The sequence below is a fragment of the Triturus cristatus genome, chromosome 8 (assembly GCF_964204655.1).
Source record: "Triturus cristatus chromosome 8, aTriCri1.1, whole genome shotgun sequence".
Classification (NCBI taxonomy): Eukaryota; Metazoa; Chordata; class Amphibia; order Caudata; family Salamandridae; genus Triturus; species Triturus cristatus.
Genome location: NC_140591.1, coordinates 577,902,747 through 579,056,179, shown reverse-complemented (window position 1 = coordinate 579,056,179; position 1,153,433 = coordinate 577,902,747). Strand labels below are relative to the sequence as shown.

Below are 1,153,433 nucleotides of genomic sequence, written 5' to 3'. Positions count from 1 at the left end.
TATACATCACACCACTCAACAGACCACACATGTCTAACTTACCTTACACCTACCTATACTTACTATATGCTGTGGAATTGTATTTTGCTGTTACCTGTAAAAGATATGGTTAATATTAGCACAAGCTCTTTATTATCGGAAATATTTGAGGAGTTCTGAAAAGAACCTTGTTTTTTCCTTTCTTTTTCTCATTTTTTAATTGTTTTTCTATCCAAACAGGTCACTGGGACCAGCACAAATAAACTGAGGTTGGGAGGAGGGAGGAGGTAAAGGAATCAAGAGGGAAAAAACTAGGGATGTTGGGGAGGACATTAGTGAGCGATAACTAACTGGGGATAAATGTTGACGTCCCTCTCTACGGCAACTATCACGTCTGACACAGCAGGCAGTAGATGATTGGACTGCCAGACGGGTCAAGAATATCCTGTACAGATATACAGATATATGTGTGTGTGTGTATATATATCATCATGTGATCACAGGAAATTACATAAATGCAGAGACGAGAGTAGTGCCCCCTACCGTGAGAAAGGCCGAGCTGGCCGAAACACGTCGATGTGACAGACTGGCTCTGTATCAGGTATAAAACATCATATTGCAAGATTTTAAAGTGCGGCGCCTTTTGTGTTGAAAATTGTATTGGCTATTGGTTCGGCCCAATGCCTGCACCCGCTGCTGCGCGCTCCGATTTGATCCACATTGAGGCAAATCTATATCTATATATATATATTCACAGAAAAAAACATAGGTTTCAGGGGTGTTATAGTTAGCTGGCCATTTCACTCGTACCAAACCATAGAAATTCCTCTGTTATAGTTAGTTCTGCTAACTATAACTCGCGCACCTGCAATGCACTTCTGATGATGTCACATATTGCATCATTCATGACATGGTCAGTGACATCACTGATGACATCACTGATGACACCTCAAAGACATTACTGATGACATCACTGATGACATCAACCAGTGAATGTGGTTTAGTTTGAAATTTAAATATGTATTATATATATACCAATCTGTATTGAAGATTGAGTGGATATATAACTGTTTGGATAGAGGATTTAGTAGCTGTCTGACTGTCTGTTTAAGTGAGTAATTAAAAGTGTCTCACTTAATATATGGATTAGTAACTAAACAATGTGAATGTGTGCATCACTGTCTCTGTTGTTGTATAACATGCTGCATCAGTTGCTCACTAACTACATGAGTGTGTATATTAGTTATTGATTAGTGGGGTGAGTATTTGTATGGGACACTGAGTTTGTGTGTTTGAATGGGGTATGTTTATAGATGTGTGAATGGTTGATTGACTAGGTGTATAGGTTTAAGAGTGCATGTGGAAAAAGTTGTTTGGGTGACTGAGTGTATTTATTTGTGTGTTGGTGAGCTAATATATGTTTTAGTTGTACATCTTCAACAAAGCAAAAAAATAAAAGGCATTGTATGTGAGAGTTGGTGTATATAAATAAGTAAGTGATTGTCAGAGTAACTATATGAATGAGTGTACAATTGTAATAGTGATTTCTTAACAAATCAACTATGAGTTACTATGTGTTTGAATAAATGAGGTGTTGTTGGATAGTTGTGTAAGTGAGTAAATGTAAGTGTGATTAATTTTTTTCATGAGTGAGTAGGATGACTGCATAACTGACTAAGATGACTGCTGATGTGTCAATGTCTATATATGTGTATAAGTGCATTTGATAGTGTTCTATTAATTAGTGACTACAAGTATAAATGATTCTGTTGTTGAATGGGTAGTTGTGTGTGTAGACTTAGGAATCAGTGAGTGGGTATGTAGTAACTGGTATTGGTGTGTCAATGGATTCAAATATGGTACTCTGTATTTTACAGTGAGTGATGAAAGGTTATACTAGTGTATGATGAGGTGTATCACATTTTCACGTGGATGATGTCATCATTGATGTCATCAGTAATGTCATTTGAGATGTCATCAGTGATGTCACAGACCATGTCATGAACGATGCAATATGTGACATCATCAGCAGTGCATTGCGGGCGCGCGAGTTGTAGTTAGCAGAACTAACTATAACGGAGGAATTTCTATGGTTTTGTACGAGTGAAATGGCCAGCAAACAATAACACCCCTGAAACCTATGTTTTTTCCTGTGAATTTCCAAGGTTTTTTAAATGCTAATTTCTAACTATAACGTCTCTGAAACCTATGGTTTTTTCAGTGAATTTCAAAGCTTTTTGAAATTCTAATTTCTAACTATAACGTCTCTGAAACCTATGGTTTTTTTCAGTGAATTTCAAAGGTTTTTTAAATGATAATTTTGATAATAGTTATACCTATTTTTTTGTACTGATTTTCTACCATTTTTTAACTGTTTATTTATAAAGATGTTATCCATTAAATAAAATTATGTATTTTTTTGAAAATTGCACACATTTTTTTTAAAAATTCAAACTGAAATATTGATTCGGTTTTTTTCCATTTTTTATTTTAATATATTTATATTATTTTCTTTTTTTTTTTAAATTTCCAATTTTTTTTCGGAGTAGCACACTCAAAGCGTACACATCACTGTCGGTGCGCGGATTTTAGCCGCCATTTTAGAAAAGTCGTGAAGGATCCACGTACGGTGTGCAACGGCTGCGTGTTTTTCAGTTACATCATATACATTTAATATTACGTGATGTGCGCGATTGGTATGCGACCAGTCCGTGACTCCTGCTCCCGCATATTTGTGACACATGCGCATTACAGTACGAGATGCTTGCGCGGTGGCGGGTACCGCGTGACATCATATACGTGCTGGGGTGCGCTGGGTGCGCGACTCCCGCAAAAAATATTTATGTTCCAAAATTATATGTATGTGTCTTTAATATACATATTAGGGCAAGAGATATTCATAAAAATAATATATTTGTACTCATAATAAACTTATATTATTTTTAAATATAGTTTCGCGAAGTGGGGTGCATGCATCGTGAGTGCAGAGAACCAGGTCAGCAGAGCTGCTGTAGAGCCAGAGAAACCAGGTCAGCAGAGCCGTTGTGGAGCCAGAGAACCAGGTCAGCAGACCTGCTCTAGAGCCTAAGAAGCAGGTCAGCAGAGCTGCTCTAGAACCAGAGACCCAGATCAGCAGAGCTGCTCTAGAGCCAGAGACCCAGGTCAGCAGAGCTGCTCTAGAGGCCGAGAACAAGATCAGCAGAGCTGCTGTAGAGCCAGAGAAACCAGGTCAGCAGAGTTGCTTTAGAGGGAGAGAACCAGGTCAGCAGAACTGCTTTAAGCCAGAGAACCAGGTCAGCAGAGCTGTTCTAGAGCCAGAGAACCAAGTCAGCAGAGCTGCTTTAGAGCCATAGAACCAGGCCAGCAGAGCTGGTCTAGAGGCAGAGAACCAGGTCAGCAGAACTGCTGTAGAGCCAGAGAACCAGGTCAGCAGAGCTCTTTAGAGGGAGAGAACCAGGTCAGCAGAGCTGCTTTAGAGCCAGAGAAACCAGGTCAGCAGAGCCGTTGTAGAGCCAGAGAACCAGGTCAGCAGAGCTGCTCTAGAGCCTCAGAAGCAGGTCAGCAGAGCTGCTCTAGAACCAGAGACCCAGATCAGCAGAGCTGCTCTAGAGCCAGAGACCCAGGTCAGCAGAGCTGCTCTAGAGGCCGAGAACCAGGTCAGCAGAGCTGCTGTAGAGCCAGAGAAACCAGGTCAGCAGAGCTGCTTTAGAGGGAGAGAACCAGGTCAGCAGAACTGCTTTAAGCCAGAGAACCAGGTCAGCAGAGCTGTTCTAGAGCCAGAGAACCAAGTCAGCAGAGCTGATTTAGAGCCATAGAACCAGGCCAGCAGAGCTGCTCTAGAGGCAGAGAACCAGGTCAGCAGAACTGCTTTGGAGCCAGAGAACCAGGTCAGCAGAGCTCTTTAGAGGGAGAGAACCAGGTCAGCAGAGCTGCTTTAGAGCCAGAGAACCAGGTCAGCAGAGCTGCTTTAGAGGGAGAGAACCAGGTCAGTAGAGCTGCTTTAAAGCAAGAGAACCAGGTCAGCAGAGCTGCTTTAGAGGGAGAGAACCAGGTCAGCAGACCTGCCAAGGTACCAGGTCAGCAGAGCTGCACTAGAGCCAGAGAACCAGGTCAGCAGAACTGCTTTAGAGCCATAAACCGGGTCAGCAGAGCTGCTTTAGAGCCAGAGAAACCAGGTCAGCAGAGCCGTTGTAGAGCCAGAGAACCAGGTCAGCAGAGATGCTCTAGAGCCTAAGAAGCAGGCCAGCAGAGCTGCTCTAGAACCAGAGACCCAGATCAGCAGAGCTGCTCTAGAGCCAGAGACCCAGGTCAGCAGAGCTGCTCTAGAGGCCAAGAACCAGGTCAGCAGAGCTGCTGTAGAGCTAGACAAACCAGGTCAGCAGAGCTGCTTTAGAGGGAGAGAACCAGGTCAGCAGAGTTGCTTTAGAGCCAGAGAACCAGGTCAGCAGAGCTGCTTTAGAGCCAGAGAACCAGGTCAGCAGAGCTGCTTTAGAGCCAGAGAACCAGGTCAGCAGAGCTGCTCTAGAGCCAGAGAACCAAGTCAGCAGAGCTGCTTTAGAGCCATAGAACCAGGTAAGCAGACCTGCTTTAGGGCCAGAGAACCAGGTCAGCAGAGCTGCTCTAGACCCTAAGAACCAGGTCAGCAGAGCTGCTTTAGAGCCAGAGAACCAGGTCAGCAGAGCTGCTGTAGAGCCAGAGAAACCAGGTCAGTAGAACTGCTTTAGAGGGAGAGAACCAGGTCAGCAGAGCTGCTCTAGAGGGAGAGAACCAGGTCAGCAGAACTGCTCTAGAGCCAGAGAACCATGTCAGCAAAACTGCTTTAGAGCCATAGAACTGGGTCAGCAGAGCTGCTTTAGAGCCAGAGAACCAGGTCAGCAGAGCTGTTGTAGAGCCAGAGAACCAGATCAGCAGAGCTGCTCTGTAGCCTAAAAACTAGGTCAGCAGAGCTGCTCTAGAGCCGGAGAACCAGGTCAGCGGACCTGCTGTAGAGCCAGAGACATCAGGTCAGCAGAGCTGCTTTAGAGCCAGAGAATCAGGTCAGCAGAGCTGCTCTAGCTGACACTGACTGACTGACACTGACTGATTGACACTGACTGACACTGATTGACTGACACTGACACTGACTGACACTGACACTGACTGACACTGATTGACTGACACTGACTGACTGACAATGACTGACATTGATTGACTGACACTGATTGACTGACACTGACTTACTGACTGACACTGACTGACACTGATTGACGGACACTGACTGACTGACACTGACACTGACTGACTGACACTTACTGACTGACACTGACTGACACTGACTGACTACTCTCTACTACTCTACTACTCACTCTCTACTACTCTCTCGCTACTACTCACTCTCTACTACTCACTCTCTACTACTCTCTACTACTCACTCTCTACTACTCTACTACTCTCTACTACTCACTCTCTACTACTCACTCTCTACTACTCTCTACTACTCACTCTCTACTACTCACTCTCAACTACCCTCTCTCTACTACTCACTCTCTACTACTCTTTCTCTACTAATCACTCTACTACTCTCTACTACTCTCTCTCTACTACTCACTCTCTGCTACTCACTCGCTACTACTCTCTACAACTCACTCTCTACTAGTCACTCTCTACTACTCTCTACTACTCACTCTCTACTACTCACTCTCTACTACTCTCTACTATTCACTCCACTACTATCTACTACTCTCTACCACTCACTCTCTACTACTCTACTACTCACTCTCTACTGCTCTCTACTACTCTCTCTCTACTACTCTCTCTCTACTAATTACTATCTACTACTCACTCTTTACTACTCACTCTCTACTACTCTCTCTCTACCTCTCTCTACTACTGACTCTCCACTACTCACTCCCTACTACTCGCTCTCTACTACTCTCCACTACTCACTCTCTACTACTCACTCTCTAATACTCTACTACTCTCTCTACTACTAACTCTCTAATACTCTCTACTACTCTACTACTCTCTACTACTCTCTTTACTACTCACTCTCTACTACTCTCTACTACTCACTCTACTACTCTCTACCACTCACTCTCTACTACTCTACTACTCACTCTCTACTACTCACTCTACTACTCTCTACTACTCTCTACCACTCACTCTCTACTACTCACTCTCTACTACTCACTCTCTACTACTCTCTACTACTCACTCTCTACTACTCTACTACTTCCTACTACTCACTCTCTACTACTCACTCTCTACTACTCTCTACTACTCAATCTCTCCTACTCAATCTCAACTACTCTTTCTCTAGTACTCACTCACTACTACTCTCTACTACTCACTCTCTACTCTCTACTACTCACTCTCTGCTACTCTCTCTACTACTCTCTACTACGCTCTACTACTCTCTACTACTCACTCTCTATTCTCTACTCTCTACTCTCTATTTCTCACCCTCTACTCTACTACTCGCTCTCTACTACACACTCTCTACTCACTCTCTACTTCTCACTCTCTACTACTCTACTACTTCCTACTACTCACTCTCTACTACTCACTCTCTACTACTCTCTACTACTCACTCTCTCCTACTCACTCTCAACTACTCTTTCTCTAGTACTCACTCACTACTACTCTCTACTACTCACTCTCTACTCTCTACTACTCACTCTCTGCTACTCTCTCTACTACTCTCTACTACGCTCTACTACTCTCTACTACTCACTCTCTATTCTCTACTCTCTACTCTCTATTTCTCACCCTCTACTCTCTACCTCTCTACCTCTGTCTACCTTTCTCTCTACTACTCTCTACCTCTCTACCTCTACCTCTCTACCTCTACCTCTCTACCTCTACACCTCTACCTCTCTACCTCTCTCTACATGCACACATATGCACATATATATATACATATATATGCTTATGCATTTATATATATGCACGTGTATATATATTCTACTGGCGGTCGCCAGTAGATAGTTATAGTTAGGACCTATTTTCCATAGGAAATCCGCAACATTCTATTTGGAATAACTTTGGCGCCGGTTGACGAATCCTCGCAAAATTTTCCAAACTTTTGGCCAGTTTTGCGGTGATCCATCAAGCGGGGGCCGAGAAAAAAGGGAGTCCCAAAACGCGTTTTACCCATGCAATTTCCCATAGGATCTGTTGTCGCAGCTACAGCCCGAACCACTGAACGGAATGACACCAAATTTGGCAAAGAGGTAGTCCTCAGTTCGGACTCGTGCCTTTTGCATATATGGTGTGAATCTGTTCAGTAGTTCCTGAGAAAATTAGGGTAAAAAAGTTAGTGATATCTATGGCCGGGGAGGATCCGTGGACCCTATCCGCACCGTAAGTGCACCCTCCCCGAACCGAGTGCGCACCCTCCTGATCGCCGCTGAATGCTAATTGGCTGTCGAGTGTCTCTCTACATTCGAAACCAAGAAGTTTGGCGGCCATTTTCTGCCTCGGTAGAAGCGAGGCTGAAGATGCAAGGGGAATAAGTGTGTAAAACATATGAAGGGGGCAGAGTGGAAATACTCTGACGCTCTAGAGGTGCTTAGGGGGTCCCAGAAGGACCCCCTGGGGCCCGCCTTTTTTTTTTTTAAACGGCGAAATGCGCGCAGGGTGCGCGCATCCTAACGCGTTGGGTGCACGGATTCTCTCACGTTGGGTGCGCGGATCCAAAAACATGGAAAAAATATATATAAAATAAAGTTAAAAAATATTTTGAAAAATATAAAAAAATATGTTTGAAAAACCCATTAAGTTCAACTAATATTAAAGAATTAATTGAAAAAATACATTTAAAAATGGTGATAAAAAATTATTTAAAAAAAAATGTAATTAATGAAATGACACACTGAATTTGAAAAATATAGAAATCCAATCAAAATCATTAATCTTCAGAGAAAATTCAATGAAAAAAACCATAGGTTTCAGGCCTGATATAGCTAGGAATTAGCATTTAAAAAACCTTTGAAATTCACTGAAAAAACCATAGGTTTCATGCACGTTATAGTTAGGAATTGGCATTTAAAAACCTTTGAAATTCACTGAAAAAACCATAGGTTTCAGGCACTTTATAGTTAGGAATTGGCATTTAAAAAACCTTAGAAATTCACTGAAAAAAACCATAGGCACTGCGGGGGCGCGAGTTATAGTTAGCTGAACTAACTATAACAGGGGAATTTCTAGGGTTTTGTACGAGGGAAATGTCCAGCTAACTATAACACCCCTGAAACCTATGGTTTTTTCAGTGAATATATATATATACATACATATATAAACATATATATAATATGCATATGTATATAAATACAAATATAAATGCATGCATACATATACATACACATATATGCATACATATGCATGTTATGTACATGAAAGTTTGAAAAACACTAATAAAAGCAAAGCTAAAAAGCCACCTAATTACAAACAGAATTGCTTTAACTTAAACGAGGGCGAGACCTATTGCATTTTCAATGCTTGTTTATTTGGTTCCATCAAGAAGGCATTCAGATGTCTCATACATTTGCCATAAATTCTGAATGTTAGCACTCTAGTTGCTCATTAGATCACTGTAGTAAAGCTACTGCTCACCAGGGAAGTCTGCTGCTGGTATTCAAAGTGCATGTTTCAGTCTGCATGTCAGAATTTTGTAATGAAATAGAAGAGGATTTGAGAAGTCAATGTGCCCTAATTTTTCTTTCTGCAGCACTAATCATAATTTCTATGGCAAAATGAACCCCCTCATTTTGTTCCTTTGCAAATTAATTATTTTAAATGTTACCACTTTATTCCAATCAAGATGGCTTCAGGTGTGCCATACTTTTGTCATAAGTAATACTGTTAGCGCTCTAGTTGTTCTTTAGAACATTCTGGGACATTCTATCATTGGGCTATACTTGGGCTACATCTGGGTGATATCTGTGCTACATTTGGGCTCTTTTGTCTCTGGTGGCCATCTTGGGAGACTTATTTGTTATGAAGTTTCTTAATTTCCTCATTTACTACAGTCTCCTCAGTAGGAATACTTTCAGTTTTTTACTTTGATTCCATCAAGAAGGCATTCAGATGTGTCACACATTTGCCATACATTCAGAATGTTAGCACTCTAGTTGCTCATTAGATCACTGTAGTAAAGCTACTGCTCACCAGGGAATTCTGCTGCTGGTATTGAAAGTACATGTTTCAGTCTGCATGTCAGAATTGTATAATGAAATAGAAGAGGATTTGAGAAGTCACTCCAAATGTGCCCTCATTTTTCTTTCTGCAGCACTAATCATACTTTCTATGGCACAATGAACTCCCTCATTTTGTTCCTTTTTAAATTAAATGTTTTAAGAGTTACCACTTTATTCCAATCAAGATGGCTTCAGGTGTGCTATACGTTGTCATAAGTAAGAATGTTAGCGCTCTAGTTGTTCTTTAGAACACTCTGGGAAGCTGCAGTAGAACACAAAGGAATCAACTGACAGTCTCTGCCCTTGTTGGATGTACATGTTTTACTGAGAATGTCAGACTTCATTCTCACATGACTGAGAAAGATAATGTGAATTTACAGAAAATATGCTCTCAGTTTAGCTCACCTTCCAAACCTCTGTGGGAAAAGCATGAGAAAATACTTTTCTCTCAAACATGATTCATGATATCCCAGCAGAAGGCTTTTTCACATGGTAAAATCACCTTAGAACACACCACAATTCCTAAAATGAGTATGGTACCATCAACAAATGATTTACAATGTAACTAAAGTCTTAAAACCTTCTATTAACTGCAATGCTTTTTTATGAGGTGCTATCATGTATATTGGTCCCAAGATGGCTGCCAACACTTCTTGGATGAAGTGCTGGCAGCCAATCAGATCTCACAATGAGATGTGTGGTTAGGCTCCGCCCAGATATATCTATGATTGTGCTTTTGATTTTCTCAGGAACTACTGAACAGATTTACACCATGTAACCAAAAGGAACGAGTGTTACCCAAGGGCTACCTTTTTTCCAAATTTGGTGTAATTCCGTTCAGCAGTTCGGGCTGTAGCTGCGATTAAAGGTTCCTATGGAAAATTGCATGGGGAAAACAAGTTTTGGGACCCCCTTATTTCTCAGCCCCCACTCGACAAATCACCCCGAGACTTTCAGGATAGCAGCGGACTGGAGCACGCCACCAGTTTTGAAAAGTTTGCGAAGATACGTCAACCGGCGCCAAAATTATTCCAAATAGAATGTTGCAGATTCCCTATGGATAATAGGTCCTAACTATAACTACCTACTGGCGACCGCCAGTAGGTAATACATATATATCTATATTACCTACTGGCGGTCGCCAGCAGGAGTTATAGTTACAACCTAGTTTCCATAGGAAAAGCATTTTTTGATTTGCTAATAACTTTGGCGTCGTTTGATGAATCTTTCTGAAATTCTCAAAAAAAAGTCTATTCAGGTTAGCTCCTATCCGGAACGTTTGGGGGTGATTCGTCAAGCGGGGGCCGAGAAAAAAGGGGGGTCCCAAAACTCGTTTTCTCCATGTTCATTTCCATAGGAAATTTTGCGACGAGCTACAGCCCGAACTGCTGAACAGAATTAACCCAAATTTGGCAGAAAGGCAGAGCTTGGTTCAGAAAGCGACCTTTTTTTAAATGGTGTAAATCCGCTCAGTAGTTTTTGAGAAATTCAAAGAATAAGAGTCAAAAAATCAATTTCCCATAGGAAACTTTGAGCAAGGCTACAGCCGAAACTACTTAACGGAATTACTCCAAATTTGGCAGAAAGGTAGTGCTTGGGTCAGAAAGCGACCTTTTTAAAAAATTGAGTAAATCCGTTCAGTAGTTGCTGAGAAATTAGAAAAATAAAAGTTTTGACATCTGCGAGGAGCCTAAGTCGCGTGCGCCAGCTTCACTGTGATTGGCTGCTAGTAGTCCAAACCAGGAAGTGTTGGCAGACATCTTGTGGCTCGGTAGAAGCAAGTCACCTGAAAACTGAGAAACAAAGGTATAAAACAAGAGAAGGGGGCAGGGTAGAAAAACCCTGACCCCCTAGGCCTGCTCAGGGGGTCCCAGAAGGACCCCCAGGGCCCAAAAAATCATTTAAAAAAAAAAATAAATCTGCAAAAATTTGCGCTGGGGTAGCGGGTTCTCACGTTTCATTTTAATGAGGCCCTTGGGTGGGTTAGGTTCCGGGGTTATTTCTTAAAAAATAATAGCAGGGGCTCACAGGAGTTGCGGTGGTGCGCTGGGGTCCGCGCAGCCCCGGGGCTTCACTCATGTTGGGTGAGGGGTTGCGCGGCCCCCCATCTGGAGCCTTCAATGTGCTTGTAACTTTGGCGTCGTTTGATGAATCTTTATGAAAATATCCAAACGTTTCTCTTTTTTTGATTGGCTCTTCTATTGAAAGTTTGGGGGTGAATGGTGTAGGAGGGGCTGAGAAAAAAGAGGGTCCTATAACGTGTTTTCTCCATGCAATTTCCATATGAAACTTTACAGAAGACTACAGGTGAAACTGCTGAACGGAATTACGCTAAATTTGGCAGGGAGAAAGGTGATGGTCCAGAGAGCACACTTTTAATCCGTTCAGTAGTTTTTGAGAAATATCAAATTTTACAGATATTGATATTTGAGAATTCTGGAATGTGATTGGCTGAGGGGTTATAAGAGCTCGCATCTCTCCGTGTCTCGGGTTCGTAGTTTTACCTCTGCGAGGCAACACTGGCATCTGTGTGAGATATGCCTTTCACGCTGCCTCTCTTCACATCACTAGGTCGCAGCTATGCCTTTAGAAGCTCGTCCGTCGGCTCGCAGCTCTGTGAGTCAGTCTGTCAATACGATCCCCTACACTACCCAAAGACTACTGCACCATCGTAAACTCTAAAACACCACCCCCAGCACGATCCCCTGCACTACCCAAACACCACTACACTATCCTAAACCCTAAATCTATCCCCAGCACAACCCCCTACCCAAACACAACTGCACTACCCTAAACCCTAAAATACTACCCAAGCACAACCCCCTACACTACCCAAACACCACTGCATTGTCGTAAACCCTAAAACACTACCCCTAGCAGGACCCCCTACACTACGCAAACACCACTGCAGTACCCTAAATCCTAAAACACTATCCCCAGCACGACCTCTACACTACCCAAACACCACTAGACTACACTAAACTCTAAAACACTACTCCCAACATGACCCCCTACACTACACAAACACCACTGCACTACCCTAAACCCTAAAACACTACCCCCAGCATGACCCCCTACACTACCCAAACACCACTGTTCTACACTAAACCCTAAAAGACTACCCCAGCAAGACCCCCTACACTACACAAACACCACAGCACAACCCTAAACCCCAAACAGTACTCTCAGCACGACCTCTTACACTACCCAAACACCACTGCATTACCTTAAACCCTAAAACCCTACCTCCAGCACAAACCCCATACAGTACACAAACACCACTGTACAACCCTAAAGCATAAAACAGTACCAGTCCGTCAGTTCACAGGTCTGCGTCTGCGAGCCGTCCTGTCCCTAGCTGTACATGTGCGAGCCAGTCCGTTAGGTGATAGGTGTGTCTCTGCTAGCAGGGCCGTTGACCCGTTGGTATCCCTTTGCCAGTTAGACCTGAGCTCTCCCTCTGCAAGCCAGCACACTGGTGTGCGTTTGCGAGCTGACGGCCCGTAGCTCTCCCTGTGCGAGCCGAGCCGACGGGCCGCAGCTCTCCCTCTGCGAGCCTGCCCGACAGCCCGCAGGTCTTCCTGTGCTAGCCGGATCGCAGCTGTCACTCTGCGAACCGATATTGGGAATATAAGGCGGCTCTAAAAAGAGCCCTTGTGTTTATTATTTGGAGCTACATATAAGTGCAGTTGCACCGCTTCAGGTTATTCAGTAAAACTCAATTTCCCTGATCTGTGATGTTTACTCCATCACTTCTGTAGATATCAGCCATATCAAAACGTATGTTGTTGTTGTAGATCAACCCCATTCTATGGTCTCTGAGGTATGCAGACACAGCTTTGTTGACATTCTTCCTAGATTTTTCAATCTGAGGACAAATTTGGTTTGACCATTTCTACTTCTGTCTTTGGCATATATTGGAATATACAAAGACAGTTTGAGGCAAAAGCAACATCAATTGTCGAAAGGTGTCTTTCATTAGCATTACAAAACCTACACCGGTAAATGTGCCTGGGTCATTTCCACCACAGTGCACAATCATGAGGTCAGGGTGTTGGAGATGCAAAGAGGTTTTAACCAAAGGCAACAATTGGTGCCACTTCAATCTTCTCTGTCCAAATCATTTAATGTCCACATTTTGTAATCCTAGATCTAAGTCAATACGTCTCTGTTCTGCATACCTCTTGCACCAGAAAACATAGCTATGTCCCACGATCCACACTAGCATTTTGAAGGTATGGCTGGGGAGTATGGATAGATGTCTGTAGCTCATGCAGTCTGTTCGTAGAATAAGAGATATGTTTAAAGGTGGGGAACTACTTTTTTTTCTCATTCAAAACGATAACTGATTGGGAGATGAAAAGCATTGTTTTTTAAAAGTAGGGTGCTTATTCGTTTTGTCGAAAAGCATCTTTGTGATTGGTTAAGAAAATCAGTTTAAACGTGGAGTACATATCATAGGGCAAAATTTGGTCAACTCACACACTTGCTACTTGCATTTGGAAGGCACTGTTCAAACTTAAAACATTCGTGAACTTTTAACCTGCACGTGCCGTTAAATGTTCGAGAGCATGTTGCAAAAAAATATCGTTAGGTTTAAAAAAATTGATGAACTTTTAACCTGCACGTTTTGTAGAATGTTCTAGAAAGTGTGTTGATAGAATAAGTTGCACTTCTGACTTCAATGTGTCCTTGAATATTAAAAAACTGTTGATATGGAAAATTCAAAAATAACCAATAGAGAGAAGTTATGCAATCTAAAAGAATCAAGGAACTGTTCTAATTTGTTCTTTATATGTATTTATGTGTGGAGTAACAAAATTACAGACACAACAGCACCAGGAAGAGGAACAGGGAGTGGGGGGATGGGGGTGATGGGCACAATGGCACACATGCACAATTAAGTACAGCACAACTACAGACAAACCATGGCTAAAATGAAACACACCAACAAGGAGCACAAGTCACACAACCCGCCAACATCACACCACTGAACAAGCACAGAAGGGAAAACCACACTGCCTGAAAGGGAGAAGGGTGAACAAAACCTCACATGAAGGGACATCTCACACACAATGCAGCAACCACATTGGAAGCAGAGCACACCAACATCCAACACAATGCTGTCCAAACACAAACATTTGCACAATCGAACACAGGACACAAATGCACTCGCCTGTGGCGGATAAATGTCCAAAAGCGTCAGTACGAAACAGGCACATGAGAACTGGGCAGTGTATCCCGTCAAAATCCAGCACCTGACCCAATCAATATAAATATAATGAGATTTCTTCATTGATTTTGTGTGTACACTGTAAATGCACCCACTACCACAGTGCAATTCAATACAGGATTTTAGTATTTAGAATAAATCGCAAAGGTGCACCTCGTGTGTTTTTGAACGGGAACGCCTACTCTGCATCTCATTATCAGCACTTTAATGCAACTTAAGTTGAGATAAATCTAACACACTATTCAGAAGCTGGTGCAAACTGCAGACATCACCAGTATTCCCGTGATAACTGCCCCAAAATTTAACACCATGGTGGACACCACCAAATAACAGTAATAAGAACGAGAAAGAGTCACACAGCACTTAAGTAAAACGTTATTGAAATTTTATTTTTCCGTTTACGTACATATAGAGAATAAACTAAATGTAACAAACTCAACACAAAACAAGAAGGCGGAAGACTTCTGTCGGGTCCATCAATGTGGACGACACTGCCTGGAAAATAAAGCACACAATAAGGACATGTGTAATGCACATATCAAAGGAGTGAGACACAGAGAAAGAGAGAAGGAAAAAAAAGCCAGAGAGGAAAAGAGAGGGAAGGAAAGAAAGGGAGTGAGAATAGGAGAAGGGAGAGAGAGTGAGAGAGATAGAAGGAAAGGAAGGAAGAGAGTGAGAGAGAGAGTGAAGAGAGGGAAGTGAGAGAGAGAGACACTGCCACCCCTGCGCATCCATGACCAAATAATTACCTGCTGCCACCGGAGTGTCTACCAGTGGGCACTCCACGTGCCCGTGAAAGCTCCAGGGCCCGGTCCTGCCACCATGGCTTGGTGCACATTATGCAGACCCGCTCCGCGGCCCAGCAGATCCAACACATGTTGCTGAGTCCTGAGTCATCAATGGCGGAGACCACATCAGCTTTTGGTGCCGCTAACCCTGTGCAACGCAAGTCAGCGCCACGTGGTGGTGGGCCGCTGACGGCCATACAACTTAGGGTTCGACTAACCCTGTGCAACTCAAGTCCACACCACGTGGTGGTAGGCTCCTGACGGCCACATCATCTTCAGGTGGCACTAATCCTGTGCAACTCAAGTCCACGCCACGTGGTAGTAGGCCCCTGATGGCCATACAGCTCAGGGTGCGACTAATCCTCTGCGCAACTTTTCATGGAGTCTTTATGATTGAGAACAGTGGAGCATCTGCGATCCATTAACCACCGGCAATAAAGGATGTGACGTTGTTGATTGATTATATTTGCTTGGTCACATGGCCTGTGACGCATGTGCCGGATGGGTGTGGTGTGTATGCAAACCTGCCCTCAGGGAGTGGCCATGACATGTTGACAACTAGACCACTGATCTGCACACCAACAGCGAGTACGCCTGTGACAGGTAGCTATGTGGGGGGTTGAAAACATATTTTCTCAATGGATTTTCTATAGGAAACTTTAGACAAGGCTACAGGTCAAACTGCTGAACGGAATTACACCAAATTTGGTAGGGAGAAAGGTCTTGATCCAGAAAGCGTGCTTTCTCGCATCGAGCGAAAATATAAAAGAAAGGTCTCGGCTTGTGTTTAACAGGGTTAGTGGCACCACGTGTCACGGCTTGGGTTGAACATGGTTAGTGGCACCACGTGTCCAAAATTCGAACTGCGAGCTCTGCTGTTCGCAGTGTAGACTGTTATTGAGTGTTCGTTTGCACTTGAAGATGAATTAGGTGATTGTACTAAAGCTATAACTGATAGATAAAAAGTTCTTGAAGCAAGGATACTAAAAGGATATTATGTAGGTTTTAGGCCTGTGATAGTTACTTGCCTATGGACTCTGTAATTAATGAATCAAGATTTAATTTTAATTATGAGCCCTACTAACCACAGTGTAGGCGTATCGTGAAAAGATGAAATATGCATAGAATACACTGTCGAAGTGTAAGAGCCTGTGATGCTGCTTGGTGTGGATGGGCCGCACTGGGAGCAATGTCTCTTGCATACAACATCATCTGCAATCGCGACTGTATCTGAATTATAAGCCCTGCTGATCACAGTGTAGGCCAGAGGTAGCAGTGAGCAAGGGCCCACAGCCACATGCATAGGTTGGTGGCCCCACCAGCCTGCGTAGTTTAGGTTCAGTGGCACAAAGTGTCGCCGGCCTTCCATATGCAAATACGCATCACTAATCGAAGGGAGTCTGGTGCTGTGGTCGCTGCCGCGAAGTTGGGGTCACTGCCATTCAGGACTCAGGACACAGTTCCACATGTGGGATCGGCTTGTGTTGAACAGGGTTAGTGGCACCACGTGTTGCTGGCCTTGCATATGGAAATATTCCTAACTAATCAAAGGGAGTCTGGTGCTGTGGTCGCTGCCACGAACTTGGGGTCACTGTCATTCAGGACTCAGGACACAGTTCCACATGTGGGATCGGCTTGTGTTGTACAGGGTTAGTGGCACCACATGTTGCTGGCCTTGCATATGGAAATATTCCCAACTAATCAAAGGGAGTCTGGTGCTGTGGTCGCTGCCACGAACTTGGGGTCACTGCCATTCAGGACTCAGGACACAGTTCGACATGTGGGATCGGATTGTGTTGAACAAGGTTAGTGGCACCATGTGTCGCGGCTTCTGTTCAACAGGGTTAGTGGCACCACATGTCGTGGCTTCTGTTCAACAGGGTTAGTTGCACCACATGTCGCCGGCGTGTGTTGAACAGGGTTAGTGTCACCATGTGTTGTGGCTTGCGTTGAATTCTGCCTCAATAAGGCCACGTGGCGGTGACTTGTGGTGCAGTGAGTTAGAAGTACCTTTGGCGCTGAGCGTGTACGTACCCTGTGATGATGCATGGTCCGGGGGGCCGCACTCGGACCAATGTCTTTTGTCTATTGAATTCTGCCTCAATTCGATTTTCGAATGATAGTATGCCTCACTGCTGACATAAAACTGTTCACTTTTCCTTGCGATGACTTATGGTGCACTGAGTTAGTAGTACCTTTGGCACTCAGCGGGTACATACCCTGCGATGACGCGTGGTCCGGGTGGCCGCACTCGGACCCATGTCTTTTGTCTATTGAATTCTGCCTCAGTAAGGCCACGTGGCGTTGACTTGTGGTGCACTGAGTTAGTGACACCTGAAGCACTCAGCGTGTCTGCACCCTGCGATGGTGCGTGGTCCAAGAGGGCTGCACTGGGAGCAATGTATCTTGCATACTGGACTGCGTCATCTGCAACCGCTACTCCATGTGAATTGTGATGCCTGCTGTCCGCAGTATATATTGAAGGCAGTAGTCTGTACAGACATAAGTCTGCGATGTTGTGCCACTGGGTTCCCAGGGGGCCTGTATCGAGGCCATGGCGGCAGCCTCGTGGCAGGGTGAGGCCTGCTGCTCTGGCACAGTCGTTGGTCTTAACAGTTCACAAGTAAATCACGCCCAGAGCCCCGGCCTATTTATTCACACTCCTACACTGAAGTGCCGTACGTCGGAGCAGCCCACTCCGGTTACGCTAATGCTTACAAGGGGGGATGGCACAGCTACATGACTGAGATCTTCCCTAGTTTGACGTAACGTTTTTGGGTCTACTGTCCACAACACTACAAGCACCAGTAGTATTTGTGCAGATGGAGAGGTGTGTGTTCTTCATACTGAGATGTGTCCAGCACATCACCGCTACACTTTGCATTGTGTGCATTGTTATTCATGGGTGAATTGCTTCCTTCACATATAGTTTGTTCACACCTGTCCCAATATTCAGCTATTGTGTGGCTGAGGGGCCATGCCATTTTCGGAAAGTTTGCTGTCTTGTTCTGCGCTGCGTCAGTGGTAGTGGGGCGTCCTAGGGGTGGTGGTGGGTGTTGTGACGTTCTTGGGTGTCGGAGCTGCTTGATCAGTAGGTCTATGACTTATGTTGGTCTTCAGATGTGGCTCTGGGTTGGGCTCCCTTTCATACTGTATGTACTTGTTTAATATTTAAAAAACAAGAAGACATTATATAGTTTAAATAACAAATAAATAAATTACAGAAACAATTTTTACGATATTAAAGTTACAAAATATCACATTTAGTTTTTCAAAATTACTGAGAAAAACATAGGTTGTATGAACATTATAATTAGAAATTAGTATTTAAGTAACCTTTGAAATTCACAAAAAATATATGTCTCAGGAACATTAAAGTTAGAAATTGGTATTTAAAAAAAACATTCAAATTTACTGAAAAAACAATTGCCACATTTCCCAACATTGAAGTATTATATGGCTGAAGGAACATGCCATTTTTGGAGGGTTCGCAGTCCTGTTCTGCCCTGCCTTGGTGGTAGTAGGTAGAGGGGTGGTACGGGAGGGAGGTCCTGAGGGTTGTGGCAGTGGGTGTTGTGTCCTTCTTGGGTGTCGGAAAAAACTATAGGTTAAATGAACATTATAATTAGAAGTTAGCATAAAAAAAAAACATTGAAATTCACTGAAAAAACCATAGGTTTCAGGCATGTTATAGTTAGAAATTAGCATTTAAAAAACATTAGAAATTCACTGAAAAAACCATAGATTTCAGGCACATTATAGTTACAAATTAGCATTTAAAATACCTCAGAAATTCAGTGAAAAAACCATAGGTTTCAGGGACGTTATAGTTAGTTGGACATTTCACTCATACAAAACCATAGAAATTCCACCATTATAGTTAGTTCAGCTAACTGTAACTCAGGCCCCCGCAATGCACTGCTGATAACGTCACATATTACATCATTCATGACATGGTCAGTGACATCTCTGATGACATCACTGATGACATCTCAAATGACATCACTGATGACATCACGGATGACATCATCCATCTGAGAATCTGATGCACCTCCTCACACACTAATATAACCTTTGATACACTTACTGTAAAATACAGACTACCATTTTCGATACCATTGAGACACTAATACCAGTTACTACAGTTACTACAGTTACTACATACCCACTCAGCGATTCCTAGGTCTACACCCACATCTACCCATTCATCCATACAATCGCTCATACATGCAGTCACTGATCAATAGAACACTATCAAATGCACTCATACACCTATATAGACATTGACACACCAGCACTCATCCTAGTCAGTTATCTACTCATCCTAGTCACTTATGCAAAGAATCAATCACAGTTCCATTTACTCACCTACACAATTATACACACACCACCTCATTTATTCATATAGATAGAAACGCATACTTAGTCTCTTATATAATCACTAATACAAGTATACACTCATACATACAGCCACTCTCACAATCACTGACTCTCACGTATAGTCATTTCTATACACCAACTCTCACATACACTGCATTTTATATAAGTACTTAGCTGGACATGTGCACTGAGACATCGATTCACTCACCAAGACGCCCAAACACACACTTACCCACCCATACAACTGTTTCCATATGCACTCTTAAACTCATACACCTGTCAATCAACCACTCACACATCTATGCACAGTCACACCTCCCCACCCAACCACACATACACTCAGTCTCCTACACAAATACGCAGGCAACTAATCAATAACCCATATAGACATTCATGAAGCTACTGACCAACCGATGCAGTAGCTTACACAACAACAGAGTGATACAGACATTCTCACACGTTAGACACTAACCCATGTATTCAGTAAGACACATTTAATCATTCACTTAAACAGTCAGTCACACATCTACTAAATCCTTCATCCAGATACTTATACATCCATTTATTCTTCAATACAGCTTGGTATATATATATATATAATACATATTTACATTTTTTTAAAAACCACAATCACTGGATGATGTCATCCGTGATGTCATCAGTGATGTCATTTGAGATGTCATCAGTGATGTCACTGACCATGTCATGAATGATGTAATATGTGACGTCATCAGTAGTGCATTGCAGGGGCACGAGTTATAGTTAGCTGAACTAACTATAACGGTGGAATTTCTATGGTTTTGTATAAGTGAAATATCCAACTAACTATAACATCCCTGAAACCTATGGTTTTTTCAGTGAATTTCTAAGGTATTTTAAATGCTAATTTCTAACTATAACATGCCTGAAACCTATGGTTTTTCAGTGAATATATATATAATCCATTCAGTAGTTCCTGAGAAAAACATACATAAAAAAATAGTAGTATCTGGTGACCACTGTGGATCCGCGAACCCTCCCGATCACGAGCTAACTTATGATTGCCAACACTCCAAACCAAAAAGGGTTGGCAGCCATCTTGTGACTCACTTCAACTGAGTCACAAGAAAAAAGGTTAAAAAATGCAGAAAATGGGGCAGGGTAGAAACCCCCTGACCCCCTAGGCCCCCCAAAAAGTGTTTAAAAAAAAAAGTCGGTGGATTCACGTCGGATAAGCAAATTACAAATAAGCGAAATGCAGGCTCCCGCGCTTTGTTTGTTTTAAGCCCCGGTGGGCCAGGTCCCGGAGGCAATATATAATTATGTTGCTGGGACCCGTGGAGGCCCCCTCAGCCTCCCGGGGGACCGCCACCTCCCTGGGGCTTTTTTAATTATGCATGGGGGCATGCAGCCCTAGGGACCGCCACCTCCCTGGGGCTTTTACTTATTTGTTGGAGGGCCTCGTGGGACCCCCAAGCATCAGGGACCACCACCTCCCCGGGGCACACATTATGCAAAAACAGGGATCCATTGCAGACCCCCAGCCCAGGGGACCACCACCTCCCCGGGGCTATGTACCTGTTGGGAGGGGGTCCACATGGCCTCCACCAGAAGCCCTTCTTGGCCCTGGGGACCGCTCTAGTAATGTCCCGGGGTACCCACCCCCGAAACATTGCAGTTTGCAATGACAGGGCAAGAGCACTGCTCCTGCCATTTCAAACACCTGCTTTGCTGCATGGAAGCGAGAGCAGAAAAACTGTGCTCAGTTCCATGAAGTGAAGCAGATTGCTTTTGGACAAGGGAAGCTGCATGTCAGCAGCTCCCCTTGTCCAAAAGCAATGCCGGGTCCTGCACAAGGCAGGGAGCAGGCAGGGACCACGGATGCGTTGGGACTCCCTCTACAGTCCCCAACATGAGGCCAGGCCCCAGGGAATGAGGTTCCCAGGGCCAAATGTGGCCCAGGGAAGGGAGGCCACACGGCCTCCTCCTATAAAAAAATTATTTTTGGGGGGGGCCATAAATGGCCCTCCTCCTTTAAAAGGAATGAAAAAATACAAATAAAAAAAAAGTAGCCGTACCCAGGGGCGTGGGGTCCCCAGAGCCGAAATCGTCCATGAGAGGGGGGATGCGCGGCCCATTTACCATTTAAAAAAAAAAGAAAAAAAAGGCTCAGGCCATGGGGGATGGGGTGCCTAGGGTCCAAAAAATATTAGAAGAAGGGGGGCCAAACAGCACCCTCGTAAAAAAAAAAAGAGAAGCTGGCATCTCACCAGAGGCCCCGCCCCCTCCCTGCACCACTCTGCAAATGCACCTTCTGGCACGTTCTGGGTTGGGTATTAAGTCCCCTTGAATCCAAGGGTCCTTAGGGGCCAACTAGCCCACCACGTGCCTCCAGCAAACCCCACACAGTGGGATTGCTGAGAGGTGGTCCGAGGCCATGCCCCTTTTTACACACTCTGCAAACACGCCTCTTGGCACACTACTGGTGGGGTGATGAGGTCCTCTTGTGTCCTGACGACCTCAGGACTAAAGTGGACGTCATCTCCCAAGCAGCAGTGCACCAAGAGGCACGTTTGCAGAGTGGTGTAAAAAGGGGACATGGCCTCGGACCACTCTCAGCAATCCAGCAGTGTGGGGCTTACTAGAGATAAAAGGAGGGCTAGTTGGCCCCCAGGGACCTTAGGAGGCAAGAGGACTTAATCCCCCAACCAAGAGCACTCCAGGAGGCGTGCTTGCAGAGTGGTGGAGAAAGGGGTGTGGCCTGTGTCTACCTCTCAGCAATCCCACTGTATGGGGCTTACTGGAGTTAACAGGTAGGCTTGTTGGCCCCTAAGGACCCCCAGCAGCGAAGGGGATTTCAATCCCCATCCAAGAGCGCACCAGGGAGTGCGTTTGCAGACTGGCGGACAAAGGCAGCGTGGCCTGCTATGAGAACTTACTAATGCTGAGGTGTGTGCTCCTTGGGGGCCAACAACCCCTCCTGTTACCTCCAGTAAGTCCCACACAGTGGGCTTGTTAAGAGGTCTTCGGAGGCCACGCTCTCGTTTCTCCACTACTCTGCAAACGCACCTCCTGGCACACTTCTAGTTGGGCGATGAAGTCCACTTTACTCCTGAGGGAGTTTGGGGGTCAAGAAGCCCTCCCGGTACCTCCTGTAAGTCCTATGCAGCGGAAGTCCTGAGCACTGGTCCGAGACCCAGCCCCCTTTCTCCACCACTCTGCACACACCTACCAGTTAAAGAAGCATTTGCAATGTAATAGGTCTCGCATTTGCAAGAGTTAGATCTAATGGCGTAAATGTAAAAGTTTTTTACTAATGTTTTTTGGGATGGAGTGTATGTAGCCTGTGTGTAGTGGAATTATATGGTATGTTGTGCAGTAAAATTATGTGGATAGAAATATGCAGTATTTAGTGTATAGGAATTATGTTGAGTGGGATTATGTGTTATGGAGATTAAATGTGTGGTATGGTAGTCTGTGTTGTGGAGTGGTAACCTCAGGTTTAGTCTTCCTCATTTTCATAGAAGCTAAACTATAAACTCAATGAGAAAAAAAGAAGGAACCACTGAGGAGCACTTCTGGACCTAGTCAGAGGTATGAGCAGGGCCACTGGAATTATATGACTGTTTAGCGGCACTGACTTTCGCACAATTATACATTTTCCGCATTTGACAAATAATCCATCATCTGCTGCATAATCTGCAGATTTTAACAAAAAGAACCTTGCTTGTAGCTCAAACGACTCAAACGTTACCAAAAATGCAGTGACAAGTGTTACAGCGTGGTGGAAGGCCCTTTACAAACCTAGAATAGTCACCTGTTACTTATTGCTAAATGTGGATTTTAAATTGGTACTTATGGTGTGCAAACAACTCTTGCTTTTTTCTGCTTCTCTCTTGCCTCTTTCTACATTTCTGTTACTTCTTTCTGCACCTTTCTTTCTATTTCTGTACTTCTCTGCATAGCTCTTCTACTTTCTGCACCTCTCTTGCCTCTTTCTGTACCTCTGTTACCTCTTTCTGCACCTCACTTGCTTCTTTCTGCACCCTCTTGCCTCTTTCTGTACCCTTCTTCTATCTTTCTGCACCCCTGTTCCCTCTTTCTGCACCTCTCCTGCCTGTTTGTGCACATCTCTTGACTCTTTCTGCACCTCTTTTGCTCCTTTCTGTACTTCTCTTGCTTCTTTCTGCACCCTTCTTGCCTCTTTCTGCACCTCTGTTGCTTCTTTCTGCACTTCTCTTGCTTCTTTCTGAACGTCTCTTTATCTTTCTGCACCTCTGTTCACTCTTTCTGCACCTCTCCTGCCTGTTTGTGCAACTCTCTTGTCTCTTTCTCCACTCCTCATGCTTCTTTCTGCACCTCTGTTGCTTCTTTCTGCACGTCTCTTGCCTTTTTCTACACCCTGCCTGCCTCTTTCTATACCTCTGTTACTTCTGTTACCACATCTCTTCCACTTTCTGCAACTCTCTTGCCTCTTTCTGTACCTCACTTGCTTTTTTCTGTACCCCTCTTGCCTCTTCTGCACCCTTCTTCCCTCTTTCTGCATCCCTGTTCCCTCTTTCTGCACCTCTCCTGCCTGTTTGTGCACCTCTCTTGACTCTTTCTGCACCCATTTTGCTTCTTTCTGCACTTCTCTTGCCTCTTTCTGAACACTTTTTGCCTCTTTCTGCACCCTTCTTCCCTCTTTCTGTACCTCTCTTGCCTCTTTCTGCACCTCGTTCCCTCTTTTTGCACCTCTCCTGCCTCTTTCTTCATCTCTCTTGCCTCTTTCTGTACTTCTCTAGCCTCTTTCTGCACATCTCTTGCCTCTTTCTGCACCCCTCTTGCTTCATTCTGCACCTCTCTTGCTTCTTTCAGCACCCTTCTTCCTTCTTTCTGCACCTCTAGCGCCACTTTCTGCACCCCTGTTCCCTCTTTCTGCTCCTCTCCTGCCAGTTTCTGCAACTCTCTTGCCTTTTTCTGCACTCCTCATACTTCTTTCTGCACCTCTCTGGCCTCTTTCTGCACCTCTTCTGCTTCTTTCAGAACCCTTCTTCCCCTCTTTGTGTACCTTTATTGCTGCGTTCTATACACCCTGCCTCTTTCTGCACCTTTGTTCCTTCTTTCTGTATCCCTTCTGCCTCTATCTGTACCCCTCTTCCCACTTTCTGCACCCTTCTAGCCTCTTTCTGCAGCTCTGTTGCTTCTTTCTGCACTTCTCTTGCTTCTTTCGGCACCTCTCTGGCTTCCTACCTCATCCCTTGTGTCTCTTTCTGCACCCCTCTTCCCTCTTTCTCCACCTCTGTTCCTTCTTTCTGCACTTCTCTTGCTTCTTTCTGCACCTTTCTTGCTTCTTTCTACAGCCATAGTGCCTCTTTATGTACCCCACTTCCCTCTTTTTCCACCCCTCATCCCTCTTTCTGCACCTCTGTTGCTTCTTTCTGCACTTCTGTTGCTTCTTTCTGCACCTATTTTGCTTCTTTCCGCAGCCCTCGTGCCTCTTTCTGCACCCCTCGTCCCTCTTTTCTGCACTCCTCTTGCTTCTTTCTGGACAGCTCTTCCTTCTTTCTGCACTTCTTTTGTTTCTTTCTATACATTACTTGCTTCTTTCTGCACCCCTCTTGCCTCTTTCTCCACCCCTTTTTGACCTTTTATCATCTATGTTGCTTCTTTCTGCACTTCTCTTGCCTCTTTCTCCAATCCGCTTCCATCTTTCTGATCCTCTGTTGTATATTTCTGCACTTTCCTTGCCTCTTTCTGCACCTCTGTTGGTTCTTTCTGAACCCGCCCTGCCTCTTTCTGCACCCCTGTTCCCACTTTCTGCACATCTTTTTCCTGTTTCTGCAACTCGCTTGCTTCTTTCTGAACTTCTCTTGCCTCTTTCTGTTCTCAAATGGAAGCTGTCAGGTTTAAAGGTCTGCGTGCTCTCATGACTGAGGTTCTATCTGTACTTGTACATGTATTTCTTACATGCATTATCCATCTGAAAATGGTAGCGTAAAAGTGGGTAACTTCTCCTACAGGTGGTCAAATCTTCTCAGTTCTGCTCTGTCATTCGGGTTACACAGGCAGACATGTCTTATGTACATAGGTGTTATAGAGCCCCTCAAATATACTATTGAATACCCATGTGTCCTGTATTTTGAGCAGAAAGATATGAATACACCTTTTTGTATACAAATTTACAGAGTATGCTGTTTGAAACACAGGTATTTAAGTATTTGTATGCTTATTTTCTTTAAACATGTCACTAGGTAAAAGCACAGGCACGCGCATGAATACCTTCTCAAACCTGGTGAGATTTACAACAGTGATATGGTTAGAACCATCAATCAATCAATCAATCAAAAGTAATGTTTATTTAGACATTTGGTCCTTAAACATAGAATAGTAAAAACATTTAGTCAGAATTGCTGTTTAACATTTGGTAGGCCTAACATTCTGAGCAGTCGATTAATAGTGAACCTTCAAGAGAAAAGTGAGTTTTAAGACATTTTGGGAGGAAGATTAGTTATTAGGCTAATTTGTATGAGTCTGTAGAAAGGCACAATCGAAGTAGGCCTCTTTCTGCAACTCTGTTGCTTCTTTCTGCACGTCTCTCGCTTCTTTCTGCACCTCTCTGGCTTCCTTCTGCATCCCTCGTGTCTCTTTCTGCACCCCTCTTCCCTCTTTCTGCACCTCTCCTGCCTGTTTGTGCACCTCTCTTGACTCTTTCTGCACCTATTTTGCTTCTTTCTGCACTTCTCTTGCCTCTTTCTGCACACTTTTTGCCTCTTTCTGCACCTCTCTTGCCTCTTTCTGTACCCCTGTTCCCTCTTACTGCACCTCTCCTGCCTGTTTCTGCATCTCTCTTCCCTCTTTCCGAACTTTTCTAGCCTCTTTCTGCACATCTGTTGCTTTTTTCTGCACATCTCTTGCCTCTTTCTGCATCCCTCTTGCTTCTTTCTGCACCTCTCTTGCTTCTTTCAGCACCCTTCTTCCCTATTCCTGCATCTCTCGTGCCTCTTTCTGCACCCCTGTTCCCTCTTTTTGCGCCTCTCCTGCCTGTTTCTGCAACTCTCTTGCCTCTTTCTGCACTCCTCATACTTCTTTCTGTACCTCTCTAGCCTCTTTCTGCACCTTTTCTGCTTCTTTCAGCACCCTTCTTCCCCTCTTTGTGTACCGTTCTTTCCTCTTTCTGTACCTCTTTTCTCACTTTCTATACCCCCTTCCTGTTTCTGCACCTTTGTTCCTTCTTTCTGCACTTCCTTTGATTCTTTCTGCACCGCTCTTGCTTCTTTCTGTATCCCTTCCGCCTCTTTCTGCACCCCTCTTCCCACTTTCTGCACCCCTCTAGCCTCTTTCCGAAGCTCTGTTGCTTCTTTCTGCACTTCTCTTGCTTCTTTCTGTACCTCTCTGGCTTCCTTCTGAATCCCTTGTGTCTCTTTCTGCACCCCTCTTCCCTCTTTCTGTACCTTTCTTGCTTCTTTCTGCAGCCACAGTGCCTCTTTCTGTACCCCTCTTCCCTTTTTCCCCACCCCTCATTCCTCTTTCTGCTTCTCTCTTGAATCTTTCTGCATTTCTGTTGCTTCTTTCTGCACCTTTCTTTCTTTTTCTGTACTTCTCTTGCCTCTCTCTGCATATCTCTTCTACTTTCTGCACCTCTCTTGACTCTTTCTGCACCTCTGTTACCTCTTTCTGCACCACACTTGCTTCTTTCTGCAACCCTCTTGCCTCTTTTTGCACCCTTCTTCCATCTTTCTGCACCCCTGTTCCCTCTTCCTGTACCTATCCTGCCTGTTTGTGCACCTCTCTTGACTCTTTCTGCACCTCTTTTGCTTCTTTCAGTACTTCTCTTGCCTCTTCCTACTTTCTGCACCCCTCTATCTTCTTTATGCAGCTCTGTTGCTTCTTTCTGCACTTCTCTTGCTTCTTTCTACACCTCTCTGGCTTCCTACCTCGGCCCTCTTCCCACTTTATGCACCCCTCTAACTCTTTCTGCAGCTCTGTTGCTTCTTTCTGTACTTCTCTTGCTTCTTTCTGCACCTCTCTGGCTTCCTACCTCATCCCTCGTGTCTCTTTCTGTACCCCTCTTCCCTCTTTCTCCACCTCTGTTGCTTCTTTCTGCACTTCTCTTGCTTCTTTTTGCACCTTTCTTGCTTCTTTCTGCAGCCATAGTGCCTCTTTCTGTACCCCTCTTTCCCCACCCCTCTTTCTGCACCTCTGTTGCTTCTTTCTGCACTCCTGTTGCTTCTTCCTGCACCCCTCTTGCCTCTTCCTCCACCCCTTTTCGACCTTTTATCATCTATGTTGCTTCTTTCTGCACTTCTCTTGCCTCTTTCTCCAATCCTCATGCATCTTTCTGTTCCTTTGTTGCTTATTTCTGCACTTCCCTTGCTGCTTTCTGCACCTCTGTTGGTTCTTTCTGCACCTGCCCTGCCTCTTTCTGCACCCCGTTCCCTCTTTCTGCACAAATGTTTCCTGTTTCTGCAACTCGCTTGCTTCTTGCTGAACTTCTCTCGCCTCTTTCTGTTCTCAAATGGAAACTGTCAGGTTTAAAGGTCTGCGTGCTTTCGTGACTGAGGTCTATCTGTACTTGTACATGTATTTCTTGCATGCGTTATCACTCTGAAAATGGTAGCTTAAAAGCGGGTAACTTCTCCTACAGGTGGTCAAATCTCAGTTCTGCTCTGTCATTCGGTTGCACAGGCAGACATGTCTTATGTACATAGGTGTTATAGAGCCCCTCAAATATACTATTGAATACCCATGTGCCCTGTATTTTGAGCAGAAAGAAATGCATGCACCTTTTTGTATACAAATTTACAGAGTATGCTGTTTGAAACACAGGTATTTAAGTATTGGTATGCTTATTTTCTTTGAACATGTCACTAGGTAAAAGCACAGACACACGCATGCATAGCTTCTCAAACCTGGTGAGATTTACAACAGTGATATGGTTAGAACCATCAATCAATCAATCAAAAATATTGTTTATTTAGACATTCGGTCCTTAAACATAGAATAGTAAAAACATTTAGTCAGAATTGCTGTTTAACATTTGGTAGGCCTAACATTCTGAGCAGTCGATTAATAGTGAACCTTCAAGAGAAAAGTGAGTTTTAAGACATCTTGGGAGGAAGATTAGTCATTAGGCTAATTTGTATGAGTCTGTAGAAAGGAACAATCGAAGTAGGCCTCTTTCTGCAACTCTGTTGCTTCTTTCTGCACTTCTATTGCTTCTTTCTGTACCTTTCTTCCTCTTTCTGCATTTCTCTTGCTCCTTTCTGCACCTTTCTTCCTCTTTCTGCACTTCTCATGCTTCTTTCTGTGCATTTCTTCCTCTTTGTGCACATGTCTTACCTATTTATTCATAGTTAGAAATTAGCATTAAAAAAACCTCAGACATTCACTAAAAAAACACAGGTTTCAGAGACGTTATATTTAGAAATTAGCATTAAAAACACCTTTGAAATTCTCTGCAAAAACCACAGGTTTCAGGGACGTTATAGTTAGTAATTAACATTTTAAAAACCTTAAAAATTCACTGAAAAAAACACAGGTTTCAGAGATGTTATAGTTAGGAATTAGCATTTAAAAAACCATATATATATTCACTGAAAAAAACACAGATTTTAGGAACGTTATAGTTAGGCTGACATTTCACTCATATAAAACCAGAGAAATTCAGCTGTTATAGTTAGCTGTGCAAACTATAACTCGTGCGCCCGCAATGCACTGCTGATGACGTCACATATTACATCACTCATGACATGGTCAGTGACATCACTCATGACATCACTGATGACATCTCAAATGACATCACTGATGACATCATCCAGTGAATGTCTGTTTTTCTGAAAATTAAATATGTTTTATATATGTATATCTCAAGGTCGATGGAAGAATAAATGGGTATATAAGTGTCTAAATGGATGATTTGTTTTTGAAAAATTGATTGTGTAACTGACTGATTAAGTGTATCATAGTGAATACATGGCTTAGTGAGTAATGTTTAAATATGTAAATATCTGTATCAGTCTCTCACTTTGTGTATAAGTGGCTGCATGGGTTGGTGAGTAGCTACATGGGTATCTATATAGGTTATTAGTTGTTTTTTTGAGTATCAGTCTGAGTGTCTGCATGGTTCGGTGGGGGTATTACGTAGTGCATAGGTGCATGAATGAGTGACTCACTGTTTGTATGTGTTGAAGACAGCATGTGTGCAGGACTGTATGGGTGGATGAGTGTGTGTATGGGTGTGTTAGTGAGTGAATGACTGTCTCAATAGTGTCTTTATGAGTAACTACATATGTTTTAAACTAATATATGTGACTATTGGTGTATATAAGTGAGTATATGTGAGAGTGAGAGATTGAAAGAGTTCCTGTATGAATAAGTATGTGTTTCTATAAGTGATTGTTTAAAAGACTAAGTATGTGTAAGTTTCCGTAGAAGTAAGTGTGGTGGTGTGTGTATAACTGTATATGCAAGTAAATGTATGTTTGATTCTTTATTAGCATGAGTGACTATGTGTGTGAGTAACTCTATGGATGAGTGGCATTGTGTAACAGGATGTATAGGTGTATGAGTACATATGATGAGTGAGTACATGTATGAGTGACTGTATAGGACTGTTGGTGAATGAGTGGATGTGTATGTGGATCTTAGAATTACTGAAGAGGTTGTTGTAACTGGTATTGGTATGTCCATTGTTTTGAAAATTTTAGTCTCTATTTTTGAATGTGTGTATCAACGGTTATATTAGGGTGAGAGGAGGTCTGCCACTCTATCACAAGGATGATGTCATCAGTGATGTCATCAGTGATGTCATTTGAGATGTCATCAGTGATGTCATGAGTGATGTCACTGACCATGTCATGAGTGATGTAATATGTGACGTCATCAGCAGTGCATTGCAGGCGCGCGAGTTATAGTTAGCTGAACTAACTATAACGGGGGAATTTCAATGGTTTTGTACAAGTGAAAAGTCCAGCTAACTATAACACCCCTGAAACCTATGGTTTTTTCAGTGAATTTCTGAGGTTTTTTAAATGCTAATTCCTAACTATAACGTGCCTGAAACCTATGGTTTTTTCTGTGAATTTCAAAGGTTTTTTAAATGCTAATTTCTAACTATGCCTACAGAGATAGGACATGTGAAGAAAGAAGAAAAAATGCACAGAAAGAAAAAAAAGAAGTGCAGAAAGAAGCAACCGAACTCCTCAAAGACAAAGAAAAGTGCAGGAAGAAGGATAACGTGCAGAAAGAACAAAAAGAAGAGCAGAAAGAATCCTTGTTGCAACTTTTTCAGACGGATACTGGTGGTAACTGAGTCTGACTAACCAGTCCTAGAGCGAGTGCTATGTTAAAAGACACTTAGAATACAGTGAAAACACCTACATACACTAGGGAACATTATGCATTGGGGTCCCCCTGTGATTAGCATGACCTCCTCTGTAAGCCCCTAGTATATAATAGGGCAGGGGGATTAAAACTACCTCTTAAAACAGGCCACAGGGCGTTTTTGCACACGTTAACTCAGGCCCCGTCCCCTCCCTTCACCACTGTGTAAACACGCCCTGTGTCCGTTTTTAGTTGGGAGATTAAGTTCCTTTGAATCCTGAGGGTCGCTAGGGTCCAACTAGCCCACTAGGTACCTCCAGTAAGTGCCACAGAGCTGCATTGCAGAGAGGTGTAAAAAGTGGCACAGCCTGGACCACCTCTCTGCAATGCAGCTCAGTGGTGCTTACTGGAAGCACTTGGTGGGCTAGTTAGCCCCCAGGGGCCCTCAGTATTGAAGGGAAATTATATCTCCAATTTAAAACGTGCCATAGTGCGTGTTTGCACACGTCACCTCAGGCCCCGTCCCCTCCCTTCACCACTGTGTAAACGCGCCCTGTGGCTGTTCTAAGTTGAGAGATTGAAGTCCCATTGAATCCTAAGGGTCCCTAGGGTCAAACTAGACCACTAGGTACCTCCAGTAAGCGCCACAGAGCTGCGTTGCAGAGAGGTGTAAAAAGGGGCTTGGCCTCAGAACACCTGTCTGCAGCGCAGCTCCCTGGCGCATACTGGAGATGCCTTTTGGGCTAGTTGGCCCTCAGGGACCCTCAGTATTGAAGAGGAATTAATTCCCCAACTTACAACTCGCCAGGGGGCGCGTTTGCAGAGTGCTGCAAGGAGGGGGCATGGCCTCCGGCAAGATGCCAGTCTTTTATTTATTTTAATTTTTTAAGAAGGGGGGCTGTGTGGTTCCCCTTCTTATTCTAATTTATGGGCCCTGATGACGCCATCCCCCAGGGCCTGTCTCCTAATTATATTTTTTTGACCCCTATCCCCAGGGCCGGCCACTGTTTTTTATTATTTTTAAAAAATATATATTTATAGATACACCTAGGACATGCTGGACAAACCGTACGTACCTATCACCATGACAATTTGAGTGATATTCATTAAAAGGCGACTATGCATAAAATGAATCCACGTGGAATGTATTTACACCACTAGTGAAGCTCTGACATGTCTGATGCCCTACCGTGCCTAATCCCGGTAGACACCCTTGTCGTTTATTTATACAAACATGGGTAGCTATTGACGGGCACATTTAATACACATGCACACCAAGCCATTCGACAAAAATTCGACCAAAACTATGTAAGAAACCCCCCTCATGGTTAATAAAACACACATCCACTGCCGGATGTGTAATACTTTTTATTTTACTCTCTGGAAAGTGGACGAACATCACTTGAGAGTCACAGCGCGCTCCTAGCAGAGCCCAATGATGTGTTACACCCACCATTGCATGCCGAGTGCCACACACCTCTGTGTTGTATTCCACCAGCTAGTGCATATGCTATGACACTCTGTAGCCCATGTGCACTGTAACACCACCCCGTGAATATGTCATGCCACACTTGTCTTCGCACGGGTTATATTGCCCCATCTAACGTGCCTTCCTCGATGCCTATGTTATAACGCACAGTGCTATGCCATACATATTACAATCTGGGATCCATATCTTTGTCACAGTGCATATGCAACGTTACACTCCCCAGCACATATTTTATATTACAACTTTAGAGACTAGTTAGGTTACACAACACTGCCCTGTGGATATTACACTCCAAGGCGCACATCGTATAGCACGCGCTAGTGCCTGTGCTATCTCGCGCTCTCCAATGAATCTGTCATTGCGCACAATGTATTGCATATTATATTTCACGCCCGGTTCATCTTATATCACACTTTTTGGTGCATAGTTTATACCATACACTATATCTAGTTTTCATTTTCAATCGTGCTCTCAGGACTACGTTCTATATCACACTGTGTTCACCTACCCTTTTCACGGGCATTACATTTTGCGATAGGGGATGGAGGGTCAGGGGGTGTTTCTGCCAAGTGAGCCCGGAGTCACAGTCACAAACGTCCTCTTCTTCCTGAATAAAAGTGAGATTATGCTGCATACTTGTTCATATTTTAAGTAGTTTGCACAGACACACGTTTTAAAAACAAAAAAGTTCCTAATACCCGCCTTCTCTGAACAGTTAGCTTGCTGCCCCATCCCCCTCCTCCCTATCCTCTGTTGTGTGAATCCATGGACTAGCCTCCTCCCTCCTGCCATGCATGGTCTGATGTGCTGCCACTGCCCTCAATTTAGTATGATGTACCAGTCCCCTCCTCCTGCCCTCCATTGCCCAATTCTATGCCCCATCATTGACCTCCTGCTTAAACTCTGTGCTTAGCTTGCTGCCCCTATTCTCCTTCCCCCTGCCCTCCAATGTCTTTGTGCATGCCCCTGCTCCATCCTTTTTGCCCACCATGTTCCATGGACCTGCCACTCCTATCTATCAACTCTGAGTGTTCTGTTGAGCTGCCACTCCCCTCCCACCTGCCTAGCATTGTCAGATGACTGTAACCTGTCCCTGCCACCTCCACCCTGCCTGTCCACATGCCATGCCCCTATCCTCTTCCTCCTGTCCTACATGGTCCATTGTACTGCCACACCCTTCTGCCCTCCCTGGTCTGTTGTGCTGCAACTGCTCCTCCTGCCTGCCCCGTGCGGTCTGTTGTGAGGCCCCTTCCCCTGAACTTTCTTGTCTGTGCACAGGTCCTGACCCTCCCTTCTATCCTCCATCGTCCTTTGTGCATGCCCCTGCACCCTCCTTCTTGCCCATCATAGCCATTGTGCTGCCACTAACCCTCCCACTTGCCATGCATGGTCTTCTGTGCTGCCATGGCCCCTCCCACCTTCCCTGTGTGGTGAGTTAGCTGCCCCTGACCCCCTCCCACCTTCCCTCCATGGTCTGTGTGTATGCCATCACAGTCTCACTGTTGCTCTTCATGGTGTGTCTTGCTTCTAGTGCCCATCCTGCCTGACCTCCATGGCTATCTTTCTGCTTCTGCCCTGCCCCCTTGCCCCCAGCCCTCTGTTTACATGTGCAGACCCCTACTCCCTCCCTCCTGGCTTGTCTGTTCCATTGTAATGCCCCTGATCCATCCCTCCTGCCCTTTATGGTCTGTTATGCTGCAGCTTTCTCTCCTGTCTGTCCATTATGGTCAGCTAGCTACCATTGCCTCTTGCCCCTCTGTTCTCTGTTGTCCATGTGCATGGTCCTGTCCCCTCCCTCTTGCTTTCTATGGATTGTTGTGCTGCACTCCCGTCCCGCATGCCCTGTGTGGTGTATTGTGCTGCTGCAAACCCTGATGCCTGCCCTGCAGGGTCAGTTTGGTGCACCTCTCCATGTCCCTCCTGTCCTCTGTTATCGAAGTCCATGTCCCTACCCCATTTCCTTCCATGATCCAATGTACCATACTTGCGAACATTATGAACTTGGTAAGAGGGAGATTTTGAAAAAAAACTGGGGTATTGATTTTCCCCTTTGAGTTACATTGAAAAAGAGGAGATTGTAGACAGGAGACAGATCAAATAAAGCACATTTGAGCTTAAAAACATTGGACGTTTCCTGGCTGAATCGGGTCTGTTGGCATGTATGGTGGTACTACCATTGCCTCTTCCTTCTGCCCACAATGGTCTATTACATTGCCACAGCCTCTCTTGCAAGTCCTGTATTGTTGGTTTGGTGCCCCTGCCCTCCTTTCCACTGCCCTCCATAGTCTGTTGTGCTGCCACGGCCCTTCCTGCCTGCTCAGTGTGGTTAAATTGTTGCCTTTGCACCCTCCTACCTGCCTTCAATTTTCAGAGTCCGTGCCCCTGACCTCTGCCTCTCAACAGTATCCTAATGAACAACTAGATTGCTAACATTCTATATTTATTACAAAAGTGTGGAACGCCTGACGTCATCTTGATGTAATCAAAACTGTAATACCTAGAGCATTTCCTTTAGAAATTACATATATGAGAGGGTCTTATTGGCATCAAAATTATGGTTAGTGCTCTAAAAGACTAAAATAAGGACATATTTTCTGAGTTTTCAAATAGCGACAAAGCACTTTTAAATTATTTGTTATCTTTATGTTTTTTTATCCAGTTGACCACTTGATTAAATGTTGCACTTAGGGGAGAGGATGTGGTGTTACTTCCAGAACTGCAGACTTTGCAACTGGGGAACCAGGTTGGAGTTTCTGCTTCAGCTCGACATTCAGTGATTCTGGTCAAATCACTTAGTCTCCCCATGTCTACAACCAAAATGAATTTGTTCTTGTGTGATGTAACCAATGCTCATGTAAAGCACTCCAATACCTGACAAGTCTGCACTATATAACACTGCAAAAACACAAAATAATAAGTGTTTTGCACACTTCTGTCATTGTGCTATACTTGGGCTACATCTGGGTGATATTTGTGCTACATTTGGGCTCTTTTGTCTCCGGTGGCCATCTTGGGAGATTTATTTGTTATGAAGTTTCCTAATTTCCTCATGTACTGCAGTCTCCTCAGTAGGAAATGCTTTCAGTTTTTTACTTTGATTCCATCATGAAGGTATTTAGATATGTCACACATTTGCCATAAATTCTGAAAGTTAGCACTCTAGTTGCTCATTAGTTCACCATGGAAGTCTGCTCCTGGTATTAAAAGTGCATGTTTCAGTCTGCATGTCAGAATTTTTTAATGAAATAGAAGAGGATTTGAGAAGTCACTCAAAATGTGCCCTCATTTTCTTTCTTCACCATTAATCATAATTTCTATGGCAAAATGAACCCCCTCATTGTGTTCCTTTTTAAATTAAATGTTTTAAGTGTTACTAGTTTATTCCAATCAAGATGGCTTCAGGTGTGCCATACTTTTGTCATAATGAAGACAGTAAGCGCTCTAGTTGTTTTTAAGAACACTCTGGGACATTCTGTCATTGGGCTATACTTGGGCTATATCTGGGTTATATATGGGCTAGATTTGGGCTCTTTTGTCTGTGGTGGCCATCTTGGGAGACTTATTTGTTATGAAGTTTCCTAATTTCCTCATTTACTGCAGTCTCCTCAGTAGGAAATACTTTCAGTTTTTTACTTTGATTCCATCAAGAAGGCATTCAGATGTGTCACACATTTGCCATAAATTCAGAATGTTAGCACTCTTTGTGCTCATTAGATCACTGTAGTAAAGCTACTGCTCACCAGGGAAAACTGCTGCTGGTATTGAAAGTGCATGTTTCAGTATGCATGTCAGAATTTTTTAATGAAATAAAAGAGGATTTCAAAAGTCAAAATGTGCCCTAGTTTTTCTTTCTGCAGCATCAATCATACTTGTTATGGAAATATGAACCCCCTCATTTTGTTCCTTTTTAAATTAAATGTTTTAAGAGTTACCACTTTAATCCAAGCAAGATGGCTTCAGGTGTGCCATACGTTTATCATAAGTAGGACTGTTAGCGCTCTAGTTGTTCTTTGGAACACTCTGGGAAGCTGCAGTAGAACACAAAGGAATCAACTGACAGTCTCTGCCCTTGTTGGATGTACATTTTTTACATTCTCAGTAAAACATGTACATCCAACAAAGGCAGAGACTGTCAGTTGATTCCTTTGTGTTCTACTGCAGCTTCCCAGAGTGTTCCAAAGAACAACTAGAGCGCTAACAGTCCTACTTATGATAAACGTATTGCACACCTGAAGCCATCTTGATTGGAATAAAGTGGTAACTCTTAAAACATTTTATTTAAAAAGGAATAAAGTGAGGGGGTTCATTTTGCCATAGAAAGTATGATTAGTGCTGCAGAAAGAAAAATTATGGCACATTTTGAGTGACTTCTCAAATCCTGTTCTATTTCATTAAAATATTCTGACATGCAGACTGAAACATGCACTTTCAATACCAGGAGTAGACTTCCCTGGTGAGCAGTAGCTTTACAAAAGGGGGTGGTGATGGACGGAGCATCAGAACCAATCAAACACTCACACCCAGTCAACAGATCTGGGTTTGATCCATCACCGTTCTTTAGCCCACTCTGCCACCCCAGTTCAGACATGGCCATATGCAAATCAGTCTGACCCTGTGCCACATGGGAACAGTCCAGCCCGAACTGCCAATGAGGTACAGGGTCAGACTGATTTGCATATGGCCATGTCTGAACTGGGGTGGCAGAGTGGGCTAAAGAACGGTGATGGATTAATCCCAGATCAGTTGACTGGGGGTGAGTGCTTGCAATGTTCAACACTCCATCCATCATTTCCTTTGGTTTTGCTTTGTTCGCCATAAGTTGGCAGGGTATTCTCAGACGTGAGTCCCTTGCTCACTTTTTCACTGGATTCAAGCAAGCCTGGCTGAAAACGGCTAAAATGCCAGAAACCGGTCCTAGGAAGCTTGTTTCCGGTCCAGGGAAGACATGGCTTGGCAGTTCGGGCTGGACTGTTCCCATGAGGCACAGGGTCAGACTGATTTGCATATGGCCATGTCTGAACTGGGGTGGCAGAGTGGGCTAAAGAACGGTGATGGATTAAACCCAGATCAGTTGACTGGGGGTGAGTGCTTGCAATGTTCAACACTCCGTCCATCATTTCCTTTGGTTTTGCTTTGTTCTCCATAAGTTGGCAGGGTATGCTCAGACGTGAGTCCCCTGCTCACTTTGCCACTGGATTCAAGCAAGCCTGGCTGAAGATGGCTGAAATGCCAGAAACCGGTCCTAGGAAGCTTGTTTCCGGTCCAGGGAAGACCTGGCTTGGCAGTTCGAGCTGGACTGTTCCCATGAGGCACAGGGTCAGACTGATTTGCATATGGCCATGTCTGAACTGGGGTGGCAGAGTGGGCTAAAGAACGATGATGGATTAAACCCAGATCAGTTGACTGGGGGTGAGTGCTTGCAATGTTCAACACTCCGTCCATCATTTCCTTTGGTTTTGCTTTGTTCGCCATAAGTTTGCAGGGTATGCTCAGACGTGAGTCCCTTGTTCACTTTGCCACTGGATTCAAGCAAGCCTGGCTGAAGACGGCTGAAATGCCAGAAACCGGTCCTAGGAAGCTTGTTTCCGGTCCAGGGAAGACATGGCTTGGCAGTTCGGGCTGGACTGTTCCCATGAGGCACAGGGTCAGACTGATTTGCATATGGCCATGTCTGAACTGGAGTGGCAGAGTGGGCTAAAGAACGGTGATGGATTAAACCCAGATTAGTTGACTGGGGGTGAGTGCTTGCAATGTTCAACACTCCGTCGATTATTTCCTTTGGTTTTGCTTTGTTCGCCATAAGTTGGCAGGGTATGCTCAGACGTGAGTCCCTTGCTCACTTTGCCACTGGATTCAAGCAAGCCTGGCTGAAGACGGCTGAAATGCCGGAAACTGGTCCTAGGAAGCTTGTTTCCGGTCCAGGGAAGACATGGCTTGGCAGTTCGGGCTGGACTGTTCCCATGAGGCACAGGCTCAGACTGATTTGCATATGGCCATGTCTGAACTCGGGTGGCAGAGTGGGCTAAAGAACGGTGATGGATTAAACCCAGATCAGTTGACTGGGGGTGAGTGCTTGCAATGTTCAACACTCCGTCCATCATTTCCTTTGGTTTTGCTTTGTTCGCCATAAGTTGGCAGGGTATGCTCAGACGTGAGTCCCTTGCTCACTTTGCCACTGGATTCAAGCAAGCCTGGCTGAAGACTGCGGAAATCCCAGAAACTGGTCCTAGGAAGCTTGTTTCCGGTCCAGGGAAGACATGGCTTGGCAGTTCGGGCTGGACTGTTCCCATGAGGCACAGGGTCAGACTGATTTGCATATGGCCATGTCTGAACTGGAGTGGCAGAGTGGGCTAAAGAACGGTGATGGATTAAACCCAGATTAGTTGACTGGGGGTGAGTGCTTGCAATGTTCAGCACTCCGTCGATCATTTCCTTTGGTTTTGCTTTGTTCGCCATAAGTTGGCAGGGTATGCTCAGACGTGAGTCCCTTGCTCACTTTGCCCCTGGATTCAAGCAAGCCTGGCTGAAGATGGATGAAATGCCAGAAACCGGTCCTAGGAAGCTTGTTTCCGGTCCAGGGAAGACATGGCTTGGCAGTTCGGGCTGGACTGTTCCCATGAGGCACAGGGTCAGACTGATTTGCATATGGCCATGTCTGAACTGGGGTGGCAGAGTGGGCTAAAGAACGGTGATGGATTAAACCCAGATCAGTTGACAGGGGGTGAGGGCTTGCAATGTTCAACACTCCGTCCATCATTTCCTTTGGTTTTGCTTTGTTCGCCATAAGTTGGCAGGGTATGCTCAGACGTGAGTCCCTAGCTCACTTTGCCACTGGATTCAAGCAAGCCTGGCTGAAGACGGCTGAAATGCCAGAAACCGGTCCTAGGAAGCTTGTTTCCGGTCCAGGGAAGACATGGCTTGGCAGTTCGGGCTGTGGTTTGAAAAAATTAAGGGGTGCCCCTGAGATTAATTCCTAAATCAGGGTGCTATTAACATTCAATTGTAAGACAATTTAGGAATAATATTTAAAAATACAAGAACCTACAAAACGGACAATTTGTGACAATATATTGCTGGGAACTACAGAAAGATTGTCAAATACATTTTATTTGTGTCATATTATTTGTACATTATACATAAATTACAAGTCATATTCGCATGCTTCGGATATTTTCAAACTCAAAACAAAGAATAGGACATTTGTTTCTTGTTCCTTATGAAGTGAGTAAGAAATTTCGACATAACATAAGGATTCAAATCTCTTTTGTTGCATAGATTACATACAGAAAAACAAATTGCACTTCTGAATAGTCATGGCAGAATCGATGGTATATCCTACGCGCGTTTCGGCTGTGAAGCCTTCATCAGGATGCCATGTGCCTGTGCTTTCATTATCCTCAAAGAAATGGCACTATCCCCAAATAGAAGAAGAAGTACTGACGGTCTGTCACAGGATGGGGATGCAAGAAAGGTGGAACGGGATGACCTTATGAACGTTGTATGGTGTTACGTGCAGCCATGTGTGTAAACATCAAGGGCTGGAAGGTAATCTTAAATCACAAGGGCTAAACAGAGGCCTGGAATGCAGGGCAGTTCCTATCATTTACAATATGGTATCGACGTGCTACAGATATATTTAGTAGTGCTATGATGTTAAGCGGGCTGCAAGAACGAATGGGTCCTCAACATGCCGGTAAGGTCTGTTTTTGTGAGGCCCAAAGTCTTTCTCTGTGTACTGGCACGTCTCGTACTCATCGACCGCGAAGCTGGCTGGGTGAAGTGACCACCATCCATCATTTCCTTTGGTTTTGCTTTGTTCTCCATAAGTTGGCAGGGTATGCTCAGACGTGAGTCCCCTGCTCACTTTGCCACTGGATTCAAGCAAGCCTGGCTGAAGATGGCTGAAATGCCAGAAACCGGTCCTAGGAAGCTTGTTTACGGTCCAGGGAAGACATGGCTTGGCAGTTCGGGCTGGACTGTTCCCATGAGGCACAGGGTCAGACTGATTTGCATATGGCCATGTCTGAACTGGGGTGGCAGAGTGGGCTAAAGAACGGTGATGGATTAAACCCAGATCAGTTGACAGGGGGTGAGGGCTTGCAATGTTCAACACTCCGTCCATCATTTCCTTTGGTTTTGCTTTGTTCGCCATAAGTTGGCAGGGTATGCTCAGACGTGAGTCCCTAGCTCACTTTGCCACTGGATTCAAGCAAGCCTGGCTGAAGACGGCTGAAATGCCAGAAACCGGTCCTAGGAAGCTTGTTTCCGGTCCAGGGAAGACATGGCTTGGCAGTTCGGGCTGTGGTTTGAAAAAATTAAGGGGTGCCCCTGAGATTAATTCCTAAATCAGGGTGCTATTAACATTCAATTGTAAGACAATTTAGGAATAATATTTAAAAATACAAGAACCTACAAAACGGACAATTTGTGACAATATATTGCTGGGAACTACAGAAAGATTGTCAAATACATTTTATTTGTGTCATATTATTTGTACATTATACATAAATTACAAGTCATATTCGCATGCTTCGGATATTTTCAAACTCAAAACAAAGAATAGGACATTTGTTTCTTGTTCCTTATGAAGTGAGTAAGAAATTTCGACATAACATAAGGATTCAAATCTCTTTTGTTGCATAGATTACATACAGAAAAACTAATTGCACTTCTGAATAGTCATGGCAGAATCGATGGTATATCCTACGCGCGTTTCGGCTGTGAAGCCTTCATCAGGATGCCATGTGCCTGTGCTTTCATTATCCTCAAAGAAATGGCACTATCCCCAAATAGAAGAAGAAGTACTGACGGTCTGTCGCAGGATGGGGATGCAAGAAAGGTGGAACGGGATGACCTTATGAACGTTGTATGGTGTTACGTGCAGCCATGTGTGTAAACATCAAGGGCTGGAAGGTAATCTTAAATCACAAGGGCTAAACAGAGGCCTGGGATGCAGGGCAGTTCCTATCATTTACAATATGGTATCGACGTGCTACAGATATATTTAGTAGTGCTATGATGTTAAGCGGGCTGCAAGAACGAATGGGTCCTCAACATGCCGGTAAGGTCTGTTTTTGTGAGGCCCAAAGTCTTTCTCTGTGTACTGGCACGTCTCGTACTTATCGACCGCGAAGCTGGCTGGGTGAAGTGACCACCATCCATCATTTCCTTTGGTTTTGCTTTGTTCTCCATAAGTTGGCAGGGTATGCTCAGACGTGAGTCCCCTGCTCACTTTGCCACTGGATTCAAGCAAGCCTGGCTGAAGATGGCTGAAATGCCAGAAACCGGTCCTAGGAAGCTTGTTTCCGGTCCAGGGAAGACATGGCTTGGCAGTTCGGGCTGGACTGTTCCCATGAGGCACAGGGTCAGACTGATTTGCATATGGCCATGTCTGAACTGGGGTGACAGAGTGGGCTAAAGAACGGTGATGGATTAAACCCAGATCAGTTGACTGGGGGTGAGTGCTTGCAATGTTCAACACTCTGTCCATCATTTCCTTTGGTTTTGCTTTGTTCGCCATAAATTGGCAGGGTATGCTCAGACGTGAGTCCCTTGCTCACTTTGCCACTGGATTCAAGCAAGCCTGGCTGAAGACGGCTGAAATGCCAGAAACCGGTCCTAGGAAGCTTGTTTCCGGTCCAGGGAAGACATGGCTTGGCAGTTCGGGCTGGACTGTTCCCATGATTTGGATATGGCCATGTCTGAACTGGGGTGGCAGAGTGGGCTAAAGAACGGTGATGGATTAAACCCTGATCAGTTGACTGGGGGTGAGTGCTTGCAATGTTCAACACTCCGTCCATCATTTCCTTTGGTTTTGAGCAGTAGCTTTACTACAGTGATCTAATGAGCAACTAGAGTGCTAACATTCTGAATTTATGGCAAATGTGTGACACATCTGAATGCCTTCTTGATGGAATCAAAGTAAAAAACTGAAAGTATTTCCTACTGAGGAGACTGCAGTAAATGAGTAAATTAGGAAACTTCATAACAAATAAGTCTCCCAAGATGGCCACCAGAGACAAAAGAGCCCAACTGTAGCCCAAATATCACCCAGATGTAGTCCAAGTATAGCCCAATGACAGAATGTCCCAGAGTGTTCCTAAGAACAACTAGAGCGCTTACTGTCTTACTTATGACAAAAGTATGGCACACCTGAAGCCATCTTGATTGGAATAAACTGGTAACACTTAAAACATTTAATTTAAAAAGGAACACAATGAGGGGGTTCATGTTGCCATAGAAATTATGATTAGTGCTGAAGAAAGAAAAATTAGGGCACATTTTTAGTGACTTCTCAAATCCTCTTCTATTTCATTAAAGAATTCTGACATGCAGACTGAAACATGCACTTTGAATACCAGAAGCAGACTTCCGTGGTGAGCAGTAGCTTTACTACAGTGATCTAATGAGCAACTAGAGCGCTACCATTCAGAATTTATGGCAAATGTGTGACATATCTGAATACCTTCTTGATGGAATCAAAGTAAAAAACTGAAAGCATTTCCTACTGAGGAGACTGCAAGAAATGAGGAAATTGGGAAACTTCATAACAAATAAATCTCCCAAGATGGCCACCAGAGACAAAAGAGCCCAAATGTAGCCCAAATATCACCCGGATGTAGCCCAAGTATAGCCCAATAACAGAAGCGTGCAAAACACATATTTTTTGTGTTTTTACAGTTTTATATAGTGCAGACTTGTCAGGTATTGGAGTGCTTTACATGAGCATTAGTTACATCACACAAGAACAAATTCATTTTGGTTGTAGACATGGGGAGATTAAGTGATTTGACCAGAATCACAGAATGTCGAGCTGAAGCAGAAACTCCAACCTAGTTCCCCATTTGCAAAGTCTGCAGCTCTGGAAGTAACACCACATCCTCTACCCTAAGTACAACATTTAATCAAGTGGTCAACTGGATAAAAAAACATAAAGATAACAAATAATTTAAAAGTGCTTTGTCGCTATTTGAAAACTCAGAAAAAATGTCCTCATTTTAGTTTTTTAGAGCACTAACCATAATTTTGATGCAAATTAGACACTCTCATATATGTAATTTCTAAATGAAATGCTCTAGGTATTACAGTTTTGATTACATCAAGATGATGTCAGGCGTTCCACACTTTTGTAATAAATATAGAATGTTAGCAATCTAGTTGTTCATTAGGATACTGTTGAGAGGCAGAGGCCAGGGGCACGGACTCTGTAAATTGACCACACTGGGCAGGCAGGAACGGCAGTGGCAGCACAACAGAGTATGGAGGGCAGTGGAAATGGGGACAGGGGCAACAAACCAACAATTCAGGACTGGCAAGAGAGGCTGTGGCAATATAATAGACCATTGTGGGCAGAAGGAAGAGGCAGTGGTAGTACAATCATACATGCCAACAGAAATTCCCCTGTTATAGTTAGTTGAGCTAACTATAACTTGCGCCCCCGCAATGCACTGCTGATGACGTCACATATTACATCTTTCATGACATGGTCAGTGACATCACTGTTGACATCACTGATGACATCTCAAATGACATCACTGATGACATCACTGATGACATCATCCAGTGACAATGTGATTCTATAAAATGTAATATGTTATATATATATATACCAAGGTGTATTGAGGAATGAATGGGTGTATAAGAGTCAGGATGGATGATTAAGTAGGTGTGTAACTGACTGTGTAAGTGAGTGATTAATTGTGTCTTACTTAATGCATGTGTTAGCGACTGATACAGACATTCACACAGTTTAGGTTATCAGTTGGTGTGTAAGCGATTGCATGCTTTGGTTAGCAGTTAATGAGGATATATATGCCTACTGATTGGTTGTCTGAGTATCTGTATGGGTGCCTGAATGTCTATGTGGATGGGTGGGTGGTGTGACTCTGTGCATTTATGTGTGAGTGGATAATTCACTGGGTATATGTGTTCAAGTCTATATCTATGAAGGGCTGTGTGGCTCGGTGAGTGTGTATATGAGTGTTTTGGTGAGTGAATGGATGCCTCAGTGGTACATGTGCGAGTAACTGCATATGTGAAAGGCAGTATATATTAGTGTTGGAGTGTATAAATGACTATATGTGAGGCTGAGTGATTGTGAGAGTGCCTGTATGGATCAGTTTGTGCTTGTATTAGTTATTGTATTAGAGTGGAAGTATGTGTTAGTATATGTTTAAATAAGTGAGGTGGTATATGCGTAACTGTACAGGTGAGTAAATAAAACTGTGATTGATTATTTCCATTACTGACTACATGTGTGAATAACTATCATTGAGAGGCGGTGTGTGAGTGTCTGTATAGATCTGTGACTGGATATGATAATGCTGTATTGATGGCTGACTGTATGTTTGAGTTACTGTATGGATGAATGAACAGATGTGTGTGTAGACCTAGGAATTAGTGAGTGGATGTGTACTAACTGGTATTGGTGTGTTCATGGTTTTAAAAATTAGTCTCTATTTTAGAGTGGGTGTATCAACTATTACATTAGGGTCTGATGAGGTGCATCAGATTTTCACGTGGATGATGTCATCAGTGATGTTATCAGTGATGTCATTTGAGATGCCATTAGTGATGTCATCAGTGATGTCACTGACCATGTTATGAATGATGTAACATGAGACTTCATCAGCAGTGCATTGCGGGGGCGCGAGTTATAGTTAGCTCAACTAACTATAACAGGGGAATTTCTATGGTTTTCTATGAGTGAAATGTCCAACTAACTATAACGTCCCTGAAACCTATGTTTTTTTCAGTAAATTTCTAAGGTTTTTTAAATGCTAATTCCTAACTATAACGTCTGTAAAACCTATGGTTATTTCAGTGAATTTCGAAGGTTTTTTAAATGTTAATATCATATTTTAAAAATGTATAAAACCTATACTTTTTCTAAGTTTTTTAGATAATATTTTCGAACTCTATAAACCTTTTGTTAACTTTAAAAATTATGTAATGTTATATGTTTAAAAAAAAAAAATCTATATAGTTTTCTTTTTTCTGAGAAAACTAGAGTCCCGTAGCGGTAGTCTACCAAGCTCCATCAGCACATGAATCCTATCCGCCATATTGAAATGATGCGCATTTCGTATCTGACGAATTCGTGGCACCACATCCCGCGCAAGAACATGTGCGTATGCGGTCATGTCAGCTGCTACTTTGATATGCGACGGGTACGCAATACCAAGCTGAGCATTACGTCATGTACGTATGGGGTCGTGCCCGCTTCGCGTTGCGTATGCGACGACTGCACGCTGCCAGGCCCTGTGTTATGTCATAGACGTAAGGTGCCTCGCCGGGTACGCCATTTCCTCATTTTTAGGTCTCGCCTGATCCAGCGCATGCGCTGGTCTGGCGAGACTTATTGAGAGGGCTCCAAAAAGTGCTACCAGGCCAGCCTAGACCTACAGTGCATGTGCGCGGGCGCGCGCGCCATGCTTTTCCGCGATTACTTTCACTTTCGCGGCCGCTTGTTTATCTTTGTCACAACATTATACCATATGCCCATTGCCATCTCTCCCTTCATCCCTCTCACACAAACACACACACACGCATGCGTGCGCACATACACATACACAAACACAAACATACAGAGGCACATGTGCACACATACAACTTTGCATGTTCACTCTTACATTTAGAGAGTTGCTGGAATCACAATGAAGAACTTGCCGTCCCGAGGTTGCAGATGGCAAATGCTGACGCCCCGTCTACAAGCCCAAGTGTTGCAAAATGATTGCATGTTTTTATGTGTTAATTTCGCTCTGTCCGGTTGCAAGTGTTTCCGCATGCGGTTTAATCACATGCATAAATACCGATCAGTGAAACTGCATATGATATATTTGCATGCTATAACACACCTAAAACTACTGAGCATCAACTAGCTTGTTTATCTTTGTGTCCCTATTTCTTGCCCGTGGGCCAGGAAGGATTCCTCCTTGTCAGCTCGTTGTGAAGCTTGACACCCCTTCTGTATCACAGTGCAGGCCCAGCTTGTCTTTAGTGATTCTTTCAAGAGAGACGCTCACAATATGATCCCAAAAACATCTTCTTAATGACTATGCACAAGTACATTATTAGAAGAAAATGTTAATGTTTTTTTTTACTATTAATAGAAATAAAAAGACCAATTTAAACAATATTTTGTCTGGTACCTACTTTTTTCGAGACAAAATCAATTGACACATTTTCCACCCAGGGACGACTATCTCTAAACATACATATTTGTGATTCTTAATATTTTTTATTCTTCTGCTGTATATTTGACAATTATTTGCATAGTAAGAAAGCATACATGTGCGGTCAATGAACACCTAAATATATAAATCGTAATGAATCACGCAAGAGCGGGTTCTTCTCTGCCTCTGTAGTTTTTAGGTTCCTATCATGCAAGCGCTCTCTCGCCACCCTGCATAAAGTAGGGGAGCCAAAAATACCATTCAGAGCTGACTCGCAAGAAACATGCATTATGGGCAGGTACAACTTGATAATATAGAGGCAGGCGTAACAGATCAACCACATTAAAACATCAGCTACTTCGACCCTCAGCTCAATCACTTTCTGAAAAAAAATTTGCAAACTGGATTATATTTGACAATCTAGAAACAGGAGCCTTCCTGAAATATCATTACTGCGGCTAATTCCAACTCGCAGTTTCAAAAATATAATCCATACCAACCTCTAAACACTGTAGTGCAGTCCTGCAACAAATACACACTGAAGCGCTCTGACGCAATAAGTAGTGAGTGATGGCAAGTTGCAAATTTTATTGCAAATACATTATTAAATAATAGTACCATGGTACAATGACAACCAGTCTACATTGATCACATTTCACTTGGGAGATGGGAAGAACTTGGCAGTCTGGCATCAGCTCTCCTTCCAACTCGCTCAGACGTCTGCAGATACCGGCCTTGGTGAGGCTGCAGTCAGGGCCATTAGACAGGGATGCTTCTCACTGTGAGCTCTTGACGTTAGGGCTCTCACTAGCAACATATTTGCCAATATCGGGCAGATAGGCATTTGCTTGAATGATCATCCCACATTGGTAAGACTGATCTTTTCAACTGTTTGTTTTCACGCCACATCATTCTGCGTGTTGTGTTCTAGCAACATGGTCTTGCTGACATGGAGGGTTCTAACAGCCCTGCTTAGGGAGTTTGAGATAACCCAAGCCACACACATGAGTGTGGGTGTAGCTAACTCCTAGACAGTGTTTTGCATGTCAGACCTAGACCCAATTTTACAACAAGCATTGGCATAGCCAATAGGTCTCTCCTTTGGGACCTTATAAGTGGTTAGCCATGCAACAGTTGCATAACTAAATACTTATAAGGTCCCAAAAGCGAGACCTATTGGCTATGCCAATGCTTGTTTTTGTATGTCTCAGAACTGTATCTACATAACTTTAAAGTGTATATGAAAGCAAGCGATAATGTAAAATATTTTAAACATTTGTATATTTCTAACTGCAATAAACTTACATTATGGTAATATTTTCTCAAAATCGCATCGGGTGCGGCCTCCGTGGACTCTCGCTGCGCGATTCCCATTTGACCTTAAAGAAAAGCATTTGATTGGTTCATAACATTTCCCATTGTAACAGTTGGAGGACCCCACCCATTTTTGCCATTCTCTCTACAGCGTTTGATGAGAGACTCCTCTTCTACTTACAGAGCTTTTTTGAAAACTTTTTGCTATGTACACATATCTGACAATACACTCAATATGCAACCATCATCTTCATCAATATTCATGCTCTGTAAAGTAGCCTTCTACCTGTGATAGCCATGCATCTAAAAGCTACATAACAGAACTTTTCCACACTGCCAGAGGTAACATGGTTGCATATGCTGTCCACAGCACAATGTAATGTGGTACGGCCCAGGGGCAGTATCATGCATAGATAATGAACACATGCACACAGATAGGTAGTGGAAGTGGGTATGGGCATGTGCGCTCGACTCCTTTTTATTACCAGGGTCACATATCCAGTGACGTCTGTGCTGGATGCGTGTGCTGTGAGTGTAAACCAGCCCTCAGGGAATGGTTACTGCTAGCATCAACTACAAGAGTAATCATCGGATCACACACAGAGATTCAATAATAAAAGGGTCAATAGTTTGTGCTGCAGTAAGGTAGGGACCGTAGATGTAAAATAATACAGAAAAGATTCTATCGTAAAAGAACCATAACTTGTGGTATACTGAGATACATACAGTCAGTAGATCTGAAATAATACACAAAAAGATTGTGTCATAAAGGGTCCAGCAATTCTAGTGCACTCAGATAGCCACATCAAAAGCATTCAGCATGTGCACAGCCAGCGATGAAGCGTGCTGCGAGCGGGCCGTACTAGCAGCAATGTCTGTTGCCATCAACACTGCATCATCTGCAATAGCGACTCGATCTCAATTGTGAACACTGCTCTCTGCAGTGTAGGCCAGAGAGAGCGGTCACCAAAGACCCACAGCTATGTAAGGTGGATTTGAGCTACACAGTTTGTCATAGGTGAAGCAAGAAACAGCATGTGCGAAACCTGCGATAACGCGTTTTCATGGTGCGGACAGAGCGCACTGCAGCAATGTCTTTTCCTACAGGACTGCGTCATCTACAATACCGACTTGATCTGAATTGTGAACACTGCTGTTTGCAGTGTAAATTGAAGGTATTAGTCACACAGACATCCATTAATACTTGTTCTCACTTCCTCTTCCCAAAATACAACATAAATTACAGAATTGCGATTTCTACTGTCCAGTGTAAAATATTCAGTGTTCCTTTGAACTTGCAAGATGAATTTCACCATTGTACTAAACATATAACTCATCTAAAAAAAATTCTTCAAGCAAATATACTAAAATAATATTCTGTATATTTCAAGATGTTGTAGTTAGTTGCTACTGAATTCTGTAATTAAACAATCACAACTCGATCTGAATTGTGAGCCCTGCTGACTGCAGTGTAAGCCAGAGGCAGTAGTCATTAACACCTCACAGCCACGTGCCATTGGGTTCAGATGCACGGAGTTGGTTGCACCTGGTCGGAGGGGATACACAGAAATCATCTCAGACTTTAACTTCTGACATCCTCAATCATATAATCAAGACCCCGTTTAACTGTTCGGACCTTCTGTACCGCAGTGTAGTCTTCCGACTACAGTCAACCAAGCCCAATAATCATGTGCAGAAGTTAACTACGGAAGCACAGACACTGACTGATGCACCTCAACGGAAACAGTTCTGTGAAAAGCAAGCAGCAGTTAATATCGGACACCGTCCATTGTGGGATCAAGGCACCGTTCCACTGTTAGGACCTAGAGTTGATTGCACCTGTTTGAAGGGAGTACCTTCATCTCCACTCTCAGATGCAGTTCTAACATCGTCCATTGTGGGATCAAGACACCGTTCCACTGTTGGGACCTAAAGTTGGTAGCGCCTGGTCAAAGGGAGTACCTTTATCTCCACTCTCAGATGCAGTTCTTACATCGTCCATTGTGGGATCAAGACCTCGTTTCACTGTTCGTACCTGCTGTTCCACGTTGTACTCCAGCCACTACAGTCAGCCAAGCCAAATAATCATGTGCAGCAATTAGCTACAGAAGCACAGAGTCTGATGCACTTCAACTGAGGGAGTTCTCTGAAAACTCAGCAGCAGGGAATATCGGATATCGTCCATTTTGGGATCAAGACACCGTTCCACTGTTGGGACCTAGAGTTGCTTGCATCTGGTCAAAGGGAGTACCTTCATCCCACCCTTAGATCCGGTTCTAACAGCATCCATTGTGGGTCAAGACACCGTTCCACTGTTGGGACCTAGAATTGGTTACATCTGGTTGAAGGGAAGACCTTCATCTGCACTCTGAGATGCAGTTCTAACATAGGCCACTGTGGGATCAAGACACCGTTTCACTGTTGGGACCTAGAGTTAGTAGCACCTGCTCGAAGCGAGTACCTTCATCTCCACTCTCAGATGCAGTTCTAACATCGTCAATTGTGGGATCAAGACCCCGTTTCACTGTTCGGACCTGTTATAGCACGGTGTACTCCAGCCACTGCAGTCAGCCAAGCCCAATAATCATGTGCAGCAAGTACCCACGGAAGCACAGAGGCTGATGCACGTGAACAGAAGGAGTTCTGTGAAAACCCACTAGCAAGTAATATCGGACATCGTCCATTCTGGAATCAATACACCGTTCTATTATTGTGACCTAGAGTTGGTTGCACCTGCTCCAAGAGAGTACCTTCATCTCCACTCTCAGATGCAGTGCTAACATCGTCCATTGTGGGATCAAGACACCGTTCCACTGTTGGTACCTCTTCGACTACTGTGTTAGTAGTATACAGAGCACTCCACGCAGCTGGGCCTCAAACTGAACGCTGTGTGCCTGTGTCGCGGTAGCCAGCGTTGATCTGAGGAACCTTTCGATCTCGCCCCAGGAGCTTCCGCCGGCATGTGGTAGGCCCTCTTTCACATAATGCGGTAGCGAAAGGTGAAATGTGGGGCATATGTGCATCGCAGCGGCCACGACTGTTTCTGAGTACCAGCAGGCTGAGAGCATCATTCACGTAGCCACCTTCCCTCAGGTGGTCAACTTCGTGGCGGTGTAAGCTGCGCAGACCTGGCAGACACATTTGCCATTCCGGAAGAGAACCACACCCAGAGAAACGTGCCTTTCATTCATACCCCTACACTAGCCTTGCGTACGCCGAGCCAGCCCACTACGCTAAAGATTTGGGGGGGGGAGAATGGGCACGTACACACTATTGTTTTCGAAATCTTCCCTACTGACTGTACTATTATGGTTCCGTCCACTATCTACTTCACTCAATAGACCATCAGTGTATGTTCACATGTACATGTGTGTGCTCTGCATTCTCAAGTCTGTCCGGCACATCCCCTCAACACTTTGCAATGTATATTTTTATCATCGAGAATCACTTGCCACCTTCAAACATACTTTGCTCCCATCTCTCCCCGCATTCTGCATTGTGTAACAGAGGTGCTATGCCATGTTTGCTTTGTGTACATGGCTAGCCACGGTTCCCACAGTACGTAGTGTTGTGTGTGATAGGTGTTCATGTTGTTTAACATGTTGTATGTGATTATATTATATAAGGTAGCGTGTTTATTCACGAGCAGTGTTTTTTCCTATTTACATAGCGCTGTCTTATAGAGCATACAGAAGTTTTTCTCACAGGTGCAAACTGTGACCACAATGGCAGTCATTCATTACTATGCAAGAATTTCCAACTACACGACACTTCTAAGCTTACAGACCCAATCTTGCCTGCTTTCTTGAAAGCACGCCAACTCCCACAATCACACCAACATTCACACAGCTTTCTAATGGCAGTTATCTGCTTCTCAATAACATGCACTCCTACGGAATGTGAGGTGGCAAACCGTATGTCCTTACTGTTTCAAACCGAGTAACTTCCTGTAGCAATGTCCAAACTAAAGAGCTTTTCTTCACAACAGAAGTGTCCCTCACGTCTGCCAAAGGAAATTTATCGTCTGCAGATAGCACGAACTTCCCGTAAAATACAGTCCCTTTTAAATTCGAACCTCCCATTACACTTTGTGAATTGTTACCTAATTTTCAACACGTCTCACACTCAAGGTCTGGCACACTTTTTTAATACGGTCTCCTCTGGCCTTCTCACAGCCTTTAAAACTGTTTTTCGTATAATACCACACTTCATTTATTCGATCATCTCTGGAATAACAGGAACAGTGCCCAAAATTCTCGCTCTTTGCAGCCATTCTTCTACTATTTTTGCTTGTAAAAAATGACTGCGCTCCCTGTGGTAACAAGTATCTCCGACAGAATACGCCTCTACGCGAAGCTACATCAATACCGTGAACAAATGGAACAACTTTTTGGCTGCCTGCCTCTATCTATTATCGGAGCCAGCTACAACATGACATTTATTTACACATATACAATCTGCCTGCAACCATCTTTCTATTGCAAAACTTGCCCATTCGACTGGCGAATGGATGTATGCCTTGCCAACATCCCAACAATCGCTCCCAATATCCAGCAGGTAATGGAGTATCTTGGAATCCATGAACTCGATTGTTTAGGCAGTAGAGCAATGGCGGATGCAACGCAGAAAGGTATTGTGGCGGAATGGGATTTCTGCGCAACCGCGAACGATCTACTGCAACGTACGACCTATGACAACATCGCAGATTGCCTGCCAATTCAAATTGCCGCTCCAACATTCGATTAACATTACTGTCCCTTCGTAGATATGAATTGGATCGCTTCCCTTTTCTCACACAATGGCAACAAAGACCTCTTGGAACATTACGCATCTCAAGCCGCTGAAGAACTTCCGGACTGCAATCTCCAAGACTTGTAAGAAATTCACGTTCTTCTTGGATTGATTTTTACTAACTTTTTTTTACTTTCAATTTTTTTAATACACTTCAATTGAACTATTTTCATATAATAATTTTCTAAGTCTGCTCAGGCATTTGAACTCTGTTTTCATTACTGTCCCTTACGTCACCAGTCTAATAAGGGATGGGTGATGTATGGCCTATCCAAATACGCTATTTACTTCCTAAATTAGTCTAAACCCGACATCCAATTTGAAATCATCTCTATTCTTTGCGCACACGTCTCTCTGCCTGCCTGTTATCCACGAAGCCCTTTCACACAAATTTACTCATCCTCAGCCTCTACTCACGGACTGGCGATCAACATAAAAAAACACGACATTGTTTAGGAACTGGTTGGCACAGTGTGCTAATCGTATCCTACCTTTATTTTCATTATAGAATTGAGTCATTCATGTCTAATAGCTATTGTTTATTTCACATGGAACGGTTACATGTAATGTGGAATTCACTAATGCAGCAGCTTCAGATTTGAATATAACAGAATCGTTTAGAGTTTGCCTCAGCTCGGTGCCTTAGCTCTTTGCACAATAATTGTTTTTTGAAAGAGCTGAAGACAATAATGTATGGTTTGACGAGAATGGTACCTAATGTGCTACAATTTTGTGTTCCTCCTCAAAGTTCCGATGTGACTAGAACTATTACCAATTCTGAGAAGCACCAGATTGACTCTACCGTACAAGAGATTGCTGACTGTTCTACTGTTGATAATTTTGTGTTACAACAAAGCAGTACCAGGGTACCGAAGAAGTTTGATGATTACACTTTGCATTTTTTTTTGTTTATTTTCTTAAAGGATACATGTGCTAATCGAATCCTACCTTTATTCTCATTATAGAATTTCAAGTCATTCAAGTGTAATTGGTATTGTTTATGTCACATGGAACTGTAACATGTAATGTGGAATTCACTGATGCAGGAGCTTATGTTTGAATACCTCAGAAGCGGTTGGAATTTGCCTCAACTGAATGCTTTACCTCTTGCACCAGTGGATCCATTTATGGCACTTAAATAAAGACACTCTTTATATAACTTTCAGACTCCATCGCTCTATTATACACACCCACTTTCTTAGACACATCTGATTTCACCATTGCTCTTCTGTGGAATTGCAACATTCTGCATTATATTCTTCACGATTATTTCATTATTCCTGCTTCCTAAAACAATGCATTCGAGTCTTCAAAAAGTAGAGGTGAGTAGTTTGCTTCCCACTCCCTGTATCGTATAAACGCATACTAACACTACTTACACAGATATGCTAAAGCAGCCAGTATCCTACAACGCACACACACACATCACTTTACAGCAATCAGCTCACAGCTTACGCTCACGGTTTCATCCCCGAGTCTTCAGACCAGTACCAGTGAGTAGTTTGCTTCCCACTCCCGCTATACTCTAAACGCCTACAAACACCACCTGCACAGCTATCCTACAGTGGCCAGTGTGCTACAGCGCCCAGACCACATAAGTTTACACCACTCAGCTCACGGTTTAGGTGCACGCTTTCATCCCCGAGTGTACCGGCACCTCACCTCAGAACCCTCTCACTCTCAGCAAAACAGCACTTTCACACTGGTAGGACTAAATACTTCGCTTCACACTCCCTGTATAGCACACCCTAAACACCCCACAGACGTTACAGTGCTCCTACCCTCCCCTTTCCTACTTTTTTCGCCCTTACTCGTTTCAACAGAATCACAAAATGGTGGCGAAAACTTCCTAGTTGTAACCGCTCGCACTGCTCACAGCCAATAAGCAGCAAGCTCGTGCTCGTAACGCCTCAGCCAATCAGATGGCAGAATTCCCAAATATCAATATCTGTAAATTTTGATATTTCTCCAAAATTACTGAACGGATTTACACCAAATAAACAAAAGTGTGCTTTCTAGACCAAGACCCTTCTCCCTTGCCAAATTTGGGGCAATTCCGTTCACCTATTCAACCTGTAGACTTGTCTAAAGTTTCCTATGGAAATTAACATGGAGAAAACATGTTTTGGGAACCCCCTTTTTTCTCGGCCCCCCCTTGATGAATCACCCCCAAACTTCCCAAATAGGAGTTGATATGAACAAAGAATTAGTTTGGAAAATGTCATGAGGATTCATCAAACGACACCAAAGTTAGAAGCAAAACAAAAAATGTTCTTCCTATGGAAACTTGGTTCTAACTATAACTACCTACTGGCGACCGCCAGTAGGTAATATATATATATATATATATATGTATATATATTTATATATATGGACGAATCCGCAGCTTCTCAGCCTTTGTCAGCTACACACGGACACGGACCACAGATTTGGTGCCAATTATTTCGTGTTTATTTCTTTGATGCCGCCATAACGCGTTTCAACTCCTTCGAGTCTTGATCACATGGTAACATTTTTTTACACAGCATACGTATTTTTAAAGTGACAGTGTGCTTAGTGATAGGTTCATAAATTGCACGTGGTAATAGACAATAAAGGAAACGTTCCCCTTAAAAAATCAATAGAATATTTGTGATGATCGCATTAAACACAGTTATGAATTCATGCCTAAATGCAGTTAATCAAAACTGTCATAATCATATATTAAAATAATTAAATATTTATCTATATGGAACTGATGTTGCTAACCATCAAATGTCGCAATTATTTGACTATATTTTAACTCCTGTCGTCATAGTGCGAAATGCTACTTATTTAAGCATCGTACTGATTTAAATTAATTCATTTAAATTTATTCATCGCTTAAATGCGGTGGAGTGCAGAGCATTCTTTATTTATAATGTTGTATTCCTCTACATTGCTCATGCGAGCAAAATGTGAATTGGTACCAGAGATTATTTAGGGGGGAATAAATACCGATATTTCATGATGTGCAAATTTGTGCTAAATCTGTGCAAAGTGCAAGTGCTAATATTAAAACTTAAATTGAAATTAATATAATTTCCTAAAATATCCTTCAGTAGATGCATATGTTGCTCTTAGTTTCATTTTTAGTTTTGTTTTTTTGTAAAAAACTATTTTGAATTGTTACATTGTAACGATACCTATATCTGTCACATTTGTTGTAGTTTTTGTTAGTCAGGAGTATATGCGCCAACATTGTATGGTTAAGTATCAGTAAGAAATTTAAATCATTGATGGCTCGATTGGGTTCTTTATATGGAGCATAGATCTCAGATATGTGGTGCAAAATAATGCTTGAATATATAAATACATAAATAAATCGATTAAATATATAAATATATAAATATATCTACACATAAAAGAGATATAAACTTCCCCATAAAAACTCTTGTATTTAAAATTTCCACAATGTATTGTTGATATAAAACATAAACATAAAACCATGCAAGTTTGTGTAAACAGTTTTTTTATATGCAAGTGTATAGATCTTCCGTAATGTTAAGACCACCTGGGGTCTTAGTGTCCATTTCCAGAATATATTGTGTTTCTAATTTTCTCAGCTTTGCTTCCCTGTCTCCTCCACGGTTGCTTGGAGGTACTGAGTCTATTAAATAAAATTTTAGATCTTGACTTCTGGAATTGTGATACTCTCGGAAATGTCTAGCTACAGGGTATGTATTGTCATGATTGTTGATAGCTCTAATATGCTGTAAAATCCGTTTGTGAGCTTGTAGCTTCGTGCTACCAATGTATTGTAGCTCACAAGGACATGTCAGAACATATATAACATACTCTGTCTTGCATGTAAGTAGTTTTTTTATTTTGATTTCCTCCTTGCTAAATGGTGTTGTATATGACATCTTGTTTACACCCAATTGGCATGCCTTGCATGTTTTGCATTTATAGAATCCATTATGGGAATTGCAAGTTTCAATTACTTCGGGGATTGTTGATACTAGTTTATCCCTCATTGATGTTGCTCTTTTATATGTGATGGACAATTTTCTCGGTAGAGACTGTCCCAATATAGGGTCACTCAAAATCAAGGGCCAGTTGCTCGTAATGATCTTACACAATTCTTTATGTTGTTTGTTGTAATCTATAATTATCCGAAATTCCTTTTTAGTGTCATCCTCGGTATAATCAGTTAATGATGACTGTTGTCCCTTTGACTTAGGTTTGATTAGATCAAAACGAACCTTGTTCATAGATTTGTCAATGGCCCCTTCTATTGTTTTACGTGAGTAACCTCTGGCTAGGAATCTATTTCGTGCTTGGTCTTGTGCTTGTTTGAGTGCACTCTCGTTACTGTTAATTCTCCTTAATCTCAGCATTTCCCCATAGGGGATGCTGTTGATCAGATGTCGGGGATGTGCACTAGAGCTATGCAATATTGAATTTCCCGCTGTCTTCTTGCGATATAGTTTTGTTTGGATAGTATTCTTGTCAATGTAGACATTGGTATCAAGAAAATTAACAGATGTATTGTTAATAATACCTGTGAATTGTAAATTAAGATTATTGTTATTAATCAAGTTTATAAAGTTCTGTGCCTCCTGTTCTGTACCCCTGCATATGATAAAAAGGTCGTCAATAAAACGTAGCCAAATAATGATGTTCTTTTTTATGATCTCGTTAAATTCTTTAACTAGAACCAGCTCCTCCCACCTGCCCATGAGTAAACACGCGTAGCTGGGGGAGAAGCTGGCTCCCATGGCTACTCCTGTTGTTTGTTGAAAATGCAAGTTGTTAAACATAAAAACATTGTTTGTCAAGCAAAATTCGACAATGTCTATAAGCATTTTGCTATGATCTGTTAATTCAGATGTATCGGATTTTAAATAATATCGGAGTGCTTCTAGTCCATCGTTATGTTTAATACTCGTATAGAGTGATGTGACATCTAGTGCCAACATCAAATAGTCCTCCTGCCACTTCACATCTTTCAGTTTGTATAAGAAGTCGCTTGTGTCCCGTACATATGAGGCTAAACCTAGCACGTGGCTTTGTAGGTAAAAGTCCACATATTGTGAGGTATGTTCCAACAAACCCCCACGAGCCGATATGATTGGTCTGCCAGGTGGTTTGTTCATGTCCTTGTGTATTTTAGGAATAAAATACATTGATGGTGTAACTGGAAAGTCATTCTTCAGAAAATTATATTCCTCTTTGGTTATTAGTTCCTTGGTTTTCCAGGATAATAGTTTTGCATAATACTGTTGATATGTTCTTTTTAAGTCTATTCCATTCACCCTCGTATAGCAATCAACATTGTTAAGTTGTGATAACGCTTCTTTCAAATAATCTGTCTTACTCCAAATGACGATGTTGCCCCCCTTGTCCGAATTTCTAATGACTATGGAGGAGTCATTATTAAGTTTTGACATGAGTTTATGATATTCTATGAATCTTTTGAAGTATTTCGTCTTTTCATTTGATGTCTTATGATGTAATTTTTTATTGGTGCCAGTTAGATGTTCATGGAAGACATCAATAGAATCTCTTTGACTAATCGGTGTGAATGTTGATTTAGCTTCGAATGGTGATGGGATTGGTGCTCTCTCTGGCTTGCTGTTTCCATCATTCCCAATTATTACATTGTGGTCCATTACCGTATTGTTTTCCGACCACAATATATTTAAAGTATCCAATAGTGATGCTTCCTGATTGGTTGTATTCTGTCTTGTACTTGTTTCATCCGCTATAACTGGATTTCCTATGTTGGCATTATCATTTGTTTTTTCTTTTTCTTTTTCATTGGCTTTTATCAAGAAATGTTTTTTCAATTTCAATTTTCTTATGCATCTGTAAATGTCCATCCTAGTTCTTGAGTAATTAAAATTACTTTCCGGACAGAATGATAGACCCAGAACTAAAATTTGTGCTTCCGCTTTGGATAGGTTGATGTTTGCCAAATTGATGATGGTTTGACCTATTTCCTTCTCTGTTGTTACTTTCGCATCCATCTTCCTCTGGCTTGTCTCCTGGGATTTGATGCTCCGAAGTCGCGCTTTGCGCCTCTGCCTGCGTTTGTAATTTCTTGATTTCCGGTAGGTTGGATTCTTGGACGTAGTGTTTGTCGTCTGTCCATGCATAAAAAATTGATTTCATCACCTGGTTCAGGTATTGGATCAGATGTACATGCTGTTTTATTTCTTAATTCAGAGTCAGAACCACTGTCGATGGCAGAGCTTAGATCCGAATTAGATGTTGAAACTGTTTGTTTGTCACCCATTGATGTATTTTGTATTTGGCCATTCTTTGCATTTGATTTCGTACGTCGTATTGTATCATATTTCCTTGAAAAGGTAAAAATCTGTCCCAATTCGTAATCATTTTTGTCTCTTATAAACTTATAGGCATTTCTGTCTTTTCTTTTGTCTTCTTCTTTTTTAAGACGTGCCATCATTTCCTTGCGTAACTTTTCCATTTGCAATTGGTTTGTCTCCGTCTTTTATTTATATATATATTCACATAGATCTATCTCTGCAAAACCCATCATATTGTAATGAAGCGAAACCGGCACTCCGTGGGTTTAAATACCTGGCTTTATCGCACAAGTGAAATAAACCACGCATTCTGGCCGATACTCACGCCCTTGTTCAGGATGACAAGCCAATTTTTTCATCACAGTTAAATACACCTCTTCCCCTTACAACATAATCATAGAAAGAAGACATCATTTTTTCTTTCTCTTTCACATAGCTCTATTAGTACCACAAATTAGGCAGCCATCTTGTAGCGTACATGGCTTGTCTCTAACAGTACCTATTGAGGTTGCTTGGGCACAATACAATTTATATTTGGGAAGTCCCTGTCATGGTATTCCAGAATGTATTCTGTATTTATTAATTGGACTATTCCATTTAACCTCATGTGCCCTAAAGTGTAGTGCGTACATGTTTATTTCATAGCTGCTCCGTTTTGTCGTTGCCTCATATTCTAGTGCTATTTCTACTAAACGATTTTTTTCTCTCATTTTTATTTCTATAAATTGCTAGTACTGAATGATGCTTAGAAAGTGCTTTTCCACATCCTCTAAAGTGCATGATTGTTTTCACTGTTTATACTGCAAAACACGACAAAATCCACCTTGCTCCTTTTCTGGGATATGTTACACTTTTTTTATATTATTTCAATAAATAGTTAAAAAACAATGATCATAATAAAGTGCTTAAGTGTTAAAAACGAAAGTGCAAATGCTTTTTCCTTTCCTTAGTTGTCCTCTTTTTATACATTTTGTTTTAATTTTTCTATTTCTTTGTAATACTTCATGTGTTGGCTTTCACTTGAAACATGTGCTGTTTCTATGATTTAATACAGGCATGTAAACAATTCCTCATCCATATTAAAACCATTAGGTTCCCTGCTGTCTAATTCTAGGATGTAGTATGTTTCTGATTTTCTCAATTTGCTCTCCCTATCTCCACCTCTTCTCTTCCTTGCCACTTGCGCTATACAACTATATATCATATATGAAGGATCGCTTTGATATTCCTTCTCAAAATGCCTTTCTACCAGGTAAGTCTGATTTTTGTTAATAATGGCCTGTCTATGCTGCAGTATTATTTTATGAGCTGGTAGTGTGGTGCTTTCCACATACATTTTCTGACAAGGATATTTTAGAATGTACACCACAAAACTTGCTTTACACGATAAGAAACCTTGTATTTTCACAGTTTAGTTAAAAACTGTTTGGAGAATTGAAATATTTTCCCAATGTTTACATGTCTTACATTTAAAACATTTACAAAATCCTTCTTTTTGTTTTACTCAAGTTTGTTGATTTACCTCTCCCAGATAGTCACGTTTAACAAGGTAATCCCGTAATTATTTGGATTTCCCATATGTTACTTCTGGGTTTCTTTTCGCTTCTTGTCCTAGTACCGGGTCCTCTCTTATAAAGTACCAGTGCTTTTTTAAGATCTGCCTTACTTTTTTATGGTTCGTGCTGTTAAGTTGTTATAAATCTGTGTGTACTCTTGTGTCCCTGATTTGTCTTCTTCAATGTTGTTTTTGAAGGTTGAAACAGTACTCTCTCTCAATTGTCTAGCCTTTGTTATATTTCATATCGGTACCCTAATATAGGTTTAGAGAACATCGTACGCTTTCCCTACATCATCTCCCCTTCATTTCATATGAACGAGCCTTATAAGGACATAACTCCAAATAAGGATAGAATGCCTTATAGGAATGAACGCCTTATAAGGACTGACACCTTTTAAGGACTACACCTTTCACCTAGTTCTATGACGAGGGTGGGTTCTGTCCAAACGATATTGCTAAGACATCATCCTTAGCAACTATGAATAACTTATGAGTACACTCTCCAGGGGGGCATACTTAACCTCTCCTATCTATGCACAAAGGTTTAATCTCCAACGTCATCCTCATACTGAACAATGGGTAGCATACGCACATAGACTGTATAAATACAACACCTCTTGCTATCAGTAGGCAGGAGGGAACCGAGACTTCAAGGCGATACACTGACCAGAGATGCTGCGGCTCCGGCATGCCATCACTCCAGCTGAAAGTGGTCTAACTATCCCTGACGGGGTGTCCAACTCAAGTCCAGGATGAAGTCCCCTCACTATTCAGGTATGGATTTTCGACTAAATCCTAGCGGGATTCTTGGCTCTTAGACAGTTAGGTCTTAGATATTAGCCTATTAGGCTTAGTAGCTCTTTCACACCTACTTACATGCTAGGTACACTCAGGTACATCTAGACAGGCATCTTAGGAGTACGCACTTTATTTTATAAATTAATTTTATATTCCTGCATGTGTTCATGACTATTGCAAAATGGTAGAACAGTACTATTCCTTTTTATTCACTGTACTGCTGGTTCTATATCTCTGCTACTGTGTTACAGTTGTAGCAGCACATTTGTTTTACATGAGAAGAACGACGGTACAAGAATTTCTTATTGTAAACACGCCCGACTGTTTCTTCTGTGTATCTCTCTGAGAGCAAAACAAGCAAGCACGAGAGGCTGGTTGAAAAGTAGTATATTGTTTCCACGAGTCTGAGGATATTGTGTTCTGAGGTTGAAAAAACTAATCTCTCTGATAACAGGAGATTCTAGTAGCACTACGAGCTAGCTAATGCGAAAACAGGCTAACATACTCGGCGGGGGTGTACGGAGTCAGTCTGCAACCAGACCCACAGTTTATGTTATCCGCAAATGCGTAGGTCCTGCATGAAGGGTACTCTTGGAACTACTGTTTCTAAAGTTGAGGCAGGATAGCCCCTCTGGATAAAGCAATATTTCATTTCTTCCTCAACTATAGCATATTCATGCATGGTGCTGCAAGATCTCTTCACTCTGTAAAACTCTCCAAAGGGGATACTTTCAATGAGGGGTGTTAGGTGAGAGCTACCTGTATGTAAAATTGTGTTTCACGCTGTGACTTTCCTAAATATTGTACTCTCCAGTTTATCTCCCTCCACCCACACTCTGATGTCCAAGAACTCAATTGATGATCTACTTTTATGTCCCACAAAATTTAGGGTAAAATCATTGGTATTCAATTCATAGCACAATGACGTCATCAATGAATCTTGACCACATTAAAATCCTTTCGGACCAATGTTCCAAATGTGGGCTTCCGAGCACCTGCTCCTCCCACCAGCCAAGATGTAAATTGGCATAACTGGGGGCTAGGCAGGTGCCCATCGCCGTTCATTGTTTTTGCTGGAATATTTCATTTCCAAATAGAAAGATATTTTTGGTCAAGCACCATTCCATCATTTCCAATATCGTTTGGTGATGGGTAATACATCTCATAGGTTTCATTCCAAGAAAATGTTCTGTTGCTCTCAACCCATCTCTATGTCTAATACTGGTACAGAGAGTGGATATGTTCAACGTTACAAGTACCATATCCTGTTCCCATTTAACATTGTATAGTTTTTTTAAAGAAATATGCTGAATCTCTTAAATATGACGGCAGTGTCTTTACCAACGGATTCAAAAAGAAGTCAATATAGTTTGATACGTTCTCAAAAAGACTGGCGGATTACGCAAGTTTTTATGAACCTTGGGGATCATATCAAAAACAGGTGTAATTGAATGTTCTTGTTTTAAAAAATGAAATTCATCCCAAGTTAATAGTTCTTCTTCCCTTCAAGAGTATAATCTCTCAGTAAATTTCTATGTTACTCTCTCATACTCCATCATGGTGACTCTTTTGTAGCAGTTCTTGTTATTCAGTTGGATTAATGCGTCATTTTTATATAAGTCCTTTCCCCACAGGACTACATTTCCTCACATGTCGGATTGTTTTACAATTACTCCTGGATTATTTCTTATTTTCTCAATTGTGCAGAAAATATTTTGATCGTTCAAATTTTTATAATTCCTTCGAGTTGATCCATCTTTATAAAGTTGTCTCAAATCATGAGTGACATTATCAGCGAAGGTATCCAAGTTATGTCTTGTCATTTGTGGTATGAATCTGGACCGGGACGAAATGTTGTAAAGTCACCTGCTTGTAACATTAGGTCTGTTATTTCCGATTGATGGTCATTGGATGTCAATTTTTCATTTCCATCTTCTTTTTCATTTTGCAGCAACCACATATTTTCAAGGATAGGTAGATCAGATGCTGTCAAGTTATTCGATATTAGTGGAGGCTATACACTTTCTATATTCTGATTACCAGTCTTTCCTTCGTCTTATATAATTTTGTTAATTTCAGTCATCGTATGAATCGTATGATCCATCCTGCTGTTAGCATAGTTGAAATCTGTTTTGTGGCAATATGATAGACCTAATTTAAAGGTTTCTTTATCCTCACTCGTTAGTTCCATCGGACTCAAGTTGATGATCGTATTGCCACACATTGATCTTTGATCTATTTTTAGTGTTGGAGCTCATTGATCTCCCTGGTTTGCTTTCTAGTGTTTCTTCTATATCCCTGGCCTCCTCTCCTCAGTTTCCTTTTCCTCTGGGTTTTCCTCTTCCCCTAGGGGGCGGTAGTCTGTTCTTTGGTCCAACTATAAAAAACGCGGTCATCAGCAACTGTGAGCTCCATTGTCCCTGACCTTTTACCTGCATTTTCCTCCTGTTCCACTTCCGAGCGGGTATCAGGGCTCACTTCGCTTTGCAAATCCTATTGTCGGATCACATTGCCACTTTGTAATTTTTGTCTTCTCGTGGAATCAAAACTCTTTGCGAAAGTGTATATTTGCCCATTCTCATAGTCCAGTCCATCTCTTAAAAATGTAGTTGCTTTTCTATCTTTCATCCTTTTTTCATATTTCTCCAAACGATTTTTCACATCGGTTTTGAATGTATTGATTCTGATTTGATCAAGTTCTTTATCTAGTATTTGTAAAGTTGCCTTTCTTTTCTCAAGTAACTCAGTTCTTTCAATTACCACATATTTCATTAGAATCTTTATCATGTTTGTTGAGCTTTCCGCATTGTTATCAGCCCATTCCTTTAGGAGCCCTGGGTTCTTATTCTCATAGGTTGGAGTTATCATTATCCATAGGCCTCATGGAATACGCCCCACCAAGATGTACTGTTTTAAAGAAGCAACCTATCTATATATATATTCACTTAAAAAACCATAGGTTTCACCCATGTTATAGTTAGGTGGATATTTCACTCGTAAAAAACCAATGAAATTCCCCCGTTATAGTTAGTTCAGATAACTATAACTCGTGCGCCCGCAATCCACTGCTGATGATGTCACATATTACATCACTCATGACATGGTCAGTGGCATCACTCATGACATCACTGATGACATCATCCTTGTGATAGAGTGGCGGCCGCGCGAGTTATAGTTATCTGAACTAACTATAACGGGGAAATTTCATCGGTTTTTTACGAGTGAAATATCCACCTAACTATAACATGTGTGAAACCTATGGTTTTTTAAGTGAATTTGCAAGGTTTTTTAAATGCTAATTCCTAACTATAACGTGTGTGAAACCTATGGTTTTTTCAGTGAATTTGTACGTTTTTTTAAATGCTAAGTTATGTATGTATTTTTATTTTTTATATATATTTATTTTACAATAAACTACGTATTAAAAAAAAATTTAAATTTTTTGGGGGGTTTTTTCACCGTGCGCGCACACCCGCGATTTTTAAAAAAAACATTTAAATGTTTTTTTCTGCCTTCGGGGTCCTTCAGGGACCCCCTGACAAAGGCTAGGGGGTCAGGAACTCTCTACCCTGCCCCCTTTTCACGTTCGTCACCTTCCTTTTCACTCTCGCACTGAAAACAAATCAAAATGGCGGCCGACACTTCCTGATTTCGACCGATTCGAACGTTGACTAACATGTAACCACCAATCAGAATTACGCTCGCGCACGTTAGGGTGCTCGCACGGTGCGCAGCTATAGATATGTATGTGCTTTTAACTGCAATTTTCTCAGGAACTACTGAACAGATTGACTCCATATATGCAAAAGGCACATCCCTGAGCTGAGGACTACCTCTCTGCCAAATTTCAAGTAATTCTGTTCAGCCGTTCGGGCTGTACCTTGGACTAAAGGTCCCTATGGAAAATTGCATGGGGAAAACGCATTTTGGGACCCCCCTTTTTTCTCAGGCCCCGCTTGACGAATCCCCCGAGACTTTCAGGGTAGGAGCGGAGCGGAGAGCCCCACCTATTTTGAAAGTTTCGCGAGGATTCGTCAACCGGCGCCAAAGTTATTTCAAATAGAATGTTGCGGGTTTCCTATGGAAACACGGTCCTAACTATAACTATCTACTGGCGACCGCCAGTAGATTATATATATATATATATAGATAAATAGATAGATAGATAGATAGATAGATAGATAGATAGATAGATAGATAGATAGATAGATAGATAGATAGATAGATAGATAGATAGATAGATAGATAGATAGATAGATAGATAGATAGATAGATATTACCTACTGGCGGTTGCTAGTAGGTAGTTATAGTTAGGACCTAGTTTCCATAGGAAAAGCGTTTTTTGTTTTCCCAATAACTTTGGCGCCGGTTGACGAATCTTCGCAAAATATTCAAAACTAGTGATCAGCTCCGGTCAGCTCCTGTCTTGAAAGGTTCAGGGTGATTCGTCAAGCGGGGGCCGAGAAAAAACGGAGGACCCAAACGTGTTTCCCCATGTTATTTTCCATAGGAAACTTTAGACAAAGCTACAGCCCGAACTGCTGAACGGAATTACACCAAATTTGGCAAAAAGGTAGGTCTTGGTTCAGAAAGATCCCTTTTTGTTAAATGGTGTAAATCCATTCAGTAGTTCCTGAGAAATTAGGAGAAGAAGAAGTTTCGAAATCTGGGCCAGTGGTGGGTTCACAAACCCTCCCGGGCACGAGCTTAACTCTGATTGGCTTCCAACACTCCAAACAAGGAAGTGTTGGTAGCCATCTTGTGACTCAGTAGAACCGAGTCACAAGAAAATCGTGACACAAATTTAAAAAATAAGATAAGGGGGCAGGGTAGAAACACCCTGCCCCCCTAAGCCTGCTCAGTGGATCCCAAAAGGACCCCCAGGGCCCAAAAAAACATTTTTTTATAATTTCGGCAAAATTCGCGCTGGAGTAGCGAAGCACGCTGAAATTATAAAAAATATGAAGAGTGGGCTCCCGCGCTTCATTTTAATGAGGCCTCCGGGTGGGCCAGGTCCCGGGGGCTTTCACAAAAAATAATACCGGGGCCCATGGGGGCCCCTGCAGCCCCGGGGACCACCACCTCCTTGGGGCTATGGTCATTATGTGTGGGGGGCACGTGGCCCCACCGCAGCCCCGGGGACCGCCACCTCCCTGGGACTTCTTTATTAAAGAATGAGTGGGGGGTCCAACCCCCCACACTGCCCATGGGACCGGCACCTCCCTAGGGCATTGGTAATTGGATGCGGGGGGCTTGAGGCTCCCCGCAGCCCTGGGGACCACCACCTCCCTGGGGCTTCTTATAAATAACTATGGGGGCCTCATGGGCCCCCCAAGCCCCAGGGATCACCACCTCCCCGGGGCTTCTTTAAATAACATGGGGGCCTCATGGGCCCCCCAAGCCCCGGGGATCACCATCTCCCCGGGGCTTTGAAACTGAAGGGAGGGGTGCTGCGTGGCCCCCCTCCAGGAGCCCTCGATGGCCCTGGGGACCGCCACCCCCTAGGCCGGCTCCTGCAGTGTCCCGGGGTGCCCACCCCTGGGACACTGCTGTTTGCAATGACAGTGCGGCTCCCGCGCTGGCATAGCAAACACTGGTTTGGATTTTGGAAGCGAGAGCAGGAAGCCTGCTCTTGCTTCCAAAATTCAAACCAGATTGCTTTTCCACAAGGGGAGCTGCATGTCAGCAGCTCCCCGTGTGAAAAAGCAATACCGGCTCCCGCAGGAGGCGGGGAGCTGGCGGTACAGTGGGGGAATTGGGGCTCCCCCCACGGTCCCCAAAGGAGAGGCAAGCCCCCGGGGGATGGGATCCCCTCAAATTTTAAAATACAAAAAATAAAATAAAGAGGCACAGCCCCGCGGGGATGGGGTCCCCATGCCAATAGAGGCCTAAGGAAGGGAGCCACACAGCCCCCTGCTTTTAAAAATGAAAATACAAAAATTAAAATGTTTCCATGCCCCGTGGGGAAGGGGTCCCCGGGGCCAAAATTGGCCTCAGGAGGGGAACGGCCCCCTCCCCGTTTTTTTTATGTAAAAAAAAAGAGCAGGCCCTGGGGATGGAGTCCCCAGGGCCCCAATTAATAAAAAAAAGAAGGGGGCCCACACAGCCCCATTTGTAAAATATATATTTTTTTAAAAGCCGGCATCACGGTGTAGGCTCCGCCCCCTCCCTGCAGTACTCAGCAAATGTGCCCCCTGGCATGTTGTAAGTTGGGGACTTGATTCCCCTTGAATACTGAGGGTCCCTGGTGGCCAACTAGCCCACCAGGTACCTCCAGAATGCACCACAGAGCTGCATTGCAGATAGGTGTTCAGAGGCCATGCCCCTTTTAACACCTCTCTGCAACGCAGCTCTGTGGCGCTTACTGGAGGTACCTGGTGGGCTAGTTGGCCCCCAGGGACCCTCAGGACTCAAGGGGAATTAATCCCCCAATGTATAATGCACCAGGAGGTGCGTTTGCACAGTGGTGCAGGGAGGGGGTGGGGCCTGACATAGCAAGTGTGCAAACGCACCATCTGACACATTGAAAATTGGGGGATTAAGTCCCCTTCAATCCTGAGGGTCCCTGGGGGCCAACTAGCCCACCGGGTACTTCCAGTAAGCGCCACAGAGTGGCTTGCAGAGAGGTGGTACAAGGCCACGCCCCTTAATACACCTCTCTGCAATGCTCTGTGGCGCTTACTGGAGATACCTGTAGGCTAGTTAGACCCCAGGGACCCTCAGGATTCAAGGGGACTTAATCCCCAAATTTAAAGCATGCCACGGGGTGCATTTGCACAGTGGTGAAGGCAGGGGGCGGAGCCTGATGTGACAAGTGTCCAAATGTGCCCCGTGGCGCGTTTTAAGTTGGGGGATTAAGTCCCCTTGAATCCTGAGGGTCCTACAGGTCCAACTAGCCAACCAGGTATCTCCAGTAAGCGCCACAGAGCTGCTCTGCAGAGAGGTGTAAAAAGGGGCGTGGCCTCAGACCACCTTTCTGCAACGCAGCTCTGTGGCACTTACTGGAGGTGGGCTAGTTGCTCCCCAGGGACCCTCAGGAATCAAGGGGACTTAATCCCCCAACTTACAACGTGCTATGGGGCACGTTGGCGCAGTGGTGCAGGGAGGGGGCAGGGCCTGATATAAGAAGTTAGCAATCCTGCTCTGTGGGACTTACTAATGGTAATAAAAGGGACTGTTGGCCCCCAAGGTTGATGTTGGAGGCTAACTACTCCTCCTGTTACCTCCAGTAAATCCCACACAGTGGGATTGCTAAGAGGTGTTTGAAGGCCACGCTCACCTTTCTCCACCACTCTGCAAACGTGACTGCTATGTTATAGTTAGAAATTAGCATTTAAAAAACCTTTGAAATTCACTGAAAAAACCATAGGTTTAAGGGACGTTATAGTTAGAAATTAGCACTTAAAGAACCATTGAAATTTACTGAAGAAAACATAGGTTTCAGGCACTTTATAGTTAGAAATTAGCATTTAAAAACCTAGGAAATTCACAGAAAACAAACGTACGTTTCAGGTACGTTATAGTTAGTTGGACATTTCACTCATACAAAACCAGAGAAATTCCGCTGTTATAGTTAGTTTAGCTAACTATAACTCACACCCCCGCAATGCACTGCTGATGATGTCACATATTACGTCATTCATGAGATGGTCAGTAACATAACTGATGACATCACTGATGATATCTCAAAGACATCACTGATGACATCATAGGATAGGATAGGATAGGATATGTGTTTATAGAGCGCTCGTGTGCCGTGGCGTCTTGGCGCTAAGGTGAGTATCTGTGTTAAAGCCCACAGCAGTCGCCTATGTTGTAGCAAACAGCCAGGACTTCAAAGCTCTCCTGAAAACCAGTCTGTTAGGTTGGAGACGCATGGCTGTAGGCAATGAGTTCCGTAACTTTGCTGCACAATGGGAGAAAGCTCTACCACCCCATCTTGCCTTCCTAATCCTGTCCAGATGGAGAAAACCGAGAGTACTAGATCATAATGATCGAGCGGGGATATAAGGTTTAAACAATATCTGCATGGCGTTAGCTCCTCCTCCATAGAGAGCTTTATGGACCAAGCATAAGGCCTTGAATTACACTCTACGCTGAATTGGAAGCCAGTGCAGGGTTCGGATTCCAGCTGAGGTAGGTTTACCCCTTGGTATATATACGAGTAGTCTAGCAGCAGCATTTTGTAATGATTGAAGCCTGCTCATTTGGGACTTATTTATTCCCAGTAGTAGGCCATTGCAGTAGTCTATCTTGGAAAGCAAAAGGGCTACTTCCACTGACTTCTGCAGTTCCTTCCCAATAAAGGGAAAGATCTTCTTCAAAGTTTTAATTAAAAAGAAACAAGAAGAGGTGAGACTATTTACTTGGGCAGAAAAAGATCATTTGCAATCAAAGATGACTCCCAGATTTCTGATCTTAGGTGCAGGGGTGGGACATTCCAAAGCAGTCATTGGCCACCAGGATGCGTCCCATCGAGGTTGCCCCTGACCAAATTCATCTACGTGAAAATCTGATGATTCTTCTCACACTCTAATATAACCTTTGATACACCCACTGTAAAATACAGACTACCATTTTCGAAACCATCGACAAACCAATACCAGTTACTACATATGCACTCACTGATTCCTAGGTCTACACACACATCCACTCATACACTCACTCATATATGCAGTCACTCCTCAATACAACACTATCATATGCACTCATACACCTATACAGACACTTACACATCACCACTCATCCATGGAGTTACTCACACACCTAGTCAGTCATGCAAAGAATCAATCACACTCCCATTTACTCACCTATACAGCTATACACACACCACCTTACTTATTCATACAGATACTAATGCATACTTACTCTCTCATATAATCACTGATACAAGTACACACTTATCTACACAGCCACTCTCACAATCACTGACTCTTATGTATAGTCATTTATATACTCCAAATCACACACACTGCCTTTTACATATGTAGTTACTTGGAAATGTACCACTGAGACAGCTATTCACTCACTCATCCACCCATACAGCTGTTTCCACATGCACTCTTGAACCCATAAACCCAGTAAATCAACCACTCACACATCTATGCACAGAGTCACACACCTTCCACCCACCCACACACACACTCAGTCTCCCATACAAATTCTCAGGCAACCAAGTAATAACCTATATAGACACTCATGTAGCTTCTGACCAACCCATGCAGCAGCTTACACAACAACAGACAGACTGATACAGACATTCACACAGTTTAGTCACTAACCCATGCATTCAGTAAGACACATGTAATCACTCACTTATACAGTCAGTCACGCATCAACTAAATCCTACATCCAGACACTTATACACCCACTCATTCTTCAATACACCTTGGCATATATATAAAACATTTAAACTTTAAACAAAAACACAGTCACTGGATGATGTCATCAGTGATGTCACTGACCATGTCATGAATGATGTAATATGTGACATCATCAGCAGTACATTGCAGGGGCACGAGTTATAGTTAGCTCAACTAACTATAAAACCAAAGTTCTCTGGTTTTGTACGAGTGAAATGTCCAACAAACTATAACATCCCTGAAACCTGTGTTTTTTTCAGTGAATTTCTAAGGTTTTTTATATGCTAATTTCTAATTATAACGTCCCCTTGAATGGGTAAAACATTTGTATTATCTTGGCATAGGATTGAATGAGTCACTCAGTTAGGAACATCAGTTAAGTAAGAGCTACCTAGTCCTATGTCAAAGATCTAAATTTATATTAAGATTTCACAAACAATCATACACCCAGTCCCTATCCCCAGCACTAGAAATCTACTGTGCAAAAGCTCTAAGTGGAGCCCTGCACAGAGCAGAGATCTGGGGCTACACTACCCTTAATAAATTAGCAATTTGTGATAATATCTTTGTTAGGTCTCTCATTTCGGTACCTATTACAACTCAACAAGAAAATGGGGTAGTAATGTATCAGAGGATGCACATCATAGCAATTATTGACATCAAATTGGGTGTGTAGTGATACTTGCTGGAAAGACAGTGAGATCGGTAACAAATTGGATAAGTGGTGCCGCTCGGGATTAGAAAGCACCCTACTACCTGAGTGCTGAATTATACGTGTCATGCAATGCAATCCCCGTAATTAACAGATTTTATACATAAATTAATCCCGGCACTCTGAAGTCATCTAATACTCTTGATGGTTATTGGCCAAGAAAGAGAAGGACACAATGACAATAATGGAAAACTGGCTGCGGAACATATTAGGTCCTCACGAGAGTATATGTCAGAAAGTGATTTAATACACAATTTTTACAGAAAGGAAAAATACATTCATGAACAAAAAATCATCTGAACTCCCTAGTGTATTTAGTTCTAGTTATTATTTCATGAGAGGGAGAGTTCAGTTTTCTGAGTCTTGATACAGATGGATGACAGCCGACACGTGTTTCGTCACGTATAGTGACTTCCTCAGGGCTGTGAAGAAAATGTCAAGATCTTAGTTTAAACCAGACACCGTCAGTGTGTCAATTTATACATTTGGTGATTTGGTTCAATCTGTTATTATCAGTTCCATTGTGAAAAATACACAAAATATGGGAGTTTATAAGATAAGAAGAATGGGAGAAGAGAAAGAAAGAAAAACGTGGGTTGGTTTTGGATAGTGCTAATATGGAAATGAAACCAGAAAGTGAAGTGACCAGTAAGATGATTAGATTAAAGGATGGATTGTCCCCATCACCACATCCAGTGTGAAGAAAATAGGACATTGATTCCCAAACAGGAATGTGAGTACTAACCTATAGACAGAGTCTTTGGACGCTTTATAAGACAAACATAAATTGAACTTCTGTTGACGTGTTATAATCAGTGTAGATAATTTCAAGCAAGGATTCTGACGTACAATATGGTTCTGTTAAGAATATATAATGGAGAGCAGAGGTTTAGGAAATAGACAATAAACAGCAACATACTAATAGATGTGCTCAAAGACAAATTATAAATTAAGCCATTTGAAAGGAAAGAGATTATAAATACCCAGGGATTTTAGAACCTGGATTAGGTTTCGAAGGGACAATTCTTGTCAAGGAAAATTCTTCTGAAAATTGTATAGTTGTCTGTAGGCAGTAACAGATCTTCCCCAGTGATTTCTACTAATAGTAACAAACAGAAAAAGGTGATATTGGTTCAATTTTATCAGAAAAACTATAAAGTTAGGGCAATGTCAGGTTCGAAAAGGTCTCAAATACTATACCTATTATTACAGAGAAAGTATACCACAAGTAAAAACTTTTTCACACTTCTGATTCATGTGACCTTGGACGAAAGTTGTTCGACACTCAATGAGAGTTATTGACGGGTTACAGCTTGTTTGGAAAAGAACGAGTCTCCACCAAGGTTTCTGGAGATGATATAGAACAACAGTAAGTAGGTGTATACGAAAGAAGGGACACTTTTTACTCTAGAAATAAGGGATCTTATATACAATACCCAAAATTTCAGGGATGCTGCACCGTGATATAAAATTGATTTTTGAGACAAAGTTGGTGGGACAGTCTTCAAGTAGTCGTCTATATGGTGATTTCTAAATAAAGAAGATAAAGATTGAAGAAATAAGTTCCTCTGAGGATAAATTATATGTTAAAAGGACCTAATATAAGAGGTCTCCTTACTTCGTAAGTTGTTTGTTGGCTTCAACGTATTAAGTGAAGTGCACAAACCGGCTCTGGTAAGCCCTATAGAAAGCAGTGCAAAACGAAATGCATTGTTTGAAATTTTGAAGATAAATCATTAAAAGATACAGCAAACCCCACTTGATAGTATTTAAAAAAATATCTGATGCTGACATTAATTATGAAAATCTGTTCATAAAGGTGGCACAGCCATAAAATAAGCTAAGTATATAAGTTGGTTTAAAAACAATAAACTTGCTAGCTCGTAACCTTCTCATGGTCGCCCAATTATTTGACATTAATTATGAAATTCTGTTCATAAAGGTGGCACAGCCATAAAATAAGCTAAGTCTATAAGTTGGTTTAAAAACAATAAGCTTGCTAGCTCATAACCTTCTCATGTTCGCCCAATTGCAAAAATCATTGTATGCAAGAAAAACGAGAGAAATGCAAAACGGTAAATTATTAGACCGTAAAATTGGGAATAGTTGCTAAATCAACAGCAAGTAACCATTGCATTACGAACAACACGTAATTCAGTCATAAAACGATGCGTTTCCCATTACAAAAATTGGTAACTGGGATACTGAAACATAATTGTTGCTGCTCGTCTGTATTAGTATTATAATATATAGTCAAGAAGAATAATGGTTCTTATATCAACAATATAACTAGTAAGAGACAATGATTATCGAAGTACACCCGAAATGAGAGATATAGCTCATGGCCATCTGCCTAAAAGAATAATGTTCCTTGAGGTAGTATCCAAGATGTGCTTACCTACTAGTGTAGTAGTAGTTATCCGGAAATTGACCCCCGTCCCTTCGTATCGGCAATGGACGTAAGGTCAAACAAGTAGCAGCCTCTTATATTATGGAAACCGAATTTGGCGCGAAAATTGTATACTTCAAACCACGTAAGGGAAGGAAAGAGACGGTCCATGATTGGCCATCTAAAGTTAAGATGTCAAAATGGAAGCGGCCATCTTGGAGCAGTCCAAGTTGTTTATAGAAAAAAGAGGTTTGTAGTACTGAAACAATCCATGATTGGCCTTCGTAACATACGTGGTTCTGGATTGGTTACATCCCTTATGATTGGAGGGAGAGAAGAAGGTAGCCATCTTGGAACAGTACATGTTCCTACGTGTTTCAAGTATGGGTACGTGGTTTAGGACAGTGGCACATATATTTTGGAAATTCTAATACCTGAAATTCACATAGAACGAATTTCCGCATCGTACTTCATGTTGTGATTCAATGTGTATTTTGAAAGATATTTCGTGTATATCTAATGCGGAATGTAATAAACTGTATTTGCGGCGAACACGAGTGTAAACTCTTTTTCATCTTTACCGAGTAAGATATTCTGCATATATAGTGAGAACAAATAGTGATAGAAATCGGAATTTCGAAGAGAAAAGGTGGAATACATACCCTTAATCATTATTACCACATTAAGGTGTATAGTATATGTAGTGAGGCCAAATTGTGATAAAAATGAAAATATCGGAGAGAAGAAATTGCAAGTTAAGTAAAAAGTGAAACACAGGAAAAGATAATACTACATGTCCAGTTCCACTAGGGCCCATGCATGGGCATACTGTTACATAAACGTATTCTTTGAAGAACATTAATATCAGTGACACAGTTCATTGAGCTGATCAAAGCATTATGAGACACAGAGTATTAACTAGATATAGTTAATTTTCACGTTAGCACAGACATGGAGGAGATAATAGCCATATACATTTCACAGTTTACATGTTTGGACATATTTTGACAACATTCTGTAGTTTCAGTCAGTTTAGACTATTTATAGCGAGTCATGCCTCTCTCAGTTGGTGTTTACTCTAAGAAAACATGCATCTCCTTGTCAAAATTAATGCCCATTTCTACCGCTCGTAGTTTGATAATCCACAGGGCCTCTGTTTTCCTCAGGTTAAGAGTCCTGTCACCACCCCTTAGGCCTAAGGTGGTGTGAGATATTCCATGGAACCTGATTTTATTCAGTTCTACTAGAGTGTGATGGGAATTGAAATGGACCGCTAGTGGATAGCTAGTCAGGTTACTGCGTATTGCTCTGAAATGTTCTTGTATTCTAATCTTAAGAGGGCGGATTGTGCTGCCCACATATATTAGTCCACAGCAGCAGATAATGCAGTATCTACCTTCGCTTGACTCTGATTGTGTCCTAATCGTGGGGTGATTCCCAAATCAGCACTGTTAAGTTATCCGCCCCATACTAACTCACAGCTACATCGAGGATGTTTACAAACTGACGCGATAGGTATCGCGACGAGTTAAAACAGTTTGGCTTTCCTCTTGTTAGAGACAGGTCTAAATCACATCTTAGTGGGCCAGAGACATCACGAATCAAGTGTGCCTTACTAAATAGTGACCGGCTAGGCTTTTAGTCGGATTCGTTTGAGACTGTCTCTGAGACCGAAATACTGCAATATTCCTCTGCATATAGCTATACCATGCCGACGTACTAACCCCTAGTAATTATCTTAGGGGTCTTGCTGAACAAGATGCGAGTGCGCCATCTTTCAAAGTTAATCGGCTCTTCTCTTTTTTAACTTAAGAACTGCAATATAATACCGACTATTGCGGTACACACACTACATTCTTGGTGATTTATTCCTACTGGACACATGCTTGTAATTATGTCTCTAAACCGCTTTTTTAACATTTTGAACACTACCTTTGGGTTTGTTGAATAATTCGCCCTAATTTGATTCATACTTACAGGGCGGGGTCTCAATTACCTGAGTTGTTACCGGGTGAGGTGAGGTCTGACGCTCACACAAGTAAGGTGAGTTGGCGTTCTCTCTCATAGATGACATATTGGTTGTTACTGTCATGAGAACCAATTTCTAACTTTGTATGTAATGAGGAATATTGAAATAGAACACCACCTATCGTTTGTATTTTCTTTCAACAGGAGTGAAACACACCCTACTTGCCGTGAGGTCGATAGGTACCAGGTTGTATTATTGGACAACTTGTCACTTTTTCTTGTTTTTTCTTTTTCACTTGCAGTAGCAATTATGTATTGGTCCTGAAGAAAGCCGGGAACACATTCCCTTCTGGCTGAAACTAGTCGACCCCTATATGACGCAACCTATTTGCTAAAAGTTGCCGCTACATGTCTTTTTAATAGGATTGGAACAGAGATATTTAATAAACATAGTTTTCCCTGTCCAACTCCCTTTTTAAAGTTTCCACTTGCACTGCACTTACTACACACAGTACCCTTCAACAGGAATACATATGGCCACTCTTGGTCGATTTCTCTCTTGAACTTGTACTCTGCTCTGATCTTGCCTACTACATCTGCCTCTTGGCCTGGAGGAGTAGTGACAAGAAGGAAGGATTACCAAGTGATGACACTGGCCTCCCTTGGCAGTTGATGGGAATCCGCATCTAGAGTTCAATGTTCCATCTCTATTAACCACACTCAGAATAGTTGATTATATCAACTTTCTATATTTTATCTGTTCTTCATATTCATTTCCTCATTTTGCACGACCACCAGTTCACCATTGTTTTTCATTATGGATAACCCCCCAACTCATTGACTATCGTAACTCCTTACGGGAGGTACTGATGATCAATGGTACAAAAAAACGACCCTAATTTAAACATATTGCAGATTGGTGTAAATTGATGAATATGTCAGACAGGGCCACAAGAGATGATTTACTGAGATTAAAGGTGAGGTATTGGGAGATCATTATGCTCATAAATTAACTAACGGTCAGTTAACATCCAAATCTTTAGCTATAAAATCATGTTCACAATTTGAACCCTTTCTGGATCAAATTTTGCCCCCTCTTGCTAAAAGTTTATATGTTAGATTCAGATGTGGCAATTTGCTCATAAAAGTTCCTGGAAAGGAGGCGGTTGGTCTATTATTAGATTCTTGTCCTGCTTGTATCGAAGCAAAAGAAACTGAAGAACATGTTTTGTTATTTTGCCAGAAATATCGACAGATACGCAGGAGGTGGATAAGACCAATTTGCCTAAACCTAGGAGCAAGGCAATACCAGATTGCGTATAGAATTTTAAAAGTGGACGTATCTGGGCCAATAGTTTTTGCTGTTAGCCGTTTTTTATTTGCCTTCTGGATAATTCGACAGAAGCTTTTACCATAGGTTGCATTGTAATATTAACTGTCCCAATTGTATAATGTTGGAAAATGTAATCTATACACTGTGTATTGTATGAAAGCTTCTCTTCTTTTTAATGTATTCTTAATCAGCGTGGCTGCCAGCGGGAAGGCCGTAATAAACCTGTTTGTATGCATTATGATGTGAACTCTGGTCGACCATTCCTATTGCCCTTTCTTAATTGTGATTTGGAATGCACTCATTTTTATATTTTGTAGATTGTAAATATACAAATGGTTTTATTTTTTGTATACTTGGATGGTTTGGAACAAATAACCGAATAAAGTTATTTGATGATGATGATGATGATGATGCAATATGTGACGTCATCAGCAGTGCATTGCGGGGGTGCGAGTTATAGTTAGCTGAACTAACTATAACGGCGGAAGTTCTCTGGTTTTGTACAAGTGAAATGTCCAACTAACCATACCGTCCTATAACTATAACGTCCTATAACGTCCCTGAAACTTTTGTTTTTTTCAGTGAATTTCTAAGGTTTTTTAAATGCTAATTTCTAACTATGACGTGCCTGAAACCTATGTTTTTTTCAGTGAATATATAGTTAACTGTCCCTGAGGAGTTTCATTTTTTGCAATTGGACCAGCAGACGGGCCACCGGATAACGAGGGGTCGATGAAGAGGCCGAGGCAGGGGTCGAGGAAAAGAACACGAGGAGAGTCTACTCAAGGATCGATGTGCTCCAATACCAAGAGAACAATGAACAAGTAACCCCAAATACAACCATAATTAACTTGAGTGATATCACATTGACAACTGAGGATGAAAAGGTACCGGAATTAGGTCTCTCATATTGTGATGCTAATGACTTCAATTCTGGCAGAATGGACCTATACAAATTTATACGTAAACTCAAGTTAATGAAAATACACAATGGTCTAAATATCCATCTGCGATCGCCATCAGAAATTATTGTCCAAAATGAAACGACTACCTTGACTGTAACAGATGCACCGGTCCTTGAAGATCTTTGGTCACTATACAATACAAATGAGGGAGATATGGTCAATAATGAACACATTGAGATTACTGATCAGGAATTTAATCTCCAGAATTTACACCTGACCACAGAAGATCATACACCGTTTCGTCCAAGATCACGTTTTGTTCTGCACTTGGCACGTGACAATTTAGATGTCTTTTCAGACAATGTAATACAGGATTCAAAAAACCTGCAGCACAAAGTTGTACAAGAAAAGAAAAAACTAAATCCCCAACAAAAACAAATCCAAAGGACGATAAGGAAACTCCAAAATGAGGATGAAATACTGATAAAACCCTCAGACAAAGGAGGAAATGTTGCTCTTTGGGGACGAGAAGCACATGAAAAAGAAGCACTAAGTCAACTGGAAAATAGAGAGTGCTACACACAGATTGAAATAAAGGATTATGAATCGGTATAAGAAATCTTTTTTGTTAGACTGGAACAATGGCAACAAGAGGGACTGCTAACCAGGGATGAACATATGTTTGTGAGGCAAAGCAATCCAGTGATACCAGTCTTTTATATGGTACCGAAGGTACATAAAAATATTAACTTCCCACCAGGCAGACCGATCATATCCTCATGGGGGGGTTTATTTGAAAATGTGTCAAAATACATTGATTACTATCTTAACCCAATTGTCAAATCTCTAACATCTCATATAAAACACTCCACTGATTTTTTAAGGCGCATTTATGACATACTTTGGGAGGAGACAATGGTTCTGTTGACATTGGACATTGCAACACTCTACACGAGTATAAGACACATTGATGGACTCAAAGCCACGGAATTCTTCCTAAATAGAAGACCATTAAGATTCCTAAAACATAACAGAATGTTGTTGGAAATGATGGAGTGGTGTCTCACAAAAAATATTTTTGGGTTTGGAAAAGATTTGTTCCAACAAGAACAGGGCACAGCCATGGGCACCTGCTTCGCCCCCAGTTATGCCAATATTCATCTTGGCTGGTGGGAGGAGCAGGTGCTCAGAGGCCCTGAACTAGAAAAATGGACCAACAATATTTTATTGTGGGTTAGATTCATAGACGATGTTTTCGTACTGTGGCAGGGTGCGGAAACAGAAATAATTGATTTCGTCATGGACCTTAACTCAAATAATTTAAACCTGAACTTTGTAGAACACCATAGTAAAACCAGCATCGATTTCCTTGACTTAAGAGTGAGAGTAGAGGGGGACAAGTTGGAAACAACTGTTTTCTGAAAACCTACAGCTGGGAATATAATCCTACATGCGAGAAATACCCATCCTGCACCCCTTATTAGAAGCATACCATTTGGAGAATTTCATAGAGCACGGAGGGCATGCAGTAGTGAGGCAGAATATGAGAAAATAGAACAGGAAATGACTAATTGCTTCCTACAAAGAGGATATTCACTAGAAATGGTAAAGGGAGCTGCTATGAAAGCAAGGAAACTAGATAGGGGAAAAGCACTATTTGAGCCATCCAGAACAGAATTAAAAAAAGAAAAAACAAGGTAATCAAGAAGCTCAGAGATTTGTCACAACTTTTAATACTAGACACAGGGATGTGAGAGCCATTTTAAACAAGCACTGGCATCCCTTGAAAGGGGATCCAGAGATAGGCCCAAAAATAAAAAAACTTCCAGAAATATCATACAAAAGATCAAAATCATTGAAGGATTGTCTAGTTGAAAGTGAATATAAAGAAAAAAAAGGAGCCCCGACATGGCTCCAAAGACAAATCGGTTTTAAAAAGTGTCTTAAATGTAAGGCGTGTCATTGTGGAAGAAATCTAATGAGCTTTGCAATGCGTTTTAACAGAACCATTAATATCAGGGGCTACTTGACATGTAGATCCAGCTTTTTTGGTCTACATGCTAAGATGCCCCTGTGAAAAGGTATATATAGGAAGTACCACCTTACCTGCATATAAAAGAATATTACAGCACTGGAGAGCAATTGTTAACAAGGACAGAACATATCCGGTTGCTAGGCATTGTGAGAAACTTCATCACAGTGACCCAGTTCTCCTACAGTACAGCTGTATTGCAGAAATCCTGTAAAGAAAAAGAGAAGGGAACAGGGAAAAAGAACTCCAGAGATTAGAGACATATTTCATCCTGGAATTGGACAGTAAAGAACCAAATGGTTTGAATGTAGATTAAGATTTATTCACATGCCTAGACTAAAAAAGAGTTGCCGAACCAATATACTCAGAAGACCAATTTCTTTTAAAAAGTATTTGTATTGTTGTAAAACAGCAAAGCATCGGATTTTAAGTACCGAAAGGCAGCAAATATGTTTTTATTCTAGGAATTTTTAAGAATTGGGGAAATGCATCAGAATTGGGAATTGAATTGAATTTGAAAATAGGCATATGAATTTTATAATATGTTGTTTTTAGATTATTTATCGCATTTGTACTTTGTACATGAAGTATGGGAAGGGCCAATAGGGTATAGAATACTGAGGCACCAGTATTAACACCCTAAAAAGCACTTGCACTTTATAAAGGGAATCATTTTGCACATGGTCTGTAATAATGTTGTAGATATATATGAATTTTAATATGTATACACTGTTTACCATGAAAAACCCTGAAGAATAACAGAATTATTTGTCAAATTATTTAAAAGTACAAGCACTTGCACTTTAATGAAAAAGAAATTACTTTCACATATGATAAATCTCAATGAAAGAAAACAATTCCTAGCTTAAGTTTCATCCGGAGAATCATCTTTGTATGAGGCAACTATAAAACATGGAAGGCGAGTCTTAAAAAATATGCATATGGCAATGAACTATTCACAACAAAGGTGCCGATTCCGATCCTGTAAAACCCGGGTACGAACCGTCGTACAGAGCGTTTTGTCCGTCCGACTCGTACCCGGGAAAACCACCATACAAACCCGCAAGTACGATTCGTACAGAAATACCATTTCCGTATGATTCATACAAAATACCGACCGGCTAAAATATACCCACAATTCCGATCCGGGACACCGCGTACGTGACGTCCGGACGGAGTCAGTCAGCGTTTTACGAACCAGCAAGTACGATTCGTGCCTACGTCACTCCGCACGTACCATTTTTTACGGGAGCCAAAAACTGCCGGGAAATTGAGGACGACGCGAGGAAGGAGCACCTGTACGCGACGGACAGCCATCCTACGTGTCATCCCGGGCCTCATAGCCTACGACCTGGTGCACAGGAACCGACGCAGATGCCGCAGAAGGTCAGAACAACACCCAGGGGCAAAGGTGGGTGGCAGGGGCAGGAAACATAAACCCCACCCAAGGAAAAATGTATACATGCCCTGTACATAACGTACCTCCAGGGACTGGTCACTCGGGGGGGGCGTGTCCACCAAGGCCTGCGTCCCGCCACAACGGAAGTGGACGTGGACGCGTCCCGTCACCACAACAATTGTGGTATGCACCGTACCCACGCCTGAAGAGCGTGGGTACGGGTCGTACCACGCCTACCCCTACGTCACCCCAACATTGGGGGTACGGCCCGTACCCAGGCCTGAAGAGCGTGGGTACGGGTCGTACCACGCCTACCCCTACGTCACCCCAACATTGGGGGTACGGCCTGTACCCAGGCCTGAACAGCGTGGGTACGGTCGTACCACGCCTACCCATACGTTACCCCAACAATGGTGGTACGGCCCGTACCCAGGCCTGAAGAGCGTGGGTATGGGTCGCACCACGCCTACCCCTACGTCACCCCAACAATGGTGGTACGGCCCGTACCCAGGCCTGAAGAGCGTGGGTACGGGTCGCACCACGCGTACCCCTACGTCACCCCAACAATGGTGGTACGGCCCGTACCCACGCTCTTCAGGCCTGGGTACGGGCCGTACCACCATTGTTGGGGTGACGTAGGGGTACGTGTGGTGCGACCCGTACCCACGCTCTTCAGGCCTGGGTACGAGGCGTACCCCTACGGCACCCCAACAATGGTGGTACGGCCGGCACCCAGGCCTGAAGAGCGTGGGTACGGGTCGCACCAAGCATACCCCTACGTCACACCAACAATGGTGGTACGGCCCGTACCCACCTGGGTACGGGCCGTACCACCATTGTTGGTGTGACGTAGGGGTACGCATGGTGCGACCCGTACCCATGCTCTTCAGGCCTGGGTACGGACCACACCCCTACGGCACCCGAACAATGGTGGTACGGCCCATACCCAGACATGAAGAGCGTGGGTACGGGCCGTACCACCATTGTTGGGGTGACGTAGGGGTACGCGTGGTGCGACCCGTACCCACGCTCTTCAGGCCTGGGTACGCGCCGTACCACCATTGTTGGGGTGACGTAGGGGTAGGCGTGGTACGACCCGTACCCCTACGGCACCCCAACAATGGTGGTACGGCCCGTACCCAGGGCTTCAGAGCGTGTGGGCGGGTGGGTGGGTGTCGTGCTACGATCCACATCAGTGGACAGAGACATAAGGGTGTGTGCCTATAACTCCCAGCAGTGCCCAGACATATGAGGGGTGGGTGCAGAGGAACCCCAGCAGTGCCCAGACATATGAGGGGTGGGTGCCTTTCACTCCCAGCAGTGCCCAGACATATGAGGGGTGGGTGCCTATCACTCCCAGCAGTGCCCAGACATATGAGGGGTGGGTGCCTATCACTGCCAGCATTGCCCTGACATATGAGGGGTGGGTGCAGAGGACCCCCAGCAGTGCCCAGACATATGAGGGGTGGGTGCCTATCACTCCCAGCAGTGCCCAGACATATGAGGGGTGGGTGCCTATCACTCCCAGCAGTGCCCAGACATATGAGGGGTGTGTGCCTATCACTCCCAGCAGTGCCCAGACATATAAAGGGTGGGTGCCTATCACTCCCAGCAGTGCCCAGACATATGAGGGGTGGGTGCAGAGGACCCCCAGCAGTGCCCAGACATATGAGGGGTAGGTGCCTATCACTCCCAGCAGTGACCAGACATATGAGGGGTGGGTGCCTATCACTCACAGCAGTGCCCAGACATATGAGGGGTGGGTGCCTATCACTCCCAGCAGTGCCCAGACATATGAGGGGTGGGTGCCTATCACTCCCAGCAGTGCCCACACATATGAGGGGTGGGTGCCTATCACTCCCAGCAGTGCCCAGACATATGAGGGGTGGGTGCAGAGGACCCCCAGCAGTGCCCAGACATATGAGGGGTGGGTGCCTATCACTCCCAGCAGTGCCCAGACATATGAGGGGTGGGTGCAGAGGACTCCCAGCAGTGCCCAGACATATGAGGGATTGGTGCAGAGGACCCCCAGCAGTGCCCAGGCATATGAGGGGTGGGTGCCTAACACTCCCAGCAGTGCCCAGACATATGAGGGGTGGGTGCCTATCACTCCCAGCAGTGCCCAGACATATGAGGGGTGGGTGCCTATCACTCACAGCAGTGCCCAGACATATGAGGGGTGGGTGCCTATCACTCACAGCAGTGCCCAGACATATGAGGGGTGGGTGCAGAGGACTCCCAGCAGTGCCCAGACATATGAGGGGTGGGTGCAGAGGACTCCCAGCAGTGCCAAGACATATGAGGGGTGGGTGCCTATCACTCCCAGCAGTGCCCAGACATATGAGGGGTGGGTGCCTATCACTCACAGCAGTGCCCAGACATATGAGGGGTGGGTGCCTATCACTCACAGCAGTGCCCAGACATATGAGGGGTGGGTGCAGAGGACTCCCAGCAGTGCCCAGACATATGAGGGGTGGGTGCAGAGGACTCCCGGCAGTGCCAAGACATATGAGGGGTGGGTGCCTATCACTCCCAGCAGTGCCCAGACATATGAGGGGTGGGTGCCTATCACTCCCAGCAGTGCCCAGACATATGAGGGGTGGGTGCAGAGGACCCCCAGCAGTGCCCAGACATAGGAGGGGTGGGTGCCCATCACTCCCAGCAGTGCCCAGACATATGAGGGGTGGGTGCCTATCACTCCCAGCAGTGCCCAGACAAATGAGGGGTGGGTGCAGAGGCCTCCCAGCAGTGGACAGAGACATGGGGGTGTGTACATCATCCTCCCATTAGCAAAACTCCGTGAGTGCATGAAGACATCCACAATGTGCGACTATGTTGATAGTGCCATGACAACACATCACTGACAGCAGTGTCCCACTCCCATGAGGATGGATGTCCTTCCCCCACTGCATGACACACCACATGTGGGTGTGATGACAAATTACACATGCATACCCACCCCTGGCGGTGGCAGCACAATACACACACTGAGATCATGCAACAAGACTGTATCCTCATGTGAAACCCCACTAAACTAAGAGAGCCTAAGGGAACACACACTGTCACCCACATTCCAGGACTGATAGGAATGTACAGGTGCTGGGGCAGCCAACAAGTTGTTGCCTCCCATGGGAGGAAAAGGGTGGAGTACCCACAGATACAATGCCCACAATTGTCAGTCAGGTGCCCAAATACCCTGCAGAACAAGTAACACATGTGTGCTAGGCTGGGAGTACACACATGCATAGTGCGGAAAAGGGACCATGTCCAAGGATGGCACAGACGATGCAGGCGTAGACATTGCTGAGCAAGCATGGGCAAAGTTGAAGGGATCCCTCACACAGCAAGGAACTGTAGACACAGGTCAGCACAACAATTGGGAAACACCCTGCAGGGAAGAAGTCAGGTACCACAGAGGAAGGAACACTCCTTGGGACAATGTCACCATACAGTAAGAGCTTACATGACCAAAGATTATTTGCAGAGACCTTGTGATGGCACGCAGATACCAGGGTCCTCCCCATGAGCAGCACACTACAACATTTCCCAGACACCTAACACATTATCACCACCCCAACTCAGGGAGCAGCAGCACCAACAGCAATACCAGAAAAGCATTTGTGTGCAAATGAAAAACAAAATGCTTTATTCAGCATAAAAAAAGATTGGATTTGAAATGTACACTATATACAAGGCCCATAGGCCAGTCCATATGCGAATTCCAGGGGGGGGGCACATTGGGACGCGTCTCCCCTAGCTTGCCTGCACAGTTCACAGTTCCTTTCCATCCACAGGGGGGGCATCATGTGGGGGGGAAGGACCAGGCACCGCAGGGACAGGAGGGGCAAGGGTAGGTGTTGTGGGTGCAGGGACGGACGACTCCACCACAGGGGGTGGGGCAGCGCCAAAGGTGGTGGTTAGGATGGCGCTGAACACGGTTGCAAGGTCTGCCAGCGTCTCCCCTGCACCCGAAGGAACCACAGGCCCCAAGGAGGGGGGGGTCGGAGGGATGGGTTGCAGCGCTACTGGGGGAGGGTGTGGACAGGGGGGGACTCAACTCCCCTGCCTGGGGACTTCCTCGACCGCTTGCGGGGTGGTGTCACACTGGGGCTGAGGGACAGACTGGCCATGAAGGACTCTTTGTCCGACTGTTGGGCAGGGGAGCTAAGGGGAGTGGTTTTGGAGGAAGTGGGTCGTGAGGACTGAGGACTCCCACTGTGGCTGCGTGGCTGACGTTTGCCCCCCGACCCAGTGGGTGTGTCTACTTCCCCCTGTGTGTGCGTGACTGGAGGTGTGCGCTTGGCCTTCCCTGTTGGTGTGCTTCCTGTGTCTGGTGGGGTGCGTGCATGGGGATGTCTGGGTGTGCTTGGGACAGGCATGGGAGTGGGAAGTGTGGATGGTGCAGGGGTAGGGGGGGACAGAGCGCTGCAGGAGACCCACTGCTGCCGTCAGTGACGAGTCCATGGACCTCAGCAACATCCGTTGGTCAGACATCGCTGCTGACATGCCCTCCATGTACGACACCATCTGTGTCAGCAGTCTGGTGTGGCCATGGAGGACATTAAGCAGCGATGTCTGACCAACCTGCAACTGCCGCAGGATGTCCACAGACTCGGCATTGACGGCAGCAGGGGAGACAGGGGCAGGGGGTGCGGTGCCTGGCACGAAGGAGACATGTGGTCACCTAGCACGGACAGAAGGGACCCGAGCAAGTGGGAGGGCAGTGATGGGAATGGAGGGGGTGGCGAGAGATGTGCTGCTGCTTTCAGATGTGGGAGCAGCCTCCGCCCCCTCTGGGAGCTCAGCCTCGGACCCGTCAGCGTCATAGTCGGTGTTGGGACTGGACAGGTCCTCCGCCTGACTCCCCTCGCCCTCCGTGCCACTTGCTGCGCCAGACTCCCCAGCACTGGTGGCACCGGTGCTGGATCCCTCCTCCACGTCCGTGCCGGTGTCTCCCTCGGTGTCCCCCGACGATGCTGTGGGCAAGGTGACGAGACAGGAAATAATCAGACACCTGTATACATATGACACATGAGTCCAAACTACATAGGTCACAGTGCATAGCATGAAAAGCATCATGAGTAACATCTACAATACTACGCACATATGTAGGCCATGCACTACACAGTTGGTTGAGCCACCATGCCACTTTGAAACAATGGAGAGCATGACACAACAGCAAAGAACTTGATATCGAATTATACAGAGAAGCTAGTGTCTGTGGACAGTCGAGCACAGCATGTGGACCACACACCATTGCCAAAAATGGATGAGCAGGAACCATGTCTTTTAACTTTTGACACATGCTGCAAAGCACAAACATTAAACCCTGCACAACATGACTGGGTCAATACTTGTTGAGTGTCTGTTCCAACTATCATCATACACAGGCCAGACCTGGCAAGGAGACATAAGCTTTGGACATGTAGGCCTTGCCTGCACAAACCCCCCCCTTCCTGAGACAATGTGATTGAGACAGAGGAAGGACTTACACCTCTTAATCAGGGATCACATTAATGAGCTCCATTAAAGCCTAATTGCACTCTAACTACCCCTCGTGGGGCTGACCACACATATTATTGACAAACAACCATCATCAGATAGTTGTACACAGACACACAGGCACTGGCCAGTGTGAGGATGCACAAGCCACATTGGGTCACCCTGTACAGTGTACACATGTAGCACACTTTACGTAAATACAAATGAGGCCAGGGTACAATGACACAGAGGCCAACCTATGCTGAAGACACTGAGAATGTCCACAGTGTTGGATGACACACATGATTCCTAGGAAAAGGTGTCTCAGGGGACTGTAGTGGCCACACTGCTCCATGGTCCTGGATAGATCTGACTGCAACAGGAGCAACCGTCCCCGCACTATGCATATCTCCCCCTCATGCACATCATGTCTGAGGCCACAACATCGGTCATGCATGCTGCAAGGCAGTTCATTTTAAGCCTCACACTCCTATGTTGAAACTCTGCATCAGTGCCAACAATCATGGACCCCCAAATGACTGAACTGGACAGGGCACAGGCAAGGTCCCAACACACGTCACAGACCACCCCCACACATGATGCTGCAAGCATTGGGCACTTGGATTAACTGCCAGCCTAGATTACCTTGTGCAAGAGTGACTACACACAGACCAGGGAACACATGTCAAGGAGGGAAAGGGAGGAAGAACAGGACCGGTTGACTTTGGGGAACAGGATATGCACTGCACATATAAACCCTGGCAGTGTATCCAGGTGACCGAGCACTTCCAAAAGCTGGTGACAAACAACAAACACACATGTACCTACCCCCTTCCTGCTGCTGCTTCTCCTGTAGCCGCCTATCCATGTCAGGGAAGACCACCGCCAGGACATGCATCATTTGGTGGGTCAGGCGCCGGCGCCCGCGGTTCTTGCCCTCTGGTGAGTCCCCCAGCAGGACCCGGGTGATCCTCCTGGTCCAGCACCGGATATCCTGCCAGCGTTTCCTCACCTGGGCCAGGCGCCGACTGCAACCCTCCACCGACCTCACGGCCCTGACGGCCCACTTCCAAATCTCCCCCTTGGCGTAGGTGGCTACCTGTGAGGATGAAAAAGTGAGACAACATCAATACACCTGCTCCATGTCACAGAGACACACATTAGAACAATTGGGCTTGTTTGAACAGGGCATAGTATGCAGCAAACTCATTGCACCTTTGTCATAGGGACATTATCCTCTGGGGAAGGCCAAATGCAATACGTGGCATTTAAAGTACACAAGTGGCATGAGGGGTGCGAGAGAATCAATGATCATGGCTCACACTGTGCATCACAAGCAACACCAGGATAATGGACAGCACCTCAAAGCAGTCACATGCCCCAGGCCACTGACGCAACCTCAGCGGAGTACACAGACACACACAGGCACAGGACAATCACCTGCCATTGGCAACTGCGGGTACAAACATCACTCTGCACATGTGCCACTTGACTGGGGGGAGTCACAGGTGTGGGCCTAGCTCAGCACGTCAGACACACAGCACGGCTCCCTGCTAACATCAGATGGGTAGGGCATATGCATCCTCCATGCAGCTGGGGTGCAACACTCCACATAGACACTCACCCACATGACAGGGGACTTACACACACACCAATGTCCAGGGGCCGTACACATCATTTGGACACTATCACCACAGGTACACTCAACTCACACACATCTGTGGGTACAGTCACCTGTCACACTGGGGGGACCACAGAATCACATCAGGACTATGGAAACAACATTCCCAAGGGGATTAGCCAGGCTGAATGTGGCATGCACCATGCAGTGATTGTCACAGTAAGCACAATGCAAGTGAGGAGTGCAGATATGAACCACATCAGGCTCTGCATGGGAGACATAAGGCATTCCCCCCCCTGGGACCCACCATGAACAACATTGCATGTCTGTCACACCTGGACACAATGCCAGAAGTGACAAACACAAAAAAGGGGCACAGTCACAGCTAGTGGAGTCAGCACTCACCTACTCCCCTGGTCTCCCATATAGGCAGGGGTACTGTGGGAGGATGATGTTCAGCAACGCCTCATTCTCCTCTTGGGTGAAAGGCTGGGCCCTCTCCACAGACCTGGACATGGTGCCAGAGGAATCACGAGCAGCAGCAGTGGTGTGGAATGAAAGGTTGTGCAGGCAATTGCTCTCTCATGGGTCCTGGCTGCCTTATATCTCCCTTGCCGGGCTGTTTCATTTACAGGAGTACAGAGTGATTGGTCAATCTCATTTGCATCCTACGTTTACTCCAATCCCTTTAAACCTACCCCAGTGAGGAACTTTGCATGGTTCAAAATTTGAGCATGATATCAAGTCAACAACCACTTTGCAACATAGTATATTGTCTCCAACCGACTTTTACTGGCCACCTGATGCAAAATTTTGAACTGGAAACTCGGTCTCCATGACAACCAGCATGCATTTAGGCCCTTATACTTGTCCCTCATGTGTCCCCTATGTAATTTCCCTATCCACACACAGGTACGGTGCGTTCCACACGTACCCCTAGGGCACCACTACTCCAGTGATACGGTCCGTACCTGCGTGTGTAGGGCCTGTATCACTTTGGTAGTGTTGCCATAGGCGTACGCCATAGAGATAGGGCTCGTACCCGCGTATGTGCGGCCCGTATCTCTATGGCGTACGCCTACGGCAATACTACCAGAGTGCTACGGGCCCTACACACGCAGGTATGGCCCGTAGCACTATGGTAGTGTTGGCGTAGGCGTACGCCATAGAGATAGGGCTCGTACCCGCGTATGAATGGCCCGTATCTCTATGGCGTACACCTACGGCAACACTACCCTAGTGCTACGGGCCCTACACACGTGGGTACGGCCCGTAGCACTATGGTAGTGTTGGCGTAGGCGTACGCCATAGAGATAGGGCTCGTACCCGCGTATGTACGGCCCATATCTCTATGGCGTACGCCTACGGCAACACTACCATAGTGCTACGGGCCCTACACACGCGAGTACGGCCCGTAGCACTATGGTAGTGTTGGCGTAGGCGTACGCCATAGAGATAGGGCTCATACCCGTGTATGTACAGCCCGTATCTCTATGGCGTACGCCTACGGCAACACTACCCTAGTGCTACGGGCCCTACACACGCGGGTACGGCCCGTAGCACTATGGTAGTGTTGGCGTAGGCGTACACCATAGAGATAGGGCTCGTACCCACGTATGTACGGCCCATATCTCTATGGCGTACGCCTACGGCAACACTACCCTAGTGCTACGGGCCCTACACATGCGGGTACGGCCCGTAGCACTGGGGTAGTGTTGGTGTAGGCATACGCCATAGAGATACGGGCCGTACATACGTGGGTACAAGCCCTATCTCTATGGCGTACGCCTACGCCAACACTACCCTAGTGCTACGGGACCTACACACGCGGGTACGACCCATAGCATTGGGGTAGTGTTGCCGTAGGCATACGCCATAGTGCCACGGGCCGTACATTCGCGGGTACGAGCACTATCACTATGGCGTACGCCTACGCCAACACTATCATTGGGATAGGACCTGGGTGTACACGTACGTGTGTACGGTCCTTGCACACATGCGTACTCCTACCCAAACCCCATATTGTGATACGTCAGTACACACGCCCTCAGAACGTGTGTATGGTGCGTTTCACAGCTTACACTGGTGACAGGAGGTGCACAGGAAAGGAATGGAGGTGTATGGCTCGCACAAGGATGGACATCAAGTCATTGTCAGTGCAGTGCATCATGTGTAGGGCCTAGGTGTGTCAGGCAGTGAGCTGGCACATGTCTCCTCATGTTTTAACCCAATAGTTGTGTGATGACCTGTGTACACATGTCATGTGTGATGGGGCACCATGTGGCGCACTTCCCCTTCACACCTTTTACATGTGTGCATGTAGTTCAAACTTGTCAAGCACTGCATCACTGGCATGGCACAGTCCCCAACACCCGCAAATGTCCCCTGATGCCAGGTACACGGATGATGACACCTGAAATCTCACTACCAGCGTGCCACGATGTGACTATGTCATGTGTGTGTCATGTGTTCCCATGATCTTGCTGTTGGTGTTCCATCAACGGCATCTGCTGTAGCTGCATCCAACATGTGTCTGTGTGTAGATGCCCATGTCACACTATTACGCACACCAGGACACATGTGGAATAACATGTGACGTGTGTCTGTATGCATCTAACAGGGACTTGCAAGCTTAGGACATATCTGCGTAGTCTCAATGTATGTATGATCATATTTGACATGTACCCCTTCATGGCAAGGTGTGTGGTCTGTCCTTTTTCCATGACATATGACCTGTGCGTCTAGCTTTCCGGCAGCTGTCTGTATGAGATGACATCCTTCAAATGCACATATGTGGATGTATGTCACTCCTGTAATTTGTCTGGCTGTTCACTCACACTGGCCCAAAGCTACTTTCATGGCATGTCATGTAGACATTGACAATCCATGTTTGTAGCTGGCTCTTGGTAGGAGTATCACCTGGCTGGCATACGTGTGCAGGATGTATGGCACAGACCAGACTCTGTATGTGGCATATGTGTATTAGCTGTTGAACATGTGCTCAGTTCATTGACATTGGTGTAGTAATGTACTCAATCTTCGTTATTCCTTCCAATTTTCTGCAGGGCACCGCCTCTCCCCCGACCAATGCCAGACTTGGCTGCCATGAGGGAACGTGACTGCATACGCCGCTACCGATTCCCCCAACGGTTAATTATGGACCTGACAAACATGCTGGCACCACACCTCCAACCGCGACACAGTCATCCGACTGCGCTGACCCCCAAGATGAAGGTGATGTCAGCCCTACATTTCTTTGCCACCGGTACGTTTCAATTGACCATAGCTGATGTGGGTGGCATGTCTCAGACCATGTTCAGCCGTGTCCTGCATGATGTTTTAGAAGCCATGTTGGAGCACCTGGATGAATTCATCCATTTTCCAACTCGTGAGCAGTTGACAGGTATCAAGGGTGAGTTCTATGCCCTGAGAGGGATGCCCCATGTAATTGGGTCCATTGATGGGACACATGTGGCTTTGGTACCACCACAGGCACAGGAGGTAGCCTTCCGTAACCGTAAACATTACCACTCCATTAATGCCCTTGTGGTGTGTCTTGCTAACATGGTGATTTCCCACGTCTGTGCACGTTTTCCAGGGTCAGCACACGATGCCTACATCATGAGGCGTAGCAGGGTGCCAGAAATGATGCTGCAGCTGCACAACGAACAAGCATGTCTTGTTGGTGAGTAGACTCTGTTTGTCCAGTATTCAGCATTATCTTAGTATGTGACAGCATCTCCTGAACCACTTCTTTACATGATGTATCCATGTAGGGGACTCTGGCTATCCAAATATGCCATGGCTGGTGACACCTCTCCGCAACCCGAGAACAGCTGCAGATCACCGTTACAACAACGCCCATGGACAGACCAGGCGAGTGATTGAGAGGACGTTTGGCCTCCTGAAGAGCCGATTCCGGTGCCTCCACAAGACCGGCGGGTCCCTCCCATATGCACCGGTGAAGGTCTGCAAAATCTTCCTCGTGTGCTGCACGCTGCACAACATGGCAGTGGAGAAAGCTGTGCCACTCATCCTGGATCCCGATGAGCAGGAACATCCACCCGTGGAGGATGACGGCCTTGGTCACGAGGCAAGTGAGGAGGAGGAGGAGGAGGAGGACATCCGGAGTCAGCTCATATTCAACTTCTTCTCATAATGGTGAGTCCCTGGGTCTGAGTGTGCACGCTTTGAGCCTTGTGTGGCATGTGTTGCAATGTGTGTGTCCAGCTGACTGTATGCTAAGTGACTTTGGGGTGTGTGCTGATGTGTCACTCGAGTGCTGATGTCATTCCACACATTTTAGCTGACACACTCAATTGACAACTGGCATGGTGTCAACCTTATTCATGTAGAGTACATGACCATGCATGCGGATGACTATGTTTTTCCTGACTTATTGTGTGTCTCTCATCCCCAGGTATTTGCGCATGCTGTCTGCTCGTGGCATCGTTGTGCTCCTGCTATTCCTCATGAGTAATGCAACGTGTGCTGAATCAGCGTTACATGCACAGACATGGTGAAAATTCTCCTTTGGGTAAGGATTGCAGCAAGGCTTTTTGGGTGTGGTAGTTGTTTGTAATGTGTGGGCACTGCTCCTGTGCAGGTTATGTTACTATGCATACATGTCGACTCACCATGGGGCACATGACATGTGGCATGGCTCACATGAATTAATAGTCACACTTCGTGACAGTCATCTGTTATGGGATTGTGGTTTGTGATGAAGGCATCAATGTGTGTACAACTTCCCTCTGAAACATACGGGAGGCTACGGGTGGACATATTGCGGGACATCCCCATATGATGCTCAATGGGGAATTGCAGCCTCTCCGTGTGCAGCAGGGGCTGTTTGGCTCAACCCCTTCACTTGTGTGCCAGTACAATGGATTTACAGCATCTGTGGTTCAAAGGGGGTGTCCGGTGTAGGTCCCACATGTTAATCCAATAGACCTGTGAGTCTATTAATGTTAATGCTTTTGCATAGGTGTGAGCATGAGTAATAAAGGTGTTCCTCAGCCTCCAAGGTGCCTCATCTCTGTCAATGCAGGTCTCTTGCCACTGTGCATGTGGCATCTCTGGCATGGTTGTCAAGGATTGTGCATATGAGTCTATGTGTAGATAAGCAACCTGCATGCTGTTCTTCATGTATTTGATTCTCTATTGTGTATGATGTCCATGGCTGTGTATGTGTTTTGGCATGTTAGTCCCCCCCATGGGCCGTCAACACCTTCTGGGGTGTGTTTCCTGTGTGCAGCTCGGCCTTCAGTTTCATGATCCGGTGTCAGTCATCTTTGGTGATTGTGCATCCTTTGTCTCTGTGTGTGCCATTGCAAACCGGTAACTCCTTCCTTGACATACACCTGTTGCAGTAGTCCTTTCTGACATCCTAGTCTTTGTGTGGATATTGTGGCATAATTCCCAGGACATGCCGCCTGCTGTTGCAGCCACTGCAGCAAGGGCACACGTAGTTTCCAGATTTGGCAACACACACACATCAAAGGTGCTCCTCCCTTCCTCCCTCAACACATTAATTTGGCTGTCTTCGGCTTGTCTGTGCCACAGTTGCGGCCACGCGGTACCAAAGGCTGGACCGTCTGCACATGCAACGTGCACATTGCACGACCCTCAGGTCCTTGCATGACCCACATCACACTACAGTGTGATGTTGCAGCCACCCTCCAAGCAAGGTCCATCCACACATCTCCCGCCTGCTCTCAGGCATGCACTGAGCGCACACACAACCCCTTTGCATGATGAGTGTGCAACTCCGACTGCCTACACAACGCTGCCACGCCTTCCAGGACCTGTCACACCCACCAGGTCATGTCCCTCCTACTCCCCACCGGATCTGTACCCCTGCAAGGCCATGGGAGTGGGAGGCTTCTGCATGTAGTATGCTTTTGTTGTGAGGCATATGGCACAGAGGTATCATCTTTCAGCGTGTCAATCTACAATGTGTCCAGGACCCCCCTATCCACCATCACATGCGCACACGCCCTCATCATCAACTTGTATGCCATTGACAGCCAGTCGCTCCTCACCCTCACCAAGGACGCAGACATTTCCAGTTCCAATATTCAAGATTGCATGGGATCCATAGATGAATGGCAGAACAGCAGCCACCTGAGGCTGGACTTGTACAGGACTGAGGTCAACATCTGAGGATTGTCCCCTTACAGCTGGCTCAACTGCTTGTGTCCCACCCACAGAAGCCCCGCACAGGCACCCAGTGTCCACGCACACAAGATGTTGTGCATCATGGATTGCTTGCTCTAATTTGCCATGGTAATCACCAACATCTGTACCTCACACTGCAACACCCTCAGCATTATGCACATGATCCCCAGATAGATCCACTCCAAGGTAAGACGGACCATCCCCCAGGTCCACGACAACATCCGTGTCAAATACTGCCCTGCCCTCTACGGAGCAGCCACATCCAAAATCCAGGGACACTTGTCCACATCCAGGCTGCATCTGCACACCTCAGCGTCAACATCCCGCGCCCCAGCCACATCACCGTCCAGCAGAGATAGCTGCATTGGATCACTGTGTGCTGCAGGATGACCTTCAGACTCCTCACCCACACTCAGGAGGCAGGCCACAACCCTGACCCAAAACCAACCTTGTACCACTGTCATCCGAGACCCCGTAGTGCCATCTCCGTGCATCCAACCTTGACCTGGCCACCATTCTTCTGATCCACCGCACTCCTGCATGCAGGACATAGTTCTGCCACCTGGGAACACATACCTGGGACTCCCTCCCCGGGAACCTCCAAATGAGGCATGACCACTACGCCTTAATGTTACTCTTCCAAATAGGTGTGTCCTCACAGTTTCCCTAGCACCCCCTCAGCAGCTTGAGGCCATCACAGGTGAGTATTGTGCTCCATGTCTGCATTGAATGATACATTGTGACCCATGTGTATCCTGTACCAGACTCCGTTCCCAGGGGATGGATGTGTGGAGTTAGTTAAACACTCAGGCATAGTTTGACATTTACACACACATATGTTGGTGAATAATGCCAAATGACAGCAACATCTCATGACAAACTTAAGTATTTATTTTTGGTGGGGTAAGTCTTTTGGTGGATGAAGTAAGGTGCTCTACCGGGTGCATAGAATCCAAAGTTCACAGGGGGAGATGGCATCCTTGTCAGTTGGAGTCATCAGAGTCCAGACCACAGTGTTGGTCATCATTGGTCAGACTGTGACCAGCAAGTCCATGTGGCAGAGAAGGTCATTGGGTGAGGTGGTGCTGTTGCGCCAGAGGGCCAGGTGCCAGGCCAGGTGACCTGGGAGATGTGGATGGTCCGCTGACTCTCACGGTCTTTTCCGTGGACGACCAACCTTCCTCCGGGGACCCTCAGATGCAGGCCTTGACGATGTCTGTGATTCTCCGTCAGAGGAATCCTCCTCCTCCTCCTCCCTCCCTGTGGCTGGTGCTGGTCTTCGCCTGGTGTCACAGGGAGGGTTGCCCATGTTGTCGGCAATCCGACGGAGTGAACGGCTCATGTCCGTTTGCACCGCCAGGAGCTCAGCCAGTCTTGCCTCCATCCGTCCTTGGTGTTGTTGTTGACTGGCATGTTGCTCGGCCTGCAGGTTCTTCATCTCGTTGATGGTCGCCACCACCTGGCTGATTCCCCTGGTGTCACGCCGGTATGTGTCCAGGATGTGGCGCATGTGTGCTATGCCGGTTCCCTCAGCTGGCTGGTCAGGCTCTCGCCTCCGCCTGCCTCCACTCCCACCACCCCAGCCCACACGAGCCGGGCCTGCCGTTGTGGGCACATCGGGTCTACGGGACCCCTGAGGGATGGCATTAGCGTGGTCGTCTGCCTCCTCTTGGGTGCCCAGAGAACCTTGTCCCTCCTGGTCAGACTGGCTGTGTTGTTCGGTGCGAGCAGGGCTCCTGGGTGTCTCCTGGGATGTGGCAGGAATGGGGGTAGTGGTTGGCACAGATGTACCTGACGCAGGTGCTGCAGGGGCTTGGGCACCAGAGGGGCCAGGTTGGTCGGGGTCATCCACAGAGTGGTGAGAGTCGTCGCTGCCGGTGGGGTCATCTTCACACTGAGCCTGGGACTGTGATAGTTCCCCGCCATTGTTGCGGGGAGGTCGATGACGTTGTCCTGTGTGTGAGAGAGAGACAATGTTAATGCTGTTTCATGCCACATCCATGTTTCATACATATTCAAGTAGTCACAGTTCCTCCAGGTGGTTGGATGTGCCTAGCATTCCTCTCAATGTACACTTGGGGATGGGTATGTTGCGGGGGACAGATTGGTATGTGCTCCTGAGTGTTTGCCAGTAGATTTTTTGCTGGGATGCTTATTTGGCTATGGATTGGTCTTGTTGTGTCACATGTCCATTGTGAGAGTGGGTAAATCCGTTGCCTGCCCCGAGGGTGTGTGCTTGTGCGAGGGGGGTGTGTGTGACCAGGCCTGCTGTTGTGTGTAGTGTGATTTGTCATTGGGTCTCCCAGGTGATGTGTCTGTCCCCTCATGGTGCATGCTGGTATGACAGTGTGTGTGAGTTCCTGTGCTGGGTATGTGAGCTAGTGGAGTTGTTGTTTGAGTGTACAGTGGTCACAGGAGGGCCTTGTGCTGCCTACAGCAGGGCCAAGTGTCAGCTACCTTCTCATTACTTTGCCAGTCCCTGTGCATTGGGCATGGTGCATGGGTATGTACCTAGGCCATATGAGCTGTGGGCATTGGTGTCTGGTTCTGAGTTGCACAATGTGTTGTGTGAGCCCCACCCTCCCAGCATCCCGGACATCCAGTCTTGGGTTTGTGGTTGGTGTGGCCTGGGACATGGCATTGCCTTTATTTGTGAATGGGGCATGGAGACGTTAGTGGCATGAGCGTGGTTTTTAGGGTGTGGTTGTGTGCGGTGAGGGCTTGGGGGTAGGTGAGTGCATTTGTTGTAGTTGGGGTGTGGATGCCATTCCGCCCATGTTACGTGAGTTGTTTGTGTACTCACCAGGCTCTGCGACTCCTTTGACTCCGTGTACTCCCATCGGCGGAAGCGTGGCCATCACCTTCTCCTCCCAGGGATGGTAATGTACGGTTCTGCGGGGCAGCCCGCCTCCAGTGATGTTACTCTGGGCGTATTCCTCGTTCATTTTCCTCTTGACTGCCCTGCGCAGATCGTACCACCTGGCTTGGCATTCATGCCTGGTCCTTCGGATGGACGCAGCAGCATTCACCTTATCGACGATCCTCTGCCACAGGCTGGTTTTTTGGGCTATGCTGGTCTGTCTGACCAATGTTCCAAACAGCTGTGGCTCGACTCTGATGACTTCATTGACAAGGATCTCCAGCTCCGCCGTAGTGAACTTTGGATTCTTGTCAGTGGGCATGGTGTGGGGTGTGGGTGTGGATGGTTGTGGGTGGGTGTGAATGTGAGGGTGTGTGTGTGAAGGTGAAGAGGGGGTGTTTGTGAAGGAGGTTGTGTGAAGGTGTGTAAGTGAAGGTGTAGTTTAGGTGTGAGTAAGGTGCAGTTGTTTGTCTGTGGTGTCTGTGAGCAGTGGGTCTGTTGCAATGGCTCATGGGTTGTGTGTGTGGGCCCTTTTTATTGGTCCAATTTTTGGGTGTGGCTGTGTTTGAATTTGTGGTGGGTGTGTTATAAGAGGTGTTTGTGATTTGGTCCTCTGTTTGGCTGTTTGGATGTGGCAGGTCAGTCATAGAGATGTATTTTGTCATGTTGACGTGTTTTGTGGTGTTGTGCCGTTTTACCACGCTGTAACCTGCATTCAAATGAATAAGCTCGACCTACCTGTGTGTGCTCTTCTGTTGGGGGTAACCTCTTTTTGTGGATTTGCACGGCTAGCCCAGCCGTGGAAGAGCCCCGCTGCATGTATGCGGACCTGTGGTGGCATCAACCGGAGAACACCAGTAACAGGACAGGTGCTGATAATGGAGGTCATAAATTGACAACGGAGTAAAAGCTGGACTTTACATCGACCCACTGAGGTTTTTTATTGCTTTTCCCCTGTGGGAGTCCGTGACACCTCACTTGAGGAACACTTTTGCGCACTACAGAAACCAGAAGGCCTGGGGAGGCTACGCCCATGCCATGCCATGTACATCCTAAACTATGCCTGTGACAAAGGGCTGGAGCCTGAAAAGCGTTGGCTTGAGGACAAGGATGTTAAAGCTGCCCTTTTACCGCGCTGTAACCTTCATTAAAATGAATACGCTCGACCAACCTGTGTGGGCTCTTCTGTTGGGGGTAACCTCTTTTTGTGGATAGATATATACATATATATATATTACAGTGTAGATTTCAAATGTGATTTATTATCACAATTTCTACATACAATATATTATTTTTACACATAAAAAACAATGACATTCAATCCAAGGTTAAGGTTTAATTATAGTTAGGAGTTAAGAGGACATTATTTTTTATCTTCCATACAAACAACAAATACACTACACGTACATTTGAAATTTGTCAGTTATACCATTTACAATTTCTCCAACTCCTTCACATTATTATAACTAACAAACCCATACACTCTGTTTTCTACTGACTATCCACTCAACTATAATTATTACTCAAACCTTTACTACACACTAATTATACCCTGTTATATTACATCCCTTGTACCATTTGAAAACATAGCATTTAAAAACCATTCTAATAACTTGTGGCATCACATCATGTGTGAAAAGATACTGTATGGTAGAGTTGTGAGTTATAGGTATAGTTTTGTGGTTAGTGAATAGAAAACAGTGTGTAAGAGGTGTATTAGTTATAATAATGTGAAGTGTTGTTCAGTTGGGCGAAGTGGCGTAAAATGGAGTAGCGTAGAGTGGAGTGGCGTAGAGTGGAGAGGGATACAATGGAATACCATACAGTTTGTTGGTGTACACTGAAGTGGTGTACCGTGGAGTGAGAGAGAAGAATAGCGTGGAGTTGAGTGGCTTAGAGTATAGTTGTGTACAGTGGAATAGCATATAGTGGAGTGGCGTAAAGTGGAGTGGAGTACAGTGGCATAGTGTATAGAGGAGTGGTGTAAAGTGTAGTAGCATACAGAGGAATGTTGTATAGTGTAGAGTGGACTAGTGTACAGCAGAATAGCGTTTTTCCAGTGCAGAAGACTGTTGTGGCGGGGAGTGGAGTGTGGTAGATCGTACTAGCATACAGTGGAGTAGCATACAGTGCAGTGGCATAGAGTGGAGTAGCGCACAGTGGAGTGACATACAGTTTAGTGGCATACAGTAGAATAACATAGAGTGGAGTGGTGTAGAGTGGAATATCATATAGCAAAGTGGAGTAGAGTGAATTTTCGTAAAGTGGAATAATGTAGAGTGAGAAGAGTGGAGTTGTTGTGTACAGTGGAATAATGTAGAATGGAGTAGCATAGGATAGAGCACACAGTAATGGGGTGTAGACTGGAGTTGCATAGAGTGTAGTGGCTTAGAGTGGGTCGGCATAGAATGGAGTGGTGTTGAGTGGAGGATAGTGGACTGGTGTAGATTGGAGTAAGAGTGGAGTGAGGTGAGGTGCAGTATAGAGGCTTACAGTTGAATAGCTTAGAGGTGTGTGATGTACAAAGGATTAGCGAACAGTAGAGTGACGTAGGGTGGAGAGGAATAGAGTAGAGAAGCATACAGTACAGTAGAGCTGTGTACAGTGGAATAGAATAGAGTGGATTAGTGTACAGTGTAGTGGAGCACAGTGGAGTGGGGTATTTTGGAGTGTCATACAGTGGAGCGGCATACAGTGGAATAGCCAATAGGGGAGTAATGTGCACTGCAGTGGTGTAGAGTGGAGTGTGTTAGAAGGGACTGGTGTCAAGTGGAATAGCATAGAGTGGAGTGGCATAAAGTAGAGTGGCGTCAAGTAGAGTGGTGTGCAGTGGACTGGCATAGGGTGGAGTGAGGTACACTGTAGTGGCATACAGCCAAATAACATAAAGTAAAGTGGAGTGGCATAGAGTAAGTGAGAGTGGAGTGAGGTGCAGTGTAGTAGCATACAGTCGAGTGGTGTACAATGAAATATCATACAGTAGAGTGGGACGAGTGGAGAGCAATGGAGTAGAGTGGCAGAGAGTGGAATTACAGAGTGGATTGACATACAGTGGAGTAGTGTACAGTGGAGTGGCACAAAGTGGAGTGAGGTACTGAATAGTGGCATACATTGGAATAGTGCAGACTATAGTGGTATACAGTGGAGTGGCATAGAGTGGATTGTTGTAGAGTGGAATACTGTAGAGTAGAGTTTTATAGATTGGAATGGGTTAAAGTGTAGCTGGGTAGACTGTGGAGGCGTATAGTGTATTAGAGTACTGTGGAGCAGGATAGAGTGTAGTGTTGTAGATTGTAGTGGCATACAGTGGAATAGCATAGAGCGAAGTGGTGTATAGTGTAGTGGGGTAGTGGTGTACATTGGAGTGGCATACAGTAGAGTAGCATAGAGTGGAATGGTGTATAGTGGAATAATGTTGAGCCTACTGACGTAAAGTGTAGACATAGAGTGGAATGGCATTTAGTGGAATAGCGTAGAGTTGATTGGTGCACAGTAGAGTGTCGTACAGTGAGCGAGCATAGGGTATAGTAGCATAGAGTGTAGTGGCACGGAGTGGAGTGTTATAGAATGGAGGCATATACACTGTAATAGCGTACAGTGGATTGTCGTAGAGTGGAGTGGCATACAGTGGAGGGCTGTAGAGAGGAGAGGCATACAGTGGAACAGCATGAATTTCAGTGGTGTACTCTGAAATGGCACACAGTAGAGTGGCATAGATTAGAATAGCACAGAGTGATGTGTTGAAGAGTAGAGTTGCATACTGTTGAAAAGCATACAGTTCAGTTGTTAGAGTGGAGGGGCCTACAGTGTAATGGCGTAGACTGGAGTGTCCTAGATTGGAGTAGCAGAGAGTGTGAGAGCATATAGTGGAGTGGTGTAGAGGGGAGTGGCGTACAGTGGAGTGGAGTAGAGTAGCATACATTGGATTACCATAGAGTAGTGTGCAGTGGAGTGACATAGAGTGTACTGCTATAGAGTGGAATGGCATAGAGTGCAGCAGAGTGGCATAGAGTGGAATGTGGTACTTGAAAAAGATGCAGTGTGAAAGTGTGTGAACAGATGTAAATGTAATGTGGCAGGAATATACATCATGAGGGGTAAATGGAACTTTTTGGTAGTATGAGTGAATAATAGTGTTAAAGGTATACACTTTAAAAAACATAGTCATATATTGTGCCCTGGTATACCGAACTAAGTTTGTGGTATACCATGGTATATGCGGATTAGAAGGTAGTGATTGGCTAATGGCTGTGTTTACTAAATCTAAAAGGCAGCAATTTATTTTTTAGCACAGTTTGGCTTTGTTCTGCATTTCACTCCATTCTATTTTAGGCTCTTAGACATAGGTAAGTAGTAGGTTTTAATGTGGTTCCCTACTTATCGCCATTGTATTAACGTGGTGATAGATAGAGCAATTTATTCTTAATTCTCAAAATATTTTTACAACTGTTTATAAAAAATTAAGTAGCAAATGTATTAATAGGTATTACCGCGGTATGCTGTATACTTTTTTGTGCAGTATTAAATTTGAAAAATACAGCATGGCACAGTATATTTGTAAGTACGGTGTATTTTAAAATTGTTATAATATTTTTTTAAGTTATCATACTTACCTCAGTTTTTCCAAGGCAGTACCACAATACTCAGTACATTTGTTTGTAAATATATAGAAACATATCAATATTTTTCCATACCCTTTAGATAGGGCAAATATATCAAAGCTAATACTTACATATATCTAAAAACGTAATGTAGAACACAGCCAAAGTTTACCTTAAAACAACATGGCTGCCTTTAACTTTTGTAAAGGCAGCCAAGAGCCAATCACACAATGACTTTTCCTCACTATGTACCACAGCACTTATGTGAAATTCAGTGAAATACCATGAAATACCGCAAAATGTCATGAAAGTACCTGGACGACAAATACCACTAAGTTAAAATGACTTACAACTTACAAACTACTCACCCTACTTCTCTGTACTACCCTAAAGGATCATATGCCCACCATAATGTAAAATCCCACCAAATTTCATGGAAATTCAGGCAGCCGTTTGCATGTTATGCGAGATACGAATGTCTATGGAAAATGCATTGGTGGAAAAACTTGGTTTGGGACTCCCCCTCCCTTTATCTTTGTATACCCTTGACCACTCACCATGAAACTTCTGCCATTGTAGAAAAAGCTATAGGTCTGGAAAGACTAATATGGTACAGTTAGGTGTGGTAATAATACCTTAATTTGAATAAAAAAACTTAAAAACTAATTAATAAAACCAAAGGTTAAAGGGATGTTATAGTAAGGTGAAAATGACAATTAAAAACATGCTGCTTTAAACAAAGAAAACCCCTCAAATTTACAAGTTATATTATCTCAAGTAACTCTAACTTGAGCAATAAAGTAACTAGAACTGACGCCCAGGAGGAGGAGGGACAAGTATCTTACAGCACTAAAAGGTGGAATTGGACCTGCGGGCATGGTATTCATTTGAAGACTGTGTTGGTGTTGGGGACTCCCTCACTCATAAACCCTCTCTGCAGCAGATGTCCATGAGGAGCAGGGGCCAGTATCTTACAGCACCAAAAGGCACAAGTGGACCCCGTGCACAGGGTGCATTTGAGGACTGTGTTGGTGTTGAGGACTCCTTCCTCCATAAGCCCTCTCTGCAGCATATGCCCAGGAGGAGGAGGGGCTGTATCTTACAGTGCCAAAAAGTGCAAGTTGACCTGGGAGCATGGGACACATTTGAGGAGTATGTTGGTGTTGAGAACTCAATCCCCTATTAGCCCTTTCTGTTTCATTTGCCCAGGAGGAGGAGGGGCTAGTATCTTACAGTGTGAAAAGGTGTGAGTGGGCCCACGGGCGCAGAAAATGTGTGGGAGGCACTCATGCAAAGACCTGGCCAAAAGTGGGCTCATCTGCATCATTTTGTGGCTGTGCAAGGCTGGGCCCACTCTCTTTGGCCTTTGAGAGGGTGTCGACCTGAAACCTGGAAGTAAGACTGAATTTAATCTAATTTTCACTCCTACTAATAATTTGTTTGACCATCTAGTGCATTGTGCCTCTGGCTTGTGAGATGGAGAAGAGGAAAGCTACGCTTCGTAAAACCCCCTGGCCCCAAATTGTGCAACCAGTTATAATTTATTTTCCAGGGCTTTGGGGGGGTCATCACTAAAGAGATAGATTTGGTAGAGAGATGCCCATACTTGGACATAGCTGAGCCCCCCTGATCTTCTATTCCAAGCTGCTCCTGACCTAGCCTAGGCAAAGCACACAGCTTTGCTAGTTCCCTTGGCTGCAGAAGAACCACAACCTACTGAGTCATGTTTGGGCCCAATGGGATAGGAGTTGTCCTATGGCCAGAGTCCTGTACCTAAGCATAAGCAAAAGTTGAAAAATGCGACTACCACCAGAAAAGTTGATGCAAATGGCCTGGAACCTGGTCCCTCCATGGTTCAGATGGAGGACCCCTTGAGTGTGACTGTTTAGGCCCCACTGTTGACTGAGTTTGCCAACACCCTGAAAAGCTGCTTGGCACCTTTGGTTTACAGACTCAATACAATCAAAAACCGAAAGTAACACATTCTCTAACTCTGGTTTAATTCAGGCAGATTCCTTGGTGCCTGAGGCCTTCCCCAATGTACCCCTGTTAGCCCCTTTTACATCTTCTTGTACTGTAGTCAGGGTTTCTCCGGGCTCCTCTGTACCTGTTACAAAATTAGTTCCAGAAGACTCCTTTGAGAGGCCCTTGAGTCACATCGCTATAAGTGAGCCCCCACATGGACAGAGGTGTAATCAAGACTGCAATTTGTCATGGTTTGCCTGTTCTGCCCCTGCCATCCCTCCTAGGTCGCGTGGGTGTATGCCTGTGTTCCGAGATGGAACAACCCCTCACTTCCGGTCTTGGCCGCTAGCGGTCTAGTCTCTCGTGGGACCACCGCAAACGTCATCAGCGCTTCCGGGGGAATCCGCGTATCAGAAGCGGCTATTGCCCCGGCCCGGCGCTTCGGATTCTGATGCTGGTGCCGATTCCGTTTGGAGTGTTACTGCCGCTGCCCCTGCCTGAATACTCGTGTGGAGACGTCGCCTGCTCCCCTGAAGCCCTATTCGGGCAATCATTGTGCAGGACAGCCACGCCATGCTGGAGAGTATTCTTTGGTGGTTGCCTTTTACCCGCCTCGCTGTGCTAGGGGTGCATAGCTGTCTTCAAGCTCCCCAAACAGTGCTGAAACGCCGGAAGGTACTTTGCCCAGTCCCCGCGCTGGGGTAAGGTATGTCTCATTGCTCTTCCTGCATTGTACTTGCCAGTACTGTATCATAGCACAGGAGCGCTTCTTCTTGGTTTTTGCCGTACTTTGTCATAGCGCAGGAGCGCTTCTTCTTGGTTTTTGCCGTACTTTGTCATAGTGCAGGAGCGCTTCATCTTGGTTTTTGCCGTACTTTGTCATAGCGCAGGAGCGCTTCTTCTTGGTTGTTGCCGTACTTTGTCATAGCGCAGGAGCGCTTCTTCTTGGTTTTTGCCGTACTTTGTCATAGCGCAGGTGCGCTTCCTTCTTGGTTTCTGCACGTCTTCTAGATAGCGCAGGAGCACTCCCTCTGGCCAGGCATCTCCTCACTTCCTGGTTAGCGACCTTCCTCTTGAGGTACTCCTCATTTCCCACATGAATGCATGTTGTTGAATGGGCATCAGCGTATTATTGTTGTGGTAACCAGTGTGCCCTTGTCTTCCTGAACAGCTGGTGTCCATCCACTCTGAGGGACGTCCCACCTTTTTCATCCTTGGGTCATCTGGTCCTTAATTGGCTGCCGTCCCTTCTTCCATCTTACTCCTAGTTTGTCACCGTTACAGAGTAGGGTGAGGTGGGCGTAGGGGTAGTGGCTCCTGTCGTCTCTGTGAGATCTCTCTACAGGTACAGGTACCTTGTGAGGAACCCGACACAATTTCCCTGATGCAAATCTGACCCTACCTTCTGGCCACAAGAAAGCTTTTTCATAAGTCAATTTACTACTGGAGTGTTCCTGTTTTGTGGAAGTCTTGGGGATTGTTCCTAAATTGGATAATCCTCATTTAGAGACTTTTGAGCAACATAAAAATAAAGTATCTCATTGGTTAGCTGGCCATTCTAATTTCTCCTTGAAGGACTACCGTAATATCACAATGGTGCGGCATGTGGATTTGACCTTTAGATTAATCTGTCTCCAGAGACTGTTATTATAAATTTCAGATACCCATTTCTTATAAAAACATATCTTGTGTCATCAGCAACAGCCAGCTAATGATACCATTAATTTATTGCCAGTACTTTTTTTTACAGGGACCTGAAGGCCAGCATGAATTACTCACATTTACAACACCCCTAAACTGTACCCCAGAGGGGTAACTTTAGTATCCCCTGCCACAACAGGTTCTCACCCTTAGAAGATATTAATAAGCCGGCCTGACAATTTTTGGGAGCAGCTGTCATGGCTGTCCCCACAAAGAGCCAGGTTCCTCTCCAGGACCCAGTGAAGTTTGATTTATTGGTTAATTATGGATCCCTTGAGATATCTGAAATTCCTAGTTTATCTGGGCTTAAGTGGGAGCCCCAGAGGGAAATCCTTTAATGTCAGATAAAACGTTACCTGCTCCCTCGGTATGGGTTCACTCTTATGGGAGAATTGAGTTGATCTGTTGGATTGTGTCTGGGATAACCTCTAAATTGGGTGCTGTAGACTGGTTTAAATATATGACTGACTTTGTTTTGATTATCCTGCAAGAGACCTTGTGCCTGGATTTCCCCATCTGGGTTGGTTTCCAGACCTTCATTGTGCCTGCTCAGAGGTCTCGGGGGGGGGGGCTAGTGGGGCCTGGCAATCTTGGGCTACATGACATGTAAACTTTATCCAGTTCATGTCATACATCCAGGAATACAGATATTGTGAATGGTTTTCCCTTGTCTGTTTATCTTTTGTCTTATTAACTTTTATAACTCTGTGGGACTGAATGATTCCTCCTGTAATCTAAAGGATTTGTTTCTTGCAGTGCAATGTTTAAGGGAAAGATTTTTCAAGTTTTGCTGAATGTTTCTATATTAATAGGGGGAGATTTTAATGCCAAATTAGGTTTGAACGCCACTGTGCTCGATCCTTTTCAGGGGCAATGGGAGACTTGTACTCTGGGGAACATGGACCATAGGGGTGGAAAGCTGTTAAAATGTTTACTCAAAGTTGATTTGTATAACGGAATGGAGCTTCTAGGAAATATCAATTACTCCACCTCCACCTATACCACCTATACAGCGAGGGGGTCAGGCTCTATTATTGACTATGTTTTTATTTCACCATCAATTGGTAACACTATTGAATTGATCGCTGTCCTGGCTAGAGCATTTAGTGACCATAGCCCTATTGAGGCCATTTTAGTGTTTCCTGCTTATGTCAAACAGGGGGTTTGACATAACCAGGAAAGACTAAAATCCTGTGTCATGAGTACAAACAGCCACAGGGCTGAACTTAACAGGGGGTTAAGCCCAGCCCTGTGGCTGTCCATACTCATGACATAGGATTGCAGCTCGGGTGGCGGGGCATTGATTATTCTCAATTTCTTGCTGTGCTGATTAAAACAAATCTATCAAAAATACTGGAGCCTTTATTGGGGGAAACTCAGTCCAGTGAGGCCATACTCATGGCCTTTGAATCTTTAACTAAACAGATCAAAAAAGCCTTCTTGGCCAAGTGAAGACTAAAGATAATGCCAAACCAGGCTTGTTTGACAGTGATTGCAGGTTAGCAAATAAACATTTTAGAGATGCGATAACGTCTATCCTTAGGGATAAGGCAAAATTGGTGGCATGCCTTGCTGCATTAGGAATAGAAAGCGAACCATTAAGCAAGAAACTTGGAATGGCAGCCATCCAACTTAAATACACTGCAGATTTTTGGAAAATTATTAATAGGCTCAAGACCACTGAAGCCCTGACTACTGGCTTGGGGTTCAATAATAATGTAGAGAAATTTGTTGCCATTTCAGAGCTATTTATTCTTTTACGGCCACTAGGGACTCAAAGGCAGTGGACTGTTCTTCTTTTTCCTCCCATTCCATAACATTTGGCTTATTCAAAGTGAGGGAATCAATCATTGAAAGTCCATCAAGGAAAGCACCAAGCCGGATAGTGTCCCGATGGACCTATATAAGGAAATTGTGGAGTTCTGAGCCCCAATTATCACAAGCGACCTTAATAATGCAACTCTACATGGCTTTCCCCATTCTTGGCTTAGCACAGTGATCATCCCAGTATATGAAAAAGGCGCAAGAGAAGTTCTATGGTGCTATAGACCAATCTCACTTCTAGACTCATTGGTCAAGATAATTGGGTGTATAGCTCTTAGAAGAAATGAAGAGTGGATGAATGCCAACCAAGTGACCTCACCGGTACAAATCAGGTTCAGTGCAGGTTTGGGCACAATTGAGCAATGTCTCAATCTCCACTTGTCAAGGGAGTTCTGCTGTTTCTCTCCTTCATGAACATAAGCATCTCATTTGATAGAGTGAATTGCACTAAACTCTGGGATATTCTTTCTGATTATGGGCTTGTTGAGGATTTGCTTACTTTCCTTTGGGACTTGCACTGTGGGGTAGATGCATCCGTTAGATATAGGCCAAGTGGGGAATGTATGGTTTAGCATGAGAAGTTTATCAGGGCTGTGTCCTGGCCCTCATTTGTTCTTGCTGTATATTATTGGGCGGAACACATGTTTAGCCAGTGAAGGGAAGGACTTAACATGATTATGGCCACACCTATTCCTGCCCTACTCCATGCAGATGATATAGTGTTAATGTCTTGCACGTCAAATGGGCTGAGGATTTTAATCAACAACTTTATCACCTTTATGGATGGTTTAGACCTGGACATTACCACCTCCAAAGCTAAGTATATGGTCTGTGGCTCCAGGTCCAAGAAGGAAGGTTATTTCCTGATGATTAAAAGTAGGTGTATTGAAAGGGTCCCAGATCTCCCCTATCTGGGGATTGTTTTTGACTATAAAACCTCAAGGCTGCCTTTTTTAGCAAACCGCTGTCTCCAATTCAATCGATCAGTGGGACCGTTGTTTGATTTTACCAAGAGAGTGGGTAGCAAACCAGTCCTGCCCCTTTTGCATGTTTTTCAGCGTAAATGTCTACCAATTTTATTGTATGGTGCAGGTATGTGGGTTTATAGAAAGGTTGCCTCTATTCAGGCAGAGGAGAACTGTTTTTTGTCATCGTCTCCTGGGCATACCACCCTCGACCCTGCATTATTTTCTTCATGAGGAGCTAGGCATTACCTATGTGTCAGATCTGATCAGGGTGGTACCACGTGTTCTTTGTATTACAGTCTGGGCAAATAAGTCTACCTCCCTGAATACAATGATTATACTTGATTGTCTGGGTTGTGAAAAGGGTCTTACTCTTCCCTAGATGGATTATGTAAAGTCTATGTCTAAGGTTATTGGCTGAGAGGGCAAGTTTACATCTCCTTCTTCCCTCACCAAAGTTGATATCCTAAAGGTTAAACAAACTTTATTAAAGATTTGTCACACTTCCAGACAGCAGGATCAGTTAAGTGAACCCAGCCTGCGAGAGTATGCAATTATTCAAATGACACCTAATCTCAAGTAATATCTGAGCTGGGTCCTAAGGCCTTGGGAGAGATCACTTTTAACCAAATTGCATTTAGGGACCATAAGATCTGTACTTTGGTTTCCCTTGCGTCAATATGACAGAGGCTCTGTTTTAGTCTGTCCCTGTGAACAGTCTGCTGTTCTGAGCCTGCTGTGCAATCCCTCGAACACTTTGTCTTTTTTGTAAATTCTAGGCGCTGCTTACAAGAACGTTTTTTAAACTAGTTTCAAATATGTATGGATTCAGACAATGCAAGCCTGCTATTGTAATTTTTACGTTCATTGCCCAATATTTAGGTCTGCTTTAATATTGGTAGTTTTTTTAATCAGTTGGTTTTCAATCAAAACTACTATCCATTTGACTGGTTGTTTATAATCATGTTTTTATTATTGTGTTGGAGTGTATATGGCTGTGTTGCTTTTATGATTGTTTTTAATAATCGAATAAAGATCTGTTGAGGATGATGATTACCTAAATATGTGATTATTTTATTTCATATTTGTGGAATGTACCTTTATTCACAATATAGTATGTTCATTGCTATACTATATTTTCCTCCTCAATACACCCATATATCTCTTTCCATTTATGTGGTCATACTCTGCAAACAATTTGCCATTATGTTTGTGTGTTGTGTTGCTGCATCTTAATTATACTTCATCTACCGCATGTTATCAGTATCTTTGCATGGTTCTGCAAAAAAATCCAGAGAAGTTGTTTTTCCAAATATATTATAATCTGTAAAGGTTTATCAAAACAGGTTATTTTATATCATTAGTCAATCTTAAGTACAGTCCACAACTACTTCAACAGTGTTAGTGGTCGATGACTATATCTCCCATAATGTATCATTATAGATAATGTTTACGTATGCATTTTTACACTTTCATCATACAATATGTTACAATGATAACAGATCTAGACAAGTGTGATAGCCATTTATAAATCTATGTACCAGTTTTACAAATTCTCCATACAGAAAGCTGTCTTACTTTAGCCTGTTGCCTGACACACTTAATCATGAATATGTGTACTCTGTTCGCCATGGGATCTCTAGGTTAATAAACGTACTGCTGCATTCTCATGTTGTCTGTAGCATTTCCAAGTCATGCTTTATGTCATACAGATAGTATATTCATTACAATGTGCTGTCCTATGGCAGAATTATAATGAGAAAGGTGACTGTCAAAGGAACCTTAAAATGCTCAGCACTGTCACTTTTGTATGAAGATATAGAAGTGAGACATCATATCAATAATTTTTTGATATGTATGTAATGTGTGTGTATTTGTGCCTCATCTCAGTCACACTAAAGAAGGGTAAATGTGAGGGCTGAAGTATTATAAGTTTTTAACTTTCCCTTTGGACACACCGAAAAGAGCATTTAATTAATACTAAGAATTAGAGATTAACCTTTGGATAAATCAGCTAAAATTGAAAAGGAGATATTGAAATGTTATACAATCATTTTAGATACAGATGTATTACTAAACAGTGTTGTCTTTTACATTGTAGGACCACCATCAGCTAGGGCTGATATTCAGGAAACGTAAGCAAATACCCCAACCACCACTGCTACTCCTGATGAAGCCTTAAGTGGAGACACACCTCCTGTTGGTCGGGATCCTGATGAGAGGCATCCTGCTTCATCAGATGTGTCTTGTTTGGCTTGTTTTACTCAGGCTAATATTCCTATAACTAGTAATGCAGTGCTTGTCCTGCCCCAACAGCCTATAGATGTCACTACTCCCTGTTGCCCAACATCTATCGCAATCCCTGTAGTGTGCAGCCCAGTCATAGCTCCTGTATTGCCAAAACCTGCAACATTTGCCGTTGAGCCAAGAGCCACTGTTATGGGGGCTCAATGTTCAAATACCACAGGGTAGTGGGTGTAGATTAAGCAAGGATTGGGACAGCTGAATGAGACCACTTATGCCCATAGTTATGGTGAAATTATGGGTCACAACATCATTGGAGCAGCCTCCAGATATGAAGGCCAAATGGGCCAGGCCATGGGGCTCCTCAAAGAAAACAATCAGCTCCTGAGGGAACAAAACCTGTGGCAGAGGGGGTGCAATGACCTAATGGACAGGCAGATTCCTGTTTTGTGTTCCCTTCTGGGGTGGTGCAGGATGGCTTTAAGGACATATGTAGGGCAATTAGAGAGTCATCTACTTCTTTCTGAAGCCCGTTTACATCAGCCAACACTCCACCAGGCTCCCCCATAGAAAGAGAGACCATGAAATGCTTGGAGTCACCTGTCATCACCTCAGACTCTGCAACTGTGGATACATCATTCCCCCTGAAGAGGGGTCGTTCAGCTGGACTAATGGGAGAGGATTCCACCAAGACCACCCCAAGATGGGCAAGACCTAATTTACGCTTGGGACAATTTTTAAAAAACATTTGCCTTGGGATGAATATATATATTGTGGATATGGAATCCAAACAACTGTGTATTTGCCCTGATAATTTATGTCCATTATACTTGTTAATCTGTGTTTGAAATTAAATGTGTAACTTCATTTTCTTTTGTTCTTCTGTAAAGTTCATTATAAAGTTATTAAAACATATGGTTTTAAGATTAAGATCTATTGTTCAATACATTTAAAAGTTTATTTATTGCTTTTGCTGGGTTGGGAGTAACAGGTTGAAGTAACAAATTAGTTGTGATAAATGTTATAAAGTCATCTCCACATTACCAACACTGACAGACAACACAGATATTTTATTTTATACCCCTATATGTTAGTTAACAGAAACTGTAACCTACACTTCTTCTTATGTGCCACATGTAGCATTTCAAAAAGGCAATGTATATGACATTTTACATCAAAACCAATGAGATGGGAGGAGAACAGTTATGTGCTGAAAGGCCCTCAGTTTCCCATACATAGACCAAAAGTGGAGGGTATCTCCGAAAACAAGCAGTCACTATGTCCTGCTCCTTAGTGCTCACCAGTCAAACTATATGTGTTCTAATAGAACCCTCACCCACATGGAGAGGTGTGGCTCACTGGTTAGAGGCGGCAGACCCGTAAGCAGAGAATTGGCCAGAGACCAGGGTTCAATTCCCGACGCGGCAGGGTCGTGGACCAGGGTCAAAACGGACTCGATAATTCTCCCCTCGGTACCTACTCTAACCAGGAACACACTCGGCAACTCTGGGCATTAAGCTTGCCTTATCTCTACAACGGCCCCCCACAGACGCTGGGGATGCCTGGTTTCACCTTGGAGATACCCAGAAAGGGACCATCTCACAGGGATTGCCAGGACGGGTTCCCCAGCGGTCTATAGCGCCGGGACACCTCCTCGTGAGGTAGCTGTTCGCGCTCTACAAATATCAGTATTATTATCATGGGGTATGCTTTATAATCAGGTACTTACCTGGTGAGGTAATCACTACCAGGTGGGCTCAACCTCAACCTCCCAATGGGAGGGAGCACTTTGGTATTCTAAAATGCTCCAGTGTTTGTTTATGGTGGGTTTGATCGTGTAGGATGATGAGTTGTATGTACTTACAAAAATCAGTGATTTGGGCTCTGGTTTGGTCGTGGTCTTGAGTAAGGAGTCTCTACGGATGTTTCACGCTCTTTTTAGTGCTTTTGAAATAATAAATTTTGGGTATTTTTGCCCTTTCAGTTTTTTAGATAGGTTGTTAGCTTCTTTGTTAAAGTAAAAGATTAGGGCAGTAACGTCTGATGTGTAAGAATTGTACTACTGGTAGGTTTACTCTCAGTGCTCGCGGGTGAGCACTGTTGAAGTGTAACAAGCTGTTACGATCTGTTGGTTTTGTGTACAGTGAAGTGGTCAGTTTTCCATCTCATGCGATGATGTTTACATCAAGGAAGGATGCCTGTATGTTGTTATAGGACATAGTGAAGCATAGTTATGGGTTCATTTTATTGCGCCAAGTGTTGAACGTATCACTTGTAATGTCGTTATCACGCCAGATCACCAGAATGTCATTGATATGCCTGCAAAGGCATATATGATCTTTAAAAGTGTTGCTGTTCCAGATGTTCTGTTCTTCAAACCAGCTCATGTACTGACAGGCTATACTTGGGGCAAATGTACTGCCTATAGAGGTCCAGTGATATTGTAGATAAATCTGTTTTTCAGAGCTGAAAATGTTCTCCATCAGTGCCAGTTTTGCTAGCTCCATAATCCAACTGATAGGGGCTCTCCATCGCCAGTCTTGTTCCTGTAAGAGGTTGTTGATGACTCGTAGACTTTCTTCCTGTGGGATACTTGTATATAATTCTTCCACATCAAGGCATAGTAATGTTTCCTTTGCGGGGTCATACTCTGTGTCTTGTAGAATTGTCGGCAGGTGTTTGGTGTCTTTTATGTAGTATCTAGCCTGTGTTACCAATGGTCTAAGGAACCAGTCTGTAAATTGAGTTAGTGGCTCCAATATAGAACCAATGTCGGAACCTTCGGGTCTTCCAGGTGGTGAGTGGTGACATCCTTCCAGTGTGAATGTGTTGGATAGTGTGAAACCGTGGTGTTCTAGGTTCAGTTGTGATAAGGAAGTCTCTTTCTTTTATAGTTATTCAGCCTTTTTCACTTGCCTCCTCCACCAGGCAAGAAATTTTCTTTTGGTTTCGGCTGGTGGGATCAACTTGAAGAGTGGTGAAGTGTCTGTTGTCCTGTAGTGAGGATAGAAACGCTTGTCTATAGTCTTCTTTGTTCTGTATGACAATTGCACCTCCCTTGTCAGCTGGTTTTATCACTAGGTGGTCTTTCTTGCTGAGGGCCTTTACTGCTCTAGTTTTTTTATTTGAGAGGTTCCGTTGTGTCGTATTTTTAGGTTGGTATGTCTCTACAACTTTTATTACTGCTTCTTCAAATGCCCATGGTTCTGGGGTTATTGTGGAGGGTTGGGGATTAAAACAGGATTTTTTCTTCAGCTTGGAGTAACCCTCTACTACATCCATAGGAGGACTGTTGTCGAAGAAGACTTTGATATGTATTTTTCAGAAGAAATCAGCCAGTTCGCATCTCATTTTGAATTTTATCCAGGTCTGTGGTAGGGACAAAACCTAGTCCTTTATTCAGGACTGGTATTTTTTCTTTTGTTAAGGTTTAATTAGAGAGGTTGACGACCATGTTCCTTGGTTGCTCAGGCCTGGTTGTTATACGTCCCGGGTCCGACTCCCTGTATTGGCTCCTTCCATCTCTTTGTTCCTCCATTGAACACATCTTCCTCCTCTTCATCCTCTTCTCCCTCTTTTGCCACCACCCTCTAAAAAATATTGGTTGGGGTGAAAGAATTGTATTTGTCGTGGCGGTGAAGGGCCTGGAAAAAGTTGGGGGCCGTAGTCTCCTGGCCAGAATATCATTTGTGGTTTGTGATAGGTGGTGTGGGGAAAACTTACTCTTTGTTTTCTGTGTCACCTGCTTCTATTCTTATTATAGTTTGCGTTATCACTTTACCATTCATCTATTTCAGGATATGTTGATCCAGATTCACTTCTCCCTGTTGAATCTGCATCGGACTAGTTTTTCTTGATATAATCATCCCTAATGTTGGGGTAAACACGCTCCTGCAAGAACTTTTTTAGGTCTTTCTGAAGTTTAGTGATTTTGCTCTGTAATAGGAAATCTTTATGTTCTGAGATATCTTTGTTGTTTTCATCCAAATTCTTTTTGTAAATGGTGATTCTGATTTGGCTATTTAGCGCCTCTTCACTTGTCTTAATTTTGATAAGCATGGCATCAGATAAGCATTTTGCAGTATTGATGATAAGTATTAGTCAATCTCGTGTGCATCACCATGTATTGAAGGACCATTCTTTTCTGAATAAGGGGTCTTCAAGGAAGATCCGTGGTTCATTGGTCACATGAGTCCTGTGGGGGCAGCGTTGCCTCATAGGTTCTCAGTCATGATTACCCCATGAAGGAGGGTTTTCATTTGTTCCCTTTATACTTCCTTGACCTCATCCCAGTTCTGGGTTTGGGCCAGACTTTGGGTGATATTGGTGTCTGGGAGGAGGGAGGGAGCACCAAGGATCAGTGATGCCATCTCATCTGTATAAGAAAGGCCTAGTTGTTCTGTCATTGTTAAAAATTAAAATTTACACAGTTGGTACACAGGTAGACTGAGATTTAAGGGGAGAGGTAGAGAGCGGAGGTTCATGACATAGTTTGTCAGATATAACAACACCCTACAGCTGTGTGCTGCTCTAGTATCCTTATCAAGTGTTAAGGGGTGGTAAGATCAACATCCCTTAGAGGGAAGAGAGGTCCTCTAATATGAGGACGAAGGGATATGTGCTCCCTGTAGTATACTATTAAATAAAAAGTATCTCATCTAGGGCAAGACTGACTCCTTTGGAAAATTAAGGTGATGGACCACTGGCAATGCGTGTGAAGACACACCCACAATTATAGGTGGGTAGGGAAAGTGACTCTTTTCTTTATATAACCCTCACCCTCTCGAGTAGTGGCATGCTTCATCATTGGGTTCACCCTGACTCCTACAGGCCAGGGTGGGCTCAAAGAAATGCCAGGGAGCACTTATGAAGATAGAGTGTATGGGGGCATCACTTTAAAGATAAAATCCGTCACCCACTCTAAAGATATCCTTTATTAGCCGAGTGAGAGGGAAGAGAAAAAATATATCTGTAAGTGTGTGAGGATGTGATGGTCATATGACCCTAAAATACCAACATGTTTCAGCCCTGTTCACTGTCCTATATGAGGTCCTGGGATTGCGTCAGGGTGGGTAGCGAAGAGGTCACTCCCCCAATGACGTGACTACCCTGTGGTTATGATAGATAGCATGCAATTAGCATGCAAAATATATAATGATGTCCTTGCGGCTGTTAGGAATTACCTGTAACAAAAAAAAGTACAATGTACATACCATCATGTACAGATAAAGATATAGCCATACTGGTTACAGAAACCTGGAATGGTGGTTCATACCAAAATAGTCCCAGACAGTGCAGTCAATATTTTAAGTCACAAGGGCATGTATGTAGAGAGATGTGCCCTACTTGGTGATCTCAGTTGTACATACATTCATCATTGGTTTTTACAGCCACTTCTGTTGTGGTGCTGCTGTTTGCCGTTAAGTATACAGCTTAGTGCAGTCATATGTTTAGAGTGATTTGACTGCTTCATCATACTACCAGACCCCAGCCTTCAATGCAATCCAATGATGGATGTATGCATGCATGTCCATACAACAGAGATCACCAAGTAGGGCACATCTCTCTACATACAGTGTTGAATAACAGATGTTTATTGACACACAACTCAATGGTACTCATTTTATCGACCTCAGAAGGATGAAAGGCTGTGCGGACCTGCTGGGATTTGAACCTGTAACCATGAGGTTGAATACAGACCCCTACAGTGGATGCATTAGTCCACTAAGCCACCAGAACCGGCATTTGCAATTGATATTAATGCTTGTATGACAAAAAATTGTATTCGGATGTAGTAAACAATAATTTAACATTTAAAGTATACAGGACAAAATTATACATGTATTACAAATTACACCTAGTAAGTGATTACAGAATTTGATATGGCAAGACTAGGAAAATTTAACAGACTCTGTGACTTTTCAGAATGGATAAATTAAATGCAAACAAAAAATAAAACACACCTCCTATTACAGCGGTGATATGGTGGCTCGCCATCCTATGGAACAGCAGTTAAGCAACACCTTGCAACAACAGATTCATGGCAAAAAAGTTGAGTTGGAAAGGTCTTTAGGGTCTCTTAACCCCTTTTATAGGTTTGAATCCGCCAGGTCAGGTGTGGAGTTTTAACTGCCATGCTTATGCCAATGGTAAGAAACTACCTAAATGGACAAGCAGAGTTATGACTTAAATGCCTCCATCAGACGATTTTCAGCTATTAGTATTCAAAAAGGTGAAGAAGAGCCAGGGATCCTGGATCTGGATAGAATCGCCTGCATAGGTTAATAGTTGTTAGAGGAGCTTGGCTCGAGGCACTGGACCTTTCCAGCCTCGTATCCGTGACTATACAGTGAGGGTTTGAGCATATGCTCCTCTTTCAGTAATAAAAATGATTTCAAACATACAGAAGGTTTCCTTTTTAATTCTGATGTTTTTAAGAAAAGCGAATGTTGTGTGTTGTGTGTAGTCTTTAAAGGGTTCTTTATTAGTTACATTCTTGCTATTTCAGAAAAGAGTTTTTTGTTTGTTCCTCAGGAGGTGCAACAGCCGACACGTGTTTCGCCCTTGGTGGTCGATGAGACCAGGGCTTTCTCAAGGCTTAGTTATTATTCTGAAGAACAGAGAACAATTCCCTTACAATACAATACAAAGGTCTTCAAAGCACAATACAATAAACGCTGAAATTATAACAGCAGGATGTCTGTCCAGGGTCAATCCCTTGTACCGATCATCATGGCAAGCTATCCATGATGATCGGTACAAGGGATCCATGAAAAGCTGCAGCTCATGGGTTTATTATTACTTTTGATGCTAATATCAAGAAAATGAATTGAGAAATAGTCCAAAGGGATTTTAGACAACAATAAGAAACCTTAACATTTATTTTATTCTTCTAAGTCCAAAACATCCCTGGACTGATTAGTAGCAGTTACGCTTCATTCTAATGACATCTCCACTAACAATGTCTCTGTTTTTCTACTTTAAGGTAGTACTTGATAATACAGGGTAAATATAAGTAGGGAAAATTGTTAGCGAACAATCTTAAAGTTAGAAAAGAACATACTAATGCTGAAACACTAAGAAATAGAGCTGGTCCTCAGATTTCAAAGACTCCCGTATTTTGATTGATTTTTGGATTTACTGGAATAAAAATGGCTTTAGAAGAGGCCATTAATGTTGTTTCTTCTTCCCAAACATATGTTTTTTTCTCTTCCTCACAATCTGCATATGGATCTTTCTAAGAACCACTGATTTCCCAAAGCTGCTTGTGACCCTACACTTTGTAAGAACTACAAACCTATATATTTGGTGAATGCTGATTATAAGGATATTTGCTAAGATTTTGGCACTTTGCCTAGAACAACAACTTCCTAAATTTATAGAACTTAAATAATCTGGTTTCATGAAGGGCAAGTTGTTTCCAGGCAATACCATGTCATTTTTCATTAGCTGCTATTATCAGTGATGCTGAAAAGGTTTTTCATACAACGGTTTGTACTTTGATTTTCAAATCACTAGAATGGTATGGCTTTGAACCTAAGATAATAATATAATATCTTTACTATTTACCTCTACAAATGCTTTTATTTTTATTAATGGTATTTCCTCCAACACTTTCCCTTTTCTGAGTGGCAAAAGAACCATATCCATTCTCTCCTCTTTTATTTATTTTGGCATTAGATCCTTTTCATATTAAAGTGAGAAATAATCCAGCTGTATTGGTTTTGAGCATTGGCAACATCAATTAAGGATGTCTGTTTATTTAGGTAATATTGTGCTATATATTTCTGAATTTGAGATTTCCTTCCCAGCTTTCGTTAAAGGGGCTACACGTTTTTCAACTTCTTTGGGTTGTAAACCTAACTTGGATGCATATAAACCTCTTCCATTAAATAAATATTTTTAAAAGAAATGTTTGATTCTTCAGGTTTTCTTCAGAATTCCACAAAAATTAAATATCTTGGAATATGGTTTACTGGTTAAATTCCGGATCCAGGTAAAATGTATTGAAATTACATTTTATAGCAAACTGAATCTATGATAGCTAAATGTCATATTTCTTTATCAGTGGGGTCATCCATTAAAATGATATTAGCCCCAGCCATCTTATATAACAATTCCTTGATGACAGATTTTATTATAAAAAAGATTATGTGTTCTTCATCTAATTTTTATGGAACAAAAAAAACGAAATTGTCACTTTATGAATTAAAGTCAAGAAAGCAAGATAGAGAAGTCAATTTCCCAAATTAGCAATTATATCATAGAGCCTTTTGTTTAGGACCATTGACATATCGGTGTTTAGAAATTAATCAATCAAACAACTTTTGTGGGTTGACATTGAGAAATCTTTCGTAAGCCCAATTTTTAAAAGAAAATATATTTTTTTAAATAAAGGCTCTCTATTTTGATCTTCATATTTTCAAGAACGGTAACAAAATATTTTTATTTTCTGCCACAACACATCAAAACGTCTTTATCAAATCTTCTCTTTGGCATAACAGTTTATTGAAATAAATAAGATATCAATTGTTTGGAAATCCTAGAGAAATGAAGGAATAGTTTCAGAGAATTGCTTTTTTTTAAAGAAACTAGCATTTTTTCTTTTTATGAAATTTACAATAATTTCAATTATCACAAGTCCTTTAAGAAAAGGTATGACTACCTGCACCACATTTATGTCTAGTATCAGCGAGTGGATGAGGGTAACTCCTGGCGCCTCCCTTATTAGTCAAAAGTATTTTCTGAAGTTTGCCTTAGTCTTTGAACTTCACAACAATACTAATTTACTTTACATATGCTTGAACCCGAAAGCCTCAATTTTGTATAAATGTCTTGTCAGAAACGTGGCAATTAGATCGAAATCAAAAATAGAATGGACCTTAAGGTATGTCGCCACATGAGTCTTTGGGTAAAAACTGACTTAACTAAATAAATCCTCATGTACTACTAAAATTTCACAAACTTCCTTCTTTAAAATCAAACAAAATGTATTCTTATATATCATAGATTGTTATTAACCTCATTTTCATTAAAGAAAAATAGTTGGTAATGTTAAAAACAACTGCTGGTCATGTGATTATACTGGCAGTGACCTTATGCATATACTCTTCTCTTACCCAGCTCTTCTTGTTTTTTGACTATGTAAGAAATTAGATTATTAGTTTGGGTGGGTGACTGCCCACCTTAAGTAATAATCGTATCTCTTGTCAGGGTGAACCATTAAAGTCACTAAATTAACCGGAGCTCAGTTGCCTGGTAGCTATGGTGCAGAGCAGACAGGTTTAGCTTAAGGCAATGATTACAATATTTATGCAGTATCACAACAGTAATGAAGTCAAAACACCAAGCAATACAAATTCCACACTGAAGTAGAAAAATATAGTAAAATTAAATATATAAAATTGTACTAAAACTGTAAGGGGATTTGAAGATCTGTTTGTTAAAGATTTAAGAAAAAATAGCGCTAAAAAGCACACAGTGGTAGTCAATGGTTGCAGGAGACTGAGACCCGTACATGGAGTACCTTACACATTTTTGAAAGAGAGGTTTTGCCCTCTCAAAAAGGGTTATTTTAACACGTTGCACTGCAAGCTTTTCACTGTTAGCAGTCAGGCTGCACAGGTTAGACCTTTGCTCTTCCACTGTAGTGGAAGGCCCAATAGATGCTGCAGTCCACAAGCAGCATTTAACTTCCAGGCCCTCGGTGCATTTTCTACATCATGTATTAGGGACTTGTTGGCAGAATCACTGAAATTAGTGACTAAATGTGACTTGTCAACCTCTGGAATTATGCGATTTTAGACCCGCTGTGTTATCTGCATAATTATGGATTTGCCACATAATCCTATGTCTGCTGCATACCTTAAAGATTTTAACAAAAAAAAAATAGCTTCTAGCACAAACAGATCACAAGTTGCAAAAAAAAGCAGCAACACTAGTTGCTGTGCAGTTGAATGCTTTTCACAAAGGTTGACTAGTCTACTTTTAGTTGTTAATGTGATTGCTTGTTAAACTGGTACAAGTGAGGTGAAACCTTTGCCCATTCAGTGGTAACATGAGTAAAAATAGCAAAATAATGGCGTAATACTATCAAAAAATGTGCTACATTACGCCACAATATTTCTATAGTCAATCCTTCCAATTAATTTGCTCCACCCCTCCCATATAATTTCAGGGTCCCAGTTTATAGGCAAGTTACATGCCCCTATTTGGAATAAGCAATTTCTACCATATTCAAAGGGGAAGCACAGGCACTATGTTCCTGTTTAGCAAGAGTAACATGCATGACGTTTTTAGCCAGGAAAGCAAAAACAGCAAAACATTCTGAGAGGACATCACACAAATAATGGTCATTTTTCACAGGAAACATGTATGGAAAGAGATTATTAATACAGTCCATGCCACTATTCCTTTCAGACTTACTAATGTATTCCTTAGCAGTTTAGCTGAAGATTGGTCAAAATATTCTGTGAACAATAAAATGATTTTATGTAATAAAGTCAACTGTAAAATGTTGACTGTATTAAAATTGAGTTGAGACTGACAAGGTAATAATGTCATGTCGTTCATTATAACATAGGATCATTCCAAAAAATGCAGCATGTTAAACATCATCTATATTAAGCACATTTTTACATTTATTTAACTGTACCCTGATGACCTTTGAGTACTCCTTAACGCTTCCCATTTGTGAACCCTTAAAATCCAGAACTACCTCTTAATGCTACCTTTCCCTGAACCCTAAAGGACCCTTAGTTACCCTTAAAGCCACTCCTTCCTGAGCTTTAAATGCCCCCCAACTACCCAATAAGACCACCAATCTTAGAATTCAAGCAAGAAAGATATCAAGTAAAAATGACTAATGCCAAAACAAAATTAGAATAAAAAATGTCTTTCTAAATTAATAAGCAGCACTTTTATATGTGCAATGCGGCATTGCAAAATGCATAGTGACCAGCTCTGTTTAAATAACAACAAGAATGAATGCATCCCTAAATCTTGACATTTATGCCCTCCTTTCCCAGTGCCATTAAGGTCCAATACCAGCTTGAGTCGACCTCTGTCAATCTCCTAAACATGTTCTGGCCAGTTCCTCTCCCTCCACTGGGTTTGTAGCCTGCTTGACTAGAGAGACAAAAGGGAGGCAGATCTAGGTGTGTGCTTCATCTGCCAGTTACAGGGAAGTAATCAGTTGAAGCTCAGGAAAGTGTTTGGCACAGCCCACAGACCATCCTGTCAAGGGAGGCAACCCCCTTTCCACACACTGAATAATTTGTCCAAAGTCTAGAAGCAATACACATTTTACCATAGGGCAGCCATCAGGGATCGGTTGACAGATAGACCTTGGAAGAAAACCCATTTAGTTTTGGCCTGGAAAAGATAACCTTCCAAAAGCGCCAATTTCAAAATAGTAATCCCAAATCTGACTTGACCATTAAGTTGAAGTTTAAATTACTATTAAATAAGTCATTCAAAACTTTTTCTAGCTATTCCCAAACTGAATTTAGCAGTTACTAAATGTAATAGTGTAAACCATTATTCACGTATGGAAGAACCAGACTTGTCACAGTTAAAAATGACTTCGGTTTTTTTTACTACAAGGTAATGTAAAACAACAAATATACACGTCCTCCTTTAAAACACCATACACCCTCCCCCCATGGACCTTTAAGCCCTACTTTAGGGTTCACTTACAAGTATTAAAAAGGAAGTGTTGGGTCTGGCAAAGGGTTTATTTTGTCAAGTTGAAGTGGCACTTCAAATGTGCATACCTGGGCTGCAGTAGCCAGCCTGGAGACATGTTTTACAGTGCTACTTCAGTGGGTGGCACAAAGTTTGCAGCCCACTCATAGCATTTAATTTGGAGCCATGAGGTTTAGGTATTACCATTTACTAGGGATTTACAAACATATTAAATGTGTCAATCAAGCGTATATCAATTTTAATATGCTAAAAAGGGAGAACACAAGTACTCTACCACTGTTCGTTTCTAAAACATCTACTTGCAAATGGTTTTTATTGGACAGACACATGAGAAATGAAACTTATTACAATGGACAGTTCTTCACATTCATAATAATGAATATAGCAATGGAGGTTTAGCACATTTACCTTCAAACTGATTCAAACAAATTCCCTTGGCTAAGGATGCTAGAGAAATGATACTTTTGCACATACATAGACAGACTGAAGCTGCAGCTAAATGTTGATTATTTTTCTGACAAGCAAATTAAAAGAAATGCTTGTGCACAACATTTAAGCATGCACTTTCAGTAATGTAGCTCAGTGGACAACTTACAAAGAGTGGAATTGAGAATCTGAAATAGGGTGTTTCTAAATTGCAAGAAATTGATTATTAGTCCAGAGGATGTGAGTCTTACCAAAGAAACAAGTTCCAAAATCTGGTAAGGTCAAAGACATATTTCTGTAATTTAAAGCTGGGTTTATCCATGGCACAGAGCAGAGAGGTTTAACTTGGGAAAATTTGCAAATTATTTAGCAACACTAAAATAATCAAAAAGATAAACACAATACAATAAAAATCCCACAAGCAATTAAAAAATAGTAAAAGTTAAAAGGTATGAGTCAAAAAGCACCAGGAAAAAGTAAAGCACCAATCATACATTACTGTTCGTGGTAAACCGGGACCCAGGCACTATTTCAGGCTGACTGTGATGGAGTGCAGGTTGGATACAACAACCGGCTCCTACCAGTGAAAGCTTTTATATTCTGACTTAGGGGTGATTTAAAATTTGACAAAACGGTTACACCATCGCAACAGCAATGGAGTGCCTTCTCCACCAAACTCAAGCCGGACTTATTTAAAGTATGTCGACGATGGAGCTGTTGGACCAGGCCCTTTTTGTAGGGCAAACCCCAGCTTTTAACTTCAGTTGTTTAACCTGTTGTTGTTGGCATTAGGACTCCCTGCACATTTGCCCTTCTAACCAGTCGTAAAGTGGTTGTGCTCTCTCACTATAACATGGTACAGGTGGCATATGTGTGATTGGTACATTTAATTTACTTGTAAGTCCATGGTAAATGGAATTACATGTACCCAGGGCCTGTAAACTAAATGATAATAGTGAGCAGCAACACTCATTGTGCCACAAAATAAAGTAGCCTTTTTAAAACATGTCTCTGGCCTGCCACGTCAGCCTGCAGTGCAGTTTTAAACTGTCATTTCGACATGGAAAAATAAACCTTTTGCCAGGCCTAAATGTTCCTTTTTAATACGTATACTTTACCCATAAGATAGGCCCTAAAGGCTCAGATGGCAGGGGACACTGTATTTAAAAAGTGGGGCTGTGTACTTATAGATTACATGTCCTGGCGGAGAAAACCTCCCCAAAACCTCCAAAAGTCGTTTTTCACTGTTGTAAGACCGATCTCTCACCTTGAATAACACTGGGTTGTCTTATCACAAAATAGTGATAACGTTGGATTGGAAGCAGAAATAGATATACTGTTTATGCTCAAATGAATTGTAACTTAAAATCTTTTTTTATGAAGATGTCAGATTTTAAGTTGCAATTTTAAATAATTTCACTTTTAGAAGGTTGCCATGTGTCTGCCTAAACCAAATAACAGTGAGACAAAGGTGCCTATGTGTGAGGGTCTTCCTGACAAGACACAAAGGTGCCTGACACCAGGCTTGCCCTTGCCTTCATCACCCTATCCAGTTTGGAGCCAGGACCAGGGGGAGACGTGACCCCTACCAACTTTGGGGGTAGGCAAGGGAATTCTTCTGAACAAGAGCTGGCGCCAGGTATAAAAATAGGACCTTCAGAACCTCTCATCAGAGCACCTGGACCTGAGGTGGATCCAGAAGAAGGACTGTCCTCTTTCCAGAAGGACTGCCCTGCTGCTGAAATGACTTGCTTGCTGTCTGATGAAGAAAGATTGGACCTTGCCTTTATCCCAGACTATCCAGATTTACTCCAAGGGTCACTTGGCTGGCCTCTTTGTGAGCTACAGAGACACAGAGGCCTCCCTGCAACTGTCTAGCTGATCAGCACCAACTGGACCTGCCTGGGTTCTGCTGCTGGCCTCTGCTGGAGTGAGTCCTGAGCCCCAAGAGGTGTCCTCCAGGTCCTGGAAACATGGCTGATATCAGTTTGAACTCATCCTGAAGAAAAGTTAAAATCCCGAAGTTTGGGTTTCTCACGACTGCGATGTGACCTCTTTGTGTCGAGAAATGACTGTCCGCGATGACTGTCAACGCGAAGCTCCAGTGGACCTGCACTTCACCCCGGCAGCGACCATCCATGATGATCAACTACTATGAAGCTCCAGAAATGATCGGCTCTTCGCACTACAGCAATGACCATCCGTAATGCTCGATCTGCTCCCGGCATGGAAAGCCTACTCATCAAGCCCCATCCAAAGAATGTGGAACTCTTCTCTCCCGACTTGAGTAGGTAACTCTTCAGTGGGTTCCGTGCTCACCATGCCATTGGAGTCAAGCTAGTCTGGCTGATGAGGGGTGATACCCCGAAACCAGTTACAGGATGCTTGTTTCTGGCCCAGGGAGGACCTGGTCTGGCAGTTCAGGCTGGACTGTTCCCATGGTGAGCAGGGTCAAGACTAGTTTGCATATGGCTTTGACCAAACTGGAATGGCATGGTGAGCAAACAAAACAATGGATTTAGGCCCAGATCTCTATACTGGTGGTGAATGTTTGACTTTGCTCAGCATTCCTTCAATCAATTGTTCTTTTTGCATTTGTCACCCCAAGTGGGACGGGTTGGCCAGACTTACGTCCAGTGCGCACCATGCCACTGAGGTCAAGCTAGCCTGGCTGATAAGGGGTGATACCTTGAAACCGGTCCAAGGATGCTTTTTTCCGGTCCAGGGAAATTCTGGCCTGGCAGTTCGGGCTGGACTCTTCCCATGAGAAGCAGGGTCAAGACTCATTTGCATATGGCTGGGCCCAAACTGGAATGCAGTGTTGAGCAAAATAATGATGGATTTAGGCCCACATCTCTGTACTAAAGGTGAATGTTTGATATTGTTCATCATTCCATCCATCTATTGTTCTTTTTGCTTTTTATCACCCGAGTGGGATGGGTATGCCCAGACGTAGGTCCTGTGCTCACTATGCTACTGGAGTCAAGCTAGCTTGGCTGATGAGAAGTAATACCCCAAAACTGGTCCCAGGATGCTTCTTTCAGGTCCCGAGAGGACCTGGCATGGCAGTTCGGGCTTGACTGTTCCCATGAGGAGCAAGGTAAAGACTGATTTGCATATGGCTGGGTCCAAATTTGAATGGCAAGGTGAGCAAAGAAACAATGGATTTAGGCCCAGATCTCTGTACTGGCGGTGAATGTTTGACATTGTTCAGTAATCTCTCCATCAATTATTCTTTTTACTTTTAGAAAGTTTGCAGCTTTTGACAGTGTCCTGGACCACATATAAGTGAATGGCTCTCCTGTGGGATGTGTACTCTTTCCAGACATTGGAACAAAGAGTGCTTAGCTGTGAGCATATAGAATTTCCTGAAAGGATGGCTAGAGGAAGAGATGTTCGCAGCCCTGATTACATTGCAAAGGGCCGTGCCTGCAGCACAGATAAAAGACACTTATATTAGCTTCCTCTTGCCTTTGTCACCCTAGACAGTTTCAAGCCAGGGCCAATTGAAAAACTGACCGGCACCAATTTGGGGGATATGCTAGAGAATTCTCCACAAAAAGGCTGGCACCATGTATAAAAATGGAACCTTTGGAATCTTTCATCAGAACACTCCTGGACCTGTGGCAGATTCAGGAGAAGGGATGCCCTGCTGTCTGAAGAAGGAAGATTGACCTGCTTGCCTTGAACCCAGGGTTTTCCAGAGTGAATCCAAGGGCCAGTTGGCTGATCTCCTGATTGAGCAACAGGGACATAACAAGCTTTCAGAGGCCTCCCAACAACTGTCCATCTGACCAGCAACAACTGGACCTGCCTGGACTTGCCTGAGCCCTGATGTTGGTGTCTGGTGGAGTGAGTCCTGACCTTTAAGAGGTGCCCCCAGGTCCTGAACCCTTGACTGGCATCAGAGTGTACTCTTCTCACCAAAACTCGACCACCCCAAATTACTGCCAATGTGAAGCTCTAGCAATGACCGGCTCTTTGCACTCCAACAGTGACCATCCGCAACACTAGCTTTGCTTCTTGTGTTGACAACAAACTCCTCGTAGTCCCTGCCAACATGACTGCCATTCTTTGGGTGGACTTGAGAAGGCAACTCTTGTGCGGGACAAACCTAGTGCCTGGATCTTGCCCATACTCCTTCACAGTTAACCTGAACTTGTGGTTATCCCACTGTGACAATGTGACCAGATAATCCTGAGTGGCACTTGCGCTTTTTGGCACTAGTTTCACTTAAAACTTTCAAAATGTATTACTAGGGATCTACTGATTGGATTTTTGTTATTATGGCTTCATTTTATAAATTTTTTTATTTTACTCCATTATTCTAAATTGGTTTGTGATTTTTCTTGTGCTGTGTTTTCATGTTATTACTGTTTGAGTGCTGCATAAATACTTTACACATTGCCTCTAAATGAAGCCTGACTGCTGTTGTGCCAATCTACCAGAGAGGTAAGCACAAGTTTGTTTAGTAACTTTTGTTGTTTACCCAGACAATGCTTGTGTTTATTATTTGAGTGGGGCTTCCACCCCTCTCAACTAATAACCCAGTGTCCAACAGACTGCATTCCCAACAAGAGGTTTGTTTAAATGTGCAGCCACATCTTTAGTGAAAGACTAAAGTGCTTCTGAGAGCTTTAGCCAGCTCCCATATTAGGGTCTTGTGCTTATTCTTTGATTATTGCAAACACAAGGAGATGATGGACGGAGTGCTGAAACTTTTGAGACACTCACCCCTAGTCACAGATCAAGGTCGAATCATTCTTTAGCTCAATTCGCCACCTCAGTTCAGACCCAGCTATATGCAAATCAGTCTTGACCCTGTGCCTCATGGGAACAGTCCAGCCCGAACTACCAAGCCAGGTCTTCCCTGAACTGGAAACAAGCATCCTGGGACCGGTTTCTGGGTAACACCCTTCATCAGCCAGGTCAGCTTGAATCCAGTGGCAAAGTGAGCAAGGGACCCACGTCTGGGCATACCCTACCAACTTAGGGCGAACAAAGCAAACACAAGGAGATGATGGACGGAGTGCTGAAATTTTTCAGACACTCACCCCCAGTCACTGATCTGGGTTGAATCCATCATCATTCTTTAGCTCAATTCGCCACCTCAGTTCAGACCCAGCTATATGCAAATCAGTCTGGACCCTGTGCCTCATGGGAACAGTCCAGCCCAAACTGCCAAACCAGGTCTTCCCTGCACTGGAAACAAGCATCCTGGGGCCAGTTTCTGGGTAACACCCTTCATCAGCCAGGTTAGCTTGAATCCAGTGGCAAAGTAGGCAAGGGACCCATGTCTGGGCATACCCTGCCAACTTAGGGCGAACAAAGCAAACACAAGGAGATGATGGACGGAGCGCGGAAACTTTTCAGACACTCACCCCCAGTCACAGATCTGGGTTGAATCCATCATCATTCTTTAGCTCAATTCGCCACCTCAGTTCAGACCCAGCTATATGCAAATCAGTCTTGACCCTGTGCCTCATGGGAACAGTCCAGCCCGAACTGCCAAGCCAGGTCTTCCCTGAACTGGAAACATGCATCCTGGGACTGGTTTCTGGGTAACACCCTTCATCAGCCAGGTTAGCGTGAATCCAGTGGCAAAGTGAGCAAGGGACCCACATCTGGGTATACCCTGCCAATTTAGGGTGAACAAAGTAAACACAAGGAGACATGGGTCCCTTCCTCACTTTACCATCTCTTGAAGGGAGAGTGGGCAGATATAATTAAGAAGCAAAAATGGGTACTTATGTTTGCACTGAACAGGAGTGTTATATTAAGGGGTGGCCATCTTATTCAAAAAATCAGTTAAAGTAAGGATAGAGCCAGTAAAATCTGATACAAAAGGAGATGGGTCATCCCAAAAGTTAGAACATATAATAAAGTATATATTGATCTAGGATACTGCGGCCCAAATGTGGATGCTACTGCTCGCCTACAAATCCTGTATAGGCTCTTACTTGAATTCTCAGCCCCAGTAATATTGGGTGGCAATTTTAGCTTAATTATAAACCCTAGAGAGGATAGAATACCCATAAGAAAGACACTAAATCTTCCCAGAATGATGGAAAGGTTAAAACATTATTTCAAGGACTTGGGGTTAGATGCCTGGAAATTGAAGGGAGATAATAAAAACAAATTCATTTTTCAAAACAAAAAACATGAACATGCCTCCAGGATAGATTTATTTCTGGTAGACAAGGGCCTGGTCAACATCACGAAGGTGAAACATCTGCAAGCTCACCTGCCCTATCACTCTGTGGTCCAAATAGAGGTATCGATTGACAAAGCTCCCTCTAGCTCAAGATGGACATTGGATCGTACTATATTAGCAGATCCACAAAATAGGGAGAAGCTGAAAACTGAATCAGAAAATTTCTTCTTGCTAAACAGAAACTAGACCTCTCTCCAGGTGGCATGGGATGCCTATAAAGCTGTTATCAGGGGAAAATTATTACGTTTAGCAGCTTTCAAGCATAAGCACATGAGGAATAGAATCAACCAAGTAGAGAGTGAAATACAAAGCCTAGGCAAGGCACTACTAGGGGGTGTGATCCTGCAAGAAGTGAACAAAATAGAGAAGGAATTAGAGGAGAAGACGGAGGCCCTCTCTGAAATTTGCGATTCTATAGTTCGGAACAAATGAGAAGCAATAAGACTATCCCATTATGAGTACGGTGAGGGCTGCGTTAAAATGCTTGCCTGGAAAATCAAGATGGGACAAACCCAAAATAAGATTCCAATTATTCAGGTAGAGAACTGGACAGACCCCACCTCAGAAGACTTCAAGAGTGAGTTAACCTGCAAATTTGTTTTCGAAACTCTCTATTCAGAAGATAGAAGACTATCTATGGATCAAATAAATAGCTACTTAAAGAAGATAACACTTCCAACCCTGACCCAAGAGCAAAGTGAGGTCATAAATGCTGAAATTACAGCGGACGAGGTGTCAAGTACAATAGATAAACTAAAAAAAGGTAAAGCCATGGGTCCTGATGCAATATCGAACAAGATATATAGTATATTAAAAGAAACCCTGGTTCTGCCTCTGACATTTGTTATTAAATGGCATTTTTCAAGAAGGGCAAGAACTACCGGTCTCATGGAATGAAGCCACTATTAGTATATTATTGAAGCCAGGGAAAGACCTGAAACGATGCAAGTCCTACAGACCGATATCGCTTTTATATAGCGATTATAAAATCTACACTCAAATTCTGGCAAAGAGTTTGGGACAAGTATCTGATCAACTGATACACCAAGACCAAAAAGGTTTTATTAAGGGAAGGCAGATCCAAGAACTGGCATATGAACTGATCAGTGCAGTTGACGTATCAACCCAAGAGAAGGTTCCTCTCTCAATGATCACTTTCGACGCAGCTAAGCCCTTTGATAGGGTTAGTTGGACGTTCCTACACACTGTAATGGAAAAATATAATCTAGGAAGAGTATTCCAAGGGGCTGTAAAAACCTTGTATGAAAACCCAACAGCCAAGGTTTTAGTAAATGGTAACCTAACAGAGAAAATATGTATCAATAGAGGTACCAGACAAGGATATCCTCTTTCCCCCTTGCTGTTTAATCTTTACATTGAACCGTTAGCCAGTGCCTTCAGGGCTAATCAAGAGCTAACCCCTTTCAAATACCAAGGGTGGGAAAAGAAAGTGGCATTATATGATGATGACCTGATGAGTTTCACTAACAATTTACTAATTCACTACCAGTAATAGAGAATGCCATAGGTCAATTCAGGAAAATGTCAGGCTATTCAGTTAACCAATCCAAAACAGAAATAATGGAATGGAACTATAAAGGTCATAACCCTTTGGTAAAAGAAAGAATACAATATCTAGGTGTGGAAATATTGAAGGATATTGATAAAATAGCCCAAACTAACTGCACAAAAATATTATCAGAAGTTAGGAGTATGTTCAAAGTGTGGGGGGCCTCCCTTTGTCTTTTATGGGGCGCTCCAACATATTAAAAATGACAATCCTCCCGAAGTTCACGTACATCTTTAACACTATCCCTCTAGAGTTTAAAAAAAATGGTTTACTAAGCCCCAAAGGAACTGGGCAGTTTTATATGGGCCTCAAAAGGAGAATCATAGCCGGGAAGAAGCTTCAGACCAAAAAAGAGCAGGTGCGGATAGCGAGTCCAGACCTATTCGAATACTATAGAGCCTTCCAACTTAAAAACATGAGAGTATTGCTAAAAGAGTACCACACCTGCCCTATATACCAACAAGCAATGACACACGCAGAAGGTAGCTATTTTGTATACAAATTCGGACACCCAAAGTTTTTCAAAAATATAAAATAAAAGGTATTATGATCAGCTGCTAAGTTATGGTATCAAATTAGAAGAACACAGAAAATTTCATATTAGAGTGACTTTGCCCCAATATGGACCTCCCCAGGAACCCGGAGTGTTTGAAAGACATGCTTGCTATCCCTCTGGAAAAAGAAGGTATAACCAAGTGGGGGCAACTCTTAGAAGGAAATGTGTTAATTGGATGGAGTCAACTTTTAACCATGACTAAAGGCTCACTAGCAAAATAAAAATATTATCAATTAGCAAGATGGACAAAATCCCTTGGGGGGAACAAAATAGGTAACAGAGATCTGGAACGGAAAATACAAGGAAATGGAGTTCTGAAAAAAGAAGTATCAGTTTGGAACTGGTCATTGATAGCAGCCGGAGAAGTTTTCACTCTACCTATGGAGATCTGGGGGAAGGAGCTGCCGTCACTGGATGCACAAGGAACATGGCAAGTTTCTATGTCTATGTGTTGGTATACTATCAAATCTGCCTATCTCAGAAAAAAACATCTGTTCACCATACACAGAGCGTATTGGACGCCAAAGAGATTGTCCAAACTTAATAAGCAGAACACAAAAAGCTATCCTAAGTGTGGTGAAGAGATGGCGGACGACATGCAAATGCTTTGGCAGTGCCGCCCGCTTCAGAATTTCTGGAACGAAGTGGGTAAGATCCTCACTGATAATGGGCCAAGAAATAGAGGTAAGCATAGATTTAGCTATATTTGGGGTTAAATTATATAACGAAGGTTACACTAGATTAAGAAAGAAACAGAAAAATCTTATCTTTGTATTCATTTTATTGGCCAGACAAGAAATATGTACTAAATGGATACTTCCTAATCCACCAACTCAGTGGGAATGGCTAACCTCAATACGGATAAATAAGCTAGACTGGAGTGGGAGGCAAAGTAGAAGAACACATTTCTGGGACATCTGGGAGCAGAAACAGATATCATAGGTAGGCCTGGGCGGTGAACTTCACTCTGTTCGTAGACTTTGCAGAGTTTTCTGCACTCGAGAAGTGCAGAAAACTCCGCTTCACGATGTGCAGCAGTGTTTTTTCCCGGCTCGCGATCGCGAATGGTAAGTTTGCGAACAGTAAATTTGCGAGCGCAAGCTGCCGCTCAGGTGGAATTTCTACCCGAGCGGCAGGAATACCAGCACAAACTGCAGTTTGCACTGCACTCTGCCATTTGCGAAATTCGCTGAGTTTTTTTGTAGCTTTGCGGTGTTCTGCGTAGATAAACTCCACAAACTACGCCCAGGCCTGCTCATAGGGTTGAATTATTGAAGGAACTCTGGTTGTCCAATGAGTATGCAATACAGCAAAAATATTGCAAGCAAGGCTCTTGCATTGTTGGTCACAGAGAGCGATTTCCCTGAAACGAATGGAACAGAAATAAAAGGGGTTCCCGTTAGAGGATGTAGATCACTAGACCTCCCTGTGAAAACAGTGGGCTGATCGGAGATTGAATAGATAGCAATCGGTCCCGATGCCTCCTACTTTAATTTTTATTGCACAATAAGGACAAAAAAAAAGACTTGTTCAAAGTCACCAGAAAACTTAAGCTGAAGAAGTGCTATAAATTAAAACATGCTGGTAGGCCGCAGAAAGATACCTGCATACCAGCTTAGTTAACTATTAGCGATACTGAACTATTGCACACCCTAAGAGTTCTTCATGATATGTTAGCAAATGTAGATCCCATTCTAAACCTTGACAATTTGAATATTTTGTTGGATTATAATTGTCCCAGTGGGTTTAGACCTAAGTCTGTTTTTATTCCTACACTACCTTATGAATCATTTGCCGTATTTGGGAAGAGCATACTGAAGAGATATACTAAGTCACAGGGCACATATAACGTATCTAGAGAACATTAAAATGCTTTGAAACATTTACAAGCCAACACCAATATTGTCATTAAATAATCTGACAAGGGGGGTAACGTAGTTATCCTGTCTAAAGAAAAATACCTTAAAGAAGGTTATAGACAGGTTAATGAAAGATCCTGTTACTAATTGACAAGTAAAAATAAGGTAAATCTGACAAATCAGACATACTATGAAAAACTAGTGGAGTGACAAGCAATGGGTCTTATAGAGTGGGAAGAGTACCAGTACTCAAAATGCACTAATCCTAGAACCTCAATTATATATTTCCTACTTAAATTACAGAAAGATCCTCCCCCGTAGGCCTATAGTTTCAGGATGCTTGTTAGAGAACATTTCACAACATGTGGACTTTTTTCTCAAACCCTTCGCTCATACATGAAAGACTCAGGAGATTTCCTAAGAATCAGTGTGGGTATAAGGTTTGAGGAAAACTACTTTTTGATGACTCTGGATGTATACAGTCCCTACACGTGCATTCTACACGCGCTAGGCATAAAAGCATGTCGTCATTTCTTGAGAGCTCACACTTTGCTGTACCTCTTTCATAATGAGATGTCGCTAGACATTGTTTGGTACTGCCTAAATAACAGCTTATTTTTATTTGATTACAATTTGTACCTACTGACCCAGGGCACTGTGATGGGTACCTGCTTCACCACCAGCTATGCAAGTCTTTACGTGGGTTGGTGGGAGGAACAGGTAGTTCACAGCATCCATCAACTTGATAACCACGCAGTGCTCTGGGTCAGATACATAGATAACATATTTCTCATATGGAGAAGTTCAAAGGAACAGACAGTTGACTTTGTTGGAACTTTGAATGATAATACCTTAAAACTATCATTTAACAGCCACGTTAGTAAATGTCCTATAGCATTTTTGGACTTACAAGTGGAAGTTCAAGGAGAAACCCTTTCAACAAAACTTTATTGTAAGAAAGCTGCTTGGATCAGCCTTCTACACGCATGTAGTCATCATCCAAGAAACCTGATACAGAGTATGCCCTATGGAAAACTTTTAGGGGGTAAGAGAAATTGCAGTACCAAACAAGCCTTTGAAGAAGAAAAAGTTATCAAGACTCAATGGTTCTTGGAAAGAGGATACACCCCAAATACCATTCAGAAAGCATTCATGAGGGTAGAGGGGATAAAAAGAGAGGATACCCTGACCAGAGGCCAAGTTTCAGAATACACAATCAGGCTTATCACCATTATAATAATAAAGTGCACAAAATCAAACAAATGTTCAAGAAACATTGGCACATTTTCCAAACTGATGAAATCATGGCAAAATATTTGGAGATTCGGCCCAAATTGACTTTCAGGAAATGTAAATCACTGGGGGACAATCTTTGTAAAAGTATGATTACAATAAAAGAACCACTGAGAAGTAATCAACCAAGCGGGTTCTTGAAATGCACAAGGTGCAAAGCTTGCAAACACAGTACTAACACCAAACAGATAATATTTCCTGATACTAAAAAGACTTTGTTATAGGAAAACATCTCACATGCAACTCATACTTTTGCGTATATAGTCTAAAATGTCGTTGCAGTAGACCTTATATTGGCAATACCATCCATAAAGCAAAGGAGAGAGTGCCAGAACACATTAGGGTGGTCACCAACAAAGATAGACATTATGCGGTCCTAAGGCACTTTAAGGAATTTCATTCCAGTGACACCACACAGTTCAAATCAAATCAAATATCTTTATTCGGATATTTACAAATAACCATAAAAGATGCACATCATCAAGTCAACATACTTTTGTTAAAAACCACAATCAAATATACATAATACCCTAAAATCATCAATACATAAAATCCCAAAATGCGAGATCATTAAAAGCAGGACAATTAAGTGCTAAGGTTCATTTGTCGGCAGCCTTCTTGTGCCTATTAATGATTGTCTATGGCAGAGAGGATACTTTATAATCATAATAACAAGGGAGCAATCCTAGTAGTTAGTCCTCTCCTCTGGTATTTCTTAATCTAACTGCCAGTTACAGATGATGGTTATGGACAGAATAGCACCTAATATCAGAGGAGGCAACAGAATTCTGAATCTAAGATGCTTAAAATTATGATATATACTTGAATACTGTTAGAAATGGGATCTCTGGTTGGCTAAGGCTTACTCCAAAGCCAGGCAGAGACCACCACTCTAGTCAGGGCAAGGGAGTTATACGCCAAAGATAACCCCTGCTCATCCCGTTGGTAGCTTAGCATGAGCAGTCAGGCTTATCCCGGAGGCAATGTGTAAAGCGTTTGCGCAACACGCACACAGCAAGAACATACTAGGCACACCACGAAAGGAACTCCACACAAGGTTATATCAAAAATAGCCTTTGTATTATCATAAAACACATTAGAATAGTAATCATACAATATACACTGTGCCAACTGGCACTGGGCACTATTTACAGGGGATTATATACACATGACAGGGCCACTTGGACCACTGTCAGAATCATCACTTAGTAAAGATAGTAAATGTAGAACATAGAATAAACATAGAACACAACCAGTAATTACTTGCAAACACTGGCACTCAGCATCATCCTGTACACAAACCACATTATGCACAGTATCACATTAGGCACGAATTACATCCAGCACCAATCTCACCAGCATAAACACATTATGCAATCATCTCATAAGTTTAAACGCATTAGACCCTAACCTCCTAAACATCACTCAACTTAGGGGTATAACACAGTAGGAAATAATCTCACTGGCATAAACACATTATGCACATAATCTCATCCCCAAACCCATTTAGAGGCATGAATCACAGTAAAGCATCACATTTCCTGATATCACATTGTTAGGTGCTTTACCGGGGTAGCATCGTGCAAAGCATGTTGATTGTGTAATTCACGTTTGCTCATAATATCATTATGATGTTTCCCTCTGATATTGGGTATTCAGATTCCTCGTGCTCATATCACAGCTTATTATTGTTAACAACTGTAAATACCTATTGGTATAACTGTACTGTTAGTCTGTATTTTGTAGGTAGCAGTGCTTTTCTATTCACACGTTGTGTCACTTGGATCCACGTGTTTTTAGACTCTATACATCTTTTTCAACTGTCAATGTATCCACGTGCCTTGGTTAATAGAGGGGCACAAGTGCAGCACGAGTACTGAAACGTGCTTCAGCAACGTTATGTTCAGCAGCTATAAAAACCCCACCCGTCTGTTGAACAACGCTTCGCTTCACAGCCTTACCGCTAGTGTTCCGGACCCGGTTTTGGATCAGCTTTTCCCTTACCTGTTCTCCTCGACGCACTGTCACCCGCAAGACCTGCTGGCTTCATCGTTCCCTCCTCCGCTCTGCTGGCTCCGCTCTAGCGTCGGACCATCCCTTCCTTCTTCCTCTTCTGGCGTCTTGGTCAGCTGCTTCCGGACGTCACCTGCAAAAACAAACAAAGAAGTTAATGGCAATCGAATCCAGTCTCCGGGAACCTGCCCGTAACCGGTAATATTTCCTTGTCAGCATAAACATCGGTAAGACGTTTTCTTGTTGCTTAAAAGACACGGTCAGAACAATTACGAGCGTCTCATGAACAGAAGAGACTTTGGCAAAATTGTTGGTGGAAAGACGATATCCCCGGAGTTATTAAACAGGGAAAATCTTTTTACTAGTTTATTTTTTCAGCGCTTACGACGGACTGGTTATTTAAACGCTTCCAAGAATACTTGTCAATGTGATTGTGCAAAGACGCTAACATTATTCGATACCTTATTTAAATGTCGTTTTAAGAGTTATTTATGTACTAAAAGCGCTGGAGCTTGCATAAGCGCTTTAGGTAGAGCTTGTTTTTTCTTTTCTCTTTTATATGTCATTTGTACAGAATCCCTAGAGACGAATGAGCCAGAAGGACCAAGGTACGAATCAACAAAATTTAATTTAATTAAGAAGACTAACCACATTAACAGAGTATTAGAAGGAGGGTACATGTATATTTGCATTTAAGATGTGTTGAATTGGTTTTTGGTGTTTCTTTGTTTCTCAAAGGTCATCCAACCTACATTGAGATACATTATAGTCGCGAAGTGTATACAAGGGGTTTCAGGACTGGGGTAGGTAGCTAATAGACCAAACCCATAACAGTTTTTTAGAAGTCATAAGATATTTAGTTGTGTAATAAGTTGACTTATCTATTAACAGATGTCATTACGAATATGGTTTGAAAGGTTCCAAGAATTCAGCTGAGCCCCGAAACACTTCCAGCAGAGGGACAGACAACTTCACGACTTCCACCACTCGGAAGATCGCGAGTCCAGTGTTTTTCTTGTTCTCTCTTCCCAACTCCCCTTTCCCCCCCCGGAACAAGTCAGGTTGGCCGGAGTTATCTTTTTCTTGCCAAACTGCTTGGTTCAGGGAGGAATTGGGAACGAGCAACATCAAGCAGGAGACAACCGGAACACTGGTGAGTGACTTCGTAACAGAAAGCGAAGCCTAAAACTTTCCCTTGTCTCCTCTTGATTCTGCACTACAGCATAATGAATCCAACACAAACGTCCCACCTAGTTCGAAAATTAAGCAAGGAAATGCAGGAGTTACGATTAGAGAATCAAGCCCTGAGACAAGAACTAGAAAAAACTAGGTCAGGATTTCCTAGCTGGAGCGATCCATCTGGGTCAGACACAAAACCAGTGCTCACACCTTCTAAGTTTGGCCCGACTACTTTTTCCCAGTCCACATCTGGAGTAAATATGGAGCATACTTTCATCCAAGCTTCTGATAATGAGCTGTTAAATTTGCGTCAAGGGTCCAAAGATTTGAATACCTATGTGACAACCTTCAATAGGCTGTTAGCTGAAACGCACTGGCCAGAGGAAAAAAAAGTATCCTTGTTCTATAGAGGTCTTAGAGTTGATCGAAAAGATTCGTTATCACACATTGTTAATTTACCGGAAGATTATGATGCGTTTTTGGATCTGGTGGTTAAGTTGGATCACAGATTGGAGGAGCGAAGAAATGAGAGACCTAAAGGTGACATTAGAAATCTACATTTTAAGACAGAAAAGAAGTTAATAGAAGATAAGACTTCACAGGTGGAACCTATGCAAATCGGTGGTTTGAAAAGACCGCTTTCCCCAGAAGAAAAGGAACGTAGGCGCAAAGGCAACTTGTGTCTTTATTGTGGCAAAGCAGGCCACTTTGCTAAAGAATGCCCAGCAAAAACTAACAAAAAGAAATTAATAGCTATTATTAACGAGTTGACTCAGGAGTCGGAAAACTAGTCCTCTCGGGGAAAACGAGGTCGTTTCTTCGAGATGTTTGGATAGACAGATCTCCCAGTACGCTACCAATGTGATTAACCGCACCCCTAAACACTTTACCGTGAGAATGACTTTTATCATAACCACTCAACAAAGACATAGTATTCCTGTTCTCTTAGATTCAGGGGCCACAGGCAACTTTTTTGATCTAGAATTAGCTCGTAAATTACAAATAACACAAGTACCCAAAAAAGAGCCAGAACCTGTCCAAGCTGTGGACGGTTCGGTGTTATCATCTGGTCTAATCAGATTCCACACATCTTCCTTAACCATTGTGGCCGAGAATGGACATACTGAAGATATAATGTTTGATTTAATTGATACGCCAACCTTTGGCGTTATTCTAGGAGTTCCTTGGTTGGAACTCCATAATCCAGAAATTGATTGGGTCAAACAGACCGTGACTTTGGATTCAACTTATTGTCGAACTCACTGTTATCAGGAGACTAAAGACCCAATAATGCCTCTTCTTTGTGCTGCACTACAAGAAGACTCATTTGATATTCCAGAAGTTTACCAAGATTATTCTGATGTGTTTGATCCTATTAAAGCAACTAAATTACCGCCACACAGAATTTATGATTGCAGGATTGACTTGATTCCTGGCGTAGCTTTGCCCTGTAGCAGAATCTACGCCCTGACTGAACCAGAAAACCAATATCTCAGGTCCTATTTGGATGAACTTCTAGAAATAGGCTTTATCCGACATTCCACATCCCCAGTTTCATCGCCTCTCTTCTTCGTGGCAAATAAATCTGGCGATTTAAGGGCTTGTATTGCCTACCGCGCGATAAACAAGGCAACGATTAAAAACAGATACCCTTTGCCTTTAATTCCAGTCTTATTAAATCAGGTGAAAGGCTCTAGTATTTACACCAAATTGGATTTATGGGGAGCCTATCATCTTGTTCGTATAAAAGAAGGCGATGAATGGAAAACAGCCTTCTGCACAAAATATGGCCTATTCGAGTATACAGTAATGCCTTTTGGGCTTTGTAATGCCCCAGCTGCGTTCCAGTACTTTATCAACAAAGTCTTACATGACCTCCTGGACGTATGCGTAATTGTATACATTGATGACATCTTAATTTATTCCAAGAACCCAGAGGAGCATACTGATCATGTTCGTTCAGTTTTGCAGAGATTGAGAAACAATTCTTTATTCGTGAAATTAGAAAAATGTGTATTCAATACGACAAAAGTAGAGTTTCTAGGCTATTGGCTCTCACCAGAAGGAATAATCATGGATCCAAAAAAGGTGGAAGCCATTCTGAATTGGCCCATCCCAACATTAATAAAAGACACACAAAGGATATTGGGATTTGCCAAATTTTACAGGCGCTTCATATCTAAATTCTCAGAGATAGTAACACCAATCACTCAATTGCTTAAAAAGGGAAGAAAGTTTTTATGGACTCCTGAAGCAGAACAAGCTTTTGAGAAATTAAAAAAAGCCTTCACGTCAGCCCCCATCCTGATTCATCCAGACCCAGATAAGCCATTTTTTGTCGAGGCTGATGCTTCTCAAACAGCTTTGGGAGGCGTACTAATGCAAAAAGATTCTGGAACTGGGCATTTCCATCCAATAGCCTTTTATTCACGTAAGCTTTTAGCTGCGGAGCAGAACTACACTATTGCTGAACGTGAGTTACTAGCAATAAAGGCAGTATTCCAGGAATGGAGACATCATTTGCTAGGCGTTAAACACACTATCACCATATTTTCTGATCAGAAGAACTTACAATTCTTTTCAACTGTAAAAGCACTCACTCCCAGACTGATGAGTTGGTTACAATTTTTTAGTGAGTTTGACTTTCTCATAACGTATCGTCCAGGACCGAAACAACTTTTATCAGATACCTTGTCTCGGTTAGTGTGTGACAAAACTAATGAGTCAGTCGCCAATGCACAAAGCATAATCCCCGTAGAAAAAATCGCAGCTGTCACCCACTCAGATTTGTTTCTAGATCAGGTTAAAGCAGGAGTTAAAAGTTTGGATCAACATCAGTGGCAATCCCAGAGAAACAATACCATCCAAGAGGGATTGTTCTTTCATAAAAGAAAATTATATGTTCCTGATGAGAAATTACGTTTACAGGTGTTAAACTGGAACCATGATTCAGGCACGGCTGGCCACCCAGGAATTCATAAAACTCTAGAGTTATATCAGCGCTATTTTTGGTGGGATACCATTAAAAAAGACGTACAACGTTACGTCAAGGCTTGTCCGATATGTGCACAACAAAAATCTCTTCATTCACTACCTATGGGTTTTTACAACCAATGCCTATTCCCCCCCTTCCCTGGCACACCATTAGTCTAGATTTTATCACAGACTTACCTGAATCTCATGGGTTTACCACAATCTTAGTTGTCGTAGATTTGTTATCCAAAATGGGACATTTTATTCCTTTGAGCAAAATACCTTCGGCAAGTGAATTTAGTGACATATTCTTGAACAATATTGTAAAACTTCATGGACTCCCGAGTAAAATAATCTCGGATAGGGGCCCCCAATTCGCCTCAAAGTTTTGGAACCAACTTAGCAAACAGTTAGGAATTGAGATAGCGTTATCCTCAGCTTTCCATGCTCAGACCGATGGTCAGACCGAAAGGTTAAATCAACATCTAGAACAAACCTTGCGATGTCTGACCTCAACAGTATCATCTCAATGGAGTGAAGTGTTACCGCTAGCAGAATTCTCATATAAAAACAGTTATCATGCTGCTTTAGGGTGTTCCCCTTTTTATTTCCTAACTGGTTTACATCCGCGTTCTATTCCAGTCTCCCTTCCAAAGAATAAACACATGATGCCAGCCGTCACAGAACGATTGAATAAATTACTAGATTTCCAGGATCAAGTCAAAAAGAAATTGACAACAAACAAACACAAGATTAAAGCATTAATTGACAAACACAGATTACCTGCACCACCCTATAAAATAGGGGACCTAGTTTGGTTATCAACCAGAAACATTCAAATCGAAGGTTCCAAAAAACTCAAACCACGATATATAGGGCCATTCCCCATTATCAAAATTTTGAACCCGGTTTCAATTAAGTTAGATCTACCACAACATTACGCTATTCACCCAGTTTTTCACGTGTCCCTACTCAAGCCACACAACCCATTGACACGACCCGATAATCCACCTCCACCAGTAGTTGTAGGCGATCATTTGGAATATGAGGTGAACCGCATCTTGGATGCAAAACACATACGTGGGCGTCTTCATTACTTAATTGATTGGAAAGGCTATGATGTATCAGAAAGATCTTGGGAACCTGAAACCAATGTACATGCCCCAAGATTAGTCAAATCCTTTCATGTTCAACATCCTGAAAAACCCCGCCCAATACGACAGCCTTTGGGGGGAGGAACTGTTAGGTGCTTTACCGGGGTAGCATCGTGCAAAGCATGTTGATTGTGTAATTCACGTTTGCTCATACTATCATTATGATGTTTCCCTCTGATATTGGGTATTCAGATTCCTCGTGCTCATATCACAGCTTATTATTGTTAACAACTGTAAATACCTATTGGTATAACTGTACTGTTAGTCTGTATTTTGTAGGTAGCAGTGCTTTTCTATTCACATGTTGTGTCACTTGGATCCACGTGTTTTTAGACTCTATACATCTTTTTCAACTGTCAATGCATCCACGTGCCTTGGTTAATAGAGGGGCACAAGTGCAGCACGAGTACTGAAACGTGCTTCAGCAACGTTATGTTCAGTAGCTATAAAAACCCCACCCGTCTGTTGAACAATGCTTTGCTTCACAGCGTTACCGCTAGTGTTTCGGACTCGGTTTTGGATCAGCTTTCCCCTTACCTGTTCTCCTCGACGCCGTGTCACCCGCAAGACCTACCGGCTTCATCGGTCCCTCTTCCGCTCTGCTGGCTCCGCTCCAGCATCGGACTATCCCTCGCCTTCTTCCTGTTCCGGCGTCTTGGTCAGCTGCTTCCGGACGTCACCTGCAAAAACAAACAAAGAAGTTAATGGCAATCGAATCCAGTCTCCGGGAACCTGCCCATAACCGTAATATTTCCTTGTCAGCATAAACATCGGTAAGACGTTTTCTTGTTACTTAAAAGATAAGGTCAGAACAATTACGAGCGTCTCATGAACAGAAGAGACTTTGGCAAAATTGTTGGTGGAAAGACGATATCCCCGGAGTTATTAAGCAGGGTAAATCTTTTCACTAGTTTATTTTTTCAGCGCTTACGATGGACTGGTTATTTAAGCGCTTCCAAGAATACTTGTTGATGTGATTGTGCAAAGACGCTGGGCCCGATTCACAGAACAAACTTAAGACAAAATCCTAAACTTAGTACCATTTTGGTATTCACAGAATGCACTTACTACCTCTGGTATTCACAGAATGAACTTACTACTTTTGTGATTCACAGAATAAACTTACTACTTTTGCTATTCACAGAATGGATTTACGACTCCTAACTTTACGTCCGCACTCGGGCCGGAAATTCCGGGCCGATCCGCCACTGGCCGGAATCCCCACCTCTGGGCCGGAAGCTCCGCCTCTGGCCCGGAAGCCCCGCCTCCGGGCCGGAAGCTCCACCTCCGGGCCGGAAGCTCCGCCTCCGGGCCAGAATTTCCGGCCCGAGTGCGGACGTAAAGTTAGGAGTCGTAAATCCATTCTGTGAATAGCAAAAGTAGTAAGTTTATTCTGTGAATCGCAAAAGTAGTAAGTTCATTCTGTGAATACCAGAAGTAGTAAGTGCATTCTGTGAATACCAAAATGGTACTAAGTTTAGGATTTTGTCTTAAGTTTGTTCTGTGAATCGGGCCCCTTAACATTATTCGATACCTCATTTAAATGTCGTTTTAAGAGTTATTTATGTACTAAAAGCTGGAGCTTGCATAAGCGCTTTAGGTAGAGCTTGTTTTTTCTTTTCTCTTTTATATGTCATTTGTACCTAATCCCTAGAGACGAATGAGCCAGAAGGACCAAGGTACGAATCAACAAAAGTTTATTTAATTAAGAAGACTAACCACATTAACAGAGTATTAGAAGGGGGGTATATGTACATTTGCGTTTAACATGTGTTGAATTGGTTTTTGGTGTTTCTTTGTTTCTCAAAGGTCATCCAACCTACACTGAGATACATTATAGTCGCAAAGTGTATGCAAGGGGTTTCAGGACTGGGGTAGGTAGCTAATAGACCAAACCCATAACAGTTTTTTAGAAGTCATAAGATATTTAGTTGTATAATAAGTTGACTTATCTCTTAACAGATGTCATTACGAATATGGTTTGAAAGGTTCCAAGAATTCAGCTGAGCCCCGAAACACTTCCAGCAGAGAGACAGACAACTTCACGACTTCCACCACTCGGAAGATCGCGAGTCCAGTGTTTTTCTTGTTCTCTCTTCCCAACTCCCCTTTCCCCCCCCCGAACAAGTCAGGTTGGCCGGAGTTATCTTTTTCTTGTCAAACTGCTTGGTTCAGGGAGGGAGGAATTGGGAACGAGCAACATCAAGCAGGAGACAACCGGAACACTGGTGAGTGACTTTGTAACACATAAATCACTGATCCCCCTGGCCAACTGGCCTTCGCAAAGGGGCTCAAATGCCCCGTGTCCAGAATGTCAGGGCTGCTGCCAATGCAGCATAGTTCGCACGTGCGCCATTGCGCTGGGGCCGAGGAGTGCACCTCACTCCTATCTCTCATCATGCCCCCAAAGAACTGACAGCCTAAACGTAACAGCTGCCTGCTAATTGCCGGACAGCTGTGATGTAAGGAAGGCCTGGCACTCACTGTGCCTCTCCAGTCCCACTTGGACTCTATCACAAACTGTGGCCAACTGAGCACGGGCCCCGCAGGGCCCTCAGGACCCCCCCTTGGGCCTGAAAATTACTGTGCCCCTCGTTGGAGCCACACGGGCTCTGGAAACAATTTGGCCCCCAAGTCCCACTCAGGGACTGCTAAAAATAAAATGGTCCTCTCGTTGCAGCTGCCCACTACCAGGTGGGGGAGCTGTAAAACTAGCACGGGCAGTACGACCACCAGGGGCGAGCATCGACAGTGTGCCCCAACACCACCCCCACCAAGTTAGAACTGAGCCCCACTCACCGGGCTCTCTGGAGGACTCCTCGTGCTGCTCCAACGTGTGGGGACACTCTCCTGTTGTCTTCACAGGCACACGCAAGGCTCTGGGGACAGTCTCCTGTTGCTGCTTCTGGGCATCTACGGACAGCACACTTCGCCACACTTCACCCGGTCCCCTCTTCTGGGACCGGGACTTGGCCATAGAGCCTGCATGGCTCTCCAATGCGATCGGCAGGGGGAAAGGCCCTGGCAATGTGCTGCATTGGGTCCCTCTGCGCCGGGACTACTCCAGGCTTCTCGCCGGCGTCTGCTCTTCACCCGGGCCCCGTCCTGGGGTCCAGGACTTCCCTGGACAGCCCACGAGGCTCGGCACGTCTTCCCCCAAGGCAGGGGGGAGCGGAAATGGAGCGCGCCAGGCACGAACCGGCTTCCTCACCAGGCCCTACCCACAGGCAGGTACGGGCGCCTGTCTTCCAGTTCTGGTGTACTCGGCGACGGCTCACGTTTTCTTCCCGGGCCACGGCGGTGATGCGGGGTGGGCACCCGCTCTTAATTGAAACACGAAGCGGGGTGGGCACCCGCCATCAGGCACAATAATGCGGGGTGGGCACCTGCTGGAGCGGGTTATGCAAAATTTTGTATACCCACCCCATTTTGCATGTCGTTTTATTAATTAGATTAATTAATTAAATATAATCGTATTAATGGTTTGGAGTGATGTGGAAATAACTAATCAACCTTATTAATGGTCGAAATACACGTGGGATTTGCATCTGCATGGCCTAATTAATGACGTGAACTAAATTTTGTACGCATACTAATGATAGATAATTAGAACATTGCATGATATATGTTGCTTTAGTAATGTAATTGTGATTCGTGCTTTATTTAGTAAGTATAAACCGCATTGAGTATTGCTTTTGGCTAGATAAATACACACACATATGGGTATTAGCGAGGGAATAACATTTGATTAGTCATTTCTATGTATTAATTACGTTTCTGTGTTTCTTTGCTTAAGTTGTCCATTTTGGCCTGCCGAAAGATGGCTGACTTTGGTGCCTAACCCGACTGCCAACGCTGAACAAGGCTTGAGTGAAGTGCGCCTGCGCTGATAACAGATACACCGTGGCCTGGACCTGACCCCAGATGAACATGTACCCTTCAAGGTTGCTCTGGGATGCAAGCCAGCTTTTCTGAATGAACAATAATAATGCTACTAAAAACCGGATAATTCAAGTCCAATGACATCAGAGACTTTAGTTGATGAGAATCCTGTCAGACGATTCCAATGGACCAATCAGAACATTTGAAGACCCGTTTTTGATACAAATTGTCAATGATTTGTACTATAAATTATGGTAGAATAGAGAGGTGGGCGCGGGTTCGTTTCTGGCCTTTCTCGATTTCCTGACGTTATGCTGACGGAGAGGACGGTGACACTGCAGGACAGCTGTTAGCCTGAATCTTTAATGGACTGAATAAATGCCCAGATTCCTGATGAACTTAATCTGCTAAATTGATGGGCATAGATTTGAGAGACTGCCAGATATGACATAGAGGACGACTTTAGCCAGAATAGGTAAATATGAATGGCAACTTGATCAAATGAATGATTTAATCTGCAATATTAATATAAAATTTGGATTTGAATATCTACAGAAATGAGTCGAGTTGTTTATTCATTGAAGTGTGTTAATGTAAAGATTAATTAGAGTATTAGTATTTCACTTAAGCCGCAACTAGCAGATCCTTCCCGGTTATGAGGGAAATACCAGATGTGTAATCTAGGGCCTAATGAGAATGAGAAGGGTTTGTAGGTTTAGTACTCATTAGGGTAAAGTGGTATCTTCCTCCCTCATTAAGCAGCGCTTGGAAGGATAATCGCCTCTTGCACGGACTAATGGTAAGTGTGTGTTGGTGTTATGGGCCCCACCAGCAAATGTAGGGATAGTATGTGTGTGTGAGATCTTTTGGTCCGTGGCAGCAGGGAGGGATTTTGCTGCAAACATTTTTTCTGGTAGCAGAATGATGGTTTGTTATTGTTTGGTTTAGTGATCATTGCTTGTATATTGCTTATTGATTTTGGTCATTGATTGGTATTGATTTATGTACTAACACTCTATGTGGAGTTGCGTCGAGTTATATGTTGTTTGCACGGCTTCTGGGATGTAGGAAGTCGGAAGTTTGTAACGGTTCCGTAGAAGGGCAGAGGTAAGCGCTGCTCTCTGGAAAGACGGAATTGTTGTTGCCCTGTAGGTACACAGGGGAAACGTGTGACAATTGAAGTTGCACGGCGCATTGTCTGGGTTCGATTCGGTGACATCGCCGTGTGTTGCCATTAGAGACGTTTTCTGTGTGAGAGAAGTGTGTATGATAGCGAAGGTTTGGGAAAAAGGGGGTGGTGATGGACAGAGTTTCTGAATGATGCAGAATACTCTTACCAAGTCAAGAGATCATGGTTTTAATCCATCACCGTTTTTTAGCTCACTGCACCATCCCAGCTCAGAACCTGGCAACATGCAAATTAGTCTGTACCTGTCCCAGTGCATGATGGGAACAGGGCAAACCAAACTACCAAGCCAATTCTTATACTGGGAAGGAAACAAGCTTCCGGGGACCGGTTTCTGGCATCACAGCCTTCGTCGGCCCGGCTTGCCTGATTCCTGATGGTGCAATGAGCAAGGGACTCACGTCTGAGCATACCCTCCCACACTGAGTGTGGTTAAAAACGATTTGGGAAAAAGGGGGTGGTGATGGACAGAGTTTCTGAATGATGCAGAATACTCTTACCAAGTCAAGAGATCATGGTTTTAATCCATCACCGTTTTTTAGCTCACTGCACCATCCCAGCTCAGAACCTGGCTACATGCAAATTAGTCTGTACCTGTCCCAGTGCATGATGGGAACAGGGCAAACCAAACTACCAAGCCAATTCTTATACTGGGAAGGAAACAAGCTTCCGGGGACCGGTTTCTGGCATCACAGCCTTCGTCGGCCCGGCTTGCCTGAATCCTGATGGTGCAATGAGCAAGGGACTCACGTCTGAGCATACCCTCCCACACTGAGTGTGGTTAAAAACGATTTGGGAAAAAGGGGGTGGTGATGGACAGAGTTTCTGAATGATGCAGAATACTCTTACCAAGTCAAGAGATCATGGTTTTAATCCATCACCGTTTTTTAGCTCACTGCACCATCCCAGCTCAGAACCTGGCTACATGCAAATTAGTCTGTACCTGTCCCAGTGCATGATGGGAACAGGGCAAACCAAACTACCAAGCCAATTCTTATACTGGGAAGGAAACAAGCATCCGGGGACCGGTTTCTGGCATCACAGCCTTCGTTGGCCCGGCTTGCCTGAATCCTGATGGTGCAATGAGCAAGGGACTCACGTCTGAGCATACCCTCCCACACTGAGTGTGGTTAAATGATAGCGAAGGTTACCTGTGAAGTTCTGGTCTTAGGTACCAGGGATCCAACTGGCATTCCGATAACGCTTATCACTGGAAAGGTAATAGATACTTTCTGAGCTTGTTAGAAGGACAAAGGAGAGGTAAGCGCTGCTTTGTTAACGTATGTCATAATTCTGTAGTAGGACAGACTGTTCGCTGTTCTCGGGAAAGACAGGATTCTGTGTGAATGTACTACATTTTCTTGTATGAACGAGTGTGAATGCAAAGGCATTTGAGTTGATTGCGAAACTCTAGGTTTATTTCTCAGGAGCATTGGGTCTCTAACTATGTGTCTTAAATACTAGAGAAACAATTAGCTAATGCTTGTTAGAAGGGTGAAGTAGAGGGATAAGCTACTTTATCAACGGAAGTAATGATTCTGTAGTAGGGCAGAGGTAAGCGCTGCTCTCGGGAAAGACGGAATTCTCGTGAGAAAGGTCTTTTTGCTGTTCTTTGGTTAGCGAAGCGGACAATGGAGATGTTTCTATGTTGTTACTAACAGAAGTGTAGAAATTGAAACAAAAACTTACTGAGCGGATTTGTAAAGGAGGGGTAGACAGACGCAGGAGCAGGAGCTGCCGCAGCGGCTACTGATGTCAGAACGACCGTGCTGATTGGACAGTCGGTCGAACTGTGAAATGCCCCGGATTGGTGCTTTAGTGTACGCCGCGCTAGGATTGGAGAAGAAACAGGGTGACGTAGACGCTCCTTATTGGTGCGTTAGTGTGAGTCGCGCTAGGATTCGAGGACTGTGACAGTGACGTGGACGCTCTGAATAGGTGCGTTAGTGTGAAGTCGCGCTGTGATTGGATAGATTAGCGGTACAGTTATTAAGAGGGACTAGCGTTGTGCGAAAGACAAGAAAATGTATTACGACTCACCAGAAAAAGAGAAGAAGACCTGGTTAGGGAGAATTAAGAAGTGGTTTAAGAAAGACAAACCAGTTAAGACTAGGGAAGGACAGTTACTTCCTCCACCGAAAACCCCTGAATCCTTTATGATTACGAAATATGGGTATCATACTTGTATTTGGTTTGATAACTGGGTGAGATACACCAAGGACGACGGAGTATTAGCTTTCCCCGAGCATGGTTCATTTAATTTGGCTGTTTTAAGAAACTTGAGGGAAATAATGATGAATTTGGAACCAAGACCTGACCGACACAGTTTGAGGCTTTGACAGAATGGGAAGACGAAATGCATGAACGAGAAAGAAACAGAAGTGGTAGAGGATAAAGAAACAGAAGTGGTAGAGGATATAGGTACTGGTTTGGAAGACCATACGGACACGAAACGCATAGCGATCGCATAGCGATCGAATGAAAAGATGGCGAGATGCGAGCATGACTGAGGGTGTGTTCCCTGTAAGAACTGTAGGAGAGAATAAAGGTCGAAAGTGTGCAGAAAAGAGGCATAATTTGGAGTCAAGAGGGTATGGAGCAAATGAGTCTGAGGATGATGTTCTTGATGATATGTTTTATAAAAATCCACCACCGTATAGATCAGAACCAGAAATGTTAAGTCCAAGTGCCCCAATGAGAGAAACCATGCGAATTATAAAATCGGAACCAGAATCCCTAAGTTTGAGTAAAAACAGTGATACTAGGGAAGTAGAAAAGAGATCAGAGGGAAGAACAGATGGGGAAAATTCTGTAGAATTAGCAAAACCAACCCTGGAATTAACTGAGAAAATAAGAGAATTGACCAAGAATCTAGAAGCAGTAACTGTTGCAGTAACGATAGGTCCAGTAATGCCTATTTTTGAAAAACAGAAGGACAGTGAGCATTGTTTGACAGTCCCTTACAGAAATAGTAACCCTGTAGAACAACCAAGAGTGAGTCAGAATGAGAATCTATGGAGGCAAACTATGAGTGTAATTGAACCGAATTTTACAAATAATCCATTTGTAGATCAGAATTGTGCAGAAAGACGTATGACAATGATAGAGACAGTGTCAGAAACACAAAATGATTTTGGACACGGAAGTGTAGAAAAACCAGTAGGACCATCAACAGATGAGCTAAGTGAATGGTTGAGAAGCTTGCAGAGGAAAGACAAAGAATCCCAATCAATTGATGTGGCCAAGTTACGAATGGTATTGGAAGAGTTAATCGTAGGGACTATCCCGACAGAAAAATTGAAAAACCTATCAGGATGAAGAATTATTATTTCTGTGTAAAAGTGCAACCTGGAGAGCGAAAAACTTGCATGAAAGATTAGAAGAAGTAGCAAATGAAATGGGTATTGACATTGAAAAGGTAAAAGCCTTACAAAAACCTTATCGAGTAGAATTTACTGAAAAAGACATTGAGAACATGAACACCACAGGACGAATAGGACAAATTAAGGACATAATCATTTTGCTGAGAAAATAGGGAGACGTGGATAAATGGAGAAGCAGGTGGTATAGAAAACGCGATGATGCCTCAGTTAAGACATTTTCAGCCTTTCCTGTAAGAGAAAAGGAGAAGGTAGTGACAGAGTGCCCTATGAGAGAGATTCCAGGAGGAGGATATGTACATGTTCCATGGACAAGATAGGATATTTTGTCATTTACGAATGACTTCCCTCGACTACGCGAAAAGCCCGTTGAGTGGTACAGACAGGTAGACAGATTTGTAAAATTGTCTAAAGTACTATGGATTGATTTGAATAGTCTGTTTGACATAATAGTACCAGCAGACCTATGGTCAGAGTGTAAGTTGATGATAAATTGGCCAACCAAGGAATATCCAAGGGATCCTAAAACAGGAGCACTGGACCCCGAGGTAATGAAGAAGTATGAGCAGGTTATGGTATTTTTGAAAAATAAAGTGCCCCCTAAAGAAACAGACTGGGTAAAAATTGATCGAACACACCAGGAAAGTAAAGAGTCAGTACATGCGTACTATGAGAGGCTAATACAAGCTTTTAAGCAGTTTAGCAGAGATGAGAATCTGAGTGAAAAGGATTTGAGCCATTTTGTATACAGATTTGTATATGGTTTACGACCTGAAATTGGTGATATGATTAAACAGCATACGGTAGATTGGCAAAACAAGAAAATAGATGAAGTATTGAGACATGCTAAATACTTCAGTGATGAAATTGAAGCAAAACAGCGGAAGTTAAAGGAGAAGGCAATGTGGGCACAGGTAAAGGTGGCAGAGAGACAGGAAGCACAATTGGTGGAACAAGCAGGGACCAAGCCAAAATGTAATAATGGGAAGTACAAAGGGAACATTGAAGAAGCTAAGAAGAAATTTCCGTGTCATAATTGTGGCAGGATAGGGCATTGGAAATCCGAGTGTAAGTTTCCTCTTAGTACTAATAATGAAAATTCATCATTGAACCCACAGGTGCAGCATGAGGTGAGTGGTCAACTGCAGCAACAGCATCAAGTTGTTCCCCCACAGAATCAGGTGCCAAAACCGCCTTTTCCACAGAGCAGAAACACACAGAAGTATAGTAGTGAATCGGGATTCTGCAATGAAGAACAGGTAAATAAGCTGCCACGCGCTAGCGCTGTCTCGCAGTACTGGCTGCAACGTGATGAGAGTGATGCAGAAGAGAGCTATTGACGGTGCCGAAGGGAGGAAGAAGAGTGCGTACTTGGCGCAACTCTAGAAGTAGACCAGACAGGACCTTTTGTAGATGGGAGGGTTAATGATGAAAATATTACGTTCCTAGTAGATACTGGTGCTACTCGATCAACTGTTAGATCAGCTGATGTTAAGAATCTTCCTCTCTCGGATGAAACGATCCAAGTAGTTGGTGTGTCCAACAGGCAAATTAAGACTAATCTTACTGAACCAGTGAAAGACATGCGAAGGGAAATTTTCCGAAATGCACCGCTTTGTGGTGTGTGACACCAGTCCTGTGAATTTATTAGGTAGGGACTTGTTGTGCAAAATGAATTGCACTATATTTTGTACTCCGGATGGAATAGCTTTTGAATCACCAGATGATGATGTATTGTATAAGATGACCTTAGCTAACAGAGAAAGTGAAGTTACTGAAACATATGCTGTGTTCAACCCTGATGAATTACCAAAAGAACTGAGAAACTCTGTAAAGGCAGAGGTTTGGGATTTCACTGGAGAAGATGTAGGATTCATGAGAAATGTAGATCCAGTTAAAATAACGGTAAAAGAAGGAGTAACGTATCCAAATGTTCCACAGTACAGATTGACACCTGAAATAATCGAAGGTGTAACACCTATAATAGAGAAAATGATCAGACAAGGAATCTTGAGAGAAATAATGAGTAGTCCATGTAATTCACCGATAATGGGACTGAAAACGCCTAATGGGAAATTCAGGATAGTGCAAGATTTGAGAAAGGTAAACAAAATTGTGGTATCATGTTGTCCCATTGTACCAAATCCATTAGTGATTTTATATCAGATTCCCCATGATACAGAATGGTACACAGTAATTGATCTGTGTCATGCTTTCTTTTCCATCCCATTGCACCATGACAGTCAGCAAATTTTTGCATTTCATTTTGGTGAGCGTATTTTGGCATGGTGCCGAATCCCACAGGGGTATACAGAGAGCCCCTCAATATTCAATAAGTTGTTAAAGAGGTCTTTGGAGAGTATAGAAATGCCAGAAAATTCTGTACTGGTACAATATATTGACGACCTTTTGGTGGCATCAAAAACACGTGAAGCCTGTGAGGTAGATACAATAGCCTTACTGAATCATTTGGCAGATGGAGGACTTAAAGTGTCACCCGCAAAACTACAGTTTTGCAAGAAGGAAGTGCAGTATCTGGGACACAACATTGAGAAAGGACTAAGGAAAATAACAATAGACAGAATCAGAATAATAAAAGGAATGAGAGCTCCCATGACACAAAGAGAAGTAAGAATGTTTTTGGGAATGGTAGGGTATTGCCGTCAGTGGATAGGGATCTTCACCTTGATTGCAAAGCCTTTGGTGCGATTGACGAGAAGTGATGTAAAAGATCCCCTTGAATTAAGCAGAGAAGAATTGGCAGCATTTAGACAATTGAGAGATGGTTTGTGTGAAGCACCTGCATTAGGCATGCCTGACTATGAGAAAGAATTTGAGTTGTATTGCAGTGAGAGAAATGGATGTGCACTTTCGGTGTTGCCCCAGAAACATGGTAAATTGAGAAGACCAATTGCATATTTTTCATCAATGCTAGATCCAGTAGCTGTAGGTTTACCTGGATGTTTGAAAGCGGTGGCTGCAACATGTCGAAGTTTGGAGCAGAGTGAAGGAATTGTGATGGGATATCCTTTGAAAGTGTTTGTACCTCATGATGTAGCGATTCTGTTGACAAGGAGTCGTACTCAGTATATGACACACAGTCGGCTGACTAAGTATGAGAAGGTCATATTAGGTGCAACTAATGTGAGTCTTGCCAGATGTGTGAATGTGTATCCTGCAACTTTGTTGCCTGATAATGAGATTGTGGAGGTAAGAGATGAAGTTGATCATGATTGCCTGGATGTACTTGATTTTTGTACCAAACCACGACCAGACATAAAGGATGTACCTTTGCCAGAAAGTGATTTTGTGATGTTCGTTGATGGGTCATGTTTGAGAACAGATGAAGGAGTGCTGAGTGCAGCGTATGCAGTATGCACAGTCGCAGCAGTAATTGAAGCATCATATCTGAAAGGAGTGAGATCTGCCCAGGTAGCTGAACTTGTGGCTTTGACCAGAGCATGCAAGATTGGGAAGAGTTTGAGAGTGACTGTGATAACTGACAGCCAGTATGGCTTTGGAGTCGTCCATGACTTTGGCCAACTATGGCTACAAAGAGGTTTCCTGACCTCGAGTGGAACTCCCATTAAGAATGCAGAAGTGGTTGGAAAATTGCTTGAGGCGATACAGCTGCCTAAACAATTGGCTGTTGTAAAATGTGCTGCACATAGTCAAGGTGGTGATTACATTGCCACTGGGAACAGGTACGCCAACGACATGGCACAGTAGTGTGCACGAAATCAGAATTCGGTCAATCGGGCTAAGGAAAGAGAAATGTCTTCTTGCTCATTGATGTTCACTAACATTGTGGGAACTTGGGAAGAGGTAAAACAATTGCAGGATGAGGCAGGAGATGAGGAAATGAGACAGTGGGTAAAAGCAGAATGTGCCCCAAGGGAAAAGGATCATGTGTGGGTCTATAGAGATGGAAGACCAGTTATGCTGATAGCATGATGTCTACCATGGCACGGATGTATCATGGCCAGGGACACATAGGGAGAGACGCCATAATCAGGTCTTTTAAGCAGACCTGGTGCAATGGAAAATTCAGACTTGTGGCAGAGAGTCTATGTCAGAGATGCTTAATATGTCAGCAGTACAATCCTGGCAGGAAGACAGTAGTGAGTCTGGGAACAATAGGTTGAGAAGGAGGGCCTTTCACCAGAATGCAGGTAGATTTCATTGAGATGCCTCCCTGTAACAGATTGAGGTATGTTTTGGTAGTGGTCTGCCTATTCTCCAGGTGGATGGAAGCATTCCCAACAAGAAGAAATGATGGGTTGACAGTAGCCAAGCTACTACTGAGAGAATTCATCCCCAGGTTCGGGTTCCCAGTGACAATTGAGTCAGACCGAGGAGGACATTTTCATAATGAAATTGTAGGATTAATTTGTGAAGCATTGAATGTACAGCAAAAACTACATTGTGCCTACCGACCAGAGGCTTCTGGTGTGGTCGAACAGATGAATGGTACTATCAAAAATAGAATAGGGAAAATGTGTTTAGCCACAGGTATGAAATGGCCTGATGTCTTGCCTCTAGTACTCATGACAATCAGGGCCATTCCAGACAGAACTACAGGATTGAGTCCTCATGAAATAATTATGGGACGTGCAATGAGACATGTGTTTATTAGGGGTGGGCGGAATTTGCGGAATTAACCTTCGCAAATTATCGCGAGAATGTTTAAAATTATCGCAAACAAGCAGAAATATCGCAAAGATGCGGAAGTTTTTTTCCGGCATGTTCGCGAGATTTTCTGCATGGTTGCGGGTCGCCAACTTACCCATGTGGTTGCTTGCGGGCGCGGCCATCTTGTTTTGAGTTGTTCTCGCGGTGCATGATCGCGAGAAGAAAGACGTGATCGCGCGACGCATGACGTCACTGCGGGCGCGAACTGTCGCGAGACAGCGCAAATGGCTAAAAACAATACAACATCTCATGGAGAACGCGACCGGATCAAGAAAACTTGTCGGCGAACGCAGGGATTCAGGTAAGGCGATCGCGCGCGCGCGAGAATGTATCATTTTACAGCGCGAGCAAGAAACAAATTATCGCCAAGCTGCGGAAACCGGAATTTTTGACATTTTCGCGCTCTCCGCGGAACGCAAAAATGTCAAATTATCGCAATTTCCGCGAACGGAACGAAATTTTTGCCCAGGCCTAGTGTTTATACCAGTCAACAAGCTGATGACAATTTCTGATGGCATGGTGTTGGAATAGTGTAAAGGCCTGGCTGACGCAGTTCATTCTGTGTTTCATCAGGTTGGACCATATGCCACCACACAAGCCCATGATCTGAGCCCAGGTGATTGGGTAAGGATAAAAGTCCACAGCAGAAGAAATTGTCTGGTTCCAAGGTGGGGAAAACCACGACAAGTCATTTTGACCACGACCACAGCTGTGAAGTGTGCTGGACTGAAAAACTGGATCCATGCCAGTCATACATTGAGAATTCCAAATCCGGTGGCACAGCACAGGAAAAGAATACTTTGATGAATCAGAATCAAGCACTGAATCAGATGACGAAGGGCCAAAGACACGAGGAAACTCTGAAAGGGGGGAAACAGAACAAAGTTCAGCTTTAGTCCCCAGAAGTGTCGCTCTGAGAAGAAGATTGCAGATTTCCGAATCTAGCGATTCTGGAAACGAGCAAGAAGAGCAGGGTTCCAAGAAGGAACACAGGAAGAAACGAGGAAAAAGTACTGAAGACGCAACAAAAGTAATTCGTGAAAAGGAAGTACCAGATGAGAGACTGAGATAAATTCCACCTGAAGTAACCAATCTAAGTGAACAAGGGACAGGTACAGAGAGAGAGGGACAGATTTCTGCGGAAGACCCCCGAGGAGGTGTAGGGAACTGCAACATCGAGTTAGGTGAAGGGACAAGTAGCCAGCAGGAAGATTGCGTGCCGGAGACCCGAGGAGGGACAGAAGTAGGGGAAGTAAAACAAGTGGTGGAAGAAGAAGTTGCTGAAAAGACAAAGCAAGTTGAGACCGAGTCTGAAGAGAGTGAAGATGAAATACCTGAAGGTCAAGTTCTAAGAAAGAGAGCATGGAGGAATGAAAGGAATGACAAAGGAAGTAAAGTAAAAAGAGTTGCAAGAGATGATGTTTGGCCCAATAAAATAAGGAAGCTGAGATATCGTTTGACAAGAGTGAATTCACCAAGAGCTGAACAGGTGAATGAAGTGACAAGTCAAGAGAAATCAAAAGAAGACGAATTAACTGAAGACAAAGAGAGTAGAAGAACATGGAAACCTAACCAGAAGTATAAGTCACCAGAATGGACGTACGTGGCTCTGCCTGAACAGGGAGAAGCGGCAGATAGTCAAGGAAATCCAGAGGAGACTGTACTGAAAGTGGTTGAGGATGAAATAGAATCGTAAATCCTGAGAGTTCTCTTGTCCGACATTGGAGAAGAAGAAACGGAAGTTCAGGAAAATCCATATTTGGAAGCCGAGAGGAGAGTGAAGAACGATGAGATGCCCAACTGAATAAGTTAAGAAAACTATTGATGAAGAAAACAAGATATTGAATTAAAGTAGTGACTGATAGAACTAAATAGGTGTTAGAACCTTAGGTTAGAAAAACTAGTTGTGAAGTAAAAGAGGCTAAGTCAAAAGACACGGTCCATTTTAACAAGATGGCTAACATAGAAAGTAGTAAAGGTAGATGTAAATTCATGAAAAGATGGTGTAAAATGGGTTGTTGTTGTACAGGATTATTAATGCTTTTATGGAGCATCCTTGCTCTTGTCATTTCTTTTAAGGCTACTATAGATACATTAGAAGGGCATAGTGAGAACAAAACTAATATAGGGAAAATTCCAAAGGTAGTTTCAACTAGAATAGATAATAATTATTTGCATAAAGACAGGTCAATAACAGATTTTTCTAATAATGTGTTTTCAAAATTATTGTATGAATATGTAAAGACAATGGACGTACGGAACACCTACGTATGTATGCAGTTACCTGCATCTGTTTCTGAGGGAGTGACATATCATCACCTTCCAGCAACGTATGGTATAACATGTGGTGTAATAGCTAGTTTATTTTATGAAACAGGGAAATTAGAATATTATTTTTCAGATGTAGATAACAGTTTTGCGCAAGTGCCTTCTTATAATAAATTGAACGAAGTAAAACCTGCTAAGGTATTAGGTGAATTCTTTTTAGAAACTAAGGAACTAACATTAGAGTATATTTTTAGAAACAATTTAACATGTAGTTTGAAGAAGGAGGAAAAGACATTCCTAGACATGGTTGAGGAAAGGAGATTGAAAATGCAAAGAAAAGCAGCAGAAGGGAAAGTGGAGAAAACAATCTGGGATATAGAGAAAGAAAAACATTTGAAAGGAGAAGCTAGTCCAACTATAGCTTTAGATTGGCCTCAGAAAGGGAAATTTTGCATTAGAAGGAATCAGACTACGTATGATAATTTTTTTCTAGGTAATAGTGAGTGCCATGATACATATCGAATCATGGGTGGATGGGGATTCAAAGGTGGAAGAGATCCAGTCTTTCCTGGATTATATTTTATTTGTGGGAACAGGGCATATTATCGTTTGCCAGACCATTGGTATGGCACATGTTACGTAGGCCTGGTCTTTCCAAAAATCTTTCATATGGATAGAGGAGAAGATGGTGTACATAGCTTAAGTAATCATTTAGCTAGGTCCAAGAGAGAATCTTGGTCAGAAATTGTAGGTGATATTTTTCAGGCATTGATACCAGCAGTGGGAATAACTCTGAATGCAAACAAAATTAGAAAATTATCAACAGTAGTGGATTGCTTGTCAACAAGCACCGCTGGAGGATTTTTATTGGTTAATACTGAAATGGTTGCTATGCATGCTATGGTAATGCAAAATTGACTTGCCCTTGATATTTGTTGGCAAAAGAGGGAGGAGTCTGTGGAATGCTGAAAGTTCAACATTGTTGTACTTACATTCCTGACGAAAGCAAAGATCTAAAAACGTATATTAAGAATATTACTGAATTGCATGATGAACTTGCACCACTGGAGGTTGAAAGTGTTTGGGATAGAATTGGAAAGAAAATAGCTGCTATTAAGAATTTCTTAGTAAAAATAGCTAGTACACTTATAGGTAAAATATTGTTTCCATTAACATGTGTAATCTGCATAGTTTTAATGATAAGATTATGTTGTATGTGCTGTAGAAACAAGAAAAATAAGAAAAGAATAAAAAGAGAATTTTTTTTTTTAAAAAAGATAAGAAACAAGAAAGAAAAATTGAAGAAATAGAATTGGAGGAGTGGAAGGAGAGTATGTATGAATCAGTAAAAAGAGAAGACGTAGGTGAAACTGAATTATGATTAAGAGCAAGAAAACATTTTAAAGATTCCGCAAAGACAGAACAAAATTTTGGGTGGTGTGGTGATAAAATCACCAAAGGGGGGATTGCTGGAGCGGGTTATGCAAAATTTTGTATACCCACCCCATTTTGCATGTCGTTTTATTATTTAGATTAATTAATTAAATATAATCGTATTAATGGTTTGGAGTGATGTGGAAATAACTAATCAACCTTATTAATGGTCGAAATACACGTGGGATTTGCATCTGCATGGCCTAATTAATGACGTGAACTACATTTTGTACGCATACTAATGATAGATAATTAGAACATTGCATGATATATGTTGATTTAGTGATGTAATTGTGATTCGTGCTTTATTTAGTAAGTATAAACCGCATTGAGTGTTGCTTTTGGCTAGATAAATACACACACATATGGGTATTAGCGAGGGAATAACATTGTATTAGTCATTTCTATGTATTAATTACGTTTCTGTGTTTCTTTGCTTAAGTTGTCCATTTTGGCCTGCCGAACGATGGCTGACTTTGGTGCCTAACCCGACTGCCTACGCTGAACAAGGCTTGGGTGAAGTGCGCCTGCGCTGATAACAGATACACAGTGGCCTGGACCTGACCCCAGATGAACATGTACCCTTCAAGGTTGCTCTGGGATGCAAGCCAGCTTTTCTGAATAAACAATAATAATGCTACTAAAAACTGGATAATTCAAGTCCAATGACATCAGAGACTTTAGTTGATGAGAATCCTGTCAGACGATTCCAATGGACCAATCAGAACATTTGAAGACCCGTTTTTGATACAAATTGTCAATGATTTTTACTATAAATTATGGTAGAATAGAGAAGTGGGCGCGGATTCGTTTCTGGCCTTTCTCAATTTCCTGACGTTGTGCTGACGGAGAGGACAGTGACACTGCAGGACAGCTGTTAGCCTGAATCCTTAATGGACTGAATGAAGGCCCAGATTCCTGATGAACTTAATCTGCTAAATTGATGGGCATAGATTTGCGAGACTGCCAGATTTAACATAGAGGACGACTTTAGCCAGAATAGGTAAATATGAATGGCAACTTGATCAAATGAATGATTTAATCTGCAATATTAATATAAAATTTGGATTTGAATATCTACAGAAATGAGTCGAGTTGTTTATTCATTGAAATGTGTTAATGTAAAGGTTAATTAGAGTATTAGTATTTCACTTAAGCCGCAACTAGCAGATCCATCCCGGTTATGAGGGAAATACCAGATGTGTAATCTAGAGCCTAATGAGAATGAGAAGGGTTTGTAGGTTTAGTACTTATTAGGGTAAAGTGGTATCTTCCTCCCTCATTAATCAGCGCTTGGAAGGATAATCGCCTCTTGCACGGACTAATGCTAAGTGTGTGTTGGTGTTATGGGCCCCACCAGCAAATGTATGGATAGTATGTGTGTGTGAGATCTTTTGGTCCGTGGCAGCAGGGAGGGATTTTGCTTTCCGCGCTGCAACACACCCGCCATCCAAATAAGCACAAAGCGGGGTGGGTTCCCGCTCTGGAGGCATAAAGCAGGGTGGGCACCCGCTCGATCAATAAAAGGACCGCGGGGTGGGCACCCGCTTCAAAGAAGGCACCAATGCAGGGTGGGCACCCGCTCCTTGCCGCAACTGAGGTGAATCCCCATGCCGGGGATTCCCTCTCTCCCTCCAGCACAGTGCTGCAGACCCACGCAGCGCTCTTCATCAGAATAACAAAAGTAAAAGCGCTCTTCAGGGGCTAGGAGTCACAGCTCCTTAGCAAAAAGTCCATGAGAGTTCCAGGGGCATAGCTGGGCCAGGTAGGCCAGCACACAGGGACCTGCAGCAGGGAGGCAGCCCCCATGGTGGTTCCTCCTGGGCCCCCAGCAGCAGCAAGCCCCCTCCATCAGGAACAGCACCCCAGAACTGAACAACATCATGGGGTCACAGCCCCTACTTTTATACACCCTTTCTCCTTTGTCTGCAGTGCAGGGCATGGGGGAACCAGATGCAACTGGTTCAAGGGGATTTGGAGCACTTTGTTTTCGAAGCTCCTCTTCCCCTTTGGCAGGTGGGGGCTCGTCATCAGACACACCACAGAGGGCGGAGCCAGCATTCACTAGGGCAGGCACCATCCTATTCAGAGTCAGGGGATTACCCCTCCCACTACTCTAGCCCTGGTGTCCCATTCAGCCAAGCGCTGACTCACCCTGCCCCTCCTGGAGCCACCCATACCTCTCAGCTCCTGTCACTCACAAGCCAGACATGCAATTCACATCAGGCAGGCAGACACATAGCACACAGAAATGCCAACTTCTAGAAGTGGCATTTCTAAAATAACCACAATAAATCTGCGCACACCATTGCGCAGCATTTATTCACAGAATTTCATACATACCAGACTTGACCACACTGCTCCTCTCATAGCAGGAATTACCACTGACACACACTGATCAGGGAATCCCCAATGCATAACTATGGGAGGGCAGGCCAACCTTACAAATGTAACACAGAGAGCGCACGCACTTTACACTGGACCACAGTGCTAAAGTGCCCAGAGGCCTAAAACCACCAACACCATGTCAGAGCTAAGGCAAAAAGTTTAGGGGTGAACCTGCCAAAAAGGGCCAAGTCCAACAAATACAATACCAAAATTCCAGATGGTTTGAATTACAATGAGGAATTGGCTGTACATTTGGGATAAATATCTTGGTTGCAAGCACTGCGATAATGATTCCTTGATATCCACATATACATTATATGAGCTTGGTTGTTGTTGAAGTGAAGTCCATACACCTCGGTTTCAATGGGATTTAAATGTTTTACTCAGGTGCACAAGAATGTTCCTTTGCAACTTGATAATGGGGAAGTTAAGTCTAAAACAATTATTTTGATGTATGTAGAGTGCCAGTTCTTTGACAAGTATTCTTTGGGAAATCAGCAAGTTTGAAAACGTGATAACTTTTTTGTAATGTTATGAAATTTGTAGGACACTCTTTGTAACTTTATGACTTACGGACTGGTTTATAGTATACTTTTTGAACACATATAAATGAGACGTTTGATCGGCCCACTTGGGCACAATTATGAACATGATGAGAATACATTTCACAATATTCCATCAGGAATAATGTGTAAGTTGATCTTGACTCATATTGTTATATCAATTCCTGTTGAGTGACAGCATTTGCCCTCTTGGGCACAGTCATGCACTTTATCATTATAATTTCCAAATGCACTATTACTGCAATGCACTTTATTGTTATCGGTAAATTTGCACCTCGATGTGTGTAAAAATGCAATTCCCTTTTGTGAAAATAACAATTTATTTTTACATGTTTTTTAAAAGACAAATGCTAAGTCTGTAACGAACACTTGTTTGTAACAATAATTAATAAGAAAGTATGTACAATGTACTTTGAAACCATTCTGATAAGGCAACATTGTAAACTTGACTTTCACTTGTATCAATTTCGGCACAGTCCGTCATCTCTGTTTGATTGCACTGTCACTTTCAGTCACGTGTAGAAGTGTTCACTGTAAACTTGACCCGTGAGAAGGAGAGCAGTCTCTGAAATGCGCTGGGTTGTATGCTGCCGTCTAAATGAATAATCGAGCACTTTCTTGCATAGTGCTCGTGCCAGTGTGTTCTTTTATTGCAGAACGCTGTTTGCTTGTACACACGAGCCTCCGCCTGAACAGTTTGACAGTGCCAACGCCAAAGAATGAGTTGACTTGATACCATACACGTGGCAGTGAAACCCAAAAACGATGGGGCGACGCCTCACAGTGTTTCTTAAGCGTTTTGTTTTAAAAGCCCAAAACATTTTGATGATTCAACATTTTTTGTTTTGTTCGCATATCAACAGCTCCGACTGATTATATTGAAACAAATGCTTTCAGTATTATTTTGTTCACAGAAGCGCAAACAGTGCACAAAATGTGTGCTATGGATAAGGTCATTCATTTTTCACAAGGATTTCCTTTTTAAGTATGTCTAATATTATCACGGTGCACATTGAGAACAAAAAGCTATTCTTTAACTGTGGATGGGAGCAGGTCTGTTGCCATGATGGAATATGTTGTTTAGTTCTATGATGCCGGGGGTATTTAAATGTTTAAACAAGATGGTGGTTCATTGATTGCCAAGGGCTATTCGTAGCCGAAAGGCATCTCTTTCTTTGTGCTGCCGGGTCGAGGGAGATATGAGACATTACACTGGTCGTCATCCTGATCCTCGTGTGCGTGTTCGCTTCTTCGATGCTGGAGAAGGGACTGTGGTTTGATATATATAAATATATATATATATATTTGTATGAGTGTATATATATATATATATATATATATATATGTATAATTCACTGAAAAATCAAAGATTAAAGGAACGTTATAGGTGGGTGAGTTTGTCAGAGACAACATTAGCATTTTGAACAAAAGAAAAAACAGCAGCATCAACCAGTGATAGTTAGCAGCATGTGGAGAACCCCCTTCCTGCTCCCCACGCTTACCTGGGAAATCCATCGCTTATTGATCCTCCAGGTGCAGGAACTGCCAGCAGATCTTGAAGAATCAAAAACAAGGAAAGGACATTAGTATGGAGGGTGGACTGGGAAAGAAAAACACGCCAACAACTTTACGTTGGACTTCTCCTTACAGGTGCAGGGGGCGGAGTCATGCCATCAAAAGAGAAGACAGACCTGTATGAGGGCGTTCAGCAGTGTTTGGAAAGGCACTTCAGGGAGAAGGAGGATGCCGACCAAGTATGCAGAGAGAATACCAAGGAAGGAAAGGAACAAAGCAGGAATCCATGGATTGCAGCACTGGACTGCAGGAGACAAGGAAGAGTGAAGCTGATCTCCTTGAGGATCCCCAGGGGATGTGGACCGAGGAGTGGTGGACGCCACCATAAGATGCCTGCAAGCCAGCCACAAGAGTTGTGGCAGTGCGGTGAGTGGCCTGTTTATGGGGAAGCTGTAACCACTGGAGGGAAGTGCGTTCACCAGCTTGTTTGAATGGGTGGAGGGGAGCACTGGTGTCACCTTCTATGGCGCTTTATTGAGTAGGAAAGTTTTTTATGTGCTCCTGCATACAGTTTCCTAATAAACAGCTCAGGGACCTGTTTTATGTCTATATTTGTATTTTGACCAATGTGCCTACCTTATTTTTTACTGGAGTTACCTCAGATAGTGGGTGTTTGACCTAAAACTGGTGAAGGGGGTGAGGGTTATACACTAATTAACTACTAGGAGGTTATGCAAGGCATATTACTAAATAAGGAAAGTGGGAACTTGTATTGTTCCTGGTCGCAAAATGAACCCGAGACCTCTGGAAGTGGCCGGTTAGACACCCCTTTTCCCGGCTAGGGGCGTCTAAAAGCATGGGTCAGTCCATGGTGTCACAGGTGTACTGGTGAAGGAAAACCAACTGGGCATTGGGACATAGCATGTACTGCCTCCTTTTCCTGTTTCTCTGAGGGTAATGACAGCGACCACTTCCTCGGAAGACCTATGGAGAAGGAGAGAAAACAAAAAACAACTATGTTATCACTTGTTACCAGATAAAAGGAACAACAGCCATTCAGACATATACTATTTTGTTGTTTGATACCAATAAAATATCAAGATTAGTAAATTAAATTAGCCTCCAAAGCCATATATCCACTCATCCACTCATCCCTCCTACACAGCAGAAACTATAACTTGCGCCCATGAGAAAAGCAGCAGAATAAACTGAAGATTGTGACCACTGTGAGCTGCCACTCCCTAATAAGAGTTAGTGTCCTGTTTATACATGAGACTAATACCAGCAAATAAGATTAATTTTTCTCAGTCAAACATAGGTACCGCAGTGCCATTTTTAGGTACAGCGACACCTAAAAAATTTTTTTATTAAATCCTTCAAGCCACCTATCTTATTTGAGCCTGAGAGGAAACCTCTAATCTCAAACTTTTAATAAAACTACCCGTTCGTAGTGAACACAACTTTTTTTAAAGATCCATATCCAGAAGGACTATTGTGGGACCCTCTAATAAGTGTGATAGGTCCCATGGGAGCACTGCGACGTCTATGACAGGTAAAAGAAAATTACAATGAAAGCAGCCATTTGATTGTCCACTGACGATACACATCTTTAAAAAAAAAGCCTGCACTCTTTAGAACAATCTCAAGCATCATTGCTAATCACCATTACAGTACTTGTGTTTACCATAGAAAGTTTGCAGTAAATACATTCTTAAGCCATCATGGCCTCCAGCAGAATTGAAGATGCCTATGCAAGTTACACATTTGAAGATTATGGCTTCATTGTTCTGCCAAGCACTTCTACAGGACCACAAGAAGCATTCAGAAAAGGAATAACTGGTGTGGCAGTTGTGTAACCTTCCAGTTGGAGAAAAAAAAATTGTGTGCAGGAGGTGACATGCACGTTGTGCCAAGAGGTGCCCCACAGAGAAAAGACAGGCCAGTGCTTAATGGGAACCACTTCAGTGTGGAAGAACCTGAGGGCTGTACACCCCAACAGTATAGCAAGTGCAGAGTTACAAAAGAAGTGAGGACTAGAAAGAGAATCAACTGCTCTGGAGGAGGATCTGCAACAAGAAGAGGAAGAAAATGGTGACAACGTGCATCCTTTTGGGATGTATTGCAGGTTCTGTCATAAAGTTGAGACCTGCGGTGGAGTTAACAGAAGAACATATTTAGGCTATCCTGTTATCAGTGTTTACTTTTTGTGGATTTCAGTGGTGGTTTCTTAAAAACGTTTGAATCATCGCTTATCTGTGCTCGTTCAGCTGCCTAACCACCTAAATTGACAAACATTGTGTTTTTCCAGTATTTACAAAATATGTTTTTTTTAAAGTGATTATCATAAAGCACATATTTAATTTAGAGGAGAAGTAATGCAGGCTCTCTAGTGCCTTCCCATTGGCAGTGTGTACAACGGACTTATGTTAAATTGTTTTAAGCATAGAAAGTCTATCATTGCACTCCCACCCACACTCATATCTCATTACCCTCTCTCACATTTCATTACCAATAACACTCACTGTGAGAAATTGGTTTGTTGGTTGAGTGGAGTGTTAACCCTATTCGAGTAACAGCCACAATCTCAATCAGGGAGATCCACAAACATCACTAAATTAACCTGTTCAGTGCTCAACTCTCTGGTAGCTTGTCACAAAAGCAGTCAGGCTTAACTAAGAGGCAATGTGTAAAATATTTATGCAGCACACAAACAGTGAAAACTCCACACAAGAAAAATCATACACCAATTTACAAAACTCCAATCAGTAGAACCGGAGTTATGAATTTGCAAACTTTACAGTGAAAACTAGCACATAAAAGATCAATGCAGGCATCTAGTTGCCCACGACTGGATTAATTTTGAAAAATATGGCTGACCACAATGGAGCACGATTCAGATATAAGAAGTGCATTGGCCCAGTAGGTGCTTACCTTTGGACTTAGATGAAAATTCCGTAAAAATATTTTAAGAAGGTAGATGTTCAGTGGGGCAAGGCTGCAGACAGTGTCCCAGGAAGAAGTCCCAGCAAAGATTTCCACATTGGACTTAGACTCTTTTTTTAGAAGTTGAAAATCTCCATTGGAACGAAGCTGGAGGCTGTAGCAGACGAAGGCTCAATGAGTACGGATACCCCTTTGAATGACCACTGAACAGATTGCTGCTTCGGAGAAGAGAAGAATGTAGCAGGAGCTGCAGCAAAGTTAGGCCACCCTGCAATACACCTTGGCCGGATAGAGGAGCAGCTTGTCCTGGTCACTTCTCTATTCTCAAAGTCGTTTTTAGCAAACATAATTCCCAAGTTTGGGATTTTAGCAATCTGGTTACTTTTAGCACCACTTACATCAATCCAGGAGTGGAGAGGTACCACTTGGAGGGTTGGGTCTCACTCAGACTGGGTCCAAGATGGTTGGAGCCTTTTCTGTCCCTAAGACTGTGATGGGGAAGTGACACAACTAGCCTTTAAAATCTCTATGGTAGTCCTGAGCTCAAGAAGGGAAACAAGGCTCAAGAAGCAAGGCAGACCTCTGAGGGTGCAAGGCAGGCTTCTATTAGCAAAGCAGTCCTTCTAGGTGCAGCAAATCAGTCTTCTGAAGAGCACAGCAGGCCACAGCAACAGGCAGTCCTCCAAGAGTCCTTCCGCAGTTCCAGAAAGAAAAACTGGTGAGTGGGTCTGAGGGTCCAATAGTTATACCTGGTACCTTCCTTGAAGTAGGAGGAGTTTCTAGAGAAACAGTGGGGTCACGTCCTTTGTGTGAAGGCATGACACAGCCTATTGATTTGCAAGTTGAGCTCTGCCCAGCTCCACCTTGCCCATCCTGCCAGTGATGGCCCATCCAGGGACACCTCATCCCTCTATTGTGTGACTGTCTGGGAGGAATAAACAAAGTCTAACTGCCAACTACATTCAGTCATGTGACCCAGGAACAGGCTGCAGTACAAAATAGCTAGGGCAAGAAAATGTTGACTTTCTAAATGTGGAATTATCAAAAACACAATTTAAAATCCAAAATGACCATTAAAGAGGATTAAAATTACAATTTCGTATCCACCAAACATGAAATCTTTGCCTGTTCCCAATCAAAATTGAGCACTTATTACATGTAATAAGGCAACCCACTGTTATGCTATAGGAGAGGCAGGCCTTACAGTAGTAAAATATGTGGGAGTTTTTCACTACCAAGACATGTACAACCTAAAATTGCGTTTCCAGCTTTTTAATTACACTGCACCCTTCCCTTTAGGCTACCTAGGGCCTACCTTAGGGATGATTTATATGTGATAAAAGGGGAATTTAAGGCTTGATAAGGGGTTTATTTTGCTAAGTCAAATTGGAAGTTTAAATTTAAGCTGCACTGTCAGACCTGGGACATATTTTAAGGCAATGCTTCAGTGGGTGACAAAATAAGTGCTGCAGCCCCTCTAGTAGCATTTAATTCACAAGCCCTGGGTATTTGGTATCCACTTTACTAGGGACTTATAAGTACATTAAAAATGCCGATCAGGTGTAAGCCAAGTTGCCTATATTTTAGCAAGTAAACACAGGCACTGTAGCACTGATTAGCATGGTAAAGTGCACAGAGTCCTAATGCCAACAATAATGAATTCAGCAAAAATAGGAGGGTAAAGGCAAAAATGTTTCGGGGAAGACCACCCTAAGCCTGGCAGGTCTAAAACTATCTCTGTCAGGACTCTGTCTGGTTTAAAGAAGTTAAAAAGTAAGAGTGCTATATTCAAGAATTTTAATAAACACATTCTTGGAACTAGTTGGAGGTTATTCATGTACTCCCTTCTTATGTGCTTGGGTTCGGCCTAAGTAACGGAGCTACACATTTTGCTTGCCTTGTTCTAATTTTGCACAATAACATTTCTGCTGTGAACTTTTGCACATATTTGCGTGTGTGACAATGTTGAATTATTTTCCCTGAGACTACTTTATTTACACAGCTAGCTTTGCATAACATTATCACGATGCCTTGAACACCATGTACAAGGCTTCTTGATGCATTATGTAAAAATGTTTTCTATCTTCATTCATGGGGCAACAGGGCTATCTACATATCCATAACATTGCTAATCTATACACAAGTCACAAAGATGCTTTCTAGCTGACACCAAGGGTCCCTGCAAGCTGCAGCGGTCTGACATCTCCTTGAGGGGTGTCCAGTTTGTGACCAAGGCGGGGTCCTACATTCTCTCCCACCAGGTAATGGGTTTCGATAGTTCCTTGGGGGATTCTTGGCTTTACACCTACACACACTCTAGGTACATGCATTGTAGGGTTCGCATAGTAGGAGTATGCCTGATACTACCTTGTATCGTATGCCTGCATATATACACTGTTTTAGCACCATTCTTGAACTGTAGCTTCTATTTGCTCTGTTGGTACTTTTAATCACTTTCATCTGCTTCTGGCTATTGATTATAACAGCACATGGATTCCATACAAGAATAACATTGTTCAATAAATATATTGAAAATGTCCCACTGTGTATTCTCTTTATATTTCTCTGAGCACAAGGAGCACGAGTAACTGAGTGACAGGTTCTGATCTGTTACCACGATCCCCGAGGATTCAGGGTTGCCAGAAACTATTCAATCCCTGGTAAGGTTAGGGGGACTTATGGTGGCACTGTGAGCTAGCTGGTCTCTAGGCCTGCGTATCCTGCGAGGATGCTCGGATTCAGTCTAGGCACCTAATGCAAAGTTTGTTTTCCAACAACTGCGCAGTTCCTACAGATTAGTAGGAACTACACAACACCCAACCAGGGTTCCTCGTAGGGTGCGCGCATGTACGCATGTGCAGCGTAACAACCCTGAGTGTGCAAACCCAATTGCGAAGTGCGCACACTTCACACATCACTGAGACACATTTTGCAGCTCTTGTTTTTAAAAAAAAAGCAGCGTGTGGAAAAAAGATCACTTGCTTGAAGGAGCAGAGGCTGCGATCTTGGGCCAAGCAACAGACCACCGTAGAGGAGAGGAGCACAAGCATTGTGTCGCTTACACTGCAGTGTATCCGATTGCCGTAGGTCACAAGATGTGCAGCACGTGGCTTTCTCACATGCCATTTGCTGCACCATTTTTGGAGAGAGGCTTCAGAGCTTCACAGGCAGCGGTGGCTCTCAGGGCATGACCCGTGCCTTGCAGATTAATGTATTTTTAAAGGTCATGAACTAATTAGCATTGTTCGGCATTTAAAGGCATGACGCGCGGCATACTGATGTTTTGTTTTAAGTCAGTCCCAGCTAAAGGTGTGTTCAAACAAGAAGTGCAACGTTTTATACACATCCTTTATTTAGCTAGAGAAGTAATTTCTGACCCTGCTTTAAGCATGCTCAGTCATACTTGCCCACAGTGTTACAGCATCATTATTAGTCATTTTCCCTGCCTACACCTGGGCTCTGCAATTGCAACACTGCTCACATGTGAAGCATGATTGCAGGCAGCCACACAAGAATGCAAGGAGACTATGATTGGTAAACCAATCACATCATCATGTTAATACTTTATAAATCTGTAGTGTATTCCTCATTTCTAGGTGAGTCTATCATGCAGACCGATTATAGGATTCATTTGCTACCTTGCTCACACCAACAAGCAAGGGTACAGCCTCAACACAGTCTTCTAAAACACACACTACATACGTCACAGCAACTTTCTAACCTCACAGTGAGGGCTCTCAGCACAGCTCCCAATCAGCAGATCCCAAAGTCTCAACAACCTCCTCCCACCACATAAAGTATGAAGCCTATTGCAGCTTTGCGATGCACCGAGGATCTCGCCTCACAGAAAGGACTGGCCTGTTTTCAGCCCAGGTGCTATTTGCTCGTTGTGGTGAGTGATTACCGTCGGAGTTGCAGAAAGAGACTCGGTGCTCTTTCCATCCCATCATACCATTTATCACATATTTTTTAAGAGTTAGTAGTTGAACTGTGGTTATTGCAGATGGATATAGACATCTTTTCCTCAATAAATCCTGCTGCATCTTGCACTGCAAGGTATTAGGTCACCTTTCTGTGCATTTAATAGCCCCTCCTGGAGGGCACACATTTTTTGCCACTCTGGAAACACTACAGTGGTCAGGCTTCAGTAGTGAAGAGTGCTGCAGCAATCAACCAAAAAGCAGATAACCCACTGAGCAGCCGGGAATGACTTGATATACCTCTTGTCAGGAGTAAGTACTGTGTCCAGACCAGGTTATCCTTTCATTCCAGTTCTTTTTTGCTTTCCCCATTAGAATGTAAGAGGCGAAGAATGTAACATAAAACAAGACTTAGGGCCAGATGTATTAACATTAGGAATACTGATTTCCTAATTGCGATTCTCTCCCAATCCCAATTTGAAAATCGGTATTCCTAATGTATGAAACTCTTTTGAGTTTCATTAGCGATTGAGAGTGGATCACAAATAAACCTATCATATGCATATCAATGAGGTGGGTCACAATTTGTGACCCATTAGGAATCACAACCATCACAGGGAAGGTGGCCTGTTGAGGTCCGCAGACCACCGTGCCAGTGATTGCTTGTGACTCAACCAATTATTATTATTTTTAAATGAAGCCCATTTTCATTAAAAGGAAAACGGGAAGCGTTTAAAAAGAAAAAATGAAACTAAAGCAGTTGCATTTTTTAAGAGTAGTCACTGGGGTCCACGGGACCACTGCATGCTTTTAAAAAATAATTGTTTTCCATTCTCAAAGGGGAAGGGGTCCCCTGTTGAACCATTCCAGTTTGTGAATGGGTTACCACCTCCTTCATGGAGTCGGCAAATTGTGAATGTTTTGCCACCTTAATTTGGTCGAAAAACATTCATACATCCCATTCAGATTCGACATTGGAAGGGACTGTCTAAATACGCTCCTTCCAAATACCGAATCGCAAACACAAATTGCGAATCGGTAACGCGTTACCAAATCGTAATTTATGTTTTGTTCATATGTAAAACCCTTTTTCTGGTCAAAAATGCCCCAATCAGCTTCGTACATGTGGCTCCTAATTATTTACTCGCCCAGAAAAACAGCTTGCCAATAGGGCACTAAACAAATGGTGCAGCACCAGTTTTGGACATGTGGAGCAAAAGCAGTGGCATGAGCCCGACACTTATGCTTTTTCTTTTCCAAATGAATCACTGCAAGCAATCATTTATTTGTGCTCCTCATGATTGAATATATCTCTTTCAGCTTGTAGACGTAGACTTGGAGATAATGTTCTGTTCGAAGTCCATGCTCTGGGCACTGTTTGTGTTTTACAAGCAGACAGCAGATGTTCCTGCATGAAGGGCATTTGCTGTTCTTGGTCCAGTCATTACACAGTCCTGCCGGTGAAACTACAAATATGGAGATCATCTTGTTCACTCTTCATGCTTCGGTGCACTTTAGAATTGGTGCAGAAGGTGCAGTGGCATGGGGCCTAGTGCCATGAGGGCCCAATTGAACCCTGTAAATGACTGTATATTAGCAGAACAACAACAGTCAAATTGGTAACTTTCTTTGCTTGCACCTGCATTCAATGCATCTTTGGTATGCTGCTTGGCTATTACCACTATGCACTCTGCATCCTGGTCTTTCCAAAAATGTGCATCGACCAGAGCTAAGTGTTACTGCTAGCAGTGATGGAGGGTTGTATTTTTTGGAAGAGGAGTCGTTTGGCTCAGGGCCGTGCACAGATAAAATGATAATCATTACAAGTCACTGCAGTGCCAGTGTCTGAGCAGAAGCGAACCCTTCATCTACCTCTTTTTGGTTATTGCAGAATTTCTTTCTACCAAAAATGTCTCTCATGTGTTTCATTTAACAACACAGTTTGCTTCCTAAATGTAACAGTAATATTAAGTTTTAGTTGGTTGAACAGTATATACGATTATAACTACAAGTGCTTTCGAAATACAAAACAGACACACACACACTCACTCATCAACTGTTTTAAAAATATTCAAGCCCTATATCCATTACACTCTACTCCACGTGTTGTTTAGGATTCCCCAGCATGGGTAGAGGATGCATTTACAAAAGGAAGTGAAAAGTATGCATTGCATTTTTAAAAGGCATACTAACACTATCAGTCTTCGAGCCTTTGGCCTGCATGCTGTAGATGCCAGCAGTGGATATGTTAACCATCTGTGCTACCTCACATGTTACTAAGAAACAAGAATAAGGGTGTATGTGTGTAAATTCTAACTGAGGATCAACAAACTTTTTTGTTTAGAGGAACACCTAAACCTTTTGGGTTAGAGGCTAAAAACACTGTATTTCTTTAACACATTGCAGTGTGCATTTTGTGTTCATTGTGTTGTGTCTCACCATAGGAACAGCTGCGATTCATATGCTGCCGAATGTCTCCTGTCACTCAACTACCAGTCCATCTAAAACAAAATACACTGAGGTACATGGATGATTCACATATTATGTCATCCTGCATTTCCTAAGAGGATTTGTTTTTCCAAATGTTGTATAGTCGTTTTTATGCAATACATTTGAGGCAGAATGCAGTGACAGTTTCTCATAGTGCCTGTCAGTGGGTCCTATAAATGTTCAGACTAAATGCACCTCCAAACTTTGTCCTCTCTAGAGACCACAGAGAGTAATGGTCACTTGTGCAAATTGTAACTGTGGGAAAGTGTTTGGAGAAGTTATACAACAGTGCCAAAAGTTAACAAAACGCAGTGCTTACAGCAAGCGGGTGGTGTGTGTGTGTGACGATGTTGAACCAAAGGAGATGAAAGGAAGTATGTGCAAGAGAGGAATAGGATGGTGCTGAACAGGAAAGAGATGATGTTTCAGATATGCATATGGAGGATTCCAAAAAGATATGGGGAGAAAAGGGGCCTAGATGTCAAACAGAGTGAGAGACTGATATTTCATGTAAATGGCCGAACTTTTCAGTTCTCGTTATCAGAACAAAATTTTCATTTATCATCTTTTTGATACAGGTAGCAAGCATTGACAAAGCCAATAAGTCTTGCTTGTTTTAGGGATAGGTCTGTTGTTATGTCTGGATGTAGTAACAGAAAACTCAGAAGAGCCCAAATACTGGTTAGGTTGGGTGCCCAGTGAAGAACAGGGTCTTGTTCACACTTGTTCACATGTTTTCAGCCATACCTCTTTGAAAGGATTCTTATTTACACTTCTTTGGCTATGTACCTTTTTAGAGATACCTCACCAATTTCAGTCCATTTGAAGTACTGGCACTGCAGAGAAAGGTATCTGCATGTTGTCTGCAGCCTCACTGAAGGTAGTGCTGCCTAAACGCATGAACATGCGGGGCAGTCCCCCCATCACCCCAGCATAAGGGCCCCGTGCAGGCCAGACTTTAACACTAATTTTCCTTAAAACACTTTTATTCCTGTGAGTGGTTGTGTAGGCAGAGCCCAGTGCACTACTTTGCCTGCTGACCTCTAATGCTGTTAAGATGACCCTGACTGAAGTACCAAGATCAAAGTTTTCAGCTCCTCCACACGTACAATCAAACACTCTTTACATACTGATGGTGGAAAAGTAGAATGAACAGTACTCCAATTGAGAATGTACAGTAAAATCTTATAATGGTACAACCTTTGGATTCCTGTCTTTTTCTGAATCTGGAGTGTACGTGCCTGTGTGAACAATTCATATATTTGCATATATGTCTACACTGCAAACTTGTATCAAGACCCCGTTATGTAGAGCTGTATGTGTGGATGTTAGAAATGGGGGTCTCTAGTTGGCAATGGCTGGCCACTGTCCAAGTAGGGACCCTTCTTCCTAATTATGTTACAAAAAGAGGGGGGGACCGGGAGCGTAATTGGAGATAGGTCCAGTACCCGTGCTCCCTCAGAATCACGTGTATATATTGAGAGGGTAGCTGTTCCTAAAGAGGGTTGTGTGTACTTTCGAAGTGTAGACAGATCGGGTAGAAAATGGGGAATTTCTCCTTTTGAATATAGTGCCCTCACACACCCTTTCGAGTGTCTTGCTTCATCATGGGGCGTTGCTCCTCGTGGGGGTGGCGCTGCAGTCCCCCACGGGCCCCGCAAGAGGGCTCTTTGTCGGAGATCTTTTGTTCGGAGACGCCGCAGTTGTGCATGGGGGTGTGTGGGCCTATCTAAAAGGTGGTGAGTGGTGTGTTTAAAAATTACTGGATAAAGTATTAGACCTTTATTCGCAACTCTACCTAGTAAAAGTTTAAAATGGTGATCCTGGAGCTCCTCTTGGAAAAGAAATAAAGAGGGCAGATGTGATGATTACTGCTGCTCTCAGGAAAGTGCATGTGAGTCCTAATAAAAATTGGTCAACATGTTTCGCGCTTCAAGGTGGGTCCTTAAGGGATCCCGATGCGCTTCGTCAGGACCGAACTATAAATGAGTGAAACAATAGTGAATGAAGGGGAACAGGTTTCAAAAGAAGGTTCTGTGTTGTAAACCTGTGATACCTCAATAATAGGTAAATGCAGCGTCCACGCGCTGGTAGGTACTCCTTCTTGTATGGATAACCTTTACCCAACCTGGATAGGGTAGAAATACACAAAGAAAGACACACAAATGGATAGGGGAGAGAGAAAAGTAAAACACAGCATCTGGTAAACAGGATCTATTGTGATCGCTATGTTACCCAGCACGAGCAGTAAAGTTAAAAACCATGCTTCACAATGATTGCATGCACATACAGATAATTAGTGTTGGAGCCGTATTCGACATCATGCTCGGGACCGCTATGGTGGGGTGCGAGTAATATTGGGTCTATTAACAATACTCGAGTGCCACCAATGAGTATTCGACAACCTGTGTAAAAATACTAATGACGGTCATGACGTGAGCTTGGAATGCTATTGTTTGTGAGGTTCTTTTCCAAGTACAGAGCTACATGATTAAGCCTACCCTGAAAGTATAGGGAATGGGCTCCATCAGCAGCGCGGAGTAGGCAAAAAGAGAAACTGGATAAAGGAAACAAAAATTATCAAGGATGTCGGTAAACTGTCATCAGAAACAGAGCGCATAAGCTCACCTCATTGGATTCAAGTGGATACTCACGGGTGCTCTTTTGCCAAGGGTGAAGTAACCTACCCCTCCTCCGGACAACGCTCGGATGGACAAAGGAAGATTCGAGCCCCGTTTATAAGTATGTTACTTCGTGATTGCTAGTTCCGGGTAGGGGCGGTCCCGGGACGCTGAATGATGACGTCATGACGTAGCGTCATGCGTAGTCAAGGTGATTCTGGGTTCCGCCGGACCTTATTGGTCGTTATGTGATTCGTCAGTCCTGGAAACCATGGGGATTGTTCATGACGTAGTATTACTGAACATTCGGTTGTTATGGAGACCGGGGGTGTGTCTGGCAGGGAGATGTGCCAGCTTTATTGAAAGGAAATGTGATTGCACACGTAGTGGGACATCAAAAAGTTCCCGGCATGTGAGAGAGACTAAATAGAATCTAAATTGTGTCTTTTAAAGGGAGTTTGTTATTACGCCATGTGGACTACAAAAAGGAGTAGTGTGGAATACTCTCGTATGAACCATGTTCGTGATGTTGGGGATCATAAAGGGTTTATCATCTTTTGTTTTTGAACAAGGCATGGGAGTGTTCAAACATTGTTTGTGTCATTGAGGATCGTGATTATCTCTACAATTTGAGCAATATATCAAGGTATGAATCCTTATAAGATGTGCGAAATGGAATGAAGGTGTCATATTAGCTCAACCCATGGAATTTCATCATTCAAGCCCCTAGTGTCACATCCCAATCTGTGGACCCATCGTTGCTCCTGTCTGAACAGAGTATGTTTTGTCCAGTTAGGATTGGAGACAATGATGGTCCATCTTAAGCTGTTCGCTGTGTGTCCTTGTTCTGCGAAATGTGTCAATAATTTCGTGTTTGTTTTGCCTCGTCTTATGGTACTTTTGTGCTCCCCTATACGAATCTTCGCTGCTCTTGTGGTCATACCCACATATCTCATGTTGCAAGGGCAGACGATGGTATAGACACAGTTGGTCGTGTTGCAATTCGTGTGTCTTGTTTGGCGCCAGGGTGTCTCGAGGCCCAAGTCGATTTCTTTTGAAACCATGGTCTCAGCACACGTGGAACAAGAGCCACACGGATAATGGCCTACTACTGGTGGTAAAGACCAGAGTGTTGATTGTGGTGTAGTTTGTGGTTTTGGCCTAGTGTGTACCAGGTGGTCTCTCAAATTCTGCGTTCGTCTAAATGCGAACAAAGGTGGTGGGCCAGGGTCAAATGATCCTGAATTCAATATAGACCAATGTTTTCTGATGGCCTTTCGTACATTGTTGGAACTAGGAGTGAAGGTTGTTACACAAGTAATAGTGTCCAATGCAGGTTTTTCTTTTATTTCAAGAAGAGATTCCCTAGGGCTGTTCCTGGCTTTCTTCTGAGCTTGGCGGATGATGTTTTTAGGGTAATGTCGTTGAGCCAGATTGTTACTGAGAAGCTCAGACTGTATCTCAAATTCCTTTTTGGTGTCACAATTCCTCCGCAGGCGTAGGAATTGGCCAACTGGAAGGTTATTTCTGAGTGCTCTTGGGTGGTGGCTGTCATAGATCAGGAGATTGTTCCTGTCTGTCGGCTTCTTGTAGTTGGTTGTATGTAGGCAACCATTCTCCAATGATATAAGGAGATCCAGAAAGGGAATTTTTTGGCGTGATCTTGTGCTGGTGAATTTCAAATAAGGGTTGAGAGTGTTAACCCAATTGCAGAATTCCATGCACTGTTCTTCAGTCCCTCGCCAGAATAAGATGACATCGTCAATGTAACGACGCCATAAAAGAATGTGTTCCTTAAAGGGGTTGTTATCTCCTAGAATGTGTTGTTCCTCAAAATGAGCCATGTAAAGGCATGCCAGACTCGGCGCGAATGTGCTTCCCATGCTCGTGCCTTGTATCTGGTGGAATAGTTGGGATTTAAAGGCAAAGAAATTTTCTTTCAGAGCGAGGGAAGCACAGTCGCAGATAAATGGAATGGGGGTAATGTAAGGCCAAGGGTTGATGTTTCTGAGGGTGTCCTCTAATACTTCCAATGTGGCATCCTGTGGTATGTTCGTATAGAGAGCTTCCACGTCCATTGTCACTAGGAAGTCTATTTTGTCTGCATCTGGAAAGAGATCGATGAGATTGAGGACCTCTGTGGTGTCCCTCAGGTAGGTGGGGGTCATGTAGCTCTGTACTTGGAAAAGAACCTCACAAACAATAGCATTCCAAGCTCACGTCATGACCGTCATTAGTATTTTTACACAGGTTGTCGAATACTCATTGGTGGCACTCGAGTATTGTTAATAGACCCAATATTACTCGCACCCCACCATAGCGGTCCCGAGCATGATGTCGAATACGGCTCCAACACTAATTATCTGTATGTGCATGCAATCATTGTGAAGCATGGTTTTTAACTTTACTGCTCGTGCTGGGTAACATAGCGATCACAATAGATCCTGTTTACCAGATGCTGTGTTTTACTTTTCTCTCTCCCCTATCCATTTGTGTGTCTTTCTTTGTGTATTTCTACCCTATCCAGTTTGGGTAAAGGTTATCCATACAAGAAGGAGTACCTACCAGCGCGTGGACGCTGCATTTACCTATTATTGAGGTATCACAGGTTTACAACACAGAACCTTCTTTTGAAACCTGTTCCCCTTCATTCACTATTGTTTCACTCATTTATAGTTCGGTCCTGACGAAGCGCATCGGGATCCCTTAAGGACCCACCTTGAAGCGCGAAACATGTTGACCAATTTTTATTAGGACTCACATGCACTTTCCTGAGAGCAGCAGTAATCATCACATCTGCCCTCTTTATTTCTTTTCCAAGAGGAGCTCCAGGATCACCATTTTAAACTTTTACTAGGTAGAGTTGCGAATAAAGGTCTAATACTTTATCCAGTAATTTTTAAACACACCACTCACCACCTTTTAGATAGGCCCACACACCCCCATGCACAACTGCGGCGTCTCCGAACAAAAGATCTCCGACAAAGAGCCCTCTTGCGGGGCCCGTGGGGGACTGCAGCGCCACCCCCACGAGGAGCAACGCCCCATGATGAAGCAAGACACTCGAAAGGGTGTGTGAGGGCACTATATTCAAAAGGAGAAATTCCCCATTTTCTACCCGATCTGTCTACACTTCGAAAGTACACACAACCCTCTTTAGGAACAGCTACCCTCTCAATATATACACCCTTCTTCCTAAGTCAGAGTAAGCGGGCTACACCCTTTGATAACCCCTGCTCAACCCTGTGGTAACGTAGCACGAGCAGTTAGGCTTATCTCAGAGGCTGTGTGTGAAGCATTTATGACCATACACAGTAACACAGTGAAGAACACTACAAAGGGACACCACACAATTTAGTTATAAAAAAGAAGTATCTTTTTATATAGACTTAACACAAGACCAATAACTGTAAAAAGCCACAGTACTAGAAAATAGGGTTACTCTTAAAATGCTGCAAAAATAGTTCAAAGAGGAGTCCAGTTCAAGGCAGTGGTCTCTGCGACCCTTTTACTCACAAACTAACTGGATTTTGTAGCAATGCAACCAAAATGTCGCTAAGGAGTTGTACTGATGATTTTCCTCATGTGTGACCAGCGATGTGTTGAATCCTTGCCGCAAGGGAGGATGATGCGCTGATCTGTGTGCAGGACAAAGCGACAAACTTCTACACGCTAAGCCGGCGATGCGATGAAATCCTTGCCGCGAAGGGAGGATAATGCGGCGAGTCTGTTGCATGTGCGATCTTGTTGTGATGAAAAGAAATGGTGCCCCGCGAGGGAGTGACGAACCTGATGCGATGCGATGAAAATGGCGAACGCTCGGCGTCCGTGCTGTGATGTTGTGAAGCGATGAACTCGATGTGATGATCTTTGGTTAGCGATTACTTGGTGGCCCGCAAACATGCGATACGATAATCTTCGGGTTAGCGAGCATTTGGCAGCCGGCAAACGTGTGATGCGATGATCTCCGGTAGCGAGCACTCAGCGGCAGCAGCACGATGGTTTTCATTACGCTCTTCAGCTGCGGTGGCTCGCTAACGGGCGTTAGCGATGATTTTCAGCACTCTCTTCTCCACAGTAGAACTAGAGGCCCTGGAACTCACAGGAGCCTCACCTGCAGATAGAAATCCTCGATCAGAGGAAACAGGAGGCTGGTGGTGGAGTCTGATGTGCCTGAGACTCCTGCAGGATGCTAGCTCTCTTCTAGCCCTTGGGTGATTGCTGTACCAAGATAAACTAAAAGTTCCTTCAAAGTCCTTTTCCTCTTCTTCCAAGTCCAGTAGTATCCACTGCAGGCCAGTCCAAGAAACAGCACACAAGCACAAGGACATAATTATCTCCTGCAGATTCCTTCAGTTACACGGACAGAGGTTCCTCTTGTTGTCCAGGAGCAATACAAATTGTAGGGGTTTCAGCACAGATATTTATACCCCAAAAGTCTTTGTTCTCAGAAGCTACAAGTCACTGAACCCAGCCAGAACCAGTTCTGCCCAGCCCTGGAGCACTTTGTTTACCAGGCTGCATCCTTCCTTTCAGAAAGAGGGGTCTGCCATGAGACGCACTGTGGGAGGTGGAGCCAGCATTCACCTTGCCAGGCACAGCCCTATTCAGGTCCAGGAGCTACCCCTCCCCATACTCCAATGCAGATCTCTCTATTGAACCCAGGTCTGACTCAGCCTGCCCTGTCCCTCCAAAACCAGACAGCCAATACACATAACAGCAGAGCACACTGGAAGGCTTAGGCAAGAAAATACCTACTTTCTAAAACACAGAATATAAAAATAAACTTCACTAAAATATGTATTTTAATATTCTGAGCCCAGGCATACTAAATTCGTTTTTCTACCATGTTCTGTGGGTCAGTTAGGACTATAGGATGTAATAGCCAAACTCCCATTCTGGCCTATGGAGAACAGGTAGCCTTACAGTAGTGAAAAACGAAATTGGGTGTAATTCACTATCAGGACATGCTGCACATATCAGAGCATGTCCTTCCTTACACATACACCATAGGGGTGGCTTACATGATGCCAAGGGAAGGTTCAGGGGCTGGGAAGTGGGTGCACTTCACAGCCAGGATGGCAGTTCTAGACTGCACGCAGACACTGCAGTGGCAGGTCTGAGACACACTTTACAAGCTGCTTCTGTGGGTGGCGCAAACCAGCGCTGCAGGCCCACCAGCAGCATTTGGTTTACCATTCCTGGGCACACACAGGCCACGCTACTAGGGACTAACAGGCAAACCAAATAAGCCAATCATGGATATACCAATTCACATGTCATCTTTTCACAGGGAGCATTCACGCTGTGGCACAGCACCCAGAGCATCTATTACCAGCAAAAACAGATTAGACAACAGCGAAAAATGGAAGGGAGACCCACGCCAAAGGTGTCAGGTCTAACAGTGGACATGCACCCTTTTCACTCTTGTCGTAAACAAATGTTTAGAATGGTATTTGCCACTGATTTTTGTTACTGCGCTCGCATGCATGGCCTGTTTTTTGGTGCACACAGCATTAGAGGGAACATTGCTTCCTACTGATTATTATAACATTTTAGGGATTTACGATGGATTTTTGCATGAGCAAATGGGTTTCAGATCCGTTTGCGCATGCAAAAACCCTGTGAGCCAAGTACTAACCCTATTTTGCGAATCGCAAATAATTTGTGACTCCCAAAATAGTGTTTAGCGACTCGCTATTAGGAAAGGGCAAAAGGGACTGACAGCTTTCTGCTCTTCCCAATTCCCAAGGCTATCATATTCAAAGTGGAACCTATCACTCTGAGACTGGTTGCATTTGATGAATGAGGAAGTGTTATTAACAAGTCTATGATTTTTTACCTCAATAGCATCTACAAAGCATTGATGCACATCCTTGGGATTTGGAAGGAAAGAGGAGAACTCCTTCCATATCAACACTTAATTCTGCATTGAAAAGGAGCTACAATCAGTGCTTAATTTGAGCCGGTGGTTTCCGTTGCTCGGTACTGGCAGTTTATTGTCAACAGCAGCTCTTATAACAGTCTGCCACAAGGTGGCACTGTCTGTCTAATTTAACAGGTGACCACAATACAAGTTAAATATTCATTCAATATACATTAAAAATTACTATTTCTTGCCGCCCAAGCCATTCTTATAGCTTTGGGTGCCTGAAATAGTCCGAATTGTCACACTTGTAGGAACGTGATGGGTGGTAGTTGTGTTGTTACTATCACTGGTAGCATGGCAGGGAGAATATGTTTGGTGAAAACTGCAGAGGCCTCCTGAGGAGAGTCCTGGCACTTACCTTCTTTACAAATTAAGCACTGGCTGCAATGTGGACATTGCTAATTACATATTAATTTGGGAAATTGCCTATTAGCACATTTTGATTCCACTTTTTGTCCTTTCCAAACCTGCACTCATGTCTCCATGCACCAATGAATTAGCCTGCATCAACTGGTTTGTAGATGCAGTAGAACACATCCACTTTGGTGAAACTTGCAAAGATATATAATTAGATTAATTGCTTGATTGTTTCATTGGAATGATTGGGTAGGTAGATGGATGAATAGGTGAACTGGTGAATGGAGGTGTAATGATGAGTAAAGCAATGGATGGTAAAGTGGGATTTGCCCATTCACAAATGGGTGGCTGGGCAAGACGTTACAATAGTGAGTCTTTGGATGGGGGAGTAAAAGGACTGTAAACAGAGTTGCTAACTTGGTGGGTGAATGGATGGTTGTGTCAGAAGGTAGATAATAGAGACAAATGGATAGGTATGGAGGGACAGGTAACATGTATTGTGTATAACTGATGTGTTATGTGAATATGTAAGTTTATTGTTGGGCTGGTATGTGTGTATATGTTTGGATTTGTTTCCTGGTATGAGTTTTGGCAGAAGGATTAAAGGGTGAATACATGATCTGGAGAATGATCAGGTGTGGATATGTAATTAGGTGTATATGAACTGAGTCAATAGGAAGCAGAACCCAGCAAGACACACAATTAATGGTCACTGTGCCGTTCTTCAGCCTACATTTTATATTTCCTTTGCTAGCCTTGACCTGGAAGTTCATCAATTAGAGAAGCAATACCACCTTGCATAGATGCTAAAATATTTGGCTACATATAAGAATCCAAAAACTACAACCTTTCCACTGTAGATGAACTTATTCCCTGTAGATGCTCCTTTGAGGGCTTCAACTCTGATGATGACGATGACCCTCAGAGGTCTCTGGTGTTTTGGTGAGTACCTGAACCAGTGCTGGCAGATTCTAGGTGAGCAAAGGAATACATGAGTAGTTTGATGAATAGGTGACTGGGTGGGAGAATTGGCATATATATGGGTGAATATGTAGATTAATGTATAAGTAGATAGAAAAATGGGTTGGTGACAGACTGACTCGGCTGTTCAAAGAAGAGATGACTGTTGATAAATGCATGTATCATACTGCTTCCACTTGAAGCAGTGTGTTCAAAATAAAAAGAGTTCCCGTAGAGCTAAACGTTGTGCTCTGCCATTAAAGATGATAAGGATGCACACAAATGCTAAATCTTATAGTGAATTCCTCACATAAAGCTCCCTAATCTTTAAACATTATATCAAGTCACACATGCCTGACAAAGCATTTTTTCAGACATCAGAAATGAATGTAGGAACTTTGCAGCATGGATCTGTTTACAAAGATCAACCTTACATAATAGGAGTCCTATCTGTATGCAATGGAGTAAACGCTGAGAACAGTAGAAAGATCAAATTACATGAGAGTTAGGGATGGCTGAGGAATTTACCACAACCTGTAATCACAATTACCCGCAGGTGAGGTATTTACCAAGAGCAAAAGATAGCTTCAATTCAATATTTTTCACTTGATAATGAGAAATAACCTGTGGAATGTGTATTCAATTTACTTATTTCTGCATATTTTGTCTTTTTTTCAGTCTATTCGCAGGAGAATTCAGTGAAGTGCAATCATTTTCTCACAATAAAAATTTGGATCCAAGCACAAACTGCTGTTTACACAAGAATGGTAATTGGTTCACCAGGTCATGATCAGGGCTTTTGTGGCGAGAGTCATCCATTTCAAATAGCCTATAAGACAATTGTCTTTAAACATTGCATACAAGTTATTACTTTATTAGTCAACCAGATGATCAGTTTTACAGTATAATTTACAATATAGGGCATAAAACTGTCTAAGTCCAAAATTATATCTAAGAAACACTTTGTACATTGAGGGTGATAACTGAACCCCTTTTTAATGTACAATATTTTAGTAAAAGAGGGTGGAGATATATCGCCATGCTGATGAAAACAAAGAACAATCTGTTAATAAGATGTCACTCAAAAATTTACAGTGTGCTGAAACATGCAGTACTGTTCATTTGCTAAATGCCTGTCCCATAAAACCAGGGATTTTCCATTTATTATTAACTTTTACACTAAATCTTTGAATCTCTTGCTAAAACCTTTTGTCATAGAGACTTTCTAGATAAGGAAACACCTCATCACCTCCCAACAAATTCCTTGCAAACTGGAGGATATCTTACTAGGGTGGTAATCCCTATTCTTTAAGAACTAATTTCTTAAAGTTGAGTAACATAGTTAGCCAGTTTTTAATGACCAATGATGTATCATTTGTTACAATCCATGTGCAGAGGTTATAAATACCCTATATGTTAAACTAAATGCTTGTATCCCTTACTTGGATATGCCATGGCTTGTCACAGATGCTCGCCCCCACTCCATCCCTGCTCCTGAGAACTTTTGGCCACCCCTTCTATCCCTGACAGAAATGACATGAACCACAATTTTCCCACTTGTTCACCCATAACTTCTGATTTTAACTACTGAACCCCAGACACAATGCTTTTGACTTTTTTTATAGCAAAAAGTAATAATACCTAAAAGCACATCATCATGAAATACCCACACATACTGAAACCAATAAATAATATTCTATTCATTGTCAACTGATAGATAGTGGTAATGCTAATGTAAGGTATAATATGACTTTTTAAATCAATTATGGCATTTGTAATTGCATCTTTCACATCAAGGGAAGGTCATGAGCATTACATTTGGTAAGCAAGTTAAGGTTTACTTGGCTGTCACGTGAGTTGTTAATTGGAAAGCTATCCATAATGTGTGAATTTTGTCATTGCTTGCCCCTACTGCTATCCACCTCTGGTCATTAATTTCTGGCACTTTCATTTCTTCAAACAATATAACTAATAGACCTGATTGTGTTGGACACACAACAACTTTTTTGGGATCCTGAAGGCAGAGTATTCCTATCTCTGCTCAGACGCTGGCTTCTAACAAATGCCAAAAGTGACCAATCCTGAGTGTCCAACATTTTTAATATTTATCAGTCCTCCCCACTTGTACCCCATCTCAATCGTGTGTACAAAAAAAGAAAATATGTGTGAAGGTCAGAAAGTACCTCACGTAAGCGTCACCAAGGGAGCTGCTGGCAGGTACTCACCAGTTTGCTCACGTTTTTCTTCATTGGTAACTTTCATGACCATGAAAAAATGAATACAGTGTCATGCTTGTTGTAAGAGGTGAAAAAATCGAAAAAAAGAAAATAATATCAAAAGAATGATATGTGATAAAGTGCACAAGAAGTGCTTGTGTAGATCTATCCCAACTAGACCCCGTTGTGAGAGGAAGGATAACCTCCTTCCTTCAAACTAAAAATGAGTTATGACTCACTTGCAAAAGATCCTAATTTAATTAGATGCTCTGAGCCCACTCAAGATTAAAAACGAACAGCATGTTTCAAACCACTTTAGGATAGGCCATCATGTTTCATTCACAAAGTACCTCGCTGCAATTTCATCAGGGCTCAGGGCCAGTCTTCACCTCACTGGTATTCCAATTTAAGCCAAGGGTGACAGGTGGTTGCCCTGAGAGTTCATACCGGCATCCCACGTTTTAGGGAGTGTCCTCCATTTGTAAGTTACACACCCCTGTAGACGCATGCAGTTTCTGCCCGTCAACCGCATTTGGACATGAGTCCGATTGTACTTCACTCCCTTGCAGGGTTTGAGAATCCCACAGTCTACAAAAGCCATACCCTGGTGGTGGCTGGTTGGTCGGCTTTTCTCAGTTTTTAGGTCTTGCCTGGCGAACGCAGCGCGAAGCGCTGCTGTCGCCAGCGAGATCTATTGTTGCTGACTTGCCTCGGAAGTGGGACAGGAGATGGGCACGCGCAGGGCTCTTGGCGGATTGGAGCCCGTGTACGTGCACACACAGCCATGCGGTGTGCACATCTCCTGTCCCCCTTCCGTCCTCAGCAGCCTCATACACTTTCACTTTCCATTACCCACATCGGCTCCACGGAGACAGCTTGCGATCGTTTAGCATCGGGAATTCTGGGACGATGGACTATGTTAATGAAGCATTCAGATATACGCGACCTAGTAGTCGCAGAGATTCACAGGTTTGCCTCACAGCTCGGGCGGCCTGCAGTCTAGAACTGTCCAGGTGTGGACCACAAGCTTCCTCCCGGTACTCCTGGCCACTGGCATGAATCGCCCCCACTTCCCCCTAAGGATCTCCGTTTAACTTACCGAACCCGCACGCTGCCGCCACGTTGAACACACTTCGGTCTACAGTACCCTGCACGTGGACCCGCCTCCAGTGACGTCACTGGCTACCTGCAACCGTAGCACTGCCTCTACAAAAACGTCATCAAACATAGCATGATTACATATATGCCGCGAACTCGGTAATTTCACCGCTTCCAAACGCTGCGGCTGGAGAAAGAGAGGGAAGTTGGAAGCAGTTTTCACCCCGAGTAAGGGTTCAGCAAAGAGAAAAGGAAGTTATGATCACGAGTTAGCACAGTGCCCCTCCTGCACCAAGACTGCTTCAGGGAGCGGCAGCAGGAGCTCAATCGGACCAGAACATCTATCAGCCTTGTTATAAAGTTTGAAGTTGAGCGTGGCACCCCCTCAGGGACACTGCGTTCTGTTTATTATTATTTTTTTTACAATATTTCAAAGCACGGCGCCCCGCTTCGGGGAAACCGCACTCAGTTTATTTTTTTTATTTTTTTAACTTTAATTCGGAGCCCGGCGCCCGCTTCAGGGACACCGCGCTCTTTCTTTTTTACAAGGCTGAGGTTAAAAACTGGCAATTGCAAGACCTATAGCATTGTGAATGCTTGTATTGGACTGTGGCGTGAGCTTTTTGATCAGTTCTCTGTGTCACGTGGCAAGCATGCTTATTCTGTTTTTAGATGAGATTCTAAAGATCAGGCTTTTTTACGCTCGAGGCAACGGCAGTTCTGGAATCGTGAAATGAGGGACACCGACTGGGTGGAAAAAAATAGCGTTGCTTCTAAATCACTGCTGTCAGCGTTTGCATAATGAAGCAGAAATAGAGAGAGGTGCAGAGTACCACGCCAGACACCGCTGCTTCATTCCTGGCTATATTGTTTTATATTGAGTACACTATCTTAGTTGTTAAAGGTGTTTTGCTACGTATTCGTGCCCCCCCCGGTGCTTGGTGTCGAGGTCGGAGGGCCGCTTCATTTCTTGAACGTCAGCACGATGGCCCCTTTTACTGACGGACCTTTCAGCTGTTGGGGGTGGATATGTGTTTTCCCTCTTCAGCTCTTTTGTTTTTGTGTGGCACCTGAACGTACTTGGTGCTTTTAACAACCGCTCCCTTTCCCTTCATCTAAAAGGCCCGCGTCGATGGCAGGACCAGAGGTCCTGGTTGAAACTCCAGCTTTCCCATCTCTACGGAGGCCCCCCGAGCAACCTCCAAATTATGGAAACCTGCAACTGTCTGTGGTTTCTTTGTCTACAGTGAGCTCACCTCTATCCCTCGACAGACACTCGGGTCCTGTCCAGTTAAGTCAAAGAGCGTAGTTGTAATAGTGGAGCGTAGTTGTAACAGTCTCCAGCTGCCCCGACATTAATTGCCTCAGTCCTCATGTGAGTCTTAAGTTGACCGCCCGCTCCACTGCCGTCATTCTACTTTAAGCAGCAATTTAGAAGACACAGCAGTTTGACCATACAAGGGCTATGTTTTTCATACCTAGCAGCAGCTGACATACAAACAAACATGACTAATTGTATGTTGGAGTTCCAAGTCAAGGCCGTGTTCCGTTGATGTAAACAAAACAAGCATTTGCAATGCAATAGGGTTTGTATTTGCAAGAATTTAAGCTATTGGCATCGTAAATAACAATGCCTTTTACTATGTGTTGTTTTCTAAAAAACAGATAAATTAAAGGCATTGTTATTTACAATGCCAATACCTCAAACTCTCGTAAATGCGAGACCTATTGCATTGCAAATGCTTGTTATAAGAGGTAGCTTATGCTTGGGCTCTGTTCTTCACCTGTGTTTCTCTACTTGTGCTATCCACTTGTCTTCATGTGTCTTAAGTGGAGATTATCTTCAAGCCAGAAATTTAGAAAATCTTCCCGGAAGTTTTCTGAAGTTTTTGATTGCTGCTCGTATAGAAAATATTCCAAGACATTCCTTGCATCCTTGGAATTATTCAACCAATTCCAGTGCTCTCTAGAAGCCTCAGGTTAGTGATAGGTGGGTAAACTTAGATAATACTTGTTTGGATTTTAGGTCTTCGGTTGGGCCCCTATACTGTCCCCTTCACCTACACTCTCTTGGGTCTCCACAGTGTTATATGTAGATCATGTGATAACCTTTGTTTTGGATCAGTGTTTGAAGTTGTGAAGCATGAACAGCAGCTATAGGATACCATAACAAGACCTGTATCAAGATGATTCTTTTCACTCAAATATATTAAAGTTACTTTCCCATTGAAATGCTGAATTGGCATAGTGCATCAGTTATCAGAGTAAATCTGGTGTATGTCTCAATACTTGTAAACTATTACTATTCACATGAATCCATGTAAATGAAAAAACTGCATGTATTGTAAGTTGATTTAAGAGCAAAGAGTCATATCAGCCTTGTGTTCTGTTTAGTATTAAAGAGCTATCACTCATGAGAGCCTGCAGAAAATTCAAGAGAACTTCCAACTAACAAGACAAGCTATGTAACTACAAACTGGGAACATCTCTTGTGTGAGTTCTTTCATATCCCCCGTTCCCCTTCTTTGCTGTCAACACCAAGTGCAGTTTGAGAAGTGTTCAGCACTTGCAAAGGGGAAGGAGACTGGTCAGTTCCACGTTGTTCCTACAGCAACATTTATATCTTCATGTAAATGGTAACTTGAGTCTGGCAGGACCTTTTGAAAACGTCTCCAGAACATAAAGAAACGTTTTCACAATTCATTAATCCCAATGAGTGCAGAAATGTTAACAGTTACTTTTGGGTTCAGATCTTGCATATTGATGTCATAATATTGATGTACATAGTATCAACGTCATAATATTGTGGATACTAAACTATCAAGGAGTGGCATGATGAGATTAAGTGGAGAGTTGAGAGTGAGTAGATTTTCTTTTTAAATCAATAACATTGATAGTGTGCTCTGTAATATAATTTATAAGGTGTTTTATTACGTTCTTAAAATGCTGCTTACATTGCTATTATTTGATATTTTTTGTGCTTTGTTTTATAGGGTTTTTGGTGAGTAGTACATTATAGAGATTGCCTTTAAATTGTTCGTTACCTCCTTTTTTAAATATAATGTACTTTTTCCCAGTTATAAATGAAGTTCAAAATATTTTTGGGTTGCTGGGTTTTATACGGGTCTTGGGTGCCTATGGTTTTAAATTTGTATATATATGTTTTTTTGTTACATTTCTTTATATTTTTTATATTTTTTATGGAGATTCTGGGTAGATAATAGTTTACAAATGAAACAATTGAAAATGTATTTGTATGTATTTTGATTTGGTATAATGTTTTAAATATTTATTAATTAATATTTACATTTTTATTTGTATATCTTAATTTTATGTTTATTTTTGGGGGGGTTGGTCCTTTTTAGTTAACATTACATATTAAGATGTGTTATTTATTTGTAACCTTTTTGTATTTTTTATTATTTGCAAATGGAGGTTTTTTAAGTATTTGGTCATTTGCATTTTTGGAGGGCAAATCTATTTGATTAAACGACTGAAGAAGAACATTTTGAAAACTAACCTACTGCTAGAGAAGTGCATCATTTTATCTATATAGTATTTGTGGGATTGATTTTCACTTTGTGTTATGTTAAAACTTTTGAAGTTGTGTATGTTTTGATGAGATTGCATTTTAGGTTTGATCTATTTGTGTTGTATTTTAGTAGTTTTATGTTTGTTTGTGTGATGTTTATTTTTAGACATTTGCTTACTTGTATTGTTTTCTGTTTTTGAATTTAGGGAAAGATTAGGATGGATATTCATAAGGTTATTGCTTTTGTATATATTATGTTTTTGCTTTAAGTTTATTTAACCCCTTCCCCGCTCATGATGGAACCGCTCCGTCATGAGCCACGGTTGCCGTGTGCTCATGACGGAATGGTTCCGTCATGCCACGACCGTTGGCAGCCGCTCTGCCCACGCGGCGCTGTTTCCCCGCCTGTGCGGGGGGACAACGCAACTGGGCGGAGTCATGACGGAACCGTTCCGTCATGAGCACAGCTCAACCGTGGCTCATGACGGAGCGGCTCCGTCATGAGCACAGCGCCACCGCGCTGCCCCCCCGCACCCCCCAGCGCCACGGCAGAATTCCCGCCACGGCGAAGGGGTTAAATGTGTTATATTGATTGTATGTAAATATGTGCATATACTCAGTAATTATTAAAAATGCTTGTTTTGTAAATTTAGATGGTGTATTTTTAGATATTGTTTTTTTATTCATATTTTATTGTTGGTTTCAAAAATATATATATTTTATTAGCCAATGAGTTTAGGTAGTCTTGGGGTGCCACTTCTTCCTTTAGTCTTGCTTTCTTCCTTAATTCTTGCTTAATATTTAATGCGGGCATTGGATCTGTTCCTCCCAGAGTTCTAATATCCGCGGAGTGGCTATCTTGGCAAACCTCACATAGGGGGGATAAGACACAAACTTGTCTCCGTAGGTGGGCACTGATTGAGCTTAAGATAGGGTTGACAGTTTGTACCATATACAGCTCAAATCGGGATGATCCCAAGGTGTTGGAGGATCTTGAAGTTGAGCTTGCCTCTGGGCCTCATCTGTTGATTATATGCGAAGATGTGAATATACACCAAGCAGTTGGGAGTACACAGTCCCCAAGATACCAGGGGAAAAAACCTCGAGCACACAGGGTCCTGGCCTCTCTTGTGGCCAGTCATGGTCTGACGGATATTTGGAACATTAAATACCCTAGTGACCCAGGCTATACATATTACTCATGCCCAAATAAGTAATATGTTCGCCTTGACTATTTTCCAATATCAGCAGACCTGCTTCACAAAACCATGATTAGGAGCCTCCAAAGATAAGCTACTGGTAAACACAACCTTTGTCAAACACATAAAGAACTGGGCACAGGGGTATTTTGGCACCAGTAGGTTTAGTGCACCGCGGAACACAGTTTGGGATGCCTTCAAGGCTAGTTTGAGGAGTGAGATTATAAGATTTGTGGCTCACACTAAAAGGCAGCGCCATGTTGCGAACGAGAGGCTGCTGAGGGAATTAGCCGAGACAGAACTTAAACATGTTATTGCACTGGGTGTCAGGGCTCAGGCGACCTGTGTGATTGTGAACGACTACATGTCCCAGAATGCTTAGCTAGGAATAGGGTTGTGTGCTGTCCCATGCTGCCTTGGGACTGGTCAGGTGATTGGGAGGTTCTTAAGCCTTCCACGATCTCTCGCACACCGCTTGGCTTCAACTCTGGAACCTGCCCGGTGCCGTTTGTTGCACTTTCCCTTGCCTCCTGTATCCTTGAAAGATTTCCTTTTGCCCAGGATTTGTACTCCGTCTGGATTTACGAGGGTCCTGATACTCGACATTCTGCACTCTCAGAAAATCCCGGTGTGTCTAGATCAGCTTCGCCGCACCTGTTTTCATTTAGCAGCTAGAGGACGCTCTGCTGTGAACGCCAACAGTTTTTTAGGTCAGTGGCGTTTTTTCTTACCAGACGCATATGTTCCTGATGCCGCTTTTCAGTGCACGGACGCGTTGACTTTCTCCCTGCAGTGTTTCCTTTATATTCGACTCCCTCCATAAAGAAATAGAAGACGCCAGGAACAGCGGATTGTTTTTGTTTCCTCTGAGCACTTATTTTTATAACTCCTACCTATTTTGTTCTGAAACAGGAGAAGACGTGATGAAAGTTACACGTATCATTTCCTGCTCCTGGAATATTCGTGTTGATCGGGTTTGCAGCGAACAGACTTTTAGCCTCCTGCTAAGAAGAAAGCATCCCCCCCACCACCCTCCTGAACTTCTACACAGTAGACACAGAGTCCTCATCTGCCTTACTGTTTTACAACTTATCATTTTTTGGAAGAATATTTACAGCGCCTGGGTGCTGCAAGCAGGAGCAGAATCTCCCACGCTCTGGATTTCTAACTGTTGGTCTGCTCATTGGGTAAGCAGCCATCATCGTTATATTTTCTTTTGTGGAGAGACCTGTATATACTCCAGGATGGTCTGAAGGAATCACTGTCGATTGCCAGAGGTAAGGTATGGGATAGTACACAAACTAATGTATGAGAAGTATCGCTAGACAGTTAGTACATGCATCCTCGACCTCGTTTATATGCATAAAGTCCTGTCTTTGTTTTGTCTTTGTATCTAGATATCGTCCCTTGGTGTACAACAAGCCAGCGCTTTTGGAGACATTGGATATTGTTATCGAGTATCCTGCTGTGTCTCTTCACTTTTTGGGGATAGTAGTCTTCCTCTCGTGTATTTGGGTGTAGCACTGAGGAGACTGTATCCTTAAAGAGGGGAGGGATATATTCTTCGCTCCTGGGGAACTGGATTCTTTGGTGGGAGACGCCAGGCTCGAACCCGACAGAAAGCCAAGCCCACGAATATTGTTCCCCCTGAGCGAAGACGGTAGAACGGCTTCCCGTTACAACCAGAGTGGATGAAGCCATGTCTGCCGAGGCTACAGCAACCACCATCAGAGAGTTAGCTGCTGCTGTAGTCGATTTGCAATCCGAGCTTAAATCGGTGAAGGCCGAAAACCAACGCCTTCTCTCTGAGATAAGTGTATGAAGACACTAAAACAAGTGGAGGTTAGAAGTGCAGACACAAACCCTACACATAAACGAACATATATACAACCCGCACACTTCCAAGTCCAGTCCACATCATTACCCTTAGACACCACACCTTCACCCTTGAATGTCACAGTTGTCACGCCACCTCAAACCCCTCTTGCCATGCCTGAGAGATTTCGTGGAGACTCCAATAAATACGGGGTATTCATGAATCAATGCCATTTACAATTCCTCTGCAGAGCAGCCTCTTTTCCTGACGACGCAGCAAAGGTTGCTTTTATAATTTCCTTTCTAAGTGGTAATGCAGCATTGTGGGCAGTGCCTTTGGTAGAAAATGATGACCCTATTCTTTACAATTTGGCTCTTTTTAAAGACAGGATGAGGAGTTTTTTTGCTCGTCAATCTTATATGCAGGCCAGTGACAATGAATTATTGAATCTGAAACAAGGGTCTAAGGACTTGTTGACTTATATTACCACTTTTAATCGTTTGGTCACTGAAACTCATTGGCCTGAAGATAAGAGGACTTCATTGTTTTATAGAGGTCTTAAAGATGAACTGAAAGACATTCTGTCGCAAATTGTAGACCCGCCCGAAGACTGCGGTGCCTTCATGGATCTAGTGGTTAAGTTAGACCATCGCCTAACAGAGAGAAAGGGAGAAAAGACAAAAGGGGATTATTCCCGGTTGTTTCTGGCAAAGAGTGACAAGAAAGAAGTCAGGGACACCAGTGAGCCGATGCAGATAGGAGGGATCAAAGGACCCCTGACTCCCAATGAAAAAGAAAGACGTAGGAAAGCAAATCTATGTCTCTACTGTAGAAAAGGAGGGCACTTCGTAAGAGAATGTCCAGTTAAACCTAAGACTTCTTTGAAAACCACTACTGGTAGAACAAGTATGGCAGTGCAGTCGGAAAACTAGTGAGCTTGGGGAGCATCGAGGTCGCTCTTCCAAGTCTTATTGTGTCTCAGAACTCTAAAGACCTAGCCCATACATTGGATTCGGTACCAAGACATTTTTCCATCAATGTGGTGTTCCTTTTGCCTTCTCAGCTAAGACATACCATGGCCATTTTGCTGGATTCTGGAGCAACTGGAAACTTTTTGGATATAGCCATTGCCAGAGCCTTAGGAATAGAATTTGTTCCTAAAAAGCATCCCGAAAAAGTTCGAGCAGTATACGGGTCTGAGTTGTCATCTGACCTGATAACATACCAAACCCCTGACCTTATCATGCTGTGTGATAACGGTCAAACAGAAGTCATAGTATTTGATCTGATTGATACTCCAACGTTTGGAGCCATTCTCGGAGTTCCTTGGCTCCAGCGACATAACCCCCAAATAGATTGGGTCTCTAGAAAGGTTACACTACGGTCTCCTTATTGCATAAATCATTGTTATCGGGAAGTCACTCCTGTGCATTTGCCCGTATGTTGTGCTCTTGCTATGATTGACAACTCCCCTTTACCAGAGACATACCATCAGTTTACAGACGTCTTTGATGAAGTCAAAGCGGTGGCTCTACCACCCCATAGATCCTACGGCTGCAGGATTGACTTGGTACCTGGCTCAGATCTACCGGTCAGTAGAGTTTATTCTCTTACTGAACCAGAGACCAAGTATTTGTCTGAATATCTACAAGATATGTTAAAGAAGGGGTTTATACGACACTCCACCACTCCTGTTTCCTCTCCTATATTTTTCATCCCTAAGAGGGAAGGAGGACTTAGGGCTTGCCTGGATTATCGTGCCCTTAACAAGGTAACCATTAAAAACAAATACCCTCTTCCTCTCATCTCCAACCTCTTGGATCAGGTTAGAAAGGCCACCATTTTTACTACACTTGATCTGAGGGGGGCGTATCATTTGATCCGAGTCAGAGAGGGTGATGAGTGGAAGACGGCATTCTGCACGAAATTCGGGCTCTATGAGTATTGCGTTATGCCGTTCGGTTTATGTAACGCTCCGGCGGCTTTTCAGTTTTTCATAAACGAAGTCTTGAGAGAATATTTGGATCTTTTCGTCATTGTCTATATAGACGATATTTTGATATACTCACAAACTGAGGAAGAACATGTGAAACATGTGAGTATGATTCTAAGTAGGTTGCAAGAGAAGCACCTGTTTGCCAAACTGGACAAGTGTCTCTTCCATACCCGCAGAGTGGCTTTTCTGGGGTTTGTCATCTCCCCAGAGGGAATACACATGGATCCTGCCAAAGTGTCTGCCATTACCAACTGGGTGAGTCCTACCACGGTAAAAGAGGTTCAATCCTTTCTAGGATTCGCTAACTTCTATAGACGGTTCATAAGTCATTTTTCCGAACTCATCACTCCCATCACCAAACTGCTCAAGAAAGGAGCAGAGTTCGTATGGACCCCAGCCGCTGAGAAAGCTTTTCAAGACTTAAAAGACAGTTTTACCTCTGCACCCATTATTCAGCATGCAGATGAGACACAGCCCTACTACGTAGAAGCTGACGCCTCCCAATATGCAGTAGGGGGGGTTTTATCTCAAAGGGACTCTACTACCGGAACTCTCCACCCCGTAGCCTACTTCTCTAAAACATTGTCACAGGCAGAACAAAATTACACCATAGGGGAAAGAGAATTATTGGCGATTAAACAAGCTTTTCAGGAATGGCGCCATTACCTGTTAGGGTCACCTCATGTAATCACTATCTATTCCGACCATCGGAATTTACAATATTTCAGGACAGCTCGAGCACTCACTCCTAGGCAGATGAGATGGGTATCCTTTTTTAGCGAGTATGATTTTGTGATTCAATTCCGTCCAGGAGTGAAACAAGGAAAAGCGGATGCCCTGTCTCGCTTAGGCAAGGAACATAGGACTTCTGTGGAGACCCCTGTTCCTATCATCCCTGAACACAAGATCGTGGCTATAGGAGACAGTAGTAGCTTAAAACCAGATAACTTTCTCCCTCACCTAGAACAAGCCCTCACCTTAATGAATCAGGAAGAATGGCTAACAGACCCCCAGAACACGATAGCCCACAACCTTTTTTACCATGAAAACCGATTATTCCTTCCCACCAAGGACACCCAAGTATTGATAATGAAATGGTGTCATGCCGTACCAATGGCGGGACATCCGGGAATAACCAAAACACTACAGACGTGTCAGCGATGGTTCTGGTGGAACGGCATGTCACACGATATTGCTGAATATGTCAAGGCGTGTCCGACCTGTGCTCGACAGAAATCCCTACACTGCGCTCCAGCCGAACTTTTGCACCCGTTGCCTGTACCCACTATCCCGTGGTCTTCCATTAGTATGGATTTCATAACAGACCTCCCGCAAACTAGAGGTTACACCACTATCTTAGTGGTGGTAGATATGTTGTCAAAGATGGCTCATTTCATCCCGCTTAAAAGACTGCCCACTGCCATGGAACTCACAAACACATTCATACAACATATTGTCCGTCTGCATGGAGTGCCTTCTGTGATTATATCCAATAGAGACCCCCCAGTTTATATCCAAATTTTGGCAGGGATTATGTAAGGTCCTCCACATAGACCACCGTCTCTCTACAGCCTATCATCCACAAACACATGGACAAACAGAAAGAACGAATCAAACGCTTGAACAGTTTTTGAGATGTTTGCTCAGTACCGTATTAGGAGATTGGGTTCAAGCTTTACCCCTGGCCGAGTTTGCTTACAACAACACCACACACTCAGCCTCCTAGATTTCACCTTTTTTCTTTACAATGCGATACCACCCCAAATTCCTTCCTTTGAATCTGCCCTCTTCTGTGACACACACACCTGCCGTTGCTGATCACCATACTCTTCTCCAGTCTATTTGGGAACAAGCCAGACTTGAATTACTTGAGGCTAAAGAAAACATGAAATTTCAAGCTGATAAACACAGACGCCCTGCTCCCGATTATAAAGTAGGAGATCAGGTTTGGTTAGCATCCCGCAATCTCAAGTTAAACGGACCACGTAAACTACAACCCAGATACCTAGGCCCGTATAAAATCACTCAGGTAGTTAATCCCGTAGCCATTAAGTTACAACTTCCACCAGAAATGCAGATACATCCTGTTTTTCATACTTCTCTCTTAAAACCATACGATTCTCCCTCATGTCCTGAACCCCCACCACCTCCTATTACGGTTGAAGGAGAGCTAGAATACGAAGTGAAACGTATCATTGATTCTAGGAGACATAGAGGCAGGTTGCAGTATTTGATAGACTAGGTGGGATACACTCCAGAAGACAGAACTTGGGAACCAGCCGAAAACGTACATGACCCTGAGTTAGTTAGACGCTTTCATGCTCTACATCCCTCCAAACCCAGACCTGTGAGGCGGCCGTTAGGGGGGAGAACTGTCAGGGCTCAGGCGACCTGTGTGATTGTGAACGACTACATGTCCCAGAACGCTTAGCTAGGAATAGGGTTGTGTGCTGTCCCATGCTGCCTTGGGACTGGTCAGGTGATTGGGAGGTTCTTAAGCCTTCCACGATCTCTCGCACATTGCTTGGCTTCAACTCTGGAACCTGCCCGGTGCCGTTTGTTGCACTTTCCCTTGCCTCCTGTATCCTTGAAAGATTTCCTTTTGCCCAAGATTTGTACTCCGTCTGGATTTACGAGGGTCCTGATACTCGACATTCTGCACTCTCAGAAAATCCCGGTGTGTCTAGATCAGCTTCGCCGCACCTGTTTTCATTTAGCAGCTAGAGGACGCTCTGCTGTGAACGCCAACAGTTTTTTAGGTCAGTGGCGTTTTTTCTTACCAGACGCATATGTTCATGACTCCGCTTTTCAGTGCACGGACGTGTTGACTTTCTCCCCGCGGTGTTTCCTTTATATTCGACTCCCTCCATAAAGAAATAGACGACTCCAGGAACAGCGGATTGTTTTTGTTTCCTCTGAGCACTTATTTTTATAACTCCTACCTATTTTGTTCTGAAACACGAGAAGACGTGAAAGAGTTACACGTATCATTTCCTGCTCCTGGAATATCCGTGTTGATCGGGTTTGCAGCGAACAGACTTTCAGCCTCCTGCTAAGAAGAAAGCATCCCCCCCACCACCCTCCTGAACTTCTACACAGTAGACACAGAATCCTCATCTGCCTTACTGTTTTACCCCTTATCATTTTTTGGAAGACTATTTACAGCGCCTGGGTGCTGCAAGCAGGAGCAGAATCCCCCACGCTCTGGATTTCTAACTGTTGGTCTGCTCATTGGGTAAGCAGCCATCATCGTTATATTTTCTTTTGTGGAGAGACCTGTATATACTCCAGGATGGTCTGAAGGAATCACTGTCGATTGCCAGAGGTAAGGTATGGGATAGTACACAACCTAATGTATGAGAAGTATCGCTAGACAGTTAGTACATGCATCCTCGACCTCGTTTATATGCATAAAGTCCTGTCTTTGTTTTGTCTTTGTATCTAGATATCGTCCCTGTCTTTGTTTTGTCTTTGTATTTAGATATCGTCCCTTGGCGTACAACAAGCCAGCGCTTTTGGAGACATTGGATATTGTTATCGAGTATCCTGCTGGGTCTCTTCACTTTTTGGGGATAGTAGTCTTCCTCTCGTGTATTTGGGTGTAGCACTGAGGAGACTGTATCCTTAAAGAGGGGAGGGATATATTCTTCGCTCCTGGGGAACTGGATTCTTTGGTGGGAGACGCCAGGCTCGAACCCGACACTGGGTCAAGAAGTAGCGCAAACACAGTATAATATTGCAGCTTTAAAAACAGATCTAAATAGCTGGTATATCCAGAGAGCGGCAGAAGAATTTCAGGCACACAAGCACGAGATGTAGGAGTATGGAGAATCTTAAGGGAGAAGGCTTGCGCTGCGCACATGGCAGAAAACCACAGGGAATAGGATAACTGGATTTAAGAAGGATGGTATAATCTGTTCTGAGGTCAATGACATACTCCGCGTGTTTCAAGAGTTTTATCAGACAATATATAAGGAAGAGGATTATGAACCTCTTGATGTTTCTATAGCAGTGCCCCAGTCGGAACTTGGGGCCATTCTAGACCAATCTGCTAGGAACGAACTAGATGCGAATATTACTTTTGAAGAGGTTTTAACAGCTTTACAATAGCTACCCTCGGGGAAAGCAGCTGGCCCCGATAAAATACCCCTTGAGTTTTACAAGATTTTTCAACAAGAACTAACCCCTCTCTTATTCGACTTGTTTCTGGAGATACAGCACAGTGGGCTTCCACCGCAATCTTGGCAAGGCATTGATACCATTATTTTCCCCAAGAAGGAAAAGCCTCTGGACAACCCGGCCTTGTATTGACCAATATCATTGATAAATGTTGACGTCAAGATGTATTCTAAAATATTGGCAGGTCGATTGGGGAGGGTCATAGCCCACCTGGTGTCACCCTGGCAGCATGGCTTTATACCCGGTAGAGGAGCAACCGATCATATAAGGTGGACAATAGTATTGTTTGATATTACAGCTGAAACAGGGGGATTAATGGCGGTCCTCGATGACGAGAGGTCCTTTGATCGGGTTGCCTGGAGCAGAAGGCACAGTATTACAAGACTATATTTAACTTATACTTTACCCCAGCTATGTTGTTTAAGTGAGGTAAGAGATCAGATGATAAGTGCCCCTGGTGCGGGGACGGTCGCCCACTTTGGTTCACATGTGTTATGACTGTGACAGGCAACTCCCTTTGAGGAATGGGCTTGAGCAGTTCTGGGAAGGACTGTTAGGGAGAAGGATCAGTCTTAGCCCTTCCAAGATGGTCTTAGGTCATGACCGCAACAGCGGCTTGGATACTGCCCAGACGTACTTTGTTTTTGTGTCTGTTGCTGTCGCCAGATTGCTAATCTCTGCCAGATGGAAGGACTCTGTGCCTCCCTCGTTCCAGAACTGGCTAGCCTGCTTGCTGGGTATTTTTTATCAAGAGATAGCACTTTATGAATGTAAGGGCAGACTGCCGGGGCAGCAGGGGAAGAAAATCTGGTCCCCTATCCTGACATAGGAAAAACAGCAGAGGGTGTACAACTAATTCACTTGTGTTCTGCATTATGATGTCTTTCCTGCTTTAACAAACCTAATAACAACTGAAGAAATTGCTGCTAGTATACGCAAATATGGATGAAAAGTCAAGCTGTTTCTATCTTCTTTCAAACTGTGTGTAATTTGGCCTTTTTCTTCTTTTGTGTAAGTATGATATATATCAATGATGGCTTTTTACATTGTATTACTAATTAAAAGTTTTTCTCTGGGTAGAGTTAAAAAAGAAAAATATTAAAAAAAGAAGCTAATAGATATCAACAGGAGCAAAGAGACACCAACAAGAGCAAAGAGACACCAACAGGAGCGAGGAGACACCAACTGAAGCGAAGAGTCTTGCAACGCAAGACAAATGTGAATTCCAGCCCCTTATATACCCAAGGGCAGGAAGTGACGCAACAGGAAAAGGAGAATCACTATCTTGGTTTGGGAAGAAAAAAGGAAAAAAGGTTAGAAAACCTCCATCTTGGAATAGTGAAGGACAAACAATACCCAAGGCATTCTGGGAACCAGACAGAGGAATTATGGGAGGAAGAAACATGAAAAAATGGCCCCTAACCATGACTGCAGGCAACTCATTGTAAGGTCCCTCCGAGATTCAGGTAAGTCTAAGTCATCAGGGATTCCCAGGCTGACTTTAAAAATACTTTTGGAGGACTAAAGTCCTCAGGAGGGCAATGCTGCATTTTGTGGCAAAGATTGGATCCGCGAGGCTGAATAGCCTTTGGACAAAGTCTCGATAAAGTTGTTGATTTTTGGTGGGAAAGATCTGAGAAAGAGAAATTGGAAATACACGCCCGGGAAAGGTACCTCACTGGCAGTATACTCTCAGCATCTTCTCCAGGTAAAGATTTTTACCTTCAGACTTAGAAACATTTTGGGAAGTCAAACTTCTTTCAGTGGGACAAACCAGCAAGGTGAATCCAACTGGCTGTGTGATGATGGTCACTGCTACTCAGCGATGGACAGGTGATAGTCTCTAGTTCTTTTTAGAAACAGTTCAGACTAATGTGCAAAGTCTCTAGTTTTGCAGATGTGTGGGAGAGAGTCCAAATTTCACCACTCAAGGGTGTAGGTCCTTTTGGTCACCACTTGGGGTTAGGATTCATCTCCCAGAAGCCATCACCAGGATCCTGGGCAAATCCATTTTAAACTGGTCCACTGGGCTCAGCGGCATCTTGTAGCTTTTGTGTTCCTGGAACTTCACAGAAGGCTAGTAAATTAGCCCTTGATGACCACTCTTCAGTCCTGGACACAAGTGGGAGCAGTGCAGCTCTTAGTGTCTCTCTGCCTTACAGGAGGTGAAGTTCAGGGTTCAGCAAGGGCAGTCTTTCTTCTTCTTCCCCAGATCCAGAAGTATTTTTAAGAAAATATCCAGGGGTGCTGCTTTTATGACTAGCACTAGCTTGTGGGAGGGGTGGCTCCCTAACCAATAGGGAAAAACATCAGGGGTAGTTATCTACTCTAGCATATTTTTCTGGGGTTTGGTTCTAAATAATTCCACAGTACATGGCAGAATCTTTGTTCCCTTGGTCAGAGCTCTTTGCATTGGCATTGCTACTTTGGTGATGGCACAATAGCTGCTGCAGTCTAATATTGACATTTAACTTACTGGCCCCAGGAACATAGAGTACAGCATACCAGGGAATTATAGCTAAATTAAATATGCCAATCAGATATTAGACAATTCCACGTGTTATTCAGTGTCAGCGCACATACACTGGTTGCTGGACAGCAGAACCCCAGTATTAAAAACAAATCCATAAACCAGCAGCATCAGTCTAAAATTTGAGGATGATCATGCATAAAAGGAAGTATTTTAATACATAGCCCACTCCAGATGAAAGGTACGTAGCAATTAACAATTCCCTTGGTAGTTCTCATCATTTAAGTGGAAGAACCTGGAAAGGCCATCTTCAATGGCATGGTAAGTCCCAGGTCTGTGTTCTACTATAAAGTCTATTCCCTGTAGGCTTATGGAACACCTCAACAGTTTAGGGTTTCCCCCTCTCATTTGCATTAGTCATCTGAGAGACCTGTGGTCATTTTGAAGCTTGAAGTGAGTCCCAAACAGGTAGGGTCTCATCTTCTTCACGTACCAAACCATTGAGACTTCCCTCTCAATGGCACCCCAACGCTGCCCCCTGAGGAGGAGGGACCTGATAAAAAAAGGCAAATGGTTGATCCTTTAACTGTGACAACAACACTGCCCTAATCCCATGTTCAGAAGCATCTGTCTGTACAATAAATTCTCTGCTGAAGTCACTGTCCTTGAGCACAGATGCTGGGCACATTGCCTCTTACAGTGTGTCCAAAGCCTTCTGACTCTTTTCCATCCATTGAACTTTCTTGAGCTTTTTCTTTGAAGTGGGTTCTGTCAGGGGGGCTGCAATAGTGCCATACCCCTTCACGAATATCCTATAATACCCTGTCAGGCCCAGGAAGGCCCTGGCCTTGGTTGGTATTTTGATATGCTCCCAAGCCATGGTGATTTGGATCTAGGCTGAGAGGCTATAAATGCGCCCACCTACAAGGTGACCCAGGTACATGATAGATTCCAGCCCTATATGGCATTTGCTTGTCTTGACAATCACAGCTGTACTTCACCATGTTAGGAGGTAAGGCGGCCATGGCTTCAACATTCAACCCATCCACTGAGACTGAGGTGGCTTCTGTCCAACCCATGGTTTCCCCTGGGCAAACTTTCACCCCAATTCCTACTCTTGCAATCCCTTGGGACTGCCAATCTGTGTGGGACCTCTTAGAAAATACTGAGTCTCCCTTCATATTTCCTGGCATGGGAGAGCCCAGGTACACCCCAGCATTCACAGGATCAAAATGTTTCTTCCTTTTATACCCTTCCACGTAGGTTTGCAAAAGGCCCAAGACTCCCTCTCTTGAGTAGACGTTTGGGGTACTTGTGAAAAATCATTCTTTTTTTGCTTGTTGCTCCAGTGCTTCAGGGCCTGGTGCTCTTCCTTGAGGTTGGTAAGATGATTCTGCCAGGTGGAGCTAAATGCAGCTATGACATTTAGCTATGGTTCAATGAAGGGTTCCATCCCAAACAGTACCCCATTCACCAGTCTCTGCTACACTTTCTCCTGAGAGGGGGGCTGAATCCCATTTCTTGGGATCACCCCCTTGGTCTTTTTAGCACCTGAGTGTACACCCACATGCCAGCTGCCTTACAAATCTCCTTGGGGTCAGAAAACGTGTAATCCACGAAATGTTGATGTATCTCTGAGTGACAATTACTCAAGATGTGCTCCTTCACGATCAGATTATATATCCCATCACACATAGTGACTGTATCACCTTTTACCCATCCCCCTAGTGCTTTTATTGAAATATCTACAAAGTCAACCCAGAATTTTTTTGTGTCTTTGTGTGTGTCTCAGAACTTCTGGTACTCTTCGGTGTGATTCCATACTTCCCTCATATGAGTGTAGGAGTCATTTAACCCCTCTTTTTGAATCAGAAGTGTATCCCTCCCCAGTGTTGTTACTAATTCTCAAAGTAAGGCTTCTCAGTGCTGTTGGCCCATGTAGTGAATTCTCAATGCTCTTTCATAGAAGGCAAACCATTTGTCAATGTCTCCTGCCACCACAAATCTCGACACAATACCCTTGGGCAAGCGAGGTGAGTGTGGTACTCGGTAGACACCTTATCTTTGCTGCCACCATCTTGTTTGAAACTCAAGAGTTTTAAACTGATCTTCTTGACCTCAAAGGCCAGTTTCTTTTCTTCCAGCACGTTTCTTCCCTTCCAGTGCTATAACTGCCAGCTTGGCCTGAGCTCCCTTTCTGATGGCCTGCTACTGAACTCCAACTGGTAATGGCCAGTTCAAAAGGGCTTGTGCTGGCAGAGCCGATTTAACTTTCAGCCGTGGATTGGGCAACAAAATAATCCATGTTGGGACAGGTTGGCCCATTCTCCTTCATCTTCTGGAATTACATCTTCTTCAAAGGGGATCTGTGCTGGTTGGGCTTCCCTCCAGGCCCTGATGGCCTTCTCAAAATTTACTTTCCTGGTCTTGTGGCCCAGCTTCAATTTCCTTTCCATGTATAGGGCCTTCATCTCCACCACTGTGGGATTTGTCAGGGTAGCCAGATCCAACTCCATGTTCCTTAATCTTTTTTAAAGTGCTTTCATTTAAAAAAAAAAATGATTGAGAAAAATAAAAAATGACCCGATCGAAGACCTGATGCAAATAAAAATAAATAACTTCAGTTTCAGTTCAATTCAAGGATTTTTAATTTCTAACTGGATAGCTGAGTGGTACTGCTAAACAGAAGTTATGGATCCCACCGCTGAACACCAATGAGAGAAAGTGTATTATTAGTTGGGGTCGATGGTTGTCCACCGCAAGTAGTAATGTCATTATTCTTGTTAGGACCAGTAAAGGTTTCAGTAATTTAACCCTCAATGCAACACTTGGTAGCTCTGGCACAGATATACAAAGCATTTCGAACTATCAAAACATTTGAAAAGTCAAAATAACAACAAATTAAAAATTATACACCAATTTAAAAAGTAGAGCGTAATTAATTAATAAAATGACACCAAATTAACAAACATCCAAATAAAACCGAATTATGATTTTTGAGAGTTTAAAATAAAATAACACTGGCACAGGTACTGTAGCCAGGTTAGCAGAGTCCTGGGGCACAACAGCAAAAAACCAGCAACACTGGTCAAAAAAATAGGGGTGATCATGCAAAAATAGGCATTTTCATACTAAGGGTTACTGGATATATGCAGTTCTGTTACTTTATCCATGTAAATATGTACTTTCTGTACTTGATACATATTCTGCCATTTACTGAATAATTAGCAGATTTAACACAAAATAGGATTTTATTTAGCTCTGCTTGGGGTACAGTGCTGCACCTTATGATCCGCAAAATTTAACTAGTCAAATTTTAGATGTTGAATACTCTACTCGTGCTTACAGTATAAAGGTGCAGGATTTCAGCTGGATTTTGGGAACATTGCTATTTGAAAGATAAGGTAAGGGCTTTTGTCTGCCCGAACTGCCAGGCCAGGTCCTCCCTGGACTGTAAAAAAGAGTCCTAGGACCGGTTTCGGGTTTGGACTGTTCCCATGAGGCACAGGGTCAAGACTGATTTCCAAATGGCTGGGTTCAAACTGGAACGGCATGGTGAGCAAAAAAACAATGGATTTAGGCCCAGATCTCTGTACTGGGGTGAATGTATGACATTGTTCTGCATTCTGTCCATCAACTGTTGTTTTTGCATTTGTCACCCGAGAGGGAAGGGTAAGCCCAGACATGGGTCCCGTGCTCTCCATGCCACTGAAATCAAGCTTTCCTGGCTGAAGAGGGGTGAGACCCCGAAACCGGTCCTAGGATGCTTGTTTCCAGTCCAGGGAGGACCTGGCTTCGCAGTTCGCGCTGGACTGTTCCCATGAAGCACAGGGTCAAGACTGATTTGTATATTGCTGGGTTCAAACTGGAACGGCATGGTGAGCAAAAAAACAATGGATTTATCCCCAGATCTCTGTACTGGGGTGAATGTATGACATTGTTATGCATTCTGTCCATCAACTGTTGTTTTTGCATTTGTCACCCGAGAGGAAAGGGTAAGCCCAGACATGGGTCCCGTGCTCTCCATGCCACTGGAATCAAGCAATCCTGGCTGAAGAGGGGTGAAAGCCCGAAACCGGTCCTAGGATGCTTGTTTCCAGTCCAGGGAGGACCTGGCTTGGCAGTTCGGGCTGGACTGTTCCCATGAGGCACAGGGTCAAGACTGATTTGCATATGGCTGGGTTCAAACTGGAACGGAATTGTGAGCAAAAAAACGATGGATTTAGGCCCAGATCTCTGTACTGGGGTGAATGTATGACATTGTTCTGCATTCTGTCCATCAACTGTTGCTTTTTCATTTGTCACCCGAGAGGGAAGGGTAAGCTCAGACGTGGGTCCCGTGCTCTCCATGCCACTGGAATCAAGCTATCCTGGCTGAAGAGGGGTAAAACCCCAAAACTGGTCCTAGGATGCTTGTTTCCAGTCCAGGGAGGACCTGGCTTGGCAGTTCGTGCTGGACTGTTCCCACGAGGCACAGGGTCAAGACTGATTTGCATATGGCTTGGTTCAAACTGGAACAGCATGGTGAGCAAAAAAACGATGGATTTAGGCCCAGATCTCTGTACTGGGGTGAATGTATGACATTGTTCTGCATTCTGTCCATCAACTGTTGTTTTTGCCCCTGTATTGGAACCATTTCGGCCCGAGGTTTGTTGGGCAGCTAAAGGAGGAGCTAAGGTGATCCCTGGCCCACTGGTGAGTTGACCCTCCCTGGGTGGCCTTGGATGGAAGTGGGTGGGCCCCTGATCTCTGCCGGGGAACTACACACACCCATGCTCTTATGTGGCACCCTACAGCGTCGTGGCCTGGCAGCAGATGGGGAGACTGAAGGAGCCAATGGAACACCCCATGGTGGCAATTGAAGGTACCCATTAGAATGAGGGGGGACAGTGTGCTGCCTACCAAGCAACGGTTATAATGCCACACTTGTGCCCTAATGCTTTCGAATGGGATGTCCTGGGCCTGACTGATTGACCACTTCTCCTTGCTGTGGTGCCCTAACCCATCAAATCTGGACACTTGACTGCTGCAAGTCTTGCCCCACAGTTCAATACCATGTGTGAGAGTTCGCACCATAGCACTATTGGAAGTTCTACTGCCTAAGGCTAAAGGTACTTTTGCTGGCTGTTGGAAATAGTAGGGTGCCCCAAAGTGGCGGGATAGTGGAGGGGACACCCCTATAGCCCCCCCAAGAAGACAAACCTGTCTCACTGCAGCCTCTTTGCCTATTTAGACAGGCCCCATCCTGTGACCCAATCTATTGGACAGACTGGCCATAGCCTGGACATGGTACTGATCAAAACAGACTTGCTAGATAGCATCTGCACTTTTAAGACTAAGCTAGGAGAAGAGCTGAAACAGAACTTTACAAAGGGTCTAGCGGACCTATGGAATTACCTATGCGTGATAATATTTGATCTATCTTAAACAGATATGAACTCTGTAGACCAGCGTGTTTTGGCATTTGAGAGCTGAATGGGGACCGTCATGGTGAGCCTTGCAGACACAGAAGAGAGATGTTCTGAATTTTAGGGGCAGTTCAGGGGGACCATTGACAAACTAGAGAATCTTGAGGACCGCTTGAGGAGAGAGAACATGCACCTCCAAGGACTAAGTGAGGAAATTCTAGAATCAAATTCTCTCGACTTTACTGGGTGAGGACCATACAGTGGTGTTCCTTGATAGATTTCATATGCGGGCCCCAACAGCAATTCCAACAAAGGCCACAAGATGTACTTGCAAATTTCATTAGTTCTCAGAAAAGGGGGCAGTTGTACATCAGGTCAGAAAGATAGGGGAGGTGAGCTTCCATAACTACACATGAAGAATTTACCAGGAGGTTTCCAAGCTAACATTTAACCGAAGCCTCAAGTGGATAATGTCCACTACAGATGGACCTGCTCCTTTGGCCTCTCCTTTGAGATTGAGGGCAGACGCCATACCGTCGCAGAAGTGCGCAGAGCTGCATAACTACTGGGTGTCCAGCTGAAGGATGGCCAAGGAGGTTAGCATGCTGGGAGCCCAGGGACGGAGGGCTCACAAAGGAATCTGGAGAACACGGCACCCACAATGTCACCATGGCCGGGGCAGAGACAATTATCCAGACAAAGACCAGGACCATCCCTAAATTGTACCTTGCCTGGACTTCATGAATATGGAGAAACTGAGAAACCCACTATGGCTGCCATGTAAGGGGAATGGATCGGCCTACGGGTATCAAGGATTGATCCTGAATGTAAGGCTTTCCAGGCCCTTGGTCCCGGGGGCATGGCTGGGGGACATACACTCTTCCCCTCGGGTTTACGGATGCCACAAGGAGACATAGGGAGACCTCGTAGATGGGCGAACCTCATACATGTTTGGATACAAGCTGACTCCTACAACACTGATCAGCACCTATCTGAGATGTCAGGTGGCCTTTGGGGAGCAGTAGGGAGACCCCATTAACCCCCTCAGGTGGATAGTTGCTGAGGAAGAAAGTTTCCTGGCCTCTACCGGCACCACCATGGAGATTGACCAAGTCCCCTGATCTTACCTCTGGGAAGGCAATGATCCATATCACTCACTCCTCAGGGTTTCTTGTTTTTTCTTGTAATTATGGGTTGGTTTTCAATCTGGGAGAGAGAAGTTAGAGGGAATTTGTCAGTGTCCACAGACCTGCAGTCGTTTATTCCAACTCAAGTCTGTGCAACAGTAGGGAAGGTGTTGGATTTTAAATCCAACACCTTCTGTCCCCTACAGCAACTTGTTCCTACTTGCGGAGTAATGGCATGTGTTGTAACAACGTGGTTGTTGTAACAACTGCGTTGTAATTGCATGTGGTGTTCCGGGTTCGGGGTAAACTATGTTTACCGAACAGCATAGTGAATTATAGATTTGTAGCACAGGCAACACCTGATCAAATTGTATTTCTTTTAAAGGGCTAATAATGTAGGAAATCTGTGACCACGTTTGGACATTTTTGAAGAAAGGTATCTCTCTTATTGAAAGCCAAACAAAATTTGTGATTGAATATTCTTCCATTGTATATCTAATGTGAGAACTGGGAAAGATTGTGAGCATATGATCCATCATGGGCCCTGTTTTGTCAATAGAAACAACAATGTCTATAATGAAAAGCTAAGGGTACTATATGAAGTTTGTTGGGACAGAAAAGTTATGTTGTCTGGATCTCTAATTCTGATTTTGTTTTCATAAGTGTTATATGTCCTTTCTCTACCTTAGGTTGTTACAGCCTTAAGCTGTAGCTCTGTTCACTCTGTTCCATTCTTAGTGACATCAAGTAGAATGTCAAGAGGTTGCCTAGTTGCCTAGTCGTTAGTTCCTGTAAAGATTTGAAGAGGTTTGGTGGAGCAGTTGAAGTCTGATGTGGATCTGCATAGATTTACCTTTGCTGTGTAGCTATTCTACAATAAAGCTGGAGTGAATTCATTAATGAGTTACAGCATCTTCACTACAATAAGTAAATAGGGATCATGCATGTACACCATGACTTAGGCCTGCCGCATGGATTGTGGTCCAGTTCGACCAGGAGGGGAACCCAAAGAGCCACCTTCATAGTGTTGGAAGGTTACTTCTTCACCAGGAGTTAAGCAGCATGAGCACGGGGGTGGCAGCATACAGTATAGTGATCAGTAGAAGGGAGCAGGTCCTTTTTAACCTGTGTCACTTGAGTGAGGCCAACAGGCTGGTTCATGTTTTAAAGTTCCGCTGTTGTGTGCTTAACTGACCCTTGGCCTACTTCAGTTTGATGTAAAATGCTGTGGAGTGCAGGAGTGGTGGCTCTGCACTTGTTGTATGTGTGCCTGAGAAGGGTACAGTACAGGGATAAGGCAGTGATGTGCAGTGTGTGTATGTTGAGTACATGTAATGGGTGTGCGTGTAACTGCAAGGATTGCAGTACATGAAAGATGCAGTGCATGTACTTGGTGTATGTGTACCTGCAAGGAGTACAGTACATGATATGTGTAGCTTTGTGCAGAGCACCCATGGCGAATGTAAAACTGGCTGTGTATGCACCTGCTAGTGGCACAATACAGAGAGGCTACAGTACTGAGCAGTGCCCACAGAGTAAATGTGTATACTGCATGTAAGTGTGCCTATGGTGACACAATACATGGAGGACCCTGGGTGATTTTTTGGGAGGCCCAGACCTGCCTGGTGAGGACATGAGGAGGTAGAGGAATCTCCCAGACAGATGTGTGTATTGCTGCATTCCTGTGAGAGGGTGGGACACACTGGAGGAGGGAGAGTGAGGTTCCCCCTGTATACTTCAATGGGAGCTCTTTGATTTAGTGAGAGATTACAAGGATGAAGCCTGGACACATCTCACATCTCAGGAAGGAGATGGGGCTGGTAACGGAATCATAAAGAGTGGGGCTGGGAGCCAGAGATTAACCTTCTGATGCATATATCACTGTAGCTGATATCCAGGTGTGACCTCTAGTCACTACCATGGCCTGGGTTGTGGGACTATCAACTTTGGAGTCTCCACTGATGTGACAGATGGCTTTTCAAGAGGAAGAGGTAGAGAAGAGGTATGCATTTTAAAAGAAACAGAATCACAACATAAAACTTCAAAGACCCAAACCCCAAATGATGTTTGGTGTCTGGAAATGGACTATAAGAAGAGCTCAAGACCCCAGTAATTGTCCTATGCCAAGTGGGCAGATGGGCTGTGCAAGGAGGGGAAGCTCTACAAGGCTTCTGCCTGTGCTCAGGACTGAGGACCAAAACCTACTAGTCTCCTTGCTGAGTGAAGGGTCATCACCCAGGGAAACCAACACCACTTGTTCTGGAGCCTGGAGCACCAGTGCCTGCCTACTTGTCAAGACCAATGTGCCCTGTGAGGAAGAGGAGAGTGTTGCATGTTGGAGGAAGCGAGGTCCAGTTGGGAGCTCTGTTGAGTGGACTACTGGTGCAAGGTGTGAGGAGACGGATGCTCCACTGAGCATGTCATTGCACGTGTACAGGACTGAGTCAGCGCCCCCCCCCTATGCCAGGAGTGGGCCACCCTGAAGATAGCTGTGTAAACATATTGCTGTGCGGTAAGGGCAGAAGACTGTGTGGCACTGTTGCAGTGGCCTGGTGAGTCAGGAGGGGCCATCATGAAAAACACTGCCCTGGGATCTGGGCCGAAGCCTGTGCACCAGTGTAGCGGGGACCCCTAATGCTAGTAAGGACCACTGTGGTAAAGACTGCCGTGCAGTAAAGGCTGAAGCCTTTCATGGCAGTGGTGCACCAACCTCATCTGCCAGGATTAATTGTGCCATGCGAATCTGGCAGGAGCCTGTGAAATATAAGCAGCGGTGACCCATAGGTTACCAGGTGAAATGAGACCTGTAACTGACTCAACCCATGGACCAAGTGAGGACCGACCCCGTGGACCAAGTCTGGATACCATGGGAGCATCATCGCCTCAGCCAAATTGAGATCAGGAGGATCGGAATTCATCCCCCCCCCCTCCTTGGGAACATGGAAACATCCCCGGCAGGAGTAGCATGGAAACAAGACTAATCATTGCTGAACCATGACCACGAGGGTTAAGGAGAGAGCCTGTGCTTTCCTAGTGCTTTGGCTAAGTCCACATGCAGCTAGCTCACATGAACAGGACTGGAGCTGGTGAGAGAGCCCACGGACGGGGCACTCTTTCATATGCTTCACTCTTCCTCCCTGCCGGAGCAAGTTAGACTTGATACTGGCCTACCGGGCCCTGGGAAACTTGGTGCTAAAAGAACTGCGTGCTAAGACACATTTGACTGTATTAAAAAAATCTGAGTGGAGCAGTGAGATAAGGCCTGCTAGTGAGCATTCCCTGGATGCTGCCACCAGTAGGGGGAATAAACCCAATTACATAGTAAAGATTAGGTGGGACAAGAACTTGCCAATGAAACACTAGAGCCCCAAACTCAAGGGGAAAATATGTTGTCCGTGAATGTTATAACCTTCCTTTCAATGAATAGAGTTAGAAATGAAATACTTATTTTGGTCCTAAAAGTAGCATTTGGCTGGACATTGATTTATTGCTGATGATGCATGTTTTTTGAGTTATGAGTCCTGTTCACTAAATTGCATTCACACACACCCCCAAGGGAAATTTAGAGCACTCATTCATGGTTACCACTGAAAGTCAAGTGCAGAAGGGGTACTTGGCTCAGTTGCTCAGGATCCATAGTAGGTTGGTCCCCAAGACATCAGGAATAAAATGCCTTAAGCCCCACGGATGGGCCCAGTAACCGCTGCATGCCCTGTGGCCCTCTGAAAGGGGTTTTAACAGAGCTGTTTTTCACTTTTATTATAGAGCTCTCTCTATGGGGTTTCAGCAGTGGCAGCTCCTCGAGGGAGTGTTGCAAGGTGGTGGGGTGGGGCGGGGGAGGGGCAGGGTGGGGGATAGTAAACTCCGGCATACGGCCGAACGGAGTTAGGTAAATAAATAAATAAATAAAACTAATTACATTGCGCTCACTGCATTGCATTGTTTGTTTTATTTATTTATTTACTTACCTAACTCCGTTCGGCTGTATGCCGGAGTTTACTACTCCCCACCCTGCCCCTCCCATGCCCCGCCTCACCGCCCCGCAGCACTCCCTCGAGGAGCCGCCAACAGGTTTCAGTTACAGAATATTTGCATCTGTATTTAGTTCTACAGTAATATTTTCATCCTCTTGTGAAACTGTAATGGGGGCTGTTTCTTAGAGAATTGTAGTTTTTATTTTGAACAGCAGTAATAATCTAGAGGTGCATACCTGCAGAAGTATTACAAGGGTGTTTACACATAGAGACACTTTCATTGATTTTACCAGAAATGTTACAGTAGTTTTACTATCGTACAGAGTTTTCTACCTGCATTGTGTAAAGTCAGGATCACAGGAACTATTTGATTTTGTGGCTGTAGTAGTTTCTACTTAAATATAGATTTACTATATTTGCCACATAGAGCCAGATGTACTAACTGTTTTTGTTTTCGCAAATACTCTGATTCAATGTTTGCAACCTATAATGTGCAATGTACTGGCCAGTTTTCATCTCCACCTGGAAGCAAATCAGCTGTTTTTTAGGCCTTTCTTTCCCTGGGGTCCCAGGGAGGCTGGAACCCCAGTACACACCAGGGAATTATGGGCAATTTTTTTATGAGGAGCGGCCTCTTGGGCAAGGGTCGCTGCTCTGAAAGTGGCATTATTTCTTTAGTTTTCACCCTCCTTGGGATGAGATCAGATCTTTTTGTAGGCCATTCTGCGTCCCCGAGGACGGAAACCAACTAGGGCCACTCCCCGAAAGAGGAATTTTTGATTTTGTTTCCACATTCCCTGGGCTGAGATAGTATGTGTTTTTAGGGTGATCTGCCTAGCTACCCTGGAGGGTCAAAAACCACTAGACACCAGGGCATTTTTTGTCACATGATTTTATGGGGAGCAGCCCCTTGGGGAAGGTTTGCTCTCATAAAGAAGGCATTTTTTTCTTTTATGTCTACTATTCCCGGGGTGAGATAGGCTGTTTTTTAGGCCACTCTGACCCTAAGGGAGGTAGAAACCAGGTTACACCAGGGATTTGTGCCCATATGTTTTATGAGGGAGAGGCCCCTTAGGCAAGGGTTGCTCCACGAAAGAGGAATTTAACCTTTGTTTCCATATTCCCTGGGGTGAGTCAGACGTTTTTAGGGGGGTTGAAACGGACAAGGCACCAAGAAGTGTTTGGCCATATTAATTTATGGGGAGCGTAACCTTGCTCCCCATAAAAGGGTTGAGCAAGTAGTAAGTTCAGAACTACACCTAGTCAACCACTGGTACTTGAATAACAGGTGAGGGGCTCCCCTAACACCAAAGGGACAGGGCACCAAAATGACAACCAGTCAAAATAGAAAGTTTCCCTCACAGAAATATGAGGAAAATGTGTTTTCAGCCAAAGTTTGTTTGCAAGGACTTCTTGGTAATGAAACCTCACGAGACCCATGCAAGTCACAACACCCTGGACTCCCCCAGGTGTTTACTTTTCTGAAATGGTAGGTTTCATTGGATGTCGGCTCAGCTAGGACCCAAAATCCATAGCTACGCAGACTGCAAAAAAGGGGGAGGTTTTCAGTGGAAAAATGTGTTCTGTCCATTTTGTGTTTTAGGCCCTTTCCTGTTGCAGGTACTAGACCCACCCACAGAAGTGTGGTACCATTTTTCTCAGGAGATGTGAGGAAAAGCTGGGTGGTAGGAAATATGTTGCTCCCCATAGATTCCAGATCTTTCCCTCTCAGAAATGTGAGGAAAATGTGTGTGTTTTAACAACTTATGTAAGAACAACTCATGCCATGCCAAAAAAAGGTAAATGTTGTGTTTCATGTACTTTCTTGACAGAGGTGCTAGTCCCACCCAACAGAAATGAAGTAGTGTTTTTATTTGGAGACCTGGGGGAACACTGGATGGAAGGAAAGATGTGGCTCTCCACTGATTCCCTAACTTTCCCTCGCAGAAATGTGATGAAAATGGGTGTTTTTGGGAAAGAATACCTAGTGAGAACCACACACGTTATACCACTTTGAACACCTCTGGGTGTCTAGTTTTCAGAAATGTCTGGGTATGGTAGTGGCAACTGAGCTAGGGCCCAAAATCCACAACTTCTTACTGTGTAAAAAAAAAATGTGTGGACTCTGCTGGGTTAAATATGATATCTCTACATTACGATTTAGAATGTTTTGTGTCACAAACTCTGGGCCCAGCCACACACAATGGGGTACCTTTTTTTATTGGGAAGCAGGTGGAATCAAAGACAACTGGTCATTAGCAATTAGATTGATTTCTCTGCATGTGTGGCCACAAAATGTAAGCAAGTGTGCAAAAAGGAAGGCATTTTGCAAAATGGCTTCTAAATCACATGATAGTGTAGGAAGCCACAAATTCAGAGGTATACAAAAAAACACTGTTCCTAAACTCAGTATCATGTTTACATTTCAGAAATACATAGATGTCCTGCATACTTATGTCAATCAATCAAAATTCATTTTGGGCTCTATTTGGCCAATAAACGTTTGCACATATCCAAACACATTTCCGTATAAAATCAGAAATAAATACGTACATTTTTTAAATACAGGCTTTAAAAAGAAAAACATAATAAACATCTAATAATTACTGTGTATCCTAAATAGAGTTAAAATATAATTTAAGACAGTGTATATGGTATCTAGATTTTCTAGGGATAATAAATAGGCCAAAGTTATCTCATGGGGCCTACTTTCCTGTACTAATAGTTACGGATGAAGAAATTGCCTTCTCTGGGAAGTATAGAGTTTACAGAATATAATTAAGTGCTTGGTGCTTTGATGTGAAAGGCCATCACAGGGGCAGGGAGGTGAATAAGGAAATCGACGTGCCTTGAGTTAGAAAGGCTGCCAGAAAGTGTATTGTTTTGAAATGAAACCTGGCCAGTAAAAATATTTGACTCTCATTTAGACTTAGCTGCAAATAAAGTACAGGTTGTGCATGGGGTTGACAGTATAATTCCATCATCCCAGAAACCTTTTCTCCAAAACGAGACACGTGGGAGCGTTGATAAAAAAAAGTGCATAATTCTATTAGGAGGGACATGTGTAAGGGTATATGGGTTGGAGAAATACTCCGGAGTGCCCATCCTTTCTAAGTTATATTTAATAAATCTAAGCCAAGGTACATCTAGGGAATTATCTAAATTCATGCAGTCTATCAGTACTACTCTGTAAAAATGGGTTTACGGGTTGTTCCAAATTCTTACCCATAACAACAAGGGTTGTAATTTTATATGTGCTTCTAGTAAACCCAACCCAGCTTCCTCATGACAAAAAGATACAGAGGTACTCTGAGGGACTGCCAGCAATCTCCCTATAAATGTGTTTTCTATTACTTGCAACAGATTACAAAAAATATATCCCCAGTCACCTGCACTAAAAGAAACAACAGACATGCATTTAAAAACATAGAGCAATTATTTGACTGGCTTGTGTACTAATATTTTAGAAAATCAAAAAACAGCATCAATCGACCTTTGAAATTGCATTGCTCTAACATCCAGTAAAAACTTCCAATTCAAATCTACATCAAAAGGCATGCCCAGATACAAAAAATGGGGGGTTTCCTAATTTCTTCTCCGCCCAGCAAACTTTCCTCGTCTTAGCTTTTTTTGGGCTATTTGGTATGATTAGTTTTAAGTCCCAAATCAATCATAAATTAATTAAGGGCATCAAGCAAGGTTTGGGGGCCATCTGCTGTTCTCGCTATTAGAACAGCATTGTCTGCGATTAGCAGGACTGGGATTTGACATGAATTGGCCCTTAGGATGTCCTTACCAGCCTTACACAGAAGCTCCCCCAGCCTTTTAATAAAAAGTAAAAAGAGGAATTGTGCCAACACACATCCTTGTCTGACTCCAACACTGGAGGGAAATTTTTCTGCTAGGTCACCATCCCTACTTTAACTGACTCTTGCTGAGATTTGTTTGTGAAGCCTAGTGGGCAATGTGATGATCGTTCCTGCAATCCCTAGCTGTGCTGTAAATTTCCATAATTTTGAGCGGTCCACCATATTAATGGCACATGTTAAATCCATAAAGGCTAGCTGGGTACAGCCTTTTTGTGCCTTAGTATAATTTGTAACTATTAAAGTAAGATTGAGGGACTGTTCTACTGTTCCTAGACCTGGGCGAAACCCAAATTGGAAATCCATCAACGCTTGAGTCTCTGACGCCCAGAGTTCTAGTTTGGCCAGAATAACTCAGCCCAGTATTTTTACCATTCTGTCAAGCAGGGAAATAGGTCGGAAACAATGGGGTTGTCTCTTATTCCCCTATTTTAAAAATTGGCACTATAATGGCTTCCTGACAAGTCTTGACTAAGGGTCCCACTATTACACTTCTTATAATATTGGTTATTAGTGGGGCACAGAATTGTGCAAGGTGTTTATAGAGATCTTTTGGAATTCTATCAGGCCCGGGGCTTTCCTTGAGGGACTACTCTCTATAGCTAAGACGACATCCGCTACATCGACTGATTTACTCAGGGCCAAAGCTGCATTCATATCAAAAGGGGTTTCTGAGACCAAATTGAGTGTCTGAGGGCTATACCCAAATATTTTTGAAAAATAGTTCACGCAGTCCTCTGCTGATACCACTGTCTCTAATTTAGACGTGTAGTCCCCCAGCAAAGATGTAGAATTCACGATCTGCCAGAGGGCTCAAGGATCTTTCCCTATACGTGTGATTTTTAGGTTTTCCCAGGCCTTCTGCCTAAGTTCCAATTTCATTTTTCTAGTTATTTCTTTATAGTGTTTCCTACCCTTTGCTACTCCCTCTTTAGCCCTCGGGTGTGAGCTTAAAGCATATTTCAGCGATCTGCTGTCTGCAGGGGAAGCACTATCAAACCATTTGGGGGTATTGGAAGTTCTCCTAGCACTTTTTGTTAATTTGGCTACCATATGTTTATTTAGAGCAGTAAAAGTCTGTATAATCTCCACCGGGTTAGCATCCTCTTATAGCGCTACCTCAGTTTGTGCCCACTTATTTACTATAAGGTCTCTTAAGAGGGCCTCCTTATCAATTTTCTCCCACTTAATGTTACACCCCTATTCTTATTATACTGTACCCTATATTGTGGTTCTTTGCCTGATTGTCTCCCTAAAGTTATATTTAGGGTCAGTGATAGGAGATTATGACCACTTCAACAATTCACCAACACTTTACACCATTTTAAAAATGGCACCAGTTCTTTGGTGATTAGCATATGATCAATTATCGAATTTGTGACTGCCCCACATACGTTGGAGTTTGCATATCACTGGTCATATCATACTCTCATAAACATACCAGATTCTTAGCCATGACAGCTCTGTTCAGCGAATCCCCATAAGCGGTATGCTTAAAATGTGTGAGGGTCTGATCCCCCTCATCACCAATGCCACATGAGGCCGACACATTGTGCTCACATACTCGTATATTAAAATATAATACCCAAATATTTTGAAGTTCCTTTACATGATTATGTTGGGCCTTGCATAAAGCATCCTCCAGTCCATCTATAACCTTGGTTACAGTAGATTCTCAGATATTATAATAAAAATGAATCAGCAAAAAATCAAAAGACTTTTGAAGAATTATTAGCAACAAATGATAATAAGGTGTTAAAGTAAGTTCTTTAATAGTGTTGTCCTCTAATGCTCCTGAGATGATAGTTGCCAGGCCTCCTTTTGCCCAGCCTAACTTTGAGGGAACAGCTGGGACATACCCATACAGGGGACATACCCATCAATGTGGGGCGAATCCGTAAGCCAGGTCTCTCGGCAGCAAATCATTGCATGTTCCTCTGCCAACATTATCCAATTTGGATTTTCTAACTTGGAACGCAGTCCCTCCACTTTCCATGAAATAACACTTAGAGTCTTTGCCTGAGTAGATCCAGAATTAGTGACAGATTAAATAGATACAGATTTTGAGTAAGATTTTTGAATGGAAGTTATACTTTCTTTCAACTGTGGCTGTCAGTCTATGTTTTCCAATGATGACAAAACCTCAAATCTGTTGGAAGTAGGCAGACTATTTAATTGACAATGGGGCACAACTTCATCTTTCATAGGACCTGATTGCACGGTCCCATCTTGAGAGACTAGAGGCTGGAGAGCTCTTGGAAGGTAGAAGAAGCCTAAAGGTTGGGTGTTGATGCCCTCTGAAGAAGTAGATATATTATGGAGGCATCTCAACAAAGCACCAACTAGGCCCGCTTTCTTAAAATTGATAATTATATAGTCTCATTGGGATACTTTTGGAAATGGACTAACCGATGAAGCTCTTCTTGTGGTAATAATTTAATTTGACAAATCACTTGGCCAGCCAGAATTTTTTCTCAACCAGACTTTGTTTAATAGGGATGCATGTGGCTCATTTTGGGCTTGCCCTAGTTTGGGGACATTCTCCAAGACAATTATGTAGGGTGTGCACTCCAGGGGGATATGGGGTTGGATACCTTTTGCCTCTAGTCAGTTAAAGCTATGACCTGCCTGTGTGTCCCTGTGAACAGTGTCCCATGATTCAGGCGCTGCCTGATTAATCTGATTTATCATGGGCTGTGGAGTGCCTACAGATACTCTCTCTAGTTGAAGGACATGCAAACATCTCCCTTCTGCTTCATGTGAATTGGACTGTGTTAGATTTGAGATCCTCCCTTTTGCACTCTGGTCACTTTGTTTCCCCAAAAAGGCCACTTTATTCATTGACTTCTCCTAGATTGAAGGAATACTATCAATATTTTCCTTCAAAGTGACTATTTTTGCAATTAACTCAGAGCAAGAATGTGCTATAGTTTTAAGGTGATTCTCCAAATAGTTCAATCTGCCCAGATAACTTGAAGCAGACTTTTTAAGCCACAATCCTCTGAGGAGATCTTCTTAGTGTGCTTTTTCCCCACACTGATCTATGCCTTTGGGCCTTGTTTTTGCACAAATTGAAGATTGGATTTAGATTGGATGGGCTTCATGTGTACATCTTTAAACATCTCGTGTCTGCTTTTCTTACAGGGAGGGCTCTCTGCCTGAGATATAACTTCAAGTATTGTCAAAACTTGAGGGTCCTTTACAGCATACGAGTTAGGGGAGAAAGAGATAGAAATAGGATACTAGTTAAGTGCTCATGAGAAGAGTGACTAGTAGACTGTATCTGCATTGGTTCTGCTATGTTCATGTTAATAGACTTAGATCCAGAAAGAGAAGATTTTTTTAAAGCTGAAACCATCCTTGCTTCAACCCTATCAATCTCAGTCTCAATAGAACCCATAACAGATTAGAGGTAACTTTTGATAGAGTTAGGTGGAGCCTCTCTTTCTTTTTGTATCCGTAATTTGTTGGGTCCCTTTTTGTTTCCCCATCCTAGAAATAGGCAATAAAAAGTAACTTTTGTGCGAGTTACCTGTGCGTTGGGGCTGATTTCCTTATATCCTATTGTGTTTCTTCTAGTCCATAATTCACACTGCTGGATATGAAACCAAAGACAAGAGGCAGGGCCCAGTCCAGCCTCATCTGCCGTGGACGGGTGCAGATGGGCCCGCTCTTGACCTGGTCTTCGCCAGGGCTACGCCTGAGCATGGCCCGCATGTGTCTTATGCTGCGAGAGCCATAAGCTGTTAACGTAATGTGCCTCTGGGTGCGAGCTGATGGAGTAGGTGGCCTTCCTGCTGTGGTTGCAGCTGGAGCCTGGTGTTTGCCCCCACACTCCTGCTCTGTGATCTTCCCGCGCTGCGTGGGAGCCCTGAGCTGTTTAAGTGAAGTGCCTCCAGACGCGAGCTGATGGCGTCAGCAGCCTCCCTGCTGCTGTTGCTGCTGGGGCTTGGAGTCTATCCCCACACTCCTGCTCAGTGATATCCCCGCACTTTGGGAGTCCCAAACTGTTTAAGTAAAGTGTTCCCAGATGCGAGCTGATGGCATCGGCAGCCTCCCTGCCATGGTTGCCACTGGGACTTGAATTCTGACTCAAACTCCGTGATCTTCCCACACTGCGGGAGCCCTGAGTTGTTTAAGTAAAGAGCCTCTGGGCACAAGCTGGTGGTGTCGGAGACCTCCCTGCCATGGTTGCTGCTGGGGCTTGGAGCTTCCTCTACACTCCTGTTCGGTGAACTTCCCCATCACTAATGTTTTATTCTTTATATTCCACCATATACTTGACTGTATAGTTTGTTACACAATGAAAAATCATTGTAAGGTGCAGCTCAGTTATCTGCTCTGGGTTGCACATGTTTTTGTGCAGCCTACAACCCCTATATATTGCCACAACCAGAAGAGTCTGTTGGTTGTAATGGTATACTGTTTTTATAAAACGGCTATTCTGGCAAGGAGCTACAGATGAAAATGGCAGTTTTTTCATACTAATTCTCATTATTACTGTATTTTAACAGTTAGTTTCTTTCGGAAACCCATGGGAGATCTACTCTAATAACCACTTTCTGAATCCAGAATTCAGTCTACTTTTCAAAAATATATAGCTTGTTAAGATCGGCCATGGGTTTCACATCTGTTTCCACCACTAACCGCAAGTAGTTTTCAATACAGTTGTGCTTGTTCCTGAAAACTGAAAAGTTGGTGGTCCAAGCAAACAAACTTTCAACTGATGCCATTTTTAGAAGAATTTTTTTTTTCTTGCAAAATAAAACCAAATATAGCTATGGTTTGGCTATTTACCTTTCTATGGCTGACATCCAGGTGTGAACTCTGGTAACTCCCAATAATAGTGTTGTGAACAATCAGCTTCGGAGTCATACCTGACATCTTTCATGAAGGAAAATGAAAAGAAGTGCCCACTTCAAAAGTAGGAGAACCCCAACACAAAACTTCAAAGACTCGACCCTAAAGCACATTTGGTGTCTGGAAAAGGACTATAAGAAGGGGAAGCTGAGTCCCCAAAAATGTGTCATATGCCAAGCATCCAGATGGCCTTGTGAGAAGGGGAAGCTCTGCAATATTTCTGCCTGTGACTAAGACTGGGGGGAAAGCCTGCTAGTCTCCCTGCTGGTTGAAGGGACATTTTTTTATTTTTTATTTTACGGAGTTTTATATAGCGCAAACTTGACCCAAAGGTATTGGTATCAGAGCGCTTTACATAGCACCAGTTGCGTTACATGAGGACATGTTAATTTTAATTTTTTTGTTAGGCACAGGGAGATTAAGTGATTTGACCAGATGTTCAGCATCATTGCTGAGACTCGAACCCGGTTTCCCAGATTCAAGGTTGACCGCCCTAGCCGTTAGGCCAACTCCTTTCCCCACCCAGGGAAACCAAGACCCCCTGCCCTGGAGCACCAGCACCTGCCTGCTTGCCAAGAATTGTGTGCCCTGTGAAGAAAAGGATAGCATTGGAGGGAGCAAGGTCCTGTGAGGACTCCCTGTGTGAGGTGTGAGGATTCGGCTGAGCACCCATCAGGCCATCACCCTGTGCAAGATTATTTTTGTGATCCCTGAATGCCAGGAGAGGGCCGCCTTAGACAGGGTCAAGTGTTAAGTGCCATGCAGGTCTTGCTACGCGCATACTGTAACACTGTGGTGACTCTCTATGCCAGAGCAGGCCACCGGTTTAGTTACCACTTCAAGGAGGGCCTAGACATCTGACTGTCTGGGCCAGGGCAAGTATGCTGGGAGAGACAGCACTCGGATACTCCATACCGCAGCAAACCTGTATGCTAGCAAAGGCTGCCGGTACCAATGTTACCAAAGGATTTGGGCTGCTGCCTGAAGGAGTGACTGAGGCTAAAATCTGCAGGTTGTACTTGTGTTGTGAGGAAACTGAACCCGACTCACCATTAAGGGCTGCTGAAGACACTGTGGATGGTGTCACACCCTCCCTGCCTCAAGTCAGGAGCTGAAGAGAAGATTCCTTCCCTCCTTTGAGCACAGTCAACTTGCGGCATCTTCGCAGGCAGAGAGGTACTCTGATATCTTGGAGACCTGCAGCAGCGGATACTCAGGAGAGAGAGCCTGTGCTGCTGGTTGCTGCTATGTGGGCCACAAAGCAGCCTGACTTCTCCAAACATAGCAGAAATCGCAGGTGCACATTTGAAGGTGCCCACTGTATCGCTGAACTCCTCTGTGCTGCAAGAGGGGATATGAAGTGAACTGGGCCAGATGGGCATGGGGAAGTCACTGCTAACTGTGCTGCACAGCCGCAAAAACTTTTGACTAAGTTCCTAAAGAGTCAAAAGTTAGAACTCTGGAGTATGGCCTACTAGTTTTCATTCCCTGATGTGGTAACCAGTGAAAGGGGAATAGCCCTGAACATGTTACACTAAGAAGGGGGGACAGGGATTCACCTGACAGCTACTAGAGCCCAGACCTCAACGGTTATTGTGTTGTTGCATTTAAATGTTGTATTTCTATGGATGCTGAGAGTTAGAAATAAAATGCTACTTTTCCTGATAAAAGCAAGCATTTGGCTGAGCATAGATTTATCGTTCGCACTGTTTGCACTTTGAGTTATTAGTCATGTTCACTGACCTGTAACTACATCCCCTAAAGGGAGCGTTGACTGCTCGACTACAGCTAGCACTTTGAGTCAAGTGCAGAAGGGGCACTTTGCCCAGTTGAGCAAGACCCATGGTAGCTCAGGCACCAGGACATCAGGAGTAAAAAGCGTGAACCACCCCGGATGGGCCCAGTAGCCTCTGCATGCCTCATGGCCTTCTGAAAGGGGTTCTGACAACTGTTTTGAATCTTCTCTATCGACATATTACCTCATAGTTCTTGAGATCAATACCAACCCGACTCTGCAATTAAGTGCCACTATAGTTCAGATAATCTAGGTGATAGTATGCACCAAAGTGTTTTGGGTGTCTCTTCCAAATACTGAGATGGTATCAGATATTATTTATTTTAGAATATTCACAGCCATGGTGGTCTTCTGACACTTTCAGGTCACCATCCCTTTGATTGTGGCCAACCAAATCAGTCACAATAGGCAACGTACCAAATTAATATTGATTAGGTAGGCTGGATTATAACTCATTCTGATTCAGAATTTTGAAAAACAACCTATTACTACATAGCCTAGTTTGCAAAATTCCACACAGTTCACAGAAATAGCGCAACCAGTTTCTGTGACCAATACAAAGATACATCTGGTCCACAATGCGCTATTTGCTACATAACTTGCAGCATCAACAAACAATTGTTTCAAACATAAAATGGTCAATAGTTACTTTAAACCCTGCCACATGTGGCAAACCACTGGCAAAGGTTAAGTCATTTGGCTTGTACATTCTCAAGTAAAACTGTATTTGTTGGACAACATAAACGTTGGACTAGTGCAAGACTGATTCCAAACACCCCTCAGGATATATTGGATTATAGGCCTTACTAGCTCACAATGCACCATCTGCACCCCCAACTCTAAAAAGGTAACAAATGTGGGTGCAGCCTCAGAACATGACAACCCTGATCCTCCAAGGAAATTGTGGTAACAGATCTAGAACGCTTTTGCTATTTATGCATCGGACGGGGTTCTCGTGGACGAGGTCTTGGGACCGATAGAGTTCAGAATGCTGCGGTCTCACAGGGTCCCTCTGAAAACAATTACTTTGATGACCCTCGCAATGGACAGTATTATCATGATGATTATGATATGGATGAGGTGACAGGGATGTCTTACAGCTAGGATAGCCAGGGACAGAGTGAGGGACCAGTTCTGATACCTGTAGCTCAGCGTGGTCCTTATGTCACTGCGGATTTGCAAGGCTTAACTAAGGAATTTTTGGTGGACACAGGTGCGACGAAGAGTTCTGTTTCTCGACATCTGGTCCCTGTCTGACCATAATAATGTTTTGGGAGGTTGTTCCGGTGTAACGGTTGTAAGCCCCATTTCATGACCCCTAGCATTGACTGTTGGACATTTTACTGTAGATTACCCGTTTTTATTGACATCCAATTGTGGTGAAAATTCTACGGGTTTGAACTTGTTGACGAAACTGTGTGCTACCATTTACTGTTCCCTTGCAGGTGTTTATATGACAATGGGCCCAAATGTGGGTACTAAACAGTGTCTGTCTCACCCTATTCCCGCTGAATTCGCTAACGTACAACCCACATAATGGACGACAGGTGATACAGATGTAGGACTATTGCATATACCACCGGTCTCGATACAGGTTAAAGACAATGCTATTTTGCCTCATATTCCTCAGTATAAAATACTCCAGGTAGGAGAACGGGCCCTTGTGCAGATTATCCAGGATTTTATACAAAAGGGGGTAGTTGAAGAGACGTCTGCCAACATTTGTAATAGTCCCATTCTTCCGATTCTTAAACGGACACCTTCAGGTTTCTCTTATGATCATGAGGATGTTTACCATTTTGTGATTGATTTGCATGAAGTTAATAAAATTGTGGTTCCCCAGTTTCCTGTGGTTCCTGATATCACCATGATTTTGACAATGATTCTTTCTACTGCTAAATTCTTTTCTGTTATTGATTTGAAAAATGCATTTTTAGTATTCCTATTAATCCAGATAGTAGATATTTGTTTGGGTTCATTAAAGCTGGTAGGAGCTTTAGGTTCTGTCGAACTCCTCGGGCTATTCAGAGAGTCTGAGTATTTATAGTCAAGCATTGAAAGGTCAATTGGATTCCCTTTCGCTTCCCTCAGGTAATGTATTAGTGCAGTATGTGGATGATCTCCTCATAGTCTCTTATAAGGAACAGGGTTGTGGACATAGTATTGTTAAATTATTGTTGCATTTGGCCCATCATGAACATAAGGTTTCCCTTTCTAAATTTCAGTATTGTCGACAGGAGGTCCCCTTTTTGGGTCACCTGTTGTCGAAGGAGGGTAACAAAAAGATGTGTGTGCTTTTATAGCTATCACTTCCTACTGTTGCCAGTGGATACCTAACTACTCCCTACTAATTAAACCTTTGCTTATATTAACAACAAAAGAAGTGCATGAGCCTTTGCCTTTGACACCCGAATGTCAGCAGTTTTTTGAGCAATTGAAAACTGCGCTTTGTTCGCCTCCTGTGTTTGGTACTCCTAATTATGGCAAGCCATTAGTGCTTTACGTCCACGAGTTAGCTGGTTGCGCGCTTTCTGTCCTAGCACAAAAATGTGGGGCTAAGCAACGACTGTGTGCGTCTTTCTCTGCTGTGCTTGATCCAGTTGCGAGAGACCTCCAGAGTTGTCTGAGAGCGGTCATGGCTGTGGCCAGTTTAATCAGACAATCGGCTGGACTCATGCTTGATACTGACCTCACAGTCACTGTGCCCCATGCTGTGGACACAGCACCTCACCAGTGCACGTCTTACTGACTATGAATTGGCATTGTTTGCTAAACACATCACGATCAAAAGATGTGCCACTCTGAATCCAGCCATGTGACTACCCCTCCCTTCCGAGAGTGATGAAGTTGATAAACATGACTGCATCTTTCGAACAGAAGAAGAAATGAAAGGACATGTGTACTTGACTGATGTTCCCTAATCTGACCCACAAGGGGAACTCTCTGTTGATGGCTCTTGTTTTAAGTTATCAGATGGTACCACCACTGCAGCCTACGCTATGGTAGTAGAGACATCACGGGTCCCTTATCAGTCGGCTCAAGCTGCTGAGTTAGCTGCCCTTATTCGAGCTTGTGACTTGAGTGAGGAGCTGGTTGTCAACACCTATACTGACAGCCAGTATGCCTTCAGGGTCCCGCATAATTTTGGGCGACTCCGGGCTGAGAGAGGGTTCCTTACTTCCCAAGGCACACAAATTTAACATGGACAACTCATATTGAGGCTTTTGTCTGCTATGACTCTCCCCAGGATATTGGCCATAGTTAAGTGTAGTGCCCACAGAAAGGTCACTGGTGATGTGGGTAGGGGAAATTCTTTTGCTGATCAGACAGCTAAGGAAACAACCCGGACAAAGATAACAAGAATGTTTGTAGCAGGTCCAGCTAGGTGGGTTCCTGAGGTTTCATGTTTGAAGATACCTCTGAAAGTGTAAAGGAGATACAAAGTGAAGCTACGATAGAAGAATTAGCGGTGTGGCAGGAAAGCACAGCACAGTTGAATGAGAAATCATGTTGGATTGATAAATCAGGAAAACAGAGATGGATGTTGCCAGATGCATATGTTCTTCCTGCGGTTACTATGGCCCACGGTCCAGCTGATATTAATGCTAAAGGCATTTGTAAATTGCTGGATCCTGTATGGCAGAATGATAACATCTCTAAGACATCTGCACACTTAGTAAAGTACTGCATGGTATGCATGATGCATAATCCTGGGAAGGGTACTCCCACACCACCGGGTAATTTTGCACCACCTACTTTTCCTTTTGAAGTCCTTCAAATGGACTACATTGAATTAGAGAGATACAATAATCTTAAGTATGTTTTGGTGGTTGTATGTGCATTCAGTAAATGGGTTGAGGCTTATCACACTAAAGATAATACAGCCATTACGACTGCAAAGGTAATCCTGGAGGAGTTCTTTCCTCATTTCGGATTGCCCCGAGTTATCTGGAGTGACAACGAAAGTCATTTTAATGCAAAAATTATTCAATTGATTTGTGAGGGTCTTCAAGTTAAGCAGAGATTCAATGCTGCCAATCATCCACAGTCAGCAGGTTTTGTTAAAAAGTACAACAGTGCTCTCAAACTGAAACTGGCAAAAATACAGGAGACGACATGGTTAAAGTAGCCAGATGCTTTAGCATTGGCTCTTTTGTCAAACGAGAACAACAGCTCATTCTAGAACAGGATTATCACCCTATGAGGTCTTGTTTGGACGCCCGACGAATATCTGGGGCATCCTCGCAGGTTTTCGGTTATTGAGTACTCTGTGTTGATCGATTATCTTGGCCAGTTTACCGAAGGTTTACGTTCCATTCACCAACAGGTGCATGAGTCCCTGCCATCCACACCAGAGGGACCTGGCCATGATAGCCAGTCCAGCGATTATGAATTATTAAAGAATTTTCAGAGGAAGAAAAGTCTGCACCCATGCTGGAAGGGGCCTGAACAGGTCCTGCTGGTGACCCGGACTGCTGTAAAGGTTGCTGGCCATAAGATCTGGGTGCATGCCACCCATTGTCGGAGGGTTCCTCTACCTCTGCCCTACGATCAGTGGGTCAAGAATGGCATCGGAGACTCCGAGTGCAAGACAGTGCCTCAGTTTATCCCATTTAGCGTTACCCAACTAACGTGCATGCTGACGGATAAGGAAAATCAAAGTGGGTTGAATGAGTCTGATCCCCCTGAAATATGAGCTATCCATGAGCCTCTGTTCCCGAATCCTATGGTACCTGGGGCTGCCAAGTATAATTTGCGCCCTTGGCTGAAGGAAATTGCATCGAAGCAGAAAAGAGATTAGGGATGGACTGCACAAGATAGTATGTGCTGAGAACTGGGTGCATGCCACCCATTGTCAAAGGGTTCCTCTACCTCTGCCCTACGATCAGTGGGTCAAGAATGGCATCGGAGACTCCGAGTGTGAGCCTGTGCCTTAGTTTGTCCCATTTAGCGATATCCAACTAACGTGGATGCAGAAGGATAAAGAAAATCAAAGTGGGTTGAATGAGGCTGTTCCCTCTGAAATATGAGCTATCCATGAGCCTCTGTTCCCTGATCCTACGGTACCTGGGGCTGCCAGGTATAATTTGCGCCCTTGGCTGAAGGAAATTGCATCGAAGGAGAAAAGCGTTTAGGGAAGGACTACACAAGATAGGCTGTGCTGAGTTATAGTACCAACAGAGATTTATTGAGCTTGGTGAAGGGTTTCTACTTACTTTAGTTTTGTTGTTTGAATATTGAACATTAGATTGGAAAGACCAAAGTATACCGTGGAGGTATACCATCTTAATCTACGTGGGATACATCAAACAAGTTTAGGACTGAGCAAGCTCCACTGCCAGTGCTCAAGAGCGCCAACGTATTGATGAACAATAGGAACCTGTATCATTGAGGCTCTGACGGACACGGTGAACTTATATATTTCTTTTGCATTTTGCCCTCATTCGTTGTGCATCCCTTTGGAATGATGGTTGCTGAGGATGAGCAGCCAGTGATTCTGATTGCTCAATATGGTATGGCGTGGACCCGCAAACGCAAAATAACATGTGCTGTTCTTGTGGTTTTGTTATTAACGCTATTGTGTGGGGTATCATGGGTTTTGGAACAAGATCAAGGTGTTCCCTCACGTAATGAGGGTAAGATCATATCCCCAATAAGAATGAAAAGGACAGGCCAGAGTAACGTGTTTCTAGACACACACAAGAGGTTCTTTGGAGAAGGGACAGCTTGTTATCCTACTGAATCTGTTACCAGTTTATGGACTGCATATCCATTGTCACTTGTAAATTACACATATCCTCCACAATTTACAGAAGTAAAGGGAGTTTTGGGTTTCGGCTATCCAGGTCCTTGTTTATACTATAGAAAGCCACTGAGAATGGGTTATCCAGGTTGTGATAACAACACATACTGTGATAATTTCTACATGGAAGAACAGAATGTCACGATGGTGGGTTGGCATTACAAAGAATTGATAGTCACCCGGGAGGCTGGTTATTATCCTGCTTGTTGTCCTTGTACTGACACTTCATTGTATATCAATTGTTTCGGAATAGTATTTTACAAAAATACAATGCATTCGGTCAACGACAAAGATCCGAGTACCTTTGGAATGAATACTAGATATGCTGCAGTAGATTATGAAGAACCGATTTATGCACACCCGGGATTTTACTATTTGTCCAATGGTACTTATTCGAATGTTCATTATGGTACCGACGATGTCGCTCTTGGGAATATGTTGTCTTTAGGCGTGCCCTGTAAATATGCTAAGCCTAATGTCCGTTGGGTTAAAAGGACTTTGAGCAAAGAATTTTGTGAGGGAGTGAACGATATAGAGGTAAATAATTATAGTAATGGGATTACTTTGGGATACATCCTTTCTTCCATTTTCACTTTGGGTGGTACCTCCATAGCCCGGGGTGAGAAAGCCAGAGAATATTTTGAGTGCAAGTTACAAATTCTATCTGATACTACCGTGGCAGCTTTACGCGACATCACCACTCAGTTGGAAAGTATGCAAATATATTCTGAACAGACTAGATATGCAGTGGATTTCATTCTAGCCCAGAGTGGTGGTGTATGTGCAGTAGTGGGAGACCAGTGTGTCATTGGGATCAAAAATATGGTAAAGAATATTACCAAACAAATATTAGACCTCCTCCAGAATGTCTTGGGCATGGAAAGTGAGAATTTGAGTTGGTCTCTTTTTGGTGGCTGGGGTTGGATTCTTGAAAAGGTGATTTACTTGATCGTGATATTGGTACTTTGCTTTGACCTTATTCAGTGCCTCCCCTTCTGTTGCTCTTATTGCACCACCTTTCTCACTCCTAAGAGGAAAATATCAATTCATGATACCAACGCTGCAATTATGGTACAGAAAGAGATAGACGATCTCATGCAGATAGATAAGGGCATTTTCGAGACTTCTTCCCTCCTTACAGTCTCCCTTCCCGATAATGAGAATATGTAATGTTCATAAGGAGTTATACTTATAGTCTCTTTTTTTCCTGATTTTATATTTTTCTTGTTGCCGTTACAAAATGTTTAAGCTCATGCTAAAAGGAGGGTCTGTTAGAATAGTAATGTTTCTGCTTACTCTTAATCCTATGTAAGTTAGCGTTCGCGGCACCATTTTCTATTCAGACGCCATTTTGAATCATGATCAAAACTAATCCTTTGCTATTACTGAGAAAAGGCCTATGTTAGGTTTCATTTCTCCAAGGTTGGGTTTTGCTTCACTAATGAATAGACTGTTCTTATTAGCACATACCTTTCTCACCAGATAGAGGCCTTCTCCCACTTGTCTGGTAACGGGCCCAACTGGAACAACCTTGGAATTTGCAACTTTGTGTAAGATATGAGCTCTGAGATTGTTTTTCTTCCTGTATTTCATTGTTTAGCAGCACCTGCCTGGAAAATTCCACTGTGGGCGTGTTCTAGCCCAGTTACTAAATGTACATAATATATCTTTATGCTTGTCGATTTCAGCCTCTCTGCAGCACTCCTAGTGACTGGGCAGACTGGGCTCCGCTCTCAGTGTATTTAATAAACAGTTATTGGTTTGTATTCTCTACTGTCTGACCGACTCTTCATTTGGTATGGAAGGGTGAGAGGTGGTCATTAGTGGCCCAAGTGACCTGAATCGGGCCACTTCCATCAGCGACGAGGGCTCAGTGATTGTCAGTGTCTGAGATTAATTCAAGCATTCCACCCATCACCTTGTTGTATTTACCATTGCTGCCCTAAGTGCTCCAGGTATGACCAGACCTGGGTCTCGGGCTCACTGTGCCACTGAAACCAAGCTATATCTAGCTGAAGAGCCGTAACTAGGATGAAACCAGTCATAGGTTGCTTGTGTTCTGGTTCAGGGAGGACCTGCCTGGCAGTTTACACTGGACTGTTCTCATAAGTAGCGGGGTAAAGGCTGCTTTGCAAACCTCCAAACTGAGGTGGCATGGTGGGCAAAAAATATTGGATTGGGATGCGGCCTGGACGTACTTCAAAACATTCGATGTCTCCCCAGCTCCTGACCATAGCTGATTGCGAAGAGCATAGTCCTGAATCTGTAAGTATTTAAAGAAAGAATGTCGGGGGAGACCAAAACATGTTTGAAGAATAGAGAAGGTACGGAACCCGGTCACATCGAAAAGCTGACCCATGTTTTTTAAACCTTGTTTATGCCAAGGTTTAGCCTTAGTATCATGAAATATGAAAGGACAATTAGGATTGCCATACAGGGACGTGAATGAATGTACAAATGAAACAGCAAATTTGACCAGCGTTTCCCCCCAATTAAATAAAAATCCTTGAGGATCTTAAACCGGACCCATTGAAAGTAATTTCGATTGGATCATCTACTGAGAAACAGCTTAAATTCCGTTCCAAGAGCCATTTGATACCCCAGTACGGAAGAATATGTATCATGGTCTGTTAGCAGATTACGAATATGATGGCAAAAGGCAGCACAAAAATACATCTTAAAATCGAGGAGTTGAAATCCGCCTTAGTTAGGCATGAGTTTCAAATAACAGATTGCCTGTCCAGCTCTCTTGCAGCCCCAAATAAAACTGCCCCCTTGAGGTGCCTGAAAAATGAATCAGGGACCCAGAGGGGAATCACCCAAAATATATATAGAAATTTGGGGAGAATGTTCATCTTATCTATGTTGCGGTGGCTTAATAACTAAATAGGAAGATGATTCCAGGATCGCAGCTTTACACTAACTGCTGTAAGGTGGACTTGTAATTCAGATCAATAATACAATCCAATGTAGTGCAGATCTGAGCCTCAAGATAGGTAGCAACTGAATTGGTTCCAAGAATTGGAATCTCTACATGATGGCTAAGCAGAACCTGAGTTTTGGAGAAATTGAGCTTGTAGCCGGACGCTACCTCAAACCTTCCCACCTCAATCATTATTAGGTCAATATCTACCTGTGGACTAAATTAATAGATTGCAACACCATCTGAGTCAGCATTGATTTTCAGTTATATCCCTTTAGATACTATTGGCTGAATAAAAGGATTGACAAGTAGCCAGAGATATGGTTCGATATACAGGGCAAACAGTAGGGTGGATAACAGATAGCCCTGGTGTGTACCCCTACAGATATTGAATGGGTGAGATAGAGCCTTCTAGGATTAACCTAGGTGTGGGACTCCTATATAAGGACCTAAACCTGGAGAGGACCCTACTGCCAATGCCGAAAGCTGTCAGGACTGATCATAAAAAGAGCCATACAACCAGGTCAAAGGTGTTTAGTGATATCATACCCACATTACTACCCGTAGTGCTGGCCACATCGAAAACAGCCAAAGCAGTGTTTGTATGACTGGTAGTGTCCCTGCCAGAAACAAATTTAGGCAGCTGGCAGGAGACAATATACTGGACCAGAGGAGTCAGTCTGGAAGGAAGGACTTTAGCAAATATTTAGGCATCTAAATTGCTCAGAAAAATGGTCCAGTCGGATCCCCTCTCATCTGAGGGTTTATCCTTTTGAAGAAAAATAAAAATGTAAGCGGTCTTCCAGTAGTCTAGAGCATCACCTCCATTATCAACATGCATAATCAGAGTCATATATAAAGGGTAAAGTGTTTTACTATATACCGTGCAGAAGATAGTATCATACCCGGCTGCCTTTCCTGAAGGCAAGATGTTAATTGCTAATTAGAGTTTGATAAAAGCTATTTCTCCCTCAGGTATTACCTCTGATCTTGCTCCACTCAAGGCAAATCTGTCCTCTGTTCATATTTGCCAATCAAATGTTTATTAACTAGAGCAGCGGAAGCATGCAAATCTCTATAGAAGACAGTGAATAGCTAACCTATTACCAATGAATCGGAGTGCAAAACACTATATTTATCTTTAACTCGCTTAATGATATTCCTATGCCTTTTTTTGGCCATCCGGTAAGATGGAACCCATCCAATATTTCCCTCATATTCGTATTGGATAGCCTGATTGTTATAGTATTCGGCAGCCACCCTTTGCTGAATGTTCTGATCAAGTAATGAGTGTAAATGGACCAATTTGAGATAAATTGAGTGTTCACCCGGATTCTTCTCCCCAACAGCTTGGGCATGTTGAAATTTCGTCATCAATAATTGTGTACAGAGCTTAGCGACCAGATGCTTACCCATCATACTTAACTCCAAGAAAAACTGAAGGGTAACCTCCCAGATAAAAGGTTTTATAGAATCACATACAACATGGTGAAAAGCAGAATCCTGATTTGCCGCCACAAAATCCTTCAACTGATCAGACATACGAGTTATATAAGTGAAGTTGGATGAAAGTGCACATTGGAAAGTAAAACAGGATTCCTCTTTACTGATAGCCAGTAGCGCCATCGTTACCAGGACTGGGTTATAATCTGAAATTTTTGGGGGACAAACCTCCATTTTGGAGGATTAAGCCAGCTGTGGGGCTATAAAAACCATGTCAATTCTGGAATATTGTTTATGAGGGGCAGACAACTATATAAAGCCTGTTTTTTCTGGGTCAAGGGTCATCTATAGATCCACCAAGCCATGAACCCAAAGTTTCTTAAGAATTGAAGCCCTAGTTTTAGCCATACAGTGGTAGGCCTCATAGTTAGTAGTATCAAAAGTATTATTAATTATACAGTTAAAATCACAAAGCAGTACGATATCCCCAAATCAGTCCTGTAAATTCAGACTCAACTGATCAAAAAGCCCAGGGTCATCCACATAAGGTCCATATACTGCACAGATATGTTTTTTCCGAACACCAGCAGTTGGGCTATCGCCCACAACCTCGAGTATCAGAGGAAGCTTTTAGCACAGTGCAATCCAGATGTTTAGAACATAGAATGGAATCACCATGAATATGTACTATTTCACATGTGCTAGTGACAATTTTATACCCAAACTGCCTCAGGAGAGAGTGATCTTTATATGCAAGGTGAGTCTCAGTTAAACTTACTATATGGGGTTTGTCGGCGACAATTTCTGGTGCATCAAGAGTCAATTAAGGCCAGCTACATTCCATCACATTACCCTAAATTATGTAATGATACATAATTATCAACAACAGCCATGATTTCTGTTGATTTCCAATAATATTCAAAAAATACATTCATCTCTATAGAAAGAAAACAGCAGCTAATTGTTTCCAACACCCCGAGAGCAACCTACCCTGAAACAAGTGACTTAGCTTACCAGCAGCACCAACAATGCCTACACCACCCTCCCCTCAACTGTGAAGGAAAAAACACTCCACCCTTAGGGTCTGTCAGATGACAGCCCATAGTGTGCTCAACAGCCCTCCCCACCCCACCCACACCCTGCCAGCTCGAGCAAAAAAAGAAGAAAACCACAGAAATTTCAACTGGGAAGTATTATCGCATGCAACCAAAGTGATAATGATTTAATGGGAAGAAGACAAACCAGCACGTTCCAATTAGACAAATACCGCAAAGGTACAGAGCAATTCCATAAGTAATCTCCATAATCCAAAATACGTAATCCACTTACCCTGCCACTTTCTAAGAACCCTAGAGGTCTCGGTTTCAGTGTGACAAAAAAGTGTTTGACCGTCTCTCGTAATCTTAAACCTTGATGGCTCCTGGAGAAAAACCTGAGCCCCCACAACTCTGAGGGGTTCAATCAATTGTCTAAGCTTCCACCGGTGATCAATTGTTTATTTACATAGATCCGACCTCACAAAGAAAGACAGAGAGTCAGCCGATAATGGGGACAATGGATGAGCTTTCAGATAGCTTGTCTAAGTAAAAGGTTGCCAATTAATATCAGGCTAGGCCGAGGTGGGACTTTGTCACTTTTGGAGCTGTCCACGTCTCAGTGGGAGTTGATGGGTACATTGAATCTGTGAGTCCATATCCCAGTCCGACAATCCAGGAAAAGCTCTGGAGAACAGTTGCATGACAAACTGCCGCAGGTCATCCCTCTCCTCTCCTTCCAGAATCCCAAAGACCCTAAGGTTGTTGCGCCGATAGCGGTTTTTCAGGTCTTCCACTTTACATTGTTCCAGAGTAAGCAGACCCTCATGTTCTCTGACAGTCTTAGCGGAGGCCGATCCGACCTTTTCCATATCAGCCCCTCTGTGTTGCAGGTCTGAGACCTGGGAAGTATCTGTTGAAACCTTTCCTGCAATGACAGCTAGTGATTGTTGCAGCTGTAGATTATCTGCTTGTGCCTGAGCATAATGATGTAGCACCTTGAAACACTGAGTCTGCAGCAGTTGTAGTATTGTTGAAAGTGTAGACTCTGGAGAAGAGTGGCTACGGGACCAGTGTTTACTGAGTCTGCATCACCACACCTTGAGACAGGGTAGCTGCTGGACCTCGGCTGGCTATGAGAGGCTTGAAGCTGTTAATTGACCATTCAGGTAAGGTATAAACAGATGATTGCCCCCCCTCAGGTCTACTCAGAACCTTCAGATGAGCTTTTTGTACAAGGATGGGTGAGCTAGACTGATCGGATGGAGGTATGTCCAAGACACTTGGTTAGAGCTCAGGTTACTGCTGATAGTTGGGTTAAATCAGTTATGTTATGTTATGTTTTGTTACCAGCACTTTTATAGCGCACAGCTGCCCCAGCTAAGGGGCGTCCCGGCGCTTGGAAAAGGAAGTCCCAAACACAACAGAACCAGAGAGGAGGAAACTCGCGCAGATGAGAACACTAACATGAGGAGGGAAACAGATACGTCTTGATGGCCCTCCTAAACTTCAAGAGTTCATCAATTCCACGCATACAAGGCGGAAGAGAGTTCCACAGCTTTGCAGCCAGGACCCGAAAGGACCTTCCACCAACCCTACAAAGCCTGAACCGCGGGACCACCACCAGGTTTTGACCTAGAGATCTGAGAGTATGTGCAGGCACATAAGGGAACAAAAAAGTAGAAAGGATCTGGGGAGAGGACTTCCTAAGGATCTTATGAGAGAGGCACAAGGTCTAAAACTGTATCCTCTGTACCATAGGCAACCAGTGCAAAGCACGGATGGTGCTTTCCGCAGAGCAGGACCTTGGTAGACCTATCAAGGCTCTTGCAGCGGCATTCTGAACACGTTGCATCCGTGCTATTTCAGCCTGATTAGCCCCCAACAGGAGTGAACTGGCATAATCCAGCCACGATAATATGGATGCCTGGATAACCAGCTGTCTGGTGGAGGCGTCGAAGAACCTCAGGAGTGGACGCAACCCTCGCAGAATGCCAAAGCAGGTGGCCGCCACTTTTTTTGTATGGACACTAAAACTCAAGGCAGAGTCTAGCCACACTCCCAGGTTCTTTACTTCTGACACTGGCACAGGAGTCGCACCCAATTCCGGAGGCCACCACCTATCACCCCACAGATCCATCCGCTTGCCCACGATCATGACCTCAGTTTTTTTAGCATTCAATTGAAGACAATTGACATTCATCCATCTTGCCACTGCCAATAGTCCATCCCGGAATCTGGGTGCATCCAGGTCGGAGTCCCCACTTAGGACGACCGCCAGCTGCGTGTCGTCTGCATAGGAGACCATGGTCCTACCCCAGTGCTTGACGACATCCGCTAGCGGCCTCACATATAGATTAAACAATGTGGGGCTCAACGACGAACCCTGAGGCACACCCATCTCCAGCGAATAGGACTTAGATTCAAAAGGCGGCGAGGCTACCTTAAAGGTCCGACCAGTGAGAAAGGAACAGAACCAATCGAGAACAGAGCCCAGTTAGAATATCACCAGCATTGGTGCCCATTACTGTAGCCATCAAGCTCTTTTTCGAGTTAGGGATGACCCATTGCCGTAGATTATTGACTTTAGAAGGAGCCTCAGCCGAGTCACACTCCCTTCCTTTCAGAAGCTTCATCTTCTGGTTGAGAGTGGATTTGCCATTATTCGTGCTTGTTAGAGTGCCACTACCTTTTCCCTTGATCCTATTCTGAGAGCAATCCAATACGGTGTTGGGGGGGGTAGGGCTGGCCCTTATATTTGATAGTGCACTTTCCAACAAGCGGAGTTTTTATTATATAGTTTTTATTAGCATTTCAGGGACAAAGAAACATACATTGACATCTGGGAACCATTGTGCTGAATCTCAGCTTATTAGTACATTTACAAAATATATCGCCTCCCCCCAGCTCAGGTCTCCACAAATGAGGAAGAAGTAATTAAGTACAGCATTGCATTAGGGTAACTAATAGTAGGCCAGGTAGACCATAATCACACAAGATCTGAATGGGGTTATCAGAGTCGGTCTCTCTGCACCGATAAGTCTCCGTATCATCTATATCAAGTTTACACTGCCCCCTGATCTATGGGGGTAACTCATCTGGTGGCTGCACTCATTTTCTGAGCTTTGCCACCCAAGCCTGCATGTCATCCTCCAGCTTTTCATCCCTGTGCATCTTTTTCATGTGATTCCCCTCAGCGTTTATCTATTCAGCCATATCTCTCAACCAATCATCAACCATCGGGTGTCTCTGGGATAGCCACCCTATCATAATCCTGTGTTTGGCCATAAGCAACCCCAGAATAAGGAACTTCCTGCTCATCTTTTTCTTTTTACAGAATGGGATGTGCCCCAAACATGCACTGGGCTTCTCCCTGGACATCCCCCACCCAGTCACCGAGTTGCGCCTCAGTATGACGGATCACCAGAATCCGTCTATGCCAGGGCAACTCCATAACATATGCATGAAATCAGCCGACTGCCTCCTGCATCTGGGGCAGCCCGCCAACCGATCCGGGTTCATGACCTGCAGCCTACAAGAAGCTAAATATACCTGATGGATCACGTAAAACTAAAGTAATTTGAACAGCACATTGGTGGATGTGGTTTTAACCCCCACGTCGATTGTCTGCCAAGCACTCGCGGTCATTGAGGAGTTTTATCTGATGGATTGGCAGGATTACCTTTTCTGCGTATTTGGGGAGCACATGCCTCCCTTATGCCATTATTATTAGAGGAGGAAGCAGAACTGAACAAATCCAACAGACTAGAACCCTTAGGATCCCTTTCCACCACCAGGCTCATCGGATCTCTCTGGGTCAGACGCCAGGAGCTTGCAAACGGTCTGCCCCGTCATTGACTGGCTCTCTCCGGTTACTCAGGCCAGCAGGCTGCATTGCGCTATTTCAAACCGCCCCCTGCAGACACCTCGAGGAGCTGGTCCTAAATGGCTTGACTGAGGATATTATGGTATAACATGATGGTCGTTGGAGTCGAATGCTCCAGGGGGAGATACAGTAACTGCCAGCTACAAACATGAGGATCAGGGGCAGCTCCTCCATTATGGCGGGTGAGCGTCGCCTCACTAGGTGGCAGCAGAGTTAAACACTTGAAAAATAAAATGATAATAAGCCAATTTTATTATCATTTTATTTTTCTTCTTACCTGAGGCTGCCAGTGAGTGTGTCTTAAGGCAGGCAGAGTCATGCGCTCTATGTGCAACAGCAGTGGGGAGGAGGGGTGATGGGCACTACTAAGTGCGTATTAAGGTTTGGCTAGTCATCTTAGGCCTGCCAAAATGGTATGCGCACTTAGCATTTCAACACCCAGCTGTATTGTACAGCCAGGTGGAGAAAAGCTACAGGCTCCCAGTCTGTCTGAGTGTCGAATCAGGGCGCTCAGATAAATCCCAGCACTTCTCTCATGCTGGGATTAATATTTTCAGCATGAGAGAAGCGTCAGGTATTGGCATCTGGGAGCCTGAGCAGTGTGACCAGCCCGGGACCGGACCAGGATCAGGATCGATAGAGGAGCAATGCGGTGACTGCAGCGGCAGATAAGTTCTGCATTTGTTTTTGTCTGTGCTTATTTTTTACCCCCCCTTCCCAGTTGCTTTGCCAATTCAGATCCCGAGCAGCCGCCACTAACGAGGATCAGCCATATTTGGTGCAGGAGGTATCAGCAATCCTTCAGCTATTGCTGGGCTAGTGGTGGGTGACGGGCGGTGAGGAGAGAGAGGAGCACACGCAAGGCCGCATCAACCATCATCCATCTCCCCTCCACCTTGAAGGACGGGTTCCGGGCTCACTGTACCACTGGAATCAAGCTATACCAGGCTAAAGAGTCCTACACTAGGGTGAAAACGGTCCTAAGTTACTTGTGTTCTGCTTCAGGGAGGACCTGGCCTGGCAGTTCTGGCTGGACTGTTTTCATAAGGACTGATTTGCATTTGGCTGGGTCCAAACTGAGGTGGCATGGCGAACAAAAAACGATGGATTGGGATGCGGCCCTGAGCCCCTGAGCGATTCCTAGTGGCTGAGATTAATTCAAGCATTCCATCCATCACCTTGTTGCCTTTGCAGGAGAGGTTCAGGGCAGGTCTAACAAAAGTGTGTCTAATTCTTGCATTGACATTCAAAGGGCCACATTAGTGGAGATTTGCAGAGCAGCCACTTAGGCTTTCCCTTCTACATGGGTTACCAGGGACATCTTAAGGATTTTAGGGGCCTTGGGCTAAACTGATTTTGGGGGCCCCTGTTCGGAACAGTTTTGAATGTACAATCGGGTTCAGTTCTTTCATGGCCTCTCTTGGCAAGGTCACTGGCACTGCACAGGTGAACAGGTACACTTATCCAAATTCTAAATGTGTTTACATCTAATATTCAGGGATAATGATGTGTTTTCAATATTGTAACACAGCAGCAGCTCACTGACATTACTGCAAATACTCTCTCTGACACCCTCCCATTTCTCATAAGTGAGGTCCTGTTTTGATCTAAAATAAACTTTCTTTTATGGCTGTTGCATGAAACATAAACACAATATTTGCCTCCAACAGATTCTCACACATAATCCACATGAAAAATAAATTAAAGGAAACCAGTACTTAAAACAATTCCTTTAAGAAATATTCAAGGTCATCGGGGCAAGACTCTCAGCAGAATAGAGCTGGCTCTATGGGGGTGGGGCCTAAAATGTTGGGGCCCTGGGCCAGATCCCACTTTAAAACGTCTCTGTGCGTAACTCATTACAGATCATTTTGATATTTTTTATTTATTTCACAATTACTTAAAATCATTGCAATCATATTTGGTTAAAATCAATCTTAAAATGCATGGTTTCCAACATTGTGTAAAACCATGAGTCAAATTAAGAGTCTGTTATTCTTAAGTTAAAAAAACTGATGCACCAATTAATCAACTTCAAAAAGGGGAAGATAGGGGAACCATGGACAACATGGCTTTTCAAGCTGTCATATATTTCCTAAAGCATGCGGCTAATTGCACTGAGTCGCCTTTCAAGCACTCTACCAGGGCTTCTTGGCATGTCTGCACGTTTAAAATGCACCAGATTGGCCAAAGCCACTAAGTTCTCAATGGGCACAGTTTCTCATCAATATGTGACGTTACAACACGGTTGTTAGACCGCGATACGTTACATCGCAGTTATTACAATGCAAGTCGTTACGACTTGCGCTGGAGGGTGCTGGACTTAGGAATAGTATGATTTACTATTCCAACTCCAGCCTACGTAACAGGGAAGTTGCTGGAATAGTAAATCATACTATTCCTTAGTGTATAGCGCCATCCAGCTCAAGTCGTGGTTACGACTAGCGTTGTAATGACCGCGATGTAAACATACCGTGGTGTAATGACCGCGTTGTAAAGGTCGTTCGCCGTTTCTCACAAATACACAGTATATGGACTAGTGTTTCATCATTTCCCCCACCTAGTCGGCACTGAGGGGCTGATACTTCCTTGTACCTTTGGCCATACTTATATGCCAGTAGTGGAATTAGAACAAACCGTAGTCTCATTAGCTGACGCTTCATTATTAGATTTAAGGGAGAGGACAGGTACTATGGCAAGTCGTGCTGCAGGCCTCCGCCGTTACAGAACTCAGTGTGATTCTGAGGGTTTGGAGGATTTTGGAAGCAGAGTACTGCCAGCAACAGTGACGTCTTAAACTGTTGCTGATTAATTTGCTGATGTTTTTCTTTCTTGAGGCATTAATTCTGATTGCTTGGCTTTCGGTGACCCAAAACAATGAATTGCTTGGATATACCTCTTAATTAATGCCCCGATTACTTACTGGTAATCTTCATTACTCCGAGTATAGTCTTCCTCGCCACATGAGCTTCAGCTCCACACCAGAACCCTCCAAAGCAAAAGTAGCCTCCCATCCCCTCCCAATATGGTCAACCCAGGTCACCCTTGACCTCTATAAGAGGTGGGCCGGCCCAACCCTTCAGCCTGAACTACCAAGCAAACAACACGAAGCCGATAGCCAGACAGGGAGGGAGGGATGGGAACTCATAAGCGAGGAAGACTATACTCAGAGTAATGAAGATTGCCGGTAAGTAACTGGGGCATTACCTCCTCATTAGTCTTCCTCGCCACATGACTAACAAAGTGAGCAAATACCCTAGCCAAGAGACTTCAATTTACACAAGAAAAACACCATAATGCGGAGTAGAAAAGCAACACAGTGTTTATTTGCGTACAAAAAGAAACAGGAGGGAAAAAAACGAATTACAAAAAGGGGCCAATCCCCCAGAACAGCCCCCGGAAAATCCTCGGGAGGGGAACCACCCAGGAAAACCAGATAATGCTCCATAAACATGTGCGGGGATGACCAAGTTGCCGCCCTGCAGATCTCCTCAGTGGACACACCCTTAAAAGAGGCCCAGGACACAGAGACACTCCGAGTGGAACGACCCTGCACCCCCACCGGAAGGTCCAAACCCTGGGAACCGTAGGCAAGCAGGATAGCCTGCTTAAGCCAATGACTCAAGGTGGAGACCATGGGCTTGTGACCAGAATGAACGGTACCAAAGGTCACCAACAAACTATCACACTGAGAAAAGGAGGACGTGCGTTCAAGGTAGATCACAACCGCACGCTGGATATCCAGCAAGGACAGGGAAGCCTCCATCCCAGGAGGAATGGAAGGCAAGGACACCTCACGAAAGCGGTTCACAAGGTAGGGAACCTTGAGCAGAAAACGAGGGTCATGACGCAGAACCAGCCGGTCCGGCAAAACCCGCAAGAAGGGGGAGGACCGAAGAAAAGACCCCAGCTCGCCCAGCACAGTGAGCCCGGGACCCACGTCTGGGCATACCGGGTGCACTTAGGTGAGGAAGCAAAAGACACACAATTGATGGACGGAATGCAGACCAAATCAAAACATTCACCCCCAGTCAAGAGGTCTGGGTTAAATCCATCATTCAATGGATTTAGGCCCAGATCTCTGTACTGGGGTGAATATATGACATTGTTCTGCATTCTGTCCATCAACTCTTGTTTTTGCATTTGTCACCCCGAGTGGGACGGGTATGCCCAGACGTGGTCCCGTGCTCTCCATGCCACTGGAATCAAGCTATTCTGGCTGAAGAGGGGTGAAACCCTGAACCGGTCCTAGGATGCTTGTTTCCAGTCCAGGGAGGACCTGGCTTGGCAGTTCGGGCTGGACTGTTCCCATGAGGCACAGGGTCAAGACTGATTTGCATATGGCTGGGTTCAAACTGGAATGGCATGGTGAGCAAAAAAACGATGGATTTAGGCCCAGATGTCTGTACTGGGGTGAATGTATGACATTGTTCTGCATTCTGTCCATCAACTGTTGCTTTTGCATTTGTCACCCCGAGTAGGACGGGTATGCCCAGACGTGGGTCCCATGCTCTCCATGCCACTGGAATCAAGCTATCCTGGCTGAAGATGGGTGAAACCCCAAAACCGGTCCTAGGATGCTTGTTTCCAGTCCAGGGAGGACCTGGCTTGGCAGTTCGGGCTGGACTGTTCCCATGAGTCACAGGGTCAAGACTGATTTGCATATGGCTGGGTTCAAACTGGAATGGCATGGTGAGCACAAAATCGATGGATTTAGGCCCAGATATCTGTACTGGGGTGAATGTATGACATTGTTCTGCATTCTGTCCATCAACTGTTGTTTTTGCATTTGTCACCCCGAGTGGAACGGGTATGCCCAGACATGGGTCCCATGCTCTCCATGCCACTGGAATCAAGCTATCCTGGCTGAAGAGGGGTGAAACCTCGAAACCTGTCCTAGGATGCTTGTTTCCAGTCCAGGGAGGACCTGGCTCAGCAGTTGGGCTGGACTGTTCCCATGATGCACAGGGTTAAGACTGGTTTGCATATGGCTGGGTTCAAAGTGGAATGGCATGGTGAGCAAAAAAACGATGGATTTAGGCCCAGATCTCTGTACTAGGGTGAATGTATGACATTGTTCTGCATTCTGTCCATCAACTGTTGTTTTTGCATTTGTCACCATAAGTGGGACGGGTATGCCCAGACGTGGGTCCTGTGCTCTCCATGCCACTGGAATCAAGCTAGCCTGGCTGAAGAGGGGTGAAACCCCGAAACCAGTCCTAGGATGCTTATTTCCAGTCCAGGGAGGACCTGGCTTGGCAGTTCGGGCTGGACTGTTCCCATGAGGCACAGGGTCAAGACTGATTTGCATATGGCTGGGTTCAAACTGTAATGGCATGGTGAGCAAAAAAACGATGGATTTAGGCCCAGATGTCTGTACTGGGGTGAATGTATGACATTGTTCTGCATTCTGTCCATCAACTGTTGCTTTTGCATTTGTCACCCCGAGTGGGACGGGTATGCCCAGACGTGGGTCCCATGCTCTCCATGCCACTGGAATCAAGCTATCCTGGCTGAAGAGGGGTGAAACCCCGAAACCGGTCCTAGGATACTTGTTTCCAGTCCAGGGAGGACCTGGCTTGGCAGTTCGGGCTGGACTGTTCCCATGAGTCACAGGGTCAAGACTGATTTGCATATGGCTGGGTTCAAACTGGAATGGCATGGTGAGCACAACAACGATGGATTTAGGCCCAGATATCTGTACTGGGGTTAATGTATGACATTGTTCTGCATTCTGTTCATCAACTGTTGTTTTTGCATTTGTCACCCCGAGTGGGACGGGTATGCCCAGACATGGGTCCCATGCTCTCCATGCCACTGGAATCAAGCTATCCTGGCTGAAGAGGGGTGAAACCTCGAAACCTGTCCTAGGATGCTTGTTTCCAGTCCAGGGAGGACCTGGCTCAGCAGTTGGGCTGGACTGTTCCCATGATGCACAGGGTTAAGACTGGTTTGCATATGGCTGGGTTCAAAGTGGAATGGCATGGTGAGCAAAAAAACGATGGATTCTGTACTGGGGTGAATGTATGACATTGTTCTGCATTCTGTCCATCAACTGTTGTTTTTGCATTTGTCACCACGAGTGGGACGGGTATGCCCAGACGTGGGTCCTGTGCTCTCCATGCCACTGGAATCAAGCTATCCTGGCTGAAGAGGGGTGAAACCCCGAAACCAGTCCTAGGATGCTTGTTTCCAGTCCAGGGAGGACCTGGCTTGGCAGTTTGGGCTGGACTGTTCCCATGAGGCACAGGGTCAAGACTGATTTGCATATGGCTGGGTTCAAACTGGAATGGTATGGTGAGCAAAAAAACGATGGATTTAGGCCCAGATTTCTTTACTGGGGTGAATGTATGACATTGTTCTGCATTCTGTCCATCAACTTTTGTTTTTGCATTTGGCACAACAGAAGCAGGTAAACACTGGGGACACAGGGAGAAACAAGGCACGAAGCCTGAGGTCGACTGCTGAGGCTCCCGCAAGGGGCAGGCGGCCGATGCAAAGCAAGGCAGGCGAGAGAGCGCGGTCCCCCAGGGGGAAAAAGGTGCAGTGAGCGCAGGCCTCACAACCGGCAATGAACTTATTCCAGCGTGGAGACTAGCAAACACGGCCGTGGAGAGAGCACGGAGAGGTCAGCCTCGGCCCCCCCAACCGCACCCCCGTTGACCCATGGCACTCTAAAGCGGAGCCTAACCAGCTCAAAGAGACTGGGGGAATGAAGGGGGAGAAAATCCAGATCCTAGGGTCCGCTAGAGCAGGACCGCCAATCCGTGACCCAAGTACCTGCTACAACAGGCACCCTTACCTGACAGCGCCTCTGGAGAGAATTGCGCAGAACCAAAAAAACTGTCTCAAGGGTTGGGCCGGCCTCTTATAGAGGTTCAGGGTGACCTCAAATTATCCTCAATGTAGGCACGAATCCTGCTACCTTGATGGCGCTGCACCCATCCACAGGCCCATTTCCATGTCCGTTGCAGCACCGGACCATCACCCAAGTTCCCTGAAGGCACTAACCCTGCCCTCCTTCTACCATTGTGTTCATCAACTATTCCACTCTACGGATCCCCTGTGGAGGCTGCTCCCCTAAGGAAGCATCCATCCTTCTACAAATTCCATTGGAGGGCTTATTGTTCTCAGGCATGTATTAATGTTGTCCTGGTGATGATCTCAGTATTTTCACAAAGAGATCGAAACTTAGTTGTCTTGTTTGACACCGTAAATACAATCTAATCCGATATTTAGGTGTAACGGTTGTGTTTTCGTTTTATTTTGCTTGTGTCATAGTTCATCCTGCGTACAAGCCCGTTTGCCCTGCCTGAATGTTTGTTTTTGTTTCCTTATGTCTACTGTAATGTGTATGACGCAGGACTGTGTCCCACTTTATTTTTGGTTTCCCCAGATTTTGTAATCTATAATCATTAAATTTCACTGTCCGGCTGGACAGTAATAATATAGCACTGACTCAAGTCTATATTGATTGTTTATGTGTATTAGATTTCAATCAAGGGCCACTGTTCTTGTAAATCATTGACATCCATGGTCGTTGGTTATCACATTGGGTCCCCTTGTTTCGTTTTAAATATGCATCTTAAACAGTGGCAATCATTAGCTGGGTAAATTTGTGGGGTGGGGGGCGGGGGGTAGAGGATTAAAATAAAAATGTTACCTGAATCCTGACATCCGCTGCCTCACTGCCACCTCAGCTGCCTACGTGACGATTCTCACACAGGCTCCCAGAGTGCCCTGTTCAAATCCAGACGCTACACTCTTGCTGGTATTTCCCAGCATGAGAGAAGCGTATGGATTGGGTGTAGTGGACTGGTTCCACACTACAGCAGGGACTGGGAACCTGTGCTCCTGAGCCCTGTGGATATCTCCAAGCAATAGCTTGAATATATACAAGCGTGCATGTCTTTTTGGCCACCCGTGCCCTGAGCCCACCACTCATCCTGCTGCCGGAAGCCCCAACCTCAAGTCTCAGCAGCAGCTCTGGTGAAAAATATAATGATATGGTGTAAAATATAATGATAATAAAGCAGTTAATTAAATTGCTTTATCATCATTTTATTTTATGTGAGTCTGCTGGTTCCAGCAGTGAGGAGACACTCCTCCGCCATAGCGGAGCAGCCGCCTCTGATCTTAAATGTGTGGACTTGCTGAGGCGCTGTAGAAGCGTGATTGAGAGGTGAATCCACACAGCTAGCCGCCCACTTTGTGAAATTCATGAAAACTGCAGTTGCACTACTGGCCTCTCGGCTGCTCCCCGAGTCCGCCTTGTGCCGAATTTCATACCCTCACAGTGCTTAACTTGACAGTGCGCACTACTGGCTTCTCGGCTGCTCCCCGAGTCCGCCTTGTGCCGAATTTCATACCCTCACAGTGCTTAACTTGACAGTGCTCTTAAAGGCTCTCTAACTAATCTCCCCCCAATTTGGCCTCTAACAATAACTGAATTGGGGCAATGGGGAGCCTTTTCTAGTTTATGGAGGAATAGCCCACTTACTATTAAAAGTTCTCTCAATGCATTTTGATCTTAACGCATCACTCCTTTTATTATGATCTTTGCCAAAGTTTTACATATATGTATTTATTTTTGTATTTATTGGTATTGTTTCCCTCCATTTCAGGGGTCCCATATTTTAAGTATTTAAACTAATCATGCAGTAAAGTGTTCTGTCTGTCTACGAATAATTCCATTACTCTGAGTCTTTTCTTCCTCACTCAAGTCATTAAGACCAGCTCGCGCTATCAGGGTAAGCATGTTCAGGTTAGGTTTAGTCCAGTGGACAAGATAGGATTTCTGGGAAGGAAGAGGGGCCTTTTATACTATGATGTACTCCTATTTTAACTTGAAAAACAGCGAAAAGACTATAATAGTCCGCAGAAGGAAATGAGTTCCTCATAAACAAGATTGGAACGAAATCTTAAAGAATCAGAATAATGGAATTACAAGTAAGTAATTACAACAGTAATTAATTTTACTGGTAGTGACCCTGTAGTGGTTCCTATCAGTAGTTTCACTGTAGCAGTGTCTATCTATTGAACTTTGTAGATATTACGGTCTGTCCTGACCATGTAATAAATTCTACCCACTGTTGCCATGTTATTTCACTTTTGCTGGACAATAGTAGTTTCTTACACTAATAACACTGTTGTGCTGTCTACCTGTTGCTCCACTCTTGTGGCTTGTATATGGAAGCTTCTGCAAGTAGTGACTATTTATTGATTTCTGCCTATGGTGTCACACTAGTGACTTCCATCTAGGCAGCACTGTTGTAGGGCATGCTTATCTTCTGAAGCACGGTAAGGGTTTGTTGCACTGCAGTAGGTCGAACTTCTAATGATATAAAAGCGGATTCTACCTGTTGTGTTACCACAGTGTTTTCTTCTGCCGATATACTTGTAGTGTCCCTATGTTGTAGGACGGCAGAGGGTTCTCCCTCACAGTTTGTGTCTATGGAAAAATGTTAACGAAATCTGTAGTTACGGTGCATTCTTTTCTAAGATGCCTTACCACTTTACTTCTTTCCACCTTCAATTAAATGCTATCTTAAGTGGCAATGCAATATCTTTTCAAGTAGTACACCAGTGGATTGCAAGAAAGTTCTCTTTGAAATATACTGATTATGAGAAGTAGAAACACAAGTGACTGTGGTCCCTTGTGGTGTATCACAGAGACTTTTTAAGGCATGGGCAAAGTGGGCAATTGCCCAGCAACCCCCTTCCGAGGGGCCCCTGGCAAAGTGAACTTTTTCTTTTGCTCCCTTCTGTATGTCTACCTTCAACATATAAATTAATATTGTTAGGCAACATAGGGCTTGAATTAACAGAAAGCGGCCAATATATTAAAACATTATGTCAAACAAGGGCCCCCAAAATATTTCTTGCCAGGGCCCCTCAAATCCTTAAGATGACACTGGTGTATCACACTGTCCTTTATTCACACAGTACTAATTTCACAGTACTGATTGCACAGTACAGATTTCACAGTACTGATTTCTAGGTGTAGTGACATGGTGCGAGCTATTGGCTTGTTTACAGCCTTTTCTCCTTGTGGAGTGTCTGTTATAATCATATATAAAGACGATAGAGCATATGTCATTCCCATTTCACTTGTTGTTAAAAGAGACTTTATTTGGTCACCAGTTGCCATCTTCTTAGACATCTCTGCACAGAACTCTACTTTTCAGCATCCTTTAATGGAATAAGTTCCTAAACCTCCATGAATTTTTGTTTCTCACTTACTTATTGTAAGCTTGTAATCTTGCTTGTTGATACGTTAATATTGACTATATAGTCCTGCAACTACGTCTTAATCTCCTAATCTCTTCTTCTTCACTGACCACTCTCATCACAGTCCTTCTTAGTTTTATTTCGTTTTTTCTTCTACCTTTACCTTTATTTAATTGTTACCTGTACGCAATTTATTCAGCTAATTTGATATGTTATACTTATTTGCATTGTTAGTTTCAATATCTTTTTGTTTAAGATATATACACCATGATTAATTAGTGCTTGTGGCAACTTAGTTTAATAAATTATTCTGTAGAGTAAAAAACAATAGTAATGTTGCTTCTATAAGTAGTTGCCACGACAGTGACTTCCAGCTGTAGCTATAGCTTTATTACCGGTGTGACAACTGTGTTCAGGCAGAATGAACTGCGCTGAGTGTGGGAGGTTATATATTTAGTTGCTATGCTTCTACTTGCCCTGCAGTGGCTTCTGTCTGGAGAATGCTCGCCTCCTGGGATCAGTTGGGAGTACAGTGGCTTTCACCTGCAGCAGTAGTGAAAACTGTGTTCAGACAGAATGTTCTGCGATTACGTGTGGTAGATTACATCTTTAGTTCGTTATGCCTCACTTGCGTTGCAGTGGGGAAGTTTCTTCCTGAAACAGCACTACCGTGGCTTCCACCTGTAGCGGTGTCTTCGGGAACTGTAGAGGCGTGTTTCAGCACGGTGCCCTCTAGTTGCACTGTGGCTGTGTGTTGATCCTGCAGCCACCACGCCCCCTCCTCTGGTCTCGGGCTGTGTGTGCCCCCTGCTCCGGCCGACTGTGCTGCTATTAGAATAAAGCTGTCTGCGCTGATGAGCTCTCCAGGCTCAGCCTCTGCCTCCAGACACGGATCTCTCTTGAAACTCGTGTGTGCGAGCTCCGCCCCTCTCTTTCTCCTCACCGTGTGACAACAACAACTCGCCCAGAGCGCAGGCAGCGGCAGCCAGCACTCCCGGCTCCCGCATCCCCACGGTGTCAGTGCACCCTTCGCCCTCAGCGCCCCCCAAGACCCATGTGCTGCCCGAGGAGAGGGCACCCCAGCCCAGCGCGCCGCCCCTCGGCACCTGCCGCAACTTCTCTCTAGCCAGGACAGCGGAGCCGCCCCGGACCCTACCGGACGCGCTCCCGGGCACTTTCTGTGGCACTCCGAGCTCCCGGTCGTCCTGGACGAGGGAGGGGGCGCCGGCACCACTCCGCTGCCAGCACCTCCACAAAGGGCTAAACTTTTTGCTGGCGGAGCGGGGCTGGGTACCATCATGGCCGTGCAGGCTGCTCTGATTCCCCAGTCCCAGCTGGTGCCCCTGCAGCCCGCAGCCGCGGCGCTCTCTGTGTGCTCCTCCAGCTCTTCGTCCTCGTCCTCCTCGTCCACCGCCTCGTCCTCTTCCTCGCCCTCCCCGTGCCTGGCCGCTCCGGCCGCAGCCGTGGCCCCTCCGACCACCTCCAGTGCAGGACTCTTCCGGCCGGAGCCCCTGCTGCCAGCGGCGTCCAGCGCCCCCACCCCCGGCAGCGGCAGTGCGGGGAGCGGCATTAGCACCAGCGGAGGCGGCAGCAGCCCCAACCTCCTCCCAGGCAGCGGTGGCATCAGCGGCGGCGCCTGCACCCCCGGGCTGGCCGTGGCCATCAGTACCACCTCTGCGGCCGGTGGCGGCGCCGCCCCTCCCGGGAAGCCGGTGTACTCTACCCCCTCGCCGGTGGAGAACACGCCGCAGAACAACGAGTGCCGCATGGTGGAGCTGCGCGGAGCCAAGGTGGCCTCGTTCACAGTGGAGGGCTGCGAGCTGATCTGCCTCCCGCAGGCCTTCGACCTCTTCCTCAAGCACCTCGTGGGCGGCCTGCACACCGTCTACACCAAGCTCAAGCGCCTGGAGATCACCCCTGTGGTGTGCAACGTGGAGCAGGTGCGCATCCTGCGCGGGCTGGGGGCCATCCAGCCCGGCGTCAACCGCTGCAAGCTCATCTCCCGCCGCGACTTCGAGACGCTCTACAACGACTGCACCAACGCCAGGTAAGGAGGCGCCTCCGCCCAGAGCCTGCTAACCACCCATGGCGTTCAGCACCACACATACCCTTCAGTAGCACACCCAGCAATGCCCTGCAACCCCACAGTAACTATCATTACTTGAAGTGCGCAAGACCATTTCAAAGTCTGCAAAACCACCACAACCCCCCAAACCCCTGGTGCCTCTCAATAACCTCAGCAACTCCATCCCCTGGAACCACACCATAACCTGCACTTCCTCCCTGTGCACCACCACAAAACCACCCTTAAGCTTTTAGCGCCACCTCATAGCCCGCGCAACCACTCCATGGCCTCCAGCGCAAACCTATACCCAGCAGTGCTATATCTCACTAGCAGGGCCGCAGCAGAATGTTTGTGGCACCGACGTCACCCTACGGCGCTGCAAAGCCATATTAAGGGCACATGTGCGCTACACAGTTTATTATAATACAACAGGGAAGCCACAGCACTCTCTTGTGCTGGGACCCCTTAGTCTTTACCTCCACACAAAGCCTTTAACAAAGTCATAGAGCCCGTAACGCCACCTCCGTGCCACCCAGACCCTGCAGAGATGTCCCAGACAGATGTCCCAACGCCTATGCGTCAGCATCACGCAGAACCTTCAACTCCACCTCAAACCTCACAACCACGTGCCAGAGCCGAAGTACAACCACCGAGCTTACAATACTATTCTAGAGCCATCGGCCTTTCCCTAGCGTTCACAACTATATTCCAGAGCCGGAGTGCCACCTCAGAACTCACAACCACATTCCAGTGCCTTCAGCTCCACTTCAAAGTTCACAGCCTTATTCCAGAGCAGACGTGCCACCACAGAGCTCACAACCTTATTCCAGAGCCGAAGTGTCACCTCAAAGCACACGACCATATTCCAGAGCATTCAGCACCACATCAGAGATCACAACTTTATTCCAGAGCCGACAGCTTCTGCCAAGCTCATCACAGCCTTATTTCAGAGCCGTAAGCACCACCACCGAGGTTGCAACCTCATTCCAGAGCGAAGTACACCACCAAGCTCACAACTTCTCACAACCTAGTCTTCAGCACCACCTCAGAACTTATTCCGGGCCGAAGTACAGCCGCCCAGCCTTCTGCATTCACCCAGCCAACCCTGTCATAAAGGTTCACCGTTTACCTCAGCCTTTCAACTTGAGCGCGCACGCATCCCATCTTGATGTCGCAGCTCAACTTACAATTTAATACAAAAAAGTCCAACCTGCTCCCGACATTTCACGCAACCTTCCCATCCTGCAAGTAGCTACGCGTGACCCACGTGCTTACCTCTCACTAAGTTAAGGTGACCAGGGATCCCGGATTTGCCGGGATAGTCCCGGTCGTCATCAGCTGTCCTTGCCGATTTAGGCAAATGTGGCTCATTCCCCGGTTTTCAGAGAAGATCGACTTGAGAGAGTGTGTGGCACGTTCTGAGTCCCTCTGCTGAGAAGCATTCATTGAATCATCGCACTAAACTCCACCAGTGTCGACAACAACTGTCCGCAACTCCTCTCATAAATCCTCATGCACATCGCAAAAGTACCTTAAAACTCATGCTCACATCGAAGTGCTCTGAAAATCCCCACTCTCAGCTGAAAACGTACCCTGCAGTCAAACATCTCTAACGCAGCCACCCTAGGAAGAAACTTTCCCGCAGCCCGGCCCGAGGACACTCACATACGAAACCACAACACTCAACTCCCGCGTATACCCCTCCCCCCAAAGCTGAACACACCGTCGCAGACATTTAACTGTCTCCATCCAGTCTCGTGGCACCGCTTTGTGATATTATGTTGTGTGTCTTGTGCAGCGTTAAATGAGGCGATATGAGTGCACCTGTGAACAGAAACTTAGGCCCACACTTCTTGGGGCATGATTAAAAGTTTGCACCTGTGGTCTGACTCGTGAGGTTATGTGTGGTCATTTTCACGTATATACAGGATACCCTTCAGTCTGCAACCGTGGACCGTATACACTATACAGCGTAAAGATAAACACGCACACCTGGCAGCAGGCTCTCTGCCCGGGGATCACGTCGTGTGTGTTTGTGCGGGGAGTGTGTTGGGGGGGAGAGGGGGGGGGGGGGGTTAGCTTCTCTAGCCTCCCCAGAATTCGGCAGCAAATTGCTCAGCAGTGAACAGGCGCGTTAAACTGTTAAACGGAGGCTGGGGAGTTGGGAGATGTGTCTGGAGGGAAATCTGATTAAACCCTGAGCAGGGTGAGCGCAGGGTAGCGACGCTGGGCAGAGCGGAGCACCGGAGCTAAGAGGCGGGAGTGGTGGGGGGAGTGCTGACGGAGTGTGGAGCCCTCATACGGGGCAGGCAGCTCTGCCTCTCCCGGGGAATGCTGGAGTGTGGCCGGATCAGAGAGGGGCCAGTGTGGACAATGCACCCCATCCTATCTGAGATGGTGTACTTTCAGGGGGGAACTGATAAGCCGTTAGACTGGGAGCCCTCATACAGTGGGTCTGGATTCATGGCCTCTGAGTGAAGTGGGTTTAAACCGTGCAGCACAGACATCCCCTAAACTCTGGGGGACTTTGATCAAACCAAGGGGAGGGGGTCTGGGAGTTCAGTGCCTTCCCTGACGCCATCCGAATCTTCGAACGAGGCACGTTGGGAGATCACGGAGCTGCGAGTTCCCTTCGTGCAGGGAGGGCGCAGTTAGTATGTGAAAGACATCGTGCGAAAGGTGCAGGAAACACCCGGTCATGTAGGCATTTACAGGCTATCGCTGCATTTGCCTACTTAGTAGTTAGTAGCAGCCAGCAGTAGATAGCACAACTCAACCGCACTCACTACATTAATATGTTCTTAGAAAGTAGTCACGGGGTGTTGTGTGTGTGGTGTCACGTGGATGACAACACAGCTGGCCTGAGGGTATATGAGTGCAAACTGATTCCCGTTCCTCGCAGGTTGCCCGAGTGAGCGCTGCGGGCTCTTCCCAGCCCCTCCCCCCGCCTCCGGGCTGTGTGGAGACGTCCTCCAGAGAGGGTCTGCTAGCTTTAGATTAGGCGCCCAACCTGTATATGAAGACGTCTCTCTCGGTAGCCAGCATGGCTGCAGCCGGCAGCGCGTGCTGTGCAGTGCACTGACATCGAGGACACACTCCAGGGAGTGCTGGAGCCTCCGAGACGCCGCTGCACAGCTGAGGGTTTCCGTTCCTCGAGGGCGTCATTCCCCTCGGGGTGTTGTGACGATGTTTCCTGGCTCCTCCTGTGGGAGTGAGTCGATACAGGTGTAGGGTGCGTGAAGTACAGGGCTCCCCAGTCTCTTGTGGAAGGGTAGGTGGAAACAGGAGCACAGGCGTGCTCCTCTCGTCCAAACGAGGTTTAGTTTAAGGAAAGGGGGTTTCTTCAACCCCCTGAGGCCCCTAACTTAAAGGCCATTATCGGAGTGCACTGAACAGTTACCTTTGTGCGACAAAGTCACAAACACGCGAGGTGCGTCCAAAGACCAACATGGTGTGCAAGTTTGGATGCGAGGAACACCCCAGGCGACATCAAATGCTGGAAACGAAAGCACCACACGCGTTAATGCTTTAAACACACAGGCTACCTCCGGAGATTGGTGTTCAGCATTTAAAATAATCCCAGGGTGTATCAAATCGAACATACCACGCAGTTTGAAGCAGTCACCACTGGCTACTGCATTTGTGTTAGAAAATGTCTCGTGTAGAATCGTCTCTGAAGTACACGTGCACCAGTGACCCGGAAGGAACGACAGAGCGTCTTCAGATGTAACCTTTCCTTCTGAGAGATCAGTTCCATGGCCCACTCGGCCTCCATGGTGGGCGACAATCAGTGTCTTCTGAGATGTGACCCGCTCCCATTAGGAGCCAGCGGACACACAGTCCCTTCCTTGGTGGGGTGAACGTCCGTGCCCTCTGACAGGTCCGTCACTGGGCCCCGAGACACACATCCTCACGGTGGGCAAGTGTCCAGTCCTCTGAGAGGCCAGTCTCCCTCCCACACGTCTCATCACCTTGTGGGGGCAAGTGCCCCCCCTTCTGAGGGGTCATCTCCATAGAGACACGAAATACACGCACACGCAGCGCCCCACTGTGAGTAAATACGAACCACCTTGTTACTGGATTGCTATGGACGAGCACAACTTCGAACCTAGTTTCTCACTTTTATTTGTTGCTTTTGAAACTTTGTCTCGCATATTCCCAACAAAAAGTTCTATCCCATTTCAGCACCACTGCAGGTAGTTTCGAGGGGGTACATTCGTAAAAAATACAACTGGTGGGATCCCCACTCCTGTTCATGGCACACTGTTCGTCAAGCTTTACAAGGTCCATAATGTACCCTTGATTTGAGCAGGCCTCAGAATGCAGACATTCTAGGAGTGTGACACGCCATCGTTCATTCTTTCCCACACGTGCAACAGGCACTGACCCTTCAGTGTTGGAATGCCCCTCCCCCACCCCTCCCAGACACTCAGGGGTTAAAAGACGCATAGCTTTAGATAATGGACAGTGACAAATGGCGGCTCTTTCTCAGATTGCAGGCAGAGTGCGGTCACCGGTGCAACCTTTGATGCTATTGTAGAGGACACGTGACCTCGCCAGTGGGAAACACTGAATATTCACACAATTATCATATCTACAGTTGTTGTTTCCGCTACAGGGTAAACCCACTGTTTGCCTGGCCTGAGTAAACCAAACTAGATTTGTTCACATAATTAATTGTACAAGAATTCAAGAGTTATGTGATCGTATGCTGTAAGGCCGTGGCACCTCCCTGCCACTGGTTCACCAGTGATGGGGCTTGTGACCCCAGTCTTACAAAACAGAAAACCCCAAAAACCTGCAAATTTCACGAAACAAACTGTGATATTCCATATTTTCCATGAAGGGAGAAACCAGAAGTAAAATAGCCCGGATAGGTTAGGTGCTTGGGCAACCAGATCATAGAGTAAATAACATAGGGCAGCCCAACAACAAAAAACACATGCCACAACAAAACCTTACACACAACTTAACACAAGGTAACATAACATTTTTTATTATATTCCATAACTGAACAGGAACAAGCTATGGAGTTTCATGTTAAACTAATGGCTCAGCTTTGTGTTTTCCTCTGTTGTGCACTCTTGTTTTGGAATGTGTTTTTCAAACATTTGCAGACACATTTCCCATGTATGACATTAAACACAGACAGGCAGACAGGTGTTTGAAACCGGGAAGCCGGCGATCTCCGGACAGTTCGTGTTTTACATTTTTCATGAATACACCAAGTCAGTTTACGTTAAACCCACCTACTCTCTGCGCTGGTAAAAGTAAAACGCTGTTTTTCATCGCAGAACACGAAGAGATCCAAGGAAGGCTTTCAGTCCTGGCTGGAGTACACCAGAAGTCACATTCATGCCTGACACCCCCTGTTGGTTAAACTCATCATTTGCATTTGACACGCTCCGCTGGCTGCTGGTGAAATGCACTTTGAATAATTCACCAGTGGAGAGAAAACATATGATGTCTCCTCTCTGTGTCGTTTTATATTTAATGCGTTTGGCCGAGGGTTGAATCTGCTCCTAGCTGCTGTGTTTACAACAGTGCTTGCTTGCTTTGTGTCAGTGGATGTAAAACCGTGCCCTGCACGGCAACTCTTTCTAAAGACCCTTCAACACCCACCTGGTGCCAGCTAACGCCAGGCGGCCTTTCGGTACTTAGTTTACACTGCACTTAGTTTAATGGGCATTCCTGCAAGATAGGGCCTTCGGGTGTGGCTGACTTTCACTGTTTTTGTCCTAAACACACAAGCCATATAACTCAGACAGACATACGTATACAGACACACACACAGACATAACACACAGGCACACTATACCTGCATAAACACGTATACAGACACGCCTGCACAAATACACATATGCAGATTCCTATACAAAAACACACTGCAGGGACTAATCACACACACACATACACACAAACATAATACTCGAAATTGCAAAACTGGACTTTGAAATTGCCAGTACTGTTTGACTCCTCTGCAGAGTTTTAATGCGGACCGTAGAACAAAAATGCTAACTTTTTATTGTTTTTATTGTTTTTTTCCTGATTGTTGCCAGTTCCAAAATGAACACCGCCAATAGTTACTATTTCTGCATCGCGTGTTACGGTACAACTAGTCTGCGTGAAACCAATTTAAAGTTGCTTCAAGTAGTGAGAGTACACATTCATTGAACTTTCCTAGCTGGAAGGGCAGGCGGTTGTTGCCACCACAGCTTTGCGTTTAATTACGTGGTGGAAGTCTTGTTTGAGCCGGGACCATAGTTTGCTTGTGTCTAGAGAGTGAGGCGGGTCATTACTGTTTGGTGTGCCCACCGAGGTGGTTGTTTTCTTTTAAGTTACATAGTACTTTACTGTATGACTATTGCACTACAAAATGAAGGGGGCGGGTGGGGGAGGGGAGGGGGGGGGGGGGGGCTGTGTTGGTTCGCCCGCTATTAAAGTAGAACAATAAAGGCTGCAGTGTTGGGCAACTTCACCCAATCTGTGGGATTTTCGGCCGAAGACATCTTTTGTAGCTGTTTATCTAGAGCGCCCTAAAAGCATTAGTCGCATCACCGAGCCCATTTCTCTTCGCTGCATCCCACCTCATGGTGACGACCGCTCCCCCGAGCACAGTCACTTTGGACCTCAGCCGCCCCTGGGGTGTGCCGGGGCGCCAGGCTGCACACGGTGCATGGATGCCTGTACGTTTAGAAGAGAAGTCTACATTCCCAGACTGCGACCCCTTGAAAAGAATGGCGCAGCTCGTGGCGTCCTTATAGTCCGTGCTGCGTATTCAAAACGCTGCTGTCCAGGAAATAGTGCTGTCTGAGGAGCGTGCACCAGACTGTGCGTGCTGTAGACAAGGACTCGTGCAAAACACGGGCTGACCTCATTTACACGATTAGACCTGAAAGAGCTTCTTTTAAACATGCTTTTTTCTGGTGTGAAACTCGCATGGCCATATTCAGTCATTGTAACGCTTGTGGTAAACTGTCCAACATGTATAGCTCATAGATGCGAGTGAAACACTTAAATATTCATGGTAAAAGGAAATGGCCTTCGAGAGTGAGGCTATTCTCTGTTTGTAAGACCGACCTATATGGCCCAGTTGTTCCTTCGCATTAAGACCGCTGAGATTCATGCATTCATAATCCTTGACGGCCAGCCTAGAATTAATTAGGACATGACATCTTATTTTGATCGCTATCCTACTTACAGCGTTTGTTGAATGAGAACGCGTGCTTAAGTAAGAGAAACTGAAGGGCCTGTGGAATATTAACTTAACTTCAAATTGTATCTAGTGCCTTATAACTGCACTTTTGCAGTGTCTAAGCGCTGTAAATTGCAGGAGCTATAATTGTTCGGTTACATGACACTCAATTCATTTACTTTGGAAATGTGAAAGGCTGTATTGACCTTGACGAAATTCGAAAGCATAACTATAGCTAAACGTATATTTATTTCAGCAGCGAACGTTCAGCTCGCTGAGCCATCGCGCCGACTTCCAAACACACATCAGTTTCAGAGCAGACTAACAAAATATAACTGATACTTCCCTTTCTAAGAAAGTTATTGCTTCCCAAAATCGTGTAAAACTAAAATGTTAGTACATTTGCTCAAAAACGTGAACAGCCCAATTAGTAACAGCTAAAGCAGCTAAAACAATCAACATTTTCAAAATGGTTGGCAGTTATTAAAATGGATGACTTATTATTTGTCCTGGCAAGCCGGCTAATATTTCCTATCTTTTTTCTCGATGTTTGTGTCTGACTCAATTGTCATTTGATACATGCTCGCATTTTTATCCTGATATTCGTATGCACATTTATTTCTGTGAGCCTTTTCTCAAAGTGACTGGGTGAAAGGCAGACACCCTCCGGGAGTAGCCATGCAAGCGTGCGATGGACCCATTCCTCAGGAGATTTCCCACAGCGCCCATGAATGCAGTACTACACGTGCCCTCGGGCAGGGGGCCCTTCTGCGAGGCCTGTCGACCCCCCCAGCTCCCCCCTCCCACAAGCCACTCACTGACACCAGCCAGGAGCGCCTCCCCAGCCTCAGAAACTGGGGGCTTGGCGTGCCTTTGAGAGCACCTTGCCGTGGTCCCGTTTAATTAAAATCAATCACTTTTACAGCCCTCTGCCTGGCGCCTGGGACAGCGTCACACTCTCCATAAAAGTGCAACTGCGGCAGGATCACAGGCAGAGGTCTTCTTTTCATGTACGGGGTCTGCCAAGGGGCTGTGCGCAAAGCCGGTGCCATTACCGGGCGCTAAAACGGAGCGGAGCGGGATAACGCCAACTCTGTGTAAGACGCGCTCTGTTATATAGAGCCTTTCTTGCATGTATGGCGGTAAAGCGTTGAAGAGTGCTCACTATTTACCCAGCGCTACTTTAAACTGAGCCCCTTATCCGTGCGTGGCGGTAAAGCATAGTTTCAAACCGAGACCCTTGGCTACCTATGGCGGTAACAGGTGACTTGGAACGGCATTTAAGACGCGTTAGTTTACACCGAGCCTTTGGCGCAGGTATTGTTACCTGGTTGATGCGCGCTTCATATTTAAGACACACTGGGGCTTATTTACAAGCCCCTTGCGCCGCTGGTACGTCACTGTTTCCCATATTCAAAGTGACGCACCGGCAGCGCAAGGGGCTTGTAAATGAGCCCCACTGTCTTAAACCGAACCTTTCATACATATTGTCTTACTCGCTGATGTGCACACTTTAAGGCGCGCTGTTTTACGCCACCCTCTGTGACATGTATGGCGGTAATAAATCAGTGGTTTTTTTGCGCTATTTAAGAAGCTTTCGTCTAAACTGCGCCTCAGCGGTTCTTAAGGTACCATTATGGGAGAGAGGCGCAGCGTCTGGGGCAGGTGTGTGCCATGTCTGCAGAGGGCACACACCTTGAGGCGCACGCCTCGGCGCTATGCGTTCTGCTGTACTTGCCTCGCGATGATCAAAGACAGACACCCGTGTCCTCTGCCTTCATCCGCCTTTGCGGCTAATTGTTCCCAGGCCCCCATCTCCTCCGCGCGCCCAGTTGAACTTGCAGCCGGGGACTGCCTATCAGGCTTCAAATTGCCGAAAGCCCCCCAGGGGCCGAAATTTGACCGCTTTTATGAAACCAGAGAATTGCATTTATGTCTTTCGGCCCCTTGGGAAGGGCAGGCGCTGATCCCAGCTCAGCCCCTATTACTGGAGACATGGAGGTCGCGTTTAGCCGTCTTCATCCGCACGTGGATGTTAAGTGACAATGCCACGCAGATTTTTTATTGAAAATATGGCACCCACCTCGAATTATTAAATTTTGGGAAATTACAACATGAACTTTCCCCACCTTTACCTTTGTTCCAGATTTTGAGAAACGTAGGACAACTTTTTGTTGGTCAGGGTTCCGAACATATAAATGTGCTTATTCGTCTAACTACAGCTCCCTGGATAATGGCAAACAAAATTTTAAGGGACGTAGAGATGGTAATGTATAATAACTGTGTTTGGATACCCAGCATTAACTGCAGGTTGCCTCTGAATCAAGTTGCACACATAATGTGAGGTGGAAAGAGGCACTTTCTGCCACAGCCCCACAAGTGCCGGATTCCACTACTTTCAGCCTGATAGAACACAAAACGGCGGCAGAATATTCAACTATATTCTCTTGAGAGCCCTGCATTTGGCTACAGACCAGAACCCCACCCGCCCCATCTTTACAGTGTGCATTTTATCCCTGGGTGTTTCCACAGATTGTTTTTTTATTTTAGTCTTTTCCGCTTCTTGAGTCTCAGTTTTCATTGGAACAATATACATGAAAAAAGAGAACATTTACACACGAGGCCTTGGGCGGAATTGTTAACAATCTTTGAGGCTGTTGGGGACTTTCATTTTACAAAGATGGCATAAAATGAAAATTAAAAAGATAGTTTCTGTACATTATATTTGTCAAAGCGTGAGAAGTGTTCACAAGGAGACATGCTGAGTCTATAAAATACCTGTACATACATATTCTCTGAATGCAGCAAGGCTAAAGCGAAGTTGTGGTTAGCTTTGGCTATGAAACCTTACCATATGTTAAACAAAACCTGAGACATTCACTTAAAAAAACACACAGTTAAATACTGTTGTGGTAGTTATGCTTACAGATCTAAACTGAAAAACTGCTGAAATTCTTAAGTTAAGAGTAGCTTTGCGATCCATACCTCACACCACTGCCTTTCAAATCATAAAGCACATAACATTAAATACTCATGATCTCACGACCTGCGGCAGAACCAATTATCAATGTAAACATATCAAATTTCCACTAATTCTATGCAAGAGTCGACTATAATTGTAGTGATATTTATTGGTTTGAGTATGTGTTGTTATTTAATTACATTGTGTTTTAAAAGTTTTCTATAGCGCAAACAAATCCCATGAGGGTAGCAGAGCGCTTTACAGGTGAACGAAAAAGAGAGGAGACTGGATAAGAAACAACAGGGTGGTCAGAAGTGCCAGGGCAGGGACAACTCTACGTCGGCATGGCATACGTACATAATCAAAACAATCATAAAGGATGAAGCAGAAACAAAGCATGTTACTAGGTCCTAAACGAGTAATTGAGGGAAAAACTGAAGCATAAGAAGAGTACAAAAGTGAGTCCAATCAATACAATAAAAGACAGGTAGAGAAAGGTTAACATTTGTTAATCCAAAACTTTCTTTTTGAAATTACCAGTAGAAGGGATCGTCCTGATTTCCGGAGGCAAGGAGTTCTAAATTCTAGGGGTGATACCTGAGAAGGCTCGATCATACGTTTTTGATTTGCGGAATTTCTGCGGCTTCAGCAGAAGGGTGCTGGCACTTCTGGAGGACCTGGAGCCACCAGATAGTACAAGTTTCTGTGCGAGGTATAGTGGGGTGTTGTAGTGTAAGGCTTTATGAGTCATGCAAGCAATTTGTAGTTGTATCCTTGCTTCGTAGGGGAGCCAATTGTTGCGATGTCATGCACATTCGGTTGGCATTTGGCCCTGTATAGTGGAGTCTAGCTGCAGGCCCTGGCTTTCAGCAAAGCTCTGCACCCTGCCCACCGCTGGTGCACAATCCCAACTGCCCACAGCCTTTAAATTGCCAAACAACACTAACCTTACTTTCTTTCCGGGCATGTGCACCCCAGTGCAAGTTCACAAACCCATATAGTCTCGTGGCTGTTTGTTGGACCCCCTGTTGGTTTTGCACACCCCATACATGTTACAAAATTCTGCAGGAGGTCCAACAAGGATCTAAGTCATTGACGTGGATTCACGAACTGTGAGCCAGGGATCGAAAACATTTGGAGGCTCGCTGGTTGTCTCTTATCTTTTCATATTTTTTATCTGAGGTGGTCCATCTGGTGCCCCCACCTGACCAACAGTGTCAATGAATAATACCCCTTATGTCATCTTCATTGTTTTTCAGGACATGTGGACCAAATTGGAGGATTATTTTTTGAATGTGGGTCCACAAATGATCAATTATTTCAAGTAACTCTGTAACTTTTCAAACCTTTCTCATCCACTTCTATACATCTTTCTTACTCTAATTTTTCAAAAAATCCCTTATAAATTTATACCAAACCAAGCAAATGCACTCCCCTGAGTAAATTTCTACTTTCATGCTAAGTTTCAGTGTAATTCCATTGAGCCACTCTTTCTGTAGTAGAGAGCACAGATCCATATGCAAGTTGCTATGGAAAACTTCCCTTTTTTAGCTCCTCTGTAAAGCTCTGCTAGAAACTTACCATGACCAACCCCATGTCAATTAACTTTTTTGGGGATAGTCTTCCAGATTCATTGAATGTCATCAATGTTTTTAAGAAAACAAGAAACAGCTTTTCATTGAAATCTCTGACCTAACCATGCCAGTTATTACCATGTTTATGTTCCGTACACAATTATATACCCATTAATTCATATGCAAGTATAGTATATTCATTCATAAAACATAAACAAAAATCAAGAAATACACAGACATAAACATACTCACACACACAGATATGCCAGTACCCAATCTCAATACTTTATTTCCAAGAGTTACATTCTTACAGAAATATTGCACATTACCCAATTCATAAATAGAGAATCCCAAATATCCTAAAAATGTATAACACACATTTAGATCAATTTCAACCAAACACATAACTTTGGCAAGCGGTCTAAACACTTAAAATTCCAGACGTTAAAAGACCGCAAATGGTTGACAACAGATGCCAGTAGTTGTTCATGAACACAGGATTAAAAAACCTACAAAGGTGAAAAACATATTGCACACCTTTACCTAAAGAAACCACCATTTGCTTAACCTTCCTAGCAGGACATAACATCCTGATGTATTCGATACAGTCGAAACATACGCCTATGCATAGACCTAATACATTACATTTATAAAATGCTAGGCAAGAATTTAAGGAGCCAACCAATCACCCCCTTAAAACAAACTATATGTATAATTCAATCTGCATAGGAAGGAATCATTTTTGCCTACACTAAGCTGCCCCCTGGCAACCATAGCTTCTGCAGGCAGGGGCTGACATCAGTGTTGGTGTGATGGGCGTGTTCGTGTATTGAGACTTGTGCAAGAAGGGTGTGGGGGGGGAGGGGGGTGGAGGTGGGGGTAAGGACAGAATAACGGTTGGGCGAACAAGACATCCACGCTGTTTGTTTTCCGACAAAGTTGTTTGTGATTTCAGGCCCCTCTGGGAAATCTGCTGATCAGATCCGCATCTGTTCCTGTCAAAGTGGGTGCTAAGATACCGGTCACCCAGCAACCGCGTCCAGGAGGGAATTGGGCCGATAATAACTTCAAAAAGGGATGACAGATGCTAGATTAGGATGAAAGACAAAACGCATGAAAAATGAGCTTGTTAGAAGCGGGAGTTTGCTCAAGCACCTTCATGCAAATTAAATGAACGCGGCAGATTTGCATAGAGCAATTTCTAGCGTTTCTGTTGACCGAGAGGGTATAAATGATACAAATTAAACCAGAAATGCGATTCTTTTTTTCCGCGCTAATTAACATACAAAGCAGCGTCTTTAAAAAAAACGTGACATTAGCCAACTGGGTGTTTAGCTGACTGAAACCCATGCCCCCAACCCATGTGAAAAGGGCAGCTTAAGACCCCCCCTTTCACCCACTGTCTCCCCCTGGTAAAATAAACAGGGAACTTCAGACAAGTGAAAATATGTCACAGCGAATATTTCTACATTTTTTTTTTTTTTTAGTTTAGGGGGTAACAGAATAATGCCTTTAATTCATTCCTTGCTTTATACATTTTTGTCTGGTTGATTTAATTTGAAATCTGCTGAGAAGGCTGAAGCTGAAATGCCAAGTGTTGTCAGTGCCTGGTTAAATAAAGTTACCACACGCTATTAAAGACGCATTTCTCAATCGTCGAAACCAAGGAGAGCTCTGGTATGACAGTTTAATACCATTACATTCATTTTAGGCTAATTTCATTCTCTTTAGTCCTTTTATGATGAGGATATGCACACAATCAGTGTTTTGAAGGCACGATAAAAAATACCGATTGGGGAAAGGCTCTTGTCTTGGCTTAGCAGTGTCTAATGTGGTCACGTAGAGAAATTGATTTTCTTCAGAAATTAATTAATTTTTCATATCGCCCTGAGCTGCAGTTAAAAAGAGTGCACACTTGCCTGTTTTCTTCCCCAGAAATATTGCCTAATCATATTAATACCATTGCCCCAAGGATGAAAAGATAATTGTACAAATGCATTTGGAAATATGTATCACTGAGTATTTATGATTAAATTATGCAAATGACCCGGCTCTCATCCTTCCCAGCCCTAGATTGTCTAATTAGGATTGATATGCTGAATAGATGTTTCAGAATTTGAATACAAGCATGTCCAAAGAGCAGAAAATTGGAAATGACAAGGCTGAAATCCCAAGAAAAGTGTATTTTCCTTTTATACTTTGCTAATTTGGTGTTTGCATTTGCAAGATTTCCTTTGGCTACGTTTGTGATTAATTCTCTCAGCCAAGCAAGTATGTAAATAAATGGCATTATTGTTGTTTTTATTTGTTTGAGCGTCTTGTCATCCACTTAGATACGTTCGGATACACCTTATCGCTTGTATAAAACATTCTTCTTTTAATCGCAGTATTACCGTGGCGAGCCGTGCATACATAGCCTTTGATTAGGATATCCGCTGTTGTTCCACATCTCCTTGTGCAGATGACAGAAAGTTAAACTGCAACCATCTCCTGCAGGCAATATTCAAAATCAGCCACCGAAGACATGTTTGTGACATGCTTTCCTGTAGATTACATTTCCTAGAGCATATCTTTGTTAATTTATTTTCAAAAGCGGTATGCATAAATTCTGAGTGGTGCATGATTGATGACCGGCGATGTTTGTGTGTGGGTATTGTTGCTGATAGTGTGCATTGTATATGGGATGTGCACTTACCTGCGCAGTTTTGCGCTACAAATTCAGCAATTTTCATGTATGATGGAAGTGACTCTAGAAAGCCATGGTCAATGAGTGGGTTTGTTACGAGATACCAAGGACGTATTCAGAATGGCACAGTGGCATGGCATGTTCTTTCTGGTGATCATTATGGATGGACTCATGGCAGTTAGATGAAGATCAAATAAGGGTTGCCAACTCACGCGGAGCCGTTTAAGGCCACCTTCATCCAGTTCTATTTTTTATCAACTGGAACAGCAGCTGGAACTTACTGACCCATTCATTTTATAGGAAAGTAAAACTGCAAGTCCCAGAATCCAATGCGCTATTCACGGTTAGCTAACAGTGGACGTAATGACATAGGGACAGTTGGACACTCTGTGTATAAGAGGTTCAAGTCATCATAAGGTAGGCTGGCCTAGTGTGATAGACGACCTTGACCATAATGTTATGGGGCAGTTGGACATTCTACAATTTAGAGGTTCCAGTCATTGTAAGGCCGCCCAATCTAGTGTGATAGACGACCATGATGCTAATGACGCGAGGCAGTTGGATGCTCTACAAGCTAGAGGTTCATCGTACGGCAGTCTAGTCTAGACGACTGTGACTCTAATGACGTGGGGCACTTGGAGACTTTACAAGCTAGAAGTTCCAGTCATCATAAGGCAGTCTAGTCCAGTGTAATAGATGGCCAGGACTTTAATGACATGAGGCAGTTTCACACTGTACAAGTAAGGGTTTCAAGTCATCGTAAAGCAGTGTAGTCAAGACGACTGTGACTCTAATGACGTGGAGCAGTTGGACACTCTACAAGTTGAAAGTTCCAGTCATCATAAGGCAGTCTAGTCTAGTCTGATAGATGGTCATGACTTTAATGACATAAGGCAGTTGCACAGTGTACAAGTAAGGGTTTCAAGTCATCGTAAAGCAGTGTAGTCTGAATGACAGTGACTAATGACGTGGGGCAGTTGGACACTCTGCAAGTTAGAAGTTCCAGTCATCATAAGCCATGGCCATGGCCACCTATCACACTAGACTAGACTGTCTAGTGTGATAGGTGGCCATGACTTTAATGATATGAAGCAGATGCACACTGTACAGGTTAGGGGTTCTAGTCATCATAAGGCCGGCAAGTCTAGTGTGAATGGTGACCATGACTCCAATGACATTGGGCAGTTTCACACTGTACAAGTTAGGCGTTCAAGTCATCATAAAGCTGGTCAGTCTAGTGTGAATGGTGACCATGACTCCAATTTCATGGGGCAGTTGCAAACTGTACAGGTTAGGGGTTCAAGTCATCATAAGGCTGGCAAGTCTAGTGTGATTGGCTATCATGACTCCAATGACATGGGGCAGTTGCAAACTGTACAGGTTAGGGGTTCTAGTCATCATAAGGCCGGCAAGTCTAGTGTGATTGACGACCATTACTCCAATGACATTGGGCAGTTTCACACTGTACAAGTTAGGCGTTCAAGTCATCATAAAGCTGGTCAGTCTAGTGTGAATGGTGACCATGACTCCAATTTCATGGGGCAGTTGCAAACTGTACAGGTTAGGGGTTCAAGTCATCATAAGGCCGGCAAGTCTAGTGTGATTGGCGACCATGACTCCAATGAAATGGGGAACTTTCACACTGTACATGTTAGGGGTTCAAGTCATCATAAGGCAGGTTAGTCTATTGGGATTGGCGACCATGACTCCAATGACATGGGGTAGTTGGCCACTCTACGTGTTACAGGTTCCGCTCATAACAGGAAGGCTATTATAATATGACAAATTAACATTTAAGAGATGACTGTCTTGAGTACATAGAGCAGTGGTGGAGAATGGAACACGGTGGAAGAAAAAGCCGTTCGTGACAAACTGAAGTGGCGTATACGGAATCGACATATGAAGACTGCTTGCCGTGTATCACAGCAAAGAAGTTTATGCAAAACAGATGAGGCATGCCTCAGAGTTTCAAATGGCTGCCAATGTAAATTCTAGTTTATTAGGTTTTTGAAGCACATCAATAAGGTTTTATGGTTGCTTATGCAAGTCTTGGAAGGCGGCTTAAAGTAGGAAGCCGTGGACAGTGCTTAGTGTGGAGCTGTCAGTACTTCAGCAATTGTTAGCAGTGGGTAGTCACTCCCTCTGAACTCTGTGGCTCCTGCTTCCCAGCTGCAGGATGATGGATTGCCTGGTTTAATCCATAGCAGCTTTTGTCTAGCTGTCGCTGTGTAGACAGACACCGCTATCGATGAATTCAACAGTGATTAGAGTACGCCGTCCCAGTCCCAGATCCTCTGAAAGTCAGGCGTCTGCCAAGAGCTCCTTGCTTTAGTAACAAGTAAAAAGGTGCTTGCCGTTTTTATCGCACTCATAAGTTACCCTGACGAATATTTAATTTTTATTTTTTTATGGGTTTTATGAATCTCGACAAACAACATTACAGCACCTTGAAAGCAGAAATTTCCATTTATTTATTATATGTTCCACCAGAAAAGACTTTATTTAGTAAAAGAGAACACAGCCTACAGCAGCATCTTTTTTTTTTTTTTACATTTAAGAGGGCACGGGGCTTCCTGAAAATTGTGTTTTCTTTCCAAGACATTTGAAGAGTATACATTTGATGTTTTTACCCAACCACAGTCTGCACATTCTCGCTGTGATGTTGTTTCGTGTTTACCGCTTCAACAGTAGCTTTTGAAAACGTTACTAAATACATACCTTTCCTTGTTTGGATGCTAGCTACAAGCCCAAACTTTCATGAGTCTTTCACACGGTGCCAGGTGTTTCTTAGAAGTCATGCTCACGATGTTGGTATTGATTCTATATTTAATTTAATATATTATAGTAGAAGTGGTGGCCAATGGACAATCATGGCAAATATAGAGGTGTATTTTTTTCAGTTTCATTGCAGACATATTACTAAAACAAAAGACGAATGAGGTAATTGATTAAATTGACAAGAGGCAATGTGACCCTTGTGACATCACTGTTGATACATATATAGAGAGAGCCCACGTTTGAGTAGCGTGTGTGAGAGACAGAGTGTGTGTGTTTGTGTGTGTGAGAGAGAGAGAAGTGGTGAGAACTATGTGGACTCCTCCCACCACCAAATAGTAACATCCAATCAGGTTTTCTAGGACACCCAGAATAAATATTTATGAAAGCAATTTACAGATAATGCATTTCATGGGGGGTTAATAGCAGTGGATCGACCACTCCAGCCCTGAGAGCCACAGCTATAGAGAAAAAATCGTTTATGGAATCACCTAGGTAAAGGAGTGAGTTGATTCTTTTTGAAGAACCGTGCACTTGAATATTTTAGTATAGAGGTATTGTTAAATTAAGAGATTTGTTAGCATACCTGAGCAGTTTGGCCTAGCTTCATTGGAATGTTTATTATGTGGGCTTCAATAAAGACAGAAACTTTTCAATGAATTTTAGTACTGTAAGATTCCAAGTACTATGCATTGTGGTCACAGTGTCACGTAAAACACAAATGTTCCTAATGTCTAGCAGCCAATATCTTTTGAGGTTAGGTGTGAGAAAAGACACTGCTTATGCACTTTGTTACTCATGGCGCATTGCCATTAGAATTCACAACTAATCTGAATGTCCCAAACAATTCACTTGGGCATGCCAGTTTCATCAGAATAATGATATTTAAAATCATTTTAGTGTTGCTTTTGACCATGGCCATTAACTAATGAAGCAGGGTATTCTTTCAATTCCGGGATACTGACGCGACTCTTTTGTCTGTTTGTGTTAGCATACAACAATTGGGCACTAACTGGAAAAGGTGTACAAAAATAAATGCTATGCAAGCTTGTGGGTGAGAGAAATGTTAATAAAACTGTGGCACTATTGGGTAAATGTAATATTCCGAAAAGATACATAAATGGAATATGTTTATTATCAAGGAAATTATATAAATCTACTTTAAAGAGAACATTTAAAGTGCAGATGACACACTGATCTTTCAAAATTCAGACTGAAATTACATTTACTAGAAAATAAGTTAGTTGATTTGGTTTTAAGTTTTCTACTCAAGCTCAAAAGAGGACGTAAGCATGTGCAAAACTTGACTGAGGAGATCATGTACGTCCTTGACTTTATCAATATGCCCAAAAACAAATATCATATCACCTAAAACGTTATCTATGGCTTCACTGATGACGGAACATAGCATGGCAGGTGTATTTCCATATGTTTGAAAAATTACTTATAAATCGACTAATAATAATAAATATTTTGCCACAATGTAATGAGTTTTAAGCAATGGTTTCTTAAAAACGTTTTCTCAGAGTATCCGTAGGTATTCCACGAAGTAAGAGTAAGGAAAAAGAGTTAAAAAAAGAGTTAAAATGGAGACACCAGGAGGAAGTTAAAAAACAACAGGCCACATGGCGGCAAGAAGGCAAACAACAAATCCACCTTGATTATGCTCTCGGGAACACATCAGAACATTCTATATTAACAATATATTCCCCTAAGGGTGCTTATTAGATACCGCACAGATCCCACAGTATTCAGAGAGTCCTGAAATTAGCCGATTAACTCTCCACAATATATTTCTTAGATTTCATTAATTTCACATTTATTATTTGTTAACCCCTCATATGCTCAGAAGAGCATCTTGGACTTAAGAAGAACCATAAGAAAGCAAGCACAAAGACAGAAAAAGCTAAGATCAGCAGAACATCTGAGTTTTTAGTACATGCACACAGACAGAATTATATTGCATTATAGCATTTATATAGTTATTCATGCCTCTATTGAGGCCACAAAGGACTCCGATGTGCATCAGGTTCTTGAGTACATGTTTGATCAGATGTTGGATGTAGATTCACCTACGTGGACAGTGTTACATGAGAATTGAAGACATACTTCTAACATGGACCAATGAACATTGCTGCACATAAGCAAGAAGTTTTGTGGCCAATGCGAGAGTTGACCCAGTCGCCCGTACATACCATCATCAAAGTCACCAGTATCATAAAGTTGAGACCATCATGGTACACATAGAATGTGGATATGTGTAATCCACCATGAAGCATGTTATATGGAACACACCCAGAAGGAACAAATATTTGATGCCTGGATGCACTGTTGAACAAACAGGATATATACTGCATGGGATCCACCACGCACGACCCCTGAAGGGCACTGCTAAACGACCAATGTACATACCAAGCTGAATCCACCCAGAAGCAAGATAGCATGGCTCCTAGAGTCTCTGTTAAGCAAAAAAGGTATATAAGATAACAGCGCATGGGTCTAGGTAAGCATTCTGCAGCACTGTTGACCCAAAAACTCTGGCCTTTGGCCCACCGTGGACTTTTTGTTTTGGAAAAACTGAAGTACTGCTATTGCTGCGAGGCCATTCACGTTGTTTCAGCTTAGCCTACCTCTTGCTAGGGCATGTGGTTCCATCCTGCTGACTCGCAAGTTTGTTGAGATATCACACAGAATGTGTTCACTTATGGTATTTTAAGGTTGAAGGTCCTACTAGGCACTTCTGGAAAGAAACTGGATGGTGTAGCAGCAGAACGATGGATTCCATAGAGGTATTTTTGTCTAGTGATTTAGGTGTACTAGATTAAGCTACATTACATTTCACTTTAACTCACATCAAGTTCCAAAGGTCTGAGCGAGCATGACTGTACATCAATGTTCCCTGTCAATTTTCTGGCATTTCAAACAAGATACAATAATATACTATCTGACGGGAAGCATAATATTCAACACTTTCGAGGCACTTTTCTTCATATATGTTTAAGCAGTTTAGACCATGCCCATCATGCAAATCAACATTGGTCTCGAAAAATATTTGGGCATTGTCACAAAGTTTAAAGATTTTTGTGAGAAGTGCACATTAGACAGGGGAGTCACATTTTGAGAACTTTAAAGTATTAGCTCCTCAATGGTATTGCAACATTTATTGAACGTTCTTGGTGGCAAAGGTAAACCCCCAAACCACACTGTGCCTGTGGTCTTCTCTTTGAAGGCAGAGGAATGGAAAAGCTTCTATATGAGGGAGAGAGAAGTAACTGCTCAATCAACTACAATAATCCATATTCCCTCTGTCAGGGGGTAAAAATAATGTCTATTAAAATTTAAGAGCCTCCGTAAAAAAAAGAGTAATTTCCATGTCTGACAAAACCCCCACAACCCTAATTTATAAGAGAAGAATGTGTTCTTAAAGCAGTGACACAATTCAGCCATCTCCTATTAGAGAACTTATCCTTGGCCATTGGATACATGGCATACAGAATTTATGTAACAATAGGAAGTCTGATCTATAAACTTGTGAAAATGCAGTGGAAATAATGGATCTCACCTATTTGCTCAGGCAAGTTAAAAAAGCTACAAGCTACAAGGGTGAGGTATTTTCTAGGCAGAACAAACCTGACAAATGGACAACCACAATGACAAGACTTAGCTGGCCATGTCAAATATATTCCCTGCTGGAATTTAATGCACCAAAGACAACTTGTTCTAGAGAGGAAGGATACAGGAAAACGGAAGAAGGAAACAATCTCCAATTTATTGGCATATGCTACCTTGGACACAATGGATGCACCCAACCAAAGGACAACCCATTATTTGAAACACAAAGCATGGATCCCGACTCTCCTATGCATTTCACTGATGCCGCTGTTGCCAGAAACAGCATTTTTAAGTATGGATACTTCAAAGACATGTTCATCAGAGATTCTGACATAGGTTTCTATAAAGCACTTAGTACTAAGAGAAGTAGGGCAGTAAATTAATGGAAATGCAGATGGTGGGTGATAGGGAACGTTAGAAGAGGACGGATGAAAATGACTACAGTGAATGTACCTAACATGTCTCCATGAAGCATGAGTAGCAAACATGTTGGTGCTTCCTTTGCTTCTTTGTGGTGCATCAAATGAACTTTCAAATTTACCACCATGCCCTCCGCTCCCAGATTGTGCCCCAATGCATTTTAAGGTGTGGCAAGTTACATATTGTTCAGTTCAGTGAGAAAGCATTTTTGGAAGATTTTGCAGACTCTGGACATGATTCTCATTTGAACCTAGGAAGTTGTGTGATGCAGCTAGTTATCAAAGGAGGGTGTACCTTACGCCTTCGTTGTGTAGAATTCCCAATAATGGTGCAATATGTTTTATTTAATTTATCAGTGATATTCTTGCTCTGTTTTGCCCTCACCAAATCACAAAGAACTGTGCCAAAACTGAAGAAGACAGACTGGGTGACATGTGCTATGTAGGTGAACAAGCCTATGTTTTTTTCTACACTGTTCAGGTTTATCATAGGGTTGTTTCAAATAACCACTCAGTTTTTATTGCCCAAACTCCATATCTGCCTTTACCTTTCCTTTTATTAGTCTTTGTATTTTGGTTACATGGTCTGTGGTATTCCTGAGTCCAGGAGTAGCAATGCATTCTAATGCATATTTCTGTTCCACGGTTTTATGATCCAATTTTTTAAAAATTATCTGATATGTTGAAGGGACAATATTTCTTGTAAGCAGACAATGGAAACTTTGACATAGAACTGTTTCGAACTTCTGTTGATCATACTCCTTTGGAGGGTCCAGAAAATAGGGGTCCATACTTGGAATAGTGAAGGGAGTGGTCTGGCAGGGATTTTAATTGCTTACCACATTTTAAAAGCGCCCCATCTCCTGACTGGGTGTTCAAATATCAATTTTGAAAGCCTTTCCTCAGTCTGAGGTGTATAGAAATTTTATCTGACACTGCTAAATGCAGTCCAATGTAAGCCTTTCATCATTAGGTCCAACTGGCTCTTTTCTGTGGAGTCGCACCTCGTCATAATCTTATAATTCTCCTTTAGTTATGAAAGAATGTTATGCCTAATTCAAACATTCACCCTCGTACGCATAAGCTTGAAGATATCTCCTTTTTATTTCCTGAAGGAGAAGATGATGAAGAGAAACCGATGGTTTTGTAATACTATTTATGTGAATGACTCCTGGTCTTGTTCTCTGCAGAAACCTCAATAAGAAGGCCTCTCTAGGTCTGTTTTAATATGTCTCTTCAATGGCACTGAAAACCCCTCTCTCCACTTTATATACTAGAATAAGTGTGGAGTCTTTCTCTTTAGTTGCTGTCTGGGTAGTAAGAATTTACCTCATCTAAGAAGGCATCTCTGTGCTTTGTTTTAAATACATGTTTGTGATCCTTCTTGCATGTTTCCAGTACCAGAATACAGATCCAAAAAGTAACATTACCTTTTTATCACTAGCAAGGGAGGCAGCCAATGCCTTACATTAGAGTGATTGAGTGATTTTCTCTTTGTCAGGCTATGAAACCTCTTTTGGTATGTGCAAATATGTACACCAACATTACAAAATTGTCTCCCAGAAATGTAGACTTTTCTCCAAGACTTCATTCACTACTGGCAGCCTTGATGTCTCTAAGTTTCAGTGTGGAAGGCTCCTGTTTGGCTGTGCTCATAGCTATATGCTGGTGGAAAACCCCAAAAGTCTAGCCTTTCTTTTCCCTTCATATAGTATGACTTTTCTCTGAGGCACTGCTCACCAGTGGCCGCCTCCAAAATTCTAAGTGTTTACGTGTCTCTCTACTGCTCGACTGTGCCTTAGGTGGGCTTTTGAGGCACCCAGGAGCCTTTGTGATCTATGGCCTTCTATTACAGCATGCTGGTAAGAGAATATTGTCTCACCTGACTTCCTCCAGAGGGACTCCTAATCACACTCTTAACTCTTGAAAGACTCTTAGCAGAGGCTAAGAAGGGTCAAATATCTGATACAGCAATCTTCCATGTGTTCATATTGTCAACAGAGATACATGATAGTTGGAATTAGGTCGACCTCAGCTCATGTGCAGGCCCAAGCTCCTTAAACAACATATCTAAGAAATGAATGGCTACCCTTGGAAGGCCAATGCATGAAATAACTTGTTTTCCCTCTGGAGGAAGGGAAAAAAACAGGAGGGTTAATATGTTTGAAGCTGTTTTATCACCTCTCTGGGTTCAAATAGGGGTGGAACATCTAAGGGCAAAAGTTAATTTAGAATTGAGTGACAATGTGTTTTTTCTTTGGGACGTGTGGCTCACCCGAATTAAGTAGGAATGGGAAGGACCTGAGCACACAGGAGGAAATGAATAAAATGGACAATACAAGTGTACAACTAGCCTTTATAATAAATGAAAAATGTGGAATTGTGCAAATTGAATACTCTGGGGATTTGAAACCTATCGCTTTTTAACCATTTTCACTGTAATGGAATATGTTAGGGGTGCCTTTTTTGAACCACACATAAGGTGTTTTTGAGTGCATTACTTTGACAAATTATGCTTGCTTTAAAATAAATATTTGGCCTCATCTAGTTTTATTTTGTTGTCCAGTCTGGAACACCCCCCAACTTACTTCTTTTGTAAAATGGGAGTGGGTTTTATATGTGCATGTTTGCAAGTTGTTTACTCCCTCTCTGCTTTTAATCCAGCCCACTCCACTGTGAGTTGGGTAGGCATTGATAATGTAGACTAGTAATGGGGTGAACAGATTTTTCATCATTCATAGTGCAACTTTTTAACAACACTCACATAAACGGTTTAACGCCAGGGGTCCCAGGGAAAAATTTAAAGACCACACAGGGTTTATTCCCCAACGTTAAGATCAAAAACAGTACGAATCCCTGAGGTCTAATAATACAAAAAACTAATTAAGTAATAAGGTGAAGTGTAGGAACAGACTAAGCCCGATAGATACTTCTAGGGGCAATCCCTTTATAGGACGTAATCCCTCACTCACCATAGGTGACATGCTTCATCATTTGGGATTCTCCTCCCAGAGGAAAAACCTAGTTCCTCTGGGGGCTACAACCCCCTCTCTGAGAGGGAGGAGCTCTGGGATGTTTTGAAATACAATGGAGGATAAACTGAATCCACAAATGATGAGCTAGTAATGTAAGTGAGGGGTTAACAAACCGGGCGTACCTCAAAAGTCGTGATCTGCTTCGCCCAAGGATGTTACCAGCATCCTTAGTGTGGTTAATAAATGAATGTAACATTTCCTGTGTGCTTGCGCATGCCTACTTTGTATTCAGTTAGGTTATGATTACAGATACCATGCTTTTTTTTCGAAATTTCTTTCAAACAGAAACGAGCTTGAGTTCATTAGTGCGTTGGTTACTGGGTGGTAAAACATTAATGAAACAGATAGCTAGTTTTCTGCTGCTGACGTGATGGGTGGCATTTGTTGCACTGCATCTCGCATTGGCAAGATTGGCAAGATTAATCATTCGTAGGTGCCACAAGAGCTGTGCTAAGGGATGCCCATGTTATTTCCACTCCCTTACATGCTCTATTGACATAACACATGTGTTCTCTGTAAGGTTATCGGAAAAACAATATTTGCCCTCTTGATTACATATCGAATCAAACATTTGATAATGTTTTCCTGGCAACATATGGGCTTCAGTATTGTTATACTATTAAGAGCCGCATTTTAATTGCACAGGGCAGTGCAAGTGCACTTAGTTGCCATGTGCATTTCAACTCTTGCCAGTAAAGTGCGGTGTAAGCACAACAGTCCCTGCCTGGCCTGTTGTCCAAGAGAACTTGAGTTTGAAATGAATTCCACTGAAAAAACTTCGGTTTCCACTTCTGTCTTGCTTAGGCACGTTTTCGTTGCAGTTCGTGCTGGACACACCTCGCTGCAGTTTGTTGTGTCTTCTTTCATGGGTCTGATGGCAGGCATCCGACTCTTAGGTTACCCATTGTTTTTGTTTGGTAAAGCAGAGGCGGCCTACTTGTAGCAGGGAGCCAACATGTCGCAGACGGGCTATACCAATCTCCCCGTCTCCCAGGGGGTTGTGGAGTCAAACATGAAAGGCGACACTTCACGCATCAATTGCTTTTTCAGAAGGCTTAATGTTAAAAATTCACGGAAGAAAAACAAACGCTGCATTTATTACTGGTAGGAATGTTTGCGTTAAGATCTATAATTTACATTCCTTATCAACAGAGGATGCTCTAAACTGACCCGAAAAATCTAAATTCAGTTCGAGTTTTCTTATTTATTTTGCAAGTTTGGTGACGCCCTGAAATAAACAGGATTTGTTGATATTTATTGAAGCCCCATTTGGCTGTCTCTGCTCTTTGCCCAGCACAACTATACTAATTGTATTTACTTGGAAAGTACAAAAGGCTGAGGCAGGACCACTGAGGGCCTTATATAAAATTTGGCGAGCAGGATAATCTGTCCAAAGGTGTCAGATATCCTGTCTGCCGCATTACAAGAGCCATAGGCTTTAGTGCACTAGTAATAGGGTGGGCGGGATATCCACCACGTTTGTGATGGACTATCCCATCCCCCAAACTCTAAATAAGGGCCTGAGTGCTGAACATGTGACCATATGGTTATATGCATCTATGTATATGCGCGCAGGCTTATTCACCCATTGTGCTACCTTAAAGCAATAATATAAGGTTTATATGCTATCAACACATTGAGCCGTTTTAGGAGTACTCAGACAGACAAATCCGGAGCTTAACAAGTTGCTGTAAATCAAAGGAGCAAAAAAAAAAAAAATGCTGATGGTTAACAATACAAGTCTTAAGTGGGTGTTTATTCACTCACTTGAGGCATGTCCGATTTAACTACGTTTACCTCCTAAATTCTATAGGTTTTGCATCTTTAAATTTGTACTGCATGGAAGATGTAAATTTCAAACTCACTCTAAAAAAAAAATTATTCTAAAGTTTATCCCAAGGGAGCCTCAGAGATAAAAAAAAAATAAAAAATGATACTGTTCCTGATGAAAGATATGGATGTATATGGATGTTAGATTCTCACTTAGCTGCAGACTGTAACATCAAAGAGAATGAGTCTCATTTCACTCAAGAGTGATGCGAAATAGGATTCTTGCATAGATTAAAACACGTGTTTCACAATTAAACTTTACTTTACACCTTAAATGGTAGGGAAGAGAGCGCATGTGGTATCTCTGGCGCTTGTATGACGTTACAACGCATGCCGTTACAACGCATACCTTTACCCAGACTTGCTCTCAGGGGTGCGCTGGTAGTTGGAATAGTATAATTTACTATTCCAACTCCAGTGTGTGCAACAGTATGGAAGGTGGTGGAGATAACTCCAACACCTTCTACCCCCTGCAACAAGCCTTTTGCGTTGTAACGGCATGCGTTGTAATGGCATGCGTTGTAACGCTTCCATTGTGAAGGCTGTTTCCCATCTCTGGCATCTTTGCTCATTTACTTAAATGTTCCAACAGCGAATAGTAAGTTTGGCTAAATGTGAATGATATCTTATGAGTGATACATGCCATATGACTTGGATGTTCAGCTTCTAGAGTGACATCATTACATCATGATGCATTGAGAGATATCAAATCGCAGCTAATTCTTATTCACAATGGGCTAAGAGATGTGCCTCTAATCATGGTGATTTGTCTGATTATTCTAAATCCAGTGTATAATGTGTGCCCAAATACACCTTCCATAGTGAAATGTGTGAACACTTGCTGTTAGTAGGGCTCCTGTGTGTTACCTTGCTCTCCATTTCTAATGTTAGGGCAGAGCACTTTAGAACCAGACCGGAGGCAGCAATGAGTGTGCTTATGTTTGCAAACGTTCTTGTTTTGGTATCTATCATAGCGTTCTTGCCAAACATAGGTTGCAATTAGCACTGAATTGTGTATATGGATCCCGGATTTATGGCATTTATTTTTTTAATATTTACGTCTGTATTTATCCATATTTGTTTTTTGGCCATTGTATCAGTATTTATCCATATTTGGTGTTTTGCTTATAAATGAAGTTGTAAAACTGTACATTTCCATATTTATTCAACTGAAAGACATACACTCATACTTTAATGTCTGTCGTGTTTTAGCTATTTAAGCTGCCAAATATTACATAACAAAACATTATAATTATTATTATGGAAGTTTATAAAGCGCATGGTTACACACCTCGACGTGTCCCCGCGCTGAGAAGAAAAGAGAGGCGGATAGAGCAGGAGGTCACATCAGTGCAGAGCGGAAGAGGTGAGTTTTTAGTGCTTTACGGAATTTAGTCTCTGAGGGTTCGAGGCGCAGCTCCGATGGGAGCAAGTTCCAATTCTTGGCCGCAAGAAATCTGAAAGATCTCCCACCCATTCGAGCTTTCCGAATTTTGGGGACAGCTACTAGTCCAGTGCCCGAGGACCTGAGCATCCGCTCAGGTCTATAGGGGGTAATGAGATTGTAAAGGGGTGTAGGCACCCTGCTCATTATGATGCGATGACACATGCAGAGTGCCTTGAAGATAATCCTCTCCCTGACCGGCAGCCAGTGAAGGGACTTCAAGGCAGCTTTAGATGGCGTTCTTCTAGGAAGCCTCAGTACCAACCGGGCTGTGGCATTTTGGAGTACTTGGAGACGATTCAGGCTTTTTACTGTAGCGCCCAGATACAGAAGATTAGAGTAATCGAGTCTGGATGTGACCAAGGCATGAACAAGGGTCTGCCTGGCATTGACTGGAAGAAGATCAAGAGTCTTCCTTAGGCTCTTAAGCATGCCAAAGCATATTCCAACCACCCGATTAATCTGGGCAGTGAATGAGAGGTCAGTATCAAACAACACTCCCAGATTTTTTGCCTGCTGACAAGGCACTGGAGTGGATCCCAGACACGCTGGCCACCAAGCCGATGACCACACATTCGGTACACCTCCCACCACGAGCACTTCAGTTTTGGACCCATTCAGCTTCAGGCAGTTATTAGACATCCAGGATGCAAGCTCCTGCATGCAGGCACTGAAGCTGGATGCTGCAACATCAGGTGCTCGTGACAGCGAGATGACCAGCTGTGTATCATCGGCGTATGACACTAGTTGAAGATCGTGACTTTCCACAATAATGGCAACAGGGGAGACATAAAGGTTAAACAGGGTGGGGCTCAGGGCAGAGCCTTGGGGAACCCCTTGCTCAAGAGAGACCATACGAGAGTAATGTTCTCCCTGTCTAACCTGAAAGCCCCTGTCCGTAAGGAAAGATAGGATCCACCTGAGTGCTGAGCCCATAACTCCTCCTTTATTAAGACACTGTAGCAAGGTGAAATGTGCTACAGTGTCGAAAGCTGCACTAAGGTCCAGTAAAATGAGGGCCATAGTGTGCCCCTCATCGACCCCTTTCCTAATGGTCTCAGTGGCCAAGAGTAGTGCAGACTCCGTGGAATGGCGGGCACGAAAGCCAAACTGAGTATTGTGAAGCAGGTTGGCTTTTTCCACAAAGGCCATAAGTTGGAGATTAGCCACCTTTTCTGCCACTTTAGCCATGTAGGGGAGGAGTGAGATGGGTCGGAGATTGTCCATTCTGTCCCAGCTAAGGTTTGTTTTTTTTGGAGCGGGAGTACTACAGCCTGTTTCCAGCTTTGAGGTACAATACCGGAGCTGAAGGAGAGATCCAGAACATCTCTAATATAAGGTTCAAGGATCTCAATACTCTCTGCCAGAAGCTTGGGGGATGCAGGGTCTCGTGGGGATCCTGACTTGATCGAACGGCAGATCCGCTGGAGTTCGTCCGGGGAAGGAGCAAGGAAGTTAGTCAGGCTGTTCGTACCCATATCGGCTGATAGGCTCTCATTAAATGCTGTTCCCTTTTCCTTCCCTCCCGAGAAAGTGGAATAGATCGTAGCCACTTTATCCGAGAAGAAGGCAGCGATGCGGTTGCAAGATTCTTCTGAGACCAGGGATGGATCAGCCGAAGAACCACAAAGGGCAATTTCCTTATAGATACATCCACTGGTAAATACCAAAAATGTGCATTGACACATGCCATTTTTTAAAGAAATTTCATCCTGTTTTTTAATTTCCCATGCTGTCCATTTGCTCAGCTGGTGGGGTATAATTCATGAAAGACGGCACGGAGAGTCACTTAAAAGCAGCACAATTTTCTGTATTTATCCACTTTTAAAAATAAATGCAGACAGAAAACACATTGTTTTTTTTCCTGTATTTATCCGAAATAATCCGTAAAAACGGAAAACAGGGAGCCTTAATTGTGTGCGACCAGGTTCTGAAACAGATGTTCAGTAAGTGGTAAGTGTCTTCTCACTCAGTAGCCTAAATTGCTATGCATCTAACATGAATGTCCCAAAACAGTTCTGCCACTGTTTCATCAGCCTTATATTAGCTGGACACGATATTGTCTGATATTGGTGGACACATACCTAGCAAGGGCCATTGCCTCTCAAAAAGAGGCCAAAAAGGGATCGATTTGAACCCACCAAGGCTTAAAAATCACACCTCGGTTTATCGAAGAAGGACTCTGACCAACATACACTAACTTTTTGCTGGTTGTTTGATGACCACCCGCTCTTTAGACTTCTTTTTGTTCCATACACAAAGCTGTCAGATGCTACCATACAGTGATTTCTAGGGCTTTTCAGTGTTTTTACAAAAGCCCAAAATATATAAAATGGTTGCATGTAAGAGGCACTCTGACTATATTTAAATACTATTTTTAACTTATTAATCAGTGTTGGACAGAAGACTTTTATTAATTGGTTGCTGTACTGTGACCCCAGAATGCCAGTAAGTTTTAGTTAGCTCAGAATGTGAAGTGAGTGCATGTATCATACCATTCATTGCATGATTCACTGTTATGAACAACTGACCTACTTCCCCATTGCAGAACGCAAATTATCTGTACATTTTCCGCATTTCCGAGACTGGCCCTTTGAAAACTGTCAAAGGAGCCATATTTCCTTTATATACTCACTTCATAAAAGTCCTGCATATTTTATCTGCACTTCATAATAATTAGAAAGAAATGCAACATATCACAGATATTGCAATGAAACCTGAAAGTCTTTCGTTCTGTTTTACGGCAGAGTAGGAACTTGCAAACATTTCATATCACTTTAATTAAGTCACATCAAAAGATATAAAACTCTCTGAGTGCCGAGACAGAGTTATATTCTAAGAGACTTTTGCCTGGGGCATAATCCATTAGCAAATACGGCCCATAGAACTCTAAAAGCAGAAATGGACTATGTAATATAAATATTCATATTAGATTATCAAATGGCATTCCTTGTGAGCTGCCACAGCAAGTCTTCTCTCCACTTTTATGGGTTTTGGACATTTGCAACTATTAATTTAGCAAACCTGCACCCTGGACTGAAATGTACCTTCTGATTAATCACAATAGACACGTTACTTTTTAGAAACCTCAAAATATGCTCCTTTTAATAATTCACATATAAACTGTAACCCGAAATATGATCTTTGCATGCATAATGCATAATTCTTGGAAAAGAAAGCTAACAAACCCCATTGTTATAGCTAATCGGTTATTGAGCCATTAATATCATGGAATTGTCTTGTGAGTGTTGTCTCACAGGAAATTGTGGCACTGTAACCAGGCTTATGCATAGTAAAGGTGCTGGTGTGTGGTAAGACCATATGCGTGGTAAAGCTGCCAGCGGGGTTAGGGCTATCAGCGCTGTTAGAGGAAACTGAGAGACCCTTATGCTTCCTCTTTACGACCTGCTTTGTACCTGAAGAGATGCCACGTTGTCGTTGTGAGTGGGGTTCTGGCTTGGGGCAGAGGGAGGCAGTATTAGGGCTTTAGGGTCCGGGGGCACGATTTTAGTGCTTTAGGGTATTTCAAAAAAGAGCTAAGGGGGGGGTCGTACAGGGGTCCTGTTTTAGGCTTCAGGGCAGGGGACGGGTATTTTTAAAAAGGGCTGCGGACAGGGGAGGGGGTCGCTCAGGGGTACTGTTTTTAGGCTTCGGACAGGGGACAGGTATTATTTAGAAAGGCTGGGGGAGTCACGGTAGTGTCTGGTTTTAGGGCTCCGGGCAGGGGTCGGGTGTTTGTAAAAAGGGCTGTGGGCCTGGGGGGATCGCAACGGGGACCAGTTTTAGCGTTCAGGGCGGGGTCAGGAAAACATTTACCAAGCATATACCTTTAATATTCGTATTTTACAACAAAATTTGTTGTAAAAACATGGGTGGTAAGGAATTTACATAGTTAAAAAAAAACATGATAAAGGTTATGCATTGTAAAGGCATTCACGTTGTTACTCATGCGTGGTAAAGGCATGCGTTGCTATGGAATGCGTTGTTCTGTTGTACAACCCTAGAAGTTCTTGTACTCTCCTTGAACAGCTAAATTGCACTGTGTACAGTTGAGCCAAGGCTCAGCAGGATATGTTGTATATAGCGAACCCTGGCCCCACGTTACACTGCCTTTTTAGATGGATAATTTATTTATGCATCTTAAATCCAGCCAATGTTAAATGTAGTAGACATTGTTTTATTGCATTATTGGGGGTGAAGGATTGCATATAATGCTCTGTATGAAATGCCCTGGTTCACCGCATGTAATATTTGTCTTGTGACTTTTCGCTTTCATGACACCTATGGCTATTGCTCAGGATGTTCTGTATATGCTTTTTACTGTACTTTTATGATCCTTGGTTGATCAAAATAAAGTCTATGACTTACTATGTATCTGCGGATCTCTACCAACTTCCCGAGCCCTTGGCCACTGCTACTAGCTCATTTACAATTCTTAAACCAGCTCAAATGTCTTAATTATTTGTCTCCAAGAACAAATCGTGCAGTATAACAGTAAATATCCTGATTAATGTCCAGTGAATTTTCTGACATCTGTGTCCAAACCACAGATTATTTTGCGGAAACGCTAAACAGGGATTATGCTGCCATTTCCACTAAGGCTTCAGTTGCGGCATTCATGCACAACCACTGTATGCGAGTCCCACATATGTTTATAGCTGTTGCAACGCGGAATTCAGCAGAACTGTGGCCATGCAATGAAGGCAGAACAACATTTGTGAAATTGAAAATTTCCAGGTGTCAGTGAAGCGAATTGATAGAGAAATGTCACCCAAACATTGTCTCTTGAATAGCTATCTCCCCCAAAATGTTTTGTGCCTGAAGGGATGGGCGCAGTTTTGGTTTGAGCTTGACCACGAGGCTCGGGCTTTCTTTACCCTAAATTCTTACGTGAAGTCTTCTCTTGCTGTCAATTAGTATATTCGGATATTTTGACTTTTTAAAGAGCCTCTCTCTGTCAGTTCTCTTTTCTTTAAATTTCCTGAGTTAGACCTGCCCAGACCCATCAAACAACAAGAGTATGGAATGTATAGCATCACTGACCCCCAAATGTTGCTTCTTGTCATGTACTGTGTATGTAAGCCAAACTTCTAATATGTTGTGCAAGTCACACAATGAAATACTATGACTATTTTAAAAATCAAACACAGCAGACCTATTGCATGGCTTTCCGTGACAACTCATTGTGGCTGAGCAGCTAGACTAACCGTATTTTTTTCCAAATACCATATAAATTGTATAAGTTCTGATTCAGAATTTCAGGCTGCTCCCAAAAGTTTCATTTAAAACACTGAGAAGGCATCATCCCTAGGGGTCTGGAATTAGACTTGGGGCCTGATTTAGTGGATGGGACACTCCGTCACCATATGATCTTATGGGATTTATATTTCGGCGGACGAGATATCCATCTCGGTTGTCACGGAGTAGTCCATCCGCCAAAACCTAAATCAGGTCCTTTGTGTTTAATGAGCAGAATTTTGGGCGGGATTGTAAAGATGGTGTTGCTAAATTTTTCTCTCCATTTAATTCCATTACTGGCAGAACATGAAGATTTTTGAATGTTCGGATGTTATGATCCTCTCTATTGAGGCACATTTTCATTGTGGCCTATACGCTCTGCACTGTTTGTGTTTGTCTTGAATTACTGGAGACCATGAGTAGGAAAGATAGCAAAGATTCTATTTAAGAAGCAGTGAGTCACCATCGCGCTTAGCTCCTAACCGGTTATTCAATTACATTTGTTCTTCGGGTACATTTCTTCAGTAAGGCTGTCGCTGGCGGCTGTATTAAGAATATATTTGACTAACTTAATTCAGATAAATTCTTTATAAAGTTGTACACAAAGTGGCATGCACTGAGTTTGTTATTTATTTCTGTCCAACTACTGATTTGCATCAAGAATAAAGTAAAATGTTGTCAATGTTTTTTCAGATATAGCAGAATTTTACCAAGCTCAATCAAATGCAGACATGAAAGGGCTGATGGGGAAAGCAAGGGTTTAATGAGAGATAAATTAGGATGCTTTACTTTAGGACCCTGATCGGAAGAGGAGCGGATTGGTCAGAGGTATTTACCTGACCCGTAAAAACCAATGCCGCAGGGTGAGGTATTTCAAATTCAGAAATAGGGGGTAGCATGCCAGAATTCTGTGCCTGCATGTCTAATTAATTACAAAGCATTTTTCCCCAGTAAATTTTAGTAGGTTTCATCTGCTAACATTGACCTAGAGAAAATTTGTGGGTGTGAATTTTATCACACCCGATAATTATCAAGTGCAGTAAACTTCAGATTACTTGGAATACAAATTACTTTGAAATCCAATTCCTTTGCCAACAGGGATCGGAATGGTAAGGCTCTCTTGTCATCAGGGCCTAGATAGGAAAACAGGCTGACTGGATTTTTCTAACCTTTTTACATATTACAAATGCATTACACTAGTGATATGAAAAATAGGAATGTAACTTAGCTCATGCAATCTGTGGATTGTGATTCGGGTTCTAAAGTTGATATATGCCTTTTCCTGCTGAATTACCAGTGACCATGTAGGAAAGTAAAACTCATTGCCCATTCATCTTCTGTTTGGTAATTGTGACTCATTGTGACAGCATACTCAGGCAGTTGAAGTTTATTTAATCTAATAAGATATTTCATGTGAAGCTTATTATTTCCAGACAGTACAATATGTGTCTGTCTCACTTGGTAGGAATCCGCTTGCACTATGAAAGGGAAGAACGATATTACTACCTCATGAAAAGACCAACCTGGAGAATTGTGGGTTTATGTCTCTTTAAACCTGCCAAGAAGTCAGGCTTCTAATTGTGACTCGATTAAGATGTTTTCCTCACATTCAAACCATAGCCAAAGCTCACAGAGTTCACTGGCTCTAAATGGAACTGATCACTCCAATGTGTCAATAGGGAAGATTAAGGCGCTCATTATGAAAAACCCTGTAAATGGACTAGACTTTTCCCCATGCTGGAATTACCGATACCGATGATAGAAGTTATTTGGGGCGGGTGTGAGGGAAGGGAAACTGGGCTATTAAAAGTTGGACTCTGAGCTTCCACCAAAACTGAGAAATTACAAGGAGATTTTGTAATTCTGTGTGCAGTTTCCTCGGTAATTCCTCATTTTCCTTGAACTTTCTCCACACAGAGAATGTGCCTGTTTCCAGCACCCAAAATCTAATGGTAAAAGAAAATAGATCCGTGGTGTTCCTCTGGGTCTCGTAAGTCCGACGGTTCCTGCTTCTGCTGCTACTAGTCCCATTGGTATTAAAAGGCCACTCATATTGAGATGCTCAGAGGTCATCCCTATAATAATGTACAGTGGAGTCAGACTTCTGTGCCCTAAAGTGAGATTCTCACATTCCAGTCTCTGAGACTAGGAAACATTAAGAGTTGTCGAGGAGACAAATATGAAGAAACTGGCTGTGCAGCCGCATTCCGCTTTGCCTGGAACATGCCCACAGGTTTAGGTTGGAGGGACAGGTTACATACTTTATAGTAGTCCACTTGGCCAGATGTTGAATGCAGCTCTGGCCACAGTCCAGTTGTCATTAATATCTTTCAGAAGGGCACACACAGTGGTCAAGCAAGAATTAATCTTCTGTCGTGCATCTACTTATGGAGTTGTGACAAACCCGGGTTCCAAAATAGAGACACTTGTGCTGTGGTTTTGCCTCTATAAACGAATGGCTCAGAATGAATTCTTCAATTTGACGATGAAAAAGCAAGACATCTTCCCATTTAATATAAAACCGTCGCCTCTCATATATGCTTCAAGGTTTGACTGTCTGGTACCCAATCAACGGAAGACCTGAGTCAAGATATGGTATTATAGGTTTCACTGATAGGTCAATATACATTCACATGTAGTGAAGAATCAGAGGCCTGTAACGAATATTGGACAGTAAAGGGCAACCCGTTAAGGCCCTGGGCTTTAATGTCCACTCAACTGTGGTGCTAACGCTGAGACACCCTGGCATGTGAGTTTCTCTGTATATTTATACTCGACAAATCAATACTTTGGGGTACTTGAAATGAGAGGCTCTTCTTGCTTTTGATGCCACGTGGATTGCCTCATGCATTTCGGGGCACGTTTACAGATTCAAAGTAGCATTGTAACATCCAAACACTTGTCTACTCATTTAACTGCATTCATCCACATGCTCAGCATGCTGTCTCCATGCATGCAAACTTTATGTTATATGCACATTTGTATTGCAGTTTAACAAGGCGAGGGACAAAACCTATGTGCTTTTAGCTTGAGAGACACTAGCAATGAAAAAAACACTTACATTATGGTGAAAATGCTTTTTATACACTGTTTTAAACATGTTTTAAATATGATCTTTCCAGACAGTAATAGTTTAATGCACTTCAAGTTTTCCAAATACCTAGGTGCTTCTGCTTGGAATAGGGTAAATATTTTGATTCTGATGAGCAGACAGACTGGAGCCCGACATCCCTAACTTGAAGTTGACATGCTTGAAAAAGTTTAGTAAGTCATGTGAACTGTAAAATTCTGCTTTGAGTTTTAGTCTTCTGTCTGGCCTACATATCAGCAATGACTGGTGTAAATTCCTAAAGTAGTTTTTTGATGCAGCAAATACACGTAAAATATCCTAGGCATAATGAATTGAGTGGAGTGCATATTATTTGGGTCCTATATTTTGAATAAACAAAAGACATTTCTTGGTTTTCATTTGGTGAACCTCATTTTGGCAAAGTTGGCTATAATGTTCACAGTTGCTACAAGTATACATTTCAACCATTAAAAACACTTTTTATTATACTCTAGTGCCTATGGGCCTCGTGTAGCTTGGGGCCGTAATGGAGAATCTGCCCAAAAAATGACTGATCCTAGTTGGTAACTCTGGCATTTAGTTGCTCAAATTAGAGGCCCACACAAAATGCAAGACCTGCCATTGGAGATACCACCTGCTCTTCCACATCAACAAACCAAAAGTGCTTGCCTGGTACTTAAACACTCTTGGTATTACCTATCCCACTGCTAAGGTTAGGACTAACAATTTCTTAAAACAGCTTGGGCTGTCATCCTGAAATGCATATATCTAAAACCAATGTATACTGTCAAATTCTGAAATCATACCATCATGTGACATGGTACTGTAAATTTGGGGAACAATCTTGAATGATATTATGTATACATTGTGTATGGTCTACACGTCTCCCTTACACCACCACAGTCCTGCCTCATGGTATTTTAAAGTTTTTCTTCATGTTTTTTAATGTTGTCCACGAGATTGCTTGAGCTATTTTGTCAGCGTATGTTTTCCTTAAAATTCATAATTAAAAAGTACGCATACAGGTGCTTTCTGTCAGCCCTCTTCATCCATTGGTCTTTCCAGGTGTCGTTCATATTTTGTTTCTTCCCCCATACAGCAAGCATACAGTATGAAGCAACTGGTGAGAAGGCAACATGCTGTTTTTTTCTTTTTTCTTCACACTGAGCAAAGGCATCTTTCAAGTGCACCTCCATCCCAAAAAATCTACTGAGTACCAGGGGCTGGAGGGACAATTTCTGATTTAATTTCTGTTTTGATTTCAAGTTTTTTTTAATTTTCGTGCTGGGTCATTCTTTTACTTATATTTACAAACATATTCACAGCACCTTTAGACAGTAGTATTATTATTTTGATTACGTTTGCACTTTGAATACCCATGGTATAAGATTGAGAAAAAAAATACAGGCTTGACAGAGGAGACCTATTGGCTTTGCCAATGCTTATTTTTAGGGATTTGTAGAGTGTCAATTGATTCACAGAGAGGCGGCCATGAGATGTGGACACTTGCCCTCTCACAGATCATTGTAAGACCAATGAACGTAATTCTCTCAGGATATGAGCGGAGTTTTGAATCCAGTGCTCCAGCAGTGAGCGACAAAGGCACTGAATGAAGGGCCAATGTCTGCCCTTCAGTGGGAGCTGTATTCATCAGTTTAATCCACTTCACTAGAAACATATGCAAAGACAAGCTTAACGCTGCAGCGCCACACATGGTTCCCGTAAAGATTTGAGCATTGAACTTACCAGTGTTATTGCAAATGACTGTATAGCCAAAGAATTCACTGGACACAAAGCCTAATTAGTTTTCACATTTCTAGTTTCAAGTGAATTCATTATTTATTTAATGCTCAGATGTTAACTGGTCTGCTTTCATTCGCGTATTTGAAGCCGTATACTATCCCATCCAATGGCATAACCACAGAACATCAACATATGTATTCATTGCGCAGCTATTTCACTGTTTACTAAAGTGGACTAAATGCGTGGATCTTAATTGGATTCGCAGCAGCCATGTTGTAGTTAATCTGTCGGCCATCTTTGTTTTGCTTGTGACGCGAAGTTTGCTACATGTCCCCGATTTACCATATATAATTCAAAAGTGAGTTGTGTGACTGCAGTTTACAGTTGTGTGCTTGAAATGTGCCCCTCAAGTTCCTAAGGGGCGTACTCCATTCATTTGCTATTTCCTTGTCTCCCCTTTGTCAAGCTTCAGACTAATGAGGGCGTCTGAGAATGGTCCTTCAGTGTCTCCACACCAAGCATGTAAATGCTTTTCAATAGCAATAACACAAGAAATGTGGGCAGAGATAATGCTCAGCCTGAGAAATGCTTGTGCGCTGACAGCTATCCAACTGTGTTGTCACAGCAGGCAGACATCAGTTGAAGAAACAGATAGTGACCTGAAAAAGGGAGCCTGGTCAGCAGCGTGGACAGGGTTTCACAAGATTATAAATCACCCTGGGGTCGCTCCTTTCCCACCATACACAGAGCATGGCCGTTATATTATTGTAATTTAAAAAGAGATGAGAGCTCTGGCGCACATATGAAAATCAAATCCCCGATTACAGTTGTAAAACTGTACCATGTCTCTCACTCTTGAAGTCTGGCTTAGTAGGGGTTAGGCACATTTAGGATTGGATTACACAATATGGTTCTTTGTTAGCCCCCTGTTGAACCCCAAAGCGCTTACATTCGGCTCAACACTTCGGGATAAGACTTCAATGCACTTCAAGTGGAAGGAGGGGCCAACTATTTTGGAATGGACTGCAGCAGGCCTTGCAAACATTTTTGTAATATTCTTTAGTCAATCATTCTTGTTATTGTGGAATGAGTTATATGCCTTCCACTCTGCCACCTGCTTGAATTCCCAATCATTGTTTTTTCTCGCCACTCTTCCACTTTGTTAGCGGAAGTTGAAATGCCTGTTGTCCTGTTTTTTAGTTTTGGTATGTATTCTGGATGTGTCCAGCTATGGATGTGCACAACCTGTTTGTTTACTATCTGCCAAGTGTATGAAGCATATGTCATACTTTAGCTATTTTCAGGTCTGATTTTTTCATAAAATTGCTTGACTACAGTAGCTATCAATTTGTCTGTTAATAGTGAGAAGTGTGGAAAAAAGCTCAGCCTGCAGGATACATTTAAAACTATAAACAACAGTTTGAATGTTAGCACTGCTGCTGCCAATGGAGACATCTCTAGTCTGGATAAATGAAAACGCGGGCAAAGCTACCAGGCACTAGTCAGTAAGCGCTATGCTGCTCTCTCTACACACCTAGGAGTAGCTACTCTTTCAAACAGCATTGTGGAAACAGGCAATTCAGATGATGTCAGCATGTGCACTACTTGTATATAACACTCTCATCAAGTGGTGGTATCTCTAGATTGTAAGGTGAAAAGGCACAACAATAAGAGTATACTCTACAACAGTTAAACTACAGAAAAACACGTCCTATCATACTGCACACACAACAAATCTGTCTGCATCCCATTGATAGCTGTAGTTTCCACCCGTTTCTTCATTTTCAGTGAAATCACCAGGTAGAAGGAAGCATACTTGGCTTCTGTCACCTCTGGGTTTTGCTCCCATGTCCTGATTCTTACTTCAAATTACTGTAAGGGGTTTTCTTTCTTTGTAAAATAGAACTATCTATGGCATTTGGCATGTCCCCAGTCTTCTGGGATTGTAGAGCATTCCTCTCCTGTGATAGACTAAACCATTTCTCAAAGGGCAACCACACCGCAGGGAATTTGGGAACAATGAGATACATGAGGCCATTTTGGAATTTGACATCTCTCAGTCTTTGACATTGTTCCCCTTGCAATTAAATAGCTTCATACAGCTGTAGGGACACACACTACAATACATGTGATGTTCTATCCACAACCATCATTGTGTTCATGACACAGTTGTGCACATGAGTCTTGACTAACCAATTTGTCTGCTGTGAATCTGACTGAAGACATCATCAGGACCAAAGACTGCACTGCCTGAGACTATTGATATGAAATCAGAAACAATAGCTATCTTCCTTACTAGTCAAGGGGTGATCCTTGATAATATTCCATAGAATGGAAATGCCATTGGCCATAGAAAAGACTTAGCGCAGAGCCATCGCTTCCGCCTTATATACACACTACCCTCAACCAAACAGACCAGCCAGTCACCTCCTGTGACATCTTTCTGAGAATGCACATTGCCATCCACAGAGACATGCAGTTTATGGGCCAGGCTTTATTCTAATGCAGGGATGCCATAACATGAAAAAACAGTTTTCTTGATGACATCCTTTTGTAATACCTAGACTCATCATTGGACCTACATGTGGTTAGAAGTGTCAGCGTTCTCCATGGTGAAAACAGAATAAGGAGTGTAGGAGTACGTACTATGCATGTTCATCTTTTTTCTTTGGAAAGAGTGTGAGGATTTAAGATTTTGCTAAAAATTAGATATTGTTGGCAGTTCTACCCACGCAAGGGCTTCTATAAATAGTGAAATCTGACATTGGACAAGAAATAGAAGATGTTAATGCCTTGACATTAAGGGGGCTGCTCCAGTGCCCAAAGAGTTAGCTAAATTGATGTAAGTTGTAAAGTATATGAGCAGTGACATTCTGAAATAGTTTGACTTTCAATAGGAGTTTTTAAGAGTCCCAAATTTGGGAGAGTGTACGGGATAATTACGAACAAGGTCCTTGGTTTGAGTGGGCGTGATCCTTAACCTACTTAGCCAGTTTATTCTGCGTGTTAAGTCATGGTTATATTCTGTTCCTTAAATGTAAGCTTCATTTGGATACAGGTGTATTCAGGAGATGTATTAATTTTAGTTTTTGATGTACTTAGACAATTAATGTGGAAGTTTATAATCAGGGAGACAATGTGCATAGAGGCTTGGGGTCACATCTCATTATTAATAAGATAATCATATAATGTATTTATAGTATCTTTTAAAATGCATATTTACTGTGGGAAGATACTCTAAATTTCCATAAGTCATCTTCCAGCAGTTCTACCTGTCTTCTTTTTGCACTGTAACCAATTACTGAATTACCAATTAGTTATTTTCGTGTTTCTCAAGGTGGTGATTTGGAATAGCACTCGTTACAATGCTTGCATTTACAGCGCATGCCATTACAACTCAAGTTGTTACAACGACTTGCTGTGGGGGGGGCGCTGGAGTTAGGAATAGTATAATTTACTATTCCAACGCCAGTGTGTACAACAGTAGGGAAGGTGTTGGATTGAAAAACCAACAAATCCAACACCTTCTGTCCCCTACAGCAAGTCGTTGTAACGACTTGCGTTGTAATGGCATGTGATGTAACAACACGTCGTTGTAACGACTTGCGTTGTAATTGCATGCATTGTAAAAAAATGCATTGTAAACGTTGTTTACCGGTGTTTTGCTCTTTGAAACCGTCTTATCTAAAAATCCGCACTTTATTTATTTTACTGAACCTAGCCAGAGAATTCCATTCTTGGAGGCTTTTCTCGTGCTTTCATAGCCATTCATTGAATAGGTGCTTTCTCTAAAAGCCATTGTCACTTCCCGGATTTGTCTAATTCAGTTTACAACCAGGCAGTCACCACATGCTTTCTAAGCTCACTTTCTTGCTGGCCTGGTACCCACATCACACAAATTAAAGGCATACAACTGATAACATCCATTACCAATTGTGACTAGTGCTATTTGGTAATGATCCTGAAATCAGCAAAGCAAGCCGATCAAACAAATGGGCAACTAGTTCTTGAAAGGCAAATCTGAACTGGTTTTAATTAAGTTAGAAACAGAAGTGTATTCTATGTTACATGTGTAATAAACCTTGCAGATATAATGGTATGTTATTGAAGCTTGACAAATTACATATTGGCACTTTAATTCTGCATTGACAAGAAAGAGATATAACCTTTCAGCTGAAAAAAAGCCTTGATGACTCTTTTAAAATCTTTAGGACTCCGAATGTGACTGATTTGAAAGGGTATATTTCTTCCACAACTGAGTGAGCACCACTGAAAAATACCTGCCACCACATCGAGTCCACTTAGAAGGTGGGAAAGATAATTGATGGTGAGGGATACATGTTGGATATTTGGTCTGAATACAATTAGGACTATGTCAATAAAGGATCTGTGGGCAAAGTAAAGGACTTAAAGTGGACCCACTGCATTACAGGAAGCCAATATATCATCTACAAGCATCAGAAACCTAGTCAAATGTCTGAATATAGTGCATCATCAGATTGGCCGCCATCTTTTGAGCTCATTGCAGTTTCTATCTTGGGCAGTTGGGAAGCATAGATAACCAATGTGGGCATACTCAATCCTTGATGGAATCTCAGCTCTTTCTGCTGGTGATCTCTTGTGTTGGTGGACAGAAGGAAGACGTTTTGCTAATTAGCCTAACCTGAAGGTAGCATGAGCACACAACTGCATTATCTTGCTAATACTCAAATTCTTATCTGGGTAACTTTGAGAGCTGGTAAGGAGAGGACTCCCATCTCTGCTTCCAGGGATCAGTTCTGTTTATTACATTCACACACGTGCACCAGTTACAATGTTATAGGCAGTGGTAGCTACAGCATATCCATAATAGAATGACATGGACCCATTCAATGAGGTTGAAGAGGCCTTTAAGTACAGTGGCACCACATAATGCATTTACTGACATCATATTTTAAAACCCATTTTAGTCAAGGGCAATATTCTGTGCTTTACAATCTAGCTCAAAAGATGCTCAAATTATTTTACTCAAGTAAATATCTTTGCAAGGGCATAGACAATAAACAAGGCTTCAAAATGCTTCTTACTTTATGGAAAGGAACAATATTCATCAATCAAGGACTATTCCTCTTTTCAAGATGGCAGAAAAATATTTTATGAATACAGAGGCCCAATCAATCAATCAATCAAGGTACTTGTAAAGCGTGCTACACACCTGTGAGGGTCTCAAGGTGCTATGGGGGGGGGGGGAGGGGGGGGGTGCCGCTACTGCTCGAAGAGCCAGGTCTTGAGGAGCCTTCTGAAGGTGAGTAGGTCTTGGGTCTGCCGTAGGTGGGTCGGCATGGTGTTCCAGGTCTTGGTGGCGAGGTAAGAGAAGGATCTGCTGCCGGAGGTCTTTCGTTGGATGCAGGGGACAGTGGCGAGGGCGAGGTTCGCGGAGCAGAGCTGGCGGGTAGGGGTGTAGAAGTTGAGTCTGCTGTTCAGGTAGGCTGGTCCGGCGTCGTGGAGTGCTTTGTGTGCGTGGGTGAGGAGCTTGAAAGTGATCCTCTTGTCAACGGGGAGCCAGTGCAGGTCTCTCAGGTGGGGGGTGATGTGGCTGCGCGGGGCACATTGAGGATCAGTCGGGCGGAGGCGTTTTGGATGCGTTGTAGTTGACGCATGTGTTTGGCTGGGATTCCTGAGTAGAGTGCGTTGCCGTAGTCTAGCCTGCTGCTGACGAGGGCCTGCGTCACCGTTTTTCTTGTTTTGGTTGGGATCCACTTGTAGATCCTGCGGAGCATGCGGAGGGTGTTGTAGTAGGAGGAGGAGACGGCGTTGACCTGCTTCGCCATGGCGAGGGAGGAGTCGAGGACGAATCCTAGGTTGCGTGCATGGTCGGTGGGTGTCGGCGCTGTCCCCAGCGTGGTCGGCCACCACGAGTCGTCCCAGGCTGACGGAGTGGGTCCGAGGATGAGGACCTCTATTTTGTCTGAGTTCAGTTTCAGATGGCTGCTCCTCATCCAGTCAGCGACGGCCTTCATGCCTTCGTGAAGGTTGGTTTTGGTGGTGTACGGCTCCTTGGTGAGGGAGAGGATGAGCTGGGTGTCGTCGGCGTAGGAGATGATGTTAAGGTCGTGCTGGCGGGCCACTTGTGCGAGGGGGGCCATGTAGACATTGAACAACGTCGGGCTGAGGGATCAACCCTGGGGAACGCCGCAGATGATGTCGGTGGCTTCGGAACGGAAGGGTGGGAGGCGGACTCTCTGGGTTCTGCCGGAGAGGAAGGACGTGGTCCAGTCGAGGGCCTTCTCTTGGATTCCGGCTTCTTGGAGGCAGGTTTTTAGAGTGTGGTGGCAGACCTTGTCGAAGGCGGCTGACAGGTCCAGGAGGATGAGGGCTGATGTTTCGTCGTTGTCGAGTTGGCGCCTGATGTCATCTGTCGCAGCGATGAGGGCTGTCTCGGTGCTGTGGTTTTGTCTGAATCCGGATTGGGACGGGTCCAAGATGTTGTTGTCTTCGAGGTGGCGGGCCAGCTGCGTGTTGACGATTTTCCAGATGACCTTCGCCGGGAACGGGAGCAGGGAGATGGGCCGGAAGTTCTTGAGGTCCTTGGGGTCCGCCTTGGGCTTCTTGAGGAGGGCGTTGATTTCGGCATGCTTCCAGCTTTCCGGGAATGTCGCTGTTTCAAAGGAGATGTTGATGACCTTCCGTAGTTGGGGTGCAATGGCTGCGTCAGCTTTGTTAAACACGTGGTATGGGCATGGGTCTGACGGTGATCCTGAGTGGATGGAGTTCATGACCTTGCATGTCCCGTCGTCATTGACGTTGAGCCAGGAGGTCAGGCGGTTGGTGCGGGTGGTGTTCGTAGGGTTGGGGTCTGGCGTTGTCGGGGCGGTTGTGTTGTTGAAGCTGTTGTGGATGTCAGTGATCTTACAGTGGAAGAAGGTGGCCAGTGAGTTGCACAGTTCTTGTGAGGGCGGGATGTCGTTGGCATTGGCGCTGGGGTTGGAGAGTTCCTTCACGATGCTGAAGAGCTCTTTGCTGTTGTGTGCATTGTTATCCAGGCGGTCTTTGAAGGAAGATCTCTTGGTTTGTCTAATGAGGTGGTTATGTCTGCGGGTGGCGTCCTTGTGGGCTGCGCGGCTGTCTGGTGTGCGTTCGTGGAGCCATTTCTTCTCCAGTTTCCGGCAGTCGCGTTTGGAGGTCAGGAACTCGTTGGTGAACCAGGTGGCTTTCTTGCTGGTGTGGTTGATGAAGGGTTTCTTGATCGGTGCGAGGGTGTTGGCACAGCCTTCGATCCACTGCCTGAGGTTGCAGGTGGCGGCGTCTGTTTCGGTGGGGTCGGTTGGTGGGTTCTGGGCGAGGGTGGTGGTCAGCTAATCTTCGGTGATTTTGCTCCAGCAGCGACGGGGCAGTTGTTAGGTGCGGTGGTGCATGGTTGGTTTCTTGAAGGTGAAATGGATGCAGCTGTGGCCGGTCCAGTGGAGTTCGGTGGTGTGGTTGAAGGCGACATGGATGCTTTTGGAGAAGATGGGGTCCAGCGTGTGGCCGGTGGCGTGGGTGCGGTGATGAGTTGTCTGAGGCCGAGGTTGGCGATCAGGGTGGCTGAGTTGGCATTGTTGTTGTTCTCGAGGTGGAAGTTCAAGCCCCCGAGGAGGATGTAGTCTGTGGAGGCGAATGCGTGGGTGATGGCGAGGTCGGCGATGGAGTCGTTGAACGGTGCCCGGGGTCCAGGGGGTCTGTAGACAAGTGTTCCTCTGAGCTTGGTGTTGGGGTCGGTGTGGATCCGGAAGTGCAGGTGTTCGGTGGTCTTGAGGGTGTCGTCCACGTGGGTGGAGACCTTGAGGGTGGACTTGTGGATGATGGCTATTCCTCCTCCAATTCTGTTGGCGCGGTCCCTGTGTGTGATCCTGTAGCCGTCCGGGATGGCTATGGTGATGTCGGGTGCCGAGGAGTCGTTCCACCAAGTCTCGGTCAGGAAGGCAACGTCTGGGGCAGATGTGTCGAGCAGATCCCAGAGCTCGACGGCGTGTTTGCGTGCGGAACGGGTGTTGAGGAGTATGCAGCAGAGGTGGTTGGGTCCAGTCCTTGGAGGTTTGGTGGCTCTGTCGCAGGTGAAGCTGCAGGTGCGGCAGGAGAAGGGTCCGTGGGTCCGTTTCGGGGTGGCCTGGAATGCAGATGTGGTATCGGCCGGCGTTGAGTGCGTGGAGGGTGCTGGCATCGTAGCGGAGTCTAGCGTTGTGGTGTTTGCGGGGTCCAGGGGTCCTGGCGCTGGTCGCGGTCCAGGCTCGGACGGGTAAAGACGGGCGCGCCCCGGGCGCGCCTCCGGCGCGCCAGCGGCGTGGCCGTGTAGCGGCCTCCATATAAGGTGGAGAGGGAGGGAGGAGCAGCTGGGAGGTGGGAGTGGGGCGGTGGTTGGGCATGGGAAACAGAAAGCAAAAGGGGGGTGGGGCTGTAGGGGAGCAGCGGCGGGAGAGTCGGGGTACAGAGGCAAGAGGGGGAGACAATGAACCAGGCAGTGCACAGCGGAAATTAGTCAGAAAAATCAAAATACAAGCAATGGAATACAGGGAAGAAGAACTGCAAAGTTAACACAGTGGGCACAATAGAGGCGGCGAACTTACGTTAACAGGAGTCGGCAGTGGGGATGGCACGGGCACAACTGGTGGAGCTGTGCGGCATGAGGAGCGACCTGGCTCGCAGAACGGTCAAGGGTCGCTCTCACCGCCACGCAGCGGCCTCCATATAAGGCGGAGAGGGAGGGAGGAGCAGCTGGGAGGCGGGAGCGGGGCGGTTGTTGGGTGTGGGAAACAGAAAGCAAAAGGGGGGCGGGGCTGCAGGGGAGCAGCGGCGGGAGAGACGGGGTACAGAGGCAAGAGGGGGAGACAATGAACCAGGCGGCGCACAGCAGAAATGAGTCAGAAAAATCAAAATACAAGCAATGGAATACAGGGAAGAAGAACGGCACAGTTACCACAGTGGGCATAATAGAGGCGGCAAACTTACGCTAACAGGAGGCGGCAGTGGGGAAGGCACGGGCACTACTGGTGGAGCTGTGCGGCGTGAGGAGCCCACCATCTTTGGGAGACTCCCAGAGTCTCCCTGGCTTACCTGCACATTTTCTTTTACATATCTTTTTTATGCCAATCAGTTTGGTGTAGACCTCAAGGTCTCAGAGCATTTCACAGCTCTGCAGGGTACCAAATTATTATATTGGTAAGATTCATTTAAGACATTATTTTCTTTTTTGTGGCTAGGTATGTCTAGGAGAGAAGAAAACATGTTAAAAATATTTGAACCATTGGTATTTATCTGGTGACGCCACAATTTGCATACACTTTTGAGAAATGCAACACCTGTTTTTATTTCATTTGTGCCAAATGGAGAATGGTATCGATCATGTGCAAATCAGACTCTTTGACTTTTTAAATATTCTGTACACTGAAATTGTTAATACTCCAAAATAGTAGTCACACTAGCCAGTCCCCAGAACCTCCATGAGCTACAAACATTTAATTGTAGTTTTACATCCCGGATTTGTGAGTTCTTGGACCGGATTACAAAACATTTTTGATTTTTACTATTTCTTATGCTATAAATGGCTTTTACCACTGTATTATGAAAACCAGATTCCTGGGGTGGTAATGTGTGACAACTAAGTTTGTGTACATTTGTTGTGTGGTATGTTGTTGTGGTGGTGATGTGTTCTGTTCTTTTGTGCTACAATATTGCAATGTCATGTGCTGTATTATGACTGTAGTGTTGCGTTCTGTTTTAACACTTTTGTTCTGATGTGCCATATCATGTTTAAATTATGCTTTTACATTGCTTTGTGAGTGTTATTTTCAATTGTTTACTTTAGACATGCCAAAAAGGCTACTAAATTTCCAAGCAAAAGCAGCCATGCCTGAAAGTTCCTGTGACAAGCAACAATTTACCACTGTCTATGGTGGTAAAATAGTGCTGCTTCAGCTCTTCAACTATTTAAGACACTAGTCAGCAACCATACAACAAGCAATACAACAACATATTTACAACACAACAGGACACATCACAATGAAACAAAATGTGACACAACTACTACATTACAGCACAACAAAATCATATTGCAATAATGAAGCACAAAAACAAAGCAGCATAAAAAAGAACACATCACAACCACATCAAAATACTGCACAGTGAATATGTACAAATGTTTTTGTCACACATTCCCACTTCTAGAATTTTGTTTTCATAATGTGCTGGTAAAAGATGTTTGGGGTAAGCACTGCCTTAACTTACCACCAAGAGCACGTAATAAGGCCAGTCAAAAATGTTTTGAGATCAGACATTGGGCTTAACTTAACACCCTCAGACCTCACTTTGTGTGATATAGCCCCTTGTTTCTTGGGGTATGCTTAGAAATCCACATGAAGTAAGAAAACAAATTTAACAGGAAAGTCACGCCTACCCCTCGGGATAAATAGTATCCACTAGGATCCTCTTGACACTGCTTGCAGTGATCGGGAACGGTTCTGCGTGCATGGTAATCACACAAAACTGATTTGTGTCCGCTTAGTCAATGCACCGTTCAAGGTTTGCTAGATGCCAGGTCTCTGAATTTAAATTAGTACCGCAGTTTAATGCCATGAAAGCTGTTTAAGCATGCATAAAGGAAACTACAAGAGTGCAAATGCCTGAGTATATTTTTTATGTTACAGGCATAAAGTAAGCTGGTTAAGGCAGAGAAACAAACACATTTGATTTATTACCTGTGACATTAGCATGTTTTGTACTGCTCTACTGGAAACAAAATGAAAAACTGGATGCACCTGAGGACAGTGATATAAACACTACTTTGATTATGTGAAACAAACCATTAGGCTTTAATGAAAGAACCATTACTATAGCAGACCTTGCAGAAGGAGAAAGACAGAGGTTGGAGATAATGGATGAGCAGGCTGCAAATTGCTTGTTTCGAATTTAAAGAAGCCACATGCTTAGTTGAAATCCATAGGGCTTTGCATTAAAATGTCTAAAACCAGCGAAGGAAATGTAGTGCTGATTACCAAATGAAACTAAAATAACAGGGCTCCTGCGTGAAATGTTTGCTAGTGATATAGAGCTAGCAAAAACCAGAATGTAAAACTGAAAGAAATGCTTTCTTAAGATGTCATTTAGAGCAGTAGTTCTTAACCTGTGGTCCTGGGATACATGGGGGTCCGCAAATCCTGTTCAGGGGGTCTGCAACTGATTAGAAAATTAAATAATCATAACAGATTTATGAAGTGTATATAAATGAAGAAGAACATTTTAAAGTTCAGTATTTGAAAACGTTCTGTAATGTGAAATAATTTGAAATTGGAGGATAAGAACTAAGTCAGTAGCCTTATATTTATTCGTGGAAGCAATACAAGTGCATCATTCAGAATATAGTAAGGACGATGAGTGGCCTAAATTGAATTTAGATATGGTCCAAACATCCCATTAAAATTAAAATTCAGATTAAAAAAAAATATTTGTTTTTGAATTAAATAAAATATATAATTATTTATCTATTTGTTTGATAAATGCTTGTTTCTGTATTTTTTGTGCATTGGTTTGTGGTTCAAATCATCAGAAATGCTTATGCCGCTGTCTCCAGCTTCCACTAATGACTCAGCGAGGGTCCACATATTCCGATAATGTTTCTGTGAAGGTTCTAGGTTCCAGTAATGATTTAGTGGGGGTGCACAGAAGCTTAAAGGTTTAGAAACACTGATTTAAAGTATGTTAATAGTTAATATTCTAATCACTACATATAGTTTAATTAATAAGCATTCACCACATACGCAATTTCTTAATCTTTCATGGAAAACTGACTATCTTTTTGTCATCTTAGCAGCTCCCCCTTATATGTATTGAATAGTTCACTTGTCCATAGATCATTACTTTATTTCCATTAATATTACTCATATACTGTTTTTCAATAAAAAGGCTAGGACAACGTAGGCTTTTCAAATTGGAGATGCCAGATTTTCAAAAACAACAGTTGATGGACAGAATACAGAACAATGTCATACATTCACCCCAGTACATAAATCTGGGCCGAAATCCATCGTTTTTTTGCTCCCATGCCATTCCAGTTTGAACCCAGTCATATGCAAATCAGTCTTGACCCTGTGCCTCATGGGAACAGTCCAGCCCGAACTGCCAAGCCAGGTCCTCCCTGGACTGGAAACAAGCATCCTAGGACCGGTTTCGGGGTTTCACCCCTCTTCAGCCAGGATAGCTTGATTCCAGTGGCATGGAGAGCATGGGACCTACGTCTAGGCATACCCGTCCTACTCAGGGTGACAAATGCAAAAACAACAGTTGATGAACAGAATGAAGAACAATGTCATACATTCACCCCAGTACAGAGATCTGGGCCTAAATCCATCGTTTTTTTGCTCACCATGGCATTCCAGTTTGAACCCTGCCATATGCAAATCAGTCTTGACCCTGTGCCTCATGGGAACAGTCCAGCGTGAACTACCAAGCCAGGTCCTCCCTGGACTCGAAACAAGCATCCTAGGACCGGTTTCGGGGTTTCACCCCTCTTCAGCCAGGATAGCTTGATTCCAGTGGCATGGAGAGCACGGGACCTACGTCTAGGCATACCCGTCCCACTCGGGGTGACAAATGCAAAAACAACAGTTGATGGACAGAATGCAGAACAATGTCATACATTCACCCCAGTACAGAGATCGGGGCCTAAGTCCATTGTTTCTTTGCTCACCATGCCATTCCAGTTTGAACCCAGCCATATGCAAATCAGTCTTGACCCTGTGCCTCATGGGAACAGTCCAGCCCGAACTGCCAAGCCAGGTCCTCCCTGGACTGGAAACAGGCATCCAGTGATGCCAGATTTTCACCAGAATCAAGAATATAGAGCATATGTTACCAGGGTACATGAGATTACTCAAGCTCCCTGAGTACAGGTTACTGAATATACTGCTTTTATGTCATCCCCAAAAATTCAATAGTAGTAAAGGGATGTGCAAAATCCGAAATCTGTCCCATTTTTAAATCACGATAACCATTGAAATTGCACTTAGACCAGTTGTTTTTGTACAGGCAATATTCTCCAAGTAAGGCCTGGAGGAACTGCATGGTCAAAGTAGAGCACAAAGGAAAATACATGTGTCAATATTGGTTGTAGAGATATTTCCCTATGGTTCAAAATAAGGCAGTATAAAGAGTTCCGATTCCATGTTGTACAAACTCTCATACCATTACTAATCTACAGATATTTTATTGACTGATTATACTTTATGCTGCTCTTGTACTTCCTTGCACCATCCTCACATACTTTTCATGAGATGGAAGTGGGGAATCACTAACAAGGTTTTGGTTAACAGCCATGGCAAATATATATCCTTACTCAGTGAAGCTACTACGCAAGTGTAAACCAAGTGCCCCATTATTTGGAGGGGCAATGTTCTATTCAGATATGTCAAGTCTGATCGTCTGAGATAGCACACAGTTTCTCCAGATTTTAAAGGCTGCTCAGAAGAAGCAGCTTTTTCATTTCACAAAATAATCTCTTTTACTGTTTAAGTACTGTCTGACCAGAGTCCACCCCCTAAATGTAGACATAATAATATGTGCTGGGCTACAGACTGTGTGGTCTTGGGACTGATGCCTTTGTAATGTTTGGGAAGCAGAAAATGTCAAAGAGGATGCACTCCTTCCCTTTACTTAGTAGATGCTGGTTTAATTTACTCGAATCAAAAGTGCGTGCGATCAGTAACTGTGAAACGCCTCCAGTCACAGTAAATACAAAAGTGAACTTGAACAGGAACATTATCATTATGCTCCAAACTGTCGCACTGCGGATATGGGGAAGTCCCTCCAGTTTATCATTTCATCGAAGTAATCAATATTTCACACATTGTACCAAATTTTTTATATATACTTCTTGCTTCAAGACTTGTGAACTTTACTTTGAATCACTGCGAAGACAGCATGATTGTATCCAAACGCTTTATTCAATAACTTCTCATGCGTTGTGTGCCCATCCAGGCCTTGTACAACAACACGCTTCGGTTGAAGCCAATCATTACGTGGAAAAGACATGTGTATTTTTTATCCAATGCATTTCGAGCCTTTGAGGCTGTTCGTCAGGGATCTACACAATAAAAGTAAAGAAAAAACCACTAAGCCAACATATCATAAGACAGCCACTCTATCATAAACAATGTAATTAAACGCCCAAGTTGTCCACCCTCATCCCAAACTAAACCAAAATTCTAAACGGGTACACACTCATTTCCCCCACAGTAAAAAATGTAAATGAACATGATCCTACACCAAAATTATCAGAGCTACAGGTATAACCATAGTGCATTACATACTCTCAAACCCCTTCGTTCCTCCCAGCAGTGTTTTAAAGCAGTATTTTCAAAAACATCCCTCCACCCGTATCCTTGAACTATAATGCTCGGTTAACGTTACCTAAACCAACCGCCTCATGCTTTTCGTTGTGTTCGTGTCAACCCTTCATTAACGTACGCGATACTCATTAAATACCCTCTCGTGAACTAAAAAATTACCAACACCTGTTGAGTCAAAATATCACGTGACCTCTATCCCTGTGACTATGTTGTATTTCAAATAGAAACTCTGTATGAAAAAACTCAAACTCCCACATTGCCTTACGCAACGATACCAGCAGACATCAAAACACTCGTGTATTACCCCAATGCTGAAATGAAAATAACACTTGCTCACTGGAAATTAAATTCAACATATCACCTCTCTACAACGTGAATGCATCAAAAATAAAAATAATCAGTTTAGTAATGATTAATCGAAAATCCAAACATGACAGTCACATAATCAATTAGTTGTGGTTTCTTTCTTATGTTGAAACATAACTTTAAGTGTCTCGATTCCAGTTGGTCGCTGTCTCCGAAGTGACGATTTTTACATGTACTCTCAGTACATGTAAAAATCGTCACTTCGGAGACAGCGACCAACTGGAATCGAGACACTTAAAGTTATGTTTCAACATAAGAAAGAAACCACAACTAATTGATTATGTGACTGTCATGTTTGGATTTTCGATTAATCATTACTAAACTGATTATTTTTATTTTTGATGCATTCACGTTGTAGAGAGGTGATATGTTGAATTTAATTTCCAGTGAGCAAGTGTTATTTTCATTTCAGCATTGGGGTAATACACGAGTGTTTTGATGTCTGCTGGTATCGTTGCGAAAGGCAATGTGGGAGTTTGAGTTTTTTCATACAGAGTTTCTATTTGAAATACAACATAGTCACAGGGATAGAGGTCACGTGATATTTTGACTCAACAGGTGTTGGTAATTTTTTAGTTCACGAGAGGGTATTTAATGAGTATCGCGTACGTTAATGAAGGGTTGACACGAACACAACGAAAAGCATGAGGCGGTTGGTTTAGGTAACGTTAACCGAGCATTATAGTTCAAGGATACGGGTGGAGGGAAGTTTTTGAAAATACTGCTTTAAAACACTGCTGGGAGGAACGAAGGGGTTTGAGAGTATGTAATGCACTATGGTTATACCTGTAGCTTTGATAATTTTGGTGTAGGATCATGTTCATTTACATTTTTTACTGTGGGGGAAATGAGTGTGTACCCGTTTAGAATTTTGGTTTAGTTTTGGATGAGGGTGGACAACTTGGGCGTTTAATTACATTGTTTATGATAGAGTGGCTGTCTTATGATATGTTGGCTTAGTGGTTTTTTCTTTACTTTTATTGTGTAGATCCCTGACGAAGAGCCTCAAAGGCTCGAAATGCATTGGATAAAAAATACACATGTCTTTTCCACGTAATGATTGGCTTCAACCGAAGCGTGTTGTTGTACGAGGCCTGGATGGGCACACAACGCATGAGAAGTTATTGAATAAAGCGTTTGGATACAATCATGCTGTCTTCGCAGTGATTCAAAGTAAAGTTCACAAGTCTTGAAGCAAGAAGTATATATAAAAAATTTGGTACAATGTGTGAAATATTGATTACTTCGATGAAATGATAAACTGGAGGGACTTCCCCATATCCGCAGTGCGACAGTTTGGAGCATAGTGATAATGTTCCTGTTCAAGTTCACTTTTGTATTTACTGTGACTGGAGGCGTTTCACAGTTACTGATCGCACGCACTTTTGATTCGAGTAAATTAAACCAGCATCTACTAAGTAAAGGGAAGGAGTGCATCCTCTTTGACATTTTCTGCTTAGCAATTACTTTCGCCTCTATGAGGCATGCACCCCAGTTAATGAAACCTTGGATTACGGAACACAGAGTACATGTAAAAATCGTCACTTCGGAGACAGCGACCAACTGGAATCAAGACACTTAAAGTTATGTTTCAACATAAGAAAGAAACCACAACTAATTGATTATGTGACTGTCATGTTTGGATTTTCGATTAATCATTACTAAACTGATTATTTTTATTTTTGATGCATTCACGTTGTAGAGAGGTGATATGTTGAATTTAATTTCCAGTGAGCAAGTGTTATTTTCATTTCAGCATTGGGGTAATACACGAGTGTTTTGATGTCTGCTGGTATCGTTGCGAAAGGCAATGTGGGAGTTTGAGTTTTTTCATACAGAGTTTCTATTTGAAATACAACATAGTCACAGGGATAGAGGTCACGTGATATTTTGACTCAACAGGTGTTGGTAATTTTTTAGTTCACGAGAGGGTATTTAATGAGTATCGCGTACGTTAATGAAGGGTTGACACGAACACAACGAAAAGCATGAGGCGGTTGGTTTAGGTAACGTTAACTGAGCATTATAATTCAAGGATACGGGTGGAGGGAAGTTTTTGAAAATACTGCTTTAAAACACTGCTGGGAGGAACGAAGGGGTTTGAGAGTATGTAATGCACTATGGTTATACCTGTAGCTCTGATAATTTTGGTGTAGGATCATGTTCATTTACATTTTTTACTGTGGGGGAAATGAGTGTGTACCCGTTTAGAATTTTGGTTTAGTTTGGGATGAGGGTGGACAACTTGGGCGTTTAATTACATTGTTTATGATAGAGTGGCTGTCTTATGATATGTTGGCTTAGTGGTTTTATCTTTACTTTTATTGTGTAGATCCCTGACGAAGAGCCTCAAAGGCTCGAAATGCATTGGATAAAAAATACACATGTCTTTTCCACGTAACGATTGGCTTCAACCGAAGCGTGTTGTTGTACGAGGCCTGGATGGGCACACAACGCATGAGAAGTTATTGAATAAAGCGTTTGGATACAATCATGCTGTCTTCGCAGTGATTCAAAGTAAAGTTCACAAGTCTTGAAGCAAGAAGTATATATAAAAAATTTGGTACAATGTGTGAAATATTGATTACTTCGATGAAATGATAAACTGGAGGGACTTCCCCATATCCGCAGTGCGACAGTTTGGAGCATAATGATAATGTTCCTGTTCAAGTTCACTTTTGTAATGTTTGGGGTCATCTATGACTGTAACAACAAATGTCAACAACTTATCTGCAAATGATAGAAGGCTAGAGACCAGAGATTTTCTTTCATTAGAAAGTGTGGCCAGGCCACAAGTCACACTCATAACTACAAGAAGAGCAGGGAGATTCATGGCAGGACACAGGATCTCACTGAGTCTGACCTTCCTCCCTACCAACCACACTGAGAAGTAATAGGGCCTGATTATGAGTTTGGCAGTGTAGGAGCGGGCCGCCATGCCAGCACACCACTCTCACACTGCTGGCCGCTCACCGGATTAGTAGTTTTCTCCTTGTCTGGGGGGCAGTGCTTTAGTGGTCCAAGGCTAGAAAGGCACCGCAATGGGAATGCCAAATCCCGTCCCTTCACAGCATGGACTGTGAAGTCCATGCCTTGCAGGAACAGGTGGTGCAGGCATACAGGGGGGCACAACATGTGCCCCCTTGCATGTATCCCCTGAGGCAACAGGGGGCCTTGTAGGGCCTCCTTTGTTTCCTCACTGTTTTCATGGTGGGCTCACTGCCATGAAAACTGTGGTGGTGAGAAAACTCCTAATATGCTCGCCAGTGCTGCAGCAGTCCCAACAGCATATTAGGGCCTCACACGCCTGAGCCACTGCCGCAGGATCCATGATCCCCGGCAGTTGCTGCAGGCCTGTGGAGGTGGGACCACCTCACTTGTAATGCGGCAGTCGGATCTCCAGTGTGGCATGCCACGCCACCACGAATTTGGCGGTCTGATAGACCGCCATACTCGTAATCAGCTCCATTGAGTTATGAGCTATCCTCCCCCCAGTCTGGCAAGTGCTGCTTGTTTCAGGTAATACCAATGTGGCGTAAAAAAACTGATAATACATTTTATTGGCCATGGAAGCTTTAGCAAAACCTCACAGTATGCATGCAACACTGCCAATAGCAATTACTCTACTACTAACCGGAAAAACTTTGTGAGTAATGCTTGCATCTATAGGCTTAACTCACTGAGACAGGAGTTTTCCTCCTGAAAATACATTATTAAATCAAACCAAAGCCTGTAGTAAGACACATTTATTTATTGAAATTGTTTGCAGATTGAGCCCCAATTCACTCTCTTTTGAATCATGTCTTACTTTTTGTCCAAGAGTGAAGTGTAACGTCATGCGTCATGCATACATGATAATGTAGGTTGCTAGCTCTCAAGACCATCTAAGTAATTTCCTAAGTCCTGTGTTTCCCCTTCTTTGTATAATAGGACCAATATTTTCCTCACATTGGCTAGTAATTTCATATACTTTAAAAGAATGCATTTGAAGTCATTTTCCAGCAATCGTGTTTATGTTACTGCCAGAAAAAGAGTATATGTTTTGACTGAGGTGCATGACAAAAGAAGGCATGCAAACAAGTTAAATCCATGTTCAATTTAGTTTTTCATGCCATTAATTTTGGACAAACTGCTGCAGTTCTTACCATCGAATCACATAATAGACATGCTCATAGTGATGTCTATCATGTAATGTCACCTATATTTTAGATCGAAGATATAGTCATTGTGCAGTTAATGAAAAAATCCTGTAATTATTCAATATCATAGTTGCGCTAGCAGTCTGTTTTATTGTTTCTTTAGTTTTACATATGTATGGGCGCCGCTGTTTGAATAGCTGCTGCCATTTGTCAGTCCCAAGGTTGCCCGTGAACTTTTCTACTGTGAAACAGTTGTTCCCAAATTGCGGTGAAGATGGAAGTTTGTTGTCAATTGCACAATGGCAATTTTAAAATATACCCACCAAGATGGTCAGGTGCTTTGTATTAGATGTTTGTGAAGCACTAATAATGTGCCTAAGTTTTTCTCAGAAGATCATTACGCACAGATTAATAAAGTACCTTGCATTATCCTGAGTTCATGATATTATTTCTAAAGAAAAAAAACACCTTATTGATTGCATAACAATCAAAGGTTATACAGTTGAAATGTAAACCATACAGTTGCATTCTTTAGCTCAATGTATTCTGAAAATGCAAAATAGCTTAAAGGGAAATTGCTTATAAATATAAAGAGACCAAAGTTTGGCACACGCTTTGATAATGTGACTCATATCCTAAAAAACAACACCCCAATATACAATACTGTAACATTTCAGCAACTAGAAAAATTCTTTAACCACAGTTTCTGACCAATGATAGGAACATTTTGAATAAATGAAAATATCTCTAGTTCTTAAAGCAAGTCTAGATTCTGGGTGATTTTAACAAAGGCTTATGGTAGGCATCCACAGGGGTGGATTGGAAAGTCTTGAGGTATCCAGCAGAATCTGTTAAGCACCAAGCCAGACGTCCCTCTAGCAGCCATGCTTCCTGTGAACACGAGGGGCCTCATTTGGATGTTGGTTAGAAAGCCTCTGACTACAGGTCGGACGTTTTCCGACCGACATCTCTGGTTTGCCTTCCGACCGCCTAATAACAATGTAGGTGGTCAGAAGTCAAAACACCCAGTCATTCTGGCTGGCTTCTGACAGGCTCAAGGAGGCCGTCAGCCAGCCGGGAACTGCAACATAATCCCTACGGATGGCGTTTCCTCCGTTGGGATTATGATGTTGGTTTCGGACAGGCTTTTCATGTCGGGCTTTCTGACATGAAAAGCCTGTCCAAAAGCGACTTTGGGGGCCTCTAGCAGAGCCCACTTTTCCCTGTAGCCTCCGGTTGGGGGCCAAGCATCACTGCACAGTGTGGCAGGCACCATGAGGTATCTGCCATACGGTGCAGGGATTTACACAAACTCCCATTTCTCTATGGGAGCTTGTGCTGCAGGTGGAAACCGCCCGCAGCATAAGCTCCCAAAGAGTAAAGGAAGTTTGGGACCACATCATATGCAGTCGCATCCTAATACGGTGGTTGGAACGGCCGACCTACAGTCGGTCAGATCCTACACCGAAACAGTGTCAGGCGGACTTATCGTAATTAGGTCCTAGATGTGTGAATGTGGCTGTGAGAGGCCAGCAGTTGTTTACGCAATAAATGGAAGGCCAGAGCTCATAGATATATCGATCAGAGAGCAAAACCAGAAACTTACCAAACCATCTCATGAAAATAAAGTTGTACTAGTGTGACAGATGATTTTGTGCAAGCAGAGAAACTGGTTGTTAAGTATAAACCTAGGATGTCCAAACAATATAGTTTGTTGTGCCCTGAAACATGGCCAAATTTATCATAGCAGCACTACTGTAATTGAAAGACCTCCAAAAAAAGATAATGTGTGACAACATACTGTTCTAAGACAAATCCGATTAAAAATCCGATAACTCTGAGACACCACATTTTGAATTCAGTGTGAGGCAAATTGTTATAAAGAGGGATTCTTAAATTAAAAGAAATATAAACTTTAGAGACATCTTACTCAAACATCTATAAAGATGATCAAAGAACACTTTGGGACTTGCCAGAAATGACTGACTACCATATGTGCGCTACTTACAATGTATGTCAAAGCAACGTAGAAGAGGGAACATTTACATATCAATGGCATAGGTTAATTCACAAAACATTTGCAAATGGTAGAATGAGCAATGTGATGTGTCCCATCTAATTTCCATGTGAAATTCTTTAAATAGGTGAACCCCTTAGAGAGCTCCATGTTCTGATTAATGAACAATAACTATCTATCCTAACACAGAAAGGCAATGCACCTATATTTTATCATTTCATGGAAAAAGTACACTGTCCAGATGACATTAAGTGGTGGGTCCATGAGAAAAGTATAACTAACAGAAGAGGTGAAAATACTGATGGAAAACATCTTCCTAGAGAACATATTAGAGGTTAACTTTAATGGTTTAAATAAAACACAAGAATAATTTTAATAACCGTGAGTAAATGAGTTATAAATTAGAAATAACTATCACTTTGTATCTGATTTTTTAACTTTAAAATCATAGAGTGTAGAGATCTGGATGACACTGTAATTATATAAGAATTATAATAATTGTGTACTGTAAAAGCACTCTTTTTCCTCTTGGGTGGTGACCATCTATATTTGTAGGAAATTATCCATTATATATATATATATTGATAAGGCGTCACATATTGTAAGCTGTCTAGTGCCCCAGATATATTGGACACCCTTATCAAATGCAGCACTTTTTAAAAATATGTTATACATCGTTTTTAAATATATCCTACATCAAAAAATGTCTTAAGAGTTGTTACACTACATTCTTCTGTTGTAGAAATATAAATATTAGGCTTCTTTCACAATATGGAAATAGGGATGTATATCATTGATTGTATCCCTTAAAAGATGACCACAGGATGTCTGACGTATATAAGATGAAAAACAAACTATAGGGCAATTAATAGATAAAACACTTTTCATTCTTGGTTATACTACTAAGATTGCTGCCATGGAACAACTGTATTCTGCTTATTAGAAAGTTGACATCTCTTGAATGCAACCAATTACATAGTGACCAAAAGAAACAAAAGAAAATGTTTCAGTTTAGTAGTTGATAAGATTAGAGAAAAAATATGACAATAAAGAATAAATTACAATAGGAACAGATAACAGGAGGTATGGGTTTTGAAGAGCATTCAAGCTTTAGGGTTATTTCTGGATTGAATAAGTAGTTCTTTAAAGATGTACCTCATGCACTGACAGCCTGTGATATGTATATCAGGACGGCAACACGTTACAAGTGGAATGGGACCTGCCATTTTAGTTTAAATAGTAAGGCGTTCTGTACACCAAAATGATAGTAGTATGAGAGACACACAATAAATAGTTGTATTGTCAGATAAGCATCTGAAACTCTGCATTGTATCTGATTTTTGGAGGATATTTTGTTAAGAACAGTACTTTATCCTCCTTTATTTATACAGATGTCTGGACAATTGCAAAAAATCAAATAGGTGATATATAATTGAACATATTTGAAGCTATACAGGGAAAGCATCTAGAGGTGTGTTCTGACTTGAATTTGTAATATTATTTATGTGATATCTTGAAACAAAATGGACTTCTTTCATGTATGCTTATGTCCAGGAAAAAAAGAGGTGAAGATAAGGCCTAAAAGTAGCACCGGCCAATGAAATAATGTTCTTTTTAAGTGGTTGAAATAAATGAAAAAAGTAAAAAGGTGTTAAAAAGTGAATTAAAATATGTTGTTACACCCAAGTGACATCATTTGCACTTTGATCACTGATATGAAACTGTATCATTTGTAGTGGTGGCCAAAATAGTTTACATAGCACAAACCAATTAGTGGATGGGATCCAGTCACATTGAAAGGTATGTTCTTGCCCAACTATTGATAGACCACTTATTCAGAATTTAGGGGCATTAAATATGATGACAGTTTACAAAAAGGTGTACTCAGATCAGAGTTCTGGATTATCAACTACTTAAAATGACTATATGATATCAAATACTGATATGAGCTTTATAGAATTTAAAGACGTTGTGGAATTTATTTTGTATTTTTTAACTGACCAAGAAGCCAGAAAATTAATTATTAGAGAGAGTTACCTTTTGAAAAAGTGTAGAACTGTACATAGTTTATAAATATTTATTGAGGTAGAATTGTGATAACGGGTTACAGATTGCTCTTTAAACATTTAAAAGTACACAGTAAAAGATTGTTATTCAATGCTTAAACTTTGTAGAACTGCTCCCTTTAGCATATACAATAAATCTATAATAAATTTCAAAAAGAATTATGTAATTATGTAGTGCCCTGAGGATGTCTAAGCAAAAGAATTGATGATAACCAAAAATGGTGGCAACAAATATAATGCCTATACTGTAAACATGTTGAATATCACATAGAATAATAAACACGGAGCAAGGAGATACATATATTTAATTGAACAAATTCTGGGAAGCAAAGGAATAGAAAAGGATACAATAGAATTTTTAATATTCTTTTTAATAAAATATGGAATGAAGAAGACTTCTGTATACATTTTGTACATTGAAAATGTTCAAACAGAAGTGTTTGTGAGATAATTCAACGATTTATGTGACATATTCTTATGGAAAACTTGAGGGTTATTGTTGGTATTTAGACAAAGTATTTTGTCCTATAACTCACATAAGGTTTCTATTGGGGCATGTTCCAATGTTTATTGGTACCAAGCTTGCAGAGAAAAGACCATAAACAAGCAGGGGACTGCCTGCAAGCTTGTATGGCAGCCAGGCCTATCTTCCAATCCAGACTGAGTTAACTGTTAGTCCTTCGCTGGCCACAGAGATTTTCTGCTCATCTTTAGGCTGATGTATACGCTATGTTGTGAAACAGAGGATTGGGTGTTTCATTTTGAGTGATGCCACTGACTTTTAATGTATCTCACCAGTGTCTATGTGACCTTGTAGCTTCATGTCTAGTTTACCTTAAATAGTAAATCTATTCCTACCTATGTATACTTACATTCACATTATTTTGTTTGTCAATATTTTGACTACAATATTTTTGGAGGATAATATTTCTATCCTGGACGACACCCGATCATTTGCTACCCAAGCTACTGGCTAGTAATTGTCACCAGTGCTCTGTCCTAACACCATCTTAACCAGTTCGGTCTCTCGTTCTGTGTTGATACTGTTGATACTGATGGGATTTTCAAGAAATGGGTTTCATCTGTGTGCATAAGTGCCCTTTCAAGATATACTCTTGCTGAAATTCATACAAAATAGTATGATTTTCAGATATAAGTGCGGTTCCATTTAGGGCTTCATTTAAAACCCATGCCACAATACTCTGACCAATTAATATTAATTAATTATATGGAGTATTTGATTTCATGTAAAAAAGCAGACTGAATGAATATCGTGAAGGTTTTAGAAAACTCAACTTTGTCGTTTATAAATAAGTAATCAAAGGAATGAAGTTAAGAACCCAACTGTCCCCTTAGTTTTAGAATTGAGGATTTTATCATGCATAGCGCAAACATTGAGTTGATGAAGGACTGAATTGTGCTACATGTTTGCCACAGGGAAAGTGTCCCATTGGCAGACTTTTGCAATCAATTTCTTGGACACAATTTTGTTCTATATGGACACATTGTATCCATTGGTGACCAGTGTGGCTGCTGGTTGAGCCCCCCAGATCCCTCATGTGATGCCAAACAATCCATTGAGCTTGTCTGGCCATTCCCAAGTGTTATGGACTTGTTTGCCCTCGTTGTGGGTGAACTTCTAAGGTTAATATGGGCAAAATGCAAATTGGAATTATGAGCCATGCAGCATTACCATATGCAGCCTTACTGCATGTGGTAACAATGTATGTGATACTTATAACAAATTGCCAAGTCAACTCTTTTAAACTTGCCCCTGGTAAAAGGGCCAGAATTCGGGAAATTGATGCAGAAATTGATGCAATAACACCAATTTTATCATATTGATTACATTCCTGATGTGAAACTTATAGTGGCCCTTGAAACTTGCAGTAATAACTCTCAAAATCAATAATATCTGGTAGGTATCACCACACCTTTTTTCAGGCCACTCATAATGAAGGCCTGCCTTTATGTCCAGATTAGACCACCAATCGGCATCATCATGTCCAGAACTGTTATGTGGCTTGAATGGGGCAATAGGAGGCTGGTCCCGCCTCTTCCTTTACATATGCGTTCCCTACCAGGGTCGTGAAGTCATATCCGTTTCGCATAATGTCCTCTGTAGGGGTGGGTGGTGAACATAAGCTAGAATTAAGTGAGGCAAGGTGGAAAACATGGTTTTGGGCACTAAAACACTCTTTCACCACTTTGACCAGACCTTGAGCATCTTTTTTGATTCTTCCTGTTCACCTGCATGTCATGGCTGCTGTGGGCCTATTTGACTACAAATCTCATCCTGTATCGACGGATTTGTTACCATCTGAAGTCAGCAATCTTCACAGTTTGTTTGCTGCCCAAATCTTTCCTTTCATCCCACTTATGCGCATGCCCAGCTGAACTAGCTTACCTGTATAACTTAGGTTTCCCTTGAGCCTCATAATAATTGGCTTTAGTGGTGTCAGAAGGTTTAAAATGAGGCACTTATATTCAGGCTATTTCTGTGGACCCTTGCACAGGCATGCACCTAATATAAGAAATCTGTGGGGTTTTGGCTCTGCTTAGCAAAGCTTCTGCAGTTGATACAGCCTCCTCTCTGTGCCATCTGTTCAGATTGTTTTTTTTATACTCTCTGGCCTATAGAATTACATGCGTGCTTTTTAAGATGGAGTCATCATATCAAAATGCTTTGTAGTTTTAATTTCGACTCGTAACATCATGTTTATTGTCTTGTTCCTTAATAAATATAGCTGCTAGACGAAAAAATAGTAACGTTTTTAAGAATTTACCGTGTTATTTTTTCATATGACTCCATATGCAACTGTACAATTATTTCCAGTGCCATGTGTGTTCATTCATCCACCCAAAAGAAGTAGGAAATGTGCAAGTTAGCCTTTTTAACTAGGAGTAAAGTTTTTCATGGCCTGTTTTTTTTTCTCTGACTATCACATCTTAAATGACAGGTTAATTTGAGAATCATCTTTGATTGAGCTTATGGCACATTTTACATGCTTTACATAACTAAAATAGAGCTGTCTTGTAAAATCTGTATATTAAGAGACAGAACGCTAATCAAGGAAAGCTTTCTTCCATAAGTGGATTTTTATATGCATTGCTACATTCTCAGACGTGCAGTACTTAATGTGACATCCGGAAGCTCTGCAAATCAGAGGGGCTGGCAAAGTGCAAATCAAAAGCAGAACGATCATTCTATCTTTGCTACCACTTTGATTTCTTTCACATAAGTAGATTTTCCTGTTTATCGTGAGCACATTTTTCACGCATTTTGAAGTATGCAATTTTTATGTTTTAAATATAACCTGAAAGCTCAATATAGACTAGTTAATAACAGTGAAAGGGATAACTTCCAGTTCAGTTTGAAGTTGGCCTGAAGAAGAAAAGCATTGTATTTTTTGTGTTGACAACTTAATTTCGATACAAGTTTAACAATAAAAAAGGCAGACAATAGTAAGTAACTGGTACTAATGAATGCACAGTTTCATAATAGCAAATCGGGACTGTCTGTACCTAATCTCATTTTTCTTTAAAAAAAAATATTTTTATTGAAATCCATATATTAGTACCGAATCTCATATTTGATAATTCACGTTCAACTCAGGAATCCTACCCTACCTCTTTAATTGCCATATTGTGATTATTTGTCTGCCCCCCCTGACTTCATTGGTCCATTTCTCAACAATCATGAGGAAATGTTTGACAGCCTATTACCCAAAATCCCAACATTATTCTAGGTGTATTTTAACTTCATCTGAAAAATATTAACTCTGTCAACCCTTTTCACTTTGCTCAATGTATCTCCTACCATTCATTTGTGGACACCTTCGCTCTAATGACCCACCAACTGACCCACACTGGTGGTAAAACCAATTGACCTTATTCTCCTCTCCAAACCTCTGACACACACTGCAGAGCATTATCCCCTGCATACTGTCACCCAAATCACCCTATCTCATCTACTGTGACCCTTTTCCTCTCTTCATTCCCCAGAGACAAAAACGCAGTCTATTTCTTCAAATGGTCATAAACAAAAGACACTGAAAACATTGATGACTACTAGCTGGTCTTAAAGCAGTTCACATCCACACTAAACACTACTAGTTCTGCATACTTTCAAGATCTAATAATGTACAGATGATTACACCCAAAGTGACAGGCACACACTTTTATCAGATTCTCTCCTCGCCTCACACCTCTCTCAGGCCCCTCTCTTATCAGACCTTTATGCTGTATTTGCCCTACAAAAACGTGAACATTAGATCCAACCTCGCTTAGCAGCCCTAGCACCAGAGTACTACCACCCACCTCCGAATACTGTTAATGTTACTAATGAATACCAATTGCTCTTGTGCAACATGTGACAATTGCAGCCTCAAATCACCAAACCTCTAACACTCTCATTAATCACTCTAGCGTGTCTTGCATCACTTTTTAACTATTGTTTGATTTGAGGCACTAACACTCAGTTCTTGCATTCATCTGTTGTCTTAACCATACACAAGAAGCCCACTGTTGATCCAAATCCATCCAACTTTGTGAACTGTCACCCTCTCACCAACTCATCTTCTCAAAACCTTGGAACACCTTATCTTTAATTACTTTACCACATTTCTTACTTCCCATAATCTCTATAATGACTTCGATTTCGTCTTTAGAACTTTACACTTCACTGAAACTGCACATTGTCACATGTCCATCTCTATCCCATCGGCGGACCATAAAACATCTGTTATCCATTTTAAGACTATTTGATCATCTGGACATATTCGATGATGTCAAACATACTACTCTCCCTTCACTTTCCTTCTATTTGTCTGACTGGTCCTTTTCTCTCTCTTGGTGTTCATCACTCTTTAGCTGCACTCTACTGTCAGGTGGTGCTCGTGAAGATTTGGTCAAGAGTCCTTTACTTCTCTCTCTTTTTGATACATCCCTATGAGATATCATCTTGTCATTCAGCTTATCCTAACTACTTGTGGCTGAAACCCTTAATTTTTCTAACGTGCACAAATATAACTGTTACCACCCAAACTGTATATGCCATTTTGTAACATGGTTCAGTTGCTAAGTACTGCATTTCTTTTTGAAATGTATGTTTCTTGCTCAGTAAATTAATAGATTCCATTCAGAAAGTCCTGAGGCACTTGAGTGATACAGTTGCTTTTTTAGATCTCACTGGACCTCTCAGAGAAGAACAGAAGACACTTATCCGAACCACAGAATTGAAAAATTAGATTTCACAAAAGGCAAATCATTACTTTGTAAAACAGAAATCTTTCCTTAGAAGATTTCATCTCATCATTCCGCTTCACATATCATTTACATGGTAATGATAATATCACTGTCTTCTCTTTCCCATCTTTCACTCATGACCTCCATTCCAAAATCTGAAACTAAAGAAATGCAGTGGTGGGAACAATTTTCAGAGTGAGAGTGCTGCCATCAATGTTACTTCACACAATTTACAGGGATTGTGAAAACTCCAAGCTTCAAACAAAGAGCAAATGTAGCAAATGAGCCACACTCATTCTGCAAGAGAGTGGTACTGGTGTAGTATGAAGAATGTACTGCATTTTGGAGCACACTGTTGCAAATATATTACCAATGCATGGTGTGGTAGTGAACTGTTGATTTAAGGCAACACATTTTCCATTGAAATGGCTACTGCAGAGATATGCAGTTATACAGATAAAAATATACAACGCACATCAATAATATTTGGAATTAAGATTCCAGCAAAAATGTATCATTTGTGCAAGACCAAAAAAAGTGCCTTGAATTGTTTTTAGCCTATTAAAATCTTTGTTGACATCACAATTCAGAATTACCAAACAAAATATGAATCATGTGTGATATATTTTGAAATACTTGTACAAGAAATGTACAGGTATCTAAATGTTGTGGTGTCTTAGAATTTAATTGAAGTTCTACAGTCTTTTCCTTCACATTTCCTGCACCATAGCGAGTTTGTCACTTAGTTCACATTACAAATTCCTCTCACTTTGAAGTCCAAGAAAGAAACAACAATTAAACACCAATCTCCATGTTAAAAGAATAAGAGGCCATTTGTTAGAAGATATAGCCATGCATTTGACCTCTGTCTTTGAACACTCAACAAATGTGACCAGATGAAAACAAAATGTTAAGATTCCATCTTTGCTTATTCACCTTCTGAACTCCAGCATGGTCAATTTGGGGGTACTGCAGCACCCAGCAGCACCCCTACTTATAGTGCCTATGAGGAAAGGGATAGCTATTAATTAGCAGAAAGCTATGCACTCCCTTCTGCTAAACACTTTCAAGAAAGACATTTTTGACGTCTTTGCTAACAAACCTATTCTGTCTCCAAAAGATTCTAATCAATGCGCCTTCAGCCCAAAACCTGGGCGTGTATCTCTACCCATCTCTAATTCTAGAATACGACACCCTCAGTGTAATATATGGATTCAGTAATTCATAAAAAATACAGTAACTTCTCCTATTCCCCATCATGCACCTATCAAATCCATTTTACCTCTATTTTGATAAATATTAATGGGTTCTTCAAATCAGTTTGAAGACATTTAAAGTCTGTGTATGATCACCTGTGACTTCAGTTATAAAATCTTGCCAATATGTAGTAACATGTCCTGCATTGTTTTTAGAATGGGTAGTAAGAATTACGATTGAACTTGTGTCATGAATTCTGTTTCCATTAACATTGATCTTAAGGTATCAGTCCGACCTTCACTTGTTGGCAAATAACAATATTGCTAAGGCATTGTTCATCAGACCTGGTAACAAGCAGGATAGTGCATACATTGAGGCCATATCAATCGAGTTTATTTGAGAGCCCACTGTCCTGTAAGTTAAATAGAAGAACACTGCCGTTTTCTGTGTTGAACTAAAACAGATTGAGCAGTTATCTATGTTGCGCTAAAAAACACAAAAGTTGAAAATGTGAGACTTTACAGAAAAAACTCAGTATTTAACAGAATGCTCTCTTAGAAGACCATTCTAAGTTTATAGAAAGCCATCTCATTTTCAGGCGATTCACTGATAAAAAGAAGATGGAGCAACAGCAGGCATAACTAAGCACATTTGAGGTTCTTATGTTTTGCAACGGGCAAACCAAAATAATGAAGCCACAAAATTAAAATTTCTTTGAACTTAATGAGCAAGTAAGTGTAACATTTTGATTGTGATTCTGAAAGTTATAGATAAGATTACAATGTGCTTTATAATGCATTAAAGCTAAAACAATATTTGATATTTTAATTAGATTTCAAGAAACGTATTGGTCCTTGGACCACATCTGTATGTACATATTCACAGTGAGTTCAGCATTAACAATGTTACACATCATTAGATTTCTAAAAAGTTGTATGTCTCAGCTCTCTTTTTATGTCTGGTATTAGCCGAGACCTTTTGATTTTTCCTAAATTGTATGTATTGTATACAAACTATAGGGTCTTCCAGCCAGCCCTCATCCACTGGTGTGGTAATTGTGTCATTCACATTTTTCATCCACCCACTACAGCATACAGTGTGGGGCAATGGGCCAACCCACTTAAGCCATTGGTTAACTTCAATGATTCTTAACTGGGGTGGCGAAGTGAGCTAAATAACGATGATGGATTCAACCCAGATATGTATCTGAAAAGTTTCAGCGCTCCGTCCATCATCTCCTTGTGTTTGCTAACTTCAATGAGTGACGTCAATCTACCCTTTCACAAGGAGCACATCCACGCACGAAGCATCTTACTTCAGTACCAGTGGCTTCTATGTCAAAGTGTGTCTTTTGCGACCAAAATATATTTATGCTTTTAGCCAATGTTTTGTGTTGGGTTAACGAGAGCCTGGCAGCTTCCCCAACTATAAAGTTTTGCAAAAAAATGATGAAACAATCACTGAAAAAGCCAAAGGGCTGGAAGCAAACTCCAGTCCTGTTGGTTCTCCCATTGTTTGCTTTAGATTGTTTTAGCATGATGCCTTCATATTTTTACAGACTGTGTCTATATCTAAAACTTAAAAAGCAAAAATGATGTTTCTTATGGGAGAGGGTAAAGACAGACATTAAGTCGATTGTACACTTTCGTTAAGTGCAAGCCTTTCCTCGCGACAACTATTGTACATGTTAAAGAGCCCCCGGTTAATCAAACAGAATTTCAAGAGCTATATAAAAAGTAGTTGGGCACAATCACTATCACAAATAAGTCTGTTTTTTTAAGTAGATGTGCGCCTCGTGCCTGGAGTTAATTTCAAGCCATTCATAAACGTACACACTGCTAAAAAGCAGACGATATGAACGGATTAACATGCTTTAATCAGACAGAAAAAAAGGCTCTGGCCACTTGATTAGGGCTGATTTTCACCATCTGCTTATACTTACCAAAGATCCAGCCCTGACTGAGCAGTCATTTGTGCACTTCCTAGAAATTGAAATCTCTCAGCAAGCAAATTAACAAGAGCAGGGATTCAGCAGTAATGGCCTTCTCTGCTTTTGTTTCCCTGTGACAGATGGACAGGGTGCTCTCAAATTGAATTCAGCTTTAATTGCATTGTGCCATTTAAAATTTTATCTGCTCCACAGATTTTGTTTACAGGTTTGGGGGATCTCGAACCATTCAGAAGGTTTCTTTGTGCTGGGGAAGAGGAAAAATAATCTCAGTGCAGTTCAGTTGGTTATTTCTGCTGTGTGACTAGAAAAGCACAGAAATAAACATGCAGTCTTTAAAAAGCTTGAAGCTAAACACTCTGAAACGCACACATTTGCTTTGTCCGGGTATCCGTTGACTTTACTGTGGCATTCGTGAACAGAAATCAGACCAAACGACTTAAACTTATTTGAACTACTTCGTGCTTTCAGTTGTCTCTTTGGAAAACATGGTGGTGTCTAAGTTTATATGTTGATCCTCCAACTGGATATCAGATAAACAAGAAAATGCATTTTATGTGTCCATGGAGAGAAACAGTTTGCTTGTCTCACAAATAATGTAGCAGAGAATGACAGATCAACAGTGAAGGCAGATGTATACACTGGTCCGGGTTATTTTACCAAGCATTGACAAGACAATGTGTGCATTGCCTTTAAATGGCTCCTCTCTGCCCTATATCTTAATTGTCATTATGACATTAAACCAGCTGCTACTGTCAGTATACAAGTGCATTCCACACTTAACTGTGTCCCTTTCTGTTATTGCCTTTATTCAGTTTGGTGCTAAACCACGGGTCTCGGTTTGGTACTTTCTTAATAATAATACTGATTTTGTTTCTTTTTAAAACGGTCTCGTTTTATGTCTGTATAGACTGCCAAATAAAGATTGTTATTATTATAGTACTTTCTTACTTTATCGTAGGGTTGCAGTTCTTTCTTATTTTGAAAATGAACGCCATGCACATAAAATAAGTGAGAGAGGATTTCAGATAGTGTATTTTAGACACTGTGATTGAAGCAGCAATTACTATTCTCTGTAGAGGTCCACACATAAAAACACACATGGCATTGAACTCTGGAATAGTATTAGTGTTAGAACAATCATAATGCATACATATCTTGATCAAAATATGTGCCTAAGTGGGCTCCTTTTAAACTCTACTTCCTGGAGCCAAAAAAACACTTCAGCATGTCTCACTTTTCTACAATGTCACCTGTCTGCTGTCACTTGTTCTATTGCCTCACTTCTGTAGTCCAAAATAAACGTGTTCCACATAAATAGCCCCAATGCAGAATTACTAAAAGATTCAACATCTAAGCAAACGTCTAAAGCATGTCTGCCCGTAGCAATAGGTTTTTGAAGTTTTATGCAGAAGTGACAGATCTCACAGAACGACAGAAAAATATTATAGGAAAAAAATGTTTTTAATGTAAAGATATTAGAAATTTCCCCAGGGACAGGACTAAAATTGAGAATTCGAAAAGGGGTAATTGTAGGTGTAGGTTGAGTCCTGATGTCCCAGATCGTTATGTCAGTTCTCTGTCTTTAAACAACTACTACTTCCTGAAAGGAGTCTTTTCTGGCAGATCGAGATTATCAAATATTTACAAAACACCTATGTTGGAAGCCTGATGCAATGTCTCAAATTTCTGTTAAAAATGTGGTTGTGTTGAAGTCTATCAGTTGTATTGCTTGGATTAGGAAGTGTAAGTGATGGGTCTATTAGGGTATCCCTGGTCCTCATTAAAGAAAAAGTACTGCCAAGGTGGTCAGTAAATGCCCTTGCATGGTAGAAGTTCTACAGTGGTGATGAGTAATAATGAATAATAATCTTAAGCCCAGTTGGTCAGTAAAAAGAAAAGAGGGTACCTTTTTACTTCTCTTCCACAATTTCTCGCAAGCCTTTTCACAGAACCCAAGGTGATAATTTCACTTCACAGTGAAGTGTAGCACTGTTAAGTGCTCCCCAGGAAGAGGCCTCTTAGGCCTCATCCCAGTTAAGATGAAGTCTACGCCAGCTCTGTGTCCGACATACTCATCTGACAGGTTGATGTAGTAGGGGCCATTGTAGTGGCGTAATGGAACTTGAGGGGGCCCACCTGCAAAGTACATGAAGGGGGCTCCCTCCGACCACACACAGGAGCTCTGCTGACACTGGTACTTGGATGAAGGGGCCCCTGGAGCTCGGTGCCCCCCGCACCGTGGGGGCTGCAAGGCCTTTTTTACGCTCCTGGGCCATTGGAGGTTAGCAATCTGCTTTCCTGTCCTATTTAGAGTGGGCAGCCGGATAGCTTTTTTTGCTGTCTGTCACCACCATATACAGAGGAACAAGAAAAAATAAAAATAAAGACCCCCACCACAGAACAAAGGTTCCATGGTGGGGGGGGGCATTAGTTTTACAGTTTTCATTAACAAACCCTTGCAATGGGAGTTTGTTTTTGAAAAATGTAAACATTTGTAAACGTTTGACAGAGGGCCATCATAGTTTACAGTTACTGTCAATGTTAATAGCTGTTTGCGGGGCTTGCCATTGAGTCTAGATTTGGCAGGTAGAAGTCCCTTAGAATCGCGTGGTCAATGTCCTATACCATCCTGATAGAGTCCACTCTATCCGCCAAACAAAAATCTACCCTAACGTTTGTTTTTCTTAAACTTCTTAACTACTTAAGTATTTATAATTCTTTTACACAAACAGCCTAACAGTATCGTCTAGCATATCACTAAATGATTTCAACGAATAATTTACCGTTTGGAAGAACAGCTTTTTCCACCAAACTGTCATGAAATAAAAAATGCAATATTAAAAAATTGATAAAGAGTAACCTATTTGATATGGTTCTATAGTGCCATCTTGAAGTTTTGCTCATATTTATAATCCACTTGGCCTTTGGCGTGATTGTTTATGCCAGTTTGGAGCCATATTACATGGCTCCATGCAATGTATCCAATTCATGGCTGCAACACAAACCTGAAAAACAGTGCTCTTGTCCTGCTGTGGCTCTCCACAGAACTCCAATGCTCAGACCCTTAGTTCATGTGCTCACATATGACAACACAGGTATATGGTAATGTTCTACATATAAATGTTGATCTTATGGCCTTCCTTATAAAGGGGTAGCATTCACTGAAAGGTACAACTGCTGTTCTTGCTCAAGTAGACTGGGTATTGTGGCACAGTGGACTAATGCTTCCACTGTAGGGGCCTGTGTTTGACCTCATGGCCACAGGTTCGTATCCTGGCGGTTCCATTCAGCCTTTCATCCTTTTGAGGTCGATAAAATGAGTGATTTCGGTAACTATAAACATCTGCTGTTCAGCGCCAAGATACCCATCTGGGTGAACTTGCACTTTACAAATACACGCACATGTTTCTGGTATTATTCCAAAAATATTGAAAAAGATTATTGCCAAGTATGACAATTCTGCTCCCTTGATGTATTTTGGCCTATGGATGATGAAAAAAAGCAGAATGATTCTATAATTAAATACCGCAAGCAGGATGCACATCTTTCTAGTGTAGTACATAAGTATAACGATGGTGAGTCCTAGAATTGTTTAATCATATTAGAAGCTTAAATAGCTTAACTTAACATACAGCTTCAGGTACCAACCATGTAATGGTACAGGTTAACTCCTTCCACCATGGGCAATGTAGTAGTTGTAATTACAGGGCTTTCAAGCTAAATGTAGGTCTACTGCATAAAGATGTTTAGTGTCTTATTGAGTAACATTAAGCGTTGACTTTGTTACAATGCCATCTTTGCATCTCATCTTCCTTCCTTAAAAGTAGCATGTATTTTATTATTCTATTTTTTTTATTTTAATCCTCTTTTTGGGGGCACCCACTTTAGTTCACTGACAACTTGAGAAGTAGAGTGCCTTGAGTTTGCATTCAGGACAAGTTAATGTAACACATTTTCAGTGGATCTATGAGCTAATGGAGGAATGTAAAATAAAGAGTTATAATTATACATAATGGTTATAAAGAATGTGTTGTGATGAAAAATGGGTTGTAAATTGCATTAACAACTATGCCGACGATACTCAACTCCTGTTCACTTGTGACAAAGGTGCGAGTTTTCGTGGAATGGAGATTAATAAATGTTTAACGGAGGTCTTTTCTTGGATGCGTCTCAACCAACTTAAGTGCAATCCAGAAAAATCCGAAATCAATTTTTTCGGTTGCCCCACATGTGCTGACTGGAATTTATGGTGGCCTGCGACATGTCCCCTGCTTCGGCCCCAGTCAGCACGGTTAAAAACTTGGGAGTCAAGTTGGACACTAGTCCAGCAATGAAGTCCCAAATCCAAGCGGTTGGTGGTACTTGCTTCGGCTTGTTAAGGATGATAAAAATTGTTCTCCCCCTTCTCCCGGTGGAATTCTGTAAGATCGTAGTACAAGCCTTAATCACATCAAGGTTGGACTACGTAAATATCCTGTATCTGGGACTGCCAGAGTATTTGCTCAATCGGCTGTAGGTTGTCCAAAATGCTGCAGCCAGAGCTATGCTTATGGTGAGCCCCAGAACACGCACGTCGCCCCACCTGAAGGCGCTGCACTGGCTCCCAGTGAGAAGGAGGATCCAGTTTAAGGCCTTAGTGCTCGCTCATCATGCATTCCATGATACTGGTGCGGATTACTTGAGAAGTAGGATCCAACGTTATCAGCCTCAGTGGGTCTTACGATCTTCTAGACAATCCCTCATGGTGATTCCCAAGACGGTTGTTTCAGGTTCAAGCCGCTCGCCTGTGGAACGAATTGCCCCTTTGTCTCAGATTGACTCAGGACTTGTTGTTTTTTAGGAAACAACTCGAAACTTGGTTGTTCCAACAGTAACATTATGGGTGTCGGGGTGTGGCTCTTTCTTTTCGGGTTTTGAGATTAGCACCGGGACACTCTTTGTGAGTATCCGCACACCTTATAAATACCCCATTTCATTTCATTTCATTTCATTTCATTTCATAAGAACATTAGGAAGAATACCATAATGAAGAAAACTCATGATAGGCAACCTACCTCTACTTACATTTACTTCTTCCTTACACGCATTCCAATCGCTAATCCTAAACCAACCCTAACCCTCTCACTAACTAGAACCCTTGCAGTACCTTTAAACCTCACCATAACTCTTAACATAACACAGCAGAAGCCCTCACCTGAAGATAATGCAATACATTACTCTCACCTTAGGGCTAATTCAAACCCCCATCCCAACCGTATCCCTTACACTAAACAGAACCCACACACTAATATTCTGCCTAACCATAACTTATCCTGGCTGATGACGGCTGATAGCCAGAAACCGGTCCTAGGATGCTTGATTCCGGTCCAGGGAAGACCTGGCTTGGCAGTTCGGGCTGGACTGTTCCCATGAGGCACAGGGTCAAGACTGATTTGCATATGGCCATGTCTGAACTGGGGTGGCGCAGTGGGCAAAAGAACGATGGATTTAACCCAGATCTCTTGACTAGGGGAGAATGTCTGCATTGTCAGCATTCCGTCCATCATTTGTTTGTTGTAACGCTTTTCGCCCTAAGTGGGATGGGTATGCCCAGACGTGGGTCCCGTGCTCACTACGCCACTGGAGTCAAGCTATCCTGGCTGATGACGGCTGATAGCCAGAAACTGGTCCTAGGATGCTTGATTCCGGTCCAGGGAAGACATGGCTTGGCAGTTCGGGCTGGACTGTTCCCATGAGGCACAGGGTCAAGACTGATTTGCATATGGCCATGTCTGAACTGGGGTGGCGCAGTGGGCAAAAGAACAATGGATTTAACCCAGATCTCTTGACTGGGGGAGAATGTCTGCATTGTCAGCATTCCGTCCATCATTTGTTTGTTGTAACGCTAACCATAACTTATAGCATAAACCCAACTGCAGCTCTCACCCAAACATAATACAACCCATTACTCTCCCCCTTATGCTAATTCAAATCCTCAAACCAACCTTAACCCTATTTCTAACTCAAGTCTTCAGCCTAACCCTATTTCAAAGTAGCAATTCTTCAACTTCATTTTTCTTAATTTATATTATCACTCAGTGCCAAATTGAAATACATTCATATTTAGCTGTTTCCGTGTTCATCACCTGAAAAGTGGGCACATTAACAATGTGGGTGAGCTCATTATACTTGGAACTATCACCCAAACATAATGCAATCTCTTACTCTCACAATTTGGCTAATTTACATCCTCAATAAAACCCTAACCTTCACACTAAACTGAGCCTGTACACTAACCTTAAACCTAACTTTAAAAGTGGGCACATTTGCAATGTCGCTGAGCTCAAAGAGTGTGCTACATGATAGTGCTCCACATGTCACCCAGGAACAGCACTCTTGCCAATCTGCTAAAATGCTTTCTGACAGTCACTCTTGATGGTAGCATTTTCAATCTTAATCCAGCCCTGATCCTTGCCTGCTATACTCACACAATATATTTCTTCTGCATGCACTTGTGTGCCCATGAGTGACTAGTTTAAGGGCCTTATTATGAGTTTGCGGTCCCGTGGACTGCCGTAACAGCAGTGGTGGTCCGAGTGTGGTGAGCTCAGCGGTCCAACTGCTATATTATGAGTTGGGAGGATCGGCTTTGTGAATACCGCTGCTGAATCATTGAGACCACCAGCAGACTGATGGGTTCGTGGTCAGGGAAAGGCAGCCGCTATAGGGCGGTACAAGGGAGCTGCCCCAGCATCCATATCATGAGTTTCCTGTTCCACGAGCAGTACGACCACCTGCTTCAAGGCGGCAGTGATAAAGGACTTGGGGTGCGTACTCACCTCTTTCTTCATCCAGGCAGATTCCAACATGGATCCCTTTTGCCAGGTCCCCCCTTCACAGCAGGATCTTCATGCCGAGGATTATGACCCTGTTTGCGGCGATCTACAGGTGAGCCCTTTTTGAACCATATTCCCATTGCCAGGACTGCCCACATATGAGCTGAATCCGCTGAACCCCGATAATGGGTATATGGTATTTTCCCACATATATCATGTGCGTGCGTCTGACACATTTGCAGTCAAAATGCACACACAGGCATTGATATATTTGTAAAAAATACTCACCACTGGTACAAGATCCCCACCTCCACACCGCTGGCCCCATGATCAACTCGCAATACGTCTGTCTTTGGACCACCAGCGCTGTGAGCTGCAGATGGGGGTGGACACGGTTCTACAGCAGTTGGGCCGCCAAACTCGTAATAAGGACCATAGTCTTCTACTGTTGTTAGTGCACCTTCTAAGTTTATGTTTATCCTCATTACTTTATGCTATGAAGAAGAGTCCTAAACCACGTTTGTGGAGACAACAGAATTAAATATATTTTTCAAAGATATCTTTATTTGGCCAGGCAAGGCCATAAAAGATATAACAGACGTAGCTATAACATGCAACTAGTGCCATAAAAGCCAAACAGACGCAGTTACTTAGAAAACGGATCATACACAACATAAAATACAATTTCAATATAAGCAGCGATATCAATATCTTCTATTGAAATGGCCTTGCCAACCGAAAAATAAATAAATCAAAGGGAAACAAATAAAGATGGGTGGTACTGGGGAACTTATATCTAAAAATGCTATCAGGCATAAAACAGCAATCATTAAATTAGCACCATAAAATTAAGGAGATTTGTATATAAAATCAGCCTTTTGCCTTTAGAACACAGCATAACTTGGTACGTCTTTCCTCTTCCCATAAAATAAATGGTGTCTCAATACATCTGCATGCACATGCACAGCTCTTTGTGTGCTTCTAACGTAAAATGTTGTCTTACATTAAATTATGGTAGTGTACAAATCCAAGAAAATTTCCATGTATATAAAATATCAGTAAAAAATAAATCAGACCATATGTTACTGATTGTAAAAATATTTTTGTCCCTCCACATTCTCTTCCGAAAGTTCAGTGGATTAAATGCTTGACCAAAGGCTTGCAGAACACAAGTTAGAAACTCAACAGGTCCACCTAGTTGATCGTTTAAATCTTTGTTGTATAATTCGGTTAAAACCAATTACAATAACATTAAGTATGTTAAAACATTTTTTTTAAACATAGCTTTTTGTGCAGTTCCCTGGAAACATTGTTGCTTAGTTTCTGCAATTGTTATGACATTGTTCTTAAGAAAAGCAGGAAGTACTTCTTGCGCTGCTCCAGTAGATTGGAACGCAAGCAAAGAATGTGTTTAATAGTTTCATCATAATGGTAGCATAGACAGCAAAGCTTATCTTTGGTCTCAGATGATGACCACAGTCCTTCAAACTGATGTAAAGCCTGTGAATGAATTGCACAATCCATATCAATAATATTGTTTCTGTGCAAGTTGATTGTAAGTAATTCAACATTTTATAATATGGCAATCTGTTAGATCCAAAGCACATTGAGCAGCCAAAACAGTTTTCATGATTGTGAATCTTCACTGTATCTTGACTATATTTGATAATATGGTCATTGATAGTAATTTGTATTTATTTGGAAGTATGTTATATCTATGGATGTTTAAAGGATGCAACATTTAGATGGATATCAATTCCCTTTTTATTAAGCTTTTTAATGTATCTTCATTGGAATTTATAGTGTCACAAATGCAGTTGAAGTTATTAACATTATTTGAAGCCATCAAGGTTGAAAGATCCATTTCTAGTCTTAGATGGCAGTGGGAGGTGGAGGTTTTTAAGCTAAGTATGCTATGAATAGATTCTATAAACACTTTTTCTAGTTTTCTGGTGGCTTGTCTTTCAAAATTAGGGCTCCATTGAGTATCAAGGGTAAGAGTTCAGATTTAGCAACAGTAATCTTTGGTCCCCACATCCGTTTGAGCTTTGTTTAGAGCAATGGGCAATGTTTGTATTCCATGTTAACTTCTTTTGAATCTCTACGTGAATCTCTAAGTATGTTGTTTGTCCTGGTCAATTCTATGGTTTTCTAAGACGTTTGTAAATCTTGATTTATAACATTCAAAGAACATCATTTTTGACTTTTACAATTTATTTTTAGGTTGTGTAAATTATTGTGTCCTTGGAGTCCATTTAAAGGTGTCTGTAACCCGAGCTGTGTAGAGGATATAATTACTAGGCCATATGCATAGGCAAGGTGGTTAGTTTTGGATAATCACCTTTAAATTAACTAAGTATTCTTGTAAATTAGCAATTTAAAGTGAAAAAAGAAGGGGTGCCAGTGTGCATCCTTGTTGAAGTCCATTTCCTGTAGCAATTATCGTGTCAAATCACAGTCTTGAGAAAGTTTTTCTTTCACCCATGTATCAGTGAGGAGTACAGTGAGTAAATGTAATAATGTTTGATCTATTCCCCAAGCTCAGAGTTCTCCAAAGTCGGTCGGAGGGCTGTATCCATGGCAGATTATTAGCATATCCCCCTTTAGGTAAATGTAGTTATCTTAAAAATCTGGCATGGATCCAGCCCTCCAGTACCGACTTTGGAGAACCTGCCCAAGCTGATAGTTTGGCCCAAAGGCTATTTTTTCTACCTTGTCAAAAGATTTCGAGAAGATTATGTAGCATACAGTACAGTTTTGTTTTTAGTGAACACCTGAGTTCTTTTTTTTTTTGTTAAGTTTTATATAGCACAAACTAGACCCGAAGATATTGGCTATCAGAGCGCTTTACATGAGTACCAGTTTTGTTACAGAAGGACACATTCATTGTTAGGCACAGGGAGATTAAGTGATTTGCCCAGAATCACAGGATGTTGAGTGTCGTTGCTGAGACTCGAACCTGGTTCCCCAGCTTCGCGTTCGACCACTCTAAACCTAAGGCTACCTCCTCTCCCCAGTTCTGAATCCTGTTTGATGATATCTAATATACTGATTCTCCATTGCTGAGTTAGTTAAACAAGTTAAGAGTTGTTTGGCAAAAATTCTCCTGTCGGTGTCCAGCAATGCTATTAAACAGTAAGTACGTATAATACCTATCAATCAAATGCCTACCTGTAGTATGTCTTTGTTGTGCATTTCCTACACACTTTTAAATATTATGGGGCTGATTCCGATGCATCCCGTAAAGGCTCCAACCGCAGCCGCATCGTAATGGGCCGATCTGTGTACTTTCCGACCACCTCAGTATGATGGAGGCAGTTGGAAAGTGAACCGTCCGGTCAATCCGGCTGGCTTTCGGCAGGCTCGGAGAGCCCGTCTACCAGTTGGAAGCCGGCTAGTGATCTCAAGGGCAGGCCTTTCTGCCCTTGAGATTACGATGCACGGTTTCCGACATGGTTTCCATGACAGCCTGTCTTACATGGTAACCATGTCGGAAAGCGTGTTTGGAGGCGGAGGGGGCACCCCTGTTGATCCCTGCAGGCACCTTGTGGCGCCTGCCATGGGGTGCAGGGATGAACTGCACGTCTCTTACCTCAATGGAAGCTTGTGTTATGGCCGATTTATGACCGTAACACGAGCTCCCATTGAGGAAAGGGAGCATGCGACCGAAAAGTGGTCAGTCGCATTGCTATGACCCAGTGTCGTCGGTCCCAGGACCGAGTCAATGTTGGGCGGAAGCAATTCCACCCGACATCAAAATAGCCCCCTATATGTTTTTTTGCCTTGCCCATGCACTGATTTTCACCATAAAAAGAAGCATTAAATGCCCTGTAGCCGTGTACTTTTTTGCCCTGTGTAACAAATTATGCCATATAGGCTTACATGCAGTTAGTAAAGATGTCAAAATCTGTGGTTGTGATTCGAGATGCCTAGTGTGTTTCTTCTGAATGTTTTGCATGCAGAGGATCAGCCCAGTTCGTGATTGCTGGCATGTGATATCTTGCCTGTGGTTTATAGACGAGTACAGTAATGTCATTGCCCCATGTGGCAAATGGTGCAAGCTATTGTAAAACTGTTTGTCTGTGTGATTAAGACATTGCAGCAGTGCGCAACACCAGCCAATTACATTTTTTAATTCAATTATATATGAAAAAAACAGAATAGCTTAATAGGAATTCTTGTCATAGGGAATATGTAAATTGAAGAGCTATGAAAATTTCATGCCTTGGCAGGCTGATTTGTTCCTATTTTCAACTTGTTAAGATTGCTGAATTCTTTTAAGCGCAATAAAAAAATACATGGCTGGGGTGGGTAATTACCTGGTTCTTCATCAGAATAATTACATACAGTTTGCCTTTGTGATACACTCTGCTGTGTATAGATGCGAGGAAAAAAAGAGCACTTCGGGGCCTACATATTTTTTTTCTCTTTTAGACAGTGTAAATAAAGCTGAATCCTCAACTTTCAAATTAAAACTGATAACCTTGGGCAATCGAGGCTCCCACAAAGAGAAGGGGGAACAAACTTTAGCTTGTGTTAAAAAAGGGTCGGTCTGTGGAATGCTTCTGGGACCAAAAAGATCAATTAAGTGTGTATAAACAAACAGTTGGAAAAAAAGCTACTAAAACAACAGAGGAGAATGTTCTCTATTGGGCTCCAGGGGCCTGGGGGAGCGAAGTTTCATTAACTGTATCTGAAGTCCTATGGCCTTCTATAAACAGGCATTAATTAAAGAATGTAAAAAATAAAGTTTCAGACCTTGCAATATGTTAATGATCATATGATTCAGGGCCGGGAAGGAGAAGTGCACCAGAGGTCATAAAATAAGCATGAAGCATTTAATATGAGTGCTTGGCAGGGATTTCTGCAAATTAGTTGGTTATTTGCTGGTCCAAAGCAAATTAAGGTGATTTTGCTTCACTTGCTAATTTTTTATGTGCATGCTTGGCAAAATGTTTTTCACAAATGGATGAAGGTTATTGTTAATGGCATAATGAGAAATATTAACATATTTAAATAAAAGGGAAAATGCTAACATGCAGCTCAAGACGAACTGGTGTACTTTTTTTCCTGATGGGTAATTATAAGCAAAGCGCAATGTTATGCACACACTACATTTTATTTTCGTTTGAAATAGGGCAGGTACATATTAAAACTTAAGATATGCCAGTTTAATTTTGCAATAGTATGGCAAACCTCACATTTCACATGTTTGTATGTTCATATTGTCAGTTAGGCACAATCTCAGAGCTGGTATGAATTGCTGACCAGAAGTAAAAGAAGGTTAAGCAACTTATCTGGAAGTCACCTTTGATACATGTGCAGTAGAAAATACAAGCTGTCACCCTCCTTAGCAGACCCCATTTGCTGTGTTGTTTTATTATTCAGAAGTTTGTGGTCAAGCACACCACAAACTTGGGGCACAGATCAACATCAAATTTTAGCATGCAGATACAGGTTGGGCCGAGGAAGTGGCCTTTTTTCTCTGATGTAAATAATGGCTTTAAAAATCCTTAAAATATACAGCTATATACTGTCTGATCCAGTCCACGAATCCTGGACCAGTATTTGAGGTGACAAATCTTAATGGTTGAAGTTAACTTAATATTTTGAGATCAGTAACATGATGGTTAAGAAAGATGTAGAAACCAATCTGTACATTATGTTCTTCAAAACAGAACGGCATGTGATGTAAGGCCCAAACTTGACATTCCAAACATAATGTTTCGCTAGAGCACAATAATAAATGATCATGTGTTCTGGCAATGCCATGAGTGCCCTATTTATTTTATGAAGGGCGGTGCTCTAATTGGATCACAAAGATCGTTGACACCATGTGATAAATCTGTTTGAAAATCTCCTAAACGACCTACAGGCACCCACCAAATATTGATCCTGTAAAGGCTTGTTAATTTTTTTCAAGATATTGGAAAATTATAGAGGAATCCCAAAAGTAGATTTTTCCATTCGAATTCGTCCAGGTAATTTTACTTAAGTGTACAGCAAAACCGTTGGACAACTCTACACCAAACTGGTATCAGAACTCAACTTTCGGTCTAATATCTGAAATTGTCTTGCTGCAAATCTATTCAGCAGTTGTTTGAGAAAAATTTAAAATAAAAAAGATGAAGGAAAAGCTTGACAGGTGGGTTAGTTTAGTGATCACTGAGCTGATATGTAAATGAATATTCAAATCTGATTATCTAAAACGCCTCTTTCACATCCACTAGTTGCCACAGTTCAAGCATAGTAAAAGATTGAAATATAATATGCACATTTTTACTCTTCAAATTAAAATTAAACAAATTGTATTAATTCACTTGCCATGCATACCAAAACACGTGTGATAAGAAAGGCAATAAAAGGCGAGTCAATAAAACTGATGGGGGTCTCAAACCTGGTACACAGACAGAGAAACCACAACATCCCATGGCATGTCCAGATATGTTTTTGCCGCCCCCTCCTTTTCATGTCATGTTATGTCCATTTTATGCCGATATAAATGCACGTCTTGGCTCTTTCACCGACACAGACATTAGGTGTGGGTGAGTGGAGCAACTTTCAACTGTTCCATACTACAGAAAGGGAAAAACGCAAAATTGGACTTTCTTGTCTGACAACACATGCAAATACGCCCATGAGACTGCTCTGCCCTCTCTGGAACAAAAGAAACACTTTAGGATGGCTTGCCACCTCCCACAGTAGTGAAACAAATTAAAATATATTAAAACAATTGCTCTGTTCCACAATTGTGTACCGGCAGTGGACAAGTGGCCTTTATTAGATATGTATCCTTTGCGGGGACATCTTTCTTCATGTGGAAAGTGGCACTCTGCCTTTTAAAGGGATGTCTAAGAGAATATGCATTGCCTGTGCAGGAAATTGCTGTAAGCCTATATTTTCTACGTTCATGGATGACATTAAAAATGGCAGCAGCGGAGACACTACTGACAACATTAAATACCACACCAACATTCAAATTGTCAGTCACGTAGTTGCTGTTCTAAATGGTTGCTGTTTTCCACATATTTTCTAGCAGTGAACATATAGCCCTGGATCCTTGCTTCACTCTTTTAGCCTTCTAACCACATCATGGCCAAAGACTTATGTGGAAGTTGACTTAAAGAGGTACTCTCGGTACACTCAATCCTCACTGGACATGGCATCTGGTAGATTCTTGAAACATGGGACCAGGCATAGCTAAAACATCCAAAGAAAAACTTTGTTAAAGTAAGTTATTTTTTACATTACAATACAAGATATTAATCAATGGAATAAAATGCCTACAAATATCCTTGATGAAATTTCACTAAAGTGGCATTATAGCTATTATCCAACACTAAACAAAAAACTACTGAAATCCACTGGTTTCGGTGTGCTACCCAAACATACTTCCCATCTTCACTTCTCAAAAAGAATTCATACATGATTTCAGAAGTGTTACTTCAAAGCAATTCGGTGATGGCATCACTAATGGCACCCTATTTATGAAGTTCTACATTTGAACGTTGTCTGTGGAGTGTTCATTGCAGTGTAATAATAATACTGTCTTTTTAGACTTATAAGTTGTGGTTACTACCCCATTTACTCTAGTTGCCTATGCTTTTGATATTCTGATACTCTGAGACACAGGCTGTGTTTGTCAGTGAGAAGCGCTAGCTCTGTCAGTGTCAGACACAGGTATTGCTTATTAGTGACGGAGCCTGGAATCCTGTGTTAACGACAGCCACTGACACCGACTTAGTAAGATCCTCTTTGTATGTAGAGGCCAAAAATTCCTTTGTGCTGGGACATGGTACTGGTGCTATGTGTTCATAACAGATTGTGAGTGTATTTTCACTGACACCAATTAACTTCTCTGCTTGCTAAACTGTAGACTTAGGGCATCCTTGTAGATCAGCCACCCTCTTCAACTTCAATCAATCAATCAACCAATCAATCAATCAGGGTTTGTAGAGTGCACTACTCACCCATTAAGGTCTCAAGGCACTGGGGAGGGGAGGTGGTGTATGCAACTCCATTAGGGTCATTCGAAGAGCCAGGTCTTGAGGTATTTCCTGAATTGGTGCTGTGTCAGGCTTCACCATAGGTGAAGTGGGAGGTCATTCCTGGTCTTGGCTGCGAGGTAGGAGAAGGACCTTCCACCCGCTCTGTTCCTGTAGAAGCGTGGGACGGTGGCTAGGGCGAGGTCGGCTGCGCGGAGGTTTCTCTTGGGGGTATGCTCTACAAGTTCAATGTAGGTTTGCAAAATGCTATCTTCGGATATCCTAGTTTGATGTACAGCCTGTTTATCCTAGATATCTGCATAAAGGTGTTTATGAGACATGATCTTTATTTGCTTCAAGGAGAGTGATGTTTAAGCTGAAATTCGGTCTTCGAAACCAATCGCAATAGCTTGGGTGCATCCCCTCGATCATTTTGTTCTGCTTTATTGAAAATGGGTCAAATAATTTTGACCACATAATCGCGATTTGTTTTATTAAATGGATGCAGGGCACTCAGAGAATTAGGTTAACAGATTTTGGCTACTAAATAAATTAACAAATAAACGAATAAATGAATAAATAAATACATGTACCCTTACAAGCTGCTTGTGGAAGCAGGTAATGCAGCCGGAAGCTGGCCTGACATTGTTCTGGTGCAGCAATTTTAGATGGACAAATTGCAGTTAAGAAATTTCATGACTCGGTAAAATGAGCAATGATGACATCTGTGGATGCTGGTCTGTTCATATCTTTGCAGAGCCTTTAGGGAAATAAATATCTCTGAACATTCGGTGAAGTGAAGCCCACTCAATAAATCAACCTGACACAATAACACTTCTGGCACAGGAGCCCTACTTCTCCTCAACACCACCTACCCCTCTGCGTTCCTGTGGTACCAAATGGTGCCTCCCCATAGGCCTTTAAATCAAATCAGCAAACACAAATACACTGACAATTTATAAGGAATTGGTTTTGTTCTACAGAACTTTACTTATTAGATTAACTGAAACGGCAACGCATTTTGATCCTTAAAGTACTTTTCAGGTTTAGACATCTTGTCAGGGTAAAACAAGCGCTGAAACACATTTTGAAAGAGGGGAAAATTAACAAGCAAAGCTATTTTTTTAAACTGGAACAGCGTATTCGCTGTGAGTTTTTATTAAATCAGACAAAATGCAAATAGTGCAAGTAGAGCAACATTTTGTTAACGAAATGGTGGGTTTACTTATACTTTTGGATGTATATATTATTCGTAATTTGACAGGCAAGTTCTGTGGTATTATAGTGTTTAGCTTGATACAATTAATTGGATGTTATTTTGATATGTCTTACTCAGCAACTTGGAAGTCTTAAACAGAATAGATGAACATTTTAATAAAGCATAGCACACTTTTGGTAACATATTAGATAACACATCCTTTGTTTCGTCCAGAATATTTGCCTCTAAACACGTTTAAAAACGCTCTTCATAGGGAGTGCTTTTTTTTTACTGGGCATTCCAATGAATGTTTTCCCTTTTTAGGTCTCACCTAGGCAGCGAATGACTGCTGTATCTACTCTGTGGAGCCAGTGCATGACCATTGCTGCCCATTGCTTTTAATTGGTTCTTTACAGTGCCTCTCGTAAATGCATGTATTTTACCGGTCACTTAGTTGTATTTGTCCCTCCTTTCGTTGCTTGGTTTCCTTACATGGGACTGCCCCTGTTAGATGTACGCTTACTCTATATGTTTATCGGCGCTCAGGATCTTAATGGCAACAGAGACACTCCCATCAAAATAGAACGTAAGTTGGGCATCCAGCCGCTACCGCGCTCCCTCATCACCACAGCACTCCAGGTTTGTGGTAATTTGGATTTACTGTCTCGCATTGCTAAGACTTGTTTTGGTTGTCTTAGGTGTGGCAAGGGTATGTAGGATCTAACATTGAAAGCATCTGGGTAGAAACACAGAATGCTGTGTTCTGGTTTAGATTGCAATGGTTTTAAACAGTCTTCAGAGATTGGGAAACGGAAGGTTTACAGTAGAATGTGTTTAATGTAAATAAGCAGGGGCTCCAAACAAGGACCAACTTGAGTTGAAAGGTAGCACCTTGGCTCGTCTCACTATCGCATCATCTACCTTCATCAGTTCATCTATGTTTCCCCGATGCCTTACCAACATTTTTCTAACAACAGCTTTACTGTCTCTTCGCAATCTCAGCCTTCAGTTCCAGAGACAAACGCTCTAACAGACTTCTGTCTCAGGAAGGGCAGGGTAGAGCGAGGTCGTGTAGTGAGCTACACTGTGCATGCGCCGAACGACAGCCTTATTTCCCATCATGTGACATTGCTGAGCTGCTTCCTGGGTTGGGAAGTGATCACAGCAGACCTGTTGCATTACATCAGTAGACTGGAGAGATGAGGATGTGATCCCTTTCCAGTAGATGCCATGTGCTCCTCCTGCTCTTCCTCATACACGTGCATAAATTTCTGTATCCACCACTCCCCTGCAGCACAGAAGTACCTGCACAATGTTCATCATAGTTAGGCAATGCGTCCACTCTGCAAGATACCCTAGTGGCCCAGGTCTGTATAACACTGTCATTGTTTTTAAATTGCATGTATATAGTGTTTTGTTAGCACTTTATACATCTTATAAATTGAGGTGAAGGAGAGGCAGAGGATCTGTTTTGGACACCGCATCTTATTTATGCTAAACAACCCCACTTCTCAGCTCCAGTCTTTAATTTGTTTCAGCCAGCCATGCTTTTTGTGAGTTTTATCACTATTTATATTTGGTGTCAGGTTTGTGGGTCTGTGTTTGAGTATACACACAGCCCCATTTGGCACACTCTCTCAAGGATGCCTCCTTACCCCCATATCCAAATGCCTCTACCACCAGGGTCGCATCAGTGATCAGCAAAAACTCTTGGCCAACCTTTGAAATTTGGCATGAAGGCAACAACCCAAGGGACGGGAAGCAGGAGACATCACTGTGATAAATAGAGGAAGGTGGTAGGTGTAAGGACTAGTGTCAGGCAGAGGCTGTGAGACGTCCCTCTGCATTTCGCATTTATTTTGCAATAACTGTGTCATGATGTAAGCATGCTGGAAACCCCTCCTGCTACCGAGTATCATAAACATAATGTAATATCGTCAAGTAAGTGTAAATTTACTATTAACTTTGCCTTAATAGCTAGGTGGCAAGATCATAATCATATTATAGCAGTAGCCCAATATTTCTACCACAATATTATGGTATAACAATGTTCTTGGGGGGAAGTTGGGTTGTGGGTGCAGAAGGGTGGGCTGTAGGTGGGTAGTCTGATATTTGAAGGCATTTATTTTCACTGAAAGGCCCACAACAGATCTCACTGGTACATGGTGCATCACCCTACACTCGGCAGTTGTGGGGTGGGCTAATGTAAACCATCCATCCCTGTATCTTCAGAAGTGTCATTGCCTTCATCCACCCACACCCCAATGACCCTGAGAACAAAAGTGTGGTGCTGCAATGTATATCTTTATCTTATTGGTGTGTTACACTCATTTTCCAGAAAGTGTTATTGGCTATGAAAATATAAAGAAAAAAATATACCACGATGTCTCAGCAAAATCTTCTAAAACTTGTGCTTATTTTAAAAAGACCAGCTATGAATGGTTCATCCTTGTTCAATGTCAAAAGAAGCACTCCATCTATAGGTCATCACATTTACTGTCTGATGGCTACACCTAAGCAGTGACATTTAGTGCTTAGTAGTCATGTCTGGGTTACTATCTCTTCGAGTGTAGCTTAGGCATAACTCACAGAAACACTCAGCATTTCATACCCATTTCTCACTGTCTCTTACTTATAAGCTATAGAAAAGTGACGATAACAGAGCTGTCTGTCAACATTTAATCTATGGTTTGTGTGACGGGAGCACAGCCCACATCACCATCGCTTAAAGGCTCTGGTATAAGCAATCGCTGCACATCTGTCACCATCACCTATGGTCCATATTTGGCATGATGGGAACACTCCGCTTTCAGTCACCCTCTCCTCTAATCTATGATTGTCATAACAGAAACGTCCAGATTTCCGTCATCATCTCTACTACCGTATGGCAGACTTCCTCAGAATACTCCCCAGAATCCAGTTTAGATGTGATTGGAACTCTCAGCTCTTCATCGCCATTACTTCTGGTGTAGAGTAGCTGTGACAAAACACTCAGGGCTCTAGCACCACTTTTGTCCTATAGCAGACATTATGGGAACTCTCCAGTCTCCACAACTATTGCTTCTAGCCTGTCATGTGAAGCATTTGGCCTTTTGTTACAAATTCTGAAGGTCAATGGCACACATGAAAGGGAATCCTCAACCATTCCTAATAGTCCTTGGGTAGGACGTAATGAGATCTTTCAGCCCTTCTTCAGAGTTCCTTTTTTATGTACACTATACATATAATGGGAGCTCTTCCTTGCTGTCCCATCTATTATCCAATTTAGACGTGACTTTAAATCTTGTCATATGATGGAGGCTGCCACTTCCATGTCTGCAAACTTCCCTTGGCTGACTGCACCACTTCAAGCTACCTGACACTGCTCCCAAAGATGTCTAGCTTTCACCTGTTCTCCACTTCTGCAAGTTTCCCTTGGCTGTCCCTACACCACTTCAAGCTACCTGAGGGGCTTGATATACCCTTACACATATTCAGGAATTAATCTGTAATTTAACTATCCAGGATAATGTGCTGCTTGGGTAGACACTTAAAAGGTCCCAAAGGCAAGACCTGTGCCAATGCTTGTTATTAGTAATTATCTTATCGTGCAAGTGCCTGAAATTCGAAGTGACACAACTGAAAATGGCTAAGTTGTTTTGAGGCTAAAATTCAGCTTTCTGAACATGCAACACAATAATGTGGTATTTTCTTGAATGCTATTTAAAAAGATTGAAGATTTTTGATGGTAATCAATTAATTATTCAATTAGTAAATGTGTTGAGCACTTCTTATCACCCTTGTGGGTATCCAGGTGCTGGCAGTTGATTAGCTGAATAGCTAGTTCTTCAGGGACTTTTGGAACTCTGGAAGAGATTGGGAGGATGTTGATTAAAGTGTAGCTCATTCCATGTCTTTGCTGCCTGGTAGGAGAAGGGGCAACCTCCATATATGCTACGTCGGATGCAGTGAGTTAGAGTTAGATAAAGGGACGCAAAGCGGAGGTGTCTGGTGGCTGATGGAAGTTCAGGCGGTGGCTCAAGTAGGCAGGTCCCCAGTTGTACATTCAGTATGATGTTGAACTGACCCATCTTTGCTTATAACTCAACTGTGGTAAATGTAACGGGCAGTGCCTATGATCTGATCTAAAACTAAATCTGTAAAATTTATGAAACAATAAATAAAAGAATGAAAGAATGGAGAGCAACTGGACGAGCTTCAAAAACATTTCTGGAAGTAAAAAGGGAGCAGCAAATTAAATCAAATGTAAGATTATGAACATGTACCTTGATGGTAAACACAAGACACAAAAAATATTGAAATATAAACCAATGTCTCACACCACCACTGAAATCCTAGGATAGACATCTGAGAGTCCTTAAAAGAAACATCTGGTAAGCTTACCTAAAAAAATAATGTTAGAGAGATTATGTTACAGAACTGATTGGCAAGCAAGACTCGAACACTTCACAGAATACCTTTAATTTGGATAACTAAGCCTTTTCCCTCACTATACTGGTATCAAGACCTTAATAAGAGGTTCTCATACTTCGGCAATCTAATGTTTTGAGGGTGGAATGGGTAAATGTAATATTGGACCGATTTACATTAGGCTTAGTAAACTGTCCTATGCTGAATACCCTAAATTCAAAAAGTCAACTTTTTAAAAATGTCCTCACAGCTGTATTTGGAAGTTTCTCCGGGATCCGTGGACTTAAAGTCCCAGTATTTGCAGGACTTTCCTCTGGCTCCTGCTCCTTGGACAGCACGAAAGCCTCACTGCCATCGGTTACACTATCAGGCTGTGTCTGCTGCCTGTCATGTGCCAGATGTCCAGGAGATCTTCCAGGTTGAGAAGGTTCCTGCTGAGAAGAGCATGTTCTTGAAGATCTAGTCTCTTCTGCCCTGGCCATATTCCAACCTCCAATAGATGATGTCTCAGGCATTTTGGGTGTCTCATTACTCAGTGTGGACTCCTGCTGAATTGTGGTCCTAACACTAGGAAATGTCACTCCTTGACACTGGCTCGTATAAATGAGCATTCAGGTTGAGCAACATGTGCAGAAATAAATTGTCATGTAAACATTACACTCTTTTGCATTCTTTCTATCCATTTTAGGAGTTTTTTACACAATAGTTTATGTCCTAAATGAGATATGTGTGGCACAAATTGGCCCTCAAAGATGTTAGCAGGTTTAAGAAGCTACTAATGGTTCTACACTATTTTCCAGCTGCAGTGCTTAGGAAGGCCTGACTATGCTGTAAAATTGCTAGGTGTTTCATATTGTCTTCTCCTCTTGATATCTGGAATGGTCTCATACTTGTTGTACTGCCAGCCTCCTCAATTCCAGTGTCAAGTCAGAGATGTTCTGGTCCCCATCTACTCAGACATAGAGATATGATAGACAAAGCCACACTTGCAGTATGGAGGTGGCTCATGACAATTAAGTTCACAGTGTTCAGCTAGGATTGATCATCCCCAGCATTTCAGAAGAGGTGCATTTTTGAAGAACCCACACTGTGTGAGATTCTCTGGTCTGGAACTATGATCAAAACAATTCAGTAGAAAATGGCAACTAAGATCGGGTTGTAAGTATTTACAATTCCCCTAAGCCAATTAGGACTAATTACTGTCACCTAAAACTTATATATTGGCATCAGCAGCTCTTAAAGGCCACAGTAGAGTGCTATGCATGTGATGTGACCTTGTGTAGCATGTAGGGGTATAGAAAACTAAACATAGCTTATCCACCTGCAAACATACATGTACTTACAGGTAAGGAGCATGATACATTAACTGCTTTGCATAAGTCCTTGACTTCAACTTGAAAATCCACAAACCACTAAGAGCCAGATTTTGAGTTTGGTGGACTGAATACTCCCCCAGAAACGTGACAGATACCCCGTCTTTACAAGTGCATTATATCCTGCATTTCTCATTAGTGCATTATATCCTATGGAACTTGTAATAAGGTGCACCCAACATCTGTCATGATTGTGACAGAATGACCCACCCACTGACTGTAAATCAGGCCCTAAGTTTGAAAACATTCACTTGATAAAGACAATGCCTACTCAAACTCTCTTTTGCAATGGAAACATTGGAACCATTTTCAAAAACCATCAATCCCAAAACAATCAAAAGCACTCAGATGCCAAACTATTGACTTGCTGTGCTCTGTGAAATGCCAAATAACTACAACAATTCTAACAAGACATCTAGTAAAAACATATGTGGTTGTATTGTTTCTAAATCATCCAATGAAGGGGGCTGGTCCTGGAGAATCAACTATATCTCTCTGCTAGTTTCGGGGGCTGGTATTGTTACCCTTTTCAGTTGACCGCCGGCAAGTGAAACTGGAGTACTACATACACATATTGCTAACATTGTAGTTGTAACAAGCAGCTTCATTTATTATCCCTTCACACTGTACAAAAGGCTGCTCCAAATCCTATTTCCTCTTATCACTATTTGTTCAGTTGTTTTTAATATCACAGACTGAAAGAATTTCAATAGCTGTTTCACCATGAAGTCATTTGTTATCCTTCAGCTGGCCTTCGCATGCTGAATTTTAAAACAGGCTCCACTATTTGCATCCTCCATCTGGAGCCCTACATAAACTATCCACGATATTCCTGGTAAGTAAGAAAAAATATCTTATTTATCGTCCCTGTGAATAAATAAGGGAATGTCACATTTTATGGACTAATAAATTTGTATGCTGGCACTGTCATTGAATGTCTCATGACTTGCAATGTCATAGACCATGAGAAAACATTTTTTTAGTTTTAGATCTTTATAAGTCAAATAAAGGCTCGAAAACAGGCTCGGGATTTGATTACATTGTTTATGTATGTCCAGCAGCCTCATTCAGTTGCAATTTGCGAAAGGAAATGCATTCTACATGTTTCCCAGGCTTATCACAAATGCATTCACTCACACATACTTACCAATGTGAACCTCAACTGAAACAAGCCAGAGAGGCTGTGTTGTCATTTAAATCACAAATCTCCTCATTGGGCTTTTGAGTGCATGCTAGACCATAATACAGCCAACATTTTGTTTTATTCAACAACTGTGTTCTCCACATGTTTTTATCTCACAAAAATTTAGTGTTTTACATTCTTTCCTATTATTTTAACAAAGGGTCCGTTTGTTAATGTCACTCACAATTGTATAATGGGGTTTATCGAGTTCGAGTTTATAGCAGTTTGATAGTTAACCAGTGCTGTGTCTTAATCTGCTTGTGGACCTTTTGGGTGTGTATGCAATTACCCAATTATAGTTATTCAACACATGCATACACTCTCAACACACAGAAACACACATAACGATACGTATTCCTTTCATAACTTCAAACATACAGTGCCTAGAATGCTTTCCACATGATGAGGCACAAACTTACGGATGTATGATGCTACATCGCAAGCGGTAAGATATCATACTTTTACATCGGTGTCTTTACATCGCATGCGCATTCACAACACACGCTTTCACCACGCAAACCATTTCTTCGTATACGTATCCAAATGCATGCAAAACACATTCACAACGCACACAAACACCCCGCATGCTTTAAAATCGTGATTTGTTTCCTGAATACCCCCTACATAACACACACTACCCTAAAGCCTAAAACAGTACCCTACAGTTCCCTAAACCCTAAGCCCTAAGACAGTATGCCTAGCACACTGCCCTACATAACACACACTACCCTAAAGCCTAAAAAAGTAGCCTAAATTTCCCTAAACCCTAAGCCCTAAGCCCTAAACCCTAAGACAGTACGCCTAGCACACTGCCCTACATAACACACACTACCCTAAAGCCTAAAAAAGTAGCCTACACTTCCCTAAACCCTAAGCCCTAAACCCTAATATACTACGCCTAACACACTGCCCTACAGTACAACCACCAGACACTGCCCTAAACCCTAAACACTACACTGTAAGCACAATCTCCAGACAATGCCCTAAACCGTAAAGACTACACTCTAAGCATAATCCCCCTTACCTCTTTCTCCTTGCGTTGTCCCGGTGCTCCTCCGCCTCTGTCCCGGTGCTCGTCCGTGCTGTCCTCCTCGAGTATGCTTTTTAAATGCGCATGCGATGTAATGGTACGCGGGGTAGTGGTCCACGTCGTAACGCCGCTTGCGTTGTAACGCATGCAACGTAAACGCATGCAACGTAACGCATGCGTTATAATGGATGTTCCCCCAAACTTACAGATGTAGACGCAATGTCATGAATTATCGAAATGTGAATTTGTAAACCGTTTTCATAATTCATATTTCTTCAAACAACTCATTGTGTAGTTCTACCTACTTGTTCTTGTCGTTTCAGTCCATCTTCAGGTGGCTTTAAGAGCACACTCTCAGCCTCTTCACATTACAGGCAGGATTGGGACAGAAGTTTAGTAGATTTCTCAGTGTATCTAGAAATCAAATAGGTTTTTAGTTTCATACTAAATATAGCATATGTGTTTCATCTCTAATTGGAGGAGGGAGTGACTTCCACTGACTAGTACCTTGAAAACAAAAACGTATATGATTCCAAGATAGTTTCTGAGGGTAATTATTTTCTCAGTTGGCAAATAAATGAAATTGCTTCAACTTCAGGGAAACATGGTCAAATGTGCTAGATCAAAAATAGTTCTGGCCTTATCTGGATGTCTGAGGGAGGTCATGCTAGACAGAATTGCAGAACACTAAATGAAGTGAGAGAAAATAATGTACATCATTCATTAATGAGGAAGTTTTGCTGAACATATTATGTTTCCTGATATTGATGATGTCACTTACAAACAGAGAGAGATGTGTACTGCCAACATCCAGTTTACAGCATATACAAGTGATCATGTACACAAATCGTTTATCAGGATGTGCAGTGTATTGCATAAGTGATTACTCACTGACAACAACATACATTGCCGTAGATTGCCTCATCATCTTGTCAGTGGACCATATGCTGTCCATTCAAAGTGTATACTCTGATGACACAAGTGCTGAAGTAAGTTCCTTTTTATATGACATGAGTTTTGTTTTTTAAGTGTTAAACCTGATCTTCGTGATGGTTTGTTTCAATGAATTACACATGCTGAATTTGGGGGAAAGTCATCCTCGGTTGAGTAGTGCTTAAAAAAGGTGGAATTAAAAAGTAAAACAAGTAAGGAAGTTTAAAAAAAAAATGAAATCCCTTCGTTTCTGAAACATGTATGAGTTGTAACCTCATTTAGTCTGGAAGCCCAATCCACTCCGCTATTGAATTTACTTTAAGTTCTAATTTTGCGTAAAACATCATGTAAAGTGCCACACACAACCCAGTGTTGCTTCTGGTGCTACCTGTAAAAACAATATCTAAGTAAGATAAATAAATAATTAAAGCTAGACCTAATTGTTCATGTTTACCCTTGGACCTTTGCCCAAGAGCCATAATTCCCTGATTTGTATTAACATATTTAAATGTACATATTTTTGTTACTTATGCCAACTAGAATTTCTACCCTTTTGGAGTGGTAATAAGTAATTGATAGCAAGGGCACAAGTAGTAGCCTTCCAGTGTTCCAAAAAGGATCCCTTCTCAAAGAGAGGGGGTACTGAGGGGTCTGGGAGCCTAATTGAGGGGTCCAAAAGCCCGTGCTCCTAAATAGTATCCAAATTTCAACAAAGGGCTAATGTTCCTGTGAGGAATAGAAAGAGAGGCACTATATGGCCAGGGTGGAGAAGGCCTTGGGTCAGAGTACTGGACAGAGACAGTCAGCTGGACTGTTCATAGTGCCCTCACACATCCCCTAGAGGATGTCATGCTTCATCATAGGGCGGTGCTCCTCGTCGGCCCGGTGCTGCAATGCCCTACGGGTTCTCCGAAGGGTCACTTTAGCAGAGATCTTCTAAGAGGATGCCGTATGATGAGTGCGGATGAGGTGATTCGTGAAGTGGTGGAGTGTGAACTAAAGGATTGAAACTAGTAAGGGAGATCATACACTATGTTTTAGTGGGGGCCACCCTGGAGATATAGTGCTCTCTTTCTGTTCCTCACAGGAACATTAGCCCTTTGTTGAAATTTAGTAGCAATCTTGTGCCATTACCTGCTCTGTCTATCACCTTTTCTGTTTACAGTCTGCTGACCGCAAAGTTATAGTGAAAAATGCCATAACAGCTCTGACAGTTATTTCTATAAACATATTATGCAGATGTAAACACTAGATGGGTGTATCTTCCATTGTTACATATTTTGGGATAAGGTGCATTTAATGATAAACAGCACTGGAAGGTAATCCGATCAACTTTACTTCACATCCGTTCATACCCCATTCATCTAAATACATTTTCTTTTCCACACTGCTTACCGAACATAAATAAGCTTCCAAATATTTATTTTCTTTCATCAGGGCACTTACATTAAGAATCATCTAAGTCTGGACATATTTACAGGCGCTGAATTGGTTCTCGGAACATTGATTTTCCTGTGTGGTTAAGAAATAAGCATTCCTGCCTGACTAAAATGAAATATTTGGGCATAAACATTTTAAATCAATATTTGAAATGTTTTCTGCAATTGAGGTCTGTAGCAATTACAGCTCAGTAAGGGATGGTTTATTTTCAAAATAAATTATGTAAAATATAAATTATATATATGCATATTTAACCATTATTGATATTGAATTTCTTATTCATAACATGGTACACTGATTGTTTTTATAAGCAAATGTACATTCGGTTTTATGGCTTTACGCAGGTTTTTTTTTTCATGTAATGAGTTATATTGACATCCCAGAACCCATGCTATAAAAGATCGGATTTCCAAGTAACTACCGTAGTACCAAATAGTTTATAATTCATCCCAACCAAGCCCGTATTTTACATAGCCCTTTCACAATCAAACACATTTTGAATGCTTTTCAGTGGTAAAAGGCATTTGTGACCAGAGACTGATAAATCTGAAATGGTTAAATTTGAATGTCATGGCCTCATTTTTCCTTCCTGTCCCTTTCAGCCACTTCAGTACAATATAGTCTCCAATGCTGCATATGCCGACATTATTCTATTTATACATTAAGCCTGCATCACATCTTTCACCCTTGTCAGGTAGTAAATATATATATTCTTTACTTAATTTTGTATATATGTCTCCCCAATACCTTTTCTGATGAAGCGCTTTTATCATGGGCTTAATTAACTCTGTTGTACATTGGGCGAGTGATCAATATGCCTTGTTCTGTCCTGAATGTTTGGGGCCATCCAGGAGGGTTAGCATGTGTTGGTGGTGTGCGAGAGTTAATTGCTTCATACGATGACATAAGTCACATTACCTACCCGTAATGTTGGCATATAGGGAGGCTTAGACGTGTACTGAAGTATGACAAGATGTTCAACACTATACTTGCCTATATAGCATATTGGAATGTAAACTACTGATGTCAGTAGATACCAAAGTGATCAGGGCATCATAGGTTTATGTATAAATTAATTTCTTCAAAGCACTACAAGATGGTGGCAGAGGACATCATTTTTTATAAAGGGTACATTCAGAGAGCTACCTATCACTTTATACAGAAAGTGTATTGAATACAATAAGCTATAAGGGCCCAGAACCGATCCGTGCTGGAGCAGGGGAAGGGCGACCCTGAATTGGTGCACAGTAGGAGTTGCCCAGTCAAAGATTTCCCTCAGGGGAGGCTGAACAGCAGCTGCCCTGTTGCTGTATACTGTGAGTGAAGTGGATGGGGGTGAGAGGAGCAGTGCAGGCTGCTCTGAAAAATCTTGTTTTTATGGATCTGAAAATGCCAACCATCCTTTCAATCACTTTTCAATCTGCTGTAATCTCTTTTTAATGTAAGCACATTGGAGCTTTCCCCTTTGTTAAACCACCCTCGAATTGTTTACTTTGATCCGCTGTGAGAAAATCTGGACGTGTGTTGGCCTAAATGCCGGCAAAGCACCAACAAGATTTGAGGCCTTGTACTTCACGTCCAAGAAAAGGCCCTTGTGAGAAGACACAGGTTTTTGTTAAGTTCTTTATGTCCCTGGTGGGAGCCTTAATTGCATTTCGCTCTCTGGCAGTGTCTGGCTGAAAAGTGTCTGCCTTCCCTGCTGATGCTTGAGTCTTCAAGCTCTTCTACTCTGTGGCAGAGAAAATTCCTCAGCCAGGGAAGAAAAGCTTCAGATAAAAAAGTATTCAGATAGCCTATTCTCAATTTCCCATGCCTAGTAAACAGACCAAACGAAGTTGCAGACCAAGTCAGTCAGCGAAAGTTTCACTAACCGGGAGTCCTCCAACCCACAGCATGCAAAATGTACAGTGCAACATCTAACTCTTTTGGCATGGACTTTAACTGGGTGAAAGGTTATAACATGGAAATGCATATTGCATAAGTTTGCAAAATAACTGTTTTTTTTACCCACTCGTGGAACGTACAGTTACATCTTTTGTGTGATAAGAATAAAAATAATTGTTCTCTTTAATTTCTTCCCTAAATGTTTACCTTGCTATTCTAGTTAAGAATGTTTAGTTGTTTATGCCAAATGACTCTGTGCAAGCTCAATGCAGTACACTTGGTGACACTGAAAATGACATTAACATTGTATGTGGTTGTTAGGTAATCAGCCGTGGCCGGCATGGCTCGCAGGTGAGGGGGGCCAGGGGTCGCACGGGGATGGGGGTTAATTTAATAAAAAAAAATTGTTTTTTAATTAACCTTACCTTTCCGCCAGCCGTGTCCCGTGTCTTCTCTGCTCCTGCTCTCCTGCCTCTGGCAGGAACAGAAGGCAGGCAGTCAGGCTCCCTCCCCAAAGCCAATCACAATGCTGCAAGCAGCGTTGTGATTGGTCGGGACGCCGCCCAGCCAGGTACTTATCGGGAGGCCGTATTCTCCATGCAGGCTGCATTGCAGCCTTCATGGAGAAGGCAGAGTGTGCATGACTGATTTGGGTGGCCCCAGAGGGCCGACCAAACAGCTTTTGCCCACTGGGCAAACCACTCCTCCCCTGCCCTGCTCACAGATGCATTCCTGCCCACCTGTCCGCCCGCCCACAAGCAAACATAAAATGGTTATTGTTACTGGGAAAGTTATTACCATTTTATGTTTCTGCTTCTCGCACTGCGAGGAAGCAGTGGGGCGATGCTTCTCCGCCCTAGTGGAGGAGCCGCTCCTGTCCTAAGGTAATGGCTATGCGTTTGCGAACAAACGATCCCCTTGTTTTTTTATTCTTCAATTAAAAGCTTATAGCAGTGTTCAGAAGGGGATCCTGATAAATACACGAAAATACCTCACAGTTAGCACAAGATCAATTGAATTATTTTATGTGATGCAACAGAGAAAGTAGGAACCGTATATTTATAGGCACTTGTGCTCTTTCCTTGAAGTTTCTTAATTATTGCATGCATTTTGTTAACATTTTTATAACCACATGCAATCACAGTGCATCTCTGTTAAAATGAAAGTTTAAATACTGTTTATTGTCGACAATACAAGTAAATTAGATCAAGTGGTAACATTTGTACTCTGCACCCAACACTAATTCCATTGGCACCTTTGTGGTGGACATATTGTGTCGTATTCAGCTTTCTTCTCAGCTACCCTTGTCCTTGCTGTTAAATAAGGACATCATATAAACTATATCCAGCGTGGTTACTAGCCTACAAGATGGTTCAGTGAACTGATTGTTTTTTGCCAAAATCTGTGTGTTTTTCAGGCCATGAGTATGATTACAGGAAACCCATTTTTGAGTATCATTAAATTGGGAAATAGACACACTGGTTGTTAACTGCACTTAGCAATTGCATTAATGTAGTATGAAATAATACATACAAATTAAGTTAGTATTAATACGTGCTAATTTAGTTAGTGTTACTAATTATATGACACAAGAAATGTACAGAAAAAGGGAATCAATTAAAATGCTGCAGAAAAAATATTTTCAATTCTTTTGGCATTTAAAAATCATTTGTTTGCACTAATGGCACTAATGTGAATGCATATTCAACAAAGACCAAATTATAACCTCTGTAATCGAGATATACACAATTGAACGATGCATTTTAGAATTGATAAGTGTTTTTGTGTCTGAGTTTTAATTAATTGTGTTTCAAAGCAGGTCTACATTAAAAAATTTCACGTGCATTTATATTTCACGTTTGCAATCCTAATGAGCACACCAAAAACAATAGCATTGATCTATTTGCCTCTCTTAGTATTGATTCTGGAATGGTATCTTCACTTCCATGATGTTCTTTCTGTTGGCACACACTTTTTACGAGTCGAAGCTTTGAGTTTTCCCTTAAAAACTCCACAGAGCAGTAGAATGGTACCCACATCGCTCCTGTGAAGTCCCTGATGTCTTATTGCACATCTTGGGCCCAACCAGTGGGGTAGCAAGGGGGAGCGGTCTGCCCCGGGTGACAAATGAACCCCCCTTCTTTCCTGCAGCCATCTCGGCAAGCGCAGGGACCGTTGCCGCCCTCTGCCCCTCCCGCCCCCGCTCTGCCGTTGTCACCGGGCGGCAAACAACGGGACTGCCATGTGAAGCAAAAGGTCTAGCTACACCACTGGGCAACTCTGTGAGTTTTGTCATTTTAGCAAATTGGGTGACACAAAACTCTGTCTTTATCTTAGTGGGGTATACTTTGTCACGTTTTTGAGGGTTGTTCTAAGTAATTTCCATCTTTCATTCTGTATTCTGAAACATTAAACATTTCCTCAGAGTCTCATATTTTTTGAAACTTTGCTATACTTGCTTTTACAAATGCCATTGATCTTAGGCTTTCTGTGATGCTAGCATGTGGACATTTTTTTTTCTATTTTTATCTTAGGAAATGTGCATGGGCTAGGGTACCTCTACTTTCCCATGATCTGACGTCAACCACTTCTGTGCACTGCCACGAGGCAGACTATGTGATAAGAAAAAGCTATTGAACCTTTTTCATGGTCAGAGAGCATTAAAGAGGAAGACCTGTTTGGAAAGGAATGGTCCCTGTGATGTAGAGGGGCAAATTAAGCAAAAGGATTGAATTAATGGAAGGTTTCTGACATTCAAACTGTGTGACATCCAATTCTTATGCAAGGCAAATGGAGGGAAACTATCTCTCACCTTCAAGCATCTTTGTAGCTTGATGATAAAACATAGGTCTGGAGTGCGTTGACATTAAAGACAGGTGCAAGCCATCATCAGGATTATGATAGATGAAATAGAAAAATGGGAAGTAAACATGACAGGGTAAAATGTTTAGTGTTTTTCACAGTGAACATTAAAGTGAAGTGTATTAGTGGGTAACTTTAACTACAAAGGCTCTTTTGTAAGAATGTCTTTGCGCTTTGACATCAAATGCTTATGAGGAAATACATTTCATCATTACATCAAAACATTAAACATTAGTAATTGCAGATAAATACATTACAAATTAAAAGAATATTGCTTTCAAGATTAGTTGCTTTGTGTCCTAGCCTTTGGCATGTTGGACCGATCTTTGCTTGATGATAATAAAGCAATAAAATAATGTTTTCACAGCTGCTTTTCTGTGATTGTACATATATCTTTGATGTATTGCAATATAACAGACTTTGAACCCAGGAAGAGATCAAATAAAGACTTGTTCTGCTTTTTGAAGTTTACAAATACATATTAGTGTTGTGACCTGTAGTGCATAATATTCTTATTATCCCACTAGTTAACTAATAGCTGTAGATGATATGAGATAATTTTAGGTGTACTAAATTGAATTGACTGGGGCCATTAAGATGTCTGTTGCCAGCTATAAGCACGCTAAACGTTTTACAATTGGTACTTATTTGTTCTGATTTCCTTTTTGAATCATAGCAAGTGTAGAGTGACTATTTTGAAAGTTTTAGCTTTTTACTAAATTTAAAGTCTTTCAAGTAAAACAGCCTTAAGATCACTAGTTGTGTTCCTATGACTATATAATCCATGTTTATCCCTTGACACAAATCCTATTTAAATGAGAATCAAATCTTCAATACTATATTCAACGATCATGAAATGCTTGTTTACCAGAAAAACTGGTGCAGCCCCACATCAGCTAACTTTGAAATTAATGCATTTAAAGGAATAGAAGAGACTAAAGAAAGTCTGGTGTCTATTGGACTCTAGAAAAAACAGTGGCGTGGTCACAGATCTGCTGAAAATTGATGTTCTGTGTAGGCATTTACAAGGTAAAGGCAGGGCTGTCAATAGAGGCAGCTGATGGGGCGTTATACTACAGGCAAGTACTTTTTGAGGGCCCAACTATCCTGCAGCAACATCTACTCATAGAGTTGTAAAACAAGGCTGACATTTTTTTGTCACATTCACAGGAAACCTTAGATGTCTTTTGGGAACAGATCAATTGTAACCCATATACACTTAGAGAGAGCTTTGTGTCTGCCATTTGATCATGAGTCAATGACATTATTATCTTTTGCCCTTCCCTGCTGCAGAATCAATGACTTCTTCCTTATTATTGAGGTTGGCCCACCCAAGAGCATTTCAGTCTCTCCACGTTTTGCTTAAACCAGCTGCATCCAACCACTGCTTTCAGACATTGCATTACAGTACATGAGGGACTATTTTCTCTCCCCTCTCTATGTCTTGCACCTCTCCTTTTCACCCTAGCATTTTTTATTATGGACTATTACTTCACCGACACTATACTCTGGCCACCTCACATCATCTATTCATTGTTTCAAACCATTCCAAGATGGCCTTTTGTGTGTGTGTAAATGCATTCACATGTGCACACCTAACATACCCATATTGGATGGGTTCATATCAAGATAATTGATGTGCATGTGTGCACATGAATGGTGACTAATTAGGAAATATTTTTACTAAAGTAAAAGAGAAGCCATTCCTAGATGGTCAAAGTGCATGTGTCTTCCTTTAAGAACAATCATTGCAAAACGGATGCAGTGTATGCAAGCAGAAGCACTGTGGACATCTTGGAATGATGCTATGGAGTAACTATTTGGATGCCACACCATATTACCCAGTGTTGTTAAAATGTTGGCTTAAATCAATGTTTTGCCCAGATCATAAACCAAAAAATAGTGACACAACAAATAGCTGATTTTCGTATTACATCAATGAAATTCTTTCATTCTTTTTGTCCCACGGAGCAGTCAATGGCTTTGTGATGAATTCCAGATGTCACTCCACCAAAATCTTCTAATTCACCCTCTATGAATATTATGACGCTACCTTCAATTGACAACACTGATTACTAGCATGACAAAATATGAACTTATATGTTGATTTTGTATACATGCCAGGATTAAACCCAAGATTCTGATCTGCGTGTTCACATCTCTTTGTCAAAAAAATCCTCTATCTGCATGATGAAAATCTCCATATGCATTCCATGTAGACTCCTGAGATCTGATCTTCACATCCTCCTAGCCAACAGTCGCCAAACATGCACAGACCATTGTGAATGGAGGTTGCTGTCATTGTCTTCAAATTATAGAATCAACTCTTTTTGCAAACTTGTTCTATCCTTAGGCTGATCTCTTTCAGAAGCATGATCAAGGGCCTACAAGTCAAATGACTGTTCTCCTCTGGAAATGATATCCGTCTTGTTTTACTTCAGAACGCCAGTTTGTCCTTTGGAACATTGCATGAGGCTTACAGGGGAAAGGCATTATCACAAAACAAGCTATCCATGCCTTTCTCGTATTAGTCTGTAGAATGAGCAGACTGAAAGAGTCTGATATTTTTTGGGTTCAAACAGAGTTAAAAAGGAAAACCGGCTATAATATGCTTCCTTCACATCTATAAAGTGACTGACAGATGACTGTGAATTATTTACCGTTAGGCTGAGTTTGTCTCTTCATAATGTCATGCTGTGTTTTGGGCAGATGAGGTAAATAGGCCTCAATGGTATTGTTCTGGCTAACAGTTTTCCGCCTGTTCTTAGAATGCAAAATTATTATTGCATTATAAGTCCTTGCTCCGTTGAGAACCACAGTGACTATTTGGTTGTAAGATCTGACTAATTGGAAATCCTTATGAATAATTAGGATATCTGTTATAGGAAAGCTGAGTGAATGATTTCTACAGACTGAACGTTATATATAGAACTACTGCAAGTAGTAGCACCTCTTTTAAGACCTGGGTTGGTAGTTCCCAAGATGTTCTTTCAGCCCATGAACTTCATACAATTTCTTCATGCAATTTTCTCTTCGTGTTCAATTCACTACATGACAAAACCTGCATGATGTCTTAATTAGTTTTCTTAGACTGCTTCATGCTTTAATTTTTGCTCATAAAATACCTTATATGACGTCTTTCCAAGGCGACTAGAATGCTCTGATGCATGGGAACGGCAACACCTTGCTTGTCTGATCTCTCAGGTTAATATGTAAATATTGTTAATGATGTAGAGCATCTTGAGGATTCTAGGGTGCATAGAGTTTTACTAAGTGACTTTTGTTTATTTTTTGCACAAATTCTCAGTGATGTCTAACCATGAGAGCATCTAAGTATGTAATTGGCATCGCTACAATTGTGACATATGTGCCAACACATGCTTCCTCCTGTTCTGAAGACATACAGCCTTGACTATTTTCCACGTATTCAATAATAAGTGTTTTACTTTAATTTATGAGTACAAACAAAATCCCGTTGTCTGTGAATTGTCATTCTTCATAAATATGTTATGCTGTGCATAACATTTTAAAGAAAAGGTGAACCTAAAGTTATCACTGACACATTACCAGGAAAAATTGACACATTTCAACACATGCATGTTTAACCAAAACTATTTAGAGCAAACTTTTTCCTTTAGGATTTAAATGTTTGAAAGGATAATCTGAGTAGGAACATCAGGCAAAGAGGGGTAGTTTAACTTTTTAATTCTTATGATGAAGGTGTGTGCAAGAGATGTCATTTGATATTTTTACATTATGCCCTACATTTGTCAGCTAAAACCAGGATATTGCCTCAATGAGAAAAAGCATGTTCTGCACTTGTCAAAAGGCAGTAAGTAATGATTAAAATAGCAGTGTGAAATGCAGGGAGATTAAAGTGATGCTAATGATAAGTGAGAGAAGAAAAGGGCAAGCTATATTTTAATCCCTGGGAGAATGGTTAATGACTTCTATTGCCTGAGATTAAACTAAACCTGTCTCATCAGCTTTTTCTGCCTGTTGAAAAAAGCTCTCTGCACTTTAATTTATTAAAGTCTTTTAAGGAAGCACATTGATCCACCGGGGTTAAACTTTCAAATATTGTGCAAAATATACAGCAAAATGTTTTAACAAAAGTGTGAGCTTGTTGCTTGAGGCATACATGTAGGTTTAGGAATAAATGTCAGGCAGAGTTTACTTGATGTAATCACAACATATTAATTGGTTGAACTGGAAAGTTGATTTTTTCCACAGTATTCTAGACTTTATACGTGGCAGAAAAATAATCATGGACACATATCAACATATTTGAATGTTTTAAATTACAATATCAAATCTACACTGTCAGTTATGGACTAATAGCGCAACTGTTGATAGTCAAGGAAGATTGTGTTATGACAAAGGTATGTGTACTTTGCGGTACAAAGCGATGTTAACTACAAAAATAAATGAAAGCGCTTTTAATGACTTGTTTATTAGATCTGAATAAACACAACAGAGTAAGACACGCCTTGAAACATAGTGGCACTATAATTAATTATGTGAATTTATTTAATCCCTCCATGACCATTTCAAGGACAAGTACAAATGTGAAAGCGATATCACTATTCAGCCTGTTATGATTATCACATTGTTTCTTTATTATTGGAGTCCAGCTCTTTTTAATTTCCCTGGTGATTCTGATGCATTGTTCAGACTACAGCTTTTGCTGTGTCTACATATTTGATTATCAAATGTAAAGTTGACTTAGTAAATAATAAGGGCTCCTTCAGTGCAAACTAGTTAAAAAACTTAATTGAGTATCATCATATAACTAGAATGTATCCTAATTAATAAAGGCAAGTGTACTTTATAGTATTAGTGAAATGATTAGCTGAAATACATTTTAGGCATAAAAGATGCATTATGAAGTCCCTCTACTGTAACTGGTAAATGAACGAAGACACACTAGTGTTCCATGCCAAGACAACTATTTCAATGACCTTCTGCGTTGGCGAAAATTAGCCACCGGCGTCAAGGCTTGTGTAGGCCAGGGTGGCAGATTAGATTGTTTCTTGACTGGAGCCCAGCAGTGTGTTTGTGGGGGGGCGGGGTAGCAGGGTGGGATTAATTTAAAGACCTAAAGTAAAATCTTAGCAAGCAGGTGATGGACTATATGTGGGGAAGGCACTTGAATTCCGGTTATGTAAGGCCAGTTGGCATGGCATAAATAGAAGGTTGCCTAGGAGCAATGAGGTAGACTTTCCTTGAAAAGAAAGATTTTCAGGTTCTTTCTAAATTGTATGAGGGAAACAACAGATGGGAGGTGAGCAGGGCCCTACATATCTTTGTCTTGGATCATAAATTGAGAAGCCATGTTTATGGGTTATATGTTTGAGATTTTTTTTCCATCCCAAGTCTGACAAAGCTTTGCATTCTGTTGTTTGCTAGACCAAGGGCCTGATTGTGATGCAGTTAGGAAGGCCTCCTAATGGCATTTGCTCCGTCCAAATCGGATTGGGAACGTGTCTTTCCAACCGAGGACCCGATTACGATGCGGTTAGGAAAGTATTCCCGCCTAGGGCCCGATTACGATGCAGTTAGGGACATAGGCTCCCATTGAAGTCAATGGGAGTCCAACCAAATCGGATCTGGAAGCATCCGGCTGCATCGTACTCGGTCGGTTGGACTCTTCCGATCTGATTCGGTTGGAAACCATTCCCAAACCCATTCGGTCGGAAAGCATTCCAAACTGCATCAGAATCGGGCCCCTAGTGTTTGGCATCACAGCTATATAAGTGATGCAGCAGACCATGTGTTCGTGGCACAGGCAGTTTGCTAACCTTGTAAAAGGGTTTCAAATGGTTTCTTTGTAGAGAAAATGTCAGCTGTCATTTTATTTAATTTTTTTTTTCAACTCATATTTTTAGTGCGACAACAGCTGTAGATTATACTCTTTGATACTACCAGTAAAATGAAAAAAGGTCTACAGTGAAAATGAAATACATGTATCAGAATAAAGAAAGTAAAAATGAATGTGAATGCTGCAAAGGTTGTATTTTCTTTAAGAGCAAGCACAAATGTGTTTTATGTGTTGATGTTTTCAAGGTAATCTTCCCTGTTAACAAAACCTGTTGCTATATTTAAATTAAAGTCTAAAAAGCAGTAATGTAAAACATTATTATTGAAAGATTCTTTAATCTGAGTCGTGGTGATGAAGTTCAAGCATGTGTAATAAATTGTACTGATTTTGTTGTGATTGAATCATTGCAGGGTGTCTGATGAGTACATCGTTGCGCGTGGAATGTAACGTGAATTCCATTCCAGTGACTGCACTCTATCTGAAAGATCCTTGTAGCTAAGGAATGTGTTCTCTTAAACTGTGGTTATATCAGCCTTCAGACATTCTCTGGAAGCACTTTGTATTTTGTTTCCATACAGTTGTCACCCATTAGCTAGTTAACATATATCAGTAATTTCCATTTCTGTACACATTTATTTTCTAAAAGAAAGTATTTAACATTCAGAATCTAAGTCTATACTAAGCTGTATCTAGCACACTGTGTCCAAATGTTGTGTGTGTGTCTGTCTCTGGTGTTAGGGTTGTATCAATACTCAATTAGATACAGCATTCTTCAAATTTGCAATTTAGTTTTAGTTGTATTTTTGGGCTACTTCTAAGTTATATTTTATGCAATGGAAACTTCAGCCTTTTTGTTTTTTTTAGTTGGTTTGCTTTGCTTATTCCTCTTACGTTACTTTGTATGGCCTCCTGGTGCTTGTATTTAAAAAAGTAAATCTTGCTCTTAGCTGCCATCATGCTCTTCATGTGATACTTCTGGTATATTGGGTACAACCTATTTCTATGGATATCACTCCTGAAAGGAAATGCCAATAGTGGACTCAAACAAATATAGTGTCGATGCGGTCAGACCAAAGCAAATAAAACTGCCCTACGGATGAAAATGCATGATTTTCACGTGTACTCACTCTTCCTCTGAAATTCCCAAATAGGTATATAAAGGCAGTGCCTAGGAGTGGTTGTGTAGAAAGAAATTCAAGACTTAAACACAGAACTAAATAATGTACAATTTCTCTTAAATTATTTGTCTTGCTCATTTTATAAGCATCTCAAACAGAAATAATATGATGAGTTTACACAACAAATTAATTATTTTCTGTGTCTAGTAATAATGAGGCTGCAGTGAGGGGCGTGTATAGTTAGAAAGTGCAAGATGATTCATCCATCGTAATATTGTCCTTAGAGTGATCAATAAGGAATGACCTCAACCCCATAGAGGAGAGGTGTTTTGCAAGTCTTTGCTGAGATGTCATTTGAGGGCCTCTGTGAACATGTTCGGGAATGAGGAATATAGCAGCCTAAAGGAAATGGTGGTCCAAATAATGAACAGGGATATTTTTGGTGAACTAATGTGCCACAATGTCAATCCGTACTGTAGATTATTTCCTTGGAGTTGTCATGATTTCATGTACGAACAACCCTATCAGGCTAGGATCTACCACTAGTCAAGTATAAAGAAAACAACCCATTGGGTATTCTATTAAAGACACTTTTACAACATTGCTGCTATAGAACCTCTTGATGTTCTGCCGATTATTGCAGTTTTAATATTATCTTTCAATTTTTTTCTCTCCAGAATATTAACTACCACTATATTGTGAAAATAAGGGTATGTATAGATAAGAATAGGTTTAGTGTTGGAGTAAGGCTTTACTACAGGAGGTCAAGTTGATCATTCTCAACATTCTATAATGATCTGTATTTTGGTTGCACACATAGGAAACCCAATCAGATCTACGTTTCATTCCTTGCCCATGTGAAACAGTGTGGTTTTAGATCATATAGCCCACTCTATTTGTTGTTTTCCCTATTTCATCTTTATAGGTGGGTCCCTTACATTGTGCAAAACTGCTGTCTTTGATTTATCTCTTCCCACTGTGCTCTGTAACTACATATATTTTCTCATCTGTTCAGGTCTTTTCAGAAAAATTATACTGGACCAATGGTTTTGCTTCCATCAACCACCTAAGGTCTTATAATATCTTACTGTAAACCATTAATGCACCAGGAAGGGTATTTCTTTGGTTAATTGGGCATCGTTCAACTCCCTCTTCACATGCATTCTTCTGCAGCCCAACGGATCTAGTTACTTATTTGTGTTGTGAATTCCTAAGAGCATTCTCCTTTGACCACATTTTAGCCTTATCAGTTCTGCCTGTTACCGCAATAAGTTGGGTCTCTTTGAGTCATGGAATTGTCATTATTCTCTTTCTCTAGCCCTTTTGAATTACTTCTGTTGGTCAGGTCTGTTTGCTTGATCTCGTGTCCATTTCTTCATATCTCTCACTATGAATCCTTCCACTCCATTAACCCTTTGTTTTATGCTTTCCATTTCTGCTACATCTTTGAGTGGCATAAAAGCCTCTTTGATCAACTTTTTTTAAATGTGTAAATGTAACCCTCCTGCAGTATCTTTCTTATTCAAATATTTAAACATGCACATGCACCTTAGAAAACATTTTTGTAATAGGCCCAGGCTAAGATAGACCCCTAATTTTTAAAAGATCAATCCTTGAAGGTGTGAACCTTTGCATTAACACATGCTATTCTACTGCATTCTCTTTAAAAAGCATGCCAGTCTTCACCAGATCCCAGGTGTACTCCTTTCAAAATATTTGTTTTATGGTCCTGTGAGTCATTACAAAGTACAAATGCAGGTTATATGAGACTCACTGAGGAATAATAATTAGTAAAGCTAAAAGGCCTGGCCTTGGCATGGTGTGATGCATTGGTTAGTAAAAGAAACATGCCTTCACTTAAACATGGCCACCTTCGGTTTGCAATAAAAATGTTAAATTTGAAAATCATTTACTGGTGCAGTTCTTATACTAAGGAGGACTTTAAACTACAATCCTTCCAGTTGTGTCATGCGTTTTGTTATTATAAGGGAGTAGTCACCATCCCTTACCCCTTGTCACTGAGACTAAATGGAGGGTTCTGGCCTTTTCTCTGTCATGATTTAAAGGAAGTAGCTAGATTAAATTTGAACTTGTCATCTGAATTACTGAGATAGAACTAACTTGTGTGCATGATGTAGACCATGTGAAAAGGCTATTATAAGGTATCCCGTTCACTAGACCTTAGCCTTTCAGGTAAATATGGCAGTTTCAGCTTTGGTCCAAAATAGTATGTTGAAATAAATGTTCATGTTTAATTTTGGCGATATAAATACTGTTTATGTTATATCTTGTTATTTTTCTTTCTTTCTTTGTTTTCTTTGACTCAATATGTGGAAGACCATAATACCCACTTTCTTGTCTTTTGTCACTTTTATATATCCACCCCTTTTTCATTGTTTTTGTATTTTAAAAATGTTCACTGCCACACTTTTTGTCTGCTTATATGATAATTTGTTGTACTATTTCCCTCCCTATCTTGGTGGAGATTTAAAATCCTTTTATGTGTTTTTTTCCTTTTTCTTCTTTGTAGTTACAGTCTCTGACCTTTACTTATCACCCCATTCCAATCTGTTCCACTTTACATGTTTGCTCTTTTTCTCATCTGGATCCTCCTTCTTTCGTCCATCTTTACTATGAGTAGAAATCAACAACATACCCTAGCTGACAATAGAATAGCAGAGGAGGGTTTGTACAACTTTTCTTTTACTTTTGTCTGATTTTTTAAGCTTCCTTATTTAACTTTTTGTGTTTATTTATTTACACTAGGAATTGATGCATTGTAAATCATTTTAGTGCAAGTTTTTTTTAAAGTCATTTTTAAGGAAAAAGAACCTGTGTTTCTGTCAATATGGCATAGACAGGGTCCAGGCAGCACTTATAAACAAACTGGGAATGGTAACCCAGGGGCATTATGTGGCCCCTGCACTGACGGGGGGGCAACCATTCAGGGGGCCTCAAACCCTTCTGGGTGTCCCCATTCAGCCCAAGGACAATCAATATCTGTGGGATATGGATAATCAGGGACCCCTCATCATATTCTGCAGGGGGGGGCCAGTATTGTGCGTCATGCCACTATGTTAGCCCTACGTAAAATAATAATGAAACCCATATTTAGATAAAATAAGGCTGACGTTTTCTCTGCTTAGGAAAACCTTGTACTTTAGATTGTTATTTGAAGTAAGTATGTAACACAGCCACTTCTATTCATAGATTAATGTGTTTAAAAGCCTTTCAGTTAAAAAAATAGCTCTCGAGTGGCTGCAGCATGAATGGTTTACTAGTGAGTATGAATGGTTTAATAGTGCACTGCATGAGTGAGAAAATAGAAGCAACATCGACACATCTACTATTTGAAGCCAAATGTAACCAGTATAGCTGCAATTTACAGTATAAGTATATTTAGATTATGACATGTCATAAGCACTGCCTCTGCACACTTAATGTACTAAATGGCATGGCTCCAATCTGTGTTGTGTATACTTGGTGTAAAGTGCTTTAGAAAACAGCAACCTTAAAGGAAAGTGTTTTGTCTAAAGGTAATTAAATGTATTAAAAATTGCACAGAATATTAACCATAAACAACTGCAAGTCACTGCACACAGGGTATACAGACACACAAGAAATCAGACTAGGCAGACTGAAGGAATCACTTGCTGGAGACCCTTCATATATTTTTCTGAGAGCATTACCTGCAAATGTGTTTCTGTTGTGACCTTTTCATAAATTTTGCAATCTTCAATCTATTTGAATTTTCAAAGAAATATTTCAATACCTCCATCTCGTGAATGGCAAATATAAGCTTTAATGGATCATGTTGTCTGCTTTCACCTTTTTTCTTCTTAATGCAAACAAACAATGGCAATTTTTGCTTTGAGCTAATACACACCGCACTCTGAATACTAAGTCATTATGTATTTACAAATGGGAAGGATCCTTTGGTCCTTTTCATGCAGCAGGTCGTCATAGTAACTAATTAACTTTCATTTCTGTGTCAGGCTCAAGTCGCATAATGCAGATGTAAATTGCCACTCAGGAGGTATAGCAAAGAACCTATGAGCAAAAAGATGCTTCAAAGACTTCTAAAGTTGAATAGGTATTTGCAGTGTAGGGAACAAGAAATGGTAACATTCATCACTGAATATCTCAATAACATTTGTTAACAAAAAGCATAAAGCAGTCCTTATTAGGCTACTCATGAAAATGATCAAAGAAAGTATGCATTTATATAAATTACCAAGAAAACAACATGTGCTTAAACTGACAGCTTTAGTCATAGCCCTATACTAATGCATTAAGGTTATGTATATTCCCTTTTCTCAGTAATTTACCTGTATTTGTGTACTTTAAAACCTTTTTCAATAAACAGCAATGAGTTACAAATTCTAAATTACAAAATACATTGTTCGAAATATTGTCAAAGACATGTTTTTGCCTCATTCGTTTGAAGGTATGCAAATATACCATTAGTGACAACAAATTATTTTAAAATCTTATTCACCCAGATTTTTCTGAAACAGCCCTGACTTGTGTTTTTTCAGTTAATTTTAGAATATTTCTAGACTGATAATACAAGCCTTGGACGTCTCCATCCCTTTGATGCACTTGAACGATATTATCAAAGTCACGTTTGTCTGTGTTGCTCAAGGTCTTCTTTAAATTTGCCCCCCTAAGTGTCTTAGTTCCAATTTTATCTGCACCCTTGAATGCATCCCTAACTCTGTCTGTATGAAAAGTGATAGGGTCAGCATTGCCCAAAAAACTCAGTAGTACACCAACATCTTGGAACATATCAGTTGTTGCATACCAATGAGTGAACACTTTGCTGACAGAGTTAGTGTGAATAATAATATCTTTCTGGGACAAAATCTACATTAAAGGCGCTAAATTAATTTTAGAGATATCTGTAGTACTTCATCAGGCATTAACATTTCATCTCTTGAAGCCAGCACTATGGTTGGGAGCCAATATTTTTTTAAATCATGAATATTTATGTTGGACTCCTAAAAATATTTTTCGTACCTTGACAGATGACAGAACATGTGCCCTGCCAGCATGAAACTACTTTCCCTATTGTTTGACTTGACAAAATGCACAACATAGCTGGCAGTGAATATGTGTTCTCTCGTATTGCATAAGTTGAGTAAACATGTTGATGCGTGTGTACAACACAATTATGTAGGAAGATGTGATATGTGAGTGCTGAACTCCAAAATGTCAATAAGGGCAAAATGCTTGGTTCATTGAGTGTTGAGCATGCATGACTTAGGTGTCCGAAATATGTCTCAATTGTCTGGAATTGACAAGTCTTGATTCACAGAATTATGATCTGTAGACACTTGTGTTCAAAGATGGGACATGTAATGCAAAGGAGTACACAGGTGGCTGCATTTTCTGCAGCTATACATTTAGTTAAGGTTAGGAAAATGGGAGTTCCTAAAAGAGGGTATTGAGAACACCCACAGAGTTGGAACTTTTAGTGTATTCACAAAATTCATTCTGCACTTCACAAGAGCACTTCAGGTTAAGAGGTGGCAGGTTAAGTAAAATCGTAGTGGTTTGGACACACAAGAGCACACTCGTTTCCACCCATCCATAAGTACACACCGACACAAATACTCACATCCATCTATTCACAATCACAATTGCATGCACATACACATAGACTCCCATTCATGTACAAGGATACACAGGCACACATACTTGCAACCACTCTTTCGCAAGCAGATTCACACACAGTTACACATGCCATTCATAAGCAGATGTGTACCAATACACATACACACATGCATCCAAACATTCCAAAAAGCACTTACCTTGTAGGCCGCTGTGAGCCACGTCGGTGATGGCAAGAGCGTGTGGCAGGAGCGAGAGGCACAATGGGAGGAAAGGAAAAAACAGAAGATCCTGCCAACCTCCTCTCATTTGCTAACTTGTCAAAGGTCAGCCAATGCGAGAAGGCCCTTCCCTAAAATGTCGCAGGGTGGGGTGGGTCATTGCGACTTACTGATCCCACCTCACTCTGTGATGATTTGGAAAACGTGGTATGAGGCATCACTGATAGTCAGTTCTGGGCTCTACAGAGCTTCACCAAGACTCTGTCAGTGACACTTTCCCATGTCATCAGGGAGAGGGTTCTTACAGCACTCTGCCTGGCTGATAATGCCACTGCCCTTATGGCTGTAATAATTTTAGCCCAGAAAACCTTGTCTCAGGCTGCTAAGTGTCTGTGCATTAGCACATACAAGGTGACTGGCTGTCTGTCCTGACATGAGTGTCTGTGAGGATGACATTTGCTCATCCTCACAGATACTCGTCATCCTTTGGAAATGGGGTAGAGCCCCAATGCCCACACTGATGGGCTACCACTGTTAAAGTTACTCCCAAAAAAGGCTGAATTAATGTACAATTGGGTTGGAAACCTTTCTCAAACTGCCTGCTATTGTATGCAAGTGGCATTGGAAGGAATTTTGCCACAGAAAACAATGTTTTCAATATGTAGTAAAAATGGCGAAAACTAAGATGCAATTGGACGTTCTCCCTTTCTTTAACCCTGTTGTTGGTCTCTGCAGACAGTGAGGATGAGCTAGGCCAATTAGGATTTTGTCTTTAAAACTACAGTGTTCATAGAGTCCTGATTTTGTGAATTCCAAACAACATTTACATCTACACAATTTGGATGTGTCTTTCTATGATAAACAGATTTACAAGTTTGTTTAAGGATCTGTTCCAAATCATATCGACAAAACAAAAACTACTTTAACTGGAGTGAGACTATTTGGCACCATCTATATAATTAAATATACATTATGACAATTCACGGAAGGCAAATTGCACCTTTCTATCAAGTATTAATTTTTTCATAGACAAAGAATCTGTAAACACCTCCTATAAATCGGTGCATAGGTAGCAAATGTGTTGAGCCACTGGGAGATTATTATGCTATTATTCATTTCTGTTGGAATTCATTGTGGTGAGTAAGAAAATTATTTATGGATTACAAAGATGCAACATTTCACATTTTCATCCCTAATAAATTCTCTAAACTCCTGCTAAGCATCTCAGCCATAAATAATGGTGATGCTTCTTTTACTGAAAATAGTTTTTTCCCCTTCGCCAACATCTAGTGTATTATCTTTCAAAATAATTGCTGCCTAAATGTTTAATTCTTGTATAGTTCACTATTTGATCCATAACATAATGGTTTACACCAGTTGCTTCTATTGTTAATTGGATAAACATAATACAAATGATGCATGGCTTTGCTCATAGAAATATATTAATATTTCAGTAAATTTATCACAGGTCAGGCGCATTATTTAGCTTTAATTTTCCCTCCCGGAAGCAGATCTTGTGCTCCCAAGTTCTTTAATAAAAAAGCATACATGTATAGCCCTCCCATGACAAATGGGAGAAATGGATTCTTGGGATAAGTGCCTACATAATATCAGGAGAGCAAATCTCCGTTGCGTAAAACACTGAGAGTTGTGTATGAATTGAATTAAATCAAGTTAGGATATAAAACTGAAAGGCGCAATATAAAAATATCTTGTAGTGGGCATGGAGGAAGAACAATTTGAGCTGCTGACTCTGGAGTATTCTGAGTCATTCAGTTTCTAAGTCATTCTGGACAAATATATCCTCACACATTTCCCTGACCTTGCTTTACAAAGGTCAATGACTCCATTTCTGTTGCACATGTGAGAATGTGTCTTTACTTACTAATGGTTGGGTGCTCATAGAGTGACCCAACTTGATACCCCAAATCACAATCATGTGGATTCATAGTACGACTGAGCCCTGTTAGTGGCATTTCTGGTGCAATGCTCAATTGTCACCACAATCCAAATATGTTAAGAGTGTTTCAAGTGTGTTACACATATGATAACATGCTGCAAATAATATTGTGGTCTCTGAATATTTTCAGCAAAGAGGCCACGCAACAATCATCGTAAGTTTTTTAAACGTGAATGGAACAAAGTTATGAATATTGCACAGCATTTACAATGTGTGAATATCGCCAACAATAATAAAGTAGCTTTTTCTTTCAAAGTGTGGGTAGTATTAGCACTATGTATCATGAGAAGGACAACAGATGGATTGTGGTTAAATGAAAGCTTTAAGCAGCTACTTAACTTTATCTTTAATATAGATGTTCAGTACAGTGAGATACTAAAATAAATATTATCATGTATTTGCTATTCATAGGCTAAAGTGAAAATTGTTTTGTGAACAGTTTTTTTACCCTTGAACGTTATGACCACATGAACAAAACTAACAGTATATATTTACACAAGCCTTAATGAGTAAAATCACATGTATGGTACCTTCTGTCTAGATTTTTATGAAAGACTGGTAATGTATTAAACTACCTTTGGTGAGTCTTGCAGTTTCTATCACTGATTTCTGGTCAAAATAGATAAATTCATAAATAAATATTCCATCAATAACTACTACATTGTTCCTAAAATATTACAAAGAGAGATCTCATTTTAATTTATCATGATGCATAGAAATGTTTCCATCTTGTGGCAAAATGAAGACAGTTAGCCTTGATACTTGCTTTGCAAATTGAGAATTCAATGAGTTTGCTGACACATTTCCTCTGGGGTCCAACATGTGTTGACTCCTTGGAAGTATTTTTGCAAGTTGCAAAGCCTTGGTCTACTTTGAAGGAATGCAGTAGGACTGTCACAAACAGATGACTCAATACAGTTGCCCTCTGACCTAACATTAAATGCAGCCAAGAATAGGATGTGCAGAGAATTGCAACTATAAATGATGTTGTTATCCGTGTCAGCCCTCTGGCCATTAGCCATTGGCCTTATTTGTTGGAAAAGTGATTCTGGGCTCATCTCTGCATTGGATTCTTGTTATGATTTAACCCCTTGAGTGCCCCGCCCTTTCCCCGCCCTGTGCCGGGCGTTTCATTAGCGGGCGGGTTTTATGACGAGCTGGACTCATCATGGGCACAGCGCAACCGCGGCCCATGACGAGTCCAGCTCGTCATGGGCACTCAAGAGGTTAAGAGAGCTCTTCTCCCACTCTGCAAAGGCCACAGACATTGCTGGTGCTTTTATATGGAGCCTTATATTTAATATGCATTGTATCTCTTTGAGAAATGATAAATTCAGTGCTAAATGCATTAGAGCCTTTCACGACAATGATTCTTTATTTGTGTGATTAATAAAAACCAATACAAAAGAACGATCAATATAAAAGGGATAGTTAAAATTGAATAACATAATGATATATATACACGTCTTATTCCTAAAACCACCATTTGGTGTTTTGTTTTATAAAATGCAATAAATATTAATCCTTTAGATGTGCCGGGCAAACTTTCAGTGGGAGCCAGACTGCATAGGACCTTCATCCAGATGGTTTCCATGCGATGGCGAGGTTGACCTGTCCATTAGGGCTTGACGGGCGTGATAGATGAACTTAGCAAAATTGGCCATGTGCTTCACTGTGTCCAGCAAGTATAACTGAAGGGCGGCCTCCTTTGCCGCCCGCGTGGCCAGTTGGAGGAGAATGGGCCTTAGGTGGATCTGGCGGACTGGCAACAGGGCAGGACAGCATAGTAAGATGTGAAGCACTGATTCAAGCTTGTAATAGCAGAGACGACAGTCCGTAATCGCTGGTCTTACTTTCACTGAAGGATACAGATATTTTAGAGGGAGCACGTGTAGTCTGGCTTCAAGAATCCTTTGTAGGGCTTGCCTCCCCACCGGCTGTGTGAGATGTGGTTTGAGGCCATACGATGTATGAGGGGAACTTTGGATCTCATGGAAGCCTCTAGCTGTCAGGGCTTCGATGTCCAATATACGAGAGCGTGATCTTACTTGCTTTTTTGTTGATGTTTAAATAGTGGTATACTTAATTATATTAGGATCCCAGTTCTCTAAAGCTAGATTCAAAACATCTTTGGCTGAGGCAAGACCAGTTGACCACGCGTTGCCCGGATTTTGGAATATTTTGTTTATAACAGACTTCATTGAGTTCTCTGGAGCCACAGTGGATAAATAAAAGTATTTTGCCAGACTTGCCAGTTCTTCCAAAGATTGTCAATTAAGGTTGAATTCCAGGCGAATTAAAGTGTTCCTTGTGCATGCTGGAAGACAGAATAACTTTTTGTAAGCTGCACAGTGGATCTTTTCAAGGTCTTGCGCAAATTTGCCTGGGAACACCTGTATCGCATAATTAAGGGAAGGTAATAATTTTGCCCTCAGGACTCGTTGGATGGCCGTAGTTGTTGGACTTTCTAAAGTGGCATTAAGTTTACAGATGGCATAGGTAATCATTTTTCCTTTCTGCTGGAGCTTGTGGCGATGGGCCTGTGGCCGGCCAGTCTCACTGAACCAGACTACGAGATAATTGTACGATTGTGTACTGTTCAATATTAGCGGACCCAAACTCCATTTCATAAGCTTCTTTTTCGGATGGCGTTCAAAGATCACTATCTTCGATTTCGTTGGGTTTGCAACCAGCTTATTTCTAGCGTTATACTTTGAGAGTGCTGTTAAGGCTTTTTGAAGACCGACTTTGGTATGGTCCAAAAGGACCAGGTCGTCTGCATATTGTATCAGCTGGATCCTAATTCTCCCAATCCTAGGAGTCGCTAAAGTTGCTCCGTGCAGTGCGCTACCCAAATCTGCTGTGTATAGATTAAAGAGCAATGGGGCAAGGACACAGCCCTGCTTTAACCCGTGATCTGTGATGATTTTTGCTGTAGCAGATTCGCACGAGAGTTTAACTTTTACCCAAGTGTGCATATACAACGATCTTATGGCTTGTAACAGTTTCGGGCAGATGTTCCAGCAGGCCAATTTCTTCCATAGGATGTTGCGATCTACCCCATCAAATGCTGCTGTATAATCAATAAAACAAGCAAAAAGTGGCTGATTGCCACGAGCCATTGTTTGATGTACTAAGTATGAGAGGCAATGATATTGTCTAAGGTGGAGCCTCCTGAACGGAATCCAGTCTGATAGAAAGGGAGTAGATCTTCCTTGCTAACCCAGTCTGCTAGTTCCGTCAGGAGAGTGCTTGCATAAGCCTTGCCCTCAATGTCCAATAAGGTAATCATGCGGTAGTTCCTAGGGTCCGTGCTTGGCCCATTTTTGTAACTTGGATGTAATAGTGATCCCCTCCAGGAGTCTGGGACCTCGTCCAAAAACCTGCACTCAGCATACAACTGTCCCAAATTCTCAGCCCAGAAATTGATGTCCTCTCTGAAGAGGGAGCCAGGCAGGCCATTAGGTCTAGGAGCTCCATTGTGGCGTATTTGTTTCAGAATATTTCGTATTGCCGGTTTTTCTGAGGGGGTGGCAACGGCCAAAGGATCCATAGAATCAGTTGTTGTTTTACTTCGATGTGCCTCGAAGGTTGTTATTTCTATTGGTTTTATCTTCGAGTCATCAGTGTAGAGCCTTTCACGATTGAATCTCTTAATCATTATGTAAGCAAACTAGTAGGTATAATCCAGCTGATTCCTGGTGCCATACCCTCCTCTTTCCTCCTCAGTCTCTATCAGAGCCTAGGTCATGTGCTGCTGGTTTTCAATCACCATAATGTCAACTGATGGGTATGTAGGCTAATTTGAGTCAAAAATTCAAGAGACCTTTTTCCTGACCTGATTCCAGATTCTTAAGCTCATCTGAAGCTGAGCGGCCAGTAGTTAGAAGTGCTAAGATGTGTAACTTCCTTGAGGCCTTTTGATTAAGCAGTCAACCCTCTACCTGATTTTTATTTGCCCTTGACAGAAAGACGCTGAGTTTAGTGAGGTACTAGATAGACTAGCAGTCTCTGCATGTTCTTTTCCTGCCTTTCCTGAGTTTTGGAGCCCATGCTTGTTTTTCAGAGGCACATTATTCACTGTTTAGATGTACTGTAAAAAGAGGAAAGGGAAAGCAAAGGTCTACCAAACACATCTGAACTCCACAAACAAGTGTATGAGGAATGCAAAGTTTAATCTGGTGGTTTGAGCTGGGTTAAATTAAGTGTTCCTATAATTTTGCTTTCCTACTCCATGTCCCAACATCCCTCTTGACCCAAAGGGAAAGGGAATATCTCACTATTGCTTTTAGAAGGTTATGATTTCTACATTTTCTTCTTCATTTCCATAAGAGTCTGAAATATGATATGAACTTGAAGTTTACATGCTGAAATTGTGCCTTGAGGGGCCCCATCTCTGCAAATAAAAAGAGTTACTTGTATTTTTCAAACAAGAGAACCTCAATATAATCTCTGCTGTCAATTTGAGAGGTGTGCATTAAAACCTTTCTCGGGTCAGGCCTAATAGCCTTCCTCTGATAACTCTAAAAAGAGCAGATGATGGACAGGATGTTGAACAAATCACACATTCACCCTCAGTAACGGATATGGGTTAAAGCCATCAGTTTTTTGCTCGCCATGCAATTACAGTTTGTTCCCAGCCATATGCAAATCAATCTTGACCCTGCTCCCATGAGAACAGACCAGCCCGAACTGCGAGGCCAGGTCCTGCCTGGACCAGAAACAAGCATCCTTGGACTGGGTTCAGGGTGCACCCCTCATCAGCCATGCTAGCATAAATCTGGTGGCATAGCGAGCACAGGGTCCACGTTTGGTCATACCCTTACCACTTTGGGTGACAAATGCAAAAATAACAGATGATGGACGGAATGCTGAACAAATTAAACATTCACCCCCAGTCACAGATCTGAGTTAAATCCATTGCTTTTTGCCATTTCCTAAATCCAATTGGAACATTTCCCAACCTACAAATATTCATAAAGTTACCCTAGATAACTCCCCTTTCATGATGGGAAGGGGAATGGAGCACTCACATTTGGATGGGGTGTAATGGATTGTCTTTCTCCTTGGGGAAAAATGTTTTCCTCACAGAGGAAAAGAAACAATTGTGTGATTCCATGGGGGTTCCTATCCCTCTGTACTGAATACTACCCCATCAGAATGCCCCACAGGGTGAGTAATAACCCTTGGTAGCTGTTGTGTGACATCATAGGTGGCTTTTGTAGAAATTGCTTCAGCGCGGGGACACACTAGGTAGTATAACCCGGCGATTTAGAAACTCATTTATTATTATTGCTTACCAAATATACCTCTGGGCATGTTTGTAAATAGGAAAAATATAAAAGTAGGATCAGACAGAGATCCATTTCTCCACCACTACTTACATTTTTTTATGAATAGGGCCCAAAGTTTCTTTTTCTAATCACAAAATGAACCAAACTACAATCCCATACTCACAGTGGTTTGTGCTATACAAATACCAAAGCACCCTCTTCCTACTGCATCCCAGATACCCTACTTATACCAACTTATCGTCTCCTCAATATATCTCTTCCCCTCTACAAATATCATCTCACCATCTTCGCACTCTGTCCCTCTTCCTCTCCAGCATTGTCAATTTCCAGCAATATACGGCTAAGTTGATGTTAGGCATTAGGAGGTTTATCTGTTAGAGCAAGACTTTTATTATTAAGTTTTTGTTCACAACCAAGATTTCACTGAGTCTATTTTCTATGACCACATCATGCACATAGTTTGGCTTTTCTTTTCTGGCAACCTGAAAATGTTGGGGAGGATGAAGGGTATAGTGAGGACAGAGTGATCTGGTATTTCTATATTGTAAAGCACAACTGGTCTGGGCTTGTGGTGCTACGGTACTGGTGATAGTATTTGCATCCTGAAGCCAGCATGTGTGTTTAGATAGCTGTTTAAGTGGAGGGTGCCCTATGTTGGATGAGTAGGTTATAGTATTGTGAGGGCAAGGGATGTGCTCCCAGTTGTGCAGTAGATGCCTAATACTGAGACTGTACAAAAATGTTTCAGATATGTTTTTTACATTATTATAGATTATACAAGTTTCTTACAAAGTCTCGTGACATGGAGCCCAAGTGCAATCTTCAGCTTACAATCCATGAATTGCAAACAACTCAACCAGAAGGGCTGGCCTATTGTTTGCAGTGGAATTATTTACTTATGTACTTGCATATATAACAGTTATGGCCCACAATAAGACAAAAAAGATAATACACAGTGGTCAGGAACAAATTGTAACTTGTGCCACCTAAATTTATACAAGACATATCTGCTGTGAGGGTTGTACATCACTGCACTTTACAGCCAAACAAACAGCCATCCCCAAATGACCAGACATGGAATCACTGAAGAGATCTGTCACACATTGCTGGGCAATTCGAAGGACTCTGATATAGTCCAATACTGCAGGTCCCAAACATCTGTACAATCTGACCGCCTCTTTACATCTCACAAAGACACTTAGATATGGGATGATAATAAAAATTCCCAACCCAACAGATCTCTCCACTTTTCTCTCCCTCCAACCATGCCACTCAGCACTACATCTAGACACAAACTCTCAGATTGGACAACCCAGTGCTGTAACCAGTTAATAGGAATATATCATAATAAATAACATACAGGGAGCAGCAGAGCTGTTAAAGCAACCAGCATACTGAAAACCATAAAACTGTGTGTTTGTATCTCACACTTAATCATAATATGATAACCGGACCTCGTGGTCATCACACATGACATTGAAACACTTCTCACATAGGCTCAAAACAAAGACAACATTCTTCCAACCACACACCCTATGTGGTGTAGTGTGCTACTCATGTAGGCAAGCACTTCAGTGCCCCACATAGGGATAGTAAACGCTATATAAATTTTGCAATGCAATACAATAGTTCCAAGGCCACTTTTGAGATTAAAGAAATCCCCTCTATAGTGGATATTTTTATTAAAATCTCAATAGGTGAAGAAAGCAAAGTTTCAAGAGCTTCCTGGAATGGAGAGATCTCGATATGGGAGAAAGATCAAGAGATGGAGATTAGATGAGCTAAATTATGAAGGAGTGGCCGAGAAATTAACAGTTTACTCTCCATCCAAAATGCCTCTTCCATGTGGGCCCCAACTGCGCTCTTGTTTTGCCACTTGTTTGAACAGAATGTTGGGTGATGAGTGTAGAGCTGTAAAAAAGCATAATCGGTTATAAGAACAATGCCGTGCATGCCATATTAACATTATTATTCTATGGTGATCTATGGCAACACAATAAAGGGTGTGATAATTTTACATCATGAGAGATATCTGAAAAGTGTCAAATCTACCATCGATAACCACAGTGCAAATGAATGTCACCCGCGCCTTGGTAAGCATCAACATACAGTACTGTGCTCACTATATGATGCTAATGTGTAAACACTATCAAGAGACGGAAACATTAGTAAAACAAGCATTGGCATAGCCAATAGGTCTCGCCTTTGGGACCTTATAAGTGTTTAGCTATGCAACAGTTGCATAACTAAATACTTATAAGGACTCAAAAGCGAGACCTATTGGCTATGCCAAGCGGCCGTGAAAGTGATCACGATCACGAGCAAACATCAAAGCGGCCATGTGGCCGCCAAAGTGAAAGTAATCGCGGTAAAGCGCGGCGCACGCGCCCGCGCACATGCACTGTGGCTCTAGGCTGGCCTGGTAGCACTTTTTGGAGCCCTCTCAATAAGTCTCGCCAGACCAGCGCATGCGCTGGGTCAGGCGAGACCTAAACAGTACATTTTTAGCTTTCTGCCCTAAATTAAAAGCGATGTGGACGGAAATAGACAAAGTATTGCTGTTTTATTTAACAAAAAATGCTGCCATTTTCGTAAGTTTTGTCCCAAAAAAATTGGCATGAAATTTTGCAATGATTGAACGCAAAATCACTCTGTCGGGCTGTTGGTTACAACCACAAACTTGGTCTCAGGCTGCGATCTACGTTTTTTTGCCCCAATGGTCTGCTGCAGAGAAAAATCCAATTTTACTCCGTCTAACAAATGAAGTTAGGAACTTCCCAACTCTCTGAAATAATGTTTTGCAGGGTTGGGGGCGTCGAGAAACTCCTCACCGCCAGACGTCCTGCAGAATAGCTCACTCTTCCGTGGATCAGTTAAATGAAGGCTGAATGTCATGCACTGTGGTAGCTATGAACTGCTCCGATAGCGGCCAGAGATGAGTCCTGGGCGTGCAGAGTGCATGGAAAGGACTTCGATGGAATGTCAAGCATGAATGGCATTGGGAAAAGCAAACAAGTGAAATGCAAAATCCTTCCATTCATGTAATCCACCAAAAAAGGAAATGTCAGTTTCAATTAAGGACATGTTCACTGCTATGGAACTGTAACAGCGCGCTAAAAGACGCACCTTCAAAGAAATAATGAAAAAAACTACCAAAGTAACTCTTACTTGCCGGAATACGAACATATCAATTTAATTTTTAAAAGGCAGGAAGCTGGGCGAAATAAATTGAAGAAAAAAAAAAGCTTAGCGTAGAGCAGTTGCTCCAAGTAGCTAATTGTGCTGCATATTTTCGCAGCATTAACGAGCCCGTGCCCTTTGCTGTAATGATGCTAACACATTGTTGCATTGCCACTTTAAGTCGTTGCTTCATTAGATTGGGTGACTGTTTATTTGAAATTCTAATGAAATATTTACTTTATAGAGCGATAAGTATTAGCTGTGATAATTGGAGCAGGCTGATCGGTGGCTTTCAGAGGAATGCCGCCCCCACCCCCTTGTTTGACTACAGCGCTCAGGGAGAATGAACGGGTAAGTGAGCGCGGCGCTGCCTGTCACTTTCGCTCTCCGTGTTGCTTTTTCTTCTGCAGATAAGTGGGCCGAATGCTGAACAAATACTGGAAATCAGTAGCCACTGAGAATCATTCGCCTCTCGCTTTCCCATGGACTCGCGATAGGCGCCCGGTCAAAGCGCTTCCCCCCTCTTCACGCAAAGCTAGAGTTCTGTCACCACCAGCAAATCCAATTGAAATGTCCCCGGGACTTAGAGCAGATCGCCGGTTGTCAGAATCAGCAATCGGAATGAAAGGCCAGAAAGGGAGGAAATTGGCATCTGCTGCGACCACGGCGGCCCGTGATAGGCTGCGCCATTGTGCCCGGTAGACACTCGCGCCTTTTCAGATACAATAGCAAAAATTAATGCAAATGATTGAATGGAATGAATGCATTTTGATGCAGATTCGAGGGTCTCGCGCAAGCTGCTTCATAGAAGGCCGCTTCAGGCAAATGCGTAGTCTGCCCAGACTCATTTTTTCCCCAATTTCTTGTCACTAGTGGCTCAGAATGCTCCTTTGTTCAATAAGTAAACTCTTTCTCAACTACTGACATTGCTCATTTATGTGAATTTCAATTTTTTTTTCCTGTGACAAAATATCCCTTTGTGAGCTGGGAAAACGTTAATTGCAGGAGGACAAGGGGACCAAGCCGAAAGGGGGAATGTAATCATTAAGTGTAATGTTTCTGTTCTACACGCCTCGTTATAGAATGCACACAGGGCAATAAATGTATGTTTCACAAACAAATCTTTTGACAAGAACAGCAAAGGCGCCTCCAGCTATCTTGCTGCAAAGCATTTTCCTTTACTTTTATAATCAGTTATTACAGGCACGCATTTGTTTCTACAACAGTTTGTGCTTGTCCGTTTATAAAACATGTGAATAGTACAAACGATGTGTGTGAAAACGTTATTTTCTTTGTTGCGATTTCCCTTGTTAATTTTTTTCCTTATATCATGAATAATTGCTGCTCATGTTAAAAACAGTTCCACTTCAATATACTTCCCTTAGAATGAAAACGTACACATATAGACGCAAACGACACGGCTCTATCAACTGCACACAGGGCCGGCTTTAGAGCTGGTGGCGCCTGGCGCGACAATCACTTGTGGCGCCCCCACGTCCCTCGACCGCCTCCTCGGGTTCTCTCACTACCACCTGCAAAAGTTCCCCTCATCTATCGTATCATAGGATATTGTTGAGCACAGTGCCCCCCTGAGGTCACAGCGCCCCCCTGAGGTCAAGGCGCTGACCACCCTTCACAGGTCAGCGCCCAGTGCAGCCGCACCAGTCGCACTGCCCTAAAGCCGTCCCTGACGGCATATGGGCTGCTGCAGACGGAAATGGCTGAAAGAACAGGCAGAGTTGCCTTCTACATGAATTCCGAAGTTCCTTGGAGCTAATTCAGCAAATGCGCAAAAGACAGAGCCATTTATTGGACAAGCATGGGCAACGCTCCCTGCTGTGGGGCATATTATCAAGCACGGCGTTAAAATTATCGCCGCTTTAGTGGAAGAAAACTGCAGCTAAAGCGGCGATAATGGGCTTGAGAATATACCGGTGAGAATTCCAATAGAAGCCCATGTTGCCACCAGAACATTGGCTTCTATGGAATTCACAAGAGAATATCATCAAGCCCATTATCGCCGCTTTAGCAGCAGTTTTCTGCAGCTAAAGCGGCGATAATTTGAACGTTGTTTCTTGATAATGTGCCCCTGTGTCTCTGCAAACTTGTGCCAAATATCGCGAAAGAACACGGTCCCCTGTGGTTTAATAAATGTTCTTTTGGAAGATGCTGGGACAGAGGATATTCCTAAATAATATTCCATGCTGATAGTACGCATTTAACAACCAGATGGCATATCTGCCTCCTAAAACAAGGCAACAGATTTAGGGGCACATTATCAAGCACGGAGTTAAAATTATCGCCGCTTTAGCGGCAGAAAACTGCCGCTAAAGTGGCGATAATGGGCTTGATAATATGCCGCAGAGAATTCCAATAGAAGCCCATGTTGACACCAGAACATGGGCTTCTATGCGAATTTTCAAGGGCATATTATCAAGCCCATTATCGCCGCTTTAGCGGCAGTTTTCTGCCGCTAAAGCGGCGATAATTTTAACGCCGTTTCTTGATAATATGCCCCTTAGATGTTTACCCCTGGAGTTAACTTTCAAATACACAAAGCGTAGAAAGGCACAAAAATGTCAAACTCCTCAAACAAGGCCCTCTTCACTTCTTCAAGAAAGAGCGTGGGTTTGTTTAATGAGTTCACCTTGTGTAAATGAAAGATGACATCTCCTAGATTGAAGTAATCATATGTAAAGGTCATCAAGTGCTAGCGAAACTTGGAACTGTTGAGCTGTTAAACCCGGGAGTCGAACAGTCAAAAATAATAACAACAGAAAAGGTAACAGATTCAGCATTGTCCAAAAGTTCCAGGCCAGTGACTAATGCGCGAGATAATGGACTTGGGAAATGAGTAAACACTCCCTGCTCTCTGCTTTGTGCTCGAATGATTTGATGGCAAGGGCACTACAAGGTGAGAGCATAAACAGGACTGAGGCGAAGAAAGACAGCCTGCCAGCAGCGCCAGGCAACCGACGGTTCGCCGGATTGGACAAAAAGCAGTGGGGTGGATCAACATCACTTTCCCAAAACTATATTATATCACAAACATTTCACTTCACACACGTGAAAATTATCTTTAACTGTATGTGTTGCTTGAGTGTTCACTCAATATCTTACTAATATTAATATCTTACTCAAAGGAAGAAATATCACCAGTCCCATCATGACTAAAATACTTAATATACTTAATCTCTCCCTGGAGAGAGGGGAAGTGCCTCCGGTATAGAAACATACTATGCTGAAGCCATTTCTAAAAAAATCACTTTGGATTCCGCCATACCTGAAAGTTATACACCAGTATCTCTTTTTTCATGTCTTAGAAAAGTGGTAGAAAAATTTGTGAATAAAAAGCTTTCCACATTTTTAGAGGAACAGAGAGTTTTACATCCTACGCAAACAGGCTTTTGAGTAGGAAGCAGCACGGAAACAACATTGTTATCCATGACTGAGGAACTCAAAGGAATCCTAGACACCTTCGGAACAGTAGCAGTTATACTTTTAGATTTAAGTGCGGCATTTGATACAGTATCCCACCCGATCCTCATCAAAAGACTGGAGCAAGTAAGAATGAATGGCTCAGCCCTAAAATGTCTCATCTCCTTTTTGGAAAAAAGAAGCTTCCAAGTGAGTGAGGCATCCTTTCGTTTGGATATACTATCCCTGGAATATAGGGTACCCCAGGGATCCTTGCTTAGCCCCACTCTGTTTAATGTTTATGTGCAGCCCCTAGCAGACATTGTAATGGAACATGGTTTCTCCACAGTATCATATGCTGATGATACTCAAATCATCGTCTCTTTAATATCAGTTACTGTAATACTTTCTTCCAAACTTAGACCTGCCTAAGAGATGTTACTGACTGAATGACCAACAATAACTTAAAACTTGATGGAGACAAAACCGAAGTTTAGGCAGTTGGGAATACTCCCACTCTGAGGTCTGAACTTCACTGGCCCAACTATTTAGGTGAACTTCCTCCACCTAAAACTGAAAATAAAAGTCTGGATTTTTGGATAGCCACTCATTTCACCATGGAAGACCAAGTAAGAAAAATCACCACCTCCTGTTTTGGCTTGCTTTGGGCCCTAAGGAAAATCTTGAGATGGCTCCCTCCCACCACTCGAAGAATCATGGTCCAAGGTCCTATCCTGTCCCGACTCGACTATGGCAACTCAGTCTACTTCGGAAATCCTTAGTACGTTGTCAAACGCTTTCAGATAGTTCAGAACGCTGCAGCGTGTGTTCTGCCCAAAATCCAAAAGCATAATTCGGTCTCATCCTTCCTCGTCAATTTACATTGGCTGCCCATATGTAAAAGAATCAAATTCAAGTCCCTCTGTCTGGCCCACAAAATTATGCTCAACAAAAGTCTCCCTCTAATTCAGAAAATGTTAACCCTTTGGAGCCCCAAAAGAGCACTGCGTTCCGTAGATCAGAGGCCCTTCCTGGTTCCTCAAGTTAAGAAAATGAGAAGTGGTGGATGTTCTTTCACTTTTCTGGCAGCTAAACTCTGGAACTCTCTCCCTTTATCTTTAAGACCGACCAATGATGAAATTAAATTCAGGAAGCTTCCCGAAACGTATCTCTTTGAGTGATCTACCTTCCGTGCTAGCATTGAGAAGGACATGACTTCAGCACTGGGAAGCCTGTTGTGTAGCTATGCACTTTATAAATGCCTAGCATAGCACATACCTTTCGTTATGAATCATGCTTAGGCTACCTGTCTTAATTTTCCTGTCTGCATGCTTGGATATCACTTACATTAATGGCGTATGCCTATATTCACAACGCTACATCTGAGTAGTAATTGCAGTGTGTAAAAAGACAAGCAGTATAGGCTGACTGGAATCTGTTAATAAGAACATGTGGAGGCTTGTGATTACATGTATGAATATGTTACTCTTCTCTCTTAGACTTCTATATAAATAGAGGGGTGACTGGTATTAATAGGCAAAATGGGGGTTGTCCTACTAACCTAAGGGGAGAGGAAACATGAGGAAAAGAAACACTGAGTAGCTGAAATAAATTGTTAAATTACTATTTGCTGCTCGGTGGCAGAATAGGCTGAGAATCTGTTTTTTTAATTGGATCCGAGGGGTTGGAATTTGGACGTGTCCTGCTGCGCATATGCTGGTCTGGGTAAGGTGTTCTTTGCCCTCAATGCAGAAGCCAGAGCAGTGACGTCATAGTGGACGGTGTGTATACATTTAAAAAGCATGCACTTAGGGTTGCTTCTGGGTGCTTATACAATGGCCCTGGGAGGTGCTTACTAATTTTCATTCATTTAAGTGGCTGGAGGTGGGGCAGGCTGATAGGAACAATGATAGAAGCGGGTGGCAGCAGTTTTCTCCTTATCAGTAGAAAGATGGATGTAGGGGGAGTACAGCTGCTCTTCCAGTAAGCTCCAGTACCAGCATGTGTGTTTTCATGTGTTTTACTGGTTTTTGGAATGGAATACTTATGAAGCTGCTACTTCACAGTGCTCCAGCCACATGGTAAATAAGCATATGCCCTAATAACAGTACCACACACTACTTGTTTCCCTGCCTAATTCCAACGCTACAGAGGGAGGTGGAAGTGAGCATCTGAGCAGATAGAAGACGAGAGAAGTTGATGAGTATGCACATGGCTCCTAAGAAACAAAGTGTAGTGTGTAAGGTGTCAGAAGAGAGTAAGGGTAGCACATGGGTGGCAAGAGAATGTTTCCATGGCTCTTGCATAGCAGAAGTGCATATGTATGACCCCTAGAAAGCAAGAGTGTAGGGTAATTAAGTGTCAGACGTGTGGGGTTGTTGGCCAGGTGTGTGGCAAGAGTGGCAGAGGAGCACATGCCTCTTAGGAAGAAACAACATAGGGGACAAAGTTGTCCTAGGTGTATGCATGTTTGCATGTGGTACACACATGCCAAGAGAGTGTTGTGATGGCACATGGGTAGTAGACGTGTGTGTGTGTGGTGGGGACACATAAGACCCAGAATTCATTGCAGAGTTCAAATGCAGAAGGAGTGTTTGCATATATCACATGTAGGATGTATTCAAGGGATGAGAATCTACTGTAGTAGTCTGTGCGCTCCTCTTTACTATCCCATCAGATTCTCTTGTGGGTGCCTCTGCCTTACGTGTTCTCATGTGATCCCTGTATGGGTTTCTGTGCCTCCTTTGCTGAATTACCCACCCTACATATCTCCTCTCCACACCCATACCCCACTCCCCCACAGGCCTTTTTAAGTTTGGTCTCACTTGCTGCGCTTGCTCGTGAATTATACTTGGGTACATCATTTCTGCCTCACCACTTTTAAAATCCACCAGCCACCACTATATATGCATGGCTAAAACACATCAATGGACACTATCTGGAGCACATCAAAGAGCCTAACAAATGATGCAAAACTCCATCTTAATACTTACACACACTTCTAACCAAGCATACATACTCTTGACTGAAAAAAAGGGGAAAACAGAATGTGTTGCAGGTACCTTACAGAACTTTGTGGAAAAATACCATTGAGGACTTGGCCTCCCGGTCACTTGGCAAACACGGATTGTTCAGGTCTACATGAACATTCTCTTGCAAAGAACACCTGGTCAATGCATGTATTCCTGCTAGTAATAAAGTTTGCTTGTGCCATAGTATATGACCAATGTCTTCATCTTACTCAGGTACCCTGCTGGGAATAAATTGCGAGGAAGTCTATGGGAGACTGTAGGGACCAAGAGGCTGTCTGAGTGAACCCAAAAAAGAAGGATGTCTTTTGGACCCCTCGCTCAATGTCCTGCTATTTCAAGTGTGGGCATAAAATGCCTGCCACTGACTAGTCTGTTGGTGGTCTGAGCTCCCCTGACATTGCATAGGTGGAATGTGCAAAAGGCGTATGTTATTTCTGCACTTCCATGGTGGAACCCCCTCCCCCGAGAAATGGACTCTCTCATTAGAGTGGACGAATGGCCAAAGAACCATTATGGCTTCAATATTAGAGAATGGTATATGTGGACCATTCTAAAATACCAAATTGTGCCTCCTTTAGCACAAAAGCCCAGTACTCTCACTTTCCATTGTATTGGCCCTGAGTATTTTTTTTAATCTGTGGTGGTATCAAGCGCAGATTAGGTTTCACCATTATTAACATATATCTGTGTTCTGTTTTTTACCCCAGTGGTTATGTCGATTTTTGGCTATACCCTTAATATAGCTCATATGTGTGTATGCCCATTTTTACACTAGCATTTCGATGTTCAGCAGCGTGTGTTTTGATCTCCAACCTCAGCAGGCACGGTGCCCCAGTTGACTGCTACAGCAGCATGATTGCCTTAGTGAAAATATAATCACTGTCAGCTTTATGCTTGGGGATTTGTTGAACAAAAAGAACCCCAGAGTACCTGATGGCAATCTCTTTGAACGCCTATAGTACACATGACACTGACTTTACAGTGCTGTATGTTTATCAATCGCTTATGAAAAATTGTCATTTTCATGTCACATATGATGCATGGCCCTTTTAATAGCATTTAATAAAACCAGAGGCATTCATCATGAGCCTGCCCTATTACTAGTGGCAGCCGTGGGGCCTGCAATGCAATCGTGGGTGAGTGTTAGAGTGTTTCATTTCATCCTTATGAATCTATTTATCTTTAGAGGAAATAGAGTCTGCCATATTTCCATGCACATATTGATGCAAAGCCTGAAAGATTGACATTTATATGCACCTACAATATCACAGCATGAATATCTCACACACCTGAACAAAGAAACTTTGCAGGTAGACTAATTACTAGGGGACAGGGCACTCATAGGTTGTTATTGACTGGGGGTGGAGTCAAATGGCCTGAGGCAAAGCTAAGAGAACACTTTGATCTCAATCAAAAAGTAACTAAGTTTATCCCCTCCTATCAACCGCTTGGATAATACTGGTAGGGAAAAAGGCGCTTGATCTTTGAAGTATAATTCACGAAATTTCACGTAAGATGTTCATTTTTTTCATGGTACTATTTGGGTGGAAGTTTACATGAAGAATGGCTGTGAGCGTTATTGTAGATTTGGTGATAAGTCTTTATTACTTTATCCTAAATCAAGGTGAGCATCTTGTATTTACACACAATGGATTTGATGGTTATTTATCTGGGTCAATAGAAAGTAGGAGCATGTGAAAGAACAAGGAAATCTTGATAGCACCATGTGGATTATTTACTGGTGGTGCTACAATAATGCTAGTAATTATAGTGAATTTTAATGGAATTTCACCACTTCCGATTGTTGACTCTCTCCCATGGTCAAGCGCTCTGTCTTTGAGAGAAACTAATTTATCAAATTATTGTTTTCGTGGAAATTAGGCTACATTTTCTGTCAATTCAAATATTTCTGAAAAACTGTTTAAGAGAAAAGCATTTGACATTTCGAGCTAAGCATACATTTCTTACATCATCAGTTTGACGTTTGACTCAACAATGTATCTTCATGTCAGAATTCTTATGAAGAAATAGGGTGCCAGAATTCTGCATCAATGACAGACATGAGACACCACTGGATGCCATGTTACTGGATTATGAGGTATAGATCTCATACTTAATGAAACACATGCAAATGCAAATGTTGTAAATTATCTCACAGATTACATTACATATCACATTACCTTTACCATTTTACCGAGGCAACAATGAACGTATTATCATATCAAAACATTTCTCTTTTGGGTATTGTTATTTATTGGAATATATATTGTGACGTAAAGAGCATTGCAGTTAGGGTGCGAGATATAGTTTGCATGATTATTGCGGTTTATGGATTGTGTGAACGTTAATGCATTTGCGATTTTATTTCATAACTATACTTGCACTGTAACTGTTTTTTTTTTTTTTGAGTTTCTCTTTTTTTTTAAACATCAGCAATAAGGTCACTTTAACCTTTGTTTTCACCAATGATTTTTTTTGTATCATATACTGCATTCAAATGTTACCTGTGCCAAATCCTTAGCAAGGGCCCGTCTTTGGTTGTGCACAACCTTTAACTGTGTGCATGAGGGCTTGATCGCAAGGCTTCTGTCCGACTGCCAACAACCCACAAGCATCCAACACCAACAGCACAGAGCCTTTGGCTTTGAGTTTGCAGGGGTTTGCCGCAGATCCTCGCCTCCATCTAAACACTGGGCCCAACCCACTGCAGACTGCCTACCCCACTGCTCACAGCTTTCGGCCATGTGAAGCAGGGATGACCGCAGGGACTTGACCGAGCACATGGCCACCAGCTGTACACACTGGGGGGTTACAGCAGGGCCTGTCCAACACCTGCTGCACAAAGGGTTTGACCCTACGTCTGCCCTTGCATCAAACTATATGTGTTACGGCCAATGCCTACTGCACATGGCCTTCGATTATGCTCTGCGTGTTGTTGGTTATAGTGTCTGGACTGCGACCAGACCATGCTCCCACCCCTCTGCATGGGACCAACCTCGACCTGTGACTGTTGGTTAAGCATACTGTTAGGGCTCCAATTACTTTATTTTTTTCATATTAATACAGGATTTGTGGATCCTTGAATCCACAAAAATCAGAGGTCCAACAATGCCCGAAGTTCACAAATCTGCGAATTCTATGATAAAAACATATTGGATATTTATTTAAATACCAGTGAGGGTCCAATTGGGACCCCTCAAAGGGGACTGGGGTCAGGATAGGTTCACCCTGTCCCGTTATGCCCTTTTTCTTTTTCCCAACACCATGGTTATTAAACCCTCTTGGGTAATGGCCACCACAATAGAAAGATTTTTTTTGATGGCCGCCCACAGAACCCAGTGGATTTGCAAAGGTGGAGCATGCAACATATACAATCCCTTTTAAAGGGGTTGATTTCTCCGTTAAGTGTGAGTACAGCTATGTTAGAAGCTATACTTATACATACCTTTCTGAAACGAGGACAGGATGTGAAGAGAATTTAAGGTAGGTCTGTTCTACCAATGACCACACTGTTATCATTATAAAACTTTAAGCCACATGCATGAGTTGTCTGCGGGTCAGTCTTTGCAAGCCATTTTTGGGCTCACAGAATGAGATTTGCCTGCCGCCACCCCTACTTCCACGTGTACTCACTACGGCCTAACTGTGGTGACTATAGAACATGGTGTTGATAAGCTCTTGGAGTCGGCAGATGTAGGGAGTTTATAATATCTTACACTACGCTTTGATCTTCAATGTGCTATTCGAGCCATTTTTACTCACGAAGCAGACATAAAACATGTGGACAAACTGCCTTAGTTAGCATGCACTGCTTCCAGTGTCTCCAATTCTTTTCTGTTTATGGGCATTGACGAAAGAGATTTAGCTGACAGTCTGTGATGAATGAACCTTTTTCTCCCAACTTGTTATATGTTTCATATTGTGTAGCTCACTGACACCACCACAAGATAATCAAATACAAAAACAATCCTAGAACAGAGTACTTTCAACACAAAGAGATATGTGCTATACACACTCATATTTCATGTACATTTCTTTTCAAGAAATTATCTTATTTCCATCGAGGTGAGATATACGCTTTTATATTGACAATAATTTATAATGTGCTAAATATCCCACACCTGCATTTTTAAGCACTGTGAAAGAAAGCTGTTATAATGATATAAATTAGAGCACTCGATTTACGGACCACAGAAGGATGAAAAGCTAAGTCTGCCTTGCTGGGATTCAAACTAATGACCTTAAGAACATCACATTTGTCAGCAGTGAGTGCTTAGCTCACTGAGTCATCCTCCCGGCATTGTGGGCTGTGTTATCAAATATGGACTACTTATAGGACCCACAAAGAGATCTCTTAAAAGCTGTCGGGATTTGTCTGTCATTTTAATCATTTTCCAAAGCGCCTTCTTGTGACTAAGAGATACTTCATAGCACTTATATCACTTCACAACAGCTGTGCAAACCACATTATGCCAGGATTGAATGATCCCCCCAAACCAATGATGTAGGACATTAATACTGTAACGATAGGCCATCTGAAGTAATACATGACCTTTCTGTGGCCAAGTGTCTTGCCTAAACAGCCTATCCTGAATCTTTGCAGTGCAGTGGTTGCCCGATCCCTGCCTGTGCATTCTTTCAACTTCCTACCAACTGAGCAATTGGAACACATTTCTTAATGCCTGCCACAGGGCCCTGCACATGACTTGTGTTTGTTTCGAGCCTATCAGTGTACACCCAAAGAGCCCCGCAGTTAATTTCCATAAAACAGTGATATCTCGCAATGTCATCTATTTATAAGAGGTGCTTTGAGAACATTCCAATGGGCTGCTTCCTAAGTCAGCACGACTATAATTCTAAACATATTCAAACAGGGTCATAAAACTGTGCAATGAGGGGTGACGCTTTCATAAATCCATTTCCAGTAGTCATGAGTGACCCGCGCGTAATCAGATACCCTTGTGTTTTATTGAACTGTTTGATTCTGGGTTTCCTGCTGAAGACACGTTTTATTGCTGTGCTGCCCAAGTCAAGACCCCAAACATGACATCCTTCCTGGAGCCGGTCCAACCTCCATCTTGGCAATAAATGCGTGGAATGTTCCAATGGAAAGCTCGTGACACTGGATACTGTTTATCACGGATCCTGTGATGGTGGTCCGTGTTATTGGTTTCCTGTAACCATAAGCCAGCTGTGCAGTGAAAACACTCAGTTCTTCTTTGCCTCTTCTGCGGGTCACAATTTCAGAAGTCGTGAAATTATAATGCGTGGCCGTTTCACAAAACCATTTCCGCACATAAATCAAATCTTGGAATGCTAGTTGTCATTTTGTTATTCGCTATCCAATAGTCCTTGGGGGGCTCTATGCTGGGAATATCAAACCCTAAGTATCGATGGAACAGGACATCTCTAGCACAATGTCGAGGGACAAAATATTTAGCCTGGGTAAAATGTAAATTACGCTGGAGGGTTATGCTTGTTACGCGAAATTCCACAATGACTCAACCTAGCTCAATTATGCACTATTACCTGTAGAAGCTTCCTACGAATGGGGCAATTGGTGGTAAGTTGTGCTAAAATTGTACTGTGTATGCACAGGTGGAACAGACTTAGAGCAGCTGTTGTTCGCAGTGCACTTGTTTAAATGCATCCTTGTGGCAAAAATTTACGTGAGGATGCATTTTCTGCTCCAATATAATGTAAAATGATGGATTTGCATTTCAGGTTATTAAGCGTATTTTCTTGTAATTTTGCTGTAATTCGATGTAATTACACAAAAGCATATTATATGAACTTTGCAAGCGAAAGGTAAATTTCAATACATTTTCTATAGCTAACTTCACATATACGTACCTTGGTGGTGTGTATAGAATGTAAAAAAAAAAAACTATATATATATATATATATATATATATATATATATGGGAAAGGATTTTCCTGTATTATACCTCCAGGGAGTTTCTCACCAGATTATTAGAGGTTCACAGAAAGGCAGCACATCAATAGGCGAGTCCACGTCATTACTGAGGTTTGCTCAATTTCATTTTATTTTCTTCTTTTTCTTAAGAGTACAAAGCAAAGTGCATCGTGCATCAGGTGCAAAAAAGGAACGACCTACGCGTTTCGGCCAAGGGCCTTCGTCCGGGTCAGGTGATATCCAGTGAAGGGTGTTTAAATAGGGGTTGGTCAGACCCGCCCCCAGTTAACAACACACCCAATTTTTTTTGTGTAAGAAAGTAAAGGTGCAAAATAACAGAATAGTGATAAACATATTTGTGCAAACAAAACGTTCTTAAGGTGTGACATAAATGCAAACAAATGTATGTAAACAAGTAAAGTACTTAGTTGGCATTGCATAGCATGTCAAATATGTATAAGTATGTATACTTTTTTCATTACAATGTAAAGTACGACAAGAATGAAAAAAGAAAAATGAGACATATAACCATGTGAAGTACTTCATTCCCATTGCATTGTATGTCAAATTTATAAATGTTTTGTATTGCAACGTAAAATCAGGAGAGGGTTAAAAATTAGAAGAGGAGGGGGAAAGGAGGGGGGGGGAAGGCAAGAGAAGAAAAAGCAGCACATGATTTTGCAAACATTTACAGGATTGCAAGTATTATATATGTGTAGATATGTAGACTAAGGATATTTGTACGATCAATCGTAATGGAGAAGTGGGCGTGCCCTCAATACCATCAGGTATGGCTTTTAAAACCTGATGTATTCATTTGATGGTTCAACCAGATATGGGGTTTTGACAAAGGTTATGATGGATGTAACATATTAATTCTGGGAGACACAATAGTTGTTATTAGGAGTATATGTATATATATATAGTAATGTTCCACAGCATATTATATTGCATATTTGTCACATTCATATGCGGCTGCTGCTGTCGGAAATTGCGTATTTGTGGCCCACTGGGGTGTCAATGAACCATGAAATTATGGTTTGAAAAGTTGCATCAAATCGCTATCGTCTATGTTACCTGAAAGTGGTGATTCTGTTTGTTATTTAAATCAGGTAACACTATAGCACAACGCAAAATATGTATTTATGTTTGCAAAAAATATGCATCCCTTTTCACCAATTGTATTAATACTTTTGTGTATAAAGTTTCATTGAAAAAACAGAGCCACTTCGTGTACAACGAAATACCGCTAAGTATGTTTTCACTGTTTACCATTCTAAAAAACCACGTGATTTATTTAAAACACTTCCTGTTTTTTTACACTTTACTCGTGAGCAAGGGATTGCTATCCCGAAACGCGTAGAGTTGGTCGCCTGTTCGATGCTCAAATAAAGGACTGTTTTTGAAGCTAAGAGTTGTCCGTGGCTGCTGTGTGTTTCAAGTACCAAGAAATTACAGCGTTGAGTCTTAATAACTGAGGATTGCCACCTCGCTATGGACCACCATTACAAGTGAGTGAGGGGGAGGCTGATGACAGCGTTTACGCTGTGTTTGCGGATTGATATATATATATATATATATCTATGGTATGTAAATATGGAGTAACAAATAGCAAATCCTTAATTTCACCTGCCCTCTTCCATTCTGATAATGTATCCTATGATAGTGTAGTAAGGATATTGTATCTAGTTGATATTTGGAATTCAATATTCCATACTACAGTCCTTTTGGTTAGACAGAATTTAAATAGTGGTTGTTTTTATTTATACACATTTGTAAAAATACAGTGCCCACCAAAATGTTCTAGCCTGGATCTCATCTTAATAATCTTTTTGTCATTGACAAATCTCCAAATCCTAAATAAACATCATCCTGCTCATCGTTTGGCCAATGAGTATTGTATCCAATTTGATTTTACTGTTTTGGCTGTATTCATTTAAAACCATGATGCCATAGGGCTATTACTGCATTCATTTTGAGCTATATAGCTAATCGTTTCTTTATTAACGATTCCATTAATGTGCCACTTCTTATGGTGTTCTTACTGACCTCTAGCTGATAGCCTCTTCTCTGTGTGCACCTTTTAGAGTTGGACTAAAGCTGTCTTGCTTCAATATTCTGGAATATGATTTGTCAATATTAATTGATTGAAAAATGTTGTTGCCAATATTGCTGCCTCTTGTGAAAGGGCCTTTAACACCAGTTCCTCAAATAGATCTAATAAAGACCCATTAGCCTTATTCATTTTAGGTTTTGCAAGTTCAGCAGCACTTTCGTTTCCAAGAGTGTTTGCATTCAGCCCTGCTGCTTTTCATCTCTTACAGCTGTGCTCTCAGAAACGTATTCAGAAACGTATTTAATGTTGTGGATAGAGAAAAAGCATTGTTTCAATTGCGTACTCACTGTAACACCAGCTCTGTTTATAAGAACAAGATCCAAAATTGCATATAGAGCACCATGAAACCAAAATAAAAAGGTCTTCAAAAATAAAGAATTGCAGAAGAATTTTTTAATAAATATACAAGTTTGTTACACATATATCACTGGCCTACATGAATAATTCCCTGATGTTCCCCAGAATCTGTCAGCATTGAAGGCAATTTGTGTGCTCATGACCTATACTAATATCTTCATTAAGTCACTATTGTCATATCTCTTTGACAATCAGAGTAGCTTTTGCTTTTTAAAATCATATTCGTGCACTCTTGTTTAATAGCACTATAGCTTCATAATTGCTATTGTGTATCTCAAACAATATTGTCTTCACACTTTGTCCATATTTGTATGTCTTATCAACAAGACATTTGTTCGCCAAATATGTCCTCTTTTCTCAATGAGAAGTCTGACTCGTTGTACTTTTCCATCTATTTAGACCTCAAACCTAAATATGATGTGATTTGGAATCAAAGATTGCATCACAAGTAATTTTCCTCTGAATGGGTCTGATTGATTGCTTATTTCTTCCTAACTGGACCTGCACCTTTGGTTCCATGCTTTTCAGGAATCTCAGCTACAGAGCAGGTTGGAGAGAGGAGAAAGTTATTTAACAGCAGCCAGAGGTGGTGCATGAGTTCATTCTCAACAGTTGAGCATACTCACCTGCATTGTCATGGGCTAGATGTTTGTACCATCCAATCTTTATAGACAAACAAGCCGAAAACTGATTTATGACAAGTACCCGGAGCACATAATAGTTAGGGCAATCATAGAATTACACTGAGGTTTTTAGGTTTCTGTTTACAAGCTTTCTGGTTTTGATGGGTCAGATTTATTGAGACAACTTCGGATTAAGTAGTAATGCGAGTACATTGTTCTAACATTATTCTTTGAGAGTACTCCTGTAAACTACGTTTTTTCTGTTTGCCCAATAATGAATGTGGTTATTCCCCAATATACCCGAACTAACATACCATTCAAAACTACTATTCATATTCTGAATCAAAATGCAATGTACTCTTTAAGGAGGAGCCATTTAAACAAGTGAATTGTAATATAGTTGGTAGCACAATATAAATTTGGATCCACAATTTTGGAGCAGTTAACATTTCCCATCACTGTGTAGTATTTGAACATGCTAACATAAGACATGCAATGTATACAATGGTTAATTCAAAGTTTATATTAGAAGACAAGGCTGGGGTCTAGTTATAGTCCTCAGCATTACACCAGGAAACAAAATAGGTAGATAGTGACTATTAGACCTGGCATCCTTGGAGTGGTTTACCCTGACTTTTTGCATTTGTCTTCAGACCTCCTGTTTTTGCTGGCTTTAGGACTCTTGGCATTTTACCACTGCTAACCAGTTCCTAAGTGCATGTGCTCTCTGCTTTAAACATGGTAACATTGACTTATCCACAATTGGCATATTTAATTTACTTATCAGTCCCTAGTAAAGTGCACTACAAGTGCCCAGGACCTGTAAATTAAATGCTATTAGTGGGCCTGCAGCAGCACTGATTGTGCCACCCACTTCAGTAGCCCTTTAAACATGTTTCAAGCCTGCTGCTCAATAGCCTGTGTGTGGAGTTTTAAACTGCCATTTCAACCTGGCAAGTTAACCCTCTTGCTGCACCTTCCTTTTTAATGCATGTTAGTCACCCCTAAGGTAAGCTCTAGACAGCCCAAGGGCAGGGTGCAATGCATTTAAAAGGGAGGAAATGTATTGTTAAGTTTTACATGTCCTACTAGTGAAAAAACTCTGAATTTAGTTTTTCACTACCGCAAGACCTATCTTTCCGGTAAATAGCCGCATTACCTTATTACATCTTATAAGTGTAATTTCCAATTGGGAAGATATGGGACCCAATTTTGGTGTCTTTTGAATCAGAATTTAAACTTCCAACTTATGGTGTCTTTAGATTTTACATTGTAAATCTCAAAATGCCACTATTAGAAAGTGGGCATTTTCTTACTTTAACCACTTGGGGCCTTCTGCCTCTCTCTGAATACACGTCTAGGGCTGGTGTCAGCTGGCTTAGTGCATTCCCTCTAGACAGCCACACACAAAGGAAGGTTAGGTGTGACTGATGGGCCATCCACATCCTAATGGGCCATCTTGGGCAGCTTGGGAGGGAGGAGCTGACACTCACACCTGAATAGGCTGTGTCCTGTCCTTGCCATTGTGCAACATTCCGTCAATCATCTTGTGTGTTTTGCTGTTCACCCTATGTGGGAAGGGTATGCCCAGACGTGGGTCCCGTGCTCACTACGCCACTGGAGTCAAGCTATCCTGGCTGAAGAGGGGTGAAACCCCGAAACCAGTCCCAGGATGCTTGATTCCGGTCCAGGGAAGACATGGCTTGGCAGTTCGGGCTGGACTGTTCCCATGAGGCACAGGGCCAAGACTGATTTGCATATGGCCATGTCTGAACTGGGGTGGCGTGGTGAGCAAAATAACGATGGATTAAACCCAGATCTGTGACTAGGGGTGAATGTTTTGCCATTGTGCAACATTCCGTCCATTATCTTGTGTGTTTTACCACACAAAGAACTGCATACTCCCCTATAGTGAGTCTGGAGCCAGGGCAGGGACTCTGTGTACTTCAAATGCCTCTCTTTGAAGTCTCCCCCACTTCAAAGGCACAACTGGGTGTAAGTACTGGACCTCAGGAACCACCAACTCAGTAAACTTCTTGACCTGTGGATACTCTGCCAAAAATAAAGATTGCTGTGTTGCTGTAGGGACCACCACTCTACTGGACTGCTACTCTGCTGGACTTATGCTCTGCTGTGCTGATCTGCTGCTGGCTGCCCTTTTGCCTGGGAGTTAGAAGGACTGGATCTGCATCTCTCGAACCCAGAACCAAAGCGACTCAAAAGGCTTGTCTGCCTGCCTCCTGTTTTGAAGTCTCAGGGATGCCAAAGACTTCCAACCATCCACCTACAGCATCTCAACTCTGCCATCTGAGAGTCTTGCCCTGCCAAGTGGTGTCAATCCAGTCTTGGGCCCTTGGAAGTGGGCACAAAATGTTGATTCGGTGAAAATCCACTCATTGCCATCATTGCGCAGCTGACGCCAACACATCGCCGTCGCCTCAAGGACCAAAGACATTGCATCACCGACTGCGTGGTGCAACGCCTCCAGTTCCCAAAACATCCTCGACTTGCGTGGCTCGACGACGATGCATTGCTTACATCTTGTGGTTTGATGACTATGCATCTCCAACTTTCTTGGCTTGTATCCGATGCATCTCTTAAATCCAAAGAGTTCGACTCAACGCATTGCCTCCTCCACTCCACATTTCGGGCCCTCGCCGACAACGCAACATGGTACTTTGCAGTGGGACAAGGTTGGTCCCTGTTTGTGACCCATGCTCCATTGTGGTCGGCCTGAACTTTTGGATTTGACACGGTCTAGCGTGACCAGATAGCTTCGGTTTGCGCTTTACGCTTTTAAGAGCTATATTTCAGTTTATTCTTTAAAAATTCATAACTCCGGTTATACTTATTTGATTTTATTCGTTTTGGTCTTGTTTTGCTCATTACATTTAGCCCTATTTTTCTAACTAGATGTGGTATCCTTTTCTGTGGTGTCTTCGCTGTTTTACTGTTTGAAGTGTTGCACAAATACTTTACACATTGCTTCTTAAGTTAAGCCTGACTGCTATGTGCCAAACTACCAGAGGGCAAGCACAGGTTAATTAAGGATGTGTATTTGACTTACCCTGACTAGAATTGGGGTTCCTGCTTGGACAGGGTGCATACCTCTTCCAACCGGAAATCCAGTTTCTAACAGTGGCCCACTTTTACTTCTCTGTTAACATTATCTAGCAGCTTCAATATCCATGTAATGTAATGTTTGTATATTTAAAGTGACAGACAGTGAGTAGTCTGCAATAGATAAGAATTTTTACGTGGGCCTGGCAGAGAATCAGCGCATTGCAGTATTTGTTCAAGAGGTAGGAGCTTTTCTTTCTAGATAACCTACATGTGAACATATTATTGGAAGGGTCTGTTCCCCTGTCACTTGTTCTTATTGATACATATGCCAGAAAAAGTCTACTTCCTGTTATTTCTAAATCAGTGCGTGAGTTTTCCTGTTATATGTGGTATGAAATTAAACTGCGAGGTAGCAGATTAGGTGCTAATCTGAAACCTTGTTGAGTGTCCTGGTTCTGAATCCTTGTAATATACTCTGTATGACATATTTGCCTGCTTGCACCTTTAAGAAAAAGTTATGAAAGTAGTGTATTTCAAGACATGGGGCCATGTCATGATAGACATTTCTGCCCCAATACTGGGCAGCCCACTGGTTTTATGTGCCTCCCAGGCGTAAAGTGAATTAATTTAACCCATTTCATTTCTCAGAGTTAGTGCTTTTGTTTCAGACAGCACAGCTCAGAAACAGGAAGAGGCAAGCTTTGCTCACTGTTTTCTGCAGGATAAAAGGTGGCTCAGTTCATGGAAGAGATTGTCTAACCATTTTGTATCTCTAGACTGTATTTTAGAGCCATGGAGTGTATTGTTTGCCAATATTTAATGGGCTGGGGGTATAAACACTGACCATTATATGTTGGAACTTATGCCCAGGAGACTCAGTACTGCAAGGAGTAGAGGGAAGAGATCACTGGAGCAATGGTTACAAACAATGTGGATATATTTCCTTGCTGGTTCTTCAATTGTAAAATTGTTACATCACACACTATCACACCCCATGCAATCAAACATCATCACACACACAACCAACCATAAGTGCACCTTAGGATGGAAGCTGCACATGGGCGACCTGGTTTGTGAGAGTAGAATACGGGCAATGCCACTGCCTGTCCTTCTTTGTGTCTCATTGCAGCTTGCATCTCTGCACATATTGGATCTGCTATTAGACAGCAGGCTGTGTGTGCTGCTGCTTTTTGTGCGCTAACTGATCTATATATGTGAAGGAAATATGCACGGCTGCCACACATTGCTTGCTTGTTCTTTGTGTTTGGGAAACCTGCACTGCTGTTTTCCATGTTGCACCTGTGTTGTGCCATAGTGACACTTGGTAAAAAAACTTTCTACAGTACCAAAGCATCAGTGGCTCTTTCCTTAGGGCGCAGGGGCTGCCCCCTCTGTGTTTCCTACCTCTATTTTGCTTGCAGATACTGTAGTACCTGTAAAACAGATGCCTATAGACTGCCTGCTGCAGCTGTGTGTCTGCTAGAGTGATCGTCGCTCTCAGTGTGTGTCAGGCGGCAGTCACAGGCCCAGTGTCAGGCAGGCAGATTCTATGTGCTGGTGCACTTGCGCCAGCCTCTTGCGCCAACATTTTCTGGGCTGATAATCTCTCGTCCCTGGGCCCTGACTTTCCATGGTGAAGGGCTTCCCCAGATGACGTTGTACGTAAAGTCAGGCCCAGGCGTTTCAGACTTCATCCCTGAAGGTCCGAGGCTGCATGCCAATAAGGGAAGTCACACCCCACTCTCTCCCATCACGCGTGGCATGGACTCAGTAACCCCACCCAGCAGCGCTGAACAGCTCGTGCCCCAAAGAGCAGCGTTTCTCTTCTGGGCTGGGTCCATCACTGTTGAACTAAGTCAATAATATACAATGAACTGAAAACAGTGTCTGCCCTGGCACTTTCTGCGTTGTTCTTTCATGTTCACAAACATCATGAATTCGATGTCCCATCAAGCACCAGGTTCGGTGAGTAGTTTGCGTTAGAACAGTATGCGAGCTACGCAAAGACAGTTCAGTCTGACTAATACTCTCTGAAACATTTACTTTTAGTACGCATTACATGTGTGTAGCGATTAGATCTGTACTTTATTGCAGTCTCGTCTCTGATCCCTGCAGAAAGCACTCAACCCCCTGAGTTGGCTTATGGTATGGTAGAATCTCACTGCAGCCCCACCTCCTGGATATGCACACATATGCAGCCATAAGGCGCTACTTGATGGAACACTTGTGAGTATTGAGAAGTCTTTCAGACACACAGGGTTGTAACTGAAAGTAATCAACTCATCGTACTAAAACTAAGCATTTTATATTTAGATCCACTTAATATAAAGTGCTTGTTATTAATCTGTGAAATGCTTCCAACTTGAAATAGGCTTTTAAATGCGCATACATACTCATCTTGACAATGCTGAGCATGCTTATTAGCCCAGCAAACCTGCCCTGAACATTTCGAGAAAAAGGAGACTGTGTATTTTTTATTTGAACAAAAAAAAAACCTTCACCGTAAAGTAAGAATTTAGCTAATTTGCCCGAAAAGTCGCCCAAGTCTAGACTCACAGATATACGCACAGAGTTATATACACCAACATGCGGAAACGCAGAAACACCCACATATGTAGAACCAGATATAAACAGATACACAGGCACAAAACCACAGACACAATCAACCAACACACACATACATAGCCACATGCAAACACATTCTCACAAAGATACATAAATAAACACACATGCGCAAACAAACACACATACACTAACCAACACAAAAAGGTAGACTCACAGTAACTCTACCAAAATGCTTGTAAAACTATTACTTTTTGGTGCAGAGCTTGAGCTAGAAAATATATCATTAATCTCTATTTAAAAAAAACAAATTCTTAGGGCGAGACACCGCCTCCCAATTGAGACACCCAGGTTTGCTTACACAGGCCAAGTTTGGATTCAGTCTTGTGCCTCACCACTTTCAAAGTACACCAGCCACCACTGTACCGAAGGCTAAATAATTGCCATTGTAAATATTTGTGTAAAAAAAAAAGGGGAAGGATTTTTACCATTCTGCCCTAAAATTTCCCATCAGTTAAGTCTAATGGCTTCATTTTACTATATGTCAGCTGAGTTTTTAGGATAGTTCTAAATTTGTGCTTCGTGCAACCATCATCAACAAATCTGTTCTGTGACCATCAAGTCAGGTTTACCAGAACTTCATAGTGAATAATTATAACTCTGTGTTGGATTGCATCATAAGTTTGGATAGGGCAAAACCATTTTATTGTTTTTCTGTTTTGTAATATGGAATGGACCAACCACTTTTTACATCACTAGTATTAAAGAAAGTTGAATGCACCAGCGCAGAGTACTCAAATATATTCTGGAACCATTCCAAAACATGTATAACGTATGCGTTTTCATGTAAATCATTTTATATGGTTCATTGAAATTTTTAACAAAAATAAAATTCCATAATTAGTCAAAAACATTAACTGACTTTGTTTTAAATATAGCGTCATCTTTCATTAGAGAACTTCTTATTCTGTAAAGATAGCAACAAAAATGTGAAATCAATTAGTGCTACTTTTATCCTGGTGCAAATTACATTTGATACATTGGCCAAATGGATTTACCCTCATGTTTGCACTAGTGAAATATTTCTATAACACTGGATTTGGTGTTTAGACCCAAACTTCTATCCCTCTAAGACTGGCGGAAGGAGGTGGATTGAAATCGGTGACAGTAACGCCATTGATGTACCATGCTGTGGAACTGAAAGAATGCAGTAGCAAGGGCTTATTAAAAGGTACTTTCTTATGAAACCCCAGCCTGCTTTGCGTTAGCAGTCACCATTCTTTGTTCACAGCTACTCAACTAAGTGACAGGAAGAGGAAGTGAAGTACGTGTGCACTGGCACATGCATAATTACAACCGTGAACTGTACTGTCAGAAAACCACTCAACAAGTCGAATATGCTTTACATGTTTCGTCTCCAGTCCATTTCAGATTTGTAATTGCATTTGTCATTTTAATATTTCTGCCTCAGCTCAACAATGGGAAATAAAACGCAAGCCACACAGTACGCTGCGTGCCAGGATTATTGTGTTGTTTGTGAACCACTTGACCGTTAATAGTACATTTATGAAATCACCAGGGTTCCTTGTTCTCGTGCAGCTCTGGTCTGTGGCTGGATGTGTCTAACCGCTGGTTTTATGATATAATAAGTCATATTCTGCACGGGGTTCTTACCTGAATGTGTACTGTCAGCCTGACAAGTGCATGTGAAACAAAAACACAAGTCAAAGCAAATCAAGTATCAGCTATTTGATGCTGCTCTCTTGTTCAGAACTAGATTTTCATTCACACTGTGAATAGAACGCTCAATTACAGCAGGATGTTGTTACTGACAGTTGTAGCTGCTTGTAGGATGCAACATTTGATGCACATGCTTTGTGATGTGATATAAAGTGGTGCTCCGTGACTAGGTACAGTCAGTGTGTGTGTGTGTGTGTGTGTGTGTGTGTGTGTGTGTGGGAAGAGGATGGGTGCAGACAGCATGGCATTAACATTAAATAATTCATTATTATATTTTTTGGTGGCCTTGTTCGAATTAGAAAGTGTGTGATAGAAAGTGGTGCTCAGTGACTAGGCAGTCAGTGTGTGTGTGTGTGTGTGTGTGTGTGTGTGTGTAGGAAGAGGATGGGTGTAGACAGCATGGCATTAACATTAAATAATTCATTATCATATTTTTTAGTGGCCTTGTTCGAATTAGAAAGTGCGTGATATAAAGTGGTGCTCAGTAACTAGGTACAGTCAGTGTGTGTGTGTGTGTGTGTGTTTGTGTAGGAAGAGGATGGGTGTAGACAGCATGGCATTAACATTAAATAGTTCATTATCATATTTTTTGGTGGCCTTGTTCGAATTAGAAAGTGTGTGATATAAAGTGGTGCTCAGTGACTAGGCAGTCAGTGTGTGTGGGTGTGTGGGTGTGTGGGTGTGCGTGTGTGTGTATAGGAAGAGGATGGGTGTAGACAGCATGGCATTAACATTAAATAATTCATTATCATAATGTTTGGTGCCCTTGTTCGAAATAGAAAGTGTATGTGTGTTTGTGTGTGCGCGCGCATGAATGTGTGTCTAGACTTACGAGTTGAGAGGCACAGTGACACACATACAGAAAAGTCTACATACAGATTGCTTAAAGCGATTACATCGTCAAACAGATGTTAGAGCAAAGATTAGCCTTCTTTGCATGTACTGGTGTGCAAAGCTTTTAAGGCATCTGTGAGTTATTGCTTCGGTTCAGCCTGAGTGCAGCAAGAAGAAATGTACCTCATCTGTAATACACTGTGTAGACTAATATCAGCTCCTTTTTCTCATATTGCAGTGAGATATTGATCTGTTAAAATGGTGCCATATTGGAGCTGTCTGTTGTGGTATTCATCATGCTGTCACATCCCCAGTGCTTCGGAGTTATTGGAAAGTGAAATCGAGAGCGCTCTGACATTGCATGTTGCAAAGGATTTACAAGAAAGTTTAGGGAAGAAATTTATTGGAGGTGGTATTTTCATGTTTCACCTAAGACAGATTAATTTTTGGGAAGGTGAAATACTTCACAGTTGGAATTGAATGGTTGTTTCCTCGCTTCCTTAGGAGACTCTACAGGCTTGGCTTTTGAGGCTTTCCTAATGGGGTTTTGCTCCCCTGGGAAAACGGGCCTGAATAATGAAGAAGTTGATTACAAAAGTTACTACTTACTAGGGATTTGCTAAACTCATTTTTACCAGCATCCAAGTATTCAAAATTCATACTTTTTACTGTGTTTGCCGCAACTGTTAAGGCACAAATTTTTCATTTTTTTTCTCCCTCTTGGAACTATTTTTCCAGGCAGTGGAACGCCTTTTTCTGAACCCCTCAATAAGCGGAGATGTTTTGCTAGTTTAACATCAATTTTTCACTCTACAATTAAGCGCACAAAGTGAGAGTGAATAGCCATTGGGGATTTTTTAAAGTATCCAGAAAGTACTGTTTAACACATTCCCAATGACTACATTTGCTCCTTCTCTGTGGATTGGCATTACCACGTCTAATCTTAAACATCTCTGGGAAACAGACCATACTTACGAGGTTTCCAGGCATGAATTCAACCAAAGAGTGTTAATGTCTATCTGCATTTTTCACCTTTCGAGTTGGTAAGGGGATGTGGTCCGTCGGCAGCGCTGCCGACTTTGGTGCCGGAAACCAGGGTTCGAGCCTCGAGGTCGCGTCCACATCCTGTGATTCTGGGCAAATCACTTAACCTCTTCACTGCGGCGCAAATTCCGCCGCAGTGCTGGACATTCCAATCACGGGCGTGGTCACGACGTCTCCCGGCCGTCGTCCGCACACGCCCATCGTGACTCATGACGGCCGGGAGACGTCATGAGCATGGAAGAGGTTAATCTCCCCGTGCCTGCATGTGTAATGTAAATACGGTGCTATATAAAGCACTCCAATACCTTCGGGTCGAGTTCGGGCAATATCAAAGATGCAAAAAAAAAAAAAAGTAGGTACGAAATGGAGGCAATTTGGCAGTAAAACGTAACTGCTACATGCTTCCATCTGATAGCTGTGAGGGCACAGTGTTTAATTAGCAAAAGAATGAGTGTTGGTGCCCAAAACTCTGCTCAGAATCCTGGCGTTTGGTGCAATTAAATGTTGATGTACCGAAAACCAGGGCTATGTAGTCTTACATCCACCTCATTCCTCTTTAATTCACTACCTGACACTCGCTGCCCCTTTATCTCACACTTTTAATTTTCTTCTTTTCCCGTTTGTGACAGCTTTTCCATCTCTCTCTTCTGCTGTCTTTCCATTGTGTATGTTGTTCCCAATATTGCTCTCTGTAAATGTTGGATGCGGAAAAATAAGTGCAGGCCTCCAAAAAAGAGTGCCGGTGGTCCCACCAGCCTAAATTCCACACTCGGAGGGCAACAGTGAATTGTTGGCATCACACACTTATGTCCGTCAATGTTACACGTTTAAAGAAATGTAATAAACTATGCCGTCAGTCTTCACAGGGCACATCTAGATTTTTAATTAAAAGTCTATAATCTTCCCTGCATCGAAATGTGAGGACTGCTGAGCAAACTTTCTCATAATTTTGTTCCGCAGGAGACTGGCTCCAGCAGAAAATGTCGACTGGGGGGCATTTTCTCTTCAAATCAGCCCCCTTGGTGGCAATTTATGTGACGTTTGAATTTAATGCATGTCCTAGCTTTCAATTTTCTTGCAAGATCTGAAAGTATGTGTGATTACATTTTGCTTAATTTCATTTACTTTTCACAAAACTTTGTGAAATAAAATGTCACAATTTCGTACACCCCTGTCTAATAGGGAAGCTTGCATTTGCCTGTAGTAAATATAAACATCTGTCTTCTTGCCTGATGTAAATTTTTTCTTGGTGAGTCGGAAAGTGCCTGACATAAAATACCAGACAGCAATAGCAACTCATAACCATATTATTTGCCATTGTACACTAGTACGATTTTAAGTCTGTGAGGCTCAATTCAATATATAGGGTTATTGGACATTTTTTCTTTTGAAATGAAACCGCTACGCTATCCCAGAACACATTAATCAGATTTGGAGAGATATGCTAACAAAGACATTTTTGTTTGGCTAGTTTTATGCGTGTGTTTGTCTTTGTCCAATACCTACATTTATAGATTCTTATTGCAGCACTATTCAGTTCCTAATGTTCAGCAAAATATTTGTACACAAATGTTGTTGGTCTGTGTTGAGACGAAAAAGTCCTCCACATGGTAATGGACATGCACCCCTGCGCTGTGTGCCCCAACTGTACTGATGTCTAGCCTAAAGCTCACTCATTTTTGTTGTCCTATGTAAACATGGATCATGTGCATGCTTTATGACATAGGCCTGAGTCACGGAGAGTGATCTTGTTGGACTGGGAGTGGTGCCCCAAGCGCTAGCCTCAGTAGTGAACGGCTACTTCCTTTATCAGGAGTTAAGCAGCATGAGCGAAGTGGTGGCAGCTTACTGTGTAGTGATCAGTAGGAACGAACAGGTCATTTTTAACTGTTTAACAGGAGTGAGGCCTACAAGCTCACTTGTTTAAAGATTCACCACTGTGTGCTTACCTCACCCTTAGCCTGCATTGGTTTGATGTGGAGTGCTGCGCAGCACATGAGTGGTGTACCCACGATGGGTGTTTTTTTTTTAATGCCAGGGAAGGGTACAATAAAGGGATAATGCAGTACTTTTCAGTGTGTGCATGTTAAGTGCATGTGCTCTGTGTATGTGTGCCTGTTAGTGGGTACAATACATGAAGGATGTAGTGCTGTGTAGTACATGTATGTCAAATGCATCTTCTGGGTGCATGTGTGCCTGTGAGTGGTACAGTACATGAAGGATAGAGTGCTCTGCAGTACTTGTAGTTTGAATACATTTGTGGGTGTATGTGTGCTTGTAAAGGGTACAATAAATGGAGGACTCTGGGTTCCATTTTGGGATACTCAGGGTTGCCTTGTGAAACATAAGGAGAGATGGTAGAGGAGCCGGTGTGCAGTGAGAGGTTGACGACTCCATATGCTACGAGGGGCCACCATGGACAGACTACTGTGCAAAGTGGGCCATAGCCCTTGTCCGGTGGACAGCTGGTGACCCCAGGTGAGAGGAGGGGTTGCCGTGAAGGAATCTGCTCTACCGATTGAGTCGAAGCCCATGTGCAATAGAGCTACAATGACCCCATTTGAGAGAGAGTGTAACCGGGACCAGCAAGAAATGTGACCTGATTGGGTTCCTTGCTAGAGGAGTGATGCTGCCACTCAGACCACTAAGATCCTACACCAGGATGCATAATCAACATCAGGACCTACGTATTACTTTTCCCCCTGCTGTGGGATGGACAAAAGACTTACCTTGTCAGGTGGAGTCTCAAATAACCTGCGGTTACAGAAGTTGCTTAACCATGTATGAATAACTCGAGGACTACTGTGCGTAGCCTGCCTGGGTCACTTGCAGTGAACTCGCCTGAACGAGCTGCTGCTGCTCCAGAACCCACAGAGGGGGCTCACTGAGGAACGCTGGTCGCTCCAACCCTGTAGGTGTGGGTAAGGCTGATTTTGGGCCAGTTAGCCCTGTGAGAACTTGTTTGCTAGATAGCGCTTAGCGCTGGAATCCATTTGACTTTATTAGAGAGTCGGAGTGGACTCCTGAGACTCGGACTACTAATGGCGTTTAGCCTGGATGTTGCCTATAGTGAATGGAGAATAATCACTATTGCTAGAGGAATGAGGATAGTGGAACACAGGGCACTGCTCACAAAATACTAGAGCCCCAACCACAGGGAGACTGATTGTCGTATTTACCTTTGTGTTAGTAGTGGTAAAATGAAATATTTCTCTTTTTTCATAGAAGTGAATATTTGACTGGACAATAATTTATTACTGCTGCTGCGTGTATTTTGAGTTTTGAGCCTGTGTTCATCCTATGTATCTACACCCCCCTCACCCAGAGGAACCTTGACTGCTAGTAACAAACTAACCCTGAGAGTCAATTGCTGAAGAGATACTCGGTCCAGTTGCTCAAACTCCATAGTAGGTCAGGCCCTGGAACATAAGGAGCAAAAGGCCACAGCCCCCATTGCTAGACCGAAACTTTCCTGCTTGCCCGTTGCCCTCTGAAACAGTTTCTGACACTGTGAGGCAAAGCTAGCACTATTAATAAGAAAAACATATTTGATGCTACAATTTTCTCACTCTTATGTCATGCAGTTTATTACATTTGAGTCATAACTATATTTCATATTAGAAAGGCCAGTGTGGTAATCTTGGCAGGCCTGGTATTCACCAGAATGGGGTGTAAGGGAAAGAAAGAGCTCTCTATGAACACTTCCGATTTGATCTGTGCACACAACAAACCCTTGTCTTCCCAAGGCTTTTAGGGTGGTGCTAATGTTGTGTTGCCAAATAAGGCAGTGCAATGTTATTATAGTAAACAGCACTTATGCACAGCTGGCAAAACTGATCAGGGCCACATTAGAGTGAACCTGAGCAGATGACTGAAGCAGCAAAAACAAAAATTGAATATGCAAACACTTCTTTTATCAAAAGCTCTAGGGACCAGACACCATTATTTCTTGCTTGGTACTGAAAAGCATCAGATTTGTAACCTTCCTCCTCGCAGAAGATTTGTGCTGTGATATAAACATCTGCCTGCCACTTATTAACCTGGTTTGTCACAAAACAAGCCTCTTGACTCCCCCCGACTGTTTCTTTGAGGATTTCAACTTGAAAAAAGTTAGAATGCCATTTAACATACATGTAACCTTTTACTTGGAATTTTTTTTAAAACGTAGATTTTTCCAGTTTATAGAAATCATCAGTGACTTTAACTTGTAATGGCTATGTGCTTGCCAGGGAGAGTGAAGTGATGGATAATTATTCAGTTACATATGTGTGCTCTTTTGACACAGTTGTTTTGAGCACCAAAGAAAATCTCAAATGTATACTGTAAAAGTGAAATGTTTTTTCATTTAAATGGATACTGTGAAAGTGAAATCGTTTTTTTCATTTATGCACTCCATTTTCAGACACTTAAGGCCTTATTACAAGTACGGCGGTCTAGGACCGCCGTACTCAAGGTGGCGGTCCGACCACCGCCACCCCTACGGATGTGCTAGCTCTATTAGGGGTGTGGTGGCCACCAGGATCGAGGATCCCGTGGCGGTGCAGATTCAAGGCCGAATTGGCATTGATGCCAATGCCGGACCCGCAGAGCTTATTACGACCTGCCTTTCCACCAAGCATTTCATGGCGGGCTCAAATTTCATGGTGGTGAGCCCGCCATGAAATGCTTGGCAGAATGGTGGGGAAAGGGGCCCCCAACAGGGCCCCAGGCAAATCTGCCCAGGGGTGTGGGAGCAAGGGGCACAAGATGTGACTCCCACAAGTTCATGCTCCTGCATGCACTGTGTGGCATGCATGACATGGAGCATGCCTCACAGGGCACAAGATGTGGCAGTGGTCCCACAGCAGCGGCATCACTGCTGACTGTAATCCTCAGCCAAAGCATGCCGCCCCCATGGAACTGCTGCTGCACCACCCACCCACCCTGGGTTCTACTCAGAATCCCTCATGCAGGTGCACCATGGGCTTGGCGGTCCTCCTGTGGGCGCATCAGTGGCAGTCCTACAGCAGGACAGCCAAACTCATAATCAGGCTCTTAGTTTCAAGTTTAATGAAGGCTTTTTATATTATTTGAATGGTCTACTTCAGTGTCGCTTATCAGACGCCAAACTCAACCTTCAGTAATTGGGTTTAGAATAATGTAATAGAAATACAATTAAGTACGGAAATTTTGAGCTGTCTTTTTCAATTTCTAGGAAAGCATTACATCTATCATGTCTATTTTTCCGTCTATTGAGCTATCTAAACATTGTCAAACACTCTTTCTGCTTGCTGACCTTTTTGTCCATATAGTAAATGCAGTCTTCCATCCACCTGCCAATGCATCCAGTTGTCCCCAGTTTAGTAACCAACAAGCTTGGTTTCTAATCCGAGGACAAAGCCATGCAGAACATCTATAAGTTATACCACAAAGTCCAGCTTGGCTGCTTTGCTATTTCCAATCATTGCCCAGGAAAGGTACAGACCTGCCAACTCGCACTATGCCACCGTGTGTCACACAATATTGTCTCCCCTCATATGGTCACCCGGTTAGTAGCCAACATCAACATTGGGAGGAAAACAACTTGAAACCACTGCACAATAGTGGCTTTTCAGCTGATTTGGAGGCTCTGAGTCAGTAGCGGCCGGCATGGCTCATAGGTGGGGGGACAGGCACAGGGGGGGTCACGCGGGGAGAAAGGTTTGTGAAGTGGCCATCATAATTAAAAAAAAATAAAACTAAAAACCTAACTTTCCGCCAGTTCTTGCGTCTTCACTACTCCTGCTCTCCAGGCTCCAACAGGAACAGGAATCCGGCAGACAGGCTCCCTCCCCTAAGCCAATCACAATGCTTCATGCAGCATTGTGATTGGTCTGGAGTGCCGTGACACGGCGCTCAGCCAGGGGCTAGAGCGGTGTGCATGTTCTCCATGCAGGCTGCAATGCAACATGCATGGAGAAGGGCAAAGTGCACATGATTGTTTTGGGCGGCCCGAGGGGGCCAACCAAACAGTCTTTGCACACTCAGGAGTGGGCAAACCACTCCTCCCGTGCCCTACTCAGAGAGTAGAGCAGCTCCAGCAAAGCAAAGATAAAATGGTAATAACTAAAAGTTGTTACCAGTTTATGTTTTGGCTTCTAGCACTGCAAGAAAGCAGTGGGACGATGCTCCTCAACCATAGTGGAGGAGCCGCCCCTGCTCTGAGTAGATAATGACAATTAAGGAGTTTCAAAACACCAGAGGACATCGGCGGCAGTTTCCTCTGCAAGCTTTTGTTCTCTTATTTTTTATTTGTCTTTTGGAGTATGGGGCAATCAAGGGTGAAGGGGGCAGAAGTGGGTCTTACAGAAGAAGTTCTCGACATGAGGGCCACCCCTTTCCTGGCAATGCCTCCTCTTCACACGGTGAAATGTTTCATCCAGTTGGCAGGTTCTGACAAGCCAATTTACCGTCACTATAAAATTATAAATCATTATCATATAGATTGTTATTTCCTATTGGTGTCAAGTTTCAAAGAAAATAAAATAATTAACTATTATTTTGCCTGGGAACTTGTTATTTCAGAATAATTTCACATTTAGCTGCTCAGGGCATTCCTGGGAAAATTTCCCTAGAATTAAAAAGAAGCACATTATAAGATATTTAGAATCACTATGAAGTAATTTCCTGGGCTGGATTTCCAGTGAAGCACATGATAAGCACTTCTCCAGTTATAACACAGCTATTAAAGTAATCTTCTTCTAAACTAAAAGCTTCCTTAATGCCTGCAAACTGCGCTTAATTTGTGCCAATGGCACCAGCGCTTATTGAAAGATTTATAAAAGGGACACTAACACCACAATGCACATGTTTCATAGTGTACTGCTGATATAAATAACACTCCCCAGTGTATGTAGATACCGGGCAGTACATTTACAAACGCCATTTGTGAAATACTATGTTGATATTGATTTTTGGGTTGCTATGGGGGGTTTGATTTGACAGTATGGGTGAACACAAGTGACAGATTTGGTTGCCTTAGAACCTATGGTGATGAATTTATAGAAAACGGACTCCTGTCCGTGTAGAGGATTTTAGTTTCGTTAGTGTAAATGATCACATTTCTCTGTCATAATGAGAATAAATTGAATTCTCGAGCTGAGAGTTGAATTGGCATATTCATATAGTTGCTCATGAAATCATGAACGTCTGCTGGTAGCAGAGGATTCCTCAATGTGAGCAAGCGGTATCACCTCAGACAACAGATAAAGATTTCAAATATTGATGCCTTTTTTTATTTTTTTGCCACTGTCAACACTAGCATGTGCAGCAAACACTTTTGCATGAATCCTCTGTTCGATAGTACCTCAGATGGACTAATTCCTGTGGACTTTTTCTGAAGTATTTTTTATGAATTATCCCGTTGCATCCTTTGTGTTGCTTTTAGCAACGTTCAGAGATCATGTAAATATGTTCAATTGTATTTATTGCTTAAATTACATGATGGCTTTAGATCCCTTTGAACTCCTTGAGACTATGGCATTTGTTTTTCATTCTCAACAGAAAATATGCATACACAATTTCCTGAAAATCCTCCGAGTACCACCATACTTAAGACTGTATTAATACCAAACTCCATATGATGCAACCAACCTAAAAAAAAAGTATATCTAAGGTTTTCCCCAAAGCTGATAATGAGAACAATTCCCTTAAATAGTTTTTATGGTTCAAATCTTTACTGCAAATGTACTTGAAACTTGATGAAGACACACAGTTTGTATGTGTTGTGGTGAGAATATCATAAAATATTCAAATAATTCTGGGTCTGGCTCAACCATTAAGAGGAGTTTTTTCTTTGTACCTGTAACTCATGAATCTGCTCAGAAAAATTAGTGCCATTACTTTTTGGGACTCCATACACTGAGGCTCTACCATCTCAGACAGGCCTACAACCAAATCACTATCCCTCTCATACCCACTGAGTTTTTAACCTGTGTCAGATTGTCTTGACCAATTTTCTGAATAAATGTTGTCAGTCACTTTTCAGTTACTCATAATGAACATTATTTGCACAATGTTAAATGTTGTGGTAGCATCCAGTCTGTGACACTCCCTCCCCGAAATAACTTAATAATGGCTTCAAGTCCTATTGCCAGTTTCACATTCAATTATTGTTATTTATTGTTATGTTCCTACTTTGGTAATGTGCAATTCTGATGAGTTTTTTTTAAATAACATGTGCAGTGTCTTCATATGCAGTAGGTTAATTTTGCAAGGCAGGATGTTAGTGTTGTGATGTATTGTGCAAGTTGAAATATTTTACAATAGGAAATGAAAGTGTTGCAAAGTGTACTTACAGTTTCACTAGCATAATAGTAAAGTAGTTTACTTGAGACTAATGTGAAAACTTATCTTAGATCATGCAAGTTGTGTGGTTTCTCTAAGGCTCCATTGAGGTATTTATCTAAACTTTTCTTTATAAGAGTAGAAAGTTATAAAATGTTACGGTTTGAATATATAGATTATGTGGCTCAGTGCATCAATCTTCTTTGAAAAGTAATGTTAAGTTTTTGATTATAAATATTATTTTTCCTTTACAATATTATCCTTTTTTACTTTTCTGCAACTTAAAAAAACGTACTATTATTGTGAGCTCTGCAGACCAGTTGGTGAGATTTAGTACAAAAGCTGTGAGCATGGGACAGATGATAGTACAGACTTAAGGGACTGAGCATCTAAATCTGCCGTATGAAATAACACATTTACCTCCAATTCAAGCTCATGGAATGCAGTTGTCTTGAAGGATCTCATGCTTGTCTTCATTTTTGGAAGAAATATTGATCCAAATGGCAGTCAGAGTTAACCACTGTCATGCTTTCTGATTTTGTCTACATATTGGCCTTTTTTACTTTCTGTATTAAACACAGTTGAAAGAAACTTAATTTTAACATTGAGAACAAAAGGTGTGTCTAATTGGCCAAGATTGGGGAGCATCTCAATAAGGTGTACCGCACTGTAAGGTAGATGACCTAATATTGAGAACAAGGATGGAAGAGGATTTTGTGCAACATTCATTTATCTATGTTTTAGTATCAGTATCAGATTAGTAAATAAAAAATAGACATTTGATTAAGCCTTGAGGAATAATTAATTGAAGGGTCCCATATATACATATTCAAGATGGAGGAGACCTGCATGTCTACAGAAAGTTGTTTTAGCAACATGCCCTATTTAGTAGATACACTAACCTGATAGATGGTGATTTTTATAATTTTCATTTGGCACACAATATCGCATGGCTATCATGTTAAGAAAAAACACTGAGCCGGACTTTCATCTGTAACAAAGGATAACAAAATGGGAGTGTAATTGCACAATTGTGTAGCTATAATGGCCTCAGAACCATTTTGAATTCTTAACACCCAAGTGTCTTAAAAATGGGTGCTACATGTTACGTTGCCAGTCGGCAACACTAAATGAACAGATTAACTAGCTTATGGATTGTTAGCATTATGTCCAATATGAATAACCATCCACTGAAAATGGTGTACACTTTTGCTCTAGATAGCTTGGACATGTGGCAGCCAAGTTTAAATTGCTACGCTGATTTCTTATCTGGAAGAGGCTTTGTTTTTAGGCAGCCTGCTGTTTCTAGAAAATGTTTCATCAAAATGTTCCAATCTTTTATCGAGTAAGATTCAGCACCCATTTCTGGCTGCACTTTGCAGTCTATCAGGGAAATGCATTTGATCATTTCTACATTTAGATTGACTGCACTGGCTGCTAGACCTGTTTGTTTATGGCTCTAAGCTTTTGAATGCTCTCCCATTTGTTCTTAAAATAGAGACCCTGCTTCTCGACTACCCTAATAGGTTGAAGGTTTGCTTATTCAATAGGGTGCTAATTTTCTAGCTGATTGTCTATTTTTTCCTCCCATTGGTCCTGTACTATAACCCCAACTAAACACTAGAAAGAATAACTGGAATTACACCTCAGGTTTAGATGTAGTAGACAGGGTCTTAATTGCTTTTCATAACTTATGATGGCCAGTTTTAAAAGCCGTCCTGGAGAACTCTAGTTTCTCAATATAATTGCAGCTTTTGAGCTGTTGAACAAATTATAAACCTAGTTTCTGCTGTCCACTGGTCCATGTAAACATATGAAATTAGAATATTTGCCTAAACTCGCCTCCTGATGGGAGAGCTTTGTCTGCTTGGGTATTAGTTCACAAAACTAACTTGTAAGCCGGACACATGTAGAAAATCAATGGTGAATAAGAGAGGAGGCTGGAGAAACACTGGGGTTGGTAAGTTGTCTTTAATGCAAAAAAGGAGTGCAAAACCTAAGGTGGTAATTAGCTTTTGCTACTGGGATTGTGTACAAAAGATTTGAAAAATTCTGTTATCGAAAGAGTGATAATTCTTGATCCCTTTCCAGTGTACATACAAAAGCCAAAAAATGTAAAACATGACAGATCAGATAGTGAACTAAAGACATCCTGTATTACTACACAATTTCCACCCAGGCCTTGAACACATTAATCATCAGAAGCAATAAAACCTTCATATTTCAAGGAAACTTTGACACATTTTTCATCTAGTTTGTGTAATTTAAGAAACTATTTAGTTTCTTTAAACATCAAGTCATATCAAAAGCAATGTGTATCATAAATATTGTGCTGTCCAGTGAATCTATTAATTGCAGAAGCTCTCTAAGTTCATTAAGTCAAAGTGGAAACCCATACATGATTCAAACTTTTGGAGGGATAGTTTGTATTTTGTTGTTTTTCGAAATTAAAAATGTCAAGAACTTTCAAAGTTCATGAAGAGATATCTGGCTGGGCTTTGCTCTTCCAGGCATGTGGAAAATGCAAACATGCCATCAATATGGCTACAAAATCAACCAGATTGTGTAAATTCCTGCCAAATTTCACCAAAATGAATCCAGTTCATAATTAATGTTAATTCTCATGACACCTGAGATTTAAACTAATATGTCTTCCCAATAAGGTACAACTATCTGGCATTTTGCAAACATATGTATCTTGTCTGCTTCTTGTGAATTGCCTCTAGAACAATATGTGTTTATATACCACTTGCTCGGCTTAGCAGGTGTTTTTTAAAAATCAAAAAGATCTGGTGCTGCTGAAAGCAGTATATAGCTATTTTACAAGCCTTCATACTCATACTAATAGATTCTGAGATTGTTTCTTGCATAATCTCAGTTACCAGCCACTTTAACCATTTCTGTGCCCAGAGTGGTATTTGATCTTGCACTTATATAGATAAGAAAGTAATATGCCACTCTTTGTGGATCATGTTTCAGCATGGGGGTGCATAACTTAGGCATGTAATCAGGTATAATTTCCTTACTTGTATTAACCAGCAAAGGTCTGATCTGTAAGTATTGTAAGACTTCTTTAGATGTAAAAGTGAACTCTTCTACAATATTGTGAAAAGTTTTAAGTACACAGTTAGAAAATAGATGATTTGTTGCACAAGGAGGTTTGGTGTACATCAACATGGCCCTTTAAAAGCCTCCTAAGAGTAGTATATCCATACATGCAACTACACAAAAATGTTTGAATATGTCCTACCATGCATTATCCAAATCTCGAACACCCTTACAGTTGACTTGTTTGGGGAGCTGTTTGGGGACAGAAAATCGTAACAGAAGTAGATTAGGTGGCACCTGCGCTATTACCTCTATTAAAATGGTACCTGAAGCTTATCCTTATAAAAGTTTTATGAGTTGTGTACATACTGCTTCCCAGTAATACAATTGAAAGTTAGATATGGCCCAACTCCCTCGGCTAACTAGTAACTGAAGAAAGATAATAGCACTTTGAGGTTTCCGGTGTGCTCATATAAAAGCAGTCATCAGACCAACTATGTATTGAAGAAAATAAAATAAAATAGAAGATATTTCTAGTGTTTAATGCTAAAAGTAACAGGGGTGTTGTTGGCCCAAACTATTGATATTGCTTCCAAATTGGTGTATGCCATGGCGTCTCTCCTTGGAACAAATTCATGCTGCAAGGTGAAAACAAGCATGTTGTGTTTTTTATTTACTCTAGCTGCAATATTTCTGGCAGTTATTTTGTAATCTGAACAACACAATGTTATTGCACAATATGATCCTATGAGCTCAGGGGGTTAATCTTTTTCGGAAAAAATGTGATAATATGAGCATGGTTCCATGAATCTGGTAGAGATCCTCCCTCCCAGATTTCTTTAACTGGGCTTGGTATCTGTTAGTATATATATATTCCACTTCAAACCACCAAGATGCACTGCACTCGTGGGCGGGTTCTTCAGTTCGTGAGGGTGGACTCACGATACCAGTTGATCCAAGTCTTCCCAAAAAGAAGTTAGCACTCACTGGGAGGAATACAAATTACCTGTTTATTTTTCACAAGTAGCACAAATGCGTTTTGACAGATGCCCTTTTCAACGTTCAGTGAGTAGACTGTCGTGCATGTTAATATAAACATTGTCTATTGGTATTCCGTTCTGACGTGGCAGTTCATAGAAAGAAGACAACGTGTTTATGACAATCTTTATTACTTTTTAGGAGCCGCCATCTTAAAGTGACTGGTGATTACAGTGAAATATTTCTCATTAATGATTGAAAATCTGAAACCAGTTCATCAATCAACATAAATATTTCTGTGAATATTTCAATTCCTCGATTGTGTGATCTGATTATATCTAAGTCCTCAACGGACGAGATACTTAAACTGGTGGTTCTATATTTGATTCAGTTATATTATGGTTAAATTCATCATGTTATCTATCACCATAGAACAGATGGTAAGCAGTCTGAGAGTGTAGTTATAATTGATCACAGCAGGTGCTTAAAATCATTGTCTAGATAGCACAAATTGCAGTTCATAAGAATGCAAAGAATACATAATAATGGCTAATTCGATGGAAAATTTACACTCTCATCCATCTAATCCAGTTATAGCTTTAGAGTTTGTCCACTTTAGTACTTCCAAATATTGAGCCCTGAATGAGCAAGATCAAAACCGAGAACTGATCACCCTACCATAACATTTAGAAAGCCAACAAAACCCTAGACTGCCAGTGGGTAAAGCTTTGATCCCATATGGTTCTTAAAACAAATGACCAGGAGCCAAGATAAATCCCCAGGTACATACATCACCCCACGCAGGTTGAAGCATGACTTGTCTGGAGAAAAATATCACTCTTGGCATCATACCCTAAATATTAGCAAAGCACCTGGAAGTTTCCAGTATATATAAAATTGTGTATGTGCTTCAAATTCAATTAGGATATATGTGGAAATGTTTACAATGATAATTTATCACAGTAAATACATTTTTAGTTGAAACAGTAAATACATTTTTAGTTGAAATATATATCCACCTTTCCTTTAGTTACGAACTACATTTTATAATACCTTCCAAGGAGAAGTGTAGATTAATGCAAATATTGAACAACTGGGCCATTTTAGACAAAGTGCCTGATCCCATATGGTTCTTAAAACAAATGACCAGGAGCCAAGATAAATCCCCAGGTACATACATCACCCCACGCAGGTTGAAGCATGACTTGTCTGGAGAAAAATATCACTCTTGGCATCATACCCTAAATATTGGCAAAGCACCTGGAAGTTTCCAGTATATATAAAATTGTGCAAGTGCTTCAAATTCAATTAGGATATATGTGGAAATGTTTACAATGATAATTGATCACAGTAAATACATTTTTAGTTGAAACAGTAAATACATTTTTAGTTGAAATATATATCCACCTTTCCTTTAGTTACGAACTACATTTTATAATACCTTCCAAGGAGAAGTGTAGATTAATGCAAATATTGAACAACTGGGCCATTTTAGACAAAGTGCCATAGGGACCCACCAGGCATGTTTGCCTACTTTTATGTGCCTGTAGGGCACTTCTGTATGAACAGAAGAGGCTTTAGATCCAGCGTGGCACCTTACGCAGTATGACATCAGGTTTAAATTTGTCCCTGTGCAACGTCAAGGGGGTGTTCCCCCATTTGCATCTAAAGTGGCCCCATGCAAAGGAGAGAATCCTTTTCCCTTTTCATCTTCGCATTTGCAGAGGTGTGCACAGAGACAATGAGACCATCAGGAAACACACTGACTGTATGCCATACAAAGGTGTTACACAATCACTATGCCCCTCAAAGGCACCTTTTGGGACATATAACCCATCAACAGGGGATGCCGTTCCCTTTCTTCAAAGAGAAGTCAATCTGCCTCAAGTGAAAGACGGAGCAATGGCTTCAAGCGGCAGCCTTTGTCTTTCACAAATGTGCTCTCCTAAGTTCAGTTGTAAACTTCCAGAGTTCACTCTTGCACCTAGGACAGCACTATCATTTGAGTATTTTGGGACCCAGGCGTATTTGACTCATCTGTAGTCAAACTGTTTCATCGGATCAATTCTTATCACTGGGAAATATCTATGATATTTGGCCTTCCAATCCTGAATCTGCATTGCCACACCAAGCTCATTTTGTCATTTTCTGATTTTAAATTGAGTATTTTGATATTTAAATGTAGTCTGACTTGAACGAGTTTTCAAAGTAATTTCATCTGCAGGTGAAGAAATGCAATCAAAATCACCTCTAATTAGGTTACAAAACGTTCCATGTTGATTATATTACTCTTCTGTAGGTATGTTATAATTTCACAATGTTGGATCAGTTGTGAGCTACAACTTCCCCCTAGTGTCAACATAAACTCAGAGAAAATTATGCTCAGAAGAGAAGTTAAAACAACTGATATTGTGGTTTCTTGAGTAAATGGAATTAATTTTGCATGTGTTTAATATACCCTCTGGGGAATTAGTGATGTTCGAATAAATCACGAAAGCATTTATGAGTCACTTCCTGCACTTCAGAGAATATGTTAAACTTTATATTTGCTTGTATCCAGAATTAAATTAGGCTGACTGTGCTGGGTGATTCAGTTGTTTAACAGATTTTATGTCAATAGTCTAACATGTGTTTCTTTTTGAGGAAATTGATTTATTTATGCATAGTGGATGGTTCTTTCACCAGTCCTCAATTCTTATCTAAGATTATGGTTGGCCGAATTTGTAATTACGCCTAACAGGGCTGTACATTTGGAGCATTTCACTTTACATGTAAAAATGTGAACATTTCCTGAGTTTCCCCTAGTGAGGTAGCTAAACTTTGTTATGCCTCTACAATGAAATATCTGTCCAGCCGTGACCAGGCATCAAGGTTCTGTTTTGGTCAGGCCGAGTTCCCTCTCTTTTCCCAAATTCCAGGGGACTTCCAAAGTCCCTCATCTTCATATATCTCAGACCTCTTCGGATTTTGGAAGTCCCTTATGAGATTCTGGGATAGTGAATTGGAAATGTAGCATGGTGCAGGGACAACACATCCGCTGTTTTTCTGGCCATCTACAGAAGTGGAACAACTCCCACTGCAGCTCATGGCCCTCTTTTTCACAATTTTTTCCAGCTTCTCAATTAGCAAATCTGGCAAAGTTTTAAAAAAAAACACTGTGCAAGGCTGTCAGATATCATTTATCTGTACTAATTACGATAATGTAGGTGACATGTTTAGATAAACATGAGTCACAAAACACACGAGGAGGGGATTTATCCATTGTCAAACAGAACTCTTCCAGCCACAATTGAGAGTAGAATGTTGATTTTCTCGCTTGTTTCATTTTGTTTATTTGTCGCACGGCCCTATTTCCAGAAGGAGTCAGATAATCCTATTCAGTCAAATATGAACAACAAGCTGTTGCAAATGCTCCTTTTTTGTTGGGGTAGAATGTAACAGTTAGTAGTTTCTGGCATATTAATTTCATTTCTCATCATAGGATCAGATCAGATTATAAACTAAACGTTGACACCGCCTGCTCCATTATGCTGGTTTTCAACAATTGCAATTATAATACATAACGTTGAAGCCATTAGTATAATGTGAACTCCATGTTTCTTACCACCCCAGGAATTTAGAGTCGCACAATGAAGAACTGAGAAGCATGATCGTGTTTGTCCTTTCATCATTAGCACTATTGTTTCCACTGATAAATCAATTTGTTTTTAAAATGTAATATTAATTTTAGCAATGGAGGGCTCTTCTTGTGGTGTCACAATTTTGATCCGAATTTTAATCATATGGTTTCAGTTTGATGTGACTGCTGCAGTGAGCTGTAGCATTTTCATATAGAAATATGTAAAATTTGTTAAATTACGTTATTTTTTCAAAATGTCGAGAATAAGTCTAATGTATATTTTAATAATTATGCTGCTTCATTTGTTGATAATTACTGTGCATGGGATGAAGGGCAGTATTAGTTTTTAAGGTAGGTTAGGGCTGACACCTAACTCCATGCTGTCAGGACACGCTGTTTTCAGTCCAGGTCGTCTTTTTGTCAACATACTGTGTTCCTGGAATTGTTGTTATGGGTTGCTTCAGAAGTCTTTTCTCAACTTTACAAAATCACATAGATGTATGTCTCAGTTTACAGATGGGCAACCACATACCCTTCTTGAATATTTGTTATTTTTCTAATTTTCACACATTTTCACCTTTGTTTTGCACACACATTGGCACAAGTGGCATATTTGTTTTGTGGTGGGATCTTGAACTACTGAACTCAAAATGCATACTATGAGCAAGGGATATTAAGATCCAAAGATTTAGATATCCCTTTTCTATCTGTATGATAGTCTGCAGTTACTATCAGATGCTGTACAGGGTTGTTCTAGTCTTTAAGCTTTACTCTCCTTCATTCTTTTATGTCTGCGACAAAAAGTAATCTAATGAGACTAATCTATGATCTATTTGCCAACGCTTGGCTGGGGAACACATTTAGGACAAAGGCTAGGCTTCACAAAGCCCATTATGTAACTTTTCCAGCAGCCAGCATGTTTGTGGGCATTAATGGGGTTTTCAATGTACCAAGGAATGCACCCCGAAGCAGTATTGAAGATTGTGTGCACTGTCCCAATTGTGACCTGCGGGCATCCCTTAACTCGGTGTGCCTGGCTCATACCACTTGCAGAAAATGTGCTTTTCTTACTGCACACACAAACTCACCTCTACATTTAGATCAGAGCATTAGGGAAAGGACATTCACCCAATTGTGGACCACCCTATGTTTCAAGTCAAGTGTAGCACGGATGTCCCCACTAGCAGTTGCAGTGTGTGATTGCACCTATGTTTAGGGGGTATCCTCTGATTCATGTGAAACCATGGCCCCCATCCAAGGGCTATTTCGGGGAGTGCACAGACTGTGCATCACCTTAAATGTGGCACACACTTAGTACACAGCTTATTTACTGCTGTAGCAAGGTTTAGGGACATTTCCCAACGCAAATGTGGGAATGATGGCTTGTGATTGCACCAGCACACATTTTACACCCACATGGCCATATTGCGAAAGGGGCCAAGTGAGCATCTGCGACCCTTTCCTTCATAGCAAAGTTCCCCTGGGGTGCAGAAAGCAGATGCAAATGCCCATTGTGCCCAGGGGCTCTTTGTGTAATACAGAAACCCATGTGCACATTTGGCCCATGGCTTACATGTCTTTGTTTTTTTATTATAATCTGTTAGTGACCACAGCTTCATAGAGCGCAGCACTTGCCAATTTGAAACTGTCTATCACCATCAAACTTTATTACTTTCCTGCCGTATATATTGATGCATTACAATACTAAAGTATTGTGTGGAAAACTGTAAAAGCACAGTAAACTGGCTACATTTATGCCAACATTTGTTCCAGTGCTCTGGGGGTAAGAATTATAGCTTATTTCAAATGGTAGACCTGCTCGTCAGCTAAAACAATGAGCTTACCACCATGCGGTGATACATGACACTATACCCTGCATGCTTGTAGATTCATTATATAGTCACTATATATGCTGTACAGTCGGTTTTCCTAAGGAGCTGGCTTCTACTGTATGCAGCGGGCATGGGCAGACCTTTGGAAGGCCTCATACCCCTTGTATGTACGTGTAGAGATCAAGAACTTCCTCAGTCTGAAAATGTGTAGTATATGCAATATGGTGCGGAACCTTGCCATGCAATACAAAGGCCCCCCACATAGAAAGTCCATAAATGATGTTGAGGCCTTTGTATGATTGTGATACTTCTACGATGAACATGACCCCAAAAATGGAAAGGAATCAATGGTTTCCCCACGCAGAACTACAAAATGTTAACCTGTTGCCTAGTCCGCTGTTACTACCCTTCACTCAGTACTGCTAGTAATGTCAGTGGTGGAAATCTACATTTCAGCAACACTTCTTCATACAGCATGTTGGTGAGCGAGTTCCTCACCTTGCAAAAATCTTTTACGCTAGTATCTAGTTCCCTAGAAACACACACTCATCAGTATGAGGTCTGCAATTGTGCCAGTATTTGCTTGTGTTTTGTCCATTGTTATGAAATTATACAAGGGGGGTTCTTAGCTATGAGAAAATGGTATGTGCAATTGAACAGTTCCAGTGTTGCAGCAGTATGTTTGCACGGCAAGTCTTTCACTTTCTTGCTTTTATAGTTGATATTTTTAGTACATTTTTGATGTTTTGCATTGGTACAAATCATGGCATGTGTGTGTGTTATGTGTGTGTGAAGAAATAAGTTTGCCGATTTCGAAGTGTGTACATATTTTATTTTCACATGTGCTAATAATTTGTTGCAACAGCAGACACTACTTAGAACTCGTAAAATCAAATAATCCACAGGTCACACTTCAAAGCAGATGATCGAATTAGATCCACATGGGTCCTAAATAAATCAAAACAAGGAACTAAAAGAAATCTGACAGGTATAAAAACATACAACCGTCTTGCTCTTATCGAAAGTGAATGGGAGGGCATCATTCTTAACTTGATGGAATGTTAAGTGAGTAAGGAAAAATGGAACCAGTACACATATTTGAAGAAAGAAAAAAAAAATTACCGCTAGTCGGTGATTTTGTCATCATGAGAATCTTTAAAATGACGAGCTTGGCCTTTTGCTTCACCTGGGCATTTCAGCCCCTCGTGTAGGTCTGCACTTGATTGGAAAAGACCTCTAAACAGTTTTCTATGACTTAAATAATCACCGAGACATGAGATAGGATTAGAAGACATGAGCATTTTGTGATGAAGACAGGAGAAATAATTGAAACTTGCAGAAAGGCTGTTGTTGAATCTTGTAAGGAATGGCTAGAAAATTAGATTAATCAAGGAACAGACATTCAGAAGAAAGTTTGTGTGAATGCCTGACAGTCTTGCTCTTTCCTCATTTCAAATGTTGGCAGAGTAGCAGGCAGCTCCAAGGGAAATGTGCTCCTTTCATACTTGAGTAATTGATGAATTGTATGCAATATGCAAATGAGAATCCATAAATCTTATGAATGACAGCTTAATTTATGTGAGCCTTAATGAATGCAGGATTAGATTTTAATTAAATATCCTCAAAGGCACCCTGAGTAGTAGTTTTTGAGGCCTTGTTTTCTGGAGACTTATTTGACATGCAGTCCATTTTATGAAAGCGGAAAAACGTGCAAATATGCAGTGGACATAGTTAAATGTCTTGAAAATTACAGCTTTTTGTTATTTATTTTATGGATTTTTAGAGTTTGTAACACATTGTAGCTATCAGTGTTTGTATTAAAACGTTCAAGGACATACATTGATTTCTACAAACGGTAGCTTGTTTTGTGACATTTATTTAGATGCATGTTAATTTACTTTTGCTATGATTAACATGATTATAAGAAAACTAGAAGAAAATATAAAAATATCAAAATGCTGTAGTGCTGACGCCTTGATTATTTTAATGTGTACTAAATCTAATTTTCCATATTATGTTTGTCAATAATTTTTGAGTCTAAATGCACATTTCAGCAAATCAGTAGGAAGATTGTCAAATTCTGAGCTATGCTAGTGATACAAAACATTTTCCACAATGTTTTTGGATTCGTAAAGAATATGTGGATGTTGTATATCAACTTACTTGTTTCTATGGCATGCTCAAATTAGCATGTCACCAATGAAAAGATATACTGCAAGAAGGTTTTTCTGCTCAGCTGTCTTCTTTGTATAAGATCTGTTATTTGGGGACAATGAATCAGACAGAGTGACGCTGATCACATGTAGGAGTGATTAAGTAGGATTGTTGAGCACTTTTTATTAATTTATTCATGCATGTATTACCTGGGCAAATGATAACTCTGGCATGTTATATGATTTTATTGATGATATTTTTATTCATTTAAAGCACAACAGTGCATGCAGTAAAACTGATGCACCTTTTCAGGCATATGCATCTCAAACAGAATCTTAATGTCTAGCTAAATACAGCTTTAGTAATTACTAAAATATTGGTAAATGCACCCTCTGTCGGCCTTCAATTTACAGTATCACTTGTATAGTGTAAATGAAACTGCTAGAGGTTTACTTTAAACACTTACTTGTTTGTGGTAACACTATGGGCCCCTATTACGAGTTTGGGGGTGCAGGATCGAGACTGCCCCACTGCCGCACCACCAAACTTGTGGTTGAACTGCCTACCAGATTAGTAGTTTTCTCCTGTCTGGTGGGTGGTTCTTTAGCGTTTCCATAGCGTTGCCTCAGAAATAGGCACTAGAATGGAGTTGTCAATATCCATACCTGCACAGCATAGACTGATGCAGTCCATGCCGTGCAGGTACTGGGGTACATGCACACAGGGGGACACAACATGTGCCCCCCTGCATGCACCCCATGGTGCAGAGGCACAAGGGGGCCCTGCAGGGTCCCCTTTGTTTCCTCACTGCCACACTTTTCATGGAAGTCGCACTGCCATAAAAAGTGTGGCAGTGATGAAACTGATAATATTTTTGACAAAGCCGCAGTGGCCCACCAAGCATATTGCAGCTTCAAGACCTCTGCACCACCGCCAGGGATCTCTAATCCCTGGCAGATTGCGGTGGTCCCAGGGAGGCCCGACTGCCCTGGTCGTACTTTGACAGTCGGAAAACCGCCACTGCTGCGTACTTGCTAGTCTGGTGGTCCATGAACCGCAGGCTTGTAATGAGGCCCTAAATCAGCAGATCCAGTGTAGCATGCAACACAATACTCAGGCAGTATTTGATTCATATAATGGTCTTTGCTGGGAAAACATTCTTCCAAACACTGTGTTCTTGAAAGTGTGAGAATCTTACTTATTGGAAACTATAGATGTATTTTGCCAGTTTCGGCTGTATACCCTTCAACAATTGTTTAACAGATATCATTACCCCCAGGAACTTCTGGTAAACAAGGTAGCTTTGCCTTAATCTTTTCTCAATCATTCCTTACTGTTGTTGGAATGAGGACACTGGACCAGTTGGTGAATATTGACTATGGCTTCTCATCTTTTAAGGTGATTTGTAGGTTCCAATAGTGAAAATATATGGTCAGTTAGTCTTTCAGAGGCTGTCACATAACGAAGAGCTTTTTAAAATAAGTCAGTTTATTAATGGGAAAAAGGCTGTTTCCCTGATACATATACAACAAGCAACAAACTTCAACATCATCTTCATGTCAATCTTCATCCATACATTAATAGGGTAGCGAAGAGCATTATTCTTTATCTGTCACTTCTAAGGGCAATAGTCCCATCCCTCACAACTTACCAATGAGAAGAGTCCTGATGCATGTGAACTATTGTAATTTGGTCTACTATGGTCTTCCTAAAAATGTAACCCCCAGACTACAAAGAACAAACAATAAAGCAGCCGATATGCAGGATCTTGCAATATCTATCCAGATCTGAATATGCTCCACAGGCTGGTGGTGGAATACAGAATAAAATATAAAACTCTCAGCATCATGAACAAAGTGTGCAAGGGCAAAAGTACTAGCTATCTTCAAATTCTGGCATATAAATGTACCCCAGCCAAAGGCTTATGAGTGATCTCCTCCTAGATGTTCAACAACAATGTTCATCATCTTAAGCATGGAGGCAGATAGTTGGGGGTCTAAGATATGAGAGTCTGCAACACTGTTGGCACCAAACTACCTTGAATTGAAAACTGAGCAGGTACGTCTAACCTTCGAATAGTCAGCTAGCTCAACAAAGTCACTGCTGAACAATGTCAGACCCCAAACCTTTTCTGTAATCCAGCTGGACACTGGCCCTGCCCCATGTCTTTTAAATTTTTACCTGTTATCACTGATTATTTACACTGATTTAAAGTATCTCTGACAAAGAATACATCCCTCATACTCTTGCTGTCTTCTTGTGCTGATAAGGGAACATTTACCAAGTGCTCTGTCCTTACATTTGATATATTCATATAATATATTTTGCGCCAACTTGAAATTTGATCTACATCTGGGTTTGTCAGACCTAGAAAAAGAGAGATTTGTATATTTTTCTTATTGAATTAAAGTTTGTTACACACCAGCCTATATTGCATTTTGGCCAAATATTTAACGCAACAAATGCTCGGGCTTTAAAAGCACAACATTCATGCTGCAATATACTAATGATATTGACCATAAACATTTCCATTCAAGATCTCGCTATATTATTTTCGTTTTCACAAAACAGTGTTTGCCATTGTATTCTAGTTTGACAGAATGTCTTCCAAATATTTGTAATAGTGCGCAGAACTGAATGACCCATACTTTCTGGATATAACTGCGAGTAATTGCCGTGCAGATTTTAACAAGCAAGACTTAAAAGAGCCTTTTTGTTAAGGGCATTATTGCCCAATAGTTCGCATTACTCTGAGAAGTGCTAGGATCTTCCAGATCAGCTTCACACACACAAACACACACACACACACTGACCACACTGACCTCTCTGAGCTTCTGTCTGAAATGTACTGGTCCCTCTTTTTTACAGAAACGTTCCCAATTCCGGGGTTCTATAGGCAAGGAAGAACACTCATACAAACAGCTGGATTCTGGGTGGATTTGGTACATGTATGCTTTTTGTTTTTCAGTGTGAAAGTTTGTTGTGGCATTCTGCTGCTCCAAAGGTGTTACTCCAAACGAAAACCTATTAGTGGGAGAGCTTGTAATAAAACCAGTATGATATACTATACTATGCTGTGAAGGAAGGTGGCAAAGGAAAGTTGATTTATTGTGCATGAACAGCCCAGTAGAAAGCATTCGCCTTGAACTCAAGGAAAGGGGCTGTATGTGTTGCTCAGTTCCTATTGAAGATATTCTGAAATCATTTAGTTGTTGCATTCAACAGGGGAGCAAAAAGTTTGAAATTATTTGTGGAACAAAAATCTTAAAACAGTTGTATACATTTTATTGAGCATCACCATTTAGATATCCCCTGTTGTTGGAATTTAAAAAAATATATATTTTGGTGTGCTCTGCCTTTACTTACCTTTTTAAAAAGGGTATACATTATAGAGTGTTTGCTTCTATATTCTTCGTTAGCCAGGTACCCCCAGAGGACATGCCATATCGTATTTCTTCTTCTTAATACAGGACTGTTAGGTTCAAATATTTCGCATCAGTAACTATCTGATAACAAGTACGTGTGTATAAATGGCGGCACATTCTGCCAGGCGTGAGGAAGACTGATTGATAAAGCCTTCCCAATGCATGAAAAGGAGCCTCTAGATAAAGGCAGCTTTGTTAAACCTGATAAAAGTACATGGAATATAACTGCCTGCCATTATGTGTCACCTTATTACTTTTATGTTGATCTAGATCTTTTAAATGGATCGGAAGACAGTGGAAAATGTAATTGCATATAGACATATGTATAATGTACCTTTAGTGGAATGGAAATCTTTTCATCAAGGACAAGTTAACAGGCAGACGGATCATGTGCCATTAGAATAGAGACACTATCTAGGGCATAACACTTAAGACATTGCACAGAACTATTTCAGAGGAATTTAAATTGAGTATGTGTCCATCTCTTTCTCCGAAAATAGTTGTATTTCAAATGAAGAAAACAAAAGAGGCAGTTTGAATAATCTATTCAGATTCATTATTAACTTGTATTTTATTTTTGTCATGTATTCAGCAGCGGATCAAAAATATGTTCACATTTTGCTCAAAAAGCACGTGATATAGTGAAATTTGGCTGCGAAATATTGCACATATAACCTGCAAACAGACTGATGAAATAAAAATACAGCTGCTCCTTATTAGTGCGTGGAGTCTGCAGTGGTACACTATCACCCATTGAGTCAACGGTGGCAGGGTGGGTAGAAGATGCCTGGGATACCCAATCTTAATGCCCGAGTGGTGCCGTGTAGTTGGCTGCCTTAGCTGGACTGTTGGATGTGGTGAAATTTTCCACATGGACAGCTGTGCATGGGATGGTCAAATGTGTGATAATATTGTTTGATGTCTCCATAAGACTCTGCTGCCCTCAGAATGTCCTCATTGAATGAGGCAAGTATTAGCACATCACAACCCCTCTCGGTACCATTATATGACTGCAGAGATATGTGCTCCTTAGTCATGTTTTTCTGTGCTTACCAGAGAACCTTAATTCCTGGCCAATAGCCATTACTTCCTCTGTGCGAAAACTTGCAATTTTTGCCTTGGTGGTGTGGGTTATCAAATACAGTGAGGAGTCAGTGTGTATTCTTTGCCAGCCAAAATTTTAAAATATTTTATGCATTTTATTCGTATATTATGTTAAATATTTTTCAGTTATTTCATTGTTAGAAATGTATGTAATATGATTTGCCTATAAATTCCTTGAAAGTCAGCAGCAGCCTTCTCTAAAGTTCATAAAAACAGTCTTTCCTGCCTTTTTTCCTGCAATGAACATGTTTAATGTCCATATTAACATCATCTTGTTGCCTTCAATAGGAATCTTCTTGAATACAATATAAACAATCTTCTTTCGTCAAGTCCCTCACGCCACCAGGCACTCAGAAGACCAAAGGCACAACACCACTTGTCCCACTGGAAGCAACACTGACATAAGGTCACCCACCAAAATCAGTCAGCAAAGCCATGCCATTGTAGGCTGCACCAATCCCAGAGTACATCCAAATCCCACACCCAGTTACAGTCCAAGTTCATCTATCATATTACCCAGCCTTTCCTAAACGTGGATGTCTGTTGAGAGGATCTCCTAACCCAAAATTAGACCCTGTCCACCATGTCTACCAGGCTTACTCATAAACATGCTTTTGCAGCAATCATCTACCTTATGAGAATTTACCCATTCATCCCATGATTAATGGTCAGGTCAGGCTGTTCTCTCACCACCTATGCACGATCCCTGTACAGGCTATCATGCTTAACTGAGGTTTCCTTCATCACAAGATCTTCCTCTCAAGGCAAATGACAAAACAAACCAAGTAATAATGAAAGAATTTACTACATGGCCATTCTATCAAATAGAGTTGGTTACTTTGACCACTGGAACTCAGTCTCCGAACTCGTGTCTTATAAATACAAAATATTAGAACTCCAAATCTGCCACAACAATGATTAACAGCAGACACAGTGAAGATCTTCAGATCATGAGACACAGGAAAGTGAAAATATTCTCTTCAAACGTGTATATCTTCTGTAGTCTCTTATCTGAATCTCATAGTGGACAAATGGAAAATAACATCCAGAGTAAACCAAATATAAGAGGCTGAACTATGAATGATCTGTATAATGTCATCATTGATGTCATTTGAGATGTCATCAGTGATGTCATAAACGATGTCATGGAACATGTCATCACTTTTGTAGTATGTGGGGTCATAAGCAGTGCACGAAAGGGGGTGCAAGTTATAATAAGCTCTGCTAATAATAACTGGTTAATTTATGTGTTTTTTAAGGTAAAAACGTTAATGTTGTCTCTGACAAATACACCTAATTATAACATTACTTTAACCTTTGATTTTTTTCAGTGAATATACATATTTTACCTATTTGCGGCCGCCAGTGGGTAGTTATAGTTAGGACCTAGCTCATATGGACAAAGCATTATTTTTGCCAATAACTTTGGTGCCATTTGATGAATCTTCACGAAATTTTCAAAACTAGTGTACAATTCACTTCAGCTGCTGTCTGGAAAGTTTTGGGGTGACTCATCGAGCAGGGGCCAAGAATTGGGGGGTTCCAAAACAGATTTTCCTGCCCCTTGCTTGACTCTTCCAGCAGTTGCCAGGAGTACGTATGCTGCACAGCTAAGGAAACAGTTTTTGTTACCTTCACACCGGATCCAGTTGTGTTGCTGCTTGCAATGCATCTGCTGCCTGGCCAACATTTGCAGCATGGACCAGCTTGCCAGTGCCATAGCAGCCTCTCCATGTAGTATTTGCCATCACAGAATTGCCTTCTGCTGGCACAGACAGAACTTCAGTGCTGCCCATTTGAGGCCCCTTCTTGCTACAGCAGCTGACATCATAAAATAGGCCACACGCTGCTCTCCACCTGCATGGTACCGTTTGCAGCACCAGTGACCAGGATACTTACGGGTTCTCCAGCCGGACTCAGAATCAGCAGATCAGCAGTCCACAGTATTGTACAAATGAGTGAGCAAGGGTCATCTGCTGCACTGCAAGTAAGCTGTATACATTTAAAAGGAGAAAGGACCCTTTTCTCATAAGCAGCTGGTGAACCAATAAGTTATTAGGGAGCACCTGCCTGAGCAGAGGAAAGGGGTCGGGCTTGGCTCTAAAAGGCCCGGACAAGCCAAGAGCCATGAAAATATCTGGCATGTATATTATGAAGCAATGTAAAAATATGAGAAGATCTCTTCAAGATTCAAAAGCATTTTCAAAAAGCATTTCACCATAAAATATCAGATTATATCACTGCATTTAGAACAACTGATGGTTTTAAATCCATCCAAACGACAATTGCATTAGTGAACACTAAGCATTAAATCAGTTGCCATTTGTGCCCTATATATGCCTTAGTTTCTTCTTATACGAGCAACATCACAGCCTAAGAAATCAAACACAATATATTTGCACAAGATGTTGTGCATATCCTAATCTCACATATTTGAAGGTGGTCTGATATGGGACAATGAATGAAAATTGGGCAAGGATACATAAAAATATTTGCCTATTACCACACAAATTGTCAAGCAAGGAAGCCATGATTGGTCTCGTGTTTTATAGTTTCTCAATGTGCAATTTAAATTAGCGACTAGATGGCCATCTCTTTCTCTCCTGTTTTACATCAAAGATAAATGGCCTGACTTAAATTCTTATTAATTCCGGGTAGCGGAAGCGTTTCCCTTGTACCTTAAAATATCAGATTTAAATCATTGCAATGAGAAGCACTTATTAAAACTGATAGTCTTTAAATTTTAACTTTGAAAAAAGCCAAGATGACAATGCCATTAGTGAACACTAAAAGGCTAGTCAGTTATCACGTGTGCCCAATATTATTATAGGTAGAGAAACATTATGGCTTATTAAATTAAACACAATAGGTTTCTGTGCTAGGCACATCATAAACTCACATATTTGAAGGTGTTCTCATATGCTATAATGAAGAAAACGGCATCAGGGGGAAATAAACTATTTGCCTAGCATCACACAATTTGCTCAAACAGGGAAACCTGGATTGATCCCATGTTTTATAGTTTCATACTGTGCAATTCCTTCTGTTAGAGAAGAATCCCTTCCTCTTATCTGCCTGTTTTAGATCAATGGTTAATGCTTTGTTGATAATTCCTAATTCTGGAAAGCAAAAGTTTCCCCTTAAAATATATGATTATATTCCTGCATTGAGAGGCATTTATTAAAACTGATACCTTTTAAATTTCAGCTTATTAACATTCCTGCCCCTCTCAAAGACAACAGTGGCTTTAGTTAACAATAAGAGGCAAGTCAGTTATGATGTGTGTCCTTTGATCTTATTATATGTGGAGTAACATTATAGCCCATTAAGTCAAACACAATAGGTTTTTGTACAGCGTGCATCTTGAGCTCACCTAGTTTAAAGTATTTTCATATGTGATGATGAAAATAAAGATATTACAAAAAGACAAGGAAACCCAAATACAATTGGTCAGGGACCATTGGGTAATTGAAACCGGGAAGCAAAATACCGGTTAAGGGAGTTCCAGTGTGAACTCAGCTTGAGACCGCAAAAGCGGCTTGCTTCATATGGAATATGTTCACACTGGAACTCCCTTAACCAGTCTTTTGCTTCCCGGTGCGAACTCCCTCGCACCAATACCAAGATCATCACTTCTAAAGGTCCCACGCCGGTGGTCTTCTCTCTTGATTCCCAAGACAGTCTGTCATTTTGCCCAGGCAATTAAAGTCATATGTAAACAGGCATGCATATTATAATGTCCTAAAGAGGATCCCAGCATTTTATTAAGAGATCGAAACGCTATCGACACCTTGTACACCATAAACACTTTTTGAAAATGTTCACATTTTTGGTGTAATGGTGTCTCTTGTATACTCTGTTCTATAAGAAATATGTTCAAAACAAACAATTTCCCTTGCCTGAACTCCTTACTTTATGTTGCACGTCTTTCTTGCTAAAGTTGGAGGCAGACTTGTGTCCCACTTAAACTGCTCTGTGTTTACTTTCTGTAAATATTGAATTGATTGAATATTAAATATCTGTCCGGCTGGACAGATGTCTACAATATAACACGGATTGGGTCTATATTTATCGACTATAACTTATGTCTGTCTGGGGACCACTGTCTTTAGAAATGGATAAAAATAAAGGTGGCATGTTGAAACAAATCTTTGCCTAGGATCACACAGTTTGGTCAAGAAAGGAAGCTGGGATCTACCCATATATTATAGTTTCACACAGTGCAATTTAATCTCTAGTTAGAATTGTATTTATCCTTTATACTTTAATTTTTGGTGCCTGGACTTAGAACGTGGGAGACAGGCAGAAGCCACATTAAAAGTCACCTCGTTTTGAGCTCAAGGGTCCAAGAGGAACTCGAGGTGAGCTACAGCACGCATCTGGTTGAACTTCCAGTGGCTCGCACACACCTACTTTCTCAGTGTAGGTGTCCTGCAGTGGCAGGTAGTGTCACAGCTAGCCAAGTTCAGTTCCACCATGGCTTACTCTGCTGTTTGTTAAATTAGCACCATCTTCACAAAGTGATCAGAAGCCATTATGTATTGTGTAGAGCTATACAAGTGAGATATTTGCTGGATTCAGTGCTTAATTTGGAAAAGAATAAGTACGTGGGCTAGATGTTTTGCTCAGAAGCCCACAAGTATGAGGAGTTCATCTGGCATACTCTTGTTTTAGACTCTTTCAGTGAGACTTAGGCTACATTGTATTTCTGATCATTGTAGGGTGGCCAGGCTTTCAAAACCAAAAACTAGGACAGTCAGTAAATGTTAGCACAGAAATACAAAGATGAGTCACTGCTGTAGCACAATGGTATCACATTGCTCCAGAGATATTGCTGTTGTTTTTGTGGTGATCTCACACAAAAAATGAAATAGAAATGTTGAGCTCCACTTTAAAATTGCTCACTTCAGTGCAGACATTTGTGGTTCTAAGTTAATCTGGACTGGGGATCTGCTAAGCCTGGAATAGTATGTTACCTGATTTGGCTTGGTGTTTGCTCACATTCCACCATTTTCACCTCCAATCTCACACTTGATAAGCATAGCATGAAGCAAAAACATTGTTGCAATTGGATTTCCTAAAAAGACAAAATATTTGACATGCTTGCCTTTTACTCCTTTTTTTGCAGCAGTGGTAAGAAAAGGCAAACGCTTTGCATGTAGCCTAGCTGTTATATTTGCCTGGTCCATGTGTGACTAGATGGTCCACATGAGTGTTTTTCTTTTCATTGAGGGACTTGTATTCCTTGTTTTATCTTTTGGATAAGCAAGACTAGGAGTCACGGTATACAAAGAAAAAACCTAGGTGGGAGCAGCTACTCACACATGGATCTAGGAAACTTGGAAGGGCTGTGTTAGTGGGATAGTCATCTTTGTATCAATTTGAACATGCAATTGGGTTTGATTCAAGAAATGTGATTCTTGTGCTCATGCAGTCTAACAAACGAGAAGTATTTCATTTAGTAAACCATATCAGGACAGAAGGACAGATGTAATTTAAAAAAGGCACTATCCAAGCAAGTCCTTAACATCTGGTCACCCTAAATGGCATCTCTGTTTGACATAGTGTACCATGAGGACTGCTTTAAAGAGCCGTCTGATCCTTCACTGGGCATAATCATTTCTTTTTGATTGGTTGTTTTACATACCTCTAACATGTCACTTTGCAGCTGCTTCAGAGCTCTAGGAGATACAGCAAGCAAACGGAAATGCCAAAACTAAGTAGTGTCCACACAATTGCAGTGGGCAGAGGTAACCTCGAGCATCCACACGTATGCTATCTCACTAGCGGTCCATAGTCCATTCTGTGTCACCATCCTCCAGGCATCAGAACTTCCTTTGTCTACGACTTAAGCTCATGGCTTTAATCTAGTATTAATTCCTCAAACTTCTCAGTACTGGGTGATTTTAATTTCCACCTTAAGAATAAAAGAGGAGAAAGACACTGTTTCTATGATTGGCGCAATGGCTAGCCTAGGACTACATCAGATGGTTAACCCTCCCACTCATACTGCTGGCCACATGCTGGATGACATTTTCACTAGTAATTATTTTCTTCATGTAACTGATTCCCTACCATTATTGTGGTCAGATCACAAAGCCATCATATTTAAGGTTAGCATCCCTTACCGATCATCTAGATGCGGTGTCAACCCTCAGGGTAGCAGAGGTCATGCTTGGCACAAAATTCCGGTAACCCAGATAAGACAGCATTAAGATTTAATACCTGTGTGGGCCAGATTGAAAACTGGATGAAAGTTACCTGTTTAAAGCTTAATCCTGGGGAAACAGAGGTCCTTCTGCTAGGATATGGCATCTCTTTTTGGTCACAAAGTTGGTGGCTGCAGGACATGGGCCCACTACCCCGGCCTGTAAGAAAAATCAGGAATTTGGGGATTGTCTGTGACAATAAATAAAAGTTTGAAGTTCAGGCTAAAGCACTTGTTTCTTCTGTCTGAGAATAATTAGGAAGATTTGCCTTCTTATTCCATTGGATCTTCAGAAAACGATTGCGATTGCATTGGCCTTAAACAAATTATATTATGGCAATGCCCTTTTTCTGAATATTAAAAAATAGACTCCTACATAAACTTCAGATGCTACATAATGCGTCGGCCCGGCTTCTTTTGGGAATTCCTAAATATCAATTTGTATCTCGAGCTCTGGTCAAGCTGCATTGGCTTCCAGTGGAAAAGAGAATTGAATTTAAAGCATTATGTTTATCTTTTAAGGCTTTACATAATGTAGACTCGGATTATTTATGGAACAGACTTACCTGGTATACTCCATCAAGGAAACTTAGATCATCTGCAGCTAAGTTGTTTGTATTGCCAAGGAGTAAACAAGCCTCATGGGGAAGTAGAAGCTTCATTCTGAGAACGGCAAAACTGTGGAGCTCTCTCCCCATGACTCTGAAGAACAATCGGGATCTCCTGTCTTTCAGAAAATCACTTAACAACTGGCTTTTCTGTAACTAGGCTCAGCAACAGCTCCTCCAAAAGACAGCTTCAGCGCCAAGATGTCTCAGGGCATTTGAATGCTCTACAAAACTAAAATAAAATCAAAATCACAATTAAGTATCCATCCATGTAACTTTCATTCACCATACACAATGAATTCCCAATGGTCTGTATTCACCATCTGTCCATTAATCGCTCCAGACACCATTAAAGGGCCTTGAAACAATACTTCAGATGATCCCCAAACATAAGACAGTAGAGGTGATTTCCAGAAATTTACAAAAACTCCACATGTACCCCTATAACTTGAAAGACCACTCCAGATGAGAACTGCAAAAACAAAATGGTGCTATGATCGCCATACTAAATATGGTAGATTTGGCCCTAAATCACTTGAAAAATACCCTCCTGATTGGGCTTTAAGCACTGAGTACTCAATTCAGATTGCAGTGCATGCATTGGTTGAGGCTAGTAGGAGATTATTTCAAACATCTCTCTATGTATCTTTTGTCTATATTAATACACCAAGACTGCTGTCCCTGCATGTCTGGGGTCAGAGGGACAATTATGCCCAGAACATGGTTGCTGAGGCAGATAGTGATTTTTTTATACTTAAAGGCGCATTTACTAAACTTTCACACAACACAGGGCAGCAAGCAAAGTTCCTGAGTTGCTTTGCATGAAAGTAGGAGAGCAATAATGCTTTATATTTTCAAAGATATGGAGCATTCCTGCTCTCCCCTTTAGCTGGCACACTGTTTGCAGCCTAGGGTTAAATGTGTAATATAGTCCAATATTGGGATTGAGGTTGCACGGCTTGTAAATGTCCCCAGAACCCTGCTATGGCAATAAAGGACTATATTACACATGTAACCATTCATGTATTTTGGGTAGTTTGTTTGAAAAATCTGTTCGATTCAACTGGCATTGATTGGAATTAAAATGTTTGGGTTTACAGCTCATGAATGATAGGGCCTGTTGGTTTTCCAACTATATGTCTGCAGCCTTTAACACATAATTATAGCTTTACCATGTGTTGGAAATGGCCCTTTTTGCAGGGTTGTCCCCAAACATTTTGCTTCTTCCTCCTATTTTTTCCTGACCTGTGTTTGTTGGCTATAGGACTCTGGGCACTTTACCACTGCTGATCAGTGCTCAAGTGCATATGCTTCCTTTGTAAATTATTATTGCGATTGGTTCTCCCTGATTGGCATATTTGTTTTACCAGCAGGTCCCCAGTAAAGTGCACTGAGTGTGCCACGGCTGGTAAATCAAATGCTACTAGTGGGCTTGCAGCACTGTTTGTGCCACCCACCTGAGTAGCCCTGAAAAGATGTCTCAGGCCTGCCACCGTGCTGCCTGTGTGCAGTTTGTTAACTGCCATGTTGACTTTCCAGGTCCTAACCTTCCCTTTTCATACATATAGGGCACCCCTATGGTAGGCCGAAGGAACCCCCAGGCAGGGTGCAGTGTAAATGAAAGGTAGGACATGTACTGGTGTGTGTAACATGTCCTGATAGTGAAATACTACCAATTTCGTTTTTCACTACTGAAAGGCTATCTTGCCCCATAGGACAGAATGGGGAATGCTTTGTAACATTTTACAAGCATATCTTCCCATATGGATAAGATAGAAAAATTGAGTTTGGTATCCCTGAACTCTGGATTTAATAACACATCTTTTAGTAAAGATGTTTTTTAAATTGTGTGTTTGAAAATACCACTTTTAGAAAGTGGCTATTTTCTTGTTCAACCATCCTGTGTGCCTCTGCCTGTTTGTGGATTGACTGTCTGGCTTTGGAGTGACAGGGGCTGGGGAGGTGCAGTGGCTCCAGGAGTCTGGATGAGTCAGCACTAGGATGAATAGGCCTGATCTGCATTTGGAGTGGTGGGAGGAGTAGCACCGGTACCTGAATAGGGCTTTGTCTGCCTTCCACAATGCTGGCTCAGCCCCCCTGTGGTGTGTCTAGAGCCAAGGCTCACACTGACAATGGATGTTGTTGTGCACTTGCAGAGTGCCCCCCAAAACTGGTTTGAACTGGACTCAGAGCCCCTTGCACATAGAGAACAAACACATTTTAGGTTATAAGCATCAGACCCAAGACCCCAGACTTTTAGATCATTCCTGTAATTCAAGAGGAACTTTTGCCAAGGAGAAGAGCTGGAGAGACTGAGGAGAAGTACTGCCCTTGCTGTGTGTCTGGTTTGGTCTGCAGTTGCTGTTTCTGCCAAGGAAAGGAGAAAGACTTTGCTGTGTGCTGTGTACCCTGCTTGAAAGAGATCTCCAAGGGCCTGAAGTGAGCTGGCCTCCTGTTCTAAAGTCTCAGGGACACAAAGACTTCACCCCCAGCTCCCCTGAACTCTGCTGCTGTGAGTTCTGACCTGCCAAGAGGTGCCTGTGCCAGTTCTGGGTCTCTGGTGGTTGTTGCTGCTGTTTGGGAGCTGTAAGCAAGAAGAAACTCAAAGAACTACTGTAATCAATGCATCGAGGGATCGTGGCTCAAGAGGACCGATGCAGCACCGCTCGATGCCACCGCATTGATCGCCGATGCATCCCAGATTTCCATGCATTGTACCTGTGCGGCAAGTTCTTCCGACTCCCCACACAGACCGGATTTGGCACAACCCTTCCTCTGCATGCAGTGGGACTGTCGCATCGCCTCTCCAAGGTCTCAGGAGTGTCGCATCTCTTTGTTTTCCAATGCTCTGGCTGTTTGGCTTGTGAACTCTGACGCATCTACAGGTACTTTGGTGAAAAGTCATGCATCCATAATTTTCTATAATACAAGTTCTTGAATCCTTTTGAAAGTCATATTTTTAACTGTGTCTGTTGGATTCTTGTTGTTTTGGTCTTGTTTAGTTTAGATAAAGATATTTAATTTTTCTAAACTGGCGTTGTGTCCTTTTGTGGAGTTTTCACTGTGTTACCATGTGTGTTGGTACAAATACTCTACACATTGCCTTTGGGATAAACCTGTCTGCACGTGCTAAGTTACCAAGGGGGTTAGCACGGGTTATCTAAAGTGCGTATCCCCCTTACCCTGACTAGAAGCAAGGGTCCCTATTTGGACAAAGGTACCTACCTCTGCCAACTAGAGACCCCCATTTCTAACACCATGTTTCCCAGATAATTTGCTACACAAGTTCGCTTGATTTGCAGATTTCACAAAAGTTATTTGAAGCTCAAATGGATGAAAATAATACTGCCAAAATGTGCAGTACACTTTGCCTTTTTTAGCTATACAATCTAGATAGCATTGCCTTGTAATTCTAGTGGCTATGACAGTGGTAAAGCTCTGGTGAGTTTTTTGGGGTCTGTTTTTATGACTATAAAACCAGTATTTCACAAGGAACTGTGAAATAATTCTCATATTTTATGGTACCCTGTGTGAAATATGTGTTTTATACCACTGGAAGACAGGGAGAAACAGAGGAGAGAGGCACAGAGAGACAGAATGTGAGAGAGGTAGGGTAAGAATGTGATAGAGGAGAGGAGGAGCCTAGCGCGCAACCAAGATGGCCGCGTAGGTGCGAGGCTCCCGAGGACCTCCGTGACCTCCTATCACTATCCTGAACATATCCTGTCCCAGATGAGGGGACTGTGTTGGTGAGCCCGAGCTGAGGTGGCGCCCGTTTTCCGCTTCCAAATCGGACCTCGGACACCGACTTTAACACCGATTGAGGTTTGCGGCCTACTCCTAGCCAAACCCCGGATTTGCGTTGTGGGGCGATCCAGTGACGAAGTGAATAACAGCGGCGGGCAGGGCTTGGTGGCTCACGGAACCCGCACTTTCACTTTCGCTTTCGTACCCTCCTTGCTGTCTATGCGAGGTTGGGTCACGGGGCTTTGTGTGTTGGTGTGGCCTCGCTGGGGGACCCTGCCCGCCCGCCGGCTGTGATCCGCCCCGCAGATCTGGGGTGGTACCCCCCCGGAGCCCGTGGACCGGCTTGCCCGCCCTTCACGACGTGGCTGGTGAGATTGGGAGACTGGGACCATGGCCACGAAACAAGATGGCGATCGGGCAAAGGTAAAATCGACCCGGCGTGGCGCAGCCCATCAGTCCAACAGCATGGATCGCTATACCCTCCAGAAGGGATCTCCTGGGGTGCCACGCAAGTCCCCTGAGGGCCCTACTGATGCCCCCGATCTGCCCACGGATCTGACTCTGCGGGATGTCATGGGCGCCATCGCCAAAATGAAGGCCTCTGTGGGACAGCGTTTTGACACACTGGCGCAGAAGATCGACTCGGTCCTCGTAGATGTTGGCCTGATAAGGGCCGATCTCTCCAAGACCAACGACCGAGTCGATTCTTTGGCCCACACCGCATCGGGCCTTACGACAGATGTGGCGGCCCTGCAAACGGAGGTGCGCCGGCTTGCTCGGGCGAGTGCGCTGATGGATCGTCGCCTGGAGGACTCCGAGAGTCGGGCCCGGCGTAACAACATCCGTATCATCGGGGTGCCTGAGGGACGTGAGGAAGCGGCGGCGGACCTTTTCGTGGAAGACCTGATCGTTACCCATCTCCAGCCACGGGGGCTGAGTAAATTCTTTGCCGTGGAGAGGGCCCACAGGGTTCCCGGGGGAAGGCCTAAGGTCGGAGCCGCTCCGAGACCTCTCATCGCCCAGATTTTTAATGTTCGGGACAGAGACGCTATCCTGCAATCCTCCAGACTACAGGGACCGATTAGACTTGATAATATGGACATTAATTTTTATCCTGATTTCACCCCTGCGGTCCAGAAGCAGAGACTGAGCTTCCTTGGTGTCAAGCGCCGTCTTCGGGACCTAAACATCAAGTACGCCATGGTCTTCCCAGCTAAGCTGCGAGTGGAGGTGGAAGGTCGCACACACTTTTTTGATCGTCCCGAAGCGGCCGGGGACTGGCTGGATACTCTGTCTGGAGATCGGGATCGGGTTGGCGGGGGGGGAGCGGCCGGGGGAGAGGGCTCGCCGGATCAAGACTGAGGGACTAATATTAGGCCTCGCTCGGGACAAAAATGATGCCACTTTTGACTATACGTCGGATTGCTTAAATTCCCCTCCTATGGAGGTTGTGTGGGGTCTCTTGGGGGTTCTCCCTCCTCCTCTGGGGGTTTAGTTAGTTTAACTATCTATGGGGCGACAGGCACACTGCACATTGGGGGGGCTGTCTGGGCTCATGCAGGGGTGCAGGGAGGGGGGAGTTTTGTTGGGGTGGGTGGGCAGGGATGGGGCGTTGTTTGTTATTATCACAAGGCAACCCTTTTTCTGTGTAGGCTCTACTGTGCTCTCGGGGGGACGAATGATGGTTTTTGTGTATGATGGGGGGTAGGGAATTAACTTTGTTGTCATGGAACGTCAATGGACTGGGGGACAGGATCAAACGAGGTGTGGTCCTACAGTATCTGAAGCGACTCTCGCCTGATGTGGTCTTCCTGCAGGAGACACACCTTATTGGCAATTCCTTCTGCGCCATGAATCGGCGTGGCTACCGCCTCGTGTCCCACTCGGGCTTCACGTCAGGCTCGAGGGGTGTGGGTATCATGGTAAAGAACTCGCTCCCGTTAGAAATTGATGAGGTGCGCCACGATGACAGGGGACGTTACACTGTCTTGGTGGGGAGAATGGAGGGCAAAGTGGTTGTCTTTGTGTCAGTGTACGTCCCACCGGGGTTGCAGTCGACCACCTTTGCAGATCTGGGGCGCCTCCTCCTTGGCCTTCCGGGGGGCTTCTGGTGGTGGGGGGGGACTTCAACGCGGTGGTTTCTGGGACTGTGGATCGTCAACCCCCTAGGGACCTCCCCCGGGCACAGGCGTGGCTATCCGGCCTCTTGGATACACTGGGATTGGTGGACTGCTGGCGCTTAAAACATCCCACGCAGTTGCAATACACTTTCCACTCGGGGGCCCATGGTAGTCTCTCATGGCTTGATTATGTCCTTGTCCCGGCGGCCCATGTTGGGAGGGTGGGGGAGGTGCGCCATTTGGCACGGGGTATCTCGGACCACTCCCCGCTATTGTTGCATGTTGATGTTTTTCCGAGGGCTGAGAGCAGGGTGATCCCAATCAATTCCTGGTACCTGCGCGACCCCACCATTCGCGCTGACTTGATTAAATCCCTCCAGCGCTATTTTGAGGAGAATGTGGGGTCAGTGCCTTCAGCTATCTCCCTGTGGGAGGCCTTCAAAACAGTACTTAGAGGGGAGGCCCTATCCCTTATTTCCCACGCCCGGAGGCGTGAGCGGGAGGAGGTGACCCGGGTGGAGGCTGAAATAGCGGAGCTGGAGGGTGATCTAGAAGATGGGGTGACGGACGATGCTCTACATGTCCTCCAGCTCAAGCAGGCGGCTTATAGGGCCCTCGTTACGGAGGCGGCCAGGGGCCTTAGTAGAGAGCAACAGGGGCGGCTGTATGATGTGGGTAATAAGGCTGGTAAACTGATAGCGTGGTTGGATAAAAAGGATAGAGTGAATCGTGTGGTCCCGCTGATTGAGAAAACGAGTGGTGTGTGTGTAACTGAGCCAGAAGAAATTGTCTCCTGTTTCGCAGAGTATTTCCGCGAGGTGTATTCCCCGGTCTCTTCTTGCTCGGAAGAGGATTCCCGTGCCCTGCTCAGAGATATCGCGCTGCCTTCCCTGTCCGGGGAGGACAGGGTGTCGCTGGACGCCGCTCCCACCTCCGACGAAATCGCCCTCGCCATACGCTCGGTCACTTCTGGCAAGGCCATGGGCCCGAATGGTATCCCTATCGAGCTGTATAAGCTGCGACCGGATACATTGGTGCCTCACCTCCGCGCAATGTTCCTCGCGGCCCACTCGTTGGGCTCCCTCCCGCTTGACCAGCGTCTGGCTACAATCGTGGTGATCCACAAGGAAGGGAGACCTCGGGATCGGGTTACTTCTTATCGGCCTATCTCACTACTGAATGCGGAGCCCAAAATTCTCGCTAAGGTACTCGCCAATCGGCTGGTCGGTGTGGTGGGAGATCTGGTTCATCAGGACCAGTCTGGCTTCATTCCCCATCGCAATACAGCCCTTAATCTGCGGCGTTTGCATGGGGTGCTTGCGCGCGTCCCATTCATACGAGAACCGGCCATTTTGGCGTCCTTAGACGCCACCATGGCGTTTGACACGCTTGAGTGGCCATACATCTGGGCGATGCTTGCTAAGTTCGGGTTTGGCCCAGGATTCATCAGTTGGGTCAAATTGTTGTATGCGGGCCCACTGGCACAGGTGGTCGTGAACGGAAGAGTATCGGCCCCGTTTGAGCTGGGCCGGGGCACGCGGCAGGGCTGTCCCCTGTCGCCGCTTCTTTTTGCGCTTGCCTTGGAGCCCCTGGCGGAGTGGCTGCGGTGGGAGCCTTCCATCCGTGGTCTCCGTTGGACCCCCGAGTATGAGGACCGCGTATCCCTATACGCTGATGACATCCTTCTGTACCTAGCCTCCCCACGCAAATCACTTATAGTCCTAGTTGATGTTTTACACTCGTTTGGTCGTAACTCCGGTCTCGTCATCAATTGGGCTAAATCGTGTGTGTATGTTCTCTCTGGGGAGGCTCCTATTCTCCCGCGGGGCTGTCCGATCCAGATCGCCCCGCAGGGATTTCGGTACCTGGGTGTCTTCATTACTCTGGACCCGGAGGCCCGGTATGAACGTAATTTGCTTCCCCCCCTCCAGCGTTTGCGGGTAGATGTCGCACGCTGGCGGCGCCTGCCGCTTTCGCCGCTCGGCCGGGCGGCACTGTTCAAAATGATGTCTCTGCCGCGTTTTCTGTACGCTCTGCAGAACACTATGGACTTGGTCCCGGCGCGCTACTTCCGTGAGGTGGAGAGTCTGCAGCGCCGCCTGTTCTGGGACGGGAGGCCGCGTATTGCTCTGGCTAAGCTGACGCTCCCATGGTTTGACGGGGGGATTGCCCTCCCGGATATTAAACGGTACTATTGGGCCTCCCTGCTCGCTGCCATTAACCATGGCCTCTACGGGCCCGCCTTAAACCCGGCATTTGAAATGGACAAGATGCTCCTGCCAGGTGGCGATTACAATCGAGCGCTCTACTCTAGCGCGCCCGACGCTCGTCTGACGGGCCCCACGCGTGTCATGGTGCAAGTCTGGCACGCGGCCAATGCAGCTATGGGGTGGAAGGACCGTTTGACCCGGGCGTCACCGCTATACGCGTCTGAGCGGTTGGGTTCCCTGTGGACCTCTAAGGGCTTCGAGAAGTGGGACATAGTAGGTATCAGTAAAGTGGGGGATCTTTGGACGAGGGGAGGATTTAAAACGTTCGATATGCTGCAGACGGAATTCCAGTTGCAGGGCAGTGAATACTTCCGGTATTTGCAGGTCCGTCATGCGCTGGGCTCCGTCTTCACGGACGTTGCCTCCATCCCGGAATATTCCCCCCTGGAAGATAGAGTGCTGGATGGGCACGTCCCGGACAGCACGATCTCACTTATATACAAAAAGCTGATAAACGACCGCTCGGGCCTGTTGACTCCCCTTCGTGCGGCTTGGGTTGCCGACGGGCTGGAGTTGGACGACGAGGACTGGACCTCCGCGGTGGCCTCCCCGAAGGAGGTGGCCATACCGGCTCGCCTTCGCTTCGTCCAGCTCAAGATACTCCACCGGGTCTACATGACGGGGCCAAAGCTTCTGCGTATGGGCTATGCCGGAGATGGGTTATGTAAGCGTGGGTGTGGTGCTTTGGGGACCTTTATGCATATTTTGTGGGAGTGCCCGGAGGTAGAGGGGTTCTGGAGTGGTGTACATGAGGTGCTGCGTCTGGTTACGCATGTGGCGCTGTTGCCTGAAGCGAGGAGATGCCTGTTGAATGTGTGGGAACCGACTGATTACTCAGCGCCGCAGACGTGGTGGGTGACTCTGGGATATATGGTAGCCAAGCGTGATATTGCTCAACTGTGGGGATCCCAGAGGCCCCCGACGGTCTCGGCCTGGAAAGAACACATGGACTGGTGCATGTTTCGCGAAAAAGTGGTGTATGTGGCGAGGGGTAAGCCTGGGACATGGGTGCAAGTATGGGGCCCCTGGAACGCCTACCGAGGGGGTATCTGCGCGCCACCGCTGCTGCCTGATCCCTCGCCAGCCCCATCCCCTTAGCCGACCCATTCCCCCGCTGCCGGGCATTGGGTTCCCCCAGTCCTCGCTTTGCTCTCTTCCCCCTCTTCAAACTTCTGTGTACAGTTGGGATCCCCCCTCTTGGGGAGCACGTGCTGCTATTTTTGCTTGTGGGTTGCCTTGTGGGTGTGATTTTAATTTTTGTTGTTCTTAATTTAAAATGAAACCGCATAATGGGGCCTGGATGAAGTGGTTTTTGACATTGTTATCTACTGAGAAATGCTCCTCCTGTAATACCACGTGTTCCATGAATATATGCCGTATGTTCCTACCATTGCTAGCGGCCGGCCGGAAGGTTGTGGGCCCATACTTGTATACTTTTAAGACCTGTAATAAACGGTTTCAAAAAAAAAAAAAAAAAAAAAAAAAAGAATGTGATAGAGGCAGCAACAGAATTTGAGAGCGGGAGAGACATAAACATAAACATAAAGAATGGTCAGGAAGAGCTAACATCAGTGAGAGGGCAAGGAAGGAAGAGACATTAGTATCTGTTTCTATTTTTTTTCTAGTTATCCAACTATCTATTATCTATTTACCTATCACTATCTGTTACTATACATCTGCATATCTGTTTTTCTCTATATATGTTTCTGTGTTAGGACATTATCTATGTCTAGCTAGCTGTCTGTCTATTCATCACTAACTATCTCTGTATATCAACCTGTCTTCATCTAGCTTCCAGTTTATCTATACATACATACATACATACATGCATACTACATGCTTGGGAGATTTGATTGCACAAACTTCCTTTGCAACCCCTGGCCTCAAAGGAGGCAAAGGTTTTTCTAACTCTGAGGTCAGGGATCGCAAAGAAAGTGCCAAGCAACCTATGACTACTCCCAAATGGCATCCATGTTTAAGCACTGTTTCACAATTATATTTTAAAGAAGCATATAGTGTAAACCACTGATTGGATTTTTGTTGTATTGGTCTTGTTTATTCAGAATACTTCTTAGACTGAGCAGCACAATGGCTTAAATGCTTGAATTTTAAACTGCACATTATACTCACATTTTGTTTATACTATCTATCTCTTTCAGACAGTGTCTTGTGGCCTCATTATGAGTGGCTCCTGATAAAATCGGAGTGAGAATTTTTTGGGTGCAATAAATATCATCTGATTACGACTTTTTGGAAATAGCATATGGATTTTGGCATTTAACATACTAAAATCTGTATTTCCTGGTAAACCCAGATCACATTTACTTTGATAAATTCTGACAGGTTTGACATACTAAATAACAGCTGTTAGGCCCATATTGCAAATACTCTGGCTGTTTTTAATGAAGTCCTAAATGGAAGATACAGTCACCCACTGCATGTCATCTCACCGCTGCCATGACCATAAGTTCTCCAGTCATTGCAGGGCATTTTTGATGCCATAATGCCATGTGTAAGGCAACACACTGTAATGCTGTGTCAGCCCTTAGCGTTTGCAGTTTGTAACGCCTGCCATTTTTTCATCTCAAATAAAGCTTCACTTTCACAAAGTATTGTTTTCTATCTTGAATATATTTACATACGTAAATAGTAATAATTTAAAGTAAATACATTTTTATCTGTGAGAAAATATTCAAAAGCTTAAAATTATTTTTCCAAAGTTAGGCTATACCTAGAAAAACGACATTTTGTAAAAATCAAGTTTGTTAAAAGTAACCAATTTGAGAAGGTGAAGAAGTTGATGCTGCAATAACCTCGCCCGTGCCCAACTCTTAATTTATCTAAACAATAGATAAAACATAAGACAAGTATAATGGAATTATGACACTGAGGAAGTTAAAAAAGTTTATGAAAAATGTACCACCTATTAATATAGAAATGTGCCTTGACATATAAAAGACATTAGAAATATGTGCTTTTATTAAAAGTGCAAACATGACAATGCTCCTTATTTTGGCAGAAAACTCTAATTTCTATCGTTCTCACACTGCTAGGCCTCATTATTCTTTTTTTCTTCTCTATGCCTTTAAGGCTATAAATGCTTTTGCAAAAGTTGAATTAATTTTATAACTGAATTGTATAAATTTGCCTCATTATGGAAAGTGCTTTTTTCCTGAAATTTGTATTTCTCTTTTCCGCATACCATATGATTTTACTGTATTTAGATTGTTTCCTCTGCCAGGTATTCATAATGAACACAGGTATTAATGAAAGAAAATGCATGCTGCAGCTGAAATTGTGTGATCTAACTAGGACATATCAGATTTAAGTGTTTCATTTTATAGAGCAGCTCATTGTTACACAATGGGACACTAAGCAGCTAATAGAGTAGGCTTGCAAAAAGGTTCTCATGAGAACCTTCGTAGATGTATCTTTTTCCAATAAGCTATAGCCACATCTGAGTGACTTCTTATCGACATGGACGCTTACCGTGGGAATTGAGTATGAAGACGACGGACCATCGGATGATCTTCCTCCATTGGAAATTGATGACATATTTGCCTGTTTTTGCAACATGTTTAGTGGCTTTTCTATATAGTATGTATTCCTAGATAGAGAGTCAAGTCATTGTGTGCATTCCTTCCCTGCCATGCCCCTTAGCACTTTATGGTGCTAGTTCGAAAAAATTCATATGGTTTTGCTAAATGTGATTTTCTTCAATTATCCTTGCTATAAGTGAGGAGACTTTCTATCCCTATGTCAATCCTAGCTACTGTTGTGGTTATTTCCTTCTACCTGTCTTAGAGGTTGCTACTGCAGCTTTTTGGAGAACTCGACTGAGTCCCAGGAACTTCCTTTTATAGGGTGCTCTACCTTTCTTGGTTATCTGACTTTGCTCCAGAATTTACATGCTCTTTTCCAAAGGGAACTCTTTATACATTCTTGTTAGGTTAGGAAGGACATTTAGTTTAAAATAGAGACTAAGGGCCTCATTTACAATATTTTGATGCATGGCAGCACAGCAAGCCTTCCTGCTGCTCTGCCGTGTGTCAAAATAAAAGGGCAGGAATGTGCCGTATCTACAATATACGGCGCATTCCTGTCCTCCTCCTTGCGCCGGCGTACAAACAACAGCCATGCACCAGTGCAGACACCCTTGCGTCATTTTGAAAGGGTGCCATTGCTGAGGTGATGATTGTTTTTGTGCAGGAAGGGACACCTTCCTGCACACAAACGGTTATTTAAAGAATTTTCATCTTTTTTGTGCATGCTGCAGAATATGCCACACATAGAAAGAGGAAAAACGAGGAGAAATAATAGTATTTCTTCTCGTTGTGCCTCCTTACTCCTCCCCTGGGGAGGTGTGGGATTCTGACCCATTCCCATGTTTACAAAATGCTGTAAATCTGGGAATGCATCAAGTTCCATGCATGTTGCGTGGGACCACCCACAGCAACACCCATAGAAGGTCCCTTTCATGCAGATTTATGCGTGAAAGGGAAACATATTTACAAGGTTATGAAAAGTCATGCAGTCTTTACCTGCCCTTGTAAATATGGGGAAGCCCATTGCGCTGCCGGTGCGTCAATAAAAGTGACGCACTAGTGGCACAATGAGCTTGTAAATAAGCCTCTAAATTCTGAATAGAACATACTGTTATTTTCTATGCTTACTTATTTTCGATAATTTCTTAATTGGATCTATTTGCCAAATCTGAACAAAAACAACAAAATACCGACTAATCTCTTAAAGAATAAAGAAACTTTCCAAACTTCACCAAACCTCTCTTTATTGACTGAACATCAAATGCAAATAATGATGCCTCTTTTGTGTGATGCTTCATTCTAATACAGGGGCAAAGATTCATCCACTTAGGAAGGCACAGAAATTCCAGGTTCTCTATGTTTTAAGGTGATGTTACATGTGGAAATTTTTATACATTTCTGCACTCACAAATCAAATGAAATATATTTGCCTTTTTCTTGGAAGAGTGGAATTGTTTCTGGGCACAGGCTGACTAGAATACATGACCCCTTCATGACCCTTGCTCAGCGAATCTTGGAAACTGTATTCTGGAAACATGACGTGTATCTGCTTTGCTTCGTTTCTTTGTACAGGTCTTGGCAATATATGAGAGACCTTGTTTTCATTTCTGGTCACCACCTCGGCAAACTAATCAATGAGGCATGAACTGCTATCTTCAGCGCGAGAAATGAAAAATAAACCAGAGATAATCCCCTCAGTTAAAAGGTTATTCTCTGCGATAAAAGCTATTTTGTTAATTTATTTACTTACTGCTGTGGTGAGATAAAGAGAGGGAACAATTAGAGAATTCCAGTAGAAAGGATTTGAAAGGGCAGTGACGACTTAATATTTTATGCTGTTTGACTGACAATGTAGTTTAGTGCAATTTAGAAGTACTCCAGCGTTCTGAAAAGAGAGGTATTCCATTTCGCATTAGTGCTACCAGTTAAACAATAGAGGATTAAAAAGAGCACGCTCCCAAAATTGGTTTTTGTCTAATTAAAATTTCACCTCTTCATCATAATTAATTTGCTCCTCTCTGAGCACTGCATGAAAGTACTGACGCACACAAGGCCTACCCATCTAACACGGAGACCTTCTTGAGAGGAATGCACAACGATGTCGCGTGCATACAAAATACTTTCATCTATTTTGTATTTTTCATGTATCACTCTGCCACACGCATCACGCCAAATATTTCCCCTTGCTGGTTTACGTCGTATTACTGTCATGTTTTAATTTCCGGCTCTGAAATAAAAGACGTGTTTCTTCGGCCGCCTACGTTACAAACACGCTCGCCTGCTTCCTTCGATCACAGGCGCGAGCTCCCGCTAATTTAATGGCGTGACTCATTCAAAAGAGCAAATCCAACATCCTCGAAATAGCCACACAGCAAAGATGAAATCATCTGTCTGCAAATGCGATAGGGGGTTACCAGGGAGCTTTTTTTTTGGGTGACACATTATGTATAATTGAGCGCGCAAAATAGTATTTAGACCCCACAAAGAGCGAAATTAATTTAATCATGAGCGGCATATTTGGATTATTGAATAAGCGCGCGATTATAACATCCTAAACAAACATTAAACAGTCATTCTTTTTTTTTTGCTGTTAGTGTGGGAGTGCCAAGTTACTATTGCAGAGGAGTGTATACAGTGTGCCTGAGCAGGAGTGAGGCTGATGGTATCAGGTTTCAGCATGTAATGTTAGGTCAACATGGACAGAGGCCATTGAAGCTGAAGGTTCAGGGAAAGTTCAATCCTATTGTTTTCCCATGGTTGCAAAACAGCAAAAAAAAAGAAAGACATTCTGTATTTATAACATACTGCTGGTTTGGGCCCTGGAGGTGTGCTATTTATTCTGAGTTTTGTTATTGAATGGAGCTTATACGTGCATGCGAACCATGTGCTTATCTGGAGGGTAAACAAAATAAGATCCAGAGATCCCTTTTAAAGTGAACCACAGATGTTCCCATTTGACTGCTGATGTCATTAAGTTAAATGTTTATCTTCATTCTATTTGATCTGCTAAGCTTTCTGGGTTTACATTCGCCAGCAAGTTGACAGAACAATTACAACTTCATAAACACAGTTATACGACCTATGTGTGTTTGCCATATATTACAGTTAACGAACCCACAAAAGGCATGGTGCGCGGCTTCTTTTTTCTACCTATTAGTTCTGTTTCTTCTGGAGCGAGAAAGGAAACAGAATGTCTTTTTTAAAGTTTGTAAACTATAATCCTTATAGTATGTGTCTGCTTTATACTGGATTTTTAACTTAAATTCTTTACTTCCTAAACTGGATTTTTTGTGTGTTTTCTCTAGAAACCTCGCCATGAAATTGATGTTTAAATACTTTCTTCATTTCAATTGTACTGTAGCCTGTTATACTTAGTGCCCATGTTCTCCTGGAAGGAGAAGACACTACCAGGGCCGGCTCTCAATCTGATTGACTGGGACAGCGTCCTGGCGGAAAGAACATTTGGTGTTTGTTGTAGGGGCGGGTGTTGCGGTGTGACGGTAGGCGGTGTGAGGAAGATGGAAGGAGGGCATTGGTTGATGGGGTGCCAACAATTATGCTGAGGTACATTAAGGGCTGATTACAAACTCTTTAACAAGACCCGATTGAGCCTAAGTGGAATGGTCAAGCTGCTGTGTTCATGATATTAAGTCAGTCAGCTTCCTGCTGGGCCCCTCAGAATATTTGCCTGTGTCGCCTATGCCCAACACTACTTCTGGCCCATCAGCATCAATGCTCCATACTAAGTAATGCAAAAATCAGGCGGTGAATACTGTAGCGTGAGTGGACAATGGTGGTGTCAGAGGTAGAGATCCTATTGTCTGATAGGTGCTAACACAGCCTCCAAGTTGTGATTGGAAGCTGCCTGGAGAGTGACCGCTGTACCTTGGTGGAGGAAGACCTGCCACAATGTCAGAATCAAGGTCTCAGTGTTTAACTCTCTGAGCATTATCTCTGTCCTCCCATTTTTTGTGTAAAGTACATTTTATTGAAGAGTTATCTTGGATATTTCTTTCAATGTTCAAAAATGTATAACATTTGCTACAATCAACATTTATTAAAAGTAAGCTTCATAAAGAAGAGGAAGGCAGAGAAATACAATGAACAATCATTTGTTTAATAGTTAGAATTTTTGTTGTTGATATTTTCACCTTCACAAGTCACGGTCTAAAACAAGCATTGGCAAACCAGCAGGTGTGGCCTCAACATCCTTGAGTCATGGTTCATTATTACAAACATCTGTCATAAAAAGAAAGATAGAAATAAGAAAAACACAACAGTGCTTAAACATGATGCCTTTATGCTTGCAATAAAAATATAAAATGGTAAAGAAAAATGTATATAATTTTAATGCAAGAGTGAGCAATCTTCATAACAGGCAGATGTACTTAAAACTGATACATAATCACTTTTAATTTTGCTGCACATCAAAGGAAAAAATATTCTCATTGAACAAAATAAAAGGTACTTTTAAGTTTGATATACTGTAGCCCAAAGACACAGTTTAGGCAACAAGAATGACTAGAAACTATTAAAACAAGATAATGAATTTGTAAGGAGAAACATGCAAGTAAAGTATTGAGCCACCAGCAGCCAGTCTTTAAATTGCACTCCTTTTTAGGAGATTTGCACATGTGATCAGAAACAAAATGCCATTACATGCAGTGTAAGATAGCTAATGGCCAAAGTAGGCTAGCCAATTGCCCTATGCGGTATTGTGTGGTGGAAGGAAGCTAGATTTGAATGGCATCTGAACTGACTAATGGATAAAAAGACTGATGCATAGCCCATCAATCTATTTATGTGCATATATTTATGTATACATTATTTTAATTGCAAGAGTATGACAATACATCTTCAGCTGTCTCTAATCAGACCTCTATATCGATATTCCACTTACTGTAAAAAATAACACTGCAGTTGGCATCCTTAGAAGTTCCTGCAAAGTTTCATATATTGCATATTTAAGGAATGACCCGTGTTAGTCTAAAATAGCGAACGATATGTCAGATTTTCAGGATAACCAATGAGAATTGTAAACGATTCCAATTTTATATAATTGTATCCTTATTTAATTCATGTAGAAATACTGGAACCCTGGCATGGCTCTGGTTCATCCTGGACTAACAATGGCACCAGTGTCCTTGTCTGTCTACTGACCTTGAACATCTTGTTATTAATCAAAATACACAATTAATATAAATACTGTATAATGATATGTTAAAATGTCACTAGATCTGTCTAAATATAATATAAAATAACAGTTTATAGTATGCTGGTTTGTATTACCATTTTGTTGGTGCTTTGTTGGTCTATCAATACCTTTTGAAAAAAATATTATCAATTTAAATGGTATCACTTGGAAGAACTATATCTATCACAAAACCATTATCAAAGCAGTACGCAAATTCTTACAAAGAATGGTATGGTGCAAACTCAAAGACTGTTCCAAGGAGAGGTGTATTTTGAAGTTTTGATTTTTATTAGACAATTTACAAAAGGCTGAAGTGCAGTGCTAAAAATTATACAGAAGGAAAAGCAGAAGTCAAGTTCAGGTCTGCGGGAAAAATGAAACAAAAAACAAAGCTATCACTGGATGATCTGCCTAAAAATCTGAGAATTGAACTTGAACATTCCAAAACACCATTATTTCATTGAGTGTCTACCAGATGCCAATTTTTTACAGTACAACAAGCATAGACTACTGTTGCATGTCAATAGAAAACAACGTGTTTGTGCCAAAACCTCTTGGCAAGTGCAAGTCATTATTGGATTTGTCCAGAATATGGTGGTCTGAAATCCAAAGGAGTAATTTGCAACTCATTTTAGGTGTAGGAATTACGGATTTATGAGAATTCTTACTTTTCTTGAGAAGTCATGCAATTACTTTCCAAATATGACAGAGACAATGATGCGTTTGAAGGTGTATGTGAAGATGGACATAGTGAGCTATAGTAAAAACAATGTAGAAAGGAAACATCAAACAAACCGGTGAGCCGCTGAGATTTTAAAATATGTACAATTAACATATAAAGAATCAAAGAACTCAATTAATACATTTTGCAACTCATACGTTGAAAATATTTCTACCACAGGGCCTTAATTAGCAATTGGTACCAAATTATAAGACAAAAACTGCAGCACATTTACAGCTTAAGCTGCACTTGACGTACTGAATTTGTATTGTGATGAAAAGTGGGACATAACAAGTGGTAACACAATTACCACCTACTTTTGCATTTTCCTAGTGTAGTTAACACCAGCCCTTTGATCATGTGAATGGCTCACTGCTCACTTTTTGTGTGGTGTTAGTCTGCTCTACTGCATCATGAATGGGGTAAAGTTGGCCAAAACAGCATTTTTCCAGCTAAACCTAAGAGATGCACAGACAGTGCTACATTAACATATATTTACTACTGGAATCTTCTCTAAATGAGTAACTAACTCTCCTTCAAGAAAAATCTTCCAAAGTCTTTTAGAGCCAACACACAGAAGAAGATATCAAATAGAACAAGAAGGACTTAAAAAGAAATCTTAGTTTCTAAGAATTGGGACAGGTAAATTGGACATAAGCTTCTCTAGGGTCACGTATTGTTCACATGACAGGCCTCTGATTCAGGCTGCCAACCAAATGAAAGAGACAGGTAATTACATTGAACCATGGCCTTGACCAGAAGGTAATTGATGCTTTTGGGTCATATTATAGTTGTACCACCATATTTTATGGCAATGCAAATTGCAACGTGAACATCTGTTTTTCCTCACCCTACCCCATTCATAAAGTCACAATGTAAAGGATCTCATATATGTGTCAAAAACTAATTTGCCAACTTTCATGGTTTTTTTAAGTGTCTTTGCTATTTTCTGCATCAATTTGACATGTTTTTTGCATTTGAAGTACTGGGTCCCATGCAGCTTGACCATGTGCTAAATATGTCCTCGAAAAAAAACGATTTTTTATCAATAGACAACAACGTATTACCCTTTAATTGTGTCTACCTTTGTCTAAACTAGTGCCAGAAGAGAATAATGTTTCCACAAATGTAGAATTACAAGTCCTAACACTGGCAGTTATTCAAGTCACATAGGGTTTTGGTTGGTGTCCTGTAATCTTTGATGTACAATTCTCCTCATCACAAATATAACTGTTTGTCACAGCTCAAATAAAGTTGTCCTGTCATGCTTCTCCAATACTTTTTTTCCGGTGGATACAAAGACAATAACAAATTTTGTCCATGTGGCATAAACATCACATCCATACCAAAAAGCTCACCTTTGCAGGAAACATGGCATTGCTGGTCACTGAACAATGACAAATCTATATCAAATTGCTTTTAATACACATATGTTTTATATTTAATACATTTCTTTCAAATGTATATAGTTATATATTGAACACAGTCACAATATGACAACTATACTTCAGATTAAAAGCTTGATTTCTCCTTCCTGATTTCCTTAAATATTTTCTCAAAAAAGAAGTTAGTTAACAGTCAGGACCATTATTCCAAGTTCTTTTATCGCGAGCACGAACTATATAACGCTGACCATCATTTAAGTGAGAGTTGTCATAAGAAGTGTTCCATTTAGTAATGTTTTCCAACTTAAATTCTTCCACCCACAGCATGTTTGAGGCTGATAGTGCCTCACTCAAATCACCAAAATCCAAAATAATGATCAAGTTACTCTAAGCCACATGACTGCATTGACGTCCTGCACTCATTACTTTCCAACTGCTCATCACCTCACTAAGGAATTTACATATATGGCCGACAGTGTATCAGGACAGACTCATTCCACTGAGATTACAACTCGGGCGTTATGAAACACCTAAATAAGTACGTATAAATACAGCCATCAGACAACCTAACACCTTTACCCTTTTTTATAAATAGCTTACTTCTGCAAATCTTCAGCACAATAGCACCCATCTAACATGTCCCTGACACTTTAACAAACCCCAGAACCTGAAGAAATGCACAGTCAACAAACGTCCTGTCAGAAAGCAACTCAAGGCCTAACTTTTCTCGCACTACTTCCTGTCCAATGGTACTTTGATGTTCTATCCCGAAATTAATTGGCTGTACTAAAGGAAATTTAGTTTCATATAAATGCACCAAACTGCATGACGGGTCTGTTTATGTCCAGTTGCTTCTGTCGTAGTGAATATAATTACATCCATTTTTGTATCTGATTCATAAACTGTTTGTTTTTCCATATTAATCTATTTAATACATGCCAAGATCTTGATTGCTAACTTTGGAAGGAGAACATTTTCTGCTCAACTGTGGGAAGAAAATATATTTGACGTAACTGCAGAACTAGTTTATTGTTTTTTAGTACCACTGTAAATGTAATATGCTGTATCTTGTACAGCTTGTTGAGCTGCTGTATCTTGAAATCGGTATAATCTGTTGATTACATCTGTGCTTGGGAACATACTGTACCTTAAAGTAATTGAGTGAAAACATGACTCGTTAGAAGGTAATCATACAAAGATTTTTCTTGACAAATGAATTCAAAATAAGGGAACCTGCATACCCATGCATACTGATTATCTTTTTTTGAACTATTCGATTTTACATTTATTGTAATAAATGTCAATAAGTACAAACTATTACCCGCTTATGTTTGTCTCGGCATTTATGCTGTTCGTAAAAAGCACAGTGATCTCCACCATAGCAGGGACTTTAACTGCGACCAAAAGCAGTAACTATATCAGCATCTATAACTGCAACTACAGGAGGAACTACAGCAGTGAAATCCACTTTCACCACTGCAGGGACCACACAATTAACAACAGCTTTTACGTGTCTAAGCATGTTAACATCAAGTTATATATGTATTTTGTATGGTTGTTAACCTAAAGCTCAAGAATTGATGTGATTATACACAAGCAGTCTATGATTTCACTTACATGCTGGTACCTGTAGAAATGTTAAAACAAGAAGTAATGAGAAGACAGCGACATGTTGACTGAAGTCTGCATGTTGCATAATCAAAAAGTCAAATTCTTATTGATGATTGGTGAGGGACATATAATATTGGTACAACAGCAGCCAAAACAGCTGCCGAAGCAGCTGCTGCGATATAAGCAACGGTAGCTCTCAAAATAGCAATAACAGCAGCTGCAAACACAGCAGCTACCATAGCTATAATGGCAGCTGGGATAGAAACAGTGACCACATCTGAAACCATAGCTGGGGACTGAGCAGTGACCACAGTTGTAACCAAAGCAGGAACCACAACTGTGACCACTCCTGTTTCCATAGCCTGATTCCATAGCAGGGAAATCAGCAGCAATTACAAGTGTTGCCACCACAGAGACAGCACAAGCAACTACTGTTAAACCCTCAGCAATAACAACAGTTGTCACTACAGCAACAACCACAGCAGACACAGAAACATGAACCACGGGTGCCAGAGGGGCAACCACTTTTTTAACCATAAAAGCAACCCTCAAAAACAATAAAATCTGCCACCACAGCAGCTATAACACAAGCTGTTTCAGGTGCCATGACAGCAGCACCCACAGCTTCTGTAACATCAGCGACCAGAGCAGCAACAACAGCTTCTACCATGGCAGGGACAAAACAAAAGCAAAACCAGTATCTAGCACAGCAGACACAACAATGGCTACAGTTGTAACCACAGAGCAACACTGCAGAATATGACCAGGCTATTTGTGCCTGACCCATGTTCAAGTGCATCCTGTGCCTTTTGTGTCTGTGCCTGCTTTATAGTCTCCTAAATTTCGGTTCCACACAGGGTGATTGACATGGAAATGGCTGAAATAGTCTTTGTTGTTTTACGGTTCATGCTTGTGCTTGGCCATTAAAGTCATACCTTTTGGCTTGGACAATACTTGGTCATTTAGCACAGGTGCAGCGCAAAGTTGCCCACTCTTTACAGCTCATAAATTCTGTCATGAAATGTCAACAGATACGTGACATGAAAATGCACTTAGCACATGTGTCTTATGGTATTCACTGACTAATGAAAATGTTGCCTTAAACATTACTATCAAAGAGTGCATTTATTGTAGAATTTGAACATTTACTCACATGTGTGTTTAACCATGCTAATTAAGTTGAGTCAATGAGGTGCTAATGAGTTCTAGAACCATCCTCTCTTAGTAGATAGTGTACTCATTAAGAAGGTAAAATTCGACTTTCATAAGCGTGTGCTATAACGCATGATTAACACATATTGACTTGAAAATTAGATTAAAACCACCCTCATAGATGTAGAATGTGAATTTACCTAAAACGACACAGTTTATATGTGTGCACTAATGTTACACGTATATGCATTTAAATATAGTTCTTAGCCATACTTACAATTGATCAAATTCAACATTTCCTGTATGTCACATGTACTATGCATATTTATATAATGCATCAGAAACGTATATTCTTTTGTGTTTAAATGTGCACTAGCATATTAAATGTGCCTAATTGAAATTAATGTTTAACTTGTCCTAACAGTTTAGCCTTGTATTTCACCATGCTGCATTTAATAAAATACTGGTTTCTGTTTTCTGCTAACTTGACATTTCTTGCAGGTATTTACAGGCATTGTCAGTTTAGAATAGATACATTACTGTACTAGAGATAGGGGAAAGAGTCTGAGAAGAAGACCTTGATAAAGGAACATGGGGAACCAGAGCGTTAACTGAAGAAGCTGTTGAGCAAATATTGCAATCCAGGTGTGTGTGAAAAAGAGATGTTGTTCCCATGTCTAGTGTGAGATAGCAGGTCAGTGTTGCAGTCTGCAACCTGAGAACTGTTGAGGACAATTGAACACTTTGGTGTGATCAAGGGGGTGTTCTCCAAAGACTTTGTGAGGTATAATATAGTGTTCACCCCATTAGAATTCAGATCCCTTCAGACTGCTTTCCGATTTCCTTCCCGACTTCTTTCTGATTTCATGCAGAATCCATCTTCCTGAACCCTTCTGCAGACCCTATGCAGGTTTCTGTTGCAGATTCCTTGCAGGCACTTTTACTTGATTCCCCACCACCTGAAAGGATTTCATGAGGTTTAGACCTCAAATGCTTCCTTTTGATTCTTGCTTAAGTGTGGCTTAGGCTGACACTTATTCCTGACCCATAGAAGACTCTTGACCAAGCTTCTGAGATTCTAACACTTTCCTACTTGATTACCTATTGACTTGTCCTAATTTCCTTCATGGAAATCCCCTGATTGGTGAGTTTCTTTATTTCCTAACCATCCTCTGTACTTTGGAGATTTAGATTACTAACATATAGGCAAGCGAGTCTTAGACTATTTTCTGAGCACCAAATATTGATGCTGCTCTTTTGCATTGCAATCACCAAGCAGCTTGATTGTTTGATACTAGTCTGCCTCAATGTTTTTAGGAGGTTAGGACTAGCTGCTGTTACTTTGTACCTTTACAGCATCTTTTTAAGAGTGGTGTATTTTAACTTGATAGTTAATTTGCAATAAATCTTCTTAAACTTGGCTACCGATTCCTGGTCCTGATTGGGTAGCCAAATGGGTTGCACTGTTAATTGAAATTTGATTGAATGTCAATTGCTAACTCCCATCACCTCTCAGTTGGATCTAAAAGGTCCATCCGAGTAACAGTGGTAAGCAAGTGGGCCCAGAAAACGCTGTATTCACACCTCCCCTAAGTAGACAGTACTGATTCTCAGACTAGAAGACGTTCACAGGGAACATGCTCCAATGTATTCATTGCAGTAAACAGCATCAGGGAAGTCAAAGCGTGGCTGCCTAAGACTGCTGCTTTTTTTACCAATGGTAGCTGTGCCTTGCCAAAGGACAATTGTCTTTATAACCAATGGCCATTTAAGGGACACTAGTTGACATAAAGTCGAAATACCTGAAGTGAAGCATAGAAAAAGGTGTGCAATTCCCTGTATGCTTTTATCTGTACTTGAGCTGTTGTATACAACATCCCGCCTTCTCATTATTATTCATGAGGATGGCCATGTGTGAATATGTTTACATGGGTCTGTTGATTTTCAGTGGATTGGCATATCGAATAGAGTACAAGGACTAGACTGGTTGCTATGCACCTCTGTGACCAGGTTCTTTCATACATCCCTGGCAATTAAGTGATTAATATAAGCATTAACTCAGCAAATCACAGCGTAGCACTGCATCATGACCTGGTTGGGTAATACATGTACTGCAATCAGATCAGTCAGTAGATATATTTACTTACTAGGTAGGCGTGCATCCCATTGTTTGTGCAGCAATGTGTTGCATTCAGGATTGTTCTTTTTCTTGTACTGAATGTTGTCCTTTGAGGCTGGGTAAAGGGTTCAGGGACAATGAATTGCACTGGACATGCCTTTTAAATCAAATTTGATGAAATTTAGTGCATATGCCACAAACTGATGAGTCACAGCATACAGTGGTCGAAGTGCATTAAAAATGCTTTGGAAATGTGATGCTTTGTGTGCAGTAGGGGGGGGGTTGAGTGAGTGTGGGAGTGTGACCAAAGACGTGGCTAAAACTACAAAATATTCTGTAACTTTTTTCGGTCTTTCAACTTTAGGCAAATACATATGAAATAACACATACCATAAATGAAAATTAAATGCACGTGATTTTAATCAGTGGGAAATGTACTATTGTACATTATGAAACCTCTGTTAGTTAATGCACTGTATCAAAGAGCCACGGCATTGAATATTGGTTGATGGAGAGGAGAATAGTGATTTGTGTATGTTTAGTGCTGCATGGTCCCAGTCTGCCACAGAAACTGCTGTGAACATGTAAGTCATTATTTTAAACTTGCATTACACACAGTATAAGATAGGCTGCTATAAAATGCGCAAAAAAGTGTCAGATAAAAAAAGTCCTTCCAAAATATAGATTTTAGTAATACTCAGAATGTACGTAGTGCACATGTTTTTATAACTGTCTGTCAAAAGCACACACTTCACAGCCTAGCTGGTAGCTCCCATACAATATGTCTCAAAAATGAATAAAAATGTGTGCCATTATACTTCAGGTGATTCCCTCAATTAAAGCCTATACCAGCTTCCAAGAACCCTTTATATTTGCAGATTGACCAGTTGCACACATTTACATTTTGTTCAGGGAAGCAGGCACCTTGGCAAGAATGCCTGTTAAGCTGTCTGAGCCTTCCTCGGTTTCACAGCAGGGGAGACTCCCTGCCTTACACTTCAGTTGATGCATTTCAACTGCCGGAATTAAACGCCCTGGAACAGTTGTCTTTCTACATAAAGGACGGGGACCCGTTGTTCTAAAATAAAAAAAGTTATGGCACGTCATGGCCCTCAGATCCCCCTCCTTTTGACCACTGACACCATACCATAAGCAAGGACCTAAGCCTACAAGAACCTACAACCCACTGTCCATGCTTGTTCTTCGGCTTATGCACCTGCATTATGACCCCTGCAGTGCTTAGTTCATTACTGAAAATCACAGCCCCGGCTACCTTGTTCCCCATGCTGACTTGGAACTTACAAGTTTTGGATAAGGTTCTTTATAAATGGCAGTTGTGAATTCAATGTTCCTTGTGTACTTTTGTTCGAAATGGAGTCTTTAGCTGGCAGAGGTATACACCCTGTCCATGTAGGGACCACAATCCTAGTCAGGGTAAGTCACAACACAATACTTAACAAAAAGCACCACCACGGCTGACCACTGGTTCTGCACCTCAATCTTGAAGTATACAAAAAATATAGAAGTCCTGTGCACAATTCTTCCAAAAGTCCGCCGCAGAAGGACTTCACTGATTCACAGATGAAAAGACTTTTTTAACGAAAGAGGAAGGTGCACCAGTAAGGAGTCCAAACATAATAGAAAGTCCTTTTACGTTTCTTTAATTCTTGTATGTATTCTTAAAAACAGACATCAGCCAACGCGTTTCGTTCTAAAAGACAAGAACTTCTTCAGGGCTGAAACAAGTAACAAACAAATATACAAACATAACTACATTTATATAAAACATATATAGTCATACAAAATATTGCAAACAACAATAAAACACATAGGACCATACGAAACGACTTTGATATATACACAAATATTAATACAATACATATATATATATACAAATATACAACAGACCATTGTACTGTAAAAACATGGAGATACATTCAAATATCGTGAATAGTATAAAATCCAATAGAAACCATAAATTCAAAAAATGAAGTACATTGTAAATACTACTAAACCATTTAGGACACTCATATATTTATATTTTTCAAGAGTATATATAGTGAAATTGATTACCCATAGAGTTAATTGGTGTGCGGCCTATCGAATATGCCCCAGAAGTAAGATTTAAATGGGGAGTAAAGGGATCTCACCTCTACTATGACGATGTGGGATACCTGCGAATATCAATCTGGTTCCACACGATCAATAGATCAGTATTGTCACACGATTCAGTATAGAATTCAATGATGTGTATTCAAACGAGTAATAAGGATATCTTTCATAGGTCTGACATATAATAAACGAAAAAAGGGAAAAAGAAAAGTTTCTAATGGAAAACATAAACGGCGACCGTCAGTATGAGATACGAATATGTTCTAGCGCATTGGAATGTTCATCCAATACTAGGATTTATGCCACTTGGCGTCTTGACTATAAGGACATATTCGTATCTCATACTGACGGTCTGACTTAGATTTTTTTCAACTGAACTTCTAAAATGATTTAGGTGAGATATTATTTGATACTATGGTTCAGTATGACCACAATTCGTTTAAATTAACTCGACATCTCTTTCAAAATACACATGTCTTTGGAATGCTTTATATAAATTGAGTCGCCGTTTATGTTTCATTGTTTTAACGTATGTTAGTCTTGTTGCTCATTATTTTTTGTTGTTCATTGATAATTATTTTGTTGAATATCTTTAAGCAAACTTTATTGTTTTTGTCTATTTTTCGTACTTACGTTTTTTCCATTAGAAACTTTTCTTTTTCCCTTTTTTTCGTTTATTATATGTCAGACCTATGAAAGATATCCTTATTACTCGTTTGAATACACATCATTGAATTCTATACTGAATCGTGTGACAATACTGATCTATTGATCGTGTGGAACCAGATTGATATTCGCAGGTATCCCACATCGTCATAGTAGAGGTGAGATCCCTTTACTCCCCATTTAAATCTTACTTCTGGGGCATATTCGATAGGCCGCACACCAATTAACTCTATGGGTAATCAATTTCACTATATATACTCTTGAAAAATATAAATATATGAGTGTCCTAAATGGTTTAGTAGTATTTACAATGTACTTCATTTTTTGAATTTATGGTTTCTATTGGATTTTATACTATTCACGATATTTGAATGTATCTCCATGTTTTTACAGTACAATGGTCTGTTGTATATTTGTATATATATATATGTATTGTATTAATATTTGTGTATATATCAAAGTCGTTTCGTATGGTCCTATGTGTTTTATTGTTGTTTGCAATATTTTGTATGACTATATATGTTTTATATAAATGTAGTTATGTTTGTATATTTGTTTGTTACTTGTTTCAGCCCTGAAGAAGTTCTTGTCTTTTAGAACGAAACGCGTTGGCTGATGTCTGTTTTTAAGAATACATACAAGAATTAAAGAAACGTAAAAGGACTTTCTATTATGTTTGGACTCCTTACTGGTGCACCTTCCTCTTTCGTTAAATAAGTCACAACACAATCCTAAATTATCCTGTGCTCACCCTCTGGTAGCTTGGTGCAAAGCAGGCAGGTTTAACTTAGACGGCAATGTGTAAAGTATTTGTGCAATAATTGATAAAACACAGTAAATACACCACAAAAAGACTCCACAGCAGGAAAGGCTAAAAATGTTACTTCAGGTCGTGAGGGACCAGTGCAAATTCAAAGGGCAGGCCAACCCCAATGGAGCGTGGGCCGGCTACAGTGACCCACTTTGGCCCGCTGAACACAGTACCTTGGATCCTGGGGTGCAGTTTGGAGGCTGAGTCTTTGCGCCGTCCTGCGTCAGTACCGAGAGGCTGTGTGGGGAGACTTTGTGAGCCTTCGCGTTGTCTGGCAACGGATCCAAGAGCTGTCAGCTGTGGAGAGAGGCTTTGTGTTGCTTTGCAACAGATTTTATAGAAACTCAGATGCAGAAGCCACGTTTGTGGCCCAGAACTTGGAGGAGGCACCTCAGGCAAGGGTAGGACTCACAAAAGGCTGAGTCAAGCAGCACCAGCAGAACTGCAGGAAGTCTTATTTGTTCCTGAGACTTCTGAAACAGGCGGCAAGCTAACAAGCCCTTAGAGATCACTTTGGAGGGAAGTCAGAGTCCAGCTCTCCTTTCAGCAGAGTCAGGGAGCAGCAGGGCAACAAGCAGCAAAGCAGTCCTTCCAGAAAAGAAGTCCAGTTGAGCGCTTTGAGCAGGACCGCAGTTCTTCTAACAGAGATACTGTGTAGGTTCAGAAGTGTCTGATTTGGAAGACTCAGAGACCCAGTACTTATACCCAAATGTGCCTTTGATGTGGGGGAGACTTCAAAGAGTGGTTTTGAAGCACATGAGCACCCCTTTCAAGCCAATCCTTCCTGCCAGGTTATCTATGGGGATCACCAGTTATTTGTATGGGGCCAGGTCATTACTCCTTGATGTCCCTGTGTGAGCCCCCTTTCCTGCCCTCTGCCCAGGCCGGCCATTGGAATGCAGATTTATGCAGAGGGGTGTTCAGCCACCCCTGGCCTTCCTGGGCTGGACTGTCGGTGAGGAATGCACAAATGGAATCTGTCACCCTGTCCAAATGGGTATTGGAGACAGGTAGGAGGTCACATAGAGCAAAGTTAAGAGCAGAAAAATGGCCACTGTCTGAAAGTGGCATTTTTACACTAGTAGTGTTAAATCCACCCTTACTAGCACAGTGCATTTGTCAGTACTATTCCACCCATACCACTTAGAAGCATGTAAGGGAATTCCCAATGCTAGTTTATGACAGAAGTAGGCCTCACCATAATGAAAAACCAAATAGACTGTTTTTCATTACCAGGACATTTAAAGCATACAGGCACATATCCTTTTGTTTGCTTATTTAGCACCCTGCCCTCTGGGTTGCCAAGGGCCATCCTTAGTCGTGACTTATATGTAATTAAAGGGGAAGTTTAAGGCTTGGCAAGTAGTTTTATCTACCAAGTCATAGTGACAGCAAACTGCACGTGCAGGACCTGACATGGCAGGCTTGAGACATTGTTAGGGGGCTACTTAGGTGGGCGACATAACAGTGCTGCGGGACCACTAGTAGCATTTAATTTATAGGGCCTGGACACCTGTAGTGCATGTTACTAGGGACTTATAAGTAAATTAAATATGACAATTGGGTACGATCCAATGTTACCATGATTTAAGGGAGAGAGCAGAATCACTTTAGCAATGATAAGCAGTGCTAAAGTGCGCAGAGTCCTAGAACCAGGAAAATGGGTACAGAAAATAGAGGGAGGCAGTCGAAAAAAGTTGGGGGAAGATTCTCCCAAGGCTGTCAAGTTCAACAGCCGTAAATTGGTTATTACACGCTCAAAGCCCAGGTTCGAAGGGGGCCCCACACCATTCTCCTCAAAGAGGACCCCCTTGGGCTGGCCATCTGCAAACAAATAAAACACTCAGATGAAGCAAGGCAGGTAGAGATTGGTGTAATGAAGTCCCCTCACCTTGCAGGGGGGCCCATTGAGGTTTTGTTACGCCACTGTCAAAGCCTGCTTCTTCACATAGTGCAGGCTTTTCTGTCACAAATTCTTCTCACTCATTTGGTGGTAAGTTTATAAATAACATGTTCGCAAGATATTATATCTTGACAATTGATTAAGAACGTATTTTGAAAAGCACATCACCATAACACGGCCTTTATGCTGCTAAGCAAAATTGTCCGCTCTTTTGCTTTAAAACCTTATTTTACACGATGCCACTTTATTAAAGAAAAGGATTAATGAAATGCAATTTAATTTTTGAGGAGAATCCACCTAAAGACTAATGTCATTTTACAAAAGGAATTTGAAAAATATACAAGTGATTACGTGAGTTCAAATTGTAAATGACTGTCTCCTTCTACAGGAGGGCTCAAAAGTCTGTTTAGTGGACGAAATAGTTATTGGAGATATAGGAGGACGCGCATGAAAAAGATTATTGCAATATATCTTCCCCTCTTGCAGTTTGTCTGTCCCTGGGAAGCGATGCATACCTTATGATAAGTGTACTTATAGAGAACAAGGTTAGCTGCAGGGATATATCAGCTGCAAAACTGTGGAAAGTGGTACAAGAGGAAGGAAGCAATGCACTGGGGAGGCAAGTAGAACTTTACTCACAGGTGAAGGTGCCTTTCTTCCTAGTGCTTGTAAGGGGAATGCAATACCTTTTGTTACTTACAGGTGGGGTGTTTCTCCAAGAGTTGCGTTTTCAGTTTCTCCCTCTGTAACTGAGCAGCAGCTGGTACACATGTGTGTCACCATCTGGCCGGCATCATCAGGGTAGGTGGGGCCTACACTGTGCCTGACCCTCAGGACGTCTGCCATGCTCCCCATCTTCCCTCTCACTGAAGCTTGGCTGGGAAGCTTTGGGCAAAGTGTTTGATCTGCCTTTGAATTATGGTAAGGTAAAAAAATAGAAAATAAAGAAAAGGAAGATTAATGTTGCCACAAACACGCGACCTCTGAGCATTCACCCTAGCAGATCAAGCCATGTTTTACATTTTTCCTGCTTCAAGGAATTTGTTTGAGTTCTCTGCGGCTTCCCCTGGCACTTTACCCCTTCTCGGATTAGTGAGGTCACCACTTCAGTTTTGGCGATTGCCACTGGTAAGGCTAGTAACATGTTTACATTTTCAACTTTCCCATCTTTTTATACTATCTCATAGATAAGGCTAAATTATGCATTCCTATTTATATATTGAAAATAACTATTGATTCGAGTTTTGTGTCATTCAGGTCTAGGATTTTTCCCCTTCTTCTGCAAGATTGCGACACACAATCTTACCTACAGACTTTCTTTACAAGTGTACAACCGGCTTACGCTTTAAAAGCATTTTCTTCTTTAAAGTACCACCATGTGTTTCTTTTCCAAAGCGTTTGAAGACAAAATTATATAGGGCATAATTCACAAAGGTAAATTTAAATATTTGAGTAAGTTTACTCTTAGTTACAAAACTGCAATTTAATACAGTAAGATTAGGACTGTGAAGGCTCCACACTGGGGGCAGAGAACGCTGAACATAAACAGATAGTGCAACAGTGTGATTTGTCGTATTTTACAAGGTGTGGAATACAGGAGAGGGAAAATGCACAACTCTTTAGTATGAATGCTTCATACTGGAAGAGGTTTGTTCTGATCTGCTCGTCTGTTAATGTTCCGATAGAGACCCCCCATGCTTGCGTGATTACTGAGTTGTCCTGATCAAAAGAGACGGCTATGTATACAGAGTGCTCTGTGGGTCTCTTTTCATGAAGTAGGCAAACCTTTTACCCTCACTTGGGGAGACCAGCAATCATTGTATTATTCTGGCAGCCTGGTGGTTAGTTCCCACTTTACAAAACACAATTCAGACTGGGAGGGTTTCTGTTATTGATATATATTATCCTCCGGTATGTATACAAATGACAGTACAAATAGTATTAATCCCCCCAAATAAATAAGTGAAGATGACGCAGTGCTTAAGTGTGTGCACAAATACATAAGATATATACAAAAGACACCATCTATGCTCTCTGGTTCATAGGCAAGTTCTTTCAACATACATGAAAAGAGACCCACCGTGGACTCTGTATATATAGCTAAATCTGACCCTGAGCCTCGTAGGCATAGAGGGTTGTCCTTGAGACACAATACATACTGATCAAAAGAGGGGCAGTCAAAGATTGGGCACTCAGTGTGTGACGTTAGCCTTCCAGACATATAGTAGCACTTTGGCGTAAACGTTTAGTGATGGCTAGCACTCTCCAGGTCCATGGCTAATCATGGAACTCTTCAGACTGCCATATGAAATCTCACCTCCCTCTCAATGTACCAATAGACCAAAGGAGCAGTCAGAAAAGAAAACGACCCCTTACTTTAAACCAAATCTCTGATTGCACAAAGAAAGTGAAGCAAGTCAGCCTGAACCTCCTCAGAATAGCTCCCTTGTCGCTTCCACCCAAGCATCTGTTCATTCATGCTTTCACCCTTCCATCTTTCCACTGATAACCACCATCTCACCTTTACATTCTGTCATCCACTGATTCTTTCATTCTTTTGTCCCCCATTCAGTCTTTCACAGTTGGCCATTTCATCCATCCATCCGTTCACAATTCCATCATCTATGCATGCATCCATCCATACATCAATCAACCCATACATTCATTCTTTGTCTTCTCTATGCATCAATAAAGCCTTTCATCCATCAATTGATCCTTTTGTCCATCCATAAACTCAGATTTCCATTTACTCTGCCATACGTTCAACCATCTGTCCGTCCATCCATCCATCCATCCTCTCAAGATTTCCATTGACTCTGCCATCTTTGATTCTGTCCATCCACTTTTCCATTCACTCATCATGTTTCCCACCCCTTCACTTAAATCCTTTCACCCAGTCACCATTCATCCACCCCATTACCCTTCCTACCTTTCTTTCACCCTTTCTAACTTTCACCATTCCTTCCTTTCATCCTTCCAAAATGATTTACTTTTTCTATCACCCTATCCTTCATTCTTCCTTATAGCATTAATTATGATCACCCAGAAAATGCACCTCATCTCTCTATAGCCCCTTTGTGACAAAAATGTAATGTTTTTATAGGGCGACTTGTAGGTTACTCACACTCAGTTGTGTGATCGGCATGGTACACGTTATTTGTAGCAGGCACATTAACCCTCTGCGCTGTGTGGGTGGCCGGAGTGCCCATGTGAGTGCACGATGAGCAATGTGACAGTGTGAGAGGAGTGACTGCAGGATGAGTTAGGTGACAATATGAATTTGGGTGCCGATGTAAGTGCAGAGTGGGACAAATGTACAGATGGCTGGTTTTGCAGCAGTGCTGCAATAGTGGCCCCCTGTACGAAAAGCAGCTTCAGTGTTTTCCACGCGACCCCCCCAGCCCCCACCCCCCTTCTCTGCGGCCGGTCTGATTCAATCAGTTTGCGTTACCAGTCTGGCCCTGTTCAGGGCTCAAGGGTGCAGGAAATAAATATTGTGCTCATCCTGCAACAAAATTCCAGTCTTGTGATTAGGGTTTCCAGCTCATTATATTGATGTCTCAGACATTACAAAAATAAGCAGTCACCTAAAGCCTATTTTTAGTACTTATCTGTGCATAATTGGAACAGCAAATATAAGTAGAAAGCATTTTTAATTGTGTTCTAGGGCAGCATGAATGAGCCATGACTGATAAGTAAAGGGAACAAAGACAGAAAAGTCACATTATGAATTAATACATATGATTTTATTTCTCATCCTATTTAGTGTCAAGACGAAGCCTTTGCAGGCTCTTTAAACAACAAATGGCTGTTATTTTCTTTTTGATTTTGGCAACCCGACTTTATATTTCTTTTTATGAAATACATTCTCACACTATGGCAGTAAAAGTAAAATCCAAATGTAAGAAATAGGCAGAGTAGGGGCCCAGGGGATACTGGAACAAGGAAAAAAAAAACGAAGTCTCGGTAACCAGTGTACAAAGGTATATAAATATGCAATGGCGCAGATTCCTCGGTTCAACCGCCAAAGGCTTGGTGGGAGCTCTTGTGCCAGTAGCGTCCAGTGGAGGGAGTTCGGTGAGGCAGAGAGGCGGGGTGGGGGAGGGGCAAGGTGGGGAAATGTAAACACCGGAATATGGATGAACGGAGGTAAGTACACATTTAAATAAATAAAACGAATTCCTTTGCGCGCGCTGCATCGCAAAGGAATTCGTTTTATTTATTTAAATGTGTACTTACCTCCGTTCATCCATATGCCGGTGTTTACATTTCCCCGCCCCGCCTCTCTGCCCCACCGAACTCCCTCCACGGACCGCTACTGTCTTGTGCCCGGATAGCGGCGCAGGCATGGAATGCATTGCCACGGCTTTGCGCAGCGTCAAAGATCCTGTGATTTTTAAGAAAAAGCTGAAAACCTTTCTCTTCTAGCTCTGCTTTTCGACTCAGACTCCTTTTCAGGTTTGCGCCGGGACACTCCTTGGAGTATTTGTGCGCGCTACAAGTTTATATAACATATAACATAACATAACATAAAGACCTGTGAAAAACTCGGGCATGCTGGAGATAAGGCTCCAGACACTGCCCAGCCGAGCCCACAGCTGCAGCCTGGGCTGAGACAGACGGGGAGGTTGGGCGTTGAAGCCCCTTCAGCCCAATGGGCATTGCGCGCCTGATGGCTTGCCACATCATCCACAGTGTTTCTGTATTTTCTTACATTTCAGTGAGATAAACAAATTAGGCTCGCAGACCAGGATCTGTGGCCAGGAACCCTCCTTGTCTTGCATGTCGCGGCCATCTTTTGATGGCCAAAATCTCTATGCATCACTTTTCCCGCAGTGCAATATAAGCTGAACAGGCATGTGGGAGAAGCCATATTTTTCCCTCCAGTAAAAGAGGGGTTAAATGATAACTTGACTTATCTTTTCAATGATAAAAAAAAATGCAAGACCTTTTCACACATTAGATATGTATTGTCATTTATCATCGAGGTATCAAGCTAGCAGTGCGAAGTAATAAAACATATCATCGGAAAATGTGCTACGGGTCTGAATCACTCTTTCATTCCACCTCCCAGCTAACTGTAGTATTAAATCAAACAAGCAGAACATTTCCTCAGGCAGCCATTGCCTTTTAATTTCCTGAAGAACCTTAAAATATCATTCATTACAAGTACTACACATATTTGGTTTTTAAAAGTCTCATAAATCAATAGCAGCCTGACTGTAATAATTATTACAAGTTAGTGCATAATTTTCATGCTGAAGGCTGCATGCAGAACTTTAGCATATGCAAACGAGGCAATTCAAACTGTGTATAGATATTAATATGAAGAAGCAGGTAACGAGGTGCAGCCTATGAATTATGCATCAAGTGCCGTTGATCTTCAATGAGGAAAATGAATTCAGCATGTAATCTAATTAGTGATGGAAGTCTATTACATCTAACTGCAAATGCAACCGTCCTTGAAACAAATTTATTTACAGTCCGTGTTATCACTCGAAATAACTTTGAAATAATGTACAAGACAACAGCCTGGTTGTGAGGAAAATGTTTCAAATGATTTATTTGTTTCAGTTCTAGACCTGGAAGGCCTCCTAAAAGAACTCAGAGTGTGACGTCTCCAGAGAACTCTCACATCATGCCACACACAGTCCCTGGACTAATGTCTCCCGGAATGATCCCGCCGACAGGTAAGACAACCCGTTTATGTAGCTATGCCCATATTCCACCCACCCCTTTGCACACTAAACTCGAGTCTCACTTTTACTTCGGGCCGCGTCATGATGGCCTTTGATGGTGCGTTGCAGAGGGGAGCACATGTTTTTTAGGTCTCGCCTGACCCAGCGCATGCGCTGGTCTGACGAGACTTATTGAGAGGGCTCCAAAAAGTGCTACCAGGCCAGCCTAGAGCTACAGTACATGTGCGCGGGCGCGCGTGCTTCGCTTTACCGCAATTACTTTCACTTTCGCGGCCACTTTGATGTTTGATCTCGATCACTTTCGCGGCCGCAAGGCCGCTTGGCATAGCCAATAGGTCTCGCTTTTGGGACCTTATAAGTATTTAGTTATGCAAGTGTTGCATGGCTAAACACTTATAAGGTCCCAAAGGCGAGACCTATTGGCTATGCCAATGCTTGTAATGCTCTTGCAGTGTGTAAACTGAATTCATGTAACACAATATTTCTCTGAGTTAGTGCAAGTACGAGAAACGTCCAAAAATTGTGGCAAAACATGCTAATATTCAACACAATTTGCCTAGCAATTTTACATTTTTCATAATATATGTAGATCCTTTCCTTCACTGCCTCATTCTACTGCCTTCAGTTTTCCCACTCAATGTTATATAGGTAGATTTTCAATCATTCATTATGATGTGAATCTACTTGGAAGAAATAGTGTTGAGAAAACATAAGTTACACTCATCTGAAAAGTTTATGCCAGAGTCATCAGAGTTAAACACATCTTACTGACTTATACAACAGTGCTAGCACTCAGACCGCAAAGAACTTCCTGATTGAGACTTTGGACAAGATGAACCAATCTAAAATGATTAGGCCACAGACCGCATAAAATATCATAGCAAATGTTTATCAATATACCTATAGCAGTATGTACATTGAAACTCCAAGTAACCATCAGCAGCAACAAGCATCCTGAACTGAGCATGGATTATCAATCAAATATCAGCTCTATATATGATGGAAATGCAATCATTTTACCCACTAAAGGCAGTTTAAAAGTTTCTGACAAGTCATCAAACACAAACTTTGCATTTGAAGAAATACATTATAATCCTCCAATCAAAATCTTGCCGTTTTCATGAATTAATGCTCATCTAATAAATACACATTTGGTCCCACAACGTTATCATATTCTCTTGGCTTTATACTACTGCACATACATATACTGGGGATGTCCATAATATGCCAGTGAATTCCATCTCCTTTATGCCTGTGATGGCAGTGAATATGTCAAGAATGGCAATTATATATTAAAGATTGACAGCATTATATCAAACATATCGACCAACATTCCAGAGGTGCCCACGTTAATGCTAGAATTGCCATTAGGGCCAGAAATATACCTAAACTTCCCAAAATAGGGGGAGGAGCCAAGATGGCGACCGGAGCAGACGCTTGAGCGCCCGGCTCCGTCGGCCCGTGGCCTCGGACTACTATCCTGACGCCCATCCTCGCCGATTCTCGAGGTGCAACGTGTGCGAAGACGCGCTGACCGCGCTGCCGCTTTCCCGGAGTCTCAGCCCGCCCGGATGCCCGAGTTCTGGGTGCTTTTGTCCTCTGCACTGAACCCCTGCGCCATTATGGCCTTTGCCGGCCCCCTGGAAGCTCCGCAGTTACCGGACCAGCTAGCGCTAACCTGAGCCCCGCGGTCCCGATCTCACCTCGTACCACGGATCGTTGCCGGATGAGTCCGGGGAGGGACGGCCGGACACCTTCTGCACCCTGTGCCTGACGGGCTGGAGCTGTGGGGTGGGCCCCGGTGCGGCGGGTCTCCTGCCCCGCTCTGAGGACCGCGCTGTGGGAGGCTGCTGACCCCCTTCACCTATTGCCTAGCCGGCGGCAAAGAGAACCTGCGAGTAGAGAAGCGACTGTCGGCCTTCCCTGTTGCGGTGTAGACCTGAGGGGAATTGACTCCTTGCCACGACCCCCCCCCCCTGGCCATTGCAACGTACAGCGGCAAAACATGGCGTTGAGTGCCTGCTCGCGGCTGGGGGGTGATACTCCGGTCTCGCCCGCTGCCCACTTCGCCCTCCCTCTTCCGGACACCAGCTCCACAGTGCCGTCCCGGATTGCTGCCGATGTGGGGGCCCAGCTTCCGCTGACATGCGGCTCCGTTTTGGCTGTCCTGCGGGACTTTCAACTACAGATGTGCGCTGGCCTGCAGGCGCTGAGTGAGCGGTTTGACCCCATACTGTCAGCTGCGGGTCGTGAGCGCTCTGTTTGTCATCCACAGGGCGTGGGTCTCCCGGTGCTTTTGTCCTCTTGCGGGGACGCAACGGCGGTGTATGATTGTGCAACACTGGTGCCTTCATCCGGCGTTCCCGGCACCCGGGGTCCACCGCTCTCCACCTCAACTGCGGATACTTTGTCCCCCTGGTCATGGCTGCCTGCTTCATTGTTGCCTGCCTCACCGGGTCCGCAAGAGTATCCTGCTGAGCGACACCTAACGGCTCAGAGGAACCGTCCGCTGTGGCCTACTGCTTCTTTTTTGTGGAACTCCTGTACTTTACTTGCCAGGTTTGGATTTTATGTGGTGCTAAGAGGGACCTCAATAGATGGTCGGCGGCCATTTCGTGATCCTACTTCACCATCTTCTCACAAGCGGCCATCTTGTCTTTGTCTGCTCGGGCCACGGGGCCTTCATGTAGGGGCTGGTTTAATCCCAAGCCCGCGATCGGGCCAGGGCTAGACTGACTTCTATCGCCATGGTTCATGGGCGGGCTGGCCTGGGACTGGAACTGTATGTATGTTTTGTGCGCACTCGTCGCGACTTGTATTCCTTCGCTTAAATTGTGGTGACAGGGTATCTTCGCATGCAATTTTTTGGCGTAGTGGGCTCTCAGTGTGTGGAGGCCATAACTGGCTGATGGTTTGGGGCGCTCTGGTGTCCCGTGGGCTCCTCCTCACCTTCTTTTCTGTTTTCTTCATTTCTTTACTCTATTCCTACTTTCTCTCTTGTCTATATTTCGGGTTCATTGGGCGACAGGCACTATGCTGGGGGGGGGGGGGCAGGCCGTAGCCTCCGCATTGGTGTTGGGTGGGGGGATTATACTCTGTTCTTAATTAGTTCTATGGGCCTTTTTTCTTTTATGTCTCTGCGCTCTACTTGCTTCGATTCGGGGTCCGGGTGTGGGGTAGATCGAGTGGGGGCGGCTCTGGAGGGGTGCGTACTTGCTCATGTGACTATCCTGTTATATCTCTGCACCGCCTCACTGCTCGAGATTTTACTTCCATTGTTGTTTTTACTGATGTTGCTGCTCTCCCGTGTGGTGAAGCTATCTTGCGGACTCGAATCTCCTTTGTTCTTATCCTTCACTTACTTTTTTTTCCCTGATAAAATTACCTTAAAAACCTAAAATTAACCTTCACCTCTCCTTCCCCGGGTGTCAAGATATCTCCAGTATGTAACTCATAATTCGGTGTTAATCTTGACCGTTGACGCACGGGGGCTGTAATGTGGGTATCAGTGCTTCACTGTATCGTGGCCGGCCTGACGGTTGTAGGCCCGTATTTGTTCTTTTAAGATGCACGAATAAAGGTTTTTAAAAAAAAAAAAACTTCCCAAAATAAGTCAGTATTGACTACAGGTATTTTAAGGCCACCATAATGGTGGTGGTTAGCTATATCTTGCCTAGAATGACAATAATGCAATATTATTGTTCTATATTGTACCATGGTTATAACCACTAAAGCACAAATGTTCAAAATCTGACAATAAATGATTCCATAGTGTGAAGGGTGGGATTCATTAAAATAGACACATACATAGCCAGCCAAGAACCCTTTTGCTAGTGGTGGCCCCTTAAAGCCAAAATACCCACAATCCACCAAAAACTCTTCTGTTGTGATAGAGGTTGCTCCATTATGTCGGAAATTCCCACATGGTGCCAGTGGGGGACCTCTTGCGCCAGAAATGCCACATCTGACAAGAATTTCTGCCATTACTTTATTGAGGGTCGCCATTAAGCTTAATGTGACTGAGAGTGCCTCAGTGAGATGGGGGACCTGATATTTTGGGAACCACACCACACACACACACACACACACCCCCCCACACACACACACACACACACACATATGTGCTCAAGGCAGGGACCTGCCGAAACGTGTCATGGCGGAGAAGGTTTGTTGTGAATAATCTTAAAATTGCACTGAAATTGGGTCCTCTCTCGTTTTTGTTCCCGTGGAGAGGAATTGTGGAGAACGAGGTCTTTATACTGGAAAAATTGTCCTTTCTCAATGTCTCACAAGTTACGTTTGAAAAGCTAACGAACCCACCGTCAGTGTGGCGATTGGCATATGATTAAGAGTCGTTAGACTCGAAACGCGTAATGCCTGTTTGGTTTATTCTTGGAATAAAGAACTATTTACAAGCACTGTTGGTGTGGCCCGTTTGACGCTGCTGGAAGGAGCGCGCCTTTTTTTGTGGATATATATATATATATATATATATATATATTTAGGCATACATTCATAGGTAGAACAGATGCACGCACACTAGTTCACATTTACACATGTACACTCGTTCCTGTGCAACAGCTTTACCTGCTTGCTCTTCCCTCTTTTTCACCATTCAAACTTTGCACTGTGCTCCCAGACCACAAACAAGAGCAGAGGCTCTGACACCAAATATGCACCACTATAATTGCAAGCAAAGCACAAGTTCATACATTTAGGTGTGCGTGTCAGCATTGAGTTTGCAGTATATGGCCAATCATCACACACCTTCTTCTTACATACACTGTGGTGTCAGGCACTAGATGTGATCACAGGACTCCACAAGCTGCATCCTTGGCTTTTGAAGTGCACGTAGAAAAATATATGTCAGAGGGCCACGGACTACTGTGCTGGCCTTGGATATCTCACAAACCATAGAGTGCTCCCACCTCCTCTCCATGCTTTAACAGTCCATATTTTGTTTACCACTTAGCTCGAATCAAATGTTGTGTTCATTGTGGCTGCTGCCTGTCAAATAAAATAAAATACAATCTTTTTATTACTGTATTTTACGCAATACAACAAAAAGAGGACAGTAAGTACAAATAAATATGTATATTTTAAAACATTTAGTGTCATAAAAATGGGAATTTTATTTAATTTTTATTGTTTTGTATAGCAATATCTTGTGAACCTTTGCTTCACAGTATTTGAGAGTATTGCAAATTGAATTCATACCATGAGGATAATAATACACAATGTTGCTTATTTAGTTTTTTAATGATTCTTACCTCTGTATTTTGGTACTAATTATGTTACTATAAAAAGACCAATTGTTCTAAAGTCTTTGAGTCCTGCTTCAGGAAATGTAAAATCCTAACACTGCTCTTGATGATCCAATGTGTCATGAAACTAGGAATCTCATATTGCCACTTAATTCACAATGCAGATTATCTATCTATCTATCTATCTATCTATCTATCTATCTATCTATCTATCTATCTATCTATCTATCTATCTATCTATCTATCTATCTATCTATCTATCTATCTATCTATCTATCTATCTATCTATCTATCTATCTATCTATCCAATATATTAGGCAAAATGTGAAAGAAGGAGTAATAGCAAGTATCCGAGAAGTCATTTTAAATTGCATTATGACTCCGCTATCCCATTGCTATTTATTCATCTCAGTAGATGTAATTCTCTGCAGCACAACCATGTTCTAACCTGGCCTCTGCACTGTTTAGCAGTTAGAATAAGCTATGCTTATTTTTACCTTATTTTGAATCCTGTACGTCCTTCGGATTACTTAAGAGTCCCTCTTCTTTTTCTCAGAAAGAGTAATGTGAGTTTTTTCATTTATTGAAAAGTGCCGCAGCACAAGCCAGAGTAGAAAAAGGCCTTTTTCAAACAACCATGCACCATGTGCCTGGCACCATGTGGGCACAGGGTGCATGGATGTTTTTTTGGGGGGCAACACATGTGCCCCCTGCCTTTCCATGGCGGTGGGACCACCATGAAAAGGTAGTCTTAAAGGTTTTTCCTAATCCCTATGGCGGTGCCTGCCAAGCAGTGTCCTCATGGTAGGGATAGGAGTCCGACCGCAGTCCCAATGGGAGCCTTGCGCCTGTTGGAGGCAGCGGTCTTTACTCCAAAATCATCACTCCAACTGCCGGTATTGTAATCTGGCGGTCAGACAGAAGGCCTAGATGTCCGGTGGACTGCCATTGACAGCCTGTTGGTGGCGGTCCACCCAACACCAAAATACGGGCCTAAATACACATTGATCTATGGAGGTGTGACCAATAGTGCACCTTTGTTATTAAGTAAGGAGATTTGTGTTTTTCTGTAAAATACTTTAACTGTTGTTAGGTGTACAGCCACAGTCCTTACAGGGTGTACCACAAAAGTCCCTAAATTAACCTGAGCTTACTCCTGGGTAGCTTGGCACAAAAAGTAGTCAGATTCAGCTTAAGGGTAATGTGTAAAGTATTTAGGCAGCACACAAACAACAATAAAGTGAAAACACAATAGAAGAAAAATTGCAAATCAATTTAGAAAAGTAGAGCTAATTTTAATAAATCATTTGACGACAAAAATCCAATTAGTAGAACCATAGGTATTGAATTTTAGAGTTTTTAGTGAAAATAGCACCAAAAGGTGTAAAACGCCAACTGGGGTATCTAGTTGCACCAGACTTGGACAAAGTGACCAGTTTAGGCAGACTATGATGAAGTACGGATTGGCTACTGGGGCCCGCTGAACAAAGTACCTTAAATCCTGGCTTGCAGAGCATTGCGAAGACCCACGTCAAAAATGCATTGCACAACTGAAGTGATGCATCTGTTCCAAAGTGCAGCAAGACTGCGATACAATGGCCTGTGTCATTGTCGAGGATCACATCGACAGAGCTTGTGATGAGAAGTCCGGCGTCGGGGATGCAGCACTCAGTTGGGCAGTGCATCGGTTTTGAAGAGCTGTGAGGCTAAGATGCGGAGTTCGGCATCATCATCAAGGATGAAATCAATGAGGGATGCAAGGGCCTGGGCCAAGGATGCGCCACGCAGTCAGGGCAATACAGCAGGTCATTGAGATGGGTCCAATCCACACAGCAGCGGCTATGCATTGGCTCCTGTGCCATGCAGCAGAGGAGATGATGGGTCAATCCACTGAATCCACAGAGATTGGCAGAGCAACTTAAGCCCACTTCCAAAGATCCAGAACTGGGGTAGCACCACTTGCAGGGTAGACCCACAGATAGCAGTGTCCAGGTGCAGATGCAAGGTTGTTGGAAACCTGTTATGTCCATGTGTGTTCAGATCGGAGGGCAGCCAAGTAGCCCTTGGAGTCACTCTGGGTTCTGGGCGCAACAGATGCAGGTCCAGTCCTTCTCACCCAGGCAAGAGGGCAGCAGGCAGCAGGTCAGTGCAGCTGGACAGCAGTTCCTTCACAGCTGCAGTCCAGCAGAGTGGCAGTCCTTGGAGCATCACTGCAGTCCATCTTCCTGGCAGAGTATCCATAGGTCCAGAAGTGTACTGAAACATTGGTGTCTGAGGTCCTTCTTTTTTCCCTGGTGCCCTGGTTCTGGAAGGTGAGAGAAGCTTCTAGACAGTGGGTTTGAAGTGCATGGAATTCTCTATCTCCCCTGCAAGGCTCCAAGCTGTCTGAAGTGACAATGCAGGGTTGTTAGACCCTTTGTCTGAAGACAGAGTACAGGCTATTCAATTGTAATTGGGGCTGTGCTCAGCTACTTCTACCCATCCTTCCAACAGATGACCCATTCAGGCACACATAATCTCTTTACTGTGTGACTGTCTGGGTGGAATTCACAAAGTCTAACAGTCATCTACACCCAGTCATGTGACCCAAGACAGGCTATAGGCACAAATGGGCTAAGGGTTGGAAAATGCCTACTTTCTAAAAGTAGCATTTTCAAAATTATAATGAAAAATCCGACTTTACAATTAAAGAGGGTTTATCGTTACAATCTCATAGACACCAAACATGACATAGCCACAGCTCTCATTTGGAAATTACAGCTTATTACATGTATTTAGGAATCTCCAATGATATCCTATGCTATGGGAGGGGCAGGTCTTACATTAGTGAAAAATAAATGTAGGGGTTTTTCACTACCAGGATATGTAAATCTTAAAAGTACATCTACAACCTTCTAAATACACATAACCCTACTATGGGCTATCTAGGGCCTTCATTAGGGGAGACTTATATGTAATAAAAAGAGAGTTCAAGGCTTGGCAAGGGGGTTTAGATACCAAATCGACATAGCAGTTTAAAACTTCATTCAGGGAGCAGGGACAGGATTGGGACATATTTAAAGGGCTACATAAGTGGGTGGCACAATCAGTGCTGCAGTCCCACTAATAGCCTTTAATTTACAGGCCCTGGGTGTATGGTATACCATTCTACAAGGGACTTGCAAGTAAATTAGATATGCCAATTGGGTATAAGCCAATCGCACCATGTTTTAGAGAGAGAGCACAAGCATGTTATTCCTGTTTAGCAGAAGTAAAGTGTACAGAGTCCTAAGGCCAATAAAAGCAAATTCAGCAAAAATAGGAGGGGGAAGGCAGAAAGTTAAATGTGGAGTGATCAGTCCCCCATCCTATCCTGGAATGGGAATTACTTTTGTTCTTGACAATGTAACATTAAGACAACTTCTAATGTGGGATAGGCTCAGATCAGAATTTGTGAAAGCCCACCAATGTATGTGTATGTGGGTATTCGCATACTGGAATTCTAACTGTGCCTTGTAAGGTCATTCCCACTCTATTGTAAATGTCTCTGCACTTGTGGCTGAGAAATACATAGTACTAAATCCATTTATTCCTGTCAGGAATTGTTTTGTTAATTCCTGAAAGCTGTAAATGAGTTGTTTTTAGCTGTAAACCTATGCTTATGCCCCAAAAGTCCTTTGTGAATTTAACCAACTGTGTTTTGTTGCTTCTATTGCATCCTCAACCTGGTAATGCTAATTTGCATTAAATAATTGCATTCTTCTTTGGTCTGTTTTCCTCTTATTCTACCTGTCCTCGATGTCTTTATCTATCGCTTTCTCTCTCCTTTTCTCTCTCTTTCCCTTGCTTTCACAAGTCCATGTAATAATGAAGCTTCGTATCACAGTCCTACCTTCTATGGCAGTGAAGCACATTAATATTCAAATTGCATATTTTCTCTTTTCAAAAGTATGATTTCTCAATCGTAGATGATGGTTTTGTAGCACCAGAAATAGTCAGTTGTCGTCTTAAGGAAGCATAATTGTCCAAAAACCAAGAAGAAAATTAAAATCATTTGTTTTTTTGAAGCAGATTATACCCAATTTCAAAATTGGGTGAACTCACGTGCTTCTTCACATTTTCTATCCTTAACTCTTTGGGCACACTTCTGTTTTTGTTAAGTGTTCCCATGTGGATGGAATACGTTGGCGAGAAACTCTTTCATTTATTTGTCAGATGGTGAAAAAAGGAAATGTCTATTGTTGCCCCAATATGCAGTGATTTGTAACCTGAGTTACTAAATGTGTTCAGGGAAATTTTTCGACAGGAACGCATTTTTTTTTAGTCATTATGTCATTAGCGGAAAGAAAATAAGAAAAACATGTTCAGTACCATACTGTGTCACACACAAGGCAGATAAAAAAAGCAATATAAATTTGTTATTTTTACGGGCAATTGATTACTTTGATATACATTTTTATGACGTTAGATCAAAATTCGTAATTTTTTAATCATTTAGGAAGCGTTGTGCAGAACAATGAATGCGATTTAGAGTATAACTGTGTTTTGATATATTTTGATAAGCTTGCAGGCTTGCGGTTGATATACTTGAAACAACTGTAATGGTTTCATTTCATTTCCTCGACGCTATGTACAGATTTTGACCTAATTGCATCTTAGATTCCACATTTAAATTTCAAAGGCATAGTTGCTTTACTTTCTTTCTTGGTTTTTCAGCCTGAGATAAAAAGAATTACTTCTCCAAATGTCACACATGGCTGTAATTTAAGAGTTTGTTTTACCTCATTGTCCGTAACAGTTGAAAGAAACCTTCACTTGAAGTTTATTAAATAGGCCAATGCCAGAGGCAATAAAGGTTCATTTATTACGAGGTTTCTAGGCTGTTTTTCTTCCTTGATTTTTTTGACTAAACTCATAGTGGAATATAATACTTCACGAAACAAAACCTTTGACCTTCTCTGAAGTTAAGTCTCCTTTGATTAGATAAAGTAACAATTTATGGTCCGCCGTGAGTTTCCGCATCAGATGAATAATGTAACAGACTGAATGCTGACTGAGAATGAATTGCTTTTAAAAGATGACTTTTGTAAAAAAAAAGGTGCCTCAAGTTAATTGCATTGTATGCGCAAGTTTCGAGGGGCTGCTATGCAAGCCATTAGATATATTGTTCAACTCAAAGACACATACATTTATGAGTGCATACAGAAGTATATATTAATGGTAACATTCACGCTGTAAGTAAATACAAATGCAGTCTTAAATTTAAAAACACGTTTTCCCTGCACAGCTCTCTACAGCATAGCTATGAATGTATTTCTTATTTCTTTACACAATATAAGCATTAAGAAGTAAAGTTCTTGGACAATCTACTTTGTTTACCACATTCATAGAAAGTGACGCAGTTTTTCAATTATTCTCCCCTATGTAATTTTAAGATGAAGTATACAAAATAACAACGTGTCACAGTACACACCCTATTCCACAAATCATACAACTGTTGACAGAAAATGTAACTCACAAAGTCAACGTTGTAAAGCTATTTTCATTGATTTCATAAGCTTATTTTTTTTTTTAATTGCAAAGTCAATATACTAAAGAGCGAGGATTTACATTAAAATCTTGCTCTCGAAAAGATTCTGAGCCAATAATTATTATTTTGACTCTTATTTATGGTGTGAAATTATACTTTTATAAGCGTTTTTTTAGAGTGTGTTTATTTAAATGCCTATGGCCGATTCCTTAAAAGTGATGTGTAGCATGAAGGGAAATGTCACCTTCTATCAATTGTTTTGGGTTTGCCATTATTTTAATTGTTTTGGAACATTGTTTTATGTAATGATATTTTTAACGTTCACCCCTACAATGATTGGTTTCAAGGTGCTTGCTATAAGTCCAGGGAGGAGGGGCTGGCATAACAGCTTGTGGAACAAGCATGTCTTCAGTAGCTGCAAACAAGAAGAGCATTTCTATTTTTAATTTACACTGGAAGGAGAATTCAGAGTTTTTGAAGGACAAGCAAAAAGGATTTTCCTGTAGTTCTCAATTTACGGAAATAAAAGAGCTTCTTGAAGGTTGGCCGCTTTCAAATACCAAATTAACACCAGTCACAATGTCAAATTAGGAGTCAGTAAAACCTAACCAACTACTCAAATGGGTTTAGTACATATTGAAAGCCTTTTCTGAGGTCGCAAACTCTGACTCGGAGTGTTTGCTACCATACAAATATTTGCACGCTGACCACTGGTTCGCAAACCATGTCTAGCAGATAGTCACAATCACTATGTGATTTGTGAACTGCCTTATACAAATTTGTAAATTTCCACTTCTTTTAGCCAAGGTTTGTGAAAAGATTTTGACTACCCAAAATGCCACTAGTCAATTTTGGGAACCAAAGCCTTAGTTTATGTTCCTTACAATATTTCCTGATTTGCTTTTGTTACCATTTTGAGTCAGGAACTTATCTCCCACCGTCAATAGGTAACAAGCACTTTGTAAACCAGGTAATGGTTGGTGAAGAGAAAAATCGAACAATGAAATGCAGCTCTTTAGCAATAAGATCGGTATTCTTACCTTGTTTTGGGCAAGTCAGTGCTGCAGTTTGGGTTGTGGCAGAGTGCGAACTTGAACAGATCTCGCTTTTATTTGTGTTTGTTTATCACCAGCCTTTTGCTGATCAAAATATTTTGCGGTAATATGATAATAAAAGTTGGTCGTTACCACATGTTCCAAAATGTATTATTCATGGGAAGGAAAGTACACTGAATTGTAGCCCTTTAGAACATGAGATGAGTTTTTTTCACGGATAAGCATTTTGAAATCATTAGTAAATGTTAAACACTTGAATCATACAATGTGACACAGGCAATACAAAACCATATATTAAAGGAACCCTTGGTGGGAGGGGAGCAGCTGTACTGATCATGTTGTACCTGTCAGCAGCCTTCAATACTGTACCCCACACACTGCTGCTTGACCACCTCCAGGCCATTGGAGTGACAGGCCATGCATTGGACTGGCTAACGTCATTTTTAGCCGATTGAAGCCAGCAAGTTTGGATTCCTCCCTGCTCGACCAGTCAAGGCGAGGTGGACACAGGTGTTCCCCTACACTCTTCAATTTATATCTCATGACCCTGGCATTTCTAGCAGAAGAACTGGGAGTGAAGGTGTTATCCTATGTGGATGACACATAATTGCTTTTCTTCTGGAACAAGGGATCTGAGCGGAAAGGCACACAGATTAAAAACTGCCTAACTACAGTCTTTCCCTTGCTAGCCAAAGCTCAACTTAAATGCAATTAGGAAAAAACTGAAATTCTCTTCTTTGTGACATTCGCAGCAAACTTCTGGCTAACTATTTAACCAGACGATGCCTCCGCTCCACGTCTCCAGAAAGGCTCTGTAAAAAAACGGGGAATAACCTTTGACAATAGATTATCTTTCTGTCCTCAAGTCAAAAGGTTGGTATGTTTCGGAATTATGAGGTCCCTTAAGAAATGTCTGCCCTCACTATCCTTCACAGCAAGGAAAACAGTCATCCAGGCATTAGTAACATCTAGAATAGACTATGACAATTCACTATATCTGGGCATACCGAAGTTCTCAATGGATAAATTGCAAGTGATCCAGAACGTGGCAGCTCACCTTCTGCTAAACATGCTTACGAGGCAGCACATCACTTCACATTTGCGGGGGCTCCAATGGTTGCCCATCAGGGAGAGGGTAAAATTTAAGTCTGTGATATTGGTACATGATGCCTTGTATCAGACAGGCCCGGTTTACCATAGAGTTAGGTTTAGCGTCTACAACTCCACTAGACATTTACGATCTACCAACAAATTCCTGGCAGGGATCCTAAAGTTTCAGTGTCATAGATCAGAGGGTAGGTCATAACCATTCCTGGGCGCATCAGCATGGAATCACCTCCCATTAGTGCTACGCTCCACAAGTAATCCAGTACTGTTTAGGAAGAAATTGAAAACCTAGTTCTTTGTGCAAGTCTAATTCCCTCCTTGTTGACCACACTACGTCAGCAGCCAGACACTCCTTGGAGTAGCTGTGCACATTATAAATCGCATATCATATCATATCTTTTATGAAATATAATCCTTCAATGATATCTCAGATTCCTACTGAAAATCTGAAAGCCTTTAACTTGTGGTTTCATGGGCTATATTGCCATTAGAATATTACCAAGTAAAAACAACCGAACTGACTCATCTTTTGAATGGTTTTTGAAGTGATAGGAATCATGTATTCTTTCTTTTCCCTTTTCTGGTATGCTTTTGTGTTGGAACTAAACTTTTAACTCCCAGATAAAGTCCTATTCACACTATCCTTCATTATTTCTCTTCTGCCACTGCTGATGCTGCTCTGCATATATTATGCAACACGGTCGGCTCCAAACACCAAATTAATTTTGCACTTTTGTTGTTGTGCCAGTGCCCACCTATTTTACATAGGGCAAACACACCTTAACATTTTCCCTCTCCACAGGCACGAATATCTGACCTGCTTGGACTTGCATTGAAAATACTTTGTCCACCAGTGTTATGTTCTGATGCTTTTGCTACTCAGAATTTTGCAGTCTTTTGAATGGACTAAGTGAGTTGTACATTTATATTTAATTCACCTCTGAGATTTGTCCTCATGTGCTCAATAAGGTGAGGAATGTGCAACTGAATGAAAGTAGCACTTTCGGTTGTCACTTTGAATGTTTATTTCTTTGGACATATTGCAAAGTGTAGCCTGCAAGTTTAACAATTTAGAGAAGTTATAGTTTTCATGGTGTCTTTTCAAATCACAGGAATTCAAAAGGCTTCAAATCCTTTTTAGAGTACAAAACAATTTAAAGAGTTGACAGAACATTGACTCTAAATGTGAAATGTAATAATGATGAAGCAATTACATTTTTCACTTTGCTGCGCAGGCTAGCATAATTGCACTCTACTGATTACTTAACTCACCTGGATTTGTCATTAGACAAGTACAGTTAAGAAGTGATATGTCAATTTAAGAGTTTGGAACGAAATGAGAGTGACATTTTGCAAATACACCTTTCAAAGAAAGTTTTGAACACACTTGATATTAACTACTGCCATTCTTATTGTTTGACCTATCTTTAGATCTGATGGAAAGGCACATGTACATATTTTTCACTGTTGTTATGCCTTAAATGTAAACAAAATAAGTGTGAATAAGCTTAAATCTAGAAATTGTAGTTGGATTGATAGTTTGAACTGCCATATTAATATCCTGTAAGCTTGATTAAAGCACACAAGACATTTCAAAGGGAAAGGAATGCTCTTGGATTGTACTGTTACACTTATTGCATACATCAATATTCACAATAATGAAAGAGCACATTGGACATAATAGACAACCCACTCTCGTGCACACAAAATAGTACCATATCAATACAGTTGGCAAAGGAATTCCATACCAACACTCTCTACACTATAGTAGCCCCGTAGATTCAACATTGACATGTCAAGGCTACTATCACACTCACATACAAAATACAGCACCAAGACATATTGCTGACAATAGTATGCCTTTTTATAACAAAACCTAACACAGGGAGCTCAGCAATGGACAACTGTTCACTTGTACTATTTTAGCTGGCCCTCTGTGTATTTAAGCAGAAGTTATGCAGATACCTTTTCTCCCATGAACTATATGACCTTCCTGTCACTTTATCAATGCCGCTCATTGCCAGAACCATGACACTGTCCTGTGAACAGAATTTAAGTTTGTAGTATTTGGAGGCTGAACAGGCAAACTATGTATCAGGTGAACACTTAGCACATGTGTGCTTTGGGTATCTGGAATGGCGTATTATCTATAAATACACACACACACACAACGCGCACACACACACACACACGTGATCCAATCAAGATGTTATTTATAGTAACTGTACTAACACAAATTGACACATTTAGTACTACAGTGAAACTGTCAAATTTGAATTTATTAATATAGTATAGAAAAAATTTACATAACTAAAAAATGTCTTACTACCAAACAGAATGCATGTACCAATACATAGGGAAACAACTCGCCAAATAATCAAAGGTTTTCTTGATTGGGATTTTACCCTATTGCACAAATGTACCCTTTGCAAATGGATTTAATACCTTTTGTTAAAAGAAAAGTACACATGAGAATTTGAAAAAATAACATGGCATGAACGATATATAACATTCCATTTATTATCATGGTTAGGGACATCATGACTCACTTAGTGATGTTATGTCTGATGTCATAAGCAGCGGATGGCTGGAGCACAAGTTATAGTTAGTGCAGGAAACTAAAACTGGTAAATTACAGTATCTTTTGTTTAATTTGTAAAATAGTATTTTAAGGTCTAATTATAACATAACTTTAAACTTTAACCTTTGGTTTTTTTCAGAGAATTTCTAAGCTTTTTTAATGTAAGATGAAATCTTCTTATATTACCTGACTATAATGTCACTTTAAACTTTGCTTTTATTTCAGTGAATATCGTGAATTTTTTTATCTTTATAATATCCCTCCCTGATCATAGCTTTTAACCATGTGCAGTGGGAGGGTAGGATTCATAGGTCATGCTCTATGAAGAACCCCCCCCCACAGACTGCCAAACGTAAGTTAACAGCTCCCCCTCGGATACTCACTTCACATTTTTCATTCTCTTTGTTTTTATTTTCGCCGTGCCGCAGTACTCCTGCAACACCATTGGACAAGTGGCACACCAATGTACCGCGAGAAAGTTCAAGCTTCTCTTTTGAATGCTTCTACAGTTCTACAGTATTCCCTCAGGATTACATGCTGGGTCTCATTTGGCACCACATGGGAGGCCTGACATGGTCAATTGGGAGTACTGTGGGATCCGCAGTATGCAAAAAAATAGTTATTTTATTTTAACCCTGTGAGGCACAAAGGTCAGGAGGCCAGAGTACTCCTACTCTGCCCCTTTACTTTATTGTTTGTAATATATTTTCTTTTAAAACTCAAGAAACAACGAAAGAGATTAGAGTCCTAAAATGACGGCTACAATATTTCTTTTGATTTTGTGGCTAGCCAATCAGACCGCTCGGTACCGCTGTACTGTTACCAGTTCCTCAGTACCGAAGGGGTCAACAGGAAGAAATGCACACTGAGCCAATCAGACCACTCTATATTTTTTTCAGTGTGGTATCAACCATCCCATTTTAACTATATTTTGAAGCTTAATTTCTTGAAAACGGCTGAACAGATTTACACTGTGGGACAGGGCAATGTGATTGGTGGCCACAACATGAACAACAATTTAGCAGACTCTATTTTAGGACTTGGGAACTTGTTCTTTGAGTCCTGAAAGTATTTTTAAGAGCATATAGAAGGCGTAGCGTAGGAATACCCTGAGCCCCTAACCCTTGTGTTGGAGTCTCAGAGGGACCTCCAAGGGGAAAAAAAATAGCGATTGTCATGATCCAACTGTAGTCTAGGGGCTGGCATCGTGGTTCCCAGTAGTCCTGTGAGACTCACGGAGGACTCAGAAATAAAAAAAAAAGAAACCTGAAAATGAGAGTTAGGGGCCAAAGACCGCGCAAGTGGGTTTGTGGGCTACCTGTACATGTGGTGTTGGTTGCAGGACCTAGCTGTAGGCAAGTGCTATTAGATGGCAAGTGCCTACGATGCATAGTCAGTGCTCAGTGTGCAGACTATGAGTAGAGCCCACTCCCTCCAGAGATCCGAGCCCCGTTAGGTGGGCATGCCCCTACTACACACATTCAGCCCTCAGGGTACAGACTGTGCATAGAGCGCACCTCCTCCAGAGGTCCAAGCCTCATTAGATGGATGAGTTCCTACTTTCCACAGTTTGTGTTCAGTCTGTTTGACAAGCCCACTCTCTTCAGGTACCCAAGCCCCCTTAAGTGAAAAAGCCACTTCTACTCCTAGCCTACGCTCCCTGCGCCATGCTTCATGGAGAGCCCATTCTTGCTAGACAATTAGGTGGGTACGCCGCTACTACACGGAGACTGAACTCTCTGCAGCTCTTGATAGGGAATTCTCTCCCTCTACATACTACATCCTCCCTTCTTAGCAAAGGGCCTACTACATACAGTTAGATATGCTAGTATTACTTTACTATACTTAAAAATAAAAACTAGAACTTCACTATAAATATGATTGGAGTGACGTTTTAGCTACAGGTGGTAATAATTTGTTACATTGGAAAAGAAATCTAGAAATTTACTAAAAAACCAAAGGTTAAAGTGATTTTTTAGTTAGGTTTGGTAATAATATGCGACTTAATTTTAAAGAAAACCTTAGAAATTCGCTTCAGAAAAGAAAGGTTAAAGTGAGGTTCTAATTAGGCAAAAATGTCAGATAAGAAATATTTACAGTTACAAAGAACACTGAAGTTCACCAGTTATAGCTTACTGAGCTAACGCTAGATTGTGCCCTCTCCATGCGCTGCTTATGACTTCGCATATCACGCATTACATTTTCAATGACATTTAGATATCTAACCTGAACCATTTTCAGTGAATTTCTTCATTTTTTTAATGTAAAGAAACATATTAGTACCAGACCTAACTAACGGAACTTTAACTTTAAAAATATTATCTATCCTCCTCTCTTCCTTATCCCCAAGGAAAGAAAGTATGTCCTCTTCAATTTATATGAATATATGATTTAGTACATAAAATCCAATATATAACTATGATGCATTCAACCTCTTTGACTTTTCTGTATGTGGAGGAGGAGGAGGAGATTTTGGTGTGTGACTTGATCCCACCAAGTAAAGCACAGCACTATTGAATAAAGGAGCAACATGGGGAATTAAGCGTACATAAATAAAATTCCTAGTGGGGGCTGCAGAGACTACCCCAAGCTCCGGGGGACCACCATCCTCCTGGGGTGGCCCGTGAAAGTGAAAGGAGGGGGGCCAAACCTCCGGGAGCCAATATTTGCCCTGGAGACCACCACCTCCCAGGGTTTGTTCCTACTTTGACCTGGGGTGCCCACTCATGGGACAAAGTTGTTTAACACTCCACTTCCAGCATCGGGGAGCTAACAAAATGCTCTCACTTGCTGGAAGCAGAGGTTTAGTCTGCTTCCCTGTGCACAGCCAAGCCAGCTGGGAAACAGGCAAAACTATTGCTCTCACAGACAGGGAGCTGCATGTTAAGCAGCTCTCTGTCGGTGAGAGCAATGCCGGCTCAAGCAGGAGGCAGGGAACCAGCAGGGACTGCACCCCCTGCAGTCCCAGGGTAAATAGAAGAGAAAGGGACAATAAAGGTGAGAAACGAGCAGAAAGAGTAAGAATAAAGGCCAGAAATTAGCAGAAAGTATAAAGAGGCAAGATAAAGGTGATAAATAAGCAGAAAGAGACAGAATAAAGTTCATAAATGAGCAGAAAGAGGCAGAATAAAGGTAAGTAATGAGCAGAAAGAAGGAAGATTAAGGTGAGAAATGAGCAGAAAGAGGAAGAATAAAGGTGAGAAATGAGCAGAAAGAGGCAGAATTAAGGTCAGCAATGAGCAGAAAAAGTTAAATAAAGGTGAGAAACGAGCAGAAAGAGGCAGTGCAAATGTCAGAAATGAGCAGAAAGAGGCAAAATAGAGGTCAGAAACAAACAGTAAGAGGCAGAATAAAGATGAGAATGAGCATAAAGAGGCAGAATAAAGGTCAGAAACGAGCAGACTGAGGCAAAATAAAGGCCAGCAATGAGCAAAAAGAGGCAAAATAGAGATCAGAAACACACAGAAAGAGGCAAAATAAAGATCAGAAACTAGCAGAAAGAGGCAAAATAAAGATTAGAAGTGAGCAGAAAAAGGCAGAAAATGAGAAAAGAACAAGCAGAACCCACTCGGGCCCTCATGCAGATCAACTCAGACACTCTCACAAGCCAATCACAGACCCATTAAGACACTCATGCACCCACTTACAGAATCACTCATACTCTCTCTTACCCATTCACAGACTTATGCACTGAGATGTAGACCCACTCAGAGACTCACACATCCACTCACAGACCCACTCGCAGACTCACGCACCCACTCACAGACAGCTGCCATGTAGGTAACAGAGGTGGGGTTGTAGGGCGGCGTGGGGGGGACTTTGAGGGACGATGCAGAGGGAAAATTAATTATTTTTTAATTTTCCCTCCGCATAGTCCCTCAAAATCTTCCACCATGCGGCCCCACCGCCCCACCACTGTTACCTGCACGGACCGCAGCTGCTCACACACCTATTCAGACAATCCTGCATTCACTCAAAAGACCCACTCAGAGACTCACACACCCACTCACAGATCCACTCAAAGACTCATGCACCCACTCACAGACAGCTGCAGTCCATGCAGGTAACAGCAGTGGGGCGGTAGGGCTGCGTGGGGGGATTTTGAGGGACGATGCAGAGGGAAAATGTAATATTTATTTAATTTTTCCTCCACATAGTCCCTCGAAATCCTCCCCCAAGCGGCCCCACCGCCCCACCACTGTAACCTGCATGGACCACAGCTGCTCACAGACCTATTCAGACAATCCTGCAGTCATTCACAGACCCATTCAGAGACTCACACACCCACTCACAGACCTACTTAAACTGCACTCACTCACAGACCGACTGACACTCTCATGGAGGCACTCTCACAGACACTCACAGACTCATTCAGACACTCATGCATCCACTCACAGATGAACTCAGACACATACATCCACTCAAAGACCCAGCCAGACACTCATGCACCCACTTACAGAGTCAATCATACTCTCTCTCACCCACTCACAGACTTACTAAGAGACTCATTCATCGACTCTCAGACCCACTCAGACATTCTCACACCCACTCACAGACCTATTCAAATCCTCCCACTCCCACTCACACTCTCATGCACTTACTCACACACTCACTCTCAAAGGTTACAGGTTAGGGCTAGGAAATAGCCTTAAATAACCCTAGAAATTCACTGAAAAAAGTTACAGGGATGTTACAGTTAGGAAATAGAATTAAAGAGCCTTAGAAATTCACTGAGCAAAAAAAAAGCTTACAGGAATGTTATAGTTAGGCTCGGATTTCACTCATACAAAACCATACAAGGTCAGCAGTTATAGTTACCTAGGCTAACTATAACTTGTCCCTGCAACACACTGCTTATGACCTCACATATTACATCACTCATGACATGGTCAGTGACATCACTCATGACTTCACATCTATCACATGCAATTTTAAGGATCTTTGGATCGATGAACAGAAAATATTTCAATTGCTTTTGTGTGACCCTCTTTTTGAAAGTTTAAATATTGTTTGGTATCAAGTGGACTTGAATTACTGGTAAATAGGTACAACATACAATGCTGTTCTGTCCAGGGGCCCTACAATATATCTTACCCATGTCCTATAAAATCCTTAAGATTCCACTGTGTGATTCCACTACCTCCTGAAGCATATAATGATTTTCCTGTGGACTGGGCCATAATTATACAGTTACTAAGTCTGGCTCAACAGCAACATTTGGAGTCTGACCACAGAGAACTCATGACTTTTCAAATTTGTAGGGGGGTTACATTTTATATTGTATATTGTACTAAAGACCAGACGTGCAAAGCATTTTTATGGTCCAGTTCAGAGTTTGTCACCTCAAAAATGTTTCTGCAATGTACAGTAATGAGTTTCGTTGGGCACAACGAAAATTGCTATTTGGGAGGGGTGTGTTTAGGGCATCCTTTCCAAGTTGTAGTTTGCTGTGATATGTAGCAGTATTTTATGGCTGAAATCCAGTCACAAACATTGGCATTTTACATTTTACCATCTCTCAAAATGGGGTCCCCCTTCCCCTGAATGTACAAAAGAGGTTTTGAGGAGTAGACAGGGGTCTGATGGGCCACTGTTTATTCTCAAACTCATAAAAACGTTTTAAGTTTGCAACTTAGTTTTTTCTCATTTCCTTTAATGCTTTCCATGCGCCCGTCGGCCAACGGCCATCGCGAGCACTACCTCCATAGTGCTGCGCATGTCCGTTGGCCGACGCGGCCCCGCCCGCACAAGAATTTACCCGCACCGCGGTGGATTTTACGCCGCGGTCAATGGGTTAAGGAAAATGGACAGTATTTAAAAAAAAAAGCAATCACAAGCAAGATGTTCTGCTGAGTCCATCAGGGATCTGTTACAGTGATGGCCACCAATCATAGTGAGTTGCAACTTGTGACCAACTTCATGAATATTGATGAGGTGGCTGTGATTGCAAACCACTATGAATATTGTGAACCAACAGATTTGTTTCTAGATCACTTCGCATAATTCCACGTTGGTCCCAAAACCACTGGTTACAATTTTGGCCCACTATTTTGTTATCAATGTTTCATACATCTGGCCCTATGCTCTGATATATTTAAATATGCAGCATCTTATTCTTTCCTTCTCTCCACCCACCCAGTACCCCTTTTCAAGATATCACTCCATATTTGCCCTTGTCAGTATCAGCCAGTGATTCTAGCTTTTTTTAAGCCACCACTCTTGCAATTGAAAAATCCCCCCAATTCATGTTTTAATATAACCTACGCTGTTTTGGGGGATATCTGTCCTGATTTTACCAATATTCAGAATGTATACTTTGTTAAAAAGAGACATATTTGAAGAGCATTCTTGAAAGGCACCTTATGACAACTCTGTACTTTTATCAGTAGCTTGTAATAAAGCATGGAATATTTCATAAGAGGAAATATATATTTGAGAACAGCACAAGTTCAATTATATGAAAGTATTTACTTAAAACCTCACTAGTGCCACCCTTGTGATTTTTCCAAATACTTACAGCACAACTGCAAAAACAGTTAATTTCCATAGACTGATACAAATATTATCATTACTTGCAAACAGTGATTGTTGTTTTGGTGTGACCATTGTTCAAGCGGAAGTTTAGACTGCTGAAGTTTATTTGTTACTCAGGTAAGGATAGTTTTGTACACATTTTGTTTCACTCTGAACTTAATTACTTCTGCAGCGCAAACGTGGTAACAATTTACTGTATGGTTTCTCACCTTACTACTCTAACCATACTGGGCCCTTAACGATTAGACAATCTGCAGCATTTCCATTTACCACAGAGGCGATGATCCTCTGATAAATCTTTCTCCGCTGTTAGGAGGGGTGGAAATTAGGGTGACCAAACACCATGTTTGCTGTCCAGTGAGGACCATAAATTGACAGCTAGCTGACATAGTTGAAATCAGGTTTAAGTCCAACACTCTAAAAACCATGCTGTAGAAAGAAAGAATTGCAATAGGAAGACCCAACTTACTAAAGAAGTTAAGTCGGACTAGAATCATGCAAACCAAAAGTTCTGCTACGGCCGCACAGAAAAAAAGAAGCTTTGGAAAAATGCAACGTTTAATTGGAAGAACCAGCAAGACTCAATAATAGACTCAGCGAGATATTAGATAAATTTGGTTGTTGTATTAGAGATTCAAAATTCATGGCAACAAGCAGTCTTTAAAGTAATCCGGTTAAAATGATCACAGCTTGCAATATATTGCCAAACATTTAGGCTAAGTTTCAAAGAATGATTATTACATAAATTCATTTACAGAGTTACCGAGTGCCACTACCATCAAAGGCACAAGGATAGTTAACTTATCTAACAGCTCATGATCGTAAAGCAAAAGGTGAAAAGGTTCTGATTTAAAGTCCACTAAGGGCGAGTCCATTAGTATAAAAAAAATTAAATAGGGAAAATAAAATGGTTCAGAGAAGAAGGGTTTCAGTCCATCAGCTACTGACTGTAGCATTCACAAAACAGTCCAAAAGTAAAAAGCCAAAGAGGATATGTTCCAAATGATCAATAAATTCATCAGCATAGTGTTCTGGTCTCAAGTAGGGGATACTGGCCCTCCTTTGGGGTTTCCTCTTTTATAAAGTCTCTGTAAGAGTCCTAGTGATGTAGCATCACACCACTGTCGGAAGATTGTCATGTTCTCAGATTCACATAATGTCACCTAGGACATTAGCAACTACAAGATGGTTTCCCATGCTAGTCATGAGAAACAAGAGATTTAAAGTCCGCATAAGCCTAACAATGGTGCAAAAGAATTCATAGCATCAGTTTATAGTAACAGCTGAAATCATGTTCCCACAGGAACAATTCACTGTGAATGTTAAGGAAACATTTAGGAACATTGAATGTTACACATGTACTGGACAAATAAGGCAACAATTTACTAGTTGCAAAAGAACCATTGTAGTAGGCCAAGTAATATGTCAGCATTAGAGAAAGAGCACATTTAAAGCAGGCCTCACATTTGCATAACAATTTTAAATTAAATAAAATCTAAACCTATATCACATATAATGCAATACAATCATTTCACATGAAAATGACCATGGTTAATAATAGCCTACTACCACAATTGTTCTAAACTTTCACATGAGTATAAACTTTCTAAGTTCTTATTATAAAAATAATTTTTACCTCTTTTTAAACTATAGAATCCCTAGTATTTTAAGTTTAAATTTCAAGTCCCTAACTAGTATTTTTACAGTTTAGCAACAACTTTTCTGCATGGTGCATTCTAACAGGAAGCAATAGAACCACTAGGCCACTTTATTGATAGCACATTATTTCATCAGCAAATGCCAATAAACAACATTTTCATAAGTATTTCTTCTTAGTGCAGCTCATTTATATGTATTAGCATTGTTTTGTATATATTTTCTCCAGACTTTTATATCAAAGCACACTTTTACTGTGCTTCTACTACACTTGTCTCAGTTTGTATTAGTGTGTCTAACATGTGCAAGGTACACTTTCAGCTTTTAATTTCTTAAATCAGTAAATGTGTTGTGTATTATGATTTTTGAAATCTTGCATCATCACTATTTAACTTAATATTACCTTGGCTTTTATGAGAAAAGTTTTCTAACACTACATTGTGATATTTAGTTGGCCAAGCAATACTTATTTGTGCAACATTTCTAAAATAATAAGACAATAGTTGTCTAATACCTCAATTCATTAAGAACATTCTGATGATCTATTTCATAAGATTTTAAAATATCCTTTTTTAGTGATCATGAACGCATGCATTGTTTGAAAGTCAATTTAAAAGAAGATACATTTTGAGGAACAGTATTTATTATGACTCCGATATCCTAAAGAGGTTTCTGTCAGAATGCACAAAGGAGATTTTTATTTCCTTTCACACAATGGATAAATGTTTCTCTTATGTCGAAATACATTTTGCAACAAAGGGAAAGGAACATAATATGAGTCATTGACAATTCTTTTGGCCGTACAATTGTTCTTTTTTGCCAAGGGTGATATAATAGTTGAAAAATCATAATGAAAACAAGGCGGAAACTGGCTGTTAAACAAAACGGTGGCCTCAATTGATTAGAAGAAGTTTGTAAAGAAAGTTGTTCATGTTACTCTGAACAATATAGTTAAAATGACACACACTGAGGGACGTCAGTACATTATCCGCATTGGGCACATTTGGACAGACATTTGCAATGAAATAGTGCTAAGTGTTGTTTCTACTGGGTATTTTGCATAGATTATGTATTGACCATTATACATGTTGCTGCAGAACTGACCTGCAAAGATGCAAAAGTGTCCAGCACAAGTGCCATTGATGGAAGAAAATACATCTTTTTGCATGATCACCCCCATTTTTTGGACTGATGCTGATGGTTTTTAGATTCAGTACACTACGACCCTGCAAACGAGCCGAACTGCATGTGCTCTGCCCACTAAAAACTTGTTGAATTAGATAAAACTCCTAATTGGCTAATTTAACTTACTTGTAAGTCCTTAGTGGAGCCAAGGCCTGAAAGTTGAATGTCACTAGTGGACTGCAGCCCTCTTTGTGCCACTGCTTAAGTGGCAGCGCAAAGCATGTCTTCCATCCTCCTGATGCAGCCTGAATGTGCAGTTATAAAACTGTAAACTCGATCTTGCTAAATAAATCTTCTGCTAGGCCTAAACCTTGCTTTGTACATATATAAGTCACACCTAAGGTAGGCCCTAAATACCCATAGGGCAGGGTGCATGGTATTTAAAATGTACAGCATGTGTACTTAAGTTTCACATGGCTTGGTAGGGAAAAATCTCCAAATTCATTTTTCATTGTGTCAAAGCTAGCTTCCCCCCATAGAAAAACACTAGGTTTCATTATTGCCCCTTATAGTGCATAACTTCAGTTTGGGAATCGTTAGAACCATGATTCAAGGACTTAAATTACTAGTAATTTAAAATCCAATCTAACTGTCAGATTGGGTTTTATAATACTATTTTATAGATGCCACTTTTAATATGTTGGCAATTCCCTCCCTTTGTCATATGTGTCTTTCTGCCAGTATTCAGTGTCATCTGGCTATACAAGCATTGTTTAATCCGTTGGCTTGACGCGTTTCAAGGTCAATCTGCTGTGGCAAACTTGGGTGATATATACGCGGCGCGCTTCAGGCCGTGGAGGACGCACCACCTTCTAGGGAATGAAGGGGCCTTCGAGGTGAACTGTGTCCTCAAGCGATGGCGCTGCAGTGAACCAATAATGAGGCAGGTACAGTCCCAGGCGTGAGCTCAATGGGGGCTTTAAATCATCCTTTTAATGTCGCTGTAAATCGGACCCACTGGAGGGTTTCACAAGGTGCAGAAACTGACTACAGGGACCGGCGTGCAACAGGAAAAACTGTGGATGAGGCACACCTGAGGCCAATGTTGCAGGTTACAAATGCGCAGGTCGATGCGGAAAGCACAGAACAATCCCGATTTTAAAGCGAGGCTTCTGAAGAGAGGAGAGAATTCCTTGAAACGCGTCAAGCCAACGGATTAAACAATGCTTGTGGATTTTGCCTGTCAGTTCGTAAATAAAGGAAGTTTCCTCAACTGCAGTTTGTGAGCGCCCTCAATCTGCTATGGCAAACTTGGGTGATATATACGCGGCGCGCTTCAGGCCGTGGAGGACGCACCACCTTCTAGGGAATGAAGGGGCCATCGAGGTGAACTGTGTCCTCAAGCGATGGCGCTGCAGTGAACCAATAATGAGGCAGGTACAGTCCCAGGCGTGAGCTCAATGGGGGCTTTAAATCATCCTTTTAATGTCGCTGTAAATCGGACCCACTGGAGGGTTTCAAAAGGTGCAGAAACTGACTACAGGGACCGGCGTGCAACAGGAAAAACTGTGGATGAGGCACACCTGAGGCCAATGTTGCAGGTTACAAATGCGCAGGTCGATGCGGAAAGCACAGAACAATCCCGATTTTAAAGCGAGGCTTCTGAAGAGAGGAGAGAATTCCTTGAAACGCGTCAAGCCAACTGATTAAACAATGCTTGTGGATTTTGCCTGTCAGTTCGTAAATAAAGGAAGTTTCCTCAACTGCAGTTTGTGAGCGCCCTCAATCTGCTGTGGCAAACTTGGCTGATATATACGCGGCGCGCTTCAGGCCGTGGAGGACGCACCACCTTCTAGGGAATGAAGGGGCCATCGAGGTGAACTGTGTCCTCAAGCGATGGCGCTGCAGTGAACCAATAATGAGGCAGGTACAGTCCCAGGCGTGAGCTCAATGGGGGCTTTAAATCATCCTTTTAATGTCGCTATAAATCGGACCCACTGGAGGGTTTCAAAAGGTGCAGAAACTGACTACAGGGACCGGCGTGCAACAGGAAAAACTGTGGATGAGGCACACCTGAGGCCAATGTTGCAGGTTACAAATGCGCAGGTCGATGCGGAAAGCACAGAACAATCCCGATTTTAAAGCGAGGCTTCTGAAGAGAGGAGAGAATTCCTTGAAACGCGTCAAGCCAACGGATTAAACAATGCTTGTGGATTTTGCCTGTCAGTTCGTAAATAAAGGAAGTTTCCTCAACTGCAGTTTGTGAGCGCCCTCAATCTGCTGTGGCAAACTTGGGTGATATATACGCGGCGCGCTTCAGGCCGTGGAGGACGCACCACCTTCTAGGGAATGAAGGGGCCATCGAGGTGAACTGTGTCCTCAAGCGATGGCGCTGCAGTGAACCAATAATGAGGCAGGTACAGTCCCAGGCGTGAGCTCAATGGGGGCTTTAAATCATCCTTTTAATGTCGCTGTAAATCGGACCCACTGGAGGGTTTCAAAAGGTGCAGAAACTGACTACAGGGACCGGCGTGCAACAGGAAAAACTGTGGATGAGGCACACCTGAGGCCAATGTTGCAGGTTACAAATGCGCAGGTCGATGCGGAAAGCACAGAACAATCCCGATTTTAAAGCGAGGCTTCTGAAGAGAGGAGAGAATTCCTTGAAACGCGTCAAACCAACGGATTAAACAATGCTTGTGGATTTTGCCTGTCAGTTCGTAAATAAAGGAAGTTTCCTCAACTGCAGTTTGTGAGTGCCCTCAATCTGCTGTGGCAAACTTGGGTGATATATATATATATATATATATATATATATATATATATATATATATATATATATATATATATATATGATTCCCGAAATTTGCCCTGCATTTAAGCTCGCACTCCAGGTACAGGTGAGTTGCAACAACAACTTTATTGTGGAATGAAGCAGACGTTTCAGTCGATATTCTCCTAAACGGTTTGCCTGTTTGCCTGACACGTTTCAAGGATCACCGTCCTCTTTTTCAAAGGCAATATTTGAAGTGCCAAGAGTTTTTCTTGCTGCAAATCCGCTTACAATGTAGAAGGTTTTCAAAGGTGCTCCTGCATGGCTTTCGCTGCAATGGCTCATTAAGCTCAGGTGTGTCTCTGCAGAGCATGGCGGTATTTGTAGTTTTCCGGCATTTTGTCAAGGAGCAGCCTATCAATAGGCAGTGACTGAGAATTCCGCTTCCATAACAATTCCGATGCCTGTACTGCCCATTAGACCTGGCTTAGTTCCAAATCGGGGACCCATCATTCTTCAGGCGGTGCGGTAGCTCCACGGCTGGACCTGCCGTGCTATAATGATTCCCGAAATTTGCCCTGCATTTAAGCTCGCACTCCAGGTACAGGTGAGTTGCAACAACAACTTTATTGTGGAATGAAGCAGACGTTTCAGTCGATATTCTCCTAAAAGGTTTGCCTGTTTGCCTGACGCGTTTCAAGGGTCACCGTCCTCTTTTTCAAAGGCAATATTTGAAGTGCCAAGAGTTTTTCTTGCTGCAAATCCGCTTACAATGTAGAAGGTTTTCAAAGGCGCTCCTGCATGGCTTTCGCTGCAGTGGCTCATTAAGCTCAGGTGTGTCTCTGCAGAGCATGGCGGTATTTGTAGTTTTCCGGCATTTTGTCAAGGAGCAGCCTATCAATAGGCAGTGACTGAGAATTCCGCTTCCATAACAATTCCGATGCCTGTACTGCCCATTAGACCTGGCTTAGTTCCAAATCGGGGACCCATCATTCTTCAGGCGGTGCGGTAGCTCCACGGCTGGACCTGCCGTGCTATAATGATTCCCGAAATTTGCCCTGCATTTAAGCTCGCACTCCAGGTACAGGTGAGTTGCAACAACAACTTTATTGTCAAGCCAACTGATTAAACAATGCTTGTGGATTTTGCCTGTCAGTTCGTAAATAAAGGAAGTTTCCTCAACTGCAGTTTGTGAGCGCCCTCAATCTGCTGTGGCAAACTTGGGTGATATATATATATATATATATATATATATATATATATATATATATATATATATATATATATATATATATAGTGACTTGATAAAGGCTTATTGCTGAAACGTATTGTTCTTTTTGCACATAAAATTAATTCAGTGCAAAACCACTTGGCGTGCCGTCTCTTCATTTCATATGCTATACTATAAGTATTTATATATATTACCTACTGGCGGTCGCCAGTAGGTAGTTATAGTTAGGACCCCTTTTCCATAGGAAATCCGCAACATTCTATTTTGAATAACTTTGGCGCCGGTTGACGAATCCTCGCGAATTTCTCAAAATAGGTGGGGCGCTACGCTCCGCTCCTACCCTGAAAGTCTCGGGGAGATTCGTCAAGCGGGAGCTGAGATAAAAGGGGGGTCCCAAAACGCTTTTTTCCCATGCATTTTTCCATAGGACCTTTAGACAGGGCTACAGCAGAACGGCTGAACAGAATTACTAGAAATTTGGCAGAGAGGTAGTCCCTAGGTCAAGGAAGTGCCTTTTGTAGGTTTGGTGTAAATCTGTTCAGTAGATTCTGAGAAAATAGCCTTTAAATCAATATATATATCTGAGCCAGCTTACGGTACGCTTACCGTAAGCTTACCGTACGCGTACGGTGGCGTGCGCGAGCGCGATTCTGATTGGCTGTTACATCTAAGTAAACATTCGAATCGGTCGAAACCAGGAAGCGGCGGCCGCCATTTTCTCTCTCGCACTCTGAGGGGGGGCTGTAAACAAAGGCAAAAAACATATAAAGGGGCTGTTTAGACAGCGCCCATGCACATAGCCATGTTAGTTGAGTCCTCAAAGATCCCCTAAGGCCAAAAACGGTAAATTTTTATTTTTTGAAAATTTCGCCGATTACGCTTACCGTACGCGTACGGTGCGCTTACGCTAAAAATTTTAATAAAAAAAAAAAAACACTCTCTGTGCATGGCGTATTATTGTCATCACTTACAAATTAAATTTAACAGATTACCTATCACAAGGAAGCGCATAATATGTCCTCCATGTGCGCACGGTGCGCTACGCGCACTGCGTGCCCACCTTGCGTGTACGGCACTAACTGCGTAAAGTGGGCGCGCGGTGCGCGAAGCGCACCGCGTGCTCACTGTGCGCGCACGGAACGAACTGCGTTAAGTGGGCGTGCACGCCACGAATGGCGTAAAGTAACTTAGCATTTAAAAAACCGTACAAATTCACTGAAAAAACCATAGGTTTCACACACGTTATAGTTAGGAATTAGCATTTAAAAAACCTTGCAAATTCACTGAAAAAAACATAGGTTTCACACATGTTATAGTTAGCGGAAATTTTACTGATAAAAAACCAATGAAATTCCCCCGTTATAGTTAGTGCAGGCAACTATAACTCACGCGACCGCAATCTTCTGCTGATGACATATGTGTCTTTATGAAAAAAAAATATTTGTAATATATGTATAGCTAAAAATGTATGGAAGAAGACATGGGCAAATAAGTGTCTAAATACAGTATTAGCATCAGCAGAAGATTGCGGTCGCGTGAGTTATAGTTGCCTGCACTAACTATAACGGGGGAATTTCATTGGTTTTTTATCAGTAAAATTTCCGCTAACTATAACATGTGTGAAACCTATGGTTTTTTCAGTGAATATATATATATATATCCGCTTTGTGAAAGTTTAGATATTTTTGTTCCATGAGTCTGGTAGATCATGTGAAGTTTTGCCCAATTATGGTAAGTTGCCTTTCCATTAATGTTGTCTTACTAGGCAACTGATTTATTGTTACACTGATTACTGTGGAATTTTTGCAGGTTGCGTCCATCCAAATTGTATTTTTAGATATTTTGGGGACTTCCACCAATATAACTTGAGCATCATTGTCAGCTCATTGAATTTTAGCCTGGCAGCTGTATGTTACTTGCAGAGCATCGGAACTTTTTAGGACTCCATTAATCTAAATCTGTCCTATTACTATTTGACTGAGCTTGAGCTTGACATTTTCCTTTAATTATTTTTTTAATGCATTCACTATGTGAACATAATCATGAATTACAATAGGGTTTATATAGATTTTCATTGACACCCTTTGGTGAAGAGTTATTTCTAGAGTCTTTCTTTTGAGAAAAAACCCTATTTGTATTTCCCAAATAGGAAGTGGACGTATTGTTTTACTCTTATAATGTCTGACATACTTTCACTTAATGCCAAAAGGTCCTAGGCATGCTTTTTGGCCTCGAAGTGGCAACTCAGTCGAGCATTGCCGTTGCAGCATCTCATCTTTGACAGTACTGTCACCACTTCTAGCTCAAGAACCTCAGTCCAGAACAGACCAGGAAGGGCTGGCAGATGACACACCCCTACCAGTGTATTTTTTTCCTATGTATTTTTTGTTACAAACAGGGCTTTAATATTTTCACTCCTCAAGACATGTATGTGTTTCACAATGGTAACCAGGTACAGTGTATGTGCAGATGGACGTGTCTTTACTACAACAAGGCTACTGTAGAGAGTTGCCTAGAATGCCATGTCTACATGTTGCTGGGTTGCCTTTGGAAATGCCAAGCATGGCCTACTTGGCATGACAGAATGTAATCTCACATTAGAGATCATAAATCATAGTACTGGTCCAGTAAATAGGGTAAGAAATACATAAATAGAAGTTAGTGAAAAACAGCAGATGTTGGGATTTAAATCTGAATTTATGACATATTCTGCCGTATTTGTGTTTTGGACAGCATGTAATGTTATGATATGCATAGTTCTAAAGCAGACTAACACCTGCGAGGGTATTCTGGTGCTGAGCAGGCGTGTGTGCCTAGCCCCGCCTATGGTAGGATGGGTAATAGAAAAGTCTGGTTGTTAGCTCTTTGTTAAAGTCAAGAAGGTAATAGGTAATAGGTCTAGGTAATAGCGCACGGAGAGGCTACCTCTCACTCGGTTCTATTGACTGAGAAAACTGTACTGAAACTGCTAATTTGCACTTGCACTTGTTCTGTGTGTTGGCTCTCATTGCTATTTTGCACAACGTGTTTTTAATGCTTGATATTTTAAAAAACGATTGTGTCTTTTAACAGGGGAAATTACTTGCTTATTGGGCTAATTTGCTTACCTGCGGCAAACAGCGTGGGCTCTTTCAGTAGGTCGCAGTCCCCGGTCCGTCACGGCTAACAGTGCCAATTGAACGGATGGACGGACGCGACTCCGCCCACCTCTCGCCCTTCATTTCCGGGTCCAGGGTATTTCAGGCAGATGGCTTGCCGGCCGCGCAGCGCAGCGCTCGCGCGCAGCGGGCGCGCCGCTGGCGCGCCAGAGGCGCGCCTAAGGCAAGCCCGTCAGCGCCCGTCCGCGACCGGTCGCCGACCAGAGCCGGCCATTCTGCTAGATGCAGGAGTGATCGGCCGGTTTGCTGGTCACGGGACGAGCTGCTGGGTCTCCGGGGTCCTCTCTGCATAAGATCTCAACCATTTAATCTAGCGGCCTCCCCATTGCCACTTAGCTGTGGGATCTGCCACAGGCGAGTGGTTCAGGATAAGGACCCCAATTCGGGTCAATCTGGTCCACCGGTTTTCACGAAGGAGCGTAAGGTTAACATTAAAGCCTGCCTGATTAATTGCAGATCTTTGGTCAGGCATGCCACGGAGGTGTGGTCTCTTCTCAACGATGGGATATGGGACCTGCGGTTTTTGACAGAAACCTGGTTCCACCGGGATACGGTTACCTCAATTGCACTAGCTATACCGCCTGGCTTCAACTTCTTCCACGTCGACCGTGAGGGCGGGAAAAGAGGGGGAGGGGTGGCTATCATCCTCAAGGACTCGTGGGAGATTACCTCCTCGGACCCGCTGGTTGAGCGGGGTATTGAAGGTCTCAATTTCTGCATTCAATTCAATCCGTCATTTGCCCTTGCTGGCATCCTTTTCTACCGACCCCCCGACTGTGCTACTCCGGCTCTGCTGAACTTATGCAGTCTGATTGCCCAAAAATCAATACAGTACACAAATTTTCTGGTTCTCGGGGATTTTAATGTTCATGCGGACGCGGCTAACTGCGCACAAGTAAGTCAACTCATTGCTGCCTTGGCTGGCGCTAACCTCACTCAACTGGTTCTCTCCCCCACGCACATAGCAGGAAACACCCTAGATCTAGTATTTACCTCCCTTACTGATTTAGTTATGGAGTGTCCAATCCCTTTAACATGGTCTGATCATTATTTGATCCCTTTTCGCTTTGCCCTGCTAACTGGAGGGCAAGCGGAAGGCTCCCGTTGGATGCTAAAGAGAAACTAGAAAAACCTGAATGAGGCAGATTTAAGTACGGTCTTGCAGACTACTCGTCCCCACTTATCCTCTGACCCGAATGCAAATGCAGTTTCCATTCATAAATGGATAGCCTCTGCAGTTGACGCGGTGGCGCCGGTCACAGTAGCCAAATCTACGAGACAGTCCCCGACTGCCGCGTGGTTCTCATGTGCCCTTAAAGCCACTAAAAGCAAGTGCAAAAGACTGGAACGCCAATGGAGAGTGACTCTACAAAGGCTTCCTAAAAAAAAGCACTAAAAGACTACCACAGGGACATAAAAACTGCCATGAGAGATCACTTTATCAACCGCATCCAGAATGCAGACCACTCAGGGCGTGAGGTTTTTAAAGTAGTTCAATCCTTTTTTAACCCCAAGGCATTGGAGACCAAAGTAAGACCCACCCCAGCTTTATGTGGCAAAATAGCAAATCATTTTGAAAACAAAATTTTAAAGGTCTACGACTCCTTTGCACCTTCGGTACCCACTACGGCGTCAGACAAATCCCTAATCGCTCTAGGGGCCCCTGTGCTTATCAATTTCACGCCGATACAATCTCTGGAGGCTTTGACTGTCATACAGAGATGCCGCTCAGGCGCTCCTGACGATCCTTGCCCACCCAAACTTTGGAAAATATTATCTGCCCCCCGGCGTATTCTTTATTACAGTTATGGAACTCTTCGCTAGAGACGGGCGTCTTTCCGGATTCCTGGAAACATGCAACTCTTCTGCTATTAAGAAAGAAACCAAATGGTGACCCGGACGACCTCAGCAATCTCCGACCCATTTCCCTGCTCTCCGCCCCAGGCAAAATGTTGGAGAAATTGGTGCAACATCAGTTGACCTCTTTCATCGAGCTTAGAGGGGCCCTGCATGACACACAATCAGGCTTCAGGGCCGGCTTTAGCACAGAGACCGCACTCCTCGAGGTTGCAGAGTCAGTCAGATGGGCACTGGATTCAGGCGATTCGGCAATGCTGGTGCTTCTGGATCTGTCTGCGGCGTTTGATACCGTGGACCATTCCATACTGATCCAGAGGTTACAGGCCGCAGGCCTTGGGGGTAAGGTTCTGTCTTGGCTGTCATCTTATTTGAGTGGCCGCACTCAAAGGGTCGCCCTTAAGCCATATGAGTCCGCTCCGAAACAGCTATGGTGTGGCGTCCCACAGGGATCGGCCCTGAGCCCCCTACTCTTCAATCTTTACTTTGCTCCGCTCTTTTCTTTGATCGCCAATTGGGGTGTTAAAGCGATCTCTTATGCTGACGACACCCAGCTGTTTTTCTCTTTTAAAGAGCAAACGGCAGAGGCCTTTAAGAATTTTAGGGGCTGCCTACGTGACATCGTGGTATGGATGAATTCAAACAAATTAAAACTGAATGCGGAGAAGACCAAGGTGTTCTTCGGTCAGGGCGTTGTCCCTGATGCAGAGCTGTGGTGGCCGGAAGAAATGGGTTCACCTCCCGCCCCCGCCAAATGCATTCGGAACTTAGGGGTGAAATGGGAGTCTGATCTCTCCTTCTTAGCTCAAATACAGCAAGTCTCAGCAACTTGCTTCAGCAAACTAAAAAACCTACGAAAAATTTTGCACTGCTTACCTGAAGACTGCCGTAAAACAGTAGTCCATGCAACAGTCACCTCGAGGCTGGACTACGCAAATGCCCTGTACCTTGGTCTTCCCAAATACGCGATTCATCGACTCCAGATGGTACAGAATGCGGTTGCGAGACTGGTCTGTCGCTTGCCTTTTCGAGACCACGTCTCTCCGCACCTTCTGAAACTCCACTGGCTTCCAGTAGAGAAGAGAATCGTATTTAAGGCGATGACCCTGGCATACAGGGCTCTAAGTGGAAGATGTCCGAGCTATCTGGAATATAGACTAGGCCCCTACAAACAGACCCGCGCGCTGCGCTCAAACTCCCAAAACCTGCTACATTCCTGCCACTTTAGGAAATCGTGACTGGGGGGCAGAACTTTCACGGCTAGAGCAGCCACACTGTGGAACTCCCTGCCAGGCTTCCTTCGTCAGGCTAACACAGAACTTGGCTTCCGGAAGGCATTGAAGACCTGACTGTTCAAGGCAGACTAATCCCACTTGAGGTGGCTCTTCTTCCCTCTCTGTTTGCTGCTAGTGCCTGATGTTTTAGCGCCGGGACGCCCCTGTTTGGGGTAGCTGTCGCACTTTATAAGCTTCTGTATTATTATTATTATTATTAAGAAGAGAGGAGGTGGCGTTAATGTGGATTGGGAGGTTGTGCCCCAATTTCCACTATATAAGTGATGTTTTAATCACATGCTGGGCTGCTGTTGAATTAGCTGTGTATATGTGTAATCCATTCTCATGATCTCTTCTGACTTTCATAAAACCATGTAGTTGATTTCAAAACCAAACAAATCCCAAAAGACAAACAAGACCATAAACATTTACGATTGAAACAAGCTAGCATGTTTAAACAATGCTGTGATGTATTGTGTATAGCAATATGGCTCTCATACTAGATTGAATACAAACAAGGTTTTAAATTGCGTTCCCCATCCTTTCAGCTGCAGAATAAGATTTAGACCATCTGCCTATCAGATGGTTAGGAATCAGGACTGCGTATTAATGCCACATGTTCGATTTCCTTCCTTGTGGAAAGATTAGCTTTCTATTGCTAATAGATGTGCATGTGTTCTGTAAATTGCATGTCTGTGACATTAGAGGGATGATGTATTTTTAAAGCTGCTCACATCAATAGGGTAGAGTACTAGATTACTGAGCTTTAAATATAGTAGTACAAAATGATCAGGTTCAAACATACTGATGACTAAAATATCGACAAGCTTATACATTTACGTAGGTTTGCTTTTCTGAATTCTACATATAAGTACCTTGACACTATATAGCTACATTACAGTTAAAGTTCATAGATATGGAGCTAATGATAGTGACTGTATAGTTATCAATATGTACTCCACAATATTTTGGCTCTGATATTTTTCTAGCAAGATATTCCTATGGTCGAAATTCTGACATGCATCCACCAATAGAGAGTTCCTAATAAGAATAACAGACAAAAGCAGCTACGATTTTAAAATGCAAGTGCTAAGGACAATGGTGGATGCTAGCAGAGGAAATCTGTGGGGCAGCATGGGGACAAAAAAAACATAAAACCAAAACTTACCTGCAGCCGGATGTCCGCCGCCTTGGCACCTCTTTAAATGGGGTGATGCTCACATGGACTCCCAGACTCCCCTGCTCCAATCTAGACGCTATTCTCATGCTGGTATTAACCAGCATGAGGGAAGCACAGGGATTGGGCAGAGCAGGCTGGTTTCATGCTCCAGCCTGGGCTCCTGAGCCCAGGCTGAAATCTCCAAGCAACAGCCTGGAGATATCCAAGTGCGCATGTCAGTTTGGCTGTCCTAAAACGGCTGGCCAAACTGACATGCGCACTGGCAGTGCCCCGAGCCCAACACTCCTCCTGCTGCTGATGGTCCCACCGTAAAGTCTCGGCTGAGACTCCAGAGTAAAATAAAATGATAATAAAGCAGTTTTATTAATTGCTTTATTATATTTTTATTTTACATGCGTCTGCTGGTTCCAGCATTGGGGCGACGCTCATCTGCCATAACGGAGGAGCCGCCCCTGGCTAAGGGCCATTTTCATCAATTTGGTGAATATTTTTCTCTCTTTCCATTTTAGCAGTAATTCTATACTGTTGCCAGCAGGTTTGGGAATAGGGGCAGACGATCCTAATTCTTTTCCTCATCCCTCTGAAGAAAGTTAGAAAAGAATAGCGAAATTTCGATCAGGAGCCCATTCCCCTTCCCGTCTAGAGGCAAAGTCTCCCTTGAAATGCTGGAGGTGTTGGCAAAGGCACACACTGATAAGGTTGCTGCACAGAGCACCAGACATCAGTGAGCATTCTACAGCACAGTACTTAGTGAACCTGTACTACAGCCTGACTCTCCCAGCATTTGCACTGCAAGAAAGTAAGATGGGCTGGGGGGTGTCAACTGTGTTAATTGTCGATAATTCCAGTGCCCGCATTATATAAAATGGGTCCAGGTTTTTTGTTTCCTCCGCTCCTGGAAATAGGTGTCTGCCTTATCTATTTCAGCTGTTTTAACGTATGCGTCATTTTACTTTTATGCTATCAGAATAACTTCACAAGTTTTCCAGGATGTGACGAAGGGCTAAAAATGCTTGCTCTTGAGTGGGGTACTCCTCATGGTTGTTGTGTATTCTAGTCACTATTTTGACACTTCACTGACATTAAATCTTCAACTTGATTTCGGATAGGTGTTTCTATAATTTATTGTTAATCTATCATATTCAAATAATTTTTTCCCTTTCGACTTTCAGTAAAGTAATGCCTTTTATTACTCTGCTTGCAGCCATTTTTTCCCATTTTTATATTTATCACACCCACTTACACTGTGACGTTACCTTGTGTTATTTTCTGCACATTGAAAGACTCATTTGATCTATGTGTCTAATGTCCTCCTAGTTGTTTTTTTTCTTCAGTGAAACCAATGGCATCCACTTTCAGCCCCGTCGTTTTTTATGTTTTTCCCCAATAATTTCACTCTATCATTGTAGTCTTCATTTCATTATATGATAATACAGTTGTCTTTTTCTTGCAGCCGTGCTTTTCATATTTTATGTTATGGTGTCACTGGTTTCTTCACTACCATCTGTAGTTGGTAAAGATACAATGAGAGGCTCAAATGGAAAACAAACTTACTCCCAATATTATTTTGCTTTGTAGAATGTTCTTTTTATTTTTAGCTAGGAAGGATTTTATTATCTGGTACCTCTAATAAGGAATGAATATTCCCTTGCACAGTTACGTGCACATTTGGAGCCTGATTTTGAATTCGGCGGACGGGTTACTTCGTCCCAATGGTGATAAATATCCCGTCCGCTTAAATATAAATCCCATTATATCCTATGGGTTTTATATTTCGGCAGACGGGATATCAGTCATCGCTGCAACGAAGTAACCCATCCGCCAAGTTCTGAATCAGGCCCTTAGTCATCAACACAAATAGTAATTTTGCATAGAAACCTGATTTCCACTGGTATTAGCTTTTGTGCACACTTAAATTTAGTGGTAAATCAACAGGATGTTGGGAAATTTTACTGCCCCATATTAGGCCTGACAGCACTAGGGTGATCTTCCCTCCAACTTTTTTGCCTACCTCCTCCATTTTTTCTGACCTCGTTTTTGCTGGCTTTAGGACTCTGTCCACTTTACCACTGCTAACCAGTGCTTGTTCTCTCTCCCCTCAACATCGTAATATTGACTCATCCCCATTGTCATATTTAATTTACTTATAAATCCCTACTCCCATGCACTACATGTACCCAAGGCCTGTAAATTAAATGCCACTAGTGGGCTTGGAACACTCGTTTTGCCACCCACTTGAGTGGCCCTCTAACCATGGATCAGGCCTGCCGTTGTTAAGCCTGTGTGTGCCGTTTACACTGCCATTTCAACCTGGCAAGATGAACCTCTTGCCAGTCCCAAACCTTCCCTTTTTATATATATAACCCACCCTTAGAGTAACCCTGGGCAACCCAGAGGGCAGGGTGCAATGTATTTAAAAGGCAGGACATGTTCTTTTAGCTTTTACTTGTTGTGGTAGTGAAAAACTCTCAAATTCGTTTTTCACTACTGCAAGGCCTATCTCTCCCATGGGCTAATATTGGAGTACCTTTTTACATGTTTTGCGTGTAATTGTGAAGAGATACACTTTCCAAGTATGGTGTCTCAGGAACAACAATTTAAAATCACAACTTATGGTGAAGTCAGATTTTAACTTGCAGTTCTGAAAATGCCACTTTTAGAAAGTTGTCATTTTCTTACTTTACCCATTTGGTGCCTGCTGCCTGTGTCTGATACAGGTCTTGGGAGGGTGACAGCTGGGCTTTCTGTATTCTACCTAGACAGCCAAACACAATAGGAGCTTAGGTGTGACTTGATTTGCTATACCAGCAGAATTGGGGAAGGAGCTGGATCCTGCCTCACTCACACCTGCATAGGCGGTATCCTGTCCTCACACAAATGACTGCATATTCGTCTGTGGTGATTCTAGAGCAGGGCAGGAAGAGAATACCTCTGTGGACTTCAAAGACCTATCTTTAAAGTTTCCCTACTTCAAAGGCACAACTGGGTATATGTACTGGTTCTTTGACACCACCACTTCAGTAAACTTCTTCACCTGGGAAGACTCTGTCAGGAAGAAGGACTGCTGCGCTGCTGATGGACTGCCACTCTGCAGGACTACTGCCATGCTAGACTCCTGCCTTGCTGGGCTTGCAGGCAAGCCTCCTGATCTGAAGCCTCAGGGAAATAGAAGACTTCCAACTTACCTGCTTCTGAACCTGCACTCTGCCTTCTGTGAGTCTGCCCTGCCATGTGATGCTACCCCAGTCCTGGACCCTTGGAAGTTAGGCCTAAGGTGCTTGCTTCAGTAACACCCATGCATCCAAACTGGCACATTGGTGCTGTTGCGTGGTTCTGAACCGGTGCATCACACCTTTTGTGTGGACCGAAACCAGTGCATCGCTCCTGTTGGGTGGATCGGAACCAGCGCATTTACTCCTGTTGCATGACCAGAATCAACACAGTGCCTTCTTTGCATGGATCGGCCCAACGTATTGCCTTCAGAACCTCCACTGCACAAGGTCTCCACCTCTCCATTGACGGCATCCCAGATGACAATGCCGAATCTCCGCATAGCAGCTCTTCACTCATCCGAGCTGGTGTATCTTCCCTGCTGTGCTGGTCAGGACTGGCGTATTGCCCTCACAGCGTGGCTCTACACCGACACATTGCTTCAGCTGCAGCCTGCATCTTTGAAGTTGATACAACCGGGATCAAAGTACTTTTGTTCAGTGAACCTCTCTGGTGGTTAAATCAGACCTCTGCTCCAATACGGTTTGCCTAAACATTTGACTTTGCCATGTTCCAGCATGATAAAATATCCTAAGTAAGTGCTTATTTCTTCTAAGCACTATTTTACAGTTTCTTCTTTAAAAAATTATATCTCTAGTTCTATTTATTGGAGTTTTGTCATTTTGGTTTTGTTTTATTTATTAAATTAGGTTCTATTTTTCTAACCTTGTGCGGAATCTTTTTGTGTGGTGTTTTCACTGTTCTACTGTTGAAACTGTTGCACAAATACTTTACATATTGCCTCTAAGTTAAGCCTGACTGCTCTGTGCCAAGGTACCAGAGTGTGTGCACAGGTTAATTTAGTTTTTTTCCTGCTTCTTACCCTGACTAGGATTGTGGTTTCTGCTTGACTAGGACCCAGTCAGCTTACAACCCAATTTCTAACTCCTGATAATTTCAAGAAATCATTTTACACTGTGCAAAAATACATGATATTACCACAAGCAAAGCGAGGACGTGGCAACTACATTGGATTAAAGTCCTAGTTTGGGCACCAAGCATGCAGAATTATCAAATTTCAGTTGAAAATACTAAATGATGATGTAAAGCAAAGCCATTTGGTAATTCTTCTATGTTTGTTTCACTTTGTTCAGGGTCAAAAAGAAAAGAAAGTGCTTAGTACTCCAAGTTGGTTTGTCTGTTTCCATGCAGTGATTTCTTATAGCCATCACTTTACCCAAAAAGAATCTGAGGAGTCTTGTCATTTCTAGCTTCTGTCATCTGAAGCAACCAACAAAAGTTGCAAGAGGGTGGGACAAAGCATTGAGATCTTCCTTCTGTCAGTTTCACTTCATTGATGTACATGACCGCTATAGACAAGAAAAGTGAGACAAAGGAGTGTCTTTACATTTATTGGCACTGTTTTGCAAATCATTTGCTTCTAGTTCAACAGGTTTGATAATGACATTGACAAGTGACTTTGTCGAGCAAGTTCATAAATGTAAACTGGCTGCCTCAGTATGGGTCTTAGTTGGTCAATACCTCCATCAAGTTAACACTGTGACCCGCTCACAAAATGTGTATACCCACATTCTGTTTGCATCTGTATGGTAGACAGTATTGCACGTAAGAGGACATCAATCATTGCTGCCTAGAGTGAGAGGAAATACTAGTTTTGTATGAGATGCTCCAGTCTTGGGCCTTTGGAAAAGCAAATGTACTAAAGGCCACCCAGCACAAAAAAATACATTTTGAAATAAGTAGTGACATCTAGGTAAATTGAAGAACACATATAAATACGTATATCTAAGCTAATGTAAAACACGTTTAGAAGGGGTTTGCACCAAACTATATACGTTATTAGACATTTTTAATGTTACTATTAATCATTTTAAAATCTATTTTGTGGTAAGATCTAGAACACGGTTACTCATAGTACGGCCCGCGGGCCGCCAGCGGCCCGGCAAGCCTTCCTTGGCGGCCCGCGGACCTTGCAGACATCACACCTGTGTTTAAAAAAAATATATTAAATAGTGTTAGCAAACACTGCCGGTTGCAGCAGCCCGGACTCTGAGACTCTGCTCTGTGGGGGCCGGGGGATTCCAGTGATTGTCAAAGTGGAGATGCAGGGGCCTAAGAGGTGAAATACAACAAAGCTTTATTAACATGTAAATGGTCTTTTAAAGACCTGTGAAGTACTAAGGTGCGGCTGTGTGTGCGCGCTGGGAAGCTGTCTCAGTGCGGCTGTGTGTGCGTGCTGGGAAGCTGTCTCACACACAGGGTGAGATGACAGAGGGTGACGGAGGGAGGGAGAGGGAGACAGAAGAAGAGGGAGGGAGACAGAGGTTGACAGAGGGTGACAGACAGAGGGCGACAGAGAGGCGCAGTCTGGGGGAGACAGAGGGATGGAGACAGAGGGAGGGAGGCAGAGGGAGGGAGAGGAAGGGAGACAGAGAGAGAGAGGGAGGCATAGAGGGAGGGGGAGGGAGACAGAGGGAGGGAGACGGAGGGTGACAAAGGGAGGGAGAGGGTGACAGAGGGAGGGAGGGAGAGGGAGACAGAGGGAGAGGGAGACAGAGGGAGAGGGAGACAGAGGGAGAGAGACAGAGGCAGAGAGACAGAGGGAGAGAGACAGAGGGAGAGAGACGGGGAGAGAGACGGGGAGAGAGACGGGGAGAGAGAGGGAGGGAGACAGACGGAGGGAGGGAGATGGAGGGAGACGGAGGGAGGGAGATGGGGGAGACGGAGGGAGGGAGAGGGAGGGAGGGAGGGAGAGAGACAGAGGGAGGGAGGGAGACAGACAGAGACAGAGGGAGAGGGAGGGAGACAGGGAGGGAGACGGAGGATGACAGAGGGAGGGAGGGAGGGAGACAGAGGGAGGGAGAGGGAGACAGGGAGGGAGACGGAGGGAGGGAGACGGAGGGAGGGAGACGGAGGGAGGGAGATGGAGACAGGGAGGGAGACGGAGACAGGGAAGTAGACGGAGACAGGGAGGGAGACAGGGAGGGAGACGGAGACAGGGAGGGAGACGGAGGGAGGGAGATGGAGGGAGAGGGAGGGAGACGCAGGGAGGGGGAGGGAGAGAGACGGAGAGGGAGGGAGGGAGAGGGAGGGAGGGAGAGACAGAAGGAGGGAGAGACAGAGGGGGAGGGAGAGACAGAGGGGGAGGGGGAGACAGACGAAGAAGGGGGAGACACGGAGGGAGGGATGAGGGAGACACGGAGGGAGGGAGGGAGGAGGGAGACGGAGGGAGGGAGGAGGGAGAGAGGAGGGAGGGAGAGAGGAGGGAGGGAGATGGAGGGAGGGAGGAGGGAGGGAGGGAGGGAGACGGAGGGAGGGAGGAGGGAGATGGAGGGAGGGAGGGAGGGAGACGGAGGGAGGAGGGAGGGAGGGAGGGGGAGGGAGAGGGAGGGAGAGGGAGGGAGAGAGGGAGGGAGAGGGAGGGAGGGAGAGGGAGAGAGAGACAGAGGGAGGAAGAGACAGAGGGGGAGGGGGAGGGGGAGACAGATGGGGAGGGGGAGACAGAGGGGGAGGGGGAGACAGTGGGGGAGACACGGAGGGAGACATGGAGGGAGGGAGGAGGGAGACGGAGGGAGGGAGGAGGGAGACAGGAGGGAGGGAGACGGAGGGAGGGAAGAGGGAGGGAGGGAGACCGAGGGAGGGAGGGAGGGAGACGGAGGGAGGGAGGGAGAAGGGAGGGAGACAGAGGGAGGGAGACGGAGGGAGGAGGAGGGAGGGAGATGGAGGGAGGGAGACGGAGGGAGGGAGGAGGGAGACGGAGGGAGGGAGGAGGGAGATGGAAGGAGGGAGGATGGAGAGGGAGGAGGGAGGAGGGAGACGGAAGGAGGGAGGAGGGAGACAGAGGGAGGGAGACAAGGAGAGAGGGAGGGGGAGGGAGGGGGAGAGAGACAGGGAGAGAGGGAGGGGGAGGGAGGGAGGGGGAGAGAGAGAGAGAGAGAGAGAGAGAGAGAGAGAGATGTGTGTATGCCGGGTCTGGTGGCTCAGTGGACGAAGGCGTCTGCTGCAGGGACCTGTATTCAACCTCATGGTCACAATTTGTTTTTGCTTTAACCCCGCCCCTCCCCCTCTGACCCCGCCCCCACTGGTGCGGCCCTCGGCCACAAACCACACTGTAAATTTGGCCCCCGAGAGAAAGTTTGTGAGTGCCCATGATCTAGAATATAATTACAAGCCATACTATATATAAAATACATAGGGAAATAAAATCAGTGGCCCGAACGTGCAACACAATTTTAAGTACACCCAAAGCCTCTTTGGGAAGTTCAAGCCCGCTGATGCACTTTTTCTATAAATTAATTATAAACGTGTTTCTAATGTGGAAGGTATATTTTATATTTCATCTGAGGATTTGGTTTTTCAAAATGATTTACATTTTATTAGAATATCTACATTTAATTACTGTTAGTGCTAGAATTAACCATGTTGCTGGAGAACATTTAAAATAACACTGGCATTCACTGAGGAGGGTGCAATTAATGTGATAGTAATGTTTTCACTTAACTGACCCAAGATATGGAATTCATCCTTTAAGCCTCAAACCAAACTTGATTTAATGCTTTGCTTTTTTGTTGAACAAATGCTGAAGCTGTGTTGAGTTGTGGGCCCAAGGCCCACATGCTACTGAAATGAATGTACACAGACACAGGGAGTATGTTTGTTTAACTGGCCATGAGCATGTGCACTCAGGCCCTTTTATTAGCAGGTCCACGTCACTCGTGATGCCTGTGTTGGATGGGTTTGGGGTGTGAGTGTGGCCAGCCCTCACGTGATTGGCTGGTGAAGCGGGTGCCTGCTGAGACACTAGAACGTTTCCAGCAGGACCCTACAAAGTTGTATCAAGTGCTCTTGTAGGTAATTTGCCTTTTCAGTATCATTTGCAGGTTCGGACAGGGAAACTGGAAGTTACTTTTCCTCTATAGCGTCTGACACATTGAAGAACCAACTGGAATAAGAGATTGAAATGCTATATAAATGTAAAACATGGCTCAAATAAGTCTTATAAGTCACTGTTCTGGCATCATAAAGTGTATGACATGCTTTTATTACTTATGTTTACTTCATAAAATGTGGGTGCACTATATAAGACAACCTCGTTCATAGGTTTTGATATATATGAAACACTCCCTTTCACATAATTCTATAACGCAGCTGGTGAATTTATTGTAAAATGTAAACCTCTCACCCTATGGCCTCATACTTTTTTGATCACCAAATCAACTTGTTGCCACAATAGCACTGCTTTGCTCTGCACGGGATAAATTAAGGTACCAAGTGGTAAGATATCTAAGTAGTTTACGCACCTGCTGCAGAGAACATTTTTGCAACTAACAAAGAACATGGTTCATGACAAGCTGGTCCTATTTTCCTTCATCAACGGATAAGAAACTGAATGCTGCAGTGGTGGGTGAGGATGGCATGTTTCTTTATAGCGCTAATGGATGCGAAGAAAATTCTGGAAGGATGCACTCTAGAACATGTGCTCACATCTCGTTCAATTTTTTTTTACAATGTTGTAACTATGAAACGGATTAGTTTTAAAAGTAATATGGAAGACGGTCATTGTAACACCATTTATGGCAGCTTCTTACGAGGAGCAAATCCTCCTTCTTGAGTCCTTTCGTGATTAATTGAGTCAGACTGTACTTTCTGTTAAATTCAGTTTTACTTCTGTCTTTCACAGGCTTGACAGCAGCAGCTGCGGCGGCGGCAGCTGCCACTAATGCGGCCATAGCCGAAGCAATGAAGGTGAAAAAAATCAAATTAGAAGCTATGACCAGCTATCATGGCAGTAATAACCAGCATGGCACGGATTCAGAGAACGGGGACTTAAATTCAAGTGTCGGTAAGTTCTACTGATACAAACTGTCAGACTTGGCGAATTTCCGTTTTTATTTTTATCAGACAATTTCACTCATCTCATATGGTAATACTGCGCCATTATGCGGTAACCTGAAGGAGGCCTTCCGGTTTGGCATCCTAAACGCTAGGTGTAAGCTGAACCTTTTGACCAATGAGGAAAGAGTATCACTTTCCTTGCATATCATTCCTTTCTCGCAGGCTATAGCTCATATTTTCTCGGACAGGGAGCTGCTCATTGTCAAGAATGTTTATTGCGCACGTGGCAGGTGTAGTGTCAGATAAGAGTCTGAGGAGCACATTATTGTAAGGTGCCCTTGAAAATGCGGTGTTACCGAAATCGCCAGCCCAAACACATAAAAGTCCCTGCCGTTCTCATTGTGTTTGTTTATTTAGTAAGTAGTTATATAAAGCGATTCTCATATCTCTTGACTTTAGAGGCATATTTTTTCGGTTTTACATAAATCTTGTTAGCTCGTGTGAGTAAATATTACAATACTTCGGAATGTGATGTTGAAAACCCATGTATGAGCTTATTGGTACTACTTGGTTTACAGTTTTTTTCATTTAAAACAGGTCGAAGATTAGCCCACAGAGTTTATTAATGAGAGTATTACTTATTTGTATAGTTTGAGATGTATAAAATCATTCTCTGTGCACTCGTTTCAAGAGGAAATAAATCGAAATAACAGCAGAGGCACGAAACAACATAATTACAGATGGGGACATTTACTTATCTAAAATCGGGACAGTGTCTTAAATGGAGGCTTGCAACAATGGGCCTCAGGAATGCGCCACATTGACTACTGTTTTTTGTACTTATACATTATACAAAACCTTTGCTTCCTCAGTTCAGAAAGTTTTACACCCAGTCAGCATGTAATGAAGAGTTCATAGTTCAGATATAGAGCCCACATGTATCCGGCAAACATGGTTCTATCAAAAGCCAAATAGAGCTGATAGGTGGCATTAGATAGAATAAAGTGTCTTACTGAGAGATGGTGGTGTGAAACAGTGAGGCCAAAGTCATGTCACATTTTTTAATTATATTTATGTATTACTCAGTGGTGGCTGCCACTGGGTATTTATAGTTATGTCTATATTTCCAGAGGAAAAGCATTTTTTGGTTTGCTTATAACTGGTTTTTGCTTATAACTTTGCCACTGATTGAAAAATCTTTACAAACCTTTTTTCTAAAGAAGTCTCATCCTCCTAAACTCCTTCCTGGAAAGTTTTGGTCTAATCCATCAATGGGGGGTCCAAGAAAAAAGGGTTTTGGGGTCTCAAAACATGTTTCCCCCATTCGCTTTCCCTAAGACAATTGAACAGTGTTGCTGCAAAAACTGCTGAATGGAATTACACCAAATATTGCAGAAAGCAAATCTTGGTGCAGAAAGCAAGTATTTTTGTGATTTGGTAGTAGTTTTGATTTACTGCCACCACATCAACAAAGATGGGGCGGCAGCCATTTTAGGTCTCAAGAACTAAGTTCCCTGTCCTCCCCAAAAATATTTAAAAAACATATAGGGACAGGGTAGGAATACCCTTTCATCCAAGGCCTGGTGGGTGGGGTTAGAGGGACCTCCGGGAACCAAAAATTATTTTTCTTTAATTTTACTGTGGACAAAATATTAAATAAAGGGGACAGGGCATGCAGCTCCCCTCCCAAGACACTTAGAGGCCCAGTGGACCCCATCAATCAATTAATCAAAACGTACTTATAAAGCACGGCTTCTCACCCCTAAGGGTATCTATCCCCCAGGGGCTGATAGTAAATGAAAGGGAGGGGGGTTCACTGACCCCTTCCTCAAACCTCCTTGAGGCCCCTGTACCCGATCCAATGGGGCAGATATATATAGTTAATGGGGAGGGGGCAGGCAACCCCCCTTCCTGAGTCTCCTTCAGGCCCCGGCGACCAAATCCCAGAACAAATAATTGAGGAAAGGGGAGGGGATGACCATCTCCGTTGTCAGGTTCCCTGACGGTGTGGGGCACCATGGTTTTCCTGCCCGCAAGAGTAGTCTCCTCATGCCGGGTGGGAGCACATAAGTAAGAAACGTACAATTGCTACTGCCCGGCAGGAGCAAAAGAAAAGCTTCTCCTGTGGGGTGGAGCAATGCTGGCGCCTGTTAGCACCCTGGATGGGTGTAGGAATGGGAGGTGGCGGGACTGCAGGGGCCATGGGCCTCCCCCACTGATACCAGTATGGGCCAGACATGCTATGTGGTCCTCTGCTTGGGCACCAAAGCACCTCAGAATTCAAAATAAAAAAATTGTGTGCTCCTTTGCAGCCCTGTGAAAGTGTACTCTTTCAAGGAGCTAGTGGAGCTGCAGTTGCCCTCGGGCTCCCCCACAACCCCATCATAATAAATGTGTGGGGTACCCCGGTGGGTTAATTACGATTTTTTTAAAAAATGCAATAAACTATTGCTGACTCCTGGCAAGGCCCTGTGAATGGGACCACTTGCAGTGAGCCAGCAGGGTCTCAGGGGCTTTGAGACTCCCCCATCGCTCCCAAAGAAAATTAAAAATGTGGATATCCAGAGTGAGCGCGTGGACACCCAAAAAAGGAATGAAAAGCACATTAATGCTGCTCATTTAATATTCACTGCTCCGAGGAAGGAGCGTGCCATAATGTCTTGGGTGGGCTTTTGTAGATACTGGTGGTGCCCCTCACCACCAAGCATTTTTGTTATATTGTGGGGGGCTGCTGGAAGTGCAGCAGCATCCAGCAACATAAAAAAAAACTAGGTCTCCAGGGTCATTAAATCCATGACCCCAGGAGAGCCATATTTTTTAAATCACTTCTATCTAGAGCACTGTGCTCTTCAGCTAGAGTGAAGAGCCACATTGTAGTTGTTTTCATGGCTGCATTTTGTAGGCTGAAAAATTGTAAAAGAAAGAATCAAAGATACTTTAATTTTTTTAATGAAACTTTATTTTTTTTATGACAATCATTGCACTAATGTATGAATTAATAAAATTTACATTTGATCATAAATATTGGTGATTTTTTGATAAAGACAATAAGTCTGCATTATATATGTTGCTATGCTGAAGCGTTTACTTTGATTCTATGATGATAAATGATTGTCATGATCATGGGTGGGCAAGGCAGAACTGATAGAACAGATTGCTTCTCTTTTCACTAAGTATTATTTGGCATATATCATTTAATGCACCATCCAAGTTAGAATCATTACTACTGTAATGAATTTTTGTTCTACCATTTTAAATGCAGCTGAAAAATACAGTTGCCACTGAGCTTCATTGTTTTGGCATTTCAAGATCATTCAAAGTTTGTGAAGTTGTTTGATTTGACTGTTTACTAATTAAGCAAGGCAGCTTTAGAGGGATTGTGTGTCTGCAGTGAGAGAGCCGATTGATTATATAATGTATACACATTTAATACATATGCATCCATAATTCTGAATTGCATATTTTTCTGTGCTTAATTCATAGAAAGTGCTGAATTGTGTGTCTTGTTACTATTACGCACATAAAAAGTCAACATTTTTAGAACGTGTCACATTGGCAAAATGTGTTGTCATGAATTAGCAATTGAGAAGTATTAGATGCGCCTAATCCAGTGCACCCAAGTGCAACACTACCCATGCTCAGTTCTGCACAGGCAGAAAAACCTTGCACAATCCATGTTATCTAGCCACAGAATATTGGCAAAGGACATTGTAGAAGAAAGAGGGTTATAAAATACAGGCCAGCTGAAAGTGAGGGGTTGATTTCTGGGATGAGAATGGTTGGGGAACAACCCCATATTTAATTTACGGAGTTGTAGGGTAAGAGGTTTCTCTACCAAAAGAATATTTTTAAACTCAAAAAACAAATAACAAAGTTGCATGGGCAAATGCACATTTGTGTTAGATTTATGCATGTAGATTTTTGTCCTAGCAGGAAACCAGCAAGTAGGAATTTGTTACATTTATTTTTGCAAGCAAATAGATAACTATTGTAGAAAGTCAGACATTTTCTCCAAAGCTGGGGTTCACTGAACAATTTCTAAATGCCTATATGCACACATTTTGTCCATATACATCGGGTTATTCTACTTCAGTGGCAGTCGACACAAACAAAAAGTGGTGAGGCGGGTGGAGGGGTGCAGGGGGGAGTGCAGGAGGAGGAGAGTGGGGGTTTAATAATAATAAAAAATAAGACTTACCTGAAGCTGCTGGCAGTCTCGCGCCTCAGTCTTCCTCTGCTTCCTGGTCTCAGCAGACACTGTGACAGCATCAGAGTCTCCCTGTGCAATGCCCGTGCTGCTCTCATGCTTTTACCAAGTATAAGAGCAGCACTGGGGTTGGCCTGAGCGGGCTGGTTTAACTCTCACTGAGGCACAGGGAGTCTGTGCTCTTTCTCCAGCCTGGCTGTGCAATACAGCTGGGCTGTAGAAACCCAACTGCGCATGTCTGTTTGCCCGGCCTAAGGCGGCCAACCGAACCGACATGCGCACCTACAAGTGCACATACCACTCCATTCCTCCTCCCTCCCATGGCCTGACCTCGTCCCTCCTTACACACGCTGGCTCAGCCAGCAGCTGAAAAATAAAACAATAATAAAGTATTCTTTTATTTTTCATCTGCTGGCTCTGAGCCAGTGTGGCGACTCTCCGCCATTGCAGAGGAGCCACCGCTGTTCTACTTGTATTTGTAAATGATGATGCCAAGGTAATGAGGTATATGCTTTGGTGATATAAATTAACCTCATGTTACCCAGAAGTGATTCTGATGGTACCTGATCAAAGGGTGCTATGTTCAATCCAATGTGATATAATCTTATGCCACATGTGATTTTAAAGCACTAGCAGAATAATAAAAATGCATATTTTGAACTCAAACCAACATGTTTTATTGGCACTTAAAAAACAGAAAGCACAAACTATTTTCAGTATAACACCACAGGGTTCATATTATGGTTAAAAAGTTTAATCAACAGCAGTGGAAAAGTGATACACAAGCACGTTGCATATTAGAGGTTCCACCAAAAGTTTTGTTGGACAAATGCAAAAAAAAAAAAAAAGGAAACGTTTTGTTGGATTTTTCTTGAATACATAGGCTGATGTGGTAACACAATGTTTTAATATGATTCTAGATAATGTTATGGTCACCGATTGGATTATTGACTAATGCTTAACATCAGCATGGTGTTTTCGTCTAAAATATACATCAATGGATTGGCCTCGAGTACTAAATGCTTTCTTTTTTTTCTCTTTCCTGAAATGTTTCAACCTGTTGAGTTCCATTCAAGGAAGCTGTTTATGTTGGCAGGACTCCCCAGTAATGTGCTCACACCTGAAGAAATAGGTGGTGGACAGCAGCAGCTTGTAACCATTTTTAAATATCATTGAATCAATGCTCTACCTCAAACATTTTAAAAAAAAAGGCTTGGCAGGACAAATAGGACTGGCCTTAGCAAGCTAGTGCGATGGTTACATTTGTTTATTTCAAGCATATGCTACAAAATAAAATAAAAAAGTATGTCACGACTTAATGCCACCAAGTGCTAGCAATAAAAAATATACATGTAAAAAAATATGTGCTGATATGGTCATTTTACTAATTAAGTTTTATTTTTCTAACTATAAAGCATTTCAGGTGCACAAAGCATTTTCTTATCATTGTTTGTGAAAGAGCATAAATTAATTCACAACCTTAGCAAACACTGATATTTCAGGCAACTACAATATTGCAATGTCACATCAACACTTCAAACAATAAAAAAGAGAAAAAAATAGATCACCATCTAAATGGACATCCAAAGTGCAGGCCAGCTAAATAACCAGTATTTAAAATAAAAATAAAAATTGAATAATATGCAAATCACACTTTGAACCAGATTTATCACTGAAGGTACATCAACTGTTTTTAGGTAGATATGAATAGTGTGCAAAGGCTTTGTGTAGTTACCCAAAGTGAAGGGAGCCAGTGGGTGAAGTGGGATGATCCATTGCTCTATGCTGTGTGTTGAGATGGCTGACAGCAAAATATGAATGACAATTTAACAGTCCGATGGATGACGCCCCCTGACCAAAAGCACCTCATTGAGACAGATTTACCTGTCTTACCATACTATTGTTTTCCCCAAAAATGTATGCATAAAATTATTTTATGCATACATTTTTCACAAACACGACAGTATGGTGAGACAGTTACATCTGTCTCAAAGACCACACTTAAAACCATCCTTGGAAGATTGTGCTGGAGGGTGTCAGAGGGTTTAAAGGGTAGAGCGGGAGTTCCACTTTAACATACAGAACTCTGTAAAGAAAAGCACTCATCTGCCTCTGAAATATTTATTAAGCATTAATATCATTTTAACAGGCTGTGGTCAGTTTCTCAGACTGCTATTAATTGAAAACTTTAAGGTATCAAAATAACTTCTATGGAAGGAATCACAAAAACTGAGCGTGGTACATATTTACGTGAATGTGTAAACTTCCCAGATCTCAGATCTGACACCATCATCATAAACTGAAATGAGAGAAAATGGCGACAGGCACACAAACGCATAATTTGTTGTGCCCTCTGATTTCACATTTCAACCTTGAAGCAGCTTTCTTCGCAGTCAGAAGGGAAGAGCCATCCGTGCGGGGATCACACTTCAGGGAGCTGAGCAGCATGCATGTCCACGGTGCTTTCCTCACCCTCCACAATCAATCCTTTTCTCTTAGCCTAATATACACTCGCAGAGATGAGATGCCCATCTGCATGGTGATAAACAGGCTGCCTCCAGCATCTGAAGGTGACCTGTCAGCTCACATGGACAAATCTGCTGCTTACTGAAATGTACAAAATAAATCACAGAAGCAGGCAGGTGTTCATTCCCAGATTTAAATCACCACAGATTTATGATTTGAATTAATGCTTCATTTGGCCATAGGAATAGATGCCAAGACAAATGACACACGGTGGTCGGGGGGCCCCTCCACTGGAGCCGCCCCGGTATTGATTACTGGGACGTCTTTGCAATCTCTTGTTTATAACCAGGATTGTCTAGTGACAGGCTGGCTGATAAGAGCTCCATGGCGGATTAGAAGCTGAAAAATGATCTGGTCGAATGCTGTGGCAACAGTTGTGTGAATAAGAAATCCATGATACATATTTATATATAAAAAAACACCCACATGCGCAATTCAAGACAACCGCCGCGCGAGAGGCGGATCTTGCAAATCGGATAATATTCAACGCAAGTTTTGGATCAGTATTTTCCATTTACATCAAATGCGATGAATATTCATGTCCATATAGGCCACCTTTTCCATTATTGCAGCATGCGCCGTGTTGGGCGGTTGACGCCATTAGGCAATCAGAGGAGAGGAAAGGACGCCTCCCACGTAAATGTTTGAAATTAATCCCATGTGCTTCCCGGCCTGGACTCTAATTCACAAAGGCGCAGGAAAAGTATCAGAAAATTGTGCTTCCTTCAAATGTTATATGATGAAAACACTGCATAAACAATTTAAGGAATCCTCCAAGGATTGTGAGGGACCTTTGCCACTGGCTAATATCTGACTCATGGAACTGTAAACAGCTATCAACAATAGTAAATTGCCTGCTTAGTAGGAAATGAGTTCATATCTATTCAAAATGTGATCTCCGAGCAGATGTTCTAAGAAAATCTCATTGTTTAAGCTGTATTCATACAAAATATGTTCTATTTGTTTTCAAGGAAGTGAAGCAATTAAAAGGACTTTGGTGTTCTGCATTTCTAAACACAGTTAGGAAACGCAGGATTGCATTTTTACGCCGCACTGGAATAATAGGATCATAAAACAACACGAGCTATGTCGAAAGTTATGCAGTGGTTTTGACATTTTCAGCTTCCTTTGTGTCGCGCATGAACAAGGCAGCGGTTTATATCATTTCAAGAAACTTGACAGGCTTAGATTTACAGTTTGCAACTGTTGCTTACATGCCAAATGCCTCTCTCTGATTCTTACCCGCAGACTCTTCCCTCCTAATGGAGAGGTGGAAACATGTCCCTGGAGTAGCCAATCCTTTGGCTTCGCGAGGTAACTTTTGTTAGTTTAGCATTAAAATAAATACAAAATCAAAAAACTATTTATATGTATAAATCCAAGTTACATAGGCTAATGCCTAGATTTTCTGTTGCACGTTGGCCAGAGAAGGTGGCCTTGCATTCAAATATCTTTTTATTATACACCATTTTTATCCAACAATGGTGTTATAATGCAGTTGAGTAATCCCATCCTAGGGGGCGCTGTAGGGTGAGGAAACAGTGGAAAGTGTGAGAACACCACCACATGAGTGTTTTCAAACTTTTTACCAACATATCCCCAGTCTCAAACTGGTTTGGAGATTTACTCCTGTCAAGGTCAAGAGTAAATGCCAGGGTGGATTTGGATAAGGAACAGGCCCAAACATTGAGGGTGTGTGTAGTGGAAGGAGCTTTTTCACGGAGAAGAATATTATTTCAGTGGAGAATGGGTATGCTGCAATATTTAGTATAGTCGCAATAGCAAGTAAACTTAAGTTTTCGAGTAGTTTGTATGACAACCTATGGTCGTTGCAGATTGCCACCCATAAACAGGCAAACATTTGCGAATTCCCAAAATGTGTGAATCAACACCCATGTGAAGTCGTAAATGTCCGGAAATAGATTCACACGTTTTGAAAAATATAGCCCTGTATCTTTGAGACAGTATTTCTATAACGACTCCAGGAAGAAATAGTCTGTGAGACCTTGAGAGAACAAGTGACAGGAAGGAAAGACTGCAGGCCGCCCTGCACAGCACAGCAGTGGCACATCTGATTTTGTTCCTCAGCGACGTTAATGAATCTCAAATCCGTCCGATAATTAGATGAGGGAATTGCTGATATTTTCAAACAGATGATGCTTCTATAATGAAACGATTGACAGGGAATTTTAGAGTGTCTACAGTAGTCATTTGATTTCTTTCTTTTTTTTTTTTAAAACAAAGTTTACTAAAATTGGCATCAGACCCAGGTCCTGGGAGAAGTGGTAATTTACAGAGCGTGCTATGACAGGTGTCGGTGCATGCTGGGGCAACAGGATACAGCAAGAGGCAATGATGGGCAGGCGTGACAATTCTTTGTTTCCCTTTTCAGAAGAGGAGGAGGAGGATGGAGTGAACATGACGAGTTCCTCTGCTCATTCTGTTTGGGTTCTTTAAATGGAACTGAGACTCCAGAGATGGATCCGGATTGAGTGCACAGCTGTAACTGCTGATGAGCTAATTGCTCCTTATCTCTCAGCCCCATTCATCTTCATTTTTTACCAATTACTGAGAATTATCTGTGTTCTCAGTTGGATATGAGAGTTAATCCTTTTTGGTTAAGCTGGCAGTGCTGCGAGCGGATTCCGAAGGGCTGGGTGAAAAAGCCAGAGCAAGCATGTTCAGAAGCTGTCTCCAGTTCATTGATATTATCATGGCTTCATTATGAAAGGGGTATTGTTTAACTCATTGAGTACTTGTGAGTAGATTTGCTTTACAGGTTAATGTACAGGGTTTTCTGAGGATGAGCAGAAGCTTGAGCTTGCTTCTTCCAGATGATTTTTAGGAACAGAAAATATTTATCGAAAAAAGGGTGCAAACCGCTTCTGTTATAAAGCGCTCTAATGCCGTTAGCAACGTTTGTACTGAAAAATCTGAAAAAAACAAATAAATCCCCCGGATTTCCACTGCAATGTTATTACTGTACAAAATCCGTGAATTAAGCATTCTGTTGTGGCCCTCCTTTGTATATGCAGGATGCATTCTTAATATGTCCAGTTGGAAATAATCCATTCTTCATCTAATACAAGAATATATGCATTTGCTTTCCTTATACTATCAGTTACGACTCGAACAACAGTATGTACCCAATGTTATCTATCCAGGAAAGTGGTGCCTGGAGTCCAGTGTCATGGTGATCCCGGAAGATTCATACAAAAGATACTTGAGTTCAACTTGTGTTGTCTTCACACATCCAAAAGATATGCTTGCTTATATGATTTTTTATTTAGACTTGCTTCAGCAGGACCAGACAAGAAAACAAAATCACCATGCTGCAAGAGGATTTGACTAGAATGGGCCACAGAGGCATAGTTGGGTCAAGACAGCCTATCATGCTCTGAATGTAGGTGCCTAGCCAGTCGCCTACCTGGGATATGCACGTATGGCAGAAAGACCAGTGCAGCCCTGTTCTTCAGTTAAATATACATATTAAGGTTTCCTTGGGAGGGATTTAGGGCCAGTACTCAATCCTTTCCACATGAACTGTACCTCATGCACAGGGAACGTGATCAACTTAAAATCAACCATAACATTCAGCCACAGGGAAGATTCCATGTTGGTAAGTCACCACTCAAGATTAAGTTAACAAAAAATCAAACAGTGGCTGATAAATGGATATGCATTGAATAGATCTCAAATGATGACAGTATTTCATGCTAGGTCTGCAACTTAGTATTTTGTTTTTCAACAAATGAGAGCCTTTCTCAATGTGCCCAATCATGTTTACTGCAGGTTTTATGAAACTGAGCACATTTCATTATCATTATTCTTGGTTTTTGGATTGCACAGGCACTTTAAGGGTACTATCATATTTTGACCATCTTCTACTTTGCATTTTTAATTCCACATTCTCAAGTTATCCTCAAATATTACTTGCCACCATTGAGAAGCCCACAAAGCAACAATTACCTCACTCATTGTATTCAATATTTTTTAAGGTCAACACCAATTTTTAGCCAAATTAACCCTATTTTTCCACATGTTAGTTGACCTTAGATGTCCACAAATTCACATTATGGGTGTCAAATCAAGATCATTCATGAAGTGGAGATACACGTTTTACATTAATGGGGATTAACTTTAGAAATACCATTAAATTTGCTTCTGTCAAAGACATGTATAAGTGCTTTTTTTGGGGGGGGGGGGAAACAGACTCTTATTCAATGGGGATGTAAAGGAAGTAGTTTCCATATTGGTAAATATATTTATCCCAATGGAAAGCAAATGACAAAAAACTGTTGCATGTGGTAATGCACATTTGAGCTTTACTTATGCATGCAGAGTCTTCAGTTATTGGAAATTCTGCATACATAAACTCTACTCACTGGAGTGGTCCAGGAAATCTATGACTGTCATGGATTTCCAGAATTACAATAATTCTTTATGAATCCTAAAAAGTTAGAACTAGGATCCTATGGTAAAGGTAACTCTATTGCTCTGGTGCAGAGTTCCAACCTCCAAACCTGGGCCTTTGTGAGTCGGTCCCTAGAAACAAGTGACTTGCTGAGGGCTGTAACCAGGTCTGTGCCCGAGGTTCTTCCTACAGTGTGGTTTATTCCAAAATACAACTTCTCCAAAGCTTTAGACTTTGGAAAACCAACGTACCTTATCATTAATCTGTCTTCATTAAGTAATCACTGATCAATTAAAACTTAAGCCCATATACTATTGCCAGTTCACAAAAACAGATTTTCATAGTCTGCCAGTCTAGCATACCCCCCCCCCCCCAGCTAATCCACTCTTCTGTAACTGTCTGAAATCAGTACACCAAAACATACCAGGCCAAACACTATTCTGGGCTGATTTGGTACCTTTCTGGTCTAATGCAGCCACACTAAGGGCATGTGTTTAACCTGTGTGGTCAAAGACTTTAATTCTGGTAGGCGTGCTCAGCTTTTCATCCTTCTGAGGTTAATTAAATTGATTCCATTGAACTGTCTAACAATAAACTTGGTTAGCAGCACCAAGAAATCTTTTTGTGGAGGAGTATGTGCTTAACAAATAGACTACTATTTTAAACAGCTCTAACTCTTTAAATAGGGATTCAGCATTCATTTCAGCAAATATTACCCAACTGCTACTTGTCAAGTGAAAAGCCCGATCCATAGTTCCCATGTTTCAAATGCAAAGCATTGATCCACCATTCATAAAATGCACGCTTGACTTTAATGCTCTTACCTATCATTTTTGAAATGTGTATCATTTTTATGGACTTTGACTGCCGTTGTGCTTCCTTTCAAAAGCCAAGTTATGAAGTTTGACATAGGTGGAGTTAAGTTCTCTGCAGAACCTCAGGGAAGTTTGGTGAGTCTGATATTGTTGTGTGTTGCATAGACTCACGGTCTTCTGAATAAGCTAGTTGTGCTGGATTTGAAGGTTGGTGTCAATCAAAAGTGAGACTGGCACTCATATGATTGTTAGGGATAAGGCTACGACAAGAATTCCTCTGTCACACAAAATATGTTATTGTGAAATGTAATCAGATATGAGCCCACAACTTAACATGTGACACTGTGTAGTAGCCACCTGTGTCAAGGGCTTTCTATTAATCCTTAAATTAATCACTCTTTAACATCTTACTTCCCCACCCCCAATGCCCTTATGCGATGAAGGATAATTCTTCAATGCACAATTTATCAACAGCTTCAATTGGCAGGAATGGTGATTCAACCCAGCATCAGATGCAAGTCGCTATTCTCAGTCGATACCATCAGAAAGGGAACAAAGTCCCTGTCGCATTTGCCCTTTCATAGAGATGCAAATATTATTAGACAGCACATAAACAGACTAATTAAATCACAGCAGTATGGCTGAGATGACAGCTGGTGTGGCAGTGGCTGAGCCGATCTCTGTTAGGTTCCTGCAAGCTTACGTGGAAATAATAACACATTATTCCCAAGTCTGAAACCATATAAAGGAACAAAATTGTGCTCTTTGACTTATCATTACTTTGTGCACTAAGAACAAAATATAAGCACACATTTCGGTTTGGAGAATAGATGTAATAATTCCATTTTCATTACCTCTCATCATCAGGATCCTAGAACTTCAGCACTCTTTGTGTTACATGACTAGAAAGGGAAATATAGTCAAACGTCATGGTAGACCAGGCACTGCTTCATTTGCATTTATTAGCAGATCTTTCCTTTTTGACAGAAACTATATCTGCTCCAGCTCACATTGATGTTAATTCAACAAAAGGCAATAAGTAGCGGTAGGCCTTCCGGCACCCTTTGATCCTTGTAACTTTCATACGTTTGAACCCTTATTCACTCTTTAGCACTTCTAAGGACACACATTATCTTCTGGAGCTGGGGACGGGCAAGTTGAAGCCACAGAAAGTAAACATTTATAAAGCCTGGTTATCTGCTATCCTTCCTCTGCCTCCAAAACTCCTAATGGAAGGAAGGGGAGAGCCAGGGGTACCAAAAGATAGGAGCTGCTACCGTCCAAGCTTTTCCATATTGACCCCATGTCAATTGCCAATGAACTTCCTGTAGTAGATTATTTAGAGGACTAGAAAATCAAAGCCCATATTAATTCCACTGAACTCTTATTCTTGGTTCAAAATGTACAGAGGGGTATGCTACCCATCCACCCAAACTGCAAAAGTGCTGGGGCACCACGTCAAGAATACATGAAGAAATTGCAATTAATGCATTAGTTAGAAATTCTAATTTAAGACTGCAAAAATGAGGTAAATATCTTGCTTCAAAGACAGCGCTCTTAAGGCCCGATGTACAATTGCTGCTCACAAACCATCGATGTGGAATTTGCACATCAACTGGATTGTAATTGAGAATGCAAGTTACAATGTGATCCATGTACTGATATGTAAAATCTCAAATTATCCATATGCAGGGGGTAGCAAAACAAGTTGCCTAATGAATATTAATTAGGCAGGGCACAATTTGCAACCCCATCTAAATGTTTGTGAATGCAGCAATGGAGGCATGCAAGTGAAAGCAGAACTCTATCCTTGTGTGTGCATTCCCAAATGGGGAACTATTTATTAAAGCACGCATCTCTACTAAAAAGACTGGTAATACTTAAATTTTTTTTTATAATGTTTCCTGTTTGGGAACCCATTGGAGGAAGAAGGCAGGGGTCTGATGGACCACTGTCTGCTGCCCTCAATGCTGCTGACATACTTTGATAAGGGGAAGTGGTCCCATGGGAAAGGGCTGGCAATTGATCATGGTTTTGCAACCAAGTTTCAGTCATAAAACATTGATGCATCACTTTCCAAATCATAAATAGGAGGCCCCTTTCGTGCCCCTCCTTATTTGTGCTTCGGAGAGAGACGCAACAGCTTTTTTTTCGGCAGAAAAACCTTTCCAACTCGTTAAAGGTCTTTTATATAATGTATAATGTGATTTTGTGGGCAAAAACACAGTGGTTTTGTGAACCACAGGATTTGCTGCTGAAAAAGGGATTTGTACATCTGGCACTGTATCATGTCTTAGGTAGTAATTCTGTGAGAACTGCATTCATAGATGATCAGCTATGAACTGCTGTTAAAGAAAAGTGTCAGATAATCTGATCTTATTTCATATATGCTGTCTACCAAACAATTTCGATCATTTACGTTCATTTTGGGATATTCACATTACTGTAGACCCTGCAGTTACCCTAACCTGCACAAATGTAACAGGAAAAATATCATGACACTAATTAAGAAGCCCCGATTTTAAGTATACATTCTCAGTTTGTTCTTTGTGACTACAAAAAAGTTTTTGTACTCAGTAATTTATGATTTAGATTAAATTAACTTGAGCTGCCCTCTGACTTCAATACACATTTTGTATATTGGATTGCTTAAGAACTTTATCTGGTTTCATGGTGTTTAGCTCCTTGTGCACATGTATGTTCTTGATTGACATAGTCAATCAATCAATCAGTACTTAGAAAGCGCAGCTTATCACCCATGAGCATATCCAGGTGCTGGGTTGCTGGGCTTAGTCGAAAAGCCAGGTCTTGAGTCTTTTCCGAAAGTCAGTCAGTGAGGTTGATGTTCTGTCATGGAGGGGGAAGGCATTCCAGGACTTGGTGGCGAGGTGGTAGAAGGAGCGGCCTCTGCTGTGGCTACAGCAGATACGTGGGGTCTGTGCAAGGGCATGGGAGGTGGAGTGATGGTTTCTGGATGGTTGGTTGAAGTTCAGGTGGTGGTTCATGTATGCTCGTCCTTGGTAATGGAGGGCTTTGTAGACATGTGTCAGTAACCTGAAGTGGCATCTTTTCTAGACGGGGAGCCAGTGAAGGTTCCTCAGGTGTTGGGTGATGTGAGTCCATTTGGGCAGGTTGAGTATCATTCTGGCCGCTGATCCCTGTATAGTCTGAAGCCGTCTCATGAGTTTGGTGGTGGTTCCTGCATACAGTGCATTGCCATAGTCAACAGACTGGTTATTAAAGCTTGTGTGACTGTTTTTCTTGTGCTGATGGGGAGCCATTTGAAGATTCTTTACAGCAGGCGGAGAGTGAGGAAGCAGGTGGAGGAGACTAAGTTGATCTTATGTTTCATGGTGAGTTTGCTGTTCAGGATGATGACTGGGTTGCAGGCATGGTCTTTGGTGTGGTCGTGGGTCTAAGTTCAGCGGGCCATCAGGTGTCATTCCAGAGGGAGGTGTGGTCGCCAAAGTTCAGCATTTTGGTTTTGTCAGTGTTGAGTTTCAAACAGTTGTCCTTCATCAAGTCTGCAGCATTCTTCATGCTGTTGTGGAAGTTGGTCTTAGTGGTGGTGGGGTCTGCTGTGAGCGAGAGGATGCAGAAGACACACAATTGATGGACGGAATGCAGAACAAATCAAAACATTCACCCCCCAGTCAACAGATCTGGGTTAAATCCATCATTCTTTTGCTCACCATGCCTCCCCAGTTTAGACCTGTCCATATGCAAATCTGTCTTGACCCTGTGCCTCATGGGTACAGTCCAGCCCAAACTGCCAAGCCAGGCCCTCCCTGGACTGGAAACAAGCATCCTAGGACCGGTTTCAGGGTTCCAAACCTCATTAGCCAGGTTAGCTTGAATCCAGTCGCACAGAGAGCCCAAGACCCATGTCTGGGCATAACCGACGCACTTAGGGCGAGGAAGCAAAAGACACACAATTGATGGACGGAGTGCAGGACAGATCAAAACATTCACCCCCAGTCAAGAGATCTGGGTTAAATCCATAATTCTTTTGCTCACCATGCCGAGAGGATGAGCTGGGTATTGTCGGTATAAGATATGATGTTGGGAATGTGGGATCTGACGATGTTGGCTAGAGGTGTTAAAATAGTTGTTGTAGAGGAAGGATCTGAGGGATACCGCAGATGGTGCTTGTGGATTCCGAGGTGAAGGGGGGTAGGCGTTATCCATGCGTTCGTCCTTTGAGGAATGATGCAATCCATCTGAGTGCATCTTCCTCAATCCCAATGTGGTGGAGTCTCTTAATGAGTGTGTAGTAGGAATCAGTGTCAAAGGTTGGGGAGAGGTTGAGTAGGAAAAGGGCCAACAATTCTCCCTGTCAAGTAGGGTACGAATGTAATCCATTGCAGCACTCAGGGCAGTCTCAGTGCTGTGGTTGATGCAGAAACAGGATTGGTAGGCATATAGCAGGTCGTTTCTTTCCAGGTGTTTTGTGAGCTGCCAGGTGGTGGCCTTTTCCAGGACTTAGGCGAGGAAAGGGAGCAGCGAGATCGAATAGTAATAGTAGGCATTTTAATAATAAAGGGTAGATAATTATACTGTTCACTTGAAACCATTTGTTTTGGAGGGGGTTGTTAATGGTTTGCAAACTTAGGGAAAGAACTAGAAATTAACAAATGTCATTGATTCTGATTTGTGGTATTTATTGTTCTTAATATAACAAACTCAAGCTCTGTTCCAAAGCTTAAAAGATAATATGCTATCAGTCTTCCTGCATGTCAGAGAAGAATAATATTTAGAATGGTAGCCTGGATTAATATTGTTTTTTAAATTGTGGACTGCTAGAGCAAAAACAATGACAAAATAGGAACAATCATTTTTCTTGCAGTAAAATGGGAATAATGGCTGCTCACAAACGGAAGATAAAGAGCAAATCATTTACAAATATGCAATATTGTGCAAAATAGTATCATGATGGAAATAAGCACACGTTATCAAATGTTATCCATTATATGTTGGGAGCCTCTCTATTCCATCTCCTATCTATTTGGGTGCCATCTTGAAGGATAGCTTTAATGTTATAAGAAACAGGCATATTGTTGTTTAGCTCTGATGAAAACACAATTATAAAACAAGCTAAACAGGGTGTCTCTTGAAAAATCACCATGAACACATGCTTACTAGGTTGAAATGTAAACTGATTAGTGCTTTTGTGTAAATACAAAGAAAAATCTATGCATGATACAGAGGGTTATCAATAAACTGAGTTTAATCGCAGAGAGCTGTAGCTCAGTTTTCTGAAATTTCTCAATTTGGAACAATAGGCAAACTGGATACTCTGATTGGTGCAAAGCTTGGGGAGTATTGTACATTATAATAATTGCCAATTATATATTTACTTATATATATAGTTCTTCATAGTTGAATTCTTCCATTTGTAAGTGCTGTAAATAGGTGTTTTATTTAATGGTACTAAATATATTGACAAATCATCGAGTGCTGAGTCCACATTTACCAAACTCTTTAAGCATTCCATCGAAGACAATGATTGGGTGCAAACCTTGGCAAATGTTCACTTCTTGCTTACCTTAAAATCAAGAAAAACTAGAAATGGGATCTTTGCCAGAACATGCTGAATTAATTTATTTTGGTTGGGGTGTAGTCAAATATTAACATTTCACTGGATGCTACATGAAGGACAATTCATCACACATATTATTCCTCACACCTCATTGGTCTGAAGGGTACATTGTATTGCAGGTAATTCAGCAAGAGCTCACAAAAATGTACTTCTAGTGTTTTTGTGTGATATAAGCATATAAAAAGTGATGAAGACCAAATGTGTTACTGAGTGGTCAAATTAATGAGATTTCCAATGGTGTGACAAAATATGTGAGAGCAGTGAAGAAAAGGAAACTAATTGATTTAGTCTAACTAATGCAACTGTGACTACATAATTAGAAAGTGTTATTTCTTGACATTGGTTAACACCATGAAAATGAGATAAGAGTTTGCTACTAATTAATTGTGTATGGAGTGTAGTTTATGTTTAAAAACTGAAAACAATTTGTATAGGATTTGGATATGAAAAATTGTATTATTGTGATCACAGTTCACCAAAGGTAACCAACATGATTTACATAATTTAATTTATAAAAAACAATTACAATTCCTTCAAAAAACATATATCACATGAACAAGCTTATATAGTAAATTATTGTCAAGTACTTGTTGCTAGAACTGCTTAATAGATCTAAAACTGTAAATGTAAGCATCTCTAATGAAAGTAGAAGAATGATTCCACATTTGGGCATTTCCAGTTCCAACATTAACAAGGATACTGGAATTCTCTAACGTAATGAAGAAATTCGACTTTTACTTCTGGCCAAACACTCCATCACAATTAAGTGGAAGCTTCCATACCACCACTGCTGCTTTCTGAGAGTCCACTTTTATCCATTGGACAGGGGTTGAGACTGCTGCCCTTTGTCGGGAGGAGGCACAGTCCAGCAATGGCCCATGCCTGGGAACCCCTTTTGTCCATATTGACATCTTGCATCTTCTGTGTCCTCACAGCCAACGGGCAGCCCTGACTAGCACAGTCCCCCTTGAACAAATAGATTACTTGCGATATGGGTTAACCTTCTGTTGGCCCCTTTCCGTGTCCCCTTCTGTGCTCCTTCTGCTACCTCCCTGCCCTCCTGCCCTAGGTCTCCCAGTTGTGCTCATTCTTCCCCAGAGTCCAAGTCATTGACACCCTTACCCCATCGCCAGTTCCCATGCACTACTATTCATCATATATCATACTTGGGGGCCCTGAACCGTTTTCCCTGCCATTGCTGTGCCTTATCCTCGACCTATCACTAAAAATTAATTATGCTAGGAAATTACTATATGTCCTGGGGTGCAACTGTACTCGCTGTCCCTACTGTCAGTTCATTTTTATTTGTGTTAAAATCTAATAAAAAAGTTTTTAAAAAGACATTCTCTTCTGCCTTTAATTGTTTTGATCAGCTGAGTATTTCCTTGCATCAATATGTCTCTGGATAGTTTCAGATTATTTGTTTAGTGTTTTTAACTTTCAACTTTGAAAAAGTGAACAAAACCATAACTTCTTAAGTTAGATAAGAACATTTTTGTTTTTTTGTTTTATACAGTGCAAACTCTACTCAAAGGTATCAGAGCTCTTTACATGAGCACCAGTTACGTTGTTGATGGACACATAACATTTTTTGGGTAGGTGCGGGGAGATTAAGTGATTTGCCTAGAATCACAGGATCTTAAGCGTCCCTGCCGAGACTTGAACCCGGATCTCCAACGTCAAGGTTGAACGCTCTTGCCATTAGGCCACATCCTCTCCCCTACTCTTATTGTTAACAAGGTTAACATATAATTGACAAGCATCCTTCATTCGCAATGAAGCTGAATAGTGTGCATTCCAAACACGTTAAAAGTACCAATAAAAGGAAAACATAAAATAACTACATTGAAATGGTCTATAGCATCATCAGTCTTTCAAGGCTGATGCAGGTATTTTAACCCAGAAAGGGTAAAATATCCATCAACCTTGAAACAATGATGTAACCCGGCTGTATGATATGCCTAACACACTAGGTCTTGCAATATATCAAGAATTACTAGTAGCTGGGTACAAATCTCGTATCTAAATAGACTGTGCAGAACAAGGGGACCTTCCCTAGAATGTTCTATTAAATGGAGAACTAAAAGTATTGTTTGGCTGTTGCACACATATTGGTGTCACAATATATGTCATCGTTTTCAGGTATATTTTTACCATATATTACGAGTGGTGTTTTGATTGGATGTTAATCTATTTTTGTTGTTCACTAATGAGTGTTGTTAATAGCTCTCTGCAAATACAGAGGAATTGAGGATAATTAATGGTGCTGACCAATTTCAGTGGCTTCTTTATTTGCATGATGCACATGTGATATAGGATTTCCCCAAAGATGATACATTCACTAAGTGTAACACATATATTTTTAAATGGTGCCAAATGTTGATTATTCACAAATAAAATGTTTCTGGTGATATTTTATCTTCAAAATAGTTTCATGATGTGGGTCCTCTTAAGCATAGAAAGGAATGGTAACTTTTGTAAATATATATCTTCTCTAGAGATAACCAAAATAATAAGTAAAAGTAATCAGATGTAGAAAACTTCATGAGAGATTGTAAAGAAAACAACCCATTGGTTTCAGGTCTTTTAATAAGATCAGGCTGTATTGGCTCTCTAGAGAGATGAATGGCATACATGTTCAATTGATTGAATAGGTAAAAAGGTGGATGGGGATAATGAGATTACTCTAAAATATATTTACAGTGAACTGACCTGTGTACAGGCATGTTCTAATAGTGCCACATATTCTAAGCCTGTGGAGTCATTCTTTGAACATATGCCCCTGTTGTGACAAAGGATGGGGGAATGACGATTCTTATAGGTTAACTGAAGACAAGGAGACTAGCAGTATGCATGAACTTTTATTCTCTCCTTTTTGAGCAGCAAACCATTACAAGCTACCAAATAGAACTTTAAATAAAAATCACAATGAAAATAGAGTGTTCAATCCCAAATGTACTGCTTGACCTTCATCTTCTTCCTCTTTTGTTTGTTCTTCTTTCCAATCACTTCTGTATTAATCCTCATCATCAAGTTTTATCCATGTTTAATTATCTTCAAAATTAACCAAGATATAAAATCAATTCTTGGACTCTTATCACCATCATAAACAATCTACTTCAACTTTGAATTCATAAACATCACCATGAAATAAAATATATTAACTCTAACATGACTGCCTTACCTCTAAACACCTCCTCAAGGGAAGGGTGGGTGGGATAATGCAAGTCTCCTTGTCTTTAATAAAATCATGATTCTATATTCCGTTAACCTATAAAAATCGTCATTTTATGTCAAGACAAGAGGCTAGCATTATGCATGTTCAAAGTCATTCAAAATAAAATTTGAGACATGTTCTACAGCTTTAAAATAAAATCTCCTAAATGTCTCTGCAGGTGGCCAATCATCTGCCTTTATAATGTCCTCCAAATGACCACCCATCTTAAAAGTCTTACTTGCCACAGCTCCCCTTATTAAATGAACTGTAAACTTTGACACATCCACACCTGCCTCCTTCATAGCAGCTTTCACCCATCTTGCAATCGTTGCATTTTTAACTGCTTAAATGGCTTTACATAAGATAGTAAAAGCTGATCAACCCCAGCACACCTCTTCTCCAACATTCTCTCTTATCAAAACTTGGATAAAAAATAGACCTAGACATACTCTTGTCTGTTCACAAATCTTAAAAACGACTCCATCAGGCTGCAAGCACCTAAATGACACTTCCAAAGCCCGAACATCTGAATCTCTTCAAAAAGAAATGAGACAAAGCAATATTGCCAAATTCCAAGCAACTCCCTCAAATAGCTGTTACTTGGCCAATTCAGAAATGACTGTAAACCCAAATCCACATTCTTTAGTGTTTGATACTTTGCCCTAGGCAGTCTAATCCACAGAATCCCCTTAATCACCCTGCAAAGGACTTCTACCAACAGACACACCATGCTGTAATGAATGTCCAGCTGCTGCCTCTGACCTATAACAATTAACTGTTCTGTATGACATTGCTTTATCAAATAAACCTGCTAGAACGTTTGCCACCTCTACCTCATGAGCTTCCACAGGGTCCAAACCCCTCTATATGCATCAACATAAGCATCCCTTGCAAACTCCTCTATACCGTTTCTTAGTTTCTGGTGCTTCTGGACTTACTGAGTAAGCTGGAACCTGTAACCAAAAGATCTGTGAATATTCCAGAATAACTGATATTCTCCATACTAGATGGTTGGGAGAACTCACCTCCACCAAAGGTTGTCCCTTGCCTTATATGCCTAGCAAAGGACATTATTAAATATGGCTCCCCTACTGACATTTCCATCATCATTGGAAACCACACCAGTTTCCCAAAAGTCTGTTACCAGTACCAACTGACATCTCTGTCTTCTCACCTGTACCAGCACTCTCTAAATCATTGAGAATGGTCAAAAAGCATATCTCCTCATTTCTTTCCAATATTGCAGAAATGCATCCACTGCTATTGCACTCGGATCCGGCCTCCAACTGATATAGTTTGGCAATTGGAAAGTTAGTCTGTAAGCAAATAGATCCCCCTCTAAAGAACCCATCAACCTTAGCATATTCTTAAAAATATTCTCTTGTAACATCCAATCGCTGTAATCTGTCACATTGTTGGAATTCCAGTCTGCTATCACAATCCTTGGCACATATTCTGCTTTCAAAACTATCTTGTGCTCCAAGCAAAGTTCCATATTTCTTTTGCTAATTCTGACAGCCTCTTGGACCTGCTTACTCCCAACTCGTTAATATATGTCACTGCAGTCAAGCTGTCCATCTTCGATAACACAGAACTTCGTTTCAGCTCTGTCCTGAAACTCCGAAGGGCAACCAAACTTGCCTGTATTTAGAAACAATTTATATGACTCTCCTTTTCTAACACTGATCAAACTCCACCGGTCTACTGACCCAAGCAAAATTAGCCAGACCTTACCAGGCTTTGAAATTCTCCTTTCACCAAATCAACTCCTCTTTTGCATCTACCGACAGAGACACTGTGTCCCCATACCACAAGCTTCTCAACAGACCCGAAGTCTTTAATTGCTGAAGTGCTCTGTAATGCAACAGTCCTGGAAAACAAACAATTATATTAAAGATGACAATAAACCAATCAGTGGACCCACCTCTCTCAATTTGACCTCCTCCTTCCTTAACATCAGCTGCACCTCCTGCTTTATTTTCATCACCTTCTTCCCAGGTAACCGTAATTGGCACACCACTGTGTCCACCTCAAATCCTAGGAATTCTGTGTCAGAACCATCACAGACTTATACAAATTTACTACAAATCCTGGAACAAATTCTTCAGCATTCCCAAATGTTCAATCAACTCATCCATATCCTGATTCATTATCAGGATATCATCTAAATAAATGATTATTCGTATTCCCCTCTCTCTTAGAAAACCAACGACTGGTCTCAATACCGTTGTGAAACACCAAGGGGCTGCAGCAACCCAAAAGAGAAACTGATACTGCTGTCCCTTCTATCCGAACTGCAAGAACTGCTGACTCTTCTTCGCTATCGAAATTGTGAAATATGCATTTTTGAGATCCATCTTCACCATTCAATCCAGATCTTGAAGCAAATCCCTTATAGGTGTATACTCTCAATCTTGAAATGCTTATACATCACAAATTGGTTGAACTATCTCAAATGTATCACCGCCTTCATCCTTTGTCTTTTTTCTCCACCAGAAAAGCACTTTCAAATCCCTTCTCTTCCTCTCCTCCTTTTATGTTCGCATTTGTTTCTAATATTTTCGGTACCTCCTCTTGCACTATCTCTTCCAGATGTTTTTGAAACACCAATTCATTTGGCTCTCTCGGCTGCACTAAGTCTGTGTCGAACTTTATTTGATAGCCCTCTAATGTTTGAAATACCCATGTGTCCTTTGTCACCGTTTTCAAATGCCCCTTGAACAATTTCGACCTTCCTCCCACACTTGTTGGGGGAGAGGAGTTGGCCTAACGGCTAGGGCGCTCGACCTCGGACCGGGGGAACAGGGTTCGAGTCTCGGTAATGACGCTGAACATCCTGTGATTCAGGTCCGAGTCTCGGTAATGACGCTGAACATCCTGTGATTCTGGGCAAATCACTTAATCTCCCCGTGCCTAACAAAAATGAATGTGTGTCCTCATGTAACGTAACTGGTGCTACGTAAAGCTCTCTGATACCCGATACCAGGTCAATCCTTGAGAAATTTGAAGGCTGCCTCGGCTTCACTGGACCATTGAAAGATCACCCCTTTTTTCAATAGTTTGGTAATGGGGGTCACTTGTTTAGAGAACTCTTTGAAGAAGCGTTGATAAAAGTTGGCAAAGCCAAGGAAGCTTTGTACTTCCTTTACGTTCTTAGGGGATGGCCAGTCCAAGATTGCTTGAATCTTAGCGGTGTCCATGGAAATTCCTTCTTCTGACAGAACAAATCCTAAGAATTCAACCTTGTTTACATGGAAGGCGCGTTTCTCAAGTTTCACGTATAAGTTATTTTCCAAAAGTCGTTGAAGGATTGCTCTTACATGTTGCACATGTTCTTGAGGGTTCTTGGAGAAGATTAAGATGTCATCGATGTAGACCACAGCGGTGTGATCTAGGAATTCCCTTAACACGTCATTAACAAAGTGTTGAAACGCGGCTGGTGCATTGCATAAGCCGTACGGCATCACTTGGTATTCGAATAATCCAAATCTGGTCCGGAAGGCAGTCTTCCACTCATCTCCTTTAGCAACTCGAATCAAGTGGTACGCTCCACGAAGATCCAATTTAGTGAAAATCCTGGCCTCCTTCACTTGATCAAGAAGCACAGAAATGAGTGGGAGGGGGTACCTATTCTTGACCGTGACCTGGTTCAATGCCCTATAGTCTATACACATTCTTAACTCTTCCTTCTTCTTCTTAGGGACGAAGAACAAAGGAGAGGAAACTGGTGATTGGGATGAACGGATGAATCCATTGGCCAGATATTGGTCCAGGTATTCCTTCAAGAACTGATTTTCCTTTTCTGTAAGCGCGTAGATCCTGCTACAAGGCAGGTTTGCTCCCGGCTCCAGTTCGATCTTACAATCGTAAGGCCTGTGTGGAGGAAGTTCTTCTGCCCTTGCCTTATCGAATACTGCCTTCAAATCTTCATACTCCTGAGGAAAGGACACTGTTTCTATTGCTCCAATTACAACTGGTTTATCGGCTAAAGACTTTGCCAGGGAAATCTCACCACGCTCAGTCGGGGAGTCATAACAGTGTCTTTGGCAGTAATTAGAATTAAGTTTAACGGTCCTAAATTCCCAATTGATTTCTGGGTTGTGTTCCGTGAGCCATGGTAAGCCTAAGATTAGCTGTAATTGAGGGGCATCTATGAGGTTGAAAGAAATATGTTCGAGATGTCCTTGACCATGTTTTAACTCTACAATTTCGGTTTCATCTGTGATTGGTCCGGAGGTCAAATTAGTACCATCAACAGCACGGACTGGTTCTGCAAACTTCTTTCGAACAAAACTTATTCCTAATCTTTTGGCATATTGTATGTCACAGAAATTTCCGGTCGCTCCAGAATCGACCATCACCTGTGCATCCTTAAACTCCTTTATTCCAAATTTTAGGTTAAATGATACTGTAAGATGTGGGGATGCGGACTGTTAGGTATTCGCCAAAAGTAGGGGTTCAAGAGTCGACTTGGGTGGGTCTTCCATCAGGGCAACTTCCTTCACTGATGGGACTTCTCTTTTAACGGATAATTTGTCTTGGGTTTTTTAGGACATTCCCTTACAAAATGCCCCGATTGTCCACAATACAAACATAAATTCCCTGATCTTCTTTTCTCTTTTTCCTCCTTGGAAAGAGGCCCTCGTACACTACCTATTTGCATAGGTTCTTCTGCAGTTCGCACATCTAGGTTCTTGGTGGTTTCTGATTTACTCCGATCAAACCGGGGAGGAAATGGTTTGAACGCTCGCCTCCGTTCTGATTTTCTCTCGTAAAACCTTTGGTCTATTTGCAATACTAAATCGATCAACCTTGAAACTTCTGTAGGTCTATCGGGAATTTGTGCTAGTGCGTCCTTCAATTCGTCTCTTAGACCCCTGTAGAAGATTGCAGCTCTTTTTTCTTCCGGCCACTCTGTTTCAACTATTAGTTTATTGAATTGGGCCAGGTAAGAAATTAAATCTCGATTTCCCTGTTTCAAGTCTAGCAGCTCATTTTCCGTGGCTTGTGAAATAGCTCGACGGTCAAAAATACGGAGAAATTCTTTTTTAAAATCCTCAAAGTTATATAACACTGGGTCATTGCGAGAAACAATAGGCAATGACCAGGATGCTGCGTCACCACTCAAGTAAGACAATACAAACGCTGTTTTTGACTGGTCATCGGCAAAGATAACCGGCCTACAAAGAAAATGCAATGAACATTGGGTCCGAAATATTTGCGCCTTTTGAGGGTCCCCATTGAAGCGCTCAGGATGTGCCAAAGGAATTACTGGGGAAATAGAGTGTACTACTTGTGTAGTTATTTCTGAATTTGAACTAGGAAATTCCTTTCTTTCTGGTCCTCTTGCCTGGAAGGAGGAACTCGAGGTCAGAGCGTTTAATTTCTGGATTAGTTGTTGGTTCTCTACTTAGGATCTTTTCATACTCTCTTTTAATTCTTTATTCTCCTCCATAGCTAGCGTTAGTTGGCCCTGCATGTTTTGAACTAGGTTTGCTAAGGCGTTAAGATCAAGCCCTTCTGCCATCCTGCCTGGGTAGAAATAATTGGCACTTCAATCTGTCAGGATTCTTACCTAGGTGCCAGAATTTCTTCCACAGAAGCAGATGACTAGTCCCAAATCCCCAGCGCTGTTGCCGAGACAGAATAACTCTATCTCGACACCCACGGGGGGGAAAGGGGAATGGGAAAAGAAAGAGAGACTGCCTGTGATCTCAGGGGCTGCCACCTTCTCTATTCAGAATCTTCTATGTTAATTTTCTCCTTGTTCCTTCTAGATTCTGGACAGATCTGGCAAACCTGCAGAAGAGGGGGAGAAGAACAACCTTACAATTCTATCCTCTCTATTACCTAGGGTTCCTCTCTCTTTCCATGTTCGAACATAATCTACCTGAAGTTGTCACAGTCTTGCCTCTCTCTTGTCGGTAGAATAAATAGTGTTCCTGAAGTGTTGCGACTTCTATTTACACCTGGAGCAAGAAGGGAAATATTATGTCATTGAACTAAGCCTTATCTAAGCCTTAACCCAACACTCCCTCCCAAAGGATACTGGTTTCTATACCTGAGTTGCTGTACTAGGTCTAACTCACTGGGATGTTATGCAACTGCAGCGCTCTTCAAAAAGTCTTCAGTGCTTCAAAATAGTCACTAGATAGGTGAAGCTCTTGCCTTCTGAACAGTCATTAAAATACACATGTCTCTTCAGTCTCCTGTACCAATACAATGTCTCTGCCTTACTTGGTCTCGCTGTGTGCTTGAATGCTCTCTGGACTCACGGCCATGAACTCTGACTGGAAACGGAAAAACTGCCTTCTGTGCTCGACGAAGACTCGTTGCTATAATTCTCTCTCTCTGGAACTCTGACGGAAACTTTTAGACTAATGCCTCACTGAAGCGTATGTACACAAAACTCTATCCTGGGGAACGAGTTCCCGGTGTGCACACCCTAAATATTCTAACGGAAAAAACTAGGAGGGGGAACTCTGACTAGAATTTAGTTCTTTCACAGGAACAGCTGAGAGACACAGCTGTCGACGCCGGTTTCCTCAGTTGAAGTGCGCGGCAGATTGGCTTGAGCTCGAGCCTTTCTCCTGAAGACTAGAGCGGGTCATGTCGAATGAATGGCAGCTGCCATTTTGGATAGGGTTCAAGCTGGTTTGCACAATCAACAGGAGCAATTTGTTAAACAGAAACCACAAATGGGGATGTAGCCTTCTAAGCTTAACGTGCCGAAACGCCTTAGTCTTTCTAGGAGCCAAAGTGGTAAGTGTGCAAGCAATCGAGTTCCTGAAAACTATTAACTCAGTCAAAATCAAATTCATTTTAATACAGCCTTCACACACTGATCCAGTGCAAACCTGGCTGAACACTCTGAATTTGCAAGATTGCCTTCCTTCCATTGTTGAATGTACTATGCTTCATATTTGACAATATCTAGAACCTAGAAGCACACATTAACTTTGCCAAAAGACACGCAACACCCGGAAAACTCCATATGCAAATACAATTTTCCCTGAGGTGGATTTCAAGCAAATTAATCAACCCTGCATGTTATCGAAATTCCTTCCTCTTAGGAATCACCAAACTACAACTGGCCTCTCTCAACACAGCTTTCAATAGAGTGGCTAAGGAGGCTATAACCTCACAAAATTAGAATCACAGAAAAGTTATTCTTCCTGAAGCACAACATATATTCAAAGTAGCTTCAATCACTATTCAGAAAAAACAAACTACCTTGCCCGTAAAATGATTGTTTAAAGAGGGGGGGAGGTCAAAATGACCTTTGATTTCTGGCACTATTTCTCTTGCTTTTCCAGCCACTAGAAAAAAAGCATTGACAAAGCTAAATGCTATGTCTCTAATTTGATTCCACATGTAAACATTGGCATGCACAAATGCTCTTTGCATGGATAGAGTGAAACAAAAATAGTATTTATCATATTAAAGCCAGACCTATTACGTTTGCCAACTCTGGGAACAAAAGATAAAAATAATGCCTTTCTGCGCATAATGCAAATAGGGGATAACGAATTGAATATGAAGTTGTGATATTAGAGTGAATTTTTCAGATTTAAAATAGTCTCTCATGCATTTCAGTGCAAGCACCTTATAAAAAGCTGGCACAATACACTGTGCAGGCAATAGCACGAAGTAAGAGAGAAATACACTTTAAACTGTTTTCTAATCCAGAGTCACTTCTCGTGGGATATGTTGATGCTATTTTGGAATTTCTAGCCCATTCACACTGTACTGCCCTTACAATAATTTACTCTATTCATATGTATGTACTAGTCAGTTGTCATCTCTCCACCCTCTCTGGCCCACAAGAGTATACAATGTGCTGCTTCTTTGATTTCAGTGACCTATATCATTCATCCTATTAATCATGTGAATCTGATATATCCTTGTTTTCCAGCCTGCTCTTGGAACATAATCCCCTGTAAAGCGCTTTGTTATCTAGTGGTCTGGTCTGTGCTATATCAAACAGCTAAAAAATGAGTGAACTGTTTAATAAATAAACAAGTAAATACATATCCTCTACTCATGTTTGAGCTTATAGTCAGTTTATTTCACAAAACTGTTTTGTTTTGATATAACGTTCCATTCTCACCTTCATGGATACAGTATTCAAGAAAAGTGTGCATTCACAACGTCCCAGTGCACAAAAGGCAGAATTGTCATCTCTATTTAAAAACGAAATAATGCTGTTAAGATGTAATTTAAGCACTTTTTCCAGTATATTATTGGGCATTAACCGAAAAATACACATATTTATTAAGTCACAATAAAAGCCTAAGTAGACATAAGTACTTTCAACCATTGGACATTTTTCAGATTTAGCTACTTGAAAGGCACTGATTAAGTTCTCATGGAAGAAATATTTTGATGGCTACAAACAAATTTACCAGTCAACGTTTGACAGGGTTTTTTATTAATTGGATAAATGAATTGTGAGATGTCTGATTGCATGATGATACACTCATTTAGCTGTCATTTTTTTGCCTTTCACTAATCTCTGTCACATACAATTTATAAATGGAACAGAGTGACCTTTGAGTCTCTGATGGAAATGAAGAGATAAACAGAACTTGAAAGGACAAACCAATTAATATAAATGTGTTGCACATGCAGAGCTAATGCCTACCCTTTGGTATTGCAATAATCCTGTGCATACCTTGCTTAACAAAACAGGAACAACTATTTCATTTGGCATTTAGCTTCAGGTTGCATGTTTATAACGGATCCAATAATGCTTCCAGCAGTGGCATAATGAAACTTGAGGCTCCCTCCCCTTGCATAGTACATGGAGGCCCCCTCCCCCCGGACCCAGACAGGAGCTCTCAGGCCAGCAGCCTCCTGCCTGAAGAGTGCTGGAGAGGGCCCCCCTGGAGATCGGGGGTCCCCCCACACCACGGGAGGATGCAGGTGCCGATCTTACGCCACTGGCTTTGAACAGTTCTGGTGAATTCATAAAGCTTAATGCTGAAAGCAGAGTAGGCTGCAAATGTCACCAAAACCCTGCAATGGATATATATAACCATATCACACATTACCTGCTATTTTTCAAACATAGAGGTACATCCAAATAAATCAGTCTAGAAACAATAATTCAAAAGATATTTCATGTATCTTCTTTTATTTTTATTTTCCAAACGTTCTTGATTCCACTCAAATTAGTACAATCCCAGCCTCGGGGTTTTTGTTCAAACATCGAACTTCATCGGGATATTGTATATTTCAAGCATTTAATTACAGTTCATAATTTAGTATAGCCACTGGCATGGAGATTACAGCTTGACCAAGCTTCATAATCATAAAAGATCCAGTTATAACTTCACATATTCAGATTCCACAGTCCTCAAGGTATTATCCACATAACCTGGATTTGATAAGCATCGTAGAGTGACACATATCTAAAATTATCTGGCTGTATCAAGATTTTGTATACACATTACCTGTTATGTATTTGTTTTTAGTACCTGCTCAATTTTGGGTAGTTAGCTTGAAAAGCTTTTTTTTCTTTAAAAGTGCAATTACCAATGGGCACTGATTGAAATTAGAATGTTTAGGTTTTGTTTCCTTTCATTAATAAATTGCTGATAAAACAATGGACAATAATGAGGGCCAGTGGATTTATGTGATTCTGTGGCTGCAACAGTTATCACATAATTATGGATGTATAATATTTGTCACAATTTGTTCCATTGTATGCAGATTTCACAACATGAATTTCAGCCACAAATGCATTTAAATATTATTGCTACAGAATGTGTCCCTGTAATTTGATTTTTTGCATCATAATTTAGATAGCCTTGCCACAAAAGTTTGCATAACAGTAGTAGCACTGACATTGCTAAACATCTGTAGAAGGAGGGAGATTAAATTCTTATTTCACAAGGAACAGTTACATATTTTCCATATTTCATGGTTCATTGTCAAATATGTTTTCACACACACACTGCACCACACCTCCCTCAACAGTGGCATAAAATAATAATATATTAGTAGATGCACATCTACTTCTCTAGTGTATGCCATATCGTGTTTTCCTGTGCATTTGTTATAAACCATGGTATTTAAACAAAACCAGAGCTCAATATAATTACATAAAGTCAATGTGTGAAGCAGTGAAGATCCAAGAAGGTGATGAGCCAGAAATTCCAGAATATGGACAAGTTCTCCTGTAAAAACTTTGGAAGTGACCTTTGACCTGTAGTACTTCATGTTTGAATCTGCCTATTTCTACACTTGCTTCAAGTAACAGTTTGTTTTCTTGGGCCACAGTTATTTTCACTGGCAAATGACACACAAAGAGCCGTATATACACACACGGTTGAATTATCCAGTTGTAACCTGCTTTTTTAGTGTAGGCAGGAGCATTGACTCACAAGAGGCATTTTTGCCCCATCCATCCTCTATAATGGTAATATAATATGCATTGTTATCATTACCTGACAATCTGCATGGAATGCTTTTTTCAGTTTTAGATGTTAGAAACAAAGGTATTAACCAGAACCAGGGCACAATAGATCAAATCAAAGGAGTGAAATAGTATTTCATTAGGGAGGCCTTTGGGTTGTGGTTCCAGTTCTTTTCCTCCATAAAGGGATAGAACCATATCACCTGTGAGACCGTGAGTAGTGATTATGTAGATATTTGGATATTTATACACTCAACTTTTTTCAACAGTTGATGTGGCTGTCACTATTAAAATACCCAAACTTTACCATTTTGTTTCTTTGAGTCACAGTTGAAGCAGTCATTGAAGAGGTTAGAAAATCAGAATCTCAAAAAGCAGCCATTGTAAGAATCGGTGCTTTTAGATTCGAACATTAATGTGACTTGCTACAAAAATACAGGCAAGTTCTCACTGACACACTCACAGCTTGTTTGTGATATCTCTGCCATTTGTGGAATTTCCAAGAAAAGGCTATTGTCAATTCAGAAAGTATGACCATTTGGAAAAATACACCTGCCTTGAAAACAGGTAGTAGTTGAAACATCAGTAAGGTGTGCACCAACCAATTGTGTGAGCCCTTTTCCCTCGCTCATGATTTTATCCCCAAAATATCATTTAAGTTCCCGACACAAAGCAAATAAGCAATCATTGAGCTCACTCTGGCATATCCTTTCTTTTTTAATTTGAGGTGACGTAAGTGGTGAGTGGACATTGCTGTTACAAATAACTTTTTGACTTAATTAATGGTTTGAATATCAAAGACTGTGCCGACACTTGAACACACCATGCCAAAAGCAGGTGGTTCAGGCAGGGTTGTTGCTGCGCACGCACTGAGCCTCGCCCACCTCTGTAAACTATGCGGCAGCTCACTGCTTGAATTGAAATATTATGCCCTCTGCATGCTTGGTAGCAGCTGCACTCAGTTTGTACGTGCCACAAAACTACACAGAGCGTAGTCCACATAATACGGATCCATTTTTCCAAAATAGGGATATTTATATTGGTTGGAGTCAGGACCCGCTTTAAAGCTGGTGGTGCCTGGTGCGACAATATTTTTGATGCCCCTCATCCCATGACTGCCGCCTCGGATTATCTCACTACCACAGGGCAAAAGTGTCCCTCATCTCTCCAGTCATAAGTTATTGCTAAACACAGTGCCCCCTCCCCTGAGATCGTCGCCCCCTCTAAAGGTCAGCGCCCAGTGCGGCCGCACCAGTTGTACTGCCCTAAAGCCAGCCCTGGCTGGAGATGCCCCTGTCAGGACGCACAGCTGTATAAGGAGTTCCGCAGATAAAATATTGTTTCTTAGTCACTCACTAATGCCTCTCTTTTCGATCGATTAAGCAGATGTATTTCCAAACGCAAGATAATAATAATAATATAGACATATCTATAATAAAAATGATCAGAATATTAAAATTCGTGCTTGTTTTCTTTTTTGTCCGTGGTTGGCGTGTTAATAGTGATTGTTGCTGTTGTTCCCCAATCACTTGCTCTTCGACCAATAGGCGTGGGGCTTGGGAAGGACCTAATTAAGACGATGGAATTATGCTGCAGCAGCATCTTTAGCTGACACGAGGATGAGGCCTGGCCCTGAAACATAGCTGCCCCTCTTGCATTCTTTTAATGGCGAAGGTTGAATACCACGCTTTGCATATTGCATTTTAACTAAGTTCCTTATTCATGATGCAAATATGGTGAACATAAGTCCTTTCCATGCGAGCAATTTATTTGGGCACATTTCTGATGAATAAAATACAGTAGCCCGTTTCTAGCTCCCTCTCACCACTTCTGTATGTCAATATGTAAGCAAAACCTCAAGAATTGCTAAAAGGATCGCATATTTCTTGCAGCACTTTGATGGCCAATGCATTTATCATCCCGAGATCAATAGGCATGTCTGAGGCATTTTCATTTCAGAGATTGCGGCACCTTTTGTTTCGCTGCCGTTTTAGCCTCAGCCTTTTCCCCCTTGTCGTGCAATGTAATGCTTCCTGTTCTCCTTATGGGTTTAATTACGGAAGATAATCAATTTCATAAAAAGCGTTCCAAATATTGCTGTCAATGCACGGAAAGCAACTCGAGCTTCGCATTTGAAAACACTTCCACCGCTAATTGACTTTTTAAAGAGTTGCGCGGCGAACTGAACTTCAAAATGTCTAAAAGTGCCCTGGCGGAAGTCCAGCACATTAACTGCACAGCGTGGGCCGTATCTGGCGCTTCACTGTGATGGAGTTTAATGTCTTCCAACAAGGACAGTCGTGCTACATATTTACATAGAATATGTTCTTAACATGTTTGCTCTGCATTACCTAAAGAGATTATTGTTTGCTGGAGGAGCAATGTGTTTGCCTTCTGTGGCAGCCAAATAGAGAATGGATTCCAAGCTTGACATAAATATTAAATGTTTATGGGTATGCCACTGTCTGGCTCGGATCCATGTCAGTATTGAAGGAATATGGTGTGGGTCATATTTGCAAAATAACATCAGTGCAAAATTGATATATCCAGGTAAGATAATTGTGTAGTGGTGTCTACTTATTCATTTATTAACAATTTTTGTAGAGTGATGCACTTCTGCTTTTGGTTACTTCAGAGTGCCATAAAGGCAGGATATGTGTGGGTAACGTGTAAGTAAAAGTAAACATTTCAGGAAGGCATACGTGAATTCACCCTTCAGAGGTTTATGTGCAGCTTGCTTTAAGCACTGGTCGCTTGGAAATGTGTGTGTGCTCCATAGGTCACAGGTTTGATTTCCAGCAGGGCAGACTCAGCCTTTCATACTACAGAGGGTGAGGAATGAGTACCATTATTGTGCCTAACAGTAAAACTTGTTATTGACAGCAATGGAAACAAGCTAATCCGCTGTAGCAACTGCTACCAAATCAGCTAAGCCGGAGGAGCGTTGCCCCACTGCTCATAGAGCAGTGAAAAGGGAAAAAAAGTCAAAGATAATAACAAGGTTATTATTGTTTTATTTGTGGTTTCTACGGGCTGGGGGCTCAGGGTGGGAGGAGGAGAGGACTGCGCCAGCATGCCTGTTAGGTGATAGAGTGCTTTATAAATGCCATAAATAAATAAATAAATAAGTGCACATGAATGCATGGCCGCCCGTTTTCAGCCGGCCAAGCAGTCATGCGCACTTTGCATATTCCCCACCAGGCTATAATGGACAGCCTGGTAGGGAATATGCACAGACTCCCTGTCGCGATCTGAACGCCAATTCACACCGCTCAGACCAATCACATCACTGCATTGCAGCACTGTGATTGGCTCAGGGGAGCCTGTGTGACGGGTGCTTCCTGCAGCTACATCTCGAGTAGAGAAGCGGAGGAGAGACCCGGCTGTCCGAAAAGGTAAGTGTTGTTTTGTTTTATATTCCTTGCCCCCACCCCATTGCCTACCTGCCGCCACTGTACTAAATAAATAAACAAAAAACTGCCATTTCAAGCATTTTTCATTTGCAACGTAATTGTAAAATGGGCTTGCCTCAAAATGTAATATAAGTTTAGAGAGATGTTTTTTTAAAATATAGCGTTACCACTGAATTCAGGTAGAAACCGTCAGTAGAATGCATGAACATTGATGAAAATGACATAAATTGTATTTTAGAGTAAGAGTTAACCAAATGACAGGCTGTAACACAGACCCATAGCAATTACTTTAAAAGGATACTGCTAAGTATCTGAGATAAATGACTTCTTAGACCAGCTGTTTGTCAAAGCCTGTGTGGTTTTCATTGATTGCTTGTGAATACATCGCCTCGTTGATTGAAAATGCTGCTGGTAATGTCCTTTTTTTACAGCATTGGGTGTAGTTTATTCTGAATGATGGGAGGCAGATTTATGTTGAAAACAGATCCACATTAAACCCTTAAATTAGGTTGTGCTGTATCTATACTTCTGAACTTCTACTGCCAATAGTGCTTTTCTGTTTCATCTATTGCTATGGTGATTGGAGGGGTTTTAATAACACAATCGAATTCTTGCAGGATTACTTAGTGTTGTTTGTCCTCATATATTTCTCCAGGTTTATTTGAAGGAAGTTCTAAATTATACGAGTTTTCCTTTCAGTGCTTTGTAGAAAACATCGACTTCTCCCTTCATTACTGTTTTGCTATTATGAGGAGCTGTAATTGATTAGTGGATTGTTCAAGATTAATAAATGTATATAAAACATTGGCTGAGGTTTATATTTGAAAAAATTGAAAAAGCCAATAACCTATTCCATGACTGACGATAGAATTTCAGATGATACAAAGGTTTCTTATGGGACACCGTAGGACTGTTGATAGGATCTCTTTATGTAAATGGTTGAAAGTCATCTGCAGGTTCCTATATTTCTGGATTTTCTCTACACCTGTGATACACTTTACCATCACATTCTGCTCTGTTGACTATAGGAATGGTTTAAAGTGATGATTCAGTCACTCCACACGGTCATATCATTTCTGACCAGTGGAAGGCACCAGTTCCGTATTAGCAAAATCTGGTAAGGAAGAGACAGAGGGCCTGATTTAGAGTTGGGTGGGCGCCTTTGTCGCAAATGTGACAGATGTCTCGTCAGCTGTATTACAAGTGCATTATCTCCAATGACACTTGTAATATGGCGGATGGAATATATGTCATGTTTGTGGCAGAGTAACCCCTCCGTCAAACTCTAAATCAGGCCCAAAGTGTGCGTTGGCCCAGGGAAACTGTATGTAAGCTTTAGTCTTCAATGCATAAATGCTGCCACTTGTCCATAACATCAAAGAACACAAGCTTCAGTGCTAAACATACTGTGTGCTAACAACTTAGAGATCCATATGGGAGTAGATGCAAGCGGTAAGAACCAACTTGGAACTGTAGTGTTTCTGGAACTCATATTTTCTGCAAGGACAGCTTATTTTGCCTGAACACTACAATAAAAGAGGAGCTCATATTTGGAACTCCCAACCACAAATTGGACCAGGATGTATGCCTGACCATGAGTTGATGACCCTCATACATGCCTAGAAAAGAAGGTCAAACATTTAAAGGGGATCTTTGCAGTTGAAATCTTCAAGTGAGTGGAGTGTCAAGGATGAGGGAGAGGACAACATCATAATAAACCTGTTATGGCAGGTACCAGTTTGCTCCAACAAAACAATGGTATACAAAATATAGAATCCTAGATACCCCTGAGTCTTAACTATTGCAAGACCTAATAGTGGTAATCTCAATTCACACATCATAAACTACAAATTCAGGCTGCCAGTATACCCCTAACCCAATAAAACACCAATACAGAGCACCATCTCCTGAATGAGTTCTTATTGTGGTCCAAACCTATTTTGAGTTGTCATGAAGGTCTTAACCTACATACCTTCAGCAGTACTAACACAGTAGTCATAGACACTTCTGTAGCATGCATTTACAGTGTTTCTTAAGTACCTTTAGTGTTTCTTAAGTACCTATTTTACACAAATGCCCCCAGAATGAAAACGTGATGAAGGTCATATAATTAATTATTCAACATTGACCTTGTATGTTTTGTTACTCTTCAATTTCTAGTTATCATTCTATATTGTATAAAAGGAAAGAGAAAACTGTCACTCTCTGCATTGCAGTTTACACTTCATGTCTGCTCTTACCTTTGCTAATTTCTTTCTTGTTCATGCAAGTAGTTTGGGGAAATAGTGCTTTTGAAACTTTAGTTATAATTAAGAAACACACTTACATAAGACTGACAATCTGATGCTTTTATTTCACTTCTTATTGATATAAAATGTTATAAATTTAAATGTCATACCAGAAAAAATGAATCATTTTGCTTTTGTTTACAGAAAACAAATGTATTCATTATCATCTCTTTTGACAACTTCATACAACAAAAATTATAGTCGTGCAATCTGACCGTGCATCGATTTGTATCACTTAAGACTCCATTTAATTGAACCTTATTAAGGCTACTTTAATTGGGATTTGAAGGAAGAACAGTGGTCATTAACATTAAACAGCTTTAGACTGTTAATTAAGAGAACGATATAGCTTTATGAAAGCAAAGAGACTTAAATATCTCCTTCTCAGCTTCTGAGTGAACCTGAATAATGTCTTGCAGTTAAAATTAAATAAGTAATTTTTTGTAAGAAGTGAATTATGCTGTACAGTAAGACAGTTCTGGTCACATACTTGGTGCATAACAATTGTACAGTGGTGTTCTTCTTAATTGTCTTGTGACTTTGAAAAATAATCCGCTCCTTCAATTTATTATACAGAAAAACTATCATTGTTTTTCATGATGTGCAATTGAAGTAAAATTAAGTAGAGGTTTAATACCAATACATAAATAATGGTTGAACGGATTTGCATGGAATCACAAAAAAAACACTTTCTGAGTAAAGTTCTAATTTGTGCCAAATTTGGTTTCAATCTAATCCATTTTGTATTATGCTTGTTATTCTTGAAATTATGCCACTTTGCTGATGATGTCATTTAACATGTTATGAAGGATGCAATAAGTGAGCTTGTAAGTAGTGCATGAGGGAGGTACAAGTTATAGTCACTTCACTAAACTATAACTAGCGTATTTAGGGTGCTTTTTGTTTTTTAAATGTTAGCTTTTGTCTCATTTTAACACTTAACTATATTGTCACTTTAACCCTTGAATGTATGTTTTCTTTCAACATAAATGGACCTAATTTTAACGTCACTTTAGCCCTTAGTGTGTGTGTGTGTGTGTGTGTGTATATATATATACATATATATATATTATCTACTGGCGGTCGCCAGTAGATAGTTATAGTTAGGACCGAGTTCCCATAGGAAATCTGAAAATGCTATTTTGAATAACTTTGGCGCCGGTTGAGAAATCCTCGCGAAACTTTCAAAACTAATGGGGCGCTCCGCTCAGCTCCTACCCTGAAAGTCTCGGGTGATTCGTCAAGCGGGGGCTGAGAAAAAAGGGGGGTCCCAAAACGTGTTTTCCCCATGTATTTTCCCATAGGACCTTTAGTCGAAGGTACAGCCCGAACGGCTGAACAGAATTACTTGAAATTTGGCAAAGAGGTAGTCCTCAGGTCAGGGATGTGCCTTTTGCATATATGGTGTCAATCTGTTCAGTAGTTCCTGAGAAAATTGCAGTTAAAAGTACATAAATATATATATGCGCGCACCGTGCGCGAGCGTAATTCTGATTGGTGGTTAGATGTCAGTCAACATTCGAATCGGTCGAAATCAGGAATTGTCGGACGCCATTTTGTGTGTGGCAGTGAAAAAGAAAGGTGGAGAACGTGAAAAGGGGGCAGGGTAGAGAGTTCCTGACCCCCTAGCATTTGTCAGGGGGTCCCTGAAGGACCCCGAAGGGTGAAATTGTTTTTTTATTTTTTTTCAAAAAATCGCGGGGTGCGCGCACTGTGAAAAACCCTAAAAAAACAAAACAAATTTTAAACGAGCCATTCCATATTACAGGATACAGTCAATCTATAATTATATACATAGGTAGTTTATTGTAAAATAAATATATAAAAAATATAATAATACATACATAAATTAGCATTTAAACAACCTTACTAATTCACAAAAAAAACCATAGGTTTCACACACGTTATAGTTAGAAATTAGCATTTAAAAAACATTGCAAATTCACTTAAACAACCATAGGTTTCACACACGTTACAGTTAGGAATTAGCATTTAAAAAACCTTGCAAATTCATTAAAAAAAACATAGGTTTCACACATGTTATAGTTAGCTGGACATTTCACTCGTAAAAAAAACCATTGAAATTCCTCCGTTATAGTTAGTTCAGCTAAATATAACTCGCGCGACCGCAATCCACTGCTGATGACGTCACATATTACATCACCCATGACATGGTCAGTGACATCACTCATGACATCACTGATGACATCTCAAATGACATCACTGATTTCATCACTGATGACATCACCCAGTGAATAAGTGTCTTTCTGAAAAATAAATATTTTTTATATATTTATATCTAAAGGTCAATGCAAGAATAAAGGGTAAATAAGTGTCTAAATGGATGGTTTTTTTTGTAAAATTAATTGTATAACTGACTTATTAACAGTATCTTAGTGAATACAGTGATGTAATATGTGACGTCATCAGCAGTGGATTGCGGTCGCATCCACATTAAAAAATGTATGTTCCAAAATGATATGTATGTGTCTTTAATATACATATTAGGGCAAGAGATTATCTAAGATATTCATAAAAATAATATATATTTGTACTTATAATAAACTTAAATTATTTTTAAATATATTTTCGTGAACTCGGGTGCGTGCATCGTGAGTGCCAGAGAAACCAGGTCAGCAGAGCCGTTGTAGAGCCAGAGAACCAGGTCAGCAGAGCTCCTCTAGAGCCTAAGAAGCAGGTCAGCGGAGCTGCTCTAGAACCAGAGACCCAGGTCAGGAGAGCTGCTCTAGAGCCAGAGACCCAGGTCAGCAGAGCTGCTCTAGAGGCCGAGAACCAGGTCAGCAGAGCGGCTGTAGAGCCAGAGAAACCAAGTCAGCAGAGCTGCTTTAGTGAGAGAGAACCAGGTCGGCAGAACTGCTTTAGAGCCATAGAACCAGGTCAGCAGAGCTGCTCTAGATGCAGAGAACCAAGTCAGCAGAGCTGTTTTAGAGCCATAGAACCAGGTCAGCAGAGCTGCTTTAGAGCCAGAGAACCAGGTCAGCAGAGCTGCTCTAGAGCCAGAGAACCAGGTCAGCAGAGCTGCTTTAGAGCCATAGCACCAGGTCAGCAGAGCTGCTTTAGAGCCAGAGAACCAGGTCAGCAGAGCTGCTCTAGATCCTAAGAACTGGGTCAGCAGAGCTTCTCTAGAGCCAGAGAACCATGTCAGCAGAGCTGCTGTAGAACCAGAGAAACCAGGTCAGTACAGCTGCTTTAGAGCGAGAGAACCAGGTCAGCAGAGCTGCTTTAGAGGGAGAGAACTAGGTCAGCAGAGCTGCTTTAGAGCCAGAGGACTAGGTCAGCATAGCTGCTCTAGAGCCAGAGAACCAGGTCAGCAGAACTGCTTTAGAGCCATAGAACCGGGTCAGCAGAGATGCTTTAGAGCCAGAGGACTAGGTCAGCATAGCTGCTCTAGAGCCAGAGAACCAGGTCAGCAGAACTGCTTTAGAGCCATAGAACCGGGTCAGCAGAGCTGCTTTAGAGCCAGAGAACCAGGTCAGCAGAGCTGTTGTAGAGCTAGGGATCTAGGTCAGCAGAGCTGCTCTAGAGCCTAAGAACTAGGTCAGCAGAGCTGCTCTAGAGCCTGAGAACCAGGTCAGCAGAGCTGCTGTAGAGCCAGAGAAACCAGGTCAGCAGAGCTGCGTTAGAGGGAGAGAACCAGGTCAGCAGAGCCACTTTAGAGCCAGAGAACCAGGTCAGCAGAGCTGCTTTAGAGCCAGAGAACCAGGTCAGCACAGCTGCACTAGAGCCAGAGAAACAAGTCAGCAGAGCTGCTTTAGAGCCATAGAACCAGGTCAGCAGAGTTGCTTTAGAGCCATAGAAACCAGGTCAGCAGAGTTGCTTTAGAGCCAGAGGACCAGGTCAGCAGAGATGCTGTAGAGCCAGAGAAACCAGGTCAGCAGAGCTGATTTAGAGCCAGAGGACCAGGTCAGCAGAGCTGCTCTAGAGCCAGAGAAACCAGGTCAGCAGAGCTGCTTCACAGGGAGAGAGCCAGTTCAGAAGAGCTGCTTTAGAGCCAGAGAACCAGGTCAGCAGAGCTGCTCTAGAGCCAGAGAACCAAGTCAGCAGAGCTGCTTTAGAGCCTTAGAACCAGGTCAGCAGAGCTGCTCTAGAGGCAGAGAACCAGGTCAGTAGAGCTGATTTAGAGGGAGAGAACAATGTCAGCAGAGCTGCTTTAGAGCCAGAGACCCAGGTCTGCAGAGCTGCTCTAGAGCCAGAGAACCATGTCAGCAGACCTGCTTTAGAGACAGAGAACCAGGTCAGCAGAGATGCTATAGAGCCAGAGAACCAGGTCAGCAGAGTTGCTCTAGAGCCAGAGAAACCAGGTCAGCAGAGATGCTGTAGAGCCAGAGAAACCAGGTCAGCAGAGCTGATTTAGAGCCAGAGGACCAGGTCAGCAGAGCTGCTCTAGAGCCAGAGAAACCAGGTCAGCAGAGCTGCTTCACAGGGAGAGAGCCAGTTCAGAAGAGCTGCTTTAGAGCCAGAGAACCAGGTCAGCAGAGCTGCTCTAGAGCCAGAGAACCAAGTCAGCAGAGCTGCTTTAGAGCCTTAGAACCAGGTCAGCAGAGCTGCTCTAGAGGCAGAGAACCAGGTCAGTAGAGCTGATTTAGAGGGAGAGAACAATGTCAGCAGAGCTGCTTTAGAGCCAGAGACCCAGGTCTGCAGAGCTGCTCTAGAGCCAGAGAACCATGTCAGCAGACCTGCTTTAGAGACAGAGAACCAGGTCAGCAGAGATGCTATAGAGCCAGAGAACCAGGTGAGCAGAACTGCTTTAGAGCCAATGAACTAGGTCAGCAGAGTTGCTCTAGAGCCAGAGAACCATGTCAGCAGAGCTGCTTTAGAGCTAGAGAACCAGGTCAGCAGAGCTTCTCTAGAGCCAGAGAACCAGGTCAGCAGAACTGCTTTAGAGGGAGAGAACCAGGTCAGCAGAGCCGCTTTAGAGCCAGAGAACCAGGCCAGCAGAGCTGCTTTAGAGCCAGAGAACCAGGTCAGCAGAGCTGCTGTAGAGCCAGAGAAACCAGGTCAGCAGAGCTGCTTTAGAGGGAGAGAACCAGGTCAGCAGAGCCGCTTTAGAGCCAGAGAACCAGGCCAGCAGAGCTGCTTTAGAGCCAGAGAACCAGGTCAGCAGAGCTGCTGTAGAGCCAGAGAAACCAGGTCAGCAGAGCTGCTTTAGAGCCAGAGGACCAGGTCAGCAGAGCTGCTCTAGAGCCAGAGAAACCAGGTCAGTAGAGCTGCTTTAGAGGGAGAGAAGCAGTTCCGAAGAGCTGCTTTAGAGCCAGAGAACCAGGTCAGCAGAGCTGCTCTAGAGCCAGAGAACCAGGCCAGCAGAGCTGCTTTAGAGCCTTAGAACCAGGTCAGCAGAGCTGCTCTAGAGGCAGAGAACCACGTCAGTAGAGCTGATTTAGAGGGAGAGAGTCATGTCAGCAGAGCTGCTTTAGAGCCCGAGAACCAGGTCAGCAGAGCTGCTCTAGAGCCAGAGGACCATGTCAGCAGAGCTGCTTTAGAGCCAGAGAACCAGGTCAGCAGAGCTGCTCTAGGGCCAGAGAACCAGGTGAGCAGAACTGCATTAGAGCCTAAGAACTAGGTCAGCAGAGCTGCTCTAGAGCCAGAGAACCATGTCAGCAGAGCTGCTTTAGAGCCAAAGAACCAGGTCAGCAGAACTGCTTTAGAGCCAGAGAACCAGGTCAGCAGAGCTCATCTAGAGCCTAAGAACCAGGTCAGCAGAGCTGCTCTAGAGCCAGAGAACCAGGTCAGCAGAGCTGCTGTAGAGCCAGAGAAACCAGGTCAGCTGAGCTGCTTTAGAGCCAGAGGACCAGGTCAGCAGAGCTGCTCTAGAGCCAGAGAAACCAGGTCAGCAGAGCTGCTTTAGAGGGAGAGAACCAGGTCAGAAGATCGGCTTTAGAGCCAGAGAACCAGGTCAGCAGAGCTGCTCTAGAGCCAGAGAACCAGGTCAGCGGAGCTGCTTTAGAGCCATAGAACCAAGTCAGCAGAGCTGTTCTAGAGGCAGAGAACCAGATCAGTAGAGCTGATTCAGAGGGAGAGAACCATGTCAGCAGAGCTGCTTTAGAGCCAGAGAACCAGGTCAGCAGAGCCGCTCTAGAGCCAGAGAACCAGGTCAGCAGAGCTGCTCTAAAGCCTTAGAACCGGGTCAGCAGAGCTGCTGTAAAGCCAGAGAAACCAGGTCAGCAGAGCTGTTGTAGAGCCATGGAACCAGGTCAGCAGAGCTGCTCTAGAGCCTAAGAACTAGATCTGCAGAGCTGCTCTAGAGCCTAAGAATCGGGTCAGCAGAGCCGCTGTAGTGCCATAGAATCCAGGTCAGTAGAGCTGTTTTAGAGAGAGAGAACCAGGTCAGCAGAGCTGCTTTAGAGGGAGAGAACCAGGTCAGCAGAGCTGATTTAGAGCCAAGGAACCAGGTCAGCAGAACTGCTTTAGAGCCATAGAACCGGGTCGGCAGAGCTGCTTTAGAGCCAGAGAACCAGGTCAGCAGAGCTGTTGTAGAGCCAGGGAGCCAGGTCAGCAGAGCTGCTCTAGAGCCTAAGAACTAGGTCAGCAGAGCTGCTCTAGAGCCAGAGAGCCAGGTCAGCAGAGCTGCTGTAGAGCCAGAGAAACCAGGTCAGCAGAGCTGCTGTAGAGGGAGATAACCAGGTCAGCAGAGCTGCTTTAGAGCCAGAGAACCAGGCCAGCAGAACTACTTTAGAGCCAGAGAAACCAGGTCAGTAGAGCTGCTCTAGAGGGAGAGAACCAGGTCAGCAGAGCTGCTCTAGAGCCAGAGAACCATGTCAGCAGAACTGCTTTAGAGACATAGAACCAGGTCAGCAGAGCTGTTGTAGAGCCAGAGAACCAGATCAGCAGAGCTGCTCTGTAGCCTAAGAACTAGGTCAGCAGAGCTGCTCTGTAGCCTAAGAACTAGGTCAGCAGAGCTGCTCTAGAGCCAGAGAACTAGGTCAGCAGACCTGCTGTAGAGCCAGAGAAACCAGGTCAGCAGAGCTGTTCTAGAGCCAGAGAACCAAGTCAGCAGAGCTGCTTTAGAGCCATAGAACCAGGTCAGCAGAGCTGCTTTAGCTGACACTGACTGACTGACACTGACTGACTGACACTGATTGACTGACACTGACACTGACTGACACTGACTGACACTGATTGGCTGAAACTGACTGACTGATAATGACTGACACTGATTGACACTGACTGACTGACACTGACTGACTGACTGACACTGACTGACACTGTTTGACTGACACTGACTGACACTGATTGACTGATACTGACTGACAGTGATTGAGTGACACTGACTGACTGACTGGCACGGACTGACTGACACTGATGGACTTACACTGACTGACACTGACTGACTACTCTCTACTACTCTACTACTCACTCTCTACTACTCTACTACTCTCTCTCTACTACTCACTCTCTACTACTCACTCTCTACCACTCTCTACTACTCACTATCTACTACTCTGCTCCTCTCTACTACTCTCTCTCTACTACTCTCTCTCTACTACTGTCTACCTCTCAACCTCTACCTCTCTCCCTCTACACCTCTACCTCTCTACTGCTCTCTACCTCTCTCTACACGCTCACGTATGCACATATATATGCATATATATGCATATGCATTTATATATATGTATGTGTATATATATACATACATATTTAAACATATATATAATCTGCATATCTATATAAATACAAATATAAATGCAAGCATGCATATACATATACATATATGCATGCATATGCATGTTATGTACATGAAAGTTTGAAAAACACTAATTAAAGTAAAGCTAAAAAGCCACCTAATTACAAACAGAATTTCTGTCACTTAAACGAGGGTGAGACCTATTGCATTTTCAATGCTTGTTTACTTTGGTTCCATCAAGACGGCATTCAGATGTGTCACATATTTGCCATACATTCTGAATGGTAGCACTCTAGTTGCTCATTAGATCACTGTAGTAAAGCTACTGCTCACCAGGAAAGTCTGCTGCTGATATTCAAATTGCATGTTTCAGTCTGCATGTCAGAATTTTTTTAATGAAATAGAAGAGGATTTGCGAAGTCACTCAAAATGTGCCCTAATTTTTCTTTCTGCAGCACAAATCATACTTTCTATGTCAAAATGAACCCCCTCATTTTGTTCCTTTTAAAATTAAATTTTTTAAGAATTACCACTTTATTCCAATCAAGATGGCTTCAGATGTGCCATAGGTTTTTCATAAGTAGGACTGTTAGCGCTCTAGTTGTTCTTTGGAACACTCTGGGAAGCTGCAGTAGAACACAAAAGAATCAACTGACAGTCTCTGCCCTTGTTGGATGTAAATGTTTTACTGAGAATGTCAGACTTCATTCTCACATGACTGAGAAAGATAATGTGAATTTACATAAAATATGCTCTCAGTTTAGCTTATAGATCACCTTCCAAACCTCTGTGGGAAAAGCATGAGAAAATAGTTTTCTCTCAAACATGATTCATGATATCCCAGTAGAAGGCTTTTTCACATGGTAATCATTGAACATACCACAATTCCTAAAATGAGTATGGTACCATCAACAAATGATTTATAATGTAACTAAAGTCTTAAAACCTTCTATTAACTGCAATGCTTTTTAATGAGGTCCTATCATGTATATTGGTCCCAAGATGGCTGCCAACACTTCTTGGATGAAGTGCTGACAGCCAATCAGATCTCACGATGAGATGTGTGGTTAGGCTCCGCCCAGATATATATGTGATTTTACTTTTGATTTTCTCAGGAACTACTGAACGGATTTACACCATTTAAGCAAAAGGCACGACTCTGAACCAAGGTCTACCTTTCTGCCAAATTTGGTGTAATTCCGTTCAGCCCCGTGAGTGCTGGTATCCTTTCGGGAAACGAGAGGAACTTTGGAGCGATAAAATATATATATATATAATATATATATTTAAATTTCACGGAAAAATCCAAAGGTTACAGCAACGTTATAGATTGGTTCACATTTTACACACTCAAAAAAACATAGAAATTTAGCAGTTATAGTTATACTTATCTGAATAAACTATAACTCATGACATAAAGTAACTTTAGGCAATGAGTTATATTATGAAGTAAGAGGGGGGCACTCAACCTTCTCCCGTAACCAATATTGGCCACGGGGACTACAGGGTCCAGCCGGTAAAGGGCGGGTGCCCTGGAGCACACCCAGTGCACCCACTGCATCATTGTTGGAGGCGGCGGGGGAACCCCAATGCCCCCTCAGCCCCATGGGGCACGCAGCCTTCAACCAATATTGGCCAAGGGGACTACAGGGTCCAACCGGTAAAGGGTGGGTGCCCTGGAGCACACCCAGTGCACCCACTGCATCATTGTTGGAGGTGGCGGGGGAGCCCCAATGCCCCCTCAGCCCCAGTTGGCTCCTCTCATCCAGTGGGAGCCGGCATTGCTACAAATGCTGCTCCCTGCGGAAGGACAACATTTTTTCATCTGTTTCCCTGCCCCTGTGGGCAGGGAAAGAAATGAAATCTCTGCTTCCAGCAGGCTGGAGCTTTTTTGATACTCTTTCCTCCTGGGAGCAGACTTAGTATTTGCTCTCACTTGGCAGTAGCTTTAAAATTGCTCCAGATAAGTGAGAGCAAATACAGGATTCCCTGCCTGCACCAGTGCAGGCAGGTAAACTGATATGCCTCATGGGTGAGCACCTCAGGACATAACTGGAGCCAGCCTTAGCGGTGGGGCCATCGGGCCCCCTCCCATTTATTTTCACAGCCGGGTCCTGGGGGTTGAGGTCCCGGGTGCCAAAACAGCTCAGGACAGGGGCCACATGGCCCCTCCCCCCTTTTTTCATGGGCGGTCTCCAGGGCCAAAGCGGCCCTTGTAGGAGGACCACATGCGGACCATTTTACGCCCCTATTTCCCATTTACATTATAACAATTCCCCTCAGGACCTGGCCCATAAAAACAAGCATGGCAAACCGCACTTGTTTTAAAAAAAAAATTCCGGCTGATCCGCAGACCATCTGCGAATTTGTGGGAAAATGTAAAAAAACTAATGTTTTTGCCATCCGGTTGGGTCCCTGTGGGACACCACCACCAGGCCTAGGGGCTCAGTTTATTCCTAACTCGCTCCTTTTCTTGCATTTTTTGGGGGCTCAGCCTGAGTCGTTTTAAAATACTTTTTCCTAACTGTTACGTTCCTGTAATTGTTGTTATTTTCAGTGAAATTCTAAGGTTTTAAAAATTCTATTTCCTGACTATAATGGCCCTGAAAGCTTTGTTTTTTTCAGTGAATTTCAAAGGATTTTTTATTTATATTTCCTAACTATAACAGCTCTGTAAGCTTAGATTTTTAGTGAAATTCTAAGGTTTTTTAAAGAGATATTTGCTAACTGTAACCTGTGACCTTTGAGAATAGGTGTGTGAGTGGCTGTATAGGTCAATTAGTGTGTGTGCGTGTGGCTATATTGCTCTGTGAGTAGGTGTGTGAGTAGTCGTATGGGTCTGTAAGTGGGTGTGTATGTTGTTTTGCGGGTGTGTGAGTGGGTATGTGAGTGTTGTATGGATCTGTGAGTGGATGTGAGAGTGGCAGAATGGGTGTGTGAGTGAGTGTGGTAGTGTCATTAGCTATGTGAGTGACTGAGCTAGAATGGATCCTCACCTGCCCCATTATCCTACTAGAGAACACCGTTTAAAAAAAAATGTCTACCCTCCTGGAGTACTTTGTTCTAGTTATTTAGAAAGAACTACCTCATTGGTTAAACTTTCTGTGCTTATTCTACATTACATCTGCGTCTCCAGTGACCTTGTGTGTGTTTCGCCAATGTAATTGTTCCTTGTGCATCTTTATCCATAAATCTGTAATAATATGAATTCAACTATAGAGAAGACAACAAGACTACAAAAAGGTAAATCTCCACCAAACTAGAATACTTTCTTCTCACTATATGATGTAAGTGCTTCTTTCATTGGATATGATGCCTCGAATATCATAGCATCAAGAATGCACATTTTCACCTGCTGTCATGTGAGGCTACCTATCAACTCCCTCATCGACCTCTCCCCATTCTTCCTCATGTGAGTGCCTCTCTCAGGTCACTTGCAGACCTGCAATAATGTGAGGACAGAGGGTATTATGAAGGGGGCATGAAGAAAGTATCCAGATCTCAACAGGATATGGGACATGAGGTGCAATTAGTCTGCACCATTTCTTATTCCACCTCTCCTGGAACAGCCTCCCAGGGGAAGGAACAGGGTCAATAAATTGAGGTGAACCTGTGATGAACTGGCAGGTGTGTTATCCCTGTATGGCATCCCTGGTCCATCTTACCTGGGTACCCATTGTCTGTCCTCCACTAAACAACCCAGATCAGAAGGGCACCTAGAAGTAACTGTGGTGTAAACAAATATCAGAGAAATTGGAACATATGCCACTAAAGCTTACATTTTCCATTAATGGCTCTTAAATTCGTGGCCTCCTCTTCTGATTAACAGTGGAGAGCAGATGCGATTTTGGCACTGGGGTGATGGCCCTTGGGTTCAGTTCTGCAGTTGCACCTCCTAATGTGACTCCTGGTGAGAAATTCAGTCGGCAAGCACTGGTGAGGTCAAAAGTGGCTAGTGACCCCAAGTCCAGGTAGTATATTGTCCCACACAGAGGGACTGCAGAGCCGCTTTTAGCGCTGGGGTGATGACCCCACCCCCTTCGGCTCCATACTGCAGTCGCACCTCCTGACGCGTATCCTGGTGGGAAATGAGGTCAACAGGCAACGGTGAAGTCAAACGGGACTAATGACCCCAAGTTCATGTAGTTTATTGTCCCGCAAGGTGGGATAGCAGAGGCACTTTTAGCGCTGGGGTGATTGCCCACTCCCTTAGGCTCGTTTCTGCAGTCATGCCTCCTGATGCATATCCTGGTGGAAATTGGGGTCCACAGGCACAGGTGAGATCAAATGGGGCTAGTGACTGCAGGTCTAGTTAGTGTATTGTGCCGCACTGTGGAGTACCAGAGGTGCTTTTAGTGCTGGGGTGATGGCCCCACCCCCTTGGGCTTGGTTCTGCAGTCGCACCTCCTGGCACATATCCTAGTGTGAAATGGAGTCCCCGGGCACAGGTGAGGTCAAAAGGTGTTAGTGACCCCAAGTCCAGGAAGTGTATTGTGCCACACAGTGGGATAGCAGAGGCATAGTGTATTGTCCCGCAAGGTGGGATAGCAGAGGCACTTTTAGCACTGGGGTGATTGCCCACTCCCTTGGACTCGGTTCTGCAGTCATGCCTCCTGATGCGTATCCTGGTGGAAAATGGGGTCCACAGGCACAGGTGAGATCAAATGGGGCTAGTAACTGCACGTCTAGTTAGTGTATTGTGCCGCACTGTGGGGTACCAGAGGTGCTTTTAGAGCTGGGGTGATGGCCCCACCTCCTTGGGCTTGGTTCTGCAGTCGCACCTCCTGGCACATATCCTAGTGGGAATTTGGGTCCCCGGGCACAGGTGAGGTCAAAAGGCGCTAGTGACCCCAAGCCCAGGTAGTGTATTGTTCCACACAGTGGGATAGCAGAGGCGTTTTTAGTGCTGGGGTGATGACCCCACCTCCTTGGGCTACATTCTGCAGTTGTGCCTCCTGTGTCGTATCCTGGTGGTCCCCGGGTAATGGGGGTCTATTCGGTCCCCGCTCCATATTTAAGTTATCCCTGAGGATGACCCCACCCCCTTCGGCTCCATACTGCAGTCGCACCTCCTGACGCGTATCCTGGTGGGAAATGAGGTCAACAGGCAACGGTGAAGTCAAACGGGACTAATGACCCCAAGTTCATGTAGTTTATTGTCCCGCAAGGTGGGATAGCAGAGGCACTTTTAGCGCTGGGGTGATTGCCCACTCCCTTAGGCTCGTTTCTGCAGTCATGCCTCCTGATGCATATCCTGGTGGAAATTGGGGTCCACAGGCACAGGTGAGATCAAATGGGGCTAGTGACTGCAGGTCTAGTTAGTGTATTGTGCCGCACTGTGGAGTACCAGAGGTGCTTTTAGTGCTGGGGTGATGGCCCCACCCCCTTGGGCTTGGTTCTGCAGTCGCACCTCCTGGCACATATCCTAGTGTGAAATGGAGTCCCCGGGCACAGGTGAGGTCAAAAGGTGTTAGTGACCCCAAGTCCAGGAAGTGTATTGTGCCACACAGTGGGATAGCAGAGGCATAGTGTATTGTCCCGCAAGGTGGGATAGCAGAGGCACTTTTAGCACTGGGGTGATTGCCCACTCCCTTGGACTCGGTTCTGCAGTCATGCCTCCTGATGCGTATCCTGGTGGAAAATGGGGTCCACAGGCACAGGTGAGATCAAATGGGGCTAGTAACTGCACGTCTAGTTAGTGTATTGTGCCGCACTGTGGGGTACCAGAGGTGCTTTTAGAGCTGGGGTGATGGCCCCACCTCCTTGGGCTTGGTTCTGCAGTCGCACCTCCTGGCACATATCCTAGTGGGAATTTGGGTCCCCGGGCACAGGTGAGGTCAAAAGGCGCTAGTGACCCCAAGCCCAGGTAGTGTATTGTTCCACACAGTGGGATAGCAGAGGCGTTTTTAGTGCTGGGGTGATGACCCCACCTCCTTGGGCTACATTCTGCAGTTGTGCCTCCTGTGTCGTATCCTGGTGGTCCCCGGGTAATGGGGGTCTATTCGGTCCCCGCTCCATATTTAAGTTATCCCTGAGGAAATGGTAGTCCCCAGGACTCAAGGGTCTACACAGCCCCCATTCAATTTATTTATAGCCCCAGGGAGGTGGTGGTCCCCGGGTGGTCCACACAGCCCCCTGCTTACTATAAAAATTAGCCTCAGGGAAGTGGTGGTGGCCTGGGCATTTATAAGCACTGGCAGAGGGGTCCCGTGCCCCCACGCCCCCGGAACCTGGTCCAACCAGGTGCTACAAGTAAAACAAGGGTGGGAGCACGCACTTCTTTTTTTTTTTAAATTCATGGTGATATTCGCAAATACTTTGTGGAAATCGCAGTGAACCCCCCCCCCCAAAAAAAATGCTTTTATGCCATGGCGGTGTCCCTGGGGACCCCAAGAACAAGGTTTTTTTCCATGGCTGCCAACACTTCTTGGTTTGGCAGCCAATCAGAGCTCTGAATTTCCCTGCACAAGCTTGTTACTATTCACAAATTTGCCACAATTGCAGATATTCAAATTTGAATTTCCTTAAAGTTCTACAACTACTGAACGGATTTACACAAAATAAGTGAAAGCATGATCTGCGAAACCAAATCTACCTTTCTGCCAAATTTGATGTAATTCCATCCAGCGGTTCGGGCTGTAGTTGTTATCAAAACTCCTATGCAAATTAACAAGGGAAATTCACTTTTTTGCACCCCCCCATTTTCTCTGTCCCTGCTTGACTGATCACCCAGAATATTTTCATGCACAACTATAATCACCAGCAAACTGTTTTGGGAAACTTTCGTAAAGATGCGTCTGAGGCCCCAAAGTTACAGGCAAGTCAAAAAATGCCTTTCCTATGGAAACATGGTCCTAACTATAACTACCCACTGTGTGTGTGTGTATATATATATATATAATTTATAGTCCACATACAGCACTCAGAAGTCCATCAGCTCATTAAGCATGGCAGTCAAATTCTATAGTTAAACATGATGGTGCAATTTATAAATAGGTAGGAATTGGGATTTACTTCCTCGGGTGGTACATTTGCACACCTAACTTGATTTTAAGTAATTGCATATTTTGTGAATCGTGCTCTGATTTTTTTTTTTTGTGTTGAAGTATCATAATTGCATACATCCTGAATTTATTAGCCACAATAATATTGGAGCAGTATCACTGATTCACTGTTTACACTAAGGGGGTGGTGTCTAATTTACACTACTTTATTTGCATGCCCCAATTGTGGTAATTGAAACTGAATTTTGAGGAAGAAATAATTCCTGAATGATCAGTTACTGATATCTCTTGCATGGTTGGGTCTTCATAGCCACTGCAGTCATCACAGTTGCTCAAATGGTTCAGCGCATTAGGCACTTTCTCCAGAGGGCATTCAGTCAAATCTCATTAAGTTAAGTCAGCCTTTCATCCTTCCTTTGTAGATAATGTCAGTTGGATTGCATTGGCTAACAGTGACACCTGGTATGTGCAGCGCTTGGAAACGACAAAGACATTGGTATAAAGCGCTACATTAAAAGCAAAAACTATTAAGAGTGTTTGCAAGTGATTACTCGATTTAAACAAGACAGAAAAGGAGTAACTTAGCAGTCGTTAGCTTGGCAAAACAAGGCAACTTCAAGGTCTTATGTTTGAAGCTCTTTTATGTCACTCTAAAGTCTCCCAAGGTGGCAACTATGTGGTTTCACTATTATTTAATGAATGTAAAACTGGTGTTTAATTTAGTCATTCTGGCACCGGCTCACAGAGCACTTTGGAGCGGAGTTGGTTTATTAAAAGCTGCTCGCTCCAGTTTATGTGCACAATAAAAATGCGCACAACAAACACTGCACACAAAAGCAGCCAGTATTCTTCCTTTGACTTCCCAGCTCCCCCCTCATGCATATGAGGGGCCAAACAACACTAATGCTAGACATGTTTGAAGCTTTGTAGATAACAACAGACAAGTACATCTCAGAGATGCATTACACCGCGGCCCTCCACAGGCGTGATCTGTCCTTGATCTTAAACAAACGTTCTTTATTAGCAGACTCATTAACAGTAGTTCGGTCTTTTTTTACCTTTAGATAAATCGGATTTGCATATTTAAGCAGTCCTACTTGAATGTTGTTTACAAATTTCGTGCTCGGTCTTTAACTGTGTGTACTGCAAGCATGGGGACAGTTAGCGCATCAGAAGGAACATCTGCTCCGTCTTTTTGTTGCTTGGTTCATGGTATAATTAGCTCTATATTTCACCAAATACAATTTTGCTCCCATGGTAGACACAGCAGCATGGAGAAATCATAAATAATTGCAGATTAGAGAAACAGACGGCAAAGAGGGTGTATGGGATCTGATGAAAACAATAGTTAAGGATAAACAAGGTCATCATCCCTTTGGAAGAAATACTGTGTTTAAAATTGAATGCAGTGTTTGATCAGTTGCTAACTAGTGGGTCTGATGCACTACAAAGAAAGGAAGGAGTCTTCAGTCTCATGACGCACCTGCAGGGGTGATGCAATTTCCAGAGCGTCTGGGATGAGTGAGGGGATCTGCTTCAACTTGGCCCACTCATGGCTTCTCAAGAGACAGAGAACTACATGAGAAACACCCTCTTGAGGCAGATCAAGAACAGTAGAGACAGAAGACTGCATGGGAAACACCCTCTAGGGGCTGTTCAAGAGCAAAAGAGACAGATAACTGCATGAGAAACACCCTCTTGTGGCAGGTCAGGAGCATAAGAGACAGTGAACTGCATGAGAAACACCCTCAGGAGGCTGGTCAAGAGCATAAGAGACAAAGGACTGCATGAGAAACACCCTCTTGTGGCAGGTCAGGAGCATAAGAGATAGAGGACTGCATAAGTAATGCCATCTTGTGGCAGGTCAGGAGCATTAGAGATAGAGAACTGCATGAGAAACACCCTCTGGGGGCTGGTCAAGAGCATAAGAGACAGAGGACTGCATGAGAAACACCATTTTGTGGCAGGTCAGGAGCATAAGAGACAGAGGACTATTTGAAAAACGCCGTCTTGTGGCAGGTCAGGAGCATAAGATACAGAGGACTGCATGAGAAACTCCCTCTTGAGGCAGGTCAAGAACAGTAGAGACATGGGACTGCATAGGAAACACCCTCTTGGGGCTGGTCAAGGGCATAAGAGACAGAGAACTGCATGAGAAACGCCCTCTGGTAGCTGGTTGAGAGCAAAGAAGACAGAGGACAGCATGAGAAACACCCTCTGGGGGCAGGTCAAGAGCATTTGAGAGAGAGGACTGCATGGGGAACACCCTCTGGTGGCTGGTCAAGAGCATAAGAGACAGAGGACTGCATGAGAAACGCCTGTGGTGGCAAGTCAAGAACAGAAGAGATTGGGGACTGTGTGAGAAACACCTTCTGGTGGCTGGCCAAGAGCATAAGAGACAGAGGACTGCATGGGAAATGCCCTCTGGTGGCTGGTCCAGATCATAAGAGACAGAGGACCGCATTGGAATTGCCTCTGGTGGCTGGTATAGAGCATAAGAGACAAAGGACTGCATGGGAAATGCCCTCTGGTGGCTGGTCAAGAGCAAAAGAAACAGAGAACTGCATGAGAAATGCCCTCTGGTAGCTGGTCGAGAGCAGAGAAGACAGAGGACAGCATGAGAAACACCCTCTGGGGGCTGGTCAAGAGTATAAGAGACACCAAACTACATGAGAAACACCCTCTTGAGGCAGGTCAAGAACAGTAGAGACAGAGGACTGCATGAGAAACACACTCTGGGGACTGGTCAAGAGAATAAGAGACAGAGAACTGCATGAGAAACGCCCTCTGGTAGCTGGTCAAGAGCATAAGAGACAGAGGACTGCATGGGAAAAGCCTTCTGGTTGCTGGTCAAGAAAAAAAGAGACAGAGGACTGCATGAGAAATGGCCTCTGGAGGCTGGTCAAGAGCATAATAGACAGAGGACTGCATGGGAAACCCCCTCTGGTGGCTGGTCAAGAGCATAAGAGACAGAGGACTGCATGAGAAATGCCTGTGGTGGCAACTCAAGAACAAAAGAGACAGAGGACTGCATGAGAAATGGCCTCTGGAGGCTGGTCAAGAGCATAAGAGACAGAGGACTGCATGGGAAACGCCATCTGGTGGATGGTCCAGATCATAAGAGACAGAGGACCGCATTGGAATTGCCTCTGGTGACTGGTCAAGAGCATAAGAGACAGAGGACTGCATGGGAAATGCCCTCTGGTGGCTGGTGAAGAGCAAAAGAGACAGAGAACTGCATGAGAAACGCCCTCTGGTAGCTTTTCGAGAGCAGAGAAGACAGAGGACAGCATGAGAAACACCCTCTGGGGGCTGGTCAAGAGCATAAGAGACAGAGGACTGCATGAGAAACACCATTTTGTGGCAGGTCAGGAGCATAAGAGACAGAGGACTATTTGAAAAACGCCATCTTGTGGCAGGTCAGGAGCATAAGATACAGAGGACTGCATGAGAAACTCCCTCTTGAGGCAGGTCAAGAACAGTAGAGACATGGGACTGCATAGGAAACACCCTCTTGGGGCTGGTCAAGGGCATAAGAGACAGAGAACTGCATGAGAAACGCCCTCTGGTAGCTGGTTGAGAGCAAAGAAGACAGAGGACAGCATGAGAAACACCCTCTGGGGGCAGGTCAAGAGCATTTGAGAGAGAGGACTGCATGGGGAACACCCTCTGGTGGCTGGTCAAGAGCATAAGAGACAGACGACTGCATGAGAAACGCCTGTGGTGGCAAGTCAAGAACAGAAGAGATTGGGGACTGTGTGAGAAACACCTTCTGGTGGCTGGCCAAGAGCATAAGAGACAGAGGACTGCATGGGAAATGCCCTCTGGTGGCTGGTCCAGATCATAAGAGACAGAGGACCGCATTGGAATTGCCTCTGGTGGCTGGTATAGAGCATAAGAGACAAAGGACTGCATGGGAAATGCCCTCTGGTGGCTGGTCAAGAGCAAAAGAAACAGAGAACTGCATGAGAAATGCCCTCTGGTAGCTGGTCGAGAGCAGAGAAGACAGAGGACAGCATGAGAAACACCCTCTGGGGGCTGGTCAAGAGTATAAGAGACAACAAACTACATGAGAAACACCCTCTTGAGGCAGGTCAAGAACAGTAGAGACAGAGGACTGCATGAGAAACACACTCTGGGGACTGGTCAAGAGAATAAGAGACAGAGAACTGCATGAGAAACGCCCTCTGGTAGCTGGTCAAGAGCATAAGAGACAGAGGACTGCATGGGAAAAGCCTTCTGGTTGCTGGTCAAGAAAAAAAGAGACAGAGGACTGCATGAGAAATGGCCTCTGGAGGCTGGTCAAGAGCATAATAGACAGAGGACTGCATGGGAAACCCCCTCTGGTGGCTGGTCAAGAGCATAAGAGACAGAGGACTGCATGAGAAATGCCTGTGGTGGCAACTCAAGAACAAAAGAGACAGAGGACTGCATGAGAAATGGCCTCTGGAGGCTGGTCAAGAGCATAAGAGACAGAGGACTGCATGGGAAACGCCCTCTGGTGGATGGTCCAGATCATAAGAGACAGAGGACCGCATTGGAATTGCCTCTGGTGACTGGTCAAGAGCATAAGAGACAGAGGACTGCATGGGAAATGCCCTCTGGTGGCTGGTGAAGAGCAAAAGAGACAGAGAACTGCATGAGAAACGCCCTCTGGTAGCTTTTCGAGAGCAGAGAAGACAGAGGACAGCATGAGAAACTCCCTCTGGGTGCTGGTCAAGATTATAAGAGACAGAGAACTACATGAGAAACGCCCTCTTGAGGCAGGTCAAGAACAGTAGAGACAGAGGACTGCACGAGAAACACACTTTGGGGGCTGGTCAAGAGAATAAGAGATAGAGAACTGCATGAGAAACGCCCTCTGGTAGCTGGTCAAGAGCATAAGAGAAAGAGGACTGCATGGGAAAAGCCTTCTGGTTGCTGTTCAAGAGCATAAGAGACAGAGGACTGCATGGGAAACCCCCTCTGGTGGCTGGTCAAGAGCATAAGAGACAGAGAACTGCATGGGAAACACCGTTGGTTGCTGGTCAAGAGCATAAGAGACAGAGGACTGCATGGGAAACACCCTCTGGTGTCTAGTCAGGGATAAAAGAGACAGATGGCACATAAGGAAATACCAATATACTAATTGACTGCTGCTGTAATTTGAATGTTGTATCAAATGTCAATGAGCCTCTTCAGAGTAAATGGTGTATTGGACAATTCATTATGTCACAGTGATGATAGGTTTGCTTGCAAAGTGAATATTTTATCTTTTGGATCTCTGTAACCCAGTACTTCAAGAGAAGGGAGCTGTCAGTGCAAACAGTTTTTCGTGTAGATGTTTCTGTACTTTTTGTATATATAAAAGTCGTATTCATACCAGTGAATGCACCAAAGAACGTTAAATGTACTCAGTTAGGCCTGGGCGAAATTCACATAATTTTCTTTGTAATTTCTTTTCTGGAGATTATGAGAAATGTCAGTAAAATATGCAAAATTATGTGAACTGGTGGTCTGGCATTTAGCCCTTTTTTATTGCAATATGCGTATTTACGCTATTTTTTCAGTGTGAAATGCATTGTTGCATCAATTTTGGACAAGTCAATGCATTTTGCGTGAACAAATAGCACACATTTATGCATGTTTCGAGCAAAAACCATTTTGTTCCATTCACATTGTCCCCTTGCTACCACAATAGGATTTTTACACAAAGGAAATCCTATTTATGTCATGTGACGTAATGACATTGGGTTCGGTGGATGGGTTACTCCATGACAAACGTGACGGATACCCTGTTCGCCGTATTACACATACCATAGGATCTAATGCACTTATAATACAGTGGACGGGATATCCATTACATTTGTGAGGTGTAACCCGTCTGCTGAACTTTATATCAGGCCCTTAATCTTGTATATTTCCTGTAGCAAGCGTAACTAAAAATGCCGGAAATTATGTGCGATTTAATTCGGGCCTACTAAAAATTGTGTCCTAGGTGATCAGCTACTAGTCTTCTATACAAGCATTGGCAACGCCAGTCGGTATGGTCTTGGCAAGTTGGTGTACTGCTCAATTATTTTTTTATTCTTTATTGTAAAAATGAGCCACAAAAAGAAACCAATAGGTAAACATATGACCACCTAAAATTTCTGCATTAACGATTTTTACAATTTTAAATGTATAAAAACTTTCAATTATGTTAAAAGTTTGCTAATGATGTTTGTTTTACAAAAAAAAAATCTGTTGTGCCATGAATTATATTATTATTGTTTGTGAAGCAGACAAGAATAAATCATCTCAAATATTTGCATAAATGCTTGCATATTTCTACAATCTGACAAAAAATATAATGCAAAGATAAAAACAGAAGAATAAATCACCACCTAACCAAGAACTCAAATTACAGGCAGCTACAATGTTATGCTGTCAAACAAACACTTCTTAACAGTAAAAGTAATCACAACCTAAATGGGCAACTTAAGTGCAGGTAAAGTAAATCACCTCTATTTAATGTTAATATAAACACATAAACAAAATTAAAAGGCACACAGGGAACCAGATTTATCACAGAAGATAAAATAACTATATATAGGTGGACATGAACAATGTGCAAGGGCTTTGTGCAGTCACTCAAGATGAAGTTAGTCAACGAGCAAAGTGAGCTGATACATTGATCCATGCTGTATGGTGTTGTGGATGGAGGCAAAATGTGAGTGCCAATTTAACAGGCTAGTGGTTGAAGTCCACTGACCAAAAGGCCCTTGTGAATGTACATTAGGTATGAATGTTTTGAAAAAATAGTCAATCAAGACAGCTGTGTAAAGGTCAGATATGGAATGTAAAATCAGTATGGTCTGAAATGTGTTCAGGTAGGTATTGTGCTTGATGCCCAGATTATTCATATGTAAAATCATTAAATGGTAAACTTAGATGCTTTTATAGAAACGTTTTTTAAGTTCCATCTTATAGACGTTTCTACATATGTAAAGTTTCCCATGAGACTGTAAATGGTCAACACTTGTAAAATGGTCTAAGAATCATACTCTTTTATGTTAATTTCACAATATTGGTTTTGTATGTAAAAGAACAGGGAAGGCACTTTATTGTTCACAATTTATTATTATCAATCAAAAAGAGGGGGGACTAGGAGCAATTAAAGGTCCAGTACCAAGCTCCCATTCTTAAGTATGCATGCAAATGGAGGCTAGCTGTTCCTATTGAGAAAAGTGAAAGACGCGGTTGGAATGTGCTGGGATTGGGAAAATCTTCCTTATTGATAGATAGAGCCCTCATACACTCAATTTGGTGACATTCTTTATCATAGGGCTTTGCTCCACTTGGGGCCGACGCTGCAATGTCCAAGCACCTGCAAGAGTGTTGTTTGGCGGAGATCTTCTCTTTCAGCCATAATGATGAGTGAGGGTATGTTGAAGTAGGGTAACTTGTGTGGTGAAAAGTGTCTTAAAGCTATCTAAGGGGTCCCCTTAGGTTTTGATCAGTGGTCCCCTCAGCAGGGCTAAAAACAATAAGGTGAAGGTTGTCAGTGGGATATTCTCACAGTGTGTGTCAAAAAAAGGTCGACATGTTTCATTCCTGCGTGATCTAGGAGGGATCTGTGGAGTTGCTTCAGGACCAACTATATAAGGTACCCCTTCCCTGCACCCAAGCGGGATATGTGATTTGGTTTAAAAATGAGGCTCTCTAGGGATACCTAAGGTCCATTGTATCTTAGTATAAAGTCACTAGCTAGATCTCGATTTCCAACCTAAAAGAAGAAAATAAATAGTATAGAAAAGAGAGTTCACATGTATAGCAGGGGTGTAACTCAGGCCCCCGCATCCCCTGCAGTGCGGGGGGGGGGCCCCAAGCTGTAGGGGACCCCCTCCACCCAGTACACGGGCCTTAGAGCTCCGGATTAAATCCGGAATAGGGGCCCCTCCGTGTACCTTGCAGGGGGGCCCCCGCAGCTTTCGTTACACCGGTGATGTATAGGATACATATGGCAAGTAGCTTCCAAAAATCCTCTTTGAGACATATAGGTAGGTACTCATAGTCATGTTTACTATGTTTTTAAATGTACAAAAACATGCAAGGAGCTCAGTCATAGCTCCTTTGTGACTAGTGAGTAAAATACACAGCAAATCAGGCGAGTGACATAGTAGTGGTAACAGGCACCATTATATCAAGACAAACAAACATGTAACAATTAGGCAACCATACACCCACACAGTATTGTATTCCAGCTAAGGGTAGGCATGTCTTTTACCCTGCTGTTCTGGTAAATGCACCTTAGATTAGGGCAGAGAACCGCATGTTAACTGTGGACCAATCTGAAAATATAAATTCATTGAAGTGGTTAAAAATTAGTGCATATACTAGGGAAAGTCTGGGGTGTGCTCTTGTGTTTATAGTACTCATGTGGTCCCACGCAGAGTAGTGTTTGTGACCTACCCCTCTCTGCCCATCTGGAGGTTGCCCAGGTGCTTACTCAGGTGTGCGTTGTCTCCCATGTGACAGATCACGGTTTGGAAACAAATCAGTACAGCCATATTTATCTAGTCAGAATTAATGTGAGGAGTGTGCCATTTATTTAAGGAAAGGTTACTGCAATATCAAGAGGTTAGCCAAAACCCGGTCGTTTGTATGATGGGCAGCCCGGTCCTCAGTGTGATAGCGGGAGTCTTGCTCGCCAACAGTGCGGATGTTTTGGTTATCCCCCAATCACCCACCTGGGCTCTTCCGAGTGACTCATCGGGAGGTGTGCCTGAAAGTCCCAGTCTATTGGTGTCAAGTTAGTGAAATGAACAGTGGCCATCTTGGAAGGTGCTTGTACTAGTCTAATAGCTCACACGTTAGTTTTTTAACAAAGGAACAGTGGTCAAGGGTGCAGTAGATGTCTGATTATCATTGGGATTCCTCTTGAGAGGAAGGTATTCGTATTAAGTGGAGTAGCTCTGTTGAGCAGACATAAATTAAAAAATGTTGTGGTGTTTCCCCATATCCTTAGATGGGACTGGTATACCACAGCCATTGTAGGTGTCTAGAGGCACTTAAGGGGGGGGGGGGTTGTTAGGCCCTTTGTTGTATTCATCAGTTGTTTCTAGTTTCTTCACAGCATCCTCTGTTGCAAGGAATATAATTGATCAATCCACTGATGTGGGTTTTCAAGCAGAAAATCCAGGGTTGTTCTCTGTTGAACAAAGATTGCTGATTCCAGCGATCATTAGCTTTCAAAATAGTCCACTTGACATCATCTGGTGTGTGGTTGATAGTGAGAAAATGTATAGACATCTTGGTAGTGCCATCTTTTCAGTGCACATTGCTGTGATGTTCCATTATCCTGGCCTTTACTAGTCTTGTTGTTATTATCCCCACATAACCCAATGCATAGGGACAGGTGATTAAATATGCACAATATTTGGTATTAAGGTTGGTATGTCCCTTTTGTGTCCAAGGACAGTAAAGCATAAACTAGTTGTTTTCGTTTATATCAGCAAATATTTTGACCTAATATCATCAGAAGTTGTGGCCTTTTTGCAAAGAGGCCCTGAATTGTACCCTCACTTGTATTAGTGGCTGTAAGTGAATTACAATGAGATGACATTTTGACAGCTTAAGCAAACATTGTATATCCCAACTGATCTGCAGAAACATAAATTAAGTATCACACCTACAAGGCACTTGAAATGTACCCTGAAAGCTTAAAGAAATATAGCATAAGTAATATCTATTTGCAAAATTATAGATGAACAGAAAAAATGTAAAATTGAAAGAGAATTATTTGTGGTGTTTCTCCAATTAACTATGAGATGAATTAGAGCTTTCACTTAAGTCTTTGTTTCCTGATTGCCTAAGTGTGAAAGTTCTACCAAACCATTCAGTTCTGGTTTCAGCAATTATAAGTTCTGGCTTATATTCTGATCATTATAGTGTTAGCATCCCTGGTTGTAGGTACTATCATGAGTTAGAGGGTCCAATTAGAATTTAGCTAATGAGGACAATGAGTAATTATTAGGACAATCGCTCATGCTACCCTAGTCACTAATGCTCTTAGAACATACTTATGGGCTCTTGGCAGACCCCACCAGCAGGTTCTGCATTCCTTAACCGTTCTTTAACTTTCCCTTTGAGACCCCAATGATCTGAGTGACACTTATGTGCAGCAATCTGTCAGTGAAAGAATGGTCCGAAGGGGGTCCTGTGCACATCACAGTCTGCCAGCTTCAGCTGCATGGTACCTATGTATGGACATTAAAGCTGCTACTCTAAATATTTGTGTTAAGCATCATAATCATTATTTATAGAGGGGTCCTGATACCCTCATGGATCGAGGCACACAAATGACCAGCCCACATTTGAATTCTCACTTTGTGTAATAGTGCACTATAAATTAATAAAATAAATGGCAGGAAAGAGAGCAAGAGAGATGTGAGAGAGGGAGAGATAGCAAGTCATCTCTGAAATGCCATCAACTTTTATATCGACAGACAGGAATCAACTGACAATGTCATTTAATACATCAAAAACAAATAGTTTGCCTTAATTTACTCCCAATATTCTTCCAAAAGATAACATAATAGCATTCATAAAACATGCAAAGTGTTTTTTTTCATAATTTAAGATTTGCATGCACTGGGTTTCAATAACACATTGGGCTGGTATTAACAAGAGAGTCATTTGATTCTAAGCAGGATCTCACAGGGCCTTCCCTGTTTCCCTCTATTCAGGACTCACAAGACGGTGCAGGGTCACTGTCTGTCACAGAATGACACTCACTATACTGGTCGGATGTTCATCCATGTTTTTCAGTGGAAGAAAAGGTCACTAAGAGACTCTAAACTTGGGTGCCAGTCTCTGAATTGGGAAGAAGATGCAGATTGATGTGTAGAGTACCGCACAAAATAAATACCAACATTTATGAATAAATACATATTACTAGAATGCTACATGTTGCTCACCCTTAGGTGTTTTTTGTTGTTGAAACCTAATTGAGTCGGTTGGTTATGTGACAAATCAGCAGCGACGGCCCGTATAGGGCGTGTTACCGGGCGGTGACGTGGTGCAGAGGAGGGGCAGGGTGGGGGGTTGCAAAATGCGGCATACGGCCGATTGCAGGTAAGTTACGAAAAAAATAAATAAAACGAATTCAGTTGCGCACGGAGCATCGCCAAATGCGATGTAGCGCGCGCAACAAAATTCGTTTTCTTTATTTTTTTCGTAACTTACCTGCAATCGGCCGTATGCCGCATTTTGCAACCCCCCACCCTGCCCCTCCTCTGCACCATGTCACCGCCCCGGTAACACGCCCTATACGGGCCGTCGCTGCAAATCAGTGTTGCTGAATACTGACCAAGGTCAAGCATCTGTCAAGGACACCAAAATGGAGGAGAACATCTTTTCAGATGAAGTGAATCTAGCTTTGGACTCTCACATACTGAAATTCCAATAGCCTCTGTAAATAAGCCATCACTGAAATGTTAGGGGAATTTTTAGATTGCTAAAGCTTACACTTAAGAATGCACTTTTTATAATGTGCCATAGAATGCCGTTGGCATATGTGTGCTTGTTAAATGTGATAAGTAATATGCTTCAACCCAAGTAATATGCTTAGACTGTCTAACTGTGAGGCTTATTAAGCTTCCCAGCTTTGGTTTGGAATTTATAATGTCTGGCAGCTGTTCGTTCTCTCACATGATAGTTGTGAGTGTACATTTCCCGTCAAGTAACCTGGAGTAGTCTTTCTATACAAATGTAAGAATGCTTTAATGGTTGCCAGCTGATATCATCCCGAAGGCCTTGTAAACATATCCCGTTGCGTTCTACTCTTTTTGCGAATGAGTGAATAAGGTCAGACATTAATTCTTAGACATTTAATGCTTTTGTTGATCCTGGGTTGATGTGATTTGCCAACGATCATATTACCAGTTTTTCTGTCTATCTGGCTACGTGCTGTAGCTGATTTCTTATCTTATGGAATGGACAATATGTTAGTTCTCCACTATACACTAAGTATCTATCTGACCCTATCATATAGAGAATAATTGGTCCCGATCCACAAAGGTAAACTTAAACATTTAGGGCCATATGTAGGTGGCCTAACATTTACCACTTCATAAATACCGAATTTTACCGATTCGGTATTTATGAAGTGGTAAATGCTATGTAGGTAATCCATCGGTAATATTTACCGATTCGGAATGGGTCGGTATTTTAGAATCGGTATTTACCGATTCGGTAATGGTAACTGGCTTCCCATTGATTCCTATGGGCCAGGAGGCCCATAGGAATCAATGGGAAGCCAGTTACCATTACCGAATCGGTAAATACCGATTCGGTAATGGGGGGAGCACAAACAAGGGTGGCAGGGTGTCACAGTGACACCCTGTTGCACCCCTGATTCCTGCATGTGTGCACATGTGGCCCACATACAGGCCCTAAGGGCATGTATGTCTGCCACATTGCACACTTCTAAGTGCAAAAAAATGCGTTTTTCAAACCCATTCGTCATTTACCACCAACTTTTAGTTGGTGGTAAATAACGAATCCACACACCACCCACACACTCCCCCTACATCTCATTTCATGATTCGGTATTTACCGAATTGGTAAAATTACCGATTCGGTAATTTTACCGATTCGGTAAATTACCGAATCCTGAAATATGCCCCCTACATACCAAAAGCCTGAATACCGGTCGGTATTGGGATTTTTACCGAAAATCGTCCGTTACCGACCGGTATTGGGCTTCCTACATATGGCCCTTGGTCTAAACTTAGACCAAACATCTAAGTTCACGAGTTCGGAATTCACAAAAGGCATTTATGAGTCATATCTTTGTGTCTGCACTTGAGCCCATTGTTACTAAGTTCTGTAAGTCCACAGGGATTTAACAGCAAGAATACTCTGAGAATTAAATGCTCTCTGAAAACATCTTATAGTCCTACAAATCAATAATTGTAATACTGAAAGGCCAACCCAGAATTTCATCTTTCCAATATCATTAAATTGGGCATTAATATGTGAGGAAGTAGCAACTGCACCTGGAAAGGACAAACAAAGCAGAAACAGATATCTAAAACAATAAGTCATAATTATTACTGCTTAATTCCTAATAGCATTATTCCTCACTCCTCCTGTTTTCTGAATTTGTTTTTGTTGGCTTAAAGCTCTATGCACTTTACCACTGCTACCATTGCTAATGTGCCTGTGCTCTCTCCTTCAATATGGTAAAATTGCACTAAATCTAATTGGCACATTTAATTGCTTTGCAAGTCCTGATTAAATGGCACTACCTATACCCAGGGCTTGTAAATCAATTGCTACCAGTGTGTCTACACTACTCTCAGTGCTGCCCTCTAATGTAGCCTTTTAAAACATGTCTCATTGGCAGGATGCATTGTATTTAAAAAGTAGAATATGTGTACTTGAGTTGTACATGTCCTGGCATTGAAAAACTCCTAAAATCCTTTTTCATTGTAAGGCCTATCTCCCCCATTGACTAACACTGAGTTATCTTATTACATTTAATAGGTGCTAAATTTAGATTGGGAGCAGATAGGAATAGGCTGTTTACTCTTAAATAAATTGTATTTTAAAATCCTCTTTAAGGCTAAAGTCGGATTTTAGGTCTCAATTCTGAAAATGCCACTTGTAGAAAGTTTGCGTTTTCTTTTCCCAACCATCTGTGCTTCCTGCCAGTGTCTTGGGTCACATGACTGTAAAGGGCTCTGCTGCTGAGGTTTGTGTATTGTTTCTAGACAGAATACAAAGAGGACTTAGGTTTGGACACGGTGGTGTATTCTGTCAAGATGAATGAGGAGGAGCTGTATCCAGCCCAACTTACACTTCAAAGGAATTTTGCTTCTGGCACAAACAAAGGAATGTGGCACCAGGCCTGCACTGCCTTTTGTCACCCTACACATTTTGGAGTTTTTACAGGTAGAGAGGAAGAACATTCCAGAATCACTTGTGAGGGTAGGGACAGGAGGCACCCCACACAAAGGCTGGCACCATGCATAAATAGTGCACCTCTAGATCCACTCTTCAGAACACTCTTGGACCTGTGGAAGTTACAGAAGGACTGCCCTGCTGCTTGAAGGATGCCTTGCTGTTTGAGAAGGAAGAAAGGATGTACTTATGCTTCATCCCAGGCTACCCAGAGTGACTCCAATGTTCAGTTGACTGAGCTCCTGTGTAAGCTACAGGGACACAACAATATTTTGAGGCCTCCCTGAAACTTCCCAGTTGACCAGCTGCAACTGGACCTGCTTGAGACATGCTGGCCTCTGCTTGAGTAAGTCCTGATCCCCAAGAGGTGCCTGCTCAGGTCCTGGACCCTTGGCTGGTATCAGAGTGTACTCCTCCTAAAGAAAAGGTGAAAATCCTGATATTTGGACTACTTGCAACCACAAATGTGCCTGCTTGCACCAAGCGTGTATCAGTCCCGATGACCATCAATGCGAAGTAATGGTGAGATTTGCACTTGCTCCTCGCACCAACAATGACTGTCTGCAATAACTGGCAATGTGAAACCTGCACTTCACACTATGGAGAAGACCTTCCATGATGCCTGACATGCTCTTTGTACTACAGCAACGACCGTCCATGATGCCTAACCTGCTCCTCATGGCCTCCTCTAATGATAACTGAACTATTCGCACCAGACATAGAAGGTACCATCTCAGCAGTTCTAACCTGGTCCATGTATCCAACCTGTGCTCTAGCATGGTCAGTCTGAACTTTTCACTTTTTCCTGGTCCAGCACGACCAGATGACCGGTAGTGGCGCTTTGTGCTTTTAGGTGCAATTTTCATTTAAAACTTTAAAATGTAATATCTCCAGTTCTACTGATCGGATTGTTCTTGTTCTGGTATCATTGTATTTGTTAATATGTATTCTAGTGTTGTGTCTTCACTTTATTGTTGTTTGTGTGTTGCACAAATACCTTACACATTGCCTCCAAGTTAAGCCTGACTGTTTTTGCACCAAGTTACCAGAGGGTTAAGCACAAGTGCGAAGTAGATGCTCTCTTCTTTACAGCCCCTGTAATAATGCAGAGTTGCTCTAAAAGGGTAGGACAATCACTACATCAAACTAATCCACAAATCCCTTAGAGTTCCATTTTATTTACAGAGGGTGCATCATTTAGAGTTGTCAGACCTTTTTGTTAAGGCTTAGTATCATTCCTATGAAGAGTTGGTTTATCATATTCTCCCAAAAATGAATTTTTTTAACAGCAACTCGACATAGACATACATGAAGTTATTTACAAATGCATCTTTCTGACACCAGATGTGACAATCAAATTTTCCTCAAAATCAACGTAATTTACTAACTTTCTGCTGCCCAACCCTCAGCCTGTTACTAGCTCAATATATGTGCTAGAGACAAGGAAAGAGTGCAGAATATGAAGCTTTGTGTTGGTCACAGCTTACATAGGGCACATGTTCTATATTTTTACAAGAGTCTCCACATATCATAAAACCAGATTCACAAAGACTTTTTTTTCCTTATCTGTGCCATACTTTTAACTGAGGTATGACTTTCTCATACATTTCTAGAAGTAACACACGCTTTGTCACAGAAAATATCTTTGTGATTCAACCCCATGTTATTTTCATGTATATCTGATAAACCTGAAGCAAATTACAACATACATAAAATAACCACTAACATTTTAATGAACAATTTCACCAAGACACTCACACAAAGTAGGGCACTTAGCCAATTAGGATAAAATTACGTTTCCACGAATAAAAACTAACAAGATCATCATGGAAACAACATTATCTTGTGCAATATTTGTATGCAATCAGATACACAGCAGGGACTTTCTTCAAATATCCTAAAATACAGCTTATTTATTTGATGTATTTGAGCAGCATCAACTCTAACGCCCTTCAGACATAGCCCTTCAGACATAGCGTTAGGCTCTCTTACATTGTGCAGAAAGATTGCATTTTACATCTTAATAAAGCAACATTATGCTGCCCCTGACATCAGAGTTTTCAGGCAGATTATTTGAAAAAGTAGGTTAGTATTTGCTTTGTACTACTAGGTTTCATGATGGTGCTTGTTTTCTGTTAGATGGTATTCCTAGTGTGTTTTTTTGGTCTTTGAAAGTTCAGTGTTAAGTTAGAGCTCATGCTCAATTTTACACTACCTGATATCAATCCATCAATTTTCCTCATACATTTGTAATGAACAGTGAGCTGACATCTTTGGAACAACATCATGTTTTCTTGAAACATGTACAATTGTCTAAATAGTGATAATGTGGCTTAAATGTTTGGTAACACAGTGAATTATTTCAGTATTACTATCAGTACTGTCCACCCGTATTGAGCTTGAAACCTCATTCTCAGTGTTTGCCAGGGAATTCTGAAAATCTGACCCCATATGGCACCATGTGACCCCTGTAGCGGGGCAGGGTACATGCGCCTACAACCAACAGACCACAGTCTACGGGACCACAATACATCACCAGTTGTATCTGCACACACTCTCATTCTCACTGTGCAAATGAGCCATGGACGTCATTTAGGGGTCATCAGAGGTTGCAGCTGCAACCCCTGGTTTGCCCCTTGTGGCCCCTGGTACTACTTTTGCAATGCCTGACCTTAGAGATTCCAAAAGCAGTACCAAGCACAGAAGGTTAACCATGTTATGATTAACTATTTTTTACATTCTGTAGATCCCATTTGGTTCTTACACTTTAAGTTAAAAATATATACATTCAGAAGTGGAATTGTATAATAGAAAATTAAATTAAACACATTTTAAAAATTACATTTTTGCCTGTCTATTATTATGAATATGTGAAAAGTACGTTTTTGAACGGAACCGTCACTTCTGAGTGCTCCATAAGTGTGATAGTTCCTTACAAGAGATGACGTCAAAACCTATTAACAATAAAAAGGAATAAATCAAGCCAACAATGTAGTTCATATGAAATTTATAGTCCCTATGAAATATTGCTAGTGGGCTGGACCATTACTGTTTTTTAAAATGTATGCTTTGTGCATCTCTGTGTGATTTAGCTCTACCCTTTCTCTTTGCGTTATACACTAGACTTCAGTATAATCAATTATTATGACGACATCTTGATTAAGGTCTTGTGGCAACATATCTTGGTATTCACGGTCAACAGTCATATGATGTCACTTCCTGTGATATCACTGAGATAAAATAGTGTGTGAGGTCACCTTTGCTATTCCTGGTGTTTTGGTGAATTGTCGTTCATGAAGTGATCATGTGTTCGAGAAGGCCCAGCCTTTCGAAAAGGCCTGGAGAATTCCACAGTGGTGATTTCCATTTTTGATTGAACCTAACATCATGGGTGCTCTCACCCTTTCAGAAGGCAGGTGTAGTGGTTTCATGGGGCAGATCATGACTGTGCTCCCTGCCTCTCTTCCAGGAAAGTGTGGATATTGCTTTAGGAGAGGAGCCAGATCGTCTCATTTATATGTACCTCTATCTGAGTACTTGAGGGTCTTTAAAATAATCTTGCCCCCAGGAGCTGCATCTTCCCAACATTTGGTCCTATTGGGATAATGCACTTGGCGACAGGATGATTTCATGATCAGTGCTTTACACCCTTCTTTAAGCATTCTCCTATGTCCAGTATTCACAGTAGTATTTGCATTGACCTACACTTTATGTGATATAGATTCAGGCTTTAAAATATAGGGTTATTCTTTCTCGCTTCAAATGATCAAACTAGGAGCAGTGTTTCTGATGTTTTCTCTACCTAACCCCATGCAACTGGACCCAGAGGGAAATGTAAAACTCAACTAAATCAATTAAAATATAAAGATTTAACATTTTTAGTTACAGGTGTTATTTTAAACAAAATACAGCTCTCTGTTAAAAGCAGCAATGGCCGCACAGTTTACAGAATGCGGAATAGAAAATATATTTCACTACGATTTAAATTACTTCTATTGTAAAACATTGCCAACAGCGCTAAATGACGAAACATAAAAATTTAAAAAATAGGCACAAAAGCATGTTCTTCTTTGACACAATGCAATATCACTTAAAAACACATTTGAGTGCTAGACTAACTTTTTATAATTTTCTTGGAATTGCCTAAATATCCATGGGATTGTCCGTGCAAGCATGTAAAAGTAGTTAATTTACTGTAATGTATTTTCTAAAAATGTATTCTTTTCCAGCTATTTTTCTTCACTAAGCATTTCCAAAAATTAAGTAGTACATTAGTTTGCCCACACATTTTAGCAGCTTTCTTGGCTAATTTTCATGACTTTGTGTTGAAGCTGTGCTTTTTGATGGTATTAATTCACAGCTTTTTACATTTGCAGTTCTGTGTGTATAATAAACACCTTTTTATGGATAATCAAAAAAGGATAACACTGACTGCATTAGCAGGCTCGTGGCTTTTCGTTGAATCTTTACCCAGAATTGTGTCCCTTCTTTTGTAAGCGATGCAGAGAGGGTCTTGAACAACCTTTTTAATATACCTGTAGATTATTCATTCACCTGAATTGGGGCTGTTTCAGTCAACTACAGAACAGAAGCAACAGCTCCAAACAAAGCTAGCAGGCACCCGTTTGATGGACCAGCAAAACGATTATAGACAAGTGGTTCTAAACCTGTGGCTCTTGGACCCCTGGGGACACACCACTTCTACTCAGGAGGTCTGACACTGTTAAATAATATTAGCAGATTAATAAAGTACACACGGCAAAACGTGAAATTGGAAATTTTAAAACTCTCTGTAAATGTGAAGAAATTTCAAATTGGAGGTTAAAGATTGAGTTGGTATCCTTAGGTTGAATCATGGGAACAGCACAGGTAAATCAAGCAGTAGTATAGACCATTTGTGGCCTCAATTGAAGCACTAGTATAGGCCGGCAAAAGGAGATGTATCTGGACTTGAAAAGATAAGGTGATATGCTGCAATCTGGTATATCACTTTGTGCTTTTGAAATAAAATCACGTTTTGAAAAGATTGAACCTTCCCATTAAAACAAAAATGTAAAATAAAAATTTAGATTTTTGTATTTTTTTGTGAATTAAAGAAAATATTTCATAGTTTGTGTACTTGTTTGATTTATGCTTGTTTCTGCAGTTTTGTGATTTTTTTAGGTTCAAATCATAGAAATGGCTTAAGTTGTGTTTCACAGCTTCCAACAATAATGTTGTGGGGTACACAGGAGTCAAAAGGTTAAGAATATCTGTGTACTGCAACATCAACAGGAGGCACAAGGTAGCACCAATTGTGGCTCTATGGCTAAGGGGGAGGGCATTTTTTTTACTTTGTCTAGAGGGCCAGAAATTCTTGCATTGGCCCTAAGCACGAAGTACCCTGCCAGTGAGCACAATTCTTTTGATTTGACCTATTGTTAGTAAAAAAAATTATTTGCAAAGTTACTTTTGTTCTCTCAGTCGCCAAGCAATTTCTGCCCTACTGAATAGCAGGCTAAGGTGTAGTGTGTGTGTGTGTGTGGGGGGGGGGGGGTGGATTGATTGTTCAACGGATCCTGTGTTGTGTAATACCAAAAAATAAATGATAGAGCAGCAAAAGATGGTTGAAATGTCCACACTCGCGAAGTTCACCACATATGACACATTGATACCATATTTGACACAATGCACCATGATACCCAGCACTGCGCTTGGGTGACTTGTCATGGGCATGAAGCACTATATAAATGCAATTACGGTACAATAGATCATAGCATACTATACTTCGATATTATTCTCTCCATTTCCTGAGTTACTGGTTAACTTACTTTCATAACATACATTTTTTTTACGTTTGTGACTTAAAATGTCAAAATGTTTGCGGATTAGCCCGTTTTTATTAAGAAAAACTGTTGATAAGATGTGTATTTCAGAACTTTATTCAGTCTTAAATGGCCTTCCAGAGGTAGTCTCATGGTTGCTTCAGTCAGCTTATAATGGCCACTCATTTCTAACGTCACGCTGCACATTCCTCAACATACCATTTACAGTTCTCAGCGTGCAGAACCGAGTATTTCTTTTTCGTTAATTAAAAGCACCTCTTGGCGCATTTCTCCGGCTCAGAGCAGCATGTTACCCAGCCCATGCTCATCTCGTCATGCACTTAAAACAGAGAAAAACAAAAGAAAAATGTTCTAATTAATATTAGATCTTTTCCTTGCGCTGCTGTGAGGATACTTAATACACAGCTTAAAATGAGAGTTGACAATTGCAGACACAAACCAACCAACGTAGTAATAAAATCAATACTTACATTTCCCTCGGGGCTACTATTTACTGTGCGCAGTGCCATTGCCTTAATGGAATAGCAGTTATGTTTGCAGAAACCTTGTAACTACCGGTTTTATGTTTTAACTAAAAGCAGCTTTGTTGGAAAAGTAAGACGCAAATGCCTTTTTTTTTTTTTAAAGCAGCGGAAAGGAATGTCCATTGCTTCCCAAGAGTGAGCGACATTAGACGGAAGACCGGTTTGAAAAACACAATAAGAAATTTGAAGTCTTGTAACTAACGTTTCTGATTAACCTGCAGAGGGTTGATAAGTAGCTATGCTTTCATTTCAGCCAGGCGAGCGCTGAAGTCTTTATAAAATGCGCCGCCTATGTTCTGGTTGTTAACCCCTTCGATGCTCATGACGGAACGGTTCCGTCATGAGCATCGGTTGAGCTGTGCTCATGACGGAACCGTACCGTCATGACCACGCCCGCGCTAGAACCCTTCAGCACCGCAGGGCCTGCAACCTGTGTTACTCCCACCTCAGAAGGCCGTATGAACATAGAGCCTGATTACGAGTTGAGGTGTTATTTATTGCCCCTGAAAAATAACAATACCACATGGTACGTTAATTATCGGTGTTTATGTGGAACAACATGCGGATTTTGGTGGTTAACGCACCAAAATCCGCACGATACGATAATACCGTAAGTTTTCCCCTGTTAAATGTCGACGGGTTTGACTTGCCAAAATTTAACAAGGGTGATGTATCCGATAATTTTTGGATGTGTTAAATAAAATCAAACTTGTAATTCAGTTCTGTGCGTAAACAGCGGTTTAGGAACAAGTCACTCATAATTAGTTCTTTAGTGGTAACTGAAAATAACCACCTATATTTGGAATCTGTCAGACCGTAGAAGGGGAAATGTGCAGCTTTTCATTTCAGCTTCATAAGTATCATTTGCAGTAAAATTACCACCATTGATACATTTATTGTTGCACAAAAAGAGCTAATCCTTAGAGGTAATACGGAAGATAGTGGTAAACTATATACAAATTAGGGTGTGCAAAATTTGCTTTTGTATAATTAGGTGAACATTCAAAAAACGTAATCAAAACTAGGCGTAATGATGTGAAATGCAAATCTATCGTTTAGCACTATATTTTAGCATGAAATGTGCCCTTGTGTCAATTTTTAAAGTGAGGACACATTTAGCACTAAAAAAATTGTTTGAAAAAGATAATTGCAGTGAACAACACCCACTCACATTCTGGATGTACATGTTGGCCCCACACTCCAGCGAACCACGAGTGGCAGCATAATTTTGTAACGTGGCATAATATTGTCATTTTGGGGATTGTGAAATTCCTGAACCGACATTACTTATGAGGCGTAATTAAAATTTTGCCCAGGTCTAGTAAAAATACAACTGTGAAATGGCAATATTTAGGAATAACAATAAGATCATCTCTGGGTTGATCTTAGAAAGGGCCTAAATAGCCCGCTGCTGATAATTGAAACCTAGGCTGGCAGTTGCCTACAACACCCTCATGTGAGTTAACGTACTGGGCAGTGGTATTGTTAATAGACAATAGGCGCATATGGTGAGTACACCCGGTATCTGTGAGATTCCAAATAAGGTACGGTGCTAAAGGGTAGGGGAGAACCACCAGCCTCCCTAAACAGTTGTGGCGAAAACAACACAAAGTCAGAATGAGGATACCCAAGCACACGCAGAAATAAAGTAAACAAAGGTTATAGTACACTTGAGCATATAACACAGTAAGTAAATCTTCGTCTCTTTCTTGTGAGTTTCTTCAGTTTAATTTTCTCATTTTCATAATGATTTCACAATCTTCACAGTGGTTCCCAAGCCAACACGTGTTTCGTCACCTCTAGTAATATCGTACATGCGACTTGTTCACGGTTGAACACTGTCTAATAACCAAAGTATCAGGTATGACGATAATTCCAGGTCATACCATCAGGCGACGTGGGGGGCAAGTATTCTGCAAGAGATATGCTTTCAAAATTCGGCTGTGCTCCGTATTTCAAATTTTACACCCCGTCTCCGGGTAGAACAAAATATAACCGCAATGCGTAGCTGCCCCCAACCGCGTCTGGCTCCAAATTCGAGTCAAAATTGTTTGAAAAAGATAATTGCAGTGAACAACACCCACTCACATTCTGGATGTACATGTTGGCCCCACACTCCAGCGAACCTCGAGTGGCAACATAATTTTGTAACGTGGCATAATATTGTCATTTTGGGGATTGTGAAATTCCTGAACCGACATTACTTATGAGGCGTAATTAAAATTTTGCCCAGGTCTAGTAAAAATACAACTGTGGAATGGCAATATTTAGGAATAACAATAAGATCATCTCTGGATTGATCTTAGAAAGGGCCTAAATAGCCCGCTGCTGATAATTGAAACCTAGGCTGGCAGTTGCATACAACTCCCTCATGTGATAACAGAGGAATGATTTGTGCAGCACGGTTGCTGCTTCTGGACATGTGGTAATTTTTAACTAGTAACTGAAGATGTTTCTGCTGCTGCTGGAAATAAAATAGGAGCTCTGGGTTGTCAATGCCAGTTGGAAAAGATAAAGATTGAATTTAAGAGATAGTTATTTTGGAAATATGGCAACTACTTTTGCACGGTGAACTGTTTCTTTACTTGAAAAAATACATTCTTGATCAAGCCTTTAATTGACAGCCGTGCCAGTTCTGATAGCATCACAACCGTCAATAATATCTAATGCACATTGCAAAGAAAATCTGTTTCCACCTGAGGGCTAGTGGTATAGCAGAAGGTCATAATAGAAGTTTGGAAGGGAAGTAGAAAGTGAATGAGAGGGTCTAACACAAATGTACATGGACACTGTGCATAAATCAGTGGACCATAGAGTGTATATGTGGAAAGTTTGTGGAGAACTTTGTTGAGACTGCGTGAAATGACCTGTCACTCTGTCTAGGTATCTAAAGTTATGTTGCTATTAGAAACCTAAAGTCACTGCAGCCACAGCATAAAGTTGCTGCATCTGCAATTGAACGAATATTGGGCTGGTGGTAATTGTTAACCAGCAGCTATAGATACCTCCTAGATGGCCGGAAATGAAACAAGAGCTCTGGATACAAAAGGCCAGTGGGCAAAAGATGCAAGAGTTAGGTACTTGGAAAATATAACAAAGCTAAAAGCCTAGATGCATCTGGAGTAGGTTGAATAGGTGGAAAAAGGATACAACAATGTAATGGGAGAGACATATAACAACTGTACAAAAACTGCGAGATGCTGTGAGGCCTTGGTGAAAGGATCTGGAGATATGTTCATAAAATAAAGGATTACGTACATAAATACATTGACATAGGATACAGGTAACCTTTCGATATTGAGGTAACAATATCTTAGCTCCCCCCGCGCAATGAGCTTTGCCACATGAGTATCGTGCAACATTTAGAATAATTGACATAGGGATTTTAAACAACGGCAACAGTTTATGTAGACTGAAGATACATAAATATTAGGCATGTGAGGATGAAGGGTCTGCTAGAATTTGAACCAGTGAATGCAGATTACATCAATACATCTGCATCTGGTGGGCAACATGCCAATGTACCTTACCAAACTTCTTTGTTTTTTTACTTTTCACTTTTTCGATGTGATTTTATTAATGGCTAGTTGTGATTATTAATCAGCACACATGCCTATTGGTTATATCTTCTCTCTAGATACACAATTACATTGTATATGATTTTAATGCAATTAAAGTGAAAAGAGTGTGATTGAGATGAAAGTGTGTGAAAGTATGCGAGCAAAAGTAAAGTACCCACATTAACCCCTTGCGTGGGCATGAAGGTACCACGCCGTCATGAGCCACAGGGGGCGTGTGCTCATGACGGCGTGGTTCCGTCATGCTGCGGCCGCTCCTTCCACGCGGCACTGATTCCCCGCCTGTGCGGGCGAAATAGAGAGTGGGCGGAGTCGTGACGGAACCACGCCGTCATGAGCACAGCTCGCCCGTGACTCATGACGGCGTGGTTCCGTCACGAGCATGGCGGCACCGCGCTCATCCCGCACCCCCCCCAGCGCCGCGGCGGAATTCGCGCCGCAGCAAAGTGGTTAAAATGAAGCAAAGAAACCAGAACCACCTTTGCTAGTTTCTGATTTTGTAGCAGATATATGCATAACATGCCCCACAAAGAATTGGTGCTGTGGTTGGGTGCTAAGTTGTGAAGCCTGTGCACTCATAAATTCTAGTTAATTTGGTTTTCACATCGTTATTGAACTTTACGTAGTTTTAAATTTAGGGACAGCTGCAGTGGCCTGTTGCCACAGTGGGAATTCTGTCCTTACAAGGCAAATTGCGACTGCTTCTGGCAATCCCCGCTTCCACCCCAAGGAAATTGTGATTGCCAGCTCAAGTGCCACAAAATAATCTTCACCTCCTTGGTTCGATTGCCAGCCCTGTAATGTTTTTGCACCACACTCTCAAGGCACTATCCTGTTGTGCATCGTCGTGCTACCAGTGTGTGAAGGTCACTAATCAAATCATGAAGAATGTGCACCTGTGAAAAAATTGGTTTGTGTACCTCCATTTGCACAACTTCAGAAAAAAGTAAGATGCAGGCAAATCATTTTCAAGATGGGAGCCAATGCCGTGCATGCCTAGGAACCATAATTGGAGGGGCATGTACATTTGACAAAAAGTATCTAGTCAATGAGAATGGCGAACACATCTGCATGCACATGCCTTAGTCGCAAAATGATGCTCTCAGACATGGCCTCTATCATCCATTGCGTAATTTGTGCTGGTGGTTTTAAGTGGTGGGAACCAACACTCATATTTGGGACCGGGATCTATTATTCATCATCACATTTAGACCTAGCCCAAGAGAGAGGCAGATAGAAAATGGACTAAAAAAGGAGAAAGAGAAAGACTGGAATCAAAAGCAAAGGAAGAAAGCAAGTATGGCAAATAAAGCTCCAGACTGACAAAGCAAAGCACTAAGTGTACAGTGCTTGAAGAAAGAGACATCAGGTGGACCTAAAACTAGGTAGCCTCGATTCTCTTATTATATTCTGCAAACCAGACATTTGACATCATTAGTTGCGTACTCCTTTACAAATTAGGCACTGCCTATGCCTCATACTTTTCAGTAGGAGTCATCATAGTATAATCAACCAGACTAAAGAGTGAACAATTTGAAATATAACAGTACTTTTGGTATAGTACATTATATCTGGGTTGACCCGGAACAGTTCATTTGCAGGGAAAGGAACAAGACAAACAGGGGACATATGGGCCATACCCACTTCAAAGTATTCTGAATAGCAAAACTGATGTACCGCATGAGTGATGCTCTAAAGATTTTCATTTTCACTCTTTTTTGAAATTTGTAAAACAAAGCATGCATTTCAAAGGATTTGTCCTTTAATGCCTTGCCTAAGATTTATAAAGAATGATGATGGATTCAACCCAGATCTGTGACTGGGGGTGAGTGTCTGAAAAGTTTCAGCGCTCCATCCATCATCTCCTTGTGTTTGCAAAGATTTATACTCCCACCATCAATATGGTTGGAGGGAAAGCGGTCTGATACTTTCAGCAGGTCCCTCTCCCTCAATCAATCAAGTAGTATTTGTAAAGCACAGCTAATCACCCTGGTGGGTATCCAGGTGCTGTGTTGCAGGCCTCAGTTGAAGAGCCAGGTCTTGACAACCTTCAACCATGGAAGTGTTTGGAATCAATTAATATCTAAGTATTGAGCAAATGATTGATAATTTGGAATTCATGGTCAAGCAGGTGAACATCAACACAATACATAGGTAATTTTATTATTGTTTCCAACCCATTGTTGTCGTTCTTCTCTGGTTGGTTTAAAATCATTATTGTGTGTCAATATTGGAATGGGTTTAATGTAGATGTGGAAGACTGTCAAAATGTATCCACTCTTGAGCACAACTGAATCTGCAAAACTATGCTGATGTTCTGTTTTCACATGTTTCTGCGTTTTTCAGAATCTTTGAAATTATTAATATTTCAGTACACAGAACTGTTCCTCATTTGCTGTGCATTACCATATCACAAGAGGAAGCAACGTAATAAAACAAATTTGTGAATGGAGGTATATCTGTATTTTGGAGAGAGGTAGCCACTTTCCTCTTCTTGTTATGGGGAAGTCAGACAGTCAGTACTAAGGTACTGTATCTACTTTGTGTTTCAAACAATGTGTAGTGTGTTCTATAGACAGGTGGTGCATTATTGCATTTAATACATCCCATTCCTCTGAGGTGAATTTAAAATTATTGTTTACTCTCCATGATCTCCACAGTTTTGTATTATCCATGGGTCTGCTAGCTATTCATTTTAGATATTCATATCAATGTAACCTTTACAAGGTGGTGCTGGAGCAAAGCATCAAACAATCCAGCATTACCCTCTTTATAACTTTGAAAGTAAATTCTGCTCTGCAAAAATAAAAAAATAAATACTTTGAAATTTTATCCCAAATTTGTCTTTATCCTAGTTAGGTGAAGAAAACAAATGTGATTTAATAATTGCTTAACCTCCTACAATCTTTTGTTATACAATTCATAGGAATAAGTGGTAAGCTTTGTTGATAGGTTGGGTTGCTCCTGTAATAGTACATCGTTTTTTAAATTAAATATTAGCCCATTCAAAGTAAGTTTAAAAAAATCTCTCTTAAGATCTTAAGTCTCACTTTCTTAAAATACTTTGGGCTGTTAAACTTAATGGCATATCTCAATGCTCCATGTTCCTCTAACATATAGTCAATTAAGTTTGAGAATATGAGGCTGGGATAATGATCTTGCTTAAGTTTTAGGCTGGAGCAGGGAGGTAACAAAACTCAAGATCTGGTAGAATCCAACCGCCTTCATGGAATATATAGCAATATTTATATCTCAGACCTCAGGCTGGGTGTACCTAACCACACACACACTAGGTGATTTATACATTTTATGTATAATAACAAATACTTGACAAAACTTTGTGGTAGTGACTGTAAGAACAATCAGTCTCTAGACAAGATTTCCATTTTATCAAATTTACTCTCCAGACCAGTTAGACTGCGCTATGCCACCTGTTCTGGTGGTCCTTGTCAAGGTTCACAAGAAAGGGCATATCATTTAATCAGAATCCCAGCCATTTAACCTATCCCCTAAATATCTAACATCCTTCTCAGTAACCATTTTTGAACCTCTGAAGATAATCTAGATTTCCCGTAATGGATTATTATTCCTTATGTCTTATTATGTCAATTTATTTTATAACCAGAAATCTTGGAAAATCTACCAAATTTCGAGAAATATATACTCAATATTCCAAGAATTTTGGAAAGTTACATAAATTCATCATCTGCATATAATAGTAATTTCACTGTTTTCTGTACTGGCCTTTATTGCATGTTTCTTACTGATATAATGTAGTAGAGGTTTATCAAATATGATGAACAGTAATGGGGACATTTGACAGCTCTGTCCAATCCCTCTCTCAACCATTATCTGTCTGACAGATGCCCCTTCAATAATTAAATCAACTAGAGACCCCCAATAATGACAAAAGAGGACATTCAGAATAGAAACCCATCCAAATGAGAACATGCTGTAAGAGTGATCATTTAACTTGTTGGATGGCTTTCTTTGCATATAGAAACCAAAATTCCATGAGAATAAATTCTGTCTTTACTATATCTATTGCCTTGCATACATCGTGTACGTTAGTGAATTAAAAGCGACTTAGAATAAAACCAGTCTGATTTGATGAGATACATTGTTGAATTATTCCTGCTAATCTACAGGCAATACATTTTCTAACTATATTACAATCAGCATTAAATAGGGTGATGGGTATGAATGATCCATACACCTTGCGATCTTTACAAAGCTTTAGAAATATCATTCATCTCCCTCTCTTGAAAGATCATAATGGAGCATATCCTAAAATAATCTCATTGAAGACAGAAGTCAGACATAGGGTTGAAATATCTATGTAGACTTTTTAATTTACTCGATAGGCTATCTTCCCCCAATGATTTAGCAGAGGAAAGTGAGCATATAATTTCTTAAACTTCGTCTGTGGTTATGTGTGAAACAAGAATATCCTGATCTTCTGTGAAATTCAGCTTTTGTAAAAAATATCCCTGTTTTCTGTTACAGCCGGATATCAAATTTCAAAATGAAACTGATAGAATTTCAGGACTACATTAGTAATTCTATGAGGCTTCTTTTCTAATTGATGTTTATTTAGATCTTTTATCAAATGTATTTGATTGGTGCTTTTTTGTCTTCCTGGCCAGAAATGATCTAATTTTGTAATATTTTCAAACTGTTTTTTTTACTTGTAAAGCGACGCATGCTAAGTCTCTTTTATGGTAAAAGATGAGATCTGTACATACTAGATAGTGGATGAATCAGACTCCTTCTGCAAAAATTACATTGACTTTCCCTGTAAAGCCATAGTCTAAATGATAATGTGTCGTAAATACACTTTAAAAGTTTCCAGACAGATGTGTAATACGTGGCGCTTATATTAAATAAAAGCATTACTTTATTATGGTTTTATAATGTTCCTGCTGCTTTTGAGTTGTGGACATGGCTATATCTTCCATGAAAAAACGTTTTATCTTGTAAAGCGCTCACGTGTTCAACTGATGTTTCAATTAACATGAAGGCATGATCGGATAATTTTAGGGGGGATTCCCTCTGATGCAGCATATTACAAATCAGAAGAAACCAAAAAGTAATCAATTACATCATGACCTTTGGACTGGATACTCCCAGGGATTCTGGCATGCAGCATTCCTCTAACTTACATATGTCTAGTAAATCCATCAAAATTCTGAGCATATGGGGATCTCTTCCTAAAGCTTCTTTCTTACCTGATGTCTTCCTTTTTATTTTATATAGAATAATAAAATAAAAACAGCTGCCTATTTTCAAAGGAGAGGGAACTGTAGGCAATTCATAATTAAATATTTGAAAAGAAGGGGATCCTTAGTCATAATTATTTACAAATGTAATTGTAAATACAGCTTTTCCTAGAGAACTCAATCAATCAAATATTTGTAAAGCGCACTACTCACCCGGAGGGTCTCAAGGTGCTGAGGGGGGGGGGGGGGGCAGCTATTGCTCGAACAGCCAGGTCTTGAGGAGTCTCCTGAAGGTCAGCAGGTCCGGGGTCTGGCACAGCTGTGTGGGTAGGGGGTTCCATGTCTTGGCGGTGAGGTAGGAGAAGGATCTGCCGCCAGCAGAGGTCCTGTGGATGTGTGGGACGGAGGCGAGGTCGGTGGACCGGAGCTGACAGTTTGGGGTATAGAAAGTGAGTCGTTTGTTGAGGTATGCTGGTCCGGTGTTGTGGAGTGCTTTGTGAGGGTGGGTGAGGAGCTTGAATGTGATCCTTTTGTTGACTGGGAGCCAGTGCAGTTCTTTCAGGTGGGCGGTGATGTGGGAGTGGTGGGGTATGTTGAGGATGAGGCGTGCCAAGGTGTTCTGTATTCGCTGGAGTCTATTCTGGAGTTTGGCTGTGGTTCCTGCGTAGAGGGCGTTGCCACAGTTCAGCCTGCTACTGATGAGGGCCTGAGTGACTGTCCTTCTGGTCCCAGTGGGGATCCACCTGTATATCTTGCAGAGCATATGTAGGGTGTTGAAGCAGGAGCAGGAAACGGTGTTGACTTGCTGGGTCATAGAGAGCGACGAGTCCAGGATGACCCCCAGGTTGCGTGCTTGGTTGGTTGGTGTGGGTGCCGCTCCCAGGGTGGCTGGCCACCAGGAGTCGTCCCAGGCGGAGGTGGTAGAGCCCAGGATGAGGACCTCTGTCTTGTCTGAGTTGAGTTTCAGGTGGCTGTTCCACATCCAGTGGGAGACGACACTCACTAGCCATCTGCTCCACTTATCGCTTAGTACATGTCCAAAATGCAATTTGCATCCTTTTCTTGCAAGTGTTGCTACCCCAATACCACTGTGGTTGCATTCAAATATCTTGCTTTAACAACCCAAGAAAAATTAATTAGGACATCAAAGTTATTTTCTGTTAGATGAGATTGTTTCATTAATATAATGTCTCCTCCAGCCTGTTCATACAGCTGCATAAGCATATTTCTTATTGTCCTTTTAGCATTTCATCCATTTCCTTTTATGGGAACTCATTTTATTGGTGCAATGTTATAATGTTATTTATTCTTTTACTGGCCATAATACTCCTACTTATTGCTTTGCTCTCTCTCCTATTACCAGCGTTACACATTTGTTTACTATTTGAATAGCCCCCGTCATCTCAATCACTCCTCTTTAGGCCTCATCTACCATCCCCCATCATGTCCCCCATCTGTTCTCACCAAACCTGCAGGATTTTGGGCAGGTTCCCACCGTCAATTACTTCCCTGAATGTGATGTAGAACATTCCACCAGCTAGGATTGAAAGCCTCACCTTCTGGAGGCAGGCATCTTTGTTTTATAATTTAAACACAAATTTCGTTTTCCAGACCTGCTATATACTCAACATCTACCTATTGTTATTCTAGTACTTACCCCTCCTGACCCTATCTCTATACTTTCCAAACCATACTCAAGTGGTAAAACTTTTGAAATGACTTGGCTTCAGTTGCTTTATCAAAAATTTAAAATGTCCCTTACCTTAATGACTTCTGTTGGGATTATTGGACAATGTGTGCCTGCAATCTTACACTTTTAAATTTAGGTATTATGACACACATTTCTTTAGTGCTATTGAGCACTTTCAAAAGCCTATCCTGGAAAATAAGGAAGATGTAACTAGTAGAATCATTGTTGTGGTTTTACCTTGTACTAGATCTGCTCTTTTTTTTACAATAATCCTCGAACAAGGCAATGGTTGTAGTAGTTGTGTGTCTGTTTTAGGTTTACTAAATGGAAAATGATGGGTCCATTGTAAGGTCTCATTTGGAACTGGCAACCTCTTCAATATGGTTCTGTATATCTGATCAGATATCAATTGCTCAAGATTGGCATCAACTACACTTCTTCCAGAACCCCAAATATTCTTAGGTTGAAGCATCTACGACTTTTTTCAAAGTCTTCTGTTTTACATTGTAACTTTTCAGACACTTGACATGCTCCTATTGATGATTCTAATAGACACTCTTCATTCGACCCATTCTCTCCCACTTCTGTCAGATGATTGGAGAAGGCAGTAATTCTTAGATCCAACTTCTCTGACTTATTAAGAATCTTCTTCACTTCTCTTGTGGTCTCCTTGGACAGAAGTGTATTTCCATACACTTTGCAAAATGTCTTGAATGTAAGTTGAATGCCCTCTGATTGTTAGATGTGTATGTTTTCTGTTATTACATGTAACCTTGTTTCTTTTGGTTCCTTTTTCAGAAAATGTTTTTCAACTTCAGCTTATGATTGTTGTCCTCTGCATCATATACATCAATATATTCTTCCTAGGCTATATCCTCAAAGCTTTCATCAGAGTAGACAGGATCACTGTCTCCACTCTGACTGTGTGAGGAAGTGAGCGGTGACAAGCTCTTATTATATAATTTGGCGAATGCTTGATGTTTATTTTTTGAGGAATCTCTTTGTTAACCTATAATTCATGAGACACTCTTTGGTTCGTGCTCAGAACAGTTCTGGCTTTCTCTAGTTCATTTGTACCTCTGGGGCCATGTTTCTGTACAGCTGCTTGATTGAAGGTGGAAGCATTTTGAAACTAAGCCCTATCTGCATTGTTATAATGGAAGGTTTAGTCTGTATAGAGAACTTAATTGTCTCCTTGTTGTTTGGACATGCTCCAATGTTTTACTCTCCATCATTAGGGGCACTGCTAGTGAAGAAAGGTTCTCACTGGATTAAGGTAATATTTTCTGTACTTAAATGTCCTGTATTACTATGCTTTGTCTGTGAACTGATGGATACTTCAAGTTCATTAGATACATAAAATGCCTTCATTTATATGCCCAAGGGCACCATATTAGTCTCCAATATTTATCGTTTGGGACATACAAGCGGTTGATTCTGAACCCCCACAAGAGGTATCACCTTGAAGACCTGTGTCACCCTCTTTTGTGTTTGGAGTTGAAGCATATTCACAGTGTTATAACTTGAGTTTGGCAGGCATGCCTGCTATAGTTTGTGCATTGGAGATATCCAGTGTTTTTTCTACCTGTTCACCTGATTCTCTTTCTGATTCTCTCCAAATATAGTGCTCATTTTATTATTTTTACTAACCAAACTTTCATTTTCCAGTTCCAGTTTGTAGATTACCATTTTCCCAATCGTTTATATAATTGGTTGAAAACTTCTAACGTTTCCTTTGCCTTTTTAAGAGTGATTTTCCCCAATAAGTTACTCTTGTCCAATAACTGTCCTTTTAATCTTTTCTTTTTGAGGTACATTACCCATACCTATTGGGGTCGATTCACAGAACTAACTTAAGCCAAAATCCTAAACTTACTACTTTTGGTATTCACAGAAGTTACGATTTTGTCTTAAATTTGTCTTAAGACAAACTTAAGACAGACTTAAGACAGACTTAAGACAAACTTAAGACAAAATCCTAACTTCTGTGAATACCAAAAGTAGTAAGTTTAGGATTTTGTCTTAAGTTAGTTCTGTGAATCGGGCCCTTAGTCTTTATTGTTCCAGCAAGGGTGTTTTTGTGTATAATCTGACTTTAGTTAGAACCTCTATCTTGTTCTATCAATGTCATTTTCTGGCTGCATTGATATGTGTTGGCTACATTCAATACCTGTGTTGATACTGCCATTTATATTATCCTAGAGCTCGGACTTTGTGTCCCGGTCCCCGAGAGCAGAATCAGCACCCCAAGCTACACTACTTATGAAATACATGATTGGTGAAGTACAGATTTACATTGCCAACACGACCTCAGAAGTGCAAATGCAAATCGAAGCAAAGATCTGTACGTACTTTGTAGCTCATAATGGTCACTGTGCCCCCATTATGTGACATGAATTTTGTTGCGGGAACCTGCTGACATCAGTAAGCCCCTATTATCATGCTGATGGTTTAAATAAATACATAAACGTACATGTGGATCATGTGAGCCAATGCATAGCATGCCTTTTGGCTATGTTTGCAGTTTAGAAATAAAACTTTCATACAGACACAAAAAACAGAGCAGCGTGTACACACTTGCCATGTTAATATGAGTTTAGGCAGGGGCTGAGATTGCACTCAAAAAAACAGAGCAGCGTGTACACACTTGCCATGTTAATATGAGTTTAGGCAGGGGCTGAGATTGCACTCACTGCCTGTCCCTCCTTCTACTCACAAGTCTATATCATGAATCAGGGGCTGTTAGCTCTAGAACAACAGGCACACATTTGTGAGGGACAGTTCGACCCTTGCAAACGTGCCTCCACATTTTTGTGAATTGGGTTCATCATGTGCCAAATATATAGGCTTGGATATGAGTTAACATCAAAACTTGGACAGCTGTGCATTACTTCCAAATGAAATGTTGTATAGTATATAGTGAAATGTCTGCATTTTGATTTTGAAGAAATGCACAGTTGTGCAAGTTTTGATGTTAACTCATATTCAAGTTCGTAGTACAGCAGTGTTGTATTGTGTATTGGATTTGTTGTATCTTTATGTGTTCTTATTTTGACCTGTTAGGAATTCATTAGCTAACTAAAATGAGAATTGAAATGATATGATGTGTTGTAGAATGTAGTGACAGCTTCATCTTGTGCTCAGCTTGTGTTCCAGCGGATTGATGGATGTTGCTGCTCATGTTGCTGGGGTATTAATCCTAATATAAATCCTACTTAAATTCTATTGGATGTTTGTGGCCACAAGTTGCCCCAGCACACAGATCTATGCCCACAGCTACTTCTGGGAAGATTTTCTTAAGTGCTATATTTGGAACTTTGCACTTCACGGTCCATTGCAGTTAAGGTCCAGGAGTGTGTATTGGTGGTTTACATGTTGCATGCTGTTGCATTTGGTTCTTAAGAGTGGGGAACAATTGTGTTTTTTGGGAAAAACCGAGGAGCGTTAATGTGGTAGGAAAAAGCACCATTACAGCAGCCGCATTTTTCAACTCACGAAAAGTTCCAGTGCTGATGCTGCATATATAGTCATCATTCTAGAAGCCATGTGAAACATTGTTTTCTGTGATCATTGTCTCCACTTGAAGTGAGAGCAGCATGTTCGACGTTCATGTGTACGTGATTGACGTCAGTGACCTGCTACCTCCTGGATGACATCAGACGTTGGTGGCCATCTTTGTTTGGGATGCAAGTCTGCTCAAAGAGTTATGCAGTGATACACACACTTTCTCTTCACCACGTTTTGGTAGTGGAGGAAGAACAGTGCGCATTGTTTCTGTATTATCAGTGATACACATGCCTTTTGGGAGCAGTTTTCTTCACAATGTTTGTTCAGTGGAGGAAGTTTTGTGTGCTTCGTTTAACTACTACTCGGCTATACATGCCTTTGTGGGGTAGTTGTAGTGCATGTTTGCACCAGTGCACAACCAGTTTTGGTTATGGACACATGCATGGTGATCAGTAAGAGCCATTTACATCGGTGATACGCATGTCTGTAAGTAAGAGCCATTTGTGTGTTTACATTGGTGATACGCACACCAGTGAGTATTTCTGGGTTCCTCGGTAGCACAGTTGTGATATATATATATATTTGCTGTTTTACTTTGCTCCACTTTAGTTGTTAAGGGTTTTGGGTTTATTTATAATTGTCTGTGAATAAGGCATCATGCGGTGCCCAAATCTAACTCCATCCCAACTGTTCGTGCCCTCCTCTGGAGAGAATGTGCATAAGTGGCAGGTATTGAAAGAGTATTTTTTGAAATTATATTTCCACCCGGGATGAAGATGATGATTTTACTCCAGAAAAACAAAAGAAAATTTTGTTGCACTTGTTGGTTGCCATGGGTTTAAGGGTATACGATTGTATCGCAATGAAACCACACAAGGGGGGCAATGTGTTCATGCATGCAAAGGAAGATCTGAATGTGCGTTATGCACCTACTGTTTGTATTGGTATAGACAGATATATGTTTTTACCTCAGGAAGCACTTGAAGGAGGGAACTGTGGAGGAGTAAGTTTCTGTCCTGAAAAAAATAGCATTAACATGGGGCTTTGGCACGCTGCACGATGAGCCCATCAGAGATCAAACTGTCATGCATGCTGCAAATTCCTCGATACAAGATAGTCTGTGGGCCAAGGGGGAGTCCCCTCTGCACGAGGTTGTGGAGATTGTAAAACAGGCAGAACTCACTGTAAGGTGTACGAAAGTGGTTCTAGCTGACTGCAAAAAAACATTGGATTTGGACAAACATGAGAGTAAAGATGTAGTAAATAAAATCAAGTCTGGCAATAAATCTGTATTCACTAGGGATACCAATGGTAAACCCACCTACAAAAAGAAACAATCTGAATTTAGCAATTATGTAAAATGTTATAGATGTGGGTTTTCAGGCAATTTGGCATTTGAAAAAAATGCCCAGCCTGTAATCAGAGGTGTTCAGGTGGTGGTATAACTGATCACTATTTTAAGCTTTGTAAGAAAAAGGGTAGCAAGAATCCAGCAGTTAAACCTTTGGAAGAGGAATCCGAGTCAGACACCCAGGACACAGATGCTGATGACACCAACATGTGTGCATTGAGTGTGGATTTGGTCTTGGATGTACTTGGTATACTGGGTGATAGGAAAAAGCCTGAATGTTGCATTGACATGGGTGGAATAACTATAATGTCACTGAGGACTCAGGGTCACCCTATACCATAGTAAGTGAGGCATTGTGGGATGAGAAGTTCAGTTCTGTGTTAAGTGAGAGCCTAGAGTTACCTATTCCTCTGTTGGGGGTTTAGGAAATTAAAAATCTGATTTAAGAACCGGGAGGCTGAGTGCAAATTATATGTATACAAAGCTGGATCTTCTGTTCTGTGTTGGTGAGACTAAATAGAACTTCATATCATTTTGGAGCCAATGGTGTAGACCCTGTATTAGGTGTGCAAAGTGAGTTAGACAACAGCGCAAATATTTGAATGGAGAACCCTGACATGTTCTTGGATAGAGAGGGAGAATTCAGCGGATTCAAGAACAGAATCATCTTAAAGGAGGGTGTTGTGTTGTGCATACCTAAGGCGAGGATCATCCCCAAGGTTGTCAGGGAAGAAGTTTCTAATTAATTAGGTAAACTTCTAGAGAAAGGAATAATTTAGTTGGTGGAACTGTCTGCTTTGGTTGCACCCTTAGTGGTTGCATGATGTGCTAATGGCAAGTCATCAAGAGGTGGTAGAATGCACACCATATTTAAAACTTGCAGTGTATATATGTGAAATCTGAGGTGTGCTCCGCCCGTGCGCACTACTTATGTTAAAGACAGGTTGGAGCCCCATCAGGTTCCAGTCCACGATGCACAGCTGAATGAGAAATTTGTGTACAAATACATTCCAAATGTTCAACGAACACCTATCCAGGCCTTAAATGCACAACACGAGGGAGTTACCGCTTCCTCATGGTGTGACGTTGATTTATTTAAAAACCTAATGCATTTTGGGCATTTGATTGCCCTTCTATAGGGGTAACTGCAATAAAAACAAATAGCATATGGTTGACCAATGTCCATCTCACTTTAGATTATGTAGTTATTACATAATGCATGTCTACACAATTATTATTTACCCTCGATTGTCATGCAACCTGTGCAACAGAAATAGAAAGTAGAAACTGCGACTCAGATACAGAAAATAAGATACAAAAATAGGACCGAAAATAATGTGCTGACTTCGTGTTGATGACAATCATAATGAAACATAAAATTCTGTCTGCACCAGTGCTAAATAAATGTATTATGTATCACAAGCCATCACCCAGACTAGATAAACTAAATCCTCCACTATCGTGTCATAACTGAACATATTACCAAAGTGACTTTGAAACACATTTCCCTCCCAAACGGAAATTACATTAAATCAAGTGCAAGGTCAGGCAGTGTGTGGACCTTAGAGGTTTAAATAGGAACATACTGGTAGACCATACTCCCCCTCCCTCTCCCTGTCCATTACAAATGGAGCTAAATAGTTCACTTCGATCAATATCACATCTGCCTACCACCAGGTTCCTTTGTATCCTGACAGCCATAGGTTAACTGTTTTCATTACACAATTTGAATGCTTTCAGTTCATAAGAGTACCTTTCGGTTTGGCATCAGTGGCTTCTATATTCCAATGGTCTTACAGCACGTTATGCTAAGTGCAAGTTCGCAAGGAACTTAGTTGGGCCATGAAATAAGTAGAAAGGGAGTAGAACGCTAACCATCTTTGGTAGAAGTGATTAGGGTTTGCCCTGGCTCCTTCCGACATAGATGAGATCAGAAGGTTTTTGGGCATGGCGGAGTTTTATGCCATATATGTCTTGAATGTTTGCAGCAAGACCTTCACTATCAAACAAGTTTTGAATGGCAAATAAGAATTTGTCTGGTCTAAAGAATATCAGCAGACATTCCAGGTTGAAAAAATGACATGAGCTGTGCACCGGCTGTGCAAGACTTTGATCATGTTTTTTTAGCATTGTCACCACTGATGCCAGTTGGAAGACTTTGGGGGTGGCTCTCAATCAATCAATCAATCAATCAATCAATCAATCAATCAATCAATCAATCAATCAGGGGTTGGTAAAGCGTGCTACTCACCCGTGAGGGTCTCAATTCGCTGGGGGAGGAAAAGCGGGGCTGCTCCGGTCAGTCGAAAAGCTAGGTCCTGAGAGCCCGTCTGAAGGTGTTCAGGGTTGGAGAGCGTCTCAGTTCTACTGGGAGAGTGTTCCATGCTGTGGCTGCGGTGTAGGAGAAAGCTCTCCCTCCAGCTCTGCTTCTCTGGATGCGGGGAACCTCTGCCAGTGCGAGGTCGGCTGAGCAGAGGTTCCTCTTGGGTGCGTGAGAAACTCATTCGATTGTTCAGGTATTTGGGTCCAATGTTGTTGAGGGATTTGTAGGTGTGTATGAGTAGTTTGTAGGTGACCCTCTTATCGACGGGGAGCCAGTGGAGTTCTCGCAGGTGCAGAGTCATATGTTCGTAACGTGGTATCCCTAGTATGAGCCTGGCGGCCGCGTTTTAGGTGGTTTGGAGCTTGCGTAGTAGGGATTTGTTGATTCCGGCGTAGAGGGCGTTGCCTTAGTTGAGCCTACTGGTGATGAGTGCATGGGTGACGGTCCTTCTGCACATATTTGTGGAGGGGGCGACAAATGTATTATTGCTATTGCGTTATGTTTGATCAGCCGGACGGAAAATAAGTATTCCATAATTGAGAAAGAGACCCTTGCATGCATTAGTGGATTGGAGCACTTTAGAGTGTTTATTTGAGGTTCACATTTTACTCTCATAAGTGATCACAAACCATTAATTAAATGCTCACCATGAAGAAGCTGCTGAATATGTCTCCTAGGCTGGCCCCCATGTCCATCAAACGTTTGGACTACAATTATGATGTGTGCTATGTACTGGTGGTCAAGAACAAAAATGCATATTTGTTTAGTAGAAAGCCTTTGCTTTTGAACGCCAAACCTGAGGATGAGTTTGAAAATAGCTGCGTGGCAGGTGAGAATGGGTGGAGCCTACTGTTAAATATGAGGTTTTGCAGAAAATAGGTGTTTGGATTCAGGATGGTTGGCCTACTAAGGGTGAGTTTTTTGGGAGTTGAGGTAATAATTGTCTACTGAGGATTGTAAAGTGTTACTAGCAGGGAGGGTCATACCCCCAGATTCTTTAAAGGGCAGGGTGATGGAACTATGTCCTGAGGGCCATTTAGGCATTACAAAAATAAATGCAGGATTGAGCATTCGTACTGGAGAAGAAGGTGAGTTGTGTTTTGGGCAACAATTCAGAAAAATCTCTTGTGACCATCAAACAACCTTTGTGTCCCATTAGGTGACCAGAAATGCAGTGGCAAGGGATTGGTTTGCACATGTGGGTTCCTGTTCAGGAAGGTGTGGAGTCCAAGTATTTTATTCTATTATTTGATCAACTCGCTAAATGGCCTAAAAGGTGGTTTTTAAGATGGATGCCCAATAAGTAGTGTGTTTTTGGACAAATGTTTTTAAAGAGGGGTTGCCTACAGTGATTTTGACAGATAATGGACCCCATATTTATTTTGAGGTATTCAATGCATTCCTGAAAAGGAATAGTATTGTGCACAAGACCACGTCCATGTACTATCCAGCCGACAATGGTGCAGTTGAGCGCTTTAACAGGGTGCTCAAAAATACTGTTCAACTGGCCAAGAAGGATAATTTGTCATGGTTTAGGAAAGTGTGGTGCACGTGTGGGCCTACAGGATTACACTATGCAGCTCCACAGGATTTAGGGGCATATCAGCAACACCCGGCGATAATTATCGCTAAGCGCACTTAGCGCTGGCATAATTATCGCCGGCTAGCGTGGATTTTTATCGCTGAGATAGCGTGCTATTAGCAACGCTTATCTCAAAAGCGATAAAAATCCTCACGCTAACTGCCTAACGTGAGATTATCGCTGGAAACCCAGAGATAATCTCACGCAATGTGGCGTTAGCTTGATGATAGGGACTCACAAACTTAGCCATGATATCCACCTTCCATAGGATATCATGGCTAAGTCAGTCCTGAAGCAGGCGTAAGGAAAGTAGCGATAACAGGGGTTATCGCTACTTTTCTTGCCGCTATGCTTCATAGCATGGGGCTTGATGATAGGAGAAATGTCGCTTAGCGACATTTCTCCTGTCATGTCAGGTCAGGAACGCCCACTTTGCATCTCATTAGAGATGCAAAGCTGGGCGTTAGGAATTCCTACGCCAACGCAAGTTTTCCCGCGTTAGCGTGAGCTTGCTAATTAGGCAATAAAATTATCGCCGCTTTCCAGCTGAAAACTGCAGCAAAAGCGGCGATAATTCTATCGCCTCGCCTTGCTGATATGCCCCTTAGTCCTTTTGAGCTTATGAGGGGCAGATTGCCGAGTATGAAGAACAGTGTGGGATGGATGCATAGTTTCAAGAGGAGTGAGTGGACTTCCGTTGCGCTTAGGTAACGAGTGTCCAAGGCTCAAGATAGGTGTAAAAAGAATCATAACAAGAGGAATAGCTGCAAACTTGTAGAGGTACAGATTGGTGATTGGGTGAGGGTTAAAAAAGCCTGCAGTTTATAAATAGAACGAAGGGAGATTTTTTTGACCTTTGCAAGTTGTCAAGGATTTGTTCGACTCGGTCCAGTTGAGTGACGGCAAGGTGTGGAATTTGAGTCTCATTTCATTATATAAAGTAGAGTAAGAAATCCCAGAAGTTGCTTTGAGGTAAATGTGAGTAAGTCTGAATGGTTGATGGGTGAGTGTGCTTCTGGGACTGGAAATGGAATGGTTGATAACAAGAGGGGAGTGTTTGAGGACAGCCCTGAACAGTTTGATGGTTGTAACCAACTTCCCTTCACCTCTTCAGAAAGTAGCGATGTAGGAAAGGGAGGTTTGGGACGCAAAATCACAAGACCCAATAAATGTCATGACTATGTGTGCAATTAAACTGTTATGCTTAAAGTATTTAAGGGTTTGTATTGTTCTCTATTTTTGGGGAAAATATTTGTTGTATTGTGTTTGTCGTGTTTTTATGTGTTCTTTATTTGACCTGTTATGGAATTCTTATCTAACTGTAAAGAGAATTGGAATTATATGATGTGTTGTAGAATGTAGTAACAGCTCCATCTTGTAATAATCTGGTGTTCCGACTGGGTGATGGATGCTGCTTCTCTTGTTGCTGGGGTATTAATCCTACAATAAATCCTACTTAAATACCATTGAATGTTTGGAATCACTGCAATCAGATGTCAGTGTCTTAGGTAAATATTCTGCATAGGACAAGTAAGCTTTGATGTGAAATTGTGTTTTCCGTTCCAGTATTTGTGATTGTAAATCCCAGGGGGTGTTCCAATGCCTTTATGTGGTGTATTGCGCATTCTCAATGTGTATGGAATGTATAACGGATTTGAGTAGGTGTGCGATAGAGTAATCCATCACTTTACTGATATGTAGCAAGATTCTGCTCTTTCTGTCCAACAATCTGCCTTACAATCTACAGTTTTATTTTTTGCCTCTTGATGTATTCATTTTGTGCGCATGTGATCTGTCCTTCGAATGGAAAATAATCTTATTCTGAAGATGTGTTCCCTCATTTTCAAACATGAATACATTCAATCAAGTATCCCATTATTCTAAGCCAGCTGGTTTTTATCAAGTGATATTTACTTCAAAAAGCCAAGTTAAGCGGTATCATAGATTAATTCTCGATGCACAGGAAGCCTTTTTAAAGTAAAAGAGGTTTTGTAATTACTTTGATTACAGCAATAAAAATTCATCTTACATGTTTAATTTGCGGTATGCTGTCTTCCACCTTTGGAAACTTCAAATGTAGTTGATTTAAACAAGCGTGTGTGCCTCTCTATACCACTGTAAAGGATTCTTCAATTAAAGGTAATTTCATAATGCAGTTTGTTATAATTTTTAATGAGTATAACATACCTTTTATGGGTGCCCTTCCTTGCTCTCAGGAAGCACTGAAACTTCAAAAAGGGCATTATCGTCCACAATTTCTTACATAAATCATACTGGAAATTAGACATTTTTTAAAATTCAATTTACGATCCCGGAGAGACAATAATGCTGCCAGCTGTACATTTCACAAAGTGATATAGTAATGTCTAGTTTGAATTTTTGAGAAAACAAATTAATCACGCTATATTGAAAACGTTGAAGCAAACCTAAAATTCATTTATTTATTGAAACGTTAAGCAACAAAAACAAACTATATTTTAAATAGAGGACAAGGCAATACATTTATTTCCTTAAGACACTTTTCGTTCACATAGAGTAGCCATGAAATGAATATCATTTTCTATCTGTGGGGTTCTGATTATTTAAAATGCATCACATCGTGAGAAAGCCACTTGATTTAGTGGTTTAATGTTATTTCCATTGAAAGCTGTTGACGGAATAACACACAATAGTATATTTATATAACTCTGAAACATGCATGCAGGAGTGGGGTGTTAGTTTTGCATTCTCGATCTCTGATTTCTTCCTAGTTATTGCACAGAGAACTTAGCAGGCTTTCCATGATATTGTATATATTATGTTTTTGCTTATTTTTTGATTTGAACATCATTCACATGGCTGTGAAGAGACCATATCATAGCACTAGTTGTCGGGGGATATGACAAGTGAGATCAAAAATGATTTAAGTCCTTGAAATGCATACCAACAATTGGTATTGCTGGGATCTGTGTAAGAAGTTAAATAGGCATCAAATGACCAGGTCAATCAATCAGTCAATCAATCAATTAATCAATCTGTGTTTTATATAGCGCAGCTAATCACCTATGAGTGTCCCAACGTGCTGTGGTTTTGGCTGCTGTGTGGTGGTTTCTCATTCAAACAGCCAGGTCTTGAGTTATTTACAGAATTGCTAGAGTGCCTTGGCGGTCCTGAAGTGTACAGTAAGGGAGTTCTATGTCTTGGCAGCCAGGTGCGAAAAGGAACACCTTCTGCTGTTGGCACAGTGGATCCAGGGGTTGTCTGCGAGGCAGAGGGAGGCAGAGCAGAGGAGTCTGTTAGGTTGGTGTCAGGCGTTTGTTGAGGTATTTGGATCATTCATTGTGTAGGGCTTTGTAGGTGTGGATCAGAATCTTGAACTGGCATCTCTTCTCTATCGGTAGCCAGTGAAGTTTCCTGAGGTGGGGCATGATGTGGGTCCTTCTGGGGAGGTCGAAGATGAGTCTAGATGTTGTGTTCTGTTTTGTCTGAAGTCTCTTTAGGAGGCGTGCCGTGATTCCTACATAGAGTGTGTTCCCATACTCTAGCCTGCTGGTGACAAGGGCTTGGGTTACTGTCCATCTGGTGTGACTGACAGCCACCTGAAGATCCTGCAGAGCATGCAGAGGGTGTGAAAGCAGGCAGATTGGATGGTGTTGACCTGTTTTTCCATTGGGAGCTTGCTGTCCATGATGATTCAGAGGTTGTGGGTGTGGTCTGCTGGGGCCGATGGTGGGCCAAGACTAGCGGGCCTCCATGCATCGTTCCAGGCTGACATCGTTTTCCCAAAAGTCCTCTCTGTGATAACCCTCAATAAAGTTGTGTATCATTAACATAAGTAAGTTAGATTTTAATCAAGGCATTAAGAGGATCCTAGCAAGGATATAGACATGTATTAAAATGATCAGATGTAATAAGTATTGAAGAACTCTCCAATCAAGAAAAAATCATAAAAAATGAAGCTCAAGACCCAAGATTTTGTCATTGTAATTGTCGCAGTGTCTTTTATTTAGCTTGATCATTTTCAAGGGAGTGAGTCAGTTGATTGTGAACACTATTTCATTTTTCACACGTAAATAACAGAATGACGTTTGCAGAGAATAATTTCTTAATATGTTTTTTTATTCTTTCAAACTCAGCAAACATTTTTTTGACTGTCAGTCTATGTTCTCAACACAAGGGATGGCCATTTTCATGTGTGTTCTTCTTGTTCTTAAATGTGTTAGAGAGTTGTGACGGAATATATCAGGAAATATTATTCTGAATATAACAAAACCAAAGTATAACAATGGGCGGCACATGCATCATTCTGTTGTCTATTACCTTAGCAAAACTGTAAACATTTATCACGTAATTATAAGGAGCAACAAATGGGATCTAACCTTGTACAACATTACCCCTCTTCTTTGCATCATTTTCACATGTCTTACCAAGTAGATTGTAATATCACAACAGACTGGAAAAGCTGAAGTAAATTATAGTTGCATGCAATTCATGCTTAATGGCATTGTTTGAGTTTGGAAATACAAGCAACAAGGCATATTGTCCTTGCTATTGATATTAATAGAAAGAATTGATGGATTATTATTTTCAGGCCATCTTCTCCCCACCATAAAGTCATTACAGGAGAAAAGCTGGATTGCCCCTTTTTCTTCATATTCTTTTAACTTGTGTTGGTGGTTGTGGGGAGATTAAAACTCATCGAGAATGCTGTTCCTTTGGGACTGTGGAGATAGAGTGGGATGATGCCAGTGTCCACAAGCAGTTGTTAAACTATCATTGAGTGGTTTCATGGTCCCGCATGTCCTACATCGCCTGATTCCAGTGGGTCGGTTTTATGTTTTGGATGATATCTTAGAATACAAAGTGGAAGAAAATGTTGTGAGCACACATTTGTTGAATTAGTACCATGGGCACACTCTTCATATTGAGTTATGGTCCCACTGCATGTAGATTAGGTTACTAGGGTCCTAATAAATTGCCATAGATCTTCATAGATAAAAGAGGGCAAGAAACATGGTGACCAACTGTAGAGAGTAAGGAACATTAGTTCCTTATGTTTTATTTGTCCATTAACAGGGGCTCTCAGAACAAAAACACTCAGTGTGGTACTTTCATTAATTTTAGTTTCATTTTCCCACCTATTTACAGTTTTCAAATCAGCTGTTCACCTACACAGAGCTTCATCTATGGCCAACTGAGTAAAAGAACTCTGGCAAAGATCCCCTTCTTAGGGAACAGTTGTACATTGCTGGGCCAGTCCAACAATGAGCTGCCCGATGATGAAGCATGCCACCTCCAGAAGTGGGTGAGGGCTTTTGCTCTATTTACAAAACATTCTCACAGCCACTTATCTATTTAGGTGTATGTAGGAAAGTGGGTTTTTGCAGCGTGAATCTTTCTGGATTCACTATGCTGTGCATTATTCCGCGATCTTGTGGTTGGGTCCGGATTCGTAGTCTTTTCTTTGTTTTTTTTTTTTTTTTTTTTGTAGCCCAGGTGGGCGTCGACGTCCACCATTTGGTGCACCTCCCGTGACGTCGTCGTGCTTCCTGCGGAAGTCCCACCTTTGGGGCGCCATCTTCAGATTCTTTTTTCCGCCGTTGGGTCTGGATCGTCATCGGGAAGCTCCAGAAGTTCACTCGGAGGAAGAAGGAAGAAAAGCGAGTTTCATCGATAGAATCAAGAGAAGACATCAGGAAAGAACAGATTTCGACAGGAACGCGAAGAAAGAAGACCAGCGAGCCTTTTTCTTCGACAACCTTGGAGAATGCACGCTCAGAGACCCTGAGCGAAATGGACAAGACGCCATTCAAGTTCTGCCCAAACTGCCACCACAAGTTCGCGCAGAAAGACCTGCATCCGGTCTGCAACCTCTGCCTACCGGTGGATCATCAGAGTATCGACTGCAACGCCTGCTCAGTCTTCGCGCCGAAGACACTCAGGGTGAGAGAGAGGCAGAGGAGAGCCAACGCCAACATGGAGGGCCAAGGAAAACCCCCGACACTCTACGCGCTGGGCCTCGACACGGACGACGAGGACAACGTCGCCGAGGCAGCCGAAAACTTCACGGTCGTAGAGACCGACAAGAAGAAAGAAGACGAGGTAAGAGAATCGTCGAGCGCAAATCAAAAAACACCTCGAAAACACGAGGGTGACTCGAGAAAAACTGAGTCAAGGTCCACGAAGGGAGCCCCGGCGCCGAAAACTTCGACGTCCAAAGGGGGAACTTCGGACAAAAGGCCCAGCGGATCCTTACAAAAGGACTCCCTGGCGCAGAAAGACGCCGAAAGGCAAGGGTCGTCGAAATCATCCCATGAAACGGGCCGATCGACGCAGAAAGAACGTTCGACGTCGACGCAAGTTTCATCGAAAAGGCCCGAGGTCGACGCCGAAAGCATCTCCGAAATGGAGAAAAAGAAGAGGCGGCTCGAGGCCGAAATGGAGAACATCCTTCAAAGGAAGAAGGAGTTCGACGCCAGGATGAAGGAATTCAAGATTCCAACGGTTTCATCGGCGGACGTCGTCGAAGTCGAGGAGGAGTTCGACGCCGAAGGGCTGACAAGGGACCTCGAAGAGGAAGAGGAGCCCTATTATGAGGAAGAAGCCGAGGAAGAAGACCAACAATCGTTCTTCGAATCGGCGACATCTACCGGCAACGACGTCGAATGGCAAGATCTCGACACCGAAAACCCGGAGGAGGCCGTGGACACGTACCCCTCGAGGCCTTCGCCACCAGACGACATCGGGGTGTACAATATGGTGGTGAAGAGCGCAGCAATGGCCTTCGGCGTCAAGCTCGACGAGGAGAGGCCGAAAGCAGATTTTCTCGTCGAAACACTGCTCCCCATCCAGACTAGGAGCCAGTTCCTCCCCATGCTACAAAGCGTGATGAACCAGGGGAGAGAAGCCTTCAAGGAGCCTGCCACCTGTCGGTCGATCACGCCCAGGACAGAGAAAAAGTATAAACACTCCTCCCTGGACCCACCTTACATCAAGGGTAGCGTCACCGCAGACTCCATCATTGCCTCCACGGCCAGGAGAAGGGCCAACGTGCCAGCAACCTCGGGCCCACCTCCAGATAAAGAGAGCAGGAGAATCGACCTCACAGGCAGAAAGGTCGAGAGGAACGCCGCAATGCACTGGCGCATGGCGAATTCAAATGCACTCCTAAATAGACACCAGTACCAACACTGGGATGAAATGGGGGAGCTAGTAAAGCACCTCCCCGAAGAATACCGCCAGAGAGCCTCTCACCTGGTAGATGAAGGCAAGAACATCGCCAACTCCTGTATAAAGACGGCGTTGGATGGGGCAGAGACTTCAGCAAGACTCATGGCCATAGGGGTCACAGAAAGGAGGCATGCATGGCTAAGAATCTCGGGATTCAAACCGGAAGTGCAGAACAACATCCTGGGCACTCCCTTCAACGGAGAGACACTGTTCGGAGCAACGGTGGACGAGAAGCTCACACAGCTCAAGAAGGAGAACGAGACAGCGAGGTCCATGGGGGCCCTGCAGCTGAGGGGAATGAGACGAGGAAATCCCTCGAGGAGACCCTACGGTAGGGGTGGAAGCCAACAGGGGACGTCGCACCAGGCGTTCCAACAAGGTCAGCAGGGCGAAGGTCACGGACAAAGTCAGCAGAAGCAAAGCTGGCAATATCAACCTCGGGGCCAGTCCTTTCGAGGGAGAGGGAACGGACGTGGCCAAAGGAGGAGAGGGGGCGATCAGCCCTCCTCGAAGTGACTCAGCACGCAAGAAGACGCCCACCCTCGTCAGGGCCCCAAGGGTGAGGCGCAAAAAGGTGTCATCAGGGGGAAGAGAAGATCCAAGAGCCTACGAGCATACGTCACCGGTAGGCGGAAGGCTGAGGTTCTACCTTCAGGAGTGGCGGCGCATAACCACAGACAAGTGGATACGGAACATCGTGCAGCACGGATACTGCGTAGAGTTGGAGAAAAGACCTCCAAACAGAAAGCCGAAGGGAAGACAGAGATCGGCCCAAGAACTGGCAATACTCAGAGAAGAAACACGGAAACTCCTGCAAAAGGGAGCCATAGAGACAGTGCCGTTCAGGGAACGCAACAAAGGGGTCTACTCAAACTACTTCGTGGTTCCGAAGGTAGACGGAGACCTCAGACCCATACTGGACCTCCGGTACCTAAACAAGTTCGTCAAAACACAAAGGTTCAAAATGACTTCACTGCAGGAGGTACTGCCACAGATAAGAGAAGGGGACTTCATGGTCACCGTGGACCTCAAGGATGCCTACCTTCACATCCCAATAAACAGAAGGCACAAGGGCCTTCTAAGATTCAACATCGAACAGGAACACTACCAGTTCACAACCCTGGCCTTCGGATTAAAATCAGCGCCAAGGGTCTTTACAAAATGCCTGTCGGCGGTAGCGGCACACCTACGAAAGCAGGGCATACACGTATACCCCTACTTGGACGACTGGCTGGTCAAGGCAAACTCACGCGAGAAGTGCGAGAGGCATGCAAAACGCGTAACGGACACCCTCACAAATCTGGGATTTTCCATCCACTGGGGAAAATCATCGCTGGAACCGGAGCAGGTAAAGATTTTCCTGGGGGCACAGATCAACTCCCTCAACAGTACAGTAGTGCCCAGCGACAGGAGGACAGATGCCCTACTGAAGGAGACGCAGCTCTACCAGAAGGGGCGAGCTCTGACAGTGAGGGCGGTGAGCAAGATGATGGGGATGATGGCGTCCTGTATCCAGCTGGTGCCGAATGTACGCCTGCACATGAGACCATTCCAAGAATGGCTGCAACAGCAATGGTCACAAGCAAACGGAAGTTGGGAGGATCTAGTGGTTGTTACGCACGCAGTGCAGGAGGAGATAACTTGGTGGAACAGAGACAACATAACAACAGGGAGAAGCCTGACACCACCAAGCCCAACAGTGACCATTACCACGGACGCATCGCAGATGGGATGGGGAGCGCACATGGACAACCTCAGAGTGAGGGGTCTATGGGCTCCGGCAGACGCGGTCCGCCACATCAACTACCTCGAGTTGAAAACAATACTGCTAGCCCTGAAGGCATTCCAGAGACACCTGTGCGGGCAGAGGGTGTTGGTGCAGACAGACAACACCACGGCGATGTTCTACATCAACAAACAAGGGGGGACACAGTCGTTTCCCCTCTCATCCCTAGCTCAGGAGATTTGGAGATGGGCCATACCTCTCAGGATAGATCTACTGGCAATTCACCTACCGGGGAAGGACAATGTGGAGGCAGACTGGCTGAGCAGGCAGACCTCAGCATCGCACGAGTGGGAGCTCAATGGCCAGGAAACGGAGAAACTCTTCCGGAGATGGGGGACTCCCACAATAGACCTTTTTGCAACACGCCACAATGCAAAATGCCAAAACTTCGCGTCCAGGCAACCAGATCAGCAATCCAAGGGAAATGCCCTATGGATAAGCTGGTCGAGGACATTTGCCTACGCCTTTCCACCGATACCCCTGTTGCACAGGGTGCTCGACAAGTGCAGAACCAGCAACATGACTCTGATCCTGGTGGCCCCACAGTGGGCGAGGCAGACATGGTTCTCACAGATTCAAGAAATGGCGCAAGGCAATCCGTACAGGTTCGAGCGAAGAAAAGACCTGCTCTCAATGCAAAACGGGGAGGTCCTGCACCCAGAGCCAGAGACCCTCAACCTAGCAGCATGGCTCCTGAAGACCTAGAGTTCGCACACCTAAGGCTACCTCAGAGCACTATGCGAGTGCTACGGGAGGCAAGGAAACCTACTACAAGAAAGTGCTACAGCGCAAAGTGGAAGAGATTCACGGTGTGGTGCAGGAAGAAGGGCCTGCACAACAGAATGACAAGAGACTCAACGGTGCTGAGGTACCTCACACACCTTCTAAAGAGTAACCTCTGCTCGAGCTCCCTAAGGGTGCACCTAGCAGCGATCGTTGCCTACACCAGAGGTGAGAAGGGTGGAAGTTTCTTCAGCTCGCAGGTGGTGAAGAGATTCATGGAGGGAGCCAAAAGAATGGCACCCCCGAAAAGGTTGCCGCCGCCGGCATGGAATTTAAACGTGGTTCTGACGGAGCTCATGAAGGCGCCGTTTGAACCCATTCACAAGGCCAATCTACAAATGTTGACGATGAAGACTGCCTTTCTAGTGGCCATAACCTCACTACGCAGAGTGAGCGAGCTTCAAGCACTAACGCTACAGGAGCCCTACATTCAAATTCACAAGGACAGGGTAGTCCTGAGGACGGACCCACACTTCATGCCCAAGGTAGTGTCGGCGTTTCACATGAATCAGAGTATACAGATACCGAGTTTCTTCCAAAACCCGACTACAAATGCAGAAAAGGCCCTGCACACCCTCGATGCCAGAAGAGCGGTGATGCACTACATTGAAAGAACCAAAGAACTCAGGAAGTCGAAGCAGCTGTTTGTGTCCTTTGCTACTAGCTTCATGGGTAGACCAGTGACCAAGGGCACCATCGCTAGATGGATTGCCCTCACTATCCAATTCTGTCACAAACAGGCTGGACAGGAGCTAACGGAGCGGCCACAAGCTCACTCCACAAGGAAGAAGGGGGCCACAGTTGCCTTCCTGGCAAACACGCCCATCCAAGACATTTGTCTCGCAGCAACTTGGGCATCTGTGCACACGTTCACAAAGCACTACTGCGTGGACATTCAAATGAATAAGGAAGCACAGGTCAGACAGAAGGTGCTACAACACATTTTCAACGACCAGCGATCATCTTCCACCCAGCCACCACAAAAATAGGAAAACCGCTACAAAATCTATGCACAGCATAGTGAATCCAGAAAGATTCACGCTGCAAAACGAAAAGTTTCTTACCTGTCGGTGTAGTTTTGCAGCTTGAAGATCTTTCTGGATTCACTAGCGAACCCACCCACCTCCGCCAGGAAGATGAGGCTGGAGGAAGAGGGGGTGAAATGGATAGGATCAAAAAAGGTGGATACGTACAGAAATATGGACAAAAGGATTAATCAATCGCCTAGGGTTAAAAAAAAAAAAAAAAAAAAAAAAACAGGGAAAAAAGAACCCGAAGATGGCGCCCCAAAGGTGGGACTTCCGCAGGAAGCACGACGACGTCACGGGAGGTGCACCAAATGGTGGACGTCGACGCCCACCTGGGCTACAAAAAAAAAACAAAAAAAAACAAAGAAAAGACTACGAATCCGGACCCAACCACAAGATCGCGGAATAATGCACAGCATAGTGAATCCAGAAAGATCTTCAAGCTGCAAAACTACACCGACAGGTAAGAAACTTTTCGTTCTGTTGCAGTAGCCCCCTTTTTGCCTGGCTTTTGATAACCAGCTTCCCAGTACCAGTGTCCTTTCCCTAAAACCATACACCATTTGGCACCAAATCAGTTACCCCTGTAAGTCCCTATGCATACTGAATATGGTCCTCTGGGGCTACAGCACTGGTTGTGCCACCCCATGGACCCCTCACCAAGGCTATGATCTCTGCCATTGCAGCCTGCGTGTCTTGGTGCAGACAAAATGCAGAGTCAACATGACACACATCCCTGTGTGCCATGCCTACAGACACTGCATGGGATATAGGTAAGACACCCCTCTAGGAGGCCATAGCCCTCAGGCAGGGTGCACTAAATCTACTGTGAGGACATAACTTCTTGAGCAGATATTCCCCTGCAATATCCTTGTCGATTCCTGGATGTAGTAAGTACATGGGCTGGACACTCATCATTGCGAATTCCCCAGCTCCATGATAACTGCACTGAAGTATGGAATGTTTGGTACCAAACATCTCGTCATAATAAACCTGCACTGTTTCCATGTCAGATTTATTACAAATTGCATACAGAGGAACCCTTATCTACCAACCCTTAGTGTGTCCACTGACTGGCGTAAGCCAGCATGCTACCACCAGACAGTGTTCTGACCTCATGAGATGAGTGCCTGCATGCTCAGAGGTCGAGAAACAATGCCTTACCTGGGTTGGAGGTGTTTACACCTCCCCCTGGTCAGGTAGAGCTATCTGTAACGGGAGCTTCAAAGGACTTTCTGCCATTGTAATGCTGTTAGAGGGAGCAGGCCCCTTTCCTATCCTCAACCCCTTTTTGGCAGGTATGACCAGTGGTAACATTTAGAAAGAATAGGAGGTGTTCCCCCCTTTGCCAACTCCACCCCTCAGGTGCCGATGCGAGGTATAGTACACTTTTCAGTGCCCACCATCTTAATGAAGGTGGGATTTATCCAATCAGGACTATCTTCCACTCCCACAGGCGGTGGGCATAATAGAGGGTGTAGACACTCCAGGTAAGGGGGCCATTTACCACTACCTGTTGCTTCCTTATAACGACCCTAAATATAGTATTTAGGTGGCATCCCCAGACCCTGAACTTCAGTTCCTGATGACCTAAGAAGAGCCACACCTGCAGAGAAGACTGCAGAGAACTACTGACTTGACCCCATCCTACCGACCTGCCTGTGGATCTTTACAATCCTGCACCATAAGGTGACTCATCCTGCAGCACAGCAACCTCTAAAACATTGGGAGCACTGACTGCCTTCAACAAAGTTCAAGATCTCCTGAGAACAGCGGACCTGTTCAAAAGCAACCATATTCAAGCAAAGACTCTGTACCTGAAGAACCACAAACCCCTGTTTGCAGTTATACCTCTGCAGCCATCACCTCCGGCACGATTCCAAGTGACCCAACGATTCCAGTGAGATTCTCTAGGAATCCAGAGCCCAAGATTATCATGTGTTGACCCCTCCCAGACTCCTCGAATTCACCTGCAGCCTCTGCACAGAAACCCCCTCAATCACGACCTACTCCGGTATACTGTTTCTGATGACAAAAGACACCCCTGCACCCGTCTGCCCTAGGCCTTCGTGAAGAATACCAATGTGCCTGAACATTGCAACTTACCTCTCCAGCTGTTGGTTTCCTTTGACTGGCCTACTAGCCTGAGCCTGCAGCCTTTTTCTTATTTGGCCTTTCTCCATTGCTTTTCATTGGGCACCCAACGCTGTGTTGGCACCCTGCACCCCGCTGCCCCTGTGCCGCTGGTAGTGTAGTGTTGGTGCTGCTTTGGAGCCTGCCCAGTGCTTGCTTCAACGCTCAGAGACTGGCTCCCCAAGCCACTGCTACTTACCTGTACGCAGCCTCTGTTTGATTGTCCCCTTCTTCATTTGTTTTCTATGGGGCCCTGATACTGTATTTGCACCACGCAGTCTGCCACCCCTGTACTGCTGGTGGTGTACCATTGATACTAAACTGAGACCTGCCCAGTACTGATCTTAACTCTCGGAGACTGATCTTGTAAGACAATGTTACCTATATGTAAGCTGAATGTTTTCTTCCTGCCTCAGGTTAACATTGCAAAGTCTGAAAATTGCACTGTGCCCCCTTTTGATATTGAAAATTATTACTATGCAAAATGCATTTACCTAAGACGAAGTTCTGTCATGCTGAAAAATAAATATAATCAAATGTTATTTTTATAAATTGTTCTTGTATTTATTCATTGAGTATGTGTCTCATTTATTGCCACTATGTGTTCAACAAATGCTTAACACTACCCTTGGATAAGCCTAACTGCTCTCCCACACCACCACAAAAGAGAGCATTAGTATTATCTACTTTAACCTCTGTAAAGCCTCTGAGGATCCACTGAACTCTCTGCACACTATACCTCTTTTTGGTATAGTATATAGAGAGCCAGCTACCTACAGTACACAAATAGTGTCCCCTTGGGTTTTGGATAAAAACAGCATATTCTATGAGTTTTGATAATTATAAGCGGTAGTGTGTATACTGGGCCTTGATTACTCCTAGTCTCTCTAATTCCTGTGGTTGTCTAAAGATGAAATGAAAGAATGGTGAAAGAAAATCTATTCTCAAAATCAATGATACAAGCTAATTGTTTTATGAAAAGGGTTGAAACACTATAGACGATGTACTGTGCACAAACTAACGGGCCATGTACATTGCTTTACTAACACTGTTAAAAAACATTTTGTCAGCCCATCCTTTGAAAACAATTACCTAAAGCTATATGTATATATGCCTGTTGTACATACAATAAAGATAATAACAGTACACCAGTTACTCTTTTTAAGTTAGAAATTGTATATGGTATATAACATTGTGCTAAATTCTCGACAATGTTTTGAAACTTTATTTTGTATATCTATACTTATAAATAGCTGATCCATGTGAGGTTAAATGAAATCACCCATAGGAGTGTGATCAATTGGTTACCATTAGATGCTATGCTAGGGTGCATTTAAAAATAGAATTGACCTACTAAAGAGACCTTTACTCTAACTGCATGGACTAAATGACTTGAAGGATCAGCATGGTGTAACAATTCAAGGTTCTTCAGCTTTTTAATTGCACATAAGCCCCATTTTTGGGATACACAGCTTCATGGGTAAAAATGGTGCCTTAGCATATAAAATGTAATTTAAAACATATCACATGCATATTGTCCAATTTCACTTTTGGGATCAGGTCTGATATGAAGCAATTTATTGTCTCCTTTAAGTTGTAATCTATTTAATTGCGCTGTTTGCTTTACCAAGTCATATAGCAATTACACCCACATTTCAATACCAATATCTGTGTTTGATGTATGCTTCTTTTGACAGTATAGATAGTTTTAATGAACATATATTGCTGTAAGTTACCATCATTGTTGTTGATAATAATAGTGATTACCACTATTATTATTGTGGTTTATGTTGTCATTCTAACATGGGTCAGAGAATTGAAAGGGTGTGCAAGTCCAGTGAAACCCAATTGAGTTCATGTTCCTAATTATCATATAAAAACCATAAATGACACCACCTTATATGTCAGGACAAGCCAAGTCTTAATACTTGGTTAAATATGATCCACAGATAATGCAAATTTTCTCTGCCAATTGTTATCCCATGACCAAGCTTGCAGTTTCTACCATTCTAGATGTCGAACCTAAAAGCATCCAAATAATGTATATTCATTCCTACAGGCAGCAGTGATGGTTCTTGGGATAAAGAAAGACTCCAGTCTCCCCCTGCCCAAGGATCACAGGCCTCTGTGAATCACGTCAACATGTCTGGACAGCATAATCTTGCCGTTAGTCATCCTCTCAATCCTCTTCAACAGAACCGTCTCCTGTCAAATGGTAGGGGTTACCATTCTTCATCACTAACATTGACAAATTTCATTGTCAAGTTTCTCACATAAATAAATGCATCCCATAGACAGTTGTCTCAGAGCCATTCGATTGATAATTAAGCTATTTGATTTGGGCGTATTTGTTTAAAATATACATTATATACATAAAGTTACTGTAATTTTTAAAATCGCTCAACGAAGAACAGATTGTTTATTTACATGGTTGTTAGGGCTGCTTTGCTGCAGCACTTTTGGCTTATTATTAATTTGGTTCTATAGTAGTGTACATAAGTAGGAAACCAGTCAAAAGTCCTTTGTGCATGCACTGCATGTATATAAAATTCCTGCGCAAGAAAGGCATACGTTTTTCTTCTTTGATTTGATTTCAGTGCATGATCCCTGGATTAAAGGATATGATGTGCTAGATTTGAGAGGTGTGGCTCTATCTTCCTCCTTTCAAGTCAGTGCATATCATTTTCTTTTTCCAGTTATAAATTCGGGATTACAAGTACTAAAATGAGTAGATCAACAATTATGGAGCAGCGACTCACACCTGCAATGAGACAACCTTTGTTGTCTGAACTGTTGCTGATGACATTAACCACGTGGCTATATGTAACATCATGAGTTCCGAATTTCAAATGAGCTTGTATGATTCACAAGGCCACATGTTACAGTGTCTCAAATGAGGATCAGGTGGGCCTTTTGTTATCATCTAGAGACTTAACTTCCAATGAATCATATGTTGTAATGTAGCAATAAAAGTATAAATGGACTATCTGTATCTGTATGAAATCTTAAGGTTACAGTGATATATGTGTTATAGTATGAGTGTAGGAGAAATGAGGACCACAGAAAGAGGGAACCGTATGTTTCAGCTCAGGGACAGTGTGTTGCATAAACCATGTGTAATAGTATGGACGCTGCATATTTAGTGAATCAAGTATCAGAACTTGGAGACTAAATGTCTCATGAACTATGTGTCACAGATTAGAGACTCACATCAAGTTGCATTGCATGTCACAGATATCATAGCCGACTATATTTTAGAGTATGAGCACTGAAGTTCACATGGACTGTATATTGCAGCTCAGAGACAATATGTGAACTGGATCCTATGTTAAACTATGAGAACTGATGTTAAAGTGGCCCACTTATGACAACATCAAGAAGTAGTTAATTTGGATCAAATAGATGAACTTGGTGACTGATGTTTAAAAAGCACATGTTATAGAGAAAACATTTAGTTACAAAATTCCCTCTGTTAACATTCACACAGGCCAATGTTTAGCAGTGTAGCATATTACATAGGGAAGAACCTGGGGTTAACAATATTTATATTAATGGGGAAAATATGAATACTATTGATTTCAGTAACAACAATTATTGTTGAGGCAACATGTAAATACACAGTCAGTTGTTTGCACTATAATTGTTATTATTATTATTATGATGCTTGTTATTGTCAATATCATTATCATTATTGTTATTATTATCATCTCATCATTATTATTGTTATTATCATGTGGTAGAGCTAGTATTTTTGGCATTGTTTTGATTTTTTATATTATAAGTGTTCGTATTATTATTATTATTATTATTATTATTATTATTATTATTATTATTATTATTAATATTAGTAGTAGTGTAGTAGTAGTAGCAGTGCCCTACCCCAATGCCTTATCCCGCCCAAGCAGGATGAAAAACCCCTTATCAGCAATAGAATTAGGTTCCCTACTCCGCTCTTACAAACTATCTTACCGCCCACAAAACACTATGCACCCAGATAACTTAAATATAGATTCCTTAATCCAGACTATCCCTATCAACTCACACAGAGCTACAAGACACAATCCCAGAGGCATAGTGGAAGACTACCTCATGCAAATCCCTCTCACACTCGAATCCACCATATTACCCAACAAGACGTTACTAAATTGTATACTCCTAAACTGCAGGTTCGCATCCAGACATGCAGCCGATATAGCTAACCTACTACTCGCTAAAGAACCAGACATTCTAATCCTGATGGAAACATGGCTAAATGAATCATCCACACCCATCTTGGACATACTAGTACCCCCGAACTATAACATCACCAGACTAGACAGAATTGATAGGCCGGGTGGTGGGATCGCTTGTATACATCAGAGCAATCTAACAGTGACCAACGCCAATGCCTCCGCACCATCCTCCTGTGAATAACTTCGCTTAAACATCTGATAATAGTAAACAAATATGTTCATTATACACATTCTACCACCCGCCAGGAGATAACCTCACATTCATAGAACACCTCATGGATATTCTAGCCACAAATGATGGGCAACAAATTATGCAAATATTCCTAGGTGACTTCAACCTACACGGGGATGACCTAAACGACCCAGGGGTCCACAGCCTCAAAGATTTCCTCTCAGACCAGATCTGTAACAGCCCAACACACGACAAAGGCGCAATCCTTGACCCAGTAATCTCCAAAGTTGACTCCACTCAGCTTGACTCGATCTTCCCTTACTACTGGTCTGACCATCACATCATTACATTCCAAATCATGGAAACAGTTAAACGTCACTCCACTCAACCACCAAGAACAAAGATGTGGAAGAGAAATCTGAAAACCGTTGACGCCGACCTACTAGCATCTTCTATTCCAAATATCCTATGTCCCCCAGAAGACTTAGTAGATGTTCAAGGTCTGGCCAACCACTATGTCCACTCCATGAACAGCCTCCTAGATAAAATAGCCCCTCTACAATTGAAAAGAACCACCACAAAAGACTCAAAACCCTGGTATGATGGTAGGCTAAATGAAGACAGACGTTCACTTTAACGTGGAGACCTGCACCTTCAGCTGACCATCTCAAGTTACTAAGAAGCACCAGAAACTCCTACTTTAGAAAGATCAGAAGAGCTAAAGCCGACTTCTTCAGTACTCAACTTGACCAAGCCAAGTCAAGAACCGTCCCAAAAAACTATTTGATCTAATCAAAGCCCAAACCAAGAGTGCACCCAGCCACCCCAAGTCTATCCCCGACACTCTACCCAACTGTGAGGAATTTGCCTCCTTTTTTACTTCGAAATCAGAATCCATAAAAACCGACTTACTCAATGACCTGTTATTCCTTACGGACATACAAAAGAACTCTGCACTGCCCCTGACGGATGCCCCAGGCAAATGCACCACTAAATTCAAAATAAAAAATAATGCATCCTGGTCCTGCTTCAACACCTACAGTGCAGATACAATACTAAAGACACTAACCGCCTTGAATCCCTCCAGCCACTTCTCAGACCCGCTTCCAGCTAACATCTTAAAAGACCTCATTCCACTTTTACTACCTCTCTGGACCAAGATTATAAATACCTCCCTCCTTCAAGGAACCATCCCCGAAATCCTGAAATCAGATCAAGTATCCCCTATCCTTAAGAAACCAACAGCGGACCCGTCGGACTTGAATAACTATCGCCCGATATCCAATATCCCCACTCTAGCCAAGCTCCTGGAATAATGTGTTCACATGCAGCTTAACCACCACATCGAACAATTCAACCTGCTTAACCAATACCAATCAGGCTCCAGGGCAGGTCACACTACTGAAACAGCCATGACACACATAATCGACGACGCTCTATAAATCCTGGACCAAAATGAAGCCTGTTTACTAATCCTACTCGACCTGTCATCGGCTTTTGACACCGTCAAACATGACAGCTTGCTAGAGCTCCTGAAACGCAGAATGGGATTATCTGTGCTGTCCTGGTTTACCTCCTTCCTCCAAAATAGATCTCAAAGATTCAAGGTTCCTTGTCCAATCCAGTTCCAGTCACATTAGGAGTGCTACTAGGCTCTGCCCTTTCACCTACTCTTTTCAACCTTTTCAAGGAACCACTCACCGAACTTCTAAGTCTCTCCAAGATCCATTTCCATATGTATGCAGATGACACCCAACTCTACATCAAGATCAACTCACATGAGGACATCAAATCCCTCAACACAACGCTACAAAAAACTCAAACATGGTTGGATGAAAATCATTTGAAACTAAACTATCTCAAAACAGAGTTCCTCTTAATCGCCCCCCCCCCCCAACAAATCATCCACCATCCTTGACTGGATGAAGCACCTAACAGCACTCAAAGGGCAACCACTCATTGTTGAATCAGTGAAATTGCTAGGTGTGACACTAGACAAAAACCTAAAGATGCAGAAGCATATCAGCACCTCCACAAAAGAAGCACATTTCCACATACCCTTCCTGCCAGCAAATGATTTCAAACAAGCAGTTCAAGCCCTTGTAATCCCAAGAGTGGAATATGGGGTTGTAACCCTAGGTCGGCGACAGCCCTGCTAAGAGCAGCTATCAATACATCTGTGCGACTCACAGGTTCAAAAAGAACCTCGCCCATCTCTCCAGACCTTAGAGCACTAAAATGGCTACCATTTGAAGCCAGAATTAATCTGAAAATCACATGTATGATGCACAAGGTCTCACACCACAACTCTCCGAGCTACCTAGCTCAGAAACGGGTTCTCTCCGCTGGTAACAGACCCTCCAGGAGCTCCAAGAATCTTGTACTGAAACCACAACGATTTGCTAAGAACAAAACTTACAACCGCACCTTCTCTGGAATGGCTCCCAGGATCTGGAATGCTCTGCCCACAGAAACAAGACTGAACCCTTCTACTGCCTCCTTCAAAAAAGAAGTGAAAGCAACTCTCATGGCTAAATTGACGTGAATTACTTACTTAATATTTTATTTTACTTACTAGTTCGTTTTATGGAGCACCTTTTATCTGAAGCACCTATACTTGTACTTCACTAGGCTTATACTTGTATCCAATATTTGACATGTAAAGCGCTCTGATACCCGCAAGGGTCTTGTTTGCGCAATGTAAAACTTTCTAATAAATAAATAAGTAGTAGTAGTAGTAGTAGTAGTAGTAGAATCACCGCTAGTGATAGCAGTATGGGTTGTGAGCAAAGGCATTGGCAGTTTTATCGAAAGGTTAAGTATTTCACATTGCATAAAGTATATGTGATAGTGTCATTTAGGAATATGATTGAAAGGATAAAGCAAGAAGGAAAACAAAGAATATAGGTATTGGTGAGTGAGGGATTTATTGCCTCATTTCAGATCCCACTTGTAAAGGAAAATACCTTGGATGTCTGTGTGTGTATGTGTGAGTGTACCTGTTAGTGCTCAGGACAGTATTGGCACCACATAAAAAATTGCAGTAGATCAGTGCCCTCCTACACTCTTCCGAAAATGTGTAATCTGGTGAGACTACAGAACAAAGAGAAAGAATCACATACTACACATATTAGGATCCTAGTTTTCTCATGTGACTCTTCCAGTGAAAAAGTGACATCTTATTGTGGTGTTTTGTAATGTTGTATAAGGTAACTCATCCAGTCACAACAGTCCACTATTTTCAACATATGAATGAAACAAATAGTTCAGCTGTTAGATGGAAATACATTTTGTCAAAACTATTGTAGATTTATTCAGAACATTTGAATGAGTGACAAAAGGCTCTAGAACACTTTAACATTAACTGGGCCATGCATTCAATTAATTTTCTTAAATGTGTATTCCCACAAACAATGTTTCATAGAATGTATGGTGTATACAGTAGACTACTTTAAATGTATTTCTGTTAGACTAACTAAACATTTCTTTTTCTGACAACATTCAGGCCCCTTTTGTATAGTTGAACTATCTGCTGTACGATCCAGATCCCGTTTATCTTTTGGGAGTTACTATATTGTGGAATAGAAACACATATATCAATGGTAGACAAGTCCCCAAGCACATTTTTGTGCCCATTTCCTTCCATCTGTTTACACATAGACATTACACGGGATCCAACATTTCCGTTCCATAGTCAAGGGTTCACTTTATGTGTTTCTGTTTCAACTCTTTTAAACTTACTTTTCTGTTTTATTCTCACTGCTTGAAGCTTGCTCCTTTCACTCACTGCTCTGTGTAGGAAAATATATGGATGTGCACATAGGAATATTGTTTATTTTGGTAAACTGTAGAACAGTACTAGCAAAGATAGTGTCATAGTCCTGCCATGTGTTGTTCTCATCCAGTAGTGTCATCAGTTCATGAAATTGTGGTGGTACCAACCCACATGTGTTTGCACAACTAATTGTTATATAATGCATTTCTGCTTTGTGATTAAAGTATGACTATTTTGATTCACTGCCTATCATATGACACCTTCTAAGATACCATAATATTTCATCACACTGTTGATCAATACACTTCAAATACTGCAACTCCCTTTAAAGGAAGGAGGCATGTATGCCCTTCGTTATTTTAGGAAGATATATCTCTCTTTATGGGCACATACTTTGCCAGTAGTGTATAAAATAGCTGTTACGTTATTTGCTTTTTTACAGGACTGGAGCTTCCTTTTATGATGATGTCACACCCATTGATTCCTGTCAGTCTACCTCCAGCATCTGTAACAATGGCAATGAGCCAGATGAACCACCTTAGCACCATTGCTAACATGGCTGCCGCAGCACAAGTACAGAGCCCACCATCTAGAGTTGAGACATCAGTCATTAAGGTAACAGGAAAGCTTCTGTGTTTAAGCAGAAACTCTGTGAATTGAGTTGATATGTTTTTGACTATTGCTAGGATTCAATTCAACAATTATAAAAATTAATCATTGATGTGACCCACATTATTCATTGATGTGACCCACATTATTCTTTTGTAACAAAAGTCCAAAAGTGTTGTGACCTTCACTGTCCCAACATTATTAAGCTGGCAATGACAAATATTGATCTGTAAATCATGCTCATTAGAGTGTAGATAATAAGTAACCATGCATTACAGTGCTGTAATACTATTAAGTATGTAATAAAACACAAAGTTTGAGTGCATACTCAATGACACTAATATACTGCAATACAATATATGACCATAACACATATTTGCCATTATGTATTTTTATCATAAAATTTTGTTTTGATATTCTCAGTCTTCCGATTAGGTATACATCTATTCTTCATATGCATGACAATATGCATATAATTCCTAGGTATGAAAACCTGCTGTTTTGATTATAATAAAATCCAAACATATGTGAACTATTTGAAAGATTAATTTATATTTTCGTATTTCTTTTTTTTTGTGTGTATCAAACTACTGTAACAGCCTGTAAAATGCATTCACCATTTATGGGTTTTCTGGTGAGACAAGTGAAAATGGAGAGAGAAAGAGAGGAGAATCAGAAGGATAGAAAGTTAAAGGGACAAGCAATAGTGCGTGTGTGTGTAAATAATATTTAACATTGCTATATATGAATATATTTGTGATAATAAACTCAGGTTTACCTTAAATCAAATAAAATGATTTTAGAAATATGGGTGTTAACATTAACACTTTAAATGTGGAAACCATCAGTCCTCTAAATGGCTTGAGAATTAGATTTCATAAGTTATGCTGGAAGTGCCTACCATAGCCTGTCTTTACATATTGAAAGACTATTTGAAGTTGCCCTTTCAGAAATTAGATGGACATTAGATGTCTCTGTGTAATAGAATGTTTAGATATATGAGTGGAATGAATAGGGAGAGTGCTGCAAGAAGCTGGAACAGCAGATTGTTGCAGCCATGAATCACAAAATAGTGTGACAGCCATGACCTGGGGATGCTTTCCACATGAGATGGCTTTAATCACCTTCATATGGTTTAGATGGCTCTGCTTGTTAGCAGTTTCATTACACCTGGAGACTATATAGAGTACCAAACCAGAATGATAGATTTCTTTCTTTTGAAATATTTTCACATTTTCTACATAAGTGCTTCTATTTCTATTTAGATGTATAGCTATATAAATTTTAAAATTCTCATCCAAATATTCGATCATGCGCATTGTTGAGTTTTGACAGCTGAGAGTACTTTTAGCGTGTTGCTTCATTTGCATATGTGGTGAAAAAGAAGACTGTACAAAACGTTTCATTCTGGATATAACTGAATTAAAATCTGTATTGCCTAGTTCTTATGGTCCTTGACAATTCAAAAAAGGAAAAAATTACATATTGCGATCAATTAGTCTCTAGGTATACTACACACAAGTGTTTGCATACATGTATAAGTATATTTCTACATGTGCCATATGTCATTGCTCATATGATAAAATGTGTTAAGAAAGTGGGTTTCTTGGCTTTTTTGTGCATTTATATTTGTGCTATATGGACTGTCATTTGTCCTGTGAAAGTTAATTCTGAGATTTCCCATTTCATATGAATACCTTTATTTGCCTTATTCTCCTTCTCCTTCAATATGCCACCCTATTTGTGGACTCAAATGTGATGCAATAAAAAAGAAACCTATTTCAAAATGTTCACTCCCAAAAATTAGATACACATTGGTAGAGCCCTAGCAAACTGGACAACAACAGTGCCATTTTGTACAGGTCTTCTGATGTACCTCTAAGGCTATCAATAATAATAAAACAGCATAGATTTACACAAGATCATAGGAAATCAATCATCCTTTTGATCAATTCCTTACTCCCCAGACAGTAAAGAATTGTGCTGTTCACTACTTAGTTTAGAGAGAGTTAAAGTCACCTGGTTCAAATTACCCTTGTGTCTTTCCACTGATCTCTCCCTAAACTTTAATTAAGATTTATTACTACTCACAACCATAAACACCTGTTATACGTTCACATTGGGAGGAAATGGCCACAAACTGAAGCCCAAGAAGAGGGGAACTCCCCACACTTCAGAACTAAGAGCACTATGTGAGAATCAAAAATGTAAGAAAACATTCAGTGAAATACCCTTCCATTAAACCTTGGGGAAAAAACCTATTACATCTAATATCCGCTGAAAGACCTGAGCAAAATGTACCACAATTGTCCCTTAAATATCTGTGAATGTTCTTGGATGAATTCAGGAGTCTACAAATGTTTTCATGTGAATGTGAGCACCCAAATTGCCCTTCACAAATTTTGAGTATGAATTAGTATCTGGCTATTTAGGTACTTACATTTTTTACCAGTGCAGAAGAAGGATGGCACTAAAAGGGCTGTGCACTTTTTTGCCAAGCTCTAAAGTGGCACAGGTCCATGGAGGCAAGTATTTATATTTCACTTAAAACACAACCCAGAAATTAATAACCAAACTAGGTGCCTGCTGCGAAGGGAATAGAAAGGCATATGGTAGTTTTTATAATGTGTAAAATGTATTCTGTGTGGACACAATAAACAGATATACTGTCCTTTAGGTGCCTACTCCACTGTAGAGATTCAGTTAAAAGCCATATTACCTTTGGGGAAGCACTCCACATCTATATGGCTTTGTAGCCTAATTAAAATGCATCACTGAGTTTCAGCAACCTGCCCTCATTGGCTCTGAAAAAGGCAGAACTGTCCTGCAAGTACCTTCCATTCAACATGGGGTATACAAAATAGAAACAAATGCTAGATGTCCCTTCCTAATCTTATGGGATTTGACCAAATAAGGTTAGTGGGATATATGAACTCTAAACCACCTAAAGAATTTGGCAATTCAGAGAAGGAAATAGTTTCCTATAGTCTTTTTTGCCCCCTTCAAATATCTTAATTCAAAACTAGAGGCAAATGGAAGATACTGAAAACATAATTATTAGAAAAGTGAAATGTCCACATTTTAATTTCATGCCATTAACTAAACTACTTAAGGCACAGGCCTGAAATAAAAAGAGAATTATATTAATGTTGTAAACATTCCAGATAGAAGAATAGTGCAGCTTTAATCGCTATAAAAGCATTTATATGAGAACTTGGGGAAAATGTTATTTCTATGTATTGATCTTTCAGGGTTTAATGACCATATATAGGAACTTGGCCTTCGCCATACTTTGTTTGCATGGTCACGGAGCTTCTTAGTGACTTGCAATATCCTTATACCGTGCAGCACGAGGTACTTTATCCCATTTATAATCAGTCATAACCATTTTAATTCCAGAAAGTGACATTATCAGGATTCTGCCATGTCCCCAGCATATAATTAATTAGTGAAGAACACATTAACCTAGTGTGTTTTTAGTTTATAGACATCTGATTTTTGGTTGAGAATGTTTGAGTGCATCCTTCTCCTTATTGAATGTTAATAAATAAAGAAAACTTCAAAATTTCTAATGGTGAATTTTGATTTTGATTTTATTCCTTGTTTTGGAGTTTATATCATATTTCCAAAGTGCTACAATGTTCATTTTGAAGCATTTCAGGAGCTGACACGTGTTTCGCCCTTACATGGTCATTTGGACCAGGGCTTTCTCTAGGCTGCAATAGCTGTAAAAATAAACTGTGATTCAAGATTTCAAAAAGTCACTCATAGCCACCACCAAGTGCTATGTTTCAGGATGATAATTACTTTGTGGTGACTGTGTTACATGCTCTCTAATATTTAAAAAGGAAGTCGTGTGGTTATATTGTGACAGGGAAAGAAAAGGGAGAAAAGAGTGTGAGTGAACAGAGATTTGCATTGGTGCTGGCAACAATATATTCCTTCTAAATGTAGAGACTAGTTATCTGATTTATATTTTATCATTATTTTTGTTTCTTGTGTGTTTTTCTGCAGGAGCGTGTTCCCGACAGTCCATCTCCTGCTCCATCCCTTGAAGAGGGCCGACGGCCAGGCAGCCACCCATCCTCTCATCGAAGTAGTAGCGTGTCTAGTTCTCCAGCACGGACTGAGAGCTCATCCGATCGAATCCGTAGGTCCTACACTGACTTTGAGACATAGTTACATTAAACATTGTAGAGAGTATCACCAAATCCATTTTCTGATCACCATAAATATTTTCTAATCTCAGAAAATATTTCAAAGTAGAGATAAAACAACATGGTAAAATATTATCAATTGTTTGCTATGCTGTACTATAGCATTAGAGGCCATTGCTGAAGGCTGTAATCATTGTTAATGGCCCTGGTCCTATAAGGAGGGGCAGGGCCTTTAACAACTGGTGGGCCATATAGCTGAAATAATATTAGTAAAATGGCACCCACTGAGGGTAAAATACCGTAAAATATACAGGGAGAAACAGAAAAATAAGCATTGGAATGTTAGACCTGAATATTTATACCATCCATTATTGGCCCTGTGCCACTTCATTATCATTATGCAATAGTAGTTCTACAGAAGTCAGTTGAACAGGGTTACAGCTCTGCCAGGCATGTAGTTAAACGCCAAGTAAAAAGGCACTTTCAAAACTACCTATCATTTTCTATAGCAACACAAATACTTTATTATTAATGTTTTTTTATTAACTTCTGATTGTAACACCAAATATTTTCTATTAACTTCAAATATCAAAAGGTAATGCCTATTTTGGTGTAAATATTAAACAAATACCTACCAAATGGAACTCAACAGTAAGAGAATTAATGTGTGAAGTCCCGTGTGAAAATAATGACACATTTACACTGGGAAATATCATCGATAAAGTGCATTATTATTGAACTTTACCTTTTTCCAATATGAGGAGACTTTTTATGTTATTAGATTATTTAAGGGAATATGTCATTATTATTTGTTGTTGATTAAATCATTAGCAGGTTTAGATATATTGTATTTTGATTATGTGTAGCCTTAGACACCAGCTAGTTAGTTACCTGCTATACGAGATGTGCAGCATTCTAGAACTATAGGAATGAACATAGACATATACATGTAAATACAAGTAGATGGATTCATACACACACACACACACACACAGAGTGATATGTGTTATATTTTCTCAATATATTATTCACTCAAGAGTGCATTCTTTTGAAACACATTCACTTTGTGCCAGGGCTCTATCTGTTATTTTACCCAATATATATTCTAGTTGATTCTGTAGATATGTAAAAAGTGAACTGAATATTAATAAGCACCAAACAATCGTGAGGGTTCAACAACTTTTTCTTTCAGCTACTCTGCCTCATTGCTTCTCCTGGGACTCACTGCAATTCTACCATGGAACTCTTTTAAAACCAGGTGAAAAAAATATATATTTCGAAATTTTGTCTATTGAACTGGTAGAATATTTGAATAATTATTTCAATCATTGATAGGTTCAAAATAGTCCAAAACTGGTTTCCTAATTTGTGTTCTAGATTTAAAATTCCCACAAGAAGTGTGTAAAATTTGATAAGGTCAGACAATTTTGTTTTACATTTGGAAAGTTATGAAAAATTATTTTAGTGATTATTATTTTGATAAAAGCTGTGAAGTGTTGTTTCAGATTCTTTGACGTGCAGTGGGAATCCTTTATATGTTCATCAGGTATTTCAGTTGCACAGAAATGGTGCTGACAGTTCCAATGGATAATGTACAATGGCAGGTGATTTAGGACTCACCATACATTTTTAGATTCAGTAAAAAGGGTGTAGGTAAAGCCTATGCCATTTGCATGATGTAAATATCCTAGTGGTCCAAGAAAGCCCAACAACATTTTCTAACTTGTTATAACATATGTGTAAGAAATTGGGTTATTATTTGGGAGCGGTGAAAGCCCCACTCCAATAAAAAGCACAATTCTTGTCAGGGTGTACCACAAGAGTAACTAAATTAACCTGTACTTAACCCTCTGTTTGTGCCTCTGGTAACTTTGCACAAAAACAGTCAGGCTTAACTTAAGGCAATATGTAAAAAGCCCCACTCCAATAAAAAGCACAATTCTTGTCAGGGTGAACCACAAGAGTAACTAAATTAACCTGTACTTAACCCTCTGTCTGTGCCTCTGGTAACTTGGCACAAAAACAGTCAGGCTTAACTTAAGGCAATGTGTAAAGTATTTATGCAGCACTCCCAACAGTGATAAAGCGAATACACAAAAAAATCAAAAAACTATTTCTAGTATTGTGTTAATTATTTGAGTGGGGTTTCCAATTTTCTCACCTAATAACCCAATTTCTTCCAATATGCTACAAATGATTGGCAGAAAGGTGACTTTTCAAGTAGTAGGACATTTTTTGCATTTTTTTTAATCTTTCGTAAATACTGTAGTGAATGTAATTACTTTGTTGGCACACCTCATCTGCATTTTCTAGTAGATTCAATGGATGACTCTATGTATTTCACTTGCAGGAGTCTAATAATATCTCTAACCACTTTGCACATTTATAGTGCTCGTAATTTACCGGAGGAAGGGTTATTTTCTGCAGTGGTTATGTGGCAAATGAAAAAAGTGCAATAGAATCCACTGTCAATCTTCTATTTAAAAGTTTATGATGCAGGATTTATGAAGATAGACCAGATCATAAGTGATATAGGAATGCTGACCAAGAATGTGTGCAAATATCCATGAGTGTTCGGAGATCCTAATTCATCACCTTAACAGATGATACAAGTTGAAAAACAAATTAAATGGTTTGTTTTTTAAACTAATTTCAATGATTAAGTTGCATTACCTGAGCACGTGCTTTCGAAAATGTACACTATCCCTGGTGCACTGTCATCATCTTAGCATCTCCACATCCTCAACAGCTTTTTAGAGGAATATGTGTTTACATGTTATAACCATCCCAACCAAAACGCCATAGTCAATTACTTCATATTATGCTGTGCATATATATTGTTTACATCAGTGCTTCTTATTTTGTCTCACTGATGAATGCATATAGAACAACAGAATATATTTTGCGTGTCATTAGCTTCAGATATAGGATTGGGTGTTACTAATGCATGTTAAACCCATATCGTTAAATCCAACCCAAATTTCTAAAAATCCCTTCTGTGAACAGGATAACTTCACAAAGAGAAAGGAGGGATGTGAATGTTTGATTCTATGTTCTCATAGCCACTATTAAGGCTGCTGGTGCTACTTGCTTGAACAAGTTCAGAGGTTCTGTAGAGTACCTTTAGCCTTTAGAGATTAAGGCAGCATTTTAAGACATCAGTTTGGCCCACTCTCATTTATGTTCCTCTAAGAGTCAAAGGGAAGTTCCTTTCCTAAAAATGGTTGAACTAGCTAAAACGTTGTTTCATTGTATTTGCTTGTAAAACAATACAGCGATGTGACTGCAACGTGCTTTTGTGCATTCAGTTCCTTAACTACATGAAAGGAAATAATGCACTAATAGTGCACTAAGGTGCACCATATTTCCTTCATAAACCATTCAATCCAAACTGTGAGGTGCACAATCAGCAGAATGATGTTTATATCGCAGTATCTTTGTTTCTCTGCTTCTTCCAACTCCTTCTAAATAAATTTGAAACATGAACTAGATCTAAAGCTATCTGGTCTTCAGATGTCACTGAATTCACTTCAGTTAAATTGGTATGAAATCTGAAAGAGGTAACATTTTCTTACCACTTTGAGTAAAGACCTGAAAATCTACATATGTGTTACAGTGCTGCTCTTTCGGTCAAAAATAACTGTTTGCTCCCATACATCCTGGGGCACCACCATTATTGTTTAATACAGGAGGAGTGTACTCTCATAAAACAAGGTTAATTTAGTCAAACAGAAAAGAGTGTGAATAGTCCTTCCTAAGGCGTGTTTTTAGCAATGTAAAATCTCTGCTAATGGTACTATACTATACCATAAGGTCAGGTGGCTTACATCACTCTACTAATGAAATAATCAGTAGCAGACAGCTGTCTTTATGACGACATACACTGATGCAAGACCTGCTTTTCAAATGTGCTGTGCTTTCAATGTAGAAGTGACTCTTAAAGCAGGACCCAAGTATCTCAGTTAAATAGAGGTACAGATGCATTCTGACTTTGTTGCTTAAAGTGAGGACATTGCATTATTATTGATGTTGGTCAGCTAGAGAAAATTTGCAGTGTACAGGATACAGAGCAGTTAATATGCACATGAAGGCAAACAATCTTAACATTGTTGACCATCAACCATTTGCTAGCCACCCTAAGTAAGTCAGTCTTATCCATTCAGCATAATATAAATATGGCATTTCTTTATAACCTAGTTTGGAATATTTGCCAACAATTGAATTCTTTCAAATGTCATGGTTCATCCCTATGCACTCCATACTGCCTTTAGTCTTTATTCGTCTTAATTCATTGTTGGAGTCAACTGTGAAATGAAGATGTGAAAGTTACCAAGGGCTACTTTTGTGCACAGAGGAAATAAAGTGTTGGTAAACATAGTTTTCCTTTAAACTGAGGGCTTCAGCCTCATACCCAAACACCATTCTAGATGGAAAAAGGATATTAAAGTGGGGATATGCTGTACAAAATATTATGAGTACAAATGACATTACATTTCGGCAGTTACACAGTAAGTATTGAAATGTATTTAATTCATAAGAGTTGACAATGCTATTTTTGTTGCCTTGCTATTGAAAAAGTCCTCCAACACTACTGCCTTCAGAATGTTTTAAAACAGTTTTATCATTGGTTATAACAAATTAAATAAAATTGTGTTTGTGTATGGAAAGTGACTGACAACATTTTATACACAAAGATGTAGATGAACTAGTTATTGAAAAGTCTAAATTCTTGGTATTGTATTCCTGTGCACTGTCTGATGAATGGCATCTGTATCTACTAACATAATTACAAGTTACAAAGTATGCGACCCACCCAACATTTAATTATGAAGGTACATTCTTTTAGCAGAAATAGTAACATTTCGAACCAATGTCACACCAGAACCATACTATCTGCTGTTTGTAACCGATATTAAGAAACTATTATGTGATGTATGAAATATTTTCCTTGGTGATATTTTTTTTTCACCACTTAGCTTGTGCTGCTTCCATTGTGGCATTAACTAAGCAAACAACCAACATCTCATAAAGTAAATTATTTGATAAGAGTACCGCAACAAATTGTATGTTTGAATATGTTACAGATTATAACTCAACATAACTGGTATATGTGTTCTTGTGTGTTTATTCCATCACAACAGAGTTCAACTCTTACTGGATTTGTCGTATTAAATGATAATAACATATAACTGTTTTGCTTACTACTTTGAGGTCAAAAACAACCCTCACATTTAAGTAATGATGTCTTCCCGAGGCACAGCCAGAGAACAAATAACTGTATGGCTATATTCAAAAGATTTTCATCTGTGCTAAATTCAGAGATGAGGACAATTTCCCAATGTAAACATACCATGATCTGCTTGATTAAAAAAATCTATTTAAGAGACTGCATTTTCCATAAACATGTGCACTTCCAACAACTTGCCATATACCAATAAACAGTAATGTCTAAATCCAGAAATGTTGATATTGTAAAGAGCCTTCTGATGGCAATATACCGATCAATATGCAGGTTTTTTCTGTATTCTTTTAAAACAAACTTATATTACAATATCTTTATGTCGGTACATGAACAATCTAGCAAATTATACATGGATCATAAAAGTATGTTTCAATGTGAAATGTTAGACCTTATTTAACTACATGTTAACATCATGCCCTGCATGATTTAAGTGTATGCATTAAATCTCATATAGCACTCATCATTTGTTTTTCTTCATCTTAGTTTACCAGCATGCAGTAGCCCTACTGTCATCACTGTTGTTTCATTAAAATGCATGGGGTAGAGGATCTGACAACCCACAACAAGATGATAATATCACACCGATATAACACACCGTATCCCCTGCTCATCTCAGAAACAATCCTCTTATTTGCTACTGAGGTGATAGAGGAAGACCAAACACTGGAAATTCCTCATACCGTCAAACTCCAAGCCTACTATGGCTCAAAATATTTAATTGGTGGAGATAGCACACTAAACTGAGAAATCACCCTGAATTTAGGAAGTCATGATACATTACTGTCAGCTGACGTGCTTCAAAGAAGCAGATCATTTTGCACAATACAGCTTCAATATTATTGTGCTCTATAGTCTCAAAATGATAGTAAGCATTGTCCTAACATAGGTGAGGTTAATATGTGTTCCAGTATAAAATATCTTAATATTTAGACCCAAAGAGAGTTTGTATGACATAACCATTATCCCCTTTCATAAACCAAATAATACCCTTTTAATTATATACTTTCTTTGGCATAGGTAGACGATTTTTCAGAACCAGAAGAAAGTTCAAAATATTAAACCTTATTTTCCACTTATTAGGCTTTCAACATACAACGTTCACCATTTGTACTCGATGCAGCAAATTCTATTCTTTGGTGTCAAAAGCAAACAAAATCACTGATCGTATTACTAAGTTGATTTATGATTCATTATTTGGTACAGTTTCAGCAGATAACATTGTATCATCTCATTAGTTGTTACTGCATTATATAGTCAAAACTACTAGAAGAAATTCCATAAAGTAAAAACATTTACATTTGCAACAAATGTTATTATTGATGTAAGAACCAAAAAAGGATCGCTGATTAAATTACTCCATTGATGTCTAACAGCAGTGCATCAGAATGGGCTTTCCATGAACCAGATGTTGATGAGTTTATCGCCGAATGTCTTACCGGGGCCAAAAGAGGGGGATCTCGCCGGCCATGATGTTGGACATGAGACAAAAAGAATGCACTTTGAAAAAGGTAATGTGCATTATAAGGTGGATAGAATACTAAATAATGGGTACTGTGTATTAGAGAATTACAAAAATGTTTATGCTTGTATACTAGTCCATGAGAGTAATGTATAGTACAACAACCTACCTTTTACTTTTCGAAAGTTTAAAGTCTGTAACAAAATAGAAATAATGTGTAATCACTAAATCTATTCAACATTTGACACTCTGCACGTTCTCAGACTGCATATGAGTTATCTTGAAATAACAGTGGCTTGAGTATTAAATGTATTTAATTTAAAAAGTGGAGAGATAGTTTATTTTGTCATCAATCAGTGATTTCTCCCTGTTAGCCCACATTATATGCATCTTAAACAGTTTTGAATGTTTGCATTTCAATCAAAATCATGCCAATTCTGCATTATTTATTCTGACACTGGGAATATTAAGGGGGCCCAAAATGGACAAGTGTGCAGTAGACCACTACCATTTTATGTGTATGCTATTTAATTCTATTAGAATCATTTGTGTGGTACGTTTTTCATTCAATACATTATTGTGACAGTTCATTTGGAATCAGAAAACATCAAACTAACCATGTTTGTTTTTTTTGTCAGTCTAATGTGCTCAGTATGTGGTGGAAGTCTAGCTTATAAAACACACCAAAAACTCTTTAAGACACTTTTTCTGACTCTGTGGATGGGAAACAAGCTGTCTTTTGCCCTTTACATTTAGTAAAAGAAATGCGTTTACACAGAAGAAAACAGTACTAGATAAAAAATATTATTCTGAAATGTAAACATGGAGATTTCATGCTTTTTATTTGCTGCATCCTTGATACTTAAAACATCCTAGGAAGGAGGCTTTTCTATCTGTGGTAGAGTCTGTACTAGATGCCTGACAAACCATCTTCCATTCAGTGCAACCTATATTCCCGAGTTCGGATTTAAAATTTCAATGTAGGACAGTAGGTGAGTGCTGAGTTCCACAAAGCTTATAAAACCTGGTTATAATGAAGTATTCTGTTCAGCTCTTTATTATTTTGTGATCCTGATTTCAATTAAAAAATAACACTTAAAAATTATGGTAATTTGACCCAATTCTAAAAACGGATTTATATTGTGAAGAGTCATGGTGACCACAAGGGGCATAGCTTAGTCAGTGAGATTCAGGGATGTGAAGCTCAAATTTACCAACTAAAAATGCAGTGGGTTGCAGGGTAAATAGCTAAAATGACAAAGGGTCGATATGGAATGTTCCCAGGAGGAGCAGGGTCAGTACTGATTGACATCCTGTGGGCTTCTTTGGCTGAATTTACAGTTTTGCAGAGAGGGTACTCATCATAGCTGTGGAGGAGTACCCTTTCTTTCAAACTGAAGGTCCATCCTCCAGATTTTGAGCTGTGCAGACTACAAGATTTATGCTGACTAAGTAAAGCTTACTCCATTTGTGTAAAGCTTCCTTTGATGGCCCAACAGAGTAAGGGCCGTTGGAGGTAAGCCATCCAAATGTCTGCCATATTTAGAGTAGCTGGCCAATGGCTTTAATGTAACTGACAGTCACTTTTGACGGTAAAAAAGGAAATAATGACCCCTGCACGATGAAAGAAAACACTCATCATCTGGGGTCATTTGTTTTTTATTTTTCAAAAACAATCTCTCACTTTAAGTGTTTCCTATTGAAAAATAAAAAACTGTTGTAATGTTTGATGCTGGCTGGAATGTTTGAGGGCTCCGCTATTAAACCTTTCCTACTTTGATAGGAACCACCATGACTGTGGTTCCTCCAAATGTATAGAAATGTCTGCAGGGCTAGTAGACATCTCTAAATTTGGTGGGTGGAGTAAAGGCTGGATGGTTGACATAAATTCCTCTGCCACCCTGTATTCTTTTCTGCCTTCCAAACTGTAAATAAGGCCCTCTGTCTAGAATGGTGCAGTAGGTGAAAAACTATGGATTGGATAGGGATTGCCAGTGGTTAGACTATTTGCAAGCCTTTGCCTTATTACCTTTTGATTCTCAGTAGTATGACTGGAAATCCGAGACTAGTGCCGTATTCCTAGCCTACTACTGCCAATGTTTGTGAATTCCAAAAGTAGTAAATTTTCACCCATTCAAGGCGAATTCATATGAGTGAAGATTTACTAATTTGTTGGTTAATCAATCACTATATATATATATATATATATTTAAGTTCTTGATCAGAAACATGAACTGGTTAAAACTTCTTAGTGAAATCAGGACTTAGAGAATAAAAACACAGACATATCAGGCCCGAATGAGGGCCCCCGACTCAACTACCAAGTCAAACTGTGTTTATTTGTGGATGCAAAACTCCAAACACGCCCCACCTCCCAGAAACTACCCCCTGGTAACTACACAAGACATTCATTCTGCAGGACATGGTGCCTGTTTTGTGGGCCTGTGCTCTTCAGGTGGATGCAGGGCACCAGGTACCCAAATCAGAAAATGAATGTGTCAGAAACATGCAATGAATGTACAAGTAACCATTGCTGCAGCATGTTTTTCAGCTTCCTTGTTATATTTTAAATTGGCGAGCATTTAGAGAACATGCTTATATTATATGTGTAGTTGATGTATGGTGTTAATTGATGTTCATAAACTGTATAAATACTTTGGTATTAAATATGCTCCTGTAGAAGGTACACATAGGGGTCTTTCTGGTGTGTAAGTATTGCTTGAATTGCATACAGTGGGGTGTTGGTGATGTTGTCTAATTGTAATCACAGGTGCTGTGGTATGCTTAAATTTCACACTGCTTGATTGCCACTTATAAAGAGGCCTCATCATAAACTGGGTATGGTTTATGCAGTGACTAAAGTATCTATCCCCTCTCTAGAAGTTCCTCTAGAAAGACTGATGAAAGCCACATTCCTTTAGAGCAGAATTAAAAAATGTTTGTTCCTACAGATTTATATCCAGAAATCCTGAATGAAAAATAGACCTTGAATTAAGCTTGCATTTTCTCTCTCTTGTTTATTTTGAATGCGCCTCTCATTGCCTTATACCATATGCATGACTCTTGTGTATATAGACTTCTCTTACTCTCACACCTGCCTTAATCTCTTTTTTGAAACCCTATCTCTGCAATCTAAAAATATTAATTCCAGCAAGTATTTGCTTCTCACATAGTTCCTACTAAAGGTCACTCCTAGTAAATGCATGTAATGGATTCCTGTAGCATGCACAGCTAACCCCAATAACCAATAATCTGATCACTAACTTTGGGTTCCTGGGTTGCGTGCTACTAGTCGCAAAGCACTTAAAAGCCTCGTCAGGGGTATTATGCACTATATTAATGCAATTTAAATTCAATTTTATTTCAGTATTATATTTTTGGAAAATAATATTCTGCTATTATTTTCTCGAAGTATATAACAGGATAATGATTTATTATGGCTATTGAAATACAAATCATGCTTGATGAAGTTCATCTGGGTGGGAAAAGTAGGAGGGAGTGGTGTAACCTGCACTCTCTTTCCCCCTCACTTTCAAACTCTTGCCCTAGAACAATGATAGGCATCCATGTTGTGAGGGAGGAAGAAATGAAAGACTGTGAATGTGTATGAAAGAAGAAAACAATGCTGTAGTTCCTAGTACCCCACCCCATCCCACCACATTCATATTCATGCCTGTCCCACAGAGCCATATGACACATAACTTAGATGTGAGAGAATGGGAAAGGCATGTTTAACAGAGTGCTAGACAGGAGTTTGTGGGTCATGGCACAAACAGGTGCCAAAAGGCCTGGGAGGGCAATGGAATAAATATGTATTTGTTAGTGTGAGGTTGAGGTGGGCTTTATTTTCCCCATTGAAATGGGCAGTCATGTAGCATTTTGCAGGACTATCCAAAAAGATAGCATATTACCTGTTTATATATTTTTTTTACAAAATAGAAGCTAAGTTAATGACATCTAACAAGCAAAATACTTTCCAAAAAAGTAGACAATTTAACTTTATCATTATGAAATTATTACCACAAAAATATACTAATTAAATCTACACATAGAACCATGCATTGGAGAATAATTTGAGGATTATGTTATGTCAGATTATGCTATGTCATGTTATGTGATGTTACGTTACATTATGTTCTGGTCTGTTATGTTGTCAGACCACACTTGTATTGCATATTATTATAATTTGCATGGCCTTAAAGATACTTAGGACATACAAACTGCCTTTCTTAAAAAATGTTTTGTAGTTTGAGAATGAAGGCCATTATCAATGTTGATACCTGTTCTTCAATGCTTGATGATATGCCTAGACTGTGAAATGGTCCTTTTGGATATTGTGGTTAGTATTTGTACTGTATATTGTTTGGAAATTGTGTCTTTTATGTTCTAGAGTATGTTAATATGTTTGTCTCAAGGATTCACTGACAGAAAAGTCAGAAAAAAAGAAGGGTCTTACTTTTTATGCTGTTCTTTATTTTCCTTAACACCCAAAACGGATATTGCCAAACAAACAATAATACAATTCTGTGTATGGTGACTTGGCTCTCCTTTTGGTAGTTTGACCGAGCCAAGGCATATCATTTCAAGAGTTGCTGTGCGATACAATAAATACTTTTGAACAATGCAAAACAATCAGGCAATTTGTTTTAGGCAGTGGAGCATATATGCAATACAAGTGCAGTGTCTATGGGCCCAATTCACAGAACTAATCTGAGACAAAATCCTTAATTTACTACTTTTGGTTAAACTTAATACTTTTGGTTAAACTTACTACTTTTGATATTCACAGAAGTCATTTGGAAGTAGTAAACTAACTTTACTACTACTAAATGCCTAAACACAAGGCCCCCCTTAAAACATACTTTGAGGTCCAAGAGAAAGGGGGAAGAGCTAAACAGTAAGAGAAAAAACTCTTTCAGGACCTATATAATTTTAATCTTGAGACTACAAATAGTTCTCACCTGCCATCGTCAAAAAGATATAATTAAACAGAAAGAAACATATATTTATTAACAATTTTTGTTTATATTTTTTGAATTTTATGTGTATTCATTAAAAACTTTTCACTGTTATTATCATTGCTTATTCACAAATATAATTTCATTGAACAATATCCAAAAAACACCCTAACACATGATCCCGTGGCTAATCATATAAAAATACAAGTCATACTCTCACTCATACATCAACCATACTCATATTAAAATATAACTCTAATCATTTGGTTGTTTGACATAGTCTCCAGGACACAATAACAGCAAAGCAGTTATATCAGGTGTTGTCGAGTCTCTGGGGACCTCTCCTCTAGGTGAAAAAGGGGCCTACGCGCGTTTCGGTGACAAGACACCTTCCTCAGGGCCACCAACAGGAGGGGCAACAAGCCCTAAATGATGTAGGGGGATCTGTGAGGGGGTAAATATAATAGTTTTAATAGAGGCAGGTAATATATTTTGAAACAGTATTTCTTTGAACTTCATACTATGATTTAAATTCAAGAATAACTCATCAATTCTAACAAACACCAGCAAATAATGGCTCTGTATATATGTAGCATACATCTTTAGAGTGAGTAAGAAAGCAAACCCTCCACCAGAAACGTGACTTAAAAAATTCCGTAGTGATAGGAAAAAAAAGGAAAGATTAGCAATCAGCAGAATACCTTAATGCTTTAATTTCAAAAAAAGTTCTTTGGCACCATCAGTCTTGCTTAGTTATTATTTTTCGGTACTTCTGCGTCTGTATTGAGGAATTGATTATAATTGGTGTTCTGATTTACTCTAAGTAATAGAATGCTTATACAACCTCTACGTGCAAAGAGAATACTCACTTTTAGATATGTGCTCCTGGTTTCACTGTTGTAGAGAGCATGTGGAATTTCAAATAAATTGCTATCGCCTCTCGCTTGGCGCAAAGTCCAAACGGATCCAATATGTAGGTACGATTAAATGCGTTCTACGGAAGATATCAGAAAGTAGGGTGGAATTGGTTACATCATATAGGTGGTCAATCTAAGGTCTAGTTTCGTAGTACCGCTTCTGCGCAAATATATCTGATCTCTTACCCTTAAAGGGGTTTCACGCATCCCCGAGTGGAAATTTCTAATAGGTCCTTACGGTGTAAGTTGCAGTGTTCTCGTTATATACGATCGGTTTGCTCGTAATCTCGATTTCTCTAGAATGAAGACATACATGTTTTATCTTTTTAAACTCTATAATTGACTGTTTACCGAAATTATTCTATATCAAGAACACTTCCCCCGATTGTTAGGAGAATGAGTCTTATATTTGATTTTGTGCCATAGCGGTTAGCTACTGCGCACATTCCAGAACTTACAGGGACAGATTTTTACTAGCGAGTCTTTCTTATCTAAGGTACCCGGGTTTTAGCAGGTACATAGGATTTCATATCGACGAACACCTAGCGTTTAACCATAGCAGTTATTTCCAACTTGGTAGTGAATCTACAAACTACTCAGTCTAACTGACAGAGTGTATCTTAAAACTTACCTAGCTTCCGCAGAGTATGGACCCAACCGGTGCGTCTGTTTCCGAAAGGCGATCTGCATGTGTGATATTGACATCGGTTTTAAACGGACTGCTCGGCGGATGATTGGCCGGACCGAGAGTCACATGGACTTTACGATTAAAACTAATGGTAATTGGTCTAATGAGTGATCACGTGGTATGTTTCGTGATCATAACATGGATACTGGCAATTTAATCCACAAAATACTCTATCGGCGCCGCCATTTTGTACTGTATAAGAGGCTGTGAGCTGGCTGTTTCGCGAGCATATATATGTCTACCAAACAGATGATATTAGCTCATAAGAAGTTTCATAATCACTGAATTAAAATGTCGAGGTTGACACCAGTTTTAGACAGAATACTGAAAAAGTGTTCGACAATTTGAGTGGTCACACGGTATAATCTACTACCTAACGCCATCTATCAACGCCGCCATCTTGTAGTGTGTAGATAACCACAAGATGGCTACATCACAGACTACTATTTACAAATATAGTCATTGTATAATTCTCTCAAGATCGAGTAACGAGAGTCCCATTTTTGTTGACACATTTGTGCCATCCAAGCAGATGATATTGGTTGGTAGAACGTTTCCTATTTGCTAGGTAAGAATATAAATGTTAGAACAACACAAACTATATATTTATTAAGCAAAGGGTAGATGTCTCACTATTGATGTGTTGTTCACTATTTAGGCATCATATATAGGCGACTACATACAAGTGTGATCACTGTAATGTATTCATCATACGCTGGTATGTAATAGACCAAGAGATTAGTCAGCGTATATGTGGGATAACTGCAAGAAGTGTTAGTGAAGATAGAGCTAATGGCACAGCCATATATCTAAACGGCATGTTAGGTAACTAGCCATATAATTTCCTCATTAAGCCCATGTCGTACTGTATCGAAGTAGAAAATCCAAAAGGTTTCTCGTTCTTTCCTTATCTTCTCTGTGTCTCGTCCTGGTTTTGGAGTAATCTTCTCCAATATTAGCCACTGCAGGTCTGTCTCAGAGTGATGTTGGTCCAGGAAGTGATTAACCATTGGAGCTTGTCTTTTCCCCATTTTAATTGCAGATTTGTGTTCGGACAGTCTTATTCTGAACTCACGGCTTGTTTCTCCTATATAGCCTAGTCCACAAGGGCACAGTATCATGTAGACTAGGTTATTGCTTCTGCAGTTAGTGTGGCTTTTCAACTTAGCTGTTTTGGAGCCATAGTTGCAGATTTGGGTGGTGATCGCTAAGGGGCAAGCATGGCAGTTGCCACATCTGTGGTTGCCTAGGATGGGAGGGAGTCCATCAATAGTCATCTGCTGTCCTTGTCGTTGTCGCGGCCTACTATGGACCAATTTGTCTCTAAGGTTTGTATTTCTTCTGAATGCCACGATGGGGGGAGCTAGAGCACTGTTTTCTTCGCAGACATTCAGTATTTTCCAATTCCTGTGTAGCACCTTTTGGATCTTGTTGTTCAAACTAGAGTGGTTAATTACGCAGACGATTTTATCCAAAGCTGGTTTTTGTCTCCCTGTGATTAGGGCATCTCTGTTATAGTATTTAGCACGCTTCATAGAGTGCCTCACTAATCGTCTGGGATATCCTCTAGCGAGGAGTCTTTTTTGGAGTTCCTCTGCATGAGTGTTGAACTCACTTATATTGGTGCAATTACGCCTGATCCTTAAAAACTCTCCAAAGGGAATGGAGTCCTTTTGACAACTAGGATGGAAGCTACTATGTTCTAAAATTGTATTTTTCGCAGTTGGTTTTCTAAAGAGGCTAACTGCAATTTTGCCTCCACAATCCATAATCCAAATGTCTAGGAATTCCACTCTTTCTGTTGAGTATTTAGCTGTAAATTTAAGGTTAGCGTCGCTCAAATTCAGCCACTCAATATATTCTAGAAGATTTTGTTCATTTCCTGTCCAGATGAAAAAGATATCATCTATAAATCTGTGCCATACCTGTATGTTCTCATAAAAGGGGGCCACTTCATTGAAGATGTGCTTAAGTTCAAATTCGCCCATATAGATATTCGCTACACTTGGAGCACATGAAGCTCCCATGCTGGTGCCTTTGATCTGATGGTATAGTGCTTCTCCAAATTCGAAAAAGTTGTTATGGAGTACTATATCCAGGCATTCCAGTATGAATCCGTTTGGTCTATCACCCGGAGTTCTAGTAAGGAGCGCTGCCACCGCTTCTAAAGCTAGGTCTTGGGGAATATTTGTATATAGGGACTCAATATCTAGTGTGACTAGATATTGAGTCTCATTGTTAAACGGTAAGTGCTCTATGGTCGTAATCATGTGTCCTGTGTCTTTGATATAGGAGGCATACAGCTTAGTAAGTGGACAGAGAAAAGTATCTACATATTTTGAAAGAGGCTCTGTGCAGGAATTGATAGACGAGACAATGGGTCTCATAGGGGGATTGTCTGCATTTTTATGAGTCTTGGGTACTCCGTACAGAGCAGGGACAACTGTATGTGTCTGATTTAAGAAATCCAGCTCCTTTTGACATATATAGCCGTCTCTAAATGCTTTGATAGTGCAGTTTTTTTAGTTCTGGTAGGACAGATCTATTGGCCTTACAGTAATGATCTGAGATCGATAGCATGGATTTCATTTTATCATTATAGATATCACTATCCATGACAACTATACCTCCTGCTTTATCGCAGGGTTTGATGGTAATAGAGTCATTATTCTGTAGATTGTTAAGGGCAATTTTCTCCGAGACCGTTAAGTTGGAATGGGTAGATGGAATATACTTGAGAATTCTTTCAATTTCTTTAAGGACTGATTTTTCGAAGATTGTAACTTCAGGTCCCACCATGTCTAAAGATGGAGTAAATTTTGACGGTGGTTTACAGCCTGAGTAATTCATTTCTGGTTCTGATGGTACTACCTCCATCATGTATTTTTTCAGTCTAACTTTCCGAAAGAAAGAAAAAAGGTCTCTGTGTAACTTAAATATGTCTGGTTGAGCACTTGGTACAAATGACAAACCTTTACTCAGGATATTAATCTCATCCGAAGATAGCAGATGTTTAGACAGATTGAAGATGGGAATATTGTCATATGATTTGATTTCTTTGTCTATGACTTCCAATATTGGTGGTTCCGTGTCCTCATATATTGTTGCGGATGTACTTGCTCTGTTTGAGGATAGTGATTCCTTTCTGATCTCTGGAATCTGACTCGTCCTCTGCCTCTCCCTGACCGTAAAAAAGGCGACTGACCCTGTTGATATGGGTAGCGAGATTGTCCTGAAAGTTGTCTATAATTTGACTCGCTCGTATTAGGACCCTCAGGGTCTGAGTCTGATGAATTGGTATCGGAGAAATTCACAATTTTAGGGCGTCTAGCATTTTGTGGATTGTATACTCCATACTCTACTGACTCGCCTTGATAGAATGTACTCTGTAGGTAGGGGTAGGCCTTTTCTTGAGTGAACCAGCGAAGATCTTTCTTCAACTTATCTGTCTTTTTCTTAAAAAGATAGTCCTCGAATTCTAAGAGTTCCTGGTTGATCTTACCTAGTTTGTCTTTGGCTTCTTCTACACTGTTGTTTTTTTTAAGCTTTTCCTCAAGTTCTAAGATCTCCTGGTTAAGTATCTGAATCATCTCCTTAACTGTTTCAATAATGAGGATCATCCAGTCCCTGGAGCATCGGTTGGCAATATGTGACCAACGCTCCAGGAACTGGCGTACCTCAACAAATAGAGCTGGCACATTTCTAACTCTCAGACCTGAGGGAATGGCTCCCGCTTTTAAGTACTCTAACATAAAATGGGCGTGTGATTCCATTCTTTTAGCTTTTTTGCGTAAATTTTGCAATTTCATCCACTCACTGTTATCACTTATCTTATCTCTTGTATCTCCGTTGGTACCTGCTATTTGTCCAATGAGAGTAGAAAAGAGTTCATCAGAGAAACCAAAAGTTTTAAACCCTTCCATGATGTAGTGCTGAAAACACCCGTGAGTGAGGTCTAAAGAAACAACAGGGAGGGAAAAAAGAAGAAAGAAAAGGTTATATTGGTTCTTAAAGGTTCAAAAGATCAACACATAAACAACTAAAGATGTAAGGCTACAAAAACTGACTGCTGGAAATTTACAAGTATGAAGTTAAAAAACCAAAATTGGTATATGAACCTTCGGTAAAGACCGAGGAAGAAATAAATCTAAACACAAGGCCCCCCCTTAAAACATACTTTGAGGTCCAAGAGAAAGGGGGAAGAGCTAAACAGTAAGAGAAAAAACTCTTTCAGGACCTATATAATTTTAATCTTGAGACTACAAATAGTTCTCACCTGCCATCGTCAAAAAGATATAATTAAACAGAAAGAAACATATATTTATTAACAATTTTTGTTTATATTTTTTGAATTTTATGTGTATTCATTAAAAACTTTTCACTGTTATTATCATTGCTTATTCACAAATATAATTTCATTGAACAATATCCAAAAAACACCCTAACACATGATCCCGTGGCTAATCATATAAAAATACAAGTCATACTCTCACTCATACATCAACCATACTCATATTAAAATATAACTCTAATCATTTGGTTGTTTGACATAGTCTCCAGGACACAATAACAGCAAAGCAGTTATATCAGGTGTTGTCGAGTCTCTGGGGACCTCTCCTCTAGGTGAAAAAGGGGCCTACGCGCGTTTCGGTGACAAGACACCTTCCTCAGGGCCACCAACAGGAGGGGCAACAAGCCCTAAATGATGTAGGGGGATCTGTGAGGGGGTAAATATAATAGTTTTAATAGAGGCAGGTAATATATTTTGAAACAGTATTTCTTTGAACTTCATACTATGATTTAAATTCAAGAATAACTCATCAATTCTAACAAACACCAGCAAATAATGGCTCTGTATATATGTAGCATACATCTTTAGAGTGAGTAAGAAAGCAAACCCTCCACCAGAAACGTGACTTAAAAAATTCCGTAGTGATAGGAAAAAAAAGGAAAGATTAGCAATCAGCAGAATACCTTAATGCTTTAATTTCAAAAAAAGTTCTTTGGCACCATCAGTCTTGCTTAGTTATTATTTTTCGGTACTTCTGCGTCTGTATTGAGGAATTGATTATAATTGGTGTTCTGATTTACTCTAAGTAATAGAATGCTTATACAACCTCTACGTGCAAAGAGAATACTCACTTTTAGATATGTGCTCCTGGTTTCACTGTTGTAGAGAGCATGTGGAATTTCAAATAAATTGCTATCGCCTCTCGCTTGGCGCAAAGTCCAAACGGATCCAATATGTAGGTACGATTAAATGCGTTCTACGGAAGATATCAGAAAGTAGGGTGGAATTGGTTACATCATATAGGTGGTCAATCTAAGGTCTAGTTTCGTAGTACCGCTTGTGCGCAAATATATCTGATCTCTTACCCTTAAAGGGGTTTCACGCATCCCCGAGTGGAAATTTCTAATAGGTCCTTACGGTGTAAGTTGCAGTGTTCTCGTTATATACGATCGGTTTGCTCGTAATCTCGATTTCTCTAGAATGAAGACATACATGTTTTATCTTTTTAAACTCTATAATTGACTGTTTACCGAAATTATTCTATATCAAGAACACTTCCCCCGATTGTTAGGAGAATGAGTCTTATATTTGATTTTGTGCCATAGCGGTTAGCTACTGCGCACATTCCAGAACTTACAGGGACAGATTTTTACTAGCGAGTCTTTCTTATCTAAGGTACCCGGGTTTTAGCAGGTACATAGGATTTCATATCGACGAACACCTAGCGTTTAACCATAGCAGTTATTTCCAACTTGGTAGTGAATCTACAAACTACTCAGTCTAACTGACAGAGTGTATCTTAAAACTTACCTAGCTTCCGCAGAGTATGGACCCAACCGGTGCGTCTGTTTCCGAAAGGCGATCTGCATGTGTGATATTGACATCGGTTTTAAACGGACTGCTCGGCGGATGATTGGCCGGACCGAGAGTCACATGGACTTTACGATTAAAACTAATGGTAATTGGTCTAATGAGTGATCACGTGGTATGTTTCGTGATCATAACATGGATACTGGCAATTTAATCCACAAAATACTCTATCGGCGCCGCCATTTTGTACTGTATAAGAGGCTGTGAGCTGGCTGTTTCGCGAGCATATATATGTCTACCAAACAGATGATATTAGCTCATAAGAAGTTTCATAATCACTGAATTAAAATGTCGAGGTTGACACCAGTTTTAGACAGAATACTGAAAAAGTGTTCGACAATTTGAGTGGTCACACGGTATAATCTACTACCTAACGCCATCTATCAACGCCGCCATCTTGTAGTGTGTAGATAACCACAAGATGGCTACATCACAGACTACTATTTACAAATATAGTCATTGTATAATTCTCTCAAGATCGAGTAACGAGAGTCCCATTTTTGTTGACACATTTGTGCCATCCAAGCAGATGATATTGGTTGGTAGAACGTTTCCTATTTGCTAGGTAAGAATATAAATGTTAGAACAACACAAACTATATATTTATTAAGCAAAGGGTAGATGTCTCACTATTGATGTGTTGTTCACTATTTAGGCATCATATATAGGCGACTACATACAAGTGTGATCACTGTAATGTATTCATCATACGCTGGTATGTAATAGACCAAGAGATTAGTCAGCGTATATGTGGGATAACTGCAAGAAGTGTTAGTGAAGATAGAGCTAATGGCACAGCCATATATCTAAACGGCATGTTAGGTAACTAGCCATATAATTTCCTCATTAAGCCCATGTCGTACTGTATCGAAGTAGAAAATCCAAAAGGTTTCTCGTTCTTTCCTTATCTTCTCTGTGTCTCGTCCTGGTTTTGGAGTAATCTTCTCCAATATTAGCCACTGCAGGTCTGTCTCAGAGTGATGTTGGTCCAGGAAGTGATTAACCATTGGAGCTTGTCTTTTCCCCATTTTAATTGCAGATTTGTGTTCGGACAGTCTTATTCTGAACTCACGGCTTGTTTCTCCTATATAGCCTAGTCCACAAGGGCACAGTATCATGTAGACTAGGTTATTGCTTCTGCAGTTAGTGTGGCTTTTCAACTTAGCTGTTTTGGAGCCATAGTTGCAGATTTGGGTGGTGATCGCTAAGGGGCAAGCATGGCAGTTGCCACATCTGTGGTTGCCTAGGATGGGAGGGAGTCCATCAATAGTCATCTGCTGTCCTTGTCGTTGTCGCGGCCTACTATGGACCAATTTGTCTCTAAGGTTTGTATTTCTTCTGAATGCCACGATGGGGGGAGCTAGAGCACTGTTTTCTTCGCAGACATTCAGTATTTTCCAATTCCTGTGTAGCACCTTTTGGATCTTGTTGTTCAAACTAGAGTGGTTAATTACGCAGACGATTTTATCCAAAGCTGGTTTTTGTCTCCCTGTGATTAGGGCATCTCTGTTATAGTATTTAGCACGCTTCATAGAGTGCCTCACTAATCGTCTGGGATATCCTCTAGCGAGGAGTCTTTTTTGGAGTTCCTCTGCATGAGTGTTGAACTCACTTATATTGGTGCAATTACGCCTGATCCTTAAAAACTCTCCAAAGGGAATGGAGTCCTTTTGACAACTAGGATGGAAGCTACTATGTTCTAAAATTGTATTTTTCGCAGTTGGTTTTCTAAAGAGGCTAACTGCAATTTTGCCTCCACAATCCATAATCCAAATGTCTAGGAATTCCACTCTTTCTGTTGAGTATTTAGCTGTAAATTTAAGGTTAGCGTCGCTCAAATTCAGCCACTCAATATATTCTAGAAGATTTTGTTCATTTCCTGTCCAGATGAAAAAGATATCATCTATAAATCTGTGCCATACCTGTATGTTCTCATAAAAGGGGGCCACTTCATTGAAGATGTGCTTAAGTTCAAATTCGCCCATATAGATATTCGCTACACTTGGAGCACATGAAGCTCCCATGCTGGTGCCTTTGATCTGATGGTATAGTGCTTCTCCAAATTCGAAAAAGTTGTTATGGAGTACTATATCCAGGCATTCCAGTATGAATCCGTTTGGTCTATCACCCGGAGTTCTAGTAAGGAGCGCTGCCACCGCTTCTAAAGCTAGGTCTTGGGGAATATTTGTATATAGGGACTCAATATCTAGTGTGACTAGATATTGAGTCTCATTGTTAAACGGTAAGTGCTCTATGGTCGTAATCATGTGTCCTGTGTCTTTGATATAGGAGGCATACAGCTTAGTAAGTGGACAGAGAAAAGTATCTACATATTTTGAAAGAGGCTCTGTGCAGGAATTGATAGACGAGACAATGGGTCTCATAGGGGGATTGTCTGCATTTTTATGAGTCTTGGGTACTCCGTACAGAGCAGGGACAACTGTATGTGTCTGATTTAAGAAATCCAGCTCCTTTTGACATATATAGCCGTCTCTAAATGCTTTGATAGTGCAGTTTTCTATACGTTTTTTTAGTTCTGGTAGGACAGATCTATTGGCCTTACAGTAATGATCTGAGATCGATAGCATGGATTTCATTTTATCATTATAGATATCACTATCCATGACAACTATACCTCCTGCTTTATCGCAGGGTTTGATGGTAATAGAGTCATTATTCTGTAGATTGTTAAGGGCAATTTTCTCCGAGACCGTTAAGTTGGAATGGGTAGATGGAATATACTTGAGAATTCTTTCAATTTCTTTAAGGACTGATTTTTCGAAGATTGTAACTTCAGGTCCCACCATGTCTAAAGATGGAGTAAATTTTGACGGTGGTTTACAGCCTGAGTAATTCATTTCTGGTTCTGATGGTACTACCTCCATCATGTATTTTTTCAGTCTAACTTTCCGAAAGAAAGAAAAAAGGTCTCTGTGTAACTTAAATATGTCTGGTTGAGCACTTGGTACAAATGACAAACCTTTACTCAGGATATTAATCTCATCCGAAGATAGCAGATGTTTAGACAGATTGAAGATGGGAATATTGTCATATGATTTGATTTCTTTGTCTATGACTTCCAATATTGGTGGTTCCGTGTCCTCATATATTGTTGCGGATGTACTTGCTCTGTTTGAGGATAGTGATTCCTTTCTGATCTCTGGAATCTGACTCGTCCTCTGCCTCTCCCTGACCGTAAAAAAGGCGACTGACCCTGTTGATATGGGTAGCGAGATTGTCCTGAAAGTTGTCTATAATTTGACTCGCTCGTATTAGGACCCTCAGGGTCTGAGTCTGATGAATTGGTATCGGAGAAATTCACAATTTTAGGGCGTCTAGCATTTTGTGGATTGTATACTCCATACTCTACTGACTCGCCTTGATAGAATGTACTCTGTAGGTAGGGGTAGGCCTTTTCTTGAGTGAACCAGCGAAGATCTTTCTTCAACTTATCTGTCTTTTTCTTAAAAAGATAGTCCTCGAATTCTAAGAGTTCCTGGTTGATCTTACCTAGTTTGTCTTTGGCTTCTTCTACACTGTTGTTTTTTTTAAGCTTTTCCTCAAGTTCTAAGATCTCCTGGTTAAGTATCTGAATCATCTCCTTAACTGTTTCAATAATGAGGATCATCCAGTCCCTGGAGCATCGGTTGGCAATATGTGACCAACGCTCCAGGAACTGGCGTACCTCAACAAATAGAGCTGGCACATTTCTAACTCTCAGACCTGAGGGAATGGCTCCCGCTTTTAAGTACTCTAACATAAAATGGGCGTGTGATTCCATTCTTTTAGCTTTTTTGCGTAAATTTTGCAATTTCATCCACTCACTGTTATCACTTATCTTATCTCTTGTATCTCCGTTGGTACCTGCTATTTGTCCAATGAGAGTAGAAAAGAGTTCATCAGAGAAACCAAAAGTTTTAAACCCTTCCATGATGTAGTGCTGAAAACACCCGTGAGTGAGGTCTAAAGAAACAACAGGGAGGGAAAAAAGAAGAAAGAAAAGGTTATATTGGTTCTTAAAGGTTCAAAAGATCAACACATAAACAACTAAAGATGTAAGGCTACAAAAACTGACTGCTGGAAATTTACAAGTATGAAGTTAAAAAACCAAAATTGGTATATGAACCTTCGGTAAAGACCGAGGAAGAAATAAATCTAAACACAAGGCCCCCCTTAAAACATACTTTGAGGTCCAAGAGAAAGGGGGAAGAGCTAAACAGTAAGAGAAAAAACTCTTTCAGGACCTATATAATTTTAATCTTGAGACTACAAATAGTTCTCACCTGCCATCGTCAAAAAGATATAATTAAACAGAAAGAAACATATATTTATTAACAATTTTTGTTTATATTTTTTGAATTTTATGTGTATTCATTAAAAACTTTTCACTGTTATTATCATTGCTTATTCACAAATATAATTTCATTGAACAATATCCAAAAAACACCCTAACACATGATCCCGTGGCTAATCATATAAAAATACAAGTCATACTCTCACTCATACATCAACCATACTCATATTAAAATATAACTCTAATCATTTGGTTGTTTGACATAGTCTCCAGGACACAATAACAGCAAAGCAGTTATATCAGGTGTTGTCGAGTCTCTGGGGACCTCTCCTCTAGGTGAAAAAGGGGCCTACGCGCGTTTCGGTGACAAGACACCTTCCTCAGGGCCACCAACAGGAGGGGCAACAAGCCCTAAATGATGTAGGGGGATCTGTGAGGGGGTAAATATAATAGTTTTAATAGAGGCAGGTAATATATTTTGAAACAGTATTTCTTTGAACTTCATACTATGATTTAAATTCAAGAATAACTCATCAATTCTAACAAACACCAGCAAATAATGGCTCTGTATATATGTAGCATACATCTTTAGAGTGAGTAAGAAAGCAAACCCTCCACCAGAAACGTGACTTAAAAAATTCCGTAGTGATAGGAAAAAAAAGGAAAGATTAGCAATCAGCAGAATACCTTAATGCTTTAATTTCAAAAAAAGTTCTTTGGCACCATCAGTCTTGCTTAGTTATTATTTTTCGGTACTTCTGCGTCTGTATTGAGGAATTGATTATAATTGGTGTTCTGATTTACTCTAAGTAATAGAATGCTTATACAACCTCTACGTGCAAAGAGAATACTCACTTTTAGATATGTGCTCCTGGTTTCACTGTTGTAGAGAGCATGTGGAATTTCAAATAAATTGCTATCGCCTCTCGCTTGGCGCAAAGTCCAAACGGATCCAATATGTAGGTACGATTAAATGCGTTCTACGGAAGATATCAGAAAGTAGGGTGGAATTGGTTACATCATATAGGTGGTCAATCTAAGGTCTAGTTTCGTAGTACCGCTTGTGCGCAAATATATCTGATCTCTTACCCTTAAAGGGGTTTCACGCATCCCCGAGTGGAAATTTCTAATAGGTCCTTACGGTGTAAGTTGCAGTGTTCTCGTTATATACGATCGGTTTGCTCGTAATCTCGATTTCTCTAGAATGAAGACATACATGTTTTATCTTTTTAAACTCTATAATTGACTGTTTACCGAAATTATTCTATATCAAGAACACTTCCCCCGATTGTTAGGAGAATGAGTCTTATATTTGATTTTGTGCCATAGCGGTTAGCTACTGCGCACATTCCAGAACTTACAGGGACAGATTTTTACTAGCGAGTCTTTCTTATCTAAGGTACCCGGGTTTTAGCAGGTACGCCAGTTCCTGGAGCGTTGGTCACATATTGCCAACCGATGCTCCAGGGACTGGATGATCCTCATTATTGAAACAGTTAAGGAGATGATTCAGATACTTAACCAGGAGATCTTAGAACTTGAGGAAAAGCTTAAAAAAAACAACAGTGTAGAAGAAGCCAAAGACAAACTAGGTAAGATCAACCAGGAACTCTTAGAATTCGAGGACTATCTTTTTAAGAAAAAGACAGATAAGTTGAAGAAAGATCTTCGCTGGTTCACTCAAGAAAAGGCCTACCCCTACCTACAGAGTACATTCTATCAAGGCGAGTCAGTAGAGTATGGAGTATACAATCCACAAAATGCTAGACGCCCTAAAATTGTGAATTTCTCCGATACCAATTCATCAGACTCAGACCCTGAGGGTCCTAATACGAGCGAGTCAAATTATAGACAACTTTCAGGACAATCTCGCTACCCATATCAACAGGGTCAGTCGCCTTTTTTACGGTCAGGGAGAGGCAGAGGACGAGTCAGATTCCAGAGATCAGAAAGGAATCACTATCCTCAAACAGAGCAAGTACATCCGCAACAATATATGAGGACACGGAACCACCAATATTGGAAGTCATAGACAAAGAAATCAAATCATATGACAATATTCCCATCTTCAATCTGTCTAAACATCTGCTATCTTCGGATGAGATTAATATCCTGAGTAAAGGTTTGTCATTTGTACCAAGTGCTCAACCAGACATATTTAAGTTACACAGAGACCTTTTTTCTTTCTTTCGGAAAGTTAGACTGAAAAAATACATGATGGAGGTAGTACCATCAGAACCAGAAATGAATTACTCAGGCTGTAAACCACCGTCAAAATTTACTCCATCTTTAGACATGGTGGGACCTGAAGTTACAATCTTCGAAAAATCAGTCCTTAAAGAAATTGAAAGAATTCTCAAGTATATTCCATCTACCCATTCCAACTTAACGGTCTCGGAGAAAATTGCCCTTAACAATCTACAGAATAATGACTCTATTACCATCAAACCCTGCGATAAAGCAGGAGGTATAGTTGTCATGGATAGTGATATCTATAATGATAAAATGAAATCCATGCTATCGATCTCAGATCATTACTGTAAGGCCAATAGATCTGTCCTACCAGAACTAAAAAAACGTATAGAAAACTGCACTATCAAAGCATTTAGAGACGGCTATATATGTCAAAAGGAGCTGGATTTCTTAAATCAGACACATACAGTTGTCCCTGCTCTGTACGGAGTACCCAAGACTCATAAAAATGCAGACAATCCCCCTATGAGACCCATTGTCTCGTCTATCAATTCCTGCACAGAGCCTCTTTCAAAATATGTAGATACTTTTCTCTGTCCACTTACTAAGCTGTATGCCTCCTATATCAAAGACACAGGACACATGATTACGACCATAGAGCACTTACCGTTTAACAATGAGACTCAATATCTAGTCACACTAGATATTGAGTCCCTATATACAAATATTCCCCAAGACCTAGCTTTAGAAGCGGTGGCAGCGCTCCTTACTAGAACTCCGGGTGATAGACCAAACGGATTCATACTGGAATGCCTGGATATAGTACTCCATAACAACTTTTTCGAATTTGGAGAAGCACTATACCATCAGATCAAAGGCACCAGCATGGGAGCTTCATGTGCTCCAAGTGTAGCGAATATCTATATGGGCGAATTTGAACTTAAGCACATCTTCAATGAAGTGGCCCCCTTTTATGAGAACATACAGGTATGGCACAGATTTATAGATGATATCTTTTTCATCTGGACAGGAAATGAACAAAATCTTCTAGAATATATTGAGTGGCTGAATTTGAGCGACGCTAACCTTAAATTTACAGCTAAATACTCAACAGAAAGAGTGGAATTCCTAGACATTTGGATTATGGATTGTGGAGGCAAAATTGCAGTTAGCCTCTTTAGAAAACCAACTGCGAAAAATACAATTTTAGAACATAGTAGCTTCCATCCTAGTTGTCAAAAGGACTCCATTCCCTTTGGAGAGTTTTTAAGGATCAGGCGTAATTGCACCAATATAAGTGAGTTCAACACTCATGCAGAGGAACTCCAAAAAAGACTCCTCGCTAGAGGATATCCCAGACGATTAGTGAGGCACTCTATGAAGCGTGCTAAATACTATAACAGAGATGCCCTAATCACAGGGAGACAAAAACCAGCTTTGGATAAAATCGTCTGCGTAATTAACCACTCTAGTTTGAACAACAAGATCCAAAAGGTGCTACACAGGAATTGGAAAATACTGAATGTCTGCGAAGAAAACAGTGCTCTAGCTCCCCCCATCGTGGCATTCAGAAGAAATACAAACCTTAGAGACAAATTGGTCCATAGTAGGCCGCGACAACGACAAGGACAGCAGATGACTATTGATGGACTCCCTCCCATCCTAGGCAACCACGGATGTGGCAACTGCCATGCTTGCCCCTTAGCGATCACCACCCAAATCTGCAACTATGGCTCCAAAACAGCTAAGTTGAAAAGCCACACTAACTGCAGAAGCAATAACCTAGTCTACATGATACTGTGCCCTTGTGGACTAGGCTATATAGGAGAAACAAGCCGTGAGTTCAGAATAAGACTGTCCGAACACAAATCTGCAATTAAAATGGGGAAAAGACAAGCTCCAATGGTTAATCACTTCCTGGACCAACATCACTCTGAGACAGACCTGCAGTGGCTAATATTGGAGAAGATTACTCCAAAACCAGGACGAGACACAGAGAAGATAAGGAAAGAACGAGAAACCTTTTGGATTTTCTACTTCGATACAGTACGACATGGGCTTAATGAGGAAATTATATGGCTAGTTACCTAACATGCCGTTTAGATATATGGCTGTGCCATTAGCTCTATCTTCACTAACACTTCTTGCAGTTATCCCACATATACGCTGACTAATCTCTTGGTCTATTACATACCAGCGTATGATGAATACATTACAGTGATCACACTTGTATGTAGTCGCCTATATATGATGCCTAAATAGTGAACAACACATCAATAGTGAGACATCTACCCTTTGCTTAATAAATATATAGTTTGTGTTGTTCTAACATTTATATTCTTACCTAGCAAATAGGAAACGTTCTACCAACCAATATCATCTGCTTGGATGGCACAAATGTGTCAACAAAAATGGGACTCTCGTTACTCGATCTTGAGAGAATTATACAATGACTATATTTGTAAATAGTAGTCTGTGATGTAGCCATCTTGTGGTTATCTACACACTACAAGATGGCGGCGTTGATAGATGGCGTTAGGTAGTAGATTATACCGTGTGACCACTCAAATTGTCGAACACTTTTTCAGTATTCTGTCTAAAACTGGTGTCAACCTCGACATTTTAATTCAGTGATTATGAAACTTCTTATGAGCTAATATCATCTGTTTGGTAGACATATATATGCTCGCGAAACAGCCAGCTCACAGCCTCTTATACAGTACAAAATGGCGGCGCCGATAGAGTATTTTGTGGATTAAATTGCCAGTATCCATGTTATGATCACGAAACATACCACGTGATCACTCATTAGACCAATTACCATTAGTTTTAATCGTAAAGTCCATGTGACTCTCGGTCCGGCCAATCATCCGCCGAGCAGTCCGTTTAAAACCGATGTCAATATCACACATGCAGATCGCCTTTCGGAAACAGACGCACCGGTTGGGTCCATACTCTGCGGAAGCTAGGTAAGTTTTAAGATACACTCTGTCAGTTAGACTGAGTAGTTTGTAGATTCACTACCAAGTTGGAAATAACTGCTATGGTTAAACGCTAGGTGTTCGTCGATATGAAATCCTATGTACCTGCTAAAACCCGGGTACCTTAGATAAGAAAGACTCGCTAGTAAAAATCTGTCCCTGTAAGTTCTGGAATGTGCGCAGTAGCTAACCGCTATGGCACAAAATCAAATATAAGACTCATTCTCCTAACAATCGGGGGAAGTGTTCTTGATATAGAATAATTTCGGTAAACAGTCAATTATAGAGTTTAAAAAGATAAAACATGTATGTCTTCATTCTAGAGAAATCGAGATTACGAGCAAACCGATCGTATATAACGAGAACACTGCAACTTACACCGTAAGGACCTATTAGAAATTTCCACTCGGGGATGCGTGAAACCCCTTTAAGGGTAAGAGATCAGATATATTTGCGCACAAGCGGTACTACGAAACTAGACCTTAGATTGACCACCTATATGATGTAACCAATTCCACCCTACTTTCTGATATCTTCCGTAGAACGCATTTAATCGTACCTACATATTGGATCCGTTTGGACTTTGCGCCAAGCGAGAGGCGATAGCAATTTATTTGAAATTCCACATGCTCTCTACAACAGTGAAACCAGGAGCACATATCTAAAAGTGAGTATTCTCTTTGCACGTAGAGGTTGTATAAGCATTCTATTACTTAGAGTAAATCAGAACACCAATTATAATCAATTCCTCAATACAGACGCAGAAGTACCGAAAAATAATAACTAAGCAAGACTGATGGTGCCAAAGAACTTTTTTTGAAATTAAAGCATTAAGGTATTCTGCTGATTGCTAATCTTTCCTTTTTTTTCCTATCACTACGGAATTTTTTAAGTCACGTTTCTGGTGGAGGGTTTGCTTTCTTACTCACTCTAAAGATGTATGCTACATATATACAGAGCCATTATTTGCTGGTGTTTGTTAGAATTGATGAGTTATTCTTGAATTTAAATCATAGTATGAAGTTCAAAGAAATACTGTTTCAAAATATATTACCTGCCTCTATTAAAACTATTATATTTACCCCCTCACAGATCCCCCTACATCATTTAGGGCTTGTTGCCCCTCCTGTTGGTGGCCCTGAGGAAGGTGTCTTGTCACCGAAACGCGCGTAGGCCCCTTTTTCACCTAGAGGAGAGGTCCCCAGAGACTCGACAACACCTGATATAACTGCTTTGCTGTTATTGTGTCCTGGAGACTATGTCAAACAACCAAATGATTAGAGTTATATTTTAATATGAGTATGGTTGATGTATGAGTGAGAGTATGACTTGTATTTTTATATGATTAGCCACGGGATCATGTGTTAGGGTGTTTTTTGGATATTGTTCAATGAAATTATATTTGTGAATAAGCAATGATAATAACAGTGAAAAGTTTTTAATGAATACACATAAAATTCAAAAAATATAAACAAAAATTGTTAATAAATATATGTTTCTTTCTGTTTAATTATATCTTTTTGACGATGGCAGGTGAGAACTATTTGTAGTCTCAAGATTAAAATTATATAGGTCCTGAAAGAGTTTTTTCTCTTACTACTACTAAATGCCTTCTGTGAATACCAAAAGTAGTAAGTTTAACCGAAAGTAGTAAGTTTAACCAAAAGTAGTAAGTAAACCAAAAGTAGTAAGTGCATTCTGTGAATACCAAAAATAGTAAGTGCCTTCTGTGAATATCAAAAGTAGTAAATTTGGGATTTTGTCTTATATTAGTAATGTGAATCAGGCCCTATATGTCACTAAATTGTTGATGATATAATTAGGAGTAAACAGGATTACCATTTAATGGGGACAGCATTTCATACTTTATAATATTCATTTATTAATCGGTTTTTAGTAAAACCTTTATGACAGAACACTGTTCAGAAATTCTTCAAAGTGTTTTATGATCATTTATTTGAGATACATGTCAAGAAATTGCCAGGTCTAGATGGAAGCTTATTTTCCACTCACTTTGATTGATTTAGTCGTAATTGAGTTCAACAAAGTGAGTGAAGCCATCCCTCTCAGTTGGAACTTTTGAAGAAGGTATTTTTTTATGTGGAGCTCTTAGAGTGTCTGTGGTTTCCGGGAGGTGTTGGAGGGTAATACATGCATTATTCTTTTGAACTGACTTCACAGGAGAGTATAGGGACACCCAGTAAAAATTTGAGGTTTTTAAAGGAAATGGTCATTTGAATCAAAACATTATGAAGATTATGTAAAAATTGTTTTTTACTCCAAATCAGTGAGAGTGCTCTTTGAGTTTTCTAGAACAGTGCTTCCAAATTACAATGAGCTCAATTGTAAGAAATTGTTCTCTACAACAATGAAACATTTCGTATTAATTTCTTGCAACCACGTTTGGTCAGTCCTGAAATCAAACTACAAATGTTCTCTCTACGTATAAGGAAGCCCAGATTACACATATATTTAAAGCAGTCTTGGAAACTTAAATATTAAAAACTAACATCCCCCGCCTTGAGGATGGAACTTAAACCACTGAAATAATCAATGGCAATCTCCTAAAACTTAGCCAGCATTTTACTTTCACAGCAGAGAGGGTGTATTGCCCACTATATTTTGAGTATTATGTTCAATCTCACTGCTAGAAACACAGGTATGTGGTTACATGATAGCATGATTGGACAATTTCACAAATGGTTGGAATGACATAGTGGGATGGGCACAAGGTGCTATGGTGTAGGCAGAAGTATTAGTACTGGGTTTTGGCTACCATACCTATTCTAGGTTGTATGTGGTGTGGAGATACCTGTGTACATGTAAGTATAATATGTTCTAGAGAATAGGTAGTGTAGAGTACAGATGAAATTTATGAAATATATTTCAAAGAGAGGAAGAGGACCCTGGTGTGGTATAGAAAGTTTGGGTTAAAGAGAAAAGATGGAAGCAGTCTGGTGTTCAGACCACAAACTAGATGAAGAGTCGCTAAACAATCCTGTAGGAAGATCAAGGAGGAAAATATGACATAGGGGTCCCACCTTAAAATGGTAACAAGGGATCTGTGTGATGCCGGGGAACAAATACTGCAAGGACATTTTTTCATGCGATAGGCATTTACCATAATGGTTTCCTTAAGAAGTTTTTTCTCTATGCTGATATTAATCAAATGAAACAGCTACATATCTGATAGATTAAGGTGACATACATCTTTAGTGAGCAAACTACCACATTTGTAACTTGGTGATTCAATCTCAGCCGTCATCTCTAGCTTTAATAGTTCTAGGTTGATTCAAATATTTATTTATATAAACTATAATTATGAGCTGCATCTCTGATAAAACATTGATAACCTTCCTTATTGAATTATGCATCTTCAGTAGAAACTCAAAGATAAAAATAATGAATGCTGAGAAAGTCAAAAGGAAGCAGAGCAATGTACATGGTGAAAGGCAAGAATTAACTCAACAAACAATAGGAAAGGGAGCTGAGTTGTGGGTGGTTAATGCTTTTCAAAGTAGTGTTCTTTAAAAAGTTGAATCTTCAACTCCTAAATTGGAGCAGTTTTGGGGCAGTCCTGATGGATACAGGGATGTTGTTCCAGATCCTGGGTGCATATGTGGAAAAGGCCTTTTCTCTTGTTTTTTCCTACAACTTTACCATGCAGGATGTTACAACAAATATGCCTTTACCATGAAGTTCATTGTAAAGACATGAATGGTGAAGGTATATGCGTGGTAGAAGATAAGTGTGGTAACAGTACCTGCGTTGTAACCACTAACACCCACCATGGCCCCTCCCATGCTCAAACTGCAAAAATGCACCAAACCCATCCCTGAACCTTAAGACCAGCACCCGCTGTCTCCCCGGTCTCCAGATCCAAAACCTCTTCTCTACCCATAAGCCATATACAGCCATCCCTGAAAACTGTCCCACCCCCAGCCCTGAGACCCTATTTTGGGGCCACAGACCTGAAAACTACCCCAACCCCAGCCCTGACCCGGAAAACTCACACCTTCTGCTATCTAAACCCAATCCTACTCCAGGCCGGCCTCCATGAACTTAAAATCCTAATCCCGCCCAAGGGCCCTAAAATGCCCTTGTGTGGCACTCCACCACCATCACCTCATTCAGCCCCATGTTAGCCTAAGGTGGGAAAAGGACATTTTTAAAAAACAACCAAATTCCACTATTTCTTCCACCCAGACCAAAACAGGAACAACCCCAAATCCTTCTTACCATAACATCCAAAATGGGCTCATTGAATAACATTGAAAACTGGCACTACCTACCAAGCCGCGTCCCGGTCCCATCACTGGAACAACATTTACCTTAAACACCTCCCACCCCTGCCCATTTGCTCTAAAGGTGGTTCTGAAGCACTGGTCTATTTTTTTTATATCCCAATGGCCGAATCTGGAGCGCTGACTTCCAGACACTGCATGGCAGCTCTGATTACCTTTACCACACATATGCCTTTACAGTTCAAACCTTTACAAAGAAATGAAATTTGTTGTAAAGGCACGCGTGGTAAGTCATTTTTATTGTAAAATCATACGTGGTAAAGACTATGCATGATAACGGTATGTGCCACATTGTAAATGTATTGCGTAGAAACGGCCATGTTGTAATTGCTGTTTCCCACACCAAATACATATCATGCCCTTTTTTGAGTCTTACCACTTTTGAAACATCATGCACATAAAATTTCAAAATAAGCATGCTCATTCTTCGTATAGCCTTAACCTATTATATTCCCCAACACAGTCATGGGAAGAGAGACTCTAGTAAATAGAAGCAACACCCATGTCATCATCACACAACCTCTTATAATGTAAACATAATTCATTTAGACAATCGTGTTCCTGCAGCATCATATGCCTCATTAATTTATTTGCAAGTTACCAAATCCTGCTATGATGCTCTTGATCATAGTTGATGTTACTTAAGTGACTGCTGCATGGTTTTCAGGGTGCATATATATACACCTTCAGTGCAGGTACCTGCCTTCCACTGCTGGCGGATATTTTCTCCATCCTGCCTATTTTAAAGAAAAGAAAGTGCTGTCCAATGTATATTTGTCACTTTGGGGTTTAAAACTGTTTATTTGTATTTTCTTTGCAAATTATGTTACTTCTTTCCGGACATAAAGCAAGCCCTAATGTTGCTACTTCCATGATAGCGACGGATGAAGCTGTGGCACCACAAGCACCTTCCATAGGATTTTAAACACAACCCTCCTCCATATGCCAGCCCAATTATTATTTAGATATTACATTCCTAATGTACTGCTAAGGTTGATTAGAATGCAAGCCTCTCAAAAGCATGCACCAAAGGTCTTGGGCTGTGAAAAACATTTTTGTAAAATAATCCATTAATGCAGAGGAGTGCAACTAAATTAGTTAGCAATTTGCTGAGCATGAATTAATGAACAGAGCTTCTCCCAACTCCCAGAGTTGTAATTTTCATAATAACCTCAGACCTTTATTTGGCAGGTTGTTTAGTTTTTTCGTTTGAAGGTTTTCATTAGTCTAATGAGGACTGTGCAAGGGCGAGCAGTCAGCACAATTTACATGGGGAAGCTATCATAATAAATGAAGCAATTTGAATAACACGCAAGGGTTTATGCAACAAGATAAGAAGAGATTGTAGAGCAAGATTTAGAGGTAACCAGTACATTAGACCAACTAATAACTGGAGTAATCCCAATAAAAGGCTTAAATGAAAGGAATAAAATTAATGATATATACGAACTTTAATGATATTATAGATGATGCATTAGATTAATAAAAATGAAAGTCTTCAATTGTTTTTGGTTCCTTTGGTCCAAGCTTTGTTTGTGTTGGGCATTTTAATTAGCACTGCTCAGTGGTTCACTTTGTTTAGTTAAGTCTTTGAGCGTTTTCTGAGGTACTTAATGATATTTCCCTTCTCTTATTTAATCTCTCCAGCCTTCATAGTTCATAGAATTCATTATAATGCAATACAGTTCTGCACAGAGATGCTTCTTTCCTGGTAATTGCTTCCAGCTTCACCTAAGAGGTGATTAAACTTTCAAAATGAGAGGAAAATACCTGTTTGTTAACTCTTTTGGAAAATGACAGCTGTTTTATATTAACCAAAAAATGACATGGTGTCATAAATTTGACATGTCTTGATAAACACTCCATGAATGGGTATACTCATTAGTTTTTTCAGGATTAAATTTACTTAGCATTTATTTTTTTTATAGTTTCCGTTATTATAGACGAAGTTAACTAAGAGTTATTTCACTGTGAAAGAAGGCATACAAAGCAAAGACGTCATCAGACAGGATCCATATTGACAATACATGTTGAGATACAGCATGTGTTAGGTTCATTTGACACCAGTGCTTAATTTGACCCTGTGGTTTACGGTGCTCGGCACTGGCACTTAATTCTCAAAAACTGCGCTTATGACAGCTGTCACAAGGTGGCGCTGTGTGGCTAATTTGGAGATGACCACAACAACAGGAAATTATTCATTCAATAAGCATTAAAAATTACTATTACCTTCCGCCCATCCATTCTTATAGCTTTGGGGCCAGTTACTATGTTGGCAGCATGGCAGGGGCAGTGTGTGGTGCAAGCCTCAGTGGTCTCCTGAGGCCTGGAGTCTTAAGGAGCCTGGAGCCTTAAGGACCAATATGTGAGTAATATGACAGGAATTGATTAGTTAATAAAATCATAAGTTACCTTCCCTGCAGATGTTTCTGTGAGGGAACATGCATAAATGTACTTTATATAACTCTTTGGTGCATTTGAGTGGTCTTCATTTATAATAGCGACTTAGTATTATTTCCTTGATCCTATTTATTTTTAGCATTCCCTGCTCAAGCACAATGTGTCAAAGTAATGCAATACTATTTCACACATCTAGTTGTGCACTGAAGTGAATGATGTCCTTGGATGATAAGCAGGTTAAAGGCCATCAATCATTCAAAGATAAGTACTTTGTTTGTATAAATGAGTGTAGTGTAGTGTATAAATAAATTAATTTTATTTCCCTAAATAAGAGTTAACTAAGGAACAATATGGACGTTGAGAACTGTTTTGAATGCAACGAGGCATATTTTGCCTGAAATATGCTTGCTTAATCTAATGGCAGTTCTGCAGCTTCCACATTTCCCAATAGTCTATACTGTACATAGGTCAGAATTCTCCTGATACTGGATTGATTGACATTTAACCTTCACATTGCCTGCAATACTGCATACGCCTTCTTCATTTAGATGTATTTTAGGTAGAAAGATGGCCACATGTGATAAATTTACCGCAATATTAGAATTTTGAGCAATGTTTGACACAGAAATAAAAAATAATCAATGTATAAATTATTTTATGTACAATAATTTGTATTGAAAAACAAATTGTGGCAATACTGAAAGATTGCTGTGGCTCACCCACAAACTTCAGCTACCTCAATGCATCACCTGCAAAGTATTTCCTTCATTTCTACACAGACGGAAGACAGGAACAAAGAAGGGGCCAGAAGTGTACAGAGAACCAGAGGGAGATATGGCAGCTTGCAGCGGGTGGCGGGCGGCGATCAGGGAGCAACAAGCTTCTGGCAGGACAAGAGGAGGAGGCAGCAAAGGGAAAAGAAGGTAAGAAGGAGAGGGCAACATTAAGGTGTGTCCTAAAAAATAAGCAAACCCTGATGGGGCCGTAATTTAAAGAAAACTCAAAAAATAAAACAGTCGCAGGTAGCACACAGAAGCTTGTCCGCAACGGACGACTGGAAGTAAGTAAATTGAAAAAACTGCATAAGTAGGAGAAGGCGAGAGGATAAAATGAGGGCTTTGATACACTACAGAATTGTCAGTGGAGAAAAGACAGTAGGGTGGAGAAATGCTGGTGGATGGAGAGTTGTATCAGGATGTGAGGAGTGGGCAATAGAGGCGAAAAAGTAAAAACGGGGCATGTCTCTTAAATAAATTAATCATAGAGCCTCAATAGGAAAAATAATCAGCACGTGAAACAACAGTAGCAGATAAGGGATGAAATGAGGAACATACATTTGAAAGCTAGACAATCAGTGGATAAAAAAGAGAGACATAGCTTAAATGGGATGAATATAATGAGGCAAAGGGAAAATTAGAAACTAAATGACATACAAATAAGAATACATCAACAAAATGAACAAAATCAGTACAAACATCACCAAAGAAGAAATATATATATATATGTGTGTGTATATGTATATATATATATATATATGTATATATATATATATATATATATATATTTTTTTTTTTTTTTGCAGAATTTTATATAGCTCAAACTTGACCCAAATCCAATCAGGTATCAGACCGATTTACATAGCACCAGTTACGTTACATGAGGACACACATTCATTTTTTTGTTAGGCATGGGGAGATTAAGTGATTTGCCCAGAATCACTGGATGTTCATCGTCATTACCGAGACTCAAACCCAGTTCCCCAGGTCTGAGTTTAAGCGCCGTAGCCGTTAGGCCAACTTCTCTCCCATGTATATATATATATATATATATATATATATATATATATATATATACAGTGAGAGTATGTGATGAAAAGGAGAGAGAGTAAGAGAGTGATAGAAAAGCGAGAGAGAGAGAGGGAGTGATGCAACTTGAGATAAAGTGTAGGCATCTTCAATCACGCCTTACTTCGTTTTTTTGCATGCATGCTTGTCACTTTAATTGATTTGGGCATGTATGACACAGGAATTGCCCTGGAACACTGACACTGGGGGATGTTCACAGGTCTGTTGGATTTTATAATGAATTAATGGTCACAGTTTAGCAAAACTGTAGGCATCACCATGTCCTATTAACAATTAAATAGCAGTATCACTTCTTGCAATATCTAATTCTTTTTTGCTGAGATGAGAGTTCATATTTCCCACGCACAGAGCTGGTAGTAGAATACAAAATAATTAAGTGCTTTCTTTCCTTCGGGTGAATTAACATCAACATTCAATTATAATTGCAGATTTTGATTCTAAGCATGAATGCATTACAGATGATGATAGAAATGATGTGCGACTGCAGATTCAGTGCATGGGCTCTAAATAGGTTGTATGTTTTATTACTTTGTAAAGAGGGACTTCGTTTATCCAGGGACTGATTTGTTTTCACGACCATGCTATTGAATAAACAAATGTTTTCAATCCAACAAACATAGCTAATATATTGCAGAATATGTATGCATAGCAAGACATCCAGACATATATTTTGCTCTCATATTTATAGATTAATTGGGTTTTTTGTGCTTGAATATAGCTATTACGTTTATGTCAACCATGAAGGAAACTGAATCAGAAATGGGTACTTATGGAAACTTGTATGTATTTGTTATGTATAACATGGCTGAGAATTGACACATATTTCTCATTAGATACAGTCATTACACAGAAATGTGTTGCCACTGCTGTTGTTAAGCTTAAGATACCATGGAAACTAGCAATATTGAATCATTTTAAAACACCAATTAGAAGGGTATCTTTATTGCATTGGCTGAAAAGTCAATACATTGAATTTACCCAGAATGTTGGCTTGTTCTTAAAGAAAATACATATGCTGCAAGTCCTTCTGGTACCTGTATTCATACATAATTTGTAAAATGGTTGTAAGTGGTTGAAGCTCCTAAGAATCATTGAGAAGATTCCAGGCAGTTCCATAAGTGCCACTAGTCAAGCACCAACAGGGATTTATTTAGAAGTTAGTGTGTGACAAATATGGAGTGCGGATATCTCAGTAGCTAGCACTGTTATCATTATGATTGCTGAGGTACTTGCAAACAACAGATTTAAAAAAAAAAAAATCAATAGATTGTTCCGATACATTTATCTAGTTTGCCCTGCTGTCTACACACACAAATACATTTTCCCTTTGTGACATTCAGGTGTACCTGTTGTGCTAATATTTATTTCCATGGTGATGGTATAATGGAAAATGTAAAGATTAATTTTTATTTTCTAAATAATTTTAAAACTTGTTTTGCTCCTCCTAAAAACTAACAGACATGAACCACAATTTGCTTTCCAAGGAAGTTCTGACCTTAATATCGAGAGTATAGCAGTACCACATAGGTGTACATTTTTCTTAGAGATGTTGTCTACAGTCATCTATAAAAAAGATGTAGAATGGGTAGAAGTTTTATAACTAGGGCAGCCAAGGTGTGGAATGCCCTCCCCTGGAATCTGAGGAACTCCATTAACCTTCTTGTTTTTAGGAAACAACTTAAAACATGGCTCTTTAACTCATAGAGTCTCCTTCAGCCTCTCATCTCCTTGGTCTATCCATGCTCTCAAAGAATTATGCTACCAGTGCCAATACACCTCCGGGTAACCGTGCGCTTTACAAATTGGATTAACATAACATAACATGTCAATATTGGTAACTTATTGTAGAATCACTGATTATGACAGATCACTCTTTGATGAAAAAGATCAATCTTAGGACAACAGAAAAAGTTAAAAAAAGATATATTTTTGTGAAAAGATGTTCCCGAAGGAATATATTGATGAGAGATACACCTCCTTAAGCCTGATTGGCAGGCCAAAAGAGAACTTGCAGAAATGATATATTTTTCAATTGTATTGTCGAAAGTATTTAAAAAATAAGTGATTTTTTTTTTTGCTTCCTCACTCAGGAATGGGACAATTGAGATTTTATTTACAAGTGTTGAATCCCTTGGATCCTGTGCAAATGGGAATAATAGGCATAAATATATATTACATGAGTTTGGAGATTCAATAAATACTAATTTTGGCAACATGCAAAAAACCGCATTCTAAAGCAAATAAGCAGGCATGTTTGATTGGTCTCGTACTTCTGGTGGCAGATTTCTGCTTTTCATCCCTACCAGTAAGGATCTCACACTTGTTAAATATCGTTTTTTTCTGTTGGCTTGGCGTATTATTCACATTTATTATTCTTGACAAAGAACAGGATGCAAATTTTAGAATGAAGAGCAGTCGAAATGCTAATTTGGAACTCCTGTAGTTTGGTGGCAGATATCAAACGACTGAGGCTCATATACCCCCTTATTGTGCAGATAATGGCAATTTTCTGAAATTTCCAAAAATATTCTAAATATAACCTGTCTCTTTTGCATTGTTCATGCAAAAGCATGTGAAATTGACACATTTCATGTGAAAATCACTTAGAATTGTTGGTAAATCCTATTGTCATGCAGTAGCATGTATTCTAAAGACTGGAATACACTAAATATTGTATGAGTGAGTGGCAGACTTCCTTCACTCTGATTAGCTGCCTGGGAGAGTACACAGTAATTACATTTTACGAAATGTTCATGCATTTTCCCAAAATATGACATTTTCTTTCAACCGCCTGCATGCAGGCGCATATCTATGGAAGTGATCAACCAACAAATGTGTACCCATGGGACTTCTAAAATAGGGTAGTCCAAACAATGGTATGTTGGTGGTAGGGTACATAAAGACACTAAACAGCACAAAGTGCACCAGGACAATTTCAGAAGGAAAGTTCAGCTGAAATGCTGCTTTTAAGGTCATGGTGGCAGAAATGGTGACAGATATCCACCCTTTGACCATAGGAAGCATAATGAAGCTGTCTCACGTATTACCTGGGAGGCCATTAGGAATCCATTGATGAGTGACATACCTCCATCTTCATAGCGGGAGGCCAGGATATCATGAAATTAGTATAATTTTCACAATACTGCCAAGTACTAACATATGGCAGATCTCTTTAGCCTGCATCAAAAAGAAGTGTCCCTGTTGCAAAGATCAAATTGCTTTACACCAAGGTCTCACTGGAGTGTGGTGGGGGGCATTTCCAGAATTGTATAGGTGTTCTATAATTTTGGGTTAACCTCAAGTCCTAAGCTACCTACAATGCAGAGTCCTAATTTCACAAGGCAATCAAATAGAAATGCTTGTTGGGATAGTTGGCCATTTTGTGCAGATATCTATGACAGGACCTCAGGGAAACATATCAAAGATATACGATTTCAATAGCAGCACTTTAAGGATACTATCGGTGGAATGCAAACCTCGCACACTAGCTGTTTGGTTGACCAAGCAGAAAATACACTTGTCATATTTGTATATAAAACATTCTTAAATGTTACATTTTCATACTGCATCTTGCATGCAGGAGCATTCCTGTGGCAAAGATAAACATTCTTATAAATTGTATTGTATTGTTTTGCAGTATTTATATAGCTCTTACTGCCCCTATGTGGGGCACTAGGCCATTTATCTGTCAGGATAGCAAGCATGCAGAGGTTTTCCTTGAGTTTAGGATGCTCTCATATGCTAAACCAAGTCAGTGTCATTGAAAGATTTTAGAACTTCCTCAAGCTGAAATGCTTATCTTTGGTTGTTGTCATTCAGTGGGACTTATCAACACAGTGAGCCATAGAGAGCGTATCAATGGAGACAGATTACTTTCATCCTGACTGTCTGGTCAGTTGTCCATTAAGAAAGAATGAACTTGAGAATTCGTGGAAGGTTTCTCCATCTGCAGCATTACACTACAATCTCCTCCCTGCAGATGCATGTCATTAGGAAGATCGAACCTACTTATGTGTTCAGACAAGAAGTTTTTCAACGGGGTTGAGGTGCTGAGAGGAAGAATATCAGATGAGGCGTAGGCAGACAATTTCAGAAGTGAGTCAAGTCCATCTGTTGCTTTGGGCATCCTGCTGGATCAATCCCTGGGCCACAATGAACTCTAAAATGTCAACATTTGCTCATCCTAGGACAGCTAGTCATGGATAGCTATCCTCTTTCCCTTGCCTCTTGGCATCGACACTGCAGAGGATACACTAATTTAATAATTGTATTGCTGCTATTTAATAGGCAGTTGAAACTGTCCTCTTTCAGTAACTCCCTTGGCTGGGTCTGTTTTTTCACTGTCACCATTCCCCGATGTGATCAAGTTTGCTGTGTTGTACGCTAAAAGACATAAAACAAATATGTTGTATACATATCCCGGGGGATGGATCTAACAAATAGTTAATACAAAGTAGCAACAGCAAAGCAAGAAAATAGCTCTTGTTGATCTTTTCGCTGAAGAACTGGAATTAATCATTGAAATTCGAGTGACTCTCACACTTTTTAAATCATTTACTTTACAAGCAGTGGAGGTCCTTTATTTCAGAGGCTGGTTTCAATTGCCCCTACTCATAAAGCAAGTTCAAAAGAATAATTATGGACAGTATTAATTCATTCCACTGTTAAGGAAATGCCAGTAGGTCAGTAGCAATTCTTGTAAAAAAAGATGCACACCATAATATCTTCTGCAGCAAATAATATGTAAAATATGCCCAGCATCAGTGGCGTAGCAAGAAGGGGGGGGGGTTGGTCCGCCCCAGCGGTATACGTTTTGAGGGCGGTGACCTCCTCCTCACCTGCATCCATCGTGGGGTGACAAACGCAGGAATCACAACCACCCCCCCTCTTAAATGCGGCTGCTGCAGGGTGTCAAACGCAGGGACCACCACGGGCAGCCAAAGGTATAGCAACACCACTGCCCGGCATTGCAATTTTTTTATAATGTCTTGCACTACGGGCTGTGCAAAGGACATGATGCTGTTTGTATAATGTTACATGTGTAATTATTCAGTAAAAGCCATCCAGCCAATCTTATCTGACGAATGCATTATGTTAGTCTCCTTATCATCTTTAAGCCTCCGTCATTGTGATCATGTATGATGACTAAAGAATGGGGGTGCCTTGCGCACAATTATTCAGTCTATTTTACACAATGCTCCCATGTGCCTCTTGCTCTCTAATTATTAGGTCACACCTACTGAAAAGACAATTGATAAAACTTAATGAAAACAAACACATATTTGCGTTTTGATTGAGGTCATAGCACTGAAACAGCTTGCCAAGAAAGCATAATCCTTTCTCATATGATTGTTTTGAGTTCTGTAGATTGTATATTTCACTGGTGACTCATGTTTACACATATTGACTGCTCTATTTGCAAAGAATAAATATTGGGAGCATATGTTATCCTAACATTTTCAAGGCTGTATTTGAAAAACATTACCTGTGTTTCTGCTGCTAACAAGTTGTGGTTAATGTGAGCCATATAGTTAACTCTTAAGAAACTGGTCTTATGTGCAACTCTTGTTTTGGTACTATTTTTTCTCTGCTCTTAACAGAAAAAATAGTTATTAAATAACTTTATTAATATCAAGTTTCATAAAAGATTGTTTACACAAACCTGTACAATGTAGGCCCTGATTAAATTGGCGCTATTAATCCCATATTCGGTAAAAACACCCATATGTTGCCAAAACAGGATTACAAGCCAGGTAGAAATTACACTTGATATAGCAGTTTGCTCCTGGAGTTTGCAGTAGGTAAATTGTGCCACAAATCTCAGGAACGCTCTGCAATTTTCATGTAATGACCACATTTGAGGTATTAAACTCGTTCTGGAATGTCACTTACATGCTCGCTAATAAGTGCGATTTGAATAGCGAAAAAGTAGACTTACACCTAAGTGCAAAATTAGATTTACACATGAGTAATTGTGAACATGTAAATTTACCTTTGTGAATGGGGCCCTTCACATATTTGGTAATCATTTTGGTTACATTCAGAAAACAAAATAGTTTCCTCACAGCAGTGGAAGGATACAACTCAGCCAATCACAAATCAGGGGGAAGCAACATGCTCCACGGGGACAACAAATACAAGAAAAGGAGGAAAGCCATAAAATCAGGAACAGAGATTGGATAGAACAAGCAAGAAATGCAATCATGAGCAATGCGTTGACAGACGCTCTATGTAGCATTGTATACAATGAGGTCTGTCTGTCGTTAAACTGCAAAAAATGTACAAAGAATTGAAAAGAAGCATTGGCTAAGTAAACTAATGATCCACCAGCCCCAGTACTGAAGTGCACTTCTTTTTAGATAAATGTGCATTTGTGATAAAGCAAAATACTGCCACTCACATTGCAAGTGAGCCATTGCCTGAAGTAAGCTGTTCCATCGCCCCATTCTGTGTGCAAATATGAATGGAAATTGAACATACCACTAGACGCGGACGGCTGACCCAAAGTTCTCTGTGTATGTATGGATTTATGAATTTTGTTAATACAAGAGTCTGGTCAGGTCTTAGCCAGACCTAAACAATGCACTGCTAACACATTAACCCCTTCAGTGCCCATGACGAGCTGGACTCGTCATGGGCCGCGGTGGCGCTGTGCCCATGACGAGTCCAGCTCGTCATAGACCCCGCCCGCTAATGCAACGGCCGGCACTGGGCGGGGAAAGGGGCGGGCACTGAAGGGGTTAAGAAAACTAGATATTTCAGAGTGTCATCACATAAATATTTATATAAGTCAGCAGCAAATGAAACAGCAAACAAAAGAGCAGCGTTAAAAGTTTGCTTTGTAATAAAGTGAAGGCCACGCCCATTGAGGTATTATCAATGGCATGTTAACCCCTTCCCCGCTCATGACGGAACCGCTCCATCATGAGCCACGGTTGCCGTGTGCTCATGACGGAGCGGTTCCGTCATGCCACGACCGTTGGCGGCCGCTCCGCCCACGCGGCGCTGTTTCCCCGCCTGTGCGGGGGGACAACGCAACTGGGCGGAGTCATGACGGAACCGCTCCATCATGAGCACAGCGCCACCGCGCTGCCCCCCCGCACCCCCCAGCGCTGCGGCGGAATTCCCGCCGCAGCGAAAGGGTTAAGATTACTCACCCAGATTTACTAACAGTTCATGCAAGGCAGCCCAGCAAGGCAAGTCGCTGCGCTGCCTTGAAGGCAGAGAGCTGAACTGCGCTGGTGCACTTGTGGCTAACTAGCGCCAATGCAAGCAGCCTGCATCATGGTGCAAGGGTGCCTACGTTGTGACCAGCAACGTTTTTTTGCTGGAAGTGGCAGCTTTCCCCATAAAAACTATCCCTAATGATGTGTTCCTCTTTGTATGTGTTGGAAAGAGGAAGTAACAAGAAGGAATAGATATTTCTCCTTATTATGCCAGCCTCAGATAAACACATCATTTTGGCACAAACCCATGTTTACAGACTTTTGTAAATCTGAGGTTGCATCAAAATACACGGATGGGAATGTCCATGCTCCACCCATTTGATGCTTTCTGGAGGCAGATAACACAAGACAACACGTAGTGCTGCCTTGTGTTATTTCTTTTTTATTACAAATTCGCACAAACCAGGCATTGCACATATTGAAATAGATTTTGCATCTGGGCTGCGCCAAAAAAGGTAGATATCTCAGATGCAAGCTCTTAGTAAATCAGGCTCACTGATTCAAGGATAAAAAGGGCATTTATACTAGGCACGTGCAAAGTTCTCAAGCTTTATTTGTAACCCTTGCAAAAGTCTACGTAAAGTTTCATGGATTTGGAAAGTCTGGAAAGTGTATGATGATTTGCCAAGTTTGTGTTTAAGCTATGATTTTTGTGGCAACTTAGAAAAAACATATTAAGACAAAATCTGCATTATTGCTTTGGGCATAGAAACAACTGTGCAATTGATAACATTGTATAGAACCTTTTTGCAGACTTAGCTGAGTTTGATTAGAGTAAAAATGATCTCACACTTTGGTAAAGGTGGTCTTGCAGTGCTCAGAGAAAAAATTGCAAGGATAAATGAAAACTTAAACCGATAGCAACAATTTTATATAAAGGGTGGGAATCATGAATTTCGCAAAAATTCACCAGCAAAAGCACAAAAACTAAATTTGCACTCCTTCTAAAAAGTACATGAACTCAAAAACGTAGAAAGTGTATCTTCGATGAATGCTGGTGTGCTATCACTTCTTTGCTATGCCATTCGAGCTCCTAGTCACAGTTGATGTTATAAAGCTTCACTCTAATAACTTTGCACAGAAATACGTGACAAAAGGCATTTGTAATTCTATTCACTTCTAAAAGATTACGGTTTATAGTTGAACCAGGAGAGGCATCCTGTCATTTTCAGAACCTGTTAAATGTGACAGAATCTTTTTTTTCTGCCAACTTGCGAAGACCAAGGCAGAGCGAATTTGCTGTGGTCAGCTAAGTGTAACCACTGAGCAGGAAAGTGATTTTAATAATGCATTATTGTTCTTCACTGAAGGTGAACTGTTACAGTGCCTTTGTTATAGCATACTTTTCCTCTGGCTGAGCCTCCAGATGCTGTGTAGATTACTTGATTAAAACCTTTAATGAATGGTAAAGGGTGCTGTGTGCGCTTTCATATTGACGTGCTGAATAGCAAAAAGTGCCTTCCTTGATCACTGTGGCAGGGGGGATAATCCGAAGCATCAATGCTGAATTTTGTGGCATGCATACAAAACAGACATTAGGACCACTGTGCTTTTGACACATTAACATTGATGTATTAGTAAAATTTAAAAAAAACAAAATACAACAACTTAACAAAACAACAACAATAATAATATAATAATGCTAATAATAATAAGAAAAAGTAGAAGAATATATGGGCAATAATACAAACTAGTTCCAATTGCAGCAAAAACAGTATGCTTTTCACCAAAGTAATGTCTTTCAGTGGGATATATTAATTATATTTTAGGAAATATACTTTGATTTTAACTTATTTTTCAGCATTTGGGAGAGTAGTCCACATTCAAAAACAGGTTCACAATGAAGCACAAATGGCATATTGTCAATGTATATTGACTGGTCTGTAAAAGCGGTTGGTCTCTAGTTACCAGGCCTATGCATGATTATAGCAGTTACCTACTGGGTCCTAGATTCTTTTGAGGATCTCAGTCCTTCACTGCATTGATCCTTGTTAAATGTTATTCATGGTCAGGGCTCTGATTCTAGGAGACTCCTCTGCCATTTTTAACCCTGCATTAAAGAATTTGAAATATGTTCTCTAAAAATGGTGTATGGTATGACCACTTAAATATAGTATTTTAAAATGCTGGAACATTCCCAGCAACTAAACTCTGGGGGTGCAGTTCACCAAACTGTGTTAACAACAGAGATTACATAATGCACTAATGGGGTATTTGTGGGCATAATTTATAAAGGAGCATCATCTTCATGAAGGTGGTGGGAGTGGGTGTCCTTTGGTATTTCAGAAGGGGGTTTGCACCCCCCATGCCAGGGCATGCACACTCAAACTAGGGATTTTACTGATTGCATGTTGGTTTACTCTATGCAAACCAGGGATGCCCTGCTGAGCTGCCCACATGGTCTCAATATGAAATATGCAGAAGGCAGAGAGGTCATCCAAAGAAATGTACTGAAGAGTGGCAGTAATTTAGAAGGCCCCCTGGGAGGTATGGGCATGATATTTTGCAAGGTTCCTCTACGCTACCCATACTCAAAGACCTGTAACAATCTGTACCCCCTTGAAGGTCACTGTCTTGTTCCCCTCCTAAAGCCCCGCCAGGTGAGCTCATGCAGGGACGGTATTTGCCCTTCGTGCTCGGCGCTGGTGCAGGGATATGATTGGTCAATGCACATCATCATGGATCAGAGAGAGCACCCTACTTCATGTGTCCTTGCTGATCTTTGAATGGTGCTTGTCTGACCACAGCAGAGAGGCTTCACACATGCACATGTGCACACAGGTTGTATGTGCAAGAAGGCCACCTACGCATTTTTCCATAAAATATTTGTGTTTGAAAAGACATATGTAGCATTTTTTGTCCAATCCTCATTAGAGAGATGCTACAGAGGGCAAAACGAACGGCTTGGACATATCTCAATAAAAATATTCTGTACATGATAAAACTAAATAGAATTTTACTTAGCACTTGTTGTCACGGCCTGGTTGTTTCACGTTACCGTTTGCAGCAGTTCTAAGCAATCCAACAGGAATAATTTTAGCACCCCCCAAACTCAGCAGATGAATTAACGCATCCTAAAAATTCAAGACAAACTAAAATGATTGCTTTATTTACTATTACATGTACTTTCGGTTATTCTTTTTCAGCCCCTTAACTTTGACAGAAGTGAAATAACTCGAAAATAAGCAGTACAACTTGGAGATTGTGTTACCTTCGCTTTTCATGAGATGACTTTTCTACCCTTCTGGGGTGTCGACAATCCTCTCCCCTCTTCAAATGGGAAGCTAAAGGTTAAACAAAGCGACTATCCTGCAAACAGCCTGGTAGAAGTTGTAATCTGAGCCCTGAATCTTCTGTTTACTCAGTTGAAATGACCGAGCTGCAGTGTAAAACAGGTGCGCAACACTTGATACTGTTGTCCGTAGCCGGACCAATGACTTGCCTCGAGTTGAGCGCACGGCGCTTCCTGTGGTTCCCGGGACGGCCCAGAGACGACAGATTGGCAGAAGAGAAAGCCGTGTGCTGCACGCGGCCATGACCTTGGCAGTAGTACACAGGCACGTGCACAGTAGCAAGTGAACGCGTTTGCGCGTAAGGGGCACGTTCCACAATTTAATAAAACATATGGATACTTTTGAATGCATACCACGTATAAAATGCTACTACTACCACTTAAGGATTTTTCTTCCTGTAGCACACATATAATATCAACACATTGTAAATGTGCAGGATGTTTGCAATATAAATGTTTGAGAATAAAAATACGCCCAAAGTTCTTTGCCAAGCTTTCCTGTAAACCTCAAAGAAAACTGCACCTCCACTTAATCAGAATTCGTGCAGTTTTAAAAAGCGGACAGTTTTAGCTGACTTTTTTACATTTTGAATTGCCTTTTCATACTCGCTTATAAGGTGCTATTATGAAGGGAAACTGCCTTTAGAACGAGTCATGTACCAGGCGATGACTTTAGCATGCAGGGTGTAAGGGTATTTTTTAGGGATTATAGGTGGGTAATAGTATTGGGTGATAAAGGGATTTCTTTTTAAATGGGGATTTAGGAGAACCGAAAAAGAAATACAGGTATAAATATTTATGTTTGGGTGTGTAGGGGGTAAACTTACTTTAACTATACTTACCTTTCATGGTAAAGATATGTGTGGTAAAGGCATATGTGGTAAAGGCATGTGTGTGATAATAGGATTCATGGTAAAGGCATGCGTGGTAAAGGCATGCACTGTATGGTCATATAAACATTATGAATCAAAACAATAGAACTCTTTAACCCCTTCAGTGCCCCGCCCTTTCCCCGCCCTGTGCCGGGCATTGCATTAGCGGGCGGGGTTCATGACGAGATAGTCTCGTCATGGGCACAGCGCAACCGTGCTCCATGACGAGACTATCTCGTCATGGGCACTGAAGAGGTTAAAGGCCTTAGAACGCTGAATTGCAAAGATCCTGTTCCTGTTCCTATTTCAGCTTTTTACTACAGGCTTCTCAAGGATTCCTAGGTAGGCACTCAGACACCGAGCTATCACCTGAGGATGTCTCACTCATGAAAGTTGCAGGGGACTAAAGACACTATCTCTCTGAAAACTAGAGTGAGAATGGGGTAGACCTAACCCTGTTTGCAAAGTCATTCTTGCTGTTCAATAATTCTTTAGGCGATGTCTCTCTTTCCTTGATTCCCGGGAAATATTTGTATTAGAAAGGTTCTCAATGGAATTGAAGAGATCTCCCTGGTCCAGTTATACTATTTTCGTGTTTTATTCTCCTGTGAGCCAAGACATATCCCTTGTTTGTGGAGAAGTGTGGCTCACTGGTTAGAGGAGGCAGACCTGGAAGCAGAGGTCAGCCCAGGACCAGGGTTCAATTCCCGGCTCGGCTGGGTCTTGAGTCCATAAATGTCCATGGACTCGATAATTCTCGCTCCAGTGCATACTCGACTCATGGGCTCACACTCTGCGACTCTGGGCAATAGCTTGCTTAATCTCCACATGGGCCCCTCGCGGCGGGATGCCTGGCTTTCACCTTGCGGATGCCCTGCCGGGTTATCTCACAGGGGAATACCAGGACGGGTTCCCTAAGCAAGCGCTTAGAGACCGCTTGGTGATTTGCGCTATATAAATTCCTGCACATTTACATTTACATTTGAGGTATCCTTACTACATTGTGTTACCTTTCTTGTGCCTCCGGCACGATCATCCAAAGTGTAACCCTCTGATTTAGCCCATTGTTCCAGATTTCAAGCCCTTCATGTGTTCCTTCATGGGTACAGCATCCAACTGTAGCACACGTTTCACTACCTGGGTGTACCCATTGATTAAAATGTGTAATTTATGCCACAAATGATTTGAGTCCTCCTCCTCTCACAGCTAATAGGGTTGTGCTCATCCCTACAGTGGTCCTCTCATCAATCAATCAATCAATCAATCACGGCATTTATAAAGCGCGCTACTCACCCGGGAGGGTCTCAAGGCGCTGGGGGAGGGGGTATGTTACTGCTCGAACAGCCAGGTCTTGAGCTGCTTCCGGAAGGAGAGATGGTCCTGGGTTCGCCGAAGGTGGGTGGGGAGGGAGTTCCAGGTCTTGGCTGCCAGGTAGGAGAAGGATCTTCCTCCGGCGGTGGCTCTGCGGATGCGTGGTACGGTGGCGAGGGCGTGGCTGGTTGATCTCATGACATTTGTTTGACAGTTTTACATAGCACAGACTGGGCCCTAGGCATCCGAGTGCTGTACATGAGAACCAGATATTTTACATGAGAGCCAGATGTTTCATCTTTTTTTTGGGCACTGGGAAGTTCAGTGATTTGCCCAGAATCAGTGGATGTTGAGGTCTCCAGTTCCAAAGTTGACAGTCCTTGCCACTAAACCACATCTCTTCCCCATGACCCATGAGTAGACTAAAGAAGTAGTTTTAAGTGAACCTATCATAGAAGACACTCATGAAGATTCATCAAAAACAAAGTCATGTCACCTTCCTCAAATTTGACCCATTTACCCAGCAATGAAGACATTAGATTGGCTATTTTTTTGTGCAGATTTTATATAGCGCGAACGCGACCCAAAGGTATTGGAGCGCATTACGTGAGCACCGGTTACATTACACATTCAGGCACGGGAAGATTAAGTGATTTTCCCAGAATCACTGGATGTGGACGCGACCCCGAGGTCCGAACCCTGGTTTCCAGCTCCAAAGTCGGCAGTCTAGCCGACGGACCACATCCTCTCCCCTTATGAATGAAGGAATTCACCAAAATTAAGATGCTTCAAGTCACTAACAAATTCATGCTCCTAAATAAATCATCAATGCAGTCATGATCTATGATTTAATCAAAGGCCTATGGTCAGCCTCTAAAACTGCTGTCTGTCATCAGCCAAAAGGGATTTGGAGGCATATCCTCCCATCACAAAGATATCTGCCTGTGGGACTCTCCTCTGCCCCACCTTAATTTTGAACTAGATCACTTGAAGGTGACGAGGGTCTCGAGAGTCTCCTCTTCATGTGAACCCTAAACCCGTGGGATCGCTATCTTGACCTCCCTTACTATTATTGTCCCTGCTTCACCTGCCTAGCTATGAAACATGGGCTAATTTCAATATGTATGCTTACTAATTGAGCATTACTTATTTGAAAAAATAATACATCCAGGCATCAGTGGCATACCGCAAAAAGGTCGGGACCCGCTGCAAAATGCGATGAAGGGCCACTGAGTCTCCCATATTTCTCAGATATTCATTGACCGTGGGTTGAATTGGGGCCCACCGAAAAGTGGGAGCCACATAAATGGTTGGTTGCCCCCCTGTGCTGCAGGGGCTGCAAGAACCTGTGTTATACCCCTGTCAGGCATATTAATATAAAGGCATCAAGGCTAATTAAAAGAAGACTGAGAGTCTCATTTAGAGTGAGGTGAGTGGGCTGCTAACTCACCAGGTGAGTGCAAACTGTGGACTGCACCCTATGTGCATGGCAAGGATAAGTCTACGTTCAGTATATCTACCAGTGCCACAGATTCTATGAAGGTAGATCTGAATGCCACGCAGGCACCTTGGTTTCTTCAGCAAATCAGAATATATTTTTTGTCTTACAGAAACAAACTCCAAAAGTGGCAGTTTGTTTAAGAAAGACAAAAAATCCCATGCTCCTGATAAACAGGGAGATTTCTTCTAGCATGTGAGAGACAGTGTTTGTTTTCCCTTTTCCCTCCCCACCTTGCCTTGCATCATTAGATGAACAGACTTTGGCAGTGAAAATTAGTGAACATCATAAATACCTGGGAGCAAATGTTACACAGTGGTCTAGGGAGGATGGATCACTTGAACTATGGTTACTGATGACAGAACCAGCTGAGGTTTCACCATTAAAACCCCGTTAGTCTTCTGACTCTAAATGAGATGGGGTAAACATGAGTTGGATGGGGTGGGAGCACCACCAATTCATGGTAGTGCTTCCATCACATGAAACTCTAAATGAGGCCATTACTCAAGCAATCATTATGTCTATAGAACTTAGTTTTAAGTGTTTGCAAAATTTGCGTAATTTGCTTTTGTGTGGTTACGCATATTTTCAGCAAAATTACTTGTAATTATGTGAAATGCAAATCTGTAATTTCATTCTACATTTTAATGCGAAATGGGTCCTCACATCAATCTTTGGGGGGAGGATGCCTTTACACAAAAGCACTACGAACAACAGCTGCTCACGTTCTGTTGTTTCCATGCATTTGTTGTAAATCTTTACCATGAGTGTTGTGTAATTACATGAAGTGGTATAATGGCGTAAATTTGGGAATTTCCCTTAACAAGCGTAGCATGAAATTCTCAAAACTTGTGAACTACACTGGCATCATTTACATTTTGTTCATACCTACTTTTTTTCCAATTACCCCCTGGGTCTGGATTAGACTGAGACACTTACAATCTTCCAAACTCAATTTAAAAAAATGAACCCACCAGTCTGATACTTCTCCACGTGATTGCTGTCACCCTTCATGTACCCAGTACAATGAGCCTAATGGTTATATGTCTCCCTTTCCAGATGTGATTTTGTTTTTTGAAAAAATATTTGGTTTGGGGGGCCAAAATAAGGAAACCAAGTAACACTGCAACAGGTTATTATTTGGCTCTATCAGAAAGAAAGCATATAGGGCAAAATATTTTGCAATTGTATTTCTTAGCCAGATCCCAAAAACATCCCCTTATGGTGAGCATCATCAACCAGCACCTTGGAATTTTGGTCCAGCCCTTGACCCTAAGTTAGAGTTAACCTCGTGGTGTGACACTGGCTGCAATTAATTGCCAGTTCCGCTTTTAAAAACATTAACAGCTTTAGATACAATAAATATTGTTTTCCCTGTGTAGCTACTTGAAGGCTGCAATGGGTGGTAAGCAGTGACTTACAGCTTGGAGCATAGCAGATTCTAATGCAGTAGTGCAACACAACTAACTGTCAGTCTCTTTGTCATCCAATGTATGTTATAGATGCAAATATGATACAAACACTACTACTTCGGTGCATGTATGTTTCGCAGTCCCCCTTGCTCCACCAATATTTGGAAGGACGCTGGAGAAAAAATGTAGAGCTGATTTAATGCATTGCACTTAATGGATTAAGATGAAGGTCACCTTTAACATTCCTACTTGAGCTAAAAGTTAACTCCTTAAGACCAGTTTCTAGTAGTAAATTGCCATCTGGCTGCTCATACTGTGAGGAAGGTCAAGAGAATATGTCATCAACATGTAGTGTTATTTTATTTCCTAAACATGGCCCTGTTTCTAGCTGCACCACTCCTTTGACCCAGATTTTGTCTGAGCTACCCACTTGCAGATGGTACGTCAAAACTCATAAACAGCCCCTTGCTTCCCTGCAAGTACATACATACAGGTACCTGTAGAGTGTGAATCTACTTACAGAGTAACAGAGTGCTGAACAAGAACAGGAGCTATTAGTTACGGTTCTGAATATTATTTTAGCATGAGATAGGGTGTTCATATGTGGTGAACATTTTTCATGTGGATATGTAGTGTTCTATCAAGAGCTTGGGTCTTCAGCTCCTTTCTGACTTACACAAGTGTTGGGGCTGTTGTGATGTTGATGGAGTTGTTGTTTCAGGCGTGTCAACTGCTTTCAAAATTTCTATAGCTTTTTGTTTCCAGTTTGGCTATGTCCTGGCTTCTCGCGTGGCACTGTGTACATGAGTTAGTTAATTTTTATACCAGATATGGAGGGGAGCCAGTTCTGGTAGCCTTGTGCATGATTTATACAATTTGAAACAATGATCAGTTCCACACTGATGTATTTGTTCATGTATGGGCTTGTACATGGTGCCTCGGTATTTTACCAGACCATTGTAACCAAAACAACGTGTGCTATAAGTATTGTGATTAAAATGTCATTTATAAAAATATCCCCAATGGAGTTAATAATAGAAAATGTACACCCAACGGGAAAATATTTTTTTAAATGATATTTAGGACACAATAGTTCGGTCAGACAATACTTTTGAAAACGGTGTAACTTTGTGAAGTATGTAAAGCTTGTTGCTGCCCAATCTCATTGTAAAAATTGTGACTTTTGCAAAAAATGATGTCACACATACTTATTTCATACTAACAAAGCTAGTTTGCAGATAATACTTACTGTTTTCCGCTCCTCAACGGCATTATCTACAGTAAAGCTCTGCAAAAGATAAAGAGGGAGCGAGGAAAATTCCACTTTGCTGAGAAAATCTTTGCATGGTAGAAGATGAGGTAAAGCCGCTGTGCCTTAAAGGGCAACAATAGGCTACTTTGCAAGACTTTGCCAGCAATATTTTTTTATTTGGCATACTTTGAGTGGGCGCCACACCTGCTATAATTTGATTTACACACTAGGTACTGTTGTTAACGTTGCTGCAGTAATTGATTGACTTTAGTTGTTTGCAGAAAACAAAAACAGCCCTCCTTTGTGAAATGTGTGCCAGGTACACTTGGACATAGATCACGTCTATGTGAGAAGAGTAAGAAAAAAACCTTTCACTTAAAAAAAAAAAAGCAATGTTTTGTGCTATCTTTCTGTACAAACACATTTACATTTCAAGACACAACTGGCAGTCTTGGTTGTTTGGCCATGTGTAACTTTCAGCTGAGGCCACATGAATGCCAACAGTGTTACAACTGAGCCGTGCAGCAGAGAGCATTTCTGAGATCCTCTATCAGCCGCTCATTTTCCTTGGCAGATGTCGAGATCTTTTATTCAGCATCATATTGCAGAGAAGCCCAGTTCTTTTGATACTGTCTACTTGTAGCTCGGCTGTGAAGAAGTCAAAATTTCATTTTGTAAAAGCAGTTATCACACTGAGTGCTGCAGGCCTGGGTTATTGGTCCTCATTTAGCAAGGCCACAGATAAGAAGGCTCATTTCCTCTCCAGATACTTTTTTTCCAGTCATGTGCGTTCTCGGGTGTTCAATAGCGCAGAAAATACACTGAATCATGTTCAATGGTGACAAAAAGAGATAACAAAACTTCTTCAGCACCTGCCTGTCCTCGCTCATGGAAAAAAACAATAACATTCGAAATACTGTGTGCAATCAGAGCTTTGCAGCATTCTCACATGACAGGCATCTTACAATTTATTTGGATTAACCATTTGTTTCACATGTGGCCACTCACTACCATTGCTCTAATAAGTTGAATTTGGAGGGGAAAAAACATTTGTTAGCTATTGTATGGATGTACCTGAATTAATTGTAGATTTCAGCTTACTGTGAAAAAGAAAAGAAAAGGCACATATAGCATGTGAAGATCACGTGTGGTATGCGTGGAGCACTGTAGAATAAACAAAGATGAGAAAATTGACAATTGCATTTACCTGCAATTGACATATTTTGTCTTTAACCAATATTCCCATTCAGATTTCTAGTGTCCTTCTAACCTCATATCATGCAATTATAGTTATAACAGTAACTTATTCTGTATGTAGTGCTTATTACATTGTTTGGGTATTTCCATGCACTGTAAATACAGGACACTGACTTTACCCACTTCATTCACCTCAGAAAGATAAAAAGCTGAGCTCGCCCTGCCAGGTTTCAAACTTGTTAGCTGCTGCTCAGACAAACAATACTCAGTAAGTTCTTAAAATTCAGGGGTCTCAACCTTTTCTGTACTGAGAGCTACTTATGTTCAGTGAAATGCGTTGAGAGCTACTAATATTATTAGTTTTGTATAAATTCAGTTTTGTTATATGTATTTTAATTCAACCAAGCAAAAGCTTGCCAATTTAATAAGTTGGGCTGCACACAGGTGAGCTACTCATAGGTAGCTTGAGAGCTGCAGTAGCTCACGAGCTACTGTTTGGAGACCCCTGTCTTAAATATTGGAGACACTTTGTTATCATGAAACCCTGCCTTGACTTGGCAGTGAGGTACAGAAATGTTTGTTGTGCGACTATAACCATTGCACGGAGGCTGGATTGGAAACTGAAGATCATTAAGCAGGCCATACAAGCAGTGGCGGCTTGCCATGGGTGTGCTGCGGAGTGGTGAGGTGAGGCGGGGCAGGGGAGGGCCAGGATGGGGCGGTAGTGGAGTCCGACCTACGACAGACAGGAGTAAGGTAAGTAATTAAATAAATAAAACAATGTATCTTGCACGCTGCATCGCCAACTCGGCGATGTAGCGCACGTAAGGTATATTGTTTTATTTATTTAATTACTTACCTTACTCCTGTCCATTGTATGTCGGACTCCACTACGCCCCACCCTGCCCCTCCCCCGCCCTTCCCCACCGCCCCACAGCACTCCCAGGGCGAGCCGCCACTGCATACAAGTGCTTAAGTCCTATTTTATAGTTTTGAACTGATATTTCAGTTTCCAGTTCTGTTTGTAGGTGGCAGCAGCTGTCAATCAGGTTTTGCTTCTTCCAATCTGACCGACAGTTTCTCTTACAAACGTAGTGCGCTCATCATTTAACAGTGCGCTGCGTCTGTATGTGGGGTTTCCAGCATAGGAAATAATAATAATGGATGTGTGCTTGCTCCCTAGTGGACGGCTAGTGATACTTCTCTTGAAAAAAGATTTCCCAAAGCAGCAGTCCTAGTGGGCGGACATCTTTGTTGCCTCGCGCCCCTATGTTTCGACCTACTAATCTCTTTTAGCTAGTACTTTGACGCGAGTCTCACACAACGCTACCAGGCACTGTGCACATAGTGAATTAAGTATTATAATTCAGGAGCACTTCTTGCTCTTTAGAAATTCTGCTTCCAGCCCTGAAAGGTTGCTTTCACAATTTGATCCTGTCCTGTGCCTACAAGAAACATTGTTTGAAGGGAGGCGCTGCTGCGGTTTCTAGGACTCCGCGTTTGTTTCATTTGAAATGCCTGACAGCTCCTTCTGGCCTTTACTTTATCCTCTAACATCTGCCTGCTCTGGCACGGTCCCAGGCATGTCAAGGATAGTATTAATGCCCAACTTCATCTCGGCTGATTCACATTTGTTGGGTACGCATTGCTCTTTTAACTCATGTGTCCAGCACTGACATTTTTTCCTTAATTATTTTTTGAAAATGAAACATCGTAAAATGGCTTAAAAAATCCTTGGCACTTTCTTCGCAGTTCCATGTTTTATCTGCTTTATTGTCTAAAAGTGAGAGTCGGCCATCCCTTTTCTTCTTATTGGGAGCACATTTAAATAATTAATTGTCCCCAATCTCTGATCTGCACTCATATTTAAAGGAAGTGTCATTAATTTCTCTGTGTAAATTAAATATAGCTTGTCAGACCTATTAAACAGAGAACTTTTTTATTTATCCCAAAAGTGAGATTAGAACTGCACAGCTCAATCTGCAGTCCGCTTGGCCTTCTGTGAGTTATTGCTATGGTGTCTCTAAAGGGATAAACCATTATGTAACCATACCCTTTTTTATCTGGCTGTTCCCATCAATTCAGAGTTTAATGTAACAATGAATCACATTTAGGGAACAGTTGCGATAAAGAAGTGAGAGAAGCCATGTCTCTTCTTTGCTCTTTGTTGCAGTTTAAAAAATGAAACGCTGGATCATCCCAGCTTCATAAAAACAGCAAAAAAACTGGGGAACTGGATCTGAGCTCCTCAAAGTACAGACCATCGCTGTTGCAAGGATTTTTGGAGAGCCGGGTTAACCCCTTGAGTGCCCCGCCCTTTCCCCCTCCTGTGCCGGGCATTGTATTAGCGGGCGGGGTCCATGACGAGATAGTCTCGTCATGGGCACAGCGCAACCGCGCTCCATGACGAGACTATCTCGTCATGGGCATAGAAGAGGTTAAATTAAATGTTGCTGTTTAGAACCCTGCTTTTCTCCAAACAACAAGGTTGTTTTGAAGCCATTTAATAAAAGTTGTTGCTCTGTTATGGTCATTTGTGATGTAAGACACCTGCCTGGAGGAACCTTAATGGCGTTTTACGAATGATGCCGACTGATTGGATTATATCACCCTTTCATTTAAAATGCATTTTTTCATGGTGTCCTCACCTTCTACATAAATAAAACCGAAAAGACACAATTGCATGCAATACAACTTGAAATGTATGAAAGGTCATGCCACTTCATCTGCAGCACATTTTATTTATTCTCCTGATAGCACCTTCCTAAATTTCTCATCTCTTTCGCGGGTGTAAAATGATAAAATATTTGAGACATGTTCTGGTTGGATTTTTCCTTAAACGAAAAGTAAACACAGAGAGATTTGTTGATCATGTGAATGAATGAAATCAGGGTTGGACTGGCCTATATAGTATTCTGGCAGTGCCAGAAAGGCTGGGATGACAAAAAAGTGTGTGGGCCTGTTTTTTGGGTTGTTTGTTGACCTGTTATCCACTCTGGTGGGCAGGTTTTTAAAGTTGATTTCTCTGATATTACCACATACCTTGTCTGCAGCAAGCACACATGTATGCAGACTCCCATAACTTGCAAAACACCTACACAGTGTGTTTTTATAAGTACAAAACTGCTCCGATTTGCAAGTGTGGGTCACTTTTCTAGCTCTCTTATTCACTAATGTGGGTCACTCCTATTTTGGTGCCCGGGCCTATTTTCAGTCCCAGTCCCACCCAAAAGAAAAAACATGTTTTTACACTGATACTATAAATTGGGTAGTTTTGAGGCTAGCAGTTTGTCATTGGAACATTTCAAAACAAAAGCTAGATTTTGTACGAATATTGCTCATATCAAATAATCGCTTAAGTACATATTTTCGGATTAATCTAGGAGTGACCATCTAATTAAAACAATCCTTTGTTCCATAAAACTTGAAGCAAATCTAGTTTGATCTTGTTGTGGTTTCTCAAAACTGTCACATACAAGTTATTTAGGATATAGGGCCTGGAATATTCTGTCACGAATGTGACGGATGTCCATTCTGCTGTATTGCAAAAGCCATAGAACATGATACACTTGTAATATGGCAAATAGGATACCTGTTACTTTGCAACAGAATATCCTATCCACTAAACCATAAATCAGGCCTATAATGTTTGAACTAAAATCCACTTGCATGAACTTGTCAAAATTATAGTATAACTGACAAGATGTCACACATCATGTGTTCCACCAATGACATCTCAATACATGGTATAAATAAGAAAAAACACACACACGTGGAGGGATCAGTGTACCCTTGTTACCAGTCTTTACTTAAAACTTGAGGCAGCAATATATACTAAATGTTAATTGATAACAGGCACAGTCAATCAGCTAATAGTTATAGAAAATGTAAATGAACACTACATTCAATATTATTAGTCATGTTGGTCAAAGCACAAGGGTTGCACTCAGCAATCTATGATTACCAATTGTTACCAATACCAAACTCTACTGGCTCCTTTACTAAATCCTTTGTCCACACCACACAAGTGCTCTCTTAATAAGATAAATCACAAATAACCTACCAAATTCTTGAGAAACACTGTAATCTGATTAAAAGAGAGACATTTCATTGTGCATTAATTCCCCATTTTCTTGACTATTTTTCAAGTATTGGCTTCATTGTTTAAGTATATTTTACAAGTGTACCTTACACAAGGAACACATTCAGAATTCTGTCTCTCTTTTGCCTTTATTTTAAAGTGGGTGTTTGCAAACTTTTTATTTCGCCCAGTGGCACTTTGTTATTAAAGGAAGTGCTAAAATGCTTGTGTGGTGCCTTTTGCAACTTGGATAACACTGGCCCACATTTTGCACCTGTGTGTGATCCTGTGGCAGTGTTTACTCATCAACCTCGGGCCATGGCCCCATGTAAATGAGTTAACACTTTTGCATCTGTTCCCATGCGATATTACAGGCATGGGTGAAAGGGGCAGCAGGCAGTCATAAGGCACTTACGAAGTGATGCAAAGTCAGGGTTCCAAAGGTACCCTCCTTCAGGTGAGTGTAGTCACACAATAAACCTTTTTACAAGGAGATCCCTACCCTCTCTGTAAAACACAAGTTGACCCAATGCAGGCAGGAGTACACTCTGTGTTGGTAAAAGGAAAAAATATTTTTGTAATATTATGCACAGTCCCAGCTTGCAAGTGCCATATCCTCCTAGTGTTATTTCGGAGCCTGTACCCTATTTATGTAATGTGGCCCTCGGTCTTTTAAGTGACTTTGGTAGGAGTAGTGAACTTAGATATGTAGTCAATGTCAGATTGGTGGAAAAGCATGCTCAATTTAGGAATGAAGTAAGTAGACGCACAAACATTGCTATTTCTGGGTGTGCGGATGTTATTAATTTTGAGTATGGTATGGATGTATGAACTGTGTGTGAGCTGAATATCTGTATTCTAAATGTCTTGACATGGTCCAGCAATCAGTGTGCTGCATGTGGACATGCCAAAATGTTTTGAATGTGGATGCCTGAGTCACGAAGGGAAACTTACACTTTTGTTCAGGTTTACTATTTTTTGGTATAAGCAAATAACTCCACACATAAAAAGATAGCTCTGCTCTGTATTTTTATGTGCGGAGTTCTCTGCCCTGACTGCAGAGTCTCCACATTTGGGAAATTACTATTAGTAAAATGTAACTGGTAGTTTGTTAATACCCCAAACAAGTAAACTTAAATAAAAATGCAGTGCTACCTTTGTAATCAGGCCCTCCTAGTGTTTTCTTGACAGTTTGTGTATTGCTGTGTGGAGTGTGAGTTTACTAGTAGTGCTGTATATGTGTGGTTGACCCAACTGTGAATAATCTGAATGCAGAATATTGTACCTAATTAAGTGAAAAGCATATCCATTTAGTAGCGAGGAGCGACTGCCATATATAAGATGTATTATTGGGAACAGTGCATAACCATCAAACCCATAACCTACATCCCCGTCTTGCCAGAGGAGGCAATGGAAGTGATTTGAAAATCAAAAGAAAAGATTTAAGAATTGCTACTACTATTTCGCTGGTACCATCCTCCTGTCGATTAAGGTATACTACACTTACGTTTCTTGCTCTATCGTGGTTAAAAAGGTACTGTTTCACTCCTGCAGACTTATCTATCACTCTTATACAGGCACCTCTCTTCAGGACAGGTTTCAAAATAGTTTTCTCTTGTATTGATCCATAAAAAACCAATTGATTTAAATACAAGAGATCAGTTGCGGCTGGCACTGATAAGGGGTTGCGGGCTGGGGGGCAGAGGACAGGAGGAAGGGAAATGTAAAAATAACAAAAAACACTTGCCCTATCGCCACGTCCCACATCTCTGCTCTGTCTCTCTTCCGTCGGACTCGGGCCGAACAGCAACCAGGAAGTGCACCCAGGCTCCCCTGACCAATTACAACGCTGCAAAGCAGCATTGTGATTGGTTAGCACCCAGCTCCCCTGACCAATTACAATGCAGCAATGCAGCGTTATGATTGGTCTGAGCACAGTGGTTCGGCGCTCAGCTAGGGAATGGGGGCCTGGGCATATTCTCCATACAGGCTGTAATGCAGCCTGCATGGAGAACATGGAAAGTGTGCATGAATGTTTGACCGGCCAAGCATTCATGGGCACTTGTAGTGGGCAAATCACTCCTCCCCTGCACTGCTCTGAGATAAGAGCAGCCCCGCCCGCCTACAAAGCAGCTGGAAACAATAAAATGATAATAAGAACAAGTTATCATTTTATTTCTCCTTTCCTTACACTGCTTAAAAGTAGTGGGGTGACGCTCCTCCTCCTTGGCGGAGGAGCCGCCTCTGCAACAAATCCAACTCCAGCTAAAATCTTTGTATCAGTTAAAATTTAAGTTTGTTTCACATTTAATCTTTGAAGAGCACAATAACACGTCTGCCCTATAATTTATAATAATTGTGATATTTTTAATTATAAAATGCTTGTTATTACTTTTCATTGGAAGCTCTTGTCAGTCATGTGATAGTGCCTATGGTGACTGGGGATTCTGTAAAACATCATAGTGTCAGAGCATTGATGTCGCATGAAGTGCCATCAAATATGATATTTATTCAATGAAATTATGTGATTCTACCAGTGTGTCCCATACCGTAGAGTGAGATTGACGCTAAATGTACACAGTGTTAAATTTTCGAATGATTGTTTCTCATTATTTCTCCAATTCATCTAGTATTGCCGTTGTGTACTGTTCCCCGTCTTTTCTTGAATCTAAGATCGATTTTAATCCAAGTACGCCTCAAAAGATTAGTTTCCTCTCAACTCGTGCATCGTTTATTTGCATTATACCATACTTCATCCTCCTGGCAGAGGCTTATGTTTCACCTTTTGAAATAAGGGCGGCAAAAGCTAAACTTTACTGCGTCATAGTACCCGGTGCCTTTTTGACTGATATATTAGGTAGGAAGAATATACATTTATTACACAAGTAAAGTTTGCCATATAATAAAGAGATGTAGTATTCGGAAGGGGTTACCCGAGTCCTTGTTTGATACATGCGTTGGTGATTAAAATGGCACATTTGAGCACAAGTTGATCTCAGCTACATGCATTTGGCGTCTATTTATGAAGGCCAGGTTAAAGGGGCTTCGGGTTCTTTTCCTTATATTGGAGTTGATGCACATTTTAGCTGACACTCGCTCCTAAAGGAAATAACATTTTCCTGGATTCTTTTCTCAGAGTCAAACAGTGATGGTCCACTGATAAGACTGGAATGATATCCTGGTGCCTTACTCTTTTTAATATTTCTGCAAAAAAAAGTGTCAAGTGAATTTTAAATTGTTATAACAGTTTTTCAAGTTGCACCAGGCAGTAAATTGAGCAAGTGTTAACTAATTGTTGCTCATGTTAGTGATAGTGTATTAACAAGGAAACCTGTTCGCTGGCGCTACGCTGGCCATCCCATGGTTTATTTGTGGAAAACGCGACTTTCATGCTAACGCTCAGTAAAACTTTCCCTACTTAACAGATTTGCATGTTATTAAAAAAAATGACTGGTTATTCAAGCTAAGGATTTAGCTTGATACACTGCCATGCTTTAATTGCGTACACTTTGCAAACATGACCAATAGCATTTTGTGCATGGTCACAGGTGCATTACTAGAAGTATTTCACTGATATTTTTTACTAAACTTTGTAACGAATTGCGTTTCAAATAAACAGTGCTCCAAGCAACAGTGGCTAAGAAGAACTAATGCTATAAAATCACAGACTATTTAGTCGTTTATCCAATTGAAGTTCTTATTTTTATTGTGAGCATTATTATCACCAAGATAAGCATTGTTTTTTTTTTGTCCATGATCCTTTTCAATCTGCTTTTTAAAATGGGTTATCTTATATGCATCAATCATAGTAAAATTCCGGACTTTGAAAATGTGCTTGTTGCATCTGGGCACTTTAGGGGCTGATTACGATGCGGCCCTAAAGGCTCCGACTTTTTATTATTCCCACTCCAGTCTGTGCAACATTAGGGAAGGCGTTGAATTGCGGAGGGGTAAAATGTACTATTATCACTCCAGCCTGTGCAACAGTAGAGAAAGCATTGGACTCAGTGGGAGTCAAATTTACTATTCCTATTCCAGTCTGTGCAAAAGAAAGGAAAGCATTGGACTCAGAATGAATCAAATTTACTATTCCCACTCCAGTCTGTGCAGTAGTAGGGAAAGCGTTAGACTGCGTAGGGGTAAAGTTTACTATTCCCACTCCAGTTGGTGCAACAGTAGGGAAAGCTTTGGACTCAGGAAGGGTAAAATGTACTATTCACTCTCCCTTCTGTGCAGCAGTAGGGAAGTACTTCACTTCAAGCACCTGCCATTACATGTTTTAATTGAACAAAAATCTTAACTATTAATATAAAAATAATATTTATATATATATATATATATATTTGTACATATATATATATATATATATATATATACATACACTTTAAAAACAATTAAACAATTTACATGATTACAATTAATATAAAAATGCTGTTGATTATTTAATTACATTCCCACACCATACTCCCACATACCCTAGCAGCCCAAATGTAAACTATCATTAAAATTAAAAATTATAGCACAATTAACATATTAAGTAATCCAAAAAAAATTAATAAATACATAATTAATTAATTGTTAATTAATTATTATGTAAATAACTTCCCAACCTATCCACCTAAAAAACACAACACACACCTAATAAATAACATAACAAATATATATATCAAATAATTTACATAATTATAAAGACATTACATATTTTAATTTAAATTAATAATTAATTAAATTGTAATGTTTACTTACTTAACTTCCCACCCAATTCCCCCTACAAACCCAACAACCCACACTTAAAATATAACTTAACAAATATCATAATTACACAATTTACAAAATTATCAATCATTTTTAATCAATTATTTCTTAATTAACTTCCCACCGTATGCCCCTACAAACCCAACAACCCGCACCTAAAAGACAATGTAATAAATATAAGGATTACACAATTGACATATTTAATTAGCAGTTAACAATTAATAAAACATAATAATTAAACATCAATCAATTATTACTTAACTTCCCATCCTATACCCCTACAAATGCAACAACCCTCAACTAAAATATAGCTTACAAAAATTATATTTACACAATTTATATAATTATTTACCTATTTAATAATTAGAATTAATTAAAAATTTATTAATAATGAGTTATACTTAATGAACTTCCCACCCTGTACCCCTAAAAACCTCACATCCCGCTACAACACTAAAATTCCTATTAACAATTAAATTAAAAATGATAAATAACTTTGAATTGCAAACTAAATTAAAAAACTCAACAATTATACAATCTATAACATATACAATTACAATATTATTTCGAACACATAAAGATAATGAAAAAGGATAATTTTACGAGGATATTATTGTAAACAATATTAAGAATGATATTCTTGAAAACGATATTATTTACCTTAAAAATCTATATTTTTGTCAATGATATTCTGCAGTGCCATCATTTTGTGACTCAATATTAAAAACTCGATATTAGTGTCACTAGATATTTATGACACAGTATTTTGTCCAAATACCCCTATAAATTTAGCAGGTGTGATAATTATAGCATCTGACACTGTGGCCCTGGTAGTGGAGGCCCTTCCAGGGAAACTCACCCTCTGTGAGACAAAGAGTTCTCATGAACTTACAAAAGAGGTGTTTCTTCCCTCAAAGTGAGTATGGTGTTTACTTTAGCTCAAATTTCTTTAAACCTTTTCACCCACGTGCTCAGTGAAAGCCGACAAAGAGTCAATTTTTGTTAATGAAGCTTCAATCATACAGCTGGGATTGTTTAATATTTTACGAGACTTACTTTGTTTTGCTCTCAACGATCTGAGGCCGTTAAGGATTTATGAATCGTGTTTTTCTCAGCCCATCTGCGGTTTCCCATCTTCTCTGGCCTTGAGAATATGTTTAAATTTATTAAAGCGAAGCAGAGGCTCATTATTTCAAAGGAGAGCCAAAGTGACACAGTGAATTGGTTATTAATGGAAAGGCACTGCCATAGGGCGATTGAAATTTAATGATATCCTGCGTGAAAAAAATGAGGGTGTCACTTTCCAAAAAGTCATGCTAAATGCCAGCCTTTTTAAGGTCCTGCTGCTAATTTTATGCCTACACACAGTAATGTTTTCAGAAGCATTTAGGAAACACGGACCAGTGACTGTGCTGATTATCCTCTTCACCTTCTCGCCTGCTCCAAATGGGTTTGTGCAGTGAGCGATTTAATCTCTAAATATAGGGAACGTTAAAAAAAAAATAACACTGCTGTTTTTCCCAAGCTAAGGGCATTCTGCAATCCTCATGAGACAGGGTCCTGAGCATGCAATAGCCATATGCTGGCCATAAGCAGCCAAACGGGGTTCTCTTCAAAAATCTGAGGAGATATTATCATTAATGTTAATTTTTTTGTTGCCGGTCTCTATAAAAATTGTTCTCACCTTTGACAATGAAGGACATGAATACTGGGACAAGTGGTTCAGGGGACCATTGAATCCACTTTAGGGATTTGCGTAGGACCCCAGCGTCAAACTTGAAATCGTAGTTAGGGCCAGACTAAATTTTTACTCAAAATTATCGAAGCGTAATTTGCATAATTACGGAAATTTCATGTTACAATTGTAATACAAAATTACTGAAATTACCCCATTATGCCAGTCGCGTAATTCTGCCACTGTTCATGGTAAAAATGTAACGTGGGGGACTCTGAGAACAACTTAAACAACCAGAATGTGAATGGCTATTGTTCGTGGTAATTATGTTTTTCACACTATGGTGCAGATTTACAAGCCCCTTGCGACACTTTTGCACCGCCGTTGTGTCACTTTTGTGATGCAGAGGCGGCATAAAAAATGCGGCTAATTTACAACGTGACGCATCTAGGGAGATCGTTCAGTTCTGAAACTCATGTAAAGGTTCAGATAATAATTCCAAAACAAACTTTTACTATATCTTTATTCTTATGAAACTGATGTATTATAGGACATATAAAGCTTATCTTGAAAGGTCTAGTAATGTCTTATACACTAGTAATATTCATATCTCAGAAATCAAGCACTAATAAACATTTGCAAACAATAAGGAGTTTTTTTCTACTATTGGGCCATTTTCTGTGGGCTAACACTTCTTAGAATTGTAACTTAATAAAGTACTTTATTTTCATTATACATTTACCTGTGGCATGGCATTGAGAAGGACTGCCCAGTGGCTACCTATTTTTCTCCCAAAATTTGATTGTGTGACTACCTATGGAAGGTTGGTCATTGAAGGCCCCGACAAGTAGCAGGTGGCCCTGTATAGACAGTCATATTCAGTACTGATATCATCTTCTTTCCTGCCTTGAAATCATATCTAGGGCTTAAAAGGACTGTTCAACTCTGACACAGTGATCATGAAAGACCTATTATATTGTCTTTGGCATCCAAGTTCACAATATCTTAATAAGTTATTAGTCCTCCTTTAATCTGTCGAGGCAATAATCATGGGATCATCTTATGTTTGGATCAGGATTATTGTCAACATAGCAGAGGTTGAAAGCACAAGGAGGCCCAAGGATTCTCCAAACGCAAAAATCCAACTCAATCTAAAACAAAGGATTGTGTGGGCAGTGCTTAATCTAAGCAGGTGTTTTTGGATGCTTGGCACTAGCACTTAATTGTTAACACCTGCACTTATGACAGTCTGTCCCATGACTAATTTAAAGACGAGCAGAACAACAGCTTAAAATGACTAATACCTGCCTTCCTAGACTTCCTAGCCATTCGTATAGCCTGGAATAGTCTGAATTGTCGCACTTGTAGGAGTGTGATGGTTAGTAGTTGAGTTGGCAGTCATTGGCAGCTCTGGCAGGGGCAATGGGTGGTACAAGCTGCAATGGCTTCCTGGCGAGGGCCCTGGCACCGTTTTATTTTTTACAAATTCAACACTGGATGTGGGTATGGAAGTTGGGAGTGATGCTTCTAAAGAAAATGGCCCTGCTGGTATAGTGCATTGCTCAATCAAGGAGAGAGCAAGGATGAGCATAAAGAAGAGCAGGTGGAGGGCTTTGCCCCAGTGCTAAGCTTAATTCAATTTTGCCTAACTAGGGTCGACACTTTTGTGAAGCCACTGTCTCTTTGCACTAATCTAACACATGCTAAAGATTGGTATACTACAAGAAATGTCCCAAACTGACGAAAATAGTCAGAAGGCAGAGACCCACACTCACAAAGGTGGTAATCAGGGACTCTAGAGTTGTAGTGGAGCAAGAATAGAAGAGGGACTGTAGGAAAGGTGCTCAGAAAGAAACAAGCACTAGACTGTACTGAAGGTTGAAAGGGATAAAAAACACACACGAAAACAGAGCATTAGCAAAGCAGGACAAAGCAGGACAAAAAATGGATTGGCCTTCTGAAAGAAAAGACTAAAAACATTGGCAAAATGAATTCATTAGGTTAGGTAAATCCAAATAATTGGACTGCAGTATCCTTTTTCCAGAAATTTCTAGAAGCTTCATTAAAATATGTTTTAAGAAAAACAAGGGTACTCCAGCATGACGCGCTGAGCTCCTCTCCCAAGACTTTCCTAATATGAACTGGGAGTGACTTTAACTAAACTTATAGGCTGCAAATCATTAAGCGCAATTCATACAGCTGACCCTGCCTTTCAAGTTTACACACACGTGATATTCTCACGCTCGTACCTTCAGCGAATTAATCTGGGTGAACTCGTCTACCCTCAGCTGTTTTCTGAAGCCCTCAATTGCTCTTCCTTGCGCTACGAATAATTGCATCAATTCAGCTTGCTCACCCGTTATATGTCCTGATGATGATCTCGAACAGTTGAGATCGAAATGCCGTTGACCCTTTACAACAAAACTCTTCCTATTCTATAAAGTTGCTTGAGGAGTTTTACACTATTGTTGTCAATGCAATGCCGTTATTTTAAACTTCACCATCACTCTGCACATCACGCCTCTTTCACTTATTGTGTGAGCACCTGAATTCTATTGTTGTGGAAATAAATGTTTCACATGAACTGACTTATGTCCCTATGTACATTATTAATTTTTTTGCTGCTTTGAAATAATTAATCTTCAACTCTCTAACCATAAGTGCTCTCCATAGGATCACTTTATTATTGGACCTTTTGGCCACACCCAAACCAATGTTTTTTACTGCATCATTAAAATATGCAGCCATTAGGGCAGCTCTAAATGGGGCCACTATTCAACCCGTAGACCTCTTACAGCCTCTTACGGCACACCCACCCTCATGTGGCAAGCCGTTATTGCCCACAATGTGCATATGGCTCCTGCAGGAGAGAGCCAGTGCATTTTCCACTCTCTTACAAATCAGATAGGCAATGGTCTTTGAAATGGCAGCATGTGCGAACAGAGTATCAGGCAGACTGAGCTGTGAAGGCTATGGGCCCGATTAATAGTTCAGTGGTCCATGGGACCGCCGCACCAGTAGTGGTGTCCATGGATCTCCAGATTGGAGGTTCACACACCTTATTACAAGTATGGCGGTTGGAGGGCAACTGGACCCCTGCTACCACTGGAAACCTTGATCCCATGGGGGTGGCGCAGCAGTCTGAAGCAGCAATATGCTAGTGCTGCTGCTGCAGCACCGCGAATCATATTACGAGTTGCCTCACTGTGACTCCATCCACGACGGTGAGCCCTGCCATGGAAAGGATGGCAGTGAGGTAACTCAGGGGACCCATACAGGGCCCCCTGATGCCTCTGTGCACGCAGGGAGCACATGGTGTGAACCCCTATATGTTTGCAGCCCCTGTTCCTGCATGGTAAGAAATGCACAATGTTGTGCATTTTCTGTCCGTGCAGGAATGAGCTGTGGCGCATCATACGGCAGTGCTTTTCTAAGGTTTTCCTATGAACCTTAGAAATGTACGGCCGTGAGACTGCTGCCGCAGAACCACCCACCAGGATTATCATTGTAATCTGGCAGGCAGTCAGTCTACGAGTTTGCCTATCTCACAGCGGAGTGCTTGCTTGGCGGCCCGCTGCAAGACTGCCAAACTCGTAATCAGGCCCTAAGCTTGTAAACTGTAATCACTGCAGCCGAATGGGCACAACACAAGATTATTGATCACCTGCCCCCTGTATGCCCACAAAAAATCACCAGACTTTAAGTTCAGCAATTGATCACGCTCATAACCATTAAAAAAGACACTTTTCAGCAGTAATCTCTGCCACCATCCTAACACAGTAGTAACAAATCAAAGGGGAAACCTTTATGTAAGTATTGAGGGCACCTTCATGTTGTGGTAAAGCCCTTCTCCAAGTGAAATCTCTTCAACAAAAGTCAACTAGGAAGAATTACATTGGCTAATGGAATCCATGCAGTATTCATTGTCTTTTACCATTAATTTGGTGTTCATACCTAGATTTGATTTCTATCTATCTATCTATCTATCTATCTATCTATCTATCTATCTATCTATCTATCTATCTATCTATCTATCTATCTATCTATCTATCTATCTATCTATCTATCTATCTATCTATCTATCTATCTATCTATCTATCTATCTATCTATCTATCTATCTATCTATCTATCTATCTATCTATTATCCATCCACAAGACTGTCTCGATTTCTGTTTGTCTGGCTCTATTTTCTAGGGATGGGCAAAGTCGAAACTTTATCCCCACACGAAAACAATCACATTTTCACAAAAATTCTCTGCATTACGTGAAACCATTTTGCTTGTCGTGTTAGTGTAAATTGCGGACAAGGATATGCTCTCGTACAAAAGTAATTCATGGTACCGGTGGTAGACGAGCAGAAAATGTCTTATGTCTTCGATACACATCAGTTTCACAGATTCCCTGAGATATTTTTCTGTTCAAACCAGTTTCCTGCGGGGGGGGGGGGGGGGGGGGGGGAATCTTGCTACAGCAAGCCAGTGGAAAGTGGGGAAACTATGTGAATTAAATGTAACACAAACAATGCCTGTCTGTTAGCTTCTCTTTTCAATTCCAGGGATCTTTATCACTTGTATGTTAGTAAAATCTAGGGGCATATTATCAAGACAGGCGATAAAATTATCGCCGCTTTAGCGGCAGAAAACTGCCGCTAAAACGGTGATAATGGGCCTGATAATATGCTCTATGGAATTCCAATTGAAGCTCAGGTTAGATGTCCTTCTCATCTAACATGGGCTTCAATTAGAATTTCATAGAGCATATTATCAAGCCCATTATTGCCGTTTTAGCGGCAGTTTTCTGCCGCTAAAGCGGCGATAATTGTATCGCCTGTCTTGATAATATGCCCCCTAGTCTTAATTGATTTAAGATACTGCAACATGGCCTTATATGCAGCACGTGTAAGTAATTAATGGGTTTGATGTACGTTTAAAGTGCACGGGTAAACACTGTGAAATGTGTAATTTTTAAAAACGGTTTAATCTCAAATTAATCCATTGAAGCGCGATTATGTTCTAGGTAGTCACATCAAAAAAAGATTCATTTCCTAACCTTTCTAGAAAAGACATAACTGTTTTAGGTGCATATACAACGACAGAGCTTTGACACTTAACTGGAAGCCCGGCCCCAGTATGACAGATTTCTTCATTGTCTTTTTTTGCCAAAACGTGTCCTTTAAGTCATTTTTGTTGACTGCCCCTTTTAGCAGCACAGCTCACAATGAGAGAGGAGACAATTAATGGGAGGGTGATTTATCACTGCCAGGAACTGTCAAGGACTTGTGTTGTAGCCGCAGAAAAAGCAATTTCGCATTATGGCATTTCATTCGGAATACATTGTATTTACAGCTCACTGTTTTATTTTCAGAGCCTATTATCAGGTGAAACAGTTGCATCTGAAATGTTGTTTGTGACATAGGTGACCCGTTAGGATTTGATAAGTATTTACGCCAGGGTACAAGGAGCTCACACATCTGCTGCTGGCAGAGGCAGCGGAAAAAAATAACCTGGAAATGAGGCGTTTGATTTTTCTGGTTCCTGCACTCGAGCATCTGTTGCTATAATTAAGTGGCGTTCAATAATTGCAGAGCAGTGGTGAAATAAACACATGCATTCGTGCCAGCTTTCAGGATTTCGTGTCCTACAGGAGGAGACATAGGCAAATGACTTCTACAAAAAAAAGGGTTGAAAAAACTTTCACCGTTAACTTATATACATCATACACAGGCTCGCACCCACACACACTTAAATGTTGGTTTCCTGTGATGTAAGTTGAAATCAGATTTTAAAAATCCAATGTTTGTTTTCCTTTATGTTTAACCTCATGTATTTTATGTGAATGTGCTTGCAATTTCTATATTGGTACAGTGTTTGCAATGCTTTCACAGGGTAGACATATAATTCGTCAATTAATGAAAAAATAAACACATTGTTTGAATATATGAAACTTGAAGTGTCCAAACAAAGTCCCCAGGCCTCACCTACAACCACAGGCCTGAATTAATCACTGCTTGCTGGTGTCACGTGGTGCTTTTCGACCCCATACAGTGCTTCTGGGGTTTTCTGTGAATGCAATGATTTCAGTATTTGATGGATGCTTTTGCCGTAGAAAGAGCTTTATACTTTCCAAGCATTACATGGAAGCGATCCGCGGCCATGTTGTTGGTGATTCTTCAACTTTGTTGACAGACAGCTTACATTGTTAATTGGTAAAGACACATGGGGGACGAAGAAACGCATTTTCCCCTCAGCTGTGGTGTCTCTGGGCTTTAATCTCTAGGCCAGATGAAGTGAACATCGAAGTGAGCTATTTCACACTGTTTGTTGAGGCAGTTATCATGTGTGTTTTGGCACACTCTGCAGTTTGGTCGAAAGCAGCTTTGGCATCAGCTACTTGTCCGCCTTCTTGGCTTGAGGAAAAGCAATGATGTTACTGTTTATACGTCCGCACGCATTTTTGTGTTGGTGCAAAAATTGACTTGGCAGGACAACATGGTAAGAATTTGTATATTGTTCAATACATTGTGAAGTATAAATACTTAGCCCAATCATGTTTATTCTGTAGATTTTGCAGTCTGATTGTTTGCCAAGTTAGCTAGTTTGTTTTCATTAATTTTGGAATGATGCTGTTCATTGATCATCCTTAAAATGTCTGAGTAGTCAAGGGTCTATCTTTGAATCTAAAAACTCTGATGAACTACAGCGTTCTAATTTTACTCACCATTATCTTTTTCTATCACACTTCATCTAATCCTGGGTAGTTTGCGATGTTCGCAACCGTTTGTATATCATGCAAAGCGTTGCAAAGTTTAAAATGCTGTCAGTCTTTCAAAGGTATCCTGTTTTGCCCCTTTTGGTGAGGAGAGGATGCTCAGCAAAAGGAGAATGGGCCTAGAAGGACTTTGATACAAAGATAGCAGAGGTGGAAGTGGAAGACAAACCCATTGGGTATGTCAGGTGGATATCACCGTAATTGAATTAACCTCTTTCTTCAGTGAAGAAAACAAGCCAAGCTAACACAAGGAAGTTGATTAATCAGCAGATAGAGCTATAACAAAATTGATTAAACAGCTGATTGCATCCGGGAAGTAAGAAAACAAACTATGCTTCCATTGACTAACAAAGAAGGACTAAACTGCTGAAAAATAATTGGTAGGGAGATGCATGCATAAAGAGAGGCTATAGAACCAAAAAAACATGTCCAGTTATAGAAGGAGGTTTTCACAGTGGTGAGTCTAATTGTTTTCACTAAAGGTATACCATGACTTCAGCTTACCCACTTGACACCTTCACAAGAAACCACATTGCTCATTTAGCTAAATTGTTGGATTAGCCTCTTCCAAGATAACCCTTTCCATTCCCCCTTTGATGGTATTATCACCTTTTAAAATCAGGCCTAGTCTATGTATCATTAATTGACCTCCTGTGGCATGTGTTAAAAGATCTAAAAGAATCTGAAGCAATATTCCTGCTTACAACCTAGAAATGTTCACTATACCCAATCTTTTAAGTGTGATTGCAAAACATACTCCATTCACTTCTTCCAAGATGTCCACCTTGATGCTAATAATTGATTCCTTTACCTCTTATCATTGCATCCTTTGTAGGGGCACAGCTATAGCATCTCCATGCCGCAAATAATCAATAACCATATCAGACTCTGACCATAAGGGAAATCAACATATCCTTGGAATCTCACAATCGTCACTGCTCCACCAAATACTTAAAGACCTTGGTCCAAACATTTCTTCACTGCAGCGTGGCACAGTCTTCCCTTCATGTATGCCTGACCCTTTAGCTTGTCAGATGTAGGGCCTTTATTTTCTCACTTCTGGTCAAGATGCTTCCCCAAAAATAATTAGCAATAATTATTGCTTACTACTTAGACTGCCTTCCATATTCCTCAGGAATTAAAAAAAATGCCTAGATGTCTTTTGCTTTATTGCTGTCTAAATGACCCCAACTTATCCCCTCCTTATTTTTCTCAGACTCCTTTAGTTCCATCCACATTCATCCCACTCCTCCATCCTAATTTTTATATGTTTAATATCCTTACCAAATCATGCCTTGACCTCTCGAAATCCAATACCTATTAAATTTCTCAAAGAAAGCAGCAAAGAACTTTAAATAGACTATTGAGAAAGCTTTCAGAGATACTCATTGCCAATGAATATCTTTGGGTATGGAATAAAAGACTAAAAACAAACCTTATTATTTTCTGTTACAATACCCTCATTGGTGTGAAACTTACTTTGCAACAGATCTAAGTATGTCTCAAAACAGTGAGATAATACATAGTTGCAAGATTTACATTTTTGCCTTTCCCAGGTTTTAGATCCAATGTTGAAATTGTCATTTACACGATTAGGAAGAACATGACTCATTCTTTTGATCAGATTCTGGAATGATTCAGCCTACATTTCAATATCATGTTGAGAGCTTACAAGTAATATTACATTTTCCTCCCAGCCCATTTACTCTATTATTCATTTCATCCCAGGCCTTTGCCATTGCCTAACACACTTCCAACGCCACTTGTTGATACCCTACTATTCTCCTTTATGCCCTCTGAGCCACATACCCATTCACCTTTTCCCAGGATTGATGAATCCAGGCCCATCTCTTCTAAACTGGATATACCTCCTGAGTCTTCCCCCTTCTCGCTACCTCCCCCCACAGGATTGTATCACTCTCTCTCTCTCTCTCAATGAAAATAGCATCACCGATTATCTCCTTCTTTCCAATTGCTCTGCTCTTTCCACACATTATATCTCCCAGATTCTGAAGACAGCTTTTATATTACTTCACCCTAAAGCTTTCCATGCCACCAATTTCACAGGTCACTAAATAGAGACCTCTAACATCAGTGTCCCCTGTTGAATGACAACAGGTCCTTCTGTCACATCAGAGGCATATTACGACCCATATTGAAATAATATGAGTGGCAACAGCGTAAGGAATTATCAGTAGACAGACCTAAAGACACTCCACTCTAAACTAGATATACAATTTGATAGGGTGGGTTTTCACTGCTGTCTTTAGTGGTATGTCTATAGCATATGAATCAGGTCCGCTACTTTCCACCCGGCAACGGGAGTATGTAGAGGATGCGGCAGGGTATGTCTGATTGATTTTATGCGGCATTAAATTAGTCCAATGTAGGATGGCATAATGTATCAATTTAAATCTCAAATTACAAGAGAGTTTCTTGGGGTATTCCAGCAGCCATGCCTAATCCTTGTCGGATAATGTCCTGCCCAGATCCATCTCCATCTCCCAATTCTCTCTTAGCAAAGTAAGTGGTATCATCAGATGGTCTCGCAGGCACGTATAAAACCTCTGCACCAGCTGCCGACCATGTCCCATAACTCACAAGTTGAAGGTTTGTGATCATCGGCTGAGCAACAGAAACTAAAGTCTCACCCTTCACCTCTACCAGCTACCAAATAGCAATGCCCCGAGAAGAACTAGCAAGCAAAAAAATACTCAGAAAGTTATCAGAGCATGTTAAAGAGTTAGCACAGCAGCATTTACACAAGATATGTATGGAGTAAATAAAAATAAATAGTAACTGTATATTATTATTTAATTATCTCTATACATCTCTCTCTATATATATATATATATATATTATATATATATATATATGTGTGTGTGTGTGTGTGTGTATATATATTACCTACTGGCGGTCGCCAGTAGGTAGTTATAGTTAGGACCCTGTTTCCATAGGAAAACCGCAACATTCTATTTTGAATAACTTTGGCGCCGGTCGACGAATCCTCGCGAAATTTTCAAAACTAATGGGGCGCTACGCTCCGCTCCTACCCTGAAAGTCTCGGGGGGATTTGTCAAGCGGGGGCTGAGATAAAAGGGGGGTCCCAAAACGCGTTTTTCCCATGCATTTTTCCATAGGACCTTTAGACACAGCTACAGCCCGAACGGCTGAACAGACTTCTTTGAAATTTGGCAGAGAGGTAGTCTACAGGTCAAGGAAGTGCCTTTTTTTAGGTTTGGTGTAAATCTGTTCATTAGATTCTGAGAAAATAGCCTTTAAATCAATATATATATCTGAGCCAGCTTACGGTGCGCTTACGGTGCTTTTACCGTACGCGTACGGTGACGTGCGCGAGCGCGATTCTGATTGGCTGTTAGATCTTAGTAAACATTCGAATTGTCCGAAACCAGGAAGCGGCGGCCGCCATTTTCTCTCTCGCATTCTTAAGCGGAGAGGAAAAACAAAGGCAAAAAACATGTAAAGGGACTGTTTAGACAGCTCCTTACCACCTAGCCTTGATTAATGGGTCCCCACAATTACCCCAAGGGCAAAAATTCATTTTAATTTTTTTATGAAAAATCGCCGATTACGCTTACCGTACGCGTACGGAAAAAAAAAAAAAAATAACAAATTATCCCCACTCTCCCCACCACGTGTGCAAATGGTGCCCGCAGGGCACCTTTTGGGCATGGCATATTTATAATGTAGAAAATGTAAAAGCTTACATTTCACAGCGAAGCGCATATTATATCCTGCATGTGCGCACGGTGGGCGAAGCGCATCGTGCTTACATGGCACATCCACGGCACTAACTGCATAAAGTTGGCGCGCAGTGCGTGAAGCGCACCGCGTGCTCACTGTGCGCGCACGGTGCGCGAAGCGCACCGTGCGTCCACGGAACGAACTGCGTTAAGTGGGTGCCACCCCGTGTGCAAATGGTGCCCGAAGGGCACCATTTGTGCATTGCATATCACTGTTGTAGAAAATGTAAACGCTTACCTTTCACAGCGAAGCGCATAATATGTCCTCCATGTGCGCACGGTGCGCGAAGCGCATTGTGCGTACATGGCCCATCCACGGCACTAACTGCGTAAAGTGGGCGCGCACGGTGCGAGAAGCGCACCGTGCGCGCTCGGAACGAACTGCGTTAAGTGGGCGCGCACGCCACGAATGGCGTAAAGTAACTTAGCATTTAGAAAACCGTACAAATTCACTGAAAAAACCATAGGTTTCACACACGTTATAGTTAGGAATTAGCATTTAAAAAACCTTGCAAATTCACTGAAAAAACCATAGGTTTCACACATGTTATAGTTCGCTGGACATTTTACTGATAAAAACCAATGAAATTCCCCCGTTATAGTTAGTGCAGGCAACTATAACTCACGCGACCACAATCCTCTGCTGATGACATATGTGTCTTTATGAAAAAAAAATATTTGTAATATATGTATAGCTAAAATTTAATGGAAGAAGACATGGGCAAATAAGTGTCTAAATACAGTATTAGCATCAGCAGAGGATTGCGGTCGGCTGAGTTATAGTTGCCTGCACTAACTATTACGGGGGAATTTCATTGGTTTTTTATCAGTAAAATGTCCAGCTAACTATAACATGTGTGAAACCTATGGTTTTTTCAGTGAATATATATATATTTGGGGTCTCTGTTTGTCTTGTCACATTTGCTGGTGCTTTTGGGACAGGGGTCAACTGTGGCTCTTGTGGGTCCCCTCGTGTGGACATTGTTGCATGATATGTGAAACGTTCTGATGCCTTTGAGTCTAGCTAGCAGTATAATAAATATCTACTATACTTGTTAGATATGTTTTTGAAAATGTGCAGTTGTAAAGCTCTCTGACTCAGATGCTCCGTATAGACTTGTTATCTTTGATTTGTACCTTTACTGTTGTAAAGTGCTCTGATACCTTCGAGTCTAGCTAACGCTATTTTCAAATAAATAACGAAATAAATACAATGCCATTTCTCTGATCTCTTGTAATCTCCATCATTGTGTGTACTGGTTTCTCACTTGTAATTATTTTAATGCTAAGTATGTTTATTAATTTTCAGTGTGATTTTTTGTTGAAGTTAGCAATATATATGTTTTTTAAATTGTAATTTATGCTCAGTTTTTGGTGGGTTGCTGGGTTTGTAGGGAAAAAGGGTGGGGGCTTTTAAAAATATTTTTGTAAAATGTATTATAATTTATGTTTTCCTTTATGCATTTGATAATCAATGCTGTAAATAATTTTTAGTTACTGAATAGTTAATAAAAAAATGGTAATACATTTTTTATTTGTTAATTGTTCATTGGATAACTGATTGTGTTATTTAATTGTTTGTAATATTATGGATATTAATTATGTTATAGGTTTTTTGTGCAATGAATGATACATTATTCTTTGTTTAAATAATGTGTATTGTTATTTTTTCTGTCATTAATTTAATTTGTTTTTGTGATTGATGGAATTTTAGATAAATAGGGTGGGAATTATTTCATATCTATTTTATATTTGTTTTTTTGTTAATTGACATACTTTTTTATTATAAATCTATGTAAATCCAGTAAAAGTCAATTTCTTGTATTTTGGTTTTAATAATCTATCTAAATTATATATAGTTGTGTGTTCTATATTTATGGAAATACATTTTAAGAATACTTGTTTTATATATTTATGTGTGTGTGTGTCTGTGTAATTTACTAGGTATTAATTTAGGATAGTAAAAATTACATCTGAGCTTGCCAAAATTTAAAAGTCTCCCTATTGTTGCATACACATGAGTAGGAATCATAGGTCTGACACATCGAAGATCCAGAACTTTTCCTACTGTTGTTTATATAGGCATTGAAATAGTAAATCTAACCATGGCTAAGTTCAGCACATTCCCTATTGGGAATCGGCTTGTAGTGGGAATAGTAAATCTGCCCCATCCAAAGTCCAACACTTTCCCTACTGTTGCTTACATTGGAGTGGGCACAGTATATGTGACCTGTTCAAAGTCTATATCTTTCTCTACTGTTGCTGTAGTTACATTGTACATCTGACCCCTCCAAAGTCTAACACGTTCTCCACTGCTTGTTACATTGGAGTAGGAATAGTAAAGCCAACCCCTCCGAAGTTATGGACTTTCCTATTGTTGCTTACGTGGCAGTGGGAATAATAAATCTGACCTCTCCTATGTCCATCACTTTTCCAGCTGATGCTCAACCTGGAGTGAGAAAGTGGGAATAGTAAATCTGACACCACCATAGTTCAACATCTGCTCTACATGTTGCTTACGTTGGAGTCCGAATAGTAAATCTAACCCCTTCAAACTCCAATACGTTCTGTACTTTTGGTCAGGTTGGAGTGGAAGTACTGAATTCCACCCCTCCAAGTCTAAATGTATCTGATTTTTTTAATGTATTTTAATATATATTTTATGTTTTATTTGTGCCTATGAAGTAGATGCGTCTTTAAATAAGGGTCTTTGAAATGCATGGTAGTCCTTTCTTCCCAGTGCTGGCTCCAGACTATTTGTAGGAGGTAATTGGCCCTTAGTATGGGGACAGGATACCTTCCTTTCAGTTGTAAGTGTCCGCTACTCCATCCGATCCTGCCAGGATGAGCCATCAGAATGCTGAGAGGCACTCAGACACACCAACCCTTTCTGTGTTTGTGGCTGTCTAGAGGGAATGTACAAAGTGAAACTATTACCCTCCACAGACGTGTATTGGAGACAGGCTGCTGGCACACAGAGTTGTAAGTGCATAGAAATGTTCACTTTCTAAAAGTGGCCTTTCTATAATAGTAATGTTTAATCCGACTTTACCAGTAAAGAGGATTTATCATTACCATTCCAAAGATATAAAAAGTGACAGAGCTACTCCTTTCTAATTTGGAATTACAGCTTAAAAGTGTATTAAGGAATTCCCGATGTTAACCTATGAGAGAAGCAGGCCTCACAGCAGTGAAAAATGAGTTTGGGAGATTTTCACTACCAGGACATGTACAACTTAAAAGTACATGCCCTGCCTTTTACGTACACAGCACCCTGCCCTATGTGCTGCCTAGGTTCAACCTGAGGTGTGACTTATTTGTAATAAATGAGGAGTTTAAGGCTTAGCAAAGGGTTTTAAATGTCAAGTGGAAATGGCAGTGACACAGCACATGCAGGCACTGCAGTGGCGGGCCTGAGACATTTTTAAAGGGCTATTTGTGTGGTTGCACAATCATTGCTGCAGGCCTCAAGTAGCATTTAATTTGCAGGCTCTGGGTATATGGTATATCAATTTACAAGGGACTTACAAGTAAATTAAATATGCCAAGTATGTGTACACCAGTGTTACCATGTTTAGGTGAGAAGCACATTTACTTTTGCACTGGTCAGCAGTGGTAAAGTGCGCAGAGTCCTACGGCCTACAAAACGAATCAGCAAAAGAGGAGGTAAACAGTCAAAAGGTCTGGGGGAAGATCACCATCAGGCTGACAGGTCTAACAGTGAGTTATGGGGCAATCTCATTAATTCAGGAGTCAAAGAGAGGGATTCATGTTTGAATACATGCATTCTTGTCAATCTGGGAGGTAGCTTCTAAAAGTACATGTAGTGAACAAAGTGAGAATAAACTGTATGTTGCTAGTTTTCATGTGGGTTGTGGTTGGATGCATTAGCATGTAGTGCTTTGCAAAGCTACTAGTAACAAGATTGGGGAGTGTAGAGGGATGGCCCTTCATGGGCTTCAGAGATGGATGCGTCCTCCACTTCAAATTATTTACTTAACAAAAAGATCCATCTCTTACGGGGAGAAAAGAAGGAAATTCAAACCTGGGTTATATGGGTGTAAATGTCCCACAATGGTTGGACATACACAAAGGTGTTTAAATACCCCTCACACACCAAGAATGACCAGTGGTGTCATGCTTCATCATAGGGGTCTTCCCGCCCCGCTGCGGGACGGGGCGTGCTACGACCTACGAATACGTGGGAGCACTGATAATAAAGTGCTATGTGTAGTGCAGTGGGAGGGTCTGGGATAGGTGTGAATGTGAGTTAAAAAGGACCTGGCCCCTAGGACAAAAAATATTTTAATAAGTCGGAGGGGGCTGGTACTAGTAAAAGGGTGGTGCGGAGACTTCCTACTCAATGTGTGGTGTTCTCCTAGTATGTTGTCGACATGTTTCGATGCTAGGCATCTTCTTCAGGACAGGGTTAAGATCCCTCCTATGTGCGCATATTGGTACTCATGATAAGTTTATCAATGTAAGAGAAAACATGCGTGAGTATACAGTACCTAATGGTATTCGTATTTAATTCTGTAAGAAAAATAAAGCAAATTACTCGTTCAGATTCCCAGGAATTGTGAACATCGTACCTGCAAACAAAAGAAGTGTGCCACGAAGGTGACAAAAAACGTGATAGTTTTAGCCATAACTCTAAATGGTTGCAGAAGAAGGTGCAGTGACCTGTAAGAAAAGTAGAGACATACAAGACACTACAAACAAAAAACAGAAAACACACACTCTAAAATAATGGACGTTACTCTTATCAGGATAAAGAACCAACGGTGTATTGAAAACATACTTAAGTGTATGTGAGGTATTGCCTCATGGACCTTAGGGTTGATGGAAAAACAATAAGGAGCCTCAATGCTGAAAAAGATAATAAAAAGGAGAGATGCCTGTTATCTACTGACTACTCCTAGAGAAACGCCGTTATCGGTGTCCTCCAGCGGCTAAGCCGTACTCACGTATCCTTTAGCAGCCAATCGCTACATGTGCATCCATCCCGATGTCCGGTCGTACTGTGGGGAAATCCCTACTGTGCTCAGTTTAAATACAGCTGGCTTCTATCAATTTGCGGGGAAACTAGTTGCACCTGGTGAGTTTCAGAAGACTTCCGGTTTAAAGGGTGCCGGTAGACTAGACCGGATCGAGTAAAAGATCTATGTCAACCGGAAGTGAGGACCCAATACGGGTATTTTAAGTGGTACGATCACATGCGCCCACTGGTAAATGTAAAAAACAAATAATAAATCAAAAAAATGAGGATAGAGGTCTCCCAAGTGTATTGCCTCAAAGCCTGTTTGACGGATCGAAGAGGTACGTGCTTGACTTAGTGAGAGCGAGAAGCGTCTCTCGTATGTCGAGAGGTGTGATAACTGAATTGGCTCTCGTGTGTCGAGAGGTAGCTGAATCACAACGGGGAGAGAAAGAGCCAATGCTGAGAGGAGGTGGGACTTATCCGAGGGCGGGGGTAAAAGGGTGTCAAAAATATGAGGATTGACACATGGATTAGTAATCCATCCTAGCCCTTCCTGTCATTTAGCAAAGACAGAAGAAGTTCTTCTGACGGTAGAAAGGATGCTTTGGTGGTTTGTTGTAAATACAAGTACAAGCATCCAAATAGTACCAGGAAAAGAGTGTCATAATTGATCAAGTTGGTCATAAATGACAATGAAAGGGGTGAGGCAAGTCACTATGACAGCTGTGACCATGGTATGTCATCGTTCAGACCAAACACGTGAGTGCCCAGACGGAACACCCAACGTTGTTCCTTCTCGAAGAGTCCATGCTCATTCTGTAGTTGCTCTATGACCGTCCATCTGAGATCGTCGACCCCATGATTCTCAGTCAGGAAATGCGTCGCCATCTTAGTCGTGCTTTTCTTGCATCGAATGTTACTCTTATGTTCGCCCATTCGCACCTTTACTGGTCTGGTGGTCATACCCACATATTCCATTTTACAGGGGCAAGTAATAAGATACACAACGTTTTTGCTGTTGCAATTGGTAAATTTTCGCTGTTCCCAGACTGTGCCGTTGGCAAAAGTGATACTGGTACTTTTCTTAGTGAGTGTGCAAGTGCTGCACATCCCGCAAGGATGGTGCCCTTTGACTGGTGGTAGAATAACACTCACGATCTGTTGGGCAGGTGGTTTCCGTGGTCTGGTGTGAACCAGAATGTCCTTTAAATTTCTACCCCTTTTGTGAGAGAACATGGGTTTCGGTAGATTGAGGCCTCCACAATTCAGAATTTTCCAATTCTTATTTATGATCTTGGAAACCTGGTTTGAATGTGTATTATAGGTTGTGACACAGATAGGCCTGGTTTCCTCTTCCTGTGGTGGTCGATTTTCTAAAAGAGAATCCCTATTGTTGTTCCTTGCTCTCTTGAAACCCTTTTTGACAACTGCCTCTGGGTAGTGTCGATCCAATAATTTCTTCTGCAGGTCTTTTGCCTGGGCCTTGAAGTCTGTCAATTCTGAGCAGTTCCTACGTAAACGTAGGAACTGGCCATAGGGGAGATTATCACGAAGGTGTCTGGGATGGAAACTATCATATAGCAACAGGCAGTTCTTGGCCGTTGGTTTAAAGTGTGTGCTGGATTTCAATCTGCCTTCATCTGCATAGATGTTAAGGTCTAGGAAAACTAGGTTGCTGTTGGATGATGTATGCGTAAACTTCAGAAAGGTATTTTGTTCATTCAACCAATTCATGAAGGTGACGACTGAATCAGAGTCTCCTTTCCAAATCACTAGCACGTCGTCAATATAACGTTTCCACAAGATGATGTTCTGTTGAAAGGGGTTGTGAGGGTTCAGTATCTTTTGAGACTCCAGATGGTGGACATATAATCCCGCTAGGCTCGGCGCAAAGGTACTACCCATGCTGGTACCGTGTTTTTGGAGGTAGTGCACATCATGGTACAGAAAATAATTCTTCTTGAGGGCCAGGGTAATACATTCCATCACGAGGTTGCGAGGGGTATGATAGTTCCAAGGGGTGGAAAAAAGAACCTCCTCAATGATATCCAAGGTGTCGTTGTGCGGTAGACTAGTATATAGGCTTTCCACATCCAATCCTATTAATAGGTGTTGGGTAGGATCAAAAACCAGATTTTCAAGAAGTTGTAATACTGCTTCTGTATCTTTTAGATAGGTATCCGTACCTTTGCAAAGCGCAAGGTAGGATAATACAGGAGGTGGAAGGTTAAAAAAAATCTAAGGTTGGGGCAGTAACCCTCATCTTACTTACCCATAATTATTTTGACTAACCCAGTCACCCCTATCTCTGGGCATGTTTCTCACTTTTTCCTCACCGCCCTTATCATTATGCTCACGCATCATGTTGCAGCGCATCTTTTTCATATGGGATTGACCAGGTAAGAGGGCAGTACTTTTGGGTGGCCCAAGTCCTCCTTTCTGATAGTGATGGCATTTGGCATTATACACTTTTGAGATCCAATTTAACTGTGCTCCCTCTGGGGTCTACTGCACATCGTCCTATTTGCTCCTTTGTGTGCAAGGCCTCCCAACGTGAAACCCCTGGACCATAGAGCAAGTCACAGCAATCCAATAGACCCTTCTACGACCCCCTTGAGTGACAAACACACACTCTACGCTGCATCTTTATTTTGCTGATATTCGTGACAAAACAGTCTCTTTTATCTTTTATCTAAGCTTTCAACTTAGTTCTCACATAGAGGTTGAAACATGTTTCCACACTATTTCTAGAAGGGAAACTTTTAGTATATTAAAATTCTACCTGGCCATACAGATGTGGAGAGGCACAAACGATGCCAAGTGTGCAGATTCATAAAATAGAATGCCATCCCCCCAAAGAGCATTCCTGAGGCCACAGAAGAAATGTTAATTTCGATGTTTACTGCTCTTTGATAGAACTGTTTTGATGTGTATAGTTAGGGTTGGATTCCGACCGAGGCCGTAAAAACCTGTGAGTAATCCATTGAGTCACCTAGTGACTGTCATATACTGCTTAATGAGCCATGCTGCCAGGAAATATAATAGCTTTTTAAACTTGTTTTTCAAGAAACTTTGTTGACTTTATTGAAGGAGAAAACCAAACTCTAGGCTCTGTCTCCAAAAGCAGAACAGCGTGCCATGTGTTTGGTTTGGTCAATTAATCTCCTGTCCCATATTTGTAGCAACTGCCTAGAGCCTTAAATCACTTGTAGCATTAGTGAACGGCTAATATTCCAACTTTAGTTGGTGAACGATTGCAGGGTACTTACAGATGCTGGAATAATCTCTAATGTTTTTGCTCAATCTGCTCTGGAGATGGATGAAATAAATAGTTTAAACTAATTAATGTAACACCAGCTGTTACAAGTGCTTGGCAGACGTCTGTGAGTTTTGATGGGCAGAGAGCGGCTGTTGTACTTGACTTTATTTTAGTACAATGTTGATCACAGTATAAGCCGGAATAAATGATGTGCCAAAAGATAAAGAAGAAAACGAATGCTGCAGAGAACAAGATTTGTTTCAACTGCAGAAATACGAAGGCGTAATGTGTGGGTGTAGAAGCACGGAATGCTGGGCTGATATGGACTGGGGGAAGAAAAACAGGCAGTTTGGCAGGGGGACATATGGACAGCTTGCTGACAAGCATGCAGGAAGACGAACCGACAGGCAGGCAGAGGTAAATAGTGAGAGGCAGGTAGAAAGTCAAACATTTGTAAGATAGATAGATTAGATAGAATAGATAGGCAGACAGACAGACAGACAGACAGACAGACAGACAGATAGATAGATAGATAGATAGATAGATAGATAGATAGATAGATAGATAGATAGATAGATAGATAGATAGATAGATAGATAGATAGATAGATAGATAGATAGATAGATAGATAGATAGATAGATAGATAGATAGATAGATAGATAGATAGATAGATAGATAGATAGATAGATATTATGCAATCTGATGTGACCGTTTGAAGCCATTATGGTCGATCTCTAAGAAGAAACTGAAAACATGGCATTTCAATCTTGACTAGTTTCTCCCCTCTGAACTTGCAGGATTATTTTAGCTCTTTAACACTGTGGATTGGGTAGCTGTTTTGCACTTTATAAGAAACTGCTCATGCTATTCATAGATGGATGGTTGGATGGATGGATGGTTGGTTGGATGGATACGCAGTCACATAGATAGGCAGATGCCAAACAGGCAGGCACACTTAGAACAGCCTGACAGACAAGAATGACAGGTTGGCAGGCAGACAAATGGCGAGGCCGGAAGACAGGTAAGCAGATGGTTGGTAGGCAGAAGGAATGACAGATAGACAGCTCGACTGACAAACAGATAGGCAGATGGGCAAACACGTGAGCAGATGGTCAGGTAGAAGGTTTTGCAGGTAGGTAGGTATACTGCTATGTAGATAGATAACAAGGGAGATTCATAGGCAGAAATGCTGATTACTGCACTGATCAAGAAACAGACAAATGTGGAGATAAAGACATGCATCATCAACAACATAGACCGAAAGATAGCAGTTAGGTTCAAATAGATACCTGTATGTACATATTTGTTGTACATACACACAAACACACACACACACAAATCTAAATGAATTTCCTATCTTCCAGTCACTTACTGATTCTTCCTTTACCTACTTTCCACCCTCATCGCTCCTCTCGCTTTTCATTGTAAATGCAAGGGCAAGCCAGCCTACAACCTCTGCCCTCTCAGCTGATAACCCCCCCCATCCTTCTTCATCACCTCCTTGCTTTATCGGCAAGTCTTGACCATGTTTAGCAACACCAGTCCTCCTTTAATGGTTGCCTTACGTGCCTTCACCAATTGACCTTAATCAAGAGCAATATTCAACCGCTACAGCACCTGTCCGCTTCCTACCAGCTAAAATCAACTAAAACCAGCAAGTGATCTGCTCTTTCTTTATGAGAATGGGTTGGGCCAATACTCTCTAATAATTATGTCCAATGAGGTATTACCAATAAATACTTAACCAGTAGTTTACCCAATAGCATGCTTCAGTATTATACATAACACGCTAACCAAAAAGGCATCATTCTAAATATATCTTATAGTACACATCCAACAAAGCACAGATTTTAGTTTTTTTGTTTAAGTTTTTATAAAACATTGCTTTTCTCAATATGACATTCTCATAGTGACCGAGGTGAGGAAGTGAAAGGAGGGAGAAAGTAACTGAACAATCAAAAGATAAGAGGAAATAATAGCGCAACAGCAGAGCTGGATCTGCATATGACACCTCTCCTTTATATCGGAATGGTGCCAAAGAATTAAGGGGCAGATTTACAATAACTGGCGCAACCCTGCATTTCAGCAGGGATGCGCCAGTTATTGTGCGTCACGGCTCCGCTACCATGGATGCGCCGCATTTACAATGCGGCACACCATGGGGCAAAAATGGGAAGATGCGTGACGCATCTGTGCCGTAAAGGTGGTGCATTGCTGGAGTTGCATCGCAAGCGCGACGCAGCTCCAGCAAGGCTCTGGGGTGCCCTATCGTTACAATGCTGCGTCAATCCTTACGCCTGCTTCAAGCAGGCGCAGGGTTTTGACGCAGCATGGGCTCAAAAGTGACTGAGTGAAATCTTTTAGGAGGCGTTCCTGCGACGGAACGCCCCCCCTGCGCAGGAATGCCTACTTCTGGCGCAGGGCTTTACCCCGCAGCCTGGCGCTGGTTTTGCGTCACAAAAGTGATGCAACGGCGGCGTAAAAGAGGCGCAAGGCGCTTCTAAATCTGGCCCTAAGAGTGGGCAAACCACTTGGTTCAAGTACTTGACCTAAGTGACTCTAGAGAAAACCAACAGTAGGCTTGAACAAAGCAATACATTTTCAAACTCCTTTTTAATTTGAGATATGTTATATAGGCTCTTATCTTGTGGTTCCAAAACAACTCACTTTTATCTAACACTTCAAGTGTAGTATTTCATAGTATACTTTGACTGAAAGTATCACATGCACTCAGCACTGCAAAGATACAGCATGCCATATAGGACCAGATGTACAAAGCGATTTTAAAATTGCAAACTCTGTGATTCACAAAATTACAGGGTTTGTAATGAAAAATGGCCTTTTAGTATGTACTAAACCCATTTTGCAAGTAGGAAAAGCATTTCCCGACTTTCAAAACCCATGTACCTGCCACCAACCAAATCGCAAATTAGGAAGAGGAGTGAAAGGGGTGTACCCCCAATTGTGATTTGTGGTCGCAAACCATTAATCTGTTACTGACCCCTTCAAAGAAGGTAGTGACTAATTCACAAAGGTGTAGGTGACCCCGTGAGACACCTTCCGTTTTGGGAATGCTGTCAGCTGCATCGGGGAGTATGTAGTAGGCAGGGGTTTACTGCCTGCTCCCTGTTATGTTTTTCCAATTAAAAACATTTTTGTAAAGCAGGAAAGTTTCCTTTAATGAGTAAAGGATGCTTTAAAAAAGTTTCCTGGTTGGGAATACAAGAATAGGAATTGTGCTCTGCTTTAACTTGCAGTCTACCATCCCTGTGCTTGGACATTTTGCAAGGTGACCCTTTGGTACAGAGATTGCCTTCACCAAGTAAAGGCTAGTCTAAAAAATTCATAGCTCAATTAGTGGCCACTTTTTCCAGTCAGTCTTTTGATCTATCTGGTCCATAAGTGAGCATTGATGAGGCCAAAACTGCACTCCAAAAAAAGAGTCATAACACACTGAACTACAACAATACACATTAGATAGAATCCTTAAAACATATTCAACTCAGATATTTCATATACATGGTTGTTACAATATTTCCAACAGCAGATACAAAACATTTCACACACTCAGAATTGACTTACATGACAAGCCTGACAACAAACGACAACAAAACACGTTATACAGCTCTGCAAACATATCCTGAATCACATAGACATTACAGAGACAGGATGAATGTACACTTTTCGAAAACAGGAAAAACTGATGACCACCATGGATACAGATTGCACCAGAACTGAACAAGACTCCGGTCTGTGATGAAATTCACAAAATTACGTTCCTCAGTCACCAATGCCCCATTAGAACTACAGGGCCAATGGTCATACAAATGGCAGAAGGACTGCTATATAAACCTAAAAAGTACGACATAACGTAACATAGCATGTGCAGAGATCTTTGCCACTTTGGCGGGAATCTCTGTACAGAAAAGATAGGAGAGGAGAACACAAATGTTTTCACCCGTAGGTCTGTGAACTACATTTTAAGGAAGCAATCAGTATTACTGGAGCACTACTTAATGAACTTCATAATGCAGTTTGTGGATTGGGACCAATATTAGGGTGCTCTGCTGTCTTTCATATAAGGGATAAAGTGTACCCTGACGTACATTATATGGGTATTGTAAGTCACTGAGGAGTTCCCTTACCATATAGAGAAACTAGGCGGAAGGCCAAGTTCCTGTACAGGCTTATGGAACTCTGAGGTGACTTGCAGTGTCCCCATCATGTACGCCAGTGGGTACTTTATCCCATATAATACATGGTCACACCATCACATTTCTCACAAACTACTTGAAACCTTGGTACGTAGCTCTTTCATATGAAAGAGCAAGCATGTTTTCAAACATGAAGAATACAAATAAAACCTCTAATGCAAAATTAAACACATCAAAAGAATGTTAGATATTTGTTGCAAACAGATATTATAAACAGTGTAACACAAGTCAAGTTTTTTTTAAACAAGATGAAAGATTCTAGCTTATCTCTAACTAAGGTATGCAAAAAATAAACATATTCTATCTGGCTGTCATTGTAAGCTAGAAACATAGCGCAGAAAAAGAAAAGCAACGTGAGCAATTGCATTATTCAAATGGTGAGTCATTTTGCGAGTATATTATTTGATTTCAATTAGAATGCTCAGTTCTGTATTTCCTTTCCTGGAGAGAATGCTGAATGCATTGTCAAGCCTAGAGTTTACCGTCCCCCCGGCCCGTCGAGCGCTTTTTTGAAGAGCCTGGATGACATCATTGTCCCTTGTGCGCTCCGCTTCACATACTTTCTCCTGGTGGGCGATTTCAACATCCATATGGACTGTCCTGGGTCCCCGGGCACGAAGGAATAAATAGATCTTCTAGATCTGGCGCAACTTACTCAGTGGTTGAAGGTTCCTTCCCACCTAGGTGGCCATACGATTGATCGGGTGTGTTCCAATTTTGCACTATCTATAGAGAACCCTATCCAGGTTACGTGGTCTGACCATTTTTTGGTCCATTTTTCCTGGCCATTGGGGGTGCTGCGGCTCCCCGGTGCCCCGGTCCAATGCATACCCCCTCCGAAAATTGAAATCCCAGCCCTTTATACGGCCCTCTCACTCTCCGGCCCGGTGCTTTCTTGTGACTTGGATGCGGCGGTTGACAGCTTTGCTACCTGGTTTAAGCGGGGTGTCAGCTCCGTCTTCCATCCTATCTCTAAAAAGCTGCCGAGCTCCTCTCCATCTCACCCTTGGTATTCTGGTGCATTAAGAGAGCTTAAATTGGGCTGTAAGAAACTGGAATGCCAGTGGCGCTTGGAGTACTCTCCATCAGCAAAATCTGCCTTGTGTAAAGCTCAAAGCTATTACTACGTGGCCATTAAACTGGCTAAGAGCAGCTTTTATGCAGATCGTATTGCTAAAGCAAAAAACAATGGTAGAGAGATTTTCTCCATTGTCAGAAGCTTTTTGACTCCTTACGCAGAACAAGCGGCTTCTCCCACATCACTTCAATGGTGTGAGGAGCTTTCCTCCTTTTTCATTGCGAAAATACAAGCCATCCAAGATAGTGTGATGAAGAGTACTCTGGGACTTGGTGTCCTCCACCATCTGCCTCTTACCTCTGCGCCATCAGTGTTGCCTATATGCACCGGCTTTTCCCCTGCAACTGGGTCAGATATATTGGCTATCCTTAACACCCTTAAATCAGGCTCACCTTCTGACCCATGCCCTGCCAGAGTGCTGGCAGAAGTAGCCAAGGTTGTTTACCCCGAAGTGACATCAATTTTTAATCTGTCTTTGTGCACGGTGCAGGTCCCTCTGCTTTGGAAGCAGGCTAAATTACTGCCACTCTTAAAGAAGCCCTCATTAGATCCCCTACAAGCGGCTAACTATCGTCCCATCTCTCTTCTTCCCGCCCTGTCCAAGGTCTGTGAAAAAGTCGCTTTCCGTCAGCTGGATACTATCATCGAAAATTCCGGCGCCCTTCATCCGGCTCAATCCAGATTTAGGAAAAACTATAGCATGGAGGCTGCTCTTGTAGAAATGGCAGAAACAATCAGGGAGTGCCTGGACGCGGGCGGTAGGGCGGCCTTGGTTTTGCTCGATCTTTCTGCCGCCTTCGATACGGTACCCCACCATCTTCTGCTTACCCGCCATGCATACATCGGCATTGCAGGCTCTGCCTTGGACTGGCTTAAATCTTTTTTGGAAGATCGCTCCCAGCAGGTCTGGTCACCTCCGTTTTCTTCAGCTGCCAGGAAAGTGTCCACGGGAGTACCGCAAGGCTCGACCTTGAGCCCTCTACTCTTTAACATCTATTTGACACCCCTTTTTTACCTGGCAGAGGAGCTGGGGCAAAAATAATTGCCTACGCTGATGATACCCAGCTCCTATTTACGTAGAAAGACGGTGACCTGTCGACTTCTCCGGCACAGACCTGCCTTTCCTCGGTGTTTCCGTGGTTGGCATGCGCCCAACTAAAATGCAATGAAGATAAATCAGAGGTCCTTCTATATGGCTCATTTCCACCTGCCTTTCAAGAAAACATGTGGCCACCTGACTTTCCTCGCCCTAAGTCAGTGGGCGCGCCGGCCAAGAACCTAGGGATATGGTTCGGTGACGACCTTTGTTTGTCGGTGCAAGTCAAGAAACTCACCGGTGTCTGGTTTGGCACTCTTAAATCTCTTAGAAGGTTTTTTCCTTTACTTCCCAGGCATGCCAAGGAAACGGTCGCTCGGGCACTTATTCTCTCTCGCTTGGATTATGCCAACGCCCTATATTGTGGCATCCCTGGATATCTGTTTAGTAAATTGCAAACTATACAAAATGCCACGGCAGACTTCTATTTAACATCTCTAGAAGATCTAGCGTGAGACAGTATTTGCGTGACTTGCATTGGCTTCCGGTAGCCCAAAGAGTGCAATTTAAAGTTCTTGCGGTGGCTCACAGAGCTCTGCATGGATTGGGCCCTTTATACATCAGGAAGCGGTTCTGCTTCTATGTCCCCAGCAGAGTTCTGCGTTCAGCCACCCAACATCGGATGACCATTCCCACATTTCGCAGGTCCCGGTTGGGGGGTCAGTCCATCTCTGTCAAAGCTGCTCTGGCGTGGAATTCCCTCCCTCTAGATATACGAAGTATTCAGGATTTTGGACCCTTCAAGAAACGGCTTAAAATTTTTCTTTTCAATTAGCTGATCTATGCACTCCACTCCCCAGGGTTTTTGATAACTGCACGCACCAGGATACCCTTGAGTAATTGAGTGCGCTATAAAACCCTTTATAACATAACATAACATAGAGTCTAGGTGGCTGAGAGGAAAATCAGACTGAGACTAGGGTCCCCTTTAGATGACATTTCTACATCCGAGGTGTGAACACTATGGAACTCAGTTCAGTTCAGTTCATTAGTCTTTATTTCGATTGTAAAAATCATAAAAGACATTACAGTCAGTTAAAAATCAGTACAGATAAAAAATACAGAATTAAAAAAAGCTCAAGTCAAATACAGTTTTAACATTAATATAATGTGACCACAATGAAAGATGCATAAATTGTGTATTAATACATCAGATCAACATGCTCTAAAACACTATAAAATCTATAAGTATAAATTGATGTAGTATAGGATATATCAACCAGGCAATAATTTGTAGACAGAACGGTGTTGTAATATCAGAACGCCTATGGCAATGGTTTATACATACAACAGCCCCAAACTTTAGTGGAATCACTAGGCCCTGCACAAGACGCTGCAAGATAGCAGAATAAACCTACCACACATCCCTTGGAGTAGCGTAAAAATATTATTAAAACATGTTAAGTTCCCTTAGTTTGTTAGCCCGGATGGCCCATGCCCAACTCAAAAATGTTGCCATGGCAACAACGATGGATTCCTGCAGGATCCTTAGGGCCTCCATTGCAGATCTTGTACCCAGGCTGGTACAAGTGGGCTTGAGCCATTTCATCCTGGGTGACCTATAGGCCGTACAAACAAATAAGATGTGGGCGATTGATTCAATCTGTGCTGAACACAAAGGGCACATTTCTGTCGTAGGCGAATACCATCTGCTAGTAACAGCTTTAATCGGAAGGGAAAATACCCTAAACTGGTGGTATAGCTTTCTATCAAACGGTTTTAAAATAAAATCCCGATATGGTTCGAACCCAAGCTCATGTTTGAACATCAGGTAATTCCTGGACAATGTGGGCCTTGTAATAGAGGAAAAATGCTTCATCTTCACCATGTCCAAGTAAACTGCCTTGAACTCCTTTTTTGACGGAAATTGATTGACTTCTGGATTCTCCCACAAGATACTCATCCCCATTTCAGTCAAGGTGTTTTTTATATAATGAAGCCATTTGATCTTACCTAGTCACCCTACCCCTCTGAAATCCAAGAGAGTTTGGGCATACAGGGAGAGCTCAGGAGTAACCCAAAGCCTTCTCCAAAAAGCTATAGGCCTGAATCGAGCCAAATCCTCAATGCAAAGGCATTCCAAGTCCAAAAATAAAGGCAGCAATGGGGTGGATTGCGGTAAACCCGTTAGCGCCCTTAAAAATGTGTTTTGGGCAATAGCCAGGGGGTAATATCCTCATGGCCCCAGAGTTGAGCGCAATAAAGGATTGCACTGGCAACTTTAGATTTGTATATCTTCAGGACGGGGACTATTGGCTTGGTGAATGAAGGCCTGTGCTCTTTTATAAGAGCCCCAGCCAGTTGAGCGTGTTTTAAAACTAGCATATCAATCTGTGGCTTCCAGTTTAGCTTCCTATTTAAGGTTATCCCCAAGTAGGTGAACACTTCAGTTTGTTCTAAAAGAACATTGTTCATGTACACTTTACCCTTAATGGCTTTGCGCTTGTGGAGAACCATGAACTTTGTCTTCTCCACATTGACCACCAACACATAGTCGCGGCAAAACTCCTCTCGAACTGAGACAGAGCAACCTGAAGCCCTGTTTGGGTTTTAGATAGGATCAAGGTGTCGTCTGCGAACATGAGTAGGGGGATCTTCATGCCCGCCAGAGTTGGAACATCAGTGGGGCATGTGGAATAGTACTGAACGACCCTGTCAATGAACAAAGAAAACAGAGTGGGAGCGAGGACACATCCTTGTCGCACACCTTTTAAAACGGGAAATCTATCCGTTATTTCACCATGTGTGCCCCAGCGAACCTGTGCGTAGTTGGAGTCATGTAGTTTGACCAACATTGCTAGTAACTCCAATGGCATCCCTACATCCATAAAGGCTCTCCACATTTTATTACGTGGAACCAAGTCAAAAGTAGACTGAAGATCAATAAAAGCTGTATATAGTGTACCCCCTCCTATAATAACTACCCGCCAGTAGATCATCACATACCTAAGCACCTGATCTATGGTGCTAGTATGGGGGCGAAAACCTGCCTGCAGTGGAGATAAGATCTCAAATTCCTCTAACCACAGCTGGATTCGGCACAGTACCAACCTGGCAACTATTTTTTGGATGGAATCTATACACTATGGAACTCAATTTACAGTATGCACAGGCTCAAACACACACATTATTTTTTAGCAACAGGACCTCTTTAATGTTGTATCTCGAATAAAAGAACAACATCAAAGCTTTTAACCACCTTCTCTTGAGAGTGTTTTTCTTAAATACCATTGGTTGAGTTAGTAAACATCTCAACGTCATCTCTCTATGACCTTTTCACAGCAGTCCGGCCCCTATTGTCTAGCATAGCCCAGAAGACATGGCCTGTAGCCTTGCAATTTAGGTACTGTATGCATTACACAGCCCTGTGCTGCACTCATACCTACAGTGTCCACTGTTACCCACATAATGTTATCTACATACTCACATTATCTCAATAGCCACAGAGCATTCCCTGAAGGCACCATGCACATGACACGGAGGTAGGCAATACCTTTGACAGCACTTTTACTGCAGCACCAATAGACCAAGGACTGTGACTGTGCATGTATGCACCATCATGGCATCTGACAATACTCTGCACAATTGACCTCCCTGCAGTCCCTATGGGACCAAGTGTACATCTTTCGGCCCTTTCCAGTGGGTACTGTGAACAGGGCATGACTTTTTCTCATGGCAGGGATTCCACAATCAATGAAACACCTCTTAGAGCGAGCTCATATTTAAACCAAACCAAAGTGCCAAAATATGATAACGTTTTATTAGGCACATTTTTTTTTTACATCGCTGACCATTTTTACCAATTCAATTAAAAACACATTAAGAATTAGAGAAAACATGCTGCAGGCATTGTTCCAGGCAAAAGATAATGTTGCCTGCTGGTATGCTGATTATGCCCTAAAAAAAGGACATTTCTGTGCCTTTGTAGTATTCTGGTGCCCCTGTCTTCTGCCATTTTCTCAGTTTATGGAAAAGCCATTCCAGGGTTTGTGTAACCGTGGACCACTTTGATTCAGTGTTATTTTTCTCTCTGCTTCTTAAAAATCTAGCATGCATCTGAATGGGTGATGCTAAAAATGACAATTGCAAGGACATGTTTTTTGTTGATGCTGCGTGCATGTTCATTAGATAGTAGAATGGTACCAACAACCTTTATCCTTCTCTCTGTTTCAATTTATGATAGTATTGGTCATAGATTTGCCCGGTGTACACAAGCGAGGCAGACACGTGATTCGGGTTGAAGTCAGTGTGCACACAGCTGTGCTGACAATACACAGCATTATGTGCATAATCTTTATAACACTCTTTGCTGCTTTGGAAGGGCCTCATCGAGAATAGTGTGAGTTATGTCAGATGGATGTTTTAGTTGCCTTTTGCTCTAATGAAATATCATTAGCAAGATGAGAGGTTCTTATCTGTGAACAGTAAAGGAAGGCTAATGGGATGGAGTTGTTATATGAGCGAGGCAAACCTTAGTTGTAATGTATAACATTTACATTGAAAGCAGCCTGGGTAATTATGCAGATCACAGAGGTTCCCAGTATCAGTTCATTCATGTTGTGCGTTACCCTATGGGCATTACGGAGTGTCATCCGAGGGACATTCTGTACATTCATAAATTAAACTAGATGAAAGGAATGAAAGACAGAGACTTAGGTTGGTTTCATTTACCCTTCCGACCTCGTGTGGTGAATATTTTTCCCTTGTTAATTTAAACATTACAATTTCAAAATCTATGGCTGTGATTTAACATTTTTTTAAGTTTGCGTTACCAGATGTGTCCAGACAGAGAAAGGACTAAACGCCTCTGCGGATCATCAATTGTTGCTGCTGTAACATCCCTGTGCAGACTGCTACTCCAGCAATAGTGTAATAAGTTAGGATACTCTGTTGAGCAGGTGGCAAGTGTGCTCATGAAAGACTTGACAAATGGGATGTGATGTCACTGGTGAGATGATAAGGTTCAGTAGGCACTTGACCCCCAAGAATAAGTCCTAACTGGTTAGAATTCTAAATGGTGAACTCTAGTGACACCGGCTAAATGGAAATATGTGCAATTTGTATTTCTTCATGGAGCTGTTTACCCCTTTCGCTGAACTCCACATAATGGGATTTTGTCCCTGAAGACTGAGAGATATTGTTGAAAGGGTTTCACCTTGTAAACTTCAGCGGGATTCAAATGCAAATTTACATCTTTAAGCTGACAATAAACACAGGCACATTACAGTACATATACAAATGCTCAGTGTGTTATTGAAGCAGCAAGCTCTGGTCTATTGAGGAAATCCTTTAAACATCATGTTTAAATGACATATTATTTTCAATGGGTAATGAAAGAAATGGCAAATGTAAAGTATAATATTTTCTAACATACAACTTTGGAGATTTAGGCATTATTCTAAGCCCCGGTGCCGGAGCTCTCCGAAATATAAGTATAGGAAGAAATAAAACAGTTTAATGAGCTTGACAACATTTTTTAACATTCTTTTTATATTTAATACTAATGCAAATTATTTTTACACATTTATCTTAAATGTAGAATGAAATAAAGAAAATGTCACAGCATTGCTAATCTGGATTTTAGATGTAATTATTTTGATTATATTAAATTCAAAGAAAATTATTTTTCAGAAGTTTTAATTATAAAAACAATCCTGCTTAAAAAAACATATTATGTAATAATAGTTATTATTAGTGATGAATAGATTTAATTAAAGATAATCTAAATATAATTTAATACAATGTGTTACATTAATTTGTAAATTCCCCAAAGTTTTACATTTTCTGTTAAAATAAAATAAAAATGTATTTTTAGGCAATTTTTTTTAACATTACATTACTTTTTATATGTTTGTAACTATTTTAAATAATTTACTCTAAAATTATGTCCTATGAGCTTTTATTTTAAGTCCCTACTGCCATTATTTTCTATGCCAGGAGTTTGCAGTACCAAGGAAGGTGCTGGACTTACTTCAGGTATGATCTGGAGTACGTCTTCAACTGTTTTGGGACAATTTTGGCTGTAGCACCTTTAGAAATGCAATTTGTGAATAGGAATGGGCTTACTCTTTTGCGGGTGGGTGCACATCCCTCCCTAAACCCCACTCCCTTAACCCCGCCTTACTCCCCCTTCAGCCCACCCCATTAGCAATGGTGGCTCCTCGAGGGAGTGCTGCGGGGGAGGGGCAGGGTGGGGGGTAGTACATTCCGGCTCACGTCGGAACGGAGTAAGGTAAATAAATAAATAATTAAAACAAATTACATTGCACGTGCTGCAACACCAAATGGCGATGCAGCGCGCGCAATGTAATTTGTTTTATTTATTTACATTACTCCGGTTGGCCGTGAGCCGGAGTTTACTACCCCCCACCCTGCCCCGCCACACCGCCCCGCAGCACTCACTTGAGGAGCCTCCACTGCCCGTTAGTAATAAGTACTATCCATTTTCTAGCCACTATCCTGGCCCCGCCTACATTTTCTACTAAAACTTATACCTACCTGTGAGGAGACTCCACACAGAAAAAGATAGTACAGGCTGAGGGGTAGAACTCCACATGTAGTTTGTGAATACCGTTTTGTAGTGTTTTTGTAATACTATTGTCGTACTAGTGATCTCTTATATGATTATTATATGGGCATATCACATAGGAAATAACTTTTAAGACTCTAAAAATATTTAAAAGCTTCACATGAGTTTTGCTCAAGACGCAATCCTGGATTTACATTTCATTTTCAGGTATGGAAGGGAAACTACTAAGCAACTAAATGTCACTTCTTGTGATGTCATATGGAACATGTAAGTAGTGAAACTGTTAGTATTATTAGGGCTGAGAGTTGGAGCCTCGATTCATATTTGCTTCAATTTCGTCCACCTTTAAAAATAATTTTTATATCCCCGACTGCGTCTGTCGTGTATGAAATGTGCTGACCTGGCCGCCCGACTTCAGTTCCTGAACTCACAAAACATTTTACCAAAAATGTAAAACAAAAACCTTTTAATACTGGACAGTCACATTGCTCAATCGGGCATGTATTCTGTAAGCCTCTCGCGCTGGTTTTCTACTGAAGGGTTAAAGTTCACTGCCGCTCGTCGCGAGGACGCTTTATTGACATTGCTCATCCCGTCTCTGATATGCTAATGATGCACGTGTGACGCAGACGCGTTATCCCAGAGCTCATAATTCAGCACTGTTCCAAGCAGTACATTAAAACACAAACTACGAACAACCTTTCCTTTAAGTGGGCATCTTAAAAACAATTTCTGTTAACAACTTGCTAAATGTAAAACGCTAAGAACTGTGTTCTCAATTTGTTTCGAGTGCTGAATGACTGTATCAACCGTTCTGATATATTATTCAGGAGAGCTTCATGTTTCAAACACACATTAGAAAAAAAAGCGCCCACTTCACAAGCCGTGTTGTCAAAAACGTATCGATTCTGGGGCTCCGGCGCTTTCGGGGATGAATCCTTTCACTTCAATGCGATTTTTTTTCTGTCAGATAAAAATAAAATATTAATGGGCGGTAAATGAGTGCTCGAAGAGCCTTCCGTGCCATATGGCCTCTGCGGAGGATGAAGGGCCCCGGCCAGCCTCAGCCTGCCATATGGGCCAGGGTGGGCGAGAGCACGTCTTACACAGAGATCCGAGCCGCCATATGGAATGGGCGGGCTGCTGCAAACTCCAAACACTTCTTCTCCCCCAAGCCCCTCACAGGAAGAACACAGACACATAAATAATAAATTAAACAAAACAAAGCACTGAGAAAAAATGGTCACCTATTTCGTTAAAAAAAGGAATGCTATCAAGCAGTGACCAAAACAATATAAGTAGTTAAGTGTTTTTTCTTTCAATGGAAAAACAAGTCATCAATCATCTGGGCCTGACATTTTTACACAGTATTGAGCATCTGTTGTATAATTTAAGATCACAAAATTATTCCTAAAAACGAGCCTCTGATTTAAACCTCTGAGTTACTGATGCAAATAGCCGCTGATTATGCTTCGCATTTCTTCCCGCCTTCTGTTGCTTGAAGCTCCTCAGATGCGAACCAGCCAAACTACAACAACTTCAGCCTTTCCTTCACAGAAGTACTGTTCAGATATCACAACTGTGCTTGTGCGCCGACCTCTCTCGGTTTATCATCAGTGTTATCATAATATCACTACATAAACACATTCAAAATAATTAAAAAACATAAAAAGAGCACTGTTTATTATTTCAGGAATTTGATAACGTGCTTACTGACCTCCTAGGAGCACCAACGAGATTTGTAGACATTTTTTTTTGCGCCAGGATCATCTCAAACATGAGTTGCCTAGCATAGAACAGGGAAGTGGGTGAGAATGTGGGTCTGGCTGAGGCCAGTTTGCAGAAGCCAGGGGCAATTAGAGCACCTAATATATTTAGTGGAGAGGTAGCTTAGTAAAGAATTATGTGCTCAGTAATAAAAGTAAACGGAGATGTTATATAGATTTATACATGGGTAATGATCAATAAAGGAGTTACTTTCCACTCAGGGTTCTCAAGTGATCTACTAGTGACGTCAGAAAAACAACTGATGGCTAGAGCACCTCCCTCCTTCTCCTGTCTCCCTCAGGTTTGTGGACAACTGAGGGATGGGTAGGTCCATCATCTTTCATTCCACTAGAAAGAATTACCAGACTGGAACATAATTTGCTCAAAAAGCTTGGTTGGTAGGCAAAATGGATCACCCAAACAAAAAAACTGTCATTTTGCCTTGGGCTTTACATTTTTTGCAAATGGATCTGACATTTGGTGAGCTACTCGGAAGATTGGATCCTTTATGAGTCCCAACACATTTATTCTTATAATACCCGCAGCCACTGTTTTGAGCTAAAAATAGGTCAACATATGTGACAGTAGCACCTCTGCTTGTATTCATTGACTCCCCCTCTATCTACCTCTATTCAGAATATAAAAAGGTACGTCTATGTGGTATGTTTTATTTATACACTATACTATTGGTATTTCCAATTCCAACCAGCAGAATTCAGGGTGATGCTTTACCACCACATCAAGTAAAAACCAAACTTCACCATTTTGTTAGTTTTATGATCAATATTGCCACAAAGACACTGCGGCCGACTGAATGAGGTATTCATAGATTAATATTTAGGAACAGTCACGAGAAATAGGAAGATACTTGTATTGTGTATACAGTTCTTTAATTAAGGCTAATATGAACCATACAACTGTGCTGTATATAGAAAGGAAGAGTATGCTTGGTTAGGGAACACAACATAGAACAACAACTTTGAAAAAACAAAGAAATTAAATATGATAGAAGGGGTGGCTCTAAATGAAAAGGGTACACATTTGTAAATCCTAATCCCGGAGAGGCAAATCTGAATTTAAAAGTAAAACTATTATTATGATAATGAAAGTATCCATGACTTGCTGGTCATGCACTTTTCCATTTCAATAACTAAAAGTAGAAACAGAAAATATCTCAATATGAGGTAGAGTCACTTTAACACTAGTTTGTTCTTCCAGAGATTTCAGAAATAGTCTATACTCTCTCAGGAGCAGAATAGCTAAAAAAAAGTTCAAAAATATTTGTTTTTCAGAAAACATTTGAAAACACATTGTATATAGGAATGTAGTCATCGGACATATATTACTTTCTATCTGTCAAATTCATAAATGGCGCTAAACAATTATTCTGTGGAATAGGCCTTGTATTCTTTGTTTCCAAGAAACAAGCTAACTGGCAACAATGCTATTTGTCAATCACTTTAAAGTGACAGAACCTGAAAACTGACAATGTCAACTGAGACAATGTTTCCAAAAAGGACCGAATGTCTGGAAATTAGGAATTAAATACGCAAACTTTTGAATACTCCATGTTCCTGAAATTAGCATTATGTCTTCATCATCTGGAGCCTGCACAGTGACAGCTGCACTTGCCAAGAATTCCTTAGTAGATAAGGTTGTTCTAGCAAAAACACAAAGCAGTTCATGCATGCTATCAATGACAAAGGCATCCAAGTTCTTTGTTTCCATTTGTCATGTCTCCTGCCATCCATCAACAAATATTGCAGGGCCTCACACATTACGTACATAACACGCCGTGCTGATGAAGTCACATAGAGTGGACAAATAATGGATTTCCACCACTCTGTGCGAATCTTGCCAGCAACACTTTCTCAAGATTTTCCAAAAGCACGCTTCTCTTACTTTTAAGAGCTGAGATACACATGGCAACTTGTCGACGATTCACAAAATAGGAAATTTCCACTATAATCAGTTCATTATTTAATTTCATCCTGTTCACAATCAAGGGTACATTGTGGCACTCAATAGCGGTTCATTGATTGGCAACAAGGAAAAATATTAAAAAAACATTTTTCAAACCACGTAAAACCACCAGGTGAATCCAATATTACAGTTCACCCAAAATGACACAGAGTTTAGTTAGACAAGCAGGTGTATAGAGGAGCCTGATAGCAGATGTTAAATGATGGCCAAGTAGCAGGCAATCATAAGGCCTGACATGCAAGCATACTAGGTTTGGCCTTGGCGTATCAAAGGTTGGACTGACTTTGCACCTGAGCTGCACATGGTGTCATGATTACGGCAAGACTTAAAGGGAATATGGCTGAAAAAGGAAGCCTGTTGGGTTACCAGAGGTTTCATCTTGCATGTCGTGTCTCTCTTTCTGTCATCAGTTCCAGCACTGCCTTCATATGTAACAGTGCAGTATGTTATTTCACATGCCACATGTCTGCGGGAGGGGTTTAATTTTTGTCAAAAGGGCACAATGAAGGAATTTAACGAAGTGGGATAATAGTGGCTATGTACGCCATCACCCGCCAACTTCGCGGACATTTGCAGCAGCTTCTTGGGCATCCCTTATCAGTGAAAAAGAATCATGGAAGCGTCTACACTCGGATGCCTGCTGCTGCTAGCCTCTTTTAAAACTAGTAGTGTATGGTTTTATTACTCATCCAGTGTCTTTGCCAATGGGCCATAAAAGTAAGTCCCACATTATCCTCTCTAGTACCACATTGGCAAGATTATTCTTTATAAGCTCAAAAGATTTCCAAAGAAGCTATTTATGTTCCTTAAACTTGATGTCTCCGGAGGAATGTAAGTGGTGCACAATAAAGAAGAGCTCTTTCCAGAACTTCATAGTTAAAGAAAACAGCTAACTTTTAGACAAGTTTGTTTGAGCTGTGCCCCAAAAATGTAATCTCTCACTGATTACAGTTGCAATGGTTTTCCTCCATCCCAATCAACTCCTGAAAAAGCTGCCAACAACTATACTATTCAAGGGGTAATGTTATAGTTACTTCCACATAGACTAAAACTATCTTACAATCAAACATTACTTTCCAAGTTCTTTTTCATGTTCTAAGACCCATATGCACGACTCTGTGTGCTGATCTACAGCAATCATTTCCATGCCCAATGGGCTGCAAATTATATACCACTTTGCAACTATTCCTCAGAACCAGCAAATACCGAGCTATAAATACTACCATACTATTTTTCATCCTCCATGATTCAAACGTAGAGTGTTTGAACGACCATGTTCTGAGAAAGAATGTATAAATCACTCATGCTTCTCTACCTTGATGGACAATCACCCTGCACACCTAGCTGTCCTCATTGGCTTCAATGATGTGGTCCCTTACATACTTTTCAGTCTGTGAAAGTGTGCCACTACCTGTCTATCTTATAGAAATTGCTTTTTTTGTTCAATATCTCATATTATAAATCGTTGTGCACCTTTTTTCAAGCACGCATATAGAATACATCACCTCATTCTGTAGGAACTTTCTACTCTTCAACTTATATCTCAACATAGCCCTTATCCTCCTATCCCTGCTTCAGATAGAGCCAACACCCCCTACAGCTCTTCAGAAAGCAGTATTATGAATCCCTGATCCCTTGTTCTGACTCACTGTCACCAAACAGTTCTCTACTTGAGGAATACATGTAGCTACAATTATAATTCAATGATCTGAATATATGTCACCTATACATTTATCTCTTTAATGCAAAACGTTATTAATATTGCCAGTTATGTAGGGAACACAGAATCAGATGATGTCCCGTTAGTTTTGTTCTTATAAACCCATTCCTACATAATCCATCGCTGCAAATGGATCAATGGCATTATGCCATCATTACATATAACTGAAAGAGCGTCTTCGTACCCCTGGCAGTGCTATGACAGCCACGAAGTCTGGTTCACATTTAAATACACCTGAGACAGGCTATGTATGCAATAAATTAATTCATGAAACAAGAAATTTAAAAAGTTTTCGCCAATTTCATAGGCGTTAAGCATCTTTAAAATACTAAGATTTCTCACACACACCCTGTTGTTCAGTCAGATAATCTAGCTAATAGAGTACAATTGTATGTTTTATTTTTGAGTTGAAAAAGGTTAAGTTATCATTAGCAATGATAGCCGTGTTGTTAGCATGTCCTTATGATCTTAATTATTATTTAATAATGGTTTATAATGTTAAAGTAAATATACGATTCCAGTGAGGAACTGCTGAAAAAATTGACAAAAGCCAGATGCGCTCACAAATTCTTTAAGAATACCTTGCCAAACACTCTGCATTCGAAAATTGTACTCACAATTATCCAAGACCAGGATAAAATTGACTCACACCAGCGCACCGTACAATATCTGGCTTCAGGACCTTTTTTATAAGTGCTGGTGGGAACACTGTTTTTTGAAGTTTATTCATTGTAAACGTCTCTTTATTCTGCACATCTGTCCCATTCCCAGAATGAAAATAAAGGTGACAGTAAAGTTCCTCATGCTATTTTGTTCAGATTACAATGGAGCAGAAGAAAGAGTTGTCTTACATAAGACTCAAGCACTCTCTACTACACTTAATATAGCATCGTTGAGACTGTGATTGAGACAAATAAAGTACAAAAAAAATGTACCTTACTTTGAATACAAGATCAGTTGTTTTTAGGATTCAAGACGGTTTCCTTTTAAATAATGACAAGAGGTAAGGAGTACTCTGTCTGGTATATCAGCATGCAATTCACTCAAATGCATTGTGGTAAATGCAGTACATGATAACACTAACTTCAGTTGAAAGTATTTATTTTTCACCATTGTCGGTGCAACCAGTGATGTGTATCTTTGGTATGCTGGGCAGTGTGTCCCCTCCTGCCCTTCTGTTGGTTGGCTCCTTGCTGAGTTATTGGGCTGGCAAGCTCATTGGGATGAACCCGGGATCTGGGCATGGTACAGAAGTCCGAGGGAACTGCTAATAGCATTGCCAGCACCCCCACATTTAAAGTGTTACTCTCTACTGAATAAGGGCAAACATCCTGAACACATTTAGAGATGCACAGCTCTGGCTGCACCAACAATAGTGAAAACTAAAGACTTTCAACTAAAGTGGATTTTATCATGTACTGAATTCACCACAACGTACAATTTGGGTGAATTGTGTGCTTGAATGCCAGGCAGTGCTGTCTCCTCTCTGTCTTTAAAATGGACCTAAACTCTTGCAGCACAGCATAACACAAATATATAATATTGAAAAGTGCTGAAGCTTGCTTTTTATTATACTTTTCGAACTAAGTGCTAAGAATGAGAAGTCACAAAAAGTACAATATTGTTAAAATGTGAGTTAAAAGCACACTGTACACTGAAGCTTCAAGTATGGTGTTTTCTAGTACTCAATACTGTAGTTTGATGTCTCCAAAAACTTTAAATGAAACATATCACTGTTACCCAAAATAATGATACTCGGTATCACCAAGATTGAAGACTGAGTTGAGCTTTCCTAGATTTGAAAGCAGGCTGTGGGCGGAAGGGTGGGTACTCCCCTCTCCACCGAAGGGGTATCAGGAGAGGAGGGGAGCAGGGAAATGATAATGCCACAGCGTGGCTACTGTTCTCACCTCACCACGTTCCCAGTGCGCAAGCCTCAATAGCTCACCACACTGACTGCATATGGATGCATCACATACTTAAGGGCGGTGTCAGTAAGGTTTCCAGTGACAGTGTTGACATGCAGAACCCCTCCAAGCAAGGGAAGGCGTGTGGTGGGATTATAATTAGGGTTTCTCACTTCCTTAGGGGAGGGGGGACCCTGCAACCCCGGACGACATTTGGGGAGGAGAGAGGCTGCAGCTAAGAGGGTGACCCCACCCGTGTGAGCTAAGGAGGCTGAAGTCATCTATGGACAGGCATATCTATGGGACTACAAGGGCCCAGGCTGCAGCAAAGATGATCCCAACCCATTGAGTGGGGAGGGCAGCAGCGATATGAGTGGAGAACCACACTGACCTACACAGAGGAAGTCGTTTGTGTGGAGCAGACAGCATGTGGAGGCCCAAGGGGCTGTGCGGGGTTGGTACAGACCTGAATCCGGCCCCAGAGACAAGAAGAAAGGGAATATGACCAAAGGGAATGCTTCAGTCCAGACTCCCATGGACACTGGCAAACCCACCTTGGAGGACCACAAGGCATACAGAGCAGTATGCCAACTCCACAAACCAGGAGTGGGACAGAGATCTAACGCCCAGAATAGTGCGGCTATGCATGATTCGCAGTTAGGTGAGCAGACAGAGGTGACCTCGGTTGGGTGCAGACCACAAGACACCACCAGATGATTACTGGATTAGTATACAGTGATGGACTTTGCAGGGGTCCATGAAGCGAGCATTTATGGGCAATACTGGTCAAAGGGGTCGAGGAAGCACACAAATAAGCATCCCCTCCCCACTGGGATAAAGGTGACCAACAAGATGCAGCTGTGTTTTCGACAAGAAAGAGGGCAGAATGAGAGAGGCAGCCCTTTTCTCAAGAAGACCGCCAGCACAAACAGCTGGAGGACCATAAGGAATGCAAAAGGGAAGCTACAGGTGCAACAGGCCATATTGCTGATCAGAATTTGATGGGTGTGGTGGTACACAGGACAGGTTGATGGCCTGCCTAAGGGAGCTATTTGCAATTTTAAAGAGGGTGCCCTAGGATAGAAGAGTGGTTGTATGGTGAGAGAAGAGGACGAAGGACTGAAAGTGGAGGAGCAAAAAACAGACAGACTGTTTTCAGAAAAGGAAGACTGAAAGAGTTCAGATGGTGGTGCAAGATGAGAGGGTGAAGTTCACATTGGAGAAAGATCAGCAGTGAAGGAGCCTGGAGTATTCATAGATACTGATGCATCAGATGTGGAGGTGAAGGTGGCAAGGTGCAGGAGGATGGCTGGTGCAAACCCAAATGGTGCTGCTGTAAAACAAGCAACAGCTGTCCACAGATGGATCGTGGGAGAGTGTGGCCACCAGAAAGAAGGTATCATGACAATCCCAGAGACAAATCTGAAATACAAACATCCTGGAGTGTGAGGGCACTTGGTAGGATGCCCGGAGTGTGAATGTGAGAGGGGCTGGAGTAGAGGAGAGTGGCAAGTATATCTGGACCAGTGGAGCAGGACGAAGGTGTAATAGGCAGAAGTTGTCGCAGTTTTGCAGGACACTGTTTAATTCTTGGGAGAAGCTTTTGGTAAAGAAAGTTCATGGCACTGGGTAGAGCAGGCTAAATGGCAGGTATCGAAGGCAGACACAGGTCGAGGGTGTTGAGGCAGGCACTAGTGAAGCAGTGAGCATAGATATATCAGAGAAAAGACACCTTGGGTTTAAAGGCTCAGACAAGAAGTTAAAGAGTAGGGGGAGAGAAAGAAGGAAAAGAGCACTGGCCGTCTAGGAGTGGGCAGTCCAGGCAATCATCAGGAAGCATTAGAGCCAGGAGAAAGCGTATACGGACTCGAAGCAAACATATAAGCTGTAGGTTTTGAATATCAAAGGATAAGCCTGGGGACTTTAGGATTGGGAACTGTTTAGGGCAGGGGAGAGATAGTTATTCACTGTTTGGTTTTGATTGAGGCATTGTGGAGTATGCAGTATAGCCAAAGGTTTGTATATTGTGAGCACATCTAGCTCCCAAATATGGTGACCTTTTTACACCCCAATAAGTATTTCTGTGATAATCCCTCTCCCAACACAGCAGCTGAAGGCCAATAGGCATGGCAGAAATTAGCTTTTAACTCACTCTGACATTTTGCGAGAATTTGATGCTAGCCTTTACAATAGCGGGGACATCTCATGCTGAAAATGGGCTGCCATCATCTGGTCTGATCCAAGGCCAAACATCAAGTGGAATCAGTGACAGTATTCTTTTGTGTTGCTCACTATAGTCCTCAAACCTGTTACCTGCTTTGGTCTCTGTCATCACATGCTCCGCAGGGCAGAATATTGGGAAATTAAAATGCATTCTCTTTGTCTCCGTGCAGCTGATGTCAGTCATTCTCAGTTAAAAACAGAAATGCAGTTGCCCCCGTCCTACTGAAGTGACAGTCTAAGCTTCGTGGCACGAACATGTTAAAATATTACAGAGAGTTTTATCACAGAGATATTCTCTCTGGCAGAGCAGGCTTAAGCTCACATTTGCTAGCTGCTTGAAATAGCAGCTGTCAGGCACTGAGTTTACATCTATTTTAAGAAGTTCAGGGCGATGTTTGATAGAGGCAACACTTATAATACTTAGAAGTCTGAGGGTCATCTATGGAGGCTGCAAATTGCTTAAATTGCCAAGTAGCACTGCTTGTTCTATTTCGTGCTCATAATATTGCTGGGCCATTTACTGCAATTGTTTTAATGTCACTGTGTTGAAATACATTTTCAATTTGTTATCTCAGTTCTGCCTTATCTCACATCCAGTGTACATTCTCTTCCAGGCAAAAAAAAAAAAACAACTGAGTGGAATTTATGGTGTGTAACCTTACAAATATGTAGTTCATGTGGGACAGCCTGAAGAAAATTAGATCTGTCCCCTGCTATTTATTGCCAGACTAAAGGCTGCCTGACAATATTTAAGTTCACTGCTGGTTCAAATTATGGATGTACTAATAATGGGGTCGGCCATACTCTCATTTCGCTTTGGAATTTCAAGGCATGGTTTTAAAACGAATGACAAAATATATATCTGCATCAATTTGGCCTCCATGGGCTCAATGGATTCCCTGCCACATTTTGACTCCTGATCAACATTTGCGTGATTCTGGATAAATCACTTCCTTACATTGTGTCTTAAATTGCAAAAATGTTTACCAAGAAAGATAGTGCCAAATAGACATATTTACCCAATTAAGAGCCATAATATTAGTGTGGTAGAATGGAGTGGGGTATTTACAGCATCTGGTAAATACCAGTTCTCTTGTTGAGGTATTTACCTTGAGCAATAAATACCTTCTGTTTGGGAATCGGACGCTCTGAATGAATCATAACATGTGGAATATGTATTTAATGCACCAAATTCTGCATGTAGTGACTTTTTTTGCAAATGTTCTCCTTATGCATTTTGGTAGGTTTGACCTGCCGAACTGCACCATGTGAAAATTGCCTGAGGGAAGAAGCAGAAATAACTGTGTAACTCAGTTTCCATAGGGATCAGAATTTAAACCCCAACTCATAATCAAGACCTAATTTAGGTGTGCAAATGACAGCCTTTACCAATGTATAATCTAATCCCTGATTTCATAAAATCATGAACATTGGGGCTTTCCTCTTATAAATAGATTTCCTCACACTTCCAATTTAGTCAGTAAAGTGGATGTTTAGATTTGAGTATGAGGTTTAGGTTTGAGTAAATATGCTTTCTGAATGTTGTTTGATAACAACATTCGAAAACCTGCATGCATAAGGTTTACACCTACGTTTTGAGGAGAATTTATTTTTATTAGCTAGTTGTGATGGCTAAATGTTTCCAGTAGTATTCCAGTAGAGTTCGCATTTGTAAGCAGTAACACGTGTAATGGTACGTGGTGTACAACTACAAAAGGAAATGCATAGAAAAGAGCATTTGCTTTTGGTATCTTTGCTTTCTCTATGGGGAATACTTTTTACCCTAGGAAAAATCAAGGCCATTATATGTCCACCATTTTGCCGGTGTTCCCTCCTCATTTGCATATAAAACTTTCTAATAAATAAATAAATAAATAAATAAATATTACTTGGAAAGGTTTGTGAACGACAGTTTATGACTGTTCTGACACATTCCCACCCTGAAAAGCCAACTTTCTACAGCTGGGAGCAGATTTATTCATGTAATAATGCACCATAGTGGTGTAAAATTGCATGTGACTAATTCACTTTATAACAGAAAATTCACACTACCTGAACTTCAAATGTGAATTTGTATTCATTAATCATGCCATGTGCTCATCTATTGTAAACATAGGTGCACAAATGGCTCTGTGAATTGAACCCAAAGCCGCTTGTTTTTGTTACGGAAACTCAAAAAGTCTGAATGTTTGTGGGTACACTCAATCATTTTGTTCTAAAATAAGCAAGGGACCTAGTGATACGTTCTAAATTAGAAACAGTTGATTGTAAATCTGTTTTACATCTGAATTTTGTGTTGCTTGTATAGCTCAAAATGACCTACAGAACACTGAAACATTTAAAACACTATGTTATAGCTTTGTGAATTCTAAGTCTTATACTCGCTAGCACAGTTTGATCTAATATTTCTGAAGCACTTTGCGCTTGTCTTAGTAAATGACCAAAGGGTTAATCATCTGCGTATTTACCTTGTGGCCGGATGAAACATTTGCCAGCCTACTGCATGTCATTCCAAACAGCTTGACATCAATGTTTGTAACAAGTATTTGGTGAAATAATATTAAGGTAAACTTTATATTTGGTCAGCAGTCCATGTTATGAAATTTAGGTCTACAGTAGGAAAGCTATTGATGCCATTATTGTTAATTTTCAAAAGTCAAAGGAAAGATTTAGTTTCTTGGTGTTCATGCAAAAGCGCAATCCAGTAAAAGACATTGGCAATATGAAAACCACTGATTATTTACAAAACTCATTTTGGACTGCTAATATGTCCAGATGTACAGTGAACTTGCTTTGATACCTTCAGCTACTTTGACCTGTATGACATATGTTGATCAAATTGAGAAATACTGGTTTACCCTGCCAATGGTTTCTGCTTAATAGAGAATCGCTTTTGCAAAACAATATGTCATACATTTCGTGAGTGCTTTAGTTGTAATAAAAATGCTATGCATTTTTACATTTTCTTTTATTAAGGGTTTCAATGGCTTTGAATTAAACCGCATGCCATAGACCTTAATTTCTTTGCAGGACTAACCTGTGATTGCCAAGCACTTATAAAAACAACAGAGCTAAGCAGTCTTATTTGTACTTTATATAATAGAAATTGAACATATTTTGCGACCCAGCAATTTTATGAAGGTGAAGCAAACTTGAGAGCCATTTTGTAAATTAAAAGGTGGTGGTAGATTGAGGTGTCAATTTCTATTCAACACTTTGAAATGATAGATTATATATAAAAGTGCCTTACTAAGTGAATCATGGTCTAATTTTTCTGGGTGTTGCTAAAACCATGTATTTCAAAAACCCACAGCTGCCCTTGGATTTCTTGTATTCAGAAAGTGCACCCCATGGTCCAGTATATTGTTTTTTGAACGTGTGTTACTCTTTCTGATGTCATGGTATCAATTCGACCATTGCTTTGCTGCTGTACCTCTGGCCAGAATTGGAAGCTAAATATTCAGCACTGTTTAAATTATCACAATAAGGAACAGTGGCAAATTTTCTATGAAATCGGCGCCCCTTACATGTATGTCTTATTTTACACATCTATTTTTTCACTGACAGCAATTCCGTATGTGTGATAGTGGCAGCGAAGATGACTGGACGCACAGTTTTCTTCCTAATTAATTTTTATTATACGAGCATGTATTTGCATGAGTCATATACAGGGAGATCTGTAATAAATATCACTGTTGGCCATGGACAAACGATATTGACTTAATTACTGCTCCATCAATAGAAAATCTAGGAATCCAGAACAGTAAACTCTCCATGGAAGTTCAGGTCAGCAGGACAGTAGCCACCTGCCATGGACTCATGAGGATTTTAAGAGCAAATGTTCCCATATTTACACAGCCAGCAAGAAAGATGGTAGTACAGAGTAAAATGCTAGGGAGGATTGACTACTGTAATGTCCTTTTATCAGGAATTCCAGACTATCTGCTTAAAAAACTTAATAAGATACACATAATGGTGGCCAAACTAGCACTTAATAAATCAAGATTTGGTTCTCCAATAAACCCCTTTAATAGACCAAAAAAAGAGAAAGGTATTTTCAAAGACATTTGCACAGTCCACAAAGTCTTAAATGGCTCTGGACTGAGACTCCTCTAGGATGAATTCACCTATTACAAACCAGTGAGGAGTTTGAGATCGTCTTCAGCTAATCTTGTTTGTGTACCCAGGTTATAGAAAACTGGGGTAGGAGTGGGAGCCTTTCAAATCAAGGCAGCACAACTTTAAAATAATTTACCTATCTTCCTCAGAACAAATGGAAATGTATTAATTTTCAGGAAGAGCCTAAAAACCTTTAAACCTGGCTCTTTCACATATATGACGGTCCGGAGCCCATCTTCTTTAGAAGAATAATATTGGTCTCACCCCCTTAAATGTTTTATTGTTGAACGCTGATAGCGCCAAGATACCTGTCATGTGAACGTTGTTGTTTTACAAATGATTACTAATAATGATAATGATAATAGTAATATCCCATTCCCCTTCGCTAGGCTCACAAACAGCATTGAGGAAGAGACTAAGCTTTCTTGGGCTTTCCATGATCAAACATATATTAAGAACATATTAAGGGCCTAATTACGAGTTCAGTGGTCCATGGGACCGCCGAACATGTGGTGGCGGTCCACCCACAGTATTTCGAATACAGTGGTGGAACCGTCACAGGACCGCCGCAGCCATCAGGGATCATGGATCCCGCTGCAGTGGCATGGTGGACAGAGGCCCTAATATGTTGCTGGTGCTGCCACAGCACCGCCAATCATTTTAGGAGTTTCCTCATTTCTCAGTTTTCATGGCAGTGAGGCTGCCATGAAAACTGTGGCGTGAGGAAATAAAGGGGAACCTACAAGGTCCTCTGTTGCCTCAGGGCCATAAGGGGCCTGATGTCTCCCCCTTTCCTGCACAGCATGGACTTTACAACCCATGCCATGTAGGAACAGGCTTTGTTATACCCATTGCGGTGTCTTTTTAATAGTCACCACCGGAGGAACGCCAAAAGACCTCCCGCCAGACCACAAGATTACTAGTAATCTGGGGGATGGCTGGCAGCCGAGTTTAGCAGTCGTGAAGTGGGGCACTGGTGTTGCGGCCCACTCCAGGACTGCTAGACTCCTAATCAGGCACCAAGTCTGATCTTCCACCAATACATCTACTGTTATGTTATTTTAATTTATAAAGTGCAGTCCGTTAGCCACAGGGGGCATCCAGGAGCGAGGCTCAGAATAGTGCCTGAATTCGAGAGCCTTTTGTATTGTTGAATTTGCACATTTCTTACCCTTTTCCATGTTCAGTGTATGGAATTTGCGGTACAATGGACAATCATGATAAATAATCAATATCCTCTATGTTCTACATCAGGCACCATCACTTGGAGACAGATTTACTTACAAATCATGCAAAGCAGCACAGCACCTAAAGTTGCTGTGCCGCTTTGCATGAAAGGGCGAGAGCAGGACAGCTCTAAATCAACTAAGATATAGCGCTTGTTCTGTTATTCCCTGCTCTGGCACACTCAAGACTGCCTCACACAGCACATACCATTTCTATCTTACATGGCATCCTTTCTTACACACATCTTAGAAATAAACTGATAATTGCACTTTTCTACACTGTCTTCACTACATGTCACAGATACATTTGGCTGTGAAGCTGCTATCCAAATATGTCTAGTAAATTTATTATTACATCTAAGGTACATGCTAGAGGCAATCGTATTTGCACTGTACAATTATAACCATTAATTTGACACTCCTTTAGGAATCCCACTTTCTCACTCCTATAGTGAAATTATATGTGTTGCACTGTGTGCACACTTTATGTACAGTACACACACCTACATGCACATTGCTACTTTGAGAACCACAAACTCCACGCATGTGTAGATTATGACGTTTTATAAATTTAGGTCAGTCTTATGCCATAGAAAATATATTGGGATGCCCCATGAGACCCAACATCTCAGTCTAATACTTCATAGGTTGTGCTTCCCCATTAAAGGGAGACCTCAAATGTAGTTTATGGTATACTGTCGAAGCCAGTGGAAGATAACAGCCATACAAGTGTGTAAATATGAGTCTATGTCAAAAAGGGTTACATGGGATTTGAAATAAATCCAAATTGTATCTTAAGTGAGTGAATATTTATGCAAGGTCGTTGTTCACACACAAGACAGCTGGATGATAATGCTTACAATAGCCTTACAAATGTGAAAATGTCTTTAATGAATTGTTTCCATGTAATGTTTTAGAATATGTACAATTTTTTGAGAACTTTATAAGCTTTATTTGAACCTTCGGTCAAATATGAAAATGATTGCTGGTGATGGAAAATAATATCTTGTCAACCTGAAACTAGCAGACCACAAACACAAATAAGATAATTGGCAAGGCACCCATAAAACCCGCTTGAATATATTATCACAAGTCTATGTGAGATAATATTTGTTTTTAGAAAGATTCGATGGCACTGTAAACTCTGTCTCATTAGAGGCTGCATTTAAAAGGCTTATAAAGTTACTCATTAATGTTATCTTGTTGTATCTCCACAGCTTTTTCATTAAAGAAAATTCAGCAGAAAGCATTTTCTCTTGATAGCGGGAACCAATTTGCAATAAATGTTCTGGAAACCACTAGGGAAGCCATTACTGAGGTCTAATAAAAACAGACAAGCGTAACTTGTTCTATATTTTTGTTTCAATCACATACAGATGAGACCCCGCTCTCTACGCCAACCGCAAGAGACTGCTTTGACAAACTTTCCATAACCGGGCACGGGCAACCGCTACCTCCAGGCTTTCCATCTCCTTTCCTATTCCCAGATGGACTGTCATCTATAGAGACACTGCTGACTAACATCCAGGTAGGCTGTCACAGAGCCTGGCAAATGCACAGACACCAATCACTGATTTCTCTAAATGATTAGAAGCTTTCATTTCAGTAGCGCTACATCTAACACAGACTGTTAAAGAACTATAAGCAGCACACCAGTTTCGAAGGAGGAAAACTTGATCAATAAGAGCCGGATGTTTGTTAAATGGCGATAAAGATTTTGATTGCATTGGCATTGGCTTACTTTAATTCATATTTTCCTATGCATTTCATCAGTACCTGAATTTATTGACTCTTATTAAAATTCCTCCACAATACATGCACAATACACAGACTTTAATTTTGCTTATCAGCAATAAAAATATATGTGCCGATGGAAAAGTATTGAATAAAATAATTAATTTATGAATATTCCTTATGTGATCAAGTTCCCAGGAATCTGACAGAATAATGCTGGCCTCAGAATGCAGTTACTGATATCAAACATTAAAGATAAAATTAACTTTATACAATATAGAATATTTTGGAAGAGAAAACTCACAGCCACAGTACAATGACATGAGCAGCTAGCTACATGTGGGCAAAGTGTAGCATAGCATGAGAACAATATTTAGGTAATGAGAAATCAACTCTTGCTTGCTCACAGATGGAAGATAATAGCATTATCAGCAGGTCCTTCGCTAATTGTCACCTCTTGGATCCATTTATTTTATGGATGCTTGCGGAGTCCACATATTAATGGGATGCACACACATTATTTGAATAAAAATAGAAGCAAAATAACAGTTCTAATTTAATTGTAAATGTTGCATATCTACATAGTTTAAAGGAAAACAAAAGTTTAATTGGTTTCCACTTCCCATCATTTAACTTAATGGTATAGATATAGATGTCATAAAAATTCTCCTTGAAGTTGCCCAATACCCAGGAGAAGTTACTATAAGCAAATATTGGCATTGTTGTAAATTACCAGTGGTATTAGAGCTATTCCTACAGGTACCCTTACATTACTGCTAAATTGAGCATTTAATTATTTGCTTTATCGGGTATAGAGAATATTACTATCATTTACTTGCATTGTTTTTTTTAGCCTTTGTCAATAAAGCAACAGGTAAGGGGACCATACATATTCACTTTAATCAGACTTTGGATTAACAATAAACAGTTTGGAATGAACTAGAGTGTATAGTACGATGGCCTTTCTATATACTGTAAAGCCCTTTCTTATTTAGTACATGAGTCAGAAAAAGGGAGAGATTGCACTTTGCATATTCATATACATCTGGTTTGGAAATCAGGCATAGGGTATATTTCTATCATTTACCTGCATTGTTTTTTAGCCCTTTGTCAATAAATCAACAGGTAAGGTGACCATACGTATTCACTTTCATCTCACTTTGGATTAACTCCGAACAGCATGGAATGAGGTAAAGTATATAGTAGGATAGGCTCTGATGGAATGCCTGTATACTGTATACCCTTTCTCATTTAGTACATCAGTCAGAAAAAGGGAGAGATTGCACTCTGCTTATTATTATGCATCTGCTTTGGAGATCATGTTTTTAGTTTATTTAGATTCTGTTGAACCACAGAGCCAACTTAGTGTCTACAAGCTTCCATTATTAAATAATGTTGAGATAAACCAGTGGTATCAAATGTCCTCTTAGTTTTCCTTTTCTAGGGCAGTATTGTTTCACATCTGGTATTAGCAGCTATTGTTCAATAGGTTTACTTATTAAAGTGTGATTAAATAGGTATTGATCACAGAGGGAATTAGATGGTTTCTTGATAATTCATTTTTAACATGTTTTGCAATGCAATGTATTTATTTTTACACAAATATATTTCTCAGTTCACATATTTTAAGAAACCACCAGCTTAAAAACCATAGTCCCAAATCACAAAGATTGGTGCATGAGTAGGCATCACTTGTTCTTGTAGTATTTCTGACTTACTAACACATTTTAGAAATACTCTTGTGGTAATCCTGGCTACTCAGAATACATGAGTACTACAAGAGGAGGGTACTCCAAAATCTTTGTGAACTGGGTTCAAGTTCCATAATTGAACCAAGCAAATTTCAATTGTAATAAATCCTGCTGAGGAAATATCAACATCTTCTTACTATTATAAACATAAAAGGTGACATATTGTCCACAAATACTTCTTATTCCCAGCATGCATTTACAGTGTGTGAAGGCAAGCACCATTGTGCTGCAGTCAATTCCTTGTTAGTGTATTCACTATGCACTGTATAATTTTAGTGAAAACAGGTGTGTGGCCCACATCTTTATCTTTCTACAGGTGTAGAACAGGACCATACTTGGGCCTCAATTTGATAATCTTACATGTTGTAATGGTCATTATTTCGTGAGAAAAGGGCCAAAATCACAGTTTTACTTCTGGCATTCACTTCCTAATTCTTTTTATGAATAAAATCTGCAACCTAGCATCATTTTGACTGGTCAGAGTAATTCCTGTTGTTTACATCTTTACTGTCAAATTTAGCTTGATGTTGCTATTTTTCATAGCAATTAGCGAAGTCTTTTTCAGATGACATTGAAAAATAAAATCAATACATCATGTGACAAATATGAACTATTTGGTGCAGGTGTTATGGTAATTGTGATTGATTGAGAAAATCCAGTGTTCAGAAGCAGCGATTGAAACATTCATATTTTTCATGGCAGCTGAGGTACAGAATAGGATTTTCTCATTATGAAGTTCCATCTACATCTTTACAAGCTGACATTGTAATCTTCAAAAGCTGTTTTGGTTTGAACGGCTATATGGTAACTTCAACCAATTGAATGCAATATACTCCATTTTACAAATCTAGTAAATCTCAAATTAAAGCTTATCCTGGGGCAAATATGATGAAGGGCCATTCAGTATATAGCTACTTATCATAATTCATTGAGCTATATCCCCTCTAATTCTGCTAACACGTGCTAAAATTAACACTCCAAATCTGACAGAAAGGAACGTTTGTAGTTTTTTTTCTCAAAAGCTACCTATAATTGCCAAACACTCCATAGTGAGTCCAGTTGCCAGTTTCATTGAATAAGTATATTATTAGGCACTGCCATTAATTTTACATATAAAATATTTTGCATTTGCTGCACTAGCGAAACAGCCTGCTCGGTGCAGCCCAGTTGCATGCTGCCTATATATGTGCCTGTTCTCCCTTATTAGCAATGCTCACTAAATAGTACAGTCTAATCCCCACCCAGTTAGGCGTGTCAACAAATCTTTCCCTTTAAGGGTCAGAGGGGGTGAGGGAGGTAGCACGTGTGAGGGAGCAGGGGGGTAAGAAAGAAAAAGTAATTCTCATTCGTCGTTTAGTCTTATTATTTTATCTTTTCCGTTTTAGGTCAGGTGTAGATTTTTTGCAGGAGGAGGTAGAGTTATATTGTGGTCTCCTTAATCCTTCATGAGAACACTCCAATGTTTATCATGGAATGTGAATGGCCTCCGAGTTAAGAACAGGAGAGAATTTTTTTTACAATATCTGAAAGATTCACCCGCACATATAATTGTCTTACAGGAAACCCACCTTACTAAAAAAGAAATTACTGATATAGGTCGGAAGCTTAGGTGGGTGGAACATTGTCTCTGATCTGGGCAATCGGCTAATGTTAGGGGGATCTCTATACTAATCAAAAGACGAGCTAATGTCAGCCTCGTGGATGTTAGGACGGATTTAAGTGGCAGATGGGTTATAGCAACGATCTCAGTAGAAAGCATCCCAATTAATGTAGTTGGCTATTATGGTCCCAATCAGGATGATCCTTCAACTTTAAAAACATTTTTTTTAAAATCTTTTGGGGCTTCCGGATAGGATAATTTTTGCAGGGGACTTTAACATAGTTTTAAATCCTTTATTGGACAAATCCCTAAATAGCAGAGCCAATGTCCCGTCTAAATCTAGAGCTTTCTTGAAAACAGAGTATTGCAATTATTGGAAATGTAATATATAATCATTACAGCATATATGTTTTTAGCTTTTTAATAAATGAAATGTTTATCATTTCCAATTATTTTGCCTAATCCAATCGCTTGCATTGGATAACATGCTAAGCTGCATCAAACCTACTTTAGAATTGGCAGAACACACAGTGATGTTGTCGAGTAAGTCTGAGTTATGTACTGAGCACCACAAATCACTCAGTCATAAAAAATCACAATAGACTAAGCCAATTAAAATAAACTTGCTGAAAGCATTACAGCTTCGGCAATTATTTTCACTATTTATGTATGATGAGTGTTTGAAAGTCAAAGAACACTAAATATTGTGTTTTCTCAAGCAAGCACAACACAAGTTCAATAGTAATTTATTTTAAACAGCTTCTGATAATACAACCAATCAACACATTAAGTGGTGCCAACACTGGCATCTTGCTAAATAATCTCTAGACATTGCACTGAGACTACATCTTTCAAAGATAAGTCAACGAGAGCAATCAGAGCAGAAAATTAGAATTTCGCATCTTAGAATTAAAACACAGCTGAACTAAAGTTTTAATTGGGGTGATCTAAAAGGGCACTTGATGTAATGATCTCTTTCATTTGTTACTAATTGTTTGTTCCTGATGAGGAAGGAACAGGAACATGAGCATTGCTGAAATCAGGAAAGATGGCACTTGACTTTGCGATAATGTTTATTGTTAACTACCATGGATCGAATAAACTGTATACTTTAGGTCACCTAGAAATTGTGCTTTTCCAGGGCTTGCACAAGAATGCTTAAAGTGATAAAATCTGTAAGTAAGATCTTAAGCTTACTGACGACCTAGCAGTACAAATGCGCACAGTGCATATTGCTGCTTAATGTGTTGTAGAAAATCAAACACATGCTTAACGTGACTTTCAGATTGAAAACTAATCTGCTTGCCAATTAGGGAAAATGTGTACACTTAAAAAAAAAAAACTCTGGTTACCACGTTAAATTAAAAGACAGTGCATGCACAGTATGGACTATCTCTAATGATGGATTTCCAGGTAAAGCTTTCGAATATTCCAGTCAATATTTAAGACAGTCATACTAAACACACGTTGACAAAGCAAACAGTGTTGTTTTTTGTTTAGCTTCAAGTCTTAAATCTCACTAACTCTCAGAAGAGCAGTCTTGGAAGCCGCAGCGCAGAAGGATCTCAGAGCACAAGCATGATGTGCCACAACGCACTCCTCATGCTTATATAAGCGACATTCAGCAACAGCAGTTCAGTCCCTCACACACACACAACAGGTGCAACCTGAACAGAACAGGTGCAACCTGAGTAGAGGAATGCAGATATGCACCTAAACACTAAATAGTGAGAGGGCAGGCATCAGAGGGAAATGTTCATCCCACACACATACAACCCCAGCACACATACATTCTCTGAAACACACAGCAAACACAGTACACTTTGCTGTCACGGTTATGGCTGTCCGAAAGCTGGGCCAGGACAATAAGTGTAATCTAAGCTTTAGCTCTTCGCCATATTCGAGATGGAGATAAATGGAAAGGTTTATCATGACCTAGTCAAATTGATCACTGAAACAGAAATTGCACGAGTAGTGCTTTTTCAGGACTAGAGACTTTACGTTGGACGCATATTTCTCAGCTGGTCTTTTATTTATTTCACCAACTATGGAGTAACTATTGGACATATCGACATTTATTAGCCTTGAGAAAGTCCTCGGGATGAAACACGTGTCGGCTGCCTGTACATATATTATATATTGTTTCTAAAAGAATAATAAAGAACCACATAAATCTCTAAAGACGTGGCTGTTCCCTTAACCTCCCTTCGCTTCCGCCTGACTTATTTGATTTTCCTCAGCGCTGGGACGCTCTCGGGCAGCCATGCGCTTTATAAGTCCCATTCAAATCAAATTCAAATCACATAAAGAAAATTTTGAAGCAGCTTGTGAACTCTGACTGATTTACGTGAACAAACGGTGGAAGCCAGCCTCATTGGCTTGGATCATTACTGAGTGTGCCTCGGCAAGTGTGCGATACATCTAAGAAAGAAGATGCCGTCTGAACTTGTCTCTAAAACCTGGGCATTAGCTTTAGTGTTTATGCCGGTGACAATGTCTGACATGAAGGAGTCGTAAGCAGGGCTACTGGAATTAAGGGGAGAGGAGTTGGCCTAAAGGCTAGGGCGGTCGACCTTAAATCTGGGGAACCGGGTTCGAGTGCTGGCAATGACGCGCAACATCCTGTGATTCTGGGTAAATCACTTAATCTCCCCCAAAATGAATGTGTCCTCATGTAACACAACTGGCGCTTGTATAAAGCATGGATACCTGATACATTCGGGTCAAGTTTGCGCTATATAAAACTCCATAAACAAAAAAAAAAGTGATTGTGTGGCCATGGCGATTTTCGCAAAAATATTGATTTGCAGCATTTTCCACATAATCTACTGCATAATCTGCAGATTTTAATAAAACAAAATAGTTTCCAGCTCAAACCGTTAAATAGTTACTAAAAACGCAGCAACATGTTTTGCAGCATAGTGAAAGGCCCTTTGCAAAGGTTGACTGTTCACTTTTCTGCAGCGTCTTGCTATAGCCGGGTGTTAAACTGGTACTAATGAGGTACAACCAATGATAGGACAGTGTTAGCATGTTTAGAAATGTCAAAATAATGAAGCAATACTATCATAAAATCTGATGCATGATGCCACATAATTTGCCTTTTTTTGCCGCATAGTTTACTCAACACTGCCACATCATTTGGCCCTCCCGTGCAGTGGCCCTGGTCATCAGATATGCTTTGATGTGTGTAACTTCTCATTTTCCCAACATGTCTCTTGGGAGTAGATTTTTGATCATGCACTATGCCTGAGAGCATGGAAGGAACAAAATAAAAAAAACCTCTATTTTTAAGTCAATTGCACATAACAAGTTCACATTTATGGCCATAAACAGGCTCCGAGTATGTTTGTGGGAGGGCACCAATAGTCCAGTGGAGGTTACTGTTACCTTGGTAACCAGAACATATTAAATGTATTTGAGTATTTAATTAGTGACCCTTCAGAATAGATTTTAAAACCCGTGACCTTTCAAAAAATACAAATGAAAATGTTGGTGTAAAATCAGGGTTCTCCTAAATCAGTCCTGGAGGGCTGGATCCATGCCAGATTTTTTGTATATCCCCATTTAGATAAATGTAGTTATCTTAAAAAATCTGGAATGGATGCGGCCCTCCAGTACTGACTTTGAAGAACCCTGGTCTAAATCACCATTTATGGCCATATTTAGAAAGATTTCTTGGGGGAGAAAGTTCAGCCAAACATCCCTGGGACAAATTGCGCTTGTGCTCTTTGGGACAGCTGGTTATAGAAAACAACTTCCAGAGTTCATTAGACAACACTTCTGCTGTTTAATTCGGATCTTCAATTTTCATTGCATTTTGATTATTGGAAAGGTTGTTTGCCATAATTAACTCAGTTATACCTGGTTTCCATTTACACACCTCTGGTCATCCAAGACCAAACAATATGTCAAGTGAATGAAAGTAAGCAAATACACTATAATGAAAATACCTTTTGTACTTTTCCTTTGTCTATCCGGCCATTGAAGAATTCACTCTATTAAATTCCTATTCTGTAAGCTGCTGTTTTTTAGGCAGGTATTATAGTGTGTGAGTATGTGTGTGCACTGTCAAACTCTTTGAAGCAGAGTTTGTGTTGCAGAATTCTCTATACAGTGAATGTATCTACTAGGGATATGCCACTAGCATTTAAAAACATCTGAACTGTGCTCAACTAATTAAGGAATTGAGTTGACGGATTGGTCTTTGTATTGTGATGTCATGAAGTGCAATCCACTTATTGATGCATATCTCTGCTCTATTTTATCGCTCTATAATTTGAGTACATCAATAAATCTTACTTGATGATGTAAGTGATAGATGGCATGGAGACATGTAAGAGGTAGTTGTGGCAAAATAAAAATCTGACAGAACAAAGAACAAAGCAAATTAGCATGAATAGCCCAGACTGCGATTTTCTAATTCTCCAAATGATGCAAGAAAAGTGTTATAGCATCACTCTACCACACTAGGAGGTATGGCCATAAATGCCCACCACTCTGCAAGAAGCAGGATATGTTGCTTATGTCAGTTACAGCTGGTGCAGTTGTAAACATATGAATGACGTTTGCTTGTCTAGGGTATTTGACACTTAAATGCAAATTAGAATTAGTCTAAAGATGTCATCTTCTCCTTTTCCTTCTGCTGTTTGTGCATTGTGATCCCAATTCCTTAAATGGACAGATTTCTAAAAATGCATCCTACATGGTCAATGCAAATGTGAGGATGAGTGTTTACTGTCTTCAGAAGGTTACTCTTCACACTAACAACGCCTGCCAAATGATTACAAAGTGCACTCTCAGGGCCCATCACAAGGCCTGAGGCACTTGTGGGAAATTATTACTAAACCAGCATTATCGATGCTGAGGCAATCCTGGTTGCTGTAGTACTGGCGGTTTACAAGTAGTCTCCCAAATTTGACCCATATTGGATGGGGAATAACAAATAAAAAAAGTTTTTTGCTGCTCCATTTTCTGCATGTCACTTCATAATTTTGGGTCTTTTCCCACAAAAATATACTCCAGTCTTGGCCTGGACTACTTGACTCTGGAAACCAAAGGTGAATTACTGCAGTAAAACAGGACTCTTTAGTACTAAAGTGGGTGAAAACCCTAATCTGTATTATCACCGAGTTCTTAATGGAGGCTTTAGTCTGACAACCTACACACAGTTTGTAACTGTAGTGACAGGTTGTTGCACTTGCCTACGCAGATAGGTGTATGATGATCAGAGATCAGCCCAGCATACTGGCTTTGCTACAATCCAATAGCGCACTTGATGCATCTGCAACATTGTTTGTGAAGATCAATGTTTTTTAAAATTGCCACCATAAATACTATTACATAATGGTAGAAGTGTAAAAATGTAACAAGACCAAAACTGAACATTTGCAAATAATAAAGAAGTAACTACAATATGAACAAGCTATCCTGAGGACACTTTTGTAGGTTTGTATTTGCAAGGTGATGTCTCAATTGCCCAGTCATTAGGCCAACAACCTTTTTTAACAATATACTCTATTAAAGACAATGCAACTTGGTTTCCTTACAATGACAGCCAACTCCCTATGCAGCCCTGTAATCTAGAGACAGTTTATTGGAAGACACTCATGCCCATATGAACTGCCCCGTACGACTGATAATGGTTTTCTATTGGTATTAATCAAAAAGTGCTGTCTGTACCACTTAAAGTTCCTAACCCGGTTTACATCATGCTGTGATGCCTTCATGATGGCCAAATATGATTACCATGTTTCAATTTATAACATTTTATGGGGCAATGACCACAAAATGTAACCGTTTTCTAAAATGTTGCTTCCCATTAATAGGGTCTTTTAAAGGTTGCTATTGACAATGCCAGAGCTCAAGAAAAACAGGTGCAGATGGAGAAAACAGAGCTGAAGATGGAGCTGTTCAGGGAGCGCGAGTTGAGGGAAACTCTTGAGAAGCAGCTTGCGGTAGAACAGAAAAACAGAGGTAGGTATTCATGTGAATGTGTCTTGTGTACACAAATATGGCTTCAGATGCACAGGGAACATCTATTATAATAACATGCAAAAAACATAACAAAGGAAAACCAGTAAGCCATGAAATCCAAAGATTATGTTTCAAATGTCTCAGGATAATGCACAGTTGGTTTTGATGTTTAAGGTAAAAATATATTTTGCAGACACCACATCCTTTCTTTAGTGCAATTATGTGCAAAGAGGAGTGCTTACATTACTGAAGTGATGTGAGCTGTAGGTATTCATTTTAAAATTGCATCAATCTTCTTACCCTTTTATTTGATTTCTAGTTGTGTTTCTTTTGACTCTTCAGCGAAGCATTTACACAGGACCTGCATGAGTGTTGTTCCATTGCCAAACATTAGCAAAGTATATCACCCACAAATCAAAAACAGAAAAACTTTGCTGTGAAACACTTTGAAAAGGCTACATTGTTATGTCTCCCAGGATTCTACAAATGAGCAATATGCTTTTCGCATGTTTTACACATGTTTGTGGAAGTATTACTCTCATTGCTTTTGGGGGACGATTCAACCTCAGATCTTTGCTGCAAGTTGTACTGTGAGTGATTTGATTGGCTATCTAACAAGACACAACAATGTGTGAGTGTGTCAGTTCTAAGGTATCTCTTAGCATAGACTTATAATGTGTGGGACTCTGCAACCCCAGTTTGAAAATCTTGTCTCTAATTTCTTTATAATTAGCAACTTATGATGCACCAAGTCACCAGTTATAAAGAATTTATGTCAGAACTCAACTATTTGTTTTGATAACCAATTTTTATTGGTTTTACAACAGTAATAACACACAGTATGACCAATTTCACATATAGGTGCAATACAAGTTACACATATTAAGACCCTACATCCAGTTCATGGTAGTCCCACCACTTGCCCCAGATCTTGTTGTGCTTTTGAGGGCATCCCCAATCCCAGTGAATCGCCTGAACCTGGCAGGCGCACCAGTCCACCCCCTTCCTCCATTCCGCCATTGAGTGGGGTTCACGGGACTTCCATTTGTGGACAATGTCTCTCTTGGCCCCCAGTATAGTCACCCCAAAAAAGATCTGTTCCATTCTCGGTCCACCAACGTCTTTTAATAGACCCAATAGTGTAATCCTGGTGGTAAAATCAATCTGGTGGCCCAGAACCATAGAGAGCTCAATCTCGATCTCTTTCCAGAAGGGGGTCAGCTTGGTAGTAACATAAAGGTCCACCATTTCCAGTGCCTCATCATAGAGGGAGTGTCAGCCATTGACAAAGGCCATGCAATGATGACCTCCCACCCAGAGAAAGGCAGTAATCTTTGAGGTCAACGCCTGGAACCACTTCCTATGGATCAGGTGGGGGAAATTCAAAAAGATATATAGAAAGCGTGAAAGACTCATAATTTTAGATAGAGCTACATTCCCCAGGGTTTTTAAGGGCAGTCGGCCCCAGTGCTGCAGGTCTCTATTCAGCCCGGCTGTCAGGGGATGCATATCAAGACTCCACGCCAATGCCAGTAGACAGTAGATGTAAATGTCTACGTTTTCGAAGGATAGATGATGCAACAGGATTGTGGCACACCAAGAATGTCCACCCACGTCTCTCTTAAGTAGTGCCAACAGGGATTTAGATTCATTAACCCGGAGGCTTCTCCGAAAAGATGGAGATATCATCAGTGTGTCGTGTTATAAACTCCTCCAGTCCCCCTCCCCAGGGCCATCCTTGCATCCAACCATAACAACAAATGAGGTGGGCAAGAGGCTCAATTACCAAAGCAAATAGAAGAGTAGACAGCCATGGCGGGTGGCCCTGTGGATTAGAAAGGGCGGTGATAGGGTCCTGTTAACCCGAACCTGAGCTGTTGGACTGGTGTTGAGTAGGTTAACTAGTTTGCGGAAGAAAAGCTCAAAACCCTCCCTCTGCAGCACGGCCTCCAGAAAGGCCCAGCCAACTGTGTCAAATGCCTTTTTAAAGTCTATTAGGAGCAGAGCTGTATAGTTGCTGATCCAATGTGCTTGAGATAGGGTCCTTGTGCGTCTGTGGATGCAGCCGTGGGTGCTTCTATTTAGCATGAATCCACATTTATCTGGGAGGATCAGATAGGACTTGGTTGGGCAGTCAAGACCATTGCAAACACCTTGACATCAGGGTTAATAGGGAGATCAGCCTATATTAGGAGCAGCAGTCCTCTGGCTGACCCACCTTGGGGATCATAACAATAGTTGCTGTGTCTAATTCTGGGGGAAATGACCCTGGGTCTGAGGCACTTTGCATGCCTCCTTGCCCCTGATGTCCCCCTTGACCGATCATCTAAGGGTGGGTTTTCTAGCTGCTCAAAGGTTCCTGGCAGATGCCACAGAGCCATGGTTTGTTTTAAAGAATGATTGGATCTATGCCCTGACAAACTCAGCACATTCCTGATCCATGAGATACCAGGCGTTAATAAGCCACATGGGTCTCCAGTTTATCTTGGGGTGCCCATCTCAAGAAGGATTGGAGCATGATGCGATATGCCTCGGGGTAGGATCTGTACTCATTTTAGGGGCAGGAGTCAGATCTGGTCAATGCACGACAGTGTTTTGTGTGCCTCGGATACATGGGCGTATGCACATACATGGCAGTGTCATGTTCTCCAGGCATCACAAGGGCCCTTCAAATCTTCCCACATGGAGAGCCGCGCAGAGCATGTTCAACAGCCAAGCCAGGGGGGTCAGAGGTGTCCCAAATGGGATTAGGGACGGCATTCAAATTACCCCCTATCAATGTCATACCCAAAGGAAGGGCCAGCAGGAGGTTTCAAAGTGCCTGTAGCATTGACTGGAGCCGCTGCTGAGGGACATAGGTCGATAGAAAATTGTACTGTCTGCTCTCCAGCCGGCCTTCAATTCCCATGTAACACCTCTAGGGGTCTTCATGGGAAAAATAAACTACTAGTGCAAACTCGTTAAGTAACACAATTGCCACCCCTCAGGAACCTCGGGAAAACCAGTGTGGAACACCCGGTCATAGCTGAAGCGACCAAGAAAGGAACATTGCTGCCCAGCAAGTGAGTCTCTTGAAGCATGACTACCTCCGTCTGGAAGCATTTCACATATTCTAAATCAGCCAATCTTTTGATATGATCTAGGATGCCATTAACATTCCATGGTAAAACCTTGACTATCATTGACAATTTATGCAAAAGAAACATTTGATGGACGGAATGCTGGACAATGCAAACATTCACCCCCCGTCACAAGGATCTGGGTTAAATCCAGCATTCTTTTGCTCACCACACCACCCCAGTTTGGACCCAGCCATATGCAAATCAGTCTTGACCCTGTTCCTTGTGGGAACAGTCCAGCCCGAACTGCCAAGCCAGGTCCTCCCTGGACCAGAAACAAGCATCCTGGGACTGGTTTCAGGGCATCACCCTTCATCAGCCAGGCTAGCTTGAATCCAGTGGTGTAGTGAGCACGGCACCCACGTCTGGGAATACCCTTCCCACTTAGGGCAACATATGCAAAAAAAACAATTGTTCTTTTTGCATTTGCCACCCCAAGTGGGACGGGTATGCCCAGACGTGGGTCCCGTGCTCTCCATGCCACTGGAGTCAAGCTATCCTGGCTGATGAGGGATGAAATCCCGAAACCAGTCCTAGGATTCTTGTTTCCAGTCCAGGGAGGATCTAGCCTGGTAGTTCAGGCTGGGCTGTTCCCATTGGGCGCAGGGTCAAGACTGATTTGCATATGGCTGGGTTCAAACTGGAATGGCATGGTGAGCAAAAAACCGATGGATTTAGGCCTAGATCTTTGTACTGGGGTGAATGTATGACATTGTTCTGCATTCTGTCTATCAATTATTCTTTTATCATTGACAATAGACAGAGGCCGATGGGGTGGCCTTCTCCAAAGGGAGGTGCCAGGAGATCCAATGAAAGATGGTCACAGTGGGGCTGGGGAAAGAGGTGAGTTATAGTGTGTGTATGTGTGTGTGTGTGTGTCTGTGGTTGTGTGTGTGTGTGTGTGTGTGTGTGTAACGTGCAAAGAACGTATCAACCGTGTGTGTGGTCAAACTCAAACAAAGAACCTAAACAACATATCCAACCAACTGCTCCACCTCACACTTCCAACTCTGAAGTATCTGTGCCCAAACCCCAAACATAGCAATAGTCAAATGGGGCCTAGAGCCATCTGGAGGCTCCCAGTTGCCCCCATAGAAGACTTACAGTGCTCGACAGCAATCTCAATATACCCTGTTACCATATAGCAAGTGATCAAGCAAAGTCCAAATCCCAAACGTTGTGTCAAAAGGCATGCATATTAGGGAAGTAAAGTCTCTGCAACAGATGAGCCTGAAGAACCTTCATGAGGAAAACCAGTGGTTCTATCAAATTGCATTTCAACACAGGATCTGGACGGTGCAACCATATTGCCTCAGGCCTAGTTTAAAATCTTATAGTGCTTTGTGATCCACTGTTTCAGCTATGATTTAGAGCAGTGAAGTGCAGCATTTATTAGCATTGCTACCTGGTCAAAATCAAAGTTTCAACCTTAGTCACTCTGCTACCTTTTAGCCAGGATTGGACTGGCCGATATGGCGGTGCCCGATAGGCTGATCTGTAAGGTCAGTGTGTAGGACGATTATTTGGCCATTTATGGGACTGTTTTTTGGTCTGGTGTGCCAGTTTTTACTGTTGATTTCCCTGATATTAAGACAAGCATGGCCTACAGCAGTCACAAATTCATGCAGCCTTTCATATGTTGCAAATCACTAATAGAGTTTATCTTTGCAAGTTCAAAACTGCTCCAATTCACAAACATGGATCACAGATTTTCTTATTTAATTCACTAATGTGGTCTGGCCTAATGAGCCCTGGCCTATTTTCTATCTTAGGCCGACCCAGCTTTTACCTAAGAGCAATTGAACTGAGGGTAAATGTAAAATGATCTATAATTTCAGTTGAAACGGGTTTCAAGTGAATGAGTAATTCCAGTCACATATCATTCTGCTGAAAGAAATGCCCAGAAAGTCTGACTGAATTTGAGTAAAATATGCAGATATTATTCCAGTAATCGTAATATCGCATGTTATTCCCCATTATAGATTTGTAAAATGTATTGGCCTGGTAATGGAATGAAAATAACCCACTTTATTGGTAACATTGGATGCAGAAATACTTTGCCTTATTACTTACTGGGCCACTAGTAAGGGGTTACCTAGGAGGTGAGCTCCTGTGCTTTTGAAAATAAATAAAACAAATAAACCAGTAACGTAAATGTTAAGCCCTCCTACTGTAAGCGAATACCCTGTTCCAACAAATTAAAGTTGTTCCAAGGTAGCATCGCAGTAGCTAACACTTTGTCTTCAAATGCCTACTGTTTGCCTTGGGAGTTTTTGACAATGCCATTTAAATGCCCTGTCTTAGAAATGTCATAAAGACAGAGAGAGAGAGTGTGTTCTTTAACCACATCATTGTAAAATGTGTCCAACCCCAGACAAGTATTGTGTATGTGGTCAGCGCTCTACATATAATCTTACCCAACACCTGAACTAAAGACAATTACTTCTTAAGTAGATTGGTGAAAGATAATTGGTCTGTTTTTTGGGTAGCTACACGGACATTGTGGAGTAGCCATTATTTTTTGAGCCGGCCTAGTTTCATTTTTACCTTTCTCGCCAACTTCATGTTTTTCCACCACATCATAGCAAATGTGCCTACAGATGTGTATACATAGAGGGACTTTTGGGGAGCCTCCTCACCCAGTGGCTTGTTCAAGTGTATTTCACATTTTACTTCTTCCCACCACTGACTGGAGGTTTTGGCAAAAGGTCATACTCTGCTTCAACTATTTGCTCTTCAGTGAGTTACAGCATTCCACACTTCCCATGTGCACTTCCACATAGCAAGTAGCCCACCTCAGTGCTGAGGCTGGTATGCCAATCTCCTCTTTCATTCCTGCTAGTTTTTTGGGGGGAGGGGAGGGAGGATGATCTATTTTTGTGATGTGTCATTTTTTTATTTACTTAGTTTTTCAAACATACACCAAAGTTAGACTTTTCTTCATATTATTTTTATTAGTTTTACTCTTTCTTTTAAAGCCTATTGCATATGTTTGCAAAACAATAGGTAAATAATGCATCCTTGCGAAGGCCAAACCTATTGACTTTGCCAGTAATTGTTTTTGATTTGACAGGCATTTATGCCTCATTAATTGCAATCTATTAAGAATTTTTTTTTTAAACTGTTGACTTCCTCTGTTCCACAGTTAGTGACTTAGAGGTTAACATAAGGTACATAGCTCTACTGTTCTTATTAATAATTTGTATTAAACTAAGCCTTCTACCACCAGATTTTTCATAGACATTGGCCATTCGCCTGTCCATAGCAAACGATTTAAGTGACAAGCTCGTTAAATTTGTCACGTTTGCAATTTGGTTGGCAAATGATGCTCATCAGCAGTACATTTAATCATTGGATTGTTAAAATTCCATTTCCTGTGTTAAAGGTAAGTCAGACTTTAGCGTTTAAGTTGGCCTGACACAGTAACATTACTGATTGCGATTACACATGCATTTTGAATCAACTGCTTTATATATCTACTCCAGTCATTATTTTTGTTGCAGAGTAAATTAACTTTTAATTGTATGTAGTTATATAATCAGCATTTTAATGCGTAATGTCATTTAGGTGGTTTGCAGCAAGAAATTAAAATGTTTTCAGACTGTAAAAAAAAGAAGTTTTCTGATATTTAAAGACAGAGAAATTAGCTACACATTTCATACTTTGTACTTGGGATGGTTTCCCCTCTTGACATGCCAACATTTGAATTTAAAAGATGGTTTATACTCCCGGCAGCTCAAAATGATATAATTGTCACATGGTTTTTAACTGTGGTTCAGTAAATTAAAAGCAACTTTAGCATACATGTTACAAATGGAGTCACTAGTTGAAAGTGGCTTGCACCCTATGTAAGTAGATGACCTTATTCTAGTCAGGGTAAGGGAGTTACACACCCAAGATAACCCCTGCTCACCGCCTTGGTAGCTTGGCATGAGCAGCCAGGCTTATCTCCAAAGCAATGTGTAAAGCATGTTAACATACACACAGTAACACAGTGAAAACACTTCAAAGAACACCACACCAGTTTAGAAAAATAGCCAATATTTATCTGATTCAAACAAGACCAAAATGGCAAACACTTGACATACACAAGTAAAGATATCACTTTTAAAAGGTTCAAAATAGTTCAGTCCGTAGGAAACTATGGATGGGTCACTTTTATCACAAAGTACCTGGGATGCGTCAAAATCAAAGACAAAAACAGGCGATGGGGATATAAGGTGCAGGAAAAGCAAAGTGATGTGTTGATTATTTACTCCCAGGGGAGGTGATGCATCAAATCCTTACTGCCAGGGAGGTTATGCATTGATTCCTTACTGCCAGGGGAGGTGATGCGACGATTCCTTACTGCCTCGCAGGGGAGGTGATGCATTGATTCCTTACTGATAGGGGAGGTCATGCGTCGATTCCTTACTGCGAGGTGAGGTGATGTATTGATTTCCAGACACGTGGTCTCAGTTCCTTACTGCAGGGTACTTTGAGGAAGAACTTGGTGCACAGGTGCGATGCATCTAAAATTGGGTTGGACTGGGTCAATGCGGCTGTAGCAAAACAGGTGCTCCATAGATTTTCCAGCCACGAAGCGGTGATGCATCGATTTCTTCAGCGGCACAGTAGGGCCTGCGTCGGAGTCGGAGCGGGTGCCTTGAAGGTGGGGCACACTGTGCTCGGGAATCGGGCTGATGCAATTGTTTCAGCCGCATGGCAGGCGTTGCATCAGGAGAAACAGCCGCTGAAGGCTGAGGCATGAATTTTCTCTGTCCTTTGCAGCAAAAGCCACCTCCAAGGGCCCAGAACTGGAATTGGCACCACTTGGCAGGTCAGAAGTTCCAGCAGAGGTGTTCAGGGACTGCATATGAGGTCTTTGATGGCCCTGAGACTTCTTAACAGGAGGCAAGCACACACAAGCTCTTGGAGAACCTCGGTAAGCAGGATACAGAAAGCAAAATCCAGTCCTTTTACTGCCCAAGTCAGAGGCAGCAAACAGAAGGCCGGCACAACAAAGCAACAAGCAGAGTGGCAGTTCCCCTCCTACCGCTTTGCCAGCTTTTCTTCTTGGCAGAATCTCCGCTTAGTCCAGAAGTGTTCTGAAGTTATGGTGTCACAGCTCCAGTAGTTATACCAATTTCTGCCTTCAAAAGAAATTCTTTGTAGTGCACGAGGCCCTGTTTTCCCTGACCTGGCTCCAGACACGCTACGGGGGAGTAGAGACAGCTTTGAATAAGGACAGGCACAGCCCTATTCAGGTGTCAGTGACAACTCTTCCCACCACTCTAGCTCAGAAAGAACCATTAGCTTGGTGATGGGTCATCGTGATAAGCAGGGCACACTTCAGCTCCCTCTGTGTGACTCTCTAGCGTGAATACACAAACAGCCCAACCGTGTATCTAAAGCAGACCTGAGTTCCACAGGCAGGCAGAGGCACAGCATGGTAAAGAAAGATAATACCCACTTTCTAAAGTGGCATTTTCAAAAAGGCAATGTAAAAACCAACTTCACTAAAAGATGTATTTTTAAATTGTGAATTCAGGGACCCCAAACTCCAAATCTCTGTCTCTTCCCAATTGGAAGTTACACTTGTAAGAGGTTACAAGGCAGCTCCAATGATAACCTATGGGAGGAATAGTCATTGCAATAGTTAAAAACAAAATTGGCAGTATTTCACTGCTAGAACATGTAAAATACACCAGTACATGTTCTTTCCTTCACATACACTGCACGCTGCCCATGGGGCTACCTTGGGCTTACCTTAGGAGTGCCTTAAATGTAGAAAAGGGGAAAGCTTGGGCCTAGCAAGTGGGTGCACTTGCCAGGTCGACATGGCAGTTTAAAACTGCACTCACAGGCACTGCAGTGGCAGGCCTGACACATGGTTCCAGGGCTACTCAGGTGGGTCACACAATCAGTGCTGCAGGTCCACTAGTAGCATTTGATTTACAGGCCCTGGACACCAACTTTACTAGGGAGTTACCAGTAAATCAAAAAAGCAAATCATGGATAACCAATCACAGTCATAATTTACACAGGGAGCACTTGTACTTTAGCACTGATTAACAGTGGTAAAGTGCCCAGAGTTATAAAACCAGCAAAAATGAAATACAGCACACAGTAATAAAAAAATAGGTCGGAAGCAAAAAAAGACAAGGGAAAAACACGCTAAAGATACCAGCTCTAACTATACGCCTCTAATACATTCCTAGATATGCTTTTCATGTTTCTAGGTTCATTGTGTACTTATCGTATGTCATCCAGAATGCCAGGCACTCTAGAGTGTCCCCATTGTTCCAGCTTGGACAGTTACTTGGTCACTTTGAATTGTTATGTGTCTAGATGTAGGTTTGGGTTCTGATTTCTCCAATTCTCTTGAAATGTATGCCCCCTACATCCTGGGTTCACATCTTCAATTAGCTGCAGGACTACCACTATATCAAAAAAATGATTATTTGCTTACATAACACTTAAAACAGATGTTTTTCTCAATGAAAAGTGCTAATCCGTCATTTATTTTGTTTCAGCAATAATTCAAAAAAGGTTAAAGAAAGAAAAGAAAGCCAAACGGAAATTACAAGAAGCACTGGAGTTTGAGACCAAGAGAAGGGAACAGGCAGAACAGGCACTCAACCAGGCAGCATCACCAGATGGTCTCCGGGTCCTTAACGGTAAGATCTTAGAGCAGCACTCTATGTTCAGACCGCGGGCCGCAATTCAAAATGTCTCAAACAACACAGCATGGGATAATGTCACCACAATGGTAGCTTTTGCAATGATGTTGCATATAAAAAAACATGAAAAGATTATTTTCAGTTTATGCTATTGATTCCTTCCCGTTGTTACCAATTGAACCTAGAATCTGCAATAAAGATTATGAAACTAATTCACTATTTAATTTAAAACATTAATCCTGTCACCTTGTCCACCAAATACTGAAATGAGATTTCTATGGCTCATGGATTTTCCTTTCCAAATAACAGTTTTCCCATGGGAATAGCAGTACCGCTGGCCTCCTGGCCGTTATTCCACATAAAAAATATGATTATATTGTAATTCAGCCTGAGAGTAACAAGTTGTAAAACAGGCTATGAGATTCAAATCAAATCTGTCACTTTTACCTCTCCTCGCTTTCAGATTCTATGACCCCAGAGATAGAAGCAGACCGCAGCGGGGGCAGAACAGATGCTGAAAGGACAATACAAGGTAGGAGTGTGCAAAAGGCTATAAATCTAGGTTTTGCTATATGAGATTTCCTCGCTTTAGCCTGCTATTCAAGCATGGAGCCTACCATCTGGGCCACATCAAAACAAGTTCAAACAAGGTCAGGTTCATCATGCTTGCATCTAAAAGGGAATGCATTTGATCCTGATTGTTTACCATTCAGGTTAGAAGAGCTGCCCTCTTCATTTTAAGCCCTGAAAATGAAATTGTCATATTTAAAAATTCTTGATTCCCCTTTGACCACATTGAATGTTGTGATTTGATGAAAAATCTATCTATCTATCTATCTATCTATCTATCTATCTATCTATCTATCTATCTATCTATCTATCTATCTATCTATCTATCTATCTATCTATCTATCTATCTATCTATCTATCTATCTATCTATCTATCTATCTATCTATCTATCTGTCTGTCTGTCTGTCTGTCTGTCTGTCTATCTGCCTGCCTAATTATCTATCTACCTACCCATCTATATATATGTATATTTTAGCCCCACAGCACAAAAATACATTGTGTATTGTATTGCTTACACATAACATCTGTTTAGCAGGCAACACTGTACATATGTCTGTTAGCTGTTAGACTAGGTGGGTAGTGTTTGAGGCAAACAGCTAGATGTTTCAAACATGTAAATTACTATCTCGGTGAACACCTATTAGCTCTCTTATCATTGTATTTCAGCCTCAAAATGCAGATTTGGAGCACAGGTGATAAAATCATATATTATGTGAACAATTTGAAAACATCCTTAGGTCCCCCTCAAAGGTCATAGTCGAGTTCCATAGGGAGATACTACTGCAGTGCAGGTCTGTACAGCTGATCAGGGTGGTATTCTATGACCTACAGCTTGACATCACTCTGGCCATGAGCAGGTAGAGATCTCAACATATTCAGGTAAAGCACCAAACCATTTAACATGTTTTCACTCAAAAATCGTCAGTAAATTATCTCAGAAACCACTTTTGTTTGGTGCTAATAAACTTAAATAAACAAGTCCGGATGTCCTTTTTTAATTTAATTGCATCACTAAAGACCCTGAAAGACGCTACCGGTGCTCCTTATATGGACTACCCTGAAATCATTTATATTATGGCCTGCTGGTGCTTTTGAAATCTATCCAAAATAAACTAAAATTCAATTTCATCATAATGGTTGGATTGATACATCCCTGCTTCACCTACAGCTCACAACTTGATTCTTTTGTGACATTCTCATTGAGTTGTTATCTATTGAAGAGTGTATCTTCTTATGAATCGGTTGTATTTTATCTGCAGCTTTGACTCATTTCTCCCTGGCCCTTCATAGACGGTGTGAATTGAAACTTCTTCCCAATTCCCATCATCTCTCGCCCTGAAAGAAACAAATTATTGGGGTTAGGGTTGCAGGGGGATTGAAAGACATGAGGGTAGCAGGTCTAAATGGAGAGTGCACGCCATACATTTATTCAGCTTCGGAAAACTATGGGAAATGGCATGGAACATTACATTAAATACATGTTGATGTCAGTGACGGAAGAGAAACACGTACATCGAGAGTCAAATAATGTATTGTATGTGTATTTATGTTGCAGTGTTTGAAACCACTTATTTACCTTAAACTGTTGTCTGTGAGTCTCCCAGTGCTGCGCTTCTGGCCGGTTTCTTCGTGCACTTTATTGCTGGATTTCAGCTGACCTCGGTCCCTTGCCTGCTTTGATGTCTTCTTTTTGTTGTTTAAATAGCTTGCATGCCCTCGGATGTCACCTTTGAGAAACGCGTGCTCTGGTGGATATCTGAGGGAAATGTTGGGAACCGTAGAGGCACATGGAAATGTGAGCAAGACATCCCCAATGATGTAGCATTTAACTCGAAAATAAATTATGGCCAAATGTCAGACACAGGAGGAGAGGGACATCAGGAATCCATAACATTTTCCCTAAGTTCAATAGGTCAGCCCATAACTCCTGAAACGGAGTGTCTCTCTTCGGCTCTTTATGGCAGAGGGAAGGATCGTTTACCATTAGAAAGTAATGTAGCCAAGGGTACAGAGAGAATCCCACACCAGCCGGATCTGTCAGGAGGGGGGGAAAGGCCAGGATGGTTGCGTTGCATATATTTGAATGAATTATACCAGGATTGGCCTTTTCCCAACTCTAATTCACGTGCGCCTGCTCTGTCGTATTGTAAACCGGCCATTCAGACCCACTACGCCGTTAATGGGATGCTATAGGAACACTTTATGTTCCGGCGTCCTGTAAATTAAAACCTCAGGCTCTGTGGCCCTGATAAATGACACTCTTCAACATAGGCGTTTAGTCTAAGCTCGAGACGTCTTAAAACAAACTCCTGCAAGGTAAGCTGCCAGCAGAAATATGAGCTGTAACTCTGGAATATATGGACCGATTTGGGTATATATTCATTTGTGAGCCGTATTTAGGGAGTTTGGCTCTTATATAGTACATTATTTTCCGTGGACTGTTTTTATTTTCCAAGAATACATGGTGTAATTATTTCAGAGTGTGCTGAAAGCAAACCATAATAAATGCATTTTCAATCCCCATGTACAGTAGCATCTCGCTGGCAGCCTTTTAACCAAAGTTAATCAATTAAGACCTGAATCGATTAAGAAAAACAAAGGCGTTATTGATTGCAGATGGTAACTTTTAAATAGCCTATTGTTCTATGGTGTTTGGAGGTCATTTGCCTTTCAATCCGTAAACAGACATACATATCACATAACCTTGGAAGTAACAAAGGCGAGGACAATAACTCATGTTCTGTGGTTCAATACAGCTCTTGGGTTTGGCAGTGACTGAACTCTGCATTTTGAATTTCCTTTTTTTAAATAGCTTTCCATTCACCACCTTTCCCCACTCGTTCTGTCTGTCTCTCGTTCTGCCTGTCTTTAACCCTCTCTATGTTCCTGTCTCTCTCATATGCTTGCTCCATTTCTCGGTTACCCTGTCTCTCCTGCACTCTGTCTCTGTCATGTCCCCTACAACTCACAAGTTCTTTTTCAAACCTGCCTTCTCCGTTGCCACTGTTTTTCCTATCTTTCTCCCCATTATTATTTCTCTCTCCGTTTTTTACTTACTTTTCTGTTGCTCTGGTTCAAAGTCTGATCATTAAAAAATACGTTTTGATCCCCAAAATAAATCCTGGTGCCGACCACCAGCAATCACTGGCACAAATTAAGCACTGCATTTTTCTCTCTCCACATATTTCAACATAATACATCCATTAATGCAACAGACGAGAAGCGGGCCAGCGATCACGGCACCTCCACCTTGTCCTTAAAAATAAGCACGAAAATTGTACATTTTGTATCTGTGTGCACACACTATGAGCACCTGCTGGCCCAAGGTGCGACCCTATGGTCAAAACATGATACTTTTACAAACAGCGATGCACCACATTCAATTTTTGCTCTCAAGAGGAAAAAGTCCCCTTCAAATTTCAAAGGTGTTCCAGTTCTTTTTATTTTGTTTGTTAAAGACAGAAATCCAAACGATACAGCCAAAGCATTTCGTCCACTGAAGTGGACTTTTTCAGGGCTTTAATACAATGAATACAAAAAGTGCATAAAAGTAAATGTGCATATGTATTGTATTTACAGCATAGATCCACAAATACCATAAATACATAAACAGCACATAGATACCTAGCACAGAAAAGATAACACATTCCCTAGAAACCACAACATAAGCACAATAGATGAATTGAAACCTAGCGGGGTTGACAGAATTAAAACAGTTATATACATTTAAAAAACTCTCTTACAAGAATGTGTTCTTAGATACTGCCAGATGGAGCAGATCTCATGGGCACATATATGGCCAGTCATCCTAGTGACTAGCAGGAGGGATGTTATCAAAACCTTTGATAACTACATGGTTACAAGATTCAATGGCCTATAACACCATTGAAGGACAAGGACCATATACAGAGGACTACATAAGAATAACCACATAAAATTGTGCATGCTATTGGTATGAATACCCATAATAACAATCACAATCTGCTCATCATAATGTATCATTGTGAGTTATCAGCATCATATTACATTTGTGGTTAAAAACAAGAATTGAGATGGAGCACAGAAAATTGGGAAAGGGAGAAAATAAGCAAGAAACAATAGAAAAGAAACAATAAAAAGAGGGGGAGGACAATAGAATATGTTCTATTTCGACACCAACTCTGGACTACATACTCAAAATGTTGCTGCATACCTTGCATCAAGGTGTATGGATACTGAATGGCTCATTGGCCTGGCATGACTAGATAAGAGAATCTCAAATTCAATAGGTAGTGACATTTTGAATACGTACACAGCTGGGTTTGAGGTTTCAAAGTGCGCATGTCTGGCTGGCCATCCCAAGACACCCGGCCAAAAGGACATGCCCACTTTGAAAAGTCTCCTCCCGGTCCCTGCTGCTTTCATTCAGCAGCGGCCTGCCCTGTCCTGATGCTAATTCAGGACAGGAGGATGTCAGGGTGAAAAATAAAATAGTGATGAATTACCATGTTATTTTTCATCTCGAGGGCAATTAAGTAGGGCGACGCTCCTCCACTCCAATGGAGGAGCCACCCCTGGTCTATCTTTTCAGACTTAAAACCACAAGAAAAGAGGACTGTATTCGGTGCTGTTGATCCTATTCTTAATTTCAAATGTCTTTGATGAATAAAGTTTTTATTCTGACAAATAGTGGGTTCTATACTCTAAATCCCAAGAGGCTGTTACTCATATGCTACTAGAAAGACCTCATTTACTATATTTTGATGCATGGCAGTACAGCAAACCTTCCTGCTGAGCTGACGTGTGTCAAAATAAAAGTGCAGGAAAGGGTCATATCTACAAATTATGGTACATTCCTGTCCTTCTCCCCTGTGCCAGGGCACAAACAGCTGCTGTGCTACAAAGCAGACACCCTTGTGCCATGGTGCACAGGTGCCTGCATTGCAGGGATGATTGTTGTTGTGCAGGAAGGGAAACCTTCCTGCACAAAAACAATCATTCATGGTGTTTTGCTCCTTCTATGTGTACTGAAGAATGCAGCAAACATAGAAAGAGCAAAAAAAGAGGAGAAATAAAAGTATTTCTCCTCGTTGCGCCACTCCTATGCCTCTCCTAGAAAATGTAAAATTCTGATGCCATTCCCAGGTTTACAACACTTTGTAGATCTGAGAATGTGTCAGGTTCCATGGATGAATGAGAGAGCATTTGTAAAGCACACAGCTACTCAGGGTAGAGTGTCCCAGTGCTGACAGACTCAATCAGACCTGCTGCTGCCCCAACGGGCGGAAAGACCCGGGGTTAGTCCAGGAAATGCCAGGTTTTTAGCATTCTCCCAAATGTGGATAAACCGGACAACTGTCTGAGTGTCATAGGTAAGAGGTTCCAAGCATGTGCACCCTGCATCTGGAAGGAGCGGCCACCTGTGTGGACCCGGCAGATCTTATGAATGGAAGCCAGATACAGTGTAGAAGACCTCAGGGTTCTAGGAGCCACATAAAGTGTGACTCTCCTTCTGAGGTACTGCGCACCGGTTCCTTGCAGGGCCTGATGATGAGAACTAAGGCCTTAAAACAAATTCTCTTTCTTGCAGGAAGCCAATGTAAGGCCTTCAGGTGAGGTGAAATATGGGTCCTGGGTTTGAGCAGGTGGACCACCCATGCAGTCGCGTTCTGAACCACCTGTAAGCGGTTAAGCAGATATTCAGGAAGGCCTAGGTACAAGACATTGACATAGTCCAGTCTGGAAACAATCAGAGCTTGGACAATGATATTCCTGTGATCAAGAGGCAGAAAGAATAGGAATTTCCTAAGCATCCGTAAGAGGCCAAAACAGGAGCCAGCAACTGACTGGACCTGCGCTTTCATTGACAAGGCGCTATCCATCTTGACACCCAGATTTTTGACTGTGCTAACAGAGGAGAGGGGCGGTGACATATCTGAAGGCCACTTTAATAAACTTTAATAATGATGGCCACCACCGTTTCCACTCATCCGTGGGTGGGGAGCCGAAAAAGGTGACCTCAGATTTCTCAGGGTTGCATTTAAGCTGGTTTAACCTCAGCCAGGAAAAACCTTTGAAAGCCATAGGTTGATCTTTTCACCTTCAAAGTCTGCTCCCTTGTCGTAGATGAACAGAAGCTGCATAACATCTGTTTAAGAGATAACTTTGGGGCCGCACGCTTTTGCCAGAGGAGCCATGAAAGATATGTAAAGGTTGAAAAGAGTGGGACTCAGTATCGAGCTCTGAGGGACTCCCACCTTCAGGACAGGGATAGGAGCAGCGAAAGGGGGACTCCAAACTTCCTGGCATCTATCCTCCATGAAGGAGGAGAACCACTTCAGAACCATGCCACCTAGACCACAGTCCTGTAACCTGTTGAGGAGTCTATCATGTGGCACGGTATCGAAAGCTGCAGAGAGGCCCAACAAAATAAGCATGGCTTCCCTCACCTTGTCAAGCTTCTCCTTGATACACTCAGAGACTTCAAGAAGTGCTGTCTCTGTGCTATAATTGGATCTAAAACCTGACTGGCTCTGGTAGAGGAGATTTTTTTTTTCAGTGTAGTCGGAAATCACAGAGTTTATGTATTTCTCCAAAGTCTTGGAGAAAAACAGAAGAAGTGAAATGGGTCTGTAATTAGCTGACACCAAGGGGTCAGCTGAGGCTTTTTTAGCAGCGGGAGAATTTTAGCGCTTTTCCACATGCTAGGCACATGGCCGGTCGTCAGAGACGAATTAAGGACTTTGCTTGCCATTGGGTAAATGGACTTCGCCACAGAGGCTAACAAATTAGCTGGGCAAGGGTCCGAGGGGAGACGGACTTCAGGCTTTTTATGCTCTTCAATGATCTTCAAGGACACCGCCGGTTGGAGTGGGGGAAACTGTACTAGCGTTGGGCTGTCTATTGGGACCAAAGAAGCTACAATGTTGGCAAGTGCTGCGTCCGCACGAGCGCCCTCAGCGAAGAAGTCCTGAATGACTCTGATCTTATCGTGGAAGAAAGACGCAAGTTGGTTAGTCCATTCCAAAGAAGGTGGAAGAGACCTGGCTACAGAGGACGGGGTGGATAAGGCTTTCACAATTTAAAAAACGTCCTTGCCCTTATTACCGGATGTCTCAATTTTGGCAGCAAAATAACTTTTTTGTCATCCTGAATTTTAGTGTGATGGACCTTAAAGGCCTGTTTGTATACAATTTTATCCTCCAAATTGAAATGTTCATATCCTTTCCAGGTGCTTGCAGAAGCTTTTGCTCCATCTTAGTGCCTCATTAAACCAGGGGGCCAGGGGGAATGGGTGGGCATGGGGGCAAGCGCATAAGTGCAGTGCTGCATCCAGGTCTCGAGACAGAAGGGTGTGAGAACACCCACAGCAACACCCATGGAATGCCCCTCTCATGCAGAGTAATGCGTGAAAGGGGCCCATATCTACAAGGCTATGCAAAGTCAAGCAGGATAACTTTACATGGCCTCGTAAATATGGGCAGGCACACTGCTCGGTCGATGCGTCAAAAAAAGTGTTGCACCGGCAGGCATAAGTGCCTAAATTGACGCAAATATTATCAGAGCTAATATTTTTCTTTCATGAATGTGCATATGCACCATGAAATATCAGTCATCAGTCTTTGTAGGCAACTGTACATGACATTAAGGGCCTAATTTAGAGTTCGGCGGATGAGTTACTATGTCACAAATGTCCTGTTTACCGTATTACAAGTGCCATTGGATATAATGCACTTTTAATACAGCGGACGGGATATCTGTCACATTTTCAATAGCGTAACCCGTCTGTCGAACTCTAAATCAGGCCCCAAGTCTTCGAAAGGTTGCGTGCTGGAATGGAAATATAGTGAGAATAGCAGTGGCAAGAAATGAGACATCTTACAACAGGAATAATCGTGATGCGCCCTGCAGCTGGAGGACATGAAGAGTGCTGAGCCGACTATCTCACGGCTTTCTTTATTAATGTCTGCTTACCTGGCCAGAATGGAAATGCACATGAGAACAGTAGATATGGATGCAGGAAATGGCCCATCCGTCTCCCTGATTAAAAATGTATGTCTGTGTGTCTAATGTGACTGTGTCGCGGAAAAGATTGTTTTATGTCAGCGAATGTGAGAGCTTGTCCTGTGAAAAATGTTTTAGGCCTAATGACACATTACAAATTAATAATGGCATAAAATCACAAATTGGAGTACAACATGCATTCAATATGTTGTCTGACACCACGCGGGCCAGCAGGATGGAGAGAATGAGGCTCGGAGCAAATGTTGATATCTCTACCAAAAACTGATATTTATCTATTATTTGGACAAAATGTAATTTGACTGCTAATAACTGATCTCCACTGGGTGATGTCGAGCATATGGGGTTTTGTGCATCACTCTCTAGGTGATCAGTTAAAAAATGGAAACGAAATAAGATTGGAAAAGTAACACCACAAAGTGAAGCAGTAGTAATAATACTTTATGTTTATGTATTGCCATATCTAAGCACTGTTTAAAAGATGTGTTACTATTGCCCAGTTCCAATGGTACACAATTTACCAGCGGCACAACGATAGACGTCTGAGCTGCCCTCGCCAGGGTTTCAACTCGTGACTCATAGGTTACACCAGCAATAAGTTGCAAGGTATAACTACAATTCACTGAATCGCTCTGCACCTAAAGTTATTTCTAAAATTCCATAAAGTGGCAAGTACATTAGCAGTAAAAGTTTGTAAATGCTTGACTATATTTTACAGTGTAATACTATTTTTTTTTTTTAAATCACTAAGGGCCTTGTTTTAATTCTCCAGGAAATTCAAGCATTGGACACCAATACTGTTTGCTTCCAAGCTTAGTATTATGAGTTGTGAAATAATTTCACACTACTTATTTTTCCTTCTGGATCTTCCTCCAGGATTGAGATAGACTGCAGGGGTCATCATGAGGTGGGGGGGGCTCCCCTAGGGGGGCTTCAAGTGATCCCATTGGTGGCGCAAGGCTCTGGTCAAAAGAAGCATTTAGCTGATAACTGCTTTTTTTCAGTGGAAAAAACTTAGCTGCAGTAGGCTGCTCTGTAATGGGCCAACACTAACATATGTTGCCATTTATATCCTGGCTAGAAGAAGGTGCCAAAAGGGAAGGGACTCCAAATATTCTTCAAAACCCCCACCCCCATTTCTGATAATAACACTGTGGATACATTTACAAGTAAGGCCTGCATGACCAGAATTGTATGTTTGGCAATCATGTATTTGATTGCATTTTTAAAACAGTAACAGAGTTTAACTTCAATGTTTAATTGAGTCTAGCCATATTTAAAAATTGCCAGTAAAATAGAATAATTGTAAAACCATTTTTAAGGGGGGGCCCCGATTAATTTTCTTTTTACTGGAGAGGGCACGGCATTAAAAGGTTTGAAGACCACGGTCGTAGAGGAACCTACAAGGGAAAAAGAGGCCAGCTCTTATTTAGCTACTGATCCCTCATTCCAACCTCTGAAACTGAAAATTGGGCAGCAAATTAACCCCATGTTAAAACCACTAGGTGTGGTACTGGGTTTACCCCGGCACAGAATCACCACACGGTCATGACAAGGCCCTGAACAGTACTAACATAGAAACATAAAGTGTCATATTTGTCCTTGGTCACCTTTAAAAAAGTCATGATCATAGCTCCTGGGCTGCAAATGTGAAAAAAAATGCTGTGTCTTGCATTATTCCACCTCCTGTGGCTAGGGACAGAATTCAGACAAGCCGCAATAATGTTTTCTATTTCAACTGTTCGAACCATATTAATGAGAACATCATTTTGGAGAACTAATTATTTCTATTTGTCTTGTGTCACACTTTCTAATTCCCATATATTAGCACAGCCAAAGCAAATTAATTGCTTTTCCAGCAGTTGAACCTTGTCCAAGAATGAGCTCACGTTGCCTTCCAGTTTGCTGCTTTCTGGGACCGCAGTGTGTCAGAAATTTCTCCTGATACTAAACATCGCCGCCCTGAGAAGGTTGCTACAGATTTCTGTTGCTGCTCACTTGATGAGATTTGGAAATTTAAGTGACCCACCAGGAAAGATAAAGTTTGTTGCCGAGAGATTATACATCAGAACGGTTAAAGCTAAATTAAAATTAAATGAATGAATCTCACTGAAGCAAAAAAAGCAGTAATTAATGGTTCCCTTAATTGTCTTCATAAAATATTTGCATGGGTCTAATTTGCATAATTTACATGTATTAATTAATCTTTCAAAGGAATTTTGTGCTGAGAGAAGCCAAAAAATCTCTTTGTTTTATTTAACATCTAATGAAATATTTATCTTCTTTAATGAACTTCTCATCTTCATTAAAATAAAAACTGCGCAAGTTTGTATGTTTTAAATGCTTCTATAATTGAAGTGTTCGGAAAAAAAAGATCTCTTTAGACCAGCCGTGTGCTGAAAAACAAACACATTATTGTACATCATGTGCCACTCTCCAAGCAGGCACATTTTAGACTGTAAGCTTTGTCAGCCAGCAATTTTTGTAGGAGATATTTCGCAAACAGTGCTCTTTCTAAATTATTTTCTCTGTTATATAACTTAATATTGAATCCGCCAGAGACGCGCGCCGTGCATACAAAGGTCTCTATTTCTTATTAATAGGAAACTTTATCTACTGTATGCGAAGGTCGCGAGTTCCATCTTTAGCGGAGATTTACTGTGAGCATGTGACTAATATTACCATTCTATGATGATCCAGCCACCTGGCCAACAGACAGGAAAATGCTTTATAGAATCAGACACAAGATTAAAAGCTTGCTGTTTGACCCTTTATAAAGAGCGCAGTGATGACTTCTCCAAGCTATTTGTCCTTGAATGCACAGTTGACTGCCAGCCTCAAAAGAGATATACCTTAACAGCCTCTAGGCAAATGTAATAGGAATGCGGTGTCGCTCAACCGTATTTAATGACTGAGCGCATAAAAAAAAGAGGAGGAGTTGGTTAAACTTTGTTCCCGCATTGGTTGTTGCCTAGTGAGTACTTACCTCGAAGCTACAGCCGAATATGGCCTTTGAGTTAATCGTCTATGGAGATCAACTTTTACCAAATTGTTTCAATGTGTTGGTGAGCAAAAAGAAAAGTGGAAAAGATGGACTTGGGGATCATTGGTACAGTGGGTGCAGCGGCACCAAGTCATGGTTGCACACCCCCTTTCAATTATTGCTGTATTTTACTACCCAACTGTGTGTGTGTGTGAGGGGGCTTTTTACTTGAATTAGTGGCCATGGCAAACTTACTATGCTACTGGTGGAAAAAACATATCCATTGCAATGCACAGTAGAGAAGAAGCATTTCATAGTATTCACCTGTCCATTGTGCAGCATTTCTAGAAATGTTATCTCAGAATCAAAGCACAAGAAGGTTGCTTTTATATCTACACAAATGCTGTTCAAATGTCATTAATCAGGGTATTTTGCTTTTCTTTTACTTGGAAAAAAGTCCACATTCTTGGGTCTTGCAGTTGTAAAAAAAAAAGGGGACACATTGCCCAAAAGAGCGAACCGTGTGTCTGACATTGCTGCTCATGATTGGATGATCTCTCTCTTTGAAAGACAAAGCCTGTTTAATGTCTGAGTGCCTGAAAGATAATAGGCTGCCTCACATAATGCATTTTAGCACACAGGCTGCTTAATATATTGTCAAGAAGTAGAAGGAGGCCCTATTCAGGAACAAAAGTAGGGGCAGATTTGTTGCCTCCTCCTGAGCATACCTTTCCATTTTTGTCTTATTCACAAGCATTCCAGGAAGTATACCAGGAATGCTCTGCCAGGTGACAGGTATCCATTTGTATTTCTGGTAGTGTTGGATGACTTTTTGTGAAGGCTACTATTCCTAGTGTGCAGAGTTCTCTTTGTCCAACAACTCCCCACATGGGCGATGGGACCTCCTGGGAAAAGTCACATAATTTATTTTTCTCCGCAGGGTAAACTTTATTCACCATAAAAAACACCCTTCCTCTATACCTGCAGCAAATCTTGGGGTGATCGATTCCCCTTACCAGCCTGGAAAAGTTTTATAACATTCTGTGTCTCATGTTTAAATAAGAATGTTGGAAAATGGCCCTGTCTGAAGTCACCACAAACGTTTTTTGCCTTCCTCCTTTCTGCTGAATTCTGTTGGCTTTAGGGTTCGTAGCACTTAAACACTGATGACCAGTGCTAAGTGCATGTGCTTCTCCCCTAAACATGTTGACATTGGTGTATATACAATTGTCATATTTAGTTCACTTGTAAGCCCCTTGTAAAGAGGTATACCATATACCCAGGGACTATAACCTAATTGCTACTAGTGGGCCTGCAGCACTTTTTGTGCTACCTACACAAGTAGCCTTTCAACCCTGTCTTAGGCCTGCTACTTCAGGGTCTGTGTGTGCAGTTTACTGTCATTTAGGCTTGGCATTTAAACTACCTGCCAAGCCTTAAACTCCCCTTTTATTTTACATAAGTCACGCCTAAGGTAGGCCATAGGTAGCCCTAAGAGCACGGTGCTGTGTAAGTAAAAGGTAGGACATGTACTTTTAAGTTTTGCATGTCCTTTTAGCGACAAACTGCTAAATTCGTTATTCACTATTGTGAGACCTACTCCTCTCATAGGCCAGCATTGGGAATTCCTTAACACACTTTAAAGCTGTAATTCTTGACTTGGAACGACTAGCTGCATGATTATTCATATTTTTGGAATGGTAATAATAAATCATATTTACTAGTTAAGTTGGAGTTAATATTACTTTTTAGAAATGCCACTTTTACAAAGTAGACATTGCATTGCTCTTACTGCTCTGTGTGCCTTGCAGTCTGTCTCTAATACACATCTGCGATGGGTGATAGCAAGCCAAGGCAAGGGTGTTAAAGGAATCACCAGGGCTGCAGTACTATATGTGCCACGCTAAGTGACCCAAGTAAAAGTAAAGTCTGCAGGGCTAGTACTGCAGCCTGCATGAGCAGGTTCTCTGCTCGAGTTCGACTCTGCACACACCATGTGAGTCACCTCACTGCCTTAAGGTATATAAGTCACCCCTAAGGTAGGCCTCCTAAAGCCCAGGATGCAGGGTGCCTTTTCTTAATGCTGAAGGCATATATGTACAGATATATATGCCTCTACAGTAACCCAGCCATTCAAGTTTACTTAAGTGAATGGCGGTCCATAGGTTAACGTGGACTGGCTACTGGACAAAACTGAGTTAGCCAGCTCCATGGTGTTACCACTGAAATTAGTCATGTTTGGTATCAAACACTGTGCTTTTTCACCCCTGACATGTTTTCCATGTTGAGGGCGACCTGCATGCACCCAGGCGGCATCCTTGAAGGTTGCATAATGAGTTATCGAGTTCCCTTGTGCCTTGGCGGGCTTTCTGAGCCGTTGGCCACCAAGACAGAAGTCTGACCTCCTGCTGGTGAGTGCTATCACTTCCAGAGGACGTGAGACAAAAGGCCTGGGCAGGAAAGAGGTCACACCTCCGCCCTCCCGGGCTGTCTAGTGAATGACCCATCAGTGCAGTGAGCCTCAAAAGTTTCATCACCTCTGATATGTAAGTGACCTGTCTCTTTGTGGGGACAAAATCCACCCTTGCCCCCAGGACTCATGGGCACAGGCAGGCAGGACATTAGATATTCAGGAGGTATACACCCCCCCAAAGCCTGCCCATATCTCTAGGGTAGGCTAGTGGGTCTGTTCAGCTGAGGGTGGCCCGAACCATCTTAAAAATTCCTAAACATAATGGGCTCTGGGTAGCTTGGTGACACCCACCCACCGGATGTTGGCCCCTCAGGGGTGGATTAGCAGTAAGACTAGTAGCCTATTGGCTACTAGCCCTCACACCCCTAAACACCCCCTAAATCCTGGATTTAAGGGACACCCCTGACACCAGAACTCCAGATATGCTCTGAAGATGAAAAGGAAAAAGAGAGCTGTGCCAGCTCAAGGCAGAACTCCACAACAAAGAGGTGTGAAATACTGCACCTGTGGCAGCCCTCCTGCATCCGTTGGACTGCGACTTGTCCTGGACCAGAGACTGGTTCCAAAAGGAAGGTGAACCCCTCTACAAGCACAAGACTTCATCGGGACTCCCTAGGGCTAGAGATACTAGTCCCTTGCAGTCGGCATGCACAAACTGCACTTCATGTTCCGAAGAATGGTTGACCATTGGGCTCCTTCATAGACCACCCTGAAAGTAACTGGCCAGGTGTCTTCTGTGAAGCGTAGTCCTGAACCTCACTGAGTCTCAGTCATCTGCAGCATTCCCAGGACCTCTGGAAGAAGATTGACCCAGCCGTGACCTTTGGCGGGACAGAGGCTTGTTGGTGGTCAGGCTGACTACTAACTGCTTCACTTGACACTCTATGCAGAGGGACCCTTCTGCATCATTCCCCTTCCACGTCTGTGGCACAGTTGTTGAGTTTCCGCATCCAAAAGACGTCTTCATTGATACACCGGGTAAAGTTAGTATGCACAGTCCCATTCAGCACCACGGACAGCCAGGTACACCTCTGCACCTGAGACCCCCAAGCTATGGAGAGCCGTTCTACATGGTGATTCCTGGTCCAGGGGGCTGTCCAAGCTTCACCTCCAAGATACTCCTCTGAACTCAACCTGCAAGTATCATTTTGCCAAGTGTTGTTTTTGACAGCTCCCTTTGCTCACCTTCAACACCAAGGACAGCAAAGATAGCTCTGTACTGTGACTCCCTGGGCAAGGTAAAATTGTTCTGACTGCCGCAGCTTGGTCTGTGGACCCACAAAACCTTAACTTTAAGCGCATTCCTTCGAACTCACCCCGCAAGTCACCGAGTGTCACCTGAGATTTTCTCCATTGACTGCACTGGTAACTTTGACAGCTCTGCAAAGTATTGATTTCTTGAACAGTTTAAAATTGATAACTCCAGTTATCGGCCTTGTATTAACTTCATTTTATTGTCTAAATTTAAATCAAAATAAGCTCTATTTTTATAACTTGGTGTTGGATTTCTTTCAAGCCGTGTCACTGTTGGAACTGTAAAATGTTTCACGCATGCTCTCCTAATTAAGCCTATCTGCTCTTTGCCACTCTACCAGCACCGAGAGAAGGATTACTAGTGTGAATTCAAGGTCCACTCTTGGGTATTATGTCAAAATTACATGGTTAGGCTTCCTGGCCATACCACATAATATTACCACCTTGCTACATCTAAATTCTGATAGCTCTTCTTGTGCATTTAAGAGGGAGGCGGAGCTGACAGTCACACCTCAATAGGCATTGTCCTGTATCCCACACAAAGGGCTGATTACCCCCTACTAATAGCCTGGCAGACAGGACTGAGATGAAGGAGGACCTGTGCACTTCAGGGGCCTGCTTTGAAGTCAACCCCACTGCAAAGGCATATTTGGGTATACGTACTGGGGCTCAGACCCTACCAAGACAGTACACTACTAGAGCTGTTAAGAACTGTGCCAGCAGTAAAAAATGTTGTGCCACAAGGACTACCACTTTGCCTGACTGCTGCTCTGAAGGAACTGCTTTCTGCTTTGCTGAGCTGACCTTCTACCTGCTGATCTCTGCCCTGTTCAGGACAAGGACTGGACACATCTCACTTGAACCCAGAGTGATTCCAAGGGCCTGCTGGCTAGCCCCCTGTTCTGAAGTCTCAGTGTCATCAAAGATTTCCTTCAACTCTGCAAAAGCATCTGGACTCTGCCATCTGTGAGTCCTGCCCTACCAAGTGGTGCCAATCCAGTCCTGGGCCCTTGAAAGGTGATTTATGGTGTCAAGACCATCAAAATTGATGCAGGGATGACTTTGTGTCTATCAGAACTGATGCACTGCACTTTGACTTCGACGCAGGAGCCGATCGATGACATTGCTTCGATGGACTGTGCGGCTCTGCACCAACAGACAGCGCGGCTCAACATCGACACAGCACCTGAATCGTCAAGGGGTTTGTTACCAAAGTCTTGATTTACTGTGCGAAATGGCGCAGACTCTTTGCCTCCATCTACGGGATCAACGAGGCACCTCATCAACTCCTTGCAACTAGTCTTCGATGTTGACGCTTGCTCCATCCAAGGTACTCTATCTGTGGAACCTGCCAAATTCCTGTAGCCAGCCTGTCTTCCATCGCAGTCAGCCTTAACTTTGGATTTAGCCAGGTACAGCATGTCCTCAAGTAACCCCTGCTGTTGACTTCTAAGCCCTAATTTTGATTTATTCTTTAAAATTCACAAATCCGGTTCTACTTATTGGATTTTTATCATTTTGGTATTGTTTTATTAAAAAAATTATTCTTTATGTTCCTAAACCCATGTGGAGTATTTTTGTGGTGTTTTCATTGTGTTACTGTGTGTCTGGGTGTGTGTGTTTTGCACAAATACTTTACACATTGCCTCTTTAGATAAGCCTGACTGCTATGTGCCAAGCTACCAGAGGGTGAGCACAGGTTATCTTTTACTATGTATCTAGCGTAACCTGACTTGAATTGTGGTCCGTACTTGGACAGGGTGTATACCTCTGCCAACGTGACACCCAATTTCTAACAAAGGCCATTTACATTGTGGGAAGAGGTCATAGAGGAGTTTAGGAATGCAATAAAGGTACATTTGTGTGCATTCACAAACTTTCAATGTAAACCATATCTAGGAATGTCTGCTTTCCACCGCTTGAATGGGATTTGCTATTACATATTTCTCCGCACACATGGCAGAGAAATCCACAGCTGTGCCAGAAATACCTTTTCTCAATTTTTAGCAGGTGTACAAAAAGCAAATTCAGTCATAAACTTACAGTTACAACCAAATTTACCTTTGTGAATAGGGCCCAACATTTTCTCAACTTTAGCAGACGCAAATATTATACTTGAGCTGGGATCATTTTAGATGACATCACAATTATTCAGATGGTTTTGGTGGTATCTTCTTCCTGTTCCCTGCAAGACCTGTGTACAGGTGATTAATTTGGTGCTCACCCGTGTTACTTTGGAGACCATTACTATGTTTCAGGTGTTGTAGTTTTTAAACCCTAATGATTTCCATGGCATTGCTATAAGTGGACCACCAGCCATTCTCAAATGCTGATACGTAACATATATTTGCAATTGGAGACATAGCTTGAAAAGGGTTTGCTCAAAATTAGAAGATTTTGGTTTGTTGTCAAACAATGTAGGCTGATTTATGTCCAGATCTCTGGTGTGCAACGAACACCACTACATCACTAGACCAAATGTCCTTCATAGTGAAATAAATATGATCACAAAAAGATGTCACAGTGGTAACGCGAGGCTTGTCATGCATCTAATTAATATTTCTAATGAAGGTCATGCTTGCATGGTTAAGTGTGTAACAATGTAAGTGTATTGCATATTCGGGTTGCTATGCACTGTTAGATGCCATTTTGATTGTATGCCTCCAGATTCAGGTGTAAACTCATTCAGTCAGTTATTTCTTTGTAGGAAACAACACTTTTGCATGCCGGCATATTTTAGCTCACACAATGCAATGTTCTATTAGTGTGAAACAAAGCCTGACTGAAAGTGTCACACCTGACAGTGGTTCTTTTGGAAGCCATGATGAAAGAAATTGCCTTTAAAATAGAAGAATTGACCACAATATGGCCTTCCAGTCCCAGTTGACTAGCAATTGGAGATAGCAGTACCAGAGCACAAATGACTGATTCTGGCTAGCAGCAACACACCAATTCACCAATTACTGCCCATTCTGAGTGTTCAGCTCTGGAATGGGGAATAACGCAAGGGTTGCAGACTTACTGAGTCAAATTCAGCATGTGCTCCCCTATTTTGGCAGTTCGGGCTGGACTGTTTCCATGAGACACAGGGTCAAGACTGATTTGCATATGGCCAGGTCTAAACTGGGGGTGGCATGGTGAGCAAAAGAATGATGGATTTAACCCAGATCTCTTGACTAGGGGTGAATGTTTAGATTTGTTCTGCATTCCGGCCATCAATTGTGTGTCTTTTGCTTTCTCGCCCTAAGTGCGCCCGGTATGCCCAGACGTGGGTCCTGGGCTCACTGTGCCACTGGAATGAAGCTATCCTGGCTGAAGAGGGGTGAAACCTCGAAACCGGTCCTAGGATGCTTGTTTCCGGTCCAGGGATGACCTGGCTTGGCAGTTCGGGCTGGACTGTTCCCATGAGGCACAGGGTCAAGACTGATTTGCATATGGCCAGGTCTAAACTGGGGTGGCATGGTGAGAAAAAGAATGATGGATTTAACCCAGATCTCTTGACTGGGGGTGAATATTTAAATTTGTTCTGCATTCCGTCCATCAATTGTGTGTCTTTTGCTATCTCGCCCTAAGTGCGCCAGGTATGCCCAGACGTGGGTCCTGGGCTCACTGTGCCACTGGAATCAAGCTATCCTGGCTGAAGAGGGGTGAAACCCCGAAACTGGTCCTAGGATGCTTGTTTCCGGTCCAGGGAGGACCTGGCATGGCAGTTCGGGCTGGACTGTTCCCATGAGGCACAGGGTCAAGATTGATTTGCATATGGCCAGGTCTAACCTGGGGTGGCATGGTGAGCAAAAAAATGATGGATTTATCCCAGATCGCTTGACTGGGGGTGAATGTTTAGATTTGTTCTGCATTCCGTCCATCAATTGTGTGTCTTTTGCTTTCTCGCCGTAAGTGCACCAGGTATGCCCAGATGTGGGTCCTGGGCTCACTGTGCAACAGGAATCAAGCTATCCTGGCTAAAGAGGGGTGAAACCCTGAAACCGGTCCTAGGATGCTTGTTTCCGTTCCAGGGAGGACCTTGCTTGGCACTTCGGGCTGGACTGTTCCCATGAGGTACAGGGTCAAGACTGATTTGCATATGGCAAGGTCTAAACTGTGGTGGCATGATGAGCAAAAGAATGATGGATTTAACCCACATCTTTTGACTGGGGGTGATTGTTTAGATTTGTTCTGCATTCCGTCCATCAATTGTGTGTCTTTTGCTCCCCTATTATGGGCCTTTTCTGACCACAGGTGCTTTCCGGCATCTGATAAAACTCAGAATCAGATGGGCAGTATCCCCCACATAGATAAATTTCCTTCTTGCTCGAAATGAGAGCTTAAGTCGAACACTTATGACCGTGTGGACACTGTTTATAATATCAACGTTAGGCATGGAAATAATACCTTGACAATATAATTTCTGGATACATTACAAACCTCCCGCATCCACCCTGAAATGTAAAGGTGAAGTCTTTCTTCTTTAATATATGGGAGATTATGTGGTTAAGTGAGCTGGGTCCTATTCCACTTTCTGCTCTTGACACAAATTAAAATTGTGTCATTTTGACCAAATCTCTTTGTCTACCTATACCTCAGACTATAAATGTATTATTTTGGAACATATGAAAATCCCTTGTGGATACCACTGACCTAAAAATCACTGCTGTTTGAAAACCGCATTTGAAGCTCGATGAAATGTAAGCTAACACCGATGACCATTTACCTTATCCAAGGATGAGGATTCACATAACGCACGGTGCTAAGCCACGCGCAGCACAGATGGTGCCACTGAAACACCATCTAATCGAGCCTGGTATGCGGTCCTTTTGGCTGGAAGCGATGCAGCATCATTTGTTGAAATCTCTCTCCACTGGAATGTGTTAATCATTTGAAAGGAAAGACGCAGTGTCATTTTCCCACATATGTGCAGCTCATCAGGGTATCACAGACAGTTATGCAGCAAGATTTGTCCACTAGTGTCACTCCCTCCCGTTTGCTATTATCTGTAAAGTCATTTGAAAAGTACACAATCAACACCCTAATATTCAAATTTAAAAGTGTATCTTATTTATGCATGTTATGCAGATAGCAAACCACTTATTGCTACCCCCCCCCCCCAACATTAGTTAAGCCAATAGGTCTGGCTCCAGTGTTTTCATGTGTTTTAATGTATTAACACTATAAAGCTGTACCTACTTGCTTTGCCAATCCTTGTTTTTCTTGTGGCAATGTCAATGATAACACTATCAACTTTGATTTAACAGGCCTGTTCAGTCATGTGGTTGGGTGGAGGGCACCTTTCCATCAGCAATGACAACGTTTTTCAACAGTAAAAAATATTCACGGCAGAGGTAAAAGATGTTTGTAGCTAATCCTACACTATTTACCACCAACAACATTCTAATAGTGTCAGCCAATTAAACAGTTAAACTAGTCAAAATTAATTTGAAAGCTGCCACTATTTCCTGACTCAAAAGGCCCAGGCTTCCTTGAATGCACAAGAAACCACGCCAATGAGCAGATTCATATGGGCTTTATCGACTACCCATAGAGACCACTTTTAGGTTCTTGATCATAGTCATTATTGTAAAAGTATCCACTGCCCAGATTTTACTGATCGACCCTGAGAGAACACATTCCCTCACCATGTTGAGATCCATTTCCTGAAATGGCCAGTCCAACCCAAGAGCACACATTGAGCCTTTGCAACTAAAAAGGAAACTTTTCAGGTCTCGCCTACCAGAAAATGCAAGCTGTTTGCAAAATTACCAGTTTTCAGCTTACACTGGGATTAGATCCCATCCATTGCATACTATTGGTTGACTTTGCTGTCAATCTCGTTTGCTTTCCTCTTATTCATTAGCTTATGTGAGCTTTACTTCCACTTCTTGTGTTTATCCCTCCCCCAAAGCATAGCTGCTTTACTTCTGTTCTTCTGGTGGTCACTTTTCAGGCACTACTTTTTAATTTTTGTTTAAGTACTCCTTGGGAGTACATGTGTTTTCCAACTGTCTCCCTCGTGTACTTCTCTTGCACTCCTCCGCTACACTCTGCGCTTGCTCTCTCGTCGGTGTAATTCCCCCTGCCTCTTGCATGATGTGCTCACGCTTATATGCTTCTTTACTATATTGCTTTCCGGCTGTCTACTTCTCCCCCCAGTTCCACATATCTGTCTCTCGCACATTTGCTTTACTCCCTCCTGCTCATTATTGCTCTCTCTCCGTGTTCTTTGCCTCCCCCGAGCATGCCCTTCATATTGCTCCCCTCACCCACGCCCTCGTGCTATTTCCACCCTGCCCCTATGTTCTTTCCATCCCTGTGTTTTATGCCGCACCTCCTTAAAAAAACACTTTGTGTGTTGTTTTATTATTAAAATAAAATTTGGTTGGGTAAATAAAAAGACAAAAATCAACTGCGTCATTTTGTAGGCATGCACACAAAACGCCTAAACTACAAAATGGCACTAGGATTTTTTAAATTCCCTTGTAGCCATGCTTGCGCAGCATCAGGAATAAACCATTAACAAGCCAATAGGTACCAAAGATGAGGCACATTAGCTTGGCCAATACCTTTAGAATTAGATGCTACAATGCACAAACAATATAAAAGAAATCAAAAGCTGTTAACAAAACTCATATGTCATATAAATCAAATGTTTAGGCATCTATAAGAAATTTTATTTGTCAGTTTTGGCCACTTATATATGTTACATGACTTCAATAAAATTGCACTGAATGTCCATGAAGTGAGAAATAAATACAAGGATAAGAAGAGATTGTCATGTGTTATATGGAAATGTTTCCAAGAGAAGGGGTAATTTGTGTCAGTGTGAGATTTTAGTAAAGTGTCAGATGCCCTGATGATCCTCTATAAAAATATAACAGGAACAATGGAAACATTCTTTTCAGTATGATTTGTTGCTCCAGTTTTAAGGAGGAGTTACATATAAGGGCCCAAGTCCCATAGTCAATTTACATTTTAGTCAATAATTTACATGCAAACTTTGACTAGCTTTTTGAGTACTTTGTATAGCACAGGACTTACATTTACTTTTAAGTCGGTATTTGTGACTAGTTTAATAGTGTTTTTAGTGGACTATACGAGTTATGTTCCTTTCTTTGATAGTATCTGTGACTGCTGCAGTCAAGAACACCACAACCAGATCAATTTACTCAAGATAAATCCTCTTGTGTATGTGCAAAGTGTATCCATAGTCAAACATGATTGTTGAAACAGCATTGTTGGCTATTTATTTCTAATGGGGTTGTAGAGATAAACCTGGTAAAAAGGGTCCCAAGATGCAATTATATACAGTAATTTTGTTTGACTGAATCCACCCAAACTCACACTAGAATTGTAGAATTGATTTTATTTCCTTTAGATTAGGATCACCTCTCATCAATATCAAAGGACAACACTGTGCACGTTGCATACTACAAGACGTCTGTGTTTTGGATTTCTTTGATGGGTGGTAGGATGCTAGAGGAGGGCCATTTGCTGAGGTTATAAAAGGTTAGAGAATGTGAATGCAGTTGATTGAAAAAGAGAAAATGCACTCTTCTGGTGAAGTTTAAGTCCACAGCTTTTTGTTCCTGAAGATTGAAATATATTTCCACTGGCTCTAGATGCAGGTCCACATCATCTCCAACAACAGCTGCATCATTCACAAACCCATTGTGACCTGCACCCTTGCCTATTTAACTGACAAACTCACAAACTCCTCTGGCTCTCAGTATACCTGCAACAGGACACCATTATACTGGAGATTAAGAAGTGTAAAACTTTTTTCTTTTAAAAAGGCAACAGGCCTTCTTTCGCTATGCACCCACAATGTGGAACGTGTGTCCATCAGGACCACACCAATCATACTCCAATTTAGAAAATGAATTAGATTCACCTCTTTAAAGAACAGTACATCATTAAGTAGTGACAGTACATATCTGCTACAAAAACTCACCTACCTTTCCAGTCACTTGTTGATTGCATCTTTGCCTTTGGCCCTGTAAAGTGCTCCACTGTCTTTTGACTATGTTTCGTCTATACCAATTCTACAAATATGCATATATACATACGTACATACAGACATTACCATGTGCTAGATTTCAGTTGTCTCATACAGCACCAAATGAGTCCCATACAGGGGGCTTCGGGTTTATTTCTCCCTATATCATGCATTGTATTCATAAACACAAGTGAGTGAGGTAGGTATAATTGGTCGATTTAGTCACATACTTGACCCAGAGCAGAGTTCCATGCTCTTTGGAAAATAAATTGCATAACTACCTGTGGCTAAGATGGAGGTATGATTCTTCTGAGTTCTGAAGTTAGTGATTACCTCTAGAATGGTAGTTATAAAGAAGAGACAGTGGAGTGTGTACTGTGGGTCATAGCAGCGGGGCCAGACCAGTATTTAAGATTGATCTCTTGCCATGTGTACGTTGTTTGCTTCAACCTAAGACGTCAGGTGTAGAGACAATACTTTAACAGCAACTATTTCAATAGCCTTTAAGAATGATTTCAGAGCAATTCAAAACTAGAGGTTTTATTTCTATAGATCCTACCTCAAAGAAAGCTTGTTCTCTTTGAAATCCATTTTGTTAGCAAATGTGAGCATTGTTTTATCAATGTTTCATAGCTTGTGCATAATGAGGGGACATATTTCACAGGTATTCTGAATTTGCTTTACAAGGCCTTGTTCTTTTTGAAGATGGCTTTTAATATTCATGTCTTATCTCCACCGTACACCAATAGAATGATTTTAATGAAAAATAAAGTGCTCCTATTTAGGATTAGGCAGTCTTTTTCCTGGGGGTCCCCAACAGGAAAAAGTGCATCAGAAATTCTACCCTAAATAGGACAGAAGGTCTAATGTACTGACGCTTATAGTCTCAACTCTGTAGTGCTATCGGTGTAAGGTTTTCACCGGTAAAGCCAGTGGGGAGACCACTACAGAAACATGACAGTCCATCTGTCAAAAATCTAAATAGAGCAGGCGGACCATCGCTTTGGTGAACATTAGACTCAGCCTGGCACTGTATCCTGTCTGATAAACTCTGAATGATGCCCTCTGTCTTTCAGTGCTTGTTTTTTTCTAGGCACTGACTGCTAAGAAGCTGTGATCTGGTTTCTAAACCATGAATTGATTTATTTTACATCCAAAATGGGCTTAGTAGGTCCTGGCAGAGGAGATTTCAAAGGTTGGTGGCACACATTTATAACGTGTTTTTTTTCACTACCCATTTCCAACTTAGAATTGCTTTTGTCATCAAGAAACAATGTAAGTTCAGAGGCCATGCAGCTGTGTGAATGTTGTCTTTGAAACATATATGGCCATGAAACAGACTTTGTCCTAACTTTTCACATGCAGATAACTCCAGCTCTAAGACTTTAAATTGAATGACAATAGTTAGATGGCAGTTTTACATATATTTATTGGACATCGAATGTATTGACCTCCAATGCAGCCCACTTGTATTGAGAATGTGCGTGTCGAACGAAACATCAGTACTGGGGTGGATTCTGATTAGTCATGTCAGTAACAGATTACTTTCCATACCGGCAGCAGTAGCATTATCTCCTAATAAGGCCCTATATGTATGAGCTCCTAATAACTTCCTCTATGTATCACCTGTGCATTTAGTTCATCGCCACTTGGATCTAACAGTTAAGGCCTCACTGGTTACACACTAGTGAAATAAGCAATTCTAGTTCCATATCCAGGGCTTACTTCTCAGGATCTCATACTCATTGGATGGAACATAGACTGGCTAATCATAGAGTAGATCTGTTTGCCAATCACAACTTAGATCCACTTCAGTTCAGTCAAACATTCGCTCAACACAGCTAACATGGACATTCCTCAGCAATGTGTTCCCGATTATTATGCATATTATTCAGAATTTTTTAATTTTACAGAAAATGTTACAATTATATTTTTCTATATAAATATTTATGAAGAGAAAGTGTGTATGTTTTATGGAAATAAGAGAATGGTCTCCCAGGTTTCGTTTATTAAGTAACCTTACTCCTTGTGTTCTTTGATTTTTTAACCTGATTGAAATTGAGCTGCCAGTTCCTGCCCACAATGTCACACAGTATTTCTTTTGTCTTGTAAAACTGGTCTTCATGCCTTTGAGGCCTAGGCATTTCGTGCAATGCAAAAAAAAACATAAAAAGTAGAAATTCATTCAAAATTAATGTCTGCAGCAGTGAATCAAGCTCATATCTTTTATGAAATATGCCATGACGTTTTGCAAGCAGAAATGGAAACATCATAATAAATGTGGCATCAAAAATGCATAAACTGCACATTTATGGACAGTGTGTGCAGTTGAAGTACAAACTGTTGAGAGGATTCAAAGGAACATTAAATAATTCAAATGTTGACTTGTTTAATTAGCATCTTTGTTGAATCTGCGTTTTTTTCCTTGAGATAAACTGTCAAGACAGTTCTAGCATTCTGATGCATGCATTTTTTATGATATAGTTTCCTGCACAATGATTTGTCTTTTCGAGCAATAAAACATACTCATTACATGAGTGAGCTACAGTGCGGCAGTAATGCATTTATAGAAAGGATATGTAGCCGTGGCTGCCATTTTGAATCCATCGACATTACAATTACGTTCATTTCGTAAACATAAAATGTACGGCTGTCTCCAGCTATTGAGCATTTTGACATTATTTTTTGAAAAAAGAGATTTTCCTTTGGGGCATGAGACGTCAGGTTGAGATGCCCCTATAATTCATTTACATTTGGGACTGTTATTCAAATACGCCGTCCTATAGCTTACAATGAGCAGTCTCTGCAGAAATAGCAATGTCATCTAATTTACTGGCATCAGAGCTGTGCTCTCCCAATAATCTATTAACTTTTTTCTGGAAATAACAATCAGGGCACTACAGTGGCAATTCCCAGCTTCCGGGCATTGATGGGTATGATATAATCTGTTGATTCACTCCCACAATTTACTCTTCGATATCTCATAACAGGCCAATCTGTCTTCCGTGCTTTCAAGGTAGTGGAGGGGAGATGCCGCCAGCGACAGCAACCCCTGTAATGGTGGTTCAGTGAGTGTCTGACATTTACATGTGAAACTATTAACAAAAAATATGAATGTCAACATGTTTCGATATTCTGAATTGCCTGCACTACGTTACAAACAAGCATTTGCAATGCAGATATGTCTCGCATCTCAAACTCATGTAAATGCGAGACAAATTTCACTTCAAAGAAGCGGCTGCCATTGTCCGGGGCTGCTTGAAAGTGAAAGCAGCATGCATGGCGAGAAAAGCACGTCGTGCCTGCACTATGAGAAACCCATTAAAGAAAAGAGTGCCTACAGACTAAATAAGACATACCATGTCGCAACAGAAGTAAAAGGGCCAGTCGCCATGGGAGGTTACAATTGCAGACAAGGCGGAACCAAGGAGGAACTAACAAGCCTAATAACGACTCGCAAGCCAGCGTTTATGAAGGACAATGATACAAGCCAATTACAAATATGGGCGGAGAGTGGGCAGGGCTTCAAAGCCATGCTCCAATACTGCATGCCTCGAGCAGCGCATGTACTGCCCAGGCTCGACGTAAAAATTAGCCTGTATCCTCTATCCTGCTTTACTAACTTGAATGATGGTTAAATATGAGCATCTGTTTTTATTTTGGCCTCTCACTGAGTTTACCTGGAAACGAAAGTCATCCGTTGAGGGAGTACCAACCTACATTAGGCGTACATTGGGTAAACTTACACACACACACACACACACACACTCCCCCAGGCAACTGCCGAATCTGTCAAACTGTTAGGATAGCTTAAAATACTCCATCTCGGAGCAGGGAACTTACACACACACACACACACTCCCCCAGGCAACTGCCGAATCTGTCAAACTGTGAGGATAGCTTAAAATACTCCATCTTGGAGCAGGGATAAACAAATGTTCAAAACAACAGACAGGATAATGCCACGCGCCATCTTTATAGGAAAAAAACAATTTCTCTCTGGATCCAAAATCCTTAATACTTGGCTTATGCCTCTACTTCAAAACTAAAGAAAGAGACTCTTTTTCCAGGTTTCAATTTGAAAATAAACATCAATTCTCGTTATCTGAGTTATTGATAGACTTTATGAACAGGGCACGACACGAGTAAGGGCACATTGACTTGCAAAGATTTTTTTTAAGACAAAGGAAAGCGGAAAAAAACAGTTATCGTTCCTACAGCTAAGTAATACAAGATGTCAGCTTGTTATTTGAGGTATGCGTTGTACAGGATGGAACAAGGAAGCATTTAATTAAAAGTTTCATTTTGTTTTGACTGGTTTCTGCCGGTCTGCTTAGAATTTGCTAAGAGTGGATTTTCTTGCTAACTCCATTAAAGAGCTCGCACACATGCCCTCTCAAGGTCTCTTGCTCTGTCCCTGTGGCACATTTGATCACTGGCACCATCTAGTGTGCGATAAGGCGTGTGGGAACAAAACCAATGCACCAAGAACAAAAACATCATACTTATCAACGCTTTTAAAGATCTCTAAATTTGTCATGAAAATGAGTTAAAATTTAGAGATAGACTTCGGAAGTCTATTAGCTATTATTCTGATTTACAGTTCACTCTCGGGAAGCTAGTTGCAGTATTTTGTCGATTAAACTTAGAGGTCAGCAGACACTAATGTATGGCGTGAACACTTTAATCAAAAGTTTGCAACTCAAAGGGTTTTTCCTTTCTTTCCTCTGAGAGCAGTATTGCTATTTCTCTTAAGAATTTTACAGAAAAGAAAAGAGGTCAATATAAGTCTGCAACCACACTGACAAGAGGTTGTCTCTGATAAAAAAAAAATTACTACTCTAGATTCATTTACTATTAATATTTAAACACTGGTAAGATCCTCTTTAAAAGCTAAATATATACCGCATGCTGCTACTTTTTAGGGACTGCATTAGCAATAATAAAAATTGTAAATGTGTGCTATACTGGCGTCAGGACAGTTCAAGTGTCAAATAAAAAAGAGAGTTTGCCTAGTGTTGAGATTTTAATGTAACCAGAATGAGTCATATGAATTAGGCCAAATGCCTTTTTAACCTCAAAATAAGGATGATATACTGATACTGTGTTTGGAAACATTAGGCCCAAATTCAATGCAGACAGTACTTGCCAATGCTCGTATCTTGTCCACAGTTCAGCCACCACAGAGAAGAACCTCTCGCGATAACATGAGCTCTCCTGAGCAGATTAAGAAGTAGCTAATGCACATAATAACTGATGCACTACAGACTCAACTTGCCTCAATCCTATGTAGCAACTTTCTCACTCACCCCTTTTGCCCTTCTGTCACCAAGATTACTGCCCAGTAGGAATGAGTAGATTTGGTTATGTACTGGTAACTAAACGGAGGAGAGACGAAGGATGAGTTATATTAATGGAAAGCTTCTGGGATTTCAAGAGGGTGATGTAAACGGCTGTACTCGCAGCTTTATTCTAATAGAGTCAAGTAACTAGAATATAACATTATGATCTGAATTGTTTTAAGCAGATGTTGTTTTGCCTTCGACATTTAGTGCAATCCATTGAGGCAATCTCTGAAATCATATTTTTACAAAGTTAACTGGTGCCCTTGCAGTATAGTATATACTTGCATGGAGCAACGGCCTTTACAACGCGGGCTAAGCCACAAGTGCAGTTTCCTCACAAGTGGAACCTAGCTTGCTTTACCACGCGTATGCCTTGAGCACGCATTTGTGTGGTTAAAGCAGTTCGCGGTCTAAATGTACGAATGGGTGAGGAGAGTAAAAGGAACGATCGGGAGAGGAAGTTCCGGGACTCAGTCTGGTAAGAGGGGCTGGGAGGTAGTTTTAGGGCCGCGGAATGGTTTTAGTGCTGGGGGTGGGGGTAGTTTTTAGGGCTGGTGCCTGGGTTTTAGGGCTAAGGGCGGGGAGTGGGGTAGTTTTCGGGGCTGGAGGCAAGTTTTAGGGCTCGGGCAGGGGGGCTGGGTATGGGGCAGTTTATAGGACTGAGGGCCGAGATTTAGGGCTCAGGGCGGCGGCCTGGGGTTAGAGTAGTTTTTAGGATGTGGGGGCAGAGATTTATGGCTCAGGGTGGGGGGGAAGGGACAGTCTTCAGGGCTGGGGGCTGTTTTAGGGCTCAGGGCAGGGGGGTTGGGTTCAGGGTAGTCTTTTGGATGAGGAGGTGAGTTTTAGAGCTCAGGGAGGGGGATCGGAGTAGTTTTTAGGACAGGGGCGGGTACATTGGAAGGATGGGGCCTGGTTTTAGACTCAGGGCGTGTGGGGATGGGGTGTGATCTTTACCACTCATATCCCTTTACCAATCATGCTTTCACAGCCCAAATTGCGTGGCAAAGGCTTGCAAGGTAAAGGAATGTGCGGTTAAGACACATTCGCTGTTAGGACCGCGTTGTTGAGGCACACGTGGTTTAGCCATATGTGTTTCTGTCATACAACCAGTCGCATGCCATAACTCTGTGAGTCTGTCATATATGTCACAAAAAATTCAGGAAAACAAAGATTTCTATTAATAATGTTCAGTATGCAGTTTATACTGATGATGTATTTTCTCTTTTCCTGTTCTTCATTTAAAACACCTTTAGCATCCACAAAAATTGCTGCAACCTTAAGGAAGGCCAGAATTAAATATATGGTTCATTTGGGAAGAATACAGATTCACTTTGTATATTTAAAAACACATTTTCTATTGATTTTATGAAACTAAGTCAGACACTAAATACTGCATTCTTAGAAGAAATAACTTCCCATAATTCAAACACCTTTAATAAACAAGGACTTCATATATTTAATACCCAACTCTTTCATTAAACCAGATGACCAAAGAAAAGAAGAGTAAAGTACTAATCGAGTCTTGTGTTAACACCCATCAATAAATAACCCTTTTTTACCACATTTCTTTCATATGCATCCTCGGAGTCTCTATTTATGGTTTCGCTCCGCCATATTTATTTGCTCCAGGGCTCACAGGGACCCCTTTACAATTTGCAGGTGAGCTTTCTAATCACCTTATCTCTAAGATAGTAAACCTTCTTAAGAATTGAAAAATATCTGCACTTTCTCTTAACAGGTCAGTGAGACTGAACTCAACTGCAATATGTAGGACATCATATAAATTAACAACAACGTTGTGATTAATTTGTGTCAAATTATGACAAAAGATTCCGAAATGCCCCCAATCGTATTGCTGAACCAAGGACAGAAATACATTTAATTTTCAGAGTTGCAAGGGGACAATTTGGGTGATGTCTCTGAAAATGGGTTTCTCGCAGAAAAACTAACCGTTAATGGATGAAATGCTTGAAGTATTCTCAGACACTGGTAATTACTGTGGACTACATCTCAATCCATCGTTTTTCACCCACCATGCCATTTCAGACCTAGGCCAGTTACATAGAAGTCAAAGTTGGTACGCATTCTGTAGGAATAATCCAGGCCGAACTACCAGGCCAGTTTCTCTCCGGACACAAGCAATCCAAGACCATTATCAGAGTTTTTGGGCAGGATCAGAGAGTTGTAGCTCGAGTTCTATGGCTTAGCATGTACAGGGCCTGTGTCAGGGTCAGACCTGTTGCACTAAGCTTATCTCACTTAAATTCCTAATAAACTAAACGATAGAATGCTTTAATCACCCACAGCCATTGATAATTTTCTCTGGGTTGCTTTCCAGTTCATTGAAGTGGGTTCTCAGTGGGGACGAACATTTTCTTCCTGCAGGCACAAAAAAGTTTTAAGATGCAAATTGTTTTCAATGTCACGTTTCTTTATATGACAGTTGAATAGAACGATTGAAATTGTTTGTGTTGGCACACAGCACTACAAGTTTACAAGATACCCTTATTAGTCCAGGATTGCTGTCATCCAGTATAGAATGGAGCAAATATATAGATTTTTCTTCAAAAAATCTGTATAAAGCTATACCTTCATCGAAATCTTCCGAACTTCTATATGTAGTACGGTAGGCAGTCTGATGTATGGAGCACACCATTTCATTTGAGTAACAACTTGTTATTTTGGGCTGGGTGATGAGAAGACAGAAGCAACACCCAACTACCATGAGTTTGTAGAGATTTGAAAACTTCACATTATCCACTGGCAATTCCATTCAGTCACTTATATTTCACCTAAAGGAAATTAATGATGGATGCACTACATTTACCACAGTGCTATGGGCCTTACTCAAGGCCACCTTATTGGGCTGATTTGGGATTCTCAATATAGGGATTTTTTACAGATTTCTTTTTCACAAATTTTGTGGTAGATGACATACTATGCCAGGGGTAATGTAAAACATTCACATATTCATGGTTACACCCACACCAGGATTCTTTATTGGGGATGGAGGGGTTATGTGAGTTGATCACCACTCCCAGTGGCGGCTCACACAGGTAACGCTGTGCAGCGGTGAGGAGGGGCGGGGGGTGCCGTGGGGGATGGTGGAGTTCGACGGGAAAGGTGAAAGTAAAGAAATAAATAAATAAAACTCAGTAGTGGTCCGTGGAGGGAGTTCTGTGGGGCGGTGAGGCGGGTCAGGGGAGGGGCAGGGTGGGGAAAGATAAACACCGGAATATGGATGAACGGAGGTAAGTACACATTTAAATAAATAAAACAAATTCCTTTGCGCACGCTGCATCGCAAAATGCGATGCAGCGTGCGCAACGAAATTCGTTTTATTTATTTAAATGTGTACTTACCTCCGTTTATCCATATTCCGGTGTTTACATTTCCTCCCCTGACCCGCCTCACCGCCCCACGGAACTCCCTCCACGGACCGCTACTGATAAAACTACTAACCTTGCGCTCTCCGCCTCGGCGATGCAGTGAGCGCAAGGTAAGTGGTTTTATTTTTTTATTTATATACTTTAATCTTTCCCATCGCATGTCGATCTCCACTGCCCCCACCCTGCCTCACCTCACCGCCCCGCAGCGTTACCTGTGCGAGCCGCCCACTGTCGGCTCTCAAAAAGTAATTCTTAACAAACTAACAGTATTTTCACCATCACGTTATGGAAATCTCTTCAAAAAGGTGAAACGTAAGAGTTTTCACCGTCAATGTGTTTTCGAGGGGGAGAGGTCAGCGTAACCGTTGGAGGTCACGGAAAGCTGTTGTGAAGTCGTCTAAATAAGAACGACTGATTCACACCGCAGCAAAACGAGATAGACACACTGAGGTATGCTGGGGACAACCTCAGCAAGTCTCGCTGCGACTGCAGACTATAATAAGATTTATGCAGAATTCAATGGTGTTGATTTTTTCTGGTTTTTAAATAAAGGAACTGGAACCTCAGAGATTCAGGCTGGGTGGTTGTCAGTAATTAGTTCGCCTGTTTGTCTTTTCTTGGAAGTGCTTTTGTTCTGCGGATACAAAGAGAACAGCGGTAGCCAAGTTCACAGGACATATCATGCTGGAGCTGTTTACAAATTTCAAAGGAAACAGTGTTTTAGTTTCATTCCCTCCCTTACCGTGTCAAGTGTGGTGTAATGTCTCCGTTCTCTTCTTAAACGCAGAGAAAGGCCGCGTATCTCTCTCCAAAAACAGTTTTTTCGAAACGATGCACACATTTCAGTGGCTCAAATAGTGTAATGTGTCATTGCTAACAGACTATGAATGTAAATTCGTATTCAACAATTGCTGGCTCTAGAAATTCAAATATATGTGAAGATTAGATTCGCGCTATGTGAAATTGTGAAACATAAAGTAACAGGAATGCACAATTATGTAACGTGGAGTAGCCAGCGTGTCATGGGCCTTAGTGCAAGCAAGGAAATGCGGCCCGACTGCAATGTAAATTGTGAAATACACCAATAATCAAGGTTTAGTGGGCCTTGTGTGCCTTTGGACTCCGGTGCCACTGCACTTGTTGCACCAATGGAAGTTAAGCCCCTGGTTAAGGGCATACTGTTGACACAAACACACTATGGTGTTGGTTGTTAACACTATTAATTATTTAAATATGTAATATAAATCTTAGCGAAAGAGTGACCCTTTAACTATCAAACTCCTCCTTTAACTCCCACAATCGCAGGTCCACATATTTTTAAGGCCACAATTCTTGGGAGGGTGGGAAACAGGGCCAACTGTTTTTCTGCCTGATTGGATATTTTTGCTGAACTTGGGTGCACAAATGACTGTGCCAAGTGCAGAGGGGATTGTGTTGTGGCCACCAGGGAGAAAAGTATTAATGGCTCCTCTGTGTGGGATAAGGGGGTTCCCTTTGGATCTGCACGTGCTGTCCGGCTTCAATAAACGGTGGTTGCTCTCCATGCACACACGCCCAGGAGAACACCAGTTATTAGTTGCTGCATTCTTGATAGTGTATCCCCGTCATCTACTGGCTGTTCAATGCTAATTCAAGACTGGAAGCAATCAGAACAAGAATTGGCATAGCCAATAGGTCTCGCTTTTGGGACCTTATAAGTGTTTAGCCATGCAACAGTTGCATAACTAAATACTTATAAGGTCCCAAAAGCGAGACCTATTGGCTATGCCAAGCGGCCTTTCCGCCGCGAAAGTGAAAGTGATCACGATGGCGATCACGATCAAACATCAAAGCGGCCGTGAAAGTGAGAGTAATCGCGGTAAAGTGCGGCGCGCGTGCCCGCGCACCTGCACTGTAGCTCTAGGCTGGCCTGGTAGCACTTTTTGGAGCCCTCTCAATAAGTCTCGCCAGACCAGCGCATGCGCTGGGTCAGGCGAGACCTAAAAAAAGGGATAGCGCCAGATTTTCACGTCCCCCATATATATTGGTCCCACCAGCCTGTCAACCATATATGATGGTTAGAAAATTCTCTTATAAGGTGTTTCTCAGTGGACAGCACATTGTTCTTCCACCGAGGGCCTTGTACTAATAAAGCACTAGCTCCTCCATTCACCATGATCTTTGTTTTCCAAGATGAGGAGACCTCCCACATAGTCATTGGCTGGGGTGCAGCAGGACCCTCACAGATTCACATAGGGCCCTATAGATTCCATGTCTCGTCAATATTTATCTAGGAGTGTCTACCTCTTGGTTGATATTAGTCAAGTAATGCCAGTCAAAAACCACAAATAAAACAAATAGTGCATGGAGTACCAGGGACATCTTAAGGATTTTGGGGGCCCTGGGACAAACGTATTTTAGGGGCCCCTGCTCGGAACTGCTTTTAATTTATAATCCAGTTTCAGCTCCTTCATGCCCTCTTTCGCCAGGTCACTGAGTGCACCTGCGCTCTGGTTCAAATTCTAAATGTGTTCACATCTCATTTTCAGGGGCAGTGACAAACTGGCCATAGCGGGCATCGAGTTTTTTCTCTGGAGGCTGAAGGGTGGGGACGGTTTTGTAGCGGTGGGGCCGGTTTGTTACTGGAGGCCTGTTTTGCAGCACTGCTGCAATATTGGCCGCTGAAACCAAAGCAGCAGTGCTTCACACCTGCAAACCACCCCCCTTGACCCTTCTTCGCTGGGGGTGGAGGTGGGGGGAGAGGCTGGTCTGCCAAAATTGCCAGGGCTGCCTTGGGTTTCCAGTCCAGCCCTGGTGACAATATTGTAACTGCAGAAGCTCACTAGTACCTCTGCAAATAATCGCCGTGACACCCCCCCATTTCTCACAAGAGGTCCTGTTTTGTTCTACAACAAACTTTTTTTATGAATGTAGCATAAAATATAAAGACTACATTTCTCTGCAAAATGTCTGTCATTGACTCTCACACGGCACCCACAATAAGGAACCGCAACTGCCAAACAAGCATTGGCATAGCCAATAGGTCTCGCCTTTGGGACCTTATAAGTGTTTAGCCATGCAACAGTTGCATAACTAAATACTTATAAGGTCCCAAAAGCGAGACCTATTGGCTATGCCAAGCGGCCCTGCGGCCGCGAAAGTGAAAGTGATCGCGATCAAACATCAAAGCGGCCGCGAAAGTGAAAGTAATTGCGGCGCGCACGCCCAGGCACATGGACTGTAGCTCTAGGCTGGCCTGGTAGCACTTTTTGGAGCCCTCTCAATAAGTCTCGCCAGACCAGCGCATGCGCTGGGTCAGACGAGACCTAACAAGCAAAAAGCTTCCCAAACACTTCAAGGAGATCACCCGCCCTGAAATACATCTTCTCCTTTGACTTCAACGGGATCCCCGTCCAAAGCCTCTCTATCTCACCCTCCTTGAAGGCTCCAAAACAAAGGTTACGAGGCATGCCTTTGATCTTATTAATTTAGAATCCTCTACACAGCATAATCAATCGACGGTGTGGGAAGGCCCAATTGAAAATGTCATACGCTGCACACAACACATGTGCAATCTCCAGGCGCATGCGCAATAAAGCACTTTGGCCCCTGGCTAGAAACAAGTGGTACGTGCATGTTCAAGAGCAGAGAAAGTCTCGGCCGATAAAAGCTTCGCGAAACCGCAGCCCAAGCGTCTTCCTCACGGATCTGTTTATTTGTTTATATGAGACGAGAACAAATGCGAAACACTGTGTACTTTTTAGCAAACATTCAATGCGATATTCTAATCATTTCAAGAAAAGAAACGAAAACCCGATGACAAACAAATGGTTATGATTCATGTAATGTTTGCGATAAGACAGCCAAGGGAAGTCAAAACAAAACCCAACATATGGGAACAGATGGAGGAGGCCCCGTACAGCCGGCAGTTCTTACACCACAAACATGAAAGGAAAAGGCTAATTAACGATTACATCTTTGTTTCCCTATTTTTTTAATCAGTGTTTTCATTTTTTCACGAAGACAGACAAGGAAAGGATGCACGTTTCGAATCTGGAATACAAGCAGGAAGGCACTAAAATTAGGAGTCGCTCTTTTAAGCATGGGAAACCATTCATGGACACGGCTTGCTCATTTCAGGGCCCACAAAGCACAATAAAGCTACATAAACAAACAGCGCCCGATGTGCAAAACAAGGTCACTTAATGCGTTTTTCTTCCACACATTTCTGACGAAACAAAGAAAATGGCATTCTCGGCCGAGGATAAAAGTAATGTTTTTGTGCGTTAGTATGAAAGCACTCAAGAAGGTCACAGTTTCAAGGCGGCACCCCCAGCCCCACCCGGTTGTATTCATGAGTGACAACAAAAACAACCGTTCTTTTATGAGAATCTTTATTTTCTAATTGCATGTGTCCCACTATTACATTCTGGAGTGCTAAAATTAGAAATGTAAAACCTAATGTAAACATTAAAAACACCTGCACATGCAGTGGCGTAACGAAACTTGAGGGGGCCACCTGCAAAGTAAACAGAGGAGGCCCCCCTCCCCAGCCCACCACCTACCACTTTTGCAGAAAGCACCCCCTGGAGCTTGGGGCCCCCCCCGCAACGCGTGGACTGTGGGGGCTTATGTTATGTCACAGACCTCATGCCCGTAATGTCCAAGAAGACACCCTGCTGGATGTTCTCTAACCCCTGAACCTTAACTCCTACACAATATTGTTCACACAGCTACTTTCTAATCCCAAAGCCACATTTACCCCACTCTCAAAAATGCAAATGCGAATCCTGAAAAGTTGTAAAACTACGTGACATTTCCATGTTACACACTATTCAAGAAACTCTCTATACCTTCCGGCACAACATATGAAACAAAATTTATAAGTCAATCAATTCCAACATGCTATATAAACATCCTTAGAAATGGGGTCTTTAGTTTGCATTGGTTTGCACCCTGTGCAAATAGGGACTCTCACTCTAATCAGGGAAAGGGAGTCGCACAGCTTAGAAAACCCCTGGTCACACCCTTGGGAGCGTGACACGAGCAGTCAGGCTTATCTCAGAGGCAAGGTGTAAAGCATTTGTACATACACACACAGCAACACAGTGAAAACACTACAAAATGAGTCCATTCCAGTTTAGAAAACTAGCCAATATTTATCTGAATAAAACGAGACCAAAACAACAAAAATGCAATATACACAAGTAAACATATCACTTTTTAAAAGTTAAGTTAAAAGGTAGTCCATAGGAATCTTTGGATGCATCACTTTTAGCACAAAGTACCTTGGATGCATTAAAAATCAAAGACGGTGTGAGGTGCAGGGAAGGTGGGGCGCCGGAAAAGCAAAGCAATGCGCCGGTTCCTTCCTGCCAGGGGAGGTGATGCATCGGTTTCTTACTGCCAGGGAAAGTGATGCATCGGTTTCTTACTGCTGCACTGGGGAGGTGCTGCATTGGTTCCTTACTGGAAGGGGATGTGATGCCTAGGCACTGGAAGGTGAAGTCTTTGACAGCCCTGAGATTTCTTAACAGAAGAAGCACACAAAAGAACTTGGAGAAACTTGGAAGCAGAGTGTAAAAAGAAAAGGCCGGTCCTTTCACTTCTAGGACAGATGCATCAAGCAGCAAGCCAGCACAGCATAGCAACAGACAGAGTGTCAGTTCCTCCTTCAGCATCGAGCTCTTATTCATGTCAGAAGGTCCTTTAGTCCAGAAGTGTTCTGAATTTGGGGAGTCAGAGGTCCAAAACGTATACCCCTTTCTGTCTTTGAAGTAGACCAACTTAAAAGAAAAGTCTTGTAATGCACAATAACCTGCCTTTCCCTCACCTGGCTCCAGACACTCTACAGGGGGGTGCAATCAGCCTTGAGTGAGGACAGGCACAGCCCTATTCAGGTGTCAGTGGCAACTCCTCCCACCACTCTAGCTCAGGAAGCCCATCAGCCTGGTGATGGCCCAATCGGGATATGCAAGGCATACCTCAGCACACACTTGACCAGGTTTGGACAGCCAACCTAGTCACGTCTGCCATGTCGGTCACACCCTGCACATGGTCTGATCACTATCTAATTAAATTTACCATCAACAGCATGACCATGGCCGAAACCCCCACCTCTAAAGGGGGAACAACAAGGAACTTGAACAAAATCGACAAAACTCTATTCCTCAATACACTGGTTAACACAGTTCCGCCCAATCAACCCTCTATTAACCAGAGCAATGGAAATTTAACAGCATGGCTATCAGCAGCGAGCAACAAACATGCACCCCTCAGGAAAACAAACCTTGCCCGACGTCATAAAGCTCAGAGATGGTTCTACACCAACCTAAAAGCCCCCAAATTAGCTCTTTGACAACTTGAAAGGAAGTGGAGACACAGCTACCTACCTGAGGACAAAAGGACCTATCTAGACGCTGTGAAGACCTATAAAAATTCTATTCTTACCACCAAAGCTGCCTACTACTCCTCTAAAATCTTGACTGCAACCAATAGGTCCAAAGAGATTTTCTCAATTGTCAACAAGCTGTCCAATCCTGACAGAGTTACAATCAAACCCACTCCCTCCCAAACCCTATGTAACTCCCTGAATACCTTCTTCATTGACAAGATTACAAAAATTAAGGCCAGCATTCCGGCATGCCCAAACCCCGAAGCTAGTTCCATTACACATACAAATCTTGGCACCTTCAAACAATTTCCAACAATTAGCAACCAGACATTCTTGAATCTCCTATCTAAAGTAAAATCAGGCTCACCCAGGGACTGCTGCCCTCCCGGTATCTTAAAGGAACTTTTCACCGTTCTCCCCGGACCAGCCCTATCTCTTCTGAATGAGTCATTTTCCCAGGGCCTTGTCCCAGAAACCTTCAAGGAGGCAATTGCTGTCCCTCTCCTGAAGAAACTAGGAGCTGACCCTCAAACTCTGATGAACTACCATCTGTTCTCTACTTCCATACCTGGCCAAGGTCTTGGCAGATTACATGACCAGATGCCTCTCCGTATTCTTGGAAGAGTCTGAATACCTCAACCCCCATCAAGCAGGGTTCCGCCCAGCACATTCCACAGAGGCCGTAATACTGACGGTATTGGACACTCTCCGTAGGGAGGCCGATAGGGGCTCCCCACAGGCCTTGGTACTGCTTGATCTCTCCGCGGCTTTTGACACGGTTGACCATGGAATATTGATCAATCATGTCTGAGACGCGGGGGACCAGGGACTAGCCCTGGGTTAGAGCAGTTCCTTTTTGGAAAACCGCTCTCAGTCGGTCCGCATTGCTCAGTTTACAGCTCCCAAAACGAGGACTACATGTGGAGTCCCGCAGGGCTCCTCACTTTCCCCCCTCCTGTTTAACCTCTATCTCCTCCCACTGATTCGGGCCTTGAAAGAGAGGAAAGTCTACACTTTCAACTACGCTGATGACTTCCAACTAATATTCTCCATCAGCAACTCCCTCGACTTGGTCTGTGATTTTCAGTCCACCATGCTATTCATTAGCGGGTGGATGATCAGCAATCACTTGAATCTCAACCCGGACAAAACGGAGCTAGTCCTAACAGGGGGCACCCACAACCCTTGGGGTCCACACTTTTGGCCAAAGGATCTGGGCCAATCCCCCTCCCCATCTGCCTCAGCCAAAAGACTTGGGGTAACAATAAACTGTGACCTCACCATGAAGTTCCAAATTGGAAAATAAGAAAGATCAGAAGATTTCTCACCCAGGAAGCCTTGATCCAGGTGGTTCTTGCCATGTTTATTTCCCATGTTGACTACGCTAATTCCCTATACTTTGGCATCCCACTCTACTTAATCAAACATCTGTAACTGGTACAGAACCAAGCAGCGAGACAAATTTTTCAGCAAACCAGGCAACATCATGTCACCCCCCTCATGAGGAAGCTGTATTGGCTCCCCATCACACAGCGATACACCTTCAAGGTATGCTGCCTCATCTTCAAATCTCTGCACGGAAGGAGCCCTAAATTTAGGACAGCCTTATTAAGAGGCACTTACCTATGTGCAACTTGCGCTCGGTCCACAAGCACCTTCTGTCAACTCCCTCCTCCAAGCTAAAGTGCCTGGGTGGTGCTAGGTTTGCTGTTCTAGCTCCAAGACTTTGGAACTTCCTCCCCTCTGAGATCTGATCCTGCGCTGACCTCCTCAGCTTCAGGAGGCTCCTCAAGACGTGGCTGTTTAGACAAGCTTACGAGTAAGTCCCTAGGGCTCCAGTAGCTCTTATAGTAGCTCCATGAAACCAATTGGGTGTACTTGTGCTTTACAAAATCTTTAACATAACATAACAAAACAATGCACAAGAGTCCAGCTGTCATCCGCACCCAGACGTGGATTCTATAGACAGGCAGAGGCACAGAATGGTTGAGCAAAAAAAATGCCCACTTTCTAAAAGTGCCATTTTCAAAAACGCAATTTAAAAACCAAATTCACCAATGCATGTACTTTTAAATCGTGAGTTCAGAGACCACAAACTCCAAATCTCTATCAGCTCCCAATGGAAAATGAAACTTCAAAGATATTTCAAGGCAATCCCTATGTTACCCTATGGGAGAGATAGTCCTTGCAATAGTGAGAATCAAATTATCAGTATTACACCATCAGGACATGTAAAACATACCAGTACATGTGTTACTTTTTAAATACACTGCTCCCTGCCTTCCGGGCTACCTTGGGCCTACCTTAGCAGTGCCTTACATGTAATAAAAGGGAAGGTTTAAGCCGGGCAAGTGGGTGCACTTGCCAGATTGAAATAGCAGTTTAAAACTGCACACACATACACACTGCAGTGGCAGGTCTGAGACCAGTTTGAAGGGCTACTCGTGTGGGTGGCACAGTCAGTGCTGCAGGCCCACTAGTAGCATTTGATATCCAGGCCCTGGGCACACCTGGTGCACTTTACTAGGGACTTACTAGTAATTCAAATATGCCAATCATAGATAAGCCAATCAACAATACAATTTAGATGGCGAGCATATGCACTTTAGCACTGGTTAGCAGTGGTAAAGTGTCCGGAGTCCTAAAACCAGCAAAACAGGTCAGAAAAAACCAGGAGAAAGAAGGCAAAAAGTTTGGAGATAACCCTGCAGAAAGGGCCAAATCCAAAAATCTGGATTTCTTTCAGATGTAAATACTTTGGCCATTTTTCAGAGCACTGAGGGTCACATCACAAACAAAGCTTAATTTACGTGATATTAGTGCAGCTTTCAACACTTTTGGTTATATCTTGTGGTCATGAGACTTGAAAGACGTAATTATAATATGCAACGTGCCATGCCCAAGTTCGGGTTAAATCATTCCTCAATGGAAAATCACACTTTGGATAAACCTGAGGCATCCAATTGTACCAATGGTAGCGCCAGAATTCTTCCATTTCATCTAGGCTGATCATTTCGTACCAGACCCATCTTTGAGACATCATACACATGCATAAAGTAGGCTGTAGCTGCAAGCTGATGATGCTTAGCGAAAAATAGAATTCCGGAGCAATGTAATTACAGTACAGACATTTGAAACCACCATTTTGCAATGCAGCACTAGATTAAATCAAGCAGTCTAACAGCTAAAAAAAAAAGTACATTCCAGACCTAGGCGTGCTTCCTTCAGAACTTCTTATTTGCTGTTGATCATTAAACTTGGTGAACCATAATCTACTTTACAAAGGTAAAAAAAAAACGAGAGGGATATTTGACAATGAAATCACACTGACACCACAGTGGCCATAAATAATATCAGATTAAGATTAAAAAAGATTAAAATAAATACTTAACTTTTCACCCACAAGCACAGCAACAATTTCATTTGACCATTATATCACCTACATTGTAATGCGGTGTAATTCAGCTCTCTTAAAATAATCTCAATTAAAGTTTAAGTTGTGGAAGTACCAAGACTGTTATTTGGTATAAGTAAAAAACACAGCTGTGATTGAGAGGCCGCTTGCTATAAGATATACCTCTCATTAACAGTAAGCATTAGGAACATCCATAGGTTTTGCCTTTGACAGCTATTCACTTTGCCATTGGTTTATAGCCATGCTGCACACCATACCTAATGCCATGCAGCATGACTAAAGAATTATATGAAAATTCTTTGATGCGACCAGCCATGTTGTATTGTAGACATTTGCATCATGCATGCGGCACCTACACAGTGATTCAGCTGTTTTTTCTTTTCTTTTTAGTTACCAATTTGAGTTGAATCAGTAACTAAAAATAAATGTGCAACAGCGTTTAGTTTTAAGTGGATGGGGAAGCAACACAGAGGGGAGGAAGCAACAGGGTTGAAGGGGGAAACAACACAGAAGTAAAAGCAACATGGGGCACAGGTGGGGGATGGATGCAACAAGGACAATGGGTAGGTGGTAGAAGTACAGCACAGATGGGGAAAGCAGATGACAGTGGGAGTGATCAAACAGGAGTATTGAGGGGAGAAAATGTACAAAAGAGCAATATGAAGTGAAGAGTGGTGAGGGAGAAGCACATGGGTGAGAAGCACACAGGTAACTGAGAGCATCACAGCGTTAAGGGGGAGAAGTATACTAGGGAGACAGCTGGAAAACACATGCACTCCCATGGAGTGCTGACCCAAAAGAAAAAAGTAGTGCTTGAAAAGCAAGAAGTTTAGGCATAGATGAAAGGCAATCAAAAGATATGGTGAAGAGGTTATGCTCCGTGGGAGTGACAAACACAAGATCGACAAGCATGGACATGAATAAGAAGTAGGCAAATTAGAGTGACTGGAAAGCCAACCAAAGGTAAGCAATGGGCTGGCTCCAAGCCCCATGAATGTTTGTGGTAAGCCAACAGTATACATCGCACCAGTCAGCACATGTGCTGTCTAGTAGAGAAGGGTGAACCTAGAAAGGGTTAAGGAGGAAGACCATCTTTACACAAATTGGTGCTATGGAACTGACTAACCATAACATTACAAAATTGAAGGTCATGCTGCGTACAAGAAAACCATGAAGATATTTCTCTGTGAAGGACCTCAGATGTTCATTTGTTTCCCTTCTAAAGCATAAATGTGCTGTGGAACTCTAGTTAGCTTCCTTTCTCCCTAGCATTTCTGCTGTCTGTATTACTAAGGTCTTAAAAGTTGGTGACTGCAGCATTACTGAACTTTCAAATTTGTTATATGAATAAATGACAATAATTTAAAATACATATGCCTTAGTATTAGCAAACATTTCATGAACTTCAGAAGAAATCATTAAGGCAGATGCCCTGCTCTTCAAATTGTACTACTTTAAACATACTCTAGGTGCACAGGAGCAGTTGCAGTGGTTTGAATACCTCATTACTTATAATAGTTTACTTTCTGTCCTCATATGTTTTGTTTCTTTTCTATTTCAATTCACTTTGAGATTTCTAACAGTTTTATACCCTGTGAATCTATATTAAAATCAAAAAGAAAGATTGATTAACTGAATGCAGAACAATGTCATACATTCACCCCAGTACAGAGATCTGGGCCTAAATCCATCGATTTTTTGCTCATCGTGCCATTCCAGTTTGGCCCCAGCCATATGCAAATCAGTCTTGACCCTGCGCCCAATGGGAACAGTCCAGCCCGAACTGCCAGGCCAGGTCCTCCCTGGACTGGAATCAAGCATCCTAGGACCAGTTTCGGGCTTTCAGCCCTCATCAGCCAGGATAGCTTGACTCCAGTGGCATGGAGAGCATGGGACCCACGTCTGGGCATACCCGTCACTCGGGTGACAAATGCAAAAAAAACTATTGATGAACAGAATGCAGAACAATGTCATACATTCACCCCAGTACAGAGATCTGGGCCTAAATCCATCGTTTTTTTGCTCACCGTGCCAGTCCAGTTTGGACCCAGCCATGCTCACCATGCCATTCCTGTTTGGACCAAGCCATTGCTCACCATGCCATTTCAGTTTGGACCCAGCCAATTTCAATTGTGTGTTTTTTGCTATATTAAAAGCTAGCATATCCTGATGGAGTTGAGCACAGATGCCTGTTGTGCATTCTAAATCAATCCTGCATTGCTGAAGGTCTACTAATGCAGGGGGAGCTCCGCTGCTGGTCTTGAAAATGTGTCGATCTAGCCATCCAAACATTTGCTTGGGGGCTGGGAGGACTGAAGCCAGTGAATATAACTACTTGGAGGGGGTACTAAGATTCACTTTTAAATTTGGTTTCATTATATTATGGTGGGTAGACTGACAGTACTCATCTTGCACCCGTTTTTATGTGTAAAACACCATCCCTGGGGATTTTTTCAGGGACCTTGCCACTGTTTTTACTCTGAAAGGCATCCCTTTAGAAAATACTTTTGCTCCCATTCAGGTTTTTCTAAAATCAATGTTCCAAAAGCAAAGTAGGTTTCCTCGTGCCATCGGTTACACTGTCAGAGAACCTGAGCTCTTCAGAGAGTGTGGCTCTTAGTTACCACTCTCCAAGCATCTTCTTGTGTGTCTCCTCAGATTCACATACCTTGTGTAAACAATGAGATACCCTCAGATATAAGGGCAGAGAGCAAATACCAACAGTGCTGCTCTAGCCACATCTGAACAGAAGACACCTCCATTCCTGGAAGATCCTATCAGAAACCTATCAGAAAATATTGGCACTTATCTCATAGTGGAGCATGAGCTTGGTGACACAGATTCCCTCATTTTCCTGGTGGACAGTCCATGCACCACTAGTGGAATTCATCGATTGAAGCAGATTCCTATTTCTCAATTTACTTTTGAAAGAAAGGGATACAGAACCCCTTTATGGCACTACAGTATGTCATAGCTATAGAAAATAGCACAGTTCAGCTAACATGTCAATTGTGGTAGCCACACATTGCATAATATGTCCTAAAATGTCTGCCAAGTATATTATTGCCACAACTGCTTAACCTAAATTCAGCTAGACTGGTCCTGTGAGTTCCATAAGAATACAACAAGAATTAGCAGAATGTATTTTCTCTTTTCTAAACCAATTGGAAATAACATTTAGTGGCAAAACCGTACACCCCGGAACATACTTGTCTGAATGTCATCAGCCTTTTTTCTGATATGTGCTAAACATATTCAGAGTGTAGGCAGTAAAGTGTATCCTGCTAAATTGTTTACCACAACAAGCTGTCTCTGAAATGAATTTCGCAGGTAAACGTGATGGCAATCAATGACTGCCGCATGCATTAAGTATCAAAGTCAAGTAGAGGGGCTTAATCAGCAGGGAAAACAATTTAATGATAGCACTCTCATGATGAGCATTCATCAGTCCTAATATATGCCAAGATTCATACATTGCCATCAAAATATATTTATTCATGTAACAGGTCAGTGAGCTGTCGGAATGAGAAAAGAGCGAAACCTAGCATACAGTAGACGTGAGTCTGGGGGGAGGTGGGGAGGGACTTACACCACCTAGAAATAGGATATTAGTGTTTAGCATATCACAAGACTGTTCTGTAGTATCTTAACGAATTGTTGAAGGAATGCAGTAGTACAAGTTAGGAACTCATTAAGTTAACAGTAACAAAAGATCAATAAATGATAGGATAGTCCACCATTGCAAATTCCAGCACCATCCATAGGGTGGCGGTATTTCTACTATTGGATTCTCCTCCGATATTAACATTTTCTCCTGAAATTGGAGGATTATCCATTACCACCTAACTTGAAATCATGCCTTAGGAATAAAAAGCAGGTACAGGAATGTTGACATATATGTGTGTGATCTGATGGTCGGAGGTTCGAATTCTAATAAGGTTTACTAGGCCTCCCATCCTTCTGAGGTTTGAAATATAAGAGCTAGTTTCTACTGGGTAATAATTGTATAAACAGTGCACTACGTAATGCATCTGGAAAAAACAATATATAATGGACACATTATTATTAAAGCTATTGTAATATTCCGATTTTGTACTTTTTACTTGGTCAAAAAAAACGTGAATTTTTATACTGATTGATTCTGTAATTTTGCACCAGAATCAATTAATGCCTTTCTGCTTTTCAATGATAGTTACCCACATTGATCATGTTTATTTTGTGAGCACCTTCTTTCCATGAATACAAGTGCAAAAGCGTGCTTTGCAGAGCATATTTATATAATGGCAGCACCAGTGTGCGCCAGGTTTCTGCTGTAAGACTTCTTGACCAATGGGTGCTCAGGTGTTTTGCTGTTTAGACAATCATTTTAATTATTACGTCGTGGCAGTGGAAGGCACCATGCAATTGTATTTATGAGTAAAGGCTACAACAGTAATTGCTCTCAAAAGTACCTGAATCTGATTTACAAACATTTTCCTATCTCATAGTACCTCTGAATTACTTTTCAATGAAGGGAGCAAGCCAGAATTATTCCTGGCATACTCCTGGAATTTAAGAGTAAATCAGAAGTACTATAAGAGACAATCACACCCACTCACTGCAAAATCTTTGTGCATTGTCCGTTGGATTTCTAAGCAACCACTACCCTCATTACTGATTTAATGAAACATATACACACTATTCTTGAAAGGTTTGGCAAAGCCAATATGTCTGACGTTGGCTGCCAGTCTTTTGGTTCCTTCAATGCTTGTTTTGTTTTGGCATGGCGTTTGCTAAACTTTTTTTGTTGGAAAAGCTACCTTATCCTCATGAATCTTAAAAAAGACAGAATCATTGGCTAAAAACAAAAGTATTTTTGGTCTGGAGAAGCTTACATTTCAATAGTAGTCCCTGGCACTGAAGGGAACTACTTTGTGTGTGGAGGTACCGCTTGTGAAGGGGCTGATTGATTCCCCCATGATGTATGCGGTAAAGGGCGGAAACAAATGTTAATGGCACCACAACAAACCAATTGATGAAAAGGCATGGCTGAAAACCCTGATAAGTAAGTATATTATACATACCACTTTAGGTAAATCAAAAGGTCATGGCTAACGCCAGACCTAAAGACAAGTAATTGGTTCATGTCGGCATCCGTTTTCTCTGTTCCCTCACTCTCACAGCATTCATTTGAGGCATGTTTTATTTTGAGCCTTCTCTCTAGTCACAATATCTCATTTGCGAGCTATCGATGCCGTTCCAATTGCGGCCAGCCTTTGATGTCTCTCTTAGGACAGCTGCACAGACTAAAATACACATATGCAATTGTTGCATTGTGCTGTAAAACTCCATGCTTGTATCTCTTACAGTAGAATGCATAGGGCGCATCACCACAGGCAAATGAAACTGCTACAAGGCAATGCTCAAAAAGGCTTTCACAAAAGCGGAGACCGCTTCAAAGCAATTAAAAACGTTATCTGATTCACACAGCAGTGTTTAAAGTGTACACAAGTAGGTTTATACATACGTTCAGAGTAGACTGACATTTTTCCGAAATGTAAAGAATTCATGTGAAAGTTGCAGCTTTACATGAGTACTATGATGCATATAAATCTTTTTTTTTTTTTTTTTACATTTATGCTATTTTAGGTGCAGAAATGTATTTGCACATGCTAACTTAGGGGCAGATTTACAAGCCCCGTGCGCCACCTTTACGCCGCCGTTGCGTCACTTTTGTGAAGCAGCAGCGGCGCAAAGCTAGCGCCATGCTGCGACAGATTTACAACGTGACGCATCTAGGCAGATGCAGGGTGGGCGTTACATCGGAAAAAGCCTCGGAAAAGTGACGCAGTGAAATCTACAAGATTTCACGCAGTCACTTTTCTGACGCTGGTGCGTCAAATCCTTACGCCTGCTTCAAGCAGGCATAAGGCGTGACGCACCATGTTAGGGATAGGGCAGGTTGGAACAGTGCTGGAGTTGCGTTGCGCTTGCGACACAACTTCAGCACTGCGCCAACCTTACGCCGGCAGATGCGTCACGCATCTGCTTGTCCTTGCCCCACGATGCACCGCATTGTAAATGTGGCGCATCTGTGGTGGCGCAAGGGCAAACTTGCGTGATGCATCTTCCCTGGCGCATCCCTGCTGATTTGCAGGGATGCGCCAGGGAACATAAATCTGCCCCTTAGTTTTTTACACTTCGAAAATATTTTCTCTGAGGTGAAACATCTTTTCCTCTGTCCCTTAAATTCTGGAGAACTTCCTCAGATATAAGGACAGACACAAAATTGTGGAGGTGGTATATCCCGACCTTGGATATACATTTAAACATGCGCTTGACAGGAATTCTATCGCAGGTGGGAAAGTGACCTCGAAAGTTTAGTGACACCCCAAAACATTGCTCTTATTTCGTAACCAGGTTCCTCCTGGAAGGAATGGTTGTGGTGTCTAGGAGAGACTGTAGCAGAACTGTAAGGTCACAGCTGCATTATTGCACAATCTCAAATAGAAAAACATGAATCTTACTGGCAAACATGCCTTTTTACTTTGCAGCATATAGGCATCCTTGGTAAAAGGCTGCTGGGGAGCTGCTAGGAATGCGGGATCATATAAGGAACGTTTTATTTTTCAAGTGACTAAACCAATGTATTAAACATTTTAAAAAGTCCTGAATTGGCATTCTGTAGGTATAAAAACATTGCCGAATAAAAAAATGCATTTCATAAAAAGTTAAAAAGAAAATCTCCAAGAGATGCACATAACAGATTGTCTGGCCACCTTGTAATTAAGATTGCAGGATGTTGTGAATCACTGCATGGGGAGAGGGGAGTGAATAACCATTAAACTGACATCTCTGCCTCATGCCACAGAATAATGTCTGATTGTGTGCAGTAGATCTCTGCTCTCATTGTCTGTCACTTTGAGTAACCAGCGCCTCTCGGAGTCAAGGTTATGTCATGGAAAATATGCTGACACGAGCGCTGAAAATGAGCATGTGCTGATTGCAAGACAAGGGTAGACCCTGCCCTTCTGCCTGGCATACAAATAATAATAATGTTAGCAGTACTAATCACAAATATGTGAATTAAAGGCGAACCGTATTAAGCTCTGATGACAGCAATAATACGAATATCCTTGTTCGGTGCAACTAATTGTAAAAGCTTCTGAACATGCTCAGTACTTTCTGCTAGGTTTTCAAGAGAAGCTTTGTGTTGATTTAGAAGGCTCGTGCATGAAGCCGCTGTTTCTCCTCTAATAAAGGCTGGCTGAAAAAAATAAAGGAAAAATTGTAGAAAATTGAGTGGAATTGAAACCGTGAAATCGGTTTCGTGGGCAGGTGAGTACGAGTTGGGAGTTCTGCCCTCGGCTTGTTGTACGCAGGGGCACGAAACAGGCTGTATTTCAGAAGTGGGCACAGTGCCCAGGTGTATGCCAATGCATGTTCTCTTCAGGCACAGCCTGAGACATTGTGGTTGATTAACCAAAATGTATACTGTGCCCAGTGAACGTGCTAACCCATAGTTAGTGCATGTGTTGACGCATAGATGGTGAAACTAGTTCTCCTTCATTACGTACAGGAGGCCCACTACCACTGACAGGAGTGCAAGAGGCTCCCTACCACTGACGGAGGATGAAGGTCACAGACTACATTGACCTTCATTGTGACATGCAGGGTCCTCGTATATGGCCAGAGTGCATGATCTGGCTGCAGTGGCAAGTGCAGACCAGCTCCTGTACCTTTAGAACCTTGGTACCTTGCCTTTGGAAGCACCTTGGCCCTCTTACACCATTGGTGGCATCTATTGTGGTACCTTCATGTGAAAATTATGGGAGAGTCAAGCAGGGAATGCCCACTTTGCACTATGCACTGTGTGGGTGCAAGCTGTGCACCTGCATAATGTATATGATAGAAAGGCTGCATGCTAGAAATTGGGTTGTTGGTTCACTGAGGTGTAAACCTTAGCCAAACAGCAACTACAATATTAGTCAAGGTAAGTGTCAGTCAATCCCTAAATTAACCCTTGCTCACCCTCTGGTAGCTTGACTCAGAGCAGACAGCCTTCACTTAGAGGCGGTGTGTAAGAATTTGTGCAACACTTCAGTGAAACTGAAAACACCTAAAGATACCACTACAAGTTACAATAAATAGTTCTCACTTTAATTAATAAAACAAGACGAAAAGGACAAACATCCAAGAAGTATAGCATGAGATATGGACTTTAAAAGGTTTTAAGTAAAAATAGCACTAAGAAATGTAAAGCACTAAAATGGGGAAACTGGTTGTGCCAGCCAGGAACAAAGGCAAAAGCTCAGGCTGACCACGATAGAGTGTGGGTGGGATACAGGGCCACAGTTGGGCCTGCTGAACAAAAGTACATTTATCTGAGGTTGCAGAGCTTTGCAATGAATTGAGTTGAAGATGTGTCACGTAGCAGAGGTGATGCACCAGTTCCGAAATGCAGGGAGGCTGCAGTGCGAGATTCTGATGCGTTGACATCGAGGATCCTGTCGATGGACCTTGGTTGTGAAGGCCGGTGTCGAGGATACATTACGCGGTTGACTCAACACATTGGCTTCAATGTGCGGGGAAGCTGCAATTGGGAATTTCAGCGTTACCGGCTCGGCTGCCATCGAAGGGGATGCAAGGGCCTTGTGCCAGGAAGAGGGTCATGTAGTAGCGGTTCTGAAGGCAATGCCTTGAATCAGATCCATACATCAGCGGCGATGCGTTGGTGCCAATCTACACAGCAACGGCGGTGCATCGGTTTGGCAGAGGATGCATTATTTCTGCTGGGGCAAACACTGTAGACCCAATTGCAGGGGGCCAAGGACTAGCGTGACACAACTTGGTAGGGCAGAATCACAGATGGCAGAGTCCAGGTGCAGATGCAGGGTGGTTGGAAGACTTTTATGGCCCTGAGACTTCAGATCAAATGGCCAGCCAGCTACCCTTTGGAGCCACTCTAGGTTCAAGGGATGCAGGTCCAGTCCTTCTCAACCAGGCAGGAGAACAGCAGGCAGAGGTCCAGCAAAGCAGCAGTCCAGCATAGTGGCAGTCTTTCCTGATCAAGAAGTCACAGGTCCAAAAGTTTACTGAAGTGGTGATGTCAGAGGTCTGGTACTTATACCCAGTTGGGCCTTTGCAATGGGGATAATTCAAATTCAGGGCTTTGAAGTGCACAGAGGGCCTGCCCTTCATGCCCTGGCTCTAGACTCACACCAGGGGTGTATGCAGGCCTTTGTGTGGGGACAGAACATAGCCTATGTAGGTGCAAGTGAGGCAGGGCCTAGCTCCCATCCTCCCAGGGACGGCCCATCAAGTCTCACCTAAGCTTCCATTATGTGTGGCTGTCTAGGGGAATACACAACGCTCAGCAGTCACACACACCAGACAAGTGATCTGAGACAGGCAGCAGGCACCAAATGGCTAACATACTAAAATGTCAACTTTCTTAAAGTGGCATTTTCAGAATTGCAATTTAAAATCCAATCCCACCATCATTTGTGATTTAAAGTTGTGATTCCAGTGACACCAATCTCTTCCAGATTGTGAATTACACTTACAAGATGTAATAAGCCAATCCCAATGTTATCCTATGGGAGAGATAAGCCCTGCAGTAGTGAAAAGGACTTTGGGAGTTTTTCATTACAAAGAAATGTAAAGTTTAAAAGTACATGGCATGCTTTATAAATGCACTTCACCCTGCCCACTGGGTTGTCCAGGGCCCACCTTAGGGGTGGCTAATGTGTTTAAAAAGGGAAGGTATGGAGCTGGCAAAAGGTTTATCTTGCTACATTGACATGGCAGTTTAAACTGTATGCACAGGCTCTGCAATATCAGGCCTGAGTCATGGTAAGAAGTCTACTTAAGTGGGTGGCACAATACATGCTGCAGACCCATTAGTAGCATTTAATTTACAGGCCTTGGGCACATGCAGTACACTTTACTAGGGACTTATAAGTAAATTAAATATGCCAATTGATGATGAACCAATATTCGTACATCAAAGAGAAGGGGGGGGACCGGGAGCTAGTTATGGTCCAGTGTCTGTGCTCCGTGTTATATCTATAATACTCAAATGGAGACACTGTTCCTAAAGAGGGAAAGGGCAAAAGAGACCAGTTCGGAAAGAGATAAGAAAGAGGAAAGGCCTAGGCTAGGATTAGGCCCAAACAAGTTTAGATCAGGAGGGAGGGCATACCTTAGTTTCTCTTGTTGCCCTCACACACCCCGAAGGATGTCATGCTTCATCATTGGGCGTTTGCTCCTCGTCGGGCCGGCGCTGCAATGCCCTACGGGTCCCCCGAAGGGTCACTTTAGCGGAGATCTTTTAGAGAAAACGCCGTTTGGTGCATGCGGGTGTGTGGTTTGGGTCCTAATAAAAAGGATATGTGGTGATGGGGTGTGTCAGTGACGAGGTAGCCTAAAAATGTCTAAGGGTTACTGAAATAATAAGGTTTAATGTAAAAAGTACCCTTGACATACTAAAAAACCCGTAGGTTGGGTGTTACCTTATTGGAAATAATGTGCCATTAGGTAACTAGTGTGTGGTCATGTGGTCGACATGTTTCGCGCCCCAATGGTCCAAAAAAGGATCCTTGGCGCTTCCTCAGGACCAAAAAAGAAAGAATAATAGTGAATGTGGACTGAGGGATACTACCCACAGTTACTATCCGGGCGTACAGGTCAAGATAGTGCTGCTCTCTGTGTGAGAGTCAGGTCGCTCCAGGATAAAAGCCTAGGTAAACATAAAGAGAAAGAGAAAGGAGAACATCCTGCATATTAAAGAATGTTCACCTGTCCAAGGGATTCCAAAACGAGTACATAGTAAAATCATTCAAAAGGGATATCACCTCCACTCACGGGTGGTGGCGTGATGGGGTCTCAACGATAAGCTGCCGGGCGCCTGGGCCAGGGAAAAAGACCTGGAATGGAGACAGCCCGTCGCCGATCGGAGTCGCCCATTAGTCCAGGCACTAACCGTGGTAGAGATCAAAACAGATGTACAAGTCCTCATGCGGTATACAGTGAGTCGGTCTATATCATTAGGGTTCGTACACTAGTATGTTACAACACTCACCTAAAAACGGGGAGAATAATGCTCCATAGATTAGGGGACGAGCGTACACACCTTCTAGTGCTGTAAAGAAGGAATAAATGACAGGCAACTGCTAGTAAACCTTACTCGTAATAATTCCAAAACTCGTCTGAGCTGTCATATAAACTTTGTTTGAGTAAAAGGCCGCTCTCCTCAGCACCTAAACATGCATTTTACTTACAGTTTAGCTCCGGCGTGGCCTCTTAACCACCTACCCCAGTCGTCCTCCTATCTGGAATGGAGATGAGGACTTCTCCGGGTTTCTTTTGTAGTTCCCGCGTAGGCTAATTGGGGCGATACCCGTGTCCGGTCATCTACGAGGAGCAGCTGTGTTTGCATCGTTATTGTGTGTTGATGCGCATGTGCAAGAGGTAGATAGGCGAACTACGCGCCTGCGTGTGTCAAGTAATGGCTCCGGCTGGCGTTCTGCTGTTGCCATGGTAATGTGCCTGTGCAGTTCTCAATGGTGCGTGCATATCGCTGTGTAATGTGAGCAATGTATCTTCACAGTTTGAAATGGCTGATCTCGCACGGTAAATGCGGCGCTCTATTGTGGAAAGATTGTGTGATTGATGAATCAATGTGGTGCCCGTGTAAGTACAATCAATCGTAGACTCGTAGGAGTGTATTCTTGTTGGATGAGTCTCGGGGGCATCGGGGAGAGGGGGGGAAGAAAATACGTAACCATATAACCAACCCTTAATGATTTATCGGGTCGCTGCCTGCCCGATTGACCAAAACTACGGAAGGGAAGGTAGAGTTACGTGAGTAGGGTGCTCCTAGTTGCGACATACCCCCATAGAGAGGGGCGGATGATGCCTCAGTGTTAATGTCATTGTATGACAGGTGACTCAGGGAAGCATATGCTCGAGCCTATTGTCTTTTTAAATCAGAGTTACTCAAAAAGGGAGGCATTACAAAGACAAAGGTGGCTCTGGGCATGTTATGGCTTGGTATGAGCTCGTTATAATGTAGGTGGGGGTGTGTGTTGATTATTTGACTCTCATCCCCTCAAGCTGGGTTATAATTCAGTCCATGGTATATCATCGTTCAAGCCCACCTCATTGGTCCGGAGACGATGTACCCAGCGTTGTTCTCTGCGCAGTAGGGTGTTGTTATTCCAATGCTGGATGTTTTCCAATACTGTCCACTTGATATCATCACATGTATGCCCTTTTTCAATGTAATGATTCGTTAGTCTGGTTGCTGTTCTCCCCCGTCGGATCGTACTCCTATGTTCGCTTATCCTCAGTTTCACTTGTCTTGTGGTCATCCCCACGTAGCGAAGTGCACAGGGGCAGGTGATGAGGTACACACAGTTTTTTGTGTTGCAGTTCGTGTGGCTCCGTTGGTCCCACGTGATCTTGTCCAGCTCCAAGTGTGTAGTGTGTTTGGTAAAGGGACATGCACTACAACTGCCACATGGGTAATGGCCTTTCACAGCAGGGAGGGACCATAGCGTGGACTCCTGACGATTGGTCTTCGCGCGGGGTCTTGTGTTGATCAGTTGGTCCCGTAAGTTGGTGGTCCTCTTGAACGCAAACCTGGGGCGCTCTAACATGAGGTTCCCCGTGTTCAGAATTTTCCAGTTACGGTTCACAATGTTTTTGATTTGGTTTGACAGAGGGGTAAAGGTTGTGACACAAGTGATGGTATTACCGGTTTCCTTAGTCTTGTCTTCTAGTAGCGCCTGGCGGTTGTTGTTCCTGGCTCGTTTGCATGCTCGTTGTATAATCCTCTCTGGGTAATGTCTTTGTTTTAGATTTGATGTGAGGGAATTTGCTTGAGTGTCATATTCATGGGTGTCACTACAATTCCTGCGAATCCGCAGGAATTGTCCGAAGGGCAAATTTTCCTTCAGTGCTTTGGGGTGATGGCTGTGAAAATCCAGTAGACTGTTGCAATCAGTCGTTTTTCTGTAGACGGTAGTGTTGAGTTTTCCCCCTTCAAGGGTGATCAATAAATCCAGGAAAGGAATTTCTTTTTCACTCTCTGTTTTGGTAAAGCGTAGATGAGGGTTCAAGTTGTTTATCCATGTGTAGAATTCCTGGCAGGTCTCCACACTACCCTTCCATAGGATGAGCACATCATCGATGTATCGTTTCCAAGTTACCATGTTCTCTCTGTAGGGGTTATTCACAGTAAAGATGTTATTAGCCTCAAAGTGCGCCATGTACAGCCCTGCCAGACTCGGCGCGAATGTACTCCCCATGCTGGTCCCTTGTATCTGATGGTAGATGGTAGTTTTGTACATAAAGAAGTTGTTCTTAAGGGCCAGCATGATAAGTTCTGTGATGAAGCTCGCAGGTGTACTGGTGGGTAGGTCTGTCTCGAGTAGGAGTTGTTCTACTACTTCAATCGTAGCATCTTGCGGGATATTCGTATACAATGCCTCTACGTCTAAAGTTAAGAGGAGGTTGATGGTCTCGGTGTTGTTGTCGTTAATCTCTTGTATCAGATTCAAGACGTCCCTGGTGTCTTTTAAATAGGCCGGAGTGGCTTGGACCATAGGGCGAAGGAAGAAGTCACTGACACACCCCATCACCACATATCCTTTTTATTAGGACCCAAACCACACACCCGCATGCACCAAACGGCGTTTTCTCTAAAAGATCTCCGCTAAAGTGACCCTTCGGGGGACCCGTAGGGCATTGCAGCGCCGGCCCGACGAGGAGCAAACGCCCAATGATGAAGCATGACATCCTTCGGGGTGTGTGAGGGCAACAAGAGAAACTAAGGTATGCCCTCCCTCCTGATCTAAACTTGTTTGGGCCTAATCCTAGCCTAGGCCTTTCCTCTTTCTTATCTCTTTCCGAACTGGTCTCTTTTGCCCTTTCCCTCTTTAGGAACAGTGTCTCCATTTGAGTATTATAGATGAACCAATATTACCATGCTTAGGGGAGAGAGCATAAGCGCTTCAACATGGGGTAGCAGTGGCAAAGTCCACAGAGTCCTAAAGCCAGCAAGAACAAAGTCTGAATAATAGAGGAGTTAGGCAAAACGCTGGAAGGAAGACCACTCTAAGGCTGTCAGGTCTAACACTGCAAAAATAGTTTTCATTTCCTCACCAAGCTTATGTCGCAAAATATTGAATCAGAGTTCAAAGTGACAGCTTTCTCCATGTTCCTATTTATGTCCATTAAATTTATATCTAGATCGGGGTTGGCCAACACATGTTATCACCACTATAAAATCTTCAGAGCGCTTAAAAGTAATTGTCCATAAGAATCTGTTTAAGAGGAAAGTGTAGGCTTCAGCAGTTGCACATCGCAACAAGTACTGGTACCCTCTTGAAGTCCTAAAACCTAGAGGTGTGAGAACCAAGGGGACCATTGATCTTTATTTGCACGACAAATGGATTGAGAAAATGCAGTTGTTAATGTTTAAATGCAAAAAAATCGATTTTCATGTTGGTTATATCTTAGCACTTCAGTGGAAGGTATGCATAAGTGGATGTTTGCTACTTTTTTAATGCGTCATTTAAAATAGAAAACTTAATGGAGAACATTGAATAACTAAATTTCCTGAGTTGGAGCAACTGAACAGATGGGACTATTACGTTTAAAAAAAAACATACCAACACAATTTCGGAATACCTTTATCTCACACCACCTCGTAACTGGACACACACATAATCCACAAGAGAAAGTGAGAGGAGAGACGAGAAACAAAAGATGGGGAAGGGAGAATAAGTAGAAACAGAAAAATAAAAACTTAAGGCCTCGATACGCAACATGGTTCACGAATAGGGGAACTCATTCCTGAGAATACAACTTATCAAAACAACCACTTATACAATCATGCAGCCATACGAACATAAAGTCTGAGAATGATAGCAGATCACATTTTCCATGTGAGAAAGAGTTGAAAGATCATTTAGCTATGATTTGGGTTAGTCATTGACCTCAAATTTCAAAGTATTCCATTTTGGCAACTATTAATACTTTCATGAAACCTCCTCAGCAGATCTAGCTTTAATGAAAAGTTAATAGTCATGACGTATTAGCAGCAGTGCATCTGACAATTTCAGATATAGAACTGCAATCTATCCTAGTCTCACAAACACATTTGTCCAAAATAAGGAAACCCACTTTCAGAACCATAACGTGCACTAAAAGACCCATGTCCTTATTGCATCACCAATATAATTTCTAGTCAACCAAACCTCAATCCTTCAGTAATAGTTAAGTGACAAACTCTTCAAAACTGTGTTAATCACAAGGCTTAATCCAGCCAGTCTTCAAAGTGGTGTCTTGAAATTTCGTACTAATCTGTAAACTTAAAGGAATCCTCAAAATCCATTGAGTTTTCATAGCCTGCACAGTATTGAATATTTTTTAACACATTTAGACAAATTTCTAAATTTAGAAGCTGGAACTACACGTCTCCTAAGAGAGTGAGGTACATATCCATGAATGGCCATGTACTCCAGGGAAGTGGACCCTTCTTGGAACAGTACACAGATGCTTCTAGGTCTGCAGTCACTTGATTGAGACTATTTCAAAATGTCATGTAAATGTCCCCATTTGGAGCAGCTATTCTAGAATGGCTGTGTTGTGGTCTGTGGTGCAACTTCTGAATCCACAACCTCCACTAAGATAATTTTTAAATGTTGTTTTGCGACCAAAATATGTTGAAGGAAATATTACCTTCTCTAGGACAGACAGTTCTTCCTACCACAATAAATGTTCTTCACGTGGGGTTTGCTGGACATCTGCATTGCAATATTAAACAGTGCTTTGACTTTCAGTACTGACCAATGCATAACCATATTGTAGTTCATTTAAAAACGTATAATACATTATGTAGAAAAGTTAACAACTAGCTGTAACAACCACACCTTAATCTTGTTAAGCAGTTGATCAGATGCCTGGGACAAAGGGAATGTCAACACCATATCCTGATAGATTGCATAATGCTGTCCATTAACTGCTAGAAAAATGTCATGATTTAGGTGGTTCATTGGCACATGTTCAAGTCGTCTTCTGCTCAACTAGCATTAATATAGCATTAATAGATTTTTCTTCTTGGCCACCAACCAAATGTAGATGGTGCAATCAGATGCCAGAACAAGGCAAATACAGGACATGTTTGTGAATGCATTCTCTCAGTTCTGATTGATAAATACACTTCAAAATGTTCAGTATAAAGTTATGTGAGGGTAATATTATTGTTAATAAAAATCTAGCATTTAGATTTTATGCCTTATCAAATCATTATGGTATTTTCTAGAGTACGTTGTTGCTAGAAAATGCTATTTTACTAAGATTTTGTACATGTCCTTTTCCACGACAATAAATGTTTTTAAAAGTAATGTGTCTAAATTTGTATTTCCCAAAACGTATTCTATTTGTTTGCGAAGGACTTTACTTTGTGACTGGTTTTGCTTCCTTTCTCACTCAAGAAAAACAATTTGTTCTTATGTTTGCTGGGAATCCTCTTTTACAAGTTCTTGTTTTTTACGAATTATATTTTTAATCATATAACTTTTTAACAAACTATTCCCGTTTATTAACAAGAAATTCACACTGTACTTTGTATATTTTGTACAGATGGAAGGCTGTATTTGAAAACTGCTGTCATGTACTGAACTCTTCGCTGCTGAAGAAGCCTAAACAGCGGTAAAGGACATTTCAGAAAGATAGTCCTTGATTTGGAATTGCAGGAGGAAACAAGTTGTTTTCAATCTATATGTCCTGACTCTGCATTTCATCATTCTTGGAAACTGTACAGCTTTCTACGTGACTTGGATTTCACAGGCAATGCCACTCAGACTTGAAAAATGATTGTAAATGTTAGCATAAGTGTGTGTGCGGCCACCTGCTGCAACTTTGCTGCTGGACGCTTGTGTGCAGAGTTACAGTCTGGTCCGACAAGGCCCACTGTACATTTTATTTTTCTGGAATATAAACTATGATCTCCTCAGATGTTTCCTTATTAGAGCACATCAACCCAACTTTCTGACAGTGACTACTAAAATCTACAGACTGTTATAGCATATTGAAACCAGCAAGAGCCTTTCAAAGTCTTAGAGCTGAGGAGGCTCAAAATGAATTGTCTGGGGAAAGACTCTAGAAGAAGATAAAAACAGAAAATAACTGTTACGTTCGGCTTTCGGGCTACTGGATCATCATCGGATTCTTTAATGGAGATGGAAAAACATTTCACCCTTCTTTCTGCAAGGCGAAAACAGATTTTAGACTAACAGTTTATTGGACCTTTTATTTAAATGTGACTTTGTAAGATAACAATCTGTTTTACTGTTCACACTGCCTGTTTTGCAAAAAACAAGTGGCCATATGGTTTGAAACTGTGTAGGGTTTTCTATGAACCACAAGACATTGCTCCTCATATAAAACTTTGGTCACATGTATATAAACCCGAACCACATAAGGAAGGTATTATGTATGCGGTAGTGTACTAGCGTTTAGAAGCAATGAAATATTTCAGTGCTATTTTTTGTCACCCCATTGGTCCGAAGAGCCGCCTTTCAACTTTTAAAGCATGCAGGCATGTAAATATTTGTCCTGGAGTCACAGTATTAATGAATGAGAAATTTAGCATTTGGTTATGCGTCACAGAATCTTTGCCGGCCACCTGTACTTGTACATTGAGCCCTGGTTAGTGCTCTGAGACAATGTTGTTCTGAGTAATTTGTGGCTGAGCAGCACGTTTGAGCACCAGAATTATTTTTCTATGTTAATATCAGAGTAATTCCATGTTCCTGCTAAAATGAAATGAAAAATATTGAGATAATACAGTATTTATCATTCCAACTCTTCATAGAGCAAAAAGATGAAACTCAAAAATTCCTGAAGCGCTCTGTCACTGTTTCTCTTCCTACATCTTCCTCCCTTAGACACACACAAATAAAAAAAAAGAACTAATTCCTATCAGTGTATGGAATTTTCGAAATGATAAAAACTGCTTTTTTTATTTTTGCAAACTCAATGAAAAGGCCATGTAGCTTTGCTTTACAAAGTTTGCAGTTGAGTATTCGAAAGCAGTTTTTTTAAAACAAGGAAATTGCTTTCAAGGGTATTGTTTTATTTACCTGGTAAATTAAAATTCACATTAAACAAATACCCATTGGTTTCACTTTATCAGAACCTGGTCTTTCTTGGAATACTGCAGTTGAACATCGTGTCTATTCAATTTAATTTCTGTTAATCTTGTTGTACAAATATCTTTAAAATGCATTTTTAGCTAACTGTCTAGTTAAAATATTCTTTTTCAATATCTTCTCCCTCTTGTTTGCTATTTTGGTTTCAACATTGAGCCCTATTGTTTTTGTTTTTTGGTTTTTACACACCACAGTGTGTTATTTTCAATAAAAAAGAATCCTGTTACCGAGCCTATATAATTACATGGTAGGAGTTACGCTGTTTACCAGATTACTTCGTTAAGGTGATGGTATGGTCTATTCCGATGTTTTGCACTCCAGACGTGAGTCATATTGGTAGGAAATCCAAGTGCACTCTCTGTGTGTTAGTCAATGTCTACTATAACACAAAAAAGCAAAGCGCTTTGCGAAACATATTGCATGTGAATTATGAATAGCATTTGGGACCCAGCCCCAGCATATTATTCATTTGGTGTTGCCCAGATTATATTTTTACACACAAAATCCTTATCTTTTAACTTGCCCACCAATATATTCTCTGTTTAAAATACTGTTTATGAAATAGGAATTATATACAGTAAAACATGTGTACCAACCCTTCAGTTGTTTACTTTAAAGAAACCGAAACTGCTTTCTTCAAAATTGCATTAGGTCTTAAATTGCTTAACAGCAGTATGATCAATTGTCTTGCAGCAAGTTGTCAAACTCACCCCCTATGAAAAATGTATAGAAGCAGACTTTGGCTCCATCCCCTGCATAAAGTTACCTATAGTGTACATAGGTTTCACAATTTACAGTAAATAGTTTGCTGACTTTTTCATGTCTAGTCGTTTAGCTCTGTAAATGGATTTTGTGTTAATTAGAGTGGAGGGTCTGAACTCCAAAAGCCTGATGCTGTAAAGAGTACTACTAATGCGATGTAAATATTACAATTTATTACACGAGAAACCTTACTGTGAGTGAATATTTTTGTTGCCCCAAATTAGTTATACATTTTTATTTTAATAGATCACAATTCAGGATGCCCTCATGTTTTCGTTCTTCTGCTTTTGTAATATTAAAGATATTAATGTGTAGTTCTATGTTATAACCACATTTGCGCTCTATGCAAGCCCTTGGAACCGAACATATTCATCTTCATGTAGGACCTATGAAAATTGTCTATTTTTATCTATATATTTAAAGTTTTCTAAAAATGATAAAAAGGTTATTACAAATTTTGTTGTACAAAATGTGTACAAAACTCTGTTTTTACATCATAATGCAAGAATTGGAATTTTTCTATGGTAGAAATAGATATTCGAGCCTGGTTTCCATGTGAGAACCACGTTTACTGTTATTGTATTTAATTTTACTTTTCTTTTCAACAATCTGCTAATAAAACTGTCTGAAATCTCTCCCCGTGACTTTATTTATGATGCTCAGTTATTAAACCTTCTTGAAATGCATAACATCACTGGCATATTTACTTTCTAATGGGAGGCATCTAAAAACAACACAAGTCAGCTTTTTGCAATACCGAGTGAACAATTCTGAAGGATTCTGTTTAACATGCAACTGCTTTCTATCTCTAATATGAATTACTGTGGTATGAAAACATCATAAAAGCACTCTCTGTGGTTATTGTTTAACAAGCACATTTTCCACATTTTGTTTCCTGCCAACTAAGCAAACTGCCCCATATGCATGATTTATTTATGTGCATTTCTCTGTTTATGAAGCTGTTATTTTTACTTTTAGCCTTTTATATTGTTATATACCCAGGCTTCTTATTTCACAAAGCTTTATGCAGAATAATGTAAAGTGGGCATGCTGATGGAACAAAGCACATTATTCTCATTACTACAACTGTATATGTTATGTTTCCCCGGTCCACTTTTTCTTCTAAATCGCCATAAGCTGACTAATGTACACGTTAAAAAAACATGGACACCCTTCAAATTTTCATTAGAAAATGCAGGGTTTAGAGCATGTGAATGGTTGATTTAAATAATACAACATTTTGCTCCACACAGTATTATATATTGCAATATACTGCAATTGAAAAATAGACAAGAATCCTTTATTTTGTCCGGTATGGGGACAATTTGCAGTTGGATAAAGCCTTCACAATACAATATGTGGCACCAAAGGCCAGCTATTTGGATTCTAATGTTAAGGCCACAGAATCAGATTTCTGTTCTCATGTTTTCATACCATTTTGAATTTTTTTAATTCACTCATTTTTATCTTAAATTTACTGGTAGACTCACATAACTGTACACAATTATAGCACTAATGCTTCCACCTCATGGAAATCAATGAAACCATTAAAGAGAGTGGGCAGACTGTTATTTGAAACACCGTTGCAAACATTATTATTATGCTATTGACAAATGACTATGTTTGATGTGAAGTATACCTCGAAATTGATTTGCAGTTGCTGCTGAACACCTTCCTTACCACATTAAAAAGTACAGAGATATCAGTATGTAGGCCCACTCTTTATTCCAGGTCTTCCTCATTTCCACTCTATCTTTACTAAATGGTACACTAAATACTGCCATTTGCTTAGTAGTGCATGTAAACAACACTGTTGATGGGGGTCTCTGGTTTTCATCTATTAGCCCAAGAGCATAACAAAGTGTGGGATAAAAAGTCTGTGATAGGACCATTTTCTTTGGGTCCAGGTGCGAACAAATAGAGAACGTCATCAGGGTCTCCCTGGCCCATAAATCCCATCAACGTGTGTGCAGTCTCATGGTTTCATATGTCTTTTGGAAGCAAATGTAGGGGATGGATATAGGGTTATACTAAAATGATGGCATGAAGTCTTTTCTGCGTTCCCAATAGGAACAACCCAATCCATCACCTGATGCTCTGTTTTCTGAATCTGGCCTTCTAGTTCATGTACCTTAGGGGGTATTTGTATGGGTCTATCTTTGACCTCCCCAGTGGTGGTGTGTCCTGCTAAAGCCCTTTGCCTGTCCTTTGCCAAAGGTTTTTAAGTGGGTTATGGCGTTTACTGGATCAGGAGTACTGCTAGTGAAGGTTTAGGATCATAGGTTGAGGTGCTAAGGGAGCCCTGGGCTACACAGCTTCGTGGAAGTAGGGGAGAAGTGGTCTAGTGTGGGTGAGAGGACTGACGAAAAGGTGAACCATAGTGCCATAAACACTTGGAGATCTGAACCAGAATCCAAGAGAAGCATGGGTAGATGGGGAGAGTGGTCATAATGGAGCTGAGTGAAGATGATGTCCATGGTAGTGTTGTTACCCAGTTAGGAAACTCACCCAGCATGGTTGCATGGTAGGACATTGATGGAATATAGGCTCTAATGCCTGATGAGTCTAAACTGTTGTGTTGCTTTCCTAGTACCTCCCTAAATCCTTCGATCTTATGTCTACTAAACCTTTACTGTGCCATCCTTCCTGTCTGTATTTTCCCCTTCTTCCTCAATGGTCCGTAAGCCACAAATGTGCTGTCTAAGAGAACTGCAGTAGAGGATTAGCAAGGCGGGTGAGGATTGTGCATCAGGGGCCTTAAATATACATGAAGGGCCTGTAATGTATCTGAGTTTGACTCATGGTGTCCTATGCTGATACTGTGGATGTGCTTACCACTTCTGGATGACCTGGTGATTCCAGAGAGGTGAAGGTATTAAATTGTCCATGCCATGACCACTACTGATTATGAACTATTTCAAATATATTAGTAAGCAATACTCTAGTAGATATGTTTTACTATGATTCATTGCTAAACAAAGCAATAACAAAAGACCTTCCTAACCCATTCAATGGAAATCCGAGAACAGACCCTCAGAATCTGAATGGTCTCAGTGACAATACTAATGACAGAAATATGCTCATATTATAACACAAAAACACATCTCAGAATGTTTTGGGTAAATGAGGGGCTTTCTTTTTGTAGGGTTTTAGTGGTAATACAAAGAGATGCATGGGTGTGGAAGGGGGGATTGACTTTATATTAGCATGGAGTGGTGGACATCCGGGAGAGATAGAAACTCATTTTGTAGATCTCTGTAGGGTAGCCCTCTTACCACAGTGACTTGTTGTAGGGAAATGTTTTATGGATGTAGAGATTTCTTCCACAGTAATTTCTCTTCCTAGTATAAGTCAACCTTCATTTCGTAGTATAGGCAGAGTCAAGAATGATAGAAAATGTTCTTCTTCCTCAATTATGTCAGTTTAATTAGCTTTGTATAGTTTGATGAAAAATGCAGTGAAGGTGTCCACTAAATTGAGGGAATAACTGGAGAGCAAGCCTTGCCTAACATAGACAGCTGACATGGTTGATTGACTCTCTCTATTTCAGAGGTGTGTTGCTATGAGCATACAAGGTTTCTCCCCTTGCTTATAATGTTGCCACTGGATTCTGTACAGACTGTTTTCTGCCTTACAAGTAAAAAAAGTGTTAAGCACATTCTTATCCCTCTCACAATCTCCTGCCTCCATTAAGCTGAAGGGTTTTGGGTATATTTCTTTGTGAGTGACTTAATACTTTCCTCCAGTCTATATTTTTCTACAGTGCTATTTTCCTGTATAAGAACTGTATCTGTCATCATCATTCCTCTACAAATTGCCTTTCTGGCTGAACACCGAGTACATGATGAGTTAACAGTTCCTTCATTGTCACTCAAGCAGTCAGGAGTATGATTTTGTAATGTTTATCGCTGCAGGAGTCTTGTATTTAGTCACATTCATATATCAAAACTTGTGCTGGGGGAGATATAGGCCAGATCGAGGTTCAGCAGGACTGGCGAGTGATCTGAGAAGGCCCTTTCTAGGATTAAGCAGGCAGTCACACCAAGAAGAAAGGACATGGATACCTGGAAAAGTACATTTGGAAGTTCAAGTCATGGGCACAGGATTGAAACATAGATTGTTTATCCTGGGATTGAGTAAGTCTACACATGTCAGTGAGGTTGTAGTCTTATCTCATATATCTCATCAATGCTCTATATTTTAATTGTATCCATCACAAGGCCCTTTTCGGTCAAGGAACAGTTCTACAGGGAAGATCCAGCCACCTCTAGTCAGGAATTGGCAATGGTAAAAATTCCAACAAGAGTCTGACATGCGTGACAGGAAGTGTGTCTACGAGGAGCTGTGGGCATATATGGAGCCCTCTACAAATGTTTTAGCCCAAGAAGAGAGCTGGACAAAATGCATCGGCTCTCTGGGTCAGTCCAAGTTTTTAAAACATTACAGGCCAGTGACTTACTTATCAGGATACCCATTCCTGATTTCTTTGAGAAATTTGAGCCCAAAGCATTAGAATTAGGGTCATGATCCATGTGGCTTCTATATATCACCCTACATACCCGGTCTCTTCGCAAATTGTGTGACTCTGAAGAAGTCAGGTCTGCTTTACGGATGAGGAAAATGTTAATTTGTTTGGTAGCTAAATAGTCTATTGATGTTCAGGGAGATGATGTATTGGTGTTTGATCCCTCACTGGGATTGGGCCATGTATCACGAATTCTAGAATTATAGAGTAAGCATTTGGCAGTGATGTCAGGTAAGACACATAAATATGTTTCATGTGGGCGGTGCGGTACATTTTTTTACAGATAGTAGATTTCAGTCTGGGATTGGCTAAAGATGTGGATGTTTCCATTCCAGGTCTGCTAGAGTGAATGACTCCAAAAACAATTTAAGGTCACCTGGTGCAAACTGTTCCAACACGCTACCCTCTCTTGTGGCGAACATTATAGCATGTTCCACTATTAGAGGTCTCTCTTTTTAAGAGAGAGGTGTAACACCAGGATAGTTCTTCATTTTCTTTTTGATTCTATGGAAAAATGTGCAGAGATATAGACAGGCAAACCTTAGGGCAACACAGACCTGTTTTTTGCCATTTGCAAATTCTATGGAAAAAGTTGTAGAGATATAGACAGGCAAGCCTTAGGGCAACAGGGACCTGTTGTTTGCCATTTGCAGCACTTGTTTCACTTTGTGTTGTCTCAGAAAACACACTGTTGTTGCTGTAGGGCTGGTCAGAACATTGGTGCTGCAAGACTAAATCCTGTGAGTCTTTGGAAATTCAGGAGGTGGCACAAACTCTGTGTTCATTAGTTTTTGCAGGAATTGTGCTAGGAAGGACACCATGTTGTCACTGAGCAATTTCCACAGTTTTTCACTAGAATTAAAAATGTGGGCTTCTATTTTTCGATGCTGATATGCCGCAAAAGCTCAGAAAAGTCATGTGGTAGGCAAACTAAGATATATGCTCCCACATTTTATCAGATAATCATAACCTTACAGTTGAAGGAGCTGGAGTAATATGCTACCATTGGCGTAGTTTATAGAAGAGAATATGTAACCAGGCCAGGCAGAAGCTACCATGGTTACTGCCATAGAACAGAACTCTGTTCAAATTGGGCTTTTTTATGTTTAAAACTAGCATCGAATTTCCCCAAGGGACATTGAACATAAGGCACATCCCTGGCAAAATCAAAATAGTCCGAAGCCTGTTTGCTGGCTGTATTGGTGTTAAGCAAAATAGTATAAGCTTTTTTCTGCTTCTGGAATTCACTGCCATTCAACATAAAACATTTGCCCAACCTGTTCAATATCTTTTCGATGGGGTAGTTCATCAACTCTTGTGACGGGTGCCTATATCCTCTTTCACTAGGTGTGTCTAACCTAGTGACTAAATGAATCCATAGCAGTACAAAAGGGGGTGGTGATGGACGGAGCATCAGAACCAATCAAACACTCACAGCCAGTCAACAGATCTGGGTTTGATCCATCACCATTCTTTAGCCCACTCTGCCACCCCAGTTCAGACATGGCCATATGCAAATCAGTCTGACCCTGTGCCTCATGGGAACAGTCCAGCCCGAACTGCCAAGCCCTGCCTTCCCTGGACGGGAAACAAGCTTCCTAGGACCGGTTTCTGGCATTTCAGCCGTCTTCAGCCAGGCTTGCTTGAATCCAGTGGCAAAGTGAGCAAGGGACTCACGTCTGAGCATACCCTGCCAACTTATGGCGAACAAAGCAGTACAAAAGGGGGTGGTGATGGACGGAGCATCAGAACCAATCAAACACTCACAGCCAGTCAACAGATCTGGGTTTGATCCATCACCATTCTTTAGCCCACTCTGCCACCCCAGTTCAGACATGGCCATATGCAAATCAGTCTGACCCTGTGCCTCATGGGAACAGTCCAGCCCGAACTGCCAAGCCCTGCCTTCCCTGGACGGGAAACAAGCTTCCTAGGACCGGTTTCTGGCATTTCAGCCGTCTTCAGCCAGGCTTGCTTGAATCCAGTGGCAAAGTGAGCAAGGGACTCACGTCTGAGCATACCCTGCCAACTTATGGCGAACAAAGCAGTACAAAAGGGGGTGGTGATGGACGGAGCATCAGAACCAATCAAACACTCACAGCCAGTCAACAGATCTGGGTTTGATCCATCACCATTCTTTAGCCCACTCTGCCACCCCAGTTCAGACATGGCCATATGCAAATCAGTCTGACCCTGTGCCTCATGGGAACAGTCCAGCCCGAACTGCCAAGCCCTGCCTTCCCTGGACGGGAAACAAGCTTCCTAGGACCGGTTTCTGGCATTTCAGCCGTCTTCAGCCAGGCTTGCTTGAATCCAGTGGCAAAGTGAGCAAGGGACTCACGTCTGAGCATACCCTGCCAACTTATGGCGAACAAAGCAGTACAAAAGGGGGTGGTGATGGACGGAGCATCAGAACCAATCAAACACTCACAGCCAGTCAACAGATCTGGGTTTGATCCATCACCATTCTTTAGCCCACTCTGCCACCCCAGTTCAGACATGGCCATATGCAAATCAGTCTGACCCTGTGCCTCATGGGAACAGTCCAGCCCGAACTGCCAAGCCCTGCCTTCCCTGGACGGGAAACAAGCTTCCTAGGACCGGTTTCTGGCATTTCAGCCGTCTTCAGCCAGGCTTGCTTGAATCCAGTGGCAAAGTGAGCAAGGGACTCACGTCTGAGCATACCCTGCCAACTTATGGCGAACAAAGCAGTACAAAAGGGGGTGGTGATGGACGGAGCATCAGAACCAATCAAACACTCACAGCCAGTCAACAGATCTGGGTTTGATCCATCACCATTCTTTAGCCCACTCTGCCACCCCAGTTCAGACATGGCCATATGCAAATCAGTCTGACCCTGTGCCTCATGGGAACAGTCCAGCCCGAACTGCCAAGCCCTGCCTTCCCTGGACGGGAAACAAGCTTCCTAGGACCGGTTTCTGGCATTTCAGCCGTCTTCAGCCAGGCTTGCTTGAATCCAGTGGCAAAGTGAGCAAGGGACTCACGTCTGAGCATACCCTGCCAACTTATGGCGAACAAAGCAGTACAAAAGGGGGTGGTGATGGACGGAGCATCAGAACCAATCAAACACTCACAGCCAGTCAACAGATCTGGGTTTGATCCATCACCATTCTTTAGCCCACTCTGCCACCCCAGTTCAGACATGGCCATATGCAAATCAGTCTGACCCTGTGCCTCATGGGAACAGTCCAGCCCGAACTGCCAAGCCCTGCCTTCCCTGGACGGGAAACAAGCTTCCTAGGACCGGTTTCTGGCATTTCAGCCGTCTTCAGCCAGGCTTGCTTGAATCCAGTGGCAAAGTGAGCAAGGGACTCACGTCTGAGCATACCCTGCCAACTTATGGCGAACAAAGCAGTACAAAAGGGGGTGGTGATGGACGGAGCATCAGAACCAATCAAACACTCACAGCCAGTCAACAGATCTGGGTTTGATCCATCACCATTCTTTAGCCCACTCTGCCACCCCAGTTCAGACATGGCCATATGCAAATCAGTCTGACCCTGTGCCTCATGGGAACAGTCCAGCCCGAACTGCCAAGCCCTGCCTTCCCTGGACGGGAAACAAGCTTCCTAGGACCGGTTTCTGGCATTTCAGCCGTCTTCAGCCAGGCTTGCTTGAATCCAGTGGCAAAGTGAGCAAGGGACTCACGTCTGAGCATACCCTGCCAACTTATGGCGAACAAAGCAGTACAAAAGGGGGTGGTGATGGACGGAGCATCAGAACCAATCAAACACTCACAGCCAGTCAACAGATCTGGGTTTGATCCATCACCATTCTTTAGCCCACTCTGCCACCCCAGTTCAGACATGGCCATATGCAAATCAGTCTGACCCTGTGCCTCATGGGAATGTATGACATTGTTTTGCATTCTGTCCATCAATTGTTGTTTTTGCATTGTCACCCCGAGTGGGAAGGGTATGCCCAGACGTGGGTCCCTTGCTCTCCATGCCACTGGAAATCAAGCAAGCCTGGCTGAAGACGGCTGAAATGCCAGAAACCGGTCCTAGGATGCTTGTTTCCAGTCCAGGGAGGACCTGGCTTGGCAGTTCGGTCTGGACTGTTCCCATGTGGCACAGGGTCAAGACTGATTTGCATATGGCTGGGTTCAAACTGGAACGGCATGGTGAGCAAAAAAACGATGGATTTAGGCCCAGATCTCTGTACTGGGGTGAATGTATGACATTGTTCTGCATTCTGTCCATCAATTGTTGTTTTTTTAAATGAATCCATAAACACCAATGAGTTTTCAAGTAGTATTGGTTCCTTTCTTTTTCCTAGCATGAAATGGAAAGAAATGTCCAACATGTGTTCCATGACAATCCCGTCGCTTCCTCAGGGCAAAATATACATTTCAGACACAATCAAAGTTATGTAAGAATCCTTGAAATATGTTGCCTAATTTGTTGATCCACGTTTAAAAAAAAAAAGGAAAGTCTCATTCTTGATTTGAATCCCTGAAATCAATATTTGGCATACTGCCTGGTCCCAAAAAGCCACAGTGTTAGAGCTACTGGAACTAGTTAAAATATATGATTTCCTGAGATGATTTGGTGTTATGAAAATATTAAGGAAGGAATGCTGCTTGAAAACTCAAATACAGTCTTTGAAGCTCTTATTTGTGTCTATGGATTACATTGCCCAAACTGACCCTGCTTCCGAAGGCACACAAGGCATACCTGTTCTAGATATTTAGATAGAATATTGGAAACAGAAATTTAATGGGCCAAAATATCATGTCAAAAATATTAAGGACAAAAATATTGTGAAGGTAATTTTCTATAGGTAAACACAGTTTTACTATCTATAACTCCACATCTTTCAACTTACCAACTTAATATTTTGTTTCTCTGTAATTTCGACACAATGATATTTCTGTTTTCGATATTCTGTCAATGATTCCCTATTTTAGTTGACTCGATGACTCATGGTGGGTAACCCTTTTGTTGTGAGTGATTTAAGAGGGCTATGATTTATTGACTAATTGATTTTCTATATTTCCTTACCCACCCTCATTTCACCCTCAACAAATCTCAACATTCATCTCGATTAGCCCATTTAAACATCTATCAGATCGTTCACAGATTACCTGGAAAGTCAGCAGATCATATATTGGATGCAATCTTTAATCCTCCAAGAAAACTAGAGGTTAAGTGTCCCACCTCCTTTCTTGTGGGGTCACCATCCCACCTATTTCAGAATATCTAGTAATTGAATTTACAATCTTACCTGCAAAACAACCAAATGTCATTACTTCTCTCCTCTGGAAATATTTTTCCTATCCCCCCTCCAACACCAACCAACCAACAGCAACATCCACCACCTCTCCAAAGGTCATCTGAATTGGAAAGAATGCTTTAGACAAATAACCTATGAAATAGAACCATTGAAAACTACCACAAATACACTAGGTAGGCACTATTACTTTGGTAAATAAATTGCAATAATGTCTTCAGTCACAATAAGTTGCTCAAAGAGAATGTGTACATTCTTGCTAGGATTAAATCATTTATCTATAGTGCTTGTTGGTAACATTAACATTTTCTTATATACACTAATAGTGTGACTGGATCAACACAAATTAATAACACAATCAATGATTAATCCTAGGAATAATTTGCCATTTGTCATTCATGACATTGACTCAGCAAGTGATTAATTATTATTTTGATTTTATGAAGGTGGGCGATAATTTACCTACACTACAGAAATCCAATGTCATGTACAAAGCAAGAGTGTAAGTGGTCCTTAATGGTAAGAAGATTTAATGAAAAAGAAAACCAATACTGATCCTAAGTATATAACAAAGATGCAGCCCAAGATATGGAAATCTCATTAGAAGGATGAATATAGTGTAAAGAATGGTGATTGTCTATTTAACACCAAATTATTTGAGTCTCAACCACAAAGGAGAAAAAGGACAATGATCAAAGGGGTTGCCTAAAAAGTTCAGGAAGTTATCTCAGTAAATAATAATACACTAAAACCAGCAAAACATAAAATAACTAATGATTTTTCCTTATATATCTGTGGAGATATAATTTTCAACATTAGCTATGACAGGAAAATGAAATAATACAGAAGTGTTTGAGTAATGCTCAAAGGAGTGTGCACATGTTACTCCAATCTTCTCTGCGGATGATGAATTGCTATAGGGTTTATTGTTGTCATTGTTCTGTTGCTGAATTAGAAGTGGTTATATCAGAAGTCATCTTACTCATATTTTTTATTAATTGAAATGTTGACCAAGAATTGAAACACAACTAAAATTCAGTTTCATATGTCATTACGTTTGCAGGTACATTCTAAAGATCACAGTACCTTGTATATAAATAAAAGCAGAGCGTTGTGGGAGTTGGGTCCTTCTTTGGTCCATCCTGCCGTCTACGCCAATGTGGGAATCTCCTTTATATGAAATAAGACCACTTGGAGAAGGAGATTCATCAAGAATAAGCAGGTTTATTCCAAAGTATGATACGACCCATCCAATCCTACATCCAGCTCTACCACAATCTCAGCTTCTCCTCCCAACCGCGTAACCCCCTTCAAATCATCACATTCTCTAACCTAGGCAACACATTGAGCATTCCTACGACCTAATAATGAGCTAGAGATATCTAGGTGTCAGAGGAGCATCACTATGACACCCAGGATACCACAGAAATTATTTACTGAAATGGAAATATCCATTATATGCAATCATTTTAATAAAGGTTGTATACGGTATACAGGGATGCCTCTCTGACCAGGAAATTCTTAGAGGCATATAAGCAGGTTTTGAGGAATTGATCATCACTAGGTAAAACTAAAATTTACTTGTGTTCTGCTGTTTTTCAAGCTTTCAAAAAGCCACAAATACATTGAATACTATAGTGATTTCTGTGTTTCAGAGGACGTAATGCTCAGTATATAGGACAGATGTGTAACTTCTCTTCATTATGGTGCCAGTACAGCAGACTGGAATGAAGAGCAGCATTTGCTTGATGTGATATCCTCTTTCTAACAATGAGCCCAAAGAGAATAGTGAGGCCAAACCTTGATCATGGAAATGGTGGTCTGGGAATGCAGTAAGAATTGCCAACAAGCTAGGTGATGAAGAAATGTAAAATCTATCTCAGAACTCATCTTATTTTGGTATATCAAGAAACCTGCTGAAATAAGAAGGCTGCTTTAATGATTATAAACTTTTCACCAGCCAAGCTAAGTCAAACAGCACTGGAAGATTACCTTACAATTCCAAAGAATGTGGTTCATCTCTGCTCAAGAAAAAGCACAGTGATCAAGTTAGAGCCACCAATTAACAACCATTTTTCCTGCCATTCATCACGTTATTTAGCAGTTATTTTCTTCAGGAATTGGTGACAAATAGTGCTGTAATCAAAGGCTTTATCAAATTATGAATGATATTGTTGGAAGAATCATGAAAGTCTGTGCTACTCCAATGCATAATGCACAGTCTGTGATTTTGAAGATGACTGGATAACAGCAAATCATTTGTGGTGGATGATCCAATCGGTGATATTTCTGATAGTAGCACCCGACATGCGTGGAACGGCAGTCTCAAAGCTGTACACAGAGTATGATTTAAGACACTTAAATGGTAGATTCCAGATAGAGAGTCAATTACAGAAGGTTAGTGATAACAAAGAAATCTTAATAGATTGGACTTTTATTTTTAGGGCGAGTATTTCTGTTACTGTACTCTTTTTAAAATAAATCAGAGAAGGCAATGGTCATTACCTACAGATATTAAGTAAATATTTTTGTAGCAAATGGATTCCATCCATTTAATCCTTGTTGATTTTTAGCTTTTTGACTACCTGGTTTTGAAGCTTCACTGAGTTTCTCTCATTGTAAATTCTGTGAAAATGGCCTGAGACTGTTAACTGTCAGTGTTCACCTTTTAAGATATGGCTGCTGCTGTGCATCTCCGATATAATCCCCATGGCTGGTTACAAGCAAACCTGTGAGAACACGCATGTGCACACATGTTCGGGCTGAGTGGGTAAGACTCCCTCTAGTCCAACCCAGTATCTGCCTCGTGTAGCCTGTCACAAAAGAGGCCCTTTATGAATAGGTTCTGACCTGGTGTAGGCCTTATTATGTGAGTGGGCATGCATCGTGTACATCCGTAATGATTACCAAAAGGTCAGTGTGCTTTACTGATTTACACATTATGGGTGAAATCTGTGCCACAGCATAGTTTTGTCCTATGTAGCACAGGTTATGACCTATGTAGGCCAAAAGAGACCAGTCAGTTAACAATCCTAGGGTAAACATATATCCTGAGTGCGGGTTCACTGTCACTTTCAGCATAACTGCATTCCTTATGAAACTTGGAGAATTGTCCAATTTTCCTGGCTTGGCTCATAATCAAATTCCCCGCACTTGTTTCCTTGTGGGTCAAGTTAATTAATCTGCTAGCCAGCAGGAGGATGAATGGTCTCCCCACACAATAGAGTCAGTTGACAGTGCTTTGCCCAGTTCCTAAGAATGGAAAGGAAGGGGTGAAAATTGGCATGTGCTAATTAAAGTTTTACACTGCACATGGCCAGGGCAATGCCAAGCTGACAGAAGCAAAGGAGGAAGGCCAGGCCTCTGGAGCGAAATCCAGGTTTTGGTAGGAAGGGATCAAGCATTTGTTCCATCTGAAGGTGGTGCTGAAGCTCTCAGGGACGGTCTTTTCAAATACCTCTTCAAGCCACCATGTTTAAATGTTCCATAATTCTATGCAGGAGGGCTGGGGTAGGGGTAGAATTATGATGTGGCACCGTAGGATGGGCAGAGTTTCCCGCTTAGAGAACATTCTACCCCAATAAGAAAACCTACACAAGGGAGAAATATTCGAGAATTCATTGGACCTGGGTACCAAGACACTGGACAAATGCTCAGCTGGATGGAGAAGTCACCTGACTCTACTGCAAGAATGGACTTAAGGATGAATTTTAACTCCAATGGACACCCAACTTGGAGTGTTTTTACTGGGCCAGTTGTGATGGCCCCTTTACCTTTGTAGACCCCGAGGGACAGTAGATAGATAGATCTGCATGGGGAGACACTGGATGGTTCTCCTGGATCCTTTGTGGACTGGTCCCACAGCTGGGTGTTCCTCATCATGAAGGGGCCACTGTATCTTCTGCTGACACATAGGTGCCCTGCAATATGATCAAGAGAGTGCAACATGGTGGGTCCTAGCCCCCATGTGAAGGCAGGCTCCAGGAGTCTAGAAAAAGGACAAGCTCAGCAACGGGTGATTAAAAATCAAGGTCTATGAAGAGTCAGATTTAGAGGGCTGAAGAGAATGCTCCTGGTGGCTAGAACTGACCACCAAAATTCCTTTAAGGCTGGATATAGCAGCACAATAGATTTGGACCGGGCAAAAAGTGGAATGTGTTACAGTCAGCTACTAATTTTGAAAATCCCCCAGAGTGGCCCAGCCCTGAGGTTTGGGGCAATCTCCATTTAATTTTTTTTTTAATAGGTAGGGACCTAGCATGGTCCTCCTTCCCCAAGCAGTCCTTGGCTGGGAAACCTTTCCCCTGGGGCCAACAAAATCAGGTTGGTCCCAGGTGACCCGTTCTCCTCAGGCCAAAGATGGACCAAGCTGTGAGCTCTTCCTGATGCTGTGCCTGTGTCTGGAAGAGGGGTTCCACCTGAGTGCTCTACACGAGATGTAGAGAGAGAATGCTGGCTCCCAGGCTGGCACATGAAGATGGCAGTTTGGGCAGGGAGCCAGCTGGGATCTTGTGGGGTTTGGTTTCTCTGAAGCCCCCAGCAATTAGCACACTCGGGTGCCCCATCGAAGGGGCAGGGAACACCCTCTCAGAAAAAAAGGAAAGCACAACGCAAAGCCACATGCCCTAAGTCTCCCACAGAATTATAATTATGATCCCAGGAGAGGTTATTCATGTTTTCAGACACTCCTGGATCTCGTTCTTTTGCACATGTGCTCTTGAGTGTAGGGAATCCTGTTAGTTGGTCCTATTGCTCCAGTGGCAGCATGTTAAAATTGAATTAAATGCTCATGCATATATTTTACTGAAAGTACAAGGCTTTATTTACACAATTATACTATTAACAAGGAAAGGTTATTTGTTTTAATGGATGTCATTGAATGTTCATACCACCCACATTGATTTTAATGGTGTTGTATTAGTTTTTGGTGACCTATTTGTGCCTTTTCTTAATGTGACACCCTGACAAAGATGGTAGGTGAAACACCCTTACATTGTGTTTAACATAGGTACGGAGATTGTGATCAAAGGTATTTCTATCTAACTAATTGTACATGTTTGTCAATTAGTGCATTGTATTTATTAGTGTGTGGACATAATAAAGTACTTTTCCTTTTTATAAGAAAAAGCACTGACTGGACAATGACTTGCACTGCTCTGCTTCTTTACCCTGAGAGAATGAGGTGAGGTGCTTTAATGGGATATTTAGCTCCCCTAAGCGAAAGTTGGGGACTCATTACTTGTAAAGAGCTCACATCCTTTGCAACTAATAACCTAATTTCTTACATTGATTGGCAGCACTGTTATTAATAATACACCGTTCTGTGATGTACTAATAGCATTTGATAAGTTCAGTTTTAGGTCACATTGCCAGTGCATTATTGCGCAAGTATCAAAGTGCAAGCTCTGAGAGGGGTTCAAAGATTTGGCTGTGTGGTGTGGGAAGATGTGGGAAAGGAAAGTCCCCTTGTACATATATATATATCAAAAACCACCTCTCCAGCAAAGAAAGGAAAGAGGCCACTCGGGGAATCCGTATGGAAGCCTTTAATTGGAAACAGCACAGCATAATGCATTTTGGCACAACTTGCCTTCCTCAGATGCTACTGCCATCACGGTAAGTCTCCACCCACGTCTTATGAAGTATCCTGCTTGTCCCAGATTGGGTGATCAGTTCCAACCTCCAGATCACATGTCCTTTTCAACCAGAGTGGTTCGAATAGCACTGCAATTCCCAGAGAGCACTGCTCCCTGGTGGGTTTTTCGTGGAGAAGGAACCACTGTTCAGGGCAAAGACGCAGTAATAGAAATGGAGTGTCCGCTAAAATACATTCCTCAGGCTCCCTCGGGTCCCCTTGACATTCCAACCTCCCGTGTAAGTGACTGCCGGGACGTGAGTCGTCAAAATGGTAATTACGACCCCTCGTGCAATCACGAGCTGCACCTGGCAGCAGCCCTGGCTGAAACATCGCTGGAGGCGGGCAGGAGTTGTTTCGATCCCTCGAAGAAAAAACAAAGCTGCAAGAGCTGGAGCCAGCATCTCTTCTGCCTCTTAACGGAATGGGACCTCTTTGAACACCTCTGGCTGGTGCACAAATTAAATCAAAAACCACCTCTCCGGCAAAGAAAGGAAAGAGACCACTCGGGGAATCCGTATGGAAGCCTTTAATTGGAAACAGCACAGCATAATGCATTTCGGCACAACTTGCCTTCCTCAGATGCTACTGCCATCACGGTAAGTCTCCACCCACGTCTTATGAAGTATCCTGCTTGTCCCAGATTGGGTGATCAGTTCCAACCTCCAGATCACATGTCCTTTTCAACCAGAGTGGTTCGAATAGCACTGCAATTCCCAGAGAGCACTGCTCCCTGGTGGGTTTTTTGTGGAGAAGGAACCACTGTTCAGGGCAAAGACGCGGTAATAGAAATGGAGTGTCCGCTAAAATACATTCCTCAGGCTCCCTCGGGTCCCCTTGACATTCCAACCTCCCGTGTAAGTGACTGCCGGGACGTGAGTCGTCAAAATGGTAATTACGACCCCTCGTGCAATCACAAGCTGCACCTGGCAGCAGCCCTGGCTGAAAGATCGCTGGAGGCGGGCAGGAGTTGTTTCGATCCCTCGAAGAAAAAACAAAGCTGCAAGAGCTGGAGCCAGCATCTCTTCTGCCTCTTAACGGAATGGGACCTCTTTGAACACCTCTGGCTGGTGCACAAATTAAATCAAAAACCACCTCTCCGGCAAAGAAAGGAAAGAGACCACTCGGGGAATCCGTATGGAAGCCTTTAATTGGAAACAGCACAGCATAATGCATTTCGGCACAACTTGCCTTCCTCAGATGCTACTGCCATCACGGTAAGTCTCCACCCACGTCTTATGAAGTATCCTGCTTGTCCCAGATTGGGTGATCAGTTCCAACCTCCAGATCACATGTCCTTTTCAACCAGAGTGGTTCGAATAGCACTGCAATTCCCAGAGAGCACTGCTCACTGGTGGGTTTTTCGTGGAGAAGAAACTACTGTTCAGGGCAAAGACGCGGTAATAGAAATGGAGTGTCCACTAAAATACATTCCTCAGGCTCCCTCGGGTCCCCTTGACATTCCAGCCTCCCGTGTAAGTGACTGCCGGGACGTGAGTCGTCAAAATGGTAATTACGACCCCTCGTGCAATCACGAGCTGCACCTGGCAGCAGCCCTGGCTGAAACATCGCTGGAGGCGGGCAGGAGTTGTTTCGATCCCTCGAAGACAAAACAAAGCTGCAAGAGCTGGAGCCGGCATCTCTCCTGCCTCTTAACGGAATAGGACCTCTTTGAACACCTCTGGCTGGTGAACAAATAAAATCAAAAACCACCTCTCCGGGAAAAAGAGAGGTGCATTATTGAACAAGTATCAAAGTGCAAGCTCTGAGAGGGGTTCAAAGATTTGGCTGTGTGGTGTGGGAAGATGTGGGAAAGGAAAGTCCCCTTGTACACACACAGATATATATATATATATATATATACATATATTTATATATTTATATTCAGCTCACAGTTCCATCGGGTATTCGTACCCGTAACAGAAGACAGCACTCACAGGGGAGAGTTCAAAGATTTATTTCCTGAACTCCGGGCAAACAGACGCTTTTCGGCACTTAGCCTTTGTCAATTTCTGCACGTAAACGCTGCGGCCATATTTTATTTATAAATGTGCATTCATTCATGATATCCGGTGTAAAAACAGAAACAGGACTATTCATAAGACGGCAACAAATCATTCCGCCATCTTTGAATGTCTGAAAAAGGAACGCAACTCATTAAATATAGCGTTGCTTCCACATTATAACGTAAATCAATCAATTTATACAACCCTGAATGGGAGAATCAATTATACATTATACATTTATAGTTATCATTCTAACTATCAAAATCTCACCCACAGATGGGCCAAAATTCTGCCTTGTACCAGAGATCTCATGGCACCACATCGAAACAAAACATAATCAGTCAGCACCCGATATACAATTTCGCACACATATTTCAGAATGGTACTAACCAATGCAAAAATTACAAAAATAATTGAAGAGGAGATTTACTTAATCAAAAATGACAACCTGTTCATCCTAAGTGTACAGCAAGCTCCTCACTACTATTCAGACCCAGTGGATTCTCGCTTTGCAGATCTATAATGTAGTGTGATTCTAAACACCTTAATCTCTGTATCCTGTCTCCACCCCTAGGGTTTTGCGGTACATGATCTAAACAGAAATATGATAAAAGATCCTTATTACGGCAATGTGTCTTGTTGTAATGTCTCGCTACTGGGTATGATTCATCAACATTGTTGATCGCCCTCATGTGTTCTAAGATCCGTATCTTGACCGGATGTATCGTGCTCCCAATGTAACGGAGCCCACACGGGCACACCAAACAATAGATAGCATAGGGAGTAGTACACGTGAGAAACTTGGTGATCTTTCTAGGTGTACTGAGGCCAGGGACGTCGTACGACAAAGTGCGTTTGCTTTTTTTACAGGCTTTGCACTTACCACATGGATAAAATCCATTAAGTGCTTTAAAAGATACCCTACTAGGTTCTACATTGTGATAGCTGTGGACCAAATGGTCTCTCAATGACCTTGCTTTTCTGAAAGTGACCAAAGGATTTGATGGTAAATCTTCTTTTATAATATGGTCAGTAAGGAGAATATGCCAGTTTTTTCGCAATATCCTCTTGAGTTGGTTAGCATTCTCAGAAAAGGTAGTGATCATGCGAAAAGTCCCATTGTTAGACTTTTTTGTAGCTTTCTCCATAAGTAAATCTCTCCTAGAGATATCATTGACTCTATCTAAGGCTCGTGACAGGACTGCTTCGCTGTAGCCTCTCACTCTAAAGCGTTGCATGCTTAATTCTACTGCCTTCTGGAATTCCTCATTGCTAGTATTATTCCTTTTGAGCCTTAGTAGCTCTCCATATGGGATGCTATCAATAAGTTTCTTAGGATGGCTACTAGTTGCAAAGAGAGTAGAATTCCCTGCAGTTGTTTTCCGATAGAGTCTAGTATGTAACTGCCCATCTATTACATACACTGTCAAATCCAAGTAATTGACCTCTTCAGTACTTACTTCACCTGAGAATCTTAGGTTGACATTGTTACAATTTAAAACATCAATATATGACTTTGCCAAATCTGGTGGACCGTCAAACACAATGAACAAATCGTCAATATAACGATACCATGCCTTTATCCTCAAGTTCCAAAATGCATTGGGCTCCGCCCAGGCTACCTGCTCCTCCCACCAGCCAACGAACAAGTTCGCATAGTTGGGGGCGAAGCAGGTACCCATCGCAGACCCCGACATCTGTCTGAACAGATGTTTTTGAAACAAAAATATGTTATGAGTCAGGCAAAAACTGACAAACTCCAAAATCATGCTGCTGTGTTCATAAAACCTCAAATCACGGGATTCTAAGAAAAAACATATAGCTTTCAGGCCATCAGTGTGTGCAATGCAAGTATAGAGGCTAGTGATATCAAGTACCATAAGACAGTAACTAGCTTGCCATTCAATTTTGTCTATATGTGATAAAAAATCTTTTGTATCTCTCAAATAAGATTTCAATGTAACCACATGTTGAGAAATAAAAAAGTCGATATACATAGATAGATGTTCAGTTAAACTACCCTGAGAGGCAATAATCGGTCTTCCTGGGGGGTTCTTGATGTCTTTATGAACCTTAGGCAAGTAATAGAAAGTTAGAATAGTTGGATTCAGACATCTTAGAAATAAATATTCCTCTGAGTCTAATTTATTCTTTCTATACCAAGAGGAAATCAACAAATGATAGTCAGTGATGCTTTGATTATACATCTGTTCATTAGTCTTTTCATAGCACAAGGTGTCATTCAATTGACGATAGACTTCCGTTTCGTACTGATCCTTAGTAAGCAAGACAATGTTCCCACCTTTGTCCGAAGGCTTACAGACCAAAGAGGTGTCCTTCGATAAATCATCTAACACCATTCGTTGTTGTTTAGAGAAGTTCGTAGTTCTCTTCCTATATTTGTTGTCCTTACGTAAGCGAGTTAAATCTTTAATCACAGCATCTGAAAATGTATCAATAGCATCCATGGCCATTTGCGGGAGAAATACCGATGCAGGTTTAAATGGACTCGAGCCTCCACTTTGTTGGATTTCAAGTTGGGCCATTAATTGTGTAGAGCCGATATTGGCATCTTCTGTCTCTGTGGTCTCAGTTCTTAGACCCTCTAATACTTTCAAGGTTGTAATGTCTTTGCCGGTTAAAGTATCCGTTTCAGTTCTTCTATGACCAGAGCTCTTATTTTTGCTGGTAGATGGTTTCAACTTAAAATATTTGTGCAACTTCAGCTTACGTGTGAATTTAAACAAATCAATCCTTGTCTGTGTGAATTCAATACTTTTATCTGGATAAAATGAGAGACCGAGTTGTAAAACCGATTCCTCTTCAGTAGTCAAAACTCTCGGGGTCAGATTGATTATCGTCAAATTTCCTTGCTTCATTTTCGTTTGTTGAAAAACTTCTTGCTGCGAGTCATGTGTGGCGAGCCTTCGAATTTTCTGGCCCCCACCCCCGCCTCGTTTTCCTCTTGCTGCTCTCTCTGGGGGCTTGCCTCTGCCTCCCTGCAATTGTTGTTTCCTGATTAGCCTGAATTCCTCGTAAAAAGGAGGTGCATCCATTGATACCCCACTGCCCCCGTCTTCATTGGAGGATTCATCACCTGTGATTTCAGATTCTGATGTATCAGGGGCCGCTACTAATGGTTGCACTGGTCTTTGCCTTAATTCTTTCCTGGGGTTATCGTACTTCTTGGCAAAAGTTATTATTCTGCCCTGGCTATAGTGTTTCTCATCCCGATCAAATTTTTCATTAAATATAGCGTTGCTTCCACATTATAACTTAAATCAGGCCACCTCTCTGCAAAATTATATAGAGGTAGGCAGAGTCCCGAGAGGCCTTCGAATACACACAGTGCCGGCATACGAGAATCCTGACCCCCTATTGTTGGATGATGGGCGGAACACACAGCCCAGTCCTGCAAGGGAATGCTGGAAATACTTGTGAGGTTCGCATGGAGCGATCGTGAAAAGGCCTTGATATTAATAAAAGAATTGGAGGATGATTTATGCAAGGAGGATGACCAAGCCAATTTGGATGGAAAACGTGAACAAATGAAAAAAAGATTGAAAACTTATGAACAAAAGATCAAACAGCGCAAAGAAGAAAAATTTGATCGGGATGAGAAAGACTATAGCCAGGGCAGAATACTAACTTTTGCCAAGAAGTACGATAACCCCAGGAAAGAATTAAGGCAAAGACCAGTGCAACCATTAGTAGTGGCCCCTGATACATCAGAATCTGAAATCACAGGTGATGAATCCTCCAATGAAGACGGGGGCAGTGGGGTATCAATGGATGCACCTCCTTTTTACGAGGAATTCAGGCTAATCGGGAAACAACAATTGCAGGGAGGCAGAGGCAAGCCCCCAGAGAGAGCAGCAAGAGGAAAACGAGGCGGGGGGGTGGGGGCCAGAAAATTCGAAGGCTCGCCACCCATGACTCGCAGCAAGAAGTTTTTCAACAAACGAAAATGAAGCAAGGAAATTTGACGATAATCAATCTGACCCCGAGAATTTTGACTACTGAAGAGGAATCGGTTTTACAACTCGGTCTCTCATTTTGTCCAGATAAAAGTATTGAATTCACAAAGACAAGGATTGATTTGTTTAAATTCACACGTAAGGTGAAGTTGCACAAATATTTTAAGTTGAAACCATCTACCAGCAAAAATAAGAGCTCTGGTCATAGAAGAACTGAACCGGATACTTTAACCGGCAAAGACATTACAACCTTGAAAGTATTAGAGGGTCTAAGAACTGAGACCACAGAGACAGAAGATGCCAATATCGGCTCTACACAATTAATGGCCCAACTTGAAATCCCCAAAGTGGAGGCTCGAGTCCATTTAAACCTGCATCGGTATTTCTCCCGCAAATGGCCATGGATGCTATTGATACATTTTCAGATGCTGTGATCAAAGATTTAACTCGCTTGCGTAAGGACAACAAATATAGGAAGAGAACTACGAACTTCTCTAAACAACAATGAATGGTGTTACATGATTTATCGAAGGACACCTCTTTGGTCTGTAAGCCTTCGGACAAAGGTGGGAACATTGTCTTGCTTACTAAGGATCAGTACGAAACGGAAGTCTATCGTCAATTGAATGACACCTTGTGCTATGAAAAGACTAATGAACAGATGTATAATCAAAGCATCACTGACTATCATTTGTTGATTTCCTCTTGGTATAGAAAGAATAAATTAGACTCAGAGGAATATTTATTTCTAAGATGTCTGAATCCAACTATTCCAACTTTCTATTACTTGCCTAAGGTTCATAAAGACATCAAGAACCCCCCAGGAAGACCGATTATTGCCTCTCAGGGTAGTTTAACGGAACATCTATCTATGTATGTCGACTTTTTTATTTCTCAACATGTGGTTACATTGAAATCTTATTTGAGAGATACAAAAGATTTTTTATCACATATAGACAAAATTGAATGGCAAGCTAGTTACTGTCTTATGGTACTTGATATCACTAGCCTCTATACTTGCATTGCACACACTGATGGCCTGAAAGCTATACGTTTTTTCTTAGAATCCCGTGATTTGAGGTTTTATGAACACAGCAGCATGATTTTGGAGTTTGTCAGTTTTTGCCTGACTCATAACATATTTTTGTTTCAAAAACATCTGTTCAGACAGATGTCGGGGGACTGCGATGGGTACCTGCTTCGCCCCCAGCTATGCAAACTTGTTCGTTGGCTGGTGGGAGGAGCAGGTAGCCTGGGCGGAGCCCAATGCATTTTGGAACTTGAGGATAAAGGCATGGTATCGTTATATTGACAATTTGTTCATTGTGTTTGACGGTCCACCAGATTTGGCAAAGTCATATATTGATGTTTTAAATTGTAACAATGACAACCTAAGATTCTCAGGTGAAGTAAGTACTGAAGAGGTCAATTACTTGGATTTGACAGTGTATGTAATAGATGGGCAGTTACATACTAGACTCTATTGGAAAACAACTGCAGGGAATTCTACTCTCTTTGCAACTAGTAGCCATCCTAAGAAACTTATTGATAGCATCCCATATGGAGAGCTACTAAGGCTCAAAAGGAATAATACTAGCAATGAGGAATTCCAGAAGGCAGTAGAATTAAGCATGCAACGCTTTAGAGTGAGAGGCTACAGCGAAGCAGTCCTGTCACGAGCCTTAGATAGAGTCAATGATATCTATAGGAGAGATTTACTTATGGAGAAAGCTACAAAAAAGTCTAACAATGGGACTTTTCGCATGATCACTACCTTTTCTGAGAATGCTAACCAACTCAAGAGGCTATTGCGAAAAAACTGGCATATTCTCCTTACTGACCATATTATAAAAGAAGATTTACCATCAAATCCTTTGGTCACTTTCAGAAAAGCAAGGTCATTGAGAGACCATTTGGTCCACAGCTATCACAATGTAGAACCTAGTAGGGTATCTTTTAAAGCACTTAATGGATTTTATCCATGTGGTAAGTGCAAAGCCTGTAAAAAAAGCAAACGCACTTTGTCGTACGACGTCCCTGGCCTCAGTACACCTAGAAAGATCACCAAGTTTCTCACGTGTACTACTCCCTATGCTATCTATTGTTTGGTGTGCCCGTGTGGGCTCCGTTACATTGGGAGCACGATACATCCGGTCAAGATACGGATCTTAGAACACATGAGGGCGATCAACAATGTTGATGAATCATACCCAGTAGTGAGACATTACAACAAGACACATTGCCATAATAAGGATCTTTTATCATATTTCTGTTTAGATCATGTACCGCAAAACCCTAGGGGTGGAGACAGGATACAGAGATTAAGGCGTTTAGAATCACGCTACATTATAGATCTGCAAAGCAAGAATCCACTGGGTCTGAATAGTAGTGAGGAGCTTGCTGTACACTTAGGATGAACAGGTTGTCATTTTTGATTAAGTAAATCTCCTCTTCAATTCTTTTTGTAATTTTTGCATTGGTTAGTACCATTCTGAAATATGTGTGCGAAATTGTATATCGGGTGTTGACTGATCATGTTTTGTTTCGATGTGGTGCCATGAGATCTCTGGTACAAGGCAGAATTTTGGCCCATCTGTGGGTGAGATTTTGATAGTTAGAATGATAACTATAAATGTATAATGTATAATTGATTCTCCCATTCAGGGTTGTATAAATTGATTGATTTACGTTATAATGTGGAAGCAACGCTATATTTAATGAGTTGCGTTCCTTTTTCAGACATTCAAAGATGGCGGAATGATTTGTTGCCGTCTTATGAATAGTCCTGTTTCTGTTTTTACACCGGATATCATGAATGAATGCACATTTATAAATAAAATATGGCCGCAGCGTTTACGTGCAGAAATTGACAAAGGCTAAGTGCCGAAACGCGTCTGTTTGCCCGGAGTTCAGGAAATAAATCTTTTGAACTCTCCCCCGTGAGTGCTGTCTTCTGTTACGGGTACGAATACCCAATGGAACTGTGAGCTGAATATTGAAGCGGGAACACCCCCGCTTGGCGTGCACCCGTTCGAGAGTGCAACTGGCTGGTGTTGAAAAGGAGCGAAAATATATATTTATATATATATATGTATATCTATATATATATATATATATATATATATATTACCTACTGGCGGTCGCCAGTAGGTAGTTATAGTTAGGACCACGTTTCCATAGGAAAACCTCAACATTCTATTTTGAATAACTTTGGCGCCGGTTGACGAATCCTCGCGAATTTCTCAAAATAGGTGGGGCGCTACGCTCCGCTCCTACCCTGAAAGTCTCGGGGGGATCCGTCAAGCGGGGGCTGAGATAAAAGGGGGGTCCCAAAACGCGTTTTTCCCATGCATTTTTCCATAGGACCTTTAGAACGAGCTACAGCCCGAACGGCTGAACAGAATTACTCAAAATTTGGCAGAGAGGTAGTCCCTAGGTCAAGGAAGTGCCTTTTGTAGGTTTGGTGTAAATCTGTTCAGTAGATTCTGAGAAAATAGCCTTTAAATCAATATATATATCTGAGCCCGCTTACGGTACGCTTACCGTACGCTTACGGTAAGCGTACGGTGGCGTGCGCGAGCGCGATTCTGATTGGCTCTTAGATCTTAGTAAACATTCGAATCGGTCGAAACCAGGAAGCGGCGGCCGCCATTTTGTGTATTTCACTCTGAAAAAAAAGAGTGAAAACAAGGAAAGGGGGCAATGAGGAGAGTTACAGACCCCCAAACATTTGTAAGGGGGTCAAAGAAGGACAGAAAAGTACAAAAAAAACATTTATTGATTTTAAAAAAAATCACGGGGTACGCGTACGGTAAGCTTACGGTAAGCGTACGGTAAAAAAAAAATAAAAAAAAATAAATGAAAAGCAGATTTAAGAGTTTAGATATTAGGGAGCTCTAAAAAGAGCTGTTGTGTTTATGAAGTCATTTTTTAAGTGGTACCTACAAGTAAGTACCGATGCAGAGTCTAAGGTTCAAGAGGAAGACTCTGTTCCCTTCATCATTGAAGTGCACACCATCTCCTCTATAAATGTCTTGCATGTCATAACGCAAGTTGTTGTGGAAAATGGCACCCATACCATAGTCACGGAGGAAAGCAGAAACAGATTTGTTGACGTGCTTTCTTGCTTTGTCAATCTGTGGACAGAAATGATTGGACCAGTTCCATTTTTGCCTTTGGCATATGTTGGAAAACACAAAGGCAGTTTTAGGGAAAAGTGTAAACAGTTGTGCAAAGGTGTCCTTCATAAGCATTTCCAGACCTACCCCAGTCAAAGTGCCTAGGTCATTGCCACCACAGTGCACTATTATGAGGTCAGGGTGTTGGATTTGAATGAAGGATTTCACCAATGGCATCAATTGGTGCCACTTTAACCCTCTCTGACCAATCCATTTAATGTCTACATTTGGCAAAGCAAGGTCTCTCACCATACCTGTTTTCTCTGCAAACTTTTCACTCCAGAAGACATAGCTGTGCCCTACAATCCACACTGTGAACATCTTCAAAGGAGAACTGGATGCACTCAGGAGGTGTCTTTCAGTAGAATGGCAATATGAAAAGAAAGACAGTTTGGAAATGGAGGCATACATATTTTTTTCAAAACAAAAAGAACTGATTGGCTGTTTCATACCATTCTAGAATAAAAACTAGGCTGTATGTGTAAATTAATAGAAGCATGTTTTGTATTGGTAAAAAAAAATGTGTAACCAAAGAACAGTACTATGGATTTGCTGTTAGGTTTGAAAAGTCAAGCACTCTTGCTCTGTGGAATTGAAACATTGTTTGGCGAACTTCTGACCTAACTCAACACAGCAGTGTTCCATGAGCTGTTGCTATGGTAGCAGGCAGAAGTCAAGTTGGGGGAAGGGTACTAGGCAGAAGTCAAGTTGGGGGAAGGGTACTTTTGGAAAAGGGTTGGTTTTCAACCAATAGAAATGTGTGATTTCATTTGAAAAAAAGGGGGAAGCACTGAGATTTGAAACTTACAAGTATATGTGTGGAAAAATAGAGGGAAAGTTTGCCATTATCTGGTTCTGCTGAGAGGAGAGAGGTGAACACAACAGAGATCCTGGCTCTGATAATCTGCTGTTTGAGTGTCACATTTCTTTCACAACTAACTAATTTTAAAGGTGAGTTTACAGTTTGAGAGGGGATGTATGTGGTAACTTAAGAAAAGAATAATAGAAATGGAAATTGTTTTTGTTGTAGTTACACATGGTGGTTTCATAATGTGTCAGTCTGTAAAAGTGATTTTCACTTGCCCCGAAAAAAAAAAGAGCAGTAAGTGTGCTTTCAAATTGGCAAAGAAATTTCGTTTTGGGACTAATGTGAAAACATGAATCTGTGTGCAGAGAGGAATTATAGGCAGAGATTTATTGCGTATTGCTCTGGTGATTTCACAGTTACATTAGATGGAAAGGGGGAGCGAATTTTTGGGGGAAGAAGCAGAGTCTTAGCACACACCCATGTGCTTGCCATGTATAGTCATGCACAGTATTTACAAGCGAGTGGGGTTTTCAGGTTTCAGTCTGTAATGCAAATACATTCAGCATCACTAAGGCTGGTTGCCCTTGCTGGAGTGTAGGCAGTCACCGAGAATACACATGGTGGTGGTCTGAAAAAACAGTTTGGACATGTGCATTTAAAAAAATGAAAAAAAGTGGTTTCATAATGTGTCAGTCTGTAAAAGTGATTTTCACTTGTAAAAAGTGATTTTCACTTGCCCCGAAAAAAAAAAGAGCAGTAAGTGTGCTTTCAAATTGGCAAAGAAATTTAGTTTTGGGACTAATGTGAAAACATGACTCTGTGTGCAGAGAGGAATTATAGGCAGAGATTTAAAGCGTATTGCTCTGGTGATTTCACAGTTGCATTAGATGGAAAGGGGGAGCGAATTTTTGGGGGAAGAAGTAGAGTCTTAGCACACACCCATGTGCTTGCCATGTATAGTCATGCACAGTATTTACAAGCGAGTGGGGTTTTCAGGTTTCAGTCTGTAATGCAAATACATTCAGCATCACTAAGGCTGGTTGCCCTTGCTGGAGTGTAGGCAGTCACCGAGAATACACATGGTGGTGGTCTGAAAAAACAGTTTGGACATGTGCATTTAAATAAATCAAAAAAAGTGGTTTCATAATGTGTCAGTCTGTAAAAGTGATTTTCACTTGTAAAAAGTGAGTTTCACTTGCCCCGAAAAAAAAAAGAGCAGTAAGTGTACTTTCAAATTGGCAAAGAAATTTCGTTTTGGGACTAATGTGAAAACATGACTCTGTGTGCAGAGAGGAATTATAGGCAGAGATTTATTGCGTCTTGCTCTGGTGATTTCACAGTTGCATTAGATGGAAAGGGGGAGCGAATTTTTGGGGGAAGAAGCAGAGTCTTAGCACACACCCATGTGCTTGCCATGTATAGTCATGCACAGTATTTACAAGCGAGTGGGGTTTTCAGGTTTCAGTCTGTAATGCAAATACATTCAGCATCACTAAGGCTGGTTGCCCTTGCTGGAGTGTAGGCAGTCACCGAGAATACACATGGTGGTGGTCTGAAAAAACAGTTTGGACATGTGCATTTAAATAAATCAAAAAAAGTGGTTTCATAATGTGTCAGTCTGTAAAAGTGATTTTCACTTGTAAAAAGTGAGTTTCACTTGCGCCGAAAAAAAAAGAGCAGTAAGTGTGCTTTCAAATTGGCAAAGAAATTTCGTTTTGGGACTAATGTGAAAACATGACTCTGTGTGCAGAGAGGAATTATAGGCAGAGATTTATTGCGTCTTGCTCTGGTGATTTCACAGTTGCATTAGATGGAAAGGGGGAGCGAATTTTTGGGGGAAGAAGCAGAGTCTTAGCACACACCCATGTGCTTGCCATGTATAGTCATGCACAGTATTTACAAGCGAGTGGGGTTTTCAGGTTTCAGTCTGTAATGCAAATACATTCAGCATCACTAAGGCTGGTTGCCCTTGCTGGAGTGTAGGCAGTCACCGAGAATACACATGGTGGTGGTCTGAAAAAACAGTTTGGACATGTGCATTTAAATAAATCAAAAAAAGTGGTTTCATAATGTGTCAGTCTGTAAAAGTGATTTTCACTTGTAAAAAGTGATTTTCACTTGCCCCGAAAAAAAAAAGAGCAGTAAGTGTGCTTTCAAATTGGCAAAGAAATTTCGTTTTGGGACTAATGTGAAAACATGACTCTGTGTGCAGAGAGGAATTATAGGCAGAGATTTATTGCGTCTTGCTCTGGTGATTTCACAGTTGCATTAGATGGAAAGGGGGAGCAAATTTTTGGGGGAAGAAGCAGAGTCTTAGCACACACCCATGTGCTTGCCATGTATAGTCATGCACAGTATTTACAAGCGAGTGGGGTTTTCAGGTTTCAGTCTGTAATGCAAATACATTCAGCATCACTAAGGCTGGTTGCCCTTGCTGGAGTGTAGCACTCTGGACATGGGCTTTTTAAAAAATCTGAAAAGTGGTTTCATAATGTGACAGTTTGTAAAAGTGATTTTCACTTGCCCAAAAAAAAGAGCAGTTTGTGTGCATTCAAATTGGCAAAGAAATTTCGTTTTGTGACTATTGTGAAAAGAAATGTAGTAATATATTTAAATACAATAAAGGATTTTTTTTTTAGTTTTTTTCAGGTATTGCTGAAGAGCAGTGAACAAAATTTAAGATGCCTACAAAATCCAGAGTTCAAAAAACGCTAAAAAAAAACTATATTTGAAGACAACTGGAGGACCAAAGTTAGTAGAAGATGCTCATGTTGGGAAAAAGAAAAAATCTTCTGGTAAGCATAAAAAACAATTTCTTAAAAATATATTCAAAACAAAGAAAAATGTACAAAATGTCTGTACTGGAAAGAATGTTACAAAAGGAAGAGAACAGGAAAAAATTGAGAATTTAGTTAATGCAAATATACCTTCTGCAACTGAAAAGATTTACATAAACAGAAAAACAGCGTTTAAAGAGATACGTAGAAAAATGTTTCAGAGAAGAGTTATGTCCAATTTGATAAAGGATGTGAAGAAATATAAGCAAAAGGCAAAATATTACAAGAGAAAAAAAGAAATTGAAGCCATTGCAGCAAAGGCATTAGAATTAAAAAGGAAACTATTCATATTAATTTTGAATAGGATGCGTACATTAGACAAAATGGTTAATGTACTGAAATCACATAGCAAAAGGAAAAGAGTAGTGAACAGAACAAACTTTTGTAAAGTGTTTTTAGGAAAGTGGATGCATAGTTCAAGTAGTGAACCTTTTTTTAATGAAGAGAGCTATTTTCAAAGTAATAGTTTGCTGCATGCAGTTGACACCAGAGGTCGTTCATACGAAGTAACAAATGGTTGCATAATGGAGAAGGAGATAATGGTTCCAAGAGATGAGGTACAAGTGATGGCAGATGAGGCAATGGGGAGACGTCCTAAAGCCCCAGTGTACACTTGGAATTGTAGTAGTATTTGCACTGTGCGTCAGGAATCTATTGACAAATTTCGAGAGTTTCTAAGAGAATATAGTAAAAAAAGTGTAAAACAGAAGATTAAGGTGCTTCAAAGTCTGGATCCATGCAGAGTGAGAGAGAATACTGGTTTGCAGGGTCATTCTCTGGCTTGTCTATCTAGAAAAGTGTGCAATAGTGTTTTCCATCATTTTAGGATGCTGGCTGTTCATCATACTGGAATGAGAAAGTTTGTGAGGCGGTTGTATTTTGCCAAAAGTCCAGCAATAAAGTTAAATGAATTGAATAGGGCTCTGTTCCGAGGAACGGTATCAGATGTAGAGAAGGTTGTTGATGAAATTCAGTTTTGTTACTTTGGTCCTGAACAAAACAGTGCAGAGAAGGACACAGTAAATGAGGAAGAAGTGGAAGAGAATGTAGAACCTTCTGTAAGTAAGACATTTAATGATCACATAACAAAATTTGCAATAGTCTCTAATGAAAGACCAAATGTTACTTGTATTTGTTGCCGCAGAACTCATTATAGAAAACAAACTAGGAATGTTGATCTCTACAGAAAGAGTGAAAATGAAGATAATTATAAGTGGAAGGATTTTGCCACATATATATTTCTAGAAAATTGTTTTGAATTGGGTGAAGATCAGCGTATTTGTAAATACTGTTACAACAAGTTAGAGGAAAATGGAATGCCGACCAGAGCTGTACATAATAATTTAGAATTGGATGCTATTCCTGCTGAACTTTCTGAATTAAATACATATGAGTCTATACTCATTCAATGTGTTCATCCGTTCCAGACCATAGTACGTATGGAGCCCAAAACTGGTAAATTACCTCCTTCAGATTTACTGAGAGGTTTAAAAGGAAGAGTGGTGTATTTGCCCTTGGATTTGAAAAAAAATATGGAAACTATTGATGCGGATACTTTGGAAACTGAACCATTAATTATTCTGGTTAATGGTGTACCTACAAAGAATAAGAAGATTTGGCAGGAGCTGGTAGATGTGCGGAAAGTACAAAGAGCAAATTTGTATTTGAAAAAAAATAACAAATGGTATGAATCAATTTATATAGAAGAAGAAGAAGAAGAAGAAGATTTTCAAGAAGACACAGAAACACCAACTGGACAAATTGAAAAAGTGGACAAGTCAAAGGAAGAAGAAATTTATGAACATTTTAGCATACATCCTCTTCATTCGAAAGAAGTTATGGGAGACAATATTGATCTCTTTCAGATGAAGAAAGCAAAAGGAACTCCTGTGAGTGTATGGGAGGAGAGCTTGGAAGCTCAATGTTTTCCTCAGCTGTTTCCTAAAGGAAAAGGAGGACGATACGATGAACGTCCAGAACAGATTCCAGCTTCAGAGTATCGGACTACAAGACTATATGCTGAAGATCCCAGATTTCGACAAAGTATTCCTTATTTGTTCCATCTTTTATTTGAAAGCGACTTGTCTGCACTGTCTTATGCAGTAAATCACATTTAAAAAAGTGGAGTACATTTATAAAATGTGTCTGCTAAGGATTTTATGGAGAAAGTGCAGCACCGAGATGATCATTTGGAAACACAACTGATCAATCTGATGGCTTGTCAGCGTGGGACAAATGAATATTGGTACCGACGCCATGGTGAACTAAAATGCATGTTACGGAATTTAGGAACACCAACATGGTTCCTTACCCTAAGCTGTGCCGAGTACGCTTGGGATGATTTACTGGATTTTCTACGAGAGGCCAATTCAAACATTAAAAACATCGAATACAAGACAGCAGGAGAACTGTGCTCATTGGATCCGGTTAATGTTTGCAGATATTTCAATCATAGATTTGAGGCTATGATGTCCTTCATCTGCAATAAAAAAAATCCACCCCTTGGAGAAGTAGTGGATTTCTTTTGGAGAAAAGAGTACCAGGCAAGAGGTGCTCCTCATATTCATATGCTGTTGTGGATCAAGGATGCCCCAAAGTTTGGAACAGATGCTGATGAAGCAGTGTTATCTTACATTCAAGAATATGCAACATGTGCTATACCAAAAAGCACAGAAGAGAACAAGTTAAAGGAGCAAGTTTTACGTTTCCAAAGTCATCGGTGTGGAAAATACTGTCGACGGAAATACAAGAGCAAAGAAAAATACTACACTAAATGTCGATTTGGATTTCCTAGACCTGTTCTTTCAAATGGAAGAGTAAACAGTTTTATGTCAGCTGTGAGACATACTATCACAAGAAAATCACCTAAGAATACCTACAACCTTAAAAGAAAAGAAGAATCAAAAAATATAAATGACTACAACCCAGTCATTTTATACATGTGGAACGCTAACATGGATATACAGTATGTAGCTGACAATTCCATTGCTGTTGCACGATATGTAACGTCTTACATTACGAAATCAGAAAAAACAGAATTGAAGGAAATGTGGGAAGAGATTTCTCACGAGAAGACTGTCAGTAAGAAGCTGTACAGTTTCAGTTTGAAGATGTTATCGCATCGAGAAATTGGATCCTACGAATGTTCAGATAGGTTATCTTCTGCAAGTCTCTACTCGAAGTCAAGAAGAATAATTTGGGCAAGTTTAGGCCTTGCAGCAATGAGAAATCGGGTACTGAAATCTGTAGGAGAAATTGAATATTTGGTCGAGAATGACCCAGAAAGTACAGATATATTGAAAACAAACATGTTGGACACATATTATCCCAAGAGAAGTCAACATCTGGAGAACATGTGTCTCTATGAAGTGCTGCAGAACTACATTTATTCAAGGAAAGCCACAGAAGACATCAATAATGGAAAATATAAAGTCGTTGGTGAAGAAGGATGTTTGGTGAAGCAAACAAAAGGAAGTTTGATAAATCACCGGAAGCTGAGTTGCGACACTACTGACAAGAAAGAATTTTACTACTTGGCTCTTTTACAGTTGTTTAAACCATGGCGTACAGAGGATGAACTACTGGGAGAATTTCAAAGCTATGAAGATTCATTTAATGCTTGCAAAGACAGCATACAATGCAATACATTCACAACTTATCTGCAAATGTTAAATGAAGAAATTGAACAGGAAACTACAATTGCAGCAGAAATAGCTAGAGACAGTTCTCAGGACAGCCAAAGTTCAGGAACACACAGTCAAGATCCCCTAGGACAACCAATCATTGAAAATGAAGCATCAATAGCCATGAATGAAGTGGAAACGGCTATGAATCAAGCTCAAGAAGAATTTATAGACTTAGAAAATTTGGAAAGACAACTGAATCAAGAGCAGCAACAAATTTATGAAGAGATCAAAAACAAAATTGATCACGGATTTCTACATGTAAAAAAAGAGTGCTCATGCACATCATTTCATCCAATCAGGATGTATGTAAGCGGACAAGCTGGAACTGGAAAAAGTTTCCTAATAAAAGTCATCAGAAGCTACCTACAGCAAAAAACGGATTCTACTTTGTCTTGTGTGGTTACTGCTCCAACTGGGTTAGCAGCATATAACATAAAAGGAATCACCTTACATCGTTTGCTAATGTTACCAGTGGAGCATGAGAACAAAATACAATTCAACAAGCTAACTGGAGAAGCATCCTTGGAAGTTTCAAGAGTATTGAAGAAGATGCAAGTTCTCATTATTGATGAGGTGAGCATGGTATCAAACCTAATGCTTGCCTTTGTGCATTTAAGAATGCAGCAAATTTTGAAGACAGACTATGACATGTTATTTGGTGGAAAACACGTCATAGTTTTTGGAGATCTTTTGCAACTTACTCCAGTTAAAGGACAACCAGTGTTTAATACTGTGACACATGAAGACACGAAGAAGTCATTGGGAAGCATCGGAAATACAAATATTTGGTCCTTCTTTGAGTACAAGGAACTTACTACTAATATGAGGCAAGCAAACGATGAAGAATATGGAAGTATTCTGAAAGATATCAGGATTGGACTACTGACAGAAGTTGGCAAAAAAGCATTACAGAGTCGGCTGCTACATAATTTATTTCCAAAGGAAGAAATAGTTGCAGAGAAGATATACAAGAACATTGCAGAAAACAAAAGTGTCATCTGCTTAATGCCAACTCTACGTGAATGCTCAATATTCAATGAGGAGCTTTTGAAATTGGAAAAGGAAGAGATCAGGAAATTGGAAGCAGTGGACAAAATTGAGGATGGAAGAATTACTGTCACAGTAACAGGCAAACTGAAAAATAAATTGGACTCACTAGAGAAGAACATCTCCAAAACAGCTGGATTAGAAAAAAATCTATATGTTTGCATGAACTGTAGAGTGTTTTTAAGGAGAAATTTGGATGTTGAGAAAGGTTTAGTTAATGGAGCGATGGGAAGAGTTGTGGGTTTTATTAATTACCAGAAAAAAGAAGGAGTTGAATGTTTAAAAATAAAATTTGATCAGATAGATGAAGTTAAAGATATTTGTCGTTGTACAGTTCGTTTTATGCTTGTGAAAGACTTATATGTACGTAGGAAGCAGTTTCCGTTTTCTCTAGCATATGCTGTAACTATTCACAAGTCTCAAGGATTGACTGTAGATTGTGCATTTGTGAACATTGGTTCAACTGTGTTCAAAGAAGGTATGGCATATGTTGCTTTGTCACGAGTCAAAACATTATCAGGTTTATTCATGATAGACTTTGATGAGTCAAAAGTTAGTGCTGATACAAACTGTGTAAAAGAGTATAATAGATTAAGAAGAAGCTATGCTCCTCATTTAGGTCAGTATCCTGTGTTGGAGAAACGTGTAGTTTCTCGTAAAAGAAAAAATGAGAATATCTGTAGTGAAGATGTAGAGAAGAGGAAAAAAAAGAGGAGTGATGTAATTGCAAGCAAAAAGAAAAAGGAAAATGAAGAACAGGTTGTAGGATGTCATTTTGAAAATAGCTCTGGTGTCAACTGCTACGCAAATGTAGTGCTGAATGTTGCATTTTATCTGGAAAGTTTGCAAGAGCAGATAATAGTAAATCAGGGAAAAAGATTCTGTTCAGAGCTGAGTCTCCTTTTTCAAAAGCTGAGTAAAGATAAAACTCAAATAGAAAGTGCTACTGACATTAGAAAACTTTTAGATGTATGTTCAGGACGAACACAGTTTTCTCAAAATGAACAGCAAGATGCACATGAATTTTTGATGTATTTTCTTCATGTAGTGGAAGAAGAAGGAGTTCCCATTGACATTTTTTTTGGTCTCTCTTATAAATGGGAACATAGTTGTGATAATTGTTATAATATATGTGGCTCTATTGTTGATAATGAAAGGTTTATTTATTTGACATTGCCAGAGAGTAAAACAGTCACTTTTGCAAAATTAGTTAAAGATGCTAATCATAGCATGAAATGTAGTGAGTGTAATTCTGACATGTTTTCAACATTAATTTTAAAGGAATACGGACAGTATGTAATTTTAATGATGCAACGATGTAGAGCTGATGGTTCAAAATTGGATACTTTAATAAAGAAGTTTACAGGACAGCAATTATCAATTTCAGGAAAAACTTTTGTAACTGTTGCAATAATTTTCCATGAGGGACCTACTGTTACTTCTGGACATTACACAGTTTATCTTAAATGTGAAAAAGGCTGGACACTGTGTAATGATTCCCAATTGGTTTTTAAGCAACGTTTGCCTTTTGATTTAGCAAATTCCTATTTAATCTTCCTGAAACCTAAATTTTAGAGAGACTTGGCAAGATCTGGACAAAACAATTTTACCATTTTAATGGATTACCATTGCAATTTTGTAAAAATTTGATTTTTTAAATTATCATTTGGCCTAATGGAAAGATAACCAATTGTAATGTGGACTTTTTTAATTTTTAATGAAACTTTGAAAAACCAATAATTTAGAGATTATCGGTAACTTCTGCACATTTTAACTTTTGGAATGTTATTGGACTGCCATTGGAAATGTTTTCAAAAATGTTTTAAAAAATTACTATTTGGCCATGTGGAAAAGTAACCATTTCTATTGTGGACTTAATAAATTATTCAAAAAATTTTCGTGAACCAAAATGTTACAGAGAATCGGTGAGATCTGGACAAATTAAACTTTAGAATTTTATTGGATTACCGTTGGTAATTTATTCCAAAAAAAAATTTAAAATTACTATTTGGTCTAAAGGAAATGGAATCAGATGTATTTTGGAGTTATTTGAGATATCATATTGTGATTATACTTCTGAAACAAACATATCAGACGGTATTTTAAAGAAATAAGTATTGGTATTAGATGATATTTTTTTAGAATATTATGCATTTCTATAATGTTAAGTTTAAGTAAAAAGAGATTCTGGGCTTTTTTATTACAATCTTTGTGATTGTTATTTTTTTTTGCCCGCTGTAAAATGATGAATGCAATTGCTTTCACAATTTATAGTGAAATGCAATATATTCTGAAAACAGCAAAAATAAGGCAAAAATATTTTTTGGAAAAAAATGTAAATATGTGTACTGTATTATAAAATGTTTTAAAAATATTAATACTTTTTTCTTTTTTTTCAGATTCATATAGAACATTTTTGAAAACTAGAACCATTTTTAAAGCTATTTTTAAAAAAAACAAATGAATAAATATTTTTTTGAGTGAGTATGGTAAGTCAATAATAATAATTGTAGTGTCTCAAGGACCTTGTAATGTGATAATTGATTTTTAGTGTTTTTTTAAAAAAAATAAAAAAAAAGTACGGGCACCGTACGCGTACGGTAAAAAAAAAAAATAAAAAGTTTTTAAAAACATATATATAAAAAATAGATGAAAGGTAAGGTTGGCTCTTAAAAGAGCCGTTGTGTTCATGCAGGGACAGAGGAAAGAAAGATTGGGAATATTAGACGGTACGACAAGTGTGCTGATCTATTTTACTGTTCACTAGGGAAACACTGGTCTCCCTATAAGTAATTAGATCGTGACAAGTGGCGCACCGTACTTCAACCCTCGCAAACCGAGGGTTAATTTCCAGAGGGCCAGCAAAAGGAGATGCTCCCCCCACAGATGAAGGGCTCACCTGACCTGCAGAAGAAGGAGTCAGCTCTGCAGATGATGGTCCAGGCTGAGCTGCTGTGGATGTACTTGCTTGTCTTTCTGAAGAGTTACCTCCAAAAAGATGACCATGTGTCCTTCTGTGTACATCCTGGAGGTGTCTCTTCATGGTGTGATTCCCAAAGGAATACTTCCTGTTAGGATTACCTCTAGAAAGTACACGCTTACACAGCTTACAAGTCACTAAGGGTGCATTTACCTTTTGCTGGCCTTCAGGAAAAGTAAAATAATCCCATACATAAGAGGGCTTTTGTTTCCTCGATCTCTGCCTCAAGACAGTGCTGCTAGTGCTAGCCTCACTCTCAGAAGAGCTCTGCTGTTCTGCCATCGTATCCCAAAGACAAACCAGCTCCTTCTCCCAAGGGATCACAAGCAGAAATGAGGGGAATGGGTGTGGTGTAGGAGAGTTCTAGAACTGAAAGTAGTTTCAACCAATCAAAAGTTGTGTTTCATGATCACATGACCTACCGTACGCTTACGGTACGCTTACGGTACGCTTACGGCAAAAGTGCGCATGCGCGTAAAAAAGACACGCGCTTGCGCGCATGCGCATAACAGTCACTCCCGGCACTTCCGCGTAACGTGCGCGTGTAGCGTACACGCGTACGCGTCCCACGCGGAGTACGCGCGGCTACCCAAATTGCGTAACTATACGCAAGCAGCGTAGGAAAATTACGGACGTTGCGTAAACCGTACGCTTACCGTGAGCTTACGGTACGCGTACTAAAAAAAAAAAAAAAAAAAAAAAAAAAAAAAAATTAGCATTTAAAAAACCTTGCAAATTCACTGAAAAAACCATGGGTTTCACACACGTTATAGTTAGGAATTAGCATTTAAAAAACCTTAGAAATTCAGTGAAAAAACCATAGGTTTCACACATGTTATAGTTAGCTGGACATTTTACTCGTAAAAAACCAATGAAATTGCCCCGTTATAGTTAGTTCAGCTAACTATAACTCGCGCGCCCGCAATGCACTGCTCATGACGTCACATATTACATCACTCATGACATGGTCAGTGACATCACTCATGACATCCCTGATGACATCTCAAATGACATCACTGATGACATCATCCTTGTGATAGAGTGGTAGACCTCCTCTCACCCTAATATAACCTTTGACACACACATTCAAAAATAGAGACTAAAATTTTCAAAACAATGGACATACCAATACCAGTTACAACAACCTCTTCAGTAATTCTAAGATCCACATACACATCCACTCATTCACCAACAGTCCAATACAGTCACTCATACATGTACTCACTCATCATATGTACTCATACACCTATACATCCTGTTACACAATGCCACTCATGCATAGAGTTACTCACACACATAGTCACTCGTGCTAATAAAGAATCAAACATACATTTACTTGCATATACAGTTATACACACACCACCATACTTACTTCTACGGAAACTTACACATACTTAGGTGCCGATCACAATCCGGTAAAAAATTCCCCCGTGCGACTCGTATCGGGTCTTTTTACCGTACGAATCGTACAAGTGCCGTACGAACTGGCAATCACGATTCGCATGGTAAAAAGTCCATACGAACCGCACTGGGAATCATTCCCCACACGTCCTCGGGTCGGAAAATGTGTCCGACACGTCCTCGGACGATTTACCTTACAAACGTGAAAAGCCAAGTCCGACCGAGGAATCACGATCCATCCCGTGCGTCCGACCGTACAACCGTATGGAAAAAACACCGTCCGCACCGAACACCCATAGCAACCATGGAGATATGTGCCCGCATACGCGCCCAACACTCCCCCCAGCCCCCGTACGTCCGACACGTACCCCCCGTGTATGTATACCCCCACCCGTCTAGGTACACCCCAGTACGTTCCAGTCGAACCCCCACCCCAGTACGTGTCATACCCCCGTCAATGTACACCCCCCCACCCCTGTACGTGTCGTACCCCCGTGTACCCCCACCCCAGTACGTTCCAGTCGTACCCCCACCCCTGGACGTGTCGTACCCCCCGTGTACCTACACCCAAGTACGTTCCAGTCGTACCCCCCCCCAGGACGTGTCGTACCACCGTCAATGTACACCCCCCCACCCCTGTACGTGTCGTACCACCGTCTATGTACACCCCAGTACATTCCAGTCGTACCCCCACCCCAGTACGTGTCATACCCCCCGTGTACCTACACCCCAGTACGTTCCAGTCGTACCCCCACCCCAGTACGTGTTGTACCACCGTCAATGTACACCCCCCACCCCTGTACGTGTCGTACCCCCGTGTACCTACACCCCAGTACGTTCCAGTCGTACCCCCACCCCAGTACGTGTAGTACCCCCCGTGTACCTACACCCCAGTACGTTCCAGTCGTACCCCCACCCCAGTACGTGTCGTACCACCGTCAATGTACACCCCCCCACCCCTGTACGTGTCGTACCCCCGTGTACCCCCACCCCAGTACGTTCCAGTCGTACCCCCACCCCTGGACGTGTCGTACCCCCCGTGTACCTACACCCAAGTACGTTCCAGTCGTACCCCCACCCCAGGACGTGTCGTACCACCGTCAATGTACACCCCCCCACCCCTGTACGTGTCGTACCACCGTCTATGTACACCCCAGTACGTTCGAGTCGTACCCCCACCCCAGGACGTGTCGTACCCCCCGTGTACCTACACCCCAGTACGTTCCAGTCGTACCCCCACCCCAGTACGTGTCGTACCACCGTCAATGTACACCCCCCCACCCCAGTACGTGTCGTACCCCCCGTGTACCTACACCCAAGTACGTTCGAGTCGTACCCCCACCCCAGTACGTGTCGTACCACCGTCAATGTACACCTCCCACCCCTGCACGTGTCGTACCCCCCGTGTACCTACACCCCAGTACGTTCCAGTCGTACCCCCACCCCAGTACGTGTCGTACCACCGTCAATGTACACCCCCCCACCCCTGTACGTGTCGTACCACCGTCTATGTACACCCCAGTACGTTCGAGTCGTACCCCCACCCCAGGACGTGTCGTACCCCCCGTGTACCTACACCCCAGTACGTTCCAGTCGTACCCCCACCCCAGTACGTGTCGTACCACCGTCAATGTACACCCCCCCACCCCAGTACGTGTCGTACCCCCCGTGTACCTACACCCAAGTACGTTCGAGTCGTACCCCCACCCCAGGACGTGTCGTACCCCCCCGTGTACCTACACCCAAGTACGTTCCAGTCGTACCCCCACCCCTGGACGTGTCGTACCCCCCGTGTACCTACACCCAAGTACGTTCGAGTCGTACCCCCACCCCAGGACGTGTCGTACCCCCCGTGTACCTACACCCCAGTACGTTCCAGTCGTACCCCCACCCCAGTACGTGTCGTACCACCGTCAATGTACACCCCCCACCCCAGTACGTGTCGTACCCCCCGTGTACCTACACCCAAGTACGTTCGAGTCGTACCCCCACCCCAGGACGTGTCGTACCACCGTCAATGTACACCTCCCACCCCTGCACGTGTCGTACCCCCCGTGTACCTACACCCCAGTACGTTCCAGTCGTACCCCCACCCCAGTACGTGTCGTACCACCGTCAATGTACACCCCCCACCCCTGTACGTGTCGTACCCCCCGTGTACCTACACCCCAGTACGTTCCAGTCGTACCCCCACCCCAGTACGTTCCTGGCGCACCCCCAACACAACCTCCTAAGTACGGAGCGCACCCCATGCCCCAACATCACAACCGCATGTACGAGTCTTACAAAGCCACACACAAGGACAAAATCGTACAACCAAATGGCCCATGTACACACCGTACACACGCTCAAAACGCACGTACACAACCAGGACAAAATAAAACAACACAAGAATACACCAGTCGAAAGGCACACAGCCACTAAACATGGCCAACAACCACTTAAATAACACAACACTGACCTGCAACTGCCAAAAACAAACAGAGGCCCAATACACCACCACTCCTTATAACACACCCACCCAAAATTCAAAAACTGCCACACCCACCCATGGACCAATAAAAAGGGCCCACACACACAAACCATGAGCCTTTCCAACAGACTCACTGCTGCCAGACACCACAGAACCAGACTACAAGCTACACCACACCTTACACTTGCACACCTTCAAACGACCACCCTCACAAACACCCTCTCATCACATTCACACACACACACAACCATCCACACCCCCCCCCCCAACATCCACACCCCCCCCCACACCCACACCATCCCCACCCACACCCCTCACCATGCCCACTACCAAGAATCCAAAGTTCAGTCACCGAGAGTTGGAGGTCCTTGTTGATCAAATCCTCAGAGTCGAGCCACAGATCTTTGGAACATTGGTCAGAAGCACCAGCCAGGCAGCCAAAACAGCCATGTGGCAGACCATCGTCGATGCTGTGAATGCTGTTGCGGACACCAGGAGGACCAAGCAGGATTGCCAGAACAGGTGGTACGATCTGCGGAGGAGGGTCAGAGCCAAGAGGCAGGAGGAACACGACCAGGCCAACGCCACCGGAGGAGGGCCCTCCCGCAGAGCCGTACAGTACCATCCCTGGGAGGAGAGGGTGATGGCCATACTGCCGGTGGAGGCAGTTGAAGGAGTAGAAGGACTCCGAGACCCGGGTGAGTACACAAACAACGCACCTCACATGGGGGGAACTGCAACCACAACCAAAATCAATAACAGGCACGCAACCACCACAAGCCATCGCATTACTCAACCACACTCCATGAGCAGGCACATGCCACTGCTGCCACCATGCCCCATGCACCCAGCTGGACAATGTCAAGTCACAGGCCACAGAAGACAACAACACATGACACGGTAACCCGGATGGCGGGAGGCTGGGCACCAAGAATCACATAGTGCGACTCCAAAGCAGACAACAATGCCCTCTGCCCATATGGCCTAGGTCACAGCCAGACAAACACTGTGTCCCAACACAGGAATGACTTGCCAGCAAATGGCGGACGCCTTGCATCAACACATGGGGGTGAAGGCACTGTTTTGCACATGCCAGCAGCTAATGAACAGCCAACAGTGTGAAAGAGTGGCAGCACACACCACCACAGCAGCAGCGCACAGACACACAGCAGACAAAATGGGTGCCTGGAGATCAGAAACAAACTCACATCAACAGGCCAAGGGCCACTCAAAGATCTGCTAACAGTGTGTGCCCAGGAAGCTGGGCCAAGGTGACAGAGGGTGACACACGGAGGGAGGGAGAGGGGGACACAGAGGGAGGGAGAGGGGGACAGAGAGGGAGGGAGAGGGGGACTGAGAGGGAGGGAGACGGACAGAGGGAGGAGGCTGACACACGGAGGGAGGGAGAGGGGGACAGAGAGGGAGGGAGAGGGGGACAGAGAAGGAGGGAGACACAGGGAGAGCAAATCAGTCCTTTGGTGTGTGGGAATGTCTGCTCGTCAGCAGGTGGACTGCGTGCATGTAGACAAGGGTGCCCAGTGCCAGAACCCCCCCTCTTCATCATGGCAAAACGCAGGGCCATGTTACAACCTGTACACGAGCACAAGGACAGCCACCTGCATCATATGAGTGTGTGGATCCACTCCATGTGCACATGTACAGTGCTACAAGGAAGGCGCAAACGCATAGCTCGGCACACATGCACACTCCACTGCTGACTGCAGTCACACTTGACGCAGCAAGTAAGACTGTGCCACACATAGTTAAAGTGGCCAAATTGGTGCCCAAGGGACACACACATGCACAAGTGCACTGTGAGTGGAATGCAAGACAGATCCTAATTCCAAGAGGAAATGTGCCAACTTTGTAACGGATGAAACATGGATGTTGCATGGATCAAAAGTAACATTGTCTCTCTCACACACAGGTCAACGTCGTGCTGCACCCCCAACACTGGGGGGGAACACTCACAGGACCCGGATCTGCAGGAGACCGATCCCACCGGCAGCGACCACTCTCACCACTCTGCGGACGACCCCGACCGACCTGGCCCCTCTGGTGTCCAACCACCTGCAGCACCTGCGTCAGGTACAACCGTGCCAACCACCACCCCCACTCCTGCCACATCCCAGGAGACACCCAGGATCCCTGCCCCAACACCACAATGCAGCCAGGCTCGCCAGGAGGGACACGGTGTCCCGGGCACCCAGGAGGAGGCAGGCGACAACGCCAATGCCACCCCTCAGGGGTCCCGGAGACCCCATGTGCCCACAAGTGCAGGCCAGACGCAAGTGGGCAGGGGTGGTGGGAGTGGAGAGCGGCGGAGGCGCGAGCCTGACCAGTTGGCTGGGGATCCGGTATTTTCACATGTCCGTAACATCCTGGACTCATACCGGCAGGACACCACGGGCATGGCCCAGGTTGTGTCCGTCCTCGAGGGGATCAAGGTCCAGCAGGCCCAGCAACATGCGGAGCTAATAGCCTGTCTACAGCTACACCAACGGAGGATGGAGGACAGACAGGCTGAGCAAGTGACGGCGTCCCAGGGGATTCACGCTGAACTCCGTCGGATGGCCGACACCATGGCCGACCCTCCCTGTGCCAGAAGGCGGAGAACATCACCACCCACAGGGAGGGATCATGAGGAGGAGGAGGAAACATCCGACGGAGCATCCCAGACGTCGTCACGGCCTGCTGCTGAGGTTCCCCGCAGGAAGCCGGGTCGTCCACGGAAAGGACCGTGAGGGTGGCTGCTACATCACCATCTCCCAGGACACCTGGCCTGGCACCTGGCCCACTGGAGCAACAGCATCACAGCATCAAGAGACATTCTCTGCCACATGGCCCTGCTGGTCACTGGCTGACCAATGTTGACAAAGACTGTGGCATGGACTCTGAGGATTTCCAATGGCAAGGACACCAACTCCCCTACTGAACTTTGGATTCCCTAATCCCGGAAAGGCCCTCACTTGGCCCCCCCCCCAATAATAAATCACACTATTAAGAGTAGATGCCTGCTGGTAGCATTATTACCTAACATGTGTCTTGTACAGTCTAAACATGCCTGAGTCATCTGTTCACTTCAACCATCCACACCCTGGGGCCTGAGTCTGGCACAGGACACATGGGTCACAGTTTTCTAGGCAAGACAGACATGGAGCACCATACACACCCGTGATGGTCAGAACCAGCTGAGGGGGTGGCCGAACAACCGTGCTGACAGACACATTGAGTACAGCAACAGTCATGCGCAGGGATCCTGGCCCGTGTCCTGGGGGGCACCCAGGTACGTGTAGACAGGTGGCAGAACCATGTCCTGCAAGCTTGAGTCCGGTGGATGCAGAGAATGGGGTCATGGACAACGTTGGATGCATGGGGATGGCACATGTCACAATACCCACACAGTCATGGACATCATGCCCATTACACAGTCTCAGCACACACACACAGCTTGCATCTTGCCACTCGACACATTGACACATAGCCACAATCAGGGAATACCATGCCAGACATGCAGGATGCACCGTGCCAACACACCAGCATTGACTGAGAAGAGGCACCTTGGAGGCATAGGGACACCTTTAATAGTCATGTGTTTGGGATTGCAGAGGCAACTTGAAGTACACATGAACACATCATGTGGAGTAACATGTGGCTCCAACACTGGCACCCCCCTTCTGCAGCACAAATGCGTGATAGCCATGGAACTGGCACACAAGTGTCGGATAATAGCTAAATACCCACAGCTGCTCACGGAGAGCCTGCCATACACCATACATCCGCTGATGTGGAAGTCCCACGCCATGTCAAGACAATGTTAACCGTATGTGTCCGAGGGCAGTGTCACACACATTGATGCCTTCATCACAATCCACCATCCCATCACTGATGACTGACAACCAGGCAGCCCATCTATTCAGGTGTACCCAGCTGCATGTCGTGTCCCATGGGGATGCCACATGTCTGCAGAGGACCCAAACCCCGACCGGGGCAGTGTGCACACATCGTGAACAACTGCCACACCCAATACACCCCAGATGCATCCCTTACCCCATGGAGACTTCCAAACGTGTCCGTGCCTGTAACGCTGAGTCAGCCCACGATGCCATGTCCATGAGGAATAGCAGTGCCACAACAATGCAACCAGCAAACGGCATGCGCAGGTACCTGGGGAAGAGAGACACACAAGAAGTCAGCCACAAGAAGCACAGCCACTTGCATGAGCATGTACTCGACACATGTATGTATGACAACATGCTAGGTCACAATTATGCCTGGGGAAATACTACCATCACTGCCACCATCACTCCAGTGACACACCCACACACACCTCTGACCCACGTGCCATACATGCAGGTGGAGACACACATCACAACGCATGCCACACGGGGACCAATGCGTGCACACTCAGACCCTGGTACTCACCACTAAGCAAAGAAGTCGCGTATGAGCCGAGTCCGGATGTCCTCTTGCGGCTCCACATCCTCCACATCACTAGCCCCATTGCCAAGCCCTTCGTCCTCCACGGGTGGATGGTCCTCGTCATCTTGATCCAGGATGAGGGGCACAGCTCTTTCAACTGCCATGTTGTGCAGCATGCAGCAGACCATGAAGATCTTGCAGACCTTCGCCGGGGCATATGGGAGTGCGCCGCCGGTCTTGTGGAGGCACCGGAATCGGCTCTTCAGCATGCCAAACGTCCTCTCTATCACTCGCCTTGTCCGGCCATGGGCGGTGTTGTAGCGGAGCTGGGCCGGCGTGATGGGGTTGCGGAGAGGTGTCAGCAGCCAAGGCATGTTGGGATAGCCAGCGTCCCCTAAATGGAAAGCACATGGATATCGTTAGAACAGGCGAAGCGGTAGTGCTGCTCGGCCAAACAGAATACAGGACAGACAGACTGTACCCACCAACAACACATGCACGTTCGTTGCGCAGCTGCATCATCATATCAGGCATCCCGCTACGCCTCATGATGTAGGCATCGTGTGCTGATCCTGGAAAACGAGCACAGACATGTGAAATCACCATGTTGGACAGACACACCACAAGGGCATTGATGGAGTGGTAGTGCTTCCGATTGCGGTACGCCACCTCCCGTGCGTGTGGTGGTACCAAACCTACATGTGTCCCATCTATGGACCCAATGACATGGGGCATCCCTCCCAGGGCATAGAAACCACGTTTGACCTCAGTCATCTGTTCAGGGGTTGGGAACTTGATGAAGTCATCCAGGTGAATCAACATGGCCTCCAAGAAATCATGCAGCACACCGCTGAACATGCTCTGGGACATGCCACCAACATGAGCTATGGTATATTGGAAGGTACCCGTGGCAAGGAAATGTAGGGCAGCCATTACCTTCAGCTGGGGTGTCAGTGCCGTAGGATACCTGTGCTGCGGTTGCAGGTGTGGTGCCAGTCTCGCCGTCAGCTCCAGAATCAACGGTTGGGTGAAGCGGTAGAGCCGGATCCTGTCATTCTCCTGCATGGTGGCCAAGTCTGGAATTCTTCGGGCAACAGGAGGCGCTCTGCAGTAATTTGGAAGTGACAAGGAAGAGTGAGTGCACTACGAGAACAACTCATGTCTACTGAGCACATGTAAATCTGCCAATACACACATGCCACATAGGGAGTCAGGCATGTGCTACATGCCCAGGACACGTATGGATGCAAGGTGACACTCCTTCCAAGACCCAGCTACACACGGTGATTGAGAACCTCCCCATGCCACGCCATGGGAATAGCTGTGTCCCAGTGCAAGTGCACTGCCCGACGCAAGACAGGAGTGACATACACCCACACATCAGCAGAAGTGTGATGCTGATTGCAGAGACTGGCAGCGGAACACTTGAGCCACAGGTCACATGACATTACACTAGTCCAGCCCACACACCTTGCCATGAAGGTGCACATGTCATGACTCCCCACACATTCCTTGTGAGTTTGCTGACATGGCCTTGTCACGCTACTCCGTGTCCCTTGCATACATGTGCACCTCACATCCGGTAACACATGTGGCATGGTGTTGGGAACAGTGTGCAATGACAATCTACACACAGCCACATGTTGGTTGCTGCAACGGCTGCAGCTTTTGAGGGTGCAACAACATCAACCCGATGTAAATCCCGGACACATATATGGCATAGTCACATTGTGCACTGTGGGTAGTGATGAGTCATGTGTCATGACCCCTGTACCGGGCATCATGGGACACTTCCGTGTGTTGGTGTCCGTGCCATGCCAGTGACGCTCACCCCAAGTGCGCAGTCCCACATGCACACATGTCAAAGGAGTCAAGGGCATGCCTGGCACACATTGCACCCTCACACAGTACACATGTACACATCTCATCATACATCTGGTGCCTTCTCCACTCAGGAGGCATGTTCCACATCACAGCCTGTGACACCTGTGCCCAACACATGTGGTAATGCACAGACGATGCCTTGGTGTCCATTCCTGGACAAGTATGTCCATCCATGGACAAGTATGTCCGCCCTATTCCGACATGTGTGTCGCCTATCACCACAGTGATGTGTAAAATCCGCCGTACTGCTGCTGAGAGGGCCTGTGCATGTTCCCAAATCACTGTGGGAGTGCTGCCGTATGTGTACCCATCGTGATGGCGAGCGTAGATGCGAGTGTACGGTCCGTACCACTACGGGTACGCATACGCGTGCAGACCCATAGTGATAGTGAGCGTAGATGCGAGTGTACGGTCCGTACCACTACGGGTACGCATACGCGTGCAGACCCATAGTGATAGTGAGCGTAGATGCGAGTGTACGGTCCGTACCACTACGGGTACGCATACGCGTGCAGACCCATAGTGATAGTGAGCGTAGATGCGAGTGTACGGTCCTTACCACTATGGGTCTGCACGCGTATGCGTACCCGTAGTGGTACGGACCGTACACTCGCATCTACGCTCACTATCACTATGGGTCTGCACGCGTATGCGTACCCGTAGTGGTACGGACCGTACACTCGCATCTACGCTCACTATCACTATGGGTCTGCACGCGTATGCGTACCCGTAGTGGTACGGACCGTACACTCGCATCTACACTCACTATCACTATGGGTCTGCACGCGTATGCGTACCCGTAGTGATAGTGAGCGTAGATGCGAGTGTTCGGTCCGTACCACTACGAGTACGCATACGCGTGCAGACCAAAAGTGATGGAGAGCGTAGGCATGCATGTACGGGCCGTTGCCATGCATTTGGGGTGCCCTAGGGCCCCCACACGCACCGTACCTGTGTGTGATGCTCCAAATTACATGGGGGACAAGTATTAAGGCCTACATGCATGCTGGTTGTCATGGAGACCAAGTTCAAAATTGGAAATTGTTCTGGAAGGTGCACAGCAGAAGTCAGTTGGGATTTGTCTACTTTGTTGCAATGTGTTTGTGGGGCTGACATCATGCAGGAGAATAAAACCGATAGAGAACCCACAGACTGCTAGGTTTGAAGGGATTGGTGGAAACATAGGATGCAAATGTGAGTGACCAATCTCTCTGTACTCCTGTGCATGAGACTGGGCAGAAGGGCACATATAAGGCAGCCAGGTCCCATGAGGGAGCACTTGCCTGCACATCTTTGCATTCGTCGACCCAGCTGCTGCTACTGATTCCCTGGAACCATGTCAAGGGCTGTGGAGAGGACACAGCCATTCACCCTGGAGGAGAACATGGCTCTGCTGGATGTGATCCTCCCACAGTACTCCATGCTGTATGGGCGACCAGGTTATCAGGTGAGTGCATAGGCCACTGCCACAGACTGTCCCTATGTGGTGACTGTGACTTCTGCCATTGCGTCCAGGTGTAACACACATGCCATGTACTGTCGGGGGGGTCCCAGGGGGGGGGGTGCCTGATGTCTCCCAGCAGTGCCCTGAGACAGGAGGGGTGGGGGCCTATCACTCACAGCAGTGCCCTGAGACAGGAGGGGTGTGTGCAGAGTCCTCCCAGCAGTGCCCTGAGACAGGAGGGGTGGGTGTGGAGTCCTCACAGCAGTGCCCTGAGCCAGGAGGGGTGGGTGTGATGCACAGTGTGAGCCTAGATCATTGATTGTGACATTGCCATCATTCCACCTGTGTACCCACTGTGGCACGTACTGCTTTTTCCCTCACCAGGGGATGATGTCCCTATGACAAAGGTGCAATGCGTTGGCTGCATGACATGCCTTGTTGTTACCAGCTAATTTGTACCCATATGTCTCTCTGTGACATGTGGCTGGTGTATTGATGTGGTGTCACTTGTTCCTCCTCACAGGTAGGCGCCACTGCCAAGGAGCAGATCTGGCTGACCGCCGTCAGTGCCGTGAGGGGTGTGGATGGTCGGAGGCGGCGCCTGGCCCAGGTGAGGAAACGCTGGCAGGATATCCGGTGCTGGACGCGGAGGATTGCACGGCTCCTGCTGGGGGACTCACCTGAGAGCCACAAGAACCGCGGCCGCCGCCGTCTGAGCCACCTCCACAGGCGTGTGCTGCCGGTGGTCTTTCCAGACCTGGAGAGGCGCTTACAGGCGATGCAGCAGCCGGAAGGGGGTAGGTACATGTGTGTTTGTTGTGTGTCACCGGCATTTGTAAGGGCACAGTAGCATGAATCCACTGGCAGGGTTTAAAGGTGCTGTGCAGATCCTGTTTGGCCCAGTATAGCGCTGTGCCCCTGCCACCCTTCCCCTCCTTGCAATGTGTTCCCTGGTCTGTGTGTAGTCACTCCTTCCCAGGGTAATGTAGGCTGGCGCTTTGTCCACGGGAACAATGTCTGTAGCATCATGTGTGGGGGTGGTGTGTAACAGGTTGTGGGACCTTGCCTGTGCACTGTCAAGTTCACTGCATGTGGGTTCCATGTCAGTTGGCACTGATGCTGACTCCAGACATGGGAGTTGGTCTCTCATGTGTCATGCCTTACAGCGCGCATGTCCTATGTAGTGGCCTGTGACATGATGTGCATGACTGTGCGATACACATAGTGCAGGGATGGTGACGTGTGTTGCTGTCATTACCATTCAGTAGCATGTAGTTGCGTGCCCACTACTGTCCCCTGGGGCACCTTTTCCTCAGTGGTGTATGTGTCATCATGAACGTGGCCACTGTCAGTGTCTACAGCGTAAGTTGTGCTCTGTGCCATTGTCCCCTGTCACCATGTATATGGACGTGCTAATTTGTACAGGTGTCCACTGTGCAGCCTGACCTGATTGTCCTTCTTCATACTCACAGTTGCCAGTGCCTGTGTGTCTTGTTATACTCATCTGAGGATGGGCACTGGTACCTCATTATTTGTACAGGCGCACCTTGGCTGTTTGGCGTCCAATCTTGCTTTTTGCCTGCCCCTGTGTGTATCACCCAGACCATGAGATGTTGGTGCCACCTGTGTCTCCACAATTTGCCTCGTGTAGGGTCTTGTTGGGGCGGGCAATGCCTATGTGTTAAATCCTGATTACCACTTGCTGGGTCTGGGCAGTGTGTGATGTGCCTGGACACACACGCAATGTGCAGTGACCGAGTCATGTTGTGCATGTTTTCAGCATTACCTATGCAGCATGTGTCTCAAGTTCATGGATATGGTCCCTGGTCATCGGTATTTTCGCAAACGCTGTGTGGTGCAGATGCAGTGCTGGATTGTCCCCAGGACCTGGGTGCTATGTCAGACTCCTTTTCCTGTGTTTAGCTATTGTCTCATGCTCTCCATGGTATTTCAGTGGCATGGTGGCTCAACCAACTGTGTGTTGCATGCCCTACATCGGTACCCTGTTCAGTAGATGTTAGGGATCTTCCTTTTCAGGCCATGCAATGTTACCTATGTAGATTGGACTCATGTGACAGATGTGTACAGGTGTCTGAATAATTTCTGTCTCTCCACCCTGCCCACAGCATCATCGGGGGACACAGAGGGAGACATGGACACAGACCAGTCGGAGGGACCGAGCACCAGTGCCAGCCGTGACATCGGGGCTGGCACATCGAGTGGGACAGAGGCGGAGGAGAGTGTGGCCGAGGACCTGTCGACTGGCACATCAGACTACGAAGCTGACAGGTCCGGGGACGATGTCTCCGAGTGGGCGGAGGCTGCACCAGCAGCTGGAAGCGGAACAACACCTCGCACCGCCCCCTCAGTTTCCACCAGCCGCCTCCCACTTGCTCGTGTCCCTTCCCAGCGTGCCCGGTCACAGCATGTCTCCTTCCTGCCAGGCACCGCGCCCCCTGCCCCTGTCTCCACTGCTGCCGCCAATGCAGAGTCTGTGGACATCCAGCGGCAACTGCAGGTTGGTCAGGCTGCGATCCTTAATGTCCTCCATGCCCACGGGAAAACCCTCACCAACATCGAGGCTTTCTTGGAGGGCATTCATTCATCGCAGGCTGACCAACGCAACTTGCTGAGGTCCATCGACTCCACACTGACTGCAGCAGTGGGTCTCCTGCAGCGCGACCTCCCCCCACCTACCCCTGCCCCATCCACACTTCCCACTCCCATGCCTGTCACACGTACACCCAGACGTCGGCATGCACCCACATCAACGGACACGGGCACCACACCAGCAGGGAAGGTCCACCGCACTCCTCCTGACACGCACACACAGGGTGAGGTAGGCACACCCACTGGGTCGGGGGGCAAACGTGTGACACGCAGCCATAGTGGGAGTCCGCATTCCACCCAGTCCACTCCCTCCAAATCCCCTCCCCTCAGCTCTCCTGGCCACATCTCCCCCAAGGACTCCTTCATGGCCGCTCTGTCCCTGAGCCCCACAGTTACACCACCACGCAAGCGGTCACGGAGGTCCCCGGTCAGGGTGGTTGAGTCTCCCCCCCTGTCTCCACCCTCCCCCGGTGGCGCTGCGACCCATCCCTCTGACCCCCCCCCCTCCTTGGGGCCTGAGGTCCCTTCGGGTGCAGGGGACTCCCTGGATGACCTTGCAAAGGTGTGTAGTGCCATCCTGGCCTCCGCCTTTGGCACTGACCCACCCCCTGTGGTGGACTCCTCCATCCCTGCACCCACAACGCCGCCCCTTTGCCCTGATGTCCCTGCGGTGCCTGTTGCTCCCCCCCCCCCTGATGCCCTCACCAGTGTGGAAGACGATGCCATTTGACTGTGCAGGCAAGGTAGGGGACACGCATCCCACTGTGTCCCCCATCCAGCTGAGAATCATTGACTGCCCTATGGGCTTTGTGAACATTGAACTGCCTGCGATCCACGGACATTGTGCTCCTGCAGAATAAAGCTTAATTTTGTTTTCATTATCACACTACTGCTATGCTGGTATTGGTGTTGGTGGGGCTGCTACATGGTTTTGGGTGGTGTGTAAGGGTTTGGGTGTGTGGGATATGTAGTAGTGTACTGCTCATTGGTGGGACCCTGTGATCTGTGTGCCATCACAAGGTGTTGGCTAACTTTCTTTGTTCATGTAGGCAGTTACTGCATGGTGCACTTGTCCAAGGGTGTATTCCTTCCTCTGTGTACCCAGCTTTCTTCCCTGCAGGGTGTTCCCAATGTTTAGCGCAGAGCTGTGTCTACATGAGCTGTGTGTGTGACGGAGCCCTTCTACTTTGGCCATGCATGCAGGGCCATGTCTCCACCTGCGACAATCGTGGCATCCTTGGTGATCACTGTACTTGTGTGTGGAGTCTGTTGACATGAGTTCATGGGGACATGTTCCCTTGTAGCCAGTATGCATGTGGATAATTCTGGCCTCACACACATGTGTTACACCCCTCCAGTCTCAGGGCACTGCTGGGAGGACTCTGCACCCACCCCTCCTGTCTCAGGGCACTGCTGGGAGGACTCCACACCCACCCCTCCTGTGTCTGGGCACTGCTGGGAGGACTCTGCACCCACCCCTCCTGTGTCAGGGCACTGCTGGGAGGACTCTGCACCCACCCCTCCTGTGTCAGGGCACTGCTGGGAGGACTCTGCACCCACCCCTCCTGTGTCAGGGCACTGCTGGGAGGACTCCACACCCACCCCTCCTGTCTCAGGGCACTGCTGGGAGGACTCCACACCCACCCCTCCTGTGTCTGGGCACTGCTGGGAGGACTCTGCACCCACCCCTCCTGTGTCAGGGCACTGCTGGGAGGACTCTGCACCCACCCCTCCTGTGTCAGGGCACTGCTGGGAGGACTCTGCACCCACCCCTCCTGTGTCTGGGCACTGCTGGGAGGACTCTGCACACACCCCTCCTGTCTCTGGGCACTGCTGGGAGGACTCAGCACCCACCCCTCCTGTCTCAGGGCACTGCTGGGAGGACTCCACACCCACCCCTCCTGTGTCTGGGCACTGCTGGGAGGACTCTGCACCCACCCCTCCTGTCTCAGGGCACTGCTGGGAGGACTCTGCACACACCCCTCCTGTCTCTGGGCACTGCTGGGAGTGATGGGCACCCACCCCTCCTGTGTCTGGGCACTGCTGGGAGGACTCTGCACCCACCCCTCCTGTCTCAGGGCACTGCTGGGAGGACTCTGCACACACCCCTCCTGTCTCTGGGCACTGCTGGGAGTGATGGGCACCCACCCCTCCTGTCTCAGGGCACTGCTGGGAGGACTCTGCACCCACCCCTCCTGTCTCAGGGCACTGCTGGGAGGACTCTGCACACACCCCTCCTGTCTCTGGGCACTGCTGGGAGTGATGGGCACCCACCCCTCCTGTCTCAGGGCACTGCTGGGAGGACTCCACACCCACCACTCCTGTCTCAGGGCACTGCTGGGAGGACTCCACACCCACCCCTCCTGTGTCTGGGCACTGCTGGGAGGACTCTGCACCCACCCCTCCTGTCTCAGGGCACTGCTGGGAGGACTCTGCACACACCCCTCCTGTCTCTGGGCACTGCTGGGAGTGATGGGCACCCACCCCTCCTGTGTCTGGGCACTGCTGGGAGGACTCTGCACCCACCCCTCCTGTCTCAGGGCACTGCTGGGAGGACTCTGCACACACCCCTCCTGTCTCTGGGCACTGCTGGGAGTGATGGGCACCCACCCCTCCTGTCTCAGGGCACTGCTGGGAGGACTCTGCACCCACCCCTCCTGTCTCAGGGCACTGCTGGGAGGACTCTGCACACACCCCTCCTGTCTCTGGGCACTGCTGGGAGTGATGGGCACCCACCCCTCCTGTCTCAGGGCACTGCTGGGAGGACTCCACACCCACCACTCCTGTCTCAGGGCACTGCTGGGTGGACTCTGCACACACACCTCCGATTTCTGGATATGTGCGCTTGGCACATACACGGTGGGGTTACGCACACTGCATTAGAGGTGAGGGTACGAGTCTACTGACACTGGTGTGGTGGGGGTACGCTCCGTACGTCCGCGGGTGTGGGTACGGGTCGTACTTACACTGTTGGGCAGGGGGGTACGCTCCTTGCATTCGTGGGTGGGGGTACGGGTCGTACTTACACTGTTGGGCTGGGGGTACACTCCGTACGTCCGCGGGTGGGGGTACGGGTCGTACTTACACTGTTGGGCTGGGGGTACGCTCCGTGCCTCCGCGGGTGGGGGTACGGGTCGTACTTACACTGTTGGGCTGGGGGTACGCTCCGTACGTCCGCGGGTGGGGGTACGGGTCGTACTTACACTGTTGGGCTGGGGGTACGCTCCGTGCATCCGCGGGTGGGGGTACGGGTCGTACTTACACTGTTGGGCTGGGGGTACGCTCCGTACGTCCGCGGGTGGGGGTACGGGTCGTACTTACACTGTTGGGCTGGGGGTACGCTCCGTACGTCCGCGGGTGGGGGTACGGGTCGTACTTACACTGTTGGGCTGGGGGTACGCTCCGTACGTCCGCGGGTGGGGGTACGGGTCGTACTTACACTGTTGGGCTGGGGGTACACTCCGTACGTCCGCGGGTGGGGGTACGGGTCGTACTTGCACTGTTGGGCTGGGGGGTACGCTCCTTGCATACGGGGTGGGGGTAGGGTCCGTACATATCCGTCCCCACGCTATGTGATGTTTGTGCGGCCCGTACCCAGGCCTTTGCCACGTGGGTGCGATCCGTCCCGCCATTGTTGGGGTGACGTGTGTGGGCGTGGTCCGACTCGTACCCACGCTCTTCAGGCGTGGGTACGGGACGTACCTGTCTGGTTGTGTTGCCGGTTCGCGTGGTGACGGACTTCCGTTGTGGCGGTCGCTGGATTATCAGGACACGCCCCCACCCCTCGTGGTGACCAAGGCATGGGAGTCAGGTATGTCCAGGCCATGTGTGGTGTGTCACTCATGTGGTTGTTTTGTGGCCTGCCCTGGTCGTGCCACCCCCACCCCACCCCACTTTCCCCCCTCCCTTAGTTATTCTGACCTTCTGCGGCGTCTGCGTCGTAACCTGTAGAGGAGGTGTACTGCTATGAGGGCAGGGATGACTCGTAGGTTCGGGTCCATGTCTGTCCGTCGCGTACTGGTACTCCTTGCTCGCGTCGTCCTGTCGCGTACGGGTCCTCCTTGATCGCGTCGTCCTGTCGCGTACGGGTCCTCCTTGGTGGCGTCGTCCTGTGTGTCCGTCACGTACTGGTCCTCCTTGTTCGCGTCGTCGTCTGTCCGTCGCGTACTGGTGGTCCTTGTTCGCGTCGTCCTGATTTCCCGGCAGTTTTTGGCTGCCGCAAAATATTCACCGTGCGGGGTGACGTCGGTGCGAATCGTGATTCCTGGGTCGTGAATGGCTGGCTGCGTGCGTCCCGACGTCAGGTCGGCGCTTTCCCGGATCGCATTGGTAGGTGTTTTTTGTTCGGTCGGTCTTTTTTACGATTCGTACGGTAATGGTGTACCCGTGCGAATCGTCATTCCATGTTTGTATATTTTGACGACCGGGTACGCGTCGGACGGGGAATATGCTCCGTCCGACGGTTCGTACCCGGTTGTTACCGGATTGTGATCGGCACCCAAGTCTTTTAAACAATCACTTATAGAAACACATACTTATTCATACAGGAACTCTTCCAATCTCTCACCCTTGCATATACTCACATATATACACCAATAGTCACATATACGAGTTTTAAACATATGTAGTTACTCATAAAGACACTATTGAGACAGTCATTCACTCACTAACACACCCATACACACACTCATCCACCCATGCAGTCCTGCACACATGGTCTGTTCAACACATACAAACAGTGAGTCACTCATTCATGCACCTGTGCACTACGTAATACCCCCCACCGAACCATGCAGACACTCAGACTGATACTCAAAAAACCAACTAATAACCTATATAGACACCCATGTAGCTACTCACCAACCCATGCAGCCACTTATACACAAAGTGAGAGACTGATACAGATATTTATATATTTAAACATTACTCACTAAGCCATGTATTCACTAAGATACACTTAATCAGTCAGTTAAACAATCAATTTTTCAAAAACAAATCATCCATTTAGACACTTATATACCCATTTATTCTTCCATCGACCTTGAGATATACATATATAAAACATATTTAATTTTCAGAAAAACACACATTCACTGGATGATGTCATCAGTGATGTCATCAGTGATGTCATTTGAGATGTCATCAGTGATGTCATGAGTGATGTCACTGACCATGTCATGAGTGATGTAATATGTGACGTCATGAGCAGTGCATTGCGGGCGCGCGAGTTATAGTTAGCTGAACTAACTATAACGGGGCAATTTCATTGGTTTTTTACGAGTAAAATGTCCAGCTAACTATAACATGTGTGAAACCTATGGTTTTTTCACTGAATTTCTAAGGTTTTTTAAATGCTAATTCCTAACTATAACGTGTGTGAAACCCATGGTTTTTTCAGTGAATATATATTCACTTAAAAAACCATAGGTTTCACACATGTTATAGTTAGTTGGACATTTCACTCGTAAAAAAACAATGAAATTCCCCCGTTATAGTTAGTGCAGGCAACTATAACTCACGCGACCGCAATCCTCTGCTGATGACGTCAGATATTACATCACTGATGACATATGTGTCTTTATGAAAAATAAATATTTGTAATATATGTATAGCTAAAGATTAATGGAAGAAGACATGGGTAAATAAGTGTCTAAATACAGTGATGTAATATCTGACGTCATCAGCAGAGGATTGCGGTCGCGTGAGTTATAGTTGCCTGCACTAACGATAACGGGGGAATTTCATTGGTTTTTTACGAGTGAAATGTCCAGCTAACTATAACATGTGTGAAACCTATGGTTTTTTAAGTGAACTTGCACGGTTTTTTAAATGCTAATTCGTAACTATAACGTGTGTGAAACCTATGGTTTATATATTACCTACTGGCGGTCGCCAGTAGGTAGTTATAGTTAGGACCACGTTTCCATAGGAAAACCTCAACATTCTATTTTGAATAACTTTGGCGCCGGTTGACGAATCCTCGCAAATTTCTCAAAATAGGTGGGGCGCTACGCTCCGCTCCTACCCTGAAAGTCTCGGGGGGATCCGTCAAGCGGGGGCTGAGATAAAAGGGGGGTCCCAAAACGCGTTTTTCCCATGCATTTTTCCATAGGACCTTTAGAACGAGCTACAGCCCGAACGGCTGAACAGAATTACTCAAAATTTGGCAGAGAGGTAGTCCCTAGGTCAAGGAAGTGCCTTTTGTAGGTTTGGTGTAAATCTGTTCAGTAGATTCTGAGAAAATAGCCTTTAAATCAATATATATATCTGAGCCCGCTTACGGTACGCTTACCGTACGCTTACGGTAAGCGTACGGTGGCGTGCGCGAGCGCGATTCTGATTGGCTCTTAGATCTTAGTAAACATTCGAATCGATCGAAACCAGGAAGCGGTGGCCGCCATTTTGTGTATTTCACTCTGAAAAAAAAGAGTGAAAGCAAGGAAAGGGGGCAATGAGGAGAGTTACAGACCCCCAAACATTTGTAAGGGGGTCAAAGAAGGACAGAAAAGTACAAAAAAAACATTTATTGATTTTAAAAAAAATCACGGGGTACGCGTACGGTAAGCTTACGGTAAGCGTACGGTAAAAAAAAAAAATAAATAAATAAATGAAAAGCAGATTTAAGAGTTTAGATATTAGGGAGCTCTAAAAAGAGCTGTTGTGTTTATGAAGTCATTTTTTAAGTGGTACCTACAAGTAAGTACCGATGCAGAGTCTAAGGTTCAAGAGGAAGACTCTGTTCCCTTCATCATTGAAGTGCACACCATCTCCTCTATAAATGTCTTGCATGTCATAACGCAAGTTGTTGTGGAAAATGGCACCCATACCATAGTCACGGAGGAAAGCAGAAACAGATTTGTTGACGTGCTTTCTTGCTTTGTCAATCTGTGGACAGAAATGATTGGACCAGTTCCATTTTTGCCTTTGGCATATGTTGGAAAACACAAAGGCAGTTTTAGGGAAAAGTGTAAACAGTTGTGCAAAGGTGTCCTTCATAAGCATTTCCAGACCTACCCCAGTCAAAGTGCCTAGGTCATTGCCACCACAGTGCACTATTATGAGGTCAGGGTGTTGGATTTGAATGAAGGATTTCACCAATGGCATCAATTGGTGCCACTTTAACCCTCTCTGACCAATCCATTTAATGTCTACATTTGGCAAAGCAAGGTCTCTCACCATACCTGTTTTCTCTGCAAACTTTTCACTCCAGAAGACATAGCTGTGCCCTACAATCCACACTGTGAACATCTTCAAAGGAGAACTGGATGCACTCAGGAGGTGTCTTTCAGTAGAATGGCAATATGAAAAGAAAGACAGTTTGGAAATGGAGGCATACATATTTTTTTCAAAACAAAAAGAACTGATTGGCTGTTTCATACCATTCTAGAATAAAAACTAGGCTGTATGTGTAAATTAATAGAAGCATGTTTTGTATTGGTAAAAAAAAATGTGTAACCAAAGAACAGTACTATGGATTTGCTGTTAGGTTTGAAAAGTCAAGCACTCTTGCTCTGTGGAATTGAAACATTGTTTGGCGAACTTCTGACCTAACTCAACACAGCAGTGTTCCATGAGCTGTTGCTATGGTAGCAGGCAGAAGTCAAGTTGGGGGAAGGGTACTAGGCAGAAGTCAAGTTGGGGGAAGGGTACTTTTGGAAAAGGGTTGGTTTTCAACCAATAGAAATGTGTGATTTCATTTGAAAAAAAGGGGGAAGCACTGAGATTTGAAACTTACAAGTATATGTGTGGAAAAATAGAGGGAAAGTTTGCCATTATCTGGTTCTGCTGAGAGGAGAGAGGTGAACACAACAGAGATCCTGGCTCTGATAATCTGCTGTTTGAGTGTCACATTTCTTTCACAACTAACTAATTTTAAAGGTGAGTTTACAGTTTGAGAGGGGATGTATGTGGTAACTTAAGAAAAGAATAATAGAAATGGAAATTGTTTTTGTTGTAGTTACACATGGTGGTTTCATAATGTGTCAGTCTGTAAAAGTGATTTTCACTTGCCCCGAAAAAAAAAAGAGCAGTAAGTGTGCTTTCAAATTGGCAAAGAAATTTCGTTTTGGGACTAATGTGAAAACATGACTCTGTGTGCAGAGAGGAATTATAGGCAGAGATTTATTGCGTATTGCTCTGGTGATTTCACAGTTACATTAGATGGAAAGGGGGAGCGAATTTTTGGGGGAAGAAGCAGAGTCTTAGCACACACCCATGTGCTTGCCATGTATAGTCATGCACAGTATTTACAAGCGAGTGGGGTTTTCAGGTTTCAGTCTGTAATGCAAATACATTCAGCATCACTAAGGCTGGTTGCCCTTGCTGGAGTGTAAGCAGTCACCGAGAATACACATGGTGGTGGTCTGAAAAAACAGTTTGGACATGTGCATTTAAAAAAATGAAAAAAAGTGGTTTCATAATGTGTCAGTCTGTAAAAGTGATTTTCACTTGTAAAAAGTGATTTTCACTTGCCCCGAAAAAAAAAAGAGCAGTAAGTGTGCTTTCAAATTGGCAAAGAAATTTAGTTTTGGGACTAATGTGAAAACATGACTCTGTGTGCAGAGAGGAATTATAGGCAGAGATTTAAAGCGTATTGCTCTGGTGATTTCACAGTTGCATTAGATGGAAAGGGGGAGCGAATTTTTGGGGGAAGAAGTAGAGTCTTAGCACACACCCATGTGCTTGCCATGTATAGTCATGCACAGTATTTACAAGCGAGTGGGGTTTTCAGGTTTCAGTCTGTAATGCAAATACATTCAGCATCACTAAGGCTGGTTGCCCTTGCTGGAGTGTAGGCAGTCACCGAGAATACACATGGTGGTGGTCTGAAAAAACAGTTTGGACATGTGCATTTAAAAAAATCAAAAAAAGTGGTTTCATAATGTGTCAGTCTGTAAAAGTGATTTTCACTTGTAAAAAGTGATTTTCACTTGCGCTGAAAAAAAAAAGAGCAGTAAGTGTGCTTTCAAATTGGCAAAGAAATTCCGTTTTGGGACTAATGTGAAAACATGACTCTGTGTGCAGAGAGGAATTATAGGCAGAGATTTATTGCGTATTGCTCTGGTGATTTCACAGTTGCATTAGATGGAAAGGGGGAGCGAATTTTTGGGGGAAAAAGCAGAGTCTTAGCACACACCCATGTGCTTGCCATGTATAGTCATGCACAGTATTTACAAGCGAGTGGGGTTTTCAGGTTTCAGTCTGTAATGCAAATACATTCAGCATCACTAAGGCTGGTTGCCCTTGCTGGAGTGTAGGCAGTCACCGAGAATACACATGGTGGTGGTCTGAAAAAACAGTTTGGACATGTGCATTTAAATAAATCAAAAAAAGTGGTTTCATAATGTGTCAGTCTGTAAAAGTGATTTTCACTTGTAAAAAGTGAGTTTCACTTGCCCCGAAAAAAAAAAGAGCAGTAAGTGTACTTTCAAATTGGCAAAGAAATTTCGTTTTGGGACTAATGTGAAAACATGACTCTGTGTGCAGAGAGGAATTATAGGCAGAGATTTATTGCGTCTTGCTCTGGTGATTTCACAGTTGCATTAGATGGAAAGGGGGAGCGAATTTTTGGGGGAAGAAGCAGAGTCTTAGCACACACCCATGTGCTTGCCATGTATAGTCATGCACAGTATTTACAAGCGAGTGGGGTTTTCAGGTTTCAGTCTGTAATGCAAATACATTCAGCATCACTAAGGCTGGTTGCCCTTGCTGGAGTGTAGGCAGTCACCGAGAATACACATGGTGGTGGTCTGAAAAAACAGTTTGGACATGTGCATTTAAATAAATCAAAAAAAGTGGTTTCATAATGTGTCAGTCTGTAAAAGTGATTTTCACTTGTAAAAAGTGAGTTTCACTTGCGCCGAAAAAAAAAAGAGCAGTAAGTGTGCTTTCAAATTGGCAAAGAAATTTCGTTTTGGGACTAATGTGAAAACATGACTCTGTGTGCAGAGAGGAATTATAGGCAGAGATTTATTGCGTCTTGCTCTGGTGATTTCACAGTTGCATTAGATGGAAAGGGGGAGCGAATTTTTGGGGGAAGAAGCAGAGTCTTAGCACACACCCATGTGCTTGCCATGTATAGTCATGCACAGTATTTACAAGCGAGTGGGGTTTTCAGGTTTCAGTCTGTAATGCAAATACATTCAGCATCACTAAGGCTGGTTGCCCTTGCTGGAGTGTAGGCAGTCACCGAGAATACACATGGTGGTGGTCTGAAAAAACAGTTTGGACATGTGCATTTAAATAAGTCAAAAAAAGTGGTTTCATAATGTGTCAGTCTGTAAAAGTGATTTTCACTTGTATAAAGTGATTTTCACTTGCCCCGAAAAAAAAAAGAGCAGTAAGTGTGCTTTCAAATTGGCAAAGAAATTTCGTTTTGGGACTAATGTGAAAACATGACTCTGTGTGCAGAGAGGAATTATAGGCAGAGATTTATTGCGTCTTGCTCTGGTGATTTCACAGTTGCATTAGATGGAAAGGGGGAGCGAATTTTTGGGGGAAGAAGCAGAGTCTTAGCACACACCCATGTGCTTGCCATGTATAGTCATGCACAGTATTTACAAGCGAGTGGGGTTTTCAGGTTTCAGTCTGTAATGCAAATACATTCAGCATCACTAAGGCTGGTTGCCCTTGCTGGAGTGTAGGCAGTCACCGAGAATACACATGGTGGTGGTCTGAAAAAACAGTTTGGACATGTGCATTTAAATAAATCAAAAAAAGTGGTTTCATAATGTGTCAGTCTGTAAAAGTGATTTTCACTTGTAAAAAGTGATTTTCACTTGCCCCGAAAAAAAAAAGAGCAGTAAGTGTGCTTTCAAATTGGCAAAGAAATTTCGTTTTGGGACTAATGTGAAAACATGACTCTGTGTGCAGAGAGGAATTATAGGCAGAGATTTATTGCGTCTTGCTCTGGTGATTTCACAGTTGCATTAGATGGAAAGGGGGAGCAAATTTTTGGGGGAAGAAGCAGAGTCTTAGCACACACCCATGTGCTTGCCATGTATAGTCATGCACAGTATTTACAAGCGAGTGGGGTTTTCAGGTTTCAGTCTGTAATGCAAATACATTCAGCATCACTAAGGCTGGTTGCCCTTGCTGGAGTGTAGCACTCTGGACATGGGCTTTTTAAAAAATCTGAAAAGTGGTTTCATAATGTGACAGTTTGTAAAAGTGATTTTCACTTGCCCAAAAAAAAGAGCAGTTTGTGTGCATTCAAATTGGCAAAGAAATTTAGTTTTGTGACTATTGTGAAAAGAAATGTAGTAATATATTTAAATACAATAAAGGATTTTTTTTTTAGTTTTTTTCAGGTATTGCTGAAGAGCAGTGAACAAAATTTAAGATGCCTACAAAATCCAGAGTTCAAAAAACGCTAAAAAAAAAACTATATTTGAAGACAACTGGAGGACCAAAGTTAGTAGAAGATGCTCATGTTGGGAAAAAGAAAAAATCTTCTGGTAAGCAGAAAAAACAATTTCTTAAAAATATATTCAAAACAAAGAAAAATGTACAAAATGTCTGTACTGGAAAGAATGTTACAAAAGGAAGAGAACAGGAAAAAATTGAGAATTTAGTTAATGCAAATATACCTTCTGCAACTGAAAAGATTTACATAAACAGAAAAACAGCGTTTAAAGAGATACGTAGAAAAATGTTTCAGAGAAGAGTTATGTCCAATTTGATAAAGGATGTGAAGAAATATAAGCAAAAGGCAAAATATTACAAGAGAAAAAAAGAAATTGAAGCCATTGCAGCAAAGGCATTAGAATTAAAAAGGAAACTATTCATATTAATTTTGAATAGGATGCGTACATTAGACAAAATGGTTAATGTACTGAAATCACATAGCAAAAGGAAAAGAGTAGTGAACAGAACAAACTTTTGTAAAGTGTTTTTAGGAAAGTGGATGCATAGTTCAAGTAGTGAACCTTTTTTTAATGAAGAGAGCTATTTTCAAAGTAATAGTTTGCTGCATGCAGTTGACACCAGAGGTCGTTCATACGAAGTAACAAATGGTTGCATAATGGAGAAGGAGATAATGGTTCCAAGAGATGAGGTACAAGTGATGGCAGATGAGGCAATGGGGAGACGTCCTAAAGCCCCAGTGTACACTTGGAATTGTAGTAGTATTTGCACTGTGCGTCAGGAATCTATTGACAAATTTCGAGAGTTTCTAAGAGAATATAGTAAAAAAAGTGTAAAACAGAAGATTAAGGTGCTTCAAAGTCTGGATCCATGCAGAGTGAGAGAGAATACTGGTTTGCAGGGTCATTCTCTGGCTTGTCTATCTAGAAAAGTGTGCAATAGTGTTTTCCATCATTTTAGGATGCTGGCTGTTCATCATACTGGAATGAGAAAGTTTGTGAGACGGTTGTATTTTGCCAAAAGTCCAGCAATAAAGTTAAATGAATTGAATAGGGCTCTGTTCCGAGGAATGGTATCAGATGTAGAGAAGGTTGTTGATGAAATTCAGTTTTGTTACTTTGGTCCTGAACAAAACAGTGCAGAGAAGGACACAGTAAATGAGGAAGAAGTGGAAGAAAATGTAGAACCTTCTGTAAGTAAGACATTTAATGATCACATAACAAAATTTGCAATAGTCTCTAATGAAAGACCAAATGTTACTTGTATTTGTTGCCGCAGAACTCATTATAGAAAACAAACTAGGAATGTTGATCTCTACAGAAAGAGTGAAAATGAAGATAATTATAAGTGGAAGGATTTTGCCACATATATATTTCTAGAAAATTGTTTTGAATTGGGTGAAGATCAGCGTATTTGTAAATACTGTTACAACAAGTTAGAGGAAAATAGAATGCCGACCAGAGCTGTACATAATAATTTAGAATTGGATGCTATTCCTGCTGAACTTTCTGAATTAAATACATATGAGTCTATACTCATTCAATGTGTTCATCCGTTCCAGACCATAGTACGTATGGAGCCCAAAACTGGTAAATTACCTCCTTCAGATTTACTGAGAGGTTTAAAAGGAAGAGTGGTGTATTTGCCCTTGGATTTGAAAAAAAATATGGAAACTATTGATGCGGATACTTTGGAAACTGAACCATTAATTATTCTGGTTAATGGTGTACCTACAAAGAATAAGAAGATTTGGCAGGAGCTGGTAGATGTGCGGAAAGTACAAAGAGCAAATTTGTATTTGAAAAAAAATAACAAATGGTATGAATCAATTTATATAGAAGAAGAAGAAGAAGAAGAAGATTTTCAAGAAGACACAGAAACACCAACTGGACAAATTGAAAAAGTGGACAAGTCAAAGGAAGAAGAAATTTATGAACATTTTAGCATACATCCTCTTCATTCGAAAGAAGTTATGGGAGACAATATTGATCTCTTTCAGATGAAGAAAGCAAAAGGAACTCCTGTGAGTGTATGGGAGGAGAGCTTGGAAGCTCGATGTTTTCCTCAGCTGTTTCCTAAAGGAAAAGGAGGACGATACGATGAACGTCCAGAACAGATTCCAGCTTCAGAGTATCGGACTACAAGACTATATGCTGAAGATCCCAGATTTCGACAAAGTATTCCTTATTTGTTCCATCTTTTATTTGAAAGCGACTTGTCTGCACTGTCTTATGCAGTAAATCACATTTTAAAAAGTGGAGTACATTTACAAAATGTGTCTGCTAAGGATTTTATGGAGAAAGTGCAGCACCGAGATGATCATTTGGAAACACAACTGATCAATCTGATGGCTTGTCAGCGTGGGACAAATGAATATTGGTACCGACGCCATGGTGAACTAAAATGCATGTTACGGAATTTAGGAACACCAACATGGTTCCTTACCCTAAGCTGTGCCGAGTACGCTTGGGATGATTTACTGGATTTTCTACGAGAGGCCAATTCAAACATTAAAAACATCGAATACAAGACAGGAGGAGAACTGTGCTCATTGGATCCGGTTAATGTTTGCAGATATTTCAATCATAGATTTGAGGCTATGATGTCCTTCATCTGCAATAAAAAAAATCCACCCCTTGGAGAAGTAGTGGATTTCTTTTGGAGAAAAGAGTACCAGGCAAGAGGTGCTCCTCATATTCATATGCTGTTGTGGATCAAGGATGCCCCAAAGTTTGGAACAGATGCTGATGAAGCAGTGTTATCTTACATTCAAGAATATGCAACATGTGCTATACCAAAAAGCACAGAAGAGAACAAGTTAAAGGAGCAAGTTTTACGTTTCCAAAGTCATCGGTGTGGAAAATACTGTCGACGGAAATACAAGAGCAAAGAAAAATACTACACTAAATGTCGATTTGGACTTCCTAGACCTGTTCTTTCAAATGGAAGAGTAAACAGTTTTATGTCAGCTGTGAGACATACTATCACAAGAAAATCACCTAAGAATACCTACAACCTTAAAAGAAAAGAAGAATCAAAAAATATAAATGACTACAACCCAGTCATTTTATCCATGTGGAACGCTAACATGGATATACAGTATGTAGCTGACAATTCCATTGCTGTTGCACGATATGTAACGTCTTACATTACGAAATCAGAAAAAACAGAATTGAAGGAAATGTGGGAAGAGATTTCTCACGAGAAGACTGTCAGTAAGAAGCTGTACAGTTTCAGTTTGAAGATGTTATCGCATCGAGAAATTGGATCCTACGAATGTTCAGATAGGTTATCTTCTGCAAGTCTCTACTCGAAGTCAAGAAGAATAATTTGGGCAAGTTTAGGCCTTGCAGCAATGAGAAATCGGGTACTGAAATCTGTAGGAGAAATTGAATATTTGGTCGAGAATGACCCAGAAAGTACAGATATATTGAAAACAAACATGTTGGACACATATTATCCCAAGAGAAGTCAACATCTGGAGAACATGTGTCTCTATGAAGTGCTGCAGAACTACATTTATTCAAGGAAAGCCACAGAAGACATCAATAATGGAAAATATAAAGTCGTTGGTGAAGAAGGATGTTTGTTGAAGCAAACAAAAGGAAGTTTGATAAATCACCGGAAGCTGAGTTGCGACACTACTGACAAGAAAGAATTTTACTACTTGGCTCTTTTACAGTTGTTTAAACCATGGCGTACAGAGGATGAACTACTGGGAGAATTTCAAAGCTATGAAGATTCATTTAATGCTTGCAAAGACAGCATACAATGCAATACATTCACAACTTATCTGCAAATGTTAAATGAAGAAATTGAATAGGAAACTACAATTGCAGCAGAAATAGCTAGAGACAGTTCTCAGGACAGCCAAAGTTCAGGAACACACAGTCAAGATCCCCTAGGACAACCAATCATTGAAAATGAAGCATCAATAGCCATGAATGAAGTGGAAACGGCTATGAATCAAGCTCAAGAAGAATTTATAGACTTAGAAAATTTGGAAAGACAACTGAATCAAGAGCAGCAACAAATTTATGAAGAGATCAAAAACAAAATTGATCACGGATTTCTACATGTAAAAAAAGAGTGCTCATGCACATCATTTCATCCAATCAGGATGTATGTAAGCGGACAAGCTGGAACTGGAAAAAGTTTCCTAATAAAAGTCATCAGAAGCTACCTACAGCAAAAAACGGATTCTACTTTGTCTTGTGTGGTTACTGCTCCAACTGGGTTAGCAGCATATAACATAAAAGGAATCACCTTACATCGTTTGCTAATGTTACCAGTGGAGCATGAGAACAAAATACAATTCAACAAGCTAACTGGAGAAGCATCCTTGGAAGTTTCAAGAGTATTGAAGAAGATGCAAGTTCTCATTATTGATGAGGTGAGCATGGTATCAAACCTAATGCTTGCCTTTGTGCATTTAAGAATGCAGCAAATTTTGAAGACAGACTATGACATGTTATTTGGTGGAAAACACGTCATAGTTTTTGGAGATCTTTTGCAACTTACTCCAGTTAAAGGACAACCAGTGTTTAATACTGTGACACATGAAGACACGAAGAAGTCATTGGGAAGCATCGGAAATACAAATATTTGGTCCTTCTTTGAGTACAAGGAACTTACTACTAATATGAGGCAAGCAAACGATGAAGAATATGGAAGTATTCTGAAAGATATCAGGATTGGACTACTGACAGAAGTTGGCAAAAAAGCATTACAGAGTCGGCTGCTACATAATTTATTTCCAAAGGAAGAAATAGTTGCAGAGAAGATATACAAGAACATTGCAGAAAACAAAAGTGTCATCTGCTTAATGCCAACTCTACGTGAATGCTCAATATTCAATGAGGAGCTTTTGAAATTGGAAAAGGAAGAGATCAGGAAATTGGAAGCAGTGGACAAAATTGAGGATGGAAGAATTACTGTCACAGTAACAGGCAAACTGAAAAATAAATTGGACTCACTAGAGAAGAACATCTCCAAAACAGCTGGATTAGAAAAAAATCTATATGTTTGCATGAACTGTAGAGTGTTTTTAAGGAGAAATTTGGATGTTGAGAAAGGTTTAGTTAATGGAGCGATGGGAAGAGTTGTGGGTTTTATTAATTACCAGAAAAAAGAAGGAGTTGAATGTTTAAAAATAAAATTTGATCAGATAGATGAAGTTAAAGATATTTGTCGTTGTACAGTTCGTTTTATGCTTGTGAAAGACTTATATGTACGTAGGAAGCAGTTTCCGTTTTCTCTAGCATATGCTGTAACTATTCACAAGTCTCAAGGATTGACTGTAGATTGTGCATTTGTGAACATTGGTTCAACTGTGTTCAAAGAAGGTATGGCATATGTTGCTTTGTCACGAGTCAAAACATTATCAGGTTTATTCATGATAGACTTTGATGAGTCAAAAGTTAGTGCTGATACAAACTGTGTAAAAGAGTATAATAGATTAAGAAGAAGCTATGCTCCTCATTTAGGTCAGTATCCTGTGTTGGAGAAACGTGTAGTTTCTCGTAAAAGAAAAAATGAGAATATCTGTAGTGAAGATGTAGAGAAGAGGAAAAAAAAGAGGAGTGATGTAATTGCAAGCAAAAAGAAAAAGGAAAATGAAGAACAGGTTGTAGGATGTCATTTTGAAAATAGCTCTGGTGTCAACTGCTACGCAAATGTAGTGCTGAATGTTGCATTTTATCTGGAAAGTTTGCAAGAGCAGATAATAGTAAATCAGGGAAAAAGATTCTGTTCAGAGCTGAGTCTCCTTTTTCAAAAGCTGAGTAAAGATAAAACTCAAATAGAAAGTGCTACTGACATTAGAAAACTTTTAGATGTATGTTCAGGACGAACACAGTTTTCTCAAAATGAACAGCAAGATGCACATGAATGTTTGATGTATTTTCTTCATGTAGTGGAAGAAGAAGGAGTTCCCATTGACATTTTTTTTGGTCTCTCTTATAAATGGGAACATAGTTGTGATAATTGTTATAATATATGTGGCTCTATTGTTGATAATGAAAGGTTTATTTATTTGACATTGCCAGAGAGTAAAACAGTCACTTTTGCAAAATTAGTTAAAGATGCTAATCATAGCATGAAATGTAGTGAGTGTAATTCTGACATGTTTTCAACATTAATTTTAAAGGAATACGGACAGTATGTAATTTTAATGATGCAACGATGTAGAGCTGATGGTTCAAAATTGGATACTTTAATAAAGAAGTTTACAGGACAGCAATTATCAATTTCAGGAAAAACTTTTGTAACTGTTGCAATAATTTTCCATGAGGGACCTACTGTTACTTCTGGACATTACACAGTTTATCTTAAATGTGAAAAAGGCTGGACACTGTGTAATGATTCCCAATTGGTTTTTAAGCAACGTTTGCCTTTTGATTTAGCAAATTCCTATTTAATCTTCCTGAAACCTAAATTTTAGAGAGACTTGGCAAGATCTGGACAAAACAATTTTACCATCTTAATGGATTACCATTGCAATTTTGTAAAAATTTGATTTTTTAAATTATCATTTGGCCTAATGGAAAGATAACCAATTGTAATGTGGACTTTTTTAATTTTTAATGAAACTTTGAAAAACCAATAATTTAGAGATTATCGGTAACTTCTGCACATTTTAACTTTTGGAATGTTATTGGACTGCCATTGGAAATGTTTTCAAAAATGTTTTAAAAAATTACTATTTGGCCATGTGGAAAAGTAACCATTTCTATTGTGGACTTAATAAATTATTCAAAAAATTTTCGTGAACCAAAATGTTACAGAGAATCGGTGAGATCTGGACAAATTAAACTTTAGAATTTTATTGGATTACCGTTGGTAATTTATTCCCAAAAAAAATTTAAAATTACTATTTGGTCTAAAGGAAATGGAATCAGATGTATTTTGGAGTTATTTGAGATATCATATTGTGATTATACTTCTGAAACAAACATATCAGACGGTATTTTAAAGAAATAAGTATTGGTATTAGATGATATTTTTTTAGAATATTATGCATTTCTATAATGTTAAGTTTAAGTAAAAAGAGATTCTGGGCTTTTTTATTACAATCTTTGTGATTGTTATTTTTTTTTGCCCGCTGTAAAATGATGAATCCAATTGCTTTCACAATTTATAGTGAAATGCAATATATTCTGAAAACAGCAAAAATAAGGCAAAAATATTTTTTGGAAAAAAATGTAAATATGTGTACTGTATTATAAAATGTTTTAAAAATATTAATACTTTTTTCTTTTTTTTCAGATTCATATAGAACATTTTTGAAAACTAGAACCATTTTTAAAGCTATTTTTAAAAAAAACAAATGAATAAATATTTTTTTGAGTGAGTATGGTAAGTCAATAATAATAATTGTAGTGTCTCAAGGACCTTGTAATGTGATAATTGATTTTTAGTGTTTTTTTAAAAAAAATAAAAAAAAAGTACGGGCACCGTACGCGTACGGTAAAAAAAAAAAAAAAAAAAGTTTTTAAAAACATATATATAAAAAATAGATGAAAGGTAAGGTTGGCTCTTAAAAGAGCCGTTGTGTTCATGCAGGGACAGAGGAAAGAAAGATTGGGAATATTAGACGGTACGACAAGTGTGCTGATCTATTTTACTGTTCACTAGGGAAACACTGGTCTCCCTATAAGTAATTAGATCGTGACAAGTGGCGCACCGTACTTCAACCCTCGCAAACCGAGGGTTAATTTCCAGAGGGCCAGCAAAAGGAGATGCTCCCCCCACAGATGAAGGGCTCACCTGACCTGCAGAAGAAGGAGTCAGCTCTGCAGATGATGGACCATGTGTCCTTCTGTGTACATCCTGGAGGTGTCTCTTCATGGTGTGATTCCCAAAGGAATACTTCCTGTTAGGATTACCTCTAGAAAGTACACGCTTACACAGCTTACAAGTCACTAAGGGTGCATTTACCTTTTGCTGGCCTTCAGGAAAAGTAAAATAATCCCATACATAAGAGGGCTTTTGTTTCCTCGATCTCTGCCTCAAGACAGTGCTGCTAGTGCTAGCCTCACTCTCAGAAGAGCTCTGCTGTTCTGCCATCGTATCCCAAAGACAAACCAGCTCCAGCTCCTTCTCCCAAGGGATCACAAGCAGAAATGAGGGGAATGGGTGTGGTGTAGGAGAGTTCTAGAACTGAAAGTAGTTTCAACCAATCAAAAGTTGTGTTTCATGATCACATGACCTACCGTACGCTTACGGTACGCTTACGGTACGCTTATGGCAAAAGTGCGCATGCGCGTAAAAAAGACACGCGCTTGCGCGCATGCGCATAACAGTCACTCCCGGCACTTCCGCGTAACGTGCGCGTGTAGCGTACACGCGTACGCGTCCCACGCGGAGTACGCGCGGCTACGCAAATTGCGTAACTATACGCAAGCAGCGTAGGAAAATTACGGATGTTGCGTAAACCGTACGCTTACCGTGAGCTTACGGTACGCGTACTAAAAAAAATAAAAAAATAAAAAAAAAAAAAAATTTGCATTTAAAAAACCTTGCAAATTCACTGAAAAAACCATGGGTTTCACACACGTTATAGTTAGGAATTAGCATTTAAAAAACCTTAGAAATTCAGTGAAAAAACCATAGGTTTCACACATGTTATAGTTAGCTGGACATTTTACTCGTAAAAAACCAATGAAATTGCCCCGTTATAGTTAGTTCAGCTAACTATAACTCGCGCGCCCGCAATGCACTGCTCATGACGTCACATATTACATCACTCATGACATGGTCAGTGACATCACTCATGACATCACTGATGACATCTCAAATGACATCACTGATGACATCACTGATGACATCATCCTTGTGATAGAGTGGTAGACCTCCTCTCACCCTAATATAACCTTTGACACACACATTCAAAAATAGAGACTAAAATTTTCAAAACAATGGACATACCAATACCAGTTACAACAACCTCTTCAGTAATTCTAAGATCCACATACGCATCCACTCATTCACCAACAGTCCAATACAGTCACTCATACATGTACTCACTCATCATATGTACTCATACACCTATACATCCTGTTACACAATGCCACTCATGCATAGAGTTACTCACACACATAGTCACTCGTGCTAATAAAGAATCAAACATACATTTACTTGCATATACAGTTATACACACACCACCATACTTACTTCTACGGAAACTTACACATACTTAGTCTTTTAAACAATCACTTATAGAAACACATACTTATTCATACAGGAACTCTTCCAATCTCTCACCCTTGCATATACTCACATATATACACCAATAGTCACATATACTAGTTTTAAACATATGTAGTTACTCATAAAGACACTATTGAGACAGTCATTCACTCACTAACACACCCATACACACACTCATCCACCCATGCAGTCCTGCACACATGGTCTGTTCAACACATACAAACAGTGAGTCACTCATTCATGCACCTGTGCACTACGTAATACCCCCCACCGAACCATGCAGACACTCAGACTGATACTCAAAAAACCAACTAATAACCTATATAGACACCCATGTAGCTACTCACCAACCCATGCAGCCACTTATACACAAAGTGAGAGACTGATACAGATATTTATATATTTAAACATTACTCACTAAGCCATGTATTCACTAAGATACACTTAATCAGTCAGTTAAACAATCAAATTTTCAAAAACAAATCATCCATTTAGACACTTATATACCCATTTATTCTTCCATCGACCTTGAGATATACATATATAAAACATATTTAATTTTCAGAAAAACACACATTCACTGGATGATGTCATCAGTGATGTCATCAGTGATGTCATTTGAGATGTCATCAGTGATGTCATGAGTGATGTCACTGACCATGTCATGAGTGATGTAATATGTGACGTCATGAGCAGTGCATTGCGGGCGCGCGAGTTATAGTTAGCTGAACTAACTATAACGGGGCAATTTCATTGGTTTTTTACGAGTAAAATGTCCAGCTAACTATAACATGTGTGAAACCTATGGTTTTTTCACTGAATTTCTAAGGTTTTTTAAATGCTAATTCCTAACTATAACGTGTGTGAAACCCATGGTTTTTTCAGTGAATATATATATATATATATATATATATATATATATATATATATATATATATATATATATATATATATATATATATTCACTGAAAAAAAACCACAGGTTTCAGGGGCGCTGGACATTTCCCTCGTACAAAAAACCCTAGAAATTCCCCTGTTATAGTTCGTTCAGCTATCTTTAACTCGCGCCCCCGCAATGCACTGCTGATGTCACATATTACATCACTCATGACATGGTCCGTGACATCACTCATGACATCATCCAGTGAGTATGTGTTTCTGTACAGTTTTAATATGTTTAATATATATAGGAAAAGGTCTAATGAAGAATGAGTGGGTGTACAAGTGTGTGAATGGATGATTTTCTAGGTGCGTAGCTGACTCTGTAAGTGAGTCATTAAATGTATCTTACTGCAGACTAGTGACTAAACTGTGTTAATGTCTGTATGTGTCTGTGTGTTGGTGAAGTGGCTGCATGGTTTTGTGAATAGCTATGAGTGTCTATATGGGTTATTGATTGGTCGTCTGAGTATCTGTATGGGTGCCTGAGTGTTTGTGTGGGTAGGGTGTGTGTGACTGTGCATAGATGTGTGAGTGGGTGATTCTATGGGTGCATGGTTTTAAGAGTGCAACTGGGATGGACTGTATGGTTGGGTGAGTGTGTATGGGTGTGTTAGTGATTGAATGTATATCTCAGTTGTACATGTATCAGTAACTACATATGTGAAATGCAGTGTATATGTGTGTAAGAGTATATAACTATCTATATGTGAGAGTGTGTGATTGCGGGAGTGGCTGTATGGATGAGTGTGTGCTTGTATTAGTGATTGTATAAGAGCGTCACAATTTGTTAGTATTTTTATGAGTAAGTGAACTTGAGTGTGTAACTGTATAGGTGAGTAAATTGGACTGTGTTTAATTATTTGCACGACTGCCTAGGTGTGTCAGTACCTCAATGGATGATTGGCGGTGTGTGAGTGTCTATATAGGTGTATAAATGCATATGATAGTCTTGTACGGCGTGACTGTATGTATGAGTGACTGTACAGGTGAGTGAGTGGAGGTGTATGTAGACCTAAGAGTTAATGAGTGGCTATGTAGTTATTGGTATTGGAGTATCTATGGTTTTCAAAATCGCAGTCGGAAATTTTGAGTCGGTGTATCAAAAGTTATATTCGGGTGTGAGAAGATGCACTAATTTATCACATTGATGACGTCATCAGTGATGTCATCAGTGATGTCATTTGAGATGTCATCAGTGATGTCACTGACCATGTCATGAGTGATGTAATATGTGATGTCATCAGCAGTGCATTGCGGAGGCGCGAGTTAAAGTTAGCGGAACTAACTATAACAGGGGAATTTCTAGTGTTTTGTACGAGGGAAATGTCCAGCTAACTATAACGCCCCTGAAACCCATGGTTTTTTCAGTGAATTTCAAAGGTTTTTTAGATGCCAATTCCTAACTATAACGTGCATGAAACCTATGGTTTTTTTCAGTGAATTTCAAAGGTTTTTTAACTGCTAATTCATATCTATAACTTGTCTCTAAAGATATCATGTTAAATGATTTTGATTGGATTTCTATATTTTTCCAATTCAGTGTAAATTTCATTGTTTTTTTAAAAGACTTTTTTATCACCATTCTTTAAACTTATTTTTTCAATTCTTTTAAAAATTAAAAAATAGTATTTGAATTCAATGGTTTTTTCAAACATGTTTTTTTATATTTTTCTAAATATTTTTTTAACTATATGTTCAAAACTTTATTTTATATATTTGTTTTTCCATGTTTTTGGATCCGCGCACCCTATGCGCACCGTTCTCGATCCCGACGCGTTGGCATCCGCGCATGGTAAGAGTTGGGTACGTGTTTAGTGCGCGATCGCAATACGACTGGTACGCGACTCTCAGCCTATACGCGACACGTTCGATGTACGTACCGTGACGTTTACGCGCTTCCGCAATGCGTCATCTGCGTCTGACGCGGTAGGTGCGCGGATCCCGCAAAATATTTAATATTTAAAAAAACATATATATATGTATTTCATGTGAATATTAATTGAAGACAAACTCTAAACTAGTCTTAAAACTAATATATTTTTACATCTAATCCTATAATGTTTTTTAATTCAATTTCGCGGATGCGCGCTGGGTGCCATAGAAACAGGTCATGGAACACTGTACTGAGCACACAGGTCATAAGTTCAGCACACAATGTTACTTATCAAAACAGCAAGTGTGCTTGACTTTTCAACATATCATTTTATCATATATAATGTTCCTTACAATCAGTTTTTGTTACCCAATAAGAATCATGCGTTTAAAAAACAGAAATATACAACCTACCTTTCAGTGTAGAAAGTTGTCATACAACTAATGATTTCTTGTCTTTTTTCAAAAAAAATTTCCTTGGTTCTGCGCACCCAACGCGAGAGGATCCGTGCACCAAAGCTGTTTTTTTTTAAAAGGGGGCCCCAGAGGGTCTTTCTGGGAGCCCCTAAGCACCTCTAGAGGGTCAGAGTATTTCCACTCTGCCCCCTTTTATATGTTTTACACACTTATTCCCCTTGCTTCTTCAGCCTCGCTTCTACCTAGGCAGAAAATGGCCGCCAACAGTTCCTGGTTTCGAATGTAGACACACTCGACAGCCAATTAGCATTCAGCGCGCGATCCGGAGGCTGCGCGCTCGGTTCGGGGAGGGTGCGCATACGGTGCGGGTAGGGTGCGCGGATCCTCCCCGGCCATAGATATATATGTACTTTTAACTCTAATTTTCTCAGGAACTACTGAACGGATTCACACCATTTATGCAAAAGGCAAGAGTCTGAACTGAGGACTACCTCTTTGCCAAATTTGGTGTCATTCCGTTCAGCGGTTCGGGCTGTAGCTGCGACAACAGATCCTATGGGAAATTGCATGGGGAAAACGCATTTAGGGACACCCCTTTTTTCTCGGCCCCCGCGTGACGAATCACCACGAAACTTTCAGGGTAGCAGCGGAGCGGAGCTGGCCAAAAGTTTGGAAAATTTCGCGAAGATTCGTCAACCGGCGCCAGACTTATTGGGAATAGAATGTTGCGGATTTCCTATGGAAAATAGGTCCTAACTATAACTATCTACTGGCAACCGCCAGTAGATAATAAATATATATATATATATATATATTCACTGAAAAAACCATAGGTTTCACACATGTTATAGTTAGCTGGACATTTTACTGATAAAAAACCTATGAAATTCCCCCGTTATAGTTAGTGCAGGCAACTATAACTCACGCGACCGCAATCCTCTGCTGATGACAAATGTGTCTTTATGAAAAAAAAATATTTGTAATATATGTATAGCTAAAATTTAATGGAAGAAGACATGGGCAAATAAGTGTCTAAATACAGTATTAGCATCAGCAGAGGATTGCGGTTGCGTGAGTTATAGTTGCCTGCACTAACTATAACGGGGGAATTTCATAGGTTTTTTATCAGTAAAATGTCCAGCTAACTATAACATGTGTGAAACCTATGGTTTTTTCAGTGAATTTGCAAGGTTTTTTAAATGCTAATTCCTAACTATAACGTGTGTGAAACCTATGGTTTTTTCAGTGAATTTGTACGGTTTTTTAAATGCTAAGTTACTTTACGCCATTCGTGGCGTGCGCGCCCACTTTACGCAGTTCGATCCGTGCGCGCATGGTGCGCTTCGCGCACCATGCGCGCACAGTGAGCACGCGGTGCGCTTCGCGCACCGCGCGCCCACTTTACGCAGTTAGTGCCGTGCACGCACGGTGGGCACGCGGTGTGCTATGCGCACCGTGTGCCCACGTTACGCTGGATGGGCCATGTACGCACGATGCGCTTCGCGCACCGTGCGCACATGGAGGGCATATTATGCGCTTCGTTGTGCAAGGTAAACTTTTAGATTTTCATTGCTTACGTATCCAATGCACAAATGGTACCCTTCGGGCACCATTTGCACACGGGGTGGGGAGAGTATGGTTAATTTTTTTTTTTTAAACTTTTACATTTTCGTTAAATTGATATGCCATACACATATGGTGCCCTTCAAGCACCGTTTGCACATGGGGTGAGGAGAGTATGGTTAATTTTTTTTTTTTTTTAATTTTTTTTACCGTACGCGTACGGTAAGCGTAATCGACGATTTAAAAAAAAAAAAAAAATTGACTTTTTGGCCTTGGGGGTTCTTTGGGGACACCATCAACAAGGCTAGGGGGTTAGGAGCTGTCTAAACAGCCCCTTTACATGTTTTTTTCCTTTGTTTTTCCTCCCCCCCTCAGAGTGCGAGAGAGAAAATGGCGGCCGCCGCTTCCTGGTTTCGACCGATTCGAATGTTTACTAAGATCTAACAGCCAATCAGAATCGCGCTCGCGCACGTCACCGTACGCGTACGGTAAGCTTACCGTAAGCGCACGGTAAGCGCACCGTAAGCTGCCACAGATATATATATTGATTTAAATGCTATTTTCTCAGGAACTACTGAACAGATTTACACCAGACCTACAAAAGGCACTTCCTTGACCTGAGGACTACCTCTCTGCCAAATTTCAAGTAACTCTGTTCAGCCGTTCGGGCGCTAGCTGTGTCTAAAGGTCCTATGGAAAAATGCATGGGAAAAACGCGTTTTGGGACCCCCCTTTTTTCTCAGCCCCCGCTTGACGAATCCCCCCGAGACTTTCAGGGTAGGAGCGAAGCGTAGCGCCCCACCTATTTTGAAAATTTCGCGAGGATTCGTCGACCGGCGCCAAAGTTATTCCAAATAGAATGTTGCGGTTTTCCTATGGAAACAGGGTCCTAACTATAACTACCTACTGGCGACCGCCAGTAGGTAATATATATATATATAGATATATATACATATATATATATATATATATATACATTCCATATAACGCTATTGCTGGTGGGTTTAATATTTAATAACTGTGTTTTATGTGGCTGGTTTTAATTTTGAAAGTATAGGAATGTGGGGAGGGTTTTCATAGAACTATTTCCCTTTAGCAGGATCCCAGGCCACAGTGTCCTTTGAACCCCAACACTCCACATATTAGTCCTGTCTGAGTTGAATGCCTCACTATTAGTTTAGAGACTGCGACAAGTACCCAATCCACAGATTAGAAAGAAGAAGTAGCCCGTGTTTCTTGGGTGTTAGGAAATGAATGGTTGAGGGGCTCCAGGAAGTTCTTGCACTTGTCATGGGCAATGCAAATTTCTTGTGAAGGGGCCCATGTTGACTGATTCTGTTTGCAGAGATTTTCTTGCAATTGATGCACTGGAACAGTGAGGCAGGAGAGTACCAGAGAGATAATGGTACCCCAGGGGTTCCCACCAACAGGGTCCATGAAAAGTTTCCCATCGTGGATCACTAGAAAATTCTCCAGAGGTAGTAGTTGTAGTAGTAGCCCCTGAGGAGATAGAGGATGGGATGTGAATACACTAGTTTCCTCAGGTGGCTAATGACTGACTCTGCTGAGATCTGAAAAAAGTAAAATGGACTTACTAGGTTATAAAGATGGGTCAGAGATGGAACCTGAGCTTCACATAAAAGGAGACACAAGTGCACTGGTAGGGGAAGCTTGGGACAAATAATGCATGGATACGGCTCCTATGCAGGAAGACAGGAGGCAGCAGAGCTTTCTGTTTTGTCAACCTGCACCTTTCAGTTTGCCTTTCCTTTCTTCTGCTACCTCTTGAAGGCTTTAAGAGGTCTCTTGCTGACCTGGAATCACTGTCCATGACCTCTCGGAAAGCAGTCATTTTTTAATTTGAATTTTCATACAAAAATCTGTGCATGTACAGAAAGGCATTATATCAGTAAAAACAATTGGGTTATCCAGTTCTGAGGATACTCACACATTTCCAGAGTAGTAACCATGGGGTGATAAACATCTCCAATAGCGATAAATTCAGGGTTTTACGTTCATTGCCTAATTCTCACATTATTCCTCATGGGGGTGGTGAATATTGCCACATAATAGACATCCCAATGCATTACATTAAAACATAATATATCTTATGAAATATTAAACATTTCAACAAATAAGGCATCCTGGGGTCAATGGTCGTGTTAGGTATTGTAAGTTCTGCAACTGCTACTCTCCAACATATGGGAGTCTCTAGTACTAATGTCTAGCGGGGGGGGGGGGGGGTTAAAATTCGACTGCACTTCCTGCCTCATCCCTCTGGGTTTGTTGGAGAAAGTCTGGGGTTCTCCACTAATTGGTCCATAATCTGGTTACTACCGGGAGAACTCTCCCTACTGCTTCCCTTCTTGCCATCCCATGCCTGCACCACCTCAGACCACAGTCTGGCAATAGGTCGATGCCTCATTCCTTGATTGTCTTCTTTCATTAAAGCCCTCTCCTCTGCCCTGGCCCAGGTGGCCACATCCTTTTCCAATCTATTACTCTAGGTCCTATCTTCATCTGACATCTAAGGGCTGTACGACGTCTTGCTAGGACCAGTGTTAGATCTGCAAATGAAGGGGCCTACTTTCTTAGCTTTAGGTCATGGGAACAATCCCAGAAGGCAGACCGTTGCTGTACAAGGCAATAAACGTGCCAGCACTTCATTAGGTACCTTGACAATCCAGCACCAATAATCTTGCAGGCCTGGGCAATCCCGCACCACATGTGCAAATCTTAGATCCAAAGTCCCGCATCTGGGGCACTGCTGTCCCGGGGACCCATTCATGATGTTACGTCTGTGGGGAGTGACATAGGTCATGTGCAGAAAATTGAATCATGTGAGCTTAAAATTGGAATTCCTAGAGATTTTTTGGGGCTGCTCAGGACTCTACCCACTCTGCGTCCATCAGCTCCCTGCCCACCAAGACCCCCATTTCTCCTGGAATTGGCCTAGGGGCTGTATGGTCATATCCATGAGCACTCTATGCAGCAATTTGACCAAATGCCGCACCAACCCCAATGTCACCATTGTCAGTAGGATTTTGTGTCTGGTTCATGTCTGCCTCCCCTCCACATAGCACTGAGAGACCCCATCGTTGCATGATATTTTAGGAACTGGCCAGATGGTAGATCGTACTGCGTAAGGAATTCATCTAGGGAGATCAACTCTCCATCTTGATAAGAGTCACGATCCATCAATATGCCTGCGCTGTCCAATCTTGCAATGTACCTGCAGTGAAAAGGGTGGAGGTGTCACCCCATGGGAGATCCACCAGGGGAAGGTCAGGCACATAGAGGGGAACCCCCGCTGTAGACCCCCAGGAGCATGTATCTGGATCCTGTGATTTAACATTTTTGCAAGCATACACCCTCGGAAGTTCGTCAGCAGCATAGGTTTCAGTGTCTCTAGTGCCCTCCCAGCTAGCCACTGGGTGAGCCACTGAAGTGTGTTGCCAGGTAGTACGCTTTGAAGTCTGGGGCACCTAGACTGCCCATCTCCGGAGTCTTCCTCGACACTGACAGTGAGACTCCATGTCGCCCCATCCCAGATCAGGTCTCTCAGCATCATATCCAAATCTCTAAACCACCTCTGCTGAACCGCAACTGGGAGGTTAACAAAATAATATAATAGCCGTGGGAGCATGGCCATTTTGGACAATGCCACCTGGCCATAACTGTTTGTTTAAGGGAGTGCCAAAACGATATGCATGATTTAAGGGAGTTTATCGCTTGACCAAGGTTGCATTCCATGAGGTCAGTTAGTTTATGGAACACCTACATGCCCAAGTATTTGAAGGTGCTAGGAGCCCAGTTAATACCTGTCGAGAGGGCTACAGGCTGAGGCTATGATGGCATTATCAGGAAAATATGCATCTTGGATTTAATAACTTGGAGCCCTGTCAGAGCCGCAAACTCCTCCAGTATGTTCAGGGCATAGGTTATCCCCCGGGCACCCGCCCTCAGGTAAAGAAATAAGTCATCTGCATATCGGGAAATTATATGTTCCTTCTCATCTAGTATCAGCACATGCTGTGACCCCTCCTGGTTAAAATGTTCTGCTAATGGTTCAATAGCTAAGGCAAAGAATTGAGGGGATAATGGGCAACCGTGCCTCGTCCCCCCATGAATATTGAAGGAGGCTGAAACAACTCCTTCCATTCTCACCCTACCTGTGGGCCAAGTATAGAGCAACTGAACCCATTGAAGCCACCCGTCTCCTTATCCTATCTTCTTCTTAACAAGCACTCAAAAGTACCAACTCAGGGAGTCGAATGCTTTCTCTAGATCAATTGAATATGCATATGCAGTTATGTCATGATGGAATAAGACATGGTATAACCTTCTGAGGTTCCCTGAGGTAGATCTAGTTGGTAAGACTCCATTTTGATCAGCAAGCATCAGATCTAGCATGTGTGGAAGCAATCTTTTGCTAAGTACCTTGAAATCCATGTTTAACATGGAGAGTGGGCAAAAGTCAGATGCATTGACCATCCCAGATTTCTTTTTTTAGAGACAAGACCACTAATGCCTCTCCAGTAGAAGTCGGCAGTTGGCCGGTGAGAAATAAGTCAGCATATACCTTCTCCAGGCCGGGGGCCTGGGGTGATACAAATATGGAATAAAACTCTACAGGGAGCCCATCCGGGCAGGGAGTTTGTCCTTTGGCCATGTCTTTGATTGTAGCCCGAATTTCCTCTGTAGATATTGCTTCCCCCAGTGTTTTCTGCACAGTAGGTTCCACCTTACATATTTGCAGTGCTCCTAATTACTCATCTATGGTTTCTAAGGGTACTTCACCCAGCTTCCCACATAAGGTGGTGTAGTATTCACAAAGGTGGAATTGATAACTTTAGGTGAGTACAGTATGGCCTCATTGTTAGACAGTAATCAAGTGATGGATGTGCCTCTACTCTAAGGCCTAATTCGCCATGCCAATAGTCTCCCTGATTGTCAGTCCTCCATGTGCTGGCGTTCTTGGTAAGTGCAGAGATCTAACAGACGCACCGTTCCAGGGCTGCATTGTGTTTACTCTTGACCCCCTAGAGCGGTCTCTGGGCCTCACCCCAAGTCTATAGTCCCGGGAGTGGTTTTGAGCCTCAAGTGTGCAGAGTTGTCTACTGAGTTCTCGCCATGCACCCACCATCTGTCACATACATTGGCCTCTCACCACCACCTTAAACACATCCCATTGTACCAGGGAGGGACTCGCCATGCCCTGGTTTGCCTGGAAGTAATCGGAGACAGAGGTTTGCAATGAGTGTCTAAAACAGCTGTCTTACAATAGGGTGGGTCAAGGCACCAAACCAGAATGTCACACATTCGCGGACAAGGTACAGGCTCAGGAGCAATGGGCTGTGGTCAGATAAGGTACGTCCCAAGTACTCTGTACTAGTCACTGCTGAGCTTAGCTGGGACGAGCAGAGAAACATGTCTAACTGAGAGTGCAAGCAATAGAGAGTTGAGAAGTATGAGTAGTCCCTCTGTTGCCCATGTTGTAGTCACCAAACATGTATTAGACCCCAGAACCCCAACCAGTTGCAGAAACCTTTTGAGATTGCAGACGCCAGTGTGCCCTTCATTGGGGGAGTGGATTCATCAAAGTGCATGTCTGCAATGCAGTTATAGCCCCCTCCCAAGAGCAGGTCACTCGCTGCTACTCCAAACAGGGGTTTGGATAGTTGCTGGAAGAACTGAGTCTGATCCTGGTTTGGGGCATATATACTCCAGAGTGTCACCTCTCTACCCAATAATCTGCCTTTCACTATTACATGCCGTCCCTCTGGGTGAATAAGCTTATGTATTGCCTCAAATGGGGTACCTGGTCTTACCAATAGGAGGCCTCCCCGTGAATAGGCTGAGTATGAGGCTGCAAATAATTGACCCACCCTCTCTCTGGCGAAGGCAGAGACCCTTCTCTATCATGAGGTATGTCTCTTGTAGCATCACTATTTGTGCTCCCCTACGGTGGAAATAACTGTGAATGTTGTGATGTTTAGCATGAGTTCCCATACCCCAGACATTCAAGAACAGTAATTTTATCTCCCTTTTGAAAGTAGTGGTAGAAGGTAGAAGGTATGTCACCCTTTCCCCAGTCCCCCATATCGATGTTCGACCTGGCTCTATAGTCAAATGGGATTATGTTCTGGCCCCTGGGTGCGCTACCTTAACTACCAAAACCAACTCCCCTACCCAAGGATAGTAGTGCAACAGCTAGCCATCCAAACCTGTAAACAAACCAGTACATTTTAATTAGAACACCACCTCCTGATTGCCAGGAGGAACACTCTGTTGGGGGGAGAGACTTAAAGTGAAACCAGTCCATGGCACCCATCCAAGCCCTCCTCTGGCGCCAAAAGCCGCTATAAAGTGATCCATAATTCTCATACAATGTCATCTGCCGAACGGGGAAGCACTTTTGGCAATTGAGCCTTGCTGCCGGTAGAGTCCCTTGAGTCCAAGGCCGCGTACCTCGACTCTGACAAAGCGTCTGTTGCTCGGTCTTGCTTCTGCAGGATCATGATCTGCACTACTGCCTGCAGTGCTGCTTTCCAATCCTGCTCAGTTTATGACGCTGTAGGTTTCTGTAGCTTTGCCTTTCTAAGCGAGCAACGTTGTCTCTTCCTGTTGGGGTATTTTGTTGTGTGGAAGACTGACTGCTGTTTGGACAAGGGTGCTCCCTCTTTGTAGGTTTCTAGCCAGGACCATGTCTCCTCCAGGGAATCTAAAAAATGTGAGGCACCATCAAGCATGATTCTGAGTTTTGCTGGAAACATTCAACTGTATTGGATTCCTGCCTCTTGAAGGGCCTTTTTGCTTCCAGAAAGGAAGCTCGATGGGCCTGTACTCTGGCCGTGAAATCTGGGACAAATAGCACTTTGCTGTTGTCTAGCATGTAGGGACCATGGATGCAGGCCTGCTGTAGTATACTGTCATTATCTCTGTAGTGGAGAAGTCTTGCCGTCACAGGGCGGGGTGCCTCCCAGGTGCAAGGGGGTGGGCAGGGACACGATAAGCCCTCTCCAGTGCGAAAAACTAAGAGACGGTAAGGGACTATTTCTTTTCACAGCCATTTTTCCAGGAATGCTAGCATGTCTAGCCCCATGGCTCCTTCCGGGATACCAGCCACCCTTATACTGTTACATCGGTTGCACCCCTCTGCGGCCTCGGCCTTTCTTTATAGGACTGCCACTCTAGCCTTGAGTACTTCTATCTTGGAGGATGTCATCTTTTGTTCCGGCTGCAACTTAGCTACCGAATACTCCACTCCCTTCCCTCTATCTGCCAGCTTATAACGCTCCACCTGCAAGATCACTAGGCCCATCAATACCGTCCCAATGTCCTGTTGAAGGGTGGCTTTGGTATCTGCGATGGCGAACAACATTAGGTCCAGATCCGAATGGAGCAAGACTTCTGCGCCAGTGTTCCCCCTTCCTCCTTTTCTGGGGGTGTCGGGAAGGGTTGTCTTGTGGTTGAGTGTGTACCCCCTTGTTTCTGTTTCTGTTTCCCCATCTTGCCCAACTGCAGTCCAAATCTGCACTTAGTAGGGGGAAATTCTACGTCTCTCAGCTTCAACCCCTCCTCACAGGCTCTGGTGTGTCATGGTCACTAGCTCAAATAGGACTCCCAGACTGCGGGAAATCACCCAGGCACACCGGCATGTCTGTCTTTGGGGGGATGTATTACAGGCCCCATTTCTCTTCAAACTTGTCTTTGTCATCTTATGGATGGTCCCCTGGGCCTGTGCCAGCACGTAGGCCCAGCAATCAGTGTCCCAATGCACCTTCCCCCCTTGTGGTCTTATAACTGCAGTGAGTGCCTCATGGTGTGACAGCTCCCACAGTGCTCGTTGTTGCTGGACCTTGGGAAGGAAGAGCTCTGATCTCTTACTTCACCCCAGCCACCAAGGCGTCCCCCGGATTTCTCATTCTGCCTTCAGCCTTGCGAGCCCAGTGTGGGCAATCTCTGTGCTAGCCATCAGAAGAGACCAAGACCCACAACTTAGTCCCAACATGCTGTCACAGGGATCTAGCCTGTGTACCAATTTTTTTGTCTCAGGCGGCGGGCCTTACAGTCTCATGTATCCCAGCCAGGCCCATTGAACTTATGGCCACATTCTCGAGGGCCAAGGAGCTTATCCGATCCTCTACCGAGCCGGTATCACCTCTGGTATAAAACTCCCTGGGCCTCGATGTTGGCCCGACCTCCCATGCCAATCTTTGTTGCAAGCCTCTGGAGCTTTCCTAGGGAGTACACTCTGCCACCACCATGCCGCCTGACCTCTGACTCCCCCTCCACTGCAAAAAACACTTTGTTGGCTCTAGCGGGACCCCGGCTCCAAGTCTCTGCCTCCCGCTAGCTGCTCTGATTCAATAAAGAGGTCAGCGCCTGCAGCCACTGCACCAAGGGCCCAGGAGTTCATCCGACACTCTGCTGCGCCGGTCCTACCTCCGCAGTTACAGTCGCCGTGCCTCGATATTGGACGGACCTACCACCGGGAGCACTGCCTCGAGCTCTGAAGCCTTCCGGTGTCTCGTAGCGTGCCCTCTACTGCACTGCTAGGTCCTCCATGCCACCATGTTGACTCCCAGCCGGCATATGGCTGCCTCACCTTTAGAGTTTACCCTCAGCACACCAGTTGCGAGTTCAATGTTGCCACTACAATGTCGGCAAAGTAGCACCAGGAAAGATGCACCTCCCCAGTGCCACCACAGTGATCTCTCAGCACATTGTAGGGGGATACAAGGAAGGCCAGGACAGAGATCAGAGCTTGCACACCCGCCATGTTTGACGTCTCGGTGAGATACCCCCCCCCCCCCCTGGAAAACAGTCAAAGTGATATGCTAAGTGGTCAGTGTTGGGAAACCACTTGAGGAGTCAGGGGTGTCAAGGCTGGGAGGGGTGACTCTCACTGCCGGCCAGTAGGAGGAGAAATAGCACTGCAGCACGCGGCAACATTGTTGTGAAGGCCTGCTGAATGCTGGAAAGGGCAACTTCAGTCTCTAAACATGGAAGGGCACCACTGATACTTCTTTCTGAATTGGAGAAGCCCCATTATTGGCCTCTTCCAAATATGCAGTGCCCAGATTGACCACCCCCCCCCCCCCCCCCCGCCAAACCTCACCTGGGAGTCTCTAGCCTTGCGATCTACAGATGGATGCTCCTTTCTCCCATGTGGTAATGCTGGTATCTTCATTGTGTTCCCAGATAGCGGCCAGGGTCCCCTTTTGTCTTTACTACTGGGCCTGCTGTTGTTCACTTGCTCCATGGATCCCCACTGAAAATGAAGGGACCGAAAATTACATTTTATGAGTGTGTATATCCACTACATCATTTAAATAAAACAAGAATAATTTTGATTAAAATACTAAACAATGTGGCAATGCATCACAATTTAACAAGAGTAAATCCTCTTTGTTGTGCACTCTTTACAAAAGAAGCTGCTACTTTTAACAGTGGGCAGCTATAATTATCAAAAGTACAAAAAATATAACTAATTACTTTCTATTTAAAAAAAGTAGACAATTACTCTGTATTTCTAAAAGTATAGTCAATTATGTGCAGAAAAGTATAGAAACCTCAGGAACAAAAATATGGATTGCTTACCCAGCAATGTCAAGTTGAGATTTGAAAAAAGCAAATTAATATTTTGTTATTGTTTTACAATGAGTCAGCATGCTGTGCTGTAAAACAAATACTTTTAAGACAGTGTTTCCAGTCCAACAAGGTGGTAACAATTCTCTATATGTTTTGGGTACTAACCCCTTCTTCTGGAGATCATCATACTTTTGGATCCCTTCTAAAAAGATAGTGAACAATTTTTAGTTTGTTACATCTAATTATTGTTATTAAGTACAAAAATGTATGTTATAGAAACCTGAAAATTCTGCATCAAGAATTAAAGATAACATTCTGCAAACCCTTGGCAACTCTGGCACCTGGGTGGCCATTCCACCATTCACAATTACTATATTATTGGTACCTGAAGTTAAAAGTAGAATACATATTTAAGTTGCTATTCAAATGCATTCAAATAAGTTACATATTGAGGAACTAAACAACTACAAAGGCCTGATGTACAAGATTTTAGAGTAAATAAAGTAGTAAATCAGTACTTCTTACATCGTGTAAAATCCAATTTGTAAACCTCCTGTAGGATATCTCAGCCTTCCGCCTTGTTTTCCGCCCCAGGTGCGATCATTGAGACCAACAAATCACAATGGACCCACAGAGGCTATTGTCCGTCTGCCGCCATCTGTCAGACTCTGCACGTTTTTTGCGTATGCAAGGGCGGCGGCCGGAGCCAACAGGGCCAGACCGGCGTGTGGAAACACGTTCCGTCCGCGTACCAGATTACGATGTTGCAAACAACCCTTCCCATCACTGCGTAAAAACCACCATGTTGCGGATGGTGGAAATACAAAATCGGAGAGGAAGAGCCGATGCAGTACCCATCTAAACTCGTGGAGCCGCCATGGATCCTGTGACACAGGCCTTCCCACTGCACTACCGGCTGCACCGCTGGCAGACAAGACGCCGCCGTGCCTAACAGCAGAGGTATGTACCAAACATCTCCACACATGCAACACCTGAACAACTACAACTCCCAGCAAGCGTGGCAGCACTGCGATGAATGTGGCAACCTTCCAAATGCAAAGTGCAAGGCCCACCCAATCCCCATGAGTGACCCTCGTGCCCCCAAATGCAATTAGGACAATGATGAGTCTCGCAGTTTCAGAGTGCGCACACCGCAATATCTAAACATGTACGCCAAAGGCTCCCATTGGCTGATTGCTCATCTGCATAGTGTTTGCCACATCACGGTGGCCCGGAAGCTGCGACTGCAATCCTCCATCATCCAATTAGGGCCAATGCCTATTAACACTGCGGAGGCCAGCTACCGCGCATGTGAGCACATACTACGTTTGCATTGGCGCCCTGTGACTTACATCACACATCACAACTCATTTGCCTAAAGTGATTGGTGCACCCCATGTGTAATGTTGTGTGGCACGAGGCCCCCATGCAAATCAAGTAACCACACAGACACCGTACTTGTATAGAAGAACTGGCCCAGGGCTCGGGTGTCCGGACCCGTTTGTTGGCAGGATCACAGGTCCAGTGATGCCTGTGCTGGGTGGGTGTGGGGTGGGGGGGTAAGCCAGCCCTCTGGGAGTGGCTGGTACATCAGAACAACTAGAAGAGTGACCAGCTGGTCACTACACTGTGAAGGGATAAGAGAGTGTGACCTGTGAGCCAAGTCTTCACACACATGGAATGTCCAAGAAAAGGAGAGTGAAATTACATGTACCAATGTTGTGTAATGAAACATCCAACCTGTGAACCCCGCTTGAATATCCCTTGACATCTGACTGGCATCTCTTGGCCAGTGGTCGAATTGTGAAGGGTCAGTGGCATAGGCAGACAATCAGAGGTGCCCATTGTCTGCAAATCAGATATATGTGTAATCCCTAGCACACCCAACACACGTACTGGTGTGGTGTGCAGTGTGCCTAGCTGCCACTGCCTGTAAATGTCCCAACACACGTCCTGAGTCAGTGCTTCTCCAGACCAAACCCCCTCAAAAAATCCTGCCCAGCAGTATGGATGACATGTGATTACCACACCTTGCAATCCTCATTGGCTCACGTGACATTCCCTGTTGACTGATGTACTCACATACTCACATACACATACTTGCATGACTGATTGTCTCTGTACAATGTGGGCGTGATGTAAAGCACTGTCACACCCTACACTCATATCAGTAGCGCCATACAACAAATGAAATGCACATAAGTGAGCGGCCATGGAGAGATGAGGGAAGCTGGACGAGGGTGGCAGAGAGGGAATCCGAGAAGGAGGGCATGAGTGAGAGCATGAGAAGTGTCACTTGCCTCATACTCCCACCTCAGGAAACCTCCTCCTCCCATCAGGAGGACCTATTAAGGAAAAAACACCCTTCTTGAGAGTGACAACATCTAGAAAGAATTTGGAAGGAAAGAATGTGTCTCCCTGGCCCTTGTAAAACTGAGGAGAGACAAAGGGGGGCCCTGAAGCAGGCCTGGTGAGACATAAGTGACAACTCGGGCACACAGTGGCCTACCCGAATGCATAGTTGGACCACACAAATAAAGATTCCTTGAGCCGGCCCTGCCTGGGAGGCATCCCAAATGTTGATGGCAGCCATTGATGGCACACACATTGGCCTCGTACCACCACAAGCAAGTGAACTTGTCTATAGGAACCTCAAACACTACCACTCCATCAACGTGCAAGTGGAATGACAGGCAGAGCAGATCATCTCACACGTGTGTGCAGAGTATCCGGGGTCAGCACATGACTGCTACATCTGGTGGACCAGCAATATCACCCCTGCACCCAACCTACACCTGCCCGGTGACGATGACAGTGGTGAGTAAGAAGGCCTTGCCCAGCGATAACAGCTCATCGTCAACTACTTCTGTTGAGTGTGATGCAACATTGAGGGACTATTACTGTGTCTGTTTGCCTTGCTGTTGTCTCACAGACTCAGACAAATGTCCCTGAGATTTCGTTCACATTCCGGACTATGCAAAGGATTTGAAAACACATGCATATAGGGACTGAGCACCCCGAAGCACCACTACGCACAGGACACCATTGCCATACTGCCTCACTTGCTCCCCTACTCACTCTGTGGCATCCAAGTGCATGTACACACGCAGACAAGTTGAAGACAAGAAACGTTTTCAAATGTGAAGTTTTTACTACAGTGTCAAAACATGCAAAATGTGTGCCACAACAGGTTGAAAATGCATGAGTACTTAACCAGTAACCAAAGTGACATATCCATTTAACGTGAAGCAAGATGTGGCATCAAGAACCCCTCTGGACATTGAACTATGAGCATATCCCCCACCCCTTGCAGGAAGGAGTTGCATGGGATGTCCCTGTTCTATGGCCTTTGTCAGCAGAACCCATTACCCAGACTATACATGGTGAGATTACACCACATTGGCTGTGTCGCACTCATCACTGGATGGCTGACCCTCCAAGTGTGGGGCATCTGGCCCTCATTCCCATGTCAATCAAAGGGGATCTGTGTCCTCTAGCAGCTGTAAGAACAGAATGACAAAGGACAGGCTTCTCCGACCACTGACAGAATGTTCAGACAGTACTCCTGGACCGTGCAGTGAACAAGCTCTGCGGACACCTTTCATGTGACAGACACGTACTAAGGTACTTGCAGGGCAAAAGTCCTAAACAATGAAGTGGGGGGACTGACCAAGTAAGCAAAATTGCAAATCACCTCACAACGCCGCAAAGTAGCGCAATGAAAGAAGGAAAATAGTGCTACTAACATGATTTGTGCAAATACTGGGACAGACTAACCCATCTGATAGTCCTACAGTGTCTGCATTGATATACAGGGACAAAACAAAGGCAAAAGCATGCCTCACTTAAGTACCTGTGTAGAGATGGCAAGCTGTGTTCATATGTTCCCTCTGTGGCTTCTACATTCAAATGTAAGGTTCAAGGCGGATCCCAGTCAGCATGTACACACAAAAGGAGGCCGGATTGCGCCTTTACTTAGGCCCGGCTGGAGGTGAAAAAAGGCACACTCGCTGCATGCACATTGCTGCTGGGAATGGACAGGAGACAACGTGCAGGTGCTGCAGAACGTTTCCCGGTATCTGGACGGTACACCGAGACAAGTTAAGCATATCCCTGTGTGGACCAACGTCCTGGCAAGGGGGACGGCGTCAAGCCCGTGCAAAGAGGGGGCGCCATGTACCTGCGTGTAACCCCGCCTTGAGCCCTGGGTACTTGCAAAACCACAACACTATGTCTTGTTCGTGTGCTACAGCTTCCATTTTCAAAGCCGGGCCCATGCCACGACAATGTCCACAACAGTCAGATGACAGCCTCCACTTGCCATGGTCTGTGGTACCAAGTGCAATAGACCGCAGAGCACCTCCCAGTACAAGCCAATGCAGACAGGGCCATAGTCAGAGAGCTGTATGCCATATCTTTTCAGGTGGTGTGCAGAAAGGGAGACGATGATTGAATTAGTCACCAACAGTTCCTGTTGCTGTAAGTAATTACGAATCCAAGAAGGCACAGGCAGCTTCGAAAGCAATCAGTTCCAATAGATGATCCAGTTCATCTTCAGTGAAGAGGTCCGACATCCAATCCAGCAGTATGAAGGAACAGATGTGCTCCTCGCACCACGAGGTTTCGAGGAGCATCCCATCGCAACCTGGGAGTGGTTCGATGTAGGCATGGCACAGGAGCCATTGCGCAAACGCACAGGCACAGCTGTCAGCCTGTCTGACACATTGAAAGGCATCCCATAAACGTGTTTCACCAAAGCAGTCTTGCACGTGGCCAACAAAGGAGTCATCCACAGCTCATGATCCAGGTCTGCAATTGTAGTGTTTGAAAGGCAGACATCCATGGCCCACTCAAACAGACATCTTCTGCAGGAAAAGACGGGTTGCACGCAGGTGAAGTAGGCATAGAGGAATGTTAGCCTATAACTGATGCCCAACACAGCCAGTGGGACACATCCAAAGAGCAGCTGCAAGCAGTCACGTTACAGTTGCAACTGACTGGGCTTGGCCTGGCCCACTGGATGATCAGACATGGTGTGAGAGCAATCTCAGAACCAGCGCTCAGCTGTACAACCAAAGTAATGGTCAGAAAGTGCGAAATGCAGTGTGCAAATTGGAGGACTGACACCCGGTTGTACTTCCGGAAAAGCATGGAAGGAAGGGACAAGGCCAGAGCCCACAAGTCTGATAAAAAGTGTGCAAAGGCCTTCAGTATCAGACGCTATCAATACTCTGTGTCAGTTCACCGCGAAAATAGTGGGGAGCCATGTTCAGCACTGACTGAATCGAGCGGGACGGTCAAGACACCTGGTATCCGAAGGTCTCTGGGCTGGTGTGGGAGCGACTACTTGTCTAAATAGAGGCTCATTGTGCATGCACACTGATTGAAGTATGCTTTCACTGTGGGAATGTGAGGCCACAAATGACTATCCACAATCACTTATGGGGGAGTCAGCAGTACATTGGCACAAAAAGGACACGTTGTGCAACAGTGGCTTGTGTGTTGTGATTTTGGGCGGCACGGGGTACAGGCACACTCCAGGCGTTGTTGGGAAGTTGGTTCCGTCCGACATTCATTTGGCCTATGTGCGTGCGTGCGTGGCGGTCGGACTCCATGCTCGGTCCGCCAGCTCAATATTCTCATCGTATTTGGCAATGCGGTCTTGCCACAGCAGGAGCGGTCTTTTCAAGCCATTGATCAGCTTTCCCAGTCTGCCGCGGTCAGATTTTCAGCTTTTCCGACCGTGGTGGACGGTCTTTTGTGGCATCCTTATGCCGCGGTATGATTTTGCGTGCATTGCATCGTAATTTGTCCAGTGGAAATGCTGTGGGTCCCACGGGGGGATTTTTCCCGGTTCCATGGCGGTCAGAGGGTTTTTCCGTCCATCATCGTAATGAGCCCCATAGTGTTTATTTCGGATTTAGGTAGGCACTTTTTATAATTAATGTATATTGCATTTGTTTATTTGTAAATAATTTTATATTTTTTAAAAAGTCATGTATCTCAAATTTTAGTTTTTTTGTGAATAATTGATTAATTTCGTTAAAATTATGTATTACCTTTTTACTGTGGGTGGTATGTTCTATTGGGAAATGCATGTATTGTATTTTCCTAAAGAAAATAGTACATTACAAATTGTAATTTACAATTCATTAAAAGTTAAACTTGCACAGTTTCAAATAGTAAATTCATTTGTTTTTTATAATTAAGACTTTTTTTGGTTTATGTGTTTTATGGTTTTATGTTGTATTTTGATGGATATTGCTTATTAAAAACATTGTTATTTAATAGTCTGAATAGTTTCATAACAATTGTGAGATATTTACACATTTTTTACATTTATTTTAATGACTTTTTACAATTTTAAGATTTTAATTTGCAATTACATTTTCTAAGATTAGTGAGGGTTGGTGATTTTAAATTATTGTATACAAAAATAACATTAAATGCAATGACCATTTTAACATATTTTGATTAATTTATAACTGATTGCAAATGTAGTAGGTAATACATGCCATCTTTTTCTTTGAGTAATCCTAGAGCAATCTTATTTTTGGAAATGTAATAAAACGCTTTATAATAAAATAATTTTATTTATTTATATTTTATTTAAGTTTCACTAGATTTTCTAAAGGGAGATTTCTGCCACAGCAACTGGGGTCTCTACAAATAGTTGGAAAGTTACTCTTTGTACCTTTACACTCATAACTTCAGATATAGAAGTTTCCACCCCCATTTAAAGGAAGTAGAGATTTTTGGGTTTACATTTAAGTTATAAATCTGCACTTGAATTGTTGAATAACAAAAAAGTGACGATTTACATCTAGATGAATGAGAAGATTAGATGTAAGTAGATCTACACATTCAAACTCACCTTTGTGAATTAGGCCCATAGTAACCGTATTTATACTTTCTTGCGTTCTATGTTTTTCGAGTATGTTTTCATGTGAGAAAAAATTGTTTTCAAAACTTTGCCAACATTACGCATGGAAAGGTATGACTGGTATAGATTACCAGGCGTAACCTGAAACACACAGGGATAACCTAAAAAAAATATTGGAATTTCAGACATCAGCCATGTAAGTAAACTTTCAGGTGTATATTTATTACTTTTTTTGAGAATGAGGTTTTCTGAGTTTTTACAACTGGAATCTAAGGGAGCAATAAAGTGTGGTGATATTATGTTTACCCTAGAAACAACCAAGAAGCCTGCAAGATAGAACATCATTACAAATCGAGTGCTATTATCATCCTATTCTGAGAGTAATACAAGTTCAGGGCATTGGATGGGGATTACAATTCTGCATCCACAATTAACACGATTTTTATCAAATTTCTGTGCCATTTTCCAGTTACATACGTGACAAATTTCAGTGAGACTGAAATGAACCGATTGGCTCATTTCAGTTTCACTTTCCACGTGCTTGTGGGGCTATCTAAGCCCCCGAGAACGTCGAAAGACAGGAAAGGTATCATTGGAAAGGGGAGAATCTCCCAAGTGGATTCCTGCTTTGGGATCGCCTCAGGAATACGATCCTCAAGCAGGGATCCACAACTAAACACCAGGGATGGGGGAGTGGCCCATTGGGCAAGTGCCTTTGCTCCTCCCAAAATAATTGGGGAAAATTCAGTCTTTCTGCTCACCCTGGGAGCATATGGGGACAGGACCCCCAAATCTGCCCCATTAGGGGGCAGAAAGCACACTAGATACCAGGTCTGTTTTTTTGTATTGTATTTAGGGGTGGGCATGCCAATGTCCCCACCCCTAAAAAAGTCTTTCGGCCTGCCCTGGGAGTCAGATGGGGCAATAGTCCCTTACCCGCCCCTCGGGGGGGGGGGGCAGAAAGCCCACTAGGCACCAGGGATTATGTTTTTCATTATATGTAGAGGTTGGGGCTGCCCAAAATGGACATGCCAATACCTCCACCCCCCCTAAAAAATTTGCCACAGTCTTCCTGCCTCCCCGTGAGGCAGATGGGGCAATAGTCCCTGATCTGCCCCCCAGGGGGGCAGTAAGTTCATTAAGCACCAGGGAGTATGGGTTTTTTTTATACATAGGGGTGGGGGATGCCAAGAATGGGCATGCTGATGCACCAACCCCCACCCCCACCCCCAAAAAGTATTTCTGCCCCCCTAGAAATGGGGGCAGAAAGCCTATTAGGCACCAGGGATATGTTTATGAGCATTTCAGGGAGAAGCCCCATAGGCAAGGGTCACTCCCCTTTTTTTAAGGCAAAATTGTGTCTGGTTCAGTGATCTTTTTAGTCTCATCAGCCCCCAAGCAGGGGTAGAAAACCACTAGAAACCAGGGAGAGTTTGTGTGTGTGGGAACTGGAGTTCTGCTGTTGATCTGACATTTGGCTGGCATTTTGCTGGCAGTGTGCGTGGACCTGCACTTGGCTAATGATGTGTGTGGATCCATGCTTGATGACGGTGTGTGTAGATTGGCGCTTGCCTGGTGGTGTATGTGGAGTGGTGCTTGTCTGACGATGTACATGGACTGGCACATGGCTGATGGTGTGCATGGATTGTGCTTCACTGCAGGGCTAATCTGGCTGTAGTGGGCACTGGGCATTTTCCCGGTGGGTGGGAGGGGTGGGGGCCGTTTTTTTGGCCCTGGGGGCCAGTTTTGTCACTGGGGGCCCGTTTTGCAGCAGTATCGGCCCCCAGTAACAAAAGCGGTAGTGGTGCTTTTTACTAGCACGCCCCCTCCCAGGGCCAGTCAAGCAGCAATCTGCCAGGGCTGGATGCTGTTCTCAGTCGGCCCTGCCTGGCTAGTGGTGTGTGGTGATGGCGCTTGGCTGGTGGAGTGCATAGGTGATGCATGGCTGGTGGTGTGCGTGCAGAGTGATTGGCTGACTGTGTGCATGGATGGCATTTGGCTGGCAGTGTACGTGGATGGTGCTTGGCTGGCGGTGTGAATGAATGGTCGTGTGTGTGTACTGACTCATGGCTGGTGGTGTGGCTTACATGGATCCTCCAACGTTTTCTCACCCAGAGTTCCCTGTAAACCTCAAATTTAGTGAGGAAAATGTGATTTCTTTACCTAAATATGAGGTCTGCAGGAATTCCGGGAAGGAAAATGTTGGGGGATCAACGGAAGCCACACCTCCCTGGACTTCTACGGGTGTCTAGTTTTCAGAAATGTGTGGGTTTTTCAAAGGGGGTCACCTGCTTTTTTGGTCCAGGGCTCAGGGGTCATCTTGGGAAACCTAGCAAACCCAGACATTTCCGAAAACTAAACACCCAGGAGAGTCCAGGGAGGTGTGGTTTATGTGGATCTCCCAACATTTTCCTACCCAGAATCCACTGCAAACCTCACATTTAGCTAACATAATTAAATTTTCCTCACTTTTCTGTGTGTGATCACTGGGCCAACATACATTTCCTACCACCCAGCATTCCCTCAGGTCTCCCAATAAAAATGATACCTCACTTGTGTGGGTAGGCCTAGTGCCCGTGACAGGAAATGGCCCAAAACATACCGTGAAGACTTCAAAATCATTGATCGCAAAACTACCTGGTTTTGCGATGGAGTCACCTGCGTTTTTGGTACCGGGCTCAGCAGCCATCTAGGAAAACCTACCAAAGCCAGACATTTCTGAAAATGACACTCAACTCTACATCACTCTATGCCACTCCACAGCACTCTACTCAACTTTATGACACTCCACTACACACCACTCTCCTTTACCCGACTAACATTTAGCTATGCTAAACAGTAGCCATGATGGTGTACAACATGGCTAAAACATATTGGCAAAGCCTATAACACTCTTGCATAGGCAAGAACTATTGACTTTGCCAGTGCTTGTTTGTGTTTACCAGTTAAGACCTTTGGCAAGCTGCAAAGCACAATCTTATAATGAAACTTACATTTATTGCATTGCATATTCATTTTTCAGGAGCACATTTCTGCAAGAATTCATGTGGGTTTCTATTTTCTTCCATGGAACTGTTCAAGCACGTGCATTGCATCCCATCAAAATTTCAGGTGTTACATCAGAATGTTGCTGAATTTTGCCAGGATGCGATTTTCCATTGTATGACTGTAGCATTCTTGCTATATTGTTTAAATACTCCAATGATTAATTTTGTTTTTTGAGTGCAATTTTTATGTACATCAGGCTTGGGCAGATTGTATGTATATCAGGCCTCTGCTGCGTCCTACACGGGTATATTATTAAGTAATTTTTTTTTATTTGCTCTATCTTTGGATAACCATGCACAAAGGGCACATCAATAATTTTCTTTACTGCCCTGTATTACTGAATGTCTGCGTGCCCAAAGTTTTAGATCACTGCTTTGACGGAACTTGTACCCAACAACCCTGATGAACATTTTACTTGACGTCTACTTTTATCGATTATTCGGACCATGGTGATATATGTTCAGGAGATTCTATAGCTATAACAAGTACACTGTTGCTTTTGTCAAACAGTTGAATCATAAAGTTATGTCTTCCGATTGTGTTTACTGATATTGTTTCATTGCTAAAAAATATTATGCCTTTTAATGTTTAAGGATATCTGAGCATTATTGATAACCTTACACCAAAACCGGGGTGCCCACCTATCTATCGCAAAACTACCTGGGTTTGTGAGGGAGTCACCTTTGTTTTTGGTCCCGGGCTCAGCGACCATCTAGGGAAACCTACCAAACCCAGACATTTCTTAAAACTAGACACCAGGGGGAGTCCAGGGAGGTGTGGCTTGCGTGGATCTCCCAACATTTTTCTACCCAAAATCCCCTGCAAACCTCAAATTTAGTTAATAAAATCAAATTTTCCTCACTTTTCTCTGCGGGAAAGTTGTGGGATAAATGGGCCACCAAAAATTTCCACCACCTAGCATTCACCCAAGGTCTCCTGATAAAAATGGTACCTCACTTGTGTGGGTAGGCCAAGTGCCTGTGACAGGCAGGGCACAAAACTTTTTGTGGAGGCATCCAAATTACCTATCACATAAAGGCCAGGTTTTGCAAAGGGGTTCACCTGGGTTTTTGACCCCGGGCTCGGCAGTCACCTAGGGAAAGCTACCAAACCAAGACATTTCTGAGAACCGGACACCTGGGAGAGTCCAGGGAGGTATGGCTTGCGTGGACCCCCAATGTTTTCCTACCCAGAATCCCCATGAATCCATAAATTTATCGGAACAAATCTAATTTTTCTCACGTTGCTCCATAGGAAAGTTGTGGAATCACCGGGCTGACACAAATTTCTGACCACCCAGTGGTCCCCTAGGTCTCCCAATAAAAATGGTACCTCACTTGTGTGGGTTGTCCAAGTACCAGCAACAGGCAAGGGCCCAAAACGTATTATGGAGACATCAAAATTACAATCACAAAACAACCTGGTTTTGCAAAAGGGTGTCACCTGGGTTTTTGGTCCCAGGCCCGGTGGCTATCTAGGGAATCCTATCAAACCCACACATTTCTGAAAACTAGACACCTGGGGGAGTACAGGGAGGTATGGCTTTCATAGACTTCACAAAGTTTTCCTACCCAGAATCCTCTGTAAACCTCAAATTTAGCTGAAGAAAACATATTTTTCTCATGTTTCCGTGTAGGAAAGTTGTGGGATCACTGGACTGACACAAATTTCCCACCACCCAGCTTTCCCCTATGTCTCTCATTAAAAATGGTACCTCACTTGTGTTAGTGAGGCAAGTACCCGTCACAGGGAAGGACCCAAAACGCATAGTGGGGACATCAAAATTACCAATTACATACGACCTTGTTTTGCAAGGGGAGCACCTGCTCTTTTGGTCCTGGTCTCGGCGGACATCTAAGGAAACCTATCAAACACACACATTTCTGAAAACTAGGCACTTAGGGGAGTCCTAGGATGTGTGGGTTGTGTGGATCTTCCCAACGTTTTCCTACCCAGAATCCCCTCCAAATCTCAAATTTAGCTGAATTTTTTTTTTACATTTTCTTCACATTTCTGTGTGGATCACAGTGCTGGCACAAATGTCCTACCACCCAGCATTCCCCTTGGTCTCCCACCTCACCTGTGTGGGTGTCCTCTGCAGAATCACCTAAAATGTTTTTTAAAATACGTATAGTGCTTAGAGTTTGCTGTGCAATCCCCTCAATTCCTATGATTTTGGCCCTACCCAGTTGCAGGCCCTTGGCCCACCCACACAAGTGAGGTATCATTTTACTTGGGAGATTGAGGGGAACGGTTCATAGTTTCCCTCCAGATGCCATAAACTATTGACCTGCCTTGATCAACTAAACCCCGACCTTCATTTCAATCTGAGTACTCTCTTCACCCCTCAACCCTTGAAGAGATTCTTTCCTTTTCAAATCATTCCCAAGTTGGTTTGTGATTTCAAAATGTGTGTTTCTAATGTATGAAAGGCCAGTAATGTATTGTCGACAAAGATTAGAGAATCACTATTTCAATTACGTAAAATAGTGATAAATTGCCATTACCAGAACGCGATTTTTTAATCCAATGAGCAAAGTATTTGCAATTTACTGAGAGTAGCAAAAAGTGCATTTTACATGCACACATTCTCATCAAGTGGAAGCAGGTGGTAACCATGATTTATTTTAAAATTATCTGCACTGTATTTCATGGCAAGGAGAATGGGGATTTTGGCAACACAGAAGAGGAGAAGCTTTTTAGAGTCACCTTAACTATATTTCACTAGACTGAGAAGAAGATTTATGAGAAGTCCAAGTTAAGAAGTAAGGTGATTGTAGACCCAGTGTTCGGGAGGGAAATACATAAAAGTGAGGCTTTTACAACACATGTTAAAGTTTATTGTTACCTACACCTTCTGGAAGTTATCAGGGCACTGTAGACACAACATAAAGGTGTCCAGAGTGCATATAATATTTCCAAACACTCCCCAGCAATTGCAATACACCATGTTGGAGTTTTAGATAATTGCTCAATTTGCACAAGTATTAGGTTGCATGGACACATTTTGATTTGCACTCCAAATGACACTAAATAGTATTTCTGCAATCACAAAAGTCACTACTCACTCAACATAACAAGTTTTATGCAACGCAACTATGACGTATATTTTCAGGCACTGTGGCCTCTACTCTTGTCTTGCCTTAGGTAAGGTGCATTTCATCAATAATAATATGTTAGACATCCTTTATTTCACATGAGTCTGAAGTTCGTTCTTTCTATTTTAGGTGACAGTGCATATGCTATACGTCCTTGCATTCTGACACCATACCTCAATACAGTCACATCTAGTCAAAGAAGGTATAGTATTACAGACAAAGGCACAAGCGCAGTTATTGAACACACATTTGTGCTTCCAATGCCATGATTCTGCAGCATTGCCCTGATACAGCATTTATAGTTCTTGAGAGTTGTGCAATGTTATACAATATTGTGACAAGAATAGGACTTCCCATAGTGGTAGATAATGAGAATTTTGAAAATAATGATTGTCCCCACCTCACAACTCAGGTCAGAAGGTATCAAGTGCTGCTGAACGAAGAGCGCATTGGATAGACGTAAGAACAAACCTCTTCTAAGTGTATGACTAACATAATGAAATAGTAAAAACGCATGCTCAAAATTTAACTGTGTAACATATTTTCTCCTTGTTTATTCACAGTATTTCTCTAAATATTAAACACAAACAAAAAATAAAGCCTCCGCATTGTCCTCATTGAAGTTATAATTGTGTGTAAAAAATAAAAATATACTTATTACATTAATTGAGAGCCCTCACTGCCTATGTGAAGGACATCTAACATGGGCTTCAATTGGAATTCCATAGAGCATATTATCAAGCCCATTATTGGCGTTCTAGTGGCAGTTTTCTGCCGCTAAAGCGGCGATAATTTTATCGCCTGGCTTGATAATATGCCCCAAAATTCCTTGTCCACCTTGACCTTTTTATGTGTCAAGCACAAACATGCTCAAAGCCTCTCCACTTTCCTGTACAGCAACTGCCTCATCAATCAGTTGTGCCTGTAGAGTTCACAATACTTCTAGGGCAGAAGTGATCTAAACTAGGCCTTTGACAACATCACTGTTACTAGTGCCATTTCATTCTGCATATTTAAAGATCTGTGACAAAGAACACTTGTGGCTGTTGCTGGTTTTTCTACTGGTCTACCATATCCCTGCATTGTAACTAGTAACTGATGAGAAAGTCTTTTTTATGTTAGACAATATTTGTGAAGACATAAATATCTACTGCAAATTGCACCGCTGGCTCTATATTTTTACAGTGAACAGCACATAATCACACACAGAGGCATAATTTCAGGAAGTTTGCATAGGAAGCGCAACACAAGTTTCCAAACATTATGGTGCCGATTCCGATCCGGTAAAACCTGGGTACAAATGGTCGTACGGAGCGTTTTTTCCGTCCGACTCGTACCCGGGAAAAACACCTTACAAACTCGCAAGTACGGTTCGCACAGAAATACCAATTCCGTACGAGTCGTAAAAAACACCGACCGGCAAAAAAATACATACAAATCTGAATCTGGACGGCGCATACGCGACGTCCGGACGGAGTCAGGCAGCGTTTTACGGACCAGCAAGTACGATTCGTGCCAACGTCACTCCGCACGTAGCATTTTTTACGGGAGCCAAAAACTGCCAGGAAATTGAGGACGACGCGAACAAGGAGCACCGGTACGCGACGGACAGCGATGGCCCCCAACCTACTCGTCATCCCGGCCCTCATAGCCTACGACCTCGTGTTCAGAAACCGACGCAGACGCCGCAGAAGGTCAGAACAACCCCCAGGGGCTAAGGGGGGGGTGCAAGGGGCAGGAAACATAACCCACACCCCACAAAATAGTAATACATCCTGCACATTAATTACCTCCATGGTCTGGTCACTTCGGGGGGCGTGTCTACCAATCCCACATCCCGCCACAACGGAAGTGGATGTGGACGCGTACCCGTCAGCACCACAATGGTGGTACGGGACGTACCCACGCCCCTCAGAGCGTGGGTACGGTCCGTACCACCATTGTAGTGGTGATGTAGGGGTATGCGTGTACGGCCCGTACCCATGCCCCCAGAGCGTGGGTACGGACCGTACACGCGTACCCCTACATCACCACTACAATGGTGGTACGGACCGTACCCATGCCCCCCAGAGCGTGAGTACGGGCCTTACCACCATTGTGGCGGTGACGTAGGGGTATGCGTGGTACGGCCCGTACCCATGCTCTGGGGGCGTGGGTACGGGCTGTACACGCGTACCCCTACATCACCACTACAATGGTGGTACGGCCTGTACCCACACTCTGGGGGCGTGGGTACGGGCCGTACCACCATTGTGGTGGTGATGTAGGGGTACGCATGTACGGACCGTACCCACGCCCCCAGAGCGTGGGTACGGCCCGTACCACCATTGTAGTGGTGATGTAGGGGTACGCGTGTACGGACCCTACCCACGCCCCCAGGGCATGGGTACGGCCCGTACCATGCGTACCCCTACAGCCCCATTACATGATGGATACAATGCGTACACACGCCACGGATGTAGGTGTATGGCTTGGTGCAGCACATCAGCTGTAAATTGGAGGTGGTGTATGCCCAGGACAGCAGTGTACCACAGCAAGGGTGCAAGTGGGTGGGTGGGTGGGTTCAGAGGACTCCCAGCAGTGCCCAGACATATGAGGGGTGGGTGCCTATCACTCCCAGCAGTGCCCAGACATATGAGGGGTGGGTGTCTATTACTTCCAGCAGTGCCCAGACATATGAGGGGTGGGTGCAGAGGACTCCCAGCAGTGCCCAGACATATGAAGGGTGGGTGAATATCACTCCCAGCAGTGCCCAGACATATGAGGGGTGGGTGCAGAGGACTCCCAGCAGTGCCCAGACATATGAGGGGTGGGTTCCCTATCACTCCCAGCAGTGCCCAGACATATGAGGAGTGGGTGCCTATCACTCCCAGCAGTGCCCAGACATATGAGGGGTGGGTGCAGAGGACTACCAGCAATGCCCAGACATATGAGGGGTGGGTGCATATCACTCCCAGCAGTGCCCAGACATATGAGGGGTGGGTGCAGAGGACTACCAGCAGTGCCCAGACATATGAGGGGTGGGTGCAGAGGATTCCCAGCAGTGCCCAGACATATGAGGGGTGGGTGCCTATCACTCCCAGCAGTGCCCAGACATATGATGGGTGGGTGCCTATGACTCCCAGCAGTGCCCAGACATATGAGGGGTGGGTGCAGAGGACTACCAGCAGTGCCCAGACATATGAGGGGTGGGTGCATATCACTCCCAGCAGTGCCCAGACATATGTGGGGTGGGTGCAGAGGACTACCAGCAGTGCCCAGACATATGAGGGGTGGGTGCAGAGGACTCCCAGCAGTGCCCAGACATATGAGGGGTGGGTGCCGATCACTCCCAGCAGTGCCCAGACATATGAGGTGTGGTTGCCTATCCCTCCCAGCAGTGCCCAGACATATGAGGGGTGGGTGCAGAGGACTCCCAGCAGTGGACAGAGACATGGGGGTGTACATCATTATCAGATGACCACAGCTCCATGGGTGAATGTACGTATCCCTAACTTAGGACAATGATGATAGTGCTATAACAACACATCACTGACAGCTGTGTCCCACTCCCAGGAGGAAGGATGTCATTCCGCCACTGCATGACACACCACATGTGGGTGTGAGGACAAATAACACATGCATACCCACCCCTGGCAGATGCAGCACAATACACACACTGAGATCATGCCACAAGACTGTATAGTCATGTCACTGCCTAACAAACTAAGAGAGCCAAAGAGAACACACACTGTCACGCACATCCCAGGACTGATAGGAATGTTCAGGTGCTGTGCTAGCCACCAAGATGTTTTCTGTCATGGAAGGAATAGGGTGGAGTTCCCACAGATACATTGCCCACAATTGTCAGTCAGGTGTTCAAATACCCAGCAGAACAAGTACCATATGTGTACTAGGCTGGGATTACACACATGCATTGTGCGGAAAATGCACCATTTATCCATGAAGGCATGGCAAAATACTCTATACACAAGTACATTGATTACCAAGGATGGCACAGACGATGCAGCCGGACACATTGCTGAGCAGGCATGGCCCGAGTTGAAGGGATCCATCACCAACAAAGGACATGTAGACACAGGGCAACACAACAATTGTGCAACTCTCTGCAGGGGAGATGTCAGGTGCCACAGAGGAAGGAACACCCCTTGGGACAATGTCTCCAAACACAAAGAGCAGACACGACAAAGAATCTTTGCAGAGATCTTGTGATGGCACGCAGATACCAGGTTCCACCCCATGAGCAGCAGACTACAACATTTCCCTGAAACATAACACATGCCCACAAACCCACTCCTGTAACATCAGAATCAACATCAATACCTGAAATGCAAGACTTTTCAAAGGAAAAAGAAAATGCTTTATTCAGCATGAAAATAATAACGTGTAAACGAGACTATTCACAAAGGCCAATGGCCAGTCCATATCATCAGTCCTTGGGGGGGGACACATGGCCATGCGTCTCCCCTAGCTTGCCTGCACATCACAAGACTGTGTCGTCGACTGGGGGGGAGGCATCATGTGGGGAAGGACCAGGCACCGCAGGGACGGGAGGGGGAAGGGTAGGTGTGGTGGGTGCAGGGACGGACGACTCTACCACAGGGGGTGGGGCAGCGCCAAAGGTGGAGGCGAGCTCGGCGCTGCACACTTCTGCCAGTTCTTCAAGCGTCTCCCCTGTACCCGAAGAAACAACACGCCCCAAAGAGGGGGGGTCAGAGGGATGGGTTGCAGCGCTACTGGGGGAGGTGGTGGACGGGCTGGGGGACTTAACTCCCCTACCCGTGGAGTGCCTTGACCGTTTGCGTCCAGGTGAACTAGTGGGGCTGAGGCCCAGCCCAGCAAAGTAGGCCTCCTTCTCCGAATCTGGGGCAGGGGAGCCAAGAGGAGTGACATCGGAGGGACTGGGGAGTGATTCATGTGGACGAGGACTGTAGCTGCGTGCCTGCCTGTGTGCCCCAGACCCAGTGGGTGTGCCTGCTACCCCCTGAGTGTGCGTGTCAGGAGGTGTGTGCTTGCCCTTACGTGGTGGTGTGCTGCTTCTGTCTGGTGGGGTGCGTGTGTGTGGATGTCTTCGTGTGCTTGGGACAGGCATGGATGTTGGACTTGTGGATGGGCCAGGGGTGGGGGGGGAGGCAGCGCTGCAGGTGACTCGCTACTGCCGTCAGTGACGAGTCCAGAGACCTCAGCAACATCCGTTGGTCAGACATCGCTGATGACATGCCCTCCATGTACGACACCATCTGGGTCAGCAGTCCGGTGTGGCCATGGAGGACAGTCAGGATCGATGTCTGCCCAACTTGCAACTGCCGCTGAATGTCCACAGACTCGGCAGTGAGGGCAGCAGGGGGGACAGGGGCAGGGGGTGCGGTTCCTGGCACGCAGGATACACGGTGTGGCCTAGCATGGACAGAAGGGACCCGAGCAAGTGGGAGGGTGGTGATGGGAATGGAGGGGGCGGCGAGAGATGTACTGCTGCTTTCAGCTGTGGGAGCAGCCTCCGCCCCCTCTGGGAGCTCAGCCTCAGACCCGTCTGCCTCGTGAATGTGTTGGTACTGGGCAGGTCCTCCGCCTCACTCCCCTCGCCCTCCGTGCCACTAAATTCCACCGACTCCACAGCAGTGGTGGCACCACTGCTCGATCCCTCCTCCACGTCCGTGCCGGTGTCTCCCTCGGTGTCCTCCGATGATGCTGTTGGCAAGGTGAAGAGACAGGAAAAAATCAGTCACCTGTATACATTTGACACATGAGTCGAAACAAAATAGGCAACAGTGCATATCAGGAAAGGCATCATGAGTAACATCTAGGATAGTCCCCACATATGTAAGCCCTGCACTCCCCAGTTGGTTGACGCACCATGCCACTTGCAAACAATGAAAATTAGGACACAACAGCTAAAAACTTGAAATCCCAAGATCATGAGAAGCTAGTGTCTGGGATCAGTTGAGCACAGCAAGACTATGAAGGCATGTCACCTCTTGTTCACTGGGAAACAAACAGTATTGTCGCACCCAAGGCCAAATACCACATGCAGAAGGTGTCCCCACACTCAGAGACCTGTGAGTACTTTTGCCACCCCAAAGAAATACATTGTGACTCCTGGAGAATCACAACCCTTTACAAAATGGACATGTCTAGCATGTGTGAATGTGGCACTCTGTGAACACAACATACATGTGTCTGTATAGCAGAAGTCACACAAGGAGGTGCACACCAAACTACATGTACACAGTCATTGTCTGAGCTGCCAGACTCATTCAAATCAGCCACTGTTAGGCAGATATGGCATAGCAGTAAGTACATATACATGGCACCAGGGTGGTCTGGATGACTCGACACTCGTAAGTTGGTATCAGCAACAACCAAGGACTAACCCAAATGCAAGCACACTGTGGGAACATGTATATGTATGAACTCCAAACAATTGTTGTTCAAACTGTGCCTTACTTTAAAATGTGCCAGCGTGTCCCTGGAAAGTGTAAAGGTGGTGTCTTGTGCACTTCCTTGGGAGACATCTGTCATGCAGGCACATCATTGTCCTTCACAACCAAACAACAAGGTCAAGCATATGAAACATTGAGACATGTTGACAGGTGTAGTGAGTGCCAATGGACATTTTCTCAGAGTAACAACTTGAATAATGTCATTTGTCACATGTCTATCCGTCACCTGATCACAAAGTTGGCTACACATATCACCTACTGACTGTCATCTGGAGTGGCACACATGTCCACACCCAGGACAATGCATGAGCTAATGTGCCTGCAATTGTTTAGCAAAAAAGCCTAGCTGTACTGTGGGTACCCCCTCATGGCAAGGCAGAATGTACCCACAGATGTCAGCACACAAAGTCACAACTGTGTAGCATCTGAACCACACACAGGTGCCAAAAATGTCCAAGCAGGATACATGATTGTCAAGAACTGACACAGGCAATGAAGCACCAACAGCAAGCACTGGCCAACATCACGGGGGCACTGCACGATGACTTTCTGTACTGCGAATCATCACACACAAGTCAGAACTGGCAATGAAACATCAGGGTTGAACATGCACGCCCCTCCCGCACACACCCACCCATACCTGAGTCAATGTGACTGATACCAATCAAGAAGTGAAAGCTCTTATTCAGGGTTACAATAACTGTGCTTGAAAACTAGCTTCATTAACACGACATCACCTTGTAGGGCTGGCAAAACATATTGGTCACAAACAAACATCAACAGATTGTTGTGAATAGCCACACAGGCACTGCCCAGTGTGAGTATGCACAAGCAAACTGCTGTATCCCTGTCCAGTGGGCAAATGTATCACACATGTGAAAACTACTACCTAGGCCAGGGAACAATGCCACAGAGGCAGAGCCATGATGAACCCACAGTGAATGTGCACAGTGTTGGATGACACACATGAGTAGGAGGGCAGGCTGTGTCAGGGGACTGTAGTGTGCACACTGCTCCATGGTCCTGGAATGAGCTGACTGTTACAGGAGCAACCGTCCCGGCACTATGCATATATCCCACTCATTGTTAGACCTGGCACCGTTGGCGTGGGTCACCCTTCCATTTTTGTTTGTGCCTCAATGTATTTTTGTGCTGGTGTTAGCTGCTCAGGGCGCTGTGCCACTGCCATCCAGTGACACAGTGCAAGTGCTCCCTACGGTAAAATGTAGTATGTGAATTGACTTCCATGTTTGGCTTATTTGGTTTACTATCAGTCCCTAGTAGAGTGCACCAGGGGTGCCAAGGGCTTGTATATCCAAATGCTGCTAGTGGGCTTGCAGCACTGGTTGTGCCACCCACAGAAGCAGCGGGATAAAATGTGTCTAAGGTCTGCCATTGCAGAACATGCATGCAGTCTAGTACTGTGATGCTGACTGGGCAAGTGTCCCCACTTGCCAGTCCCTAAACCTTCCCTTACCTTCATATTAGTCACCTCTATGGTAGGCCCTAGGGCAGGGTGCATTGTAAGGATAAGGTAGGACATGCCCTGAGGTGTGTGGCATGTCCTAATAGTGAATTACAGCCATTTTCGTTTTTCACTATTGAAGGCTACCTGCTCTCCATAGGTCAGAATGGGCTGCTAGATTATAACACTCTATAATCCTAGCAGGCTCAGGAAGCATGGTAGAAATTCGTGTTTAGTATGCCTGAACTCAGAATAATAAAATACATCTTTTAGTAAAGTTTATTTTAATATCCTGTGTTTGCAAATGCTACTTTGAGAAAGTTAGCATTTGCTTGCTTAACCATTTCAGTCCGCCTCTGGAGGGGAGGGCTATCTTCTTTGTGTGTAGCTTGAGTGACAGGGCTGGGAAGTTCCAGGAGATAGGCTGGGGCTGCCAGGTGGTGAATACAAAGATTACACCAGGATGGGTGGGAGGAGTGCACCTTGACTCTGAATAGGACAGTGCTCTGCCTCCACAATGCTGGCTCCACCCCCTGGGGAGCGTCTGATGTCTCTGCCCTGCCTGCTGAAAGAAGAAGCCAGAGTCTCCACAACAAAGTGCTCCTCACTGAAAAGAACTGAACTGGGATTATGCAAAGGCCCCCCTGGCCTGTAAAGACAAAAGAAACTGAGTATAAATGTAGGAGCCCTGCTCCTAAGAAATCAGATCCTGATTGAACCATGAAGGAACTCTGCCTGACTAGAAGGACCTGGAAGAAGCTGAAGGAGGAGTAACTTTCCCTGACCTGGGGGATTGGCCTGCAGTTGGTGTCTTGCTGAGAAAGGAGAGGAAAAGACTGAAAGAGACTTTGCACTTTATTTTTCAACTATCTCCAAGGGCTTGGAAGAAGAGCTTGCCCCCTGAACTGAGTCCCAGGACCATTGGACTCATCTGCCTTAAAAAACTGAGTTGCCTGGACAATTCTTGCTTGTTTCCCGCTGGATTTGGCTCCAGTACGCCTCGTACTACATCCGCCGCGAAGCCGTGTCTTTGCCGCCCGGCACCGTGTGTCTACGCTGAACCAAAAGCGTTAGTACGCATCGTATCCCTCCCGGCTACATTGCACCTAACCTTCCCCGCCGATTCGAGATGTACATTCCTGGCTGCCGAACCCTGTACGCCGGACTCAAGCTTCGCTGTCCCGCAGGTACGGTCCGTACCCTGCTAACGTACTGCCCGTGCCGTACTCAGAGCCGAGAAGCCGCAGCACGCTGATCATCCCCGTACGCTATACGGCGCCGAGAAGTGTCGCCGCTGATCCGCACCGAAGGTACGACCCGAACTCCGACGCCACGGACTCTGCAAGCTGATCCGGATCATCCGCCCGTACCCCTGAAGGTCCCGTACCAACGCCGCGTCCCGACGCCGCGACCGGACCAGACCGAGTACGCTGCCGAACTACGACCCGGACCCATCAACTTGTACCGCACTGTCCGTTGCGGACCCCACGAACTAAAGGTACTTTGCTCAGTTCGCACCGCCGTGTGCATGTCCCGGACCCCGGAGTCCGCACCGATTGTTTGACTCGTACTTTCTTTGTTTTTAATGCGGATGAGTCGTACACCCAGGTACGAACCGTACAAAGCCTGAAAAAGAAGCAGAATTGAGTAAAAGAAGCCTATTTTTGCATTTTAAGCCTTTTTGCAAGAACATTGAACTTTGAAATAATACTGTGGTCATTTCTAAACGTTATTCTGGGCTTGTGCTAAGCCTTATATAAAGAGAACTATTTTTGATATAACCTTGACTGGTGTCCATTTGTGGTGTGTCATTGCATTACTGTATGTGTTCACAAATGCTTAACCTATAGCGCCCTGAGAATAGTCTTGACTGCTTGCGCCACACTACCTAAAGGGTGAGCAGGGGTTATTTGAAAGGGCGATCCCATTATCCTGACTTAGAATTGAGAGTCCCTGCTTGTCACAAGTGTATACCTGTGCCAACTAGAGACCCCCGTTTCTAACACTCATGCACATCATGTCTGAGGCCACAACATTGGTAATGCATGCAGCAAGTCTGTTCATTTGAAACCTCACACTCCTATGTTGGGACTCAGCATCAGTGGCAACAAATATGCACCCCTAAATGACTGTACAGGACAGGGCACAGGCAGACCACCCCCACACATGATGCTGAAAGCAGTGTGCACCTTGATAAACTGGTAGCCTAGATGACCATTTGCAATAGTGATAACACACAGACCAGGTAACACAAGGAGGGGAAGGGAGGAAGAACAGCACTGGTTGACTGTGGGGGAACAGGATATGCACTGCACATATATACCCTGGCAGTGTCTCCGGGCGACTGAGCAGCACCAAAAGCTAGTGACACACAACAAACTCACATGTACCTACCCCCTTCCTGCTGCTGTAACTCCTGTATCTGCCTATCCAGGTCAGGGAAGACCACCGCCAGGACACGCCGCATCTGGTGGGTCAGGCGCCGGCGCCCGCCATGCTTGCGAGGAGCCTCCTCCTTCAGCATGACCCGGGCGATCCTCCGGGTCCAGCACCGGCTGTCCTGCCATCTCTTCCTCACTTGTGGCAGGCGCCGACTGCGACCCTCCGCAGATTGCACGGCCTTGACGGCATCCTTCCAGATCTTCCCCTTGTGGTAGGGGGATACCTGTGTGGATGACAAAGTGGGACAACATCACTACACCTGCACCATGTCACAGAGACACACATTTGAACATCTTAGATTTGTAGAACAGGGCATAGTATGCTGGCAAGTAATGGCACCTTAGTCATAGGGACTTTTTCCACTGTGGACGCACCAATGCACTACATGGCATAGTAAGTACACAGGTGGCATGAGGGGTGCGAACCAATCCCTGATCATGGCACACACTGTGCATCCCAAGCAACACAAGGCTGATGGACAGCACCGCAATGCAGTCACATGCCCCAGGCCACTGACGAAACCTCAGCAAAGTACACAGACACACACAGGCACACATCAATCACCTGCCATTGGCAACAGCGGATGCAAACCTCACTCTGCACATGTGCCACTTGCCAGGGGGGGGTCACAGGTGTGGGGCTAGCTCAGCAAGTCAGACACACAGCACAGCTTACTTCACACATCAGATGGATTGAGCAGTTGCCTCCTCCATGCAGCTGTGATGCAACACTCCACATAGACACTCATCCACATGACAAGAAACATTCACACACATCAATGTCCAGGGGGCGTACACATCATTTGGACACTCTCACCACTCTCACCACAGCTCCACTCAACTCTCACACACATCTGTGGGTGCAGTCACCTGTCACACCGGGGTGACCACTGAATCACCGCAGGACAATAGAACAAGAATGCCCAAGAGGATTTGACTGGCGGAATGTGCCATGCCCTATGCAGTGAATGTCACAGTAAGCACAATGCAAGTGAGGAGTGCACACATGAACTACATCAAGCCCTGCATGAGAGACATAAGCCACCCCCCCCGGGACCCACTCCACCCAACATTGCATGTCTGTCACACCTGGCCACAATGCCAGAAGTGACAGACACCATAAAGGTGCACAGGCAAAGGTACTGGAGTCAGCACTCACCTGCTCCCCTGGTCGACCATACAGCATGGGGTACTGTGGGAGGATCACATCCAGCAGGGCCTCGTTCTCCTCCTGGGTGAAAGGCTGGGCCCTCTCCACAGTCCTTGACATGGTGCCAGAGGGAGACAATACAGCAGCAGTGGTATCGACTGACATGTTCTGCAGGCAAGTGCCATCTCATGGGTTCTGCCTGCCTTATATCTGCCTTGCTGGCCTATTTCATTTACAGGAGTACAGAGTGATTGGTCAGACTGATTTGCATACTACGTTTCCTCCAATCCCTTTAAACATACACCAGTGACTGCCTTTGCATATTTCGATTTTGCAGCATCATGTCAAGTCAACAACCACTTTGCAACAATGTTAAATGTGGCCAACTGATTTTTGCAGATCACATGATGTAAAATTTTGAACTTGAAACTCGGTATCCATGACAACCAGCATGCATTTATGCCCTAATACTTGTCCCTCATATGTCCCCATTGCAATTCTTAAATCCCCACACAGGTACGGCGCTTTTCACACGTACCCCTAGGGCACCATCACTACAGTGATACGGGCCGTACTCACGCGTGTACGGCCCGTACACGCGTGAGTACGTGCTGATCACTATAGTTGGGGATACCGTAGGGCCTAGTGATACGGCACATACTCACGCATGTACAGCCCGTACACGTGTGAGTACGTGCCGATCACTATAGTTGGGGGTACCGTAGGGCCTAGTGATAGGCACGTACTCACGCGTGTACAGCCCGTACATGCGTGAGTACGTGCCGATCACTATAGTTGGGGGTACCGTAGGGCCTAGTGATACGGCACGTACTCACGCGTGTACGGCCCGTACACACGTGAGTACGTGCCGATCTCTATAGTTGGGGGTACCGTAGGGCCTAGTGATAGGCACGTACTCACGCGTGTACGGCCCGTACATGTGTGAGTACGTGCTGATCACTATAGTTGTGGGTACCGTAGGGCCTAGTGATACGGCACGTACTCACGCATGTGTGGCCCGTACACGCGTGTGTACGGGCCCTACACACGCCCTCAGAGCATGTGTACTGCGTTTCACTGCTTACACTGGTGATAGGAGGCGCACACGAAAGGAATGGAGGTGTCAGACTCGCACAAGGCTGTGCATCAAGTCATTTTCAGTGCAGTCCTTCATGTGCAGGGCCTAGGTGTGTCAGGCAGTGATGTGGCACATGTCTCCTCATGTTGTGGCACAATAGATGTGTGATGAGCTGTTTACACATGTCATGTGTGATGGGGCACTACGTGGCACACTTCCCCTTCACACTTTGCACATGTGTGCATGTGCGACACACGTGTCAAGCACTGCATCACTGGTATGGCACAGTCAGCAACACCCGCAACTGTCCCCTGATGCCAGGTACACGGATAATTACACCTCACATGTGACTCCCAGTGTGCCACGATGTGATTATGTCATGTGTGTGTCATGTGTTCCCATGAGCTTTCCGTTGGTGTTCCGTCAACTCCATCTGCTGTTGCAGCATCCAACATGTGTCTGTGTGCATATGTGCATGACACACATATACGCACACCATGCCACATGTGGACTCACACGTTACATGTGTCATGATGGTTCGAAGATGACTTCCTGACATGAGGCAATATCTGTGTTGTCTCAATGTCTGTGACATCAGTCTTTGACATGGACCCCTTAATGGAAATGTGTGTCATCTGTCCATTTCCAGATCACATGTGACCTGTGCGTCTAGACTCCCGCCAGCTGTCTGTATGAGATGACATCCTTCAAATGCTGATATGTGGATGTCTGTCACTCATGTAATGTGTCTGGCTTGTCACTTACACTGGCCAACAGCTATTTTCATGGCATGTCACGTCAACATTGCCATGAAACTATTGTGGCTGGCTCTTCGTAGGAGTATCACCTGGCTGGCCCACGTGTCCTGGATGTATTGCACAGCACAGACTCTGTATTAAGCAGATGTGTATTAGCTGTTGAACATGTGCTCACCTCAGTGACATTGGTGTGGTAATGTACTCACTCTTCATTATTCCTTCCAAATCTCTTCAGGGCACCGCCTCTCCCCAGACGAATGCCAGACCTGGATGCCATGCGTGAACATGACTGCATACGCAGATACCGCTTCTCGCAAGAGTTGATAGAGGACTTGACCCGCCGGCTTGCACCACACCTCCAACCACAACACAGGTATCCTACAGCTCTGACCCCCAAGGTGAAGGTGATGGCAGCCCTACATTTTTTTGCCACCGGCACGTTTCAATTGACCATTGCTGATGTCGGTGGCATGTCCCAGACAATGTTCAGCCCTGTCCTGCATGATGTTATAGAAGCCATGTTGGTGCACCTGGATGAATTCATCCATTTTCCCACTCGTGAGCAGTTGACAGGTGTCAAGGGTGAGTTCTATGCCCTGGGAGGGATGCCTCATGTAATTGGGGCCATTGATGGGACACATGTGGCTTTGGTACCACCACAGGCACAGGAGGTAGCCTATAGAAACAGAAAACATTACCACTCCATTAATGCCCTTGTGGTGTGTCTTGCTAACATGCTGATTTCCCATGTCTGTGCACGTTTTCCAGGGTCCGCACAGGATGCATACATCATGAGGCGTAGCAGGGTGCCAGAAATGCTGCTGCAGCTGCACGCGGAACAAGCATGTCTTGTTGGTGGGTATACTCTGTTAGTCCTGTGTTCAGCGCTATCTTTGTATCTTACGGCATCTCCTGACCCACTTCTTCACATGATGTTTCCATGTAGGGGACTCTGGCTATCCCAACATGCCATGGCTGATGACGCCTCTCCGCAACCCCAGAACAGCCGCAGAACACCGGTACAACGACACCCATGGGCAGACAAGGCGCGTGATTGAGAGGACGTTTGGACTCCTGAAGAGCAGATTCTGGTGCCTCCACAAGACCGGCGGCGCCCTCCCATATGCCCCGGTGAAGGTCTGCAAAATCTTCATTGTGTGCTGCATGCTGCACAACATGGCAGTGGAGAAGGCCGTGCCACTCATCCTTGATCCGGATTAGCAGGATCATCCACCCGTGGAGGATGAAGGGCTCGGGCACGGGGCAAGTGAGGATGAGGATGAGGACATCCGGAGTCAGCTTATCCGCAACTTCTTTTCATGATGGTGAGTCCCTGTGTCTGAGTGTGCACGCTTTGAGCCTTGTGTGGCATGTGTTGCAATGTGTGTGTCGAGCTGACTGTGTGCTAAGTGACTTGGAGGTGTGTTCTGATGTGTCATTCAAGTGATGATGTCATTCCACACATATTAGCTGGGACACTAAATTTGTTAGGGGCATGGTGACAACATCATTCCTGTAGAGTACATGTACATGTCAGCGGATTACTAGCTCTTCGCTGAATTGTTGTGTGTCTGTCCTCCCCAGGTCCTTGCGGCTGTCGTCTGCTCATGTCATCATTGTCCTCCTGCTATTCCTCATGAGTATTGCAACGTGTGCTGGATCAGAGTTACATGCACAGACATGGTGAAAAGTCATTTGGGGTAAGGAGTGCAGCAAGGCATTTTGTGGGTGGTACGTGTTTGTGATATGTGGGGACTGCTCCTGTGCATGTTGTGTTACCATGCATACATGTCGACTCACCATGGGCCACATGACGTGTTGCATGGCTCCCATGAATTGATGGTCACCCTTCCTGACAGTCATCTGTAATGGTGTGTGGATTCTGATGAAGGCATCAATGTGTGTATAACGTCCCTCAGGAACATACGGGATGATAATGGTGGACATAGTGTGGGACATCCCCATATGAGGCTCAATGGGGAATTGTAGACTCTCCGTGTGCAGCAAGGGGTGTTAGGCTCAACCCCTTCACTTGTGTGCCAGCTCAGTAGGATTTACACATCTGTGTGTTGAATGGGGTGACCAGTGTAGGTCACACATGGTCAGCCAAATGACCTGTGAGTCTGTTCCAATTGATGCATTTCCCTTAGTGTGAGGCTGAGTAATAAAGGTGTTCGTCACACTCCAAGGTGCCTCATCTCTGTCAAGGCAGGTCTCTTGCCACTTTGCATGTGGCATATCTGGCATAGTTGTGGAAGATTATGCATAGGAGTCCATGTGTAGTTTAGCAACATGCATGCAGTTGCTCATGGGTTAGGCTCCCTATTGGGCATGAAGTACATGGTCGTGTATGTTTTTTGGCATGTTGGTCCACACAATGGGCCATCAACAGCTGCTGAGGGTGTGTCTCCTGTGCGCAGGTCGGCCTTCAGTTTCCTGGTCCGGTGTCATGCTTCTTTGGTGATTGTGCATGCATTGTCTCTGGGTGTGCCATGTGACACTGGACACTCCTTACTTTACACACGCGCCTGTTGCAGTTGTCCTTCTGACATCCTAGTCTATGTGTGCAAATTCTGTCATTTTGCACGGAGATGCCGCCTGCTGCTGCGGCCCCTGCAGCAAGGGCCAACAGAGTATCCAGATTTGGCAACACACACGCCTCCAGGATGCTCCTCACTTCCTCCCTCCACCCATTCATTTTGCTGTCCTCAGCTTGTCCATGCCACTGTTGCAGCCACGCGGTGCCAAAGGCTGGACCATCAGCACATGCAAGGTGCACATTGCACCACCATCCTGTCCTTGCATAACCCACATCACACTGCAGTCTGATGTATCAGCCACACTCCGAGCTATGTCCATCCGCACATCTAACGCCTGCTGTCAGACATACCCTGGGCACACACACGACATCTTTGCATGCTGAGTGTGCAACTCCAACTGCCTACACTGCGCTGCCCCGCCTTCCAGGCCCTGTCACACCAACCAGGTCACGTCCCTAATACTCCCCACCAGCTCTGTAGCCCAGCAAGGGCATGGGAGTGGGACTCAAGGCTTCAGCATGTAGTATGGTGTCATCGTCTGGGACATGGCCGAGGTATCATCTCTCAGCATGTCAATCTACAGAGTGTCCAGGACCCCCCTCTCCACCATCACATGCACGCAGCACCTCATCATCAACTCGTATGCCATTGACAGCCAGGTGCTCCTCACCCTCAACAAAGACACAGACATTGGCAGTTCCATCATTCAAGTATGCATGAGATCTATTGATGAATGGCTGCACACGAGCCACCTGAGGATGGACTTGTACAGGACTGAGGGGAACATCTGAGGATTGTCCCCTTCCAGCTGGGTCAAGTGCCTGTGTCCCACCCGCAAGAGCCCTGCACAAGCACCCAGTGGCCACACACACAAGATGGTGTGCATCATGTTTGGCTCGCTCACATATGCCATGCTAGTCCACAGCATCTGTACCTCATGATGCAACGCCCTCTGCATTATGCACATGATCCACAGATAGATCCACTCCAAGAAAAGACAGACCATCCCCCAGGTCCATGACAACATCCGTGTCAAATACTGCCCTGCCCTCTACGGAGCAAGTACATCCAAACTCCCAGGAAACTGGTCCACTTCCAGGGGGCATCTGCACATCTCAGATTCACCCCCCCTGCACCCCAGCCACCTCACCATCCACTATGGATAGCTGCAATGGATCACTGTCTGCTGCAGGGTGACCTCCACACTCCCCACCCACACTCAGGAGGCAGTCCACAACCCCGACCCCAAACCAACCTTGTACGTCTGTCATCCTAGATCCCATTGGGCCATCTCCGTACATCCAACCTTGCCCTGGCCACCGTTCTTCACATCCACCATACTCCAGCATACAGGACATTGTTCTCCCACCTGGCCACACATACCCTCCCCGGGAACCTCCACATGAGCCATGACCTCTACGCCTTGATGATGATCTCCCAAATAGGTCTCTCCGCACAGTTTAGCAAGCCCCCCCTCAGCAGCCAGAGGCCATCACAGGTGAGTGTTGTGCTCCATGCCTACATTGAATGATACCTTGTGACCCATGTGTGTCCTGTACCAGACTCTGATCCCAGGGTATGGATGGCTGGAGTTGGTTCAACACTCAGGCATAGTTTGACATTTCCACACACATATGTCGTTGAATAATGCAAAATGACAGGAACGTCTCATGTCCAAAGTGAAATATTTATTTGCGGTGGGGTAAGTGGTTTGGTAGATGCAATTAGGTGCTGTACTGGGGGAATAGAATCCAAAGTTCACAGTGGGAGATGGTATCGTTGGCATTGGAAGTCATCAGAGTCCAGACCATAGTGTTGGTCATCATTGGTCAGACTGTGACCAGCAAGTCCATGTGGCAGAGAATGTCATTGGATGAGGTGCTGCTGTTGCGCCAGAGGGCCAGGTGCCAGGCCAGGTGACCTGGGAGATGGGGATGGTCCGCTGACTCTCACGGTCTTTTCCGTGGACGACCCACCTTCCCCCGGGGACCCTCAGATGCAGGCCTTGACGATGCTGGGGACGCTCCGTCAGATGAATCCTCCTCCTCCTCCCTCCCTGTGTCTGGTGCTGGTCTACGCCTGGTGGCACAGGGAGGGTTTGCCAGGCTTTGGGCGATCTGACGGAGTGATTGGCTCACGTCCCTGTGCACCGCCAGGAGCTCAGCCAGTCTTGCCTCCATCCGTCCTTGGTGTTGTTGATGACTGGCATGATGCTCGACCTGCAGGTTCTTAATGTCATCGAGGGTCCCCTGCATCTCGGAGAGTCTTGACACGACCTGGTTGATGCCTCTGGTGTTACGCCGGTATGATTCCAGGATGTTGTGTATGTGTGACATACCGGTGTCCTGAGCTGGCTGGTCAGGTTTGCGCCTCCGCCTGCCTCCACTCCCACCACCCCTGCCCACTTGAGCCTGGCCTGCCCTTGTGGGCACATCGGTTCTACGGGACCCCTGAGGGATGGCATTTGCAGGGTTGCCTGCCTCCTCCTGGGTGCCCGGAGAACCTTGTCCCTCCTGGTCAGACTGGCTCCGTTGTTCAGTGTGAGCAGGGCTCATGGGTGTGTCCTGGGATGTGGCAGGAATGGGGGGGGGTGGTTGGCACAGATGTACCTGACGCAGGTGCTGCAGGGGCTTGGGCACCAGAGGGTCCAGGCTGGTCGGGGTCATCCACGGAGTGGTGAGAGTCGTCGCTGCCGGTGGGATCGTCTTCATGCGGTGCCTGGGACTGTGATTCTTCCCCCCCAGTGTTGGGGGGAGATCGACGACGTTGCCCTGTGTGTGAGAGAGAGGCAATGTTAATGGTGTTTCATGCGACATCTATGTTTCATACATATTCAAGTTGAAACATTTCCTCCAGGTAGTTGGATGTGCCTAGCATTCCTCTCAATGTCCACTTGGGGATGGGTATGTTGCCGGGGACAGATTGGGATGTTCTCCTGAGTGTTTGACCTGTAGATTGTTTGCTCTGATGCTTATTTGGCTCTGGATCGGTCTTGTTGTGTCACATGTCCATTGTGGGAGTGTGTAAATCCGTTGCCTGCCCCGGGTGTGTGTGCTTGTGTTAGGGGGGGTGTGACCAGGCGTGCTGTTGTGTGTAGTGTGAGTTGTCATTGGGTCTCCCAGGTGATGTGTCTGTCCCCTCATGGTGCATGCGTGAGTGTGAATTCCTGTGCTAGATACCTGTGCTTGTGGAGTTGGTGTTTGAGTGTACAGTGGTCACAGGAGGGCCTTGTGCTGCATACAGCAGGGCCAAGTGTCATCTACCTTGTCAGTACTTTGCCAGTCCCTGTGCATTGTGCATGGTTATGTACCTATGCCATATGGGCTGAGGGCATTGGTGTCTGCGTCTCATTTTCACAATGTGTTGTGTGGGGCCCACACTCCCAGCCTCCTGGACATCCAGTCTTGTGTTTGTGGTTGTTGTAGGCTTGGACATGGCCTTGCCTTGATTTGTGAAGGGTGCATGGAGACGTTAGTGGCATGAGCGTGGTTTTTGAGTGTGGTTGTTTGTGGTGAGTGCTTGGGGGAAGTTGCGTGCATTTGGTGTATGTGTGGTGTGGACCCCATTGCCCCCATGTTACGTAAGTTGTTTGTGTACTCACCAGGCTCTGCGACTCCTTCGACTCCGTGTACTCCCACCGGCGGTAGCAGGGCCATCACCTTCTCCTCCCAGGGATGGTAGTGTACGGGTCTGCGGGGCGGCCCACCTCCAGTGATGTTAGTCTGGGCATATTCTTCATTAATTTTCCTCTTGACCGCCCTGCGCAGATCGCACCACCTGGCTTGGCATTCATGCCTGGTCCTTCGGATGGGCGCAACAGCATTGACCTTATCGACAATCCTCTGCCACATGGCAGATTTTTCAGCTATGCTGGTCTGTCTGACCAATGTTCCATACAGCTGTGGCTCGACTCTGATGACTTCGTTGACAAGGAGGTCCAGCTCCGCTGTTGTGAACTTTGGATTCTTGTCTGTGGGCATGGTGTGGGGTGTGGGTGTGGATGGTTGTGGGTGTGTGGGTGTGAATGTGATGGTGTGTGTGTGAATGTGAAGAGGGAGATGTTTGTGGAGGAGGTTGTCTGAAGGTGTGTGAGTGAAGGTGTAGTGGAGGAATGAGTGATGTGGAGTTGTTTCTCTGTGGAGTTGTTTCTCTGTGGGGTCTGGCAGCAGTGGGTCTGTTGCAAATACTCATGGGTTGTGTGTGTGGGCCCTTTTTATTGGTCCATTTTTGGGTGTGGCTGTGTTTGAATTTTGGTGGGTGTGTCATAAGAGGTGGTTGTGATTTGGGGTCTCTGTTTGCCTGTTTGGATGTGCCAGGTCAGTCATTGAGATGTATTTTGTCATGTAGACGTGTTTTGTGGTGTTGTGCGAGTCGAATTGACCCTCCTTGTGCTGTTTTACAGTGTCCTGGTTCTGTAAGAGTCTTTTTCGCGTAGGTACGATCCGTACATACGCGATGCTGGGTGAGGGTGCTGGGGTACGGTGTTGGAGTGCGGCGCGTACATGCGGTGGGGGTTCGGTGCGTACACGTGCGGCCCTGGGGTATGGCGCGTACATGCGGAGGTACGTCTCGTACATGGGGGGGAAGGCACGTACATGGGGGGGCGCGTACATGGGGAGGGCGCGTACATGGGGTGGGGGTACGGTGCGCACACGAGCGTCCCTGGGTTACGGCGCGTACATGGGGGGGTAAGGCGCGTACATGCGGTGGGGGTACGGTGCATACAGGTGCGGCCCTGGGGTACGGCGCGTACATGCGGAGGTAAGGCGTGTACATGGGGGGGTAAGGCGCGTACATGCGGTGGGGGTACGGTGCGTACACGTGCGGCCCTGGGGTACGGCGCGTACATGCGGAGGTACGGCGCGTACATGCGAGGGTGATGCGCCTACAGGGGGGGGGTACGGCGCGTACATGGGGGGTACAGCGTGTACAGGTGCGGGGCTGGGGTACAGTGCGGACAGGGGTAAGGCGCGTACATGGGGGGTACGGCACATACAGTTGCGGGGCTGGGGTACAGTGCGGACAGGGTGGTGTACAGTGCTGACATATTTGGGGGTGGGGGGCTGTATGGCTCGTACACGGGCATGAGTTTACCCGTGTACATGTGTGCTACTGCGTTGGCTCCGTACGGGCCTTTTTACGTGCGATTGTGTAATCGGACGGACGGTCGGGATCGTACTTGCGCGCTCGGACTTGTGTTTTACGATTTGCACGTAAAAATGTCCGGCTCACTCTCGTACACTTTTCCCGACGATATTCGGACGTGAAAACTTTCCTACGCACTATCGTAGACTTTTCCCGACGCTATTCGTGGTTATTTTTCACGGCCGAATCGTACTTGGCCGTTTGTACGGTGCTTCTACGAGTCATACGTAAAAAAATACGATACGGGTCGTGCGCAAATTATTTTTAACGGATCGGAATCGGCACCTATGTGTATTACACTGCCATAATTTAAATTTCACCCAGGCCTAACCAGAATTGCAGCCAATAAGATCAATGCCCAGTAAGTGTTTTACTTTATAAAATAAAAGTACTTTAATTTGTAAAAGAAAAATGTATTATACATAAAACTAAAATACACAGTGAAAATGAAAAGTCTCTATGACCCTCTGGGCCAGGTAATGGCCTTAAAAATTATTATAACACCCAGATGATAACCACCAATAAAGCTGTTAATATTGGAATATAAAGACTATGTTGAGCAGGGTCACTTGTCAAAGCTAGTGCAGATTTACCAATAACTGTATTGGAGTGTTTTGGTTTCAGTGGTTGATGTTAAATGATCCTGGTCCACCTACGGTCAAATCATCCAAAGGAACAAAGGTGTCCAATCTTCCTTGGAGAGAATACCGCTCTGGTGGTACAAAGGGTATAGTTGGGTTTGCATGGGGTCTAAGCATAGTTATTGGAGTCCCATTAGTCCAGTAGGAGAGTAGTGGATAGTCAATGTGCCAGTACAAACAGATAACCATGAATAGCCCCAAAAAGGAATGGGGGTCAGTACCTCAGAGCCCACTAGCAACAGTCTTGAATTGCTAAAAGCAGGCAACCCCCAGGGGTGGTGCTCCTTATTACTGGTGAAGGAGAAGCAAGGACAAAGCTGGAAATTATCCAAGTCTTGCAACAACAACCATGGATTCAAAGAGTATGTTTGTGAAAAGGGCAATCTTTTCCAGCTACAGATGGTAATTGGAAGCAGCCACAGCACACAAGAGGTGTCATGGATGACACAGTCTCACCTTTAATTGCAATGAGGTGCTTCCCCTGTTTCCCTCACTTTTGATGTGAGACAAGTTTCCTTAACTTGAGCAGGTGCCTCTTCTCCTTGTGCTTCCAAGTGGTTGCTTTACTACAGCCACCTGCCACAGTCCTTCTTGCAGATAGCTGATTCTCTGCTGTGATGGTGCAAACTCTTTGACTGGCTCTTCCCAATAGACTGGCAAATTACTTTCTGCACTCAAACTGTGACAGATTAACCTACTTCAGTCCATAGCCTGTTCAAGGGTCTAGCAGGGACAATGGCAATGAAAGGGCATTCCACTCCTGGAACTCTGTTCATTCAACCACACTTGTGTGTGACTTTTTAGAAAAATGGTTGAAGCATTGAACAAACCACTGTCCGATGAGGCCAGTCTTTTATCATTCCTTAAGAGAACGGCTTATCCAAACAGGGATTATGCCAGTTTTGAATCCTGTGTGCCTCTACAATCCTAGGGACATATTTCCTGCATGTTTATTATGTGATCACTGAATAGGGAGAGTCTGCTGCCTTCATACCCTGTCTCTTGGTACCTATATGTGATATCCCTAGGGGAGATATTAATTACATCCTGGTATGGAGGCCCTAACCATCAATCAGCATAAGAAAAGTCTGAGCTAAACACCGATAATGGCTGGCTCCATACCCAACCCACCAAGTTCCTCCAAGGACTAGGGAGGAACATAGGGGAGCTGGACTGACCAGCAAAACAAATACTAGCTTGGTTATCATTAAATCCATTGGCTCACAAATCCATCCTCAACCTTGAAACACACACACACTCCACACATATCCCAGACATTATTGAGGCAAAATAGCCTAGGTAAGGGAGACTGCACAGAACCTTACCACGGGAGAACTGGTAGGCAACCCCTTCCAAGGTGTACCACAGCTTGGGTAAAGAGAGCAGTAGACACTCTCCATACAACACAAGTGCCTTTTGCATTCTCCCTTAACCTCAGAGCCAAGCTCTAGAGCCTCAATCTGTGTAACCGCTTTAGAGCCTCAACCCATGTATAACCAGCTAGACCCTCTTTGGGCATGTGTGATTGTCATTTTCATTCAATTAAAAATCCAAAAGTCTACAGCAACTTTCCAGTAGCTTGTCAGGTGATCAACATAGGGCAGGGAAGCATGAGGAAAATGTTCTGTCCCAAAAACTGTTTCAGAGGTCTCTGCCCTGCTCATCAACCACTTAATCTTAGGGTTCTTCAGTCTACAAGGTTACATTATCTGTTGGTAAATGGAAAGTCAAAGTATATGAATGTAAGAGACATTTATGCAGACCTGTATGTCATAACACTACAGAAATCAAAAAGTATTTCATCATGAGACCTAAACATGGAATGATTAGCTAGCATAGAATAGCCAAAAAAAAAAAAGTTTGCTGGCATTTTAGGTACTAATCTGGTAGTGGTTGTGCAGATCCAGAAGTATCAATCTGAATGACTCCAGACATATCCTATAGAATCAAGGGCACATTTACCAAAAAATAACTTGGGACAGCAAACCACCTTGCTGCACAGCATGATAGGGAAAGGGCAGGAATACCAGCAATGCACCTTCTGTGCTGTGGTGTGGACAGAACCCCATTTGAGTGGGATGAAGTACTGACTGTGGTTCCAGGAATGCTGAGAGAGTCTTATTGGCAGGTTTTTCCAGAAAGTTAGCTACTCCCGGAAGAAGAGATGGACCCATAGTTGTTTAGGCTGAGGGGGTCCATGGTATGTTATTTCAACAGTGGTATGACTACCGCGTGCTTCCAAGGTGGTGGAACCTGATCACTTGCGAGAGAGGAGTTTAGCTGTTCTACCAGTACGTGAGCAATGCGGTCAGCTCCTTGTTGGAGGACATGGATGGGGGCTGGGTCTAACAGCGAGCCTGATTTTACTGCATTCAGAAGTTGTTTGGTAAGGGTCTCTGTAAGGTATGGAAATGCCAGGAGAAGGCCATCTTTCGGATTAGGCGGCAGTTTATTAGATGGAGGACAGCTCAGGTCAATCGTATCAGGAAAAGAGTAGATGTTCATTATTTTTTTTGAAAAAATATCTTTTAGAATTCTGAAGATTTCTTTGGGGGTTTTGGAGGCATTGGTGATTTTCGTGTCATAGAAATTGGCTTGGGCCAGTTTAATTTCTGCATGATAAAGCCTGATAGCTTTCCTATAAACTTTTTTCCTCGAGTCTTCAAAAGTCTTCCTTCAGCTCCTCTCCAAACGCTCTGCTTCTTTCTTCAGGGACAGCAAATGGGAATTTAACCATGGCGATTAGTGTGTCCGGTTACTATCTTTCCTCCAGCTAAGTGGGAGCATTTTGTCAAGTGACTCAGTGATCCATTCATTAAACTGATGTGATGCATCTGTGACCTTTTATCTAAGGGCATGTGCGGAAGTTCCCAAGGCCTGTTCCCACTCTTCTACATTAGTTTTGGTCCATACATGGCCTAGTCACCTGACTGGGATAGGAGGTGGGGTAGAGAGTGGTGTTGGTAGCATAAATGGGCTCAGAAAGTGATCTGACCAGATAAGGGGCATAGGAGTTTGAACCTGAAGTGTGTCCATGTTACTAAGAATCAAAACAACAGTATGGCCCTTCTCATGTGTGGGGCCCTCAACCAACTGAGCTAATTGTAGTACAACCATATCATGCAGAAGAGTTTTTTACGCATTGTCTTCTGTGACCTGCATAAAATAAAAGGTGAAGTTTTATGTTTATGAGGCAATGCTTAATACTGCTAAGTTTTAACATCATTTACTCATTCAACTTATGAAACAGTTTGCATTGTGGAGAGATTTACCCTTACATCTTGCAATTTTTGTGACACTACTTAGTTGCTTTTGATAATCACAGAGCTCGACTCATCCATGGAGGCTTTTCTTTTCTGTACTTTGCAGCATTGACTATCATTGGCAACATCCTGTGTTTACATATCTAATTCAGCTCTTTTCTGCTTATTGAGACACATGGCTCCTACAAGTGCTGCTGGGGGAATTTAAAATTTGGCACTGCATCTACTTTTTTCCACTGCCTTACATGCTGCAATTTCTCTTTGAATGGCAACACCTACCTCATACTAACTTGCTGAGAACAACAATCTTTTGTGTGTAAATATTTCAATATCAAATAAGGAGTTATTGCTACCTGCCATTTGTGTTTATGGGGAAAACAAGGTCTTTCAGATATAATTCCACTTTCTCAACATGACAAACAAAGGGGCAGATTTATGAGCCCCTTGCGCCTCATTTACGCCGCCGTTGCGTCACTTTTGTGACGCAGCGGCGGCGCAAATCCTGCGCCATGCTGCGGGGTATTTACAACGTGACGCATCTGGGAGATGCATCACGTTGTAAAGCCCTGCGCCAGCAGTAGGCGTACCTGTGCAGGGGGGGGCGTTCCGTCGCAGGAACACCTCCTAAAAGTGGCTGAGTGAAATCTACAAGATTTCACTCAGTCACTTTTGAGCCCATGCTGCGTCAAAACCCTGCGCCTGCTTGAAACAGGCGTAAGGATTGACGCAGCATTGTAATGATAGGGCACCCCCGAGCCTTGCTGGAGCTGCGTCGCGCTTGCGACGCAACTCCAGCAATGCGCCGCCTTTCCGACAGGAGATGCATCACGCATCTGCCCATCCGAGTACCACGGTGCGCCGCATTGTAAATGCGGCGCATCAATGGTGGCGCACGTGTGGGCAGATGCGTTGCAACTCTTCTGGCGCATCTCTGCTGATTAGCAGAGATGCGCCAGACATCATAAATCTGCCCCAAAGACTTCTGTTTTGTTGGACTTTAACCCATTTTCTATACTACAGGCAGAAATGGAAGACTTAGAACATGGCAGCCTGATTTCCTCCTCAGGAGCAACAGTGTCAAATATTACTCTTCCAGCTGTCAAGCATACATCTAAATTGACTGGTTCTTCAGCACGTTCATCAAACAAAAGGGTTAAAAAAGACTCTTCTCCATCTGCTAAATTTCCTCCAGCTATATCTGTGGAACTACTCATAAAGGAAATACAAGAACTCAAACCATATGTGTAAGAAACAAGCAGACACATATAAAACCATTATGACAAAGGGTCGAATATTGACAACAAAGCTGCATAAATTGAACAAAAGGTGGAGTCACTACAGGTTATTGCTCAGTCAGGTTTAATCAAAGGTAGGTATATTTCTGATACCACAAGAGTGTTCTTCAATATACTAAGCAAATCCAATAAATATTCCCACTCACTGGTGTCTATCTCGCTTGATGCTGAAAAAGCTTTTGATCACATGGATTGGACATTTATCTTCCATATCGGTTCCTGGTTTGTTTTTGCCCCAGATTCATTTCCTACATTTTCTTTACAAAGAGTTGTAAGGCAAGAATGTCCTCTCTCCCTACTTCTTTTTATTTTCGTGTTGAAACCTTTTCTTGCAAAAATAAGAAAAGATTCTTGTATACTTGGTTTCCAAAAGGGAAATAATCACACTAAATTGTATGTCTCTGCTGACAATATCCTTCTGTTCTTGCCAAGCCTGAATCCTCTGTTAGAGCTTTCCTTGCAGAAGTTGAATCCTTTCATACTTGTTGTAATGATAGATTTAGGGCCCAAGTATGAGTGCAAAGGTCCAAAGTACTGCCTAACTTGTACGGCAGTCCGACCACCGCCACACTGCGGGTCCTCCCACAGTATTTTGAGTGTGGTGGTCAGACCGCCATGAGACCTCTGGGTCCACTGGGATCAAGAATACCGTGCGGCGGAGGCGGCGCTGACGAACAGTAATTTGCAATAAGTGCTGCTGCATCACTGCTGACCATATTTCAAGTTGCCTGTCCACTTCCCATTTCATGGCGGTGAGCCTGCCATGAAAATGGTGGCAGAGGGGCATCTAAAGGGGCCCTTACAGGGCCCCTGCTGCTCCTGCGCGGGGCATGCAGAGGTTCACATGTAGTGCCCCCTTGGATTTGCACACCCAGTTTGTGCATGGTGTGGAATGTATGCCACACAGTGCAGAAAGGTGCTGTCAGCCCTATGATGTCGGTGGCCAGCATGTTAGTCTCTTTTATGAGCCTACCAACAGCCTCTGTCAGACCACAGCATGACCACCCACCAGACCAGGGTTGAACTCTTAATGTGGCAGGCGGTCGCAGCCCAGCTTTGCCGGTCCTAAAGCTCACAGCTTGTTGCCACCCCACTGTAGGACCGGCAAATTCGCAATCAGTCCCTAAATCATAAGAAGTATGAAATTCTTCTCCTTTATATTTTATGTTTTAAGCAAGATTTTTCTCAATCCAACTGTTAGAATCCCACGGATGAAAGAAACAACGAAAGAGTGTATATAGGGGGAGATACAACCAGCCGGTTGTTCTCTTAGATAAAGTACTGAGTGCCAGTGAGACAAAATCAATCTGATATTAAAGTAAAACCCTCACTCACCAACATAGTTGGTGACATGCTTCATCATGGGGTTTTGCCAGTGGTGCCTTGTGCACCTCTGGTGTGCTTCGACGCTTATAGTATGTCGGAGCAACTGTTATCAGATCAAAAGATGAAGTGTACAGTGAGTGGAAATCAAATGTGAATTAAAAGTCATATGTCGTCTGCCAAATTTTTTTTAATGATGGCGACATATGAACAATTTAAAAATAGTGGTGGATACCAATTCCTGACTTTAAATTGGTCAGGCCAATCCTATTTATGATCAAGTGGTCAACATGTTTCAGCTTATCTATGTGTTTCACCAAGCTTTCGTCAGGACCTAATCATGAAAAGCACCTTGGCGGTATAAGCACGCTAAGGCTTATCCAAACCTCAGGTGTAAAGAACCGATACACTCACGGTTACATCGGGGGTCTTCCACTAATTCAAAGGAAACCTCGTATATCTGTAAGAGATGTATATGTATTGGAATCAGCATACAGACATTGAATACGATGTGTATATCAAAAAACAGATCAAATGTCAGACACAGCACTCATTCCCATAGTCCCTGTAGTTTAACATGACTCATAATAAACCACGGTGATATCCGTGAGAATAGAGAACTCTATTTACTTTAGATCAGCCAGACACGTCTGAAGCTAATTAGGAACAAACGAACAGTTGAGCCAATTCGCTCAAGAGTCTGGGCATAAAAAATGGCTTATTGACTCTGTGTTGATCTCTTTTAAAATTGGCACATGCAAATATATGTCGATTAAGAGGGACAAAAGATGATCCCAGAAACCACGACATAGTTTGGAAAACAGGAAAAATAAAATTAAATAAAATCAAGGCTTACGTAAATGAAGTCGAGGAAATGCTCCTTGGGCAAGAAGGCGGGTGGCGGGACTACAGAACAACTGTGGTAAAAAGGGACAAACGGAAGAATATCAACTCCTGTAATCCGTTATCCCATTGTGCCAGAAAGTTCCGCTTCATAGAGGAAAAAAGATTTTTTAACAGCGGTACTCACGTCGTCCAAGTCCACAGCCAGGTGATTTCACCTAAGAATGACCGCCGAGCCCGGAGTCAAAGTCAAAGCGAGCATTAGCGTTTAAATACTGACAACCGTGGCGGGAAACCAGGAAGAGTCTTCGTCTGCCAGTATGCGCGCGCATCAGCAGTGTAGATAGGGAAGAAAGACTTAGTCGTTAGTCCTTGATCGAAAAGAAGGACAGCGTGTCAATTTCCCTTCTCACTAAACTTTATCGACATGCTAGAAAAGCGCAAACAATATTCAGAAACGGACGGCATATGATGTATAATATATCCTTATGCCCCGTAAATTTCAATTATCGTCCTTACCCGAATAGGTGTTAAATACCCTCAGGGTATCACGATCGTGGGCGTAAAATGGGGGATTCTATTCGAAAGGCCAATCAGATTGGAAAATTAAGCGGCCAGGGACCTATGTCTTTTCAGAAACATAATATCAGGACAGAAGGACTATGTGGTCCAAACAGCATTAGTTAGTACGTCTCAACACAGATCCCCACAGAATATTATCATTGAGTCCCCGTAGGTGTGTCGATAGACGATAGACCCACCGCTGTTCCTTTTCGAACAGTAGGGAAGGTTTTGCTTGCTCTATGATGGTCCAATGTAGATCATCCGCAGTGTGATTGAGGCGTAGGAAATGTTCCGTTAGTTTTGTCATGCTTTTTTTACATCGGATGTTGCTTCGATGCTCCCCAATACGTAACTTGACCTTACGAGTGGTCATGCCCACATATCTCAAATCACAAGGGCATGTGATTAAATAGACCACATCGGTCATGTTACAATTGGTGTGACTACGTTGAGTCCAGGTTTTACCCATTTCCAGAGCTAAAGTTTTAGTAGGGGACGTAAGGTGGCACACACTGCATGACCCACAGGGATAGTGGCCAAAAACAGGTGGTAAGCCCCAGGTGTCGAGAACGGAGGGTACAATAGGCTTCCTCGGAATCCTCGGTCTTGTATGGACAAGGGAGTCTTTTATACTCGTGGCTTTCTTGTATGCAAAAAGAGGTTTTTCCCAATTCTTGTTGTTGCTCGTCAAAATCCTCCAGTGTCTGTTAATAGATTTTGCAACAGCATTGGAGGCAACGTTGTAAGTAGTTACACACGTCAATGGTAAGTCTGTGGACTCTTTGGGAAAGGTTTGCAACAGGACCTCTCTAGGTTGGTTTCTGGATCGTTTATAGCTTTTTGTTAGAATTGTATCAGGGTAGCCCCTCTGTTTTAGTTTATGTGTCAATTCATTGGACTGTTTCCGAAAGTCCTCCACCTTGCTGCAGTTCCGCCTGATGCGTAAATACTGGCCATAGGGGAGATTTTCCCAGAGTGGTTGAGGGTGGAAGCTGGAGAAGGCCAAAAGGTTGTTTTTGGCTGTAGGTTTGTGGTAGGTTTTTGTCACTAAAGCCCCATCCATTTTAGTGACAACCACGTCCAAAAATATAATCTCGTGCTTATGGAAAGAATTGGTAAATAACAGATGAGGGTCACAGGTGTTTATCCATAGTAAGAAATCATGAAGGATACTCTCGGGGCCCTGCCAGATGATAAAAATGTCATCAATATATCTTTTCCAAAAGGAAAGATAAGAAAAAAAAGGATTACGTGGACTTAGGATAAATTTACGTTCAAAATCAAAAACATAAAGTCCCGCCACACTTGGCGCAAAAGTGCTGCCCATCGAAGTACCAGTTGACTGGAGGTATAGTGTGCCTTGGTATTCAAAAAAATTCTTCTTTAGGGCCAGATTGGCACAATTGATGATAAAGCCTTTGGGTGTTTGAAACGACCAATCAACGGAGTCAAGAGCTTCCCCAATAACCTGGATGGTATTGTCTTGTGGAATGCTCGTATAAAGACTCTCGATATCCAGAGAGACTAGTATAGTATTGTCATGATCTATCCTTAGCTCTTGTAATGATGCCAAAACACTTTTGGTGTCTTTAAGGTAGGTTGGAGTGTCCTGAATTATGGGTTTTAGAAAAAAGTCACAGAAAATAGACAGGGGCTCTAAAAGAGAGCCAATGCCCGATACAATTGGGTGACCCGGAGGGGGTAACTTATTTTTGTGGATTTTTGGCAGAGTATAGAAATACGGAGTTATGCCTTTTCCTTTTGTGAAAAAATCAGCCTCTTGTTTGCTTATAAAACCACTTGTCTCGGCATGTTCAACAAGATTGCATATAGTAGTTTTCAAAGTCAGAGAGGGATCAGTGGTTAAAGGGATGTAGTTCTTAGAATCGTTTAGAAGACGCCTGCATTCAAGATCATAATCTGTTGCAATCTGGATTACGATACCTCCACCCTTATCCGCGGTTTTTATCACGATGGCAGGGTTATTTTGCAACGATTGAAGAGCCTGAAACTCCAGGGCACTCATGTTCTTATAAGCTCCTTGGTCCTGGAAGGCTTCGACATCATTAATAACTGCTTGTTCAAAAGCAGTGATTTCTGCTGGAACCAGATGGGGAGGGGGTGTGAATGTAGACTTCAGGCGTAAGGCAGTGTCACTGGGATGATCTACATGGACATTAGGTTGATTTTTTTCAAAAAAAGATTTAAGTTTTAATTTTCTGAAAAATTCAGAGAGTTCACACTGCAAGCGGAAGCGGTCCAAGCGTGCTGTAGGTACAAAACCTAGTCCTCTTTCAAGTACTTTACTCTCTATCTGTGTCAATGTCACTGAGGAAAGATTAAACACTAGACTCTCTGATTGCTGGTTCCGGCCTTGCTCCGTGTATTGTTCCCCATCCCTTCTTCCTGCTCCCAGTGAACCTGACTGTTTCCCCTTCTTCGCCCTCGTCCTCGTCGGCCTCTGTCTAAAAAAGGAGGGCGGAACGTATTGGTTGGAAAGGGGGGCATTTGGGCATAGCCAGGATTCCAACCCATCATTGGGAACTGTGGTGGTTGAAATTGATTGTAATATCCCTGACCCCCTTGGTTAGGAAAGGGTTGCCAATTTGGTTGAAAATGGTAAGGTCTATTTCTGTCTCTGCCTCGCTGTCTGGATTTTGTACTCTCGTTACTAGAGCCGCTAGAAAAAGAGTCATTGTCATCAGCGCTGTGTGTCTGGTCATTGCTGTCGGTTGGGGGGACAAAATCAGGGTTTGCATAAGGGTAGATTTTGTTAAATGAGAAACGCTTAAGATCTTTCTGAAATTTCTGAGCTTTTGACTGTGTTAAAGTGTCCTTGTATTCATTGATCTCTTTATTAAGCTCATCCAATTTCTTTTTGTAACCAGTCAAAACTGTCCGGAAATGTGTTTCTGTTAATTGAATTTCCACCATTAGCGCCTCTGAGAGCTTGAGAGCAGTTTTTATAATTAATACGAGCCAATCGCGGGTGCAGTGCCACGCGATTTGGGCCCAATCCCTACGAAAAACTGGATCATCAAGGAAAATGCGAGGGGCATTAGTGACCAACAGACCCTTTGGCGCTACATTATTACGTAGGTACTTAGTTAGTATAGTGCCATGTAAAATGGTGCGAATGCGGTTTCGTTTCTGTTCGGTCAGTTTTTCCCACTCACTCGTATTTACGTAAGCCTTGATTTGATTTAATTTTACTTTTCCTGTTTTCCAAACTATGTCGTGGTTTCTGGGATCATCTTTTGTCCCTCTTAATCGACATATATTTGCATGTGCCAATTTTAAAAGAGATCAACACAGAGTCAATAAGCCATTTTTTATGCCCAGACTCTTGAGCGAATTGGCTCAACTGTTCGTTTGTTCCTAATTAGCTTCAGACGTGTCTGGCTGATCTAAAGTAAATAGAGTTCTCTATTCTCACGGATATCACCGTGGTTTATTATGAGTCATGTTAAACTACAGGGACTATGGGAATGAGTGCTGTGTCTGACATTTGATCTGTTTTTTGATATACACATCGTATTCAATGTCTGTATGCTGATTCTAATACATATACATCTCTTACAGATATACGAGGTTTCCTTTGAATTAGTGGAAGACCCCCGATGTAACCGTGAGTGTATCGGTTCTTTACACCTGAGGTTTGGATAAGCCTTAGCGTGCTTATACCGCCAAGGTGCTTTTCATGATTAGGTCCTGACGAAAGCTTGGTGAAACACATAGATAAGCTGAAACATGTTGACCACTTGATCATAAATAGGATTGGCCTGACCAATTTAAAGTCAGGAATTGGTATCCACCACTATTTTTAAATTGTTCATATGTCGCCATCATTAAAAAAAATTTGGCAGACGACATATGACTTTTAATTCACATTTGATTTCCACTCACTGTACACTTCATCTTTTGATCTGATAACAGTTGCTCCGCCATACTATAAGCGTCGAAGCACACCAGAGGTGCACAAGGCACCACTGGCAAAACCCCATGGTGAAGCATGTCACCAACTATGTTGGTGAGTGAGGGTTTTACTTTAATATCAGATTGATTTTGTCTCACTGGCACTCAGTACTTTATCTAAGAGAACAACCGGCTGGTTGTATCTCCCCCTATATACACTCTTTCGTTGTTTCTTTCATTGATTTCGGGGGATTAAGAGTGTAACTCGACCCTCTCTCTCTTGTTGTTTTCAACAGAATCCCACGGATCCCTGGTTGGCAGAGTTAGTTACCATAGGCCAAACTGGGAACCGTGAGCCCCAACGTTAGGGAAAAGACAGGTCGCCTCTAGAGTTAGCCCCCACTACATCCCATTGGTAGCTTGGCATGAGCAGCCAGGCTTGTCTTCAAGGCCAATGTGTAAAGTATTTGCAATTGCGCGCACAGCAGGCCAATGATGACACCACAAATAGACTCCACAAGAGTTTCATATAAAACAAGTATATGTTTATAAAAATATATAAGATGCGACCACACAATACTAAACCAACATATGCATCGGGGTGATGTTCCCCCTGGCCTATTATTATTTAGCTACACTAAACAATCCTACGTAATCCTAATGCCGTAATATGCAGTTCATTACTTCACAACATAAGAATACTGAAGATCGTAACACGGTTATCTGGCGAAATGTACTGTCACTGTAATGCAATGCGTAGTGCAACAACGTGTTAAACTGTTATGCCTCCGTAATGCAATGCGTACGCTCCCCTTTCAGGTACTCTGTTGGGAAAAAGCAATGCAACATGTAATACAGTTATCAAGCAGCTCGTTATGCGAAACTAATGCAATGCGAAACACATATATCCGGCAGTTCGGTATGCAACACTAATACCATGTGTAATACGACAATCCAGCAGATCGTGATGCAGGACGTATGACACAGCTTAACACATCTATCAGGCAGTTCGTTATGCAAACCTAGTGCAATGCGTAACACACCTATCAGGCAGTTCGTTAGGCAAACTAATACAATGGGCAATGCGATAAACCAGGCAGTTTGTTGTGCAGAAATAAAGCAATGCGTCATACAATCATCAGATACTCCACTATGCAGGAGTAATACAATACGTAAGTTACTTTGGCACCATTCACGGTGCCTCCGGCAGTCTCTCCACCACTCGTGCTGGTTTGCGGTTAGTCTCCAGCTACAGTTGCTACTCCCCCATGGATAAGATAGAACGCAGTAAATGAAGCCTCAAACTCAGACCCCGGTGCGCCACTCCCTTGGCACACAGGCCTCGATCCAAGCCGAAGTAGAGGCTCACACTGCAGGACCGAGAGAAAGGCCGAGAGCATCTCCCTCCGAGCCTGCACCACGCCCCAGGAATCGACACATGTTACCTGGGGGGCGCGAACCCACTCTCCTCTCCTCGTCCAGCGACTTGGGCCTCCGAAGTACTCTCTGACTTTCTGGGCAATGGGAAGATCCCAGGCTGCACACTACACCCGCACACAGAGTCAATCAGACTCACGGAACCTCCGGGTGCACGATAACCACACAACTCCTCAAGATGGTCTCAGGCTGTGCATGGCACACGCACGCAGCGTCGCTGAGACACATTTGATCTTCTGGTGCCCACGATCACACGCCACCTCTTGCACAGATCTCAAGCCATAGAAAGGACAAGCACTCCGCGTTGCTTGAGATACACTATATCCTCCGTGCCCCCGATCACAGGGCACCCCTTGCACAGGTCTCAGGCAGTAGAAAGGACACGCACACGGCTCTGCTGAGACACACTCTATCTTCCGGTGCCCCCGAACACAGGGTACCTCCAGCGAGGGTCTCAGGCAGCGAACAGCACACACACGCCATGCCGCTGATACACACATGCTCTTGTGGTGTGCACGATCACAGCCAATCCACACAAATGTCTCAGGCTGCCCCCAAGCACACGCACACACTCACTGCGTCACTGACACTTACTTGGCTCCCGGGTACAAACATTCACAGGACGATCCTCTACAAGGACTCAGGCTAGACAGAGCACATCCACACCACGCATCAGAGTCTCGGTTGGAACTCCCGGTGCCCAAGATCACAGGGCACAACTTGCAAAGGTCTCAGGCTAGACAGAGCAGATGCACCCACGGCGTATCTGAGAGTCTTCTCTGGAAACTTTTGTGTTCCTGTGTTTCCAAACAGGGAACGAGCTCACCTCGGGCCCATGGGGATAATTACTTCAGGACACAGCACACAGCAAAGTCCTTCAAGCAGGGGGAAACAGCCCACAGCAAAATCCCTACAGCCTTTCCTTAGTTGAAACAGTAAACTGCAGGTCAGCCCCAAATCACACAGTCTCTTCAGTTATTTCTTTGTTGGCAAAGGTTCCTCTTGATCCACGAAGTAGCTCCAGTGTTGTTCACACTTGATCAAGCCATTCTCCAAAGTTCAGGGGCTTCAGCACACATAGTTATACTTCTCAATGGCTTTGAAGTCTTTGTGTTACAGGGGGCACTGACCCCTGCTCAAACCAGTTCTGGGTGCCTCTCTCCCAGTGATATCTTCTTCCTTTGGTTAGTACCAGCCCAGGCCTCTTCAGCTCTAGACCTACTCCTCCCCCTACACACTCCAGATGCAGATCAGCCCGTGCTGTCTGATCCTCCTCCCCTGGGTCAAGACATTCCCCAGATCGCTTTCAAATCCAGCCAGTCAATCCACAACCAGGCAGAGACACACAGAAATGTTTAAAGCACAAACACTCAGCCACTTCTAAAAGAGTGACTTACAAACACACAATGCAAAAACCATCCTTATAAAAAGGTGTGTTATTGCAGGGTGAGTTCAGGCATACTAAACTTCACCTCTCCATCTTAAGCCCTTTGGGAAGACAGGCTGGAAAACATATTACATAGCCTTCCCATTCTATTCTAATGGGCAAGATGGCCTTTCAGCATTGAAAACGAAATGGAGATGGTACCCACCTTGGTACAGGTCCCACCTTTCACATGCACTGCACCCTGTCCAGGGGGGTAACATAGACCTACCATAGGGGTGCCTGATGTGTATGGAAAGGGAAGGGCAGAGTCTGGTAAGTGTGTGCACTTACCAAAACAATATGGCAGCTTAGGAAACTGCGCACAGGCCCTGCAATGGCAGGCCTGTGTTCCCCTTCCAAGGCTACTTGAGTGGGTGGCACAATAAGTGCTGCAGGCCCACCAGTAGCATTTGCATTACTAGCCCTGGCACACATAGTGCTCCTCACTGGGGACTTTACTAGCAAAGCAAACATACCAGTAATGGACAACCAATCACCCTTACACTTTACACAGGGAGCACTTGCCCTTTGACACTGTTTAGCAGTTGCAAAGTGTCCAAAGCATCTTAGTTGGCAACACATGTAAAAAAAAAGGTCTAGGGGAAAAGCAAAATGTTTAGGGAACTTTAGCCAAAAAAGGGCTAAGTCCCACACCAACTTTAACTGGAACCCTCATAAAATCAAATATCTAGAACTTCTACCAAGCATACTATTTATTTAAACCTTAACTCAGTTGTCATCAGCATATCTAATTCAACTGCTAGATGGCATCCTCTTTATTTATCAAGGTGGGGTGGACTTGACACTATTAAAAGGATGCTTGCACCCATCAATTTTCATACCATTTCTGTCATTTCCTTTAACATTCATGCTTCCTTTAAAACAAAAATTTCTCCATACTTTCCTCCTTTCTATGGAATAATAAAAAACCCTGTATATCCCTTCTTATGCTTAAACGAAGTAAATATCAAGAAGGCCTGAATTTCAATGATTTTTATCATACTGCTTTTCTACTAAAACATATTTCTAAATGTTTATTGCATTCATCTATGAAATTCTCCCCCCCTTTGGAAAGTCAATGAATTATCCTTCTTATCCCCCTTTTCATTCAAATAATTCCTCTCCTTTTCTCAAAGATACACTTTCTATCATCTCCTATAACTACCATTAATCTACCCAAACCAATACTCATCTCCCATCTTTTAGACAGTGAACAATTTCTTCACTTTTCTATTTGGCACAACAATGTTCTAAAAATCAACAATAGACCTATTTTTTAGAAGTCATGGAGAGATAAAGGTTTGCTTTGGGTTTGCCAACTCTGATTAAATGACTCTTTTATTACATTTCCACAAGTACACATATTGTACAATCGCCTGACATCATATTGTAATAAATTCAATACTTAAATAAAACCCATCACTCGTATCTTAACATCACTAACATCACATACTCCTACTTCAGCATACAAAAATCAATTCCTTCCAGTATTATCAAACCATTCCGATGCCTCATCCAGCTACAAAATATTTACCATGATTCTAGGAAACAGAGATAAATTGGAAGCTGAATTACAATTGGGACGTGATCTCCAGATTACATGTCCCACCACTCTTTGGGATAAAATCTGGTTGAAAATACACAAAACATCAAGATCTGCTAATACTACTCAAACTCTGATTACCCCAGTTGATCTACATAAGTTTAACCCAGAATCCTTACCAATTTGTTGGTCATGTAACACTACTTCTGCACATTTATATCATATTCACTTCTCATGCCCATATGCCCATCAATTTCAGCCAAAAGTAAGGTTCCAAATAAATGCTATTTTTCATACAAACATTCAGTTTTCATGTTCAACTATTTATATTGGAAGCCTTTCAGATATTTGGCGAAACAGTACTTCTATAACTGTTATGCTTGATTTATTAATTGCAGTTGCCTTTCATCAGATTACTAAACTCTGGAAATAATCCTCACAAGTTTCTTTTCAAGCCTATGGGTATAGTGTTTGTTACAGTCACCAATTAGACAGAGCATATGTTACCCCAATTTCACTTGTTATTAAAAGAGACATTAGTTGCTCACCTGTTACTGTTTTTTTAAGATACTTGTGCTCAGAATTCTACTATTCACTGACCTCTCTTGGAAGAGATCCCCAAACCTCTGTCAAATGTATTATTATACTCTTCCTTTATACCCTTTTATGCATGTTTTCTGATGATATGTTACTACTATTTTTATATTTATACACCTACTTTTCAACTCCCCTCATTCATTTTTCAATAGATACTATTGGCAATTCTCATATTCTCCCTTGCTCCTTCTGCACTTTCTTTCCTTTTTTAATTACGCTATAAATTATTTATCTGCAACCATTTTAGTACTAATAGGATACTGTATTTATTTACAAAGTACCCTGTTGTTAATTTTATACTCACAGTGTTTACTATAGTTATGTAAAACTTTGGCATTCAAGTCTTTCTTAAATTGTAGCACTTTTCGGGCGGTCCTGATGGATACAGGGATGTTGTTCCAAATATTGGTTGCACAGATGGAAAATGCCTGTTGTCTTATTTTTTATCTTCTTTTACACTACTTACCCTACAGTCTGATTGGTGTCCTGGATGTGGATGGACTGAGAACCACCAGAGGAGGTGATCTTGCCTGCAAGATAAGCGGGAACGGTGATCTGGATGGCTTTGTAAATGATGCAGCAGGATTTGAAGATGGTGTGGGCAGGCAAAGGGAGTTCCATCCAGATGGGGGTGATTTGATCATATTTCTTCAGACCACTAGATGAGATATGCTGTGGTATGGAGGATGACCCTTAGGAGTGCCAGTGTGAAGTGTGGAAGACATGGAGTACGGCATTACCATCATACAGATGTGAGAGTACATGGGCTTGAACAGCAGTTCTGAAATACTTTTCTGGAGGCAATGGTTTGAATTCCGTTAAATGAGAAAGCTGGTACCAGGCCATCCTTGTTTTTCTGGCAATGCATTTCTTGAAGGAGAGGTTAATGTTCAGGGAGAAGCAAGTGATTTGACATTTGGTGAGAGTTGAGGTTTGAAGCAAGAAAGATTAATAAAATTGAGTCAGGTTTGTACTGTATCTTGTTTGTTGTTCTTGGCAAACAAAGAAATTCTGACTTGGTTCGGTTGAACTTCAGGTATGCGCTGGGCATCCAGGTCTGGATGATGTGTAAGCAGTGTTTGAGGAGTTTGATGTCTGAGACAAAGTAGACTTTAAGGTAGAGTTGTGTATCATCAGCATAATAGTCGACTATGATGATGTTAACTGTGAGTAGAGCATTGAGCACCTCCCTGTAAAAGGTTGAAGATGATAAGAGACAGTATGGAAGCCTGGGGGACTCCACATATATGTGAAGTATGCAAATATCCTAGGAGAGCCTGCCCTGAATGGTTAAAAAAAAGTACCATGCACGTTGTCAAACTTGTTTTTCATTTCGCATTACTCTGGTATATCTGCTAGCCAAAAGATGTTTTGTTCACTTTCAATTGAATGCCTGTGTGTCAATTGGTTATCCTACTGTTCAGATGCAAATGCACAGGCTTTGATAAAAGACGGAATTGTATTTTGTTTTATCTGAAACTAAAAAAACAACAAATCTCTCATTGCCAACAAAGGTTAGTCCTGGCCACCGCATAGCTGAGATCGATGTTTTAGTTTGAATAGAATTATTGAGAAAAAAACGTTTTACATTCAAATTAATACACTCCCAATCTTTGTGTTTCACCTGCAATTGCTTTACCTATACACATTTTTGCTCACATGGCTTTCGCCAGATATTCCATTTTCATAGTTTAGTGTATTCCACAAGATAATGCTCAAAATTTTGGTACTGGCAATGAAAGCTGACAGCAGACATCAATTATCTACAAACATCTAAACTTCTGCTGAAATGGGCTCAAAGACAGAATAGCTGAACAAAGAACCGAAAGGGGAAACACGTTGTCCATGAAGGATATTTTCAAGGTTATTGTACAAAAGGACTGTTAACATTGTTTAAATTCTGTTTTGAACTCCAAATACCTTTTAAAGTATATTTTAAGCACAGTGGCGTCCTTGGCAGCTGTGTCAAGGGCATGAACAAATAACATGAGCTATGACCGGGCAAAGAGTAAATCATATGTAATCAAGAAATTAACAACAATTCTAGTGTTGCTTGTTTTCAACAATGGACCCCTACTAGGAACATTGTGTTGCTCCTAATAGAAAACTGACTAGTTATTAAACCACAGGAATGTATCACATTAATCACACAGCCTTTATAGATTGTCCTTAACCATAAAGGCCTGTCATTGTCCTGAAATGATTACCAGCTTCACTTCTAGTGAACAATGGACTAAGAGCTACGTTTCTTGCACGCCCTTAATCACACTCTACATTGACAATACCTGAACAGTGCAAACGCTGGAATGCCCTAATTTTAACCAATCAATAATAGAAGGTGAAACCGAATGCAAGAGGAAAGCAAAAATTAAGAGTATAGATCCAGATCAAACTGCTCAATTAATAATGAATATGTGCAAGCTGGAGACTATTCTTGAGTCTTGGGGAAGGTAATGAAAAATAGAGATTCAGTCAATTCAATAAGCATTTTCTGTCCTGCGAGGACGAGGTCGCTATCGTGACTGGCGGAAAGATCCATATGTAAATACATGTTACCCACGTGCAATGCAACTACTTATGGATTATCTTCTTGAACAAACTTACATCACATTATAAAGCTGATATTTTTCTCAACCTGGACATTCTAAAGTATTTGCACAATTTGTGACCTTAGTTCACATTTTCCTCTGTGCTTTTAGTTTGTCAGTTGATCAATTTCCAGAGAGTTTTGTTTTTTCAGTTGTAATTGATGTATTTTAATTCTTGAGGGTTAAATTGAACAATAGCAAATTTCAGTAGCAGGTTTATAGTTCCATGCTTTAAACAATATAATGCAAAAGAGAAAAGATTAGGACGAAAGCTTAAAATTGTACAAAGAAATTAAGAAAAGTAAACTGACGAAGTTCGCAAATGAAAAGTGCACAAGAAAGAGACAAACACAAGCACAAAAGTTAACTCTAACCAAGAAAATAGAAACTATGAATCAAGCATGATGATGGTCAACACAGGATTTCTATCTTTCTACATAGGGAGCTCTAGGTTAAAAAAATGCATTCTCGGGAAAACACAAAATCCAAAACTAGCATGATGCAGAAATACTCCACTGTAATAACATTCACACTAGGGTATTTGAGAGAAGGCAAGGCATCAGTTGACAAATGAAGCAATGACAAAGCAGGACTTCCAACGGAAATGTCCAAACAACAATAGGGGTATCTCATAAATATGCAGCATAACTTTAAAATGGGAAGAGAATCAGGAAGAACTTTAAAAATTAACAGGTAGCACAACTGAATGGTGATGCAGCGTGATTTAAAAAATCATAATACACGACACGGAGAGTTGAAGTACACGCTACACAAGTTAGACACAGTAACACATGAAACAGTGACAAGTGTAGTAGAAGTACCATAAAAGCGTGGTTTAAAATGTGAGACGAAGAAAACACATTTATAAGACAACACTAATATATAAAATGAGTTGTGATAATTAATTTTATTGCACTTTATTAAAGCATATTGATCAAAATTATGATGTTTAGCGAAGTGGCCTAGTGTTTTTCATGCTCTTTGCTGAGAATGCAGCAGATAGAAAAGTCGGTAAATAAATTATAAGCTTGAAATTTCACACTGTGATACTAGAGCTTCTATGGTTTATGAAATTATGAAAACGATATTTGAAAAGTGAAATTAGAAAAACATGCACAAAATATGGTAATAGGGTGTTTCTTACGTTAGCTATTTTCATGTGATAATAATTTGTGAACGTTATATATTGTGATTTATTTTTGCTATATTTGATGTTGGTTTGGAGGTAATTTAATTTAAACATGCATGCTAAATCAAAGATGTTTTCAAAATGCTTTTTCTCTAGGGCTGACCTTTCCCCTGATTTAATACAATGGGTCTTTCTTTACAAGCAAATTGTTTCTTGTTTGTCCTGTACTTGTCTATACCCTGACGTTCCTGAATGTTTCTTCAATGTAATCTGTGAAATATTCCTGTGGGAATAGAATTTCAGCTATTGCTCAGGACAAACTACATTGTATCTTTTAATTTTGATACTAGGCTTGTGTGGACTCACAGTCTTTCATTTCTCATGATAAGCTCTATGTTTGAAGTGTCCTAGGTGGCACTATGAGAATACGGACATGTGGTAGTCTTTCGATGGTGGTGTGCTTCTACCTCACTGGGACGATGTTAAAAATCTTGTAAAAGAAGAAACCCCAAATGAGGGGCAAAAATGCCATTCAGATTTTTTTTACTTGAGACCCGGATGCTGTGCTGATTGATTTATCTTTTGCTTTTAGACTGCCTGGTTCATGCTGCAGTTGTAGCTGATGGACTGAGCCTTCTTTGACGAACCATTTTCTATTTTTCCATTTGTTTATTTCCTTGTTTATGCTAAATGGACTCGCCCTTTAATGGACTTTAAAACTGAGCCTTTTTTACCATCTTTTAGGACCTGACTGTAAACAAAGAACTATCCTTCTCCCTAAACGGTGGTAGGACTCTGTATTGATTTTGATTATATCCATTCGAGAAAGCCTGCTTAAATGTTTGGCATTGTTCTGTAACCTGTGATATTCTTAACTGAACTCCTCAAGAAATGACTTGTGGCAATGCATTTTGACTCTTTAATTCAATAACATAATTAACCATTACTCTGAGTCTATTATTGACATAACATAAGTATTTGCATAGCACACGTTCAACGTAGGGTATCTTGGCACTGAAAAACAGATGTTTATTGTTACCCGACTCAAATAGTACTCATTTTATCAACCTCAGAAGGACGAATGGCTGAGTGGACCAGCTGGGATTTGAACCTGTGCCCTTGAGGTCGAAAACAGGCCCCTACAGTCGACACATTAGTCCACTAAGCCCCCACACCCAGGAATATTGAGTCTTGTGATTCTTCCATTCAGACAGTACTGTGTCCAAATGACTTAATGCACTGTGTCGAGAATCATCCAGCCCTGACTTGACATCAGGTGTTACATCTTCTATTTTGTGTTGCAGTTGCTGAGCTTTTGGTTTGCATTATCTTGACTCGACTTAACTTCTCCAGGGGGTTGTATCTTCCTGTTGCTATTCTTTTATTTATACAGCATGGTCGTATGAGTGGTAAACTTGATTTCAAATCTCTGAGTTGCCTGTTAATTAATAGTCCTCATTGGATAACCAACCTGTTATCTGGTCACTCTAATTTCCACCCAACCTATCGGCAGAGAAAAACTTAATCAGAGGATCATCGCCTCTGCGGTAAATGGAAACACTTCAGACTGTCTAATCATAAAGGACGCCGTAAGGTTAGAGTAGTAAGGAAATAAAGCGAACAATAAATATTGTATGCACACTTTACACAGCAAGAAATATGGTAGCAGAGCTATGGTTCTACTTAGTGAAGTGAGATTTTCGGCTGTCAAAATAATTCTTAGCTCTAGCGCAAACGGTTCACAGTTTTTGGTGTGGCAAAGAGAAGGATTGATGGGGTGCTGATGGAGTATCGCTCTGAATAGAGTCAAAGACCAGCAGCAAAGAAGTGTGAGTATCAAAAGGGAGGATTGTGTGTTGCTGTTGCTTTGGATTACGTTTTTGAAATGGCTGTGTGTTATTAAGAAGAGTGAAATGGTTAAAATCCATGTATGAGTGTGGCGCTTTTGTGCAAAGTTGAAGTTGTAAACGGGTCCGTCACGGCCTGAGATCTTGAGATATTTACCTATAGGTTGTCTCAGTGAAGAATACACTGAATAAACTGTCGGCTGATTTGTGGTGTTGATCGTTAGACATTGTCAACAACACCTTGGTGAGGGATCTCTTTGTGTGTTAGGGGTAATCCATTGATATGGTTGATCTCAGGTGCACAAGGAATAGCTAGATCGATTAAGGATGAAATCCTGATGGTCGAGGTTTCATTGCAGTCAATGAGTATAGAAAGTTTAGTTAACTTGTGAGTACAGTTATCCCTTAGTGGAGCAGAGAATTATTAATTGTTGCTTGCCTTGTGTTGTCACATTTTAGTTTGAGAAAAACGCCCAGTGATTGGTGTAAAGCCACACTGGGATTGGTTGATCATGTCATAAGAGTCATGCTGTCATTGGTTGAACAGGTGAATTGTGGGAGGATAGCAGTTCCTGGATTTACGGAAGGCATTTGTGAATACAGAATTGAATAAAAATGAAATGTTTCCAGTCATTGCAGAAATTAGTAAAGATTGCCAAAACGAAGGTAGAGGTACCACCCGAGGGTACTCCAGAAAACATTGTCATGATGGACAAAGGATTACATCCATGTCTGGGGCTCGAGTTTTGGCATACACTTACATTTAATTTGAGGATTTTAGAAAATTTAAGGAAAAGAATATATGAAATGAAAGAACCTGTTAGACCTACTGTTCTTGAGGCTTAAAATACCTCAGAGCATATTGCTCAACAGAAAGATAGAGAGAAATGCCAAGGGAGGTATAGGAGAACAACGGATCATTATGCAGAAGCTAAATGGGATGCTCAGCAGAAAATGTGGAGAGCAGATACAATACATGGAACACAATTGTATCTGGTTTTAGAGGTTGAGGGAGCAGCCAGGGACAAGAGAAAGGAGAAAGAGAAGCATTTAAAGACAGAAAAAACTGATACAGGGAAAGAGGGAGAAGAGAGTGACATAGATGACAAACTTTTGAATGATTTATCACTAAATCGCCCATCACCTTATAATGAGTCACCGAATAGAGATCTGATACAAATGAGTACACCTGAGGGACCTAATCCTCCCTTGATGCCTGAAGTACCAAAGGAATGGATGCCCAATTCTCCTGTGAATGGAAGGGAAGAAGTGTCAGTTCCTATAAACCCTTTTGATTCAAATGCTCCAGATGTTGTGACTGTTCAGATTACTATTGGACCTGTTGTACCCCTTTACAAGATTGGGTTATAGGTAAAGCACATTCTGAATGTGGCTGTACCTACTGGAATAAATACAGTACATGGGAGTTCTTCAGATCGGACAACAAAATCACTGATTCCTACATCCATAGTTCCGATGCAGGCCAATAATGCTGCTGTCGTCAATGTTGTCCCTAATCAGACACAAGCTGACATGATGTTAAGAATGGTACAGAGGTTTCCATCTTTTAATTGTTGCAAGCACCGGACATTGATGCCAGACCACGGCCCACTGCACCAGTTCTACTGAAGACTTTGCCCAGTACCGTGACCTTGAACCTCCCCCCCGCATCATACCCCCATGTTATAATTCTAGCCGGAGTCCCCTGTTTGCCCGACACAAAGAAGGAATCATGGGTGGACCTTCGTAATAAATGTGTGGACTGGTTAAGGAAACATAAGGGTTTTGAACCGGCCAGATTGCATGAAATTATAATGGTGCGGAGAGTTGGATGGGTGGGCAATTCGGCCAAAAATATTGACGGGGATTGTATTGTCATAAATTTTTCCAGACCCCATATTGTCCAGTCTTTAATGCGCTCCCCTGAGTTATTGCCAGGGCTTACGACGAACATATGCATGTTTTCCCTTGGCCATTTTTATAAACTCATCTCCAATAATCGCGTGACTATGTCTATGGCCCTCCCTCTGGCTAATCGCTTCTTGGCTCTGTCCAACTTAGATGTCCCTGATTGACAACCATGACCGAGCAATGAATCTTCTCCCCTGTCGCTGATTGAGGACCCTATTCTGCTGTTAGCACCTGTACCTGTCCCCTCTGATAATCTTCTTAAATCATCAGAGTGCACAGTACTAAGGACTAAGGACTGGTACCTCAAATTCCTTAAATATTATAAGTTGGAATATAGCAGGCCTCCAGCAAAGGCTCCTTGACCCTGGGTGGGTCAACTTTATTCAGAGACAGGACATAATTATGTTACAGGAGACGTGGGCTACTGTTAACTTACATATTAATGGGTTTCAGTGTTACAATATTCTTGCCACTAAATCTAGAATGGGCCGTCCTTCGGGAGGTTTATCCATTTGGATCAACATCTCTGTTGGAGGCTCTTCCAGGGCCTTGCAGACGAATAATCAGAATTTCCAGGCTATTTTATTTAAACAGAAAACTAGTCTTTTTCTGGTTAATTTTTATAACAATGATTTTAATTCATCATCTAATTTACATTTTAAGAACCTTTTCAACTTTATTACCACTTTGGAGTCTAGGGCTGATTTTAACGATACTTCTGGCCTTGTACTGGGTGGTGATTTTAACGCTAAACTAATTGATTATTGTCCAACTATTAAGGACTGTAACTTGGGTTTGGGGTGCCAAAGGGGTGCGGAATTAACTACCTTTTTGAGCACACATAACTTGGAGAATGTTATGGACCGTTTCCCTACTGTCCCATTAGTGCCCACATTTAGAGGTAGAGATTGTTCCTCAACAATTGATTACATTTTTACTTCCCCCGGGCTGGCAGACTGTATTAGTAAGGCTATGGTTATTCCAATGTCCCAAGGGGATCATAATCCTATTAAGATCAGCCTGATGATTATCCATCGACCAGTTTACAATAAGGAATGTGGTGCTAGGGACCTCTCCACTGGTTCAAACAATTTTAGATTAAAATGGAGGGGCATTAATGTCATGACAACTGTCCAGACTTTGGTCAGAGATAATCTCCCTCTTTTCCTCTCATGTTTGTCCGATTTAAGTCCTAACCTTGGGGCAGTAGACGATTTTGTTAAGATTTGCTTAGCTCTTCGAGCACAGCTCACGATCCCGCTGCGCGCCTTTACGGATGACCAGGGATGGTTTGATCATGAGTGTTCTCTGGCCAACCGTGACTTGCGACTAGTCTTATCTGCTAGCCCGAGGAACCTGTCTGATGTAAAAAATGCTAGGACTCGATACAAATTGGCCATAAGTAAAAGGAAGGAGGAGATTCTCGAGGAGCGTTGGGAGGTGCTAGCGCAAACAGCCGCCCGGGGAAGGGGGGATATCTTTTGGGGCGCGGTTAAAGACCTGCGTTGCTCGGGTCAGCTCGCGACTCCAATGGATTGCACCATCCCTGGAGCAGCATGGGTGGACCATTTTTCTAAGATCTACGCGGCCCCACCCTCAGGAGCGGCCACCCCAATATTTAATAGCCCCCCACGGGTTGATATATTATTACTCGAGGTGGAAGAGGCCATCGCACAGAGCGCGGGGAATAAAGCCCCTGGCCCAGATGGCCTCCCAATTGATATTATTAAGGCTCACCCTGATTTATGGGCCCCACTTTTGTTGAATGTTTTTAAGAACTTAATTTTTACTTCTCCACCACCATCAACCTGGTCATCTAGTATAATAGTGCCCATTTTTAAGAAGGGCGACCGTTCCCAACCGGCATGTTACAGGCCTATCTCCCTTATTGATAACACCTTAAAGATTTTAGGGAGAGTATTGTATAATAAAATCCTATCATGGGCCGAGGACAACCAAATTTTAGAGAGTTGCCAGTTGGGTTTCCGCAATAAAGTCGGAACCGCGGAGCAGTGCCTTAATCTGAACCTTATTTTGGGAAAATACACCGTAGCACGTAATTGCCCAATTTACTTGGCCTTTATGGACCTATCCACTGCTTTTGACCTTGTTAATAGGTCATTACTATGGAAGGCCTTATTGGATTACGGTCTGGACGAATCCTTGGTACATTTCCTGGCCTATTTGCACAGAGACTTGAAGGCCTGTGTCAGGATTGGTATTGGGGGTGAGGTCTCTGAGCTAGTTAGAGTTAATAGAGGGGTTAGACAGGGCTGCGTCCTTGCTCCTCTCTTATTTATAATATATATTAATGGCCTTCATAAACATCTGGTTTCTCTAACCGCCGATGTCCCGACCATAAAAGGTAATCATCTCCCCGCTCTGCTTTATGCAGATGATGCGGTCCTCATGGGGCGCACCCCAAACGCTCTACGTATTTTAGTGAATGGCTTTGTTGCACATATGGATTCCCTAGACTTGAAGACCAATTTTAAAAAGTCCTTTGTAATGTCTTGTGGCCTGAAGAGGCGTCATATTGGCAGTATAGTTGTGGGGGCAGAAAGACTGGGCTCCACTAGCAGTTTCCCGTATTTGGGTGTGGTCTTTGCTACGAACAACTCCTGGAGTGGGCATATAGCCCACGCCAGGAGTAAGTTCTCAAAGTCCATCAACTCCATTTTGAGCCTCCCCCGTCCAAAATTAACCGGGGCATTGCCTGCTATCTTAAAAATATACAAAACTCAATGCGTCCCGGTTGCTACTAATGGTGCTGAGGTTTGGGGAACTGCTAGTTGTTCCGACTTAACTGCCGAGGAACATAGATTTTGTAGGAAACTTCTCTGTGTTCCCATCACTTCCCCACATTTTATATGTCATAGGGAATTGGGGTTGCATTTTATAGGGGATTTTATTCGTGCACGTCCAGCCCTTTTTTGGCTGGCGATTTGGAAAAACCCCGCCGCCATTCTGACTAAGGATATCATCGAGGATTGTCTACGCTGCGACAGGGGCTCGGCCATCCCCTGGTTATCAGGGGTGTCTAGCGTATTTCGCAGCGTGAACCTTGAAGATACCTTCCTAAAACCAACTACCACTGTGCTCCCCACTAAATGTGAACTTAAAAAAGCACTTTATATGTCATTCGATGCTGAAAGGGTAGTAAGGGAGTCCTTGAAACCTAGTGTCTGTGGATACCTAGCCCGTAATCTCACAATTTTTCCGACACCCAGTTATTTAACCCTCCCGTTGAGCCATTGGGAGCGTGGCCTTATATTTCGCCTTAGGGCAGGCACTATTAAATATGCACTTAGCTTTCCTTTATGGAATTTTAACGACCAATGTGTTGAGCCATGCCCTTGTGACTCCCAGAGCAGGCAAACAATTTTACATTTCTTATTTTTTTGTAAATTTTACATGAAGTACATTAAATGGTTTTTAACTCCATATTTTAAAAAACTAAAACCACTTAGCCTGGAACTTGCATTTTCAATGATTTTATCCCTGGATGACGATGAACTTGTCTTTCGCGTGAGCTCTTTCCTAAAAACTGTGGTTCGTGCACGGTTAACAATGTCCTAAAGTAATATGGTTTACTCCTCATGTGCAAAACTGTATTTTAGTGTCTAATTGCATGATTTTATAAATGTTTTGTCTTTTTTCTGTACTTTTATGGATTGTAATGATCCGAATAAAGTTTTCATTGATTGATTGATTGATTGATTGAATGTGGCTGTACCTACTGGAATAAATACAGTACATGGGAGTTCTTCAGATCGGACAACAAAATCACTGATTCCTACATCCATAGTTCCGATGCAGGCCAATAATGCTGCTGTTGTCAATGTTGTCCCTAATCAGACACAAGCTGACATGATGTTAAGAATGGTACAGAGGTTTCCATCTTTTAATTGTTGCAAGCAGAGTGGATCTCCTGAAATGAATCATTATGCATCTGATATGACTGTGTTGATGGGTCTTTCAGTTCCAGATTCATCTGTACTAAATGTGCAACCTGGAATGAGTACACATTTTACTAATCAAAATTTACATTTAAATCATACAGGAGACCAATCAGAGTTTCCTCCTCAAGAATTTGATGAATGGCTTAAATGATACAATACTCTGAATAATCAGAATTCAGCAGTAATTCCATCTTCAGTTTAAGTTTCAGCTATAGATTCGGTCCCATCTCAACCCTCAGTTTCTAGTTCAGCCCCCATTTCAGATGTGGTTGCAAGTCCAAATTCAGTTCAAAATACAGGTCAGATAAATAAACTATTCATGGATGTGAGTTGACTACAAGTTGAGTTAGAAAAATGATTCAGGGTACACTTAGTCCTTTAAGATGAGAGGCTTAGGAAGAGGAGGAACTATTGTTTTTCTGAAAAATGTTATAAGACGAGCGAATATGACCTATGAGAGATTGATAGAATTGGCTCGGACATATGTTATAGATTTTCGAAATTCAAAGATTTTGCAAGCAACTTACAGTATGGACTTTACTGACAAAGACATTGAGAACATGAGAGCATCAGGAAGGAAAATGCAGATAAAAGAGCTAATGACATTAATCAGAAAATGGGAAGATAGAGAAAAATGAGAAGGCTGGTGGGTGAAAAAGAAGAAAACCAAGCGAGGTTAAGTACAGTCACCACCTGATGTTTTTGTTGGCAGTGTAGGGTATGTGGATATGCTTCCTATGAGAGAAGTACCTGGAGGAGGTTATGTCCATGTACCATGGAAAAGACAAGATATTTTGTCATTTACAAATGATTTCCCTAAAATTAGAGAAGAACCAGTGGAATGGTACAGACAAAATCACAAAGGTTTTGTGGATTGATTTGAATACTCTGTTTGAAATTGTGGTTTGTGCAGATTTGTGGGGCAAATGTATGATTGCTGTGGATTGGCCAGAGGCAGAACCAGAAAGGTATTCTCAAACAAGTGCACCATCTCCACCAGTAATGAGAAAATACCAGCAGGTAATAAGCTACCTGATGACAAAAATGTCCCTGAAAGAAATTGATTGGTTGCAGAATGACAAGATAACAAAACAGATGAAAGAATCAGTACATGCCTTTTTATGAAAGGTTGGTACAGGTTTGCAACTAGTATAGTGGATCACACTCTGTTGCAGAGAGAGATGTGGGACAATTTGTTTACAGGTTTGTCATGGGTTTGAGACCTGAGATTTCTAACATGATCCTACAGCAGATACTTTGTTTTTAGAGTAAATCAGTGGATTAAATGTTGTGTTTTGCTAAATATTGCGCAGTCAATATTGACATGAGACACAAGAAATTCAAGGAGAAATTAATGATTGCACAGATAAAAGTGATGCGGAATGGTCAAAATCCGATGGGTTTTGAGAACACACTACAGGTACAGAGGTATAATCAGGTTCTGATGATGCAGGGTTTCAATGGTTTTCAACAGCAGAATTTCCTGTTGAATGCTAGAGGTTGTGGTAATCTTGTGCATCTTAGAACGGGTATTGAGGTGTAATAGGACAAATCCAGGTCATGTTTTCAGCAAGCTTGGACATTTGAGATGAGAGTGTAAGTCTGTTTTGAATAATATAGGAAATCAGATGCAGAATATGGATTATGAACAGTCTCAAGGGAATAACATGGGACATGCTCAGCTGATGCAAGGACAAAGAATACATAATTCTAATGTATCACAGTAAATGCAAATGCCACAAACTCCTCAGCCCCAACAGAATGTTCAGTACAAAGGTACAATATGAATCAAAATTCTTAGTAAATTCAAAATGTAGCACAGCAATATTTGATTGACTTAGATGACAGTGACCAGGACCCGTTAGCATGATGGTGCCTGAGAGGGGAGAAGGACTGTGTGCTTGGTGCATCCCTAGAGGCAGACTAGAGTGGTCCCTGTGTGGATGGAGAAGTGGCTGAGAATACTGTTTCATTCCTTGTCGACACAGGTACTACCAGCCCTACTGTATGAGCAGCAGAGGTTCCCAACAGACCCCTATCTGTAGAAAGTTATAGTAGTTACTAACAAAATGTTGTCTACCCCAATTGCAGAACCAGTTTTTTTTAAATAGGATCCTTTGAATATTTTCACCGGTTTGTGGCATGTAACACAAGTCCAGTAAACTTGCTTGGACATGATTTACTTTGCAAACTGAACTGTTCAATTTATTGCACACCGAGACGAATTGATTTCCATATGAATAACGAGAATGTTATTTTCAAACTTGCCCAGCAGTAATCAGATGAGAGGATGTATCCTATCCTGATGAGTGAGGATTTCCCTGATGAATTTAGAGACACAGTGTTACCTGAAGTCTGGGACTTCACAGGTAAGAATATTGGGTGGATCAAAGGTGGTGACCCAGTCAGAATCACAATCACACCAAATGCAGAGTTCCAAAGAATCCCACAATACAATTTGTCTCCAGAAACCATGGCTTGAATTACGCCTGTGAATGATTCACTGATTGAGCAGGGGATTTTGAAGGAGATAATGGAAAGTCAGTGTAACTCTCCCATTATGGGCTTGCAGAAGCAGAATGACAAGTATCCCATTGTGCAGGATTTGAGCAAGGTGAATTCCATTGTTATTCCATATTTTCCCATGGTATCGAATCCAGCTGTAATTATATTTCAGATTCTATGTGAGGCCGAATGGTTTTCAGTCATTGAATTGTGCCAGGCCTTCTTCTCGATTCCATTGCATAAAGATAGCCAATTTCTATTAACTTTTCTTTTCAGCAGTCATGTTTTGGCACAGGTGTATACGGAAACCCTTTCAGTCTTTAACCAGATACTCAGAAAGAATCTGGAATCTCTGAAAATGCTGAACAGCTCAGTGTTGGTTCAATATATTGATGACTTATTGGTGGCGTCAACTACGAGAGAAGCTTGCAAAACTGACACTACTGCACTATTAAATCATCTCTCAGAAAATGGACGTAACGTTTCTCAGATTAAGTTACAACATTGCAAAACTGAAGTCCTGTACCTAGCACATCACATTGAGAAAGGAGCGATGAAAGTGCCACAGGAAAGAATCTCAGCAATTCTTAACATGAATCCTCCAGTAGCCCAAAAGGATGTACTCATGTTCTTAGGAATGGTGGGCTATTGCAGACAGTAGATTCCAAATTTTTCTGTGACAGCAAAACCTTTTTAGAGGTTGACACACAAAGACGTGCCAGATCTGGTACTCTGGGATGACAATTGAATGACTGACTTCAAAGAGCTGTGAAAATGCATTGGAAGGGCACCAGCTTTGGGAATGCCCGAATATAATGAGTGCTTTGAGTTATTCTGCAGTGAGAGAGAAGGTTGCGCTCTTCCAGTGTTGACACAAATGAATTGAAGCCACCATAGGCCTATTGCCTACTTTTCAGCTACACTTGATCCTCTGTGGCTGCTTTGCCTGAGTGTCTGAAAGAGGTTGCATCTACATGTGTGTCTTGAGCAGTGTGAAAGTATTGTTGTGCGTCATCCACTGACAGTATTCGTGTTCCATTCAGTTGAGATATTTTTGACTCATATGCGAACACAGTATCTGACCAATAGTGGCAAGACAAAATACAAACAAATGTTTTTTGTTGCAGAGAATGTGACTTTGAATAGATATACAGTGTTGAACCCAGCTACCTTGATGTCATTGTCTGTAAATGAGAATATGGATGTGTTGTTAATTGATGGTTTCTGTTTGAGAGACAAAGGGAATCTGAACACTGCTTATACTGTGTGTACTGTTGGAGGTGTTGTAGAAGCGTGGCCATTGCAAGGAGTATTTTTGGCACAAGTTGCAGAGCTTATAACTCTGACACAAGCATGCACCATTTCAGAACAGCTCTGAGTTACAATTTACACTGATAGTCAGTATGGCTTTGGAGTCGTACATGACTTCGGGCAATTGTGGTCACAGAGTGGGTTCATGACATCCTCCGGTTCGTCCATTAGAAATGGGAAGTGTGTGAGGAATCTTTTGCAATCCCTACAATTGCCTGCTCAAATTGCTGTCGTGAAGTGTGTTGCTCATTGGCAAGGTACCGACAATGTTATGGTGGGCCACCATTATGTGGATGAGATGGCAAGATATTGTGCTTTGAATGTGCACATATTTAACAAAATTGTAAATTGTAAATTGATACTTGTATAGCGCACTACTCACCCACAAGGGTCTCAAGGCGCTTGTACGAATACCGCTGTGGAACCCATCCTGGCTTTCCCTGTGAGGCGTCCACTCCTGGGCACCCCCAAGGTGGAGGCCAGGCATCCTTAGCGTTGTGGGGGCCGTTGTGGAGATTAAGCAAGCTATTGCCCAGAGTTGCAGAGTGGGACTCCATGATTGGAATGGCACCGAGGCGAGAATTATCAGGTCCGTGGAATTTTTGAGCCCAAGACCCACCGAGGCGGGGAATTGAACCCTGGTCCCGGGCTAGACCTCTGCATCAGGGTCTGCCGCTCTAATCATTGAGCCACACTTCTCCACAAAGAGATTTTGCAAACACATCCAACATCACAGGTTGTACTTTGATGTTGTCAGCCTTAGACAGCTGGGAGGAGCTGAGAAAGCTACATGATGAGGTGACAGAGCAGTATGGTAGAGTTGGGTGCGAGTAGGCTGTACCAAGAGAGAAGATGATGTGTGGATTTACATTGATGGCAGACTAGTATTGCCGGACAGCTTATTTTCACCAGTGGCAAGGCACTACCATAATCTTGCACATGTTGGGAGAAATGCAATTATGCGCCTTTTCCAACAGGTGTGGTACGATCCCAGATTTTGAGCAACTGCAGAGACACTATGTCATTGTTGTGTAATATGTCAGCAACAAAACCCAGGAAGAAGTATCTGGTTGTCATGAGTCACATTGGTAAATCTGCAGGTTCCTTCAGATGGATACAAATGAACTTCATCGAGATGCCCCTTTGCAATGATTTGAGATATGTTTTGGTCATTATGTGCATTTTCTCAAAATGGGTTTAAGTTTATCCTAATCATAGAAAGAATAGTTTGACTGTGACAAAATGAGTGAGACCGTGGAACTCATTTTAACAATGAGGTCCTAAAAGTTTTATGTGCAACACTGCAGGTTGAGCAGAAGCTCTATTGCAGTTACTGACCGGAGCCTACCTGGTTGGTGGAGCAGATCAATGGCACATTGAAATCTAGACTGGTGAAAGTGTGTGCTTCTATGTCTCTGAAGTGGCCAGATGCAGTGCCTCTTGTATTGATGAGCTTTAGAAGTACTCCAGATAAGAGGACAGGATTATCGCCACACAAAATTATCATGGGACATGTGAAGAGACTGGCAGATGTTCCTGCTAATACATTAGCCAATATTACAGTTGATCTTATATTGGAAGGGCCTCGCTGACGTAGTATGTCCTGTCTCTACCAAGGTGGAGAAGCTGCCCTTTCTGTCCAACAGAAGCAGTGCCATGACCTCAGTCCGGGGGACTGGGTAATGGTGAAAAAGCATGTGAGTAGAATATGCTTGGAACCTTGCTGGAAGGGGCATTTCCAGGTGATCTTAGTCAAGTGGGGGGTCTCCTGAGCCGGGTGCATGCAGGACACATTTGAAGAGTCCCAAGCCCCCTGAATGATACAACAGCACCGGTTCCTGATGTACCAGTGGTAATAGCGAGACAGGGGGCAGGATTAGCCAAGCTGTTGGGGACCAGCAAGCTGCTAGGACAGTACTCTTTGGACTGAGCGTTATCTGAGAGAGTCAATTGTAGGTACCAAAGGGTCACAAACAGTAGAGTTGATTACGAGTGGTACAGACCCCAATGAAGGGCATAGTGTGGTAAAAAAGTGAGTTGTGCCCAGAGACCATTGCCCCAGAAGAGGTGACATTCTGAGTAGATGTCTGACCACAGGACAAGTACCACCAACTATTCCTAAAAATTCTGAAGCATCAGATCAAAGTTACACAGATGATGAGCAAACAGCTGTGAGGAGATCAAAAGAGCAAATTTGCCAAGTCATAGGTACGCATCTCTTGAATTGACTTATTTGGCCGCTAATGAGTGGGAGCGGCAATTCTCTGAGTTTTATGCTAAGAATACTTGTAGTTATTGATTTGAATTTTAATCTGGATGTGCCAACTAATGGATTGATAATGTTTTTCCTGACCTTACTCATCATTGAAGCTGATATGAGAGTTTCTCCTTGTGTGAGAAGATTTCTACCTTTACCATTAATTGTTTAGTACCAAAACGTTGCTGAATTGCTGTAACCACAGCTAGTATTTTTGATTTTTCCATAGTTAAATGGTCTGAATCTTGAGTAGCCATGTAGTCTGACTCTGGAATCTCTTCCAAATGCAAATGTGTATATACTGTCATTCTTTATATTACTGTTTTGATATAGAGTGCAATGCAATGCACATTACGTTTCTGTGAATGACTCTAAACTTACTATTCCTTCTGGAGCCACTAAATTAAATGTTTCTGATTGTGTTGGCATGAATGACAATTCTTTCCACAACAATACCTTGAAAATAGATTTAAGCTCAAATATTTATGCTGTTTTACTCAATGAGTATGTGGATACTATGAATGTTGGTGATTGCTACGTTTGTATACAAATACCTTCTTCAGCTGCTGTGAGTGTGACCTACCATAGCTTGCCTTTAACCCCTTCAGCGCGGCGCGGATTACCACACCGTGCTGAAGGTTCGTTGCGCGGGCGGGGCCGTGACGGAGCGGTTCCGTCATACGCACAGCGAGACCGATGCGCATGACGGAACCGCTCCGTCATGCGCATCGAAAGGGTTATCATAAGGAATTTCTTGTATTGTGTTATCTAGTTTGTTTTATGGTGCTGACCAATTGATATATTATTACTCCAATTAAGATTGGATCTTTTCTGAAATGTATGTGTTCAGACATTTACATCTGCATTCTGAAGTCGCAGCAATCAAAACTATGGATTACGTATTCAGACCAACTCAATCTTTGGACATGGTTTAGGCACTTAGAAATAACCTGACATGCAAACTAGTGAGAACTGTAAATAATTTAACAGATGTAGTGGAAAGTAGACAATATCAAACTACCTAAATTAACTCCTTGGAGTTTACAGCAAGAAGAAAACAAAATCATAGAAGGAATGGTTTCAATAGCTTTAGACTGGCAGCACAAAGGCAAACATTGTTTATATCAAAAGAAATGAAACATTAGCACTGCTTTTGTAGGATTTAGTGAATGCAAACACACATTTGAATTGCATGAAAATGGGAAGATATTTAGAAGGAGTTGATCATATTTTCCCTGGAATATATTATATTTGTGGGAAGAGTAGCTATTACAAGTTGGTGAAAGAATGGCATGGTAGGTGTAATATGGGAATAGTTTTTTTTATAAAAAATTATCATGCTAAAAGGATTAAAGAAGAGTTAATGGAGACAAATGAGAGAACAAAGAGAAGTGCAAATGCGAGTGAAATAGTAGGTGACATCTTTGGAGTCCTGATACCTTCAGTAGGAATGCATTAAACTCTTTTATAATTAGAAAGCTGTCTACTATTGTTGATAAACTTGCCATCAATACAACTTGGGGTTTTTCTGTTGTGAATGAAGATATTATATCGATAAGATAAAAATATTTTGATTTGAATGATTTAAAATTGACTGGTCCTTTTCACTCCACGAATTTACTCTTTTGGTATCTACTAAAACAGTAAAAATTGTGGAGTCAAAAGGACCAGAGCTGATCTTGAAATGGAGGATGCAGAATGTAAATTTTATGATGAATTAAAAGCTTTAGAAGAGAGTAGAAGAGGTTGAAGACAACACACAGATAGCCTTCATAACAGAATCCTGGACGGATCCTTCGGCAGGGCCTGATATGGTGAAAGCGACCCCCCCAGACTTCCTCTCCTACAACTTGGATAGGCCTTCGAGGAGAGGAGGAGGTTTGGCTATAATTTATCACCATTCTATCAAAGCATCTTTTCAACCCGTCCCCATTGATATCTGTGAAGCTTTATTTTTTAACTTCGCACTAACTGACCACCAATCTTTCAAAGGTTGTCTAGTGTATAGACCACCGGGGCCCCGGAACTCATTCCTGGCTTCCGTAGGGACCCTATTGGAGGTAGGATTGCTCTCCCAGACCTTTACAGTACTGGGAGATTTTAATTTCCATCTTGAAGCCACTGAAGATGGGGACACCATTGCTCTGCACGATCTCATGATGTCAGCAGACCTCAGGCAATGGGTTAATGGACCTACCCATAGGGGAGGGCACACCCTGGATGGGATTTTTTCTAATCTTAGTAATCTCCTTTTTCAGGGTCCCCTCCCATTGGTTTGGTCCAATCATGTGGCAGTCCAATTCAAGATATACCTTGACCCTCTTCCCAAAGAAAGGGAGAATAGAAAGTACAACGTAAAAACTCGAGCTTGGAATAAGGTGGAGGTGGGGGCCCTTAATAAGATTCTATCCTCCCCAACAGACTGTGCGGCGGACAATGCGGAAAGCGCTTGTCAACAATATACCAAGTGGCTGGAGCGGGCTTGTGACAATTTAGCTCCGACTAAACTGCTAAGACCTAAAAGAGCACAGCCTTCCGCCCCATGGTACTCGGATGAACTTAGAACTCATAAAAGCCACTGTAAGAAATTGGAACGCGCATGGAGAAGCAAATATAACGAGGCTGAGCGTTTAGCATATAAATCTAGCCTTCAAACCTATAAACAGGGCATTGCATTAGCAAAACAAACCTATTTCGCAGCACAGATCTTAGAATCCAAAGATTCGGTTAAGGAACTGTTTAAGACAATGACTACGTTGGCATCCCCAAAACCTAATCCGATCCAACCTAGTCAGCAGCTATGTGAAAATCTGACTAATTTCTTCCTGTCTAAGGTTGAACGTATATTTGAGGTTTTTACCAAGGGAAGCCCTGGCTCTCTAGAAATGTGGAGGGAAGGCCCTGGGTCAGAGGATGTCACCGGCCCTATCTTTGATCAATTCCGGCCCATCTCTATCCTAGACACTCAAAATGGTCTGATGGAAGTTAACTCAGGCTCTCCCTTTGATCCCTGCCCATGCAGGGTTGCCAAGCTGGCCTCTGGCCCGATAGGGATCAGGCTCACAAGCATATTTGACCTTATGTTCACATCTGGTCTTTTTCCAAGACAGTGGAAACTGGCCTCAATTTTACCACTCCTAAAAAAGGCAAATTTGCCACGTGACGATCCCAATAGCTTTCGCCTGATCGCTAGGCTACCCCTCCCGGCCAAATTGGTCGAAAAATTTATGAATAAGCAACTCTCTCTTTTCTTGGCCGACACCCAAGCATTTGACCCCACTCAATACGGCTTTAGGCCAATCAATCAATCAATCAGTGACACTTGTAAAGCGCGCTACATACCCGTAGGGTCTCAAGGCGCTGGGGGGGGAGGGGGGGGGTGCCGCTACTGCTCGAACAGCCAGGTCTTCAGCTTCTTCCTGAAGGAGAGGTGGTCTTGGGTCAGGCGCAGGTCGGTAGGGAGGGAGTTCCAGGTCTTGGCGGCCAGGTAGGAGAAGGACCTTCCTCCTGTAGTCGCTCTTTGGATGCGGGGGACGGCGGCGAGGGCGTGGTTGGCTGATCGGAGGTGGCGTTTGGGAGCGTGGAAGTTGACTCGGCTGTTGAGGTAGCTCGGGCCTTGGTCGTGTAGGGCTTTGTGTGCGTGGGTGAGGAGGCGGAAGGTGATTCTTTTGTTGACGGGGAGCCAGTGAAGGTCTCTCAGATGTCCGGAGATGTGGCTGGTTCGTGGGATGTCGAGGATGAGTCTGGCTGAGGCGTTCTGGATCCGCTGGAGTCTCTTCTGGAGCTTGGCGGTGGTACCGGCGTAGAGGGCGTTGCCGTAGTCCAGTCGGCTGGTGACGAGGGCCTGGGTGACGGTCTTCCTGGTCTCGGTGGGGATCCACCAGAAGATCTTCCGTAGCATGCGTAGGATGTTGAAGCACGCCGAGGAGACGTTGTTGACTTGCCTGGTCATGGAGAGGGAGGAGTCCAGGAGGAAGCCCAGGTTGCGTGCATGGTCTGTCGGTTTGGGTGCGGTGCCCAGGGCGGGAGGCCACCAGGAGTCGTCCCAGGCGGAGGGTGAGGAGCCCAGGATGAGGACCTCCGTCTTGTCCGAGTTCAGTTTCAGGCGGCTGGTCGTCATCCACTCGGCTACCTCTTTCATCCCTTCGTGCAGGTTGGATCTGGCGGCGGCGGGGTCGTTGGTCAGGGAGAGGATCAGTTGGGTGTCGTCGGCGTAGGAGATTATGCTGAGGTTGTGTTTGCGTACGATGGCCGCGAGGGGGCTCATGTAGACGTTGAAGAGGGTGGGGCTCAGAGATGATCCTTGAGGGACGCCGCAGGTGACTTCGGAGGCCTCTGACTTGTACGGTGGTAGGCGGACTCTCTGTGTTCTTCCGTCGAGGAAGGAGATGATCCAGTCCAGCGCCTTGTCCTGGATTCCGATGTTGCTGAGGCGCCGTACTAGGGTGCGGTGGCAGACCGTGTCGAATGCCGCAGAGAGGTCTAGGAGGATGAGGGCCGCTGTTTCTCCATTGTCCAGGCCATAGTACGGAGTCAGCCTTGATTAAGGCGACGGAAGAAATTAGAGAAGCAGTGGATCAGGGAGGGAAAGCAGCACTGATCCTGCTCGACCTGTCGGCAGCGTTCGACACGGTCCACCATTCCTTACTTCTGAACCGTTTAAAAACATGCGGTATCGGTGGAAAAGCTTGGGACCTCATTAAATCCTTTCTTGCGGATAGGAGACAAGTGGTTACCTTAGGGGAATTTCAGTCTAAGCCCTTCTCCACACCTTGTGGTGTCCCCCAGGCGTCCCTCCCTTTTTAACGTTTACGTGAGCACGTTGGCACCAGTTATTGGCGCTTATGGATTCAGTATCACGTCATACGCAGACGACACTCAAATTGTGGTCTCTCTGACGCCGGGAGGGGAGACTAACACTGAAGAGCGTCTGCGTGAATGTATGTCAGCAGTTGGGAGCTGGATGGCTGATAACTGCCTCAAATTAAACTCAGACAAAACTGAGGTCCTTCTCTTCGGCAACATCTCTAATTTTTGGACACCAGCTTGCAGGCCAGAGTCTCTGGGTAAGCTTCCAATTCCGGTTGCAAAAGCAAAAAACCTCGGCATTATTCTGGATGATAGACTGACTTTGGATTACCATATTAAGGAGGTCACTTCCAAAACCAGGTACACCATTAGGATGCTGAGTAAAGTGCTACCCCTGTTACCCCAAGACAGCAGACATATCGTGGTCAGGGGTTTGGTACTTGCTAGACTGGATTATTGTAATGGACTTTTTCTCAATGCTCAATGTAGGGCATTGAGTAAACTTCAGATCCTTCAGAATGCCGCAGTCCGTCTTCTCACGGGCAACTCCAGATTTGCGTCTGCATCCCAGGGAAGAAAAACACTGCACTGGCTCCCGGTCAAGAGCCGAATCCGGTTTAAGGCTTTAACCTTGACCTTTAAGGCTCTGCATGGTTTAGGTCCAGAATTTCTGAAGAACAGATTGCACTGGTATGTGCCAGGGAGATGTCTTCGTTCAAAATCCGCCAACCTGGCTCATGTCCCACGCTTTAGGAAAGCGCGTTGGGGAGGCAGGAGTTTCATCTACGGGGCTGCCAAAGCCTGGAATGATCTTCCATCATACCTTAGGACTATGACGGATCTCCTATTATTCAGAAGGGAACTAAAGACATGGCTGTTCCGGAATGAATAGGCCCAGGTATTCATATTGTTGCTCCTATCCCAAATCCTCCCAGTTTTCATGACAGCGCCAGGACACCTCCGGGTATTTGCCGCGCTATACAAAATTCAATAACATAACATAACACCCATAATCTGTGATTAGACCTGATGTGGTACATAAGGTGATGGCTTGATTCACCAATAGAGGGGGGCCTGATGCATCATGATTTTAAAAATCATAATACATGACATATTTATTCACAGAAGACATGAAGAGTTGAAAGTACACGTTGCACATGTTAGACACAGTGACACATGAAATAGAGACAAGAGTAGTAGAAACACTGTAAAAACGTGCTTTTAAACGTTATGTGAAGAAAACACTAATATATAAAACAAGTTGCATAATTAATTTCTAAAGCACATGTTGCTTATTAATGTATATTGATAAACATTATGATTTTAAGTGAAGTGGCCTAGTGTTTTTCCTGCTCTTTGCTGAGAATGCACCAGATAGAAAAGTCAGTGCAAAGATGTGTAAAAATGTATAAAACTGAAATTTTGTACACTCATACTAAAGTTTCTATTGTTTATGAAATCAAAAAAATGATATTTGAAAAAAGAAATTAGAAAAACATGCACTTGTATGAATATTGTGAACATTTGTGGTAATTGAGTACTTCTAACATTAGCTATTTTCATGTAATAATAATTTATGAAAGTTTATATTGTCTGTAATTGAATTGATTTAATTTTGCTATATATGATCTTATTCAATGCAATGCTAACTTTTCAAAATGCTTTTTCTCTAGTACTGACCTTTCCCCTGACTTAATAAGATGGGCCGCTCTTTACAAGTGAAAAGTTGCTTATTTTGCTTGTCCATGTCTACACCCTGACATTCCTGAATGTTTCTTCAATGTACACAGGAAACATTCCTGTGGGAATAGAATTTTAGCTATAGCCCTGGACAAACTACTTTGCATCTTTTTATTTTAATACTAGGCTTGGGTGGAATCACAATTCTTTGTTTCTCATGACTAGCATGGGAAACCAGCTCGATGTTTCAAGTGTCCTAGGGGGCACTATGAGAATACGGACATATGATAGTCTTTCGATGGTGATGCTCTTCCACCTCAGTGGGACATCTTACAAATCTTATAAAAGAAGAAACCCAAAGGAGGGGCACCAACGCCATTCTGATTTTTCCTACTCGAGAGCTGGATGCTGTGTTGATCGATTTATCTTTTGCTTTGGAGAGCCTGGTTCAAGCTACAGTCAGTCGCTGATAGATTGAAACTTCTTTGCCGAACCATTTTCAATTTTTCCATTTGTTTATTTCCTTGTTTATACTAAATGGACACGCCCTTTAATGGACTTTAAAACTGAGCCTTTTTTTTCCATCTTTTAGGGCCTGAGCTGTTAGAAAACGAGCCATCCTTCTGCCTTAATGGTGGTAGGACTCTGTAACCGTGCAATTAATTTTGATTATATCCATTCGAGAAAGCCTGCTTAAATGTTTAGCATTGTTCTGCTAGCTGGGATAATTTTAACAGAACTCCTCAAGTACTCACTTGTGGCAATGAATTTTGGATCTTTAATACCATAACCTAGTTAACCATTACTCTGTCTGAGTCTATTATTGAGTCCTGTGATTCTTGCATTCAGACTGTACTGTTCCTAATTGAATCTATGACAGTATTCCGCAGCCTTTTTCCCTGCAGGGAATCACAACGCGGTTGTTACAACGACCGCTTTGTGATTCCGCATACCATTACTCCGCAAGTTGGAACAACGATGTTGGAATAGTATAATTTCCTATTCCAACTCCAGTCTGTGCGGACACTAGGGAAGGTGTTGGATTTTAAATCCAACACCTCCCCCCCTCCGCAAGTCGTTGTTCCGACTTGCGGAGTAATGGTATACGGAATCACAACGCGGTCGTTGTAACGACCGCATTGTGATTCCCTGCGTTGAAAAAGTTGCGGGGTAAACGTTGTTTACCTTCCTAATTACTTAATGCATTATAGGGAAAATCACCAAGCTCTGACAGAACATGAGGTGTTACTTCTTCTATTTTTCGTTGCAGTTGCAGAGCTTTGGTTTTCATTATCTTGACTCGACTTAACTTCTTTAGGAGGTTGGGTCTTTCTGTTGTTTTTTTCTTTTTCACACTATGGTCTTAAGAGTAGTGTACCTAAATGTTATCTCTAGTCTGTGAGTTGAAAGTTAATTAATGGTCCTCATTGGATAGCCAACCTGGCGTTTGGTCACCCTAATTTCCACCCCTCGTGTGGAGAAAGGTTCATCAGAGGATCATTGCCTTTGTGGTAAATGGCAATGCTTCAGACTGTCTAATTGTAAAGGGCCTAGTACGGTTAGAGTAGTAAGTAAATAAAGCATACAATACATTTTGTATGCATGCTTTATCCTACACCAATGGAAGCAGACAACTGCCAAAAAATGTGCTTACACTTCTAATAAACATACTTTTCCACTTCTCAAAGCTTCACATGAGAACAGAAATTTCTGCTGTAGACTAATCATATCATACTGTATGCAGCAAAAGTACTTCACGAAATATAGATTAGGAAAAGAGTAAAACATCAATTTTCCAAATGATCAAGCATGACCAAAGGCATGGCATATTGTCTACTGGAAGAACACTGCAAGTTCTGATGACAAGAAACAAACATTCCCTATTGCATTATTACACCACCAATACAGTACAAAGTGTAACTAGCAAATAGTTCAACATCAGTCTAGTGTAGCAATTGGACCTTATGAGAATACTTATGTGATCAAGAAACTTCTAATGATACACTTTTATAATCTGACCAAGAGAGTTTCATCATAACAAAACAAAGCTCAGCCGAAAAATAGGAGACACCAGCCAAGAATTTCAAAGCCTGGAAGGATTACAAAATAGATTAAAAACACTTTCCTTATTAGCTTATGACTCTTATTTGCCAAATCTCTTTCTTCTGCACCCCTTACCCCCCTTACTTTCATTGTGAATTGATCTGAAGTGGCCACCAACAACATGAACTCCATATGAAAATAACAAATTAATGGTAAATAAAAGTAATACTTGGAAGAGCCACAACTTCAGTGAAGTAATAACCTTGCTTCCTAAGCAAATCTCCTTACTGTTTCAAGCTACTATCTAAAAGACAGGATACCATTTAATGAGCTACCCCTGGTGTTCCCATTACCATTTCAAAGACACTTTATAAAGGCAACGAAAACGCACATGACTCACAATTTGGGGCAAGTGAAATTTGCGTATTTTCCTTTATGAAAGTTCTGGAAAATGACAAAAAAAGTCACAAAATTAGGCATAATTAAATGTAATTCATCTCTGGTGCCTTATATTTTAAAATGACAACATAGATGCATTTAGCATTAAAGAAATAGAGCAAAACAGAGAGCTTCATTGTGCAACCGTGCAGCCATTTTGTTTACTCCATCTTGCTCCTGCCTAGCTATACCTTGTGTTTCCATACTTTCATTCCCAACCACTTCGATCCATCACATTCTTGCCCACCTATCCTCTTTTACCAACTTTAAGTTTTTCTTTCTCTTTGATTTCCCTTGTACTTCTATCTATCTTTAAATGTTTGTTCCCAGTTTGTTTACTTTTTTCTATTTACCCCTTTACTTAATTTACACCAACTATATCAGGGAGCTCAGCCGTGCCCTGCTGGACCTGTGATGAGAGGGGTTAACCCCCTCCACATTTTTAAAGAGGCAGCAGTGCCACCACTCATTTTGTTATGCACAGCATCACCTCCCCCGCATGTTGGACCTTGCGGAGGGGGATCTAAAGTCAAAATAAAAAACTGTAATTATGTGAGGTCACTCCCACAGTACTCCAACAGCTATACTATGGGAGTACCACAGGAGTACAATGAAGCAATACTAAATGAGTGGTAGATGTCAGATGGATATTGTGTGGATGTAGGGAATTGGCCAGCAACAGAGGGTTGGCCACCTCCACTGAGTTGAGCACAGTGACCCCTTAAGACAGCCAACCCCCACCACACACAGCAGAGATATAGTTAGCTAAGGTAGTAAGTTCTTACTTTATGGCAAAAAAACTAGAATGTCACGGAAAAAAACCAAAGGTTACAGTGTAGTTAAATGTAGGAATTAATGTAAAAACTAATGTAAAATCAAAATGTAAAACAAAATTAACCAGTTACTCGGAACTGACCTAAGCATAACTTCCCCCTAACAACTTATTCATGACCACATTTTTCATCACTCGCGATATGTTAAATTACATCATAGATTGCATCTCAAATTATGTCATTGATGACATCATTGATCATGTCATTGATGACATCATCCAAGCTATCTTCCAGTATGAAAAGCATATAACAAACTGTCACAATCATTGGATGATGTCATCAGTGAGGCCGTGAGCAGTTCATCTTGGGGATGCATGTTACACTTAGGTCAGTAACGTAGAATTTGTGTGTATTTCGGCATTTTCTTGTTCTTTAAACATTTGTTTTTATAGTCTTACAAGACCTACATATAATAATATTTTACTTTAACCTTTGTTTTTGTCAGCGAAAATGAAAAATATAAATGTTAAACTGGCATTATAGTTGGGTATTAAAAAGACCATAACCTATGTCAAAAGAAAAAAACACTAGCAATTCTCTGAAAAAGAACTTTAACGTGATGCAGTTAGGTAAGGTGATATGATATTACATATTACTTTACCTTTAAAAAACTTTAAAAATTCTAGAAAAAAAAGTTAAACTGACGTTACGTTAGGTGTCAATGCCAGTCATGAAATGAAGGTTTAAACCCAGAAATCTACTAAAATTCACCACTTATAGTGAGCTGACTATAACTTGAAAGCTCGCAATGCCTTTCACATAATGCATCACTTATGAAATATTCAATTACATAATTGAAATAATTTATGCTATCTTAAATGACATAATTGAGGACATCACTGATGACATCACTGGTGTCATGATCCAATGAATATGAGTTTGCTTTCATACTTGAAGGTATTTAGCAAGCCCCATCTAAACCATCTATAGCCTCTGTACTGCTAATGAGTGTAAGCTTTTGCAACATGCTTGTATTCTTAGTGGGTCTTGGGTCTTTGAAGTCAGTAACATCTGTGTGTAGGGGGAAGTGACCCTTATGGGAGGCAGGGGGAGGCTAGCAAATATTAAATAAATTAAAATACAGAATAACTGATGGCCCTCCAGAGCCCATCGGGCTTCTATGGGAAGCAAGCAAAAATGTAATACGTCAATTAAAACCAACAGCTGTGCACTATAGACCACTACAATCAGGCACAAGCTCAAATAAATATATCAGAAAACAAAATGAACAAAAATCGCAAGGGCTTCTACTATCAATCTTTCTAGAAAATACCTTTTTTAAGTTGAATATACACACAAAACCACACAAAAAATGGTGGGCAAGTACATAGGAAAAAAAGTAGCAAGGAACAAAGGAAAATGTCTGGCCTGCACTTCAGTAACTACCCCAATCCTAGCCACCAACAGGCACTAGCAGACAAAAGATAGCCTACATGTTGCATGAATACAATGCCATCCATAAGCCACTAAAACGATTAAACAAACCTATAGCACACTAGCAGTCGGAATGTGAAAAATATATTAAAGAATATATCCAAGGCCTACTACGGGGTAGATTAGGCCCCAACGAGTAATATAAGCACACAGAAAAATAATTAGCAAAATTTCAAAATTCACAACAAAACACAAGGAAATAGAGAAAATGAAAATTATAACCCTAGGCCCCCACCATCCCAAAGGTGCAGACATTATCCCTTAAAGAGGTATTCAGACAAAATATCGAAACCAAAATATTGTCATACCAAAATATCATGTCTAAAATATCATGATATAGAAATATCATCTGCAAGAATATTGTTGTCAAGAATATTGATTTTAAGGTAAGTAATATCGATTTTGAAAATATCAAAATCATTAACATCTTTTACAAAAATACAGGGACTGATTACCATGCAGTTTGGACCGCAACCGATGGCTTGTTGGTTGCGGTCCAAAACGCATCTACTGCTGTGGTCCGACTGATGCTTTACAATGCGTGAGGTCGGAGGCAGCAGTCTGAGGGACCAACTGACCCAATCTGAAGAGCCTAGTGGTCAGTTGGAAAGGCCTCAGAATCCCTTAAGAACGGCTTTTCTGACGTTGGGATTATGATGTTGGTTTCTGACAGCCTTTCCATGTCGTCCTTTCCGACACGGAAAGGCCTTCAGAAAGTGACATTGGAGCCCCTAGCAGGGCCCCCTTCACCATTGGCCCTGTGTATCCGGGCCTTGGGGCACCTATGTTGCCCCCTGAACATCCCTGCTCCCTGTAGCAGGTACCTCTCGGTGCGTGCCACACGGTGCAGGGATGTTGAAAAACTTCCATTTTCCAATAGGAGCTTGTGCTGGGGGCGGTTTCTCCACTGCACAAGCTCCCATTAACAAATGAAAGTTTGCGACCGCACCATGTGCTGTCGCATCTAAATAATGTGATCGGAATTCGCAATGGTGTCAGTCGAAGGCAACTCCGACCAACATCATACTGAAGCCCATAGTTGTTTATAATATAATTTTTTAATTATTGTTATGTATTTTAGTTTGTATTTTAAATATATATGCAATAAATGTTTTGTAAAATTATTGTTTTTTTTTAATATAGTTGTTACATTTTTAGTAGTTATCAAATTAACTTTAATACATTTCTGTGATGTTTAGTACTGTAGCGGGTTGTGGGGTTCATGGGAGTACAGGGTGGGAGTACTGTATTATAATAATTAATAATTCAGTTATAATTAATAATAACTATTGAATTAATAATTAATTATGTTAATTGTGTAATTAATTTTTTAATGGTAAATTTTAGGTGCATGTTGTGGGTTTGTAGGGGTATTGGGTGGGAAGTAAATAAATTATAATGAATTCATGATTAGATTTTAATTAACATTAATTATTTAATTGATAATCAATGATGTTCATCGTGTAATTAATTATTTTTTACTTTAAAGTTTAGGTGTAGGTTGTAGGTGTTGTAGGGGTATAGGGTGGGAAGTAAATTAATTATAATGAATTGATAATTTTTTTAAATATAATTATTTACTTGATAATCAATTATGTTAATCATGCAATCATTTAATTTTATGTTACATTTTACATTCAGGTGGTGGGTTTTGTAGGGGTATAGGGTGGGGATTGAATTAATAGTATTTAATTTAATTTAGTTAAATGTGTAATTAATTGTTTTAAAGTTACATTTCAGGTGGGGGATGGGGTTATAGGGGTATAGGTTGGTAAGTAAATTAAGTTTAATTATTTAATCGTTTTTTTAAATCAATAATAATTAAGTAATTGACAATTAATTATGCTAATTGTGTTATACATTTTTTTAATGTTAAGTTTTAGGAGCAGGTTGTAGGTTTTGTAGGGGTATAGAAGTTGCAGTGACTGGAGTGGGAATAGTACATTTTACCCCTCCACAATCCAACACTTTTCCTACTGTTGCATACACTGGAGTGGGAATAAGATGCTTTACCTCACCGCAATCCAATACTTTCCATACTGTTGCACAGACTGGAGTGGGAATAGTAAATTCTACACTTCTGAATCCAATACTTTCCCTACTGTTGTAATGTCTGGCGTGGGAATGTTACATTTTACCCCCTGCAATCCAACACTTTCCCTACTGTTGCGCTGACTGGAGTGGGAATAGTACATTTTACTCCTTATGAGCCTAAAGCTTTTCCTACTGTTACACTGACTGGAGTGGGAATAGTAAATATTACCCCGCCGTAACCCAACACTTCGCTATTGTTTCACTGACTGGAGCGTGAATAATGAATTTTACCTCTCCGCAATCCAAGACTTTCCCTACTCTTGCACTGGTTGGAGTGGGTATAGTAATTTTTTTCCTCTCCACAATCCAACACTTTCCCTATTGTTGCAGTGAATGGAGTGGGAATAGTACATTTTACCCCTCTGTAATCCAACAATTTCCCTACTGTTATACTGCATAAAGTGCACATAGTTACATTTATCCCATATGAGTCCAACCATTTCTCTACTGTTGCACTGACTGGAGTGGGAATAGAACATGTTCCTCCTCCTGAGTCAAACATTTTTCTTCTGTTTATTAAATTGTAGTGGAAATAGTATATGTATTATTGATTGAATTTTAAAGTTCAGTTTACTTTATTTAAAATTCAATTATTATGTTTTGTGTATTTAAACATTAAGGGGCCGATTCCGATCCGGGTCGGAAAGCACTCCGACCGAGTCGGATCCGGAGTGTTTTCTGACCGAGCTGGACCCCTACAGTCCGACCGAGTGAGTACGATGTGCACGTATGCTGTCGGACTCGTTTCGGTCGGACTCCCATAGAAGTCAATGGGAGCCGGTCGTACGACGCGTATATGGGCTCCCATTGACTGAATGGGTACGTCTCGAACAAGTGCGCCCCCTACAGTGGGTATGTGTCGGTGCCACCCGCACTGTACATGCCTGTGTTGGGGAGACTCATAGGCCTCCCCCTGTGTCCGAGTCGTAGGGCTGCGGGTGTCATGGCGTCTGACGCGGACCCCCAAAGTCCGACTCCGGGAGCTTTTGCGAGCCGGACACTCCGTCTCGCACAGGCTGTCCGACGCGTGCATCGTACTGTCTCGGTTGTAAATCGCATCCATTGCACACCACAGTTAGCTTCCGACCGGGACGTACGGAGCGGTTCGGACCCGGAAACGACTCGGTTGGTGAATTTCATGTAGCTCGCATCATACTTGCTCGCTCGTACAGCTGTAGGAGTCGGCCGGAAAACACTCGTATGGCTCGTAGTTTTTCCGGCAGAACCCGATTCGGTGCCCTTCCGACCGAGATCGGAATCGGCCCCTTAATATTTATAATTAATGATAGGTGAGAGGAGGAACATGGCGGCCACATCGTTTTGGCCGCGGGTCGCTCTCCCTAGGCATTGAAATGGTTTCAGGATATCACGGCTCGGGAAACCTTTGTTAAACCTTCAAAACCAAAAGTAAAGTCTTTTTTTACCTTTCTGGCGCGGATGCGCAGATGCTTATATCGGCGGGAGGCTTGTTTGTTCTGCGTGACTTCTGGGAGACCCGATGTGAGGAAGTGAGCCGCGGCAGGCGCAGGACGTGGTGACGGCCGACGAGCCCGCATTCAGAGCTCCAGGTGAAAGGACGGAGGGTGGAGCTCCTGCTGGGGAGTCGTGCTGGAAGTGGGGGATTGCAGAGAGGGCCTGGAGACGCGGCGAGCTGTTTCCTTTGCTGCTGTGTTGCGCAAAGGGGAGGACGTGCGCCTCGGAGGTTCCTGGTTGGGCTTCGGTGCAGGTAGGAGGTGTACCGCTGTGGCAGGCCTCCCAGGTGGAGGCTCAGGAGCCCAGCCTGCTTGATTTGGACCTGCTTCTTGAAAGAAGGACAGTGTGGGGGTTAGGGGGGGACAAAGGCAGCCGATGGTGGGACTCAGCTTTTAAATACCCTTGGGGGTACAAAAGAGATAAAAGGAGCACTGATTGAAGCAGCGGAGGACAAACTTGAAAATAGTCACCCCAAGTGTATGGAGAGGGGCATTACATTCCAGGAATGAACGTCCCCCCCTAAATTGAGCAGATACTCACTGCGAGCAAGGGCAGCCCATTTGGCCTCAAACACAGTGATTACTCACTCAGTCTTACATCTGCAAGCCCCTCCACCAGTGGCGGAAGTTAGAGCCTCGGGTAAACAGGGGAGGACCCTGAGTAAATTAGCACCTTTAGGTGAACTTAAAGATCAAAAGGGAAAAACTAAATCTCGTGCTAAGAAAGCTACCTCCTCCAAGACAAAAATTACTCCATCTCTTAAAACCTACTACCAGGTTATGTCTCTCACTTCAACAAACCCGAAGTCCTCCCCCTCAATCCATCTAGGAGCTAATAACATACATAAACCTAATCCCATTCCAGCATCCACTCAGGTCCTAGCACTGCCTCCCGATCCCTCTCCCCCTTCCACAGCCCTAAAATCAAAGACAGTGGAGCGTCCATTGAGCGATCATAACAGAGTTCAAGGGAAGTACACGCTCCCTAATGCTGGCGATATTTCTAAGCCTCCTGAAATCTTCAAATCTCTTGAATTGGGCAAAATTACAAATGAGGAAGCTGTGGTACACCTGGAAATCAGTCTCACAAACAGATTTTTAGTGCTGGAACAGATGGAACAAGCTCAAGACCCGGTCCAAAACCTGGTTCGAGGAGAGGAGAGTGGATGGGTTGAGGGTGAACGTGAATCAGTACAGAAGGTCGCTATGGAGAATGATAAGGAGCAAAGTACAGAGCAACGGGTGATTTTTAATAGCCCCAATGATCAGAGTAATAGTGCCTCTGTCTTCCCCCCCTCTGAAACCTGGAGTATTCCAGTGTTAAATCCACACTCCCTCGTAGACCTCCTCTTGGCCATGAAAGAAGAGATGACAAGTAGATTCAAAATCTCTGAAGCGAATCAAGCAGACCTGGCGAATAGGTTTCTAGTCTCAGAGGAGAATTAGGCGGCTATTCGGTCCTCATGTGAGGCCCTAGCTCAGAAGCTAGATGAGGTCACTGCAAGGACTGAGGCAATCGAAGAGGAGATTCCTAAGCTGAAAAATGAGATCGAGTCTACCTCTTCACAGCTGGCAAAACTAACCACTCAAAATAAGGATCTGAAAGACGATCTTGAAAGATTGGAGAAACACTCGAGGAAAAACAATTTGAAATTTTTAAATATCCCAGAAGCTTTGGAGGGAGAGGATATAAAGGGGTTCCTGATCACCTTATTGAAAGGTACAGTCCTTAGGAGCCACACTAATATCGATCTTAACCGTGAAATACAGAGGGCCCACAGAGACCCCTTTAAAATAAATATGGGAAGGCAAAAACCCCAGAAAATTTTGGTTAATTTTTTTATCATATTCAGTCAAAGAACAGATACTGTCCACTGCCTTAAAGGAAGGGATTATCTTGTCCCCAGTTTCTGATCTATCTCCCTTCTCCTTCTCTATTAGATCGGATATCTCGCACATAACAGCAGAAAGACAGTGGGAATTAGGGAAGAGGCTGGCAGAGCTAAACAGTCTAGGGGCAAAAGCCCAAATGAGGTTTCCCGCTACCCTGCGAGTGATGTGGGACAACCACATGCACATGATCCATTCAACAGAAGAAGCAGATTCTCTGATCTTAAAGATACAGCTTAGAAAGCAGGGAGGGAGTGAAGGAATGAGGATCGAATAAGTCCCTCAAGAGTCTGGTTTCCCGTTAAATTGAAATTGATATTCAGTAGATGAAATGTAATTGTATTGGAGCCCGGGGGGAGCTGCACCTGAATAGGTATTGCCTATTGGAAGGGAGGGTTCCTCAGGGAGTAGGAAGATTCGGGGGTAACGGGGGCTCCCGTTTGGAGATGGGGTGGGGGGCTGCACAGGGTGAGGGTTTAAACGGGGAATTTATTTTAAAATATTCCTCATCTCGCCTAGTGAGTAGAGTAAGTAGAGATATCCATTTGACTCTAGTAGAAGATGTTGGGGCCGCGGAATGGTGAAATGAAAGGGGGTCATAACATTCAGTTTATTTCTTGGAATTTGAATGGATTGAGATGCCCCAGGAGACAGAGATTAATTTTTAAATATCTGGAGCTGTCACCAGTACAGGTTTGTCTGTTGCAAGAAACCCATTTAAATCAAACAGAGGCACAAATAATTTTCTCTAAATTACCTTGGTTACAATGTTTTTGCTACTCCCAACAACTAATAAATAATCGTGGGGTCGCAATCTTGGTAAAAAAAGGGGTCCCGTGCATGATTAAATCTGTTCAGACAGACTAAACAGGCAGATGGATCATTGCACAGTTGATATTTGAGGGAGTAGAACTGACTTGTTCATCTTTCTACGGCCCCAACATTTACGACCCAACCTCTCTGGCTATATTACAAGATAAACTGATTAGGACGAATCCCCACTTGGTAATAGGTGGGGATTTTGATATAAGGCTGGATCCCATAGGGGACAGGTCTAATTTGAGTCACGTTAAAGGTAACTAGCGTTCTCGTAGGGTCATGAAAAATCTATTGTTAAATCTAAACTTGGCAGATCTCTGGAGAGCTAAGATGGGGAGTGCTCAAGGCTTTACCTTTTATTGTAAAAGATATCGACATTCCTCCAGAATAGACTACGTTTTGATCAATAGAGAGAACTTGGATAATATTCCAAGTGTATCGATATTGCCCTCTCATCTGTCCGACCATGCTCCCCTTCAGTTTTTATACTCTATAAATAAAAACAGCCCTCAATCAAGGTGGACATTGAATAGAACAATGTTGTTAGATCCAGGAATAGTGCAGTCAATTAGAGACTTCTCTCTTGAATTTTTCAACATCAATGTAGGTTCCACATCTATAGAACTCGTGTGGGATGCCTACAAAGCCAGTCTAAGAGGGTCACTACATAGCCTAATAAGTTTCAAGAATAGAACTAAGGCTATGGAACTCCAAGTTTTGGAGAATAGAATATCTAAACTAGAAGTGGAAAGGAGGCTTATAGATCTGGAGTACATCGAGAAATTGACCTCGATAGGGAAGAGTCTGGATGAAGCTGGGCAGGATCTTAGGATCTTCCTGGATTCGAAATGTAAGGCCCAGTGGCAAGTTTGAAATATGGAAAATTTCGAATACGGTGAAAGAGCCGGATCCCTACTGGCCTGGAAAGTGAGGATAGACCGGGCTAATAACTACATAAATGAACTTATCATAGATAATGGGGGGACCAAATCTAATAAGCCAGAAGAGATGCAGAAATGTCTTCTGTCTCTCTTCTCGAATCTATATAAGGAGAATATAGCCCCCTCTCAAAACCTGATATTATCGTGGTTAAATGGTAAGTCTTTGTCTGTCCTCACAGATTCCTCCAAAGACGCCCTAGACGCTCCTATATCCAATGAGGAGATTAGGGACCAAATTAAGAGATCAAAAAATAAAAAAACTGCTGATCTTGACGCCCTCCCCAATGAAGTGTACAATTTTTTGTCTAATGAACTGCACCTATACTCCATACTCTATTTAATTCAGTTTATAGATCAACAGGGGTAATCCCCAGTTCCTGGAGGGAGGCCACGATTGTTTTAATATTGAAGCCAGGGAATGATCCATCGATGGCCGACTCCTACCGTCCAATCTCCCTGCTGAACGCCGACTATAAGATCTTTATGGGCATCCTGGAGATTGGCAAAATTGGCACCAAGCCTGATCAATATAGACCAGAAAGGCTTTATGGTAGGGAGAACAATCCAGGAACAAACTTAACTTTTGCTAGGACATATTGACTTAGCTGAGACAAGGTCAGATTGCCTGGCGGTAGTGGCCTTGGACGCCACCAAGACTTTCGACCGTGTATGTTGGAGATACCTTTGGGGGGTCCTGGAGGCCATGGGTATTGGCCCCATTTTTGTACAGACTTTAAAGACTTGTTACAATGGGGCTACGGCGAAGATCTTACTGAATGGCTCTCTGACCCCCAGCTTCGCTATTCAGAGAGGGACAAGACAGGGATGCCCCCTACCTCCTCTTTTATTTAATATATACATTGAACCCCTAGCGCAGGCAATAAGACTGGATAGCACCATTATTCCATTTAGATCGCAGAATTATGAGTGCAAAATAGCACTCTATGCCGACGATGTTATTGTGTATACTAGCGACCCCGATTCTACCATTCTGCGGCTTGAAAACACTTTGAACGAGTTTGGTTTGATCTCAGGATATCTTGCCAACTCGGCTAAAACCGAAGTTATGTGCTGGAACATGGCTTATGGAGGCGGCCCTCCCAGCAAAGAATTTAAGTATCTAGGGGTTTAAAATAGTTAAATATCTGAATAAAATCCCCTTGATAAATATGGCAAAAATCGAAAAGGAAATCGACTACCTCTTTGCCAGATGGAAAAACCTCCCCCTGACGATCTACGGGAGTGTCAATCTGGTAAAGATGTCTGTCCTTCCTAAGTTGACATACCTTTTTAATGCTGTCCCCCTACCTTTCCCTCAGAAAAATCTAAGTAAAATCCAGGGCAAAAGAGGGAGTTTTATATGGGGACAAAAAAGCTCAAGGATGTCGTGGAAAAAATTAAGAAGGAAACTTTTAAAAGGTGGGTTGGCGCTTCCAGATATTACCTGGTACCTAATGGCTTTCCAATTTAAGGGTATTAGGATGCTGCTGACCATCCCAGAGGAAACTGCATGGGGTAGGTTACTTGGAGAAATGGCTCTAACAGAGGGAGGAAGGGGAGGGGCTGGGTTCCTATACAAATTCGGGGCACCCAGATTTTTTAAGCGTGTACGTCTGAGGTTTCGAAGGCTGCTCTGTTGACCTGGTATAAACTAAGACGTATCTGGGGTAAAGGTTATTTTCGGATTTTGCCCCTATTTGGCATTCCCCGGGGACCCCCCCTTGCATGTGCGATAGCCTGGCGGCTCCGATGAAAAGAGCTAGTCTGTTGAAGTGGTCGGACCTGGTGGATTCAGACGGGGTCCTCCCCTGGGAGGTTCTATTAACTAAGATCGGCCCCACCTTTTCAAGGTTTAAATTTCTTCAGTTAAAATCATGGTACGAGGTTGAGGCGGGAGACATAAGAGGGAGATGGGAACTTGAACAGCTACTACAAGATCCGCAGTCTAAAAAGAAGGAAATCTCTTTGTGGTATAAAAGGCTCTTAGAAGCAGGGGATAGCAAGGTTCCTTCCCAAACTTCAATATGGAACTCAACTCCACTCGTCCAAGGTATTGAAGAAATTTATGAAGCTTACCTCAAGCTACTTTACAGATACATCAAGCCCGCCCACCTTAAGAAGAACCACTTCTTCGTGTTAAACAGGCTATATTATACCCTGGCCAAAATAGCCAAATTTGCCCCGGTACACATCCCAATCTGTCCAAGATGTAAACAAGATAAAGCTGATGATATCCATATTTTTTTTGACTGTCCAGAGTTAAGTTCTTTTTGGGGAAACGTGGGGGATTCACTATCAGCTATCTTTGAAATTGATATCGAGGTCGACCTCTACCTTGTGTTTTTTGGAAAAAACGAGCAAGTAAATGGGTCTTCTACACAGTCTCACAAGGGCTTATTGCTATACCTTATAATCCTGGCCAGGAGGGAGATTTGTATTAAGTGGAAAGATCCGTCCCCTCCGGTCAGAGATAGCTGGGTAAAAGCTGCACTGAGGATGGCCTTGCTAGATCAAGATAGTGGGGTGACTAGGCCCGACAACATTTGGTTCCCATTAATATCTTGGGGACGTGGTCTTCGAATGATCCCCGGATAGATAAAGGTGCTAATAGTGGGTCTAATGATTACACCAGACCCCAAAAAACGTGGGGAAGGCAATGATGGCCTAGACAAAAGCAGTTAGCCGAGGGGTGCCCACTCGTTTAAAGCAGTCGGCTTGTAAAAAGTGCCAACGTCTTTGGTGAGATGAGGACATAAAAAAAATAGTAAAAAAAAGATATTTGTAATATTTAGTGATATTATTCATTTTTCGTAAACTAATAGTTTTTATATTGTTTACTTTTAAAATTGTAATTAAATTGATTAAATTGGAATGTTTTTAAAATGTTGTTATGTTGGCTATATATATATATATATATATATATATATATATATATATGCATATATATGTTTATTTATTAAATTAGTACATTTAAAATAATTTATTTAATTAAAATATCAATTGAAATTATTAGTTTAATAATATTTTTAAAAATATATATATATATATCCATACCTGTGTTCTCGTGTATCACACTTGAACGTCGCCGTTCCCTTTCCTCTTCCGACGGAGGTCCGAGACGAGGAGGCGAGCCTCGTAAATCAAACCAGAAGCTGTCTTTTATACAGTAACAGCAGCCACGGACAGCAACAAACTTTCAGCAGTTAATTTATTTAAGCAGAGTTACAGCAACTCGACGCGTTTTGGGTACACCACCCTTGATCACGAGTATTGTTGCTAGGTGATAGAAAGTCAATAAATAATCATTTGACACAAGAACTAATAGGACGTGAAAACAGACTTTCGTATTGCAAAATAATTCCTTCATTCTTGCATTAAAGCTGAAAAATGCACTTTGCTTTTTAAATAAACACATGGAGAAACAAATAATCCTCTAATAATATGAAAGTAGCAGTTTGTATGGATAATAAACAGATCATAAAATTATCGTTCGAGATTTTGTCTATAAAATTTAAGTCTTTCTTTTCAGTGATTTCCAAGCCCAAGTGGGCATTAATTTCATAGAACACATTACTCCTCAAATTTAACATCCGTGATTATTTTGAATCAAGTCTGCCAACCAAACCCTAATGGGCTTCTCCATTTATTGAAATACTTTAGCTCTTAAGCGTTTTCTCCATTTTAACAGCTATGACATTGTCTGTACTGTAAACAAAAAAGAAAATTAATTACAAAATTATATTTAAACATACCTATTACCACACACAACCATAGTGACATTAAAACACAATAGCTCTTAAGCAGTACATAGTTTTATAAATATCAAAAGATAATTGATATCATTAAAAAACCAACAGAGCGCATGATGAGTTGCTGTAACTCTGCTTAAATAAATTAACTGCTGAAAGTTTGTTGCTGTCCGTGGCTGCTGTTACTGTATGAAAGACAGCTTCTGGTTTGATTTGCGAGGCTCGCCTCCTCGTCGCGGACCGCCGTCGGAAGAGGAAAGGGAACGGCGACGTTTAAGTGTGATACACGAGAACACAGGTCTGGATTTATTCAATTACCCTTTCCCGCTCAGAGACGTGATTGAATGCGGCCGAATTCACTGTAAAACGAGACAGGCTAATCCCTGTTTGAAGTTTTCCGTTTGATGAATGGTGCGCGTTTGAAAGAAAACACGCTGAGCAGACGGCTGGTGGGCTGATATTTGGAAATGAATGCAGCACCGCCATAACGAGCAAAAACGCTACATATGCGTTGTATTAAATAGCAGGAAAAATGGCAATGACAAGAAACGACAAGCGCTCTGAAGCGGCAGGAAAGATGTTTGATAACTGTCCAACAGAAGATACCACAGAGAGAAGTGTGATTTTTGGGAATGCAAGTGGAATGTCGAATAAAAGAGCTTTATGGGATCAAATGTGGAAAGCACTAAAGACGGACCAAAATAAGTGGTGTGAGGCCACGACCCTTCAGAAATATATTGATGTTGGCAGAATACCAAGAGGACTGCGGATTTTTATCACACCGACATTTAACGATCCTGATCCAGAACTAGTAAGTGAATGGGCAAATAATAACCATCAATGCTCAACGAACATGTTAAAAATGCTGGTTAAACATGCTAAGGAAGGATTGTGAAAGATTAAATGGACTAGTTGAAGAGATTACGCAACAACTGAAAATACTATGTGGGGCAGATGAATTTCAAAGGGAAATGGAGAAAATGGAGAAAAGCCTTGATAGAATTGAAGAGGAAATAAAAAAGGAAATAAAAATTAAGAAACAGCGAAAATTTCAGAGAGATCTGGTTGACTACCAAACGGGGCAAATTGTAACTTTTGCAAAGAAATATGAGCAATTGCGAAATGGAACAACAACAACAGCTCCTAAAATTGTGAATCCTTCAATTGTCATTGAGAATCAGGGAGATCAGTCCAGTATAGAGACTGCAACGGATGCAAATATTACCAGTGGTAACGATTTCTCTAATATTGGAGAATATGAAGGTGTAAAAGACAGCATTTTAACGGAGTTCAATCTATTTGCAAGAGGGAGACAAGTAAGCAACAAACAAGGAGGATTTAAAAGTCGCGGAAGAGGAAAGAGAGGCGGAAGAGGAGGAGGCGCATCCGCGCTTGGAGAACTGGGAAGCCCTGTGGGAAGGCATACAAGGGGCCAAATGAAAACGAAATTATGGATAGGAAGACTGTTATCAACCTATCAGAGAGAACACAGAGCGAAACCGATATAGAGCTTTTATCTATGGGTCTCACGTTTTGTCCTACGAATGTTTTTAACTATACACAGAGTCGTATAGATCTGTTCCACTTCACGCGTAAATTACGCATAAAAAAATGGTTTGCGACTAAAGTTTCAAATTAATCCGAATTACAGAGAGAATGTCCCAGCAATGTTAGAATCGCTGATGTTGAAATGTTGCATACTTTAAATGTTTTGGCTGATGTAGAAAATGTAGAGAGTGACCCTTTTGTTAATTTAATCAATGAAGATGTTACACTTGACTTAAGTGCACGAAGTAGTTTTAAGCCTAAGTCAATTTTTTTACCACAAATTAAAAATGAGGTGATTGATATCTTTGAGAAAGGGATAACTCAGGAATTGTTAAAACTCTCAAATAACAACAAGAGATGGCAGGGATGGAGCAATGTTACAAAAGTACAAAAAGAGGCAATTGAAAGTTTGAAAAATGCTAAACCAATTGTGATAAAAAAATCTGACAAGGGGGCAATGTAGTGGGTCTATCTAAACAAAAATACATTGCTGAAGGGCTGAGACAACTATCAGAAAAGGATAAATATGATAGAAGCAACAGAATGGAATATGAAAATTCAATCAAGACATTTCAAATACAGCTCACAGAATGGAAGAACAAAGGGTTTTAGAGCAAGAGGAGTTTAAATTCTTAGAATGTAAATTTCCTATTTTACCCGCGCTTTATTTGCTTCCCAAAATTCACAAGAATTTACAGGATCCCCCAGGCAGACCTATTGTGTCTTCCTGTGGAAGTTGTCTAGAAAACACCTCAAAGTACGTGCATGCAGTAAAGAAACTGCCCTCGTATATAAAAGACACTGGTGATTTTTTAAGGTGTCTCGAAAAATTCTAGAGGAGAGATAGCTATTCATTACTCTCACTTGATGTTATGAGTTTGTACACCTGTATTCCTCATGATCTCGGTCTCATAGCATGCAGGCATTTTCTCAACGTGAGATCTATTTCATTTCTCTTTCATACAGAAATGTTAATTGAGATGATGTCTGTATGTCTGAAGCAAAACTACTTTCTCTTTGACAACAAAATCTTTAAACAGATCCTCGGTACTTCAATGGGGACTTGCTTTGCTCCTTGCTTTGCGGGTCTCTATTTGGGGTACTGGGAGGAGAACGTAGTCAGGGAATCAAGCATCTTCAAGGACAAGGTGGCCCTTTGGGTCCGCTACATTGATGATATTTTCTGTGTACGGGAGGGCACAGAGATCGAAGCCAATGATTTTGTAAAGAGTTTGAATGACAACAGCTATAACCTACAATTCACAAGTAATTGGTCGAATGAATCTTATGTGAGTTTTTAGATCTTGAACTCACAATTAACGGAGACTGTTTAAAAAGTTCTTTATTTAGAAAAAATACCGCAGGAAATAGTCTCCTACATGCCCGAAGCTGTCATCCAAATACACTCATCAATAGCATACCTTTAGGAGAACTACTTAGAGCAAAGCGTAACTGTAGTACAATCGAAAATTTCAAAGAAGAAGAGAAAAGAATGACGGTAAGATTCTTGGAAAGAGTTTATCCTCTCTCAGTCATCAATAAAGCTAAAATTGAAGTATCCAAAAGAACAAGAGCCTCCCTACTTATTGGAAAAGAAGAAAATGTTAAAGAAGTCAAGACAGATGAAAAGATTAGGTTCATTACTACTTTTAGCATAATCCGTAAAAGCCTTTATACATTTTGGCCAGTTTTGCGACTGATAAAGATCTAGCAGAGAGTGTAGAAAGTGTTCCACAGATTACCTTCAAAAAAGCTAAATCGCTGAAAGACACTCTCTGCAGAGCAGTAGAACCTGCAATCTCAAGAGATGTAGGAATACATGGATTCTACACATGTAGAAATTGTTAGGCCTGCAGAAATAGTAAGAACAAAAAAGAAGTTATACTTTCCCCTAATTGCAAACCATTTAAAATCTCAAAACACACATCATGCAACACTGAGTTTGCAGTGTATGCTTTATTCTGTCCATGTCAAAAAGCATATATTGGAAGTACCATCCACAAAGCAAAGAAAAGGGTGCTTGAGCATCTTCGAGCAATAAAAAACGAGGATAAGCAATATCCCGTGGCCCGGCACTTCCAGAGTCATCATCGGCAAAACAGAAATCTTTTGAGCTTCTGTGTATTAAACACTGTGAACTTTAATGAAAGAGGTGGCAACAGGGTACAAAATCTTCGACGTCTTGAATCAAAATTGATTATTCAATACAGAACTCTTGCACCTATAGGCCACAACTGCGATGAGGAACTTGCAGTACACCTAGGGTGAATTAGAGGACTTGAATCTTATCAATATGAAAAAAGTTTTTAAAGGTAAAACAAAAAATATGTGTCCGTTGTGCTTTATTGATTCTTTAAAATTACACCTTGAAGACAATACATTTGCATTCCAATCATGCGCTCTGTTGGTTTTTTAATGATATCAATTTTCTTTTGATATTTGTAAAACTATGTACTGCTTAAGAGCTATTGTGTTTTAATGTCACTATGGTTGTGTGTGGTGATAGGTATGTTTAAATATAATTTTGTAATTAATTTTCTTTTTTGTTTACATTACAGACAATGTCATAGCTGATAAAATGGAGAAAACGCTTAAGAGCTAAAGTATTTCAATAAATGGAGAAGCCCATTAGGGTTTGGTTGGCAGACTTGATTCAAAATAATCACGAATGTTAAATTTGAGGAGTAATGTGTTCTATGAAATTAATGCCCACTTGGGCTTGGAAATCAGTGAAAAGAAAGACTTACATTTTATAGAAAAAATCTCGAATGATAATTTTATGATCTGTTTATTATCCGTACAAACCGCTATTTTCATATTATTAGAGGATTATTTGTTTCTCCATGTGTTTATTTAAAAAGCAAAGCGCATTTTTCAGCTTTAATGCAAGAATGAAGGAATTCTTTTGCAATACGAAAGTCTGTTTTCACGTTCTATTAGTTCTTGTGTCACATGATTATTTATTGACTTTCTATCACCTAGCAACAATACTCGTGATCAAGGGTGGTGTACCCGAAACGCGTCGAGTTGCTGTAACTCTGCTTAAATAAATTAACTGCTGAAAGTTTGTTGCTGTCCGTGGCTGCTGTTACTGTATGAAAGACAGCTTCTGGTTTGATATATATCTATATATTTATATATATACATATATATTAATGTATCTGTGTTTTAATTTTTGGAATACGTAAAATAGTTATAATTATTTCAAAATTATTTACATATATTTCATTTGTATTATATTAGTGTTACTTTTAAATATATTTAATATTTATATATATATTTAAATACAATGATATTTTGTACGATATTGACATCAATATTTTTTAATTTATATATATATATATATATTTTTTTTTCAACCAAATCCGACTTCCCATGAAAATCAGACACCGACACTGGAGATGCTTTCTGCCATCCGGCTTGGATTTATTTCTCACGTAACGCGTTTCGGGACAACTCCCTTGATCACACAATTACATGCGAACTAATCAGTTTCTTTTAAAACCACACACAGAGTCACATGATTGATTGCTCACTAAACATGGAAAACAGACTATTGTTCGTTTTTATCAAACGATTTTCTAAAAAGTTATCTTGACATAGTGCCATTAATCTTTTTACATCATCAGATCCAAATTCACTACTAGTCTTAGATGGATTAAATTTAAAAAGATACATATTAATTCATATATTTACAATTTAATCAGCTCATCCATCTAAACGCTAATTGAATATAGAAAAAGAGAGGACACTATTTAAAATAATTTACATCATTATTTCTTTGACATACTGTCCTTGTTATTCCATGTTACAAATTGTATATTTACACATCGTTAATTAATCTTTGTGCACATGTCATAATTTTTATGTACTTCAACCCACGGCAACCATTTTCATTTCAAACTTCTGTTGATCGAAGAAAGGGGGCAGGATAGAGGAGAAAAATAAAGGAGAAAAATAAAAAGGACATGTATTACTACCTAGTATTATAAAGGTAGTACAAGGATCAAGTTTAAAACGGTAAAGTGCTAGTGCCTGATTTCATAAAGTGCAAGTGCCTTATTATGTACAACAACCGCAATTTTATCACAATAAAGTGCTAGTGCAATACAGTACTAATAATAGATCCTTTCAATGCCTTTTAACAAAGTCCTTTCATTTCTAAGAATCTCTCCTTATAACGATGTATTTACAAATCAAAAACCACATAGGAGGAGCAATCATTTGTGACATAGTGCAGATAAAAACAGCAATGAAGATTAAAATCAAAACCAATTCATAACGGTACCTCTATTTTAAATGCACATGTAAATCTTCTTCGACATTCATTCCGTGAGGGCTCTTTGTGTTAAACATAAGTATATATTTCGACTCCAATTTTCTTAGTTTGCTTTCTCTGTCGCCCCCTCTTTGATCTTTGGGGACTTGGTCAATAGCAAAATACACCAGCTCATTTGTATTACCCTTGTGGACTTCATTTATGTGTCGAGCAACTACATAGTTCTTATCGTTGTTATTTATTGCCCTAAGATGCTGCAGTATACGTACATGAACCATGTGGATAGTGCTGCCTACATACATCTTAGGACATGAGCACTTTAAAATGTAAACAACAAAATCACTTTTACAGTTAAGAGGCTTTTTTAGTTTCCAGGGGCTGTTTAAAAGAGGGGATATTATTTGCTGCGTGTTCTTGCCATACCTGCAAGCTTTACACTTAAAACACTTATGGAAACCAGGGCTGACTTTAAGCCAACCACCTCCCTTTTTAGTTTCCATATTCGTTTTGAACAAATCATCTCTCGTTGATTTGGCTCGATTGAAAGTCACCAGGGGGTATCTAGAAATTTTCCCTTGAAGAACAGGATCCTGTCTGACAAGGTGCCAGTGCCTACTCAGGCTGTCTCTCACTCTAGCCTGGTATGCACTGAAACCTGTAATCATACGGATTTGACTTTCAGTCTGCTTCCTCTTTTGCTCCACTTTTGCACCATCTGGTTTTAGTAATGCACTTCTTTCCATCTTCTGTACCTTCAATTTAGCCTGATTTAGTGTGTCCATCCTGTATCCTCTCTGAAGGAATCTGTGAGTTAATGCTCCCTGGGCCTTGTCTAGAGCAACCGGTTCACTGCAATTTCTTTTCATTCTTAGATTCTCTGCATATGGGATACTCATTTTAAGTTTGGTTGGATGGAAACTAGCTGCATGTAAAATTGAATTTCCAGCAGTTGGTTTTCTGTAAGTGCAGGTCTGAATTGAATTTTGTGCAATATATACCTCTAGATCTAAATAGGTTACTCTCTCTGTACTTACTTCCTCAGTGAATTTTAGATTTAGCTTGTTTACATTTATGCTGTCGATGAACTTTTGGGCCGATTCTTTAGATCCGTTCCAGATGATGAATAAATCATCAATGAAACGAATCCATTTGATGATGTGATCTCTCCATATATATATTTTTATAAATATTTTATTAGAGCAGGAGAGAACAATAAAAGCAATTATTTTACACATCATTTTACATATCAAATAACCCGACCAGTAAACAATGCAAGCATGTTCTAAAAAAGAATTTCATATTAAAATTTCAAATGGCACTGGTAAAGGATCAACCTCCTACAATCCTCATCCTAGCCAAGCTAAATAGTTTAGAAGTTTAGGTTAACCCCCACAAAGCAAATAAAGTGACAAGTGCAATATACACAAATGAAGTGCAAAGTGCCATGTGCAAATCATTTTCACTCCTATTTTACATTCTCAGACTTGAGTCGTGCAGCTATTGGGTACAAAGGAAGACCAGATAGCTGTAAATCTTATTATCACTCCTACACGTTTTGCATAAGCCTCTTCAAGTTTATAAGTCTTAGTCAGCTTATTAAACCCATGTTCAATACTAGGTTGTATGCTGGTTCTCCAATTTTGCAGAACGAGTGATCTAGCAACTGCTATAGCAATTAATATAAAATATTGCTGAAATTTTGTACAACATTTGACTTCTGCTGAGGAGCCAAATAACACCAACATAGCTGACGGACAGATTTCTAGGGTTAAAATCCGAGATATTTCCTCAAAAACCCTTTTCCAAAAATGTTGTTCCAAAAATGTTGTAGATCATTACATTCAAAGAATATATGTAACCATCCCCCTTCCCCCTCTCTATTTATTTGGGGAGGTTAAAAACATTTTGGACAGTTTCAGAGGAGTAAAGTATAATAACCATCTAGATAAAAAATTCATTGTTTTAAAGTTAGCGCCTCTGAGATCTTTATTTGCTAAGTCATTTAACTTAGTCCACTCTTTAGTGTTAAACTTGCAGCCTGTCTCTAAATGAATTTTCTGCAGCTCTTTTGTCAAGACCTCTTCTGAATTGTCTTTCTGATGAAGTATCTGATACCAGGAGCCAACTGCTGCCAATTTATTTGCTATCTGCCTGACAATTGGTCTTATTGTCTCATCTAGAATTGCATAGTTATTCTTAAGAAAATTAGATATTTGTGCAAAACTCAGGGCCAGTGCAGTATTCGGGGTATTGGCCTGAAGACAAACAGTCTCCCATGTAATTAAGGAATCTAGATTGTGAAAATCCCCCAACTGAAAGTATCCCTGTTCTTGCCATTTCTGACAAAGCCTACTGGAAAGTTTAGAACCTCCAGATGCTCCGTCCTGTAATGGAATGCATGGAATAAAGGGATATTCCGAGATTTAAAAAATAGCTGCATTCTATCTGCTAAAGTAAAAATAACCTTATAGCGCGTTTTTTTAGGAAGTTTTGCCAAGTGTAGGAAAGCCGGAAGTCCAATGGCACTTTCATGTAACATATGTATAAAAAAAATGTATCAAAAACAGAATTTTCCTTAGCCAGTTGAGAAAACAAATCGAGTAAAGAAGCCTGATAGTATGTTAAAAAGTGTGGGAGTGCCAGTCCTCCTGAGGTTACATCAAGTTGTAGTATAGAAAGCCTAACCCTAGGTTGTTTATTATTCCATACAAACTTCCTTATTAATTGATCCAGCTCCTTAAAATAGTAGCTTGGGATTTTCATGGGGAGGTTAATGAATAAAAGTGGAAGTACCGTCATTTTAATCATTGATACTCTTCCCACCAAGGATAATTGCAGCAAAGACCAATTATCCAATATCTTTTTTTACTTTAGTAAGCAAACCAACATAATTCATAAAAAATAATTGTGCATAATCATTTGTAACATAAATTCCCAAATATCTAATTGGATGCGGGGGTTTTAGATGGATGGTAGGTGGAAAATCTAAAGGAGTCGTATTAAATGCCAACATTTCGGTTTTTGCATGATTAACTTTATATCCTTTAACTTGGGTAAAATTTTGAATTTCATCTAGTAGGTTCTGTAAGTTATCTACCCCTGGCTTCAAATATAAAATAATATCGTCTGCATAAAGCTTGATTTTGGTCATTCCATCTATCGGAGGGACAATACTTATGTTCTTCTGAATCTTCTGCGCCAGGGGTTCGATAAACAGTGAGAATAAAAGAGGAGACAGCGGGAATCCCTGACGGGTGCCTCGCTTAATAGTAACTTTGCCATTTATTAAGCTGTTGATCATAATTGTAGCTTCTGCACCTCTATATATTTTAATCAACATCTTTATAAGTTGTTGTGGAAAACCAAATTTTGATAAAATAAAAAATAACGCATTCCAATCCACCAAATCAAAAGCTTTTTCAGCATCCATCATCATAATCACCGCATCTGTCTGATTAATAGAAAAATATTCAATGGCTTGCATTAAAAAATAAGTATTTGATGCCATTAAATGTCCAGGAATGAAACCATTTTGATCACTATGAACCAGCTGTTGTGCACAGGGAGCAATCCTTTTAGCCCAAATTTTCATAGGAAATTTATAATCTGTATTTAACAGACTGATAGGATAGTAAGAACTTGGATCGGCAGGGTCCTTATCTTTTTAAAGAAAAACTATTACAACTGATTCCTTAAAACTCTTAGGAGTATCTATACCATCCTTAATTGCGTTAAACAATTCTACTAAAAAAGGAAGCAGTTCTACCTAAAAATATCTTGAAAATTTCTACAGGAATCCCGTCTGCTCCACTAGCTTTGGCATTCGCCATACTCTTTAATAATACTTGTGCTTCAGGGATTCCAATTTGCGAACATAGTGTGTTGGAGAATTTCTCTGATAAAAAAGGTAACTCGAATAAATCAAAATATCTCTCAAGATCTGCCTCATCCACTCCCTGCGTTTCTCCATAAATATGCTCAAAATGTGAACTAAACACCTCACCTATACCCTGCTTATCCTCAACTAAATGGCCGGTTACCGGATTTTTAATTTGAGAGATTAATTGTGCCGCCTTCTGTGATTTCGTGGACCAAGCCAGAAATTTACCAATCTGCTGGCTCTCCTCATATAATTTTTGTTGGTAGGCCCTACTACCTGCAATTTCCTCTGTTAAAAAAAATCTTTCAGATTCTCCATTGCCGGGCTACCTCCTTTTGCTGTGCCTTTATTATGGGCGCTGGGGAATCTGGAAGAATTACTTTTTGTCTCGCTTCTTCCTCGGCAGCTTGAAGTGTGGCAATGTTGTATCTCCGTGAATTATTAATTATTGCATTATAGGAGATAACATGCCCTCTAAACGTGGCTTTAAAAGCTTCCCATACCAAAAATAATGGGGCCGTGTTTAAATTATTTTGAAAAAACTCCTCTATAAAACGTCTTGTGTCTGTTAACCAGGTCATATCTTGTAGAAGAGTTTTATCAAATTGCCATCTAGGTCTGTTTTTCACACTTTTATTTAACAATAAGGAAAAAGAGACTAGAGAATGATCTGAAAAAGAATTAGTTAAAATTTCTACCTGCCCCTTATCAGCTGATTTATCAACAAAAAAATAATCCAGACATGAGGCTAATCTAAATCGGCCCGAATAGCAGGTGTATTGCAAGAGAGTAGGGTTAGCTAATCTCCAGGGATCGACCAAAGAAAAATATCTTATTAGGCTGCTAATTATCTTTGCAGTTTTGGGTTTCAGTTGACGCTTTGCTTTATTCGAAGAGTCCAGAACTGTATTCTGGATAAAATTAAAGTCACCACCCAAAACTACAAAACCTTCCATGCTAATTACTAATTTGTACATTTGAGTAAGTGCCAAATTGTCGTCCTGAATAGGGCCATTATAATTTACCGAATTCAGTATTGTTTCTTGCAGTTTAACCTTTACCCACAACCATCTGCCTTTCCCATCTCGCTGAACTTCTTTAACTTGCCAATTAAGTGTATTTGCAATTAGAATCGCCACCCCTCGAACAGCCAAATTGGCAGAAAAAAAAATGTCTGTGTATACCTTTTGGGAAATACTATTTTAGGATTATCAGATCTAAAATGAGTTTCTTGTAGAAACACAATCTCAGGAGAAAGAAATGGAACCCAGTTTAAGAAGGCTGCTCTTTTACGTGGGTTAAATAAACCCTTAGCATTACAGGACACAACTTTCACAGTCTGCATTTGAGCCATTTAACTATAGATTTGAACAATGCCATTTATGATAGCCTGCATCAAAAAAAGAAAATTCTGTAAAATCAAATACGCATTTTTGTTTTCCCTGCTCATTTTTCCCTACTTTTAAACACCCCCATAACCCCCTTAACCCCCACCACTCGATCACTTCCCTCCCCCGAAATGTGGTCTCCGCTAAGCCCACCAACCATTTTTTCCCCTAACTCTTGCTATATGGGGTGCCTTGAACCTGCACCCTTGGTGAGCACCCCCACCCCCCAAACCCAGAAAAGAACTGGTGAAAAAAGTGAAGAAAAGCCCTTCACACATTATGTATTATAGCTTGCATAAATTCAATCAATATCAATTCATTTCCCGGTAGAAATATCTCTCAGCAATTCCTGAGCTTCTTCCACCCGAGAGAGCATATGAAATTTACCTTTAACCAGTACCCTTAATTTAGATTGTTGTGCGATGGATTCCTGAGCCCCTTGTGCTTTGAATAAAAACAGAAGCTTAACAAATTCTTTGTGTCTACGGGCTGCTGTTGCCGACATGTCTGGGAAAAATCGGCATTTGGTACCCTCATCAATAGCAAATTGTCTCTGTTGAATTGCCTTATTTAGCACCTTTTCCTTTATTCTATAATCGGAGAAATTTATTAAGATAGTACGAGGATATTTAGAGTTCGGTATAGGATGCGCCGGGACCCGATGGGCCCTGGTTATTGTCAAATCTCCCGTAAAATCCAGAAGTACTTTTTGCCTAATAAATGTTTCAACCCAGCACAAGGTATTAGCACCATCTGTCCCCACAATGCGGAGATTTGAACGGCGTGAATGATTTTCCAACTCTTCTACCTTAGTCTCTAAGGCGAGCTTATCTGCCGTTACCTCGTTGATTTTCTGTACTGTGGAGCTCATCTGGTCTTCCAATTGTGCTATTCTTGATTCTGCTTCCACAAGCCTTGCGGGAGTGCCTGAGATGGACTCCTCAATTTTTTCAAGCCTAAAATGGAGAATGGCTATCTCTTGAGTCTGGGATTTTTTCATTTCCCTTATTTCCTCTAATATAAGGTTAAGCAGATCTTTTACTTCCATCTGTTGCAAGTAAACCCTAGAGGGTGTCAATTTCGGATTTTCTAGTGGCTTCTCTTGGTCATTTTTGCTCCCATTGTTATTGTCGGGCTGATCCAATAATATCTGGCCACTCCCCAAGAGTTCCTGTGCCTGCTGCATGCATTCAGGCTGCTGTTCTGAGCTGATTGATACTGGAGGATTTTGCGGTAGAACATCCCTTTCTGTAGATTCAATCACCCTGGAAGATGATGATGTATTCTCCCCTCTTATATTAGAAAAAACAGAAAATGCCGAAACCGGAGATGAAACCTCAACAGGAGGAGAGATATGCAACTTTGCGAAAGAATCAATTGTTACTACCTCGTCCAATGTAACAGGAAGGGATTCAAATTGGCTCTAAAGGAGATAGAGTTGGAAAAGGCTGTATAGGCTGGAATGTTATTTTTCTTTCCAAACAGTGGAAAATCTTTACAATTTCTTAGCTCAATTTTATTTGCTTGCATAAGGGGCTTACTAGATCCCTCAAGAACTTTTTCGGGTTCTAGGATGACTTCTTTATCCTCCTCATGTAATCCTTGTGCCACATTCAGCTCTTCTATGGAACTTTCTCAACTTGAAGTTACACCAGAGCGATTTCCAGCGCCTAGGGCCTCTGCCTGGGCTGAAACTCCCTTAGCAAGCATATTGGGTTTTTTAGCCTTTGGTCCTGTTACTGTCTCCACCCTGGCCACCGGATTCGTCTGTCTTAAGTGCCTTCCCATCGTGCGTCAAAAGTCTTTTTACTTTGCTTGAATGTAACAACGTCTAATTGAGTTATTTGTTATAAGGCTGCGATCTTTTATTAAGCCTCCGTTACCTAGCTGCACACTGCCCCTGCTCCCGTGGTGCTCCCATGCTACAGTTCTGTATACCGAGACAATATTATATTTTTTTCCTGATACAGAGAGGACCGTCTGCCTGACCCGCTTATTCCAGCTAAGGGAAAAAGAAGGACCACCACTGTCGACGGGTCTAGTGCAGATCACTGGAGCGTGATAGTATAGTATAAGGACTAGCCGCTGCTCACCTCATTAATCACCATTCATCACCTTCCACAGTGGCATGATCCACTATCAGTCCTTAATCATGTCCGTTGAATGCCACACCAAGCTCTCAGCAGGTACTCCCCACTTTGTTGTGCACCTAGCTAGGAGCTCAGTTCAGCTGGATAAACAACAAATCAGCACTCAGCAGAACAAAGCAAAGCGGGGCAGCCAGTAGCAGCCTGTGGGAGCTCATAATTCATGCTCCAGAACCGGAACTGCAGCCGCAAAAGCATCAGGGGACAAGAGAACATAAGCCTCAGGCAGCCTCAGGCAGCAGCAGCCATCAAAGTTGCATGCGGAGCGTCCGGAAAAAGGCAGCAGCTGAAAATATTAATGCCGTCTGGACATCTCTCCTGTTTTACCGAGGGTACCCACGTTAGGCACAGGCACCGGTACCAAACTGTCCCGGCGAACAGACTAAGTCATCCGCTGCAGATCTCCTTCCAGCCTCGTTTCGCGCTCTCAGTGCGCTGACGCTATCACCATTACTATCGCCCTCGCCATCACCGAGTCAAACACAGTCTCCTCCTCTGGGGGGTGGGGTCACACGCACCTGAGCTACGGAGAGGTGGGAATCTCCATGCTCGTGTTCGATAAATTGTTTTTATATTGTTTACTTTTAAAATTGTAATTAAATTGATTAAATTGGTATGTTTTTAAAATGTTGTTATGTTGGCTATATATATATATATATTCACTGAAAAAACCATAGGTTTCAGGGGCGTTATAGTTAGCTGGACTTTTGACTCGTACAAAACCATTGAAATTCCCCCGTTATAGTTAGTTCAGCTAACTATAACTCGCGCGCCCGCAATGCACTGCTGATGATGTCACATATTACATCACTCTTGACATGGTCAGTGACATCACTCATGACATCACTGATGACACCCCAAATGACATCACTGATGACATCATCCTTGTGATAGAGTGGCAGACTTCCTCTCCCCCTAATATAGCCTTTGATACACACATTCAAAAATAGAAACTAAAATTTTCAAAACAATGCACATACCAATACCAGTTACAACAACCTATTCAGTAATTCTAAGATCCACATACACATCCACTCATTCACCAACAGTCCTATATAGTCACTCATACATGTACTCACTCATCATATGTACTCATACACCTATACATCCTGTTACACAACGCCACTCATCCATAGAGTTTCTCACAAACATAGTCACCCATGCTAATAAAGAATCAAACATCCATTTACTTGCATATACAGTTATACACACACCCCCACACTTACTTCTACAGAAACTTATACATACTTAGTCTTTTAAACAATCACTTATAGAAACACAGCTAACTATAACGTCCCTGAAACCTATGTTTTTTTCAGTGAATTTCTAAAGTTTTTTAAATGCTAATTCCTAACTATAACGTGCCTGAAACCTATGATTTTTTTCAGTGAATTTCAAAGGTTTTTTAAATGCTAATTTCTAACTATGCCTACAGAGATAGGACATGTGAAGAAAGAAGAAAAAACGCACAGAAAGAAAAAAGAGAAATGCAGAAAGAAGCAACAGAAGTCCTCAAAGATGAAGAAAAGTGCAGGAAGAAGGATAAGGTGCAGAAAGAACAAACAGAAGAGCAGAAAGAAGCCTTGTTGCAAAATCATCCTGTACCCTCAACTTTTTCAGACGGATACTGGTGGTAACTGAGTCTGACTAACCAGTCCTAGAGCCAGTGCTATGTTAAAAGACACTCAGAATACAGTGAAAACACCTAAATACACTAGGGAACACTATGCGTTGGGGTCCCCCTGTGATTAGCATGACCTCCTCTGTAAGCCCCTAGTATTTAATAGGGTAGGGGATTAAAACTACCTCTTAAAACGCGCCACAGGGCGTGTTTGCACACGTCACCTCAGGCCCCGTCCCCTCCTTTCCCAACTGTGTAAACACGCCCTGTGGCCATTTTAAGTTGGGAGATTAAGTCCCCTTGAATCCTGAGGGTCCCTAGGGTCCAAGTAGACAACTAGGTACCTCCAGTAAGCGCCACAGAGCTGCGTTGCAGAGAGATGTAAAAAGGGGCACGGCCTAGACCACCTCTCTGCAACGCAGCGGCGCTTACTGGAAGCACCTGGTGGGCTAGTTGGCCCCCAGGGTCCCTCAGGATTGAAGGGGAATTATTTCTGCAACTTAAAACGCGCCACAGGGTGTGTTTGCACACGTTAACTCAGGCCCCATCCTCTCCCTTCACCACTGTGTAAACACGCCCTGTGGCCGTTTTTAGTTGGGAGATTAAGTTCATTTGAATCCTGAGGGTCCCTAGGGTCCAACTAGCCCACTAGGTACCTCCAGAAAGCACCACAGAGCTGCGTTGCAGAGAGGTGTAAAAAGTGGCACGGCCTGGACCACCTCTCCGCAACTCAGCTCAGTGGCGCTTACTGGAAGCACCTGCTGGGCTAGTTAGCCCCCAGGGGCCCTCAGGATTGAAAGGGAATTATTTCCCCAACTTAAAACGCGCCATAGGGAGTGTTTGCACACCTCACCTCAGGCCCCGTCCCCTCCCTTCCCCACTGTGTAAACACACCATGTGGCCGTTTTTTAAGTTGGGAGATTAAGTCCCCTTGAATCCTGATGGTCCCTAGGGGCAAAATAGCCCACTGGGTACGTCCAGTAAGCGCCATTGCAGAGAGGTGTAAAAAGGGGCACGGCCTGCACCACCTCCCTGGAACGCAGAGCCGTGGTGCTTACTGGAAGCACCTGGTGGGCTAGTTGGCCCCCAGGGTCCCTCAGGATTGAAAGGGAATTATTTCACCAACTTAAAACGCGCCACAGGGCGTGTTTGCACACGTCACCTCAGGTCCCGTCCCCTCCCTTCACCACTGTGTAAACGCGCCCTGTGGCGGTTCTAAGTTGAGAGATTAAGTCCCCTTGAATCCTAAGGGTCCCTAGGGTCAAACTAACCCACTAGGTACCTCCAGTAAGCACCACAGAGCTGCGTTGCATAGAGGTGTAAAAAGGGGCGTGGCCTCAGAACACCTGTCTGCAATGCAGCTCCCTGGTGCATACTGGAGATACCTGTTGGGCTAGTTGGCCCTCAGGGACCCTCAGTATTGAAGGGGAATGAATTCCTCAACTTACAACTGGCCAGGGGGCGCGTTTGCAGAGTGCTGCAAGGAGGGGGCGTGGCCTCCGGCGTGATGCCGGTCTTTTATTTATTTTATTTTTTTAAGAAGGAGGGCTGTGTGGCCCCCTTCTTTTTCTAATTTATTGGCCCTGGGGACCCCCCCCCCAGGGCCTGCACCCTAATTTTTTTTGTTGAAAAAAATAAATTTGGCCTTCCCAAGGCCTTAATCGCCCCCGGGGACCCCAAACCCCGGGTCATGGCCTTTTTAAAAAAAAAATTATTTAGGAGGGGGCTGCGTTGCCCCCCTCCTCAGGCCACTTATGGCCCCGGGGACCCCATCCCCCGGGGCCGGCCTTTGTTTTTTAATATTATTTTTTAAAATATATTTATAGAAACACCTAGGACATGCTGGACAAACCGTATGTACCTATCACCATGACGATTTGCGTGATATCCATTAAAAGGCGACTATGCATACAATGAATCCACGTGGAATGTATTTACACCGCTAGTGAAGCTCTGACGTGTATGTCGCCCTACCATGCCTAATCCCTGCGCCCCCGCCGGTGGGTACACTCCAAGTAGACACCCTTGTCGTTTATTTATACAAACATGGGTAGCTATGGGTAGCTATTGACGGGCACATTTAATACACACACACACCAAGCCATTCAAAGGGGATTTGACAAAAATTCGACCAAACTATGCAAGAAACCCCCCTCACGGTTAATAAAACACACATCCACCGCCGGATGTTTAATACTTTTTATTTTACTCTCTGGAAAGGAGACAAACCTCACTTGAGAGTCACAGCGTGCTCCTGGCTGAGCCCAATGCTGTGTTACACCCACCAGTGCCCGCCAAGTGCCACACACCTCTGTGTTGTATTCCACCAGCTAGTGCGTATGCTATGACACTCTCTAGCCCATGTGCACTGTAACACCACCCCGTGAATATGTCATGCCACACTTGCCTTTGCACGGGTTATATTGCCCCATCTAACGTGCCTTCCTCGATGCCTATGTTATAACGCACAGCGCTATGCCATACATATTGCAATCTGGGATCCATATCTTTGTCACAGTGCATATGCAACGTTACACTTCCCAGCACATATTTTATATTACAACTTTAGAGACTAGTTAGGTTACACAACACTGCCCTGTGCATATTACACTCCAAGGCGCATATCGCATAGCACGCGCTAGTGCCTGTGCTATCTCGCGCTCTCCAATGAATCTGTCATTGCGCACAATGTATTGCATATTATATTTCACGCCTCAGTTCATCTTATATCACACTTTTGGTGCATAGTTTATACCATATACTATATTAAGTTTTCATTTTCAATCGTGCTTTCAGGACTATGTTCTATATAACACTGCGTCCACCTACCCTTTTCACGGGCATTACATTTTGCAATGGGGTGGAGGGTCAGGGGGTGTTTCTGCCAAGTGATCCCGCAGTCACAGTCACAAACGTCCTCTTCTTCCTGAATAAAAGTGAGATTATGCTGCATACTTGTTCATATTTTAAGTAGTTCACACAGACATCTGTCCGATGTGCTGCCACTGCCCTCCATTTAGCATGATGTACCAGTCCAGTCCTCCTGCCCTCCTTTGCCCAATTCTATGGCCCATCATTGACCTCATGTTTAGCCTCTGTGCTTAGCTTGCTGCCCCTATTCTCCTTCCCCCTGCCCTCCGATGTCTTTGTGCATGCCCCTGCTCCATCCTTTTTGCCCACCATGTTCCATGGACTTGCCACTCCTATCTACTCTGAGTGTTCTGTTGAGCTGCCACTCCCCTCCCACCTGCCTAGCATTGTCAGATGACTGCACCCTGTCCCTGCCACCTCCACCCTGCCTGTCCACATGCCATGCCCCTATCCCCTTCCTCCTGTCCTCCATGGTCCATTTTACTGCCACAACCTTCTGCCCTCCCTGGTCTGTTGTGCTGCAACTGCTTCTCCTGCCTGCCCCGCACGGTCTGTTGTGAGGCCCCTTCCCCTGAACTCTCTTGTCTGTGCCCAGGTCCTGACCCTCCCTTCTATCCTCCATTGTCCTTTGTGCATGCCCCTGCACCCTCCTTCTTGCCCATCATAGCTATTGTGCTGCCACTAACTCTCCTGCTTGCCATGCATGGTCTTCTGTGCTGCCATGGCCACTCCCACCTTCCCTGTGTGGTCAGCTAGCTGCCCCTGACCCCCTCCCACCTTCCCTCCATGGTCTGTGTGTATGCCATTATAGTCTCACTGTTGCTCTCCATGCTGTGTCTTGTTTCTAGTGCCCATCCTGCCTGACCTCCATGGTCATCGTGCTGCTCCTGCCCTGCCCCCTTGACCCCAGCCCTCTGTTTCCATGTGCAGATCCCTATTCCCTCCCTCCTGGCTTGTCTGTTCCATTGTAATGCCCCTGATCCGTCCCTCCTGCCCTTTATAGTCTGTTATACTGCAGCTTTCTCTCCTGTCTCTCCATTATGGTCAGCTAGCTACCATTGCCTCTTTCCCCTCTGTTCTCTGTTGTCCATGTGCATGGTCCTGTCCCCTCCCTATTGCTTTCTATGGATTGTTGTGCTGCACTCCCATCCCGCATGCCCTGTGTGGTGTACTGTGCTGCTGCAAACCCTGATGCCTGCCCTGTAGGGTCAGTTTGGTGCACCTCTCCATGTCCCTCCTGTCCTCTGTTATCTGAGTCCATATCCCTACCCCAATCCCCAATTCCTCCTGCCTACCATGATCCAAGCTACCATACTTGCGAACATTTTGAACTTGGTAAGAGGGAGATTTTGAAAAAAAACTGGGGTACTGATTTTCCCCTTTGAGTTACATTGAAAAAGAGGAGATTGTAGGCAGGAGACAGATCAAATAAAGCCCATTTGAGCTTAAAAACATTGGACGTTTCCTGGCTGAAACGGGTCTGTTGGCATGTATGGTTGTACTACCACTGCCTCTTCCTTCTGCCCACAATGGTCTATTATATTGCCACAGCCTCTCTTGCCAGTCCTGTATTGTTGGTTTGTTGCCCCTGCCCCCCTTTCCACTGCCCTCCAAAGTCTGTTGTGCTGCCACTGCCCTTCCTGCCTGCCCAGTGTGGTCAAATTGTTGCCTCTGCACTCTCCTTTCTGCCTTCAAATTTCAGAGTCCGTGCCCCTGGCCTCTGCCTCTCAACAGTATCCCAATGAACAACTAGATTGCTAACATTCTATATTTATTACAAAAGTGTGGAACGCCTGACGTCATCCTGATGTGATCAAAACTGTAATACCTAGAGCATTTCCTTTAGAAATTACATATATGAGAGGGTCTTATTTGCATCACAATTATGGTTAGTGCTCTAAAAAACTAAAATGAGGACATATTTTCTGAGTTTTCAAATAACGACAAAGAACTTTTAAATTATTTGTAATCTTTATGTTTTTTTATCCAGTTGACCACTTGATTAAATGTTGCACCTAGGGGAGAGGATGTGGTGTTACTTCCAGAGCTGCAGACTTTGCAAATGGGGAACAAGGTTGGAGTTTCTGCTTCAGCTCAACATTCTGTGATTCTGGTCAAATCACTTAATCTCCCCATGTCTATAACCAAAATGAATTTGATCTTGTGTGATGTAACCAATGCTCATGTAAAGCACTCCAATACCTGACAAGTCTGCACTATATAAAACTGCAAATACGCAAAAAATAGGTGTTTTGCACACTTCTGTCATTGGGCTACATGTGGGCTACATTTGGGTGATATTTGTGCTGCATTTGGGCTCTTTTGTCTCTGGTGGCCATCTTGGGAGATTTATTTGTTTTGAAGTTTCCTAATTTCCTCATTTACTGCAGTCTCCTCAGTAGGAAATGTTTTCAGTTTTTTACTTTGATTCCATCAAGAAGGTATTCAGATATGTCACACATTTGCCATAAATTCTGAATGTTCGCACTCTAGTTGCTTATTAGATCACTGTAGTAAACCTACTGCTCACCACGGAAGTCTGCTGCTGGTATTAAAAGTGCATGTTTCAGTCTGCATATCAGAATTTTTTCATGAAATAGAAGAGGATTTGAGAAGTCACTCAAAATGTGCCCTAAGTTTTCTTTCTTCAGCACTAATGATAATTTCTCTGGCAAAATGAACCCCCTCATTGTGTTCCTTTTTAAATTAAATGTTTTAAGTGTTACCAGTTTATTCCAATCAAGATGGCTTCAGGTGTGCCATACTTTTTTCATAAGTAAGACAGTAAGCGTTCTAGTTGTTCTTAAGAACACTCTGGGACATTCTGTCATTGGGCTATACTTGGGCTACATCTGGGTGATATTTGGACTACATTTGGGCTCTTTTGTCTCTGGTGGCCATCTTGGGAGATTTATTTGATATGAAGTTTCCTAATTTCCTCATTTACTGCAGTCTCCTCAGTAGGAAATACTTTTAGTTTTTTACTTTGGTTCTATCAAGAAGGCATTCAGATGTGTCACACATTTGAACATAAATTCTGAATGTTAGCACTCTAGTTGCTCATTAGATCACTGTAGTAAAGCTACCGCTCACCAGGGAAGTCTGCTGCTGGTATTCAAAGTGCATGTTTCAGTCTGCATGTCAGAATTTTTTTATGAAATAGAAGAGGATTTGAGAAGTCAAAATGTGCCCTAATTTTTCTTTCTGCAGCACTAATCATAATTTCTATGGCAAAATGAACCCCCTCATTTTGTTCCTTTGTAAAGTAAATGTTTAAAGTGTTACCACTTTATTCCAATCAAGATGGCTTCAGGTGTGCCATACTTTTGTCATAAGTAAGACTGTTAGCACTCTAGTTGTTTGTTAGAACACTCTGGGACATTCTGTCATTGGGCTATACTTGGGCTACATCTGGGTGATATTTGGGCTACATTTGGGCTCTTTTGTCTCTGGTGGCCATCTTGGGAGATTTATTTGTTATGAAGTTTCCTAATTTCCTCATTTACTGCAGTCTCCTCGGTAGGAAATACTTTCAGTTTTTTACTTTGGTTCCATCAAGAAGGCATTCAGATGTGTCACACATTTGCCCTAAATTCTGAATGTTAGCACTCTAGTTGCTTATTAGATCACTGTAGTAAAGCTACTGCTCACCAGGGAAGTCTGCTGCTGGTATTGAAAGTGCATGTTTCAGTCTGCATGTCAGAATTTTTGAATGAAATAGAAGAGAATTTGAGAAGTCAAAATGTGCCCTAATTTTTCTTTCTGCAGCACTAATCATACTTTCGATGGCAAAATGAAACCACTCATTTTGTTCCTTTTTAAATTAAATGTTTTAAGAGTTACCACTTCATTCCAATCAAGATGGGTTCAGGTGTGCAATACGTTTGTCATAAGTAGGACTGTTAGCGCTCTAGTTGTTCTTTAGAACACTCTGGGAAGCTGCAGTAGAACACAAAGGAATCAACTGACAGTCTCTGCCCTTGTTGGATGTACATGTTTTACTGAGAATGTCAGACTTCATTCTCACATGACTGAGAAAGATAATGTGAATTTACAGAAAATATGCTCTCAGTTTAGCTTATAGATCACCTTCCAAACCTCTGTGGGAAAAGCATGAGAAAATAGTTTTCTCTCAAACATGATTCATGATATCACAGCAGAAGGCTTTTTCACATGGTAAAATCACCTTAGAACACCCCACAATTCCTAAAATGAGTATGGTACCATCAACAAATGATTTATAATGTAACTAAAGTCTTAAAACCTTCTATTAACTGCAATGCTTTTTAATGAGGTGCTATCATGTATATTGGTCCCAAGATGGCTGCCAACACTTCTTGGATGAAGTAATGACAGCCAATCAGATCTCACGATCAGATGTGTGGTTAGGCTCCGCCCAGATGTATCTATCTTTTTAACTCTAATTTTCTCAGGAACTACTGAACGGATTTACACCATTTAAGCAAAAGGCACAAGTCTTGACTGAGGACTACCTCTTTGCCAAATGTGGTGTAATTCCGTTCAGCAGTTCATGCTGTAGCTGCGTCAACATGTCCTATGGGAAAATGCATGGGGAAAACGTGTTTTGGGACCCTCCTTTTTTCTCGGCCTCCACTTGACAAATCACCGTGAAATTTTCGGGATAGGAGCGGACTGGAGCTGGCCAAAAGTTTGGAAAATTTTGCGAAGATTCGTTAATCGGCGCCAACGTTATTCCAAATAGAATGTTGCGGATTTCCTATGGAAAACAGGTCCTAACTATAACTACCTACTGGCGACTGCCAGTAGGTAATATATGCATATATATGTTTATTTATTAAATTAGTACATATTAAATAATTTATTTAATTAAAATATCAATTGAAATTATTAGTTTAATAATATTTTTTATTATATATATATAAATGTATCTGTGTTTTAATTTTTGGAATACGTAAGATAGTTATATTTATTTCAAAATTAATTACATATATTTCATTTGTATTATATTAGTGTTACTTTTAAATATATTTAATATGTATATATATATTTAAATACAATGATATTTTTTACGATATTGACATAAATATTTTTTAATTTATATTTTGACACAGAATGGATTGTGCATAAACACAGAATGGAAAGTAATATAAATGGATGGTGCATTTAAACACATCATAGACAACTTAGTGCAATGCCACCACAAAGACTGGAAGATGCACAGGGAAACGTTAAAAGCATTTTACATTGTACACCAAAAATATAAGTCTGTCTTTCAAATTCAGATTGTTCGGAAAAGTGTTCCCTTCCGGGAAGAATCAGCCTTTAAGATGGTAAGCATGCCTAGATGCAATAAATTAGTTTATGTCTAAAGTGGAATCAGTCCAAAAGATAAAATCCGCAAGCAAATACGCACACACATAAGCGCGCACACAGGAACAGCAGTAATAAAGAAGAATCTAATTTAACCATCTCATCTGGAAACTTCGGATGGAAGCGTGGAGGATAGCATATAACTGCAATGTGAAATGCATAATTAGAAAACAGTTTACGAGTAATGAAGATGTACTCTGATGAGTTGAAACAAAGAGGCGATTTCATAAACAGACAATATTCCTCAAATAACCACAGAAACAAAACACCAGCTCCAAATTGCGCTCTCTCATATAGTTTAATACACTTTCACTTTATGTTTTCCGATACTGAGGAAAGGCTTTGCTTGTAATATATATATATCTATTACGTGTTTAGGTGATTTTAATGCACAAAATGCATTGGTGTAAAAAGCATATATCACAAGGACTCATAACATATTACAACATTTCTTGTTTGTCTGTGAAATAGTAACAGCTCCAAAATAATCTGCAGAGTTTTAACATTGCTAGGGCAATTGAATTATGCGGCAATGAGGACCATATTATACAGCAAGGTTATATAAATTATGGGACAATAAATCAAAACAGGTGGCACATTCTATATCAGTATTATTTTTATCCACGTGAGCTAGAAACAATATTTTTGTTAACATCTGTAAATGTTGCAAATTATGCGGTAAATTAAGTAGCAAATACAGTAAATGAAAAATAAAGCCACTGACCCTCACCATTTCCCATTGTTTTATTAAATATTTATGCAAGAAAGGTAAACAAAGGATAAATATTGTAATTCTAATCGGTGGTCACAAAGGTACCTGACACCAGTATTTTGTCAAACCAGACTACTTGGAGCCTCGACAGGAAAGGGAAGAACATTCCAGAAACAGATTTGGAGGCTAGGCAGGATGTCATCCCAACTTCATAGACAGGCACCTGATATAAATATTGCACCTACTGAACCACACTCCTGGAACTGTGAAAGACTTCGGAACTGCACAGTGCTCCAGAGGACTGCCCTGTTGCCTGAGGCCTACTGAGTTCTTCCAAGGACTGCCCTGCTTCATGAGGTCTGCCTTGTTCTTCAGGACACTGCCCTGATCCTTGAGGCCTGCCTTGCTGCTTGAAGGAGAGAGGACCATCTCCTTGAACTCAGGGTAGTTGGCTGGTCTCCTGTGTGAGCTACAGGGACAAAACAAACTCTAGAGACCTTGAGCCCTGCGGCTGGCGTCTGATGGAATGAGTACTAATCCCTCAAACGGTGCCCCCACGGGTCCTAAACCTGTGAAAGTGTTGATAGAGGGGTTGCTCATTCCTAACCCTAAAAGTGCCAGAAGAACCAACAGAAGGCCGGGCCCTACATGCCAGCCTATCCACCCAATGTGTATCGCTGGTCAGCCTGACATAGAGGTAGCTCCCTCCTAGTTCTTCTCCGCAGCAGCAAATCCTGTTCAGCCATACCTCTGAGTGACAGCATCGGCCTTGTGAAGCCTTCTTCATCTATGGCTTGCAGTTTACTCCCGCTGAAAGTTTTAGACTTTCCAAAATGTTGTCTAAGTCCGAAGGGAAAAATCTTCAACGTGAAATCAAGCTTTTCTCACTCTGAGCTTTTTCCCGCTGTCATCGATGGCTTCACCAAGACTTTGTCCCCGACAACAATGATAATGACACCTCTTGAGACACAGTGTGCTGCCTTGCCGCACTTAATTCTACCCTCTCCTGGACTTTTGTTTGAAATATATTTTAAGTCTGAAGGTAAACTGGGCCAATTCACTTTGTGTATCCAAACTGCACTTTATCATTGTTGGCCTTAACTTTTGTTTTTACCCCGGTCTCCTGCAACCAGATACCTGAGCTTGGCGCTTTGATCTTTTAGATGCTAGATTTCACTAAAAACGTACAAAATATAATTCCTGTTCTACTGATGGAAAAAAATGTGTTTTGTGTCATTTTATTTATTACATTTTTCTATATTTTCCTAAATTGGCGTGGGACTTTCCTTGTGTAGTGTTTAAACTTTATTACTGTTTTAGTGCCACATAAATACTTAACACAGTGCCTCTAAGTTAAGCCAGACTGCTTTTGTGCCAAACTCACAATAATTTAGTGACTTTTGTGGTCCACTCTAACAAGGATTGCAGTTGGTGCCAGAACAGGTTTTTTTTTACCTCCCTCAATCAAAAACCCAGTTTCTTGCGCAAGGTTATCCTCACACTTAGACAGTTGCTACAAGACGGACCTCTAAAAACCTTTGCAGCATTGCAGGACTGGTTCCTGGAAATATCTTCAACTGTGACAGTGTTTACAGCAGCTACTGGCACCTCTATCCATCCCTCTCCCACAGTCTGTATTACACAACTACTTGCATAGATGGAGCTCATACTCAGGGTGGTCTCTGGTCTGTATGAAATTCACTTAGAAGAGCACTACTCCTGCACCCTTTGAATATATCTGTAGGGCAAGTGGCAGGACAAACTCAGAAAGGATTACTCTGAGCCAGACTGGATGACACTTTCTAAAACATGATAGAGGCCTCAGGGAGGCTAAATTGAAATTTAACTTCTATAAGGTATTGCATGACTGGCACTGGACTCCCCAGAAACTATGCCAAGCTAACTTGGAATATTTGTTGGACTGTTGCCGAAGCAAGCACCAAGACTATGATATAATACACTTAATCTGGTCTTGCCTCTCCCTCCAGCAATTTTGGCACAAAGTAATATCTGCCATGAACTCTGTTAGTGGGCTCAAACTATACCCCAAGGCCAAACTCATCTTTTGCATGATATTATCAACATTACAGACATGAGCAGGCACACAAAGAGGTGGGTTGACATTGCATTGGCGGTGGCCAAAATGTTAATTCACTACAGCTTAAAATAGCTCAGTCTTCCTTTTCATGAGGCTTAGACACGTGATTTGGTAGTTGAGCATCACACAGATTGATTATTTATCATTTATTAGATCAAGGTGATACCTCTGAATGCATCCGGTCCCCATTATTTGCATTACAGCCTCATGGACGAAAATAATTTTGATGAAACCTAACCTTGCTAAGAATATTCTGATTCTACCCCATTTATCTCAATCTAATGATCACTAACCATGCAGACATTGAAATGTAAGTAAATTGTCATCTTCTTTTCAACAATGGAGACAGAGACATTGCTCCTTCCTATTTCTGTACTACTAGTCCCCTTCTAGGACCTGCATACATATTTTTATTGTAGAAATTATACACTTGATTTCCAGCTATTATTCTTGCCAGAAAGACAAAAATATTGTTTGCCTTGCAGAACTATTTATATAATTTATTACAAAATTACGTGCTAATAAAGAACTATTGACAAAATAAAATTGTACTATACCACACTTTCACACATTTATTACTATCATATAAAGGTTCAATTTGTTTTTAAGACAACAGTACAGCAAAAGTGACATAGGAAAAATACTCTAACTGCCTAACAGATTGCATATAGACAGCTCTCTTAATAGTCATGATATTTCTTGATATTTTACCTTTCAGCACAAATTTAAATCCTCACATCCTGGTTTTGATTAAATGCACTTGATAAAACAATGCATATCAAAAAAAAGTGTCATAGCTTACTGTCTATTATTATTGAAAATATATAGCTTAACACACTCTGCACATCTGTGTGTGTGTGTGTATATATGTATATATATATGTGTGTGTGTGTAACAGTCAACATGATGTTATAGTTAGGTGCTGGAATGAGAAGCAAGTTAATGTAAAAAAAAAACAAAGACCACTGAAATACACCAGTTAGAGTTTAGTGACCTAACTATAATTCGCAACCCCATCGCACACTGTTTATGACCTCACAAATGGCATCAGTGATGACATAATACATTTTGCCATTTGATGACATCACCAATTATATTTAAATAATAGTGTTCTTGAAATTACTAATGTGCTCAACCAATGATTTTGACAGTGTGCTATAGGCTATGTGAATGAGAAGTATTATTATAACCTAAGTCGATGATTGGACTCTTAAAAGCTCATGTGTAAGCTTAACAAAGAAACAAAAGGAATTGGGTATTTCAGTGAAGTTCTTTTGGTGGATGTATTTGTTTTTTTTTTGCGTTCACCCAAAGAATTGATGTAGTGGCAGTAGGTCACCTGCAGATAGCTGGCCACTTAACATCATGCAGTAATAAACCCTCTTTAGTCAACCATTGATGTGAAGGGCTGAAAGCGGAGCAAATAGGGTGTTAGGTGGCCATGACAAGATGGGCACCATGCCTGGATGCAGCTGAGTGTCTGTGGCCAATCCTATGGCCAAAGGCCATGCACAGTGAGAGTGGACACATGCAGAAGTTTGGGAGCAGAATCTTGCCGTAAGTAGATTCCACTGTCCAATCCCTATTGTATGTTGGATGCCGGGTCTAGAATTACACTAGGCATTGCTGACAATCTACACATTGTATGACGAAAGTCTGTGCCCTTTGGTGGCATCTTGTTGTGATGTCAGTGCACACCCTGTCCACAGGCTGAGACATTTATTTTAACATAAGTTAAGGTATTAGCGCCTAACCTAACCATTACATCATTTTAACCATTGTGTTTTTTGCGTGTATAACATGGATGGCTATAGGCTGGGTGAAGCTGGATTGATTGCCAGCAGCAGGGGGGAAGTTGGTTCAATATGATAAAAAAGTTCAGAAATTCACAAGAATAAAAAGTTAAATTGAAGTTATAGTAAGGTATGGTAATAAAATCTTAGCTTACGTAAAAAAACATAGAAATACACTAAAGAAACTAAGTTTAAAGCAACATTATAGTTAGATGCTAAAATAAGATAAAATCAAGCATTTCAAAAGCAAAAAAAACACTGAAATTTACCAGTGATAGTTTACAGAGCTAACTATACACTGCACCTCCTCTATGTACTGCTTATGACCTCACAAATTACAATATGCATCACATGTTCAATGACATCATTGATGACAACACTGATGACACCTGACCTACAATTTTAAGTGAAGAGGTTAATAGGTATGCATTTACTGCAACTGAAAAGATACCTTCTAGGACCTACAGACAACTTCTGTAGCTTGGTAAAATAGACTACACACATTATTGAGGTCACCACAATGGTATATAACCTTAGAACTATGCTTACAGCACCAGTGTGCGAAAAACCACCTCCATTTGGGACGCATTCAAAAATGTGCATTGACTCAAAATCTTCAATGAAGTACTGGAAATAAACATCCTCACCTTAAAAATGTCCTCACTAAATATGATTTGTCTATAGCACTTCATTTCAACTATTTAGCATGGCACATCCCTGGATATCCACCGATAGGTAATTTATTGTCAACAGGAGCTTTGTCTTTTCTCACATAATGTTTGCAACAGGCTTCGGCTTTGAGCCACAATTTACATTGAAACATATCTCTGTATCACACATCTGGTGTGTTCAACCTGTGCCTTGTTTAATATGGAGTAATACATATACCCCAAATCTTAGTGATTTTTAAATGGTCACCATATAACTTCCAGCATGCACATTTACACTTGCCTCCAGGACTTACACTATTTCCGTGCTATGGATACACGCATGGACACTCTGTAACTCTGTGCTGTATATGAGTATTGTCTTGTCAGTGATGTCATCAATGATGTAATTTGAGATGTCAACAGTGATGTCATTTATGTTATAGTTAGCATAGTAAACCTCAATGGTGCAGTGAATGGCATAGTAATTATTTGACTTGACATATTGTCATGAATTCTGGAATTTCCTATAACAAATGTAACACGAAATTCCTTAACTCTTGCAAATTATGCCAGCATAATTAAAATTTTGCAGGTGCTTAGCATAGTTGTGACTCTGCTGCAGTAGCCCTAGCACAGAATCAGGCTGTTCAACATATTACATAATGCAAAAATAAATTATTGATATAAGAAGGGATAACTCATTTATGGAAATTCCAAAGTGAAATACCCAATTACTTTTCTGGGTTTTTAGTTGATCAAACATGGTGAAGTGAATGCTTTGACCTGAGAGACCATGGAGAATCCTCAGTGATGTTTAACATTTTACTGGTAGGGTAACAGTTATAATCACTGGAGGGTAACTGTTCCTAAAAGAAAGAAAGGCAGGCCTATTTGGTCGCTGGAAGGACTAGAGAAAGTGACTTTTTCAAAAGATCAGTTGGATGAGGTAGTCTCAGATGGGGGAATTTCTCCTTTTTGAAGAAGTGCCCTCACAAACCCAAGCGAGTGCCATGCTTCATCATCGGGTGTTGCTCCTCGTGGGGGTGGCGCTGCAGTCCCCCACGTGCCCCACGAGAGGGCTCTTTAACAAAGATCTTTTGGAGAAACACCTCAGTGGTGAGGGTGGGTGTGTGGGGAGTGACACGAGTGAATTAAAAATACTGCACTGGTACCCTCAGAAAACTTTATTCAGGGGACCGTGTGGTATGGTTAAAAATTGCTGACAAGAGAAGTCCTCTTGATCTAATAGTCAGAGGAGTCAGTACTTTCCTTCTGGTTAGTCTAGGTGGTATGGGTGATGAAAAGTAAATACATGTAAATTTAGATCAACATGTTTCACGCCTCTAGAGGTCCCTAGTGGATCCTATGGCGTTTCTTCAGGACCGTGCATTGTGTAAAGAGTGAAGAACAGGGGTCTTAGACAGCCACACTCAGTACACCCTGTAGTACCTATATTCAGGTGTGGTCAGGTCGACACTACACCCAGAGGGGAACAACCACTTTAAGTTTCTAAATCCAACCTAAAAAGAGAAAGAGAGAAAGCAACACTAGTCCTATAAAAATTCTTCATACTAAGTAGTACCATGCAAATCATACGTGTTGAATCATGCACAACCTCTGTATCCGATAGCATATTTATCACAATGTTGATTAGTCATCCCAGCATGAGGATAGTCATCTATTAAAAAGAGGCACATAACCCACTCGCAGTGAACCGGCTTGTGAAATAACCCAGCTCACTGCTCATCTGTACCCACAATCGTATGACAGGCAGTGATTGGTAGAGACACATCGACACACATAAGATGTGTAAGTGGCACACTAAGTGTGGTGTGTGAGCTGAGTTCAGTGGTGAGGCTTAAAAAGGTATGCACATTGGAGTAAAAATGCTAATCCAGAGTGAGAAATTTTGTGACACAAATGTGACAGACAACAAGTAAACACACATCATCCTACCCCAACATGTAGTTTAGGGACGCCTCATTGGCGAGGAGCCCGATATGAAGAAGTGTCCCTGTGAGTGATAGAATCACAATGAACACATGGCAGCAGCTGTTAAATGCAGAAAAACCTACTTCGTGGTGACTGCAGAGCGGAAAATACTCACATTGACCTCTTCAAGATAGCAGCTAGTTAACTGCCCTCTGCTGCTCGAATGCCGGTGGGAGGCGGTAACACTGCTTTTGTGTTTAACCAATCCTGCCTGCCCTCGCGTCCGCTCTGGAGTACAGTTCCCAGCACCATAGTCCAGAGATTCTCACTGCATCTTTCTGGACAGGAGCTCACCTACAATAGATATGACTGGCTTGCATTCAGTTGGAGGAAAGATTTAATGGCATCAATGTCTGAGTTGCTAAAAGACACTTAGAAGGCTCCTTAGCTGAAACCAGGGAGTCTTGCTCAAACAGGATCATTAATTCAGTGTCACTTGCTTATGAAAACACAGCACAGACATGCCTTATTCAAATCAATCTTGGGTTTGATAAATGTTGAAGACAGGTGACAGAGTTGAGCCCTGTGGTTCTCCATACGAGATGCTTTCTTCTTGTGAGCAGTGAGGAGGAAGAACCACTACAGGTTAGGATCATATAGGAAAGATACAACTGATGAAAAGACCCTCAGTTTTCCATATATGTAAGCAAGATTTTATGATCTGTTTGTATTGAAAGCTGGGGACAAATCAGAAAGCAGAAGAGCTATTGTGTTTCCTTGGTCAGTAGTAGGTCAAATTCTCTATATATCTGTCAGACTCACCCTTACCTTAAGCCCGCGGCGTGACCTTGCAGAGACAATGTGGGCTAATGCCGCAATCCCTACCTTATTACTTGTGCGTGTCATACTAAACAAGGAAGAGGAGCTGGGCATGGAAGAGGAGGTTCTGAATGTTCAAAATGGAATCCCTCTATATGCACGGCTGTGAACCTTATAACTAAAGGGCATACATTAGTTGTTGAAGAAGGGTAAGTTTCTACCCTGTGCAAGCTCCCCACTCTAAACTCTACAATAGCTACCTTTTATCCACTTTGGTATTCATTATTTGAGGGACGATGTGGCATGACTAACTGGTTCCAGAAGCAACCTAGGAAGTATGGATTCTATAACCCACACAGAAGGTAAGGGCGTAAATTATCTCATAACAGTCTATAAAGACTGTAGACATATATAATAACCTTTAGTAGCACTATATGTCAAACAACATATAATCACTAGGGAGAATGTTATTTTTCACACTCTCGCTGGCTTGGGTATGCCTCCTCCAGTACAACGTGATATGCAAAAACCCATCTGCAGATTCACTGGTGCCAAGCTTCCTTTGGGAAATGAGCTTCATGCGGGTTGCATAATGGTAGTGCAGCGGAGGAGTGTAAATGATTAGTGATGTCTTAGCATGCACTATGAATTTTCTAGCAATGTTTATTGGCTGCCCTTTTATCTTGATGCAAGTTTGCATGCACAATAATTGAGGTGCAGCCATGCATGCACGAGTATTTATGAATCCAGTACTTGCATGCGCTATTATTGCAGAAACGAGTGCTTGCATACATTACAATTTCAGAAGCCAGCTCTTGCATGAGCTGTAACAGAAGGGCTCGGCCAAGCTCAGATGGCTTTTAACAAGAGTTACCTCCACATACTCTGGTATCCTGATATTGAGGTATGCGGCTGAACACTGGAAACAAGCAGTTGTGAATTGGGCCTTCCGAATGTGAAGCGGAGAAAAGGGTCTCCTCCTTGTGCGGCGTATAAAATATCCCACTGGGACTTCTTAAGGTGAAGCGGCGTTGGAGCTGTGAACACGAGTGAAAAGAGGACTCGGTGTGCCACATCCATCATGGCTACCATGACTTGCCAAGGTCGCGCGAGACCTCGGAAACGCCCTTGATGACGAACAACACAAACAAATGACAACACTAAACACAAGCAAAGGACAAAAAAACTCGGGAATCCAGGATACCCCATAGGAAACAACCAGAGGGATTAAGGGGAAATACCTAGCATAAACCACTACACTAATCTAACTGATGGGGCCAGGACCAGAACCATGACTGTATCCCCCCAAAACAGAAGCCTCAACACAGGAGAAGCAGGACAAGGCTTCAAAGGATGTCTTGCATGAAAGGCCTGGAGCAAACAGAGAGCGTGACAAACATGTGAGAGGGGTATCCAAGAGCATTCCTCTGAGCTATAGTCCTCCCAATCCACTAGGTAGTACATTCTTTGTGATCATCAACTATAACTAGGGGTAGCGGTGTGCTGATGAGACTATCTGGATGGATCCTCTTTAGAACGAAGATGTAAAGAACAGGACGAATGTTCATGGATGTGGGCAGTTCTAGTTTTATAGTAACTTTATTAATGACTTTTGTAATAATATAAGGACCCAGGTATCGTGGTAACAATTTCTTTGATCCCTGTAGGTACAGATTTCTAGTAGACAAATAATTCCATATCCCCTATGACATATACTGGTTTTGATTGACAGTATGTCTTTGCAGCCTGTAGAAATGGTGGTCTCTAGTTGGCAATGGTATACACCTTTGTCCAAATAGGGACCCTTGCTTCTAGTCAGGGAAAGGGGGATGCACTCCTGAATAAACCCTGCTCACCCTCTTGGTAACTTGGCACGAGCAGACAGGCTTATCTCAGAGGCAGTGTGTAAAGGATTTGTGAACATATACAGTAATATAGTGAAAACACTACTAGGCTTAACATAAGACCAAACAACAAAAATCCAAAATACAATCTCAACAATATGACTTTAAAATGGTAGAAATAGCTTAATCCAATGTAGATGGTAAATGCGACACTTTACTCTAAAAGTACCTTAGATGCGTCACGCAAAACAAACAAAAGGGTCGCTGGGAAGGTGATGCGTCTGTTCCTTGCTTCAGGGGAGGTGATGCATCGGTTCCTTACTACAGCACAGGGAAGGTGATGCGTCGGTTCCTTATTGGAGAGGAGGTGATGCATCGGTTTCTTACTGCGTTCCGGTTACGATGCGACAAGATGGCGCCTCGATGCGATGATCTGGTGCAATGCGACAAAATGGCGTCTTTGATGCAATGTGACAACTTGGATGCGATGCGTGCATGCCCGACGGGCGTGCGGTGAAATCGATGAAATTTGGAGCCACGACAGGCCCTGCGACACACTTCTCCGGTGATGCGACGGCGACCTCTGTGGTGGCGGCACGCTTCTTCGGTGATGCGACACACTTCGTCTGCGATGCGACGGCGAACAGCTGCGGCGGCGACACGCTTTTCCTCGTTGCATCACGCTTCCAGCTCCCAGTGACAAGCAGTCTCTCAGAGGGCCCAAAACAACAGCAGGCACCTCACTGCAGGTAGAATTTCCAGCATGGGAATTTAGGGGAGCTGGTGGTGAAGTCTTTGTGTCCCTGAGACTTCAGAACAGGAGGCAAGCTCAGCTTCAAGCCCTTGGAGATCTTCCTCAAGATGGTGAAAGTACACACAAAGTTTCTTTTCTCCTTTCCTTGGCAATAAAGTAAACACTGCAGGCCAACCCCGAGCAGCAAACAGCACAGGGACAGTCTCTTCCTTCAGCTTCCTTGGTTCTTCTCCTTGGTAAAGGTTTGTCTTGATTCCCAGAAGGGATCTAAAGATCTGGGGTCTGGGCCCCAATATTTATACTGCAAAATCCTTTGTTCTCTGAAGGCAGAGAGTGTCTGTGCCTAGTCAAAACCAGTTCTGTCCTCCTGGGTGCAGCTTCCTGGCAGGAGGTTGAGACAGCATTGTTCGAGAGCAGACCTGGCCCAGATAGCTGAAAGGAAATCTCCTCCCCCTACTCTCTATTCTATGAGGGCTCAGGTCAGTGAAAGGAAATCTCCTCCCCCTACTCTCTATTCAATGCAGGTCCTATTCAGCCCAGCCCTGACCCATCAGACTGCTGGAGCCAAGGTCCTCTTGTCACTCACTAACCAGATATGCAATACACAACCTAGCAGAGGCACACTGGGTGGTTAGGCAAGAAAATACCTACTTTCTAAAAGTGGTGTTTTCAAACACAGAATGTAAAAATCACCTACACTAAAAGATGTATTTTAACACTCTGAGTTCAGGCATATTAAACTTGAATTTCTACCTTGTTCCCTGGGTCAGTTAGGATTATAACATGCTATAATCCAACTGACCATTCTGGCCTATGGGAACAGGTAGCCTTGCAATAGTGAAAAACGAAAGTGGCTGTAATTCACTATCAGGACATGCCACACACATCAGGGCATGTCCTACCTTTTACATACAATGCACCCTGCCCATGGAGGTACCTTGGGTCTAACTTAGGGGTGACTAACATGTAGAAAAGGGAAAGTTTAGGGACTGGCAAGTGTGTGCAGTGTGTGCACTTGCCAAGTCGACAGGGCAGTCCCAGACTGCACACAGGCTCTGCAATGGTAGGCCTGAGCCATATTTTACAAGCTGCTTCTTTGGGTGGCACAACCAGTGCTGCAATCCCACCAGCAGCATTTGATTTACAGGCCCTGGGCACACATGGTGCACTGTACTAGGGTCTGACAAGTAAATCAAATAACCAATCATGGAGTCACGAATCCATTACAACAATTTACAATAGAGAGCATATGCACTTTAGCACTGATCAGCAGTGAAAACGTGCCCAGAGTCATAAAACCACCTACAACAGCTCAGAAAAAATACAGGAGGAAGGCAAAAAGTTCAAGGATGACCCTTCAAAAAGGGCCAAGTCCAACACAGCCTTTTTAAATGCTTCTTTTGCCTTAGCTAGCTCCAATCAAACCTGTTTCCATAGGCTATGTAATGTAGTATGTCCTGTACAGTGGGCATGGAGCTAGTATGGACTGTTTCCCATGGGACAATGTGTGAATAATAACCCAGTTGACAGTAAAAGGGAGATATGCCTAGCTACGAGTGGTCTGTGTTATTGTACTTAAACTCAACAGCTCATAACACCCCCGACAATTCTTTGTCCACGTGCAATAGCAGACATTGAAGGTATTCTTCGATAGTCTGGTTTGTTCTTTTTTCTTGACCGTCCATCTGGGGATGGTAAGCAGAAGACAGGTGTACAACCATGTCCAATGATTACACAGTACTACCCAAAAATGGGATATACATTGAGAACCCCACTCAGTGATTAGGACAGAAGGCATTCTGTGTAAATGCACTATGTGGTTCATAAAGATAGAAGCCAATTCAGCAGCTGAAGGCAACTTTTTCAAAGGCACAAAATGTGCCATTTTAGGCAAATGATCAACTGTAGTACGGATAAAGGTAAAGCCACTTTTTGTTTTCAGTAATTCCACCACAAAATCCAAGGACACTATATGACTTGGACGTGGAGGTACAATAAGCCACTTGATGGTGTGTGTGAATATTTCCTTGTGCGCTGGGCTATGTATTATGTGTATCTTTAGAAATGGATGTCCACCAGAAATGTCTTTGGAGATGTTCTAGGGTTTTGTGATACCCAGGATGGTTAGTCATATGCTGATCATTATAGAGATACAGGGCTTGATGTTGATGATCTATGGTGGGGAAGTACCATATGTTATTAGGGACAAACAACCGTCATGATAACTTATGTTGGTATTCTCACAGGCCCATTTCTTTGATTTCTTTTTTACTTATGCTCTTCTGTAAGTCAGGTAAAAAGGTGGAAGTTAGAACCAGGCACTGAAAACAATGGGCTGGCGTAATTGGCTCTGGTTCATGCATAACTTCAGTGTCACCGTCTTCTCCGATTCTAGACAGGGCATCAGCTTTAGCATTCTCTCTACCAGGGTGGAAGGTGATTACAAAAACGTAGAAATTAAAGAACAGGGTCCATCATAACTGCTGGGCTGTTAAAACCCTAACAGACCATAAGAAATGTAGATTTCAATGGTCTGTATAAATAGTAACCGAATGTTTAGCACTCAGTAAATGGTGACACCATTTTTCAAATGCAGTCTTAATGGCTAATAATTCCCAATCACCACTAGTGTAATTGCATTCAGCCGGGAGCAGTTTTCAGGAATATTATGCTATGGGATGTAATTGCCCCATTTTAACATCTTGTTGTGATAATATACCCCCAGGGTAGATTGAGAAGCATCAGCTTCTACCACATAGGGTTGGTCAGGAGTGGGATGGGCCACGATGGGGGCAGAAGTGAATTTCTTTTTTAGAGTCTGAAATGCTTGTTCAGCCTCTTGATCTCAAACAAATTTAATTCCTTTGAGGATGAGACACCTAATAGATGCTATGGACTCTATCAATGAAATGTCTTTATAAATTTGGAAAATCCAAAATGCTTTGGATCTGCTTCACCGAGTTTGGTAATTGGAATTGTAAGATTGCCTCCACTTTTATCATGTCCATACTAATCCCTCTGTGACTCAAAATATACTCCAAGAACTCCACCTCTGTGGTATGAAATATACTCTTTTCAAGCTTCAAATACAGGCTATGCTTCTGTAGTTGTTGAATAATCACTCAAACCTGTTGGACGTGTTCTCACATAGACTTGGAGTAGATCAGTATGTCATTGATGTATATGATGCAACATACATCAATGTATTCCCTTAACATGTCATCAATAAAGAACTGGATAGCAGAGGGGGCGCTGAAGAGTCCAAAAGGTATACCCTGGTATTTGAACAGACTGAACTTGGTTTGAAATGTGGTCTTCCATTCGTCAACCTCATAGACTGTGACTAGAGGGTACACCTCATGCGGTTCCAGCTTCGTGAAAATGGTGGCATCCCTAACCTGATCCATTAGGCTAGTGATTAACGACAATAGATAATTTTTCTTTACTTTGATCTCATTGATTGTACGATAATCAAATATAGGTACAAAGATCTCCTTACTTCTTTGATACAAAAAAGAGAGGAGAGGAAACAGGAGACTTTGAATGATTCATAGACCCATTTTCTAGCTATTCGTCCAGATATTTTCTTAAGTGATCCGTTTCTTTTTCATTAAGCATGTACACTCTGCTGCATGGTAGCTTGGCCCATGGAACTGGATCTAAGCGGCAGTCAAAGCTATGACAGGGTGGTAGAGTATTGGCCCCTTTTTTATCAAACACTTGCATCAAGTCTATGCATTCCACTCCACTTTTATCATGTCCATACTAATCCCTCTGTGACTCAGAATATACTCCAAGAACTCCACCTCTGTGGTATGAAATATACTCTTTTCAAGCTTCAAATACAGGCTATGCTTCTGTAGTTGTTGAATAATCACTCAAACCTGTTGGACGTGTTCTGACATAGACTTGGAGTAGATCAGTATGTCATTGATGTATATGATGCAACAAACATCAATGTATTCCCTTAACATGTCATCAATAAAGAACTGGATAGCAGAGGGGGCGCTGAAGAGTCCAAAAGGTATACCCTGGTATTTGAACAGACTGAACTTGGTTTGAAATGCGGTCTTCCATTCGTCAACCTCACAGACTGTGACTAGATGGTGCACCTCATGCGGTTCCAGCTTCGTGAAAATGGTGGCATCCCTAACCTGATCCATTAGGCTAGTGATTAATGACAATAGATAATTTTTCTTTACTTTGATCTCATTGATTGTACGATAATCAAATATAGGTACAAAGATCTCCTTACTTCTTTGATACAAAAAAGAGAGGAGAGGAAACAGGAGACTTTGAATGATTCATAGACCAATTTTCTAGCTATTCGTCCAGATATTTTCTTACGTGATCCGTTTCTTTTTCATTAAGCATGTACACTCTGCTGCATGGTAGCTTGGCCCATGGAACTGGATCTAAGCGGCAGTCAAAGCTATGACAGGGTGGTAGAGTATTGGCCCCTTTTTTATCAAACACTTGCATCAAGTCCATGCATTCCACAGGTATCATTCCCTCAACTGCATCTGAATATAACTACTATAGAGCTTGAGGGACACACGATAGCAAGAAGGTTCACACTATATTTAGTTTAAGGTGATCATCATGGTTACCCAATTTATTTTCAGATTATGTGTGACTAGTCATCGAAAGCCCAGAATAAGTCTGGATTGTGTGGCATTAATCACATCAAAAGTTTACACTCTCTTGATGGCCATTGGTACTGGACATAACTAGAGACTCATTTTTACAGTGCATGAGTTTAGAAGTTAACTTCTTCCCATCAACTGCCCTCACAATTTCGGGTTTGTCCTTTGTTACGGTGGTTATACCTAACATTTGTGCAAATTGAGTCTCCCTGTCATCCCTGAGTCAATGAGAGTGCTTACTTGCCATGTGCTACCGATGTGGAAAGCCAGAGTCACGGTTAAACTAACATGATGATGGAAAGTGGACTACTTCTCTCTTGAAGTCAAATAGGAAGTGAAATCCAGCAGGCCGACCTCGACTCCTACCAGGCTTGGTCATTTTCCACTGCCTCAACACTGGCTACTGGTAGTGTGGCCCCTCCTGATTTAGTCTGCCTGAATTTTGCAGGCTTGACCAGACATTCTTTTACGAAATGTCCACTCCTGCCACAGTATAAACATTAATTTAGATCACGTCTCTAATCTTTCTCCTCTTTTGCTCATGGTCTCCGAAGGGCTTCTATATGCAATCACTCTGAAGTGGCATTACATCTAACCAGGTCACTCCTAGGTTTATCTGTGATGATAATGACTTTAGAATCTCCAATCCTTCCCATCTCTGATGTCTATAATAGCAATCTATGATACAGTTTAACCACTTGGGGCCTGATTACAAGTCTGGCAGTCCACAGACCGTCAGACCTGAGGGGGTGCAGCAGTGGCAGTCTTCCGACTGCCCTCTTACAACTAGGACAGTTGGACTGCCATTGGGCTGACACATGTGCCAGGGATTATAGATCCCTGGCAGTGGCACAGCAATCTTACAGCCACAAAATGTGCCGAGCGTATTACAAGTTTCATCTCCACCACGGTTTCATGGTGGTTCCTCTTCCATGAAAACCATGGCGGAGAGGAAACAAATGGGGGTCCTACAGCTAGCATGTCAGCTTGAACTGAACGTAAAATCTGTGTGTTCAGTAGTTCAATGTGTACTTGAAAATTCCAGAAGAATTAAGTTGTAGAATGGTTTAACCGGTTTTGTGTAATCTGGAATTTATGTTCTGCCTGTCCTTAGGAAACCCAATATAAAGTTTCTTCAGCGAGTCTGGTGGTTGTAAGAGCGCACACTTCTCTAAGAAGTGTGTCGTAAGGCTATTGCCTTCGCTCAAGAGCTTGTATCCTTGAAGTAGGACATTGAGGTGCGCAATTTTTGATTTTTTTAAATTACGCTTGTAGCCCATGTGAGCAATTCCCGAAACAATGCAATCTACTCTTGTCAAGTATGTAGATAGGTCTTCATCCGTGAAATAATAAATGTCATTGACTTAGGGCAAAGCTTGGTCATCAAATTCCTTTAGAAGTTCTGTGACCCATGCTGCAAACATCCCAGGGCTATTCTTATACCACTGGGGCAAACAACAGAACTGGGATTGAGAACCCAGCATGGAAAATGTAGTCAAATACCTGCTTTCAGGTGCTATATTTCAGCAGAAAAGTCCATTGCAATAATCTAGTTTTGTTTTGTATTTTTATGCATTATATTTTTCATTAGTGCTGCGCTGGGTGCATTCTGTACTGCGAATGTACATGTAGCTGTGTTTAGATGTCTGTAATGTAATACTAGATGATATGAATGGTCTGGTTTTATAACTGGAAACAAGGGATTATTCATAGGAGAGGTGCAACTTTCTATTACACTTTGGGATTCAAGCTGCGTGAGAACCTCTCTAATTTGTTTTTCAGCCTTATTTTTAATGGAATATTATCTTTGAGGTAGTGGGGTTGACCTCATTGGTATCTCATGATAAAGAAAATCGTCATCCTACCTCACATGGTTGAAGCCTAACGCAGGAGCTAGTAGGTACGCCGACTTCTTGGCGTATGAATGTTTAATTGATTCTGGGACAAGGTCGGAAAAGACAGTTAAAATGACCATTTCTTCCTTAGGGCAATCCAACATGAATTCAGGTGGCCAATCCTTTGCATCCAAATTAATATCATAGCCGAATGACAAATTCTCCCAAAAGAGAACATTAATATTTCTAGGTACATCCCTCTCCAATTGGATTTGTATCGCCTATAAACGATGCACGACACCTACCCTGGTACCCAGTGTTTCCATCTGGATATAGTCATTCAATTCTTCTCCCACCAGACAATCCATCAGGTTCCAGCAAACTATTGTGACTTCTGCCGTGCTGTCCAGTATGGTCAGAGCTCCCTCTCCTCTCGGAAGCAGTGTCCTCAATATACGCTGCATGCACAGTCCAGCTAACTTCTTCTTTTTGAATTGAGGTTTTGACTGTTGGGTTTGGCTTTCTTTTTTATTATGAAGTTGGATGAGCGTTGTAAGTCCTTCTTTGGTTTAAGGTACTCCTCTGCTCTGCCCTCTGACTGTCCCCCTCTCTCCAATCGTTTCTCGGATGTCTCCTGAAAAAATGAGTTGAACGTGTATCAGTATCCTGATAACTGTCAGGTGCTTTAATGTTATCACGGTTACACAGATTATAGCATTTTTAGTGGCCTCCTGTTGAGGAGATCCGCCTATGACTTAGTCTTTTCTTTATGTTTCTTTTATCCTACTTCTTCTTTGTGGAAGTGTCGGTGCTTGCCTACAGTTATTCTTTTCAGAGTTATTCTTAATTTGAAGTTTACTAGGTCTGGCTCCCAAATTATCTCTACCCACTGTTGAGTAAGTTTCTTTGATCATTTTAGGTAATTTGCGCTTCTGATGTCCCGGAGCCAAGTCCCGTAGGTGCTTGTTGCTAGAATATTGAATTTACCTTGAAACAACGAAAGACAAGAGGCGTTTAGCAAAATAGGTACAGCTGGTTTAATTAAACGCTTCTACCGGGAAACATACAGCAATAAAGGAATCTGAGGACTGACTCAACATACCTTTGTTCTGAATGCCATCATATACAGTCTTTGGAGCATCATAAAACAATTTAGATCTTATTTTAGAGACAGGAATGCGGGCCTATTCATTGGGTGTCAATCAGGCCACCTGATAGTGAATGTAGGTGGGCCTTGACCTTGCGGGGACTCAATGCTGACCAGTGGATGAAGTGTCCCGATGTCCAGTATGGGACTGCGTGTACTGTGTGTGCTGTGCTCTGATTGTCTGAGTGTTCCTCACTTCATGTAGCATCTAACTTTATGGTGTTTTTGGAATGTGCGCACACCTCCAGCCATATGTGCTTTATGGGGGCCAATTTCCTGGGACAATTGTGGTGTTGCTGCCTATCTGTGGGACTAATCTTGGTTTTTCCTGTTCGCGTGTTTGTCCGGCTGGTTACATGCCACACTACTTGTGGTCTATCAATCAGTAGCCTGAAGCCTAGGTCAAAGGGCCTGCCTAACCATGCATTTCCAACTCGGGGTTGATAGAGAGGTGACTTGATCTAGTTTTTGAATATTCATGTATCGTTGCGTAGATTGACATCAATATTAACATTCCTCCCTCTAGTTCAATGTTCAACAACATCGTGTACCCCACACTTCACGACAGTCACATTTTGGGGATTTGTTGTGTTTCAGTTTTGATTACCACTACTTCTCTATTTATTTGCAATCTACTGTCTTTGAGGACTGCTCTTTTATAGCAGGACACCCTTAATTTTAGGAAACCACACAAAAACAGTACAAGAATGAGACCCGGCAGCAATGATGTACCAATCCCGTAAACCGCCGGGGAAGCCAGGCAAACCAGTCTTCATACCATTCCTGATTTGGAGCACTTACCTCCTTATGCATGTCCATCTGCAATCAATGCAGTGTTTGTATGGCAAGAGTGAGCATCCCGTTATCCATGTCATTGCCTGGGATGAAAATGCAACAGGACACACCAATCTTGGCACACACCCCTCCCTCCATTGCGGTCATCAAGTCAAATACATATCTTTGTTGCATCATCTGTGAGGCGGGTGGCTCTTAATTCTTCCCTGATTGTGTTAAGGCCAAGCTCAGTACTGTTCATCATTTTTAGCAACTCCCACCTGGTTATTTGCAACCAGCGGGTGTTTACTTTAGTCTGCACGGTAAAAAAGGTACAGACCGTCCTGCATTAACTTGTGTGTGAGTAAACAGTCTGAATTCTTCCGGAAAGTCCATGTACTGATCCCAACCAAAATAATCATCAGTTCTTTTTTCTCAATCCTGATGTAATAGAGTTATTTTCTTCCGTAGTGGATGTTGGTACATCACTATCCGGGGATGAGTTGAGCATATGCGGATTCCCCACACTGCCAGTACAAATCCACCAGGGTGGAGGTATCTCATTGCATGTCCGGTATGTGCAGTATTGCTCTGCAGTTCTCATTCATGCTGAGTGGAATCGTTCCTGTGTCTCTGAAATGCAATGAATACAGTGTAAGTTTCTACACAATTAGGGGTTACCTCTTTCCTTCCAACCACATGTACCTATCTATTTCAGGGTCCCATATTTCCTGACATGGGTTATCCATACTAGTATTCAACCCTCCCCTGCAAGATTAATTTCCATTTTCATCATCGAGGTGGATAGCTCTACATTGGAACTTTATGTCTGGCATCCATTTAAGGGCCACCCTGGAATCACCCTGGGACCACAGATGGAAGCAGGCGAGGGCGTGTTTTTGCGCTGGTGTGGTAGCTTTGCTATCTCCAAGAATCTCTTTTCAGGAACGTATTGGGGCCAAACAGTATCCTCCCCTATGGTTCCCTGCTGCTTGCACATCCTATCTAGCTCTGTTTGAATCTCCCTAGGCTTGGTGTAAAGGTATAGTGCTGTGGGATTGTTCTCTTATTGAGTTACATTTACTACTACTTTGTGGGGTTCTACTCTGCTGGGTTGTATCTTGGCCCTAATCCTACATAAGTACAGGTGGAGGAGGCATTTTGCACCTTTGAGAGCTACCTCTTGAGATAAAAATAAAGGCTGTCTGCGCCTACTGCGTGTGGTATCAGTGAACATACATAGCATGACCAGGCTGATGTCTGGGCACTCACGGTGGTCATGTGCTGATACCAGGTGTTGTTTAAGAGTGCGGTGTGTAGTGCATGTGGAATACTAGCTTTGCATTCAGTGTTAATGTAAGTGGTGTGGGAGAGGCCCCTGCACAAGCACTTTAGAAATGTCGGGATAAACTCCATTTGACTGGGAAAATTTCTGACTACAGATGGATTTGGCCGCATCCATACTAAACAGAGAGAATACAAAGGTACAATAATACATAACTTTTGAATCATTGCAGGTTTTGGGATGATTTCCGGAGGGAGTCATCTGTAGTGTTCTGGCAGTCGGGGATTTCTTTTGCTTTGGTGAAAGTACTAAAAAGTGTTTGTTTGGAAGTGTCCATAAAAAACACAGTCATTGGTCTTTGACGTGCACATTTGGGCCTGGTTGGGATTCTGAAAGTAGTCTCTGCAGAGGTGGCTGGCCGCTGTAAAGGTGGTGCACTTGGGGCTTGTCTGTAGACCTGTTGGATAGGAGCTATTGTTTGTAGGTTAGTTTAGAAAAACATGCATCCTTATGTATCATCCGAAATTAACCTTGGGGTTTCCTGTGCCATTCCCTTTTGGGGTTTTGCTCTGTTTTTTATTTTATTTGTGCAATTTTAGTGGGGTACCCAAAGGTGGCCCCCAATTGTGAAATTATTTAGAAATTCACTGGTGAATGATTATTCATGGGTCTCCTGGGTCTTTTACACATGAGTCATTGTCTCTCCCCCCTCACCACAGTCAGAAGAGACATTTCAGTAAGTGGGCGATCTTGTCTATTTAGCTGCTTGTTATGGGTATCTTCAGTCTCCTAGCCTCCTACCTTCCTTAATGTGTGCAGAGCTAATATTATTGGTGCAGGTGATGTCTTTTGACCTATGGCTACACGGCGCGATGTAGAAGAAGGGGTGGATCACAATTGTGTGTTTGTTAGTGCTCGCACCATGATCTGAGATCTTGTGCCTGTCCTACTAGCTCTGGCATGCCGCATGCAGTGTGATGCTCCCTAGTAGCTCCAGGTGTCCTGGTCAGGCCCTTTTTCTAGAGACTTATTTTGGGCTGGTGTTGGGCTTCTTTTTTTGGAGGTTTTTTGGTTGCTTCGCTAGGTTCTCATGTGATTTGGCTTTTTCTATTGTCGTTTATCAGAAGGGGTCGGAGACCTGTCCTGTGGCCCCCATGTCTTTCGCTGTGGCGGCGTCCAAGATTGGGCTTACTTGCTCCCCTAGACAGTGTGTGTAAGGCTTTGTGTGCTGTCAGCTTGGTCGCTAGGCAGGTATGGTGATGAGCCTATTTTTGAGCATCTCACATAGAGTTGTGATGGATTTTTGTGAACCTTCTCCCCTTTCTGGCACCCCCTCTTCCTTCGATTACACCCCACCAGAGATTTTTGGGCCTACTGTCCCCAGCTGTGGTCAGAGACTTCCAATCTTCGAACACACTACCTCTGATGTTTTGAGAGGACAGGACCAGATGAGCAGGCTTTGGGTGTTTTGGAGAACTTTGAGGGAAAGGAGGAGGCAGGATGTTGCTCAATGAAGAGTCCGGTGCAAAGCCTGAACTTAGTTGGATTTCACCCGATGTGGGTAGCAGACTGGGATGATTGATTGTTCTGACAAGCTCCCTACTGACTCAGCGCCATGTAGTGGTTTCTGAATGGTCGGATTTTATTGGTGGCACCATTATCCGAAGCATATGGGAAATCTCTCTCCTGATACAGGAACATTGCCTCGTTTTGGAACCAAAAAGGGGCCTCCACTTGGCTGAAGTCATTTGAAGGATGGGGTCCTTTTGACCTAGGGCCAATCCTAATGACTTGGGTGAGGGGATCTGGGTGCCTACCTTTTATGCGCTGGTTAGTGTAGGTACCCTGTCCCCTCATCAGACTGTCTTCCCTCCGGTGTGTGACCAGCCAACCCTCCCCCAGGTGATCAGTAGCAGAATTGGGCCTGGGCTCCACAGGCACCTGGATAGTGGAAACTAGAACAGATTCCTGATCAGCACAATGTACAGCAGCCTAGAGTTTCTCGATTGCAAGTAAAGATTCAAAATTCCTAATGTTGTCTTACTAGTCTTTATTCTGAAATGTGTATTGAGGTGTGTGTTCTGCATTGGGGGTTTGACTCTATTGCATTTTTGAGTTTTGTGTTGGTGTGAAGGTATTGCCTGCCTAGACAGTTTCCCCTCCCTGATGTGGTTGCAAGCTCCGTACCTGTTGGGCTGGGCTCCCTGTCTGCTGCTGCTGTGTCCACGTGTTTCACCAACCACCTGGTCCTTGTTGCAGATGTGTGTTCGCTAACAAATTTTGCTCTGGCTGAATGTAAGGTACATTCGAATTGGTCTGGGCTTGATTTTGTGAATGGGTATTTTGCCGGTACTCTCCTAGGCTTATCAATCATCGCTCATGGTAAGGCTTTACCCGGCATTGGTCGCCATGTGGTCCAGTTTGTGGGCAATAGAAACATTCACTGAGGTCTGGCTGCTGCCAGCCTCCGTGACCTCTGCCATTAGGACTGGGTGGAAACCCTCTGGGGCTCTGAGGTGGAGCTTCTTTCAAGACTCGTGCCTTTTTCATGCTTGCAGCCAATGTGCCCCCCTCGAGGACGGTCATTTTCAATTTGTGTTGCACCAGCTTAGCGGTGTCTCATTGGGCTTGCTCCTGTTTTACCTTGTATTTTTCCTTTTTCTTTCTGTAGTAGTGTAATATGTGGCCCTGTATTTCTCGCCAGGATTTGGTGTCTAATCCTACTATGCTGTCCAGTCCACTCTGAATTTAATTGATTTTGATGATGTTATAGAAGAATGCGACCTGGGGGCCTGTGTCGGTCCATGGCAATGGGGGAAATTGGGCAGGATAGTCAATCAAAGACTGTCACAGTCAGGGATAAAAACCCACAGGCTTTTGCAAGTCTTGTGCCAAGGGGCACTTGGGGTCGGATTTAGTTTCTACTCTTTCAGAGCAGAGGTCTTTGGGGTCCTAGTGCCCAAGTAGAACAAGCAGTTCTAGATTACCTTGTTGAGGGATACTAGATGCAGGGACACATTGAAATGTTTGTCACTGGGAGGGGGGTGCACCAAAGATGTGCCACGATGGATACTGCCACAGAGTCAACGCCACCAAATAGGAGATGCAAAGTCACAGGAGCGGGGTCATTTCAGACATCGGTTGCAGGTGCTGTGGAGTGTTCTCTTGCTGGAGTGAAGAGTTCGGTGGCCAAACTTGCTACCAATAAACCTTGGCTATGGTAAATGAAATTGAAAGGGACCTCACAGGCTGGAGTCGTGGGGAGAGGAGTAGTGATTTGGAACGTCGGTGAGAGCTAGCTACCACTCTTGGAGTCCTCTTGCCACGTCGCAATGGGTCATCACCTTGACAGACCCAGCGGTGAACACTTTGTTGTTGCTTCGGACTTGGCCTGAGACATGCAGGGGACTGGTTCCACCAATCCAAGGGAGTTCCTGTTAATTTCTCAAAGGCAAGCAGGCCTCCCAGGTTTCTGGAGAACCACTGAAGGATGAGTCAGCTTTGGTGCAGGAGGCGGAGACAACAGGCAGACCAGCAGGGTTGGATCCATGTCAGTCACACTTCTTCTTCTCCTTGCTCTCCTTGCTTTTTGGTGTCCTTCTTCTTCTTTGGTTGGCTGGATCTGACATTCAAGGCTGAGGAGTGCTACCTAAATACTAGATTTAGGTTTGTTAAAGAGAGTTCCAGGTAGTAGCCAGTGGGCTACATACCTTTAGGGTGACTACACCCTGCTATGATCACTTCCATTAGGAGGTGGACATAACCCTGACCCTGGTTGGCTAATGCTCTCCAAGGCAAGTTGGAGGATTTGAAAAAGTGGGGTTCACATCACCTGCCCCACTTTAGAGGTTGTGCTGGCTGAATGTGGGCACACCTCCTAATCTTAACACATTTTCCCACTTGTCCTCCTGCCAAAAGTGGAGCAGGACAGGCGGGTTGGCATCTTTCACTTAACTTGAGATGCCTTGGCTGCCTTTCAAAGGTGACATCGCCTTTGAAGCTTCCCACCTTGGAATGCCATTTCGGCCTGGAGGAGGTGGGGAGCACCTCCTCCCAGAGCAGGCATTACTCCTGGCCTTTGATAGTGAAGGCTCTCTCCTGATGAGGTCAGAAAGCATGTCTGGTGGTGGCAGGCTGGCTAAGACTAGTCAGAGACCACACCAGTGTTTTTTGTGACTTGGGGCACCTCTAAGGTATCTTCTGTGTGCATTTATTTATAAATCCAACATTGACATCAGTGTGGATTTATTAAGACAAAATGTTTGGTAACAAACATCCCTCAGTACAGTGAACCCATCAAGGTGCTGGGGAACCCGTAATGACTGGTGTCCAGCCCATGTACTCTATATGGCTTCCCTGCAAACTTACACAATCCAAGAATGGACTTAGATATTGTAGGGTCATTTCTGACCACAAATGTGATATAGTGTACCCTCCCTTAGGCAGGTAAGGCTTGCAGTAGAGGTGACTTACCTAATCCCATGTAGTGTCTGTGGGCATGGCACACAGGGATGTGTGAACAAATCAACCAATCAGAGAAGCACTCCTCTTTTTGATCAGAAGTTAGAACCTCTACTCTCAATATTTGTGAAAAGCGTGCTGCAGTGGTTGCATGTTTGTCTGAACCGTGCCCTATTCTCTAACCAACCTAACACAAGTCACTAAGACCTGGCCTCTGGGCACTGTTGCAATAGTAATTACCATCAGAAAATTGAAACATTATACACTGTTCATAACAATGTTTTTTTACATATATTGTTATTCACAAAGCTTTAACAAACATTAAATAAACGAAAACAATACACTCTCAGTAGCTTTTCCATCAGCTTCCCTTTATGAAAAATAACGATTCTTCACAAATTATACACATAAACGTTTTGCAATATGAAGAGTTCAGAAAATCATTTCAATCTTTCACAGAATGCCCAATGCATTTCGGACCTGGTTGGCCCTTCTGCGAGGGCCTTGAATTATGGAAACTATGATCCTTGACTCTACCGAATCTTTATAAAAATCCTGCTCTGTAATAATCGCCAGGAGAAACAGTTGATTTCGGAACCGAGAAGGACTAGTTGCCGTTGAAGGTGTATAGGAGATCTAATCTTCGGTGCTTTAAGAAGAAATCGACTGTTTCTCCTGGCAATTAATACAGAGCAGGATTTTTATGAAGATTCGATAGAGTCAAGGATATGTATATATATTACCTAGTTATAGTTAAAACCTAGTTTCCATAGGAAAAGCATTTTTTGATTTGCTAATAACTTTGGCGTCGTTAGATGAATCTTCACGAAATTTTCCCAAAAAAAATGTTTATCCAGGTCAGCTCATATTCTGAAAGTTTGGGGGTGATTCGTCAAGTGGGGGCTGAGAAAAAAAGGGGGTCCCAAAACTCGTTTTCTCCATGTTAATTTCTATAGGAAATTTTGCGACGAGCTACAGCCCGAATTGCTGGACGGAATTACCCCAAATATGGCAGAAAGGTAGAGCTTGGTTCAGAAAGCAACCTTCTTTTTAAATGGTGTAAATCCGTTCAGTAGTTTTCGAGAAATTGAAAAAAGAAGAGTCAAAAAATCAATTTCCCATAGGAAACTTTGTGGAAGGCTACAGCCGAAACTACTGAACGGAATTACTACACATTTGGCAAAAAGGTAATGCTTGGGTCAGAAAGCGACCTTTTTTAAAAATGATGTAAATCCGTTCAGTTGTTGCTGAGAAATTAAAAAATAAAGGGTTTTATATATGGGCAGAACCTAAGTCGCTTGCGCGAGCTTCACTATGATTGGCTGCTAGTAGTCCAAACCAGGAAGTGTTGGCAGCCATCTTGTGGCTCGGTAGAAGCGAGTCACCCAAAAACGGAGAAACAAAGGTATTAAAACAAGAGAAGGGGGCAGGTTAGAAAACCCCTGACCCCCTAGGCCTGCTCAGGGGGTCCCAGAAGGACCCTCAGGGCCCAAAAATCATTTCATTAAAAAAATTTGCGCTGGGGTTGCGGGTTCTCACATTTCATTTTAATGAGGCCCTTGGGTGGGCTAGGTTCCAGGGGTATTTCTTAAAAAATAATAGCAGGGGTTGCGGGGGTGCGCTGGGGTCCACGCAGCCCCGGGGCTTCACTCATGTTGGGAGGGGGGTTACGCGCCCCCCCTTCTGGAGCCTTCTATGTGTGTGTAACTTTGGCGTAATTTGACGAATCTTTATGAAATTATCCAAAAAGTTTCTCTTTTTTTTGATTAGCTCTAATATTGAAAGTTTGGGGGTGAATGGTGTAGGAGGGGCTGAGAAAAAAGAGGGTCCTAAAACATGTTTTCTCCATGCAATTTCCATACTAAACTTTACAGAAGACTACAGGTGAAACTGCTGAACGGAATTATGCCAAATTTGGCAGGGAGAAAGGTGATGGTCCAGAAAGCACGCTTTTGTTTAAATGGTGTAAATCCGTTCAGTAGTTTTTGAGAAATATCAAATTTGACAGATATCGATATTTGAGAATTCTGACATGTGATTGGTTGAGGGGTTACAAGCACCAGCTTGCGGCTTGTTGGCTGTGAATGGTTGAAACCAGGAAGTGTTGGCAGCCATTTTGTGATTTACTCTGTCAGCTCGCATATCTCCGTATAGAAGCCTTTGGGTTCGTAGTTTTACCTCTGCGAGGCAACACTGTTATCTGTGTCTGTGTGAGATATGCCTTTCACGCGGCCTCTCTTCATATCACCAGGTCGCAGCTATGCCTTTAGAAGTCCGTCCGTCGGCTCGGAGCTCTCTGAGTCAGTCTGTTGGTACGATCCCCTACACTACCCAAAGACCACTGCACTGTTGTAAACTCTAAAACATTACCCCAGCACGATCTCCTATACTACCCAAACACCACTACACTACCCTAAAACCTAAACCTACCCCAGCACAACCCCTACCCAAACACCACTGCACTACCGTAAACCCTAAAATACTACCCCTAGCACAACCCCCTACACTATGCAAACACCACTGTAGTACCCTAAATCCTAAAACACTATCCCCAGCACGACCCCCTACACTACCCAAACACCACTAGACTGCCCTAAACCCTAAAACACTACTCCCAACATGACCCCCTACACTACACAAACACCACTGCACTATCCTAAACCCTAAAACACTACCCCCAGCATGACCCCCTACACTACCCAAACACCACTGTTCTACCCTAAACCCTAAAAGACTACCCCAGCACGACCCCATGCAGTACACAAACACCACTGCAGAACCGTAAACACTAAAACACTACTCCGAGGACGACCCCCTAAACTACACAAACACCACTGCACTACCCAAAACCCTAAAACACTACTCCCAGAATGACACCTTACACTACCCAAACACCACAGCATTTTCGTAAACTCTAAAACACTACCTCCAGCACGATTCTTACACTACCCAAACACCACTGCACTACCTTAAACCCTAAAACGCTACATCCAGCATGAATCCCCAAATAGTACACAAACACCACTGCACTACTCTAAATATAAAAAGAGTACACTCTGCATGACTTCGCACACTACACAAACAAAATTGTGCTACCCGAAATCCTAAAACAATACTCTCAGCACGACCCCCTACACTACACAAACACCACTGCACTGCCGTAAACCATAAACCACTACTTCCAGCATGACCCCCTACACTACTCAAATACCACTGCACAGCTGTAAACCCTAAAACACTACTCCCAGCATGACCCCCAGCACTACACAAACAACACTGCATTACCCTAAATCCCATAACAGTACTCCCAGCACGATTCTTATACTACCCAAACACCACTGCACTACCTTAAACCCTAAAACGCTACCTCCAGCACAAACCCCCTACAGTACACAAACACCACTGTACTACCCTAAAGCATAAAACAGTACCAGTCCGTCGGTTAGGATGTCTCCATCTGCGAGCCGTCATGTCCCTAGCTGTACATGTGCGAGCCAGTCGGTTAGGTGATGGGTGTGTCTCTGCTAGCAGGGCCGTTGGCCTGTTGGTGTCCCTTTGCGAGTTAGATCCGAGCTCTCCCTCTGCGAGCCAGCATGCTGGTGTGCGTTTGCAAGCACAAGGCCCATAGCCCTCCCTATGCGAGCCGAGCCGACGGGCCGGAGCTCTCCCTCTGCGAGTCTGCCTGACGGCCCGCAGGACTCCCTGTGCTAGCTGGATCGCAGCTCTCACTCTGTGAGCCGATATTGGGAATTTAAGGTGTTAGATTTGGGGGTCTCTAGTTGACACAGGTAGGTACTTGTGACAAATAGGGACCCTTGCCTCTAGTCAGGGTAAGGGGGTACACTCCCAAAATAACTCCTGCTCACCCCCTTGGTAGCTTGGCACTAGCAGACAGGCTTATCTCAGAGGCAGTGTGTTAAGCATTTGTGACCACATTCAGTAATCCAGTGACAACACTACAAATGGACACCACACAGGTTTTATATAAAAAATAAATATACTTTATATAGATTTACCACAAGACCATAAACGACAAAAATACACAATACTATTACTTTAAGATGGTAGTTTTTAGCTTAGTTCAGTTCAGTTCTTAAGATGCGACACTTTGCGTCAATGTACCTTACGATGCGTTGCGCTTCCACGACAAGCAATGTCACAGCGATGGAAATGCGGCAAAGTTCTGGTGCAAAGAATAAAGACGTGAAGATCTTCCAGATGCGGCATGCTTCTCCGGGGATGCGAGAAGTTCTCGGTTCGATGCGTGGAGTGCAGCGGCGACACCCTTGTTCAGAAGTGCGACGGCAATAGCTCCAACTGCGACACTCTTCTCCCACGATGCGTGAAGCTTCCGCACGATGCGACAGCTACAGCGGCGACATCCTTGTTCAGAAATGCGACGGCAGCAGCTCCGATGGCGGTGCGCTTCTCGGGGGTGCGAGGCGCTTTCTCCGATGCAGTGCAATGCGACAGTTCCAGCGGCGACACCCTTTTTCAGAAGTGTGATGGCAGCAACAGCGACGGCGACACGCTTCTTCCTCGTTGCGAGACCCTTCTCTTGATGCGGTGCAGTGCGACAACTCCAGCGGCGACACCCTTGTTCAGAAGTGAGACGGCAGGTAGCAGCGACGGCGACACGCTTCCTCTTCGTTGCGAGACGCTTCTCTCGATGCGGTGCAGTGCGACAACTCCAGCGGCGACACCCTTGTTCAGAAGTGCGACGGCAGCAGCAGCGACGGTGACACACTTCGGCTTCGTTGAGTCGCGCTTCCAGCTCCTTGTGACACGCAGTCCCTCAGAAGGCCCAAAACAGCAGCAGGCACTTCCAAAGAACTCTGGGGAGCTGGGGGTAGCAGTCTGTTGTCCCTGACACTTCAGCAGGAGGCAAGCTCTGTTCCAAGCCCTTGGAGATCCTTACAAGTTGAAATAAGCACACCAAGTCTCTTCTCCTTCCGTTGGCAGTCAGGCAAACCACTGCAGGCCAATCCCCTAAGCAGCACCTCAGCTTAGGGATAGTCTCTCCTCAGTTTCTGCTCCTCAGTAAAGGTTTCTACTTGTTCCAAAAGTGATCTAATTTCTTGGGATCAGAGTCCCACTACTTATACTCCAAAATCCTTTGTTCTCTGAGGGGAGAGGGTCCTTTGCCCAGTCCAAACCAGTTCTTCAGCACTCTGTTTACAAGACTTCTCCTTTCCTTTCACAGTGTAGGGCAGAAACATCAGACGCCCCACAGGAGGTGGAGCCAGCATTGTGGAAGGCAAGTACAGCCCTGGAGCACTTTGTTGACAGGATTCCTTCTCTTCATTCACTGTGCAGGGCAGAAACATCAGCCGCTCCCCAGGAGGTGGAGCCAGCATTGTGGAAGGCAGGCACAGCCCTATTCAAGGTTCAGGTGTAATCCATCACTCCCATCTAGATGCAGATCTCTCTATTCACCACTGAGCTGACTCATCCTGTCTCTTGGAATCCCCCAGCCCTGTCACTCACAGAAACCAGACAAAGGAATACACAACCTAGCAGAGGCAGGCTTGAAAGGTTAGGCAAGAAAATACCTACTTTCTAAAAGTGGTATTTTCAAACACAGAATGTTAAAACCACCTTCACGAAAATGTATTTTATCATTCTGAGTTCAGGCATACTAAACTCAAATTTCTACCATGTTCTCTGAGTCAGTTAAGATTATAAACATGTAATGTTCTAACAGCCCATTCTGGCCTATGGAGAACAGGTAGCCTTGCAATAGTGAAAAACGAAAATGGCTGTAATTCACTATTAGGACATGCCACACACATCAGGGCATGTCCTACCTTATACTTACAATACACCCCACCCTTGGGCCTACCATAGGGGTGCCTGATATGAAGAAAAGGGAAGGTTTAGGGACTGGCAAGTGGGTGCACTTGCCCAGTCAGCATGACAGTACCAGACTGCACACAGGCTCTGCAATGGCAGACCTTAGACACATTTTACAAGGCTGCTTCTGTGGGTGGCACAACCAGTGCTGCAAGCCCACTAGCAGCATTTGGATTTACACGCCCTGGGCACACTCAGTGCACTGTACTAGGGTCTGACAAGTAAACCAAATCAGTCTATTATGGAATCACCAATTCATACATCAATTTACAATAGGGAGAGCATATGCACTTTAGCACTGATCAGCAGTGGCAAAGTGCCCAGAGTCATAAAACAGCCAACAACAAGTCAGAATAAATACAGGAGGAAGGCAAAAAGTTCAGGGATGACCCTGAAAAAAGGGCCAAGTCCAACATAAGGCACTTGTGTTTATTAGTTGGAGCTACATATAAGTGTGGATGCACAGCTTCAGATTATTCAGAAAAACTTGATTTCCCTGATCTGTGATGTGTACTCTATCACTTCAGCCATATCAAAACGTATGTTGTTGTTGTAGATTGACTCCATTTTATGGTCTCTGAGGTATGCAGACACAGATTTGTTGACATTCTTCCTAGATTTTTCAATCTGAGAACAAAATTGGTTTGACCATTTCCACTTCTGTCTTTGGCATATATTGGAATATACAAAGACAGTTTGAGGCAAAACCAACATCAATTGTCAAAAGGTGTTTTTCATTAGCATTTCCAAACCTACACCAGTCAATGTGCCTAGGTCATTTTCACCACAGTGCACAATCATGAGGTCAGGGTGTTGGAGATGCAAACAGGTTTTAACCAAAGGCAACAATTGGTGCCACTTCAATCCTCTCTGTCCAAACCATTTAATGTCCACATTTTGTAAACCTAGTCAATACGTCTCTGTTCTGCATACCTCTTGCACCAGAAAACATAGCTATGTCCTACGATCCACACAAGCATTTTGAAGGTATGGCTGGGAAGTATGGATAGATGTCTGTAGCTCATGCAGTCCATTCGTAGAATAAGAGATATGTTTAAAGGTGGGGAGCTACTTTTTTTCTCATTGAAAACGATAACTGATTGGGAGATGAAAAGCATTGTGTTTTAAAAGTAGGGTGCACATTCGTTTTGTGGAAAAGCATCTTTGTGATTGGTTAAGAAAAAGGAGTTTAAACGTGGAGTACATATCATAGGATAAAATTTGGTCAACTCAACCACACCTGCTACTTGCATTTGGAAGGCACTGTTCAAACTTAAAACAATCGTGAACTTTTAACCTGCACGTGCCGTTAAATGTTCGAGAAAATATTGCAAAAAAATATCGTTAGGTCTAAAAAAAATAATGAACTTTTAACCTGCGTGGGTTGTAGAATGTTCTAGAAAGTGTGTTGATAGAATATGTTGCACTTCTTACTTCTATGTGTCCTTGAATATTAAAAAAACTGTTTATATGGAAAATTAAAAAATAACCAATAGAGAGAAGTTTTGCAATCTAAAAGAATCAAGGAACTATTATAATTTGTTCTTTACATGTATTTATGTGTGGAGTATCACACTTACAGACACAACAACCCTAGGAAGAGGAACAAGCAGGGAGTGGGGGGACGGGGGGAGATGGGCACAATGGCATACATGCACAATTAAGTACAGCACAACTACAGACAAACCATGGCCAAAATGAAACACACCAACAAGGAGCACAAGTCACACAACCCGCCAACATCACACCACTGAACAAGCACAGAAGTGAAAACCACACTGCCTGAAAGCGAGAAGGGTGAACAAAACCTCACATGAAGGGACATCTCACACACAATGCAGCACACACACATTGGAAGCAGAGCACACCAACATCCAACACAATGTTGTCCAAGCACAAACATTCGCACAATCGAACACAGGACACAAATGCACTCGCCTGTGGCGGATAAACGTCCAAAAGCGTCAGTACGAAACAGGCACATGATAACGCATAAGTACAAACCCACAGTCTGGATGGGGTAGCAATTCATGTTTGGCAGGCAGCCAGAGAGTCCGTGACACACACATTGACATACAAATGAAGACAACACATTTGGAGACAAGTGAAAATGTGTAAACTTTATTTAAAAAAGTGCGTGTCATTACGGCCAAGAGTAGTGCCACGATATGCAGACAAATGCAGCAGCATGCCTGAATAAGGAACGTAGGAAAACGTCCATGTTCACCTTGAGGTAGTCCATCACCAACACATGTCAGTGTCAAGCAGCGGTGGTTGTCTGCGCCTCAGACATGAGTCGACGCCAATGCAGCCATGTCCACTATCGTCTTGGGACATGTGAGCAGATGCACAATGTGCAATGATGCTGCGGGACAAGTGCAATGTGGCACATCGAGTCGTGGTTGCAGGTACCTTGTCACTCATCCATGAATGCGAGTGCAGCTGCGTAAGCCACTATCTCTAATGAGTGATGGATGGCCACAATATTTGACATGTCGTCGACGTAATCCATCAGCTGACCGGGACAGATGTGCTGACTCCAACCACTGTACCCAATGTGCACCAAAGCAGAATCGGGAAGTGGGTCTATTTGCTCACTGCATACTACGACACGTTCAATCTCCCAGGCCCAGATCCCAACATGCATGCCAAACATCCATGCATGCAATAAACGGGCATCACCATGACACTCATGGTCGTGGGCCAACAGGGGGCGCACACACCCGTCGTAATCCATGTCAGCTACCCACACGTTGGAGAGGCACTCGTCAATGCAGCACTCAGATAGGCACGTGCGACATTGCGATACAGGTTGAACGCTGGTGACGTCCACAATGCAGTGGACGTGAATGGAGTCGACCATGTGTTCGGGATGCCCTGCCATTGCGTCAGTGGCTCTGCTTGTAGCTGCACTGGCATGCCAGTCTTGTGGTTGCAATGGCACAGCTTGATGCAATGAGCCGGGTCTGTGTGCAATGGGTGCAGGGCAGGGTTGTGGTGGGAGTACGTGTGAAGGCCATTTCATGCACGCTAACTACGACTAAGGCCTTTTGAGTGTGGGATATGTCCTTGTTGTTCTCAAATCGGGCAGTGCATAGTGTGGGAGACAGATGCAATATTATTGTATCTGTCAGGGGGGCTGGCCACTTGCAAGTTCCTTCTCGGAGCAGCAGATGTGTTAGCACAAGATAGCTCAGACAAAGAACCTACAGTAACTTCTCCAGCTGCATACATACAACGGCCGGTCATGGGTGTTGTGGGATGTCTGCGACCCTGGTCATCATGGATGAGATGCCCAGCACGTGGCACATGGGTGGGTTAACTGTGTGTTACATTGCCAAACAGCTGCTCCTTCCTCCCATGAGCACCCACACATTTGTGCGCTGCACTGTTGTATTCCGTGCACTCCAACGGCACACCAATGTAATGCCTATTCGCGCATGTCCTGCGGCATTCCAATCACACTGTGACACTGCCGTTTGGAGGTGGTGCATGCCACTTTACAACATCGACTACTGCGGCCACACCAGAACACAGAGGCACACTTACCGTACTTCTTGCACATGGACACACTTGCTCAGATGCGGGTTCGGGGGGAGTTGGCGGTCCTGGGTTTGTTGCGATGAGTGTTGTGGCCCTCATGGGTATCCGTGTATCATGCTCATTGACTGATATGGCACCTGTGGGTGTTCCGGTGTAGCTCTTGGCTGTGTTCCCTTTCATGCTGCAGGTTGTCGTCCTGCTTAACATCAGCAGAAAGCAGGTGTAAAATTCCTGGTGCTAACGCGGCTTATCCCCGGAATTTGTTTTGCATCGCAGTTTTTGCCTTTCGTTGTGAAAGTTGTGATGTGGATTTTTCATGTATAAAAAAATAAACAAACTGGGCAGTGTATCCCGTCAAGATCCAGCACTTGACCCACTATTCGCAATCAATATAAATACAATGAGATTTCTTCATTGATTTTGTGTGTACACTGTAAATGCACCCACTACCACAGTGCAATTCAATACAGGATTTCAGTATTTAGAATAAATCGCAAAGGTGCACCTCATGTGTTTTTGCACGTGAACACCTACTCTGCACCCCATTATCAGCACTTTAAAGCAACTAAAGTTGAGATAAATCTAACACTCTATTCAAAAGCTGGTGCAAACTGCAGACATCACCAGTATTCCCGCGATAACTGTCCCAAAATTTAACACCATGGTGGACACCACCAAATGACAGTAATAAGAACGAGAAAGAGTCAAACAGCACTTAAGTAACAACCCAAAACTTTATTGAAATAAAAAAAAAAATCAAACTTTATTTTTCCGTTCACGTATATATAGAGGATAAACTAAATTTAACAAGCTCAACACAAAACAACAAGGCGGAAGACTCCTTTCGGGTCCATCAATGTCGACGACACAGCCTTGAAAATAGAGCACAAACTAAGGACGTTAGTAATGCGCATATCAAAGGAGTGAGACTCAGAGAAAGAGAGAAGGAAAAAATTCCAGAGCGAAAAAGAGAGTGAAGGAAAGAAAGGGAGTGAGAAAGGGAGAAGAGAGAGAGAGTGAGAGAGACAGAAGGAAAGGAAGGAAGAGAGTGAGAGAGAGAGTGAAGGGAGGGAAGAGAGAGAGAGAGAGAGAGAGAGAGAGAGAGAGAGAGAGAGAGAGAGAGAGAGAGAGAGAGAGACACTGCCACCCCTGCGCATCCATGACCAAATAATTACCTGCTGCCACCGGAGTGTCTACCAGTGGGAACTCCACGTGCTCGTGACAGCTCCAGGGCCCGGTCCCGCCACCATAGCTTAGTGCACATTATGTGGACCCGCTCCATGGCCCAGCAGATCCCACACATGTTGCTGAGTCCTGAGTCATCAATGGCGGAGACCACATCAGCTTTTGTTGGCGCTAACCCTGTGCAACGCAAATCAGTGCCACGTGCTGGTAGGCCGCTGATGGCCATACAACTTAGGGTGTGACTAACCCTGTGCAACTCAAGTCCACGCCACGTGCTGGTAGGCCCCTGATGGCCACATCAGCTTCGGGTGGCACTCACCCTGTGCAACTCAAGTCCACACCACGTGGTAGTAGGCCCCTGACAGCCACATCATCTTTGGGTGGCACTAACCCTGTGCAACTCAAGTCCCTGCCACGTGGTGGTAGGCCCCTGATGGCCACATCAGTTTCGGGTGGCACTAACCCTGTGCAAGTCAAGTCCGTGCCCCGTGGTAGTAGGCCCCTGACGGCCTCACAACTCAGGGTGCAACTAACCCTCTGCGCAACTTTTCATGGACTCTTTATGATTGAGACCCGTGAAGCATCCGCCATCCAGTCACCATCAGCAATAAAGGATGTGACATTGTAGATGCATTATATTTGCATGGTCACATGGCCTGTGATGCATGTGCCAGATGGGTGTGGTGTGTGTGCAAACCTGCCCTCAGGGAGTGGCTGTGACATGTTGACCACTAGACCACTGACCTGCACACCAACAGCGAGTACACCTGCAACAGGTAGCTATGTGGGGGGGGTGAAAATGTATTTTCTCAATGGATTTTCCATAGGAAACTTTAAACAAGGCTACAGGTCAAACTGCAGAACGGAATTATGCCAAATTTGGTAGAGAGAAAGGTCTTGGTCCAGAAAGCGTGCTTTCTCACATCGAGTGAAAATATAAACGAAAGGTCCCGGGGGCAATTTAATATACCGGAGCTCTGTCTGTGCGAGATAACCCTTTCACGCTCCCTCTGCCCAACATCACCACTTTGCAGCTATGCCGTTAGAAGCCAGTCCATCGGCTTGCAGCTCTCTACCTTTGCGAGCTAGTACGCTGCTGTGCCTGTACCTCTGCAAGCTAATACGCTGCTGTTCCTTTGGGAGCATATGGCTCATAGTACTGCATCTGTGAGTCAAGCGGACAGGCCGCAGTTGTCCCTCTGCAAGCCTGGGTGGAAACTTTTCAGAAGTCACACTACATAAGCATTGAAAAGCCAATTTGTGATTCAGTCCGTCAGCTCGCATCTGTCCGAGGCATTTCTGAAAATATACCGGAGTTCTTTCTGTGAGAGATACCCCTTTCACGCTGCCTCTGCCCACATCAGCAGGTAACGCACCCTCTTCCCACATTACCAACATACCTCCAACAACCTTCTTGGGCCCGGAATTGTCCCTGTGTGGTTGGACAAACAAGAATCTTAGTCATGTATAGATTTACATATAAAACATTTTATTTAAACAAACAACTACAAATAAAACTGAAGGGAGTCTGGTGCTGTGGTCGCTGCCACGAAGTTGAGGTCACTGCCATTCAGGACTCAGGACACAGTTCCACATGTGGGATCGGCTTGTGTTGAACAAGGTTAGTGGCACCAGGTGTCACGGCTTGTGTTGAACAGGGTTGTGGCACCACGTGTCCAAAATTCGAATTGCGAGCTCTGCTGCCCGCAGTGTAGAGTGTTATTGAGTATTCGTTTGCACTTGAAGATGAATTTGTTGATTGTACTAAAGCTATACCTGATGTAAAAAAAGTTCTTGAAGCAAGGATACTAAAAGGATATTATGTAGGTTTTAGGCCTGTGATAGTTACTTGCCTAGTGGACTCTGTAATTAATGAATCAAGATTTAATTTTAATTGTGAGCCCTACTGCCCGCAGTGTAGGCGTATCATGAAAAGATAAAATATGTATAGAATACACTGTCGAAATGATGCTGCTTGGTACGGTCGGGCCGCATAGGGAGCAATGTCTCTTGCCTACTGCGTCATCTGCAATCGCGACTGTATCTGAATTGTGAGCCCTGCTGACTTCAGTGTAGGCCAGAGGTAGCGGTGAGCAAGGGCCCACAGCCACGTGCATAGGCTGGTGGCCCCACTTGCCTGCGTAGTTTAGGTTCAGTGGCACCATGTGTCGCCGGCCTTCCATATGCAAATAGGCATCACTAATCGAAGGGAGTCTGGTGCTGTGGTGGCTGCCATGAAGTTGGGGTCACTGCCATTCAGGACTCAGTACACAGTTCCACATGTGGGATCGGCTTGTGTTGAACAGGGATAGTGGCACCACGTGTCGCGCCTTGTGTTGTACAGGGTTAGTGGCACCACGTGTCGCCGGCCTTGCATATGGAAATGTGCCTAACTGTTCAAAGGGAGTCTGGTGCTGTGGTCGCTGCCACGGACTTGGGGTCACTGCCATTCAGGACTCAGGACACAGTTCCAAACGTGTGATCGGCTTGTGTTGAAAAGGGTTAGAGGCACTACGTGTCACCGGCTTCTGTTGAACAGGGTTAGTGGCACCACGTGTCGCCGGCTTGTGTTGAGCAGGGTTAGTGGCACCATATGTTGCAGCTTGTGTTGAATTCTGCCTCAATAAGGCCACATGGCAATGACTTGTGGTGCAGTGAGTTAGAAGTACCTTTGGCGCTGAGCGTGTACATACCCGGTGATGATGCGTGGTCCGGGTTCAGTGGCACCACGTGTCGCCGGCCTTCCATATGCAAATAGGCATCACTAATCGAAGGGAGTCTGGTGCTGTGGTGGCTGCCATGAAGTTGGGGTCACTGCCATTCAGGACTCAGGACACAGTTCCACATGTGGGATTGGCTTGTGTTGAACAGGGATAGTGGCACCACGTGTCACGCCTTGTGTTGTACAGGGTTAGTGGCACCACGTGTCGCCGGCCTTGCATATGGAAATGTGCCTAACTGATCAAAGGGAGTCTGGTGCTGTGGTCGCTGCCACGGACTTGGGGTCACTTCCATTCAGGACTCAGGATACAGTTCCAAACGTGTGATCGGCTTGTGTTGAACAGGGTTAGAGGCACCACGTGTCGCCGGCTTCTGTTGAACAGGGTTAGTGGCACCACATGTTGCGGCTTGTGTTGAACAGGGTTAGTGGCAGATGGGGCATCGGCCCCCAATCTGCCCCCCCGGGGGGGCAAAAAGCCCACTAGACACCAGGGAATAAAAAAAAATAAAAAAAGTAGAGGTGGGGGCTGCCCAAAATGGGCAGGCCCATGCCCCCACCCCACCCCCCAAATACTACAGTCTTTCTGCCCCCCTGTGGGGCAGATGGGGCATTGGCCCCTAATCTTCCCCTTCGGAAGGGGCAGAAAGCATACTAAATACCAGGGATTAGTTTTTAGGTTTTTTTAGGGTGGGGGCTGCCCGCAATGGGCACGCCAATGCCCCCACCCACCCACCAGCATTACAGCCTTTCTGCCCCCCCTGGGGGGCAGATGGGGCATCGGCCCCCAATCTGCCCCCCCAGGGGGGCAAAAAGCACACTAGACACCAGGGAATAAAAAAAAAAATAGAGGTGGGGGCTGCCCAAAACGGTCCCCTAATCTGCCCCTTCGGTGGGGCGGAAAGCCCACTTGACGCCAGGGATTATTTTCACGCAATTTTCTTTAGGGTGATGGATTTTATTTAGGGTGGAGGCTGCCCTAAACGGGCACGCCAATGCCCCCACCCCCCTTGCCTGTCGCGGGTACTTGGGCCACCCACACGAGTGAGGCACCGTTTTTATCGGGAGACCCGGGGGAACGCTGGGTGGTAGGTAATTTGTGACAGCCCGGTGATGCCACAACTTTCCCACACAAAAATGTGTGAAAAAGGTGATTTTTTCAGCTAAATTTGAGGTTTGCAGTGCATTCTGGGTAAGGAAACGTTGGGGGATCCACGCAAGCCATACCTCCCTGGAATCCCCCGGATGTCTAGTTTTCAGAAATGTGTGGGTTTGGTAGGCTTCCTTAGGTGGCCGCCGAGCACCGGGCTAAAACCCCAAGTGACCCCCCTTGCATAACCAGGTCGTTTTGAGACAGGCAATTTTCATGTCGCCTCACTACGTTGTGGGCCCTTGCCTGTCGTGGGTACTTGGGCCTCCCACACGAGTGAGGCACCATTTTTATCGGGAGACCAGGGGGAACACTGGGTGGTAGGAAATTTGTGTCAGCCCGGTGATGCCACAACTTTCCCACACAAAAATGTGTGAAAAAGGTGATTTTTTCAGCTAAATTTGAGGTTTGCAGGGCATTCTGGGTAAGGAAACGTTGGGGGATCCATGCAAGCCATACCTCCCTGGAATCCCCTGGGTGTCTAGTTTTCAGAAATGTGTGGGTTTAGTAGGTTTCCCAAGGTGCCGGCAGAGCTAGGGTTCAAAAACTACAGCTAGGCACTTTGCCAAAAAAAAGTTCATTTTTCACTGCGAAATTGAGGTGAGTCCACGATGCGTTTTGCGCCGTTACCTGTCACGTGCACTAGGCTGACCCACACAAGTGAGGTACCATTTTTCTCGGAAGACTTTGGGGAACACGGGGTGGGTGGAAATTTGTGGATCCACGCAGATTCCATCACTTTCCACCACAGAAATATGGGGAAAATGTGTATTTTTTGGCAATGTTTTAGGTTTGCAAGGGATTCTGGGAAACAGAACCTGGTGGGAGGCAGTCAAGTCACCCCATCTTAGATTCCCCTGGGTGTCTAGTTTTCAAAAATGTATAGGCTTGCTAGGTTTCCCTAGGTGCCGGCAGAGCTATGGTTCAAAAACTAAAGCTAGGCTCTTTGCCAAAAAAGGGTCATTTTTCACAGCGAAATTGAGGTGTGTCCACGTTGCGTTTTGCGCCGTTTCCTGTCGCGGGCACTAGGCCGACCCACACAAGTGAGGTTCCATTTTTCTCGGAGGACTTTGGGGAACGCGGGGTGGGTGGAAATTTGTGGATCCACGCAGATTCCAGAACTTTCCACCAGAGAAATGTGGGGAAAATGTGTTTTTTTGGCAATTTTTTAGGTTTGCAAGGGATTCTGGGTAACAGAACCTGGTGGGAGGCAGTCAAGTAACACCATCCTGGATTCCCCTGGGTGTCTAGCTTTCAAAAATGTATAGGTTTGCTAGGTTTCCCTAGGTGCCGGCAGAGCTATGGTTAAAAAACTACAGCTAGGCACTTTGCCAAAAAAGGGTAATTTTTCGCTGTGAAATTGAGGTGTGTCCACGTTACGTTTTGTGCCGTTTCCTGTCGCGGGCACTAGGCCGACCCACACAAGTGAAGTACCATTTTTCTCAGAAGACTTTGGGGAACGCGGGGTGGGTGGAAATTTGTGGATTCATGCAGATTCCAGAACTTTCCACCAGAGAAATGTGGGGAAAATGTGTTTTTTTTGGCAATTGTTTAGGTTTGCAAGGGATTCTGGGTAACAGAACCTGGTGGGAGTCAGTCAAGTCACCCCATACTGGATTCCCCTGGGTGTCTAGTTTTCAAAAATGTATAGGTTTGCTAGGTTTCCCTAGGTGCCGGCAGAGATATGGTTCAAAAACTACAGCTAGGCTCTTTGCCAAAAAAGGGTCATTTTTCACAGCGAAATTGAGGTGTGTCCACGTTGCGTTTTGCGCCGTTTCCTGTCGCGGGCACTAGGCCGACCCACACAAGTGAGGTACCATTTTTCTCGGAAGACTTTGGGGAACACGGGGTGGGTGGAAATTTGTGGATCCACGCAGATTCCATCACTTTCCACCACAGAAATATGGGGAAAATGTGTATTTTTTGGCAATGTTTTAGGTTTGCAAGGGATTCTGGGAAACAGAACCTGGTGGGAGGCAGTCAAGTCACCCCATCTTAGATTCCCCTGGGTGTCTAGTTTTCAAAAATGTATAGGCTTGCTAGGTTTCCCTAGGTGCCGGCAGAGCTATGGTTCAAAAACTAAAGCTAGGCTCTTTGCCAAAAAAGGGTCATTTTTCACAGCGAAATTGAGGTGTGTCCACGTTGCGTTTTGCGCCGTTTCCTGTCGCGGGCACTAGGCCGACCCACACAAGTGAGGTTCCATTTTTCTCGGAGGACTTTGGGGAACGCGGGGTGGGTGGAAATTTGTGGATCCACGCAGATTCCAGAACTTTCCACCAGAGAAATGTGGGGAAAATGTGTTTTTTTGGCAATTTTTTAGGTTTGCAAGGGATTCTGGGTAACAGAACCTGGTGGGAGGCAGTCAAGTAACACCATCCTGGATTCCCCTGGGTGTCTAGCTTTCAAAAATGTATAGGTTTGCTAGGTTTCCCTAGGTGCCGGCAGAGCTATGGTTAAAAAACTACAGCTAGGCACTTTGCCAAAAAAGGGTAATTTTTCGCTGTGAAATTGAGGTGTGTCCACGTTACGTTTTGTGCCGTTTCCTGTCGCGGGCACTAGGCCGACCCACACAAGTGAAGTACCATTTTTCTCAGAAGACTTTGGGGAACGCGGGGTGGGTGGAAATTTGTGGATTCATGCAGATTCCAGAACTTTCCACCAGAGAAATGTGGGGAAAATGTGTTTTTTTTGGCAATTGTTTAGGTTTGCAAGGGATTCTGGGTAACAGAACCTGGTGGGAGTCAGTCAAGTCACCCCATACTGGATTCCCCTGGGTGTCTAGTTTTCAAAAATGTATAGGTTTGCTAGGTTTCCCTAGGTGCCGGCAGAGATATGGTTCAAAAACTACAGCTAGGCTCTTTGCCAAAAAAGGGTCATTTTTCACAGCGAAATTGAGGTGTGTCCACGTTGCGTTTTGTGCCGTTTCCTGTCGCGGGCACTAGGCCGACCCACACAAGTGAGGTTCCATTTTTCTCGGAGGACTTTGGGGAACGCGGGGTGGGTGGAAATTTGTGGATCCACGCAGATTCCAGAACTTTCCACCAGAGAAATGTGGGGAAAATGTGTTTTTTTGGCAATTTTTTAGGTTTGCAAGGGATTCTGGGTAACAGAACCTGGTGGGAGGCAGTCAAGTAACACCATCCTGGATTCCCCTGGGTGTCTAGCTTTCAAAAATGTATAGGTTTGCTAGGTTTCCCTAGGTGCCGGCAGAGCTATGGTTAAAAAACTACAGCTAGGCACTTTGCCAAAAAAGGGTAATTTTTCGCTGTGAAATTGAGGTGTGTCCACGTTACGTTTTGTGCCGTTTCCTGTCGCGGGCACTAGGCCGACCCACACAAGTGAAGTACCATTTTTCTCAGAAGACTTTGGGGAACGCGGGGTGGGTGGAAATTTGTGGATTCATGCAGATTCCAGAACTTTCCACCAGAGAAATGTGGGGAAAATGTGTTTTTTTTGGCAATTTTTTAGGTTTGCAAGGGATTCTGGGTAACAGAACCTGGTGGGAGTCAGTCAAGTCACCCCATACTGGATTCCCCTGGGTGTCTAGTTTTCAAAAATGTATAGGTTTGCTAGGTTTCCCTAGGTGCCGGCAGAGATATGGTTCAAAAACTACAGCTAGGCACTTTGCCAAAGAAGGATCATTTTTCGCTACAAAATTGAGGTGTGTCCACGTTACGTTTTGTGCCGTTTCCTGTCGCGGGCACTAGGCTGACCCACACAAGTGAGGTACGATTTTTCTCGGAAGACTTTGGGGATCGCGGGGTGGGTGGAAATTTGTGGATCCACGCAGATTCCAGAACTTTCCACCAGAGAAATGCAGGGAAAATGCGATTTTTTTGGCAATTTTCTAGGTTTGCAAGGGATTCTTGGTAACAGAACCTGGTGGGAGGCAGTCAAGTCACCCCATCCTGAATTCCCCTGGGTGTCTAGTTTTCAAAAATGCATAGGTTTGCTAGGTTTCCCTAGGTGCCGGCAGAGCTATGGTTCAAAAACTACAGCTAGGCACTTTGCCAAAAAAGGGTCATTTTTCACAGCGAAATTGAGGTGTGTCCACGTTGTGTTTTGCGCCGTTTCCTGTCACGGGCACTAGGCCGACCCACACAAGTGAGGTACCATTTTTCTCGGAAGACTTTGGGGAACACTGGGTGGGTGGAAATTTGGGGATCCAAGTAGATTCCAGAACTTTCCACCACAGAAATATTGGCAAAATGCGTTTGTTTGGGCAATTTTTGATGTTTGCAAGGGATTCTGGGTAACAGAACCTGGTGGGAGGCAGTCAAGTCACCCCATCCTGGATTCCCCTAGGTGTCTAGTTTTCAAAAATGTATATATTTAGTAGGTTTTCCTCGGTGCCGGCAGAGGTATGGTTCAAAAACTACAGCTAGGCACTGTGCCAAAAAAGGGTCATTTTTCGCCACGAAATTGAGGTGTGTCCATGTTACGTTTTGCGCAGTTTCCTGTCGCGGGCACTAGGCTGACCCACACAAGTGAGGTACCATTTTTCACGGAAGACTTTGCGGAACGCGGGGTAGGTGGAAATTTGTGGATCCACGCAGATTCCAGAACTTTCCACCAGATAAATGTGGGGAAAAAGTGTTTTATTGGCAATTTTTTAGGTTTGCAAGGGATTCTGGGTAACAGAACCTGGTGGGAGACAGTAAAGTCACCCCATCCTGGATTCCCCTGGGTGTCTAGTTTTAAAAAATGTATAGGTTTGCTAGGTTTCCCTAGGTGCCGGCAGAGCTATGGTTCAAAAACTACAGCTAGGCACTTGCCAAAAAAGGGTCATTTTTCGCTGTGAAATTGAGGTGTGTCCACGTTACGTTTTGCGCCGTTTCCTGTCGCGGGCACTAGGCCAACCCACACAAGTGAGGTACCATTTTTCTCGGAAGACTTTGGGAAGGGGTGGAAATTTGTGGATTCATGCTGATTCCAGAACTTTCCACCAGAGAAATGCAGGGAAAATGCGTTTTTTTTGGCAATTTTTTAGGTTTGCAAGGGATTCTGGGTAACAGAACCAGGTGGGAGGCAGTCAAGTCACCCCATCCTGGATTCCCCTGGGTGTCTAGTTTTCAAAAATGTATATATTTGCTAGGTTTCCCTAGGTGCCGGCAGAGCTATGGTTCAAAAACTACAGCTAGGCACTTTGCCAAAAAAGGGTCATTTTTCGCTACGAAATTGAGGTGTGTCCATGTTACGTTTTGCGCCGTTTTCTGTCGCGGGCACTAGGCTGACCCACACAAGGGCGGGACCATTTTTCACGGAAGACTTTGGGGAACGCGGGGTAGTTGGACATTTGTGGATCCACGCAGATTCCAGAACTTTCCACCAGATAAATGTGGGGAAAAATGGTTTTTTGGCAATTTTGTAGGTTTGCAAGGGATTCTGGGTAACAGAACCTGGTGGGAGGCAGTCAAGTCACCCCATCCTGGATTCCCCTGGGTGTCTAGTTTTCAAAAATGTATAGGTTTGCTAGGTTTCCCTAGGTGCCGGCAGAGCTATGGTTCAAAAACTACAGCTAGGCACTTTGCCAAAAAAGGGTCATTTTTCGCTATAAAATTGAGGTGTCTCCACGTTACGTTTTGCGCCGTTTCCTGTCGCGGGCACTAGGCCGACCCACACAAGTGAGGTACCATTTTTCTCGGAAGACTTTGGGGAACGCGGGGTGGGTGGAAATGTGTGGATCCATGCAGATTCCAGAACTTTCCACCAGAGAAATGTGGGGAAAATGCGTATTTTTTGGCAATTTTTTAGGTTTGCAAGGGATTCTGGGTAACAGAACCTGGTGGGAGTCAGCCATGTCACCCTATCCTGAATTCCCCTGGGTGTCTAGGTTTCAAAAATGTATATATTTGCTAGGTTTCCCTAGGTGTCCTGGTAGAGCTATGGATCAAAAACTACAGCTAGGCACTTTGCCAAAAAAGGGTCATTTTTCGCTACGAAATTGAGGTGTGTTCATGTTATGTTTTGCGCCATTTCCTGTCGCGGGCAATAGGCTGACCCACACAAGTGAGGTACCATTTTTCACGGAAGACTTTGGGGAACGCGGGGTGGGTGGAAATTTGTGGATCTATGCAGATTCCAGAACTTTCCACCAGATAAATATGGGGAAAAAGTGTTTTTTTGACAATGTTTTAGGTTTGCAAGGGATTCTGGGTAACAAAACCTGGTGGGAGGCAGTCAAGTCACCCCATCCTGGATTCCCCTGGGTGTCTAGTTTTCAAAAATGTATAGGTTTTTTAGGTTTCCCTAGGTGCCGGCAGAGCTAGGGTTAAAAAACTACAGCTAGGCACTTTGCTAAAAAAAAGGGTAATTTTGCATTGTGAAAATGTGGTGTGTTCACGTTGGGTTTTGAGCCATTTCCTGTCGTGGGCACTATGCCTACCCCTACAAGTGAGGTACCGTTTTTATCGAGAGACCTAGGGTAATTCATATTTGTAAAGGAACTGTTATTACCTATTGACTTTTGATGCATTTCTGCCTTCCAAATGAAAGACATTGTGTAAAAAAGAAGTCATTCTAAAAAATGACTGATAAATCTCATGCTAGTATGAGTATTCCCAATTTCGGAAATGTGCAAATATCTAATGTATCTAAACTCTATATTCTGTTCCCATTTCAGAAATACATAGGTGTCTTTCATACTGATTTTTCAATGTACACATTTTTACAGTATAATTACAATATACCCGGTACATAATAAAAAACCATTGCAAGTTGCTGCTCAGTTTTTCGAACTGGGTTCGTCGGGTTCTTGGTGAACCTACAAGTCCTATATATCCCCACAACCAGTAATGTCCAGCGGATGTAACGGTATATTGCTTTCAAAGAGCTGTCATAATTAGAAGAAGTTACAGGTGAAAACGTTGACACAAAAGTCTTTTTTATTCAACAAATTTTCAATTTATCCCATATTTAACTGTTAGTTTCTATAAAAAAACCTTGATGGATCTACACAAATGACCCCTTGCTGAATTCATAATTTTGTCTACTTCTCTAAAATGTATAGCTTTCTAGGATCCATTATTGCTTTTGTACCCATTTCTACCATTAACTGAAAGGAGGTCGAAAGCACAGAAAATAGCAAAAATAGGCTATGTCCCAGAAAAATGCCAAAACTGTGTAAAAAAGTTTGGTTTTCTGACAAAAGTCTGGTATCCCCTAAAAGCTGGGAAAATGGTGATTTCAGCCCCACAAATCCTTTTTTGATAACACTTGCAGGGAAAATCTCAGAAGCTTTCATTTGCAGCCCGTTTTTCCCATTTTCCCCCCCAAAAACTAAATTTTGCTGTATTTTGGCTAATTTCTGTGACCCCTCCAAGGGAATCCACAAACCCTGAGTACCTTCAGAATCCCCATGATGTTGGAAGAAAAGGACACAAATTTGGCGTGGATACCTTATGTGGTCAAAAAGTTACAGGGGCCTCAGCGCGCACTACCCCAAATAGCCAAAAAAGGGCATGGCACAGGAGGGGAAAAGGCCTGGCAGCGAAGGGGTTAAGAAGCAACCGGCGTCTGCTTTCTAGTATAATTTTACTGCTTTACCCTGATGCGTTTCAGAGCTCCCCTCGCTCCTTGTTCACAGGGTGAAAATGGAGGTTTGCAGCATGAACAAGCACCTAATTCATGCTGAGTTTACACGCTCTCTGGTGGGCCTCACAGGTGAGTAGCAGTCCAATGCATTATGGTACTTGCGGTGCTCGTGACAAATTTTTCCCCTCCAGTGGGTGCTGCTCAGTTCCATTAATTTATTTATGGTATCCCAGCCCTCTGGTGGGCCCCAGATAGCGTTGGCTCAGTCAATTGAGAAGTTTTGTGGCTTTGCTGCTGTTCCCACAGGGAGGCTTGAATGGTAAACAAGCCCCGTGGTCCCACTTGCTTTGTTCGCGGGGGTGCTGTCTTCTTGGCAGGCCTGCCGAAAAAATGTTCCTGGTGGGGAAATGCCCAAGGGCTTGAAGACGCACTCCACAGTAATGTGATTTGTAAAATCCTTTATTTGTTTAAGAAGCAGCCGGCGTCCGCTTTCTAGTATCATTTTACTGCTTTACCCTGACGCGTTTCGGAGCTCCCCTCGCTCCTTGTTCACAGGGTGAAAATGGAGGTTTAAAGCATGCACAAGCACCTAATTCATGCTGAATTTAATGAGTTTACATGCCCTCTGGTGGGCCACACAGGTGAGTAGCAGTCCAATGCATTAATCTTCCTTGTGAAAACAATTCTTCAAGAAACAAGGTAAGGTAGATTCTTTCTTTTTATGTAGTTATGGATTCTTGCTATTTAGTTTTTGCACAGTCCTCATATTATCTTCACTAACTATCTGGTTTCAATCGTAGAACAGCTGCATCTTACTTCAAAGATGTCCTCTCTCATTTACGGTTGCATTGCACTAACTATAAAGGAAAGAGACCTTCTTTGTAGTAAGACGTAAGGTCCTGTATCATAGGGTGTGCATGATCAAGAAGGGAGAAACACAATAGATGTTTGCTGGGGTTCTATAAAGAAGACTAAAAAGGAACTACTATATATAGTTCCAGAACTTTGTGGATCTCAAAGAAACACACATGCTCTCCAGGCGTAGCAATATCCAGTTGTTTAGTATATTGGCATTGAAATACTAAACGTGTTTCGAGAACACACGTTCTCTCTTCGTCACGAGTAATCCTCATGTAGTGAAAGCACCATACATATCCTATTTCCAGTGATATAAACATAGATGATGGAACAACACATACATTGAAAAGCATGGGCACCATTTGTAAGGGACATGCTCTTTCAGACAGGTTCTTTTATACAATAAGAAAGTCCCCTGAGTTGTGACTACACTCCATTGTACACAACATCATATTCAATAATTAAACACATTGTTCATTGTACCCCAGAAGGATTAACGAGGAAAAGAAAACATAGCACTGTGTAAATAATAGGCAGGGGAAGATGGTAAATTTCATCAGACCACTGGAATGTGGTAATAACATTACCGCCCCACCACCTGAGTGTAAGCAAGTCATCTGCTCACCAATTACAACCACAACATCATGTACTAATGGGCAATTTTCACATCGCGCACAGTTATAATGTGTAGCTCCCCAATTGTTGCAGGTGGTCAGAGTGCCTCCACTCAAATGTTCGACCTATGTTATTACGCCCAAGTGGGCCAATGCAGTGCAGTCTCTCTTTGTCAAAAAAAAGGCTGTTTCAGTCTCGCTTTCTTAAAAACAAATTGCATTTAAACCAAAAAACGTAAAACATGAGATACATGTAAATAATATAATGATCTCAACTCCCCTGTAGACTCTAGGTGGCTGATGCCCTACTACAGATACAGTATCTCATTAACTGACAAAGTAATATACAAACACACTGTTACATATACATGAACCAACACTTGGCCATTTGCAATGTGTCTCCCTGGAGTGGAACATTATTCCATGTTTCCATGTTAACCGAGTATATACTAGAGTTAGGGCCAAATAATAATCATGCCGCCCCACATACAACAGCAAAAAAAGGAGTTTAAAAAATATAGGTGAGTATAAATAAGATAGTTCCTGCTTAGCGTATTCAAATGCCTATTTGATTCCATTGTCTCCCCCACCAAGATAGTGCACCTGTGAATGAATATCCGAAAAACAGTGGTTAAAATTTAGAGATGCCATGATAAAAAAATACATTACTAATCTGCAGTATTAGGAGAGAGGATATATATTAATGAAGAAAAATATAAGCTGAGAACAACATCAGTTCTGATACCCCTATTCCTTCTTGCTATGTACCCCATTTAGCCCAAGAGTGCAGCTAGCTCTTCATTCGTATTCTGACCCAGTGCGTGTTGTGTACTGAACCCTATAATATAACAGGATTCTAGACTCCTCAGTGTTTAGACTCTGTCGCCACCTCGAATATTCAATGGAACCTGGTCCAAAGCAAAGAGTTGCAATAGGTCTGCCCTGCCTCACTAAAGTCTCACTGACCATGTCCTTAGTGATGCAGTATGTAAGGTCATAAGCAGTGCATTGGGGGCGTAAGCTATAGTTAGCTTAAGTAACTATAACTGCTGAATTTAAATGGTTTTGTATGTTTGAACTCTGCACCTAACTTTAACGTCCCTCTGACCTATGTTTTTGTGTGTGGATTTCTAAGGTTTTTTTAAATTATATTTTCTAACTATAACATCCCTGGGCTGTAACCTACTGTTTTTTAAGTGAATGTTTATGGTTTTTTAACCACTAGTCGTGTTTGCAGAGTGGTGGAGAATGAGGGTGGAATCCCACTGTAAGGGACCCAAGGTCCCTCATGATCCAAGAAGACTTCATCCCCAACCAGTAGTGCACCCGGAAGCATGTTTGAAAAGTGCTGCTGAAAGGGGCCAGGCCTCCAGAAACTTGCCGGCCAAGCTTTTTTTAAATGTATTTTTATTTATTTGGTGGGAGGGGCACGTGACTCCCGTTCCCTGGGCCGTTTTCTGCCCCGTATATCCCCATCCCCCAGGGTCTGGCCTTTTTAAAAACATATTTAAAGTAAAAGGAGGGGGGCTGAGTGCACCTCCCAGGTTGAGTTGGGCCCCTGTGATACCATCTCCTGGGGCCTGGCCACTACTTTATTATTATTCTTTTTTAAGCAGGCCTTTTGACTTTTTTTGAATGGGAGAGAAGGACATCATGGCCTCCTTCCCTGTGCCTTTTCAGCAACAGGGACCCAATCTCCAGGGCTCGACCATTTAAAAAAACAATTTATAAAAGTAAGGGGGGGGGTGAGCTGCCCTCTTCGCTATCTGATTTTGGCTCTGGTCACCCATCTCCTGGGGCCCAGCCATTTATAGATGGGGCTACGCTTCCCCATCCTGGGGCCAAATTAGCCCAGAGGACCCCGTTTCTTGTGTCGAGCCATTTAAAGTGGTTGTCTCCAGGGTACCCACTCACCACTGGGACCAAGGATGGAGTCTGAAGGCCCCTGCGGTCCCTGCTTTCTGCCACATGCAGCTGAACATGCAGCTCCCTCTCTGTCAAAGCAATTCTGTTCTGCTTCCAGCAAGCAAGAGCATTTAATATGATTGTGATGGCTGGAAGAGGATCACAGTTTGCTAGGGCTTGGCAGGAGCAGCAAAGCTTATTTCCAAGCTATAGCAAACATCTATGTCCCGGAGGTGGGCAACCCAGGACATAGTAGGAGCTGGACCGTGGGGGGTGGCCGTCCACAGGGCCACTATTGGCTCCAGGATTGGGGGCCCGCATGCCCCCCCTCCTTTCTTTAATTTTGCTCCAGGGAGGTTGTGGTCCCTGGAGCTGCAGAGGGGTGTGCACCCTTATGCATTACATTTTACAAAAGCCTTGGGGAGGTGGCAGTACTCAGGCTGTGGGGGGTCCACGTGGCCCCGCATAATTCAAATTTAAGCCCTGGGGTGGCCCCCTGGGGCTACAGGGGGGTCTGTGCAGCCTCCCCACATTTTTTCATGTAAAGTCCCAGGGAGGTGAAGTCTCCCGGGTTGGGGAGGTCCAAGAGGCCCCATTGAAAAATTAAATAAGCCCTGGGGAGGTGGTGGTCCCCATGGCAATGTTAAGGCCTAGAAGGGGGCAGTGCACTTCCTCCCTTATTATAGGAATGCCACAAAAATCAACCCACCCGGGGGATGATAATTAACGAAGCCCAGGAGCCAGCCCTTCGTTTTATTACAATTTCAGTGGGATCTGCTGATCCAGCTGGAACCAAAATTCTTCTTCGGCCTGTGGGAGCCCGCCCAAGAGCCCCATGGGGTCAGGGTATTTCTACCTTGCCCCTTTTTCTTTTTTTAACCTTTTGAATCCGAAGATGGCTGCCAACACCTCCTGGTTTAAAGTGTTGGCAGCCAAACAGACCTCAGCATGAGATCGGGAGGGTTCGCAGTTAATATAATGCAAAATAGCATTTTAATTATAGTTTCTTTTTGTAACTTTGATGGTTTTGAAAAACCAAACAATGTTTATGAAACAAACAAAAAACATGTATACTTAAAATCACCTTTTTGATAAAAAATCCACCCTGACTATAACTACATACTGGGAAGCACCAGTTGGCGGTTGCCAGTAGGTAGTTATAGTTAGGATGGATATTTAATAAAAAAGGTGAGTTTCAGTTGCTGATAACTTTGGTACCGGCTGATGAATCTTCATGAAATGTCCCCCAAAAATGTGTCCAGTACTTCAGATGTTGCCTGGAAAGTTTTGGGTTGCTTCATGTAGTGGGGGCTGAGAAAAAAGGAGGTTCCCAAAACACGTTTTTCCCATGTTAAATCCCATATGACCTTTGAACACAATTACAGTGTGAACCGCTAGACGGCATTACACCAAATTTGATCTGGGTACACAGATTGTGCTTGTTCTGATTTGGTGTAAATATGTTCAGTAATTTGCAATAGATTAACAGGAAAACAAATGTTAATATATATGGACTTGGATTACTTGTGGATCTGCCTGCAGGTACTCCGTGGATTCACATGCAGTACTGAACTCCTGATTGGCTGGCTGCACTGTCAGAGAAAAGTTGCACCCACCATTTTGTTTGCCGGGGAATGGTCACCGGCATTGAAAACTACAGTGAATATTAAGTGAAGGGGCAGGTGAGAGGTTTCCTGATCCCTTGCGTATGCTTACAATGAGGGGTGAGGGTGTATTATGGCCATGAAAATGCCCCCTAATATTTTTTCTTCTGCACGAACTCTGCAGATTGCTCGCGAAGCACAGTGTGGCCCTGTGTAATTTCACAGGGGATCTGGTGATTTAGCGCTACTAAAAAATACATATGTATATTTATCTACTCTCTCTTCTCTCACAGCTACTCACATACCCATACAGCTACTGCTACACACACTCACATACCCATACAGACACTCTCATATCCACTGTTACACCCATATAGACACTGTCACACCCATTCACATACCCATAGAGACACTCTAACATCCTTTCAGATACCCATAGTGACTCTGTGACACCCATTCAAAACCCCTACAGTCACTGTCACACTAATTGAGAAACCCATACAGATACTGTCATACCCATTCACAACCCCAATAAAGATTATGTCACACCCATTCACATACCCATAGAGACTCTGTGACACCCATTCACAAAGCAAACACAAGGAGATGATGGACAGAGCGCTGAAACTTTTCAGACACTCACCCCCAGTCACAGATCTGGGTTGAATCCATCCTCGTTCTTCAGTTCACTTTGCCACCCCAGTTCACACACAGCTATATGCAAATCAGTCTTGACCCTGTGCCTCATGGGAACAGTCCAGCCTGAACTGCCAAGAAATGTCTTCCCTAGACCGGAAATAAGAATCCTGGGACCGGCTTCAGGCTAACAGCCCTCATCAGCCAGGGTAGCTTGAATCCAGTGGCAAAGTGAGCAAGGGACCCACATCTGGGCATACCCTGCCAACTTAGGGTGAAGTCTTGACCCTGTGCCTCATGGGAACAGTCCAGCCCACACTGCCAATCCATGTCTTCCCTGGACCGGAAACAAGCATCCTGGGACCGGTTTCGGGCTAACAGCCCTCATCAGCCAGGCTAGCTTGAATCCAGTGGCATAGTGAACAAGGGATCCATGTCTCGACATACCCTGCCAACTTAGGGCGAACAAAGCAAACACAAGGAGATGATGGATGGAACACTGAAACTTTTTAGACACTCTCCCCAGTCACAGATCTGGGTTGAATCCATCATCGTTCTTTAGCTCACTTCACCACCACAGTTCAGACACAGCTATATGCAGATCAGTCTTGATCCGGTACCTCATGGGAACACTCCAGACCAAACTGCCAAGCCATGTCTTCCCTGGACCGGAAAACAGCATCCTGGGACCGGTTTTGGGCTAACAGCCTTCATCAGCCAGGCAAGCTTGAATCCAGTGGCAAAGTGAGCAAGGGACCGACGTCTGGGCATACCCTGCCAATTTAGGGCACACAAAGCAAACACAAGTAGATGATGTACGGGACACTGAAACTTTTCAGACATGGACCCCCAGTCAAAGATCTGGGTTGAATCCATCATTGTTCTTTAGCTCACTTCGCCACCCCAGTTCAGACATATATGCAAATCAGTCTTGACCCTGTGTCTCATGGGAACAGTCCAGCCCGAACTGCCAAGCCATGTCTTCCCTAGACCGGAAACAAGCATCCTGAGACCGGTTTCGGGCTGACAGCCCTCATCAGCCAGGATAGCTTGAATCCAGTGGCAAAGTGAGCAAGGGACCCACGTCTGGGCATACCCTACCAACTTAGGGCGAACAAAGCAAACACAAAGAGATGATGGCCGGAGCGCTGAATCTTTTCAGACACTCACCCCCAGTCACAGATCTGGTTTGAATCGATCATCGTTCTTTAGCTCACTTCGCCACCCCAGGGCAGACACAGCTATATGTAAATCAGTCTTGACCCGGTACCTCATGGGAACAGTCCAGACCGAACTGCCAAGCCATGTCTTCCCTGGACCGGAAACAAGCATCCTGGGACCAGTTTTGGGCTAACATCCCTCATCAGCCAGGCTAGCTTGAATCCAGTGGCGAAGTGAGCAAGGGACCTACATCTGGGCATACCCTGCCAACTTACGGTGAACAAAGCAAACACAAGGAGATGATGGACAGAGCGCTGAAAACTTTTCAGACACTCACCCCTAGTCACAGATCAGGTTTGAATCGATCATCGTTCTTTAGCTCATTTCGCCACCCCAGTGCAGACACAGCTATATGCAATTGACATACCCTTAGAGACTTTGTGACACATATTTAGAAATCATGCAAACACTGGTGCACTCAGTTATGTACTCAAACAGACACTGCTACACCCATTCACAAACCCATACACACACTGTCACACCCATTTATATATGATACAGACACATATAAACCCATTGACAAACCCATAGAGACACCATCACACACATTCATATACAATACAGACACTGATCCACACCCATTAACAAAACCATGCAGACACTGTCACACCCATTTACGTACCCAGAGGCACTGATACACCTATTCACATACCCATACAGTCACTGTTGGACTCGGCCCTTTTTGCAGGGTCATCCCTTGACTTTTTGCCTTCCTCCTGTATTTTGTCTGACCTGTTTTTGTTGGTTCTATGACTCTGGGCACTTTACCACTGCTGATCAGTGCTAAAGTGCATATGCTCTCCCCATGGTAAATTGATGTATGGATTAGTGAGTCCATGATTGGCTAGTTTGGTTTACCTGTCAGACCCTAGTACAGTGCACCAGGAGTGCCCAGGACTGGTATTCCAAATGCTGCTAGTGGGCTTGCAGCACTGTTTGTGCCACCCACAGTGTATCTAAAGCTTGCCATTGCGGAGCCTGTGTGCAGTCTGGTTCTGCCATGCTGACTGGACAAGTGCACCCACATGCCAGTCCCTAAACCTTCCCCTTTCTTCATATCAGACACCCCTATGGTAGGCCCAAGGGCAGGGTGCATTGTAAGTATAAGGTAGGACATGCCCTGGTGTGTGTGGCATGTCCTAATAGTACATTACAGCCATTTTCATTTTTCACTATTGCCAGAATGGGCAGTTTCATTATTGCATCTTATAATCCTAACTGACTCAGGGAACATGGTATAAATTCAAGTTTAGTATGCCTGAATTCTGAATGATAAAATACATCTTTTAGTGAAGTTGGTTTTAACATTCTGTGTTTGAAAATACCACTTTTAGAAAATAGGTATTTTCTTGTCTAACCTTCCAGGCCTGCCTCTGCTAGGTTGTGTATTCCTTGTCTGGAGTTTGAGTGACAGGGGCTGGGGAATTCCAGGGGTTTGGGGAATTCCCAGAGACAGGGTGAGTCAGCACAGGGCTGAATAGAGATATCTGCATGTAGATGGGTGGGAGGAGTTGCACCTGGGACCTGAATAGGGCTGTGCCTTCCCTCCACAATGCTGGCTCCACCTCCTGTGGTGCGTTTGATGTCACTGTCCTGCACTGTGAAAGGAAAGGAGTCATGTAAACAGAGTGTTCCAGGACTGACTAGAACTGGTATGGACTAGGCAAAGCCCTCTCTGCCTTCAGAAAACAAAGAGAAACTGGGTATAAATATTGGGATCCAAACCCAAGAACTTTAGATCACTTTGGGAAACAAGAAGAAAACTTTGCTGAGGAGCGTGACCAGAGGGACTGAGGAGAGACTATCCCTAAGCTTGAGGGATTGGCCTGTGGTGGTTGCCTGACTGCCAAAGAGAGGAGAAAGGACATTTGTGTACTTTATTCAACTTGTGAAGGATCGCCAAGGGCTTGAGAAAAGAGCGTGCCTCCTGCTGAAGTCTCAGGGACAACAGACTTCACCCACCATCTCTCCAAGAGTTCTTTGGAAGTGCCTGCTCTTTTGCGAGGCTTTCTGAGGGACTGCGTGTCGCAAGGAGCTGGAAGCGCGACTCACGAGCAAGAAGTGTGTCGCCGCACTGCCGCTGTCGCTTCACAATGAGAAAGCGCCTCGCATCGCCGGAGAAGAGGATCGATGTTGCATCAGATGCCGCTGCATCACCGGGAAGCGTGTCGCAGGGCCTGTCGCGGCCCAGAAGAACCATTGAGTCATCACAGGGTCCCCGAAGCACCTCGCATCGCTGGAGAAGAGGATTGACGTCGCATCAGATGCCGCCGCATCACCGGGAAGCGTGTCGCAGGGCCTGTCGCGGCTCGCATCGTTGTTGAAGCACCTCGCATCGCCGGAGAAGAGGAACAACGTCGAATCAGACACCGCCGCATCACCGGGAAGCGTGTCGCAGGTCCTGTCGCAGCTCGCATCGTTGCCGAAGCATCTCGCATCGCCGGAGAAGAGGATCAACGTCCCATCACATGCTGCCACATCACTGGGAAGCGTGTTGCAGGGCCTGTCGTGGCTCACATCGAGTCGCACCAAGAAAAAGACGCCATCTTTGTTTCTTTGCACCAGATCTTCACCATCCCTGCATCACTTTTGTAGCATTGTGTTACGCATCGTAAGGTACATTGACTCAAAGTGTCGCATTTTAAGATCTAAAGAGAACTAAGCGAAGTCTACCATTTCAAGTACAGTATTGTGGATTTTTGTCGTTTGTGGTCTTGTGATAAGTCTATATAAAGAATACTTATTTTTAAAATAAAACTTGTGTGGTGTCCATCTGTAGTGTTGTCACTTGATTACTGTATGTGTTCACAAATGCTTTACAGACTGCCTCTGAGTTAAGCCTGTCTGCTCGTGCCAAGCTACCAAGGGGTTGAGCAGGGGTTATTTTAGGCGTGTACCCCCTTACCCTGACTAGACGCAAGGGTCCCTATTCGTCACAGGTACCTACCTATGCCAACTAGAGACCCCCAAATTTAACAGTCACTGTCACACCCATAGACAAATCCATACAGACACTGTCACACTCATTCACAACTCCAATACAGATTTTGTCACAACCATTCACAACTCCAATATAGATTCTGTCACATCCATTCACATAGTCATAGAGATTCGTTGACACCCATTTAGAAACCCATGCATACACTGTTGCAGTCATTCACGTTCTCAGACACCGGTACACCCATTCACTAACACATACACACACTGTCAACAACCATTTATGTATTGGACAGACACAGTTACACCCATTGACCAACCCGTAGGGACACTGTCACACCGATTAATATACCATAGATACACTGTCTCACTCATTGACAAACCCACAGAGACACTGTCACATCCATTCACAACCTCATAGAGATACTCTCACTCCCATTCAAAAACCCATACAGACACTGTTACACCCATTCATATACCATAGAGAACGTGTTATACCCATTCAAAAACCCATACAGTAATTTTCATATCCATTCCCAACCCCATACAGACTCTGTGACACCTTTTCACAAACCGATATGCACACTGTGATGCCTATTCACAAACCCATCTATACACTGTCACACTCATTCATGTACCCCTACAGACACTGTCACACCCATTGATATACCATAGAGACACTGTTACACGCATTGAGAAACCCATACAGTCACTGTCACACCCATTTCCAACCCCATAGAGACACTCTCACACCCATTCATCAATCCATTGAAACATTGTCACACCGATTCACAAACCAATACAAATACTATCACACTCGTTGATGTACCCAAACAGACACTGTCCCACCCATTTACAAACCCATACAAATACTGTCACACTTGTTGATGTACCGAACAGACACTGTCACACCCATTTACAATACAAACCCAAACAAACATTGTTACACCCCTTCACAAACCCATACAGATATTGTTACACTCCTTTACCTACTCAAACAGACATTGTCAAACCTAATATCAAACCTATGGAGACACTGTCATACCCAGTCACAAATCCACACAGTTATTGTTGCACCCATTTACAAATCTATACAGACATTGTCGCACCCATTTATGTACCATAAAGACACTGTTATCCCCATTCAAAAACCCACGTATGCACCTAAAATGAAACCCATTTAGACTTTGTTATACCCAATGTGAGATCCATTCAGAACCCTTTAGTAAAAATATTAAATGTGCTGTTTTGCATTGAATGTGTGTGCTTGGTTTGCAGATCCCTGATGGATTCGAGACATTTTTTTAAAAAGGATTTGCAGTCAAAAATAATAACTAATTGGGACATAGGGTGGCTCTTAGAAGAGCTCTTATGTTAATTGTGTGTATATGACGACTACATATACTATACAAGTGAATGCAGAGTTTCAAGTTGCTCAGAAACACTCTGTTGCCTTCATCTGTAAAGCGAACACCATCTCTCCTGTATATTCCATGCAGGTTGAAGAGCAGGTTATTATTGTAGACAGAGCCCATGTAATGGTCTCTGAGGAATGCTGAAACTGTTTTATTAAACTTTTTCCCCGCTTTCTCTATCTGTGGACAAACATCTGAAGGCTAGTTACATTTCTGCCACTGGCATATGTTAGAAAACGGAAAAAGAACAATTGATGTAGAGAATACAGAACAATGTCATACATTCACCCCAGTCTCAGAGATCTGGGCCTATATCCATCGTTTTTTTTGCTCACCATGCCATTCCAGTTTGGACCCAGCCATATGCAAATCAGCCTCGACCCTGTGCCCAATGGGAATAGTCCAGCCCAAACTGCCATGCCAGGTCCTCCCTGGACTGGAAACAAGCAGCCCTCATCAGACAGGATAGCTTGACTCCAGTGGCATGGAGAGCACGCGACCCACGTCTGGGCACACCCGTCCCACTCGGGGTGACAAATGCAAAAAGAACAATTGAAGGACAGAATGCAGAAAAATTTCATAAATTCACTCCAGTACAGAGATCTGGGCCTAAATCCATTGTTTTTTTGCTCACCATGCCAATCCAGTTTGGACCGAGCCACATGCAAATCAGCCTTGACCCTGTGCCCAAAGGTACCAGTCCAGCCTGAACTGCCAGGCCAGGTCCTCCCTGGACTGGAAACAAGTATCCTAGGACCGGTTTCGGGCTTTCAGCCCTCATCAGCCAGGATAGCTTGTCTCCAGTGGCATGGAGAGCACAGGACCCACATCTGGGCATACCCGTCTCGGGATGACAAATGCAAAAACAACAATTGATGGACAGAATGCAGAACAATGTCATACATTCACCCCAGTATAGAGATCTGGGCCGAAATCCATAATTTTTTTGCTCACCATGCCATATCACTTTTTACCCAGCCATATGCAAACCAGCCTTCACCCTGCGCCCAATGGGAACAGTCCAGCCCGAACTGCAAAGCCAGGTCCACCCTGGACTGGAAACAAGCATCCTAGGACCGGTTTCAGGCTTTCAACCCTCATCAGCCAGGATAGCTTGACTCCAGTGGTATGCAGAGCACGGGACCCATGTCTGGGCATACCCATCCCACTCGGGGTGACAATTGCAAAAAGAACAATTGATGGACAGAATGCAGAACAATGTCATACATTCACCCCAGTACAGAGATCTAGGCCTAAATCCATAGTTTTTTTGCTCACCGTGCCATTCCAGTTTGGACCCAGCCACGTGCAAATCAGCCTTGACCCTGCACCCAATTGGAACAGTTTAGCACGAATTACCAGGCCAGGTCCTCCCTGGACTGGAAACAAGCATCCTAGGACCGGTTGTGGGCTTTCAGCCCTCATCAGCCAGGATAGCTTGTCTCCAGTGGCATGGAGAGCATGGGACCCACGTCTGGGCATACCCGTCCCACTCTGGATGACGAATGCAAAAAGAACAATTGATTAACAAAATGCAGAACAATGTCATACATTCACCCCAGTATAGAGATCTGCGCCTAAATCCATCATTTTTTGCTCACCATGCCATTCCAGTTTGGACCCAGCCATATGCAAATCAGCCTTGACCCTCGGCCCAATGGGAACAGTCCAGCCCGAACTGTCAGGCCAGGTCCTTTTGCATATGTTAGAAAACTCCAAGGCAGTGTGAGGAAATATTGTTTAAACGGTATTCTTCATTAGGATTTCCAATCCTACCCCAGTGAATATGCCCTGACCATTGCCATCATAGTGCACAATCATGAGGTCTGGATGTTGCTTCTCCATAATGCTTTCAACCCATGGAAGCACTTGATGACACTTTAACCCTCTTTGGCTAAACCAATTAATGTCCACATTAGGAAAACCTAGCTCTCTGTCAATTCCTCTGTTTCTAGCAAACTGTCTTACCCATAACACAAAGCCATGACCCACAAAACACACACTAACGATTTTGAAGGATGGATCAGTAGCACACAGGAAACATCTGCAGTCGAATGAGGCAGTTTTGAAAATGAAGTGAGGTAAAAATGACTCTAGCAAGTAAAGCTTAATGCATCACATTTGATTGGATAGTGTAAGTAAGGTAGGAATTTAAACTAGGGGGCAGATTTACAAGCCCCTTGCGCCTCTTTTATGCCGCCGTTGTATCACTTTTGTGATGCAGCGGCGGCGCAAAGCCAGTGTGTAAGATTCCATCAATAAAAAGATCTCAGGCAGATTAGTTGAATTGAAGAAGGTTTAATCCTTAGAGATCCCATCCATCCAGACTCCATGTAACAACTCCAGTTAGACTATGAATCATCACATGGAATCCAGTGACATCAATAGTGACACATTAACATTCTGTAACTTAGACCCAATGACAGTGGAAGACACTTCGTATGCCATATCTATGACATACTACACACCTCCCTTCGTCACATTAAAATTAAAGTACAAAACATTAATTAACATCAAAATGAATAACACATCTTTACTACACATAGTCAAGTAAATAAGAAGGTTTCTTACAGACCCTGGTTGAAACACGACTCCTAACATTATCTGCAGAATTAGAATCAACATTATCATCCTTACCATGACACCCATCTAACCTGCCTTTTACTACTACAACCCTATTCAAGTTCCAAATCCTATGATCCTGCATCTTTATTGCATTATTAAACACTTTAATAACTCTCATAGGTTTCATGAACTTGGAAGTAGAATTTCCCATCAACCCAGGACGTTTAATCATCACCAAATCACCCACCATAACCTTAGTCACCTTAACACTTTTTTTTTTATCAAAGTAAACCTTCCTTGAATTGCTTTTCTCTTCTTCTCTCTTCTGAATTAAGATCTTATCACACTCCTTTTCTTTACCTCTTTCCAATTCATAATTGTTGACCCATGTTGGTTCGACATTCGTATTGGGTACTCTCCCACGGAACAGCAAAAAGGGGGTTTTACCCGTAGTAGAATGAGGAGACAATCTATACTCCTCTATTTTTTTTAAAACCTCATCTTTCCAATTTAATGACATGGATTTTGACAACGCAATGGTCTCCTTGATCACCCTGTTAAATCTCTCCACCATTCCGTTAGTCTCGGGATGATAAAGAGAGCATAACTTGTGAGAGACGCCCCTGGACGCTAAGAATCTTTTCATGTCATTGGACACAAATTGCACCCCATTGTCTGTTAATATTGAATTGGGAATACCCTCTTTCGAGAATAAATTTTCCAAACATTTAATTATATGAGATGAGTCAACACTAGACAAAAAGAAAACTTCTGGCCACCGAGAAAACATATCAATCACCACCAACACAAATGATTGAGATCCATTATGGTGGATAGGACCCAAAATATCCATGGCAATGTCTTGCCACGGATTTAAAGGACGTTTCCTTACCACCATGGGCTGAACGCGCGTACACTTAGACTTTTCACTTAATGTACAAGGTACGCAATCTCGAATAGCACGTTCCACCTCTAAATCCATGCCCGGCCACCAATAAGACATCCTCAAGCGCTCTTTTGACTTAGAAATGCCTGCATGAGAAGAATGTACCAAATCTATTAGTTCCTTCCTAAGACTAGATGGAGGAATCAACCTAGTTCCCCTAAACAAGAGATTATTATGAGTGGATAATTCATTGTGAACTGTCCAAAATTTCCTAGAATCAGACGAACCAGATTTATTACTGATCCATCCCTTCCTAACTAAACCCATGACTTCATTCAACACACTATCCAAAGACATTTCTTTAGACCATCTCTCCTCACTAATGATACCCCGATCTACAACACACACTAATTCCTCAGAATCTTCCCAATCATCCTCTCCAGCCGTTTTACTAGACGTGAGACGTGACAACACATCAGCCACCTTGTTCTCAACACCTGGTATGTACTTTATGTCAAAATTAAACTCTTGCAAACCTATCACCCATCTAGTGATTCTGCTGGATATCAAATCTAGACCCTTTTTGCTGAAAATCTCAATCAATGGCTTGTGATCTGTCCTGACCTCAAAGTCAATACCCCAAAGAAACTTCTTCAACTTCTTAACCGCCCAGTACACTGCAAGGGATTCGCGTTCCACCACGGAATACCTTGTTTCCGGATCTTTTAGGCTACGAGACAAACACATGACCGTGTACGTGCCACCCTCACCTCGTTGTTGCAAAACCGCGCCTAAACCCTTCTCACTCGCATCTGTGATCAGAATAGGTTTGATTTTAGGATTAAAGCTTGCAAGTGAAGGAGCAGCCTTAAGTTTGCTTTTTATATTTAAAAATTCAAGCTCACAGTCCTCTGTCCACAGAAAATCCACACCTTTCTTAAGTAGATGTCTCATGTTCACTGTGTGACTAGCAAAATTCTTCACAAATTTCGAGTAGTATTCAACCACCCCAAGGAATTTCATGAGTTCACACTTATCAGAAGGAGAACACATCTCTTGAATCGTGTTTATCAAGTTCTCTTTTGGTTTCACTCCCTCACTCGTTATATTATGACCTAAATAATCAATAGAGTTGGTTCTGAATTTACACTTTTCTGCCTTTATAGTTAAGTTGTGTTCAGATAATCTTCTCAAAACCGACTTCAAGCGAACATCGTGTTGACCAAAATCTTGCCCAAAAACTAAGATATCATCCTGATATACACAAATGCCAGGTAAACCTTGTAGCAAGTTCTCCATAACCCTCTGAAACACAGAAGAGGCCGATACCAGCCCAAATGGCATCCGTTTGAATCTAAAAGTGCCAAACGGCGTTATGAAGGCAGTATAATCCCTACACGATTCTTCCAGTTCTATTTGGTGATACGCCGAAGTCAAGTCAATTGTGCTAAATACTCTAGCTCCTCCCAACAGAGACATTAATTCATTAATGTTGGGTAGGGGGTATTTATCAATAATTACACATTTATTAAGCTGTCTCAAGTCTATGCAAAGTCTCAGATCCCCATTAGGTTTGCGAGCTGCCACCACCGGGGCCAACCATTCGGTTCCTTCGACCTCCTCTATGATGCCTCCCTTCTTTAATTTTCCAATCTCTTCATGCATGTCGTCCCTCACCGAAAGAGGTACATTCCTCACCTTACAACATACAGGTATGGCATCCCTTTTAAGTAATATTTTGTGTTTGTAACCCTTGAGGCAACCTAATTCTTTTCTGAACACATTAGGAAACTCTTTTTTTAGATTATCAACTAAATCAATATCCACCTTAACATGCTCCACCCTTCCAACAGAGTTTACATCCCCTTTTAATTGAATGGGAGGGACACCATTAGGATCTAGAAAGACCCCAAGGTCCCCTTGATGAATCCAGCTTATGATGCTGTCCCCTTTTTTTGACACATAAATCTTGCCTGAAATTAGCCTATCTTTGTATTCTATTAAACCTACAAAGTAGCCATGTAATTTGATAGGCTCACCACCATAAGCCAATGGCCTTATGTCTGGCTTTAAAAGATTAACCTTGGTTTTTAAGTTATTCATAAAGAAATCACTAGATACAATTGTGATTTTCGCCCCTGAATCAAATAAGACTTTGGTCTTTTTCCCCTCTACCAAAATCTCATCAATGGGAGAATTTCTATTTTTCTCCCCGGTTACCACTTGCACAACAATTTGACCACACTCATATCCCCCAGGACCACACTCGTCACCGCTGCTTTCCCTCACATGAACCTCTTTTACATTTGGTGCACTCCTACTGTTGCACAATGCAGTAAAATGGCCTTTCTTTTTACATTTTGAACATATTGATGCAAGAGCCGGACACTTGGGATTATTTGCTAAATGCCCCATCTTTCCACATCTAAAGCACTTGCTATTAATCCACTTCTCATTCGTCTTTCCTTTTGCTGATAGAAACTCTTTCTGAATCTTGTCTTTCTCTTTCACCTCCACTTTGTTCTTACTCCTAACCTCCTGCACTTTACAATCACTAGACAAGTCTTTCTTTAAAACTGCAACACATTTGATAGAATGCTCGATTCTCTTGGCGACGACTAAAACTTCATCTAAGGTAGGTTCATCACGCGACCACAGCTCTTCTCTTACTTTCTCTATATTGCAACCAAACATAAACTGGTCACGTATGCGTTCGTCAGTCATGCCATCGAATTTACACGACGATGCAAGTTTTCTCAACACTGTTATGTAACTTTCTACAGTTTCCTCCTCTGCCTGCATCCTTTTTGCAAAAGTATACCTTTCAAGAATGGTACTTACTTTGGGCAAATAATGTTTATCAAGTTTTTTTATACAGATCTCATAATCATTAAGACCATTTGCTTCCTCCTGCGATAAAGCAGGAAGATGGTCATAGACATCCTGTCCTTCTGACCCCAAGCAATGTAGGAGCAAAGCAGATCTCCTCTCCGCACTAAGAGAGGTACCACATACTCTTGCATACCGTTCAAACACTACCTTCCATTTTTTCCACTTTATGTTAGGCTCACCAGGTTCTGACAGAAAAAATGGAGCTGCCGTGACATTCTGCATAGTGCCAACTAATAGAACAGACTTGTCAGATTTAGTTAACACAGTACCCTGCTAAATGAAAAAAAAAAAAAAATTCATATAAGTGGCTCACCATACAACTTAAATTGCAATGCCCCAATTAGTTATGCTAAACTAAATTAAAGGATTCTTCGTGTACAAAACTAGCCCTCTCTATGTAATACGCAAGTTGCTCACTCCGTGAATGTTCAATGAAGATCAGCCGTGCGTATCGGCGAGAGTTTTCTCCCCTTCTTTTAAAGTCCTGAAACGCACTTAAATTCAAGCCGTGCGTATCGGCGAGAAAGCTTCTTGAGTTGCTAGGTAACGCGCATACACTTACAAAATGGCTTCCACGTTGCGTGATGCACGGAATGACATCATGCGTCCCAACGTAGTGCTTGCTAGGTAACGCACACATGCTCACAACATGACTTCCACGTTGCGTGATGCACGGAATGACATCATGCGTCCCAACGTAGCTTGTGCGTACATCCACTCGTATCCGAAGCAGAAACAATGGACGAAGAAGTAGAATGGAAGAACGAACAGGAGTTCTCAGCGCGAACACACTCCAGGCAACACAGTAGAACTACTCACGAGGCCGGTAAGACTGCTGTGATGATTTGAAATTTGTCAACGCCGGACGTTACACAATCCAACGGCGCCTTTCGAAAATCGCCAATTATTCAGAAATTACGCCGATCTCATGTAACCTTAGATAACACAGGATACACATCGTTCTATCTAAAGACACATAGTCATAATAGGCTTGAAATCTCCGCTTTCTGTCCCTTCTTCAGTTCCCAGAAAGGTAGTGAACACCAAAGAGTCCAATCTTTAGATCGATCTTCCAGTTTGTCCAGATGATCAGCTCAACGCAGGCAATGATGAGAGGAACGTCCTCGGTAGAGCAGGAGCCTTATACCTCGGAAATTATCAAATGTCTCTTTTTTTTTTTCTTTAAAAAAAAACGAAATTACAAGTTGAGGTTGTGTTGGGATCTCCTAAGAAGCTTCTCTGCCGACTACGCCAGTGTAAGATTCCATCAATAAAAAGATCTCAGGCAGATTAGTTGAATTGAAGAAGGTTTAATCCTTAGAGATCCCATCCATCCAGACTCCATGTAACAACTCCAGTTAGACTATGAATCATCACATGGAATCCAGTGACATCAATAGTGACACATTAACATTCTGTAACTTAGACCCAATGACAGTGGAAGACACTTCGTATGCCATATCTATGACATACTACACAGTGCCATGGTGCGGGGTACTTACAACGGGACGCATCTGGGAGAGGCGTCACGTTGTAAAGCTCTGTGCCCCATGGCGGCGTTCCAGCGCGGGCGGGGCATTCCGGTGCAGGAATCTACAAGATTTCACTCAGCCACTTTTAAGGCCATGCTGCGTCAAAACCCTGCGCCTGATTGAAGCTGACGTAAGAATTGATGCAGCATTTTAAAGATAGGGCACCCCGAGCATTGCTGAAATTGCGTCATGCTTGCGACGCAACTCCAGCAATGCGCCGCCTTTACGGCAGCAGATGCGTCACGCATCGGTCCATTTTTGCCCCATGGTGCGCCGCATTGTAAATGTGGCACATCCATAGTGGCGGAGCCGTGACGCACAATAACTGGCTCATCCCTGCTGATATGCAGGGATGTGCCAGTTATTGTAAATCTGCCCCTTGGTTCTGCAATAAATGTAAAGTAAGTACATGTGTGATTGGTTAGAAGGAGCATGTTTGTAATTGTATACACTCAACCGCGCCTGCAAAATTTGGCTTGGAAGTTAGTATGCTGCTGTAGAGAGAGTTGTGAATTTCTTACCTACTGCTAGCTTAGAATGTTACATTCTTGGTCACCATGGAAATAGAGCTAAAGGAGTATGTGGGAGAGAAAGAAAATCAGCTTAGAATGTCATTGTGAGGAGACATTGTTCATGAAAGAAATAGTGTATAAGAATTGTTTGGGTCTAAATGTAGGGATTTGTAGGAAGTGGTGTGTTAGTGGTAGTGTTAAGGAATAGTAAAAAAAGAATCGGTTTGCTTCACGGAAGCTCGGATCCTCTGCGAGGTTAAGCGGGGGCCGCGCTGAGACCCTCGGATCTGTTCGGGAATCAGCGGATCTCACCCAAAAATGCTACTGAATTGGGCTCACTTCAGAGGAGGGAAACAAAGGGTTAAGAGATGTGACTATTCAGAAGAGCTGTATGATTAGTAGGGAAAAGAAATGAACGCAGTGTTTCTACTTGTTTGCAGCCTTTGTAACCATGAGAGCAAATTTGAATGGGGTGCCATTTATGGGTATGAGAGTGGTTCACCATTCTTCTGCTTGGTTTTGTGCGCTTTCCTCAGACAAGTTTGAGAAATATTCACCAACAATCACATTTAAGAATTATGTGTATTAAGCTGTAGCATAAAAAACTGTTGATACAGAAGGACTGAGTGTGAGTAAGGTATATGAAAGTGAGAAAGATGTCTGCGAAAAGTAAAAGAAAATGTTGAAAGTGAGTAGAAGATGAAACTAACGTAAGGTGTATTTATCAGGAACTATGAATAAAAAGTGGAGAAGAAAAGTAAAACAGAGGTATACACCAATGTAGGAGGTGGCATAATGACTGAAAGTCTAATGTGTTAAGTGAGATAGTAAGACATTGTATTATGTGTACAGTTATGCAATGACATAGACAGATATGTAGATTAAGATGAGCTGGTTCAATACTGATGCTTTTGCTAAGACAGCAAGGTATAGTTAAATATATTTACTTTTCACACATAATGATACAGCTGTGCATGCAGTAACACAGCAAACGGTACAGTGATGCATACATTTACAGAGTGAGAAGAAAGCTGATGTGAGCAGTAATATTGAGATATTGATGTATGTTGTTAGATACCTAGCTAAAAAGTAAAATGCAAGCTAAGGTATTCAGAGAGAAATTGAAGAATATGGCAGAATATGTAGAGATAGTGGAAGATATAGTAAGAAATTAAAGTGCACAAATATATATACAGTAACACACTTATAGATACAGGCATAAAGTAAGGGGGCTGTAAAACATATAAGATAAGTACTAAGTAAATCTAATCTGACACTGAATGTAGGGACAACCACTATAAAGTAGATACTAGAATTTCTAGAAAGATACCCAGCAAAAACATACAGACAATGTCACAACCATTTACATACCTATATAGATACTCTCACATCCTCTGACATACCCATACAGACACCCTTATATCCAATTATATACCCATAGAGAGTCTCTGATACCCTATTTCTTACCCATTTAGATCTTCTCTATTCCCATTCACATACCCATACAGACACTCTCACACCCTCTTACATACCTATGTAGACAATCGTATACCCATTCACATACCCACACAGAGACTCTCAAACCCTCTCACAGACTCATATATAGACTGTAACACCCTGTCACATACCCTTATACCCATTCATATGCCTATATAGATATTCTCACACCTTCACACATATCCCTACAGATACCCCTATACCCATTTACATACCTATTTACAGACTCTGACACCCTGTCACATAACCATAAAGAAGCTCTCACACCCCCTTTCACATACTTATACAGTAGGCCTGAGCATAAAACTCCACTCACAGACTTTGTGGAGTTTTGCAACTCTGTGTTCTGTGTAGAATGTGGAGTTACACATAAACTCTGCACTCTGCAACGGAGCCGAGTTTTTTTTGGTAGTGCTCTCGAAATGTCCTTTCGCGCATGTGAGAGTGACTTGCTTGGTGCTCGCGATCACCCACGAGATTTCAGAGCCATTCGGGAGCGCCAAGAGATTTGCTAGCCAGTCGCAATCTCCCACAAGATTTTGCAGTCACCAACACATCTTTCGGGCGCACCAGCGTCTTCCAGTGGGGATATGTGACATACACCATCCTGAATGCACAGGATCTACTGCGGCTGCAATCTGTGAAAGATTCTCTCCTCAAGGAGCATCAAAATCTTCCCAAAATGACAATTTGGAGTTAAAACCTCCTCAAATGGATGGATGGCATTGTTATTTTTGTTCGCATAGTCCTTTTTTTATTTATTACTTTTTTTCCAACAGGAACAAAGTGCTCCAGAGTCTCTAACTTTCTGTTCCAGTCCAGCAGCTCCCCCCAGTGCTTTGCCCCTCTCTTGGTCACTTTTCATTTGGATTTGGAGCTGGAAGGATCACTCTATTTGCCTGCTGCGTATATATACCATTGGATTTCAGGACTTTGTATTTGAGATTTCACAAGTAAATTGAACAAGCATTGGCATAGCCAATAGGTCTTGCTTTTTGGACTTTATAAGTATTTATTTATGCAGCACAATATCCATCAACTGTTGCATGGCTAAACACTTATAAGGTCCCAAAGGCGAGACCTATTGGCTCTTTACCCAAACCGGTGCACCTATGGCAAAGGACTGAGTCAGTTAGGTACAGACATACTTCCAAAGTACTGGAGCAGTGACTATGGTCAGCGACAGAATGGCGCCTCGAAACCCTAGTTCAGCTGACTAGTAGCAGTAATCTCCAATTATGCGTTGTGAGGTGCACGTGAATCCCCTCTCCAACACAGGTTTAATCTGTGCATTTCCTACTCGAAACCCTACTTTTACAGAAGGAGAAGCAAAACGTTACGTTCCTCAGTGCAAGTAGAGTCTAAGCACCAGAGACGCTACTCACACATAAAATGGGGCCAACAGGATAGTCTGGTAATGTATAGACCGAGAAGCGCATTTCTGCGATGTTTCTTTTATAGTGAATCCGGTCTGCATCAACGACACGGCCAAAATAGCGCCTCATTAAAAATATCCCAGTCACGCTATAGCGTATCACAAATTAGTTAACAATGTAGTGACACACAAAATCGTGTCGCTCTTAACGTTTCACAGAAAGCTCTCCAAAGCCTCCAAAAATCCCTGACACTATAGCCCAGACAAAAATAACTTTTGACGGTATCCAATTACATAGGTGTGGTCACTTTAGCGTCTGGTAGAAGCGCATGGCCAGTACAGTGTCTAACAAATAGTGTTGACAGCATAGAGACTCTTATAGGAAGCCGTGATTCCTATAGCATATCACAGAAGTGCGTGAAAGCTATAGCGCCTCACAAAAAAGTGCTGACAGTTTAGAGTCTCATAAAAAGACGTGCTCACTACAATGAGCGTGAGGTCAATACAGAGCCTCACTAAAAAGTGTTGATAGCACAGAGTCGCATAATACGTCGTGATCACAATAACATCTAACATAAGTACATGAGAACTATAGTTTAAAAATCGTGTTGACACTAGCGTCTGAAAAGCGTGCTCACTGTAATGTGTCACAAAATGACCTTTTACACAATCACACCTCACAAAAATGCGTGATTGCCACTGCTTAAGAGAAAACGCAGGTAATAAAAGGATGGATGGTATTGCGTCTTACAAAAAAAACGTTGCCATATTAGTTTATCCAAAAAGCATGGTTGCTATAGTGTCTCACCAAAAAGCAAAGACATTATAGTATGTCACAGCAAAGTGGGCATTATAGCACCAAAGAAGACAGAGCTATATTTGAATGTGTAAAGAAATTCGCAAAGAATTTAATTTAGAAGACTCAAATGCAAGGTAAAAATAGCACAATTGGCGTCTTATCTTGTAATACCGCATAACAAGCGAGGCGTGACGTCACAATGCCTCTGTCCTGGGTGAAGGCACAGGACCATCGCTGGTTTCACTTAGAAGCTGTGAGGGAAGAGAGCAAGCAGCAGTCGTAATACGGAGCCTGTGCGCCACAAGCAGAACCTGTCTGAGATAAAAAAACAAGCATTGAAAGCGTGCGTCATCGCGACCGCGATCGCTCTGAAATCGACAGTGATCGCGACGATGCACCAGTATTCAAAGTGCTATTGAAGGCTAGCGGTTCGTGCGTGCACAGTCGCCTGAACACAAGCACTAGGCCAGCCAGCAGCACTTTGAAAACTCACATACAAAATGTCTCTCTGAGCCAGTGCATGCGCTGGGCTCAGTGAGCCCTAAAAACTGCTGTATAAGTGTGTTGTTTATTTGATTGTTGGCATGCACCTGGATTGATTTGTACTGTGGTGGGTGGCACGCAGTTTCAGTAGGGGCCTAGTTATTTTTTGCATGTAATTTCTCTTCTTTTCTAACGGAAAAATGATGCAAAGTTCTTTAAATTTTTTAAAATAAATTTACAGTATTGATTTAAGTCACTAAATGGCCTAATCTGCCTTCCAGCCAGTAGGCCCAGTGCTAGTGATGGTGCATGAAACAACTGTTTCTGTGGTGTGTGTTGAATTGAAACATCATTTAGGCCATGGATGGCATTGAATTAAAATACAAAATGTTTTTTTTGGTGGTATTACATGTTTTCTTTCTGCAAACAGTGTATAGGTGGGTAATGCCTTTGGAGGATGTGTGTTGTTGTAAACATTTTTAGCCCTGATAATTTTCATTTTTGCATTGCTGATTTAATGCTGTGTTCTCTGTGTTACCATGCCTCCTTTGTCTAGCCAGTGTGCGAGTGTGTTTGCCATAAACCACCTTCTGTTGTTGCTCCCTATGCAATGTGGCCAGGGGCCATTTTGTATAGTCAATGTCCATAGGCCTGGATGTGTTCTTTATTTTCACAGGCCTCCTGCTTGGTGTTGTGACCATGTGGCTGGTGAACATTTTGTGTGAGGTCAGAAAAGCAGAGGACTCCTATACGTACTGTAGTAACCGATGAGAGTCTGTCTATTTGATTGGACTATCTTTCCACTCATTAAATTAGATAGAAAACAGAAAGATTTCTTAAAATAACCCTCCCTCACCAGGGTTTCCCCTTGGTGGCATGCTTCATTATAAGATTCTTTCCGTCCCGCTGTGGAACAGGGTGTGCTACAATCGACGAATACGTGGGAGTGCTATGATCATATACTATAAGTATAGGAAGGTATAAGAGTGGGAGGGTCTTATCTAGTTAGAAAAATTATTACAATTACCTGGCTAATCAGGGGAAATTGTTTATTCTTACCTTTATCTGGTATGGTTAAAAATGGGGAAAAGATAAAGGATGGAACCCTATGTCTTTCTTCAAGCCCAATCAAACGGACTGACTCTCTTTGGTTATTATGGCCATTTTGTGCAACGAGCGAGTGTGCTTTCTCCATAGGCCTGCATGTGTTCTTCTTAGTTTGTTTCACCTGCCTTCTTGCTTGTTTTTGTGAACATGTGGGTGGCGGCCATTTTGTGTAGCACGCCAGTGTGCTTTCCCCATAGGCCTGCATGTTTCCTTTGTTTTCCAGGCCTCCTGCTTCTTGTTGTGACCATGTGGCTGGCGTCCATTTTGCGTAGGCAATTAGTGTGCTTTTGCCATATCCTTGCATTTGTTCTTTGTTTATTACCATGCCTCCTTCTGGTTGTTGTTGTTGTGATCATGTGGTTGTGGCCATTTTGTGTGTCCAGCCTGTGTGGCCCTTTGCCATAGGCTTGCATGGATGGTTGAGAAATGAGATAGCAGTTTAATAAATTATATATGCTTGAGAATAATTTCACTTATTTATAAAAAAAACAAATATTTCAATTTTTTGGGATTAATTTATGTACATTTTTAATTTCATTATTAAATACTTTTTAATCAGTACAGATTATCCCATGGATGGACATGTGTAAACGACTACTACAATGCAAAAACTTTTGGATAAGGATACTTGACACCTTGAAACCTAAAGGGCTTAATGAGAAGTTAGAAATGGGCTGTTTTTATATGATTTACCTTCAAACATGTGGTTGACACCACTAGGAAGCGATAAGCACTACTGGTTCACATCACATAAATGAACACATGAGTATAGCGATGAGAATTAGATACCACAATTAGCATGTACTAATTACTATGTCGATAAAGTGTTATCAGTAAGGAATTGATTGCCATACAGTTATGATATCACAAAAGGATCAGACTGACAATAGGATGTGACTTGACAGGATGGAAGACTTTAATTAGACCGCGACAGTTTTTACTGATGAAAGGTTGTTAACGGTGATGACTTTTGTAGTTACACAATCTCCTGTGGTTGACTAACAACACACTACGAAACCGGTGTATAATTTTGGGAAAATCGGCAAAGTTGGTCACGCGCCGTACACGGCATTATGTAGTTTTTACAGACCGCTGGATGAACCGCGCTGGTATTATTCCTAAGGGTGTTCTGAGTAAACTCATGTCCTGGGCAGTTAGCGTGTTTCTGATATTACATGTTACAGCATGTAATGTAGTCTGTTTCAAGATGGCGCAGGTTTGTCTAAGGGTTTGAAGAACATTTTTTACCATGAACACATGATACGTCACGTGTCACGGACAATGGTGATGATGTTTAAAACATGGCCGCCTCAGTCGTTTGCTTGAGAGCCTTGTCGGAAGATACTGCACACATCGTGTACCAGTGAGTATTGTCGGGAACTTCTGTTGTCGAGTGCTTTTTCGTGATTTGATACTAAGACAATAATAAGGCCTTTGTTAGTTCATGTTTTGCAGGGAAGGCAATGCTGCTCCCTGGTGAATTATTCCTGGTAAGCTTGCATTAGACTGTTTGTTAAAATCTAGCAGAGTAACACTTAGTTCCTGGACTTACTGGTAACATCTTTGAAGAAAGGAGGATAGCTGTCTTTACAGCAATATTTAGTTATGTATTTCATTTATCATTTTGAAAAGTGAGGTCAACCTGGAACTTGCGCAGCTCTTTTAAAGCATATTTATTTTTGATTCTCGATTTATAGCGTTAGCCAGATTGCGGTCACCAGGGTTATAAAGAATTTACCACTTCACGATCTCCGCTTTAGAGTGAGTAGTTACATAACAATACTTCGATTGATAATGTTTACAAAACTTGGACGTTTGGACTATTTCACCATTGACAGTTATTAAGACACCACAGTCAGAATAGTGTTCACACCATTGAGATGTTTTGGACTATTAAAGCACTGGTACTATATAGGTGGAGAGGGTATGAATGCCACTGTTATGTTCGTGGAGATTATCACACAATTCAACTATGATGTTGGAGATAAAAAAAATGTAAGGTTGTTGATTAAGATATAAATTGTCGACCCACAGAAGTACATATAAATTTGTCTTTATATACATTATAACTTTTTCCACAGATAGGCCCCTGACGAAGGCATTGGGCTTATGTTGATTAATACTGAACGACATGGATTGTTGAGTGTCCGTCACAATTTTGTTACTTTAAATCTTGTATCGTTTTTAATGAGTACAATGTGACAATTGACTGGAGAAGTATTTGTCATTTATGATTTTGTGAAAATTAATTACATTTATGAGAAGGAAATTGTATCATTGTTTAACTGTCTTGAAACAAATGTATAACAAACTAAAGTTGTGCACAACTTTGTCCTACAAGCCAGTTGCCTTCTGGCCCAATTTATGTATTAGTCTGTGCAAGATAGGCGCAAGTAAAGGTGTATCACAGATCATTCTAATTATTTTTCATTCACTAATAATTAGTTCTTGCAAAAAAGGAGAGCGCGATCAACTCGTGAATTCTTAGTCAGTCTGCAAGTGAGACACACCACAAGAGGCTAGGGAAAATGAAGGTCCCTGAAAACCTTAGACTTGTGGATGTAGAGGAGGAGGATGATGAGCCAGTCATCATAGATGTTAGCCCAGCCCAAGTGGAGACTGATGTTACCCCTTCCCAACCTGCTGTGAGGGATGTGGCACCACAGATACCGCCACCGTCAACTGCCAGATTTGCAAAGTCCAGGCAGCAACCAACATCCACATCCACCTCAGTAGAAGTTGATACTGCAGAGAGGCAAACATACAAACACCCACCTTCTAGCAGTTCATCCAACATTAGCAGTGCCCCCAGCATCAGTAAGTGGACCTCCCAGTTTGGACTTATTTACTGTTAGCAAGAAGGAGCAGAACATTGCCATATGCTCCATATGCAGAGAAAGTGTTAGTAGCAAAAGCTTGGTACAAACTATGATACCGAAGGCCAAACAACCCATTTGAGAAAACAGCACACAATCCAGTGGGAGGTGCACATTAATAGCTAAAAAACTGCAAGTGGTGTTGGTAAAGGGAGTCAAAGGCTAAGCAGGGAATCCGATCCGATCATGGTGGAAGGTGAAGAAGAAGAAGACACTTTAGTTATGCAAAGCAGCACTGTCCCCAGCAGTGCAGCAGTATCTCCCACATCAGCAACATAACAATGGCTCAAGACTCAAGTCGTGACACCAAGGCAAGACAGTACAGCGACTTCCCCGCTGAGATGCACATTGAGTCTACCACTGTCTGATCTCAAGATGTCACCTGCATCAGTAGCACCAGAAAATAAAAAAATCCAGGCTACTATTCCTGGCATGGTTAGGCAGGAGGGGCAGTACAAACGCAACCACCCAACAACACGTTTGTACAAAGCGAAGCCATCTAAAATGTTAGCGCTGGACCTCCTCCCTTTTCCTTTTGTGGAAGGGGTGAGTTTTCTAGAATTTGTGACAACCATCTGCATGAAATGGAATGTTCCCAGCCAGTCCTATTTTGCTGGAGTTGCTGTTCCAGTGCTACATCACCCAGTGCTGGAATTTCTTCGACAAGTTTTGTAGCAGAGTGCTGTTCACACTATTCACTTGACAACAGCCATGTGGACCAGTTGCCAAGCCACTGATAACATGTGCATATCTGCACACTGGATATCTTCTATGGGGGTTGGAGAAATTATATCTGCAGGTGTTGACACTGTTGAGATTTTTAATGCCACTCGGAAGCATGCAACAGTAGCCATGTTCTCTACGTAGAAATCCCATACTGCTTCAAACATCTTGGAAGACTTTAACAACAAGGTATTTCAATAGCTGTGACCAAGAGGGCTTACCCTTGGATATGTTCCCATGGACAATGGCAGTAATAAAATTAAGGTCATGGCAGATGCGGACTATTTCAGGGTCCTGTGTTTGGTGCACTGCACCATCATCAATGTACAAGACTTTCTCAAAAAACAAAGACAGTGTCAGCAACTTACTGTCCACCAGCAGAATAATCTGCAATCATTTCAGCCATTCTTTTTGAGCCTGGAAGGAGCTGAGGGTCATTCAGCGTGATAATAGAATGCCAGTTAAAGCACTGATACAGGAGGTGCCAATATTTTGAAACTCAACTTATTACATGTTGCAACGTCCGTTTGAGCAGTACAGACCAATCAATGAATATGTCATGCAAAGAGGGGATGCGACTGTGAAAGAAATGATTGTTGAGATGGACCAATGGGCCCTAGTCAATTGCCTGACAGAGATGCTGCTTCCTTTTGAGGTGTTCACAAGGGAAGTCAGCAAGGAGGACAGTACCATGGACCAAGCTATCCTGATGTTTTGGTATGCTATAGGACCAGCTCAAGGAGGTATCTGAAATGTATGCAGATTTGGAGGGAAAAAAAGATACGTATAAGTTGGTGGAGAGCTTAATACTTCACTTATCTGTTAATGTGAGGGTTCTTGATCCATGGTACAAACCATTACTGTCCAATTTCATTCCTTTTTCAGATGGGGATGTTGCAATCTACAAAATATGGATTGCTGAGCAAGCCAGTGAGCTAGATAAAGAACAGCTGGGAATTAGAGGGCCACTCCTCCCGGGCACAAGTTCTTTGGTGCAGCCTTCAACTTCAGAGACTGAGGGAAGTGCTGTTCGCTCACAGTAGTCAAAACCACTAACAAGAACAGCAGCAACAACAGGAATAGGAGCATAAACCCCAAAATCTGCATAGGATTGTTTTTTACTGGCAGGGCTTTAGTCCAGTGCAGAGGCGAAGGCAGAAGAGGTGGAGCACCAAGTACTATTGAGTGGATGGTCCAGGCCAATCTGGATGACCCAACAGAGAACTATCTTGATCAAAACCCATTGGTGTATTGATATGGGGAGAGGCGCCAATAGCTAGTGCTCAGCAGGCTGAGTAGTCAGTGTCTTGGCTGAGCGTATTTTCAGTGCTGCTGGTGCAGTTGTCAGTGAGAAGGACCAGTCTCTATCTCCAAAATGTGGAGAGATTAACCATGATCAAAATGAATCAGCAATTTATACCACCGAATTACTCCCTACCTGCAGTACAACAGGAGGAAGAGGAGTGTGGTTGGTCAGACTCCGGTCATGGATGTAGTATTTAGTTGACCTACTTCTGGGCGAACCACATGAGTTTGAGGATGAACTCTATTTTCCTGACTACTAGGTTTGAGCCACCAACCATACAAGTTTCTCTCTCTATCGTGGATCTGCTTTGACACCAAAAAAAAAAAGATATAGCTAGGGGAACATCATTTTAATTTATTTGTTTGTGACTGGCTGACTAATGCAGTTCCACCGCCTTAGATGCATTTTATTGCTGGATTGGAGTTACACCAGTGTGCAGAGAAGTAGCCCCCCAACGCATTTCCCTCAAGGATATTGGAGATATAAAATGTGTGCCTGCCTCCATCCCATGCCTATTTATCCTTTCCTAGTTTTCCCCCCTAGCTTGACTGCGCACATCATTAGATTTTCAACTTAAGACTGGCCAATGTCTGTTTCGTGAACAATGGATTGGCAATGTACCACAGTGACCACACCTGAATTAGAAAAATAGTTATATGGCATGCATTGCACGCTTAGTGATTGTTGTTTGTGAGTGGGTTGAGATGATTCATGTGGTGGCAGCCAGTGACACTGGGTGTTTGTTTACCTGTAACTATTATTCCTGAATTTGTTTTTGAGGATTTACACTGTTGGTAGCCTAAGTAATGACAGCTGATCATTTTTCTCCTGAAGGTGATTAGTTTCCATCCCCTTTGAGACTTAGCGAGATCTGTTCACTGGGACCACTCCACACTACTTTGTTTTCTGCTCCACACCCCTCAAAGACCCGATCAGTCCATTTAGGCAAAACAAACACAAATCTAGACTACACAAAAAATGACTCAATGTTTTGTATCAAAACCATTTTACTACAGATCGATTTATAGCATTTAAGTCAGGACTTGGTCGGTATGGAGTTGGCCACCTTACTCGGCATCAGGAGGATGATGGAAGTACTCAAGGCATGAGCGTGACTACTTCGAGAACTGCCACCGGAAGAAGAACGTTTTCAACTTCACTGAAACCAGCTGATTTGGTGATGACCATTTTGTTAGACAGAAATTGTGTGGCAAGTCTCCTTGATGTGGAATCTAAAGTGACTCTGTGCAGGACAAAATTCCATTAAATGTGTTTTCTCTCACTCTTTGAATCTGGCGTCAGCAGGTTAGGGTTTACCCAGAACCTACTCAGGCCCAACTCCAAGAGCCATTTTCGCTCATAGGAGAGCCATGGGAATGTGAGATGGACATCAAGTTCCAATAGTTCGCACAATGTCTGCCTATATGTTTTAATTCTTCAGTGGTCCAGATTCTTACCCAATAGGACAGGGATCTCCATATATCTATGTTCTCTAATCTTTTAATGCCAATATCATATGTTAACGGAATCACTGGGGTGTTTAGGGGGAGTGACGTAAACATCCACATGACCCTACCGTTAGAGGATATAGGTTTTTGCCAAGCTTTAATTCTGACCCATATAGGTCAGCAGTTTGGGCCCTGAGCTTGTAGACCTCCAGAGCTGGAGTTTAGGCCTTTTGCTACAGTAGATTGTTGCTTCTTTACTATAGGGATGGAGTTTTGTAGTACAATTGTCCTGGCCTTATTAAATTGTGGATTTCACTACAGTTTTGAATCAAGTGTGACGCCCTGATAAATAAAATTGGCAACACACTCCAATGGCATTTGATTTAAAACTATTTTATTTTTAAAACTTTTGTGAGGTCTGATAATCATATATTTAGTCTTGGTGGGGTTTATTTCTAGGCCCTTCAGTCTCCAATAATGACTGAAGCTGTCAAGTAAATTTGGTAACCCCCTAGAGGTCTGGGGCAGTAAAATTGTGTCATCAGCAAACGTTGGGTGCAAATATTGGTCCCTCTAAGCTTGGGTGAATCATGGGAGGATCTTTGCAAGTGGTGATCCAGGTCATTCACATATAGTAAAAACAGGGTTGGTGCCAAGACACAGCCCTGCTACACACACCTCCTGACAGGAATATCCTCTGTAAGCTCCCCCCGTACCCCAGCATACCTTGTGAAGTTACCTTCATGGAGCCTTGCTATCTGTTTTAAAATCTCCTCTGCCACTCCCTGCTGGTGCAAAGTTCCCCATAAGAGATCTCTTGGAATTGAGTTAAATGCTGCTTTCAAGTCGATGAAAGCAACATATAGGTGTCCAAGTTTCAGCTTGGTATACTTCCAAGCTAAGCATAAGAGTCTAAAAACTTGGTCAATTGTGCCTATTATTGACCTGAAGCCAGCCTGGCCGGGTGTAAGTACGTCATTCTCCAGTATCCAGTCATTTAATTTACCTCAAATTTGCTTTGCGTAGACCTTTTTACGGGTATCTATCAGGCTTATAGGCCTGTAGTTAGCTGGATCATACCTTCTGCCCTTTTTGTAAATGGGAACTATCTTTGCCCCTTTCCAGAATTCTGGAGTAGACGCCCCTCTAGTTACTGTGTTGCTTAAAAGGTTCACATATGGCACCAACACTTCTGGGGTATGTTTCAAAAGATCCCCTGGTATCTTATATGAGCCAGGCGCCTTTGCTAGCTTAATGGCGGCTATGGCTGATGCAGTTTCTTCAATACTAAACTGAAGTGGTGGATTTTGTGTAAAGCATAGAGGCTCCCCAGTAAGGGCAATAGGGTCTGGACCAGACTCGCTGGACATTGCATATAAATCAGAAAAGTGTCTATGCCAAATACAGGGGTCCAAGAAGTGATCTGTGTCAGCTTTGCCCCTTTTACCGCCATTTGCTATTATTCTCCAGAACGCAGATTAGTCCTTAAGTCTAGCGGCAGTAATAAGGTCACCCCAAGTTGGCGTCTTCCCCATTCCTTAGTGCTGCCTTCTGCATGTTTTTGTATCCCGCTCTCTGGTACCTGATCTGGATTATGTTTTTGGTCTTAAGGGCCAACAAAAGCTGTCGTTTGGCTGAGGAGCTTTCTTTATTAAACCAGAGGTTTGAATATCGGGTCTTGGTAATCATCCTCCTGGACAAGGATAGACATAGTGGGAGTGGTCACTCTCTCCTCTACTATCTACCTTAAAGTCCTATATATGGCCCCAGTGTGCTATGGTTATCATCACATAATCTATTCTTGATTTGGATTTTCCCTTAGCAAAGGTGTTAGTGCATTTGATATCTGAGGAGAATCTGCCATTGCAAGCTCTTAGACCTCTTTCTATGGTGAAATGGACTAGTTGCATTGCTGCAATAGAGCACTGCACCCTGGCGTTTGTGGCTAGGTGGGGAATCCCCCTGGTCAATTCTTCGTCCTCAAAAATAGATTTAATCCCTGACAAAGGTTCGTAACAGCAATTAAAATCGCCCCCCACAAGAACAGCTCCATTTGGTTCGATAGATTCAAGAACTTCTTCTAACCAATGGATAACTGGTGATTCTTTCGAGAGCTGCCACTGTCTTATATACACATTAAAAAGATATTGCTATGCTATATTTGGAGGTTTTAGTTTACATCCTGAGATGTCTGGGGAGGCAGTGCTCAAGACTTCTATAGTGACATTTAAGTGGATTTTTACCCATTTCGTTAACCAACCCGAAGGTCTCCCTTTTTTTTAGGGTAGAGCCTCTATACTGAATGTTCTGTAACCTAGTTTATGTGGTGGCTCTCTTAGCCAGGTCTCCTGAAAAAGGCAGAGGTCAAAATTGCTGATGTATTCCTGCCAATCTGGTGCTAAGAGTTTTTGATTAAGCCTGGCTATGTTCCAGGATACAACCTTCAGATTTTCTGGGGATAAGTCGACGATCGAGTTCGGAACACATTTGGATGTAGTTCCGCTGTCAGTACTGCCAATTAGAAAGGTATTAGGTACCTGGGTGTCATGCACATAGGTGTCATATGTGTCCGGATATCCAGATATTAGTGGGGCACATGCATCATCCATGTTGGCAAGTGAATATTTGGCACTTGGATTCGCTTTGTCCTGCACGTTCAGTCAGTCTACTAGGTCTAAGTTGTTAATTTCTTTTGGGCGCATAGAAGATTATTACCCTTATCTATGGTGGTTTTGTTCTGTCTGAAACTGATTCTGGACTAAAAAAGGGAGTGGGTTTGCAGGTTCAAAACAATCAAGCTATCTGCAATAAATTTGAATGGAAGGTTAACTTTATGTCATCGAAGTTCCCCAATTCTTGGTGTAGGTGTTCGACTTTTATTATGTTGGATCTTACAACCGATAAACATTGGCACCTACTTCTAATCCAATGTATCACTTTGATTTTTAATGAGTCCTCATATTCTCTAACACCCTGCTTTAATCTGGGCGCATTTGTTATGTAGACAATGTAGGTATTCATCCTGCCCTGATTTAAATGTTGAGGATTTCCTTTACCCCCCTGGACTGTTCTAGGATGTTGCCATAGTTCTTTGAGTTCTACAGAATTGGGCCTGTTTGGGATATGGATCTCTGGGGGCATTGGGCCAGCTTTGTTGGTCTTAGATAGTATTGCTCTTGAAGTGTTGTTAATGGTGCGTATCTATTAGAGCAATCTACTGTTAAAACCTCATTATTAATGGGCTTGACTTGGCTAGTTGATGGCATACCAGATGTAGGAGAGTTAATTCAGGAAGGATCACTTGTCACATGCGTTATTGGGGAGGACTGGGTTCTGTAGGATTGCCTCGCCATAATTATGGTGAACAATTATACTCGGTGTAGGGGATATTGCACAATTAGGCTTATCCTGTTTGCTGTAGTAGGAGATCTTTTTAGTGCCATTATTTGTTATCTCCTTCCCATTAGCTAGTATTGTCTCTACCTCCTTATTAAGATCATTGATTGTGGCAATTGTTTGCTGCGGTTTTGGTTGGTTTAATTGCCTTTGATACTTTACTCCTTGCGACAATCTCTGCGGCCTTCCTCTTTCACATTTTCTGGGTATGGTACAGCAATGGTACAATAAAATCACTGTCCCCACTTTTTCCAGGGCCCAAGCTACAGGGCTGGGGTTGGAACAACAACAACGCCTGCACTTCCCGTGTAACCCAACCAGTGTGTGGCCAAGGGAAACACGCTCCCCCAGAACACAGAGGACAATCAGGTCAGCAGAGGGTCAAAACAACAGTTCAATCAACAATTAAGTTGACAGCCCCACAGCACATTCAAACAGCGAGAACAAACATGTGGGAAGAGCTTCTTGCCAAAGTCTCACTTCCTCACATACCCACAGCAGTGGAAAAGGAGTTTATCAAAGTCCTATTTGGGTCCCAAATAACAATTAGTCACCTACTGGCAAACGTGGAGTGTGTGGTCGCTGCAGGCGAGTAGCATGGAGGGGGTGGCCCTGTCCTACCTCCTCCTGGCTCAAGCGGCCCCTTTCCTGGCCCTGCAGGGGGAGAGGCAGCATGTGGGACACATTAGTATCACTTCTCTCTTATTTGCTGTGATGGCTCAAATCATGAGTTGCGCACTGGGGCTGGCAGTCCCACCAGGGTCCGGGGCAGACCAGCAGCGGCACTAACACAGGAGGTGTAATACCCTGGGACAGGAGTCCAACCAGGGTGTCCAGCAGGTCAGAGCATCCGGGAATCAAGCGTTAGAGGGGGCAGAGCCTAGCCTCCTCTGGGCTCCGACGGGTGTGGACAGGCTCACCCGTGTGTGTCTTGCACTGCGGGAGAGCTGCACGGTACTTGGAGGTGAGCAGGTCACCTCCCCTCACTGGTTACACAGATGTCGGCTGGGGGACCGAGTCCCACCTCAGCAAGTGCTTCCAACAGTGGCAGTGGGGACCTAGCAAATACCGTGATCGTCTCACATGCTGCGGGAGAGCTGTGCGGTACTTGGAGGCGAGTGGGGCTCTTCCCCCTCGCTGGTTGCACAGTTGTCGGCTGGGGGACCAATTCCCACCCCAGAAAGTGCTTCTAATAAAGGCCGTGGGTGCCCAGAAAATACTATGATAGTCATTTTCTTTTAAAAGAAGTTCTTGGGATTTAGAACAGTGAACAATAATTTCTTTAAACTCTGTGCAACTTGGTGCCATGCTGATATTTGCAGAAGGTTGGTTGGATATAGATGATGCTGCTCATGTGTCACGACAAAATGTAGCTTTCTCCTTCAGCTTTTAAAACTTACATTCAAATTACCTGGCAGTAGTTTTCTTTTCTCCAGATGATACAATGAATCAGTACCACACATTACCCTCCTTTTGGACGGAAGCAACTTCTTCTTGTTCCGCTACTCCTTCCTCCTCTTGTGCAGATACAACAGCTGATACATTTGCTTCTGCTATAATGGAAGGCACCAATCTGTTTTACACTTTCTCCACCAACAGCTAGGATCAAACTGACTGTTATGAGTGTGGTTTTCCCAAACTTTGGGGGTGGTTCAAGAGGAACCAATAGAAATAAAGCTTTGGTTTTTATTATTGAGCGAGCCCAAAGATTCCGACGCAAATCCTCTTGGATTCGCGTAATGATATAACAGCTCATTTCAGCACAGAATTTAAAAGAAACATTAAAAAAATGTTTCAAATATGTTCAGCCTAATACTATTATACAATTATAAAGCCCCCAAAATAATTTTTTAGTATTTAGGACAATCGATGGATCAAATCAGCAAGTTTGTTGCTACCACGTGATCGGAAAAAAAAACTCAAGTTGGAACCGGAAAGGCATGAGGTTCAGCAAGAAATCCGTGGATCCCAATTTTTATTTAAAAAAGGACATTATAGTTAGGAAATAGAATTTAAAAAACTTAGAAATTCACTGAAAAAAACAAAGGTTACAGGGACGTTATAGCTAGGCTGACATTTTGCATGTACAAAACCAGAGAAATTCAGCACTTATAGTTAGCTGAGCTAACTATAAGTTACATCACTCATGACATCTCAAATGACTGCTGAATCTCTCTTGTTTTGTATGAGTTTGTATGAGTTAAATGACATCTTAACTATAATGTCCCTGTAAACTTTGCTTTTTTCTGTGAATTGTTTATATTTATATATATATCTATAGAAACACTAGATAGTTATAGTTAGGACCTCGTTTCTATTCAACGCACCGTTTGACGAATCTTCGCAAAATTTTCAAAACAAATGGTTCTCTCAGGTCAGCTCCTGTCTTGCAAGTTTCGGCGTAATTCACTTAGTGGGGGCTGAGAAATAAGGAGGTCCCAAAATGCGTTTTCTCTATGTTAATTTTCATAGGAAACTTTAGACAAAGCTACAGTCTGAACCGCAGAACGGAATTACACCAAATTTGGCAAAAAAGTAGGTCTTGATTTAGAAAACATTCATTTTTTAAATGGTTTAAAACTGTTGAGTAGTTCCTGAGAAAATCAAAAATAGAAAATATCAATATCTGGTGACCGCGGTGGATCAGCGAACCCTCCCGATCACGAGCTTCGTTTTGATTGGCTGCAAACCAAGAAGTGTTGGCTGGAAAACCGAGTCACTAGAGAAAAGAGTTGAAAATGGTTATAAAAAAGAAAAGGGGACAGGGTAGAAACTCCCTGACCCCCTAGGCCTGGTCAGGGAGTCCCCCAGGGACCCACCAGGGCCAAAAATACATGGATTGTATCAGTGGGAGTCGCGTTGGGTGCGCAAATCCAGCTGAGAAACTAAAAACAAAATGAAGCACGATGTCCCGTGCTTCATTTTAATAAGCCCTCGGGTGGGCCAGATCCCGGGGGCAATGTTAATAATGTATGTAGGGGCCACATGGGCCCCCGCTGCCCCTGGGACCACCACCTCCCCGGGGCATTTAAAATAATATGCAGGGGGCACTTGTCCCCCCGTAGCCTTGGGGACCGCCACCTCCCTGGGCTTCTTTGAAAAAATTGTGCAGGGCTCCTGCCACCTACGCTGCCCAAGGGACGCCACCTCCCCAGGGCATTTATGATAATGGGTTGGGGGCCTCTCGGGCCCCCAAAACCCTGGGGACCGCCACCTCCCCGGGGCTTAAATTACAAGTATTAAGTGTGGGGAGCTCCTGCCCCTCCCCACACTGCCCCAGGGACCACCACCTCCCTGGGACAATTTTAATTAAAGGCGGGGTCTGTTGCGGACCCCCGGCCCTGGACCACCACCTCCCCGGGCTATTTTGACATTGGGAGGGGGCCCCCCTCCTGGATCCCTCCTTGGCCCTGTGGACCACCAGCCCCCAGGGCCGGCTCCAGCAATTTCCAAGGGTTTCCACCCCGGGACAATGCAGTTTGTAATGAGAAGGCATTGAAAACTTCTGCTTTGCTTCGTGGAAGTGAGAGCAGGAAAACTGCTCTTGCTTTCATGAAGCAAAGCAGAGTTGCTTTTGGACAAGGGGAGCTGCATGTCAGCAGCTACCCTTGTTCAAAAGCAATGCCGGCTTCCACAGGAGGCTCCCCCTGCAGTCCCGAACGTGAGGGCCGGCCCCAAGGGATGGGGTCCCCGGGGCCAAAAGTAGCCAATAGAAAATATTGTGAGAATGGGGGCAACACAGCCCCCTTCTAAACCCCAAAAAGGTTTAAAAAAGCTGTCATCTTGCCAGAAGCCCCACCCCCTCCCTGCAGCCCCTGCAAACATGCATTGTGGGTTAGGGGATTACGTCTCCTAGATCCTTAAGGGTCCTTGGGGGCCAACTAGGACACCAGGTATCTCCAGTAATCCCCACACAGTGAGATTGCTCTGAGGTGGTCCGAGGCCACACCCCTTTTTACATATATTTATATATATTAACAAACTCGATGGGTATCCACATAGAATGTTCTACATTTTCCTAAATTAGTACAGATGTTCTGCTCTTCTGCTCTTCTGCTGTCTTCTGGCATTATCTTGAAATTTGTATATAAATGCAAGGAAGTATTTACTACAGGGCAGGGCTGGGCTGTTTTAATCTTAGTAGGATTGAGAATTTACCAATGTTTTATGCTAGATCACACTTGAAAGGTTCCTTCTCCACTATATGTGGTGATACTTACAGAATGCAACTTTCCAATTGAACGGAAACTTTACAGATATTGTAACCATTACAGCATTTTCTCTTAGCGTATTGATGTTGGAAATGATCTTTTGATGTCTAATAAGGCAATTATTCAAGAAATAACTTGAGAATCATCTACATCAGTATAACATGCAAGCCCTGTGTTAATGCAGAATTTTATAAGGGAGTGAAAAACTAGAGTTCTGATGGACAATAGATTGCCAAGAATGTAGAAACTGTGGCATACAGAACCTTTTTAACCTCCAATACTTCTATCACCCGGCACCTTGATGAATAAAATAATCCAGGGTCTTAACATCTGTCAAGACAACAAAGGCCCAGGTTTACTAAGCTTTTGCATTGTCCTTGCATTGCAGAAGGTGATGCAGGGACAATGAAAAGGGTTCAGTAAGATTTACAAAGCCATGCAGGGGGCTTCTTGTGCAGCCTAGCATGACTTTGTGAAGAAATGTAACGCAGTAGCTTGCACAATGCTCCATTACATTTTGAGCTGGTAGGCATTCCATAGGTGGGACGTGGGCATTACTGTGCACCCACCCATGTATTGATGCAATTCTAGATTTATAATGGGTTGTAAACCTGGAATTCTGTAAAACCGGTACGCTTCCCAAAGGATCTTGTAAGGAGGAGAAAAATCTTTTTTTTTCATTATTATTTATTCTGTCTATGTGTGATGCATTCTACATCACACTTTGAAAGAGAAAAAATCTCCTTGGATTGTTTTTGTACAGGAAGGTATCCCTTCCTGGACAAAAACAATCCTGTCTGCAACATAGGCACCCTTGCAGCATGGTGTAAGGGTGCCTGCATTGGTGCGAGGCAGCACACAGTACACTAGCACTAGGAAAGAACAGAAATGTGTGCTATCTTAGTAGATTTGACAAATTTAAGCTCTATCTATTTCATGCTCACAGTGCAGCAATTTTCCTTGCTGCTTTGCATTGCGTGAAACATTAGTAAATATGCTCCATGTCCTTTCCCATATATTATTTTCAACAAGTTGTAAACATCCTATTGTGTAGTTTCAGTATGTCTTAAAGTCTAAAGCCTGAATGTCATTCACTTTGGATCCACTCTTCCTCAATGAAAACCTTTGGGTGATGGCAGTTTACCATATGTACTATCTTCAGCAAAAACTTGCATTACTGTAGGAGAGTAGGATCTGCACTTATGTTGCCCCCACTTTTTTTCTGATGTTAACACTGGTCTGGCTATAGTCTGGCTGGGTCCCTGCTAATCAGGGCCCCAGTCTCTCTGTTCTCTCTAAACAACTTCGAGTGCATATTAGATTGGATACTGTGGTACCTTATGAGCCCCTAGTATATGGTACCTTAGGTACCAAGGGCATAGGTACTTCACATGCCTACCAGTGGCTGAAGCATGTATTATGCCACCCCTGGGAAGCAGACTAAATCTGACACCACAGGCCTGCTACTGCAGCCTGGGTGAGGTAGTGTTAGCACTCCTCACTGAGGTATAGGTTCCTATATCTCACCGTACACACATATAAACCTATCAGTCACCCCTAAGGCAGGTCCTATCAATCCTGAGGGCAGGGTGCTTGGTTTACAATGTGAGGGGGTGCCTCTGCATGAGCAGGGCCCCTCTGCAGCTGGCAGTGTCTATTCTCGGTAGCTGTTTGTGGATGCGGTTAAACCATATACTCTTAAGTGCATTATAACCTACCGGTAAATGCTAACTTTGGAATGACTGCATCAAAACATGTTGTGTTTGGTGTCAAACAACTTGGAATCATACCCCCACACCAGTAACTGGTGTGGGAGTATAATCCCACCCTTCTAGAGGGGAAGAAATGTACCTACTCTGGAAACACGGTAGAAATCTGAAAGAGCCCTGGCATCACAAAATGGATGCCACTAGCACAGACACTGGGCTGACCTCCTGCTGCTGACTGAAACTCTCAGTGGAGGAGGCCCAACAATAGGCATCCTGTCACAGGGAGGTGTAACCACCTTCCAGACTGGATTTAGTGTATTGGGGCTGGGTGGGTGAACTCCTAGAGTGCTTTGAAGTCCTGCACTGGGGGAGCAGTAGGCTCCTCTGTGCATATGCCAGCTTAAACCAGTTCAGGGGCTACCTGCCCCTGCTCTGGCACGAAACTGGACAAAGGGAAGTGGGTGTAACCACCCACTCCCCTGACCCTCCCAGCGGAGTGGTCATAGAGCTAGTCCCTCCCTTTCCTTTAGTATAAGATAGGGAAACCTTGCCATTGCAAATCAGATATCCCTGGACGATGCTCTACAAGAAGAATCCTGGCCCTTCAACGTTCCACTACCTTTGGAAGACTGAAGAATCTCCCGTGGAGTCAAGGAGTGACTCCCCTGCTTGGCAGGTACCAAAAACTTGAATCAACAGCTGCAAACTTTCCTGCTCCCGCTGGAGTCCAAAGTCCCTGCAGCTCCGGAAGTAGATTTCCTGACTTCTCGATGGCCATTTTGTGTCCCCAGCAAACCTGAGGCAAGTGGACCCCACGAGCGACGAGAAACAGCAGTACCTGGGTACCATGCACTATTGTCAAGTGCAACCCCTTCACAACGTTCTACGAACTTGTGCATTGGACCACGTGTGGTCCAAGCCTCCAACAAGAATTTCCTTGAAAATCAGAGGCCTACCTCATCCCGAGTGACCGTGGGCTCTTGTGAAGCAAATCCTCACAAGGCGTCTTTGTGATCCTTTGCTGGCTGGCTGGTGGGTCCTCTGAAGACTTTCTCATCAAACCAAAGGACTCCCCTGATTTCTCCAGGCCTGTCCTGACTTACCCTTGCTGGGTGAGTCCCTCAGACCTTGCTGGTCTGCACCGCTGACTTTCTTCACTTTCCACAAGACTTGATGTTGCCAAGGCTTGTTGGCTCCAATCCGGTTGCCAACACCTCAGTAAGTGGCAGACATTATGGTACACTCCGAATCCAGCTCCTGGTCATTATCGACACCTCCTGGACCTTGTGGCTGAAGAGTAAAAAACGCCCTTGATCACCTGAAATCACCCGACATCCGTGGGCATCCATCTTCCTGGCCCCGGGTCACTGGCAAGTGACTGTGAACACTGTCCCTTCTGCTTTCAGATTTTCTTCATCCTGAATCCAGCCTTGGATTCCACCCGACACTTCTCCAGTCTTCGCAAGCAGCAAAACTTCTTCAGCTTCCATTGAAAACGACGACGCGACCCGAAACCAAAAGACACCTATGCACCCGGCTTCCCTGGGTGAGGTAACTCGTGCACTCCGGTGCTCCTGTGGGTGTTGGCCCTCAAACTACTTACCTTGTAAGTGGCTTGCTTGTGGACTCTCTAGAAGTACCCTAAAACTTTAAAATTCCAACCGCAACTTGCTCCCTTGAAATCAATAGGGAACCCGCGGCTGTGTTCTCACACTGCATGCGTCTCCCGTGCGTGCTTTACTTACCTGCCTTGGGTGGATTAGTGAGGCCCCAGTGATTCTACAGGCCCTAGGCCTTGTCCCCTTGCAAGTCGACATTCCTAAACCTCTTATTTAGAATATGGTCTGGTACGCCCCTAGGTCCCCAGCCATATTTGTGCTTAACTTATTGTGAAACGTTGATATTTGCATATGTTTCTGACTTCTAATCTCATAAAGAGATTAGTAGAGTGTGTCTAGTAATAAATACATATATATTTGATTTACATACCCATGTGGTGTCCTTTCATTTGGTAATTCAAGAGATTATAAGGTAAAACAAGCTGCTTTACATTCCTCTGAGACCTAGCCTGAAGGCTCTCCACAGCTACCACTAGGATAGCTTTCTTTAAAAGGTTGTCTTAAACCTATCTACCATAAGAGTCGAATTGGACTGGTGCAAGGTGGCCACTATAACTAGTGACCAGCATATGCCAGGCCAACTTCTCACACTTACCTTTAGAGTCAAAGGTACAACATCCGCGGACAGCTCCTGTAACCTACTTTCGCCACCTTTGACAACATCAAAGATGATGAGCCCACAGTAGTCTCCTGTACAAACCATATTCTTGTCAGTACACTTATCCCGGTCCAACAAGCATGACCACAGCCAGATCAGTCTACCCAAACAGGAACATCATCACTGACAAGGAAAGAACACCGCTCTCAAAACCCACCGACCCGAACACAGCAACAGCCTCCTCAAATCCAATAAGCATTTCAACATTAGATCACCTCCTACACTGACTCCCTGTTCCCCCTTGAATACAGTCACAAAACAAGATCTGGCTCCTCGGCCAGCTGGTACACAGAGGAACTCAGAGAGTAAAAATACCACTGTGAACAACTAGTGCGCAAATGGAGAATGAGTCAGGACTATACAGACAAGCGAATGGTCAAATCAGCCCTGAGACGCTACCACCAAATGATCTGGACCACAAAATGCTGCGCTCTGGCAGACCATATCAAAGCCATCACCAACAGAAGGAAAGAAATATTCACCATAGTGAAGGATTTCACCTCACCAGTGTCCCCCACAAACTCGATCACCACCTTGCAGGATCTCTACAACCATCTCTCTCAATTCTTCAGCAACAAAATCACCACCACTTACAACAACTTCAACCCGGAAACCAGATTCAACAGACTGCACCAAACACCTACAGATCTTATCCAAAGAACCAATGCCAACCACATGGCCCTTCATCACTCTAGAAGAATCTACTACCGTCATGAAGTCCATCCGCTCAGGGGCCCCATTGAACCCCTGCCCCCACAATGCCTACTCCAAATAACTGCAACCCATCATTGACATACTCACACGCATTCCGGAAGGTTCCCAGATGCTTGGAAACCCACAACTGTCCTTCCACTGCTGAAGAAACCCTCTGATGAACCTTAAATGCTCACCATCTACAGGCTGATCTCCCTGCTATCATTCCTGGCCAATGTGTTAGAGAAAACCATCAACAGATGCCACACCAAATATGTCAATGACCACTATGCCTCAACTCCACTCAGTCTGGGTACAGACCCAACGAAAACACAGAAATTGCTATCATCTTCTCCTCAGATGGAGGCTGCATGGTTTTGGACAGGTTGTATGACAGAACCACGAATGTTATTACAATGCATGACTTAACAACGCGGCCCTTGCAGCACCTGATTCTTTACCACGCATGCCTTTATATATATATATAAATTACATTCAAGATATTTACATATTTTATGTCCATTTAATGGATTGCTAATCCGAAATAAATGATAACTACTACTACTACTATATATATTTGTATCTATTTTATACACACATACATATAAGTTTGTATGTATGTATATTTTTTACATATACATATATATATATATTAGTTAAAAACACAGGATTTGTTATATATATAAATATATTTATATGTAATATATTTTAAAATGCATATATATATCATTTTTACCATTAACAACCGTCAAACCATAATCCCATACCCACCCTAAAAAAAACTCCCCGCCCAAAAAGCCATAGCCACCCTAAACATTAAAAATGCCCTTCCACTTAAAAACTATTACCCACCCTAAACCCTAAAAATTCTCTTGCTACCCAAAAACCCATGACCACCCTAAACCCTATCAATTCACTTGCCACCCAAAAACCCATACACACTTTAAACCCTAAGGGGCCGATTCACAGAACTAACTTAAGACAAAGTCCTAATCTTACTACTTTTGGTATTCACAGAAGTTAGTATTTTGTCTTAAGTTTGTCTTAAGACAAACTTAAGACAGACTTAAGACAGACTTAAGACAAACTTAAGACAAACTTAAGACAGACTTAAGACACACTTAAGACAAACTTAAGACAGACTTAAGACAGACTTAAGACAGACTTAAGACAGACTTAAGACAAAATCCTAACTTCTGTGAATACCAAAAGTAGTAAGTTTAGGATTTTGTCTTAAGTTAGTTCTGTGAATCGGGCCATAAGAATTCTCTTACCACCCAAAAACCCATACCCACCCTAAACCCTCAAAAATCCCTTACTACCCAAAAACCCATATCCACCCTAAACCCTAAATATTTCCTTGCCACCCTAAACCCCATATCCACCCTAAACTCTAAAAAATGTCTTACCACCCAACAACCTATACAGACCCTAAACCATAAAATCCCTTTCCACCCAAACACCCATACCCACCCTAAACCCTAAAAATACTTTGCCACCCAAAAACCCAAACCCACCCTAAAAAACCACTTCCCACCCAAAAACCCATATCTACCTTAAAACTTAAAAGAACCCTTCCCAGCCAAAAATACATACCCACCCTAAAAATTCCCTTGCCACCCAAAACTCATGTCAACCCTAAAAACACCCATTCTACCCAAAATCCCATACTCACCCTAAACCCTAAAATTCCCTTACCACCCAAAAACCCATACCCACTCTAAACCCTAAAAATGACCATCTAATAAAAAACCAACAACCCCCGCAAACCCAAAGCCCCTCCCTTAACATGAATATATATATATATATATCTATATATATATATCTTACCTACTGGCAGTCGCCAGTAGGTAGTTATAGTTAGGACCGTGTTTCTAATCAAAAAGCGTTATTTCTTTTGCCACCCGGCCCCCCTCCCATTTAATAAAAAAAAACAGAAAGGTCGGCCCCATGGTATGGGGTCACTGGGGTAATAGTGACCTAGGGAAACCCTTCCCATGAATTTTCTTTTATTTAAAAAAGGCCATGCCTTGGGGAATTGGCCCAGGGAAGGGGGGCTACGCGACCCCCTTCCATATAAATAAATTAAAAAAACAGGTGGCCATGCCCTGGGGGATGGGGTCCCCGGGGCAGAAATTGGCCTCGGGAGGGGGGCAGCACCTTCCCGGTTTTTTTTAATAAAAAAGGGGTCAGGCCCTGGGGGATGGGGTCCCCAGGGCCACAAAAAAACTAAAAGAAGGGGGGCCACACAGCCCCCTTCTAAAAAAAACAATAGAAAAAAATCGGCATCTCGCTGGAGGCCCTGCCCCCTCCCTGCACCACTGTGCAAACACACCCCCTAGCACGTTGTACGTTGGGGAATTAATTCCCTTGAATACTGAGGGTCCCTGGGGGCCAACTAGCCCACAAGGTACCTTCAGTAAGCGCCACACAGCTTGATTGCTGAGAGGTGGTCCAAGGCCATGCCCCTTTTTACACCACTCTGCAAACGCTCCTCTTGGCGCATTGCTGGTGGAGTGATGAGGACCTCTTTTATCCTGAGGACCTCAGAACACAAGTGGACTTCATCCCCCGAGAGCCATATATGGGACTTTCTGGCGGTAACAGTGTTATATTTCACATAGATGCCCTAATATAGGTATCGTTTGAGATGCCCTAATATTGGCATAATCTATCACATACATTAGTTCCCAATTCTCCACAACAACAGGCGCTGAGGGCTGTACCTTATCTAGACTGTGGTTTGGGTACAGAAGAAGGGTTTTTCCCGAACAATGGCCTCCTAAACCATCTTCGATGTGCTCATCCAGTATGATTAAATATTCATAAGAGTTCTAGGAAACCAGGCAGGGGCTAAAATCCACCTGCATAAACATCTACATAAATGGTTCATCCCATGCGTCATCTTCATACCAAACAAAGGGACTCTATACTTTTCTGTATAAATACAGCACCTCTTGCTATCAGTAGTGAGAGGGAACCAAGACTTCCAGGCTGACACACTGGCCAGAGACGCTAAGACTCCTGTATGAAGTCGCTCCAGCTGACAGTGGTCTAACCATCCCTTGCGAGGTGTCCAACTCGAGACCAGGACAAGGTCCCACACTCTCATTTTTCCAGTAATGGGGTTCGACTAAATCCTAGCAGGATTCTTGGCTCTTTCGCACCTACTCACATGCTAGGTACACTTAGGTACATCTAGACAGGCATCGTAGGAGTATGCGCTTTATTTTATAAATGCATTTTATATTGATGTATATGTTCATGGCTATTGCAAAATGATAGAACTGTACTATTCCTTTTTATTCACTGAACTACTGATCATACATCTCTGCTACTGTTTAACCGTTGTCACAGCACATATATTTTACACTAGAAGAACAACTGGGCAATAAATTCTTATTGTAAACACGCTCAACTGTTTCTTCTGTGTAACTCTCTGAGACCAAATAAGCAAGCACGAGTGACTGAGCGAAAGTAGTACATTGTTTCCACAAGTCTGCGGAATCAGGGTTGTCGTGTTCTGAGGTTGCCAAAAACTAATCTCTCTGATAAAAATGAGATTCTAGTGGCACTGTGAGCTAGCTAATGCAAACAGGCTAACATATGCAGTGGGGGTGCTCAGAATCAGTCTGCCACCAGGCCCACAGTGTATGTTATCCAAAAGCTTAGGTCCTGCAGGGGTACTATTGGAACTATACGACATGGCGCCACCAATGTTGGTTTGGTACTTATTTAACAGTAGAATCTGAGTAATTAAGTTGTGCTTATTCTCAGAGACCCGTACTCACAAAAACCAAAGACGTCTGGAGTAGGTGAGCACAAACTCCGCCACAGCTGAGTAGGCGAGATATCCTATTTATTGGCTGTTGGTTAATCAAGCTTGAAGGACATTTTGTTCCCAAAATTGTGCAAAACACCTTATCCTAATTTCCTTGGTAAGTTATTCCGTGTCTTAAACACAATGACTACCGAAGAAGGGGAATTAGACCCATTGGCAAAAGTACATCAGTCAGATGAGGAAGAAGATGCCAATGCAATATATATTGCACCCAATGTAAGATGCACACTCATACTTAAACTCCTCAAACATGGTTTACCAGCCAGAGGAGGTATAGTAATATTCGTGATAGAGGCACACAAAGATTACTAAACAGAGGTGTTCTGGTCATGGGTTACATTCCCAGCAGCAAATGCTAGAACAAAAATGTTCCATTATATAACGTACATGAAGAAGTCCCAGTGGTCTACACTCTGTTTGAGGAGACTGAAATTCTGCTTACCTACCAGGAACATATTTTCTGGTTTAATGGCACCCTACCCACTCAAGAAGAAGTGCAAGACTCAGTCCATTAGGAAGACCAGGAGCAACATGGCTGATATTAGAAACCTATGCACCACATCCTGACATTGACACAATGCCAAATAATGAATTGCTCTTTCAACACAAAGAGTTGATAAAACTTCACAGAAACAAGACACAATTCATCATGAGGACACTTGCGGTCCAACCAACAGTAATTACACCAAATACAGCTCCTACACAGAGCACAGCTACTAAAATTACTCCACAAACATTACACGCGGTAATGGGTAAATTGCCCACAAAACGTGAACCAATTCCTATCTGGGTAGCTCAGAAAATAACCCAGTTAGAAGCAGTATTCCCGAATACCACATCATTTGAAAAACACAGAATGTTAACAATCTGCTTGCCCTTAGGGATTACACCACAGTTGGAGGATTGTACCTCCTGGGGTACAGTCTTTGCTGATACAACAACGAAAACAAAGCTGTTCCTGAAAGTCAGATATGAGAAAAGGGAGGGGGATTTTGTGTTCACGGACACTTAAAATATTGGATTTTTGAGGCCCTCACACAAACTCAGGGCTACCGTAAATTACGTTATCCCCTTGAATGTATTGCATCATCATCGGGCTGCTCCTGCGTCGAGTCGGCTGGTGCAATACCCGACGGGCTCTTGTTCAAGGAGCACTTTGATGGAGATCTTTTAAATCCAATGAAGCCGGTGGATGCGTGCGTGTATGGGGCCTTAAAGTGATGTAGATGAAAGATATGTGAGTATTTAAAATAGGGGTCGAAGTACTTACTCAACTAATTTATTAGGAAGTCTTCTCCCCTAGTTAAAATATATCTGGGGTACAGTGTTATTAACTAAAAGTTATTGACTAAGTTATATGCACTGCCTCAGTTGGGTCGACATGTTTCTCGCTCCATATAGAGAAATGCTCTGGCGATTCTTCAGGACCAAAAAAAAAGATGTTTATCTATCTACATCTAAAGTAATATTTAATTAAACAGTATTCAATCTTTACCACAAATTGGTATTACCTGCAGCTCGGTCTACCTGTAGGGGGATAAAGGCCAAGGAGGTTAAAGAAAGCATTGTATAGTCACTGTTTATGTACATAAGATATCTCGTGAACCACTGAGTGCTACTAAAGTGAAAGTGCACTCTAGACGTGAAAGGTGAGAAAAAACTAAGTGAAGACTAAACCCTTGCGTTCATCTACCAGGGACTGCAGTGGAATATCCCTAAGAATTGTTAGGGTAAGTTCGTTTATGGATTTTTTATCAACACCAGTTATAATAGAAGTCACTTCACAGGGTTTAGTCTTCACTTAGTTTTTTCTCACCTTTCACGTCTAGAGTGCACTTTCACTTTAGTAGCACTCAGTGGTTCACGAGATATCTTATGTACATAAACAGTGACTATACAATGCTTTCTTTAACCTCCTTGGCCTTTATCCCCCTACAGGTAGACCGAGCTGCAGGTAATACCAATTTGTGGTAAAGATTGAATACTGTTTAATTAAATATTACTTTAGATGTAGATAGATAAACATCTTTTTTTTTGGTCCTGAAGAATCGCCAGAGCATTTCTCTATATGGAGCGAGAAACATGTCGACCCAACTGAGGCAGTGCATATAACTTAGTCAATAACTTTTAGTTAATAACACTGTACCCCAGATATATTTTAACTAGGGGAGAAGACTTCCTAATAAATTAGTTGAGTAAGTACTTCGACCCCTATTTTAAATACTCACATATCTTTCATCTACATCACTTTAAGGCCCCATACACGCACGCATCCACCGGCTTCATTGGATTTAAAAGATCTCCATCAAAGTGCTCCTTGAACAAGAGCCCGTCGGGTATTGCACCAGCCGACTCGACGCAGGAGCAGCCCGATGATGATGCAATACATTCAAGGGGATAACGTAATTTACGGTAGCCCTGAGTTTGTGTGAGGGCCTCAAAAATCCAATATTTTAAGTGTCCGTGAACACAAAATCCCCCTCCCTTTTCTCATATCTGACTTTCAGGAACAGCTTTGTTTTCGTTGTTGTATCTTCTTAGGGCACACACAGCTGGACCTCCTTCAAAAAGCGCCCTTACGCCCCCCCTGTTCATTTTGTTGATGTACAGTCTTTGCTACCATATCTACCAGAACTCATGGCACTCCGTCATTAGAAGTGATACCAGATGTATTAAGACAAATACAAAAGTAGTACGGAGCAGAGCCTGCTCTGAACCTAGGGATGACGTTATTAAATAACTAAGACCAGGTATCAGCCATAATACTAGCTAACATTAAAGGGGAAGCAGCATCAGTGGCAATCTGCCAACGCCTACGGGAGTTCTCTCCATTAATTCAGGAGAATGAACTACCCAAAATAATTGAAACTGTGTAGGCAGAGTGAGGCAGGGATAGTTTGGGAGGAAAAGCTGTAAAACCTCAACTAATTGGCAGTCCCTAAAAGGACACTTTGAAGCAGACACTGACTTCTTCTAAAAAGAGTGGGATAATAAAAAACAACACAAGTTTAAAGAGGTAGGTTTCCTCCACAGGAGCCCTCTGAAAAGAATTTTAACCTTAGGGAATAGGGATAATATTAGGAAACCTGACAGGTATCAGGATACTGATACACGTTCCTCTTGTTCCTTACAGGCCTCAAAGAAAAACTCAGAGAGAGAAGGACAGTCAGAACACAGAGAGGAGCGCACACAGTCCAGAGACAAGCAGCGCGCTCAAGACTTTACTTCCAAAAAAGAAGATAAGCCAAAATCAAAAGGTCAATTTAAGAAAAAGAAAGTTGCTGGTCTAAAAATCAGACATGCCCAGAATTCTGAGGACACAACTTCTGAACGGGGAATGGGCTCTGACGATGCTAGACAGAGCAGCAGAAGTAACAATAGCTCATCAGAACCTGAAGGAATTTCTGGTGACATCAGACATGAATGATTACATCACGGTGGAAACGCCAGATAAAAGGGTGAGCGTCCCACATAAGTTACCTGAAATAACACTCCGGATGGAGGGGGACAAGCCCAGGAAAATAAAAGGTCCCTTTTGGAAGAACTTATCATCTGGTTATGACATCCTGTTAGCCGAGCAATATTGGCCTCCTGCATTCATAATGGAGTGCCCCAGGGGAGAAAGTATAATTTTTCCTGCATTTTTCGACCATGTTCCAGTTCACTGTAAACCTACATATGCACAGGAGTGGGCAGTAGCTCAAGCTCCAGCATTGTACAAAAATCACGCTGGGTGGGATGAGGACTCAATCTACCACGTGATCCCGTTAAAAGTTTCACCTAATGCTCAGAGGCAATACCCAATAAAGCAAGAAGCTAAAAAACAGGTCAGGGAGATCTTAGATCAACCTGAATACCAGGGGGTCATTGAAAAATTTACCTCTCCAATAAACAAGCCTTTGTTTCCCGTCTCTAAATCCGGCAATGCATATCGTCTAGTTTTAGATTACAGACATTTAAACTCATGCACAAAGACATTTGCTGTCCAAAATGCACACAGTGCTGCATTCATGAATAACATTGTGCGGAACAAATACAAAACAACACTTGATATCTCAAATTGATTTTTTCTGCCAAAATATAGTGCCTGAAAGCAGGTATCTGACTGCATTCTCAGCGTTAGGGTCACAGCAACAATTTTGTTGACTCCCCCAAGGGTATAAGAATAGCCCTGGGGTATTTTCAGGAAGGGTAACAGAGTTACTTAAAAAATTTGATGAAGAAGCTTTGTCCTATGTGGATGATATTTATCTAATGGACAATGACTTAAAGCGGCACTTGAACAGTGTAAGCACCATTATTATGGGATTTGCCACTGAGGGCTACAAATGTAACTTTAAAAAATCAAAAAATAGCCCACCTCAATGTCCTAGTTTTGGGAAATGAGCAATCAAGAGAAGGGAATGGTCTAGCAGCAAACGTTTTAGAAAAGTGTGCGCTGCATCAGCCTCCAAAATCATAAAAAAATTTACAATCAATACTAGGATTCCTACATTTCGGTAGAACATACATTTTAGATTACGCACAAAGGGTAAAACCTTTCTATGACTTAATAAAACCTGACTTTTCAGCCAGAAATTGGACACAAGAACATACTAATATTCTCGTTCACTGCAGGAAGACATGATAGCTTCCAAACATGCGTAAACCTCTGTTCCTTCTTTCTGCACTTCTGTTGCTTCTCTCTGCACTTATCTTGCTTCTTTCTGCACCTCACTTGCCTCTTTCATTACCTCTATGGCCTCTTTCTGGGGTTCTCTTGCCTCCTTCTGCACTTCACTTGCCTCTTTCTGTAACTCTCTTGCTTCTTTCTGCACCACTCTTGCCTCTTTGTGTACCTCTCTTCCCTCTTTCTGCACTTCTGTTGCTTCTCTCTGCACTTATCTTGCTTCTTTCTGCACCTCACTTGCCTCTTTCATTACCTCTATTGCCTCTTTCTGGAGTTCTCTTGCCTCCTTCTGCACTTCACTTGCTTCTTTCTGTAACTCTCTTGCTTCTTTCTACACCTCTCTTGCCTCTTTGTGCACCTCACTTGCTTCTTTCTGCACCCCTTTTGCCTGTTTCTGCACCCGTCTTCCCTCTTTGTGCAACTCTCTTGCCTCTTTCTACAACTCTCTTTCCTCTTTCTGCAACACTCTTGCCTCTTTCTGTACCTCTGTTCCTTCTTTCTTCACCTGTCTTGTCTCTTTCTGCACCCTTCATGCCTCTTTCAGCACCTCTGCTGCTTCTTTCTGTAGATTTCTTCCTCTTTCTGCACCCCTCCTGCCTCTTTATGTACCCCTCTTGTATCTTTCTGCACCTGTCCTACCCCTTTCTGCACCCTCTTGTCTCTTTTTAACCTCTGTTGGTTCTTTCTGCACCTCTTTTGCTTTGTTCTGTACTTCACTTGCTTCTTTCTGCACCCCTCCTGCCTCTTTCTGCACCCCTCTTCCCTCTTTGTGCAACTCTCTTGCCTCTTTCTAAACCTTTCGTCCATCTTTCTGTACCACTTTTGCCTCTTTCAACACCTCTGTTACTTTTTCTGCACCTGTCTTGCCTCTTTCTGCACCCCTGTTCCCTCTTTCTGCACCTTTCCTGCCTGTTTCTGCACCTCTCTTGCCTCTTCAGTACCTCTGTTGCCTCTTTCTGCACCTCTCTTGCCTCTTTATGTACCTCTGTTGCCTCTTTCTGCACTTTTCTTGCCTGTTTCTGCACCCGTTTTAACTCTTTCTGCACCTCTGTTGCTTCTTTCTACACCTTTCTTGCTTCTTTTTGCACCTCACTTGCCCCTTCCAGCACTTCTGTTGCTTTTTTCTGCACTTCTCTTGCTCTTTCTGCACCCTTCGTGCCTCTTTCAGCACTACTGTTACTTCTTACTGCACTTCTCTTCCTTCTTTCTGCACCCTTGCTGTCTCTTTCTGTACCTCTCTTGCCTCTTTGTATAACCCTCTTCCTCTTTGTGCAACTCTTGCTTCTTTCTACACCTCTGTTGCTTCTTTCAGCAATTCTCTTGCATCTTTCTGCAGTTCTCTTCCTTGTCTCTATACCCCTCCTGCCTCTTTCTGTACCTCTCTTGCCTCTTTGTGCAGCTCTCCTACCTCTTTCTGTACCCCTCTTGCTTCATTTTGCACCTCTGTTGGTTCTTTCTGCACTGCTCTTGCTTCTTTCTGTACCTCACTTGCCTCTTTTTGCACTTCTCTTGGTTAATTCTAAACCTCTGTTGCTTCTTTCAGCAATTCTCTTGCCTCTTTCTGCACTTCTCTTGCTTGTTTCTGTACCTCTCTTGCGTCTTTCTGCACATCTGTTGCCTCTTTCTGTACTCCACTTGCATCTTTCTGTACCTCTCTTGCCTCTTTTGGCATCTCTGTTGCTTCTCTCTGCACCTCTCCTGCCTTTTTCTGTACCCCTCTTCCATCTGTGCAACTCTCTTGCCTCTTTCTACACCTCTCCTCCCTCTTTCTGCACCACTATTGCCTCTTTCTGTACCTCTGTTGCTTCTTTCTGCACTTCTCGTGCCTCTTTCTGCACCCTTCGTGCCTCTTTCAGCCCCTCTGTTGCTTCTTTTTTCTCTTCTCTTCCTTCTTTCTGCACCCCTAGTGTCTCCTTCTGCACCTCTGTTGGTTCATTCCGCAGTTCTCTTGCCTCTTTTTGTACCTCTGTCGCTTCTTTCTGCACTGCTCTTGCTTCTTTCTGTACCCCTCTTGCCTCTTTCTGCACCCCTCTTTTCTCTTTCTGTTCCCCTCTTGCCTCTTTCTGCACCACTGTTCTCTCTTTCTGCACCTTCCCTGCCTGTTTCTGCACCTATGAGTTAGAGGTTGTTTTAATCCCCCTGCCCTATTATGTACTAGGAACTTAAAGGGGAGGTCATGCCAGTCACAGGGGTACCCCAACCCATAGTGTACCCTAGCATATGTAGGTGTTTTCACTGTATTCTAAGTGTCTTTCAGCATAGCACTGGCTCTGGGCCTGGTTAGTCAGAATCCGTTACCACCAATACCAGTCAGCAAAAAAGTTGGGGGCTAAGGGTGACTTTGCAAAAAGGCCTCTTTCTGCACCTCTTTTGGTTCTTTCTGCATATCGCTTGCTTCTTTCTGCATTTTTCTTCATCTTTCTGGACTTCTGTTGCCTCTTTCGGGCATTTCTCTTGCTTCTTTCTGCGCCTTTCTTCCTTTTTCTGCACACGTTCTACCTCTGTAGGCATAGTTAGAAATTAGCATTTAAAAAACCTTTGAAATTCACTGAAAAAAACATAGGTTTCAAGTACGTTATAGTTAGAAATTAGCATTTAAAAAACCTTTGAAATTCACTGAAAAAAACATAGGTTTCAGGGACGTTATAGTTAGAAATAAACATTTAAAAAACCTTTGAAATTTACTGAAAAAAACATAAGTTTCAGGGACATTATATTTAGAAATTAGCATTTAAAAAACCTTAGAAATTCACTGAAAAAAATGCAGGTTTCAGGGACGTTATAGTTAGTTGGACATTTCACTCATACAAAACCAGAGAAATTCATCCGTTATAGTAAGTTGAGCTAATGACAACTCTCGCTCCCGCAATGCACTGCTGATGACGTCATATATTACATCATTCATGACATCTCAAATGACATCACTGATGACATCATCCAGTGACTGTGTGTCTCTGTAAAGTTTAAATATGTTTTATATATATTCCAGTTACAGCAAGCAAAAAGTTGGGGGCTCAGGATGACTTTGCAACAAGGCCTCTTTCTGCACCACTTTTGGTGCAGACTTTTGTTGCCTCTTTCTCCGTTTCTCTTGCTTCTTTCTGCGCCTTTCTTCCTCCTTCTGCACATGTCCTACCTCTGTAGGCATAATTAGAAATTAGCATTTAAAAAACCTTTGAAATTCACTGAAAAAAACATTGGTTTAAAGTACGTTATAGTTATAGGTACAGAAAGTGCAAATATTACTTGTGCTGTTCTGTTTTTGTATACACTTTTATCAATCCAATCTAAATGGTACAGATTGTAGGCTTTTGAGTGACATTTTATTTTTTCTTCGGCCCTGCTTAGACTAGTTTTATATTCCAGGTTTTGCAGAATAGACAAAGGGACATCAGTTGTTACTCCTACAACTCATTGCACCAATGTCCATTAGAAAGGGAATATGTACACTTAATAGAAGTGGAAACCATTTTCACTATAACAGAACTAATCATTGCTTGCCCATTTTCTAGATTTGAATTATTCATGATTGATTGATTGTAAGCAAAAATGTTCCCACTTCATTTAACACTGTTCTCTGTTACTATATTCTAGATTTTAAAAATTAGATGTGTCATTGTGATGACGATGAGACCACCACTGACAGGCTGTCGGTGGCCGTCTCACCCTCATCGGAAGGCCATTCCCCACCGCCTCATTACGATGGCTGGCGGTTCCATGGCCACGAATCCAACGGGCTCCTTGAGCCTGCCGGTGCGATGGAGGGCCTCCCAATCCCTGCATTCGTGGCGGTGCCTATCACGCACCGCCGTAGGAACTAGGATGTCCCTCCATCCTGACTTTCCATGGCGGTTCAACTGCCATGAAAAGTTTGGAGGGGATGGACATTGGGGGCCGATAACGGGCCCCCCATTCCCCTGGCACATTACTTTGGATGTTGGGGGGCACCTATTGTGCCCCTCCACATATCCCTGCACAATGTGGTAGGCACCGCATGGTGCCTGCCACATATTGCAAGGATATGTAAAATGTCCCGTTTTCACATTTATGCGGGTGCTGCAGCCAGCAGCATCCGCCGCAATGTAAAATATGGGCATTGTGACTGCTGTGGTGGTGGTCATATTTTAATTGACCCGGAGGGGCTGCTGCCTTGTAGGCAGGCATTCCCAGTCCCCGATACATCTGTCCGACATCGTAATGACCCCCTAGGTATGGTGTTTGCTTTTAAGCATGAATGTGCAATGTTGCAAATGAACACAATTCTTTAATTTAGCTTTACAAAGATGGTGACCTTTAAAACACTTGGAATATGTAGTATGGGGATCAGATTACATTGGAAAAAATGTTCTACAAAGAGTCACAGGCGGTCACCCCCACTAAGCAGCTATGTAGCATCCATTTCCATTGCAGCATTTGGCAGCTGCTACTCAAGATTGAAGGCTTAATTTAACGTTTGGCAGATGGCATACTCCATTACAAATGTAACGGATATCCTGTCCACCATATTGCAAATACCATAGGATATCATCAGGGCCATTGGAATTACGTGATTTTTCAGTCACTGAGTTTTCTGCATAATGATGGTTTTGCCAGATTTGCCACATAATCCAAGATCTGCTGCATAATCTGCAGATTTTAGCAAAAAATGTTTCCAGCTTAAATGGTTCAAAAGTTACAAAAAACGCGGCAACACATATTGCTGCACAGTGTCTGGCCCTTTGTAAACCTTGACTGGACACCATATGGTTGCTTGCTGCAATAGTTAACTGCTAAACTGGCACTACCTTAGCCCAGACAGTGTTAATGACAGGAACATGATGTAATACTATCACAAAATACAGTGCATTATAATGCATGCAGGCTTAACTGAGAGGTAAAGTAAAAAATATTCCTCTGGAGCTTGGTATGTCCCTGTAGCCAAACAGGAGGTAAGCCAATTTACACCTGGATTCCCTCAGGATAGCCTTTAATGATGGTGAGCAGGTCCAATCTTCCTTCTTAGACAGCAAGGCAGTCCTCAAGCAGCAAGGCAGTCCACTGGCAGCAGGACAGTCCTCATTATGTAATGTCCACAGACCCAGGAGAGTATCTGCAGGTCCAATATTTATACCTCATTACAGCCTTTGAATTGGGGGGGGGGGAATTCCCTATAGTACTACCCCTAATCTAGTTCTGAGAAGATCTTTCCATCCCCTGTCAAAGCTTCAAGAGGTCTGTTGTGACTAAAGACAAGGGAGACCTGGTGTCAGATTATTTTTGTAGGCAGAAGGCAAAGTTCTTTGAAATGTCAGTGTGTCTGGTTACAGCCCCTGAAAGTCATCCTGCCAGGATGGCCTATCCTGTCCATACCTAAGCCTCCTTTCTGTTACTGTCTGAAAGGAATACACAAAGCCGGACAGCAGAGCCATTCACAGCCATGTTACACATGACACTGACAGTAGGTACAAAGGACTAAGATGTGGAAAATTTCAACATTGTACAATTGAAATTTTCAGAGTTATGACTTAAATAGAACTTTATCATTAAAGATGATTTAAAATTGCAATTCATGAGAGTGTAAACAGCATATCTCTATCTGCTCCCAGTCCAAAGTTATCATTTATTAAATGTAATAAGGTAACCCTCTGTTAGTCAATGCGAGGCTTCGACCTTACAACAGTGAAAAACAACATTAGTAGTTTTTCACTGCCACAACATGTAAAATGTAACCACACATTTTAATACAATACACCATGCCCTATGATCCTTCAGAGCCTACCTTATGGCGTGACTCATACCTATTGAAAAGAAAGGATTAGGCCTGGCAAAAGGTACATTTTGCCAGGTCAGAATTGCAGTTTAGAACTGCACTACAGGCTGCATTGACAGGCCTGAGACATGTTTTGAAAGGCTACTTTAGTGGGCGGCGCCTAGAGAGCAGCAGGCTCATTAGCAACATTTCATTCACAGGTCATGAGTACATGTAGTACCATTTACTCACGACTATATTACATGTGCAAACTTGAGGTAGCCCATGTTACCATATTTGAAGGAGAGAGCACAAGCACTTTAGCAATGGTTAGCAGTGCTAAAATGCACAGAGTCCTAAAGCCAACAAAAACATATTCAGTAAAACAGGAGTAGTGAAGATAAAAGGCCTGGGGAAATACCACGCCAAGTATGTGAGGTCTAACAATCATTCTCCCTCTTACATAATTCAAGCTGTTTTTGTTTCATAATGGAAGCTACACCGTTTTTGCAGCGGAATTTGTTTTCTCTCATAGGGACAAATTTACTAATCAAGCAAAGCAAAGCGGAACCCAACTTTACTTTGCTGAGTTGAACAAGGGGGAAAACACAGCGCAGAGCCATATCTTTCAAGAAGGGCCTGCGCTGTTTTGATCCACTTATGCTGGGACTGTTATTAGGCTGCCTTGCACAGCCTTGCAATATGGCGCAGAGGTGAGTGAGCAGTGTCTACCATAGGATTTGTACTGGAAGTTGACCCTTTCAGTACAAATTCCTATGTTAATTTAAATACAAATGGATCCCATTCATTGGGTGTGTGCTGTGCACTTCAGCACATATACAATGTGAGGTTCTTGAAACAATGAAAACATTTCTCTTGTTAGCTCCTGCCTCAAGGAAGCATTCATTTTTGTCGAAAAGCTCATTCTGGCTATCTCATAAGCTCAGGCTTAATGTCCAAACATATGGGTGTTTATGCATATCCGCCCTTGCTATGCCCCAGTCACTCCCATAATGCACAGTAACGCAAAGCAGCAAAAAGCAATGTTTGTGCTGAGAAAAGGGCGTTTTCTAGGAAAGTGATATGTTTAGCACTGGAAAGTAAACACCAACGCTTTCCACAACGTTGACACAAAGCCTTAGTTAATTGGGGGCTTAGTGTAGTACTGGAAAATCCGAGGGTCACGGATACTTGCAAAAATGATTCTTTTGTTTCGTCAACAACAGCCTGCTTTTGTGGCGTGTCATTTCAAGAAACGCAGACAAATGAGAGCTCTAAGTTTCCCAGATAAGTGTAAGAATCTATGGAAAATGCAGCACCGTCCACCAGCATCCAGAAACTAAGGTATGCAAACTGAAATTGATTTGTAACAGGCACCTTATTAGAAGAAAACATCAAGAAAACTAGAATCAATGTTGAAACAAAAATGTGTCTTGTAAGCAATCCTGAGTGAAATGTGTTGACACAGCATCACATTCCGCGGGCCTGTTTTTTTGCATGTTTTTCAAAGCGCAGCCATCTCGATCTGAGAGAAATGAATAATTGACTGATCACTGCATAATTCAACATACTGTTGTAAAAATTCAAGGTCTGGCATATTTGAAGCTTTTCTTTTTTATTGAAACCGAGGTTAAAGTTTCAATCAACCTTGAAGAAACACATTTAAAGAGCACAAGGATGCATGATTTATAAGGCCATACCCCTTTCTCTTCGTTAAACGTCGCTTTAGGATGAGTGTAGAAATGTGCAATACATATAAAAACTTTTATTGGTTTGATTGTAAATCCTTATAGCTATATCTAGGAGACTTACATTAAATGGACCACAGTTGTCCGTCTACATGTAAAAAAACCTAAAACATATCTATTACAGTTAATTGCTCATAAAGGTCCAAGGAAAGTTATGTGAGCACAATCATAAACAGTGCATTTACACTTACCACCCTAGGGACTCGATTTAGGGACAACTTCCTGCACAAAAACAACCCTCTGAGGGTTTTTCCTCTTTCTATGTGTGCTCCATTCTGCAGCACACGTAGAAAGAGGAAAAAGACTCAGAGGAAGAGAAATAAAGATATTTCTCCTCATTTTGCCACCCCTGTGAAGGGGTAGCATTTGGACACATTCCCAGGTCTACCACACATGGTAAATCTGGGAATGTGCCAAAACCCATGGGCTCCACCAATGGGACAACTCCATGGGTCAGAGTAACGCAAGGCCTGAACTTGCACTATCTTGCATTACTACAGATTTACAAAGCACTGTAGGGCCACACAAACTGGCCTTGCGTGGTTTGGTAAATCTCATCTAGGTTTTGTGTTACCTTGTGTCACCCAAGGGTGATGCAAAACCTTGATGAATATAGCCCTTGGTGTCTTCAGTATTTCGAGAACTATGTAAAGCCCCCAGTGTGAAAAAACATTTCTACTGTAATTACTATTCAGTATCCTATCATAACAGTGTTTCAATGGAATTTAAAAAAACATTTTTGAAAATGTGAGGTGAAATTGATTCGAAATTGTCTAAAGCCTTAACCATAGCCATAACGTCAATGAGAGTCATGTATAAACAAATAATTAGGTTCAGTGCACATGAAATACTAATCAGAATGTCCACGATTTTCCGTCTACACCTACTGTGTATTTAGCTTTCCTAAATATACCCCTATTGATGATGATATGGTGAATCATACCAAACAACTGATTTGATGTCTCAGCAGCTTCCATTCTGATGTCAAAGGTCTTCCAACAATGGCTGCCACAATCTGCAATCCAATGACTGGGTATGCGTTAAAGTCCACCAGCACTAGTCATTCCTGTAGATCAGGTAGTGGGGTCCTACCAAGTGCAGATTTTTACCTACACAACTTCAAACAGTCAAGAATTGCCAAAACCAGAGAGCTGTGGCCCCTCAGTCAGGCCCCCTTTTAGGGACCATAGGGCAGACAGGGCAACTGGACCTTAACACTGGTGGTTGAGGTTGTTTGTCACTGGTGTTCTAAGGTCTATTCTTCTATGGTGCTGAAAACAGAGCCAAGAACACCCTTAATGTGCTTGAGTGTCAGTGTAATGAGGGCTAGCAGTCAAAGGGTTATAATGGAGATAATGTGGGGAAGCAAGATCTCAGACCCCACCAGCAACCAACAGACACACTAACATAATGTCCAGGCAATTTGCTTCTCTTTTTGAGAAAAATAAAATATTTTAACCACACTGCATACTGTAATGCTAAGCATATGGTTATAATTTTGTCTGTGATTTTCCTTGAGGTGCTGCACACTTTTTACCCACACCACTAGCAGAGTTCCCCAGTGTCTATAATCCCTGGTGTATAACTCAGGAAAAGGCATTCATCATACACATGTGCCACTCATAAAACTACCCGAAAGGTGCAGTATTAGGCCACTCAGTTACCTGTACTCTGGTGTGTAATTTAGAACAAGGCATTGATTAGGCACTTGTGCCACTCACAAAGCCACTCGAAAGGAATAGATGCAACTCACAATTCAGTAAGCTTTAACCTCTGTATGTTTAGTCTGTAAAAGTTTTACTTTTATTCTTCAGACAATGATCTATTTCCTCAGTATTTCATTCCACTCACAGTAGTAGGCCACTGAGTTACCTGTACCTTGTTGTAAACGTTTGGGTGATGCAGAACATATGTTTGCGGCAATCCTGCTTCTGCGACAGTAGTTCTTGGCCTGTGGGAGCTGTGGCATTGCTTGGAACTTGACAGCTGCTAGATTTCAGTATGGTGGCTCACACTGCAGCTCTTGTCTTCAGCAGCAGCAGATTCCCTAGGCCAAATGCTGATGGGTGATTAAGGTGGGAGGTGTAGCCTCCAGCCAATCTGGACCATATGTATGTCTTCGGCAGTTGTGGCTTCTGGGTTGATCCGAGCATCTCAGATGCAGGAGAGTATTGTCTCTCGGATGTTGGCAGTAGCAGCACCAGTCTGTCTTTAACATGCTGTGCTGCCATTCACACCCAATGCCTGACACCTGTAGAAACCTTGAAGCATTTCATGGCAACAACTGCTTAGGGAGAAGGGGAAACCCTTCATACACAAATCACACTTGACTTTGCTACCTCATAGTTACTTGCTTTCTTTGGCTATTTCCCAAGCCGGCAACATGCTGGACGTTTCGTGAATAGTCTCTTCTCCTTCAGGACCAGGTACTCTCCTTCACTCTCTCAGCTGCCAGGCTATATATAGGCAGACCCTTAGATCCTACAGCAGAAAGTGCGGACTTGAAGTGATGCCCCCTTGCATCTGGAAATCTGACTGTGATGCAGACAGCAGCTCTGGACATACAGCATTGCTTTGATTACTCTGGGGAGCACTCCCTTTCTTGGTCATGAAAGACCTGAAACTAGAATAATGTGGGTGGTTTGACTCTCACCTTTACACACATTTCCAAACAGAGTATTGAGATCCCAATCTAAGGTTCCATCCCAGGTTTGGATTGGTTGCATGTGGTCAAACGGATGTGGAGGGTCTCTGCACCTGGCAGTCAAGAGCCTTCCAGAAGCAACAATCAGTGATGGACAAAAGTGTAGGTTCTGTCTAGAATCTTCATCACCTTGAACAACAGAATTTGCATTCTCACCCACTTTCCTTTTACCATCCACCAAACGGCAGAGCAAAAGAAGAACTAATCAGTAGTTCTTTTCTAATCAGACCTAAATTGAATTTCAAAGGGAAGTTCTGTCTCTAACCTCCTTCACATTCACTGCCTGGGTCTCCACTCTGCAAACTCAGCCATGCAGTCCATATAATTCTATTGACTGGGTAACAGTGTCCACCCTTCATAGTGTGCCATGCTAAACCAAGGTCGCAAAGGCATCATTCATAAACACAGATTTATGATTAGTACAATACTATAAAATGTATTGGTTATTGCCACACAATAATAAAGAACAGAAGATCGTCAAAAAATGTCAAAAATAAATCTTTTGTATAACATCTGATATTAGGCGTCATTAAAATACATATAGAATGAAAGGTGCTCGAAGTGTGGAGTGTACTTAAAGTGCTCAAAATTTCACCGGCGACTCAGAATGGTAAAGAAAGAGAACCAACGAAAAGAGGTAACAATTCAGTAATGTGCATGGATGGGTTAAAGATAACAATTCATAATAATTCCATTGCACATATTGGTGTTCATTAACCCTCATCTTTTTCAGCTGATATAATGTAGACAGCGTTTCAACTTTTCATAATTTGCCAGGTCATCATCAGGACAAAACTTTAAAGGAATACTAAAGATTTAGATTGATACATGTGGAAAAAGTAAAAAATTAGTACATTACTCCTCATAAAAACAAATTATGGTAAAAGTTGCAAAAGGCCATATCATGGGTACCTGCGAGTTTAGCACTGGGGTCATCTGACAAAAGGACAGATCAGATAACCATATGGTCACCTCTAGTTCGGGTCTACCTCAGATTACTGGACATTACAAATGCTGGTATTGTTCAGTATGCCCCCAAATGTTCAACACAAAATAATTCAAACATCGTAAAATTTCACACCAACTTCAACAATTCACCAACTGCAGATCCACTAATGTGGTATATTTAATTCTGTGTCCTTGCAAACTCCTATAGGTTGGCCAAATTACCTAAATGATTAGACCATGCATTATGTAGCACAAAAGTCACATCCTCTTCAAAAATGAAAATGCCGCTTTGGTATCTCATTTTATGTACAAAATCATTAAGAATATGTTCTCATATGACAGATAATTGAACAACCCTGCCTCCCAACATGGGGTGGTAACTTAACACAAATACTAACACGTTGTGAATGCCACTATTTCTCCAACTGCAACTCTGTTAACACTGGACTACGAACACTGGATGAATGGAATAATATGATCACAATCTATTTTTTTTATTGTTCTTTAGATTGTAAGCCCTCTCACACAGGATGGCCTCCTTTACAATTTAGGTATTACTACATGTATCTTCTCTACGGCTGTTTTTCTTTGCAAATTAGTGATAATACTGAGATCTCCTCAGGGTTCTGGTTTTTAAATTGTATAACCTTCTCTAAATTGTATTATTATTCTTTCAGATTGTAAGCCCCATGGGCCAGATAATTCTGAATGATATCATCACTGTGATTACCCATTGGTACAGAGCCAGTCCCAATTTTGGAAGCTGAGTAATTTGGTTACTATTTAGTTGGGGTCTTATTAATTGTAAACATCTATTGTTCTCTCATACCCCCCCTGCTCATTCACCATATGGGGCTCTTCCACCATACTACCTTTTTTATGTGAATTATCTATGGAACATGATAGCTTGTTCTTAAGGTGTACTTGCTAGTGTCTTTTCCCTTGTGCTTGCATACAATTCTATCTTGATATTGTTCAGATTTTTATTTTGAACAACATTTTTACTGTATATCGTTTGCATCTTTCACCACCTCCTTTGTGCAGTCATTTAACATTTTTTTCAAATCTGTTTTTCATGCCTGTTCTTTCACGCATGTTTCATGCATATTCCTTATACATACGATCACTATCTCCATGCTATCAAACTTCACATGATGGGTACTTTCTGTGATGCGGCTTTATGTAGCACATACATTTTTTCCCTGTGGCCCACATTTTAATACCTAGTTGTTATGCCAGATCTCTGTACACAATTACTTAGTGCATTGGGGTGTGGCACTGCATATTGATGGAGGAGTTAATCACCACTTTTTTTTTCAGTTTTACCTTGTGTTATCCTTATACCTTGTCACCTAAGTTTACTATGGGTTTTCTCTAGTCCTTTTGGTTCCAATTTAGGCTCACTTTTCAGTGACTGGCCTCTACTATTTCCAATGTCCCTCTCTTTTCCTGCAGTCCACCTTGTTGCAACTCCTTAAATTCCTCACATGCAGTTGATGCACTTTTATCAATTTATTTTGATTAAACTTTTCCGGAGTAATACATTTACATGATATATTTGTACACATTTGAACCATTCCCTTCACTGAATTGTGTCACTGTTTGCACACCATGTCACATTTTGCATCTCTTTAGACCACCTGACCTGTGCCTTATGATTAGTTTCTTTTTTCAGGTGAACCAATATTGAACACACAGGTACCCATTATATGACCTTTTGCAACTTTTACCATAATTTGGTTTTATTAGGAATAATGTATTAATTTTCAACTTTTCCCTTCATGCAGTATCTATTTCTTTGATGTTCCTTTAATGCTTTGCCCTGATCATGACTTGGTGAATTATGAAAAGCCAAAATGTAATTGACATTATAACAGATGTAAAAGCTGTGGATTACTGAACACATACATGCACAATTGAATTATTATGAAACGTGTTACCTCTTCTCACCGTTTTTGTCTTCATTTACTTACCATTCTGTGTCACCTGCACAATCCTCAGTAATTTATGTACCCTCTTCGAGCACATTTCACTTTATATGCATTTTGATGCTGCTTAATATCAATTGTATATCAATTGTAATATCAATTTTTCGGCAATATCTTTCTATTGTTCTTTATTCATTTGTGGTGATAAAGAATACATTTTATGGTATCACACTAATCATAAAACTGTATTTATGAATGATACTTTTAGGACATTGGTGATAATATCAGCTATACCCTGGTCCTTTTCTGTTTATGTATGACTCCTGCTGTATGTGTTCATGCGAAACCAAGGACCATCCAGAATGATTCCCATTCGCCCCAGTATTCAGTTGTTCATCCCACACAGAGTCCTACTACCATGTATTCACTGCACATACAGATACTGGACATGCTCATGGTGTACCAGAGTAAGGCTTTGTAGTTCACATAACAGCAGATCTTTATATGAGAATGGTTAGTAGACCTTGCTTAAGTGTCTGAAGTACACCGCAGCCAGTGTCCAGGAGTAAAGGGAATTAAAATATCTAATAAACTGAATGCTCTTGGACAGCTGTGAGCCTATGGTGGATGGATGGACAATGGATTGACCAAAGTAAAATGAGAAAAAAAATTAAAGTAAAAGAAATTAAAAATAACTTAAATAAAAACTGTTAGAATGAAAAAAATCAAAATGTAAAAAACTGACACAAATTAAAACGTAAATAATCCAAATAAAATAAAATAAAAAAAATGTAAAAAGAAGAAAAAATAAAATTAAAAAGTAAATAAACATCTAAAATAAAAAAATTTAAGGGATAAAATAGAAATTATCATGAACAAAAAAATCAATAGTTGCTGATGTTTATATAGAGGGATGAGAAGAAACCTATTGGAGGTGCAAAATAGAAAAATGCATGGTATTTTTTTTATAAGCATTGTTTATCAAAATCATATTATTAATAAACATACTACAATGATACTCAAGCATATTATTAAACTGATGTCTCATCCATCCATGCAAGCCTATGGTGAAGGCACACTGGCTGGATGCACAAAATGGCCGCCAGCCAGTGCCATATAGTAAAACAACAACACTGCGCAAGGAGGCATGGCCACAACAAAAAAGACATGCAGGCTTATGGCAAAAGCACACTGGCCGGTGGCTGCACAAGATGACCGACAGCTACATGGTCACAACAACGAGCAAGGAGGCATGGCCACATCAAAGAAGACATGAAGGCGTATGGCAAAAGCACACTGGCTAGCTACACAAAACGGCTGGCCAGCCACATGATCACAATAACAACCAGCAAGGAAGCATGGCCACAACAAAGAAGACAGGTAGGATTATGGCAAAAGCACACTGGCTGGCTACACAAAATGACCACCAGCCACATGATCATAACAATAACTACCAAGGAGGCATGGCCACAACAAGGAAGACATGCAGGCTTATGGCAAAAGCACACTGGCCGGTGGCTATACAAAATGGCCACCAGACACATGGTCACAATAACAACAATCAGCTAGGAGGTATGGCCACAGCAAAGAAGACATGCAGGTCTATGGCAAAAAGCACATTGGCTGGTGGCTACACAAAATGGTTGCCAGCCACATGGTCGCAACAACAACCATATAGGAGGCATGGCCACTGCAAAGAAGACATACAGGTCTATGGCAAAAGCACATTGGCTGGTGGCTACACAAAATGGCCACCAGCCACATGGTCACAACAACAAAAACCAGCAAGGAGGCATCCTACAACAAAGAAGACATGCAGGCCTATGGCAAAAGCACACTGGCTGGCAACACAAAATGGCCACCAACCACATGGTCTAAACAACAACAACCAGCAAGTAGGCATGGCCACAGCAAAGAAGACATGCAGACCATGGCAAAAACACACTGACTAGTGCCTAAATAGGAAGGCTGCCCACCACATGCTCACAACAAAAAGCAGGAGGCTTGGAAAACAGAACACATGCAGGCCTAAGGCAAAAGCACACTGACTAACTTCACAAAATGGTCACCATCCATATGGTCAAACAACATGCAGGAGGCATGGAAAGCAAAGAACACATACAGGCCTATGGACACTGACTATGCAAAACAATGGCTCCTAGCCACATGGCATGGGGGACAAAGGCTAATGGTAGCTGATGGAAAACACTCTCACACTGGCCAGACAAAGGCATGGTCACACAGGAGAAAGCCGCATTAATTCAGCGAAGCCAAACACAAAAATTAACTGGGCTAAAGATTTTTACAGCAACACACATCCTTCAAAGGCATCAAATACATTACCCCACCTACATATTGTTTGCAGAAACAAATGTGAAATGCCCCACAAAAAACACATTTTGTAATTGAAGTACTAGTAGTGGTTCTACTGGCTGGAAGGCCTATAGGCAGCCTAGGGCACATAGTGAATTACACGAATAGTGCAAATTTATTTAAAAAACGTGTACACAACTGTGCAACATTGTTTCCTTAGAAAGGAAGAAATATTCCATGCAAAAAATAACTATGCCCCTACTGAAACTGCAGGCCACCCAACACAATACATTTTAATAATAAAAGAAAAGTACAAATAAATCCTGGTGTATGTCCCCAATCAAACAAACTACACCCTTATACAACAATTTTTGAACTTAACGGTGAGAACTCAAATACAAAGTCCTGAAATCCAATGGTATACATGCAGCAGTTAAAGAGAGTGATCCTTCTAGCTCCAAATCCAAATGAAAAGTGACCAAGAGATGGACAAAGCACTGGGAGGAGCCTCCTGGACAAGAACAGGAAGTTGGTGTTCCTGGGGCACTTCCTTCCTGTTGGAACAAAGTTACAAAAAAGAATTCTTGCACAAAAAAGCCAACTCCAATGGCCCATTGGAGAAGAAAATCCACTTGAAAAGCTACTCAACTTCTTCTGAAGCACAAAAGCTGCTTGAGCGGTGCATTTGCGATCGGCACTACATTGACGTCATCACGGCCGGAAGCCATACAAGCGAGGTTGAATTATCGAACTTGTGAGTAAGCGCCAAAACAAATCTCGAGCGCACGAATGGAAAACAACTCCACTTCAAGGTCAGGAAGGCAGAATTCAAAGTGCCTGAATTCCGTAAACTCTATGAGCAGAGCAGCGTTTACTGCCCGGGCCTAATAATAAATAGTTCCTCAACATCTCTGTGTACACCAACAGTTTCAATATTCCATTTAAAATCTAAAGGTAAGTAGAAATCTCTTCCTTTAAGACATTTCTGAAGCTTAGATTGAGGCAACTTCCCTATCTTTGGCTCCGTACGAATGATAGCCTGAAATGTGTGCATATACTGTATGAGAATTGATTCAGAAACATTTAATTCTCAAATTTCTTCTTGAATTGCTTTTAAATCTAAGTCGTTATGTATAGCTTTTGTTGGGATTTTGTTATCCTATAATTTATCATACCAATACTTGCATATGATTCTCGTGTTGACAAAACAAACAGTTCCTGAACAAATACATATACACCAAATTCTTGCCACTTATCTCTGTGAGTTCGGCTTTTGTTGTGAGTGCGTCGACAACAAATACAAACAGTTTGGTTTCTCAGAAAAAACTCTGTTAAACCTATCAATCTCTTGTGCAAAGTTGTCAATAGTAATGCCTTTGTCCTGTTATTTTAAATCTGCACATACCAAGTCCTCATTTCCCCTACAGTCCTCTTCAGGACCAAAGAAACAAAACTGTACATCTTGACAAATGTTTTGATGTCAGCTAATGTACCATGCAAAAGTGCTCTATTAATTTCTCCTAAACATAAGGCTGGAGTTTTCACATAGTAATGTCTCCTAACTAAATTTCACATTTTAATGTGATGAACATCTAACATTCTAAAGTGATTAAAGGTGCTTCTGCACATTTTTTCGATCGACCAGCCAGTGAACATTCCTGTAAATTAATTTGCATGGATCTAATCCTTGCAAAATCCCAATTTTGTGTTTCAAACTTTTGCATAGAAACTGGCATAAGAAAGCTTTCACTACATCAATTAATAACTGCCGAACACTGCAATTACTGCTACTGCACCAGTTGTATTCAGGGGCCTATCTAGTCTTGTCTACAACTTCCCTGTACCTCTTCAGCTACCACTTCCTCTACATTCCTAGGAACAATCTCCTCTTTTGCAATGGGAGTTCCATCTTTCCCTTGATAACATCAACCAGTTGTTTCAACTGCATGCACTAATGAGTTCTGTTGGAAGTAACTTTATTAACGAAAGGCTTAGTACTAGATGCATGCTTCCAATCACCACTCAAAATTGTAGTAAAATTATTTCTATTCACAAAACTTTTTTGGGTTTATTCTCTTCATAGACAACTCTGTTTTATCTAGTGTTCTCATTCTGCTCAGCATCAAAATAAATAGGTTCCTGTTCAGGGCAAATGCCTTATCAACTACAGCCTCAAGAAGTTCCATTTGTTTGACTGATTCTCTTCTCCTTTTACTCTGCTTCATAGTTCATATGAGATTCTGAATTACCCTACAATGAAACATTTTGAATCTAATTTCCTTAAACTGCCTTTGTCTTCTTGTTAAGCTGCCTTCTTTCATATATGATTTATTATTCTTAATATCATTTACTTTTTGTCCTTTCTTAGCTCATTTGAAACCTCGCTTTTTATTTAATTGCTTTTGCTCAATTTGCAGTTTTCCACATGCCATTTTCAGAAACATCTTAGTTTTCTTGTCAGCAGCTCTTTTCTCTTCAACTGCATTGTCCATATTCTGTCCCTTTTGTTTCTCTGTTCTAAGTAAATAGTATTCTTTCTTCTGTTTCTTTCTTCTTTCTGTTTTTTCGACATTTCAACTGTCTGGTTTTATATACAAGTAGATGTGTGAAATCAAAAAAACAAATCAATATATTTAGCTTTTCATTATATGCTATTAAATTATATAACATAACCATTTATGTTCTAATACAAACAGTTATGTCACTATGTTAAAGTCATTGTAAGTCTCTTACTTTTTATGTTTAAATAAAGGTGAGCCTGCCTGTGTCACCGTCTGGATCAGTGTGAGAATAAGTATATCACAGTATGGATCAGTGTGTGCCTGGGTGTGTCAGTGTACACAGTGTATATGTGGCCATGTGACTATATGGATCAGAGTGTACTTGGGCATGTTAGTTTATGCATAAGTGTGCCTGGGTGTGTCAGTGTATGTATCAGCATGTGCCTGGGAGTCTTAGTGTATGGGTCAGTGTGTGACTGGGTGTGTTAATGTGTGCATCAGTGTGTGCATGAGTGTGTCAGTGTCTGTATTAGTGTATGTGCAGCTGTGTCCCTATGTTGTATAGTTCCTATAAACCAATATAGGTCTGCAAATTTAGACAACATACACTGTAGGACTGGGGTCCGTACTGATTCTAGACACCCCCACTGGGTATGTTAGCCTGTTGTACTAGCTAGCTCACAGTGCCACTAGAAACCCCTCTTACCAAGGAGAAAATAGTTCTTGGCAACCATCAAACATGACAACCCTGATCCCTCAGGATCGTGGAAACATGTATTAATTTTCACTCAGTCACTCGTGCTCACATTATCTCAGAGAGATACACAGAATAAACGATGGGGACGTTTTTCAATAAGCATTTATTGAACCCGCGTCTTTTTAGTGTGAAATAGGTGTGCTGAAACAACCACTAGACAGTAACAGATATAAATGATTATAGATATGAAGAAACAGAATAGTCTCTTTAGTCAAGGGAAACCATTTATGTTTTTAAGAAAGGCCTCCCCCATCAACCTAGTTGGTGGCATGCTTCATCATCGGCCCCCACTAGGGGTACCGAATGTACCCCAAGTGTGCTGCGACGCCTGCAATTGCAGCGGAGCTGGTTTATTGTCAAGGTGAGTGTGCAGTGATGGTGTAGTGCATGTATATTTAAAAGCTGTCCCTCTGGTCCCAAAAACCAATTAGAATTATTTAATAATGGGCCATGGGCAGCATTAAAAGAAGGCAGGGGATGGCTAAGGAGGTATCAGTGGCCGCCACCATCCAGTGGGGTCAACATGTTTCAGCCAGTGCCTGGAAACTGGGGCTGGCTTTCATCAGGACCAAGAAAGTGGAAGGTGAGAGGACAGGTCTAACAGAGTGTGTATAGCCATCTATGTGCGGCACACACTAAGGCGCCTTAACTGGCAGAGGGGGTATTCCTCTTATTTCCAATCCTGTGGGAGGGAAAAGACAAACATACACAAAACATACCACATATAATGTTAGCCTCAAGCAATATCAAGTTACATGAGTGACATGGTATACCGCGGTGGAGGTGCAGAGCGGTACGGCACGTGAGGCAGCGTCAAAAGCGTGCTATAAGTGGCGGTGAGCGCTAAAAATACGCGGTAATGTGTCAAGTGGCTCAAGGACACAGTAAAAACATGGTGAACAAAAAAACTAGAATGAACCCATGAATGCTTACACCAAAGATTAAAGGGACAGGCTCCATGAGTCAGCAGTAGGGGTATTCTGTCACAGCTTCCATCTGGACAGGGTAAAAAAAGGGGGGAGAAAGGGATCAAAAGAGGGGGAAGTAAATAAACTTAACCGGCAAAGGAATCAAAGCCGGTCAGAGATTAGATCCCACTTACTTGTAGCTGACACAGCTAATACCGCAAACCTGTGTGGCCTCTCTCCGACTCCGTGGTTGGAAATGAGCAGAGGAAGCTGAGGCTTAAATAGCACACCCGCCAAGATAGTGCTCAGGTGTGGGGAGCAGCTGCGGGCAATTAACAGTCCTTTTAGTCATTCTTTTCTTTTTGCCCGGTATTTTACCAGTCCCTGTGTGTCTGTCTTCTGTTTCCTTCTTTTTTTACAGACCCCTGCCTGTTAATTGCCTGTAGCTGCTCCCCACACCTGAGCGCTACCGTGGGGCTAGTTCCTTTTGATTTTCTACATTTGTACTCAGGGGAATTGAACCAGTTTCCTTTTTTCCTCTCTCTCTCTTTGATTTATATAATAAATGATTATAAGCATTAACAGAGTAAAAGGACAGCAGATTTCTACCATCATGCTAAAACAATGAATACAGGCAAGTATATAAAATACATGACAGTAGAATGCATACTCCTACGATGCGACCCTAACTACATGTACCTAAGTGTACCTGGCATGTATGTGAGTGTAAAGCCAAGAATCCCTCTAGGATAAAGTCATCCCCATTACCTGAAGTGAGAGACTGTGGGACCCCGTCTTGGTCTCGAGATGAACACCGCACAAGGGATGTCAGACCACTGTGCACTGGATTGTCTACGTGCAGGAACCTCAGTGCCTCACGTCAGTGTGTCGGCATGGAGGTCCTTTTCTCCTCTCTCTACCTCAACAAGATATGGTGTATATATACCCAACGTGTACCCTCAGGGGCTCTACCTTACTGTGTCATGTCGGACTTAGGATGATGGAAGGAATGACCCTATTATGCAGGAAATGGTAGTCCTCCTGAGTTTCCAAGAATCCTCATGCATAATGGATGCAGCTAGTTTTCAGGGAAAACCCCACATCTGGTATGCAGTGCCGTAACTAGGTAAAAGGTCAGTCCCAAGAACCGTTATGTAGTGTAATGGTAGGGGAGAATATAGGTGAGAGGTAAATTTGCTACCTGAGCCTATATTGGGGTACCTATATGAAACATAACACCCACTCCTCATCCAACTAGATGACATACTACAAAATTCTGACATACGGCTAAATGTTGTACGCAGACAAATAATAAGTCCATTAAAAATAGTACTTAAAAATGTGAAATTCCTAAAAAATGCTAAAAAAAGAAAAATATTGCATGCAATAGAAGTCTGTACTAAATACGTTTGTATATATAGTCCACACAATGAGCGACTAAAAGCCATGTTGTTTAGCAAAAGTGTTTTATGTTTAAAATTTAAAATTTGGTTGTTTTCCCAGCACGTGATGAGCCAAATGTTTTATGTGCCCTGGCTGGGAGACACAACATCACAGTTGCATGCCATCGCAGACGATGATCCCTGGAACACCTCGCAGATTAGGTCAATCGAGCACAGATATTCGTCATCACTATCCACAGCCAATGCTGGGGTATCTTGTGTGCCATCCAAGGCCTGAGTAGTCATTGAGGAGCCGGTATCCATTCCAACAGGAGCTGAAGCATCCTGTGGTGGCTCTAAGAATGCAGACATCAACATGGGAATGCGCTGAGGACATGGCAGAACATGGGCCGTTAACGGGTCCAGTAAAGCATCAACCTTTGCTGGCGCAACCGATGGAGTCGTTAGACATAGATCTAATATGCATTCTTGTCTGCAGAACAGGCATCGAAGGACAAGCAGAAAACAGTCGATCCAGACTGGTCTAAATGACAGGAACCAAACTCGCTTCATTCTCGAAGACAAGGTGTACCCAGATGGATTACCATGTGATCACATTATCAGCGCTCCAAAAGTGTTCTTTCCATCTCCGTGGTGACTGGGACGTCCATTGTGAAGCAGAAAAATGACAATCAGGATACTTGCTATTAGGAACAGAATCAGCGGAGACCCCCCCAAAATGCTTGAGAATACGGAGTGTATGAAGTTAGGAATAACTCTGAGGATTGTCTGAAAGGTGCTTAACAGTCCAGAACCTATGGTCTTAAATAGGTGTACTATACCCGTAGTATCAGACATGTTAAAGATACGTTGTACCATTTCTGTGAAAGGGCAGTTTGTTCGTACTAGTGCCTGAATCTTAGCCGAAGACCTTGCAACCTGAAGATCTTAAGTTTCTCTGGTGGAGGTTAAGAGCACAGCTTTCTGTAAAAGCGTGGCTTTCATTCGGCTCAGAGAAACAAACCATATAAAGGTAACATTGAACGAAGGCCATAACGGCGCCTCCCTGACTGTATGGGTCGGTGGAAACAGTACTTGCATACAGCAAGTAACTCTGGAGTTTACAGTGACAAGATATGTGATGCCTGGAAGCATCACACAACAACCTTGATCATTCTGCATCAAGTAACTCCCATTTGAAAGCAAATTGAATACCGGATTAATCACGGCAGCTGGGGTACCTTTCAAGTGGCAGGATAAGTTAGCAACAGAACCATTACAGGCCCTTTGCAGCATGATATCCTGATATGAGAGATCTAAATCTGTATGGGAATTCCCACGATTTCCTGATGAATTCTCTACCCATCACTTCATATCTGCCCGTCTCTTGTTTAATGCAGTACTGAAACTGAACAGTTGTGACCGGTAGTGTTATATGGCCATGTAATAACCATTCTGTGGATAGTGACTCTGCCACAGTCAAAGGTAATTTGTCTAGTTTTTCAATAAGCAGCACTGCATATTTTGCTCCCCTTTGTGCCATTGTTATCTGTTTTTCTGTTAGATTATATGCAGAAAAGAGTGACATACTGTTGATAAATCGCCAAGGCACATAACAAGTGTGCAATGATTGCAGCATCCTGCTTAATAGCATAATAGAACGCAGTTCTGATTGTCTGTGTTGTAGTATGGACAAGTGTTGTTCTAGTATGTCTATAGTAGAAGAAATGATGTTGCCCAGTGAATAAATCCTGGATGTTAATGTAGTCATACCATTGTCAACTACAGCTAGCGCCTTTTCTAGGCTCATTTGATCTATTTCAAGAAGTCTCTCCGCAGCTTCTTGTTGAGAGATTTTCCAGATTTCATTATAGACAGCGTAATAGAAACAGTTCTTACGTGGCTTTCAGGGACCTAATAAAAAATCCCTTAGAACCACCTCATCTGAGAGTAAGGATAAGTGCTGTTTCACCTGGGACAGTGTTCGAGGTTTTTAGTCAATCAAAGCACAACTTCCCAACACTGTATGATGTCACTACCCCCGGATGTTCTCTTTGTACATAGCGTTGGTCTGGCCTATGGATACTAAACCCTTCGGTGGTACCCTTGAATCTTGACTGACATCTGTTGGGGTCTGTGGGCAAAACTAACCATCCCTCACCAATTGGGGTCTGAAGTTTTGTACTGCATGATGTCATCTATTGTATCCCCTCCACGTCATGTAAAATTGATGTGCGAAGGTGTGAGAATCCGAGGTGTGTTCATATCCTTGTTCTTAGATAGTCCAAGACAGGAAGTCTGTTGCACAGTTTCATTCAGGAATATTATCTGCTGTGGAATGAGGCACACACTAAAAAGTGCTTCTGATCCCTGAACTTGCCATTCTTTAGAACCCCAGACTGATTTTGTGTCTATAGTGTCCTTTCAAAAGTCGAAACCCTATTCAGACAGTTGGGAAATAAAGGATGCAGAATATATCTGTTTGGTGTTAGTCAGCATAATTTTTTGCAGGTGTAGGTGCAATCTCATAGTAACATGAGGTTGGGTCAGAAGTATTAAACTCTGAAAATATGAAAAATTCTGTTCAAATGTTTTCAAACTACCTTTTGGGAGTGTCGGGCAATGTTCCCATTGGTGGTATGTGCAAATATTTCATGGGATATTGGATTTGTGTGAAAAGTGATGAGCATAATGATGGTAACAGTACATATTATCGAAATCAGATGTGTCCTCTAACATTTCATTGCTTGAAAATGCAGCAGGTTTTTCTAAATCAGACAACATATTAGTCACAGTTTCAAACTCCCAATCATCAGAAATTGTACTGGAGGTAATGATATTATTTAGTGAAATTTTAAACAAATGTGGTATTTTCAAAAGTTCAGTGGGGCCAAATACATCATTATCAACTTTGTGCCAAACTATACCATCAGGAATTGAAACAGCTGTAATGTTCACGGAAAATAGGTCTCTTTGTTCACGAGGAGATGATGTATGAGGTTTCAAGACCAAGTTCACTTTTGATAATGCAGAGCATTCTGGGAGATATTTTCCATTTTTTAGTAAGCAAAAAACAGTCAATAGGCCAATCCAGAACAGAAAAAAACATTTTCCATTTATGATCCAGAGCTGGAGCCAAGGTGATACTGAGTAAGTCTGTTTGAGAAAAGTGTAAAACTCACAGATGTGTTGCTTACGAGAAACTGGAGTTGGCGTTGTCTCAGGTTCACTGGGATCAAGAGAGAAGGTATCAAAATTGGTGAAGTAGCCAGCTGGAGTTCGATCAAACTTTGGTAGCTCGGCAGGTTGGGTAGAACTGGCAGGGATCTCTTGTGAAGACATATTGATGTAGACATCTGTATTAGGCCGAATTGAAATTTGTCTTTCATTTGTGCTTTGAGTTCTGTTTCAAGACGAATGAGTTCCATTTCATTGTTGGAAATGCCATCATTTTGCATTGATGATTCTTTGAATGTTATGAGTCTTTCTGTCTGAACTTCCTGTATGGTAGCGAGAGCAGAGCGACATCTACCCAAGAGCCCACGAGGCCTACTATTCAGTATCGGCTACATAGTGTGACGAATCTCTTTTCTTTTTTGCCAGCAAGAGGCAGAAGATATACTGTTCTTGTTCCTGTTCTTGGCCTGTTCCTTTGACTGCCAGGACAGGTACAGGCTTTCTGTATGATTGCACAAATTCTTTTTTGTCCTTGATCTTGATTTTTTCCCTGACCAGATCCACGACTTTTGGGATCCAGACAGGTCTTGCTGTAAATGATTTGACGTCTCCAGTGGCGGTGCATTTTACTTGCATGTTGCTTAGTAATGCCCGGGATTTATTCAGATCCTGTAAAACAGCCAAATTTGTATTGATATCAAATGGTTTTTCATCCTCCACTATGCTGTCAAAATCGAGATCAGGTACCCACATTGTTGTGCCAAATAGGACCTCATAAGGAGTGACACACCCTAGAGAACCTCTTGGCATGTTATTGAAGGCTTCTTGAACTCCATATAAGTGATTGACCCAACTACCACCCAAACCTAATACTCTTGCTATTAAAGATTGCTTAAAGTCTCGGTTTTTCCTCTCCGGGTGTGAATTTCCCTCAGGATGGTATGGAAAGGAGTACCACAATGCTACATCTAAACCTTCCATGGCTTCCTTGTAAGCCCTAGAGCTAAACGCGGGGCCACTGTCAGAATGTAATGTGCCAACTACATTTGTCCCTGTAAAGACTCGCAAATCTTTTATAACAGTTCAAGCGTCAGCCAATCGCTGAGACAATACCCATAGGAATCTAGAGCATGAATCCACTGTTGCCAAGATATACTTGTAAGCCCCATCTGATTGTACAGGGCCAAATAGACACATGCAAGTGGTCTGTCTGACACACGCAAGTGGTGTCTGCGCTGGGTGTGCTAAAGTGGAACCCCAAATTCTTTGTCTGTTTAGTTAAACCAGGCCACCAATAGCATTGTTTCAGTAAAGAAACCGTCGCGGTAATCCCTGTGTGTGCAGAACCTAGACCCTCATGTGCAGCTAGTATCAAACCCAATCTGCAATACATGCTTGTTATTACTCTATCCCCCACTCCTGGAATTTGAGCATACTTTATGTTGTTTGCATCTAACATGTAGGAATAGTTGAGTGGAAAACCTTTCAGTAAGGCTGGGCAGTTTTTGTGTGAAGCAATGACAGCTCCGAGTATCTGTCCATCTATGCTAGTTTCTGAACGAGTGATTCTAGCTACGGCAGCAGTACGTACTGCCCTCTTTGCGGCTTTATCAGCCAATGAATTCCCTTCAATGGGAACGCCATTATGTTGATGACTCAGCGTGTGTATCACGTGAGCTTATGGTAGTTCGTTTTTCAACTCAGCTACCTGTTCCAATAGCATTCTATGCTTAATTGTGCCAATTTTGAGTCTTTAAACCCATTTTGACCCCACTATTGTAGATATTCGTTGTATGACTGGACACTATAAAAGGAATCACACACAATCAGTGTGGGGAATTCTTTTTTTTTTTTTTTTTTTATTTTTCTTTTGAAACCGTTTATTGCAATCTCAAATAGTTACAGGTATGGGCCTACAACCATCTGGCCGGCCGCTAGAGTGGCAGAAGCATATGACATACATACAGAAAAATCTCTTGGTGGTGCAAAAAGGGTAAATCAGGAGATGTCAGCAGTGCAGGCCACATAACTCCAAACCCACAATACGGTTTCCTTTTATCGAAACACAACAACACAAAAAACCACACCCGCAAGGCAACCCGCAATCCCAAGTGACAGCACGCGCTCCTTAAGTGGGGGACCCCAACCAATCGCCAAACTCTGAAGAGGGGAATGAGAACAGATCAGGGACTGGGGAACCACGTGCCCATGGCTGGGGGAGGGGGTCGGCTAGGGGGACGGAGCTGGTGAGGCAGCCGGCAGCAGTGGCGGCTCGCAGATATCCCCGCGATAGGCGTTCCAGGGGCCCCAGATTTTCACCCACGCCCCAGGCTTACCCCTCGCAACATACACCACCTTTTCACGAAACATACACCAATCCATGTGTTCTTTCCAGGCCGACACCGCCGGGGGCCTCTGGGATCCCCACAATTGAGCAATGTCACGCTTAGCTATCATGTATCCCAGAGTCACCCACCGCGTCTGCGGAACCGAGTAGTCGGTTGGCTCCCACACATTCAGCAAGCATCTCCTCGCTTCAGGCAACAGCGCGACACGCGTAACCACTCGCAGGACCTCGTGCACACCACGCCAGAATCGCTCCACCTTTGGGCATTCCCACAGAATATGCAAGAAAGTTGCCAAAGCACCACAGCCACGCTTACACAGTCCATCCTCAGCAAAGCCCATACGTAAAAGCCTTGGCCCCGTCACGTAAACCCGGTGGAGGATAGTGTGGGGAATTCTTGACGCATATTTATTTGTGCCAATAATAGGGTTTTTAGTTCTACCAGCTGAGCCCTGCAGTCTCCTAGAGACTGTGTCTTCGTATCGTTGGGATGGAACCTGTCATCCTGCATATGACCTTTTACAATTGCACATGCATTGCTGTATATTTGTTTAGTCCCTATGGCCAGCTGAGCAGATCCGTCAGTGTAAATGACATATTCATACTGATCTAGAGGCATTATTTCATTTGGGAGAGGATATTCTTGTTCATATTGCAGGAATGCTGTGTCTATGGACTAGGGTCATATCTGTATTCTACATCTGTTGCAGTGAGAGAATTAGCCCATTGTATCCATCTTGGATGTAAGGCTTTAGCATTAGGAATGCCTGCCTTTGTAGCAGCCTTTAAGGCCGGTACTGGAGTTACGACAATTATTTGTTTCACCTGAGCCAGTGCTCTTTCTCTTATTACAGCGGTCTGTACTGCTGTCAGGATTTTTTCTGTAGAAGCAAAGCCCATTTCAGCATTTCTGTTCAAGTGTTATTTGTATGCTATGGATACCGTTTCGCCTTCATTGAAGGTTAGGTAAGTGTATCCAGATTGACCCACTATAATGCGGATCACCAGGTTGCAGACGTTTCCGCGTGTCTGCAAGTGTTTTGCTGCTATCATGTCAGCTTGTAGGGAATGTAGGAAATCAGTATGTTACTGTGTCCATTGCCTAACTGAAAAATCAGGTCTTATTAAGTCATGAAAAAAGGTTTTACTTTTTCTGCGTAATCTAAAATGTATGTTCTGCCAACATTTTTAAATCCCAAAATGGATTGTATGTTTTTCAGTGATTTTGAAGATTGAAGCAGAGCACGCAATTTTTTTAAAAAGTTAGCTGCAAGGCTTTTCCCTTCACTTGATAACTCATACACCAAAAATAGGACATTGAGGTGGGCTATTTTTGAATTTTTAAAGTTGAATTTGTAGCCCTCAGAGCTGAATCCCAAAGTTATGGTGCTCACACTGGCCAAGTGATCCTTTAAATCATCATCCGTCAGATAAATATCATCTACATAGTACAATGCTTCTTCATCCAAATGTTAAATTAACTCTGTTACTCCTGCGGAAAACAACCCAGGGGTATTCTCATACCCTTGGGTGAGTCGACAAAATTGACTCTGAGAGCCTAGCACGGAAAATGCTGTTAAATACCTATTCTTAGGCACTATATGATGACAGAAGAATCCATTTGAGATATCTAGTGTAGTTTTATATTTTTTTCCGCACAATGTTATTCATTAATGCAGCACTATGTGTATTCTGTACTGCAAATGCTTTAGTGCATGTGTTCAGATGTCTGTAGTCTAAGACTAGAGGGTATGAATTATCAGGTTTCATTACAGGAAACAAAGGATTGTTCATGGAGGAGGTGCAAGTTTCAATTACACCTTGGTATTCAAGTTGATCTAAGATCTCCCTGACTTATTCTTTTCTGCATCTTGTTTAATTGGGTACTGTCTCTCTGGAGTTGGAGTAGTTTTTATTGGGATTACATGGTGTGGTGACCCACTATCCCACCCAACATGGTTGCAATATAGTGCTGGAGCAAGAGCTATCACCCACTCATGCGCATATGTATGTTTTAAGTAAATTGGAACGAGTTCGGAAAAGGACGGTAATATTACCGTTTCTCCCTTTGGGCAATCCATAACAATTTCAGTCAGCCAATCTTTTTCAGCTAAAATGATGTCATAGCCAAAAGTCAGGTTCTCCCAAAAGAGACCTTTAATTTTCCTGGGTTTGTCCCCCTCCATTGGAAGTGTTATCTCATGTAACCTATGTGGGACACTCATCCTAGTATCAGGTGTTTCCACTGTGATATGCTCATTCAACTCCGCTGTCACTAGAAATTCCATCAGCTTCTGGTGAGCTATTGTTACTTCTGCTGAACTGTCTAGCTTCATCAGAGCCCATTCCCCGTTCAGAAGTTGAGTCCTCAGAATTTAGGGCATGTCTAACTTTGAGACCTGCTACTTTCTTTTTTTTAAAATCGAAGTTTTGATTTTGGCTTCTCTTCTTTCTAGGAAGTATAATCTGATGTGCATGGCATATCTCTGGACCTTGTACACTCCTCTTATCTGTGTTCTGACTGTCCTTCCCTCTCAGAGTTTCTTGGTGAACCCTGAAAGGAACAAGAGGAACATGTATCAGTATCCTGATACCTTTCCGGTTTTTTAATTTTATCTCTATTCCTAAGGTGTATGTCCTTTTGGAGAGCTCCTGTTGAGGAGACCCACTCCTGGATTAAGATCTATTTTCTCTAAACTTTTGTTTTTTATTGTTTTTATCCCATTTCTTCTTGGAAGAATCAGGTGCTTACTTGGTGTTTTCCTTTTCAGGACTACCCATGAGTTGAGGTTTTATTGCTCTAGCTCCCAAGCTATCTCAGCCTAATTCAGCACAGGTGTCTTCAATAATTTTAGTTAATTGACGTTCCTGTTGTAAAGTAGTGAAATCCCTCAGGTGTTGGCATATTGCCACTGCTGCTTCCTTCCCTTTTATGTTTGCTAATGTTATCGCTGATACCTGGGCAAAATTACCTAATAATTTTATCCCTAAGTTCAGAGCAGGTTCTGCTCCATACTCAGTTTGTATTTGTCTTAATACATCTGGTATTACTGCTAACAAAGAGATACCATGAGTTCTGGTATATATGCCAGCAAACACTGTACCCCAATAGGTACAATACTCTATCTGGGGAGCTATCCCCATTGGCAAGCAGATTATTAGCTTTCTGTGTTTTTCTTGAGGGCTTGTGTGTGAAAATACCACCTCTAGCTGTGTTACTTTTCACTCAGACAATCACGCTCACTTAGTCTCAAAGAGATACACAGAATAAACATTGGGGACTTTTTCAATAAGTATTTATTGAACCAGTGGCATTCTAGTATAAAACATGTTTGCTGTGACAATCAATAAACAGAAGCAAATATAAGAGATGCAATCACCAAAATCATAGATAGAAAGTCGAATCCTACAATGGTGCTAAAACAGTGAATATATGCAGGCATATAAACATGACAGTAATCAAGTGTACTCCTATTATCCGGGCCCTACCTAAGTGTACCCAAGTGAACCTAGCATGTATGTGGGTGTTAAGACAAAAATTACCTTGCAAAGAGCCAACCTGATGGGAGAGAATGAAAGACAAAGGAGTAGTGTGCGCACTACCAAGTTGAAGATAATTAGTCCGTATGTGTCATGCACCAAGGTATCACTCTCTGAACTGGAGTGTGATAAAGGTCAATATTAGTGCATCCCCAAAAACGTGGGGTATGTCCCTCGGGCACAGATGAAAAGTCCTACTGAATAGGATTCTCTTGTTGATATTCTTTAACACAAAGGCTTGTTACAGTTTAAAGTAAACACTTCGTTTTAATGAAGATGTTGCTTCACATTTCATTAAATTCATTTGCTTTTGTGGTTCATATTGGTTGAACTACAGATCCCAGAATACATTTGCACTTGTTGAATATACATCGTTTATGCCAGTATCAAATAATCCCATCCCGATGCATTTCGGCGTGATAGCCTTCGTCTGGGGATGTTTCTGTGAAATGAGGTCATTGGAAATGTCTTTCCAAATGGAGGCTTGTGTGTTAATGCACAGCTACTAGTAGTGAAGCAGAGGCTGACTGCATCTGGAATGGAACACCTTGCGCCAAGCACCTCAATTACGCCCCGAAGGCTCCTCAAATATGAGTGTAGTCTTGGATAGCATCATCCTGTGACGGATTTTAGGTACTTCTCTATCATTGCATACACCAGCTCACTGAAATGAAACAGCATGTGAAGTAGACAACATCTTTTGTCCAATGATTTATGCTTGATTGCCCATGTGCAACTAGAACCGAGTTCCGTGTATTATAATTGGATGGCATATTGAAATTAGTAATGTTACGGATCCTACAACCAAATAATGTATTATGGCTTTGCATGGTTAATATATGACACATTTTATGAGTGTGTGCTACTTGTTTTTAAACAGATTATATTGATCCATGATTTCTTTACTTGTATGTGTTTGCCATTATATCTTTTATATATCACCTGTGTATTGATAATATAGTGATGCCTAAGGTCATGAGCGATTTACACCCTGACATTTTACAATTAGAGCTCTACATGTGTACAGTTGATAACAATGAACATATTTGCTGCACTTACTGAATGCAGTTCATTGCAGTCATATTTGTAGTTAAAGCAATATCCTTTCTCAAACACCTCAAAACCACCAAACCATGAAGCATGCTGCGATATCTCTCCTCAGATTCTTCAATCTTAAAATTTACTTACTCAAGATAGCAGCACTCCTCCAGGCAAAATCACAAACTATGACTTTGCAGATCTAGTGTAGATGGCAGCATCCAGATTAGTATAGATGTCCCAGAGAAGGTGCTTATAGCAAGTCAATTCAGTCTAAATTTAATACTATTATAAATTCACATAACTTACACAGGTTTATTACTCCTTGTCTAATTTTGCCCCTGCCTCTGTAGTACACAGTAGTACAGTAAGTTTGCCATGGGCCCTAATGCATTCAAGAAAAATAGTCCAACTAGAGGCCAGCAACCAACTTAAATGTTCCAGACTTCCTGAAACTACTCAACTTACCACTGACATAATTGTCAAACGAACTTCTACATGGGAGCAGAGGCCTGTGTAATGCTGAACAAAGTTTGAAAGGAAATAAAAATGACCAAGAATAAATGGTGAATACTTTTGAAGACATTTTGATTTCAGGTGTTGACATATAGTACATGTTAGAGGTGTTTTGTCAAAAGTATTGAACAAAAGCCATAGGCTATAAATATATATTTGGAGACTGTAGGGTTCACCCCAAGGAAGATTTGGCAAAATATATAGAAGCAAATGGTTTCTTTTAAGGCACATTGGGTTGGTAACAATGCTAAAGATTCACTAGGAATTAAAAAACACTTTACAGGGATGGTCAGGATGGGGTACCACTAAGGTGCATATTCATCAAAAGTTATTCAAACCCAGAAAATGCTTTAGAGTTAAACATAGGACCTTATTTAGAGCATGAAGTATTTTACTCCATCACTGTTATGAAGTAACCGTACTCCAAATTTTGAGATGTCCGCTGTTCCAGAAGTCATCGCTTACATTTACAGGAACCATTGTCGTGGTGGTTCCTGTCAACGTATTGAAAATGTGCTGTAGACCTCCATCAACGGAACACTTACATTTTTTTTTTTTTTCAAAAAGAAAATCCCAAAGCAGGATTTTCTTTCTGTAAATGAGAAAAGCTATGATCCCCCTTGCCATGAGAGTTTAAGATAGTGCTTTCATCACTCGCTTTAGGTGATAGGGCCCTAGGGGACATACATTCAACGCATTTTTTCAGCCAGAAGTGACCCAATTAGGCTGCTCCGGACAGTAAAAATATTTTTACATGTGTTCAAAGCACAAATTGCAATTTGGTAACACATTACAGAACCGCAAATTGCGTTTTTGATTTGGCATTTGAAGGGGTGTGTTTTGGGGAACCCTTTCAAATACCGAATCTAAGTGGAATGTATAAATGTTTTGCCACTGAATTCCGGTTGCAAAACATTAATACTTTACCAGCTCCTTGGAAATGGTGGTAACACATTCGCAAATGGGAAGGGATCCCAATGGAACCCCTTATCTCTTTGAGAACGGAATAAAATATTTTTTAAGAGTGGTCTGTGGTCTGTGGTCCCACAGGCTGCATTCAAAAAAGAAAGATTGCTTTATTTAAAAGCAATCAAAACCAAGGTAGTCTGCTGACCCTGTGATTGCTATCATTGATAAAGGGTCGCAAACTGCGACCTAGCTCATTAATATTCATGGAGTAGGCTGATTTGTGATGCATTTTCAATCTCTATGTAATATTTGCAAGTGTTCTCACATTAGGAATTTCGATTTCCTATCTGCGCTTTAGTAAGAATCGCAATTCCTAAATTTTGTACGTGTCCCTAGGTGTCCTGCTGGAAGGTTGCCAATGCAACTTTATTTTAGCAATACATTTAAATAAATCTCTTAAGCAAATGACATGACTGAATTTCCTGAACGATATGGGCAGTAATAGATTACTTTGGTGAAAAATAAAAGTTTTGCAACCTACACTCCTGCTACACACTATTGCCACCATCCGTGACAGCAGCATGTGAGTCCTGCTCTCAATCATCCTTGCAAATGCACCCATGTATCCAGCTCAATCTGTACCAGGCGCCTGATGTGGGGACGAACAGATGAGCATTTATGACAGATCATAGTTGTCGGAGAACTGTGCCTGCATTTTGAATACTTTTGCAAGTTAAAATGATGAATAACTCACATTATTCAGGTCAATAAAATGGCAGTCATTAATCAATCAATCAAGATTTGTAGAGCATGTCTGCATCACCCGTTAGGGTCTCGAGGCACTGGGGGACCAAGCTCATGCTACCATGTATTCCTATTGGTCAAACATCCAGGTTTTGAGGTCCTTCCTGAACTGATGCATTGATGGTAAGGCTTGACGATGCAGGGGGATGTTAATCCAGGCATTGGCCACCAGGTGGGATGAGTGGCCTCCACTGCTTCTGGTGGCTGCTAATAAGAGGAATTTGCAATCAAAGTTAAGGAACATAGGGCTACATGTAACAAGCATTTTTGCTTTCGCAAATGGTCCAATTCTCAGAATTAACCCATTTGCAAATGCAAAAAATGCTTTTAACCTGTGTGTTTAGGGCGTCCCTTCCAAATACCAAATTGTATCGGTATGTATGAATGTTTTGTGAGTGTGAATGAGGTTGGAAAATATTTGCATTTACCACCAACTTCAAGTTGTATGCAAAATCGTTTTTTAAGAGCAGACTTTGGTCCCGCGGACCACTGCCTACTCTTAAAAAACTTAAAAGTGAACTATTAATTTTTTTTCTAAATGCAACCGTTTTCCTTTTAGGAAACAGGCTGCATTTAAAAAAAAAAAGATTGCTTTGTTTAAAAGCGATCCCACACATGGTAGTCTGCTGATCCCAGCAGGCCATTATCCCTGTGATTTTAGCAAATCCTAGGTGATGGCAAATTGCAACCTACTTCATTAGTATTAATGAGGTAGGTCGATTTGCCACCCCCTACGAATCGCTATTTGAAACTCTTGGAGTTTCATACATTTGTAATAGCGATTACTTAATTGTGATTCACTGAAAATCGCAATTAGATAATCGCTATTATAAATGTTGAGACATGTGGACCATAGTTATACAAAGCTGACTAATAGCAACGTAGATTTGAGCGCATACACATAATTTTTTTGGGGTTGAGTTTTATATAGCGCAAACTAGACCTGAAGGTATTAGAGCGCTCTACATGAGCACCAGTTGCTTTACAAACTAACACGTTCATTTTTGTTAGGCAGGTGGAGATTATGTGATTTTCCCAGAATCACAGGATGTTGAGCATCCCTGCTGAGGCTCAAACGTGGTTCCCCAGCTTCAAGGTCGACCACTCTAGCTGTTAGGCAACATCTTCTCCCCTTTTCCATCCTGTTGCTTAAGCACCAGACTTCAATTATTTGTGCGTATCATTGACACAACAAATTCAGGGTGTGGATGTGTCCATGTCACTCCTGCAGCTGCTGCAAAAAGATAGATTATTGGTCCTGTCTTGACAGAAATCCAAGCTGACATCTTATCCGCAGCCAGAATGACAAGGAACTAGGTCCATTTTACCAAACTATGCCCAACATGATTATTCCCAGCTTCCAGAAGTACAAGGGCAATCTTTATTCCAAATTGCCATTAACATCACTTTCACTGTCATCCAAATTCAGCTCTACTCTGTGTGACATGAAAACCAGTTCTTACTAATGGATCTTGAACATTTTCACCCCAGAACTTATCCTTGTTCCCTTCTCCACATTGTAATGTTCACTCAGGTCTATTTTACAAATCACAATTTTCAACAATGAGCCCCAACTATATTTTAGTGTATAGACAGGATACTAGTATCTCAAACCATGGATCTAGTTCATCCTCAATAGGTGTCTCTATCAGTGACTATGCCACCTCAGAGTCCTCTTACCTCACCCAAAAGGTTTATTGGAGACAGCTTCAAATGTGTTATCTTTATGAACTAAGTGAAACTTCAGTTCCTTTGTAGTCAACATGCATTTCCTGGTACTTCCTCTAGGATTGGTCTTGTGCTTTTATTCTAGGGAGAAGAATACAGCTTGCACTTTGCTCCACTTACCAAAAGGAA

General features: G+C 42.4%; 1 protein-coding gene and 1 long non-coding RNA gene across 7 annotated transcripts; one reads left to right on the top strand and one right to left on the bottom strand.

Annotated features, from left to right (window-relative positions):
- Positions 1-71,631: 71,631 nt before the first annotated feature.
- Positions 71,632-73,638, bottom strand: LOC146802436 (uncharacterized). Its single transcript, XR_014967390.1, has 4 exons — positions 72,767-73,638; positions 72,314-72,677; positions 72,076-72,188; positions 71,632-71,752 (listed from the first exon to the last, which is right to left on the bottom strand). It is a non-coding gene; the product is annotated as an uncharacterized LOC146802436 (long non-coding RNA).
- A 174,135-nt stretch (positions 73,639-247,773) lies between these two features.
- DACH1 (dachshund family transcription factor 1) lies at positions 247,774-820,421 on the top strand. 6 transcript variants are annotated; one of them, XM_085621992.1, is made up of 14 exons: positions 247,774-249,171; positions 463,345-463,460; positions 508,685-508,846; positions 614,911-615,066; positions 621,473-621,645; positions 625,654-625,789; positions 626,989-627,054; positions 632,412-632,546; positions 661,893-662,036; positions 739,562-739,713; positions 749,099-749,246; positions 758,881-759,024; positions 759,491-759,559; positions 817,454-820,421. In XM_085621992.1, the coding sequence occupies exons 1-14, from the start codon at positions 248,423-248,425 to the stop codon at positions 817,489-817,491; spliced, it is 2,388 nt and encodes a 795-aa protein (XP_085478118.1). In that variant the 5' UTR covers positions 247,774-248,422; the 3' UTR covers positions 817,492-820,421. The 6 variants fall into 6 exon arrangements, with proteins under 6 accessions (XP_085478118.1, XP_085478119.1, XP_085478120.1 ...); XM_085621993.1 differs by lacking the exon at positions 626,989-627,054; XM_085621994.1 differs by lacking the exon at positions 661,893-662,036.
- The last annotated feature ends 333,012 nt before the right edge of the window (positions 820,422-1,153,433 follow it).

Bases quoted from the DNA above. Each gene is read 5' to 3' on its own strand.
- DACH1 (XM_085621992.1), top strand. From the start codon at position 248,423: ATGGCCGTGCAGGCTGCTCTGATTCCCCAGTCCCAGCTGGTGCCCCTG. The intron at 249,172-463,344 runs GTAAGGAGGCGC...TATTTGTTTCAG, and splicing joins AACGACTGCACCAACGCCAG to TTCTAGACCTGGAAGGCCTC. The intron at 632,547-661,892 runs GTAATGTGCATT...ATTTCTACACAG, and splicing joins AAGAATGCACTTTGAAAAAG to ACGGAAGACAGGAACAAAGA.